This window comes from Bos indicus, chromosome 12 (genome assembly GCF_029378745.1).
Source record: "Bos indicus isolate NIAB-ARS_2022 breed Sahiwal x Tharparkar chromosome 12, NIAB-ARS_B.indTharparkar_mat_pri_1.0, whole genome shotgun sequence".
NCBI lineage: Eukaryota > Metazoa > Chordata > Mammalia > Artiodactyla > Bovidae > Bos > Bos indicus.
This window is the reverse complement of record NC_091771.1, coordinates 25,565,639-26,719,071: the sequence shown is the minus strand read 5'-3', so window position 1 is coordinate 26,719,071 and position 1,153,433 is coordinate 25,565,639. Positions and strand designations below refer to the sequence as shown.

The 1,153,433-nt window shown below is 38.0% G+C and overlaps 2 protein-coding genes, 1 long non-coding RNA gene, 4 other non-coding genes and 1 pseudogene across 12 annotated transcripts; 4 read left to right on the top strand and 4 right to left on the bottom strand.

Annotated features, from left to right (window-relative positions):
- Positions 1-150,378: 150,378 nt before the first annotated feature.
- On the top strand, positions 150,379-154,826 carry LOC139186285 (uncharacterized). The gene is made up of 2 exons (XR_011569848.1): positions 150,379-150,666; positions 153,908-154,826. It is a non-coding gene; the product is annotated as an uncharacterized lncRNA (long non-coding RNA).
- Positions 154,827-284,800: 129,974 nt separating this feature from the next.
- On the top strand, positions 284,801-284,872 carry TRNAC-GCA (transfer RNA cysteine (anticodon GCA)). The gene has a single exon. It is a non-coding gene; the product is annotated as a tRNA-Cys (tRNA).
- A 1,147-nt stretch (positions 284,873-286,019) lies between these two features.
- Positions 286,020-286,091, bottom strand: TRNAC-GCA (transfer RNA cysteine (anticodon GCA)). The gene has a single exon. It is a non-coding gene; the product is annotated as a tRNA-Cys (tRNA).
- A 93,554-nt stretch (positions 286,092-379,645) lies between these two features.
- On the bottom strand, positions 379,646-379,718 carry TRNAC-GCA (transfer RNA cysteine (anticodon GCA)). Its single transcript has one exon. It is a non-coding gene; the product is annotated as a tRNA-Cys (tRNA).
- Positions 379,719-419,861: 40,143 nt separating this feature from the next.
- On the top strand, positions 419,862-1,094,409 carry NBEA (neurobeachin). 6 transcript variants are annotated; one of them, XM_070800567.1, is made up of 58 exons: positions 419,862-420,262; positions 513,359-513,590; positions 516,978-517,078; positions 517,320-517,415; positions 527,060-527,181; positions 529,015-529,141; positions 534,235-534,354; positions 536,326-536,472; positions 566,760-566,957; positions 567,683-567,816; positions 589,433-589,541; positions 597,516-597,668; positions 599,747-599,915; positions 600,346-600,425; positions 601,144-601,206; positions 601,303-601,400; positions 605,113-605,205; positions 622,007-622,115; positions 624,401-624,482; positions 624,711-624,834; positions 625,665-625,857; positions 627,765-628,775; positions 630,661-630,878; positions 633,270-633,423; positions 642,450-642,630; positions 644,899-645,029; positions 648,838-648,945; positions 652,909-653,077; positions 654,513-654,608; positions 680,903-681,341; positions 692,550-692,686; positions 694,925-695,051; positions 705,935-706,062; positions 734,469-734,530; positions 751,784-751,848; positions 770,797-770,905; positions 776,928-777,094; positions 837,261-837,385; positions 860,432-860,575; positions 882,130-882,266; positions 965,258-965,375; positions 965,696-965,798; positions 973,507-973,622; positions 987,965-988,077; positions 1,008,331-1,008,471; positions 1,018,071-1,018,190; positions 1,029,051-1,029,203; positions 1,050,855-1,051,022; positions 1,067,769-1,067,831; positions 1,068,151-1,068,240; positions 1,071,004-1,071,196; positions 1,073,069-1,073,140; positions 1,075,315-1,075,470; positions 1,075,998-1,076,168; positions 1,086,780-1,086,881; positions 1,089,276-1,089,472; positions 1,090,585-1,090,736; positions 1,092,542-1,094,409. In XM_070800567.1, the coding sequence occupies exons 1-58, from the start codon at positions 419,966-419,968 to the stop codon at positions 1,092,630-1,092,632; spliced, it is 8,874 nt and encodes a 2,957-aa protein (XP_070656668.1). In that variant the 5' UTR covers positions 419,862-419,965; the 3' UTR covers positions 1,092,633-1,094,409. The 6 variants fall into 6 exon arrangements, with proteins under 6 accessions (XP_070656668.1, XP_070656667.1, XP_070656666.1 ...); XM_070800566.1 differs by having other exon boundaries at positions 692,550-692,704; positions 1,071,019-1,071,196; XM_070800565.1 differs by having other exon boundaries at positions 692,550-692,704.
- TRNAY-AUA (transfer RNA tyrosine (anticodon AUA)) lies at positions 608,616-608,687 on the bottom strand. Its single transcript has one exon. It is a non-coding gene; the product is annotated as a tRNA-Tyr (tRNA).
- LOC139186284 (charged multivesicular body protein 3 pseudogene) lies at positions 751,855-770,789 on the top strand (annotated as a pseudogene).
- On the bottom strand, positions 884,105-886,450 carry MAB21L1 (mab-21 like 1). Its single transcript, XM_019971410.2, has one exon. The coding sequence runs from the start codon at positions 885,934-885,936 to the stop codon at positions 884,857-884,859; it is 1,080 nt and encodes a 359-aa protein (XP_019826969.1). The 5' UTR covers positions 885,937-886,450; the 3' UTR covers positions 884,105-884,856.
- Positions 1,094,410-1,153,433: the final 59,024 nt, after the last annotated feature.

Below are 1,153,433 nucleotides of genomic sequence, written 5' to 3'. Positions count from 1 at the left end.
AACAGAATAACACTGTTACACACAGGGGCCCGTGAGCCCAGCCTCTGTCTTTTAATTCTAAGGATGGACCTCCAAATTGTCAGGAACTTGAAGGCAACTGTATTTCTCTCAACTCCTGCATGCTCTGTTGCTCGGTTATATTCAATTCTTTGTGACCCCATGGATTGCAGTCCTCCAGGCTCCTCTGTCCATGGTATATTCCAGGTAAGAATACTGGAGTGGATTGACATTTCCCACTCCATCAGTCCCTGTAAGGAGGTACTATATTCCTAAGTCAAGGCTTCGTCTTTCCTTTGAAAGGCAGCATGACTTACTCAGGAGAGAGGCTCTCTTGCACTAGAAGAGAAACTGTGGGTCCTCAGTGAACTTGGCGTGACAGTGAAATGAATAATTGCCAGTTGACCTGTGAACAGATCAATTTTTATTCAAAAATCACCAAGCAAATTCTGGAGCTGACTGACATCTGTCCCTCAATCCTGCCCCCACAGCATCACAGTTCAAGACGCTGTTATGTCAAAATGCTGCTATGCCACTTACACTCCATTTCTTCTTCTGGTTGTGGTTTCACTGCAGGCGTGTGAAACCGAGGTCCTTCCTGGAGGAACAAGGGCAGCTGCCCATCTGAGCGAGTCAACACCGATGGCCTGGTTCAGCAGTGCAGACTGACGTGGGTGAGGCTGTCGGGACCAATTGTGATGACTGGCCCTTCTGTTGCCCGGCTTATTCACTCACTCCGTCTAGACTTCAATTTCTGGAGCCTTTAGTGACTCATTTTTCAGCAAAATGCAAGTAATTTCACTTTGCTTTGCCTTAAGCTCTATATAACCTAATACTGAATGTGTGCTGAATAGCACTATGTGCAGCCCTCAGAAAACCGTCTGCAAATGTCCTAGAATATTAGGTCATTTTGACTTTGATCATAATTATACATTAATATTAACCCTTTTATTGAAAACTTGGTGGAAACGTACATCCTAGAATCCTATTGAAAGCTACAGTTGGCCTGAATACCTTCAACAATATTTTGACATCTCATATTTGCTTTGCAATAAGCTTAAAATGCTATAACCTCTCCTTAAGTTGGCTTGAAGTTAACTGCTGCCCATTCCTTTAACATCTTAATACAAATTGTCTTAAAAGACTTGAACATATACACAGCCCCTGTTTGAGTTTCCTAAGCCATACAGCAAATTCCCATTGGCTATCTATTTTACATATGGTAATGTAAGTCTCCATGTTACTCTTTCCATACATCTCACCCTCTCCTCCCCTCTCCATAAAGCAATTATCCTTCAAGAAAAAAAAAAAAAGAGACTTGAATAGTCAAATCATAAAGGATGATTGTTCAGAGTACCTTAAATGGTGAGACTACAGAGCCAGCAGCAAAAGCTTGGGGATTTTTCCAAAAACAGCCAGCAGTAACTGTATGAACACATCCCGTGAAACCTAACTATGTCATGCTTTCAAACAAGCATATGTAGGCACAGGGCTGAAAATTTTAAGATTCTATATCTCTGAAGTTCTCAGAAGAAGAGTCTAGCCTTGTTCTGCCTATAGGTTTTCAGAGAACTGGACTCAGAAGCAAAAAGCAATCTGTTACAGTTATTCTGTCTACTGCAGGGCAGTGTTGTTTCCTTATATATCCCAACAACTTTGTTCTCTAGAGAATGGTCCCTCACCTTCACTGGAAAACATCACTCAACAGGCTAATAAAGTTAACACTGAAACTATTTCCTGAGATGATAATGCAAAAGTTTTGCTTTCCTTCAAGACCCTTGGTGCCAATGGTAAAGAATCCACCTGCTAATGCAGGAAACACAAGAGACGCAAGTTCAATCCCTAGGTCAGGAAGATCCCCTGGAGGAGAAAATGACAACCTACTCCAGTACTCTTGCCTGAAAAATTCCATGGACAGAGGAACCTGGTGGGCTACATTCCATGGGGTTGCAAAAAAGTTGGAGACGACTGAGCACGCACGCACATGCACAAGACCTTTATTTCTGCTAAGTCTGTAAGATCATTTGAAACATCTGCCCTGCCCTGGACTTTACCTTTTCATATACATGCATCCTATTACCTAACAAGAATTCTTTTAATTTTCTCATAAACCAACTTCTTAGATACACTATTTTATTCAAGTTCCTCATTTATATATATTCATTTATAACTTTTTAATTTATTCTTTCAATAACTGTTATGAGTCCAGAAACCATTCTTGGACCAAAGATATGTCAATGAATAAGTCAGACAGGATCCGGGCTCTCGTGGAGTTTACAGACCAAGGGATGATGACGGGTACGATCATCAAGGGCTAAACACTCCCCCCACCCCGGACCCCATTTAATTCTCAGATCAGTCTGAGGCAGGCATTATTATCCTTATTTTATCAGTGAGAAGAATGAAGTTCCGAACAGCATGTCCAGGGTCCTTTGGCAACTTAGTTCTGAATCCTGGACCAATTCTGCATCCACACCCTGCTGCACATTAGCAACATCCTCACAGGGAACCCTCGGCCACCTTTCCTCTGCTACCCCAAATTCTTACACACTCAGGCCTTTCCCCTCTCTCTTGGGCATTACAATCACACACCTCCATTGCTTTTCTTTACTATCTCTGAGTCTCCTCAGGAGTTCCCATTTATTCTGAACAACTATAATATCTCTATTCATGATTGCTTTCACTACATGATTACCAAATGGGAAAACATCTGTAACATTACAGGTTTCCTTTCCCCTCTTAATTATGGGTTTGGCAATCAGAGGAACTTTAATATTTAATATTGAAGTAAAACACTTAATGATTACAAAGTGATCTTCCATTTTTGATGTAAGACCAGACTTAATGTGAACTCTGAGCAAAGCGAATCTGCTTGCCTGACATATGGAAGAGAGCATGCATTTAAATTCTTTACAGATGACCTGCAGAGCCATCCTGTGCCTCAGTTCTGGTCCCTCTTTGTTTGCTCCTCATGAATTATCCAGGAGTTTTACGTGATGAAGATAAAGGAGGTGCTTCATTGCCAATACCCCTCCACACTGTCGTGATGCAGATGAGTTGATAAACAGGCTGCTCATTATATTAGCAGTTTGCAATGTATGATTCAGTGTTGTTCAGTGTAAAAACCAACCGTCCTGACTTTGAATATTTACCTTCTTTCCTGATGGTGATTTGCCTCCAGTACATGCTGGAGGACAACCAATCTTATTCTCCTATGATAGGTGACAAATTTCAGGAATTATAAGAGAACGTCACTAAATGAACTGTAAAAAAATAAGATGAAATACCAGAGCTGCCTAACAGATGACAACTTGAAACTCAAGGGAAACAATTTCTATTCATAATAAATTATCAGAGAGATCCCTGCCTGTGAATATTTATGGAGGGTCACTGAGAGGAGCTTGACTTTACCAAACCTCTTTTAAAACAAGTCACCTAAGGGTTTGGTTGGGGTTGGGTTTTGCTGGTGCCATTACCATGTATGGGAGGGTAGATTCTGAGATTTCTAGTTAGGACCTGGAGGGTTACTCTGAGTAACAGAACATAGGAGAACCAGAAGAGTAGGCCTCTCCAAAAGGTGATGTCAAACAAAAATGATGACAAGCCCCAGCTTTCATAGGTGACCGATGCTAAGATATCAGAAGCCAGAAGGTCAGAAGTTGCCAAGGCAGCTTTAGCGAGAGTTGGAAGGGAAACTATGAATAATGCAGTGCTGTGGGGGCACATTGTTACACGTCGCTGAGATGACCGTGCATTGTCCTGATGGCTTTACCTTGCCCTAACAAGGGAATCTATGTACTTCTTACCAGGTGCCAGGAAACCTAGTTCAGAAGTTTTGTTCCCCACATAACTAGCTGGGTGAGCCTAAGCTAATAAACTAGGTAAGTACCCATCCTACCACTTACTTGGCAGGACTGTCGAAAGGTAAAGCAAAACGGTACTTATTGTCTGGCCTATGGAGGTGCCCACTTGCAGCTTTTATTATTCATTTATTATTATTGTCATTGCTGCTAATACTTATTTTCAGGGGTGAGGTAGTCGATATGATTTTTCCTAACAATTCCCTTGTTTTGCTCTGTTTGACATTAGGCTTGACCATGTGAATTCTTTTAGCAATGAAATGTAAGAGAAAGTGGTAATGCCCCTTTATAGCAGAACCTTATAAAGCCATCATGTAGCACTTCCATTACTCATTTTCTACTATGACAAGACCAGTACACCCTAAATGGGCTGAGTTTTTCACACTGGATCCTAAAAAGAAGAGAAATTAACAAAATGTATGGGAGCAGATATTTTCTGAAATAGAAAGAAGATATTTTCCTCCAGTGAGAAATCTGTAAACCCTAGTTATCCCAACCCTAGAAAATCCCAACATAATCAAGACATATACCCTGCTCCCTGTGAGGAAGGGTGTAGATCACAGTGGCCCTGTGTGCCATGGAGTGGCTCCTTCTCTTAGGAAATGTGAGTAATCAAAATCTTCTTTCAATGGCATTAGCTTCTCCATGTTATCACTCAGTCACCTCCATAAATTGAAGTTTCACACATACACTGAGAAAATTATGTTATTACTTATCATCTGGTACCCACCCTCCCCGGTGGAAAACAGACTTAATAAAGTCATGGACCTCTGGTTGAGGTCAGAGGAAGCTTAGCAAAGTAGCTAATCTTTGACTTGCACTCCTGCAGGCTAGATCACATTGAGAGTGGCAGATTATTTGATGTGGGGAAGCATAGTGTGTTGGGGGAGCAGGGTGAAGAGAACAGTAGAATAAAAGCACAGAAGTAGGAAATTAAAATTATCTTCAGGAAATGGCTAGCAATTCAGTTTGCTTGGAGTAAAGAGTTCATGAGGAAGCAAGGCTGTAGTTGAGCTGTTTTGGTACTGAGTCAGTGAGAGCTGATAAACCAAGAAGGGTGAAGACTTCTTGGAAAGACATCCCATGTCTTTGAACAGAGGCTGTATGACCAGAAGATCACTGATTCCAATTCATGCATAAATAAAAGAGATTTAAATGTATTGGCTAAAAAAATTACAATAAGAGATAGTGATTTTCTATTTGAGATGGTGGCCAAGTACACAAGTTTCATTTCCTTTCCTCTCAAAGAATTACAAAAGCCATGGATTTGTAATACCACTGAGAATGAGAGTGGGTCTATCAACCATCCAGAGTTTGACAAATGTTCAAAATCTGATAAAATTTCAGAACTTTAATGGATATTCAGAACATCTGTGGATAAGAAAAGAATGCAAAAAGTCCCCATTTAGCATCAAAAATATGGATACTCTTCATGGTAAGGTCATAGAAGCTCAAAGCTCTATACTGGCAAGCAAGAGAATGGGAGTAAAAAGTAAGGTAAGGGATTTCCTGGGGGTCCAGTGGTTAAGACTCTGCACTTTCAACGCATTTCAGATACAGGGGAAGCAAGTTCAATCTCTGGGTAACTAGGATCTCACATGTCTTACAGTTTGGCCAAAAAGAAAAGGAAAGTAAGGCAAAAATCTGGTGGTAATTGAAGGTCTGTCTATGAAAGAATCCTGCCAGTAATCCACCTCTTTCCCCCTGCTTTCTCAGGTGCCTACCAGTGGTATTTACCTCCCTCCAGGCTAAAATTGGGAAATTGCTCTTCAAAAAGTTATAATCCACCAATGAAAGGCTGGAGATACTAGCCTGTGGCTTTGAGTTTTTCCGGCCCTTCTCATTTGAGGAGAATGGAATATAAATACCAGAAACTCTGTCAGTGTAAAAGTAGTGGAACTCTTCTCTGGAGGAATGTATGAAGCCATATTTCTCCTAATGGGTGTCTGGAGGTACTGTCTAAAGTTGATGGATGAAGAAAGGGGTGAGTATATTATTTAGTGCTATAGAGGTAACCAACACAAAATCCTAAATTTATAACATAAATAACATGAGAAGTGGGAGGAGAAGGAAAGAGAAACTTAAGTATGCTGACTTCTTCAGCTTTCATAAAGGGAAGTTAACTTTTTAAAGTGCATCAAGAAATATTGCTATTATTACCTGACTTAGATATAAGGAGGTAGCCACTGGAAGAACCAAAACAGACAAGATTAAAACTTGTGCCTTCTCAGCAATGAAACTTGGGTCTGGTGAGGATTTTAAGAGTTGGAGGAGGCATTTTATTTTATGTCCTTCTATTCTGTTTGAATAACTATGGATAAATCATTTCTGTTGAAATTTAAATATAGGAAGAGCAATCATTTGAATTTTACTCAGTGCTCAGATGACAAGCATTACTAATTAATTTTTTGTTGAGCCCAAGAATTCTTAGGAAAACAAGTAGTACAAGTCTGCTATGGATTTCTCTTCTGTCTCATGGCAATGGTCTGACAACAGCAGATTTTTGTTTGTTTCTCTGCCTTACATGATTTTATTCTCTTAGAAATAAAAAGGTGTTGTTGTTGTTGTTGTTTTTCTGTTGTGTGAGTCCTACACTTGGACTTCTACATGCCCATTTATCAGTAATGTTTAGTTTTACATTTCCCAGGAACAACTAGGCCCAATACAAAATGACATGAGCTTTAGTTGGACCAGTCTTCAGAATTTAAAGAAGAAAATGACAGATATTTAGTGTTAAGCATGTAGTTATATGTAAATATTATTATAGAATATACCTACAAATAAAAAACTAGTTTAATTTAGGCATATCTAATTGCTTTAATTTTCCTTCATCTGCTTGACTGTACACGGAAATTTGCATGAGGGCTATGAGGGAAGATTTAAATGAAGTTATTTTCCTAATAAGATTTCAAGTAGGCAGATGTTTGCCCCAAGGAGCTGTTCAAACAACAGAACTGACAGAAGAACATTGTGAGAGCTAGAAAAAGTATACATCTTCAGCTATCAAATTTCTGTATCATTTTAAAGACAAATCATGGTTCACTTCAATTTCCAATGTATATTTTTGAACTGATGGAATTAACCTTTGCCCAATGATAAGTTTTCCACTAAGGAGACCTAGAAAATGCTAAATGTTTATCCTGAATATTCTCCTGAGAATATTACAGCTTTAAAAAATGTTAATTTATACAGATATAAACTACTCAATTAGGCTCACGCTCAGAACAGTCTTCTCTGACAAGAGCTGCCTACCATCTGTTAAGTCAACTATTTCCATTTCCAGTGATCCCAAGTTCATCATTTTAGTTGCTGAGATTGAAATTCTCAGTCAGTCATAAATATCATCTGTTCTATCCCCCTGTCTTTCTCCTGTGTTCACTTAGGTCATGATTTTTTCCTTCTTTTTCAATCAACAAGTTTGAAAGCGACATCATACGAAAAATGGGTAAACGATTTCATTTTCATGGCTGATGACTTTGAAATAATCTCTAACTCAAGACTGATGGTCCAGAAGACTGTTATTTTCCTGCTGTGTAAAAAGGAACAGGTGACAGGTAGAGGAGAAAATGTGTGATATGGGGAGGATTTCAGGAGGACCTGCAATTCTATCCCCTTCTCCAGATCAAGAGCCACTTCAGATCTGCAGACTCAACTCCTCAGTTCTAAAAGCTCTGACATGACAACGATCCCACAAAAATCATATGGGTAGTTATTTGCAGCAGTTAACAATTTTATCGGCACTGCCTGGTCTAGGATTTTAAAATCCAGAAAGTCAACAAATCAGTAAAGAATTGGTCCACTTAGCTAAATGTCTCTGACTCTTCACAGCCCTTTCGTTCTTCATCAGAGAAGCATAGCAGTTGGGTTAAAGTCCTCCTTCTCATGAGATTCATTCTCCATGTGCAATGTCATAGAACTCCATGGAGAGACTGGAGAGGTCATTTGGTTCATTCCCCTGACTTCAAATAGACAAAAAGGGAACACTTGTGTGCTGGTGCTTGGAATGTAAATTGGTATAGCCATTATGGAAAATAATAAGGAGGGTCTTCAAAAAATTAAAAAATAGAGCTATCATATGATCTAATAATCCCACTTCTAACAATGAAAATAGTATCTCCAATAGACCAACTAAACCTCTGTGCTCTGCAACATTATTCACAATAACCAAGATATGGAAACAACCAAAATGTTGATCAAAAAATGAATGGATAAAGAATATATGATGCATAAACATACAATGAAATAGTATTCAGTCATGAGAAAGAAGGAAATCCTTTATTTTTCGCAACTTGGATGAAACATGAAAACATTATGCAAAGTGAACTAAGTCAAACAAAAGACAAATACTGCATAATATCACTTACATGAAGAATCTAAAATAAACAAAAAAACAAAAAACTAAACTCATAGAAACAGAGTGTAGAGTGGTGGTTATCAGGGTTTGGAACATGGGAGGAAATGGGGGGATGTTGGTCAAAGTGTACAAACTTCCAGTTACAAGATTAACAACTTCTGGGGCTATAATGTACAAGGTAGTGATTATAGCAAGTAATACTGTATACTGGAAAATTTCTATGAGAGTAGATCTTAAATATTCTCACCACAAAAAAAGAAATAATTATGTGATGGGTTGGTGGCATTAGCTAATGCTATTGTGGTAATTTGTATGCAGGTCAGGAAGCAACAGTTAGAACTGGACATAGAACAACAGACTGGTTCCAAATAGGAAAAGGAGTACATCAAGGTTGTATATTGTCACCCTGTTTATTCAACTTATATGCAGAGTACATCATGAGAAACTCTAGACTGGAAGAAACACAAGCTGGAATCAAGATTGCCAGGAGAAATATCAATCACCTCAGATATGCAGATGACACCACCCTTATGGCAGAAAGTGAAGAGGAACTAAAAAGCCTCTTGATGAAAGTGAAAGTGGAGAGTGAAAAAGTTGGCTTAAAGCTCAACACTCAGAAAACGAAGATCATGGCATCCAGTCCCATCACTTCATGGGAAATAGATGGGGAAACAGTGGAAACAGTGTCAGACTTTACTTTTCTGGGCTCCAAAATCACTGCAGATGGTGACTGCAGCCAGGAAATTAAAAGACGCTTACTCCTTGGAAGGAAAGTTATGACCAACCTAGATAGCATATTGAAAAGCAGAGACATTACTTTGCCAGCAAAGGTTCATCTAGTCAAGGCTATGGTTTTTCCTGTGGTCATGTATGGATGTGAGAGTTGGACTGTGAAGAAGGCTGAGTGCTGAAGAATTGATGCTTTTGAACTGTGGAGCTGGAGAAGACTCTTGAGAGTCCCTTGGACTGCAAGGAGATCCAACCAGTCCATTCTGAAGGAGATCAGCCCTGGGATTTCTTTGGAAGGAATGATGCTAAAGCTGAAACTCCAGTACTTTGGCCACCTCATGTGAAGAGTTGACTCATTGGAAAAGACTCTGATGCTGGGAGGGATTGGGGGCAGGAGGAGAAGGGGACCACAGAGGATGAGATGGTTGGATGGCATCACTAACTCGATGGATGTGAGTCTCAGTGAACTCCGGGAGTTGGTGATGGACAGGGAAGCCTGGCGTGCTGCAATTCATGGGGTCGCAAAGAGTCGGACACGACTGAGAGACTGATCTGATCTGATCTGATCTGATTGTGGTAATTATTTTGCAGCATATAATTGAATCAAATCAACACATTTTAAATATTTAACTTACTTAATGTTATATGTCACTTATATCTCAATAAAGCTGGAAAAACATGAATGCATTGTTGAAACTAGTCAAATTATTCTAGAATGTATAAAGAAAAATTTATTATTCATTCCCCCCATCCATTCTCATCTCCAATCCTGAGCTGAGGTACCCATTGTTAATATATCTTTCCATATATGTGTTCTGCTCCTACAAAGATACACACACACACATACACACACATTTATATAAATATACATAGATGAACAAATGTGATGTTGCTCTTCTTTTTGTTTTTGCTTACTCTATTGCTTATATAAAAACTGGATTATATTATACACATTATTTTATAGTTATGTTTTCTTACATAATATATAATAGATATTATATTAAAGAACTAAATAATAATCTATAGAATGGATGTACTATATTCATTTGAAATTCTCATTATTAATACATTAAGATTATTGCCAATTCCTATTCTGCTATAAATTATTCTGCAGTAAATAGCCTGTATATACATCTTTTATGGACTAGAACTCTTATTCCTACAGCTGATGTTCCCAGGAGTGGGACTGCTGGTTCAAAGGGCAGGTACCATGGAGGACGATTTGTTGGGAAGTTAAAGAAGCTTCAGTTTCAAAGCCCTGGTTACACAGACTTCTTTATTTTTATTTAATTTTCTTTAATCTTTCCGGAAGAATAATGAAAAAAGGCTAAAATGTATGAAGCTAATGAAATTTAAGCTCTGGGCCTCAGGACCTCACTATGCATCAATATTACATATTTAGTTTTAACAAATACTGGTGGATTACTTTCCCAAAATGTAGTAGCAATTCATGTATTCACCAACAAGGTAGGGCAAAGCCCAATGGCTTGCATATTTAAGCAGCACTCGATGTTACTGCATTTCAACCTTCTTGACAATTTGATGGGTAAACATATGGTATCATTCTATTACTGTATATTCCCTTACTTCTATAAGTTTAAGCATTTGCCATATGTTTATTGACCATTTAGATTTCTTCTGTGAGTTTTATATCCACGTTTCCATTAGATTTTAATCTTTTTCTCATCACTTTATAGAAGCTCTTCATATGGTATGATTCCTTGGTTCAAACAAGACTGAGCACAGACTATACCCAGGGCACTTCTGTGGGCTGGGGATAGAGCAGTGAGCAAACCCTGACTTCACAAAATTTACTTCCTGGTCAAGAGACAAACTAAAAGCAAATAAGCAAGAGTAGGAGGAATATATCAAAGTGCTATGCAGAAAAAAAGCCATGTAAATACAGTCCAAGTGGGAAAGGTTTGATCATTTGTGTAGGGTTTTGGGGAAGGCCACACTGATAAAAGCATCTCAAGGAGCCCGATCAGCACAGGCAAAGGGCCCTGAGATGGCACATGCTTGATCTATCCATGGAACAGCAAGAAGGCCGGTGTGACTAGGACAAAGTGAACAAGGGCAGGGCAGGGAGAGCAAGTGATGAAGGTTGGAAGAAGGTGCGAGATGATGCTGACCTCCTCAGTCACAGTAGTGACACTGGCTGTTACTCAACAAAACTGAAAGCCAGTGAAGGTTTTCCTCAAAAGAATGACGTGATTTAATTATAAAGATCTCTCTGCTGCTGGAGAGCAAATACACTGGATATCCTGTTATCTATCACATCTATTCATTAGAAGTACTAATGCTAAAGCTGAAGCTCCAATACTTGGGCTATCTGATGCAAAGAGTTGACTCATTGGAAAAGACTCGGATGCTGGGAAAGACTGAAGGCAAAAGGAGAAGGGGGCAACTGAGGATGAGATGGTTAAATAGCATGAGTTTGAGCAAGCTCTGGGAGATACTGAAGGACAGGGATGCCTGGGGTACTTCAGTCCACGGTGTCACGAAGAGGCGGACATGACTTAGCAAGTGAACAACAACAACATCACATCTATATCCGTTGCAAATATTTCTCCCCGGTCTATTGTTTGTCCTTTGAATCTATGCTAGTTCCCACTGAGTATTAAAACAATCAAAATGTTCTATAATTAAATGTTCTATAATTTTTATCTCCAAAAAAGTTTCAGAAAATTCTAAATTTTAGTATTTTTGAATTTTTTTCTATTATTTAAGCTAATGATATGAGTGTTAGAGATTCAGATTCTGATCTGAGACTACAAAATACTGTCCCTTTTCTCTATTTCAGATGATTTGGAAACACACTTAGGCACATATTTAACTCTTCTCTTTGTTTGATTGTTTTGACTTTCTGGGATTCAAAATTATTTTAGGAAAAGAAGATAGACCGTAAGAAATCTCTGACTCAGCACTAAATGTATGAGGATAAAATCCTGAAGAAGGATTTTATATTTTAATAAATTACATATATTTTAATAAACTTTTATATTTTAGTAAGAATAATAATTTCTTATTTCAGGAATGTGCATAAATATATAAATATATCAAAACTTGTGTTTTTTAAGACATTAAATTATCTATATGTACTATAAAAAGTGGGTTTCCCAGGTGGCTTGGTGGTAAAGTGTCTGCTTACAATGCAGGAGACATGGGGTCAATCCCTGGGTCAGGAAGATCCCAAGATCCCTGAAGAAGGAAATGGCAACCCACTCCAGCATTCTTGCCTGGAAAATTCCATGGTCAGAGGAGTCTGACAGGCTACAGTCCATGGGGTTGCCAAAGAGTTGGATAAGACTTGGTGACTAAACAACTACCGAAAGTGAAAGTGAAAGCCACCCAATTGTGTCCAACCCTTTGCGACCCCACGGACTAGAGTCCATGGAACTTTCCAGGTCAGAATACTGGACTGGGTAGCCTTTTCCTTCTCCAGGGGCTCTTTCCAATCCAGTGATCGAACCCAGGTCTCCTGCTTTGCAGGCAGATTCTTTACCAGTTGAGCCACAAGGGAAGCTCAAGACTACTGGAGTGGGTAGCCTATCCCTTCTCCAGGGGATCTTCCCAATCCAGGAATCGAACCAGGGTTTCCTGTATTGCAGGAGGATTCTTTAACCAACTGAGTTATCATGGGAACCCACAAAAAGTGAGTCAAAAGCAATACTAATATCTGAAGAAACAGGAAGGAAAAGCTTATTTATCACATGAGCAACAAAAACAAAAATTTCTTAACACTAGATTCTGTAGTTAATCTTTCAATTGTGCATATAAATTTGACTTTGTATTGACAGTAGTCAAATTAATGCTTCAATATAAATCTTAAGTTTTCACATAAATACTGAATAAACAGAGCTGTAGGCATAACAAATATGATTATAGGATTTATTATTCTGATTTATTCAGAAAACATATGAATATCAGAAAATTAGACAACTCCTATTATTTTGCATTTTACTGACCCATTTTCCTACCTTTAACATACACACAATGTGCTAAAACTTTGGCTGCAGGACTTACTAAATTTCACTGTGACCCAGTTAGTCTAGGTTCATGTAGACAGAGTCTAAATCATAGTAGATACAGCACCAGATATAACTATGGTCAACATCCCTACTGATAAAGGGGAACGATGACCTGGATCATAAAAGAAAGCATGTCATACCCTGCTCTCTCGATTATCTGAGGTTGAACAGAGATGACAGCTGTCAAGTGAAAAGCAGGATGTGAACCAGCCCTGTGGCCCCTTCCCTGGACTGAGCAGCCTCCTCTGCAATAGCTCCTGGACACATCCAAATTGAAATTTCTACACTATTGCTGCCTTTTGTTTCACCTTCTTTTCAACTCTATCTTCCACACGCTGCTGCTTCTCCCAATAACCTTTGGTTGCCTGCACACGGGATGTCGGAAGAGCACCATCGCCTGCAGGGTCCTACGAAGGGAACAGGAGAGTGAACTGTGCGGCCTTTGCCACCATAAAAAGTGTGAATGAAAAATTATAGGGAAATGTGATCACATTTCCTTAAAATCACAGCTTACAGGTCAAACTATGAAAGACGCTTACCACCAGAAGTTTCATAAATACCCACAGGCATATTCTTGCTTTCTTACAGAGCCACGGTCTGCTCTTGAGCTGACTGCCTGTCTGTGTTCACCTCAGAAACACACAAGTGTGTCCTTCTGTAGTTAAGCCCTAAGGCCACTTGGATTCACTTTCTCTTTGTCAAGGGTCGGGACTCAGTCTACTTTTGTCTTCACTTTGTAACTGACACTGGGCACTCCTACACACACATTCTACACAGATGATGCCAACAGCTAATGTTTCTTTACTTTCCTCCTCCTTTGCAGCCCCAAAGTTAAGCACACAGGCCCTTTCTGCTTTCAGATTTGTATTCTAATTGTGTTAGTAAAACAATCATTGAGAAATCAGTAATACCACAGGATCTTATAAAATGTTCACTCTCTTGGTCCCTACATGGTACCGTCTTCCATTCTAGCTGAAAGGCTAGAGCATTTCCAACTCTCTGCTGTTACATTTGAGCTCCCTGAATGCTTCCCTGCATGTTTTCAGGTAAAGCCACCCCTTTTTCCCAAGATCTCTTATTTCTTGTAGAAATAAATCAACATCCTCTAACGCACATGGAAAACATACTTTCATATATGGCACACTCTCCTTGAGCTCCAACTGGGCAAGGGGGCAAAGTAACCCAATTAAATCATAGTGTAATTTATTTAAAATGTTCTTTGATACACATCACTTTGATATATATTTAGTTGCACATATTGGACAAATGAGAAAAATAAACTTGACATATTCTTCATTCATCATCAGACTCAAGAAACTATTCCGATGTGATGGAGAAGACCTAAAGGGAAACTCTGGCTGCTGGGCAGTACCTGAGGTAGTTGCATCCTGGGAGTGGGATTGGACAGGGGGCTCAGATTGCCTGGCATAGCTGTAATCACCAAGTGGGAGGTGGCAATTGCCTCCAAGGTCATTCTCCTAAGTCCCCACTCCACCAGAGGGAGGAGCCACCTCTGGGAGAGGCTGGATATCATCAGGACTGACAGGCTAATGGATGGCTTGATCCACAGTCAGATCAGGAAAGTCTGGTTTGGAATGGGAACCACTCCCGCCCCTGCCCCCAACCCAGGTACTACCACCCACATGCTCACATATAGTAGGCATGCCTCTCACTAGTTCTGAATACAAGCTTTGGGGGGCAGGTTGGGCTGGGGATCCCCAGGAACAATCAGTTACCATCTCTGACATTTCCTTGCCAATTTCTACCCCATATTTCCCTTTGGAAATCCTTATTTTAAAAGGGATGTGAGAATTCATTTTAAGTTTCATAGGTCATTCAATAATACAAATGAACATTTACTGAAGACTTGCTATATGTCAGGTTGTTCTGTACGTTTTACAAATATCAATGTCACATAAGTCTCCCAAGAGCCCAAGAGGTGGTTACTATTATTATACCCATTTATATAGATGGGATGAAAAGTTTAGCTCAAACTGAAGAATTTCTTTGTCCTCCCCAATCACCTTCATTCCTTCGAGCAGATAGCAAACTTATATGAAGTTTCTACAAGTTATGAGACCACAGTGCAAGCAGTGTAGCAACAGAAATAAGTCTCTCCTCCCAAGTAGCTGACCACCTATCAGGGGTTTACTGATAAAAACAAATTTATAAAAATTAAACTTACTGTTAGAGGAAAGTGCATATGGAGTGCTATGATAGAGGCTCAACCAATCAAAATGAGGGCAGGAATTAGTATTAGGGAGTATGAGTGTGAGTCATGGAAAATTTGCCAGAGAAGGCGATAAAGGCTGAACTAGGTCTTATAGGACAAAGCATCAAGCATTAGGGTCTGGGCTAAGTGACAAATGACAAGCCAGAGAAATGAGCTGGGGACCATAACATGAAAAATATATGTATTATGCTAATAAACTGGGATTTTATTCTAAAACTAATGAGAATCCAGAAAATAATTATTATAAAATATATGTGACATAAATGTATCATTTTAACCAGTTTTAGGTTCAGGGGTAGAGTTCAATTCATTGGCAATAAATACAGTCACATTGTTGTACAACTTTCACCACCATCTATCTTCAGAAACTTTTTCATCTTCTAAAACTGAAACTCTAAACTCACTAAACAATAACTTCCCATTCCCCCACCTTCTATCTCCTGGAAACAGCCACCATTCTGCTTTCAGTTTCCAGGAGTTTGACTACTTTAGGAAACTTACATAAGTGGAATCACACAAATATGTCCTTTGTGACTGACATTTTACTTAATAGAATGTCTTCAAGGTTCACTATGTTATAGTACATGCCAGAATTTCCTTCTTTTTTAAGGTTGAATAATATATCATTGTATACATATACCACATTTTATTTATCCATCTGTCAAAGGATACTTGGGTTGCTTTCACATTTTGGTTATTGTCAATAAATGCTGCTATGAACATGAGTGTACAACTATCTGAGTCTTTGCTTTAAGTTTTGGGGGTATATACCCAGAAGTGGAATTGCTGGATTAAATGACAATTTTTTATGCTTAACTTTTGAGGAATCTAATACTGTTTTTGACAGTGTCTAAGACAATTTAAATTCTCAGCAGCAATGCACAAGGGTTTCTAATTTCTTCACATCCTCACCAATATTTATACTTTTTTTTTTTTTTAATAATAGTGATCCTAATGAGATAAAAAGGTATCCCTTTGTGGTACTGTATTTTCCTAATGACTGGGGCTTTCCTGATAGTTCAGTTGGTAAAGACTCTGCTTGTAATGCAGGAGATCCTGGTTCGATTCCTGGATCAGAAAGATCCGCTGGAGAAGAGATAGGCTACTCACTCTAGTATTTTGGGCTTCCCTTGTGGCTCAGCTGCTAAAGAATCTGCCTGCAATGCAGGAGACCTGTGTTCAATCCCTGGGTTGGGAAGATACCCTGGAGAAGGGCAAGGCTACCCACTCCAGTATTCTGGCCTGGAGAATTCCATGAACTATGTAGTCCATGGGGTCAAAAAGAGTTGGACACAACTGAGTGACTTTCACTTTCTTTCCCTAATAACTGTAATGGTGATTACGCGACTTCATGTAATTACTGCCATCTGTACATCTTTTTCAGAGAAATTTCTACTTAAGTCTTTCACCCACCCAAATTGATTTTAAATAAGGGGTGATATGATACAATCTGTGGTTTAGAAAGAGGTCTCTGGTGCAGAAAGAACCATGGCTCAGAGAGCAAGAGCCTGGACGTCACCCAGGAATGAAACAATGAGGCCAGAACTGCACTGGCGTCAGGATGGCTTTGAGAGGATTGGACCTGCAATGTATAGAGGGTAAGATTAATAAGATTCAGCAGTGTGGTGAATGAAGTAGAGACAGTCAAGGCTTGTCCTGCTACAGCTGAACTGGAGGCAGTGACCTCTAGATAACTGTTCCTCAAGGGCTTTGCCCGTCTGTGGAGCATCTGGTCGGACCTCTCGAGTCTTCCCATCTTCTACCTCTGCATTCTCTTAGGTCTTTCTCCCTTCCATCCCCATAAGACCCCTTTCCATTTTCCCATAAACCCATGTTCTCATCTGGTCTCAGCCTTGCTTCTTCTCGACACATCTATCTGCATCACCACTGCATACTTCTTCACATCTCTGGTCACCTCTTTTCTGACTGTTCAGGGGAAATTAGACCCTGATGTACTTCTAGACCGAAGCAGAAGAAAGCCAACAGCCCTGAGGCCACTAAGGAGAAAATGAGCATTTCTGTCTTTTTTGACTTCATGAATTCCAATTCCCTCTCCTTTAAAGAATTAATACCATTTCTCACATTGTTATGTAATTGTTATTCATCTATCATCTTCTCAGAAAAATGTTAAACTAAAATATATACAACATTAGTATCATACATATTATATATGTGATAAAATGATATCAAATACCATCTGAGCTGACTAGTGTCAAAATATATGCTGAAATCATGAGAGAGAAAAGATTCTGTATTTCTTCATAATGCATGCCTTTTAATTTTCCAAAGAGGAGTTTTTAGCAGATATTATAATAAATACAACTAAGGTATCTCCTTATTGCCAAATTCAGACTTAAATTGAAGAAAGTAGGGAAAACCACTAGACCATTCAGGTATGACCTAAATCAAATCCCTTATGATTATACAGTGGAAGTGAGAAATAGATTTAAGGGACTAGATCTGATAGATAGAGTGCCTGATGAACTATGGATGGAGGTTCAAGACATTGTACAGGAGACAGGGATCAAGACCATCCCCATGGAAAAGAAATACAAAAAGGCAAAATGGCTGTCTGAGGAGGCCTTACAAATAGCTGTGAAAAGAAGAGAAGTGAAAAGCAAAGGAGAAAAGGAAAAATATAAGCATCTGAATGCAGAGTTCCAAAGAATAGCAAGGAGAGATAAGAAAGCCTTCCTCAGAGACCAATGCAAAGAAATAGAGGAAAACAACAGAATGTGAAAGACTAGAGATCTCTTCAAGAAAATTAGAGATACCAAGGGAACATTTCATGCAAAGATGGGCTCGATAAAGGACAGAAATGGTATGGACCTAACAGAAGCAGTAGATATTAAGAAGAGGTGGCAAGAATACACAGAAGAACTGTACAAAAAAGAGCTTCACGACCAGGATAATAATGATGGTGTGATCACTCACCTAGAGCCAGACATCCTGGAATGTGAAGTCAAGTGGGCCTTAGAAAGCATCAACTATGAACAAAGCTAGTGGAGGTGATGGAATTCCAGTTGAGCTATTCCAAATCCTGAAAGATGATGCTGTGAAAGTGCTGCACTCAATATGCCAGCAAATTTGGAAAACTCAGCAGTGGCCACAGGACTGGAAAAGGTCAGTTTTCATTCCAATCCCAAAGAAAGGCAATGCCAAAGAATGCTCAAACTGCCCCACAATTGCAGTCATCTTACACGCTAGTAAAGTAATGCTCAAAATTCTCCAAGCCAGGCTTCAGCAATACGTGAACTGTGAACTTCCGGATGTTCAAGCTGGTTTTAGAAAAGGCAAAGGAACCAGAGATCAAATTGCCAACATCCGCTGGATCATGGAAAAAGCAAGAGAGTTCCAGAAAAACATCTATTTCTGCTTTATTGACTATGCCAAAGCCTTTGACTGTGTGGATCACAATAAACTGTGGAAAATTCTGAAAGAGATGGGAATACCAGACCACCTGACCTGCCTCTTGAGAAACCTGTATGCAGGTCAGGAAGCAACAGTTAGAACTGAACATGGAACGACAGACTGGTTCCAAATAGGAAAAGGAGTATGTCAAGGCTGTATATTGTCACCCTGCTTTTTAACTTATATGCAGAGTACATCATGAGAAACTCTAGACTGGAAGAAACACAAGCTGGAATCAAGATTGCCAGGAGAAATATCAATCACCTCAGATATGCAGATGACACCACCCTTATGGCAGAAAGTGAAGAAGAACTAAAAAGCCTCTTGATGAAAGTGAAAGTGGAGAGTGAAAAGGTTGGCTTAAAGCTCAACATTCAGAGTTCATCTGAATCAACTCAACATTCATTTGGTCCCATCACTTCATGGGAAATAGATGGGGAAACAGTGGAAACAGTGTCAGACTTTATTTTTGGGGGCTCCAAAATCACTGTAGATGGTGACTGCAGCCATGAAATTAAAAGACGCTTACTCCTTGGAAGGAAAGTTATGACCAACCTAGATAGCATATTCAAAAGCAGAGACATTACTTTGCCAACAAAGGTTCATCTAGTCAAGGCTATGGTTTTTCCAGTGGTCATGTATGGATGTGAAAGTTGGACTGTGAAGAAAGCTGAGCACCGAAGAATTGATGTTTTTGAACTGTGGTGTTGGAGAAGACTCTTGAGAGTCCCTTAGACTGCAAGGAGATCCAACCAGTCCATTCTGAAGGAGATCAGCCCTGGGATTTCTTTGGAAGGAATGATGCTAAAGCTGAAACTCCAGTACTTTGGCCACCTCATGCAAAGAATTGACCCACTGGAAAAGACTCTGATGCTGGGAGGGATTGGGGGCAGGAGGATGGGGGACAACAGAGGATTGATGGCTGGATGGCATCACTCACTTGATGGATGTGAGTCTGAGTAAACTCCAGGAGTTGGTGACGGACAGGGAAGACTGGCGTGCTGAGATTCATGGGGTCGCAAAGAGTTGGACACGACTAGCGACTGAACTGAACTGAACTGAACTGAACTGAAGGTATCAAAATAAATGGTGAGGAAAATGTAATGAAGAGTGCTCAGGTTTTACGGTAATTAACACTGAGGAAACATGTTATAACCACATTAATGCTTCTAAATATGAGGGAACAGTACTAAATATGCTAAAAATGATTGTCACTTTTTAAACTGGCTTCCCTGGTGGCTCAGACAGTAAAGTGTCTGTCTGCAATGCAGGAAACCTGGGTTCGATCCCTGGGTTGGGAAGATCCCCTGGAGAAGGAGTTGGCAGTCCACTCCAGTACTCTTGCCTGGAAAGTCCCATGGACGGAGAAGCCTGGTAGGCTGCAGTCCATGTGGTCGCAAAGAGTCAGACACGACTGAGCGACTTCACTTTCACTTTCAGATTGTTAATTAGAGGTGGGCTCAAAAAAGTATTACAAGAGATATATTTTATAGAAATTTGTTGTTGTTCAGTTGCTAAGTCATGTCTGACTCTTTGTGACCCCATAGACTACAGCACACCAGGTTCTTCTATCCTTCACTGTCTCCCGGAGTTTGCTCCAATTCATGTCCACTGAGTTGGTGATGCTATGTAACCATCTCATCCTCTACCGCCACCTTCTGTTGCCTTTAATTTTTCCCAGCACCAGGATCTTTCTAACAAATCAGCTCTTTGCATCAGGTGGCCAAAATATTGGAGCTTCTGCGTCAGCATCAGTTCTTCCAAAGAATATTCAGAGTTGATTTCCCTCAGGATTGACTTTTTTGATCTCCTTGTAGTCCAAGGGACTCTCAAGAATCTTCTCCAGGACCACAATTTCAAAGCATCTATTCTTTGGTGTTTAGCCTTCTTTATGGTCCAACTGTCACATCCATACATGACTACTAGAAAAATCATAGATTTGACTATACGGACCTTTGTCAGCAAAGTGATGTCTCTGCTCTTTAATACACATCCAGGTTTGTCATTGCTTTCCTTCCAAGGAGCAAGTGTCTTTTAATTTCACGGCAGCAGTTTACATACATGTTATCATTACGAAATAAGCAAATTTTTGTCAGCAATGAAGGTTTCATCAGAAGAAAAATATGTTGAGTTTTTTTTGCCTTTCATAAAAATTTAATGGAGCAAGCTTTTTATTTTTCTTCCTCTTCATTCTCCCCTTCCTTTTCCTCTTTCTTTTCCTTCTTCTTCTTTTCTTGAGATTGAGATTTCTTTACTACACAGCCAAAATCCAATGCCAACTTTACTCTCTCAGCCAATAAAACAGATTTTCCAAAACTAGAGATTTTGTACATTTGAATTTAGAAGTTGGTTCCCTATCTCTTGTACCCAGGAAATGATCTAACATCGAAACATGAGGAAATAGCATTTTGAGTTAAGAATTGATAAGATGTTATGCTGTGATTCTGGAAAAAAAAATCAACCCTACTTTCAGAAAAGTATATTTTCTTTCTAGTAAATAAAGTTGCAGGCTGGTAGATGACAGTTTATGAGAAGAAAGAGCTGTTTTAAACCCTGCAGCAGGATTTCACACTGAATAAATGCCTTAAGTAAAAATCGCAACTATGAGATAAAATGCCACATAATGAATAGTACACAAGTTGCCTTTGTGCAGTTAAATCAATAATAATAGGCAACCACACCGAAGTTGTATGCTTTAGCCATCGGTACCAATCTTATCACCTGACCTCCAGTTTTACAAAAAAAAAAAAAAAGTTTCTTTGTGGTTTTTGTTTTCAGAAACTAATTCAGTTGCTACTTTTAGGAAAGAAAAACCTATTTCATGGTTAGTTTGGAATTAGGGGAGCCCAGAGTCCCAGGACTCTATTTGTGATGCACCAGTAGTATTAAAACAGCTAACAGTATAACACTACTTATCACAATTACTGATTTTGAAAAAGCCTAAAATCAATAAGAAAGGAAAGAACTTAAATGCCACTTAAAAGAATGGAAAACGGACATGAATAACAATTCACAGAAGAAATGGAAAAATACTGTATGAAAAAATATTCAATCTCCCAATAGTTAAAAAATTCTAGTACATAATATGAGAGCATTTTTTACTATTAAATTAGTAAATATTAAAAGAAATAATGATGCCTGAGTTTGACAAGGTTCTTGGGAATATAACTCGGTATTTAAGTTTTTTGAAAACCATTTTATACACACACACATACACACACACACACACAAACAAATAGTCCTTAACAATGCATCCAGTTTAGGCCAACAATGCTCCTGCTGGGAAACCAACCTAAAGAAACAGACAGTTGAACAAAGATGTACATACCAGTAACATAAACAAACCAGGCATTAATAAAATGAAAATAGCCTAAATGTTAAAAAATAATGTAAAGTTTAAATTAATTGTGGCTTACAAATGCAGACAGACCTCATTTTACTGCACTTTGCTTTATTGCACTTCACAGATATTATGCTTCTTAAAAATTGAAGGTTTGTGGCAACCCAACATTGAACAAGTCTGTCAGTGCAATTTTCCCAGCAGCATTTGCTCATTTTGTGTCTATAGGTCAGTTCAGTTCAGTTCAGTCACTCAGCCATATCTGACTCTTTGTGACCCCATGGACTGCAGCACACCAGGCCTCCCTGTCCATGACCAACTCCTGGAGCTTGCTCAAATTCATGTCCATCAAGTCAGAGATGCCATCTAACCATCTCATCCTCTGTCGTCCCCTTCTCCTCCTGCTTTCAATCTTTCCCAGCATCATGGTCTTTTACAACAAGTTAGTTCTTCGCATCAGGTGGCCAAAGGTGGCCAAAGTACTGGAGCTTCAGCTTCAGCATCAGTCCTTCCAATGAACACCCAGGACTGATTTCCTTTACGACTGACTTGGTTGATCTCCTTGCAGTACAAGGGATTCTCAAAAGTCTTCTAAAACACCACAGTTCAAAAGCATCAATTCTTCAGCATTCAGCTTTCTTCATGGTCCAACTCTCACAACCACGCATGACTACTGGGAAAACTATAGCTTTGACTAGATGGACTTTTGTTGGCAAAGAAATGTCTCTGCTTTTCAATATGCTATCCAGGTTGGTCATAACTTTTCTTCCAAGGAGGAAGCATCTTTTAATTTCATGACCACAGTCACCATCTGCAGTGATTTTGGAGCCCCAAAAATAAAGTCTATTACTGTTTCCATTGTTTCCTCATCTATTTGCCATGAAGTGATGGGACCAGATGCCATGATCTTAGTTTTCTGAATGCTGAGTTTTAAACCAACTTTTTCACTCTCACTTTCATCAAGAGGCTCCTTAGTTCTTCTTCACTTTCTGCCATAAGGGTGGTGTCATCTGCGTATCTGAGGTTATTGGTATTTCTCCTGGCAATCTTGATTCCAGTTTGTGTTTCATCCAGTCTGGCATTTCACATGATGTACTCTGCATGTAAGTTAAATAAGCAGGGTGACAATATATAGCCCTGACATACTCCTTTCCCTATTTAGAACTATTCTGTTGTCCCATGTCCGGTGCTAACTATTGCTTCTTGACCTGCATATAGACTTCTCAGGAGGCAGGTAAGGTGGTGATATCCCCATTTCTTTAAGAATTTTTCACAGTTTATTTTGATCCACACAGTCAAAGGCTTTGGCGTAGTCAGTAAAGCAGAAGTAGATGTTTTTCTGGAACTCTCTTGCTTTTTCAATGATCCAACGGATGCTGGCAATTTGATCTCTGGTTCCTCTGCCTTGTCTAAATCCAGCTTGAACATCTGGAAGTTCATGGTTCACGTATTGCTGAAGCCTGGCTTGGAGAATTTTGAGCATTACTCTGCTAATGTGAGATGTGAGATGAGTGCAATTGTGCAGTAGTTTGAGCATTCTTTGGCATTGCCTTTCTTTGGGATTGGAATGAAAACTGACCTTTTCCAGTCCTGTGGCCACTGCTGAGTTTTCCAAATTTGTTGGTATATTGAGTGCAGCACTTTAACAGCATCATCTTTTAGGATCTGAAATAGCTCAACTGGAATCCCATCGCCTCCACTAGCTTTGTTCACAGTGATGTTTCCTAAGGACTGCTTGACCTCGCATTCCAGGATGTCTGGCTCTAGGTGAGTGTGAGTGATCACACCATCGTGGTTATCTGAGTCAGGAAGATCTTTTTGGCATAGTTCTATGTTCTTGCCACCTCTCCTTAATATTTTCTGCTTCTGTTAGGTCTATACCATTTCTGCCCTTTATTGTGCCTATCTTTGCATGAAATGTCTACAGGTCAAATTTTGGTAGTTTTCACATATTTCCAACTTTTCCATTATTATTATTATTATGCCTTTGTTACGGTGATCTGTGATCAGTGATCTTTGATGTTACTATTGTAATTGTTTCAGGGAACCATAAAATGCAACCATTCAAGATGGCGAACCTCCCAGGCACCCCCATCAGCAGGCCGGCAGCAGCCATGCCCACCAGCAGGCATGTCACAGAGCAGCCACACAGGGAGTCTGCCCACAAACCAGGGGGCCTGCAGCCACTGTACAAGGCAGGGCCTCAGAGCCAATTGGAACAGGTTCGCCCCTGCCTGTCAGTGAATCCACAGCAGTCAACCCTGCCATGGCAAAGGGCCCAGGCAGCCTACTTAGGGGCACCCCTTGAGCATACAGCTCTGGTGGCCAGGGGAGCAGTGTGCTGGGCCACAGAAGACACTCCCTATACAAGGCAACCTCTCCAAGGTGGAGATGTAACTGACCTACCTAACACATAGAAATAAATACCGAGGATTAGGCAAAATGAGAGGACAGGAGAATATACTCCAAGGGAAAGAACAAAACAAAATTTCAGGAAGAGAAGTGACATAAAAAAACAAAAGAAGGAATCAATAGTAAATTAGATTATACTGAGGAACCGACCAGCAAACTAGAAGAAAGGACAGTGGAAGTCACCCAAGCTTAACAGAAAAAAAATTTTTTTAAATAAGGATAGTTTAAGCCATATCTGGAACAACATCAAGCTTGGTACATTTCCCATTATAGGAGTCCTGGAAGGAGAAGAGGAAAAGGGAAGAAAAATTATTTGAATAAATAATAGCTGAAAACTTCCCTAACCTAAGGAAACAGTTATTCATGTTCAAGAATCACAGAGAGTCCCCAAAAAAGAGGTCCACACCAAGAAACATTATAATTAAAATAATAATAAAAAAAGATGAAGAGTCTTATAATAAATAAGAGAAAAACAACTACTTCCATACTGGGAATTTCCAAAAGACTATCAGCTGACTTTTAAAGAAAGCAGCTGTCTCCACAACATAAAAGTACAAGGTGAATAGCATGTGATGATGTAGAAGCTATGGCAGGTTATCCAGAAGATCTAGCATTAATGAAGGAAGTTACACTAAACAACAGATTTTCAGTGTAGATGAAAGAATCAAATTAGAAGAAGATGGCATTTAGGACTTTCATAGGTAGAGAGGAGAAGTCAGTGCCTGGCTTCAAAAGACAGGCTGATTCTCTTGTTAAGGGCTAATGCAATTGGTGACTTAAGTCTAATCTAATGCTCATTTACCATCCTGGGAAATTCTAGGGCGCTTAAGAATTATGCTAACTCACATCTGCCTGTGCTGTATAAATGGAAGAACAAAGCCTGAATGACAGTGCATTTGTTTAAAACATGGCTTACTGAATATTTTAAGCCCACTTTTGAGACCTACTACTAGGGAGAAAAAAAAAATTCCTTTCAAAATGTTACTGCTCATTGATAATGTAGCTGGTCACCCAAGAGCTCTGATAATGTACAGTGAGACTAATGTTGTTTTTGTGCCTGCTAATACAACCTCCATTCAGCAGTCCATGGATCAAGGAGTCCTTTGATCTTCAGTCTTACTAGCTTACATTTCATAAGGCTATGGCTGCTACAAATAGTGATTCCTTTGATGGATCTGGGCAAAGCCAACTGAAAACTTTCTGCAAAGGATTTACCATTAAGGACATTTATGATCCATTAAAAGAGGTCAAAATATCAACATAACCCTCATGGATGATTTTGAGGGATTCAAGACTTCAGTGGAGGAAATAAATGCAGATGTAGTAAGAAATAGCAAGATAACTAGAATTAGAAATAGAGCCTGAAGATATGATTGAATTGCTACAATCTAATAAAACATTCATGGTTGAGGAGTTGCTTCCTGTCAATGAGCAAAGAAAGTAGTTTCTTGGGGGACTTCCTGGCAGTTCAGTGATTAGGGCTCTATATTTCCATTTCAGGCAGCAGGGGTTCAATTCCTGGTCTGGTCAGGGAACTAATATCCCACAAGCTGTAAACATGGCCCCCCCAAAAAAAAAAAAAGATGCTAACAAAAGATTTAGAATATTACATACATTCAGTTGAGTTGAGAAGATAGACTCCAATTTTGAAAGAAGTTCTACTGTGGGCAAAAGGCTATCAAACAATACTGCATACTACAGAGAAACTATGAAAGGAGGTGTCAATGAGGTGAAAGGAGGAGTCAAGGAAGCGGTAAACGTCATTGTTGTCTTATTTTAAGAAATTATTAAAACCACTCCCATATTTAGCAACCACCTCCCCAGTTCAGTCTACAGCTATCAACACTGAAGCAAGACTCTCCAGCAGCAAAAATTACAATTGGCTTAGAGACAACCCACTCCAGTATTCTTGCCTGGAGAATCCCATGAACAGAGGAGCTTGGTGGGCTACAGTCCATAGGGTTGCAGAGTCAGACACGACTGAAGTGCCTTAGCACACAGCACACAAAGGTTCAGATGACAGCACTTATTCACAATCAAGTATTTTTAATTAAGGCATGTACCTTGGTATTTTAGACAGAATACTACTGCACATATAATAAATTACAGTGTAATGTAAACATAACTTTTATATGCTCTGAGAAACCAAAAAAAATTTATGTGACACACTCTATTACACTGTTCACTTTATTATTGTCATCTGGAACTAAATTAGCAACACTTCCAAGATATGCCTGTACTATTGAATATCATTTTACTATTAAAAGTTGTGTTAATGAGATGGGGAAATGCTCATGACACAATGCTAGCTAAAAACAAAAACAGTGAAGTGAAGTTGCTCAGTCGTGTCCGACTCTTTGTGACCCCATGGACTGTAGCCTACCAGGCTCCTCCGACCATGGGATTTTCCAGGCAAGAATACTGGAGTGGGTTGCCATAACAAGGATATAAAATTATTAATTAATCTCAGTGTGATTTTGTAAAATATGTATGTGTGCATCCATGCTCAGTCACTTCAATTGGGTCTGACTCTTTGTGACCCCATGAGCCATAGCCCACCAGGCTTCCCAGTCCATGGGATTCTCCAGGCAAGCATACTGGAATGGGTTGCCATGCCCTACTCCAGGGGATCTTCCTGACTGAGAGATCAAATCCCTGTCTCTTATATCTCCTCCATTGGCAAGTGGGTTCTTTACCACTAGTGCCATCTGGGAATGTCCATATGTAAAAACATTTATTTATATCCATATATGCAAAAATAATTCTGAATTTGCAAACATTAAGATTCGAATGTTATAAACAAGGATAAGAAAAATAATGGAAAAATACATCAAAGTTGTAATCAAAGTCTGTTTATGTAAGATAAGAAAAAGAATAGGAAGTAAATACATAAAAATTGAATCAAAGGTGATTTAATTTTTAAGAAGCTATTTAAAAGACGCTTACTCCTTGGAAGGAAAGTTATGACCAACCTAGATAGCATATTCAAAAGCAGAGACATTACTTTGCCAACAAAGGTCTGTCTAGTCAAAGCCATGGTTTTTCCAGTGGTCATGTATGGATGTGAGAGTTGGACTGTGAAGAAAGCTGAGCGCCAAAGAACTGATGCTTTTGAACTGTGGTGTTGGAGAAGACTCTTGAGAGTCCCTTGAGGAGATCAGCCCTGGGTGTTCTTTTGAAGGAATGATGCTAAAGCTGAAACTCCAGTACTTTGGCCACCTCATGCAAAGAGTTGACTCATTGGAAAAGACTCTGATGCTGGGAGGGATTGGGGGCAAGAGGAGAAGGGGACGACAGAGGATGAGATGGCTGGATGGCATCACGAACTCGATGGACGTGAGTCTGAGTGAACTTGGGGAGTTGGTGATGGACAGGGAGGCCTGGCGTGCTGCGATTCATGGGGTCTCAAAGAGTCGGACACGACTGAGTGACTGAACTGAACTGAACTGAAGAAGTGTATCTACTGGGATTTTTCCAACTGTAGCTCAGTCCTACTAACTTGACAAAAAAAAGTTTATTTGTTTTAATGATACAAAGTTCTGGGACAGGCATTGCCTCTTGGCTAAATACAGGGGCTTAAAGGAGTCTAGTAGGATTCTATTTCTCTTCTAAGTTGTACTTCTTGTGTTGGCTACTTCTCAGAAAGAATCTCCTTTGGGGGTCCCAGTTCTGGAGCTAAATATTTCCATGTTCTAGTCAACACTTCCAGCAAAACTCCTATGGTCCATTCTGATTGATCTGCATTGAATCCTGTGCTCAAAATAAACTGACTGCATGTCAGGAGGATATGAAGCACTTGGTCAGCTCAGGTTATGTGCCCTGTCCTAGGCTCTCTGGGAGAGCCACCTAGACCGAGTGAAATGAAAATTAGGAAAAGACGGGTTCCCAGATAAATACCCAAGCTGCTGCCAAGATAGAGAGTTAAAAGGTGGTGGCCCAGTGGCTAAGAATCTGCGCTCCGAATTCAGGGGACACGGGTTGCATCAGTGGCTGGGGATCTAAAATTTCCCATGCTGCACAGCACAGCACAGCAAAAAAAGAAAAAACAAAAAAAGAAAGGGAGTAAAACCACAATCGCAAAAACAGACATGTATAACTTTTATAAGCAGAAAATGTAAAAATATTTTTTCAAACACAGGGCCACTCCTCTTTCCCATTAAATCTGAAGCCTTTTTTTCTCAGCCATAATGTCTGTTAATCTCCTATCATCTTCACAGGATGGAACTAACTGTTCAGCTTGCCGATGGCAAACATATTGTTTATATACTTCATAATTGCAAGTGATATTTCTTGTGGATATTTAGAATGAGTGACAAAGTAAAAATCTTGTTTCCTGTTAGAATTCAAAGTAAAACTAAAAACTGTTATTGTCAATACTTGACTCTATGCTTTTTTTCTCCAATAGTTAGTCAGGCCACTTATATGTAGTGACTCTATTATGCTGCACTGTTGTTTTGAAGTTTCATTAGAGAGAAAAGGAGAGGGAGGTGATGCCAGGCTATCAGCTTCATCTCACCTAATGCTACTCTGCCTTTTTCAGTAACCTTGGCAGCATTTGCCAATTTGGTAACATAACGTTCACTAGTTTGAATTTTGGAAATTATCTTAAATATATTCTTCTAATTTATTCATTGTTAATTTTTCAGTAACAATACTTTTTGAAACGGAATGCAGCTTTTTCTTTGTGAGCCTTTCTTCACGTAACTAAATGAATGATTTTGGTGGGCACAATTTTACTCTGCCTCATGAAGATAATTTATTCTTGAAAAACCACTTGTTAAGTGAATTCTCATAAGTAAAAACATAATAACCATTAACTTTCATGAATACCGATTTACACTAAAACAATGCCAAAGCCTATTAAAATCAGTTCAATTGCTTCAACAGTCACATTAGTTAAACACCTAATAAGGCCTTTTTGCTACATTAATTATACCAAATTATGTCTGTTCACCTGTTCTCATTAAGTTCCTGGAGAGCTATTATGTAATATATCCTTGAGATTATTCTTACAAACAGAACATATTGGATACTCAATATTTAAATAGTTTAGAATTTATTGCAGAAAAACAATAATGACCCAAAGATTAACTACAAACAAGGGAAAATTATTTCACACTCACCAAATAATTCAACATCCCTAAAGCATGAGATTATCATTGCTGTAAACTACAAAACACTAGGCCTCTGCAAGAACTTAATACATTATTGGCTGGAGATGTATTAATATGTTTTTACAAAGTGATACAATTAATGCATCACTCCATCAATGACAGTGACCAATTGAACATAGTGCTTCTGGTCTGGCAAGGTTCAGATACCCATGTGACATCTGAAATCCAAATCTATCCTCATAAGTTCAAAAAAATATCCTGTAGGCAAAAGCTTTGAAAACAATAAAATCCAGGCCACTCTGCTCCATGTTCAGTACAGTTCAGTTCAGTACAGTTGCTCAGTCGTGTCCGACTCCTTGTGACCCCATGAATCGCAACACGCCAGGCCTTGTTGTCCATCACCAACTCCTGGACTTTATTCAAACTCATGTCCATCACCAACTCCCGGAGTTTACTCAAACTCATGTCCATCCAGCTATCTCATCCTCTGTTGTCCCCTTCTCCTCCTGCCCCCAATCCCTCCCAGCATCAGAGTCTTTTCCAATGAGTCAACTCTTCACATGAGGTGGCCAAAGTACCGGAGTTTCAGCTTCAGCATCAGTCCTTCCAAAGAACACCCAGGACTGATCTCCTTTAGGATGGACTGGTTGGAACTCCTTGCAGTCCAAGGGACTCTCAAGAGTCTTCTCCAACACCACAGTTCAAAAGCATCAATTCTTTGGCGCTCAGCTTTCTTCACAGTCCAACTCTCACATCCATACATGACTACTGGAAAACCATGGCCTTGACTAGACAGACCTTTGTTGGCAAAGAAATGTCTCTGCTTTTGAATATGCTGTGTCTAGGTTGGTCATAACTTTCCTTCCAAGGAGTAAGCATCTTTTAATTTCATGGCTGCAATCACCATCTGCAGTGATTTTGGAGCCCAGAAAAATAAAATCTGACACTGTTTCCACTGTTTCCCCATCTATTTCCTGTGAAGTGATGGGACCTGATGCCATGATCTTCGTTTTCTGAATGTTGAGCTTTAAGCCAACTTTTTCACTCTCCACTTTCACTTTCATCAAGAAACTTTTTAGTTCCTCTTCATTTTCTGCCATAAGGGTAGTTGTCATCTGCATATCTGAGGTTATTGATATTTTTCCCGGCAATCTTGATTCCAGCTTGTGCTTCTTCTATCCCAGTGTTCTCATGACGTACTCTGCATATAAGTTAAAAAGCAGGGTGACAATATACAGCCTTGACATACTCCTTTTCCTATTTGGAACCAGTCTGTTGGTCCATGTCCAGTTCTAACTGCTGCTTCCTGACCTGCATATACATTTCTCAAGAGGCAGGTCAGGTGGTCTGGTATTCCCATCTCTTTCAGAATGTTCCACAGTTTATTGTGATCTACACAGTCAAAGGCTTGGGCATAGTCAATAAAGCAGAAATAGATGTTTTTCTGGAACTCTCTTGCTTTTTCCATGTTCCAGCGGATGTTGGCAATTTGATTTCTGGTTCCTCTGCCTTTTCTAAAACCAGCTTGAACATCTGGAAGTTCACGGTTCACCCAAAACTTCAGGAGAAGTGACAGTTTTAGACTGCTTACATGACAATCACACCAAGTGACAAGAATTATCAACATCTTTATTAATATTTTTTGAAATAGTGGTTTTTTAAATGTTTCATTTGCCTGAACTAGTTGACGATATTTGTTTTCAATCACTCTACAAAGTATCTCAATTTCCCACCCCAGCGTTTCATTGATGAAAACGTATTAATGACACATCATGGCAATTATTACTCTGTCAGAGAAATTTGCTGAATTTGAATGTTTGTGAGGGCAGCCACCCTAAGTATTCACCTTCACTATAATTGTGACAGCAAACAACTCTTAACCTCATTTCTACTTTCCAGTTCCTTTTTTCACAACTATAAATTAGTTGTTAGTCTTTGCTCAGCTTTGTTACTAAGGATGAGGTGTCCCTCATAGCTCAGTAGGTGAAGAATCTGCCTGCAATGCAGGCGACCTGGGTTTGATTCCTGGGTTGGGAAGATCCTCTGGAGAAGTAAATGGCAACCCACCCCAGTATTCTTGCCTGGAAAATCCCATGGACAAGGAGCCTGGCAGGCTACAGTCCTTGGGATCGTGTGTCAGACATGACTTAGAGACTAAACCACCACCACCACCATTACTAAGGATACTATCCTGAGAAAACACAGCCCAAGAACAAAGAACAGCTCTGAAACTGAAGTATCACTAACAATGTTTGGATCTTTTCTCCCTTTTAAAAGAAGGTACAAAACAGGAAATGAGCTTTAGCCTTTAGTTTCACCTTGTCTTGAGAGAAGTTCAATAAAAAGCTGAAAATGAAGGATGCTTCAGATTTGAAAGGTAATTGTGAAATGGAAGGGAAGTGTGTTCTTCAACATTCTAGAAGACTCTTCAGCCATACTAATAATATTGTAAAGAAATGGCCCATAATAGCATCGAGCGTCCCATGTTTTGTTCATTCCATCTATAGCACATCAACAGGCTTTTTGTAAAAGTGTGTGAACAAAACACTTTGAGCTGAGATCTATAGCCTTAGCCTTTGAAAGATGATATCTACAGGTTGTCATGGTAACTCTCAGGGCACCATCTTTAAAAACATTAAATTCTGAGGAAAACTACACACAGAGAAATTTCTGTCCTAAAAGCTATTCCCTCAGACAAACTGTCCATTAGCCTGCATATTTCTGTTCTTTTACAGCTTTGCTTTGATTTTTATTTTCATTCTACTGTTCAATGAATACAGAACTCTGAAACAAGTGAAAAAAAAAATTGAGGTCTTTTGCTATAGATTTTCCATGATAAATTCTGCATTAGTTTTGAACTGAATGAGCACCGCTCGCACCACTCCATGTTTTGCCTTCTGTTTGACTTTTTACGTGCACTTTCTCCTTTTATCAACAGACGCAATTTGTTTCCTGAATATTGTCCTGTTGTTTCGATGTTGTTTAGTCACTAAGTTGTGTCTGACTCTTTTGCAACACCATGGACTGTAGCATGCCAGGCTCTTCTGTCCATGGGATTTCCCAGGCAAGAATACTGGAGGGGGTCACCATTTCCTTCTTCAGGAGATCTTCCTGACCCAGGGATAGAACCCACATCTCCTGCATTGGCAGGTGGATTCTTTACCACTGAGCCACCAGGGAAATCCCAATATTGTCCAATAGCCAATATTAAAATGAGAGATTTCTCCCTTTTTTGAAACTGCAAGTTCTAGCTGCTAATCCATTAGTCAACAGTATGGAGACACAGTAACTGCCCTCCTCTCTTAGAACACTTGTTTGTGTGTGTTAGTCATATAGGAATTAGCAGGTTTGACCTTGAATCTCTAACTACCTTCACATTAGCATCTGATAACCCTCCGGGTGGCTTATAAGCTATCAGAAGACAAGGTGCATACTATAAACTCTTTGTATCTCTGGAGTTAGAAGCACTACACATAAGGGCACAAAAAATATTTTATGGCTTAGACCCCAACTTTAAGGATAATGGCACTAAAAAGACCTGTGTGCTATGTGCTAAGTCACTTCAGTCGTGTCCCCAACTCTTCACGACCCTAGGGACTGTAGCTTGCCAAGCTCCTCTATCCATGGGATTCTCCAGGCAAGAATACTGGAGTCGGCTGCCATGTCCTCCTCCCGAGGATCTTCCTGACCGAAGGATCAAGCCTGCATCTCTTGTGTCACCTGCATTGGCAGACAGGTTCTTTATCACTAGTGCCACCTGGGAAGCCCTTGGGGATCATCAAATCTACCTCCTTTTTTTCATAAATTAGGACACTGGAAAAAGGAGAGGTAAATATTTTGGCTCAATGTTATATCTAGTTAAAGACATTATTTTGATGTCAGCAAAGGAGGTTCTAATCCCTAGCCTGCCAGTATGGAGAAGGCAAAAAGGAAAACTGAGATTCTTTATTCACAAAACAAAGCAACTAATAGTCATTCCTCGTTTACATACCTCATCAGATTATTGTTTTGAGGTTCCCATTCAACAGTCATCTGTAGTAGAGGGAATGTTTTAAGCATTGTTCAAATATGAAGCATCATTAAGAGAAGGGTGCAAATAAAGCTCATGAGGAAAAGATGAATGGAAAAAGTAAGGAAAAGAGTTACAGGTAAATTGAGCATTGTTTTGTTCTTAATTTACAGGCAATCTCTCATGATGAAAGTGACTACATTTGGAAAACTAATGATAGGGAAAATTCTAAACCACAAGCTTAAGAGAGAAATCGGGATGAAAATAACCAGCATAAGGGAATGGGCTAATCAGAAGTCTAAAATAAACACACAGAGTAGTATAAAGCAGATTCTCTGTCTCTGAATTTCTTTGTAGTTAATCCTTAACAGAATCTGTACTAGGGAAAATCCCATATGTGCATGTGCCAGGAAGATTCTTGTGTTCTATTAGTTCATTTGTATCTGTTCCAGAAATAATGGAAGGTAATGATTAAAGGGAGGGCCACATAGGTAATTAGGGAAGGACCTAATAAAAAACATGTAGAGACTACAATGATATGTGTATGTGATTTAAATTCTTAGTATATTGATTACAAGGAAAGTTGGCCAGTAACAATTTACGGGTATATAAGGCCCTTACAACTTACATTCCTCAATGAATATCCTCCACTACTCTCAGACGTTAGAAGAACTGTTCTCTTGTCTAATTATTAATGAGTTTTAGTTAAGTGATTTATACAAGGTTACATACTAGGGAGTTCTGATACCAAAGCCTAAGTATTTTAGAGAGGGAGTTCCTTGGTGGTCCAATGACTAAAGAAAGTTCTGGGCCCCCAATGCAGCGGGTTCAGGGTTCGATCCCTGGTCAGGGAACTAGATCCCACATGCTGCAACTACAGTTTGCATGCTGCAACTAAAGATCCCGTATGCCTCGACTAAGACCCAGCACAGCCAAATAAATAAATAAAAATAAATATTAAAATATTTTAGAGAAAAATTACATTTTGCCTCTTCATTACTTTTGTAGGTCCCCGTTCAAGACTATGTCACTACCTGGAGACTGCTTCATAAAGACTGGGCAGATGTGAAAAAAAGAAGATAAAATAGCCATTTCATAGTCAGTCAATAGGAATGGGAAAGAAGTTCAAAGGGCTTAAAATCAAATTTGAATCTGAATGGAACACTACTTTATGTGTCTTCAGCTACAAAAAAAAGATTATATCTAATTAGTTAGAGCTTCTAAAAAGAAGGCTAAAGGAGAAATAATTGTTACAGCTAAGCCAAATGATTTTAACAGCCATTTTTATACTAATTTTACAAGAGCAATGGTAGCAAGTGATCACTGGTGATAAACCATCAGAACAATGTAGAGCATATTGCCAATTATTAGCAATGATTTGGGAATAACAATTTAACAACTGTACCTATGCTTATAACCAAGCATGGAAGTCTGGGAAAATAATGAATGAATGATTTTTTGGAGACTAGCTGAAAACATGACTTAGTAAATTAATTCTTGCAATTGAAATCTGACTAGGAAAGAATGAAAGACAAGCATTGGGACCACTTCATACAAGGCTGAGGAGATTCCGGAATATCAGTTATTCCATCACTGACCTAGTACTGGTTAATAGAGTCAAGCCAGACTGAACAGACTTGGATGTTGCTAGATCAACTGGTAAAATGATCATCTATAAAATGATATATGTTAGGTAGAAAGAACTCAGAAAGTTGTTTGGGTGTTATAAAAGAGATATCAAGAAGATCAGGGCTTGGAGATTTTACAATCAAATTTCCATGGAGGTTCTCCCCAGAGGCTTGGGTCAGAGATGGCCCCTCTGCACGGATCATGTAACCATGAACTTCTGGTGCAGAAAGATGCGTACCTGTTGACAGGTTGGTTTATATACACATGTGAGCTGGTGAACAAAACTCTTAGATGAATAAATCTGCTACTAAAAAAAAAAAATAGGGTTTCATGGTGCTTCTTCCTCCCACTCTTCCAAAATGTTTCAGTGTGAAAGAATATTGACTTTTGTTTTATATTATCCTTTCATTTCTACAACAGTGACAATTTTCAGACTGAATGAAAATGCTGAGAAATCAGAATGGATGTTAAGAATAAAGTAATGATTTTCATTTATTGAACGCATACCACATTTCAGCACTGTGCTAAATAAAGCACTTTTCCCTGAAGGGGTTCAGAACTTGCCACCCCAAAATATACCACTGTGGCATATGGATAATTTTGAGCTGAAAGCAATCAGGACACAACAGATGCAGAGAAAGTATTTCCCTCTTAACTACCTACAAGAGTTTGTGGAAGAAATCTACATTCATAAAGGATATTTCCATTAGAAGGGGTACCTATTCCAGGAAGAGAGCTACTATTAGAATACTTTTTTTTTTCTACTTGAGAGAGTTATCTGAATAACAAGGCAACATTTGTTTTCCATACTTTTTCTCTCATCTTCCCTCAAATTGCCTCTTCTGCTTCCAGAAGCACCAAAGCCCCATCAATTTCCTTAGATCTGTATGGTATATAAGTTTCAATCACCTAGCTGCCTTTCAAATCTCATATCTTTGTGAAACTCCTGCATATACATACATAATTAAATTTTTTCCCCTTCTCTTTATCTGCTTTATGTCAATTTAATTCTTGGACCAGCTATAGAACCTAAAAGGGTAGAAGATAAAATTTTTCCTATTCCACAACCCATATTGTCTTCTCTAATCCTCATAATGAATCTAACAGGTAGGTATGATCACTTTCATCTTATTAATGAGGAAATCCAGGCTTCACGTAGTTAAATTAATTGTAGACTAGGGATTTGAACCAGGTCTGTCTGCCTATAAAGTCTATGTTTTGATTGTTTTAATGTCCAACTTAATCTTCTCCTGTCCCAGGAGGAAGCAGACAAAGAAAAAGTGTCATGATGGGTCTAGAAGCTGAAAATGTTCAAAGAGAACATTATCACCTCAATGGGGAAGACAGACTTTCTTCCTTCCTTTTAGCTCAGTTGGTAAAGAATCCGCCTGCAATGCGGGAGACCCTGGTTGGATTCCTGGGTTACGAAGATCCCCTGGAGAAGGGATAGGCCACCCACTCCAGTATTCTTGGGCTTCCCTTGTGGCTCAGCTGGTAAAGAATCTGCCTGTAATGCAGGAGACCTGGGTTCGATCTCTGGGTTGGGAAGATTCCCTGGAGAAGAGAAAGGCTACCCACGCCAGTATTCTGGCCTGGAGAATTCCATGGACTATATATAGTCCATGTGGAGGAGGAAACAGACAGAACAGGCTCCATCTTGAAAGCAGGACTCCATCTTGGACCGGACTGTGGACTTTGAGCTATATGCCTAGTATCTATGGAAACGACATTCCAACTGGAAAACCAGACACCCCAGATAGAAGATCCCCAGGGCTCATACTAAACTCTCCATTGCCTAAAAGAATACCCTAATTATCTGTGTAACCAAATAGAATCATAAATTCTATTATGCTTATTGGGGTATGACCACAGGCCTATTGATAATTGTCCACTGTTAACTACCTAGGCTTAAGGCGTATGAATTACGGGTTAACTTTGATTGTATCTTTCTCTTCTTTTGTTCAGACTAGTTTCAGGGAATCTGGGGAGATGGATTTGGGCACCTACACTTAGGGTATATAAGGTTTTCACAAAAACTGGTTGGGGTCCTTGGCTAAGAGGAGACTCTGCCTTGGGCCCGCCAGTGTAACTGCACTTCACTATCTGCATCGTTCTTGTGAGTGAGTTTGTTTCCCGGAACACGTGGCTACAATAGAGTTGCAAAGAATCAGACACAACTGAGCGATTTTCACTTACACTTTTATCTGGAAATGTCTTGCAGAGGACAGAAAAGAGGGTTCCCTCAAGGGCCCTCAGACCTTCACTGTCATCCTTAGTAGAGAGAGGTCTATTGAAGGCCTCATTTACAAACAATGGGATATTTTAGGTAGTAGGCAAAAGGCCTTCGATTCAGTCCGGTTTCCTGGATGGGAGTGGCAGGCTCAGAGTTTGAACCCAGAAGAGGTGTTTTAATCAAGTCTAATCAGTGTAATCATATCTACTACTGCGGGCAGGAATCCCTCAGAAGAAATGGAGTGGCCATGATGGTCAACAAAAGAGTCCGAAATGCAGTACTTGGATGCAATTTCAAAAATGACAGAATGATCTCTGTTCGTTTCCAAGGCAAACCATTCAATATCACAGTAATCCAAGTCTATGCCCCAACCAGTAATGCTGAAGAAGCTGAAGTTGAACGGTTCTATGAAGACCTACAAAACCTTTTAGAACTAACACCCAAAAAAGATGTCCTTTTCATTATAGGGGACTGGAATGCAAAAGTAGGAAGTCAAGAAACACCTGAAGTAACACGCAAATTTGGCCTTGGAATATGGAATGAAGCAGGGCTAAGACTAATAGAGTTTTGCCAAGATATACACTGGTCATAACAAACACCCTCTTCCAACAACACCAGAGAAGACGTTATACATGGACATAACCAAATGGTCAACATCGAAATACGACTGATTATATTCTTTGCAGCAAAAGATGGAGAAGCTCTATACAGTCAACAAAAACAAGACCAGAAGCTGACTGTGGCTCAGATCATGAACTCCTTATTGCCAAATTCAGACTGAAATTGAAGAAAGTAGGGAAAACCCCTAGACCATTCAGGTATGACCTAAATCAAATCCCTTATGATTATACAGTAGAAGTGAGAAATAGATTTAAGGGCCTAGATCTGATAGATAGACTGCCTGATGAACTATGGAATGAGGTTCATGACACTGTACAGGAAACAGGGATCAAGACCATCCCCATGGAAAAGAAATGCAAAAAAGCAAAATGGCTGTCTGGGGAGGCCTTACAAATAGCTGTGAAAAGAAGAGAAGCAAAAAGCAAAGGAGAAAAAGAAAGATATAAGCATCTGAATGCAGAGTTCCAAAGAATAGCAAGAAGAGATAAGAAAGCCTTCTTCAGCGATCAATGCAAAGAAATAGAGGAAAACAACAGAATGGGAAAGACTAGAGATCTCTTCAAGAAAATTAGAGATACCAAGGGAACATTTCATGCAAAGACAGGCTCGATAAAGGACAGAAATGGTATGGACCTAACAGAAGCAGTAGATATTAAGAGGTGGCAAGAATACACAGAAGAACTGTACAAAGATCTTCATGACCCAGATAATCATGATGGTGTGATCATTCATCTAGAGCCATCCTGGAATGTGAAGTCAAGTGGGCCTTAGAAAGCACCACTACGAACAAAGCTAGTGGAGGTGATGGAATTCCAGCTGAGCTATTCCAAATCCTGAAAGATGATGCTGTGAAAGTGCTGCACTCAATATGCCAGCAAATTTGGAAAACTCAGCAGTGGCCACAGGACTGGAAAAGGTCAGTTTTCATTCCAATTCCAAAGAAAGGCAATGCCAAAGAATGCTCAAACTACCGCACAATTGCACTCATCTCACACGCTAGTAAAGTAATGCTCAAAATTCTCCAAGCCAGGCTTCAGCAATATGTGAACTATGAACTTCCTGATGTTCAAGCTGGTTTTAGAAAAGGCAGAGGAACCAGAAATCAAATGGCCAACATCTGCAGGATCATGGAAAAAGCAAGAGAGTTCCAGAAAAACATCTATTTCTGCCTTACTGACTATGCCAAAGCCTTTGACTGTGTGGATCACAATAAACTGTGGAAAATTCTGAAAGAGATGGGAATACCAGACCACCTGACCTGCCTCTTGAGAAATCTGTATGCAGGTAAGGAAGCAACAGTTAGAACTGGACATGGAACACCAGACTGGTTCCAAATAGGAAAAAGAGTACGTCAAGTCTGTATATTGTCACCCTGCTTATTGAACTTATATGCAGAGTACATCATGAGAAACGCTGGACTGGAAGAAACACAAGCTGGAATCAAGATTGCTGGGAGAAATATCAATAACCTCAGATATGCAGATGACACCACCCTTATGGCAGAAAGTGAAGAGGAACTAAAAAGCTTCTTGATAAAAGTGAAAGTGGAGAGTGAAAAAGTTGGCTTAAAGCTCAACATTCAGAAGACGAAGATCATGGCATCTGGTCCCATCACTTCATGTGAAATAGATGGGGAAACAGTGGAAACAGTGTCAGACTTTACTTTTTTGGGCTCTAAAATCACTACAGATGGTGACTGCAGCCATGAAATTAAAGGACACTTACTCCTTGGAAGGAAAGTTATGACCAACCTAGATAACATATTCAAAAGCAGAGACATTACTTTGTCAACAAAGGTTCGTCTAGTCAAGGCTATGGTTTTTCCAGTGGTCATGTATGGATGTGAGAGTTGAACTGTGAAGAAAGCTGAGTGCCGAAGAATTGATGCTTTTGAACTGTGGTGTTGGAGAACACTCTTGAGAGTCCCTTGGACTGCAAGGATATCCAACCAGTCCATCCTGAAGGAGATCAGACCTGGGATTTCTTTGGAAGGAATGATGCTAAAGCTGAAACTCCAGTACTTTGGCCACCTCATGCGAAGAGTTGACTCATTGGAAAAGACTTTGATGCTGGGAGGGATCGGGGGCAAGAGGAGAAGGGGACGACAGAGGATGAGATGGCTGGATGGCATCACTGACTCGATGGATGTGAGTCTGAATGAACTCAGGGAGTTGGTGATGGAAGTGGGAGGCCTGGTGTGCTGCGATTCATGGGGTCGCAAAGAGTCGGACACGACTGAGCGACTGAACTGAACTCAACTGAATCAGTGTAATCAGAGGACGAATCCTCTTCATGTGTTCATTCTTTCTCCTGGGCTGATCTTGAAGTGTGCAGTCCAGAGAACACTGGGGGCCTATTTCTTTTGCAGGTTCATCTTTTTCTACTTACTTGAAGTGTCAGATACTCCAGGCTTTGGACTATCCTTCTCACTCTATGTTCTTCCTCCTGGAAATCTGACCCAAGTCCTTTCAGCAGCTACACATATATAAACAAGTAATTTGCATATTTATATTTCTAGGCTATATCCCTCTTTCCAAGGTCAGACCCATGAAACCAATTGCCTACTTGAACTCCTCATAGATCAGATCAGATCAGTCACTCAGTCGTGTCTGACTCTTTGCAACCCCATGAATCGCAGTACACCAGGCCTCCCTGTCCAGCACTAACTCCCGGAGTTCACTCAGACTCACGTCCATCGAGTCAGGGATGCCATCCAGCCATCTCATCCTCTGTCGTCCCCTTCTCCTCTTGCCCCCAATCCCTCCCAGCATCAGAGTCTTTTCCAATGAGTCAACTCTACGCATGAGGTGGCCAAAGTACTGGCATTTCAGCTTTAGCATCATTCCTTCCAAAGAAATCCCAGGGCTGATCTCCTTCAGAATGGACTGGTTGGATCTCCTTGCAGTCCAAGGGACTTTCTGTATGCCCTAAAGGAATCTCAGTAGCCTTATGTCCAAAATCAGTCCCATGGTCTTCACCATAAGACCTGATCTCTTCCACTGTCCCCTGTCTCAGTAAATGGCACCACCCTCCTTCCTCATGTACAAACCAGAGACCCAGAATTCACTCCTGATGCCTGATTTTTCCTCACTTCTTTATCTGATTCAGGCTTCCCAGGTAGCTCAGTGGTAAAGAATCTACTTGTAATGCAGGAGACATGGGTTTGATCCTTTGGTCAGGAAGATCTCTTGCAGTAGGAAATGGCAATCCACTCCATTATTTTTGCCTGGGAAATCCCAAGGACAGAGGAGCCTGGTGGGTTACAGTCCATGGGGTTTCAAAAGAGTAGGACCCGACTTAGTAACCGAGCATGCACGCATTCTGGGAGGCAAGTCTTGACTCAGGTCTTTCCTTAAGTCTCACCTTCTCCATGAGACTTATCAGACCACACTGTTTAACACTGTGATCTATTTATATGCCACACACTGACATTTCCTAAATCTTATGCCAAGCTCTAATTTTTTTTCCTTTTCTCTGTATATTTACCACCTTATAACATACTGGAAAATTTTGCTTATTTATAATTGTTCTAATTGTGTTTTCTTAGATTCTACATTTATTTTGGCATCCATTCACCATAGGGTCAATTACATTAATCACATTTTCTTATTTTCCATATTCTTGATGATCTGGCATTTGTGGCCTCACTGACTAGAGAGAAACTGCCAGTTTTGGCTAAGTCTTGAGATAATAAAGTCCTCAGCCAGGACTTCTATTTGCAAACTAATCAACCAAGGGCTGAGTATCAGATAACCAGGGAAAACCCTAAATCCCAAAGTCTGCAGGAAATATTCAAACTAGTCAGTTTTAAGATGTTTACCCTGTCCTACCTTGCCTTTTCCATGGAAAACACAATGAAAGCTCTGCCTTTCCGTCTCCTAAATGGCACTGGTGCTTCCTCAGGTGACCCTGCATGGCATGGTGTGTCCCCGCCTCTCAGAAAATGTGAGTAAACAAAATCTTCTTAGTTTCTCTATATCATCACTCAGTCACCTCCGTAAATTAAATTCCACAAATACAATGAGACAGTCACGTTATGTATCATCTAGTACCCACTCTCCCTGATGGAAAACAGACTTAATAATTAAGTCATGGACCTATGTCTGTTTTATTCCTGTGTTTGGTGCTTGAGCAGTGCCTGGTACATGGTAGAACTTCAATAAATATATGCTGAATGAATGAATGAAATGAGCGACTGAATGGATGTTTCTGGCCCCAATTGTAACACAATATTATTCCAGACTTTGAGCTTTCATGGCACAAAACCGTATCTGACTCTCTTTCATATGACTAAGCTCTCTCTCAGTGTCCGGTTAAAAGCTCAGTCACTCTTTGGTGTGATTCATGTAAACTAGCCCAGTGCATTATGCTTAAGTTTTGCTGATCCTGAGCTCTCAAGTTCTGAGGCCACCAATGGCTCCTGCTGTCAGTGGCAAGGAATACTCTTTCTTGTATCTTTTAAGGGGCTTCCCAACCACAAAATGTATGATTTGTGGCCAACAAAGATGTGAGAACCTGGGTTCGGCGCTCTGCCCTGCCTCTAACCCTGGGTGTCCTTAAGCAAGTGAATTAATCATTATGAGAGTCATTCAGTACTACCTTCCTGAGTAGACAAGTGTAGGAAAGACAAATACAAAGAATTTAATGCCTTCAATGTGGATTACATTAGTACTCGACCAGTTAACAGCTCAAGATCTCTATGACTTTTATGAGTTCGTGATCCCTCCTATGACTGCCAAACATGAAAGCAACTTATCGGTCTCACCGCACTTTCCAGCTCTCCTACTGAACAATAAGTTACAATTCAACGCTTAATCTTTTCCTTTGAAGTTTATTGACATATGCCAAGCTATGCAACATTGATTGTTTATATTTCATTGATTCAACTTCTATTTACAGCTGCTATATTCTTAAAACATGCTTGAAGCCCAACTCTTATAAGCTCACTGTACAAATGTAGTCTTGGAATTCTGTCATTCTCTTTTTGAGTCTAGGAAGATTCTAGATGAAAATAGTTGATATTATTGAGCACTGCGTGCCTTACCTTATTTAATCCTTATAATAGTGAAGTCTAATTTTATAAATGAGGAAAAGGAAGTCCAGAGCAGTTAAATCATTTGTTATAGGTTACACAGACAGTAACCACTTACTTGCATTACCTCTGTGGGTTGACTGAACTCAACTTAAATTCTTACTGACTTAAAGTCTATTTTCTTTCCTAATTGTGTATTTCACAAATACATTATGTTTCAGACACATGTGAGACTCTCTTGAGCCATATATTGTTGGTAACTGAGTATAATCATCCTTATTAAAGATCAGAAGACAGATGCAGATAGAGGCTACTATAGCCTGGGGAAGCTGATGGTAAGAGGAGGGTTAAAACTCATTTTAATACTCTGTTATTTTTGTAACTCCTTTGAGACTTTATAAGTTTTTATTTTCTTCAAATGTATTTATTTTTCTTTTTTTATTTATTTTTATTTGAGGTTAATTACTTTACAATATTGTATTGGTTTTGCCATACATCAACATGAATCTGCCACAGGTATACACGTGTTCCCCATCCTGAACCCTCCTCCCTCCTCCCTCCCCGTACCATAAGTTTTATTTAATTTTTTTAACTTCACAGAGATGTTCAGGAGCTGAAGGTAGATTCAGGTTTCATTCCTGGATAAAGGTAGTAGCTTAGATGACAAATTACTTTATAGACATTTTAGTACAGGTAGCAGCAGGCATGCTTGAGGATTTGAAATTTTGCCCATTAGTATGCAGAAAATCCATTGACTGCCTAAGTCATTTTCTAATAAACCAGGTCTTCATTACATCCCAATTGCCCAAAGTGTGTTTGCCTTGTCAGACACAGATTTCTAAAAGCAGTTCAGTCTTGAGTCACTTTAACTAACATGGATTTCTCCCTCCCTATTCATTTGCAGGCCTCCTCTCTGGTGCTCTGTATCTTTTTTCCAATATATTTGAAAAGCTTTTATTCCATTTAATCCATCCAGCTCTTTTTAGCACAGTCAGCAAGTTTGCCAGCCTTATCTCTTTCCTCTTGGCTTCAGCAGTCTGTTGTTTGCACTTCCACAGTTTATTGGCAGCATGTTTTTTGACAAGTCTTCGTGAAATCTAATTGACTGTTTCTTGTTTTAAAATTTCTTTCTCAGAGGAACACTAGCTGGCTGGTTCTCCATCACTGCTTTCTTTCATTAACCTTCTACCTGCACTCCTACTTTAATATAAAATAAACATTCAAACTGTGCAAATCAATATATGTTGAATTAAATTAATTAAAAGAAAATATTTTGAGAATATAGTAACATGGGAAAAATGTTCCACCAGAAGGCAATTCCTTAGATGTCAGTTCAAAGAAAACATCATCAAAATTTTCAAACAACCTTCCTGGGGCACACATATTTTACTTTCAATTCTAATAAGTTTTCTAAGTGTACAGGAATAAAAGTATTGTCAAAAAATCAAAAGAGAAAATATTTTGGTATTCTGATATATCACCCCGGGTCGAGCAAAGCAGGAATGAAATAATTTTCTATTTGAATCTCAAATTGAGTATAAATGTACACAATCAATATTTTCAAAACTGATGGTCATTAATAGTTAAGATTATATTATTTTTCCACAGTGTGTTGTGAACTACACCATCAAAGGCTTTCCTGTAGTCACTGAGGAAAAAGTAAATGTTTTTCTGGAATTTGCTTGCTTTCTTTATGATCCAACAATGTTGGCAATTTGAACTCTGGTTCCTCTGCCTTTTCTAAATCTAGCTTGTATATATGGAAGTTCTCAGTACATGTACCACTGAAGCAACAAACTGGAAAAATCTTAAAGATATGGGAATACCAGACCATCATATCTGTCTCCTGAGAAATATGCAGGCCAAGAAGCAACAGTTAGAATCAGACAGGGAACAAATGACTGATTCAAAATTGAAAAGAAGTAAGACAAAGCTGTATACTGTTATCCCACCTATTTAACTTATATGTAGAGTACATTATGCGAAATGCCAGACTGGATGAATCATAAGCTGGAATCAAGACTGCTGGGAGAAATACCAACAACCTCATATATGCAGATGATAACATTCTAATAAAGAAAATGAAGAGGAACTAAAGAGCCTCTTGTGAGGGTGAAAGAGGGAAGTGAAAAAGCTGACTTAAAACTCAACATTCAAAAAATTAAGATCATGGCATTCAGTCCCATCACTTCATGGCAAATAGAAGAGGGAAAAGTGAAAACAGTGACAGATTTTATTTTCTTGGATTTCAAAATCACTGTGGATGGTGACTGCAGCCATGAAATAAAAAGACAGTTGGTTCCTTGGAAGAAAAGCTATGACAAACCTGCTGCTGCTGCTGCTAAGTCGAGTCAGTCGTGTCCGACTCTGTGTGACCCAATAGACGGCAGCCCACCAGGCTCCCCCGTCCCTGGGATTCTCCAGGCAAGAACACAGAAGCGGGTTGCCATTTCCTTCTCCAATGCATGAAAGTGAAAAGTGAAAGTGAAGTTGCTCAGTTGTATCCAACTCTTCGCAGCCCCATGGACTGCAGCCTACCAGGCTCCTCCATCCATGGGATTCTCAAGGCAAGAGTACTGGAGTGGGGTGCCATTGACAAACCTAGACAGTGTATTAAAAAGCAGAGATATTACTTTGCTGACAAAGGTCCATATAGTCAAAGCTATGTTTTTCCAGTAGTCATGCACAGATGTGAGAGTTAGACCATAAAGAAGGCTGAGCGCTAAAGAATTGATGCTTTCGAATTGTGGTGCTGGAGAAGACTCTTGAGAATCCCTTGGACAGCAAAGAGATCATACCAGTCAATCCTAAAGGAAATCAATCCTGAATATTCATTGGAAGGACTGAAGCTAAAGCTCCAAAACTTTGGCCACTTGATGCAAAGAGTTGACTCATTGGAAAAGACCCTGATGCTGGGAAAGACTGAGGACAGGAGGAGAAGAGGGTGACAGAGGATGAACTGGTTGGATGGCAACACCGACTCAACGGACATGATTTCTGAGCAAACGCTGGGAGATAGTGAAGGACAGGGAAGCCTGGCATGCTTCAGTCCATGGAGTCGCAGAGTCGAAGACAACTTAGCGACTGAACAACAATAACATATTATTTTTCCAATATGGTTAGAGCTCTATTTTTCAATCTTTGACTTCATTGTGATGCACACCAGATATTGATAACCTTTTTTAAAAATAATTGAACACAGCCTTTCTATTTGATAGGGTAACCACTTATTCATCTCAAATATTATCTCCTAGAATAGTAAGACTACTTTATAAATAAAGAGTGAAGGACTAAAAAAATGGAAAAATTAATCTTCATTATTTTTGTTTTGATGTTTACTACTTGCTATATGTTAATAATAAATATTTGAGTTAATTTAAATATCAGTGTACTTGTTGCTGTTTAATCAAAAATAAATGTACATAAAAATGACCCTGAAAAATCAGAATTTCCCTTTATTTTACTGTGTTTATTTAATAAATCTACTATGTGGAAAATATGCTTCATCCAGTGGAGGATATAAACATTGCTTATCTATTGCCAGAGGAATCTTTAAGAGTTAAGTCGGGTCTTATTACTCTGCTGAAATATCCCCATGGTTTTGTATCTCATTAGAGGGAGAAATCAAAGATGAAGAATCTGAGGCTTGTAGAACTGAACTTAGATTCAACATTAAAGCTAGGAATGAAACAGTGAAATGGTTCCCTTACAGCAGAAGTTTGTCCCATGCTCTACACACCCTGGGTGATGGGCTCCCTCCTGGACCCCCACTCTACTCTCCTGCCACTCACTCTCTTTCAGGCACAGTAGCCACCATATCCTTCCTCGAAATGCCAGGCAGGCTCCTGCCTCAGGACTTCAGTAATTCTTCTTGTCTTTGTTGGATGCTCTTTCCCCACATGACACATGTTCCACATCCCCTGGCTCAATCTCTCCTTTCTCTCTTAAATATCAGGAAGATCCTCCCTGAAAACCCAACATAAAATTATGTTGCCCACCTGATCACTCCCTATCCACTTATCCTTGCTTTATTTCCCACATCACATTTGCCTTTTTCATCACCTCATATAGTGTATGTTTGCACATTTACTTGCTCCCTGGCTGCAACTTAAAGGTAAGCTTGGTGAGAACATGACTGCCATGTTTGTCATAGTATCCTCAGAAACTAGAAGACTGCCAGGCATATAATGGGCATCTAGGAATTACTCACTGAACTAGTGAATGACGTTGTCCTCCCTGACCTCTGGAGGAAAATAAATTGTGAAGACACAGACATATAAGTAAAACGAGCACTTAACCAAATGAAGGGGAGTGACAGAGACAAGTGTTGAACTTGTGCTCGGTATGAAATTAGACAACCTTAAAGGTAGAAATTGAAATGCTAAAAAAGAGCTCCCAAGCGTCAGGAAGGGGGCTTATATTATTTTCCTACCTGAAAAATGGGGTCAGGAAAGGAGGCCAGATGCATGAGCGATCTAAAAATCTCTCCCCCATTGAATGACTGATGGTGAAGATGCTTTCAGTGGCACTCACTGCTGTCTGAGACAACCATAATTTCAAACATGTTAGACATTTGCACTGGGAAATCCAGGAGGGCCTGAATGGATTTATGCCAATCAGAAGACATCCATTTTTAAGATATTACAATAGAAGCAAAATTTTCTAGGTATCCTGCTAAGATAAATTTTCAGAGCAGCTTTATAGACCCTTAAAAAGTCTGTGAGTAGGGGGACTTCCTTGGTGGTCCAGTGGGTAAGACTTCAAGCTCTCAATGCAAGGGGATGGGTTCGATCCCTGGTCAGGAAACTAAATTCCACATGCTGTAACGATTATAAGAAGATCTTGCATGCCACAACAAAAAAGATCCCTCAGGCCACCACGAAAAGATCCTGCATGCTCCAATGAAGATTGATGCAGCTAAATAAAATATTTAAGAAAGTCTATGTGTGTGAAAGACAAGGACTTGGCTATACTCCTGGTGCTTGGGCTCCCAGGGCTAAAAGGAACAGCCCCAAATGCCACTGACCCATTCAGCCTCTTTGTGTGGAATCAGCAGAAAGGCACCTCCTCCTCCTGGGGATGAGGAAGCCCTTGCCCAGGTAATGCGTCCCCTGACCAGCCCACCTTACACAGGGGGCCATAATTTGTGGTGGCTGAGGGAATAGCGGGATGCTTCAGAACAAAGTGAGTTGACTGCTGGCCCTCAACATTTCCATCCCAGCAGCCTTCCATGGCCTCCAGCTTTCTGAGCTCTCCAGATGAAAGAGAGGTCTCTAAAATCCACAAGGTCCTTCTCTCTCAGATCCTTCAAATTCTAGGTGAATATTTCATCACAGCACCTGATGCACGGGATCTTCACATCCAGTTTGTGCTTCCCCCACCTGTCTCCTGGCTCTTCGCACATCTACTGAGAGGTCTCTGTGCACACCAGTGCCACAGAGCATCATGATTAAAGGCACTATTAAGGAGTCAGACAGGCTTCCCTGGTAGCTTAGCTGGTAAAGAATCCACCGGCAGTGCAGGAGACCCCAGTTCAATTCCTGGGTTGGGAAGATCCCCTGGAGAAGGGATAGGCTATCCATTCCAGTATTCTTGGGCTTCCCTGGTGGCTCAGACAATAAAGAACCCACCTGAATGCAGGAGATCCCTGTTTGATCCCTGGGTTGGGATCAAACTATTCCCTCAGCCACCACAAATTATGGCCCCCTGTGTAAAGTGGGATGGACAGGGGACACATTACCTGGGCAAGGGCTTCCTCATCCCCAGGAGGAAGAGGTGCCTTTCTGCTGATTCCACACAAAGAGGCTGAATGGGTCAGTGGCATTCCCCTGGAGGAGGGAACAGCTATCCACTCCAGTATTCCTGCCTGGAGAATTCCATGAACAGAGGAGCCTGGCAGGCTAAAGTCCATGGGATCGCAAAGAGTTGGACACAACTGACTGACTTTCACTTTCACTAAGGAGTCAGATAGGCACAGGTTTGAATGTCAGTTTGGCTTATATCATTGTGAAAATCTCTTGATTTCCAGAAAGCTCCATTTCTCCATCTTTAAAATGGGCGTTAATAAGAATAGTTATCTCAGGATTGTTTCAAACTTTAAATAATAAAATGTACTTATATAGTGGCTGGCAGATAATGCTAGTTATTATCACTGTCTGTTAGCTACTATTCTTAGTACTGTTAGTATATTTGACCATAATTCATACCCAGAGTTGAAATTATGAAAAACTCTAGGCTTTTGCTCTGAAAAAATGTAATTCCTCACCGGTGCAATATATCCTTAAATTCCAAATACAAGTTACATAAGCCTTATAATCAGAGAAGGCAATGGCAACCCACTCCAGTGTTCTTGCCTGGAGAATCCTAGGGATGGGGGAGCCTGGTGGGCTGCCGTCTATGGGGTCGAGCAGAGTTGGACACAACTGAAGCGACTTAGCATAAGCAGCAGCAGCAAGCCTTATAATTATAATTGCTGATGGCTCAGCTGATAAAGAATTCGCCTACAGTACGGTAGACCTGGGTTCGACCCCTGGGTTGGGAAGATCTCCTGAAGAAGGGAATAGCTATACACTCTAGTATTCTGGCCTGGAGAATTCCATGGACTATATAGTACATGGGATCGCAAAGAGTTGGACATGACTGAGCGACTTTCAGTTCACTCAAAGCCTATTATATACAATTACGCCTTTTCACTTAAAAATATGTCAGCATAAGTATATCAATTCCTTTTGATCTATTTTCCTCCATTTTTTCTAACTTTTCTGAGCTTTTCTAAGTGTGTGTCTTTAAAGAGCATATTCCAGATTTTTGAAATCTACCTGTAAAATCTCTATTTTTAATTGCAAATTTATGTTATTAGCATTTATTTTATTTAAAATTTGTGATTTGGACTGATTTCTACCATTTTATTTAAAGCTTTCTTTTTTTTTGTTTTTGAAGACTACTGATATTTGTTATTGACTCGTAGTGCAATATGCTTTCAATCTACCGTGTTTTTCCTTCATTTCTACCTTTTATCAGTTATTGTTTTAATTTTTTATTCTGTATTAGTTTGAAATTTAGATAAACTATTTATTAAAGGTTACCTTTAAATTTTTTGTTTTTGTGCTTGATCTAACAATGTCTAAATTTGATCATCATCAGCTCAACATTCAGAAAATGAAGATCATGGCATCTGGTCCCATCACTTCATGGGAAATAGATGGGGAAACAGTGGAAACAGTGTCAGACTTTATTTTTCTGGGCTCCAAAATCACTACAGATGGTGACTGCAGCCATGAAATTAAAAGATGCTTACTCCTTGGAAGGAAAGTTATGACCAACCCAGATAGTATATTCAAAAGCAGAAACATTACCTTGCCAACAAAGGTTCATCTAGTCAAGGCTATGGTTTTTCCTATGGTCATGTATGGATGTGAGAGTTGGGCTGTGAAGAAGGCTGAGAGCCGAAGAATTGATGCTTTTGAACTGTGGTGCTGGAGAAGACTCTTGAGAGTCCCTTGGACTGCAAGGAGATCCAACCAGTCCATTCTGAAGGAGATCAGCCCTGGGATTTCTTTGGAAGGAATGATGCTAAAGCTGAAACTCCAGTACTTTGGCCACCTCATGTGAAGAGTTGACTCATTGGAAGAGAGTCTGATGCTGGGAGGGATTGGGGGCAGGAGGAGAAGGGGACGAGAGAGGATGAGATGGCTGGACTGGCATCACCGACTCAATGGACGTGAGTCTGAGTGAACTCGGGGAGTTGGTGATGGACAGGGAGGCCTGGTGTGCTGCGATTCATGGGGTCACAAAGAGTTGGACACGACTGAGCGACTGATCTGATCTGATCTCTTCCTCTAGAAAGGGAAGTATCTTTTCCTCATCTCACATACCATTTGTGTCAACATTTCAATTCTCTTGCCTATCCCAGATTAATCATCATCGGCTAATATTTTATACAATCAATGTGTATCTACATTCACCCATCTTTACCATCTTCTTGGCTCACGATTGTTTCTTACCTAGCAATCGATCCTCTGGATTCAGTTTCCTCCTTATGAAGTCCATTCACTTTTTTAAATGAGTTTTTTCTCCTAATTTTATTTTGTTTGTTTGTTTTGTTTTTATTTTTTTGGCCGCAGCTGGAGGCACATGGGCTCCTAGTCCCCTGACTGGGATCGAACCCACATCCTATGCATTAGAAGCATGGAGTCTTAACCACTGGACCACCAGGGAAATCCCTGAAGTCCATTCTTTAGTAATTCACCCCTGTGCCTCTTGGCATTAAAGCCTAAATGCTTTGTTGAGACCAGCACCAGCACCCAGAGTAGCTGAAGCATCAGCTAATGAGTTTTCAGCTCTGGTTTCCCAATCCACCTTTAGTGGTGGCAACTGAAGAATTTCATTTCTCTCTTTCAAGCTCAGATATGCAGCTAAAGAATGCTTATTCTATCATAGTATGTATTTCAAGGTATTTAAGGTGGAGTTCATTTTTACGTGACGAGATGTCATCATTCCTTTATCTGTGTATATTATGTGACAGGCTGTATTCTAGTGTCAGAAATATAAACATGAAAATGAAATAGTTTGGCCCTCAAGGAGCTTACAGTCTAACAGAGATAGTTATGAAACAAATATACCTAATAATGTATCTTAGGTCTTATGTTTGATACAATGATCAGATTCTACACTATATCGAGCTCCTTAAGAATAAGTACATTGTCTCAGTGTCTTTCCATTCTTAGTATCTGCTGCTGCTGCTGCTAAGTTGCTCCAGTCGTGTCCGACTCTGTGGGACCCCATAGACGGAAGCCCACCAGGCTCCCCCGTCCCTGGGATTCTCCAGGCAAGAACACTGGAGTGGGTTGTCATTTCCTTCTCCAATGCATGAAAGTGAAAAGTAAAAGTGAAGTCGCTCAGTCGTGTCCGACTCTTATCGACCCCATGGACTGCAGCCTACCAGGCTCTTCCGTCCATGGAATTTTCCAGGCAAGAGTACTGGAGTGGGATGCCATTGCCTTCTCTGTCTTAGTATCTAGGGGAGTACTAACACATAGAAGTTGCCTAATAGATGTTTCTTGCCTGAAAGTATGAGCTACCAGGGAAGCCCCATATGAACTCTAGAGATCAACAAATATTTTCACTGTTACTTTTTAATTCTTGAAAAATAAGAATTTTTTTAATTCCCACTTTTTAATTCATGAAAAATAAGATATTTATTCTTTTCTAATTATAGAAGTTTTATAAAGATTTAATTTTAAAGATGTTCAATTTTTATTGTAGCATTAAAAGTTGCTCATAATCAAGTCCTCATTCTGTGTCAGGCATTTTTCTTGGAACTCTCCAAGAATTACCTTATTTGAATCTCAAGATAACCCAAAAAGTGGGATTTTGTGACGAAGCCTGGGTAACAGCTGAAGCTATATTAAGGGTTAGTTTAAATTAGTCTGACTCTAGCTTCTGTGCCTAGGTACTATGTATGTGTGCATTTGCTCAGTAGTAATTTCCAATTAGAGATTACCCTTTGTTTTAACAGCTACAGTCTATGTTTGCAGAATTTAGACCATTTACAATGTGATTAGTGTCTTACTGATTGATTAATTACCATTGGACTAGAAAACCCCCTTCATTTCCAATGACTACACACCACGCTGGTTTTACCACTCCTATGTTCTGAAAGTGCATGCTAGAACACACTTTAATCTGTGGCCTATCTCTCATCCTTAGTTCTCCTATCACCTTCAACCTAGGAGTGGCACAGTAACTACTCTAATGAACAACCCCACTTACAAATAAACCACTTAGTAATAATCTAGAATTTTTTAATTTAGACGGGAACCAAAATTTAGCATATTGCTTTGCAGAATTTGCCCTTAAGAACTGGGCTAATATTAGTCCATACATTTTCTTGTTACCTTTGCTGTTCTCCATGAGTTCTCAAAAAATCATTGACAGTAGTTATGGAATTATATCTGAAATTATTTTAGTAACCTAATAGGTCATTTTTCAATAGTCCAATAATTTTCAAAAGTCAATAATATTGAGCTTATTAAAACCTTCTAGATGTTATTTTACCATCCTGGCTTTATGTGTCCTTTACTGATAATGTTTTACATTTCCAGTTTGAATTTTGTCTCTTTGATAGAGAAAATGTAAACAAAATGAGAGTTGAACAGTTCCACAAAGACAAGACTTACATTTGCCATCCTCAGAATAATAGTATTTCATAGTCACTCACAAACATTTACCCAGCACACACTATGTTCTAGGTACTCTTCCAGAGGCCATGCACAGAACAGTAGGCGAAATGGACAAAAATTCCAGATCGCCTACAATGGAGTACTATGTGACATGAATGATCTTTTTCTACTCTTAACTCTCTGCCTTTACAGACCCCAGCAAGCCTTTCCAGCCTACCCCCACCCACTTCTGCCATCCTCATCATTAACACCAGCAGACAGACACGTGTAGACATATATGACCCTCAAGGCACGCCAGATTGCTCACTATTTCAGAATCCAATTTTGCATTTTCCTATTTCTCTGCCTTTGTTTTGGGCATCATCTCTACATAGAAGGGTCTTCAACCTTCAAATCCTACCAATAATTCAAAACTGATCATAATCTTATCTCCAGGCCATCTTTATTCATCTTAATACAACTACAGGGCTTCATTTCATGCTATCTCAGTATATTATGGATTACAGTGATAATACCTTTTATAGTCTGTTATGGATTGGAGTTACTTGTGTGTACAGATATATCCTTCTTATGTTATAAGAAATAGAACCAGGGATTAAAAGACTTTTTATATCTTCTAAATTCATACAGTGCCTAAATAGCACTATGCATAGAACTGGACATGGAACAACAGACTGGCTCCAATAGGGAAAGGAGTACATCAAGGTTGTATATTGTCACCCCGCTTATTTAACTTCTATGCAGAGTACATCATGAGAAATGCCGGGCTGCATGAAGCACAAGCTGGAACCAAGTTTGCCGGGAGAAATATCAATAACTTTCGATATGCAGATGACATCACCCTTATGGCAGAAAGTGAAGAGGAACTAAAGAGCCTCTTAATGAAAGTGAAAGAAGAGAGTGAAATAGTTGTCTCAACATTCAGAAAACTAAGATCATGGCATCTGGTCCCACCACATTCAGAAAACTAAGATCATGGCATCTGGTCCCACCACTTCATGGCAAATAGATGGGGAAACAATGGAAACAGTGACAGACTTTAATTTTGGGCTCCAAAATCACTGCAGATGGTGACTGAAGCCATGAAATTAAAAGATGCTTATTCCTTGTAAGAAAAGCTATGATCAGCCTAGACAGCATATTAAAAAGCAGAGACATTACTTTGCCAACAAAGGTCCATCTAGTCAAGGCTATGGTTTTTCCAGTAGTCATGCATGGATGTGAGAGCTGGTCTATAAAGAAAGCTGAGCACTGAAGAATTGATGCTTTTGAACTGTGGTATTGGAGAAGACTCCTAAGAGTCCCTTGGACTACAAGGAGATCCAACCAGTTCATCCTAAAGGAAATGAGTCCTGAATATTCATTGGAAGGACTAATGCTGAAGCAGAAATGCCAATACTTTGGCCACCTAATACAAAGAAATGACTCATTGGAGAAGACCCTGATGCTGGGAAAGACTGAAGGTAGGAGGAGAAGGGGACCACAGAGGATGAGACGGTTGGATGGCATCACTGACTCAATGGACATGAGTTTGAGTAAACTCTGGGAGTTGATGATGGACAGGGAGGCCTGGTGTGCTGCAGTCCATGGGGTCGCAAAGGGTTGGACAGGACTGAGCAACTGAACTGAACTGAACTGACAGAATGCTGCTGCTGCTGCTGCTGCTAAGTCACTTCAGTCGTGTCCGACTCTGTGCGACCCCATAGAGGGCAGCCCACCAGGCTCCCCCATCCCTGGGATTCTCCAGGCAAGAGTACTGGAGTGGGGTGCCATTGCCTTCTCCAACTGATAGAATAAGTTTTTAATAATACTTTGTAACTAGAACAATTACATCACTTTATCTGCTGTACTTAATTTTAACATATTTATTCAGTTTTTTTATTCATTTATTCAAAAGATTTTAGTTAGTGCCTTTTAGTTTTGTAATTTAGTCGTTAATTCCTGTCCAACTCTTTTGCGACCCCATGGACTGCAGCCCGCCAGGCTCCTCTGTCCATGAGATTTCCCAGGCAAGCATACTGGAGTGGGTTGCCATTTCCTTCTCCAAGGGATCTTCTTGACCAAGGGACTGAATCCAAATCTCAATGGCAAGAAGGTTCTTTACTGCTGAGCTACCTGTCCCTGATGCTGCTGCTGCTCTTGCTAAGTCGCTTCAGTTGTGTCCGACTCTGTGCCACTCCATCGACGACGGCAGCCCACCAGGCTCCCCCGTCCTTGGGATTCTCCAGGCAAGAACACTGGAGTGGTTTGCCATTTCCTTCTCCAATGCATGAAAGTGAAAAATGAAAGGGAAGTCGCTCAGTCGTGTCCAACTCTTAGCGACCCCATGGACTGCAGCTTACCAGGCTCCTCCATCCGTGGGATTTTCCAGGCAAGAGTACTGGAGTGGGGTGCCATTGCCTTCTCCGGAGCTACTTGTCCCAGTTAGTGCCTAGTAGATGCCAATCACTTTCTCGAGAAATTGAAGCTACGTGGATGAGTGAAGCAGACAATAACATTTTTTACCTAGTTTTGGAATTATTTATGTTTGGGCTCATGAAAAATCACCTGTCTGTAAGGACTGATAAGACACTGGAGCATATATTAAAGTGGCAGAGTTTCTTATGGAGATTGTTAAGTGCAGTCGACTTCATGTCTTGAGGTTTTGGAATAAATTTTTCCCTGGAAGCTGTGAATGGAGCTTTTATCTCAGAATGTTTCCTTCAGGTCTTTGGTTTTATGTATTATTATGCACGAGGGCAAACAACCAACTGAGTCCATTGTCCACCCCCCCACTCTTTGTTATTCATTCAAACAATGATGCAAGTGAAAGGCTTCTATAAAAATCATTAGTTGTGGGAATTATAGTAGATTTAACACATTCAACAGCCCTGTAGACCTCATCTAAAGTAGTCTATTTTTCCAGGAGCTTGAAGAGTTTAACAACCTAGAGAGGTTAGTTCTCTGAAAAGGATCTCAACAATATCTGGATTGCTCGCATTTTTTGAGAAGGGCAGATAGAAGGTAATTTTGTAAGGAAAAAAAGTTACTTGAGTAGCAGAAGAAACCCAAATTAGCCTTTTATCCCCCCGAGAATAGTACCTGGAGAATGTCATAAGGATCGAGCAAAATATAAATGTATAAAACAGACCTTAGGAAAGCCTGGAATTATAAAGTGGCCACTCCTAAGAAAAGATAGGAAGATATGAAGATATTCATCATTCATCAGCAGCCAAGTTCATAACCCTCTGTCATCTCTCTCTTCTCCTCCCCACCGCCTCCATTCACTTGACACCTCCAACCCTCCTGCAAGATATCCAGGACAGGGACCCCAGAGAAATTCTTTCTTAAACTGACCTGACCACTTGCAGAAATTTCACCATTCAAACTTCTGCACTCTCTCAAGAGCCCTAACGCTATTTTTCCAACTGGATGACACCAAATGGCCTTTATTTCAGCTGTGCTGAAGTCAGAGGAATTAGTTGCCTCTGATCACTGCTTTATGCCAGTGAGATGCCCATGTGAAAGGCTGAAGAAACTTATCTTTCTGTCATTATTACTCAGAGGCTCCTGGAAGTCAGTCCGGATCAGGAAAAGAAATTCAAGCATGAGTAATAAAACTGTGTTTATCACTAAGCAGCTGAAGGGTGAATGGCACAATTGGGGATGCTCTGACGTCCCCAGGATTTCAGGAAGACTGGCTCCTCCCAGGATGCTAAAGGATCCCTGGTCTATCTCAGACATACTATTAAGATGTGGAAAACACCTCTCCACCTCCGCGTCAAGCACTGACCACCCTCCTCCTGGAAGATGGAGCAGCTGGAAGGTGAAAGCTATACCAGAACAAAATATTCCACTCGGGTTTCCGCCTTTATCTGGGCCATTGGCAGTCAGCCCAGCCATGAAAGAAATATTGCTGGACTGGGCTGAGGCAAGGAATTTCGTCAGAAAGGATTACAGGCTGAAGGAGTTATGGGGGAGAGATTGCATTGAGGGCTTCTGGCTGGAGGAGGAACTAGGCCTATTTTGAAATGAGAGCAGCTGCCACCCACAGAAGCCCTCAGGCCTTCATCTATTTTAATAGGATTTCTTCAGTGGAGGCTTCTGGTGTGTGGTTGGTTTATCATTTATGATAACCCATTTTTCACCATAAATTCAAACATTTCCTTTCAGATTCACTGACATTTAGGAAACATGATTTTACACTCCCTTCACTGAACAAACACATATTGAAAGCTTACAGTGTAACAGGCTCTGAGCATTAGTCCTGAAACCAGAAAGGCAGGGCCTGTCTCACGTGGGCTTTGCATTCTGGGGTGTGGGCTTCTGGGGAAGGGGACATACAGAATAAGCAAAGCAACAAAGATATTAATGTAATTTCTTATACCCTTCCTGGGTAAAGAAACTAAGACAGGGCTTTGTGATCGGGTGACTGGACTAAAGATAGATTTTGATTTTTAGGATGAGGGGTCAGGACACATCCTGCTGAAGAGATGACCCTGGAACTTGGGAGTCAACTATAAGAGCAGTCAGCAAAGATACGTGGACAGGAGACTGTAATGGAGGGTTCGAGAAGTAGAATATTTAAAACAGAACTAAAACTTGGAGCTTAAATATAATAAAAATATGGACCTGAGAAAATGGATAGAGAAGAAAAGTGTGACATTTCATAAAAATATTAATCAAAGAAAGTAAGATATACGAGAAATAGGATATTACAAATATAAAATTTTTAAGTATTTTCTATTCATATGTATATGACATTATAGCTCATATTATATATAATCTCAAAGTACAATACATTTTACCAAAAATTATTTGTATTTGTTGTTGTTGTTCACTCACTCAGTTGCGTCTGACTCTTTGCAGCATTCCAGGCTTCTCTGTCCTTAACTATCTCCCAGAGTTTGCTCAGAAATAGACTTTGATTCATAGTTCACTTCTTAAATTTGAAACTTTAATCTTTTCAAATTAAAGTCATGATAACAATGAAGACGTACTCTTGCCTGGAAAATCCATGGACAGAGGAGCCTGGTGGGCTGCAGTCCATGGGGTCGCTAAGAGTTGGGCACGACTGAGTGACTTCACTTTCACTTTTCACTTTCATGCATTGGAGAAGGAAATGGCAACCCACTCCAGTGTTCTTGCCTGGAGAATCCCAGGGGTGGGGAAGTCTGGTGGGCTGCCGTCTATGGGATCGCACAGAGTAGGACACGACTGAAGCGACTTAGCAGCAGCAGCAGCAGCAACAATGAAGAAAGACTGGTCACCAAATTGAAAGACCTGAGATAATCATGCCTGTGCCAGGACACCGCCTACAAGAGTGAACTCCAGGAGTCAGTTGATACTTACCAAGTCACAAAAACAAACACCTCTGTCTTTAAGGAGTTCAAATGTTGTCAAAATGTTTGCTATATCATAAAAATGTGTCACTAAATGTAAGACATAATGACTACAAGTGATGTATAAACAAAGTTTCCTAAAAGCATCCAGATATAGTGATTTGTGGTGGCTCAGATGGTAAAGAATCTGCCTGCAATGCAGGAGACCTGGGTTTGATCCCTGGATTGGGAAGATCTCCTGGAGAAGGAAATAACAATCCACTCCAGTATTCTTGCCTGGAGAATCCCAGGAACAGAGGAGCCTGGTGTGCTACAGTCCATGGGGTCACAAAGAGTTGGACATGACTGAGTGAATAACACTTTCATTTTCATAGTGATTTATTCCAAAAGAACTGGCAAAGGCAAACCAAAAAATACTGAATTCAAAGTCCATGGCAAACGATCTCTGAGAATTGCAAAACTGTTGTTATGGTAATGCATTAGGAAGAGCTGAAAATAATATTTCTAAGTGATTTACTTTTTAGCTTAACTAACTGACTGGCTTAAAACTATTAATACAACTCAATCCAGACAGAATCTAGGAACTAGAATGAATAATATCTGAAGTCTGTTTTGCTGCTTTGCATCCAAAAATATTCTATTAATTAATAGATATTATTAAAAAGATGTTTATTTTGACTTTTCAAGAGGGATGTTAAAATTATTTGTAAAAGAAACAAAGTACAAACAATAAAATTAATTTTTGTTACCCACATTCTTTTGTTTATTGGATATGTATTTGAGAGGCTTCTAGGTATTAGGTAAGAATACAAAAGAAAGATGTAACTCTTCTTTAGTTTGTTTCTGGTGTATCTAGGAAGAGAAAACAAATGCTGTTCGTGCAAAACTTGGAAGACAAAAAAAACACCGTGAGTCAGTGACAAAATGAATGATGTATGTCAATGTTCACTTCGATTTGTTGAACTGTCAACCCTGAGACTTTACCTGTGGGATGTTTAATCAAAGACAGCTTACACAGTTAAGATGACCTTAATTTGAGGACATGCATAGTGTTTATTTTGCTATACAGCAAACAGATGTAAATACCAAGTAGCCATACAAATGACCACTCTCAGGATTATTATTCTATAACCAAATAAAACTTCAGCCGTTTTCTCTTCTAGGTTCTTTAGTTTTTTCAACATGTATGACCAGTGTTGCTAATTTCCTGATAAAGTATAAACACAGCTATGCGGGCACCCTGAAACCCTCAAGTGTTTTATCACAAGGTTCAGATTTATTCCCCATACCTAAGAACTTCCTGTATTTCCAGTCCTGCTTTCTTCACCATGACTTCAAGTCATAATTCACTTGTGAATTCTCTGCACCTGCAGCCCCAGCACCAGACCGAGCATTGACTTGTGCCCTGCTATGGAACTGGTGGGGACCACAGTCACTTCACTGTGTCGGGAAGTGAGTTCCCGCATGGAAGACAAGCCCCTGGAGAAAGACCCCTTCTGCAGTGAACTTTGAATGAGTGAGAAGCAAACCCCATAGTTAAGCCACTGAAATGAGAAGTTAACTTTGCTATGAGGCCCCCAAAATGGGGAGTTGTTTGTTATTAAAAGTACAGTTTAGCTTATTCCGATTAATAAAGGCACTGGAAGATTCAGTGAAAGGATACATTTTTGAGGATAAGTTATTAAGGAAAACAGTCCAACTTTGAAGACTACTGTGTCCTCAGTGAAAAAATATCACATTCCATGAAAAGGAACAGAAAACCATAAAGAGAAATAACATATAAAAGTATAAGAAAAAAATAGGGAACAAGTTGAAATAAGAAAGGATCCTAAATAAATATGTTAGATACTAGAATTAAAATTCAAGATGATCTCCTGTAAAGCAGGGGGAAAGGCAAATAAACAGAGTGAGAGAGAGTAAGGTAAATGTGGAAATCAAGGAAGAAAAAAAAAGAATAATCAGAGATATCTGAAGGAAATGTTTCTTGGTTAACTTTTAAAGCTAACTTGGCAGATTGAAAGAATTTCTCAACAGCACACTTTGGTTTGTTTTGTGAGGTTCTAAATGAAAGGATAAAAGAAAAATACCACAAGATGTTGACCTGTCTCCAAATTGTGCTTTGGCTAGTGATGAGGCATCATAAAGTTTACTACTAAAAGGGCTGAAGATCTACTAGAAAGAGTACTTTTCAGTTAACTCATATGTGGTGCTCCCTTGAATCTAATAACTCTCAGAATAGCTTCCACCCAAGAGCTCTTGCCTCTCAATTTATTTGGCAGAAACTCAATGACAAGATAGAAAATCTGACGTACGTACCAAGAGAAATACAGTTCTTTCTTCCCCTACCCCGTTTCCACCTCCAGCTCCCTCCCTGGAACTTCCCCCTTCTACATAAATGTTCCTCTCTTCTTTGTTATATCTGGCTTCAGTTTTATAATTACCTTATTGTGTATCACTATTTCTCATTATATGACATATCTTTCTCTTTTTATTACCAATAGAATCATCCAGAAGCTTTACCTCACAAGAACCATTCTAGGTGCCCAGCTTTCTTTTTCAGACACTTGGCTAGTCTAACATTGTACAACTTAGTACAGGGGGTTTCTTCTACCTGGTTATTATGTGTGACCCTCAGTTTCCATCAGTCCTTCCTTTCTTTTCATAGTATAAGATTCTATTGTTTTATGTAACTCCGGATTATTCCTAGTGCCTTATACACATCCTCCATTACTTATTCTAGAAATGAAAATAGTTATCAATACTGTATAGTAATGTTTATACTTAAGAGATAAAACAGAACTATCATACACATCAACAAGAGTATGCACATGGTAAAAAAGCTAGGTGAGCCTCAGAGCGCTCATCTGCCACATGAAGGGCTGGATGAAGACAGAACAATACATACGACACCATGGAGAGGATAACATCTGAAGTCAAAAACCTTAAGCCCAGCCAAATTGCTATTTATGTATAAAGACAGTCTCTGTCACATAATTTCCTAAGGAAAACTTCTTCATGTAATTCATTTCACCAAAAACCAAACAAAATTTAAGAATCTCCAAATGGGGAATGTCATGTAAGCTATGAACTAGTTAAACTGAGTTAAACATCAGTAACTTTGGAAATGTGGTTACAAATGGTAAAGCAGAATGTAAACATAAAAAATTCTTCCCAATAAAGAAACACGGTTCAAAATGTAATCTTTGGCTCCACACCCCACATGAGCTTAGAAAAGTCTGGGTGTTAACTGTGGTGGAAACAGAATGACAAGCCATAAATTCCTCATTTCATCCATAGGGACCCAAGAGATACCATTTCATTCTTGAACTTTCATAAGTAGAAAAACTTAGAGGTGCATTCTTAGAGTTTGTCTATTTTCTTTTGCTCCTTACTCCAATACTCTGGCCACCTGATGCAAAGAGCTGACTCATTGGAAAAGACCCTGATGCTGGGAAATATTGAGGGCAGAAGGAGAAGGGGGAGACAGAGAATGGGATGGTTAGATAGTATCACCAACTCAATGGACATGAGTTTGAACAAACTCCAGGAGACAGTGGAAGAGGAGCCTGGCATGCTGTAGTCCATAGGGTTGCAAAGAGTCAGACACAACTTAGTGACTGAACGACAACAACAACAGAAATGAGGTTTGACATGCTGACTTGTGTATCTAAAGTTACAAAGAATAAAAATGTTAGGTAAAGGAATTTTTATTTAAAGCCAAATTCTGACTTCTGGGTATTCCAGTCTTATCCAAGTCTTTCTGGTGACCCCAACCCTGTCTTAGAACTAATTCTTCACACAGAATCTTCTAGCTTCAAGTATGTGCCCACAGAATCAGCCTCCCTCTGCTCTTGGTTCCTTCATTCACCCGAGAACATAACTTTTCTGCCTACACAGCCCTACCTGTGCCTTAAGCTTCTCAGTTGACATTCTTTCCCATATAGTTTGCATTAACAGGTTGTCTACCAGTCCTTCTAGAATACAAGGCACACAGCACCCAGCAAAATTGCCCATTTCTCCCAGGCACTTAATACAGAGCAGTAATAAGCAATATTCCACTCACCTGTTTCTGCACCTGTTTTCTATTTCTCCCCAGTTGCTTTGATAGCTAGTTCCTGATGTAATGTCTCCTTAAAAGGGATCCTTCCTACAGTTAATGCTCCCCATCCCGTCTCCTCACACTAATAAAAGCAAAAACTGGAATAATGTTAACAGTGAACAACAGCAGCCAAAAGAAACCCAAAGCAGCACACTGGCCATATTTTCTATTTGGATTATAGTGTCTATTTGCTTGGACCATTATTTCTTTCAGGCCTAATGCCTAGAGGTACGTGCTGATCTGCCAAGCTGCTTTAATATTTAGTGAGGAGCCACAGCCGACTAATAATTTTTAATAGCTTGTCCTCTATTGATTTCAACCCACACACTAAAGCACCTAATAAAAATTTTAAAAGGATAGGTGAAGGGACATAAGGACAAAAGAAAGTTAATAGCCTTTGTCCACCTCCATTTGAAGAGATAAAGAGGATTATTTCAACTTCTAGGCAGAGTTGGTATAATAAGACAATTGCTGACTGCACCATCTTTCAACAATGGCTTTTTTCCTTTTGATGAGCTTCAAAATATACATTCTTTAACTGATATGAAACAAGCTCTGAGATCGGTAATTTCTGATGAGGTGCAGATGGGTGGGTGGTTTGCATAAAAACCCTTGTGGACACAGTAATGAAATCAGAAAAAAAAAATCCTTAACAAGTTAATGGAACTTGTAATGTTGACAAACACATATCCCCACATACACTAAGATGATCTGATTTGCTATGGGGATGCAACAGGTACAGCAAAGATGGGCCTAAAAGAGGAGGCATGAATTGCAGTTCCAAGGTGGGGGAGTTGAAGGAAAAAATTAGGAGGTTTGGATTAACATATACACACTGCTATATATAAAATAGATAATCAACAAAGACCTACTACTCTACAGCATAGGGAACTCTCTGAGAGTCAATATTCTGCACCAACCTATATGGGTAGAGAATCTGAAAAAGAATAGATATATGTGTAAGTGAATCACCTTGCTGTACACCTGAAACTACCACAACACTGTAAATCAACTACACTTCCATATGAAACAACAAGAAAAAAAAGAAAGGTCAAAAAGAACTGCAGTTTCAGAAACGGACCGGAAAACCTCCCTGCAGCCTTAGGCTTTATTAAAGCCGGTGACTGTGCTTGAGGGAGAAAGGAGGCAGCAGAGCTGTCTGAGATGCATTATATCAGAAGGAAAGGGTTCATTTAAAGCAGCCCTTAAACTTAGCATAAAAAACAAACACCATCAAAGGAGGCTTACCCCCCCAAAATGGACAGAAATCAAATCCTCCTTTGGGTCAGAAACTCTCCATAAATTCTCCAATTTAAACCTGCTCAATAATTCACTATCTCTATTCTCATGAATGTTGAGGTTAGTAGATTACCTAAGGGGTGATTTCTCTCAGGCTAAGTATCAGGAGGCTGAGGGGAACAGAACTATCATAGGCATTTAAACCAGGAAAGGCCAGGAAAGGGGTGTACACAATGGTACTTATGTGTCCTTGGTAGCTATGCCACAGGGCAGTGCCCTATTTGTGCTGAAAGATATTCTTGGAGACATCAAAAGTGGTGCAGGGAAAGGATTGTTTACAACACTGAAGCAGGATTTAACAGGCTGCCATTTAAACCCATATGTTCAGAAAACAGAGGCCATCAAGCTTTCCTACTAAGCAAGCAAGCATGTGTTCATCACCTGCAGGCCAAGCACAGAGCTGGCAGCATGGGGACACAAAGCAAAAAGGACATAATTTCTTCCTCAAAGATAATTACACTGTCACTGTAAAAACCAAAGACACTCAGGAACCAGTGCTTGGGAGAAAGCAACGTGACATTTCAGTGGAGCATCATTCAAGGCTTGGAGGAAAGCATGGAGGAAAAGCCCTGGACTGTGTATCACGGGCGTATTTCTAACACAGCTGGGGAGTCACAATGGGAATGTCTATTGTGTATTCAAGGCAGCTGAAGTCTTGAAGATGTGGTGGGAGGAAGAACAACCATTCGGTTTGCCAGGGACCACGCGGGTTTCCTGCAATGTGGGATTTTCAGTCCTCAAACTGGGACAATCCAGGGAAAGCCAGGATGAGCTGCCAACACTGTGGTGGCTCATGCACGAGTGTAAACCAAAATTCTTCTAGCATTGTCTCTGAGAAGCAAGTTACGGAAAACTGCTCTTTGTATTCTTCTTATCTGAAAATAGATTTAATTGATCATAGATTAAAGATAGTATATTAAAGCCTTTAGCATACAGTAGGCACATTATTTTTATGGTGTATTCTATGTGTTATCGGAGAAGGTGATGGCACCCCACTCCAGTACTCTTGCCTGGAAAATCCCATGGGCAGAGGAGCCTGGTAGGCTGCAGTCCATGGGGTTGCGAAGAGTCGGACACAACTGAGCGACTTCCCTTTCACTTTTCACTTTCATGCATTGGAGAAGGAAATGGCAACCCACTCCAGTGTTCTTGCCTGGACAATCCCAGGGACAGAGGAGCCTGGTGGGCTGCCGTCTATGGGATCACAGAGTTGGACACGACTGAAGTGACTTAGCAGTAGCATCTATGTGTTATAGCAGAGCTTTAGTCAGGAAAGCCCCAGTGGATTTCAGAGGAGGCAAATAATCACTGTGTTTGGCATAGAAAAGGAAAGATTCAGAAGTAGAGTGACCATCCCACTTCTCCTCCAAGCTGGGGCACTTCTAAATGACAAAGAGGGTGTTCTCAGTACGTATATGAGGCAATGGGTATAAACTATGTATATTTCAGACCAACCAGAAGAGTGGTCAGCAAGCACTGAATTTAAGATTTGAAGGAAGAATGGAAATTAAACGGCAGAAATGCCACGAGATGCAAATGCCAGGGGTCATGTACTGTTTTTAAGAACTGTGACGAGTCCTTGCTAAAGAATTCTGAATGAAGTTTGAGATAAGAATAGGGATAGAAAGAAAGGATTCCTGCTGTAGAACATCTTACATGAAAAAAAAAAAAGTTTGGTTTTATCTTTTAGACTATAAGGAGCCATTGAAAGTATTTGAGTAGGATAGCAAAATACCAAAGTAGCAATATTAAGACCAATTTGGCAAAGTGGAATGGAGGGAGATTTTAAAAATCAAATGGGTAAATACTAAAAGCAATATTCAGATATAAGGCGAAGTGACAATGGTCTAGGGCAGAAGAGAACTATCTAAAGTAAGAAATACATGGAAGAAAATTTGAGAGGGCTTGGTCATAACTAATTATGGAGAAATAAGAGAGAACTGAACATAATTTAATGAGCTGAAAGCTATTTGATTAGAAAGAAAAAACTAATGCTGGTGACAAAGACTGATAATACATGTCAAATAATTTTCAAAAGTATCTCAACATGCTTTCACTGACAAGCTCTTATCAGGTGATAATGTCATCATAGATGCAGATGCTTTGACAGGATGCAACCCTGGTCCTTGACTTTGTAATCTATACTGAATGACAGCTGCAGAAGTGGGCGGGCGTCACTGACCTAGGAGTCCAGATGGTCAGGCGTGGCCTGAGGTCACATATCAAGCCCAGCAAATCCAGTTAAGGAAGAGAAAGTCAAGTTCATTTGTGGACACAAGTAGGGTAAGAAGGGTAGGATTCAATGTCAGAAAAATCTGACCACAGAAAATGAGGAAACCAGACAAGGACATTGAGGACGTTATCTGAGCCAAGAGAGAAAGATGTGAGAAGAAATGAATGGGGGCAGTGAAGTGACGGTTGAATGGGAAGGAATGTGACATCTATTGAAGAGCCATCTACAATTAGTCTCATGACAGGTACCAAACAGGCCACCCTAAAACATGCCACTTTGGCATAAGTATTATTTTGAGCTGAAGGCAACTGAGAATCAACAGATGCAGAAGAGTTCCCTGCCCTCCTCTCATCTGCCTAAAAGCAGGGCATGTTTCCCTTTGAGGAAGGTACCTCCCACTTCAGCCCCCCTCATTTCTCACCTCCTCCCCCAATAAGAGATCAAAATTCTCACTGAAGAAGGGGCAGCTGACATCAAAATGTTTTTGCATAAATAAACCTCACTAAAATAACCCCTTTTTTCCATTAGTTGCCCCATTTATTTCCTAGTCACTCCCCCATAATTCATTGACCCTTTAAGCCCAAATCCCCTTTTTTTGCTACAAGGATATATAAGCCCCTGAGTATAACCCCTTCTTTGAGTTCCATTTTTTTTTCTGTGAATTTCTGTGCATGTAAAAATTAATAAAGTTGTGTGCTTTTTCTTCTTGTTAATCTGCCTTTTGTTAGTTTAAATTGCAGTCCCCAAGTAGCAACTAAGAGGGTAACAGAAACATTTTTCCTCCGAGACACTCATTTTACCATGAGAAAAATCAAGGAAATTCCAACTTGTCTAACTGCAAGTCTCTGTATGATATACCAGAACTCCCTCCATATCATACTTCCCAGCGGAAGCAGAAAATAGTTTCAGAGAATGGATGCTCTGAGGTCACAGGAGACATCGAGTCCTCAGACTGGCTGAGAGGAAAGGGAGTGGAGAACAAGGCAAGATTATTCTAAAGCAATGTGCCACCTAATTTCTCCACAGGTAAAACTCATGAGGGCCAATGCACTGGCTGAGAAAAAGGTAAATGAACCTTCTAGTTCTTTTTTTAAAAAATTATTTAATATCTTAATTTGTCCTCTCCCCGAGCTAGTACATTGAAGTACATAGTAACCCCAAAGTACATAAATACCCTCAAAGCTATAAATGTCACATCTTCAACTCTTGGATCAGCTGGATATAAAATAATATTGAAGTAGAGATTCACAATAACATATTTTAAAATGTCATCCTGTCCTACCCATTGTTGTTGTTTAGTCACTAAGTCGTGTTTGACTCTTTCGTGACCCCAAGGACTATAGCCCGCCAGCCTCCTCTGTCCATGGGATTTCCCAGGGAATAATACTGGAGTGGGTTGCCATTCTCTTCATCTCCCCTACTCATCCTCCATTGAAAATTGCCCCCCCAAAATTTTTTTTTTTAATTAAACTCTGGAGAAATTGATCGTCAGTGACAGTCTCTATAGAAGAATATGGGAATCAATTAAACAGAAGCTGAAAAATGTCTCAGGGTATAACTGATAACATGATGAGACAGGAAGAACAATTTCAAGTATGAAGTTAAATCCGAAACTTCTTACTTAGAGAAAATGCAGAGGCTTCTTGTGTCCCACAGGCCCAATCTGCAGAACTATTAGAGTTTGAGGAAGCAAGAACCAGAGAATAATTGTTGTTGTTTGTTTATTCTTGACAGTTTTAAAGGACAACTTCTCTTGGGGAGGAAATTTCTGTTTTCCTACTTAGAAGTTACTTCTAAACCCAAGACTGTCCCAGGAAAGCTTTTTGACTCTTTCTGAAACTTTGGAAATGGATTTTGCATAAAATTGAATAATCTGTTTACTTAATTGCTTCAGTATATTAACATTCCTCAAATTCAGAGGTTTAAAAACATCACTGAATATGAAACATGTTCAGAAAGAGTGAAAAAAAAATGTCACTGTTACAAAGGTTAGTTGCCAAACCAGTGAATGAAAGATCAACATTTTGTCCTTGGTGGTCTCTGAATTGGACAACTGCCATTTTCAGCATGAAAGCTTATTCATTGCTAATGTGATTTTTTTGTTAAATGTTAAAATGGCCCAAATGTTTTCTTGAATTATAGCCCAGGCAATTTACGCACTTAGGTCTGGTTAAAAACACTGGTTGCCAGATTTTCTTAGTGCATTATCCACTAAGCCACATGCACTGCAGAGAAAGCCTTAATTTCTATTAAAAATTTAAAGTTGATAAAAAGAATTTGCTTTTGTGTAAGAACAAACTCATCTGTTGATTCACTTGCAGTATTAAATGGTTTAATAATCTCCTACATGAGAATTAAAATATAAAAGCATTTGGTACCAATGCTATATAATACTTCAATTCTTAAAGAACTTTTTGAATCATGAGGATCTTTCAAGGAAAATAGGAAGAACAGATACCTGGAATACATTACTAAAATTAAGGTAAAATTATCATACACCATTAAAATTTATAATCTCCTGTTAATGAAGTTTTAAAAGATAGTCCATTTATTGCAGGGGAGCTTAGGGAAAGGAAGTAGTAATTATCAGAATATATGCCCCAAATCATTATTCTACTTCATCCCTTATGCATTTAAACTCTCTCCCTCTGCTACAAGAGTCTTTGTAATAAAAGCGGAAGATTTTGATAGCCGACTTAATGTAAATTTAGATGCAATTCACAGCAAGTTTTAAAAGAAGGAAAAAAAATCAAATTTTATTAGCAAAGCTTCAGATTAATTTGCAGCAGAAGGGTTAAAATACATGTTAGTCTTGTTAACAGATGATTGATTGTTATTCCTCAAAGACAGTTCCTCCTTTTTATGCCAGGCATCTAGGTTGCAAAATTACGTAATGTTCTTGAGGAAGACAGCATAGCAAGGGTCTATGCAGGCTTCATTTATTTATCCCTTTCTAAAGTTATTTTTAATCCTAATAATAACAAACTTTTGTGTGCCTACTGTGAACTAAGCACTTGATAAGCACTATCTTGTTTAAGCCTGACAGCAATTCTATGTTGTCTGAATTAATATTTTCCTTATTACACAAGTGAAAAATTGAGGACTCAAAGAATTAAGTTGTTCAAGGTAGTTCAGCCAGTAAATGGTATGTCTTGGATTTGAATCTAGGTTCAATTGACACTTCAGTCTGTGGTTTATTATTGAGCAAAACTGCAGTCATCAAATCATCTGATAAATTTCTTCTGCAAAGTCGGAAAACTTTTCAAATTGGACAAGCTATCTCACCAACATTTTTCTTTCTTTACTGCCTATAAATGATGAACCTGCCAGCAAAAATAGGCATAAGCTTATCAGCTGTTCCACTTTTAGCAGAATGATACTCTCAAAACATGTCCATATATTTAGAGTCTTGTATCACTTCTTTATCATGCCTGTAACAGCTTTATGATCTATATGAGGAAAAAAAAGTTCCATCTCACCCCTCTGGCTGATTTGTCAATCCACAGCATCCTTCCCCAGTAATATCCGTATCTGAAATAGCAAAAAAGACCTAAAGACATTTCAAATAAACTACTTCTCTGAAGTTTTCCTTTGCTTACTCAGAAAAATGAGGCGTTTTGGCTTTGACACTATCTTAGCACTTAGTCCTTACTGCCATCAGAGAACAAACCACAGAACATTCTGCATTATTTGCTGGTGAACAATCTTCTACCTGGACCAGACTCCAGATCTCTTAGCTTTCAAAGAATCTGTAAATCCATTTTTTGATTAATCTTTCATTTTTTAAAAGCATGTTGAAACAGCTGATTATTACTGCAATTTTTTTCCTCATGAACTTGCTCAAATTATTATTCTAAAAAACAAACAAAAACAGTGTTCTTCACTTTACAAATAGGAAAACCAAAGAATGGTTTTAAGCACTCTACCACAAAATCACAAAGTATCCAAAGCTTCTGCCTGAGGAAAGACCTTTGAATAATAGAGAACGCAACATACTGCATTGCATTCCATTTCTTACTATTCTACACCATAAATATTCTAGAGAACTTTCATAATTTCGAAAGGGAAAATTAATACTTAGTTTTTTTGAAAACTAGATATTTGATGAACATCTTGAAAACTGTAAATTATATAAATCTGATATAATACAAAACAAAAAGAAAATACTACTTAGCAAAAACAAACTCAGTTTTCCCTTAAGGGAAAACATAGAGATCTTTTAGAAGATTCAAGATTCATATTTGTGCTTCTTTCTGATAACTGCTATGAATCATTGAGTCTTATTGAAGTGTACAATTACTACATACATAAATAGAACATTCTCATATACATGTATGTGTTGATTTTTATATTTTTGTGTCATCAATGTAACTAGAACTTTAAAATTCATTTATAAAAAAAAAAACAAGATATTTGAGATTTTAACCAGCTTCTATTCTGCCTAGAGCTGTGAAATAAATGAGTAGAGATAGACAAGATAAAGATATTCTAGGAACGGAAGAGTCACTATAAAGCAATGTGCTCTGAAAATTCCAGAAACTCTAACCTAGTCTGACAGGATTCTTAGCCATGAGTCTGAGGATGAAAGGCAACTACTTCCAACCTAAACAATTTCCAACACTGGAGAAATCTCAAGCTGTAAGATCTCTTGGCTACCACAGATGCTACCATCAAATGCTTCAGAAGGGAGCTTTTTTTCCCTTCAAATGATTAAGGAAAGAACAACATTTATTGAAGGGTGCCAAGCTAGGAGAATGGGCAGCTAATGCTCAAAGACCCAAACTCCACAATGGCTTTCAAGGAACAGTTTTAAAAAGCAACAATTGGGGTAAGGGTTGCACCTCATGGACTTTTTTGTTTCTGATTGATTGGTGGTGAGATAATAGGATGGTGTTGATGTTTCCAAAATCTTAATCATTCACCTTCTCACTCCAATCAGTCCGGGGTCTATGTACTTGTGGTCAGCACGTAGTCACAATCCTCAACCTGAGGGGGGCAGGTCTTAATTTCTGAAGAACAGCTCAAAGACATGCATGAAATCATTGTGCATGTGGAAGGGAGTTCACTTTTGTCCCTGTAATAATGTTCTTGTGGGGCTTATGCATTCACATGTGGACATGTGCACAGTGCAGTACTTAATTATTGTTCATAGCTAAGAAAAGAGAAAGATAAGCAAGCAAGTGCACACACAAAGAGTGTCGATACAAAAAGTGACACACAGAAGTCATCAGTCACTGAAGATGTTGACAACAGGTGACAAGACATAGAGAGCGAAATGACTGATTTTACTAACGATCTTCATTCTGTCTTTTGGGAATGCAAAAGATCATATCTTTTATCTCCCCAACTAGAAGCTTTATTTAACACCAGAAGCAATAGTATCCATGGTAGACAGAAAAAAAATGACCCCCTGAAGACATCCATAATCCCCAGCACCTCCACAAATATGTCACCATGTAGTGGCAAAAGGTACTTTACAGATGTAGTTCAAGATCTTCAGATAGATTATTTTGAATTATCTTGGTGAGCCAAATGCAGTCACAAGGTTAGCAGGAGGGGTAGAGATAGAGAAGGAGATGTGAGATGATGATGATGATGATGATGATGATGATGATGATAGAAGTACAGGTCAAAGGGATGTTGCCATGAGCCAAGGACAGTGGTCTGCCTCGTGAAGCTAGGCAAGGCAAGGAATGGATTCTCTCATAGAGCCTACAGAAGGAATGCAGTGCTACCAATACTTTGATCTTAGCCCCATAAGCCCTATTTCAGAATTCTGACCTTCAGAACTATAAGATCATAAATCTCTGCTGCTTTAAGTCATTAAATTTGTGATCATCTGTTACAGCAACCACTGGAAACTTATACAATGTCTTTGTTGAATGTCTTGTTTCCATTGATGTCTTCAATTTAAATATGCATTTTCTTTTTCCAGGGCGTAGTCTATGCTAGGGCCCTATTTTTTTTTTTTAATTTAATTTTATTTTTAAACTTTACAATATTGTATTAGTTTTGCCAAATATCGAAATGAATCTGCCACAGGTATACTTGTGTTCCCCATCCTGAACCCTCCTCCCTTCCCATACCCTCCCTCTGGGTCGTCCCAGTGCACCAGCCCCACACATCCAGTATCGTTTTGTACCATAATGTATAAAACATTTGTAAGTTAGTGTCAGGATATGCTTTTATACATCAGGGAGTTACCTTCAACTAAAAAGTTTAGAAATATTAAGAAGTCCTAGAAATTGTCATTTAGGAAATAATTCCTATGTTTTTGTAATACATCCTTCATCCTGGTTCAGCCCTCATCCTCTTTCACATACAAAGAGAGTAGGCAAATAATTTAGACACTGCAACAGACACAACGTGGGGCAATCATGATGGCATAACGCCTTTGTAGAGGATTGAGGTTGTGTGGGGTTATATTGAAGCCTGTGCCAGAGAAACCAACAGATGCCCAAAGATCTCAATCAGCCTTATACGTTGTCATGAAGTTCTGCTACCTAAGCAGCATAAAATGCAGTGATAATGAGATAGAAAACTAAGAAGTTCAGTATGTCCTATAGCAAACTGGCAGAAAAACCATTGCACCAATGTGATCTGCAGCCCAATGAGTCTAGTTTCAATGGGAAATCAATTAGCTGCTATTTCTTTATTTTGAAATATTGTCACACTATGGTAGACCAGTTGACTGCTCTATCCAGGTGATTCCACCCAAGACTTGAGGTATTCCACCCAAGTGTCCTTAGTAACCATGATAAGAGCAGGTAGATTTGGGAATCCTTTGGCTACCAACAGTTTGTATAACAACTTATTTCTCAGGATTATGGTGCTTTTATTCATCTTGGGCTCAGCCGCATCAGCCTCTCCACTCAATATCAGGTCAGGAGTCCAGACAGCAAAATTTATACTAGAGAACTAACATGAACACTCCCTATTCACATGCTCTCCCAGCAATGTATCAGGGATCATTCTTAGCATGGTTGTCATTGGTAATCTTCCCAATAGGGAAAGGGAATTTTTTAAAAATGTAAATGAATGATTTGAAAGGCCAAGTGGAACTCAGGTACCAAATAACTAGTTACATTTTTACCTGTCTTCTTCTCCCAAAGGAAGTCTCTCCCCTGAGATTTCCAACTCTAGAGAAAAGGAAGGGAGGGATCCCATTACAGGTTGGAAGGGTACTTCCTGACAGTCAATCATAGTCTCTATGTCTCAGCAGTTAGACAAGGGACGGAGGATATTGCTGGATTGTCTGTGTGGGGTTAAGCCTTGGTTAAGACAAAAAATTCTACATTCCTCAATAAAGATAAGTCTATTACAGAGGCCACTGAATTACCTGGAGAGCTAAAAACTATCCGTTATCAGTTCACTGGGGGGATGTAAACAGGTGGCTCAGGTGGTAAAAGAATCCACCTGCAATGTAGGAGACTTGGGTTCATATGGGTTAGGTGCTTTCTCATTAATGGAGATACAGACACGATTAGGGCAGAGCACTTCACAGACAGGCATAAGGAGAGTTATACTTTCCTGAGTTTAAATCCTGGCTTCATCTCTGAATAGCCATGAGACTTTGAACAATGTTTCCTTCTCATCTACAAAGTGATGATATTAAAGCTCCTATTACCTAATTAAGGTAGTTGGATACTGTTTCTGCTGAGTAGCTTATAATCCCATGGGGGAGATAAACACGCACACAGATGCCTAAATGTTGCAAGAGAGGTGTATGCAGTTATGTGGAAGCACAGGGACCTAGCTAGAAGGGGACTTGAAGAGGAATTTGTAGATGGTGGAAGAGCCTGCAGTCCAGACAAAACCCTGATTTATCAAATTCAGGGACTAAGGCTCCTCTGTGCTCATTTAGCCAGACATGTTCTAACAGAGAATCCTACCTACACAGTCTAAAAGTGCAGGCTGAACGTCCAAGGTTCTCTTTCTTGTTTGCGAGTAAAGTGAAACTAATAAAACAATGTACTTGCGTTCATTTATTCTTTCAGCTCCTATTTGGACAAAGAAGTAGCAAGCATCTGTCAAGGCTAAGGATTGTACTGAAATGCTAACTCCAAGGCAGGAATTCAGCTGCCCCTTACTCTTCAGGCACTGACTGAGTCTGATTTAATTGATTAGCGTGGATTCCTTTCTCCATATAAACCTGCTAGTGTAGATTCAATGTTATCAAAATATACTTCAAGTGATGAAATTGGGCCGATTTGTGTTAAGTAGGGAAACTAGGAAATAATTCCTGTATTTATAATATAATTACAATCTATTTAAGAAACGTAAATTACATTGGGATTCCCTAACTGGATGCCCTTTGTTGGCCACTTTATTAAATGGCGTAATTCTATTTGCAGTAGTAGGCCTACAACTATCACACGAGAAGCTTACTGGCAGATCATCAATTTATATTTTATTCATGAAACAGAATTCCTTACTAAGTTGTCTTGGTCTTCTGTACAATTAGAAGGACATTTAGAACATGTGACCTATTGGAATAGAACAATTTTTATGGGTTTTCAGAATCCTAAATTCTTACTTCCATGTAACAACCACACTGAGGGTCAGTTTCTCCCCTCTATTGAATCCTACTTTTCTAACTTTCCAAGACTGTATTTCCCAAGAGTATCACCCAGTATACCACTCTAATACCACTCTGAAAGTGATCTTACATCTCAAAAGTCTGTTTCCAGGTAACCCAGCCTAACATGGGGTTGTCAATCAAAATGGTCCCCGTGGGGAGCTTTATATAATTCTAATCATTCTGCCCTTGCTCAGAACCTACTGAGAATTACATTTGAGGGTCTGTTTTTAGAAACAAAAGCACATTTTTGGGGAGATCTGTCCTAAAGTGCCAAATCTTTATCAACTGGGAGGTATGCATGTATATGTTTTGAAAAAAGCTAAAAGTTATTCCAAGCTGAATCTGAAAAGTAAGGTTTGTTATTAAACTAGAGTCTATTATTTAGGACACAAAATTAGGTGCAGCTAAAATGTGTTGGGTATAATTTGCTAAATGGTGATCAAATGGGTTTGGAAACAATATCAAAAAAGATGCTAAATGTGTTTTTAGCAACGGCAACGTCAGTAAAAATGAATGTGTAGCCTCTCAAGAAAATTACTTAAAATGATAAATCTCATGTGTGTGTTTAGCTTGTACCATTCTTATTAAAATATCAGTGTCATCATTTTATAGTCACACTGAAGTTGCAACTATGGAATTCTAGTTAAAGCCTATTCTCCTTCTAATTATAGTTTTAGGACCAAAGAGCTTCATGGAAAAATGGGACTTAAGGACCTAGGTTTCAGACTCTGAATAAATGAAGGGGTTTAAAGAGCACCTGGTATTTTTCCAATACAAGGATTTGAGAATATTTATAGGTCAATGGCAAGAATCATTTCTGACTCATCACTAGCTCCCAGTTCAGTACCTGATACACAGTGGATCACTGTGGAAATAACTAAATTATTCAATTCTAAGACAAATGCTAGAGACAAGCAAGACTTCTGGGAACCCAGTGAGCAAAAAAATACCCAAAATTATAAGCAAGATGTTATAAGTATATTGATTATATCTTGTATTTCTGTAGCTTATTTATTATATTCATATAATAAATACAAGGGTATCCCCTTGTATTTCCCCTCAACTGCAGCTGGATCCTATAAGTATAAATAATCTATATGTTTGTGTGCACTGATACCAGGAGCTAAGTCTTCAGCAAGTAGTAGGAGAACCCAAGATATAAAGTGGGTGGGGGTTATTGCAAAGAGAAGAGAAAAGCTGAGGAATTCCCAGGACTGGGAGTGGAAGGGGGAACCTAAGGAATAACCCCAGCCCAGGATTCTCAAGGCAGGATATGCTCACAGTTTACCAAACAAGAAGCTCTGATGTTACAATAACCAACAGCATATGGTTATGTTGAAAAAAGAGTTGATGATTTGTGCTATGTGACATAAGGGCAGAGATCATTATACACTGGGGTAAAAATCATGAGTAATATAAAGAGAAACAGAGCTACTGTTTGAAAGAAAGATCATTAGATCTTCCAGGACTGCACAGGAAGTGCTAGAGGAAGAAAGAATTCCCAGCAGCAAGAGTTTAAGTGATGGCTCAGAGGCACAATGAGCGTGGACGTCAGTGGCTGACTCGTGGCAGCCACGTCCTCTTCACAAATAGAGGGTTCTGTGGACCTGCTGAGCCAGATCTGGGCAGGCACTGGGAAGGCTAGAGATGTGTATAGATAAGCATTCCATCCAGAGTTTTCACAGCAGGGCTGTAGAGGGAAAACCAATACACACAAAACCATTAACCCTAAACATACCAATTATCTGGAAACAGAAATTCAGAGAAGTAAGAGAAAGATTTGAGAAAGACTCACGGAGAAAAGATCTCAAGCTAAGCCCTGAAGATTGGTCAGGATATTGATAGGCTGATGGGAGTGGGAAAAAAGAGCACCAGGGTAGAGGTGGGGAGGTCAAAAACAAGTATGATTTGTGTTCTGCAGGACAAAAAAGGCATGTTGGATACTATGAGGAGTTACCATCAAACGTGCATATTGGACATGTGCATATCGGATAAAAAGCAGAGACTTTACTTTGCCGACAAAGGTCCATCTAGTCAAAGCTATGGTTTGTATGGATGTGAGAGTTGTATACAAAGTCATGTATGGATGTGAGAGTTGGACTATAAAGAAAGCTGAGTGCTGAAGAATTGATGCTTTTGAACTGTGGTGTTAGAGAAGATGCTTGAGTGTCCCTTGGACTGCAAGGAGATCCAACCAGTCCATCCTAAAGGAAATCAGTCCTGAATATTCATTGGAAGGACTGATACTGAAGCTGAAACTCCAATACTTTGGCCACCTGATGCGAAGAACTGACTCATTGGAAAAGACCCTGATGCTGGGAAAGATTGAGGGCAGGAGAAGGGGACGACAGAGGATGAGATGGTTGGGTGGCATCACCGACTCAATGGACATGAGTTTGAACAAGCTCCAGAAATTGGTGATGGACAGGGAGGCCTGGCGTGCTGCAGTCCATGGGGTCACAAAGAGTTGGACATGACTGAGCGACTGAACTGAACTGAACTGAATGTGCGCATCGGAGCCAAATTAGAGAGGGCTTTAAAAGAACAAGAGGGCTTGGATTTGGTATGATAAATGATGAAGAATCACTTCACAAATGGGCTGCAGTTGGGAGACACTGAAGCCAGAGCCACCCATCAGCCGGCAGCTCACATTTACCCAGATCAAAATTGATGAGGGCCTCAATGAGGGAGCAGAAATGGCAAGAGAAAAGGGGAGACACTAACAAACATTTCAAAAAGCCCGAGAGAATTAACTAAGAGGATGGAAACAGAGACAGATCCAAAGTGACGCTGCTCACAGAAACTAGATTATTAGGCAGAGAACTCAGGTTAGAAAATAGATATAAGTTGGTTTAAAATATATGAGCCAGGACTTCCCTGGCAGTCCAGTGGTTAAGACCCCATGCTTCCAATGCAGGGGATGTAGCCTTGATCCCTGGTTAGGGAACTAAGATCCTACATGCTATGCCATGCAGCCAAAAAATTTAAAAAAATAATTAAACAATAAATTTTAAAAAATAAAATATATGAGATATGGCAAGGGCACAGGCTCTGAATGGAAAGTTCTGCATGCTCATTTCACTCTCAGAGGCTCAGTCACCTCACAGACTCCTAGAAATCAGTCTTAAACATTTTCCCATTGTGACTCAACTAGTCCCTTATGCTATTCAGCTGCTCCTCACAAAGCTCATGCATAATTCTTTAGTCCAGACCATATACAGTCAACCATCAGGATACAGAATCAATTGTTAGATTCATTACAGTACATCCACTATGTTCTAACTACTAACCTAGATTTCTCTCTTGTATCTCACTTCATTTTTAAACACTAACCCAATGTCAAAGATTTGTTCACCTACTTTTACAGAAAAAGAAAACAAGTTCAAGGAGGTTGAGTTTCAAATTCACAAACTCATAGAAACGGGGCAAGAATTCTAACTCAGCTCTTTTATGAATCCAAGCCTATGGTCTTTCACAAAGATGCACACACAAAGAGTACATACAGTGTGATTTAAAATATATTCTGAGAACCCAGAAGAGGGGGAAGTGACAATCTGATCAAAAGTTCCACATTTTCATTCCTGAGAACTGCAAAGACTTAAATGACTGCCATCTATTTATTATTAAGAACTCATTGATAGCTAATTTTGTAGATTCAGAACACCTGTAATATTTATCATTAATGATTTTAATAGTACTAATCTGTGTTTCAAAATATAATTTAAAAGTTAAACCTCATTACATCTTCATCAGTAAAATCAAAATATATATCCCAATACAAATGGGCAAATGACAATTTATAAAGAAATAAATACAAATGGTTAAAAAGATAATTGTGTAAGTTTACAGTATCATTAATAACAAAAACCACTGAAATAAAGAAGATAACATTTTTCATCTCACAAATAGCACAGGACTTTCCTTGGAATCCAATTGATGAGATTAAGTGAAAATTATGATTCTCATATCTTGTTGATTAGAGTACAAATTGACATCATCTGTCTAGAGGACAGGTTGGTGGTACAAATCAAAACCATCGGAATAAACAAACTCCTTGACACAGCAATTTCTTATGTATAAATATATTCATCACAATGTTATTTAAAGTAGTAAAAATTTTTAAACAACCTAAAGTTCAACAATAATTAATCATTAAACTGAAGTTAAAGGTAGCATACAATAGAACGCACAGTTATTAAAAAATCAAGTTGTGTAAGGATATAAAATGACCTAGAAAAATGATTACAGCATATCATTAAATAAAGAAAACCATACCTCAAATTAATATCCACACTACGATTGAATTTTGTTGAGTCTGACTTGGAACTTCACCTTAAATCTTAACAAAGATCCTTTTTGAGCAATGGGATTATTTTTCCTTCCCGGTGCTTTTCCATGATCTCTGAATTTTCTACAATGAACTATATACAGCTTTTATCATCAGGAAAAAGCCATGTAAAAATCTAATTCTGTTAAATTACCTGTTATGTATTACCAGGGACGCCAGGAACCAGTCTAGCTCGTGCACTTGTTCCCTCTCTTCTGTATCCAGAACATCCCAAACCCTCTTTAATTCCTCTCCTTCCATTCCAGAAGGATGCAGCTTTCTGAGACATGTACACCTGGTTTCAGCCATTGCCCTGATCACAAACCTTTCCACAAGGATGTCCCATTGGGTCAGATTTTCATCTTCTCCAATCTGATCTATAAACTCATTTGTGAATTTAGTAAACTGTTACTGAACATCTACTTTGTGCTAGACAATATCTAGATTCCCATGCCACAAAAGTCAAATAGGACAAAGTCATACAGTCGGATGTAGGTAGATCCTGTATATACTATGAGTTTAATGGATGCACAGAGGAGGAAATTCAAAATCAGACACCGAAGAGGAAGGAAAGCAAGGAAGGACACTCAGAGGCAGTGATGCTCATCCTGAAAAAACAGAGCTATTTAGATTAATAACTCAGGGAAAGATACTCTAGGCAAAGGGAAGGCCTGTGTAAGGCATACAGGTGAGGGGGAGTATCATATTTTCTGGGAACCTCAACAGTCTCCATTTGGCTAGAGTACAGTGAGTAAAGGCAAGTGTTGGGAAACAAAATTGGAAGGGGATGTTCCAAAATGTGTTACATAGACTCTCAGAACTCTGACATTATCTTTGGGAAATAAAAAGATTCCTTATCCAAACAACTCTGAGAAGCACTGTGTGGTGTTATCTACCTCTGGTAAATTGATAGTGAACAAAACCCCTCTCTTCCTTTCCCTCAGTATTCCTGGAATCCAACACTATAGGAAACAGTAAACAGAGTAATGAGAAGAGTCCAGAATAACCCTGAGAGCTCTGATGAACCGTGACAGCTTTCAAACAGAAGAGTCATTCGGGCAGCTTCGTGATTCAGAAGGTCCCCCTATGGCAGCAGCAGAGAGCACTGCAGTGAAGGGAGTAAGAGAAGAAACACACACCATCTGTGGGAGACTGTTAGGATGATCAAGAGGGGAAGGAATATGGCCTAAGACTAGCGCTAAATGACAAAAAAGAGATTGTGGATCAGAGAGAATGTCACCTAAGCAGAATGTAAGACTTAGGTAACAGACAGAAACATGGTGGGATCAGGACAAAGCTTGTGACCGGAAACTGTCTAAGATGTTTTAGGTGTTTCTCGTTTTTTTTGTTTTTGTTTTTTTTTTCCTTGAGAATCACTGGGGGAGGCAAAGTAGGTCTGGAGTAAAATGCAATAAAGCCTTGGACTTGTCCAACCATGATGGGAAATACAAGTCTGGATGTCAGCAAAAAGGTCTAAAGAGACAATATCTATTATGGGGTCATTAGAATATCAGAAACCATGGGCTTTGGTGGGAAATACAATGAGGAGTATGCAGGTTCAAGAATATAATCCTTGAGCCACATCAAAGTTTATCCGGAAATAGTAAATCTATAAATGTGGTAAGGAGAGGCCAGAAAGGAAGGATGAAGACCTCAAGAGAAAAATGCCAAGGGAGCCAATGTAAGAGACTTTTAAGTGGAGGTCATGGCAACTTGGATTAAAGGCCAGAGAGATCTAGTGAGATACGAACCGGGACGTATCTACCAGCTCTGGTGAAATGTGAGGAATCAAGATCTCATCAGAGTCTTTTCAGAGCAGGTGGGACTGGAAGTCAGAGTAAGAGTGAAATAAAAAAGACAGACAGCAAGGTGGACTTGTCCTTTACAGAGCTAACAGAGAGGGTGTTTCGGACTCAATAAAATGTTGATGTTTTGAGTTTGGATGTTTTTGCTCTCACTTGGGAGATAGCTGAGTATATGTTTCTATGTTAAGAGTGAGTGGCAGGGACAAGACGGTGGGATGTCAGTAGAAAAGAGAGACTGAAGTAAAAAGAGTAGTGGTTGCCAGAAGAGTCCGGGGGTGTAGATGGCATGGTGCTCACAGTGCAGATGCTGGAGAGCAGGAGACACCTGAGCTGCTCAGAATTTAGAGGAGGGGGGAATTGATATGTAGCAGGGAAGGAATTAAAGAATGTGTTCACCTGATGACTTCAAGGTACCCAAAGCAAAGTTTTGTAAAAAAAGTGCTTGGAAGGCATGAAATGGTTTAATGGAAAAAGGTTAGGTTTCAGAAATGAATCAGTTAATCATTCTGAATCACGAAAAAGGAAAGACTCCAGAATTGTCAAATCTGCCTGTGTGTGTATGTGTGCATGCGTGTGCATGTGTACATGCTCAGTCGTGTCTGACTCTTGCAACCTCATGGACTATAGCCTGCAAGGCTCCTCTGTCCATGGGATTATCCAAACAAGAATACTGCAGTGGGTTGCCATTACTTCTTCAGGGGAATCTTCCCGACCCAGGGATCGAACCCAGGTCTCCTGCGTCTCTTGCAAGTTGGCAGGTGGATTCTTTACCAATGAGCCAATGGGGAAACCCAAATCTGCCCTTAAAGCTTCTCAAATAAGATCAATTCAATATCTTTTTAAATTAGTCGATATTAGTCTTAAGATATATGAGCATAGGTTTCCCCGGTGGCACTAGTGGTAAAGGACCCACCTGCCAATGAAGGAGATGCAAGAGACAAGGGTTCAATTCCTGGGCTAGGAAGATCCCCTGGAGAGGGGAATGGCAACTCACTCCAGTATCCTTGCATGGATAATCCCAGGGACAGAGGAGCCTGATGGGTCACAGTCCATGGGTTCACAAAGAGTCAGACATGTCTGAGCACACTCAGCACAGATATAGCACAGCATATGAGCACAATTAAAGTTCAAAATAAAGTTCTTTGGACATAAAAATGTGACTATTTATGCCAGGTGTATGCATTTTTTGCATATTTTTTTAACAAGAACTTTTTCTTAGGCATGTAGATTTGGAGAAATGTAATCAGAGCTTAGTGAATTTCTCTTTTACTTCCCCTTCAAAATCTGGGATCATTTAGTTTAAAAACACATGAGTAATATAGACACTGCTGCTGCTGCTGCTGCTAAGTCGCTTCAGTCGTGTCCGACTCTGTGTGACCCCATAGATGGCAGCCCACCAGGCTTCCCCACCCCTGGGATTCTCCAGGAAAGAACACTGGAGTGGGCTGCCATTTCCTTCTCTGCCTGGAGCAGGAGCTCCGCCTGTGGCAAAGGTCATGAGGAAGGAGGCTCGGCATACGCAAAGGCGGGATTGAGCCTCAGGAGTCCCCCTGGAAATTCTCGAGCATCTACCCCCAAAACCAGAGTCTGCCTATTTTCTGCTTTGTGCTCTCACCTACACCTCTGACTTTACGGGGGGGCTGTCCCCCACTACCTCTCTCTGAAAAAAGAGTTAACTTACAGCTCCAGTTAATAAAGTTCCTGGGTGTGACAGTGTTTCAACCTACAAACTCCTGTGGAAGTCCTCTAGCCTGCATGAATAGGTTTTTCCGGCCACATGTGATTGTTCAGAGCCTCCCAACTGTGAGAGGCATGAGATGTTCTAAACTGTCTAAATACAGATTCCTTTGAGCAGTTAAAAGATTGATTAAAAATTGTATTGGTGAAGGATTTTTCACTTGTTGGGCCAATGTTTGCTGCTAAGTTTCCGTATCCCTTACCTGCTCTGTCCCTGGCAGTGTAATGATTAATATAATTGGTGTAAGTAGTAGCTTTAATGTTTGTAACCTTGGACCCTTGAGTTAATTCTTTTTCTTGTTATAGCCCACCACACCTTTGCCCTGTAGGAATGCAACTTTATCTAATGCTTTTGGAGGGTGGCACTTGACTAATCACCTTTAGAGAAAAATAAGTTTTCTGAAGAAAGGGTCTTAAAATGTTAACAGGCCTCCGGGCCAGAAGATTATGCAAATCACCTAAACTTTTGCATATGATAAGTTTGCAGGAAGAAAGCCTGGCTTACTGCATGACTCTACCCCTTCCCCCATTATCCTCTATGCATAACTTGAGGTATAAAAACTACTTTGGAAAATAAAGTGCGGGCCTTGTTCACTGAAACTTGGTCTCCCCATGTCGTTCTTTCTCTCACCTTCTGGCTGAATTATTCAGCCTCTTTTCTCCACTGAATTTCCTCACTGAGCTATCCTTATATCAGCCTCTTTTCTCCATTGAATTTCCTCACTGAGCTATCCTTATTTAACCACTCTTTATATCTTTAATTAAAATTTAATTAAGCAATTGTTTCCTGATCCTCGCCAACGCCGTCCCCACTTCGAATTCCCTGGATCCACGGGGGCTGGACCCCAGCACTTCTCCAATGCATGAAAGTGAAAAGTGGAAGTGAAGTTGCTCAGTCATGTCCAACTTTTAGCGACCCCATGGACCACAGCCTACCAGACTCCTCCATCCGTGGGACTTTCCAGGCAAGAGTACTGGAGTGGGGTGCCAAATATAGACACTACTTTCCATTTATTACTCTTGTTCACACTACTTTCAACTTTTCATGTAATAAAGTGAAGTGTTATCAATTACTAGGGTAATAATGTTTCTTCATTTTCACCATTGATTTCCATTTAAAAGTCTATCTTTGAGCTAATTTAAAAATTAAGCTATCAACTAGTTGGGTGCAGGAACAGGATGCATATCATCTGACATTATAACAAAACTTTAATCAGCCAAGTGGATTCTTACACCATGGCCTGAAGACAGAAACAAACAAACAACAACAACAACAACAAATCCACACCTGGAGTAAAAATGCTAGGCCCATTTACAAGTTATTTTTGGTTCCTTGATTACAGTGAAATGTCGAAAGTACATATGTTTCAAACAGAAACAAATCCACACAGTATGGAGGCAAATCAAGCAAGATAGTGCTTCTAAAATTGATTGTAAATGTCACTACCCACTACCACCATTTCTTCTAACATAACCTTAGATAATGCAGTGCTTCCTTCTAAAGGCAGAATGATCTTGTTAGCTGAACTGGAGAGGTTCAGACCCAGAAGGCAAGCTTAAGAGGAAAAACCTATGAGCATTCATTCTGTGGAGACTGGGGGCTCCAGAAAAGCTTCAAGGCTCAAGAATTCAGAACTGTTCTCCCTGCCTACAAACTCAGACTCTGATATAACCAAAAACAGCCATTGCAATCCACATGCTTTTTAAACAATGTGTCCTCTTGTAATCTATTTTGATAGCCATATTTACCTAATTTATTGTCTACTGCTTACTTTATTCAGAATTCACAGGGAGAAGTTAACAATTTATAGAAAATCTTTAAGAGACATAATTAGTATTTAATTTATCAGGTCTGTAAATCTACATTTTTCATATACTTTATTGGGGTTGTTTTAAGAGGAGCTTTTCTTTAATTATAAGTGTGTAGGAGTTGGGTACCACATTTTTAGTACCAAAAACACAAAAACTTTTTGGAAGACTATCCTCCTCTAGTATCAATGAGAAGTCTATAGAACCAGGTTTGAAAAAGTCATGAAAAACCATTAAAGTCCAGGCAGCCAGAAATACAGCCCAACCATACCTGTTAAGGAGTCTGGTCAGGATGCTGCTGCCGTTGCTGCTGGTCACTGCACATGATCATCACGGATGTGGACACCATGACCAATACTGACTGTGGAGGCCTGTTGACATGGAACCCTGCGACCTAACCCAGGGTACCATGGTCAGTGGCACAGCAAGACATCCAGGTCTTTCCCATCTATTTACATTACAGGCTCTGGATTCAATACCCTGGTGAGGACATGGGATGGGCCAGGCTTATTTATTCATTCACTTTATAGCAGCCAAGGAGCTGGGGAAGGGAATATTTGCCTTTCTTCAGCCTCCATGGGATTCTCTCCAAGTAGGAAAGCTACGTAGATGCCAGGTGGCTAATCATAGCAAAATCCACTATGGGCTACTACCCTGCATCCATAAATGTGTCCAACTGTTGCTGGGGATGATACAGAATTATCTTTTTACAGTAAAAAAAAAAAAAAAAAAAAAAAAGAGGTAATGATTTTGTGCAGAAAGGAGTGAGAAAGATTGTTAGGTCTCTTGGCGTTTTAATGCCTTGGAGGTAGTTCCAAATAACACTGCAAAGAGCTGTTGAGTGTATGGAAACTTTTTGCAAGAGAAATAAAGGCCAATTTTCACATTCTGAGCAATCTTCATAATTTGCACATTAAGGAGAAAATAAAGGCATAGTAACTGCATTAGAATAAAGGCTTAATGAGATAGTGTATAATAAATTAGCCCCTGTGGAGCCTGAAGAGAGAAGATGGAGCAGCTATGACACTCCCAGCTTTACCCCCAATCTTAGGAAGCGTTCAGGCCCAAGGCAGACTTTTACAGAGAGAGAGGAGCCTCAGGAGCTGTACTCCATCTGACCTGCCTCAGTAAGGGACAAAATGGAAGAATCACCTTCTCACATTCAATGAGAGAGTCAAATCTTCTCTATGGTCCCCAGATTCATCTGTTCATTCACTCATGCATCCATTTATGCAATGACACGCATTGGTGAGTAAGGGGGACATAATCCTTCTTTTCTTTCTGACTGGTTTCTTTTCCAATATTCCTACACCTCCCCTCCTATGGACTCAGTGGGCCTGAGTTTGAGCAAACTCCAGGAGATAGGAAAGACAGGGAAGCCTCGTGTGCTGTAGTTCATGGGGTTGCATGGAGTCAGACACGACTGAGCAACTGAACAACAACAACCTCCTATGGACATCGAAGTACACTTCTTTGGAAGAGCATGCAATGCATTCTTATGAAGTGAGTACAGATGAAGCAGAAGGGCTATACATTGATAGATTTGGATCAAGAGAATACTCAGTTCACCCCTGAAGAACGGTCTAATCTGGCATAGTTTTAAACAGGTCTTCTTTTACCCAGGCAGGTAATAATCTCACACATTGGATTAGGAAGATGGAAACTATTTTTAAAATTCAACTTGCTTATATGAACCATCCTTTTGCCTCTAAGAGTTTGTGTTGGTCAAGAGGACAAGTAGTCCAATCAAGTCAGAACACTTTTAGTCCCATCTGCCAGTGGATATCCTCCTAATAAACTGTCCCTTCTCCAGTCTCTGCATATTGTAACTCTGATTTAAAATGACAATTAAAGCATTCCCTGGTGGCTCAGAAGGTAGAGAGTCCACCTGCAATGCAGGAGACCTGGGTTAAATCCCTGGGTTGGGAAGAACCCCTGGAGGAGGGCCTGGCAACCCACTCCAGTATTCTTGCCTGGAGAACTCCCATGGACAAAGGTGCCTGGCAGGTTACAGTCCATGGGGTTGCAAAGAATTGGACAGGACTGAGTGACTAAGCACATAGCAAAGCATGTGATGAAGGTGACATGAGGCATCAATAGATTCTTTCAATTTTTTTTAAAGAATAATATTTGAATAATATTTTATAAATCTTCCTAAAGGCTTTATCCTGTGCCAGACACTAATCAAAACATTGGTGACTGAATTGTAGGGCTTACATTCAAAAGTTGTCTATACTGACATGGATTTGCTACAGAAAAGGACAATTAGACAAATAAAGTTACAAACAATGGATCTACAAAGATAACTGATTTGTAAGTCAAGAAACACCTGGAGTAACAGGCAAATTTGGCCTTGGAATATGGAATGAAGCAGGGCAAAGACTAATAGAGTTTTGCCAAGAAAATGCACTGGTCATAACAAACACCCTCTTCAAACAACACAAGAGAAGACTCTATACATGGACATCACCAGATGGTCAACACCAAAATCAGATTGATTATATTCTCTGCAGCCAAAGATGGAGAAGCTCTATACAGTCAGCAAAAGCAAGACCAGGAGCTGACTGTGGCTCAGATCATGAACTCCTTATTGCCAAATTCAGACTTAAATTGAAGAAAGTAGGGAAAACTACTAGACCATTCAGGTATGACCTAAATCAAATCCCTTATGATTATACAGTGGAAGTGACAAATAGATTTAAGGGACTAGATCTGATAGATAGAGTGCCTGATGAACTATGGAATGAGGTTCGTGACATTGTACAGGAGACAGGGATCAAGACCATCCGCATGGAAAAGAAATGCAAAAAAGCAAAATGGCTGTCTGGGGAGGCCTTACAAATAGCTGTGAAAAGAAGAGAAGCGAAAAGCAAAGGAGAAAAGGAAAGATAAAAGCATCTAAATGCAGAGTTCCAAAGAATAGCAAGAAGAGATAAAGCCTTCCTCAGCGATCAATGCAAAGAAATAGAGGAAAACAATAGAATGGGAAAGACTAGAGATCGCTTCAAGAAACTTAGAGATACCAAGGAAACATTTCATGAAAAGACGGGCTCGATAAAGGACAGAAATGGTATGGACCTAACAGAAGCAGAAGATATTAAGAAGAGGTGGCAAGAATACACAGAAGAACTGTACAAAAAAGATCTTCACGACCCAGATAATCACGATGGTGTGATCACTGACCTAGAGCCAGACATCCTGGAATGTGAAGTCAAGTGGGCCTTAGAAAGCATCACTATGAACAAAGCTACCGGAAGTGATGGAATTCCAGTTGAGCTATTCCAAATCCTGAAAGATGATGCTGTGAAAGTGCTGCACTCAATATGCCAGCAAATTTGGAAAACTCAGCAGTGGCCACAGGACTGGAAAAGGTCAGTTTTCATTCCAATCCCAAAGAAAGGCAATGCCAAAGAACGCTCAAACTACCGCACAATTGCACTCATCTCACACGCTAGTAAAGTAATGCTCAAAAATTCTCCAAGCCAGGCTTTAGCAATACGTGAACCGTGAACTTCCAGATGTTCAAGCTGGTTTTAGAAAAGGCAGAGGAAGCAGAGATCAAACTGCCAACATCTGCTGGATCACGGAAAAAGCAAGAGAGTTCCAGAAAAATATCTATTTCTGCTTTCTTGACTATGCCAAAGCCTTTGACTGTGTAGATCACAATAAACTGTGGGAAATTCTGAAAGAGATGGGAATACCAGACCACCTGATCTGCCTCTTGAGAAACCTGTATGCAGGTCAGGAAGCAACAGTTAGAACTGGACATGGAACAACAGACTGGTTCCAAATAGGAAAAGGAGTACGTCAAGGCCGTATATTGTCACCCTGCTTATTTAACTTATATACAGAGTACATCATGAGAAACACTGGACTGGAAGAAACACAAGCTGGAATCAAGACTGCTGGGAGAAATATCAATAACCTCAGATATGCAGATGACACCATCCTTATGGCAGAAAGTGAAGAGGAACTAAAAAGCCTCTTGATGAAAGTGAAAGAGGAGAGTGAAAAAGTTGGCTTAAAGCTCAACATTCAGAAAACAAAGATCATGGCATCCGGTCCCATCACTTAACGGGAAATAGATGGGGAAACAGTGGAAACAATGTCAGACTTTATTTTCGGGGGCTCCAAAATCACTGTAGATGGTGACTGCAGCCATGAAATTAAAAGATGCTTACTCCTTGGAAGGAAAATTATGACCAACCTAGATAGCATATTCAAAAGCAGAAACATTACTTTGCCAACAAAGGTCCATCTAGTCAAGGCTATGGTTTTTCCTGTGGTCGTGTATGGATGTGAGAGTTGGACTGTGAAGAAAGCTGAGTGCCGAAGAATTGATGCTTTTGAACTGTGGTGTTGGAGAAGACTCTTGAGAGTCCCTTGGACTGCAAGGAGATCCAACCAGTCCATTCTAAAGGAGATCAGTCCTGGGTGTTCTTTGGAAGGAATGATGCTGAAGCTGAAACTCCAGTACTTTGGCCACCTCATGCGAAGAGTTGACTCATTAGAAAAGACTCTGATGCTGGGAGGGATTGGGGGCAGGAGGAGAAGGGGACGAGAGAGGATGAGATGGCTGGATGGCATCACTGACTCAATGGATGTGAGTCTGGGTGAACTCCGGGAGTTGGTGATGGACAGGGAGGCCTGGCGTTCTGCGATTCATGGGGTCACAAAGAGTCAGACACGACTGAGCAACTGAACTGAACTGAACTGAACTGAATGCATGGAAGAATTGATCTATAATGAGAAACTAAGCTAATAACAATAACAATGACTGTTAATGTTTACTGAGTTCTTGCTACATTCTCACATTATTCTAAGCTATTGTGTCATATATCATTCAATTTCACTATCTCCTGGTGAGGTATAGAGTGAAAGTGTTCAGGGCCCTGTATTCCATTTGTTGAAGCTGTAAGGTTGATCTATGTTGGTTCTCCATTTAATCACAGAATTAGGGGAGAAAAATGGTTATTTTAACCAGTGTTGATGGGCTTAGAGGATGGTGGGCTAAGTCCAGAGATGTGGAAGGCAGAAAATGTGACCCATGAATTGCCATGGCTGAAAAGAAAGACAAACACTGTGAGATAAGAAAACCTAGGCAATACAGGGAGGTTGACCATGCCTTGAAATAAAGGTAAGAAAGAAGGGTCCATGGAGAACATGATAGGGATTCATCATTTGGACCAAACCAGAGAAGAGACCAGCAAGATAATATGCAGAGAGAGAAATGTGACTGGTGTGGTTCCTGGGGAGGGGTGAGTGCTGGAAATAAGCTTAGGTTTTCATGGGTCAGGTAGGGAGAGTCAGAGCTAAGCACAGATATAAACAAGGGCAGAGAAAAAAAAGAGAATAGACACAGCAATATATAGAGAGAGAACCAGCAGGCTAACTTGCCAGATTGGACGTGGGTGTGGAAAAACAACAAAAGAAGATGGCTCCAAGGCTAAACTGGCAAGATGTATTTTGGTGTCTGCAGAAATATGTCCATTGAGCTGCCCTTTCTTTGTTCACTACTCTTGTTATTTGGTCCTGTATCAACAGCATCCAACTAATTTTTCAAGCTGTTCCACTTTGCACCTTCTATGTATGCTGATATTTTATTGCTCGCATTTCTCAGTTGTCAGAGCTGCATTGCAACTATTCTCTGCCCAATGTTATTTAATTCAAACCCTAAACATCCAAAGGTTGTTTAGCCAGATTCTCCCCTCCACAGAAGGCATAGAGATCTCAAGGCTGATAGTGGCTCAGATAGCTTCAGAGTTCACTTTCTGAGAAAGCTGCAGCCCAAGACGGCAAGAAAAGTGTCTGGAGAATCAAACAGTTCTTCTGGGAAGGATCAGAGAACCAGGAGGCCAGGATGCTTACAGTAGTCTGAATAACTTGCCAAAGATATCATGTTCTGGTCCTTGGAATCTGTGATTAATAGCTTTTATGGCAAAAAAAAAAAAGAACTAGTCAAATGTGATTAGATTAAGGATCTAGAATTGGGGAGATTATCCTGGATTATTTTGATGAACTAAATGTTATCACAAGTGACCTTATAAGAGAGAAAGGGAGAAATATGAGCACAGAGGAGAAGGTCCTATGATGGCAGAGCAGAAGCTGAATTCTAAGCCATGGAATGCTGGCGCCATCAGAGGCTGAAAGAAGCAAGGACTAGATTCTTCCCTGGAGCCTCCTTAAGGAACAGCCCTGCCACCACCTTGATTTTGGACCCTAAGACTCATTTTAGATTTCTAGCCTCCAATATTTCAAGAGAATAAAATTCCATTGTTTTAGTAATTTGTCACTGCAGCCATAAGATCCTACTGCTAGGCTTTTTCCTCAGTTGCCTGAGGTAGACAGTTTAGCCCAATTATTAAAGAAAACAAATACTCCTCTAGCTATATCAGCTTTCCAATAGTGGTCCAAAGAAAAGACAACTTTCATGTTTTCCTCAAGAACCTAAACTAGTACACATACAGATTTATTTTCTCCACGCTCTCCTTCTCTTCATTCCTATCCTCAACCCCCAAGTACTCAGCTACCTAACTACACCCCCAGTTTGCTCTTCCCAGTGTATTGCCAGTTCCTACTCACCTCCCTGCCTCTGCTCATGCAAGATCTCCCTTCAGAGCCAGACCTGTGCTGTTCTTTGTTCTCCATTCTTAAAATGCCCATACATCCTTTGAGATAGGAGAAAATTTCCTTCCTTCCAATCCCTCCTTTTATCAAGAAAACGAGTTGCTCTCTCCTTTGCATTCCCATGGCTTGAGATCACTAAGCACAAACCACGCCCTATTCATCATGGACTCACCAGAGGCTGAGCTCCCTGATGATGGAGACTTTTGTATCCTCCTCCCCAGCAATGAACTTGCCGTGTGTTGGGTATTAAGGGGATATATGAGTGAATTAAGACATGAACCTTTCTTTTCTCCCTGGAGTCCACATTCCACACTCTGATTTTTTTCTTCTCCCACACTTTAAAAACCAAGTTTATCTGCCCCATTTTTTTTTTTCCATTTAACATCTTTAAGTTAAATGGGAAACTCTTTCCTTAAATTTAGTTATCAAATTCACACTACATGAGAAAATGACATGGTAACTGCAGTGACAGCATGTCAGGTTAAACCAAAAGGTTGATAATTCTATCTTTTCAAAAAACTCTTCTAAAGCCAAGTTTTGTTCCAGATGAAATTTGGTCCTTCTGGTCACAACAATTCCAATCCGCCACCTTCTACTGCCTAGTAGTTCTATTTCAGTCTGATATAACTGAATACAAATAGATACATTCAGTTCTATTTCATGTGTATATATACATATGTAATTGTACAGCTATAGATTCTATGGGGCTTCCCTGGTGGCTCAGTGGTAAAGAATATGTCTGCAAATGTAGGAAACACAGATTCAATACCTGGGTCATGAAGACTCCCTGGAGAAAGAAATGGCAACCCACTCCAGTATTCTTGCCTAGGAAATCCCATGGACAGAGGAGCCTGGTGGGCTACAGTCCATGGGGTTACAAAAGATTTGGACATGACTTAGTGACTAAACAACAACAATAGATTCTATAGATATATTAGACGTGTCCTATATCTAGTGCCTGTAGTCACATGAGGCATATACGCAAGGTATGAGTCGATGCATTTATGCATCAATATTAAATGGGGAAGGAAGCATAGGTTTAATTTAACGTTCTGTTGTTTATTCTTTGCATGGCCTTAGAAAAATTCTTCAAAATGAGTTTTAGTTTCTATAACTGTAAAATGGGGATAAGTAGCTATATTTTAAGGTTATAATGAGAACTATCAGACCTAGGTAATAAAGCCTAACATATACTGAGTGTTCACTAAATGATATCTATCATTAATACCCCCCTTAAATGTTCCTTATTCTTTAGAAGGTTGCCTCTACATGGAATGTCCTTACACATGTCCTGAAAACGAGTGTGGTATTATGAACAGATCATTAATGGCAGAAACCAACACAGCACTATAAAAATTTTTTAAAATTTATACATTTAAAGAAAAAAAGAAGTTGAGTGATATACAAATATCTTCAATCCCTCCTAGTACGGCTGACTCCCCTGGACATCTGCCCAGTGAGATTCAGCCTCTTATTTCAACTCTTCTCTAAGTCATTTTAGATCTAGTCTTCTTCACCATCATTCTAATCATTAACAGCTTATTAGCATCACACTATAAGTGATTCAAAATTGCCTAATATGTTAGACCTTATTCTCTGGAAATTTAAATTTGGAAAGGTCACAGTGATGGAACAGACTATTTTATGGGAGTCAGAAAAGCAGGGTTCATTAAAAACTAGAAAATCCATATGAGTGGACACAAAAGAGAAAAATCTGAGTCAGAACGAAGACCTTCTAATGAGCCACTGCCTGCTGCCTGCTTTCCCAACGACCTGAGATCCTTAGGGCCAAGGCGAAGGTTACCTGAGCCTTTTAACAAGGCTAGGCTAGTCCAGGTCCTAGATCTTTCTGATGTATAGTCTGGAGAATGGGTTGAGAAGGGCTGAACAGGAGATTGAGAGGAAACCTGTAAGAACAAATGACAGATTTCACAATATACATTATAAACGGCTCAGGCAGGGAAGGGCAAAGGGTATAAAGCCTTCTAAGGCTGAGCAGTAGCAGAAAGTTTGGAGTTCGTTATGGAAAAGGCTAGTGGAGAGGTGGGAAAAAAGGAAAAGGAAAGACCAATGTGGTGGAATCAGATCCCCTTGAAAGTTCTTTCAAAGATGCAGGTAAAAAATCAATTTCTTCTTATTTCTGCTTGGACACTAATTGAGCCTCTCCAACTTGACCTCCTTGAGAAGCAGAAGCCTCTGGTTTTACCAGAGTTATACATGAAAACAGAGAATGCATAAATTAGTACTTAGTGTAACCTGAGCCATTCAAGAACCCTATAGGCTGATACTCCAGTGCCACATGTTGAAGCCAGACACCAGCAAGGGTGGACCCTGGGGAATTCATCTCTTTCAAGGTCAATGTCCTGACCTTTTCTTCTTAAACAGCATTAAACGCAGGTACCTTATTTAAGTATGCCTTTTCAGAGTCTTGGTCCCAGCCTTGTGTCTTAACTACAGCTCTAAATTTCCTTCAAGACTAACTCTGCTGATTTTCAAAACTGACCTCTGGCTTCTCTGCCTCTTTGAGTGGCTCTTATCCTTCTGGTCTCAACTGCTCAGGACTGGGCTAGACCTAAGCCCCAGAAATCTTCCTCAGGTAACCTTTACCCTGAGGTTCTCAGATAATGTGAATGTTTTAATTAATCCAGGGCAGCTTCATGGAGGGAAAGGAATCTCATAAACTATTTGAATGAGAGCTTAGATTTTTAAGGAAAGACTAGAACACAACTCAAAAAAATTTCATTACTATGAGTTTGAATGTGGGTGCTGTAAGGTTAGAATGGATTCAGAATGGGGTTCTGTGCAAACCTTCCTTAGAATGAAAGTAAAAGCTAGTGAGGAGGAAACAATAAGAAATAATTCACATTCTGGTCCCTCAAGTGGTTCTTTTCCTCAATTGATATGCATTCCACTTCTCTGGGGGTAACTTTGCTCCCTGGCTAAGAGAGCAGTAGACAATTGAGCCCCATTTTCCTCTACCATCAAAAACAGCAAATGATTCATTAAGCCAAGAGCTGGGGTGTCTTGGGTCTGGTTGAAAGTGATAGCAGGCTGCAGAAAATGCAACAGCTGTCTTCCATTTTCTACAGAACTCTTGCTGGAATTTTTTTTTTTGCCTTGCTTTTTATTTAAAAATGTTGCCAAAATGCTGCTGCTCTGCCTGCTCATCCTTGATCCAGGCATTTTGTGTGGGAGTGATTGAAGTGGGCAATTAGATTCCCCTCTTAGTTCCTCTTCATATTCCTTTGGTAGACATTTATTTCTTCACTGTGCAATAAAAAAGGATTTTTGAACAGGAGGAAAAAAAAAAACTCATTTCATTTTATCCTATTTGGATCCAGGATTGATCATGGATATGTGTGTTTCCTGATACACTGGTGATATTAGACAGTAAAAGAGAAGAAACATTTTGATTAGGGGGAATTCGAGAAAAAATAAGAATATCCCCTTAGTCTCTGGGGCTACTGGCACCCTTAATTGTTCTGCCCCATGCACTTCACCAGTGAAAGAGAAAAATGTCCAAAACCACATGTTTTCAAATATACTAATTATAAGTGTTCTACACTGAGCTTTCAACTGAACATAAACAGCATATCAAATTGTGTTCATCCATTCATCTCTAACTTTGTCGATAATAATGCAAAATGTAAATATGTCTCTCCCTAACCATAGGTGGGGCTTCCCCAGTGACTCAGCAGCCTGCAATGAAGGAGACCTGGGTTGGATTCCTGGGTTAGGAAGATCCCCTGGAGAAGGGATAGGCTACCCACTCCAGTATTCTTGGGCTTCCCCAGTGGCTCAGCTGGTAAAGAATCCATCTGCAATGCGGGAGACCTGGGTTCAATCCTTGGGTTGGGAAGGTCCCCTGGAGAAGGGAACAGCCACCCACTCTAGTATTCTGGCCTGGAGAATTCCATGGACTGTATAGTCCATGGGGTTGCAAAGAGTCAGACACGACTGAACAACTTTTACTTTCTCTTAACCATAGGCGCACAAGTTCTCCATCAATGTTCTCCCCTCAAACTCCACATTTTATCACTACCCCTCCTTCTTGGTCCATGCACTCTCTTAGTTGCAAGGACACTAAATGAGAAAGTAATGCTCTGGAGTTTATATTTTCAATGCTACCCAGGTTTACTACGGAGAGAATGGGACTTGATCCTCTCAGCCTCCAAAGCGCTCTGATATCTGAAGCCACACTTCATAGATTTCAAATGCTTTCCTGTTGAGCCCCAAACATGTTTAATCAGTGTGCTGCGGTTTTGTGGTCCTTCATTTCCCAAATCTGCTTGATGTACCAGTAGGTAAGACCTACATTTAAATCCAACAAATAGATATTTTCATCTTAAATTACCAGGACCAATTTAAAGACATCATAGAGAAAAGGCTTTGCTGCTTATTGGTTGGTGTTCTCTTTGCAGAGTTGGCTGCTCCTGCCAGCCTCCACTGCAGAAGAGAATCATGTGAAGAAGGGGGAGATCTGGTCAAGTCTGCATATGTTGTTTTAGCACCTGACACTCTTGTACACTCACACTGTGTAACTAGTGCCTTGTGCTCAGTACTCTATCCATGGCCCACTGGAAGAACCTGACTAAAGATCATCACTGCAGTGTACAAAGAGGGGGCAGTGCTCAGTCACATGGACATGTCCATCAGGATCTCTGAGGCTGAAAGGACTGCTCATGAAGAACTAATACGTGTGTGTGTGTGTGTGTGTGTGTGTGTGTGTGCGTGCACGCTCAGTCGTGTCTGACTCTTTGTGACCCTATGGACAGGAAAGAATACTGAAGTGGGTTGCCATTTCCTCCTACAGGGGATCTTCCTGACTCAGGGGTTTGAACCAGTGTTTGGCAGGTGGATTCTTTACATCTGAGCCACCTGGGAAGCCCCACAGAAATGGCAACCCACTCCAGTATTCTTGCCTGGAAAATCCCATGGACAGAGGAGCCTGGAGGGTTATAATCCATAGGGTCACAAAGAGTCAGACACAACTGAGCACACACTCACACACACAAACACCCCCTCACACACACACGAACACATCCCCACTCACACACACACACACCCTTTCCTTCTTGAGAAGTCATCCTTTTACAAATAAAATTACATACAAGCTATAGATAGAGTGGTGTTCTAATCTCAGTCTGTACTCTCTCCTGTTACCACTCTTCCCTAAGCTTCCTCATCTTCTAACATCAGTTGCCCTGTGTTTACGGGATGTAAATCAATTAAATTTAAGTCCAAACTAAAGAGAAGACTCTTGAGAGTCCCTTGGACTGCAAGGAGATCCAACCAGTCCATTCTAAAGGAGATCAGTCCTGGGTGTTCTTTGGAAGGAATGATGTTAAAGCTGAAACTCCAGTACTTTGGCCACCTCATGCGAAGAGTTGACTCATTGGAAAAGACTCTGATGCTGGGAGGGACTGGGGGCAGGAGGAGAAGGGGACGACAGAGGATGAGATGGCTGGATGGCATCACTGACTCGATGGATGTGAGTTTGAGTGAACTCCGGGAGTTAGTGATGGACAGGGAGGCCTGGCGTTCTGTGATTCATGGGGTCGCAAAGAGTCGGACATGACTGAGCGACTGAATTGAACTGAACTGAAAACAACTGCTAGGGTAAACCTGCTGCCAAAATTCTTCTGAAACAAATAGCACCAATACAATGCTTTGCCTGGAAGACTTTTGATAAATATGCCTTGAATCAGCAAACATTTTAAAATAAATGAATATTAATAATTCTTTGCATCCATCCATGGTTTGGGTTATCTGTCATATTAGATTATTTTCTCCATTTATCCCTTCTTTTGGTTAGGTCATTGAAAATGTACTACAATCTGAGTTGTCCTAAGAGCCCATAAAATAAGAATCAGAATGTTGGGAAGGAAAATGGATTATCTGCTTCACAAAATCTGTGTGTTATCTTACAGGGCTCTCTCTTTTATGTCCACATGAGAGGCTAGATAACCTTGGAGGGAAATCAGAACGCCCTACACCATCCAGTGGTTCTAATTTTTTAAAAAGTTGTGAAGGAAATAACATTATTAAATGCCTACAACATGCCTTTGCTTTTACATATATTATCTTGCTTAACACTCAACACATCCTTGGGTAGTATATTTAAAAAAAAAAAAAGAAAGAAAAAGAACTGAGACTCAGAAAAAGTAAGTGGAGGAACTAATTTAAAAATAGCTCCCAATCTGGCAAGGCTAGCTATGCTCAGCATTTGTGGAAACTGTTTGTACAGACTACACATGCCTGAGAGTTACTACTGATATTGCTTTATTGAAGGTTTAGTATGGCCAGACACCATTCCCAGTGGTTTATATGGATTTACTCATGAGATAGGAACTGTATGGTCTCTACTTCATACGCAGAAAATATAGGACAGAGAGGTTAAAAACTTGTCCCAAATCACACAGCTAGTGAGTAGTAGGTCCAGGATTTAGACTCCAGAAACCTAACTCCAGAACTTATGTTTATAAATGCTGTCTTATAGAGCTCCTCAGAAGGGACACAACAGATAAATGACTATCTGAATAGGTGGTAATTGCAGCAAAGCAATCAGAAATAAGGCTGGCTCTAGGTTTTACTCATTCTGTGCACCAGTTGATATCTTTGGGGACAAGGTCTTTTGTTCTCTCTCTCTCTCTCTCATTTGAGGTACTGTCCAGCAGAACTTTCTGCAATGATGGGAGTGTTCCATATTTGCTATACTATCCAATATGGTTAGCACTGGTTACATGTCCCTACTGAGCATCTGAAATTTTACTAGAGCAACTGAGGAGTTGAATTTCTAACTATGCTTAATTTTAATGAATTTAAATTTAAATAGTTACATGTCTTGAATTGGCTGTATTGACTATAGAGTGCAACTGGAGAGACTCCAATAAAATGATAACAGCTATGGTAAGACCTAATGTTTGTTGAGCATCTATTAGCCCATTCAAGCCTCAGACAATTCTGCGTGGTAAGTACTACAATCATCCCCCCTGTATAGATGTAGGAAACTTATTTTACATAGTGTAACTGGCTTGTCCTATCCCATGTAGCATGTAAATGCAACAGACAGGAATAGAAATTTAGGGTTGTAAAAATTGATCTAAGGAAAAAAAAAGCAAAGATTCTTAGAGCATGAAAATTAATTTAAAAGGCTGAGGCACTTTTGTTCTGCTAAATATTTTCCCAGGGTCTGGCTCTTAGTTTTAGTAGATGCTCAATAAAAACATGTTGAATGAAAGAGTGAATAAATATATAGCTATAATCTTGGTCTATTATACAAAGGATTGTAGCCAATTGTCCTTCATCTTTGCTAAGAATAGCTAGAAGATTTAGACAAGATGGAAAAAACTTCCTGACACTGAAATGTGTTTCTGGAGGATATTAAAATTTATATTCTGAAAGTATGTAAAAATAAGATTTCTTCTGATCAAAATGTAATGAATTTGATTTCCCACTTACAGAATAAAGAACTGATTAAGTTCATCCTTCATACCTCTGAAATAATCATTCATTGTTAAATGTTAAAAGAACCTATCCTAGCATATAAAGCGTGACAAGCACTTCCTGAACCAAGCAATTTCTGAAAAGATATTCTTGCCAAACGTATTTCACTTGGGGACTGAGTCACAAAGAGGGCACATTTATTCCCTAATTATAGGTCTGTTGATTAAGAAGGTTACAACAAATCATTTTTGGGCTATTTAGAACAGTATACATTTTACACCTCTCTTAGCTTCATTTGTAAAACTCCTTGGACTAAAAGCATCCATGGTCTCCATCTAGTTTTAATGAGAGCATTTCCACATGCTTTGTGATCCTCAAACAGTTACATGGTCATTTACTAACACTGACTTGAAAAGGTAATGGGTGCTTTAAAGGAAATACGACTACTGAGGCACTGCTATTGAAGTCAGCATCTTCTAAGTGACTGTGTTGCACACACCTTTCATCCCCTGGTCTGTGATGTTCTGGAGCAGCGATCGTATCTGTCGTGATGATGATTATCACCCTCAGGGCTGGTATGGAACCTCTGGTGAGTAGATCTTCCACAAAATATGTTGGATGAATGAGTGAAAAAAATTCCAAGATGGCGAAATACATTACATTTTTCTGTTTTTCTTTAGGTGAGAAATCTGAGTCCAAGGAAAATTAAAATTTTCTCTACAGCATCAACAAGACAACAATAGGATATTAAGCACTGATATAAAAAGGGATGAAATCTCTAGAAACTGCCCCATTCCATTAGCTTTTAAATATGCCCTTCTTTTGGGACTTCCTGGTGGTCCAGGGTCTAAGACTCTGAGTTCCCAATGCTGGGGGCCTGGGTTCAATCCCTGTTCAGGGAATTAGATCCCAGATGCTGCAACTAAAGATCCCTGATGTTGCAATGAAGATGCCACAGCAAAGATCAGAGAAGCCCCAGCAAGCCATGTAAATAAATGAAAATATTTTTAAAATATGCCCTTCTTTGAGAAGTTTCTGAATCAGCCAAGGTTGAGTCAGGAAACAGCACCTAAGGCGTTTCAATGACTTTATTGTTGGGTATGGATTTCACAGGTGATGGAAAAGCCAAGGAGCCTGTAGGGGTGGGGGCCGTGGCAGCCAAGAGACTAGAAAAAGCACGAGCTTATAGGAAGAAGTCAGTGTTTCCAGTGCCAAGGAGCCGGGCCACCTGGAGGAAGCTGGAACAGTTGGCTTGCCAAGCAGGTCTGGCAGCCATGCAGGAGACTCAGCAGTTAGTGCTGCAAACCCCACGCTGAGCAGAGAGATGACGGAGAAAGACCATGATTTATCTCCTCATCTGACCCTTACGTTTTCCACCTTGCCTCCCTACTGGCTTCACTGGAAGCCAGGAGGCAAGGGATCCTGGGAAATATTGCTCCCCGAGTTTTACTACAGAGAAGAGTAGGACAGAAAATGCATGTAGAGAAAACAGGCAGACAACCCATACATCTGCTTTTATGCTTTCTGACACAGGTAGCTTCTTCCTCCTATGTATCTGTACAGCACACTATGCAGAAAATTATTATAACACTCATTTCATAGTATGCTTTGCTTACACATCTGTATCGACTTTTATCTCTTGATTTCCCCAGAACCAGTACTGGGGCATTGCAACATTTGAATAAAAGATTTTTGAATGAATGGCTAAATAAATGATTGATTTCATTCAATTTCAACAAAGGCTTATTGACCATTGACATTGGACCACAATGTTCTGGTTGATGCCACCTACAAGCTTTCATTCACAGAATGTTCTGAAAAGCCTACCGTCTATTACATATTCCTTGCCACAAACTGTCAATTCTCATCAACGAACCGATTGTTGGCAGTGTGTGTTATGGCCCATCAGCACAGATAGTGAGCTTATTTCCATGGTAATGAGTATTAAACTTCAACATATATGAAGCCTGTCATTACACATGGTGCTCACCATTGTGTGGCGACAAGGGTGAAAATTCATGCCCATCTCTTCAAGGAGCTTGAACTTTGCCAGGGGCATGGAAAGACACATCCAGAGACCATTTTGGTGCCTTGCTGAGTTAGAGTTATACACAGGATGCTGTGGAGTTAGAACTGGCACTTCTCCCAGGCTGGGAATTCAGGGAAGTTTCTGGAATCATGAAAGGGGACTAAGTGTGAATCAGTAAAGATAGAAAGGGATGAGCATGAGCATGGGCCTCCCAGGTGGCTCAGTGCTAAAGCATCCACCTGCTAATGCAAGAGATACGGGTTGAATTCCTGGGTCCAGAATATCCCCTAGAGGAGGAAATGGCAACCCACTCCAGTATTCTTGCCTGGGAAATCCCATGGACAGGGAGTCTTGTGGGCCACAGTCCATGGGATGACAAAAGAGTCAGACATGACTTAGCAACTAAACAACAATAATAAACAGCCTGAACACAGGCAGAGTTGTAAAACTGATTTATACATGTTGCTCACTATGACTGGACAAGAGGCTAGAGGCTAGATGGAGTCAATATTGTAAACACCTAGTCTGAAGGCAGTGGGGAGAAACTGGTGTCACATGGTTCACTCAGGCCACAGCATGGAAGATTAACAGTGACTAACACTGGATGCAGTAACAAAGGTAATACAGATCCTACAGAAACAGGCAGGCAAATACCAAAGCCCATACCATACATTCTGCTTCTAGGAATGCAAACCTGACAACCAACTAAACCACCACTTTTTAAAGTTTCTATATGCCAAAAAACGGTTTTCAACTTCCAAAATCTCATGTCAGAATGTCATTTTGTATCTATGTCTGTGTGTGTGTTCCACACTATTTTTATAACAGGTCCATAATTATAATCATTTAGCAAGGATGGATTCAGGCCCTACCATGTCCCAAGTGCTGGTGTGAAAGTCAGTCCCAGGGTTGGGAGGGAGACAGATAATCTGCTGGGCACCTCACCAAGTTGGGGACAGCTCATGGGAAGATGCTGTCAGCACTGAGACTTCTAACATCCTATGGTTCCCTCTGGTCATAGAACTATAACTACTTTCTCCTTGAACTTTGTAACATCTGTTTTCTTAAAGTGTGGGGTAACATTCTTTCTCTCAGTACAAAAATTGCTCAAGGACTTCCTTGTCAGTCCAGTGGTTAAGACTTCATGATTCCAATACGGGGGGCCTGGGTTTGAACACTGGTGGTGGGGTAACTAAGATCCCATGTGCTGTATGGTGAAGCCAAAAAATTAAAAAAAAAAAAAAATCTCTCAATGATGTGGTCACGTTCTCCTAAGTTTTCATTAATTTCCCCTACAGTCAGTAGCAAGTTCTTCCCTTATTTCCAGGTAAGAGGAATTAATTCCACTCACAGTTGCACTCTTCTTTCTACGTACTGAGCTCTACACCCCTGCCAAAAAAAAAATAAGAAGAATTTATTAGATATTCTGGAGATGGTGACTATCTTATCAGTTTTGTTTATCTGGTTTCTGGCCCATAGCCATGGTCTATAAAATGGTTAGCCCAATTTAATAAACTAAGTTGTATTTTAAAAATTCAATTTCTTCACTGAATAGGCAGGATTCCCCGTGTCCAATCACTTTTTTCCTTACCTTTGAGCCAATTTTGTATTTTAAAACAATTTTTAAAGCTATTTTTATTATCCCACACCAAGTTGGACATACTGTGCTATATGCCACCATGATTGCAATGTTTTTATGGCCTGTTATAGGCTGAATTATGTCACCCAAAAGACTAGTGGAGTCCTAACTCCCAGCCCCAAGGCATGGGGCCCCATTTGGAAACAAGCTTAGTAAATCATCAAGTAAGGCTGCAGGCATGAGAATAATATGTAAACCAGTGTAAGTGCTAACCTTGAAAATACTGAAATCTGGACACGGACACATGTAACAGGAAGAATATCACGTGAAAATGAAGCCAGAGATCAGAGTGGTGCTTCTATAAGCCAAGGAGTGACAAAGATTGCCAACAAACCATGAGAATCTAGGAGAGATGCATAGGACGGATTCTACCCCACAGACCCCAAAAAGAACCAGCCCTGCCCACTCCTTCATCTCAGACTTCCAGTCTCCAAGACAGTAAGACAATACATTTCTGTTGTTTAACTACCCAGTGTGTGGTACTTTGTGACAGCAGCTCCAGGAAATGAATACAGAGCCCTCCGGGCATATCAGTTACAATTCTTATCTCTTCTTTAGTTAAATATTTACGTATCCATCTCCCCTTGTGCTTGTAAATTCTTTGATATCAAATATTAAGTCTTAGACATCTTTGTATCTTTACATCCTCTGCACAGACACACTATTGATCTGAATTATCTGTGTTCTTGTTTTGCTCTGCTAGACCCCTGGTCCGTATCAAATGTATTTCTTTGGAACAGTATGTTGTCTTCTATTTCGGTTCACTGAAACATACTGATACCTATCAGATAACCTCTGCTTCCTTGTATGAACGTTTCAAGCTCATTTTGCTTGAATTCCTCATTGTTCTGCACTTACATGGAAACAGGTTTGGCCATAAATTATTATTCTTGACCAGTTTCTCTGCTGCTTTCTCATGAGAATAACTGGACTCTTCTTGCACTTTAGTTTGTGTTGTCTTTTTTTATCTCTAATGTATTATCACTTATAGAATTGTGATTTCTTTGGCCTAACATTTTCTTCTTTCTACCTCTTAAAGCCTCAGTATTAAGCCCCTACTATTTGTAGAGCACTGTATTACATGCTAAAGATGCAGGCATGAATAAAATAGGACTTTGCTCTCAAGAGACTCAGTCAGCTCCTTTCCTGAACAACATTTTCTTCACAGTCTTCATGGAATACTTCTTATCATTTTGCTATCATAAACCACACATGAGAGGACCAAATTCATTTGTTTTCTAACATATATCCTACTTCCTATATCTTCCTATCTTCTTTTCAGTGTTATGACTTTAGAGGAATAAATAACATGCTCTATGCATCTAAGTCCACCAGCTTTCTATTCAGAACTTCCAAATAACTAGAAATATACCATAAGTTCATTTTTGCAGAAACATGCATTCTCAAGTGGGTACACAGAAAGCAAATGCATCAGGTAGATGAAAATAAGAAAGCCGTTAGGTTTTGTCAGGCTCTCTTTAATATACTTTTATATTATAACTAGGACTTCCCAAGTGACTCAGATGGTAAAGACTCTGTCTGCAATGTGGGAGACCAGGGTTTGATCCCTGGGTTGGGAAGATCCCCTGGAGTAGGAAATGACAACCCACTCCAGTATTCTTACCTGGAGAATTCCACGGACAGAGGAGCATAGCGGGCTACCATCCGTGGGATTGCAAAAAGTCAGACATTACTGAGCGACTAACACTTTCACACTTTTATTTCTTACATATTTCTTGATATAGATTTATCCACCATCATCCATCACTGTGTATATGTGTATTGAAGAGGTGGGGAGAGTAACTTCTTCCTGAGGTGCTAGCAGGATTTCACTCACTCACTAATAGTACTTAGAAACCCTTATTCCCAGAAAAGCAGCACACTGTTTCCTCAAGCAGAGTTCTGTTATGTTGTACTGGTGATGATATTTTTCCTTGTCTTTTCCCCCAACGTCACATTCATTCACTGCTGTACTGCTTAACACCGGCATTGATTTTTTGAGTACTCATGCTTACTTCTTTAGAATATATTTTTATGATGCTCCTGAATTCTTTTCTTTTTATCATCTCTAGAGATTTTTCATTCTCCTTAATGAGCTGGAGCACAGAGGCATGCTGTTGACATCCTTTAACCTTCTTCTAAAGGAAAGATTAGTATGCATTCAGAGCACACATAATTGATGACTATCTCAGCAGAGGAGACAAACATAGCATATATTCCATAGGTCACTGGAATAGGACTCAGTTCCCGTACTTCCTGGATTCTCCAGTGAAAACATAACCAGAGGAGGCCAACTATCAAGACTCCCACATAAAGATATCTCAGGGTGCCCATGTTGAAACAAAACATAAATACATCTACTTAGCACAAGGCACCTGGAGGGGAACTTTCAGACAGATACTGTCATGCTCTGTCAAGCTTAATGAGCCTACCTGAGAAGTATATTTTAAAATAATGACATCTCAAAGTCAGGATTTGATTAGATAAGCAGATTTATAACCCTGGTGGTTTACCTGCAGAAGTATAGCATCTGTCTGCGATGGAGGAGACCTAGGTTCAATCCCTGGGTAGGGAAGATTCCCTGGAGAAGGGAATGGCAACTCATTACAGTATTCTTGACTGGAGAATCCCATGGACAGGGGAGCCCGACAGGCTACCGTCCATGGGGCTGCAAGGAGTCAGACACAACTGAGCAACTAACACTTTCAATTTTAACCATTGCAACAGTCTTTTCTTGGAAAAAAAGAGGTATTTACTGAATATTTATACCGTGATTTACACTAAAGACAATGTACAGATTACCTTCATTGTGCCCAAACACTTCCTCTTTGCCCTAGATTGCTTCTTTTGGACACAATTACATTCTATCTCCCCTTCAACACTGGCAACCCAGTTCCTACCTCCTCACTTTTCCAAACTCAGCCATTGCCCACTCGTATCTCCCCAAACTATTCTCTTCTTGAGAAAGCTCCTGAGGCTCCACTAGTCCAGAGTGCTTTCTGTATTGGTCAGCATGCACAAAGCAATTGTATTCTCTGAGCTGCTGCTACTCTTCACTCTTTATTGTTTTTAACATTATGAAGCCCATTATGTATGGTAAACTTATTTGCAATGCTTTTTCTTTCTTTATTTTGTGTCCTTTTATGTTTAATATATAAAAATGCACATTATATTGTAAGTTCTTAAAAAATAGGGATACCACTCCCCAAATCCTCTCTACCAATATCTGACATTACCCACATAGAATAAATTGTTGCAAGGAATGGTGTAAGAATAAGACAGTCACCCATGGCCAGATTTCTTAAAGGGACAACTATATTTTGAGGAATTTCTTGAAAGAATTGCACTGCACTCTCTTAACTGAACAGTTTTAAACTATTCTACTCAATTGTGTATAAGATGTTCTTTAAGCCAAATCTAATCAGTCTACAAATTGTGTTTTATTTATTTAGTCTTCATAGGATCCAAAACACTGTATTTGGAAATTTTTACACACACACACAAACACACATATACACATTTTATATATATATATATAAAAATACACACACACACACACACACACACACATGAATTGAAGTTTAGGCAAGGAGCTCACATTAAAAGACTTTATCTTGAGCTCCAAACCCACTGCATATCTCCCCTTCATGTCTCTGGAACACCTCAAATTAAACACGGTCATAAAGTGATATTAAGACAGTATCTTCTCTGTGAATCTTTTCCTGGAATCCCCTCCTGAGCACACAGGAAGTGATCTGTCATTGGTTCGTTGTTAACTTTTTTTTTTTTTTAATTGTTTTGTGTCTTAATATTTGTTTTTTTTTTAATTTAATTTTATTTTTAAACTTTACAATATTGTATTAGTTTTGCCCAACATCGAAATGAATCTGCCACAGGTAGGGTATGGGGAGGGAGGAGGGAGGAGGGTTCAGGATGGGGAGCACGGGTATACCTGTGGCGTTGTTAACTTTTTTATGAATTCCTCTGTTGCTCCCCTGTCCTCTTTTGTCTGTGTTGTTTTTGAACAGAGGGACTTTGTCTATTTGACCCCCATGCTCATTCACTCAGTTACTATTTCTTTAGTGTTTAATCATGTTCAGACGCTATGACTTAGAGGAGGAATTCAACAGTGAGCAGGAGAGTGGGTCCTCCCTAAAGAAGCTTATGTCTAGTGGCAGGGGGAGAAAGTAAGAAATAATACCAAAGTGTATGAGAGCCTCAAAACTTGGCAAATATAGGCTCTCCAAATAGCGTTCATAAACACAGAACAGAAGATACTACATAGAGTTGATAGACAGATAAAACTATTTTTCTTATAGGGCCTGACTGGTATGAAGCTATGAGAAAGTGATAATGGTTTCTTGGCATATGTCCTGTTGGGTACCAAGCAGGCAACGATTTGCCAACAAAGGTCCATATAGTCAAAGCTGTGGTTTTTCCAGTAGTTATGTACAGATGAGAGAACTGGACTATAAAGAAGACTGAGTGCTGAAGAATTTATGCTTTCAAACTGTGGTGCTGGAGAAGCCTCTAGAGAGTTCCTTGGGGTGGAAGGAGATTAAACCAGTCAATCCTAAAGGAAATCAACCCTGAATATTCATTGGAATAACTGATGCTGAAGCTGAAACTCCAATATTTTGACCACCTGATGCGAAGAGCTAAGTCATCGGAAAAGATCCTGATGCTGGGAAAGATTGAAGGCAGGAGGAGAATGGAATGACAGGATGAGATGGGTGATGGCATCACCGATTCAGTGGATATGAGTGAGCAAACTCCAGGAAACAGTGAAAGACAGGGAGGTCTGGCGTGCTGCAGTCCATAGAGTCGCAAAGAGTTAGATACCACTTAGCGACTGAACAACAAGGGAAAGATAAATAAACAATTGTCAGAAACTTGATTCATATATTTTTTGTTGCTCAACCAATGGTAGTTTCTACACCAAAATTTGGAAGTGGGAATACACAGTGCTGGCTGCACCTAAAGAAGTCAGAACTCCAGCCAGAGGAAAAGAAAGACTCCTGGCCAAAAACAAAAGCACTCTAATTAGTCATTTCATTTCAAGATGTTGAAACAACTCCAACCCAAGGAAACCAATGCCTTCAGAGTGAAAACAGATTATAGAAGGAAAAAAAGATGTTTCACTTATTTAGGAGTTTGATCTGAATCCAATTTGGAATGAAAAACCTAAAACCTTTTAGAATAATAAACCTGAACAGAATTTTTTTTAATATGAAAAGACCTACACTTTGCATGAAATATATTTTAAGATCTTCAACTTTTATAATCAGGGCAGGTGTTTAAATAGTTATCTTAAATGGTTTTTAGTTAATACTCAGTATTTCTTTCTGTGAAATAGTCCCTTTAAAGTAATCTGTATGCTCTTCATTAAAAGCTCGATTTTAGAAATCTCATGAACAAATGACTTTCTACCGGCAGGTAGTTCTCAAACAGAGACTATATCTGAGATAATTTGGAATCAGATATAATTTTTTTAAAATAGTAAGAAATATTATGTGGGGGAGATTTTCAATTCTTATGTTGTAAGAATGAAAGGCTGTATATTGTCAACCTGCTTATTTAACTTGTATGCAGAGTACATCATGAGAAATGCTGGGCTGGATGAAGCATAAGCTGGAATCAAGATGTCCAGGAGAAATATCAATAATCTCAGATATGCAGATGACACCATCCTTATGGCAGAAAGCAAAAGTGAAAGTGAAAGTGAAGTCGCTCAGTCGGGTCCGACTCTTTGCGACCCCATGGACGGTAGCCTACCAGGCTCCGCAGTCCATGGGATTTTCCAGGCAAGAATACTGGAGTGGGCTGCCATTTCCTTCTCCAGGGCATCTTCCCAACCCAGGGATCGAACCCGGGTCTCCTGCATTGCAAACAGACACTTTACCGTCTGAGCCACTAGGGAAGCAAGCAAAGAGGAACTAAAGAGCCTCTTGATGAAAGCAAAAGAGGAGAGTGAAAAAGTTGGCTTAAAACTCAACATTCAAAAAACTAAGATGATGGCATCCGGTCCCATCACTTCACGGCAAATAGATGGAGAAACAATGGAAACAGTGACAGACTTTATTTTTTGGGCTCCAAAATCACTGCAGATGGTGATTGCAGCCATGAAATTAAAAGACGCTTGTTCCTTGGAAGGAAAGTTATAAGGAACCAGAGACATTACTTTGCCGACAAGAGTCCATCTTGTCAAAGCTATTGTTTTTCCAGTAGTCATGTATGGATGTGAGAGTTGGACTATAAAGAAAGCTGAGTGCCAAAGAACTGATGCTTTTGAACTATGGTTTGAAGACTCTTGAGAGTCCCTTGGACTGCAAGGAGATCCAATCAGTCCGTCCTAAAGGAAATCAGTCCTGAATATTCAGTGGAAGGACTGATGCTGAAGCTGAAATTTCAATCCTTTGGCCACCTGATATGGAGAACTAATTGGAAAAGACCCTGATGCTGGGAAAGATTGAAGTCAGGAGAAGGGGACGACAGAGGATGAGATGGTTGGATGGCATCACCAACTCGATGGACGTGAGTTTGAGTAAGCTCCAGGAGTTGGTGATGGACAGGGAAGCCTGGCGTGCTGCAGTCCATGGGGTCACAAAGAGTCAGACATAACTGAGCAACTGAACTGAATTGAAGAATAAATTAACATTAAAAAGCATGATCTCTTCCCACCTGTGAAACCTGTCTTACCTTTAAAACTAAAGATGGTAAATAATGATCTTTACTATGTCTGAACTTGAATAAGAAAGGAACAAAAGAGGAGAAAGAAGAAAATAGACATGCTTACAGAGGATGTTTCAGGCTACTCAAAAATGTGAAAGCAATTTATTAAGAGATTCAGATCCCTGTAATTATTTCATCTGCATCCCAGCAGGCATAAGGTTTCTAAATTAATTATAAAAAGTCCAAATGCATTATTCTATTGTCTACACTCTTCATTATCTAATTAAATTAAAGGAAATTATATCAAATACTTTATTCACAATGTCTCCCCTTGCACAGCCAACACAATTTTCCATGCCAAAATGCACACTGGGGAATGAAAAAGTCATCTGACATGAGATTTTCATTTTTCTCTACTCATTCATAACTATCATCTAAATTCTTGCAATTCTCCAAATATGCTATATTTTTAACCCCTGCCTACATTGGACACATGGTGTTTCATCTGTCTGGCCAATCCCAGTCTGCTCAATCCTAGCTCTACCTTCAAGCCTTCACTGGCCCTTCCTCTGGAACACCATCCTGATAGTTCTTCTTCTTTTGTGCTGTCATAACAGCTTGTGGAAACTTTCCCCAGTAAATAATCAGGTTTGGTTAGTTTCCATGTCCATCTCTTCTAGTAAACTCTAAAGATCAAAGACTATGTTCCTTTCCCATTTGTATTTCCAGAACTTTGTGGGGTCCTGCAACTGAATTAAATATTTAGTAAGCTGACAAGAGAAATAAAAGTGGAGGTGGAAACCTTAGATCTTGAGCAATATTTTTCCTTTGTAAGCTTGTCCATCTAACTTGTTGATCACAAACACTTTCTGTAAAAATGACCTCTCTCTGGATGTTTTTCAACACAAAAGGGAAAGATTACATATCCATTCAACGCACAGAATAGATGGGAAAACAAAATATTGGATTGGTCAAGAAGTTCATTTGGGTTTTTCCATATGATGTAACAGAAAACACCAAACAGACTTTTTGGCCAAACCAATAGTTTCAAAATAATGCCAACCTATACTTTTTTTTGGGTAGATATTATCTCATGTAAGCACAGATCCATTAATCCTCAGATTTTAAAGACTGAATTATTTTTATCCCTTCATAAAACAATTAGGAAAGTACTTTTTAGAACATCAAATGCCTTTAAAATTTTTTTATTGATACGAAGAAAAATATCCCCAAAATAGATCAACATAAATTATACCTATGAACATATCAGAAAGTAAAATAAAGTGGTGCCATGACATGAAGTAAGATATAAAATCAGTATTTTCAGTTTCAATCATATAATAATTCATAATGGCCAGGACATTTTTAAATATACATTTTGTTATCTGTGTTTGTACTGTTTTATAAAATATCAGGGGGAAAGGTCATATTAGCATATCCCTGTATCTTTTTTCTAATCACATTCTCAAAAACCACTTTACTCATAAAAAGCCATTCTAGAGGCGAATTACATGCAAATGTGGGAACTCTGAAGCTCCACATCTCATATTTATGCGCGAGCCTCACAAATCTCTATGCTTTAGGGCAGGGGAGCATCACATGGTGTCGTCCTCTTACACCACACGCACATGGCTGGCATCTGACGTGTCATCGTTAGTCTCTTGCACCTGCTGCGATTCAATATTGATCAGTCTGTTGAAAATAACAGCCATATTACCTCTTTGACAGTTAACAACACTCCCACTCTGTCTTCCCCACACCAGTTCACCCCATGTCACCACCATCTTGTGCAGGAACTTATACAAGAGCTGACTTCCCAGGCTCCTCATTTTCCTCAATCTATTTCTCTCCTCTGCAGCAAGAGGGATCACTTAAAATACAAATCTGATCATGTCTTTGCTTAAAATCTTTTTAATGACTGATGTAGGATGTTTAGCTAAAAACCAGAGCCTGCGACAATCTTGTAAGCCTGCTTATGCCTGTGCCCTGCCCACCTCCACGCCACAGCCCGCTCCAGGCCCTCCTCATTCCCCATGCTCCAGCCACTTAGGTGCCTTCAGCTCCCCGGGGGTGCCACAGACCCTCCAGCCATGGAGTCTGTGCTGCCTCCGCTGCCTGGGAATCTCATCCACTTCCATACACAGACTCTGTTCTGCCTGCCTTGGGCCTCAGCTTGAATTTCACGCCTTAATCCTGCAAGGTGATGACAGGTCTCTCTGATACTCACTCCATTCCCCCCAGGCTCTCCACTCTGCCTTTACAGCATTATCACACTTTGTAATTCTATACTGATCTGTGCATTTACACCCTGTCTTTCCACGTGAGCCAGGGATCGTGGCTGTTTTCAATCCCCAATTTTATCATCAATATCCACAGTTTAGTTCAGTGGCTCAGTTGTTTCCAACTCTTTGCGACCCCATGGACTGCAGCACATCACACCTCCCTATCCATCGCCAACTCCCACAGTGTACCCAAACTCATGTCCATTGAGTCGATGATGCCATCCAACCATCTCATCCTCTGTTGTTCCCTTCTCCTTCTGCCCCTAATCCCTCCCAGCATCAGGGTCTTTTCATGTGAGTCAGCTCTTTGCATCAGGTGGCCAAAGTATTGGAATTTCAGCTTCAGCATCAGTCTTTCCAATGAACACCCAGGGCTGATCTCCTTTAGGATGGACTGGCTGGATCTCCTTGCTGTCCAATGGACTCACAAGAGTCTTTTCCAGCACCACAGTTCAAAAGCATCAATTCTTTGGTGTTCAGCTTTCTTTATAGTCCAACTCTCACATCCATACATGACCACTGGAAAAACCATAGCCTTGACTAGACAGACCCTTGTTGGCAAAGTAATGTCTCAGCTTTTTTTTTTTTTTTTTTTTCATGTGAGCTTTATTTACAATAGCAGAAAAATGGTACCAGCTCAAATCTCCAACAACAGGTGAATGGACCAACTAATTGTACATATTTGTACAATGGAATACAACTCAGCCATCAAAGGAACAAAATACCGACACGCACAAAGACATAGATAAATCTCAGGAATATTATGCTGAGCCACATGAACTGGATACAGAAGTATATACTACATGCTTCCATTTATGTGAAACTTGGAAACAGGAAAAACTCATTTATAGTGACAGAAAACAGATCATGAGGGGACTTTCTGAGGTGATGGAAATATTCTCTACTTTATTTATTTATTTCTAAACTTTACAAAATTGTATTAGTTTTGCCAAATATCAAAATGAATCCGCCACAGGTATACACGTATTCCCCATCCTGAACCCTCCTCCCTCCTCCCTCCCCATACCACCCCTCTGGGTCGTCCCAGTGCACGAGCCCCAAGCATCCAAATGTCTCAGCTTTTTAATATGCTGTCTAGGTTGGTCATAACTTTCCTTCCAAGGAGTAAATGTCTTTTAATTTCATGGCTGCAGTCACCATCTGCAGTGATTTTGGAGCCCCAAAAAACAAAGTCTGACACTGTTTCCACTGTTTCCCTATCTATTTGCCATGAAGTGATGTGACCAGTTGCCATGATCTTAGTTTTCTGAATGTTGAGCTTGAAGCCAACTTTTTCACTCTCCTCTTTCACTTTCATCAAGAGGCTCTTTAGGTCTTCTTCACTTTCTGCCATAAGGGTGGTATCATCTGCATATCTGAGGTTATTGATATTTCTCCCAGCAAGTCTTGAGTCCAACTTATGCTTCATCCAGGCCAGCGTTTCTTATGATGTACTCCGCATAGAAGTTAAATAAGCAGGATGACAATATATAGCCTTGACGTACTCCTTTTCCTATTTGGAACCAGTCTGCTGTTCCGTGTCCAGTTCTAACTGTTGCTTCCTGACCTGCATATAGGTTTCTCAAGAGGCAGGTCAGGTGGTCTGGTATTCCCCATCTCTTTCAGAATTTTCCACAGTTTATTGTGATTCACACAGTCAAAGGCTTTGGCATAGTCAAGAAAGCAGAAATATATGTTTTTCTGGAACTCTCTTGCTTTTTCAGTGATCTACCAGATGTTGGCAATTTGATTTCTGGTTCCTTTGCCTTTTCTAAAACCATCTTGAACATCTGGAAGTTCACGGTTCACAAATTGCTGAAGTCTGACTTGGAGAATTTTGAGCATTATTTTGCTGGCGTGTGAGATGAGTGCAATTGTGCAGTAGTTTGAGCATTCTTTGGCATTGTCTTTCTTTTGGATTGGAATTAAAACTGTCCACAGGGCCTGGCATATAGGAAGCCCTTAGTAAAATTGTGTTGAGTGAAAACAGGACTTACTTAAGTACATGAATGAAATCCAGTAGGCAAAGGACACGGCATACCTAAGGGAATATATCATTTGAGACCAGATGCAGTTGATTCTTGTTATTTGTATTAGTTTTGATCTATAAAGTTGACATAAACACAGCATTCATGATGCTAAAGCACTGTTCCTAAGGCAGATACATTTAGGTTCCTAGGAGCCTCTAGTCACACATTTGCATCAACCAATCAACACAAAACCTTGTTTTAAGTGTGTTTAAGGCATCTCATTTAATATCTATTATTGATTCATTAATGTTGACCTCACAACACTATAACTCATGTCTGAAGCCGCTTATCGATCACATACCCTTTTCTCCATAAGGCACATCCCAGCTTTCACAGACTTAGGACACTTAGACAGCTCTTCAGTACTACATCCAGGGGCCTTGTAAACACTGAAATCACCAATAAAAATTATATAAGTGCAAAAACAGGACACAGATTAGACTGTGAAAAGGACATGTGTCCACAGTGAGCAGAGACAATGTCATTGTGCTAGGCCTTAGCTGGGAACATGCTCTCCCAACAACTCAAAGTTTACACTGCTCTGTTCATGTCCAGAGATGACTACAAAATACTGCAAATATTGATTTGGGGGTTACAAATCAATCTTAGTGAGTAGGGGAATTCACAAATACAGGGTCCACAAATGATGAGACTCAACTATATTTGTTAAAAGGCTTATTGCCTCTGTGGAGCATGCATGTATGGGTGCCTATGCATGCATACTCACTAAGTCGCTTCAGTTGTGTCTAACTCTTTGCAACCCTGTGGACTGTAGCCCACCAGAATCCTCTGTCCATGGGATTCTCCAGGCAAGAATAGTGGACTGGGTTGCCATGCCCTCCTCCAAGGGATCTTCCCAAAACAGGGATCAAACCAGCACTGGCAGGTGGGTTCTTTACCACTAGAACTACCTGGAAAGCCCAAGGGTGTGTATATATGTACGTATTTCCTGGATATGGAGAACAGACCCTGCCAGTTTATACGATGTAGTTCACAACCCTCTATAGGTGTGTAACAAATGTTTAATTACCATATCCAATGGTAATGGAGAGGATTAAGCTTCTAAGATTCTCTTATTCAACTGACTTAACCACTTAAGATCCTAGCACATCCAGTTAGAGGAAAACACTGTAATATTTGATTCTCACAAAGAATATGCAAGATGTGAAAGCGTGCCAAGAGATCATTAATTATATACATCTTCTTTGTAAGAATCTCAATGCTTTCTGATCATAAACTGTCTTAGAAATAAATAAATGTGTGATTCTTAGACATTTCCAAAATAACAAAACCAACTCTGAATTTATTTGCTAAGTAAATAACCATGCCAGTGAATCATATGTATATAAATCTTAAGCCCAAAGGACATTTTAATACCCTGGTTACTCTTTAAGTATATCCACGTGAGAATTTTAGTACCTAAAGTGAAAATGGCGAGTTCTGGGCTTCTCGCCAATTTCATTTTGGGTGTGAAATTTCTGACTCGCAAGCTTAAATTCTTGGAATCTTATAAGCGATTTTTTTTTTTTTGCATTTGAGAGTGGTTTTTCCACTCACAAAATTACCTACTTCCCTTTAATTAACTGTTATGGAGAAGCATAATTTACAGGCATGAGGAGGACTTTCTGAGAGTGAGCATCTCAGCCCATCTCCAGCCCCACACCTGTCTCCTCATTATTGGATGCCACTTTGGGACATGAGCATCCCACATCTTAAGGGATGTCACAGCACATAGTAGGGCAGGAAGCCAGAAGCACTGAATCCCCACCCCAAGTTATGTGAGGCAAAGGAATCAATGAGTAATGGGAGGAAGTGACAGCACCCACTTTCTGCTCCCTCCTCCAGCTTCTCCAAGGCTCCTTCCTGTGGGGGTCATCATAGCCACCCTTCCTCCAGAAGCTCCCTGACCTCCCTCAAATTTGCTGCCTAAGTAACCACCTCCTATTGCCTTTATTTCTCGCTTAGGATATTTTTACTCATGTATGTGAGGAACAGAGAAGTATGCTGGAAAAAGGGTGATTTCTCATCATTCTTTTACCAAAGCCTCATTCTCCTCCTCAATGCAGGAAGAGGAAGAGTATTTCTCAGGGGCACACAGCTCTTTATCATCCTGGAGCACTTGGCCTGTCTCCCCTGAAACTTCACAGTGCAGGAACCAGCCACCTGTTCTCACTGGAGGAAGCTGAAGACAACTATAGGTGTGGTCTGATTCCTGCACAGGAAATCCAACAAGGGTTTGGGAAGCGGGGCAACACACCACCCTGCCACTGGGTACCATGGCCACATTTCTATGCCAGGTCAGACGTGGGCCTTGAAGGACACAGGGTGTTGGTGTGAGTACCTGGGTCCTGTCCCAACTGACAGTTACCAGAAGGTGCAAGGAGCCACCTGCAGAAAGAGGTTGTTGGGAGATGGGGTAGGGATCCTAATGATGCCTCGAGCTGAGAAAGGAACCACAGGTGACCACCAAGAATAGAGACTCATGCTTTCTTACGACGATTTCAGGTGAGAGGGCCCACACCAGAACCTACAGAGTGTATGGCCCTAAACAGGACAAAAGACAGCTATTAATATCTGCAAGGCCCAGAGTGTAAAGCCATTGGCCCATGTATGTGTCAGGAAAAGCCTGATGCTTTCCTTGATGTTAAACCAAGGGAGACTTCTTGAGTAATACCTTTGACTGGACATTAAGTGTTTGAAATTGAGATTATGCCTGAAACCCCAAATCACCATAAGAATGTGCTTTTTCCAAAAATAAACAGAATGCTTTATCATCCCAGATACTGGGATGATGCTTTATCATCCCAGATACTGGGATGATGCTTTAAAATCCCAGATGCTGGAATCTGCCAGCATCTCCATCCAGCATCTGAAGAAGGAAACCTCCATTGAAAAAGCTTAAAGGAGGAGTGAGAGGCAAAGTTGTGATTGTCCTAAATGCAATTCTTGTTCGTTACATTTACTCACAGTTTGAAACAACAGGAAAGATAAAATGAAGTAGGAAACTAGCTCATGGATTACCAGTCAGAGGTTTAGGAAGCAAACATTTAGAAGAACATGTTCAGAATCTCTCAAATCTGTCTCCAGTTGGATTTCTCTGACCTAAAACCTTGTATCTTTCATGCAAAATGCTCCACAGGCATCCCTGCAGGAACAGGTTCAAAGAGAGACCCTCCCCTACTTCAAGTCACTCCCCTTCCAAGGATCCATATTCAGGTTCTTACAGCAGCTTTTTTGTTCATACTTTCAATAACAAATAAATGGGGAAATGCATAGACAGCGGTTAGTAGTTTGCTGGGGACAAAACATAGTTCTCATTATTACAAGCTGGCCTGGTAGGCTGCAGTCCATGGGGTTGCTAAGAGTCGGGCACGACTGAGCGACTTCCCTTTCACTTTTTTTTTTTTTTAATTAATTTTATTCTATTCTCAAACTTTACATAATTGTATTAGTTCTGCCAAACATCAAAATGAATCCACCACGGGTATACATGTGTTCCCCATCCTGAACCCCCCCTCCCTCCTCCCTCCCCACACCATCCCTCTGGGTCGTTGGAGAAGGAAATGGCAACCCACCCCAGTGTTCTTGCCTGGAGAATCCCAGGGACAGAGGAGCCTAGTGGGCTGCTGTCTATGGGGTCGCACAGAGTCAGACACGAGTGAAGCGACTTAGCAGCAGCAGCAGCAGCAGCAAGGGAAGGAAGGAAGGAAATAAGGGAAAAAAGGGAAGGCAGGAAGGAAGGAAGACAGAGAGAGAGAAAGAAAGAGAGGAAGGGAGAGAAGAGGGAGGGGGGAAGGACTGAGGAGGAGGCAAGGTGCCCACTCCATGACACGCACACACAGGTGTGTTCCAGCCCATGCCTCCGCTCATGGACAGAGATCTTCAGGCTGACACACACAAGGACACGCAGTTTAATCACAGCAGCTCACTCTAAGAGCAGGCATTTCAACTCTGCAGGGGGAATCTGGTCTTCTATTTAGGAAGTAGATACCTGTGACAAGGAGGTGGTGGGTTATGTGATGGAGGAAAGAGTGTTGGCAGGACATGACATCAGAAGACCCATTTAATACTTAGATGCATCATTTTGCAACTTTGAGAATTTGACTAAGCTATTTAATCTCTTTAAATCTCGGTTTTCTTACCTGTAAAATGGGAATAACAATTTTAACTCTGGTTACCTCCCTGGAAGGTATAGAAATAGACGTAATGGGTATCCAGATGTCCAGCAGATCAAAGTCACTGATTTCCCCAGCTCTCAGGACTTCCTTGGTGGCTCAGATGGTAAAGTGTCTGCCTACAGTGCAGGAGACTCAGGTTCAATCCCTGGGTTGGAAAGATCTCCTGGAGAAGAAAATGGCAACCCACTCCAGTATTCTTGCCTGGAAAAATCCCATGGATGGAGGAACCTGGTAGGCTATAGTCCATGGGGTTGCAAAGAGTCAGACACGACTGAGTGACTTCACTTCCACTTTTGAGAGTTGACTGCTAACATCCCTCTCTGAGACTTACCCTCAACTTTTCCCAAAGTCTGTCCCTGGTGCCTGCCTACTCCAACAACTCCTTGATCCAAATTAAAAATATCTTCAGAATCCAACTCCATCTCTACACCTCCTCTGCTTCCACCATGACCTATGCCTCCCTTATCGCTCATTTAGCTTCTTTCAATAATTTTGTAATTGTTCTCTCTCATTCTGTGCTTGACTTGCTACAGCCTGAATGATTCCTTTAAAACATGACTTAAGTCATGGCCTCCATCACCTCTCACTCCCTTACATAAAAGCCAAAGTCCTTGCGGATGGTTACCAAGCCCTACACAATGTCCCACCATGGCTCACTCATCCTGGGGAAATCCTCTGATCTCGCCTTGATGTTTACTGCTCTCCCTCTCTTGTTCATGTCACCCCAGCTATACTGGTCTCCTTGCTGTTGTTCAGATGTCTCAGGAGTGCTCCAGGCTCAGTCCAGACCTTGGAACTTGCACCTCTCTTTGTCTGGAACACTCTTCCTTTACATGAATTGTTCTTTCACTTCCCTCAAATCTTTGTACAAATGACTCCTAATTAGTGACGTCTTCTCTCGCCACCTTAATTAAAATTGCAATACCCCACCCCTTCTTTCTGCTTTATTTACCTAAGCTAAGTCGCTTCAGTCGTGTCCGACTCTGTGTGACCCCATAGACAGCAGCCCACCAGGCTCCGCCGTCCCTGGGATTCTCCAGGCAAGAACACTGGAGTGGGTTGCCATTTCCTTCTCCAATGCAGGAAAGTGAAAAGTGAAAGTGAAGTCACTCAGTCGTGTCCGACTCTTCGCGACCCCATGGATTGCAGCCTACCAGGCTCCTCCATCCATGGGATTTTCCAGGCAAGAGTACTGGAGTGGGGTGCCATTGCCTTCTCCATTATTTTCCTACTTAATACTTATTATTTATCAACACACTATGTATTTTACTTACATGTTTGCTTATATTCCTCTCCTTGCACGAGAATATAACCTCTGTGATTATAGGAATTTTTACTTAATTTTGTCCACTGCTATAGCCTCACCACCTAATATAGAGCTGAACACATACTAAATGACCAATAAATATTTACTGATATAGTTTAATAAATTAATAAAAGGTGAGGAATTTCCATAACAAATGGTAATCAACAATTTTTTCCTGTAAGGATCCAACAAAATTCAGATACGCCTAATCTAAATGTATGCATATAGATACATATCCACACATATAACATTTTGAACACAGTGACATTATACATCAAAAGATACACAAAAAATGTGTAGAGCTGGTTAGGCAGTGACAGGGATATGTTCTGAGAACTGACATTATCAACATCTAACTCCTACTCCATCTCATTTCACAGAATGACACATTTTCATTATCATGACATCCTTTCTTCTTTGTCAAAGAAACTGGTGAGAAAAGTCTGTGAATTCAAAGGGCAGATGCTAGCATACGGTCTACGTGTTTTTCTTCCCTTACCATTTCTCAAAGCACTTGGGCTGTAAGCATCCAATCACATCATTGTTTTCCATAATGAGTACTAAGCCTGGGAGTCCTTTCCAAATAACAAACAGCTCCTAATGGTGGAAAAATATCCTCTGTCTTCTGCAATTTGCCTGTGCTCTCTGTCCCTGTTACAGGTCCAGCTTCTCAGATTTAGATTAGACTTCTCACTGAGTTGACAAAAGACTTTGCTGGATCCATTAATAGAGTCATCTCCAGTTTTTGCTATTAGCCAACAATTTGTTGTTCTGTGCTTGCCAACAAATTTCTTTGCTCTACCAAATTGCTGGAGTCCACATAGTTGGCAGTGGTTTGAAGGGAATGGGTCTCCCAGCAACACCTAACAGGAAAACAAATTTGAACCAGAAACTCTTTGGTTTTGGTGGCACTCAGCCTCTCGGGCTTTGCCAAATCTCTCTGATTGCTAGCCAGGCACTCGTTGGAAAGGGAGAGAGACCATGAACCACAGAAAGAGTCACACTCACCACCTTTGAGGCATCCTGAGTAATGTGATTGATGCATCACAAGCCCTATTGAAGATTTTGCATAAATTCCTAGGATCAATCTCCCTCCTGGCTCTGATCCAGAGGCTATGAATAGAAGACACCCACTGACTATCCTCATAGACCCCCTCTCAGACCCCATGAGAAAAGGAACTCAATAATTAGAATAATGAGAAACTTCAAGCCTGAACATTTCGTGGTGAAGGGTGGTAAAAAAGCAAAAAAATTCTAATGCTAGTAGGGAAGAAGACAAGCAATGGAAAATCCTATTCGGTTGCCTGAGAGCAAGTACAGTACCTCAGCGTAGTACCTTTGTGGTCATGGGAACCCCTGTAGAGATTTCTTAACTAGAGTAGTAAAGGGTGTATATAAAAGACTGAGAGCAGAAGCAGAAGTTTTCATGTTGGGGTCCCTCTCTGCAGTTTCAGAGAGCTCAGTAAGAATTTGGCCATTCTAAGCTTGGCAGATCTTCAATGGGAAAGCAGCCTCTGGCCTCCAGACATGCAGGTTACTTGGGTGCTATTTATGTTTTGATGGATAAGTGTACACTGTCTAGATAAGTAGCAAAGGTCTCTTGCAGTGATGCTTCAAAGGAGCAGCTGTCTGGGAAGATGAATCAATGCCAGGACAGTTCAAGAGCCAAACCAAACACCAGTAACCATGGTAAACACTAACAGATGAGGCAACCATTTGAAAGAGGCAACTTACTCTGAATCCACGGAGCACTCAAGATAATATGATACATATTTCTTCTTCTTTATTTTTCATTAAGAGGTAACCCAACAAAGAATTATTATCTTTAAAGAATTATCTTGGTTTCTATGAATTGTGACTGTCATATTGCTTTCAAAATAAGGAAGAGGAAAAAAAAAAAAGAAGAAAAACAATAAGGAAGAAGAGTACTTCATTTCCCATTCTCTTACATTCTTTACCGTAGCATTCAATGCCCCTATGGTTCTGTGTTGTAATGCTTTCGCATTCCATCTAATGCCACCCCCCATCATCCATGCATTCGATTTAGTAAAAGCTAAGGGCCCATCATTCCTTAAACTTGCGGAAACTTTGCTTATTCTCTTTCTTCTGTCTGGAATTGCTTCCCCACAATCCCATTGGATCAAACACTAATCACTGTCCAAAGCCCTACCCAACTGACATCTTCTTTGGGAAAATCCTCCCAAATGTCATCCTAATTTAATTTATTCTGGAAAATGTGATCCTCTAGTATAGTAATAACCTTACTACAGCATTTGTCACATAATGTGTGTGTCCATTGTTCATAGGTCTCTCTCTTCTGCTCTACAATGAAGTTTATTGGTGGATTGGTCTGTATCTTACTGATATACCTCATGCTCCTTCATTAAATATTTTATGAATGAATGTACAAAAGAAAAAAGTCAGAATCTTTTTGCTCTCTTACTTTTCACCCTTTTGTTTTACTGAAGAAAAAACTACAATAGTCCAGAGAGATTCAGAGTCTTGCTCTAGATAACAGTATCAAAGCTGAAAACACAGAATTAAATCTTTATAGAGATCCTTCTTAGATCCATGAATATAGTTAATATTAGGGCAACCCTAGTGTATTTTTCCCAACAACCAGAAGCAGGTATACAACAGGGAAAGATCACAGGTGATAAAAAGAAAGCATCAGTTCAGTTCAGTCACTCAGTCATGTCTGACTCTTTGCGACCCCATGAATCTCAGCATGCCAGGCCTCTCTGTCCATCACCAATGCCTGGAATTTACTCAAACTCATGTCCATTGAGTCAGTGATGCCATCCAGCCATCTCATCCTCTGCTGTCCCCTTCTCCTCCTGCCCCCAATCTTTCCCAGCATCAGAATCCTTTCCAATGAGTCAACTCTTCGCATGAGGTGGCCAAAGTACTGGAGTTTCAGCTTTAGCATCAGACCTTCCAATGAACACCCAGGACTGATCTCCTTTAGGATGGACTAGTTGGATCTCCTTGCAGTCCAAGGGACTCTCAAGAGTCTTCTCCAACACCACAGTTCAAAAGCATCAATTCTTCGGCGCTCAGCTTTCTTCACAGTCCAACTCTCACATCCATACATGACCACAGGAAAAACCATAGCCTTGACTAGATGGACCTTTGTTGGCAAAGTAATGTCTCTGCTTTTGAATATGCTATCTAGGTTGGTCATAACTTTCCTTCCAAAGAGTAAGCGTCTTTTAATTTCATGGCTACAATCACCATCTGCAGTGATTATGGAGCCCAGAAAAATAAACTCTGACATTGTTTCCCTGTTTCCCCATCTATTTGCCATGAAGTGATGGGACCAGATACCATGATCTTAGTTTTCTGAATGTTGAGCTTTAAGCCAACTTTTTCACTCTCCACTTTCACTTTCATCAAGAGGCTTTTGAGTTCCTCTTCACTTTCTGCCATAAGGGTGGTGTCATCTGCATATCTGAGGGGATTGATATTTCTCCTGGCAATCTTGTTCCAGCTTGTGCTTCTTCCAGCCCAGCGTTTCTCATGATGTACTCTGCACATAAGTTAAATAAGCAGGGTTCTTAATAAAATTCTGAAACTTTAGATTAAAACTCCAGTGACAGCACCTGCATGGTTTGCAATAGGTATCAGCCTCTAGTAAAAAGGAGTGCTTCTTCTGGATCTGACCTCCTCTTTCCTGAAACTCCCAACACATATTCCAACCCATAGACACTACGAAACTCAAAGGTTGATGACCATACTTGAGTGGTACTTCTGTCATCAGAGAGAAGTCAAGGAGTCAGTTTTTAGGAACTGGTAGCATCATCTCAATGGTAGTTCCTTGGAGTGGGAGATATAGGCAAGAGTTTTGATTCTACTTTCTTTTATTCCCCCATTACAACCTTTTAAGTTCATGTGAATGATCAACACATGCAATCTTTAGCAAGTGGGAACTTTCATCTGAGAGAAAAGGAATTTTCTAATGTCAATAATGTCTGTAAATTCACTAAGTGTAAAGATCTTGGAGGGGTCTAGTAATACTATTCTGGAAATTTTTCATTCCAATCCCAAAGAAAGACAATGACAAAGAATGTTCAAACTATAGCACAATTGTACTCATTTCACACACTAGCAAAGTAATGCTCAAAATTCTCCAAGATGGCTTCAACAGTACGTGAACTGAGAACTTCCATATGTTCAAGCTGGATTTAGAAAGGCAGAGGAACCAGAGATCAAACTGCCAACAGTTTGATTTCTCCACTGGATCATAGAAAAAGCAAGAGAGTTTCAGAAAAACATCTACTTCTGCTTCATTGACTATGCTAAAGCCTTTGACTGTTTGGATCACAACAAAATGTGAAAAATTCTTAAAGAGACGGGAATACCAGTCCACCTGACCTGCCTCCTGAGAAACCTGCATTCAGGCCAAGAAGCAACAGTTAGTACCACGGAAAAATGGACTAGTTCCAAATTGGGAAAGGAGTATGTCAAGGCTGTATATTGTCACCCTGCTTATTTAACTTTATGCAGAGTACATCATGCGAAATGATGAGCTGGATGAAGAAAAACCTGGAATCAAGATTGCCAGGAGAAATATCAATAACCTCGGGTATGCAGATGACACCACCCTTATGCCAGAAAGGGAAGAAGAAATAGAGAGTCTCTTGATAAAGGTGAAAGGGGAGAGTGAAAAAGTTAGCTAAAAATTCAACATTCCAAAAACTAAGATCATGGCATCTGGTCCCATCACTTCATGGCAAATAGATGGGGAAAGAGTTTTATTTTCTTGGGCTCCAAAATCATTGCAGATGATAATAGCAGCCATGAAATTAAAAGACACTTGCTCCTTGGAAGAAAAGCTATGACCAAGCTAGACAGCATATTAAAAAGCAGAGACATTACTTTACCAACAAAGGTCTGTCTAGTCAAAGCTACAGTTTTTCCAGTGGTCATGTATGGATGTGAGAGTTGGACCATGAAGGAAGCTGAGCGCCAAAGAATTGATGCTTTTGAACTGTGGTGTTGGAAAGGACTCTTGAGAGTCCTTTGGACAGCAAGGAGATCAAATCAGTCAATCCTAAGGGAAATCAGTCCTGAATATTCATTTGAAGAACTGATGCTGAAGCTGATGCTCCAATACTTTGGTCTCCTGATGGGAAGAGTCGACTCATTAGAAAAGACCCTGATGCTGGGAAAGATTGTGGGCAGGAAGAGAAGGACAACAGATGATGAGATGGTTGGATGGCATCACTGACTGTAGACATGAATTTGAGCAAAGAGATGGTGAAGGACAGGGAAGCTTGGAGTGCTACAGTCCATGGGGTCACAGAGAGTTGGACATTACTGAGCAACTGAACAGCAAAAGATCTTAGAGGGTTTTAGTAATACTATTCTTATGTCTCTTGTTGAATAAGCAGAAACAAAAACCAAGACAAAGGTATTGAACCCATTTCTTGGCCCAGATCTCAGGGGCCCAAACATTGCAGGGACTTGGCAGGAGCTTTACCTTAGAATGGGAAGCATCCCCATATGAGTGGCTTTCTGGAAGCTACTGAAAGGGAGAGAATGATAATTTCATCATTATCACATCAACATTCCCATTGATGTGTTTATAATGTACAAAAGCATTCCTAAAGCATTTGGCCAAAATTGCTGGGTCAATTCACAGGGCAGTCAAGATTCTCCTCGAGTGCTATGGAATAGGATGCTAATGGCACACAGCAGTGACAGAATGTCAAAGTGATGATAGTCTAAGATGCATGAGATATCAGTAAGGGTGACAGCAAAAGGAGATGCAGAACCTTATCTCTGTAGGAAGAGAGAAAGGCTTAGTTTAGCTAAAATGGCATGTTATTCCATAATCATCATCATCATCATTCTATCACTAAGTAATCATTATCAATCACTGGGTCAGAGGAAATTCTCACACACACACACACACACATACACAAATGAATTTGATCTCAGACTCTGCTCTGATCAGCTCCCACTTGACTTTCAGTAGCTGAATTTAGAAGTAACTGTAAATACATATTTAGACTTGGCCATGGAATTAGGGATTGCAGTAAGAGTGACAAGGGTACACAAAAGTAAAATGATTTGTGTATACCAAAGTTAAGAGAATCTCTGAAGAGTAAGTGTTCTTCACCAAATATAAAGTCTTAGGACCATCAGCTCACTTTCACCTGAGTTTTATATATCCTGGCTTCCACTGTCTTTTCATTCTATATGCTTTACCTGAGTCTCTTAGCCATTTTTATGACTTCTATATATTGATGATATCCTAATATCTAAGGTCTAGACTTATAATTCTAACTGCCTATTGGTCCTGAATATTGGTATCTAGATACCTCAAATTCAATACATCAAAAAGAAGATGACTCCAGTGGGTCAAAGATGGGTAGCTTTGATTTGTAACAGGTGGCTTTTATGACTGTGTTCAATGACAAAAAAAAAAAAATAAATTAGGGCAGTGTTTCTCAATCCTATAGTATCCATTGTCTAACTACTTTATTGGTAATACAAACCACAAATCACAAGGAATGCTAAAGCTCTCAGTGGCTGAACTTAGAATTCAAATTCTTCATATGTCCCCTAGAATTCTCAAAAATATATTTCAAAGTGCACATGGATCATCACCCAGGAGGTGATTCCTGATTTTCTTCAAGGAAAAGATGCTGCAAGTTGAGGTGTCTTTTATCAGTCTCCAAGGGGAAGGACCTTTGTACATAAAGACTGAGGGCAGAGTTACAAAAGAGGCTTAATTCAGAGGTCAAGTACTGGAGCACTGAGGGCTTGGTGTAATTACAATGAATTTCACCTCCTTCAAACCCTTCTTCTGCTGTGTCCAGTTGTGGAAGCTCAAACAACACAATTAACTTTCTAAATTTCAGGGGTTCTCATTTGTCAAAAAGGACAAAAATGCTTGCTTTGAGAGGCTTCTGTGGAAATGAAATGAGACAATTCATAAGAAATACTTAGTCTGGTATGATGTGGTACAGAGTAAGCAATGAATGACTATTAGTCTTATTATTTATATTGTTATTATTACCAAAATCAGGGTTATTATTCTCATTCTATTATCTCAGACACCTAAAATTACCTTCCATATTAAATCAGCAACATTATTTGATATCATATAGGAAAGACGCATCCCTTTTCTTATTCTACAGCTTTTTTGTACTCATCTGTTAGCCCACTGTAAATTTGTTTTGTCCCTCTTATTACAATTTCCATTGGATCAGAAGTCTTTTTGAATGAATCACAGTAACAAGAGCAATGATAATTAATAGATATCAAGTGTTTACAGTGAGCCATATGTGCAGCGAGGGGTTCACACGCATTATCTCACAACCACCTGATGACAGTGGTACTTCTGTTATCATCTCATGATAAATTTACCAAAAGAATATACATCATTTCTTCCTTCTGTTGTCCAGACAAGATTCAGTGTTTGGCTTTAAGGAAAACAAAATCCCTTTTATATTGCTCTGATGGTGAGGTGCACAAGGTACACAGAGGACATGAGGGAGAGGGTGCCCAGCAACGACTCTACGAGGCCACAGAAGGCATCAGCGTAAGATAAGCATGAACCCTGTCTTAAATGATGATACAGATTCACCACACAGAGCAAATTCAGGAAAGGCCAAAGCACAAAGGCTCTCTGGAGACTGGAAATACTATAGGGGCTGACACAAGGAGTGACACAGTGCAGAAACACAGGGCCAAACTGTGGAAGACCAACGCACCTAATTACAGTGTCTGCACTTGATGTTGTAGGGATTGTGGCAACGGGGAGCACTGAAGGGATTCAAGCTGGGGTTTTACATGATCCTTTCCCATATATTTTCTCTTACAAAGACCTCTCACTGGCAGCGTGGAGGTTTGTAATTCTAGACAAGAATTATTGAATACAGGACATATGAAAATGATAAGGACCTGCAGGAAGTCTTTGTTAGCAGAGCTAGGAAAGAGGGACAAATTCCAAAGACAGAAGATGGAATGGGCAAAACCTGGTGGTGATGGGATGTGCCTGGTGAACAGGAGGAGAGAGGCCAACAAGACTCCTAGTCTTGACGACTGAATGGATGGTGGTAACAATAAACAAGAAAAAGATTTTTTTCCTTTTTGGTTAATGGGGAAAATAATGACTTCAGGATTGGGCATGTTGGAGAAGAGTAATAAGGATTTGCAAAATTTCTAAGTACCATATTGGCAAATACTTAAAGATTAAAAAAAAAAAAAAAAAAGATTGTGGAGGGGCTTCCAATGGATTATAGGAGAGTCTTTTGGTGGCTGGAACCTTGCCCTGGGTCACCTGGCCTTTGGTTGGAGTCCTGCTGCTGCCACCTACAAGGCACAGAGGGCTGTGTAGAACTGTAGTGCCTATGTGTGTGTGCTAAGTTGCTTCAGTCATGTCTGACTCTTTTTAAACCTATGGACCAGAGCCCACCAGACTCCTTGGTCCATGATATTCTCCAAGCAAGAATACTGGAGTGGATTGCCATTTCCTTATGCAGGGGATCTTCCATACCCAGGGATCAAACCTAGGTCTCCTGTATTGCAGGCAGATTCTTCACTACTGAGCTACCTAGGAAGCCCGTAGAATTGTGGGGCTTACACAAAATGCCTACACATTTTGACTATATAATCCTACTTCTGCTGCTGCTACTGCTAAGTCGAATCAGTCGTGTCTGACTCTATGCGACCCCATAGATGGCAACCCACCAGGTTCCCCCGTCCCTGGGATTCTCCAGGCAAGACCACTGGAGTGGGTTGCCATTTCCTTCTCCAATGCAGGAAAGTGAAAAGTGAAAGTGAAGTCGCTCAGTCGTGTCCGACTCTTAGCGACCCCATGGACTACAGACCACGGGCTCCTCTGTCCATGGGATTTTCCAGGCAAGAGTACTGGAGTGGGGTGCCATTGCCTTCTCCATCCTACTTCTGGGAATTGATCAAAAGGAAATAATCAGGAGAGCTCTGTATGTGTGACTAAGGCAGCTCCCTAAAGCACTGTTTATAGCAGTAGGTACTGGAATGAAGGGAAGAAAGTCATGGCACAACTATAAAGTAGAATCCAGTGCAGCCAGTGAGATGATGCACAATCACGTTTCTTACATGAGAGATGTCCACCACTCTGAGGAAGTCAGAGCACACGTCACAGAGCAACTCATCTCATCCATCCCCCGCCCCATCACTCTCTCCAACAGCTGCCTCCTTAACAAGACTTCTCTGACCCTACCTCCCAAGTCACTATCATTTCTCCCAGTTTATATTCTTATCTTTGATCAAGCTTCTTAATCATCATGAATGTGTTTCTATATCAAATGGAAATTTTGTGAAAACTATAGTAAATTTACATAAGTTATGGGTTTCCTAGGCAAGGCATTGGTAAAGCATTTGCCTGTCAATGCAGGAGATGCAGGAGACACAGTTTCGATCCCTAGGTTGGGAAGATCCGCTGAAGGAGGAAATGGCTACACACTCCAGTATTCTTGCCTGGAAAATCTCATGGACAGAGGAGCCTGGTGGGTACAGTCCATGGGATCACAAAAAGACACGACTAAGCGACTGAGCAAACACTTACACATAATTTGTGTCAAATGAGATGGTAGGTAAATATAAAATATGCCTGGTACAAAATAAATGCTGAATACTTTCCATCTTTAATTATTTATTATTCTTTTTCCTTAATAACTCTCTGCTAAGTTTTGTTGTTATCTTCCTAACATCACTTTGAGATCTCTCAAAAGTCCCTTGTAAAACCAATAGGTGAATATGTGGGATTGAAAATGATGAAATGCACACCAGTATTTAGGGAACACCAGATTATTTCTTCATGTAACAAGAAAAAGAGCTATTAAATCTCTTTCTCTGAAGATATTATTTATCATATATACATACATAATAAGTACATTAGTACTTTATTAAAAATGTGAAGTTGCTCAGTTGTGTCCAACTCTTTGTGACCCCATGGACTATAGCCCACCAGGCTCCTCCATCCATGGAATTTTCTAGGCAAGAATACTGGAGTGGGTTGCCATTTGCTTCTCCAGGGGATCTTCCCAACCTAGGGATCAACCTGGGTCTCCCACGTTGCAGGCAGACGCTTTACTGAGCCACCTGGTCTCCAAATTATTTTATTAAAAATAAGATGAGTGATAGAGTTTTTTCCCTATTTAAATATTTATGAGTTTGCAAATCCTTAAGGGAGGATTTGAATAACATTATCTTGTGCTTTAAAATTAATCTTTAAAATACTGATCCAGTATTTGGCTGATCTAGCTAGTGGAATCACTTCTGAGATTATATCCAAAAAATACGGAAACACAAGTTCGAGAAGACAATGTGCACCGCATGTTCACTGCAGTATTATTTACCACAGCGAAGATATGAAAACAACATATCCATCAAAGGATGAATGGATAAGGAAAGGTAGTGTGATAGCTAAAGTTTTATCCACAACATTAAAGATTTTTAAAAACTCCAAAAAAAATAAAAGGTAATGTGTATGTATATATATAATATACACACGTACACACAATGGGATATACTACTTAGCCTCATAAACATGAAATCTTGCCATTGCATACTAAGAGAAATGTCAGATGGAGAAAGACAAAGATCATATGATTTCACTCATGTATGGACTCTAAAAAGAAAACAAACGGACAAACAAAACAAACTCATAGACAAAGAGAACAGCTTGGTGGTTACCAGAGGGGAAAGGGGTTGGAAAGAGGGAAAAGTGAGTGAAAGGGGTGATAATGGATGGTGACTGGACCTTAGGTTGGTGATCACTTTGTAGTCAAATTATAATGTTGTACACCTGGGTCTTGGGTAATGTTATGTACTAATTTTACCTCAGTTAATAACATACTGCTACTGCTGCTAAGTCGCTTCAGTCGTGTCCGACTCTGTGCGACCCCATAGATGGCAGCCCACCAGGCTTCCCCGTCCCTGGGATTCTCCAGGAAAGAACACTGGAGTGGGTTGCCATGTTAATAAAGAAACAAACTCAAACATTCTGGAAAGTTTGAAAGACATATGCCCATCCTCAAACTTGATACATTCTTAGGAGTTCTTGAGTACCTTAGTCAATATACATGGTTTCTGAAGCACACCCACAGGAACACACAGCACATAATCTGCTATTTAATGAGAGTCTAAATATATTACAGATTCCAAGAAAAGTAAACAGGATGCATATACATGTGCTCTTCCACACACACATAAACCGTGTGCCATAGAAATCAGACCAAATGTACAGGGTCCACCCCTGCTTTAACATATAGTGACGGAGCTCAAGAGTTAGGAATTAGCTCAGCATGTTGCAGCAGCTAGCTACTGAAAGGGCAAGATAGCAAAACGGTATTTGAAAGCAACACTTGGGAATCTGCATTTTTTAAATTAACTACTGAAAATAGAATCTTTTCTTACATTCCTCCCTTCTCCTTACCTCACAATAGCCTTTAAGCCAGTTATCTTCAGCTTCCATTTGAAATATTGCAGTTGTTATAAAACAATGAGGGTCAGAGCTGTGCAGGAATAGATGAACCAATTACAGGACTGGGGTGGGGAGGGGCAATGCGGAGTTCATTTATTAGCAAGAACAAAATTGCATCATTATAATTTTAATAAAAACATCTCTCTTTCTCTTATCCTTTGAAAACAGTTAGCTTTTCGATCCTAATTGTGCTTTATTTACATGCCCTCAAATTGCTTATTTAACAGTATTTTTGAAAACATGCAATTTAAAATTTTTTAATCATTTATTTTTACACGGAAAAGGTCTTGTCATTTTCAATATTAAGGTAAAATTTGGTAGGTTTCAGAATGATGCAGATCCAGAAAAGAAAAAGTGCTAGGAAATGAAATAGTGAGAAGTAAAAAACCATAAAGCAGTATCAACTGATGTCAAGGAAAAAAAATGTATACACTGATGTTAATAAAGTGACAAATGCTGCTACCTGACATTTCTACTGCTCCACTCCAAAAAAGACGATTTGCCTTTTGATACTTATCACTCCTTTGTGTACATTTCTTTCACAGATTCATTTTGCATTGTCTTCTTCTTTTTTTAACTGTTAGTTATGTAAAGACCAATATCATTTGAATGCGGAGATTTTGAATAACACAGACACATTCTTTTTCCTTTATTTTCCTCTCTCATCTCCTTTGTGACTCTCATTTTGTGTGTGTGTGTGTATCTCATCTATTGTAAGATGAATGCCTAATTGTTCTCTCATAAAAGAAATGACTTGTTAATGAGAATATGCTTACTACTGAAGCATATGCATGAAAAAAAAAATAGTGTTTCTATGGAATCTGTGGAATCAGGACGGCAGTCCCTGTTAGGTACTGGGGAGAAATGTTGGTTCTGGTTTCAGAAGAGAGAAGCTTGCAATTTCAATTCCTTGGAATCTATCAGAAGCCATTTTCCATGGCCATAGGAAGGCTGCCTGATAAGGCTGCAGTTGAAAATGTACTCCTTGGGCAGAATTTCTGATACACTATGACAATGGAGGAGTCTGCACACTTAATAGCATGAAATTTGGGTAAGAATTGACAGCCAGGTGTGTATCTAAGAAAGCCCATCCTAATTTGAGGACAAGTTTTGTTAATAAGCCAGGATATAAAGGTTTATTGTCCCCTTCCAAAAAAAAAAAAACAACTGCAATGGCAATAAAACGCCTTAGGTTAAGTTCTGCTTGCATTAAAGTATTGCCCACAGCACCGTATCTTTTATGCTGGTGGGCAGCTCTGCTTCAGCTCAAAATCTTAAGCAACATACATTTAACAGCGTGACACGTTAAAGGGAGAGCAAATTTCTTTTCTTCACACCAGATGGGAATAAGAAACGTGAGTGTTGTGCACAATGAAACAATATCTATAAATCTACCATTTTATCATCCCATTTCAGACTATAAAATTAGAAGATTCATCAGTTACACCTCTACTCATGAAATATACCTGCTGAGGTATGAGGTCCCTGTGGGAAGACTGATACAGATAACACATTCAGAGGGTGAAGTCATATATCAGTGAGCATCACGCGATTAGCAAGAGCTGTGACCCTCACACCCAGCTGCATTTGCTTTATGCTGGGGGATGTCAGGAGTGTGTCAGCAAACAAAGAATTGTTAGGAATCTTCTTGTTACCAACTCTGCAACTGGAGAGATCTGACACAAAGATTTTGACATACAAAGATATTCCCAAATCATAATAAGGTAATATCCAAAATTGCCTAAAAATGTGTTCCTATTATCAGGAGGCCATCTTCTTAGGTGGAAAAATAAGCAGCTTTTCACGTATTTCTTCTGTTTTCTCTCTTCCCCAGTTTCTAATTCTAACCCACATCCACACTTTGTCCTCACAATTGTGACAATGACATGTGATAATCTGCAAGGTGCAGAAAATATTTAGAGCTCTTCCACCTTTGTTATCTCATATGATCCTCCAGCCACCCAGGGAGGTTGGAGCAGAAATGGCTTAATGACTTGACAAAGAATGGGGATGAAAACACAGAGATACTAAATACTTTTCCAGTGTTTCTTATTTTCTTCCTCCCTCTCTCAATATACCGCGCTAATACTTCCTCTCCCAGTGTTCCAGCGGTATTAGCAAACCAGGAAAAACACATGTCAGAGATTCTTTGTTTTCTGTATTCTTTTTTTTTTTTTTAATAGACTAGCTATAGAATCTAAGGAAAATAACTAGGTTTCTGTGGCCATTTCCTCTCTATTTGAGTCATGTTAGATAGGCATCATGCCTACTTCAGGCCTGGAAGGTTTACCCTAATTTGCCTGGTTTGGGAACATGACACTAATTAATCATACATAATAAACTACTCCAAAACCTAGTACCTTAAAAAAGAACAGTAAGTACTTATTATCTTTGCCATTTTTTCATGGCCAAGAATTTGGGAGCAACTTAGATGGGCAGTTTGACTTGTAAGAGTCCTTCATGAAACGGTAGTCAGAAGGGCAATTATCTGAAGACAAAAGGATCAGCTAGCGAGATGACCACTCACAGGACTGACATGTTGGTGCTGCTGAGTGGTAGGAGGTCTTGGCTCCTCTCCATGTAATCCTCTCCCGGGGCTTGTTCAGTGTCCTGACAACCAGACCAAGCAACCCGTAAGAGCAAATGGAAGCCACAGTGCCATTTATGACCCAGCCTGCAAAGCCATAATTCCATCCGCCTCACTGTTTTTTTTATCACACAGGCCAGTCTGCATTCAACATGGGGTAAAACCACGTGTGTGGTATCACTGGGTCCATTTTGGAGGCCGGTATGATTACTCTGGACTTTCCTGAGGGAGTCTGCAAATATACCATTTCTCCCCCAGGAAACAAGAATGTCCTGGGGAGTGTATACATGGTGGCAGAGGGGTGATGTCATGTTGGTGGATATCTGGCACTTTCTTTCACCATCACCCTCACTCTTACCTCTTCTGGGAACTGTCCCTCCAATACACGGCCACCATGGGAACCAGTCTGGACTTATGCGATCCTCACTGCTTAACCATAGTTTGCTGGTTCAGCATCAGGCAACTGACCCAAGAGCAGGGAGGAACATTAAAAATAACACCGCCTGCCAGGCACTTCCCTATTGGTTCAGTGGTTAAGAATCCACCTTGCAATGCCAGGGATATGACTTTGATCCCTGGTCAGGGAACTAAGATTTCACCCGTCCAGGAGTAACTAAGCCCGTGTCATAACTAGAAAGTCCATGGCCCACAAGAAAGATCCCCCATGACAACAAAGACCCAACACAACCGAATAAATAATAAAGATAAAACATTTAAAAATGTTTAAAGTAAAGGAAATAACATTCTTCAGACTATACAGATATTTGTTCCACATGGGACCCCCGACTTGTAGACTAATACAATCATTCCCTGGGATTTAGAACTTGAGAGGAAAACAACCTTGAGGGAGACCTCCCTTCCTCTAATGGTTAAACTATAGAATATAAAGCTTCCCCATGTGGAGGATCTGATTCATAGTGAGAAAGCAGGTCGGTAGTGGACAAAGCAGAGATTAGAAGAGAACAAAGCTGAGCTCCTGCCTCCGGGTTAGACCGTACACTTTTCACAGCTTAGTTTGTGTCCTTTATAACCCTTTGGAATCTGTGAACCAATAAATTCCCACTCACAGATGAACTAATCTAAAAAGTGGCAAAATTGTTCACAGTTCAACTCATATGCAGAGAAAATAGAAATTTTGTCTGGCCTTCGAGGAGAGAAAACGTACTTGACTTTCTCTAATCTGGGATAACCGCTCACTCCTATGTCTGCAAGCTCCGTCCTAATGGTATTGGGTAATAAGGGAACAGAGCTCATGTGGCCTTGGACTCTGGAGCACAGAAGTTCTTAGTGCTCCATGGCGCCTCTGGCCTCTGGTAGGAGTCTTTTGTCCATCTGACCACTGCTCACACCCTGACAACATGCACAGCTGCAGCCCCTGGAGTAATCCATGGTCTAGCCTCTTTCTGCTTGCACTCCAATAGCACCTCTTCCTCTGCCTCTCAGTGGCTGCAGAACACTCTACTCTGAGCCTCAGCTGCTTTCTCCTTGAGACTTCAACTTCTGGCAACAGGGTGCCTCTAAGGCCCAGCCTCTGCAGCTTCCTGGGGTATCACACAGAAAACCATTGTCCTCTGTGCCTCCCTCGATTTCCCTAGCACACCTGCCCCTCTTGGGCAAATGTCCAGCTCAGTCTTTTCTCTCCTTTTCACCATCAGCCTGGTATAGGGACGGGTTTCTCCATCTGTCGTCCACTTGAGGCTTCCCTTATATAGGACTCTAAGACCTCTCCCCAAGCCTGCTATGCCACTAAAATGATGATGAGTTGTCCTCCTCTACCCTGGGACAATAAAGGAAGACTTTAAGGAAAACGAGAACTTGAGAGGAATGTTTAAACTAACAAGCTCAATACTTTTTTAATAGCCTCTTTAAGCACATCTGAATTCTATAACTTAAACCCAAAGTCCTAACAAATGTCATCAGGCAGCAGTAAAACAGCCAAGTGACAGTCAGTCAGTCACTCAGTCACTCAGTCAACCATTTTCTGAGCAACTTTGAGTTCCTGCATCCCAAAACTGTGAATACAACTCATTAACTTACTCACAATCTAGGGAGGGAAAACATACACTTGTATGAAAAGAAAAATATAATGAACTCATTGTATTCCCTAAAAGAAAGATGATCAAAAGTCCCCCCAGCACCACCACCACAGATGGATGCCTGACATTCTCTGAGGGAAGAGTGGGGTTGGAGGCAGATGGCTGGGCTCTGTAACCTGAGAAACTATTCCCTCCCCAGTTGCTGATTCAGTTTATTAAATTTAAATCTTTGAACAAGGTGCTTCAAAAGATTGAATTCTAAGTGAGACAGGGATCATAAAAGATTGTATCATGCACTATGTTAGACTGTATAGATAGACAAATGCAAAGCATAGTTCTACCCACGATCTTCGTTTCTGTGAACTTCAATATACAACACAAGTGAAGTGATACTAGAACACACTGGCCGGGACTAAGGGACACAGGCACACCCACACACTGTTGGAAACTCTGTGTGGTTCTGTTTAAGCCCCGGTAGTCCCTGGGTCTCCCCTGTCTGACATCCAATACTGCTGTTTACATACTTAGTGATGTCTCTATTAGGACAGGGTCTGTGTTCTCTTACTGCTAAGCCACTTCAGTCGTGTCCAACTCTGTGCGACCCCATAGACAGCAGCCCACCAGGCTCCCCCGTCCCTGGGATTCTCCAGGCAAGAATAGTGGAGTGGGTTGCCATTTCCTTCTCCAATGCAGGAAAGTGAAAAGTGAAAGTGAAGTCGCTCAGTCATGTCCGACTCTTAAGAGACCCCATGGACTGCAGCCCACCAGGATCCTCCATCCATGGAATTTTCCAGGCAAGAGTACTGGAGTGGGGTGCCATTGCCTTCTCTGTGTGTTGTCTTAGTCACTGCTTAATCCTCATCTCATAGCACAACCCTAGCCTTAGGCAGTGCTCAGTTAGTAAATGTGTGTTCAATGCATGATAACTGGATGCAAATTTTTAGAATGATGATTTGGTTATATGTATCAGAAGTTCTTAGTTATCTTTATTTTTTTATTTTATTTTTAAACTTTACAATATTGTATTAGTTTTGCCAAATATCGAAATGAATCCGCCACAGGTATACCTGTGTTTCCCATCCTGAACCCTCCTCCCTCCTCCCTCCCCATAACCTCCCTCTGGGTCGTCCCAGTGCACCAGCCCCAAGCATCCAGTATCGTGCATCGAACCTGGACTGGCAACTCGTTTCATACATGATATTATACATGTTTCGATTCATCCCAAGGAATAATAATGGATGTATGTATGTAATTATCTATATAAATATTCAGGAAAATGTGGTTTATACTAAGAGAAATTCAGAAACAATGGAAATACGAAACAATAGAGTCTTGTTTAAATACATTATGGTATCATCTTAGAATGACTATTATACAACCATTGAAAACAATGTTTATAATAAAACAATCACATTTTGGTAAATCTGTATTTGCTGTGTATATATGTATAAATGTACATGCAAAGAAAGAGATCAGAAAAATGGACACTTCTATGTAAACTGTGCTTCTATTCAGGTGGAAAGTTTCAATCCACTCATTATCTCACTTTTGTTTCTCTGTATTTTCTCAGTGTTCTAAAATAACACATATTTATTTGTGGTAAGAGTAAAGCAATAATATGCATTAAGAATCTCTGAGCATGTACCCTAGAAAGTTGTCTAACAGGACTTAAACTCATCACTGTGTCCCCGTTTCCAGAGAGTGTCCCCCCAGTCTCCCTGGGAAAGTTACATCCAGGTGTTTACCCAAGATACTTACGACAGAGCTCATATCATCTCCTGTCCTTCCAACCTGCTCACCAAAACATGTGTTGGGCAGCAGCATGTTAGGCAAGGTACAAGCAAATCTTTATTAAGAAAGCATTTTTCTACTGACACCCATACTGACCTGGGCAACGAGTCGGACACTACTGAGCGATTGAACTGAATTGAACCGAAGACAACCCTACTGTCCCTTTGCACCCAACTACCAAAATGGAGATGGGCCTTGCTGCTAACAGGAATTCAAAAGAAATAAAAGCAACCACACTGGCTCATCCCACCTCTTAACAGCTGTACTGACTGGTGTGCCACTGTTCGACAGGTCTGTTGCTCCAGACCTACAGCCCACTCGTCCGAAGTCATTTCAAGGTGGGCTGGCACCAGCAGCCTCTAATAACTCTGCGAAAACTTGTAATGGGTCCAGGCATTTTGTACATAGCCTGAGACTACAGTATATCTTCTAAAGCCATGAAAATCATCTACCACACTGTTCCTCTTGACTGAGTAAGGAGAGATGTAGGAGGAAGGAGAAGGGGAAGATGATCATGATATTTCCTTAGCGGAAGGAGTGGTTGCCTCAGATTCAGTCACAGATATAGGAAGAGCCACGTCCAGCCTCCTCAACGTCCAGCTTAAATCTCTCCTAAATCTCTACCATTGCTGCTCTCTCCTAAGAGTAATTCACCCCTGTATTTCACCTTGCCCTCATCTCAATGAGTTCTAACTTGGAAACGCATTTTTTTTTTTTTAATGAAAGTTTGTGTTTTCTTCTATAAGGGCTTCCCAGGTGGCACTAGCAGTAAGAAATCTGCCTATAAATGCAGGAGACCCAAGAGATATGGGTTCCCTGGGTTGGGAAGATCCCTTGGAGTAGGAAATGGCAACTCACTCCAATATTTCTTGCCTGGAAAATTCCATGGATGGAGGAGCCTAGCAGGCTACAGTCCTTGGGATCACAAAGAGTTGGACACAACTGAGCACACGCTGGCACGCACTTCCTCTTTGAAAGCACTTTTAACTCATTTTTTCCCCCTAAAGGGTTCATTTAAAAAAAAATGAATTTAGTGATAAAATTCCTAATGAAATGATTGCTTCTGTGTAAGTGATATTAATAGAAGTGAAATGCCCTGACAAATCCTACAGGATAATGGTTCCTTTGCTAATGTTTACCATCATTACCTACCTTAAATTTCACCCCCAAAACAGATCAACACAATTAATCTGCCTAATAAGGAACCATTTATAGTTACAAATGGCTTTCATGTCAGGTTGATCAAAGCATTTCACTGATGATAATTTGTTCCAATTCACTATAATTTTTGCATTGCTCATTGCTATCAAATTGAGTGCTTTAATCCTCATAGTTTTGTCTTTAAAAAAAAAAACTTACAAATTGGGTGTCATACAAAAGTTATTGAAGAATCTATTCTTTTCATACCCTGCTTCCGAGTTGATAATCCTTTTTGCCAAGGTTTTCATCATTATAATTCTCTTAGTGGGGTCAGAGCTCATGAAAACTTGTACATGGAAATTATAGCATTCCTTTAGGAGAGTGGGGGATAGAAGGAGGAAGAAGACACTAAATTAAAAATCTGCTGTGAACACCCTAAATATGGATTCCAAGTCTTTTTAATAGTGAATGACTGACTCCTCCATGCAGACTCTAAAAAGTTGCGTTCTCAGACTAAAAGACATAAGTACAGAAATTTTCTCCGAACTTAATCTTACATACTTTTTTTCTTTCCCTTGCAAACTCAGTGCACAATTGCCTGGCTGCTTTCAGCCTGTCTCACACAAATTATGTTGTATCGACTTCAAAGAAAGGGCTGGTGATTTTAGTGTATTCAATCTACCCCATAATGCTCTCAGGGCAGTGCCCAGTACTCCAGGAGCTTGACTAAATAAATACTGAGTTGAAAAGTATAGACTAAAAAAAATTACTTCTATCCAACACAAATAAAAATAAGCACCCAGACTTTAGTGTATTTATTCTGTCTCTTACAAATCACCTGAGGTGATTCCCTTTTCTTAAATAATAACCACACTTTCGTCCCATGACTCAAATTCTTTCCTAGAAACTGGCTGCTAGCTCAGCTACTCTTGGGAATTCTGAGTGATACAGAGGGAACTAGATTCTCCTTCTGGGCTGAAAGACAGCCATTAACTAATGTAGGACCACAGAACAAAGAGCTTCCTTACTTTCTTTCTGGGTTTCATAGCCTGGCCAGAATTAGGAAATGCCTCCATTTCCATCACATTTTGCTACTAAATGAGCCCAAGTCAAGAAACACCCTTTGACACACTGATTATTGATGTTCTGGGGAAATCTCCATAGCTGGGAACTTTGTGGAATCTACCCAATTCTCAAATTCCTTCAGTCTCCAAATATTTGGGATAGTAGCTACAAATATTGTTTTACTAATAATTTTATATTTACACAGTGATTTGAATATTTAAAAACCTTTCCAAAGGCAATGCATAAGTTTGCTGGGTCTGCTATAATAGAGTAACAAAGACAAGGCAATGTGAACAACAGAAATATATTTTCTCAAAATTCTGGATGGTAGAAGTCCAAAATCAAAATGTTGGCACCGTTGGTTTCTTCAAAGACCTCTCCCCTTGGCTTGTAGATGGCCATTCTCATTGGGTATCTCATCTATGCATTGTGTTCATTTGTGTTCTAATCTTCTTTTCATATAAGAACACCAGTCATATTGCATTCCTAGAGAAGGCAATGGCAACCCTCTCTAGTATTCTTGCCTGGGAAATCCCATGGACAGAGGAGCCTGGCGAGCTACAGTCCATGGGGTCACAAAGAGTCAGACATGACTTAGCAACTAAACAGCAACAGCATATAGCATTAGACCCCATCCATAAAACTTTAAGTTAATTACCTTTTAAAGATATATCTCAAATACACTCACATTCTGAGGAACTGGAGGTTAAAAGTTCAACCTATGAATTCGTGGAGGAGGGGACATAATTCAACCCATGATAGTCATGCTTTCATTTTATAATTATGAACCTAAAATTTAAAAAAGAAAAAAACAAACCTGCATCACCAAGCTCACCAGTCGTTAGGTGATATAGCTAAAATTGGATCCCTGGGTCTCTGATTCCAAATGCTATACTTTCTCCCTTATAATCTGCTGCTACTATGATACCTAAATTGTGCCTAACTGTTTATCATTTATAGACACTGCATTATCTCACTGAACTGCCTGAGGAAAGAAAAGCTGGTATTACCCTAGGAACCACTTGGCCGATTTGAAACTCCTGGGGCAGGAGAGGAGATTCTTCTAGAATTCTCATCAGTTTACTCTGTAGCCACAACTCTTACCCACTAGCCGGACCTTAACATTGAGGATGCAGAAAAAGGTCATTGGACCCAAAGCTTGACTCTCAAAAGTTTTCCTAATTTTGACTGCAGCTCAGAACCAATTTCATCTAAGGAATAAGCATGGGGATTCATCATAATGTTGCTCCCAATTTATCCAAGTCAGACCTCAAGTACCAGCTAAATCTGAGAGTAGATGGATGGATCTAGAGAACAGCAAATGTTCCTGAGTCCCCCATACAGTCAGCCTAAGAGAAAAGAATCTGTTCCCATCATTCAAAGCACTTAAAATAGCCCTTGTGTTTTAAATTCTGAGAGTACTACTTTTTGGAAGGTTAAATGTAAACAAGAGTATTTAAATACCTATTTACAGTTTCTTCTAAAAACAAACAGAGCAAGATTAAAAGTGTGTTAAGAGACATACAGATGGATAACGGGCACATGAAAAGATGCTCAGCATTGCTAAGTATTAGAGAAATGCAAATCAAAACCACAATGTGATATTACCTAAACCTGTCAAAATGGACATCATTAAAAGTCTACACTGTTGATGGGAATGGAAATTTCAGCCACTATAGAAACAATATAAAATTTACTCCAAAAACTATAAGTAGAACTACCGTATTTTAACAATCATGAGAGATGATACAGGGACTGCGGCTTAATCACTCAGGTCTGGAGTGATTTATCACACAGCAACATATAACCTGTAATATTCTTTGTTTCCCACCTCCACTCCCCAATTCTGCTTCCTTTTGTATTATTATTATTTTTCAATGGAGGACAATTTACAATGTTGTGTTGGTTTCTGCCATACAGCAACATGAATCAGCCATAAGCGTATAGACAATCCATGCGTGTTCAGTGGCTTCAGTTGTGTCCAACTCTGTGTGACCCTATGTACTGTAGCTCACAGAGCTTCTCTGTCCATGCGATTGTCCAAGCAAGGATACTGAAGTGGGTCGCCATGCCCTTCTCCAGGGGATCTTCCCAACCCAGAGACTGAACCCACATCTCTTACATCTCCTCCATTGGCAGATGGGTTCTGCCATCTAGCACCACTGGGGAAGCTCATAGACAGCCCATGGGGTCACAAAGAATTGGACACGACTGAATGACTAAATATACATATACATATATATGTGTGTGTGTGTGTGCATAAATACATATACTTAAATATATATATATATAGCCTGGTGGGCTACAGTTTACAGGGTCACAAAGACTCTGACACCTCCCTCTTACCCACCCCCCAATTCTAACTCCAATCTAAGTTCTGAAAGTTAGAGTTACAAAATCAGTTCTTTCCCCTCAATGTAAACATTTATACTATAAACTCAGGCATCTGGAAAAACTGATCACAAGGTCTTAATGTTGTTTCTGCTCTTTTCATCAAGAAATAAATAACTCTAGTATGATAATTTTTTCCTCCTGTTTATATGCAAATTGTTTAAGAACTGAACTGTTCCAGTTGTTTGCAATTGCTTCCATATTATCCCAAAACAATTCAAAATTCAAAACATGCAATAAAATCAGTGATTTATTGGTCTCACATTTTTTTCCTCTCAGAATTCATCAAACCAAACATATTTCTTTGAATTTTTCATTTGGAGGAGGGGACAGTCTGTCTTTTCCTTTGTTCTTTTCTTGGCTATTAAACAGGATTATTTGCCAATTTGATAACTGACATCTAAAGGCATTCTTCATTCATTAAGAAAATAAAATAATCATCAGTCTAGGGAAAATGCAGAGGAGAAGGGATCACATTTTATAATATCATGGTAGATGTAGGTGGTTGAGCTGAGATGTGTTTATTAAATCTCTGAATATAGATGGATGCTCTTAAAAGCTAATTTTAAGATGACGAAATTGTTGCTTATCCTAATTGCTCTCTAGAAAGTGACTGCATGTGATTAATAGGAAGGGAAAAAGTGGGAGTGGGTTTGCAATTTGACTCCTCCCTTTGACACTCCCTATTCCATTTTTAGTAAAATCAACTGAAATTATAGGAAGAAAAAAATCTTCACACTGTAAAAACCTGTCCATATTAGCTCTTTACAACTCAGAGAAGCATAATCATTTAATGCAGTATTTTCAGCAACAAAAAATCCCCACCTTCAAAAAATGTTCATTTACCCTTGAAATTGTTTTTGCTATCACCACATGATGAATTCTGAAGCAAGGCTTGGATATATGTTGAGTCAGTGTTGATTTAAACACAGATCGACCTCCCACATAGCTACCATCTTTGAGTTGTTGGCTAGAACTGAAAGAAGCTGGAAGGAAATGATCAAAATCCACGCCCCCCCGCCAAAAAAAAAAACTAATTTTCCCTCTGCCCAAATTGCTCCTAATGAACAGAAAATCAGTCCCTCCCCCACAGAATGTTAAGTAATTTGGTTTAAAATGACACATGAAAGGTATTGCTAAGGGAACATTTTCTAAGTTTTTGAATTCTTTTCTACTTTTATCAAATGCATCCGTCTACAATAAGAAAAGGCCAAAGTTATGTCTTACACTGCCTTACACTCCTCGGGAGCTTCTCCCTTGGCCTCAGCATTTGGAGCTGGAGATACTATTTGTGGAATGAGGCTGAGGACATGAGCCAAAATGAATTTCAGGCTTGCCAGAGCTTACAATCTTAATGCAAATTCAACAATTAGCAATGCCTCAGCTGTGAAAGCTGGAAAAAATTCCACACATCAGATGGTGAGAGAGGCTGGTGGGGAAAAGCACTTCCATTTTTCTGTTGTCATCCTGTCATCTCCTAACTCAACGCATAACCTTGAAAGCAGACCTGGGCCCTACGGGTTATAAACTCATTCAGATGGTTCCAGAAAGGCAGCACCCTCACTAATCCAGAGTAGAACTGTAAATGTGTAAAAAGGCTAAGTAGAGAAAGAATTTTAAACTATAAGAAACACTGTATCATCAGCTTCAAAAAACCCCTAGATTAATGAGAATCACTAGTTCAGTATCACTGAATGCTAAGAGGATCCAACTATACGAAGTCAGAAGAAACAGCTCTAAGGTGTCCTTGTCAACCTGAACCGCTGAGCGAGTGTTGCTCTGTAATAAGGCACTTTTTGTTTGTTTCTTGAGATGTTTGAGGCTGGCAGAAAAAAACAAACACGCATTACAAACAATGAGATCATTTGAAAGTGAAAGTGAAAGTCACTCAGTGTGTCTGAATCTGCGACCCCAGGGCTATACAGTCCTTGGAATTCTCCAGGCCAGAATACTGGAGTGGGTAGTCCTTCCCTTTTCCAGGGGATCTTCCTAACCCAGGGATCAAACCCAGGTCTCCCACATTGCAGGCTGGATTCTTTACCAGCTGAGCCACAAGGGAAGCCTTAGAAATCATTTAGGAACCCAAGAACATTGGGTTTCCTTGCCTTCATCTTCCCACATTGGTCTTTTTCTAAAGAAAAGAAAAAATATATAGCTGCAGTTGTACAAGTGAACACTTCCACTGGAAAGAATACAATGATACAGCCCATTGAGGGGAAGCATCAGAAATTCTAAGGACTTCACATGCTAAACACAATTATTCATTCCTTGTATGGTTCCCTCCCAACTATTTTCTTCCTATTCACATCGTCACTCATTATTTTTAATATTTATTTTATTTATTTATTTGGCTGCCCTGGGTCTTAGCTGCAGCATTTGGGATCTAATTCCCCAACCAAGGACTGAACCCGCGCCCTCTGCATTGGGAGCATGGAGTCTTGGCCACTGGACCACCAGGGAAGTCCCACCAATCATTACTGACGATGCAAACTTTGTAACCATACCCCAAACTAAGAATCACCTTCCACTGCAACCTGTTAATCAGTTACCTCATGACCACTCTGGGAGTAAATCTTGTTATTTCCCTTAAATACTTCCCTTCATGACTTTTCCTCACCATCATTCATCAAAATACTTACAGCTCCAATAAACTCTTCTGAATGTAAATCAAACATGATCAAATTTTTTTTTTTTTTTTTACAAAAATGCCCTCAATTGTTCTCTATCATGAATCTATTCTGCATGTAACTTTGTTTGGATTCCCTCCAAAGAAAAGTCAGGGGAAAAATCTTGAGTACAAGTAACTTACTTAGGAAGTGATTCCAGGAAGCAGAGTGTAGCTAAGGGGATGTGAGCCAAGGAAGAGGGAAAAGCCAGATGCTTGAGGGAGAAAGCCCTCAGTGTGGTTGGGAACCATGCACCAAAGTTGGGTAAGGAATGTTGACGGGGCTCCTACTATGGTGCCCGCAGTGGCAGATGCCTGAATTCCACCAGATGCTCAGCTGTGCACATAGTAGGGAACTGTGCTTCCCGAGTGAACATTCAAATATTCTCTCCCTTTTATGCTCATCATAAAATTATGATCCTTATTTGTATCCTTTCCCAAAGTCGACCTTTAACCCAATCATTCATATATACATCTTTTCACCTGTACGAAAAGCTTCCTGTCTCCACTCTGCAAACACTTGTTTTGAACCCAATTATCTCAGTGCACTTCTCTCTCTTATGCACTGTCAAGGCAATTTACTTCAAATGAGCAAATAGCTCCAGCTCATGGCCCTTGCTTTCGAATCTTGAAAAAGAAACTAGGATATCTTTTTCAACCAGAGGGATACATCAAGGGTTTTTTCACAAGTTTAAAAAATGTTTAATTTTTCAGATTCACAGTGTTATTTTCTACATCATTATTTACATAAGTAAAAATGAAACATGTCCCTTTGTATGCTAGCCTCTTTTCCAATCAGCAAATTTGAGGGCAAGAAATTTTATCACAGCAAATTCTGTTGATTTTATATCTAGAGCACAATTGGCACTTTGTGAAAGAGAATAAAGGTCATATAGAAACAGAAAGAATCAAGCATTATCCCAAAATGTGAACCATCATCTTAAAACTCATTTTATCTTCCATATTAGACAATATATATCAAACATTCTTCTTTCCACCACATCATCTCCTTCTTATAACCCAGGATGGTTTATTAACCCCAGTTTTGGGCAACTGTACCAATGTATTGATCCCCAAAAGATTTTTCCACCCAATGGTGACTTTTTCAATTAACTGTCATTACCAAGAATTTTGAGGTGTAGACATGTGCTAGGGATTCGGAGACATCATTTCTCACCTTTGTCATGGATGAAGTACCACATTTTCTAAAACAGAATCAACAGCCTTAAGGTTTCTGATGTGCACATACAACTGTGTCTCCTGTCTGATTCATATTTGTAATGAACCTGCTTTGGGACTGCTGGCAATAAAAGGGACATAATCCTTAAGTAGGTTTCAGAGAAGCTCGATTAATTTATGTGACAGGACTCAATCTTGTGCAAAGGTTTAATGAGAACCTCAAGTTGTATAAAGTGTGCCTGGCATCTGCCTATCCCTCTGTCAGGAAGAGCAGAGGGATACCTTATGTGAAGAACATATATCCAGATTTCTTTAACTGATATGGATGAACCTAATAGAGAGTAAGGGGAAAGAGCAACAACCACCAAAAAGACTAGTGCAGCAAATATTGATCCATTATACACTTGCTGGTTATTGTAATAACCTTTGAACATTCCCCAAAAGGAAAGCATGACATGGATAATGTATGTGCCTACTGCAAGTAATCTTCCAAGCATGAATGGCTGAAGGATTATAATTTCTTTTCACCAGATCATCATAGGTGTCCCAGAGGTCATACAAATAACCAGCATCCTTTCATCCTAAACACTACCAAGCCAAGGTTGAGATATGAGCCTATTAAAATCTGGTTTAAAAAAGAATTTTATTTTGCCCGTGATTTCATAAATTAATTGCAGACTGCCTTTTAAAGCCTTCTGCGGAAGACAAAGAGACCTTCAAATCCTTTCTCTGAGAATTAAAGCTTTCATTTAAGGATTCCAGATGGGCTGTATTTTAAGCATAAAAGTTCAAATACTTTTAACCACCGACAGATGAAAGGAATTTTACCCAGTTATGTTGCACAATTGCCACCCAGTAGTTCTTCAATCCTGGCCAAATTGAGCATCAATTTAAATTAGATTTAATCGTGGGACCCTTGACAATCACAATCAACACAAGATATTAGGGAGTTTAGGAAATGGGTCTATTAAATGACAATTAAAGCTGTCAGCCTTCCAGAGCTTATTTTCAGTTAATTTGATCCCTAGTAGACAGCCACATTCAACTGCTGTAAACAAAGAGGTCTGTTTGAAAGTGCAAGCTGAGATGGGAGCTGGTTCCTTAGAACCTTGGTTGATGGCGTGTTTCACTTCCAGGTTCAGGTAGCTCCATCTGTTACTCAGAGTAAGTGACTTCAAAATAACTCCCTGTGCAACTACTGAAGCCCTCCTGAAAGTCCTGAGAGAGTGTGGGGAGTGGCTGGCTTTTCCTTTTTGTGTAAAGTCGCATGGAAATTCTTCAGGGTTAGGTGCTCTCCGTCTGGCACATATTACATAGTGCTTTTACCTAGAATGTGCCTGAAATTGACTATGGAAAGTCTTAGGTTATCCATACCCTTTAATACAGTATTTTCACTTTCAGGGATTCATTCTAAAGAAACTGATATCTGCACAGAGTTATGAACAGGCGTGTTTGCTGCAGAATGAAACGAGGATAAAACATAGAGCAAGTTTAGTTTGGCTGTTCCTCTCACCTCATTCCCCTTGACCCTTCCCATAGGCCAGACCATGTTTCTCTACCTTGAAAACTTCTTCTTCAGTGTCACTTCCTCCCAAGCATTTGCATGGAGAACCAGCCAAAAATTTCCAAGTCCTGGGCTTTTCTCCATCAAAATATGTCTCCCATGCCCTTAGGTTCATGCCCTCTGCAGTCTGCCCAGGCCAGAAAATTAGACACATTTTTCTTTCTGAGATGTTAATGGATTTATATTACCTTCTAGAAGCAGCATGTTATATTTTAAAATGAGATCCTCCTGAAGATAATGCTATCAACTCAAAGTGGGATTATAACAGGAATTTCAGTCTCCAAATAAACCCAGTAGTTTGTATGATTTAAAAGTCCTTTTCAAATACATTTTCAGGACATGTACATGTGTGTATGTGTCTTAGTTTACTCATTTTGCTTTATTATGAAAAGGCATTCATGTTTATTATATTAATACAGAGTGTGGGAAACAAGAAAAAGTTAAAGGAAGATGAAAATCATCAATATTCCCTACCACACAGAAATGAAATTTTTAACATTCTATTGTGCTTCTTCCCAATCATAGTCATACGCACTAATTTATTTTCTGGAGTCATGATTACAGCATATGTATAATTTTTCATTCTTTTTTTCACTTTGCTATTTATTTGACAATTGTCAAAATAGCTTTATTCCAAAGACATCGTCAATGGGGCCATGCTACATGCTAAGTCACTTCAGTCATGTCCAGCTCTTTGTGACCGTATGGACTGTAGCCTGCCAGGCTCCTCTGTCCATGGGATTTTCCAGGCAAGAATACTGGAGTGGGTTGCCACGTCTCCTCTAGGGAATCTTCTCAACCCAGGGATTGAACCTGTGTCTCTTATGTCTCCTGCATTGGCAGGTGGGTTCTTTACCTCTAGCACCACCTGGTAAGCCATATGTCACAGTAATACACCCTTTTCTTCAGTCATTATTTTTCCTGCCAAGAATACTGTTGATATATGGCAAAACCAATACAATATTGTAAAGTTAAAAAATAAAATTAAATTAAAAAAAAAAAAGATCTAAAATGCAGGAAGGCTAAACCATAATATCCAGCGCTGCTCTCTGCTAATGTTTGTATGCACCTTTGACTCCTTCAAGTACAATGTACTGTTGCATTACTGACATCCATCCAAGATTTAAGTATGCAACAAATATTTGGAATCTGCTCACAAAAAAAGTCATCCCATGACAGTTTAAATAAATGTGAGCCAATGTCTGAAAAAAATAAAATAAGATAAAAATATGGCTATTCTTTCTGGGCTTCTTATCTATTATAGCCACTGCATTAAACTGGAATCGATTACCGTATTTAACTGGTAAGTCAATTTCCCAAGATAAAAGCACTCAAATGCAGTTCTGGAACAGGGAAAGGACTGGAATGTGTTAAAGCAACATGGATGCAGCCCGTGCAGGACACTGGCAGGAAGTCAAGGTCACAGTCTGCCAGTGGGGTGAGAGCCTCCAATGGCCACAGCAAAACATCTTCCTTTTTTCCCTCACCCCTCTCTTGATTCAACTCAGCCATACCCACTCCCTTGTCTCCCATTTTAAAGGTGCAGGAAGACTTGGAGATGCATAGTTGTTCATGATCTGGGTAGCACATTCACATTACTACATGGGCTGTTTTTTTCCTAGTGTTGCCCCTGACCAAGTGACAAATGCTATGTAATCCTACTTGGTAACTGATAATCATTCTTATTACAGCTTCAGATTAAATAGAAAAAGTACAGTCATTTTTTTTAAGGAAACAAGGTGGGGAAATCTAGCTTTGTTTAGGTTCAGACCAATTAGGCATGCTTTTCAAATAATGTTCAAAGAGGACATTAAAAGGAGAAAGGGATAGGAAGGGGTGTGGAGAATTTTGTAGACCACAGTTGATTTGAGTGTTTTATTTGTAAATAGCATGTTATTTTACTAATGGAGTTGAATTACATTTAACCACTCTATAAATGTTGGTTTGTATTCCATTTAAACATGTTATAAAGAGCTTTTAGCTATTTTTGAGCAAGCAAGACTGCCCTGCCTATTAATAAACACTTAGGTAGAGTATCAGATTTCCAATAACTAACAATATGATTATCTACCCAGAGACTTGGAAAGAACTATATTCACAACGTCTTATGATCGGCAAGTTTGCTGTCTTTGACATGGAATATTAAGCACACAGCATGCTGGAACACTGGGGGAAGGGGTTCCTTTCCTCCACCAGCAACTGCTAACCTGCCTCACAATATGTGGGGTGCCCTGAACTGCCTTGTGAAACAGAACCTGTTTCTCAAAGGGGATGCAGGGAAATGGGGACATGGGATTCACCAGAAGTCAGAGCTTCTTCTGAAGTCTTGGCAGTTATGTGACTGTTGTTATTATTCTTATTGATTGCCACACCAGATCTGTTCAGCCTTGTAATAAAAACAGATAAAGGGGGTGACCAAATCAGAATAAAAAGGAAGAGCGAGCTGAAATGGTTGAGAATATGCATTATAATCCTCATAAATGACCTGGCAGATACACAGCCCAGTAGAATACAATGAATGGTACGTTTCTTTTCCCCATTGTCTTACATCAGGAAAAGTCTGAAGTGGTATAGAATCTCCATTTTTTTAAAACAAATAATCGCCAATCTATTCTATGTTTAACAGACATCCTGATTTATTTTTTCATGTTCTGTATTTCTCCATGAAGAGATACCTGTTAGAAATGTTACCATACATATACCTGCTAAAAGTATTATTCTTATGTTTTCATTAATCATCTTATAGTGCTCTCGGAATGGAACTCATACATATTAGGAAACTTATTGTGAAGTTCTTACCAAAATCTATAATTTGAATTTGATCTGAGGAAAAGACAGCCTCAAATTGAGGAACTTTTTACAAAATAACTGAATGATATTCTTCAAAAGTCAGGAAAGATAAAGACTGAGAAATTGTCCCAGATTGGAGACTAAGAAATCAGGAAAACTAAATATAATGTGTAAACCTGGACTGGATCCTAGGTCAGAAAAAGAATACTAGTGGTACAATTAGAAACATTTTTGTAAGGTCTGTAGATTAGTTAAGAGTATCCTATGTTAGCTTCCTGGTTTCAATCATTAAACTAAGATTACATAAGATGTTAACATTAGGGGAAGTAAGGTGAAGGGTATATTGAAATTCTTTGTACTATTTTGCTACATATTTTGTAAGTCCAGAATCCTTTTAAAGGAACGATTAATTTTTTTAAAATTAAAAACAAATCTGAAAATCTAGATAATTGGATTTCAGTGCATATCTGCAAGGAGTTGATGCATTTCTGAGAATAAGAAAATGGAGATTTCAAGTTGCTTGCATTTACATAAGATCAGTGAATAGCTTGAGCATCCTGGCATCTTAATTAAAGAGAGAATGAGACCCACAAAGGCAGAAAGACACACAGTGAAAGGCATCCTATGATGGTGGTCGGCACTGACAAAGCACTTCAGGACTTCCTCTTGGAGTCACACCAAGGAGGTGATCACTGTCCTTGTCACAGCCATGTCTGTGCTACAGAATCAAAGGCAGGCTGTTCTCTGATTGGTTGGGTCAGGCTGCTAATGAGGCAAAGGTCATGGGTTGGATCTGCTCTCAGGGCCTGTGAGTGTCACTCTGTCTCCTGACATTTCTCTGATCACAGAGAGCCAGGTGTGACAGCTTGACTGCACCGGCACAAGGCTGGCTCTACTGTGGAGAAATAATGAAGACCCACACCCTCCCTAAGGTCACCTTTAAACATAATAGGCATACTTGAATAGAATCCCTGTCATCTAAATACATTTCTAAAAATAACTGCACCAGGAGAGGGATCACTTATTAGATTTACTTTCCCATATTTAGCCTATAATTAGGAGACTTGGAAGGGTGAAGCTGATTGGCCTCCAGTGCAATTCACAGACACAGAGAAATTCTTGAGAGCCACATTACCTCCTTAGCAGAAGCATGAGCTAGCTTTAAAGGCATGAGCTCTGATTTAATATCACTTAGGCAGCCACCAAAGAACATAAAGAATGAGGCTGCTGACCTTGTTCCTGACAGACATTTTTCGGTTTTCATGTTCCAAAAATTATTAAGAAGGGGCTTCTATCAACATGACTTTTCCTGAGTCTCTTGTGTTTATGAGGAGAGCTTTGCTGATGTACTCACGATTTCAAACTGGAAGGTAAGCATGAAGATGGATAAGTCTTTGTTTCAAGTATCAGTATGTTTTAGAGACAAAAGCAGCTACGAATTAGAACAGATTTAAGCATACGAATTGATTTCATTATCATGAGCAAATACAGTAATTTGAAAGAAAATTTACTTCTGTGGTAATTTTTAAGTTAAAAAAAAATTATTTAGTGGGCTTTAGTCTCTTCCACCTACAGTTAGAAGAGCTGAATCTATACTAAGTGAAGTTATCCCTTTGAAATTCTTTTTAAATTTTTTTATTGGAGTATAGTTGCTTCCTAGGGTCTTCCCTGATGGCTGAACAGGTAAAGAATCCACCTTCAGTGCAAGAGACACAGGAGACACAGGTTCGATTCCTAGGGTAGGAAGATCCCCTGGAGGAGGAAATGGCAATCCACTCCAGTATTTTGGCCTGGAGAATTTCATGGACTGAAGAGCCTGCTGGGCTACAGTCCATGGGTATGCACAGAGTTGGACACGACTGATGTGACTTAGCACGCACGCAGGTATAGGTGCTTTGCAGGTGGTGCTAGTGGTAAGGAACTTGCCTGACAATGCAGGAGACATAAAATAATGGGTTTGATCCCCTGGAGGAGAGCATGGCAACCCACTTCAGTATCCTTGCCTGGAAAATCCCATGGACAGAGGAGCCTGACAGGCTCAAGTCCTAAGGTCACAAAGAGTCGGACAAGACTGAACAAACACATCCACACCCATAGTTGCTTTACAGTCTTGTGTTAGTTTCCGTTTGTAAATATAAAATGGCTGGGTGACAGGGAAGTGTCTTTGAATGGCAGCGTTCCCCACTCCAGTGCTTTCTCCAGTAACATATGGATCTTCAGGTCCTCCCAACATTTACTGGACAAGGCGAGGTTTGGAAATGAGCAACACATACCTGCCCCCCAAAATCTTTTAAATCTCTCTTGCTGCTGCTGCTAAGTTGCTTCAGTCATGTCCGACTCTGTGCGACCCCATAGACGGCAGCTCACCAGGCTCCCTCGTCCCTGGGATTCTCCAGGCAAGAACACTGGAGTGGGTTGCCATTTCCTTCTCCCATGCATGAAAGTGAAAAGTGAAAAGTGAAGTCGCTTAGTCGTGTCCGACTCTTAGCGACCCCATGGACTGCAGCCCACCAAGCTCCTCTGTCCATGGGATTTTCCAGGCAAGATTACTGGAGTGGGGTGCCATTACCTCTCCTAATATCAGTGTACTCAATAGATGGCAGGAAAATGAGCTGTTTCCCCAGGTTGAGACTTGTCCAAAGTGCCTCATGATAACAGAAATAAAATGAAAACTAGGAACATATTCTCCATCTAAAATTTGTGAAACCATAGTCCACCTGGGCTGAGTAGAGCTGAGGACAGTTACAGAAATCAGTGGTAGCAAAACCAACACCTGTGGAATATAAGGGAAGTAAAATCCCTTAAGACTCTGGAACCACTTGGTTGTAAATATTCTTAAACCAAGGCTTATAAGACAAAGACGCCAGCCCATATTATACTAAAATGGTTGTCATTTTTAGATGAAGCAATTCACGTTCGGCCACTCCATCTTGATTTGTTTTCCCACAGGCAGATCTGAATAGGCATATCCCTGTGTTCCTTTTTTATAGAGTTTTACTGTCCCAAGAATAGACTAATTTCACATTCTATTGCCTGGTTCCTTTACCAGTACACCAAACATAAGGAACAAATAGTCCAAATTATATTCCTCTCTGGAAATAGTTATAAAAGTTTATGTCACTCCACATATACATTCTGCTAGGAAAGCTGGGAGAAAAAATTACCTACAACAAATTGGTCCATGAAATAAGATACAACATTGCTGTCCCAGAGAATACCTTAAAGAAAAAAAATTTTTATGACACTTGCTAAAGAATGGTATGGGTGACTTTATACAGGACCATGGCAGTAGGTGTGAGGATCACTGCAGTGGGATTTTGCAGGAGGAGACAGTGATCTGGCTCAAGTCAGAATAGAACAAGAAGTAGGGGTTTTACAGCCAAGGAGTGAGGTGAGGCTGGTGGTCAATAAATGGAAAATTACTAAGAGAGAGGGCAATTATTGCTAAACTAGCCTACCAGGATTCTTGCTCAAGGCAGGCCATGGTGATCAGATGTCACCTGGGGGATGGTGGGGGTGAGGAACCCAATCAGATATCAAGGATGATCAGATATCGGGGATGGAGTATTCTGGCTAAATCAACTTAGCAGGACTCTTGCTAAAATCAGGCAATGTCAAGACAAACACAGAAGCCCCAGAGTTGAGGTTTAGTTAGGGAGAAGATTCAGAGGAGCCTGACTGAAGGTTGGTCAAGGAGAGACTCTTTGTCAATAATGGGAAGTTACCTCCTAATGAGGACCCAGCTTCCTGTACTGCAGGGTGAGCCATGAGGACACAGGAGGAGTCATAACTGCTCTTGGAAAGACAGTAACAAGCAGTGAGGACCCCTATTCAGGGCTGAACGAACCCCTCCAAATAACTCACTCAACCTCTTTTCTGCCCATGCTTGTACTGGGAAATCATGAAAAATTTCTTTTCATAGTTTACTCTCCACATTTTCACACATTATCTCATTCAAAATAAATAATTTTACAAGTGAGATAGTTGACACTCAGAAGCCAAGGTGAGATTCAAGAGGCCAGGGTGGAGACATGTCCCAGCCTGCAGAGCTGTTCCTCCTCTCCCCATCTCCCGTGGGAGGAGTCTGTTTCCGACCAGCATCCTCATGACGACAGGCCTGCTCCCTCTGTGCGTGCAGGCACCTTAGATCACCTCTCTTTTTCTCTCAAAATCCACAGAATGAACATTTGCCCAAAGGACCCCTATCAATCCTACCAAAATATCACCTCAAACTGAATGCAAAGCATCCTCGGCTTCCTAAATGATCCTCTTAATAATTATAATGGCCCTGTTGGATACAGAAGTAGTTTTACAATCTTACTTTTAACCATGGTGACCTATCACCTAAAAGCTCACGTTCAGACATGAGCACATACATTACATTCAAGCTTTGAGAAAGCTTGAGAAGCATCAGGACTCCCTGATCAAGTTTTAGTCTGAGTGGAAAAACTCCACAACATTCAAAACTCTGAAAACCACTATAGTCCATCTGAGATTGGTTAAATCCATGCATGCAGAACCCACGGTTACAGAGGGACAGCCATACTTCAAAATGAAAACATCTGAACAAACAGCAGCTGAGAAAAGTTTCTCTAAACTTTGTTTTAACAGAGCTCTCTGAGAATTCAGCTGCCAGAGATAGAGAGAGAGAGAGAAGACTTACCCTCAGCACCTAGAGAATGTGAGAATTCTGCTGCCACAAATCCCCCTCCAGGGACCTTCCAGCCAGGCAGGATAATGACCATTCGCACCAGCACCTGGATGAGAATTGTGAAAATGTGTCACAAACCTTATAAGAACCTCCCACACTTTCCCACAGAAGCTCTGACCACCAACATGCCCTTATTATGCTGATAGTATATAAACCTTTACCCATGGCTGTTCAAAGAGATTCTCTTTATAGAATGCTGCTGCATGAGTGTATGATAACATTTTCTCTTGTTACTCTGAAGAAAACTCCAGATTGTCAATTAATTCGCAGGTCCCAACTACCACCATTCAGACCTCACTTGGTCAAGGAAAAGTTTTCCTGCCAGGTCTCCAAAATCAACAAGCCACTGAAATGACCCTACTCGCCCTCACCTCCAGGATTCCTGCCATGAGAGAATAAACCACAGTTTGTTTAAGCCACTATTGGTTGGATTTTCTGCAACTTGAAGCAGAAAGAAGAGCCAGTAGTTTACCCTGTTCATTCTTTTTGAGCCAAGACACAAGTGCCCACTCTCCATTCCCCAAAATGATGGGAAAAGTCATAGTTCAGACTTGGATGCCAGAACAATCACAAAAGAAAGTGGAACCTTGTCTGGTCAGATCTATGTTCCAACTCCTATATATCACTAATGTAGATCAGCTTCTCACACTTTTTCTTTGCACAACCTATATCAACTCTGGATTAATCTGGTAAAATGAATAAGACATTTTTAAAACACTGCCATGGCTTTCAAAAACTTCTTTATTGTTCAGAAATGTTTAGTTTGGGGGAAAAAGCAACTATGTGTTTTCATAATTAAATGACACTCTTTTCCCTGAAGTCCTCAGTTTGTTGAGGGACATTGGGAGCTAGGTGATGAAGGGTAGATGGAGAAATGCTGAAAAGGCAGATCACCCAGAAAAGTTTCTCAAGAGATCCCCCAGCCAAAGTCTTCCCCACGTCTGTGGCATTTTTCGGTTTCTGGGGTTTCTAGTGGTCCAACCTATGACACTTTGCAGCAAGTGCAGTCACAGAGACAATGTGGCACCCACCGGGAGCCATTCCCTAACTTTTTGGGTCCCCGCAAATCCTTCCTTCTCCATGGAGAAATTAGAGTCCTTGAGCTGAATGTGTGTTTCTTCCAGAGTTAGCAGTAGAGGAAGAGGTGGAGATGGGAGTGAGCTGAGTTCTAGGTAAGCGGGCTGAAAGAAGCAGGATGGAAGGATGGGAAGTAATGAGCGCCACACCCAGACCTGTGTCCCAGTGGGAAGCATTCAGAAACTGAGAAACTGAATGGGAACTTGAACTACGAAGCCCAAACCTTTAAATTAACCGGGCAGCTGGCAAGACTCTAATAGAATATTTTCGCATTTTAAAAGCTCCATGAAAACTATTTGAATCTCAGTATCTTCATTCACAAAATAGAGTATGGGAATAAGTGGGTCGTGAGATTCTCGAGGCTCTGAGATCTTATAATTCTATAATTGTCTTCATGAGAGGATTTTGGCCATAGCTTTTTCAAGTTAAATCCATATCTCTTTCAACAGCCTGAAGAAAGAAAGCTCATGAGTTTGAAAAAGAAATTCTCATATTACCCCCCACACACACACAATGGAATAGCTAGTGCATTTACTTCCAGCCCAACAATTGAGTCTCATAAATCAGCAGGTTCGGTAAATCCCTCTGTAAATTGTTTAAAAAAACACCCACCATGTATCAGAGACACAGGCTGCATTCGGGATTCAAAGAAAGATAAGATACAGCATCTGCTTTCCTTGCTTAGCTTACACCAACAATTTTTCAAATATTTGTTCCAAATATTATTGAATAAATTAATGAAAAATTATTGTGACCCTGTAATAATTATTCTAAGAGGAAGAATCTTCCTTTTCGTTAGCACCACCTGAGCTTGTTAACATAAAAGAGAATTTTCTTATTCCTCTGGCTGAGTGTTTTCGGCCTAGCACCCAATAGCCCATAATAAGGGTGTGGACTGCTGTTGGATGAACAGCAGAGCAGGGTACCCCTACTCATTCTGAACGCTTTCTTGCACAAACATGAGTAAACATGTTATGAGGGGTTAGGTATTTCTTTGTTGAAGGGTTCAGGTAATGTTTCCAAACGCTGACAGAGGAGAGAAGTGAGGGTGAAGGATGGGATCAATTACTATGCCAGTGAGCACCCCACTCTCTCCAACCTCAAAAGGAAGAGGCTCTTCTTTCAAAGGTGCCCCACATGGATGGTCCAGTTTCTTCTCTTACTCTATTCTTCTTTCTGTCTCCCCCTTTAAGTTCCATCCTCACCTATGACCTAACATCACAGTCTCCCTCCTTACCTCAGGATATCCCAAATCCTCTAACAAATAATTATTTGTTAGAATAACTGACTCTAGTCAGTTCATTAGAACTCGAGTCAATTTGTTAGAAACTGACTCTAGTCAGTTTCTGCTTCTTGGATATTTCACAACTTTAGGCACCCAGTACGTAGCAAAGCTTTCTCCCAGACACCATTTCTGTTGGTACACAAACTGTAAAGAGGGTTCCCTAGCCCCACTTAGGAAATTAGGAGCTCACAATCCTTGGATTTAGGTTGATGGTGAAAGGAGAGAAACTAGAGCTTTCTCTAGGGATTGTGGTGACTTTTATTCAAATACAGCAGCAATGCTCCCATCCTGAAAAGAAACATAAGTGGACTAACTTCCTTCCACTGGCCATGTGTACTTGTCCTAGTAGTATTACTTTAAGAGTCAGGGTTTACATTTATCCACCACATTGAGAATAAAGAGACACACAAGCAGATATTGATAAACGGACAGAAAAAGGAGTGACTCCATTTAATGAGAGTGAGAAAGGCTTCACAACGTGATATTTAACTTCGCATATGAAGGAAGTTCACCAGGCACAGAGGTGGTATAAGGATGGAAATTCTGAGCTCATATTTCAGGCAAGGGGAAAATATGAGCAAGGCACAGAGGCATGAATATGTCTGGTGTGTTAAAGACATTATTAAAAGGTAGTCATTCCAAGAGTATTTTGGGAATCGTAGACCTCTAGCTTCCTTCCTAGTTGCTACTCTAAGACTTTTGAAGGCTCAGACAACTTTTGAGAAATAACAATGGGAGACTCTGAGATGGTCCCCAGCTAACTTTATAAACATCCTTCTGATGTTAAATGAAGCTGTCTAAAGGATAACGGAAGCAGAGTCAGAAAGGGAAGAACAAAGCCATGTGCACTGGTGTTTGTACAGACTATGTCCCAAATAAAATATAAACTTCAGTTCTATCTGTCATTCCATGGCTTCTTAAAGTGAGTAATTAAATCTGACCTTTATTTTCCACAAACCAATTTAAGCAAAAAAAAAAAAAAAAAGTTACCATGGGGTTACTCCACAGGAAGCATGAGAGCCTGCAAGGATAAAGTAATTATAATACAGCAGGATAGCATGACAGAAGAGATCACTGATCGAGAAGAAAGACTGTGAAAAGTGCCAACAGAAAGGTATAATCCAGGAAATGAGAGGTGATGTCTAAATAGAGGCATCAGTGAAGGCTTCCTGAGGGAAACAGTAAGCTAGGTCATGAAGACCGGGTAGGAGTTCGGCAGGTAAACATGTAGAAGGAAGGCAGTTCAAGAAGGAGCAGCATGAGGTGGGAAAACCATAGGCATGTATAGAGTGTCCAGTGAAACTTCTGGAGATGATGGAAATGGTCCATGTTTACATCATCCAGTACAATAGTTACAAGTTACATGGGGCTACTGAGCACTTTAAATTTAGCTAGTGCAACTGAGGAACTGAACTTGTCATTTAATATAATTTTAATTAACTAGCCACTGTGGAAATAAACAAAGACCAACCAAATGAGAACAGGCTAAGTCTCTTTACACAGAGGTTGCTCTAACAAGGGAGTCAGACACTGTCAGTCTACACTCTGCATTTTATAGACGCTCAAAGGCAGGCAGGGGAGCAGGAGAGCTTTATGGTAGAAAAAAGGGAAGGAAGGCTTCAGGTGTGCCCTGACTGGAGGCTGTCAGCCTGGGGAAGGTGCAGGCATTTAGAAGTGGTGCAACCTATGTGGTTGGTTAGGGGTACACAGTTGGCTTTCTCTGATTTGTCCTATGCTGGAAATGGAGACAAAAAAGAGAGAAACTGTCAGTTATGAGTCAAGTTCTGGTTTGGGGGGGCGCTACTGTTGCAGGGGTTATTGTTCAGCTTCCTGGAGTGTTGCTAGTGATAGAGGTCCGACTTTCTATAGTTTCGACATATAGACAACAAGCTGGTTACAGTAGATCACGGGCTGGTGTTCCGGGCTATCTGCTGCAGATGGTGTGTCAGAGTTCTATTTTCATATGTGGTCTTCACATCTGTATATGCGTTCTCTCACCACTAAAGGCTAGTGGCTGCAGCATCGGACAGTGCAGTCCTGTAGCAACAAGAGATTTGCTTTGCTGGAATATAGGATGTGTTTCCAGAAATGGTAGGAAATAAGGCTGAGAAGAGAGAGACAGAAGACCAGAATGTGGAGACCAGGGTGCCAGTCTAAAGAATTTGTATTTGTTTTGTTACATCAATAAAGTGTCATGGGAAATTTAACAGCAGGAAGCTACATGATCACAGCTTTGTTTTATATGGATTAATCTAATTTTAACATGTAAAATGGAACTGAAAAAGAAGTTACTGGAAATAGGTCAACATACTTTCATAGTCCAAGCAAGAGGAAGTGAGGCTGCAGGATGTTAGAAACATGAATGAAAAGAAGTGAGCAGGGGCAAAAACAATTTGGATGCACTACCTGGAGTTCTCGAAATCTGATTAGATATGAGGAATTAAAACACAAGAGGCTTCCCAATGACTTTTGAGCTCAGAGTAGGTAGAAGATCACAGATCTTTTAAGGACTAAGAAAGTAAAGAAATAGCAAGGTTGGAAAATAGCACAAAGACGGAAAATGATGAGTTTGGGTTTCAGACTAGTCAGCCTCAACAGACTGAAAACAAATAAAAATTAGGAAAAATAAATCAGAAGAAACCAAAAGAAAATGTACATTCAAACAAGAGAAAGAACCCGTGAAAGATTAGTAAATAGATATGCCAATCAAAAATTACATTATTTAATGGGGAAGATCCCCTTGAGAAGGAAATGGCAACTCATTCCAGTATTCTTCCCTGGGAAATGCCATGGACAGTAAAGCCTGATGGGCATAGTCCATGGGGTTGCAAAAGAGTTGGATATGACTTAGCAAATTAACAACGAACAACAACATTCAATAAACAATTATGTTCAGGTCAGTTCAGTTCAGTCACTCTGTTGTGTCTGACTCTTTGTGACCCCATGGACTGTAGCACGCCAGGCCTCCCTGTCCACCACCAACTCCCAGAGCTTACTCAAACTCATGTCCATTGAGTCAGTGATGTCATCCAACCATCTCATCCTTTGTTGTCCCCTTCGCCTCCCGCCTTCAATCTTTCCCAGCATCAGGGTCTTTTCCAATGAGTCAGCTCTTCACATCAGGTGGCCAAAGTATTGGAGTTTCAGCTTCAGCATTAGTCCTTCCAAAGAATATTCAGGACTGATTTCCTTTAGGATGGACTTTAGGATGCAGTCCAAGTGACTCTCAAGAGTCTTCTCCAACACCACAGTTCAAAAGAATCCATTCTTTGGCACTCAGCTTTCTTTCTAGTCCAACTCTCACATCCATACATGACTACTGGAAAAACCATAGCCTTGACTAGATGGACCTTTGTTGGCAATTATGTACTCTACTTCAATCCACAGATTATGCTGAAGACACAGTTTTTAGATGGTCTCAAATTAAGAGTCTGTTCAACATAAACAATAATATTGGAAATTTTTTTTTTAATAAAAGACCTGATTTGGGTCTTTGTTCTGCTTGAGTTTTATTAGTTGATTAAAATAAACAAATCTTAACAAATGTTCTTAGTAACATGCTCTGCTATTAATTAATACAGTCTTTGTAAGAGGACTCCCACACTTTTCAAGAGATTGTAATCAAAGAAATACTGGTTTCACAGAAGAGATTGAGTGCTCATCAAGGCTTTGGTGTCAACTAGTATCTCCTCTTCCCGGTTAATCAGTCTCATTTGGTTCACAGAAACTTTTTTATTCTCATCCCATTGTATCACTTTTCTTGGTGCTTCTGTGGCAAAGGTTATTCAAATTCAAGCACACCAGCTCCCTGAGTAGGTGATACTCAACAACCAGGACCCTTCCTACTAGCCACTTTCCTACAGCTGTCATCTTTCCAACATCTCACATGGAAACTGATCAGTGAGGGGTCAGCTAGTTCAAAGGCAGTTGACAAGCCTGACAAAGATGCCCTCCTCCCAAATGACCAACACCGTGTGAGATCTCACTACAGAGTCTTCTTCAGTTCAATGCCACCTTTGATGTCCCTCATACAAAGGGGTCCCTCAAACCACTTTTGCTGAATGAATCACTAAAACAAAAGAAAAAAAGGCGGGGGGAGTCTGAAAAGCAAGGTGAAAAACTTGACATACGCTACATCCCCAAGGATCATTACATCCTTCATTTAAGTACTTGCTGAGTGCAAACTACAGGTCAGACAGTAGTAGCCCACTGCCTGATATACAGAGACAAATACTATACAGCCCCCATCTTCCAAAAATACATTAAATTAAAATCTTTCTTATCTGTGTTTTCAAGAAAGTTGACAACTTATCATGCTTAATTCCTGTGCCACTTAATACGCAGCACTGCACTGCACTTATGCTCAAAATCTTTATTTAAAAAAAAACAAAACAGTGTTGAGGATATCACTGTCACTTTCCAGGAATGCCAGGTCCTTTCTGTTTGTCAGCTCTCTCACTTTAGTGGTTTAAACAAGAAGATGTGATTGAAAAGTAAAAACACAACTGAGCTATTTTATACCGAGGAAGTAAACGTGCTGGTTTAAAGAACATTTTTTTAGTCTCATAACAAAATCCAAACAAGCTAATAATCAAATGCAAGTTCTTTGTTTCAATAATCCCCCCTTTAAAAAGTGAATCTTTATAGACCAGACTATATAAGTTAACCAACATGAAACTTTCCAACTCAATTTATTCTTTAAAAAAATGTTCTGTTGGAGGATAGTTGCTTCACAGTGTGTTAGTTTCTGCTGTATGGTGAAGTGAATCAGCCACAAGCACACATACAGCCCCTCTTCCATGGATATGCCTCTCATTTAGGTCACCACAGAGCATTACGTAGAATTCTCTGTGTTATCCAGTCAGTTCTCATTAGATATCTGTTTTATAGATAGTACTGAATATACGCCAATCCCAACATCCCAATCCACCCCACCTCCTTCCCCCATTGGTATCCACACATTTGTTCTCCTAACTTCATCTTACCTTAAATCAAGATTCTCTCCAAAATCAAACCAAAAAACAAAAACAAAAAACAAAAAAAAAACCTGGATATTTAATCAACTGGTTTCAGAAATACATAAAGGAAAGTAATTAAGATACACTCATGATAATGAATGCATAATAATAAAATTGTGGTCACTTATTTTCAGTTGCCTTTTCTTTTCACATCCTGAATATTTCACAGATAAAAAAGCAATCATAAACACGATTTGGTTTGAATCTGTGACTATACATTTTTAGAGCAATTTTAGTTATCACTCATGTAATATATGCAAATCTGGAGTTGAATACAGCCTCAGGTGTTAAAATTCTTATTCTCAGCCTTAAGGAAAGTATTAATGAACCACAGTTCTGATTCCCAAAGCAAAGTAAAATATCTCACTGCTGTAGTGATCTAGAAACCAGTAGTTCTATTTGAGTATTTTCAAAATTCCAAAGGAGCCTGTAAAAATGGATATCGTTCTGAAAGCAATGATCCAGCACCATCTTCGGTGGTAAATTTTTCTCCCTGGGATTTTTGCCAACCTGGAAAAAGATCAATACCACATTCAATAGATAAATAATCCACATATGGGAAAGTCACCTAATGCTATACCGAGCTCTCAGACTCCTCCTCATCACTCCACTCCCTCAGATTGCATTTACTGGAAGCAGAACAAGACTCAAGGAAGTCTCAAAGCCATTGCGTGCCCCTTCTGCACACTGCTCTGTCCATCACAGTCTCTGCTTCCACCCTCCCTACAGTCCCATCATATGAATAAATGCTTATCAAGCTTCCTAAAGAAAGAGGTCAGCACTTTCAGGAAGCAGCATGCCTGATGAGGCCAAGAACAGTGGACACTGAGTTCATTCTTATTTCAAAGAGACTGTCTATCTGAAGGGTTCTGGCAAGCGTAACAGTCCAACTCAGGCCAGTGTAGTCAGAAAGATTTCATCAAAACATACCACGGAGCTCACAGAATAGAATTAGGAAGATCATAAAACCAGCCTGGAGGATATACACTTCCTCTTGCACAGGAAGGAGCCATCATGAAAACAGTAACAAGGGGATTGGAGAAACAGCCCAGCACCCCCACCCCCTTAGACTAAGACTGGCCAGCTAATGTGGATCCTGATTCCTCTCAGCTGCATTAACTGCGACCCCAAGCCACGGTGGCTCTGATATCTGTACCAATCCCAGAAGAGAAGTACAGTGACAATATAAATACCCAGGACTTAAAATGAAAACTGACATAACGACCAGGCTCAGAACTGAAGCTGTCCAAGGCACTAAGAAGTCCAAGGCTTATTAACAAAGGCTTATTAAATTAACAAAGGCTGATGATTCATAAACTTGCAGTAAAGGAACCCAGCTCTGCCCTTGTTCTTGATTCAGTAGGGGTCCAGGGGTGTAGGTTCTATGGAAGTTAAAAGAACAAATACTGAGAGCATGTGTGATTGGCAAGCATTCTGTTGAGGTGGGATTTTTGGAGGTGGGAGATTTTCTAACTGGTCTTCAGGTACATGTGACAGTCCCTCGTTGGCTACAATGGGGAGGCGGGGGCAAATGTTCTATTTTGAGGACATTTCAAAAGAGAAAGAATTGTTCAATGTCAGGGGCAGTGGGATTTCTATTCTGCCCACTATGTAGAACAAGACAGGGTGGAAGGGATGGAGGGGTGCTTTTTACAGCAATGGTCCTTGTGGCAAGCTGACTCCCAGGACAGGCATTTTCTCAAAGTTTAGGAGAGAAACTGGGTCAGGAACCAAGGGAGGCCCCGTGTGGCACAGATACAAACCAGAGAAAGCGGGTGCAGGGTAGCACTGACAATTGTTTTTCAGCAGTTTTCTGCCATCTCAGCTGAATTTTACTAGTCCAACTGTAGAAACAGTAGCTATCCACAGAAGAGTCTGGGTTTTCAGATCTCCCAAATACAATATTTCCATCACTGGGATTGTGAGCTTCTGGTCATCAGAACTGCAGATTGCCTTTGCAGTGGGTTTCCTCTATGCAATCGGACACTAAGAACTCTGACAAGAAAATAAGGATGCTACACAGAACACGTGCTATGGACTAAATGTTTGTGTCCCTGCCCAAATTCGTATTTTGGAACCCTAATCACTTAATGGGATGGTTATTGGGAGGTGGGGCTTTGGGAGTTAAGTAGGATTAAATGAGGTCATGAGGGTGGAGCCCTCTCAAAATGTATTAATGCTCTTAAGAGTCACAAGAGAGACTGCTTCTCTCTGCTTTCTGCCACTAGAGGACACAGCTGGAAGTCTGCAACCCAGAAGAGGCTCTGACCAGAACTCAACCATGCTGGCGCCCTGGTCTTTGGCTTCCAGGCTTCAGAACTGTGATAAATAAATATCTGTTGTTTAAAAATCAGTCAATCCATGGTGCTTCTGTTACAGCAGCCATGACTATGTCACTAAAATATTAGTAAGGCTACCATTAAAAGGCATTGGGCAGCCCCTGAACCAGATCCAACAATACAAAATTATAGAATTGTTCTCCAAATTGACCCTACAGCACTGTGTCTTTCAAGTTAATATCTTACCCTCTATCATTTCTTCCTATACCACTGTAAGTGTATATATGTGTGGTGTGTATGTGGGTGCATACTAGATTGAAGATCCAGGTTGGAATGAATAAAAGAAAAGAAAAAGAAAAACTAAGAAGTTCAGAAAACATCTGGGAAAAACTCTGTGTTTTCTACATAGGCTGATGTAAATTTTATGTAAATACATATACTTGGCACCTTAATTTAGCTTTCAGTAAAAACCAAGTGATGACCATTACTTTTAACATTCCATTAGCTTTTCACTGTGTTCTTTATGAAATTAACTAGTCAACATTCTCATGCAAAATTTATCTTAAATGCTTAGCATCAATCTCTTTGATTAAGTGCCTCCTAACAAAAGCAAAGAAGAGAAAAAACGTTGTTCAATCTGTCCACTTGCTTAAATTAAAATCAAACTTCTGGAGGAAAGAAGTATCTTTAATAAGATACTTATCACACTGAGAGCTTTAAATATCAAATATCACTGTGTATGAAATACCCACATCTTTGAAAGAAAGGCCCAACAAAACCCTACCATGAATTCATCAGGAGTTAATATATAGTTTGAATGGTATTTGTGTATTTTTTCTGAAATTTTCTGAAAATGCAGAAGGGAATGTTAATTTTTCCAAATACATTTTCTTTTGTTTACCAACAAAAGTTAGTTTGAACAAAGCAGCTTTTTGTTTTTTTTTTCTTCATTAAATTCATACCTGTATACAAATTGTCCTTCTCATTTGTAGTTTTGGTGTTCTGATTATTGTTGCTTTTTCCTTCTTGTTTTCCAAGTCCATAATTTGATGGTTGCCTTGGTAATAAAGTGGATTCAAACCTTTTCAAATGATAACCATCTCTATGCCACATTATATACTGGATTTCATTCAGGTGTATTCTCCTTTCTATTTTTTTCCCTTTGTGAAATTGAAAGTTAGTCCTTCCTTTGTCATCCTGATTTTCATTTTCTAAATACTTTTCTAACTGCCAGTATGTCTTTATTCTATTCAAATGAAAATTGAGTCCATGATTTTATATGCATTTGAAAAATACACATTTGCACTTGCTTTTTAACCAATACTGTGACTGGGCACCATGTTCCACCTGCACAGACAATCACTCACACCTACTATGTCTGACAGCTACCCTGAGCAGGGATTTCAGGAGGACTAAGACCGGGGGTGTAGGGCAGTCAGGAACCATGGGCTGGGGAGCACCTGGTGAACTCCACTGAGCCATTCGGCAGCACTGTTCCTTAGGTTGGCAGAGAGTTTCTGCTGCAGTGGCTAGTCCAATCTCTCCTTCTTCCGTGGGTGATTGTGCAAGAAGCTATATCTTATATGTAAAGTGTAAAGTCTCATGAAGAGACACCAGGTGTGGATGTGTAGTAAGGGCTGAGTATTTAGAGTGGAAACTGTCCAGAATCGGTGCTATAAATGACTCAGATTGTCAGCATACTAGATTAATGGAGTTACAGAATTTTAATGCAGGAACTTGGGGTAATTTTACTCAGGAGTTCTTTCTTAATCTATAAGAAACCTATCAGTTCAGTTCAGTTCAGTTGCTTAGTCGTGTCCGACTCTTTGCGACCCCATGAATCGCAGCATGCCAGGCCTCCCTGTCCATCACCAACTCCCGGAGTTCACCCAAACTCATGTCCATCGAGTCAGTGATGCCATCCAGCCATCTCATCCTCTGTAGTCCCCTTCTCCTCCTGACCCCAATCCCTCCCAGCATCAGAGTCTTTCCCACTGAGGCAACTCTTTGCATGAGGTGGCCAAAGTATTGGAGTTTCAGCTTTAGCATCATTCCTTCCAAAGAAATCCCAGGGCTGATCTCCTTCAAAATGGACCGGTTGGATCTCTTTGCAGTCCAAGGGACTCTCAAGAGTCTTCTCCAACACCACAGTTCAAAAGCATCAATTCTTCGGCCCTCAGCTTTCTTCACAGTCCAACTTTCACATCCATACATGACCACTGGAAAAACCACAGCCTTGACTAGACGGACCTTTGTTGGCAAAGTAATGTCTCTGCTTTTGAATATGCTATCTAGGTTGGTCATAACTTTCCTTCCAAGGAGTAAGCGTCTTTTAATTTCATGGCTGCAATCACCATCTGCAGTGATTTTGGAACCCAAAAAAATAAAGTCTGACACTGTTTCCACTGTTTCCTCACCTATTTACCATGAAGTGATGGGACCAGATGCCATGATTTTAGTTTTCTGAATGTTGAGCTTGAAGCCAACTTTTTCACTCTCCTCTTTCACTTTCATCAAGAGGCTTTTTAGTTCCTCTTCACTTTCTGCCATAAGGGTGGTGTCATCTGCATATCTGAGGTTATTGATATTTCTCCCGGCAATCTTGATTCCAGCTTGTGCTTCTTCCAGCCTAGCATTTCTCATGATGTACTCTGCATATAAGTTAAATAAGCAGGGTGACAATATACAGCTTTGATGTACTCCTCTTCCTATTTGGAACCAGTCTGTTTTTCCATGTCGAGTTCTAATTGTTGCTTCCTCACCTGCATACAGGTTTCTCAAGAGGCAGGTCAGGTGGTCTGGTATTCCCATCTCTTTCAGAATTTCCCACAGTTTATTGTGATCCACACAGTCAAAGGCTTTGGCATAGTCAATAAAGCAGAAAGAGATGTTTTTCTGGAACTCTCTTGCTTTTTCTGTGATCCAGCGGATGTTGGCAATTTGATCTCTGGTTCCTCTGCCTTTTCTAAAACCAGCTTGAACATCAGGAAGTTCACGGTTCACATATTGCTGAAGCCTGGCTTGGAGAATTTTTGAGGATTATTTTACTAGCATGTGAGATGAGTGCAATTGTGCGGTAGTTTGAGCATTCTTTGGCATTGCCTTTCCTTGGGATTGGAATGAAAACTGACCTGGAAAAGGTGGCCTTTTCCTGGTGGCCACTGCTGAGTTTTCCAAATTTGCTGGCATATTGAGTGCAGCACTTTCACAGCATCATCTTTCAGGATTTGGAATAGCTCAACTGGAATTCCATCACCTCCACTAGCTTTGTTCGTAGTGATGCTTTCTAAGGCCCACTTGACTTCATATTCCAGGATGTCTGGCTCTAGGTGAGTGATCACACCATCATGATTATCTAGGTCGTGAAGAATTTTTTGTACAGTTCTTCTGTGTATTCTTGCCACCTCTTCTTAATATCTTCTGCTTCTGTTAGGTCCATACCTAACAGAATGGTATGTTATCTGTCCTTTATTGAGTCCATCTTTGCATGAAATGTTTCCTTGGTATCTCTAATTTTCTTGAAGAGATCTCTAGTCTTTCCCATTCTGTTGTTTTCCTCTATTTCTTTGCATTGATCGCTGAGGAAGGCTTTCTTATCTCTTCTTGCTATTCTTTGGAACTCTGCATTCAGATGCTTATATCTTTCCTTTTCGCTTCTCTTCTTTTCACAGCTATTTGTAAGGCCTCCCCAGATAGCCATTTTGCTTTTTTGCATTTCTTTTCCATGGGGATGGTCTTGATCCCTGTCTTCTGTACAATGTCACGAACCTCATTCCATAGTTCATCAGGAACTCTATCAGATCTAGTCCCTTAAATCTATTTCTCACCTCTACTGTATAATCATAAGGGATTTGATTTAGGTCATACCTGAATGGTCTAGTGGTTTTCCCTCCTTTCTTCAATTTAAGTCTGAATTTGGTAATAAGGAGTTCATGATCTGAGCCACAGTCAGCTCCTGGTTTTGTTTTTGCTGACTATATAGAGCTTCTCCATCTTTGGCTGCAAAGAATATAATCAATCTGATTTCGGTGTTGACCATCTGGTGATGTCCATGTGTAGAGTATTCTCTTGATTGTTGGAAGAGGGTGTTTGCTTTGACCAGTGCATGCTCTTGGCAAAACTCTATTAGCCTTTGCCCTGCTTCATTCCTTATTCCAAGGCCAAATTTGCCTGTTACTCCAGGTGTTTCTTGACTTCCTACTTTTGCATTCCAGTCCCCTATAATGAAAAGGACATCTTTTTTGGGTGTTAGTTCTAAGAGGTCTTGTAGATCTTCATAGAACCGTTCAACTTCAGGTTCTTCAGCATTACTGGTTGGGGCATAGACTGGATTACTGTGATATTGAATGATTTGCCTTGGAAACGAACAGAGACCATTCTGTCATTTTTGGGATTGCACCCAAATACTGCATTTCAGACTCTTTTGTTGACCATAATGGCTACTCCATTTCTTCTAAAGGATTCCTGCCCACAGTAGTAGATATAATGGTCATCTGAGTTAAATTCACCCATTCCAGTCCATTTTAGTGCACTGATTCCTAGAATGTTGACATTCACTCTTGTCATCTCCTGTTTGACCTCTTCCAATTTGCCTTGATTCATGGACCTGACATTCCAGGTTCCTATGAAATATTGCTCTTTACAGCATCGGACCTTGCTTCTATCACCAGTCACATCCACAACTGGGTATTGTTTTTGCTTTGGCTCCATCCTTTCATTCTTTCTGGAGTTATTTCTCCACTGATCTCCAGTAGCATATTGGGCACCTACCGACCCAGGGAGTTCCTTTCAGTATCCTATCATTTTGCCTTTTCATACTGTTCATGCGGTTCTCAAGGCAAGAATACTGAAGTGGTTTGCCATTCCCTTCTCCAGTGGACCACATTCTGTCAGACCTCTCCACCATGACCTGCCCGTCTTGGCCCCACAGGGCCACCCAAAGTCAGGGGCGGTGACTGAGAGGAGCTACCCCACGTCCGAGGTCAGGGGCGGCACCTGAGAGGAGCTACCCCGTGTCCAAGGTCAGGGGCGGCAGCCGAGAAGAGCTACCCAGTGTCCGAGGTCAGGGGTGGCAGCCGAGAGGAGTTACCCCACATTCAAGAAGCAGTGGCTGCACGGGCGCAGGAGGGCGGAGAGGAGCTACTCCACATTCAAGGTCAGCAGGGGCAGCTGTGAGGAGATACCCCTCCTCCAAGGCAAGGAGCAGTGGCTGCACTTTGCTCGAGCAGCCATGAAGAGATACCCCACGTCCAAGGTAAGAGAAACCCAAGTAAGACAGTAGGTGTTGCAAGAGGCATCAGAGGGCAGACACACAAACCATAATCACAGAAAACTAGTCAATGTAATCACATGGACTACAGCCTTGTCTAACTCAATGAAAGAAACCTGTAGGAGATCCCTATATTTCAACAGATAAACTGTAGTGTGATCAAGCTCAGAGAAGGCAATGGCACCCCACTCCAGTACTCTGGGCTGGAAAATCCCATGGACAGAGGAGCCTGGTAGGCTGCAGTCTATGGGGTCGCTAAGAGTCGGACACGACTGAGCAACTTCACTTTCACTTTTCACTTTCATGCATTGGACAAGGCAATGGCAACCCACTCCAGTGTTCTTACCTGGAGAATCCCAGGGACGGGGGAGCCTGGTGGGCTGCCGTCTCTGGGGTCGCATAGAGCCGGACACGACTGAAGCGACTTAGCAGCAGCAGCAGCAGTGCGATCAAGCACCATTCAAATTATATGAAAATTTTAGGCTGCAAGTGTGTGTGTTTCTCCAAAATAAAAACCACCCTTTTTTTTTTTACATTCTTATAGAGGCCTATAACAAACAGATCTTGTCGCAGCTTGCATTTAGTTTAGGTGCTAAATTATATGGTTTTCCTACTTTTGACCAACAAAAGGATAAAAATGACTGATTCGGTCCAACCTTCCATTTCCACACAAAAGCTATCAGCTGTTTATTATTTTATAGCAGAAACTGTCAAGACATAAACATTTATGAGACAAATTTATTTGAAAAAGTAAGTTGTAGTTAATAACACAGATCTGAAAACAAAGCAAAATTCTTTAGGCACTACTAAAATAAATATTTTAATTATCAATATCAGCACTGTTGCAAAGTTAAAACATATTCTTAATCATAAGAAACAACTTGCTTGTGGCAGTGGTTCTGGGATTAATTAAAAAATGAGGGAAGTCCACTTTGTCATTGTAGTTCAGAAATGTTATTCTTTCAAATATCTTTTTAGTTCAAGTTAACAGATACCAATTGAGCTTTGACCATATACCAGACACTGTACTAGGTTCTATGGGGAGACAAGTATGAACAAGGCCATAGGTAAGCCTTCAAAGATATTAGGGTCTAACAGGGAAGAAAAAAATAAATAAATAATGGACAAAATGCAATCATTTAAAGCACAACTGCTTATAAAGGATTAGGTTCAAATGAAATGGGAAGAAAATTCACAATAACAAAGACTTACTTAACAAGATTAACTTTTCTTTAAAAAATTCTTAAATTTTTGTCTCTTTACAAAAATATAGAATAGGCAGTTCAAAACTGGAGGGTTTTCTACAGAGTCAAGGGCCCAAGCTTTCACATTGTTGATCTGTCATTTACAGCCTCCATTGCCAATGTTATCATAGACCTGGATGGCTGCTCCAGCTCCAGTCATCTCATCTGCATTCATGCCAGCAGAAAGGAAGGAAGAGAAGGAGAAACATACACATCTCCCCTTAAGGATTATTCTCAGAAGTTACACACCTCACTTCCCCTTATAGCCTATCAACTAGACCTAGCTCACATGGCCATATCTGGCTATAAGAAAGTTGGAAATGTGGCCTTTATTCTTAATATACATGTGCCTGGGTAACACTCATGTATTTGATTACTATGGAAGGAAAAATAAAGCTACTGGAAGACAATTAGTTGTCTCTGCAACATCTATAGTGACACAATTGGAAAGGAGAAGCTAAATCCTTCTCTGCTGACAAGAAAGGTGTCCAATAAATATTTCCAAGTGAAAAGTCACATTATGGAGTCATATGTCTATTAGCATCCATTCAATATTTTTTAAAATGATATATGTTTATCAGTGTCTGGAAAAAGTTCTGAAAGTAATACTTGCCATTGGTTTACTCTAGTGAATAAATGGGATTGAGGAAGGAAGAGAAGAGGAAATATATCTACTTGTTCAATTTTTGAGTTTTTTGTTAGACTGCCTTGAGAACTTGTATTCTGCTGTCATTTTAAAAACCAAGGGGTTAAAAAGAACAGGATACAAGAAGAATGCAATAAGAGCTTTCAGAGTAAACTAGCAAATACCAGATGAAAGCCAACTAGGGATGGCTTTTGACTTAGGGTGGTTTTGAGTTAGCCTTTTAAAGTAATAAGCTTTAAACTGGTACAAATTTGAGAAGAAGATAATCCTGTCATAGAGTAAAGCATGAGTTGATTCAAATAGTAAGGGATTATAACTTGTGTCCACTGCCCTGAATGCAGTTGCAATGGATTATCATGAGCAGGAAAACTGGAAAATGTATTGAAACAAGATTTCAGAGTGCCTTGAAGGATTTGCTGAAGTTTTGGTTTCTACTCTGAAGCTGAAGGAACTTCAAAGATTTCCAAGCAAGGTAGTATCAGTGACTATATTTGAAGAGATGATCTGGGCAGTAAATGGAAGAATATTCTGATCAAATGAAATATTGAATTTGGAAAGGCTTGTTAGGAGGCCTGACACCTCAGGTCCTGGATGGTAAGGTTCTATATTTGGTTAGAAGCCCTAGGAACTGGAAGGCCTGGACAAATCCAAAGTATATTGGGAAGATAGAGCAACAGTCCCATTACCCACTTTGCTTTAGGAGGTGAAAGAGGAAGGTTGAGAACAACACTCTGAGTAATTCAGAGAAATGCTGACTTTATTAACACAAAAGAAGAAACAGATTTATTTGAAGGAGAGGTTTAATTCCACTTCACATCTTTTCAGAACACAGGTTTGTCCTCAGGATGAAAGTAAGGACTAGAAATGTAGCTTACTGACAATTTATAGTAATACATTGATAATGTGTACATTTAGAGGAGAGAACAGTGGGAGGGAAATGGACCCAGAATCTTAAGAAGGAAGAGGAGAAGGGAAGGAAAATGAGCACAAACTTAGTCAGAAAAAGAAAATCTTTCATTATGTTCATGAAAGCATTGATCCCACTAATTCTCACTTTTCTATGAGCTAGCAAAAACTATGCCACTTAAGTTACAGGGAAGAAAATAAGGAGTATGCCTTCATTCATTTAATAACCATTTATTAAGCCCTTATTAGACATGAGCACTAAGCTAGGCTCTGAGGATTCAGTGTGAGCAAGTTAGTACAAGCCTCTGCTTTCATAGTACTTACATTCTTCTGCAATAAACAGTCAACAAAAAAGAAATAATGAGTTAGATAATCACGGTTTGAGTGCAATAAAGGAAACAGGCAGAGTGACACAATAGAGTACCTGGGGGAGGCTGCTTCAGAGAAACAACTAAGAGAAGTCCTCCTTGCAGAGGTGAACTTTGCCTTGAGATTTGAAAAATAAGGATGAAAAGAAGTAGCAAAAGTCATTCCACCCACAAGGTGAAAATAAGAGCTCAAAACAGAAAAGGACCTGGTATGTTTAAGAAACATGAAGAACCTACTGTGTTGCTGCTTACTGAATAAATAGCAGAGCCTGGTGGGTACAGTCCAGGGGGTCACAAAGAGTGGGACACGACTGCACGTAGCAGAGTAAACTGAGATGGGATTGGAAAGATGAGAAGATGAACAGAACCTTGCAAATCACAGTGAATAGCCAGGGCTTCATTATCTGAAGGAAGAAGGAGCCAAGTGAAGGGTCTTAAGCAGGGAAGGGACATAATCCAATTCACATATTAGAAAAGGTCAAGAGTGGAAGATCAAGACGTAAGATATAATAGGAGTCTGATTTAAGGTAGTGAACTAGAGATGGAGAGAAAAATAATTTGAGATACACTGAAGGTGAAACTTACAGGACTTACTATTGGAGAGAAGAGAGGGAAGATAAAGAATCAAGGATAACTCCTATTTTTGAGGCTTGGCAACTAAGTGGATGATGGTACCATATACGGAGAAGGAAAGACTGGGAAGGGGGTTACTTTGGGCACAAGGATGATGGGGGTGTAGGAATGGGTTGAGGAGTTACCTATCAAAATCTGCATTTTATAAATATTTAATATTAATTTTGGAATGACTATTAGACATTCAAATAAAATTGTCAAGTTGGCAGTTGACTATATATACAACTACAAATTTGAAATATGTTGGAATATAGAGGGATTTAAAATCTTAGGACTGGATAAGTTTACAGATCAGGAAAAGAAAATCAATAGAAAAGAAAATCTGACCAATAACTGAGTCCCAAAGTCGGTAAACTCACTCTGGCCCCTTCCAAGAACCTGAGTTGACCTTAGCAATTATTTTACCTAGTCAAGTAGTATTGGGATGGACAAGGTCATTTTTTGGAACTTGGCTAAAGGGAGGTAGAATTATGAATATATTTAGTAGGTTCAGTAAGCCATATTTCTGTGATTCATAGCCTCTTTATTGTATAGTTAACTTACTTTTTACCATCTCTATATAGGAACTTTTTACTATCTTTATATAGGAACAGCTTACAGGAACACTCTAATCACCATCTTACTTAGAGATTCTATGTTGGTTGTTACAAGCACAGGTCAGTTGGCAATTATCATGCCCTACTTTTATAAGGGAAAAATTCCATGGCAATTCTTATTTTTTTCACCATCAGAAGGCATGTGAAACATAAAATGCTTCTCGAGTTCACAAAGTGAAAGAAATTCTGGGCAGTTTTAACCTGACATTGAGCTACACAGTTCATGGGTGGTCATATGACAAGACAACTATATAAAACATATAACAATGCAACTATATAAAAAGTAAGGACAAAGGGCTGCAAACACACTTTAAGAACCTTAATAAGTATTTATAATACATACCTTGCACAGCTTATTCCCTTAATTGCTCTAGAGAAAAAACTGCTGCCACATCACCTAATACTATTGGACTATTCAGCAGGTTGAAACAGTTATGAATACCTCACTTTGATTGTTAAAAATTTAAATGTAACAAGACAATGTCTCCATTACAAAGCTGTTCAAGCCCTACAACCTAGATACACTGATATTCTAAACACCCTAAAATGTTGTGGAGGAGTTGAAAGAGAAACTTGAACATAAACAAGAACCAAAAAAGTTTATTCAAAAAGTTACTTAAATGGATACATATATATGTATACTTGAGACTCTTTGCTGTCCACCTGAAACAATCACAACCTTGTTAATTGGCTATACTTCAATATAAAATAAAAAGTTTTTTTTAAGTTACTAATGTTCCAACACAGCATTTTAACTACAATTCTGAATGAAAGACATTTGTATCATCTTAAGAGAAATAACTGAGAAACTACACATTGAATTGAGCTTCATATGAAGAGTTCCTTCTTTTGCTGTCTTTAAATTTATTTAATTATAGAATTAAAAGGTAAGTCCAAGTAAAATTATTAATGGACTCTGAAACAAAAACAATAAAGATGAGAGGTGAAATCAATACAAATTAATCTAAAAAAGCAAATGGTTAAAAAAAATATATGCATATATCACACTAAGAGCAGTTATTTATTAGGAGGAAAAGATAAATTTAGAATAGCAAAGAATAGGATTTATGTTGTTTGATAATCCTATTAAGGACAAGAAGTGAATCTTAATAGCACATCGGAAAGGAATTAAAGCTCTTGCTGATTTGAGGCAAAATACTAAGAATGTACAAGATAATATAAATCTCACTCTACCTCACCATGAGGAGGATACTGATGACAAATGGTTAATGAATGTTGTCATTTCACAGTAATTATAATTAATCACTCTACAAGGAGACTTGAAGTGTCATAAAATCTTACAGCTTAAATACAAAAGAAACTTGATTGAAGTTATGCAAGTTAACTATCCTAAAACTTTATATGGTATTACCAATAATGATACAGAGCTGGAAAAAAGTCACTAAGCTACACGTAATATCAAACAATTTCTGTTCAACCAAAAGAAATAACTGCATTATTTTTCTAGTCTCTCTACAGAAAATAATACAAAATCACTGTCATATAAAGTGATGACCAAAAAACATCCAGGCAAAATTGTAGAGGGAAAAAGTACTATGAAGGCATGTCTTAAAGCTAATTAATTAAAAATGTTTTTTAAGAATTTTAAGATGTTTTTGGTTTATAAACATTTAAAAATTATTGCAATTTCTCTTTATGAAGAGATATTTACTTTTATAGTTAATTATGTATTTATAATTTTGTATCTTTTTACTTAAGAATGCCTCTACATTAGATAAGCACCATGCCACACACACCTGGCTAGACCTCTGTCTGAGGCTTTTGAGCACTCAGATTTTGGATAGAGAAACAGAAACTATGCCAAAGGGATGGCAACTGTGCAAAATGCTCCTGGAAGTCAAGATAAAGGAAGAGATGTGTTCTTTGCATTCAGCAACTTGAGCATGTTGGTGACCTTGACAAGACCTGATTTCCTGGCATATGGAAGATGAAGTCATATTGGAGAAGGTTGAAGAGCAAATTGGCCGTGTGTAATATTCAATTATACTGTGCTGATTATTTTCTGGTTTCCTCTCTAGATCAGTTTTCCACCCTTCCCTACCCTGCTTAGCCTTGGGAGGCTGACTTTTATCAACTGTTTCACCAGCCCTGCCTGCTGGTTTCCCCTTGGGTGGACTAGTTAAAGGCACTGGCAGAAAACTGAGGTGACGGACAGATTAACTAACATAATTATAGCAGTCATTTTGCAGTATATGCATATATCAAATGATTATATTGTATACCTTAAACCTATACAATGTTGTATGTCAATTATATCTCACTAAACCTAGGAAAAATTGATTAAATCTGAGAAGTAATTATTTCAATACAGAGAGTGTACTCTGAATGAAATTTCCCTGCTGATGTCGAAACTAGCTTCAGTACAGCTATTAATACAGAAAAGGAAAATCTCACTGATCCATCTTTGATGTTTCCTAGCCCTTTCTCTCTCAAGAAGATTATTAGAAAATGCCTATCTGATCATATCACTCCCATGCTTTAAATCTTTCACTGTTCTCCAGAGTGTTGGGAGTCAAGTTCAAATTTGCTGGTTGAATACACAAGCCTTTCATTCCCTGAATTCAACTCTTCATCTTCACTTCTTGCTATTCCTGACCCAAGCTCTTGGGAGCAGCCTTTGCCACTACCTATTTCCTGAGCACACTGCGCTCTGCGGGCCTCTTTTGTTGACACATGTGTGTGCCTGATTCCTCAGCTACTCGGAATGCCCTTCCTCCTCTTCTTCCTTCAATATTTATCTCAAGCATTCTCTCTTAGGGGGAACTATTTTTTACACTCCAGTGAATGTAAAAAAGTACTTCCTTTTGATATTTGTATAGTCTCTCTCACATGAAATCGCCATGCTTAACATTATAGCACTTACTCATCTATTGATTATTAGCCTCTAATGATTTCTGGAGAAATTATTCATTTTGATATTTCCAGCATCCAAGACAGTCCCTGACATGTAGTGGCATTTAAATGTGTGTACATATTAACTAAATAGATTAGAGGAATGAGGGAAAACTGTGGTGAGGAAAAGGGGATACCACAAAGCTATGAGAAAAGACATGGATTTGTGAAGACATGAAATGAAAATATTGGGAATATTTGTACTAGGAAAGACAGGATATAAGATAGCCCATTTTCACATATGTAACACATTATCACAATTATAAGTAGGCATATTTAAGGAAATGTGCTAAAACTGTGTCAAAGAGTATATTTAAACATGAAGAAACACTTTCATCATAACTGGGGCATATATAGTCTTCATTTATACTTTTAAAAAAGCTATCCTTGGATTGGGATTGACATGTATACAACATTATATTTAAAATACATAACTAACAAGGACCTACTGTATAGCATAGGGAACTCTGCTTAATATTCATAAAAATTTGAAAAAGGATACATGTATATATATAATTGAATCACTTTGCTGTATACTTGAAACTAACAACATTATTAATCCACTTTGCGCCGATATAAAATAATTCTAATGGTCTCCCTAGAAATATTTAAAAAAATAAGATGAAAAACCATCTTGCTTAATGGTTTGGGTAGGCATTTGCCTGGAGAAATGGAAATATAGTCTTACATCTATTTAGAGTTGCACATATCAGCTGGTCCACCTGAGTCAGGATAGCACAGTGGTGGAGTATAGACCTGAACACAGTTCTCATCCTCACTTCATGACTTACCATTAACTTATTACTACCTTACTACTTGCTAACTATGTCACTTTTATCATCACCAACACTACTGTTTCACATATAAGGAAGTTATGATCCAGGAAGGTGCAGTTACACCCAAGGTTCCGCCTCAAACCAGCTATTCAGATATGCTTCCCACTACACTTTCCATGACAGAAGGACTAGGAACTGAATGAACTGGATGCTGCTTGGCTTTTACACAGTGCTGAATGCACAGTGAAAAACTGCATTAAGAATTCAAAACTGGAATCATGTCACCATTATTAATAAAATGTTTAAAGCTCTATTTTCATTAGGCTTATTTTTTTTAACTGCAAAACACTTTTCTGTTGGTGGGTTATTTAAAGACTTCCTTTCAAAACCAAAAGGTTTAACATTACTTCCTTATTTGAAGCTAGAATTTTTTTTTTTTTGATGATACAACATGCATTCTCAGTTTTATTACATTACACATCTAAGTACCAATTTCTTTTTTTTTTTCTAATTTTATTTTATTTTTAAACTTTACTTTTAAAGGTAATTGAAAGTTAAATTGACATCAAGACCTCCACAACAGAACTAAAAGAGAATGCTGGCCTTAGGGCTTCCCCAATGGCTCAGAGGTAAAGAATCCACTTGCCATGCAGGACATATGGGTTTGATCCTTGGGTCAGAAAGATCCCCTGGAGGAGGAAATGGCAACCCACCCCAGTATTCTTGCCTGAATAATCCCAAGGACAGAGGAACCTGGCAGACTATAGTCCACAGGGTTGCCAAGACTCAGACACAACTGAGCAAATGAGCACACATGCACACACAAAGTTTGCTACCTATGAGAAGCTTCATATTTATTATTTAGAAAAAGTTGAGTGATGAAATGGAGGGTTTCTGCTTACACTTGCATGGCTGAGGTATGTGCTTGTTAGACAACTGTAGGCCCACAGATAGGCAATTTACTGTGTGTCTATATATATATATATATATATATATATATATATATATATATATCTTTTTTGTTGAATACATTTGGAAATTGGTCCTTAGCTATCTTTTTAAATATCACTTTTACTTTAATTTTTTTTCCAGGACAAAATGTAGGTAGAAGATGAAAGTTTAAAGGATTATAAATAAAAATCATAAAGATTCATGAAATCATCAATCCATTCGTATTTATAGAGTTTGCGTGCCTCTCATAGTTTTAAGATGATTATTTCACAGTCAGGGTTGTGGTTTCCTCTTAGTAATCTCTGCCCTCTAAAAATTCAATTCACAGTAATCTTTTTCTTCCTACGTTGCATGAATTAAGTCTTCTCCTCCAGTGTGATAGATTTTTTAAAAACCTAATGACTAGGTGATTGCAAATCTTTTTGCAGCTATTATAAATAACAATGTCTCATTTCTGGATGAATATGAAGAATTTGCACTGTGCTTGCTGTTTAAAATATCTTTTAAATGTCCACAATTGAATTAAAGCCTTATGTTCAATCAGGAACCATGAAATTAGTTGGTATTACCAGTGTTCTGCAACTCAGCCCTTGAAAAAAATTAAATAAAAAGATTGCAATGCAAAATTACTGAGTCTCAACTAAAACTGGGTCTTTGTAAACTGATACTTTATAAATGTCTTGATTGCATCACTACCAAAGGACAAAAAACAAAAGAACCTCAGCTTGACTGCATAATTCTTTATTTTAACCCCGCCCACCCCCAATAAACCAGGTAAAGTTGATTTGAGTGGCAGAGAATATCACAAGATTATTTCTTTGTTTCAGTTTTTTTACTGAGAGCTAAGATTTACATACAGTTTACATATAGTGTCTGTTTAAATTTTGGATGACTTTCTGACCCATTTAATCAAGTACTCATCATTTCACCCAAAGGATAAGATTATATAGTGATCAAAATAATAGCCAAATAGTCAAACAGACTATACTGCAAGATCTGATCTGAACTGGAGCCAGTCCATTCCTGTTGCACCAAGTCTTTACCAAATTTTGACTTAAAACAACAAAAGAGACACTACTTATACCAGCAAAATGGATTTATTAGGGAATAACAAGGACTAGAAAATGTAATTTATGGCAAATCACAGACAAGTCTGGAGAAAAAAGGACTCTTTCTTTTATAATGGGTAAGGGGATTTGGGAGAGGCTTAATATTATAAACAAAAAGCCCATTGGAGGACACTGGGAGTTCAAAGTGTAATAGCTTTTCATTGGTTGAGTTGTAACAGGCTCTCATTGTCTTGGCTGTTGCTGGGCAAGGAGGAAGTTTTCTTTTTCTACTGCTGAGTGGTAATAGCAGTAACCTCCTTCCCACTGGAGATGAAGATATTCTTCTTTTCCTGAAGGGTCTTAAATTGTTCTCTTAGTTTATGAGAGCTTCCCCTTCTGGCTTCCCAACTCCATTTTAAATGTGGTTTCTGTTTATTAATTTTCATACCAAGGACAATTTCACTGTGTCATAACGGAAGTTGCCATGGTTTGGGTCTTTGCTACTCAAAGAGGTCTGCAGAATGCAGTGTTGACATCACCTTGGAGTGTGTTAGAAATGCAGAATTTCAGGCCCTTCCTCAGACTTCCTGAAGCGCAATCTACATTTTAACAAGATCCTAGGTAAATCAAATGCATTTTAAGGTTTGAGAAGCACTGATTTAGCTGATTAGCCTAAAGGTTTAAGTTTCTTCCCTAATTGCCTAAAATAATACCTAGGAAGAAAACTGAGCAATCATTTTGGGAGAGAAATGCTATGGCACCTACCATCTGCAGTTTCAGATTTTACCTCATTTAATCTTCTTTAAAAACCCTGCAAGGTAAGTCACTTCAGTCGTGTCCGACTCTGTGTGACCCCACAGATGGCAGCCCACCAGTCTCCCCCGTCCCTGGGATTCTCCAGGCAAGAACACTGGAGTGGGTTGCCATTTCCTTCTCCAATGCATGAAAGTGAAAAGTGAAAGTGAAGTCGCTCAGTCGTGTCCGACTCTTCGAGACCCCATGGACTGCAGCCCACCAGGCTCCTCTGTCCATGGAATTTTCCAGGCAAGAGTACTAGAGTGGGGTGCCATTGCGTTCTCCGAAAAACCCTGCAAGGTAGGTTTATTTCCATTTTTACAGTGAAGGAACTAAGTACCTTGTCAAAAATTACACAGCTAATAAATGTTGGAGCCAAGATTGGCTCCAACAAACCCCATGTCTTTTCCATTATAAAGCACACCACGCTTTACCTTGTTCACTTTTAAATATTACTTAGAGTCATTAAATGTTTCCAATATAACCCTTAGATTGAACTTTATCATCAAAATCCATTTATTAAGCTCACTTGGTTTGTCACTTACAGTTTTGCATTCAGTGTCCAAGGCTCCCCTGTATTGGTCACATCTTCAGTATGGCAAGCTGAGTTGTTCATCCAATCGCCTAAAGTCCTTTATGACATATAGTTTCCCCCTGACCTTAGACATTATCTTTTTTGGAATTTTATAGATGTATATATTTTTCAAGGTTTATTACAGGTAAAATGATCTCTAAATCTTATTTTCAAACATGGTGGTTAGAAAATTACATAGGAATCCGGCAAACGGTGCCCCACTAAGTATGTAAGTTAAGAATTACTATTTTCTTTTCATTTGGTAGGGAAAGTAAAAGAAAGTCGTTCAGCCACATCTGACGCTCTGCAACCGCACCAATTATACAATGCATGGAATTCTCCAGGCCACAATAGTGGAGTGGGTAGACTTTCCCTTATCCAGGGGATCTTCCTGACCCAGAATCCCTCATTGCAGGAGGATTATTTACCAGCTGAGCCACAAGGGAAGCCCTTGGTGGGAAGGGTGTGCCACATAAAATAGTCCACTAGGGTCACTGCCATGCCACTGTCGATCATCACCTACAGATAAATTGCAATTCTGTCACCCATTGAATTAGTCTCTGGATCTGGTTTTCAGAAATATGTGACACATAAGATAAGGTTTACATTTTAGAGACTTCCTCACCACATTTTCTAAGGTTCTTTTCCTCTAGTACCACTTTCTAGTACTAATTTCTATATCATTTCAGCTTAACTAAAAAGCACAACTGCTTGTAAATGATGTTAAACTAAAATCATTTTAAGAGAAGGGAATGGGAAACCACTTCAGTATTCTTGGCTTGAGAACCCCATGAACAGTATGAAAAGAAAAAAAGACAGGGCACTGAAAGATGAACTCCCCAGGTCAGTAGGTGCCCAATATGCTACGGGAGATCAGTGGAGAAATAACTCCAGAAAGACTGAAGAGATGGAGCGAAAGCAAAATCAACACCCAGTTGTGGATATGACTGGTAATGGAAGTAAAGTTCGATGCTGTAAAGAGCAATATTGCATAGGAACCTGGAATGTTAGGTCCATGAATCAAGGCAAATTGGAAGTGGTCAAACAGGAGATGGCAAGAATGAACATCAACATTTTAGGAATCAGTGAGCTAAAATGGACTGGAATGGGTGAATTTAACTCAGATGACCATTATATCTGCAGCTGTGGGCAAGAATCCCTTAGAAGAAATAGAGTAGCAGTCAGAGTCAACAGAAGAGTCTGAAATGCTGTAATTGCATGCAATCTCAAAGACAACAGAATGATCTCTGTTCTTTTCCAAGGCAAACCATTCAATATCAGAGGGATCCAAGTCTGTGCCCCAAACAGTATGCTAAAGAAGCTGAAGTTGAACAGTTCTATGAAGACCTACAAGACCTTCTAGAACTAACACCCAAAAGAGATGTCCTTTTCATCATAGGGGACTGGAATGCAAAAGAAGGAAGTCAAGAAATACCTGGAGTAACAGGCAAATTTGACAGAGGAATACACAATGAAGCACTGCAAAGGGTAATACAGTTTCACCAAGAAAACACACCGGTCATAGGAAACACCCTCTTCCAACAACACAAAAGGACTCTACACAGGGACACCACCAGATGTCCGAATCAATACCGAAATCAGATTGATTATATTCTTTGCAGCCAAAGATGGAGAAGCTCTATACAGTCAGTCAATAAAACTTTAAATGGGTTTTCCCACAATGAATATTTTAGAAACTCTGGATCTGCAGGAAACTTTGTTGGGGGAAAGTTAGGATTATTCAAATTACTTAATTAAATTCCATCACCCTCTCTAGGTGTGCAAAAATACACATTATTTTATGAAAGTTTCCAAGAAGTCTTGAGTCCTATTTACCATGGTTTAACCCAAAGTCACCCAAATTTTTTGTCCATAGAATCCTTTTTTACCCATAATAACTTTTAACATCCTATACAAATAATATTTCATAAAATAAATATTAGAAAACACTGCCTTAGAGAGTTACCTAAAACAAAACAAAACAAAAAAACTTCTATCTTATATGCCAAAGCTAACCCATTTATAGTGGGTTCTTGAAGTAGAGAGGTTAGAAGATTTAGAAGTCTGAATGTAGGCTCCGTGAGAAATAGAAATGTCTATTCTAGCCATGGGCTTCCCACATGGCTCAGTGGTAAAGAATCCACCAGCAGTACAGGAGATATGGGTTCAATCCCTGGGTTGGGAAGATCCCCTGGAGAATGAAATGGCAACTCACTCCAGTATTCTTGCCTGGTAAATCCCATAGACAAAGAAGCCTGCTGGGCTACAGTCCACAGGGCCAAAAAGACTCAGACATGACTTAGCGACTTGAGCACACATCCATGCTCTAGATACGAGAACTGAGAAAAATACCAGGAGTGCATTTGTTAACATTGACCTCTGTGGTAGTAATTTACCTCAACCAGCAGTGAAACAGCAGTGTCAAGTTTACAATCAAGGAGGAAAATGGAATTCACATGAAACTCACAACGTATAGGTCATTCTTCTAAACTGGATTATTATTCTGTTTCTTCTTTTGCTTGTTGAGCTAACTCACATGGCCAGACAGACATTATTCCTGGACAACCTCTCATACCTGCTCTCGTGAGACCATGTTTTGATTAAACCTATTTAAAGTTCCTCTGTTTAGTTATATCCATTAATAAAATAAATATGTGTATCTCAAGTATCGATTTTGGACTGGTTTATTCTGAACTATATTTTCACCAACTATTTCATTCTTAGCAACTCTTAAGTCAAATTGTTTCATTTATTAAATGAAACAGGCATAATTTATCTTCAACTATAATCAATGTCTGGAGATTAATTTTTGTGGTAATATTAATAATTAAAATTTGTATAGAACAGTACTATTTATAAAGCAATTTCATATGCTTTAACAGTTTTTGAGGTTACTTCAGATGTTTCAGACACTTAGAAATGCAGGTAAGCCTATCAAGAAATGTTTTCCACTTCAGTTCCCACATTTCAGAAATCTGAATAAGTCTAAAAAGATAAAAATATAGAGCAACTCTAGCTGAATGCTCACTTGTGCACATGACAGTCTCCTTTAAATGGATATTGCTTCAGAAGAAGTGCTACAGTTGCCTTGTTTATTCACAGCAACACAACATTCTATTTTCGGTCTCATTCAAAGCGAACTCAGAAATTCCTATAGAGACCTGCACAATCAAAAGTGCTTCCTGTTGTCCACTAGAGAAGTTGAGTTCATGATGAAAGCTGCTAGGTCAAGTCTCACACCAAGTAGAAAGCTAACAATTTCACAAATATCTAGTTTAGCTGCCTGTACAACAGATTCCTGTAAATTTTAATGCTCCATATTTAGCTTTGGATATCTAAGAGCCATTAAAAACCATCATGAATTTAGAATCACTTACAACTCATTGACAAGACGTCTTAAATATACAGATCAAATATATTATCATTTATCTGTATATGTATCACATCAAAAAGCCGAATATTAACCAACTAAATGCTGAATAATTTCAACTGTCTCCATAATAACAAGAAAGGCTTTGCTATCTCAGGATAGCAAAAGTACTGAAGTAAAGAAATGAGTGGCAAAACAGCAGCCAAAGTCTCCAGGGCCATATATGATGCTATGAGAGGAAAATGATGGAAATTTTGCTGGTGTGGTTCTCAGAAATACTCCTACACAGATGCTGTTGGTACCCATATGTATGTGCTTCTCTGGGTAAAGAACCTGCCTGCAAATGCAGGAGACACGAGGAACATGGGTTGGGTCCCTGAGTCAAGAAGATCTCCTGGAGAAGGAAATGGCAACCCACTCCAGTGTTCTTCCCTGGAAATCCCATGGACAGAGGAGCCTGGCAGGTTACAGTCCATAGAGTCTCAAAGAGTCAGACATAACTGAGCATGCATGCACACACAGTAGACCTAACATTAAAGTTAAAACTATAAAACACTTAAAAGAAATGTATGAACGTTTTATCTCAAAAAAAGACTATCAAAAATAATAAACAGTAGTAGAAGAAGGAAGCAAAAACGAAATAAGAATAACAAAATGGTGAGAGTTGCTGATCTAGGTGATGCAAGGGAAGGTTCATAAAACTATTCCGTTCATAAATAAATGCACATTCAAATACATTAACCCATACATGGTGAGTTGATTATCAACAAAAGTGCCAAAGGGAATGAAGAATCTTTTCAATATATAGTAGTGGAACAACTAGATACATATATTTTAAAAAGAAGAACAATGCTTACTCACAGCACACAAGAATTATTTCTAAATGGTTCTAGACTAAAACATAAATCCCCAAACTATAAAGCTTCTAGAAGAGAATACAGGAGAAAATTCATGCAACTTTTGCATCACAGAACTTCTTAGGACACAAAAAATATAAAGCACAAAATACTTCGGTAAATTGGATCTTATCAAAATTAAAAACTTCTGACCTTCAAAAGACATTGGTAACAAAGTGACAAGGAGACACAAGACCAGAAGAAAATATCCTCAGTACATATTTCCAACAAAGGCTACACATATAGAATATTTAACAAATCCCATAATACAAACCTAGACAGCATATTAAAAAGCAGAGACATTACTCTGTCAACAAAGGCCCATATAATCAAAGCTATGGTTTCACTAGTAGTTATGTATGAATGTGAGAGTTGGATCATAAAGAAGGCTGGGCACGGAAGAATTGATGTTTTTGAATTGTTGTGTTGAAGACTCTTGAGAATCCCTTGGACTGCAAGATCAACCCAGTCAATCCTAAAGGAAATCAGTCCTGAATGTTATTGGAATGACTGATGCTGAAGCTGAAGCTCCAATACTTTGACCACCTGATGCAAAGAGCCAACTCACTGGCAAAGACTCTGATGCTGCAAAAGATAGAAGGCAGGAGAAGTGGATGACAGAGGACGAGAAACTTTGATGGCATCATTGACTTAATGGACAGGAGTCTGAGCAAGCTCCGGGAGATAGTGAAGGACAGGGAAGCCTGGAATGCTGAAGTCCACAAGGTCGAAAAGAGTTGGACACAACTGAGCAACTAAACAACAACAATAATACAAAGGCCAAAAATTCAAGATAAAGGGGAAAAAGATCAGAATAATTACTTTACAAAAAGGACAAACAAATGACCAAAAGGAACATGAAAAGATATTCAAGATCATCATCATCAGAGAGTTGCAAATGAAACCATGAAATAGCAATACAGTCACTAGAATGGCTAATATTGAAAATGTCTGACAACTGCAAGCATTGTTGAGGATATAGAGCAACTGGAACTTTCATACACTGCTGATGAGACTATGAGACAGTTTAACCACTTCGGAAAAGACTGTATAGTTTCTTATCAACCAAAGAGTTTTCTTAAATGCACAACTCAAAATTCCACACTAGAAAAATGAAAATACATTATCAAAATGAAAAGTTTTACATGATTGATTACCATAATTTTACTCATAACAGCCGAACTGAAGTAGTTCAAGTGTCCATCAAACAGTAACTGGATAAACAAACTGGAGTATAGCTCTCAATGGGGAACTAGGGTAAGCCATAGATGAAACAATCGTAGAAAGCTGATAGCCATTGATGCTGGATGCTTGATGCATAGGGGTGCATTATCCTGTCCCATTTACTTTTCATATATTTGAAATTTTTCCATAATAAGTATTTTTAAAGTAACATGGCAACCATTTTTCAAAATTATAAAAACGATCTATTCATTGATCTAGTTATTCCACTTCTGAAAAAGTTATCCTAGAAAATAATCAGAAAGAAGAAATAAACTAAATGCATGAAAATAATCATCTAATCTGATTTACAATGTTGGAAAAATTGGGAAGACCCAAAATATACAAAAGCAAAGAAATGTTCAAGAAACAATACTTTGAGAATATTATGCAGAATTACAATTCATTAAGATGAAAAAACAGCCAACATTTATTGTGCACTTTTTCATGTTCTAGGCCCTATTCTGAGCACTTTAATTGACTTAACTCATTTATTATGAATCATATGGAGGAAAAATAGTTTATTTAACAAATATTATCCACTACGTGCACCAGGGATGTGTGAAGCCTTATGAACTTAAGAGTGAGCAAGAAAAAGTTTCTTTGGTCTCATGAAACTCTGATAGTCTATTACAGGAAACTGAGAAGTAAATAAATGATTACAATACAATGTAATAAACATACTGATGAGGAAAACAAAACACATCTTTTGATTTAAGCAGCAAAGTGAATACATAAGTGTAGTTCGCATATGATGACACCTATATAAGGGAATCAGGAGTAAAGAAAAAGGCTTGACTTCTTCAGTTCAGTTCATATCAGTCGCTCAGTTGTGTCTGACTTTTTGCAACTCCATGGACTGCAGCACACCAGACCTCCTTGGTCATAACCGACTGCTGGAGCTTACTCAAACTCATGTCCATTGAGTCGGTGATGCCATCCAACCATCTCATCCTCTGCCGTCCCCTTCTCCTCCCACCTTCAACCTTTTCCATCCAACCTTGGCCAGAGTATTGGAGTTTGAGCTTCAGCATCCGTCCTTCCAATGAATATTCAGGACCAATTAGGATGGACTGGTTGGATCTCCTTGAAGTCCAAGGGACTTTCAAGAGTCTTCTCCAACACCACAGTTCAAAAGCATCAATTCTTTGGTGCTCTGCTTTCTTTATAGTCCAACTCACAAATACATACATGACTACTGGAAAAACCATAGCTTTGACTAGATGGACTTTGTTGGCAAAGTAATATCTCTGCTTTTAATATGCTATCTAGGTTGGTCACAACTTTTCTTCAAAGGAGCAAGTGTCTTTTAACTTAATGGCAGCAGTCATCATCTGCAGGGATTTTGGAGTCCAGAAAAATAAAGTCTGTCACTGTTTCATTGTTTCCCCATATATTTGCCATGAGTGATGGGACTGGGTGCCATGATCTTGGTTTTTGGAATGTTGAGTTTTAAGCCAACTTTTTCATTCTCCTCTTTCACCTTCATCAAGAGTTTCTTTAATTCCTCTTCTCTTTCTGCCATAAGGGTGGTGTCATCTGCATATCTGAGGCTATTGATATTTCTTTGGTAATCTTCATTTCAGCTTATGCTTCACCCAGCCCAGAATTTCTCATGATGTACTCTGCATAAAAGTTAAATAAGCAGGTGACAATATACAGTGTTGACGTACTCCTTTCCCCATTTGGAACCAGTCTGTTGTTCCATGTCCAGTTCTAACTGTTGATTCTTGACCTGCATACAGATTTCTCAGGAAGCAGGTCAGGTGGTATGGTATTTCCATCTCTTTAATCCAGAGTTTGTTGTGATCCACACAGTCAAAGGCTTATAGTCAATAAAGCAGAAGTAGGTATTTTTCTGGAACACTCTTGCTTTTTCGATGATCCAGTGGATGGTGGCAATTTGATCTCTGGTTCCTCTGCCTTTTCAGAATCCAGCTTGAACATCTGGAAGTTCACGGTCATGTCCTGCTGAAGCCTGGCTTGAGAATTTTGAGCATTACTTTGCTGGCGTATGAGATGAGTGCAATCGTGCAATAGTTTAAGCATTCTTTGGCATTGCCTTTTTTTGGGATTGGAATGAAAACTGACCTTTTCCAGTCCTGTGGCCACTGCTGAGTTTTCCAAGTTTGCTGGCATATTGAGTGCAGCACTTCCACAGCATCATCTTTTAGGATTTGAAATAGCTCAACTGGAATTCCATCACTTCCACTAGCTTTGTTCATAGTGATAAGGCCCACTTGACTTCACATTCCAGGATGTCTGATTCTAGGAGAGTGATTACACCATCGTGGTTATTTGTGCCATGAAGATTTTTTTTGTATAGTTCTTCTGTGTATTCTTGCCACGTCTTCTTAATATCTTCTGCTTCTGTTAGGTCCATACCATTTCTGTCCTTTATTGTGCCCATTGTGCATGAAATGTTCCCTTGGCATCTCTAATTTTCTTGACAAGCTCTCTAGTCTTTCCCATTCTGTTGTTTTCCTCCATTTCTTTGCATTGATCACTAAGGAAGGCTTTCTTATGTTTCCTTGCTATTCTTTGTAACTCTGCATTCAAACGGGTATATCCTTCCTTTTCTTCCTCGCCTTTCACTACTCTTCTTTTCACAGCTATTTGTAAGGCCTCCTCAGACAACCATTTTGCCTTTCTGCATTTCTTTTTCTTGGGGATGGTCTTGATCCCTCCTCCTGTATGGTGTCATGAACCTCCGTCCATAGTTCTTCAGGCACTCTGTGTGTCAGATCTAATCCCTTGAATCTATTTGTCACTTACAGTATATAATACTTAGGGATTTGATTTAGGTCATACCTGAATGGTCTAGTGGTTTTCCCTGCTTTCTTCAATTTAATTCTGAATTTGGCAATAAGGAGTTCATGATCTGAGCCACTGTCCGCTCCCGGTCTTGATTTTCTGACCAAATTGAGCTTCTCCATCTTTGGCTGCAAAGAATATAATCAATCTGATTTTGGTACTGACTTTTTACAGGTGATATAATTATAACATGATTTAAATTTTTATTTTTAATTCCTTTAATTTTGCTACATTGTTTTAAGCATAACAAAATGAAATCACATACAACAGATAATCAGTTTAGGAGTGCGAGAAGTTTATTACATAGTAATTTTAATGGAATTTAAAAAATATAATTAGCAAATCTTTCTCAGACTTCTCCTACTAATCAGGGTAACAGAAAATGTATTTATTTGTTCTGGTCTTCTATATTCTGAATGTCTGATCTAGTTACTCTTCTAAAGTAGTTCTCAACTTGGCTCTGTATCAGAATCCCCGTGGGAATTTTAAAAACCTAATGATGCCTGGACTTTACCCAAGCCAATTAAATTCAAAACTCTGAAGAAGGACCTGCTGATCCAGGGGAAGAGCCACAGATCACTTCAAAAATTTTACTTAGGTTATTATTGAGTTCTTTCCATTCGGGATGTTTGATATCCATAAACACTATAATTTGGACTGGGAAGATAGTTAAATTTACTAATGTAGACACTTCAAAAAGTGATTAAACAAAATATAGGCCTTCAATTCATTTTTCTGTATTCTAAATGTGTTTGCTCTGAGGACTGTGAATTTCTGATGACTCACCACATACAAGGCAACAACGGGTGCCACTCAAAATGAAAAAAAGCAAAGTTACTTATTCCCTTCAAAAAGTATTTTCATCATTCCCCAATACACAGAATAGATACCACAAAGAAAGAGAATAGAGGATGCATGCTACCTGAAATAAACATCAGAGCTCAGCAGGAGCCTAGAAACAAGAGGCTAAAATGTGGATAATCCTGCTGCAGATGAAATGACAGCAGTGACAATTCTCTCGGTCCACCTCCTTCCAAACAGCCCGTGTACCAACCTATGCTCCCACACAAAGAACTGAGATGACTCAAAGTGGAGTTGACTCAAAGAGATGAACAGTGTCAATATTTCCTCAGTTTTTACGAGGTACGTTCTCTTCACACCTTGACTCTCCCTGCATAGGCTACATGGAAAGGGGTGTATAGCTGCTTATACTCTCCTGCACTTCGGCAGGTTGCCCTGGTAAATCTTCGGCAAGGACCATGTGGAAGGCAGGGATAATAGCTATTTAACTTGCTTGATACAGTACTTAGGACAGTAACACATGCATGTGGATGCCTAATAAGCCATGGAGTAAAATCAGCCTAATTCTGCTCAAATTCCTGGTTTCATCAGCCTTTGGGGAGACAATGATAATTAGCTGAAATAGCTGGAGAATAACATTTAATCATAGAAAACCAATGCAGAAAAATTACCAAAAACAAGTTGTGTTTGCCTAAGGTACATTTCTATCTGGAAAAAAAAAAAAAAAAAAGCAAAATTAAGCAACCGTGAAGTCCTCCAAGCCTTACATCCTAAAATGTTGGGATTTTTTTTTCCCTCCTTCTTTTAATATAATCACTGTAGGCAGATATTTGACTCCAATTTTCAGCTGGGTCAAGCTTTCCTCAACCTTATCAAATAATTAATGTGAGATTTGTACAGAAAACTTCACAGTTTATTTTACTGATTAATGTAAAATATAATTAAATGCACAGCAATTCTTTCAAAATGCTCAATTATTTCAAGTTTAGAGATAATCACTTTGTCTCATATACATAGAGACCAATACTGTTTTTGATACACTAACATGCATAATGTTCAACAAGGTAATTAAAAACAAAAGAAAAGAGACCAAACTTTATCTAAAATAATGAAACTGTTTCAGCTGCTTGAGTTCAAATTAAGCACCTTTCTGAAAAAGAAAAGTATGATTAAATAAAGTGTATGGTTATAAAGTATGGGTGGTTAGATACTCAGATTTGCAGAATAGTTACAAGCTGTGCTTTCTCCACCCTGGACAGCCCTTTAAGGCTTCTCTAATACTATTAAGGTGTCAATTAAAGGATAATTAGCTTAGTAGCAAAACTGACACTCAAAATAGAGAAACTTTTCCATGCATTTCAAAATATAACAATACTAAAATACAAACCCAAAGAATATTAGCTACAATACATTTTAAATAGTTTTTCTTTTTTTAATTTGCATGCTGTCATTTTGTAACAATGACAATTTCCAAGGGCTGCAGCTCATCGTCCCCCACAGCGTAGGTGTGAGACTTCAGGGCTGTTTCTGCCTGCAGGCTCCCTCTATCGCCAGGGTTGCAGCTCCCTTTCTAAACAGAATGAGGGCTGGAGGGCTTGAATTGTTCTCATATTTCCTTTTACTTTTGGAAAATATTTAAGCAAGATTCATGTCTGCTTTAGTATAGTGGCTATGCCAAATTATGACTTTGATTCTGCCTCCCTATTGCCTTTTTTATACAATCTTTAATAAAGTCATATATTGCCAAGAAGAAAAACAGACTGCTTGGGAGCACCTGTTACTGCACTCCTCTGGGGTGAGAAAAGCAGAAGTAGGAGGCACACCCACAGGGCTGCTAATGCTAGTGAAAGGTATGTAGAAAGTAAAATGTATTCCAGCAAGCCATCTGCCTTTGACAGAGAACCTGCAACCATGTCAGCAGTGAAAATCATCTGAGAGGTACAGGCTGAAAATCAGCTCTGTCCCCTCAAGAGCAAAGATCAGCCACGCTTCCTCTGCTACAGCTGGTTTAACGTAACCCCCCCAGGTAATGTTTTCAGAGTTCTATCCTCTTTTTCTTTGCCTTCACACATCCTTTTGCCTTTGAGGAATGAAATAGGCTGGACTACCTGAAGCCTGACTTTTAAAAGGAATGGATCTGAAGCACCCTCTCTTTCTCTGTGTGTGTCTCTACTGGGTGTTGAAGTTCAAAAGCACACACACTTTGCTGTTGAGGGATGGCTGCGGGCTGTTTTATTTGGTATATAAGGTATTGATTGTATGAATGAGCAATACCTTGAACTAGGCTTGACAGATATTAGTCAAGGTGGAAGCCTGAAGTAGTGGGACTGGCTCTGCAGAACTTGCTCAGTATCTGACACAGAGCAGCTGTGCAGAAAATGTTCGGCAAGAACAAGTGAATGAGTGAGTCAATGGATAAACAAATGAATCTACACAGACCAGCAAGTTAAATAAGGCATCCATCACCACTTATCATTCCTACATGCCTACAGCTTTTATATACCTGTTTCTGCCCAGCTTTTCTTTTCCCTCTATAACTTCATCATAGAGCTCTAGACTCCGTTTTTTAGCCTCGTGATTTCTCCCCAACTTTTCCTGAAATTCTACTATTCACCCACTTCCCCTAGGACTTCAAGGCTTTATGCCCCAGTCTACCTCACATACTCCCTCCAGAGAGCCAATGTAAAGAGTTGATAAACCCCTGGCTTATTGGACTCAAATCACCTAAAATTATTAGGCCAAATAATAAATCATGGTCCTTGTGTCAAAGTTCATCATAACAATTAATTTCCTCTAATATTACCCCATTGTAGCTAGTCTAGGTTGCTTTATGAAATAATTTATTATTTTAGTATTTAAATAATGGTGGCTTTTATCTCCATAATCTGCATTCTATGTGGCCACCGTTACTATATTTGAAATGCCAGTGTCCATCTGTTTCCTGGGAGGTGATTCCAGTTCAGAGGGTGTCTGCATGTGGGGCTTCACAAAGCATTCAGAAAACAGTATTACTCAAGTTTTCAGTGGTGGGACATACACAGGACAAGACAACTCTGAAAAGATGTACCTGACCTGTCTTGTAAGTAATGCATTGAACAAAAACCTTTACCTTGATTGAACAACTGTGCTTTGAGAAAGAATTTTTTTTTTAATGTCAAGCATCAAAGTCTTCAAACAATTCCACACTTCCCTGGTTCTCATCCTAATTTTCATCAGAAATCAAACAGGATAATCTACTTCAAGGCAATACCTTTTGCCTCAACAAATGTGATCAAAAAATGATATCCAACAATGATATTATTCATGTTTTGGGGTTAGTTATGATTACTCGGAGGTAAGCTAAAGATGAGGAAAAAAAAAGAACCAGCTCCCTAGCTTGAGAATATACACTGCTTGTTCAGATAACTCAGAATTTTCTATCCTAAGCTTAGCTTTCGCCTTGACCCCCATTTTCTAGCTGCTTCTTTTGCTGACAGCGGAAAGTGTCCCAGCCCAAGCACAAACATGATTCGGGCATGTACCAGCAAGCCTGGAGTTAGAGGGAAGCGCCTAGGGATTACTTGCAGGAATCTTTGAAGAGACACCAGCTGGCAATAAGTGGTGACAACAATTAATTTTTAGGGAAAGTGGAAAGGAAGTGGGAGGCGCTAAAATTTTATTCAAAGGTAGAGGCCAGTCATTGGACTAAAGGGAAGTACAGTGTTCATTATTCTGATAGTCCACAGGCCCAACTCACCAGAGATTCAGTCAAAGGACTATGAGAGGTGTTAAGTAGAAACAAAAGCTCTGAGTTTTTTTTTCTTACAATTTTAATGGGCACGGAGAGGGCAATATTATTCTCCATATCTGTGCCAGAAGCTACTAGTTGTATTTCTGGGTCAGGAATTGACTCAGAATCTTCAATAAAATAGGAATGACAAGAAAAACATTACTTTTGCTGCACTTATTTGGCTCTAGGCACTGTGCTGAGTGCTTTATGTACATTGTGTTATCTAAGAAGCATCAACAATCTCAACTTCAAGAATCCTCAGCTTCAGCCCAGGCACCTAGTGCAGCTCCAATGTATAGAGCTCTGATCAATATGGGAAGTCTCAATGGCAAGACATAGTCAGTGAACATCTGTGGCATAGATGCTGATTTGGGTATCTGTAAGAGTCATCCTCCAAGGTACCCCTCCAAAGTTCTCTCTCTCCTGGTATCCATGCCCTTGTATAATCCCTCCCATGTAGAATAAATATAATTGATCTGTGAAACCAGTTGAATATTGTAGAAGTCAGTGTTTTAACTGACTTTTCTACAATATTCAACTGGTTTCACAGATCATAAGACACTTCAGCTCTAATATTTTTTATTCTTTCTTGATTCATTTGCTCTGTAAGAAGTCAGCTGCCATGAACACTCAAACAGCCCTATGGATAGGATATGTGATGAGGAACTCAGAGCTCCTGCCAAAAAGCCAGTGACAGATTGAGGCTTTCTGCTAACAGCCCTATAAAGTGAGCCATCTTGGAAGCAAATCTTCCAGCCCCAGTCAAGCCTTCAGTTGACTTCATCCCAAGCCAAAAATTTAACCTTAGCCTCATTAGTGATCTCAAGCCAGAATTACCCAAACTAGCTGGATTCTTGACCATGAAAATGGTGAAAAGATAAATGTTTACTAGTTTAAGTAACCAAGTTTCAGAGTAATTTATTACATAGCAATAGATAATATTATTGATTGTGTTACTATGGTACTTGGAAGTGGAGCATCAGAGTAACAAATAACTAAAAATATGGAAATGGCTTTGGAAAAGGCAGTGGACAGAAGCAGCAAAGACTCTGGAGAGAGTATTAGTGTGAGCCTCATGTGTGCTGAACAGACTACAAGTAAAAGTCAGAATGCCTTTGAGGAAGGTATGAGTCAAGGCTGAAGCTGAAAGGAGATGTACAAAAAAGTCACTGGAAACTGGAGTTAAAGGGATACTGCTATACAGCATCAGCAAGTTTAGTGACACTGCTTCCTGTGTGGTTATATACTGCTATTGCTACTGCTAAGTCGCTTCAGTCGTGTCCAACTCTGTGTGACCCCATAGACGGCAGCCCACCAGGCTCCCCCGTCCCTGGGATTCTCCAGGCAAGAACACTGGAGTGGGTTGCCATTTCCTTCTCCAAAGCATGAAAGTGAAAAGTGAAAGTGAAGTCGCTCAGTCGTGTCCGACTCTTGGCGACCCCATGGACTGCAGCCTACCAGGCTCCTCCATCCATGGGATTTTCCAGGCAAAAGTACTGGAGTGGGATGCCATTGCCTTCTCCGTGGTTATATAGGAAGCAGAAAATGTACCATGTAAAATGGGATGACCTAACCAATATCAATGCAGGTGTTTAATACATTGGAAGTTCCTTGCCACTTATAGTGAGAGATACGCTAAAGGAAAGACAAACAAAAAGGAAAAAGGACCTTCTGGCTTTAGAAATCCCTAGGCTCTCCAGGTAACTGACAATGCTATAATTAAGAAATGGCTTCCAGGCAACAGGGAAGTCCAAGACATTTCCAGGAAAATATCGTCTTATACATTTGATGTGGTGCCTCAAAGAACTGTTCAGTCACACAGAAGAGCTTCTAAGAAACTTTAGGGTGGATTTCCTCAGCGATTTCAGCAGAAATCTGAGGTACAGAGGGACTTATCTCAAAAAGATTTGCAGACATGCTTCCTGTCTAATAAGGAACATACAAAATTTTTAGAACAATTATTTTGGCAGAAACACTGCTACCCTGGACTGAATGGGGCAGAAACAGCACAAAATGAAAAAGAAAAGGTTTCAGTCTTTCAAAATTCAAGTTGCAGGGATCAGGCTTGAAAGCTACTCAGCTGCAAACCTTGAGTTACCTCTCATGGAAAGTGATGAGTGACTCAGAGGGCAGAAACTAGAGCCTGGAGGGCAGATCCATGAACCACAGAGAGGTACAACCACATTCTAATCTAGCAGTTTCCAAAATGTGCCCGGTTAGGCTTCAGGCCACTGGCACTTCTGTGCCTCCTGTTTTCTACCTTTTTAAACAGGAGTTTCTCTAGCAGTTACCTTATGTATCTCTCACCATTGTCTGTTCAGTGTGCTAGAGGGAAAAAAAACTTGCCTCTTTAGGTTCATAAACATTCAGATAAAGCACAATTGTACTCAAGGAGTTACACTTCAAAAACTATACATGAGGAGGTGCATCTATATCTGGGCATGATTTAGATGATGGGATTCTGGACTTCAATCTGAAATTGTAGCTGAGGGCGTGCTGGGAGGTGTGTGAGTGCATTTTGCATATGGAAGAGACATGAATCATTGGGGGCTAAAAGGCAGACTAGCTGTCGGCCTCCAAAGTGGTCCGCAATGTTCCCTGACTCATATATTTTATTTATATGTATATGTATATATATGTGTGTGTTTGTGTGTGCACTTAGTCACTCAGTTGTGTCTGACTATTTACAACCTCATGGACTGTAGCCCACCAGGCTCCTCTGTCCATGGGGATTCTCCAGGCAAGAATACTAGAGTGGGTCGCCATGCCCTCCTTCAGGGGATCTTCCCAACCCAGGGATCGAACCCAGGTCTCCTGCATTGCAGGCGGATTGTTTATTCTCTATATACTGTCAATACCATATATATATAATATCTCAATACCATATATACATATTATATATATATATTTTTATATATATATACCATATATATTATAATACATATATCTATGGGCTTCCCAGGTGACACTAGTGGTAAAGAATCCACCTGCCAATGCAGCAGATGCAAGATTCACAAGTTCAGTTCCTGAGTCGGGAAGATCCCCTAGAGTAGGAAGTGGCAACCCATTCCAGTATTCTTGTCTGTAAACATCCACGGATAGAGGAGCCTGGCAGGCCACAGTACATGAGGCTATAAAGAGTCAGATACAATGGAGTGCACATACACACACACACACACACACACACACACACACACACACATAATTTAACCATTATAAAGGATGTACAGGGCACAAATTATACTTTCTAAAGTCTAAACAATCAATAATACAATAAACCAGGTTTTTATTTGTAGTGCTTGCTGATATCTATATATAAATGCTTCCACCATGACTGATTTCAAGCAACCAACATAATGTCACTGAATTCAGAGATAGGATGAGACTGATATGTGCTTTAGGGCACAGAAATATATTATTTCCTCCATAAAGATATAAAAGACCTAAAGAAACACGAGGGCATCAATAAAGGAAAAATTGAGTGAGTACTTTTGAGGATTTATTACCTTAACTTTTAGTACGTTTCTCAAAAATACATTTTACAAAGTTTAATTTTTAATGGCTGTGTTTAACAATTGGCTTGCAAAATTCTTAGATGTTAACAATTAGTTTTTAAAAGCAATAATGAGCCAGCTTCAGCCCACCACTGAACTGAGGCTCCTGTCACCAGCCCTGCACATGAACCATCGTGGAAGCAGACCCTTCAGCCCCACTCAAGCCTTTGGATGATTGAAGCCCCACCTAACATCTCCATTGCAACCTCATGAAGAACCTTGAGCCAGAAGCATTCAGCTGAGCCACCTCTGAATGCCTGACCCATATACTCCGTGAGATACTAAATGTTTACTGTTTAGTCCACAAAATGTTGAGGCAATTTGTCACTCAGTAGCTGAGCACTGAAGAATTGATGCTTTTGAACTGCAGTGTTGGAAAAGACTCTTGAGAGTCCCTTGGACTGCAAGGAGATCCAACCAGTCCATTCTGAAGGAGATCAGACCTGGGATTTCTTTGGAAGGAATGATGCTTAAGCTGAAACTCCAGTACTTTGGCCACCTCATGCGAAGAGTTGACTCATTGGAAAAGACTCTGATGCTGGGAGGGATTGGGGGCAGGAGGAGAAGGGGACAACAGAGGATGAGATGGCTGGATGGCATCACTGACTCAATGGACGTGAGTCTGAGTGAACTCCGGGAGTTGGTGATGGACAGGGAGGCCTGGCGTACTGTGATTCATGGGGTCGCAAAGAGTCGGACACGACTGAGCGACTGAACTGAACTGAACAGATAATAATATATCAGTATCTGCTGCAACCATGAGAGACATTGCCTCCTTGAAGGAAAAGATTAAAGGAGGGAAATGCGGAGTCCCAGATAAGTAAGAGTAACATTTCATGGGGTACCCGTGGCACCTCTGTAAGTAACCCAAAACTATTTCAGATAAATTTATGAGGAACTAGAGTTTTTTCCTGAGTTGCATTTTATTCTCATATTACCAGTGAAGTAGCTGAGGCTCAGAGAAACTAGTAGATCTAAAACCACATAGCCAATAAGCCAGTCAAAGGTTAAACCAGGATTTAAACCCAAATCTAAGTCTATGCTCTCACAGGGAGACCTTAAGAAGGCCACTAGTGTTTACAACACTTTATGAATAATTCGATGACCACCTAATCTGATGAGGGAAGGGGTTATTATTTCTACTTTAAATTTTTAAAAATTGAGATTTGTATAGAGTTAATAATCAGAGCTGAAATGAGAAAATCTGAAAACCTCTAGTATAGCATTCCAAAAAGTTCATTTGAATATAAAATATGATCATGTGCACAATTAAGTATTTAAACTTGGCAGTATAGAAAAACTGGAGAAGAAAATGGCAACCCACTCCAGTATTCTTGCCTAGAGAATCCCAGGGACAGAGGATCCTGGTGGGCTGCCATCTATGGGGTCACACAGAGTCAGACATGACTGAAGTGACAGCAGCAGCAGTATAGAAAAATAAAATTCAGAATTCATGAGCCTTGTTATATTTTACTAGTCTTTGTAATTTACTGTTAGAGGCAAGGACATGTAACTAAAGCAAGCCTCTATGGTCAATAAATGTAGACAATATTTTTAAGATTTATTAAAATTTGTATTTGTTCAAAATCAAGTTTCTTTCGGGCCTTATCCAATTTGACCCAGGACCTATAGGCTTCTACTAATTTGCATGATTGCCTCATACAGTATTAAAATACTTCCAAGCTCTTCAAATTATTCACTTTAATAGCTTTCTATAAGCAGTTAAAATGAATAGTAACATGGCTTTGTTTTCCAGATGTCATTTCATGTGCGTGAATAATTCTACCAGGCTTTAGTGATTACATCAATACATGATAGCAAAGAACAAACACCAAATTTAACTTGGAACAATTTTAACAAATCCCGTATTTGTTTTTCCTATTAAGCATTTACTGTTGGGTTTCCCAGGTGGCACAGTGGTTAAAAATCCACCTGACAATGCAGGAGACCGCAAGAGATGTCATTTTAACCCCTGGGTCAGAAAGATCCCCTGGAGAAGGCAACAGCAATCCACTCAAGCATTCTTGCCTGGCAAATTTGATCCCTAGGTCAGGATGATCCCCTGAAGAAGGGAATGGCAACCCACTCCAGTATTCTTGCCTGGAGAATCACATGGACAGAGGAGCCTGATGGGCTACAGTCCATGGGGTCACAAAGAATCAGACCCGACTAAGTACACATGTGCAGGCACAGCAGGTAGAGTGGTGAAAGCTCCACTAAAAAGACCTAGAAATTGAAAGACTAGGATGTTCTTTGGGACTAAGTTTGAGGAACATAAACCAAATGGCCCACCCTGAGAGGTGGATTGTATATGTGATGATTTGAGGAACAGAATGAACTCAAAATCCATTCAGGAATACCAGAATGTGGCTGCAGTTCAATTAACATGACACGGGCAGTTTCAGGAAGGCATAAAAATGACTGTGGTCAGAGGAAATGGCATTAATCACCTATACTGTAATTTATAGGAGAGGAAGGTTTCAACAGAACACTACAAGTCTTATCTTCATAAGAATCTGGGGAAAGAGAAGTAAAGAATCAGTGATGCAGGAGAGTATGTAGGCATAAAATACCTCCAGACCAAAGCTAGAGAATGGACCCATTCTGAAATAAAATGGTCCCCTCTTGGAGTAAACATCCCAGACAGTTTGGTCTCAGTACCCCTTACAACTTTCAAAATTATTGAGGACCTCAAAGAGCTTTTTAAACTGAGTTATATCTATTGATATTTACTATAATAGAAATTAAAGCTGAGAAAATGTTGAAATGCAAAATACTTAATTGGAAATTCCTATTAACTGTCAGAATGATATCATCATCATATATCATGCAGACTCTGGAAAATGCCACTATACACACATGATGGAGAGTGAAAAAAGCAAATAATCTCTTAACATGTTACAAAAATGTTTTGGCTTCAGAGATGCCCTAAAGGGTCTCAAGGACTTGGAGGAGACCCCGTGGAGTCCCGTCCTTGATGATCACAGTTAAACAATTGTCTGAGGGCACGATGACTTTCCATGTGAAACTTACTACAGGAGAGAAAGGAATATACCTTCTCCACAGTCTACTTACCAGCCTCTTCCTCAGCAGCATTCTGATTTCTTTGCCAGACTGGGGTTGACTAGCTTAGGGAAAGGGGTTTTTCTCAGAGTCTCCTCAACTACAGTAAAACCATATCTTGATTTTTCAAAGTTGATAAAGAACCTTTCCCTTTGTAAAGCTCAAATTCAGTCTCATCCTGAAAACTCACTGGTCAGGAATCTCAGAAACACATTAGGCCACACATTCATAGTTAGGGAGCCACTGAAGAAGTTAGATGCACGAGTATATACACTCACTAAGCATTCCAAAGAATAGCAAGGAGAGATAAGAAAGCTTTCCTCAGCGATCAATGCAAAGAAAAGGAGGAAAACAACAGAATGGGAAAGACTATAGAGCTCTTCAAGAAAATTAGAGATACCAAGGGAACATTTCATGCAAAGATGGGCTCGATAAAGGACAGAAATGGTATGGACCTAACAGAAGCAGAAGATATTAAGAAGAGGTGGCAAGAATACACAGAAGAACTGTACAAAAAAGATCTTCACGACCTGGATAATCACGATGGTGTGACCATTCACCTAGAGCCAGACATTCTGGAATGTGAAGTCAAGTAGGCCTTAGAAAGCATCACTATGAACAAAGCTAGTAGAGGTGACAGAATTCCAGTTGAGCTATTCCAAATCCTGAAAGACGATGCTGTGAAAGTGCTGCACTCAATACGCCATCAAATTTGGAAAACTCAGCAGTGGCCACAGGACTGGAAAAGGTCAGTTTTCATTCCAATCCCAAAGAAAGGCAATGCCAAAGAATGCTCAAACTACCACACCTGCACTCATCTCACAAGCTAGTAAAGTAATGCTCAAAATTTCAGCAATACATGAACCGTAAATTTCCAGATGTTGAAGCTGGTTTTAGAAAAGGCAGAGGAACCAGAGATCAAATTGCCAACATCCGCTGGAACATGGAAAAAGCAAGAGAGTTCCAGAAAAACATCTATTTCTGCTTTATTAACTTTGCCAAAGCCTTTGACTGTGTGGATCACAATAAACTGTGGAAAATTCTGAAAGAGATGGGAATACCAGACCACCTGACCTGCCTCTTGAGAAACCTGTATGCAGGTCAGGAAGCAACAGTTAGAACTGGACATGGAACAACAGACTGGTTCCAAATAGGAAAAGGAGTATGTCAAGGCTGCATACTGTCACCCTGCTTATTTAACATATGCAGAGTATATCATGAGAAACGCTGGGCTGGAAGAAGCACAAGCTGGGATCAAGATTGCTGGGAGAAATATGAATAACCTCAGATATGCAGATGACACCACCCTTATGGCAGAAAGTGAAGAGGAACTCAAAAGCCTCTTGATGAAAGTGAAAGAGGAGAGTGAAAAAGTTGGCTTCAAGCTCAACATTCAGAAAACTAAGATCATGGCATCTGGTCCCATCACTTCATGGGAAATAGACGTGGAAACAGTGCAAACAGTGTCAGACTTTATTTTTTAGGGCTCCAAAATCACTGCAGATGGTGACTGCAGCCATGAAATTAAAAGATGCTTACTCCTTGTAAGGAAAGTTATGACCAACCTAGATAGCATATTAAAAAGCAGAGATATTACTTTGTCAACAAAGGTCCATCTAGTTAAGGCTATGGCTTTTCCAGTGGTCATGTATGGATGTGAGAGTTGGACTGTGAAGAAAGCTGAGTGCCGAAGAATTGATGCTTTTGAACTGTGGTGTTGGAGAAGACTCTTAAGAGTCCTTGGACTGCAAGGACATCCAACCAGTCCATTCTAAAGGAGATCAGTCCTGGGTGTTCTTTGGAAGGACTGATGCTAAAGCTGAAACTCCAGTACTTTGGCCACCTCATGCGAAGAGTTGAGTCATTGGAAAAGACTCTGATGCTGGGAGGGATTGGGGGCAGGTGGAGAAGGGGACGACAGAGGATGAGATGGCTGGATGGCATCACTGACTCGATGGACGTGAGTTTGAGTGAACTCTGGGAGTTGGTGATGGACAGGGAGGCCTGGCATGCTGCGATTCATGGGGTCACAAAGAGTCGGACATGACTGAGCGACTGAACTGAACTGAAGCACTTACATAGTCCAAGTTCTGTGTTCTCTGCTCTGTATTTTCTCTAATATTAATTTCCACCCTGTGAAACAGGTCTTTATAATCTTCATCTTATAGATGGACAAACGGAAGGGTTAAGCCATTACACAAGATCATATTGGTATGTGATGAAGCTGGAGTGTGAAACTGTTAATAATAACAATTACAATAATAAATAGCAACTGACTACATTCTAAGTGTGTTGAAACATTGCTCTAAATACTTTGTGTGTAAAGTAATTCTATAAGACAAATACTATGATTAATTTACGATTTATATTTGAGGAGACTAAGACACAAACAGACTAAATGAAATATGCAAGATCATACAGCACATAATTGGAAGAGCTGGAATTTGGCTGAAACCAGGCAGTCTGACTTCAAGACCCATGCTCTTAAACCCTACATTCCATTCCTCTTAGCAGTCTTGTTTAATCCCAAACCTATGCTCTTAGCCTCTTATGCACCGTGTATGTTAGTCACTCAGTCATGTCCGAATCTGCAACCCCATGGACTGTAGCCCACCAGGCTCCTCTGTCCATGGGATTCTCCAGGCAAGAATACTGGAGTGGGTTGCCATTTCCTTGTCCAGGGGATTTTGCTGACCCAGGGATCAAACCAAGGTCTCCTGCCTTACAGGCAGATTCTTTGCCATCTGAGCTATAGGGAAGTCCTAATGCACTGCTTCTCCAAAAATCTTCCAAGGAGAGACCTCACAAAAAGTTTCCCTCTCCTGGCTGCAGAGTATGTACTAAGGTAAACCAGTTACAATAAGATCCTCACCATAACACAAATGTATATAAACAGTGTAGCTGTAAGTATTTAGAAGTAAATGCACTAAATATCTGTATGTTCTCAGGAACAAACTTGATAGAAAAACTAGGGGCCAATTTTATGGAAGTATTAAAGAATAAAAAATTACTACAGAATAAGAGAATCCTCAAATCTCAGAATCATAAAGGTTGACTATGAACCTTTATGAGAATATTTGAATCTATGTAGTGCTTCAGCTCTAGATTACTAAACATGAAAATATGGACTTTGGCCAATAGGAATAATTTCGAGCACTCTTACCCTACCTGCCCAGGAGTATAAGTGAGCCCATTGGCCACTTTTAAACACCCATTTATTTCCTATGTGCTCTAATTCTGAATATCTGTAAAGCTGCTTAACTTCCTATTTAAGAGGGGAAAAAGCACATCACTGTTAAGATAGAATTAAAAACTGGTTCTTAGGTAATGAATTTTATGGATGCAGAATATTTTTAAGAGTATGACTAAAATTGTTTTCTAAAGATATATTTAACACATCACACCCTGTTTTCATCTATGTGGTTATTTATTTACCCTACTGGCAACTTTGATGATGACTTAGCACTCCGAATTCCTGCTGACTAAAAATCCATTTCCATTAGCAATAGTTTAAGATTTTTTTTTTTACAGACATTTGGAGAGAAAGATGAACTTAGAAGCAATTCCTCTGATATTCTTTGAAAATTTCAAAAAGGAGGGAATTTGGAATTTGTTTTCAACTGGCAAATAAGTGCCAGTTAGAACTGGTTCAACCCTTCCCAATCTTCTGTGGCATTTAAGTACTCTTCTTCCAACCTAACTTACTTTGTCCTAGCTAGATAGACATTGGATTTTAGTGTTGATAAAGGGAGTTCAAGCTCCACTGTATGGATTGTAGCACTATTCACATGTAGTCATAAAATCTCTCTCTCTTACTTTCCTTCATTATTTCATTCCTTCCCTTGCTCCCTTGAAGTTCTGGACAAATGATCAACTTGCTTATTGGTTATAAAACATTCTCCTGTTTAGGAGGAGAAAGCTATCTTGGATTCAATTAAACCTAATTGCTCCAAGAGTTTCCTTATTATAAGCCATATTATCCAAAATTATTTAATAATGCTTTTAAATTACTTTACTAAAACACTGAAAAATACGTATGACATTCTATAGGACTTCCCTGGTGGTCCGTTGGTAAAGAATCCGCCTACCAATTCAGGTGAAACAGGTTTGATCCCTGGTCTGGGAAGATCCCACATGCTGCAGCACAACGGGGCCCCTATGCCACAACTCCTGAGTCCACACTCTGCAACTACGGAAGCCCCGTGCTCCGCAACAAAAGAAACCACCGCAAGGAAGAGTAGCCCCCACTTGCTGCAACTAGACAATGCCCCAGCGCTACACAGACCCAGCACAGCCAAATAAATAAATAAAACAAATAAAAACATGTATGACGTTCTAGGCCAAATTTTTTTATTGGTTCTATTTTAGGTTGAAACAGGTATGGCTGGGGGTAGGGAAACATTAAAAAATAGATTTTAGAAAAGAGAAGGACTATAGTGAAAGGAAAACCTAAATGAAGTTTTAAAAACTAATTGGCACATTATGTGTATTTGCGTGTGTGTGTGTGTGTGTGTGTGTCTTAGGCAATGAGCGGCATCTAAAACACTGGACAGCATGAACAAGAGGACTCAATATGCAGATCATATAGACAATGTACATTTCAAAGTTTTTAACTGAATTGGGTTGTGTAATTAATTATCCCAACAGCAGCAGCTGACAGACTCAGAAAAAAGTTCAAAAGAACCAGGATAAACATGCAAGAGTTTATAAATAACATCCATCTGTTAATAGTTATATCTCATAGATGCAGAATATCAGCACGTGTTCCTCATACCAATTACTGTTTATCCGAAAATATCTCTCTTGCCAAAGCACCTTGATGAACAGGCATGGGGGACAAAAGGAGAGTGGGAGGGAAGACACTTCAATTTTTTAGTTTGCAACATTTCTATAAAATGGTGTGTTTTCTTTTCTTCCTCCTTTTGCAACAGGCTTGTGATGTTATCTTTATCTGAAATCATAGGGCCAATACCAAAGAAGGAAGCAATGGAAGTCATGGGTCAGAGCCAAGCATTGTTCAATCTGTGATGTGACTCTGCTGAGAGTATCAGGGCTGCAGAACCCAGAGTACTCAGAGCAGGTTAATGACAGCAGTGCCTGCGAAAGAACCAGCAGCAGAAGAGGACAATGTGGGACCTCCAGAGAGCTCAGGGAAGCAAAAGATTTGAAACATGTTGACTTGATAGATTCTTTTCTAAATCAGGGTTTAGACATCAGCTTCTGTTAAGTTTTAGGCCCATGTTCAAATAATTATCTTTAACTTGTCCCATTCATATTAGAACAGCATTAGTAGGGCCAGTTTTCTCCTCCTGACCTCACAGGCACTGTTCAGAATAGTTGGTACCTGTGAAAAAGTTTAAGCAGGTAGATAAAAAATACTTTTCTATCTTTCTATCTTGAGTTGAATAGATAAATGTGAGCACCATGAGGAATCAGAAAGCTGGGAATCCTTCAGTGAGCTTAGTCTAGCTGGGGAGATAAAATACTTAGTTATCTAAGGCTACATAACAAATTACCCCCAAATTGGTAGATCAACATTCATTATCTCACAGTTGCTGTAGGACAAGGAGCTGACACCAGCTTGGCCAGGTGAATCTGACTCAAAGTATCTGAGAAGGTTGCAGAGAAGATACCCACTGGGGCCGCAGACTAATCCATGAAGGGATTGACCACTTCCAATCTCAACCACATAGTTGTTGTCAGGCCTCCGGTTTTTGCCTGCTTGTTTGCCAGAGACTTCAGTTACCACAGGGCTCTATCCACAGATGGTCTGAGTGGCTCAGGACATGGTAGTTGGCTTTGCTTGAGGAGCAGAATCTGAGAGAGAAGGCATCCAAGGTGGAAGCTACATTCAAATATCAGAAGTGACATACCATCACTCCTGCCACGGGCTGTAGTCACACAGACCAGCTCTGATGAAATGTGGAAGGGGACCACACAAGTGTGTGAAAACCAGGAGGTGGGGATCGCTGGGGACCACCTTGGAAGCTAACACACATACATCCTTACAGAAGCACATGTGCAAGTTCAGTGAATGATAATTCTGAGGGAGTGGTTCTGAAAATAAATGCTGTACAAGAACACTGCAAGAGCTTAGGCTAATCAGGAAGGGGTCATGGTGCTGACAGGGCTTCCAATAAGTCTTAAAGGATTGGTTTAGCATTTAAATAAGCAAACAGAAGCTGGGAAAACATTCCTGTCTCCAGGAAGATTACCTACAAGACAAACAGTGGAGGAACTAGGAAAGCCAGCCAAACTCTAGCAGCCTTCCACTTTGTGGGTCAAACAAGTTTTTTAAGAGAAAGAAATATTGACTTTTCTTGCCTAGACTTCTGATTTGTAACTCTTTGACGCTAGAAACTGTGATCCACTGAATCTTTTGAAAAATCATGTTTAGAGTAAAAAATGTAGAAGGAAATTCACAATCATGGCATCAACACATGGAGTACCTGTAACACCAAACAGGGAAAACTCTACGTAAGGTGTCTGATGTTCCCCACGTGGAGAAGGCAATGGCACCCCACTCCAGTACTCTTGCCTGTAAAATCCCATGGATGGAGGAGCCTGGTAGGCTGCAGGCCACAGGGTCGCGAAGAGTCGGACACGACTGAGCGACTTCACTTTCACTTTTCACTTTCATGCATTGGAGAAGGAAATGGCAACCCACTCCAGTGTTCTTGCCTGGAGAATCCCAGGGACGGCAGAGCCTGGTGGGCTGCCGTCTATGGGATCGTACAGAGTTGACATGACTGAAATGACTTAGCCGCAGCAGCAGCAATGCTCCCCACGGGTTTTGTATAGTGCATTGGAGTGTTACCAGATGCTGAAAGAGAGCATTGTTTTTCAAATCAAAAATATCGCGTCAAAAATGGGATTAATAAAACATTAATGGATTCTGATGAGCTGTTTTCACAGTGTGTATTATCTAGTGATTAATACTCTATCAATGAAATATTTCGCATATCATTTAGCCTCTTAATTTATGTAGATGTGAAATAAACAAAGGCAAATGATATATTTATGTTGGAGTATTTTTTTGTCTTTGAGGTTGATGTTTAATAGTGAGATAAGCACTCAACTCAGAAGCCCCTGCATTGATTGGTCCCTCTCTTTTAGGGTGTCTGGGCCGTCTGTAAGGAGCACCTGGATGCAACAGATGACGAAGGCAAGTCATATTAATAAGTCTCCTTTGAACTCTCATGGCCTGTACTCTGGTGATTGAGTGGAAGTGACTTATTCCAGCTCCAGAATATTCAGTATATTTCAAATATACTGAATGGTTAGTTTTGCCCTGCACTGTCTTTTTGTGTGTGGGTAGTGGCACTAGTGGTAAAGAACTCACCTACCAATGCAGGAGACATAAGAGATGTGGGTTTGATCTCTGGATCAGGAAGATCCCCTGGAGGAGGGCATGGCAACCCACTCTAGTATTCTTGCCTAGAGAATCCCATGGACAGAGAAGCCTGGCAAGCTATGGTCCACAGGGTCACAAACAGTCATACACAACTGAAGCAACTTAGCATTCATGCATGCACAAAATACACATACCATAAAATTTACCATGTGAACCATTTTTAAGTGTACAGTTCAGTAACATTAAATAAATCACATTACTGTGTAATAATTAACACAAACCAATTCCAGAATGTCTTCATCAACTTAAAGTCTATACATATTAAATAAAAACTCTCCAGTTACCCCTTCTCAAGTTTACCCTGGCAAACACTACTCTACTTTCTATCTGTATGAATTTGACTATTACAGGCGCTTCATATAAGTGCATTAGTTGACCTTTTGTGTCTGGCAAAATCACATAGCAGAATGTCTTCAAATTTTGTCATATGTCTTAAATATACTTTGACCAAGAAGAAAGTCAGAGTCCCTCTTAAGCATATGGCATTTGTTTGTATCTTTATGTGAGACTATATGTAGTTTCATCTCCTGTCAACGTGCAGCATGCACGATATCTTAGGAGGGCTAAGGGCTGTATACATTTACCCCTGAAATAGGAGAAGAGAAACAGAAATAGTTCAGTTGACATTGCTTCTTGAGGATGTGGGCAAGAACCTATGGCTGGGATCAGTATTAGTGAGAAGCAGGAGTTGGAGGTGAGGGGTTATGGGTATTTCCCCTGACCCATCTGACTTCTGCCTTTTGTACAGGCTCCTGAATGATCCATTTGTTGTTGTTAATTTTGTTTTTTCTGGAGTGCCTCTCTTATTACAACCATATGGCATGAATTGCTTCTAGTCTTACGCATTTCCCTTCATTGATGCAATGATATAAAAGATTTTTAAAATGTTCAACCTTCATTACACTTCACTGCTTATGAAGATTTATGGATTTTGTTGCTATTAAATGGAACCAGAAGTTGTTTTAAATCTCAGTGTGTCCAGGCAGAAATGTTACTGAATCATTTCAAGACCTATGTGTGATATATTTCACAATATCAAATATATACAAATAGATAAATCACATCACACTCAAATCATTAATTGATTAATATGTCTGTATGAGTGTGGGTATATGTGCATGTGTGTGACATAAATAACAATGGGATTTCTAGATGAATGTGACAGACAGTGAGGATAGAAAATGTCTCTGTGAACACCTGATGAGCTATAATCAGCAAATTGACCAATCTGATACTGTCCCTGTCTCAGACATCAAAAAAGCAGTCAGAGAGGTGTGATCTTTACAGTGGATGTCACCTCATGGTTCACAGCTATGAAATACAAAAAAATGTGAGGAGAGAAAGAAGCTTTCCAACTCTGTTTGAAGACATAATCTGGATTCTTTTCAATGTTCTTTAAGAGAGTCAAGTATAAAAACTCCTTTTAAAATAATTTTGGCTGTTGGACTACAATTTACATGCAGTTCTATGCAGAGATGAGACCATGTGCAGCCCTAGCTTGTACCACAGTTACAAGCTACAGTTTCACTTTTTTCTTTCCATCAATAGAAACATCATTATATGGTCTTAACTGGGCACATTTTCAGTTCACCATTGCAAAGGAAAAAAAGGCAAAATTCAACTAGTGGGACTACATCAAACTGAAAAGTTTATGCAAAGCAAAGGAAGCAATTAAAACAAAAAAGGCTACCTAATGAATGGGAGAATATAGCTGCTAATCATATATCTGATAAAGGGCTAATATCCAAAGTATAAAAGGAACTCTCTTTACAACTCAAAAGCAAAAAATAAAAACCCAATTTAAAAATGGGAAAAGAACCTGAATAGACATTTTCCCAAATAAGATATACAAATGACCAACAGGTATATGAAAAGATGCTCACTCAAGCACAATAGGATACTACATCACACCTATTAGGATGGCTATCATCAAAAGGACAAAATAATACATGTGTGTATGTGAGTGGGTGTATCAAACCATCACAATGTACACTTCAAATATATTACAATTGTATTTGCCAACATCAATAAAGCTGGGGTGGGGGAAGACTTCTCTGATCCCATGGCACTCCTTCCTTCCTCATTATAGCATTTACCTCATAGATAGTCTTCATTTAATAAACATCTCCTGAGCACCAATTATACATCAGTCAGTAATGAAAGTATGGAGGTACGTCATTAAACAAAGCAGACTAAATTGTTTAAATTATCCAGTACTTGTTTGTGATTTTTCACAGGACTTGAAGTTCCAGGATGGCAGAAATATAATCTTTCCTGCTGGTATCTCAAATCTCAATGCTTAGCACTGGATTTGACACATAATAAATAGGCTCTTAAAATTAGTTTTTGTTTAATGAATATGACTGAATGACAAAAGCATGTCACTTTAGCATAAACAGAAACCTCCCATACTCAACTGAATATGCCGTCTTTTAGTTAAATTCTGCTAGCATTACAAATAAGCCAGTGACCACCAAAGACACATTAAGTTTTCACTTATAAGAAAAATTCAAACATGTTTGGTGTTGAATGGACTTGGGTGCGACATCAAAGGGGAAAAATGGATGAGGAATATCATTAGAGAAAATGCACTTTATACCTTCTCTTCTTCCTCCCTTCTGAGGAATAAGCTTTGCAACAGCCAGCACACAGATTCAAAAGGACACCAAAACAAAACAAAAACAACCGGAAAACTTTCTTTGCATACAAATTGCATGACATCACATGGCATATATTTCTATACCCAAGTCCATATGACACCAAAGGCAAGTGTAAACATAGAAGAAAGGCTTTGAAGGGACTTCCCTGGTGGTCCAGTGGTTAAGAATCCACCTGCCAGTACATGGGACATGGGTTCAATTTCTGATCTGGGAAGACCCCACATGATGCAGAGCAAAAGAGTAGCTCCTACTTGCTGCTAACTACAGAAAACCTGCACTCAGCAATGAAGACCCAGCATAGCCAAAAATACATAAATACATAAATTTAAGAACAACAACAAAAAAAGAAAATATGCTTTGGGCCTTGGGTGATTTATCCATCAGGTAAATTTTAGGTTCCAATTTCCCTGTAGTTGTTCCTTCCAGACACGAAGATAAAAACTCCCCAAAGTCACCCATCCAGAGCCCTGCAATGGAGAGAGCCAGGAAGCATTCTTTCCTGGCAACAAGCATCTACTTACCACTCACCAGTAAAAGTCTCCTTTTGGGAGGCTAGTTTTATTCCACATGTCAAAGATAGCACAGAAACCATGTTACATCCATGTCAGCTAGGCATACAATGGCTTACCCACACCCTTTTCATTTTAGCTTTCTTTTTCTTTTTTTTTTACCTACTTCTCTTCTACCACCCTTGTTTAATGAACCCCCTGCGAGCTATTCATGAAAATTCTTTAAACTAGGAGGGGAACTGATTACTAAGATTTATGAGGTTGTGATGATTTATTCACTTTTTAAGGAAAGAGGCAATCCACCACACTTTCAAAAGCTAGACAATCAAGTTCTGCTTATATTTATATGATATCATAAAGCTGTTTTCTTGAAGTACAACTAAGCCACCAACTTAAAGATGATGCTGATTTGCTATAGGCAGATATTTTGGACAAGAATATTTTAGAGGCCAGTGTATTTGCTTGCCATTGAGGATATTTTCAATGGAAAATAAGCTCAAGAGTGGAATTACTCTGACTCATTTGCCTGGCATTTAAATAAATTTATTTGGAAAAATGTTTGCTAGACATCTATCAATACTATGGGACTAAGTGTTATGCTAGATGTAACAGGTTTCCTACCAACCGTGCGCTCACAAGAATTCACAGTATAATAGGGAAGTGAAGTGAAGTCGCTCAGTCGTGTCTGACTCTTTGCAACCCCGTGGACTGTAGCCCACTAGGCTCCTCCATTCATGGATTCTCCAGGAAAGGATACTGGAGTGGGTTTCCATTTCCTTCTTCAGGAGATCTTCCCAACCCAGGGATCAAACCCAGGTCTCCCTCATTAATAATAGGGAAACAGATAGCTAAATAAAAAATTATAACACAACGCTAATTGCTAAAAACACAAAGCCAAAATTTGCCCAAATTGGAAAGTTCATTATTGTCTACATGAACCCAAAACCATGAGTCATGTCCATTTTTTACTGTAGGCATTAAAGGATTTTCAATCTTTTACAGAAGAAAGAAAGATGTTATAGGAAACCCCAAATACAAAAAAAAAAAAGATCTACTTTCAGTACATAAAAAGAAACAGAAGGGTATCCTTACCCTCCTGTTTCTTTTTATGTACTGAAAGTAGATTTTTTTTTTCATATTTGGGGTTTCCTATCAAATTGCCAACATCTGCTGGATCATGGAAAAAGCAAAAGAGTTCCCAAAAAACATCTATTTCTGCTTTATTGACTATGCCAAAGCCTTTGACTGTGTGGATCACAATAAACTGTGGAAAATTCTGAAAGAGATGGGAATACCAGACCACCTGACCTGCCTCTTGAGAAACCTATATGCAGGTCAGGAAGCAACAGTTAGAACTGGATATGGAACAATAGACTGGTTCCAAATAGGAAAAGGAGTATGTCAAGGCTGTATATTGTCACCCTGCTTATTGAACTTATATGCAGAGTACATCATGAGAAACGCTGGGCTGGAAGAAGCACAAGCTGGAATCAAGACTGCCGGGAGAAATATCAATAACCTCAGATAGCAGATGACACCACCCTTATGGCAGAAAGTGAAGAGGAACTAAAAAGCCTCTTGATGAAAGTGAAAGAGGAGAGTGAAAAAGTTGGCTTAAAGCTCGACATTCAGAAAACTAAGATCATGGCATCTGGTCCCATCACTTCATGGGAAATAGGAAACAGTGGAAACAGTGTCAGACTTTGTTTTTTGGGGCTCCCAAATCACTGCAGATGGTGATTACAGCCATGAAATTAAAAGACACTTACTCCTTGGAAGGAAAGTTATGACCAACCTAGATAGCATACTCAAAATCAGAGACATTACTTTGCCAACAAAGGTCCATCTAGTCAAGGCTATGGTTTTTCCAGTGGTCATGTATGGATGTGAAAGTTGGACTGTGAAGAAAGCTGAGTGCCAAAGAATTGATGCTTTTGAACTGTGGTGTTGGAGAAGACTCTTGAGAGTCCCTTGGACTGCAAGGAGATCCAACCAGTCCATTCTGAAGGAGATCAGTCCTGGGTGTTCATTGGAAGGACTGATGCTAAAGCTAAAACTCCAATATTTTGGCCACCTCATGCAAAGAGTTGACTCATTGGAAAAGACCCTGATGCTGGGAGGGATTGGAGGCAGGAGGAGAAGGGGACGACAGAGGATGAGATGGCTGGATGGCATCACTGACTCGATGGATGTGAGTCTGAGTGAACTCCAGGAGTTGGTGATGAACAGGGAGGCCTGGTGTGCTGGGATTCATGGGGTGGCAAAGAGTTGGACACAACTGAGTGACTGAACTGAACTGAAGGATAAGAATAAAATGTGAAACTACTGGTAAAATTCCCCCCCACCTCTTTTTTTACAGTGGCTCCTTGTTGGTTATCTATTTTAAATATGGCAATGTATACATGCCAATCCTAAATTCCCTAATGACCTCGTCCCCCGTCACCTTTCCCCTCTGGTAACAATAAAGTCATTCTCTAAGTTCATGAGTCTATTTGGTAAATTAGTTCATGTGTGCTCCTTTCAAAATTTTCCAGTTGTATGTACTATTCCATCTCAGACAACTCTTATGTTGGAAAAAAATCTGATAAATGAATTTTAACTGAGATGCTAATGGCTTGTAGTCTAAGTTATCACCATACTAGAAATTTTTACATTAATAGAAATAAAATTTTACACTCTTAGAAATAAAAGCTTTAACTTACTATTATGAATCACTGGAGTATCAAGCATTGCATGAGTTTCATCTCCAAATCTGAATACTCTGCCCTGATTTGTTCAAATTAAAATACTCTGACATTCATCAACTCCACAAATCAAACACTGTTCTAAGTCACATGCATCCAGAAACAAATCATTTAGTAGACTCCTGTTTTTTATCTAATTATTTGTGATACAGAATATATGATAACAAAAGCAAAATGAAAAATTTATATAAAACAATTACCATCAGAATTATGGTAATCATGGGAAAATGACTCAAGCTGTATTTTTTCAAAGGCCTGAATCATATTTTGCTTTTTATTTTTCCTTTTCACAAGAAAACTCAGAAGTATAATAAAGTAATTTTTAAAGAAATAATATATTCACATCCTTAACTAAGCATATACTCAAACACCTCACCTGGGTATAACCACAGCAGGTCATGAGATTTCATTCTTTAAGCAGCCACATCCCAGACCAGCAGTAAGCAGGTAGTCTGTAATTCTTGCAACTGCTGTTAAGAAAAAAAAAAAATTAATAAATAAACTCAAAAAGAAACTAAAGGAGGAAACAGTTTCTTTTGATTTATTGAGCAGTCTTCCAAGTGCCATTCAGATTAGAATTTGTATTAGCAGGGGTTTTAAATCACCCAAGGCCAAGGGTTATCTGGAAATCTCATTCTAGAATAAGGCAAAGAGAAGCTCTCTAATTTTACAACTGGAATATACAAACTCTGGCCATCATACCTGGGTCAGGATTCTGGAAGGTGAGCCCATGGGTGAGGGAGGTGGGTTTGAGGCCTCAAAATAACAACTTATAGGAGACCAAGATAACTTTCTAGCAAAATCAGAATTTTAAAAGTCTAAATCAAGCATCAGATTAAAGGCTTGGTCACAGAGGTGAAAACTGTACAAGACGTTGGGATGGCCTTCCAACCAGTAAGATGGGAGCCGGCCAGACATATTGGGGGAAGACCTGAGGCCCCCTGACCTGCCTCATCATAATGTCCACTACTTGACTGTATGGGGTGAAGAAAGCAAGGACAGAGCAGATATAAACAGAGGAAACGCTTCCGAGCAGAAGTTGTACAGCGTGCACTTTTAAGAAAAAAGTGTTTCTGAATTAAGATATGGAGTAGGCACTAGTGGGCGAAGGTTAGGATGCCCCAAGAGATAAGAGTGAATGCTAAATTCCTCTCAACTTTGCTCAACAGATTTCAGTTCCCAAAGTGCCAAATTATTTTGTTTCACTAAACTTAATCCCAAACGCAAAGCTTCAGTTCATTAAAATAGCAACACCTAACGTTCTCTGCAGCTAATTCAGTTGGTTTCAAAACTTCAGCAGAGCCCTTTTAATAGTTTTAAGCAAATTACACATCAAAACTGCTATTGGGGCTGCCTAGCAACAAAGCTAATTGCATAACATAAACTCACTGCAAGTTCTTAGTAAAACAGATTTTTATTCAAATATAAAAGTTTTTCTCCACAGAAATATTTTTAAAGGTATAATGTGGAAATAACATATAAAATATTCCTTTAGACTATCATATATATGAAAAACATATGAAAAACTTATATATGTACAAAATCAGTGTACCTCTGGAAACTGCATATTTATCACAACTAATGCATTAATAAATCTGTTTATTTTCTTCCACCCTCTGAGTGAAAGTGTTAGTTGCTCAGTCATGTCTAACTCTTCGGACCCCATGAACTGTAGCCTTCCAGTCTCCTCTGTCCATGGAATTCTCCAGGCAAGAATACTGGAGCCAGTTGTCATTCCCTTCTCCAGGGGATCTTCCCAACCTAGGGATTGAATCCGAGTCTCCTGTACCGTAGGCAGATTCTTTACCAACTGAGCTACCATGGAAGCCTCAACCACCCCCTGCATGTTGTAATATGTTCCCTCATTTATAAACTAGAGATAATTTCTTCTGAAACCATGAAGATGTCTTTATGTCATTATCCATGGAAGTAACTGTCCTGCTGGTTAGCACTACCATCCTATTCATGGCACTGAGTTTGATAGAAAGCCTTAAAATTAGCCATGCCAGACTTTCCTCTGTCTGACTTGTTCTTATAGGGATGAAGAATATAGTCTGAGTTATTTTGGAAAAGCATTTGTTTACATGCTAAAAAGATCTACAACAGAAATCAAGAAGAATATTCATAGCCAATGTCACTGGACTATTTTTTACACAAGAACTAGGTAAATCCTACAATCTCATTAATCTTACAATCACTAATATTAATAGATAATCCTGTGGTAGTGATTATGCCTCCATAAATATCAAATATATTTTAATGGCATGTTCATCATGAAAACATTAAAATAAAAACCAAAATTTTATTATAGATTTCTATAGGAATGGTTCAACTGTGACTAGTTCTTATAGGGAAACTTTAAGGACTAGGCATTTTTTCCTCTAATCTACAATCATCCCTCCAGTCCACAAGTTTTTGAAATTTGATGATAAATTACTAATGCCCTATTAAGTTACTGTGCTGAACATTCATTAGTGTTCAATAAATACTGATTATAGTTCTTTTCCTCCTCAGCATATATCAATATCTAGCATTTTTATTTCATTTCTTATCATTCCCTTGAAAAATAATGATTGCAAATTAATTTATTTTATTCCACAGAGCTTCAAATACTTAAAAACCACTTTACTACAAAATCTGATTTTTTTTTAAGCAAGCTTTAGAATGTAATATATTGGTTTTCCTGTATACTTCATAATAACCTGTGGATTTGTTCATTCTGCCTATAATCATTTAATTATTTGTTTAAGCCAGTATGAAAGCTGCTCACTATGGTGTTTTAATTTATTGCCTCAATCTGTACTAAAGATTTACAAGATAACCTCATCCTTTCAATCTGTCATGACTGATAAAAGCTTTAAATAATCTATTAGAGAAAAGCAATGCCACACACCTGAGTAATGTTTCACATTTTAGAGCCAATTTTGATATGCAGAATTCCGAAGACAAGGTGTTAATCATCCCTGTGACATTTCAGAAATCCCCAGTGGCTGACAACGTTTGGTGCTTAGTAAAGTGAACAAGGCATTACTAAGACAATCATCAAAAAACTGCTTCGACCGTGAAGGACCAATCTGATCAAGAACAGATACACCACTTCTGGTGAAAATTCTAAGGAACCATTTTCAACTGTAATAGTGGGGGTAATAACTGGGCTTAGGGAGAAAATTGGAACTGGCTTAATATTTCAGAGCCATACCATTCAGTAGTGCTTAGAGAAACACAGCTACAGCATTCAAAAGCTATAGAATTGAAAACTGAAAGGACAAAAGTGTCTCTACCATTCTCTAAAGTTGAAACTAAACAAAATATGAAACACAAAGTCAAAACAGATATAAGCCTGCACAAATGGGACAAAAAATTGACTTTGTTAATTCCCTGAAGAATAATGAGAAAGGAGATCTTTGTAATCAAGAGAGAATTATTTTGTTTTCTGTTTGTTTTTTGTTTTTGGTCATTGACATGTTTTTTCCTGCAAACACTGCGGTGTTTCTTCCTGTTATGTTTCTTCCTAGGTGCATATGATTTAAGGACACTGAAGTGAGAGGAAGCAGGGTATTATAACAGTTATTATAACAGTTACCCTAGAGAGGGCTCTAGGGTAAGAGCCTTCTTATTCTAGATTTGGGTTTAAAACCTGGTTCCATCATTTCTTTCCATAAGATTTTTGGGCAAGTGTATGCTTAAGATCTTCTTCTGTAGAATAAGAATAAATAACAGCACTGTACCATAATCTTGCTATGAAAATTGAGAGAAAGTACATAAAAATTTTTAACATGGTAGCTGCTCCATCACTGATGCTCAGAAAAAAAATGGTAGCTATTATAATTAATAGCACTTTGAACATGTACATGCTCAACAGAGACTGATTGGATGGATAGATGGATGCATTGCTGAAATAAGAGAGTTGCAGACAGTAGGCAAACAGCTCAGTAGGTATAGACATAAACACCTTGTTTACCAGCATTTAACTGTCTGGAAAGACTGAATACCAGAAATGCTGAACTAGAAAATCACCAGTCCAGCAAATCAATGCAAGAGAACTGGGATAACCAAGCAGGTCAATCCTTTCAGTTCTGGGTTATTCGTTAAAACTTTCAATTCACACAATGTTTTGAAAAGTCATTTCATAGAAATCCCTCCACTCCTAGGAGTTTCCTCTTAGCCTCTTAATGTTGGAAATTTCAAATCTAAAAATCTATGAGACTGATAATGATATATGTCTCATGTTCATCACAAAGCACTGACAGGTAGGTATTATCATCTCTATTTCTTAAGAAATTTAGGGTCATAAGCTTTTGATAACTTGTCCCAACCCCATATCTACCAAATGGTAGAGCCAGGACTCAAACCTGGGTTTTAAATTGCATTTTAGTGCAATTGTATTCAATACCTACTATGTGTGTGGTGCTGTTTAGATACTATGGATACAAAGGTAAACAATATGCCACAACTCCCCTCAAATGGTTTATGAGTTAATATTTTTAAAAAAGAGAAACACACTCAAAACCACATTAAGTAGCTTATGAAAACTGTGCATTCTGGGTCCCACCCAGACTTTTGATTCAGCAAGAATGGGATACAGGCCAGGAGTCTGCACTTGTAAGAGGTCTTCCTGGGGTCATTCTCTCAGACCACACTTTGTTGTTGTTCAGTCACCAAGTCACGTCTGACTCTTCATGCTCCCATGGACTGCAGCAAGCACTCCCTGTCCCTCACCACCTCCCGGAGTTTGCCCAAGTTCACAGTTCAAAAGCATCACTTCTTTGGCGCTCTGCCTTCTTTATGGTCCAGCTCTCACAACAGTATGTGACTACTGGAAAAACCATAGCCTTAACTATATGGACCTAGAGACAAAACCTAGAGAAAGTTTATAATAGAGACAAGTCTAGGAACAGAAAGGGACACTTCCTGGGATGATGGCTCCTGAACTGAGGGTTGAAGGACCAGTGGAAGTTACCTAAACACAGAATAGGGAAGAAGAGTGAAGCATTTAGACAGAAAAACAGAATTGACCAAGGTTTTGAGAGATGAAACTCAACACTGGTAAAATACAGCAGTTAAAGTAAGTGAAGCCGCTCAGTCATGTTTGATTCTTTGTGACCCCATGGACTGTAGCCCACCAGGCTCCTCCGTCCATGGGATTCTCCAGGCAAGAATACTGGAGTGGGATTGCCATTTCCCTCTCCAGGGGATCTTCCCGACCCAGGGATCAAACAGTATGCAGACTTACGCACTGCAAGAAGACTCTTCACCGTCTGTCTAAGCCACCAAGGAATCTCCAGGGCAGTTAAGTGTAACTAAATTAAAAGCGAGTAAAGGGGAAAGGATTTAGAGAAAATAAATACAAATCCCTAGGGATCAAGGTCCCATGGGAGCAAGATCCAGAGTTAGAGAATGTGCAGAAGGCCAGGGCCGCCCCAGGTGGATCTGAAGCAAATGAGCAAGAGATAAGTTGCTTCCTCCCAAACTTCTCTGAATCTCAGATTGTGCTATGGTGAAAGTTGTACTAGTTATTCCTGAAAAATAATATTTCGCTTGGAATGACCTGTTTCAGTTAAAATCTGTCTCTAAGGAGGATCTGAGCCAAGTTAGTAGCAGGTTTCTACATACAAAACACATATTTCAAGATAAAACAGTGAATCTTCAAATTACACTTAAGTCAATACAAGTTACAAAGCTAATTAAAATGCAGTAAAGGTGAGACTCAGTAGCTCTTAATCTTCTGTGCTTTGCTTTACCGAATTTGAAGTCTTTCCTCTCAGGTATGCAGAGCAGATGTAAAATCGTTATGCCAGGCCTTGTCCTACTTAGAGGCCTCCTACACCTAAACCATTTCAATATTCCCTGGGTTCTGTGTAGTAAGAGTTGGCCTTTTAGACTGAGTCTTCTCCATTTCAGCCATGGGGAACATTTGTTCTCCACAGTCTTTGGTTTGAAGAAAGTGGGTATAATAGGATGAACATAACCAGATGGATCAGAAAAATTACACAAAAACATGCAAGCTTATAATGGGGCATAGTTATTGATCGTTGGAGAAAGACATCTGTCCGACCTAGAAAGTCAAAGAGAGAGAGTGGCTCAATTCCAGCAATCTGGGAGACAAAGAAGGAGCACATTTCATCTGCAGCCAAAGTTAGATTGCTCTGTCAGCCACGAGGGTTTTTCCATTATGCCCCACTCGTGCAGGAAAGGGCTAGGATAGGAGAAGCCAGGAAGCAGAAGAAATCACTTCACGGCTAGTTGTTCCTATTTCTCACGGTATTTCCCAAAGGGACATCACTGGCTTTTACTTTTTCCTGGACAATTCTTTCATTTGGAAGCTTTTCTCATTTACTCAAACATACTTGTTACCCCTGGCCCCTGCATACTAAATGCCAAAAGTGACCCCAAAACTCTCCCTAGTGAGGATGAAATTCCCTTAAGGAGAACCACTGAGTAGATCTTTGAACCCTTGGAGAGGATCTTTGAGGTCATCAAGGTTCCACATTTCTATTTTGTAGATAAAGGAAGTGGACTCCATTCCAGATTTTATTAAGTAGGGACAAGCCTAGAACCTGATTTTCATGACTCTCAGGTAAACACTTATCCCCTATATCTTGGTGCTGCCAGATTTTGAAATGATTCCCTACCTTCCCACTGACATCTCTTATTTACACAATCTAAAACCTCTCTCTTGACCACAAGGAAAATTCAGATTTCTGACAACTTCTCTCTGTGGCAACATGTGTTGGCCTACTTTCTTTCTTGAACTTAAAGTACTGAAGTAGAACTGAGCTAGAACTGAAGCCGATAGGCAAAAACTAGGCTTAGAGCTATGGGAAAACCCAGACATCTTCAGATGGAAAGTGTAGGCAAGATTAACGGATCGTATCCTCATGAAATTTAAGAGTAAGGATAAAACAATAACTGAAAAGCTTCCCAAGAAAAAGGTGAAAAACAAATTTCTTTAAAGAAATAATAATCAGATTTACACCATAATTTTCATCAGAAACACTGGATCCTAATAATAATAGCCAGTAAGCATTGCTATCAAGTAGGTAAAGAAACAAAATCTTCAAATTGAAGGGAGGAGGGTGGCAGTGTTAATTTTTGAAACTAGAATTCTGTATCACTCAAAACACGAGATAAAATGCATGCATATATGAATATATATTCAGGCATATATGCAATAAAATGTTTATCTGACATACAAAACAATTACCTCAGTTTTTCCCACTAAAAAAGTGAGAAGTCTAAGAAAGACATTCAGTTCAGTTCAGTGGCTCAGTTGTGTCCCACTCTTTATGACCCCATGGGCTGCAGAATGCCAGGCTTCCCTGTTCATCACCAACTCCCAGAGTTTACTCAAACTCATGTTCATTGAGTCAGTGATGCCATCCAACCATCTCACCCTCTGTCATTCCCTTCTCCTCCTTCTGCCTTCAATCTTTCCCAGCATTAGGGTCTTTTCCAAAGAGTCAGTTCTTCACATCAGGTGGCCAAAGTACTGGAGTTTGAACTTCAGCATTAGTCCTTCCAATGAATATTCAGGACTGATTTCCTTTAGGATGGACTGGTTGGATCTCCTTGCAGTCCAAGGGACTCTCAAGAGTCTTCTCCAACACCGCAAAAGCATCAATTCTTTGGCGCTCAGCTTTCTTTCTAGTCTAACTCTCACATCCATACATGACAACTAGAAAAACCATAGCTTTGACTAGACAGACCTTTGTTGGCAAAGTAATGTCTCTGCTTTTGAAGATGCTATCTAGATTGGTCATAACTTTCCTTCCAAGGAGCAAGAGTCTTTTAATTGTATGGCTGCAGCCACCATCTGCAGTGATTTTGGAACCCAAAAGAATAAAGTCTGTCACTGTCTCCATTGTTTCCACATCTATTTGCCATGAAGTGATAGGACCAGATGCCATGATCTTAGTTTTCTGAATGTTGAGTTTTAAGCTAACTTTTTCACTCTCCTCCTTCACTTTCATTAAGAGGCTTTTTAGTTCTTCTTTGCTTCCTGCCATAAGGGTGGTGTCATCTGCTATCTGAGGTTATTGATATTTCTCCCAGCAATCCTGATTCCAGCTTGTGATTCATCCAGCCCAGTGTTTCTCATGATGTACTCTGCATATAAGTTAAAAAGCAGGGTGACAATATACAGACTTGATGTGCTCCTTTCCCCATTTGGAACCAGTCTGTTGTTCCATGTCCAGTTCTAACTGTTGCTTCCTGACCTGCATACAGATTTCTCAAGAGGCAGGTCAGGTGGTCTAGTATTTCCATCAACAAAAGAGTCTGAAATGCAGTACTTAGATGCAATCTCAAAAATGACAGAATGATCTCTGTTCATTTCCAAAGCAAACCATTCAGTATTACAGTAATCCAAGTTTATGCCCCATCCAGTAATGCTGAAGAAACTGAAGTTAAATGGTTCTATGAAGACCTACAAGACCTTCTTGAAGTAACACTCAAAAAAGATGTCCTTCTCATTATAGGGAAAGTGAAAGTGAAATCACTGAGTCATGTCCGACTCTTTGCAACCCAGTGGACTGTAGCCCACCAGGCTCCTCCATCCATGGGATTTTCCAGGCAAGAGTACTGGAGTGGGTTGCCATTTCCTTCTCCATCATTATAGGGAACTGGAATGCAAAAGTAGGAAATCAAGAAATACCCGGAGTAACAGGCAAATTTGGCCTTGGACTACAGAATGAAGCAGGGCAAAGGCTAATAGAATTTTGCCAAGAGAATGCACTGGTCATAGCAAACACCCTCTTCCAAACACAGAAGAGAAGACTCTACACGTGGACATCACCAGATGGTCAATACAAAAATCAGACTGATTATATTCTTTGCAGCCAAAGATGGAGAAGCTCTATACAGTCAGCAAAAACAAGACAGGGAGCTGACTGTGGCTCAGATCATGGACTCCTTATTGCCAAAGTCAGAATTAAAGTGAAGAAAGTAGGGGAAACCACTAGACCATTCAGGTATGACCTAAATCAAATCCCTTATGACTATATAGTAGAAGTGACCAATAGATTCAAGGGATTAGATCTGATAGACAGAGTGCATGAAGAACTATGAAGAGAGGTTCATGACATGGTAGAGGAGGCAGGAATCAAGACCATCCCCAAGAAAGAGAAAAGCAAAAAGGCAAAAGTGTTTTCTGAGGAGGCCTTACAAATAGCTCTGAAAAGAAGAAAAGTGAAAGGCAAAGTAGAAAGGAAAGATATACCCATTTGAATGCACAGTTCCAAAGAATAGCAAGGAGAGATAAGAAAGCCTTCCTCATGCTATGCTATGCTAAGTCACTTCAGTTGTGTCCGACTCTGTGCGACCCCATAGATGGCAGCCCACCAGGCTTCCCCGTCCCTGGGATTCTCCAGGCAAGAACACTGGAGTGGGTTGCCATTTCCTTCTCCAATGCATGAAAGTGAAAAGTGAAAGTGAAGTCACTCAGTCGTGTCTGACTCTCAGCAGCCCCATGGACCGCAGCCTAGCAGATTCCTTCGTCCATGGGATTTTCCAGGTAAGAGTACTGGAGTGGGGTGCCATCGCCTTCTCTGAGCCTTCCTCATAAATCAATGCAAAGAAATAGAGGAAAACAATAGAATGGGAAAGACTAGAGATCTCGTCAAGAAAATTAGAGATACCAAGGGAATATTTCATGCAAAGATGAGCACAATAAAGGACAGAAATGGTATGGACCTAACAGAAGCAGAAGATATTAAGAAGATGTGGCAAGAATACACAGAAGAACTATATAAAAAAAGATCATCAAGGCCCAGAGAAGCACGATGGTGTGATCACTCACCTAGAGCCAGACATCCTGGAATGTGAAGTCAAGTGGGCCTTCAGAAGCATGACTACGAACAAAGTTAGAAGAGCTGATAGAATTCCAGTTGAGCTATTTCCAATGCTAGAAGATGTTGCTGTGAAAGTGCTGTACTCAATATGCCAGCAAATTTGGAAAACTCAGCAGTGGCCACAGGACTGGAAAAGGTCAGTTTTCATTCCAATCCCAAAGAAAGGCAATGCCAAAGAATGCTCAAACTATGGCAAAATTGCACGTATCTCACACGCTAGCAAAGTAATGCTCAAAATTCTCCGAGCCAGGATTCAATAGGACGTGAACTGTGAACTTCCAGATGTTCAAGCCAGATTTTGAAAAGGCAGAGGAACCAGAGATCAAATTGCCAACATCCGTTGGATCATCAAAAAAGCAAGAGAGTTCCAGAAGAACATCTACTTCTGCTTTATTGACTACATCAAAGCCTTTGACTGTGTGGATCACAACAAACTGTGGAAAAGAAAGACATTATTTTTTTAATATAACGAAACTAACTCAATTTAAAATACTGTAATTCCTGGTGTGCCAGCTGCAGCACACACAGAATCCACTAGCCATGTGCATGAAAGATGTTAGAGAGCTCAGTGCAGGGAGACCACACCTGGGTGAGCAGACGGGGTTACCTCTGGGTTTGGTCATTCACAAATGGCACCCCAGTCCACCTCTAAAGTAGGTTGTGCATACAGTCACAGAGATGCACGTGAGGTTTAATTCTTGAAATTTTTGATGGTTTGAACTTCATTCCCAGAAAACTTAAATGACAGTGGCCTAAATAATATAGGGATTAACTCTTTCCTCATAAAATAAGAACCCAACATGAACGGAACTTAAGGTCATTGAATTAAGTGAAATAAATCAGAGAAAGATGAATACTGTAAGATCTCACTTGCATATGGAATCTAAAAAAGTCAAACACTAGAGACAGGTACTAGAAATGGGGGAAATTTTGGTTACAAGATGAGTAAATTCTGGGGTCTAATGTACAGCATGATGAGTATAGTTTACAATACTGTTTTATATGCTTGAAAGTTGCTAAGAGAGTAGATCTTAAATGTTCTCACTACAAAAAAAAGGTCATCATGTGGTTTTGACTGAAGCGTTAACTAATGGTACTATGGTAACCATTTCACAGTATATATGCATCAAATCAACATATTTTACACCTTAAATTCATAATTTTATATGTCAATTATATCTCAGTAAAGCTGGGGTCAAGGGTAGGCGGAGGGAGAACATTCAAGCCCAAGGAATGACATAAGCAACAGGAGTCAGGTAAGCAGACTCAACAAAGAGTAGAAATCAGAACAGCAGTTCTCAGCCTGTGGGCCCAGGACCTGGGGCTAAGCAGCTCTTACAAGAGGGCTGTAAGTCAAGGTATCAGACTCCTGGCAGACAGACTGAATAGTACCCTTACACATAAATACTACTACTGCCATTCAAATGTATTAGGTTCCATTGTGATTAGATAAATTCGTATGAATTTCAAAGAACTAGTAAATTCATTTTCAGTATCTAAACTTACATTTTCTCAATTAGTAAGTATTAAAATACAAATTCTCCATTTCAAGAAGTGTATAGAGTTTTTTTTTTTATGGTTAAAGTGAGAATTTCATACTTTAAATGTTTGGAACTATTGTGTTAATAAATATTGGAGGTTTCATTCTCTGACAATGGAGTTTTAAACAAAAGGATGGGAGAGGCAGTGTATATGAAGCAGCCCAGCACCATAGACAGTTGAAGACATTTTTTTCTAATATTTGAATTAAAGAGAAAATCAAATACAACATTTTGTAAAAATGTATTAAAAGGTTACATATTAAAACCTATAAACTTTGAAGTTTTTTCCAGGAAATACAAAGTATTACAGTTGATGTAAAAAGAAGGGGACGACAGAGGATGAGATGGTTGGATGGCATCGCTGACTCAATGGACATGAGTTTGACTAGGCTCTAGGAGATGGTGATGGACAGGGAAGCCAGGTGTGCTGCCATCCGTGGGGTCGCAAAGAACTGGACATGACTTAGCGACTGAACAACAACAACAATGTGGTCTTTAAGTATAGACAACACTGGAAAAGTTGATAAGTAGTTGTATGCTAGAAGGAATCTCTCTCAAAGAATAGATAATTATTGTCATATTTAAACTATTCCAGGAAATTGGAAAATATTTTTTCCAAGACTAACATAAGCCAGATACCCAAACTGAACAAGAACAAAGTAAAGAATAATCTAATTATGACTGAAGAATACAGGATAAATATACAGTACTCTAAGCATTAATATATTAAATTCAGCCTATTATTAAATATTAATTCACAACGATTAAGTAGGGCTTATTTCAGGATGTTTTAGTATTAGGAAAATCTACATGAACAGATTAAAGGAGAAAAACTCATAGATCATTTTGAAATATGACAAAAAACATTTAGTAAATTTCACCTCACTTTCATGATGGAGGAATTATATCTTACTACTAATTGATTAGGGAAATACAGGATAAGATACCATAAATGAATTAAATAACACTTTCAAGTGAATTTGACTTTCCTTAATTATAGTAGCTAATGTGATAATGGTGACTGGCAGAAGCATTCAGGAAACTACACAGTGAAACATTAGAAAGGTTGCTATTAGTTTCTAGAGTAAAATAAGATGTTGTATTATTTCAAAGTTGTGCTGCAGTAAAAAAAAAAAAAAAAAATCCCCAATCTCAGTTCCTTACAACTATTTAGGTCTACTTTTCACACTTCATGACAATTCCTTGTCAATTCCGACTTTGTCCTACATGGTATATTTGACTTCAAAACTCCACCTCTTTGTTATCTGTCAGAGAGATATTCCACACATGCACAAAGATATTTGTATAAATATGTTCACTGAAAACCCAAAACCCATCACTAGCAGAATAGTTTTCAAAATTATGGTAAATCCCTACTATGAATCAAGAAAACTTATCTTCAGGAAGCAAGAGTTAGAACTGGACATGGAACAACAGACTGGTTCCAAATAGGAAAAGGAGTACGTCAAGGCTGTATATTGTCACCCTGATTATTTAACTTATATGCAGAGTACATCATCAGAAACGCTGGGCTGGAAGAAGCACAAGCTGGAATCAAGATTGCCGGGAGAAGTATCAATCACCTCAGATATGCAGATGACACCACCCTTATGGCAGAAAGTGAAGAGGAACTAAAAAGCCTCTTGATGAAGGTGAAAGAGGAGAGTGAAAAAGTTGGCTTAAAACTCAACATTCAGGAAATGAAGATCATGGCATCTGGTCCCATCACTTAATGGGAAATAGATGGGGAAACAGTGGAAACAGTGTCAGACTTTATTTTTGGGCTCCAAAATCACTGCAGATGGTAACTGCAGCCATGAAATTAAAAGACGCTTACTTCTTGGAAGGAAAGTTATGACCAACCTAGATAGCATATTGAAAAGCAGAGACATTACTTTGCCAACAAAGGTCCGTCTAGTCAAGGCTATGGTTTTTCCTGTGGTCATGTATGGATGTGAGAGTTGGACTGTGAAGAAAGCTGAGGGCCGAAGAATTGATGCTTTTGAACTGTGGTGTTGGAGAAGATTCTTGAGAGTCCTTTGGACTGCAAGGTGATCCAATCAGTCCATTCTGAAGGAGATCAGACCTGGGATTTCTTTGGAAGGAATGATGCTAAAGCTGAAACTCCAGTACTTTAGCCACCTCATGCGAAGAGTTGACTCATTGGAAAAGACCCTGATGCTGGGAGGGATTGGGGGCAGGAGGAGAAGGGGACGACAGAGGATGAGATGGCTGGATGGCATCACTGACTCGATGGACGTGAGTCTGAGTGAACTCCGGGAGTTGGTGATGGACAGGGAGGCCTGGCGTGCTGCGATTCATGGGGTCGCAAAGGGTCGGACACGACTGAGCAACTGATCTGATCTGATCTGATATTTCCTTCTTCTTAATTTCAAATATATTTCAAGTATACTACTGTATACTCACTATGATGGCTTTATCAAGTTCTTATGTTTCCGGGACATTGTATTTTGGGGTTTTATTTTTATTTGTGGGGTTTTTTTTTTTGGTTTATTATTTGTCATACAAAAGTTTAAAACAAAGATAATACCTTTGTAGCTTATATTCTTTATTATTATATTATAACCCTCTATACCCCAATAATTCCTTGAGATTTGGATTCCACATTCTAGAAAATTGTAGTATCATTCCTGTTTTCATTTTGTTTGCATTTACTGAGTGTGTTTTGCCTCTTGTTTTCTTTGTACTCTTTTTTAGTTATTGTGGTATGTTTCTCCCAGATCTTACAGAGCCTTGACTTTAAAAGTATAACTAAAACCAGAAAGTTCATGGATTCAATGAAACTCTGAAACAATGAAATATGGTTCAAACAAATTCTTTGAAAAGCTACATGCTTAGCCGGCCATAATGTCTTATTGGACAGATAAGGTAAGCGTCAGTGAAATTTTACATACTTGTTCTCTTTAAATTTAAAGTAAACCCATTATTTAATTTATACTTTAAATTTAAAGTATATCCATTATTTAACTTGCCATTTTAAAGTTGAATGTATGTGTCAGCCTGTTTTCTAAGGAAGGAAAATAGCTTTCCTAATATGTAAGGATTTCTTTTAAGAGTTCTCAGAATTGTTGATTTGTAAAGTTGACACAAGACTGCTTTCTATAGGAAACTGTTTAAACTGTTTGTGGTATAAGATTGTGTGTGTTCCATGATGTGGTAAACCACAGCTGTCATAGGAGATTAACTTTAACTACCAATTATATCTCACAATGATCTCAACAACTAGAACTAATTAATTCTACTTCTTTAAGGGACTGTGCAGGTTTCCTGAACACAAAACATAAAAATATTTTCTTCATATATAAACTACCTTTAATAAAATACAAGTGACTGTAACAGATTAAAAGATAAGAAAAAAAAATCTCAATTTGCCATGTCAGTAAGACTAGTATGATTGAACAAAAATGTAACATGCTTATCTTATGGCTTATTTTCAGAGAAACTGCAAAAGATGAAGACTGACAATCATGAAAAAAAATTCCACAGATAGATCTAAACCTCTTTCACCTTGAGACACACATCTGCTGCCAGGATAACTGAGCTGGAAGAAGTTCAAAAACTGTCTACCATACTTAGCAAAAATCTTTATCCCCAAAGAGACTGAGGACTTGTTACTCTGAGTATGTCTCCAAGAGTAAGATAAAATGGTGAGCTAAGTCTCTCTGATAGTCCAAGCACCATGAAAGACATTGGAATATAGCAGTGACACGTGTAAACACTGCCCTCCTGAACTTACAGTTTAATATTGTTGTTTAATCGCTAAGTCATGTCTGACTCTTTTGCGACCCTATGGACTGAAGACTGCCAGGCTCCTCTATTCATGGGCTTCTCCACGCAAGAATACTAGAGTGGGAAGCCATTTCCTTCTCCAGGGGATCTTCCCGACCCAGTGATCGAATCCGCATCTCCTGCATTTTCAGGCAGATTCTTTACCACTGAGCTACCAAGGAAGCCTTACAGATTAATATATTAATACTTGCCTGTTACCCTGCTCTTGCTGCCCAATTTGGTACCATTAGCCACACATAGATATTTAAAGTTAAATTTAATAAAAGTTTAAAATCAGTCATGCTAGCCATATTTCAAGTGCTAATGTACAACATGATGACTATAGTTAACACTAATATATATTTAAAAGTTGTTGACAGAGTAGATCCTAAGAGTTCTCATTACAAAAGAAAGAGATTTTTTTTCTTTTTTTTTGTTTTCTGTTTTTGTATCTATATGACATGATGGATGTAACTAAACTTATTTGGGTAACTATTTCACAGTATATACCTTAAACTTACTTACACAGCACTGTGTGTCAATTATATCTCAATAAAACTAGAGAAAAACAAATTTAGGACTTAACTGGAGGTAAGCCCTATCTATGAGGTAAAAAGAAAGGAAAGGGAAAAATCTATCTATGAGGTATGAGCTAAAAAGAAAGGAATGGGAAAATCCATTTCTTTGCTATCTCTTTGTAAATTCTAAGACATTTAATACTGAAACAGGTCATGTAACTCCTGTTCAGCATCACCATCCCATGGTTATGGAGGAGGCGACATTACATCTATACCCTTGCTAGAGCTATGAAAGAATTTCAGTATATTTAAGAGTACAATACCTTGCATACAAGAATTGCATAATAAATATTTGGACAGTCCCTGACAGGTGCCTATATCCCTGAATTAGTGCAAGCTTCCAGTAATCTTTTTCTTTCTGAGCCTAGGTGATCTCACAAGCCAGCATTTTACTCTACAAGCATCTGTCCATCTAAGACCACAGCTGCTCTTCATCTTTTTTTTATTACTACATGAGGTCATCAAAAATGAGCACAAGCCTTCTCTCCTCTGTGTTACACTTAGATAAGGTGGGAAGACCAACACAGCAGGGTTGCTGAGTCCTCTCCCCTAACGCATATGCCTTGTCACTCTGTCTGAGTCTGGTTATACAGCCAGGACTCACAGGAAAGCTCCCCTGGCAGGGCAGGGCCTTTGCCACTGCATCTTGCAACATGACCTCTACTGCTCGACTCCCATCCTCATCTCCCAGCTCCCATTCTTAGACCCACCCAATCTGTCTAACATGAATGTGGGTCAAGTTTTACTTTTCCTCAGGAGGTTTCTCACCCAGTGTAAGTCTGACATTGATTGTATCCTGTAATAGCTGCTGGTCACTTGTGATGTAGCTGTGCCTGTACAAACTTGGTCAGAGTTGTTCATGTTGTGGTCCCTTCTGTTAAGTGATATGTGCTGATCGATAACTACGATGAGTTGAATTTCCATGTAAAATATCTTTAGGAAGATCATACTATGATTCAGCTTTGACATGAAAAGCTGCTATATATGAAGGAAGGAATGGAAACAGCAATGGAACACAAGTTTGATCTTAGTAAAGCCAAACTTTGTCATTGGAAGAATGACTGAAATTCTATATTTTATTGCAAAAAACAATAATCAAGTGCTTTGTAGGAACTAAAAAAGAACACCCACAACTAAATGAATCTGTGTTACATTCTGTTACTGAGACAATGGAAAAGAACTGACAATCACACCTAAGCAACATATGTGAAGGGAGAGGAAATTGCTCAGACCATCAGATGGATGAAGGAAAATTCAAAGCAATGAGAGGTTGATGTGATTGGTTTGTGCATCCAGTGGGACTAGCATTAAGGCACCAAACACTATTTTGTCTTCTAATTTTGAATAGGAACTACTTAACTTTCAATAAAATGATTTAATTGATAAAAACATGAAATTGAATTTAGACAAGTATAGAAAACCCTAGATAAACTCCAGTATTCTTTGACATGCTTAGAAATTATATTATGAATATAATGAAATCAAGAAATCAAAATCATGAGTTTGAGTAACAAAGAGTGGTTTATTACTGTGTTGTTATGCTAAATTGCCAATGGCCAAAAGTTTGGTTCCATACTTAAGAGTGTAAAGCAAAATAAAATCTAGAGTAAGAAATCATCCCCTAAATAAACATCACTTCCCCCCAAATAATTATTTGTGACACCTGAGTGATTAAATTCCCTCAAAGAAGCCCCAAAGAACCTAAGTAACCCATCAAGCTTGTTAGTTCTGGATGCTTTTGAGATGTGTCTAGACAGTTCTAGCAAGAACAACAAAATGATAGCACTAAAACTGTTGGTGGATTGGAGAAAAATTCCAGAGAAAACAACGGAGCATTCTTTCAAGAACTGTTGCATCATCAAGGTTTCTGACATATGCATTTATGGATGTGAGTCAAAAGTCATTTAGAAGAATCAGACCATGAATGGGAAGTATTTCAGGAATGCTTTAACCAAGCAGTTTCATTTATATTTCCTTTCTAAAAGGAACAAGTGATAAATCATTTTTTAAACTATGCTAAGTAAGTCTAAAAGAGCTCTTCAATATACAAAATGTTGTTTAATTGGAAAGAGGCACTGTGCCATGGTTTAATTTGAATTATTTTCTCTAAGTAGTATATAGGAGAAGGCAATGGCACCCCACTCCAGTACTCCTGCCTGGAAAATCCCATGGATGGAGGAGCCTGGTAGGCTGCAGGCCACGGGGTCGCTAAGAGTCGGACACAACTGGGCGACTTCACTTTCACTTTTCACTTTCATGCATTGGAGGAGGAAACGGCAACCCACTCCAGTGTTCTTGCCTGGAGAATCCCAGGAACGGTGGGGCCTGGTGGGCTGCCGTCTATGGGGTCGCACAGAGTCGGACATGACTGAAGCGACTTAGCAGCAGTAGTAGCCAGTACTCTTGCCTGGAAAATCCTATGGGCAGAGGAGCCTGGTGGGCTACAGTCCACGGGGTCGCTAAGAGTCAGACACGACTGAGCGACTTCACTTTCACTTTTCACTTTCATGCATTGGAGAAGGAAATGGCAACCCACTCCAATGTTCTTGCCTGGAGAATCCCAGGGACGGGGGAGCCTGGTGGGCTGCCGTCTGTGGGGTCACACAGAGTCGGACACAACTGAAGCGACTTAGCAGCAGCAGCAGCAAGTAGTATATAAGATAATGGTGCACCTTACAATAGGTAGCACCTTTAATTCAATTAAATGCTATACACTTTTTTGCTCATTGCTTTTCTAGATGGCTGTAACAGTTTAGACAGCCACAAGGGCATACAATAAAGATGGCCATTTTCAGTGGTGAAAATTAAACCCAAGGCTCTTAATCCTGACTTTGTTGAGACCATTGAGCTTCTCAGGGAATCTCCAGTGCATACTCTAAAGAAGGCTCATTCTCCTTCAGCACCAAAACATGATGTCTCTGTTGAGCTCTCTTTAGGAATCATGAAGAATGGAAATCTTTGATGACAGAGCAATGTAACGGCCCTTCACATATGCCACAAATACACCCAAGTGGCTGACATTTTTCCTACGTTCAACAAGCATTTTGGAGCATATTTACTATGTTCTAGATATTACAGTAGCCAGATCTCATTTGAAGGAAACTTACTTTTGAAGTGATCTTGATGTTTTTGCCCCTAATTGACCGTTAGTCAAAATATTAAGCCTTGAGATGTATAATTAGAAAAGCATGTTTTCATAGTTTTATAATCTGTGTAGTAAATATAACCATGTAAAGGCATAGCAAAATGTAGTCTTTCTGTCACTGAATGTCACGGTAGCCACAGAAGCAGCCTGCTGACAAGCCTGATAAGGCTATTTTTAGCATATCACCTTTTTAGAACATTTGTGATTGTTAATTATGACCATTTGGAGCTCACAGATGGTATATGAAATTGTAGTGTTCTGTTTTAGATAATGAGAGTGGTGATATAACAAATAAATCATTGTGAAACAAAAGGACAAAGTTGGTGCACAGCATGGTATATTGGTTATTTATTACACACAGTACCTTGCCTGTTAACGGTGATTTTTAGTTGATTTCTAGCCACTGTTCCATCTGCCACTCTGGTCTTTTGTTTACACAACTTGCTACCTCTCTACTTGTAACCTCTGGTCTCTCCTTTTTTGCAGCTCCTGAGTTCCTCAGCTTACATTTCAATGCTAAAGAATTAGACACAACCCTGCCAATTGAAATGATTTTCCACAGCCTCCAACAGGCAGTTTTCCTTCAGTTAGTACATTCTTCACCCCGTTCTCTATGCCTTCTGGTCATTGCCAGTTACACTCCCACCAACAATCTCTCTACATATAGTGATTATTTTCCTTCTTTCTGCCTATCAAAACTCTGCCAATCCTTCAAGATACACCTTAGATCCAAAGCTCTCTGCACAGCATGTACTGACTTCACAAATTGTCATCATTTTCTTCCTTGAATTCCAAGTGCAAACACAGTAAGTGCCACATAATTTTATATGACTTTTTCCCTGATTGTGTCTTATTCCCATGGAGGTCTTAGTTCAATCAGTTGACAAAGTTACAAACAACAGAAAGCCTAGATGCTCTTCTGTGGGTTCTTCCACCACACCAAATAAAGATACAAGTGAGACAAGGAAGAATCAGTGGTTAATAAACACCTGTTGAGTCTGTAATACAGAAATAATTTCCAACTGAATATTCAGAAAATAACATTTTCAGGTCCATTTTCTTAAAGTAGAAGAAGCTGAATCTAACAGCTGGTGTAGAATGTTGACTCTGATGATGTGATAAATAATCCCTCAGAAATTTACAATTCTGTAAACTGTCAAGGACCTCTCCAAGATGTGCATCACAGGATCCTGAATTTCCAGGGCTCAAATCACTAATTTCATAGTTGGAGCTTTACAAGGCCAAGGAGACTGAGCAACAGAAGGAAGGAATCTATTTGGGGGTTACCACTAGCAATTTGTTACAATATTCAGTGCACTATTTTGTATTGATTTGGGCATTTGGCATAGTGTTTCAGTTATATATTATTCACTTAGTATTTTGATATTTCTACTGCTGAGATAAAAACCTCAGGAAAATGGTATACAAATTCATATAATGAGATATAAAAAGTTACTTGATAGAAAATTATTAGGAGGTTTGATCAGTATATTATTTACATTTGGGATACTTAAATTCAGAAAATCAAGGTTTGCTATGAGATCAGCCCTGGGATTTCTTTGGAAGGAATGATGCTAAAGCTGAAACTCCAGTACTTTAGCCACCTCATGCGAAGAGCTGACTCATTGGAAAAGACTCTGATGCCGGGAGGGATTGGGGGCAGGAGGAGAAGGGGACAACAGGATGAGATGGCTGGATGGCATCACTGACTCGATGGACGTGAGTGTCAGTGAACTCCGGGAGTTGGTGATGGGGTCGCAAAGAGTCAGACACGACTGAGCGACTGAACTGAATATACATTTTAAACGGAGGGAGGGAGAGAGAGAGAAGATAAAGGATCCATGTTAAAGAAGACAGGAAATCCAATCAATGAGAAGGAAAATAGCTTACAAATTAACTACTGCATCCCTTTGTCACACTGTCTTGATATGTTATCTGTCTCAATGGCTCTGATTTTGATGGTAAAGAAAAGAACTGGAGCCTCATACTCTTCTTTGGGTGTCTGCATCCCTTTTGTGATAGTCTTTTATTTTGAACCTGAAGTTACAATGTGTACAAAATACTATGATGATAAAGGAGATGAAACTTCACTGGAAAGTTTAAATTGGATAGCCAAAGTGGCAAGTAAAGTCAGCATGGTTTCTGACCCAACAACTCTATTGTCCTAATGATTTCTGATACTTCAAATTAGATCAGTGTTGCAGGGACCTGACTTTCTAGAAAAGCCATTGGTAAGAGAAGGTAGGGCTATCCAAAAAAGTGCCCTTCAAACCCTCTTTTCCTTCTCTTGTTTTCTACTTTGACCTGTGTTGCTCCTGTTTTTCTAAGTAGTGTGGGCATCTCAAAATAGAAACCGTTTTTTTATGTCCGTGAACGGATCTTACAATGTCCATATTATGCTAAGCAAACTGAAAATGTAAAATGCATACTTGGTGGTTGACTACTAGTTTGAGAGAAGTTAATAAATTATATGTATAAGAAAAAGAAGAAAGAATAATCTGACTATTGTAAATCTAGTTACTTATGAATAATTCTCACCCAGAATTCATCCTAAGACACTTATTTGAAAACTCTTTGAGATTTTCCACCTCAGGGACTTTAGATAATTATGGAGATACATTAAGTTTTAAGGTAGGTAGAATTAATTGTATTTATTGTGTTAATCCCCTGCCTCTTCTTTTTTCCTCATGTTAATTCTCTAACTACTCATACACATTTTTTTTTTACTCTTTTCAACATTCATACTTTTATTCAGCCTTCAAGAGACACTAGATGAACATCTAAGCTCTGAGCCCTCTGAATGCCACCAAGGATACAAACGAGTAAGGCATAACGTTTCAGGCTACCCAGGTGGTGCAGGAGTAAAGAATCCGCTTGCCAATGCAAGAGATCCAAGAGACTCAGGCTCCATCCCTGGGTTGGGAAGATCCTTTGGAACTGGAAATGGCAACTGCTTCAGTACACTTGCCTGGAAAATTCAGAGGAGCCTGATGGGCTACAGTCCACAGGGTCACAAAGAGTCAGACACAAATGACCACACAAACACAAGGTTTCTTAGTATATGAAGTAGCACATGAGAGAGTTTTTGTGCAACTGAATAAGGTTAGAACTGCTATTACAGGAAACCAATTTCATGCAGAAGCATTTGATAAGTCACGACCAACTAGAATGCTACAATTTCCCATTTTATTCTTGCTGAATATATACTATCACTCCAGTCATTCTTTAGAGGACAACAATGCATGCATGCTCAGTCTTTTTGTCATGTCTGACTCTTTTCGAATCACACAGACTATAACCCACCAGGTTCTTCTGTCCATGGAATTTTCCAGGCAAGAATACTGGAGCAGGTTGCCATTTCCTACTCCAGATGATCTTCCTGACCTAGGGATCAAATCCATCTCTTGCACCTCCTGCATTGGCAGGTAAATTCTTTACCACTGAGCCACCAGAGAAACATTTTAGAGGACAAAGGATTCTATAAATGGAACAACAGGTATGTGAGTGTCATGTGTAATTATGTCCTATTAATAGAGGTTTCCTTTTCTATAAGATTTCTCATGATTGAGTGCTTGGTACATGGTTTGTTTTCTAATTACAATTAATCATTTCTTACTTGAAGGCATTCTGGTAACACATTTCTGCCACTATTTTTAGATCTATGACAAATCATATATTTTGTACTAACTCAGAAATGCTTTTCATTGAATAGTTCTCATCAAACACTGCTTGATAGAAGATACAAATGGTCTCATGTGATCCCACAGGTTGGCTTCACTTCAAAGAGAAGGAAATTTAAGCCCATTTTACCAACTAACCCATCGATGAGGGATGCAGGGAGGGCAATCTTAGGCCTATCATAAAGAAGACATTTGCTATTGTTTGGAATGGACTGTGATCCCAAAATGTCTCCTTATAGAGTCATTTATTGTTGATTTTCCTTCAATAAAAGATGATCTTTCATTTCTGAACGCCTGTTAAAATGCAAACAGTACCAAGAGATCTAAATTCACACCAAAGTAAAAATAATATCAACTGACATCAACTCTTACCTGAGAAAAAATTGTGCGATTCAACTGACTTTAAGAACCAGGAAGAATTTATCCTGAAAGGAGGAAAGGACAAACATTTAGGAGATGCTGAGGACACATTTCTCTTATTTGCAATTTGCCAAGGATTGAGGCAGACTAGAAAGTTGGCAGAATTTTCACCAACGTTTTCGGTCTTAAAGTCCATCCTTCTACCTGCCAATTTCCTGACTTCCGGGGAGGGAGGCTTGCCTCTGACACCCAAGCCACGCACGTAGTCAAGCCCTTACAGGAACCACAGTTCACTCTATGTCTGCTTACGTTTAAGTCAAGTGTTCAGCGGAGTTTCTAAAGTTCAATCCATGATGCAAACTCAACTGTTCTCAGTCCAGTTATCTTTCTGATTACCCAGGAAAGAGAAACCACACCTCCTCAGATCTTTCTTGAATTCCACTAACACGTTCTGAGCTCTTCAATCTACAGAAGCACTAGAATATTTATTAAATGGGTGAATAAGTGAAAGAACAAAGAAAAAAAAGAAGGCAAAATATGGTGGAAGCAACCTGGTAAGCAAATGGTTTGGGAAGCAGACAATCTGATTAAAATATAATCACTCTCCATGACTGCTCAATGGCTATAAGCTTTAAATATCACTAAAGATTCTTCCTCTTTCAGATCCCTTCACTTGGTAGGACACAGCACAACACTAGGAATGCCTCGGAGTAGTGATGACAGTTGCATTAAAAAGTGTTGATTCTTACTCTACTTTCGCAAAATGGTTTGGGTATAACTGTAGTATGACTGCCTGGAGGCTCCTAGCCTTCCGGCTTATCTCACTGAGAAGAGGACTATGTGGTGGTGTAAGGCATTATCTGTACAGCACTTGTGCTTCATTGTGTGTGCTTTTACCAGCTTGTGAAAAGTGAAAGCATTGCCATTGTGTGGTGTTCTATGGGAAAACCTCTGTTTTCACAGAATGCAGGTGTGTGGGTTTGGAACAAAGTAGTTTCTGCTGCACAAGTGGTGACTACTCCAAATGCCTTACGCTTGGATTTATCACACAAAGAACCAAGGTTACACTCTCCATAAAATAAAAAACCTTTTTTGCCAGCTAAAGTTCATTCTACGCAAGCAGAGTAAGAGGGAATTTGATAGAATCATAGCCAGAACATTCAAGCAAAACAATTACTCTTGCCTGAATTATTCAGCATAAGGTATTTCTCCCCTTAAATAATGGCTTTACCAGAGTAATTTAAATAGCCCTATCAGAATCTCTAAGTGACAACTTATTTGATGAATAGAGATAAAAGATTTTTAAGAAAAGAAGTTTGATTTTTCAATTACTAAGGAAACATATAGTTAACTAAAAATAATTAAGATGTTGAAGCTCCCTTGAAAGTGGCGGGGCAGGGGCGGGGGGGAACTAACTAAAGATACAGATCTTTTAGTATCAAGCAATACAGAATTCTTTATGGTCCTAATTTACCTGAAGAATCTTTTGCCATCACTTAGAAGATTTTCATGTAGTTAAAATCAATCTCTTACACTCCCTTGGACCATTTTGGTGATTTTTGACATCCTACATATGCAAAATCATTTACTCAAAGTGACTAGAAAAGTGGAAAAATTAGAGTTTCATGGTTTATGAATTGGAATTTATACAGATTTTACAGCTTTGCTTTTAAAGAAAGGAAAATGTTTTCTACAGTTAAAAAATCACTCCAACAGATGGGCCTATCTCCTCTATTTTTATTTCTAGTTGGCTTACGGGTGAATTACCCTGGACATAGTTATAAATTTGAAATTATAGGAACTGCTGAGGGGTGATTTTTTTCTGGCTATAAAATACAATGAGGACACAGCTGCAGCATCTAGAAAGTGAGGGAAGCTAAAACCATAAAAATAATACTGTTTCTTCTTTGTTTTGGATGCAAGAGTAAGCTTCTCTGGTTTCCCAGTATTTATAATGATTAATCTAAGGCCACATTCCCAGAAGAGTAATTAGCCAGTCAATTACTTCAGTGTGAATCCAGCATTTCTGATTAAGTGTAACTTTACAATTAGAAGTGGCCAAACATCCAATATAGCATAGTACAGTGTATCTTTTTATATTGAGGGAGAGAGGCTACGGGAGGAGGCAGAAAATATGATAGGAATAAGTGACTGATGTAATTCTATTGAAAAGAGATATTAGGACAATTGTGAATCATCTATTGAATAGAAGTCAACACTGAAATCCTATCTATCAATCTTTTTATATATGTGCTTGTCTGGTTTTTACATGTATTTGGCCTGCTGCTGCTGCTGTATTTGGCCTACTACATGCTCAGTCTTTAACTATCTACTTCGTACTTATCTTTGGCAAATATTTTTTCATTAAGAGCTAACTCTTTTGACATTTGATTTATTTTCCAACTTTCCTCACTATCTCCCAATCAACTCCTGTATATTGGTGTCAGTAGCAATGCTCTGAATAGGCATTTTCAAAACATATTAATCCTCTGATAAAATTCTTTAAGAACATATTCCCCAGTAGCCACAATATCTAGCTACAGTTCTTTCATATGAGGCTCTTCTTGGATTGGATTTTGCCTACCCTTCCAGTTTAATCTTGCTCCCTTTTTATGCCTTATGCTCCAGCGATACTAACAGAAATGGTAGTATTAGAAATATCTGTAGCAATAACAGTGACCATTTATGGAGCATCAATTACATGAGAGATAAAATATTAAATTGTTTATCTCATTTAATGTTTATAATATCACCACAGGGCAGGTATTATTATTCCCATTCTACAGTTGGAAGAAGTGGGGCTCTGAGATATTAAGTAACTTGGTCAAGTATCCACAGGCAGTAAGTAGCAGACCTAAAGTTCTTCTCTGAATCTCTTTGTTTTAACTTGAATAGGCCACGGTGCTTCATGTCCTTAGGCTTTTTCACATTTTCTTTTATCTTACTATGGTACCATTCACTGCCTTGTTCACTTTAGAAACTCCTGCCCATTTTTTAAGACTTTCTCTATGAAGATCTTCTTTGATCTGCCACCCTGGAAAAGGTAGTCTTCTTCCCTGTCTTCCATAGTTCTATCCCAGATGTATGCACATACACACCCATTACTACACTCTTCATTATGCTTTAAAATAATTTATCTACATATGGAAATATCTATCTCCTTATTAGGCTGTGATAAGCCTTCATTAATCTTGAAACAACAACAAAAAAGCACTCAATAAATTTCCACTAAATTCATAGAGAAATGAACATATTTCAGAGCAATCGATGCACTGTGTTGGTAGTTGGGCCATGGATCATCAGAAGAGTTTGTAAAGGAGAAGAGCACTCAAGCAGCTTTGTAGGCACTCTCATATGTTATTTCTGATATCTCTTGCTCTCTTCACAGGTTCATAGCAAGTCCGACTGCAATTTTTTTGCCAGTTCTAGGTTCTTGCATTTCCTCATGCTTTTATTTAGATTTTCTAACACTAAATGGAAACAGTGACAGACATTATTTTGAGGGCTCCAAAATCACTGCAGATGGTGACTGCAGCCATGAAATTAAAAGACGCTTGCTCCTTGGAAGAAAAGTTATACCCAACCTAGATAACATGTTAAAACACAGAGACATTATTTTGCTGACAAGAGTCCATCTAGTCAAAGCTATGGTTTTTCCAGTAGTCATGTATGGATGTGAGAGTTGGACTATAAAGAAAGCTGAATGCTGAAGAAGTGATGCTTTTGAACTGTGGTGTTGGAGAAGACTCTTGAGAGCCCCTTGGACAGTCCATCCTAAAGGAAATCAGCCCTGAATATTCATTGGAAGGACTGATACTAAAGTGGAAACTCTAATACTTTGGCCACCTGATGTGAAGAACTGACTCATTGGAAAAGACCCTGATGCTGAGAAAGATTGAAGGCGGGAGAAGGGGATGACAGAGGATGAGATGGTTGGATGGCATCACCAACTCAATGGATATGAGTTTGAGTAAGCTCCAGGAGTTGGTGATGGACAGGGACACCTGGCATGCTGCAGTTCATAGGGCTGCAAAGAGTCAGATACGACTGAGCGACTGAACTGAACTGAACACTAAATACCTAAGAAATGTGCACCTGTTGGCTGGCTTCCCTCTCATTTTACTGTACCTGGATTAGGTGATCTCCTAAGAATCTTTTAGTCTGTCAGTAAACAAATATTTATTTTTCACCTAATATTAGCTAGGGATAGCTAGATAAACAGAAAACAGACAAAAGTCTTTGGTTTTTATGAAGCATATGGTAGTTTAGTAGTGAAAACAATAAAAATATAGAAACAAATAAAAAAGACATTCTACATACAATTCCAGGTACGCTTTCCTACTTCTTTACTATATATCCTTCTCCAGGAAGAGCTATGACTACACTTGGAAAATACAAAGCAATTTAAATATTGGCTAATTCTACACAAATATATCTATACTGGTGTTTTATTATACACCATTATTAGCTTCCTGAAAAAAAAGAAAAGAAGAAATAGGGAAATAAAAAACAAATAGTAAGATAACAGCTCTGGTGGTGGTGGTTTAGTCACTAAGTCGTGTCTGACTCTTGTGACCTCGTGGATTATAGCTTGTCAAGATCCTCTGTCCATTGGGTTTCCCAAGCAGGAATACTGGAGTGTTGCCATTTCCTTCTACAGGGGATCTTCCCAACCCAGGAATCAAACTCAGGTCTCCTGCATTGCAGGTGGACTCTTCACCAATTGAGATAAAAGATCTAAACCTAATTATGTAGAGCAGAAATAAATGCAAAAGAAACAAAAGAGACCATAGCAAAAATCAACAAAACCAAAAGCTGGTTCTTTGAAAGGATAAATAAAATTGACAAACCATTAGCCAGACTCATCAAGAAACAAAGGGAGAAAAATCAAATCAACAAAATTAGAAACGAAAATGGAGAGATCACAACAGACAACACAGAAATACAAAGGATCATAAGAGACTACTATCAACAATTATATGCCAATAAAATGGACAATGTGGAAGAAATGGACAAATTCTTAGAAAAGTACAACTTTCCAAAACTAGACCAGGAAGAAATAGAAAATCTTAACAGACCCATCACAAGCATGGAAATTGAAACTGTAATCAAAAATCTTCCAGCAAACAAAAGCCCCGGTCCAGATGGCTTCACAGCTGAATTCTACCAAAAATTTAGAGAAGAGCTGACACCTATCCTGCTCAAACTCTTCCAAAAAATTGCAGAGGAAGGTAAACTTCCAAACTCATTCTATGAGGCCACCATCACCCTAATACCAAAACCTGACAAAGATGCCACAAAAAAAGAAAACTACAGGCCAATATCACTGATGAACATAGATGCAAAAATCCTTAACAAAATTCTAGCAATCAGAATCCAACAACACATTAAAAAGATCATACACCATGATCAAGTGGGCTTTATCCCAGGGATGCAAGGATTCTTCAATATCCGCAAATCAATCAATGTAATACACCACATTAACAAATTGAAAAATAAAAACCATATGATTATCTCAATAGATGCAGAGAAAGCCTTTGACAAAATTCAACATCCATTTATGATAAAAACTCTCCAGAAAGCAGGAATAGAAGGAACATACCTCAACATAATAAAAGCTATATATGACAAACCCACAGCAAACATTATCCTCAATGGTGAAAAATTGAAAGCATTTCCTCTAAAGTCAGGAACAAGACAAGGGTGCCCACTTTCACCATTACTATTCAACATAATTTTGGAAGTTTTAGCCACAGCAATCAGAGCAGAAAAAGAAATAAAAGGAATCCAAATTGGAAAAGAAGAAGTAAAACTCTCACTATTTGCAGATGACATGATCCTCTACATAGAAAACCCTAAAGATTCCACCAGAAAATTACTAGAAATAATCAATGACTATAGTAAAGTTGCAGGATATAAAATCAACACACAGAAATCCCTTGCATTCCTATACACTAATAATGAGAAAACAGAGAGAGAAATTAAGGAAACAATTCCATTCACCATTGCAACGGAAAGAATAAAATACTTAGGAATATATCTACCTAAAGAAACTAAAGACCTATATATAGAAAACTATAAAACACTGGTGAAAGAAATCAAAGAGGACACTAATAGATGGAGAAATATACCATGTTCATGGATTGGAAGAATCAATATAGTGAAAATGAGTATACTACCCAAAGCAATTTATAGATTCAACGCAATCCCTATCAAGCTACCAACAGTATTCTTCACAGAGCTGGAACAAATAATTTCACAATTTGTATGGAAAAACAAAAAACCTCGAATAGCCAAAGCGATCTTGAGAAAGAAGAATGGAACTGGAGGAATCAACCTACCTGACTTCAGGCTCTACTACAAAGCCACAGTTATCAAGACAGTATGGTACTGGCACAAAGACAGATATATAGATCAATGGAATAAAATAGAAAGCCCAGAGATAAATCCATGCACATATGGACACCTTATCTTTGACAAAGGAGGCAAGAATATACAATGGATTAAAGACAATCTCTTTAACAAGTGGTGCTGGGAAATCTGGTCAACCACGTGTAAAAGAATGAAACTAGACCACTTTCTAACACCATACACAAAAATAAACTCAAAATGGATTAAAGATCTAAATGTAAGACCAGAAACTATAAAACTCCTAGAGGAGAACATAGGCAAAACACTCTCTGACATACATCACAGCAGGATCCTCTATGACCCACCTCCCAGAATATTGGAAATAAAAGCAAAAATAAACAAATGGGACCTAATTAACCTTAAAAGCTTCTGCACATCAAAGGAAACTATTAGCAAGGTGAAAAGACAGCCTTCAGAATGGGAGAAAATAATAGCAAATGAAGCAACTGACAAACAACTAATCTCAAAAATATACAAGCAACTCCTACAGCTCAACTCCAGAAAAATAAATGACCCAATCAAAAAATGGGCCAAAGAACTAAATAGACATTTCTCCAAAGAAGACATACAGATGGCTAACAAACACATGAAAAGATGCTCAACATCACTCATTATCAGAGAAATGCAAATCAAAACCACTATGAGATACCATTTCACACCAGTCAGAATGGCTGCGATCCAAAAGTCTACAAATAATAAGTGCTGGAGAGGGTGTGGAGAAAAGGGAACCCTCTTACACTGTTGGTGGGAATGCAAACTAGTACAGCCACTATGGAGAACAGTGTGGAGATTCCTTAAAAAACTGGAAATAGAACTGTCTTATGATCCAGCAATCCCACTGCTGGCCATACACACTGAGGAAACCAGAAGGGAAAGAGACACGTGTACCCCAATGTTCATCGCAGCACTGTTTATAATAGCCAGGACATGGAAGCAACCTAGATGTCCATCAGCAGATGAATGGATAAGAAAGCTGTGGTACATATACACAATGGAGTATTACTCAGCCATTAAAAAGAATACATTTGAATCAGTTCTAATGAGGTGGATGAAACTGGAGCCTATTATACAGAGTGAAGTAAGCCAGAAGGAAAAACAGAAATACAGTATACTAACGCATATATATGGAATTTAGAAAGATGGTAACAATAACCTGGTGTACGAGACAGCAAAAGAGACACTGATGTATAGAACAGTCTTATGGACTCTGTGGGAGAGGGAGAGGGTGGGAAGAGTTGGGAGAGTGACATTGAAACATGTAGAATATCATGCAAGAAACGAGTTGCCAGTCCAGGTTCGATGCGCGATACTGGATGCTTGGGGCTGGAGCACTGGGACGACCCAGAGGGATGGTGTGGGGAGGGAGGAGGGAGGAGGGTTCAGGATGGGGAACACATGTATGCCTGTGGCGGATTCATTTTGATATTTGGCAAAACTAATACAATTATGTAAAGTTTAAAAATAAAATAAAATTAAAAAAAAAAAAAAAACATAAACCTAATTACGTCAATAATCACATTAAATGTAAAATGCCTAAACTCCCCCAGTTAAAAGGCAAGGATTATGTATGCTGCCAATAGGAAATGTACTTTAAACATGAAGATACAAATAGGCAAGTAAAAAACAGAAAAAGGAATAGCATGCCAATTCTAACCAAATAGAAAGCCAGAGTGACTCTGTTAATATCATTTATTACTCTCTTTTTCAGAGAAAACAGTGGTTTTCAGGGATAAATAAGGTCAGTTTACAATGTTAAAGCAATAAATCTCCAGAAGGACAGAAAAATTCAAACAAACTTCAAGATATATGTAGAAAACCTGGTTAAAAAAAAAAAAAAAAAACACGCAAGAAGAAATTTAAAAATTCACAATTAAAAGCAGAGATTTCCATATCCTTTGACAATAACCAGGAACAAGGTGATAGAAAATATATCACCAACCAGCTGTCCTAATTGACACATTTAGAATATACCACTTAAAAACAATAGTATACACATTCTTTTCAAGTGCATAAAGAAATCTTACAAAAACAGATCATATTCTGACTGTTAAAACTAGTATCAGTAAATTCAAATTATCAAAGTCACACAAAGTATGTTCTGTGTAAAATGGAATAAAAATAGAAATCAATAACAAATTTCTCTAGAATATTCCAAATATTTGTAAACTAAACAACATTTCTAAATAACCAAATGGATAAAGAATACATCAAATGGAATACAGAAAGTATTTTTTTTGGACCTGAATGGAAAGGAAAACACAGGATATGAAAATTTGTAGGTTGCCATTAAAACAAAAATGTATAGTACTAGAACTGTGTATTAGAAATGTAGAAAGATCTTAAATCAATGACCTCAATGTCTATCTTAATAAGCTAGAGGAATAAAAGAGCAAATGGAGTCAAAGTAAGCAGAAGAATGGAAATAATAAACATCAGAGTGGAAACCAATGAAATAGAAAACAAAGAAAAACATATTTTTGAGATCAATAAAATGAAAAAAATATCTAGACAAATAAGGAAAGAAGTGATAAGACAAACATTACCATTGTCAAGAATAGGAGAGGTGATATCACTACTGATTTCACAATGCTAAAAGGAAAATATCATAAATTTAACAACTCAGATAAAATGGACAAAGTATTTGAAAGACACAATACCAAAGTTCATTCAAGAAGAAATAAACTGTGTATTTATAGAGTTCTTTTTTTTTTTTTCAATTTTTTACTGTGGTAAAATACACATTAACATAAATTTTACTACCTTAATCCTTTTTAAGTATACAGTTGAGTGGAATTCAACTCTTTCATCTTTCATAATGTTGTACAATCACCACCATTCTTCTCCAGAATGCTTTCATCTTGCAAAACTGAACTCTGTACCCGTTCAATAATAACTGCCCATATCTCCTTTCCCTTATTCCCTGGCAACCATCATTATACTTTCCATCCCTATGATTTGGACTACTCTAAGTGGAATCATACAGTATTTGTGTTTTTGTGACTGGCTTATTTCACTTAGCATAATGTCTCTAAGTTTCATCCATTTTGTTGCATATGTCAGAGCTTTGTTCCTTTTAAAGGTACATTTATTGTATATACCATATTTTACTTATTCATTTATCCATAAATAAACATTTAGGTTGCTTCCATATTTTGCTGATAGAAATAATGTTTCAATGAACACAAGTGTGCAAATATCTCTTCAAGATTCTGCTTTCAATTTTTAAGGCTATATACTTAGAAGCAGAATTACTAGGTCAGATGGTAATTCTATTTTTAATTTTTTGAGGAACCACTATCCTGTTTTCAACAACAGCTGCACCATTTTCAACTCCCATCAATAATAGTGCACAAAAGTTTCAATTTTTCTACATCATCACCAATACTTTTTATTTTCTGTTTTTTTTAAATAGTACCCATACTAATTCTTGCTGAGTTTTAGGAGTTCTATATACATTCCAGATATTAATCCTGTATCTTAAGTATAATTTGTAAATATTTTCTCCCTTTATGTAATTTCTTTGTTGCTCTGTTAATAGGGTCTTTTGATGTACAATTGCTTTTAATTTTCACAAAGTCTAATTTGTCTTTTGCTGCTTGTGACTGTTCTCTCCCAACAGCTGGGCATGCACTATACTAGTTATCTGTCACTGTGTAATAAGTTAATCCAAAGTTTAGCAGCTAAAAACAACAAATATTTATCATCTCATGGTTCTGAGGGTCAGGAATCTGGGAATAGCTTAAGTATTGTAGTTCAGACTCAGGTTCTCCTTAAGGCTACAGCTAAGTTTTTGACCAAAGATTCTGTCATTTCAAGGCTCAAAAGGGGAGGACCCACTCCAAATTTGCTCACTTGGGCCCTTTTACAGGACTGCCCCATGACACAGTAGCCAGTTGGCTTCCTCCGGAGGAAGTGATGCAACAAAGATCTATAGAGAACCCAAGATGTAAGCAACAGGTTTTTTTTTTTTTTTAAACTAACCTCAGAAGTGTATTTTATTCATGCTATATGCTATTCATGAGAAGTGACTCAGTAACTCCAATCCATATTCAATGGGAAATGATTACCCAAGATCACAAATATTAAAAGGTTAGAGTCACAGCAGTTTACCTTGAAGGCTGCCTACCATACATATAGAAACCCTCAAATTTCACTTTTAAAAGGTCAAGATTTAAATAATAATTTCGATGTTTGATTTTTCTAACTTAAAAGCACATCAGATGCCATTATTGCATTTAATACTGTGAATCCCCAAAATACTTTTTTAACTTTCTGAGCACTGGAAAAATCTGACACTAGATTTCCTAGCACACCTAAGGTTTTAGAGCAAGTATTTAATTTATGGGTGTTCAGAGCATACAATGTGATTTAAAGACATCAAGTAACTCTGTTGACAAAAATTTTCTATCTCTTATGATAACATTTACAATTATATCTTCATTTTATTTGATCTGAAAGTCCTGCTTTCAAGTCATCTGTTTCATCAATTAGTAAGAACTGTGGTGTTGGAGAAGACTCTGGAGAGTCCCTTGGACTGCAAGGATATCCAACCACTCCCTTCTAAAGGAGATCAGGCCTGGGTGTTCTTTGGAAGGAATGATGCTAAAGCTGAAACTCCAGTACTTTGGCCACCTCATGCGAAGAGTTGACTCATTGGAAAAGACTCTGATGCTGGGAGGGATTGGGGGCAGGAGGAGAAGGGGATGACTGAGGATGAGGTGGCTGGATGACCACCAACTCGATGGACATGAGTCTGAGTGAATTCCGGGAGTTGGTGATGGACAGGGAGGCCTGGCCTGCTGCGATTCATGGGGTCGTGACTGAACTGAACTGAAGTGAACTGAAGTATCTACCAGTAGCTAAGTTTAAAGCAATATGAGTTTAAAATGTTATCATCTTTGCCTTTAAAAACTTAAATTTAGTTAATAAAATATAAGCAACAAAATAATGAAATATAAGTAACATAGTAAAATAGTGGTGCAATATAAGTAACACCAAGAGGGAGGCTGCTGCTGCTGCTAAGTCGCTTCAGTCGTGTCCAACTCTGTGCGACCCCATAGACGGCAGCCCAGCAGGCTCCCCCATCCCTGGGATTCTCCAGGCAAGAACATTGGAGTGGGTTGCCATTTCCTTGTCCAATGCATGAAAGTGAAAAGTGAAAGTGAAGTCGCTTAGTCGTGTCCAACTCTTAGCGACCCCATGGACTGCAGCCTACCAGGCTCCTCCATCCATGGGATTTTTCAGGCAAGAGTACTGGAGTGGGGTGCCATGAGCCCCCTAAATGATCTTCAGCAGAACAGTTTCTTTCTGCTTAAGAAAATAAATGACTAGAAGTTAATAAAAAATAATTGAAAAATAACTCTACCATATCTTAACTCTTCTTAGAATCATACTTAATTGGATCATGGAAATGAGAAAAAAAATTCCCTAAAATAGAATACCCTTTCAGCAGGAGCAGTAGGCTATAAGTCCACGTGAGTTAACTCATGACTGTTCTACCACTGTGATGCTCAGTTACACAGAATGCCAGGAGAGCCAGCAACATCACTAGGATAAACATGCAAACAAAGAGTCTATATTAATGTCTGTCAGTGTAAAACCAAAAGAGATGCATGTTACATTTCTTACGGATAAATGTGACTCTGTCCCTACATTAGTATGAAACCTTTATTCTTCAGATCAAATAATCTAGTCATCATGAAAATACCATGTGGATATATGTCAACATCCTCTAAAAAACATAGCCAGTATATATTAACTACAAGAAAAGACCCTGTGGCAACTAAGATTCATGATCTCTAATGCAAGTTCCACGTCAATGGATGTAGAGTCTTGGGCTGCAAGGGCAGAGGGGCACAGTAAACAGAAAGAGAGTGAGGCAAGAGAGACGGAGGTTACCATCACTAAAACTGACTTCTTTTACGCACACACATACACACACAACAGACTTGCTCCAAATAGGAAAAGGAGTACGTCAAGGCTGTATATTGTCACCCTGATTATTTAACTTCTATGCAGAGTACATCATGAGAAACGCTGGACTGGAAGAAGCACAAGCTGGAATCAAGATTGCCGGGAGAAATATCAATCACCTCAGATATGCAGACGACGCCACCCTTATGGCAGAAAGTGAAAAGGAACTAAAAAGCCTCTTGATGAAAGTGAAAGAGGAGAGTGAAAAAGTTGGCTTCAAGCTCAACATTCAGAAAACTAGGATCATGGCATCTGGTCCCATCACTTCATGGGAAATAGATGGGGAAACAGTGGAAACAGTGTCAGACTTTATTTTTGGGGGCTCCAAAATCACTGCAGATGGTGACTGCAGCCATAAAATTAAAAGACGCTTACTCCTTGGAAGGAAAGTTATGACCAACCTAGATAGCATATTCATAAGCAGAGACATTACTTTGCCAACAAAGGTCCGTCTAGCCAAGGCTACGGTTTTTCCTGTGGTCACGTATGGATGTGAGAGTTGGACTGTGAAGAAGGCTGAGCACTGAAGAATTGATGCTTTTGAACTGTGGTGTTGGAATAGACTCTTGAGAGTCCCTTGGACTGCAAGGAGATCCAACCAGTCCATTCTGAAGGAGATCAGACCTGGGATTTCTTTGGAGGGAATGATGCTAAAGCTGAAACTCCAGTACTTTGGCCACCTCATGTGAAGAGTTGACTCATTGGAAAAGACTCTGATGCTGGGAGGGATTGGGGGCAGGAGGAGAAGGGGATGACAGAGGATGAGATGGCTGGATGGCATCACTGACTCGATGGACGTGAGTCTGAGTGAACTCCGGGAGTTGGTGATGGACAGGGAGGCCTGGCATTCTGCGATTCATGGGGTTGCAAAGAGTCGGACACGACTGAGTGACTGAACTGAATATCACACACAATATCCTTCTAAAATTCAAAAAAAGGAAAGAATAATCAAATATATTTCCCTGAACATAAATGATTTTATTTCTCATAACATGATAAATTTAAAGGGATTCAGAAATGCCCTTGAAAGGACTATTCTGCTTATCTCTATTTATTAAAGAGGTGTAGAATCATTAAAATCCTGATCAACAAAGCAGATGTTGAGAACCATTCTCACTTCCATACAACTAATACAAGATTGACCAATCGAGCCCCAGCAAGCACCTATTTCATAATACAATTCACACAAGTACCTCCTCTTAAACTGAACCGCAATTTTCTCACCTCAACAGAGTACAGTATACTTAAGATTTTCTTTTTATATTTTGAAAGAATTTATCTTACACATCTTGACAGAGTGAACCCTTTTCTTGAGAGAGAATAAAATAGGGAAAGTAAACTCATTATCTTTGTAATTACAGCTAAATTAAAACAACATTACGTCAATTATCTGACCAGGATAATAACCTTCACTCTCTACTTCACCTTGCATGTGTAGCGTGTCTGTTTTCCAAGATATAAAATTAAAAATTAGTAAGTATTTAAAAACAGCTATCTCACAGGAGTTTATGAAAACTGGTGGAATTTAAGATAGAAAGAATGTAATTAGCTGGCCTGGAATTTGGCTAGTACAGCTATGTTAACACCATAGCTTTCTCAACACTGTGCCATGAGGCCTATAAGCTTAGAGAGTACAATGCCTGTGATCCCGAACACAAGTCACCTTAAGAAAAGGTCCTTTCAAGTCAGAGGCAATCCCTTCGCTAAGAAAGAACAGTCTTCTCTCATTTACCAAAAATTCCTTCTATAATAAATCAGAAAAAATACCAAATGCCTCGAAAGCCTGATCAACTGAGCTGGAGAGTCTGTTCAGGTGGGGTTGTTAAACTCAGTGTTACAATGAATCCTGCTGTAAAGGCTTAATCTTAAGCAACATGTGCAGAAACTCTGTATCCCTTAATATTTATATCAATCAGAATTCCTAAACACCTCTGTTCCCTCCAACAGCTTGTCCTACAAAATAGCATTTTCTCTTAACCTACGTTATTACAGAAAAAAAAAAAAAATCCTAGTAATATTTTTGAAATTATCCTTGGTTGGATTTGGTTGGATTACTAAAAGCATTCCTAAGACTCTCTGAAGGCTGTTTTTACACCTCAAGCTTAGAAATCTTTTCATGCACCTATTAAGTTTAAGGCTGAATTGGGTGCTGGCCTCAACTCTGCATTAGAGAAGTCTGCCTTCAACTCTATAACCAGGGATTTTTTTACCCTGGGGTTTTACAGGTATTCATTAACCCTTGACATTTTAAGCAAAATTTGGGATATTTTCTGTGAAGAGGGTTTTGTTTATAATAAAGAATTTGTTTGTTCTTTGTTCTGGGTTTCTGGCATGGAGCTTCTGAAACAGAATTTACTGAGTGATGGCATTATCTTTGTTATTTATGAGCCCCCAGATCACCCCTTAGTTTACACTAAGTGAGATGACTCAGGATGGGAGTTGCTCACCAGAACAAACAGCCATAAGACTGGGGCTTTAACCCAGCCTGACCTCTGAAGATGGGAGTAGAGCTAGAGACCGAGTTCAGCCCTATGACAAGTGCTTCGATTAATCAAATTCATGTACTGAAGCACCAGTAAAACCTCTGGACACGGAGACTTAGGCTAGTTTTCTGGTTGTTGAACACACTGATACATCAATATCCAGGAAGTAATGAATTCTCATTTCACGGGAAGAGGACAGTGGAAACTGTGTTTGAAATTGTCTCAGCCTTGTCCCATGAATCTCTTCATTTGACAGGTCCTCATTTGTGTCTTTTATGATAAACTGGTTTAAGTGTTAACACTTCCCTGAATTCTATGAGTTGTTCTGGTGAATTATAAAAATTCCTGAATTTTTGGCCAGTTGGTTAAAAGTACAGGTTGCCTGGGAACTCCAAACTTGCAATGGACATAGGAAGTGAGGACAGCCTTGTGGGGACTTGTGCCCTTAAACTTGTGGAGTCTGACATTAACTCTGAATGGTTAACATTAAAACTGACCAGCAGTAAACTGGAGGTCCACAAACTGTTGTCAGATTCCCAAAGGGCTATTTTGCCCAAATACTAGCATTATAAACCACTTCTATAGAGAGTCCTAAGAAAAGAGTTTTCCAAATGAAGGCAAAGTTCTTAAAGAGAGAACTAAGAAAGCTACACTAGCTATGAAGAGCAGTCAGATGATTTCCACAAACTTGTAAAAGATCGGAAAAATGCTCCAGATGCTTAAAAGTCAGAATAAATCATAAATCTCCAGCTTTCAAAACTGAGAAATAAAAAATTTAAAACCTAGCCAACAAGTTTTCCCAAGGCAGAAAGTTCAATACCTAACTCCTCATCTTCTGTACCCAGCCCAAACTTTCTACCCTTATTCCTTTATCACCACTCTATCACCTGTTTCCTTCCATCTTCTCATTCTCAGCAAATAAGAACACTAGTTATTTAGGTATCAGTTTTGGAGTCTTCCTTGCCTCCGCTATTTTTCTCACACCCCACAACTAAAATACCATCAAATTCTTGAAAATGTATTCAATAGTAGACAATACCTCACCTTCCACTGCAGTCCCCAAGAACCTTACAGGGAAAGGGACAGTCCAACAAAGTAAGCCTATCACTTCAAGGGAAAAAAATTACAAAATACTCAAATATTTGACTTCTTCACTGTGTTGTTGCTTACGGAGATGGTACAAAAAAACAATGGCCAAGAAAACTGTTCTTAACACAAATCCAACCAATGGTACAAAACTGCACTATTGATCTGTATTTCTCACTGCCACACACTCATGGTGGGAGGGAGTAAGGGAGAGGGAGCCAGTTTTCACTTAAGAATGCCCTTAATGAATCACTATCGATTTTTAATTTTAATGTTATTAAATATCAACCTTTGAGTTCATGTTTTTGTAAGACTCTAGATGATAAAATAGAAAACATAAATAAAATACTTTGTTAAATGCTGAAATACACGTGTGCAATTTTTTGTGTTGTAAGCTCAACTAACCACTTTCTCCAAGGAAGACCATTTTAACTTAAAAGAATAATTGATAGACAAACTATCATCATTGGTATTGGCTATTTGCAGGTATTCTCCTGAAAAATGAACAATGAGTTTGTCACTTTTCAAGGAAAAGGAACCACAGAAATTTGATGCCAATGATAAAATTGAAGATTCTTTGGGGAAATCAGAACTTTTGAAAAGGCGTATCTGCCACTGGGGCTTGAGAGCCTCTGAATAGTTGAAAACTTTTTGATAAGACTGGTGGCAATATGAGCGAGTGTGCTTTTTATATTATACAGTAAAATGCATCATACCATTTTGGAAATCTGCATAACTCAATATTCAATATTTTCCAAATGACCACTTCATGATGTTGTCAAATTAGGCATGAATAAAGATGTATTCACAGCATGAGACAGATCAATGAGTATTAGTAAAACAGAGTATGAAAAGTTTGTTGATACAGTTTCAATAAAATTATATTGCTCAAATATATTTTGAATTGATATTGAAAATAACTTTGAAGAACTATTAACTTTTTAAAAATTTTGACCACACTCTGTGGCATATGGGACCTTAGTTCCCTGACCAGGGATCAAACTCCTTCCCCCTGCACTGGAAGAAGGAATCAATCTCTGGATCACAGGGTAAGTCTCAAAGAATTATTACTTATAAATACTGGTAGAATATCAAAGAAGAATATCCACTATTATCTGAAAACACATCCCTTTTCCAAGAACATATCTCTGTAAAAATAGATTTTATTCATATACTTCAACCAAAACAACATATCACAGCAGACTGAATGCAGTAGGAAATACGATAATCTAACTGTATTCTATGAAGCCAAATATTAAGGAGATTTGCAAAACTTTAGCTAAAGCAGTACTAATACTACTATCAATATGTATTCTACCAATTTTTTTTTTCAGTTTATTGTCTGCTTACCTCTAATAAAGGAGACGTTCTTTTCAAGCAGGAATTTTGCTCATTTTCTGCTGTATCCCCTGGTGCATATTAGGCACTCAATGTATACTTGCTGAATGAATGAATGAAATGAGACAGCATGAATAGAAATAAAAATGCCTCCAAATATTCTAAAAAACTGTAGCCTAACTTTGGCTACCTGATGTGAAGAAACTGATTCATTGGAAAAGACCCTGATGCTTGGAGAGACTGAAGGCAAAAGGAGAAGGTGTCAACAGAGGATGAGATGGTTGGATGGCATCGCCAACTCAGTGGACAGGAGTTTGAGCAAGCTCTGGGAGTTGGCAGTGGACAGGGAAGCCTGGCGTGCTGCAGTCCATGGGGTTGCAAAGAGTCAGACATGACTGAGCCACTGAACTGAACTGACTGAATCAAAGAGATTCTTTGATGATTAAACTTTAAATGTAATTTTAATTAATTTAAATTTCAATGCCCACATTTTTCAAGTGACTGCTGTACTAGACAGTGTAGCACAAGAATTATAGACCAGTCTCACTGGTAAGGGGCTTCCCAGGTGACATAGTTGGTAAAGAATCTGCCTGCCAATGCAGAAGATGCAAGAGACATGGGTTGGATCCCTGGGTCAGGAAGATCCTCTGGCATAGAAAATGGCAACGCATTTCAATATTCTTGGTTAGTGGCTACTGTATTGGACAGTGTAGCACTAGAATTATAAACCAGGTGGCTCAGATGGTAGAGTCTGCCTGCAATGCAGGAGACCCAGGTTCAATCAGGTCAGGATTGAAGGTCAGGAAGATCCCCTGGAGAAGGAAATGGCAACCCACTCCAGTAATTTTGCCTGGAGAATTCCATAGACAGAGGAGTCTGGTGGGCTATAGTCCATGGGGTTGTCAAGAGTTGGTTACAACTGAGTGACTAACACTTCACTCTTAAGATCCTTCACAATTTCTAGTCTAGGACCACTGAGGTCATCCTCTATCTGCCTAAGTCACCTAAGGAGTTCATTTACAATGCGAAATCTATTTGCATTTTGATAGTGGCCTCTTAAAAACATTAACTGATTCAGGGGCATAGGAAACAGGAAACTTACACTGAACAAACCAAAAAAGTGGACTATTTCCAAATAAACCTGAAGCTAGAATTATCATCAGGAAATAGAAACTTTTAATTCCACCACAATCTCTTTTCTCTTTGAATTCGTATTTGCATCAATTTATTGATCATTATTTGAGCGAGAAAAAGTTTCTGGTTTATTATTTCTTCTAAATCACTCTTGCCTTTTTTTTTAAAACAACTGATCCTTTCTCTCTAATACTGATGTTTCAATGGATGAATTATTACTACTTCTCCAAAGTTAAAATTGATCCAAACATTTAAAATGTAAAAATCTATATATACAGTCATTGGACTGGAGACATGAAAACTTCTATACAAATGAAATAATTAAAAATAAATTTACCAGAGTTTATCTAAAACCTTATTTGGATATTCAGAGTAAGATCAAGGGCAAATCTTTACAAAGAATATAAATCACACTCCAAAAAGTTGTAGTTTGTCCTTATAAAATATGTACATACATATATAGGTAAATGGATAAATCCAAATAAAGAAAATTTCAAATCCTTTATGCAAATGGTAGAAATACACATAAAAATCATGGGATGAGAAGACCTGGATATCTTAAACACACAAGCAAAAACACACAATACTAAAATTGCTTACATAAACAGAAATAGTGACATAATAAAATAGCATACTGTCTTAACCCATTGTTTGTTGAATACACCAGTGGTTCATACATGCTAAATTAGTGGGTGATCTGTTAACCACTCAGTAGTCTATCCCATTGCTTCCCTGGAGGTTTATTGCTGCTCTGGCTACTACCACCACCTCTCCTACTGGGACTTCTCTTCTGACTCCCACAGTCTATTACCCTAATCTCCCTTGAATCTACAACTTTGGAGTCAATTTGTCAGCCTGAATGCTCTGGCTACTACCACCATCTCTCCCACTGGGAGCTCTCTTCTGACTCCCACAGTCTATTACCCTAATCTCCCCTGAATCTGGAGAAGGCAATGGCACCCCCACTCCAGTACTCTTGCCTGGCAAATTCCATGGACCGAGGAGCCTGGTAGGCTGCAGTCCATGGGGTCGCAAAGAGTTGGACACGACTGAGCGACTTCACTTTCACTTTTCACTTTCATGCATTGGAGAAGGAAATGGCAACCCACTCCAGTGTTCTTGCCTGGAGAATCCCAGGGACAGCGGAGCCTGGTGGGCTGCCACCTATGGGGTTGCACAGAGTCGGACATGACTGAAGCGACTTAGCAGCAGCCCCTGAATCTACAACTTTGGAGTCAATTTGTCAGCCTGCATGCTCTCTGAAAGCAATAACTGGAGACAAGGAAGTATATTGGGAAGCAATATAAGGCCAACAAGCATTTTCAGTTGAGCTGAGACCATACAGGGCGTTGCTGGCTGTCAGAGGACTTTGAGATGTTTGAGATGTTTCTGCAGAAAGAAAGTCCTCATGCAGGGACTTTGCTGGTGGCCCACTTGTTGAGGCTGAGCCTTTTAGTGCAAGGGTAGTGGGTTCGGTCCCTGGTTTGGGAACTGGGGTCCTGCAGGCCTCATGGCCAAAGGGCCAAGATATAAAGTGGGAGCAATATTGTAATGAATTCAGTAGGGACTTTGAAGATTGTCCATATCAAGAAAAATCTTAAAAAAAAAAAAGAAAGAAAGAAAGCCCTCATGCATACCAATCAGATTGTGTATTCACATTTCTATACCATTTGTCCAGGAGTGTCACTATTTTTCATTGAGCACTCTGATTTAAAAAAAAAAAAAAAAGGCTTTACCCCCTAATGTCTGTTGATCCTCACAGACCCAAGGAAATAGTAATGGTTTTTCCATTTTACAGCAATATATGGAGTCTAAGAACCATGGCTGAAGCCCCCAAGCTAGTAAACAGTGAAGTTAGTTCACAGAGCAAGTCAGAGACCTGAAAATGTCTTTTCTCCTCTACACAGATTATCTCATCACACAGATAAAGTGCACGGAGGTCATTAGAGGTCATCTAAATATTGTGCTTCATTCCCTCCTGCCTCATAGTCTGCCTACATGAAGAGAAGGAACAGCTGGGTTAATTCCTAGGCAGCAACACCCAGGAGAGCTTTCGACAGAAGTCTAATTTTATATGAAAATGCTACAAGATCACTTACAGCAGAGACATCCTCCAGATGAATCCTAATCTTAAAGTGAACAGATCAGCAAATTATATTCATATTTAAGGAAAGAGGTCCTGTAAAGACACGCCCTAAAATATGCCATTGCATTTCTCTGGAATGTGTTCAGGAGGTGAAAATAACTACAGAAATCGGCTAGCTTTCCTTATCACACAATATTCCCAACCATCTGCTGCATGTGCTTATGAAGACAGAGCTCGGTGCTTAAAATTCTCATCAAAGAAAATGTGAATAACCAGTTTACAACCTGTGAGGAAAAGGGAAAAGAATGCCTCCTTCCCGTTGCCACAAGTTCAGATTCACAGTTAACGCGTGTAGTTGTGGGCGGCTGTGCTTGTTTCTTAAAAGAAGATAATTGCACACACCACCAAATAACAAAACAAAAGGAGAAAATATGTGTGGGAGGTGGGAGTGAGTTGTTAGAATAATTTAATTACTGTCAGGTGGTTTTCAAGCTGCACTAGGGGAAAAAAAGCCTAAACAAGATCTATTACCCAGAAAACAACTTGAGCTACCATCTCTGCTCGTTTTTATCAAATGATCCCAAAAGAATCATTTTCAAGAATTTGACAAACTTTAGGTAGATATATGAACCAGTTGCTACTTGCTTTGAGTGCAAAGATAGGTTTAATTAAGGCCTTAAAGGCCAATAATGTGCAATCTATTCTATGACTATTAACAGTGTTTTACACACTCGTGAACACTGGGACCATTACTGATAAAAACAACTGTCTGGCTTCCTCTGAACAGTATGTGTGGCTCAGGTTCATATAAAAAGTGAAAGTGAAGTCGCTCAGTCGTATCTGACTCTGCGGCCCCATGGGCTGGAGCCCACCAGGCTCCCATCCATGGAATTTTCCAGGCAAGAGTACTGGAGTGGATTGCCATTTCCTTCATATACAGACTATGGAAATTTATTACCTATTTGTGTAAGGTCCCAAGCTTTGGGAAGGAGGGAAACTCACCTTATAGGGATGATAGGGAAAGTGAAAGTGGCCACTACAATAGGAAAGACAGGCTTTAAAAAAAGAGAGAAAAGACATGTCTCCTGCAGCCTAGCTCAGACCCGTGGCCTCTGCCCTACTTTAATGGCCTTAAGCTTTGAGGATGGCACTGAAATGTACCATAGGTAAAACATAGGCAGGCGTGGTCTGATTCCTGCCCTGAAGGGGTACTTCATGAGGCGTGTCATGATTTGAGAGTTCAGAGACCAGAAGAAGAGGAACACTGGGAAGAGAGGTACCCATTCGCCAGAGACACACACAGCTATGAGCCCCTGTAACAACACTATTTCACACTCTGGCAGTGGCCTAGAGCAGGTATCCGTGTGGACATGATAGAAGATTCGCCATGACAGTGACGAAGACTGCAAAAATGCTTTGGCGAACTCAGCAATGGACAGTCCTGGAATAGACAAGACCTGACATGGAGAGAGGTAAATGCATCATTCAGGACAGGCTTCATATAAGGAAGCATGGTAGGGTGATTCAAATCATCTTTGGAATGACAGTCATACAGGTCAGATGAAAGAGTCCTGAACCTGGGAGTACTGGCTTGATGGACTGCCCAACTCTCCCCACACCCTCTCCATTGCTATCTCCAATCACACACTCCACCTTTGCCTCAGAACTTTAAATCCGTTGAAGATTAAAACAACTACGCTGTGAAATGTAATAAGCATACCTATCACTGTTAGCTGTCAATATGATCACAAATGTTGACACTGACCATCAGAGTATTGAATGAATATATCCTTGAAAATAACACAACTGGTTATATGGAGGTCTATGAGCAACTCTGAGTGAACAGAAAATTACTACTGTCATCTTGACACACTACAGGGTTAATTACATACTAATAAAAGTCAATAATTGTTGTACCATTACAGTTACTAAAATTCAAATGGCATCATTTTGTTTGTGGATCATTGGATTAAAGATATTAGGGCCAGTGAATTAATCTTTGCATTCCTTCCTTCAGACATAGCACAGCCAAGTGCTTGTTTACTTGGCATGCTCCCTGTTACTCCGAGAGAAGCACTTGGGCTGAACTGAGTCCCCTGGTTACAAGTACGTCATCAGCCACACTTAAACCAGGAAATACAGGGCTCTCAGGAAGAGCACTTGATAATGAAGCACAGAGAGCCCAAATTAGCCAATAATCAGCATTACTCTTCATCCTGAAATGATGCAATCATATTTTACAAGGTGGGCTAGCAGTGGCGATCAGTTTGGTGAACATATAGGAACCCTTTCCTAGGTTTGCCCCAGTTTGTATGGTTTTAAATAACCAGGTTTAAATGACTTCCGAGTGTATCAGCTTCTCTTTTTCAAAATCTCAGAAACAGCCCATTAGTAGCAGAATTTATAGTTCATATGGGTGGCAAATTTAACTAGACTGTAAGATCTTTAATGCTAGGAACAATGTTTTATCCTTTCTTATATGTAGTGAGCACAACACTTGGTGCTGAAAATATTTAATTAACGTTTGCTAAATTATTAACAGTGAGAACACGAAATGATGAATGACCTCTATGAGTCACTGGCTGATTGGACAGGCCTTCTTATTGTTATCTGGCACTACTGAGCACAGGGATGATGAGAATGACTAGCCCAAGATAGCTTACAGAATCACAAAAGCCCACGTGGCTTCCGAGCTCGCGGAGTCAAGAGCCCATCTAAACAGGACTAACTCAGTAACACACACTCCTTTCAACACGGAGAAAAATAGCTTTGTTAGATTCTAGGATTTTAAGGCCCACTTATTTCAGGTTACTTGCTTTCAGCAGGTATTGCATAAATACCAAAGAAACAGTGCTAAAAGTAAAGAGATTTTCTATTTTCATTCCTAGAAAACTCATAGGTAGTATTATGTCTTGCACTGCATGAGTACAGCTGGATTCTCTTTATACTGAAAAGTGCACAGCAGACAAAGGTACTGAGGAATCATTCCCAGAGAATGACAGAATCCTGTCTTGTTCCCTAGTTTTGTTACACTGATTTACAGTCTAACACCTGAGTGACTCTTTAAAGAAAAAGTATCTAGGCTTACCATTAGCAAACTGTTAATTAGCATGTAGGCTTGCACAGGCACTGGAGTGAAAAGAACTGGGTTTTAGATCTCCCACTTACTGGCTATATGACCTTGGGCAAATCACTTGACCTCTCTGAACCTTGGTTACTATAACTATTCCCATTTCTCAGCCTTCTTTTAAGATCCAGCTGAAGCCAGGTATGTTCCTAGAGACTCCATAAACCATAAAGAAATAAAAAATGTTATTCACTATTGTTTTCATAGATGTCTCTTTCTGTATATTTAGAAGGTAAAGATCTATACTGTAGGAAAATACCCAATTTAAAAGCAGTGATTCAGAGATATAATTGCAAATTGGAAGTGAATTCCAGTGTGATGGAGTGACTGAAAATCAAATCGTGGATTCATCCAGGTGTCCAGAGACATCACTGCACACCAGGAAGGTAATAATGTCTTTCTACACAAGTTTGTTTAGAAGACAAAAGAATTTGTCTCTCAGTTCTGGTGCCTCCAATATCATAGTGATTCTGATACCCTGAAATTATAAGTGGCATTCACTCAATGTCTACCATATGTATTTAATTTAAACTTTAACACGTATCTATCACATAGGCAATTACAGCTTTTTATTCAGGTTTAAAAATCTACTTAAAAAAAAAACTTTCCAGATATACTTGTGTAAGAAATATTACTGTTGGTAGAAACAAATATTAATACAAGGGCTTGAATGTTCAAAGTGTAAGACACAGCCCAACAACAGAATTTCAGTGATTTTATGCTTTCCTATAAACCAGTGTGCCTTTTCTGTAAAATAAGCAATTTTTCTGACATTCTTTAATGGCCTAGTTCCTCTAACCATTAAGGTACACATTTTTTTTAAATGAATTTTAGTACTTTTGTATTTGTAACAATGGTGTATTTTACAGAGGTATATACAGTTAGCTTTTCTTTCCCTTTTTTTTTTTTTTTTTTCGGAGTTTCTAGTTAACCTTTCCCCTGCACAGTTGGGTTGCTGCTGTAAATTTGTCAGAGAATCCTTAATTTTCTTTTCTCTCTCATCTTCTTTTCCTCTTTGCGTCCTTCCGACAATCATCATGGCTCTCCTGACACTGATGCGAGGGAAACAGATGGCGCCCTAGCTCTCCTCTCAGGGCTTTATCGAGCTGCGTCTCAGAACCCACACAGAGGGAGGAATTTAGGTCCCAAACACATTTATGCTCCTCTAAAGATGAGGTAACGTCTCTCCTCTACACCTTGATCAGACCGAGGCTGATCCACCGAGGGGGCCCGGTGAGGTAGAGGGCTGGATGCTGTGTTGGGCTCCTCCCTGTGAGCAGTCGGTCTCCATGGAGACAGACGCTCAACAGAAGAATCACGACGGGGCCAGGTGGGGACCAGAAGCAGCAAAGGGAAACGCCAAGAGTCAACAGATGGGGAGAAACAAGGAACTAAAATGAGAGGCTCAGTCGTTTGGGTGGGAGGATTTACCTTCTAGCTGATTTTTTAAATATTTCGTCTCAAAAAAAATAAATAAAATAAATAGAAGACTATTTAGGTGAGTAAAACTAAAATTTTAGTTGTTAATTACAATAATTTCCTCAGGGTCAGAATTTTTTTAATCATTTCAATATTTATCATTGTAGATCTGCTCAACTTTCATTAAGCAGAATTAGTGAGAAAGTAGTTGATCATGAAAACTGTTGCTTTCATTTGGCAAATAATCACATTCCCATTTAAAACCCTCATCAAGTTGCACACACGATATGATCTATTAAGCTCTTGGCTTTCTCTAGCATCTCATTAATTTCAGAGAGTGATTTCTAAGGATCACATTTCAGAAATTGTCAAAAACGTTTTTCTCCTTTTGTTGCCTGTCACCGAGTGAGAACAATCTTGGAATGACACCACACGTTTCAACATGCCTTTTCATAATGAGTCTTTAGGGGGAAATTCAACTTATGAGAATTAAGAAAACAGTCTGCTACTTCCCATAACATCAAAACCATAGGAACATAGCTTTGCATGCATAATACCACATGACTATAATGCCAGCGATGGGGGTGGTTGTATTCTGCATAGATTATGAGCAGATTAATCAGTTTAAGTGTAGTATTAATTGCACTTGCCAATATACACAAAGTCACTGACTACATTTTGTCACTATTTCTAAGAACTAAGGAATAAAAGGGAAATGTGAAAGGTGAAAACAAATTCTCAGCTTTGCCTCTTGACAATTTTATGCCACGGATCACAAAAAGCTAATGTACTCAATCTTACAACTTCTAAAAAGCAGGAATACATTCATTTTATTACTTTCTGCCCCACTCAGGACTAACCTTAGTTATTAGTATTGTTTTCAAAATAAAACAGTGTATTATAATCACTGCAGGAAAAACAGACTAGTCAAAGAGGTGCATTTATCTAAAATCCTTTGTCCTTAGAGACCAAAAATGACTCACAACTTGGGACTTGGACAGCAGATGTGACAGCCAGTGTCACAGGAGCCAAAAGTGAAGTGAGAGCAATGGTCTCAATCTCATTCCCTAGGGGATGCTTTTTAAAGAAATGTCCTTTGAGTTTATGCCAGTCACACAACACCTTTTTATGATACTGCAATGTTTTTCTGCTACATTGTCAAAAATCCTAGGAAACAGAACAAACCTGTGATATTTCAAAGATATTTCAGAAAGACCTAATAATTCATTTTACTTATGAAGTACCTGAACAACCAGGGCAAGAAAAAAAAAATGTGTTCAATGTTACAGTTTAACTCATGATTATCAAAGTCAGTTCTTCTGCATGATCTGAATCAGGTGAAAAAATCCACATGCCCCAAATATAATGCTTTTGCCCACCTGAAGTTGCATTTGAGTCAACATAGATTCTGACTTCCCTGGTAGATCAGATGGTAAAGAATCTGTCTGCAATGCAGGAGACCCGGGTTCAATCCCTGGGTCAGGAAGATTCCCTGGAGAAGGGAATGGCAACCCACTCCAGTATTCTTGCCTGGAGAATTCCATGGGCAGAGAAGCCTGGTGGGCTACAGTCCATGGGGTCCCAAAGATATGGACACAACTGAGTGACTAACACACAGATTCTGACATTATTTCCAGAAGAACACTATAAACTTACAATTCTATCATCAAAAATTAAAGAATTAAATTATACTAGTAAAAAATGCTTAGCTAAAAGAAGATCTTTGAGGAAATAAGATGAGGACAGGTACAACAGGTAAAGAAATATTGAGACTGAGAGAGAAGGATCAATCCGGCATTTTTTGAATACATATTATGTCCCTGCATTCTATTTTTGAATCCTCATAATGAATTAGTATTGCTCTCATATTACAAAGTTGATCACACAGACAGTGAGGAGCAGAGCCTGAATTCTAAGGACACTGATGAGTGGGTAGAGATGGTGGATGAGTGGAGAGGAGCATCTGGAGATAGTTCATTGCACGAGGAGATCCTAGGACAGTTGGGAGAGTAGTAGGCGTCAGAGGACAAAATTCCAAAGGCAAAGTTCACCAAAGAAGTGGTTCAAATGGACATAACAGAATCCTAACACTGGCTCTACTTTATTTCGTAATCAAGTTTAAAACATTTGAAGGATTTGGGGAGAATGATTCACACAGAGGAAACTACAAGCACCCTTTAATCATCACATTCTTCAAAAATAGTAGTAAAATGCTGTTGGGGAGTTATTGCAAAAATTAAGTGGGCTAGTTCTAAGTGTGGTGAGGGTATATATATATATAAGTGTGATACGTATGAGTGTGTAGGCATGCATATGGCAGTGTAGTATGTATGTGAATAAGTGTGGTGTGGGGGGTGCATGTCTGTGTGTGCTGTGTCTGGATCTGTATATGTGTGATGAAGCACATTTAACACATTATTATTGATACTTTATGATCCTTTATTCACTCACCTGGGAAAACAACTGACTCTACTTGAACTCTCCACCGACTGGGAGCCTGGCCTTCAGAAAATGAGCACAGTGTTGCTGACTGGGCTCCTCTTGAATTCAAAATGGGTACCAAAAAGTGCCCAGTAAACCTAATGTTTCCTATAAGCAAATTTTCCACATTCTCCAAGAAGCCCATCTTGTCTGTTTTCTGACCTCCAATATTCCCAACCCACTCTTTTAACTGTTGACTTCAACTTGTATTTCTCTGAGAAGCTAGATATAACCATATAGGAATTCTCTCACATTTCCAGCATCACCCCCTACCCCTGTTGCTACCTAAATACTCTGCCTTTCTTCCTGTTTGTTACATTACTCATTGTTTTGCAGTTCCTTTGCTGATCACACCTTAGTATGAATAAAAACAAAAATACAATATACCAAGATGGATGGGATGCAGAGAAAGCAGTACTCAGAGGGAAATTTATAGCGGTAAACACATATATTTTTAAAAAGATCTCAAATCAATAACCTAATGTTATAGAAAAAAATATTATTAACATATACTAGGAAAAAATGTATGTTAACAGTTAGATAACTTGGATATATTAAAAACCACTGAATTGAATATTTTAAGTTTTCTGGTATGTGAATTATATCTTAATAAAGATGTTAAAAAATATCTGTGAAAGAGTCCCTGCACAGAGCCCAAGTGAAAGAGTTGTTCAATATCTGATAAATTATTAAATGCAATTCCTTGCCACACCCTCCCCCTCACCTTACACTCCTGCCACACCAAACAACCAAAAGGCCATATTGCACCCCCATTACTTTATCTTTCTTTCAACTTGAATTCTTTGTCTTACCCTCTCCACTTCATGAACCCTGAAGCCTTAAAGACGGCTTCCAACCATCTCCTCTGTCGACACTTGGGCAAAACTCCCTGCTTTCGCAGTAACTGGCTGTGTAGTCCAGAAATGATTTGTTCATTTATTTATCTTGCATATTAGATGGTGAATTTCTGAGGGCTACAACTTTGACTTTTCCAACATAAGTTTCCATGGCATCTAACTCATAGTAAATGCTCATTAAATATTTACTAAATAAAGGAACCACTAAAACAGCCACATGGTCTGCTTGTAAGTCATTGCTTATATGAAAAGTCACATGGACTGTTTGTAAGTCACTGTTTATCTGTTGAGAAAGGTTTTTTTGTTGGGCCAACTTGGAAGCAAAAAAGTAAAAGTATATACCATGCATCCAGGGAAGGTGTCCAAATGATGAGCAGGCATTCCAGATTTACCTGAGCATGGTTTCAGTATGCAGTATGCTCTCAAAGTGTGGAATATGAGGTAAGCTCAAGGATTAGCTCCATCAGAATGAATTTTGTTCTGTCTTTCGGTTATACTCATGAAGTTTCATTGCTTTCAAGTACTTCTTCAGAATTACTTTTAGTATATTTTGATCTATCAAAATTTCTTTTGGTCTATTGTACTAGACTAATTTTCTCTGTCATGCAAAAGTGTCATCATTTTTGGAACTTAGAGGACTCAAAGTTTAAATGGGAAGACTTAGTCCATATTTTAAAATATGTTTTTTTAAGTATACTTTCCTAGATGCACACTGTAGTTAGATTTTCTTGCTCTATAATTGATTTCTCTGTCTTGAACTTATTTTTGCTGATTTTTTTTTCTGTCCTTGAAACAATAAGATACTATAACTTCACCTGCCTGTTTATGAGGGTTTTCAGGTGCAGCAGCACACCTGCTGAGAAAAACTGTTAGCACATAAGGAAAAGTGAAGTGGACAGCCTTGCCTGAGAGAATACAAGCAATTTTGAATGCATGAAAAGATCTGAATAAAATGAGAAGCAACATAACCTGATAGACCCATGGTTCAAAATACACTAAAACAAATTTTAAAATCACTATTATAAATTACTCTGGAAAATATTCTACAAAAGTCAGTTCTTTGAATCTCACATAAAGGCACCTTACTTACTGAAGCAGGAAATGCTTCAGGTGTTAAAAGAACAGCAGCATCATTCTTTATAGACTAAAATGAGGATGTACTAGAAAGCAATCTTCAAATCCTACTTTTCACAACGTCAAATCCATTTTGCAAAATTTGAAAAGTTCTAGAAGCAGCCAAACATTAGAGCAAGGATTGCTTAGGGTACCAATTCTTTTACATAAAAAAATGATGAAATATGTTGGTTCTTACCTACAGATGCAAGAAATAGAAACTTGAAAAATTAAAGTTCTGATATTGATCAGTCTTATCTAATTAGTGCTATAATTATTCCTGACTTTTAAATATTCTTGTCACTTACTGATTTCATCTTGGCAAAAGGAGAGCACTAGAGTAGCAGAGTAGGGATTCAGAAACCTAGTTTCAATGCTGGCACTATCTAGCTGTGTTCCCATGGGTAAGTCCTTTCATCTTTTTGAGTTTCAGTTTTTTCTACTTAAAAAGTTAAGAAGTTGAATAAAATTATTCCAATTCTGGTTGTGTGAATAAAATTAGTTATATAAAATGAAATATAAAGCATAGTCTGGAAATAAAAGCAAGATGAAAATTAAACAAAATTTAAGGGATGAAGATTTGACTTAAGAAGACAAAAAACAACATTTCATTTATTTATTGTCACACCACTGTCTGCAGATAAGATTGGTGTCAAAGATACAAAAAGAAGAATGCTGTAACCTTAAGCAAGAAGAACAAATAAACTGCTGATGGAATGCCATCTCTACCTGGTTGGAACAGAATACAGAGGAGCCCAAGGCCAAGTCTGAGTTCAAGGGGAAAGAATGCTAAGATTTATTAGTAATGTGTATCATAGACTCAGTAAAAGAAGTAGCATATGCAAGATAGTTGCCATTACATAAGCTGTAAAACAATATTTTAACCAAGTATAGTACATACCCTGTCATTTGTGTTTCAAAAAATGCCTGAAGACTTTAGGACAGTCTCTATCCTCAAATAACACAACAGCATATAATCTGTCACATGAATTACAGTAACTTTAAAGTGTAAGTATCTCCTTTCAGGCCCTAAACTGTTCTATAAATATAAGAGTTAAGCAGAAAAGCTAGTTGCAGCTACATGCCCTCCCCATTGTTGTTCATCTTTTCTGTAGTAGTAAGAGTTCTGGAAGTTTATTGGGGCACATGACTGGCCAGAATAACTGCTCTGTTTCTCAGCCTTTCTTGCAGTTTTAGATGGGGCTGTTTGGCTAAGTGCTGACCAGTGAGATCTGAGCAGAAGTGATGTGACCAACTTCCGGGTTGTAGCCTTACCTTTCCTTCCAAAGGCAGACTGGGTGATGGTGAGCCATGTATGGGGATGAAGATAAGGTGACACCCTGAATCACTATATGAGCTATACACTTCTAGGGAAAGTTACTCATGACAGAAATAATCCTCTATCTTGCTTAAAGCCACTATAATTTCAGATCTCTCTTAGAGCAGCCAAATTCATAACCTAACTATAAAAGTTATAAAATAGTTACTTTGGGATAAGAAATGTGTCTCATTGTGGGAAATGTGATTCAGGAGAAACCATATCCATTATGTGGATATTTTCAAGAAGTATCCAAGAAGGTGAAAGTTGCAGTGCAGCTACCAACATATTCTTACACAGGAGTTACATGGGTCAAATCCAGCCAAGCACCTGCTTGTAAATAAAGTTTTACTGGAACACAGCCATGTTCATTTGTAATTGCCTAAGGCTGCCATCTGAACTACAATAGCAGAGCTGATTCATTCTGACAGACACCATATGGTCCACAAAGATACTTACTATTTGGACTTTTACAGAAAAAGTTTGATGGCCCCTGTCTTGAAAGACGTTAGCCACACGAACTCTAAGTGAACTAATTTCAGATACCACTTTTTCTTATTTCCGTATGGCAGTTTGTCACATCTATGTTTTAATATTCAACATCTTTCTTTCAGTTTATCCAGATACAGTATTTTCTGTCAAAGAACTATTTCCCCTCATTCCTCTCCCTAGTAATTATACTTCAGATCAGATCAGATCAGATCAGATCACTCGCTCAGTCGTGTCCGACTCTTTGCGACCCCATGAATCGCAGCACGCCAGGCCTCCCTGTCCATCACCAACTCCCAGAGTTCACTCAGACTCACGTCCGTCGAGTCGGTGATGCCATCCAGCCATCTCATCCTCTGTCGTCCCCTTCTCCTCTTGCCCCCAATCCCTCCCAGCATCAGAGTCTTTTCCAATGAGTCAACTCTTCGCATGAGGTGGCCAAAGTACTGGAGTTTCAGCTTCAGCATCATTCCTTCCAAAGAAATCCCAGGGCTGATCTCCTTCAGAATGGACTGGTTGGATCTCCTTGCAGTCCAAGGGACTCTCAAGAGTCTTCTCCAACACCACAGTTCAAAAGCATCAATTCTTCGGCACTCAGCCTTCTTCACAGTCCAACTCTCACATCCATACGTGACCACAGGAAAAACCATAGCCTTGACTAGACGAACCTCAGTGCCACTTAATCCCAGGACCATTTTTCATGAAAAGATATTATTGCTTCACAAGAATTAGTGCATCACAAAGGTAAGTAAGGAAAACCAGTGGGATAAGGCACAATCTTCTGGTTGTTGGCTCTGTTCACTTCCAAATTTAGTGACTGACTCCCACATTCTGGTCTCACTACCTGTAAGTTCAAGTTCACTCTCTGACCTCAAAGACACTTAGAACAGTGACTTTTTTTCACTGTTAAAGAAAATATATCTAAAATATTTAAAGAAAACCAGACTGTTTACATTAAATCCAAAAATGGTAGGGGTCTATTTTAGCAGAAATTTTAGAGATGAGTCAGTGTGAGTCTTCAAAGGTGAATCTGACTTAAACAGAATTTCAGATGGAAAAAAAGTGAGGCCAATGAAGTAGAGTATGCTGCATTTATCTCAACAGCAGTCAAATAAAAAGAAAGAAAATGATTGCATTTCTAACTGCAAATAAAAACCACACCTGTCAAAATAGACATCCAACTAACAGTGAAAAGTTTGTAATGCTGGCTCTAAAAATGCTTGGTTCTTGAATTCATTCTTTCAATACATTTTTAATAAGAAAAATTGAGTCAAACTTTAGGCCATTGAAATATAATGAAGACTTTGTAAAAAAGGATCTATAGATCAAAATTAATAAAAGAAATTCAGTTGGTATGTGTTCATAAATACAAAAAATACATCATACCCATATTTTAAAAATATATTTTAAAATTAAATTTATTTTACATACCCATCATCTATAACATGCCTTAGCACCTATGAGATTTCAAAATCTAATTTGTAAAAATGTATTTTAAGAAAAGCCAAGGTTGTGGGAAGCATAAAATGTTTTAAAATTATAATTATGCATATATTTAGAACATGTGCCAATTTTATTACCCTTACTATCTCTGAGTGTGTTGTCTAATATAGTAGCCACTAACCACATGTGGTTTCAAGTGTTACTGAACACTAGATATGTGGCTAGTTCAAATTTAGATGGTATAAAATACATACTAAATATTGAAAACTTGGTATAATAAAAAATATAAAATATAGTGTCTCCATTTTTACATTTTGATTATATATGGAAATAATGTTAGATATGTTGAATTCAATACATTATTAAAAATTAATATATTTTTTTAGCTTTTTTAATATAACTACTAGAAGAAAATTTTATAAGACATTTCACTGTTTCTCTATGGATCTTGAGTATCTCAGAGTACTTTCTTCCTCAGAGACAATTATCAGCTTTGGGTTTCTGAGAAACCTACTACCATAACGCTGGCAATCAGTAAATGTAAATTGTGTACTGGATATTTCAATGGGATTAAAAAATAATTTTGTCTAACTGTGAAATATGGATTTTACTTTAAGGAATCTATTAAGAAATACAGAAATAAAATGTCCAAATTCTCTTGTTCTCCTTGCTTTTTTTTCATTTTAATTTCATTCATTCCAGAGACAAGACTATGTTTGCAGGTAGAGTTAAGATGTGGTATTAGTTGTAAGTTGGGAAGGAAACAGATGACTAAAAAATTATTTGAATCAATGAGAGAATGATGCCCAGGTGAGATACAATAACTAAACTTAGGATGAAATTTGACCTAAATAACCTCATTCAAAGAACAAAAATTTAGCACCTTACATTATTTATTTTTCTAGTGTTGCACCTTCATAATCAATCTAGGATACTAGCTTGGTACAGATGGAAAAAAGGCTTGTATGCAAAAACATATGAGATTCTTAACTGATATACCCTCCACAGGCAATCAAGATAATACTATTTAGGACATGAATTCTAAAACCTATTACAAAGTACTTTTTTACTGTAACAGTTCTAAAATGCTGACTTACTTTCCTGACCATCTAATTTTATCTTAATGAACTATTTTATTCGATGAATCACTATTCTTGTAAGGTCTTCTGCATAACAGAACAGAATGTGACAGCTAACAGCATGTGCGAGTGACAGTGCCCACTGCCTCTAGCCCTGTTGTTTTGAATGATTTTCTCAGGATAGAGATACTTGACCCTGCAGAAACACAGTCCTTTGAATTTTCTCCTAAGGCCCACTTGAAAGCTATCTCCCACTGCTCTTTCGATGTCAAGTCTTGCCAAGAATAAAAGTGCTGTGTCACTCACTCCATCAGTTCTTTGTCCCAAAACAGATGAAAAGTCCTTGTTTTCCCTTCTAAGATGTCAGGGAATGAAAAGAGAGAAAAGTAATTTCAGTGCCCAGAAGTAGACATGCCTGTGTGATCATTTCCGAACACCAGTTGCTCCTAAAGTCAACAGGGGGACATGAAGTGCAATTCTTCTCTGTTTTTAATCCTCTGGTGAATTAAAAAACTTCACTTGTCTTGAAAAAAATCCATACTTTATTTTTAATTCAGTGAGAGAACAAAGACAAAAGACACTGTGGTAAATGTTTAGAACATGCATCGTTCATTAACAGGGATCGCGATTATGGGGAAAACAACCCTCCCTCCTTAAACTTCAAACTTAACCAACCTACAGCAGGATCTTCCTACCATGCCTGACATGAGGGCTTTTCATATTTGCACTTTCGGAGGTGAGAAGAGTGTTTCCAGGAGCCCTGGGGAAAAGTGTAGTTGGAAAAGACACAAGAAATAGAGAGGACAAGATAGCCTAAACCAGACTCACGGATTAGGTCTAACCTTCCTCAGAAAGGGAAGAAAATGTTTTTTTTTATGAAGAAACTTATGAGACGTTGGATATAAATTTGAGTTTATATTGTTAACAAGGGAGAGAATATGACTCCAACAGAGTTCAGAGATATGACCAGGTGCTAAGATGTAGTGAAGCCAGCCAGGGCGGGTGGTGTGTTGTTTGGCAAGATTTTCATCAGCGATAGCTAAGGAAGTGAGCACGCATATGAGAAGTACCACATTTACCTATTTCCTCTATCTATATCGCAGTCTTGTTTTCACTTTCTTCCTCATTTTCCTGCCATCACAATCTTAACTGCAATGTCAACATAATGCCTTTTTAAAAGCTGTTCATACAAACACTTTTGGTGCGCGTGATGGGTGTGCATTACTGTTTCTGTCACAACCTTTGTGCAGCAATGGAAGCTATAGGATAAGGATGAACAGCAGCCAGAAAGTGCCCACCACCCCAGCACAGCAAATGGGTTGCCAGATGCAGCCACTGTAGTCAGCAGCTTCCCTCAGCTAAACTGCTGGGGTAGCTAGAGAGGGAGAAGATTCGAAGTCTTGATCAAGGCCACTAGTGAGACAAAGCTTAGGAGACTCTGAGGAGGGACAGGTCACCATGTTCATGTGGCCTCTTCATTCACATGCAGAGCCTGGAGAAGTCAACACACATTCAGATCACATGCAACTTTTCTCCCAGAGAATGAGACAGGAGTCAACAGAGCAGAAAGTAAGAATCCCTGATCCCAGAAGTGATGTTATTACTACATCTTTGTAACAGAAAGGAAGGACAGAGAATAAAACTGGTTCCAAAATTTAGGCTGGGATTTTTTACTTGCATACTTCTTCAACATTTATCACATACTATTCAATAGATGTACTCATGAACATAATAGTAATTTTTTTTTTGGAAACTGAATTATATTTAAAATTTTCCAGGAAATATCATATTGAAAGGAATCTGCAATAACATCCCTTAGCAGCTCAGACAGTAAAGAATCTGCTTGCCATGTGGGAAACTCAGGTTCAAACTTGGGTCAGGAAGATCTCCTGAAGAAGGGAATGACTACCCACTCCAATATTTTTGCCTGGAGAATTCCACAGACAGAGGAACGTGGTACGCTACAATCCATAGGGTCCCAGAGAGTCAAACACAACTAAGGGACTAACACTTACTAAAACACCACCTACTAAATGCATCTGCTTTGTACAATTGTACTTTTACATCCTGTTTTCTTGAAATAAAATATAATTTCTAGCAAATTCACAATATTTTTATTCAGTTCAGTAGTTCAGTCATGTCCAACTCTTTGTGACCCCATAACTGTAGCACGCCAGGCCTCCCTGTCCATCACCAACTCCCAGAGCCTACCTACCTAAACTCATATCCATTGAGTCAGTGATGCCATCCAGCCATCTCATCCTCTGTCATCCCCTTCTCCTCCTGCCCTCAATCTTTCCCAGCATCAGGGTCTTTTCAAATGAGTCAGCTCTTCGCATCAGGTGGCCAAAGTACTGGCGTCTCAGCTTCAACAACAGTCTTTCCAATGAACACCCAGGACTGATCTCCTTTAGGATGGACAGGGTGGATCTCCTTGCAGTCCAAGGGACTCTCAAGAGTCTTCTCCAACACCACAGTTCAAAAGCATCAATTCTTCGGTGCTCAGCTTTCTTTATAGTCCAACTCTCACACTCATACACGACCACTGGAAAAACCATAGCCTTGACTAAATGGACCTTTGTTGGCCAAGTAATGTCTTTGCTTTTTAATATGCTGCCTTGTTTGGTCATAACTTTCCTTCCAAGGAGTAAATGTCTTTTAATTTCATGGCTGCAGTCACCATCTGCAGTGATTTTGGAGCCTAAAAAAATAAAGTCTGACTTTGTTCCCACGGTTCCCCCATCTATTTGCCATGAAATGATGGGACTGGATGCCATGATCTTAGTTTTCTGAATGTTGAGCTTGAAGCCAACTTTTTCACTCTTCTCTTTCACTTTCATCAAGAGGCTCTTTAGTTCTTCTTCACTTTCTGCCATAAGGGTGGTGTCATCTGCATATCTGAGGTTATTGATACTTCTCCCGGCAATCTTGATTCCAGCTTGTGCTTCCTCCAGCCCAGCGTCTCTCATGATGTACTCTGCATATAAGTTAAATAAGCAAGGTGACAATATACAGCCTTAACGTACTCCTTTTCCTATTTGGAACCAGTCTGTTGTTCCATGTCCAGTTCTAACTGTTGCTTTCTGACCTGCATACAGGTTTCTCAAGAGGCAGGTCAGGTGGTCTGGGATTCCCATCTCTTCCAGAATTTTCCACAATTTATTGTGATCCACACAGCCAATGGGTTTGGCATAGTCAATAAAGCAGAAATAGATGTTTTTCTGGAACTCTCTTGCTTTTTCGATGATCCATTGGATGTTGGCAATTTGATCTCTGGTTCCTCTGCTTGAACATCTGGAAGTTCACGGTTCACGTATCACTGAAGCCTTGGGGACTTAATATGTGCCAAGCTTTGAGCTACATCCTGTGATTTCCAAGATGAATAAAACACAGTCCTTGTTCTCAAAGATGTTATGGATTCTCAGAGAAGATAGTTATGATGCCATGTGGGAAAAACTCAGCACTAAGGAAGAAGTAGATTAATTCAGCAACAGTGGGGTGAAGTTTGGAAAGCTTTATGACTTTGAAGCTGGGTATTAAAAGAAGGTTGGTTAAATGTTAACATGTCAATCAGTTAAGGGAAGGAGTGATATCCCAAACATAGAAAAAACAGGTACCTGGGGCAAAATAGATGAAGCATACATAAATAAGACCTATGTCAGTTATCCAACTTCCTGTGAATTTATAATTATTTCAATTTTTTTACTATTTTATATGCTAATACTCATAGGTATGAATATGCATGGTATGTAGGAAAAATTGCAAGTAATACTGGGGGAGGGATTGAGATGGGAGAAGGTTGAACAAGTAGCTACGAATCAGCTTGTATTGCAGAAAAATAAAGCTGTCAGCAAGTTGAAAAGCCTAGGAACATCAGAAATAGAAGATAAAAGAGATAATTTTAGGGTAAAAGCAAATTCTTTGTTGATTCTGGTAAAGAGAGGGAAGACGTAAAGAGAATTTTAAGACTAAGGTGAGAATTCATGTCAACAATCACTGTAGAATATTCAAGGAAGCATTTATAGTGAAAGATGATGAGTCCAATTTGGAACTATTGAACTTGAGTCTCAAAACCCATATACAAAATGAGATTGGAATTCAAGAACAAAGTCTCAAAATGTGCATTTCCCATATTGTTGGAGAATATTCAATTGTACTATAGAAGATAAGAAAACAAATGGGAGGGTCTGAACCCATAAGAAATGTTAAATATAGTTCATATAAATTATAAAAAATAGGTAAAACTTATAGGCTATGTTATATGTACATAATAAGCAAGCAGGTAATAAGTAAGCAAGTTTCTCATGAGACATAGGTAGAACTCATGTGCTATGTTAAAATACACGGCAAGTTAGCAACCTGTAAGACATGCCAACAACTGATTAATAAAAACCATGATAGAATAAACAAGATTGTTTGGAGGTGGAAAGGAATGAAAAGACCAAATCATGCCAACTTCAGGATGAATACTATGTCACCCTCAAATTTGGTCATCCATTGGTGACATCTAGTATGTCATTCTGGCCCCATTTGCACTCTACCCCAGATGACTTGAGTACTCTACACCTATTTGTAATCACACATAAGACCCATGGCTATTTAGCAGGCTGACAATTCACTGTGATGTCCAAATTTCCTTGGTCTTGAGTGTCTCTAATAAAACAAGTATATACATGGCCCAGGACTACTACCTGTGAAGTTCCACCTCAGTCATCAACTCTGGTCCTCACAAGCATACTATGAGCAAGGAGGACAACAGTGGCAAAGAGAGACAGAGAGGAAAAGAGGATACGTGAGCCTTGTGAACTCCAGGTCTTAGATACGATGGTCTTTCCATCTGCTTGTACCCTAATCTAAGAACGTTTACTTACTCTATCTCTTTACTCTTGATATTATTGTGTGTGTTAAGTTTATTTAATAAATCCTGTGGTCTGTGATCCTTTCTGCTCTGTGATTTCTAAGATACCATGCTTCAGGCCATTCCCTGGGTGTCTAGTTGTTAGAAATTGTTGCTTTAACTGCCAGGACCTGGGTTTGATACCTGGTCAGGGATCCCACAAACAACCTGGCATAGCCCAAAAAGAGAGACAGAGAGACAAATAAGATAGCATGCTTCATAGTGTACTTGTAACATTCAAGGTCACTACCCATAGGTTAGGTCTGAGCTAGAGGGTTATAGTCATTGAAGTGGTTGAAATAATCCAAGTAGACCCCAGTTACCTTGTTTTAACACAGTTTTTTGATGTATGCAAGCTTTCAATACATGGAAAATAGCATGATGCAAAAATCAAGCCTCCACCTTTGAAAAGACATTGTCTCTTTTTATATCTATTGCTGAAATCTAATGCAAGCCCTTTGAGGGCAAAAACCATACTCCATTTATCTTTGTTTCTCTATGCATGGGTGTGTGCTAAGTTGCTTCAGTCTTGTCTGACTCTTTGAGACCATATGGATTGTAGCCCACGAGGCTCCTCTGTCCATGGGATTCTCCAGGCATGAATTCTTCCCTCCTCCAGTGGATCTTCCCTACCCAGGGACTGAACACATATCTCTTATGTCTTCTGCACTGGCAGGTGGGTTCTTTACCATTAACACCACATAGGAGGTCTTTGCACCTCCATACCTAGCCTATTACCAGTAACACTGCAGATACTTAATGTGTTTTGCTTAACTGAAGAATAGGTTACAGTGCTTTTTCATAACTTGAGCATTCACTTACTGATATTTATATTTTGACTCTGACAAAGTTCATCAATACAATAAATAAGCAATTTTATTAACAACTGTGTGGATTAGATTATTTATCCAGACAGAGACTGTCATGGGAAAATATTGAATTCCTCTTGGGCAGGACTGACAGAATGAAAATGACTTAAATGACACAGCGGCTCAAGACTCCTGGACTGACGAACCTCAACTTAGTTTTCAACAGATTATCACAAAGATCCCAAATCCTCGATTCATTGTCAAAGTAAGCTTGCAAACAGAATTTGAGATTGTGGGAATGTGGAAAAGTAAACCACATGTCATATAAATTGTTTGCTGAGGCATAGTAGAGCAGAGGGGTGATGCAAGTGTCAGGACAAGCCAAGCCTCAACACATGAAAAAGTAAGAAAGAGAAAGAAAAAAAATATGAAAGTCTTCTTGTTCATTTATCTGAGGTGATTGTTAAACTGAAGACACATTAGATAAATTAGGGTTCTTTCATACAAGAGAATATTTTGTAGCTGTCTAAAAAAAGATAAAAAATAAGATTTTTATCTTGCAAAAATAAAAGTAGCCCAAAACAAAATTTACAAGACAATATGGAACAATCTCTCAGATAAATGGTTAAACAAAAGAATCAAGGTAAGGGTAAGTTTGTATAGCATGTTAATAGTTTGTGTTTAAAGAAAACAATGTGGATAGACACTTATATATGCATAAAATTTTGTTAAATGATAGACCATTTATTATAGTCATTAACTCTAGAAGGGGAGCTGAGAATTTTGAAATGTAGCAGAAAGAAGCCTTGTTTTTTATTTTTGTGTAGTTTTAAATTTTTGTAATTTTACATGTACATTTTCAAAAAAACAAAAATAGAGTAACATAATTAAAAATAAATATTTTTAATGACAGAATGTATGGCAAAACCAATACAATATTGTAAAGTAATTAGCCTCAAAAAAATACATAAATTTAAAAAAAAAAAGGAAAAAAGAAAATGCTTTTCCATCAAAAATACCTAGAGGGTATTGTGCTTAGTGAAATAAGTCAGACAGAGAAAGACAAATACTCTACATGATCACTTATTTGTAGAATCTAAAAAATAAAATGAATGAATGTAACAAAACAGAAATAGACTCAGAGAGAGAACAAACTAGTGGTAGGGAATTAAGAGGGACAAACTATCATGTATAAAATAAATAAGCTACAAGAATAAATTGCACAGCACAAGAAATATACCCCACATTTTATAATGATTTGAAATGGACTATAACCTTGAAAAATGTGGAATCACTATATTGTACACCTGAAACTAATATTTCAACTATACCTCAAATAAATAAAGCTTTAAAATATGTAAAACTCAATATAGTAAACAAATATATTTCTACCCATATTTATATCTACAGCAAACAATATTTCACTGTGCAGTGGAAGGTTTTTCATTTAGGATTTTCTAAAACTCCCCAAACTGGATAAAACACTAATTTCTAATTATGTTGTACATTTTGAGTACTTTTCTTTCAAGTTAATATGTCACAAGAAGCCATTAACTCACTAAGCCCTATTCAACACTTAAGGTTCCAGTTTAATTGATTTCAGAAATTTCACAAATTTTAATTTATGAATTGAATTCTTTAGAATTAATTTATTTCTTTAGAAAACCTTTCTTCACAATAGGAGGTAGAGAGTCCCATTAAATTCAAATTGTGAGTCTGACTCTTCAGAAACAAGATCGAGAAGAAAATAACAGATGAGCATCTTGGTTTCTCCTCTATAAAATAGGAAAAATAAAAGTAGCCTGAAAATACCTATAAAACCCACATGGATAATAGTTGTGACTAACACAGCTTAAGGCCAAATGAAGATATGCTGGTTCTGTATAAATTTATGTCAGAAAACATAATTTTATTGCCTTAGTTAAGTAAAAATGATGCTTGGTGATTGGTACTATCCTTTTATCATGGTTTGGCAAACATCTTTCCCAAATATCTATGATTACCTGTCTGAATTGGAAATGGCTCATTTCCCAGTGTATTCACAATTAACTGTTTCCATCTGCTTTGGTAAACAAAATAACAAAATTGTTGTTCAAATTACTTACATAGTTGCAAATTTTAATTCATTTAAAATGGATTTTTTAAATGTAGGTTTGTTAAAAAAAAAAAAGAAAAAGATACATACTATATATTTATCTTCCTGTGATGAAAAACTTGAATTAGGATTATAAAGCTATTAAGACACATTTGGGAGAGGAAGAATTAAATTTATCTTCCTAAGGACTGATATAAAACTAATTTTAGAACAATTCATCCCAATGTGGTAAAACTGACCAGGTAATCACCTGCGGTTCATTTTTTACTGCTTTTTTTTTTTTTTTTAACTGGTTTTTCAGTTTTATTTATTTTATTTTTTAAATTTTATTTTTAAACTTTACAATATTGTATTGGTTCTGCCATATACAAACATCAGAGAGACATCGTTTATTTGGAACTTTAGTGAAGAATCATGCTGGTGGCTTAAACATTCTACGAAGGTTTATATTCAAATGACTAGTTCTTGAAAATAAAAGATAAACCAGACTAAATCACCTTTGGGTATACATGCAGTCAACCAGCAATTATCTGATCGAATTTTAGTTATGCCTGGAACATAAACTAATTACTTTGAAAATGAACAGCTATGTTTTATGAACATTCAGATCTGTTATTCCACCAGACAGGGGAAAACAAACGGATGTAAGAAAGGGTCAAAGATGTTCAATTGGTCAAGGTAAAGTGTAGCCCCAAACACAAGACCACTACCCTGCAAACTCAAACCTCTTCCAGCCCCTGTTTAGCCTCAACGAGACTCATCACTTTGAAAGCAGAGAACTAGCTTCAGCTTCTAGAAGATGCTCTCTATCAATGACCTGCCCAAGTGTGTTTGTGTGTGTGTGTGTGTGTGTGTGTGTGGAAGAGAGACAGACAGAACAGAGGCAGAATGCCTGTGAACGTCTCTCTGTATCTGCCACATAAAAGGGGAAGGAAAAGGAAAGAAAAAGGAGGAGGGTTAAAAAGATACTTCAAGGAGCGAGATCTTTATTCCATGACTCAGGGGAAGAACCAGGATAATTTTCAAATGCAATCATTTCTGACACCTAGCTTACTTTTAGTTGCCTGTAATCCACTCTGGAACAAGCCAACAGTGACATCCGTTCAGGTTAACAATGAAAGAGTATCACAAACTCATGCTTTAAAAAAAAAAAAAGAAACAAAAATAGAAAACCAAGAAATCTCTTCAAGTCCTCTGAAGTCTACAAGGAATAAGAAAACAGGTATGTTTGGAATGAACAAAATTATTCACAACCATTCTTGTTTCCAATAATACTCCCCAAAATGGTTATGTTTCATTCCATATATTTACTTAATCACTCATTGAATCAATGTTTATCATGGAAGGTATACATTTAACATGATACAACCATTGTTCCAAGCTGGGGATAGAAAAATAAGCAGCTAATGCAGCAAAGGCAGGAGAGAAGGCAGGCCACCGTTTTCAGCGAGAGAGCGAGATTTAAGACACCAGCCCACAAAGCACAGGGAACTTCACCCCATCTCACTAACCAGCTTAGTGACCCCTTGCTTTGAGGACTTGGGAAGTTCAAGTTAAAGCTACATCCTCAATCCAGTCCTGAGAAGGTGGACATGCTGGTAAAAGTCCCTATTTAACAAAAGCAACAGAAGGAGATGAAGAAAAGTGTTTCTCTTCATGAGCCCTAATTCTAATTACATGGGTTCCTCATGCCTCTTACCAATCTTCCACAAACCTGCAGGCCTTCCCTAAAACGTGTTAGGCACTGTGACACCTTGGGGTGAAGACAATTCATACTGTTTCCTTTCCCTGAATTCATTCTCCCCATTCCTATCCATCTTCTCTTCCCCAATTGTTGCAATCTTATGTATCTTTGAGGTCATCTAGAATATTCTCTCCTTTTATTATCTTTCCCCAACTCTCCACTCCCACAGGAAAGTAAATTCCTGGCACTCTCAGTTGCTCTGTGACCTTGGGTAATTGAGTCTCACTGTCCTCATCTATAAAACAGGAATGCTGTTGTTCAGTTGCTAAGCTGTGTCCAACTCTCTGTGACCCCATGGACTGCAGCACGCCAGGCTTCCCTGTCCTTCTCTACCTCCCGTAGTTCGTTCAGACTCATGTCCACTGAGTCAGTGATGCCAACTATCTCAACCTCTGTTGCCCCCTTTTCCTCCTGCCCTCAAGCTTTCCTAGCATCAGGGTCATTTGCAATGAGTCAACTAATAATACCACTTAACTCTTAAGGGCTAGAGTGAAGACTAAAGCATGCAGTATTACCTGGTTAATAACTGGTGTTTAATAAACGTTACTTTCTTTCTCGATTCTGAGACTGAAATTGAATTAATTTACTGTCTTTGTTAAATAGTCCTGGAACCAAAAATATTTTCTTTTTCCTATGTTAAAAAATATTCAGAAGCAAAAATAACTTTGCTCTTTCTTCCAGGAAATATTTGTTCCTATAAGATAAAACAATGAGTCAATTCAAGTAGTTTACATATCAAGACAGAGTGCTCATCAAGACTCACTCATCAACTCACTGTGTGCTTACCAACCCGAAACTATTATATCAAAAACTCTGGACACTGATAGTTTGGCTATGTTTAATAAACTCATTTTATTTGGGTTTGATCCCTGGGCTGGGAAGATCCCCTGGAGAAGGGAAAGGCTACCCACTCCAGTATTCTGGCCTGGAGAATTCCATGGACTGTATAGTCCATGGGGTCACAAAGAGTCGAACACAACTGAGCGACTTTCACTTTTACCAAACTAAACGTTGCTTAGTCAACAGGTCTTTTTGGAGAACTGACAGTTGACACCTCTTTTTAATTGCGATTCAGTTGCACTTTGCTTAAACTTCTGCTGTAAGCACTATGCTGTAACTTCATTGTTGGTTAATTGTCTGATTATCTGCCTTCCTTTATAAAATGGTAAGCTTCATGAAAGCAAGGTTGTGTCTTTGTAATGCCAGTGCTCATCATCAGTGTGCCAAAAGGTAACCAGGAAAAACAAAACAAAAGACATACATATTTCCTTGAATAAATGGATGAATGAACAGCCATCCTTGAAGTCACATATCCATTTTTAATCCACTAACCTAGTTGTTTCACCCAAGGCTTTAATCTGGCTTCCATTTAGACCCAGCCAAGGGGAAGCACCAATAAGGGGTCAGAACACGCTAGCAGAACAGGGACCAGGTACTTACTTCCCCAGCTCCCTGCTCCCAGGTCACAGCTGGCGGAGGTTGCTCTGCTGAGGCCACAGCTCCTCCTCAGGGACTTTTCTTATAGCTATATTGCTCCAGGTTCTAATAGTCACTTCCTTCCCTTTGCCCCCACAGGCCATGGCACAAGTAAATACCCCTCCTATTGACTGCCTTCACCATCCTTTATGGATTTCCTAATCCTAGTTACACACTGGAAATGAGACCCTTCATTAAATCTTCCTCAGTTACCCTATATGGGTGTGCTGTCAGTTTTACAAGGAATCCTGACTGATGCATCTTCTAGGCATAGGGCCCACATAGAGGTACTACCATCGAGCTGGTATCTCTCACAACATAAGAAGTAGTAAGTCTGAGTCTACCTAAGTAACAATGCCAGGACTCCTTAGAATGGAGACTTGTGCTTCTGGAAAAGCTGTTTCCATTTATGTCTTCTGGGAACTAACCTGGCCCCTAACCACTGAAATCACAGAGTGCCTTTTAAAGTTGTTTCTGGGGGGAAAAGCTTCCTCTCTGAACCTTAGTGAAGTGGTTTTAGGGCAGTAAAGGCCATTATACTTTAGCAAAAACAACTGCATCAAGCTATAACATTTGTGCTGAGTGGTAAAAACCATTCCAGTAGCCTCTATAGCATATCTGGATTATGAAAAGAAAAGCTAAGAAATAAGATATTTGATCTCTTCCCCTCAATTAAAAAATTACTGAAATCTGTAACCCTATTAGGAAAAAATCAACAGAAGAAGCAGACTTCTCTCACATGCAGAAAAAACCTGAGATTTACTCTGATTTTTAGTTGAATTTGATATGTATCGCAGTACATAGCAAGGCCCTTCTATAAACTAATATTCAGGAAAAGAGAAGAAATTTGAAATTGGAAAAAACATCATATGTTTTCACCGGTATATCGAACTACAAGTCCAGGTATAAATCTTTTCAGTGCTGTCAGGCCTAGAAAGGGGGGAATTATATAATGGAATATGCAAGAGGAGGGCTTAAGGTCCTTATACAGATGCAAGTTGATTATAATTAGCACTTCATGAAATTGCTTTTTTTCCCCTACTAGATGAAAAGTGATTCTAAGTGGGACAGAGCTATAAAAGTAAAAAAGTCCTCATTTTTCAATCTACACTAAAGTTTCTTTCCATGTGTGACCTTATTTGGCACTTTAACCTAAGATTGTAATACATGAAGAATTTTAAACATTTCCATTTGCTTATTATGGTTCTTATGAAAAACTGAAAAGATTATCTGAGGGCAGAGTAACTAGCATGGTAGAAAGAAAATTCAAACCCCAAGCTTAGGACTTACACAAAGCCACATAGTTTTGGACAATCTATTTTAATTTTCTGAGTAACAGATTTATCTTTAAGATTTAGTCCTAAAGTTGCTGAGAGGATTAGATAAGAGCACATCTACATAGCACTTCTTACAGTGTCTGGTGCTGTGCACATGGCAACTCAGTAGCAGTTACTGTCATGATCAGTGTCCATGAGTGGCATGAGATTCAGAGACAGTGCTGTTATTCATATCTGCAAACTTTGCCAGTACACCTATGAAGGCAGTAGCTGCCCACAAAGAGTTTCTAACTGTGTACATACACAAATAACTTGACTCAACTTGATTTGAAAAGAGAAGAAGTTACGGTCAAGCAGGAATTTTAACCAAAATTGAAATTCCCCTTGCATTGCTGATTCAGATCTGTTACTACCAAAATACTGCAGAGCCTGTGATGTGGTAGTGCTGAAAAAAATCATCCTTAATGACATAAAGGGCCTGTTTTAAGACTACTTGGTTCCATTAGTATTTCCAAGGTAATACAGTCTTCTGGGTGTCTTCATATTATCAAGTTAACTGGTGCACCATCCTACCAGGGTTGCCAATCACCCTTGAGTACCTTTTATCACATGCTTGGGTTGTTTCTATTTAAGCGCTCTCTGTTCTGCTGACTCACCATCCTCAGAAATGCATGCTGCCTATTACTGACATTTCTGAGAGATGCACAAATTAGACTGAAGCACTGGCAATTAATATTTCTACTCTTCTCTGCATGACATATACAATATTATAAGTGGTACTTTTCTTTTGTAGAAATGAAATTAAGTTACAGAAAAAAGATAGAGTTTTTCAGATCAAAATCAATGACAGGCACTTTCCAGACAGGCTTATAAAGGAAAAGAAAAGACTAAAACATGATGTAGCATTTTTTTTTCTCTCCCAAAAGAGCTTAAAGCAGGAGGTGGAATAGCATCTATGACATTATATCATTTTTAAAAATCCTTAAAGGAATATAATAATTATTTTATCACTTAAATGTCTTTATCATTAAAAATTAACCAAATATAATCTATGATTCAAAAACTGAGCCCCAAATTTATCAGCCATGGTAAAGGCCAAACTTTTAGAACCATACAATGGTTATTATGCATGATTATTGCACAGTATTTGACCACCCAATGGTTACATGCAATAACGCCAAAGTTCTGAAATGGCATCTAAGTCCATACCTGACTGTTAGAAGTTCCCTCTTCACATCCTTCTCTCCGAGGGAGCACAATACAAACTCCATCATCTCCCTGTGCCCAACCTTGGCACCAGTCCTCCTCGCTCCCTTTATATCCACTCAAGTGTCACTTCTATGAGTGTTTCCTAAAAATGGTAACATTCCCCTTTCCCACTTCTTGCTTGATTCTTAGCACTTTTCCATCATTTGACACTGTCACACATCTCAACACCCCAACAGTCTCCACCTAACATGTAGCCACCTGTTGCTTATAATCTGTCTCCTCCTACTGCCCTCCTCCAGGGGACCTTCCCAACCCAGGGATCAAACCCATGTCTCCCTCATTGCAGGTGGATTTTTTTTTTACTGTCTGAGCCACCAGGGATACTACTAGAATGTAAGGACCATGAGATATTTTGCAATGATTTGCTTATTGCTATACTCTTGGGCCCAGGACAGTGTCTAGCACTAAATACATGTCAAATATTTTTGTTGAATGAATTAGAGAGACCTTCCCTTCCTGACAGTGGAAATCTACATTTCTGTGTAAGTTCCCTGGGGCCAACTACAGGAGAATATCATACTCATAAAGTTAAAAAATTGCAAAATGAGGAAAAAGGAAGGTTGCTTGTCCTGTTTCACTGTTATACTGAATCATTGTCTGATAGACCCATGAAGGGAATATTTAATTCTCCATGGGACTGTACCTTTGTCATACCATTTACTGTTAATTAGGGTTCAGATGCTATGAAGTTAAACTGTGACTATCAGATTTTTATCTTATAGAAATTAAATGATTTTTGTGCAGAAAAAAATAACTCCAAAGATTATACCTTTATTGCACTTTATAAAACAATTTTGTATCTACCTGGCAATCTTTTTTTTTTTTTTTTCTTCATTGCCTTTAAATGCACTTTGCCTCAAATGCATTTTGAACCAGCTTTACCACTTGTCTGGTTCCCTTACCAATGAATTAAATAAGTCTTTTACATGCATTTAGTCCATATCTGTATGAGAGTAATATTTTAAAATTTTAAAGATAACATTTTGGCAGTTTGTGTGTGTGGTGGGGGTGGGGAGGGGGGTTGTCCTATCACAAGATTCCCAAACATATGATAGAGATCAGGAAAAAAGCAGAAAATCTGGTTTGCTGGCATATTCATTTCTTTGTCGAGTTGTTGGCAAGCTCAAATCAGTTTTTTAAAGTGTCCACTTGTGTTTTGTGATTTTTGACCTATGGCTGATGTTGCAGAACTGGAGAGTCAAGCTATTTGACCAGCTGTTTGTCGTTGAGAACATCTTTCCCTCTTGTTTGGCTTCCCTGGTGGCTCAGATGGTAAAGCGTCTGCCTGCAATGCAGGAGACCCAGGTTCGATCCCTGGGTTGGGAAGATCTCCTGGAGAAGGAAATGACGATCCACTCCAGTATTCTTGCCTGGAAAATCCCATGGATGGAGGAGCCTGGTAGGCTGAAGTTCATGTGGTCACAAAGAGTCAGACATGACTGAGAGACTTCACTTTTCTTTCCCTCTTGTTCGCAGAAGGTAATGGCAACCCACTCCAGTATTCTTGCTTGGAAAATCCCATGGACGGAGGAGCCTGGTAGGCTACAGTCCATGGGGCTGCAAAGAGTCGGACACGACTGAGCAACTTCACTTTCACTTCCCTCTTGTTGCCTAAGTCTCAAATACGTAACTACACTGGGCAAGTATTAACAAAATAGATTATAAAACCTCACAAAGGAGCTCTGTTCTGATTGTTATAAATAATAATAAGCCTGTACAAAAATGTAATATTACCAGAATTCCCAGAAAGTAAACTAAACTTCTAATACTTTAAATATGTTATCATTCATTTCCCAAATCCACAAACCAACAAATAGCTAACAGGAAAACTGCTTGCTGAGAAGCATTTTTATGTAAAAACCCAAGTTTATGTAACCACAGTGAATCCTTGGACATATTAGACTTGTTTGACCACTTCAGTTTAAAAGCAGCTATATATCTTCTCCCTGACTTTATCTATGTAGACTATAATACAAGAAAACATTTAACAATAGATTTCTATTTTTTTTTCTCATGAATAAACAATTTCATCTGAAGTCCTCAAAACTCCTATGTGTTTACTGTTCGGACAAGACAACATATTTCATATAAAATTTGGGGTTATAAAAAACATAAAATTATTTAATTTAAACAAATTCTGGCAACAAATTAAACAAATTAAATTACAATTCTGATAATTAAATCTGTTTAATGTCATCAGTGACTGTGTTCTATAATATACCAATTTACACATAATATTCAAGATCTTTAGTTAACATTAAGAACTTAAGATAATATTAAATTGGGTTAATTAATAAATAATCTTTGGGTATCTGGATAATTTTTTAAATTTTGTGGAAAGTGAACGTGAAGTCACTCAGTTGTTTCTGACTCTTTGTGATCACATGGACTGTAGCCTACCAGGCTCCTCCATCCATGGGATTTTCCAGGCAAGAATACTGGAGTGGATTGCCATTTCCTTCTTCAGGGGATCTTCCCAACCCAGGGATCGAACCTGGGTCTCCTGCATTGCAGGCAGACGCTTTACCATCTGAGCTACCAGGGAAGCCAAATTTTGTTTAAGTCCAACTAATTTAAAATGTGCTAATTTCTGCTCTACAGCAAAATGATTTAGTTACACGTGGATAATTCTTTTCTGGGGGTAATTTCTAATAAGATAAAATATAACATTTGTCAGAAAGCATAGTTTTATATGTATAAATGTATATATATTATATGAGAAACCCTGAATAATACAACTTCAAGGAAAAGCCCATTGCACTATAAGCAGAAGCAAAGATTACATATATGTGTGTGTGTATATATACAACTCAAGTTTGACACATATATGTATTCATACATATGTCTGTGTGCATACATGCTTATTCCTATCCAACTCTTTGCAACCCCATAGACTGTAGCCTGCCAGGCTCCTCTGTCCATGAGATTTCCCAGGCAAGAATACCGGAGTGGGCTGACATTTCCTCCTCCAAGGACCTTCCTGACCCAGAAATTAAACCCAGTCTCCTGCATCTGCTGCATTGGCAGCAGAATTCTTTACCACTGAGACACTTTGGAAGTTACTCTGTTAGTAAGGGACCAAATTTCCCCAAACTTCTGACTTTTTCCTTTCAGTATCAGATTTTAAAATGGGGAGAAAATTCAAAGTGTTTTTTACACCTAAACTGACTTTGGTGTTTTCCAGAGGGTCCTGGGGTTTCCCAGGTGGTGCAGTGGTGAAGAATCTGCCTTTGAGCCATGGGGTTCAATCCCTGGGTCAGGAAGTTCCCCTGGAGAAGGAAATGGCAACCCACTCCAGTATTCTTGCCTGAGAAATCCCATGGACAGAGGAGCCTGACAGGCTACAGTCCACGGGGTTGCAAAGAGTTGGACCCAACTGAGCACGCTCGCACATTGGAAAATCACAAAGATTTGTTTTGCTTTAATTTATGTATTTGCTATTGTCACTGTAACAAGTCACCACCACTTGTCTTAAAACAACACAAATACAACCCCCCTTACATTTCTGGGAGATCAGAAATACAAAGCAAGGTTCAATCAGCTAAAATCAAGACGTTGGCAGGGACGGTTCCTTCTAGAGGTTCTGAGGGGAGACTACAATTCCCTTCTTTTTTTCAGCTTCTAGTGCCCACCCACATTCCTTGGCTTATGGTCCCTTCCTCCATATCCAAAGCATATCACTCCAATCTCTGCCTCCATTATCACACCACATACCCTTCTCTTTTATATAATCCTTATGATAATACTGGTCTCAATCAGATAATGCAAAACAATCTTCCATTTCAAAAACCTTAATTTAATTATGTCTGCAAATACCAGTTTGTCTTTTATGGTAACATATTTTACATCCTGGGGATTAGATATAAAGTCTCTGGGAACCCATTATTCAGTCTAGCATACCTTGTGAAAAGAGTACCAGAAATAATTAGGTAATCTACTTGAAGACCATGAGCCTGTAGCCCCCAGACGTAGTGGAGCCTGAGGATTGATAATGTTAACCCTTCTGGCAATGCTCTGTTACCTCACCATCAACCAATCGGAGAATTGTTAAAGAACTGATCACACACCTTAAGACTCTTCTCCCTCACCTTGTCTTTTAAAATGCTTCTCTGAAACTCTTTGGGGAGTTCAGTTGATTTGGGCATCAGCTTCCCTGCTCTTCTTGTGTGGCCCTTGCAAAAAAACCTTTCTGCACTCCGAACTCTTGACTTTTTCATTTGCTTGGCCTTGCTGTGTATTGGGCATGTGATCTTGGGTTCACAATACTGAGAGGAGAACCCTTGATGTTCTGACATATCTCTGCCCTGAGACACTTTCTTTTGTTCTCTGTGAGCTATTCTATTTTTTTTAAGCTCTGAAGGCAAGGCTTGTAGACAGCTGAAGTCATCTTAGATTCCTTAAAGGCATCACTGAGAGGTATGCAAATATATGCAAATAGAGTATACAACAGAGTAATTAAAATAAAATCTAGTAGCCTTAAATAGATACCAAATAATAGTCCTAGGAGAGGCAATTAATTCTATTGTTTACAACCACTCCGTTTGTTAGCTGATCTTTTTTTTTTCCCCCCCAAATGAAGAGATAAATCACTTTCTTTGCTTCTGTGAAAGAAAAACAAAAAATATTGCATTTATATTCTGCTTCATTTTTGTCTGGAAAAGCATAGCCAAACAATGCCTATTAATAAGAGGAAAAATAACTCAGAAATGGACAACGGCTTGGAAAGTTTTCAGAGTCTGGCCACTGCTCACATTTTAGCCTCATCTTATTCCCCAACCCCCTCTCTCAACTCAGCTCCTTCTACATGGAAATCCTGGCAATTCCACCATCCCACATGCAATCAGTCCCCAACCAAAGGTTATTCCTCCATCAGAAGACAGAACACAGTCCCTGCCTTCAGATGCACACAACCCAGTCAGGGAAAGATATTAAAAAAGCAGGCAATTATATCATCCAGGATGCTGAATGCAATGCTGGAGATGCAAACAGAGCATGGTGGAAGTGTGAACTGGAGCACCTAAAAGAGGAGGAAGGACAGGTCAGAGAAGAGCCTGAAAGATGCTACACTTGAGCTGAGGACTAAAGGAGGTATAGGAAGCAAGTCCTAATAGAGCAGAGACCTAGAAGACAGGATCTAACAATCTGTATTTGGAACAACTACTCAGAGTTACGGGGGTGAAACATCAAGTCTAAGGCTAGGAGGCACAGGAGAATGAGGCTCCAGAGGCAGAGTGGCCAGAGTCTGGGCCCTCGGTTTGCCACTATTAAAAGATGAACTCTGGAGTGTTCAAAGTTCAAAGCTTATTTAAGCAGGGACTTCCCTGGTGGTCCAGCAGCTAAGACTGCCCGCTTCAAATTCATGGAGCCTAGGTTTGGTCCCTGGTGAAGGACTGGGAAGCCTGGCATGCTGCAATCCATGGGGTCACAAAGAGTCAGACACGACTAAGCAACTGAACAACAACAACAACAGGGAACTAGATCCATATGCCAAGGACTAAAAGATCCTGCATGTAATGAGGAAAACCTAAGATTCAGCGTGCCATAACTAAGATTCGGAGCAGCCAAAAAATTATTTTTTGAAAAAGTTTATTTGAGCAACAATAAATTTCAACCCAGCAGCACCAAACCAGAAGTGGTTAGGAATGTTCTACCAACTGGGACTGGGCAGAGACTTTTATAGAGAAAAGGCAGAGTAAGACAATTTTTGACTCTCTACAGCTTATGGGAGTAACGATCCATCTAGAGTGGAGACCACCTGTGTGCACCTTCACAGAAGGAAAGAGGGGCCAAGACTAAAGAAGCCAGTCTCTAGTTCAGAGGCTGCTACTGTAAAACCCAGGTGGCTTTAGTGAAATCAGCATCAGTGGACAAGAGAGGGGGGAACATTTTAAAGATATTAAGGATGGACAGAATTAACTGAATTGATCATAGATAAAGAGCTGGGGTGAGAAAACAGTCAATGTCACTTCCCAGTTGTCAATGGCAAAGCCCTTTAACGAATCCCAAATAATAAAAACAGGTTTCGGGTAATAAGATAAAGTCTAACCGTCCCCCCACCCCCACTCCACCGCCGCCCCTTTTCCTTTGTGCTTAGTTCCACTGGCTTATAAGGTGGGGCGTGCAGAGGCCGAATACCTGGAGCTTCAAACCAAAGTTCCTGGTATGAACCGGCTGGGCTGCACATCACCTCAGGGCGTGTGCTGCTGCTGCTGCTGCTAAGTCGCTTCAGTCGTGTCTGATTCTGTGCGACCCCATAGGCGGCAGGCAGCCCACCAGGCCCCCCCGCCCACCCCCCCGTCCCTGGGATTCTCCAGGCAAGAACACTGGAGTGGGTTGCCATTTCCTTCTCCAATGCATGAAAGTGAAAAGTGAAAGTGAAGTCGCTCAGTTGTGTCCAACTCTTAGCGACCCCATGGACTGCTGCCTACCAGGGTCCTCCGTCCATGGGATTTTCCAGGCAAGAACACTGGAGTGGGGTGTCATTGCCTTCTCCTCAGGGGGTGTACAAGCGCCTAAAACAGCTCTCAGGCAAGATGGCGGCAGGCCAGGTGCAGAGAGGCTGCGCGATCCTGGAAGGGAGGCAGGAACTGCACAGCGGGGCCAGGCCCGAACCCCGCTCCTCCTCGCTGACTAGATCCCTGAAAAGCCGCCCTGCCCACCACCTGATGCCACCGCAAGAGAGCGTTTACGCTCACATGTCTCCATTCTCTGATAAAGACTTTGCTTCTGAACTGAACTGAGTCTTATTCTGTGGGTGGGCTCGAGTGACACCAGACAGGCTGACTCGTGCAAGGCCTGACTTAAGAACTGCTAACAGAATTTTCATGCTTGGCGACTCTGTAGGTACTGGTATCCACAATGAAACGGAGCATGGGAATAGGATTTGGGGTTGGAGAGATGCTGAGTAGCATATTAAATGTACTGAGGAAAAAAATGCTTGATGAGCAGGAGGCAGATAGATAGGTTCTGGCACGTGGATGGTCACATGGAGTATGAGTGTAAGGGGATATGGCAATAGGGGCAAAAAGACCCCATAAGAGGCTAGCTGGCAGCTGGGTGGGGGGAAAAAAAAGTGATGGCTGAAGTAGGACAGTGACAACACGGATTTAGAAGTGACAGATTCAAGATATATTTAGGAAGTAAATTGATTTTGTCCCCTTCATTCTTCAACCATTCAAACATTATTCATGAGCCCAAGACTATGTTAATTGCTTTTATGGAATGAGTAATAGAAATCACATGCTAGAAAAATCTGGATGCTGAAGACTTTGGCTTGTATTTTTAGCGTCTTTTTTTCTACTCTGATGTCTAGAGCCTTCTTAATGTTCATGCTAGAAATACGCGAAAGGAGTATTCCAGTCCTCTTATTTTCTGGGAGTAATGGAGGTGATTTACCCAAGTCACTTAGCTAATTGGTGGCAGAGCTAGAATTAAAATCCTTCTGGTTTCTAATACGGTACTGATCTCTCAACTTGGTGTGTACTTATAAATATTTAAAACAGCCTTCTAAAGATACACAGAATGTCAGAGAAGCTACACTTTAAACAATCCATCCTTATGCCCAAAGGTACATTAGAACTAGAATCATGAAATTAATAGCTATTGATACTTACTTACCCAGAATCAATACATTTCTTGGTTAAGATGAGTGGTTGTTTTTGGGTGTAACATAAAGAGATCGGGAAAAGCCCGGTGAACCTGAGTGCTGCTGACAGATGGAAGCAGCATGCTGGGAAGGCAGGGGAGCCACTCTGCAGCTGGACACGGGGACTGGGGCCAGCTTCAGCCAGGCCAGAGCTTAAGACTGGTGTCATGACCAGCCCTGGGCAAGGGTGGAGATATGAAATTAGTAACTGAGTCCATGAATTTAAGAACCTAAAATTTGGAAACCTTCAGGACATCCAGGTTCCTAATCCAGGTCCCCATATTCTAAGTGTTCTGTGACTTTGGACAAACATAATTTTTTTAAATTTTTTCAAAATTGTTGGAGTGTAGTTGCTTTACAATATTCTGTTACTTTCTACTGTACAGCAAAGTGAATCAGCAATACGTGTACATATATTCCCTCTTTTTTGGGTTTCCTTCCCATTTAGGTTACTGCAGAGCATTGAGTAGAGTTCCCTGTGCTATAGAGTAGGTTCTCATTAGTTATGTTTTAAACATAGTAGTAGTGTATATATGTCAATGCCAATCTCCAAATTCATCCCACCCCCACTTCCCCCTTGGTATCCATACATTCGTGCTCTGTATCTGTGTCTCTAGTTCTATAAAAAAGATTGTCTATACCAATTTTTTCAGATTCCACATATATGCTTTAATATATGATATTTGTTTTGCTCTTTCTGATTTACTTTACACTGTAAAATTGATTAGCCATATGCGAATGTTGCAGGCTAGAAGTAGAATTGCGCCCCAAAATGTGATATTCTAAAGAAAACCTATGACCAAAATGGCGCTCTGGCCCTAGACTGGAAGTAAAAATACATAATGTATATAGGTTACAAAAACCCCTAAAACAGGTCAGGTTTATTCAAATTATTTTATCGTGAAATGAAAAAAACAAGCAGACTTACTAATATAATGAATCTAAATTGAAATTGTCACATTTTTTATGAGCCACTGCTACTTTCAAACAGTGTTAAGAACAAGTGTTCACTAAATGCATTCCTTTTAGAAGCTGTCTTAATGTGGAAGTGAAATACCATATACACTCACCATTTCCATGGTAACTATTTTCTTACTAAATGGAACTGGCATAATCAGCATTTAAGACCTTCTATTTCCTGAAATGTTCATCTTATATGAATGTCTTTATATTCAAGTTACATGCAGTAGCTTCCCGTTTTATTTTCTTCTTTTAATTAAACCTAATTTTGTTAAATGTGGTGGCTCTCTAGAAGAAAAATAATGTGGTGTATTTGTTGCTCTATTGTTTATAAGAGATTCCTTTAATATTTTAGTGTTTTCTAATAAAAACTGAGATATTTCTTTTTTCCATAATGTTGAGAATTCAGAGCTTCTTTAAAAATAAATTCCATCAATATATGTCCTGGATGTGGTGGTTAAACACCACAAGAAATGTTTTGTCTGTGTTAAAAGATTATTTTCAGAAAACGCAGAATCATGTTTCTTATAAACATATGAACATGAATATGTGTTTAAAATGTTTATTTTACTCATTATGTGAATCTCTCTCCATGACATCTGAGTCTTATTTTCAACTAAGTCTCAACCTTTAGTCCCTGATGAACCTGCATAGCCCAGTTTTACTAAGAATCCATTTAGAATCTCCATCCTTGATATCTGATAACCCTGGCCTGCCTTCAAGAATAATCCTGTTAAGTTGGTTTAGAAAGAATCCCTCTACCCTTGAAATCCACTCTTAGTAAATTTTCATTGTTCATCTGCTCACTCAGCTGTTTGGCTATAAATTCCCAGCTGTTTTTGCTGTATTTGGACTTCCCTGGGAGCTCAGATGGTAAAGAATCTGCCTGCAATGCAGGAGACCCCGGTTGGATTCCTGGATCAGGAAGATCCACTGGAGAAGGGATAGGCTACCCACTCTAGTATTCTTGAGCTTCCCTGGTGGCTCAGCTGATAAAGAATCCACCTGCAATGTGGGAGACCTGGGTTCGATCCCTAGGTTGGGAAGATCCCCTGGAGAAGGGAAAGGCTACCCACTCCAGTATTCTGTACAGTCCTGCTGCTGCTACTGCTGCTAAGTCGCTTCAGTCATGTCCGACTCTGTGCGACCCCATAGACGGCAGCCCACCAGGCTCCCCCATCCCTGGGATTCTCCAGGCAAGAATACTGGAGTGGGTGGCCATTTCCTTCTCCAATCCATGAAAGTGAAAAGTGAAAGTGAAGTTGCTCAGTCGTGTCTGACTCTTAGCGACCCCATGGACTGCAGCCTACCAGGCTCCTCCGTCCATGGGATTTTCCAGGCAAGAGTACTGGAGTGGGGTGCCATGGGGTCGCAAAGAGTCAGACATGACTGAGCAACTTTCACTCACTTGCTGTATTTGGAGTTGAGCCCAGTATCTCAATAGTCTTGACATTTATCACAATAGTCCTGAAAAAAGTCTTCCTTACCATTTGAACAAGCATAAGCATATTTTTTTTTCTTTAACTCAGACATGTTATAACCAGTTCAAAGGAAATATAAAAAGCACAAACTTAAGGGAATAAAGGAATCAAATTGTAAATGGGGACAAAACTGGTTTTTCTCAAGGAGCAAGGAAGTCTGCTGGACAAGACAGAGTTTACATATCTGTCAATTACCTACAGTTTACAAACCCTGAAAAATAGTTCAAAGACAACATTCTAGAATATGTTGTAGAGTGACAGGAAGACAGCCAGGAAGACTGACAGTACTTAATTTTCCACCAAAGTATAATTTTTATTTCTGGCATTGTGTGGTGACCATAGACAGCACAAGTCACACTGTAAATTTCTTTCTTTCATCAGTTTTGTAATCATACTCTTCTAGAACCCTTCTCACAATTTGAGCTGAAAAACTATTAACTGTGACAAAGTAAGAAAAAAGTAGATATTTAACTCTTACAGGTCATCTATAAAGTGCAATCTATACACTTTTGAGAAGAATCCAGTCTATTGATAATCCTTATTTAAAAGCCCATAAATAATCACTCAGTATGGCCAATAAATGTGTAAGATACATTAATATTCTCATTAGTAAATACATCTTTTGAATTTTAAGAAAAATACATTAGAAGGAAAATAGAAACTAGCTAGATAGAAAAGAAAGTGCTAGAGAGATTAAAGAGTTCTTAATTTGTTGAAATAATTATATAGCTTTCATGGCAGTTTTTTCATACTGTCTTATTTAAACTGTTTTAAAACATATTTTGACCCTACTCCATTCAGTACAGTGGTGGTGCATGCTGAGCCACTATCGTGTCTGACTCTTTTGCAACCCCATGGAAGTCCGCCAGTTTCCTGTACATGAGACTTTTCACACAAGTATGTAGAATGGGTTGGCATTTCCTCCTCCAGGTGATCTTCCCAACCCAGAGATAGAACCCACGTCTCCTAGGTCTCTTGCAATGGCAGGTAGATTCTTTACCACCAGGCTACCTGGGAAGCCCCTGTCCAGCACAGGGACTGTGTCTATGACCATTGTCTCCTCCACACATCTTAGTGCCTTGCACATATTATATGTTGACTGTGAGACTGAGTTGAATGCAACTCAATGAAGGCTTCTCTGTGTATGTAAAGTGCCATTTCCCAGGCTTTCTACGGCCCTAATTTAATTTAGAAAGTCATTTTAGATGATACTACTAACTATCATTTACTGAGCACTGATCATGTGCCAGGCTGCATGCTAAGAGTTTTACACTTATTATTTCATTTAATCTCTGAAACAACTGTATGAGGTTATTATCCTCCTTTTACCAGAGATATAATGGGATTAGGTTTTATTGTTGTGCAGACCTACCCAAATATACACATGCATTTTGTCCTCTGCACTGTCATCATCTTTCTGGGATTAAAGCCAGTTTTCTTACCCCCATTTCTAACCTCTGTGTTTTGGGCCATTAAAAAGTGGGGGTATGCACATAGGCAATTTGAATGGGGCTCCAAAAAGTGTTAGGCTTCCCAGGTGGCTCAGTGGTAAAGAATCCACCTGCCAATGCAGGAGACTTGCGCTTGATTCATGGGCCAGAAAGAACCTCTGGAGAAGGAAATGGCAACCCACTCAATCCAATGGACAGAGGAGCCTAGTGGCTACAGTGCATGGAGTCACAAAGAGTCAGTCATGGCAGTGATTAAGCAATGACAACCACTAAATCTTGGGGTGTATCTTCTGCTGAGTTATCCACAGGCAATTATAGACATCTGTGGAAGGAGACCCTCACACCCAAGTGAGGATCAGCTCACCATATGCCTCAGCTCAGATACTGTGAAGTTGTCATCTCAAATGTAGGCAGATTGCAGGCACTGGTCCATCTTCCTGAGAGCAGAGGTCACCAGGTTCTCCTCCTTCTAGGCTCATTGACCTCCTCTAAAGGCAGGACACACCTCCTACTCAGGCACAACCCAACATTCTTTTGATTTCCCTGGGCCATAGCAAAATGAGTCTTTATCCCTGTTCTAAGAAATTGTTATGGTACCAACATCTCTCTTGATTTTTAAGAAGCATTTATTTTTCACTCTCAAACCAGCTAAGTTCTTGAGAAGGAAAAACCTTAATTTTAGAAACTACTGTTCTGATGTAGGCTTCAGAGGTTGTTTTAGAAATTCAAAAACTGAATAGGCTTCTTGTGCCTTCATAAGACAAGAGTCCAAATGCTTCTGCAACCATTTGGAGGCCTCTGACTGAGTCTCAGGGGTAGGGAAGCATTTTCTGTTAAAGGCCAGATAGTAAATATTTCCGATTTTATGGGCCACAGAGAGTCTGTGTCACATAATCAGCATTTTTTACATAACCTTTTCAAAGTATAAAACAATTCTTAGCTCCATTGCTTCTATAAGTTCAAGGGATTCACTTTCTTGATCTGAATTGTAAGAAGAGATGTGTTCAAGACATTTGTTTGTCTATTTTCCTCTTTTGAGCTCAAATCATTTGAGAATGTCATGCCCAATGGGAAGTGAATATCTGAACTTGTGAGTTTTGTATTTCTATATGTATGTTTGACCCATGGCTGAAATTTTAAAACTCAAGCTATAATAAGCTCTTTTTCAAATATTATACAAATATTATATATCTTTTCTGAATCTTTATACGTCTATAATTTACAACGACCTTTAACTGTTGAGTGAGTGTGTAAGATTCATAAATTAGATAACAAAGTCTCTCCAATTAAAGGAGCTCTATTTTAATTGACTTATAGGGATAAATGGTATTTATATAAATTGAATATTAATAAAATTCTGAGAAATGAAAGAAACTTATCTTTTAATAATTTTAGTGAGCTAAAAAAGATATTTTTAATGAAATTAACTGAAGTAATTTAAGAATTCAAGTTCACATAATTTGGATAAGTTTTTGCAAATGAGACTAATATTGTTTTGGTAAAAACAGTTTTATCTTTTCTGGGATATCATCATTTAAGAATCATATAAGATTACATTTTTATTTTACTTGGGTATGTTCTTCTTACATTCATACAGGCTTACTTATGGAATAAGCTAGCACTACTTCAATAAGCTAGCATTACTTCTGAGGAAATATCAATAGCCTCAGATATGCAGATGACACCACCCTTATGGCAGAAAGCGAAGAGGAACTAAAGAGCCTTTAGATAAAAGTGAAAGAGGAGAGTGAAAAAGTTGGCCTAAAACTCAACATTCTGAAAACTAAGATCATGGCATCTGGTCCCATCACTTCATGGCAAATAGATGGGGAAACAATGGAAACAGTGACAGACTTTATTCTTTTGGGCTCCAAAATCACTGCAGATGGTGGCTTCAGTGATGAAATTAAAAGACGCTTGCTTCTTGGAAGAAAAGCTATGACCAACCTAGACAGCATATTAAAAAGCATAGACATTACTTTACCAACAAAGGTCCAGCTAGTCAAAGCTATGGTTTTTCCAGTAGTCATGTATGGATGTGAGAGTTGAACTATGAAGAAAGCTGAGCGCCGAAGAATTGATGCTTTTGAATTGTGGTGTTGGAGAAGACTCTTGAGAGTCCCTTGGACTGCAAGGAGATCCAACCTGTCCATCCTAAAGGAAATCAGTCCTGAATATTCATTGGAAGGACTGATGCTGAAGCTGAAGCTCTAATACTTTGGCCACCTGATGCAAAGAACCAACTCATTTGAAAAGACCCTGATGCTGGAAAAGATTGAAGGTGGGAAGAGAAGGGGACGACAGAGGATGAGATGCAATGACATGATGCGATGACATGTCACTGATGTGATGACATGAGTTTGAGTAGGCTCTGGGAGTTGGTGATGGAGAGGGAAGCCTGACGTGCTGAATTTGCAAAGAGTCAGATAGGACTGAGCAACTGAACTGAACTGAGCATTATTTCTACTAATTGTTTAAGGTTTTGAATAATGTGAATATGTGTTTAATCAAATTAAATCACTATTCTAATAACTTTATTTCAACATTAATTATATTTTATAATATGTCAGCTAAATGATAGCTTCCAAGATTTTTAGATAATTTAAAATCTTGGACTGATATTAAATTGAATAAATTAATGGATATTCATTAAATACCAGATCATTTCCAAGTAAGATGGAATACTCACTGAAGCATTAATTACTAAGTATAACTATAAGTTTATATGCTTTTTATCTCTTATTTTTTGATGGCATGGAGAATCTATATTTGGAGTGTTTTATGAATGTTTTCATATTTTTCCACTTTGAAAACCTGTACTATAAAGACTATATAGGAAATAGGAAGTTACAGAGGTTCAGTAAAAGGGAATTTTATTCATCCTGGTCAGAGGTGGCTATAGTTTGATAGTTTTGTTTATAAAATTTTCAAAAAGAGCTTTATATCAAATATTATAATAATGTAAAACCAGAATTTAGTTTTCTGTTAAAATGAAAAAATTTGTCTTGGATTATGACTAGGTATTGATAAATAGTCATGAAAGTTTATTTTTATCTTCTGTCTAGATGGAAAAAATTCTGTATTACAGACTCATTTTCACAGATTATGTTTATTATTTCTTTGATTATTCAAGAAAACAAACATTTCTCATTTAGGAGAAAGTTAAGGTTCTTTCCAATCAAGTTACTTTCCAGACTTACTTTTAAAATATTTTATAGTCACTTTGGTATTTAAGCATCCCATGATCTTAGATAGCCAAATATCCCATAATCCTGGCTCAAAAAAAAGTGAAAGTGTCACTTAGTTGTGTCCAACTTTTTGTGACTTAGTCACTTAGTTGTGTCCAATTTTTTGTGACCCCATGGACTGTAGCCTACCAGGCTCCTCTGTCCATGGAATTCTCCTGGCAAGAATACTGGAGTGGGTTCCCATTTCCTCCTCCAGGGGATCTTCCTGCATGAGGGATTGAACCAGGATCTCCCACATTGAAGGTGGATTCTTTACCGTCTGAGCCACCTGGGAAGCCCATTCTGGCTCAACCAAGCATTCAAATCGCCTAACAACTTTTCATATTTTGCCTTCCCAAAATTGAAACCTAAAATATATCTTCTTAATATATATATTTCATTGTGGATAAAGAAGATTCTTTATCCACTTACTGTGGATAGTCACTAGGTTGCATTTATATACACAGGGTCTTCCCAGGTGGTATTGGTGGTAAAGAACCCTCCTGCCAATGCAGGCAATGTAAGAGATTCAATCCCTGGGTAGTGAAGAAACCCTGGAGGAGGGTATGGCAACCCACTCCAGTATTCTTGCCTGGAGAATCCCATGGACAGAGGAGCCTGGCAGGCTACAGTCCATAGAGTCACAAAGAACTGGACATGACTGAAGCAACTTAGCATAGCACACAGGGGAATATTATTCAGCCATGAAAAATAAATCTTGTCATTTGCTACAGCATGGATGGACTTAATTAGAGTATATTATGCTAAGTGAAATAATTCAGACAGAGGAAGACAATTTCCAGTCCTCTTCTTCTGGCAGGCTGGGAGGTGGGGCTAAAAGATCCAACCATCTAATTGCATGTTTAGTTTCTCTGGAAACCAGGTCCCATCCTCCAAGAGTCACTTTATTAGCACAAACTAAGATGTGGTTGAGAGGGGCTTATTGTGAATAACAGAACATTCTCTTCTCAGCCTTATCTCTAAAGAAATTACAAGTGCTTGGAAGTTTTGTGCCAGGAACCAGGGATAAGATCAAATATATGTTTCACAAGGTGTGAGACAAAACTTTAGCTGAAACAGTTCTAAAAGTTACAATGAAAACATATGCCAGAGACCACTTCAAGTAAGGACAGTTGATATACTTAATTACTCATACATAAATGACACAACTCTTCAAATCTTTTCTAGAAGAATAATACGCATAAATAAATAGTATTAGGAGCAGGAGCAATCTTCAATTAGTCCATCATTTTTAGTGATGTGACTGGGGATTATTCAATCATTGGAGATATGGCAATAAGTATGCTCCACATCCTAGAGGGTACTTCCCTGGTGGTTCAGTGGCAAAGACTCTTGACTCTGTGCTCCCAATGCTGGCAGCCCAGGTTCGATCCCTAGTTGGGAACTAGATCCCACATGCGGTAACTAAGTGTTCACATGCCACAACTAAAAATCCCATGTGGGGCAAACAAGATCTGGCATAGCCAAATAGATAAATATTTTAAATAAATAAATAAAAGGAATGGTAATAGTTTTTAAAAAAACAAAGAAAGAGATACCCCAGAGCTATGTATTATTTGGTTAACAAAACTTACTATGACTAAATATTTCTCTTTGACTTGATGATTATTCGGGGCTGGTTTTTTTAAGAAACAAAAGCATCTCCTCCCATTAACTGCCTGAAATAATTCATATAAAAGGTCTGTTCCAGGAAGAACTATCACCATAAAGTACTGAAACATAATATGAACTAGATGTGGCACTGTAGGAGAAACTAAGCATTTTGTTTGCTCAAAGTGTTGTATCTGCCCATTGTCTCTGTGTGGCCTGGAAATCATTTGTTTGCCAAACATTTGCTTTTTTCATTGCCAACTAAGAAGTATCACTTGTCATCAGGCTCTACAAGAATAGAGTGCTTAGGCACTGCAGCTGCTGACCTTCAACACACTCTGAAAGGTGTTCAGGGAAGAGGTCAGAATGAAGCACTCTGTAGTCTGGGAGAAACTGGCAGAACAGGCCTTCAGGTAGATATTTTCAGATTTATGAGCCCAATATCTTGAATCTTCTCATATCCAGAAAAGCAGTAAAATCATGAAAGGAGATATCTGTTCCTCATGACTAGCAGTAACATTCTTGTGACTGGCCTCAACCTTCTGCCTAAATGTGTGCTTAACTACATGTACACATCCTTTACTAAAATCATGTCCATAGAGACCTCCCCCAATATCTCCTCTGAGCAGTTCCTCAGAGCTATTTGACAGGCTTTCTCCCATGCTTTTTACCTCAACTTGCCCCGAATAAAACTTTACTCACAACTCTTACATTGTGCATGTTTTGTTTTGTTTTTTTAATAGACGTCATCTTCCTATAAATTGTCTCCCTTCCCTTTGAAGTCCCAAACCCCTATCTGCTTCTCTTTCTCTCAGATGGCATAGAAGCTTCAGTTGCCTGGCCTGCTTTAGACTCATATTCTTATGGAGCCTTCAAACACAAATAATTAAATTTTATTTTCTCCTGTTGATCTCTCTCATGCTCACTTAATTCTGACCAGCCAAATAACCTAGAAGGATAGAGAAAAGATTTTCCCTTCCCCACAGCGAGCACTTTTGAAATATAATGAATAGTAAAATAATGGGAAAGTGAAAGTGAAGTCGCTCAGTCACATCTGACTGTTTGTGACCCCAAGGACTGTAGCCTACCAGGCTCCTCAGTGCATGGAATTTTCCAGGCAAGAATACTGGAGTGGGTTGCCATAAAATAATGGGAGGAGAACACTAGAACAGTTTTTGGGAAACAGCCATGATTTTCCCAAGACTCTGGAAAGGCTGTAGGGCTTATTAGGAAGTACAACCTACAAGTGAGTAAAAAGGTAATGGGGTGAATTACCAAAGATAGCAAATTACCAAAGGAAGACAACAATTCTATGGTAATGCTCTCCAATTCACTCTTGAACTAAAACCCAGCCAGCAAGTGAAATAAAGTGAGCAGGAAGATCCCAGGAATTGACATTCAAATAAGCACTCCGGGCAACCCACACTGAATTCTGCCAGGGGAAGAATTTTGGGGGTGCTTATTTGCATGTTGGTTACCAGACAGTTCTTTCAGTTCATAGTCATTTCAAGACACTCATCGTCAGAGCCTGGGAACACACTGAAGTGTCTGAACAAAGGTGACCTGGCAATGAGTTCTCTTCTGTAACCCTTAGTAGTTTGTTGTCTAGTTTCTAAGTCCTGTCTGACTCTTGCAACCCCAAGGACTGTAGCCCGCCAGGCTTCTCTGTCTATAGGATTTCCCAGACAGGAATACTGGAGTGGGTTGCCATTTACTTCTCCAAGGGATCTTCCCAACCCAGGGATTGAACCCAAGCCTCTGGTGTCTCCTGCACTGGTAGGCAGATTCACTACCACTGAACCACCTGGGAAGTCCATAGGAGGTAATATGTCTACATGTTTATCATGGAAATGGAGCAGCGCCTATGACCACTGGACTACTGTATGTCCTGTTAAAGAAACGAGCTCTGACCACATTGACCCCGTTTCTGCCTTAATCTCTGTATTCTGATGCTGTGGAGCCTCTGAGTTCCCCTTCTCAGAAAGAGTAATATCTCAACTCTGCTGTTACTGCATCCGCTTTCTATTTATAAAGGTGCACTTTAAGAAAAGCAATGCTTCTTTCTTTAATCCACAGCAATATTTATTGCTTCAGGGGAATTCCAGTTTTGTCCTTTGGTAAGCTCACAGCTATCAATTTAAACAGGCAAAGCAAATGTATTTTCTCTCCTTCATGTGAAAAAGGCTGTGGTTAACAGGATTCTGTCGCTGCCAAGTATAATCATTTTAATTATTTTAAAATAACTAAACAAATAAAAGTAAACACTAGAAGATAATCTCAAAGTCAAGAGTCCACTCTAGACATTTCTGTCTCCAGGCATCTTTGCAATCAGCACAATTCAGCTTCCATCATCATTGTTTTTTAAGTGCCTACTAAGTACTAGTTGTGGTTAGAGTGCCCACCTCTGCCCTTTAGTCACCAGCACTCACCAGAATAAACACACAAACAGGTCTGTACAGTTACACTCAATAGTTTCTAAATCTCATAAGTCGATACAGTATTCTCTTTAAGGACAGAGTACCGGGAAGACTATAGGTTGCATGATGATGAAGAGAGATACAATCCAGGATGATATGCTTATAAGCAGGATGGAACAGCAACAAAGATAACATCTCTTTTCTTTGGGTAAGGGGATGCTTTATAATGATGGCCAGATTTTTGCAATGAATGCAAATGAATTAGGACAGTCCCCAGCTGTTTCTATCCCTTTGGTATGTATAAGGTGAGTTCTTCTGAAATGTGGTCTTGAGAGTAGAATAATTATTTTAGGTATGCTGGTATAATGGACTTCATCAGTCTCATACTCAAAGCTCATTTCAACATTGATCTATTATAATACCAACTATACTCAGGATCCTCTGAAATTAAATTCCAGTTACTTTTACTAGTGATACTCAAAAGACAACAATGGTGTGTCCTCTTGACTTCGTAATCAAGGACTGTGCAGAGAAAATACATAAAATTAGCTCAACAGATCATATGATGATTTTTTTTTATGCATAGTATCTGCAAATAGCTCTTTGCTTCAGGAATCCCTAGCTGTGTGTATGTACTGCTTTTAATCCCACCTACTTCCTTTGAGTATGTTAGTTGTGCTTCACACAGGAGAAATGCAAACATTTTTTTAGCGTGCAAACAACAGTAAACCACCTCTTTTCTCAGTTTTATAGTTCGATGCAGATATTTAACATTTGTCTCATATTTCTTATTATCAAAGCACCTGCTATCATGTGAGAGAAATAGATTTTAGTTTTAGTCACTATATAGAGGAATAAATCAAGATAAAAAGAGAAAAAGAATACTGACTATACATAAGGTCTATGATGGGCTTCCCAGGTGGCTCAGTGACGAAGAATTTCCCTGCAGATGCAGGAGTCTTGGGTTCACTCCCTTAGTCAAGAAGATCCCCTAGAGAAGGAAATGGCAACCCACTCCAGTATTCTTGCCTGGAAAATCCCATTGACAGAGAAGCCCGGTGGGGCTACAGTCCATAGGGTCACAAAAGGCTTAGTGACTAAACAGCAACAAGGTCTATGACACAACCGAAATCTGAATTCAGAATTTCTAAGGTAGATTCTTCTCATAAATGCAGGTATAGCACACAGAATTTTTGACCAATGAAAGCCGCAGAATGAGGACCAACTACTTAGTGGAAAGTGTGTATCTTGTAAATTTTTTATCAGTGTCTTTTCCCAGAAATAATTTGCTTCTATATTCCTCACGAAATGGCCTGAATAGAATAACTAATAACATAATTACTTAAGACCTTTGAAATAGTTGAAGAGAATCTGATGAATGAATTAAAAACTCTGTCCTTTTTATGAGTATCATTACTATAATTTGATTATATATGGAGTTTTATTGAACATTATTAATCTTTCTTAAATGCTAAGACAGGAGATTTAGATATTTTTAAAAGTTATCTCTTAATGTTTGCCAAGCCACAAAAACTACTGAAATGTCAGGGTTTTAAAAATGTTGATGGTAATTATAATGAGTATGTGTTTAGATCAAAAGAAACAAAATTTCTATAAAGCTAATATCTTTAAATACTTACTAAATATCAACATATTGAGCAATATTAAACCATTTCTTGGAGGTGGGTTGTTTATTGAGGAAAAAATCTAATCTAAGATACTAACCATTTAATTTTGGTATCAATTCAACTCCTTTTTTAAGGCAAAGTCCTGCCCAAAGTCACTGTAATTTAAAATTCTAGAAAGAAATCTATCTCGACTGAAAACTATACTGTTCCACACATCTTATTTTGTAGAAAATACATCTTAAATTTTACAGATTGATTGGAAAGCAACATGTTTATGAAATACCTGGAGATAAATGACTAAAACAAAAATATGGGTTTTACTATCATATATTGAATAAGTGGTGGGCTTTGACTGCCTTTTTTGTCTGATTCAAAATTTTACATATGTTTCAATTCAACTTTTATTGAAATAGTCATTTTCTCTGCTTCATTTCGGTTGCTTATCATTGCCAATATTTCTTGGGATGACAGAAATAGGACTTTATAGACAAATTTCAAAAGTACTGGAGAAATGAGATGGTTGTGGATCTCAGAGAAAGAATCAGAATTGAACAGCATGAAGGGATTGGGTTGGGAGAGAAACAAGGAAAACTGAACAAAGGGACATGTCTTAATCAGAGCACATTTAGAAACGTGAATTTACTAAAATTAGCCTGGAAAATCCCATGGACGGAGGAGCCTGGTGGGCTGCAGTCCATGGGGTCGCTAAGAGTCAGACACGACTGAGCGACTTCACTTTGACTTTTCCCTTTCATTCATTGGAGAAGGAAATAGCAACCCACTTCAGTATTCTTGCCTGGAGAATGCCAGGGACGGGGGAGCCTGGTGGGCTGCCGTCAGTGGGGTTGCACAGAGTCGGACACGACTGAAGTGACTTAGCAGCAGCAGCAGCAGCTTAAATAAAGAGAGGTCTCACAGGTTCCAGAGAATGAAATCTAAGTGCACACAGGGCTGGGAGTCAGAATGAAGATGAAGACCAAGATGGCTCTGCATCTCTCAAAGAAACGTGGCTTCCCTCCATTCTGCTTCTCTGCTCTGGTCTCTAGTTTTCTAGCTTTGTCTTCAAAGCTATTGATTATTCTTTCCTGAATCATTGACAGGCAGGTAGTTCTGGTTCTCCATGGTACAGATTCTTACCCTGGTTCTACAAGACTAATTATTTTCATACCTGATGTTTCTTCCATTCTGATTGCTTCAGTTCCTGAGCCTCCACCTCTTGCAATCAGCTCTGGTCAGGGTGGATCTGATATCAAATGGTGATAAGGTTGCCCCATCTGAAACCTGTCTGAAGCAATATTTCTAAAATAAGTGTTAGGAAGGTATGAAATGGCCAGTGTCTGTATCCTATGGAATAGAAAAAATCCTGGGCATTTGTAGAGAAAGAGCCACTTGTTTATCAGGCTATATTGTTGTCTCGGAAGGCTGAGTTTGAGACCAGGCAGTGAAGAGTGGAAATGATGGGATCAATGTTACAAAGTAACAAAGTAAATTCTGCATGAAATCAAAAGCAGGAGTCTTTGGAGAATGTCCATAGCAATATAGAATAGAACATTATTCATAAGCTTGTCTTTTACATAGTGTAGAAATGGAAAGGAATGTCAACAATTATGCCTTGAAAATTGTAAATCTTTAAATGCTCTGTTAAGAAATTACTATTTATAACATTCCATAAACACAATAAATAATAGTATTTCTATTTATAAATGATTAAATGTGGGTCATAAAGAAGGCATTCATGATGAATATTCATAGATCCCAAACCAATCTGTTGTCAGGTATAAAAAAAGAACTTAAAGTCTGAATCCCTGATCTTTCCAGGTTACTATATTTAATATACTTATGAAAATGAGTCAATCTCTCATATATTTGATACAGAATTCCTTAAATGTAAAAAGAAATAAAACTCTTTCTAAATAACAAAATTAATAAGCCTTTAGAGTTTGGAACACCTTTACTTAGTATATGAAATAATCTATTTATCAAACCAAGAATACCTTTACTTCCCTGTTTTATGCAGCATTCATTCAGAGCTAAAATGTGTGAATAATTCTTCATCCCAATAGTTTCAGTAGTTTTCAATGTGCTGTAAGTAATAAGAAATTAATCTGGGATAGGTATGTTAATGGAAGATCTGACTGAAGGGGGCTTTTTCTAGAACCCTTTTCTCCAGATCTATGGCTTTAAAATTTCTTTGATGTTTTATGTATTGATCTAGTATATATGGATATAAATAAGTTTATATATATATATATATATACATATTTTGCATGTTACAAATATGCATGTACAATAGAATGTACAGTTGGCCCTCCATATCCACAGGTTCTGCACCTGCAGAGAACCAACTGTGAAGGGCTAGAGCATCTGCTTATTTTGGTATCCAAGAGATCCTGTGACCAATCCCCTGTGGATACCAAGGGACAAATGTGTATAAAATATGTATATACATATGAAATAAAAATGGGATTTTTTTGGCTGCACAGTGTGGCATGCAAGTCTTAGTTCCCTGGCCTGGGATCGAACCCACACCCCCTGCATTATTAGCAAGGATTCCTAAACACTGGACAGCCAAGGAAGTCCCTGAAAAGGAAATTTTACAAAGTATTACTTATTCTCTCTATAGGCAATATTCTCTGCTATTTCCATTATTTTTCTTATTCTGTTTTCTCTTTTAAAAAACACTGGTCACAACCCACTAAATTGATTTCACAAGCCATTAATGAGTTTCAATCTAGTTTGAAAAACACTGCTCTAGACCAATTAAATATTGTACTTTATTTCAGGCTTCTTCAATTAATTTGATACACCTAGAGACGACTGTGTCATTTACGAAGTGATAGCCAAGACCAATATATTGGTCTGCTGCTGCTGCTGCTGCTAAGTTGCATCAGTCTTGTCCGACTCTGTGCGACCCCAGAGACAGCAGCCCACCCGTCCCTGGGGTTCTCCAGGCAAGAACACTGGAGTGGATTGCCATTTCCTTCTGCAATGCATGAAAGTGAAAAGTCAAAGTGAAGTCGCTCAGTCGTGTCCAACTCTTAGCGACCCCATGGACTGCAGCCCACCAGCTCCTCCGTCCATGTGATTTTCCAGGCAAGAGTACTGGAGTGGGGTGCCATTGTTCTACCTAGTAATCCATGCAGCCTTTCTCTTTAAATTAGCATGGTGGTGGCACTGCACATTGCAAGGCATTTCCTTTATCTGGAGAAAATATCTATTTTTAAATGTAAGAAAGAATCCCCATGGAAAAAAAAATCTAAATCACACAATGCATCTAACAGAAAGTGATGAATGGGATTGGTTGTTAGCATAGTCCAGCTTACTTCCCTCAAGAAGTGTGAGTAGGACCTCGAATTCATCTTCATTAATACGTTATCACTTAGTGAGGTGTTCTAGAGATGCACTTGCTAGTTAGTAATTAATCAGAAAAGTCTCTAGTGATAATGGCAGAAGGCAGAACGAATGGGTAGATTTGCCCTGTATAGAGAAAGATTTCCAACAATGACACCATAGCCTTAAAGACCTAAGAACAAAGGCTTCTATGAAATCTGGATGAAATGATGGATTTGTAAAGACACACCCCTTCTCAGAAACAGGTTTAGTCTCATTACACCAATAATGCCCACTATTCCACATCACCTCCCCCTCTGGCTCATATATCCCTAAACTTTCCCTGTCACATAATATACTGGTTTATCCTTCAAAATGCTCATCCTGACTACAATTACTTATTCTAGCCTTATTTGCTTTATGTCTGCCCTTCCCTCCAGACTGGCTGAGTCAATATGGAATCCACAATGCCTGGCTGGGGTTGGTACCACATCAACAGAACTCAACAAATACTTAGTGAATAAATGAATGAACAGATGAAGGAAAGTAAGTGAATATTTTATAACGTTGACTATCACATTTTTCTGCCTTGAAATAAGGTAGAGACTAACAGTACAAGGGCACACTGTCTGTGCATTTAATAAAAAGCCCATTCCCTTCCTCTTATTCACCCAAGCCAAGAACTCTTCAGTTCTGTTCATCTTTTCTTCCTTGTATTTCATTCAGCTAATGTTTATTGAGTTCCTACCATGGGCCAGCAACTACAGTATCTCTCTAATCCATCTGTTCCTCTCCATTCCATGTGCCACAGTCTTACCATATCTCCCCTGCATTATTGCGGTAGTGTCTTAAATCTTCCCTGCATTCTGTCTCTAATAGTGACCTCTCCAAATCTATTCTACGCATGGCTGCCCAAGTCATCTTCCTGAAACATATGCTATTCCCTAGCTCAAAATCCTCAAATCCAAACTCCTAAGTCTAACATACAAAGCCCTACCTTTTTTTCCCTAGGTTTATATCCCTGACATCAATTCTATACTGATAGAACAAAATTTCTTTAATACTTTGCTGAATGCCCCATCCAGCATCATCACTCCATAACTTTGAACATTCTATTCTTTCATCAAAATAACTTTCCATTTTCTTCATCTGACATATTCATTCTTAAAGATCTAATGCTAAGTTTCCCATTAAACCTTCCTCAGTCCAACAACCCTTCACAGCCAATTACACTTCTAGCGCACTGTTCTTTTTTTGTTGTTGTTGTTGTTCTCACTTTTTTAAAGCCCACAACATCTATTAAATTTTACTGTTATTTTATCACTAATTATCGGGGAAATGCAAATCAAAACCACAATGAGATATAACTCACATCTGTCAGAATCAGTTCAGTTCACTCAGTCGTGTCCGACTCTGCAACCCCATGGTCTGCAACATGACAGGCTTCCTTGTTCATTTCCAACTCCCAGAGTTTACTCAAACTCATGTCCACTGAGTCGAAGATGCCATCCAACCATCTCATCCTCTGTCATCCCCTTCTCCCGCCTTCAATCTTTCCCAGCATCAGGTCTTTTCAAATGAGTCAGTTCTTCCCATCAGGTGGCCAAAGTATTGAAGCTTCAGCATCAGTCCTTTCAATGAATATTCAGGACTGATTTCCTTTAGGATGGACTGGTTAGATCTCCTTGCAGTCCAAGGGACTCTCAAGAGTCTTCTCCAACACCACAGTTCAAAAGCATCAATTCTTCGGCACTCAGCCTTCTTTATAGTCCAACTCTCACATCCATACATGACTACTGGAAAAACCATAGCTTTGACTAGACGGATCTTCGTTGGCGAAGTAATGTCTCTGCTTTTTAATATACTGTCCAGGTTTGTCATAGCTTTTCTTCCAAGAAGCAAGTGTCTTTTAATTTCATGGCTGCAATCAGCATCTATAGTGATTTTGGAGCCCTAAAAAATAAAGTCTGTCACAGTTTCCATCATTTCCCCATCTATTTGCCATTAAGTGACGGGACCAGATGCCATGATCTTCGTTTTTGGAATGTTGAGTTTTAAGCAACTTTTTCACTCTCCTCTTTCACTTTCATCAAGAGGCTCTTTAGTTCCTCTTCACTTTCTGCCATAAGTGTGGTATCATCTGCATATCTGAGGTTATTGATATTTCTCCCAGCGATCTTGATTCCAGCTTGTGCTTCATCCATCTTGGCATTTCACGTGATGTAATCTGTATACAAGTTAAATAAGCAAGGTGACAATATATAGCCCTGACGTACTCCTTTCCCAATTTGGAACCAGTCTGTTGTTCCACGTTCATTTCTAACTATTGCTTTTTGATCTGCATACAGATTTCTCAAGAAGCAGGTCAGGTGGTCTGGTATTCCCATCTCTTGAAGAATTTTCCAGTTTGTTGGGATCAACACAGTCAAAGGCTTTGGCCTAGTCAATGAAGCAGAAGTAGATGTTCTTCTGGAATTCTCTTGCTTTTTCTCTGATCCAACAGATATTGGCAATTTGATCTCTGGTTCCTCTGCCTTTTCTAAATCCAGCTTGAACATCTAGAAGTTCTCGGTTCATATACTGTTGAAGCCTGGCTTGGAGAATTTTGAGCATTACTTTGCTAGTGTGTGAAATGAGTGCAATTGTGTGGTAGTTTGAACATTCAAATTCAGCAGTGGCCACAGGACTGGAAAAGGTCAGTTTTCATTCCAATCCCAAAGAAAGACAGTGCCAAAGAATGTTAAAACCTGTCAGAATGGCTATTACCAAGAGAACACTAACAAATGTTGGTGAGGATGTGGAGAAAAGGAACTCTTGTACACTGGTTTTGGGTATGTAAAATGGTTGTAACTACTGTGTAAGACAGTATGGAAGTTTCTCAAAAAATTAAAAATAGAACTTCCATATGATCCAGCAACATATACACACATAATGGACTACTACTCAATCATAAATAGGGGTAAAATTTTGCCATTTGCAGCAATATGGATGGACTCTAAGGGCAGTATGTAAGTGAAATAAGTCAGACAAAAGATAAATACTGTACGATATCACTTATATATGGAATCTAAAATTACAACAAACTTGTGAGTATAACAAAAATGAAGCAGACTCATAGATGTAGACAATGAACAAGTGGTTACCAGTAGGTAGAGGTAATGTAGGGATGAGGGAAGTGAGGATAAGCTGTTGGGTATAATATAGGCTTAAGGAGGTGTTGTACTACATTGAGAATGTGGCCAATATTTTGTAATAACAAATGGAAAGCAACTTTTAAGATGTATTTTAAAACATTTTTAAAAAGTAAAATAATAAATACATTTTTGCTGTTATTTACATGCCTATTTTTGCCTCATCCACAAGACTTTAGAGTGCTCCAGGAGGAATATTAGTGAGTATGAAGATTTGGGCATAAATCCACTTTTTAACGTTTAGTACCTATCACAGATGTTGTCCATCAGATTCCATAGTTGCTCAACACTGTATCCAATTAAGCTGGTTATGCAAAAAAGAAGCTATTATAAGGTGTAAGGCAGATAAAATGCTAAAAAGGGGATTAGAGTAGGCGATGAGTGAACAACTTTGCAGTTCCTCTCCCATAAATGCCTAATAAATGATAAGGAGGAATGAACAGATAGAAGGAAAAAATAAAAGGGATATAATGGTGGCAAGTGTAAAGAATCCACCTGCCATTGCAGGAGATGCAGGAGAGGCAGGTTTGATCCCTGGGTTGGGAAGATCCCTTGGAGTAGGAAATGGCTACCCACTCCAGTATTCTTGCCTGGAGAATTCCATGGACAGAGGAGCCTGGCAGGCTACAATCCCTGGGGTCACAAAGACTTGGACACAACAGAGCAGCTGAGCATGCAGGCACAAAATTATTATCTGAACTCCTCCATATTGCTCTGTTTAAGCAATTCAAATTTAGCTTTTAGTTAACAAAATATAAGATTATTTCTTCAAAAATATTATTTACTTTCTTCTTTTCAGGTGGTTGTTTTGTTCTGTTTTTAGTACATCATGATTTCTAAATTTTTCTACTATTACATATGTTTCTTCTAGTTTAGCTTGTGATTTGGAATATACTGCATTCTTTTTCATTTGTATAGGAACATGCACCCTGTGATTATAACAACACATACTGACTCTGACTAACAACAATAACGATAAAAATCTCTTTCAGATGTGAAACCATAATTCCAAATTATTTCTATCAGAAAAAATTGAACATAATTTTGAATTTGAAATCTTTATAGCACATTGATGACAGCAATTAAGCTATCTATTTTAGGCATATTAAGTATAGAACATTTTTGTAAAAACTCACAAGTCTAAACAAATTCTTTTTTTTAAACCTGTATTTAAGTTTTTGTTTTCCAAAGATCAAGCCCCAAATAAGCAATCTTGTAGTGAATTCCCAGTGCATGGCTTTTATATACCCAGATTGAGTTTCTTTTTTTTTTTTTTTTCCAGATTGAGTTTCTAAAGATAAAAGTATGCTTAGTGATAGAACTTACTGTATCCCAATTCAGTCATTGACTCACTGCATAATCCAAGTCTTTCCTGTTGGCTCAGATGGTAAAGACTCCGCCTGCGCTGTGGGAGACCTGGGTTTGATCCCTGGCTCAGGAAGATCTTATGGAGAAGGAAATGGCAATCCACTCCTGTATTCTTTCCTAGAGTATTCCATGGACAGAGGACCCTAGTCGGCTATAGTCCATGAGGTCACATATAGTTGGACGCGACTGAGCGACTAACACTATGTCCTATGTAAGACATAGTACTGTTTAAGTACAGCAAGGGAACTACAGGAAGTGTTAGAGGTTAGGAGGATAAAACTCTGGTAGATGAGAGCTGGGTGAATTTTTTTTTATTACAGCAATAATAATGTGAAATCATTTCTAAACAGTTCTTTGTAATTTGTAAAAAAAAAAGTGCTTCTCTTATTAAACAATGTTAACATTTCTGGGAAACAATCAGGTATTTCCATTTTGAAGATGTGGGAACCAAATTGAATAAGTAAAACACAATTTGTATGTTGAGCACATACTACACGCCAGGTGCTGTGTTAGGAATGATGGTCAGCACAGCATAGTTACAGTACCTGTAGACAGTGCAGAGGCAGTGTAGTGAATGTAATAAATATCATGATAGGAAAGTACAGAGTAGAATAGAGTGGTGTAGGGCAGGGTAGAAGCATTAAAGTAGAAAAGATGCACAAAATCAGCTCTTAGCCCAGACTTCCAGTGAAAGTGAGAGTAACCTCGAAACCAGTGGTTCTCATCCAGTGGCAGTTTTATTTGCATCCCCACCTGTGGGACATTTCCTAACGTATCAAGATATATTTGATCATCTCAGTCTTTTGAAAGGTGGGAAGTACTACTGGTTTCTAGTGGCTAGAAGGCTACCTGCAGTCCTGTGAAAAAGATTATTCAATCCAAAATGTCAATAGAGCTGTAGCTAAGAAACCTCGACCAAGGCTGAGCTGATATACAACTAGGAGTTGACAGGTGGAGGCAGAAGGGGAGGAAATGCCAGGAGTGGAGAAACGACAGAGAACATGTTCCAAGGGCGAGAAACACTTGTGTGAAGGACCTCCACACTGACTTGTTCACCATAAAAAAAAAAAAAAACTGTCATAAAATACTTATAATGTAAAAGTTCCCAAACCACTTTTAAGTGTACAGTTCAGTGACATTAAGCACTTTCACACTGTTGTGCAATGATCACTACCATTCATCTCCAGAACCTTTCATCATCCAAGTTATAATTCTGCATACAGTAAACAACAACTCCCCATTATCCCGTCCCACAGCTCTGGCAACCACATTCCACTCTTTGTTTTTATGGATTTGACTGCTCTAAGGTATCTCATATAAGTGGAATCAGACGGTAGTTGTTCTTTTGTGTCTGGCTTACTTCACTTAGTACACTGTCCTCAAGTTACATCCAGGTAGCATGTGTCAGATTTTCCTTCCTTTTTAGGACTGAATAATATTTATGAATAGATCACATTTTGTTTATCCACTCATCTGTTTAGGAATACATGAGTTGCTTTCATTTTTTAGGTACTGGAAATAATGCTGCTATGAATATATGTGTACAAGTATCGGTTTGAATCCCCACATTCAATTTTCCTTTGGGTATATACCTACAAGTAATTCACTAATTGTTTTTATGTACCAATTAATTGTTTTAGGACATAGTATATGGTAAAAAAATAATACCAATGACCTCTCTTATCACGAAACTTAAATTCTAGTGAAGGAAAACAAACACATAAACAAGGTCATTTCAAAGAGTCTTATCCAGAAAAGAAAAGGAGATGATGTGGAGTCGAACATGATTGGAACTTAGCATGTTAGAACCTACGAAGGGAGTGGTAAGAAACAAAGGTGGTAGAAACGTTACAATGCAGGTAAGGATTCTCTATTTCATTTTATGTGGAATGAAAAGTTCAAAGAAGTTAAATGAATTGCCCAAAGTCTTATAGCTAATAAATTCTACATGCCTAACCTTACTATACAGACTTCCTACGAAGCTGCAGAATTAGATGAGGGTACATGTTTATCAAACACCCTCTGGAGGAGGAAATGGCAACCCACTCCAGTATTCCTACCTGGAAAATTCCATGGACAGAAGAGTCTGACAGGCACAGTCCATGGGGTTGCAAAGAGTCGGATACGACTGAGCAAACTAACACTTATCAAACACAGCAACCTGCACCCTGCCAACCAGACATCTGATCTTCTCCATCTGCTTTCATGACTTTCTCCAGAATCAAGGCCATGAATGGTCAGAGGACATTTTAATGTTCTACTTACCCACATTCATCCTGTATCCAGCTTTGCTGCTGGTATTCCTCTTTGCTTTTATAAAGAAATATTCTACACAAGTATAAGATAAAATAGAACTGATTCTAAAAAGAAATGCCATACTTTCCTACAGCCTAGCTTTGAAGTAAACAACTGTTATTCAGTTCAAAAAAATCTGCATATGACCTGAGTAAGTAATATTTGACAAAATAAAGAAGCATTCTGTTGAACAATAAGAACACTGTTTCTTCTAACCCTTGCTTTCATTCAAGGTCATGTGCAGATTACATAAATATTACATGAAACCTGTTTTGCAAGGAATCACTGTCTATGTTGATTTATAGAGACAAAAGTCCATTGGCAGAGTCTACCTTTTCAAATATCACAAGCTTTTATTTTCTAACAAGAGGAAAAAGCGACTCTCATTGGGTAAATGGAGCTGTTCTTTCATGTAGGATTAACACTTTAACACAGTTTATGTGTACAGTTAAAATTCATCACAAGTTTTCTTGTGTCAGGTGACAAGATGTGTTGCAATTCGGTTTTTAATCCAGATCTCATTGGAATTTATGACACAAAGTTTGTATCAGGAAAAGAGAGAGCATATTTTCTTTTTCATTCTCATTTAATCTTTTGCTGTAATGTGAGCTATTATGAAATTAAATAGTGAGTAGATACTTTTAGCCTTAAAAGTGTTTTACAAAAAGAGGCCAATTTTGCTGAATATATTGCTCTGTCAACAAACAGCTGCTGAACAACTATTATGTATAAAACACTTTAATAGGTGCTATTACAATTGTTATATGTCATTTTGAAGAAAAACACTTTCCTACATATAGCAGCTGATTGGCCTGGTTAAGTAAAAACCAAATACCCTGTGTGAAAAGATTTAACATGCTTTAGAGAAGTTTTACTTTATTACTTTAAAATCCCATAATTACTGCCAGGAGACCTCTTATTTTTATCATTTACAATTGACCTCAGATAAAGTACTTTGTAAATACATTACTTAATATAATACAACAAGAAGTAATAAGGTTTTTCATTGCCTTGCTTTTCACATAATCTCCTTCTACCTCTCTGATAAACTCCTTAGCTCCTGTTTGCTTATTCAATATTCAGCACGTTTTTATTGTGTCAGGCACTGTGCTTGACATTGAGGATACAAAAGTGAAGAAAGAAAATGGTTGTTCTTTTGTGAAGTTGACAGTCTGTTTGGGGAGACAAGTAAATAACATGGCAGGTCAAGTAGAGGTTACCACTGGGACACGTGGTAGGAGCATCACAACCAACACAGGGTGGAGAGATTGAAAAGTGGAAATGGCAGGGAAAACACCCCAGAGGAAGAGACATTCATCTCACCCATAAAGAATTCTCCACAGTCTCATCACTGCCAGAGAAAGAATGGCTTTTAATGTAGGTTTCAGTTTTATGTGACTCCTTAAATCATTCCACTAGGTACCCATTATCCCCAACTGATTCATTCTTGAATTGGTCTTGCTTCCTTAATTCTATTACTTGATGAGTCTGAGGGGGCCCTAGGAATTGTGCCTCCCAAGCTGTAACGTTATTAATTTTCTGTTGCCTTTGTTTTAGGACTGAATTTCATTTTCCAGTGAAACTGAAGCACTCTCCTGAACTCCAAATGGTTTATTTAGTATCTGAATCTGCTTCCTGAAAAAGTGAAAGTTGCTCAGTCCTGTCCGACTTTTGTTACCCCATGGACTATATAGCCCATGGAATTCTCCAGGCCAAAATACTGGAGTGGCTACCTTTCCCTTTTCTAGGGGATCTCCCAACCCAGGGATCACACCTAGGTCTCTTGCATTGCAGGCGAATTCTTTACCAGCTGAGCCACAAGGGAAGCCCAAGAATACTGCAGTGGGTAGCCTATCCCTTCTCCAGCAGATCCTCCTGACCCAGGAACCGAACCGGGATCTCCTGCCTTGTGGGAGGATATTTTTACCAACTGAGCTATCAGGGAAGCCTCTTCATAGCTCTTGCCAGGTTCTCCCACACTCATTCCCACTCTCCTCAAATATCAAAGTGCCTATTTCTGGGTTACTTCCAATATAGGATGGGTCCATTCTCCAATTCAGACAGAAGTCATAAAAACTGCATCTAGTTTCACATCTCAAATTGGACCCCAGAAAACAAACACCATTTCATGAGGAAGGCAGCCAGCCATACCCCCATGAACACTGTGATCCAGAGGCACTGCAAGCTGTCCCCTCAATTGGGTTGAGGATGTGTATCAGTAAGTGTTGTTTAGTTGCAAGTGACACAAATCATTTCTGCATCTTTAATGAAAGAAAAGAGAAAACACATTGGAAAGAAGCTGAGTAGCTCACAGAGCAAAAGGAAATTCTAAAGAACCAAAGTTCAGAAAGGCCAGAAACCAGAGCTGTACTGGGCATCTGACGCAGCAGGAATGAAAGGACAACCTCTTCAGGTGGGAATCATTGGAGTGAATTTACTCTGAACACATTCTGCAAGGCTTCAAGCCCAGAGAAAAGGCATCAGGTTGGCTAAGCTTGGGACATGTGCCCACCCATTGACCAGAGGAAGACAGCCATCACTATTAACTAAATGCAGTAGAAGAGGGGATTTGATTTAGGTCATACCTGAATGGTCTAGTGGTTTTCCCTACATTCTTCAGTTTAAGTCTGAATTTGGATATAAGGAGTTCATGATCTGAGCCAGAGTGCTTAGATCTGATAGACAGAGTGCCTGAAGAACTATGGATGGAGGTTTGTGACATTGTACAGGAGACAGGGACCTAATTAAACTTAAAAGCTTCCGCACAACAAAGGAAACTGTAAGCAAGGTGAAAAGACAGCCTTCAGAATGGGAGAAAATAATAGCAAATGAAGCAACTGACAAACAACTAATCTCAAAAATATACAAGCAACTCCTACAGCTCAATTCAAGAAAAATAAATGACCCAATCAAAAAACGGGCCAAAGAACTAAATAGACATTTCTCCAAAGAAGACATACAGATGGCTAACAAACACATGAAAAGATGCTCAACATCACTCATTATCAGAGAAATGCAAATCAAAACCACTATGAGGTACCATTTCACGCCAGTCAGAATGGCTGCGATCCAAAAGTCTACAAGCAATAAATGCTAGACAGGGTGTGGAGAAAAGGGAACCCTCTTACACTGTTGGTGGGAATGCAAACTAGTACAGCCACTATGGAGAACAGTGTGGAGATTCCTTAAAAAACTGGAAATAGAACTGCCTTATGATCCAGCAATCCCACTGCTGGGCATACACACTGAGGAAACCAGAAGGGAAAGAGACACGTGTACCCCAATGTTCATCGCAGCACTGTTTATAATAGCCAGGACATGGAAGCAACCTAGATGTCCATCAGCAGATGAATGGATAAGAAAGCTGTGGTACATATACACAATGGAGTATTACTCAGCCATTAAAAAGAATACATTTGAATCAGTTCTAATGAGGTGCACGAAACTGGAGCCTATTATACAGAGTGAAGTAAGCCAGAAAGAAAAACACCAATACAGTATACTAATGCATATATATAGAATTTAGAAAGATGGTAACAATAACCCTGTATACGAGACAGCAAAAGAGACACTGATGTATAGAACAGTCTTTGGACTCTGTGGGAGAGGGAGAGGGTGGGATGATTTGGGAGAATAGCATTGAAATACGTATAATATCATATATGAAACGAGTCGCCAGTCCAGGTTCGATGCACGATTATGGATGCTTGGGGCTGGTGTACTGGGATGACCCAGAGGGATGGTATGGGGAGGGAGGAGGGAGGAGGGTTCAGGATGGGGAACACATGTATACCTGTGGTGGATTCATTTCGATATTTGGCAAAACTAATATTGTAAAGTTTAAAAATAAAATTAAAAAAAAAAAAAAAAAAGGAGACAGTTTTCAAGAACATCCCCAAGAAAAAGAAATAAAAAAAGGCAAAATGGTTGTCTGAGGAGGTCTTACAACTAGCTGAGAAAAGAAGAGAAGCTAAGGGCAAAGGAGAAAAGGAAAAACATACGCATCTGAATGCAGAGTTCCAAAGAATAGAAAGGAGAGATAAGAAAGCCTTCCTCGGTGATTAATGCAAAGAAATAGAATGGGAAAGACTAGAGATCTCTTCAAGAAAATTGGAGATACCAAGGGAACATTTCATGCAAAGATGGGCACAATAAAGGATAGAAATGGTATGGACCCAACAGAAGCAGAGTATATTAAGAAGAGGTGGCAAGAACACACAGAAAAACTACACAAAAAAGATCTTCATGACCCAGATAACCTTGATGGTGTGATCACTCACCTAGAGCCAGACATCTTGGAATGAGAAGTCAAGTGGGCCTTAGGAAACATCACTATGAACAAAGCTAGTGGAGGTGAAGGAACTCCAGTTGAACTATATCAAATCCTAAAAGATGATGCTGCTAAAGTGCTGCACTCAATATGCCAGCAAATTTTGAATACTCCGCAGAGGCCACAGGCCTGGGAAAGGTCAGTTTTCATTTCAATCCCGAAGAAAGGCAGTGCAAAGAATGTTCAAATTACCACAAAATGGCACCCATCTCACACACTAGCAAAGTAATGCTCAAAATTCTCCAAGCCAGGCTTCAACAGTACATAAACCGTGAACTTCCAGATGTTCAAGCTGGATTCAGAAAATGCAGAGGAACCAGAGATCAAATTGCCAACATCCATTGGATCATTGAAAAGGCAAGAGTTCCAGAAAAACAGTTATCTACTTCTGCTTTATTGACTACACAAAGCCTTTGACTGTGTGGATCACAATAAACTATGGAAAATTCTTAAAGAGATGTGAATACTGGACCACATGACCTTCCTCCTGAGAAATATGTATGCAGGTCAAGAAGAAATAGTTAGAACTTGACATGGAACAACAGACTGGCTTATTTAACTTACATGCAGAGTGCATCATGCGAAATGCCCAGCTGGATGAAGCACAAGCTGGGAGAAATATCAATAACCTCAGATACGCAGATGACACCACACTTATGGCAGAAAGTGAAGAGGAACTAAAGAGCCTCTTGATGAAAGTGAAAGAGGAGAGTGAAAAAGTTGCTTCAAATTCAACATTCCAAAAACTAACATCATGGCATCCGGTCCCATCACTTCGTGGCAAACGGATGGGGGAACAGTGGAAACAGTGACAGACTTTATTTTGGGGGGCTCCAAAATCACTGCAGATGGTGACTGCAGTCATGAAATTAAAAGATGTTTTATAAACTGTGGAAAATTCTGAAAGAGATGGGAATACCAGACCACCTGACCTGCCTCTTGAGAAATCTGTATGCAGGTCAGGAAGCAACAGTTAGAACTGGACATGGAACAACAGACTGGTTCCAAATAGGAAAAGGAGTACATCAAGGCTGTATATTGTCACCTTGCTTATTTAACTTATATGCAGAGTACATCATGAGAAATGCTGGACTGGAAGAAACACAAGCTGCAATCAAGATTGCCGGGAGAAATATCAATCACCTCAGATATGCAGATGACGCCACCCTTATGGCAGAAAGTGAAGAGGAACTAAAAAGCCTCTTGATGAAAATGAAAGAGGCGAGTTAAAAAGTTGGCTTAAAACTCAACATTCAGAAAACGAAGATCATGGCATCTGGTCCGATCACTTCATGGCAAATAGATGGGGAAACAGTGGAAACAGTGTCAGACTTTATTTTTGGGGCTCCAAAATCACTGCAGATGGTGACTGCAGCCATGAAATTAAAAGATGCTTACTCCTTGGAAGAAAAGTTATGACCAATCTAGATAGCATATTGAAAAGTAGAGACATTACTTTGCCAACAAAGGTCCGTCTAGTCAAGGCTATGGGTTTTCCTGTGGTCATGTATGGATGTGAGAGTTGGACTGTGAAGAAGGCTGAGCGCCGAAGAATTGATGCTTTGAACTGTGGTGTTGGAGAAGACTCTTGAGAGTCCCTTGGACTGCAAGGAGATCCAACCATGACTTTTCAAGGTTGCTTTAAAAGATAAGAACACACAGAATTCTTTTTTTTTTTTTTTCATATAACAAAAGGATTTGTTACTGCCTTTTAACTTAATAAGTCATGCCCTATATTTACACCAACTCTCAATAGTTAATTGACATGTTAACTAATCCCTGGAGAAGGCAATGCCACCCCACTCCAGTACTCTTGCCTGGAAAATCCCATGGATGGAGGAGCCTGGTGGGCTACAGTCCATAGGGTTGCAAAGAGTTGGATATGAATGAGCATCTTCACTTTCACTTTTCACTTTTATGCATTGAAGAAGGAAATGGCAACCCACTCCAGTGTTCTTGCCTGGAGAATCCCAGAGTCGGGGAAGCCTGGTGGGCTGCCGTCAGTGGGGTCGCACAAAGTCGGACACGACTGAAGCGACTTAGCAGCAGCAGCAGCAGCAACTAATCCCTCTTTTCATTGCTGGGTCGCAAAGAGTCAGACACGATTGAGTGACTGAACTGAACTGAACAGAAGAGGAGTGATTCTTCAAAGCACAGTTGTGATGTTGTTACCACCAGGAGGGAGAATAGACACTAAGCTGTAAAAAATAAAAATTTCCACTATAGGAATCATCTTGTTGCTGGGTGAATTCTCAGAGCACCAGTCTTGTGGGTTCCTAATCTATACACTTGTCTCCACTGTATGAAGTTTTGGCATTCCTTCTAACCTATTCCACATGGGTTCCAAAGCTTTCAACATACGAGCATCAGGAGACTTCGAAGATATAAACCTCAAATAAAACTTAAAAATTAACAATGGAAACGAAACCATCTTTTTCCAGAAAAGTCATTTTTTTAGTATTAATCATGTAAATAACAATAAAAGCACACTAACAAATCCTTTTGTTTTATGAAAAAAAAGAATTCTGTGTGTTCTTATCTTTTAGAGCAACCTTGAAAAGTCATGCCCTATATTTATACCAACTCTCAATAATTAATTGACATGTTAACTAATCCCTCTTTTCATTGAGCTAAGGATTTTTTTGAGCTATTTTCCTACTTGCACTTTTGAGATTTCTCCATAAACTGTCATGTGGAAACACTTTAAATTACACTGTTTCACTTGCACTCTCCCCATTAACCACCATGCTAGCATAGACATCTTGTGGTGTCAGCTCATTCTGTCTTCCTATCTTTTTTTTTTACAAAAAGGCAGAAAATATTAAGAGCTCATTTCTCATCTTCATCATCTTTGAGCACCTAAATGTTGGTCTTGATGACAATCTTTGGAGCAGATTTTTTCAAGACTTGATATGGAAGGCCTGATACATATCACTATGACAAAGTTCAATGTGAATGATTCTGAAGAAGATGATGGTAATAGCAATACTAACAGATGATATGTATGAGCCTTTAGTGTTCACAGGCTCTGCCTTGAGTACTTCACATGTATTATGCTTCCACACTGGTGGGAATGAGCTGGGAGAGAGAGAGAAGCACAGGAGAGAAAACAGATTACTGCTGGAGCCAAGTTCCTGCATAGATGGAGAAGGGAGGGAATAGAGGATCCAGAGCTCAAGTGGAGAAGCTTCCTCAAAAAAGAACAGGAGTGTCCATCCATTATAACTAAGAGACTGGTTGATTTGGCTTTAGAAAGATGATATGTCTTATGATACCTTCTAGTTTCTCAGAGAAATAAGAGGAAAATGGTAGAAGAGAGAAAGGTGGGTAGTTACTGGAGGTATTAGGGAAATGGCAGGCAACAGAGCTGCTACATTAACATTAGCAGAAATAAAAGACTGTCACAATAATCTGGAGAAGAGGGGAAAAACTGTAAATTCTAGGTGGAACAGCAGAAGATACTCCTGAGGTCGTGCTTAACTTTTAGAAGATGATTCTGAGTTCTCACAAAACAGGCTGGAGTAGGGCAAAGAGAAACAATCTTCTGTGAATAGTACAGCCCTCACTTCTACACCCACCGCAATAGATGGACCTTGAAAGAAAAGGATTCCATGTGTTTTTTCTTCAATCCCACTAAATCCAATAGTTAAAGAGGCAACACCATACACTTCTTTTTTTTTTTTTTTTCATACACTTCTTAAGATAAGGTGCATCTATCTTGTTCACTGCTCTATCTCCAGTGGTAGGCAAAACGCCTGAAATGGAAGAGGAGCTTGATAAATATTTTATCAATGAATTGATGACTACATAGATGGATGGATGAATAAGGAATTTATGACATTTTATTGATCACAGGCTTGTCGTGGCGAAGCGGCTTGCTTAACTCAATGAAGCTATGAGCCATGCCGTGCAGGGCCACCCAAGACAGAGGGGTCATAGTGAAGAGTTCTGACAAAACATGGTCCACTGGAGGAGGGAATGGCAAAACACTCAGGGATTCTTGCTGCAAGAACCCCATGAACAGTATGAAAAGGCAAAAAGATATGACACCAGAAGATGAGACTCCCAGGTTGGAAAGTATCCTATATGCTACTGGGGAAGAGCAGAGGGCAATCACTAATAGCTATGAAATGCTGAGATAGCATCACCAACTCAATGTATATGAATCTGAGCAAACTCTGGGAGATACTGAAGGACAGGGGAGCCTGGAGGGCTGAAGTGCATGGGGTTGCAAAGAGTTGGACACAACTTGGTGACTGAACAACAACAAATTTATAGTCCACATTCATAGCTTCCCTACATAAAATTCTATTGCATGTGTATAGCAGTATCATGCTTGGGTTTTTCCCAAGCTGCTACTCAGAAACCAAAGGAAGTCCTAGTAGGATTTTTTTTTTAACTAGGACTAAAAATGAAATAAATATTATATATTATCTGTAGATATTTATAACCACCTAATATTCCCCAATGTACTAGAATAAGTGTCCCTCTTTATCACTTGCTGGTTAATAGAAATATTTTAGTACTAGCTCTCCCATGAGTCAGAAGTCTGCTGGAGTTGTCACTCCATGTATATTCTGCTCTCTCAAAGAAGTTATTCCAGTTGAAGTGGGAATTCCAGTCACATAACTACTCATAATGTTCTCTGCTTACCTGATTCAACATCTTTAACTTGGAGGTCTCTTTTGTACCATGAGAGTACCTAAAGTTCCCCTTGGATTGGTCAAAAGAGTCCAGAATTCCCTTCTAATATGCCAAAAATTCTATCTATACAACCAGAGGCCACAGAGGTTGCTACAAGATTTCAAATAGGTGTTCTCTTTTAACACCCTTACCTCCCCTTTCCATATAATCTTTGCAACGGCAGAAACTCATCCTCTGAGTACGAGCCGGTGTCTTATTTGATACCGTCAGCACTTAGCATGGAATCTGTTGAAGGAATAAACACATGATTGACTAATGAATGAATACTGAATTATTCTGAGTGACCTACCCTAGTCACTGGAATTCAATCTGTCCTCCACGCTGCAGGAGAGGCAGCAACACTGAATGCTTATCTCAATGCCTGTTCTACCTTCACAATTTAGAGTTAAACATCTTTCCCTTAAGAATTAGCAAAGTAGTACAGTTGTCCTCTTAGTCCTATTTACTCTCACTAAGCAGAAAAATCAAATCCCTCAGGGAATCTCAGAGTCTAGCATTGACTGCTTTCAACTAACAGAGAGTAAATACACTCACTGCTTCTTTCAAACTCTACTACCTCTAAAAGCCTACTTTCAATTTTCTTGGAGCTATTCCTTACCAATAACTTTATGGCATCTCCTATACAGAATTCTTTCCAGCATTTTCTTCTATAGATTACATTAAGTTTGAAATGCTTTTAACTGAATTCCTGGGGATGTGCACAAGTACAAAACTTGGCAATTGTGTCTAGCACTGCTACTGCTGCTGCAAAATTGCTTCACTCGTGTCCGACTCTGTGCGACCCCAGAGACGGTAGCCCACCAGGCTCCTCCGTCCCTGGGATTCTCCAGGCAAGAACAGTGGAGTGGGTTCCCATTTCCTTCTCCAATGCATGAAAGGGAAAAGTGAAAGTGAAAGGGAAGTCATGTCCGACTCTTCACAACCCCATGGACTGCAGCCTGCCAGGCTCCTCTGCCCATGGGATTTTCCAGGCAAGAGTACTAGAGTGGGGTGCCATTGCCTTCTCCAGTGTCTAGCACTACTCCTTTGTAATAGTTTCAGATATTCTTCACTTTTGCTAATATTAAAATTAAAAATAAGTATTATCCAGCCCCAAATTCTAAAATCATTAAAATGATCTCTTTGCTGTTTAGTTCAAACATGGGCCAAATTCAAGACTTTTCCTATAGAAGTAAAGTCCCAGAGGACCAGATTATAAATCAGGGAAGCCTGACTCTGTTCTAATATTCAGTTTGCTTTGATTTGGGGAAAAGCACATAACTTCCCTCTCATCTTTTTTTCCATATTGAAAATAATGCATTTTCTTACTAACTGATAAAGATGTGTGGTGATTGGTAAGATGATAGCTCTTAATCATATTAAGTATCAGATTACTTAACCAGTAATAGCTTCTTGGCATCTCCTACACACGGTTCTTTTCTCAAACATTTCCTTCTAGGGAGCCTACATTAAGGATAAAAAGCTTTTAACTAAGTGCACAGAGAAGAGAGGCAGGCTTTTAAATCATTTATAGAAAGGGATTAATAACAAACATTTTTAAAACATCCATAATTAAAACAATTCAAGCTCTAGGAAAAAAAAATAATAACACTCCATTAGGGAGAGAGAGAAGCAATGAGCCAGTTCTGAGCCAGAGTCTACAAGCCAGGCCTTCTCCAAGGGTTCTGTCCACTGCTTTTTTCATTTGAATTCTCACAACAGCCTATTAACACAGTGTTAGTAGCCTCATAATCATAATGAGTACTGCACAATTGCGCTCAACTCATATGCTAGCAAAGTAAAGCACAAAATTCTCCAAGCCAGGCTTCAACAGTACGTGAACTATGAACCTCCAGATGTTCAAGCTGGATTCAGGAAAGGCAGAACCAAAGATCTGTTGCCAACATCTGTTGGATCAGTGAAAAAGCAAGAGAGTTCCAGAAAAACATCTACTTCTGCTTACTGACTATGCCAAAGCCTATGACTGTGTGGATCACAACAAACTGTGGAAAATTCTTAAAGAGATGGGAATACCAGACCATCTGACCTGCGTTCTGAGAAATGTGTATGCAGGTCAAGAAACAACAGTTAGAACTGGACATGGAACAACAGACTAGTTCCAAATCAGGAAAGGAGTACGTCAAGCCTGTATATTGTCACCCTGCTTATTTAACTTATGTGCAGAGTACATCATGAGAAATGTTGGGCTGGATGAAGCACAAGCTGAAATCAAGATTGCCGGAAGAAATATCAATAACCTCAGATATGCAGATGACACCACACTTACGGCAGAAAGCAAAGAGGAACTAAAGAGCCTCTTGATGAAAATGAAAGAGGAGAGTGAAAAAGTTGCCTAATACTCAACATTCCAAAAACTAAGATCATGGCATCTGGTCCCATCACTTCATGGCAAATAGTTGGGGTAACAGTGGAAACAGTAACAGACTTAATTTTTAGGGCTCCAAAATCACTATAGATGGTGACTTCAGCCATGAAATTAAAAGACACTTGCTCCTTGGAAGAAAATTTATGACCAACCTAGAGAGCATATTAAAAAGCAGAGACATTACTTTGCCAACAAAGGTCCATCCATCTAGTCAAAGCTATGGTTTTTCCAGTAGTCATGTATGGATGTGAGAGTTGGACTATAAAGAAAGCTGAGCACTGAAGAATTGATGCTTTTGAACTGTGGTGTTGGAGAAGATTCTTGAGAGTCCCTTGGACTGCAAGGAAATCCAACCAGTCCATCCTAAAGGAAATCAGTCCTGAATATTCATTGGAAGGACTGATGCTGAAATCCTTTGGCCACCTGATGGGAAGAACTGACTCATTTGAAAAGACCCTGATTCTGGGAAAGATTGAAGGTGTGAGGAGAAGGGGACGACAGAGGATGAGATGGTTGGATGGCAGCACCGATGCAATGGACACAAGTTTGAGTAAACTCCAGGATTTGGTGATGGACAGGGAGGCCGGGTGTGCTGCAGTCCATGGGGTCGCAGAGTCAGACACGACTGAGCAAATGAACTGAACTGAACTGAGTAGCCCCACCTTATATAGGGTATAGGCTAAATCTTTAAGTGTACCCCATTGTTCATCGCAGCACTGTTTATAATAGCCAGGACATGGAAGCAACCTAGATGTCCATCAGCAGATGAATGGATAAGAAAGCTTTGGTACATATACACAATGGAGTATTACTCAGCCATTAAAAAGAATACATTTGAATCAGTTCTAATGAGGTGCACGAAACTGGAGCCTATTATACAGAGTGAAGTAAGCCAGAAAGAAAAACACCAATACAGTATACTAACGCATATATATAGAATTTAGAAAGATGGTAACAATAACCCTGTATACGAGACAGCAAAAGAGACACTGATGTATAGAACAGTCTTTTGGACTCTGTGGGAGAGGGAGAGGGTGGGATGATTCGGGAGAATGGCATTGAAACATGTATAATATCATATATGAAATGAGTCACCAGTCGAGGTTCGATGCACGATTATGGATGCTTGGGGCTGGTGCACTGGGATGACCCAGAGGGATGGTATGGGGAGAGAGGAGGGAGGAGGGTTCAGGATGGGGAACACATGTATACCTGTGGCGGATTCATTTCGATATTTGGCAAAACTAATACAATATTGTAAAGTTTAAAAATAAAATAAAATTTAAAAAAAGATCTTTAAGACACCTAGCATGCTATTTTAATAAAAACACAATTAAAAATCTAAACCTATTGTTTGCATACATAACATTGGTAAGATTTTTGTATCTCCTATCATCAGAAATTGCTTACTAAATTCAACTACTACTGTGGCCCAAAGCCAGGTGGACCACAGCAAAGAAGGAGATATGATATAGGGAAAGCCAGTATCAGAAAAGGACAGGAAACTCAAGGGGTGTGTGGAAAGGGGAAGAAAGACATGGAGAGGGAGGAAAGCAGTCACACGACTGACAGGAGTTTCCTCACTTTTTGCTCCTGTCTCCCCACACCCTAGCCTGAGTCAACATGCCAGTGAGATCCCGAGGGCAAAGGCAAAAGCAGAGAGACTATTTTCGCCATGCTACATTTGTAGCCTTAGAAAAGTGACTACCCTGGGACCGCCCTGTCAGTCCAGTGTCTAAAACTTTGCCTTCCAGTGCAGGGCATGCAGGTTCAATTCCTGGTTGGGGAGCTAAGATCCCACATGCCTTGCAGCCAAAAACTGAAACATAAAAATAGAAGCAATATTGCAACAAATTCAATAAAAACTTTTAAAAATTGGCCTATATCAAAAATACCTTTAAAGGAAAGAAAAGGGACTACCTCTTCAGTGCCCTCAGTACCCCTCTTCTGGGGGCAGCCCCAGGAGCTGGCAGTGGCCACTTAGCAAAGTTCAGCTCAAAGTCCGAGTTAATACCCTGGGTTGTGTTTGGCTTCCACGTAGCATGGGAAAGACTCAGAAGTGCCTGCAAAGTAGTAGAGAATTGGACCAGGAAACTTCCTGGAGGGAGTTGCTACAACAAGGACAAAGTGATCTCATCACCAGAAAGACCCAGGAGTTTGCGAAACTCAACTGGGACCCCTCAGCAGAAGGGGACCACTGAGTCCAGGGAAAAGGTCAGCAGCAGAGGCCACTAGTGGAAGTGTGGCCAGTGAAACAAGGGACAGCATCAAGGCATAGGTGACTAGGGAGCCAGAAGGTAACAGAAGGACGTCCACAGAGCCACGAACAGGACAGTCACACAGAGGGAGGAAGTCTGAACATTTATATACAAGCAACAGCCTTTTCAAACACTTATAGAAAGGAATTCATAACAATTTTTTTAAATCCACAATTAAAATAACTCATGCTCCACACACAAAGGTGGCTCAGTGGTAAAGAATCCACCTGCAAATGCAAGAGCTGCAGGAGATGTATGTTTGATTCCTGGGTCAAAAGATCCCGTAAAGTAGGCACCCCACTCCAGTATTCTTGCCTCGAGAATCACATGGACAAAGGAGCCTGGCAGGCTACGGTCCATGGGGTCACAAAGAGTCGGACACAACTGAGCACATATGCAATGCCAATGCCACAAGCAGAGACACCACACCAAACACAACATTGAGTTAAACCGGAAGCCACAGAGAACTCACTCCTGGCAGTTTAAGACTTTCTCTGCAGCACAGAAGGGTTCACGACACTGATTAGATCTGTTTCAGGAAGTAAAGTGTTGAGGAACCAAATTACTTTTTCTCTGCACATTTCAGTCATGGTATGAGTAAACACACAGGCCAACTACAATATGATTACAAAGATACAATGCTGAGGGCATTGTGCATTAAGCATGTGTGTGCAGTCGTTTCCAACTCTCTGTGACCCCATAGACTGTAGCCTGCCAGGCTCCCCTGTCCATGGAATTTTCTAAGCAAGAATACTGGAGTAGGTTGCCATTCCCTCCCCCAGGGGATCTTCCCAACCCAGGAATCAAACTCTTGTCTCTTGCATCTCCTGCATTGGCAGGCAGATTGTTTATCATGGCACCTCCTGGGAAGCCCTGCGGAGGGCATGACTGTCCATAAAACAAAGAGACCACCCTGGGATTTTCCTTCTATCAGCTGATATCATGTCTTCAGACAACTAAGTCAAAGCCAGAAAATAAATACATCCTATTTTCCTATAGTGTCAGTTTAAGTTAGAAAAATTTATTCTCAGTTCTGTGGTCTTAACATACCTAGAAGTGAGACTTTACCATAGAAAATATTTTCTTTGAGATAACATTCTAAAGAGACAGTCCTTCACTTGTGTGCCACCAAATTTGATTATTATGTAAACTCTATTTTTGTTTCTAGTCAAAGTGCTTTATATAAAATAAAATGTTGAGTTAAAGGGATTATGATGCAACAGACAGGACTTCAGGGGAAAAAAATTGGAATGGAATAGTTACCATTTAGTCATGACTAGAGGAAGAGTGTGTGTTTGCTAAGATAGGTGAAAATTTTGCAATGAATATACCTGGGACAGGATATTGTTTTATTCAAATTGTGACATAGAGTTAAAGGTTAAACAGGTACAAAGAAAGAAATTGTATATATTTTTTATACAGCCATTCGCAGTAGCAACAAAAATATAAGGGGTTTAGGAATAAAATTTTAAAACTTTATTGAAAGAAATTAAAAACCTGAATAAATCAAAAGATAAACCATGTCCATGTGTAGAAAGAGTCAGTTTTGTCAAGATGCCCATTTTTTCCCATATTAATTGGATACTTCAATGCTATTCCAAATTCTCAACAGCGTTTCTCATGGAATATCACAAGCTGATTTTAAACTTGTATGGATATGCAAAATCAAGAAGCGTCAAGGCAGTTTTGAAGAAAAAGATGGCAAGACTCATAAAACTGTAATAATTTTTAAAAGGTGTGATAATGGTGCTAGAACAGACAAACAGATCAATAAAACAGAATAAAGATCTCATAAACATATCCAAATATATGGATACTTGATATATGGCATTCTGATCAGCAAGGAAAGAATAGACTACTCAACATACAACACTGGGTTGTTATTCGAATAGGAAAAAATGAATTGAATTGTTATGTAACAATACGCAAAAATCAGTTCCAGATACACTGAAATCCTAAATGTGAAAGGCAAATTTTAAATCCTCCGGAATAAATTGTGAGAATACATTTATGATGTCAAGATAGAGTAGAATTTCTGGAACTAGACATACCAAAAGAAAGGGGAGAGACAAAGGGAAGCTTAAAGAAAAAGACTGAAATATTTGACTACATTAAAATTTTATATTTCTGTGATTCAAAAGTTACTGTAAAAAAGTGAAAAGACATGTCACAGCCTGGAATAATATATTTGCAATGAATATAACTGACAGAACATTGATATCCAGAATATATAAAGAATTCAAATGTTGATAAGACAAACAACCTAGTAGAAAAATGGACAAATGTATTATTAATAAATAGATATGTCAAAAAAAGGGACACTCATAGTGCCAGTAAATATATAAGATATGCTGTATCTCACTAGTAATCAGGGAAAAGTGTATTAAAACCATATTAAGGTACTTTTTGGGCTTCCCAAGTGGCATTAGTGGTAAAGAACCTGCCTACCAATGCAGGAGACATAAGAGACATGGGTTTAATCTCTGGGTTGGGAAGATCCCCTGTAGGAGGGCATGGCAGCATACTCCAGTATTCTTGCCCAGAGAATCCCATGGTCAGAGGAGCCTGGTGGGCTACAATCCATAGGGTCACAAAGAGTCAGACACAATTGAAGTGACTTAGCACACATGCAAGATACTTTTCATCCATTATATTACCAAAACCAAAAAATCTGACAAATCAATAGATGACAATAATCCAGAGAACCATGATGTCTCATTTTCTGCTAGTAAGAGTACAAACTGAAACAACAACTTTGGAGACATGCACATACACTATGACTCAGCATTTAACTCCTGTATATCACAGAGAAACTATAGGAGTATACAATGGAGACAGATAAAAGAGTCTTCATTACAATATTACAAGGGCAATAATTTGGAACAATATAGATGTGCATTAACAGGTTAATGAATGAATATAATGTATTTACATAATATATTAATATAGCAGTAAAAATGAATTATCAGCTATATAACATAGATAAATCTTAAACAAATATCATTGTGAAAAAAGCAAGCTATAAAAGCTATGTACAAAGCTTAATAACCTAAAACAATAATATATGAGTATATTTTAAATGGGTGAATTGGATGGGATGTGAATTGTATCTCTCAATAAAACTGCTTTTAAGAAAGCAAATATATATATGTGTATATATATACACATATATATTATATATATAATGTATATATATATTTCTGTCATATATATTATTCTGTCATATATATATATGTATATATATGACAGAAAGACAAACAGACATGAAAATAATAAACACCAAAAATCAGGATAGTGTCTGTGGTACTTTGGTATTCCAAGATAGGACTAGATGTCAAAAAACTTTTAGGGAAAATGGCTGTGAAGGATGAAGGAGAAGAAGCAGGAGTATCAGGAAAACCCTCCCTCTCCAAGGCAAGATTGGTACCTGCGAAAGGAGACAGGCGATGAAGAAGGATCGAGTGAGAGACTCACCTGTACCAGGGACGTAAGAATGGCGTGGCAGGGGCGGTGAGGAGTGCTTAAGCCAGTCACTGTTCATGGACATTTTGCAACAGAGAGAAACAGGCCTGAATCTGTGTCCCCACCAGGTACAATCATTACTGGGAACACCCTGGGGGAATTAATACAGTGGTAAATTCAGAAGAAAATCATCTAAGAACATCATCAACTATGTTTCCCGCAGCAGAGGAAATGAGTATCCCAGTTTTCCTGTTGCCACATGAGCTGCCTCTGGGTTCAGGGGTGGGAACTGTGATCCAGGAGAGAGAAAAGAAAAGCTCTAAGTGTGTAACATTTTACTTCTGAAGCTGAGCAGCAGTGGTGTAGATGTTCACAATACTAGTCTCTTTAATTTGGGGGGCAGGGATGAGGTAGGAAAAATAGGAGGTTAAGAAGCTGAACTCTCACATCCATACATGACCACTGGAAAAACCATAGCCTTGACTAGACGGGCCTTTGTTGGCAAAGTAGTATCTCTGCTTTTTAATATGCTATCTCAGTTGGTCATAACTTTCCTTGCAAGGAGTAAGCGTTTTTTAATTTCATGGCTGCAGTCACCATCTGCAGTGATTTTGGAGCCCCCAAAAATAAAGTCTGACACTGTTTCCACTGTTTCCCCATCTATTTGCCATAAAGTGATGGGACCAGATGCCATGATCTTCGTTTTCTGAATGTTGAGCTTTAAGCCAACTTTTTCACTTTTTCACTCTTTCACTTTCCTCAAGAGGATTTTTAGTTCCTTCTCACTTTCTGCCATAACGGTGGTGTCATCTGCATATCTGAGGTTATTGGTATTTCTCCCAGCACTCTTGATTCCAGCTTGTGCTTCTTCCAGCCCAGCATTTCTCATGATTTACTCTGCATAGAAGTTAAACAAGCAGGATGACAATATACAGCCTTGACGTACTCCTTTTCCTATTTGAAACCAGTCTGTTGTTCCATGTCCAGTTCTAACTGTTGCTTCCTGACCTGAATATAGGTTTCTCAAGAGGCAGGTCAGTGTGAAGAAAGCTGAGCGCCGAAGAATTGATGCTTTTGAACTGTGGTGTTGGAGAAGACTCTTGAGAGTCCCTTGGACTGCAAGGAGATCCAACCAGTCCATCCTAAAGGAGATCAGTCCTGGGTGTTCATTGGAAGGAATGATGCTGAAGCTGAAACTCCAGTACTTTGGCCACCTCATGCGAAGAGTTGACTCATTGGAGAAGACTCTGATGCTGGGAGGGATTGGGGGCAGGAGGAGAAGGGGATGACAGAGGATGAGATGGCTGGATGGCATCATCAACTCGATGCGCGTGAGTTGGGTAAACTCTGGGAGTTGGTGATGGACAGGGAGGCCTGGCGTGCTGCAATTCATGGGGTCGCAAAGAGTTGGACACAACTGAGCGACTGAACTGCACTGAACTGAAGAAGCTGATACACTGGATTTACACAAGGCCTTCTCTAGAAATATGCTACAGTGTGAAGTAACAGGCCAACAGGATTAATGGATAAAAATATTACAGTCTTCTTGATGCTAATCCAGCTTATAGGGAAATTTGGAAGATTAAAAAAACAGGGAAAGTTGCAGGGGAAAATGTCCCTATGTGCTGATTGGGGCCGAAAGGGAGGAGTTAGCTTTACCTAGGAGCACAATAAGTGTATTCAACCCTTGAAAAGGAAAGACTGAATTTATGGGAAAGCTGAAAGTAGAAGAACAGATTTTGTGGTGGGTAGGCAAGGAAATTCTCTGATGACTGCTTTCATTTTCTCAGTAAAATGAGAAGCGAGCTGATCAGTTGTGAGTGAAGAAGAGGAAAGTGGTTTAGGAGGTTTGAGGACAGTGAATTGCCAAGGAGTCCCAAGGGCTCACTTGAGGTTTGTGGTAAGAGATTCAAAATGATACCAGTCAGCAGGGCTGTGTGCTTTCTCTCAGCCATAAACTGTTGCTCATGCAGTTGGCTGAGAGAATGGAATGTTAGATTTAACCAAAGCAAGGTTTTGCCAGTAAAGTACAATGAACAGAGATAAGGTGGAGGACTTTGAAGCTGCAGGGAAAGACACTGTTATATGATGGACTAAAGGGAGTGTGGATACAGTATCATTTAACTCCCTTTTCCTTTCCTTTGCATTTTCTATAAACTGGAAGTTAGAGCTAAAAGCTTGATTAGTTTCAGTTAAGCATTTTTGGCAAGAATACTTTGTAGGTGATGCTGTGAATTTCATATTGCATATCAGAAGGCACATAATATCTGGTTGTCCTACTATTTTTGATGCTAAGATTGATCTCTGTGAGAACAATAAATAACTCAGGTAACACCTTGAAAATATCCCATTTTGAATATGTAAATCTCTTAACTGTGCCTGAGAAAAAGTCTAGTTATCAAAAGTATGAAGCAAGCACAAAAGGTTGGAGAACTGCTGTTTGAGAAGGTTACAGAATTTTTGACACTGAAGGACTCACAAGCCAGAGTTTTATAGTCATTGTTAGAAGCATAAGACCTCAGTGTGGAGAAAATTGTGGACAGGAAGAAGTTATGCATTACTTTATCCCCTTCCATTACTCTAAGCCTGAAACTAAATGACAGCTAGACTATAGATCTTTCCCTAAAAAATATCCCTGGATAGTCTAAGTATAATTTTGTAACACTACTGCATGCTGGCAAACAAACTAGTTTTTGGATTGCATCTTAAAAATAACATCAAATGTTGTAGAGGTTCCTGCTGTTTTTTGTAAAAAGCCTGAGAGGGCAAAGACCAAAGAAAGAAACATAATTAAAATGCATTTTATATAGCATGTCAAGGAACTCATTGAGAAGTAGCAATGGTTCCTTCAATAGAGAATCCTGTCAGTGTTCATTTGGCTAGCACAGATAGCAAATACTAACTTGTGACACGTATTTCCTGATTTTAGAATTTTGCCATTGAGCAAGAAAAATTAATTTAATCAATATGGTATAGAGGTTTTCTACCTGCTAACAGTGATTATCTGAAACTGAAGTAGTCTTCTCTGACCTTAAGGGCTGCCTGATCCTATTGGCATAGGTACCTTGTCAACTGTCAGGCCAAAGACACCCAGAGTCCCTCCTCAACCAAAGGCCATATTCAGGGATTGTCAAGACTACTCATATGTAAGTAATTTTGAGTACAATTCAAGCTGGTGCTGTTTTTGTTCTGTATTCACTGTATCATATAACACTAATATAGGTTGCATCTGAGCCTAGAGGAATCATTTCTAAACCCAACTGCATTTCTGAATCACCAGGGAGCTTACAAAAATTACAAATTCCAAAACCTCATCTGAATCTGATTATACTGAAAAATATATGAAGGTGGAAGCCCAGAGGAGAATCTTCTTTTAGTGGAACACACTGACAACGAAGGTTCTCACTAAAATGACATAGTTTAACTCTTCTTTGCTTTTCTCACCTGTAGGAACTCTGGCTAATTATCAGTTCAGTTCGTGTACCCTTTGATCAGATCGTTTAGAATTCCCAATGAAGATTTAGTACCCAGAATTTCTCTTCAAATGGAAACTGCTCGGGTGTCTTGAACAGCTCAAGGGAATTCTGTTAAGCTCAAACCTTTGGTGGACTGAAAGGCAAGGAATATTATATATGTCTTTTAAAATGAGATTTTAGATTTGACTTTTCTTGGTCACTTTGACTTAGGTAGATTCTTTAAAAACAACATATACCTGGATTTATTGTTCCATCCCAACTTATTGCTCTCTGTCTTTTGATAGGTAAATTCAGTTTTTTCTTATCTTGAAAAGTAATATAGTTCATTTTACCTTCTATCTTCTTTATGTTTTTACTTTTATCCTGTGTGATTTTCTTTCATTCACTTTGTTACTTCTTGGTCTGCATCAGTTATTTTTATCCCCCCCTACCTACTAACATTAATTTGTAAATTCTCCTATGCTTTTCACTTTGGCTGATGACATAAAAATGCAACAACTATTACTTCCATCAAAGTGTTCGCCAACATTCTCCCAACTCTGGAAATGAAACTTGAGATTGCCTTTACCTCCCACCTCTAGCCCACTTTCCCTAGCTCTGCACTCAACGTCTTTCTGGATTTTGCCAAAATAGTTCAGAATTTCAGCTGCAGGCCGTCATTTAGTCTTCTATTACATGTATTTTCCATTTTAAAGTTTACTTAGCACTTGCATTGTCCTTTTTCAGTAATATGATCAGTATCTATTGATGTAGGTAGATAGACAACCATTGAGGTAGACAGATGGATAGATAGGTAGATAGTCAATTGACTTTATTTTATTCTTGTTGAGAGAAGAAATATTTATATTCATCATAATTACTAATATCTTCCAATTTTTCTTAATTACATAATCTATGGAGTGAAATCAACACTGAAAATTCACTGGAAGGACTGATGCCAAAGCTGAAGCTCAATACTTTGGCCACCTGATGTGAAGAGCTGACTCACTGGAAAAGACCCTGATGCTGGGAAAGACTGAAGGCAAAAGGTGAAGGGGGTGGTGGAGGATGAGATGGTTAGATAGCATCACTGACTCAATGAACATGAATTTGAGTGAATTCCAGGAGATGGTAAAGGACTCGTGTACTTGGCATCCTGCAATTCATAGGGTTACAGAGAATCAGGCACAACTTAGTGACTAAACAACAACTGAGTGAAATTCACTCTATTTTCCTGGTTGGCAGTTTTCTTTCCTAAGAGTTTTCTTCAGATAGTGTTCATGTCCTCTAGTGGATCTGTAAGATGAGCAATATCTTATCAATGTATTTAAAGCTTAGATCACAGTCTATTTCTCCCAAAAGATTATCTTTCAGGTTTCACTGTAGCAAATGGAAATCTGATGCTAACTGCCTTTTCTCTGTGAGTAATTTTCCTTGAATCTAGAAATAAAAGATTTTCTCATGACTCCTGAAATTCAGAAACTTCATTAGAATAAGTCTTGGTGTACCTGGGTCTTGTAAATCCTTTCAATATATGATGTCAAGCCTTTTTTCCACCTTTTTATAAGCTTAAGGAAATTTTCCTGTACAAATTAATTTTTTGCACTGCCTTTCAATCTAGATATTTTCCACCATTTGGGCTTCTTTATATTCACAAGTTCAGCTTCCTGAACCTATCTTTCAAATCTATCTTAATTTTTATTTTGTTTTTCTCTGCAGAGTAAGATATTTCCTTTGTTTATCTTCTGTAACTCTCAGCAGTGAATTATATTTTTTTCAGTTCATTTTTTGTTTTGGAAAAATTACAGTTTTTTTTTAATGCCCATAAATGTCCTTCCTATGATCTTATTGCATCTCTGTGAAGATTTTCATTACTTTTTTGATAAAGTTTTTGTCATTGTTCTATTGGTTCATGTCATCTGGTAACTGAGCTTGGACTTCTTCCATCAGGTCACTGTAGCCGTTAAACAAGGGTATGATTTTTCTTTGCCTTCTCTACCTCCAAAACATACTCTAATAAGCCACTTTCCACCATCCCCACTGCTAACACCCTAGTCCCATTCATCATCATGTCTTCCCTGGATTTCAGCAACAGCCTCTGAACTGTTTTCAGCCCTGCCCTCCCCATAGCAGCCATCATGATCCTTTTAAATGTGAAGTCAGATCATGTAACTTCTTTGCTTTTTTTTCTGCAAGGGCTTTCCATTTCAGAGTTACTTTTCAGAGTAAAAGCCTACAAGGCCTTACAAGGCCTGGACTGGGTTATTTCCCTCCTATTACTCTGCCTCAATCCTTTGCTGCAACCAGAAGTGAAGCATCCTTGCTTATCTGAAAGGATACTAGATGAACTCCTGTGTTAGGGTCTTTGCACTTACTGTCCCCTCCTCCTAAAAAGCTCTGGAATCTTGGCTGATTCTCTTACTAGTTTCAATTCTTTGCTCAAATGGCATCTTCCCATTAATGCCTGGTCTAACTATTTAAAACCACAACTCACTCTGCCCCATCACAATACTTTTATCCCTTTTACACTATTTTATGTGTTCTATTTGCATCTTTACCATCTTATATGCATTACATATTCCTTTTGTTTATTTTAATAAATGATATTATACATAAATTATTCTGCTAGAATGTAAGCTCCATGAAGTGGAGATCTTTGTTTCATTCACTGATATGCCCAAGTGCCTATAACAGTTTCTGGAACACACTGGATATTTAGGAAACATCTGGTAAATGATTATCAAGTAAATGATTTTTAAAATTATTTGCTGTCCAAAATTCATCAGTTTCTTTTTAGGCCACTTGTTTTTGCTGCTTCTTCTTGTGCTATTTATTTCCCCAAATATCTGACAGTCCTGAGACATCCGTTCATATTTATGAATGAAGGTAGCTGGAATGGCATATCCCTGCAAGTACAAAGGTCTGTTTCCTTTCATGGGAGGCTGGCTGCAAGCAAGTCTTTCATGGAGGTGCTCAGAGATAGAACAGACACTTATACTTGGACCACACCCAACCCCCAGCCTCTCTGATCAAGCTAAAATGGTAAGGGCTACATCCTTTGTGCCAAAACCAATCCTACACCTCAACACAGCAATTAATTTCTTTAATGTACAGTTCTTTGAATTTAGTCTGAGGATAAACACATGAGATCAGGAACTCTGCATATTGATGATGGAGGAAAGTAAGAAGGATGGAAGAGGGAAGACTAGCACACTTGTTCTGAAGATGTCCTTTCCACTCGTCATTTCAGTGGGTCCTTCCTGGCACCTTTCATTCTGTCTGTATGCTTGTTTCCAAGACTCTCAGTGAGGAACCATTCTTCCTTACAAGGGATAACTCTCCACCGAAGACTTCAGTGCATGTGTGAGATGAAATGCCCTCCTGTCTAGTTTATTCCTCAGAATAATCCCATCATTCTCTTTCAGAAATTCTCTGCCAAACTGCTTAGTATTTTGATGCCCCAGCCTACATCACCTTCTTCACAGCTAATCATGACTCTGTTCCCTTTTATGTATTTTAATTAGCATCTCTATGAAATTTACTGAGAGATGTGAATAAAGGAATATTTAGACCTGTATCTTGAACCAGAGGCCAGATGAATCTCTGAAGAAACAGTACAACTTCTTAGGAAGAAGAGAAAACATTTATCTGAAGTAGAGAAAATTCTTAAGTTTTGCTTCTGTTTCTTTTTCTTTTTTTTAATTCAGATAAAATTACATTTAATATATTGAACTTTAATGCTTTTAAATATCCAAGAAGAAACTCCCCACATGCACACTGGAGAATGCAGTCACTATGATTTCTAAATCATTCTTACACAATAGATGATGGTCATAGTCCATTTCATTTTCAGAATGATGGATGGAAAGATATGGGAGGTGACTAAGGACTTAGAACAATCCTACCAATCATCTACAAACTCCATAGACACATACCTAATGTTTGCATCATACAAATTCACAAATCTGGTTTATCCTAGAATTCTATATGGATTATATAAATACTTGACTTTAATACAGTCTTTGTATTTGCAATACCCAAAAGACAATGACAAAATTGATTTCTATAACAAACTCAGCCATTTAAAATTAGGATGTATTTTATCCTTGGTGATAACTACAAAATTATAAACTGACAGCTTTTTAAATGTATGTCAAATTTCTTTTGTGATCACCCAACTGAAAAATATTTCTAAATGCATTCCTTGGTGATAACTGACAGTGACTTTAGTATTCTCAAATCTTTGATTCAAATACATCAGAACTCTAAAGAAGTACATTTCGGAATAAATTTCTTAAGATAAAAATTCTTATAGGCTTAATTCATTCCAATAGTTCAACTGCTCTTTGTTTCCCCAGGTTAATTGTAAAGCAGAATAAATACAAGCTGGATTACATTACAACAAAAGTGATACAGGAGCCTACGATGTTACACCTGAATAGTTCTGCAGGCACAGTCTCTCTAGAAAAAGCACACTTGTTACAGTGAAGATGGAGGCTGCTCTCGAAAGAGAATGAGAGGCGCTCCAAGTGATAATTTTACAGTGTTTCTTCAAGGCATTGATCTAAATTATACTTACCTTAAAACCAATGAAACAGCAATGTTCATTAACAAAGTAGGTGACTGCCTACATGGTTTAATTTGAAGGTTGCTCTGAGCTCTCTCTATTAATGGGATGTTATAGTTCTTGGAATCCACAAAATCTGACCTATTCTTTGAGACTTTCAGAAGGATCCTAGAAAATGCTGAAAAAGTTTCTTGGGAGAAAATAAGGAGCTTTGAGATAGGAGAATCTGAAAGGTCATGTAAGCCTGATTTTAGATCCAATTATTAGGCAGATAATCTCCAGCAATAAACTTTCTCTTCTACTTAACACTACTACAAATAAAAAAAAAAAAATCACTCCATCTATCTTAAGAAAGAAAGAGAATTTATTTTAAATTCAGTGAAGTATTATAGGAAACCAAGAAAAAACACCCAACCAGAGACCAGAGGATGGGTTGACTCCAAGGTAACTTTGTTTTTTTTTTTTTTTTTAATTTTTATTTACTTATTTATGTGGGTGCTCCAGGTCTTAGTTGTGGCAGCAGGATCTTCGATCTTCATTGCAACATGCAGGATCTTTAGTTGCCTTGCATTTGAACTCTTAGTTGCAGCATGTGGGAATCTAGTTCCCTGACCAGGGACTGAACCAGGACCCCTGCATTGGGAGCACAAGTCTTAGCCTTTGGACCACCACCAAAGTCCCAGCAGTCACTTTCTTATCTTCATTTCTCTCACCACTTCTGTGCATCTTAGAACACCTCTGTCATTCTCCTTCCTATTGTTTGGCTTCTCTATCCATCTTAAACATGATCATAATGGGCAGCTTCCTCTTTAGGCCTATAGATCCTTAAGTTAGTGACTCTCTGCTGGATTTGCTGGTTCCCTGCCCAAAGAATATCAGATGGTCGCAACTCATCTTTACAGGCCAGACCATCCACTCATGTCTCTGGTCATTGGCCAGCAATAAGTGGACCAATCTTGAGCCAGGGGTTCACCTTGACCCAATACCTGCAGCCAGGGGAGGCACGGTCACACAGACAGTAGGTCCATCCAAAGGGGCCAGGGGGTGGGAGATGAAAGGCTGGTATACATTCTGCATCTTATTTTTTTTTTCTTCTGTAAAAGATGGGCAAGCAAACTGTTCCATAAATTTCCCTTGGGATTGAGGTACTTTAGACATTTTTGTTGTCCAGTCGCTAAGTCAACTCTTTGTGGTTCCATGGACTGCAGCACACCAGGCTCCTCTGTCCTTCATTATTATCCAGAGTCTGCTCAAATTCGTGTCCATTGATTCGGTGATGCCATCCAACCATCTCACTCTCTGCTGCCCACTTCTCCTTTTGCCTTTTTACTTAAACAAATAATAGCATGTTGAGAATAGCACATTGTCCTTCAGAGATTTTCAGCAAATGCCACTAGCTTAATTCACTTAATATAGTTATCACTGATGGTGACTGTCTTCAAATTTGATTTTCACTGCAGTGTCAGCATGTGTAAGCAATGGGTTCAGAAGGTATAGACAGTGCCTGAACTCTGAGGCCAACTTCTTGAGACTGATTTATGTAAAGCCTCATATTTGCAGAACATTTTATAGTTTACAAAGTGCTCTCTCACAGATGCCATCATTTCATGCAGATTCCCTTCCAAGGCCTATGTAACTATTTCTGCTGCATCTCCTTTGCTCTGAGGCCAGAGTTCTGCTCACCAGCTCTGCTGGTGCTACTCCTTAAGACAGAAGGCTGCCAGGCATGTGATTCATGATTTGATTTTGATTATTCAAATGATAAAAGAAATTCCATAGGTGGTACCAACGTTAATGGAAAAAAACACTCAGGATGGGCATGTTATGGGAAGTTAGGAGGGTGGAGAAGTAGTGGCCCAATCCTCCAGTAAAAGAGAAAACTAAAGAGATTAATATAGTTCAGAAACTATCTTGTAGTTTTTTGATGATCCAAAGCTCAAGGGGTTACCTCTTACCCTTCCTTATTTCAGACTTCTCAGTATGTTTCATTGATGAAAGTGAAAGAGGAGAGTGAAAAAGTTGGCTTAAAACTCAACATTTCAAAAACTAAGATCATGGCATCTGGTCCCATCACTTCATGGCAAGTAGATGGGGAAACAGTGGAAACAGTGACAGACTTTATTTTTCAGGGCTCCAAAATCACTGCAGATGGTGACTGCAGCCATGAAATTAAAAGACGCTTGCTCCTTGGAAGAAAAGTTATGACCAACTTAGACAGCATATTAAAAAGCAGAGACATTACTTTGCCAATAAAGGTCTGTCTAGTCAAGGCTATGGTTTTTCCAGTAGTCATGTATGGATGTGAGAGTTGGGCTGAATATTCACTGGAAAGACTGATGCTGAAGCTGAAACTCCAATACTTTGGCCATCTGATGTGAAGAACTGACTCATTTGAAAAGACTCTGATTCTGGGAAAGATTGAAGGCGGAGGAGAAGGGGACGACAGACGATTAGATGGTTGGATGGCATCACGGACTTGATAGACATGAGTTTGAGTAAACTCCGGGAACAGGTGATAGACAGGGAGGGCTGGTGTGCTGCAGGCATGGGGTTGCCATGTGTTGGACACGACTGAGTGACTGAACTAAACTGAACTGAAAAATCTTTGATAATTATTACTATATTTGCATCACTTCAGAGGTTTAAAATACAGCCTGATACAAGGGGGAAAAGACAGTTTCTTCAGCAAGTGATGCTGGGAAATTTGAACAGCCCCATGTAAATCAATGAAGTTAGAACACACCATCACAGCATACACAAAATAAATTCGAAATGGCTTAAAGACTTAAATATAAGACAGGATACCATAAAATTCCTGGAAGAGAATGTAGGCAAAACATTCTCTGACATAAATTATAGCAATGTTTTCTTAAGTCAGTCTCCCAAGGCAACAGAAATAAAAGCAAAAATAAACAAATGGGATCCAATCAGACTTACAAGCTTCTGTAGAGCAAAGGAAGCCATAAACAAAACAAAAAGACAGCCTATGGGCTGGGAGAAATTATTTGCAAATGATGTGACAGAAAAGGGCTTTAATTTCCAAAATATACAAACAGCTCATAGAACTCAATAACAACAACAACAAACAAACAACCCAATCAAAAAATGGCCAGAAGACCTAAATAGACAGTCTCCAAAGGAGACATACAGATGGCAAGCAGACACATAAAAAGATGTTCATCATAGCTAATCATTAAAAACATGCAAATCAAAACTACAGTGAAGTACCACCTCACACCACTCAGAATAGCCATCATTAAAATGCCTACAAATAACAAATGCTGGAGAGGGTATGGAGAAAGGGAACACTCTAACACTATTAGTGGAAATGAGAGTTGATGCAGCCACTATGGAGAACAGTATGGCAATTCCTTAAAATGCTAAAAATAGAGTTACCATATGATCCAGTAACCCCACTTCTGGGCATATACCCACACAAAATTATAATTCAAAAATTACATGCACACCTGTGTTCATAGCAACACTATTTACAATAGCCATGACATGGAAACAAACTAAATGTTCATCAAGAGATGGATGGATAAAGAAGATATGGTACATATATATTGAAATACTACTCAGCCACAAAAAGAATGAGATAATGCCACTTGCAGAAACATGGATGGACCTAGAGATTATTATAATAAATGAAGTTGCTGCTGCTGCTGCTGCTAAGTCGCTTCAGTCGTGTCCGACTCTGTGGGACCCCATACATGGCAGCCCGCTAGGCTCTGCCATCCCTGGGATTCTCCAGGCAAGAACACTGGAGCGGGTTGCCATTTACTTCTCCAATGCATGAAAGTGAAAAGTGAAAGTGAAGTCGCTCAGTCATGTCTGACTCTTAGCGACCCCATGGACTGCAGCCTACCAGGCTCCTCCATCCATGGGATTTTCCAGGCAAGAGTACTGGAGTGGGCTGCCATCGCCTTCTCCGAATAAATGAAGTTAGAGAAAAACAAATACCATATGATATCACTTATATGTGGAATCTAAAATAGGACATATCTACGAAACAGAAACAGACTCACAGACATAGAGAATAGATTTGTGGCTGCCAAGGGGAAGGGGGGGTTAGGGGAGGGAAGGACTGGAGGCTTGGGATTAGCTAATGCAAACTAGTATATATAGGATGGATAAACAACAAGGTCAAAGGTCTACTGTATAACACAGGGAACTATATTCACTATCTTGTGATGAACCACAATAGAACATAATATGAAAAAAATGTGTGTGTTTGTGTGTGTGTTTAACTGAGTCACTTTTCTATACAGCAGAAATTAAAACAACATTGTAAATCAACTAAGCTTCAATAGAATTTTTTTAAAAAAGAAAAAATAGCCTGCAATCTGTCTTCTTACAGCTATCTTTAAAGAAACAGGTGCCCTGTAAACGGTACCTGCTTTGAAGACTCATCCACAAATTATTCCTCTCCTCCTCTGTGGGTTCTTCCTATTTAGAAAGAATCACATATAATTGGACAGTCAATTGTATCTAGGATTCACCTTTAAATATGAATTTTAGGGAAACAGTATAAACCCAATCTAATAGCAACCTGTGTTGTATGCTTATCAAATTCTCAGTTTCCAGACTCATCAAATATTAAAGTTCTTGGAGCAAAACCCAACCCTCCAGAACCTGAAATATTTACTTGGAATTATACTCAGAATACAAAGAGCTAAGACAGGAAAGAAAAACAAAATACAATCACAACGTTCTGTTTCTCCCAGAATGTGTGTTCTGAAAGAGGAATGTCAAGGGGCAGTCAGATGGAACCTGCTTAGCCTATCTCTTGTTCTCCAGCCCCTTGGACTATCCCTGCCCTTGTGCAAATGGTAGCAACTCTTAAATTACCACCCACTACAGGAAACCCTCTTCTGTGGGATCATGACTAAGGAGAACGCGATCTAGTACTGCCTTTGTCCTTAGAGAACTGGGTGACTTGCATTTCTTATTTAACCTCTTGATCTGCTTGTCTTAAAACGAGATGAGACAGCAATAGCTGATCTGCTTACTTCAGTAGGCTGTTTAAGATATAAAATAGGATCATATAAGAAACACTATTTTGAAAAGATAAGAATTGCTAGCAAAATGAGAAATGCAGTGAAGGTGGGCTATTTTTGCTCAGAACCCAAAGAGTAACATTATTTTTGCTCTTATCCACTGAAACGCAGCCTCAATCTAAGTAATTTTCTTTTCTTGGATTTAAGCAGTTTGGGAAAGAATGTGATGTGAATATTCTGCCACCATCATCCCACCTGACCTCTTTAGGCATCTGCTGACCCTTTTCTCAACACACTGGTGGATCCGACTGACACTTTCCTTAAAGCCCTTTTGGCTTCTGACCACAACAAAGTCCCAAAGACAATGCCACATGTTTCTTGGTTTTCTTACAGATAGCCATCTCCTATATCTATTTATAGGGAGTCAAATCATAATATGTATAATCCATTACACACATACACACACACATACACCTGCTGAAAAACTGTCCTTTAATATTTTCAATTCTGCTGCCTACATTTCCTAATACTAAAGGTTCTGAATCCCTGACTCTGTTCTTCATACTTCAGTGGCCTAGCAGCAAGGGAGCAAATTCAAATTTTAAATATATCTGTCAGATTTTAGTGTTCTTCTATGACTACACATGTACTGATAGGCTAGAAAAAAAGTGTCTTAATCAAAAGCAACTGCCTTAACCGCTTGGAAGAGATACCGTTGCTGTTTATATTTTGAAAAACCAATGCTTCTTTCAATATAAAAAGGCAAACAAAAGCCAGACAAGCAAATCCAAACCCTGATACCAGATCTTTATTCACAGACTGGCACATAAGTGTCCAATGCCACTGTAACTTCATTGTAACCAGATGGGGTTACACAGAGTTGGACACGACTGTGTGACTCGTGGGGTCACACAGAGTCGGACACAACTGAAGTGACTTAGCAGTAGCAGTAGCATTATAAGCATGAAATCAAGTGAGATAATTTTCTGAAAGAAAAACATAAATCCAAGATATCACTCATTGTTATTACTGTACCAGTATAAGTTTACTCTTCAAATATTCTGAAGAGTACGTTTGGAAAATGACAGATTCAGCTGCAATATTAAAGGGAATTTCAACAGAGATATGGACATTCATACAGTCTTATAAAATAGTTTCCCAGAGGTATACTGTATTGTAATGTATCAGTCAGTTCAGTCACTCAGTCGTGTCCGACTCTTTGTGACCCCACGAACTGCAGCACGCCAGGCCTCCCTGTCCATCACCAACTCCCGGAGCTCACTCAAACTCATGTGCATTGAGTCAGGGACACCATCCAGCCATCTCATCCTCTGTCATCCCCTTCTCCTCCTGTCCCAAATCCCTCCCAGCATCTAGGTCTTTTCCAATGAGTCAACTCTTCACATGCGGTGGCCAAAGTATTGGAGTTTCAGCCTCAGCATCAGTCCTTCCAATGAACAACCAGGACTAATCTTTAGGATGGACTGGTTGGATCTCCTTGCAGTCCAAGGGACTCTCAAGAGTCTTCTCCAACACCACAGTTCAAACGCATCAATTCTTTGGCACTCAGCTTTCTTCACAGTCCAACTCTCACATCCATATACGACCACTGGAAAAACCATAGCCTTGACTAGACGGACCTTTGTTGGTGAAGTGATATCTCTGCTTTTTAATATGCTATCTAGGTTGGTCATAACTTTCCTTCCAAGGAGTAAGCATCTTTTAATTTCACGGCTGCAATATATATCACTATAAATCAGATGAAAGAAAGTGAAAGTGCTAGTCGCTCAGTAGTGTCTGACTCTTTGCCACCCTATGAACTGTAGCCAGCCAAGCTCCTCTGTCCATGGGATTCTCCAAGCAAGAATACTGGAGTGGATTTCCATCTCCTTCTCCAGGGGATCTTCCCAACTCAGGGATCTAACACACATCTCTTATGTCTCCTGCAATGGCACTGGCAGGTTCTTTACCACTAGCGCCACCTATGATAAATCAGATAGAACAGATAAATTTTGCACTTAACACAGTAAAACTTTCAGGGTCCATGCAGTTTTCATTGAAGAATTTTGCTTAGGACTTATAGGCAAAAAGCTCCATAGTAACCAAGTAGAGAGATTTATAACAATGACTTTAAAACCATCCAGTGACTCACTAGACAGTTTCCTCAATTCTGGAACAGTTTTGCAAATATTTTTTAATAACAGATAAACTGCCTAAGCTGTAAAACATAAATCAGCTTAAAAGAGGAGGATATAAATAATTTTGAAAAAAATTAAATATGCGTCAGCCAATTCACTATAAAATAACTTTCTGAAAAACACATAGAGGTTTTAAATATAAGGCTAAACCACACATCAAGATACCTTTGCAATAATTGGACATTCTATTTTTCATAATAAAGTGCAAAACTATGAAGCATGGTTTCCTAGTAACAACAGTAATACTAGGTAAATAAAATAGAATTCAGCTTCTAGCAATCAGCAACCATTCAGCTTCCAATGAGAGGCTGAAATCACATGGATGCCTGCTTTTTCATTTTCATTATCATAAAAAAAAGTAACTGACTTTCTAGTTGTAGAATTATTCTTTCAAAATTTGTAGGAGACATCAAAGAGGTCCCCAATGTTCCCTGGACAATCTTGATCCTTCCTGGTCAGTGTGTAACTACACTCAACAAGGTCATCCTTACCCAGTATGTGAAGGAAGAAGCTTCCAACATGGCATAAATTTTGAAGGACCAAGACTGACCTCATCTCTACTCACTGAAGTCTGAATTTCCACACTTGGAAGGAATCTGTTTTTGTTTGACTGGAGCTCTTTGCTTTGTGGGGTTTTTGTTTTTTTCTTTTTCTACCTTTTATGAAAGACTTCTGATTCTAATTTTTTTTTTTTTTCAAATGTTCCCATATGCACCCTGGTGTCTCAAGTATAAATCTTTGACCAAATCAAAGGTTGGACATGTGAAAGAACTGTGCAGAAATAGGCAGAAACTGATAATATCTTCCTTCCTGGAAGATCCCTGTTTTTGGTTCGTGTCATTTGTCTATCCTACTTCCTTATGGTCAAGTGCTTATGAAGTATAATCTAATTCCTTTTTTTTAAATTTATTTATTTTAATTAGAGGCTAATTACTTTATAATATTGTATTGGTTTTGCCATACATCAACACAAATCCGCCACAGGTATACACGTGTTCCCAATCCTGAACCCCCCTCCCACCTTCCTCCCCATACCATCCCTCTGGGTCATCCCAGTGCACCAGCCCAAAGCATCAAACCTGTATCCTGCATCAAACCTGGACTGGCGATTCACTTTTTATATGACATTATACATGTTTCAATGCCATTCTCACAAGGAGTAAATGCTGAGTACTCTAGCCTAATCATGGTAAAAAACCCTTGCTGGTGACTACCTTAGAAATGGGTATGTGGTGTAATCTGATCGATGAAACATAAGATAGAAGTCTACTCTGTAGATCTTTACACTGATGTATAAAACAAAAAGACACAGAAAAAGATATGCTTTTATAATAGAGAGTGTTTTGTCCAGGTGCAATGCCTGGAACTTCTGCAGTTATCCTGTGACCAAGAGGAACAATAGCCTAAAGATAAGCCAGTATAATAAAGATGGTAGAACCTAAAGATGAAAAGAAATCAGATCCTTTATGTCAATGAACTGCTGAATTAACCAACCCTAGTGAGTGAGTGAGCGAGTGAAGTCGCTCAGTCGTGTCCGACTCTTTGCGACCCCAGGGACTGTAGCCTACCAGGCTCCTCCCTCCATGGGATTCTCCAGGCAAGAGTACTGGAGTGGGTTGCCATTTTCCTTCTCCAGGGAACCAACCCTAAAGCTGCTTCAAATCTGGGCTTCTTAAGATAATACATATCTTTACCATTCAAGTCAGTTGAATGGTATGTAAATTTTCTATTATTTGCAGTCTAAGAGCAAATGCAAAGTTGCATTCTAACTACTGTAGAACTTATGTCAGAGCAAGACATGTAAGAAGTCTCTTACAATATCCTTGTGGATTTGATGGAGAAATGTGGATTGAAGGACAATTTAATTCAATTGAATTAAAAAACCACTTATTTGAAACTGAAGGACAAGAATAAAAGAAACAAAATTGAAAAGTTAATGGAAACTATTGAAGACCAGAAAAAATCTGAGTCCAGCCCCAATAGGACAAATTATTAAGAAACATTTTAGGAGGTTGTTTTGTCTCCTAAATGAGCCTCTTTCTCCTTCATTTATAACTTGTTCATATATGTGTGTTCACATGCACAAACGCACAACCTAGTGTTATAGATGGCCAGAATATTTCACACTCTTCAAGACTTTCTTTGCAAGAACACAAACTAGCTTTAAACAATAATCACTGTATATTCAGTTACTGTAGAAATCACCAATAGCCCAGACAGAGTAACTTTGTACTTTAGCCTCTCCGAAAAGTCCTGTGCCATGATGATGGCAATGCATAACAAAATACTTGGAATTAAAATCTAACCTCTATATAATTTTCTTGTCCTTCAACAGCCTGTTTATTTCACTTCTCAATGCCTTCTCCAATTCCACCCCAGGTTCCCTTTTACTACTCATGCTCATAAATTTGTTAAAGCATGAGATGTAAGATTTATGCTAATTCTTAACTGTACAGAGCTAAATATATATTACATGTTTTCTAGAAAGCTTAACAATTCAAAGCAATCATATGTGTTCAGAATAAAAGTGATATATCCACTTTGTTTGAGGGTGAGATAGAGATGCATTGACTTCAGAATACAGAGAAGAAACCAAAATTATGACCTACCAAATCATACTTCAAACTCAAAGACCCATTCACTGAAAGTGAAAAACTGGCTAATAAAACCATTGACTAAACAATAAAATTCATAATACTTGAGCTTTATTTTGATATCACAACAAGGTTTCAGGTTAATTCCTCCACATGAATGAGCTCTTGGTAAATATTCTCAAACTTTCTCAGTTAAAGCTAGTTGTAAAATCAAACTAAGAATCAATGTGAAAACTGAAAATTCATGTATGAGCCTTAGAGAAGACAAATTTAAATATTAATTTAGAATTTTGAAAATGTGACTATGAGCACGTGAGTAGGTTTTTTTCATCTAAGCTTCAATGATCCAGTCAACAGGTCACCAATCTCTATTCTCCGACTCTAGTGACTCCAGTGACCACTTCCTTGTGTAGCTGTAAGAGAAAATTATTTATAAGAAATACAGTGTTCAGAGTATCCAAGATAATAGCCTCTCTATGTCATGTCTCCTATGATTTACAGGAAATTTTCATGTTGGTACCATGTGTTAAGTACAGGAAAAGGAAGAATGAACATCACATAAAATCATATGTATATATGTAATGGATTATAGGAAAGTATCAAATACTAAATTTTAAAATTCTATTCAATAATAACTTACTGAGCACACATTCTATGTAATGTTATTTATATATTTTATGCTATGCATTGATTTTTTAAAGTCACATTTATCAGAGTCCTGCACTCAAAAAAATCTTGTAACATCCTCATAAGGGAAGTATAATTGAATGGCTAAGAGAAGTGAAATAAGCCAGTCACAGAAAGATCAATAATGTATAATTCCACTTACATGAGGTATCTACGGTAGCCAACTCTAAGAAAGTAGAATGGTGCTTGCCAGGGGCTGGGGGATTGGGAAATGAAGAGTCGCTGTTCAGTGCTTTATGAAGTTTCAGTTATTCAACCTGAACAAAATCTAGAGATCTGCTATGATATGGTTCATGATATAATGATATAGTATTGCCACTATAAACTTACAAGTTTGTCAAGAAGACAGATAACACATTATATGTTTCTTAACCACAAGAAAAGCAAACATTATGGAAATATGAAATTTCTTTTTTATAAAGATAAGAAATTTGGATAGCCACAAAAAAGGAACTTTTAATTCACTCTGATTTTAAAAACACAGCATTCACAAACTTCAATACTTTAGTGATTAAGTATTAATGAGATGCTACACAGTTCACAAGTGATTGCAATACGTCACTGATTACTCTCCACATCTGGGAGCATCTCTGGTTCAAGAGCATGGGCTCTGGAATCAGTAGAGATGGCGCTGAATCTCACCTCTGCCACTTCCATCTTAACACAATAACTGATGAGCGAGGACAAGGGACCTACGGAGTTTGTGAATCTGGGATTTAATCCCAGGTATACCACCTTCCAGCTCTGCATGACCTGAAAAAATATACTTAATCTTTGTTCCTCCATCCTAGACTGGCCTGACAATATTTTTATGGTGACTAAATGAGATAATGCCCTTAAAACAGTGTCTGGCACTGAGAAGTCACTCTTTGCATATCATTTGAAATGCCACATGTTCTTAGAAAGGCTTTTTACAACTCTGCAAATTAGAGCTTCAGGATATTAGAAGTAGGATAACAATATCCAACACATTAAGGTGATTGTTAGGATTAAATAACAGACAAACAATGGCTCAAAAAAATGGCAGCTTAATATTACTTGTTGTTCAGTTATTAAGTCATGTCCGACTATTTGCAACCTCATGAACTGCAGCATGACAGGTTTCCTTGTCTTTGACTATCTCCTGGATTTGCTCAAATTCATGTCCATTGAGTCAGTGATGCTATCTAACAATGTCATCCTCTGCTGCCTTCTTCTCATTTTGCCTTCAGTCTTTCCTAGCTTCAGGTTTTTTTCCAATGAGTCAGCTCTTCGATCAGGTGGCCAAAGTACTGGAGCTTCAGTTTTAGCATCAGTCCTTCCAGTGAATATTCAGAGTTGAGTTCCTTTAAGACTGACTGCTTTAATCTTCTTGTAGTCCAAGGGTCTTTTCCAGCATTGCAGTTTGAAAGCATCATTTCTTCAGCGCTCAGCCTTCTTTATGGTCCAACTCTCACATCCAAACACAACTACTGGAAAAACCACAGCTTTGAGTATATTGACTTTTGTCGGTAAACTCATGTCTCTCTTTGCAATATGCTGTTTAAGTTTGTCACAGCTTTCCTTACAAGGAACAAATGTCTTTTAATTTCATGGCCACAGTAACTGTCCACAGTGATTTTGGAGTCTAAGAAAATAAAATTTGTCACTGTTTCTGTTTCACCCTTCTATTTGACATGAAGAAATGTGACTGGGTTGCCATGTTCTTTGTTTTTTGAATGTTGAGCTTTAAGCCAGTTTTTTCACTCTTGTCATTCACCCTCATCAAGAGTCTCTTTAGTTCCTCTTCACTTTCTGCCATTAGAGTGTTAACATCTGCATATCTGAGGTTGTTGATATTTCTTCCAGCAATCTTGATTCCAGCTTGTGATTCATATAGTCCAGCATTTCACATGATATACTCTGTATATAAGTTAAATAAGCAAGGTGACAATATGCAGCCTTGTTGTACTTCTTTCACAAATTTGAACCATATGGAACCATTTGTTCCATATCCAGTTCTAACTGTTGTTTCTTGACCCACATACAGGTTTTTCAGGAGATAGGTAAGGTGGTCTGTGATCACTAATATCTGCCCTAGGCATGAAAGTAGTCATACACATGCACCGTGTCTGCAGTTCCTAGTAGAACATGCGGTATGATCACAAGCATTTACCAGCATATACAGGTACTGTGTGTGTGTGTGTGTGTGTGTGTGTGTGTGTGTGCAAAATCACTTCACTGTGACCCCATGGTAATCTTCAGATTGTGATCCTAGGGTGATCTGGTTTGGATTTTAAAATATTTGTGTATTTATCAAATTTTCTACATTAAGCACATATTGGTTCTATATTAATTTCTTTTTTAGATCTTCAAATTGTTCAAGTAATTTTTTTTTTAACAGGATGTTATATTCGCTCTGGGGAAAGGGGCAGGAGGTAGGGAATAAAAACACAGGCCAATAAATTTTAGGTGCTTTCATTTCTTTTTCCAGGAGGTACATGTATTATGAGAGTTAGGAATATCTCAGTGCAGGTGAATTCTAAATCTCTTCAAGCTTGGTTATGAATAAGAATATGACCTTTGTCTCCTATGGAAATCCAAGAAATTGAAAGAAGATTTCTGTGAACAACTTTTTAAAAAAGAATCAATTTTTGTCTGTATAAATAGCCAAGGGCCTGGAAATAATGACTACATTTGAAAGTGCCAGTCTTATGGTGAGTTTTTAAAATTTCAAAATAGTTAATGACATTTTTCTTTTTTTACTAGTTTGTGTACTGCTGAGTCATGCCCACTCTTGGAGCTGGTTTTGATATTTTTAAAGCTACTATGTCTTTACAAAAAGTAATTACCAGGTGAAGAAGCATGTGAACGTGGTTTCATGGCTGAATTTCTTGTTCCTGGAGGCTTAGTCTCAGAATTGGCAACTTTAAGCTTCAGAGAGTCAGGGACAAACGGCCCAGATGTTGCTCTCCATTTAGTGAGCTCTGTGACATAAGACCGGAGAAGGCAGTGGCACCCCACTCCAGTACTCTTGCCTGGAAAATCCATGGACAGAGGAGCCTGGTAGGCTGCAGTCCATGGGGTCGCTAAGAGTCGGGAACGACTGAGCGACTTCACTTTCACTTTTCACTTTCATGCATTGGAGAAGGAAATGGAAACCCACTCCAGTGTTCTTGCCTGGAGAATCCCAAGAACAGCAGAACCTGGTGGGCTGCCGTCTATGGGGTCGCACAAAGTTGGACACGACTGAAGCAACTTAGCAGCAGCAGCAGCAGTGACATGAGACAAGTCATTTTCTCTGTTCCTTTTCAGAATTTCCACATTTGTAATATGAAAATATTCCATTACTGTCCTCCTGGACATGATATGTGAGGATAAATTGAGTACAAGATGCAAGATGTATAACCTGACAGGAGACCATCCTTCCTACTGGGTCTCTCTTCCAGAGGATAGTGTACAAATTCCTCTGAAGGTGTTAGCTGATAATTAGAATGTTAACAAGCAGCTAGGGAGTCAGTGATGCTTGAGTTTCTAAGACTAAATTAAGTGGTGGTGGTGGTTTAGTCGCTAAGTCGTGTCTGACTCTTGCAACCCCATGGACTGTAGCCTACCAGGCTCCTTAGGTCCATGGGATTTCCTAGGCAAGAATACTGGAGTGGGTTGCCATTTCCTTCTCAAAGGGATCTTCCTGATTCAGAGATAGAACACACATCTGTGTTGTAGGTGGTGTCCAGCACTGCATCCCTATCTGGCTAGTTTCCCATAGCCTCACTCCATGGTATCCAAACTAAAATTCATCAAAACAATCACATTGCCTTTCATTAATTAGCGTTCAACCACAGCTGAGTGAATTTGTCACCTTGCTTATAGCTGATGTTTGTGTTAACTTTCTCTATCTGGATCTGAAAGAACCATCTAGGCCCCCACCTGCTTGCTGGTTCCTTCTAGAGTTGTAGTTTAGGAAGCTCATTCTGGATATAGAATGGAAAATGAATTGGGGAGAAACAAAACAGTAAGCAGGCAAAGGTTGTCTAGACTGGGTGGTGACTACAATGATGAAAAGAAAAAAATAGACCTGTCAGCTATTGGTCAGGATTCTGGGGGATGATTTAAAGTGGGTGATGAGGGAGAGAGGAAAAAAAAAAAAACTTCCAAGCTTTTCATCTAAGGAGTTGGGTAGGTAACAGTTCTGTTTACAGGGAGACACAGGATGTTTAATTGTAGACCTTGTGAAGTTGAGACACCCAAGAGGCCACTAAGTAGAGATGTCCAGTAGTTTGGACATTCGTGTTTGGAGGGCCAAACTAAAATCTGGAGTGGATAAAATGATTCCAGTATCATCAGCATATAGCTTTCAATTCTACAATCTCTCTGAGAGAATAAGTTGAGCACAAATAACCAGAACCCAGAGGGACGGCTTATTTAAAAATATTAGAGAAGAAAAGGAGCCTTTGGAAAAGGCAGGGAAATTCTACTGGAGACGGAGGGAGGAGACAAACCAGGGGAGTAAAATTTCTAGAAATTTGTCAGAGAAGGAGAGTGTTAGTGCTATAAAGTAGTGCTGAAAAGTGAAGTAAGATAATTACTGAAGTGTTCATTAGTTTAAAGGACACAGAGGCTACTAATGACCCTGCAGAAAGCAGCTTCAATGAAGATAGAAAATAAATAACATACAGTGCTTTGTGGAGAAAGAGCAAAAGAAAGAAGGGAGAGACCAAGTATAGAAATGTTATTCACTAAGTTTGCCAGTGTAGGAGAGGCAGGAGACAGACATGAAACGAAGATAGGGTGTGACTGAGAAGATGAGACGTAATGACATTAATTAGAGAGCAGTTCTAAAGCAGCCGTGTATACAAATGTCAACAAATGTGCATCAGCTCAGCGATAGCAGGGCGCAGCCGAAATCAGAGTGAGGGAGCTTCTGTCCTGGGCTCCAGTGACAGTAAACAAGTACCAACATGTCATGGGAGTCAGGAGAAGAGAGTTAAAATTTTCACCCTGGCACTGACTAAGGTTTTCTCATCTGTGAAACAGGAACAATCCTCACTTTTTTGAGACAATCTGCACAAAAGTACTTGCTATCTAGCAAAAAGTTACCACACATTAGTTTTTTTTTCTTTCTCTTCAAGTTAAAACAAAGGAGTAAGAAGACTTTAATAGTAGAATGTAAATCCATAAAATATAGAAACCTCACACAGAAAAGAATTTTGCATTTTCCCATTTAAAATGCACTCAGCCAATGTTCTATGATAACATCAACACTGTATATTTTATACCACTTTAAATTTGTTCTGTTGTTTTGCTTTAGTCTCACAACAACTCTGTGAGGGAAGTAGAACAAGTATTATTATCCCTTGTTAAAGATAAAGAAACTGGGGCATGTTGAGGTCAGCGAACTGCCCATCCTCGATGGTTAGCAGTGAAGGCTGGACTGGAGATGGCCCCTGGAGTCACTGCTTTGTTTAGGAGCTTGTAATATACAGATAAAAACTATCACAATTGCAGTCACAGTGGCACATCGAGAATAATATTTAAGTGGGAAATTATTTGGTACTTACTCCTGAATTTTTAGAAATGAATACATTAAGTTTTATACAGCTGAATTTCATATCATCCTTACAACTAATTCCTTGGGATTGAATCCTCTTTGCCTCTGAGACAAAGTGTTTGCCTTTAAACCCAAAGGGACCTAGGAGGAGAGAGATTTAGTCCCCATAACCCAGCTGCAAGGCAAAGAAAACAAGAAACCTATCCAAGAGAGTCACAACAACCCAGGAGAAGAAGTTTGGTTAAAACACCAGAAGAGGGCTTCCCTGGCAGTCCAGTCATTAAGAATCCATCTTGCAATGCAAGGGACACTGGTTCAATCCCTGGTCTGGGAAGATCCCACATGCCACGGAGCAACTAAGCCTGTGCACCACACCTCCTGAGCCCACATTCTAGAGCCCATGAGCCAAAACTGCTGAAGCCCACATGCCTAGAGCCCGTGCTCCACAACAAGAGAAGACACTGCAATAAGAAGCCCTGCTCTCTGCACTGCAACTAGAGAGCAGGCCTCACTCTCCGCAATCAGAGAAAGCCTGCGTCAGCAGCAACAGGCCCATCACAGCCAATAAATAAATACATAAATCTTTAAAAATCCAGGAGAGAATTTCTAGAAAAATGGAACTGTAAAAGAAGACAGATATCAATCCAAACCAAAATACTACTATTGTTACTACTGCTGCTACTACCATTACCACCACCACTGCCTGTCATTACAACAACAGTAATAGCAGTACATGAAAGAAATTTAATTTCATCACATATTCCCCTAAAAAGGACATCTGCAAAAGAAAATCTCTGATTCTCATACTTAAAAGATAAAAAAGAGAACTAAATGAGTAATCTAGAACATCAAGTGGGACCAAAAAAAGGGGAAAAAAAATTACAAAGGACTAGATATTATGAAAGAAAACATAAGGCTAGATAGACAGATCCAGGGGACATAATTCCAGGAATTCCAGGAGAAAAAAGTTACAGATTCAGAAGAGGAAGTAATTATGTACATAAAAGAAAAAAAATGTCCCTGAGTTGATGGAAGAGAATAGATGTGAAGGGCTAAGTTCCCAGCAGGACACACTTTTGGCATATGCAGGTAAAATTCCTGAACTTAACGAAAAATTCTTACAAGAGTTTTACGAAAGAAAGATTAAGTTCAAAACAAATCATCAGAAAAGCTTGGCTTCTCATCTACACACAACAGAGGGACCCAGAAAATGACACACCACTTTCAACTGATGGAGAGTAAAGGACAGAACTCAAGAATCCTAAAGCCATTCAAGGTGCCATACACCAACCAGATCAAAGGAAAAATATTTGCCCAAAAGCAGAAATTCAGAGAACTCCCAATGAAGCATACTGGAGATAAATCAACAACCAGACAGTAAATTAACAAGAAAGACTGCAGGAAAAGGAAAGATGAAGATGAAAGAAACAGCAATGAAAGTTTACCTAGCAACATGCATATTTAAATTTAAGTAGATAATAACTGGGAATGGGCAAAATATATGCTAAATAAAGATTCTTGAAATAAAAAAGTTATGCTTAAAAGGAAAAGCTAATAACAGTTTGGAAAGTAAAATTGAGTATGCATACGAAAGGACCATTATCTTCCAAACAACTGAGAGAACTACAAATAAAGTAACTAACAATCACTAAATTAATAATAACTTAAAAAGTTGATGATATCCATTGCTGTTAGGGATGTTATAAAAAAGAATTTCCAACCAAATTGGTGAAAATACAAATGCTAGCATGTGGGGGGCAATTTATATGTATATTATTTTTTTAGTGAGGTATGATGAGAGATACCAAAGGAACATTTCATGCAAAGATGGGCTCGATAAAGGACAGAAATGGTATGGACCTAACAGAAGCAGAAGATATTAAGAAGAGATGGCAAGAATACACAGAAGAACTGTACAAAAAAGATCTTCACGACCCAGATATTCATGATGGTGTGATCACTGACCTAGAGCCAGACATCCTGGAATGTGAAGTGAAGTGGGCCTTAGATAGCATCACCACGAACAAAGCTAGTGGAGGTGACGGCATTCCAGTTTAGCTATTCCAAATCCTGAAAGATGATGCTGTGAAAGTGCTGCACTCAACATGCCAGCAAATTTGGGAAACTCAGCAGTGGCCACAGGACTGGAAAAGGTCAGTTTTCATTCCAATCTTAAAGAAAGGCAATGCCAAAGAATGCTCAAACTACCGCACAATGGCACTCATCTCACACGCTAGTAAAGTAATGCTCAAAATCCTCCAAGCCAGGCTTCAGCAATATGTGAACCATGAACTTCCTGATGTTCAAGCTGGTTTTAGAAAAGGCAGAGGAACCAGAGATCAAATTGCCAACATCTGCTGGATCATCGAAAAAGCAAGAGAGCTCCAGAAAAACATCTATTTCTGCTTTATTGACTATGCCAAAGCCTTTGACTGTGTGGATCACAATAAACTGGAAAATTCTGAAAGAGATGGGAATACCAGACCACCTGACCTGCCTCTTGAGAAATCTGTATGCAGGTCAGGAAGCCACAGTTAGAACTGGACATGGAACAACAGACTGGTTCCAAATAGGAAAAGGAGTTCATCAAGGCTGTATATTGTAACGCTGTTTATTTAACTTATATGCAGAGTACATCGTGAGAAACGCTGGACTGGAAGAAACACAAGCTGGAATCAAGATTGCCGGGAGAAATATCAATCACCTCAGATATGCAGATGACGCCACCCTTATGGCAGAAAGTGAAGAGGAACTCAAAAGCCTCTTGATGAAAGTGAAAGAGGAGAGTTAAAAAGTTGGCTTAAAACTCAACATTCAGAAAACGAAGATCATGGCATCCGGTCCTATCACTTCATGGGAAATAGATGGGGAAACAGTGGAAACAGTGTCAGACTTTATTTTTCTGGGCTCCAAAATCACTACTGCAGATGGTGACTGCAGCCATGAAATTAAAAGACACTTACTCCTTGGAAGGAAAGTTATGACCAACCTAGATAGCATATTCAAAAGCAGAGACATTACTTTGCCAACAAAGGTTCGTCTAGTCAAGGCTATGGTTTTTCCTGTGGTCATGTATGGATGTGAGAGTTGGACTGTGAAGAAGGCTGAGCGCCGAAGAATTGATGCTTTTGAAGTGTGGTGTTGAAGAAGACTCTTGAGAGTCCCTTGGACTGCAAGGAGATCCAACCAGTCCATTCTGAAGGCAATCAGCCCTAGGATTTCTTTGGAAGGAATGATGCTAAAGCTGAAACTCCAGTACTTTGGCCACCTCATGCGAAGAGTTGACTCATTGGAAAAGACTCTGATGCTGGGAGGGACTGGGGGCAGGAGGAGAAGGGGACGACAGAGGATGAGATGGCTGGATGGCATCACTGACTAGATGGACGTGAGTCTGAGTGAACTCCGGGAGTTGGTGATGGACAGGGAGGCCTGGCGTGCTGCGATTCATGGGGTCGCAAAGAGTCGGACACGACTGAGCGACTGATCTGATCTGATCTGATCTGATAGTTGACATATGGGGTTTCCTCAACAGCTCAGCGGTAAAGAAACCGCCTGCCGGGCAAGAGACTCAGGAGATGCAGGTTCCATCCCTAGGTTGGGAAGATCCCCTGAAGATGGAAATGGCAATCCACTCCAGTATTCCTACTTGAAAAATCCCAGGAACAGAGGAGCCTCATGGGCTACAGTCCAAAGGGTCTCAGCGTCGGACGCGACAGAGCGAATGAGCACACAGTTGACCTATATGGCTTCCTAGGTGGCTCAGCGGTAAGGAATTCATCTGCAATGCAGGAGACTTGGGTTTGATCCCTGGGTCAGGAAGATCTCCTAGAGAAGGAAACAGCATACCACTCCAGTATTCTTGCCTAGGAAATCCCATGGACAGAGGAACCTGGCGGGCTACAGTCCCTGGGGTCCCAAAGAGTGGGACACGACTTAGCAACTAAACAACAACAACAACAAAAAAAGTTGACATATAACATTATACTAATTTCAGGTGTTCAACATAATGATTTAGTATTTTTATATATCGTGAAATGATTACCACAGTAAGTGCACCATTCATTTCTTTTTATGAGAAATTTTAAGATTTACTGTCATAGCAACTTTCAAATATGAGATACTAACTACGGCCAATACTATAGCAGCATTGGCATTTCAACAATATTAATTCTTTCAACTCATGAGCACAGAATATCTTTCTATTTATTTGTGTCTTCAATCTCTTTCATTAACATCTTACATGTTTTCATGTCTAACTCTTTGTGACCCTATGAACCGTAGCTCACCAGGCTCCTATGGTGATTTCCCAGGCAAGAATATCAGAGTGGGTTGCAAGTTCCTTCTCCAGGGATCAAACCCACGTCTCCTGTTTGGCAGGCAGATTCTTTAGTCACCACCTGAAATTTACTTTATTCTTTTTATGTAATTGTAAATGCCATTGTTTTCTTAATTATTCTAAGAGTTCATTATGCCTGTATAGAAATACAACAGATTTTTGTATACTGATTTTGTATCATGCAATTTTAATGAATTCACTTACTAGTTCTAACAGTTTTTTGGTGACATTTTTAGAGTTTTCTACATCTAATATCATGTCATCTGCAAACAGTGATAGTTTTACTTCTTCCTTCCCAATTTAGATGTCTTTTATTTCTTTTCCTTGTCTAAGCACTCTGGCTAGGGCCTCCAGTACTATACTAAATAAAAGTGGGAAGAGTGAGCATCCTTGTCTTGTTCCTGATCTTACATGACAAGCGTTCAGCTTTTCACTATTGTATGATTTTTAATTACATGCATCTTAGGTCCAGAAACAACACTCCTAGGAAACAAAAATTTCCAGTACATATAAGAATATGATGTTTACACAGTATTCTTTTAGTGGCAAAAGATGGAATCAAAGAAAGACCCACCCATTTGTGAAGAGTTGAATAAACTGCAGCATATCCACAACATGGAATAGTAAGCAGTCATTAAAAGTATTCATTTGAATTAGATCTTTACCAATTGATTTGGATCAATTTCCATAATGCATAGTAAATGAGAAAAGCATAACAACAAAGCTACACATAATGGGATATCTTTTTCTAAAATAAAAGTATCTCTCCTGAAACCCTGATTACTATATGGCATGTGTGCGTTGTGTGTTTCCTTTCAGTTCCTCTACTCCTCTTCACACGACTCCGTGCCTGAAATATTGATCATTCCAGTTTTCTCCTTTTATAAAGTCCTTGTTCCTCTTCCCATGCCCACCTTTACTCCACTTTTTCAGGAAGACTTCCCTAGTCCCCTAGCTGAAGTTAAGTCCGCCCCTTATTTGCTTCCTTGAAGTTTTTCTCTCTTTTACGGCTTTCATGAATATTATAATAATTATTTTAATTGTTTATCTTTCCCACTAAGGTAACCAGGGACTCTGCAAACCAGGGACTATCTATCTCATTCACCCCCACTTTCTTGCATGGCTCCTACCATATTCTAGGAACTCAAAGCTCAATCAATATTGACTGAATGAATGATTCCCTTGTAAGGTTCTCAAGGACAGTCAGTATGTAACTTCTTCTACATCTAGAGAGTAGAGTCTAGACTCTATTGCCTCAGCAGGAACTACCAACACTTATTAATATATGAACAGATGAGAGGAAAAGTCATAGTTATGATACATGAAAGATCTACCTCCTATAGTAGCCCTGAATAATATTCAAGACACTAGACCACTTATGGCTTTTAAGGGAATTCAGGTCAGGTCAGTCGCTCAGTCGTGTCTGACTCTTTGCAACCCCGTGAATTGCAACACGCCAGGCCTCCCTGTCCATCACCAACTCCCAGAGTTCACCCAAACTCATGTGCATTAAGTCGGTGAGGCCATCCAGCCATCTCATCTTCTGTCGTCCCCTTCTCCTTCTGCCCCCAATCCCTCCCAGCATCAGGGTCTTTTCCAATGAGTCAACACTTTGAGGTGGCCAAAGTATTGGAGTTTCAGCCTCAGCATCAGTCCTTCCAATGAACAACCAGGACTGATTTCCTTTAGGATGGACTGGCTGGATCTCCATGCAGTCCAAGGGACTCTCAAGAGTCTTCTCCAACACCAGAGTTCAAAAGCACCAATTCTTCGGCGCTCAGCTTTCTTCAGAGTCCAACTCTCACATCCATACATGACCACGGGAATAACCATAGCCTTGACTAGACAGACCTTTGTTGGCAAAGTAATGTCTCGGCTTTTTAATATGCTATCTAGGTTGGTCATAACTTCCCTTCCAAAGAGTAAGCATCTTTTAATTTCATGGCTGCAATCACCATCTGCAGTGATTTTGGAGCCCAGAAAAATAAAATCTGATACTGTTCCCACTGTTTCCCCATCTATTTCCCATGAAGTGATGGGACCAGATGCCATGATCATAGCTGTCTGAATGTTGAGCTTGAAGCCAACTTTTTCACTCTCCTCTTTCACTTTCATCAAGAGGCTTTTGAGTTCCTCTTTACTTTCTGCCATAAGGATGGTGTCATCTTCATATCTGAGGTGATTGATATTTCTCCCAGCAATCTTGATTCCAGCTTGTGTTTCTTCCAGTCCAGCGTTTCTCATGATGTACTCTGCATATAAGTTAAATAAGCAGGGTGACAATATACAGCCTTGACGTACTCCTTTTCCTATTTGGAACCAGTCTGTTGTTCCATGTCCAGTTCTAACTGTGGCTTCCTGACCTGCATACAGATTTCTCAAGAGGCAGGTCAGGTGGTCTGGTATTCCCATCTCTTTCAGAATTTTCCACAGTTTATTGTGATCCACACAGTCAAAGGCTTTGGCATAGTCAATAAAGCAGAAATAGATGTTTTTCTGGAGCTCTCTTGCTTTTTCGATGATTCAGCATTGTTGGGAATTTGATCTCTGGTTCCTCTGCCTTTCCTAAAACCAGCTTGAACATCTGGAAGTTCACGGTTCACATATTGCTGAAACCTGTCTTGGAGAATTTTGAGCATTACTTTACTAGCGTGTGAGATGCGTGCGATTGTGCGGTAGTTTGAGCATTCTTTGGCATTGCCTTTCTTTGGGATTGGAATGAAAAGTGACCTTTTGGGAGCTAGTAAATATGACTTATGGCAATGTTTCATTTACTAAAATCTGATTTGAGACAAATTGATTATATCACTTTTCCTCTATGGATCATTTGAGCCCTTGCTGAAGAGACGGGTTATGCAGCCCTACATAGTTTGTGACAACATAGCCCCACCCCCACCTGCAGTTGCCTAGATAAAGCATGGACAATGACCCAAATGTTTCTTATTCTCCTTAAGTTTACAGTTGAGAAACTGAGAGACTCTAGAGCCAAAAGAACAGGCAAAATCAGGGTCAAATTACTGATATACCAGGGCAAAGCCAATGATAAGTATATACAAGAGAACAAAGACACCAATGTATAGCAGGAAGAACGTATAAATGGAGCAGATGTACATGAATGACGGATTATCCATGAGAGACAAAGTGAGCAACCTCATTTATTTATCCACTCATCCAAATATTTGCTAAGCCTACTAGGATCCCCACATTACCTTAGATGCTAGGGATTCAACAGCAGATGGGACAATAAAAGCCCACGCCTTCATAGGCTTGATCTTCAAAAAGGACTGAGAGGAACTGATTTTGATAAATGCCACAAATGTTATGATAGGGAAAGTTCAGGATACTATAAGAACAGAAAAGTGGGAAACCCAACCCCACTTAGCTGTAGGGGAGACTTTGCAGTTCCAATTTCCTTGTGGCCCTGTTGTATCTCATTTCCTGTTTCTAACCCTCTGAGATTCCTCTTTACCCCTTATAGAATACGGTCTATTTTTTTTTTCACTTGAACCAGAGTACTAGGTATCAGACAACTTTTGTCTGCCCATCACCCTTTTGGATGCTCTTATTTTAGGAACTGTCCCTTCTCTTCCTAGGGGTGAAGGGGGAGGCTGTTGCACAAAACCCACCCTCGGTGATTTACAGTCCCTAGACTGATAAGAGAATTGAGAGTCTCTGCCCTTCTGAGATCTCAAGCACAAAGGGACTTCACAAGGTTGGGAATTGTTGGGGCCATTCTCACCACCATCTGGGGGTGGCTTGCCTGAGCATGAAGACACCACAGAGGACAACAGAGCCAAGAAATGCTGAAAAAGAAGAAGATTCCTCATGACATCTTTTCCGGCATCTCTAAGGCTTTCTAGTTGCGTGAACCAATGAATTCCTTTTTTTTTTTTTTTATTTTCCTTAAGATTAATGAATTGCTTTCAGTCACAACTGAAAAGTATCCTCATTGTTCAGTATCAGCTGTTCTGTATAACTGTCTGTTGGAGGCACAAATAATCCTTGACCAAGATGGTTTAGTGGGATGGGTGGTGGGGAGGACAAAATTGACTTGTCTTGTTTTTCCCTTACTCTTTTCCAGGTTATAATAACTAATTGGCATAATATAGTTCCTCACATAGCTTCCTGTGCTCCTCCTGCAATTTCTGTGAAATGGCTGTTACTATCCCCATTTTGCAGTGGTGTTCTAAAGTTGATCAGCTACAAAGTGATTGATTTGGTACTTGGAATGTCATTCTGACAATGATGCACACTTCTGATTCCTGCTCTCCCTGAATCCAGACCCATCATGTCAATGCCACTATAATCAGTACTAGCCCCTTAAGATGCCAAGTGAAAAATGCCCAGTGGGAAATTATGAACCTGTGTGATTATCTTTTTTGAGGAATTAAAATCATAGCATAAATTTTATTATCTAGCTAGAGTTTAATTTTCATATGCAAATTTTTGATAAGTTAATAGTATAATCAGACTTTTTAAGAACCTTAAATAATTTTTTAATGCAGTAGATAAATGCATATTTTTTTGGAAACTTGGAAAAAATATCTGGAAATGGTTATGGCAATAGTCACACATAGGTATTCATCAGACAATGAACAGAAAGATCTCTTTTATCCACATTCCTTCTTCTCATAAATACACAAGAGTCCAGAGCCAAAATAAAATACATAAAACTGCCACCATTTTTTAATGATATATTCTCTGTACTGCTATGAAAGTGGTCCTTAAAGCTGTAGGATTTGGGAAACAGAATTCATTTTTTGCTCCATTACCCTAAAACATTCCAAAGAAATATTTAGTTTGGATTGAAACATTTAAAATACTATTTATTTTAAAATTTCACTGATGATTAAGTTTATGTTAAAATAAATTACTTCACTTTATTTTCTTGACAATGTAATAAAACTAAACTCTCTCTTTCAAACTTCATTTTATTTTTAGTACACTAGAATTTCACTTGGATACTGTCTTGTTTTTGTGCTGGGGTTTGAAGAATGACACCAACAATTATACCTTTGCAAGCCCTCCACTAAGTTACCTGCTAAAAATAAGCCAGAGGCCATCAGCACTCAATACACTTTTATTTTGATGAGCTATTAGGTAGAGTTTTATTTTAAGATTTAAATCTTATAATTTGCTACACATATGATCACATATTACACTGAAACACAATATCTTCATTAAAATATTACCCTAATTTTTACATGAAGCAAAATTTTAATTTAAATTTATTTATTTTAATTGGAGGCTAATTACTTTACAATATTGTATTGGTTCTGCCACACATCAACATGAACCCGCCATGGGTGTACATGTGTTCCCCATCCTGAACCCCACTCCCACCTCCCTCCCCATACCATCCCTCTGGGTCATCCCAGTGCACCAACCCCAAGGATCCTGTATTGAACCTGGACTGGCGATTCGTTTCTTACATGATATTATACATGTTTCCATGACATTCCCCCAAATCATCTCCCCGCCGCCACAGAGTCCAAAAGACTGTTCTAGACATTTGTGTCTCTCTTGCTGTCCCGCATACAGGGTTATCATTACCATCTTTCTAAATGCCATATATGTGTGTTAGTATACTGTATAGGTGTTTTTTTTTCTGGCTTACTTCACTCTGTATAATAGGCTCCAGTTTCATCCACCTCATTAGAACCGATTCAAATGTATTCTTTTTAATGGCTGAGTAATACTCCATTGTGTATACGTACCACAGCTTTCTTATCCATCCATCTGCTAATGGACATTGAGGTTGCTTCCATGTCCTGGCTATTATAAACAGTGCTGCGATGAATATTGGGGTACCTAAAATTCTTTTCCAAGCCCATTCTGAAATCCCTTCTTGGTTATTGTAAGATAAATTTAGTTAAGAATTTTGAGGGGGCATCCCTGGTGGTTCAGTGGTAAAGAATATGCCTGTCAATACAGGAGACATGGGTTCGATTCCTGATTTGGGAAGATCTCACATGTCTGGTGGGCTGCCATCTATGGGGTCTCACAGAGTCGGACACGACTGAAGTGACTTAGCAGCAGCAGCAGCAGCACATGCCACAGAGCAACTAAGCCTGTACATCACAACTATTGAGTCTGTGCTCCAGAGCCCAGGAACCACAACTACTGAGCCCAAGGGCCACAAGTACTGAAACCCTCGCACCCTAGAGCCCATGCTCCACAACAAGAGGCCACTGCAATAAGAAGTCCACAAACTACAACTAGAGGGTAGCCCCAACTTGTGGTAACTAGAGAAAAGCCCGCAAAGCAATGAAGACCCAGCATAGCCAAAAATAAATGAATAAAAATTTAAAAATTAAAAAGAAAAAATTTTTATGAACTTATTTTCATCTTGACCATACAACAGTCAAGCATGAAAAAAGACATGGCAGATTCAGTTCTAAGACATTCTACACAATAGGATTTTGAAGATTTCTCATCTCTCAAAATTGAAGTCACTTAACACTTTTTAAAAGCAGGCACCTTTGTACCTCCTTGAAGAGTCATTGTCAACTGCTCATACCTGCCATAGATAAATCAGATTTCCTATTAGAATTAAATGCTAAAGGAATGGAGTAGAGAATCAGTGAATTTTTGGAGGAGTAGGAGGGAGGGAGGGAAGAAGACATGTATAGAATGACTGCATGGAGCTTTGAGCAAGCAGGGAGCATCAGAAAAGCCCAGAGTCACTAGACTGCCAGGACTAGGGAAGGGACTTAATAAAAGGTAGGACATGTTAAGGGACCTAAAGAGAAACCCACAAGAAATTCCCCCGAGTTCTCATTTTTGATGACACTAACTGTATTTAGTAATATTTTCAAAATGCAGCATCCAGATCTTGACATTGAAAACAGACTCTGGAACTAAAGGGAAAAATTATTCCCTTAATTAAGCTCACGGAGATAGTTGGCTGACTTTGGTGATGAAACTTAATTTATTCTTTTCTTCATTCTCTCATATGCATACTCTGCTACACCTTACTGAACAAGCTGAAAATTCAATAAATAAATGCACTCATTAATGATTTAGTATAACCCAAAACGAAAGGAAAGCTGTCAGAGCCACTCCACAGGTCTGCCACTTTGCCAAAAACAATTACAACGATGCAGAATTGATGGTGTGAATCCGAACACGAGGAGTGGGGGGCCAGGGACACTGGGATGCCGTTGCTCTTCAGCTGCTGCAGTTAAACCAACACTGAAGTAGCCATGTCTCTGGCCTTAGAATTTGCACACCCACTGTGACTGGGAAGCTGCTGCTGCTGCCTCTAAGTTGCTTCAGTCGTGTCCGACTCTGTGCGACCCATAGATGGCAGCCCACCAGGCTCCCCCGTCACTGGAATTCTCCAGGCAAGAACACTGGAGTTGGTTGCCATTTCCTTCTCCAATGCATGAAAGTGAAAAGTGTAAGTGAAGTTGCTCAGTCGTGTCCAACTCTTAGCAACCCCATGGACTGCAGCCCACCAGGCTCCTCCATCCATGGGATTTTCCAGGCAAGAGTACTGGAGTGGGTTGCCATTGCCTTCTCCGGACTAGGAAGAAAGGAATTTAAATAAATTCGTGTTAAGGGTTCTTCCTTCTTTCCCTTCATTATGCACCAAGAGATGTTCTAGTAAAACTCAAGACATCAGCTTAGAAAATGTTAATGCTCATAAATTAAATTGCTCACAGAAGGTGATCAATTTTTAATGTTTACACTCAAGATGTTCTTTTTAATTAACACTTAGCTACATTTGTACTTTCTGTTTGCTGCAGAAAATGTCTGAACTTGCAGAGAACTGCAATAAGTTGTAAGATATCAAACTGCCGTCATTTTCAAAGCTGTACCCTTCAACTAAAGAAAAAGGACTTAGCTTCAGAGGGTTGACATCATAAAGAGACCTAACTTACTCTTAGGAGGTGGTGGGAAGCTACTCTGGGTATGTAGATATTTTTGGAAAGTTACCACATTCCTCATATGGAGGTGGAAATTACTCATTCATAAATGCCTGTGATGCATCCTGAGGCATATATGAAAAAATGAAAAGTGATTTCCAAATTTAATGAGCAAGAGCTCATTAAATAAGAATCCACTGATTTATAATTAATGTTAATTGATCACTTGTTAGTTACATAGGACTATAAAAAACAGATTGTTTAGCAGCTTATGACCTTGAAAATCTACCTACTCATTAGTAAAAATAGAAACAATACCTGTATGATGATTTCTTATGACGATTAAATAACATATGTGAAGTGCTTATCAAGGCTTTGCATATATTAGATACTAAATAAATACAAATTTCTTTCCTGTGTTATCACTGTGCTTTTTTACACTGTGCTTCTTAGTACTTTTTCTCTAAAAATGGGAATAAGAGTATATAAAAAAGAAATTTTATATATATATGCATATACATATATGTACACACACCACACACACACATATATTCCCAGGTGGCTCACTGGTAAAGAATCTGCCTGCCAATGCAGAAGACACAGGTTTATCTGTGGATCTGGAAAATCCTCTGGAGAAGGAAATGGCAATCTACTTCAGTATTCTTGCCTGAAAAATCCCATGGATGGAGGAGCCTGGCGGGTTACAGTCCATGGGGTCATAAAGAGTTGGACACGACTGAGCAATTGAACACATATGTACAGTACATATATATATATATGCACTAAGAGAATGTTATTCTCTCACTGTGGAGAATGTTACTTCTGATACAGTCTGAGGTCCTGCTCCAAGATAGAGACACTTTAGGGAAGCAGACCCAGGATTTTGCAGTCTTCTGCAAAGAAAAATGCATGCATCATTTAAAGAGAAACTAGTCTCAGAAGAAAACAGATATTCTCGGATGATGATGAACAGATTGGTTTTCATGGTGGCATTGCCAATTCCACAGAAAGTAAGAAAAGAAGAGTATAAAGAGAGCATGATTTAAAAGAAAAATAAGATGGATTCTTCTCATCATTACAATCTATCAGAATTTCGTTAAGGATCTGTAAGAATATCTCTAGCCAAGAGATTTCCAAGTTTTCCTAGTTTTATGGGAGAGGAAATTTCAGGCTTTGAGAAGATAGTAGTGAAGAAGAACATAGTAGTGAAGAGAACTGGCACCAAATAGGGTGGGTGTGGCCAAGACAGATTTTTCAGATTGATGAAGTGTGATTTGGCAAAATGGATGGAAATTTTCATCTACACATATGCTTGAACTAGTTGCTAGGCTGGTAAAAATTAAATTATAAATGTATAATTTTTACTATTGGTGCACTAACTTGCCTAGGAAATTCTCAAGATACATCTTTGGAATAAGCATGTTAAAGTGTGAGTTTCTCCATCTATAAATAACTTCTGCCTTTGTGTAATTCCAGCAATTCACAGAAGTCTTACTTTCAGATGTCTATGAAAAAATTTGTTATCTAAATTACTACTTAAACTCATAAAAAGTCAGTGGTGCACTAAACAGGACAAGGAGTGTATATATATATCCTTAGAACCAGAGCTGTGAAAGAGCTTCCTGAGCCACTATTCCTGGGATACCCATTATAATTTGCCACATGTTGAACTAGAAAAAAATTGTCTTTATCTAGCCAAAATTAAATCCTCTTGTATTCTACCCAATTTTTCAAGTACTTTCTAAGTAGTATTTCAATGTGAACAAGATTTCTAACTGCAAGACAGAATATAACTATATCAGGATTTATTTTCTGAAGTAAATGATTCAAGAGTGTTAAGAAAGTAAGGCACACACACACAAAAAATAGACTTAAATAACTTTTTTGTTAGCCTGACTCTTAGTTTTGAATCTGGAGATTTGTGGATGCTTTACAAAAAAGAAAATTGGATCAGCAAAAATTCTTTCAGCTTGGGACTTTAAAATGGCTCAGTCTGAATTAGTACCGGACATTCCCGGAAATTTTTATATTCCATTTTGTTAAGCTATTTCAGATTTACTTTCTATAATATTTGAACCACTGTAATCAAACAGGCTAGTTAGACCATCTAACCTCTGTAAGAGCAAACAGCTGAAATATAAAATTATAACCCTGATCAATGCTTTGTAACCTTATAGCACATCAGATTCAGCTGAGCAGCTTTCAAAAATATGCATATCTCACATGGGTCATATCCCAGTTTTAATAGTTTTAACAACTCTACTCAGTTAATTTTAATATGCAGACAGGATTAAAAACCACTACTTGGGCTACACCTCTTGTGCTACCATTTTTAAGTAGGAAAGAGCCCATCAAAGGGTTATGTCCATTACAGTTCCCTGAATATGGAAAGCAGTTAATAAGCATTAGCTCCTTAACCATTTCAATTCATCAGGGGTTGGCAAACTTTTTCTGTAGTAGGTCAGATAGCAAATATCTCAGGTTTTGCAGGCTATAAGGTCTCCACTGCAGCTACTCAACTCTGCTGGTCTCCACTGCAACTACTGGATCCTCTTATCCTGGTGCAAAAACAGCCATAGGCCAATGGCTGTATTCCAATAAAATTTTATTTATAAAAACAGATAGGACTTCCCTGGTGGTCCAGAGGTTAAGACTCCATGCTTTCACTGCAGGGGGCACAGGTTTGATCCCTGATTGGGGAGCCCACATGCTGCCTGGCACAACCAACCAACAAACAAAAACAAAAAACAGGTGGCAGATTGAATTTGGCCCACTAGCCATTGGCCATAGTTGGCTAACCCTCACCTCTCAATTTAACTCTTACAGACTTCTGCAATTTTATCATTGTAGCTTTATTTTATAGTTTAAAAATATTGTTTATTGCAAAAAATATTGCCATGGATTAAATAAGTAACCATTATACATGATTGTTAAAGAAACTGCATAAATAAGAATGACCAAAATAATAGCCTTTACACTTTAGATGAGATTACTATCTCTAATGATGTCAGTTATCAGTGAATCTTATTAAGCTCTATCTAGGCTAGCTAATATAACTTTATAAACTATGCCTACTGGGTACAAAGTGATTAAACAGAAATCCCTTAGTGTTGCTACTTTTAGAGGAAAGGAGCCATTTAATTGTTTTCAGAGTAAGTACCATGGCCAACGGTAGGAAATACAATGGAAGGTGTACCAAGCACCTATTTCCTCTCCAGGAAAGACACTGTCAATCATTTATAACTGAACCTGGATGTGGCTTTGCAATATTTCTTAATATTATTCCAGGCAGTCACCACAAATCAGAATTATCAGACAAGATGAAATCTATGTGATGTTCTTGGCACAAGAAGACATCTTTTTCCAGCTCAGACAACAAACAGGAAATTACTCTTCTCTCCAAGAGCATAAATGCCCTTCCCAACACTGAACTGAAGAGTGTGCTGATCTTGTGGAGGGAACACAGAATTGCCTGTTCATGTTAGCAAAGCAGAAAACTTCAGGAAGCCACCCTTCATTCAAAGTGGATTTCCCAAATCAATCAATCAATTAAAATTTTTGTTATTAAAGTTTTATAATTTGAGTTCATGCAAAGGAAAACAGTAAAATCTTTCTTATCATTTATATAAAACATAGCTTGAAGCAGAGATTTGGGGGCAGCTGGTATGAGACTAGAGAATGTAGGGCACAAAGATGACTAAGATGGGACCAGAACTTTACACTTTGCCACCCTGACATGACTCTGGCTGTCATGGGCTATCACCTGGGCAACCATGGTTCTCCTCCACACGGCCTCTCACCCTGCAGCATACAGATCAGTTTCCTCACATGGTGGTCTTAGGGAACATTCTGAGATAGCAAAGATGAAAGCTGCAAGACTTTGGAGTCCTAAGATCCAGAACTTAAACAACACCGCTTTCCACAAATTTAAGCAAGATTCAAGGGGTGAGAAAAAAGACTCTCAACAGGCAGTACTACAAAATATTGGGGCTATCTTTCCCAATCTTCTACTTATGGTGGAGCTATAGTCTTATTAACACGTTCTTTGGTTTCTTCATAAAAACCTGAGTTAGGCTCTTTTAATTTCTAAGTATGAACAGCAGGACCTGATGGCCTCTCTCACACTGCCTTAAGATTCTAATGCCCAAGGACTTCCCTGGTGGTCCAGTGGCCAAGACTCTGAGCTCCTCATGCAGGTTCCACCTCTGGCCAGGGAACTAGATCCCACATGCCTCAACTCAAAATCCACATGTACCACAGTGAAGATAGAAGATACGGCTCCCGCCATAACTAAGACCTAGCACAGCCAAACAAACAAAAAAATTCTGATGGCCAGAGTGTTCAAAATGGATGAGTTTGGTCTAATGGAATTCCTTGATTTTGGACTTTCATGCTTAGAACAGTGAGACAATAAATCTCCATAGTTTTAAGCTATCTGGTCTACAGTACTTTGCTACAGCAGCCCTAGCTAACTAACACATCACATGACTTGCTTTGCCCAGCGATGCAGGGCTGGAATAGCAGTATGCCAGCCTACAGCCTAGGCCTTAAGAAACTTCACGCTCACTTTTTCACTGCCCTCTTACACCTACTTCTTCCATTGTTATGAGAAAAATATTCTCTAACACCATCCTGCTGATCTAAGGAGCCTGAAAGACATTTGAATCAGAGACACTCCAGCCAAGACTAACCTCCTGCAGACACAACAACAGTACATTGTTTCTGTTAAGCCATTGAGTTTTGGGCTGGATGGCAATATAGTCATGGGTAATTGATTCAATGGTTAAGTTTAAGATTTGATAAATAGCGAAAATAGGGCTACTGTGCTCAGTTGCTTCAGTCATGTTTGACTCTGCAACACCATGGACTGTAGTCCTCCAGGCTCCTCTGTCCATGGGATTTTTCAGACAAGAATACTAGAGTGGGTAGCCATGCCCTTCTCCAAGGGATCTTCCTGACCCAGGGATCAAACTCACGTCTCCTGAGTAACATCTAATTAAGGACTACGACTTTCTTTTTTCTTGCATATGCTTTGCTTATTCCACTAAACAAAGTCAACTATTGAAAACGCTGTTCTCTACTTCCACCCCCACACCAAGTTCTTTTCCCTCTAGTGAAAATAATAATGAATGAGTACTTGAATGTATTAAAAACCTACTAGCCGGTTTTCTTTTAACTCAGGCCAGAAAAACTGATACATAGTTCCATTTCTCAATTGCAGCTGCAAAAATCTGCACTGCTTTCAGGAGCTTAATTTTATCAGCCAGGCTATGTCTTCCCTCCCCAAACTTACTGATATATAATTGACAAAAATTTTATATATTTAAGGTGTTTTATGATGATTTGATAAAGACTACTTAAGAAACCTTGAGTTTTATCTATGAAAATATACTTTGTTGTTGTTGCTAACTAAATAACGTGATCCATTTAAAACACACAGATTTACAGCATATTTTTTGAACAGATACACAGTAGATCTCTTTGGTACTCTCAGTCTTCAGTAAGCTGCCTAACCTCTTAATTTTCGATCAGTTGAATGAAATCAGACTAGTCAGTGCATTAGTTTTCTAACGTTATCGTAAGATAGCACCACAAGTTGGGTGGCTTAAAACAACAAAAATTTATTGTCTCACAGTACAGAGTGTTAGAAGTGCAAAATCCAAGTATCAGCAGAGCCACGCTCCCTCTGAAACTTAGAGAGGGGAATCCTTCCTGGCTGCTTCTGGCTTCTGGTGTTTCCCAGGATTCCTCAATGCTCCTTGGTTTGCAGCTGCTCCTGTCCCTGCCTCTGTCTTCACATGACTGCCTTCTCCCTGAGCATCTTTCTTCTCTTCTTACAAGGACACCAGTCAGGTTAGATTAAGGGCCCACTCCATACTGCCCACTGAAGTATGACCTCATCTTGATTTTAATTATAACTGCAACAGCCCTATTTCCAAAAAAGGTCACTTTCTGAGGCACTGAAGGTTCCGATTCAATATAATGTCTTTGAGAGGCACAATTAAACCTGTAACAATTGGTTTTCAGTTCTGTTTTGCATTTTTAAACCTTTTATTCAGATGAGCTTTTACCCAGAAATATAAATCAGGAAAATAGTTTGAAACACAGCTGCTCTGGTTGAAAGAACATCAGGCACTCAAAAGCCTACCCATTCACCCAACAAGTCCCATTTTCAAAACTTCCGAATCCAGTGGTGACTCAGGAACCTTGAACCATAATTTTTAAAACCACTGATCTATTTAAACTCTGGCTTTGAATGATTTTTCTTACAAATATAAAATATTCTGAAAGATTATACTTTCTCTTAATTATTGTGTTGAGTAACACTTTCTACTGGAAAATAAAATTTTATGTCCCAAATCACCTACTCTTTAAGTGATTAAAATTTCTCTAAGAAGCTACATTTTAGGTGGCCAATTCTATTTCAATTTATTTCTGCATATACCTATTAGATTTATCTTAACTGTGCAGTAAAAAGTTAGGTTTAGGGATTCCCTGGTGGCTCAGGCAATAAAGTGTCTGCCTGCAATGCAGGAGACTGGGTTCGATCCCCAGGTCAGGAAGATCCCCTGGAGAAGGAAATGGCAACCCACTCCGGTACTCTTGCCTAGAAAATTCCATGGATGTAGTCTGGTGGGCTATAGTCCATGGGGTCGCAAAGAGTCGGACACGACTGAGCGACTTCCCCAAAGAGTTAAGTTAGCAGGTTTGGGATATTCAAATCTTGTAACTTTCCAAAAAATTAATGGCCCTTGACCAGCTACTGGGAGATATCCTCTAGACTCTTGAAATATCTTGCCTGATAAGACTGTTTATATACCTGTAGCTCTGGGACTTGCCAGATAGTTGATCAATGTGATTTATAGTGGGAGTCTGGGCCATGCTGAGTCAGTATGACCTCTGGGGGGAGCTAGAGATGAAATAACTAAAGTCAGTCATATGCACGAGTCCTATCCAACTCTTTGGGACCTCATGGACTGCAGCATGCCAGGCTCCCCTGTCCTTCACTGTGAAGTTTGCTCAAATTCATGTTCATTGAGTCAGTGATACTATCTAACCATCTTATCCTCTGCTGCCCCCTTCTCCTTTTGCTTTCAATCTTTACCAGGATCAGGGTCTTTTCCAATGAGTTGGCTCTTCACATCAGGTGGCCAAAGTGTTGCAGCTTCAGCTTCAGCATCAGTCTTTCTAATGAATATACAAGGTTGATTTCCTTTAAGATTGACTGATTTGACCAACTTGCAATAGCAGCTCTAGACATTAATGCTTGAGTGAGTTCCCTGATAGGCAATGCACTGTGTGTATCTGTCGTGTCATTGCTGGGAGAATTAAGCTCTGCCAAGTGACTCCACTGGGAAAGGACAACCAAAAATTGATTCTGGTCTCTCCTCTCCAATTTGTGACCCTTCTGCCTTTGCTGATTTTAATCTGTATCCTTTGGCTGCAATAAACAATTACTATGAATAGTACAGTTTTTCTGAGTTCTGTGAGCCCTTTTAGCAAATCACTGAAACTGAGTGATCTTGAGGATCCCTAAACATGGAACTATCTTTGCTAATATGCCTGAATGGAAAATGCAAGACTGTGATATGACTTCTGTATTGAGTATATGTGTGATAATTGTACAGTGCTCTGCTATACATTGCATTCATTTAGGTTTGTATGTATGTGGAAGGTTCCTAAACCTATGTGTAAGCAGTCAAGTCATTGAAACTAGTGAGATCCTGAGTCAGGACCTGTCCACCCATTTTGTTAAAAGGGTATCAGCATTACCATTGGCTAATCCAGTCTTTACAGGGAATGGATTTGACCTTAACCAGTCCCACAGAAAACTTGCCCTCTAGGCTCTTACAGGACCAGGATTTACAATGTCAGCTGAAACAGTTTCTAGTTATGAGACTCTGAGCAAATTCTGTAAACTCCTGGAAACTTTGTTTCTTGCATGTAAACAGAAAAACAATACATGTCACACTACAGCATTATAAAGTTTAATAAAGATAATGTATGTGTGATTGAATAAAAATTAATAAGAGGCTGGCTTTTAACCACTAACCTTGCTAAGGATCCTGTCTATCTATTCCCCCTTCCCTGCCTTCTAGGAGGATTCTGCCTTTGCCAGGTTCATTATTTGTTATTCAATGGTGCAAAATTAGAAAAGAGGTACAGAGGCTAAGAATGGAAAACAAGTTTTTCGGAAAGAACTCTGAGAGAAATAGGTCTGACGGCTCTGCAGTAGGAGAGGAAGTATATGGGAGATAAAGAGTGGAATTTGAACAAGTGTGGAATCCTCTTCATAATATTTAGGGATCACAGGTACATACCTGAGTAACCTCAAACAGTTTGCTGCCCAACTTACACCAAAACCCTAGCTGAGAGAGCAAAAATGGAATAATGTTGGAAGAGTAGTCCATTTTTCTGTCGATTAGGCCAGATCAGATCACACAAAACTTCATATGCTTATATTTGTCTTAGTCCCCAGAAATTCTTTCACTAAGTTCCACTTGAGCTCTCTGTCCTTAACTCATATTGAGGGGACTGTAGACTCAAAAATGTACTGTACTGGGGGACATTTTTCAGTGTGATGTCACACCCCAGAAATGTCACTCAAAACCTAATGCCACACAAAGTTGTTTCCCTAAAGATCTAATACATTTCTCCCTCTATATACTGACAAACACATATGTTTGGCTATAAGTAAGATCAGAAGAAAGCTGAGCACCGAAGAATTGATGCTTTTGAACTGTGGTGTTGGAGAAGACTCTTGAGAGTCCCTTGGACTGCAAGGAGATCCAACCAGTTCATTCTGAAGGAGATCAGCCCTGGGTGTTCTTTGGAAGGAATGATGCTAAAGCTGAAACTCCAGTACTTTGGCCACCTCGTGCGAAGAGTTGACTCATTGGAAAAGACCCTGATGCTGGGAGGGATTGGGGGCAGGAGGAGAAGGGGACAAGACAGGATGAGATGGCTGGATGGCATCACCGACTCGATGGACATGAGTTTGAGTGAACTCCAGGAGTCGGTGATGGGACAGGGAGGCCTGGTGTGCTATGATTCATGGGGTCGCAAAGAGTCGGACACGACTAAGCAACTGAACTGACTGACTGACTGAAGATCAGTCAAATTTCTAGTTCAATGTCTGTAATGATCTAAACCCTGACTTTTATCTATTTGCATTTGAACTGCCTTCTTCATCCTTTCATGATGACTAAATCAGGCCACTGGGAGTGGAGGAAGATAATACTAACAGAGCAGGGATTTTTGAGATTGTTGGAAAGGACAAGGATGTTAACAAGCTTCCTTCATGTGTGTTTGTGGAAGAGAATATCAGCGGGAGTAAACTTAAAACAAGCAAGCACTAAACCAACACAAATTTAGGAGCTCCGGGAAGCCAGCGAGAACAGGGCATTTTGATGGAGCTTTAAGAGTCAAGGCTAAATGAAAACACCTTCTTATAAAACTTGACCCAGCTTAAAAGATCTGAGTGATGAAAACAAGTATGGTGTTTGATTTTAGGATCTATGCAAAGAATTCAATTCATGATCAGTGGCTGCCAGTGTTCAGTTTTGATTTTTAAATACCAGAAGACTGAACCTTGGAGCCCCACCAGAAAGGATTGAGAGAGGTTTAACCAGCTGGGGGTGAAAGAGTTTGCAACGGAATAACCTAAATGGTTATATTAAGTACTGTGTCATGCAGAGAACTCATAATTTACTTCTACGATTATTTGAAAAGAAAAATATTCTTGAACCATTACTGACTCTAGAAGGCAATATGAAGAGCCTTCTTTTTGAGGATCTTTTTATTGGTCTCACGAACAAAATCCAGCCTGGCCACATCAGTTTTTCTTAACATGGTCATTATTCAAGTTTAGTCAAATGAACTAAAGATAACACACTCAGAACTGCATTCAAGAAGAAACTGAGAAATCATCTAGCCCTACTCCTTCATTTTATAACTTTAAGATGAAAATTCACAAAGGTCAGAACCAAATGGCTCAGCTAACAGCAAAGAGCTGAGGTCTTTGGATCCCAGAACAAGCTCCCTGTTCTGTGAGAAAAGCATCAATCTTGTTCAGTTGCTAAGTCGTGTCCAACTTTCCAACCCCATAGACTACAGGAGGCCAGGCTTCCCTGTCCTTCACTATCTTCCAGAGTCTGCTCAAACTCATATCCACTGAGTTAGTGATGTCATCCAAGCATTCTCTGTCATCCCCTTGTCCTCTAGCCCTCAATCCTTCCCAGCATCAGGGTCTTTTCTAATGAGTCAGCTCTTCGTATCAGGTGACAAAAATATTCCATCAGTTCTTCAGCGCTGAGCATCAGTCTGCTGCTGCTACTAAGTCGCTTCAGTCATGTCCGACTCTGTGTGACCCCATAGACGGCAGCCCACCAGACTTCCCTGCCCCTGGGATTCTCCAGGCAAGAACACTGGAGTGGATTGCCATTTCCTTCTCCAATGCATGAAAGTGAAAAGTGAAAGTGAAGTCCCTCAGTCGTGTCCAACTCTTGGTGACCCCATGGACTGCATCAGTCTACTCTACCCCAAATGCAACGGATGCAAGCCATAAAATGTGTTTGAAGCTGTTTCTGGTACAAGAACAAAGAAACCCATCTCTACTATTCCTCGTGTATCAAACAGCAGTTCACATTTGCCTTTTTTCTTATAATTATTTCAACTTTTTTAGCTTTTAAATTCCACTGTAATTTGCATTTTCTATAAAATTCCCAGGAGACTTTATTGAGCATATGTGTTGATGGTACAGACAAATTTCATCTTATGACTTGTTACTACATGTCTTTCTTTATGAATCTCCTCAATGTTCTTTTATGACTCAAGATTTCCTTTTAAATCTCTTTGGACCATATTCCTACATTTTCGCTAAGGTTTGCTTAGCACTTTCAAACTCAAACACATAATCTGTAACCATGAATCTTTTCCTCAGCAGGATAAGCATGCTTTTGTAGTTCTTTGGAAACTAACTTTTTCCCTTCGACTCCTTTCATTCCAAGATATCTGCAGGAAGTTTCATTTGTTCTAATTTTCATTCCATAAGTATCTCTTCTACCCACAGAGCATCCTCATTCCAAGTTGAAGGACAGATACAAAACAGAATCAAAGTTGTATTAAAATATAGCAGATGCACTTTTAAGACCATTATAGATTCTTGCTTTGTTTAGAAATTTTGTGCACTATTTACTTTTTCAATAACACAATATCTGTATCATTTTAAGAACATAATGTCCATGTTTCCTATTGTAATACAGACAATTATTTCTTCTTATTTAAGAAAACGGTACTCTTGCTGTATCTTGTGTAATTGACAGAAGTAAATTCACAAAGAATTTAAAAAAATTTTTTTGCAATGAAGAGTTGGTCAAAACAGGTAGCTAATTTTCTCAAACTTTAAAACTATGGGAAAATTTCTGTAAGAATTAAATTCACAAAGTCTTCAGTTCAGTTCAGTTCAATTCAGTCACTCAGTCGTGTCCGACTCTTTGCAACCCCACGAATTGCAGCATGCCAAGTCTCCCTGTCCATCACCAAATCCTGGAGTTTACCCAACTTCATGTCCATCGAGTAAGTGATGCCATCCAACCATCTCATCCTCTGTCGTCCCTTTCACCTCCTGTCCCCAATCTCTCCCAGCATCAGAGTCTTTTCCAGTGAGTCAACTCTTCGCATGAGGTGGCAAAAGTATTGGAGTTTCAGCTTTAGCATCAGTCCTTCCAATGAACACACAGGACTGATGTCCTTTAGAATGGACTGGTTGGATTAGATGAACTCAAATCTGGAAACAGCACATATAGTCAATATATCTGAAACAGCAGATAAAATAATTCCTCAGAATGGCTCTATCTCTTCCATTTTTTATGTTCCCTTCATGAAATTTATTATCATAAATTATTAGATTCTATTTGGTTTTTTCAATTCCCCTCTCTCCACATTTGTCACCATTTAGAATGCACCTCAAACTAACATTTGAATTATTGCTTTATCACTAAAAGCTTTCTAAATCTGATGAAAAAGTGGAAGTGAAGTTGCTCAGTCGTATCCAACTCTTTGAGACCCTATGGACTGTAGCCTGCCAGACTCCTTCATCCATAGAATTTTCCAGACAAGAGTACTGGAGTGGGTTGCCATTTCCTTCCCCAGGGGATCTTTCCTGGCCCAGGAATCGAACCTGGGTCTCCTGCATTGCAGGCAGACACTTTACCAGCTGAGCCACCTGGAAGCCTTCTAAGTCTGCTACCATGTGTAAAATTCCTTCAGGAGCATGTTCTCTTTGAAAAGATCAAATTTGTGATTAGGATGAATTTCAAGGCTATGATTTTAAACCATCTCCAGTTTTCCCCAGAGCATTTCAGGGACACTCGCCTCAAGGAAACATGTTCAGGAGTCAAGCCAGCATGGCCAGAGCCCAAACAGTAGTGGAGTTATTTTAGTGCCCTGTGATATTTTCATCCCAATTCTTTGTCCTCCTTTTCTGTAGTATCACTTTCAGGATTATACCTCATACATAAAGAAAGGAATAGAAAAGTGCCAAGGAAAAATAAATATTAGTAGAGTAGAATTTAAAATGTGGTTAAAGGGTTGTTTACTTATTTTTCTAACCAGAAAATATCTTTCTCTATGTGTATATATCAGATCAGTTCTGATATATTCAGTCGTGTCCGACTCTTTGCAACCCCACGAATTGCAGCATGCCAAGTCTCCCTGTCCATCACCAAATCCTGGAGTTTACCCAACTTCATGTCCATCGAGTAAGTGATGCCATCCAGCCATATCATCCTCTGTTGTCCCCTTCTCCTCCTGCCCTCAATCCCTCCCAGCATCAGGGTCTTTTCCAATGAGTCAACTCTTCACATGAGGTGGCCAAAGTATTGGAGTTTCAGCTTCGGCATCAGTCCTTCCAAAGAAATCCCAGGGCTGATCTCCTTTAGGATGGACTGGTTGGAACTCCTTGCAGTCCAAGGGACTCTCAAGAGTCTTCTCCAACACCACAGTTCAAAAGCATCAATTCTTTGGCACTCCACTTTCTTCACAGTCCAACTCTCACATCCATACATGACCACTGGAAAAACCATAGCCTTGACTAGATGGACCTTTGTTGGCAAAGTAATGTCTTTGCTTTTCAATATGCTATCTAGCTTGGTCATAACTTTCCTTCTAAGGAGTAAGCATCTTTTAATTTCATGGCTGCAATCACCATCTGCAGTGATTTTGAAGCTCAAAAAAATAAAGTGTGACACTGTTTCCACTGTTTCTCCATCTATTTCCCATGAAGTGATGGGACCAGATGCCATGATCTTAGTTTTCTGAATGTTGACCTTTAAGCCAGCTTTTTCACTCTCCACTTTCACTTTCATCAAGAGGCTTTTGAGTTCCTCTTCACTTTCTGCCATAAGGATGGTGTCATCTGCATATCTGAGGTGATTGATATTTCTCCTGGCAAATTTTGATTCCAGCTTGTGCTTCTTCCAGTCCAGCATTTCTCATGATGTACTCTGCATATAAGTTAAATAAACAGGGTGACAATATACAGCCTTGATGTACTCCTTTTCCTATTTGGAACCAGTCTGTTGTTCCATGTCCAGTTCTAACTGTTGCTTCCTAACCTGCATACACGTTTCTCAAGAGGCAGGTCAGGTGGTCTAGTATTCCCATCTCTTTCAGAATTTTCCACAGTTTATTTTGATCCACACAGTCAAAGGCTTTGGCATAGTCAATAAAGCAGAAAGAGATGTTTTTCTGGAACTCTCTTTCTTTTTCGATGATCCAGCGGATGTTGGCAATTTGGTATGTATATATACACATATATGCATATACATATCTTTACCTATACACACCTCTCTATAAAGATATACACACATGTGAATTTAAAAGTTATATGTAATTAAGCTACATTTTCATATTGCTTCTGAATATCATTGACCTACATATGCACAAACTTTTAAAATCATGAATCTTATTTAACTTACTTTGCCAATTCAATTATATCTTAAAATTTAATTTACATATCAATAGTTAACAAAACATATGTTTTTAATGATTATTTACTGCTTATTTTTTCTTGTGTAAAAACCAATATTCATCAACTTTTTTTGGCTCCATGTCCTTCACACACAGAACTCATTTCCTGTCAACATTTTCTTTGACTGCATACTGTGATTTTCAAAGTGCAGGAAAGAATGTTTCATGAATATTTTGTAGAAGCTTCTGCTGTAAACTTTCCCTCTCCTCCCATTTTGAGTTTTTCTGTCTTCCTACACACAAAAAGGTAGTATGACATTACTCTTTGGACAATTATAATTCTAAAGTCTTTTTCCCCACTTGACAATTTCTCACATGAACTCTTAAGTATTCATGTGTGCTTAGTCACTCAGTCATGTCCAACTCTTTGCAACCCCCATGGACTGTAGCACACCAGACTCCTCTGTCCATGGGGATTCTCCAGGCAAGAATACTAGAGTGGGTTGCCATGCCCTCCTCCAGGGGATCTTCCCAAGCCAGGGATCAAATCTAGGTCTTCTGCACTGCAGGTGCATTCTTTATCATTTGAGTATCCGTAACTTCACATATAAAACTGGCAGTAAAGTATTTTTAAGTAACAAGTTTGTATCAGTTATCTGAACCACATTTTAAGTTTCAGTCTTACCTTAATGCTTTTTTATGTTTCAGTTAATATAGCCAAAAACATTTTATTGTCTTTGATGGTATTTTTAAAAGGTCCAGTTCAAGAAAAAAATTTAATTATTCCTCAAATGAGACTTCTACATCACTGAATTTTCGGCTACCTATATTTGTATACTAAATTTCCTTAACCTATTTACTAGGCCAGTCATTTTCTCTTGTACTATAATTAGTTTATATGTTTTATCCGTGATGGGAGACATTTTGGTTCATTTTTGCTTTATTACTGCTCTTCACAGCCTCCAGAAATATTTTTAGTTCATCAATAGTATTAACTGGTTTAGAATTTTTCTTTCATTGTCACAGTTGATCTTTTTCTACAATCCTTGTTTTCTCCTTAACTACTTCTCAAAAAGAGTATGTGTCAGTTCATTTACACACACAGTTCAGCCTTCTTTACTTATCTCAGGCATCACAGGTTTCTTTTCCAGGTTGTTAAATCTGTTTTCCCCTTTGGAGTTGCAATATTTGTTCACCAGGCACGGAGTTTTGAAAAGGCTTCATTGTTGTTGGAACTTATATTATTGGATTCTGTTATTTTCCCTTTTCAACAGATACTATTTCTTTTTTTTTTTTACTATAGGCAGAAATAAGGAATAATCTGATGCCATAATGTGTTACTTCTCCCACTGTACTATCTTTTTAGAATGTCATAGACTGGCACCACAGAATACAGTAATTTTTTTTCTATAGTCATGCTTGATTTTTTTCTTGTTAACCTCTTATGATGATCACTGCACAGTGTATTAAAATAGATGGACACATCGCTTCCAAAGTATCTTTCAGTCCTCCAACAGACTCTGCCTGGTGCTCCAGGTTTGGAAACTAAATGATAATCATCTAGAATATAAAATAATTCATGTTCATATATTTCTCCAAGTAGGATTAATGAGTAAATTTAGAGGCAATTTTTTTCAACCTAGCAACCTTTTTTACCTAGAGCACAGCACAGCTGTCATCCCTTCCTTGCTGTGATGCTGGGCGCCTCAGTTACTGAGTTAAGCCCATTCTTAAACAAGTTAAGAGTACAGTCACTTGCCTTACCAAGGTGCAGCTTCAGGCCCCAGCTACATCACCATGTACACAGAAGGGTTGTTTTGTTGCTGGCTAGTTTTTCTTTCTGTTAAAACTACAGAAAATGTTGGGATAAGTATAAAATATAAGCCCTGCTTCAGAGGTTAATATGGGCCACTCCTATGTTTTGATTTGTTTTATAATGTTCTATGTTGTCTCCACAAAAAAGATCTCCAGTCTCTTTCTCCTTCAAGCAAACCAAGTGGTACCACTGCCTTGAATCACTGTGCCCTTTTATTCTCATCCCCAAAGCACTGTAAGCTCCTTTGACCCACATCTGGACTCCAAGACTTTTCTTTACCTTTGAGTAACTTAAAGATGTCTATCTCCATCATAAAGAAACAGTTTGCCTGGAAGCTGCTTGGAGCGTCTATCTCCCACCTAAGGAAAACTTTTTGCAGTTTTTAAATAATGAAATTTGAGAGGCTGGGGAGTTACACTGTGTCATCCCTGCTCTAGTTTTCATTGAAGTTTATGGAACTTGGGAAACCTGATAAAACTCATAATTTGTGAGACTGGCATTACTGCATCCAAGCAATTTTCACAGCATTCTGCAAATGTTTACTGAGTGCTTATGATGTACCCAACTCTGTCCGGGATGTATCAGAGAACAAGGAAGACAGAAGTTTCTCCACTTATCTAGCTGGTGGAAGGAACTAACCTTAAATGAAAAGAGAAACCATAAAAATAAATACATATTACATCTAATATGTATATATACATAATATATACATATTAGATGTATTAGATGTATTAGATGTAATGTATATTAGATGTTATATATTAGATAACTATAGGCACTAGCAAGAAAAAGAAGGAAAGGGAGGTGGGAATGTTATTGTGGCATGATGAGAGCTTTGAGACATCATGCAAAGCCCTAAAAGAAGAGAGAGTTGCAGTAAAGGGAGCCCTCGAAGAAACCAGAAACCACAGCTCTCAGACCTCTCAGAACTAAAGTTTCCTCAAATAGAGAAAAATGTGATATAAAATTAAAGTATGCATGTGCTCAGTCACTCAGTTGTGTCCGATTCTTTGTGACCCCATGGACTGTAACCCACCACTTTTCTCTGTCCATGAGATACTCAAGGCAAGAATACTGGAGTGGGTTCCCATTTTCTCCTCCAGGGGATCTTTCTGACTCAGGGATTCAACCCATGTCTTGAACCCATGTCTCCTGCTTGCGTCTCCTGCACTACAGACTGATTTGTTACTGCTGAGTCACCAGGGAAGATTTCTCTTTTTCTTAAGCTTTCTTGACCCATATTGCATCTGAGATCCCTGAGCTGTCTTAAGAACTTCTTATTTTATATCTTTAATCCATTTTGAGTTTATTTTTGTGTATGGTGTTAGAAAGTTTTCTAGCTTCATTTTTTTACAAGTGGTTGACCAGTTTTCCCAGCACCACTTGTTAAAGAGATTGTCTTTTCTCCATTATATATTCTTGCCTCTTTTGTCAAAGACAAGGTGTCCATATGTGCGTGGATTTATCTCTGGGCTTTCTATTTTGTTCCATTGATCTATATTTCTGTCTTTGTGCCAGTACCATACTGTCTTGATGACTGTGGCTTTGTAGTAGAGCCTGAAGTTAGGCAGGTTGATTCCTCCAGTTCCATTCTTCTTTCTCAAGATTGTTTTGGCTATTCGAGGTTTTTTGTATTTCCATACAAATTGTGAAATTATTTGTTCTAGCTCTGTAAAAAATACTGTTGGTAGCTTGATAGGGATTGCATTGAATCTACAGATTGCTTTGGGTAGTATACTCACTTTCACTACATGGATTCTTCCGATCCATGAACATGGTATATTTCTCCATCTATTAGTGTCCTCTTTGATTTCTTTCACCAGTGTTTTATAGTTTTCTATATATAGTTCTTTTGTTTCTTTAGGTAGATATATTCCTAAGTATTTTATTCTTTTTGTTGCAATGGTGAATGGACTTGTTTCCTTAATTTCTCTTTCTATTTTCTCATTATTAGTATATAGGAATGCAAGGGATTTCTGTGTGTTGATTTTATATCCTGCAACTTTACTATATTCATCGATTAGCTCTAGTAATTTTCTGGTGGAGTCTTTAGGGTTTTCTATGTAGAGGATCATGTCATCTGCAAACAGTGAGAGTTTTACTTCTTCTTTTCCTATTTGGATTCCTTTTCTTTCTTTTTCTGCTCCGATTGCTGTGGCCAAAACTTCCAAAACTATGTTGAATAGTAATGGTGAGAGTGGGCACCCTTGTCTTGTTCCTGACTTTAGGGGAAATACTTTGAATCAGTTCTAATGAGGGGGATGGATGAAACTGGAGTCTATTATACAGAGTGAAGTAAGCCAGAAAGAAAAACACCAATACAGTATACTAACACATACATATGGAATTTAGAAAGATGGTAATGATAACCCTGTATAAGCGGCAGCAAAAGAGACACAGATGTACAGAACAGTCTTTTTGGACTCTATGGGAGAGGGCGAGGGTGGGATGATTTGGGAGAATGGCATTGAAACATGTATAATATCATACGTGAAACAAATCACCAGTCCAGGTTCGATGCATGATACAGGATGCTCGGGGCTGGTGCACTGGGATGACCCAGAGGGATGGTATGGGGAGTGAGGTGGGAAGGGGGTTCAGGATGGGGAACACGTATATACCCGTGGTGGATCCATGTTGATGTATGGCAAACCCAATACAATATTGTAAAGTAATTAGCCTCCAATTAAAATAAATAAATTTATATTAAAAAAAGAAAAAAAACTGCTTAGCACGCAGAGGGTTTTAGAAGCTGCCTTTGACTTTTTCTGCAGCTTAGGCCAGTTTACTTTAAAAGCAATCATTTCATATCTATTTTTCCTAAATATATAGACCATAATTAAACTTTTTTTGGATCTATTTTGGTTTTTCTTACCCACACCCACCCCCCACTGTGTTCCTAATTGCTTAGAGGCGACACCTCATTGAGAGCTGTGACAGACCTCATGCCAATCTCACTGAAATGAAATGATTCAGTACCTGAGGGGATCCTGGCCTTCTGGACTCTGGCTCTGGCTGAGAAATCCGTGTCCTACTTTGATGGCCTGAACCACAGGGGAAGAAGGTAATTTACAGAGGTTCCTATTGCTCTCATTCCTCACCTCCAAAGCCGCCTTAATGCGAAAGAGGGCTTATAGATCCTGCGCCTGTGCTTTTTAGGCTGAAAATTCTGGGAGATCAGAGTGAAGAGCCTCGGACACTTAAGAGTCACAGAAGAACAAGGAAGGGCAGTCAAAGTTTATCATGTAAAAAAGCCAAGTTGGATGAGAGGGGCCTGGGGCAAAGTTGGGAGCTTGCAATGTTGAGGGGAGAGCCAATTCTCACATCCAGTCAGTGGCTGCAAGACTGCAATAAAAGTCAAGTGTTGCCAAATCTGTCCTTTGAAGGAAAGATAGAAATCTGAGTATTTCTAAGACATTTCTTGATGTTTTACTGTTGGGAACTAGTAAATCAAAAAAAACAAACAAAAGTGCTGTTGAATTAGGCCAGATCAAATTTGTCTGCAGCCTGGGTTCTGCCTAAGGGCTCACATTCTACATCCCATCAGTTATTGCCTATTTCATGGTGTTCATCGGAGACTGAAATTCAAAATCAAGAGACAGAGCAAGGATGGCAAATAATTTCTAAATCGCATGCCAACTCTGATTTAAGTGGCTGCCCTGAGCATTGTGCTTAGGATGCTGAGGTTATTTCTGGGTCAGCAGAAAAAGTATTGTGTGAATTATCAATGTTGAATGGTGGTCCATAAGACATGTATTTGCCACGCCTCAGCCAGATTATCCACTTGATGGTTATGTTGAGGGTGGCAGAATAAATGTTTTCAGCTGCCCGTATTTCCTTAGCTTGTCATTTTAGGTTCATCTCTCTCACGTTCCCAGAACCTGGGAAAATAGGTGCCGACTTTCAAAGAATGGGTTGGCGGGGGCCTGCCAAGGACCAGTTGACTTTGCAGGTGTGTAATTCATGACACACAAACCACATTAACACTATCATTTCTAAAGGAGTAGGGCAATCTCTCTGATCTATCAGCCACACACCTAAGGCATAATTTATTCAGTTTTTGTGATGTAAAAATATCACAGCAAAGTACTACTATAGATCAATGAGGTTTCACATCATCAAATATTTTCATCTTTTTGAGTTGATTTTAATTTACCAAGATGAGTTCCATCAGCATTAGAATGCTCTTTAATACAAGGTTCAAGTATTTTATTTTAAAGAGAACAATAAAAAGCAACACTGGAAAGCAGGCTAAAAGATTGTTATTTTTGGAGTTTTAATTCTTGCTCAGGAGACCAAAACCAAGAAAATAATTGAAAATGTTATCATCCGCAAGAATATCTTATAGGCAAGGGTATTTGGGTGTTTAGAAAAATATTTTTAAACATACATACAATTGTGTTGAACTTCAGAAGGAATTTCTTTACAGGAAAATAGTGAAAAAAACACAAAACATATCAGATATGTTATTATCTGTTAATTCATTCTGTTTTCCATATAATAAATCCTCTACGCTGTTCAAAATAAGGAAAGGTCAACGAACTCCCAGTTTCAAATAAATGCTAACTTGGTACTAAAATAAACTTTTGAGTAAATGCAGAAGACAGTAGAGGGTCTATATGTGATTTTACACCCTACATGATCAAAGTGTTTGATATGAGAAAGCTTCTTCCCACAACTGTAAAGTTGCTTTCCCACCAACATGATGTTGATGCCTGAATTTTGACAGAAAATGGTGCATTATTGATAGCATGCTCTCCCACTTACTTGATTCTGATTCTATGGGAGAATTTTTTTCCCCCAAAATCTGTAATGTGGAGGGTGCTGACAGCACTGTAAAATGATTCTTGTTTGTAGGCACACAGGTGGACTGGGATCAACTCTCCAACCTATGAAAAAACAGTTTTCTCTCCATTGGTACATTCATTTCAGTTGTCCTGATCTAGAAATGTACTTGTTTTTGATCTTTCTTTGAACTGCTTGCAGCATCTGCCTGGTTCTGTCACTGATCAATGAATTAACAGATTTTTAACACAGTGTTTTACATCTGTCTGAGAATCATGATATTTCCCCTTTGAAAATTCTCTCAGTATTTACCTCTTAGACCAATGTAAGTGCAATTTGTGATAAGTAATAGGTTCAGATGGTAAAGAATCTGCCTGCAATGAAGGGGACTCAGGTTCAATCCCTGGGTCAGGAAGATCCCCTGGAGACTTGAGAATGGCAATCCACTCCAATACTTTTGCCTGGAGAATTCCATGGACAGAGGAGCCTGGCGGGCTAGAGTCCATGGGGTCAAAAAGAGTTGGACATGACTGAGTGACTAACACACACATATACAATATCAAAATTTATCCACATTTTCAAAAATATGTAAAACTTCCAAAAACATCATAAATCAACTATATTCCAATTAAAAAGAAAAAAAAAAATTCTGGCCTGATTAATTTTTTGTGTGACTTTATTTGATTCTATCAAAACTTTCATTGAGAAATTTGTTTACAAAGAGTATATTTCACAGTTAAGCAGATTTCCACTTTGTATTTCATTTAATATCCTATTCACTCCAATGGTTTAAAAAAAAAGTAACTAAAGAATATAAATAACATGAAAAAATGTTTCAAGGAATAACTAATGAGCACTTGCTCTGTTCTAACCTTGTTCTTTATTAGAGAATGGATTATGTCTCCCCCTCTCCAAATTCATATGTTGAAGTCCCAACCCTCAGTACCTCAGAATGTAATCATATTTGGAATTAAAGGTCTTTAAAGAGGTGATTCATTTAAATAAGGCAATTAGGGTGAGGCCCCAATCTAATATGACTGATGTCATAAGAAGAAACACCACAGCTCACATGCACAGAGGGCCAACCATGTGAAGAGGCAAAAAGACAAGGACCATCTACAAGCCAAGGAGAGAGGCCCGGAACAGATTCTTTACTTATGGCCCTCAGCGGGAACTAATCCTAATGGCACCTTTCTCTTGAACCTCCAGCCTCCAGGACGATGAAAAATACATTTCTATTGTTTTAAGCCATGCAGTCTGTGGTTTATTGCTATGACCACTCTAGCAAACTACACATTCGTATGTTAGACTGAGGAATCCAGGATATGTCTCCCGTTTGGAGAGCCCTTTTAAAGGCCACCCAAGAACAAATTCACCTTGCCAGTATCCACTACCCCAAGCAAAAGCCAGTCAAAACACATGCCACAAGTCCTCAAAGAGCTGCTCCAATATAACATCCACTGTTAACAGGATGACTGAGCCAATTCGCCAGGCTGCCATGCCATGTGCTACCTTTGATAAGCCTGTCTTCCAATTCAGCTTAACCTTTGATCCAGTCAACCTCAACTTTGCTACCAGGACAGACTGAGTGAGAACTCAATCTAGTCCTGCCTTCCAGTAAAAGGAGCAGTTCCAGATGATGGAGAGAGTCTATAGCCTGGGAAGGAAGGATGTGGGATAAAGAAAGATGGCAGTAAATTTGGAGGTGAAGACTTTCCATTCACTAGTCTTTCCATTTCCAATAGTCACAATGCTGTTGAAGTCCCCCAGGATTAGAACCAGAGAGGAAGATCTATAGCCAGAGGTGAGAACACCCCGATGAATATGGAAGAATAACTATGAGGCTGCGGCAGGTAACAGAAGAGAGTGGAATCATCTGGAACAAGCAAGAAGACAGCATTATTCTCCTGCCCTAAAGGTATTAAGTCAGGAGAGGGAAACATATCGGCAAACAGGTATTTAAAATACACTCTGATGTGTACATGATCAGGGCATGCTAAGGGAGCCCATGAGAGGTAGAGGATCCCAATTTGGGTCAGAGTGTTAAGAAGCGAAGGTTAAGGGAGAATTTGGCACAATCCAGAGAGGAACTGTGAGACCTGCCTCTTGAGAAACCTGTATGCAGGTCAGGAAACCTGTTAGAACTGGACATGGAACAACAGACTGGTTCCAAATAGGAAAAGGAGTACGTCAAGGCTGTATATTGTCACCCTGCTTATTTAACTTATATGAAGAGTACATCATCAGAAATGCTGGGCTGGAGGAAGCACAAGCTGGAATCAAGACTGCCAGGAGAAATATCAACAACCTCAGATATGCAGATGACACCATCCTTATGGCACAAAGTGAAGAAGAACTAAAGAGCCTCTTGATGAAAGTGAAAGAGGAAGAGTGAAAAAGTTGGCTTCAAGCTCAACATTCAGAAAGCTATGATCATGGCATCTGGTCTCATCACTTCATGGGAAATAGATGGGGAAACAGTAAGAAACAGTGGCTGACTTTATTTTTTTTGGCCTCCAAAATCACTGCAGATGGTGACTGGAGCCATGAAATTAAAAGATGCTTACTCCTTGGAAGGAGAGTTATGACCAACCTAGATAGCATATTAAAAAGCAGAGACATTACTTTGTCAACAAAGGTCCGTCTAGTCAAGGCTATGGTTTTTTCAGTGGTCATGTATAGATGTGAGAGTTGGACTATAAAGAAAGCTGAGCACCGAAGAATTGATGCTTTTGAACTGTGGTGTTGGAGAAGACTCTTGAGAGTCCCTTGGACTGCAAGGAGATCCAACCAGGCCATCCTAAAGCAGATCAGTCCTGGGTGTTCATTGGAAGGACTGATGTTGAAGCTTAAATGCCAATACTTTGGCCACCTGATGTGAAGAGTTGACTCCTTGGAAAATATCCCAATGCTGGGAAAGATTGAGGGCAGGAGGAGAAGGGGACGACAGAGGATGAGATGGTTGGACAGCATCACCGACTCAATGGACATGAGTTTGGGTAAACTCCGGGAGTTGGTGATGGACAGGGAGGCCTGGCGTGCTGCGTGTGGTTCATGGGGTCACAAGTCGGACACAACTGAGCGACTGAACTGAACTGAGAGAGGAATACCAAATGTGGACAAGATGAGCTAGAAAGTTATGAGAAAAACAAACCCGTGCATGAAGTAGAAGCGACTGACTAGATCCTGGCCACAGAGAGACCCGACCTCCTGAGAGGCAGACTTTTAGCGTTCTCTTGTTTTTTATTGCTTTGTTCAGTGGCTAAGTTGTGTTCAACTCTTTGTGATCCCATGGACTGTAGCATGACAGGCTTCCCTATCTTTCACTGTCTTGCAGAATTTGCTCAAACTCATGTCCTCCTGGCAGCACCCTAACCTGCTCTATAAGCTCTTCTGCAACTTTAAACAGCAGGTGTGGTTGAGTATGGCCTGGATGTTACCAATTAGCTTGGTGGAAACACAAAGCCTGTTCTATTTTTATGATGACCCCATCTTTCCTTTGACAAGCCCCATTATTTCTCAATAGCAGAAAAACTAAATTTGGTCTAACAGAAAACTTAGTCTAGACCAATGAAATTTCCAAATGCTTCTGACTTAAAATTGAGTACCTCTCCGGCAAATATTCAATCCAATGCAGGTAATATTATTACCTGTCACTGTCCAGCTGAGTGTTCCCTCTGCCACAATTCTCCTCCTCTGCAATGGATTGAATGTTTGTGTCCCCCCCCAATTCATATGCTGAAATCCTAATCCCCAATGTGATGGTATTAGAAGGTGGGGCCTTTGGTAGGTAATTAGCTCGTGAGGGCAGAGCCCCTGCATGGAATTAGCAGCCTTACAGAAGAGACCTTAGAAGCCCTCTACCCGCCTTCTATCCTGTGAAGACACAGTGAAAAGATGGCCATCTTTGAACCAAGAATCGGCTTCTCAATAAACATCAAATGCTCCAGTACTTTGATCTTGGGATTCCCAGCTTCCAGAATTGTGAGAAGTAAATTTCTGTTGTTTATAAGGTGCTCAGTCTATAAGAAGAACTCTGTCAGAAAGGGAGGACACTGGTTCTCCTTAAGGGCCAATCACCCTCTCTTTTTCCTCTAATAAATTTCCCTTTTCTTGCCTGACTGCCCGGCTCTTTCTTTTTTTCTCTGCACTCACTCTTACATTCTGGTGCTGAAACCCCAGAGGGAAGATCTACCACAACTGGGTGGTCCCCACCCTTGGACTCTGCCAAGAAACGGAGACAAGCTCTGGGATGGGACTTTCCACTTGCCTTGCTGGACTGACATCCCCACATCCACCCACATTCCATCCATTGGTTACAATGGTAAGTGAAATCCCATTCCCTTGGATCCTCTCTCTCTCTCCTCGTTTCCAGGTCCTAGCACGAGGCGGGAGAATCCCAACACCCGCCGGCCCTTGGCCTTGGGTCCCATCTGACTTTGAAACAGGGGACACTCATTTCAAAGCAGACTATTATTACTCTCTGAGAAAGTCCTGAGAATGGGGACGCCTTTTCTCTCAGACCTTTCTCCTCGCTTTATCTCACCCTTGTCTACCCTTCCTATTCGGCCACAATGGGAAATTCTCAGTCCCAGCCCTCAAAATCTACTCTAGGATGCCTTCTCCGAAACCTGAAAGCCTTGGGCTTCCAAGGGGAGATAAGACCAAAAAGACTTATTTACTATTCTAACACCGTCTGGCCTCAATACAAACTTGATAAAAGGTCCCAATCACCAGAAAATGGAACTCTCGATTATAATACTCTATGGGACCTCGATAACTGCTGCTGCTGCAACAGCAAGTGGTTAGAAATCCCTTAGGTTCAGGTTTTCTTCACTCTGCTCTCGACCCTCTCTCTGTGAATCCTGTTCTACTTCTCAAATACTCTTAGCCTACTCTGGGCCACATCCTTCTAATATAATGTCTCCCGGATCCCTGTTCAGACTTTTCTTCTTCTTCCTTCAATTCTTCCGACCACAGCACAACCACCCCCTAAGCGCTCCCAATTCCCTTGCAGCCACTCCAGATCCAGTTCCACAACCTCCACCTTATGTCCCCTCCTCCCTCCCTCCTCACAAGCTCAGGCCTCCACCACAAGCCACCACTGCAGCTCCCAACCCCCCTCCCCAGCCTGTGCCAGAGATTAGCTCTGAGACCTCAGCCCCACCCTCTACCCTGAAGGTCCCAAGGCTTTACCCAGACCTCCCTAGATCCCCTCCCCATGCCCGATCTGAACAACTTTAAAACAGGAAACTTCACTGCAGGACCCTGCTCCTTCCCCTGCTCCACTCCTCCCTTTATGGGAAGTAGCTGGAGCAGAAGGCATTGTTGGAGTTCATGTCCCGCTCTCAAATCTCAAGTTTTTCTTTGAACGCAGTCCTACTTTCAACCCTGCCACACTCATCCCTAATTCTTCTGAGCCAGCCATTCATACTTGCAAAAAGGCAGAAGGCCCTCAAACCCCTCAACAAGACCTTTTAAGTTTAGACTTTAAGATTTTCAATAACCAGGAAGAATAGGCAAACCTGGAAAAGGCCCAACGAGATCAGGCCAAATACCACCTTTCAGCCACTGCCCTACATGGTTCCAAGCCTCCATCAACCAACAAAGAAATGAAGCCACCTGGGCCCTGGGCCCGCTCATGCCTCAAGCCAAGGCCCCCTCCAGGTCCATGTCCCACTGTGGCATAAGGGACATTGGAAGGTGGACATAACGACCTTCTTATCAGTGAGGCATGTGGACCCTATCAGTTATATCAGGCTGGTTGGGCAGGTCCTCTAAGGCGAATCCTTAGCACATGGTCTACCCCTATAGATTTAGGATGTGAGGCCTTGTCTCCACTGGAAGCCTCTTGTTACAGAGTTTTGGCAATGCAACCAAGACCTAAGCTACCGTCCCTAGCTGACCCCAAGCCCACAGTAGCCTATGAATTTCCCCAGGCTGAGCTTGGTTCCAGGGGAAGTTGAAGGTGATCTCTGCCTTCTCCTGATTCACGCTATTATTTCATCAGGGTCCTTGATGCTCCAAAGGCAACAGAGGGCTCTGCAGAGCCTGTTGCTTTAGCAAACTCTTGAAATGGCACATCCCTTTCTTACTTATTTACTCATAGCTGCAAAACTAAAAATGAAGGTTTAGAATATGGTTCCCATGTTTAGACACATGGTCAGAATAAATCTATCCACTCAAATGCTCTTTTTCTTCCCCTGTCCTGACCTTCTTTCTCTTCACAGTCATGTTGCACAGTAAGAGTTTCTATGTTCACTTTCTTCACTCCCTCTCCTCATATTCACTCTTTGTTGCAATCTGACTCCACTTCCTGAAAGTCCTCTCAGTACAGTCATCATTTATCTTCACATTGTTAAATTCAATAACAGTTTACACTTTGACCTCAAATGCCAGCCTCCTTTGACCTCACTGTGGCATTTGATACTGCTGTCCTCCCCCTTCTTAAAACTCGCCTTTAGTGTTAGTAACACCATGCATGCCTAGCTGTTCACCTCCTTCTCTGATCATTTTTCAGTTTCTTGAAAAGCAGGCTCTTCCAGTGATTGCCTCAGCGACGCTGCCACCACAGCTTTAGGGCCTGATTTTCTGTCCTGTGCTCTTCTGTCCACGTATGTTCTCATTGGCCACCATGTTTAAGTCTCCGCTCTCTTTCAATGACAGCTTAAGACCCAGTGTCTCCATCTCCTTATACTCAGCTCAGACATCACTGCTGCGCTCTGGACCCACAGCATCTGCTCTGTGTTTGACAATTCTAACTAAACGTTTTCTACTCACTTCCTATACAATATGAATTAAAACTTCTTTACTCCCTCTGCATTCCCCTCACTGAAGGCCCAATCATTTCCCTAATGACCTAGTAAACCCAGTCATTCTATCTGTTCCTTCTATCTCCATCTCCTAAGAGTTGAGTTTTGCTTCCTAAATATATGTCAGGGCTCTTTTTCCTGCTTGCCAATCACACTGTATGATCTTAGGCCCTCACTACTACTTTTTGCCCGGAGTACTGCTCTCTCTAGGCTGTACCTACCCTTTTCTCTGCCCAGTCTCCACAGTGATTTTTCTAGAGCTATAAATCTGTTCGTATCAGGTAACTTTCCTGCTTCAAACCCTTTGGGCTCCCATCACTTTCAGAATAGAGGCCAAACTCCTCAGACTGGCACACAAGGCCCATCAAGATCCAATGGTGAGAAGTTCACACTCAGCATCACACTTACTAGCAGTGGAAATGTAGACAATAACTTAACCTTTCCATGCCTTGGTTTCCTCCATCTGAAAACATACATGATATCACTTATGAGATAAGATTGCTGGAAAGATTGAATGAGGAGACATGTAAAACATGTATGGTAGTGCCTAGCACATCCCAAGCAACTCCTGACTTTTAGTAGCTGACTGATAGTAGCTGACTTTTTTTAGCTGACTGAGGGTGTTAGTCTAGTTGCTCAGTCATGTCTGACTCTTTGTGACCCCAGGGACTATAGCCCACCAGGCTCCTCTGTCCACGAAATTCTCCAGGCAAGAATACTGGAATGGGTAGTCATTCCCTTCTCCAGGGGATCTTCCTGACCAAGGGATCAAACCTGGGTCTCCTGCATTGCAGGTGGATATCATCTGAGCCATCCAGGAAGCCTGTCTTTATGACCATCCTTCTAATCCTTCTCTTTCCTTCCCTTTGATTGTATTGTTCTATTTCACATTTCTGAAAACAGCCTGTGGTTTCTTTCTTCTGAGCTTTTTTTTTTACCTTGTTGCTTCCTTCATCTGTAATGCCTTTCTCTCATTATCCATCTAGCTAACACATACTTTAAAAATCTCTTCTCATGTCACTTCCAGGAAACCTTCTTTACCTTTCCACTTCAATCTGATTTAGCTTCTCCTAGGCTTTTGTAGCTCTTTATAAAATTAAGAAAATAATTATTTATTTTGGTTGTGCTGGGTCTTCATCGAAGCGTGCAGGTTTTCTCTAGTTGAGGCGAGTGGGGGCTACTTTTCTTGCCGTGTGCAGGTTTCTCATTGCAGTGACTTTTCTTGTTGCAGAGCACAGACTCTAGGCACACAGGCTTCAGTAGTTGAAGCAGGTGGGCTTCAGTAGTTGTGGCACATGGACTTAGTTGCTCAGCGGCATGTAGAATCTTCAGGGACCAGAGATCGAACCCATGTCGCTTGGATTGGCAGGTGGATTCTTACCCACTGTGCCACCGGGGAAGTCCTTTAGTTCTTTTTAGAAGCATTTATTCCAGCACTCAATACTCTGCATTAGACTTGGTTATATGTCTGCCTCCTGTACAAAACTGTGGTTGCTTAAAATAAGATAAAACTCTAAGTCCTCGGTTCTAAGAGTAAGGCTTGACACCATTCAAGCAGGGGTTCAATAAATGACTGTTGGGTGAATTAAAATACTAATCATTTCCTTTTATCAGATGCTCAGAGATTCTGGACCACTTTTGCTTCAGAAAAGCACCTTACTCCAAAATTATTTTTATCTTATTCCTTCCTCCACTAAAAAAAATCACAACTTTTAAGCAGCACTATTAGCTTACTGTCAGTGGAGAAACTGAGCTAATCAACTGATAATTAATTACAGTTCAATACGCTTCTAAAGGGTATCTGTATTTTCAAAGTAGTTAAGACAACAGGAAGGTTTTTAGCGATGGTATTTAAAGAAGTATAGATAAGGTGGGGAAGATAAATTTTACAGGGGAATTGCTTAGCGTTCTTTAAATAACATCAAATGAGTGTTCAGCCTCCATAGGTAAGTAAGGCTTAGGGCTACTGTATGGGGGTTTGGCTAAGAAAGCATCAAAAAAGTTTTCATAATGAAGCTAACTGCTGAGACACTTGAGTGACATCAGTAATGAAATAGCAGTATGACCATGTGTGTGTGCATGCTCAGCTGCTTCAGTCGTTTCCAACTCTAAGACCCTATGGACTGTATGTAGCCCACCAGGCTTTTCTTTCCATGGGATTCTCCAGGTAAGAACACTGGAGTGGGTCGCCATGCCCTCCTCCGGGGGATCTTCCGAATCCAAGGATAGAACCTGGGGCTCCTGCATTGCAGGCGGATTGCTTACCCACTGAGCCACCTGCAAAGCCCAAGTATGACCATATAAAGGAATAAAATCTTGAAAGATGCTAGAACAAGCTAAGTAAAGAAAAAAGGTGTAAAATGCCATACATACATTATTTAATTCTATTTATATGAAATGTTCTGAATAGGCAAATCCAAAGAGACAGAAAACAGAATAGTGGTTGCCAGGGGTTGTAGGAATGGGGAGTGACTTCTAATGAAGTCACAGTTTTTTGGGGGGACTGATAAAAATGTTCTGAAATAGTGGTGATGGGGGTACAAGGTTGTGACTACACTAAAAATGGTCAATTTTATGGCATGTGAATTCTATTTCAGTAAAAATATATAAGAAAACAAATAATATACTATACAAATTATCAATAGAAAAAACAGCATTAGTTATTTATCATTAGTATTAGAAGATCCAGAAATAAAATTGCAGTTTCTAAATATAAAGGATCATGTAGCTAGCCATTTTAATAGCTTATATAAAGAATTTTTACATTTATTTTCACCAGTCCTATAAATCTTCTGCTATATTTTAACCATTCATTTATAGACTCTAAAAACTACAATTGTCAGTTATTTGGTGTTTATTTCTGCTTTAATCTTTCAATTAAAAAATATTTCTCTTAGTTTATACTGCTCTCAACTTAGCTCTTTAACAAAAATAAAAACCTATTTTAAGTTAAATTTAAATGTTCCTTTCGAACATTAGTTCCATTTTTAAGATGGGCATTTTAAACTATTTATTCTGATGCCAAACATATGCTGCAATTAATAACATTTTATGCTTTTTTATTTTTCATAGTGATGTAATTTTTTACTATAGCTTTGTTTTTTTCATCACACATATTGTCACTTGTTACATTTATTCACCTGTTATCTGCTCCCCGTATATATTAGCTAAGTCCATGAGAGCAGAGAACTCCTAGGGCTTATGCACTAGGCTAGACCCTTAGTGCCTGGAACAAGTAGGCTTTCAGTATTTACTGACTGAATAAATGAAGTAGGTCATTGCCAGGTACAGAGAAGATGTTGCAATGAACATTTGCAAAAACTTTTTGATTTACTCTAATTTGGCTTTGCACCCTGAGAAATACAGGCTGATGTGGTGACTTACCTTCTCACTTAAGTGAATCCTGAGGCTAAAACTCAAGAACCCTGCTTTCCTTTATTTCCACAGCTGACATTCTGTGATTATAACTTCAGTGATGATAGAATGAATTTTGTATAGGATCTTAAGATATTGTCTTATTTACTGTTGCCCACGAATACTAACAAAATATAGATAGGCATGCCATTACCTCAGGTTCAAGAATCATCTCTACAGTAATAGGAAAACAGAACATCTGAAAGAACCATATGCACGACAATTGTTGCTGCCTCCCAGAAAGATGTGACCAAGGCTCTGTAACACCCTAACAGCACAGTTTGTAAATTGCCTAGTTAAGTCTGGACTCAAACTGTGTTACCCACTTTTAAACTGTTGTTAAATTCCTTAATACTTTAGAGTTGCTAGGGTGAACCCATTTACTGTGACAAAAGGATTACCTTTAAGTTGGTCTTTTACTTTAAGTAAGTGATATTTCTTCTTTAATGATTCTAACAAAAGAGGGCTATAGTTTACTACCTATGAATGAGAAAACAGATGATCAGAGGCATATTGGATTCTCAGAGGAGATGGTGAGCACATGTACACTGTAGCCCACAACAGATATTGGGAGGCTGTATAAATAAATCATTTGGATGATAGGTCCTTAGATACCAATCTCAGATTATGAATGCATATTCATAAGTAGATCCAAGCACTTAATAAAATTAAATTTGATAATTTGAAAATGTCCTCTCCTAATTTACATATGTAAATGTTTACCTTTTAAAAATAATAATAATAATTTTGAAATCAGCACTCGTCAAAGGGTTGGCAATGAGGCATTAGCTACGAAAGACTGATTTTTTTAAAATACCAAAAGGATATTTTTTCAAATTGCATTCATTTATTTGTTTATATATTTTTAAAAGATCCTTCTTCAACTTTTTAAACTGTTCTTTTTGGTAACAAAAAGTGCTAATGTGCTAATGTTTTTGGTTTCTTTGTATAATATCCCATTACTATATTCTTTAGGAAGTTCAGGTCTATGCCAGCATTCTCTCGTCTCCATCTTTCACATTTCATTCTTCAGAGATCTCTTGAGATTTTTGGCATCTATGCTCTACTTAGTTTTGCTTTAGAATTTTTAACTGGTTGTCCAGTCCCAAAAGACCCATCAAATTTCACATATCTTTACTGACAAATAGACACTGGATTTCTCATTGATTTCACTGAGAAATCAATCCCTAAAGGCAGCACATTACTTTCACTGAAAAAGGCACAGTTAAGTGGTATTCAAAAGGCATTTCTGAATTATAAGATGAGCCCTAAAATTGACATTGGGTCAGTATTGTTTGTAGAAAAGATTTTACTTTGTTTTCAAAGTGAAATTTTTCTATTCCCTACAGTGACATCAGAGATAGGTTTGCTGTTATTGACATAGAGTTTCCTGCCTTGAGTCAAAACAGTTAATTCCTTCCTGCAGGAAGGCTTCTAGGAAATTAACTTATTCTGTACTCTGTAGACAGAAAATAGGATATATTTGGAGACACTGTAATTACTCCCTTGGAGGCCCTTTGGTTATATCTCCCTAAAAACTATCAGGGAACATATAGGCAACTGCAAAATAATCTTGCCTTTTTGGAAACATCTCCATTCTCTTATCTCCATACCTCTCTGTGCCTTACTTCTAAATCAAACTTTCTTCCCTCTCCAACTTTTCCACTGTGACTTCCAGAAACATTATAGGATATTCATTTCATTTCTTTGCTTTAATTAAAAGTTCCTTTCCTCTGTGGAGGCATTGCTTCTCTTGAAATGTATTCAAGCGGAAGTTGGCTATTTTCCCAAAGACTAAGTTGTCACAGGATTTAAAAGTGGGTTTGCTTTTAGCTCCATGTTTCCTATTCTGAATCATTGTTGCTTACCCTAATATAAAAACTTCCCATCCAGGCATATCATCTGTTTAAAAAAAACAAAACAAAACAACACTTGTTTAGTTATTTGTTGCAGCACATGGGATCTTTGGTCTTCAGCTGCAATATGTGGGATCTAATTCCCTGAGCAGGGATCGAACTCAGGCCCCCTGCATTGGGAGTGTGGAGCCTTTGTGAGTGGACCAGGGAAGTCCCTCACCTTCTAACAACAACTGCCACATTAATTTCCAGAATCTTCTCTCTGTCCAAGTCCCAGCCTAGTTAACTCTTTGAGCTCCAGATCTGATGTAGATAACTGCCCATCTACAGCTCCACTTGGATATCCACAGTCACTTCCAACTTAGCAAAATGTGAAAATTATCAAACCTCTAAATATGAACCACCATAGGACCTGCCCAGATTCTATTTCTTGGATATGTTATGGTTATGAAAGACACTATTAGTTCAATCAAGAATCCCATGAATGACCTTGAATCCTCCCCCTCCTTTATTTCTTCACCACCTCATCCATCCTTATTCAATGAGCCATCAAGTCTTGTTAATTCTACCACAATGTATGTACATTTGCATTTAAATCTCCATAAACAAGATCACACAGTCTTTCTACTCTTCCTAATATCGCATTAGACCTGTTCATAGTCTCCTAACTGATCTGTCTACTTCTAGGCTTGCATTTTCCAATTCATCTTCTTATTGCTGTCAAACTGATTTTCTAAAATGCGTATTTGAGAATGCTTATTCCACGGGTGGCGAGGAAGTCAATGGTTCTCAATTGAAATCAGGAATAAAATTCACATACTTCAACAAGATATAGAGGCTCTTCATAGCCTCAGTTCTTCATCCTTCTTCAGCTTCATCTCTTAAGCGTCTCTCAGACACCTTCTTCTCAGTATGTTCTAGCTACATGAAGGCCATCACACATGCCATATCCTCCCAAAACAATTGTTTTCTATGCATGTTCTACAGTGGCCAACTCTTTGGAACCCCATGGACTGCAGTGACTTATCACATAGATGATATCTATTCTTTCTTTAAGACTCAGTTCAGTTATTTTTTCCTTTAAGAAGACTTCCTACCTTTCTTCACCTTGGTCTGACTAGGTCTGTTTATTTATGTTCCCTTCATACTACTTCTTATCATTGTTTCATAATTATTAATATTCTGTCTCCTCCATTAGATGTGAGCTCCTTGATGGAAGGAGCCAAGTTATTTACCTTTGAATCTTTAACACCTAGCATACTGCCCTGTATACTCTGCGTGCTCAATAAATATAAAAGAATCAATTTTGAACAATACTATTGACCACTGCTTATAACCCAGTATTACTACATAAGAAGTTTAGACAGATCCATGATAAGAAATCAAGAAAAGCCAGAAGCTATTTGAAATGTTACAATCTTCATCAATTTTACCTCATAGAGGGCAATTCCTCATATTATAAATCTTGGCTTTACTCCCAGAAAAAGAATACAATAGATGACACAAAAAAAGCTATTCTTACATTTTGAGTTCCTCATTCCTTAATTTACATTAGATTAAGGACTTGGATGTTGTCTTTATTTTATTAAATTCAGTAACATAAATATGTATGTACACACATACATTTCAGTAGCATAGATATCTTTTTGAAATTAATCAAGTACATTTATAAAGTTGGAAGTAAATGATTCTGTGCTCTTTTTCAATTTTCTAGTCTGTCTAGAATAATACTTTCTCCAAAAAAAAAAAGGAAACTTATGAGAATCCTCTGTTTTATGATAGCCTTTCTAGTGAATTGTCACTTTTACTACAATGCTTAATTAAACCTGTCATATTAATTAAGATATAGCTATGACTAATGTTGTAAATGTGTAATCTAACGTAAGTTCGTAAGATCGAAGTTTATTTCTTTTACACTTAACAGTCCAAGCTGGTATTGTTTCATGAACAATGGAAGTAGTTCTGTTTCACGAAGTCATCAGAGGATCAGGCTTCTTATTGTTTCTCTCTGACTAGCATGTCACCTTGCCTTCATCTGCGTGTCTTAAGACAGCTTGCTAACAGACCCACTAACCAATGGAAAGGGGAGAGGGGACATGCCATTAAAGGTATGTCTTAGAAGTTAAACACCTCACTTCTGCTCACATTTAATTGACTAACGGTCTCTTGGCATAGTAATTGCAGAGAAGCTAAGAAGTACAATCTTTAGTGCCGGAACCCAGGAAACTACCTAAAAATTGAGCTTCTATTAATAAAAAGAGAGACTGACATAATACTAGAACATAAACTCTTTGAGAACTGAGATTGTGCATTTTTACATTTGTAAATGCTTTGTGTTTCTTCTGTTATTTTAATGACCTTTTGTATACTTAAGAAAAGAACTTGGGTGCATTCTATCTCATCTTCCATTTTCGTCAAGGCATGTATCAGATAAGGGATAATGGGACTCTATCAGGAGAAAGGAACTCAGATCATGAAGTTCAACACTTCACAGCCTGTCTTGGCCCTGCACTCAAATGTTCTAGAACTAAAGATGAGGTTTTCTGACTATTTTTAACTCCTAGAACTGGAGAGCAGGAACTTCAAGGAAACAAAAAAAAAAAAGAAAAGAAGAGGCTTTCTTTTAACTTCCTACAAGGTTTATAATAGGAATGTAATGGATATTTTCAGAAAACAGAATAGAAGAATCTTACTGAAAAAAATCATGACAGGTAATTTCATAAAAATTTTGCTCCTAAACCCATGCTCTTACTATATATACTTACATGTCAGGCTATTCTGAGGACCTGCTATTCATTTTTCAAATAATTCAAATAGCAATGTGTTACCATAGGTAATTTACATAAAATTATTTTTAGAAATCATGATCAATTGCAATCTGTCACCTGATTATCTATGGTTTAACTCCTCTGGAAGCAATTAAGTCTGTCTGGACTCTAGCTATGATGATCTCTAATTCTGTAGAGCTCTTACTTGTTCTTGTTCATTTACTTGTTCATTTAGAATGACCTTCTGTGTCTTTTCATCTGTGAGCATTTTCTAAGGTTAAATGGTTTGGATTTAAAAACTCACAGATACATAGTGCTTGAATGTCTATCAAACATGTAAAAGGAAGGGAGGATATAAGTTGATGTAAGAAACATTAACAAGAAGTGTTCTCAGTTTACCAAGGTTGCTTTCTTTGACTTTTACTTTCATATCTCATGATTCAAAACCTTGGGGAGCTGTCCCTGGAATACTTTTTTCTCTTAATCATAGACAGCTAGACCCAACACATCAGACAGTATTAGATGTTTTAAAAAATAAAACAATAAGTAGTCTCAGAAAAGTAGCAGCATCACATATTTGAAGAGAGAGATATATATATATATATATATTCTTTTTTTCTATTCTAAGACCATAAGACTATTAAACTGATTTTTAAAAATCACATAATCTTTTAATGTTATACTGGTCTGAGATCAGTATGTGTTTTTATATAAAATTTGAGACAAAATCAAAGAGATCACAGTCATATTTTTTATTAGAAGGAAAAAGTTCTAGATACTATATAGTTTCTCTTCTTTGCCAGTTGTTATTTCTTAAGCATACTAATTTTCAAGCCACAACATGAACAAAAGGACTCATGTAATCATGTCACTAGGTATTGAACATTCAGCTGTTCATTTGCTCATTTCACGTTTCACTAGGGCCTACCAGAGCCATCAGTGAAAGGGGAAGTGGCTCACAGGCAAGTGAGGACACGAACAACCATCACGCAGGTTCTGAGGGCTACAGTGGAAGAGGGTACTGAAGAAACTAATGAACTCTTGCTATTAATACGCTCTAGTCATTGTGGGAGATGCACCTCACAAAATTAACTCACTTAAAGGCAATGGCACCCCACTCCAGTACTCTCGCCTGGAAAATCCCATGGACAGAGGAGCCTGGTGGGCTGCAGTCCATGGGGTCGCTAAGAGTTGGACACGACTGAGCGACTTTACTTTGACTTTTCACTTTCATGCATTGGAGAAGGAAATGGCAACCCACTCCAGTATTCTTGCCTGGAGAATCCCAGGGATGGGGGAGCCTGGTGGGCTGCTGTCTATGGGGTCGCACAGGGTCAGACATGACTGAAGCGACTTAGCAGCAGTAGCAGTATCCCTTATAGAAACTCCCTGAAAAAACATTATTAATCCCCAAAGAAACTAACATTCAGAGGGCTGAAGTGATTTTCCTAAAGTCAGAAAACCAATATGTAATGGAGCCATGAATCAAAATTAGGTCTGTCTCACATTACAATTGTACTCTGTCCACTAAACTTCTGTAGTATCCCTGAGCTTTGCAAGGTGCCATGGGTGCCAAGACTTTAACCCTATCTGGGAAGACAGCAACTTTTTTTTTTAATATAAATTTATTTTAAATTGGAAGCTAATTACTTTACAATATCGTGTTGGTTTTGCCATACATCAACATGAATCTGTTACGGGTTCCCCATCCTGAATCCCCCTCCCACCTCCCTCCTGGTACCATCCTTCTGGGTCATCCCAGTGCACCAGCCCCAAGCATCCTGCACTAAGAAAGGACAGTTGGAGTCAAGTCTTGTGGAACAAGCATTGGTCCTATAGGCAGATAGGCAGATACAGTTGGGAAAGGCTTTCCAGACAACGGAAAGACCATGTGAAAGACACAGAGGCTTGTCAGAAACATCAAGATTAGGAACTCCAAGTTTAGCAAAAGAAAGCCATTGTAGACACTAGAGACAGGCTGCCTGGATTCAAATCCCAGCTGCTGTACTTCTTAGATGTATAAATCAGTAAGAGAAGACTTTAACTTCTCTTTCCTTACCTATAAAGTATGGATAATAATAGGACCTACCTAATATAGTTCTTGAGGATTAACCGACATAATATAAGTAAGTTATTTTACATAGTGGCTGGGACCCATGAATATTATGCATTATTGTTTTGAAATATTAATAGCTGGGATATAACGTTCAAGGGAAACAGTGACAGGACACAAGTCTGGGTTGAAAGGTCAGGGCTTGATCATAAAATGCCTCTTATTTTACATAATTAGGAACATCACTGAGGGATTTCAAGTGTGTTTATGTGTATATGTGTTTTTTATAAAATTAATTTCAGTTCATTTAAAAATATCTTTGTGATGTCAGTGCAAAGAATAGATCAGAAGTGAGATGTGAGTCAAGGAGACTGACTCTGATTACTGCAATAATCAAGGGAAGGTACCATAAGGATTTGAACTTGAACTTAAGTAAGTAGTGATAAGAGGAAGGATAGGCCTAAAAAATACTCAGGAATTAGTATTTGTAGGACCTGCTAAACAGTTAGATGGCAGAGGTAAACTGGAGGAGTTGGAGGTGCCAACTGCAGAAATAAGGAATATAGGAGGAGGAGTATTCTTTGAAAAAGATGCTTATATAGTAAAGTCAAATCTTGCGAAAACAGTAAAAGAAATTAACTCATTCAGGCACAAAATACAGGAACTATTCTGCTTGAAAGAGTGACCCTGAAACTCTTGCTTGAAGTTTAAAGTTAAAAATAGGAAATTTATTGTTACCAACAAAGTTATTCATAGAAAAAAAAAAAAAACACAACATTTTGTAGGATAAAACTAATAACTAGTTTAACTTCATTCACGTTCAACTTTTATATACTATCCCCAACACACACAAACACAATACTTTCAGATTAGGTATAATTTCACAAAAAGAGAGAACACACAAAAAGTTTAGATTACATTTATGATTTTATTAGTAATGAAGGCAAAATTGGTTGGCCACATCAAGCAGAAGCAGATGCTGCTTTCCCAGCACAGACTTCTTTGGTTCCCAAAGTTCCCAAGTGGGCACGTAAATGCAGGTGACGCAGTCAGAACAGAACAGTGCCAATGTATTTACTCTGGGCTTACCTGTCCAAGAAGAACTTGTACCAACATTTTACATGCTTCTATTTACAGGAACATATAAAAGAATAGCTGTCCAGATTTGTTACCCTGACTCAGGATTAACAAAGCAATTCTCTTGGAGAAAGCCCATTTTGCCATAATTCTAAGTTATTTTCAGTGTTGAATAAGCACTAACTACCTGCAATCAAGTGGGCTGTAATATAGTTAGGGAATTTGATTGCATGTATTTATTTCTAAAACAAATCCTTTAATTTTGACACATTAAATCAAAATGCTAGTTGACATGAACAAAGTCAAGTTTTTGGTGGGTATTAATATGTTTTGATATCTGGAACATTTACTGATTTCTCAATGTCCTATGTACTAACTTTTTTTTGAACTACTGATTATCCTCTGGAAAAAAAATTTCCAAAGATAAAACAGTCAGAATAAACAGAATATATTGATTTGAAAACTATTCATCAAGATGTTAACACAGATGAAATTTAATACTTCCTTCTAGATATGAACATTTATCTAGTTCATAATTTCAATGAAAGGGTACATCTAAAGAAACTGTTTCATTCTTCAACCACTAAGACTACACAAAGCAGTTTCAGCACCAGGGATAGAAATCTTCCCTGATAATAATGAATGCCATAATACAGACGAGTAAATGCTAGGTTTACATGACTAAGTATAAGTGCAGGCACAAGGGAAGCATTCTATAAATGTTTTGTTGTTGTTGTTCTTGCTATTATTCTTGCTATATGCGAAGCTGATGCAGTAAAAATAGTTATATTTCTCCTCAGTCACAGAAATCCATAATATGTGGAAAATTGATGACCCTAATTAAATATCTCTTGTTTTATATGCATTAATTTAAAATCTAGCACAACAGTGAACCACCATTTCTCAATATGAGCAAAATACAAGAAAGAAAAACAATAAAATCATGAATTAAAGTTCTTTAATCAAATTAAACTTCACTGTAAAAGTTAAAAAGAAAAAAAATACAAAATTTTAAAGAAAAATTATCTTTGCAAACATAGTCATAGGATTCTTGTGCATTATCATTTTTCATAGAAATTTTAACCAGTATATTTTTACTACGTGCTTTGAAGAATAAAACAATTAGTGAACTGTTGATGACCACCTGTAATATATTATTTCATATTATGTGCATTTCCAAATAAGCTGAAAAAAAGCACATTAAAATCTCTAGGAAGTCAGAATGTATTTAGTAATTTATAGAAATAGCCAAAAAGTGTTACTCCAAAAGTTTACAAAAAGTAGACTCCAAAAATGTCTAGTCCAAGAATGACTGCAAATTCATGCATTAAAATTTTCTAATATTTCAATTTTTAAAGTACAATTCTGAAAATGTCAGCTAATTTGGAAAAAAGCCATTCATATGTGAATAGATATATTTGAACTAATATATAATCTTCATTAGAAACTAGGTAATCTGGGTTCTGCATAATTTTGGATATGGACATTTATTTGTTTATATACAAACAACAAATATAAACGTATTTTGATGTCACCAATACCCAATATATTTTCAGTGGATGGATCAACCTCTGTGTTACATATATGGTTATTAGACCAACTTACATTTTAACAGGCATCTAAGTGTGATGATGGACCCAGATTACCTAGGTTTTTTTGTTCACTAGTGTTGCCTGACTCAACTGTTTGCCCACCTCTGGATTGCTTTCTGCCTCTATTCTTGAGGATTCACGGTTGCCTCAACTTTCCTTTTCAAGTTTGCCCCCACTGTGGCTTTTGATTCCTGACCATTTAATTCTGACTATTTACTAGCTTTTGGCATTGAACTTCCTTCTCCTCAAACAAAACCAGTTTCCTGCTGAATATACACTCATGACTCACTACTGCCTGTATTCCCAGAACTGAGAAAGTAGTCCTCATTTCGGATGTCTGTCAGAATTCATGCTATTGTTTTCACTGTAATACTCTGTACTTTTCAAAGCAGGATCACAATTTATATCATTTGTGAGACTACAATAATCTCATTATATAAGAAGCATTGTTCATTCCCATTTCATTGGTAAGGAAACTGAGACTCAAAGAGGTTGAAGAGTTTACTAAACAGTGACAATTCAATAATTGAACACTAGTTTTAAGGAACTTAACCTCCTCAAAATTCATGTTTTAAATAATTTAAGAATACTTTAGAGGAATGATTTTACTCAGATTTTAAAAGCCTACTCTTATTTCTTCAATAGTTGAGCCAATTAAATCTTGAATATATTCACATTGTTGAATATATTGAATTATTAAAATTTCTATTTTTAATTTCTTTCCTCATCCTTTTATTTATCCAAACATTTATTAAGTACTTACCATGTATCAGTCAATGATCACAAAATATTGCTGAAGGTTTTATTTGTAAGAATGATATAGTCCTTGTCTTCAAGTAGCTGCTGATCTAGTGAGGGAAAAAAAAAAAACATAATGAATGGCTGCACCACCATTTTTTTGTGCATAAAAGTAATTATAATGTAAAAGCACACTTTCTGAAATCATATTATTTATATAAATTTTACTAATTTATTGCCAGTGTCCATTGTAGAATATGAATAACATAAAGACAGGGACTTTGTCTTACTCATTGCTCTATTTTCTGTGGCTTTGAACTATCTACACCTTGTACAACATACTCAACAGTTACATGCAGTAAGGAAGATTATGTTTAGTTTCTTCTAGGCTTTAAAAAAATTATACTGTGTGTTTAGTGAATGAAGACAATCTATTAGATACATAAATTCAATGTATTTCTCCCAAACTTCTGGCTAATTTAAACTTTTTGAGAAAAGTTTTCTACCTTATCAAACAGACATCTATGTCTGTTATCCATCAGATATACCATCTATTAAGTATAGAATTTCTTTTAGTTATTTAACAATAAATATGCACTGTTAGAAGTAGATAATGTCTCTCTTAAGTTGTCCTGTTTCATAGTTCCATTATTTCAGACTTTTTAGTATGCTTTCTGAAGTATCTAATGAATATTAGAGTTGCTACTTGTTTATGTAATAATATTGGAGGAATAAGTTCTTATTAATTTATTAGTCTACATGAAATTTCATTTTCACTTAATGCTTATTGAATAGTACATGGTCACAAAGCTCAAAGGATTGATGTTTCAGTTACACTATTTCATGTTTATAGTTGCTAAGTTCTAAGTTTCACTGCACCTCTTGGTCTAAACTGTGTCGTATATGATTATATTTCCTTTGGCATTTTGCTTATTTAAAAATCAAATAGATTATATTTTACAGTTCTAGAGTGCTGAGACCATATCTCTCTGGTTTGCTTTCAAAACAATTAACAGTATTGTTTACGTGTGAGAAGTTAATATATGTTTTACAGTGATTCAATATAAGACATTTTCAGTTTAGACATTAGTAAAGGTATCAAGGCAATGTAAAAGACATTATGAATTCTATAAACATTCCAGGTTAGGACAATCCAAAGAACTAGCAAATAGGAAAAGAAAGTAGAGATACAAAAATATCCAATGTCAACTCACATTTTAATAACTGGAAGCTATGTGGGTAACCTTAGGAATTGCTGAGAAGTTTGTGGCATATGAATGACGTCATTAGTGTTGTGGGTTCCTGCCAATCTATGTCAAAATTAAACACACATAACTAAGAAATAATTTGAAAAAATTAATTACATGAAATCCCATTGTCTCTTCAAAAAAGAAAGTCAGGGAAAATATCTTTGTCTTGGTATTAATTCAAAATACTAAACTTTATTTACAAAGAAAGCAATAACCAAACATTGAGTGAAAATGAGAAGTAGAGAATCAGATACTGAAACAACAGGACAAAATTTGGGTTTAAACCTTCAGATATATTTTGGTAGACATTTTACTTGTGTGGGTTAGTAAATCACGAAGGATCACCTTATTATTATTTGCTTATTCTTTTGGCTATTTTATCTTTGCAAAGTCTCAGAGAAAAATCCCCACTTCATAATATGCCTTCTATCTCCATGGCTAGTGAAAAAACAAAGAAAAGATATATTGCTAATTAGGTGTTAAGTACTTAAAAGAGATACAACGTTTAAGTATGAAAGGGGAATTGTCAGAATTCTTATAAATACAGAATGTGTATAGCTATTTAACAAAACTAAAAAAGAAAATGCTGTTCTATTAGCTCTCTGAAGAAGGGAAAATCAGGTCAATGAATAAAGATAAAATAAGCGGATATTAGTGTACTCCATTACATAATTTGAAAATTCAAGATTCTGCTGTCTTTTTGTGTTGTGTATAGTTGCAATTTCTACCATCTATTGAGTACCTATTATAGGCATTGTTCTAAATGTTATATATCTTTAATCTATTTAAATACTCCAAGCATGTAATACATGCTTGGAGTATTTAAAAACTCCATATATGTGAGGTAGTTATATTTTACAGGTGCAGAATGAGGTTCAAGGTCAATTTGTTTGCACATGAACCCAATCTATCTGATTTCAAAACCCTTCCTTTAGCCACTCTACTTCAAAGGACTACTTGGGATTAGGATGCAAATGGTAAAACAAAAAATATTGAAATGTTTATAAAATAAGATGTCTTATTTTATAAGGTAACCATGTGAGTTTTCTGTTATGCATATGAAAGAAAATACCATGGTGTTAATTATGGGGGCGAATCATGTAGCCATCATCTTTCTATGCTTCACTGAATGCAAACAGCCCCGAAACATGCTCTGTCTTTCGCCACTGCAAAAGAAATCACGTTGAGTTTGTTTTAACGGAAACAAAGAAACCCATGACAAAGCTGTGGCCAACATAGAACATTCCATCTACTTCTCACAGACTTAGATTAGCCAAACAGAAATAAAGTTTGATATACACATTTATAGTGCTTTAACAGATACCCAAACATACTGAATGTGATGAAGCATCTTGACTCTTAAGATATCTGTTAACCTTAAGATTATCTGTGCTATTTAAGATTCATTTTCACATTAACAACAAAGAGGCTGTATATAACAAATTCCCCAAAATGTGTAAGATTCAACTCCCAGGGAAAAGCTACAGTCCTGGTAATCTGTTCCACTTTTCCTCTCCATTTCTTTTCTCATCCTGATTCTTGTGTTTGTTAAGAGAGATATACTATAGCTACAGAATATCGAAACATAAACCTCAGATTGTCTCCATGTACTATCTGTTAACTGATTAATGAGGTGGTTATTTCAAGACATTCTTCCACTGGTTAATCTGTGGCTGCCGGCATCATTAGAGGAAGGTTCTAATCTAAAGTTTTATGCACCAGGATCAGGCTCAGATTGAATCTATGCGCTGCTTCTCAATTGGGCTAAAGTTGGTAAAGATCCCTCTCTTATTGTGCAGAGATCCTATTAATGAGGTAACTATTCTAAAGAACTCCTGGATACTTCCTCATAGCATGCTTTCCCTCTTTCTAGGCAGAGTATGTGCTTTTTTTTAAAAAAAAATTATGATTATATAGACATACAATGATAATAATACTTTCAACAGGGACTAGGCGATTAATGGTTAGTTAGACATACAACAAAATCTTTGCCAGAAAAGCATAATAAGGAGTGATATATCAATGGAACCATGCAATTAAATTTTGGTTAAACTTAATGAACATAATTAAAAACAATTTATTTATTCCAAGTAATTTTTGTCTAGAATTAAAGTGATTCCCAGGAAACAAAAAGGCTAATAGAGTTTTCTGAACCTTTATAGGCACAAAGACAATACAATCAGATTGACTCTAAAGATCATCTCTTGGGACTAGCATGCTGGTCCAGCGGTTAAGAATCTGCCTTCCAGTGTACGGGATATGGGTTTAATCCCTGGTCTGAGAACTAAGATTCCACATGCTCTGGGGAAACTAAGCCCATGTGACAACTAAGCCAAGACATGGAGACTACTGAGCCTGTGCCCTTTAGAGCCTGCGTGCCACAACTAGAGAGCTTTGTGCACACCACAACAAACAGCCCAGGCAGCAAATAAACTAAAACAAAAACAAACAAATAAAAGGTCATCCCTTGGTGGGGTGCTTTCACCAAAACATGTAAAACCATGATGACTTTGTTGTTTTTTCCATGAACTTGCCCAGTCTCCTTATCTTGCGTCTGGTAAATTTGGTATAAATAAAACAAGGACCTCATTCTAGGTCCCAATGTGGCCTTGAGGAATACTGAATACACCTGAGGAACTGGCCAGCCATAAGTGGGATGGAATCCTAATTTTGTCACTTCCTAAACTATGATTTGCACAACTGATACCTCCTCTTCACACTAGTTTCCTCATTTGAAAAATGCAGACAATAAAACCTTACTTAAAGAACTGAAGTCAGAGTTAGAAATAATACATGTAAAAATGCATGGTAGATAGGAGATGAACAGGATATGACAGCTTTAATTATTAAAAATAATCAACTATGAACCTTACTCTTTAACATACTTGTCTTTCTATAACACATGCATACCAAACACAACAATGATGACAATGCACTGGGTGCCACTGTGTAAAAACCAAAGAGAAACTTACTGGTCATGTTGTTAGTATGGAAATAACTATTCATGAACATTTAAAAAATTTTCAGTGAAGACTGTTTAGGTGACTACATATATTGTTATGTGAATTCCTCACTCTTGGCAAATGCGTCTGAGAGGATGCAAACTATTAATTTATTTAAGCAAAAATGTGCCAACCTATGCTACCTGGGGGAAAAAAGGCAGAATCTTTTTTTTTTCTAATGCTGGGAATGGTAGAAAGTTTCAGATCATTTTTCTCTAGGTTGCATTCTGAATGTATTCACAAATATGGCATTTCAGCTGGTAAGAATTTCAGTAGGGGGGATGAGGAGGACAGTGCTATGGACAGAAGGACAAATACGAGTAAAACACTGAAATATAAAAGCACAATGTATTAACTGGGGATAAAGTAGTTCGGGGTTGGCTAAAACATTTTTCCCCAACCCAGGGACTTGAGAATTATTGAAAATGATCCACAAATATTTACATAGTAGGCATTGTTTGTGGACAGAATAAGTATCAAACATATTTATGTTGTATGTAGGTATACTAGTTTCCTAGGTTGCTGTGGCAAAACATCATAAAATACGTGGCTTAAAATAATTGAAATGTATTCCCTCCCGGTTTTGGAGTTTAGAAGTAGCAAGGTATCAGAAGGGTCATGCTTTTTCTGAAGGCTCTAAGGATGAATCTTTCCTAGTTATAATGAGGTTATAACTCCAGTATAACTTCCTCTGAACTTGATTACATTTGTAATGGCCTTATTTCCAAACAAGGTCACATTCCCAGATACTGAGGGTAGGACTTAAACATATCTTTTTGAGAGACACAATGCAACCCACAATTGTGTTTCAATTATATGTAGATGTTATGATTTTTTAAATGTAAACATTTTTAAATAGCATATTAAATTGTTAATACTTTTACCATACTTTTCTCAATCAATGGATATTAGAAGGATAAGTCTCAGGCAGGAGTTTGCTGCTGCTGCTGCTGCTAAGTTGCTTCAGTCATGTCTGACTCTGTGCGACCCCAGAGACGGCAGCCCACCAGGCTCCCCCGTCCCTGGGATTCCCCAGGCAAGAACACTCAAGTGGGTTGCCATTTCCTTCTCCAATGCATGAAAGTGAAAAGTGAAAGTGAAGTTGCTCAGTCGTGTCCGACTCTTAGCGACCCCATGGACTGCATCCTATCAGGCTCCTCAGCCCATGGGATTTTCCAGGCAAGAGTACTGGAGTGGATTGCCATTGCTTTCTCTGAGGCAGGAGTTTAGGAGTCTGTAAATTTAATGATGAAAAGAGTTGCACACATGCAAAGAGGTTGGGAGCCACTGTTATAGGGTTCCTGTCAGGAACAGAATGAGGTAAAATAAGAAAGTAAGCTAAAGTCAAGTATGAAGGGTCTCTGGTACCAAGATAAGGACTCTGGATTTAATTTGTTACAAGGCAAAGAGGATTACATGATTTTTTGAGCTTTTTTTTTTTTTCTTCTATATGTATGCATGTAGAAGATAATATGATAAAAACACTTACAATTCTGAACCACATCAATCTGTCCATCAAGGTAGAGCTCTAGGAAAATTACCTATGTATATGATGCACTGAACAAGAGTGAGTGTATGGACACAAGGGGACCAGGTATGAAGTGAGCACAATCTCACTCGAATGAAGAATGAAATGCATGCTAGACAAACTGCCAAGGAAGAATGCATAGAGGTATGGCTAATCTGATGTTGAGTACGTATGTGTGTGTGTGCATCTATATGTAGATTTATGTGGATGTATAAGCGTGTATATGAACCTTAGGGTGTTTGCATGTCTAGTTCTTTTGAAATTCAAGAGTATTTATTATTTCTGTTTGATATTTTTAATGTGTTGACTTGCTGATTAACTTTCCATGCATAAACACAGTATTTCTCTAAATGGGAAATTTGAAAATATGCATCTCAACTAGTGTACTTTCTTGCACACAGTAGGTGCTCAGATATTTGTTGGCTGGTAAGCATCATTTTCAGATCAGATCAGATCAGATCAGTCGCTCAGTCGTGTCCGACTCTTTGCAACCCCATGAATCGCAGCACGCCAGGCCTCCCTGTTTATCACCAATTTCCGGAGTTCACTCAGACTCATGTCCATTGAGTCAGTGATGCCATCCAGCCATCTCATCCTCTGTCATCCTCTTCTCCTCCTGCCCCCAATCCCTCCCAGCATCAGAGTCTTTTCCAATGAGTCAACTCTTAACACGAGGTGGCCAAAGTACTGGAGTTTCAGCTTTAGCATCATTCCTTCCAAAGAAATCCCAGGGCTGATCGCCTTCAGAATGGACTGGTTGGATCTCCTTGCAGTCCAAGGGACTCTCAGGAGTCTTCTCCAACACCACAGTTCAAAAGCATCAATTCTTCGGCTCTCAGCCTTCTTCACAGTCCAACTCTCATATCCATACATGACCACAGGAAAAACCATAGCCTTGACTAGATGGATCTTTGTTGGCAAAGTAATGTCTCCTTTTGCATATGCTATCTAGGTTGGTCATAACTTTCCTTCCAAGGAGTAAGCGTCTTTTAATTTCATGGCTGCAGTCACCATCTGCATCATTTTAGTCACCCCCAAACTAGATCAGACTTATTAATACATATTGAATTTCTATGTGTCTGTTTTCTGTTTAGGATTAAAAGTAATGGAGTGAAAGGTAGAACTAATAATAGAAGTTTAAGTTTGGTGAAGAAACTGTAAATAGGAATCCAGCTAGTCTAAACGGATTCAGGTCCCCAAGGCAGGACAAATTATATCCATTGATCGTGAAAGATCTCAAAACTAGATCACTTAGCAACTCTCAAACATCTTTGAGGAGTTGTAGAAAATGAGATTTGCCAGAGGATTAAAGCACCAAAGGGAGGAGGAGGAGATAAATTCTTGAAAATCCATAGCAAGTAGTTTAATACTACCTGTAGGTGAGATTATGGAATGACTCATTCATTAGAAAGAGAGCAATAAGTCCCATTATCAAATCAAAAACATTTTCTTATTTGTGAAACAGATGTTGGAAAAATTGATAATAATTCTATAATTGTAGATAATAAATCTATGTATTTTCACTTTAATTTTGCTCAGAGAAACAGAGTGTATCCAGACTTCAACTAACTAGTTGTCAAGGTCCCTTACGATATTCTGTTGGACAAGTTAGAGAAATATGGCCTGTTTTTCAGCACAGGATGGTAACTATTTAATAATTGAAGGATTATGCCAAACAGGTGTTTATATACAACTTAAATCAGTGTTTTTAAAGCTTTTTGACAATGACTTGCAGTATGAAATAGATTTTTCATATTATCCAGTAAGCATACATATATGTAGTATGTGCACATGCATAATTTAAAAAATGGATGCACTGTCATGTTTTTCAGTCTATATTTTTCTATTATATTTCATTAAGAAAACTGCTGGTTATAACCTAATAAATCTGTTTCATGACTCACTACTGGCTTGGGAGGCACAGTTTGAAAAATGTGACTTCAATCAGAATGTTTCTAGGAACTACAGAGCTGTTTTTATCCTGTTTGATAAAATATTTGGATGAAGACATAGAAGGACTGTTCTCAGATTTGCAGATAATAAGATAATAAAAAGAAGATAATTTTTTTGCATGATATAATCAGGATTAAGAAATTCCTAGCATATTAAATTTAAATAGAAAATTAAATAGAGAATTTAAATAAAATAAAATTAAATCTAAAATAGATATGTACAGTTCTGCACTTGCTATCTCCAAATCTACTTGCAAAGCTCCTACTGGATATGTGCTGCTGCCTAGAAGCAGAATGGCTAGAAACAAAACAAAGCAAAACAACAACAAAACAGAACTCTGCTGTTTCAGTTCACAGTAATTTTCAGATAAGAAGGGATTGGAACCAAAACTGTTTGAGAACCTACTACACATAAAGTATGAATCACTGTGCATTACATGAACCACTGGTGTTATATTTCTGGAAAACCCAGAACCAAACCAAACCAAAGCAAACTAATTCAACTTTGGGATACATTAACAGAAAATCTGTTTCTAAAGATGGAGGTTCAGGGTAAGAGTTTCCCTCTGTTTTATACTGTCTACATTCAACTAGGATTTGGAGTACTTTGTTCAGATAAAACTTAGAGGAAAGCAAAGAAATTTGCTTTTTAAAGGACAGCTGAAGGGAATGGGAACATTTAGCCTAGCCAACTGCTGTTTTCTTTTTTTTTCTGGTCACATACAAGGTGCAGGAGACACACAAATAATTACAGTGTAGTCTTTTCCCACAGCCAGAGAAAGGAAACATTATTTATTGACACTTGCTACTAAGTTAAATACCTTAAATGTATTAGCTCCTTTCATCCTTTAATCCTATCAATCTCTACTTTGGGTTGGGTAAAACAGGGCTTTGAAGAGAAGTCATTTGCCCAAGATCACATGGATAAGTGGGTAGCAAAACTGGAATCCAAACCCAGGTTCCACTGAGTCTGGAGCCTATGTTCGTAACCACTACATAGTATTGCCTCTTGAAACTCAGAGCTTCATGGGCTTATCTTTGAAGGACTGTCCTTTGGAAGTATGGGTATGCATCTATTAAAGCATGAATGCATACACAATTGACATTTACTACATAAAATATTTTTAATCTGGAGACTTAAAAATGAACATTATAGGTAATCTCTTTTATATTTCAAAATACTGTTAATGCAAATGCTAAGTTATTTATGTCTTTCTTAGAAAGAGGCTTTGTTGACTATAAGGAAACAGACCTGCTTGAATTTTCAAAACTTTATGTTTCAGAGGGCAGTACTGAAACTATAGTACATGTAACTGCAATTATAAAGACTTGCATGTGGTTATAATTGTTCTTACAAGTGTTTATAGGTAATTCAACACAGATTGTTCCTGTATATCAAGTGTACAAGGACATATTTACTATATGCTGGCTGCTGAGTTGAAATTATTTCATTGAATTCTCACTCCCTGTGGGATAGATAATCTCACCCCTATTGGTGAATAGAAGATTGAGTTCAATAACTTGAGGAGACTGCACAGGTGGTTAGTTGTGAGTGTGGTTCAAAGGCCTGTGTACTTTCCACCACACCACACCGACTTCAAGGAGCTGCCAGGGAACTGGTGAACACTTTTTAAAGTCTAAAAGTAGCAAGAAGTAGAACCTGCTGTCATATTGAACAGCAGGGTAAAAAGAAGCTAGTATGATGACCTTTCAATCTGGATTTACAGATATAAGATAGATATATCATTTTAAACTTGCACATGAAAAAAGTGCTTGCAAAAGTAGATGTTATTCACTTGGGATATATAAAAGGAAATAGGTGGATATACGTCACAGGATTTTTCTATGGCAGCATATCTAAGTCACACTATTAAGATCTAGAGGTTGCTTTCAATGTTTCTAACATTTTATAATTCACTTGCTATTTAATTTATATGGACATACCAATCACCATTTCTTTCAGAAATTTTTGCTGAATTATTTTAATAATTCAATTACTTCAGGAAAAGTTTAAACAGAAGCACACAATCAAGGACTAATCCAAGCACCGGTCTTGAGGAATTTTGGTATACATGACTTATGGCACTTCAGATTTTAATGCATCCCAATAACCCAGGAGTTAACTTGACTAGCCAATCCAATTAAACATGAGCACTAACAAATCGGATTATGACAGATTTGTATATTGACTATTTTCAATTGAGTTGACAGTTAAAATGATTTGAATATACCTCAAGATACCTAATAGTTCTGGTGTCTGACAATATATTTCTATTGAAAAGGGTATACCTCATGAAATATTAAAAAAAAATTACATCCTTCATTTTGAGATAAACACTAGTCCTGCCTATTTAGTTTTAATTCGACACGAGCGGCAAGACTGTTGTGTACATTTTAATTTTCAAAAGTAAAACTATTTTTTTTTTCATTCTCTATACGTGAAGACACAGAAATCTATTACTTTAACCACAAATTAAGACTGGCAGAGAATTACTTATATTTTAAGATAATTCTCAAAATCCTCTGAATTGTACATGCCTAACAAAAAGGGGCGCATCATTAGTTGGCGTCATACCTGAGGATCATTAAGGATTTTTTAAATGTGGGATTTGTCGCTCCCACCACCTACTACCCCACAGTGTCACACGGTGCAGCCTTTTTAATCTGGGAGGTGAGTTCAAGAACTGTTTGTTGTTCAGAGCTCCATCCAGAGAGGATCACTGTTTGACAAGTTCTATTTTAAGTCGTGCCTGTGTGTGCAGGTGTCAGCCTCTTTGATGGCTGTAGAAAAAGACCCATTATACTCCATCTGTATCCTTCCCCCGACAATGCAGGATTATTCCCCACAGTGCGTTCGTTTCTGCTTTGCCAGCCACTTTTTTTCACTGGGTAATTCCAAGGCGGGCAGGCGGACAGGACTGAGGGAAGGGCCTGAGGGGGCAGAAAGAGGTCGTCTGCCACTCCCCTACCTTACAAGGCACGTGGCACTGGCTGTAGCAGCTGCTGGATGCGACGACGAAGATGACGAACCTCTTCCTAGCAAGAGGATAGTGAGGGAATAAGGAGGTGGCAGCGAAGGCGAGACACACACTCGGGTGTCCTTCCCCACAGGGAGAGTCCACCCTCAAGGGAAAAACTCTGAGGAAACCACCACCCGCCCCGCCTCTGCCAGCTCGCCCCAGTGTCTGGCAGCGGTCCCCATGCACCTGCTCACCTGTCTATCCGTTCAGGGCGGTTGGGGGAGGGACGAGGGGTGTCGGGTTGGGTGGGTGGAAGGGGAAGGAGGGCAGGGCGAAAGAGGGGGTGCACGAGGGCTCCGCCCCCCCGGAGGCTCTGCGCAGGCGCAGTGGCCGCTACCGCAGGCAGGGGGCGGCAACATGGCGGAGTGAGCGGCGGCGTCGGGGCTTCACAACAACAGTGGCGCCTGTAGCAGCGGCGGCAGTCACAGTTCTGAGCTTCAGCGCCGGCCAGCGCCGCAGGCAGCTGCTCGCGCCCCAGGGTTATTCCGAACGGCGGCAGCATCTCCGCGGGGGGCGGGCCGGGCCGGACGGACTGGGAGGGGGAGCGTGAGGAGGCAGCGGCGGCGGCAGCGGCACAGCTGCTGGGCGGGCACTGCCGCTCGCCGGGCAGCGGTTAGCGGCGCCGCCACCGCCGGGAATAAGCCTGAGAATAACCCACCGCCTCCGCCGGGGAGGGCGTCGGAGCGGGCCGGGTCGAGGCGCAGGCGGGGAGCGGGCCCGGCGCCGCGGCGCTGGTGGATGCTGGGGCTCCGAGGCGACGGCCGGGGGGCGGGGGCCGAGGCAGGTATAACGGTACCGGCGGCGGCGGCGCCTCGGCTCTTCCCTTCTCGTCAGGAGGGGGGCAAATGGCGAGCGAGAAGCCGGGCCCGGGCCCGGGGCTCGAGCCTCAGCCCGTTGGGCTCATCGCCGTCGGGGCCAGCGGCGGCGGAGGCGGCGGGGGCAGCGGCGGCGGTGGCAGCGGGGGCAGCGGGATAGGGGAGTTGAGGGGGGCGTCCGGCTCCGGCTCGGTGGTGCTGCCCGCGGGGATGATTAACCCTTCGGTGCCGATCCGCAACATCCGGATGAAATTCGCAGTGTTGATTGGACTCATACAGGTCGGAGAGGTCAGCAACAGGGACATCGTGGAGACGGTGCTCAACCTGGTAAGGGGAAAGGCGTGCTCGCCATCTGCCTCCCAGCCCCGCCACGGCCTGCCTTCCTCCCCAGGCGCTGGCTCCCACCCCTGCACCCCCCTCCCCGGGTCCCACACGCAGCGCGTCCCCGCGAGCACAGATCGTCCAGCGGGTATCGCCCAGCGGGTGAGCTGCCTGCTCGCTGCCAGAGCCACGCCACCTCCCCGTTCTCTCCTCCGGTCCTCTCCTGCCGCCTGAGCGCAGTGCCCAACTTCACACCGCCTAGGATCACTTTTCATGACTGCGAGTCGTCAGTCGTCCCTGGCCGTACAGGGTTTGGGTCTTCTTGAGAGTTTATGGTCACGGGGAGAGGAAGGCCTCCTTTTCTCTGGGGTCCTTCCTGCCACACTCTTATAATTGTCGGTGCGGTGGCTCTCCCAGGATGAAAGCCTTGCCCCTGGAGCCTAAATTCCCCGGTGCTCCTGAAACGTGAGAAGCACGTCAGCTCCAACTTGAGCAGCTGGGTTGTGATGTTTTCGAACGAGGAGGAAAATGATGCAGTTTTGCATCTGCTTTTAAATATATTCCCAGACTGTACTGGAGAGTGCTGTGTCTGTTTCTCCTCCCCCACCCCCCCCCACCCCCGCCCGCATCTCTTTTTAGGTAGCCTTTCTTTCTTTGTAATACGGCCCTGAATACACTGACCTCGTAGTCATTTTTTTGTGCACATGAGGTGTTAAAATGTGGGGGCACCTAATCATACAGGTTGGTTTCTATGGTTGCCTTCAGAGAGCGTGGCATGTGGCTAAAGACCAGAGGAAAGGTGTTAAATTCAGTCCTAGGCTTTGGTTTCTTACATGATAAGAAAGAGTTACTGCAGAACTGTGTATGACTTAATGTTTGGCGATATCTATCTACGGAGAGGCTAAGAATCTTCAAGATGTCAGGGAAAGACATGGGGAAGAACTAAAGAGAGGAGAATCATAGATTTCGGATAATAAGACTAGTTCATTTAAGATTAGTTCATTTTTTTTTTTTTAATGCCTTGTAAATGCAGTTTTTGCTGCAGCACAGCTTTTTAAACAGTTTCCTCTGCAATATTTAGCCTTTGACAAAATGTCAGGTTGGGTTTTGGAAGGCAAGGCTTAAATCAGGAGCAATCAGTTGACTATTGTATTTGATGTGGAGTCACAGGAATATAAAAATATGCTTATAAGGAGATTTGATAACACCCATGCAGTCAGAATTTTCAGCTAAGCAATTATTTTTATTTGATCTATTGGGAAACTGAAAGAAAGCTGCAGCAGCAGTGCCCTGAGACAGGAATTAGATAATGTCTATGGTATATGTACCTCTTAAATGTACAGAAAAGTTAAAGCTGTTGGGTTTTGTTTGTTTTTTATCTTTTTCTTTTTGTTTTTTTTTTTTTTTTTCTTGCTTGGGTGTCAAGTGAAAGATAGGAAAATATCTGACTTTTCTTTGTTATATTTATTACTGTTTAAGTACCAAACATTTCTTTGTACTTCTGTGTACCCTTCAAACAAATCACCACAAGAAAGTCAGTATAAGTTTGGGGGACTGTCACTTCCTTGGTATAACCAAATTCTTTTCAAAACGCTAATAGAAATACTGTTTTCTTGGACATTTTAATTTTAACCAGCAGCCAATAGGAGGTCAGTACTTGCCTTTTTTAAAGAGATGAAATCTCAAAATATGTTAGTAGGTTAGCAGGTACTGTTCTTCTGTTAATTTAAAAGAAAACATTTAAAGTTTTTTGTTTTTTTTTAACAGTTTTCTAATACCATTTTTACCTTAGATGATGTGATTTTAGGTTATTTTAAGAAGTATTTATATGCTTACCTAATACATTTTTCTGTGAGAAGAGGCAATAGAGACTGTTACAAGCTGGAAACTGATTTGAATGTGTAACCAGTTTGGACTCTGCAGCAGTAGCAATGTATGCTGGATCAGTTCTTAACAGATGGGGTTCTATAGATATATAGTAGGTTAAGAAAGGAAGTGAAATATTTCTGTTGAGGTAAAAAAGAATTTTAACTATCTTCAGTGCACTGAAAATCTGGCTTGAAGTCTCCATATGCAAACATTATTAAAGGTTAACTTTACTGGTAAGCTTAATTAGAGTAACCAGAAATAAGTTAATACTGACATGGTACATCCCCAAATCCATTTAAGATGTAACTGCATTGGTTTTGGCCGTTAAAAATCAGGTTTAAAATTTCTTTGTACATACTTAATGACTACAGTTGATAGAAACTTTGGGGGAAAAGAATAACAAAAGCATCTATTACTATTAAGTTGTTAAGTATATTGGTTGTGGAATGCACATTAGCCATTTGCAGTGTAATATTTCTGGAATGGAAGGTTTAGTGCTTTATCTTTCCCATATACTCATGATGAAAGTGTCATGTGAAAATTTGTTGATTGAGAAAATATTTGAAGATCAATATGTTTAAAAATAATCATCAAACTTAATTCTGTTTACTTAATGAGTATATCAGTAAAATCAATTTAGGGCTCTCTGTGACCTGCTAAAGGTTGGAAGCCTCTATGTCTCTTAAAATGAGGTTGTTTTTTTTTTGTTTTTGTTTATGATCTTAATTTAAAACATTAGATTAAAATGTAGTTGGGAATAATGAAATATGTATCACAGTGCTTTCTATGACAGAAAAGAAAGGAAGAACTAATGAAACTTGAAAACAAAACAGTTCCTGGCTTAAAACCCTGTCTCAGCCACCTTTGTCAAAATATTTTTTGTCCTGTATATTCTTTTTCTTTATATGATGAAACTACTAATACTTGGTTTTTAGGTTTCTCACATACTTTACCCAAAGAATTAAAAGTTTTATAGAGCAAAGTTGAAGTTTACACTAAAATGTAAGACTAGTTTAATACAGCCATGGTTGTAAGTTTGGGTCCTTTTTTGACCAGAGGTAGAGATCCATTTCCACTGTTAGGTGGATTATGGGAATTTGTTGAAGAATCACCAATGGAATGAGAAATAAAATGAGTAATTTCCACTGTAGATGAGTGTATTTGTATGATGATATTATAGTTCACTTGAAACGTTCAAATATGAGATGGATAGGATCAGGGATATGAGTAAGTTAATTTGTAAATAAATTACAGTGAAAGTATATTGTCAAGGATTTTGCATCACAGCTTTACCAATGGAAAAAACTGATCATCGACAAAGTTTGGCTTTGGGAGGTATTATTTAATGTGGCAGAATAAGAGCATTTAGCTATAGAAAAGGAATTTTGTTGGCTGTTTCAATTATGAAACAGGTATACTAGGCATACTACTTAATCCGTTGCTTACTTTATAAACACAATATATGTTTATATAAGGTTTTTACTTCCTTGAAGTAAATTCTGTGTATACATAACATGTTCTTTGTTTATAACATGAAAGTATCTTATTATAGATTTTAATACAAACATTTTTAGAACAGATAAAATGCAACATTAATGTTTACTTAATTCACAATAGGTTTATTTTTTGGAATTGCTGCCTTAGGTAGTATAAATCTATAGGATTTGATTTTTTCACAAATCATGCAATATACTAGTATATCTTTAATGGTAGAAAACATTTCCTTTGATTTTTTTTTTTACATTCTAAGTGGTATACTGTATATTGTATTAAAAGTATAATAAGATACTTTGAGGGGATTTTATGGGCTAAGTTCCTCTCTACTCTTGATATATGGATTGTGGTATTATTGTTAAAAAGAAATTTAAAAGATTTTCCCTTCTGTACTTGAATGTGACAGTGACTTTTATTCCTTAGAGTTTTTTTCATCTGCAGCTTCATAATCAGAATAATTTAATTTTAAAGATATTTATAATTTCACGAACAAAAGATGTGTTCTGCTTTTGAACTAAATTTCTTTTAAATATATGTAGTTGGATTTTTGAGTCATGGAAGCCCTTAATATCAACAGAACCACATTTATTTATATTAAAATAGAATTTCCTTCATTTTATGTTCATATGTAAGTCCTTTCACATTAATTTGAATTATATTTTATTCTTATTATTAGGTATTGAAAACTAAATTGAGTGTGTATGTAAATATTGGGAATTTCAATATCCTGAGGAGTTCTGAAGTTTTCTTTTAAAATATTAATTTAGTTGTATTAATACAACTAACCACTAAGTAGAATGTGTTCTATGAGTTTGTGATCAAGTTATAGTAATTTTAAATAAGTATTTTTTGTATTGCTCGTCAGTTTTTGGCAAATACTTTGTAGTTAATTAAATGTATCTCAAGGTTCTCTCATCTTTTGCTCTACGTTCTCCAAATACAGTGTCAAATTTATTGGTTCCAGCTTCCATTTTGGATCACTGATGTGGCAGTATTGTAAAAATCAGTTGTCCACATTTTTGATTATTTACTTTAATAGTAGTTTGCATCAGTTTCATAGGTTTTTTTTCATTTCTTGCCTCTAATTGTGATATTTTGTGCAGTGTCAGCATATTTCCTTATTATACAAAGATACAACCATCATTTTCTAGTTTTGTGTATGCTATTTAGTCTCTAGTTATTTATACATGTTTCATTGCCTATGCTGTGAACTCTGTGAGGGCGGAAGGCTATGTTATGTATACTTTTTTTTTTTGGTATTTCTGGCTCTTGGATAAGTTAAGTGAATTTTGAGAATGTACAGGACACCATTATTAGGCAGTAGAGGGCAAGTTTCTGAAATTCTGTTCAGCAGTAGGGTCCGGATCCAAGATCTTGAAATAAATGACTCATATAAAGTTAATGTATTTCCTGTTCTTACAATTAGAAATATTTGTTGACTATATATGAATGTTTTCTATGTAGGGTATTACTCTATAAGTTAATATTATTTTGAACTGATGTCTTAGAATAAATAAGAATCTGTTAATTGTTTTTTGGTATATATTGTCAGATATATACACTCATAACTAAGAACATGTTATTTTAAGTAAATTATGTGTGTGTATATATATATATATATATATATATATATATATATGGCATTGAATAGAAATTAAAAATATTGTTACTATTTGTCATGTTACCAGGAATAGTGGACATTTCTTTTTTTGTCTATCTTGCATACATTTCTGCTTTTTGGTAATAGTACCCCACTTTCCTTAAATGAACCACTCATCCTCCATTCTTAGTTCAGCTGGTTCAGATGGATTCACATGGGCTGGTGTATAACCCAGACATGTCCAGAATCACCATGACTGCTTCCTAGGTGAGCATTTAATCTGAGGGGAGCCACAGGATCAGTCACAGGACTTGAACTGAAATTCTTCCTTTTGGGGTTGTTGAATTGGTAGACCCATTCTATAGCTGTGGGGTTTGACCAAATGTTAGAATTGACCTATGTTAGAATTTGACCAAGTATGAAGCCAAGAGAGAGAAATATATATATATTTTTAAGAATTAAAAAAAACATATTTCTTACTTTTTGGCTGTGTCAGGTCTTAGTTGCAGCTTCCAGGATCCTTGTTTCTCTCTAGAGGTGGCCTGAAGGCTCAGTAGTTGCAGAGCCCTGGGCTTAGATACCCCAAGGCATGTAGGATCTTAGTTCACCTGCCGGGGGTCAAACCTTTGTCCCCTGCATTGGAAGGTGGATTCTTAACCACTGGACCACCAGTGAGGTCCCCAGAGACCTGTATCTTGATGCTGCTTGAGCACCTGGAGTTCTTTGTCTGTGGTGATCATCTTCTAACCGTTAACGTCTCTGTTGTAAAGTTTATTATTTTTTATTGTTATTACTTTCAAATCAGCGTAAATTGCATTTTTGTCACTTGGAAAAATTTCCTTGCTAGCTTAGACATTAATAACTGGAAATGGGACAATGTGGGAACAGATCCTGAACGTTGAAATGGAGTGCAAGGCAGTGAGGACTGCTTTCCCCCAGCAATTCCTTTTAAGGAATTATGAAACAGCTCTTTCAATTGTTACCTGGGTTGTTACCTGGGTTGTCTTTGGCCATAGAGCTGCTGAGGCTGGAACTTTAGGGATTCTCAAGTGTTTTGGCCAATTTTTGCCTCATAAGAAAGGAATTTTCTTTGGTCCAAGCTGGCATGCTTGGAAGAAGAGAGGGAAGAAGGGATTGTGTTTCCAAGTAAGAGAGGCCTTTTCTGCCTATAGCTGCCATCTAAGAGAATCAGAAAATCAAGAATCTTGAAGGTTGGAAATTCTAATTTTTTTTTTTAACTTTGTACTAAAATTAGTAAGAGGAAAGACAGGAGTTTAAATTAAACTCAGGCAAAGTTCTGGTTTACAGCTTTTCTCAAGCACCTCATCCATTCTAGTCCCAGTCTCCTGACCAAAGTAACAGTCCAGTTACTAAAGAGTTTTGAAAAAGGATCCAACCAGGGAACAAATGATAGAGTAGCTGTACCTCCTCTTCCAGCATATTATTTCACATTGCTTCAAGGAAAATCATTAAACAGAGGCTTTTAATGGGTGAGTAATGTGAAGGCTTATTGCTATGAGATTCAGTATTGCTATGAAACTTAAAAGACAGTTTGGTATCTTGACAAGATCTCTGGCTTTGGTTGCTAGTTCAACCAGTTGACTGAAGTAAATTGACCAAAAGTTTATTGAGCTTTTAGGGGCACTATTTCCAGGATAACCTCAAGCCTGGTAAACAAAGTCTTGTATTCTTTTTACGTCTAAGGCAATTCTCAGCCTCAATAAGAGGAAGCGGGCTACTAAAACAGTACAGCTGCTAGAAGGAAGATCTGAGGCCATAGAGGATAATGGACAAGTGAGGTCTTCTGAGGCGGTGGTGCATCACCACCATGATGATGGTGATGCATCCAGATTGGTTGATCAAGAGACTCCATTGCTACGACAGGCAATTCTTGCTACTCTGATCAGTAGTATATGGTCTATTGGTTTGAATTAATAACCATGATATGTTTACTGTTGGTTTGTGAACTGGTCCATATTGCACAGAGGGCAAGGAGATATCAAAGAAAAGAGGGAGACCAGATTGGTCTCTGGCAGAGACTCCAAATTGGTCGCTGGCAGGTTTATTAAGCAGGAGAATGTGTAAGGCTTGTCTTTGGCAACCACAAGATGAATGGTCTCCACACCTGCCTACCAGAATCTTTAAACTACAGAGGCCTTAACTGAGTTCAGTCATTTGTACCATCCAGATGGTTTCAATACCACCTTGCTCTCAAGGCTCTTTCCCACTGTGGGAAGAGTAGGCAGAGTGTACATTTGAAGGACAGGGGAGGGGGTGAGGAGCCTCTGATTGCCCAGATCCAGCTCATGGGTCAGCTGACGGTCATGTCCTCTTGATTATCTCCTCCATATTTACATTTTCCATTCTTCTAAGTGGGCATTATGATTATTTATTGTTTCTTTTACCATTGTGTATTAATTACATGGGGGATGGTTACATTTATTATATAGATATACATTGTGAGATTGTGAGGTACCACCAAAAAATTCATGTTTGGACCTGCTCGAGAATAATATTCATAATACAAACACTTCAGACTTGTTGAATCCAGTAACTTGGCATTTTCTTTGTCTTCCTTCCTGCCTTCCCACCCATGATGAAGTAATGGGTGCATTTTCTGTTACAGTTAAGATAGTAATATTGTTAAACATGGTATTTAAGAAGTTATAGACTGGTTCCAAATAGGAAAAGGAGTTCGTCAAGGCTGTATATTGTCACCCTGTTATTTAACTTATATGCAGAGTATATCATGAGAAACGCTGGACTGGAAGAAACACAAGCTGGAATCAAGATTGCCGGGAGAAATATCAATCACCTCAGATATGCAGATGACACCACCCTTATGGCAGAAAGTGAAGAGGAACTCAAAAGCCTCTTGATGAAAGTGAAAGTCGAGAGTGAAAGAGTTGGCTTAAAGCTCAACATTCAGAAAACGAAGATCATGGCATCCGGTCCCATCACTTCATGGGAAGTAGATGGGGAAACAGTGGAAACAGTGTCAGACTTTATTTGTCTGGGCTCCAAAATAACTGCAGATGGTGACTGCAGCCATGAAATTAAAAGACGTTTACTCCTTGAAAGGAAAGTTATGACCAACCTAGGTAGCATATTCAAAAGCAGAGACATTACTTTGCCAACAAAGGTTCGTCTAGTCAAAGCTATGGTTTTTCCTGTGGTCATGTATGGATGTAAGAGTTGGGCTATGAAGAAGGCTGAGCGCTGAAGAATTGATGCTTTTGAACTGTGGTGTTGGAGAAGACTCTTGAGAGTCCCTTGGACTGCAAGGAGGTCCAACCAGTCCATTCTGAAGGAGATCAGCCCTGGGATTTCTTTAGAAGGAATGATGCTAAAGCTGAAACTCCAGTACTTTGGCCACCTCATGCGAAGAGTTGACTCATTGGAAAAGACTCTGATGCTGGGAGGGATTGGGGGTAGGAGGAGAAGGGGACGACAGAGGATGAGATGGCTGGATGGCATCACTGACTAGATGGACGTGAGTCTCAGTGAACTCCGGGAGTTGGTGATGGACGGGAGGCCTGGTGTGCTGTGGTTCATGGGGTCGCAAAGAGTCGGACACGACTGAGCGATTGATCTGATCTGATCTGATACATGGAAAGAAATGAATGTATAGGTGGTTGAGGATCCAAGGGCTAGAATGTTACAGATTTCTATTGATTTTAACTTCCTAGCATCCATCCCTTCTAAAATTTTTGATACTCCTTTGAGAAGTCTTCTCTTCTTGATGTTTGGTTTGCGTGCTTTGAGCTTTCCCTGGACTCCTTTCTGCTTTCCTGGACTAGAAACAGAGACTATACTTGGCCCATCAGTAACATTATGGTTAAATATCTACCTGCACATCTGTGAAAGCTTTGTAACTCCTTTCCTTCTGCTGGAGAAAGAAGATGCTCACTACTGGAGTTGCTAAGATGCTAGACTTGACTGGCATGCTGGTACAATGAAGGCAGAGGATGCTTGAGGATGGTGCTATCATACAGGCTCCAAGAACCAAGAGAGAGATTACTGATGACATCTTTGGAGCCTTTTGAGTCACTTATATTACCAGGCTTTTCAGTGCATTAGACCAATACATTTCTTGTTTTGCTTAAGCTATTTTGAATCAGGGTTCTCTTTGCTGCATCCCAGTGATTTCTAACTAATACTTAGAATTAAAATTAAAAGAAAAAACTTTAGGTATTAGGTATCGTCAGGCAAATCTTAAGAAAAATAATAACTTGGCAGAGGGCTTGATAAATTTGAAGGAAAAAAAAAGAGACATTGCAGATTATTTTAATAATTCATCTTCACTAAATAAGAACATAAGGTAATACTGAGATACCATGAAAAAGGAATGATTAAAAAGAAAATTACCAGTGTTCATCAGCATGCTAAAATAATGTTAAATGATGTTATAGGGTCTGTAAAATGTTACAGCTGTTCTTAATGAAATTTTCCTGATATGCATCAAGAAATTTAAGAAGTTCTTTTCATTAATCCTTCATTCTTTTTTAATTAATTTATTTTTTAATGGAAGGATAATTGTGTTACAGAATTTTGTTGTTTTCTGTCAAACCACAACATGAATCAGTCATAGGTATACATATATCCCCTCCCTTTTGAACCTCCCTCCCATCTCCCTCCCCATCCCACCCCTCTAGGTTGATACAGAGCCCCTGTTTAGGTTTCCTGAGACATACAGCAAATTCCCATTGGCTAACTTTGGGATTTTACATATGGTAATGTAAGTTTCCATGTTACTCTTTCCCTATATCTCACTCTCTCTTCCTCCTCTCCTCATGTCCGTAAATCTGTTCTCTTAAGTCTGTTTCTCCATTGCTAGCCTGCAAATAAATTCTGCAGTACCATTTTTCTAGATTCCATATATATGCATTAGTATACAATATTTCTCTTTCTCTTTCTGACTCACTTCACTCTGTATAATAGGTTCTAGGTTCATCCACCTCACTAGAACTGACTCAAATGCTTCCCATTTTATGGCTGAATAATATTCCATCGTGTATATGTACCATAATTTCTTTATCCATTCATCTGTCAATGGACATTTAAGTTGCTTCCATGTTCTAGCTATTGTATATAGTGCTGCAGTGAACAGTGGGATACATGTCTGTCTTTCGATTTTGGTTTCCTCAGAGTACATGCCTGGGAGTGGAATTGCTGGGTCATATGGTGGTTTTATTCCTAGTTTTTAAAGGAATCTCCATACCGTCTTCCATAGTGTCTGTATCAATTTACATTCCCACCAACGGTGCAAGAGCGTTCTTTTTTCTCCACACCCTCTCCAGCATTTATTGTTTGTAAATTTTTTGACGGCCATTCTGATCAGTGTGAGGTGATATCTCATTGTAGTTTTGATTTGCATTTCTCTAATAGTGAGCGATGTTGAGCATCTTTTCATTTGTTTGTTAGCCATCTGTCTTCTTTGGAGAAATGTCTATTTAGATCTTTTTCCCACTTTTTGATTGGGTTGTTTGTTTTTCTGGTATTGAGTTATATGAGCTGCTTATATATTTTGGAAATTAATCCTTTGTCAGTTGTTTCATTTGCTATTATTTTCTCCCATTCTGGGGGTTGTCTTTTTCACCTTGCTTATAGTTTCCTTTGCTGTGCAAAAGGCTAAGTTTAATCAGGTCCCACTTGTGTACTTTTTTTTAATTTACATTACTCTAGGAGGTGGATCTTGCTTTGATTTATGTCATTGAGTATTCTGCATATGTTTTCCTCTAAGAGTTTTATATTTTCTGGTCTTACATTTAGGTCTTTAATCCATTTTGAGTTTATCTTTGTGTATGGTGTTAGGAAGTGTTCTAATTTCATTCTTTTACATGTAGCTGGTCAGTTTTCCCAGCACCATTTATTTAAAAGGTTGTCTTTGCCCCATTGTATATTCTTGCCTCTTTTGCCAAAAATAAGGTACCCATAGGTGCATGGGTTTATTTCTGGGCTTTCTATCTTGTTCCATTGGTCTATATTTCTGTTTTTGTGCCAGTACCATACTGTCTTGATGACTGTAGCTTTGTAGTATAATCTGAAGTCAGGAAGGTAGATTCCTCCAGATGCATTCTTCTTTCTCAAGACTGCTTTGGTTATTCGGTGTCTTTTGTGTTTGCATATGAATTGTGAAATCTTTTGTTCTAGTTCTGTGAAAAATGCCATTGGTAATTTGATAGGGATCACATTGAATCTGTAGATTGCATTTGGTAATGTTGTCATTTTCACAATATTGATTTTTCCTTCCCAGGAACATGGAATATCTTTCCATCTGTTTATGTCATCTTTGATTTCTTTCATCAGTGTCTTATAATTTTCTGTATACAGTTTTGTCTGCTTCATCATTCATTCTTTAGGTTAAGGAAAAATTGCCTATTGACAAGTATGAGGGTTAAATGATATAAATAGAACTCTGCAATAAGTATATGGTCAACAATGGGAAAAGGTTAGGTAATTTTAAGTCTGTGTTGTGAAATATTATACTGCTATTAAAAGTTTACTTACCTCAGTTTCCTTATGTATAAAGGGGTTACGTCATAAGATTGTTGCACAGATTAAATGAATTAATTTGTGTAATGTGCTTGGTACAAAATTAACTTTGTGTAGTACTTACTATTGTTATTTTTATTATCCTGAATCTGATGATCATCTTATCATAGAAAGAAAATAATGATCTAACTGAGTTCTGTTTTAGCTTGAGGTACCTGAGCTGGTGAACCTGTCAGAAAAAGGATCTCAAGTGTCTACAGATCATAATCTCCTAATGAAACATAGGAGTTTGTCCTGAATCCTGCATAGTCTTTAACAGTGTCTGGGGTTTTTATCATAATGAAAAACTGGGGAACAAATAGGATGAAGGAACACAGACAGCTTCCTTTGCCTAGAATCCCTGCTATCTCTTGCTTTCTTGACAGCTGAATGTCATGCGTGGATGTGCACTAGGACATGAACGGTGATCTTGGGTAAATAATACCTCCCTCTTGGAGTATTAGCTTAAATATTTAGAAATTTTTTTCAGTAACAAACCTTGAGGCAAGATGGGGGACTAGAAAATATTTTGTGATCAGTTGTTTTAGAAAATAATATTAGTGTAAGAATTATCTTTTAATAGCTCTTAACTGATTACAGGGTACTTACAGAATTGTGCTGTGTTAACTCATCCTCAGAAGCACTTCCTTTTCAGGTGCAATTTCTTCTCTACAAATGTGGAAACTAAGACTGCAGGAAATATGAAGTATTAGTCAGGTGTCCAGGTATTAGTTTCCATAGCTTGGACTCAGGCCTTCAGATTCAAAGACTGTAGTCTTCTGCATTATTTGAACAAAATGTAGCTACTTAGAAATTATCCCAAAGCACTGCATTACATGAAGAGGTGGTGCTGGAAGGTGAGGGACCAGCCAGCTTCAGTGAGCTGATTCTGTGGTAAAAAATGCTGCCCATAGAGGACTCGGTCCACAGAAAATAAAATGAATGCAGGACAATTTGATGGATATGTATACAAAATGATCTAATGACTTACATTGTGAACTTTTAATTTTTGAGTTTGGGGGAACTGATTATACAGTATTATTAATGTTAACTAGCTTTCATTTGTACAACTTTTCACTAGGCAAAGTGTGGATATTTTAGATACTACTATGAAAAAGAAAATAGTATGCATTGATATTTTTATATAAAGTAAATGTGTTATGTTTTAGTGTTAATCAGATGAACCACTGCATAAATCATGTTTGCTTGGATAAAACAGATGAATTAATTATAGAAGGAGTTATAATAGAGTCTAGGTGATACCATTTCCAATAATTGATTCTCTTTTTTCAGTTCACTGATTAATAGAAAATTCTATGGAAGGGTAGATGTCTAGATATTTTCCTCTTTAGAAACTACTTCCATTTTCTAAGAGAAATAAGCTACAGCTGATTTAAAAATGGCACATAAGTATTTCTAGTGTTATTTTAAAACTTCTCACGTGTGGGAAAGGGAATTGGCATTTATAAAATTGGGTTTGATTTCATACCTCATGCTTTTAAAATCCTCTAACAAGCCCTTTGAAATAAAGCCCTTTCAAATAAATATATTTGAAATAACTATACTTTAATATAATAACTGCTGCTGCTGCTGCTAAGTCACTTCAGTCGTGTCCGACTCTGTGCTACCCCATAGACGGCAGCCCACCAGGCTCCCCCATCCCTGGGATTCTCCAGGCAAGAATACTGGAGTGGGGTGCCATCACCTTCTCCAATATCATAACTAAACTATGACAAAAATTAAGGGGCTTGTTCAAGGTTGCAAATCTGTTTAGTTGCAGAAATTAGACTCAAAGCTAGAGGTTCTAAGTTGTGCTTTAATAATGATGATGACAGTGATAACTAATACTTACTGAATCTTTACATGCCAAGCACTATATTTAGTATATAATATGCATTATCTTATTATCTTGACCTGGAATATAAACTCTTCAATGAAATAAAAATAGTCATTGTCTTTCAGGGTTAAACTAAGTCTGGTATTTTAAAAGAGAAGTGCTTGCAACTTTAATTACATCAGCAGTATTTTATTATAAAATGTCATAGAATTATTTTACTTGATTTGTAATGATTTTTTGTAGCTTGATTACCCTTTAAAAGTCCTTGAATTTAAATTAAATATTTAAATTATTTTTAAAGCTTATGAAATATGAGTCATCAGTGGAAGAATGTTTATTTTGTTATACTGTCTTGACTATTACTTGCTAAACAATCACTGCATTTCTCAAGTCATCCTGTCTTCTTTTTTTTTTTTTTTTGGTCTAAAGAACTCCTGCGCATGTTTCAAGAATTAACTCTTATCCCCCTCTTAAGTAATGCCTTCTTTGATGTCCCCCTAAAAGCGCTTTCTCCTATCCTGTGCTCTCCCATCACACTTTGTACACAATTCAGATTTAAAGTAGTTCAGATTGCCTGATCTATTTTAATTGTTTGTTTTCACTTGTTGGACTGCCATAGAGACTCTGAATCCCTCGAGATCAGAGTGTTGTCACCTTGGTATCCTGAGTACTTAACATAAAATCTAGAAGTTTAGTGCTGCTTAGTGAAGTTTCTTTGAATGAGGATTTTTTTCACATTTGATATAGTTTGCTTGTTTTTGTCACTTCTGGCTTGGGTATGAATCTTTTCTTTCTAGGCTATTCTGGTTCTCCTAATTTCTGTGTTTACTTCTTGCTTTAACATACCGGCTTTTATTTTTTTTTATTTTTTGAGGAGAAGGGAGGATGGATGTGTGTATGTGTGTATGTACACACATACACATGTGTGGAACCATAGAGTCTTCATATCTGATGAATAACCTGACACACACGCATACATGGAGTCATAGGGGAGGATGGATATGTGTATGTGTGTATGTACGCACACAGTCGTAGAGTCTTCAGATCTGGTAAATAGTCTGACTCTGTCACTTGCATAGGTGAAGAAAGAACAGTTGGGTCAGATCCCACAGCTTTTCACCGAATTTGAATTATCACCTAGATTCTCAGTCCACTGTTTGTTTTTTTTTAATTTTATCTTTGTGCCTATAGTTCCACTTTGCCTCAGACCATTTTGAGGTTACAACTCTCATCAAGGCGCATACTTTAAAAAAAACACTCTTACACACTCAGATCATTTGAAATGATGATTAAATAAATTACTGAGTAATTCTAACCTAGGATTCTTTTGCCAGAGTCAAGATACTCATTGGGAATATAACAAGGAATTATAGTCTCTGCCTTCAGTAGCTCAACATTCAGTACTGGAAAACGAAGGAAAAGACACACAGATTCCATTGGCAAAAAGTGATACTATAAAGATTTTAACAAAATGCTCTGGAGATATTAATGGTTCCACTGCCTTTGCCTGGAGGAGTCTGGAAAGTTATCATTGGTTGGATGACTTTGGATTGCATCTTGAAGGACAAGTAACTGTTTCCCAGGATAAAAAGGGCAGGAGTGGAAAAGCTTTCCACACAGAGGGAAAGAGGGAGTCCTTCCATGGTTGTGTCCCTAATGTTAACTACAAACTACAGTCAGATAAGCTTTATTTCTTCTTGTAGAAATCCGCCCCACATCTTTTTTTAATTCCATGAGTGTTTATTGGCTTAATGTTTTTTAAAGCCCTTTCAAGCTTGCCCAGGGGAAATGGTAAAATTTATTAGAGTCCAATTAAGTGAGTTATTTCAGGAGTTCTGTTTACATATTTGTTTTATCAGTAAGAGAAAAGGTGAAGAGATGAACAGAACTGAGGGTGTTGAAAGTTACTTTTAATTTTTTTAGTTTTATAAAATCAGAATTCTTAACATTTTATCAAAGTACAGTTAATGGTTTTCTAAAATCTAGAAGAATATTCAAGTGCTCCTGATACAGTTCAGTATCAGGATCGCTATGAATAAGCTGTTTTTGCTTAACTGGTCTCGTATTAGTACTGTTTTGTTAAACTTCTTCCTCTGTAAGGAAATCCTGTCCCCGCCCCCCACCCCCCGCACCGCCCCCCCCTTAAGGATAGTGGTTTTTCCCTTCTGCAAATCAAATTACAGTTTTTTCATTACCAACATTACAAAATTGAAAGAACATTAAAAAAAAAATTGTCAGACACTAAGTCAAGTAATGTTATATATAATACTCCTCCAACTATTTATAAAGTTGTATATTTTCATGATTTTTAAGAGTTGAGATTTAATGATTAATGTTTATCAAAGTGTGACTTTTCACATTTTCCTTTCTTTGGAGTTTCTGAGCCTATTAATAAAATATGCTAAGGTGTCAATTTTATGTTTTCCTTTTTCTTTTTGCGTGTTAATCTGTTAATCTGCTTGTTTCATTGCTGTTACCCACCTGGCAGACAGCAGACCTTAATTGCGTGGGACTGTAGGTGCAGTCTTTTAACCATTGACTATATTCTAAGTTTAGATTCAAATGGAAATATAACCCATTAGTTTGGTCTCATTAGTACCACTCAGGGACTGACTACGTTAATTGGTCACAGTTCAACAAGATTGCCTGAGTGGTCTTGGAGTTGTTTTGAACCATTAGCATTTTTTCATCCTGGGCTTTAGGATCAAAAACATTCATTTTTTAGGATGACTGCCTTATTTTAGGAGTGGGTGGAGTAGCTACGAAGAAGCATTTTTCTATGTGAACATATTCATTTAGATACTTTGATAGGAAGTATGTTGAGCAAATAGATTTTAGTCAGATCTACTGTTTTTTTCATTATCCTGGGCTTTTTAATTCTAAAAATAATGTTTAACCTTATTAGTGATCTACACACTGAAAGGTAAACTAATGTATTTTAGTTACTGCGTGACAAACTGTCATTCAGAATGACAGCTGCACCCAATTACATTGAAAAATTATGCTGCCATACTCTGAAATAAATTGAAGATGCCCTGCTTAGAAAATATGGGAAATAGACATTTACAAGAGAGATTTTTCTAGTGAAAAATATAGGGGTTTTAGATCACTGTTACAATGCATTCTGTATCCTGGAGCTCAAATTTATTATCTTTGTATATAAAGGAAATAATGTATTTTCATTTTAATGCCTATCTGACCCCATAACCACTTTATTCCACAGATACTTTTTTGAATACTTAAACCATGTGTGATGCTAAGCTCTGAGGATATAATGATCATGACCACAGTCCCCACCCTGGAATTGATAGCACTGTAGGGAGTGAAAAATGCAGGCAATGAAATGTGTAAATTCTGTGATAGAAGTAAATTAGCGAATAGGGGGTGACACCGAAGGGAGAAATGTGCCAAGGGAATCAAGGGAGGACTTCATGAAAGTGATGATGTTTGAGTTGAGTTTTGGAAGATGGCCTGATCTGTGTAGGGCTGTGCAGTCATATGGTAGCTACCAGTCACATGTGGCTAGGTGAGCACTTTCAGTGTTCCATAAGCATAAAATGTGCACTTGATTTTGAAGAGCTGGTATAGAAAACGTAAAACTGTCATTAATTATTTCAAAATATTTATTACATGCTGAAATCATACTCTAGATACATTGTGTTAAATAAAATATAAATTAATTTTGCTTATTTTCTATTTTTCTTTTAATGTAGCTAATAAAAAATTTTAAATTACATGGCTTGCTTTATATTTTTATTGGCTCTGAGTTACAGCATTGATTTGTAGGGGACATCTCAAAAGTTGATGAACTGTTGGGAGTATAGGAAGAAACTATTAGATACTCTAGCATGCTCTCTCTTTTAAGAGAAATATGTATGCCTATGCATGTGTGTGTAGCGTGTATATACTATGTATTCATATACTGAATATACTTAGACATACAGACATGTACATAATATTTATATTGTCTGAGACACTCATATTGTGGGTTTTCCTGTTATATGTCAGTAAACCTCAACCTAACTAATGCATTGACTTAATAGCAACAATTTAAAAACCACAAGTCACTAGGGAAAAACTTGTTCTCCCTGCCCTGGTAAAAGTTGCCTAAATAATTCATGGAAATCAATATTGCAACAAATTAAAATGCATTTTATTGTCAGCAAATACTTTGGAAGGCAAGTTGTAGACATTGTTACAGAGTTTAAGAAGCAGAATAAAATGGAGTTGCTTTATAAGAGTTGGAGTTGCTTTATAAGAGTTGGATGAAGTTATTTCTAACATGTTTTGCTTATAAAATTTGCTGGATAGTTTCTTAATGAATTAAACAACTGCTTTTTGTAAGTTAACTATTAAAAATTTATATGAAAATATACTTTATGGAAATGCATGTATGCCTTGTTTACCAAAACCACAAATCCAGAAGTAACCTTAACCTTTCTATGCTGCTGCTGCTGCTAAATTGCTTCAGTTGTGTCTGACTCTGTGCAACCCCATAGACAGCAGCCCACCAGGCTCCCCTGTCCCTGGGACTCTCAAGGCAAGAACAGTAGAGAGCAGATTATATATATATATACACACACATGCTTCATGGAGGTTTATCTATCATGATAAGAGTTCTCTATTGTATTTAGGTTGCTAATTTCAGTACTAATTATCAGGAATACCATATTTTAAACAAGACTCATAACTGAATACTAAAATACTAAAGTTCTGTAATGCTAGTGCTTATCTTGCTAAGATTTCAAAGATTATCTTGATTTCAGATATGGAAACCTAGGCACAGAGAAGTTACAATATGTTCCTTTTGCAGTGCCCCTATTTTCTTACTTTGAATCACTTTATCCTTTTCCTCTCTTCAGCTTTTTCCTCCTTGTCTCCCTCATATTTTTATTCTCGTATGCCTTTGTCTATGCATTCAAAGGCATTTCATGTTTACTGGTGTCACCTCTCGTCCAAACAGTGGACTAAAATAATTAACTCTTTCCTTTAGTTAATTATAGTTTTATATCTGCTGCAGTGTTTGTAGAAAATTGAGATCTTTACTTTAATAATAGCAATAATTATCATACTTGATGGAGATAAGAGGGAGGTTAATTTAAACATACTTTTATTTCTAGGTAATTGTTAGGAGCTGGAGGATCCATACTTAGGGATAGTATAATCAAACCTAGGGACAGAGTGAGATTGGAAAGATGATTTTTTCTTTAAGGACTTCAAATTCTAGAAAAAGGGACCACTGTATAAATAAGAAAAAGAAAAGAAAAGAAAACAACTATGTGATCAGACCTTTGTGGTATAACTAATCTGAATTCAGATTCTGGCTCTGCTTTTGTTTTTCTCTTGTGACCTTGAGTAGAAGTATGTATTAGAATACAGTATCAGAGAGGAGGAAGTGATGAACTATTTGCAGGAGTCAGGAAAGACTTCAAGTGGAGGATTCTCTTGAAATTGGCTTCAAGGGGAGCAGGCGTTTGCTGAGTAAATAGAGTGGAGTTAAGGACATTCCAGATCTGGAAATTTAAATTGGCACATTATAAAGTAGTTAACATCTTTCTAGGAGTACTTTTTTTCTGGCAGATTTCTGCCTATCTTTTTGGACTTAGCTTAGGTTTCTATCTCTACTGCAGATCCTTCTCTAACTTTTGAGGCAGTTAAGCAATTCCATTTTTGTGTTCTATTAGTGCCTTCTATATACATCAATCTCCCAACACCCTTAGGAGTCACATTCTTGAAATGTAATATGGTTGGCAAAACTGCATGGCAAAACTTCAATTGGCAAAGTCAATGTCAAGGTCAAGGTCAACAGAGGTTAGGGAGAAGAAAACAAAAAAACAATGCATTAAACCTGTATATTTGTATATAAGTATATAAAGAAAAGTTCTATAATGTAGCCATTTCCAAAACAAACCAGGTTCATCTGGTGCTTGTTTGTACCAGTATAATAAAAATAATAGAGTAGCCTGGCGGGCTACAGTCTGTGGGTCACAAAGAGTTGGACACGACTTGGTGACTAAAAACCATTTTTGTTAGTTATACTGCTAGATTGTTGACTGATTTAGTAACACGTCTTGATGGAGAAATAAAAAACACAACTACGTTAAAAATATGTATCTGTTATGAGTTATATGTTGATTTCAGAAATGTTAAAATGTGAAAAATATTCCTTAGAATAAAAGAAATACAAAGTTATCCTTTAGTACAAGAACTCGATGACAGAGGCATTCCTGTCCCCATTTAGGACTTGGGAAAAGTGAAACTTTGTGTATTTGTAGCTGAGAACTTTGGGCAGTGTGCAGCAAGACATTTTGGCAATAGAGACATGAGCAAAGCAATATGTTCATTCCATGTAAGCTGATTTGATGAGATAGACCAGTGTTATCTTACTCTTTGAGTAGCTGTCTGTGGTTCTATCGTGAAACAACAGGATTGGTCAGAGAGGACAGCGTGTTCAGTGGTCAAGTGTGTTATTTGTGGATGCTGCTTCTTGCTCCATCTTGTACCTGCTTCTTTTAGGACTTTTATAACTGAACTAATATATTTGACTCCCTGTGTTTAGATTTATAAATTACTGTGTAAATACTATTTGAGTCAAACCAGTCTTGGTATCCTGGTTTTCTGTAAAGAGCTTGACTTTTGGGATAAGACTGATCTGAATTCAGATTCTGGCTCTGCCTTGGCTTTGTGACCTTGAAGCAAGTATTTCATCTCTCTGACCCTCTGTTTCTCTTTCTCGTTCTTTGAGTCTATGTGTCTATCAATGTCTAGGTCTATGTATCCCACTGTATGTACTTTATATATGTATATTCATATATAATATATCTGAAAAGATGTTATTTTCTCTTGTATTCTTCTTGTGTGGGAACTGTGGATGTGAATTATATATATGACATATCATTGTATTATTAAATTTCTCCTGCTGTACAGAATGTTCATTTAGCACATTGGTATTCAAAGTGTGGTTTGAATCCTGGTGGTTCAGTGGTAAACAATCTGCCAATGCAGAAGACTCAGATTCTATCAGGGTATCTTCCCCTGAAGAAGGAAATGGCAACTCACTCCAGTGTTCTTGCCTGGAAAATCCAATAGACAGAGAAGCCAGGTAGACTACAGGCCATGGGGTAGCAGAGTTGGACACTGCTTAGCAATTAAACAAAAACAGTTCAAAATGTGGGCCACAGATCAGGTTTAAATATTTGTGAAAATGTTTGTGGTCTAAAATGAGATACAGAGCCTGTGACAGAATATACATTATTTTGTCAGTAAGCACACTGTTTATTTCAAATGCTTCCCTTCCCCCCATAATAACTTTTTAATTTTTTTTAAAAGACTTTCTTGATGAGGGAAGCAGTGTGTAAATGCTTGTTTGATTCAGTTGACTTCTCATTGGCTGGTACTCTAAATAGCTTGAAATAAAGTACTTTTCCAGTGAACAAAACTTAGTTTTGTGTTATTTTTTGTGTGTGGTGTTAGAAAGGTTCACTGCTGTTAGTGAAAAGATACTGATTTTGGACTTGGATCCTAATCTTGTCTTTGTTACTAATTAGTTGGGAATGTTGTTTACATTTCATAGACCTTACTTTGCTTGACTGAAAATAAGGATTAGGTTAGATGATAATATGTGGGCCTTTCAAGGTTTAACATGCTATTACTCTGTGATTTTAAATAGTATTTTTTTTCTTTTTTTTTTAAGAGCCAGAACAGAGAATTGTTTATTAAAGTTGAAGATAAGATGCACTAGGATAGAAACATACTGTAAGAAGCTTGTTTTTGAAATAGATATTTTTATTAAACTTTAGTCAACCATATGCCAGGAAGTTGGTTCTAAAGATAGAATGGTTAATGAAAAGTAGTAATCTCTAAGGGGAAATAGGTAAACAGAACAAGGTTGACCCTTGAACAGTGTGGGGATTCAGTTCAGTCCAATCACTCAGTTGTGTCCGACTCTTTGTGACCCCATGAATCGCAGCACGCCAGGCCTCCCTGTCCATCACCAACTCCCGGAGTTCACCCCGACTCACGTCCATCAAGTCAGTGATGCCATCCAGCCATCTCATCCTCTGTCGTCCCCTTCTCCTCCTGCCCCCAATCCCTCCCAGCATCAGAGTCTTTTCCAATGAGTCAGCTCTTCGCATGAGGTGGCCAAAGTACTGGAGTTTCAGCTTTAGCATCATTCCTTCCAACGAATTAGGGGTGTACAAACGCCAAGCACTCAAAACTTGCATGTAACTTTACAGTTAGTCCTCCATGCCTATAGTTCCACATCTGGGGATTCAGCCAACTGCAGATCCTGTAATTCTGTATAGTATTTATTGAAAAATACCCACATAGAATTAGACCTGCATAGTTTAAACTCATGCAGTTCAAGAATCAACTGTATATATACATGTAAATATACAAATGGAGTAGGTGATGTGTTAGTGATATGGACCAAAAATGTTGAAAGAGGAGGTCGTGAGAAACCATCTAGGAGTAGGTAAGCTTTTTCTATAAAGATGCAAGTATGTTAGGCTTTGTAGGCCATATGGTGTCTATCACAACTACTCAGTTCTGTAGTTGTAATAGGAATGCAGTCATAACCAGTATTTAAATGAAAATACATAATTTTCCAACACTGATTTTCTGGCAGACTTTAGTGCAGTTCTGACATAACCTGAAGTTAACACAAACCCCAAGTTAAGAGCTTAGTCCCATAAGAATGCCTCCATTTCAGATACCATCTGTAAATGGGGTTACCTGAATTTGGCCTGGCTGACAGTAGTCCCTTAGGGTCACTAATTTGCTAGAATGACTTACAGAACCCAGGAAAGCACTGTACTGGTGAAAGGTTGTTGTTGAATCACGCGAATACACCGGGATTCTTGGGCCCCGGAGGAGAAGAATTCAATCCGGGGCCAGAGACGAGGCTTGATCGCTCAGAGCTTTTGTGTAGTAAAGTTTTATTAAAGTATAAAGGAGATAGAGAAAGCTTCTGACATAGGCATCAGAAGGGGGCAGAAAGAGTACCCCCTTGCTAGTGTTAATAATGAGGTTATATAATCCAAAGAATGTCTGGAGGTTGTAAAGACCTCCTCCGACCTACTCCCATAATTTACATTTTAAGATAACACTGTCCTCAGGCAAGATACATCCTTGTAAAGACCAGGTATACTCCCATAATTAACTTTTTAAAATAACAGAAGGTTGAATCCAAAGACTGTCCTTAGGCAGGATACATTATTGGTATATAATCCTAAGGAATGTGGAGAAAGAAAAAAAGTTTGTCCTTTTTTCCTCCTTGAGAATTCCAGACCCCTCTCTCTTTGGGGACCCCTAGACTCCCTATCAACCTGCCTAGGAAATGACTCTCTCACTGGCAGTTTTACTGTAAAAGATACAAATCATAAACTGCCAGATGGAAGAGATTTAGGACAAGGTATTGGAGTGGGCACACGGAGCTTCCATGCCCTTTCTGTACCCAGAAACACATCATTGACTAACCCAGAAAGCCCCTGAACCTCATTGTTCAAGAGTTTGTATGGAGTCTTCATTGTGTAGGATGGTTGATTTAATGATGGCCACATGACAGAATTCAGTCTCCAACCCTCTAATAACGTGCTTGGTCTTTCATTGGACATCCCCTCTCTTGAAACTTGAGTTTCCCCACCTTGAGTCACTTGTTAGCGTAACTTTAGGTATGATCAAAAGAAGCTAATTGTGAATAGAAAAATAAATTCCTATCACTCATGAAATTTCAAGGATTTTCAAAGCTCTGTGAGGGCAAAGATCAAATATATAAGTTTTAGATTATGCTATAGGCAGGTTTAACCAATATGTAAATGAATGGGCATGACTTTTCCTGTAAAACCTTATTTACAGTAAGGCAGCAAGCTGAAATTGACGTTTAGGAGTAGTTTGAAGACCCTTGCTCTAGAAAAACAGGAAAGGCTTCTGCAAGATGACATTTAAACTGTGTCTTTTATTTCTTTACAAGTTTTAATTGATATACTATTTTATAGAATTTTTAAATGATACCTTACAACCCTAGTGATGTAATTTTAGGGAAAATTTGTATAATTCAGTGGCACTACCTATAGAGAGACCTTTTTAAGGTGCTTGGTGAGTGAACAAGGAAATTTTCCACTTATGTACATTGATTACTAATATGTTTTAATAATTGAGAAAATTCTTCTCAGATGTTTAATTACTTTTAGCTAATATGAGTAGGTAGGCTTGAATATTACATGCTGGGTAACAGCTGATAGGTGTTGTTCTGTTGATTAACCATGATTTTTATTGGATTCCTTGATTAGTGATATTTTGTGTAGTCTTTTGCTATTGGAATGCTGTTTTCTTTCTGTTGTTTTTATTTTGAATCCCATCCTTTTGGTTTCTTTCTTTTTTTTTTTTTTTTTTAGTGAAAAGAACTAGAGCCTTGGGTTTGGGTTTGCGTTTTATACCTTTGACTAAGGGAGCCTATGCAAGTTCCACATTATGAGAGCTGTCTAGTGAGACAATGGAAATCACACTTATTACTGTGTATTTCAGATCAAGGCATGGACTTTTGTATTGAAGACTTTTGGTTTCTCCCTTCTTTTTTATTCTTGTTTGCCAGAGTATGAATTGTTTCCTCTCCTTTCACAGTGGAATGAATAGTCATGCTATTAACAGTTTTTCAACTTCTCTTCTTGTTTTGTTTATGTCTTAGTATATATGAAGTTTCAAATTTTCATGAAGATGAACATTTGGAAAGGCCTCTAACCGAGGAAAATTGGGTGAAAAGCAGAACTGTTATAATAGGGATGGTATGGTTCCAGTTGGCTTTCATTCATGTGATTAGGTGATACAACTATTAGCTTAGGGTAGGGAGTGGAAAGAATTACCTTCATGAAGCCATGCAGAAATGTTGATGAAAATGAAGGTGATGGAAATTTATGTAATATTTTAGGACTGAAATAAAAGCAAAATTCAGAAGAATCATAGGGAAGCTCATTTGGTTTTTTTGTCAATAGCCACAGATGAGTTAGTAGCATCATTGTTAAACATAAAAAGGCATAAAAAGTTACTTATGTTTATGTTACATAAACATAAAAAGTTACTTAAAAGTATTTGTATCTATGGGTTTCCTTGGTGACTCAGTGGTAAAGAATCTGCCTGCCAATGCAGGAGACGCAGGTTCTATCACTTGGTTTGAAAGATCCCCCGGAAAAGGAAATGGCAACCCACTCCAGTATTCTTGCCTGGGAAATCCCATGGAGAGAGAGGCCTGGCAGGCTGCAGTCCATGGGGTCACAAAAGAATTGGAAACGACTTAGCGATTAAACAACAACAATTTATATGTATGGGTCAACAGCAATATTCTGTGAATCAGTAACACATGAATAACTTATTCACCTGCTGCTTCAGTTGAAGTATTTTTTTAAGTTGACTTAACTATTAAACATTGTTGGTACTGAAGTAGGCTCATATGGAGATAATAATAGAATAATGATAATTTTTATCCAATGGTCTATGCAGGAGGCTAAACTTAATAATCTTCACAGTAACATTGTGAGACAAAGTCCTGTTGTCTACAGTCCACATGTGAGAAAATAAGATTCTGCAGGTAAAGTTGATTGCCTGATGCCCAATCCTTTTGGAAGTCTGTTTCTTCCTAGTAGACACAAATTTCCTTAGTTTTATAAACTTTCTGAGATGAGGTAAATGTTTGAGGCTTGTTTGAGGAGTGAGCCTCAGGGAAAGTGGTGTAAAGAAGAGACATGCAAGATGATGTGAACATTAAAGTGAGGCTTGAGCTTGGAAGACATTGAATGTTAGGTCACAACATGAAGAGTGACCAGAGTCATAAAGCTAATCTTTTTATTCATTGATGCCTGTTGCAAACTATCCAATGCTGCTTTCTCTTCTGGAAAATAAAATTCAGATTTTTGAGGCTTTGTGGTTGTGGTATTTTCTTCTAGAGATATTACCTAGTACCACTCTGCTTCTTTACTCCTCCTCCACTTGTTTGCATGCCTGTGCTTGTGGATTTCAGTGTGTATATAAGTGAATGTAGATTGTACAACATTATCTTTAACAGAATAGATGCTATCATTAATCAATACTTTAAACAATTCTAATCTGTTTTGAAGATTGGAGTCATTTTCCTTTCTAGATTAAGGTTCACAAGGTTCAGGATTTTTTGATTCATATTTCCTGTGCTTGTCAAAAACTAGAGATTTAGTCACTGTGGAAGGAGAGACGGAAGTAGAGAAGGATACACATATAATGTAAAGTTGTTCTTTAGTCAGTGTTCTTATCTGTGCTTGGGCATATTCTAAGCAATGCTGATCAAAAAGTTAGTAACAATAGGTTAGAGAAATATTTAGAAAGGCTGTGGATTGGTCATATTTGTTAATGATAAGATTTATTGCTGGTTCACTAGCCTCTGATAATCAGTCTTTACTGATGGCATTGGAAACTTTTTACAGTGAACACACATATACCCAGCATATCGATGGTACATTTAACATTTTGCTAAACTTCTTTAATACGTGTTTTCAGGAAAATGGGGAGGGAAGATAGATGGACAGTGTTTTCAGAGATCACTTTTAATGTAAAGATGAAAGAGTGATGTGAAACACAGAGCCAGGTCTGGTTGGAAATCTTAAAATCATTCTTAACTTCTCCTGTCTTTCCTTCTTCTATTATGTCTGAGATTTCTGCAACTTCGATAATTGGGTTACTGCCCCTCTGATGTGCTGATTTACAGAATTCCAGTATAAATTGGACAGTTTCCTCTGTGTTCTACAAATACTTCAGATTAGCACTGTAATGACCCAGAAACTGGGAGGAGTGAGAGCTAGAACATAAATGTGATAATTGCTCAGTCGTGTCTGACTCTTTTGAGACCCATGGACTATAGCCTCACAGGCTCCTCTGTCCATGGAATTCTGATACTGGTCCTGAAATCTGTCAGCTTTTCAAACAGCTGGGACAGCTGGGACGGCTGATAGATATTGTAACCCATAGATCACAGTGATAAGCTTCCAGTAAGAATTAATTTTTGTTTGTGAATTGATCAGTCAACAGTGTTAAGGTCTGTGATCAGCTAGTTTATTTTAATGCAACTGTTTGCATCAGGGATTGTTTTATTTGTACATAACTTTCAGCAGAGGCTTGCTAGTACCTTTTACTTTTGCTGACAGTTCTCAGTTAATCTTAAGGGCTAGATTAAATGTCTATGTTAACAGTTGTTGGGATCCTCAGAAAATTGTCACTGAGAGCTGAGGAAATTGTAATCTTCCATTTGGGGAAAGTCGACTCAATTTTGAAATCCAGAGTCCATTAATGAGAAGAAAAGGAACTAAATGAAATAAATCTTTAAGTGTTAACCTTCTGACTTGATAAAGAGGTATTTGAAAGAGGAATAGTATCCTTCAGTGCTTACCCATTGCACTTAAAGCTGGAAATTCTCAGTATGACTTAAGCCCCCACATGGTCCAGTAACCCCTCAGTATCATCTCCTCCTCCTCTTCCATTCTTTACTCCTTCCTCTTTGTCCTTGCTTTCTGCATGCCAGCCACACTGGTCATCTTTTGTTAGAGGTTCTTCCTATTCTAAGACTTTGATAAATCCTAATATCTCTGCCTGAGATTCTTTTCCTCATTTCTTTCATCTTCCCATCGTTACTTTCTCCACTCCCAATGATCTCAGCTAAATTTTTAAAGTTAATTCATAGTCTACCAGATAAACTTGCAGTAATCTGCTTCAGGGCTAGAATTTAAGCTCTCTGACGCCAAGAGTGTTTTATGTTTGTTACTGTATTTTGAACACCTAATATAACCCCTTACATATAGCCCCTTGCTCAATTAAACGTGAATGAATGATGGTGAATAAATAAATCCAAGGATGAATTGATTATTTGGAATTCCGCTTAGCTGATTTTCAAGGAGAAGTACATTTTTGAAAATTAGGGTGAAAAATTTATTCCTGCCTGTTTTATTATCAGAGTGAGGAGGTAAATCTCTGAAACTAAATAACCAAGATATATGAGAACTGCTTTTAGAGATTTATTGTCATATTGCTTGAGTATGATCCCTAGTTACAATATTATGAGTAGTGCCTATCAGTAACAATAGAATGGGAAAGACTAGAGATCTCTTCAACAAAATCAGAGATACCAAGGAAACACTTCATGCAAAGATGGGCTCGATAAAGGACAGAAATGGTATGGACCTAACAGACGCAGAAGATATTAAGAAGATGTGGAAAGAATACACAGAAGAACTGTACAAAAAAGATCTTCATGACCCAGATAATCACGATGGTGTGATAACTCACCTAGAGCCAGACATCCTGGAATGTGAAGTCAAGTGGGCCTTAGGAAGCATCACTAGGAACAAAGCTAGTGGAGGTGATGGAATTCCAGTTGAGCTATTTCAAATCCTGAAAGATGATGCTGTGAAAGTGCTGCACTTGATATGCCAGCAAATTTGGAAAACTCAGCAGTGGCCACAAGACTGGAAAAGGTCAGTTTTCATTCCAGTCCCAAAGAAAGGCAATGTCAAAAAATGCTCAAACTGCCACACAATTGCACGCACCTAGGAGAAGGTAATGGCACCCTACTCCAGTACTCTTGCCTGGAAAATCCTATGGATGGAGAAGCCTGGTGGGCTGCAGTCCATGGGGTCATTGAGGGTCGGACATAACTGAGTGACTTCACTTTCACTTTTCACTTTCATGCATTGGAGAAGGAAATGGCAACCCACTCCAGTGTTCTTGCCTGGAGAATCCCAGGGACGGGGGAGCCTGGTGGGCTGCCGTCTATGGGGTTGCACAGAGTCGGACACGACTGAAGTGACTTAGCAGTAGCACATGCTAGTAAAGTAATGCTCAAAATTCTCTAAGCCAGGCTTCAACAGTAGGTGAACCATGAACTTCCAGATGTTCAAGCTGGTTTTAGAAAAGGCAGAGGAACCAGAGATCAAATTGCCAACATCGCTGGATCATGGAAAAAGCAAGAGAGTTCCAGAAAAACATATATTTCTGCTTTATGGACTATGCAAAGCCTTTGACTGTGTGGATCACAATAAACTGTGGAAAATTCTGAAAATGATGGGAATACCAGACCACCTGACCTGCCTCCTGAGAAATCTGAATGCAGGTCAGGAAGCAACAGTTAGAACTGGACATGGAAAAACAGTCTGGTTCCAATAGGAAAAGGAGTACATCAAGGCTGTATATTGTCACCCTGCTTATTTAACTTATATGCAGGGTACATCATGAGAAACCTGGGCTGGAAGAAGCACAAGCTGGAATCAAGATTGCTGAGAAAAATATCAATAACCTCAGATATGCAGATGACACCACCCTTATGGCAAAAAGTGAAGAACTAAAGAGCCGCTTGATGAAAGTGAATGAAAGTGATGACAGAGGAGAGTGAAAAAGCTAGCTTAAAGCTCAACATGCAGAAAATTAAGATCACTTCATGGCAAATAGATGGGGGAACAGTGGAAACAATGCCTGACTTTATTTTTGGGGACTCCAAAATCACTGTAGATGGTGACTGCAGTCATGAAATTAAAAGGTGCTTACTCCTTGGAAGGAAAGTTATGACCAACCTAGACAGCATATTAAAAAGAAGAGACATTACTTTGTCAACAAAAGTCTGTCTAGTCAAGGCTATGGTTTTTCCATAGAGAGTTGGAAAGATACTCTATGTAAGAGTTGGACTATATAGAGAGTTGGATTATATAGAGAGTTGGACTATATAGAAAGCTCAGTGCCAAAGTATTGATGTTTTTGAACTGTGGTGTTGGAGAAGACTCTCGAGCGTTCCTTGGACTGCAAGGAGATCCAACCAGTCCATCCTAAAGGAGATCAGTCCTGAGTGTGCATTGGAAGGACTGATGTTGAAGCTGAAACTCCAATACTTTGGCCACCTGATGCAAAGAGCTGACTCATTTGAAAAGATCCTCATGCTAGGAAAGATTGAAGGCGGGAAGAGAAGGGGATGACAGAGGATGAGATGGTTGGATGGCATCACCGACTCAATGGACATGAGTCTGGGTAAACTCCGGGAGTTGGTCATGGACAGGGAGGCCTGGCGTGCTGCGGTTCATGGGGTGGCAAAGAGTCAGACATGACTGAGCAACTGAACTGAGCTGGACTGAAGTGCTGATCAAGCTCTTGTGCTTATTATGTAGATGGTGTCCAGTACACACTCAGAAGTACAGTGAAGAACATTATGTCTGACTTTCACTTAGTTAAAAAAGATGTTTGTAAATAAGAGGTATGTTAATTTTTTCTATACTCTTTATTATATTAAAAAATTTAAGCTGTTTTAATTGTTTTTAGCTGTTTGAACCCAGTTTTGGTTATGATTTTTTTGAAAATTTATGTAGAAACAAGCATAAGGTCACATAGTTTAAGTTATGAAAATAGGTTGAATGTTGGATGGCTTATGTTAAATAATTGAGAGGATGACTCTATTAAATTTCAATGACATGAAAGGAGTTTGTACTAATCACTTATTATCTACTTTAGTGATGGATGAAAAAAAATACATCTTTCAACAGGGGAAATTTATTTCAGATTAAGCACATTTTGATGATTAAGGGTGAAATCAGCATAGAAAGAATATTCTAGGAAGTTAGGGTGTTGACAATCCATTTTTGAAGATCTTTTAAGAAGAAAGTAGGAAAATATTAGTTTAAAATATTTCATTGAATAAAGACAGCTGGCTTGAGTAAGACCTCTTAGCTATTTCCAGTTGTGATTGCCTAGTTTTATTTAAAGTACTTGCTAGTTTCAGTGGGTCATACAGAATTAGTTGTTCAATCACTAAGTCATGTCTGATTCTTTGTGCCTTCATGGACTGCTCATGCTGGGCTTCCTGTTCCTTCACTGTCTCCCAGGGTTTGCTCACATTTATGTCCATTGAGTCAGTGATGCCATCTAACCATAAACGCATATTTTTATTGTAAGGTCCCTGAGAGCAAATGTGTGCATGTGTCGGCAGTAGCACCCCACTCCAGTACTCTTGCCTGGAAAATCCCATGGACGGAGGAGCCTGGTGGGCTGCAGTCCATGGGGTCGCACAGAGTCGGACACGACTGAGTGACTTAGCGGCAGTAGCAGCAGCAGTCTGCAGTACATGAGTGTTGCACTTTTTCTTTCCCTCTCTTTTTTTTTTTTTAATGTGCCTTACATAATGGACTAACTTAAAAAAAATATTGGAGTATATTTGCTCTACAATGTTATATTAGTTTCTGCTATACAGCATAGTGAGTCAGCTATATGTATACATATCTCCCCTCTTTATGGATTTCTTTCCCATTTAGGTGACCACAGAGCATTGAGCAGAATTCTCTGTGCTATATAGTAGATTCTCATTAGTTATCTGCTTTATGTATGGTGGTGAGTATATGTTAGTCATAATGGACTTCTAAAAATGAGATACACTTTTTAAAAGTGAGAGTTGATCTTGCTTGAAATTTGAGATAAAACATCTCATGTTGTCTGAACTGTTCAAACTCTTATCCATGGTTCATATTCTGTCTAGAAAATCATAGTAGCAGAGAGGAACCAAAGCCTGTGAAACTTCTGTCCCAAAGAGGAGACTTTTACCAGATTTTGTAATTAGGAATGGTTTGGGGTCAGAAACCAGTGAAGTTTCAATATTTTTTAATTAAACATTTTATAATTAAAAAAAATTCCCTCAGTGAAAATTTCAAGATATTAGGAAGTAACAGCCATCCACAATGTCCTTGAGAGTCAGTATTTACAATTAGCAGTAGTTCTTTCTAGGTTTTTTTGTTTTTGTTTGTTTGTTTTTTCTTTTTCTGTGTTGGATATGCATTGTTGTTGTACAGTTGCTCATTCATGCCCAAATCTTTGCGACCCTATGGACTGCAGCATCCCAGGCTTCCCTGTCCTTAATTATCTCCTGGAGTTTGCTCAAACTCATGTCCATTGAGTCAGTGACGCCATCCAACCATCTCACCCTCTCTCATCCCTTTCTCCTCAGACAGAGGAGAACAATAGAGTCTTTTCCCGTGAGTTGGCTCTTCTCATCAGGTGGCCAAAGTATTGGAGCTTCAGCTTCAGCATCAGTCCTTCCAGTGAATATTCAGGGTTGATTTTCTTTAGGATTGACTGAATAAAATCACCATATTCCCTTTGCCCCAAATATAATTTCTAGATGAGACACTGCAATGGCAACAACAAAATAAAAATTAAGAATTCACTCTCTCTAATGGATAGGCATTAGACAGAATAAAAGGCAGCCTCTACCGTGTCGGTACACGTTTGGAATGTTGCAGCAAAGATGTGGTGCTATGAGTTAAACTGTACTCACCTACCCCCTCAAAGGCTGTATATCTTCACCCTGCTTATATAACTTATATGCAGAGTACATCATGTGAAATGCCGGGCTGGATAAAGCACCAGCTGGAATCAAGATTGCCAGGAGAAATATCAAAAACCTCAGCTATGCAGATGACCCCACCTTTATGGCAGAAAGTGAAGAAGAACTAAAGAACTTCTTGATGAAGGGGAAAGAGGAGAGTGAAAAAGCTGGCTTAAAACTCAACATTCAGAAAACGAAGATCATGGCATCTGGTCCCATCACTTCATGGCAGGTGGGAAAAAATGGAAACAGTGAGAGACTTTCTTTTCTTGGGCTCTAAAATCACTGCAGATGGTGACTGCAGCCATAAAATTAAAAGACACTTGCTCCTTGGAAGAAAGGTATGACCAACCTAGACACCATATTAAAAAGCAGAGACATTACTCTGTGGACAAAGGTCCGTCTAGTCAGAGCTATGGTTTTTCCAGTAGTCACATATGGATGTGAGAGTTGGACCACAAAGAATGCCGAGTGCTGAAGAATTGATGCTTTTGAACTGTGGTGTTGGAGAAGTCTCTTGAGAGTCCCTTGGGCTGCAAGGAGATCAAACCAGTTAATCCTAAGGAAGTCAGTCCTGAATATTCATTAGAAGGACTGATACTGAAGCTGAAACTCCAATATTTTGGCCACCTGATATGAAGAGCTGACTCATTGGAAAAGACCCTGATGCTGGGCAAGTTTGAAGGCAGGAGGAGAAGGGGACGACAGAGGATGAGATGGTCGGATGGCATCACCGACTTGATGGACATGAATTTGAGCAAGCTGTGGGAGTTGATGATGGACAGGGAACCCTAGCGTGCTGCAGTCTGTGGGGTTGCAAAGAGTTGGACTTGACTGAGCCACTGAACTGAACCCCCTCAAAAAAAAAAAAGGCTGGCAATCTTAATCTTAGCCATATGGCCTTATTTAGAGATGGAATCAAGTTAAAATGCCATCATTAGGGTGGACTCTAGTCCAACATAATTGATGTCCTTATAAAAAGGGGAAATTTGGACTCAGAGACAGATATGCATAGAAGGAAGATGATATGAAGAGACACAAGGAAGATAATGTGAAGATGGTCATCTGTATGCCAAGGCCTCAACAGATTTTTCCTTCACAGACTGCAGAAGGAAGCAGTTCTGCTGACACCTTGGTCTTGGACTCCTAGCCTATGGACTGTGAGAGGATAGATGTGTTATTTCAGGCACCTAGTTTGTGTTACTTTGTTAACACAGCCTTAGCAAACTAATACAGCGGCTTGGTATCAAAGTGCATTAAAGCAACTTTGTGACTACTTTATGTCTTGATGTTTAAAGTTTTCTTAGATTTGTTTTATGCCTGTGTTATGTATACCCAAGTAAATTGTAAAATTTATGAGATCTGACTTATACTTTCCTGTCTTTTCCTTCCCTATAGGGATGTAAAAGATGTTTGTAAGATGCAAATAGACATGCTGTTGATGAAAAGAATTCACGTTATGCAAAAATAATACTATGTACAGTATAGAAATAGGGAAAAGCTATTCAATTTTAGATGTTTTTCTTTTAGCTGAATGGTTATTTTATATTCTTGAAGTCTATATATGTGTGTGTGTGTCTGTGTTTATGTATAGACTCCCAAGAATATATCCGCACATGAAATTTGTGTATTTTGATTATATCATGAGAATTTTTATTTTAAAATCAATGTAACAGTTTACAGGGAAATTGGATAAACAGGAAACAAGATGGCTCATTGTTCTATCCCTGAAATACTACAACTGCTAAAGTTTTTGTTGTTTTTCTTTTAGATTTTAACCTAATACAGAGAACATGTTTATTTGTATAATTGTAATTGTGTGTTTGTGTATATAAAGTTAAATCTTTTTTAGTTAACATTATGAATATTTATTTCTTATATAGTTTGTCAAATTTAGAATGGATATGTAATATTTAACTGTACATATAATACATATATATGACTTTTCTATTTTGTGGTATTTAAAATTGTTTCCACTTTTTGAGTATGAAAGATATGCTACAGAGAACATTTTTGTGCATGAATATGTTTCCATCATTAGGATTATATTTTTGGAGCTTGACTTCTTGGTCAAAGTAATGGAATACTTTTTTTTAAGTGATGGAATATTTTTTTAAACTCTTGATGCATACTGAAATTGGCTTTACAAAAGGACTGTACAGTTTTCAAAAGAATTATTTCTTATATATTCTAATTTGGAGCCAAACATAATACTTATTGAAATTTATTTTTATATGTATAATAAATTTTAATTATTATTTTCAGCTACATTTCCCATATTTTTGTTCTTAATTTTTTCATCTCTTGATTTTGGAGAAAATCTGTCCTTTACTGTTTTAGATGAGAAAAAGGGTTTCATTACAATTATTCCTATACGTCTTGATCACCAGATACCATGTAGATGAGTTGGCATAGTGAGAGATCTTGTGCAACAGGGAATTCAGTTGAAATATGTGAAATGATAAGTTTGCTTCTTGGCACATTCTTGGAAGTTCACGTTACCATGTCTGAGGTTTTGGTGCATTTAAGTAGATTTTTAGATTGGCTCTGTTACCCAGAGTTTCTGACATGGTTGGTAGTATGCACAAATGATGTTTTTATTTGAGTAGTTAATAGTTTAATGGTTACAAAGAAGAATTATTATAAGTTGAAACAGAATTTCAGTCAGTGGTTAGAGATATATGCACAGACCTAGAGATAGGGACTTTTGAGAGCTTATTAGGTGTTAGGGACCCCAGCTCTATGTTTTCTTTGCCCCTGATCTTCTGGCAAGGAGAGTATAATTAAGTGAGGAAACCAAAGCAGAATCTCTTTTCTAGAACTAGTTAAACCCAAAGAGGATTCGAAGTTAAAAGTTTACCTTTTCTCCCCTTCACATATTTGAAGTGAAGTGAAGTGAAGTCACTCAGTCCTGTCCGACTCTTTGCGACCCCATGGACTGTAGCCTACTAGGCTCCTCCCTCCATGGGATTCTCCAGGCAAGAGTACTGGAGTGGTTTGCCATTTCCTTCGAATATCTGAATTAAAACACACAAAAGCAAGATAATCTTACCTGCTTGTGGGACCTGGGTCCTGTTACTCTGCTAGGTGTGACTGATTTAGCTCTGCACCTGAGCTTTTGTTACCTGTACTGTTGGAGTTTGGAAAAGCAGGGATTCAACCATAGATAAATTGAGTTGCCCAAGATCACATTATTAACTTGAGATGATGTGAGAACTGAGATCCACATCTTATGTGCACTTCTAACTGTATAGTGCTTTGGCTGTATAACATTGTCTGAAATGTTAAAATGAAGTGCAAACTCATAGTTAATTTACAAAGTGTGGTTATTGCTAGAGGACCTAAAAAATAACCCGCTACTTAGAGAAATATTCTTGAATATTTAGATTAATTTTGACTTTATGTAAATATAAAATTATATAAAATTAAAAATTGGTATAGCTTTTACTCTTTGTTTTATTTTGATTTTCTTCCCAGGTTATTAACTTGCCATACTATGTTGAAGTTTTAGCAATATTGCGTACTCAGTGGCTCAGTTGTGCCTGACTGTTTGCAACCCCATGGACTGTAGCCTCCTTTGTCCGTGGAATTTTTCAGGCAAGAATACTGGGGCGGGTTGCCATTTCCTCCTCCAGGGGATCTTCCTGACCCAGGGATCGAATTTGCATCTCCTGCATCTCCTACATTGTCTGGCTGATTCTTTACCCCTGTGCGACCAGGGAAGCCCTTATCAATATTAGACTTCGATAAATATTTGTGAAATGAATACTGCTACCTGAAATAGTAGTCAGAGGAGTTGGGCCTTTAAAAGAATTATATGTATATGTAATCTTGATCATGATGGGATTTATACTGAACTGAAAATTAACTTGGTTTTAGAAGTGATCTGCTAAAGAATTTTTTTGCTTTTGCTCTTTTCAATTGTCACAACAAAAGTAGTGAAACATAAAACTGTTGTCTTTAATTTATAAATAAGGAAATATGATCAAGAAATTATGTGAATGGAAGATAGGGCACATTGGAAAATCATGCTTTTGGACATGACTTGTGTGTTTAACAGATTTGGTTTGGGGAAAGGTCACTCTTAAGTGTGTATTTTTGTATTTTCTGATTATAATAGTGTATATTTTCATTATAGATCATTTTGAAAATATATGTGAAAAAGAAATTAAAAATTAATGGGGAGAATGGATGCATGTATATGTGTGGCTGAGTCTCTTTGCTGTCCACCTGAAACTATCACATCATGGTTATTCAGCTATACTCCAATATAAAATAAAAAGTTAAAAAATTAAACAAAAGATAAAATAAAACAAGTGAAAAATTCCTACTGCCAAGAAATCCTTTGGATCTTTGACTATACTATAATAAACTGGGTCTGAAAAGTTAAAAAAAAAAAGAAAGAAAAATTACCAGTAATCTCATTGCTCCATAGTAATTGCTGTAAACACTTTGGTATTCATTGATGCCATTATTTACATTCTATATTTAAAGAGGTGTGGAAGCAAGAACACTGTTTCTGCAAGGTAGGAAGCCTGGATGTTCTACTTATCTATTCCTGCAGTTGTTGATACCTATTGTAGGAGTTTCATAAACTTTTTTTTTTTAATCACGAAAGATTCCTTTTCTTACCCTTCCTTCTGTCACATTTCTAATAAATTATTTTATTAAATATTAAAATCTGATTTCCTGTGAGGTAAATAATGTAACAACACTGCATTTATCTGTACCCAATGAAGAACAAAGAAAGATGATATTTAGGTTAGCAGATACAATTTTAATTATGGGGGGGATATGGTATGTTAGATTTTTGTAAAGTATTAGAAGTAGATTGAACATTGTCCATTTTACTGTGTAAAAGCCTATGGTCTCCATCAAGGGAGCCGCTGGAGTAGATAGTCTGTAATAAAATACTTTTCAGGTTTAAAATGCTGATGCTCTGACTCCATTGCACATTGGTGTATGAACTTGATTTTATTGTTATTTCCAAAATGGTAATTATTATATTTTGCTTTCCAAACTAAGCTAATATACCCAAAATCTTTGCCTGTGAATATAGTTATTTTAATATATTTGTGCTGTATAATACAAGTTGTGGGTTACAGATATGATATCCCTCAAACTTACCATACTCTTTTGTCTAATAATCTAGTTTATGAAAAACTAAAGTTTATTTTTTTACTTCACCTGAAATTTAAGTGCTTTTTCATTCTTTCAAGTCTAGTATACCTCAAGATGAGCAAAGAACTTGGCATTCTGTAGATATTTTTGCTTCCAGATCCCCTTTTCATCACCTTCTTTCAATAATCTCTTCTCACCTTGAAATCTGTACTATACCTGCTTTATCATAGTTACTTCTATACTTACTGCCATTATCTGTTAGCCTATGGGTATCCGTCTAGGACTCTTGTTTCATGGCTCACCGTTTTCCTTTGTAACCTACCTCTTTCCTAAGCATCATGGATAAATTCACCTCATAGGGAAATGTCACCTGTGTAGCAGGCCTCTGATGCTATTCCATCAGCTTGTATTTTCATGCCACTTTAACATCTGGCATATATGGCCAGACATCAGACTTTGGAATCACCAGAATGGTTGTTTTAAAAATGTTAATGTTGGGACTTCCCTGGTGGTCCAGTGGCTAAAACTCCACACTCCCAATTCAGAGGGCCAGGTTCCATCCCTGGCCAAGGAGCTATTGATAGATCCCATGTGCTGCATGACTAAAAGATCCCACCTGTGGCAACTATGTAGCCAAATAAATAAAACAAAAAAATAGTAAAAATCTTAATGTTACAATTACCTATTCTGATATCAACATACCTTTCCATGTTCCATTTCCAATAACCTGGCTTTTGTGTTCATTGAGACACTTGGTGTCTTAAGTTTCTTTACTTCATTCTTGTTTATATCAAATTCAGATCTGATCAAAGACTGTTTCAGTTAGGTACATATGTGAGAATCTTTGGCTTATTTGACCTTGGCACTCTTATTTTTTGATAATCCCATAAAACATTTATCTATATGATTTTTGTGTTAGCTGTAAGTGTGCCTGGCATTGCTGGGCAGAGGGAAGGATAAGGTGGAAGCACATATTCATCTTCATTAGGGTATTAGAAATGCATGTTCTACAATCTTATCTCCTATCTTAATGTCTCTAAATTTTAAAATGTTTTTAATTTTGTTTGTATTTGCCCCCAAAACTTCTTCTAATGCATAATAAGACTTGTGGTTAGATGTCCTGCTGTAAAATAAGTTTGTATATTATACATTTGGTAATTACCTTCTATTCTTCATCCATGTATCATTCTCAATAATATTAATAAAATAAGGAACCCACCCTCCAACTTAAGATCTAGAATAATATCAATATTCTTGAAGCTCCCCTTCCCTTGTGTTACTTCCCAGTCCCACTTTCCTGAGTAACTAATGTGATTATTCTGTTTATCACTCTATTTTACATGGTTTTATATACATACACACACACACACACACACACACACTCACACACACACACACACACACACATGCACTTCAGCCATTTACTGTTTAGTTTTGATTTCTTAAATATGCTTTCTAAAAATGGAAGCCAAGTGCAGTGAATTTTTCTTATTTTTTAAAAAATTCTTTATCATGGCCTTGAGTTCATTCATGTGACTATCTTCCTTAAACCTCACAATAAAACTATGAGTTAGACTGTTACTATCCACATGTTACAGTTGTGGAAGCTGAGCACAATATATAAATAACTTGCCTAAAATTATACATCCAGTTAGTGTCAGTGTCTAAATTTTAACACAGATAATCTTTCTCAAATTCCAAACTCTTAGACGTTGTATAGTACTCACATTCACTAGTAATCAGGGCAATGCATGTTAAACTGTGATGCCCACCCGTGGATATATCTGTATCTATTTTCTTTTTGTCTCTACATTTACATGTATTTAAAATATCAACAGATAAGCTGTAGATGACTCAGACTAAGATGGAAGGACAGCACATTTCTTATCAGCAACATTGTTACTCCAGAAGACAGTGCACTGATAAAAGGGGTTGGGGAAATGACTTTGAATCTAAAAATGTTTTAGCCAGACAGATTAACATTTTAGAATAGGATAGAAATAAAGACAATTTCCATCATTCGGGAACTTAGAAACTATCCTGTCCGTTCATCATTGCTGAAAGACTTAATAATGATGTACTCTAGCATGAGGAGCCGGAGAAGGCAATGGCACCCCACTCCAGTACTCTTGCCTGGAAAATCCCATGGACGGAGGAGCCTGGTAGGCTGCAGTCCATGGGGTCGCTAAGAGTCGGACGCGACTGAGCGACTTCACTTTCACTTTTCACTTTCATGCATTGGAGAAGGAAATGGCAACCCACTCCAGTGTTTTTGCCTGGAGAATCCCAGGGACGGCAGAGCCTGGTGGGCTGCCGTCTATGGGGTCACACAGAGTTGGACATGACTGAAGCGACTTAGCAGCAGCAGTAGCAGCAGCATGAAGAGCAGTGAACTGAGATAAAATAGTTGGATACAGGATGTAGTGATGCACAAAGAAAGCAGTAAAACATGTTGTTAAACCTAAATATGATTGGAAAAATCACATGGGGGTTGGAAGAGGAGCAAGTGTAGGGGAGAACAAAGTAGTAAGCTATGGTTCTGGTCCTGTTTGGGGAAAGGTGGATAAACTTGCTAATATTCGATTTGGCTAGGAAAAAAACTACTACTTACTACAATTTAGACACTTTGTAAACATTTTACAGGTATTATAAGAGAATATATATGTGTGTGTGTGTGTGTGTGTGTGTGTGTGTGTGTGTGTGTATACATCTTGGGGCTTCCCAGCTGGCACAGTGGTAAAAGAATTTTCCTGCTGATGCAAGAGACATGGGTTCTATGCCTAGGTCAGAAAGATCCCCTGGAGAAGAAAGTGGCAACCTACTCCAGCCTTCTTGCCTGAGAAATCCCGTGGACAGAGGAGCCTGGCAGGGTCCCTGGCAGGTGTCCATAGTCGGACAAGACTGAACACACGCATACATAAGTATATTTTGAATGTGAGCACACACTTGTGAAGGTGTGTAAGCAAGCCCTTCTCCATGCCTTTATTTCCTCCATTTTATACAATCTGTGTTTTAATTGTGCATTGATAGTTTCTCTCTGCCCGTGGTTGGACATTAGGGCTGTAGAGTATATTCCTTAGTCTGAAGAAATGACTGTGAGCTGTACAGTTGGTGTGGTGTCACCTGTCCTGGTTTTTTATAGTATTCGATTTGTTATCTACCACAGGCTAAGCTAAACCCAGCCCAGAGTCAGCGTCTATTCCTGTCAAGATCCATTGGCATCCCCAGGGCTACTGGCATCAGTCTGATTTGCCATCTATGATCAGCACCAAAATCCCACATTTTGCCACATGACCACCTGCAGTCTTTTTCCCTCTTGTTGGCCGATGGAACGGATCTTCCTGGCCCTTTGTGCTTCAGAGGGTGCAAGAGGAACACGTCTATTAATAGATTCAGCACATCTCGTCATTGCCGCAGTGCCCCAATGTGTACTCATTACACGGGTCCAGGGGGCCACTTTGAGTGAGTACAGGGGGAGACCTGTTTGTTGATTTCAGTCACCCTGTACACCTAGAAGAGAGTTTTTCTGGTGGGCATCAATATGTGTTACTCTAATGTACCCTAATGTACTCAAATTCCCGTACTGATTTCCTTAGGGCTGTGGCCCATATGGGCATCGCTCAAATAGGTCAGATTTCCATTGCCTTCCTGCCTGACCATAGGGCCAAGGCTATTGGCTACTACCCAAGTGTCAGTAAAAACCCAAACATAGGGGCTTTTTACTTCTGTTCACTTTTTCCATCACTGCTAGGCAAACAGTATGCAATTCAGCACAACAGACTGATCTCTTTGTATCATCTTTGATCAGAGTGGTGGCCATCCAGATAGGATGTTGTCCATTCACCTTGGAACTGCCAAGCAGCTCTTTGTAGGTCAGTTAAGAACTGTTTATAGGGAACTGCCAAAGTGATGGTGGAATCCAGCAACTCCTCATACAGTTGCAGAGTCAGTCTTAGGGAAAAAAGGCTCCCTACTCCTGAGAATCTCCTCCTTGCATTCCCCAGGCAGCATGGTCTTAGATAAACCATGTCCAGTTTGTTACTTTATTCTTTTGGATAGGCCTTCCCCATTAGAGTGTTTCTCAGACATCCTAGACATTATGGCTGTTTCACGATTCAAGATCATTTTATGTCCTTCAGTCATAGGGGTGGCTTCAGTTAATAATGTCCAGTGGCAGGATAGTAAATGCCCCTTAATTGGAAATTCTCCAGTCTGAAGTCCCAGTAGTCATTGCTGAGAGGTGCTCACAGACGTTTGCCCTAAGCCCCAGTTTGCTGCATATACTGCTGTTATACAGAGAACCTGTCCCTTCTAGCACTCTAGCTTCTGTTCCACACCACGAACGCTCAAGCAGTTTTACTAGTTCCCATTTAGCATGTTCAATTAATCTTACTTTGAAACATGGATTTACATGCCTAACGGGAGCGTTTCCCAGTCAGATACAATGTTCGTCCCTGTAATAAAGTCAAGTAAAAGGGTGCAGCCACTTTATATAAAGCTTGTTCAAATGTACCAGTTTTCCTGTAAATCTTTAGAGATCTCTTCAAGAAAATTAGAGATACCAAGGGAACATCTCACACAAAGATGGACACAATAAAGGACAGAAATGGTATGGACCTAACAGAAGCAGAAGATATTAAGAAGAGGTGGCAAGGATATACAAAAGAATTATACAAAAAAGATCTTAATGACCCAGATAACCACGATGATGTGATCACCCAGCTAGAGCCAGAAATTCTGGAGTGCGAAGTCAAGTGGGCCTTAGGAAGCATCACTACGAACAAAGCTAGTGGAGATGATGGAATTCCAGGTGAGTTATTTCAAATCCTAAAAGATGATGCTGTTAAAGTACTGCGCTCAATAATGCCAGCAAAGTTGGAAAACTCCGCAGTAGTCACAGATCTCGAAAAGGTCAGTTTTCATTCCAATCCCAAAGAAAGGCAGTGCCAAAGAATGCTCAAACTACTGCACATTTGCATTCATCTCACATGTTAGCAAAGTAATGTTCAAAATTCTCCAAATGAGGCTACAACAGTATGTGAACTGAGAACTTCCAGATGTTCAAGCTGGATTTAGAAAAGGCAGAGGAACCAGAGATCAAATTGCCAACATCCGTTGAATCATAGAAAAACCAAGAGAATTCCAGAAAAACATCTGCTTCATTGACTACGCTAACAATTTGACTGTGTCAAGCTGTGGAAAATTCTGAAAGAGATGGGAATACCAGACCACCTTACCTGCCTCCTGAGAAACCTGTATGCTGGTCAAGAAACAACAGTTAGAACTGGACATGGAACAACAGATTGGTTCCAAATTGAGAAAGGAGTGCATCAAGGCTGTATATTGTCACCCTGCTTATTTAACTTATATGCAGTGTACATCATGTGAAATGCCGGGGTGGATGAAGCACAAGCTGGAATCAAGATTGCTGGGAAAATATCAATAATCTCAGGTAGACAGATGATACCACCCTTATGGCAGAAAGTGAAAATAAATTAAATACCTTCTTGATGGAGGTGAAAGAGGAGAGTGAAAAAGATGACTTAAAACTCAAAATTCAGAAAATTAAGACCATGGCATCTGGTCTCATCACTTCATGGCAAATAGATGGGGAAACAATGGAAAACAGTGACAAACTTTCTTTTCTTGGGCTCCAAAATCACTGCAGATGGTGACTGCAGCCATGAAATTAAAAGACACTCCCTGGAAGAAAATACATGACCAACCTAGACAGCATATTAAAAACGAGAGGCCTTTGTCAACAAAGGTCCATCTAGTCAAAGCTTTGGTTTTTCCAGTAGTCATGTATGGATGTGAGAGTTGGACCGTAAAGAAAGCTGATCACGAAAGAATTGATGCTTTTGAACTGTGGTGATGGAGAAGACTCTTGTGAGTCCCTTGGACTGCCGGGATATCCAAGCAGTCCATCCTGAAGGAAATCAGTCCTGAAGATTCATTGGAAGGACTGATGCTGCAGCTGAAACTGAAATTACTTCAGGCACCTGATATGAAGAACTGACTCTTTGGAAAAAAACCCTGGTGCTGGGAAAGATTGAAGGCAAGAGGGAAAGGGGCGGCAGAGGATGAGATGGTTGGATGGCATCACCGACTCAATGGACATGAGTTTGAGCAAGCTCCGGGAGTTGGTGATGGACAGGGAAGCCTGGCATGCTGCAGTCCATGGGGTCGCAAAGAGTCGGACTTGAGTGAGTGACTGAACAACAACAACAGCAACTACTGATAGGTCTTCCTCCCTGGTTTTTGGTTTTACAATAGTTGGTAGAGGAAGGTGTCGTCACCCAGATAGAACATCCATCTCCATAAGACATTCAGGTGAAGTTGATACAACTTTATTATGTAATAGCTGCTTTAGCATTGCAACTTTCATTCCACATCATGCCATCCATTACATTTTACATGCTTTCAATATAATTGTAGCCCAAGTGAGGACTTAGGCAAGGGGTTTCGCTACCACAGTTCACAAAACTCTTGTAGAAAGTGAAAGTGAATGTCGCTCAGTCGTGTCTGACTCTTTGTGACCCCATGGACTATACAGTCCATGCAAGTCTCCAGGCCAGAATACTGGAGTGGGTAGCCTTTCCCTTCTTCAGGGTGTTTTCCAATCCAGGGAAATTCCAGGTCCCCCACATTGCAGGGGGATTTTTTACCAGCTGAGGCACAAAGGAAGCCCAAGAACACTGGAGTGGGTAGCCTATCCCTTCTCCAGTGGATCTTCCTGAATCAAACTGGGGTCTCCTGCATTGCAGGCAGAATCTTTACCAACTGAGCTATCATTCATGAAAACTTATCTTTCCTGTCCCTTATCAGTTTACTTACTCTTGTGCAGAAAGCTTTGATTCTTATGAGGGATTGAGCCAAGGCACCCTGCCCTTTTTCAGTCTTTATTTTGAATAATTTGCTGAACCACTGTCCCAGGATGTTGCATGTCAGGTTTCTCATTGTAATTTCTGCTTTCTGACTTTAAATTTTTTCCAAACTAGGGTAAATAGGATGGATTTGTTTCAGGCCGTTTAATGTTAGAAGGCCAGCAGGGGACCGGGGTCTCTACCTCACCTAGCCTTTGGTAAATGACTGTATTAAAAACTTTTTAACCTATCATAGGTTAAATAGGATAACCTATTTGTTTATCCTATTTCATAACAACCTCCAAACACTTTGCATCCTGCTGAGATGAGTCCTGTGATTCTCCCTCTGTCATTCTTCTTTTTTCATTCCTATCAGTAGTTGCTTTATTCACCTTATTTCTTAATAACCATTAAACATTTCCATTTATTGGAAAGAGTCCCTTGACTCTCCCCTGGGCCTCTTCTCTGATTATCCTAATGTTTTTATTAGCATCTGTGAGACCTATGAGGGGAAGATGAGTCAGCAAATTTGATAAAGTTCCTGGAACTGTTTTGGTTCATGGGCAATAAGGTATACACGGGATACTCATGTGAAAGGGCCCCTTTAACAAAGAAAGGCTTTTATGATGATATTCATAATGGGTATATTCAGCGGGTGAGTATCCCTATAGGCCAGTCCAACATGGCTTGCCTGAAGAGTATATCAGCTGTTTCATCTGGGGTGTTCCGCTTGACATTTATAGATTGTGATGGATGATTCCCTTTACTCAGGGAAATCAGACCTTACAGTGGCTTTCTAAAAAATCTAGTCTTCCATACTGGTTGTTTTCTCAGGAATAATCTCTTACGTGTCTGAATCACAAACCTGTGATTGTTCTGTAGTGGTGCTCTTTTACTCTTCCTCATTGACAACCAGAGAGACCTAAATTAGTCACTCTCATAATCCATTTCAGTAAAGTTTCCTTAGGAACCTGATGATACTGATCTACAAAATTAAACAAATCCTTCACACTCTACCACCTCTTCTTTGTGGTGACCAGGGGTCTTAGGGATGCTTTCTGTTGTCCTGCATAATTTTTCCCTTGGGCAGCAGATTTGAGGCCTGTGCCCAGGTGGAAAAATCTGAACTTGGTCTGTCAGTGTCCAACTCGGCACTCCTAATTTTGTTTTAGCTGTTATAGATAATGATAACCAAAAAATTGTATATTTCATCTTTTTCATATTAGTTTATATTTCCTTGTGCATCCTGTGAACCAGCTCCTAGGGAGCTGTCTCTCAATTCCTTTGGTAACTTTTTCCTTTAGTAATTACAGAACAGCTTCTGCTCCATATCATGGCTGACCACGTGGCCACCCAAGAATCATAGATTGTTCATCAGAATCACTTTCATCCTTTCTCTTCCTAAGCCACATTTCCCTGAGCTAGGCCATTCTAGCAAATCCCACCTCTGTCATGAGCTTACATTCTGACACCAATTCACTTTCTAATACCAATTCTGATGTAGTTTCCCCTCCCCTCACCCATACCATCAAGCAGTTAATTCTGATTGTTTACTTGAGATAATACTATCAGGTCCCATAGGTTAAAGGCTCAGTTTTACAAGACTGCTGTCCTTCCCACCTCATGCTACTTGTAAGACCATGTGTCTCTTGTATCTGATCAGCTGGCTGGAAGATTAGAGGTTCTAACAAACTCCTTCCTTAGGTTTGCTTAGTTTGCTAGAGAAGCTTGCTCACACAACCCAGAGAAGCATTTTACATACTATATTACTGGTTTATTAGAGAAGCTCAGAAACTCCTAGATTGAAGAGATGCATAGGGCAAAGTTTGGAGAAAGTGGTGTGCAGTTTCTGTGCTCTTTGCACTACTCCCCTGAATTGCCAGGTGTTTATCAACTCAGAAATTCTTCAAACCCCATTATTTTGGTTTTTATGGACCCTTTATTACAGAGGCATGATTGATGAAATCTTTAGCCATTGGTGATTGAATTTAACCTCCACACTTCTCCCCAGAGGGTGGGAGGATGGGAGGGCTGGATTCCAAGTTCCAACCTTCTGATCTGTGGTTGGTCCCCCTGGCAACCAGTCCCCCACCTTAGGTTACCTAAAGGCTTTCCCCACATCACCTTAACATGACAAAAGATACTTATTGCTCTCTTCTTTTAGAAAATGTCAAGTTTTGGGAGCTCCCTGTTGGGAATGAAGACAGACAGAAAGCAGTTGACCCTTGAACTACATGATTTGAGTTACATGGATCCACTTAGATGTGAATTTTTTTTTTTTCAATAGGAAAGAGTATAATAATAGTACACTGTGTGATGAATTGAAGCTCAAAATACAGAACCTTGGTTAGAGAGGATCCAGGGATACAGTGGACTGACAAATTATATGTGGATTTTCAACTGCATGATGCATTGGCTCTCATAGCCATTGTGTTGTTAAAGGGTCAAGTGTATAAATTCCTTATTATAAATCAAAGAATTATTTCACATCATCTGTCAGCAGAAGCTACAATATGTTTGGGCTTCCCGGGTGGCACTAGTGGTAAAGAATCTGCCTCCCAGTACCGAAGATGCAAGAGACTGTTGTGATCCCTGGGTTGAGAAGATCCCCTGGAGTAGAAAATAGCACCCGACTCCAAATATTCTTGCCTGGAAAATTCCATGGGCAGAGGAGCCTGGTGGGCTGCTGTCCGTGGGGCTGCAAAGAGTCAGATATGACTGAGCGCGTGCACACACACACACACACACACAATATGTTCAGGGAGAGAGACATATTAATAATCAGAGACTTTAACACTTCCCTCTTCATCCAAGATAGATCATATTCATGAAAAATAAGCAAGTATGTAGACTACCTTAAGATATGATCAAGAGTGGATCTTGATTATAGCAAATTCTAAGCCATGACATTAAAGTACTATATTTACTTTTTAAGCACACACAGAATGTTAATGAATTTTGAACAGGATAGAGGCCAACAAAATTACTCTGATTTACAAAGAATGGAGATAATAAAAAGAGTATTTTCTGATCATAATGCAATGTATTAAGACTGAACAGCTCAGTCCAAAAACAGCAAGAAAGGAGAAAAATGATTCATAGAAAACCTTGGATCAGTTCAGTTCAGTTCAGTCGCTCAGTTGTGTCTGACTCTTTGTGACCCCACGAATCACAGCACACCAGGCCTCCCCGTCCATCACCAACTCCTGGAGTTCACTGAGACTCACGTCCATCGAGTTAATGATGCCATCCAGCCATCTCATCCTCTGTTGTCCCCTTCTCCTCCTGCCCCCAATCCCTCCCAGCATCAGAGTCTTTTCCAATGAGTCAACTCTTCGCATGAGGTGGCCAAAGTACTGGAGTTTCAGCTTTAGCATCATTCCTTCCAAAGAAATCCCAGGGCTGATCTCTTTCAGGATGGACTGTTTGGATCTCCTTGCAGTCCAAGGGACTCTCAAGAGTCTTCTCCAACACCACAGTTCAAAAGCATCAATTCTTTGGCGCTCAGCCTTCTTCACAGTCCAACTCTCACATCCATACATGACCACAGGAAAACCCATAGCCTTGACTAGATGGACCTTTGTTGGCAAAGGAACGTCTGCTTTTGAATATGCTATCTAGGTTGGTCATAACTTTCCTTCCAAGGAGTAAGTGTCTTTTAATTTTATGGCTGCAGTCACCATCTGCAGTGATTTTGGAGCCCCCAAAAATAAAGTCTGACACTGTTTCCACTGTTTCCCCATCTATTTCTCATGAAGTGGTGGGACTGGATGCCATGATCTTCATTTTCTGAATGCTGAGCTTTAAGCCAACTTTTTCACTCTCCACTTTCACTTTCATCAAGAGGCTTTTGAGTTCCTCTTCACTTTCTGCCATAAGGGTGGTGTCATCTGCATATCTGAGATTATTGATATTTCTCCTGGCAATCTTGATTCCAGCTTGTGTTTCTTCCAGTCCAGCGTTTCTCATGATGTACTCTGCATATAAGTTAAATAAGCAGGGTGACAATATACAGCCTTGACGAACTCCTTTTCCTATTTGGAACCAGTCTGTTGTTCCATGTCCAGTTCTAACTGTTGCTTCCTGACCTGCATACAGATTTCTCAAGAGGATAGATAGTATCAAATGACAAAACTAAAACAACTTTCTAATGGGTTTATTCTTTATTCAAAAGAAAGCAGTGCATGGGTTGAAGAAGTAAGTTCAGAGGCCTCACAGCTGTGGAACTCTCCGGAGGGATTTGGACCAGAGGGATTTTTATAGAGCACTGGAAGCTGCAGTGTAGAAACGAAGCATGATTGCTGGGGATGCATATCTATCATTATTTAGAAAGACTGAGGAACGAGGAAAGAAGTATAGAGTCCAGCCTTGACTTTGCATCTGGGGTTCAACTGACTGGATATACTGCTATTTTGGGCAAAGGAAGCATCTATAGGAGCACCAAAGTTTGGTTTGCTGATGTGGCAGTGGGCAGAAACTACTCCATCCTGGACCTAGAAACTTATTTCAACAATAGAAAGCACAAAGATGATAGAAAAAAATTAAGGTGTCAATAAGTCATAGTGGAGTGTATATAATAGTACATGACTGAGGACTTACCTGGCAGCCCAGTGGTTAAGGCTTGTATTTCCACTGCAGGGGACACAGGTTGCATTCCTGGGTGGGGAACTGTGGCATGCCATGTGCTACATGCCATCTCCTTCCTGCACACCGCCCCCCCGCCCCCAAAAGAAAAACTAACCGTATATGACTGAGATTATACTTTGGGGAAGAAAAGGAAATTCCGGTGTATGCTTTTTACAACAAATATGTAATTGGTAAAAAGAAGATGCGCCAGGTAATTAGCACTCCTCTTCACCACCCCTTACCAAAAATTAAGCAACTTTTTAAAGAGTACACAAATTTGAATTCAAGATAAAGAGAATAAAGAGGGTCACTAAATGATTATGTTTGGGTTCATAATCCATAAATGATTTTGATTCCACCAAGTTTGTGATTGTGTGTTCCCATATGGTTCAGGAATATGACACCCTAAAATTTTCATCCATGTACATTTTATTTCTTAAGTTGAATTTTGGTCTGATTTAGACTTAGGAGCATGCTTTATCTTCTCTTTTAGATCGTAAGTCTAGTCAAATCTTTTTTGAGTTGCAGGATATTTGAAATATTTTGCTGAGATGAAAAAGGAAATAAAAGCACACACACAAAAACAAAACGCTGCAACTGAAGAGTACGCAACTGAACTTGGATATGTCACTACTATGCTTTGTTGTTTCCTCTTGAATAGTTTCTTGTTTTGTTAATGCCTTTTAGGTCCATAATATCCCGTTTGAGAAGCAATTCTTGTGTGTTAGGGATATCTCTATATTTTTGCCTCTGCAGAAATTATCAGTGCATTTCTTTGATTTGCACTTAGCTTATTTATTTCAGCAAGTCCTATCATTGAACAAAATGGTCATGACATTCCAAGTGAGTACATAACATCATAAAGGTATTATCTGGTTGAAGATTGAAAATAAATAGAAATTAGAATAACCAGTGCTTGCCTAGAAATTTCTCATCTGAAAAGAGAGTAATAGAACAAACAGTGTGACTTTGCAGTTGACATAATGCAGTTATACACATGGTAGAATCAAAATATAGCTAATGTCTTTATTTTAAGAAAGCTTGAGAATTCAAAATGATTTAATGTTTTATGATGACAATTATTGTTTTTCCCAGTTTTTCATTGCTTCACTTATTATATATCTGTCATGCATTCTGCTACTACTGATTACCATTTATGTGTCAGGCAATTAATTATTGTGTATAAAATAGTGAACTATATTTTGGAAGACAGTTCTCCATTTTGGGGGGCATATTTTGTATCATTGTTTTTTTTCAATAATTTTTAAATCTTTGAATCTTTTCATTCTTTTCATGGGTTTTTGTATAGAAAACATACTTGATGGAGATATTTAGGACACAAGGCAAATTCTTTTCCTAACCATAATAAAGAAGATGTCTCCCTCTAAGACAGAGGTTAGTCAGGCTTGCTAGCAACCCCTGTGAAAGATTGGAGTTTCTGTGTGTGCAGCAACTGCTTGGGCTTCTCTCTGCATCAGCTTTATGGGACTTTGGAGGGCAGAGCAAACCAATGCATACCTGAAGCTCATACAGCCTGCTGTGCTTGAGTAATAGAATGCCCTGTCTCTGACCCAGTAGCCTCTGGCTTTTGCCAGCATTTATGAAATGGGCAGGCTAATTTGTTAGCTTGCAAGTAGGGCAAAATCTCAGACCTTTCATAGTTTTTTCATAGTTCTTGACCCAGTATAGTTCTTGACCCAGTAGATTCTGGGTGCTTGATCTTACAGAATTTGTTTTCTAGTGGAAGTGACAGACTATGAAACAGTCTACACTGTGATAATTGTTGTGATGGATAATTACAGTTAGTGTTGAAGTACCTACCAGGAACACTTAGCTAACCTCATTAAAGGGAATCAAGGAAAACTTTCTGAGGGAACTGACATGATAAAAACTAGAGAAGAAGTTAGGCAGGGAAACGACAGGAATGCAAAAGAGTTATACTTCTTGAAATGTGTGTGCATGATTGTCTTATACTTTGTTTTGTGTTTATGAATTATCTTGTTCACATTTTAAACTTCTGGAATACAGGCACCATTTCGTATCTCCCACAGATTCTATTCTGTGCTGTTCCTCATGTTTAAGATATATTTTTTCATTTCTTGTAAGCTGCACCTAGTTGACTGTTTTGTTCTTAAAAATATATCCAGTTTGACAGTCCTCATCTTTAAATTGGAGTGTTTAATCTCTCTACATGTAATGTAACTACTGATGTATTTGGCTTTAGTCATATCATATTACTCTTAGCTTTCTATTTTTCATGCCTGTTTAGCATGTTTTCCTCATGCTTATTGACTTTTATATTTACTTTCTAAAATTATTTTCACCCCCTCTATTAAGTTTTAGAAGTGTATTATTTCCCTTTCAGTGGTTATACTAGAAATTATAATGTATATCTTTGATTTATTAAAGGGTGAAATAAAATCCATTCTTTTTATCTCTCTCCCAGCTTTAGAGCTTTTGTTTTTATTTATTTTAATCTTTTGTATCTTTTAAGCCTTTTTTGACTTTGTTGTTACTGGGATATATATATATATATATATATAATAAATATTTATTTAGATTTACCCATATTTTTACCCTTTCCCTAAGTTGTAATTCTTCTGTCGCCTATGTGTGTATGAAACTGTTTTAGTTTCCTTTGATTTTTGAAGAATGTATTTCTTGTTATTCAGTTGCTCAGTCATGTCTGACTCTGCAACCCTATGGACTGGCTTCCCAGTCCTTTACTATCTCCCAGAGTTTGCTCAGACTCATGTCCATTCAGTCGATGATGGGATCCAACCATATCCAACCTCTGTCGCCCCCTTTTCCCACCTTCAGTCTTTCCTGGCATCAGGATGTATTTCTGGATATAGATAAAAAATGATAGTTCTTTTCTCTCCTCACTTAGAAGATAAAATGACTTGTTTTGATATCTTCTGACTTTTTATTTCAGTTTTAAAACAGTATCTTGCTACCTCTTTGAAGATAATGTGCTTCTTCTGGTTACTTTTTAAGATATTTCTTTGTATATTTTTGGCACCTTTTCTCTGATGTGCACAGGTGTGATTTTCTTAGTGAACTGAATGATAGAAGTGATTCTTAAACCTATGGCTTAATTTCTTTAAAAAAGCCTTGAAAAGTCCTCTACCTTTGTGTGTTTAAATAGTGCCACCTGTCTGACTGGAGATCTAATTATCCATATAATAGATCTATTAATTTCATTTTATATCCTTCCCCCCCACCTCATCTATTTTAATCTTTATTTTACTCTGTGCATATGTCTGCATTTTTTGCAAGCATGTTCCAGTTCACTAATTCTTTCTTCAGCTGTTTGTAGTCAGCTATAAGACTCACTGTTAAGTCATTTATTTCAGTTATTTTATTTTTCAGTTGTAGAAAGTACATATTATAGTCTTATAGTTTCCAATTAACTGCTGAAATCCTAAATCCTATTGCTTATTTCCTTGAGCACATTAGTTAAAACTGGTTTAAATTATGAGTCTCATAACTCCTTGTATTTGCTTCCCGGGTGGCTCAGTGATAAAGAATCCACCTGCAATACAGGAGACGTGGGGTAGATCCCTGGGTTGGGAAGATTTTCTGGAGAAGAAAATGGCAACCCACTGAAGTATTCTTTCCTGGGAAATCCCAAGGACAGAGGAACCTGGTGGCTAGAGTCCATGGTATCGCAAGAGAGTTGAACATGGCTTAGGCACTAAAAACAAAAATATATTTGCTTCATATATGTCTCTTATTTTTCTTGGCTTTCATTCCCATCTTTTCTTATGACTGGCTATTTTTGTGTAAGGTCTGAATAAAGTGTATAAAAAGTTGTGGAGCTAATTTGAGGCTTTGTGTGTTGTTGTCATCCTCCAGGGGTTACTTTTGCTTTAGGCAAGCACCCAGGCTTGAGACCCTAGCAGTCTCAGATTGTCATAATGCAGTTAGGAATTGAGATGGTTTGAATTTCTGTTTCATCTCTGCAAGGGCTTTTCTGTTTCTTTCTTTTTAAAATTGGTATAAAACTCACATTGAGCAATTCACCATAACCATTTTAAAGGATACAATTCAGTGCCTTTTAGTATATTTACAGTGCTGTATGACTGTTACCACTGTCTAATCCCAGAATATTTCTATCACCCCAAAAAAGAGACTGTTTACCTCCGAATCTCCCATCTCTCCATCTTTGACAACTACTGATCTACTGTTTGTCCCTGTGAATTTGCCTTTTCTAAGCGTAATCATACAATAGGTGGTCTTTTGTGACTGACTTCTTTTACTTGGTATGTGTGGGCTATATTTTTTTCCGCCTTACCCCTGGTTAGTAGCTCTTCATGATAGCAAGAAAGAGGTCCTTGTTTGTAAAGATTCTTCCCTTGTAAGATTCTGAACCTTAGTTTTTGTCTCACTATTTCCAGAGGTAGGTGAAAATATATGTTCAGGTTCTCAGCCTTTCACTTATTTCTTTTGCAGTGACCATTTGGCTTCAGGGGAAAAATAACTTTAATACTGAGGTTATTTACTTCTCTGAGCTTTCTTCCTCTCTAAATCTGGCTTGGGAATTGAATTCTTTATTGTCTTCAGAGATCCTGATGTCTTCAAATATTTTTATATTTTCTAGTTCTCAGGGGGATGATGGTGGGGGTGGGCTCCATAAATTTTCCTGAACAGCTGAATTCATTTATTCAGCGAGTATCTATTGAATGACATATAGGTGCCAGGTGCTAGCGTATAGCTGTGTACAAAGCAGAGAGAAGTCTATGGTCTCATAGTGGTGACATTCTAGGGACGGGTAGTATGAAATAAACATATACTAAATTGGACTATACAGAAAGCTGAGCACCGAAGAATTGATGCTTTTGAAACGTGGTATTGGACGTCAGGATGGGGAACACATGTACACCCATGGCTGATTCATGTGAATGTATGGCAAAAACCACCACAATATTGTAAAGTAATTAGCTTCCAATTAAAATAAATTTTTTTTAAAATTTTATTTAATTTTTAAACTTTACATAATTGTATTAGTTTTGCCAAATATCAAAATGAATCCACCACAAGCATACATGTGTTCCCCATCCTGAACCCTCCTCCCTCCTCCCTCCCCATACCATCCCTCTGGGTCGTCCCAGTGCACTAGCCCCAAGCATCCAGTATCGTGCATCGAACCTGGACTGGCATCTCATTTCATACATGATATTTTACATGTTTCAATGCCATTCTCTCAAATCTTCCCACCCTCTCCCTCTCCCACAGAGTCCATAAGACTGTTCTATACATCAGTGTCTCTTTTGCTGTCTCGTACACAGGGTTATTGTTACCATCTTTCTAAATTCCATATATATGCATTAGTATACTGTATTGGTGTTTTTCCTTCTGGCTTACTTCACTCTGTATAATAGGCTCCAGTTTCATCCACCTCATTAGAACTGATTCAAATGTATTCTTTTTAATGGCTGAGTAATACTTCATTGTGTATATGTACCACCGCTCTCTTATCCATTCATCTGCTGATGGACATCTAGGTTGCTTCCATGTCCTGGCTATTATAAACAGTGCTGCAATGAACATTGGGGTACACGTGTCTCTTTCCCTTCTGGTTTCCTCAGTGTGTATGCCCAGCAGTGGGATTGCTGGATCATAAGGCAGTTCTATTTCCAGTTTTTTAAGGAATCTCCACACTGTTCTCCATAGTGGCTGTACTAGTTTGCATTCCCACCAACAGTGTAAGAGGGTTCCCTTTTCTCCACACCCTGTCTAGCATTTATTATTTGTAGACTTTTGGATAGCAGCCATTCTGACTGGTGTGAAATGGTACCTCATAGTGGTTTTGATTTGCATTTCTCTGATAATGAGTGATGTTGAGCATCTTTTCATGTGTTTGTTAGCCATCTGTATGTCTTCTTTGGAGAAATGTCTATTTAGCTCTTTGGCCCATTTTTTGATTGGGTCATTTATTTTTCTGGAGTTGAGCTATAGGAGTTGCTTGTATATTTTTGAGATTAGTTGTTTGTTAGTTGCTTCATTTGCTATTATTTTCTCCCATTCTGAAGGCTGTCTTTTCACCTTGCTAATAGTTTCCTTTGATGTGCAGAAGCTTTTAAGGTTAATTAGGTCCCACTTGTTTAATTTTGCTTTTATTTCCAATATTCTGGGAGGTGGGTCATAGAGGATCCTGCTGTGATGTATGTCAGAGAGTGTTTTGCCTATGTTCTCCTCTAGGAGTTTTATAGTTTCTGGTCTTACGTTGAGATCTTTAATCCATTTTGAGTTTATTTTTGTGTATGGTGTTAGAAAGTGTTCTAGTTTCATTCTTTTACAAGTGGTTGACCGGATTTCTCAGCACCACTTGTTAAAGAGATTGTCTTTAATCCATTGTATGTTCTTGCCTTCTTTGTAAAAGATAAGGTGTCCATATGTGCGTGGATTTATCTCTGGGCTTTCTCTTTTGTTCCATTGATCTATATTTCTGTCTTTGTGCCAGTACCATACTGTCTTGATAACTGTGGCTTTGTAGTAGAGCCTGAAGTCAGGTAGGTTGATTCCTCCAGTTCCATTCCTCTTTCTCAGGATCACTTTGGCTATTCGAGGTTTTTTGTATTTCCATACAAAGTGTGAAATTATTTGTTCTAGCTCTGTGAAGAATACTGTTGGTAGCTTGATAGGGATTGCATTGAATCTATAAATTGCTTTGGGTAGTATACTCATTTTCACTATATTGATTCTTCCAATCCATGAACATGGTATATTTCTCCATCTATTAGTGTCCTCTTTGATTTCTTTCACCAGTGTTTTATAGTTTTCTATATATAGGTCTTTAGTTTCTTTAGGTAGATATATTCCCAAGTATTTTATTCTTTCCGTTGCAATGGTGAATGGAATTGTTTCCTTAATTTCTCTTTCTGTTTTCTCATTATTAGTGTATAGGAATGCAAGGGATTTCTGTGTGTTGATTTTATATCCTGCAACTTTACTATAGTCATTGATTATTTCTAGTAATTTTCTGGTGGAGTCTTTAGGGTTTTCTATGTAGAGGATCATGTCATCTGCAAATAGTGAGAGTTTTACTTCTTCTTTTCCAATTTGGATTCCTTTTATTTCTTTTTCTGCTCTGATTGCTGTGGCCAAAACTTCCAAAACTATGTTGAATAGTAATGGTGAGAGTGGGCACCCTTGTCTTGTTCCTGACTTTAGAGGAAATGCTTTCAATTTTTCACCATTGAGGATAATGTTTGCTGTGGGTTTGTCATATATAGCTTTTATTATGTTGAGGTATGTTCCTTCTATTCCTGCTTTCTGGAGAGTTTTTATCATAAGCAGGTGTTGAATTTTGTCAAAGGCTTTCTCTGTATCTATTGAGATAATCATATGGTTTTTATTTTTCAATTTGTTAATGTGGTGTATTACATTGATTGATTTGCGGATATTGAAGAATCCTTGCATCCCTGGGATAAAGCCTACTTGGTCATAGTGTATGATCTTTTTAATGTGTTGTTGGATTCTGATTGCTAGAATTTTGTTAAGGATTTTTGCATCTATGTTCATCAGTGATATTGGCCTATAGTTTTCTTTTTTTGTGGGATCTTTGTCAGGTTTTGGTATTAGGGTGATGGTGGCCTCATAGAATGAGTTTGGAAGTTTACCTTCCTCTGCAATTTTCTGGAAGAGTTTGAGCAGGATAGGTGTTAGATCTTCTCTAAATTTTTGGTAGAATTCAGCTGTGAAGCCGTCTGGACCTGGGCTTTTGTTTGCTGGAAGATTTTTGATTACAGTTTCAATTTCCGTGCTTGTGATGGGTCTGTTAAGATTTTATATTTCTTCCTGGTTGAGTTTTGGAACGTTGTACTTTTCTAAGAATTTGTCCATTTCTTCCTCGTTGTCTATTTTATTGGAATATAATTGTTGATAGTAGTCTCTTATGATCCTTTGTATTTCTGTGTTGTCTGTTGTGATCTCTCCATTTTCGTTTCTAATTTTATTGATTAGATTTTTCTCCCTTTGTTTCTTGATGAGTCTGGCTAATGGTTTGTCAATTTTATTTATCCTTTCAAAGAACCAACTTTTGGTTTTGTTGATTTTTGCTATGGTCTCTTTTGTTTCTTTTGCATTTATTTCTGCTCTAATTTTTAAGATTTCTTTCCTTCTACTAACCCTGGGGTTCTTCATTTCTTCCTTTTCTAGTTGCTTTAGGTGTAGAGTTAGGTTATTTATTTGACTTTTTTCTTGTTTCTTGAGGTGTGCCTGTATTGCTATGAACTTTCCCCTTAGGACTGCTTTTATCGTGTCCCACAGGTTTTGGGTTGTTGTGTTTTCATTTTCATTCGTTTCTGTGCAAATTTTGTTTTCTTTTCTGATTTCTTCTGTGATTTGTTGGTTATTCAGCAGCGTGTTGTTCAGCCTCCATATGTTGGAATTTTTAATAGTTTTTCTCCTGTAATTGAGATCTAATCTTACTGCATTGTGGTCAGAAAAGATGCTTGGAATGATTTCTATTTTTTTGAATTTACCAAGGCTAGCTTTATGGCCCAGGATGTGATCTATCCTGAAGAAGGTTCCATGTGTGCTTGAGAAAAAGGTGAAATTCATTGTTTTGGGATGAAATGTCCTATAGATATCAATTAGGTCTAACTGGTCTATTGTATCATTTAAAGTTTGTGTTTCCTTGTTAATTTTCTGTTTAGTTGATCTATCCATAGGTGTAAGTGGGATATTAAAGTCTCCCACTATTATTGTGTTATTGTTAATTTCTCCTTTCATACTTGTTAGCATTTGTCTTATGTACTGTGGTGCTCCCGTGTTGGGTGCATATATATTTATAATTGTTATATCTTCTTCTTGGATTGATCCTTTGATCATCATGTAGTGACCTTCTTTGTCTCTTTTCACAGCCTTTGTTTTAAAGTCTATTTTATCTGATATGAGTATTGCTACTCCTGCTTTATTTTGGTCTGTATTTGCATGGAAAATCTTTTTCCAGCCCTTCACTTTCAGTCGGTATGTGCCCCCTGTTTTGAGGTGGGTCTCTTGTAGGCAACATATGTGGGGGTCTTGTTTTTGTATCCATTCAGCCAGTCTTTGTCTTTTGGTTGGGGCATTCAACCCATTTACGTTTAAGGTAATTACTGATAGGTATGATTCCGTTGCCATTTACTTTATTGTTTTGGGTTCGAGTTTATACACCGTTTTGTATTTCCTGTCTAGAGAATATCGTTTAGTATTTGTTGAAGAGCTGGTTTGGTGGTGCAGAATTCTCTCAGCTTTTGCTTGTCTGAAAAGCTTTTGATTTCTCCTTCATACTTGAATGAGATCCTTGCTGGGTACAATAATCTGGGCTGTAGGTTATTTTCTTTCATCATTTTAAGTATGTCTTGCCATTCCATCCTGGCTTGAAGAGTTTCTATTGAAAGATCAGCTGTTATCCTTATGGGAATTCCCTTGTGTGTTATTTGTTGTTTTTCCCTTGCTGCTTTTAATATTTGTTCTTTGTGTTTGATCTTTGTTAATTTGATTAATATGTGTCTTGGGGTGTTTCTCCTTGGGTTTATCCTGTTTGGGACTCTCTGGGTTTCTTGAACTTGGGTGATTATTTCCTTCCCCATTTTAGGGAAGTTTTCAACTATTATCTCCTCAAGTATTTTCTCATGGTCTTTCTTTTTGTCTTCTTCTTCTGGAACCCCTATGATTCGAATGTTGTAGCGTTTAATATTGTCCTGGAGGCCTCTGAGATTGTCCTCATTTCTTTTGATTCATTTTTCTTTTATCCTCTCTGATTCATTTATTTCTACCATTCTATCTTCTAATTCACTAATCCTATCTTCTGCCTCTGTTATTCTACTATTTGTTGCCTCCAGAGTGTTTTCAATTTCATTTATTGCATTATTCATTATATATTGACTCTTTTTTATTTCTTCTAGGTCCTTGTTAAACGTTTCTTGCATCTTCTCAGTCCTTGTCTCCAGGCTATTTATCTGTGATTCCATTTTAGTTTCAAGATTTTGGATCAATTTCACTATCATTATTCGGAATTCTTTATCAGGTAGATTCCCTATCTCTTCCTCTTTTGTTTGGTTTGGTGGGCATTTATCCTGTTCCTTTATCTGCTGAGTATTCCTCTGTCTCTTCATCTTGTTTAAATTGCTGAGTTTGGGGTGTCCTGTCTGTATTCTGGCAGTTTGTGGAGTTCTCTTTATTGTGGCTTTTCCTCACTTTGTGTGGGTTTGTACAGGTGGCTTGTGAAGGTTTCCTGGTTAGGGAAGCTTGTGTCGGTGTTCTGGTGGGTGGAGCTGTATTTCTTCTCTCTGGAGTGCAATGAAATGTCCAGTAATGAGTTATGAGATGTCTATGGTTTTGGGGTGACATTGGGCAGCTTGTATCTTGAAGCTCAGGGCTGTGTTCCTTTGTTGCTGGAGAATTTGCTTGGTATGTCTTGCCCTGGAACTTGTTGGCCCTTGTGTGGTGCTTGGTTTCAGTGTCGGTGTGGAGGCGTTTGATGAGCTCCTGTCTCTTAATGTTCCTTGGAGTCAGGAGTTCCCTGGAGTCAGGGTTTGGACTTAAGCCTCCTGCTTCCAGTTATTTGTCTTATTTTTACAGTAGTTTCAAAACTTCTCCTTCTATACAGCACCATTGATACAGCACCATTGATAAAACATCTACGTTAAAGATGAAAAGTTTCTCTACTGTGGGGGTAACTCAGAGAGGTTCACAGCATTACATGGAGAAGAGAAGAGGGAGGAGGGAGTTAGAGGTGACCCAAATGAGATGAGGTGAATCAATAGTGGAGAGAGTGGGCTAGCCAGTAGTCACTTCCTTATGTGCACTCCACAACTGGACCACTCAGAGATGTTCACGGAGGTATACAGAGAAGAGAAGAAGGAGGAAGGAGACAGAGTTGGCCAGAAGGATAAAAGGGGGGAATGAAAAGGAGGCAGACAGATCCAGCCAGTAATCAGTTCCATAAGTGTTCTCCACCATCTGAAACACACAGAAACTCACAGAGTTGGGTAGAGTAGAGATGGGTTAGGGAGGAGACACAGGCGACCTGGTGGAGAAAAAGGAGAGTCCAAAGGGAGGGAGAGCAGTCAAGTCAGTAATCTCGCTCCCTAGTGAAAAATGGGTCCTGAGGATTGGGTTCTTAAAGGTACAAAATTGGTAACAAATACATAAAAGCAAAAATTAAAAATCTAGAGTAGAGTTTGGAATTACAAAAATATGATGTTAAAGGAAAGAAGAAGGAAAAGAAAGAGAGAAAAAACGAACAAAGAATAACAAACTAGGTCGTGAAAATTATAAAGAAAATACAGGTACAAAATTGATAACTAATACCAAATAGCAAAAATTAAAAATCTAGAGTAGAGTTTGGAATTTCAAAAATACAATGTTAGAAAAAAGGAAGGAGAGACATAAAGAGAGAAAACAAACAAACAAAAACGAACAATGTTGCAAAAATTATAAAGAAAATACAGGTACAAAATTGATATCAAATACCAAAAAGCATAAATTAAAAATCTAGAGTAGAGTTTGGAATTTCAGATATACAATGTTATATAAAAGAAGAAGAGAAAGAAACAGAAAAAAAAAAAAGTCACAGAAATTATAAAAAAAAACTATAGGTACAAAATTGATAACATATACCAAAAAGCTAAAATTAAAAAACTAGAGTAGAGTTTGGAATTTTAAAAATACAATGTTAAAGAAAAGAAGGGGGAAAAAAAAAAAAAACAAGGTCAAAAAATTATAAAATATATGTATATGAAGTTTGCTGAAGAAGAAAAAAAATAGGGTCTTTTTTTTTTTTTTGCAAAGTAATAGGTTATAAAAGTGAAAATTAAAGGAACAATAGAGGACTTAAAAAAATTTTTTTTTCTAAAAATTAAAAAAAAAAAGAATGATCGTAAAAATAGTAAAAATATATCTAGGACTTTTTCTGGTTTTATTGTGAGTATTGTGGGTTCAGTTCATTTTTGGCTAGTTCCTTGGTCCGACTTATATTTCTCAAGATCTATAGGCCCCTTCCTATGTAGTCCGTAGTAACCACGGGGTTTTAATCTATTGCCTGTAGCTTCCAAGGCTTTTCCCTCTGTTATAACTTCTGTTTGCTGGTCTCTTCAGTGTCTGGTTACCGCCCTGACACAAAGGCGACGGTGGGGGAAACTTTTTTTTTTTTTTTAGGCTCACTTGTTCAGTCGCGCTGTGGGGAGGGAAGGATGCTGCAAACAAATAACACTGGCGTGCGTTCGCAGTGCCTCAGCCACACTGGGTCTGCCCTCGCTCACGGCGCGTGTAGCCTCCCTGCCCGCACTGCTTGGGCTCTAGGTTGTTCCGCCGGGAACAATCCGAGGCCGGCCCTGGGCTGCATGTACCTCCCAGGTCCAAGCCGCTCAGGTTCAGGTACTCCGGTAGTCCTCAGAGGCGCAGACTCAGTTAGGCCTGCATTTTGTGCTCTTCCCAGGTCCGAGCAGCTCAGGTGATGAGGTGTTTGGCGAGCGCCAATGCTGTGACTTATCGCCTCCCCGCCACTCGGTTATCTGGGCGTAAAACCGGCGCACCTTCTCAGGCAAATGTTGACCGTCCAGACCCCCAAGAAGTTTTAGTTAGCAAAGAAGCCTGCTTACAGTTTTATAGATAATGTCTCTCTGGGGCTGCGATTGCCCCCTTCCAGCTCTGGCTGCCTGTCACCGGAGGGGGAAGGTCTGCAGCAGGCTATCTCTGTTCAGTCCTTTGTTCCGTGCGCGGGCCTGGCGGTGTCTTAGGTTGGGGCTGGCTTTTCGCGTGGTAGATATCCCACAGTCTGGTTTGCTAGCCCAAATTATTTCGCTCAGATAGTGCTCAGGGTATTCAGGCCAGATTCTTACTCTGAGCGATGCAGCCCGCACCGCGCCTCCTGCCCAGCCCCCGCTTGCTAAGGGCGTGTGCAGGCGTCTGCGCTGCTTCTCCGCTGGGGGAGTTACCGTAGGGCTCGCAATCTGCGAGTTTTAATTGTTTATTTATTTTTTCTCCCTGTTATGTTGCCCTCTGTGCTTCCAAAGCTCTGCACAGATTCGGCAGTGAGAAGGTTTCTTGGTGTTTGGAAACTTCTCTCTTTTTAAGACTCCCTTCCCGGGACGGAGCTCCGTCCCTCCCTCTTTTGTCTCTTTTTTTGTCTTTAATATTTTTTCCTACCTCCTTTCGAAGAGTTGGGTTGCTTTTCTGGGTGCCTGATTTCCTCTGCCGGCATTCAGTAGTTGTTTTGTGGAATTTACTTGACGTTTAAATGCTCTTTGGATGAATTTGTGGGGGAGAAAGTGTTCTCCCCGTCCTACTCCTCCGCCATCTTGGCTCCTCCCTAAAATAAATTTTAAAAAATGAAAAAAAAATGAAATGTGGTGTTGGAGAAGTCTCTTGAGAGTCCTTTGGACTGCCAGGAGCTCCAACCAGTCCATCCTAAAGGAAATCAGTAATGAATATTCATTGCAAGGACTGATGCTGAAGCTAAAACTCTAATACTTTGGCCACCTGATGCAAAGAACCAACTCATTTGAAAAAACCCTGATGCTGGGAAAGAGTGAAGGCAGGAGGAGAAGGGAATGACAGAGGATGAGATGGTTGGATGACATCACTGACTCAGTGGACATTAGTTTGAGCAAGCCCTGGGAGCTTCCTATATTTTACTATCTCTTAAAGTTTTTGGTAATTTTGTTTTTTTAAATAATATTGCAGTTTTATCTTGTAATAGTATTAATCACTTGTCATTTAGATCTGTTGATTAGCACATGATGCTAATGAAGTTAATGTCATGAGTGTTGTTCCCATGTAAACCGGTAAGTTTCCTTTTCCTTCCTTATTTTTTCCTGGCTGCCCATCTCATCCTGGAAAAATAAGGGAAATAAGCGTTTTTTGTGTACCTGTTCTAAGCTGGTTACTGTTGGGTACTTAACATGGAATAGCTTCTTTAATCAACCAATGTACCTGTGAGGTAGGTGGTGTTATATCAAGAATTTACTTGCCAAGCCATGAATTCAGTGAGCTGCAGAGTCAGGCGTTGGTCCCAAGTTGGCCCAGCTGGAAGGCTTTGTGTCATGATCAACTGTGGGTCAGTGAAAACCACTTTTTACATAGCATATAAAAACAGAATAGTGGATTTTTAGCCTTGTGTTAGTGTATTGCTCCTTTTCTTCTTGGTTAAGTGGCATCCTTAATCAGTATTTCCTTGGACTACATCACCTTCCTTTAATTAGCTTTTATTTTATATTCTGATTAGAATTTGATAAATTGACATGTTAGGGGATGAAGAGAAATTGTATAAGGAAGGGACTGCTTAGAATATTATGGTGAGTTCCCTGGTGGCTCAGGTGGTAAAGCATCTGCCTACAATGCAGGAAACACAGGTTTGATCCCTGGGTCAGGAAGATGCCCTGGAGAAGGAAATAGCAACCCATTCCAGTACTCTTCCCTGGAAAATCCCATGGACAGAGGAGCCTGGTAGGCTACAGTCCATGGGTTTGCAAAGAGTCTGACATGACTGAGTGACTTAGGATATTACAGAGTGGAACTGGAGGTGGAAAGTTGAATGGCATTAGGGTTGCTTCTGATTATGTAAAGGATACCTCATTTTCATGGGAGAATTGGGAGTAATTCTTTGATCAAAAAGGCCAAAAAAGTATAAAGTTGAAAATTCTAAAAATGTAAATACTATTTTATATCTCATTTTAAATGTACTAAGATCACAGAACTATATTAAATGCTTGTTTAGTAGGTACATAATAGTTTCAGTATTACAGTGCATACTGTATAGGTGCTGCTTATGGTTTGATTAATAAGACAAATGTGAATCCTGTTTTCAGGGAGCTTATGGTCTAGTGTTTATATACAAATCTTGATAATTACAGTTATTACAGCCCTCTCCTCAGCTTATATTTTTCTTCTGATTGTAAAAATAAAAGATTTTCTTATTAGAAAATTTATAGAGTCAAAAGTATGTAAAGATGAAAAGATTGCCTACAACTCAGTTACAGTTTTAGAAACATTTTTATTCCTTTTCTCTCCATGTAAATTTATTAACACAGCTAGAACATTTGTCTCTTGAGATAAAGAAAAATTTACTGTTTTAATGTAGCTCTCTTTTAAATTTTAATTTTCAGAGTCTATTCTCTTTTTGTCTGAGGATTGTATATTACTATATTACTCATTTTCTCCTATGAATCACATTATGGATTTATTTACGAGATCTATATTTTTTCTATTTTCTAACCCATGAAAGAAAGAAATGGCAAACCACTTCAGTATTCTTGCATTGAGAACCCCATAAGCAGTATGAAAAGGCAAAAAGACAGGACAGTGAAAGATGAACTCACTAGGTCAGTAGGTGCCCAATATGCTACTGGAGATCAGTGGAGAAATAACTCCAGAAGAATGAAGAGATGGAGCCAAAGCAAAAACAACATCCAGTTGTGAACATGACTGGTGATGGAAGTAAAATCCGATGCTGTAAAGAGCAATATTGCATAGGAACCTGGAATATTAGGTCCATGAATCAAGGTAAATTGGAAGTGGTCAAACAGGAGACGGCAAGAGTAAACATCAACATTTTAGGAATCAGTGAGCTAAAATGGACTCGATTGGGTGAATGTAATTCAGATGACCATTATATCTTCAACTGTAGGCAAGAATCCCTTAGAAGAAATGCAGTAGCCATCATAGTCAACAGAAGAGTCTGAAATGCTGTAATTGCATGCAATCTCAAAGATGACAGAATGCTCTCTGTTCTTTTCCAAGGCAAACAATTCAGTATCACAGTGATCCCAGTCTGTGCCCCAACCAGTATGCTGAAGAAGCTGAAGTTGAATGGTTCTATGAAGACCTACAAGACCTAGAACTAACTCCCAAAAGAGATGTCCTTTTCATCATAGGGGACTGCAGTGCAAAAGTAGGAAGTCAAGAGATACCTGCAGTAACAGGCAAATTTGGCCTTAGAGTACAAAACAAAGCAGGGCAAAGGCTAACAGAGTTTTGCCAAGAGAAGGTGATGGTCAGAGCAAACACCCTCTTCCAACAACACAAGAGAAGACTCTACACATGGACATCACCAGATGGTCAATACCAAAATCAGATTGATTATATTCTTTGCAGCCAAGGATGGAGAAGCTCTGTTCAGTCAGCAAAAACAAAGCCAGGAGCTGACTATGGCTCAAATCATGAACTCCTTATTGCCAAATTCATACTTAAATTGAAGGAAGTAGGGAAAACCATTAGACAATTCAGGTATGAGCTAAAGCAAATCCCTTATACAGTAGAACTGACAAATAGATTCAAGGAATTAGATCTGATAGAGTGCCTGAAGAACTAAGGACGAAGGTTCATGACCTTGTACAGGAGCCAGCGATCAAGACCATCCCCAAGAATAATAAATGCAAAAAGGCTAAATGGTTGTCTGAGGAGGCCTTACAAATAGCTGAGAGAAGAGATGCTCAAGGCAAAGGAGAAAAGGAAAGATATATCCGTTTGAATGCAGAGTTCCAAAGAACAGTAAAGAGAGATAAGAAACCCTTCCTCAGTGATCAATACAAAGAAATAGAGGAAAGCAATAGAATGGGAAAGACTAGAGATCTCTTCAAGAAAATTAGAGATGCCAACGGAACATTCCATGCAAAGATGGGCACAATAAAGGACAGAAATGGTATAGCCCTAAGAGAAGCAGAAGATATTAAGAAGAGGTGGCAAGAATACACAGAAGACCTATATAAAAAAGATCTTCATGATCCAGATAACCACGATGGTGTGATCACTGACCTAGAGCCAGACATCCTGGAATGTGAAGTCAAGTGGGCCTTAGAAAGCATCACTACAAACAAAGCTAGTGGAGGTGATGGAATTCCTGTTGAGCTATTTCAAATCCTAAAAGATGATGCAGTGAAAGTGCTGCGCTCAATATGCCAGCAAAGTTGGAAAACTCAGGAGTGGCCACAGCACTGAGAAGGTCAGTTTTCATTCCGATCCCAAAGAAAGGCAATGCCAAAGAACATTCAAACTACCTCACAGTTGCACTTCATATCACACGCTAGCAAAGTAATGCTCAAAATTCTCCAAACCAGGCTTCAACAGTACATGAACTGTGAACTTCCATATATTCAAGCTGGATTTAGAAAAGGCAGAGGAACCAGACATTAAATTGCCAGCATCCATTGGATCATTGAAAAAGCAAGAGAGTTCCAGAAATACATCTATTTCTGCTTTATTGGCTATGCCAAAACCTTTAACTGTGTGGATCCCAACAAACTGTGGAAAATTGTTAAAGAGGTGGGAATACCAGACCACCTGACCTGCCTCCTGAGAAATCTGTATGCAGATCAAGAATCAACATTTAGAACTGGACCGGGAACAACAGACTGTTCTAAATCAGGAAAGGTGTATGTAAAGCCTGCATATTGTCACCCTGTTATTTAACTTATATGCAGAGTACATCATGAGAAATGGCCTGGCTGGATGAAGCACAAGCTGGAATCAAGATTGATGGGAGAAATATCAGTAACCTCAGATATGCATATGACACCACCCTTATGGCAGAAAGTGAAGAAGAACTAAAGAGTCTCTTAATGAAAGTGAAAGAGGAGAGTGAAGAAGTTGGCTTAAAACTCAGCATTCAGAAGATGATCATGACATCTGGTCCCATCACTTCATGGCAAATAGATGGGAAAACAATGGAAACAATGATTGAGTGTATTTTTGGGCTCTAAAATCACTGCAGATGGTGACGGCAGCCATGAAATTAAAAGACGCTTACTCTTTGGAAGGAAAGTTATGACCAGCCTAGACAGCATATTCAAAAGTAGAGACATTACTTTGCCAACAAAGGTCTGTCTGGTCAAGGCTATGGTTTTTCCAGTAGTCGTGTATGGATGTGAAAGTTGGAGTATAAAGAAAACTGAGTACCAAAGAATTGATGTTTTTGAACTGCGGTTTTGGAGAAGACTCTCAAGAGTCCCTTGGACTACAAGGAGATCCAACCAGTCCATCCTAAAGGAAATCAGTCCTGAATATTCATCGGAAGGACTGATGCTGAGGCTGAAACTCCAATACTTTGGCCCCCTGATGCATAGAACTGACTCACTAGAAAAGACCTTGATGCTGGGAAAGATAGAAGGAGAGAGGAAAAGGGGATGACAGAGGAAGAGATGGTTGGATGGCATCACAGACTCGATGGACATGAGTTTGAGTAAGCTCTGGGAGTTGGTGATGAACAGGGAAGTCTGACAAGCTGCAGTCCATGGGGTCGCAAAGGTCGGACACAACTGACCGACTGACCTGAACTGAACTGAACCCATGAAATGACTTCTTCTTTACCATTTATAATTTCTTTTGTCATTATTTACTTGCTTTAAAATTTTTTTCAACCTCTTAAGTTAAATGTTTGAATCATTTATTTTTTATGTTTTTGTTGCTTTTTTTTGAAAGTCTTTTAAAGGAGGAATTCATTCTTATTAGGATATAAACAGCCCTTTGGGAAGTCACATTCCTGTCTTGGTTGTTACTGGTGAAAAACTTTTTATTTCATGCAACTTCTGTGAATTGTAGGAATCAAAGTTTAATATTTATTACTCTAATGACATATTTTTTATATCTTTCAAAGAGAAGTTTTGAATTAGTGAATCATCTCTTTAGCTTTTACCTCATCAGTTAACCTTTGGAATTCATTCATTGCTTTACTTGCAGTCTTTAAAAATGACTTTACCCACTTTGGTCCTTAGATTATAAATTCTTTCCTTATTTTATGATGTATACCATAGCTGTTGCATACATCACAGTGGTTTCTCAATTAGAGGTTGTAGTACATTGTATCGTAGAACTAGAAGATCTAGAAAACATGTAATTTTGGCATATTCCCTTATATATCAAGAAGTGTAAACTGAGGTTTGGGAGAGAAATACCCTGATGTACCTACCATACTAAATTAAGTATACTTTTGCCCATAGGTTTTAGCAGAGCTTTGATTTAAAAGCAGGGCTCTAGCTGTTTTCCATTTTACCAGTTTGTGCCTGATGAGTACTTGTGTGAGAAGAGTTTCTGCTAATAAATTCAGATAATTCAGATAACTTAGATATTCAAATATTAAAGAAATAAAAGTTCGTTTAGTAAAAAGGTTGTTGAGAAACTGATTATTAAGATCTAAGGGCTGTTGTAGAAAGATTAATTTGGCAGTGGTGACTTGAAGTAGGAAGATATTGCAAGAAGGCAAAAAAGTGATTTTGAAAATACCTTGTGTGAGAGCTAGGGAAAATTAAGGAGGTCTGAGTCAGGTATGAATAAGGATGAAATACTAGGGCTTGACATGAAAAAAGCAGAACAGTCAAAGGTAATGTGAAGGCATCAAGGGTTTATGACTGAACTACGAGAGTAGTTAATTTTATTTTAGGGAGATAGTTTTTAGTTTTGTTTTTTTTTCAATTCATGATGTGTTGCAGAATGGATGATGATCGTCTTTTTCCAAGAAGTTGAAGTTCTGAGGGATGTGTTTTATGTTATATAAATGTATTCTGTTTCAGCTGAACGTCAGCTCTTAGGTTTAGTTAATTTTTTTCTTCATTGTTTTAATTTGTCATACATTATAGAGATTGTGTGTTTGTTCCTTGGGAAAGAAATTGGCAAGAGAGAGGTTGAAACCTTGAGGAGTTCAAGGTTGTGTTACTTAGAGTATTCTGAGTAGTAGCTGAATACTGATAACCCATGACTTGAAGTAATACACTGCAATGATGTTTTTTGTTTGCTTGCTTTACTTTGTTTTTGTAAAATGAACCCAACAGTATATGTAATTAATGAATTTTACAAAGTTCTAGAATTCCAAGAAAATTTAAAGATGTAAGAAAAGTGATCATGGAACATGATAAAAATGATTGTTTCCTATTCCTTTTTATTCAAAATGTTTTTATTTTTCTTCTACAAATTGAAGTTTTATTGCATTTGTCTTATAGGTACAAACTTACTTTAAAATGTTGGTATTTTTGTAATATGATTTCAGCTGTTTATTTGTTGGTTTCTTTATTTGATGCTAGAAATTCTTAAAAAATAAAAACCCAAAGTGAACAAACAGTGTTTATAAGTACTTTTTACTCTTTTTCAGTATTAGTTTTTAGATTTCTTTTATGTGAAATAAATCATTATACTGCTCTGTAACAACTAATGTCATGTTAAATGATATAATTGTTGTTGTTGTTGTTAGGCCTTGTCTGGCTCTTTTTGACCCCATGAACTGCAGCACACCAGGCTTCTTGTCCTTCACCATCTCCTGGGAGTTTGCTCAAACTCATGTCTATTGATCCAGGGATGCTAACTAAGCATCTTATTCTCTTTTGCCCTTCTCCTGTCTTCAGTCCTTCCCAGGATCAGGTTCTTTTCCAGTGAGTTGACTCTTCGCATCAGGTGGCCAAAATACTTGAACTCTTCAGCATCAGTCCTTCTAGTGATCATTCAGGGTCTATTTACTTTAGGATTGACTGGCTGGATCTTCTTCATGTCCAAAGGACTCTCAAGAGTCTTCTTCAGTATCACAGTTTGAAAGCATCAGTTCTTTAGTGCTCTGCCTTCTTTATGGTCCAACTCTCACATCTGTACATGACTACAGTAATGACCATAGCTTTGACTATGGTCAAAGTCTTAGACAACATTTTTCAGAATTAAGATTAGAATAATTATAATTGCAAAAATATTTTAGAATTTAATTTAACATTTAAAGATTTTCTATATATAGAAGAATGTATACTATAAAAATCCATGTATTATAGAAGTCCTTCTCTATGCTGTTTTAGAGAACTTACAAAATAACCTTACTTGACCACAAAAATACATAATGATTTATGTGCGTACCTTTTATATATATTTTCACAAAGTACTGGTATATTTATGACAAAAATTTGAAATTCAGATAAAAAAATGAAAGTTGGATGTTTTTTCTTCTTGTATAATCCTGGTGACCTTTTATTCATCCATTCAAAAAACATCATTCATTATGTAGTTACATTAAGTTCAGTTCAGTTCAGTCGCTCAGTCGTGTCTGACTCTTTGCGACCCCATGAATCACAGCACGCCAGGCCTCCCTGTCCATCACCAACTCCCGGAGTTCACCCAGACTCACGTCCATCGAGTCAGTGATGCCATCCAGCCATCTCATCCTCTGACGTCCCCTTCTCCTCCTGCCCCCAGTCCCTCGCAGCATCAGAGCCTTTTCCAATGAGTCAACTCTTCGCATGAGGTGGCCAAAGTACTGGAGTTTCAGCTTTAGCATCATTCCTTCCAAAGAAATCCCAGGGCTGATCTCCTTCAGAATGGACTGGTTGGATCTCCTTGCAGTCCAAGGGACTCGCAAGAGTCTTCTCCAACACCACAGTTCAAAAGCATCAATTCTTCGGTGTTCAGCCTTCTTCACAGTCCAACTGTCACATCCATACATGACCACAGGAAAAACCATAGCCTTGACTAGGACGAACCTTTGTTGGCAAAGTAACCTCTCTGCTCTTGAATATGTTATCTAGGTTGGTCATAACTTTCCTTCCAAGGTGTAAGCGTCTTTTAATTTCATGGCTGCAGTCACCATCTGCAGTGATTTTGGAGCCCCCCAAAATAAAGTCTGACACTGTTTCCACTGTTTCCCCATCTATTTCCCATGAACTGATGGGACCAGATGCCGTGATCTTCGTTTTCTGAATGTTGAGCTTCAAGCCAACTTTTTCACTCTCCACTTTCACTTTCATCAAGAGGCTTTTTCCTCTTCACTTTCTGCCATAAGAGTGGTGTCATCTACGTATCTGATGTTAGTGATATTTCTCCCTGCAGTTTTGATTCCAGCTTGTGCTTCTTCCAGCCAAGTGCTTCTCATGATGTACTCTGCATATAAGTTAAATAAACAGGGTGACAATATACAGCCTTGACGTACTCCTTTTCCTATTTAGAACCAGTCTGTTGTTTCATGCCCAGTTCTAACTGTTGCTTCCTGACCTGCATACAAATTTCTCAAGAGGCAGATCAGGTGGTCTGGTATTCCCATCTCTTTCAGAATTTTCCACAGTTTATTGTGATCCACACAGTCAAAGGCTTTGGCATAGTCAATAAAGCAGAAATAGATGTTTTTCTGGAACTCTCTTGCTTTTTTGATGATCCAACAGATGTTGGCAATTTGATCTCTGGTTCCTCTGCCTTTTCTAAAACCAGCTTGACCATCAGGAAGTTCACAGTTCACATATTGCTGAAGCCTGGCTTGGAGAATTTTGAGCATTACTTTACTAGAGTGTGAGATGAGTGCAATTGTGTGGTAGTTTGACCATTCTTTGGCATTGCCTTTCTTTGGGATTGGAATGAAAACTGACCTTTTCCAGTCCTGTGGCCACTGCTGAGTTTTCCAAATTTGCTGGCATATTGAGTGCAGCACTTTCACTGCATCATCTTTTAGGATTTGAAATAGCTCAACTGGAAATCCATCACCTCCACTAGCTTTGTTCGTAGTGATGCTTTCTAAGGCCCACTTGACTTCGCATTCCAGGATGTCTGGCTCTAGGTGAGTGATCACACCATCTTGATTATCTGGGTCATGAAGATCTTTTTTGTACAGTTCTTCTGTGTATTCTTGCCATCTCTTCTTAATATCTTCTGCTTCTGTTAGGTCCATACCATTTCTGTCCTTTATCGAGCCCATCTTTGCATGAAATGTTTCCTGGGTATCTCTAATTTTGTTGAAGAGATCTCTAGTCTTTCCCATTCTGTTGTTTTCCTCTATATCTTTGCATTGATTGCTGAAGAAGGCTTTCTTATCTCTTCTTGCTATTCTTTGGAACTCTGCATTCAGATGCTTATATCTTTCCTTTTCTGCTTTGCTTTTAGCGTCTCTTTTTTTCACAGCTATTTGTAAGGCCTCCCCAGACAGCCATTTTGCTTTTTTGCATTTCTTTTCCATGGGGATGGTCTTGATCCCTGTCTCCTGTACAATGTCACGAACCTAATTCCATAGTTCAGCAGGCACTGTATCAGATCTAGGCCCTTAAATCTATCTCTCACCTCCACTCTATAATCATAAGGGATTTGATTTAGGTCATACTTGAATGGTCTAGTGGTTTGCCCAACTTTCTTCAATTTCAGTCTGAATTTTGCAATAAGGAGTTCATGATCTGAGCCACAGTCAGCTCCTGGTCTTGTTTTTGCTGACTGTATAGAGCTTCTCCATCTTTGGCTGCAAAGAATGTAATCAATCTGATTTCGGTGTTGACCATCTGGTGATGTCCATGTGTAGTCTTCTCTTGTGTTGTTGGAATAGTGTGTTTGTTATGACCAGTGCATTTTCTTGGCAAAACTCTATTAGTCTTTGCCCTGCTTCATTCTGTATTCCAAGGCCAAATTTGCCTTTTAGTCCAGGTGTTTCTTGACTTCCTACTTTTGCATTCCAGTCCCCTAAAATGAAAAGGACATCTATTTTGGGTGTTAGTTCTAAAAGGTCTTGTAGGTCTTCATAGAACTGTTCAACTTCAGCTTTACTGGTTGGGGCATAGACTTGGATTACTGTGATATTGAATGGTTTGCCTTGGAAACGAACAGAGATCATTCTGTCGTTTTTGAGGTTGCATTCAAGTACTGCATTTCGAACTCTTTTGTTGACCATGATGGCTATTCCATTTCTTCTGAGGGATTCCTGCCCGCAGTAGTAGATATAATGGTCATCTGAGTTAAATTCACCCATTCCAGTCCATTTCATTTCGCTGATTCCTAGAATGTCGACATTCACTCTTGCCATCTCTTGTTTGACCACTTCCAATTTGACTTGATTCATGGACCTGACACTCCAGGTTCCTATGCAATATTGCTCTTTACAGCATCGGACCTTGCTTCTATCACCAGTCACATCCACAGCTGGGTATTCTTTTTGCTTTGGCTCCATCCCTTTATTCTTTCTGGAGTTATTTCTCCACTGATCTCCAGTAGCATATTGGGCACCTACTGACCTGGGGAGTTCCTCTTTCAGTATCCTATCATTTTCCCTTTTCATACTGTTCATGGGGTTCTCAAGGCAAGAATACTGAAGTGGTTTGCCATTCCCTTCTCCAGTGGACCACATTCTGTCAGATCTCTCCACCATGACCCATCCCTCTTGGGTTGCCCCACGGGCATGGCTTAGTTTCATTGAGTTAGACAAGGCTGTGGTCCTAGTGTGATTAGATTGACTAGTTTTCTGTGAGTATGGTTTCAGTGTGTCTGCCCTCTGATGCCTTCTTGCAACACCCACCGTCTTACTTGGGTTTCTCTTACCTTGGGCGTGGGGTATCTCTTCACGGCTGTTCCAGCAAAGTGCAGCTGCTTGCTGCTCCTTGGATGAGGGCTATCTCCTCACCGCCACCCCTTTTGACCTTCAACGTGCGACAGCTCCTCTAGGCCCTCCTGCGCCTGTGCAGCCACGGCTCCTTGGACATGGGGTTGGTCCTCTGTGCCGCCACCCCTGGCCTCGGGCTTGGGAGCGTGTGGTAGTTCCTCCCGGCCGCCGCCCCTGACCTTGGATGCGGGGTAACTCCTCTTGTCGTCGCCCCTGACCTTGGACGCAGGGTAGCTCCTCTCGGCCGCCTCCCCCTCGACCTCGGACTCGGGGTACCTCTTCTCGGCCCTTCCTGAGGCAAATAATTAAAGTTATATTTTTATATCAAAGTCATCAGCTCTTAAAACCCTCAAATATTCAAGCATTATTATGATTAGAATTTTCAAAGTTAGAAATGAAATGCATTATGCTGTCATATAATTTTTGTGAGTTAGTCTTAGATGTGGCTGATTCTGCATAATTTCTTTGTCAACAGACACTGCCATATGTGTTTGTGTGCATGTATACACACATGTAAAATATACACACGTAAAATATATAATGAAAATTATATATTTATACACACACGTAAAATATATAACGAAAATTATTTGTGAAGGGATTTTTAAGTTTTATGGTGAGTAATGGAGTAAGTACTGTGTCTAATTGAGAAATACACTTTGTAGTAATTGATTCATCAGTTGCTTGAATTTCTAGGACCTCTTCAGTGAAAGTTACCTTATGTACCAGACACTGAGGTAGGCACTAGGATGTATAATGGAGAGCAAGACTCGGCCTCTGTCCTTCAGTGCTTGTATTTTTTATGAGATACAGATAAAATACATGTAAATCAAGTGCAGGTCTTAATTAGTTCTACGAATGAAATAATGTGTTTCAATATAGAATGATGGAGGCTTAACCTTAGGTAGAGTAACCAGTAAATGCCTCTTTGAAGAGATGGCAGCTCAAACTGAGAATTGAAAAGTAAGAAAAAGTTGGTCATGCAAAGAAATAGTGAAAGAGCACTGCAAACAGAGGAAACAGTGAGCAAAACGTCTGTGAGTTGGAGGAAACAAGGTCTTTTGAGGAACTGATCAAAATCTGGGTGATTGGAGTCTGTAGAGACAAAATGGAAGAACAATGTGATTCAGATGAAGCCCATAAGGTAGACATTGAGATTTGTTAAGGTTTTACAAACTGGGGGACAGAGCTTATATTGTGTAACAGGAGCAGTGGGAAGCCATTGAAAGGCTAAAGGAGTGACACTGATGTTTTAATAAGATCTTTCTGTGGTGGTAGAAAGAGGCAGGGTCAAAGGAAGTGTAGATCTGGTATAGTGTTTTGGTCACATTAGCTACACAGGAATTTATTAAATTAATGAAATTAAAATTTAGCAGAAGAGTCTTGTTTCTAGCTGTTTCCAGTGAGGTTGTTTCCATTTGGTGACTATTAGTAAAATGCATGGTCATATTTCATTTCCCATGGGTAAATATCTAATAGTAGAATTACTGGGACATATGGGTAAATGTGTGTTGAACATTATTAGAAGCTTGATCAATTGTTTTCCAAAGGTGGCTATGCCATTTTGTATCCGCACAAGAAACAAGGGGAGTTCTAATTCTTTCTTATTCTCTTTAACACTTTGTATAGTCTTTTTGATTTGAATCTAGTGGGTGCATAGTGGTTACTTACTGTGGGTTTAATTTGCATTTTCTTAATGACAAATGATGTTGAGCATCATTTTTTGTGCTTATAGGACACTTTTATATCTACTTAAAATTTATGTTTAGATCCTTTGCTTACTGAAAAAATGAGTTTTTATTATCATGTGAGAGCTCTTTATAAATTCTGGTATGGGTCCTTTATCAGATACATGATCTCCTGTTCTCTAAACAGTAAATTAATTTTGCAGAATTCTGAATTAGCAACATATCTTATGTAGTTTGTCTTTTTGTTGCCTGCTTAAAAATATCTGCCTAATCTAAAGTAATGCCAAAGAGTATCTACCTAATTTAAAGGCAATGCCAAAGAATGTTTAACCTGCTGCACAATAGCTCTCATCTCACATGCTATCAAAGTAATGCTCAAAATTCTGCAAGCGAGGCTTCAGCAGTATGTGAACCAAAAACTTCCAGGTGTTGAAGATAGACTTAGAAAAGGCAGAGGAACTAGAGATCAAACTACCAACATTTGGTGAAAAATAGAGAACACAAAAGAATTCCAGAAAAAACATCTGCTTTATTGACTACTCCAAAACCTTTGACTGTGTGGATCCCAACAAACTGTGGAAAATTTTTCAAGAGATGGGAATACCAGACCACCTTACCTGCCTCCTGAGAAATCTGTATGTTCGTAAAGAAGCAACATTTAGGACTGGACGTGGAAGAACAGACTGGTTCCAAGTTGGGAAGGGAGTAGTACTTCAGGGCTGTGTGTTGTCACCCTGGTTGTTTAACTTATATGCAGGGTACATCATGAGAAATGGTGGGTTAGATGAAACACAAGCTGGAATCAAGATTGAAGGGAGAAACATCAATAACTTCAGATAATGCAGATGACACCACCCTTATGGCAAAAAGCAAAGAAGAATTGAAGAACCTCTTGATGAAAGTAAAAGAGGACAATGAAAAAGCTGGCTTAAAACTCAACATTCAAAAAACGAAGGTCATGGAATCTGGTCTCATCACTTCATGGCAAATAGATGGGGAAGCAGAGGTGGACTTTCTTTTCATGGGTTCCAAAATCATTGCAGATGGTGACTTCAGCCATGAAATTAAAAGACACTTGCTCCTTGGAAGAAAAGCTATAACCAACCTAGACAGCATATTAAAAAACAGAGACATTACTTTGCCAACAACAGTCCATCTAGTCAAAGCTACGGTTTTTCCAGTAGTCATGTATGTATGCGAGAGTTGGACCATAAAGAAAGCTGAGTGCTGAAGAATTGATGCTTTTGTACTATGGTGTTAGTGAAGACTCTTGAGAGTCCCTTGGACTGCAAGGAGATCCAACCAGTCCATCCTAAAGGAAATCAGTCCTGAATATTCCTTGGAAGGACTGATGCTGAAACTGAAACTCCAATATTTGGCCACCTGATGTGAAGAACTGAGGCACTGGAAGAGACCTGATGTTGGGAAAGAATGAAGGCTGGAGGTGAAGGGATTGACAGAGGATGAGATAGTTGGTTGGCATCACTGACTCGATGGACATGAGTTTGAGCAAGCTCCAGTAGTTGGTGATGGGCAGGGAAGCCTGGCGTGCTGCAGTCCATGGGGGTCACAGAGAATTAGACACAATTGAGCACCTGAACTGAACTGAATCTAAAGTAGTAAAAGAAATTTTTCTAGATGTTTTATAGGCTTAACTCCTATCATTGTGAATAGTGTAAAGTATAAGTCAAGGTTCATTTATTGGCATGTGGGTGTCCAGTTTTTCCTGTTAATAAATAATGACCATTTATCATTGATATCTTGTTTTTTGTCAACTGATCATCCACTGATATGATTTGTGTGTGTCTATTTCTGGACTTCCTGTAATGTTCTATTAATCAGATGTTAATTCTAATGGCAATACCACGTTGTCTTCCTTTTTGTTACTTTGTCATAAAATTTAGTAGTTTAGGACCTCTCAAATTTGTTCTGCATTGGATTTATTTGGTCTGTTAAGCATGTGTGCTAAGTTGCTTCAGTTGTGTCTGACTTTGTGTTATCCTAGGGAGGGTAACCGGCTAGGCTCCTCTGTCTATGGGATTCTCCAGGCAAGAATACTGCAGTGGGTTGCCTCCTCCAAGGGATCTTCCCAACCTAAGGATCAAACCCACTGCCCTTAAGTCTCCTGTGTTGGCAGACAGCTTCCTTACCACAAGGGCCACCTGGGAAGCCCTTGGGCTATTATAATCTCCTTTAATTTCCATGTGCATTCTAGGATCAGCTTGTGAATTTCTGACAAAAAGTCACAATTTTGATTTGGAGTATGGAAAAACTGGAGTAGGATTAACAAATGATGCATTTCTATTTCTGTTTAGGTTTTAGTTCTCTCTTTTGATAAAAATCTTCGGAATGTTTTCTAGTTTTAAATGTGTAGACTTTACAAATATTTAGATAAATTTCTGAGTATTTTATGTTTTATGCTATTTTTAAAAATTATTTTCTTATTAATTTTTAAAATTAATTAATTATATATTTTTCAAATGTGTATATCTCTCCTTTGCCTTTAGCTTCTCTTCTTTTTTCAACTGTCTGTAAGGCCTCCTCACACAACCATTTTGCCTTTTTGTATTTCTTTCTTTTGAGTTTGATCTTGATCACTGCCTCCTTTACAGTGTCGTGAACCTCCATCCATAGTTCATCAGGCACTCTTTTCTATCAGATCTAATCCCTTGAATCTGTTTGTCACTTCCACTGTATAATCATAAAGGATTTGCTTTAGGTCATACTTGAATGGTCTAGTAGTTTTCCCTACTTCCTTCAATTTAATTCTGAATTTGGCATAAGGAGTTCATGATCTGAACCACATTTAGCTCCCAGTCTTGTTTTTGCTGACCATATAGAGTGTCTCCTTCTTTGGCTGCAAAGAATATAATCAATCTGATTTCAGTATTGACCATCTGGTGATGTCCATGTGTAGAGTCTTCTCTTGTGTTGTTGGAAGAGGGTGTTTGCTCTGACCATCACCTTCTCTTGGCAAAACTCTGTTAGCCTTTGCCCTGCTTTGTTTTGTACTCTAAGGCCAAATTTGCCTGTTATTGCAGGTGTCTCTTGACTTCCTCCTTTTGCATTCCAGTCCCCTATGATGAAAAGGACATCTCCTTTGGGTATTAGTTCTAGAAGGTCTTGTAGGTCTTTGTAGAACCATTCATTTTCAACTTTTTCATCATTACTGCCTGGGGCATAGACTTGAATCACTGTAATATTGAATGGTTTGCCTTGGAAACAAACAGAGATCATTCTGTTGTTTTTGAGATTGCCTCTGAATACTACATTTTGGACTCTTTTGTTGACTGTGATGGCTATTCCATTTCTTCTAAAGGATTCTTTCCCACAGTAGTAGATATGGTCATCTGAGTTACATTCACCCATTCGAGTCCATTTTAGCGCATTGATTCCTAAAATGTTGATGTTCACTCTTGGTATCTCCTGTTTGACCACTTCCAATTTACCTTGATTCATGGACCTAACATTCCAGGTTCCTTTGCAGTATTGCTCTTTACAGCGTCAAACTTTACTTCCATCACCAGTCACATCCACAACTGGGTATTGTTTTTCCTTTAACTGTGTCTCTTCATTCTTTCTGGAGTTCTTTCGCCTCTTTTCTCTAGTAGCATATTGGGCACCTGCTGACGTGGGGAGTTCATCTTTCAGTGTCATATCTTTTTGCCTTTTGATATGGTTCATAGGGTTCCCAAGGCAAGAACACTAAAGTGGTTTGCCATTCCCTTCTCCAGTGGACCATGTTTTGTTAGACCTCTCCATCATGACCCATCCATCTTGGCTGGCCCTACATGACATGGCTCATAGTTTCATTGAGTTAGACAAGGCTGTGGTCCATGTGATCAGTTTGGTTAGTTTTCTGTGATTTTGTTTTTTATTCTGTCTGCCCTGTGATGGAGAAGGATAAGAAGCCTATGGAAGTTTCCTGATAGGAGAAACTGACTGAGGGGAAAACTGGGTCTTGTTCTGATGGGCGGGGTCATGCTCAGTAAATCTTTAATCCAATTTTCTGTTCATGGGAGGGGCTGTGTTCCCTCCCTGTTGTTTTACCTGAGGCCAAACTATGGTGGAGGTAATGAAGATAATGGTGACCTCCTTCAAAAGGTACCATGCAAGGACTGCTGCTCTTAGTGCCTAGGTCACTGCTGCAAGCCACTGCCAACCCACACTCCTGGACACTCTTGGGCAAGTCTGAGTCAATCTCTTGTGGGGTCACTGCTCATTTCTCCTGGGTCCTGGTAGGCACAAGGTTTTCTTTGTGCCCTCCAAGATTCTGTTTACTCAGTCCTGTGTAAACTCTGGTGGCTCTATGGTGGGGTTAATGGCGACCTCCTCCAAAAGGGCCTATGCCATACCTGGGTCTGCTGCACTCAAAACCACTGCTCCTGTGGCAGACCACCACTGACCCATACCTATGCAGGAGACACTCAGACACTCAAAGGCAGGTCTTGTCAGTCTGTGGGGTCTCCTGGTGTGCACAAGGTTTTGTTTGAGCCCTCCAAGCATCTCTGGTGGGTATGGGATTTGATTTTAAACATGACTTCCCTCCTACCATCTTCCTGGGCTTCTCCTTTGCCCTTGGATGTGGGATGTCTTTTTTTTTGGTGGGATCCTACATTCTTTTATTGACAGTTGTTCAGCAGAAAGTTTTAATTTTGGTGTTCTCACAGGAGAAGATGAGCGTAGGTCCTTTTACTCCACCATCTATGTACCCATTTGAATTGAGAGTTCCAAAGAATTGGAAGGAGAGATAAGAAAGCTTTCCTCAGTGATTAATGGAAAGAAATAGAGGGAAACAATAGAATGGGAAAGACTAGAGATCTCTTCAAAACAATTAGGGATACCAAGGGAACATTTCATGCAAAGATGGGTACAGTAAAGGACAGAAATGGTAAGGACCTAACAGAAGCAGGAGATATTATACAGAGATGGCAAGAATACACAGAAGAACTGTACAGAAAAGATCTTCATGACCCAGATAACCATGCTGGAGTGATCACTCATCTAGAGCCAGACATCCTGGAAAGGGAAGTCAAGTGGGCCTTAGGAAGCATCACTACAAACAAAGCTAATGAAGGTGATGGATTTCCAGTTGAGCTATATCAAATCCTAAAAGATGATGCAGTGAAAGTGCTGCACTCAATATGCCAGAAAATTTGGAAAACTCAGCAATGGCCACAGTACTGAGAAGGTCAGTTTTCATTCCAATCCCAAAGAAAGGCAATGCCAAAGAACGTTCAAACTACCCCACAATTGTATTCATCTCACACACTAGTAAAGTAATGCTCAAAATTCTCCAAGCCAGGCTTCAATAGTATGTCCACTGAGAACTTCCAGATGTTCAAGCTGGATTTAGAAAAGGCAGAGGAACCAGAGATCAAATTGCCAGCATTTGTTGGATCATTGACTTCTGGTTTATTGACTATGTCAAAGCCTTTGACTATGTGGATCACAACAAACTGTGGATAGTTCTTAAAGAGATGGGAATACTAGACCACCTGACCTGCCTCTTGAGAAACCTGTATGCTGGTCAAGAAGCAACAGTTAGAACTGGACATGGAACAACAGACTGGTTCCAAAATGGGAAAGGCGTATGTCAAGGCTGTATATTGTCACGCTGCTTATTTAACATCTATGCAGAGTACATCATGAAAAATGCTCTACTGGATGAAACACACATTGGAATCGACTACCGGGAGAAATATCAGTCAGCTCAGATGTGCAGATGACACCACCCTTATGGCAGAAAGCGAGGAACTAAAGAGCCTCTTAATGAAAGTGAAAGAGGAGAGTGAAAATGTTGGCTTAAAAATCAACATTTAGAAAACTAAGATCATGGCATCTGGTCCCATCACTTCATGGCAAATAGATGGGGAGACAATGGAAAGAGCTCAAGACTCTTTTCTGGGGCTTCAAAATCATTGCAGATGGTGACTGCAGCCATGAAATTAAAAGATGCTTGATCTTTGTAAGAAAAGTTATAATCAACCTAGACAGCATATTAAAAAGCAGAGACATTACTTTGCCAACAAAGGTCTGTCTAGTCAAGGCTATGTTTTTTCCAGTAGTCAGGTATGGATGTGAGAGTTGGAGTATAAAGAAAGCCGAGTGCCAAAGAATTGATGCTTTTGAATTTTGGTGTTGGAGAAGACTCTTGAGAGTCCCTTGGACTACAAGGAGATCCAAGCAGTCCATCCTAAAGGAAATCAGTCCTGAATATTCATTGGAAGGACTGATGCTGAGGCTGAAACTCCAATACTTTGGCCACCAGATGCAATGAACTGACTCCTTAGTAAAGACCCTGATGCTGGGAAAGATTCAAGGCGAGAGGAGAAGGGGATGGGATGACAGAGCTTAAGATGGTTGGATGGACTAGATCGATATGAGTTTTGAGTAAGCTCTGGGAGTTGGTGATGGTTAGGGAAACTTTACGTTCTGCAGTCCATGGGATCACAAAGAGTCAGACATGACTGAGCGATTGAACTGAACTGAACTGAACTGAATTATATATTTTCGGCCATTCTGGGTCTTCATTTCTCTATTTGAGGCAAGCAAGGCCTGCTCTCTATTTGTGATGTTTGGTCTTCTCATTGCTGTGGCTTCTCTTGTTGTGGAGCACAGACCATTGGTGCACAGGCTTCAGTCTTTGTGGTGCTTAGAGTTGGTTGCTCCAAAGCATGTAGTATCCTCCTAGACCAGAGGTCGAACCAGTGTCCCTTGCATTGCAAGGCAGATTCTTAGCCACTAGACCACAAGGGAAGCCCCTGCTTTATGCTTTTTCAAGTGATCTTCCTTTCGAATTTATTGTTCTAATTGTTCTCTGCCTGTATAAAAAATGTAAAGGTTTTTTGTATATTGATTTTAAATCTTGAGAATTTAGTAAAATTTTTATTAATTTGTAAGTTTTGGAATAGATTCCTTAGGATTTTCCATGGAGACCGGTACAAGATTTGTATATGTATTTTTTCTTTTACAATTTATATGCCTTTTATATATCTATTTTTCTTATCATTTTACATTAGCTTAAGCATCCAGTATAATGCTGAATAGAAGTGTTTGGAGAGGAAATCTTGCCTTATTCTTAAAAAGTGCATATTCATTCACCATTAAGTATGATGTTTACTGTAGATGTGTCATAGATGCCTTTTATCAGTTTAAGTTCCTTTATACCCCTACTGCTAAAAGTTTATTTAATGAATAGTTTTGTATGTTCTCAAATGATTTCCTATAATGATAATGGGACTTTTGTTCTTTATCTGTGAATCTATTGAATTACAGTGTTTCATTTTTTCATTGGTAAAACCTACTTCCTTTCCTGGGATAAAATGTATGAAGACATAATTTATTTTATTTTATTTTTTTTAACGTGCTGCTGGATTTGACTTGCTGTGTTTTGTTAAGATTTTTTCTGTGTCTATGTTCATAAGGGTTATTACGCTATAGTTTTTTGTTGTTCTTCCTGACATAGTTTTCTGTTTTTATTATCATGATATTGTTGGCCCACAAAATGAGTTTGGAATTGTTCCTTCATTTTAAAATTTGAGGAAACTATTGTGCAAAAATGATGGTCATTCTAAGTAATTGATAGAATTCATCTGTGAAATGTAAATTTCCATGTTACTCTCTCCATACACCTCACCCTCTCCCTCCTCCCCTACCCCCGTGTCCATAGGTCTTTTCTCTATGTCTGTTTTTCCATTGCTGCTCTGAAATTAAATTCATCAGTACCATCTTTTTATATTTCATATGTATGTGTCCATATGCAATATTTATATTTCTCTTTCTAACTTACTTCACTCTGTATAATAGGCTCAAGGTTCATCCACCTCAATAGAATTGACTCAATGTGTTCCTTTTTATGGCTGAGTAGTAGTCCATTATATATATATTCCACAGCTTCTTTAATCATCTGTTGGTGGACATCTAGGTTGTTCTCATGTTCTAGTTATTGTAAATAGTACTGCAATGAACATTGGGGGTGAATGTGTCTTTTTCAATTGTGTTTTTCTAATTGCTTAAGGTAGAAGCAGAAGTGATTAATTTGAAATCTCACACCAACAGTAAAAAATCTGCCTGCAGTGTGGGTGACCTGGGTTTGATCCCTGGGTTGGGAAGATTACCTGGAGGAGGGCACGGCAACACACTTCCAGTGTTCTTGCCTGGAGAACCCCATGGAGAGAGGAGCCTGGCGGGCTACAGTCCACGGGGTTGCAAAGAGTCAGACATCATTGAACACACAGATGTGGGTTCAAATACAATTTCCCCTTCCCCCTTGGTAACATAAACATTTAATGCTACATATTTCTCTAAAGCACTCTTTTACTGTATCCCATAAATGTTGATGTGTTATGTTTTCCTATTCATAGAGATAAAAAGTAGTTTTCCTTGTGACTCCTTCTTTGACCCACAGTTTACTTAGAATAATGTTCCAGATATTTTGTTAATTTTTTCCTGTTATGTATTTTTATTGATTTTTTACTTAATTCCGCTGTGTTCTAAATTTTAAACTTTATTGAGAATTCATTTATAGCCCAGGATATTCTCATTCTGGTGAATATTTGATGTGTATTTGAAATATGTTGCTTGATAGAGTGATTTATTTGCCTCTGTAACAGTTAGATCAGAGAAGGCAATGGCATCCCACTCCAGTACTCTTGCCTGGAAAATCCCATGGACGGAGGAGCCTGGTAGGCTGCAGTCCATGGGGTCGCTGAAGGTCGGACACAACTGAGCGACTTCACTTTCCACTTTTCACTTTCATGCATTGGAGAAGGAAATGGCAACCCACTCCAGTGTTCTTGCCTGGAGAATCCCAGGGATGGGGGAGCCTGGTGGGCTGCCGTCTATGGGGTCACACGGAGTCGGACACGACTGAAGTGACTTAGCAACAGTTAGATTGTGCTTAGTCACTCAGTTGTGTCTGACTCTTTGAGACCCCATGGACTATAGCCCACCGTGCTCCTCTGTCCATGGGATTCTCCAGGCAAGAATACTGGAGTGGGTTGCCATGCTCTCCTCCAGCGGATCTTCCCAACCCAGGGATTGAACCCAGGTCTCCCACATTGAAGGTGAACTCTTTTCCATCTGAACCAGCAGGGAAGCCCAACAATTAAATTAAGTTGATTGACAATGAGGGATTGATTCTGGATACCAAAATTTGAGGATGCTCAAGTCACATAGTTGGCCCTCTGTATCCAGGTTGCCTGCTTTCAAGGATTCAACCAATTGAGAGGATCTTGTAGTACTGTAGTATTTATTGGGGGAAAAAAAAATCCATGTCTTATTTAAGGGGGTGGCTGTTAAGGTTCTAGTATTTATTTTCTTTTCACATTTAGTGTTTTCTCTAGAGTTTACAATATGCATTCTTAACTTATCACTCTGTACCTTCAAATAATATACTACCTCAAGTATAGGGTATGAATATCTTCTAAAAGTGTACGTACATTTCTCCTTTCTTGTCATTTGTAATCTTTCTGTCATTGGTTTTACTTTCATGGGTTACAAATTCCTTAATGTATTATTATTTTTTGCTTTAGATAGTTTTCTTTTAAAGAGTTTTCAAAATGAGAAAAAAGAATGTCTTTTGTATTTAACAACAATCTTAACAATTCTGCCTCTCTCTGGTTTTTTTGTGACATTTCAGATTTCCATCTGATATTGTTTTCCTTCTGTTGAAAGAACTTACCTTAACATTTTTTTTATAGTAAAAGTCTGTGGGCAGCAGACTCTCTCAGCTTTTATTTGTCTGCAGAAGTCTTTACTTTGTTTTTTATTTATGAAATACATTAATGTTTTCAGTGTTTGCCTGAGAATTAGAATTTAAAGGCATATTGTAGTTTGGCATTTAACAGATTTAGTTTTCCTTCAAACATCAACTGGCTCCTTGCTAGCTCAATGTATTTATCATCTTTGCTTGTGTAGTCTGACAAAACAATTATAAAAAAATGGTTGTACTGCTTTTAATAAAGTGCATGTTGTTTAATACATACTTTATAGAAGGCACTTACTGTGTGATAGTCATTCCCTTTGTTTTTTTCCTCCCTTCCCTAGAGTTTTTATGGATGGTATTTGTAGCAGCAATTGTTGTACTCTTGGGTATAGTTATTTCTATACCACAGAAAGATCGTCAATATAAATTACTTGTAGAGAGGCCTGGTGGGAAAGAAACAGGAAAAAACAATTTTTTTTCTATTTTTCTTGCCTTGGTTTTTTGGGTATAGGATCATTAATTTTTATTGTGTTCACGTCCAAATTATAAAGTGCTTTTCTGTTATTTACTGAACATTTTGCTGAAAGTCATTTATTATACATGTTAATGTGTAGCACCATATCTGGAAGGGTAGATGACTGGTGGAAATACATATTTATGTCTTGTGGATGATCTGTCTGGTAATGATATACTTCTTAATTTTTTATGATATTGAAAAGAGAATTCTGATGCTGACACTGGCTTAGGGACCTTGGGAAGCTTACTTAACTTATGCTCACCTCAGTTGCCTTGTTTGAGGTTCTCATCTTAGAGTTATGAGAATAAATGAGGCTATATGCTTTAATTACTCAAGACATAACATGTTCACAAAATGGTGGTTCTTCATTATCTTGTTTCTCACTTTTTTCTTTCTTTGTAAAATTATATACATGTATGGGGTTTCCCAGGTAGCTCAGTGGTAAATAATTCACCTGCCAATGCAGGAGATGCAGGTTCAGTCCCTGGGTTGGAAAGATCCCTTGCAGGAGTAAATAAATGGCAGCCCACTCTAGTGTTCTTGACTGGGAAATCTCATGAACAGAAGGAGCCTGGTGGGCTACAGACCATGGGGTCACAAAGAGTCAAACGTGACTGAAGCAACTGAGCATAGCTTTATACTGAAGATCAATTCTTTAGAAAATATTAATTCAAGAGCTTTATACTTTCTAAAAGTAATTTGATTGGCTAAGAGTAGAAGACATCTGTATACTAATAGAAAACAAAATGTAAGCTGAAAGACAGAATAGAGGATGGAGATAAGATAAAAGTAGTTATCAGATATTGAAGAGAAAATTATTTTTTTTCTTTTGATAGGCCATTCTTTCCTGTCACTTTGTGTGTCTCATAATTTTTTTTTGAAAATTGGACGTTTTGAATATTGTTAAGTGGAAACTGAAAATTGAATTCTTTTCCTTACTCTCTTTTGTTTGTAGTTAATATTGTGGGTTGTTAGCGCTATTAAGAAAAAGATAATTATCTTCCTTTTTCTGTGCTGGAGATTTCTTCAATACTTAGGCTGTTTATATTTCTGCCATAGCTTTTACTTCTACTATTGTAGAACCTAAAGGTCAGCTACAAATGAAATCTTAAAGTCTTTGTAAGCCTTTTCTGAATGTGTGACGTGCCCTGGGCATACATGTGGCTTTCTGGATTACCCATTATCCACCGTATACCCACAATTGCCTTCTTTCCCCATATCTTCCTTGCCAGGCTTCTATATCTGTCTGTTGCTTGTGTCAAGTGTTGTCTTGCTCCAGACTGCTGCAGGTAATATGTGTGACTTTAAATGCTCTTAGCAAAAGTGTCCTAACTCTTGAGACGTTATGAGTTGGGTAAAGCAAAGGGAATTCTTTGGGTCTATCCTTGACGGAGCTGCCAGTCAGGTTTAGACTCACAGTTCTTTGAGAATAAGGTCCTTAGTGCTCCCTTTGGAACTAGCAGCCTTCACCATGGTGCAGGCTGGAGTCCTTGTAACTACTGAAGTCTGGGCTGCGGAGATTGAAGGTGGGATAGTGCTTCTCACCACAAAACGATAACTTCTTTTTAACCAAGTCTTCCTTTGTTTATTGTACATTTTTTACTTTATTTCAGAAATTTTCAGAAGTTAATGTGCCAGTTTTTCCAGATCATTAGTGTGTTTGTTTCTTTCTGTCTCTCTCTCTCTTTTTTTTAGGAGGACATAACTGCCCAGTCTGCTGTTTTTTGGTGACATCATTTCCAACATTCTTTTTCAAAGGAAGATGTTGTAACTGATTTCACTTGAAAATAGAAACTGGAAGTGAAAATATATTTAAGCCTGATTTTAATAACTAAAAATTGTGTGCTGAATACTTAGCCTCTTACTTAGACAATAATGTCTTCTAAATTTTACCTGTGAAACCTTACATATTTTCTAAGTGATAAAAGAAGAAAAAGTAAGGCAACCAAGGGATATAAACAAGAAGGAGGAAATGTTTTCTTTGGCTTTGTGATCATTGCTGGAATATTAAAAGTTATATAGCATTAAGAGCAATTCATTGCCGAAAGAGAAAAGTGGATTATGGTAGTAGAAAGTCTGGCTTACAACCTGATGATGGACCATGAATTCGTGAAGTCCTCCTGCAAGCTTGCTTCCTTCCCTCTTCCTCTCATTCGGCCATCTTTTCATTCCATGTTAAATATTGAATAATTTGCATAGGTTTGTCAGTGTGCCAGTAATCCGGATAAGGTTGATAGATAAGAAACGGTCCTTACCCTTACAAAGCTTACTGTAAAGTGAGGGTTAGAAAAAAATTTGTAAACATCTGGGATATACTGAAATGATTGTGGTGATTTGGATAGGTTGTAATGAGAGTTCAGGGAAAGGCTCTGTTTGTAGTTAGTAGGAGGACTTTCTGCATTAAGTGCTATTTAAACTGATATTTGGAGGCTTCAGTTCAGTTCAGTCACTCAGTCATGTCCGACTCTTTGCAACCCCATGGACCACAGCACACCAGGCTTCCCTGTCTATCACCAACTCCCAGAGCTTACTCAAGCTCATGTCCATCGAGTCAGTGATGCCATCCAACCATCTGTCTCATCCTCTTTTGTCCCCTTCTCCTGCCTTCAATCTTTCCCAGCATCGGGGTCTTTTCTAAGGAGTCAGTTCTTCGCATCAGGTGGGCAAAGTATTGGAGTTTCAGTATTTCAGTTTTAACATCAGTCCTTCCAATGAATATTCAGGACTGATTTCCTTTAGGATTGACTCCAACACTCACATCCGTACATGACTACTGGAAAAACCATAGCTTTGACTAGACAGACCTTTGTTGGCAAAGTAATGTCTCTGCTTTTTAATATGCTGTCTAGATTGGTCATTTGGAGGCTTAATGCAAGTTAAAATTAGAAGTTGGGAGAGAGCCCTATCTCATGAATAGGCAATAACATTAAAAAGAGTTTTAAAGGATTCCCTGGTGGTCCGGTGTTTAAGAATGTGCCTTGTAATGCAGGGGACATGGTTTCTTTCAATTCCCAACTGGGGAACTAAGATACCACATGCAGTGGGGCAGCTAAGCCCTCCTGCCACAACTGGAGCACGCACGCGCTACAACTAAGACTGGATACAAGCCAAATAAATAAATATTTGTTTTAAAAAGAGTTTTACATGAAATGAGAAATGGCGTTACAGAAATGTTCTTAATGATAGTAGCTAGGGACTGGGAGGAGAAGGCAATGGTACCCCACTCCATACTCTTGCCTGGAAAATCCCATGGACGGAGGAGCCTGGTAGGCTGCAGTCCATGGGGTTGCTAAGAGTCGGACACGACTGAGCGACTGAACTGAAGCAATGTTATCTAGCTTAGAGTTTATCCACAGAGTTGCAAAGAAATCCAACAGGTTAATGATTATCCAGTTTGATCTAATTAACATAAACTGAATTATTCTTACAATCCTAACTAATAATCTTTCAAAATAAAGATAAAATTTAAGACTCAAAAAATAAAAGATACTTGAATTGCTAGTTATTATAAACCATAGAACTTTTAGAAGATAGTACATTTCCATGTCATGATTTTATATTCTAAATTTTTATACAATAATTTTTATGCTTTAATGTAAACACAATTTAGTTAACTAAAAAAGAATATTTTGTTTATTTTCTTATTTATTTTTTTATTGCCAATTTTCATGTAATTGGGCCTTCAGTTTTCTTTACTGTGATTTACTATCTCTGAATGTTTCATTTCTTACCCACAGAAATCATTTTGTCTTTCTTCATTTTACCCATACACCATTCTTCAGTTCAGTTCATTTCAGTTCAGTCGCTCAGTCGTGTCCGACTCTTTGCGACCCCATGAATCACAACACGCCAGGCCTCCCTGTCCATCACCAGCTCCTGGAGTTCACTCAGACTCACGTCCATCGAGTCAGTGATGTCATCCAGCCATCTCATCCTCTGTCATCCTCTTCTCCTCCTGCCCCCAATCCCTCCCAGCATCAGAGTCTTTTCCAATGAGTCAACTCTTCACATGAGGTGGCCAAAGGACTGGAGTTTCAGCTTTAGCATCATTCCTTCCAAAGAAATCCCAGGGCTGATCTCCTTCAGAATGGACTGGTTGGATCTCCTTGCAGTCCAAGGGATTCTCAAGTCTTCTCCAACACCACAGTTCAAAGGCATCAATTCTTCGGCGCTCAGCCTTCTTCACAGTCCAACTCACATCCATACATGACCACTGGAAAAACCCTAGTCTTGACTAGACGGATCTTTGTTGGCAAAGTAACGTCTCTGCTTTTGAATATGCTATCTAGGTTGGTCATAACTTTTCTTCCAAGGAGTAAATGTCTTTTAATTTCATGGCTGCAGTCACCATCTGCAGTGATTTTGGAGCCCAGAAAAATAAAGTCTGACACTGTTTCCACTGTTTCCCCATCTATTTCCCATGAAGTGATGGGACCAGATGCCATGATCTTCGTTTTCTGAATGTTGAGTTTTAAGCCAGCTTTTTCACTCTCCTCTTTCACTTTCATCAAGAGGCTTTTTAGTTCCTCTCACTTTCTGCCATAAGGGTGGTGTCATCTGCAAATCTGAGGTTTTAAGGCACTGATTTTTTTATAGAGCTACTATGACATGTCCCAGATTTATTTTTTAAGTTTATACCCTTGACTTCATAACAAGGCATTTCATTACATTTTTTAGTCTAGATTAGAAGTTTGGATCTGCCACCTAACTCATGTGTGACTTTGTTTATATTGCTTACCCTCATTTATCTTCAGTTTCCTTCTCTGAAGGCAACTATGTCTTTTCCTCATAGTGTTGTTAAAGAATTGTTTAAATAATGAAGACTGATTGTTTCTACTTTTTATTGTATGTATTCTTTGATAAATACTGAACTATAATATCTCCCTAATGGTGGAATTATAGTTATAAGCAGTTAGCCTCCTTAATACTAATGTGTTAACACTAATGTGTTAAAAATTAATAGGGTTAGAAAGACCATCTGAAAACATACGTCCATTCTGTTATAACGCATATAGTAAATATTGTTACAGTTTCTGGCAGTGAAATCAAGGAGCTGTAACTTTTTTTTGTGTGTGTAATTAAGTGATGTGTAGAAAGGGGCATTTTTTTTTTAATTGTGAAAGATGGAAACTTAGGCTTCACATAATAGCCTGATTGTTAGAATTAAACATTATAATTGTTCATTCCTTTAAAAACAGAGTTGTTTTTTTTTTTTTTTTTACTACTGAGCCCATTTCTGCTACTTATACATTTGATAATGTTTCTTGATTATACTAGATTCTATATAAGCATTTACAACTAATTAAGGAGATCAGTCTGAAGAATTTGTCAGTGTTCTTCCATTGTAGTGTATGCTAATTTTACGTACGTTTATTCTGAGGCTCACAGAATTAAACTTTGGAATCTACTTTTTTTAGTTCAGTCAGTAAGTTGTCCACGTCATTCTTTTTCAACCTACTTTTTTTCTCTGTATGGTTTGCTTCTTGAGAACCTCTTCTGAGTTACTGATCATAGGTCTACAAGTTGACAGTAGTGACACAAGTCAGTTGGATATATAAATATGAATAAATAAGCAGTTCTTGGTTTGAAGATGGCATAGTTAAAATGTTGCTGGAGTTTGTTTTGCTAGATTGACAAGTAATATCTAAGGGAGTACACAGTCCATAATAATTTATCATTTACCAGAAACATAAAGGTTACACTGGCTGTTTCTTTGTACTTTAGATGTATGTGGTCAGATGACTACTTTTTTTACCTCAAAGTTGGGGTTAGAGAGTAAGTAATATCTAATTTTAACTCCTTGATTGAATGCTCCTGACTTTGTTACTAAGTGCTTATAACCCAGCTACTTTATTTATTTAATCTTCACAACAGGCTATTAGCTAGGAACTTTTATTCCCATATTGTAGATGAATTGACTGAGGCTTAGAGATGTAGCATCATTAAAGGTCACATAGCAAGTGAGTGGTACAGCAAAAGTCAGCAAACAGGAAGTCTGAATTCAGAGCCAACCTCTTAACCTTCCTCATAGCTATTTTTGTTAATAAACCAGAAATAGGAGGAGGAGTTGAAATTGTTTGCCATGTAGAAGTAAAACCAAGGTTTAACCAGACAAAATATTTAGTTCAGTAAAAGGTCAGCATAAGGTTATAGTCTCTTATAAAATTGAATTTTGGAGCTGTTACAAAGAAAATAATATATGCAGCATATAATATTTCACAATTTGAGAATACTTTGTTTTTAAACTCTTAAATTTTAGAAGACTTTTAAAATGTTCTTAAATGAGATTTTATTGCTTTTTTGAAGTTTTGTAAAGAAAGACTTAGTGGATTTTGGTCCTGGGTTCTCTATCTACTAGTTTTGTGAAATTTTTTCATGTTGCTTGAACTTTCTGTACCTGTGATTCCTTACCTGTAAAATGAAGATAATAATCGAGTTCTTTGTCAAGCACTTAGAAAAGTTCTAAATGACATATGAAGTTCAGTTCAGTTCAGTCGCTCAGTTGTGTCCAACTTTTTGCGACCCCCTGAAGTACAGCATGCCAGCCTTCCCTGTCCATCACCCAGAGCTTACTCAAATTCATGTCCATTGAGTCGGTGATGCCATCTAACCATCTCATCCTCTGTCGTCACCTTCTCCTGCCTTCAATCTTTCCCAGCATGAGGGTCTTTTCCAGTGAGTCAATTCTTTACATCAGGTGGCCAATCAGCTTCTTCATCAGTCCTTCCACTGAATATTCAGGACTGATTTCCTTTAGGATGGACTGGTTGGATCTCCTTGCAGTCCAGGGGCTCTCAAGAGTCTTCTCCAACACCACAGTTCAAAAGCATCAATTCTTTGGTGCTCAGCTTTCTTTATGGTCCAACTCTCCCATCCATACAGTACACGACTCAGTGGACCGTTTTTGGCAAAGTAATGTCTCTGCTTTTTAATATGCTGTCTATGTTGGTCATAGCTTTTCTTCCAAGGAGCAAGCATCTTTTAATTTCATGGCTGCAGTCACCATCTACAGTGATTTTGAAGCCCAAGAAAATAAAGTCTGTCACTATTTCCATTGTTTCCCCATCTGTTTGCCATGAAGTGATGGGACTGGATGCCATGATCTTCATTTTTTGAATGTTGAGTTTTAAGCCAGCTTTTCATTCTCCTCTTTCACTTTCATCAAGAGGCTCTTTAGTTGTTTGCTTTCTGGCATAAGGGTGATGTCATTGGCATATCTGAGGTTATTGATATTTCTCCTGTCAATCTTGATTCCAGCTTTTGCTTCATCCAGTCCAGCATTTCTCATCATGTACTCTTCATATAAGTTAAATAAGGTTAAGTAGTGTTGTTATTATTGCAATTATCTTCCCATCTATATTATATTATGTGCTCATCCATCTGTATTAATGAACACCTTTAATGGATGGAAAATTAATTCCACTTCTTGAGTCTAATCTCTAGTCCCTAATCTTATCTTCCTTTATTTCCTCTTTCTCAGCTACTCACTGTTTGTCTTCTTTTATACTTTATATAATTTGTAAGCCAACCTCAACCTTTTTTGGAATAAAATAGAATATATGTAAATATACATTTTTATTTCTAGAACTTAGCACTGTTAGTGCATGGGATTTTTGTGTCCACAGATATATTTCTATTTCTTAGAACAGGAAGTTCTAGTCTTTAATAAATAAAATATCTATTGAATGAGGAAATAAATGACTTCAAATTTGTCACATATTTTGTATATGCCTGTTAGCTTCTGCCTAAATTTCCTATTCTCTAGATCCAAAAGATATCCAAGTTGTTAATATTTTTCTTAAAAGTGGTACTGATTACTGTATAAACTTATTCATGTGTGATTTGACCAGTATAGAATTAAGAGGATCATCATATCTTTTATTCCATGTGTATTTGTCTGTCACGGTACTTAAAGGAGCATTTAGGAGGGACAGCAGTACTTATGACTCACTTAGCATAATGTCACAAGTCAAATATGTTGCCACCTTTCCCAGTTTACATGTTTTTTTTGTTTTTTAAGTACCACTGGATATTAGGTATTTCTCTTTTAAACAATTTTACCATTAATTTTTTCAACATTTATTATAAGTTTGCTAATATAGTTTCTCATTTCTTCATATTCTATACATGGAGATTAGACCCAGTTATTCTTTTTTTGTTACATCTTTTTTGTCAGTCTAGTAATATAAAAGAAAATGAGTTTCCATGCCTTGACATTCATCTTTAGTGATCTGCATCTTCTAGGATTTATCCCTTTTCAGACTCAGTGCCTTTTTTAAGAAGATTTGTCCCGGAACTTACCTCTTAGTCATTTGTTCTACTTTGCTCTATTCTTCTAGATTTGAAATTGCCTTTTCCCATTTGAAAGAGAAAAAAAAATCTCTTAGATAGTTTTATTTCTTACAGTACCTTTCACTTATCTGTAGTGACATTTTTTTAATCAAAATTAGTTTTTGACTAGAAAACTTGAAATTTTTTAGACTCCTAATATGTTTTTGCTAGCTAAATATTTGTTTTGTTGTATATATAACCTCTCATATTATCATTAGTAATTTTTTTCTGTTTCTTTTCAGCTGGTTGGTGGAGAATTTGACTTGGAGATGAACTTTATTATCCAAGATGCTGAGAGCATAACGTGCATGACAGAGCTTTTGGAACACTGTGATGTCACATGTCAAGCAGAAATATGGAGCATGTTTACAGCCATCCTACGAAAAAGTGTTCGGAATTTACAGACTAGTACAGAAGTTGGGCTCATTGAGCAAGTATTGCTGAAAATGAGTGCTGTAGATGACATGATAGCAGGTATGGGATTATCTGATAGGAAAGTATAATTTAAATGTTCATATACTTCTTTTATTCTCTAGTTTAATATACGTTTGTTGAAGCTACTTTGTTTTAAAATAGATAAGTCAAGATGTATTGGAAATGTGCCTTTTATATTAAGAGAAAACCTGAAGAATGAAAGATGATTTCTGTTATTAGACAGATATAATTACTATTTTGGTTTTCCAGGTTTTAGAAAATCTGAGTAATGTGGAATAAGTGCTCTGAGATCTATCAGAAAAAGGAACAGTACCTTTCGATGTAGAACTTAAACTTTTACATAATTAAAATACTACAATACATATTACATTTCTATAAAATTAGTACTTTATTAAAAATTCTCTGAATTCCATCTTCTTCAGTCTGACATTTATGGAACAGGAAATGCTAAAAGCCTTAGGACAAGCATGTTGTGATTTTTGAAAGTGTCAATCTTACTCTGATATTTTCTGGAAGAACTTTTGTCTTAAATGCAGACATTGTGGATTAGACAATTTGAGTGAAATTTCAAGATAAAAGTTTTAATAATTTTGTGTTGTTATGTGTTATTTGAAATAATAATTTTGATATGTGTAATTCTTCATCATCAGTCCTTTACTCACCTGCAAATCCATTTCCCTGTGGTTAAATGCACTTAAGTAAAAATATTTTGAAAGATGGTACCAGAGCACCAGCTATTCCCAGAAAATAAGGAGTTTGTGATGATTCTCTTAAGCCATGAGTCTTTAGCCTAACTTTCTTCTGACATGAAAAGGTTTCATAATTCTAAAAGTGCTAGTATAATTCCTCACAATATCTGATCATATCTGATCCTTAAAAATAATTCAAACACCAGAAAATCCTCTATAATGTGTTGCTTTATGCATAATTAGTATTAATATCAGTAGAACAAAATATTAAACAGGAAAGAAGGAATGAAGAACAAAGATCAATGCTTTTTAAAATTTAAACAATATTTCACAATTTTGTTTTTCTTATAGAATATGTTAAAATCATTTGTAATTGCTTTCAAGGTGGCATGTATCTCTATTTAGAATAATTTAGCATTCTCTGTCTTGGTTACTGATGGTTAACTTGAAAAATAAGAATCAAAATTAAAAGGTATTTTTGATGGAGATATGGTACCATTTCGCTAAATTTTAGCATTAGCATGAATTTATTTGTATAAATTTCGTGTACACATGTTGTATAGAACATCATTTGATCTTTAAATCCTCATATCTGAGCTTAAACCCTTAAAATTTTTTCCCTTTTCTTTCTTTCTTTTTTGTAAATAAAGTGCACTTTATAGAGTACATTTTAGAGAGTGAGCCACAATTACGAACGTACTTCATGAGTACATAATTCATGAGTACTGAAGTAAGGTGATAGTAAGCTTGATATTACCAAGAAGCTCATATCTTCACATTTTCTGTTATATAAAGCCTCTTAGTTCCCTTATCCCTTATTCTCATTAATAGTATGGATAACACAAATTTTTCACTTTTTGTTATTTAAACATTAAAAAAGTGTTAGAAAAATTTCCTCTACCTTACTTTTCAGTAGAGAAATTAGAATCTAGATAACATACTAATGAAGCCCCAGTAACCACCAAAACTCTACTAAGTTTTCATTCTGAGTATTTTGTAACATGCTACATTAAACAAGATTCTTTTCATGTAATAATGTTGAAGGTATCACTAGAAGGTGTTTAAACATCTGTTGTAAATTGATAGTATATTTTCATAGTATTTTTTCTTCTTTAAAAATTTTGTATGAGAAAAGAAGAATTGTTATAGTGAAATTAATACTTGAGGTGCTTATGTTACCTGTATAATAAATAAGAAATTTTAATAATTATGTAATTAAATGCAAATTTAGTAGATCTTTTTTTGTGACGTATATAGGAGATGAGATAAAGGTTTGGAAATACAATTCTTTTACTGTAGTATGTGTAGACATACCTGAAAGAAATCTTCGATGAAGATTTTGCCATTTCAGCTAGTTGCTTTAAAATGCTTAATATTAACTTGAGGTTTTAAGGTGCTTGGTTTTTATCTAGAATTTTTTCTTAGAAATAGATCACCTGGCTAATATGTAGTAACTTTGAACATTTTTATTATTTGAATAATGAATGATCTTTCATTAAAAATGTCTCTTTAAAATGGCATATCCACAGTCACAGTTTTATCATAGAGATTGCTTATTTACAATGGTGTTATGAGTAAGTCAGTTTATTGATGACTTAACCATATTACATTTCTATTTTGAAATACATACATAATAAATATTTTTAAAATCTCAAAGTTCAGCTATTAATCTGTGATATTAAATAATGTATATATCAATAACTAATTATTTCAGTTTATCCTAACCTAAACTATTAATTGATGATAAGCTTCTTATAATGTTTATATGTATTTATTATAACTTGTGTAGTATCTGAATTCTTAGTAAATGCTTTAGAAATTGAGATATGTAGATTTAAATGTTTAATATCTTGCACAGAATGACTCATAAAGGTACTATGACTCACAGTGTATAGAGATGAGAAAGTAATCAGAGACAAGAGATTAAATGTATAATTTTTTTCTTATTATGTAGTGAGCCGTTATGTCTCTTATATGCACATAAATACATTGTCATAATGGATATCACTAGTCAGGGGTTGAAATGGTGCTTCCATTTGGAGACTAGTGGGTAAAAATCAGAGCTCTGAAGACATATTGCCTAGGTTTGAATTTTAACTGTACCACTTACTAGAGTGTGTGCTTTGGCAATGGAATTAAGTTACCTGTGCCTCACTTCCTCATTTTTAGAAGAGGTTAATGATAATACTTAAGCTTGTTACAGGGATTTGTGAAGTTAATGCTTGTAAACCACTTGGAATGATGCCAGGCAAGGAGTGAGTACTCAGAATTGTTGCTGATGGGCGAAGGGATATTTCAAGAATATATTTTATTAAGAGTAGATAATTCCAAAACAAAATGTGGTCAAACATCAGTTTTCATTTGAAAATAACAAATTTACAATGTTAAATCATTGTACCTTTGCATATTTTTGCCTGTCTTTCCCTGCATATAGCAGATTTATGTGCATGTATGTATATTCTGGGAATTTATAAAATCATTTTTTTATGACTTTGCAAAGAGAACTTAATTGAAATCGTAATTCCGGGTGGGGAAAAAAGTCTTTAAAGTATTTTTTTCTTATATGATGATTGATAATTGTTAATTTGAATGGCTATTCATGAGGTTATTTGGCTATAATGGATGCCAATATATATGTAGAAATGACGAGATAACTTTTGCTCTTTCTAAAAGTGTATTACCTTGACAGATGACAGCTTATGACTAGAGTTCAGAATAACTTTATTTTCCTTTGAAGATCTTCTAGTTGATATGTTGGGGGTTCTTGCCAGCTACAGCATCACTGTCAAGGAACTGAAGCTTTTGTTCAGCATGCTTCGAGGAGAAAGTGGAATCTGGGTAAGCTGTGGTCAAAGGGAAAAGTATTCAGTATCAGTGCATTAATACTTAATGTTCAGCAGTTTGTCTCTAGAGAGCTATAAACTTAAATTGGTAATAGAAATTGTTCCTCTTAAATAGTACAGTAAATGATTTAAAAATAATTTTCTCTCTAGTTAGAAAACAGTCTGATGGTTAAGGTGATATATTAGATATTTTTGTTAAATTTGTACAGTGACATTTCTCTTTTTTGTTTCCTTAGCCAAGGCATGCAGTAAAATTATTATCCGTTCTTAATCAGATGCCACAAAGACATGGTCCTGATACTTTTTTCAATTTCCCTGGTTGTAGTGCTGCGGTAAGTTTTAAATACTTGTTTGTTTTAATTTACTTTAAGTCAATTCTATTATGCCATAATTTACCCACAGTCAATTCAGCAGTTTAAAAAGTACAGTTTGATGAGTTTTGAATAATAATCCCTTCACTGTCACCACAGTCATGATTTAGAACAATTCCATTACTCACCAAAATTTCCTTGTCTGTTTGAAGCCAGTTCCCTCTCCCTGGTCCTCTCCTTTGCAACCTTTGATTTATTTTGTGTTTGTATAATTTTACCTTTTTAAAAATTCATATAAATCAAATCACATAGTATCTAAGTCTTTTTCTGTCAGCCTTCTTTTACTTAGCTTAATGCTTTTGAGATTATCCATTTTATAATAGATTATCAGGGGTTTATTCTATTCCTTTTATTCCGAGTAGTATTACATTTTACGGATATATACTTCAGCTTTCTATTCACTAGTTGATGGACTTTTGGGTTTTCAGTTTTTGGTTATTATAAGTAAAACTATTAGGTCTTGAATGTAGATCTTTTCCAGGGGTTTTCTTATCTCTTGAGTAAATACATAAGAGTGGGATTGCTGGGTTTCTTATTAAGTGTATATTTCGTTTCATAATAAACATGCAAATTGCTTTCTGTAGTGAAAAACTTTGCATTCTCATAAGCAGTATATGAAAATCTCAGTTGATATGCATCCTGGATATTCAGTTCATTCAGTTCAGTCCTGTCTCTTTAATTTGAGACTTGTAAATGGTAGTATAAAGGTATCTTATTGTAGTTTTAATTTTGTGTTGCCCTTATGGCTGATATTGAGGATTTTTCTTGTATTTATTGGCTATTCTTAAATCTTTTGTAATGTTTATGTTCAAATCTTCTGTTCACTTTAAAAATGTGATTGTTTGTCTTGTTATCTCAAGAGTTCACTATATATCTGGGATATAAATTAATTTGGAAATGCATTTGTCAAATATTTTCTCCCAATCTGATGCTTGTCTTTTATTTTCTTAACAATATTTCTTGAAGTGCAAAAGATTTTAATTTTGATGAGGTTCAAGTAAAATTTTCTTTTATGTCATATGCTGTCTGTAGTCTAAGAATTGGTATAAATTCTTGGGTTATAGGGTTTTTTCTTTTCTGCATTCTACTGAAAGTTGGTTATATTAACTCTTATATTTAGGTCTTATGTTAGGATCGCACAAAGATCCCTTTGTGTGAATTTTTTAAAATATGGTGTAAAGGAACATTGGAAGTTAAGTTCGGTTTGTTTTAACATGTGACTATTAATTATTTCATAACCATTTGTTGAAGCAACAGTTCTTTTCACTTTGGATTATGTTGATACTTTTCTTGAAAACTGGCCATTTTTGTGTGGATCTAGTTCTGAATATTCCAACTCATGAAACACAGTATATTTCTCCCTTTGTTTTATTTTCTTTTGATTTTTCAGCATTTTGTAGTTTTTAGCATGCAAGTATTAAACATTTTTGGTTAAATTCATTCAGAAATATTCCATATTGTTTTGTGTTAATATGTAAAAATGCAAAATTTTATTATTGTTTACCTTATATCGTGAGACCTTAATAAACTTACTTACTTGTCCTAGCAAGTTTTAATAGATACCTTTTAATTGCATTTCATACTTTATTACACTGGCTAGGACCTACAGTTAGTAATCATAAGAGTTTTGACTTAGTCTTAGGAAAAGCATTAAATATTTCACCATTGCATATGCTATTAGCATTACATTTTAAGATAATGTCCTTTATCAGGTTGAGGAAATTCACTTCTATTCATATTTGCAGGGCATTTTTTTTTCACCATCAGTATGTTAATATCATTGTTGAATTTTGTAAAATGCTTTTTCTGATTTTATTGAAATGATTATATAGTTCTTCTTCTTAATCTTATAAATGTGGTGAGTTACAGTAACTGATATTTCAGTGTTAAGTCACCTTTGCATTCCTAGGAAAAAATCTATTTGATCGCAGTGTAGTGACCTTTTCATACAATACTGGATTTGATTTGCTAATATATTACTAAGAAATTTTAGTTATTTTTATGATTGATTTGAGGATACATTTTTCTTTTCCTGTAAAATCTTTCTCCGTTTGTGATCTTAAGAATCATAAGCTCATTTCCTCGTAAAATGAGTTGGGAAGTATTCATTTCTCTCTATTGAAGAGTTTGTGTAGTATGATAATACTTACTTTTGAATGTGGGCTTCCCAAGTGGTACTAGTGGTGCAGAACCCGTCTGCCAGTGCAGGTGACGTGAGAGATGCACCTTTGATCCCTGGGTCAGAAGGATTCCCTGGAGGAGGGCATGGCAACGCACTCAGCACACTCCAGTATTCTTGCCTGGAGAATCCCATGGACAGAGGAGCGGGCTACAGTCCATAGGGTGGGAAAGAGTCAGACGCGACTGAAGCAACTTAGCACACATGCACACACACACACTCTTGAATGTATGCTAGAATTCACTGTTGAAGCCATCTGGGTCTGGGATTTTGTTTGTGAGAAGGTTTTAAATTACGAATTTCATTTCTATAGATATAGGAAAGTTTTTTGTTTGTTTTGAGTGAACATTGGTAGTTTTGTGTCTTTCAAGTAATTCTTTTGGTTAATTTCAGTTATCAAATATATTGGCATACAATTTTCATCGTATCCTCTTATTATCCTTTTAATGTCTGTAGGATGTGTAGTGATGCCTCCTCTTCCATTCTTGTTACTGTAATTTCCCTCAGTCTGTCTCGCTGGAACGTGAAAGTGAAAGTCACACAGTCATGTCCTGCTCTTTGGGATCCCATGGACTGTAACCTGCTCAGCTCCTCTGTTCATGGAATTCTCCAAGCAAGGGAGTATTGGAATGGGTTGCCATTTCCTTGGATCTTCCTGACCCAGGGATAGAACCCAAGTCTAGCTGGAGGTGTTTCCATTTTGTTCCTCTTTTCAAAGAAATAGCTCTTTCAATGTTCTTGGTTTAATCATCTCAATCTATATGGTAATATTGTAGAGCATATGTGGAATTTTTGGCTATAAGAACAAATTTTGATTTCTGAATCCTCTAGTTCATTATTGTAGAGGACTAGTCTTTAATGTTTCTTGGCTTACTTTCATGTAAAAGATTAGTACTTTTATAATGGAATAGGGGTTGTGAGCCTGTAATGAAATAATGTACTGTTTAAGCACTATAACGTTGTGAAACATCATGTAAATATTTATTGCTCTTTGGTTATTTTAAGTACTTCAGTGTTCTTGTAATCTCCCATTTTTTTAGCCATTCTCCTAATTTTATATTTTTTCCTGAATATTTTGTTACTAATCTTTTTTTTTAAGTTACAGTTTCACCAACTATGAACAAAACATCGGAACATTTAAAAAAAATTACATGATGGAAGTCAATCATTTTACGTATCTATTTGTTAGAGTGGAACATATATAATCTGCAGAGAAAATACTGTCACTGTCCCTAAGTGGGTGAGGGTTCTCTTAGATATAATAGTTCTGTTCACACACATACATACTTCTAACACACTTTACAGAACTGTTGTTGATCTGATGTCTGATAGGTTTCAGTCTAAGGTATGGGAAAGAAGAGCAAAGTGTTTTGAATGAAATATAAGCAAGTTCCTATTTTATATATAGAATTGACAAAGTTTAGCTAAAGCTAATGAATGACTCTGGTTTAATAAATTGCCTAAATTGCCTTAGTATGGTTGCAGTTCATCATGTTTTTAGCCATTTGGCCATCAATTACCTATCAATATGCAATACATTTTACATACACAGAACACGCACAGAGATAATTTTAATGTCATTCGTAGTATATGTTTGAATTGTTTTTGCTCATGGGATATTGGTTGATTTATACTATCTATTCCCATTTTCCTGGTTTTCCCTGCATCACTCATTTTCATAAAGAGTAGTTTGGATCAAGGGTATATTCTGTGTAAAGGAGGAAGTAGGGAAGGAACTGGAACTTTTATAACTATTATTTCATTTGAGTCATACAGTCTGTACAAGATAAGTGACATTACTGCTGTTGTCAGTTAAGGAAACTAAGTAATAAGCCTCCTCAGTGTAAACATTGTTCATAGCCTTAAAGTAGAGTCACAACCTTAAGAATTTGCCTGATCTTAAATCCAGTATTTCATTTAACAACAAATTGGCTAATTATCAAATATGTTACTTCTGCTGTTGAACTGCTGAAAAATTTAGATAGGAGCTGATTTTAAACCCTTCCTATCACAGTGTTTTGATGATCTGTTTCTGAATGAGCATGAACCAGTGGCATTTTAGTAATAAAAAAGTACATAGTGTTTGGACCACTGCTCACATTGGTGCCTTTAGATGATTAAAATCATGATACCATTTACTTTCCCTCCAAAATGACCAAAATAACATATTAGGCCTTCTGAATTGTATTTCACATTGTGGAGATACTTTCTATGAGTTTTGTTGCCTCCATATGAGCAATTTGGTAATATTTACAGAGAGTTAAATGAGTTTTTCAGTGCTTTGTGTGAAGGTGAATGATAAATGTAAGATTACATTTTATATGCCCTGTCACCTTTATGAATATATTGTTTAGATTTGTTTTTCATGATTATTATCTATTTCATGAATTTGCTTAATTTAAGAAATAGTACATTTCTATATTCATTGAAATAGTTAACTGAACACATCCTATCTGAACATCAGAATCTTCTCCATTTGTATTTTTGCGAAATGAGACAGAAATGTAAATTTTGGAGTCAACCAGTCTAGGAGGCAGTGAGGGATACAGATTTCAGAGTTTTGTGGACTCACTGGACACAATGAGAGACCCTATTTATGGATACCAAAATATTGTAGAAGGAAGTATGGAACAAATGTGAAAGCAGCTTAAGTCCATAATCACAGACATAGTCCAAAGGAGATGCCATTATCACCATGGGATAATGGGTATTTAGGCCTGAATGATTTGGGAGTGAATGAACCTGAGTTCCATATTAGGCGGTCATCTCACAAAGTTAGCTTTTGTGCACTGATTAAAGGAGCATGTATGCATTAAAGAGTTGAAAAAAACTAGGGATACAAAGTGTACTTTATGAAAGACTTTGGTTGGTACATAAGTAAGAACAGGAAGTTGAGTCATACCCTGTAGAAATGGGACATTTTGGGTCCCCAAAACATTTTTTCTAGCTGTTACTTATTAAATTTAAGACTATACTTCAATAAAAGATAATTTTAGAATATACATGTAATAAAAAATAAATTTAAGAGAATGTCCTTGAGTAGAGTTAACCATCTTGTTGAAGAGATTGGCCATAAATAAAGATCCATATTTATCTATGGAATTATTGTTGCTGTTCAGTCGCTAAGTTGTGTCCGGCTCTTTGTGACCCCGGGGACTGTAGCCTGCCAGGCTCCTCTGTCAATGGGATTTTACAGGCAAGAATACTGGAGTGGGTTGCCATTTCCTACTCCAGGGGATCTTTCTGACCCAGGGACTAAACCCGTGTCCTTTGCATCTCCTGAATTGGCAGGTGGATTCTTTACACTAGTGCTACCTGGGAAGCCCCAAAGAATGTTATTATATCATATAATATGGGAAGCAAGACCAAAGACTATTGTCATATCATTATCACTGAAACTTATTATATTTTTCTTTAGTGAGATTTTTCTTTTTTGTGTTGTATTTAGTTCACTGATGTTTGCAACTGAATGTGATTTAGGACTCTTTCCGTCCTACCATTTGGATAGTAACAAATGAGTACCACATGTCTTTTCCATGGTGGAAGAATAGTTCTGGAAAACTTGAAGAGCAGTTCAATTCAATTTCTTTCTTGCATCTCTTAGTTCAATGCATTGTCTAAGTTCTGATGTAGAGCTCAGTAGACCATATGATGAGACTGATGATGTATTAATAGAAACTGCTGGGGCCATTGGCTGGAAGTAAGAGATTGCTTGGATATGTGGAGTAATGGGGGAAAAGAGAAAGAGTGAGCTGCCCTCCTGAATGCTTATTAATACTGCAGTGGCAGTGTTGTCATGACTTGCTGTTGCTGATATGGAAGTGCACTTGGTAAGCTGATCATGGCAAGAGTTTGGAAACCATGAATCTAACCCTGTGCCTGTTATGTTCCACAGGCATTATGAACAAATGAGTACATGTAAGTTATTTTTATAATTCTGTAGAATCACCATTCAATGTCCTCAATAAATATTTCTCCTGTTTACCTTGGTACTCTGAAGCAGCTATAGTAGGTGATGTCTGGTTTAGTGAAACTTATGGATGTATCAGTTCAGTTCAGTTCAGTCGCTCAGTCGTGTCCAACTTCTTGCAACCCCATGAACTGCAGCACGCCATGCCTCCCTGTCCATCACCAACTCCCGGAGTTCACTCAAACTCACGTCCGTGGAGTCGGCGATGCCATCCAGCCATCTCATCCACATGGCAAGAATTACATTTTACTAACAAGCAAACAAAAAAATTCAGTAAAACATTTTCCTTTTTTAAAAAGTTAAAAAAGCTATATTGACAAAATGGACTAATTGCTTAGTATTAAAATCTGAAAGGACATGACATATTTGGAAAACTTGCATTTCATTTTTAAGGTTTCAGTCTTCATTTCAAATAGTATGTTTCCATTTATGTGTTTGTATGTGTGTTTTCCTTTTTTTTTTTTAAATGCAGTAGGCATTTTGCTACTTTGAGATTTTTCAGTGATCACATATTGAATGTTTTCTATGTCTTAAGTCACAATGCTGGGAGTATAAACTGTATTTCTGACTCTTTAGGAACTCTTTGGTATACATAAAAGTACCTTGTTACAACAAGCTACTAAGTGCTATGTGCTAGGGACTAACTCCTATGGGAAAACAATGAAACAAGAAACTAGGCTATGGTGAAGTTCAGGAGAGCTTCCCAAGAGAGAATTGTATTAGCCTGGAATTGAGGGGTAATGGTATGGACCTAACAGAAGCAGAAGATATTAAGAAGAGATGGCAAGAATACACAGAAGAACTGTACAAAAAAGATCTTCATGACCCAGATAATCACGATGGTGTGATCACTGACCTAGAGCCAGACATCCTGGAATGTGAAGTCAAGTGGGCCTTAGAAAGCATCACTACGAACAAAGCTAGTGGAGGTGATGGAATTCCAGTTGAGCTATTTCAAATCCTGAAAGATGATGCTGTGAAAGTGCTGCACTCAATATGCCAGCAAGTGTGGAAAACTCAGCAGTGGCCACAGGACTGGAAAAGGTCAGTTTTCATTCCAATCCCAAAGAAAGGCAACGCCAAAGAATGCTCAAACTACCGCACAATTGCACTCATCTCACACTCTAGTAAAGTAATGCTCAAAATTCTCCAAGCCAGGCTTCAGCAATATGTGAACTGTGAACTTCCTGATGGTCAAGCTGGTTTTAGAAAAGGCAGAAGAACCAGAGATCAAATTGCCAACATCCACTGGATCATCGAAAAAGCAAGAGAGTTTCAGAAAAACATCTATTTCTGCTTTATTACTATGCCAAAGCCTTTGACTCTGTGGATCACAGTAAACTGTGGAAAATTCTAAAAGAGATGGGAATACCAGACCACCTGATCTGCCTCTTGAGAAATTTGTATGGAGGTCAGGAAGCAACAGTTAGAACTGGACATGGAACAACAGACTGGTTCCAAATAGGAAAAGGAGTACGTCAAGGCTGTATATTGTCACCCTGCTTATTTAACTTATATGCAGAGTACATCATGAGAAACGCTGGACTGGAAGAAACACAAGCTGGAATCAAGATTGCAGGGAGAAATATCAATCACCTCAGATATGCAGATGACACCACCCTTATGACAGAAAGTGAAGAGGAACTAAAAAGCCTCTTGATGAAAGTGAAAGTAAAGAGTGAAAAAGTTGGCTTAAAGCTCAGCATTCAGAAAACAAAGATCATGGCATCTGGTCCCATCACTTCATGGAAAGTAGATGGGGAAACAGTGGAAACAGTGTCAGACTTTATTTTTCTGGGCTCCAAAATCAGTGCAGATGGTGACTGCAGCCATGAAATTAAAAGACACTTACTCCTTGGAAGGAAAGTTATGACCAACCTAGATAGCATATTCAAAAGCAGACACATTACTTTGCAAACAAAGGTCCGTCTAGTCAAGGCTATGGTTCTTTGTGGTCATGTATGAATGTGAGAGTTGGACTGTGAAGAAGGCTGAGCGCCAAAGAATTGATGCTTTTGAACTATGGTGTTGGAGAAGACTCTTGAGAGTCCCTTGGACTGCAAGGAGATCCAACTAGTCCATTCTGAAGGAGATCAGCCCTGGGATTTCTTTGGAAGGAATGATGCTAAAGCTGAAACTCCAGTACTTTGGCCACCTCATGCAAAGAGTTGACTTGTTGGAAAAGGCTCTGATGCTGGGAGGGATTGGGGGCAGGAGGAGAAGGGGACAACAGAGGATGAGATGGCTGGATGGCATCACTGACTCGATGGACGTGAGTCTGGGTGAACTCCGGGAGCTGGTGATGCATAGGGAGGCCTGGCGTGCTGCGATTCATGGGGTTGCAAAGAGTCGGACACGACTGAGCGACTGAACTGACTAAACTGACTGACTGGGATCTTATTGGAGGCTGTGTTTCGGGCAGAAGTAGCATCATGTACAAACTTGGGAACAGGTAACAGATCAGAACATGTAACTGTTGAAACAGCTGGTATGTTCAGATATATTTTGGGATGTAAGGTAAGGCACTAGAAGAGAATAAGATTGAAAGGATTTGTTGGAGCCAGTGTGTAAAGAGCCTTGTGTAACCTTAAGAAACTTAGAATTTATTTTATATGCAGAGGATATTTAATATGGAAGCTATGTGTTATATTTGATTGAGTTCATTAGCAGCGATATGAAGGATCTGCTTGGAGGAACATATCAGTAATAAAATAATTAAGGATACTTATCTTTTATGTGAAGGAATTTGGATATCTCATAGGAAGATAAGTGAATCCACTTAGATATTTCTTGACTTCAGGTCAAGTAATATATTGCTTTCTCATTTCTTTTCCCGAGAGTGGCTAGTTTTTTTTTTTTTAGTTACTATTATCAACTGAATACTGTATTATTTCCTTTCCTACTTGTAAGTGGATCTGAGTCCTTTTTGATCATAAATTTCAATGGTTCAGTTTCTGAATGATAAACCTCATGTTCCCCTTCTTTGTTTCATTTCAGTATTAGTGTTATTTCTTAATACTTCTGTTTCTTCAATATTGATTCCATTAAAATTTCTAACACAATTGTTTTTTGATTGAAAATTCAGCTTTTATCAAGTAAAATATTACTGAAAACCTAATGTAAGCTGAAAACTGAAAATTTTACAGCATATGTGTAAGGGACTGTATATTGGTGAAATTGAAGGAGGTGTTATTGGAGTACAGTTTGAACCATACTATATAACTTAGAGATGAAACTTTATCTATTGACTATTTGAAAGTGTAATGCTTCTATAATGAACAAGGAATATTAATAGATTAGTTTAATAAGATAATAATTTCTATTTTTATATTTGTCCATGATTCTTTGATAATCATACCTTCATTGTGTTTTAATCTGTGAAAGCCATACTTGACCTTAGTTACTGTCACATTTTCTTTAACTGATACTTTCCTATTTTTTATCATTATCTTGTAGGCAATTGCATTGCCTCCTATTGCAAAGTGGCCTTATCAGAATGGCTTCACCCTAAATACTTGGTTTCGTATGGATCCATTAAATAACATTAATGTTGATAAGGATAAACCTTATCTTTATTGGTAAGTGATATATTTAATTTTAGTACTTTTGTCTTAAGCATTTCAATTTTTAAAAATATGTAACAGAGTGTCAAGGCAACATAGTATGTAGAATAAGTAAATAAATATGTTAAACCTATGAAGATACAGTTATGTCAGTTTATTTTATTCATTTTTTGCCGTTGATTCTAGGCTATCTGCCCTATTTTTTTCCCCCTTAATTCCATTTTAAGAATCAAGTGTTACAGACCTTCTGTCTCGAGTCTGCACATATCAATTGAATGTTCTGAGTGAAGATGCTGATCGAGAAGAGAAAATGAAAAACAAACTACTCTCAGATATCTTTCACTTTGCCTTTTCACTTACATGGTTCTGAGAGCATAATTAAGATATGCTTTGAAATACTGATTTTGATAACCATGTGCTGTTGCTAAGTTGCTTCAGTCGTGTCCGACTATGTGCGACCCCATAGACAGGATCCCACCAGGCTCCCCCGTCTCTGGGATTCTCCACGCAAGAATATTGGAGTGGGTTGCCATGTCCTTCTCCAGTGCATGGAAGTGAAGCTGCTCAGTCGTGTCCAACTCTTAGTGACCCTATAGACAGCAGCCCACCAGGCTCCGCTGTCCACGGGATTCTCTAGGCAAGAATACTGGAGTGGGTTGCCATTTCCCTCTCCGGATAACCATGTGATGTTATAATTAGATAAGATTGATTATTTAGTAGATAACTAACAGAATGGGTGGATCATCCCAACAGTTCACCTGTAAGACTCAGAACTTGGTCATTTTAGATTACCAATAATGTCAAGTCACAAGAACATCAAACTTTCATTTATTACCTTACTATGTACTAGGCATTATAAGTGCTTACTTGTATTACATCATTTAATGCAGTGCTCTGAAATAAGATTGCCTGAGTTTAAGTCCTGCCTTTACCACTCACTGTTTATCCTGTACTTTGGTGTCTTCAGCTGTAAAATGAGGATAATAATAGTACCTATCATGTAGGATTTAATGGTAGCATAATATTTTATGTGCTTTTTATATATGACTAGTTCAGAAATGTGAGTTTTGAAAAATGTGAGCTATTGATAGGTTGTAGACTCTACTACAGAAAGATTACATGTGGATAGTATGTATGGATAGTATGAGAGAGAGTTTTAACGGACATCTGAAGTTCCAAACATAAATGGGGTTAAACTTCCAAAAGATCATTTTGGGCGATCATACTTTTATTGCAGTAATACTGTCATTTGTCAGAACATTTACAGGTTTTTGTGTGTGATTGAATTCACAGCTGGACGAGTATTTCTCTGGAAGAAAATAACTCTATCTTAGTCACATCTTTTTTTCTATTTTTCTGTTTTAGACAGTACATGTACTCTTTTGGTTGATTTTGCTTGATTACCTACCTTTTTTTCCAAACTTGGCTCTCACTTTTTCTGTAAATTTGTAAGCTGTTTTCAGAGATAAAGTAAAATTAAAGAGGAAGTTGTTTTTGAAACATTAACTGTGTATATGATTTCTATATATGCTAATCCAGGTGGTCATTGAAAGTTTACGAAATCTACTTGGTAGCCTTTTATTGACCATTAATTTGTTTTTATGTATTTGTGAAATTGAAATGTTAAAATATTCTATAGTCTTCTATTTTCCCAACTTAAATTTCTTCTTTTAGTTCTAAAGTTTTCCTGTTTTAGTCTTTATTGGTACCTGTAATACCCTTTCTACTCTATAGGTATACAAGTTTTATTTTTATAATTGTGTTTTTTATTATTTATATAATAGTAATCTTCAGGTATATTGTTCTTTGTAGCAGAAGATAGTATACTACTTTCAGTTTTCTTTGCAGTTTTCGTACTAGTAAAGGAGTTGGTTACTCTGCTCATTTTGTTGGCAATTGTTTGATCGTTACATCACTGAAGTCCAAAGGAAAAGGTTTTCAGCACTGTGTGAAATATGATTTTCAGCCACGCAAGGTATGTATAAGTAAATCATCTATTGAGAGTAATGCAGTTCACCATTCCCACTATCTTAAAACTTACCTATTTTGACTTCCATAATATTCTCTTTTATTGGTTTTTTCATGACTCCTATCTCTTATCTCTGTCTGCATTTTCTTTCTACTTTTATGTCTAACTTTTGACATAAACCAGTTTCTTGACCTCTTGCCGTGTCTGATTCTCTCATTCACTCTCTCATTCTCTCTCTTGCTGTGACATTCTTTCAGTGAACACTCAGTGCATATTTACTGACTGTCAGACACTGTTGTAGGCACAGGAGAGATGACAGTGAACAAAACAAACAACACCCTTGCTTTTGTGGATCTTCTTTTTTTTTTTTTTTCAGGGAGTTTTATTCAGTTTCAGGGCATATTCTACCCCATATCCTCAGGAACCCAACCTAACAGATTTGGAACTCATGTAAGGTGGAGGGACTACTTCATTTCTTTTTCTTTGTCTTTTGTTATCCCATGTGTGTTGTGCCACATACTGAAGAAAATACTATTTTGAATGGGGTTTTCAAATATATACCTTTATTTTTTACAGAAGTCTAATAAAAAGTTTTCCCTTATGTAAGGGATAATTTAATTGTTATTTCTATTAAAGAATGACAATTTAGCAATAATTTATTAATATATTAGAAAATAGCTTGAAAGCAATGATTTTAAATAAATTTATACATTAGAAGGGGATTTCTTTTTTTCTGGATACAGATCCCACTAATTTTCATATAAGTCTCATTGACTGTCCTCTAGAAATTCTAATTTATTAGATTTGGGATGAGACCTAGGCAGTATCTGTCAAATGTGCCAAATTATTTTGAATTTTAGTGGGAATTTGTTAGAAATACTGATCTTGGACTTATTTTCATGGCAGGAATATGAGTTTTTAACAAATGCTCTATATGATTTTTCTCATCAGACAGGTTTGAGAAGCAGTGCTTCAAATAGTAGAAATAAGAAAACTTAAGAATCAAATAAAATTACCATTAATTAATAAAAAGCAGTTTAACCTGATTGTTCTCTCTCTCTCTTTTCTCTCTCTTTCTTTGTTTTTACATTGTTGCCTTTTGAAAAATACATTCCTATTTGTAACAAGTCTCCCTCTCTCTCTCTCTCTCTATATATATATATATGTATATGTATATATGTGTGTGTGTGTGTGTATGTACATATATCTTGTAGGATCAGGGAGTGAAGTGGGTCTTGAAAGGCTTTCTGTAAAGATTTTTATAAAATCTTGAAAATCATAAGTATTTGATTTTGTGCTAAGTCGCTTCAGTGGTGTACAACTGTTTGCAACCCTATGAAGTGTAGCCTGCCAGGCTCCTCCGTCCATGGGATTGATTCTCCAGGCAAAAATACTGGAGTGGGTTGCCATGACCTTCTCCAGGGGATCTTCCTGACTTAGGTATCAAACCTGTGGCTCTTACATTTCCAACTTTGGCAGGCTGGTTCTTACTGTTACATCAGTCAAGATAACTCCACTCTCTTATTTTTTCCCTTTGTTTAGTTTTTTCAGGTGATACCCTAGCTAAGTTGTTATCCTTCCTCCTAAGAAGTTTAATTAGACTATCAAGAAGTGTTTTCCTAGTGCTATCACTTAACCAGATGTTTGAACTTGTGGAAATGAATGTAAATGATTAGTATATTACCTCATATGTAGTAAGTGCTCAATGCATATTAACTACTATTGATATTTGTGTAAATATCATGTTATATTTTTCTACTGAATTCTTAATATAGGCCTTTTTTATTGTTCCTGTTAGTATCTTTCTTTTATAGTGCTATTTTTGAGTCTCAAACTAAAGGCAGACCTCAGTGTACATTTATAGTATCAGTATACATATACACTCTCCAAGTTTATTCCTGTTTCCTTTAGTCAAAAACTATCAAGTCAAAACTTGGGCTTTTTTTGGTTCAAAAAGTCACTTGTCTGTCATCTGTAGAGTACATCTTGATTTTCCTAAGGAAAGAAGATAGAAAAGTTTATTTTCTTATAAATAAGTATTATTCATTTTGAGATCATTCATTAAATTGTGTATTTATTTATTTATTCACCCATTTAATCATACATGTTGATGTTATGACCAAAAGCAAATTCCAAACTTAATTATCTGGCTAATAATTGGCTAACTTTATTAATTAATTAAGTTGGTTACCACTATCCATTTAAGTGAAAAATTGGAAACCTTTTTAGATTCCCTTTTTAAAATTAGCACCTCCAGTCAGTTTTGTTAGCTACTTCCTGTCCCCCGCTTTTAGAATTACCGATGCCTTATCTTAATGGCATCACTCACTCGATGGACATGAGTTTGAGCATGCTCAAGGAGATAATAGACAGGGAAGCCTGGCACGCTCCAGTCTGTGGGGTAGCAAAGAGCTGGACACAACTGAGCGTCTGAACAACAACAGCTCTTAGTCCCAACAGTCTCACTTCCTCACTGCTGTCAGTTATGTTCCTAAGCTATGGAGATGATCATTTCACTTTCCTGCCTAAAATTCTTTAGTGATACTGCACTTCAGTTCAGTTCAGTCACTCAGTTGTGTCCGAGTCTGCAATCCCATGGACTGCAGCACGCCAGGCTTCCCTGTCCATCACCAACTCCCAGAGCCTGCTCAAACTCATGTCCATTGAGTTAGTGATGCCAACCAACCATCTCATCCTCTGTCGTCCCCTTCTCCTCCTGCCTTCAATCTTTCCCAGCATTAGGGTCTTTTCCAGTGAGTCAGTTCTTCGCATCAGGTGGCCAGTGTATTGGAGCCTGAGCTTCATCCATCAGTCCTTCCAATGAATATTCAGGACTGATTTCCTTTACGATGGACTGGTTGGAGTCTCCTTGCTGTCCAAGTGACTCTCAAGAGTCTTCTCCAACACCACAATTCAAAAGCATCAATTCTTGAGTGCTCAGCTTTCTCTATAGTCCAATTCTCAATCCATACATAACTACTGGAAAAACAATAGCTTTGACTAGATAGACATTTGTTGGCAAAGTAATGTCTGCTTTTTAATATGCTGTCTAGTTTGAACATAACTTTTCTTCCAAGGAGCAAGTATCTTAATTTCATGGCTGCAGTCACCATCTGCAGTAATTTTGGAGCCCCCAAAAATAAAGTCACTGTTTCCATTGTTTCCCCATCTATTTGCCATGAAGTGATGGGACCAGATGCCATGATCTTAGTTTTCTGAATGTTGAGTTTTAAGCTAACTTTTTCACTCTCTTCTTTCACTTTCATCAAGAGGCTCTTTAGTTCTTCTCTTTCTGCCATAAGGGTGGTATAATCTGCATATCTGAGGTGATTGATTTTTCTCCTGGCAATCTTGATTCCAACTTGTGCTTCATCCAGTCCAGCATTTCTCATGATGTACTTTGCATACAAGTTAAATAAGCAGGGTGATGATATACAGTCTTGATGTACTCCTTTCCCGATTTGGAACCAGTCTGTTGTTCCATGCCCAGTTCTTAATGTTGCTTCTTCACCTGCATACAGATTTCTCAGGAGGCAAGTCAGGTGGTCTGGTATTCCCATCTCTCTAAGAATTATCCACAATTTTTTGGTGATCCACACAATCAAAGGCTTTGGCATAGTTAATAAAGCAGAAATAGATGTTTTTCTGGAACTCTCTTGCTTTTTCGATGAGCCAACGGATGTTGGCAATTTGATCTCTGGTTCCTCTGCCTTTTCTAAATCCAGCTTGAACATCTGGAAGTTCACGTTTCACGTACTGTTAAAGCCTGGTTGGAGGATTTTGAGCATTACTTTGCTAGCCTGTGAGATGAGTGCATTTGTGTGGTAGTTTGAACATTGTTTGGCATTGCCTTTCTTTGTGATTGGAATGAAAACTGACCTTTTCCAGTTGACCTGACATTTTTTTGTAACTAAGGAAGAATGTCATTTTGTGGTACTTTATTTTGTGAGTTTTTTAGTGCACTATTTTATTTTGTAAATCAAAATGAGGAAAATTAATTTTTGTTCAAAGTATTTCAGGTACCTTGAAATAAATAATATTTTAGTGGTTGAGAATTACTGTTATGGCTTTATAAATATCATACAAAGTAATAAATAATTTTATGTCAAATAATTGAATAGTGTTTTTAAGTAATCTGAAGAACAAAGTTTGTGTTTTATATTTTTATGTTGTGGCGGGGGGGGGGGGATGAGTCTAAATCCCTCCTTACTGGTGAAAGCAAAATTGTTCAAACATCTGTAAATCATTTGTCTTTTTCTGTTGTTTAGAAATAATGTTTACATATTATCTGTAATACACAATTATCTGAAGCAGGCTTTTGTCTGAATTAGACTAAGGTTTAGATTCACAAATTGTTAGAGAACTTAAACCATCTCATGTCAGAGTGCTTTTTGTTGACACTAGTAACTATAAAATTAGAGGTCAGTATAAACTTATTTCTTGTTTCTTAATTTATAGTCATACACTGTTTAGTTAGAAAATATAATTACTCCTAGATTTAATAATTCTACTTTGTGAAATTGAAATTATCTCAATATTATTATAGCTATTAAAATGGTGTTCCTTTGACAGATTTTGCCTGACTATACAATCCAAAGTAGAATCCTACATTATTCTTTCTCAGTTTACAATGTCCTTTTCCACCCACAGTCATCATCATGGTTTTATAATTCTGTATTCATTTACTTGTCTAATGTATGGGTCCTTCCACTACTCCCTAAATTCCAGGGAATCTTGAATAAATAAATCTTGACCTAGGATCTAAAACTGTCACTGTGCCTGACACACTGCAAATATTATTAAATGAATGACAACAAATATAATTGTGTTTCCCCAATTTTTGGATCTTGATATAGTGAAAGGAATATCAGCCTAGGGCTCCAAAGGTTCTTGCTCTATTTCCATCATACATTTATTCTCTATAAATCATTTCTTTCATCTGTAAAATGAGAAATGGGAGAGGGAATTTGAAGTATTCATAGTGGATTATCATTAATATTCCTTCAAGTAATTTTTTGTAGTGTGGGATAAATGTTATGATTGCCTTTAATCAATAATAACCAAACATTACATATTGATTTCCTTATTTTTCATTTAAGTGGTACATGATCAGCATTGTCCACATTTACAATCGTTGGAGAAACAGTGAAATTCGGTGTTATGTTAATGGACAGCTGGTATCCTATGGTGATATGGCTTGGCATGTTAACACAAATGATGTAAGTTTTTATTTATCTATATTTTAATGTATTTGAGTCTTTGATATATTACTGCTTATAGCATGAATTGAATAATATAATTGTTTGGTAGACACTAGCTTTATTTTGAAGTTTTTTTCTATTAAGTGAATTTTGCCTTAATTTTTAATAATGAAATGGCTAAAAGACCTGGCAACCCACTCCAGTGTTCTTGCCTGGAGAATTCCAAGGACAGCGGAGCCTGGTGGGCTGCCGTTTATGGGCTTGCACAGAGTCGGACACGACTGAAGCGACTTAGCAGTGATAAAAAAAAAAGAAAATCGGTTGGGCAGATTATTAAGTTTTAGGTCAAAATTTAAATGCAATATTCTGTTCTTTTCAGAATCTTAAGCATTAAAAGATGTGTCTTATACTTTATTTTGATGTGAAAGGAGTACCTTAAATAGAATCAATATGAATAGTATGTTAATATTGTTTATTAGATAAATGGTGGTAAATACTGTGGAGAAAGGTTAAGTGGGAACAAATATAGAAAGTGTAGGTGTAGGGAAGGGAGATGCCAGATCATCCAGAGATGGCCTTAGTGATGAGACTAGAGAAAGCCATGTGGGTATTTGCAAGAAATATCCCATTCAGTGGAAACGTGAATGCAAAGGCTTTGGGGCAGAAGTGAAAAGTTCATCTTGGTTTTTATATTTCTTTAAAGTTTTTTTTTTTCTTTAAAGGCTCAAACAAAAAAATCAAAAAAGAATCTGTGACCGAAGCAAGTTGTAGATTGCAAAGTTTGAAAATATTTACTATCTATTCCTTTATAGGAATAGTTTGCTTATTCTGTCCTAGAAACTTATAGTTGGGTCATAGTCAATACATATTTATGAGAATAGTTTTTTTCCAAAATTAGAATATTCAGTAAAATTCTGCTTCATATTTGCCTTCCAAAGGGGACTGTCTTTTTATTGTAGGGTGATTTTGTTGACTGCCATTGACTCTATAGTCATATTTTTAAAAAGAAAGGAAACAAAGACTGATTTTTTAATTATTTGCAATAATATTCCAAGAAATGGAGAGGCCTAGAGAATAACACACACACACATGCACACATACATTATGTAGTCAGTTCTTCAGTTCCTGTACTTTTAATTAACGATTAGGTATTCTATGAGGAGTTTCTCCATTGGACCTCTTTCACAATTTTTTAGTTATATTATTGAGGCATCAAAGGGATGCCATACATATATAATGTCTTCCTCGCAGAATAACCTGTGAGGATGGGTAGTGAATAGTGACTACTTTCGCTGGTCTGGATAGATGGGGCCACGAGTTAGGTGAGATGTACGAATTAGAAGTGGGAAGGATCTTGTTAAATGTGGTTTTTTAGATGCTAAACTCCCCAGATGTAGAGCATTGGATAATACCATCTGCTTTTGTCAGCAGATTTTGATCATTATTGTTTATTTGATTCTGAGTTATACCAATTCATCTAGGAGAAGGAAGTGATTTTTCTTTGTGTCTTTAACTTAGGGTAGAGAAATAGAGAAATATATCCATAATGGAGAAATTAAGTAGAATTTAAAAATTTTCGTCCAGTGTGTTTATGGTTAAATTTGAGAGTCATTCTTTTGATTCAGGTAACTATTTATGGACAATTACAAATCATTATAGTTTAAAAAGTAAGTTATACTTTTGTAAATAAATAGTTTTAAGCTCTTTTGCTTTTAACTGTAGAATTTGGAAAGTTGGTCAAGTGATTATAGAATAGTCATTGTTTGCTTTGCCAATAAATATGAAACATTTGACTGATTAACTTTCCCCAAAAAAATCTTTAGTTTTTTTTTATTATTTTTTAAATAATCCATAGAGTCTTAATTGTTGGTTTTTTCTGTTACTATTATTATGCTTTATGGTATTACTTACAATGAAGGCAGATATCCTTAAATATTTTGTCATTGCAAAATAAAACATTGGATTTTTTTTATGACTTTTTAAAAATAGAGCTATGACAAGTGCTTTCTCGGATCTTCAGAAACTGCTGATGCAAATAGGGTATTCTGTGGTCAACTTGGTGCCGTGTATGTGTTCAGTGAAGCCCTCAACCCTGCACAGATATTTGCAATTCATCAGTTAGGACCTGGATATAAGGTAGGAAGATCATCTTATTATAAATTCTGTGGAAAGTTATAGGTGTGAAAGGTGAAATACCATACACAATATAGTATATAATGATAGGTTTTCTTAAATGTGGTTTAAAAGTCATTTCGGTATTTTGGAACTGAGTCATTATTTTGTTTCATTTTGTTTCAAAGGTGTTGTTTTCTCTTTTTAACTATTTTCCCCTTCCCTTCCTGAACATTTTTTTATTCTTTAGAATGTTTTCTAATGATGAAGCCAGAGCTTTTGTTGACATAATTCTTAAATAACTTTTGTAAAACCATATTGCTTAACATGATATTTGAAATCTCAAATTATAAAATATATGAATTATATTATGAACAAATGAAATGTTAGAGATAACCCAAATAGAATAGTTAATGATTTTGAAGGAAAATGATGTAAAAAATTACATGTAGCTGAAACTACTCAGTGTTAGCGTCTATTTTTTTGTTTGTTCTTTGCTGTTGCATGGAAGTGGGCAGACTAGTGCATATTGTACTTTTGCAAGACTATTTAGTGTGATTTACCATATTTTCTTGTTTTTTTGACTTTAAAAACAAAGATTTATTTAAGCAAGATATTGCTTTCACATATATGAATTCATTCTTAATGGGCAGTACACCTGGATGGGGAAATATATAAGTTTTGTGTAAGTCACTTTTGGAATTGTGATATCCCAAACTGTATGGAGTTGAGAGAGAATACTACAGTATAATTCAAAGTGTTTATAATTCTGATGATCTTTCATGGAAGAATTGTTTTTCCTTTTTAAAACTCGGTGTTTAAATAATCAGTGTGAAGATTGTGCTATGGGAAAGGGAGTACTAAACATTAAAAATATTTTTCCTTTTGCCTTCGCATTTTTGCATTAATATTTCTGTTTAAAATTTTATGTTCTATATTGGACATGTAAGTGACAGTTTGAATTTACCCTTATGAAAAGATGTTTCTGCTCCCAGTGATTTTAATAACCATAATAATATTGAATGACAATAGTGCTCTCATTTCTCTGTCAAAGTGACAGTACTTGCTGCCATCTTTTGTCCATTTTATTTGTTTTGCTATCCACAGAAGTGAATTTGTGCTTGTTACAGCCACTTTTTCTTTCATGAGTACTCTGCTGGGTTTGAGTCCTAGTTATGCCATGTGTTGAATTTGCATGGAAATGTTTCTATAATTCAAATTTTTGAGTTAATATGCCACTTGCCTTCCTTTCATACTTCTTTTCCTTATTCCATATAAATATTTGAAGCTGGTTTCTTCAGGCATTAACAGAATGATATTAAGTCAGGTGACAAACCAGTGAAATATGAATAAAGTAGAAAATAAAATACAGCTATGAAAGCCATAAATCCAGTGTGGTTGCTATAGTGAAACTTCAGAATTGATGGGACCTTATTAGCAGCAAAGGAAAAAAGAAAAGATTAAACATGAGCAGGTATTAACTCTGTCTTTCAGAAAGGAGCAAATATTGTTCTGAACTACTTTACAAACTTAGCAGTTTGTCATGTGGCTCTTTCTTATCACATTATTTTATACCAGCAGTGAAAATAAGTAGTAACTCTATGTCACTTTGTTCTATATGCAAGTACTCATGTGATAAAGAATATATTCCTTGAACCTTAACGTAACAATAGAGTATATGTCATTATCTGCATCAGAGTCAGAACCTTTAAAAGAGAATGCTTCTCAGGATATCCCTGGTGGTCCAATGGTTAAGACCCTATGCTTCCACTTGCAGGGGGCACAGGTTCAATCCCTGGTCGGGGAATTAAGATCCCACATGCTGTGTGGCATGTACCCCCGACCCCCCAAAAAAAATTCCCAGAATTAAAGTAATGCATTAAGAAAAAGAGAAAGAAAAAGAAAATGCCTTTTGGGCATTTCCTAAAAAAAATTTTAAGTTTTGAAAGTTCCCAGTCTCTAGGCTTAGCCTGTGGGTTTCCTTATTGTTAATGAAGGTTGACTCTTAAGTTCATGGGTGTGTGTACTTCCTCAACTTGTGAATTTAAAAAGTACAATATCATCAGGACAGGCACCTGCAAAAATTTTGACATTGAAACTTTATTTCTGGAAATTTAGAAAATTAAGGAAGGGTACAGAGGATGCAAATGAAGATGAGATTGTGTTACGACAGGGGGCAAAGCTGAGGTGGCTCATACATTATAGTCTCAGTTTCCTTGGTGAGTAGGAGGCAAAGTCACTTCCTGAGAGAGAAGGGGTCGTGCGTTGCAGTGGAAATTTTAAGGTATGTCAGTCAGTCAGTTCAGTCGCTCAGTTGTGTCCGACTCTTTGTGACCCCATGGACTGCAGCATGCCAGGCTTCCCTGTCCATCACCAACTCCTGGAGCTTGCTCAAATTCATGTCCATCGAGTCATTAATGACATCTAACCATCTCATCCTCTGTCATCCCCTTCTTCTCCTGCCTTTAGTCTTTTCCAGCATCAGGGTCTTTTCTAAGGAGTCAGTTCTTCACATCAGGTGGCCAGAGTATTAGAGTTTCATCTTCAGCTTCAGAATATTCAGGACTGATTTCCTTTAGGATTGACTGAAAAGGTCTCCTGGCCGACCAAGGGACTCTCAAGAGTCTTCTCCAGCACCACAGTTCAAAAGCATCAATTCTTTGGTGCTCAGCCTTCTTTGTGGTCCAATTCTCACATCCATACATGACGACTGGAAAAACCATAGCTTTGTCTAGACCAATCCTGGTCAGCAAAGTAATGTCTCTGCTTTTTAATATGCTGTCTAGGTTAGTCATAGCTTTTCTTGCAAGGAGCAAGCATCTTTTAATTTCATAGCTGCAGTCACCATCTGCTGTGATTTTGGAGCCCAAGAATATAAAGCCAGTCATCATTTCCATCGTTTCCCCATCTGTTTGCCATCGAGTGATGGGACCGGATGCCATGGTCTTAATTTTCTGAATGTTGAGTTTTAAGCCAGCTTTTTCACCATTTCACTTTCCTTTTTTCCTTTGCCTTTTGGTTCTCTTCTTTGCTCAGCTATTTGTAAGGCCTCCTCAGACAACCATTTTTCCTTTCTTTTTCTTGCAGATGATTTTGATCACTGCCTCCTGTACAATGGCACGAACCTCTGTCCATAGATCTTCAGGCACTCTATCAGATCAAATCCCTTGAATCTCTTTGTCACTTCCACTGTATAATTGTAAGGGATTTGATTTAGGTCATAACTTGTATGGTCTAGTGGTTCTCTCTACTTTCTTCAATTTAAGTCTGCAGTGTGCAGTAAGGAGTTCATGATCTGAGCTACAGTCAGCAAAAACAAGACTGGGAGCTGACAGTCAGCTCCCAGTCTTGTTTTTGCTGACTGTATAGAGCTTCCCCACCTTCGGCTGCAAACAGTATAATCAATCAGATTTTGGTAGGGTATATTAATTAGTTGGCATTTGGTTTAAATTAAAAATGAAGCTTATATCATTAGTTGTTATATAATAACAATATTTGTATTTTTTTGCCTCAAAATGTCTGCAGAAAAGAGACACCACGGAAAGCATTGTAATAGTCAGACCGTATTGTCTGTGATTTGGAGCTTAATGTAGATAGCATGTCAACATCTGGGCTTTGAAATAAATAAGTTAATTCTCTCCACAAATAATGTCTTCACACCATCTATACCATGAAACCTGTCTCAAGTGATTTTCATCTGTAGATCATTAGAGTGCTAGGTAATTTTCTTTATCTGGAATGCCTGGTTTTAAGCACTGTAACTTGTCAGTGAATATTTTGTACCTGGTTATCTTTGGTAAACAGTAAATGAGGTAGGATATCACTGGTTAATTAAATAAATCATTGTTTGTGAGTAATTCATGGAAGACAGAATTTCTCACTGTAACTTTCTGTAGTTTAGTAAAGTTGTAGCTCATCTGGTAAAGAATCCCAGTTCAGTTCTTGGGTCGGGAAGATCCTCTGGAGAAGGGATAGGCTACAGACTAGTATTCTTGTGCTTCCCTGGTAAAGAATCTGCCTGCAATTTGGGAGACCTGGGTTCAACCCCTGGGTTGGGAAGATACCCTAGAGAGGGGAAAGGCTACCCACTCCAGTATTTTGGCCTGGAGAATTCTAAGAGTCAGACATGACTAAGCAGCTTTCACTTTTCACTCTGAGTTAGATTGATTTTGGAGCTCCATTTGATTGTGGTTATTGAATTGTTTGCAAGGTTATGGAGTCATCTATAATATAAGATGGCATTTTGACATAAACTTGCAAAACAGATGTTTACAAAGTTTAGATATTTTATAATCATTACTGGAGATTTCCTAATTGTGAAATAAACATGTGACAAACAATCTTTATTTGCTGTATATTTCAGTATTTGGTTTTGTGTTCTGTCATTCAAGAAAATGGTAGCATCATGATTTTTAACAGTGTTTTATATTAAGATTAAGATCTAAGTGATAGGGGAAAATGTATAAGACAACCATCAGAATTAAAAGTCACTTTGGAGATTTTTCAGTACTTGTATGGAAGAGAAAGTTCCTAAGAAACTGATGTTCCCACAGATAACCATATAAAAAGTCTGGACGTAATGCAGAAGACATCAGAGCCTTGGAGACTGAATATAAAGCAGGCAAGTTTTAGAGGAGAGTCAAAACATGGAACCAGGCAGTCAGCATGGGCTAAGTTCGTCATTTTTTATCTTGATAGACAATCTTCCTGGCCAGAAAATATAAGGTAACAAGCATTGGGGTAACCAGCAATACAGGATGAGTAATGGGCCCCTAGAAAAGAGGCAGTCATAAAAGGGTATGAATTCTGTGTTAACAACAACTAAAAGAAAACAGTTGAAGTGTGTGGCTGACCCATGAAACCATGTATGATCATGATAAATGGATACTAGATTGTAAATAACAGTTCAAGAAATGAACTGACATCTGAGATGCCACACATAGAAAAAATGACAGTCTGTAATCATATCTAAAAGAGGAAATGATCCCCTGAAACAAAAGCATCAGGATATTTCAGAATATAGTCTCCACAGAATAATATCCAAAATGTCCAGCATATCATCACAAATTATTCATCCTATGAAAGGTCAGGAAAGTGTGACTTATTTTCAAGGGAAGAGAAAATTAGCACATACCCAACTCCAGGATAACCTAGAATTGTTTAATTATCACATGAGGACTTTTGGGGACTTTTTGTAACTAATAGGGTAAAAAAAAAAGTGCTTGTAATGAATTAATAGGTGGAAATTATCAACTGCAACATACAAATATCAATGGAAATTTTGGAACTGAAAAATACATCTAAGGTAAAAAAGAAATCCAGTCTTTGCCTATTGCCAGAAAGAGAAATGAACATGGACATGAAAGAGATATGAATGAACTTGGATATAGATTGATAGCAACGTTAGAAGAGAGGTAGAAAAGATGGAGGGATCAAGAACCAAAGAGTTGTATGGGTGCAACCTTGAAATCTAGTATGCAAAATGATGAATTAAAAATTCACGTACGAAGGTAAGACAAGAAAAATTTAAACATAAGATTTTTCTCTGCTCTCTGAACTCCTTTCTCCCTTTTAGTATGATTGTCCATCTGCATTATGCATTAACCAGACCTTGCCCATGGCAGAAATACCTGCTCAATCCTAAAGATCAGTTTTTCTTCTTCTGTTGCCAGCTATGTAATTCCTTAGAATCCACAAGGAATCACAGGAATCTACTGTAATATCTCTCTACTCCATTTCCATCACTTTTTCCTTTTGAGGATCTGTTTATAGGTAGTTTTTTTTTTTTTCTGATCTCATTCTTACTTCCTTTTGCTGTCTTACACATATATTTATGTCCAATACATTTGTAAATTAAATTTTTATAGAAATAAAAACCTCTGAGTAATTGGTACTTAATGTGCCTATGAAGTATGGTTATATAAATTTGCTATGTAAAATAGAGAAACTATTTTTAAACTATAATATTTAAAATGATTTTCCTTTTTAGCCAGTTAGTTTTGGAAGATATATGCATATTCAAAATATGTTACCATTTTTCAAGTTAATTGCATTTCTTTTCTGAAATTGCCTGCAGGGTTAGTTTTTAAGTGACACAAGGAAACAGTTCTCATTACTTTAGAGATAAACTGTATTTTTGATGAAAGATGGTTTTATGATGGCTTCAGGTCTTTTATTTTATTCTTTTTCCCAAAATTAAATCAACCCCTTGAGGATGACAGTTTGCCTTCAGAAATATAATTTAAAATGCTATAGAATTCAGTTGGTAGTGGGAGTGCAAAGCCAACTCCGGAAAGCCCCGAGTCGCATCATCATCTCCCCAAGAACCTCAGCTGCCTCAGCTGGCCTCAGTCATTATTGCAACCATGAGCATCCAGGCCCTGGCACGACCAGCTGTACCACCAGGAGCAGTGGCCCTGGTCACCTTACATCTTCAATAACTGCGCACAGAAGCAGGAATCTCATCACAAGAAGAAATGAATACAGCATTTCAGCAACAAGAAATGAATGAGAGTTGTTCAGACCTCAAGTACTTGCTTTTCAGCCCTTGTTTGTTGTTGTTTAGTTGGCTAACTTGTATAACTCTCTTACGTGTAGAACTCTCTTATGACCCTGTAGACTGTAGCTCAGCAGTCTCCTCTGTCCATGGGATTTTCCAGGCAAGAGTACTGGAGTGGGTTGCCATCTTTTACCCCATAACCAGATAGTAGAACTATTACCTGCACTACATTACCTGAGCAGGCTCGAGTTTTTATTATCTTTACCTAAAGACTCTTCAGTGATGACAAACATGTTTGTTTTTTGTTGTTGTTTGTTTTTTTAAAGCCTGTTTTTTAAATATACCTTTAAAAGTTTTTCTTTCATATCCATTCAAGTTGAGATTTTTAAGAACCTCATTTTCAGTTTGTAATAAAAGTTTACGATGTGATTTTTTTCCAAAAATGTCCACAAATTGCAAGCACCTGTTAATTAAGGTCTTTTAAAAACTCTTTAGATTCTGCAAATATTTTTAAAACCCTAGATATAATGAATATTTTGAGTATTGGAATATATGTGTAAGTAGTTCTGAGAGAACTCTTTTGCAAAATACAACACTCATTTGGTCATATTTGTTAAGGTATATTTGCTTTAAAATACCAGGCATATTACTTAATAGCTATAGTATATTTAGAATGCTAGAATTTCCATGAATGGAAAGAAAACTATTCTGTATGTTCTTCCAAAGTTCTAGTTTTATTCCTTCAGTGCAATGCCTTCAGCAGAATCTTATTTCCCATAGTCAAATAATTGTTACCCATAAAATGGTTAATTTTATGGTTAATACCCATAAAATGGTCATAAAATGGTTAATTTCTACCAGATTTTTATCTAGTTAATGTACTAACAACTTTCTCCTCTGCCAACTCTGATTAATAAAGCTACCTAATGTTCTCTCAGGGGAAATAATATAATCTAATGTCATTCCTCATTGTTCAGAGATGTCCAATTACTATTTTTTAAAGTGTCATTATAAGGTTAGAGATTTAAGTGTATTTGAGGTGTTTCAACCAATTGTAGTTACTGTGTTTTTCTTTAAGAAGTTCAGATTGCTCCAAATCTGGGCAATTCATATCCCTTCTAGTTGGTCCCTTAGTCCTTTTGACATGACTCTAGTCTTTCATAACATCCTTACTATTTCCTATGACGACATATCTGGCTCATCCTGAACGTTTTATTGTTTCAGCCCTGAAGTCAATCGTTACTCCAGGAATCCCTAGTTTTTATTAATGGGAAATGTAAAATTTGTCTTGACCTCTTAGTTAAATATGTATCTCTTTTCTTCCACTTCGAGAGTTCTTGTGGCAAGTACACATATTGTTATAGAATTAGAAAAGCCCATAATTACACAAGTAACAATCTAAGAATAGCTATGCCAACACTATTCTACTAATAACTGAAAACACTTAACCTTGTTTTGCATATACTCTCTCTATTCTCCTTGCCATTTTTAAATTTTGAGGTATATTATGGGCTGACTTGTGGTTCCCCCAAAATTCATATGTTTAAATTCCAACTCCCAGTATCAGAATGTGTCTATATTTGGAGATAGGGTCTTTAAAGAGGTAAAGTTAAATGCAGTCATTAGGGTGGGTCCTGATACAATATGAATATTGTGCTTATAAGCAAAGGAACTTAGGATATAGACACTCACAGAATACCACGTTAAGGCATAGGAAGGAAAGTGGGCCATTTACAAGCCAAGGAGAGAGGTTTGGGAGAGGATTCAGAAGAAACCAACCCTACTAACACTTTGAACTTGGATTTCTAGCCTCCAGAATTGTGAGAAAATAAGTTTTTGTTGTTTAGGCTACTCAGACTTTGGTGTTTTGTTATGACAGTCCTAGAAAACTAAATATAAGAGATTAGCTACATTGTGAGTCATGTAGTTATTACATATTATTGTTGTTGTTGTCCAGTTGCTCAGTCATGTCCAACTCTTTGCAACCCCATGGACTGCAGCATGCCAGGCTTCCCTGCCCTTCACCATCTCCTGGAGCTTGCTCAAATTTATACCATCGAGTTGGTGATGCCATCCTACCCTCTCATCCTCTGCCACCCCCTTCTGTCTTCCATCTTTCCCAGCACTGGACTCTTCTGATGAGTCAGCTCTTGGCATCACGTGGCCAAAGTATTGGAGTTTCAACTTCAACATCAGTCCTTCCAGTGAATATTCAGGACTGATTTCTTTTAGAATGGACTGGTTGGATCTCCTTGCAGTCCAAGGGACTCTCAAGAGTTTTCTCCAACACCGCAGTTCAAAAGCATCAATTCTTTGGCACTCAGCCTTCTTTATGGTCCAACTCTCACATCCAGACATGACTACTGGAAAAACCATAGCTTTGACTAGATGGACCTTTGTTGGCAAAGTAATGTCTCTGCTTTTTAATATACTGTCTAGGTTGGTCATAGCTTTTCTTCCAAGGAGTAAGCGTCTTTTAATTTCATGGCTGCAGTCACCATCTGCAGTGATTTTGGAGCCCAAGAAAAGTCTGTCACTGTTTCCATGGTTTCCCCATCTATTTGCTATGAAGTGATGGGACCATATGCCACGATCTTCATTTTTGGAATGTTGAGTTTCAAGCCAGTTTTTTCACCCTCCTCTTTCACTTTCATCAAAAGACTCTAGTTCCCCTTTGCTTTCTGCCATAATGGTGGTATCATCTGTGTATCTGAGGTTATTGCTATTTCTCCCAGAAATCTTGATTACAGCTTGTGCTTCATCCAGCTTTTGCATCATCATTTCACATGATGTCCTCTGCATATATGTTAAATAAGCAGGGTGAAAATATACAGCCTTGATGTATTACATATTATTCTCCTTCTTTTTAAATTCTTAGTCATAGTTTTATAAGTATATATTTGATATTCATCACAGTCCTTACATTGATCTGTCTTGCCTGTGCTGTGCTGTGTCGCTTAGTCATGTCCAACTCTTTGGAACCCCATGGACTGTAGCCCGCCAGGCTCCTCTGTCCCTGGGGATTCTCCAGGCAACAATAATGGAGTGGGTTGCTGTGCCCTCCTCCAAGTGTTCTTCCCAGCCCCGGGATCGAACCCTGGTCTCCGGCACTGCAGGTGGATTCTGTACTGTCTGAGCCACCAGGGGAGCCCATTCTGTTTTACCTATCTGAAGCTGATTATATAGCTTATTCCTCAGGAAGGACTCAGAATAATGTTTTTGAGAGCTACATTTCCGTGTTAGTTTATCAAGAGCCATTATGTTTGATAGCCATTTGCTTGGCTATATCTAGACTGACATTTCTTTGTACCACTCAAACATGTTACTGATTTTCTTCTGGCTTAAAGTGTTTTGTTCAAAGGACTATTTCTTTTTAACTTCTTCCTTTGAATTCAGCAATTTTGCTGGATATGTCTTGGCTATCCTGAGTTGATTTCTTAGTTAAGTGATATGCACTTTCAGTATGCAGTTTTGCATGTTTTTGTATTACAAGGAATTTTTGATACTATTTACTGTTTGTTCTATTTCATTGCTTTTGTTTTCTTCAGAGACTTGACTATACTTGTTTGGTTTACTTTGCTTATCTTTAATATTTGTCACTATCTCTTGAATTTTCATCCTTTTTTCTTTCTCATTCTTAAACTTGAAAAGAAAGTGAAACTTACAGAAAAATTACAAGCACAGTAGTAAGATAAATTTCTCCCCTGAACCATTTAAAAGTATTGCAGACATAATGCCCTGTCTTCCCTGACTATTGTGTTTATACAAACAAGACCATTCTTTTACAGGATTTCTAACATCAGTGTGTTACTACCATTTAATTCACAGACCCCGTTAGAATTTTGCTAATTGACCCATAATGCCCTTTATAGGAAAATTATCTAGTTCACAGCGGTTATATATAATGTATCTTTTGTCTGCTCAATAAAACAGTTTCTTAGTCTTTGTCTCCCATACTTGGATAACTCTGTTGGGTGAACACCCTCCTCCCCTCTATAGGACTTTGACACCATGATGCTTCCTTGTGTGGTTATGCTCCTGACTTTGCTCAGGGCTCTGCTATGCTTCTGGCCACTGCAACTCCTCATCTTTCCTCCTAGTGCCAACTCCTACCTTGTTTAGCCCTTCCTGTTAGCTTTATGAATTTTCCAGAAGGCAGGGAAAATAGCAAGAGGAAAAGAGCTCCATTTAAAAATTTTTATTTTTATTTTTGTTGAACACCCAAAACATTTTATGTTGGGGTATAGCCAATTAAAAATGTTGTGACAGTTTCAGATGAATAGTGAAGGGACTCAGCCATACATATACCTGTAGCCATTCTCCTCCAAAACCACCTCCCATGCAGGCTGGAACATTATATTGAGCAGAGTTCCATGTGCTATACAATAGGTTTTTGTTGGTTATACATTTTAAATACAACAGTGTACACACATGACCTTCCCAAAGTCCTTAACTATCCCTTCCTCCGGCATTCATGAGTTTGTTTTTATTTGTGTAACAGCTTTACTGAGGTATAATTTACATATATGCAATTCACTTGCTTAAAAACTGAATTATCCGGTGGTTTTAGTAATGCAGCTATCAACATAGGGGATTTTAGAGCATTTTACCATCTCAGAAAGAAACGTTGTACCCTTTAGCTCTCACCTTTTTATTCTCTCAGTCTTCCTCATTCCTAAGCAGTCACTCTATAGATTTGCCTATTCTGGGCATTTCATGTAAATTTTGAAATTGGGAAATGCTGGATCTCTGTCATTTCCACATGAATTTTAGGGTCAGCTTGTCAATTTCTGGGGTCAAAAATAACAAAACAGTAACAACAAAACCCAGTTGGGATTTTGTGGAGATACTATTGAATCTTCAGATCAATTAAGGGACATTTACTAACTACACAATAGTAAGTCTTTCAATCCTTGAACATGTATGGCTTTAGATTTATTTGTTTTAATAATTTCTTTCAAAGATGTTTTGTACTTTTTCAGTTCAGTCAGTTCAGTCACTCAGTCATGTCTGCCTCTTTGCGACCCCATTGACTGCAGCACGCCAGGCCTCCCTGTCCATCACCAACTCTCAGAGTTTACTCAGACTCATGTCCATTGAGTCGGTGATGCCATCCAACCATCTAATGCTCTGTTGTCCCCTTCTCCTCCCACCTTCAATCTTTCCCAGCATCAGAATCTTTTCAAATGAGTCAGCTCTTCGCATCAGGTGGCCAAAGTATTGGTGTTTCAGCTTCAGCATCAGTCCTTCCAGTGAACACTCAGGACTGATCTCCTTTAGGGTGGACTGGTTGTATCTGCTTGCAGTCCAAGGGACACTCAAGAGTCTTCTCCAACACCACAGTTCAAATGCGTCAATTCTTCAGCACTCATCTTTCTTTATAGTCCAACTCTTACATCCATACATGACTACTGGAAAAACCATAGCCTTGACTAGACGGACCTTTGTTGGCTAAGTAATGTCTCTGCTTTTTAATATGCTGTCAAGTTTGATCATAACTTTTCTTCCAAGGAGCAAGTGTCTTTTAATTTCATGGCTGCAGTCACCATCTGCAGGGATTTTGGAACCCAAGAAAGTAAAGTCTGCAACTGTTTCCACTGTTTACCCATCTATTAGCCATGAAGTGATGGGGTCAGGTGCCATGACCTTAAGTTTTCTGAATGTTGAGCTTTAAGCCAACTTTTTCACTCTCCTCTTTCACTTTCATCAAGAGGGTCTTTAGTACTTTTTGCCATAAGTCAAATGCCAGAATTCTTGGACTTCTTTTATTAAATGTATTCTCTAGTATTTTATTATTTTGGTGCTGTTGTAAGACAGAGTTATTTTTAAATATTATGTTTGGATTTTCTTTACTAATATATACTGTAGATTTTTGTGTTTCATTTCTGTATACTGCATCTTGCTGAATTTATTCACACTAATAGTTTGTGTTTGTGTGTGTGTGTGTATTCTTTAGGATTTTCTATGTACAAAGCTATGTCATCTGCAGATAGAGATACATTTACTTCTTACTTTCTGAGTGCTTTTTCTTATCTATCTAGAATCTCTAGTATAAGATTGAACATTAGCACAGTTATCTTTGTCTTGTTACTGATATTAGTGGGAAAACTTTCAGTTTTTAGCATTAAATGTGTTGTTATCTGTGAAGTTTCCATTGATGCATTTTATCAGAATGGGATAACTTCATTCTGTTCCTGTTTTGCTGGACAGTTTAAAATAAAAGGTACTGGATTTTGTCAATTACTTCTGTGTTTATTAAGATGATCACCTCTTGAGATGATAATATTAACATATTAAATAGTCTAGGTACAGGTTTGCCACTTTTGATCTTTACAAAGAATCAGCTTTTTTGGTTTTGTTGTATTTTTCTCTGCTGTTTGTTTGTCTTATTCTCTAGTAATTTTTCCTGTAATTCTTAGTCTTTATATTTTTGTTCAAGTCTTCTCTTCTCTGTTGACTTCTGCCTAGTTGTTCTCTCCACTATTCAAGTTGGGAATTGACGTTTTCGTCTGTTACTGTCAACTTTTCTATTTCTTTCTTTTTACCTGTCAAGTTCTTCATGTATTTTGGTGCTTGGTTGTTAGGTCCACATATATTATCATTTTCCTAATGGTTTGACTCTTTTATTATTATTAAATGTTTCTCTATATCTAGTAATATTTTTTTTGAAGTGTTTGTCTCAGATATTAGCACAGTTATTGGAGCTTGTGATTTATTGATAAATTTTCCCTTTCATTTACTTTGAATCCATTTTCAACTTTGAATCTGAAGTATGTCTCCTATAGGCAACACAGTGTAGATCTTGTTTTATTATCCTGTCTAATAATATTCTCTTTTGATTGTATTGTTTTTCCATTCACGTTTAATTTTACTGATATAGTTGAATTTACATTCATCATTTTATTTGTTACCTATGCATTATGTTCTTTTGATTCCTTTATTCCTTCTTTACTGCTTTATTTTGAATTAAATGATTATTTTTTACTGTAGCATTTTCATTTGTTTTTTCACTTTTTTTTGGCCTTATTTATTTAATGTTTGCTGTAGTACTTGCCACTTAAATTTTAACTTAGGATCAGCTTCAGGTTTATACCAAGTTAATTACTGTGAGATATAGAAATGTTACTTTTATAGGTCTATTGTGTTTTTTGCTTTTTGTGTTAAATTGTTATATGTAGTACATACTACAGTGTTGGTTACAAACCCAACATTACATTATTCTAATTATTATATTATATACTTATATGTCTTTTAAGGAAGTCAAGAAAGGAAAAGTAACTGGTTTATAGATTTTGTTATATTAAGCTCATTTTTTATTTATGATGATCCCTCATTTGTTCATTTACCACCTGAACTTACTTCGTTAGCTCAATATGGCTTTTTCCACCCTCCTCCTTTGTGTTGTTATTAGCAAATGCATTACATTTTTATGTTATAGGCAAAAGCACACATAATGTATATATATTTTATAAAATTGCTTTGAAATCAATTAAGAGGGAATAAAGGAGAATAAATATACATTTTTACCATCTTTTATAACTTCATGACTACTTGATGCTCATTGTTTTTCATGTCAATTCAAATTGCTGTCTGAGCTCTTTACTTTTAGCTTGACAGACTTTCTTTGTTATTTCTTGTGTTTATGTAATTCATGAAATTAAAGGACGCTTGCTCCTTGGAAGAAAAGCTATGACCAACTTAGCATATTAAAAAGCAGAGATATTACTTTGACGACAGAGGTCCATCTATTCAAAGCTATGGTTTTTCTAGTAGTCATGTATGGATGTGAGAATTGAACCATAAAGAAAGCTGAGTGCTGAAGAATTGATGCTTTTGAACTGTGGTGTTGGAGAAGACTCTTGAGAGTCTCTTGGACTGCAAAGAGATCCAACCAGTCAATCCCAACGGAAATCAGTCCTGAATATTCATTGGAAAGACTGATGTTGAAGCTGAAACTCCAATACTTTGGCCACCTGATGCGAAGAACTGACTCATTGGAAAAGACCCTGATGCTGGGAAAGATTGAAGGTAGGAGGAGAAGAGGATGACAGAGCATTAGATGGTTGGATGGTATCACCGAGTCGACGGACATGATTTGAGCAAGCTCCGGCGGTTGGTGACGGATAGGGAAGCCTGGCGTGCTGCAGTTTTTGTGGTCGCAAAGAGTCTGACATGACTGAGCGACTGAACTGAACTTAGATCAGCTAATAGCCCTTTATATCAGTTTTTATTTACTTGGGCATGTATCTTGTTTTCCTTTCAGATTGCTGGATATAAATTCTTGGTTGATTTTTATTTTTTTCCTTTGAATACTTTGAATGTTTTATTCCTCTGTGTTCTGGCCTCCATTTTTTCAGATGAGAAGTAAATAGTCATTTTTCTCTTGCTGCTTTTAAGATTTTCTCCTTGTGTTTCAGCATTACTATGTACGACTTTTCTGTTAGATTTCCTTGCTTTAATTCTTCTTCAAGTTCATCGGCTTGCTGAATGAGTAATACAGTGCTTTTCAATAAATTGATAACTTCTATCCATTAAGGTTTTGAATATTTGCCTCTCTTTTCTCTTTCTTGTCTACCTCTGATATTCTCTTTCTTTATATGTTCATACACTTGTTTCCTCCATTTTTTCTGAGACTTTGATCATTCTTCAGTATTTTTCATCTCTGATTTTTGGGTTGCATAATCAGTATTTATATTTGCTAATTCTTCTGATTTTTCACATCTACTGTTCACACCCTCTGTAGAATTTTTCAATTCAGTTATACTTTTCAACTCCAGAATTTCTATTTGGATTGTTTTTATAGTATCTTTCTCTCTTTTAAGAAATAATGTTGAATTTTAATTATATTACTATTTTAAAATACAAATTTTACTGTTATTTTAATAAAATACTAATTTTATTAATTTTTTCCAGTTTTATATAGAAGTATTTGGCATACATCACTGAGTAAGTTTCAGGCATACATCATGGTGATTTGATTAAATAGACTGTGAAATTACTATTATAATAGATTCAGCTAGTATCCATCTTCTGATACAGATATGATATAAAAAAAAGAAAAAAGACAAAAAATTTCCTGTGATTAGAACCCTTAAAATTTATTCACTTCACTTTCCTATGTAGCATTATCTATCTCTTAATTGATACCGTCTGTTTAATGTGACCTTTTCATAACTGTATTTACTTCTCTGATTGTGGTTTCCTTTAGTTCTTTGAACATATTTTTAATGGCTTCTTTGAAATCTTTTTCTGTTAAATCTGACATCTGGGCTGCTCTCACAAGCCGTTTCTGTTGCCTGCTTCTTTTTCCATATATGTGTCATATTTTCCTCTTTCTTTCTCTCTCTCTTGATGTTTGGTTGGAAAGCAGACATTTTTAGGTAATATATTGTTGCATGTCTGGGTACTAGAGCCTTGTTCACATTCTGTGGCTTGTTTGTTTATTGACTACATGGATTACTTTAGTATCATTTTCAATTTTCTTCTTCTTTTTTTTTAATTTAATTTAATTTTATTTTTTAACTTTACAATCCTGTATTCGTTTTGCCATACATCGAAATGAGTCCGCCACAGGTATACATGTGTTCCCCATCCTGAACCCTCCTCCCTCCTCCCTCCCCATACCATCCCTTTGGGTCGTCCCAGTGCACCAGCCCCAAGCATCCAGTATCGTGCATAGAACCTGGACTGGCTACTTGTTTCATATATGATATTATACATGTTTCAGTGCCATTCTCCCAAATCATCCCACCCTCTCCCTCTCCCACAGAGTCCAAAAGACTGTTGTATACATTCAATCTTCTTTTAATTTTCTCTTCAGTATTTGTAAGAACTCACCATTGAAGTTCCAGCCTACAGTGTTCTCTGTATAGAAATTAAAACATAAATACAGATTTTTAAACAAATGTCAGAGAATTCATATTTTATATTTCTTGGAATGCTTTTTAATTTTACTTTTCAAGGAATATATGCATTTCATTCATATGATTTTAGTCTTTGGAAATTTGCTGAAGTTTGTTTTATGAACCCAAATGTGTTCTTTTTGCTAGTCATTCCATGTGTCCTTGAAAAGAATGTATCTTGTCCTCTTTTTTCATGTAATATTCCATACTGAAATATTATACTGAAGTGTTCTATATTTAAGAAAGCTGCATCATATGTCACTCCTTTGAGAATGAAAGTGAAAGTGCAAGTCGCTCAGTCATGTCTGACTCTTTGCGATCCCATAGACTATACAGTCCATGGAATTCTCCAGGCCAGAATACTGGAGTGGGTAGCCTTTCCTTTCTCCAGGGTCTCTTCCCAACCCAGGGATCAAACCCAGCTCTCCTGCATTGCAGGAGGATTCTTTACCATCTGAGCCACAAGGGAATCCCCCTTTGAGAATAATTAGTGCAAAATGTTCTTGAATGTTTTATTGTTAACATATGTAGCGGTTTTATTGACATATAATTTACAGTTCTCTCCTCTTAAGTATACACATTATTTTATCTATGTTTATAGAGTTGTGCAAACATCACCACAATCCAATTTTAGAACATTACCACCACCCCAGAAAGATCTCACATGCCTATTCACAGTCATTCCTTGTTCTCATCCCCATCCTACTCATATCGTTTTATATAATAATTCTCTTTTTAAAAATGCTTCTTAAAGTAATAATGCAATAAATATTTATATTTATGCATAGATCAGCTTATTATTTGACTAGTTGGTAGTGATCTGAATGCCACAAATGGGACTAAGTCAAGACAATTATATTTACATGATTGATTATATGTTTACAGTCATTTAAATTGGATCATATTTTTTAAATATGATACAATTAATTATGATATGAAATTGTTTTGCTGCTATAAGCCAAACTACAAAATAATGATCTTTATATAACAGATTGAAAAAATTAAGACCATTGTTTTCCCAAGTAAGGCTAGGTTTTATTAGACATCTTACATTATATTTCCCCTCCCAAAATTTTATAACTTTCAAGAGACTATATTAAACATTTCTGATTACTTTGATAGCTCTATGAACAAAATGAAAGTAAAGGTTTATTATCTGATAATGGAATGTACATATATTTCAGCTATGTTAAAATGCAGACATGGAGAAGCTATTTATACATTTGCAGTATTTTGTTTCGGTCATTATTTTTAGAAACCATAGGCTCTGAGTTCATAAGCATCATAGTTATAATGATACCTATGATACATAGGTATTATACATAATTATACTCCCCCAAAAAACAAACAAAAAAGGGAAAGAAGTATCACTAAACTGCTTCACAAAAATTGTTTTTAAAAAGTAGTGATTATGAGCCAGAGTGGAAGTTTTGCATAACTTTTTACTTAAATTTACTTAAATTCATTAAATATTCAGTGCATAACTGTTGCATAACTTTTTACTTAAATTTACTTAAATTCATTAAAAGTTCAGTGTAGGACAAAGGACATGAGTGGTTTCATATCTGTACTTAATGATTCTTACTTGGCACTTACGCTAATTTGATATTTTGTCTTAATTTTAGGATTTGATTGGTTGGGTCATTTTAAGCTATGTTGAAGTACTGTCTTCACTTCATTCATTGAAATATTCTATACTAATCCATTTGCCCTTTTTGTTGGCACAGTTGTGGCTATATAATCTTTTCTTTTCTCTACATTCTTGTTTATCAGGGACTGGTAATCATGATTGTAGGGCATGTGTTGGGCTTCCCACCTGGCACTAGTGGTAAAGAACCTGCCTGCCAATGCAGGAGACATAAGAGACGTTGGTTTGGTTCCTGGGTGGGAAGATCCCCAGGAGGAGGAAATGGCAACCCACTCCAGTATTCTTGCCTGGAGAACACCATGGATGAAGGAGCCTGGCAGACTACATACAGTCCATAGGGTCGCAAAGAGTCAGACACGACTAAAGCGACTTAGCATGCATGCATGCAGGGCATGTAGTTGAGTAAAATTAAATAACATATTAAATAATTGTTTTATTCAATGAACCATTCTAAGCTTTGGGGATTAAAAATGAGTAAGCTTATACTTTATTATGAGAATAATTGTATATGTAAACATTTGTAATTAAAAGTTGGTATGTATACCACAAAGAAAGTATAATGCAGTTACTATTAACATTTTGTGGAATGATGATTAATTCCAGCTACAGAAGATTTAGGAACTCTTCATAGAGAAATATATTTTTTAGGGTTCTTGAAAAAATAAATTTAAGAGGCAGAGCAGGACAGTGGGCATGAATGAAGAGATAGAAGCAAGGGATATGTTTATGGATTGTTCCATAATCAGGTGTGACTGCAAAGCAAAATAGAGAGTAGATAGAGTGATTTGTGGTAGAATGTGAGAGTGATTACTGTAAGCTGAAACCAAGTTGATGAAGGCTTTGAATATCAAAATAATTTCCTTTAATGTGGAATTATCAAAAAATCGCTAGCAGGAGAATGGTTTAATCCTATTTATGTATTTGCCTTGAGATGTTTGGAGATATTAGAGTTTGGATGCTAATTTTTTAATGAATTCAGATGGACTATTTATTCATTTTGAAGAGAAAATCATTGTACATTATATAAGTGGAAACATTCTCTTAATTGTATATCAGGAAAAGTGATTCCTTGAATATTGGAATGTCATTACTATGTTAATATCAGCAACATTTGTCACATAATGAGTCTGGGGAAAGGAATAGATTTTGTCATATGTATGTTATCCTAACATAAATTCAATGATAAATGACTATATTTTTGATGCCTGTGAAGGTTTCAGAGATTAGTGTTAGAAAATAACATGCCTCTGCTCATATAATAATTAGATAAACAGTTTTCTTGCATTTAGCAGTGTTGTGACACATTTTCTCATATTCGTGTTAAGTAATTCCAGTTTGATTGATTAAGGTTCTACTCAGTGAAATTTTGCCTAATTAGCAGCTATGTCAGTTACCTGAATTTCACTGTCATCTATATATTATGCCATTACCATAAAGTTTATGGTGAATGTTTTATGAGTAATGTTTAAGAAAAATTAACATAGAAGATGTATAGTATTAAGTAGAAAAGGATATAGTGATAATAGCAGCTACCATTTGGCTTTAAAAGTACCAGGTATTGTTTATAGTGCTTTATTTATAGTATTTTGTGTGTTGGGTGTGTAGCAGATGAAAGGCAAATAACTTGTGGGTGGTTTCACAACTGTAGGTGATAGCGTTGAGATTCAGATGCAAGTCTAACTGGTTTTGAAGCTACAGATTTTAACTCCGTTGTACTGTACAGACAATATGATATTCTTTTTTAATTTTTAAAGCTTTTTGTCCAGTTTTATTGAAATGTAATTTATCATAACTTCTCTTAGTTTGGGTTTCCCTGGTGGCACAGTGGTGGAGATTCCACCTGCCAAGCAGAAGATGCGGGTTCGATCCCTGAGTTGGAAAGATCCCTTGGAGAAGGAAATAGCAACCCACTGTAGTATTCTTGCCTGGACAATCCCATGGATGGACAACAGAGCCTGGTGGGCTACAGTCCATGGGGTTGCAAAGAGTGAGACATGACTTAGTGACTAGACAATAACAACAACAAATTTCTTACTTTAATGTGTAGAGCATAATGATTTGACATGTATATATTGCAAGATTTATCACAGTAAAGATAATTAACAAATCTGTCACCTTTCATAGTTACAATTTTTGTGTGTATTGAGAACTTTTAAAATCTACTCTCAGGAACTTTCAAACATACTGTTATTAACTATAGTCAACATTCTTTTTTTTGTTTGTTTTTTAATTTTTTTTTAATTTTATTTTATTTTTAAACTTTACATAATTGTATTAGTTTTGCCAAATATCAAAATGAATCCACCACAAGCATACATGTGTTCCCCATCCTGAACCCTCCTCCCTCCTCCCTCCCCATACCATCCCTCTGGGTTGTCCCAGTGAACCAGCCCCAAGCATCCAGTATCGTGCATCGAACCTGGATTGGCATCTCGTTTCATACATGATATTTTACATGTTTCAATGCCATTCTCCCAAATCTTCCCACCCTCTCCCTCTCCCATAGAGTCCATAAGACTGTTCTATACATCAGTGTCTCTTTTGCTGTCTCGTACACAGGGTTATTGTTACCATCTTTCTAAATTCCATATATATGCATTAGTATACTGTATTGGTGTTTTTCCTTCTGGCTTACTTCACTCTGTATAATAGGCTCCAGTTTCATCCACCTCATTAGAACTGATTCAAATGTTTTCTTTTTAATGGCTGAGTAATACTCCATTGTGTATATGTACCATAGCTTTCTTATCCATTCATCTGCTGATGGACATCTAGGTTGCTTCCATGTCCTGGCTATTATAAATAGTGTTGCGATCAACATTAGGGTACACGTGTCTCTTTCCCTTCTGGTTTCCTCAGTGTGTATGCCCAGCAGTGGGATTGCTGGATCATAAGGTATATTGCATACCCAGAACTTATTTATCTTATAACTAGAAGTTTGTACTCTTTGACCACCTTCATCCACTTTCCCATCCCTTACACTTACCTCTTGCAATCACTAGTCGGTTCTCTGTATGTAGGCCTCAATTTTTGATTCTCCGTATGAGTAATGTTTGTCTTTCTCTGACTTATTTCACTTGACTTAATACTCTAAGGGGCTTTCCTGGTGTCTCAGATGGTAAAGAATCTGCCTGCAATGAAGGAGACCTTGATTTGATCTCTGGGTCAGGAAGATCCCCTGGAGAAGGGAATGGCAACCCACTCCAGAATTCTTGCCTTGAGATTTCCATGAACAGAGGAACCATGGTGGACTACAGTCCATGGGGTCGCAAGGAGTCGAAAAAAGTCGGATATGACTGAGCATGGATACACTTTCCCTTTCGATCCCCTAAAGGTCCATCCATGTTGTTGTAAATCGCAAGATTTCCTTCTTTTTTATAGTTGAATAATTCAGTTCATTTCAGTCGTTCAGTTGCGTCCAACTCTTTGCGACCCCATGAAATAATTAATACCATCTTATCTTTATTCATTCATCTATCAATGGATACTTAGTTTGCTTCCATGTATTGGTTAAAGTAAATAATGTTCGGTGAATGTGGGGCTGTGTATATCTTTTCTAGTTAGTGTTCTTGTTTTCTTTGGATATATATCCAAAAGTGAAGTTGCTGGGCCACATGGAAGTTTTGGTTTTAATTTTTGGAGAAAACTCCATACCAGTTTCTGTAGTGGCTGCAGTAACTCACTCAACAACTCTTAGTGGAGCTTTCGAAGAAAACAAAGATGGCTATTGCAATCTTTACCCGAGATGGGCTGTTTTACAGATAAAATAAATACAATGTCAGAAGTTTAACAGTATGTAATAGTAGATTATAGTTAATTGAATATTTGTAAGCTGTTCTTGAAGCTTGAATTTCCATTGGAAATTCTAGGTGGTATATAGCATGGTAAACTAAAAACTGTCTTAAGTATTGGAATCAATAAAGTATGGTTTTCCAACATGAATTTCGGTTACAGGCTGAGACTTTGGTTTATCTTGCTCTTTGAAAAGAATTTCAGGTTCAAATTCTACAAAATTTTAGATACAACAGTGTGTGTGGTCTAAAAACAATTTTCATCTGCTCTTTCCTCAAGAGTTTTACTATCTGTGTTACTTACCTCCTCTCTCCTCCAAAGGGTCAGATGCTCATGTCATTCTGCATTAAGAACAGTGAATATGACAGCTCATCGGAATTAGGAAGTTGTATAATTTATACCTTCACACTTTGACATGTTAAGAGACAATTTGAGGATTGTATAACATTTAACATGTTTACATGCTGCCTTTTTAGAGAATTTTTGAAGTACATTTATTTATACTTCTAATTTCTATTTTCTAGATATTTCAAGACTTAATTATTTTTGTTCCATAAGCATAGAATTTTATTTAGGAAAATAAATTTTTAAAATATAAATTTATATTGAAAGCTAGTAAGGGGAGAGTTAACAAATTTGCCGTGTTTTTGCTGGTGTTGCATATATTTTAAGATTCATTTTTAAATTAAAATGCTTGATTATGAGTGAACACTAGGTAGCATGTTGTTTATAATCATTATTATTTCATGCATTTTACTGTTTTGGCAAACATTTATGAGTAAACATTATTTATATTAATTCACATTGGAAGAATGAATATCTGTTGGAGCTGAAAAAAAAAAAATGAGTCTGTTAGCAATACCGTATTTGAAGGATCCCAATGAAACCAGCAGAAAATCATCTAATGGGCCTATTTGTATTTGATTTATTAGCTAAAGTAGAGTTTTTATATAGATTTGTCAGAATTGCCCATATTTTATATTCAAAAAGCACTAATAAGCAAAGTCTGTAATTAGGAAGCAAAATCTCCTCTAGGAAGCTGTGCTTAAAAGAAAACAAAGCAAAAACAAAAAACTAGAACATCAGAATAATCTCCTCATTGGGTACATGCTTCCTGGGTAAAATGTTTTATAAGATATTTGGGAATAGGGTTAGGATAGACCTACCTTACATTGGGAGAAGGCAATGGCACCCCACTCCAGTACTCTTGCCTGGAAAATCCCATGGATGGAGGAGCCTGGTAGGCTGCAGTCCATGGGGTCGCTAAGAGTCGGACACGACTGAGCGACTTCACTTTCACTTTTCACTTTGATGCACTGGAGAAGGAAATGGCAACTCACTCCAGTGTTCTTGCCTGGAGAATCCCAGGGACGTGGGAGCCTGGTGGGCTGCCATCTATGGGGTCGCACAGAGTCGGACACTACTGAAGCGACTTAGCAGCAGCACCTTATATTGACTTATGCTTCATAATGAACAATAATTCTGGTGACGCTTTTAGATATTTCCCACTGGTTCTGGCTACAACAGAATAATTGAGAAATCAGCATTTACCAACGATACTCAAGATAGCTGAAGTATGCACGCCCAGTACATAAGTGTTTGTGCAGAAGAATCTTAATTCTACTCATGATCTCGTCTTTTGTTTGCTGTATAAATCTCTACAAAACTTTTTTCCCCTTTTTTTTAACTTAGAAAAATTAACATACAATTGAAATATATTAGTTTCAGGTGTACAACATGATTGTATATTTTGAGTATATTGCAACATGATCACCACAATAAGTTCTAGTTAACATCCATCATCATAGTTACAAATTTTGTGTGTGTGTAATAAAAACTTAAAAATTTTTTTCTTTTAGCAACTTTAAAATATACCATACACTATCACCCTGCTGTATATTACATTCCTATTTTATAACTGGAAGTTTATTCCTTTTCACCCCTTTCAGCAATTTAGCCACCCCCCCAAATTCGTGAAACTCAAAGTTAAAAAAAAAAACACAGAACACTTAGATCATAGTGTCCAGTCCCAACACTTCATGGCAAGTAGAAGGGGAAACAATGAAAGCAGTGACAGATTTTATTTTGTTGGGCTCCAAAATCACTGCAGACCATGACTTGCAGCTACAACATTAAAAGATGATTGCTGCTTGAAAGGAAAGATATGACAAACCTAGAAAGCGCATTAAAAGCAAACATCAGTCTGCTGACAAAGATCCATATAGTCAGGGCTATAGTTTTTCCATTACTCATGTAAGGATGCGAGAGTTGGACCATAAAAAAGGCTGTGCTAAATTGCTTCAGTCATGTCTGACTCTTGGCTACTGTGAACTGTAGCCCTCCAGGCTCCTCTGTCCATGGGATTTTATAGGCAAGAATATGGGAGTGGGTTGCCATTTCCTTCTCTAGGGCATCTTCCCAACTCAGGGATTGAACCTGTGTGTCTTACATCTCCTGCATTGGCAGGCAGATTCTTTACTACTAGTGCCACCTGGGAAGCCCTAAAAAAGGCTGAGCACTGAAGAATTGCTTTCGAATTGTGGTGGTGGAGAAGACTCTTGAGAGTCCCTTGGACAGCAAGATCAAACCAGTCAATCCTAAAGGAAAATAAACTCTGAATATTCATTGCTGAAGCTGAAACTCCTCAATACTTTGGCTGCTTGAAGGGAAGAGCTGACTCATTGTAAAGTACCCTGGTACTGGGAAAGATTGAAGGCAAAAGGAAACAGGGGTGGCAGAGGATGAGATGGTTAGATAGCATCACTGACCCAATGGAAATGAATTTGAGCAAATTCCGGAGGATAGTATAGGACAGAGGAACCTGGTGTACTGCAGCCCATGGGGTCACAAAGAGTCAGACATGACTTAGAGACTGAACACCACCACCACCTCCTTTATCTCTGGCTAACCATCTGTCTGTTCTCTGTATCTGTGAACTTGCTGTTTGTTTGTTTTTTTTCTTTTAGGTACCACACACAAGTGAGATCATATATTTTTTTCCTGTCTGACTTATTTTACTTTTCATAATGCTCTTAAGGCCCATGCATGTTGTTGTAAATGGCAAGATACCATACTTTCTTTATGACTAACATTCCAATGTACATATATCCCACTTTTTCTTTGTTCATTTATTTATCTTTGGATGTGAACATCCTTGTTATTCTCTGCCTTTCTATACATCCTCACCAACGTTTATTATCTCTTGTTTTTCTGATAATACTCTTCATTGTGGTTTTGATTTGTGTTTCTCTGATGGTTAGTGACTTTGAGTAGCTTTTCATGTACCTTTGGGCTATCTATTTTACATCATATTCAGAAAAAATATGTGTGTTCACCTCTTCTGCCTGTGTTTTAAATGAATTGTTTCTTTGCTGTTGAGTTGTGTGAGTTACTTTTATATTTTATATATTAACCCCTTATCAGTTCATTTCAGTTCAGTTCAGTCGCTCAGTTGTGTCCAACTCTTTACGACCCCATGAATCGCAGCACACCAGGCCTCCCCGTCCATCACCAACTCCTGGAGTTCACTCAGACTCACGTCCATCGAGTCAGTGATGCCATCCAGCCATCTCATCCTCTTTGGTCCCCTTCTCCTCCTGCCCCCAATCCCTCCCAGCATCAGGGTCTTTTCCAATGAGTCAACTCTTCGCATGAGGTGGCCAAAGTACTGGAGTTTCAGCTTCAGCATCATTCCCTCCAAAGAAATGCCAGGGCTGATCTCCTTCAGAATGGACTGGTTGGATCTCCTTGCAGTCCAAGGGACTCTCAAGAGTCTTTTCCAGCACCACAGTCCAAAAGCATCAATTCTTTGGCGCTCAGCCTTCTTCACAGTCCAACTCTCACATCCATACATGGCCACTGGAAAAACCATAGCCTTGACTAGATGGACCTTTGTTTGCAAAGTAATGTCTCTGCTTTTGAATATGCTATCTAGGTTGGTCATAACTTTCCTTCCAAGGAGTAAGTGTCTTTAAATTTCATGGCTGCAGTCACCATCTGCAGTGATTTTGGAGCCCCAAAAAATAAAGTCTGACACTGTTTCCACTGTTTCCCCATCTATTTGCCATGAAGTGATGGGACTGGATGCCATGATCTTCGTTTTCTGAATGTTGAGCTTTAAGCCAACTTTTTCACTCTCCACTTTCATTTTCATCAAGAGGCTTTTTAGTTCCTCTTCACTTTCTGCCATAAGGGTGGTGTCATCTGCATATCTGAGGTTATTGATATTTCTCCCGGCAATCTTGATTCCAGCTTGTGTTTCTTGCAGTCCAGCGTTTCTCATAAGGTACTCTGCATATAAGTTAAATAAGCAGGGTGACAATATACAGCCTTGATGTACTCCTTTTCCTATATAGAACCAGTCTATTGTTCCATGTCCAGTTCTAACTGTTGCTTCCTGACCTCCATACAAATTTCTCAAGAGGCAGATCAGGTGGTCTGGTATTCCCATCTCTTTCAGAATTTTCCACAGTTTATTGTGATCCACTCAGTCAAAGGCTTTGGCATAGTCAATAAAGCAGAAATAGATGTTTTTCTGGAACTCTCTTGCTTTTTCGATGATGCAGCAGATGTTGGCAATTTGATCTCTGGTTCCTCTGCCTTTTCTAAAACCAGCTTGAACATCAGGAAGTTCATGGTTCACGTATTGCTGAAGCCTGGCTTGCAGAATTTTGAGCATTACTTTACTAGTGTGTGAGATGGGTGCAGTTGTGCGGTAGTTTGAGCATTCTTTGGCGTTGCCTTTCTTTGGGATTGGAATGAAAACTGACCTTTTCCAGTCCTGTGGCCACTGCCGAGTTTTCCAAATTTGCTGGCATATTGAGTGCAGCACTTTCACAGCATCATCTTTCAGGATTTGAAATAGCTCAACTGGAATTCCATCACCTCCACTAGCTTTGTTCGTAGTGATGCTTTCTCAGGCCCACTTGACTTCACCTTCCAGGATGTCTGGCTCTAGGTCAGTGATCACACCATCGTGATTATCTGGGTCGTGAAGCTCTTTTTTGTACAGTTCTTCTGTGTGTTCTTGCCACTTCTTCTTAATATCTTCTGCTTCTGTTAGGTCCATACCATTTCTGTCCTTTATCGAGCCCATCTTTGCATGAAATGTTCCCTTGGTATCTCTGATTTTCTTGAAGAGATCCCTAGTCTTTTCCATTCTGTTGTTTTCCTCTATTTCTTTGCATTGATCGCTGAAGAAGGCTTTCTTATCTTTTCTTGCTATTCTTTGGAACTCTGCATTCAGATGGTTATATGTTTCCTTTTCTCCTTTGCTTTTAGCGTCTCTTCTTTTCACAGCTATTTGTAAGGCCTCCCCAGACAGCCATTTTGCTTTTTTGCATTTCTTTTCCATGGGAATGTTCTTGATCCCTTTCTCCTATACAATGTCAAGAACCTCATTCCATAGTTCATCAGGCAGTCTATCAGATCTAGGCCCTTAAATCTATTTCTCACTTCCACTGTACAATCATAAGGGATTTGATTTAGGTTATACCTGAATCAGACATATGATTTGTAGATATTCTCTCCTAGTTTACTTCCCTGGTGGCTCAGACGGTAAAGCATCTGCCTACGATGCAGGAGACCTGGGTTCAATCCCTGGGTCTGGAAGATCTGGAGAAGGAAATGGCAACCTACTCCAGTACTCTTGTCCATGGAAAATCCCATGGATGGAGAAGCCTGTTAGGCTACAGTCCATGAGGTCGCAAAGAGTCATACACAACTGAGAGACTTCACTTTCACTTTTCCTCTTTGTTGCTGTGCAGAAACTTTGTGGTTTTATGTAGTCCCGCTTGTTAATATTTGCTTTTGTTGTCTTTGCTTTTGATGCCAAATTTTTAAAAAAATCCTAATGTAGCCTCTACTAAGAGCATATGTTGCTCTTTTTCCAGTTGCTATTCCCATCCTTTACATATTGCTCTTCTTGGTATATTATTAACAGCATAAAGAGACTTCACTTCTCTACTTGATTGTCCTACAGTTTGCCTTTATCTTATCCAACTCCTGTAGTCTTTACTTATTTGGTCAGGTTCCCCAGTGTCTCAGTGTTCTATATACCGTTCTCCCAAATTCCCTCAAATAATTTTATTTCTACAAGTTGCTGCTGCTGCTGCTGCTGCTAAGTCGCTTCAGTCATGTCCAACTCTGTGTGACCCTATAGACGACAGCCCACCAGGCTCCTCTGCCCATGGGATTTTCCAGGCAAGAGTACTGGAGTAGGGTGCCATCGCCTTCTCCTTTCTACAAGTTAGCTCTTTGGTTTTACTCTAAAATAATTAATAGTGCTTTTGATCTTTGGTTCACAAAATAGGTCAAAATTCTAACATATTTGTTAAATCTTACTCTAAAAAGGTGTTAAAAACACAAATGTTGGGATTGACATATACACTTTGCTATATATAAAATAGATAACTAATAAGGACCTACTGTATAGCACAGGAAACCCTTCTCAAGGCTCCATAAGGACCTGTATGGGAAGAATGCATTAAAAAAAAGTGGATGTGTAGCAGAAACTAATACAACATTTTAAATCAACTGTACTCCAAAATAATTTTTTAAATAGCATCTTAAAAATATTCAGATGTTAAACATTTTGACCGTTTATGATTTTTCTGACATACATAATAAAGTATTTATTTTATAACACTAAGGCAATCAGTGAAGGAGGCAATTACATGGATTTTGTATTGCCAGTAGTTAGCTCATATATTTATTAAAATATTTTTAAAAGAATTTTTTGTTTCAATTTCCTGTTATAATGTCACCTATTTAGTACATTAGGAATTGAAGTAGAGTCTTTGATTCAGATTTTAATTTACCTGTTACCTCTATCTTGTATGAATCCATGAGTTATAAAAATGATTAAATTAGGAAACATTGAAATGAGAGATAATGTTCTACATCCCATTTAATTGAGAAGATAGCAAAAGATCTGATCCAAAATAGTGACATTTTCTTACCTTATGTCTAATATTCAAATATATAGACATGCATACATTTAAAAAGTAAAGGTACCATCTATAGCAACATACACACACATTTCATTTTTCATGCTGCTCCTGTCTTCTGACATGCTAATAATGAACAATTTGCATCCAGGTTCAAGTTAGTAAGACTCTTTCAGTAGTAGTTCAGAAAACTGTAGATAATTGGCTAAATTTGTCCTGACATGTTTGATCTGCATGCAGTTCAGTTCAGTCACTCAGTTGTGTCTGACTCTTTGTGATCCCATGGATTGAACTCCAGGCCTTCCATCACCAACTCCAGGAGCTTGCTCAGACTCATGACCATTGAGTCAGTGATGCCATCCAAGCATCTCATCCTCTGTCGTCCCCTTCTCCTCCTACCTTCAATCTTTCCCAGCATCAGGGTTTTTTCCAGTGAGTCAGTTCTTTGCATCATGTGGCCAAAGTATTGGAGTTTCAGCTTCAACATCAGTCCTTCCAATGAACATTCAGGACTGATTTCCTTCAGATTTGACTGGTTTGGTATCCTCACAGTCCAAGGGACTCTCAAGAGTCTTCTTCAACGCCACAGTTCAAACGCATCGATTCTTCAGTGCTCAGCCTTCTTTATGGTCCAACTATGGAAAAACCATAGCTTTGACTAGACAGACCTCTGTTGGCAAAGTAATGTCTCTGCTTTTTAATATGCTGTCCAGGTTTGTCATAGCTTTTCTTCCAAGAAGCAAGTGTCTTAATTTCATGGCTGCAGTCTCCATCTGCAGTGATTTTGGAGCCCATGAAAAGGAAGTCTGTCACTGTTTCCATTGTTTCCACATCTATTTGCCTTAAAGTGATGGGATACTAATATGTGATTTTTGCAAAGGTTAAATGTATTTATCATTGTCAGTTTTATACACCTGCAGAGAAATTTTAACTTTTTCTAACCATACTTTTCTTATTGTAGTCCTTTATTTCTTGTCCTTTATTTAAAGTGATAACATGAACTTTTCTTCTGGGTTTTGAAATGGCTATTGTGATTTTTTGTGGAGTAGCATTGATACCACTATCTTGATACCCTTTTTGTAATAAAGACATATTTTTGTGAATAAACTTTCTTTAGTCTCAACCAATAGTGTTGTTTCTCTATTAATAGTTCATGTGCCGGGCACTGTTTACTTCTATACATGCTTTTGAAAGTGTTAACAAGACAAATTTTAATTTATGTTATGAATTGTTGAAGTAAAAGCCTATTTACATTTAATACCATCTGACCTTATAATATCTTAATAAAATTATTTTATATATGATCACAATTTTAGTAAAAATGATAACATGAAGATGTTTATTAGCATAATAAACTGTAACTCACAGAACTGAGGTGAGAATAACAAAATAATGCCACTGACAAGTTCCCAACACATGGAAATGTCACAACAAATCATGTATCTTAAATTTTTTTCTGCTTTAAAACTTGAGATTTTTATGTTTCATTTAAAGAGTGTTTAACTTAAGTTTTATTTTTTCAGAGCACCTTCAAGTTTAAGTCTGAAAGTGATATTCATTTAGCAGAACATCATAAGCAGGTTCTGTATGATGGGAAACTTGCAAGTAGTATTGCATTTACATATAACGCTAAAGCCACTGATGCTCAACTATGCCTGGAATCATCACCAAAGGAAAACGCTTCGATCTTTGTGCATTCCCCACATGCTCTAATGCTCCAGGTAGGTGAATAGTAGCTTAGTCTTAATGTTCTCATCAACACTGTGTCTTTATTTTACATTTTATACATTGCTGCTGCTGCTGCTAAGTTGCTTCAATCGTGTCCCACTCTGTGCGACCCCATAGACGGCAGCCCACCAGGCTCCTCCGTCCCTGGGATTCTCCAGGCAAGAACCCTCATTGCTCACCTGTAAATCTCCAGTTGCTGTTTGTTTTTCTTTTTTGGTTTTCTAGTTCTTTGAACGGTGTTGTTGCCTTCTGCATTTTATTTGGCAGTATAGTTTACCTTGGATTTGTCTCCTTAGTAGGAAATCTGTCTTTTCTGTTGTATTTTATGTTTCTTATCCTTTGAAATAAAATCAGTGAATTAGTAAATAGATAATTGTAAATATAAAAATACTTTCCTGTAAGTATTTTTTCCCTAATAAAAATTACTTGAGTGCTTTTGTATTAATAGCATCTCTTATTTTAAAATATATTTTGATTTAGACACTCATATTTTCAGTGTAAAAATCTCTCAACTTAAGCTTTAAATTTAAGTGATTGTCAAAATATTTCAAATTTTTATTTTAAATGTGTATAAAATTATATTATTTTGATTTAAAATTTAAAAAAATGATTTAAAAATATCTATTTTAATTAATTTTCTTACAAAGTTATTTGAAACAAGGAAATAGTGATAATATGCTTTAGAAAATTTAATAAGCATTTTTGTTTTTGAACATAGGATGTAAAAGCTATAGTTACACATTCAATTCATAGTGCAATTCATTCAATTGGAGGGATTCAAGTGCTTTTCCCACTTTTTGCACAACTAGACAACCGGCAGCTCAATGACAGTCAAGTGGAAACCACTGTCTGGTAAGTTTTCTTTCAATATGTAACTTATGGTATTTTTTAATTGTTTAGATTATGCATGGTGCCCTTGGTGCTATGTAAATATATTATAATAGTGGTTTTTATCCTTAAAATGCTAATAAAGTTTCTTTAGGATTAAGGCAGATATATTTACGCAAAGTAAAAAAAAAGTTGACAAATTTTATAACCACAAAGGAGTGACTTCCTTGATAAAAAATAAAAAAATTCTTACTAGGTATAGCATAATGATTATAATATGAAGTAGGAAAAGTGTCAGTCCTGGCCTTTCCCTTTGCAAATGAATGCTCATTGTTCGAATTGTTGGTGAAATCCTGTCAGATTAAACAAAATTACTAGGGTAAAGTTTATTCTCAAGAATAGTATTTAATAACAGTTATACAATTTATATCCTTAATATTAGTATTATTCTATAATGCTAGTATCATAATACTAGCACAATGTTAATTGAAATTAGCTTTTTTTCTTATGTTTAAGAGCCTAAATCTAACCAGTGGCATATCCATGTTTTATATATTCAGAATTTCTAATTAGATTTATTTCATGTGCAATTTTTATAATTTCTTTTTTTTTTTAATTAAAAAAATACCTCATGTATTAAACTCCAATTTAACCTTATTTTGTAGAATCATTTATGGCATAAGTTAAATGTGAATTACACAAATAGTTTAACTATTTCTGTATATGTTTGGAGAATTTAAAGGGAAAGTTATATAAGTAAACATTAATTTAGTTTACTAAACAGTAACATAGAAATGCTTCATTAATATGTACATATATACATGAGATTCTTTATGGATCATCCAATTTTGAATTGATAGAAAAACTAGTGAATGAAATTAAGATGGGAAAAATTTAGAGGTCTTGAAATGTAACATGATTTTTCATATTAATTATTTAAATTAGCTATTAACAAACTTCTGTCTTAATATTGCTCCTAGTATTGTCCCTATATTGGGACCATCTTTATGTAAAGTATAAATCTAAATCTAAATCTGACCTGTACATTTACAAAACTCAGCTCTCATCCATGGGTCATGCTTTTTTTCTTTTTTTTTTAAAATCAGTATAATGTAATGGTTAGCATTTCATGTGAAAATGAGTATGGAGGCCATGTCCTGCTGAGATATTACTTTGCTATCAGATCTTCAGTCATTTTACTGAGAAGTAGATCAGCTTAGTTGAAAAATGAAACTTTAAATCCCAGTCCTAATTTAAATGCAAATGTTTTGTTCTTTATCATCTAAGTGAACTAGGACACATTATGATCAGTAATTTAAAACCTAGTAAGTGCTATGAAAAGAAGTTAGAAGTGAAATAGCAATTAGAAAACTTCATGTGTACTTTAAATATTTCTTATGAATTAATACTAAGTCCATAATTATTTTAACCTGAAATATATTATAATTATATTTATAATATATTATAATTATTATGATTATAATATATAATATTTAACCTGAAGCAAATCACTATTTGCTTCATGCAGAAAAATTAGAAAGGTTATGCAGTTTGAATGTTACACCTAAAATGATTACAATAATTTATATTATTGAATAGTTATAAAATCTCAGTGCTAAAACTATTTAACAGGTATCTGGTCCATTCATCCAAGGACCAGGACCAAGGACATGGTTATTTGTTGTATCCTGTTTTCAAAACTCATTTTAGTGTTTTTATTATATTTTGATATTTAAATTGTATTTATTTTATAACAGGTAAAAGGTAGTATAAAGGATCAGCTTTCTGATTTTCATTTGGATTTGTTTTTAGTTCTTTTATATCATTCATGTTAATTTTTCCATGCAATAACTTTAATTTTTTCAGTGATATATATGTTCTTAGTTTATGGCCAATAAAAAAAAGTATAATAAGAAATGTATCACTTTCCGTTTCAGTAATAATACATACCTGTTTTGGGTATGTATTTCAGCCCTCCCGTGTGGTTCACTTATGTGCTATTTTGAATTCTTATCTAATAGTTTTTCATTAGTTACTTCAAAGCTCTTGATGTCTGAAGTTGGCTTTTTGACATTTGTGTGTATCAGTAATGAAGTCTTTTGTTATATTTAAAGTTTGGAGGGCCACCATTTTGGTGGTAGTACTGTCTTTCAGTTTTTAAAACGTTGAAAAAAATTTTTAAATGGAACATACCCCTCTACTTGAAGAACATAAATTGTTAGCTTTAGGACAAGGATTGATAGAATTCCTTAATTTGGGGCTACATCTTAAATTCATATGAAAGAGAATTTAAAATAGGATATGTTATCTTATTTTTCAGTTCAGTTTAGTTCAGTTGCTCAGTCGTGTCCGACTCTTTGAGACCCCATGAATCGCAGCACGCCAGGCCTCCCTGTCCATCACCAACTCCCAGAGTTCACTCAGACTCAGGTCCATCAAGTCAGTGGTGCCATTCAGCCATCTCATCCTCTGTTGTCCCCTTCTCCTCCTGCCCCCAATCCCTCCCAGCATCAGAGTCTTTTCCAATGAGTCAACTCTTCGCATGAGGTGGCCAAAGTACTGGAGTTAACTTTAAACTTGTAGATGAATAGGGATGGCTTTCCATCAGAGAAGGTGATGGCACCCTACTCCAGTACTCTTGCCTGGCAAATCCCATGGATGGGGGAGCCTGGTAGGCTGCAGTCCATGGGGTCGCAAAGAGTCAGACACAACTGAGCAACTTCCCTTTTCCTTGGTGCTAATGGTAAAGAACCTGCCTGCTAATGCGGGAAACTTAAAGAGATGTGGGTTCTGTCCTTAAGTTGGGGAGATCCCCTGGAGGAGGGTATGGCAACCCACTCCAGTATTCCTGCCTGGAGAATCCCATGGATAGAGATTCCCAGCTGGCTACAGGCTATAGCATCACACAGAGTTGGACATGACGAAATGATTTAGCACACATGCAGGCATGCACAGATGAATGAGAATCTATTTGAACTTTAAAAATCTTCAACAATATTTTATATATGCCTATTTTAGAAAAGGTTTTTTTGTATAATAAACATATGCCCCAAATTGCAATATTGTCTAATTCTTGACTACTTTTTGGAAAAATTGAGATAAGCTCTGAAGTAAGTTAATTCTTTGCCTTTTATGTTTCAAGCTAAAACATCTTAGTTTCATGTACTTTCCTCCACTCAGTAGCCTGATTTATGAAGCATTTTATTGTTTATGTAAGTCTCACTTCTGTTGACACTATAATTTATTATTCTAATCATTGGTGAGTTTTACTGTATATATTGCAGTCTTAATATTAAAATAATTTATTGAAGAAATTATTTTCTAGAGCCTTTAAAAATAGGCTTTGTATGTACAGGAGAAATTTATGACTTTGTTTTATCATGAAGGCTACATATTATAGTTGTTAACTAGTGTGAATGTTCAAGTTAGAAAAACTTGAATTCAAACCCCAAGTTTATTTATTATTATTGCCATCTGACAAAAAATGGTCCACTGGAAAGGGAATGGCAAACCACTCCAGTATTCTTGCCTCAAGAACTCCATGATCAGTATGAAAGGGCAAAAAGATATGACATTTGATGATGAGCCCCCCGTGTTGATAGGTGTCCAGTATGCTACTGGGGAAGAACAGAGAAATAGCTCCAAAAATAAGGAAGAGGCTGCGCAGAAGTGGAAATGATACTCAGTTGTGGCTGTGTCTGGTAGTGAAAGTAAGGTCCAGTGCTCTACAGAACAATATTTCATAGGAACCTGGACTGTTAGGTCCATGAATCAAGGTAAATTGGATATGATCAAGGAGGAGACAGAGAAGCCTGGTGGGCTAGTCTGTAGGGTTGCAAAGGGTTGGACACGACTGAAGCAACTGAGCATACAGCATACAAGTAGGAGATGGAAAAAGCGAACATCTACATGTTAGAAATCAGTGAACTAAAATGGAACAGAATAGACAAATTTAATTCAGACGACCATTATATCTATTACTGTGAGCAAGAAACCCTTAGAAGAAATGGAGTAGCCCTCATGTCAATGAAGAGCCCAAAATGCAGTACTTGGGTGCAGTCTCAAAAATGACAGATGCTCTTGGTTCTCTCGGTTTGTTTCAAGGGCAAACCGTGCAACATCCAAGTCTCTTCCCCAACCACAGAGGCTGAAGGAGCTGAAGTTGAACAGTTCTTTGAAGACCTACAAGACGTTCTAGAACTAACATCAAAAAAAGATGTCCATTTCATTATAGGGAGTTGGAATGCAAAAATATGAAGTCAAAGAGATACCTGGAGTAACAGGCAGGCTTGGCCTTGGACTACAAAATGAAGCAGGGCAAAGACTAACAAGAGTTTTGCTAAGAGAACACACTGGTCATAGCAAACACACTGTTCCAACTAGCAAAAGAGATGATTCTACACATGGACATCACCAGATAGTCATTACTGAAATCAGATTATGTTCTTTGCAGCCAAAGATGGAGAAGCTCTATACAGTCAGCAAAACAAGACCTGAAAGTGATTGTGGCTCAGATCATCAGCTCCTTATTGCAAAATTCAGGCTTAAATTGAAGAAAATAGGGAAAACCTCCAGTGTATGACCTAAATCACATCACTTATGATTATACAGTAGAGGTGACAAGTACATTCAAGGGATTAGATCTGGCAGACAGAGTAGGTTCATAGCATTGTATAGGAGGTGGTGACCTAAACCATCCCCAAGAAAAAGAAACGCAGGAAGGCAAAATGGTTGTCTAAGGAGGCCTTACAAATAGAAGAGAAAGAAAAGGAAAGATGTACCCAACTGAAGAGAGTTCCAGAGAACAGCAAGGAAAGAGAAGAAAGCCTTCTTAAGAGGAAAACAATAGAATGGGAGAGACTAAAGATCTCTTCTAGAAAATTTGAGATACTGAAGGGACACTTCATGCAAAGATGGGCACAATAAAAGACAGAAACAGCAAAGACCTAACAGGAGCACAAGAGATTAAGAAGAGGTGGAAAGAATACACATAACTAGACAAAAAGGTCTTACTGGATAGCCAAGACAGTGTGGTCACTCACCCAGAAACAACCATCCTAGAGTGTGAAGTCAAATGGGCCTTAGGAAACATTACTCGAACAAAGCTAGTGAAACTGATGGAATTCCAGCTGAGCTATTTCAGATCCTAAAAGATGATTCTGTTAAAGTGCTGGGCTCAATACTCCAGCAAATCTGGAAAACTCAGCAGTGTCCATAGGACTGGAGAAGATCAGTTTTCATTCCAATCCAAAAGAAAGGCAGTGCCAAAGAATTCAGACTGTTGTACAGTTGTGCTCATCTCACATGTGTGGAGGGTGATGCTCAAAATCCTTCAAGCTAGGCTTCAACAGTACGTGAACCAAGATCTTCCAGATGTAAAAGCTGAATTTACAAAAGGCAGAGGAACCAAAGATCAAATTGCCAGTATCCGTTGAATCATAGAAAAGGCAAGGGAATTCCAGAAAAACATCTACTCCTGCTTCACTGACTATAGAAAAGCCTATGACTGTGTGGATCACAACACACTGTGGAAAATTCTTCAAGAGATGGGACTACCAGACTACCTTACCTGCCTCCTGAGAAACCTGTATGCAGGTCAACAAGCAACAGTTAGAACCGGACATGGAACAGCAGACTGGTTCCAAATTGGGAAAGGAGTACACCAAGGCTGTATATTGTCATCCTGCTTATTTAACTTATATGCAGAGTACGTCATGTGAAATGCCAGGCTGGATGAAAGCACAGACTGGAATCAAGATTGCCAGGAGAAATACCAACAACCTCAGATATGCAGATGATACCATTTTAATGGCAGAAAGCTAAGAGGAACTAAAAAGCCTCTTGATGAGGGTAAAAGAGGAGAGTAAAAAGGCTGGCTTAATACTCAGCTTTCAAAAACTAAGATCATGGCATCCCGTCCCATCACTTCATGGAAACAGATGGGAGGAAAAGTAGAAACAGTGTCAGATTTTATTTTCTTTGGCTCAAAGAGCACTGCACATGGTGACTGCAGCCATGAAATTAAAAGATACTTGCTCCTTGAAAGGAAAGCTGTGACAAACCTAAACCTAGACAGAGTATTAAAAAGCAAAGACACAATTTGCCAACAAAGTTCTGTATATTTAAAGCTAATTTTTCCAGTTGTCATGTATGGATGTGAGAGTTGGACCATAAAGGAGGTGAGTGCAGAAGAATTGATGCTTTTGAGCGTGGTGCTGGAGAAGACTCTTGAGAGTCCCTTGGACTGCAAGGAGATCCAACCAGTCAATCCTAAAGGAAGTCAGTCCTGAATATTCATTGGAAGGACTGATGCTGAAGCTGCAGTACTTTGGCCACCTGATGTGAAGATCTGACTCATTGGAAAAGACCCTGATGCTGGGAAAGATTGAGGGCAGTAGGACAAAGCGGCCCCAGAGAATGAGATGGTTGGATGGCATCACTGAGTTTGATCAAACTCCAGGAGATGGTGAAGGACAGGGAAGCTTGGGGTGCTGTAGTTCATAGGGTCTAAAGGTGTCAGACGTGACTCAGGGACTGAAGAAGAACAACAGCACAATGATTATTTTAAAAAGTGTTTATTGCAGTATAATTGCTTTGAAGTGTTGTGTTATATAGCATTTATCATTAATACAACTTTGAGTGTGTTATCTATTTTGTTCTTTAGTTTCTACCATTATATAATTAGAATAATAATAACTCACTAGATTATTAAATGCAATAAAATATGTAGATTGATACAATAGGCACTGAATATGTGCTGGGTTTGTTATTCGGATGACAGTGGGTTATTTAAGATTATCCTAATACTATGGTTTTATATTTCAAATATATTTCATCAAGCATAGAGATTGGTTGTTATGGTAGGAGTCATATTATTTTCTGTTTGAGCTGTTCTACCAATGATGTTATTTACAATGGAAAATTACTTATTTAAGTGATGAAGTAGGACTCATACTTTGAATTTCAGTTGTAGTGATTAAAACTGATTGTGAACTGTATCCATTTTCTAGGATAGTGGTTTAAAAGTGAGGAATGTGTTAACCCATGTTTGGAAGCCAATACCGAGTTATAAAATACCTGCAAGGATTTGCGATGGTGCTCTTTAGCTGGTTTTTAGATTTTGTAGCTACCCCATTAGCATCCCCATTAAATATCCAATAGTAAGATTTTTCACTGCTTTTTCTTTTGACATGTAGTTTAGCCTTTATTGTAAAACAAACAAAAAGTGAACTAAAAATGTAATAAATGATAGCTTTTGAAAACACATACAGTATTTTTAATGTGATATTTTTGACTAATTCATCTATGCAGAGTTGTTATAGTGATTCCATCCTATTCATAATGATTCTCAATCACCATCATCACCTTGAGTAATTCTGCCGGTGATGAAAGCTATTTGGAAGGTTTTTCATTTCTCATGGATTAATAATGTTTGTATTGGACTTTTCAATCCCATTCTGTCAAGCGGTCATCGAGAGCAATAATTAAACAAATTGCCTTTCACTAAAGGTTTAATAAATACTTACATAATGAGTAAATAATGAACAAATATTTAATAAATGATTTCAAGAAGTATAATTCCAATCTTGAAATAATCATGGCTTCTGTATTTTATGTGTAACGAAGGGTCTGTATATTAAAAATACCATATTCCTTTGATTTGAATGATCGTATATCAAGACATTAACAATTAATGTCCTGTCTTCTCCAACTTAGCCGCCAACTTCTTTTTTTGAGTACATGTTACTGAATTCTATAGATGATAGAAAGCAAAACAAATCTTCCCCATGTGTTTGACTTAGGAATAATGTGTTCTGAAAAAATACCTGTTTACTGGCACAAGATATAAGTAGGATTTTGTATATCAAAGGATTAAAAATACACTGAGTAGCTCTTTTTAGAGACAGTGTTATGCATCTTTTGTTGTTAGGGCAGACTAAGGCTCAAACTTGTATTCTGTTTTAAGCTATCTGTTCTTAGGTGCTGGGGCTATCTGAGGGTGTGTAGTACTAACCCAAGGCATTTACTGAGAGCTTACTGTATGCCATTAGCTGTTTATAATATCTCATTTAATCCTCTCTGCTGATAAGGGAGAGAAAAATTTCATGCCTGTTAAAGGTCACAGAGATTAAGTGGCAGATTAGGACCAGAATTACAATTCTGAAAGCCCGATTCCAGAACTCTCACTCTGAACTGCCATGATTATTAACTCTTTAAGAATCACCTTTGCAAGATGTGGAGTGATTTTAGTAATGCAGTCTTTATCTGATAGTAATATAAATTAAAGTAAGATAGAATATATAAAATATCTATCACAAGGAGCCTTTGGTACATAGTAAGCATTATTGAGTTTTATTTCCTCAGAGAATAGTAGGTAGTCTATTTGATGTGATGCAATTTTGTATTACTAAAATGTATTTTAATGCTATTTTTAACTGACAAATTTTATAAACTAAAAACCAACCACAAGTGATCATGTAAATGAGTTCTTGTAATTATGTAAATATTTTTATCAGAAAAGTGTTCTTTCTGTTTCTAGTTACAATACAGGTTGTTTAATAGACTAATCAAATATAAGCTATGAAAAATTCAGCAAATCCCATAAAACATTTGTGTCAATGATCTTATAATTAAGAATACTCTTGTAAGGTAAATATTTATGACTCGTTTCTTCAGTGGGTGTAAATCGATTTTTTTCCCTAAAAAATATCTGGCTAGCCAAAGATATTCCAGTAATTTTCTTGAATTTTATAGCCCCTTTAATAATTAAATTTTCATTTTGAAGTCTTGATTAACATCATTGTCATATATCAACTAACAAAATTACCTGAAAATTTTAGCATTTCAATGTCTTAACAACCTAAATTTCCACTTACACTTCAAAGTGATATAAAAATTCTTTGACCATGTTTTCTGGTTTTTAGTTCAGGGAAAAGTGCCTATTATACATATAATATCAAATATTTCTACATATGTTTCACTGGAACTGATAGGTTAAAGAAGTGAAATCAGTTCTTGTGTGTAATGGTTCTGTCCCTTATGGAGGTTGTTGTTTGTATATATAGGATATAATTATTATCATTTTGGTTTCCAGAAGTATTTAAACATTTAAGACTCTGTATCTGTAGAATTATTTTCTGTATATTTCTTAGGAATATATATATCTTTCACTTCTTTATATGCATATTTGCTATTTTGGCTTTTTTTTTTTAAGTTTATAAAATTGGTAATGAAAGTGTTCTTTGAAGCAAAACAGACTCAGAAAATATATTTGATGTATGTATACCACCGTTATTGGAGAAAGAAATGGCAACCCACTCCAGTGTTCTCGCCTGGAGAATCCCAGGGACGGGGGAGCCTGGTGGGCTGCTGTCTATGGGGTTGCACATAGTCGGACACGACTGAAGTGACTTAGCAGTAGCAGCATACCACTATTGGGGCTTCCCATGTGACTCAGTAGTAAAGAACGTACCTGACAGTGCTGGAGTTCAATACTTGGGTTGGGAAGATCCTCCAGAGAAGGAAGTGGCAACCCACTCCAGTATTCTTGCCTGGGAAATCCCGTGATCAGAGGAGCCTGGTGGGCTATAGTTCATGAGGTTGCAAAAGAGTCAGACATGACTCAGTGACTATAAAAAATAGCAACAACAGCACACACACACCTATTACTATTAAAGGAGGAAAACCAAATAATAATTTGTGTAGTGAGATTTAAGTAGAGTAAAATGGAATTTACATTGAATTTATTGTAGAAATTAATCTGTAAATAAAAATTAAAATACAGTATTCTGCCTGAAACATAGGGAAAATATAGTGTAATGTTCAAATAACCTTTTCTTTGTCAGCAAAGTTTTTTTACTCAGTGGATCCTTTACAGAAAATATCTGGTAATACAGTTTGTAGTACATCTAACAGTTTAATGGGTTTGTCAGCTATCAACAAGAAAGGACATTTTATTTCTTTCAGACTTACGATGTCTGATTACATTGACTTTTCAAATAAGCTTTTTTTCTACAGCCCATTTTAAAGTGTTTTCCATAAATGATCGCTTTTCTACAATAATTCCTTCATAAAAAGTTTCCTTTACATTTACTGAAATTTGTTTTTAGTGCTATGTTATTTTGTGCTGTTTTAATTTACAACACGTAATTTTGCTTTGTGAATTTTTCCTGCCGTAAAGGAAGGCTTCTGCTTTATATTTGACCAGAAACAAACAAAGAAAGGCATTGTTTTGGCAAAGGAATGAAATACAAATTATTAATTTCAGGAATTTTGGCAACCGGTCACATCTTTATGCATTTGTTGCCTCAATTTTCCTCTAGTTTGCATATCCACATTCTCTGTTCTTCAACATTTTAATAATATTTTGTAATTGAAGATGTTATTTTATGCATGGAATAACATTCATTTCTTTTAGTTTTTCTATGTCTTTACATTGCTTCTGAAATAAGGTAAATTGTTTCATTCATTTTGATATTATGATACTCATACAGTCTAAAACTAACATAAGTATCACTAGCTTTTCTGAGAAAAATTACCATATGCCTGAATATTCACAGTTCATACTCAGAAGCACACAATATTTCTGGTGGAAACTGTGTGTTAAACTCCCAAGTGTTTCTGCTCTCTTCCTATTCCCTCCTGTGGATATGTTGACCTTAGGTGCAATAAGTATAATCTTTAATAAAATAATTAATATGGTATTATTCTAATTAATTTAGTATTGTAATTTTATTGACTTTTATTTTATTTTGTTTCTGGATTCATGGTCTTATTACCAGGATGGAAAACACCCAGAGGTTTTTCTCTAGCATCCTTATATTTAGGCGCATATACCCCAAACCATGAGGAAATTATCTCAGACTGAGCCTCCTCCAGATAGAAGCTCATAACCTGTTCTTCATTTTCTGTTACTTTTGACATTCTTTTTTTTAAGTGGATTTTTATTTTTGTTAATTTTCAGAAAAATTTAGATTTATAATAAAATTGAAAGGAAGTAGCAGAAATGATCTTCATATACTCCCTTTCTTCACAAATACATACCCCTCCCCTATTATCGGTGTCAGTCACCAAAATTTTAACATCTTTTTTAAAAAGGATGAATATATTTTGATAGATCATAATCACTTAAACTCCATATTTAAGGCCTCATCTTGGTGCCATACATTTTATAGGTTTGAAAAAAGTATAATGGCATATAGCCATATTATAATATCATAACAAGTATGTTCACTTCCCCAAATTTATTTTTTGTTTTACCCTTTCGATTGTCCCCAGGCAACTACTGATCTTTTTATGGTCTTCATAATTTTGCCTTTTCCAGAATGTCATATAATTGAAATGATATAGTGTGCAACTATTTCAGATTATCCTGTTTCATTTAGTAATATGCAGTGAAAGTGCCTCCGTGTCTTTTCATGGTTTGATAGCTCATTTCCTTTTAGCACTAAATATAGTCTAAATGTATCACAGTTTATTTTTCCATTCATCTGCTGAAGGCCATCTTTGTTGCTTCTGAGTCTTTGCAATTAAAAATAAAGCTTCTATAAATATCCGTGTGCATGTTTTTGTGTATATATACGTTTTCAACACCTTTGGGTAGATACAAAGGATCATGATTGCTGGGTTATCTGGTAGAAGTATGTTTAGTCCCATAAAAAACCTCCAAACTCTTCCAAAATGTCTGTACCATTTTCATTCCTACCAGCAATGAATGAACTAATAGATTATTAGTTCCTGGAGGGTTTTTTTTTTTAATCAGTTATTTCAAATTTTTAAAATAGATAATCATGCTATTTGTGAACAAAACAGTTTTGTGTTTTCTTTCCCGATTTGTATATGTTTTATTTCCTTTTCTTGTCTTATCACATTAGCAGAGACTTCCAGTGTAGTGTTGATAAGGAATGGTGAGAGGGGACATCCTTGCTTTCTTTTTGATCTTAGTGGGAAAATTGAATTTTTCATCATTAAATATGACATTACCTGTAGGTTTTTTATAGTCTTTATCAAGTTGAGAAAGTTTCCCTTTATTCCTAGTTCCCTGAGAGTTTTTATCATGAATGGCTGTTCGATTGGGTCCAGTGCTTTTCCTACATCTGTAGATATGAACTTGAGAATTTTTTGTAGCATATTGCTGTATGGGTAATTGTTGTTGGTGTCGTTTAGTCGCTAAGTCGTGTCTGACTCTTGTGACCCTGTGGACTGTAGCACACCAGGCTCCTCTGTCTTGGGATTTCCCTTACAAAGATACTGGAGTGAGTTGCCATTTTCTTCTCCAGAGGATCTTCCCAACCCAGGTATCGAACTTGAGTTTCCTGTGTTGGCAGGCATGTTCTTTACCACTGAGCCACCAGGGACGCTTTGTAATGGGTGTTGGATGACATAAAATGATTTTTGAATCTTGAGCCAGTCTTGCATACTTTGAGTAAATCTCATTTGGTTATGGTGTATGATTCTTTTATCTTGTTTAAATTCAGTTTGGTCAGGTTTTGTTGAGAATTTTCACCTACTTGTTCATGGGAGATATTGGTCTAGAATGTACTTATTATGACTGTCTAGTTTTGATTTGAGTGATAGTTTTTCCTAACTCATTGTAGTTTTTCATATAATGAGTTAGGAAAATAGTTCCTCTGCTTCCATGCTCTGAAAAATCTGTAGAGAACTAACTGGTATAATTTCTTCCTTAAATGTTAGGTAGAATTCACCAATGAACCCATCTGGGATTGGTGATTTCTGCTTATTAATTGTTGATTCAGTTTTTTTAATAGATGTAGATATGTTCAAAATGTTTGTTTATTCTTGTGTGACTTTTGGCAGAATGGTTCTGAATTTCATTTAGGTTTTCAAGTCTGTCAGCATAGAATTGCTCACACTTTTTTTTCATGAGATGTGTGGCTATGTTTCTTCTTTTATTTCTAATACTAGTATTCCTGTCTTGTTCTTTTTTTATTCCTGTTAGTTTGACCAGAAGCTTATCAATTTTATTGATCTTTTTAAAGAATCAGCTTTTGCTTTAATTGATTTCCTATTTTCAATTTCTTTGATTTATACTCTGATTCTTATTATTTATTTTTACTTCTTACTTTGGATTGAATTTACTCTCTTTATTTGTAGCTTATTAAGTTAGAAATTTATATTATTGATTTTAGGTCTTTTTTTTAAAATATATTTTTAAAAATTACCTCATTACAGAGGTATGAACACCCCTGTTTCAACATGCAAAAGTGTGGTTTTCCTTCCATTCCACCAAGAAATTCTCTGTGACACCAGCTGAGTATTGTATAATTTAACTCAGTTCTGACACTCAAACCTGGCATAGCATCGGATCCCACAGGTTGAGGGCTCAGTCTCACAGGACTTGCTTTCTTCACTTTAGTTGCTGGTTGCAAGTCCAGATTATCACCTGTGCTTCTCACCAACTGACTATAGATTGTAGGTTCTGATAGCCTCCTCCTTGGACTTTAGATGCTAATTGCAAGTCCAAATCCTTACTAGTACTTCTTATTGACTGGCTATAAACTGGAAGTTCAACCTCCCATCCTTGGATTCTGTTACTTTGCTAGAGTGGTTCACAGAGCTTAGGGAAACATTTTATTTACTGGACTTTATAAAGTCCTTTATAAAAGGATGATAAAGGATACAGATGGACATCCTAATGGAAGAGATGCACAGGGCAAGCTATGCGAAAAGGACACAGAGCATTCATTCCCTCTCCAGACGTGCCAGACCTTTTAGCATCTTCTTTTATTCACATACCTGGAATCTCTCCCAATCTCTTGTTCTTGTTTTTTTTTTTTTTTTTTTTAAATGGTATCTTCATTATATAGGCATCACTGATTAAATCATTGACTGTTGATGATTGAACTCACTCTCCAGCTCTTCTCCCCTCCCTGGAGGTAAATAGGTGGGAGGAGGGAGGGACTGGACTGAAAGTTCCAAACCTCTGATTATATGGTTGGCTATGTTGGCAACTCAGAGAAGGCAATGGCACCCCACTCCAGTACTCTTGCCTGGAAAATCCCATGGATGGAGAAGCCTAGTAGGCTGCAGTCCATGAGGTCGCTAAGAGTCAGACACGACTGAGCGACTTCACTTTCACTTTTCACTTTCATGCATTGGAGAAGGAAATGGCAACCCACTCCAGTGTTCTTGCCTGGAGAATCCCAGGGATGGGGGAGCCTGGTGGGAGGCCGTCTATGGGGTCTCACAGAGTCGGACATGACTGAAGCAACTTAGCAGCAGCAGCAGCGGAGGCAGGTTGGCAACTAGCTTTCATCCTTAAGTAAATTCTAAAGGTCACTTCACTAACATGACAAAAGACACCTTTATTGCTCCCCTCCCTAAAGAAATTTAAAGGGAGCTTTGTGTCAAAGCTCTGTGCCAGAAATGGGGCCAAGAACAAATAGATGTTTTTTATTAAAATCACAGTATCACAGCATTCAATGTTATAAATTTCCCAGGAATCATTGCTTTCATTTTATTCCACAAATTTTGATAAGTCATATTTTCATTTTCATTTCTTCATTTAAAATATTTTTAATATCTCTCAAGGTTTCTTCTTTGACTCATGTTTTATTTAGAAGTGTATTGTTTAATGTTCACATTATGGGATTTTCCATTTGTCTTTCTGTTTAAAGTCTTTCTGGTTTCTAGTTAATTTCATTGTAATCTGAGAGTAAATTGTGTAATATCCATTATTTTTAACTTATTAGATGTGTTTTGTTTCCCAGAATGCAGTCCATCTTAGTGAATGTTCTATGTGAGCTTGAGAGAAATGTTTATTCTGCTGTGGTTGAATGAAGTAGTATATAGTTGTCAGTTATCTCCAGCTGTTTGTTTATTGTTGTGTTCAACTAAGTCATAACTGGTTTTCTAACCACTAGTTGTCCATTTCTGAGATAGGGATGTTGAAATCTCCAACTATGATAATGATTTCATCTGTTTCTCCTTATTATATCAGTTTTTGTTTTACATAATTTTAAACTCTGTTGTTAGGTATATACACTTTAGATGTTGTCTTCTTAGAAAATTGACTCCATTAACGTTGGGTAATGCTGTTCGTAATCTCTGATATTTTCCTTCCCCTGAAGTCTTTTCTGTTTAAAACTAAAATAGGTACTCTTAATTTTGTTTGTTTGGTTTTTATCAAAGGTGCGAAATCTACCGTATAGGAGGAAAGATAGTTGTATGCTAAAAATGAATCTTGACTACAACCTCACGCCTTAATAAAATCTAACTCAAATATCAACCGTAAATGTAAAATATAAAACTGTAGGACTTTTTGAGAAAACATAGGAGAAAATCTTTGTGATCTAGGCTAGACAAAGTCATTTTAGACATGACCCAAAAGTGTGATATATACAAGAAAAAGACTGGCAAATTTGACACTGGCTTCATCAAAGTTAAAATATTCTACTCTACAAAAGAAACAATGAGAAGACCTTTTACAGATTGGAGGAAGATGATAGAAAATCACTTATTTGACAAAGGACGTATATCAAGACTACTAACTCTTGAACCCTATTAATAAGAAAGCATAAAATCCAGTTTTAAAAAATGGACAAAAGATTTGAGCAGATACTTCAACAAAGAAGATATAAGGATGTCAAAATAGCACATGAAAAAATGTTTAACATTCTTATCAGATATATTTAAAATGCTCTGAGATGTAGCTGAACATTTTTAGAAGGGCTAAAAAAATGAAATATGCATGATGCCAAGTGCTAGCAAGGATGAAGAGCAACTGGAACATATTACTGGTGGGATTGGCAAATGGTACAGCCATTCTGACAATTGGCAGTTTGTTATTAAGTTAAACATGTACTTATATAACAACTTTCAACTCCTGGATTTGTATTTGTGAGAAAATAAGTGAAAAGTGTTCACACAATAACCTTTATGTGAATGTTTATAGTAGTCCAACTGTTCATAATTGCCATAATCTTGGTACAATTCGGGCTTCCCAGGTGGCACTAGTGGTAAAGAACCCGCCTGCAAATTCAGGGGACATAAAAGACACGGGTTTGATCCCTGGGTTGTGTCAGGAAGTTCCCCTGGAGGAGTGCCCGGCAACCCACTCTATTATACTTGCCTGGAGAATCTCATGGACAGAAGCCTGCCAGGGTATGGTCCATATGATCGGCAAGAGTCAGACACAACTTAAGCGACTTAGCATGCACAGGTACAGTTCAGATGTGCCCTTTAGATAGTCTGTTCATTCAAGGGAATACTCTTCATCAATTAAAAGTTAAGAAAAAAAAAAAAGAGAGACTTCTGATACATGTAACTATTTGGATGATTTTCAGACAATATATTTTGGTAAAGAAGTACATATTAAGATTACATACAGTATGATTCTATATATATATAACATTTCTTGAAAAGTCAAAACTATATCACTATCAGAGACAAGTAGCTATCCAAGGTTGTTTTGGCTGTTGGGAGAATGTGACTGTAAAGGTCTAAGGATAAATGAGTTTTTTGTGTGTGATCAAACTTGTTTTTATCTTGATTGTGATGGAGTTACAGTAACATGTTATATACACACACAAACACACAGAAAAGAAGTAAAGGAGTTGATTTAACTAAGATCATTTAAAAATGAAATAAATTATGAAAAGGATAGAAAATTCTTGAACGTTTGTGAAGCTTAACTATCAAATAATTATTTCACCTTTCTGTGTAGCTAGCTGTTTTAATATTTATTTTATTTTATGGCGGTTTCAGCACTTACAAGGTATGTTTTTAATCCTACCTCTGTAAAATAGGCTGGGGCTTGGCTGAAAGTAGAGCCAGCATCAGGAGAAGAACCTGGCTATTTGGCCTCCCTGCTTTGCATGTTTTACTCTTGAAAGGCATAGCATATGAATATATAGTTAAGATCACTTATTCATCCTTATAATTTATCTCTATTTTTCCTTTGAAGCTTTGAAGTTCTTAGGTATTAGGGAGTTTCATCATTAAATTTCTAAATTTCGCATGTATTCATGGATTACATATACAGTGGTGGTCCCACTTGTAACATGCCCAGAAAGCTTTTGTAAAAGTCTAGGACATTTACAGCATTGTGAACATCCTTTGGTTGAAATTAAATTACACATAGGCTTTAAGCATTATCTTTTTTTACATTGGAACCTTTTAATAAATACCTATTGGTTGTTTATAGAGAACTGTGAACAGAGATGATCAAAAGGCTATTTGGTTGTCATACAATGTAAATTCTGGTAAATGCTATAAACTTACACATAATGATGCCATAAGAGGTTTGGAATTTATTCCTTTACATGTACAAATTTTAAAATTTCATTTTCTTCATAAGACAGACTTTGAAAGATTTCAGTTGCAATTTTACAAATGTCTATTTTTTTGCTCTAATATATCTTGTCAGAAACAAAATAGGCTGATGAAACATAAAATTAAAATCTGTTACCAGAGCAAGAAAGGTAAAAACGTGTAATAGCCTGACTAATATTTAGTAGGGCCTTTAAATAATGTTCCCTGACAACCAAGACAGTGATAGCAATTCAGTCCTGAAGCTGAAAGAAAAGGTAGAAATTACTGAGGAGAGATTCCATGGCTTAGGGTCTAAGGATTTCATGTGCTCCCCAGTGTATTTCATCTGTCCTCACATTTTGCTGTCCCACATTTCACTGTTTTCCTTATTTGACTTTGAAGATAAATGTATTTTACTTATTTCAGCATGTATCTCCATTTGATGTCTGAATTGATGAATGACAATTTGTGTATCAGGGTTTATTGCCTAAGTAGCCAGTTAGGTAGCAGTCTTTTGAGATAGCATCTTCAGGAACATTTGGTCCAAAAGTGACTGCTAAAAGTACCTGGAGTTAGAAACTTTTGGTTTAGACCTTTCTAATTTTGAACTGTGAATGGATTTAACTCCTCTAACTTGTGGGATGTTTTTTGTATGTATCACTGGAAATTAATTATGTTGAGTGTGAAATTATTTTGGGTATGGACTTGAGTTGATTTCTTTTACGGTTTTATTCCTACTAGGATCGCTTTCATCTTGGAAGAGTTTTGTAGTGAAAGAAGTAGCATAGAAACTATGTTTTAGATATTTTATATATGTATTCATCTTTTGCAAGATTTCAGTGTTTCTCAGTAGTAGATTGGGCTACCCAAAAGATGAAAGCATATGAAAAAGTCAAAAGATTTTCCTCTGTTACAGGTACCTTAAATCTTGTTAGAACGTAATCTATTTCTGAATTTATTCTGACAGTTATTTTGCCTGTTAGGTTTCTTAAGAGATTAAAAACACCCTTATGTAAGTGGAGAGGGTGTTGAATTTCAGGGGGAACCTTCAAATTTTTACATTATTAATTCCATTCTTCTTAATGCATTTAAAAAGCCCATCTGGCTGAGGTAATTTGATTGTTTCAGTACAACGTAAATTGAGAAGCCAGTTTCCTGTACCCAAAGAACTGTCTTTGAATTGAACTTAGGTTATATATTCAGTCTTACTCATTTCAGATATTTTAGGTCTATCTTTATGATATATTGTATATTTAAATAGTAAAATTCCTTCAAGATAATAAGAATTGAAATCACATTACATGAATTATCTACATTAGTTATTTTTTAAAAAATAATGAAGAAATTGAAATGGATTGTTAGATTAAAATAAAGTCAAGATCTATATTGACATAAATTTTAATGACTCCTAAAGGTAGTACATATTTTTTCATTAGTAACAAAAATGAGTCATGTTTATACATAGTTATTTATTATGATCAGTTATTTATGGGGCAAGACTATTGTGGTTATTCTTAATAATGTGGACCAGTAAAGAGATTATTAATATGCTCAGTCATAGAGGTATTATCATATTATTTCCTTCATTTTTGCTTAAGGTCTAGCCCTTTATTAGTATATTTGAAATAAATATTTCTTAATTAAAATTCATTAAGGATCCAAAGATGGTAATTATTTTGAAGAAATAACCCTGTAGGTTATTAGTGTCATTTTCCTTAAAAGAAGACAGTATTAAAAACCCTTAACCATTCCTGAAGTAGAATCACTACTTACAGAACATGTTATAGTACTATCTGTTGAAAAGTTTAGCAATTTGACTTTCTGAGGTAAAAATCAGTTTACTTTTTCTCTATCAAATAAAATATTCCTGTGAAAATCTGTTTCTGGGTATTGCTATACTTTTCAAAAGAATGTTCTGTCTTGTGTATACTAGTTTTGGCTGATACAAATACTTGCTTTTTGGTTTATCCTAAATATTTAGATCCTCTACAGATGAACTGATGTGTCTAGACAGGAAGTGGTATGTAGGAGATATAGGAATGGGCTGAAGTATCCTTTATATTTGCCTTTGTATCTAGGGGAGTTGGAAATAGGCAAGAATGGAGAGAAATTTTGTATGGCAGTACACAGAATTTTGCAAGTTTATTGTGAGCCCTGAAGCAATCCGATGCATTTTAGTTACTGGTAAGTTTGTTAAATTATGTTTGAAAATGTACCTCTTCGAAGATGGCCATCTATTTACTAATAAGTCCACCATGTCAAATATACCTATTTTAAAGATATTTTTGAAGAGATGTAGTATTGCTATTGCATTGGGTTTTAGGTATAAATTAAAAATACTTTTGTTAGTGAATGCGTTTTACTTTTCAGTTGTTGTCATAGTTAAAATTGAAGTAAAATTAACATTATATGGCTTGTCTTTGTTAATATTTTGGAATAATAAAATTAATATTTCTCATTTTGTAAGGGAACTCCACCATGTTTAGAAGTCTTAATTAATTCATTAGTTGTTTGAGAAAGAGTGTTCGTTTTGACATCAAAGAATAAGAACGTCTAGGGCATCTTTGTCATTTTGTATAGTTCCGTATAGGAGCGTGATTTATTGTAAGAAATACTTACTTTGTATTTTATTTCATGGACCATAGGAACCATGGTGAGGCATTTCTAGTCTTTCTTTTTGGCAGTGCTGATGTTTAGGAATTTTAGTTGTTCTTTCCCACTAAAGCACTAACTCATGTGTAGGTAAGAATTCCATGAACAGGTCAGGAAATTGTATAATTTCTATGCAATAGTTTTCTTTATTTTTTTCAGACACTTAGGCAGACCTATTATGTGTGCTAGTGCTTAAGCAATTATTTGTGAAGTGGCTTTGACTATTGATAAAATTCATGTAAAATGGACTAGATTGCTTATAGGTGTTCTTTACAGAAACATTAAAAAAATAAATAAATAAAATCCCAGGGGATTCCTTGCTATTTGTGTTCTTCTTACAAATATCTATCTTTGACTTTAGGACAAAGTACAAGAATATCAGTGATTTGCAATACTAGTTTACTATTTTCTTTTATGTGGTTTAAAGACAGAAGACCAGTTAATATAATTGAATTTAATTTCTTGAAACAAAGTATTTTATTTAAAATATTTAATATATACTATCTAGCTTATATCAGGCTTTCCATTAAACTATCAATTTTTATAGTGATAATAATGATGCTAATTTTCTATTGACTCTTTTTATGAGAATATTTCTGATTTGAACAAAAATAGCCCCATTATCAGAGAAATGTGGTGTTAATCCTATAGAAACCTGAAGAACTAGAGTAACTTCAGAAAATAGAATAACTTTAGTTCCTTTTGAGTCTTCAAATTTTCCTCGTTACCAAATTTTCTTAATTTCATGTAGAAATGAGTAATTGTGAATCTAAAATATATTTAGAAATTTATATAAATCTAAATATACAATTTGGGGTATACTATAAACCAGTGTAAGTGGATATTATTTTAAGTATTGATAAAGTTTGGCTTGGAGTTATTTATTATTATAAACTACAACAAAGATATATTATGAAGAGTATATATTTTCTTGATTAGGAATGCTGCCATGTATCAATGCTGCTGATTTGAAAATTGTGTAATTTTGTGAAGTAATACATTAACAAAGCTTAACGTAATGCAATCATTTATTTTTCTTTTGTTTCTTCCTTCATTCCACAGACATACCAAGTACATTATCTTTGTCTGGCACATATCTTTTTGTGCTTTTATGTATTTGTGTATACATTGTGTCATCAGTTGTCACTTTTTATTTCAGTATGACATAAATCATCTTATTTTCTTTGCTCTCATGAATTTTCCTGAGGGCATATATGGGACATAAGTAATATGTTGCATATTTCTCTAGATATTTTAATATATGTATGTGTGTGTATATATATATATAAGTTGTTTTTGAAAAATAGGTCTAAATGAAAAGTTTATTTAAAAAAAAAAGGTGACCAAAATAATATTGTTAAAATATTTTAAATTTTCTAAGAGAGCATGGGCTTCAAAAGAATGTCATGGTAGTTTTTATTATGGAAAAGTATGTTTCTTATGTAAGATTTACTTCAGGGAATATATATGTATAAAGATAAACTTAGATATTTTACCTTGGAATGTAAAATAACTCCATAGTTATGTTTCTATATAATGTTTAATTTTAAAGATATAAAACCTTATTTTTTTCATGCTTGTGAGAAATATTCTTACCTAAGATAACAGCAAAATAGATTAAAATTGAATATGATTGTTACCTTTTAGATTAATAAAATTGTGTTTATGATCAATATTTGATGGTGACATAATGGAATTATCTGTACTTTACATGCAGTGCTACTCTTTTGGCATTCCTGGTTGAACTACTTAAAAGTTCAGTAGCCATGCAAGAACAGATGCTGGGTGGAAAAGGCTTTTTAGTCATTGGCTACTTACTTGAAAAGGTAAGTGAAATGTATTGATGGCTTTACACAGATGGACCACTGACAGTCACTCATTATACTTTTTTTCTGTAGTCTCCCCTTTACATTGACTGCAGAGGTCATATATTTGGTTAATTCACAAATATTTTTAAGTTATGTACTTGAATATATGTATAGACACTAAATTGGGTGTTAGAAATCTACATAATAAAGAAATTTTGAATAAAAATAGAAACTAAAGAAAAATTATTTCATCTACTTGTCTTCAAATTTAGAAATGTTTCTCTTAATTATTTTTCTAATTGATTCTTTGCTGTCTTTTGCATTCAAACCAAGTTTCTTACACATTTTATCAATTTTAGTTTTAAGTGGATTTACTTTTTTTCTTTTTGCTTTCTTTCTCAGTTTTAAGGTAGTAAACAAAAACCTATATTTGGTAGCAACAGAAACATTAGTTTTTGCTTTGTCCCTGATTTTAATATATTTGAATGTTTAAAGTAGCATTTTTTTCTAATCAATACATAGTGTAAACAGTGCAAACTAGATCACTTTAATTCTTCCTATGTGTGTCATTTATGCCCTGCTTTTTTAATGACATTTGCTTTAGTTACAACTGTACTATAATGGCAATGAGTGCTGAGTTTCTGATAATGGTCTCACAGGAGTTTGATTGTACCATGTGATTTCCTTCAAACAGTAAAGTGATATTTCATAAATAAGTTTTTTTCTTTCCTTAAGAAATATCTATCACCATCATTAGTGCTCCCAAACCTCTTCTTAAGAGTTAATCATTACCATTCATATGACATTCAGATGCTTTGTAAATGGAACTATCCAAGAAAATAATAGAGGTGAGACCTGAACTAAGAGAAATAAACTTATTTTTCTCTTGAGAAATAAAATTTAGAGGTCTTTTGGAAATATTTTTTTAACCTCAGATTGATCTACATTTAAAATTCTTCTGTGTTTTCTTTGAAACAAGTACTTTTGTTTCTTGAAGGCTAGAGGAGTAATAAATTATAAAATATCATAGACAGCATTTTTTAGTCAGATAATTTTTTCAGTAAATTTATTAATGTTTTCATTAAGTCTATTTAGTTATTTTTAATAATAGAATACTCTTTTCCTATGTCTGAAGTATTAAGAGCTGTTTTCAAGACTTGTGTTAAATTACATTTGACAGGAGTTAGATATTATGAAATACCTTTGTGACACTGCTGTTCCTGATCACTATCAGGAACTACCTCTTAAATATACTTAATCGATTTACTGAGAGCTTATTAGCATAATTTTAAAGTGAGCATTCACTTGTACACTTAAAACTTAGCTTAAAATTAGAAATATTGTGAAAAGTCTTCAAATCAAATAAAAAGAACATTAGACTAATAATAATAGCTCCATCATTTTACAGTCCTTCAGCAGTGTATGAGGTTTCTAGTCTTTTCACAGCTTTGGAAGCCTTTGTTATTATCTGACTTTTTTTTAGTATTCTAGCCATCATAGTGGATGTGAAATGTTTTATCACTTTTGTATTTGCATTTCTGTGATGTCTAAATGATGTTGAGCATTTGTGTATTTTTTAAGAAATATTTATTACAAAGACCATTTTTAAAAACTGTGGTATTCCTTTTTATTACTGAATTGTAGGAAATTTTTATTCTATATCCCAATCCTTTATTAGATATATGATTTGCAAAGATAGTCTTCTATTCTGTGGATCACTTTATGTCTTAATATGCATTTTTTTGATTACAAATTAAGTTGAGCATTTTCACATGTTTGTTGTCCTTTAAGTTGTGCTCTTTTGCTAAATACCTATTCAGAGTATTTCCACTTTGTCATTTGAATTGTTGGTCATTTTCTTATTGGTTCATGGGAATTCTGTATATATCTTGGATATGAGTCCTTATTGGATATGCATCAATAATATCTCTTCCTCTGTGACTTGCCTTTTCACACTCTTAATCATCAAATGCTTTGTCTGCATTCAGTTCAGTCGCTCAGTTGTGTCCGACTCTTTGCGACCCCATGAACCGCATCACGCCAGGCCTCCCTGTCCATCACCAACTCGCGGAGTTCACTCAAACTCATGTCCATCAAGTCAGTGATGCCATCCAGCCATCTCATCCTCTGTCATCCCCTTCTCCTGCCCTCAATCTTTCCCAGCATCAGGGTCTTTTCAAATGAGTCAGCTCTTTGCATCAGGTGGCCAAAGTATTGGAGTTTCAGCTTTAGCATCACTCCTTCTCTACATTATTTGAGATAATTATGATTTTTCTATATTTTTTTCTTAGTTTACTGAGTTACATTAGTTGATTTTCAAAATTAAATATTTTTATATTCCTGGAATCCTATGTAGTCATAGATCCATTCCCATTCTAATCCTTATGCTTCTCTTAAAATGACATATCAATGTTAAGTCTTATTTGACTTATTGATATTTTAGTTTAACATTATTTCCTTCTTGAACTGCTTTGTTCAATTGCATTTTGTAACAACATTATTTCTTTGCTTTCTTCTTATCTCCTTGGCCTCCTTTAATTCTCTCCTAGTCCTTCTTCCTAAACTTTAAAGCCTGTGGTATCCTTGTGCTTAATCCTAGAAATCTTGTCACTTTTCTGTTTACACTGTACTCTGATTGAGCTCAGGGTTCCCTTAGCTTTCCTTATACTGCAGATGCTTATACTCAAATGTGTATCCCCAACTACCAGCCTCTCCCTTGAATCTGATTCCACTTAGATGTTTAATAAGCTTCACAGATTTAAATTATCCAAACTGTTACCTTTGATTTTCCTTTCAAATCTTTTGTCCTTTACTCTTCTCTGTCTCAGTTAGCAGTATTGCCCTTCAACAAGTAGTTCAGATAAAAAATGTTAATTCTTTTTTGACTCTTTTTCACACACAGAATTCCTTCTGGCAGCATACTGTGTTGTTTTAGTATCAAAACATATCCAGAATCAGTGACTGCTGCTGCTGCTAAGTCACTTCAGTTGTGTCTTTTCTCTGTGAGACCCCATAGACGGCCTACTAGGCTCCCCTGTGCCTGGGATTCTCCAGGCAAGAACACTGGAGTGGGTTGCCATTTCCTTCTCCAGTGCATGAAAGTGAAAAGTGAAAGTGAAGTTGCTCAGTCATGTCTGACTCATAGCGACCCCATGGACTGCAGCCCACCAGGCTCCTCCATCCATGGGATTTTCCCAGGCAAGAGTACTGGAGCTATTTATTAATACTCCTCTACTTGTTTTTATGCCCATTTTTATTCACACTGTCATCATCGTTCACCACTAGTTACCCACAGTCCATTTTTTGCTTGCAATCAGATTAGTCTTGAAATGTGCCAGGTCCTTCTAGTCCATCCTTCTCAAAGTAAATTCATAAGTCTCTTACCTCTGACATATCCCTTACCACTCTCATTCTTTCTTTCTCTGTTGCAGCCACACTGACCGTACAAAGGCCTCTTTGAAGAGCTTTCTCTTAAAAACTAAAATAGTAAGCATGAGCTCTTCTTAGGACTTTTGCATTTTCTTTTCACATTGCTTTGGTAATTCTGTAGATATCCACATGGCTTGATTCTACACGTCATTTAGGATTTTGCTTATGACACTGTATCAGAGAAGTCTTCTCTGATAACTCAATAGACTAGTACTCCTTTGCTAACCATCAATGATTATTTCCCTGCTTAATTTTTATAGCACCAATCTGGCTTTTTTTTTTTTACTTTTTGTTTTCTGCTTCCTTCTGCTATAGTGTATGCCTTGGCTTCATGAAAACAGGGACAACATTTTTTGCATATTATTGCTATATCTTCTACCTAAAAGTATGTCTTCTTTTATATGTATTTGTTGAATTGAATTAAATAAATGTAAAGGGCTTATGTATTTATCTGATTACATAAAATAATTGTTGTCATTGTTCAGTCATTAAGTTGTGTCCAACTCTTTGTGACCCCATATACTGCAGCACTCTAGGCTTCCCTGTCCTTTACTATCTCCCAGAGTTTGCTCAAATTCGTGTTCATTGAGTCAGTGACTCTATCTAACCATCTCATCCTCTGCCACCCTTTTCTTCTTTTGTGTTGTCTTTCCCAGCATCAGGGTAAAAGAATAACTTTTTATTTTTTCTTATATTAATGTTCACCTGTTTTATTTTCAAATAATCATCTGTTAGGTGAGTAGTGTAGATAATAAAGTTCCATTTTTATTTATCAACTAATAACAAGTTAATGGTTAACTGTCACTTAGCTTTATCTCCTTGTTTAGAAGATACAAGTTAATTATTAAAGAAAATAGTCTAGTGAGAGGCCGTCTTATTCATTATGTTTAGACTATTTCATGAAAAACTTTTAAGGTATTTTTGTTTTGTTTTATTTGCCAAAATATGAATTTGAAAAAAAAACTTGGAGGCAGTTTGATGTATTCAGTATTTTTATTGTGGTTAATAAGAATTTGATTAATTATCTTAAACATTAAGGGAATATGCTTGCTAGTGTAACTGGAAGTCTAGTGATAGGTGGCTTATCAGTTGTCTTGTTAGGAAACAGATGCTGTGCTCAAACTTGATTATTGAAAGCATTTAATACAAGGCTCTTTAAATGATTTCTGAGCATTGTTAAAGGAAATATCAACATTTGAAGAGATGAGAGGAATGTATGTTTAAAACACAATTCAAATAGAAAGATATTTTAAGTATAGGAGAAGTATACCTGACTAGAGTGTGGCCTTTAATAAAGGAATATAATGTATTGACCTCAAGGGGTGAAGCCAGGGAGATGAATGTCCCAGACTTCATTTTCTTCCTATCCTTTAATTTCCTGCTGGAGTCTTCAACTAGCCAAACCCACTGGAAGCACAGAAATAGGATGGGGAAGGTTGGAAAATAATTCATTACAGCCAGAAAAACATATCCAGTAAGTTGGACTTCAGGGTTAGCTTAAGTCTCAATTATGTATGTCATCAGAGACCAGGTTTTTCTCTCTCTCTCTACTGCTACCTACAGTTATGCTTTTGTGCTGTAGCTATTATTCTTTGTGGTCATAGAGTTGCTGGGCCGACTTGGTGCTATAAGCCTTCACATCCAAGTGGAGAGAGCTCTTTTCTCCCAATTACTGAAGAAGATCCTTCCCTCCAGTTTGACTGATCAGCTTAGGTCTCGGTCTCTTTTGAACTTAATGTTGTGAAAATTTTGATGCTCTCTCTCTGACAACAATAATAATACACATAAATGATAGATCTTGGTGTCCATAAGGAGCTAAATGGGTAATGAAGATCGACTACGTTATGATACACCTCTAGTAATTAAAATAATTTCCCACAATGTATAGTTTGCTTGATATATGATGCATGTTTTATATATATATATATATATATATATATATATATAGAGAGAGAGAGAGAGAGAGAGAGGGAGATAGAAGAGGTTCTTTAAAAACATTTCTAGCAATCCATTTCATTGTGGGCTGCTTTAAGTGTGGGGAAGACCTCTTTTTACTGCATAGCAATTTCTCTCTCTAACATTCATCACTCTTATTTGGCTTAATAACTTTTTGGAGTAGATATTACAATAAAATAGTTTTTTCTAGCTTCCCAGATTATACTTCCAAATGTGTTTATTCACCCCTTATATAGCACTTCTTGCAAACTAGGTATTCAGTTACCACACAAAAGTAACATCATATAGTTTAAATTTCAGAGCTTGCACTTTACAGATTAATAACTATAAATTGTCTTGGAGTAGGAAATGGCAACCCACTTCGTATTCTTGCCTTGAAAATTCCATGGGCAGAGGATCCTGGTGGGATACAGTCCATGGGGTTGCAAAGCATTGGACACAACTGAGTGACTAAGGAACTAACTATAAATTATCCAAGAATAAGTCTCTTTTTAAAATAGCTTTCCTTGACAAAATGAAAACAAATATCATAGTTTAAAAATATTTTCAATCTATCTTAGTTAAAACATTAAAACAAAATTGGATATCCTTCTATCCTCTTCTGATCAGTGTTTTGTCTTATCTGTTTTATTCTTACTCTGTTCTTGAATTTGACATGAATTCAGTTAAACATTTAGTGAAGAATTATGGCAGGTTCCAGACAGTTAAAAGATGAATAAGATAGTATCCTTTTTTAATATCAGGAAAGAAAGATATGTAAATAACAGTTATCCAAGGTAGACAGAATAAGTACTGCATACTTATAGGTAAAGGTCACATGCTTTTGAAGAACTTTCATTTTATGCCTGGTAGGATTTTGTGTGGCCAATAAAAAAGCACAATTGTAGAAAAATGTGTCCTAAAGATAAATTTTCGAATTTAAAAAGCTACCCAACAGTATAAATTGCTGTGAAGAACAAAATAACTTTTTTTTAATGATGTTAAAGGACCCACCTGATGCTTCTAAGCATATCTTTTAATTAGGTGGAGAAGTTAAAAGCTTATTTCCAGATTATGAATTAGTTCCTCAAATGAATATGTTCCTAATGGTCAATCTGATTTTATATCAATTAAGTGTTTTTATAGACACATGACAATTTTTATAGGCTAAAATCTGATCTATAAGATAGGTTCTAACTATTGCTCTGTTATTTTTTTTCTTAACTTTACAATATTGTATTGGTTTTGCCATACATCAACATGCATCTGCCACAGGTGTACACGTGCTCCACATCCTGAACCCTCCTCCCTCCTCCCTCCCCATACCATCCCTCTGGTTCATCCCAGTGCACCAGCCCCAAGCTTCCTGTATCCTGCATCGAACCTGGACTGGCGATTCATTTCTTATATGATATTATACATGTTTTAATGCCATTCTTCCAAATCATACCCCCTTCCTCTCCCACAGAGTCCAAAAGACTTCTATACATCTGTGTCTCTTTTGCTGTCTCGCATACAGGGTTGTCTGTTATTTTAATTTTATTCCCCTCAGTTCAGTTTAGTTAGTTCAGTCGCTCAGTTGTGTCCAACTCTTTGCGACCCCATGAATTGCAGCACGCCAGGCCTCCCTGTCCATCACCATCTCCCGGAGTTCACTCAAACTCACATCCATCGAGTTGGTTATGCCATCCAGCCATCTCATCCTCTGTCGTCCCCTTCTCCTCCTGCCTCCAATCCCTCCCAGCATCATAGTCTTTTCCAATGAGTCAACTCTTCACATGAGGTAGCCAAAGTATTGGAGTTTCAGCTTTAACATCAGTCCTTCCAGTGAACACCCAGGACTGATCTCCTTTAGGATGGACTGGTTGGATATCCTTGCAGTCCAAGGGACTTTCAAGAGTCTTCTCCAACACCACAGTTCAAAAGCATCAATTCTCCAGTGCTCAGCTTTCTTCACAGTCCAACTTTCACCTCCAGACATGACCACTGGAAAAACCATAGCCTTATTCCCCTATCCATGGTTAAAATAGTTTAGAATTTTAAAGTAGTATTACTTTTTGTATTAAAGTTCCTTTAAAATGAGTGACCAATCTGCTTTTTTGTAACTCAAATATTTATTTATCTTTGTCTACCTCCCCCTTGCAATAAGTTATTTTTTTAGGATTATTTCTTCCATCTTACGAAGTTTTCATCTAAAGTTATGTTCTAAGGCTTGGTTTGAATTTTGTCAGACTGTTGCTGATCTCACTGTCTGTGTTTTGTCACATAGCCTACTAATACCAAATCATTGCTAGCCTGCTAGCCTTATACTTCAAATTAGTTAAATGTTACCTTCTCAGTAAAATCTCTTTAAACCACCCTTCCACACATTTTCCATTCACTTCATGTTCTTTTTTCACACTTTTCATACACTTGTTATATTTATCATGTTACATGTTTTACCTTTTTAAGTTTATTGGATGTTCTTGTCTTCTCTTTTATTAGAATGTAAGTTATTTTTATTTTTTCCAGTTTTGTGTTTTGTTAACTAGTCTTTCCTCAGTACCAAGAAGCATACCTGTCAAACATACATATTTCCTGAGTACTAAATGAAAAGCATGAGCTTGAATTTCTACTTTCTTTCTTTAGTCATCAAGAGTTCATATAACTAGAGCTGTCCTGGAGCAGTTTTTATCGTTTGCAAAATACCTTGATGGTTTATCTCACGGAGCACCTTTGCTGAAGCAGCTTTGTGATCACATTTTATTCAACCCAGCCATCTGGATACATACACCTGCAAAGGTATACTGTTTAACTTCAGTTATTTTATTTTAATATTATAAATTATAAATATATAGTTATTGGATCTAAACTGTTGAGTAGAAAATGTTGAAATTTTTCAATTTATGTTATAGTCAGTCTGAAGCAGTCATATTAGGCAGTATTAAAATCAAAAAGGTAAATACTCAAATATTAAAATAAGTGGAACTATAGTTAAAAATTATATTTTTTTAATGGGGTGATGAGAAAGTTCTGGAACTAGATAGTGGTGATGGTTGCTAAAAAAATATCAAACCTGTATTTCTTAACCTATTAAAGGTGAAACCCACTTAGACTTAAGACCAAAATTTGAGAGGTAAAACTATAAAGCTTATAGGAGAAATTGTTGAAAGATACCTTTACAGTTTGATGATAGCCAAAAGGTTCTTAATTAAGACCTTCCAAACCTCTCTTTTTAGGGGGTTAAGTAATGCATTTGATAATATCAAAATTAAGGATTTTGTTAAATGATCTCCATAGATGATGTTAATAAATAAATGATAGATTGCTGCTGAGTCACTTCAGTCGTGTTCAACTCTGTGCGACCCCATAGACGGCAGCCCTCCAGGCTCCGCCATCCCTGGGATTCTCCAGGCAAGAACTCTGGAGTGGGTTGCCATTTCCTTCTCCAATGCATGAAAGTGAAAAGTGAAAGTGAAGTCGCTCAGTCATGTCCAACTCTTCGCGACCCCATGGACTGCAGCCTACCAGGCTCCTCCGTCCATGGGATTTGCCAGGCAAGAGTACTGGAGTGGGGTGCCATTGCCTTTCCAAAATGATAGATTAGGAGGTATTTTACAATGTCAAACTATTGGGAAAAGAGGGAAATATTGAATATTAGCCTTGATTCAGATATTAGTATTGCATAAGTGTTAAATTTACTGAGTAGAGGAATTATATTATGTTCTATGTAGGAGAATGGCCTTATTCTTAGGAGATTCACATTGAAATATTTGGTGGTGAAGTGTCTGAATGCTAACAACCTCCTTTCAAACATTTCATCAAAAAAACAGTTTTATCAAAATATATTTATACATCTATATGTATAATATAATAGGAATAAAGGAAGCAGATGTGGGATAATATTAACAGTTGGTAAATCTTTTATGATAGTTACATAACCGGAGAAAATAGTGATTAAAAACATTCAGAATGTAAAAGGAACTCTTGAAAAATCAATGCTAAAAATATTAAAATATTAGGCTTGATTTAATAAATGCATTCTGAAGTCATTAGATAGTGACTTACAACCTTTCGAAGAAAGAAAATCTGGTACAATGATTGTTAAGATTAGGAAAAGAAAAAAGTACCAGATAACTAATTATATCACAATAATTGTCATCATTGTGGCTGGAAAATTCATTCTATTTGAGCATAGATTTTTTTTCATGATATCATGATATGTAAAAATATTTGTTTTAAAAGAAATTTATTCATAATTTTTTAGATATCAGCATAACATTTTTATTATTTTGCATACCTGAATTTAGCTCTCTTTTATTCTAGTAGAAATCAAGGGACATTTTGAGCTGCCTTTTGTAATTTTCAAGTCTCCCACATAACTTCAAAATTCTATTTTTTTATGGTTTGTCATTTTAATTATTGTGGTAAAAGTCAAACCTGGTGTTTGTTCATTCTTTAAATAGGGTGGTTAAACTTGTTGTCTTTATACTTACATGCTAGATTCTGATACTGTGACAATAGGTTAAGAAAATTTGAAATTACATGAACTTTTAGGGTCTATAACAACAATGTATAATTTTTCTAAATATGATATAGCTGACTGATATTATGTTCCTTTCAACTGCTACATTGTACTTTGATTAAGGGCTTTAGTCTAGCTGGCTTTTTAAATAATTTTATTAGAATATGTTGATTGCAGATTATCTTTATAATATAAATAACACTTAGTAAATAATTATTTTTAACCTCATAATAGATGATTCTTTCTCAGCCTTTATATAGATTTACATTTAAATTAGAATAGAATGTATATTTTTAATGTAAGCACTTGAGGCATTTTAAATTTATTTTAATGCTTTGTTAATATTCTGTACTAGGTTCAGCTTTCTCTATACACCTATTTGTCTGCTGAATTTATTGGAACTGCTACCATTTACACCACCATACGCAGAGTAGGAACAGTATTACAGCTTATGCATACACTAAAATATTACTACTGGGTCATTAATCCTGCTGATAGTAGTGGCATTACACCCAAAGGTTTAGGTAAGTACAGTATTACCTATGTAAGTTGTGCCATGGTGATGAAATTGGGAAAGAAATTAGATGAAGAAATATTGGGAAAACTTTGATTTGAGGGGGAAAAGGGAATTTATTAAGTTAATAAAAGTAGGGAACTGTATCCATGTAAGACAGATGTTATAATTTATCAGTGTATAGTAATATATTATAATTTAAAAAAAATAATTTTTTCCCAAATCTGACATTAGTAAGCAATTTGAAATTGCCACAATCTGAAATTTTATATTCTCTACTGTTGAAACTGTACAGAATTACTACTAATTTATATTATAATTGCAATGTATATAATTTAAATTTTCCATAATATCACAATATAATTTCATTGAGCTTATTATTTAATAATAACAATGATGGAGGTTTTTGGTTTATTTTTTTGATTTCTGTTTTATTCTAGATGGTCCCCGGCCATCACAAAAAGAAATTATATCACTGCGGGCATTTATGTTACTTTTCTTGAAACAGCTTATACTAAAGGTAAACAGTTTTACATAATGCATAATTGCAGTATATTAAGTGAAAAGAATTTTTGCCAGAGTTTAAATCAATATTGTAAAATCAGTAATAACTACCTTCAATTCATGAATTACTTTCAATATTCTATAAATCTTAGTATTAACTCTTGTTGAACTTCACTTTGCATTAAACTTTGTGTTAAATATTCTCTGAAAGTCTCCATACTGAGGGATGTAACAAAAACAGACAAGGAATATGTGCATGAAAATTGAGCATGAAGATTTTATTCTAGAAAATCATCTGTGTTTCTGTTTGAGAAGTCATATGTTACATATTTTATCATAGTAGGATTTTTAAAAGATTAAGATATATAGAAAATAATGGCAAAATACACAGTAATTGATATTGTAAAGTCTTATTATAATTTGCATCATTTTAAGAAAAGAATATGGGATTAGAAAATACTGATTGAATATACTTAGATGAAGAAAATATAATATTTTTGATAGTGAATTCAATCAAATATTAGCAATTTTAGACGAATATACTTTTCTAAGTATTTACTTATTTAACTTGATTTGATATAGCCTATGGGTTATGAAGTATCTGAGTATTATAATTAAAGCATCATTACTTTTAAGTAGTTTATATTTTATTTTAAAATGATTAATTTGATGTATGTCTTTAATTAAAGTTTTAATTTTAAATTTAAATTAAATATATATATATTTTAAATTAGGATCGAGGGGTCAAGGAAGATGAACTTCAGAGTATATTAAATTACCTGCTTACAATGCATGAGGTAGGATATGGTTTGGGTCTTCCATTTTAACAATTTTATTCAATGCATTAAAAAACATTTATTATTGAATAAATATTGATGATCCTTATTATGCAGGATGAAAATATTCATGATGTGTTACAGTTACTAGTGGCTTTAATGTCAGAACACCCAGCATCAATGATACCAGCCTTTGATCAAAGAAATGGAATAAGGTATGAATATAATATAAGTATCATTAGTAGAGTTTAATTTAGTACACGTATGCTTCCCAGAATAATCCTATTCAGTTAACTTTTGGGTATATATAGAAAAATCTTACACATAAGAAGGGAATAGATGGAGAAAGCTGTTATTAATCCTCCTAATACTCAGGAAACTGATGAAATGTATAGAAAATGGGTCTCAAGTCTCAAAAAAGAGTAATTGTTACTGTAGTAAAGGCATTTCAAGAAGTTGAAAGAGCAAATTTTTTGACAAAAAGATGAGAGCACATGGTATATTTCAGCTAAAGAAAGCTCTAGAAAATTCTAAGTTTGGGCTCAAGAGGTAGAGAGTGGCCAGGTTGAAAGATCCATTAAATGGTAAGAACTTTAAATTTTTTCTGTTGGTCATGAAAACTAAAGAATTTTGAATATAGAAATGATTTGCAGATTTCTATTTTTCCAAGGAGCAATGTGGAGAATGAGTTGGAAAGGGATAAAACTAATGTAGCAAGACCAGTAGAGAAATTATTTTATTCCTAAGTATTAGGGATAATGAGCCAGGACAATGGCAGTGTGATGGGAAGATGGGGATGAAATGTTTTTGAATTAGAATCCAAAACCGAAGAATTTGAAAACTTTAGTTATGTTGATTGTAAAGTAATTGTGTAGATATGAATAAAACAGTTTCTTGGTTAGTATTCTTAAGTACGTTAAACCTATAACCTAGCCTCTTAGGGATTCTCTCATTTTTTCTGGAATCTGAGTTATTTGTATAAATAAGAAATCTAGGTAATGCCACATGTAACTCAGTGAGCTTTCACAGGTTTTAAAAAGAGTTTGGAAAGAATATATTAATAACTGTCAAAAGACTATATTATTAGTGCTTCTTTTACTTGGTCATTTATATCAGCAAATAACAACTTTATAATCTTGAAGGATTTCCTTTTCAAGTTAGAGAAGCCATCACTTTATTTCTATGTGGATATCCATCTTGTGACATCACTCTTCCCATTGAGTTTACAACCCATGGGGTTGCTAATCTATTTGAATAATAAAATTATACATTTCATTAGTAACAACTACAAGTATATTTTACTGTGAGATTGAACTCTATGAAATTGCTGAAACTTAGTGATTTTACTGAATAGTAGCAATTTCATATGGTACAATCATGTTTCTCATAGTTGATACCAGCTGGACATGTCACATTGTTTGTTACCAGTATGTTAAAAACAATCACAAAGATGAAAAATTTGCTACTTTAGTTTTTCATTTTAAAAAGAATGTGGAGAATGTAGGTTCTTGTTTAAAATATTGAAAAAATAGATATATTAGGTATAAAATTTTAAAATCTATACCCTAGAAAATAGGAACTAAAGGGTAACAGTTATGTCTGGGGAAATTTTTGATTAATTATAATTCATACATACTAAGAAGTGAACACAAAGATTGCACTTAATTTAATACTGATAATATTAAACTGGGCTTAAAGAAAACCTTGTGGTAATACAACATTGAACTGAGCATCAAAAAATGTAATATTTTTGTATCTCAAAACCTTTAAAGAAAAGTATGCTAATGCTAAGTCACTTCAGTCGTGTCCGACTCTGTGCGACCCCATACACGGCAGCCCACCAGGCTCCCCCATCCCTGGGATTCTCCAGGCAAGAACACTAGAGTGGGTTGCCATTTCCTTCTCCAATGCATGAAAGTGAAAAGTGAAAGTGAAGTCGCTCAGTCGTGTCCGACTCCTAGCGACCCCATGGATTGCAGCCTAACAGGCTCCTCCGTCCATGGGATTTTCCAAGCAAGAGTACTGGAGTGGGGTGCCATTGTAGACAGTTTCTTTTTTACATCATTTTCTGGCTGAATATAGTAGGCTAAAGCAAATTAACTAGAATTCACCTATCAGATTATATTGTAAGTAAACGGTCATTAACTGAATCATTGGTAAATTTCCTATTCATTCTTCATATTATTTTTTAAATAAGTACTTGGTTGTAAAAAAAATCCTATGTAGCATAGATGTCTGATGGCCTAAGATCTTTCATGTTTCAAATGTTAAATCATAATTTCTGTTGATCTCAGATGTATTTATACCTTTTTATCCCTTAAACTCAAAGTTATTCCTAGAGAATAGGAATTCTGTGGAGTTTCTGATAACATGTTTGAGTAGAGTCACATTTTTATGCTGTGAGGTTTTACTTTTGTTTTCAAGATTATTTTTGCTATTGAATGTTCTTTTTATGATTCCCTGAATATTTCTCTTTTTTTGAAATGTATAACTTTTCTATGGGCTTTCCAGTTGACTCAGTGGTAAAGAATCCACCTGCCAGTGCATCTGAGGCAGGTTCGATCCCTGAGTCAGAAAGATCCCTGAAGTAGGAAGTGCCAACTCACTCCCGTGTTCTTTTCTGTGAAATCTCATGGCAGGCTGCATATAGTCCATGGGGTCACAAAAGAATTTGACACGACTTAGTGACTAAAACATCAATGACAAAATAATAACTTTTCTGTTCTCATACTTGTCTTTTTTTTTTTTTTTTCATTACTGATATTGGTCCTTAATAATTCTGAAAGTATATTTCAGTGTAAATTTACATTCATTTAAGAACTTGAATGGCAAGAACTGGAGTGGCAACCCACTCCAGTATTATTGCCTGGAGAATCCTATGGACAGAGGAACCTGGCAGGCTACAGTCCATGGGGTCACAAAGAGTCGGACACAACTGAGTGACTAATGCTAATAACTTGAGGCTTTTCTAAAAAACTATCTTCTGAAGGAAGTAATCACTCTTCTCCTCATCTATTCTTCAGTAGAGTAATAAGATAGTATTATCAACAATATATTATTTTGTTTTTAATAGTATAAGCTACTGTTAAACAATTTAAAATAGATGTTATTAACTTTCAATTATTTGTTTTTCTCTGTTACTGTCCCTGAAATGATAGGAAAATTATACTTTGCAAACAGATCGGAGAGAACTGAGCAACTAAGTATCCACACACCTTACAGGAAAAAAAAATTATTTTTTGGAAAAAAATGAGATAAAATTTCTGAAGTACATATAAATATTATTTGAAGGGATTGTAAGTTAGGTCATATGTTAGTTTGTTGTACAACACATTTGCGTAGGAACCAAGAATTGAAACTCTTTGAGGAAACCAGTTTGCTTTTTCTGCTACTTCCTATATAGCTGCTTTATTCTTCTGTATATAGACTCGCCTTTGTGAACAGAGCAAGGCTGTCCTACCGTTTCTGTTCTAAATCATTTCCTAATTCAAGAGCCCAACAAAGATTAGCTATTGTTTCTCAGAACTTATTCCAAATTTTCAGAAAAGAAAAATTGAGCAGGTATGTACTCCCCTGGTCCAATTAGCCATAACCAGGAAAAAAGGTCATTAAGTACAAATGTTAGGGGAAATTCTAATAGAAGAAGAAATGTGGCTTAACTGAGCATGAGTCTTAATATTGAAAATTATATTCTATGTGCTGGGAGGCATTACTTATGAACAACCAATTGCTTTGTCCTTTTGAGTATGTATTTGAAGTTCAAATATAAAGAAAACTAATATGCTAGTTTTCAAATTTTTTCAAAGAATTTAAAATTCTGAGATATTTTATGTTTTATACATTTATAATTTCCTTGTAAAGTATACAGTGCTTATATTTTTAATATTCAAATGTGCTCAAAAGATCATTTATTTCTATATATTTTAGGGTAATCTACAAATTACTGGCCTCTAAAAGTGAAAGTATTTGGGTTCAAGCTCTGAAGGTTCTGGGATATTTTCTGAAGCATTTAGGTCACAAGTAAGTTGATGTTTTTCATAATGAATTATAGAAGTATCTACTGAAATTGTGTTTTTACTGGTTTAGTAACACGTAAATTTGATTGGAATGATGTTACAATGAAAATAACTTCTTATGGTAAAAAGAAAAACATTTTATAAAAGAATGTTTTTTTAACAGTTTCTCACACTTAAGTAATTTACTTTATTCCTGTTGCATGCTTTTAAAGATAATGTAACATATTTCATCAAATAAAATAAAGGACATGGGGATATGCTTTCAATGAAAGCTTTCTTGACACAGGCAAATATGTATATTGAGGTTTTGCTGACAGCTAAGTCAATATTTAATATCTGTTTGTATTATTTTCTAATTTTGAGGCTTATTGTGATTTGAAGATCCTACAATATTCCTTTTTTCCCCAAAGTCCAGAGTTTAGACACTTTTAAAAATCATTTGCTGAGAAAAAAATAAACAAAAATCACTTGCTGATATAATGAATGTTTTTCATACTATGTTGTCCTGTGCATGAATAGTCTTGTATAAGTCCATTTTATATACAAATGAGCCCAAATACTGCCATTTAGCAACGATGGATAGGGTTCCTCTCAGAATTTTTGAATTGCTAATTTTTTTTTGGTATTTTGAACTGTGGAGAGTGATCAATAATACTAATGAAAATTTCACACCATTCAGATAAAACATGTCTAACATGCTAAATAGTCTAGAAAAGTAAATATTATTTTCATTTTGGTACCAAATCAATAGTTAAGAGAGAATGGTGATATTATAGATCTAGAGAATAGTTCAACAAAGCCAGGATTGTAGAAAAGAGTAATGTGTACTTGAGGAACTGTAAGTTTACTAAGTGATAGAATACCAGGAGTGAGAGCATATTCAGTTTTAACTTCAAGAGATATGGCTCATGGCACCCCACTCCAGTACTCTTGCCTGGAAAATCCCATGGACGGAGGAGCCTGGTAGGCTTCAGTCCATGGGGTCGCGAAGAGTCGGACACGACTGAGCGACTTCACTTTCACTTTTCACTTTCATGCATTGGAGAAGGAAATGGCAACCCACTCCAGTGTTCTTGCCTGGAGAATCCCAGGGACGGGGGAGCCTGGTGGGTTGCCGTCTATGGGATCGCACAGAGTCAGACACGACTGAAGTGACTTAGCAGCTTAGCAGCATTTAACTTTGGTTAAGAATAGGAAATTGATTGGGAATAATTAATAAAGGCTTCTTCCCTCTATGCAAGCTCTTAAAAATTGTCAAGAAACACACATTTTAAAACATAGAAATGTGGAAACGATAAGCAGAACTAACCAGTACATGACGAATAGTCACTGGAAAATATTGCCATGAAGTACACAATAAATATAGTTAAAATTTTTACTGTAAGTTTAAAAAGTAAGAAAGAATTTCTTGTGAGAAAGGGAAGCTCCAAAGCAGAAATTTACGAAGTTAGAAGAAATGATGGAATAACTTTGAAATGTTGAATCATGAGCTAACAAAAATTTCAAACAAATTGGAAGGAAAAACTCACACACAAAAATGAAATTGGAAGATGCTCAAGGAAGAGAAACTCTGTGGATAGCACAGTAAGGTACACGGAAGATAAAAATGAAAACAAAGCAAATAATGTGCATGGAATATATGGATGCGTATTATATGGATGAATATAAAAGAGTTCAGAAGGATTAAAGAGGAAATGATCCATACAGAAGACATAGAAATTCCAAAAACATAAACAGCGTAAATAGAGTTTCCAAATAAGAAAAGCAGAACAATGTAACTACACAAGTGTTTTTAAACCTATAATTCAGTGAGCTTCTAATATAGATCTTGCCATCCATATTAAAGGGTATATGCTGTGTACCAAGAACATTTTTCTTGAAATGGTCTGTAGAAAAGTATACTATTGGATTTAAATATAATTTTTTTAAGTCCTTTTTTCAACATTCACAAGTTAAAGGGAAAAAAAGTTACTCTGGGCTTCAGCTTGTCTACGACAACCATCAGTAGAAAATGTAAAGCAGTAACTGTCAAGTACTCAAGAAAATGGAAACCAAAGTATCCTTTACATAAAAGTGTGCTGCCAAACAATTTTTAATCATGTAAGGAACTGTTTTTCTGAATAATTCTTGAGAAAATTACTAGGGGTTAAGTTCAGCCAATTAGGACTGACTGGACAGACTACAGCCAAGTACTCTTGATGAACACTGAATTAATTTAATAGTAAAACTAAGACTAAAACAAATAACAGACTGGTATCTCCTTTTTGTATGCCCTAATAAGGTAGAAATTCTATTGTTATAATGAATTGAGAAAGAACTAGGGAAAGGAGGAAACTAGACAAAGTTCAAAGAATCAAAGGATATCCATGTAAGCTGACAATAAAAATGTAGGCCTATTGAATAAAATTTGATGCTTTAGGAGAGAGGAAAATTTGAGTAAATATGGAGATTTTATCATTGCCCATCATTGGGAAATACATGAACTGCCTACACATAAAGGACCTCTTATTCCTTTATAACAACAAAGATGAACAGTTAAAACTGTAATGCTCATCAAGACTTCCCTGGTAGTCCAGTGGTTAAGACCCTGTGCTTCCAATGCAGGGGGCATAGGTTTGGTCCCTCGTTGGGAAACTTGAGCTCCCAAATGCCATGCAGCCAAGAAAAAGAAAAGATGAAAAAAAGAAAACTGTAACGCTGTCAATATATTAAAAAATACTGTATAAATAAAACTGAGAACAATGCATATAATGGATGATTTTTAAAAATCTATAAAATTCAAGAAGCATAAAACGTGACATATGCATGCTAACTCCTTTCAGTTGTGTCCGACTCTTTGTGAGCCCATGGACCATAGCCCACCAGGCTCCTCTGACCATGAGAGTCTGTAGGCAAGAATTAAGGTGTGGGTTGCCATGCCATCTTCCAGGGGATCTTCCTATCTAGGAATCAAATCCACATATCTTAAAGTCTCTTGCATTGGTGGCATGTTCTTTACCACTAGTGCCACCTGGGAAACCCAAAACTGTAATACATAAATACAAATGAAAAAAATCAGGAATCATGGTCTTATTATTGGACAAGTTAGAATTCAAGCCAAAAAGCAATAAACAACATAAACAAAGATACTTTATAATATTAAAGGTTGAAACTTTAATGAAACAGAAATTACAGGAGAAATAATCACTAATAATTTAAAACATTGAAACAAACTCTAATTCACCCCAGCCCATAAAAAGGCAAAAGGGAGAGGAATATAAATAGTAAAGTAAATCTGATTAATATAGCTTGAAGTCAGTAGGTACCACATTAATAAAGACTGTAACTCCCAAGTGCTTATGGAACATGAATGAAAATTTTTTTTTTTTTTTTAAGAATACTGGAGTGGGGTGCCATTTCCTTCTCCAGGGGATCTTCCCCACCCAGGGATCGAACATGGGTCTCCTGCATTATAGGCAGATGCCCTACCATCTGAGCCACCAGGGAAGTCCATGAATGAAAATTTGACTTGGTGTGAAAGTGAAAGTATTAGTCTCTCGGTCATGTCTGACTCTTTGCCACCCCATCGACTGTAGTCAACCAGGCTCCTCTGTCCATGCAGTTCTCCAGGCAAGAATACTGGAGTGTGTTGCCATCCCTTTTCCAGGGATCTTCCCAACCCAAGGATCAAACCTGGGTCTCCTGCATTGCAGGCAGATTCTTTACCATCTGAACCACCAGGGAGGCTGGACATGGTAGGGTGTAGTAGGGTCAAAGAAAAAAATCCAAAACAGAGAGACAAAACGGTCAAGATTTTCTTGTTAAAATGCAACAAAATTGAAAATAGGAATAAAATTAAAAAAATAAAGTTTCTTCTTCCTAGACATTTAAAATTTATTAAACAACTTTTGTGTCAAAGAGAAAGTACACTGAAATTGCAGAATTTTTAGAAAACAACTTCAAAACCCCATTGAATACAGCTAAAGAAGTGCTTGGGAGAAGGAACTGGCAACCCACTCCAGTATTCTTGCCTGGAGAATCCTGTAGACAGAGGAGCCTGGAGGGCTGCTGTCCATAGGGTCGCACAGAGTTGGACACAACTGAAGTGACTTAGCATGCATGCATGCATTGGAGAAGGAAATGGCAACCTACTCCGGTATTCTTGCCTGGAGAATCCTCGGGTCAGAGGAGCCTGGTGGGCTGCGTCTATAGGGTTGCACAGAGTTGGACACGACTGAAGCAACTTAGCAGCAGCAGCAAAGAAGTACTTAGAGGAATATCATAGCTATGAAACAATAGAAAAGAAATACAGAATAAAAGAATTAAAGCATAAACATTAGATAAGGAATTACAATAAATGGAAATAATAAATTAGAAAGTAGGAATTAAAGATTTAAAAGACAGATAATCATTTAAAATCTGATTTTTTAAAAATTGTAATAAAAATGGCTAGCTAACCGCTAAGCAACTGAAGAAAGGGCAAATGTAATGAATGTACAAAATCAGTGATAATTTTCTTAATTAGTATAGAAACTGAGGAAGTTAAAAGAATCTTGCATGATGAGCTTTCTCTAGAAATTGGTAAGACAACCCAGTAGAAGAATAGGCAAGGATGTATGTAAGTGAACAATTTATAGAGGCAAATACATGTGGCACAACTGTATTTGAAAGGAGGTAAATTCTACCTCTAGTAGAATATATATATTATATATATATATATATATATATAAATGTAATTCTACCTGTTGGGGCTTCCCTGGTGGCTCAATTCTACCTGTAGTAAGGGAAATATAATCTAAAACTAAGCACATTGTTCATGTATTAGATGGATAGAAATCTCAAAATTCAGCATCCTTCTCTGTTAGCAAGACACATGGGAAGAGCAAGCATCTCACATATTGCTAACTAGAGCATAAACTAGTATAACCCCATATGGAGTGCAGTTTATTTTCATTGATATCTGTCAAAATTACAAATACGTGTACTTTTTAACCTAACAATTCATCAGTTGCAGGCATGTGAAATGATAGCTATTCAGAGTTATTCATTTTTTCTTTGTTTATGATAGTAAATGTTAGGAGAAATCTTAAATTTCTATTAATGGGGGAATTTGTTAACAAATAAATTATAGTTCATTTATTAAATGGAATACTATGTAGTTATAAGACCAATGAGCTAAGTCTCTACATACAGATATAACAACTATATTGTTAAAAGATTAAAAATAAATAGTAAAGATGGATATGTATTATTAATAGACGCTATTTTTGTTGAAAGAGAACATGAGAACATAGTACTTATTATATTTGCAGTGAGAAAGTCTAGTCGAATTCATAAGAAATAAATCAAGAACGGTGGTTTCTAACGGGGAGTTGGTAGAAATGAAGGTATATATAGATTATGTTAATATTTTAATCATATTAATGTTAGTTATAGAAACAATTTTTCAGGAACAAATTGTTTAAAAAACTGCAAACATTGAATGTAAAAAGCGCCTTTAAAAAACTGCAAACATTGAATGTAAAAAGCGCCTTTAAAATCTTGAAAGAATTTTCAGGAATTACATTATTAATGGAATTAATTAAGTAGAATCAATGACTGATTAGTTAAAATGAGTTATCTATTGGAGAATGATGGAGCAGGACTAGGCTTAAATACACCTACACAGTTTAAATAATTCCTATCAATGTTATGAAATTAAATTTAGTAGTAAAAAGAAAAAAAACACTTAAAGCATATACAACTTGATGGTTAATGGATATAATTGATTAACAATATACACGTAGTTCATTGGCTCTCAAGTTGGACTGCCTAGGTTTGGATCTTACCTTAGCCGTGTGTTTTCTGAGTGGTTTCAGAAACATCTTTGAATCTCAGTTTTTATCCCTATGAATGAATAAAATCATACCGCTTCCCTCATTGACCTTTATCATTAAAATATATACTATATAATAAATATAAAGAGTTCACAGCATATTGCTACATGCTAATTTGAATAGTTAACAAAAAGTTAACTATTTTGATAAAAGTAGAATATTTCTTCCTTATGATATCTTATGTACCTGACACCAAATATAAATATGAAACACTAGTGGTATTCAAATAGAAATGGGATGATTTTACTATAATCTAATCATTACTAGCATGAGACAGGATTTGAAACAAAACACTATTAGTTTCAGGAAATAGGTGCCGTAATTAATATACCTAAAATCCTAAGAGAGACATCTTTAAAACTGTTAAAAAATAAGATACCACCCAAAGTCAGCATCTCATTTGTGTATGGGGGAATCATTCTATAGTGAAGCGGAATTGTGTCTGTGGCTGAAACTAAACTGAAGTCTAGGTGGCGTCGTCTCTACTGAGTTTTTGATTTCTGTAAGTACCTAGGACACAGCTTGGGAGATAATCCATATACTTTGTGAGCTGAACTAGAGATAGATTTGGCATCTCTCATAAAAACTGAGAAGTCTGTTCCAAATAATAAATGTAGTTACTCCCACTGCTTGACGATGGAACTTAAACCCCCTCTCCTTGAGTGAGGGGTGGACTTACTGGCTAACTTCCAAAAAATAGTGGAATCTGATTGAGTTTTTCACTATTGAATAAGATTAACATCACCAGTCATATGTCATTTTGATAGCATGTTCCCTGATGCGATATGATGAGAAGGGGACTTCATCTCTGTGGTATTCTTCTAAGAAACAAATAACCTTAGTCTAATTATAAGAAAGCATCATATGCCTCCCAGTTGAGCGACATTCTTCAGAATACTTGACCAATACTCTTCAAAACTGTTGAAAGACATGAAACACAATGGATGGGAACCTGCTAAAGACCAGAAGTTCTAAATGTACAGTGGTATTCTGGATTGGATACTGAACAGGAAAAAAAAAAAAAAAAAAAAGTCATGATGAAATCTAAGTAAAGTCTGTAGTTAATAATATACCTGTGTTCATTCTTAGTTTTGACATATGTACCATGATTAGGTATGTTAACATATTGGAAAGCTGGGTAAGTAATATAAGGGACCTCTCTGTACTAGCCTTTCAACTTTTCTATAAATCTTAAGAATTTTCAAAATAAAAAGACATAGAAAATTGAGTAACCTTCTCTTTGATATGTGCTTGAATAGAAAGCCAAACTGGCCCTTCATGAAAATGGCTTAATTACAGTTACTCTCAGGACAGAATTCTGACACATGGTTCAACTAGATGATCAAAATGCCCAATGTTGTACCATAGTAAAACTATGACTATTTCAGCTTAAAATTTTTAAAGTACATGTTACTGAATATTTATTGTGGAAATAAAAGTTTCTCAACCAAGTATGTTTGTCTAAAGTCTTAAATTTCAAACACTGTTGCTTTTGGATGATTCTAAAAGATAATTTCACTCAAAACCATACTGCTGCTGCTGCTGCTAAGTCGCTTCAGTCATGTCCTACTCTGTGCGACACCGTAGACGGCAGCCCACCAGGCTCCCCCGTCCCTGGGATTCTCCAGGCAAGAACACTGGAGTGGGTTGCCATTTCCTTCTCCAATGCATGAAAGTGAAAAGTGAAAGTGAAGTCGCTCAGTCGTGTCCGACTCTTCGCGACCCCATGGACTGCAGCCTACCAGGCTCCTCTGTCCATGGATTTTCCAGGCAAGAGTACTGGAGTGGGGTGCCATTGCCTTCTCCAAAAAGTATACTATTGGTAGTTAAATGAATCAAAATGCTGTCTGTTAGTTTTTCATTCTAGCAAGTGCCTGTTACATGTTGACAGTTGTTTAACCTAATTGCTTCTTTCTTTTTTGGACTAGTTGAAATTAGTCCAGTTTATTGTCTGTTAGTAAAAAGTACTGGTGCAGATTTTGGGGATACAGCAGTTAAAAGAATTAAAAAAAAAAAAGCTGTCTCCTCATCTACTCTAAACTCCAAGCTTGGCTCTCTTCTACCAAAATGTTGGCTTTTGTAGGTACTTGGATAGGTATAAATGAGTCTTGATGTTCTGTTGGGGTACCAGTAGAGTAAAAATGGCAGTCTGTGAGGGATTTTTCCTCTCCCGTGGTACTGACAAACAGCTAATGAAGTATGTTAGTAGCCTAAGTTAAAGACTAAAAAGCAGCAAATCTTGATCTCAGTGATCTCTGCCTTCCATTCTCTCTCCTCTCCTCTGTCTTCCCCTTCCAAGGCATATTAACTTTGACTTCTATGTAAGTTACCATCAGAATGGCAAGAAGTACCTGAAATGATGGGATGATTTTTCCTTGTCTTTGAACTTGTAAAAGTAGATGGAGATTGTAAGTAAAAGGATATTGGAGTACTAGGATGCTGGCTTCAGGACTACACCATGATAAGTTACATACTTCAGATCAGTGTGCTTAGAGGGATCTTTGCCTTACAACAACCTCAGGGAGGGACTTCATATAAAATTCACACCAGGGTGATCTGAGTGCAACATTGTGAAAACAGGAGATAACAACTCATTTGAAGGGGCATAAAAGACAGAGACAAGAGGTAAGAGGGAATCAAGTTATGTACTCAATGAAATAGAACTAGTGTGGAAGCTTTGATGGAATCTTTCAACTTTATTTCTTGTAAGTGCATCTGAAATTCAAGTAGACTACCAAAGGTGACATTCTGCCTCTTTAAATTATTATTTTTCTGTATTCACCCAAATTAGTAAACTGAAGATCTCAAAGCATGGACCAAAAACATAAAATGAGAGAAAATATAAAGGCATAGGAGACTTACCAGGACTGTTAAGAATAATTGGAGAAGAAACAAGATGGGTAAAAAAGATACCCTGAAACACTTTGTACCAGTAAAAACTTAAAAATGTTGAGGAAAATATTACAAAATTCCTTTCAGATGTGTAGCTCAGTACACAAAAGTAAGGAACATTTTCTCATATGCCAAAAATGAATATCAAACAAAATAGGAGTTAAAATTCTTAAGAAACAAGATCATATTGAAACAAGCTATTTAGCTTTTAAAAAAATAACAAAAATAACTTCTGGAAATGAAAAGGTACTAACTTAACAACTCCATGGACATGTTAAACAGATTATGTACTTAAGAAAGAATTGGAGAGTTTTTATCATAAATGGATGTTGAATTTTGTCAAAGGCTTTCTCTGCATCTATTGAGATAATCATATGGTTTTTATTTTTCAATTTGTTAATGTGGTGTATTACATTGATTGATTTGTGGATATTGAGGAATCCTTGCATCCCTGGGATAAAGCCCACTTGGTGTATGATCTTTTTAATGTGTTGTTGGATTCTGATTGCTAGAATTTTGTTAAGGATTTTGGCATCTGTGTTCATCAGTGATATTGGCCTGTAGTTTTCTTTTTTTGTGGCATCTTTGTCAGGTTTTGGTATTAGGGGGATGGTGGCCTCATAGAATGAATTTGGAAGTTTACCTTCCTCTGCAATTTTCTGGAAGAGTTTGAGTAGGATAAGTGTTAGCTCTTCTCTAAATTTTTGGTAGAATTCAGCTGTGAAGCCATCTGGACCTGGGCTTTTGTTTGCTAGAAGATTTCTGATTACAGTTTCAATTTCCGTGCTTGTGATGCGTCTGTTAAGATTTTCTATTTCTTCCTGGTCGAGTTTTGGAAAGTTGTAATTTTCTAAGAATTTGTCCATTTCTTCCACGTTGTCCATTTTATTGGCATATAATTGCTGATAGTAGTCTCTTATGATCCTTTGTATTTCTGTGTTGTCTGTTGTGATCTCTCCATTTTCATTTCTAATTTTATTGATTTGAATTTATGATAAAAACTCCCCAGAAAGCAGGAATAGAAGGAGCATACCTCAACATAATAAAAGCTGTATATGACAAACCCACAGCAAACATTATCCTCAATGGTGAAAAATTGAAAGCATTTCCTCTAAAGTCAGGAACAAGACAAGGGTGCCCACTCTCACCATTACTATTCAACATAGTTTTGGAAGTTTTGGCCACAGCAATCAGAGCAGAAAAAGAAATAAAAGGAATCCAAATTGGAAAAGAAGAAGTAAAACTCTCAGTATTTGCAGATGACATGATCCTCTACATAGAAAACCCTAAAGACTCCACCAGAAAATTACTAGAACTAATCAATGACTATAGTAAAGTTGCAGGTTATAAAATCAACACACAGAAATCCCTTGCATTCCTATACACTAATAATGAGAAAATAGAAAGAGAAATTAAGGAAACAATTCCATTCACCATTGCAACAAAAAGAACAAAATACTTAGGAATATATCTACCTAAAGAAACTAAAGACCTATATATAGAAAACTATAAAACACTGGTGAAAGAAATCAAAGAGGACACTAATAGATGGAGAAAAATATACCATGTTCATGGATTGGAAGAATCAATATACTGAAAATGAGTATACTACCCAAAGCAATTTATTGATTCAATGCAATCTCTATCAAGCTACCAATGGTATTCTTCACAGAGGTAGAACAAATTATTTCACAATTTGTATGGAATACAAAAAACCTCGAATAGCCAAAGCAATCTTGAGAAAGAAGAATGGAACTGGAGGAATCAACCTGCCTGACTTCAGGCTCTACTACAAAGCCACAGTCATCAAGACAGTATGGTACTGGCACAAAGACAGAAATATAGATCAATGGAACAAAAGAGAAAGCCCAGAGATAAATCCACGCACATATGGACACCTTATCTTTGACAAAGGAGGCAAGAATATACAATGGATTAAAGACAATCTCTTTAACAAGTGGTGCTGGGAAAACTGGTCAACCACTTGTAAAAGAATGAAACTAGAGCACTTTCTAACACCACACACAAAAATAAACTCAAAATGGATTAAAGATCTAAACGTAAGACCAGAAACTATAAAACTCCTAGAGGAGAATATAGGCAAAACACTCCCCGACATACATCACAGCAGGATCCTCTATGACCCACCTCCCAGAATATTGGAAATAAAAGCAAAAATAAACAAATGGGACCTAATTAAACTTAAAAGCTTCTGCACAACAAAGGAAACTATAAGCAAGGTGAAAAGACAGCCTTCAGAATGGGAGAAAATAATAGCAAATGAAGCAACAAACAACTAATCTCAAAAATATACAAGCAACTCCTACAGCTCAACTCCAGAAAAATAAACGACCCAATCAAAAAATGGGCCAAAGAACTAAATAGACATTTCTCCAAAGAAGACATACAGATGGCTAACAAACACATGAAAAGATGCTCAACATCACTCATTATCAGAGAAATGCAAATCAAAACCACTATGAGGTACCATTTCACACCAGTCAGAATGGCTGCGATCCAAAAGTCTACAAGCAATAATTGCTGGAGACTGTGTGGAGAAAAGAGAACCCTCTTACACTGTTGGTGGGAATGCAAACTAGTACAGCCACTATGGAGAACAGTGTGGAGATTCCTTAAAAAACTGGAAATAGAACTGCCTTATGATCCAGCAATCCCACTGCTGGGCATACACTCTGAGGAAACCAGAAGGGAAAGAGACATGTGTACCCCACTGTTCATCGCAGCACTGTTTATAATAGCCAGGACATGGAAGCAACCTAGATGTCCATCAGCAGATGAATGGATAAGAAAGCAGTGGTACATATACACAATGGAGTATTACTCAGCCATTAAAAAGAATACATTTGAATCAGTTCTAATGAGGTGGATGAAACTGGAGCCTATTATACAGAGTGAAGTAAGCCAGAAAGAAAACACCAATACAGTATACTAACGCATATATATGGAATTTAGAAAGATGGTAACAATAACCCTGTGTACGAGACAGCAAAAGAGACACTGATGTATAGAACAGTCTTTTGAACTCTGTGGGAGAGGGAGAGGGTGGGATGATTCGGGAGAATGGCATTGAAATATGTATAATATCATATATGAAATGAGTCACCAGTCGAGGTTCGATGCACAGTACTGGATGCTTGGGGCTGGTGCACTGGGATGACCCAGAGGGATGGTATGAGGAGGGAGGTGGGAGAAGGGTTCAGGATGGGGAACACATGTATACCTGTGGCAGATTCATTTTGATATATGGCAAAACCAATACAATATTGTAAAGTTAAATAAAATAAAATTAAAAAAAAAGAAAGAATTGGTGAACTAGAAGAAATATGTATAAGGAGCACCTAGAAACAAAGATGACAAATAGGAAAGGAGGTTAAGTGTGTATAGAAAGAATGAAAGATTTCATAGAATAAAATACCTAAGGATAAGTTTAACCAAGGAAATTGAAAGATCTGTATACTGAAAACTATGACATTGATAAGGGAAAAAAAAAAAAAGTTGAAGACACAGACAAAGGTAAAGATATACATGCTCATGGTTTGGAAGAATGAATTTTGTTAAAATGCCCATACTACCCAAAGTGATCTACAGATTGAATGCAATTGCTATCAAAATGACAATGGCATTTCCTTACAGATATAGACAAACAATTCTAAAATGTTTATGGAACCACAGAAGACACTGAATAACTGAAGCACTCTTGGGAAAGAGCAAAGCTGAAGGCATCACATTTCCTGATTTTAGATTATAATCCAAACTTACAGTTTTCAAAACCGTATGCTATGCTAAGTCACTTCAGTCGTGTCCGACTCTGTGCGACCCCATAGATGGCAGCCCACCAGGCTCCCCCGTCCCTGGGATTCTCCAGGCAAGAACACTGGAGTGGGTTGCCATTTCCTTCTCCAATGCATGAAAGTGAAAAGTGAAAGTGAAGTCGCTCAGTCGTGTCCAACTCTTAGCGACCCCATGGTTTACAGCCTAACAGGCTCCTCCGTCCATGGGATTTTCCAAGCAAGAGTACTGGAGTGGGGTGCCATTGCCTTCTCTGATTCAAAACCGTATAGTCTTAGCATAAAAACAGACACTTGAATCAAAGGAACAAAATAGTCCAGAAATACAGCTGACATACATCACCAGTACTTCTTGACAAAGGAGCCAAGACATAACAACGAGGAAAAAATAATCTCTGGTGTAAATGATGGGAAAACTGGACCATGTTCAGTTCAGTTCAGTCGCTTAGTTGTGAATGACTCTTTGCGACCCCGTGGACTGCAGCATGCCAGGCCTCCCTGTCCATCAGCAACTCCCGGAGTTTACTCAAACACATGTCCATTGAGTTGGTGATGCCATCCAAGCATCTCATCCTCTGTCATCCCCTTCTCCTCCTGCCTTCTTCCCATCTTTCCCAGCCTCAGAGTCTTTTCAAGTAAGTCAACTCTTTGCATCAGGTGGCCAAAGTATTGGAGTTTCAGCTTCAACATCAGTCCTTCCAATGAATATTCAGGACTGATCTCCTTCAGAATGGACTGGTTTCATCTCCTTGAAGTCCAAGGGACTCTCAAGAGTCTTCTCTAAGTCTTCTTTTGAACCACAGTTCAAAAGCATCAATTCGTTGGCACTCAGCTTTCTTTATAGTCCAACTCTTAGATCCATACATGACTACTGGAAAAACTGGATCCTTGACTAGACAGACTTTTGTTGGCAAAGTAATGTCTCTTATGAATATGCTGTCTAGGTTGGTCATAACTTTCCTTCCAAGGAGTAGATGTCTTTTAATTTCATGGCTGCAGTCACCATCTGCAGTGATTTTGGACCCCCCCCAAAAATAAAGTAAGGCACTGTTGCCACTGTTCCCCCATCTATTTGCCATGAAGTGATGGGACCAGATGCCATGATCTTAGTTTTCTGAATGTTGAGTTTTAAGCCAACTTTTTCATTCTCCTCTTTCACTTTCATTAAGAGGCTCTTTAGTTCTTCTTCACTTTCTGCCATAAGGGTGTCATCTGCATATCTGAGGTTATTATTTCTCCTGGCAATCTTGATTCAGCTTGTGCTTCATCCAGCACGGTGTTGCTCATGATGTACTCTGCATAGAAGTTAAATAAGTGGGGTAACAATATACAGCCTTGACGTACTCCTTTTCCTCTTTGGAACCAGTCCGTTGTTCCACATCCAGTTCTAACTGTTGCTTCTTGACCTGCATACAGATTTCTCAAGAGGCAGGTCAGGTGGTCTGGTATCCCCATCTCTTTCAGAATTTTCCTCAGTATTGTGATCCACACAGTCAAAGGCTTTGGCATAGTCAATAAAGCAGAAATAGATGTTTTTCTGGAACTCTCTTCCTTTTTCCATGATCCAGCGGATGTTGGCAATTTGATCTCTGGTTCCTCTGCCTTTTCTAAAACCACCTTGAACATCTGGAAGTTCATGGTTCACGTATTGCTGAAGCCTGACTTTGAGAAATTTTAGCACTATTTTACTGTTGTGTGAGATGAGTGCAATTGTGCAGTAGTTTGAGCATCCTTTGGCATTGCCTTTCTTTGGGATTGGAATGAAAACTGACCTTTTTCAGTCCTGTGGCCACTGCTGAATTTTCCAAATTTGCTGGCATATGGAATGCAGCACTTTCACAGCATCATCTTTTAGGATTTGAAATAGCTCAACTGGAATTCCATCACCTCCACTAGCTTTGTTCATAGTGATGCTTCCTAAAGCCCACTTGACTTCTCATTCCAGGATATCTGGCTCTAGGTGAGTGATCACACCATCTTGATTATCTTGGTCGTGAAGATCTTTCTTGTACAGTTCTTCTGTGTATTCTTGCCACCTCTTCTTAATATCTTCTGCTTCTGTTAGGTCCATACCATATTTGTCTTTTATTGAGCCCATCTTTGCATGAAATGTTCCCTTGGTATCTCTAATTTTCTTGAAGAGATCTCTAGTCTTTCCCTTCTATTGTTTTCCTCTATTTCTTTGCACTGATCACTGAGGAATGCTTTCTTATCTCTCTTTGCTATTCTTTGGAACTCTGCATTCAAATGGTTATATCTTTCCTTTTCTCCTTTGCTTTTCACTTTTCACAGCTATTTGTAAGGCCTCCTCAGACAGCCATTTTGATTTTTTGCCTTTCTTTTTCTTGGGGATAGTCTTGATCAACACCCTCTTCCAGCAACACAAGAGAAGCCTCTACACATGGACATCACCAAATGGCCAACACTGAAATCAGATTGATTATATTCTTTGCAGCCAGAGTTGGAGAAGCTCTATACAGTCAGCAAAAACAAGACTGGAAGCTAACTGTGGCTCAGATCATGAACTCCTTATTGCCAAATTCAGACTTAAATTGAAGAAAGTAGGGAAAACTACTAGACCATTCAGTTATGACCTAAATCAAATCCCTTATGATTATACAGTGAAAGTGAGAAATAGATTAATGGGACTAGATTTGATAGAGTTCCTGATGAACTATGGGCGGAGATTCATGAAAACTGGACAACCAAATGCCAGAGGATGAAACTGGAATTCTGTCTTATGCATTAGATAAAAATTATCTCAAAAAAGAAAAAATAACTCAAAATGAATTAAAGACTTGAGCATTACACCAAAAAACATAGGAGGTAAGCTCTTTGACGTCAGTCTTGGCAGTGGTTTTATGGATTTGACAACAAAAGCAAAAATAATCAGTTATATCAATCTAAAAAATTTCTGTCCATGTTTTGCAAACATAGCCGTTCGACACTTGCCCTAGCTGCCTCTTGGGTTTAGGTAATTCTGCTGTCTGGGCTGAGGAGGATTGGGTGAGGGGATCAGCTGTCCTACCTCTTTTGTGTTGTGTATTGTAGTTAGAAGGGTAATGGAAGAGAGCATTTCCTGGTGAGTGGTGTCCAGATAAATGGTTGATTATTTGATTTCTATATTAGTTAAGATGGCGAAAGCTCCTGTTACAGACAGTGAAGTTTTAGTAACTTACCACACTAGTAGTTTCTTTTTTATTCACTTAAGAGCCAAGTGGGTATCCGTAGTAGGTGATTTCTTCAAGCGATGCTCTTTTCATCTGGTACCTCTTCATCCTTATCGTAAAGCTTCTTTGTTGCTTCTATGGGGAAGAGTTTTTTCCTGTGGGCTAGACCTAAAATTGACCCACAAACTTTCTGCTCAAATTCCATGGACTAGAACTCAGTTTAGTGGCCACACCCAGCTGCAATAGAGACTAGAATTACAGTACAGCTATGGGCTCAGGAAAAAAGGAACAAAAGTTTGGTGATTATCTAGTCAGTTTATGTCATAGTTGCCAAATCCAAACAACAAGGAAAATCAATGTAAGAGATGAAATACTGAGAGTTGAAAGCCAAGAAGATCCAGATCCAGACCTGTAAGAAAGTGATGTGAATGAGAGGTGAGAAAGTGTTCCAGGAGATCTCTAATAGAGCTGTGCTGCAGTCCATGGGGTTGCAAAGAGTTGGACACAACTTAGCAACTAACTTAGCAACTGAGCAACAACAAAACTTCTAGGTATGGATTTGGAGGAGCAGTTAAATGAGCCACAAATACAAGCAGTATTGAGTTTCCTTTACTTCTGCCAAATTACTTTGCTTTGTATTCATTTTTAACCATAATTTAAAATTTTTGTTATTAAATTTTTACATAGATTATTTCATAGAATTTGGACAGAAAGGTTTTGAAAAATTTGTGCTCTGTGTGTTAAGGGAAACCAATAATTTAGCATAATATAATAACTCCTAAATAGTTATTAGAAATTTGAAAATTACAGCTGTCAACATTTATACAATATTTTGTAATTTGTATACCTAACATTTCAGTTTGTGCAGATGTTTTGAGAAGTGTTTAAGTAGCAGTCTTGGTAATTTAGAAGGCAGCTATGCTATAAACTGTCATTTATTTTAGAAGGTGAAAGTTAGTAAACATAACTACTTCTGTAATTCTGTATCTGCTTATAGATTTTACTACTTATCCTAAAGTCATATGGTTATAAAATCCTGTGTGTTTAATAGTATGATGTTTTTCTCCCTTTTTCTTCAGAAGAAAAGTTGAAATCATGCATACCCACAGCCTTTTCACTCTTCTTGGAGAAAGGCTGATGTTGCACACAAACACTGTGACTGTGACCACATACAACACACTTTATGAGGTAAAAGTTTTTACATGTGTGATGAGAATTTTAAACGTATGCAGTGGAAACTCTCTATGTGATTGAAATAGTAGTTGATCATTTAATCTAAAAAGGTAGTAATTCTTAAAAAATAATGAACGCATAGTTACATTTTAAAAACTTTGTTTTAAAACATATCCACGTACAATTATTTGGCAGTCTTCCTATGTTGCACGTATGTTTGAGTATTTAAACAGCAAAGTGTTTGTTTCAATAAAAGTATGGGAGTGAAGAGGGATGCTTGTGCCCTGTATTTATTATTTGAATAACAGTAGGTTATTTTTAATTTTCAGTCAGTACCTTTTTGATACACATTAAGTAAGTAGTACACTTAAGTAAACATCCTATCTTCTTTTTTGTTATTTTTAAGTCTGAGCAGAAATGTAAGAAAAATGCCACTGCTGGATGTCATGATCTTTTTCTGATCTGAAAGGGCCATCCATCCCTGTCTCTTGATTATTTTACTCTCCATCCCCAACTTTTATAAGTAGCTATATTCAAAAGCAGAGACATTACTTTGCTAACAAAGGTTCATCTAGTCAAGGCTATGGTTTTTCCTGTGGTCATGTATGGATGTGAGAGTTGAAGAAGGCTGAGCGCCAAAGAATTGATGCTTTTGAACTGTGGTGTTGGAGAAGACTCTTGAGAGTCCCTTGGACTGCAGGGAGATCCAACCAGTCCATTCTGAAGGAGATCAGCCCTGGGATTTCTTTGGAAGGAATGATGCTAAAGCTGAAACTCCAGTACTTTGGCCACCTCATGCGAAGAGTTGACTCATTGGAAAAGACTCTGATGCTGGGAGGGACTGGGGGCAGGAGGAGAAGGGGACGACAGAGGATGAGATGGCTGGATGGCATCACTGACTCGATGGACGTGAGTTTCAGTGAACTCCGGGAATTGGTGATGGACAGGGAGGCCTGGCGTGCTGTGATTCATGGGGTCACAAAGAGTCGGACACAACTGAGCGACTGATCTGATCTGATCTGATGTATAACTAAGCTCTCAAGTAACTTGTATAGTTTCCTCAAAGTTTTCTATATTACTTTAGGTTGAACTATTTAAAAAGTTTCATTCAAAACTCAGTGTGTTAACCTAAGTCATGAAATTAAGTCATAATATAAAGTGATATCCTTATTAAATATAATTTATTGTTTTTTTTAATATATGTAAGAAAAGAGGTAAACACAGGGTATAGCCTAAAATATAGTGAAAAATCATATATCCATAATTTATATATGATTTTTCATTCTTTACTGTGACAGATGTTTACTGACTATGGGCAGTGTGTTAGGCAGTTTGCTAATTGCTAGGAATGTAGCAGTGAAAAGGATGTATAGGAATCCTGTACTCATAGAGCTTGGGTGCTAGTAGAAAAGGCAGTAAATGTTTTAGAATTCTGTCTTTTCCTTTCTATGGTTAACTTTGGTAATTTCTTGTTACTTAAAAGAAGTTTAACAAAAAAAAACTCATTGGGGGACTTCCCTGGTGGTCCAGTAGTTAAGAATCACCTTACAATGCCAGGGACATGGGTTCGATCCCTGGTCCTAGAAGATCTAAGCCCATGCCCCGCAGCTCCTGAGCCTACACTCTAGGGCCCATGGGCTGCAACTCCCGAAGTCTGGGCACCCAGAGCCCATGCTCTGTAACAAAAGAAGCACCGGAATGAGAAGCCCATGCCCCACAATGAAGAGTAGCCCCTGCTTACCGCAACTAGAGAAAGCCCATGTGCAGCAACAAACACCCAGCACAGCCAAAGATAAATAAATTAATTAAAACTGGAAAAAATAAAACAAAAAAACACCTCATTGGTTAATGACAATGAGCCACATTTTTTATAAAGATTTTTTCTTTATCTTTCTTCATTTGAAGTTGGGATCCAGACTCAGACATTATTTTCTTATTTACTGATTTTCTAAGTTTTTTTTTTTTTTAATGACAACAGCCAAATGTTTACAGTCCCCAATTTAAACGTTTTAAAGATGTGCACTGAAAAGTGATTTCAAACAGAATTTGTTCTTGGAATTCCTAATGAATCTTTCCTTCTATAGATACTGGCTTTAGTTTTGTCTGTATTTGTAACAAACAAAATTTGAAGACTGTAGAGTTAAAATAGTTTAGAAGTATGTGGAATTTACTGGTAGACCCTTTAAAAGATGTATTTCTTTTGATTTGAACAAATAGACATTTTTTGCAGATTCTTTGTATATCTATAATTTGCAATTATGAATTTTTTTTCTTAATGAAATTCAATTTCTGTCTTTCAGATTTTGACAGAGCAAGTATGTACTCAAGTTGTACACAAACCACATCCAGAGCCAGATTCTACAGTGAAAATTCAGAATCCAAGTGAGCAAAAAGCAATTCTTTAATGCAGTAGTAACATGGTAACATGTGAAACTAAATCAAAACTTTTCCCAACCACGTGAGTCGGTATGGCATTTATAGTTTAACTTAACGGCATTTACAACTCGCCTACCATCATGCTAAGCATTTAGTTGAAAATCAGTAAATACTATTTGAGCAGAAAATACAATGCAGTTATAAATCTTTACTGTAACTTTTATTTGTTTTCAGTGATTCTTAAAGTGGTGGCAACTTTGTTGAAAAACTCTACACCAAGTGCAGAACTCATGGAAGTTCGCCGTTTATTTTTATCTGATATGATAAAACTTTTTAGTAACAGCCGAGAAAATAGAAGGTGAGTAGTTTGAATACAATAACAAAGCTTTATCCCATAACTAATCTTATTTTCTCTCCATTATTTTCAGTCTCTTGCAAAGAAAAAATTTACATATCCTATATTGCTAATGCTTTTAATCATTAGAAAAGGCATTTACTTTTATTTATTTTTATATAATTTTATTTAACTTTATGGGTAATATATTTTAATTGTATATATGAATATACATACACCAAACCCCTTATTTAAAATGTACAATTCCTTTTCCTGGTCATTGTCTACCACCAACAGTACTTTAAATGAAATTATGTTGGATTTACTCAGATCATCTGCGCTTCTCTTAAGGTGGTCTGGTAACTGATTATCATGTATTTTTAAATTGGTTGGCTAGGACATGAGGTACAATTTGGAACCACGGTTCCTGCATGAGTTAAATTTAACAAATATTGATTGAATGTCTGCCATATATAAAGCACTGTGCTACACAGGTTGTCTTGGTGTACATCTTATTTGGTACAGTTTAGTGGGAAAGATAACAGTGAAATGATGATTAATTTATAATGTGTTAAGTGCATTGTGAGTACTACATGTGATGAGGGAGTAGGGAAACAATAACTAATCTAACTGGAAGAGTTGGGAAAGCAATTTTAAATTATAGTATGGATTTATCTAGGTAGAAAAATGGAGAAAGTCATTCCAGGTTAAAATATTAAATGTGCAGAATAACTGTATACTTTGATTTACCTAAGTCAGATCATATTTTTGCTATTTATCTCAAATAGTAAATTCTAATATAATCTAAGAATTTTTAATGAGTTTCTCTCCCCCCTCCCCCCTCACCCCACAAGATGCTTATTGCAGTGTTCAGTGTGGCAAGATTGGATGTTTTCTCTTGGCTATATCAATCCTAAAAATTCTGAGGAACAGAAGATCACAGAGATGGTCTACAATATCTTCCGGATTCTTTTGTATCATGCCATAAAATATGAATGGGGAGGCTGGAGAGTCTGGGTGGATACACTCTCAATAGCCCATTCCAAGGTAACAAGGGATTTAACATTTTACACCACCAGGATTTCAGCTGTGTATTAAATGTCTGTAAACACTCTGTTGGCGCCATCTTGTGGGCATCTTGCATTATGGCTGATTCCTTTATCACAATTTTCTTTCTGCTCTGTTTCTGTTTTTCTCTGTATTTTAGGGGTCCTGTTATAATTAAATTTTACACTCTAGATGTGACCCCCACATATGTTTTATAGGATATCTGGGAACTTATGTCTGAGTCTTTTAACTCAAACATCTATACTGGGTCTTATAAGAATGTTTCATGAAATAGAGTCTGATACATACTTTTTAAGCCTTTCTAAATTGGAAATTGTTTTTAAGTGAATAATAAATGCATTTAAAGTACTTAAGTTTAGTGTTGTTCTTAATTGCATAATCTTTATTTTTAATCCTAAGAATCCATGTTTGTTTATATTTTAAATATTGTCTGATTTGGGGGAAAAGGAAGTAGTGAATTAAAATTTAGAATATGTACATACTAGAGTACAGAAGTTCAGTTAAGATTTCTCATCATGTGGTGGTGTCATAGGAAAAGCATAGGTGTCAGAAGTTGGCTTTTGATCCAATCTCTGCCACAGTTCAATTTTGTGGCATTAGGAAACTGATTTAATCCCTTTGCATAGTGGTTATTAGGCTTTGTTGGCTGTGCATCCTCTAATAACAACTACTCAACTCTGTCATGCATTGTGAAAATAACCATAATCAATGTGTAAAGTTTGAACACGGCTGTATTCCAAACAGGAAATAAGCAGATTTGATCCATGAGCCATAGTTTGCTAAGCCCTACTTTGGGGACTTGATTTTTTTTCTGTAAAATAAAGGGGTTTTATATTAAGGTAATCCTCAAAGCAAGATCTCAACCTTAAATTCTATTATACGGTCATTTTAAATATAAATTATCATCATGTGTCTACAGCATTTTAAACATTAAAAATTTTAAAGACCTTTATTCTGTGATAAATTTATATTGTATAATATATCAGCGCCTCATTTTTATCATTGCATTAATAAGTTTGATAGTAGTGTTTTATGGGGAAACTCATTGCAAGTCTTTGTGTGAGAATTATATATTATTTCTAGCTACACTGTGTACTGATTATTCCTAAACGAGACTATATAAAGTAACAAATTAAACTAGTCTTTATAAAGATGCAATGTTTTAACGTTTTATAGCTATATATTTATAAATATGTGTTATTTTTTTGACCTCACTTGTTGCAATAGACACACTTTTTTTTTTTAATATACGGTGAATATTGATATAGTAATAGTACTTTGGGGCTTCCCTGATGGCTTAGACAGTAAAGAATCTGCCTGCAGTGAAGGAGACCTGGGTTCGATCCTTGGGTGGGAAAGATCCCCTGGAGAAGGAAGTGGAAACCCACTCCAGTGTTCTTGCCTGGGAAATCCCATGGACAGAGAGGAACCTGGCGAGCTGCAGTCCATGGGGCTGCAAAGAGTTGGACATGACTGAGTGACTAAAACACTCACACACTCACACATACTCACACACCATGGTACTTTGGATATTGTGTATTATTAGCCAATTCTGTTTTAGCTCAAATAAATAAAATATGTAGGAGTTCAGCTGGCATATTAACTGGGATAACATTGAAATACTTCACTTAAAGATATCATTTTATTTAAATCTTTAATGCTAGTTTACCTGTGCATTGACAAATCATGTAATAAATCATATATGACTATTTTGATGATATTCTAATTATTTGATGAAGTTAAGCATTTGTCTTAGGGTTATTAATATATATTTGATACCTTAAAATTACTGATACCATTTTTGCTATTATCATAAGTTTATATCTTTTTTTTTCTTTTAACATATACAAAAATGCCTTTAAGTGTTTTCTTTACCCATTTCTAAGGTCACTTATGAAGCACATAAGGAATACCTAGCCAAAATGTATGAAGAATATCAGAGACAAGAGGAGGAAAACATTAAAAAGGGAAAGAAGGGAAATGTGAGCACCATCTCTGGTCTCTCATCACAGACAACAGGAGCAAAAGGTGGAATGGAAATTCGAGAGATAGAGGACCTCTCACAAAGCCAGAGCCCAGAAAGTGAGACAGATTACCCTGTCAGCACAGACACGAGAGACTTGCTTATGTCAACAAAAGTGCCCGATGATATTCTTGGGAATTCAGATAGACCAGGAAGTGGTGTGCATGTGGAAGTACATGATCTTTTAGTTGACATAAAAGCAGAGAAAGTGGAAGCAACAGAAGTGAAGCTTGATGATATGGATTTATCACCAGAGACTTTAGTAGGTGGAGAGAATGGTGCTCTTGTGGAGGTTGAGTCTTTGTTGGATAATGTGTATAGTGCTGCTGTTGAGAAACTCCAGAACAATGTACATGGAAGTGTTGGTATTATTAAAAAAAATGAAGAAAAGGATAACGGTCCATTGATAACATTAGCGGATGAGAAGGATGAACTTCCCAACAGTAGCACATCATTTCTCTTTGATAAAATACCCAAGCAGGAGGAGAAACTCCTTCCTGAACTTTCTAGCAATCACATTATTCCACATATTCAGGACACTCAAGTACATCTTGGTGATGATCTTGGATTGCTTGCTCACATGACTGGTAGTGTTGACTTGACTTGTACATCAAGTATAATAGAAGAAAAAGAGTTCAAGATCCATACAACTTCAGATGGAATGAGCAGTATTTCTGACAGAGACTTAGCATCATCATCTAAAGGGTTAGAATATGCTGAAATGACCGCTATGACCCTGGAAACGGAATCTTCTGGTAGCAAAATTGTACCAAATGTTGATGCAGGAAGTATAATTTCAGACACTGAGAGATCTGACGATGGCAAAGAGTCAGGAAAGGAAATCCGTAAAATCCAGACCACCACCACGACGCAAGTAAGTTACCCTTTATGTGCGCAAAATTCATTGAAGACATACGGAGTTGTTAGCACCAAAACAGAGTAATTTCTTATCAGTCACACCATGTTTATACTTAATTATGGTAGAATAATAATTTATGGAATTGAGTGGTGTGGGTTTACATATAAAATAAATTCAAAATATCTGAATCAGATATCCACCTCTACCACGTTCTGTGTGTATAACTTTGCTCAACCTCTCTGGGCCTGAATTTTCTCATATAGTACAAGAAGAGCTTGTGCCAGATTGAAACATGACCTTTAAGGTCTCTACCAGTTTGAATATTTTCTGTCTCTGTGACTACTTTTACACATTTGCACTCAAGATCTTCATTCTGAATACTTGATTAATTTTAACCTTTTAAGCTTCAAGTCCAACCCTGTTCTATGAATTATAGAGAAGAGGACTTGGAGTCCATATTAACCTAATTAATGAAATGAACAGGAAAGGGAAAAGGGAACTGTTATTTATCAAGTGCTTACTATGTTCCGGGCTTCCCTTGTGGCTCAGCAGGTTAGCCTGCAATGCGGGAGACCTGGTTTGAATCCTGGGTTGGGAAGATCCCCTGGAGAAGGGAAAGGCTACCCACTCTAGTATTCTGGCCTGGAGAATCCCGCGGACTACAGTCCATGGAGTCACAGAGTCGTCGGACACTACTGAGCGACTTTCACTTCACTACTGTGTTCCAGGCACTGTGCCATATGTTTTCAGATTTAATCCTCACGGCAGCCCTGTAAGGCAGACAACATGGCTGAGAAAATTTGCAATTAGCAGTGAGAGTTTTCCTTATAGCCACATGTATGGGGATTTGTATGAGAAAATTAAAGACTCTCAGGCTTGGTAGTGAGGAAATGTTGGTGCTGCAGTTGTGCCTCACCATACTAAAGCTAGAAACAGATGATGTTTTCTGATATGAATTTTAATTGTTAAGCTTTGAGTATATACTTGCCACTAAATAATACCTTATGTTTAAGAGTTGAAGAAATTTTTACCCTTAGTGACTTGGTTTTTGTTGCTGTTGCCTGGGTTTTCCATTCACCTTTTAATATCAAAGAATAATTTAGCATGTGTCCATTAGCATTATGTTAGAAAGAGTACACTGTACCTCACCTCACTAGTGTCTTTGTATTCAAATAAGAATCTTTGAAAATATATTCTGTATGTGGAAAAGGTATTTTTATTTTCTGTTAAATACTGCCGTTTTGTATTTTTGTGGCAGTTGTGCTACCGTGATAATTAGCAGAGGAATGAAAATGCTAAATTAAGCCCAAGTTTAAAATAAAGGAAACCATGGTACATTGTTTACTGAGCTTAATAATACTAGGTTTGCCTGGTTTTCATTCTGAGTTCACAGACCTTTGTCTGGTTTTCTAAATTATAAAAGACATTTGTTTTTCTCAGTTGAAATATTGTAAGTGAAATTCACTTTGAAGTTAACTTGAATCTGTTCAAGTAATATTTCTTTTAATCTTGTATTTCTGATTATAATTAGTTGATGATATATATCCAGTATTTTTCACTTTGAGTATTTGCTCACTTTCATAAAGAAGGAATGTGGTCTAATGTAAAGGCTCAAAAAGGGCAAAAGAGGACCTGGTTTTCAGTGTGAACTTTGATGTTAAACTTAAGTATTGGATTGCCTTGTCTAGTTTCTGAAACAGAATAAAAATAATAATAGTATCCTTTTCTTGTCAGAAAATCTCCTGTGCAAGCAATTACCAGGTGAATGATAAGAGCAGATATACTAATCTATTAAAGTCATATGCAAAAGCTTTGCTCACTTAACCGTACTTAACTGTTTTCATTTTGAAATCAGACATTTCTTTTGCACGATACAAAAGTCCATCTTTTCCATCTCTAGGCTGTTCAGGGTCGGTCTATCACACAACAGGACAGAGATCTCCGAGTTGATTTAGGATTTCGAGGAATGCCAATGACGGAGGAACAGCGGCGCCAGTTCAGCCCAGGGCCACGCACTACAATGTTTCGTATTCCTGAGTTTAAATGGTCTCCAATGCACCAGCGACTTCTCACCGATTTGCTATTTGCATTAGAAACAGATGTACATGTTTGGAGGAGGTAGAAATGTTTCTTTTCTATAAATAAGACTACTTTTAGTGGAAAAAAAAATGACTATTTTAGATTAGTGAAATTACCTGATTATTAAGTAAATTATATCATTAAAAAATCTCACAAATGTATTCAAAAGAACACTGGAGTTTCTGTAGAAACATAAATATTTTCATAAGAGTTATGACTATGGGGTGGTTCACATTAAAAACTAATCAAGAATTTAGGCTTAAATTGATTAAAAAGCAAAACTTTGACATCTGCCATCTCCTATTCTATATACAAAAGAGAATGAAACAAAAAAAGGTTCAATACTGGTTCAGATAAATTTCTACATTTTTATCTTTCGATGTTAAAATTAATGTCATATACTACATTTATTCTTGGTAATAAGATTTAACACATAGTGCTAAAATTTTAAAATCACTTATGACATCATTTTTAGAGCTTGTACTGTTTAAGTGGTAAGTGGACATCATTTCAGATATAATCATTGAAAGAAAATAACATAAAAAAGTTCAATTGTTTTATGTTTTTCAGTTTAAATAAATTGAATAAATTTCAAAAAAGAAAACAAAGCCTACATGAATGTTAAAATTACCTTGCCTCACTTCCAGTTTTATTTTGTAATAGCACATATGCAACAGATTAATCAGTTTTGAAATGTCATATGTTCATGCAGATAAATTAGGAAGCAGATGGCTGTACATAGCAATACCCTACCGTCAGCGATTCAAAAAATCAGTGGCACAATATTCTTAACACGCAAATAACTTCCTTTGCTTTTCTTGGTTATCCTTCGAAGATTCAAGGTGGTTGCTTCAGCTCCCAGAATCAATTCAACCTAGGAAACTTCCCTCAACTAGAAGGCAGGACTCTTCTGCTGTGGCTCTCACCCCATTCTTCCTTCCTGTTCTTCCTTGTGTCTTTTTTCCTCCTCCTCTCTCTCCTTTTTCTTCTCCTCCACTTCCTCCTATTCTGTTCTTCTACTTTTTCTAAGTGTATCCCCTCATGAAATTCCGTATTGATATCTCATATGTCAGCTGGATCATATGTTTTCTCTAAGTCAATTACCAGAAGACAGGAATGGAATTATAATGATTGGCCTCCACAAACACAGTAGCCGTGTTTTTAGCTGCTCACAAACACAGTAGCTGTGGTGAAACCAATCTTTCCTGTACCTGATGTAGCTCAGCAATAGAACAAAATCTACATCACATTAGCAGGGAAAAAGAAATAACTTTACAGAGGAAATCAGCCTCTGCCATAGACAGTTTTTAGTTCTGATTTTATTTGGTTAATTTGTCCGTAGTCTACTTACATGATAGAAACAATGGTCTTTCCATTGCTAATGTTACATGGTAAGATACCCGGGGGGGGGGGGGGGGGGGGGGGGGGGGATGGTAAATAAGGAGACTGGAATACCGTGAAATACGTTACTATTAACATGAGTATCAATGTGTGGAGAGACATTGTATAATTTACTACCTGTTATATTTTAGTAGCTGCTGAGTGAGTGATACTCAACTTTCCTTCTCTTAACATTATGTGTGTCTTTCAGTGCTTTATTTCATGAACTCTCATAAAATTCCCCAGACATAATTTTGTGTAATTTAACAAAATTTTTAAAAAGTTTAAATGATAGATAGCACTTTAGTTTTTAGGACATGGGAAATCATTCTGAGATCTAAGATATTATAGATGATGTTTTGCAATTCAGAAAAGGTTAGAATCATTGACTTAAATTTGATCATGGAGTAAAATTTTTTCTGTTAGAGAATAGTTCATATTCTTGATCTACAATCAAACTGAAGCAGTGCATGTATTTTTCTGGGAATCAGTATTATATGTTTTGTATGGCAAAGCTGCACTGCTGACTTTTGAGGTCTTTTCCATTTTTTATTCAGTAAGTACTTGAATTTTTACTGACTCATTTATGCTACCCTGTCATGTAACTTCTGTGACTAACAGTATATGTTTTCAATATGTCTGGTCAAAGCTGGAGCTGCGGTCTGGTGATACAACAATTTGTCAGCTAACTATCCACTTCCTCTGCTTTTCAATACCAAACAACTAGCTTTTGGCAAAAATAAATGTTTCAGCCAAATTCATTGACCTAGTCATGTGTCTTTGAGTCGAATTAGGACACTGTAGTGTTTTAAGCAGAAATAAAATAATAAGTTAATATGCTTGGACTCACAAAAAATCCATGATGAGATGAATGCTGGTTTTGGTAATATGACATCTAAATTGTTGTAAATTATTTTTTCTAGTAACTCCATTTTAAATTTGCCTAGCTCTTATTTTTCACTTTAAAAATGACATTAAAAATAAGTTGTAAACTTTTTATTCTTAAACCAAAGAAATGTTTGTTTGTGTTTTGTTTTTCTGCTATTTTAGCCATTCCACAAAGTCTGTGATGGATTTTGTCAATAGCAATGAAAATATTATTTTTGTACATAACACAATTCACCTCATTTCCCAAATGGTAGACAACATCATCATTGCTTGTGGAGGAATTCTACCTTTGCTCTCTGCTGCTACATCACCAACTGTAAGTACTTTGACTCCATCTAGTGGTTATGTTTTATAATTACATTATCAGAGCATGTCAGTGGCGTTCTGTACTATAAACATGGATTTTAACAAGACTTGTTCACCTGAGAAGTTTTTAACCATATAATTTGAAATTACATACATTTTTATTCTCACTTCTTTTAATTGTCAGTGTTGGGTTTCAGCTGTGTGTATTTATGAAAATATTTATCTGATAATTTTGATGAATGTAACTTAGAGCTATAACCATAAATGGTTTAACTTTATTTTCTCTATATTGTTTATCTTTTCAAATCTACATTAAAATAAACTGTTAAAATTCTTGTTATGTAAATCTTAAATTTTGGAATACAAGTACGTATTTATTATATAACAGAGTCATGAATCTAAAATAGGAAAAAGACATCTTTAAATATTCAGTCTTATATGATTAGCTTAAAATATTATTTTTAAGCTATTTATAGTAGTTTTATATTTCTATTCTTTGAGATTTAATCTTGAAGCCAGTAATTTGCTTCAAAAAGAGAATCAGATGAATTCTTAGAGTGTTTCTTACTTAAAATTTAGGTACCTCAAATAGAAAAACTATAAATGTCATAACATTTTCTGTACTTGAAAAATTTGGTAATTCTTAAAAATCTCAAAGAACTTTATGTTAGTCATATGACATCTTTTAGAATTTTTATCTGACATGATTTTGTGGTTCAGCGTTTATTTTTTAAAAATATAGACTTTCTCTTTGTAAGACATCAGAATCTATTAACATAAATTGAAAGATATTCAATGTTATTTATATGTCATTTAACATATAATAGATAAACAATTAAGTGTTTTAGTTATCATTTAAAAATATATCTCTGATTCATATAATGAAAAACAAGCTCCATAGCTAACTGATCAGATGGGCGAGAATATGCTTCTCATATTAATAACTGTGTTCTTGCTGCCATATTGGAAACTCATCCGTAAGCCCAAAATAGATCACTTTTCCAGAGAGAAACTTGCCATTTTATTAGGATGTCTTTTACTTGTTGAGGCAGTGTTTCCAAACTGATGTCTGGTTTTATTTCATCATTAACAAGCTTTTTCTACATGACTTTTTCTCACTCTCCCTTTGTCATTATCCCTGAAGCAGCACTGAAACTTAAATATTAGCAGCAAAAGAGTGTATACATCCTCAGCACACTTCTGCCTCACACATATATTTCTCTTTCATCCATGAATTTATTCAAGAGTCTCCAAAGGCAAGAAGGCTAGTTCAGGAGGGAGTGCAACAGAACAGGTCCTAATTAGGGCCTTCATGAAATTAGCAGCTGACCAAGGAAACAGAATCAGGAAGAAAAACAGCTGATGGTGTGGGAAGGGTGCAGATATCCTGTAACATACCATCCCTTCTCTTTCATCTCTGATTTCCTCTCGTAACTTATACCAAATTCTGGTAAATTGAGAGTTGCATGTGATGTTAAGAATACATTCTAATATTGAGACAGGAAGAGGTTTTTGCCTCTTCTATCCATTGAAGATTGACTTAATGTTTCATCCTGGGATTTTTCTACATCATATACTTTTTTTATGTTTATGTATTATCATTGTTATCAGGAAATTTTAAAAAGTTATATTGAAATTTACTTTAAAGTATAATACTGTTTTAAAATCTTCTGTAGAACAGAAGCGATCTTTATATAAAATTAGCAGTAGATAAGAAAAGTTTTATAAATTTGAAATATTTATGAGTTTTCTAAACTAGAAGATCTCCATCAAGATAGAGAAAATAATAAAGTATTAATAAACATTATGAATTAAATAATATACTACCAAAATTTGCTCATTTTTTGTTTTATAATGAATGTATAATAAAGACTGATATTTTGACTTCCAAAATTATTACCTATGCAGTTATAACTACCATAGTTCAGAAGTTAAAACTACAGTACTTATTTCTTTAGACTGTTTTCAATAGACTTTGGAATTCATTCAATTGTAGAAACTTTTCTTCATTGTCTCTGTCTCTGTATTTCTGCTATTTTGGCTGATTAACTGATTGCACCTGTACCTGCTTCTACAGCACAGCTAACTTTATATTCTTTGAATGAATTGCTTCCTTAAAAGAAATATCAAGAACCTTTTATCCCACTTCCTACTGGGAGAAAACATGGTGCCAATTTTGAGTAATGTTTTCTGTTCCTTGATTGCCTAATTCTCTTGCTAAAAATTTTAATGTAATAGTGGGAAAAAGTGAGCAAGGAGGATGTTGAATAAAGGAAGAAATTAAAACTAAAGACATGGAGCTTTTTAACTTAGATTTTTAAAGAAACTTTTATTGGAGTGTAGTTGATTTACAATATTGTGTTAACTTTCTTTAAATTAGATTTAAAATATTAATATAAAAAGCTGAAAGAGAATTCTGGATGGAATAAGTCAAAAAGGAAACATTGTCAATATGCATATTACCAAAGGGGGAAGCGTTGTCATGGATACCCTAGAATTTCAATCCTAGATATATGAAGAGAGATAGAGACATTTGAAACTAATGTTTGAATGATCTGTAATATTGTTTAGGTTTGTGGAGTTTTTAAAAATACTCATGTATTATATACAGATATGTATCTAAGGAATAAGTATGAGTAATATTGGTATGCAGTGGTTGATAAATGATCATATAATAAATATTTTTGGTTTTGGGGGCTATGCAGTATCTGTCTGACTACTTAAATCTGCTGTTTGCAAAAGCAGACATATTTCATAACACAGAGGAGTAAATGTGAATGTATTTTAATAAAACTTTATTTATATTTGATTTGTGGGTCCTAGGTTGCTGACCACTGACTTATGGCACCATTTTGACCTAAAATACAAATACCATAGTATAATGTTTCAGTGTAAAGCATTAAATTAAAAATTCATTAAAATTTAGTAGTTAGAGTGTAAGATAAATCCAGGTTTCCTATTAAATAAGAGCTTGCATTTGACTTAATGAGCATTTATCAAAGTTAATTTCAACAAATTCACTGAATATTGTGGTCATTATGTTTTATTAGAAGATATGTAACTTTTTCACATGCACCCAACTAAATTTTTTAGCATTTGACACATCTAATGTTGAAATTGTATGCAATCTGGAATGGGTAAGTAGAATGCTAAGTATTCTTTATAAATCGCTATTAAAAGCTCAACCCAGGAAGATACCTTTTCTATTTCTCAGTATAAGTGTGTATCTCAAATAATTTACTCCTTTTCATCAAAAACAAGCTTGTTTTCCAATAATCAATAAGATTCAGACACGATTTTCTTTCCGGTTAGGATATAACTGAAGGCATTTGCATTCCAGCATAAGATAAATCTGTATTTTAACCTGGCTTCTACCACTTACTAGATATGATGTCAGCCTTAATTTCTTCATTTTAACAGTGCTAATTTTACTTACCCCACAGGAACTTGTGACACTTAAGTTAGGTAATGTCACTAGATGGAGAAGGCTCTTCCTGAATGTTTCCCTCTTTTACTTCCTTTTGGAGCTTTTTATTCAGAATTGTATCATGATAGAATGATCTTCCCATTTACAAAACAAGCCTGTCAAATGTAGAATTCTGAAGTTTAAAATAGGATATTTGAGCCATGTTACTTATTATGGGTGATCCACTTTGATGGCAAAAAGTAAAATGGTGTAATCTTTTCGTCTGCTGTCTCCATGGCACTGGTATAGAGGTGGTCTATTTTTTGCCCTGGGACCTTATGTGAATACCATAACTCATACTAAGGATAGCATTTGTGTATTGCTGTAGTAGTGTTATCACATGAAAAAATTTCAGCTGCTTAATCTTACTTCTAGAGAAATACTTCAGTGGAAACTTTAAGGAAAAAAAGAGTATAGATACACATTATTTGTGTTATACTGACACCTTGAACTTGAAGAATATTGGAGTTTCAGTTTTATCTAGATTATGTAAAATGTTATGTAGCATAGAAAATAAGTTACATAGAAAATAAATTACAAAAATAGTTGCAAGTCTTCAAATTAGAACAATAATTGAACTTAAATAGTCAGCTAAAGAAATTTAAAACTCTTAGTGTGTAGCTTGACTAGTCTGGTTTTGGGAAAGAGCATTATTTTTGTTCAGGCTTCCCAGGTGGCTCTAGTGGCAAAGAACCTGCCATCCAATGCAGGAGACATAAGAGACGCAGGTTCAATCCCTGAGTTGGGAAGATCCACTGGAGGAAGAAATGGCAACCCACTCCAGTATTCTTTCCTAGAGTTCATCCCAAGGACAGAGGAGCCTGGCTGGGCTACAGTCCATAGGGTTGCAAAGAGTTGGACACAACTGAAGCAACTTAGCCTGCATTATTTTGTTAACTGTTCTTGAGATTTTGAAGTTAATGTTACTATTACTAGTCAGTTGAATCCTCTCACTTATTTTCTACACTTTGTTCCAAGTTGGTCATGAATGGAAAGCAAGGAATTGGAGGGAAAAAAAGATAAACAAAGAGCATAAATCAGCTACAAATTGCATAATCACTTCAGGGTTGTGGTCAACCATTTTGGTCAATCATACTGAATGTTTAGAATTTTATTCAGTTTCATTCTCTGTTACAGAAAAATAATAAAGATTGATATTTCTGCCTTTCCTAATAGTTTTATAATCATAAGAATGAAGAGCAACCATTTCTGGCAAAAAATAAAGATAAGGACTTAGTTTTAGTTTTTTACTTTTTCTTACCATTATTAGAAAATGCAGCTAATAAATTTGGAAAAACCACTAACAATTTTTTTGTTTTGTTTTATTTATCTCATAACACTTACTATACTTCAGTATTCTCAGAATGCTTTTAAATGTTCTCCTGTACTCAGACGGCAAAGAATCCACTTGCAATGCAAGAGACCTGGGTCCATCCCAGAGTCAGGAAGATTCCCTGGAGAAAGGATTAGCTACCCATTCCAGTATTCTTGCCTGGAGAATCCCATGGACAGAGTAGCCAGGTTGGCTACAGTCCATGTGATCGCAAAGAGTTGGAATTGACTGAGTGACTAAGCACAGAACAGCACCCACTCTTTGAAAATAGTGTTTAGAAATTTATGCCTACATATGATGGCAAAAATCAAAGATTAAGAACAGTTGTTGACTTTATCATGAAACTTAATTCTATCCAGTTTTTTAAAATATCCTGAATATAATTCTTAGTAATACTCTGAAACTTGGTACAAAGTCTCTGTGATTATCTTAGTTCACATGCAGTCTTGTTTAGTGTATCTAAGTTCTTTTCTAGCAAAGGAGAGTGGTTTTTAAGTTAGAATCACTCAAATATTTTAGTATCTTACTAATTCCTGGAGATTTTGTTTTATAAGAAGGGCTCCAAATATTTTAGGAAACAAAATAGCATGATTCCTTAATGAAAATTTTAGAAGGTATTGGTATAGTTAATTTTTCTAAGTCTTTTCTGCTTAAACTGATAGTAAGTTAGGGCTTTTACAGAGACATTATGTCAGTTTGCTTATTGAAATGTTTCCTTGGTCATTTTTTAGGAAAAGATATTTATTTTGTAAAATAGAATTTTCATATTTATAATATATGAACTTTATTTACATATGTATTATTTGGGAAGTTACTCTAATGGAAAAAATAAATAGAAGTCTATTTGATATTTAATCTTAATCATACATAATTTATAAAATGAATATTTCTTCTGAGTATTTTTGCTTTTAATAAAATAATCAAATATATTTTTTAATATATTATTTTGTGTTTCAATTTTACATTGTATTTTCATTTAATTTTAACGATTTTCTTTTCTTGTATTTTTTTTGGTCTGTTGTCTGTTTTGTCTAATGCATGTCCAGGGTTCTAAGGTTAGTATTACTTTAGTAATTTTTCAGGTTTTCAGTTTTAAATTTTATTTTTGCTTATTTATGAGATTTTTCACTTGGTTATATTTTGAGTTTCCATACCATCTTTAACATTAGGCACATTTTTGGTATATTTGGAAGATTGAACAGAGGGTTATTTTCTCAATGCACTGATGAATTACTATGTTATTATTCACACTAATCTTTAGACTAAACTGTCATAATATAATGAAAACAATAATATTTCAGTCATATGTACCATCAGATTTTAACTGGTGCCACTGAAAGAAAATTGGATAGAATATATATTAAGATTTAATAATAATCATATGTGGATGTTCTTTATTTTTAGACCTATATTATGATGTTTATATAACATTTCATCATATTTATAAATTGCTTTTAATTAGAATTAATGGGAACTTCCTTTATGGTTATTAGTTGTGTTAAGAATACTTATTTTAAAATTTTATTTTGTTTGGTCAAAAATAGCAGTTTGGCAAATTTCATGGATGATTAATAATGCTTTTATAATTTCTGTACATAATTTATTAATTTAAAATTGAATATTTTGATGTTTACACTTTATAGACTCTAAAAGACTTCAAAATAAAATCATTAATTAATAAAATAAGTTAGATTTCCCATAATTTTCCTAGTTCAAAATGATGAATTTGAGAATCCATGTATGCTATGCTATGCTATGCTAAGTCACTTCAGTCGTGTCCAACTCCGTGCGACCCCATAGACGGCAGCCCACCAGGCTCCCCCGTCCCTGGGATTCTCCAGGCAAGAACACTGGAGTGGGTTGCCATTTCCTTCTCCAATGCATGAAAGTGAAAAGTGAAAGCAAAGTCGCTCAGTCGTGTCCGACTCTTAGCGACCCCATGGATTGCAGCCTAACAGGCTCCTCGGTCCATGGGATTTTCCAAGCAAGAGTACTGGAGTGGGGTGCCATTGCCTTCTCCGGAATCCATGTATAGATATCCTAAAATTCTAATATTTTGAAAGTTTTCAGAATGCTAATAGGCCGAAGCAATGGCCAGATCTTCCATTCCATTGTAAAACACTTATGTTGATAACAGATTTTAAAAGGAAGTTTTATATAAAATTTCATTTTTTGCCTTTATTGTATTATGATAACAGATTTTTAATTCTTGCTATGAAATGATGCTGTATATTAGTGAAGTGCTGGCAAATAATACATCTTTATTTTTAAAAACATCCTAGTAATGAAATTAATCATTTCTTTAGGCCATAGAAGCTGAATTGGCATAATGTTATAAACGAACAGTTGAAAAAAAATTGTCTATTTCCAAGCTCCTCTTAAAGGGAATGTTTTAACAATATTTTGATGTTAAATGGAAGGGATAAAGGTTGTTCTTTTTTATAACCCATTTATAATTGTTTAGTTATATAAATGGGAGAAGGCAATGGCAACCCACTCCAGTACTCTTGCCTGGCAAATCCCATGGACGGAGGAGCCTGGTAGGCTATACAGTCCATGGGGTTGATAGGCGTCAGACACGCCTGAGCGACTTCACTTTCACTGTTCACTTTCATACATTGGAGAAGGAAATGGCAGCCCACTCCAGTGTTCTTGCCTGGAGAATTCCAGGGACGGGGGAGCCTGGTGGGCTGCCGTCTATGGGATCACACAGAGTCGGACACAACTGAAGTGAATTAGTGGCAGAAGTTATATAAGTGCTTACTCTAGTCAGCTATCATTTTTCTTACCCATGTTTTAAACAAGAAGTGTTGAAGATGTTGTTTTTTAATATGTTTCCTGCTGATATTTCCCTGTTAATGTGAGTGGGTGTATGTCTGTGTAGAATGATGGGTGTGAATAGTGTCAAATGGAGCATTAAATAGGAGCAGATACCTATAATACATGCTTACTTTGTAGTTGAATTTATCATTTGGTGAAAAAGTAAAGTTAATCAGTATGGCTAGCTTGCCCGTTTTCAGATGATTTAAACAGTAGTATTTTTTATTTATAAAGTATTTCTTACTTTTCTCTGTTTTTGAGGCACTGAGAAAATGAGGCCTAGTGATAATGAACCAGGAGAAGGCAATGGCACCCCACTCCAGTACTCTTGCCTGGAAAATCCCATGCATGTAGAAGCCTGGTAGGCTGCAGTCCATGGGGTCGCTAAGAGTCGGACACGACTGAGTAGCTTCACTTTCACTTTTCACTTTCATGCATTGGGGAAGGAAATGGCAACCCACTCCAGTGTTCTTGCCTGGAGAATCCCAGGGACAGCGGAGCCTGGTGGGCTGCCATCTCTGGGGTCGCACAGAGTCAGACATGACTAAAGTGACTTAGCAGCAGCAGCATCATAATGAACCAAAATAATTAAAATCTTACACAACATACAATAAAAAATAAAAGAAGAAATATTGCTATTGCTTGTAAGATGCAAAGTTATATATCTTACAAAACAGAATACTTTGTACCATTTCCTTCCAAAGCAGAAAATTATATTTTAGCATAGACAGTATTTTAGTGAAAGTACAGCTTTGCCAGTCTAAAATGCTACTAATTCTTCTCATTGCCAGTGTCACTGATTAATAGTGGTAGAGGAATTCATGATCTTGAGTATTTTTACCCTAAATTTTTGTTACTCATACGAGGTACCTAGTGGTTTCATACTCATTTATTCTGAAATGGATAAGAAATTATTAGGTATTCTAATTGGACCATTGACAGTTGTCTCCCTTTGATATCAAATGAAAGTGCCATATATCTTTCATATTATCATACATTCATAGGAAAGAAAAATTAGCATATTTTTACAAATAAGAATGAGGATTTTAGGAAAGAAAAAAGAGTTGCATGTCTTTGTTAACAAACTTAGAACAAAACTAGTATAAATATTTACATTGATTATTTCTAAGTGTCTTTATGAAATGATCTTAAGTTTGGAATGTAGTGTTTAAAGTAATGATATTTAAATCTAACATTGATTTTAAAAATAAATTTTTTATTTATTTGAAGTTAATTCATAGCTAAGCTAGTAAACTTGATAATCACCTCTTACACTACATGGAATTACTTTATGATTTATAGCTTATTTTGTTTACAAAATATACTAAATATACTAAACTACTGTTAAGCTGTTGTATGTATGTGCATGTATTATATTTCCAAATTTTAAACAAGATTTATATCTACTTTTTTAAAGACGGAATTGGAAAATATTGAAGTGACACAAGGCATGTCAGCTGAAACAGCAGTAACTTTCCTCAGCCGATTGATGGCTATGGTTGATGTACTTGTATTTGCCAGTTCTCTAAATTTTAGTGAGATTGAAGCTGAAAAAAACATGTCTTCTGGAGGTTTAATGCGACAGTGCCTAAGGCTAGGTAAGTCTGTTAAAAATAATGGTGCATGTTAAATAATTACCTACAGATCATTTTTTTATATTCTGTGATACATAAAGTATCCGTGATACAATTTGATTATGTAATGTAGAATTACTAAATTAAAAAAAAATAATATCACATTGGAGATTTCATGGAATAAATCTTTAATGGATTCTAATTTGAAGCTGAAGTTCCAGCACTTTGGCCACCTGATGCGAAGAGCTGACTCATTGAAAAAGACCATGATGCTGGGAAAGATTGAAGACAAAAGGATAAGGGGGTGGCAGAGGATTGAGATGGTTAGATAGTATCCTGACTTAATGGACTGTGAATTTGACCACACTGGGAGAGAGTGAAGGATAGGAAAGTCTGGTGTGCTACAGTCCGTGGGGTTGCAGAGTCAGACACAACTTAGCGAATGAACAACAATGAAATTTGAAATAAAGTCAATGTTGAATATATTTTGAGCTCTTTCAAAATCAGTAGGACAATAGCATTTTTTATTGAAGTGATTTTAATGTAAATCCATTTATGAATTCTTTTTTTTTTTTTTCTGTAAATGAATACACAGGCTGGTTATCTTGGGCCCACAAATACATCAGAAAACCAATAGCGTAGCTTTATAAACAATGCTAAAGGATAAAATTGACTATGCCAGTCTCACTGTTTTTTGGAATGAACATTTAATACTAGTAGATATTACTATAGCTATGATTTTTTTGTTGCTATCTTGTGTTACAAATAAAATTTAGCCCTGAAAACTCTTGGTAAATTTGACCAATTCCTTAGGCAGTATTCATTCTTACATCTTTTACCTTTTATAAAGGCAAAATTTAATTTTACTGTTTAGTCTTTACAGGGGACCAGACAACTACTGTTTTTAGACAAAAATGGCTACTGTTTTCATACTTGCCTTAGAGTGTGAACAGGGAGGATATGAGAAAGTCAGGCATTTGATAGGATGTTCTTACATGTATTCTTTTCACCCATTATTTTTAAAGTTATGTAAAAATCTTCATATGTATAGTTTCAGGGTACAAGTTTCTGATCCAAGAAAGGAATAAGAACTTGATTTAAGAATGGTGGAATAAATCTACTTTTTACTGCTATTTTGTATTTCTTGTGACGAATCATTTCATATCCTATTAGGGAAAGATTGACCATATGGATAACTTCAGCCAAGAGGTGTAGGATTATTTACTGTGGGCCATATGGACATTTCCACTGGTATTTAATAATAGCTGACAGATTGAGCTTTGTGAGAAAGAGAAATATTTTTTAATGCCTGAATATCTTAAAAACAGCATTTATTTGGTTATTGAGAACTTTTGTTTCTGAATATATTCCTAAGTTTTACTGCTGATTTCATTTTTAAAATGATAATTTTTAGCAGATTTGGTTTTTATCATTCACAGGGAATTTTTATGTGAGTAATAATGAGGTAAACAATTATGTGTCAATATATATTGTTTACTCTTCTAAGCACTTTGCATATATCGATCCAGCTAATCCTCAGGGTAGTCCTCTAAGGAAGTCATTTTGTTTATACTCATTTTACACATGAGGAGACTGAGGCATAGGTAGTTGAAGCAGCTAGCCCAAGATCACATAGCTCATAAGTGGCAAAGCCAGATTTCAAGTTTATGTGGACTGATTCCAAAATCTATACTATTTATTACTATGCTTTGCTGCTTCTTATAATAATTAAGTAAATAGAAAGCGAGTATGTAATTATTGAATGTGCTGCTTGATGAAGGTGACTTTGCCACCATGAAAACAAGTTGATATTGGCACTTGTCAGACTTGGCTGTATGGAGTACCTCATTATTATTGCCTAAAATGGGGAGCCGTGCTCTGTATAGTCACTAAGATGGTCAAATTATGGGCAGATAATTATTATTTTTAAAAATCATCAAATATGAGTATGTTTTTAATCAATTTTAATTCATACATTTAAGAATTTTGAAGGATAGAAGGTGATAGAATAGGAAGGATATATTGGGAGCCTCAAATATCCTAGTAGTGTTGTATTTCTTGAGTTGGTTGATAGTTTATGGTAATTTGTTTTCACTTTTTTAATTACATGAATATTTTTGTGTGCTTTTCATTACTGTATTTTCTAATTAAAAATATTTATTGATCTGGTTGATTTTAAGAACCATAGTGGGATGGTGAAAGTTGAAAGAAAAAATAGAACCAAACAACTTTTAAAAACAGTATCAGAGTCAACAATTTATATTAATAATATGCTTTCATTTTTTAAAATAGTTTGCTGTGTTGCTGTGAGAAACTGTTTAGAATGTCGGCAGAGACAGAGAGACAGAGGGAACAAATCTTCCCATGGAAGCAGTAAACCTCAAGAAGCTCCCCAAGGTGTGACTGCCACAGCAGCTTCCAAGGTAATTAAACATTTTCTAAGTTAAATATAATTTACTTTTTTTTTAAGTTTGTGAGCACAAAGTGACAAGGAATCTCCAGTGCTGGCTTCTCTTCTTTCAAATTGTTAGGCTTCCCTGGTGGCTCAGACACTAAAGAACTGGCCTGCAATGCACAGACTTGAATTCAGTCTCTGAATCGGGAAGATCCCTTGGAGAAGGGAATGGCTATCCACTCCAGTATTCTTGTCTGGAGAATTCCATGGACAGAGGAGCCTGATGGGCTCCAGTCCATTGAGTCACAAAGAGTCAGACACAACTGAGAAACTAACACTTTCATTTTTCAAAGGAAGATTCTAGTCATTTCTAATTCATAGGATTCTTATAAAGATTATATCAGTTCATAGCACTGAAAAGTTCTTAACTATTACTAGCTTCAGTAGTTAAATTTTCACCGAGTTCAGTGTATGAATAATGCACTTTTTAAATGGTTATGCTTTGGGGGATAGAATTCCCATGGCATTCAACAAAAATTATTGAATGCCCATGAAATGAATATGTGGTATGCAGTATTTCAAAATGCAGCAGTGATTGTCATTCTAAATTAGCTCTATTTAACATATGTTTTTTGGAGAAGGAAATGGCAAACCACTCCAGTGTTCTTGCCTGGAGAATCCCAGGGACGGGGAGCCTTCTGGGCTGCCGTCTCTGGGGTCGCACAGAGTCGGACACGACTGAAGCAACTTAGCAGCAGCAGCAGCGGCAGCAGCAACATGTGTTTGTATTTGATTTGACCATTTGCATCACTTCCAAAGTTTCAGTAATGATTTTTAGGTCCTGTATGTTTGTTGCTTACTTCAGCTACAGTTTGGAATCTCCTACCCTTGCTTTTACTATTTTATTTTAGTCACACTGTAGACTTCATTCAGTTCATCAGAAGAATTTTTTTAACCTTTTAACTTTTACATAGCTTTGTTTTTCTTCAGGTTCCCATCCTTATTTTTCACCCCAGTAAATATGTTCCACTTTTGGTGTTACCTTAAGTTCAACTTTGAGTAAAATGTTTTCTAATACCTTCACTGCCAACTCAGTCTAGAGGAGGTTCCTTTGTTTGATACTTCTGTAAAACCTAGTATGTCTCTTACCACTCAGGGTACTTGTAATTAGATGTTTGACACTGACTAGTGAAGGTTCAATTAGTGAAGGTATGAAGAGTTTAATTTATTAAAAAAAATTCTGTCGCTTCAAACTTTTGCAGTTTTCAGTCAAAACAACCACACATTTAGTGTATCTGTATTATAGCCTCTTTCTTTTTCACTACTGTTAGAGACACATTCCTAGAATAATTAAACCATATATTTTACTGTTGACAAGTCTCCACAAAGCCTCCATTGCTTAGAAAATTAAATGCAAACACATTAGCAGTGTTGCTTCTACTTATTTGTGTAGGCACAGGAGACTGTACGTTACTTGAGTGTGTTTGTATCTTTTACATCTTTTCAATTGCAGATTGTGTATAGCATTGTGAATACTTTATAAAAGAGCACAAACTCTAGAATCAAACAGTTTGGAGTTTGTATCTTGCCTCTACCATTTACTGGTTTTGTGAAATGAAACAAATTTCATAGTCTCTTGTTCCTCAATTTTCCAGTCTTTAAAGTGGACATATATCTTAATTTGTATGGTATTTGTATGAATTAAATAAAAAACAGTAATATGTTAAAGTACTTAGTAATTTGAGAAATGAAGTGAGCATTTAATTAATGGTAATTCCTTTCTTCTCTCTAGGAGTTAACCAATCAATATTTATGTCATGAAATAAATAAGTTAGTAGTTTTGAGTGCTTAGATCTTAAAGGTGACCATAGTTAATTCAGTACATAATAGGGAACTTTTCAAGCCTGTCAAACCAAGTATTAGGTTGGTGCAAACGTAATTGTTCAGCAAATCAATGAGCTGCACCAAAAACTGCAACGCCTGCAGCCAGTGTTGGTCAACAGAAAGTGCCCAGTTTTTCTCCACAACAACACCTGACTACACGTTGCACAACCAACACTTCAAATGTTGAATGGATTGAACTTCAGAGTTTTGCCTCAGCTGCCTTATTCACCTGACTTCTCACCTCACTTCTTCAAGCCTCTTAACAGCTTTTTGCAGGGAAAACCGGTTCCACAACCAGCAAGAGGCAGAAAACTTTTCCAAGAGTTCATCGAATCCTGAACACATATTTTTATGCTATAGAAATAAGCAGAACTTATTTCTTGCTGGCAAAATATGTTGATTGTAATGGTTCCTGTTTTAAATAATAAAGATGTGTTTGAGCCTAGTTATAATGATTTAAAATTCATGGTCTGAAACCACAATTACTTGTATACCAACCTAATAGTACACTGATGATAGAATATGGACAGAAAAGCTCAATGAGCAGGAAATTCATGGTAATTGAGCTAGTCAGTCCTTTTAGCAAGAACCTTAGCAATGAAAATTAGATTATAAATTATGGATATAGAACTATTAGAGGAAAAGTTGACTTGGTAAGAAAACATATTTCAAAACAGAGAATCAGTGAACCCAGTTTGTGAGAGTTGTTTCCCTATTTTTATGCATTTTTAATGTGGCACTTGAATAAGTAAACCATAGTTAACAATAATTTCAATGTGTTACGAATCTGAGTGGACTTGTATTAGCCACACATTTTCCTTGGGCCTCATTTTTTATGTTTTCTAAAAAGGAGGTATTAAATAAGATTTTCCTACAAAACACATCTCTAATTAGATTATGGACATAGAAGTACTTTGTAAACTATAAAGTAGTACGTAGATTAAAATATATGTAATTTTTTCAGATATATTGTAAATAGTATATTATTTCTTTAATTATCCTTTGATAAAGATCATTAGCCTATTATTTAAATATTAAAGCCAAGCTCACCTAAGCTTATATAGCTGGTAAGTTTTGGAATTGTAATGGAAGTAAAGTAACTATCAGCCTTTAAATAGTGTATGCTTTTGTGCTGCAAGAGAATCAAATATTTTAATTTAAGAGGGGAATAGTGTAATTGAGGTTTATAGAAAATAGAAGGAGGTCTATTATTAAATAGAGTTACTTTTATATGCAGGAGTTGTATTTGATACTTCACATATATTATCTGATTTAATTCACACAATTCTTATGTTTTGTAAGTGAAAAAGTACTTGACTGAGTTTCAGGGATCTTGACTGTCTTACGAGTTTACTGTGTGACGTGTTACCTAAAATTTGTGGATTTTTGTGTCTTCAGATATAAAAAGGATTTTAGTGGTAAAGATCTTTAATGTCTTCCAGCTTTAATATTAAGGCCATGAGTAAAACATTTTTTGCTTACCTTTTTTGACTTTTTGTGGATCATGGAATGTTTTCACAGATGAAATCTCATATAATAATGTAATATAATAATCTCATATATTATGAAAACATGACGAATAAATGAACCTGATGACTTAAAGAGGCTTGTTAACTAGAGGTAGGGAATGTAAAGCCTAGAAAAAGTTAGTAACAAATTTGAGGTTGCACAGGAGAGATTTGAGCCCAGAGTAAAAGTTTAGTCTTTTTTTCTGCCACAGTCCTCCAGCCTTTCTTTATCTATAGCGGTAGCTATGCAGATGAAGAACAAGAACACTAGTAAGTGAAACCATGGTAAAAGTAGAAGAGAACAGTCAATAAATATTGTTCAGTGATGAGAGAAGGTAAAGTGTGTGGCCAGTTTAATTACAAAATTGAAGGTATTATTAATAGAAATTAATATAAATTTCTGTATTATACTATTTTTTCACAATTCTCTCTTTCTTTTTTAAGACTCCACTAGAGAATGTTCCAGGTAACCTTTCTCCAATTAAGGATCCCGATAGGCTTCTTCAGGATGTTGATATCAATCGCCTTCGTGCAGTTGTCTTTCGGGATGTGGTGAGTTATGCCTGCTTGATTTCCCAGAGAAAAAAGAAAACTTTTCACTGTAATTTGTATAAAATAATTTAAATTTCATAGGAAACTTGCATTTTAAAACTAAATGTCCTAGTGTCAGGGCTTGTAGGTTTATAATGTGCTTCTGTTTGTAAAATGATTAAGCTTTGCTTTCTCTGAAAGCTTATTCACTTTATTTTTTAATGATGTGAAAATTATAGTTAATTTGTATGTATACTAAGAATGAAGATAACTTCGAAGATTATAACCGATTTTATCTTGAATAACAATTCCTGTCTTTTAGTATTCCTTGCTCCATCTCTAGGTTCTGAATATTTTGTTGTTATCAATGTTCCTTATATTATTGGTAAAAGAGATTAATTCATAAAGATGTTCTTGGGAATTACTTTTGGTGGCAATTACTTTTGAGAGAAGAATCTGCATTTGGAAATAGAGACACCAATGGGAATTTGAGTTAGAAAGGTTGTTTAATAAAGCTTATTGAAAATATAGCTTAAGGATACAATTTCATAGACCCCTCCAATTATATGATCACTTATTCAAAGTAAGTAAAAATAAGATTGGCCCTTCCACAAATTGTGTAGAAGCATCCATAGCATTTCACAGCAGACTGAATGTTGGTAGTACTTCTTACTATAGTTGCTATTTATCAGCAATTTTGGATTCTATTTTACTTTTTTTAACTGATGGTTTATGAAACATAGACATTTATATTTTAAATTTGCATTTAATAATAACTTGGATAGAGTACTTTGTACTTGAGAAAGTGGTTAAAATATTTAATACATACTACATGGTAGAAATATATAATAAAAAAATTTACATTCTTTTTAATATATATCAGTTCTTATAAATCACTAAGAAAATTGCAACCATACCAACAGAAAAATAGGCAGTAGATATGAAATATGAAAATAAGGTGATAAACATATGATTTAAAAGTCATTATAACTAGTAGTCAAAGAAATGCAAATTAAAACAAGAGTAAGATATTTTTCGGGGAAGGCAATGGCACCGCACTCCAGTACTCTTGCCTGGAAAATCCCATGGATGGAGGAGCCGGGTAGGCTGCAGTCCATGGGGTCGCTAAGAGTTGGACACGACTAAGCGACTTCACTTTCACTTTTCACTTCCATGCATTGGAGAAGGAAATGGCAACACGCTCCAGTTTCTTGCCTGGATAATCCCAGGGACTGTGGAGCCTGATGGGCTGCCGTCCCTGGGGTCGCACAGAGTCAGACACGACTGAAGCGACTTAGCAGCAGCAAGATATTTTTACCAAAAACTAAAATTTTAAAATAATAGTATCTGTCATTACAAAGGTATACTGAAAGTGTTCTATCATTTATCACTGGTAGGAGTACAAATTGGATAAACTTTATAAATAGCTTTTTACATTGTGCTAAAGCTCTTATAAATTTGATGCCTATGACCCATTGGTTCTACTCATGTGCTTATCACAGCTGTCCTCAGGAAAATTGGCAACGTCATAAATATCCAACGCAGAGCATAATAAATCACAGTATATTCATTTAGCAAGAAGTTATGTAGCTATTAAAATCATATTTTTGAGGGAAACTTTGTGACATGTAAAACACTCATAATATATTGTAAGGGAAAGAAACACTATACAAAAGTACTTAGACTACACAAATACTGCATTGTTGTGTGTCACGTATACATACATGCACATGTTCACCTTTATTTAAAAAAAGGCACCCAAATGCTGCCAGTTATTATCTCTAGGTAAACACTTTTTATTTTGTACTTTTTAAAATTTCAATTTTTTTAATAATAAACCTGTATTGCTTTCCTAATTAATAAAAGTAAAGTAGTTTTTAAAATGGGAGATAAAACGCATTAATAGTGTAAAAATCTTGATGTAAGGATCTGCATAATCTGGACGTAGAAGAAAATACTTATGAACAGTTAAACCATTCAGAAATGGGAATTATTTATCCTGGAAAAAAAAATGTGTTGTGGAAGAATTTTTTTTAAATGATAGATGATTTAAACACGGATCATGTTTTCATCTCCAAGAAACTCACTCAGACCTAACATAGAAGGAATTTATGTTGTGTGACATTGCATTTAAATTGTTAGTAAGTTCTGTATCAGGTTATTATAGTGGATTGTATACTTTTTCTAATATCTATAGATGTTTTGTAACTATTGTATATTGGATAACCCTACAGTGGTTCTTACTAGCTTTCTTCCTGAAGGAAGGGAATTAATGTTCAGGTGTTCCTTCCAAACATCACTGAGGTAACATAACTTGTGTTCATTCAATTTACACTGTGTATCAGACACATATATATTACCCTCAGCTTTCAGTAAAAGGTTAAGAGAAAGCTAAGACTGAAAAACATTAAGATCACACAGCTAGTATGAAGTAGTCAGAATCCCAAATTAGGCCTTTGCAGAGCATTCTGTCTCTTTTACCACCATATTTCATAAACTCCAAGGAAGGCTTTTTTTCTTTCAAATAATCTCCAGAATTTGAAAGTATTTTTGAATTGTTATATTTTAAAGTCAGTTGTAGGTATTATAAGATTTCTACTTAACCTTTGAATTGTTCAAGTCACTTTATGTTGCCTTAAGTTCACAAACATATGAGATTTTAAAATTTAGGTATTTAAGGAAAAGGAATGTATTTAAAAGCTGTCTGTTACCCACAGAGTATGAAACACTAAATTCACAATATTTCAGAACAAATGTAATCTATTTTGGTCATTTTCTCCATTACCTATACTAATTCTATTTCAGAGTATTAAGTCATCTTTCTTGTTTGCTTTTTTTTTTCTGACAAATGCACATGAATTTTGAGTCTTGTTCACCTAGTGCTGAAATGAAGTAATAAATGTAAAGTGACTGTTTATAGAGTTAATAGACTTTAATGCATGTTTGTTTTCCTTATTTCTGTTTTATCTCTGGGCCATGGTAATTACTTGCAGTTTTGGTTTGAAGCATCACTTTTACCTAACTTAGAAAAAAGGCTTAATAACCATCTATTTATGATTCCTTAAATATAGTCTAATCTGAAAATAGTTTTAGAGGTCATTTAACATTTTTATCCCTCTAGGATAATTACCTAGGCTTTTTCGATAGAGCTTTCAAGGTTATATGCAGTTCTGCTTCAAAGAAATAAATAAATATTATCTCTTTATCCTAATATGGTCAGCCTTTTTCAGATCTTTTACCACATCACTGCTATCCTCTGGAATAACTTCATTTTGTCATTGAGCTTTTGAAATTTGGACCCTCAAATATTGGCTCCCAATCCTGCACTGGAAAAATGAGGTTATTTTTCCAGTACAGAATAGTGGGGCTGTTATTTATTTTTATCTGTTCATGTGTCAAACATTGCATTAGCTTTTTCTGAAGCTGCCATATTGAACTTGTATAAAATCCATGCTTTATGCTCCCTGATTTTTATATCTCCCTTATTTTACTCATATTTCCTGCTCAGGTAGTGATATGTTAGAATTGTATCTGTAGTCCAATAGTAACTTTATTCTGTTATTATTTTTCAGCTATAGTATTTGAAACTCTAGATGTTTTTAGCCAGACATTAAATTATTCTTTTCAAACTTGTGCTATCTGCATATCTTATAAATATGCATTCTCTGATGTTATAGAAGTAATAGATACTAGTGAAGAGGATAAATAATAAATTTTGTGGCATATTCAGCAAATTTTTAACATTCTCATTTTTTAAATTATATTTCAACCTATAAATCAGATGATATGTTTCTGGAGTTGTTTTTTTTTTTTTTAATATATACTTAGATAATACTAACAGTATATACTTAGCAAGTTTTAGCAAAAGTTAAATGTCGTATGTTTTCCTCCATAAAGAAAATAAAACAGGAATAGTTTCTTATACTCTGAGAACTTAAACTTAAAATTTTTTGAGTGTCAAAACTACCTTTTCATTTTATGCAGGATGATAGCAAGCAGGCACAGTTCTTAGCTCTAGCTGTTGTTTACTTCATTTCGGTTCTGATGGTTTCCAAGTATCGTGACATTTTAGAACCCCAGCGAGAGACTGCAAGAACTGGAAGCCAACCAGGTAGAAACATCAGACAAGAAATAAATTCACCAACAAGTACAGGTACTTAATATTTGTCTAATTATTTGAATTTTCATCATCATTTATCTCCTTTTTATTTAATTTTTACATCTAGATTTAAACTGGTTCTATTCATAATCATCTCAAGTATTTATAAGTAGGCAGTATATAAATGCCAATTTAATCTTGTTTAATTACACAAAAATGTAGAATGATATTGGCTATATTCTCATTTTATCAAGGTTTTGGGTTTAGTTTTTCTGTTTATTAGCATAAAACATTTATGCTACTACTTAATATACAAATAACTCATATATTTTAAATGTATTATTTTTAACCTTTATAAACATATGAAAGTAGGAGGTCCTTATAGAGTAGTTCAAAACCAACAGTAAGCCAAACTAGAAATCTTTGTAGCCAAGCTCAGTAGCATCTTTCTTTCTTTCCATCTGCCTTTCTTTCTTTCAATATGTGTAGTTAATTCAGTAGCTAAATATTCAGCCAGAGATGTATCATAAACAAACATACATTCTGAATTTTATACCAAAGTTGCATCGACTAAAGTCAGAAATTTCTAGACAGCAGTGAACCGTTTTGGGTCATGTTATCTTTCTCATCTATAGAAGATGCTTATGTTGTAGGAGTTCATGTATTATTAGCTTTGTTTACGCTGCTTGGAAATGATAGATACATTTTTGGCAACTAATATTTTAATATCACAGGACGCCTTTTGTCTATTGCATTTCCTGCCAGTGTTTACCTCAAGGTTGTTTCTCTATTGTTTGCAGTGTTGCCTTAGCAGCCCAGTGATTATTTCATGTACCACTAGATTAGTTTGTAATGGAAATTATCCTTCCTAAATAAATGCATATGATATATACATTTATTGAATATTTTAAAAAACGAGTAGAAATTAGTGGTCAAATCTCTGCATTTTGTTTTCCATACTCATATCATATCTCATTTACTTTTTGTTTCTGTGTGGAAATACAGATTGTGTTTAATTCCTTATTGTTGCATGCTGTATTTATTTTGAGTATATAAACGTGGTATTTCTTTGTAGTATAATCTTACTTTTAACTTCTTACTTGACAAGTTAAATGTTATCCTAACACTCCAGTTTCTGTGTTTCAACCATTTAAAACACAGAGACTCTATATGTTAATCAACTGTCTCTTCATTTTTAATGCGTTCAGTCATGTATGTATAAAGCAAGCAATATTTTAGTGAAACCTTCCAGTTCTGATTTTCTTGTGTGTTTGTATGTCTCTGTGTTTGTTGCAAATGACTCTACTTAACAAGTATGTTATTTCCTTTCCCTTAACACATAACTTCTTTCCTTCCTCCAGAGACACAGTCTTTATTGCTAGTACTGTTTGCATGTTGCAGTGATATAGAATTGTCTTGGATCTTCAGTGGACCGTGTTGCAGGTTGTTACATGCTGGCTCAAATTTGATTCCATGATTTTCTCCACAGTTGTGGTCATACCATCTATCCCTCATCCAAGTTTGAACCATGGATTCCTTGCCAAGTTAATTCCCGAGCAGAGCTTTGCCCACTCATTTTACAAAGGTAATATTGACCTCATCTCCTGACCTGTTTGGGTATTCTTAAATTTCATCAATTGTTATACAATAACCATTCATTAATGTAGTTGTTTATAGACATCTCAGCATACGGCTCAGGTTTCATGGAGATATAATACGTTGTATTTGTACCTGGCTATTGAGAGCAAAATAGTTTTTATATTTGTATTCCCTTGTATTTCTTTAAGTATCATCTTCAAATTAAGGCTGCCTAATTATATGGATAATAAGATGCACAGTGGTGGCATGCAGAAGAGATCACAGAAAAGTCCCACCATGTTAATGGGACCGAATTAGCTCTAAAATGAAGGCTACTGTAGAATGACAAGTAAAAAGATTTTAAACAAGCCTCAAAAACATCACAGTGATCTATAATTATTTAACTTTCTGTCAGAACAAAATTCCAACTCTTTTCAAAGGAATTCAAAAAATTCTTCAATCAATGCAATTATTCAACATTAAGCATTCAATAAAATTTGTTAAGTGTGCAAAGACAAAAAATGTGATGCATAAGCTGGAAACAAAAAAATCAGTCAACAGAAGCAGATTGAGAAGGGATACATACATATTGCAGAGTTGTCAGATCAGGGCATTCAAACAGCTATTGTTAAGTATGTCCATGATGTTTTTCAATCTAAGGGAAAAAATTAACATAATACAGGGAAAAATGAAAGCGTTTTTAAAGAACCAATTGAAAGTTTCAGAGATGAAAAATAAAACAGCCAGAATGATGTCTCTGGTTAAGATTAACATGAGATTATTCTGTGAAGAACAAAGGTGAGCCAAACTCTGCTCCCAACCCCCGACCCAGGATTTTCCTGTGTACACACTCTGCATAATTCCTGGCACAGGGAATATGATGGATTTTATTCTTGTGACTAGGTTATATAGTATATGTTAGCACAGTTGCTTTTAAGAAAAGGCAGTTGTACAGATGGCTCAAGTAACCTAATCACAGGAGCCCTGTAAAGGTTGAGAGTTTTCTCTGGCTTGTTTAGAACAGGCTGTGAGAGCACCTTGGTGTGAAAGGGATATGACATAAAGAAAGTTCTTTGTTGCTGAACAGCAAAGACCTGAGATTGCCTTGTAGAAGCTGAGAGTACCTCCCGGCTAACAGTCAGCAAGAAAGTGGGGGACTTAAGCCTACAAACATCAACAAACTGAATTCTGCCAATAACAGGAGTAATTTTAGAGAAGGTACCTGAGCTCCAGATGATCACCGGTGTCTTCATCCATCAGCTAATGATATGGAAGATCAACTCATAGAACAAATAAAGCAGCAAAGTGTTTAGTATAATTTGAATGCACTGATTTTTTTTATAAATGCAAATTTGAACATAATGATAATATAAAGGAAAAAAATTCTTTTCAGATTTTGGTGCTTACAAAAAGTATCTGAGTTGTATAAACTAAGAAGGATTAGACTAGATTAGATGGATTGTTGTCTGGAGTTTGTTTTGTGTAGAAGTCTGTTCTAAAAGGTTAACTTCAGTGACTGGAATATGCTCTGGAGTAGTTAACCAGATTCAGAAGCCTGCATCAGAATATCTGTGCACTGCTTTCTTTATCTAGAAAGGTTTGCTATGAAACAATTTTAGCTGAACTGCACAAAGGTCTTAAGGGTATTTTAAAATTTTGAATTACTTTAAGGCTGATGTGGTGAATTTCCTCTTCTCTTTATTATGTGATAATATGGAAGGTGATCATAAAAGACTATTACTGCATGCTGTCATGCAGTGGTTATTAAGAAGAAAAGTTCTGTTGGTGATGTTGGAAATGCAAAGTCAATTCATAGTATTTTTGCAAGATAAGAAAATAGTTTCATTCCAGTTGTAAATATGTAATAGGGCTGGCTTCTTTGTCAGACATATAATATTTGTTAAATGAACTCAGTACTTTCAAGCAGGAGAGATTGCAGCATGTATCAGAATAGATTAAAGGACAAAAATAAAAGTTATAATTTTGGTAGTATGCAGTTTCTACAACATTTTCCATAGTTTAGTAATAATTATTTTAATAATACTATTTAATATTTGACAGTTATTGCCAGTAAAGTATCTCAATCTTTAAGTGATCTTAATTTTACTCATCTTGGAAAGTTATCTCCTATCATTTTATGTATTTGATAGAATATCTTATATTTTTCATTAAAAGAAGATTCATAATTAAGACATTTATTAAAATGAAATCTTTAATTGAAATATATTTATGCTTGATTATAACTGTATAATATAAATTATTGGAATTGAGTGTTGATGAACATTGAGGATGTATTTTGAAGATACAGTATTTCTAGCTTCGTTTTGGATAAAAGTTGTAAAATAGATACATGTTCTGAGCTCTCGGAATTCTCATTCTGTCAACATACCTCTGTAAAATAGCTTTCTCCATTCTGCATGTTATTGAAACAAAACAAAAATAGACAAGCCATATGTTATTCCCATGAATACTAATATTGCCATTTCTACGTAGATAAGTTCACAAGCAAAAGTTCATCACACTATATACTTTAAGTACTTATATTCCCAATATTTGTTCAAATTGTTTATAGAGACATTTCTTTGGGGGAATCACTCTTTGCTTAAAACTTTTTATTTATTATATATACTGAAAAAGTTACAAGTATAATGACATTTGTGTAGATTGATCACCTGTGCACACACTCTCAGTGAACAACATGGATAATATTTGTGTTTTTTCCCAATGTTACCTTCATTCTGATGATATTTATTGAAGTTTAAATTTATGTCTATGGAGTCAAATAATACAAGCTATTGTGCTTTATTTTCTGTTTTGAGATGACTGATCTGGACTATTTTTCAGCTCCTTCACTTTTCACTCCCTTTTTTTCCCTCATGATTAAGCCTTTTAGAAAATTCTGAACTAGCTCTTTGGCCTCTCTCTTCTTCATCTTCGATAGTTCTTCAGTTCAAAGCCATAGCCCTTCTTTGAGAATTGTATAATTTCTTCATTGGACTTGTCTCTAGTCTGTTACTGATGACAAAATTTTAAGTAACACTATTATATAAAATAATAAAATAATGTAATGAAGTATAATTTATATTTAATATAATATATTCATATAATCTTTTCTAATAGAGCCAATATAATGATTTTTCTTTCTAAAAATTTCTAATAAATTCCTATAGTTTTGTGAACAAAGTTAAATGTCTTAATTGTGGCAAGAGTACTCTGGTTCTGACTTTCCTGGATTACTACAATCATCTCTTAAGTGATTTTCTCACCCTTTGTCTTGTTAATCTTTGTTCTTTTTTTTTTTATAGTTTTGCTGAAGTTCATTTTAAAATATAAATGAAGTTATGTCTCTTTTTAACATAAAACATTTCTCATAACATTTACAGTAAAATATCACAACCTTCGTAACTTCATTTCATGTGGTTCTTGCCTTTGCTCACTATGCCACAATCAAACTAACTTAGTTCTTTAATTATGCCAAGCACTTTCCTGCCTCGTGATCTTTGTTTGTTGTTCTAAGTTTTGGCTCTCTTCCCTATATTTCATATGACTGGAGAGTACTCATTCTTCAGGTGTCTGGTTAAAGGTCATCGCCTCCTCACAGAAGCTTTCCCTGCTACCATAGCGAAGTAGCTTCCACCCACAATAACCTTATTTTCTATCATAGCATCCTTTTTATTTCCTTTCTTGAATTTATACAGTTTATTTATTTGTTTAATTGTCTATTAGAATGTGTGCTTGAAGAAGGTAATCCCTAACCCTAGCATGACACTTGGAAGTTAATACAGTTAGAAAGATGGTAACGATAACCCTGTATACGAGACAGCAAAAGAGACACTGATGTATAGAACAGTCTTATGGACTCTGTGGGAGAGGGAGAGGGTGGGATGATTTGGAAGAATGGCATTGAAACATGTATAATATCATATATGAAACAAGTCACCACTCCAGGTTCGATGCATGATACTGGATGCTTGGTGCTAGTGCACTGGGACGACCCAGAAGGATGGTATGGGGAGGGAGGAGAGAGGAGGGCTCAGGATGGGGAACACATGTATACCTGTGGCGGATTCATTTTGACATATGGCAAAACCAATACGATATTTTAAAGTTAAAAAATAAAATAAAATAAAAATATTTGTCAAGTAAATGAGTAAGCCAGTGAGAATGCTAAACACTTTTTTTTTAAGTTTAATACTGATGGTAGACATAAAATGTATTTAATTAATAAACACTAAAAACAGAAAATAAATTTTTATTGATGACATGTCCTAGTTGCGATTGAAGTTTTATGGTAATTATTTCACATTAGGTTTGAAACAACATTAATATTTAAGTGAACTTAAACATAAATACATTGTATAGTTTTCCTCTAACAATTTATTTTCAGGGAAAAGAATTATTTTTAATAATTAGGGTATTGTGCTGAATAATTTATAATTAGGGAATTGTGCTAAATAAGGGTATTGTGCTACTTGTATAAGAACAGATGTATGGCATAAGCAGTTGATAATCAGGCTGGAATTTGTGTGAGTATCTCATATATGATGAGTATAACTTTTCTAACCAAATTTAAGGAGAAGTATTTGGCAAGAGGTAGGATTAGCAAATGAGGTAGCCAATTGAAAAAAATTTAATTTATATACTTATTTCATATGTCATGCTAAATAAATTCTGCATGTATTAAAATTCAGCAATCCCACTGCTGGGCATACACACTGAGGAAACCAGAAGGGAAAGAGACACGTGTACCCCAATGTTCATCGCAGCACTGTTTATAATAGCCAGGACATGGAAGCAACCTAGATGCCCATCAGCAGATGAATGGATAAGAAAGCTGTGGTACATATACACAATGGAGTATTACTCAGCCATTAAAAAGAATACATTTGAATCAGTTCTAATGAGATGGATGAAACTGGAACCTATTATACAGAGTGAAGTAAGCCAGGAAAAAAACACCAATACAGTATACTAACGCATGTATATGGAATTTAGAAAGATGGAAACAATAACCCTGTGTATGAGACAGCAAAAGAGACACCGATGTATAGATCAGTCTTATGGACTCTGTGGGAGAGGGAGAGGGTGGGGAGATTTGGGAAAATAGCATTGAAACATGTATAATATCATGTATGAAACGAGTTGCCAGTCCAGGTTCGATGCACGGTACTGGATGCTTGGGGCTGGTGCACTGGGATGACCCAGAGGGAGGGGAGGGGAGGGAGGAGGGTGGAGGGTTCAGGATGGGGAACGCAGGTATACCTGTGGCAGATTCATTTCAATATTTGGCAAAACTAATACAATATTGTAAAGTTTAAAAATAAAATAAAATTTAAAAAAAAGTAAAAGAAAAAATAAATAAAGCTAAAAAGGAAACTGAACATCATTCAAGAAAATTAAAATTAATATTTTAAATAAGAAAAGATGTTTTAAATCATAACATCAAAATATGAAGTTGTAAAAATACAGCTAAAAAGTTTTATCTCTCTGCATCTCTAAAAATATTAACAAAATTAAAAGAAAAAATGCAAACAGAAAAAAGTTTATATTTATTGATAAAAGTTAATAAATAAAAGCTTTAGTAAATAAAAAGTTCTTGCAGATCAATTAAAAGAATGTATCATAGTGATGAAAAAATATTAAAAAAGAAAACTAAACAGTTAACACGCAATGTAAGTACAAATAAGATTTATGTAAATCTGCTATTAATCATTACAGCATTGTTAATCAGCTATACTCCTATATGAAATAAAAGATTTAAAAAAAAGTAAAAAGTCTACTAATAATCAATACATTTATGTTGAAGCAAAACTGCACCATAATTTTCTTTTTTTTTTTTAATTTTATTTTTAAACTTTACATAATTGTATTAGTTTTCCAAATATCAAAATGAATCCGCCACAGGTATACATGTGTTCCCCATCCTGAACCCTCCTCCCTCCTCCCTCCCCATACCATCCCTCTGGGTCGTCCCAGTGCACTAGCCCCAAGCATCCAGTATTGTGCGTCGAACCTGGACTGGCAACTCGTTTCTTACATGATATTTTACATGTTTCAACGTCATTCTCCCAAATCTTCCCACCCTCTCCCTCTCCCACAGAGTCCATAAGACTGTTCTATACATCAGTGTCTCTTTTGCTGTCTCGTACACCGGGTTATTGTTACCATCTTTCTAAATTCCATATGTATGCGTTAGTATACTGTATTTATGTTTTTCCTTCTGGCTTACTTCCCTCTGTATAATAGGCTCCAGTTTCATCCACCTCATTAGAACTGATTCAAATGTATTCTTTTTAATGGCTGAGTAATACTCCATTGTGTATATGTACCACAGCTTTCTTATCCATTCATCTGCTGATGGGCATCTAGGTTGCTTCCATGTCCTGGCTATTATAAACAGTGCTGCGATGAACATTGGGGTACACGTGTCTCTTTCCCTTCTGGTTTCTTCAGTGTGTGTGGCCAGCAGTGGGATTTCTGGATCATAAGGCAGTTCTATTTCCAGTTTTTTAAGGAATCTCCACATTGTTCTCCATAGTGGCTGTACTAGTTTGCATTCCCACCAACAGTGTAAGAGGGTTCCCTTTTCTCCACACCCTCTCCAGCATTTATTGCTTGTAGACTTTTGGATAGCAGCCATTCTGACTGTTGTGAAATGGTACCTCATAGTGGTTTTGATTTGCATTTCTTTGATAATGAGTGATGTTGAGCATCTTTTCATGTGTTTGTTAGCCATCTGTATGTCTTCTTTGGAGAAATGTCTATTTAGTTCTTTGGCCCATTTTTTGATTGGGTTGTTTATTTTTCGGGAGTTGAGCTGTAGGAGTTGCTTGTATATTTTTGAGATTAGTTGTTTGTCAGTTGCTTCATTTGCTATTATTTTCTCCCATTCTGAAGGCTGTCTTTTCACCTTGCTAATAGTTTCCTTTAATGTGCAGAAGCTTTTAAGGTTAATTAGGTCCCATTTGTTTATTTTTGCTTTTATTTCCAATATTCTGGGAGGTGGGTCATAGAGGATCCTGCTGTGATGTATGTCGGAGAGTGTTTTGCCTATGTTCTCCTCTAGGAGTTTTATAGTTTCTGGTCTTACGTTGAGATCTTTAATCCATTTTGAGTTTATTTTTGTGTATGGTGTTAGAAAGTGTTCTAGTTTCATTCTTTTACAAGTGGTTGACCAGATTTCCCAGCACCACTTGTTAAAGAGATTGTCTTTAATCCATTGTATATTCTTGCCTCCTTTGTCAAAGATAAGGTGTCCATATGTGCGTGGATTTATCTCTGGGCTTTCTATTTTATTCCATTGATCTATATTTCTGTCTTTGTGCCAGTACCATACTGTCTTGATAACTGTGGCTTTGTAGTAGAGCCTGAAGTCAGGTAGGTTGATTCCTCCAGTTCCATTCTTCTTTCTCAGGATCGCTTTGGCTATTCGAGGTTTTTTGTATTTCCATACAAATTGTGAAATTATTTGTTCTAGCTTTGTGAAGAATACTGTTCGTAGCTTAATAGGGATTGCGTTGAATCTATAAATTGCTTTGGGTAGTATACTCATTTTCACTGTATTGATTCTTCCAATCCATGAACATGGTATATTTTTCTCCATCTATTAGTGTCCTCTTTGATTTCTTTCACCAGTGTTTTATAGTTTTCTATATATAGGTCTTTAGTTTCTTTAGGTAGATATATTCCTAAGTATTTTATTCTTTCCGTTGCAATGGTGAATGGAATTGTTTCCTTAATTTCTCTTTCTGTTTTCTCATTATTAGTGTATAGGAATGCAAGGGATTTCTGTGTGTTGATTTTATATCCTGCAACTTTACTATAGTCATTGATTAGTTCTAGTAATTTTCTGGTGGAATCTTTAGGGTTTTCTATGTAGAGGATCATGTCATCTGCAAATAGTGAGAGTTTTACTTCTTCTTTTCCAATTTGGATTCCTTTTATTTCTTTTTCTGCTCTGATTGCTGTGGCCAAAACTTCCAAAACTATGTTGAATAGTAATGGTGAAAGTGGGCACCCTTGTCTTGTTCCTGACTTTAGAGGAAATGCTTTCAGTTTTTCACCATTGAGGATAATGTTTGCTGTGGGTTTGTCATATATAGCTTTTATTATGTTGAGGTATGTTCCTTCTATTCCTGCTTTCTGGAGAGTTTTTATCATAAATGGATGTTGAATTTTGTCAAAGGCTTTCTCTGCATCTATTGAGATAATCATATGGTTTTTAGTGTTCAATTTGTTAATGTGGTGTATTACATTGATTGATTTGCGGATATTGAAGAATCCTTGCATCCCTGGGATAAAGCCCACTTGATCATGGTGTATGATCTTTTTAATGTGTTGTTGGATTCTGATTGCTAGAATTTTGTTAAGGATTTTTGCATCTATGTTCATCAGGGATATTGGCCTGTAGTTTTCTTTTTTTGTGGGATCTTTGTCAGGTTTTGGTATTAGGGTGATGGTGGCCTCATAGAATGAGTTTGGAAGTTTACCTTCCTCTGCAATTTTTATTTCTTTTTTGATTTCTTCTGTGATTTGTTGGTTATTCAGCAGCGTGTTGTTCAGCCTCCATATGTTGGAATTTTTAATAGTTTTTCTCCTGTAATTGAGATCTAATCTTACTGCATTGTGGTCAGAAAAGATGCTTGGAATGATTTCTATTTTTTTGAATTTACCAAGGCTAGCTTTATGGCCCAGGATGTGATCTATCCTGGAGAAGGTTCCATGTGCGCTTGAAAAAAAGGTGAAATTCATTGTTTTGGGATGAAATGTCCTATAGATATCAATTAGGTCTAACTGGTCTATTGTATCATTTAAAGTTTGTGTTTCCTTGTTAATTTTCTGTTTAATTGATCTATCCATAGGTGTGAGTGGGGTATTAAAGTCTCCCACTATTATTGTGTTATTGTTAATTTCTCCTTTCATACTTGTTAGCACTTGTCTTACGTACTGTGGTGCTCCTGTGTTGGGTGCATATATATTTATAATTGTTATATCTTCTTCTTGGATTGATCCTTTGATCATTATGTAGTGACCTTCTTTGTCTCTTTTCACAGCCTTTGTTTTAAAGTCTATTTTATCTGATATGAGTATTGCTACTCCTGCTTTCTTTTGGTCCCTATTTGCATGGAAAATCTTTTTCCAGCCCTTCACTTTCAGTCTGTATGTGTCCCCTGTTTTGAGGTAGGTCTCTTGTAGACAACATATGTAGGGGTCTTATTTTTGTATCCATTCAGCCAGTCTTTGTCTTTTGGTTGGGGCATTCAACCCATTTACGTTTAAGGTAATTACTGATAAGTATGATCCCGTTACCATTTACTTTATTGTTTTGGGTTCGAGTTTATACACCGTTTTTGTGTTTCCTGTCTAGAGAATATTCTTTAGTATTTGTTGGAGAGCTGGTTTGGTGGTGCAGAATTCTCTCAGCTTTTGCTTGTCTGAAAAGCTTTTGATTTCTCCTTCATACTTGAATGAGATCCTTGCTGGGTACAATAATCTGGGCTGTAGATTATTTTCTTTCATCGTTTTAAGTATGTCTTGCCATTCCCTCCTAGCTTGAAGAGTTTCTATTGAAAGATCAGCTGTTATCCTTATGGGAATTCCCTTGTGTATTATTTGTTGTTTTTCCCTTGCTGCTTTTAATATTTGTTCTTTGTGTTTGATCTTTGTTAATTTGATTAATATGTGTCTTGGGGTGTTTCTGCTTGGGTTTATCCTGTTTGGGACTCTCTGGGTTTCTTGGACTTGGGTGATTATTTCCTTCCCCATTTTAGGGAAGTTTTCAACTATTATCTCCTCAAGTATTTTCTCATGGTCTTTCTTTTTGTCTTCTTCTTCTGGAACCCCTATGATTCGAATGTTGTAGCGTTTAATATTGTCCTGGAGGTCTCTGAGATTGTCCTCATTTCTTTTAATTCGTTTTTCTTTTATCCTCTCTGATTCATTTATTTCTACCATTCTATCTTCTAATTCACTAATCCTATCTTCTGCCTCTGTTATTCTACTATTTGTTGCCTCCAGAATGTTTTTAATTTCATTTATTGCATTATTCATTATATATTGACTCTTTTTTATTTATTCTAGGTCCTTGTTAAACGTTTCTTGCATCTTCTCAATCCTTGTCTCCAGGCTATTTATCTGTGATTCCATTTTAGTTTCAAGATTTTGGATCAATTTCACTATCATTATTCGGAATTCTTTATCAGGTAGATTCCCTATCTCTTCCTCTTTTGTTTGGTTTGGTGGGCATTTATCCTGTTCCTTTATCTGGTGAGTATTCCTCTGTCTCTTCATCTTGTTTAAATTGCTGAGTTTGGGGTGTCCTGTCTGTATTCTGGCAGTTTGTGGAGTTCTCTTTATTGTGGCGTTTCCTCACTGTGTGTGGGTTTGTACAGGTGGCTTGTCAAGGTTTCCTGGTTAGGGAAGCTTGTGTCGGTGTTCTGGTGGGTGGTGCTGTATTTCTTCTCTCTGGAGTGCAATGAAATGTCCAGTAATGAGTTATGAGATGTCTATAGTTTTGGGGTGACTTTGGGCAGCCTGTATCTTGAAGCTCAGGGCTGTGTTCCTTTGTTGCTGGAGAATTTGCTTGGTATGTCTTGCCCTGGAACTTGTTGGCCCTCGTGTGGTGCTTGGTTTCAGTGTCGGTATGGAGGCATTTGATGAGCTCCTGTCAATTAATGTTCCTTGGAGTCAGGAGTTCCCTGGAGTCAGGGTTTGGACTTAAGTCTCCTGCTTCCGGTTATCGGTCTTATTTTTACAGTAGTTTCAAAACTTCTCCTTCTATACAGCACCATTGATAAAACATCTACATTAAAGATGAAAAGTTTCTCTACGGTGAGGGTCACTCAGAGAGGTTCACAGGGTTACATGTAGAAGAGAAGAGGGAGGAGGGAGTTAGAGGTGACCCAAATGAGATGAGGTGAATCAGTGGAGAGAGTGGGCTCGCCAGTAGTCACTTCCTTATGTGCACTCCACAACTGGACCACTCAGAGATGTTCACGGAGTTATACAGAGAAGAGAAGAAGGAGGAAGGTGACAGAGGTGGCCAGAAGGATAAAAGGGGGGAATGAAAAGGAGGGAGACAGATCCAGCCAGTAATCAGTTCCCTAAGTGTTCTCCACCGTCTGGAACACACAGAAATTCACAGAGTTGGGTAGAGTAGAGAGGGGTTAGGGAGGAGACACAGGCGACCTGGTAGAGAAAAAGGAGAGTCCAAAGGGGGAGAGAGCAGTCAAGCCAGTAATCTCGCTCCCTAGTGAAAAATGGGTCCTGAAGATTGGGTTCTTAAAGGTACAAAATTGGTAACAAATACATAAAAGCAAAAATTAAAAAATCTAGAGTAGAGTTTGGAATGTCAAAAATACGATGTTAAAGAAAAGAAGAAGGAAAAGAAGGAGAGAAAAAATGAACAAACAAAAACAAACAAGGTCGCGAAAATTATAAAGAAAGTACAGGTACAAAATTGATAACTAATACCAAAAAGCAAAAATTAAAAATCTAGAGTAGAGTTTGGAATTTCAAAAATACAATGTTAAAAAAAAGAAGAAGAAGAAAAATAAAGAGAGAAAACAAACAAAAACAATGTCACAAAAATTATAAAGAAAATACAGGTACAAAATTGATATCAAATACCAAAAAGCATAAATTAAAAATCTAGAGTAGAGTTTGGAATTTCAGATATACAATGTTATATAAAAGAAGAAGAGAAAGAAACAGAGAAGAAGAAGAAAAAAAAAAAGTCTCAGAAATTATATAAAAAAAAACTATAGGTACAAAATTGATAACATATACCAAAAAGCGAAAATTAAAAATCTAGAGTAGAGTTTGGAATTTCAAAAATACAATGTTAAAGAAAAGAAGGAAAAAAAAAAAAAAAAAACAAGGTCAAAAAATTATAAAATATATATATATATGAAGTTTTCTGAAGAAAAAAAAATAGGGTCTTTTTTTTTTTTTTTGCAAAGTAATAGGTTATGAAAGTGAAAATTAAAGGAACAATAGAGGACTTAAATTTTTTTTTTTAATTAAATAAAGAAAGAATGATCGTAAAAATAATAAAAATATGTCTAGGACTTTCTTGGTTTTGTTGTGCGTGTTGTGGGTTCAGTTCAGTTTTGGCTAGTTCCTTGGTCAGACTTATATTTCTCAAGATCTATAGGCCCCTTCCTATGTAGTCCGTAGTAACCACAGGGTTTTGATCTATTGCCTGTAGCTTCCAAGGCATTTCCCTCTGTTATATCTTCTTCTGTTTGCTAGTCTCTTCAGTATCTGGTTTCCACCCTGACACAAAGGGGACGGTGGAAGACACTTTTTTTTTTTTTTTTTTAGGCTTACTTGTTCAGTCGCACTGTGGGGAGGGAGGGAGGAATGCTGCAAACAAATAACACTGGCGTGGGCTCGCAGTGCCTCAGCCACCCTGGGTCTGCCCCTGCTCACGGCACGTGTAGCCACCCTGCCCACACTGCTCGGGCTCTAGGTTGTTCCGCCAGGAACAATCCGAGGCCGGTCCTGGGTTGCATGCACCTCCCAGGTCCAAGCCGCTCAGGTTCAGGCACTAGGGTAGTCCTCAGAGGCGCAGACTCAGTTGGGCCTGCGTTTTGTGCTCTTCCCAGGTCCGAGCAGCTCAGGTGATGAGGTGTTTGGCGAGTGCCAATGCTGCGACTTATCGCCTCCCCGCCACTCGGTTATCTGGGTGTAAAACTGGTGCACCTTCTCAGGCAGATGTTGACCGTCCAGACCCCCAAGAAGTTTAGTTAGCAAAGAAGCCTGCTTACAGTTTTATAGATAATGTCTCTCTGGGGCTGCGATTGCCCCCTTCCAGCTCTGGCTGCCTGTCACCGGAGGGGGAAGGTCTGCAGCCGGCTATCTCTGTTCAGTCCTTTGTTCCGTGCGCGGGCCTGGCGGTCTTAGGTTAGGGCTGGCTTTTCGCGTGGTAGATATCCCACAGTCTGGTTTGCTAGCCCAAATTATTTCGCTCAGATAGTGCTCAGGGTATTCAGGCCAGATTCTTACTCTCAGCGATGCAGCCCGCGCCGCGCCTCCCTGCCCAGCCCCCGCTTGCTAATGGCGGATGCAGGGGTCTGCGCCGCTTCTCCGCTGGGGGAGTTACTGTAGGGCTCGCAATCTGCGAGTTTTAATTGTTTATTTATTTTTTCTCCCTGTTATGTTGCCCTCTGTGCTTCCAAAGCTCGGCACAGATTCGGCAGTGAGAAGGTTTCCTGGTGTTTGGAAACTTCTCTCTTTTTAAGATTCCCTTCCCGGGACGGAACTCCGTCCCTCCCTCTTTTGTCTCTTTTTTTGTCTTTAATATTTTTTCCTACCTCCTTTCGAAGAGTTGGGTTGCTTTTCTGGGTGCCTGATGTCCTCTGCCGGCATTCAGAAGTTGTTTTGTGGAATTTACTCGACGTTTAAATGCTCTTTTGATGAATTTGTGGGGGAGAAAGTGTTCTCCCCGTCCTACTCCTCCGCCGTCTTGGCTTCTCCCCCCATAATTTTCAAATTGGGTAAAATTTTGAAGGGTAAGAATGCAGATATGTGCATTTTACATAGCATAAAAATATTCATAATCCTTAACCCACTAATTATACTCTTAGAATTGTATACAAAGGAAACAGTGAAGGATATGCCAACAGTTTATATGCAAATATTTTTACCACGCAGTTTTTATTTAATTAATACCTAGAAATTAAACTCATGTTTTTAAATAAATAGTTACATTCAAGTTCTAATTACATGTTGATGTCAGATACACTATATATTTTATATTATTTAGAGGTGAAAATTATGTAATTTTCAGTTACTCCTAGCAAATATTTTTCCAAAACTTCTACTCTTTAAAATAAATGTCTGCTTTCGATATTAGTAAAGGAAGCCAACAAAAGCCTGCCACCTCTTTTTTTTTTTTTAATCTTCTAATTTAATCTTTCTTTCCGTTTACTTTAAGGTTTATTCAGTATATATTTGCTGAATAAATAGTTTCCTGTTACATACTAGGTATTGGAGATACATAATAGTGGGCACTAAGTTTTTATCTTTATGAAGGTACCATTCTTGTGAAAGAGATAGACTTTTAGAAACCACACAATTAAATAATATAATTGCAAGCTATGTTGTACTCTAAAAAATAAAATTTCACAGTATTATGAGCCTTGGTACATCAGATGTTAAAAAATCTGCCTACAATGAGGAGACCTGGGTTCAATCCCTGGGTTGGGAAGATCCCCTTGAGAAGGTAGTGGCTACCCACTCCAGTATTCTTATTCCATGGATATAGGAGCCTGAACTTCTACAGTCCATGGGGCCACAGAGTCAGACACGACTGAGTGACTAACGCTTTCATGAGACCATACAAAAGAAGAAACCTAATTTAATTTAGAAATAGAGGAAAACAATAGAATGCGAAAGATGAGAGATCTCTTCAAGATAGAGATACCAAGGGAACATTTCATGTAAAAATGTGCACAATAAAGGACAGAAACACTATGGACCTAACAGAAGCAGAAATATTACAAAGAAGTGGCAAGAATACACAGAAGAACTATACAAAAAAAAGCCTTAATGTCCCAGGCAACCATGATGGTGTGATCACTCACCTAGAGCCAGATATCCTGGAGTGCAAAATCAAGTGGGCCTTAGGAAGCATCACTATGAACGAAGCTAATGGAGGTGATGGAATTCCAGCTGAGCTATTTCAAATCTAAAAGATGATGCTGTGAAAGTGCTACACTCAATATGGCAGCCAATTTGGAAAACTCATCAGTAGCCACAACCCTGGAAAAGGTCAGTTTTCATTCCAATCCCAAAGAAGAGAAATGCCAAAGAATGTTCAAACTACTGCACATCTGCACGCATCTCACACACTAGCAAAGTAATGCTCAAAATTCTCCAAGTGAGTCTTCAACAGTACCTGAACTGATATCTTCCAGATGTTCAAGCTGGATTTAGAAAAGGCAGAGGAACCAGAGATCAAATTGCCAACATCCATTGGATCATAGAAAAAGCAAGAGAGTTCCAAAGAAACATCTGCTTCATCAACTATGCTAAAGCCTTTGAGTTTAGCCTTTGTGTGGATTACAACAAACTGGAAAATTCTTCAAGAGATGGGAATACCAAGCCATCTTACCTGCCTCCTGAGAAATCTGCATGCAAGTCAAGAAGCAACAGTTAGAACTGGACGTGGAACAACAGACTGGTTCCAAATCAGGAAGAGTACATCAAGGCTGTTATATGCAGAGTATACATCATAAGGCATGCTGGGCTGGATGAAGCGCAAGCTGAAATCAAGATTGCCAGGAAAAACATTAATAACCTCATTAATAACTGGGTCTTACTGAACTAAAACCAGGGTGTTTTCAGGATGGTATTCCTTTGGAACGCTTTAAGGGAGAATCTGTTTCCTTCTCTTTCCTAGCTTTTAGAGGCTGCCTATATTTTGATTCCAAAATCACTGCAGTTGGTGACTGCAGCCATGAATTAAAAGATGTTTGCTACTTGGAAGAAAAGCTATGACCAACCTAGACAGCATATTAAAAAGCAGAGACATTACTTTGCTAACAAGGGTCCATCTAGTCAAAGCTATGGTTTTTCCAGTAGTCATGTATGGATGTGAGAATTGGACGATAAAGAAAGCTGAGCGCTTAAGAATTGATGCTTTTGAACTGTGGTGTTGGAGAAGACTGTTGAGAATCCCTTGGACTGCAAGGAGATGCAACCAGTCCATCCTGAAGGAAATCAATCCTGAATATTCATTGAAAGGACTGATGCTGAATCTGAAGCTCCAATCCTCTGGCCACCTGATATGAAGAACTGATTGATTGGAAAAGACCCTGATGCTGGGAAAAATTGAAGGCAGGAGAAGAGGACAACAGAGGATGAGATGGTTGGATGGCATCACCGATTCGATGGACATGAGTTTGAGCAAGCTCCGGGAGTTGGTGATGAATAGAGAAGCCTGGAGTGCTGCAGTCCATAGGGTCACAAAGAGTCGAACACGACTGAGCAACTGAACTGACTGAATTTAAGGTTCAAAAAAAGCCTCAAGGAAGCAATATTAAACTTTGAAACGAAGGATGAATATGTGGCTGCGTTTTCTGAGGAATTCCTTGGCATATTTTGCAAACATATGTGAATGGAACACAAGAATGACGGGAAAGAGAATCATTCCATGAATTTATATAGATAAGCAGGAACTAAAACATGTAGGGCTTGCAAGATTGTGGTTTTTAAACTAAGCAGAGGAGTGTTGCATTAGTGTTCTATTGCTGCCATAACAAATTACCACAGACTTACTGACCTGAAACAACACAAATTTATTATTTTACATTACTGTAGATAAGAAGTCTAACATGGACTTCTAACTGGACTAAAATCACGACGTCCTCAAGACTACATTCCTTTCTGGAGGCTCTTGAGGAGATCCATTTTCTTTGTCTTTTCCAGCTTCCCAAGGCTACTCATATTCTTTGGTTTATGGCCTTCTTCCTTCTCCCTCCATGTTTGAAACCAAGAACAGGGCATCTTTCAGACTGTTCTGGAGTCACATCTTCCTCTTGGCACAACCAGGAAAGACTTTCTGCTTTGGAGTTTGATTGAGTCCACCTGGGTAATTCAGGATGGTCTCTTCGAAGCCCTTACATTGAATGTAAGGTAATATTCACAGGCTATGGAGAGTAGGATGTGGATATCGTTGGAAGGGAGGGAGCATTGTTCTGCCTACTACAAGTATCATATAGTTGTACAAAGTATTCTGAATACAGTGAGGGAATAGAAGAGCAGGGAGGAAAACTGACGAAACCAATTGGAGGCTGTTGCTTTCTACGTAAGAAATGCTGTGGCTTAGAATGAGGGTGGTGGCAGTAGAGATTAAACAGGAAGGTAAATAAGAGACATATTTTGGAAGTAAAATTTGATAGGATATGATAACAGATTGGATGTGGCACATTAGGGTATGTGATGTTCTCAAAGATAATACCTGGCTGTTTAGGAGATACTGATCTGCATATAAAGAGGCCAAAGCTAGGGGAACTGAAGATCAAAAGAGAATAACTGGTAGAGTGGTTGGGCTCTGTATTTTCTTTTCTCTTTGGCATTCTGCTAATTTTTATGCAGTTTACCTCAGTTCAGTTCAGTTCAGTTCAGTCGTGTCCCACTCTTTGCGACCCCATGAAATGCAGTATGCCAGGCTTCCCTGTCCATCACAAACTCCCGGAGTTTACTCAAACTCATGTCCATTGAGTCGATGTTGCCATCCGACCATCTCATCCTTGTCATCCCCTTCTCCTGCCTTCAGTCTTTCCCAGCATCAGGGTCTTTTCCAGTGAGTCAGTTCTTTGCATCAGGTGGCCCAGAGTATTGGGGTTTCAGCATCAGTCCTTCCAATGAATATTCAGAACTGATTTCCTTTAGGATTGACTGGTTGGATCTCCTTGCAGTCCAAGGGGCTCTCAAGAGTCTTCTCCAACACCGTAGTTCAAAAGCATCAGTTCTTTGGTGCTCAGCCTTCTTTATAGTCAAACTCACATCCATACATGACTACTGGAAAAACCATAGCTTTGACTAGTTGGACCTTTGTTGACAGAGTAATGTCTCTGCTTTTTAATATGTTTTTCAGATTTGTCATGGCTTTTCTTCCAAGGAACAAGTGTCTTCTAATTTCATGGCTGCAGTCACCATCTGCAGTGATTTTGGAGCTCCCCCCAAAAAAGTCTCCTACTGCTTCCATTGTTTCCCATCTATTTTCTAGGAATTGATGGGACCAGATGTCATGATAATAATTTTCAGAATGTTGAGTTTTAAGCCAACTTTTTCACTCTCTTTCACTTTCATCAAGAGGCTCTTTAGTTCTTCTTCATTTTGTGCCATAAGGGTGGTGTCATCTGTGTATCTGAGGTTATTGATAATTCTTCCAGCAACCTTGATTCCAGCTTGTGCTTTATCAGGCTGGAATTTCACTTGATGTACTCTGCATATAAGTTAAATGAGCAGGGTGACAATGTACAGCTTTGATGTACTCCTTTCCCGATTTGGAACCAGTCTTTTGTTCCATATCCAGTTCTAACTGTTGCTTCTTGACCTGCATACAGATTTCTCAGGAGGCAGGTCAGGTGGTCGGGTATTCCCATCTCTTGAAAATTTTTCCGTAGTTTGTTGTGGTCCACACAGTCAGAGGCTTTGGCGTAGTCAATAAACCAGAAGTAGATATTTTTCTGGAACTCTGTTGCTTTGCAATGATCCAACAGATGTTGGCAATTTGATCTCAGGTTCCTCTGCCTTTTCTAAATCCAGCTTGAACATCTGGAAGTTCACCGTTCATATATTGTTGGAGCCTGGCTTGGAGAATTTTGAGCATTACTTTCCTAGTGTGTGAGATGAGTGCAGTTGTTTGGTAATTTGAACATTCTTTAGCGTTGCCTTTCTTTGTAAATCGAGTGAAAATTGACCTTTTTCAGTTCTATGGCCCCTGCTGATTTTTCCAAATTTGCTGGTATACTGAGTGCAGCACTTTGACAGCATCGTCTTTAAGGATTTGATATAGCTCAACTGGAATTCCATCGCCTGTGCTAGTGTTGTTCGTAGTTATGCTTCCTAAGGCCCACTTGACTTTGCATTCCAGGATGTCTGGTTCTAGGTGAGTGATCACACTATCATGATTATCTGGATCATGAAGGTCTTTTTTGTCGAGTTCTTCTGTGTATTCTTACCACCTCTTCTTAATATATTCTGCTTCTGTTAGGTCCATACCGTTTCTGTCCTTTATTGTGACCACCTTTGCATGAAATGTTCCCTTGGTGGCTCTCATTTTCTTGAAGAGATCTTCCCATTGTATTGTTTTCCTCTATTTCTTTGCATTGATTGCTGCGGAAGGCTTTCTTATCTCTCCTTGCTATTCTTTGGAGCTCTGCATTTAAATGGGTGTATCTTTCCTTTTCCCCTTTGCATTTAGAGTCTCTTATTTTCTCAGCTGTTTGTAAAGCCTCCTCAGACAACCATTTTGCCTTTTTGCATTTTTTTTTTCTTTGGGGATGGTCTTGATCACTGCCTCCCGTACAATGTTATGAACCTCCGTCCATAGTTCTTAAGGTACTCTGTCTATCAGATCTAATCCCTTGAATCTATTTGTCACTTTTAGTGTATAATTATAAGGGATTTGTTTTAGGAGCAGTAACCCCACAAGAGGCTGATGCAGACTTGCCTGTGAGTGTCCAGGAGTCCCTTGTGGAGGCGTGGGTCAACGGTGGGTGCTGCAGGGTCTGGGGCACTGAGTGTGGCAGTGTGTGCATGGACCTTTTGAAGGAGGTTGTCATTATCTTCATTACCTCCACCATAGTTTGGTCTCAGGTCAGACAACAGGGAGGGAACATAGTCTGGCCCATCAACAGAAAATTGGATTAAAGATTTACTGAGTATGGCCCCGCCCATTAGAACAAGACCCAGTTTCCCCCACAGTCAGTCTCTTCCATCAGGAAACTTCCTTAAGCCTCTTATCCTTATCCCTCAGAGGACAGACAGATTGAAAACCACAATCACAGAAAACTAATCAAACGTCACATGGACTACAGCCTTGTCTAGCTCGATGAAATTATGAACCATGCCCTGTAGAGCCACACTCAAGATGGATGCATCATGGAGGAGAGTTCTAACAAAACGTGGTCCACTGAAGAAGGGAATGATAAACCACTTCAGTATTCTTGTTTTGAGAACCCCATGAACCATATGAAATGGCAAAAAGATATGACACTGAAAGATGAGCTCCCCAGGTCAGTAGGTGCCCAATATGGATGGGCACCAATATGGATAAGAGTGGAGGAATAACTCCAGAAAGAATGAAGAGACAGAGACAAAGCAAAAACAACACCCAGTTGTGGATGTGACTGGTGACGGAAGTAAAGGAATCAGTGAACTAAAATAGACTGGAATGGGCGAATTTAACTCAAGTGACTATTTTATCTACTACTGTGGGCAAGAATCCCTTAGAAGCCCTCGCAGTCAACATAAGAGTCCGACATGCAGTTCTTGGGTGCAAGCTCAAAAACAACAGAATGGTCTCTGTTTGTTTCCAAGGCAAACCATTCAGTATCACAGTAGTCCAAGTCTATGCCCCAGCCAGTCATGCTGAAAGAAGCTGAAGTTGAAAAGTTCTATAAAGACCCAAAAGACTTTCTAGAACTAACACCCAAAAAAGATGTCCTTTTCATTATAGGGGACTGGAATGCAGAAGTAGGAAGTCAAGAGATACCTGGAGTGACAGGCAAATTTGGCCTTGGAGTACAAAATGAAGCAGGGCAAGGGTAACAGAGTTTTGTCAAGAGAACACGCTGGTCATAGCAAATACCCTCAATCCAACAATACAAGAGAAGACTCTACACATGGACATCACCAGGTGGTCAATACCAAAATCAGACTGATTATATTCTTTGGAGCCAAAGATGGAGCAGCTCTCTACAGTGAGCAAAAACAAGACCAGGAGCTGACTGTGGCTCAGATCATGAACTCCTTATTGCCAAATTCAGACTTAAATTGAAGAAAGTAGGGAAAATCACGGGACCGTTTATATATGACCTAGATCAAATCCCTTACAATTACACAATGGAAGCAGTTTACCTAATTTGCATTTAATATAGTAAAAGATCCAAGTATGTTACATACAGATTTTTAGTTCATTTTAAATTACTCGAATGTGAATAGTTTACTTCATATTGCTATATGAAAATCAAATAATTAATCTTAATGTAATTTTTAGTCCTGTACTAGCAAGAAGCTGTATGTTCGTTTCATGTTATTACTTTTAAGGTTGTTTGGAAAATAGCAACTTGAGTAATTGAAAAAGTAAGAAATATAGAAACACTTCATACATCACTGTAAAACAAGAAATTTTTTTTGGAGGAAGGAATGTGACAAATGAGGTCACCATGTAGAAAGTATGTCATTTGCTGAACTTAACCCCATATTTTCCAAAATGCATTAGATGAAGTCATTAGGTTCAATGGAAATTAATGAAAGACAGTAAGAAAAGGAGGCATCTGGCACGCAACTGCTTGTTTCTGACCAGGTTAAGATCACTTAGGCTGGGAATGTTTCTCCTTTGTGTACTGACATGGCCTATTGCTGTAGAAACTGTTGAGAACTACTGAAAAATTACAAGTCTCCTGTCAGTAATACAACTTGCACAGCTGCAATCATTTATACTTTGTGTGCTGCTCAAGCATGGCTTCTATTGAAATCACTTGGGTTAAATTCTCAAAGTACCACAGTGTGGAAAGAATCATTTTGGAAACGTGGATTTTAAGCTGAAGTTTATGCTATCTTCTGAGAGCATGTTCTGTAAAAGGTTAATGAATAACAGGAAATCAAGGTAGGTTTTCTGAATACTGACCTGTGGGTGGCACTAGTGAAAAAGAACCAGCTTGTTAATGCAGGAGAGTAGAGAAACACGGGTTCAGTCCCTGAATCAGGAAGATCCCCTGAGAAGGGAAATCAGCCCACTCCAGAATCCCATGGACAGAAGGGCCTGGCTGGCTTCAGTCCATGAGGTCACAAAGAGTCAGACGCAATTGAAGTGACTTAGCATGCATGCCTGACTTGTTTTCTATTTGCAGTTATTATTATAAAATTTTTCACTGGTGTTTATTTTCATTTCTACATGAATAACATCACAAATTATGCTTTACAAAACCTATGTATTTGAATAGAATTCTTATGAAATATCTAAATTACTGCATCTTTTTGAAATAATTCTTTTATCATTTACAGTAAAAATAAAATTAAGGTTGTTATCATTGTGTAAATATTTTGATATGGTATGGACCTAACAGAAGCAGAAGATATTAAGAAGAGGTGGCAAGAGTACACAGAAGAACTATACAAAAAAAGTCTTAGTGGCCCAGATAACCACATTGGTGTGATCACTCACCTAGAGCCAGACATCCTGGAATGCAAAGTCAAATGGGCCATAGAAGCATAACTACGAACAACACTAGTACAGGTGATGGAACTCCAGTTGAGGTATATCAAATCCTTAAAGACGATGCTGTGAAAGTGCTGCACTCAATATACCAGCAGATTTGGAAAACTCAGCAGTGACCACAGAACTGCAAAATGTCGATTTTCACTCCAGTCCCAAAGAAGGACAGTGCCAAAAAATGTTCAAATACTGCACAATTGCACTCATTTCATATACTGGCAAAGTAATGCTCAAAATTCTCCAAGCTAGGCTTCAACAGTACATGACCCAAGAACTTCTAGATGTTCAAGCTGGATTTAGAAAAGGCAGAGGAACCAGATATCAAATCCCCAGCATCTGTTGGATAATAGAAAAAGCAAGAGAATATCAGAGAGGCATCTATTTCTGCTTGATTGACTATGCTAAAGCCTTTGACTGTAGGATCACAACAAACTATAGACAATTCTTAAAGAGATGAGAATGCAAGACCACCTTGCCTGCCTCCTGAGAAATCTGCATGCAGGTCAAGAAGCGACAGTTAGAACTGGACATGGAACAATGGACTGGTTCCAAATTGGGAAAGGAGTCTGTCAAGGCTCTATACTGTCACCCCGTTTATTTAACTTATATGCAGGGTACATCATGCCAGATGCCAGGCTGGATAAAGCACAAGGTGGAATCAAGATTGCCGGGAGGGATGCCAATCACCTCAGATATGCAGATGACACCACCCTTATGGCAGAAAGTGAAAAGGAACTAAAGAGCCTCTTGATGAAAGTGAAAGGGGAGAGTGAAAAACCTGGCTTAAAATTCAACATTCAAAAAACTAAGATCATGGAATCCGGTCCCATTTCTTCGTGGAAATAGGTGGGGAAACAGTGGAAACAGTGAGAAACTTTCTTTTCTTGGGCTCCAATATCACTGCATGTGGTGATGGCAGCCATGAAATTAAAAGACTGCTCACTCCTTGGAAGAAAAGCTTTGACCAACTTAGACAGCACATTAAAAAGCAGAGACATTACTTTGCCAACAAAGGTCCATCTAGTCAAGGCTATGGTTTTTCCAGTAGTCATGTGTGGTTGTGAGAGTTGGACTATAAAGAAAGCTGAGCGCCAAAGAATTGATGCTTTTGAACTGTGGTGTTGGAGAAGACTCTTGAGAGTCCCTTGGACTGCAAGGAAATCAAATCAGTCCATCCTAAGGAAATCAATCCTGAATATTCATCGGAAGGACTGATGTTGAAGCTGAAACTCCAATACTTTGACCACCTGATGCGAAGAAATGACTCATTTGAAAAGACCCTGATGCTGGGGAAGATCCAAGGCAGGAGGAGAAGGGGACAAAAGAGGATGAGATGGTTGGATGGCATCACAGACCCGATGGACATGAATCTGGGTAAACTCCGGAAGTTGGTGATGGACAGGGAGGCCTGGTGTGCTGCATTCCATGGTGTAGCAAAGAGTTGGACATGACTGAGTGACTGGACAACAATAATATTTTGACGCATCATCTGAAAATATTTTAATATTCAAATTTAATAAACTTTTAATTGTTTTATAATCAAGAAGTCAAGATTTACATTGAAGTTCTATGTATCAATCTACTGAGTTATTAATTTTAATTGTCTAGTGAGAGAGTCTATTGAACAGAAAAGCAAAAAGTTCTATAGATAGTAGAAAGAAATATTTTTATATGGTACTTTATGAACTCAAATCAAAGATTTTATGTTCTTAGATATTTTATATGCTAACAGAATGCTTATATTTTAGCCTGAGTTGAAAAGTTTACTTTTTTGTCTAGCTCTTGATGTGAAACACATCATAAGATTCTGAAACACGTTTAGAGTAAAACCAAACCTGTAGACCAAATCTATAAATGAGCTAAATTTAGACTAAGTTCTATCCTTGACTGAATGTCTTGTGGCAGTTGAACTCTGTAAGAAAATTTAGCCCAGGCTAGTAGCTATTCCGCTGTGATATTTTATTGTTAGAGTTCTGTTTTGTTTCTCTGTTTACATTCTCTGTTTTACTAGTATAGGAATGTCACTACTGCTATTTAATTCCGTCCTGATTTTTTTACTGTAACTGTTTTCTCTCCGTGAATGTATAGTCTATAGATTAAACATAAATTTAGTAAATTCAGTAGTTTCTGTAAGAGTGGAAATAACTGGCTTAACCACCTTCTCATTCTGTATTCCTAGGTAATTTCAACAGTTTTCAAAGTCTGAGTTACCACCTCTGGTTGAATGAGCCCCAAATACGTAGCTATAGTTTTCTTGACTTCCAGATATCAATGTCCCAGAGATTCTGCAGACTCAATTCATTCAAAATTTAATTCATTATCTTCCTGAACAACTTGCTTCTTTTTCACGTGCTTTTTTGGTTAGTGAGATACCCCCCCTTTTTTTTTTCTTCTTCAGCTTGATACTCCAGAAGCATCTTGATTCTTTATTGTCCTTCTTATTCCTGATATAGTTTTTCTACTTTGTCTTAATCGTCTGTCACAAGGATTTATTTAAGAATGTGAAATTATTATGTTTACCTCTTACCCTTTTCCTTCTCTACTGCTTTGCCAGAAATACTACTGAAATTTTCTGACTTCTTAAAAATACTTTATGCAGTTAAGTTTTAACCTTGAGAACAACTAAGAGCAACCTGTCTTTCATTTTGTTCATCCAGTGTCTTAATACTATTATCATATTCTACAGAGTAGTAATAAAGCCCTTGCCTAAGCAAGCAAGCAAAACTAAAAGCTATTTCATAAATATGAGGAAAATTACAGTATATCATGGACTTGTAAGAGATGTATATTTTTAATTTCTTTGTCCAATAAAATTCTAAACAAATAACAGCAGCAAAACACCTAAGGTTAGTTTTATAGAACTTACAAATGTTAATTTCAAAGAGATCAAAATAATTTAGTTTGCCCTTCTTGTTTTATAAAGAATAACTGTTAGTAAAGTAGTACAAATAGCTACCATTTACTAAATATCTATTTTATGCATGAAGTGCAAGTAATCTACATATGTATCTTATTTTCTGCTTCAGCATAACTTTATTAAGTTAAATACTATTACTATTTCCATGATACTTTAAAAAAGTATTTATTTGACGGTGTGTGCATGCTCAGGTGTGTCCAACTCCCTGACCCCATGGACTATATAGCCCGCCAGGCTCCTCTGTCCATCGGATTCTCCAGACAAGAATACTGGAGTGGATTGCCAGTCCTCCTCCAGGGGATCTTCCTGATCCTGGGATTGAACCCATGTCCCCTGCATTGGCAGGCAGATTCTTTAACACCGAGCCACCTGTGAAGCTGTTGTTTGATGGCACTGGGTCTTAATTGCCTCCTGGGTCTCTTCAGTCTTTGTGTCATGCGGGATCTGTAGTTGTGGTGCTCAGGATCCTTTTTTTTTTTTTTTGCAGCATGTGGGATCTATATAGTTCCCTGACCAAGTATTGTTCCCAGGTCCCCAAGATTGGGAGTGTGGAATCTTAGCCACTAGACCACCAGGAAATTCCTCCACTATACTAGATTAGATAAATTTTTCAACGTCATCATTTAGAATTTGGTAATATTTTATTATAGTGGCCTTTGTATAATGAGATTTGATAAGGATTTAAGATTTTAAAAGATGTTTTTCTTTTTATCTATTTTAATTGGTAATACTATATATGTTTTCATACATATATATTTGTGATTCGATTTCCACATATTGAAATTTACGTTTATTCATAGAGAATCATCATGAATATTCCAAAATAATTGTTCTTAAAGGCACATATAGGTTAAATTCTCAAGGCTCACTATTCTATTATTAAAGCATTTATCCTTTTGAACTAATCATTTGACATGCTTTTTGCAACTAACTCTTAGAATTTTATGTATTACACATAATTTTAAAAAATACCTTTAGTTTAAAATTTTCAATTAGTTATTTCATTACTGGTTATTGCAATACCAAAAACGATATAAAAATGGCTTCATATTTTAAGGAAAATATTAAAGGAGTATAATTTATCTTGCATGATTGGTAGCTGACAATGAAAGGATAAAAGGGAGCTTAATATAAGTATTTATAAGCCGTTATAAGAAATTATAGTAGGAATTATTTCTCCATGTTTATAAAAGTATCACTTTTGACATGCAAGATGATTTATAAAAGAAACAGGGCTCTGTTGATGCTTACTGAATAAAATAACAGGTGTATATAGGTGATATGTTTTAACCAAGTTGTGTTGTTATGCACATCCGTTTAGCAGAGTTTTTTTTTCTTACAGGTTTTCTTTTCTGTGAGTATATTTTATTAATAACGGTGGGTTTTCATTTGTGAAGCATTTTGTTTAAACTGATTTCTATCATTATAGAAACACCTGCTGCATTCCCGGACACTGTAAAGGAAAAAGAAGCACCAACCCCTGGTGAGGATATTCATCTAGAAAGTTCCATTCCTCATACCGATTCAGGAATTGGAGAGGAGCAAGTGGCTAACATCCTGAATGGGGCAGAATTAGAGACTAGCACAGGCCCTGATGCTATGAGTGAACTGTTATCCACTTTGTCAAATGAAGTGAAAAAGTCACAGGAAAGCCTGACCGAGAACCCCAGTGAAATATTGAAGTCTGCACCATCGATATCTAGCATAAGTCAAACCAAAGGCATCAATGTCAAGGAAATACTGAAAAGTCTCGTGGCCGCCCCAGTCGAAATTGCAGAATGTGGCCCTGAGCCTGTCCCATACCCAGACCCAGCATTGAAGAGAGAAGCGCAAGCTATTCTTCCTATGCAGTTTCATTCCTTTGACAGGTAGGTTCTGAACTTACTATTCACAGTGCTCCATGTATAGAAGGAAAATTAGTATCTGTTTAATTTAAAAATATTAGGCAAAAAAAAAAAAAAATTAGGCAGATCTTGCAAACATGTTTATTACTGTAGATTCTTATCACAAAGACTATCAAAGTGATAGGCCAACCTGATTGATCTCATAGTCAGACATTTTAATTATATGTTTCAAAAAAGGGGCTTCAGTATGAAATGGGGGATGACACATTGAATTGGAAATAGGGTAACACAGATTCTGATTATGACCTATCATCAAGTGACTACTGTACATTGGAGAAGTGATTTTATATGTATGTGTGTGTTTATATTATGTACATACATATATATATATATGTATACATATATGTTTATAGCTATATACATATATGTGAGGTAATCAACAAGTAATTGTTTTTTGTTTTAAAGAGAAAAAAGTAAGTAAATCAGGTATTTCTTAAACTGTAATGTCAAAATAAATATACAGTCAGAATGCAGTTTCTATTCCATATTGTTTTCTCTAAAATAGATAAACTGCTTTGTCCAAGTTAGAGCCAGTACTTTTTGAGTTTAGGGGTTGAGGTGTGGCAAAAAAGGCATTTTCAGTTAGGGTGCATTATCTTTTTTATACATAAATAGGATTTTAAAATTGCTTATAAACATTTTAACCAGTGTCCTACAGATACTTTTTGAAAATCTATTGTGAAAATATAAATGACATTAGTCATCATGTCAGATATAAAGAGAGAATCAGTTTTGTTTTCTGTGCACCTACAGTAGTTAAAGGAGATAAAATCTTTGCAAATATGTGTCATATAAGGTAAAATGTGTTAAGTATCAGACATTTTTTAACAACTAAAAAAGCAGGGATATAAGAAATTATTTCTTTTTTTAATAGTTTAGAGGTTTATTCATATAGTTCCTTGGATATTCGCTATGCCGTTTCATATTTAGTTTGCATTTCTAAGAGATATGTGTATGTGTGCTAATGAATTTATATAAGCATAACCACATAAGTATTTTTAATTGTATATATTTATAAATCTATCTATAAATAACTGTTATAATAGTTTAATTTGGGATCTTAAGTTTTATGTTCCTTTTAAAGTTCTGTATCTAAATTTTGTTAACATATAAGCAGTAGAAAAAGAGGAATATTGTGATTTGTATAAGAGAATCCAGTGAAATAAAGATTAGGTAAAATCTTTCCTAATTTGGATTATTGTTAGGACAATTTTTTTCATTAAAACTTAACAAAGCTGTCACCTGAGTGCCAATATTCTTAGCCACTCAAAATTTATTACACTTTTGAGGATATTGCTTTACAAAAAATAGAACTTTCCATTTGTTCTTAGTAGCATTTGTGCAAAATGCAGTGGGAGTGCAGTCATTATTCAAAATTGCATAAGTAGAAATGAAATCGTGGAGCACAAAGCGTATTCCAATTCTTTTTAGGAGAAGGGTCTCCAGTGTAGTTAATATATGCAGTAGCTCAAGTACTATCAAATGTAAATGATGAGGTGATACTGATGAAAGGAGGGGATTGAGGTCTCAGGGGGCGCTGATGACGGATTGAACAGAAGCGGCCTTGCACTGCACGTAACTCAAGTCTGTCGTCTTCACCGCTCAAAGCCATAATGGGAGGTGGCAGTTTGAAATGAGTTGCCACGGCAAAGAGTATTATTTTTGAAATGCTTTCACACAAATCACTAGGCCCTGCATACAACTTAGTTTCATGCTTTAATGTCATCAGGAGGCACAAATTGGTGTGTCTAATTGTTTGCCACCTGCCAGCAAAATGAGCTGCCAGCCAGCCAGACGGGTTTGATTGTCTGTCAGCCATTCAATAGATTGAGAGTGACAACATCAAAAATTTAACTTCAAACTCTGGAGCTTTGAGCAGCTTTTCAGAGACATCATCCCCACAAGTGCTTCTGGACAACTGCATTTTTCAATTATATTTGTGATATATTGCTACCATTTGCCTTAAAGTGTTATCTGTCTTAAGGTAGCTATAATTACATTATGAAGCATATAAACATATTTCTGAAGCACTAAAATCTGAAATTCAAGTTATGACATGTCTTTTAGCATCAGATTGAGTTCCTTGAAAATAGGATCCAAGAAGACAGACTTTAGATGCAAAGTCCTGAATACTTTTAGTTTCAAACACAGAATTATCTTGGGTCTTACTCTACCAATAATGTATTTTTCATTTTTATCTTTGGTTGAAAATAGCTATAAACTCAGTTGCTCATTTCTTTGTAACTAAATCATACATAATATTATACAATCCCAGTGGAAATCACCTAGGATTTTCCTTGATTTAGCCAATATTTTATTGGTTCTTTTGGAAACATGCTAGCGAAGCATTCTTTATATTTTCTCTAGATTGTAAGTTGGGAATAACTTCCTAAAACAACTGATGTCATAAGAGTCATACATTCAATTACATTTTTCATATGGAGTTTCTCTTCACTTAGGATGGCATTTTGACTAATTTCAGCATTTTGAAGTTTGTAATATCATTTTTATTAGGTAAATTGTAACATCAAAATTTAGAAACATTTAGACTTAACTAAAATAAACCTTTTTCCTTTAGTATTAAATCTTCCATCAGGTTGTATTATGAGACATCATATAAATATTCTCATCTGCATATATGGAAAGCACTGATTCTTTTTCTTTCATTTCCTCCAGACATCATCTGTGCAGATTGAAGTATATGTCTTTGATTTCACTGAGTGACCCTAACAAATTTATATTTATGACTGTAGAGCACTGAAACTGCTAGACATCCATTAGTGCTATTCTGTAGAGGGAACACCGTATGTATAGAGCAAGTGTGATAACGAAATTATAAGAACTTTCCTACTGTTCTGTTACTATGAAGCAAAAATAAATACTTACGGTTTTATTTTTAAGAGAACAGTTTCATAATCTCATAATAGAACTTAGAGTATAGTTGCAAAGTTCCTCAATAATTCTATTTCTTCTGATAGATTTCTGTATAGATGTATGGTTTTTAAAATAGTCTAGCTGAGCTGTGTTTTTTTTTTTTTTTTTTAATGTATTAGTAACAGCAACTGTAACTTTTAGATTGAGGGAACAGTTTTCTCTAAAACCATTCATTACGTTTTACCACATCTTTTAAACTAAAATTTAATCCTGCATATCCAAATGCTTTTAATCTTTTGACAATTTGGTGTATATATCTGTGATTTAGCTCAGTCTTAATTCCCCAGGATTCCTGAGACACCCCCTTAGTTTGGACAAAAGACAAAAAAAAAGGCAGAGGACAATATGTTTGTCTCTATACATTTTAACTGTCATTATATTTCAAAAAATTGTTTTTCATCTTGGTTATCATCCAAAGCTTGTAATTGTGTTGCTTCTCTGACTAACAGACAATGATCTTATGGTGTATACTTCATCCCTTTTGATTTTAAAGACCTGCTTATGTTTGAATTACTGGGTTTGATATGATTAAGTGAAGTAGTTTGTATTTTTCCCCTCAAACATTTAGTATCCTTGCTTTCCAGTGTTTCATTCTCTGAAAAAGAAAATCTCTGGAGGAAAAAAAGTATTTTATAAATACTATTTGATTAAAAAACAATATAGATAGCCTTCATATTACTAAACTTCAAGTATAGGCTTTGTCTAAGTATTTTCCCTATAGATTTTTTTTAACATCAGTGCTTTAAATATTAGTGCTAAGAATGATAGTTTAGGATAAATAAAAAAAATTTTTTTGTAGAAATGATGGAATCCTCCTACCTTGATTTCTTTAAGCTTAGAATTAAGAATATAAAAACTTATAATTATTGAGTACTTCAAATTCTGTCTTTATACTTTTCTAATGTTTTGTTAAGTATTTTGATCATATCACTTAAAGGATGAGCAGGTAAATGTAATCTAAATTGATTAATACTCTGCCAACCATTACAATTCAAAGTTTCAACGATACCGAGCTACTGAAATCCCACCTTTTATTATGTTCCAAGTGCCCTGGATATAGTATTTAAGGCCAGCTGTCAGATGATGCAGTTTTGACCCAGCATGGTTGTATTCTAATTTTCCCAATATTGTTGCCTTTTTCTCTCCTGACATTTCCACAGACAGTTCAATGAGTTGAAAAAGGCATCTCTCTTTAAAGTGTGAATTAATGAAATAGTTGTTTTTCATACATCCTATTTTTCTATTGGTATTCTAAATATTTTACAAAGTTCAGTTCAGTTCAGTCGCTCAGTCGTGTCTGACTCTTTGCGACCCCATGAATCGCAGCACGCCAGGCCTTCCTGTCCATTACCAACTCCCGGAGTTCACCCAGACTCATGTCCATCGAGTCAGTGATGCCATCCAGCCATCTCATCCTCTGTCGTCCCCTTCTCCTCCTGCCCCCAATCCCTCCCAGCATCAGAGTCTTTTCCAATGAGTCAACTGTTCTCATGAGGTGGCCAAAGTCCTGGAGTTTCAGCTTTAGCATCATTCCTTCCAAAGAAAAAAGGTATTCTAAATATTTTACAAAGTAGCAATTAATAAATCATGAAAATGATAGACTTGCAATTTCTAATGAGCTTCAGTAAATTGTAATATCACCTTAAAATCAGAAATAATTATTTTTTCTTCATAGTTTAATTTTTTTTCTTTCAAGATAAATGTCTAATGTCAGTAAAACTTGTTAGAAAAAGAGTAATAATGCTGGAGAGGGTATGGAGAAAAGGGAACCCTCTTACACTGTTGGTGGGAATGCAAACTAGTACAGCCACTATGGAGAACAGTGTGGAGATTCCTTAAAAAACTGGAAATAGAACTGCCTTATGACCCAGCAATCCCACTGTTGGGCATACACACTGAGGAAACCAGAATTTAAAGAGACACATGTACCCCAGTGTTCATCGCAGCACTGTTTATAATAGCCAGGACATGGAAGCAACCTAGATGTCCATCAGCAGATGAATGGATAAGAGAGCGGTGGTACATATACACAATGGAGTATTACTCAGCCATTAAAAAGAAAACATTTGAATCAGTTTTAATGAGGTGGATGAAACTGGAGCCTATTATACAGAGTGAAGTAAGCCAGAAAGAAAAACACCAATACAGTGTACTAATGCATATATATGGAATTTAAAAAGATAGTAACAATAACCCTGTATACGAGACAGCAAAAGAGACACTGATGTATAGAACAGTCTTTTGGACTCTGTGGGAGAGGGAGAGGGTGGGATGATTTGGGAGAATGGCATTGAAACATGTATAATATCATATATGAAATGAGTCGCCAGTCCAGGTCCGATGCACAATACTGGATGCTTGGGGCTGGTGCACTGGGACGACCCAGAGGGATGGTATGGGGAGGGAGGAGGGAGGAGGGTTCAGGATGGGGAACACGTGTATACCTGTGGCAGATTCATGTTGTTATATGGCAAAACCAATACAATATTGTAAAGTTAAAAAAATAAATTTAAAAAAATAAAAAAATTAAAAAAAATTTTTTTTAAAAAGTAATAATATAGAAATTAGGAGAAGTGGCTCTTAGTAGTGGATCTCTTTATAATTAGTTGTGTGACCCTTATCTATTCTCTTTGGTTCTCTGGGACTCAGTTTCCCAACATGGAAAATAATACATTGTTTCCAGAAAGTCCCATAAAGTATGAAAATCCTGGAATAAATGAGATAGCTTTATAATTAGTTTGAAAAAGTAGTAGATGACTATTAACTTGGCTAAAAGACCTGAACCCCAGAAAAGATTCGGTAGGCCTTTTTCAAAGCTATTACCTCACTTTAAGCTCTTGGCATCCCTGAAGTGTGTTCCCTCTGTTATCTTCCAGCTGGCCTCACTATTTTCCAGGTGTTGGCCCACCAAATGGACCTTCCACATTTATGCTAGAAATGTTTTTCTTAAATGTAAATCTCATGAAGATTTCTAAATAATATCTTGTTCTTACACAATAAAAGATGAACTTCTTAGGTTGAAATAGAAAGTCCTCACCTTTCACCAGCTATAATGATCTATTTACAGTTCTTCAATCTTTTATGATTTTTCATATCTCTTTGCCTTAAGAAGTTTTTGCTATTGAACTTTTATCTTCTTAGCTGAATCCCACTGATCCTTTTTGATTCAGCTTATTCTTCCCTGATAATGTTCATCCTTTATGTTTCTGAAAGTTCCTGTGCCTAACTCTAATCAGAGTGGTTACTGAAATATGTTGAACAGTTGATTTATTTGTCTCTTCTATTTTTTTTTTTTTCAAGTATCTCTAAGGCATGGATTATGTCTTAACTTGTCTTATGTATCTCCTGACTTGTCAGTGTAGTTGTAATTCCCTTAACCTTTCGGTGTTCAATAAGTATTATAGAAAAGAGGGAGCAAGTGGAAAGAAGAAAGGAGTTGTTTTAAAATCCATGAGCAATTATAAAACCCACTTGTCTTATTAAGTCACTATTTAAAAGCCATTTCTTATCTTCACTATCTCAGTTTACACTTAAGACAGTTCTTGAGTTGTGCAGATAAAATAGTATCCTTTTTACAAAATTCACATAACTAGTTAATGGCAATCTTTAAGATTTTTTTTAAGATCTTTAAGATTTTTTATTATAGTTATCTAGACTCTCAGTCTTTCTTGACTGACACGACCTGTATTCTAGATCTACTGTCATTCTAACTATTCTTTTATAAACATGATGCTTTTGTTGTTATTCTTGAAATATGGTGTCTAAAACTGCACATAGGATTTTATGAGGTCTAACAGACACAATATATCAGGATTATTGCTTCCTTCACTCTGGATACTGTTGCTGTGGTAGACCCAGATTGCATCAGTACTTTTGAGAGCCATCAGTTCAGTTCAGTTCAGTAGCTCAGTAGTGTCCAACTCTTTATGACCCCATGGACTGCAGCACCCAAGTCTTCCCTGTCCATCACCAACTCCCGGAGTTGACTCAAACTCATGTCCATCACGTCAGTGATGATATCCAACCATCTCATCCTCTGTCATCCCTTTCTCCTCCCACCTTCCACCTTTCCCATCATCAGGGTCTTTTCAAATGAGTCAGTTCTTCGCATCAGGTTGCCAAAGTATTGGAGTTTCAGCTTCAGCATTAGTCCTTCCAGTGAATATTCAGGATTGATTTCCTTTAGGATGGACTGGTTGCATCTCCTTTCTGTCCAAGGGACTCTCAAGAGTCTTCACTCAGCTTTCTTAATAGTCTCTCACATCCATTCATGATTACTGGAAAAACCATAGCTTTGACTAGATGGACCTTTGTTGGCAAAGTAATGCCTCTGCTTCGTAATATGCTGTCTAGGTTTTCTTCCAAGGAGCAAGTATCTTTTAATTTCATGGCTGCAGTCACCATCTGCAGTGATTTTGGAGCCCAGAAAAATAAAGTCTCTCACTGTTTCCATTGTTTCCCCACCTATTTGCCATAAAGTGATGGGACCAGATGCCATGATCTTAGCTTTCTTAATGTTATGTTTAAGCCAATTTTTTCACTCTCCTCTTTATTTTCATCAAGAGGCTCTTTAGTTCTTCTTCACTTTCTGCCATAAGGGTGTTGTCATTTGAGAGCCATAGCAGTACTAATGATAGCTAAGCTTTTTGGACCACTTACAGTGTTCCAGGTAAAATGCTAAACATTTGATATGTGTTAATAGTATATCATTTTATCTTTGTAACAATCTTACAAGGTGCAAACAATTATGAGTCTCATTTTTAAGGGTATGGAGAATGGGGCTTAGAGAATTTACTTGCTTGATACCTTAGAGGTAGAATTCTAACTCAGATATGTCTGACATTAAAAACCAGGCTTCTAGTCACTGTGTACTCTATTTATATCCCATGTTGTAGTAACTACTATACTGCTGAATTTGCTGTCAGTGAAGTGTCTGGAGGCTTTAATGTCAGCTAATATTAAATCAGATGTTTTCAGAAGTTTTAGTAGGAAGACATTTAATGTTGTTTGCATTTATTTACAAACCATCAGTACAAGTTGTTGAGATGAAATTCTTTTCCCTTATTCATATAACTCATTTTTCTTAATACACATCTCAGAGCTTCAGTTCTTGACAAGATGCCTTGTCACAGAGAGTTTGTACGAAGTTGGTAATGATCAGTTAATCAGGAAACTTTGGCTATATATATATTTTTTTGTACCATTTACAAATACACCTCATAGCACTATCAATCAGTTTGTGTTTCTTTATTTTATCCATAGGAATTTTAATGAAAGATTTAGGGGAAAAATGATAATTTTACTTCTTTTCAAATCAAGAATTGATAACTTTGTTTTCTTGCTAGCTAGTCAATGAAATAGTTTATAAGTTTAGGAAAGAGTTTTGATGATAAATCCAAAATATTAGTTTGGTTTCTTTTCTGTTGATCTTTGTGTATATCATTGTAAATAAATACCTTATCTTATAGGCAGAGAATTATTTCACTTTAGAAAGTGGTAACAATTATTAACATTTATAAGGCATCTCTTTTTTAAAAATTATTATTATTATTTCTTTTACTTTACAATATTGTATTGGTTCTGCCACACATCAACATGAATCCGCTATGGGTGTACGCATGTTCCCCATCCTGAACCTCCCTCCCACCTCCCTCCCCGTACTATCCCTCTGGGTCATCCCAGTGCACCAGCCCCAAGCATCCTGTTTTGAACCTGGACTGGCGATTCATTTCTTATATGATATTATACATTTTTCAGTGCCATTCCCCCAAACTGTCCCGCCCCCTCCCTCTCCCACAGAGTCCAAAAGATTTTCTATACATCTGTGTCTCTTTTGCTGTCTTGTGTACAGGATTATCATTACCATCTTTCTAAATTCCATATATATGCGTTAATATACTGTATTGGTGTTTTTCTTTCTGGCTTACTTCACTCTGTATAATAGGCTCCAGTTTCATCCACCTCATTAAAACTGATTCAAATGTATTCTTTTTAATGGCTGAGTAATACTCCATTGTGTATATGTATCACCGCTTTCTTATCCATTCATCTGGTAATGGACATCTCTTAATTTGACATGGTTCTTTTAAATGCAGTCTCATTTAATTTATCCAGGTATATGTGAAATAAATCATATTTGCCTTTCCATTTTTACTGAAAAACTGAAATTTAATATCACATAGCTTGAAGTGATTTAGTTGTCAAGCCTTAATCTTCTAACTCCACATCCTATACACTCTCCATAATGTCACACCACCTCTCAGTGAAATAAAGTGTTTGATCAGGAATGGTCAATGAAGGGATTGAAAGCATAGTGTGTGCTTTTGGAAATTTAATAAGATAGTTGAAAGTACAAGGTTGAGTCTAATGAATTGACTCTATCCATTAAGGAAAAAAGAAAAAAGTATCCAGAAAGAGCTAACAGAAGAATTTGGGAGGGCAGAGGTTAAAATTATCTAACATTATAATTACTATGGTCACAAAAATATTTTAAATGCCCTGAAATTGAAAATAATAATCCTTATAAATTTAAATTTTTTTACATTAAAGTCATTTTTGTTTTAAAAATTGTTGGTATTAAAGAAGTTTAAACCATAGACTTGTCAATGAGCCATTGATACAGTTTCCTTTAAATAGAGCTTTTTAATAAGAAAATTAAATTTTTCTTTACAATCTAAAAGACCTAGTTTAAAAGGTCTATTTTAGGCACGTCCCTGATGGTCCAGTGGTTAAGACTCCATGCTCACATTGTAGGAGGCCTGGGTTTAATCCCTTGTCAGGGAACTAGACCCCGCATGCCAAAACTGAGAGCCCTCATGCCTCAATTAAAGGCCTGGTACAGCCAAAAAACTAAAATAAAATAACATCTCAGAGACAGTACTTTAAAAAGACCTAATTTAAATTGGATATATTTTTTCTGACATTCACTTGTTTTCAGGCATTATATTTGAACTTAAAATAACTCATACATCTACTTTCAAGATAAATAAGTGAGTAATGCTTGAAAGTATTTATTAAATAGAATTGGTGTACTGTAAACTTTGAGAAAGATGAAGCTTCACTGAAAGAAAGTAAAAATATTTATTATGTTAAATGGTTTCTTTGTCTTTTAAATTGACTCTTCATATCTATTTATTATTTAAGGTTAACACAAATGTTAAGTTCAGAATTTTTTTTAATGAAATTCATTTAAGTATGCTAAAGAAACGAGAACATTTTCAACTCCTAAGCTCACAAAGTCAGTGTTTGAAAACTAAAGAGATCTTTTACCGAATGTCCAGTGTATCCTCTCATTTCTCTTTCATTATAATAGTATCCCTATTATGAAAAACAACTCAATTTTATTCAGGGAAATAAAGTTTAATTTTATTGTTTGTTGTTGTTTATTCTCTTAAGTCATGTCTGCCTCTTTTGCGACCTCATGAACTGTAACCTTACAGTCTCCTCTGTCCACGGGGTTTCTCGGGCCAAAAAAAAAAAAATAATAGGAGTATTTTTCCTTCTCCAGGGGATCTTCCCAACTCAGGGATCAAACCCATGTCTCCTGGATTTCAGGCAGACTCCTTACCACTGAACCAGTTTGTTATTCCGTACTCCTTGCCTTAATATTTAGCTTTACTATGAAGAAGTTCAGAATTTGGCTTTCAAATGTTTTTATGACTATTTTCCACATTTAGAATGTAATAGAGATACAATGGACACTTTATATATGTATATTTACAAAAAAATCCCTATGTACATATATGAAAAATATTCTAACCAGAGCACACCTTTTTCACATTTTCCTAAGGTCATGATTATAGACCACATGTCATCTTTAAAAAAGATGTCCAAATTCTAGATTCTACGTAAATATTTGCCAAATAAATGGTAATAGTTAACACTTTACAGTATATCCTTACTGTCTATATTATTTTCACCAATGAAGTTGCAATCAGAAAAAGGAAAAAGAAAGAGGAGAAAATTTGATGATAGGACTTCCCTGGTGGTCCAGTGATTGAGACTTCACCTTCAAATGCAAGGGGCGCAGGTTCAATCCCTGTTCGGGGAGCTAAGATCTCATAAACCAAAATGTAAAAGAGAAGCAATATTGTAACAAATTCAGTAAAGACTTTAAAAAATGGTCCACATCAAAAAAATGTTTTCTAAAAGATAATTTAATGTTGATTACATGTATCTGCCAATAGAAGATTAGAATTCATCTTAGACATTGTATTATTTTTCATCATTTCTTTGCAGGAGTGTTGTGGTCCCTGTTAAGAAGCCACCTCCGGGTAGTTTAGCTGTAACCACTGTAGGAGCCACTGCTGCTGGAAGTGGACTGCCAACAGGCAGTACCTCTAATATATTTGCTGCTACTGGAGCTACACCAAAAAGTATGATTAATACAACAGGTATTGTCCTTATCTATTTTTGTGATACTTCATCTTTTTCTTTCTGTTTTCTGTATCTTCATTTTTTCTGCTTATTTGATCTTAAAAATTAAAATACTGTGATTATTTTAAGATTATCTTAATCTTTAAGAAGATTATTCTTCATGTTTTCAGATTTTGTAATTCTAGGGTAAACTTTTTAGGCACTTTTGAGAACACTATGGGTTTTGTTTTGAGTCTTCTCAAAACAAGATGCTGTTTACTTTCATAGTGAACTCAGATTGCTTAAGGATATTTGGGGAGCAAAGCCAAAATATAATTTGAACACTGACATTTGATATGTAAAAATTAGTAAACTGTATCAAGAATATTAAAATATACTATATATATTAGTGACAGCAAATGGATTTAGTAACATTTTCTGGTTGAAACCTAATATATACTTTTCACAAAGCTCCCCTAAGAACCTTGACGATATGCAAGAGCCTCAACTTAACAAAAACTGCATGTGAATAAGAACCATTGTTTGACATTGTATTAATTTATATACTTAGATTACAATTATATCCATTCATTGTCCAACATTTTCCTAAAAATTCTAGAAACAGAAAAATTCCAAATCACTACAATTTTTAAAAGCCTGCCTAAAATAACTTTTTTATTTTTTTGTAAATTTCCAGAAATGCTCCTGTTGATTATTAGCAAAATAAATCCTTACCCAAATCTTTGTGATTCCATTTTAGGTATTTACACAACGCAAGATGATCCCTGACTTTCCTTCCCTGACTATAGTAGCCTTCTCTTCTCCAAACTGTATAGCCTTGAACTTTTCCATCTATTATCATTACTTAGATTATTCCCATTTTTATTAATTTCATAGCTCTTTGTGCTTTCTGTATTTATCTTGTTTATCATACCACCTGAGTCCTGACACATCATGAACAGCACATTTATGGGGTTGTAGTAAGTAGAACGTACTCTATGAAGCATATTTATGTTAGCAAATAAACATCATTAATGGCATTGTGTTAAAGAACAAAACATCTTTGATTTATACATACTAAAACAAGTATTTATTTCTAACTTGTTTGAAGACTTCTTATATAAAGTTTTTTTTTTTTTTTCTATTTAGTTTATAGCCTTACTCTTTATATTCATTCTGCTTTCTAGAGGAAAGAATAAAAATGTTTTCCTTTTAGCAAAATGTAAACTCAGGAAAGTGTTAAGAACTTTAAAATATGCCAGTGTAGTAGGAAAAAAAAAATCTGCATTTGGTGTTTATGGACTAAATCCTTACTTTTATGAGTAAAAAGCAAATAATTTCTTTTTTATATTTATTTGAAACAAGGTATGATATTTTCCTTGAATTTCTATTCTATGAATTAATAATAGATTTAGAAAGTGATGGTAGCCAGAGGTCTAGTCATAGTATAAAACATATATTACAATAAAAATGTAGGCAATGAATATCCTCCTTAGAAATACATATATATAGATACACAAACAGACACACAAATAACCTGAGGGTCAGCATCTAAACTGGACCCAAAACTAGTTTAGATTTTGGCACAAACGTGCTGTGTAAGTGTTGTTGTGAAATCCAGGTTTTATGGATATTAATGTAAGATAAGATAAAGATAACATTTAGGAACACTAGATGTCCCTCAACTCCATGGCTATTTAATATATGGTGTAATATAGGAAAATCTGTTCTAAAATGGCATCTTCATATCGTTGAGGAAACTCGTTATTTTAAAATTGGGTACAAATATACTTATTATAGTCCTTCTTAAGCTATCATATTAAAATAAGCATTGATGCTTCAGGGCCACAAATTTATGTTGAGACAGTTTATTGCTAATTATATCTTAAATGATGAAAACTAAAAGTATAACAACATAGCAATGAAAAAGCAGATAGTATTTTCACATCTAAATTTGCTTTGTTTTATCAGACTCATTTTTTCTAAAATTGTTTTCATTTGTTGATGTCTTTTATTTATGCCCCATTTGTAATCTGTAGTTTTGTTAGCATAATATAAGTAAATAAACTGTTTCAATGCAATAGCTATTTTTAATAATTATAGTTATTAATGTACTGTTGGCCAAATGATTTTTTAAATGGCCTAATTCTATTTTGAAATTCAGATGAATTTTTTTTCAAACTCAGTAATGATGTAATGAAAATTATTTTGTTCAATAAGTTTGTATTTAAGACTAAAAACTATTATTTTGGGAACAGGTGCCGTGGATTCGGGGTCTTCGTCTTCTTCCTCGTCTTCTAGTTTTGTGAATGGTGCTACCAGCAAAAACCTTCCAGCTGTTCAAACTGTTGCTCCAATGCCAGAAGATTCAGCTGAAAACATGAGGTATACATAACTAATTGTTGTTTTCACTCATTTTACTCCCTTCCTTCCACCTCAAAAAAGAGTGAAACAGTATTCATTAAGTTTAAAGATACAGTTAAGAATTCTTAAGAATGTTTAAGTATGTATTTCATTGTTTTGATATTTTTAGATAATTATTCATTATGTAAAAATCATTTATTATATTTCAGAGTCTAAACTGAGAAGTCTTGAATGGTTTTCAAGATCTGTTTCCTGAATTTATAATCCACTGTCATATAGCACATGTTACAGTGTCAAGTAAGGTAGAAGCATGCACATGGGCACATGATAAAACTGGACAAGATGTGGTGGGGTGGTGAGTTTAAAATATAGGCTTTCAGAATACAGTTATATGTAACATATATAACTGGAGGTAGAATCACCAAACATTATCTTTTGTATCTTGATAAATAGATAAAAATGATTTGTAGTAACATATCAAACAACATGGCTTCCCTGGTGGCTCAGTGGTAGTCAGGTTTGATAGTCAGGTTAGTCAGGTTTGATCCCTGGATTGGGAAGATCCCCTGGAGGAGGAAATGGCAACCCACCCCAGTGTTCTGGCCTGGAGAATCCCATGGACAGAGGAGCCTGATGGGTTACAGTCCATGGGGTTGCAAAGAGTTGGACATGACTGAAGCAACTTAGCATGCATACATCAAAGAACATTCCTAGAAGAGATTGGCCCACATGCTTGATGTAAAATTGCACATACACACACACATTTATTCATGTTCTCAATTCAAGTATCACACAAATATAGACTATAAAAGCTCAGTGAAAGAATGATGTTGTGTCACCACCACTCAAGGCAAAAAACAGAGTATTGCAAGTACCTCAAAGCCCCCATCTTGTGTGCCTTTTTTTGACTCTATTCTTGCTCTTCTTCATATCCACCACTCTGACTTGAAACTGGATTAGTTTTGTCTTTTTTGAATTTTATATGAATGGAATTGCACAGTATGGGTTCTTTTTGTCTCTGCCTTCTTCTGTTCAACATTATGTTTCTGAGATTTTATCTGTATTGCATGTAGCAATAGTTTTGTTCATGTTTATTTCTTAGTGGTATATACTACAGTTTATTAATCTGTTTTACTGATGATGGGTATTTGAAATTTTCCAGGTTTGCACTATTACAAGTAATGCTACTTTTTTACATAACAATGCTGTTTATACATTACTCTTAGGTATACTACACATTTGTATGCATATATGTTGGGTAAATAACTAAGTGGAATTGCTGGTTCATATGTGTCTGTTCAGTTTTACTGGATAATGACAAATGTTTTCCAAAGTGGTTGATACAAGTTTACTAAACTCAATTAGCACCTTACGAGAGTAATTCGTTAAATCTGTAACAATACTTACTTATTGTCACTTCCATTTTTGCCTTTTGGTGAAAGCATAGTGCTGGTGGTGGTTGTTCAATCAGTAAGTTGTGTCTGACTCTGCCACCTCTTAGACTGCAGTTAACCAGGCTCCTTTGTCTTCTACTGTCTCCTGGAATTTGTCCAAATTCATGTCCACTGAGTCGGTGGCATTCCATTGTATTTTGTTTGTATTTTTCTGGTACTTAATGAGGTTGAGCATCTTCTTATCCATTGTAATAGCTTATGTAATATCATATATTGTAATATCTTACATAATATCTTAACTATCTTAGATAGTTGTAAATTCCTCGAAGGGACTTTTTGGCATGGACAAAGGGACCAATATTTATTGGTCCTTTGGTTTTCCTCTTTTGTGATTTCTCTGTTGAATCTCTTACTCATTTTAAAACATTGAGTTGTCTTCTCCTTAATTTGTAAAGGCTTTTCTCCTTATGCATTTTGAAAATGAACCCTTTGATGGTTATATGTTTTTTGTATATACCTTCTCCCATTCTGTGGCTTTTCTTATCATCTGTGGAATCTGTTTCCATCAAAAGAGGCTGTACATTTTAATGAAACTCAATTTATCAAGTTTTTGGGGTTTTCATGCTTTTTGTGTTGTAGACGAGATCTTTGCCTGAATTTTCCCCAACTCATCCTCTGGCTGCTTTTCATATTGAGATGGATAGTTCATCTGGAACTGAGTTTTGTGAATTTTATGAAGCAGAAGTGATATGGATGTCAAGATGACCCAGTTCAGTTCAGTTCAGTCGCTCAGTTGTGTCCAACTCTTTGCGACCCCATGAATCGCAGCACGCCAGGCCTCCCTGTCCATGACCAACTCCCGGAGTTCACTCAAACTCATGTCCATCGAGTTGATGATGCCATCCAGCCATCTCATCCTCTGTTGTCCCCTTTTCCTCCTGCCCCCAATCCCTCCCAGCATCAGAGTCTTTTCCAGTGAGTCAGCTCTTCTCATCAGGTGGCCAAAGTATTGGAGTTTCAGCTTCCGCATCAGTCCTTCCAATGAACACCCAGGACTGATCTCCTTTAGGATGGACTGGTTGGATCTCCTTGCAGTCCAAGGGACTCTTAAGAGTCTTCTCCAACACCACAGTTCAAAAGCATCAATCCTGTGCTCAGCTTTCTTCACAGTCCAACTCTCACATCCATACATGACCACTGAAAAAACCATAGCCTTAACTAGACGGACCTTTGTTGGCAAAGTAATGTCTCTGCTTTTCAATATGCTATCTAGGTTGGTCATAACTTTCCTTCCAAGGAGTAAGTGTCTTTTAATTTCATGGCTGCAGTCACCATCTGCAGTGGTTTTGGAGCCCAAAAAAATAAAGTCTGACACTGTTTCCACTGTTTCCCCATCTATTTGCCATGAAGTGATGGGACAAGATGCCATGATCTTCGTTTTCTGAATGTTGAGCTTTAAGCCAACTTTTTCACTCTCCTCTTTCATTTTCATCAAGAGGCTTTTTAGTTCCTCTTCACTGTCTGCCATAAGGGTGGTGTCATCTGCATATCTGAGGTTATTGATATTTCTCCCAGCAATCTTGATTCCAGCTTGTGCTTCTTCCAGTCCAGTGTTTCTCATGATGTACTCTGCATAGAAGTTAAATAAGCAGGGTGACAGTATACAGCCTTGACGTACTCCTTTTCCTATTTGGAACCAGTCTGTTGTTCCATGTCCAGTTCTAACTGTTGCTTCCTGACCTGCAAATAGGTTTCTCAAGAGGCAGGTCAGGTGGTCTGGTATTTCCAACTCTTTCAGAATTTTCCACAGTTTATTGTGATCCACACAGTCAAGGCTTTGGCATAGTCCATAAAGCAGAAATAAATGTTTTTCTGGAACTCTCTTGCCTTTTCCATGATCCAGCGGATGTTGGCAATTTGATCTCTGGTTCCTCTGCCTTTTCTAAAACTAGCTTGAACATATGGAAGTTCACGGTTCACATATTGCTGAAGCCTGGCTTGGAGAATTTTGAGCATTACTTTACTAGCATGTGAGATGAGTGCAATTGTGTGGTATTTTGAGCATTCTTTGGCATTGCCTTTCTTTGGGATTGGAATGAAAACTGACCTTTTCCAGTTGTCTAGGTTGGTGGTAGCTTTTCTTTCAAAAGGCAAGCGTCTTTTAATTTCATGGCTACAGTCAGCATCTGCAGTGATTTTGGAGCCCAATCAAATAAAGTCTCTCGCTGTTTCCATTGTTTCCCCATCTATTTGCCATGAAGTGGTGGGACCAGATGCCATGATCTTAGGTTTTTGAACGTTGAGTTCTAAACCAGGTTTTTCTGTCTCTTCTTTCACATTCATCAAGAAGCTCTTTAGTTCTTTGCTTTTTGCCATAACGGTGGTGTCATCTGTATATCTGAGGTTATTGGTATTTCTCTGGGCGATCTTGATTCCAGCTTGTGCTTCAGCCAGCCTGACATTTCACATGATGTACTCTGCATTTAAGTTAAATAAGCAGGGTGACAATATACAGCTTTGACGTACTCCTTTCCCGATTTGGAATCAGCCTGTTGTTCCATGTCTGGTTCTAACTGTTGCTTCATGCCGTGCATACAGATTTCTCAGGAGGCAGGTAAGGTGGTCTTGTATTCCCATCTCTTTAAGAATTTTCCACAGTTTGTTGTGATCCACACAGTCAAAGGCTTTAGCATAGTTGATGAAGCAGAAGTAGATATTTTTCTGAAATTCTCTAGCTTTTTCTCTGATCCAACGGATGTTGGCTATTTGATCTCTGTTTCCCCTGCCTTTTCTAAATCCAGCTTGAACTTCTGGAAGTTCTTGGTTCACATACTGTTCACATACTGTTGAAGCCTAGCTTGGAGAATTTTGAGCATTACTTTGTTGGCATGTGCGATGAGTGCAATTGTGGGATAGTTTGAGCATTCTTTGGCATTGCCTTTCTTTGGAATTGGAATTGGAATGAAAACTGACCTTTTCCAGTCCAGGCCACTGATGAGTTTCTGTCCTTTATTGTGCTCATCTTTGTATGAAATGTTCCCTTGGTATCTCTAATTTTCTTGGCGATCACTAGTCTTTCCCATCTTACTGTTTTCCTCTTTCTTTGCATTGATCACTTAAGAAGGCTTTCTTATCTCTCCTTTCTGTCCTTTGGAACTCTGCATTCAGATTGACCATCTTGTCTTTGCAACTATTTTTAGCTTTAATGTTATTTATTCTTAGATGTTTGAGATTTCACCAGTGAAGCAATCTCTGGAATTTTTTTTTTTTTTTTACTGAGAATGTTTTACAGATTAAATTCTTTCAGTGGGTAGATGACTATTCAGATTTTCTGTTTTCTTTTTGCATCAGTTTTGGTCACTTGTGACCAAAATTCAGCCATTTTATCTACATGGTTAGATTTATTGTCATAAAGTTTTTCATAATTTTATTATTTTAAAATATTGTAGGAACTCTCTAATGATGTTTCCTCTTTCATCTTTGAATTTGTTATTAATATTTTATGCCTTTTTTCATTTTAGCATTAGTAGAGTACCATTGATTTTTCAATACTGTAATTTCCCTCCAGAAAGTAGGTATTTGATTCATTACTTCTTTTTCTGTTTCAATTACATCAAATTCTATTTTTTTTAAATTTCCTTTTAGTTATTTCAGGTTTGCTTAATTTTCTTTTTCTAGAGTCTTAAGGTGGATAGTAGATCAGGAGTCTATAAACTACCACCCAGGGCCCAAATCTGCCTGTCATCATATACTTTATACACTTTTATTGGAATACAGTGACATCATTTGTTTATGTATTGCCTGTGACTGCTTTCACAGTACAATGGCAGAGTTAAGTAGTTGCAACAGAGATAACATTGCCTAAAATCTTAAAATATTTTGTATCTTACCCTCTGTAGAAAATACTTGCCAAGCGCTTACTTAATTCTTTGGTTTTCGATTTCTTCTTTTCTGTTATGAGGATTTAAAGCCATAACACTTCCACTAGGCATTATTTTAGCTATATTTCACAAATTTAATGTTGTTTTAATTTTCATTATTTTTTCTAAGTTTCTCTGTGATTTCTTCTTTGACTCATAAGTGTTTCAGAAGTGAATTTGAAGATTGACCTTTTTCAGTGTAATGTCATGAGAACCATCCAAGTGTCATTGTGTTTTAATGGGTTGTTTCTTTTGAATTTCTGAGTAATATTTCATGATATGGATGTATGACTGTTTAACCATTCATCCTCTAAAGAACGTTCAAGTTTTTTTCCAGTTTTTGGCTAGTACCAAAAAAAAAAAAAAAAAAAGGCTACAATAAACCTTTTTATTTTTATGTGAACATATGTTTTCATTTTTCTGGGATTAGTGCCCAAGAGTGAGATTACTGGGCTAATATGGTAAGTACCTATTCAGGTTTATTAAAAAACTCCCACAAGCAACATATGAATAGTCCAGTTTCTCCTCATTTTTATCAGAATTTGGTTTTATCTTTTTTTTTTTTTTTTTTTTGTAGGCCATTTTGGTAGGTATATAAGGATATCTCATTGTGGTCTTAATTTGAATTTTCCTAATGGATGATTCTGAACATATTTTTGTGTGCTTATTTGCTATTAGTATGTCCTCTTCAGTGAAATGTCTGTTTTTGTCTTTTGCCCATTTTATAATTAGAGTGCTTTTTCACTTTTGAGTCTTGTGCATTCAGTATTCTTAGTACAAGTACATTTTCAGAAATGTTGTTTCCAAGTATTTGCTCTCAGACTATAGCTTATTTTTATGTTCTTTGTAGCAGAGGAAAACTGAATTTTTATTATAGTCTAGTTTATCATGGTGTCTTGTCTAAGAAATCTTCACCTCACCCGAAGTCCCAAAGATTTTTTTTCCTGTGTAGTCTATAAAGTTCTGTGGGTTCAGTAACAGTTTTAGTTTTAAGTCAGGGTCCCATTTTGAGCTGATTTTTATGTAAGAGGTGAGATCTGTGTCCTGCTGCTGCTGCTGCTAAGTCACTTCAGTCGTGTCCGACTCTGTGCGACCCCATAGACGGCAGCCAACTAGGCTCCTCTGTCCCTGGGATTCTCCAGGCAAGAATACTGGAGTGGGTTGCCATTTCCTTCTCCAATGCATGAAAGTGAAAAGTGAAAGTAAAGTCGCTCAGTTGTGCCCGACTCTTAGCAACCCCATGGACTGGAGCCTCCTAGGCTCCTCCGTCCATGGGATTTTCCAGGCAAGAGTACTGGAGTGGGATGCCATTGCCTTCTCCGGAGATCTGTGTCCAGGTTTATATTTTTGATTATGAAAGTCCAGTTTGTGTCGGACTATTTGTTCAAAAAACTGTTCTTCCATATCTAGAATGGCCTTTATTCTTGGACTAATTTTGCCATGCTTAGAAAGTATGCTGGATTTCTCCAAAATGCTCAGTGTGTCTACAGAAGTCTCTAGGCCCTGTTTGGGAGGCAGATGTCTGTTATGACTCTTCCATAATTGTTCTTTCTAAGTTGTTCTCTTCTAACGTTGGGAGCTTTCAGATATCACATACAGAGATTGTTATTCAGCCAAAGGTTGCTGTTCTCTCTATGACACCTTCCTTGTGGGTGCTGTGTCCTACATATTCTGTTCTCCTTGAACTACAGTTTTAGTCTTGTTGAAATACCTCCATGTAGGAAATCTGAGTGATGATGGGACTCATGTCGTTTATTTCTTTTTCCTCGGAATTTATGGTCTCATACCCTGCATTTTGTATGAAAATAGTTGTTCTCTGCATTTTGTAAAATTTTCTTGTTGTTAGCATGGGAAGTAGTTGTAGACTCTTAACCCCTTTAAGATGAAAAGTGGAATTTGATATTTTTAATGTAAATCTGTTTATTGTATAAATTTCATTTTAACTGTTTTCCAGTATATATATTGTTTCAATATATTGGGCTAATATCATGAAACCTTTATTTTTTTTCTAATTTATCCATTATTATCTCTAAATAAGCATATATGTACACAGTCATTTGATCTTTGAATATTGACAGTTTTATTCCCCATTACACAAATTCTTACACATTTTTATTTCTTTTTCTTTATTTTTAGTATCACCTAGTACCTCCAGAACAGTTTTCTATAGAAGTGACTAGAGCAGTCATTCTTTTATTCACTTTAAATGTAAAGTTATGAATATGTCATCATTAATAATGATGTTTCCTATTTACTAAAGATACTTTTATCAAATATAATAATTCTCTTGTGTTTATAATTAACTCAGTTACCATCACTATGAGTGTTAAATTTTATCTCTTTTTGGAGGGGAGTAATAGAGATGACCATGTGATTTTCCTCCTTTTTCTGTTAATGTGGTCTATTATAATGACTTTTAATTTTAAAAATGTTAAACAAACCTTTACTTCCTAAAAGAAATCCAATCTTTTTATGATGTTATATTCAGCTGTTTTATCTTTTGAAGAGGTTGCATATGATTTTTTAAAAATTTGTCTTGTTTTGTTTGTTTTTTTATTCTTAAAATATCTGGTAGAGTTCACAAACAAAGATGTCTGATTCTAGATTTCCTTTTGAGGAAAAGTTTATAAATTAAATTTTTACAGTTATCCCCAGATTTTCTATTTTGTCTTGTGCGACCTTTGGTAGATTCTATTGTTATAATATATTTCACAATATTCTGTTATTATTATTTTAACATTCATGTAGTCTGTAGGAAAGTCCTTCCTTTTTATTCTTAATATTTATTAAGAGTTTGCTTTCTGCTTCCCTTCCTTCCAATTCTTGGCAGTGATTAATCAGTTTTATTCATATTGCCATTAAGAAATACTCACTATAGAGAAGTAACAAGAAACTGTAGGTTGAATTTATACCTTATTTCTTTTGCTTAGTGCAATGGATCTTAAGCATCTCTATACAACAGAGTTAGATAGGAGGCTTATTAAAACACATTGCTGAGCCAATATGTAGTTCTAATTCAAGTCTAAAGGCCTGATAGTATAAGTTCTAGTCTGAAAGCTGAGAGGCTCAAAACCCCAGAAGAGTTGATGTTTCAGTTGAGTCTGAAGGCCAGCAAAGACCAGCTATCAGGTAGAAGGGGTTCCCTCTTATCAAGCATTTTGTTCTATTTACATATTCAATTGAATGGATGAGGCACAGGCCCATTAGGGAGGACAGTCTGCTTTACTCGGTCTACCCATTCAAATTGTCATCGAATCCAGAAAGACTCTAACAGACCTTACCCAGAATAATATTTAATCAAACATCTGGCCACCCTGTTGTCCAGTCAAGGTAACAGATAAAATTAACCATTACACTAAGTGATCTTGGTACTGCTGAGAATACACTTTGAGAAACAGTGTTTTAAGTGATCATCTTCCAGATTGGAACATTAATTCTTAATTATCTAAGTCCTCTTCCCAGGCAATGCATGGATCTCAGTATAGCTTAACTTCATTTAGTCCAAATTTTGTAACCACATTTACACATATATATGCCTCTGTGTGTGCATGTTAAATTTTAAATGCCTCAAGAGAATACAATTACTGTCTTATCGGTCAACATGTATTTATATTTACCCAAGTGTTTATCATTTATTCTTGCTCATCATTTTTTTTTGAATGTCTGACTTCTATGTGCTATTATTTTCTTTCTTCCATACTCCTTTTGTTTCATTTAGTGTAGGCCTGCCACTCATGAATTCTTTCCGTTTTTTTTTTAACTAGAAATATTTGAAATTCACCTCTATTTTTTGAAAGATATTTTGAACCAGAATAGATTCTAGGTTAGCAACTGTTTTCTTTTAATGCTTTGAAGATAATATTCAGTATCTTTCATTTCTTTCTGTGCTTTTTTCCTTTCTTTTTTTTTTTAAAAAGAAAGATGACTTTCTTAGTGATGTTTCTGCAATACACTAAATAAAGATTGAGAAATTGAGAACCCTTGCCCTAATGTAGGTATTTACTCCTAGAGTAACAGAGTAGGGGCAAATACTGAAAGCTCTTTATCTTTAGCACGTCTGCAAACCCCACCATTTCCCTTTTTCTTGCCTAAAAATTTTCCTCCAGGATATTCTCTTTAAGTTATTAAACCTGAGTTCTTATTTCTCTAAAGCTGTTGACCCATATAAAAGGAGGAAAAGTTAGATTGCAGTGCTAATGGTGAGGCTTTGTGTACACAAAGAGAGGGTTCAGATCATGCTGATTCCAAGTTAGGAAAGAAAGTATCCTTTATTATATAATTCTATATTATCCTATATTATATAGGATATTATTATATATAGGATATTATTATTATTATCCTATATTATTCCATAATTCCGCTTTATTCACTTAATAAAATAGTTTCATTTTAAATGTTAATCATGTTGCACATTTTTTTGTGATTAATTTTTTGTCATTTATGGTTTTCTCATATATAACAAAAATATAACTTAGCACTGTGGAAGAACTCTTATTATTGTGAAGTATGGTTTAATTCCTTACTGTATATGTCATCCATGTAGAAGAGTGTGTGCTTATCTAAGGTTACTATATTGATTTTGTTTTGGTTCAAATATATGAGTCACATTTTATATAAGTAAGTATAGGTGTGTTTTATTCAAAGTAACAGTTACAAGAGCTATCATTATTGACCTCTCACTGTATGTCAGGTTCTTTTCTGTGCATTTCACATGCCTTAGCTCATTAACTCTCAGTGGGGAAGTAGAGTTATCATCTTCATTTTGCAGTGTAGAAAGTTTGATGTCCCAGGGTCACCTGGGTAGCATACATTGAAGTCAACCTTCCAATCCAAGCATTCTTACTCTAAAGCACTTACTTCTAAGAGAGATATTTAGATATAACCAAATTATTTATTTGAGCAGAATTATTGAGCAGAATTTATTTTTCAGCAGAATTATTTTCTTTATCCATATTTTTATTTTTACATATCCTATTCAAGGTACTTTCAAGAATATCAGAGAGTGCTTATGTAAGGCCATGTAACTTGACATTTAATATTCAACAATATAAATAATGATGTAATGATTGGTAAATAAAAAGTGAGTGGGCTTATTATGATATAGAAAATACCTACTTTGGCAAAGCAATTCAGCTCAGTCATACTGAATTCCAGTTATTCCTTTATTTGTCCAGCTTTTCAGGGAACTCTTGAGAACAAGAGTTTATTCTTTGTAACTTTCACAGTGACTCATATAGTAGGTATTCGAAACAGTTTTTCTTTGGTGAACAGGAGGATAGACAAAGCAGACAAATAGCAGCTTCTTTTCTTGAAACTCCTAGAGTTATGGCCAGTATCTGTGGCTCTTGTGGGTGACAGGACCCTGGTTCCTTTTCACAGTATAATCATTATGATTTAGCTGTGGCCTTTTGAGTAGCTTTGTGACTAATGTGAAACTCTACATTGTGCCTTCTACATGAAGCTGTTACTGTTTAGTGGGTCAGAACTGGACTTTTGTGACTTTTTTTAAAGGTTTTGATTCAGAAGTAAAGTTTATTTGAAGTTTTATATTGAACCATATTTACTAGTCTTTATGTCTTAATTTCAACAGCATCACTGCAAAACTTGAAAGAGCTTTAGAAAAAGTTGCTCCTCTTCTTCGTGAAATTTTTGTAGACTTTGCCCCATTCCTATCTCGTACACTTCTTGGCAGTCATGGACAAGAGCTATTGATAGAAGGTATGATTTCTCTCTATATTCTGATTATTTTAGTTTCCTGTAATGTATCTATTAATCATGACCTAACTTGTGTTACTAAAGGAATATTTATTGCCAAAAGAATAAAAAGACATTGCTTCCACAAATTTTAGTAAGATATTCATGTATGCTTTCTCCTTATTTATTAAAAAACATAGAGTATTTTCACAATCAGTGCTCATAACAGAATGAAAAACTTTGAAAAATTGTTGGAAAGGGAAACTCTGGCCCTTATAATCTCAATCTGTTAGGGCTGCTATATATCCTTTTTTAGGTTGCGTATTTGCTAAGCAATGATGTCTAAAATCTCCTTTAAACTATAAGATTGATATTTCTTTAAGTGACTTTGCTTAGTCACAAATAGCGTGTAATATGACAGTCCTTAACTGAGAAAATATAAAGATACTTAACTGGGAATTGATGAAGCTGTTATCTTCTACTCAGTAGCAGCTTAAATGAAGTGAGAAGGTAAAGAAGATAAATAAACTATTGGGAAGATTTAATACATGCACCTGTATTAGGAGATTTGAAAAATATGGTTGTCTTAAGCCTTATTTCTTTAAAAAGAAGTTTTGACTTATAAATATTCATGAGCTTCAGAAAGGGGTAATCAATATCTAGTTGATATCTTATAAGTAAATGATGGTTTTAGATGCTATTCCTTGGATTTATCAGACTTATAATAAGCAAATTTCATATATGTTTGCATATATATATATATATATATATTTGCTTTTCACTTCCTATTTACTGTAGATATTTTTCTGTACCTGTTCTATTATTGTCTTAATTGCTTTTGCACAATCTGTCTCTTATTAGTGGAGACAATAATAGTTAATAACCTGAATTTAAATCCTTGTTTCACTACTTTCTTAGCTATATGACCTTTGTGAGTTACTTAATCCGTTTTGTTGCTTAGATTCTTTCTGTAAGATGTAATCAATGTAGTACTCCCACATAGAGAACTTGTGTGAATTAAATTTTAAATAATGCATATAAAGCTCTTAAAATAGAGTCATATGGTTGTCTTCTTGCTCTAGACCAAGTGCTATTAGATACTTGGAATATATTAGTAAATAACAAAGAGCCTTGTGGACCTTATATTCTATCAAAGAGAAAATACAAATAAACACTAAACAAACTAAATAATTAAATGAGATAGCACATTAGAAGGTGGTACCAGTGCTGTGTAAAATGATAAGTACTAATACATCATAGGGAATTGGGATTATAGCAGTGTCAGGATTAAAGTGAAGTGAAGTGAAGTTGCTCAGTCGTGTCCAACTCTTAGCGACCTCATGGACTGCAGCCTACGAGGCTCCTCCGTCCATGGGATTTTCCAGGCAAGAGTACTCAGGATTAGGTTGCAGTTTTAAAGAAGGATGATTAATTTTAAATTATTCAATTGAAAAAGTTACATCTCAGCAAAGACTTAAAGGAGATAAGCCATGCAGTTTACTAGAAGAGTGTCCTAGGTCAAAAGAATGGTTAGTGCAGTGACCCTATAACACGTGTTATAATTATAATAAGAAAAAAATTCAGTAAGCATTATTGAAAAATAAATCTCAAATGTTTCCTTGTTACCCAAATATTTTTTCCTATGTATATATTTTCCAGAAATGATTACAAATTTACCAAAGAAAATCATAAATAGTGAACAAAGACATGCTAAACAAAACATGGAATAAAGTTAGTAATGTAGTAATGTTAGTGATGGATCCTATACTGTTACTAAAATTAGGACACAAATTCAGCACTGTTTTTCAGTAGCCAAAGCAAAGAAGGAATGAATTATTTGAAGTTATGAGGCTTACATTATTGGTTTCTAAATGATAATTTGTGACAATTTTAAGTTCTAAGGAATTACTATCAGATGACCTTTAACTGCTCTACATTGGTCAGTCAGAACCCCCCATATGTAGCCAGCCCCCTTTTCCAGAATTTTCTATGGTCAGACATCTGGTCTGTTTCTTATTTCTTCCCAGCACTGCAGAGAAGATGGAGAAATACTCTGGTAATTACGAGGTTTTTTTCATGGGCTTCCCTAAGTTTACCTCAAAAACTCTGAATTGAGTTGAACGAGCATTAGGAATATTCCTATTGCATTTTTTAAAAAGGTAACTATGCTAAAAATGAAGCATTAGAACAAGTTATATATTCAAAGTTCACTTTGTGTTTACTTAGCAGAATATAATTTTATTTCTTCACTTTTCTACATCCAATAAATTTTAATATATCCAATTTTTAAAACTATGTTGATTTAATGTTCCTTTTTCGTTAAAATTATTTTTCTTAATAAAATGATGATAGCAAATGGGAGATTATTCGGTTTTGAGTTTTGTTTTGTAAATGCCATTCCTTGACAAAATAGCAAGTTGACCATGTTAAGGTACAGTCCTCCAAATTTCTGCTAGGCTGAACAATCAAAAAAATCTAGAATTCTCTGCTGTACTCCAGAACAACATTTGGTATCCCTCACAATTTAGTCATAACCTTCCTTTTCAGACTCAACTAGTCTCTGTCCTTTTGCTATAGAAGACATTCCTTTAACATTCAGTGAGTCACACATGTCCCATCTCTTTGTTTTTGTATAACTCTTTCTTCTGCACTGGATCATTTTATGGTTTTATTTCCTCAAAATTATTCTCATCCATTGAGTCCTGCTTCAGATTCCTTATGCCAAATTGATGCCTTCTCGTCTATTCTTCTCTGCTGTTTTATTTATATAGTATTAATAAAATTATCTTCATTTGTAAATAGGAAGTATTTTATTGGTTTTATTAACATTGCCTAGCCTAGATTCTTGTACATAATATTGAGTATCTTTTTCTCTTGTACTTGAATAGAACATTATTTTTGTTACTGATAATGTTTAATAGAGGTAAGTTTTGAAAATAAAATAAGGGGAGATAGATAAAATTTGTGTTCTGTGGTGAGAATTCCCAATATTGATCAATCATCCACACCCATGAGATGGCTTCTCTATGTACACAAAGTCTGTTCTTGCTCTCTACCCCAGCCTATGGATGTTATGTATCCTGTCATGTTCTCATTCTTGAACATGTATTCTTGATCATTCTTTCTTTTTCCCTCTGCTCCATTTCCCCTCTTTCCATAGTTTGGTACATTATTTCTCTCCTCTGAGGAGAAAAACTGTCAAACTATCCTGAAGAGCAGAAGAGTTACATGATAAGAATATCTTACTTGTAGCTGTTGAATATTTCTGTTCAAAAATAATCCTTCTAATGAATAAATCTCAATGCTTTTGATCTCATCATGTGTACATGGTAGGAACAAAACTGGATTTAGGTAACTGAGGATATTTTAGCGTCTTATGAAAAGAGAAAGCAATTACTCCTAATTTCAAATAATCATAAAATATATTTGAATTGCATCTTTTTTTGTTGTTTTATATTCAGTTTTTCTTAATTCACATGTATTCCATTTAAGTTTTTCTCACAGAATAATTATCAGTAGATTATATTGTCTATGTCCTTTAAAACACATGTCAAAATAATATCCTTTTATTTTCTTAATTTGTCTATCACTTTTATTAGCTGAACTGTGTTAAATTTATTATTGTATGTTTCTAGAGTAATCAGCGTTGTTCACATCTTTTAAGTTCATTTTTTAACATTTGCTGTTTTTGCATAGCTTTTGATGTGTGTGTGTGTTTGTGTGTGTTTCTCCTGGCAATAATTAAGGATTTTTTAGTATGAACTTTTAGGAGCTTGGTGAACTTTTTCTAAGAAAAATAATAGCCTTTCAATTTTCAAACTAATATGCAAAAGTTAGGGTAGGTATGTATGCAAGTATCAAAATATACCAGCCCAAGATGACAGAACAACCTTTGATCCAAAATTGTTTTATTTATCTTAAGGAGCAATGGAGGATTCACTTCAGAGGAACCATGAGCCTTTTCTTAAAGAGTTGAGAGCAGCCTATAAGTGTAAGCTTAATCTTGAGTTAAGATTTAAGGAAGAAAGTCCAGTTGTAGTTTGAGTGCTGATATTAGATCTTTGTAATTTTTATTCAGGAGGTCTTAGAACTACCATGAGTCTAGAGTTGCCATAGTAATAAAGAAGCAGTAATCACCCAAGTTAATTAGAAGAGAAGATGTTTCAGTGTGGGCATGTGTGTGTGTTTGTGTGTGTTAGCCTAGTGCTCTTTACTCTGTCTTATTCCACAACAGCACAGAGTGGCTCTGAATATCACTGTTACATTCTGTGAGCATTATTTATATTTGGTTGAGAACTCACAAGATCATTACATATAATTTAATTATGATGGGGATACAGCAGTTAGTCTCATAAGCATCCAGAAACAGGAAATGAAATACAGATAGACTTGAGGCAGCCTAGAAAGGGGAACAGGGAGTCAGTAACCAGGGCTACTCCCTTTACCTCTAAAGGCAGCTTTATATCCTCCTATCTTTGCTTGTCTCTATCAACTCAAATTTTTCACTTCTTTCTCATACTAACTTCATTTTCTTAGTCATCAGGATGTGGCCCAGCATAGCACCCCATACTTGACTGTCAATGTGCCTGAATATAAACTTCTTTTACCGTCTGACTAGAGTCACTTCCTATCATGAGAGAATCTGAATGGCTCAACCTTGGGTTAGGTGTCTATCCCTGTTATAGTTAAGACTGGGGTGGACGTAATACACAACCCACCTTAGAAGCAGCGTTTAAGTTGAAACATCTTAGGAAGGGATAATAGCAGTGCAGGAAATGTCACTAAAGTATCTACTATACTTTTAGTAACACTGATAAATGTTATTAAAATTATATAATAAGAATATTTATAGTTTAAATTAAGAACATCACTGAAATGTTATGAAAGGAATGAGCCTACTCAAAGAACTTACGTCACCTTTGAATTATTCACAGTAACAATATGCCCACATAATTAGAAAAACTTGAGTATGTTTAATTCAGAACTTACAAATTAAAATAGTTTCAGTAGTTATCCACTTTTAAAATTGCAATAATACAAAAAAAGTACATGACAAATTATGGTAGATGGCAATGGGGCCTTAGTTTTTAAATATCCCTGAATTCCTCGATGAGCAGAACAGTGGATAGTAAAACAATAACTACAACAACAAGTATACCTTTACATCAAAACCAGGTGACGGTGTATCCTACTGAACCCTAAAGTAGCCTGGGGGGACAATCCAGCTATAACTAGGAGATATACACGGTATCAGCAGATGAATTGGATAGGATTGTGGGAAGCAAGAGAACATCTGAAGAATATGGTGTTGTACAGCTACTGACTGGAAAATCCAGAAGGCCAGTTTGAAAACAGCAGATAAAACAGGGAGATGAATCCAGGGGTTCCCTGGTATGTTTAGAAGGGGTGAGAGCATCTAAACACCATGAAAAATTAACCCAAGCAGAGTTCTCTTCCAGGACAAAGTCCCACATTGAGGAGAAACTGCTACGAATAGAATCCAAATTGAGCAACAGAGAACAAAAGAGACAAAACATCCACATAAAACCGGGGAAGACAGACAGAGCTAATAGATCTCAGAAAGTAGACTCATTAAAAAAAAAAAACAAAACTACACATTTGAATCAGTTCTAATGAGGTGGATGAAACTGGAGCCTATTATACGGAGTGAAGTAAGCCAGAAAGAAAAACACCAATACAGTATACTAACGCATATATATGGAATTTAGAAAGATGGTAACAATAACTCTGTATATGAGACAGCAAAAGAGACACTGATGTATAGAACAGTCTTTTGGACTCTGTGGGAGAGGGAGAGAGTGGGTTGATTTGGGAGCATGGCATTGAAATATGTATAATATCATATATGAAACGAGTCACCAGTCCAGGTTCAATGCACGGTACTGGATGCTTGGGGCTGGTGCACTGGGACGACCCAGAGGGATGGTATGAGGAGGGAGGAGGGAGGAGGGTTCAGAATGGGGAACACATGTATACCTGTGGCGGATTCATTTCGATATATGGCAAAACCAATATAATATTGTAAAGTTAAAAAACAAAATTAAATTAAAAAAGAAAAACAAAACAAAAAAATAAAAATAAACTACATAAAAACAAACAAGAGAGATCTCTAGAATCTGAAGAGGAAAAGAAAATCTATTTAAAAATGATCTAAAAGTTCAGATAACCCAACTTCACAAAAAATAGTAACAAAAAGGAACAAAATACCATATTTTAGGAAAAGAAAAATGAGAGGAAGTAGAAAATGCCTCAAAGCCTTAAATACCAGGAAAAAAAAGATGAAAAATTTTAATAAACATTAGGAAATTATATAGGATAAGAAGTAATTTATATCAGAATGTAGAGAAACCCACAGATGTACTGATAGGAATTAAGAAAGAACTAGAAATAAAGGGAAACATAATTTTAGAAATTAAAATTAAATTAGAAGAAATAAAGAAGTAAATAAGTTCACCAGATAAGCCTATAAAAAAATATATAAGGTAAAAAGAGAAACTATAAATATCAAAAAAATAGTGACTTAATGAGATGAGAAAAGATGAGAGTGAAAGGGGCAAATGTAGAATATTCAACATTCATATGAGTCTCCAAAATAGATAAACAAAGCAAAGAACAGAAAAATAAAAGATAATAGGATCAGTAATTCACAGAAACTCTTAGCATTAAAAAAAGTTTTAAAATATATATTTTAAAAGGCACACTGAATATCTGAGAAAATTACCTAAATGACCAACCTTGAGATACATTCTAGTAAAATTCTAGAATGTAAAATTCTAAGTTTAGAGAAAACAAAACAAAACCACTCTGAGCATCTAGATAAAAACATAAATTGAAAGAAAATCAGATTATCATACTTATAACATCTTCAAAAAAGAGTTTTTAATAGGAATCAACAAGGATTCCACCTTGTTGCCTGTTGGATTAGCTGTATCACTTGACTCAACATTGACAGCCAGATTGCCTTCATATATTATAATCTAACTTGGCCACCACATGCGAAGAGTTGACTCATTGGAAAAGACTCTGATGCTGGGAGGGATTGGGGGCAGGAGGAAAAGGGGATGACAGAGGATGAGATGGCTGGATGGCATCACTGACTCGATGGACGTGAGTCTGAGTGAACTCCGGAAGTTGGTGATAGACAGGGAGGCCTGGCGTGCTGCAATTCATGGGGTTGCAAAGAGTCGGACACGACTGAGTGACTGAACTGAACTAAACTGAACATGACCTTAGAATATCTTTGAGTGTCTGTTACATAGTATATACTGTATATGTTTAAGAATTTTACTTTAAATGCATAAGATCCTGTTTTGCTTCACTGTACTAGTTTCAAAAATGGGAAGATCATGAAATAACAGTCTTTAGTCAAGATTAACATTTCTCTAGTAATCGAAGTTGAATATGCATGCTAAGTCATTACAGTCCTGTCCAACTCTTTGTAACCTTATGGACTGTTTTCCCCAGGGTCCTCTGTCCATGGGATTCTCCTTATAAGAATACTGGAGTGGGTCACCATGCTCTCCTCCCGGAGATCTTCCCAATCTAGGTATTACACCCGCATGTCTCATGGCTCCCAAATCGGCAGACAGGCTCTTTACCGCTATCACCACCTGGTATAATGTCCTATAAGAGCTTTTGGCAGGACTTCCCTGGCGGCTTAGAAGGTAAAGAGTTTGTCTGCAATGCAAGAGACCTGGGTTCGATCTCTGGGTCTGGAATATCTCCCAGAGAAGGGACTGTCTACCCACTCCAGTATTCTTGCCTGGAGAATTCCATAGACAGAGGAGCCTGGCGGGCTACAGTCAGCGGGACTGCAGAGTCAGACAGGACTGAGCAACTAACACTTACTTACTTATAAGCTATTGACAGGAAGAAAGATGCAATAGTGTAATATTTTGACGGAAAATTCTAAAAGAGTTAGTGTGATCTTGACTTTTTTATGATAGAATCATAGGAAATAGACTTGCCCTCCCAGTGTAACTAACCTGGAAAATTCATTTGATGGATATAATGGCTTATTATACACTAAGACAATAATACTGAATTAGAAGTATAGAATTGTATCTTTAAAAACTGAAGTAGGAAAAAAGGACTAAATAAATAGGGAACAGAGCCATAGGAGCCTATGAGATAAATCAAGCAGTTTAACATACATAAAATTGGAGTCCAAGAAAAAGGAAGTTAAGATGATATGGGTGTATGTGTATTTTTTTTTTTTTAAATAACAGCCAAATAATTTGAAAACTACAAATCCTAAGATCCAAGAAATTCAACTAACCTTGGTCAGGATGAACACAAAGGAAAAAACAAAAAAATTCATGGAACAACATAATTAAACTGTTCAAAACCAGGTTTCAAGAGAAAATTTCAAAAGTAGTCATCAATATTAAGCAAACCAACTTATTTAAAAATGGCTTGAACAGATACTTGAGAAAAGATCACATTAGGCTGTGAAATAAGCTCATAAAAAGATGGTCGATCTTATCAGAAAGTAAATGCAAATTAAAACCAGGTTGGCTGAGCACTACAAACATATAGAAGAATGACTAAAGTAAAAAAAGAAAAATGATAATTCCGAGTGCTGGGGAGAAGTTGAAACAACTGACACTCTTATCCATGGCTTTGAGACTGCATGATGGCAGTCACTGAGGAAGACAGTTTGGGAGTATTACTGAGTTAAACATTCAGTTATATGACCCTGTGATCCCATTCCTTGACATTAGGAAATGAAAACTTACTTTCATGCAAAAACCTTTACATGAATATTCATGGAATAGCCAAAACTGGAGAAAATGGTTTTCAGTGAGTTTTTTGTTTTTTATTTTTAAAAGGACTGTGGTGGATTCAGACAGCAGAAGAAAGGGACAAACTGTTGGTAAACCTTACTGCTTGGTTGAATCTCATTGGCATTATTGTGTGAAAGAAATGCTCATCTCAGGGGTTCTGTATGTTATGTTTCCTTTTTATTTTTTGGACATTCTCAAAACAGATCAGTGTTGACCAGGGTTTATAGGTAGGAAAGGGTGTTATTGTAAAGGAATATTATAAGGGATTCTTTGGGATGATGGTGATACATGGATCAATATATATGTTATATCTCACAGAAAGTTACACACAAAGTAAAAACAGTCAATTTTAACCTGTAGTTAAAATTTTGAGATCACTGTCAGGAAAAACCATGATTTCAAAATAAAACTATCATCAACTTTTAGTCAGAAATTATGCAAATCAGAAAATAATGGAACATCTTTTAAGTTTTGATAGACTTCCAACCTGAAATTCTTTGTCCAGCGACAATACTCTTCAAAAATGAAGGGAAAATGAAGACTTTTACAGACAATTAGAGATAATGAAATTCATTGCCAGCACAGCAGTGAATACATTTGTGAAACAGGGTTGGAAACTAGATACACACAAAGGAGGGTGCAAGAGATAGTTAATATATGGATATATGTGAAATATATATGTTAACAAATATTTTTCCATCATAGGTAACTTCTAACAAGAAAATAATATCCTCTAAAAGGAGAAATTATACTCTCATCATAAGTAAAAAGTTTCAAACTGCTAAGTTTTGTATTGCAATATGGGAATCTCATTTTAGCTGATGAAGATGATTAAAAAAGACATGATTTGTCAAGGAGAATGGTTTTACTAAAGCCCTCAAACTAGTATTATTTTTTCATTCACTAGAATTTTTATGACTCTCACCATATACTCATTGGCTAGCTAAACTGGAACCGTATTCCAACAACCTAGTATAAAGTTCAGAGAAGGCAATGACAACCCACTCCAGTACTCTTGCCTGGAAATTCCCATGGATGGAGGAGCCTGGTGGGCTGCCGTCTATGGGGTTGCACAGAGTTGGACACGACTGAAGCAACTTAGCAGCAGCCGCAGCAGTATAAAGTTAAGGACTGATGAAAATTCAGAGAAACTTTATTTACCAAAAGGACTTGCTGAATATGATACATATAGTATATCAAATGTAGTGGTATGTATAAGATACTACATAAAGTATTTTGTAGTATACTATAGGGATACAGCCAGAGATAATATTATTTCCTAATCTCCCAGGAGAGAAATTAGGAGTAAAAGCATATTGAATTGCATCTTTTCTAAAGAGATAAGAAATATGAAAGCAGCATACAAATCAAGAGTAGACCTTGAAAGGAAGGGAAAGGAAAGAGACGTCGCTCAGTCATGTCCAGCTCTTTGGGACCCCATGGAGTGTAGCCCCCCAGGCTCCTCAGTCCTTGGGATTTTCCCGTATTTCCATGAATACTGGAGTGGGTTGCTATTTCCTTTTCTAGGGGATCTTCCCGACCCAGGGCTCAAACCCAGGTCTCCCACATTGTAGGCAGACGCTTTACCGTCTGAGCTACCAGGGAAGTAGACCTTGAAATGGAGTATTATTTGCCAAATAATATAGCTTGAATTTAAACATAGGGAATTTTTTTTTTTTTTAATGTGAAGAAGGACATCTTGGGGGAGAAAAACAGGAAGTTTTAACGTAAAAGAAAGCTGCAAACTGTTGCAGGTCAAAGAATACTAATATGTAACAACTAAATGTTTAGTGCAGGAGATAGTGGAGGACAGAAGAGCATGGCGGGCTACAGTCCATGGGGTCACAATGAGTTGGATGTGACTGAGTGTGTATGTGCGTGCGCACACACACACAAGAAATGGATCATATTCCTTGATATGGGGTGCTTCTCAAGTAACATAGTGGTAAAGAATCTGCCTGCCAGTGCAGGAGACTCAAGAGAGATTCAGTCCTTGGCTTGGGAAGATCCCCTGGAGGAGGAAATGGCAACCCAGTCCAGTATTCGTGCCTGGAAAATTCCATGGACAGAGAAGCCTGGTGGGCCACAGTTTATGGAACAATAACCTTAATATGGTGTTTGGAAAGTATTTTTGTTTCAAGAAATAATAGATTGTAGCTACCTATATCATATATTCCATGCTATGCTATGCTAAGTCGCTTCAGTCGTGTCCGACTCTGTGTGACCCCATAGACGGCAGCCCACCAGGCTCCGTTGTCCCTGGGATTCTCCAGGCAAGAATACTGGAGTGGGTTGCCATTTCCTTCTCCAGTGCATGAAAAGAGAAAAGTGAAAGTGAAGTCACTCAGTCATGTCCGACTCTTAGTGACCCCATGGACTGCAGCCTACCAGGCTCCTCCAACCATGGGATTTTCCAGGCAAGAGTACTGGAGTGGGGTGCCATTGCCTTCTCCAATATTCCATAATAATATAATTTAAAAAGAAAATAGCTTTGTCTTGTGTTCTAATAAAATTATTCATACAAATTTTCATGCAAAACAGAACATTTTTAAAAGAGAAAAAGCGGATATTTAAAATTACACTCATGCAGGCATCAGCTTGGATGATCTTGGCAAATCAGTACATATGGATGCTCTAAATCAATAAACAATGAGAAGAAATGGTCTATATATTCCATGAAACATGTTACATCTAATAACAAGTCTGTTTTTGGAGGCTACACATGTAGTTTTTACTGAGGCATAATAATAATTTGTTTTTATATTGTGAAAATTGCCTACATTCTGATTTAGATACAGTGTTTATATATATGGTAAACTACATGGAACCCTCCATAAACTAAGCTTGAAATCACTACAGGCTTTTATCATTTCATCCTTTCTCTGATGTTTATGCACATTGAAGAAATAAATAATTGGGAAAGAAAAAGTAAATTAGAAAATTTAAAAGAGGAAATATACTGCTGAGCACTTACAGTGGTTATATTTTTCAGCCACTTTATTTTCTTATTATGGACATAATATAGTTATAATATGTAATTAGTTTGCAGTGTTTATCCTGAGATTATTTAGTAGCTTGATGGCTCTCTGTATGCTTCAGTTGCTCTAAGGTAAATCCACCTCTTTTTTAAAATTGAATTCTGATTGTTTTGGATCATGAAATATAAATATTCTTTTAAGTTTATGATATTATATTATTACTTAAAAGCTTGAGAATATTACTTTTTGCTTCTGTTTTAATAGGTTCATGGAGAGCTTTCACTAGCTTCTATAGCCCAAGGTATCAGGGAGGATGTAAAATTCAGTTAATTATGGACAGAATTCCTACAGAATAACAATTGACTATCATTGTCAATTATGGAACAGCAGCATCTGGCAATGGGACTAGTGTATTTCCCATATATAAGTATACTGCATGCCAGTTGCTAGAGGGGTTGATCCAGGTAATGAAACAGAGGCTAATTTGTTTATTTATATTTATTTATATAGTATGAATATATATGCTTATATAAATTATTTATATAAATAATTTGATTATTTGTATAATCCTTTAATTTCAGTTAATTATAAAGCCAACAAATATAAAACCTTATATACATTTCAGTAATACTTTGTATGTGTGTGTGTGTATGGATATATATATATATATATATATATCAGATAAATTAATTTTTCCCATGGTGATTATATGTTTTATACATTATAGCTAGGGAATGAAATTAAGTCAATATATTTCTGACTTTTAAAGAATGTGAGGGCTTCAGAAAAGTCTTTCCATATTTGAATTCTTTTGTAATGATCATGGAATGCTTTCCATTTACCTGTATTTGCCTGGCTGACCCTTCTACATTCTTTTTTTTTTTTTTTTTTCTTCCAATTTTATTTTATTTTTAAACTTTACATAATTGTATTAGTTTTGCCAAATATCAAAGTGAATCCGCCACAGGTATACATGTGTTCCCCATCCCAAACCCTCCTCCCTCCTCCCTCCCCATACCATCCCTCTGGGCCGTCCCAGTGCACCAGCCCCAAGCATCCAGCATCATGCATCGAACCTGGACTGGCAACTCGTTTCCTACATGATATTTTACATGTTTCATTGCCATTCTCCCACATCTTCCCACCCTCTCCCTCTCCCACAGAGTCTATAAGACTGTTCTATACATCAGTGTCTCTTTTGCTGTCTCGTACACCGGGTTATTGTTACCATCTTTCTAAATTCCATATATATGCGTTAGTATACTGTATTTATGTTTTTCCTTCTGGCTTACTTCACTCTGTATAATAGGCTCCAGTTTCATCCACCTCATTAGAACTGATTCAAATGTATTCTTTTTAATGGCTGAGTAATACTCCATTGTGTATATGTACCACAGCTTTCTTATCCATTCATCTGCTGATGGACATCTAGGTTGCTTCCACGTCTTGGCTATTATAAACAGTGCTGCGATGAACATTGGGGTACACGTGTCTCTTTCCCTTCTGGTTTCCTCAGTGTGTATGCCCAGCAGTGGGGTTGCTGGATCATAAGGCAGTTCTATTTCCAGTTTTTTAAGGAATCTCCACACTGTTCTCCATAGTGGCTGTACTAGTTTGCATTCCCACCAACAGTGTAAGAGGGTTCCCTTTTCTCCACACCCTCTCCAGCATTTATTATTTGTAGACTTTTGGATCGCAGCCATTCTGACTGGTGTGAAATGGTACCTCATAGTGGTTTTGATTTGCATTTCTCTGATAATGAGTGATGTTGAGCATCTTTTCATGTGTTTGTTAGCCATCTGTATGTCTTTTTTGGAGAAATGTCTATTTAGTTCTTTGGCCCATTTTTTGATTGGGTCGTTTATTTTTCTGGTGTTGAGCTGTAGGAGTTGCTTGTATATTTTTGAGGTTAGTTGTTTGTCGGTTGCTTCATTTGCTATTATTTTCTCCCATTCTGAAGGCTGTCTTTTCACCTTGCTAATAGTTTCCTTTGATACATTCTTGTATCATAAACTTTTTGCCTTTTCATACTGTTCATGGGGATCTCGTGGTAAGAATATTAGAGTGGTTGGTCATTCCCTCCTCCAGTGGACCATATTTTGTCAGAACTCTCCACTGCTACTAATTTGTCTTGGGTGGCCCTGTACAGCATGACTCATAGCTTCATTGAGTTAAGCAAGCCCCTTTGCCATGATAAGACTGATTCATTTCACGTGCTAGTGAGGTTATGCTCAAAGTCCTTCAAGCTAGGCTTCAGCAGTATGTGAACTGAGAACTTCAGATGTACAAGCTGGTTTTAGAAAATGCAAAGAAACCAGAGATCAAATTGCCAACATTCTTTGAATCAGAGAAAAAGCAAGGGAGTTCCAGAAAAACACCTACTTCTACTTCATTGACTGTGCGAAAGCCTTTGACTATGTGCATCACAACAAAATTTAAATTTCTTAAAGAGATGGGAATACCAGACCACCTTACCTGTCTCCTGAGAAACTTATGTGTGAATCAAGAATCAACAGTTAGAACCTTACATGGAACAACTGACTGGTTCAAAATTGGGAAAGGCTGTACATTGTGACCGTGTTTATTTAACTTATAGGCAGAGTGTGCATGCCTGGTAAGTCACTTCAGTCATATCCAACTCTGTGTGATCCTATGGACCATGACCTGCCTGGCTCCTCTGTCCATGGGATTCTTCAGGCAAGATACTGGATTGTGTTGCCATGCCTTCTTCCAGGGGATCTTCCCAACCCAAGGGTCGAACCCACGTCTCTTAACACTCTTGCATTGGCAGACGGGTTCTTTACCACTAGCACCACCTGGGAAGCCCATATGCAGAGTACATCATGTAAAATGCTGGGCTGGATGAATCACAAGCATAAATCAAGATCACCAGGAGAAATATCAACAACATTAGGTATGCAGATGGTACCACTCTAAACGTAGGAAGTGAAGAGGAAATAAAGAACCTCTTGATGAGGGTGAAAGAAGAGAGTGAAAAAGCTTACTTAAAACTCAACATTCACAAAACTAAGATCATAGTATCTAGTCCTGTTGCTTCATTGCAAATGGAAGGGGAAAAATTGGAAGCAGTGACAGATTTTATTTTCTTAGGCTTCATAGCTAAGTGGGTGAATAATCTAACTGCAATGCAGGAGACCCGGGTTCGATTCCTGGTTTGGGAAGATCCCCTGGAAAAGGAAATGTCAACCCACTCCAGTATTCTTGCCTAGAAAATTCCATGGACAGAGGAGCCTGGCAGGCTACAGTCCATGGGATCGCAAGAGTCAGAAATGACTTAGTGACTGCACCACCACCACCACCACCCAAATCACTGCAGATGGTGACTGCAGCCATAAAATTAAAAGACTCTTGCTCCTTGGAAGAAAAGCTAGGACAGACCTAGACAGCATATTAAGAAGCAAAGACATGAAATGCTAACAGAGATCTGTATAGTCAAAGCTGTGGTTTTTCCAGTAATCACATACGAATGTGAGAGTTGGACCATAAAGAAAGCTGAGTGCTGAAGAATTATTGTAGTAAAAAACAAAAAGTTTCAAAATCACTAATCTGTTGTTTACCAGTAAAGAACTTTAGTATCAGTAAAGGCAGATATCTTAGCTCAAGAGTATGCAGCTGTTTAGTTTGTATTCTAAAGCCATGTCTTGAGATTTTCAATTTAGATCTTCTTTGAGTTAATTAAAAACTAGATCCAGATTAAAGAATTCTATAATGCTAATAAAATTGCCTAGTTCTGAGAGCTCAGGAAAAGTTATAATATTAACAAACCAATTAGTTCTTACTAATATTCAAATAATTTAAAACATCTACCTACATCGTATTTTAAACATCACTACAACTAAAGAGAATGTACACGGGCAAATTTTTTCTTGGTCCATGATCTCTGCTGTCCAGATATGTTGTTCAGTGTCTCTAGTTTCAGAGATTGAGGTCAGCCCCAGGGCATGTCACCCCTGACCATCAGTCTCCAGTCTGTCCTTCTCAGGTATCAAAACACAGTTTCCACATTACAGATGACCTTCATTTATGTAGAGTTGCCTCGATTTAGGTGGGCCCTGGATCACAAGAGAAATAAGCCCTTTCTGCAGTAACTCTTTCCCCAGAAATCTTCCCATCTGCCAAGTGAGAATCTTTGGTTTCTTGTAACTGTTTTTTAGAACTCACATTGTACCATCCTATTTTTCTTACAAACAGACTTTATTTCATTACATCCCTCAGAAATTGTAGTACTATAAACTATTTTTTGTCCCATTATTGCAAAGATCAGTGGAATATTGATGTCATCTTTAATTTTTATATTGTATAATAATGAAAACCAAAATTGTATAATTTTTATACATGGTGAGATTTTGATTGTGTGAAAATATTTTTCTGTTTCAGCTCTGCTTAAGCCAGTAAAATAGTTACCTTTGTGGACTTTTACCAGAGGTCTAAGCGTTTTCCCCCTTATGTTCCTTTGAAGTTTATTTTCCTGGGTAACTTGTTTACTTCCTTTTGAATATACATTGCCTTTCCATGTAGAATCAATCCTTTAAATCTATCTATCTATCCATCCAGAATTTATTTTATTGCATATAAAGCAAATATAAACTTTATTGTGCATAATAGAATCCATGAAAGCTACAATTTAGACTTGTTATACCAGTTTTAACTGCTGGAGGATTATTTTCTCCTCCTCTATACAGAAATATGACCTGTGATTCATGATACACATGTTATTATCTACGGCTAAAATGTTGTTCTCTCTGTCCTCAATAGGGTTATTCCAATTACACTAAGCCCAACCGAAGATAATCTTCTAATCAAGGATATTATTTAAACTTGAAAACTGATTATGTAAAAAAGTTATACAGATTATTTCAGTAGCTGTACTTTGCAACATATAATCTAGCAAGTATTCTCACTTTAGTTCTGCTTTCTATTAATGTATTTGTTTTGATACATGGAGAAATCTTGAGGTTTGATACTCTGTTAATGGGTGTTTTTATATATCAGATTAAATAAATTCTGTTTTACAAGTCGAACTATTGGTGATTTTTTATCTTAGAGTTATCTCTAAGTCAGTTTTTCCAAAAAAGTTAATAACTGCACACTGTGTGTGCGTGTCTGTGTATACTAGTTGCTCAGTTGTGTCTGAGCATTTGTGACACCATGGACTGTAGTGGGCCAGGGTCCTCTGTCCATGGTATTCTCTGGGCAGGAATACTGGAGCAGGTTTAGGTTAAATATTTCCTCTTATTCAATTTCACCCTTTTCCTATATCACAGTAAGAATTACTTTAATGACATCATTTATCTTGTTTACCAAGTCAACATCCCATAATAGTTCTGAGATAACGGTTCTCTTCATGTTGAACTGATGAGTTTGTCTGCTGTGTCCTCCATTAGAATGCAGGATTCTCTAGCACATGGAACGTATCTGTTTCATATCTGTGCCCTGCATATAGTAAGTATACAATGTTGTTTTTACAACTGAATCATGAAATGTCTTTAATTCTTGGGAATGACTAGCTCTTTTTTGTCAGATATTTTTTATTACCATTTATTATATCTCACTTCATAGATTTCCCAATTCATACAATTTCAAAAAGCAGCTGTTATTTGTAATAGTTCTATTATGGCAAAAATTAGAAGAAATAAAAACACCATTTACTTTAATAAATGGGTGTAATATTTTATGTTGAATTGTTATTTATTTTAATGACAGAGCATTTCACACCCTGACTTCTCTATTATTATCAGATTGTATTCTGGTACTTACAGAAGTATATAATTTGACTCTGAGTTGCGGATAGGTATGAATTGGATAGGCTTCCCAGGTGGCACTAGTGGTAAAGAACTGCCTGCCAGTGCAGGAGACATAGGAGACTCTGGTTCAATCCCTGGACCTGGAAGATCCCCTGGAGGAGGGCAGAACAACCCACTCCGGTATTCTTGCCTGGAGAGTCTCCACTGGCCGAGGAGCCTGGAGGGCTACATTCCATAGGGTCGCAAAGAGTTGGACACGACTGAAGTGACTTAGCATGCACACATGAGTTGAATATAGAGTTTTCTGGTATGGGTAAAATAATCTTGTTAATTTAGTGATCTATCCTTTTTTGATTATATAATTTTTGGCATATAATCTCTCTAAATTATTACTTAGGCAGAATATATACTTAGAATAACTTCTATGACTTTTGGCAGTATCTTAAAAAAAAAAAACATTGAATTTTAAAATTGAAGGAATTTTCAAGTTCTTCCATGTTACAAAAGCTTTATTTTATTCTTAAGAATGAATAAAATTGGACTGATTACTCATCTCTATTTGATATTTTGTTTGAAATGGAGGATTTAGTAAAGAAGATTCTGCTTGGGTCAAATTTGAGAATTTATTGCTTTGAGCACAAATGAGTTTTCTGAAGTTCTAGCTTGTTTTCTCAAGAGCGCTTCGACAGTTTAAGCCTATAATTGGATAGAGTTAATGTACTCTTGAAAATATGTAAGTTTCATCTGACTGACCTCTACTTGAGCCTACCTTAAACTATACCCTCTCTTTCCTTGTTTATGCCTTAACTATTATATTTATCAAATAATTTTCTTTTACTAATTATGTTTCTTGTTTTTATCTTTGACTTTTTGAATCCATTGTTAAGAAAAGGAATTCATAGTATTTCCATTGTGTATTACATAAATATTTAAAAGAAAATGAGCCAGTGTTCTTCTGAATACAAAAATAAAGAACTTAAAGGTGTATTTTATTAAAAAGCAATTTTAAACTTAAATTTATTTAAACTTGAGAACTTAAAATTATTAAATATATTTATTTAAGAATATAGATAAATGAAAGTCAGAATTTGGATAGTTTGGAACTGTCAATATAGAAATTATTCACTTATACATACTGTGTTTAAAAGGAGGAGCCCACATTTTATAGAATATAAATTATTGTTTCATTTTTCATAACTAGCTATTGGTATAGCTATTTTTATTCAACTCTATTCATGTGATTTAATTGTATAAATGTCTTGCTTTTTTCTCTTGATTATTAATATTTCTTGAAATGAATTACATGGTTAAATATATATGTATTATTCTTAATAATTATTCAGGATCTGAGTCTCTAAGGTAATGTCAAAATTTGAAGCAGACGTAGTTTAGTAGTTTTAAAATTTAATTGAGGCTTTTGGAATTTGAAGGAGCACAGGGAGAAGAGAAGAACGTTGTTGCAGAGGAGTGATACAGGAATAACAATTGGTTCTATAATTAAATTTAACCCAAAGAGAATTGCAGGATCCAGATGATTTATGATAGTGAAAATGTCTCTTATTTCCCTTATTTCACCCTTATTCATTGCTGTTGTGATTAAATCAGGAAGTTAAAGAAAAGGGCAAGACACTCAGGTCAATTACTTCTGTAGTGAAAACTTGAGTCTAATACTGTAGGTAACAGTATTTAATGAAGACCTCTATTTAAAATAATAGTTGTTTTAAGTTATTTGGAGGCATAGTACTGTATTATTTTTTTTGTATAATATTCTCTGTGGACACCTATATATACATATATTTATGTGCCTTATTTTTGTAACTGGGATTTCATTCCTTGAGGTCAAAGATACCGTCATCTCTGTGGCTTACTTATAGTTCCTAAAATAAGTAGTTTAAATGAGAATATCTCAAGAGACAGCCAACTCAAAACTTGATCCCAAGTGATTTGGAAATTATAATCTATTGTTTAGCATGTGTAAATGTAAAATAGTATTTCTGTGGGATGTACAAAGAGAAGTGAAAGTCAGGTGGAGACAAAAAGTGACACTGAATACCAAGAATTTTCCAAGATATTTCCCTTGATGCAGCACTTTTGATAGGCTAGCACAAACATGGTTTCTAAAGCATAAGTAAAAAAGAGTAAATTCACATCAGTGTTTCATATTTTATAGGTGTTAATAATAGTACCATACGAATATTCTCTTCAGCAAGCAGGAGGAAATATCTATGTAGGTTCATTTTTTTTTTTTTATTGTAACCTATCATTCCACGGAAGAGTTATCTGTGAAAGAATATTAGGAACTTCAACTTTATCACTATGCAAAAATTCTTAGCAGGAGCAAAACGATATTAAAGAAAACATATTCACAGTCAATAAGATTCCTAGGCTGTGTAAATACAATGACCAAAACCAAAAATAAACAAATGAAAAACAATTTAGAGTTTATTTCAATAAGTCAGTCAAAATGACAGGGGATTATGTAGCTACAATTACAGTTAGTCTTGTCTCTGAGCAATCTAAACATTCTAAATTTATAATTTAAAAGCACTTAGCCAACTATTCTCATATGGAAACAGATTTTTAGTCCTGAACATACAGAATTTTCATGGGAAAAGATGCAATATCAAATTACTTTGAGATGGCAATTAAAATTAATATTAATTTCTTTATGAATCATTGAAAATATTTCATGTGAAAGTACCACTGATTTCTGACTTAAAAAACAAACTCACATCTCTTATATTTTAATAGCTTAGAGCCTGATATATTCTGTAATTCAGATATTTTAGAATTTAAGAAGAGTAATAGGTGCTTGTACATGTATTTCATAGCATCTTTAGGGGAGCCTGGATTAACTTGTTACTTAAGCACATTAATATATCTACAGCAACATGTAGGGATAGTCACACTATTAATCACACTAAGTAGAATAAAGTTTGTAACTGCTGCTAAGTCACTTCAGTCATGTCTGACTCTATGTGACCCCATAGACGGCAGCCCACCAGGCTCCCCCGTCCCTGAGATTCTCCAAGCAAGAACACTGGAGTGGGTTGCCATTTCCTTCTCCAATGCATGAAAGTGAAAAGTGAAAGTGAAGTTGCTCAGTCATGTCTGACTCTTTGATACCCCATGGACTGCAGCCTACCAGGCTCCACCATCCATGGGATTTTCCAGGCAAGAGTACTGGAGTGGGTTGCCATTGCCTTCTCCAGTGCATGAAAGTGAAAAGTGAAAGTGAAGTCACTTAGTCATGTCCAACTCTTAAAGACCCCATGAACTAGAGCCTACCAGGCTCCTCCGTCCATGGGATTTTACAGGCAAGAGTACTGGAGTGGGGTGCCATGGCTGATGATTAAGGTTATGACAATCGTGCAAGAAAGATTTTTTCCAGAGCTTTTTTGGATTTTGAAATTATAAAATGTCTACATCTAAAATATTTTCCCCTATAGCTTAAAAATTTGAAGATATATATATAAGTATGTGTGCATATGTATGTGTTCTCTGTCTCTGTCTCTCTCTCTCACATGAACAAACCTTGGAATGAGGAAATAGTTTTATTGGAAGACAGCCAAGCTCATTTGATTATGTATTGTCTGTGGCTGCTTTTGCAATACAGTGGCAGAGTTGAGTAGTTGTAGCAGAAATTTATTATTGTCACCTGACGCCATACCCTAACCCTAATATATTTTATCTGAGCCTTTACAGAAAATGTGTGCTAGCCCTAATACCTCCAGACTTCAGTTATGTTCCTCTTTTAAAGAGAGTAAGACTGCCATAAATTTGTCTTAGCTTAATATTTATGTAAACTAAAGTAAATCACTGAATGAATGAACTTTCATTGTCTGTGTAGTATTTTGAAAATAGTGTTTTTAATTTTCAATTAAAATTTATAGTCTAAATATAAAAATAAGCTGTAATTGTTTAATTACATTTTAAAAAGGGAAATGAACTTAATTTTATTTTTGTTTCTTGAAGGTAATATTATGCATTGTTTCTAGTTATACAGTTTTAAATTCCATGAAACATATAGGCAAATCTTGAAGTGTCCAATTAAAATAGTATGTAATACTACATAGACATATATTAATAGCAATAATAATACAAATTCAGACCCTTATTGGTATTTCAAAGGATGTTTAATATTAATTTAATATTAATTTTTTGTTTAATTTTGATTTTTTAGTTTTAAGTTATAAAGCCACACTAATTTCTCAGTTTGATAATTGATAAGTTTTTGACCTTATTAAGTTTTGTGCTGGTGCTCAGTGGCTAAATCATATCAAAGTTTCTGTGACCCCATGGACTGTAACCCACCAGGCTCCTCTGTTCATGCAATTTCTCAGTCAAGAATACTGGAATGGGTTGCCATTTTCTTCTCCAGGGAATCTTCCCAACTCAAGAATCGAACCCATGTCCTCTGCATTGGCAGGTGAATTCTTTACCGCCAAGTGACCTGGGAAGCCACAATTTGGGCACTTCTAAAAGTTAAAATCATTAGAAAGTTATTTAAAAACTAAATTGGATGACTTTCCCCCTTTTTTTGCTTATACGATTAGCATCATGCAACTCAGAAGTCACAGTCCCTATGAATTCTCCTCGGCAGAGCTGCTCACTACCCTTTCTGTGTGTCTAACACTCTGTTGTCTCTGTGTATCTCCTAAGAGTCTATGTCATGATTATTTGTTTATATAAACTGTCCCGCTTTTGTCACTTATTTTTAAACTTAGCACGTGGCCTGGTATCTGGCACATAAGACAGAATGCTCAGTAAATGCTTTTTTAATACATTAGGCTCTTGTTCTTAAAAGAATACTCTTATTTTTCCTTAAAATCTTTTTTCTCCAACATTTATATAAATATACATCAACTATTTATTTACTCAGTGAATGGTGGTTTTTAGATTTATTCTTTTAATTAAAGTTTACTGAGAATATACTCGGAGCACTGCCCCAGGCATAGACGTGTAGGCTCTTCTCCCTTGGGAGAGGGCCCTTGCTGAAAGAAAACAATGGTCCTTAGAAGATGAGTCCCACCTCCAAGTATGACTCCTTGTTTGTCACCATAACACCTCGTACTCTTCACCTCCCGCCATAAGGGGGCATCCTGTTAGACATGGAATTTTTCCACACTGTCTTAAAGCATGTAAACTTGATCTTGTAATTCTGTGTATACATGAAGTCAGACTCAAACATTGAACAAAAGTGTCAGCATTTCTTGTATTAAAGAAAGACGGTTGTATCCCAAAGGGCAAACTTTTAACATTCATTTTACAGTTTAGTGGGATTTGGTGGGGGTTTTGTTCTTGCTGTTTCTAAAAGTTGAAGCTGATTTCTCACCCCTAGTAAATGGAAACCCAAAAAAATGCCAGTGACATGAATGGTCCTTTACTGATCTGGACCCAGCAAATTTTTGCTGCATGGGTCTGGACCATCTCAAATTTGTCCACCTAATTCATCTTATCAAATACATGTATCTTGGCCAGTCAGCTAGCCAACCTTATCTTTCAACACGTTTTTGAATTCACTTTACACTGGTAAGATACTATGATCTATAGTTCAGTTCAATTCAGTTGCTCAGTCGTGTCCAACCCTTTGCAACCCCATGAATTGCAGCACGCCAGGCCTCCCTGTCCGTCACCAACTCCTGGAGTTCACTCAAACTCATGTCCTTCGAGTTGGTGATGCCATCCAGCCATCTCATCCTCTGTCATCCCCTTCTCCTCCTGACCACAATCCCTCCCATAGTCTTTTCCAATGAGTCAACTCTTCGCATGAGGTGGCCAAAGTATTGGACTTTCAGCTTTAGCATCAGTCCTTCCAAGGAACACCCAGGACTGATCTCTTGTAGAATGGACTGGTTGGATCTCCTTGCAGTCCAAGGGACTCTCAAGAGTCTTCTCCAACACCACAGTTCCAAAACATCAATTCTTCAGCGCTCAGCTTTCTTCACAGTCCAACTCTTACATCCATACATGACCACTGAAAAAACCATAGCCTTGACTAGACGGACCTTTGTTGGCAAAGTAATGTCTCTGCTTTTGAATATGCTATCTAGGTTGGTTATAACTTTCCTTCCAAGGAGTAAGTGTCTTTTAATTTTGTGGCTGCAGTCACCATCTGCAGTGATTTTGGAGCCCAGAAAAATAAAGTCTGCCACTGTTTCCACTGTTTCCCCATCCATTTCCCAAGAAGTGATGGGACCAGATGCCATGATCTTAGTTTTTGGAATATTGAGCTTTAAGCCAACTTTTTCACTCTCCTCTTTCATCAAGAGGCTTTTTAGTTCCTCTTCACTTTCTGCCATAAGGGTGTCATCTGCATATCTGAGGTTATTGATATTTCTCCCAGCAATCTTGATTCCAGCTTGTGCTTCTTCCAGCGCAGCATTTCCCATGATGTACTGTGCATAGAAGTAAAATAAGCAGGGTGACAATGTACAGCCTGAACATACTCCTTTTCCAATTTGGAACCAGTCTGTTGTTCCATGTCCAGTTCTAACTGTTGCTTCCTGACCTGCATATAGGTTTCTCAAGAGGCAGGTCAGGTGGTCTGGGATTCCCATTTGTTTCACAATTTTCCACAGTTTATTGTGATCCACAGTCAAAGGCTTTGGCATGGTCAATAAAACAGAAATATATATTTTTATGGAACTGTCTTCCTTTTTTCCATGATCCAGCGGATGTTGGCAGTTTGATCTCTGGTTCCTCTGCCTTTTCTAAAACCAGCGTGAACATCTGGAAGTTCACAGTTCACGTATTGCTGATGGCTGGCTTGGAGAATTTTGAGCATTACTTTACTAGCATGTGAGATGAGTGCAATTGTGTGGTAGTTTGAGCATTCTTTGGCATTGCCTTTCTTTGGATTGGAATGAAAACTGACCTTTTCCAGTCCTGTGGCCACTGCTGAGTTTTCCACATTTGCTGGCATATTGAGTGCAGCACTTTCACAGCATCATCTTTCAGGATTTGAAATAGCTCAGCTGGAATTCCATCACCTCCACTAGCTTTGTTCGTAGTGATGCTTTCTAAGGCCCACTTGACTTCACATTCCAGGATGTCTGGCTCTAGGTGAGTGATTACACCATCATGATTATCTTGGTCGTGAAGATCTTTTTTGTACAATTCTTCTGTGTATTCTTACCACCTCTTCTTAATATCTTCTGCTTCTGTTAGGTCCATGCCATTTCTGTCCTTTATCGAGCCCATCTTTGCATGAAATGTTCCCTTGGTATCTCTAATTTTCTTGAAGAGATCTCTAGTCTTTCCCATTCTGTTGTTTTCCTCTATTTCCTTTCATTGATCACTGAGGAAGGCTTTATCTCTCCTCGCTATTCTTTGGAACTCTGCATTCAAATGCTTAGATCTTTCCTTTTCTCCTTTGCTTTTCGCTTCTCTTCTTTTCACAGCTATTTGTAAGGCCTCCCCAGACAGCCATTTTGCTTTTTTGCATTTCTTTTCCATGGGAATGGTCTTGATCCCTGTTTCCTATACAATGTCATGAACCTCTATCCATAGTTCATATACAGTATTCCATCATTGTTTCTAGTCAGAATATTTATTCTGGTTAGCATATATCTGCAGATAAAGGTGGCTTTTTGTTGTATTTGTTGGAGGAGCACATAAGTTTAATTCCCTTGGGGCCTACTTCTTAATTGACAAGGTGAGAAAAGTCATCATGGAATAGAAATAACTAATCCTTAGTATCATTTCCCATTGTATCCCTTTCTCTATATTCTTCTTCTTAACTTTCAAAAACGTGTAATTTTATTTCTTTCAGTTGGAGATATATAATCTTTGAATTTTATCTTAACCCTCCAGTCCCACTTTCTCACACTGTGTATATTTTGATCAGCCCAGCTACTAGAAAGGTCTTCTCAGGATTTATTGGTCCTCTGCTCCCTCTGTACTTTTTGTTAAGCTTTTTGTTCCCACATCTGACCAACATATATGTTATCTTCTCCTAGAAAACTGTCAAAATCACCCAAGATGGAATTAACCATTATGATCTTTCTCACTGTCACATGTTGTTATCCTGTTAGTATCAAATTGTTTTAGTATCAAATTGTTTAAACAGCTCTGCAGCAGATGAGAAATGGGCTTTTGAGTTAGATGACTTGAATTCAGGTTCCAGTTCCACCACTGACTGAATGAAACACCTTGGGCTAGTCACTGAATCCCTTCATTTTTTAACCTACCACATGAGGTAATAATAACTAGTTCAAATAGTTGTTAAGAGAATCAAATAAAACAGCATGTATAAATGCAACCTGTAAATGATCAAGTTCTTTGTAAGTGTTAGATAATCTTAGATTTGAATTGAAAGATGGAGCCCTTAGGAAGATGTAGATACTGTTGTATTATTTATACTCCTGAGTGCTAACACTGTCCTTTACTCATACAAGGGGTTTTCAAATGAGTTGATTTGATGATAAATTTCTTGCCAGATACAAAAAGGAAAACAAAATCACATCTCATTTGAGACATATGCTTGTAAAATACTTGCTTTATGCATATATAGCCTGAGTTATTTGTAGCATTGCTAGATAAATTTGGCTTTCTTAAGCTTATGGCTAAAGTTGTACAAAATCACATTTATTGCTTTCACCTTAAAATTTCAAAAATAAGTGCTTTTATTATTTATAGAATGTGCAAGGATACTGTCGTCAGTGTTTGTATTTTCAATAGCTCTATTAAATGTCTCAATATCTCTAGATATCTTCAGTGCATATCTCTAATAAAAATCCATTTGTCTTAGTAATACTTTTGTTGACACTTAGAAATAGTGCCAACCAAAATGATTATAAAGTTTTTGAAAGGTGATGACCCTTCCAAAATTGTCTCTGCTTGTGTTCTCATGGCAAAATTAGGTTTTCATTTTTGTTTCTTTTTTTTTTTCAATTTGAAGAGGGTCCATTATCATTCTGTTCGTTCTAATTACATCTCATTAGTAAAGGTGCAAAGATATAGTGACCTGAAATCACAATGGCCATTTTCAAAGTTCCCAGAATACTTTTTATCAAATTGCAGTTTCACTATCCTGTCATTTTGTTATCACTTCCTTGAACAAAAGCATTGACGGAGCATTTGTCTATATTTTTCTTATTATGGAATGATAGTATATATTTGGGGAAAAATATGGATATTCTTGTTACATGCAGTTCTTTAGAAGTTCATTTAAAATTAGTCTGTGAGAAATGAATATAACTGCATATTTTTTTCTGATTTGTAAAAACTGTATGTATTTCAAAACTCTAGTACACAGAATATATGATGAATAATTCTTTGTATAATCAATCATTATATAGCCTTGTAACCTAATACTTCATTATATAGCCTTACAGTCTAAAATCTAAATTGATATGCAGTACAAATTTTAATTTTTTAATTCTTCTACTATGCATAGCTCTTTGGCCTTCTACTTAGTTTTTCTTTGTCTGAATTTCAAATAGTTGAGTAGCCAACAGGTGATAAACGTCCCATTAATCTTTCTGACTCTAGCTCCTGAGCATTAGAATCGCTGATCAATTACAACAATTGTCTCTTAAATGAGCTTTTCACATCTGCCTCTTATTTCATTAGTTAGCTGTCTGCCCAAAGATCTGATAAAATGGAATACTGGTGCCTTTTTACAACTTGTTCTGTAGGTCTGCACATTAAGGGTAGAGTTGTTAGCAGAATGGGCACAAAAGGGTATTTATCCACTCCCTACAATAAATATACGTGCTAGTGTCTGGAAGACATTTGAGACTCTTTACTGAAATCACCTTAAGAAGGAAAAAATAACTGGTTCACTTTAGCTAGCTATTTAGCAACAGCTAATGTAAGATCGGGCTTCCCTGGTAGCATGGCATTTCTCATTATGCAGTGCTTTTACTGATTATATTTGTCTTCATATAAAAAGAAAAATGAGTCTATTAATTTAGTTAATTTTAGAAACAGTTAAAAACTTTTAAAAATATATTTTAAATTAGCAAACATCATGATTAACATACTGTCCTCCAGAGATTGTTATTAATCCTTGGTTACATTTTTCTCTATATGTTAAAAATACTACCCAATCATGACCTGCCTTCTCTTCTTATACAGCAGTCATCCTTTGAATGGAAAAAAAGTCAATGAATAATATATATAATCAACATTTAGACTGTTTTTAAGAAGAGTATTTTCTTACCTGTAGAATGGTAATAATAATAGTATGTCACAAAATATAATGAGAACTAAAGGAGATGTTTGTACATAAGGCACTTAACACAGTACCCAGCACATAGCACGTGATCAATGAGTAGTAGCCATTATAACATTGAATTCTTTTTACTTCTGACTTCTATTCAGAGACTTTGGAAGCAGAACAATGGAATATTTTATTTTATAAGTATTGTATAACATGCTTATTGTATGAGAAATTCATTTTTTTAATATTTCAAAATTCATTTAACCATTGAAAACCTATGGGTAGATATAATAAAGTAAAAATTATTTTAATTTTGTCTTTTGGAAGAAAATTTAGATAGATATTCAGTGATTATTGTTCTATATTTCTGGAGACAATCACATTGTAAATGTCATTGGAATAAAAGGAGCTCTAACTGGCTTATCAGTTTTGAAAGCTACACATGCCTTGTTTAAATATAAGAAATGCCTTGACCAAATAAATAACCCAAGTCTGAGGTCAATTTTTATGTATTTTTCATATCTTCTTGAAATATCTGTATATTTTGAAATTAATGCTATAAGAATGTGTTACTGAGTATCTCAATTCATTTTACTTTAGGAATTCTATTTTTTAATAATGTTTTATAAGTTAAAACTATATAATGAATTAACTTAGAATGATGATTTCTACCACTGTTATTTCATTTTATTTTAACCTTTCTTTTTTGTAGGCCTCGTTTGTATGAAGTCCAGCACATCTGTAGTTGAGCTTGTTATGCTGCTTTGTTCTCAGGTATGAAATCTTAATCATGTGATTACATTAAACTACATGAGGATTGCTTTATGTCATTAAACAGGAGAATGGATGTAAATAAATATGTATATGTTTATGTATTTTAAAATATCTATTATCTCATAGATGAAGAAAATAGAGATATGTATTTATGTAAATGATCTTACCATGCAAATATTGATTTAATCTCCCGCCTTCTCCCCTCCTGTTAGCTGTCTTATTTTCCATCTTACCTAGCCTTCTATTGTTCCTTATTTTTTAATTTCTGCAAATATATATATATATATAATTTGTTATAGCTATTTTGATACCCTTCTTTACATCCATCTTTTTTAAATTATAGAGTAGTATTTATAATTTTGATGTTCATTGTTAATTAATATGGTTTCTTTTTCACTATTAGAGATAACGCAAACTGGAGGTTGTTTTTCTAATGCAATAGCCAGAGTATAAAACACAGCTGATCAGTGAGGGATTTTTGATATGATACATTGCTGCTTTCCCTTTTTTAATGTAATTTATATATTTCAGTATAAAATCTAAAAATCTACTTATACTATTTATCTTTAATAATCAGAATTAAAAATAGAATTATAATTTCTGGCTATTGTTTTTTTAAGCAATTAGAAGAAAATAGTATGTAACATTTTTCTGATAACCAAAATAGGACCTAATGGTCTTTCTTCTCGCCAGCTCTGCCAAGTCTCCTGGTGGTCCTGATTTTCACATAAGTATTAAATATTTTGTAATATGAGAATGAAAAAAGAACTTATGTATGTTTGTAATAAGTAGTTTTTACATCCTAATTTCCTCAGTAGAAAGGAAAATTTATATATACTGTTTCTATTTACTGACCTGAGGTCTGACTAAAATCACAACTAACTTCCAAATAAATAGCAATAGGGCTTCAACCAATCCTTTAAAGCATCAACAAAAGTAAAACAACCAAAACTTACCTATTTTTCAGTCTTCAGGTTTACTTTCTTCAAGAATATATTCATAGGGATATCATTAGATCCATTTTCCACTTTTCATCCAGATACATAAATAAGGAAGATGTTAAAGGAAACAGCATCCCTGGCAGGAGTTCATCTGCAGGACATTTGAGAATTGTTACCCAAAGCCAGAGTCCTGAGTTCGAGAGACACTGTGAAATCTGTCTGGACCTCATAGGTTCTTGATGATGCCAGGTTGAAAGAAATGGTTTCATGGGGGAAAATAATGTAAAATTCCTTCTTCCTTAGCTCCTGGTTTCACTGCAGTTCAGAAAAATAAAGAAGAATGTAGCATTAGGGTCTAGTGTCTTTGATGGCCTCATCATCTAATCATAGGTTTAACATTACTCATTTGCTGGCTCCAGGAATTCCTGCCATTAAGGGCCCTAGAGATGAAACTTTGCCTCAGTTATTGATTGAAAGGAAGAGTGAGAAATTTAAGCTCTCTATGCAGTGCACTTTCTTTCAGTGTTTCAGCAAAGCTGTATTATAAACATGTCTCTCAACTTGATCTTTAGGTTGAATGTCTAAAATAATTCAGTGCATTTTAAATATTTAAGTGGTTTATTGATTTAAAATACCTTGTTTAAATGGTTTAAAAGTCTTTATTAAAAAAAAAAAAACAAGCTGCAGTTGTTTCATTTTCTGTTAAGCTGAAAAACTGTACTTTCCACAAAATATTTTTAAAGAAATAACTGATAAATCAGTAATCTTCCTTTGATGCAATTCAGATGGGAATAATTCACTGTTCTACTTTAAAATTAGCTTATAAAAACATCTTTTGCAGATCATTCATTGTTGGACAGATATATAAAACCTTGGCTTTGAGGACACAAAAAATGGACATGTCTTCAGAATTTCTTAAAATAATCTGCCATTTTCTCCACGACTCAAATTCATGATGATTTATATCCTGTTTTCATCCATTAGCCAGACAACATAGCAGTAGCAGACTTCTGATAAAGAGAGATAAATATAGGTGCGGGTGCTGTGGAGATTGCTTAGCAAGCAGCTCTGTCCAATGGCTGAGTTCTCTCCTTCAGACCTTAATGCATTTCTTTGACAATGGAGCTGATCCCTATAGAATTAGCATGGTTCTGTAGGCTTTTTTTTTTGGTGCCAAGGCAGAGGCAATCCTGAGGAATTCTTAGAACAGCAGAGTTTTGAGTTGTTTTTCTTCTGTTTTACAGTTAGCCCTTTGCACATGTTGATATAACTCCATGTTATTATGATCAGCAGTTATTAGTACTAATAAAATAGTATTAATCTGGAAATCTGAATGAATAACTATCTTGATGGACTGCATGAGTAAGTTTTTCCCACAGTGGGAACACACAACAAAGATGTTATCCACACTGTGGTTTAATTATTGGTTAAAATAAGTTTTCAATGCAAATGGAATTTTCTGGTTTATTTATTTGTTTAGAATTTGTTTTTTTTTTCTCTAAATTTGGATAAAACATGGAAAGATAACATTTTGTTTGGAGAAAACAGGTAGTGAAGAACAGAAAAAGGAAAGGAAAAAGCAGCATTTCTCACAGCATTTGTTTTTCTTTCATTAGATGCCTTTATTTTGATGCTTTTGATTTCGGAAATTTCATGTTAACTACCACATATTATTAAGTCTATCAGCTTTTCTTTCCTTTTTATCTTGAGCTCTTGAATAAACTTACTATTGCCAGTGGTTTGTGTGCAAAATATGGTCTAAATTTACATGCGATCATATTACAAGTGTCTGAAGGTACTTGTCAAGGATAATTCAGTTCATATGGACAGTCTTTTAAACTCTAAGGCACATACATGCCAGTGGAATTTTAGGTCTCTTGAAAAACATATTTTAAGTTCTAAGGTGCTATTAGCATTATCATTATATTGCATTAACTGTTCCACAGATATTCAAAAACATTTTTTTACTGGATATGGAGTTTTCTTCTTCCTATAAATCTCATGACATAAAAGTAAATTTCAAGATTTACCTATTCTTCTTTTCTTTCAATTTGTTTTTAAAATGTACTTAGTAGTATCTTTTTTAAAAATTAAGAGTAAAATGAACTGGAGTAAAATAATATAAAGTGTCTTGAAAAGTCAGTGCTTAATCAGTGAATATAGTGTTTCCTCCAGAGTTCTTCAGTATCTCACAGGTCTACTATTGTCCTCTGTCGACTTCTTTAAGTTTCACAATCAGATGTGGTTGAGATGCTTTTCATTATTCTGTATATGTACCTTATTTTTCCATTACATTATTCTGAATGTATTATATTCTTTGATGAAGAGCAGATTTAGTTTTCAAGTAAACTTTTTAAGGTACTATAATAGTTTCTAATTATTTCCAGATTTTTTTTAGGAAGTCTCCATCAGAGGTACTCCAGGAAAAATTGAGTGATGTTATCCCATAGGATTTCTTTAAGTTTTCATAAGTAAAGCTTAGCAGATGTCACTTGCATTTTTCTGTGCCTTATATGTCAATAAAAAATGTTTTATAAATTGAGAGACTTTTATGTAAAAAAAAATATGTCTCAGTATTTAAGTACTTTCTGACTTGAAACACTGATTAAGCAAATGTATGCTTAATAAATCATTTTTATTCTCATTAGAAACCCCAAAATATATAAGTAACATAAAGTAGAAGTCAGCCTTGCAAGTCTCTTTAAGATCTGTGTATGAAGTTACTAACATGAAATATTTTGTGGTCTTGTTTGCCTTTATTCTTTTTTAAATACATCATATACTTAAAGAATTCTAGTGACTTCCCTGATGTGATCAAGGCCATAACCCAGGACTTCTAAACACAGCACTTACAAAAGGAACCACAACTAAAGAACTATCTTCCTGTTTTTAAATGATTTAGCCTTTGAACTTTTAATTTTTTTTAAATTTTTTCTCCAATTTGATACAGTTTAATCAGATGGTACAGAGGAAAAGACATACTTTTCTTCTTCTAAGTATAATAAACCTAAGACTGAGGTCCAAAGACATAGATAAGATGAATATAGAGGCCTGCAAAAGAATATTTCTTCATAAGTACTCAATATTTAAAGAGTTTTTGGTGTTTAAAATAAAGTGATAAATTTAAGAAAAATATACATGAACTACATTTTTTCAAGCATCTTTGAAAATATGAAATCTTACTAATTATCATGGTGAAATTATGTCACATTGAATTATTTAGTTACAACTTTTTCTATTTTAGCTTTGTAATCTCTATTAAAGATCTGTTGATATATTTTTCTATTTCTTAAAATCTAGTGTTCTCCATGAAACTTGCCTGTTAGTCTAGCTGAATTTAAAATGAAGGAAGAATAAAAAGTAATGGCTTGATATTTTAAATTGAGTATCATCAAGTGATAACTATATGTGGTATAGAAAATTGATACTGTGAACTATAAAAATAAGATTTTCATGAAAGGCTTTAATAAGATGGACTAAAGACGTACCTCTTGAAGTTAATAGACTTTCTACACAGCCTAAGCAGGCAAGGAGATTCAGTCTAAACAAAGGTCTGGAGAGAAATGAAATGAACCTGTATGTGCTCAGACCAGTGACCAGCTCATTTTGGAGTGTATCAGAAATTAAGTAGGAGACATGTGATTATTTGGGTTTATTTGTAATACAGGTAGACCCATTTCCATGCAGTACATCTCAAAAGAGTGGTTCCTCATATAAAAGATTATAGTATCTTAATAGCCTAGAGTTGAGATTGATAGAAACATCTCACTTGTAAATACTTTTAATAGTCCGTGTTGTTTCCTGTTACCATTTCTGCCTGTGTTTTTTAAAGGAATAAAGCCACTATTTTATTCCTGAATATCTAAGAAATCCCTACCTTTATCTCTGGACCATGCCTAACCTAACCCCAGCTTTTATCTGTGGTATAATGTCATCTCAAAGTTAAAGGAGCAAATCAGGCATTTAAAGATTTTTGGAATTAATATGGTTGTATCATCTTTATTGCCAGAAACTTTTAATATATCCTAAATATAAATAAAAGTTAAGTAGGAAATTGAAAATGTTGTAACGTATATAGACCATTCTCAATATGGGTCATAATAATCACTTTCAATTATTAGAAAATAGGGAGAAAATTATACAATGAAATGTATACATTCTAAAGAAAAAAGCTTTTAGTAAGTATTACTACTAAAGTATTACTGCTGCTGCTGCTGCTAAGTCACTTCAGTCATGTCCGACTCTGCGACCCCATAGACAGCAGCCCACCAGGCTCCCCCGTCTCTGGGATTCTCCAGGCAAGAACACTGGAATGGGTTGCCATTTCCTTTTCCAATGCATGAAAGTGAAAAGTGAAAGTGAAGTCGCTCAGTCGTGTCCGACTCTTAGGGACCCCATGGACTGCAGCCTTCCAGGCTCCTCCATCCATGGGATTTTCCAGGCAAGAGTACTGGAGTGGGGTGCCATTGCCTTCTCCAAAGTATTACTAAGTATTTGTAATCAGAAAATGTTTATTTAATGTGTCTTGGGGAGAATGCTACCGAGCAATCACAGCAATAATTGTCTACCCAATTATTTACACCATCTTCTATGAAAATTTAATCAAAGATTTAAAGAGCATGGAATTCAATTACTTTTGATCACTTCCATGAGGTCTTAATGGACATGATTTTGAGCAAACTCCAGGAGGTAGTTAAGGACAGGGAAGCCTGGTGTGCTGCAGTCCACGGGGTCACAAAGAGTCAAGCAGGATTTAGGAACTGAACTGCAACAGCAGTAGCATGGGGTCTTTTATTGTTGATTTCTTTTATTTCAACTCTGGAAAAATTGGCAGGTATAGTTTGAGTTGATCACTTTTCTATTATAAAATATTTTTAAGCTACCTTAATGTGTATGATACTTGTACATGATGCAGCACTTCAATCCTTGATAATGATTAGTTCATATCCAACCAGAATTATAAATACAGAAGGAAAATGACAGCTAAACTTCAGTGCTGGGCTCATTTGTGTGAAAATGGTACTAATATCAGAGAAACAACAGTTATTTTCTTATGTATGAATTCTCATCAATTTTTGCCAAAATTGGGACAAAAAGAAATTGGTAAGCCTTGGCCTCCTGCAAGATAGTCTTTAAGAGTGCTACAGTGTCTGTGACACAGGAGAAGGAATATAGTATATTCTGAGGTACACAGATTTCCCTGGATACTGATAGACCACTTCCCTGAACTAAAACTCCTTTCCATACTTGGATACAATGTCCACCCCTTTCCTGTCTTCCCTGTTTGGGTTTGTTTGTTTTCTTCTAATTTTTATTTTTGTGTATTTACATTATATAAATTCTTCAGGAGCATTACAACAATTTGAAAAATAGTGAAAACAGCAGTATATATTTCATTATCCTTCCATTTTGTATATTCTCTTGCTCTTTGGTGGATTTTTTCCATTTAATCCTCTGTACTTAGACATACTTTATTTTATAATAAGTTATATAAAATATTTTATAGTAGGTAATTTTATTTGTCCTCTTTTTCTTTGCTTGCACATTTCTTCATGATCATTTTTTTCTGTGGTTTTGTTGTTGTTGTTTAAATAATTGTAGACTCATAGGAAGTTGCAAAAATAGTACACAGAATCCAGTGTACCCTTTCCCCAGCCTTCTCCAATAGCACCATCTTATATAAATGTAATACAGTGTCAATAGAAGGAAATCAATATTGGTATAATACTTTTAACTAGATTACAGACATTTTTCAGCTTTCACTATCCTTTCCATGCATTCATTTGTGTGTATGCTATTTCATTCCTATCAGTGCTATTTTATTCCTTATATTGATGTAACCACTACCACTATCAAAATATAAAATTCAGAATTATTACTATTACTTCATATCTTCCCAGTTATTTCAAATTCTTTTCTTTCATGAAACTTTTCAGGTTTATTGTTATATGATTTTAATCAATCCGTCCTTCCCTTTTACATTTGAAATACATATATCTAGACAAGAAATATAGGTCCCTGTTTACATGTTTTAATTAGATGTTCTTATAGGTGATAAAGGCATGATATTCTTTATCTATTACATTGGAGTTTCCTTTAGAGTAAGCATCATGCCAACCATTCCTCATTACTGGAAGCATTTCATTCAGCCAATGGAGAAAATAAGTTTTGTATAGTTTCATCAGTATATTTATTTCACATTGATATCTCTTTGAATTGTAGAATTTTTTTAAACTATGCAAAAAGAAAGACTAAACTTAAGGATGACAAAGCCTTAGAGTCTTTCAAGGTTGCATTATGAATGTTATTAATTTTAATTATGCTATACATTTACACCATAAAAAAATCATTTTATTTTTATGTTGCCAGTGATGTTTTTTGTTTTGCTCCTTACCACGCCATCCACACCTTGCAGTATAGTATAGATATTTATTATCTATACTATAGATAGTATAGTATAGTATAGCACCTAGTATAGGTATTTATTAATTACTTACAGAGTTAATTCTTTGAATATTGTGAATAATGCTGCTATTAACATTGACCTACAAGTTATCTGAGTCTCTGTTGTCACTTCTTTTAAGCTTATACCTTTAGATATCAGGTGTATAATTGAGTAGAATTGTTGAGTCATTTGGTAATTCTGGGTTTAATTTTTTGAGGAATTGCAAGTTTTCCACAAAGTCTGTATCATTTTATATTTCTATGAGGAATAAACCAGGGTTCCAATTTTCTCCATGTCTTCTCCAACACTTATTATTTTCTGTCTCTCTCCCTCTTTATCTTTGGTTTGTTTATTTGTTGTTTTTTAAATTATAGCCCTTCCTGATAAGAATGAAGTAGTATCTCATTGTGATTTTTATTTATGTTTTCTTGATAAGTAGTGATGTTGACATCTTTTCATATGCCTATTAAAATCTTTTCTCATTTTTAATTGAGTTTTTTGTCGTTGAGTTGAAAGTGTTATTCTGGACATTAAATCCTTATCAAGTATATGACTTGCAAAAATGTTCTCTGATTCTGTAGGTTATTTATTTTCATTCTCTTGATAGTGTCCTTTGATGCACAAAAGTTTCTAATTTAATGATGTCCAGTTTATCAACTTTTGTTATTGTTACCTATGCTTTTGATATCATGTTTTTGAACCTATGGCCAAGTTCAAGCTCATGGAGATTTCCCCCTTTATTCTCTGCTAATAGTTTTGTTACTTTAGGACCTCAGTTTAGATCTTTGATTCATTTTGAGTTATTTTTTATATCCAGTATGTATAGGGATCCAAATTTATCCTTTTGCAAATGATTATCCATTTTTCTTAGCACCATTTGCTAAAGAGACTATCCTTTCCCCATCAACAGATCTTGGTACTCTTGTTGAAAATCAGTTGAGCATAGATGCCCATGATGATTTTTAATGCAAAAGTAGTCCCTGAAAATTAAGCACAATTTAAAAATAAGTATTAGAGGTTTGAATAAAATTTCCTATTACCTCATATTTTCACTACCCAGGAGTAGTAAAAAATTATCATTTAATATATATCCTTTCAAATTATATTTCTACACATAAATGCAAAATTGTTAATAGTATAAGCAAAAATTGCTGTTGTAACAGCAATAGCTTACAAATTACTTTTCCCAGTTGATAATCTAGAGTAGTGCTGTCCAATCAAAATATGATGTGAGCTACATATGACTTTAAGTTTTTTAAAACTATATTTTAAAAAGTGAAAAAAGAGTAGGTGAGATTAATTTTAGTAGTATATTTCATGTAACCTGAATATAATTTCAGCATACATGTAATCAATATAAAAGTATTTAAAATGAGGTATTTTACATTTCTTTTTTCCTTAGCCTTTCAAATCAGGCATATGTTTAATACTTAGAACGTTTATCAGGTCACACTAACCACATTTGAGGTGCTTACAATAGCTGCATGTGATGTAGATTCTGTATTGGTCAGTACAGCTCTTTCTTCATATATGAACATCTGTGTTTTTTTAAATGTTAATGTAGTCTAAAAATAGAACTAGGTATTCCAGAAGTCCAGAATATTGTAGGTCTTCAAGCAAAGATCAGCTAATTGTGTCAAAGATTCTTGCCCTGAGTAAAAAGGACAGACAATACATCAGTTTCTGTGCAACACTAAAATTCTAATGGCTTATCCAACTATAATTGCATTGTTATTCATGAATAAATATAAAATATTCTACTGTAATGTACATAACTCTGCTTCATGGTAATAAAGCACAAACAGGGTTTTAACATTCCAGGTTTAATACTAGAACTTCCTTCTATTTTTAAATGGTAGCATAGATAATGGCTATGAGGTATTTTGGGGTATAATTTGTATATAATTAAGTTATATATATATAAATAAATGGGATAATTTATTATTTTGCCAAGATGTCAATTGAGATAGTGTGCACTACATGTTTGCTATATGAGAGTGAATAAGCCAAGCAGACAATGAAGCATCAACAGCTCAATCCTGAATGGTTGCTTCCCTATTTATTGTTGAAAATAAGGAAATTTTCTCAATGGTTTCTTGCTTCTATATAAGTACAGAAGTTAGCCACAAAGTATTAGTATATAAAAGGTCTCAGAAAATACATCTTGAGAAACATTAAATGTCTATTTTATCTTTGGTTTATCTGTGAACATATTTGACAAACTAAACTTGCATCATAGTTTAATATAATAATACCCAGCACTTTTATGATAGTCCCATACAGTCTAGAGCTCTTAATTCTAAAGATATAATTTCTCTTATATTCATATTTTAATTTATCTTATTTTTTCTGGCCAAGTATCTCAAGTTAACAAGTTTTCAGCATCACTGTGCTGATACACCTATTCTTAGCTCTAGAAAAACATAACATTGAAAGATGATCATCGAGTGGTATGAACAGTATTATATAATTTAAGATAAAATAGTATATCAGTCAAGACTTCGCTCTTACATGTTCTGTTAAATGTAACATTTTTTTACCATTAATCATTGATATTAGAGAAAGACATTCCTTGTTATTTCATTGACTATAGACCAGTAGGATTTTGTTTTATTGGTTTTAAGTTTTAAAAGTTCTTTTTTCTCAAAACTACATTCTAAAACCCTATTCTAGCTTTTACTCTTTTCCTACCTATGTAAATCTTAAAATATGAAACATTCTCTTATTTAATAAAGTTGGCATTTCCTTTATTTCTTCTGATCATTTCTGGTAGCAGGCAGTAAAGAAGGAGTATCCTCTCAAGTTCAGCTGAATATAAATTTGCTTATATGTTGTATATGTTCATAGATATAGAAAATGCTGTTTAAAAATATATATTGTAAACCAAACTAGATTATTTTTCATTATGAATACAAACATAAGTATGTATATGTATATATTCATAAGATTATTTATTATTAAAAGTTGTAGTAATTTTACTACACAATTCAGCAATCTACTGAGATCCTACGTAACCTCATTATCTTTGTACAGTACACCAACTCTTCTTTTAGTGATCAACCAGATATATTTCCATGTTGCCTAATGATTTTTCTATTATTGACCTCCATATAAATAATCTCTTTGTACTAGTCATTGATTATTCATTTCTTACTTTCAGGTTTTCCTACAATGCTTTCTGTAAACTATTCATAAAAATAAGCAATGAAAATTTTTTTAAAAGTCTATACTTTGAGTACTTGCTTATTTTTCCATTATTTTGCATTCATTGAAAACATTACTCATCTCTGTTTTTCTCTCTGCATAGTATTTTTTTTTACTTCAGTCCTTGTACTTAACAATTTTTCTTATTGAACAGAATTATAAGCATGCCAGTTATAATGAACATTTGTTATAAAGTTGTTTTGAGGAACCTACCTATTTCTTTTATTGGCAACTAATGATAAATAGGCATTAAAGATATAGGAAGTAAAAACTGATTCTGGAGTTCCAAAAGACAAGATCTCAGTTTAACCTCCCATTTTTACCTTGAAATATTTCCCTTATTTTCAAGAAATTTGAAATGAATTAAGTCTCTAAGGACATTAACTTGGTTAATTTAATTATATACAAAACAGAAGGCAATGGAAACTGTGCACTGAATTGATACAGAGGAGAAAACACTGGTGGGGGAAAAATTATGTGCAGGGTCCAGTATTTCTACTGTGTTATCTAACTGCCATAAAGTGATTGTGAAGAGAACATGGGGATTTCATTGTCATCCTTCTGGAACCTATTTGTCTTCAAAGTGTTTAGTTTCAAAGGATCCTTAACTTGATATCCAAATCTCTGAAAAAGTCCTTCATCTTGAGGAAATGTTATGCATCCACGTAGAAGAGTTAAAAAATTGTGACAAACCTGTCTATACTTGACAGCTCTCAACACGCGTTCAAACCCAGTTTAGTATGTTTCCCCACGAGGATAAAAATTTGATGCCTACGTTTAATTTACACCTTTTCTTATGGCTGCTCATTTTCTTCAGTAGTGGAGCAAGTGAGTGAGTGTATGTTTTCTCAAATGGCAGAAAACTTTGGAATGATTTTGTAGCTAAGATTTTTGAGTATACTTTTTTCCTGTCATTGCCAAGAAATTGACTTTGTTGAGATGACAATGAATTATTATTATTATCCTTTTGTATACATTTTCATGTATTCATTTACTTTGTTTTGGGACAGTGATTAAAGTGTCCTTTCCTTGTCCAGCTACCTCCTATTTCTTAACTCTCAGTGTACTTTATATGTTGTGTACTTTTCTTGTCACAAAGCTTTTAATATCTCCCCTTTCAGTATTTTACTTAATTTTTATTTTTTAATTTTGGCTGTGCAAGGTGGCATATGGGATCTTTGTTCCCTGACCAGGGATCAAAGCCCCTTACCCTGTATTGAAAGCATGGGACCGCCAGGGAGGTCCTCCCTAATAATTCTTTTGAAACTTCTAAAATCAGTTACACAGCAACATGCATTTAAGAAATACATTTTGAAATGCAGAAACAAATGTGTATCAGTGTAAAGGAATAGAATCACTGCATAACCTCATTCATTACTCATTTTTTTACATGCTCATTATAAGGTAACACTTTCAGTCTTACACAAATACCATATTATGGGAATGAAATACTGTCTGAGAGCTAAAAAGGGCCATAGTAATAAGGGATGTGGACACTACAATAATTATGATGTAGTTATGATACAATAATATACTACTTTACAAATAAGTAGAAGGAATTTAAATAATTGAACAATTTGAAAGGAAATATACACATCACTTTATAATATCTAAATCACTCCATGCTGGTGAGTTAGGAACTTTGAGGTTTGTGTGTGTGCAGTCTTGTTGAGAGGGAAGAATGACTTTAGTCAGTAGTTCTCAGCACTAAATTCACGTCACAATCACTTGGGAAGCTTTAAAATATAATAACACTGATGCCTGGGCATATCTTCAGAGGCTATTCTGATATGACTGGTGCTTTTTAGCAACAGTCCTGTTGATTTTTTGTTAGTTCAGTCAGAACTCATGGATTTGTGATACTATAGATTTTAGAGAAATAAATTCAACAACAGAAATACATTGAGTATGTATAGTATGCCAGTCACTTGCTACTTATTACATATACATAGTTGGATAAAATAAGATCTTTCTTTTTATAAATGAGTTTATAATCTAGAGGGGACACATATGTGTGAGATACCACTACAAATTATAGATAATTATATTTCAGAGCGAATGTTCCATGAGTAATAAAAGTAATATTAAGTGGTGAGAAAATAATGATGTAGGCTTGATCCATTTCTCATTTCCAAAGTTTTAAAATTATTTCTTTACACACTTTGATATTTGCTTTGCCAACATAAATTATTGTTATAGTATTGCCCTTTTTCATAGGAGTAAAATCTAAAGACTCATTTACAGAATAGGAGAATATGCTATTTGTTACACTTCCTATGGGTTACTTTTTACTTCACATTTCATTTTTTTTCTTTCCACTTACACATTCTTGTTTACCACCAAATACTATATACCATATTTTGCTGACAATTCAAGGAGTTTAGAGTTTTCAACTAAAGATGCCCTCAAAATTGATTATTTGTTGTGGCTCAGCTGGGTCAGGAAGATCATCCTCTGAAGAAGGGAAAGGCTACCCACTCCAGTATTCTGGCCTGGAGAATTCCATGGACTGTACAGTTCATGGGCTTGCAAAGAATCAGACACGACTAAGCAACTTCACTTCACTACTAGCACAACTGTCGTTTCAGAAATCATTAAACAAGCTTAAAACCTGCATTAAAGGGACTTCCCTGGTGGTCCAGTGGCTAAGACTCCACGCTCCCAATGCAGGGGGCCTGGGTTTGATCTCTGGTCAGGGAACTAGATCCCACATGCTGGAACTAAATATCTTACATGCGGCAACTAAAGACCTGTATGCTGCAACGAAGATCGAAGATCCTCCGTGCCGCAGCTAAGATCCAGTACAGCCAAATAAATTTAAAAACAAACAAACAAACCATATTCGATCTTGACATTTTCTGAGAGAATATACTTTATTTTGTGTGAAATATTCTGTTTTTCCTTTTTCTCTCTCATTTACCGTTTTTTAAAGTAAAGAAATATCCACATTCCCTTATGAGGTATATTTAAAATTCACCGTAACAATAGAGATTAAAATAAATGTCTCATGCAAGATTCCAGAAAACAATGATTTTAAACTCTTAAAAACTTATGTTTAAAATATCTAGTTTTATTGTTACTTTTACGGCTTGTTACTTCTCTAAGCCTTCTATTGAAGTAGCACCCTGGGGTGCAGTGGATAAAGGGGTGATACAAGCTGTAACCCATGCCATCCACCGTAACAGGAGCATTCTATGCTCTTATGTTTTAAAATGCATATTTACTATATTTTCTTATATTACTTACAATTTTAAATTATATGGCTTTGTTTTTTCCTCTCAGACATCATATAAATGAATATGTATGACCTGGACTTAGTATGTCTTCTGTCTGGGACTTTGATCTCATATTGCAATTTGAAAAATAAAAAAAATTAAACTCACTTTCTTAAGGAAAGACAACTGGTAACATTTTTTTAGCCTTATAAATATTAATTAATGTAGTTAAAAGAAATTGACTTAATAAATTAAAATTGTCCAAATTGATTATTGTAGTTGATGTGAAATTTTGAAAATCTTCACACTAGGTGAATTCTGCTTTGGTCCTTACTAAAGACCAGGCCTGGAAAACTACTCTTGTACCCCAAGCTATATAACCTTAAAGTGTAACCAGTCGGCTTCTGTCGTAGAAAATATAATATTCATGTTTGGCAAGCAAATAACTACTAGAACTAGAAAAAAGATACTGGGAAATGTATATTTATAATGTTTTAAACATAATATAAATTTCATATGTAAGATCTTTTTTCTCTGTTTCCCATCTAACATCACTAAACTTCAGAATTGAACTCTTGTTGCCTTAATGCTGTATATAGTCATTGTGCAGTTTGCATCTTCTATTTCTTCTGTTTCTGTGGTTACCACAGATGAATAAAATGTGCTTCTTCCTGCAATGATTCAATATCTAAAATCTAATCATATAATATGCATATAAACATACAAAAATGAAGTTGCAGAGACATATGGAAAGTACTATTATGTTATCAAGTTTTAAACTGTGTGTTAGAAAATTGGCATTTTAGCTTTTCTCATCTTAAAATCCTATGTCACATAAGTGTTTGATATGCAATGGCACCTCACTCCAGTACTCTTGCCTGGAAAATCCCATAGACAGAGGAGCCTGGTGGGCTGCAGTCCATGGGGTCGAGAAGAGTCAGACATGACTGAGCAACTTCACTTTCACTTTTCACTTTCATGCATTGGAGAAGAAAATGGCAACCCACTCCTGTGTTCTTGCCTGGAGAATCTCAGGGACAGGGGAGCCTGGTGGTCTGCCATCTATGGGGTCGCACAGAGTCGGACACGACTGAAGTGACTTAGCAGCAGCAGCAGCAGCATGTCTGAGAAAGGATGACCAGGACAGTTAGAGGTGGCAGAAGAGCAAGATAGACTAAACCCATAATTTTTTTTTTTTTTTGCTTGGGTTCAGAGAACATAAAATAGTTTCCCTTCCTATGGACGGGAAAAAATAGAAATAGAGATCCTTTCGTTTTGTGTTCTCTCTTTAGAACCAGCTATGTAAGTGGAGCCAGCTCCAGAGGTAGGGGTAGTTCCATCATTAGCTGTCAAACAACTCCATCAGCACTACACAGCTATAGCAAATACTAGAACCAGTCCCAGCAGTACCTCTGAGCTAGAACCAGTGCCTGCACTAGCACTGGAATAAAGGTAGGTCCACCCGTATATCTAGAGCCAGCTAGCTTACCAGCTCCTTTTTAACGCCAGCTCTGGCTTCAGCTCTAGAGGTGACATCAGTTCCAGATCTATAGTTGTCTAAAGTCATTTCTCTCAGCAATTCTCACACCAGGCCTGGCACCAGTGCCAGAATTAGAATCAGTCCCAGAACTGGATCCAATTCACAACCAGTTCTAGCACTACTGTCTGAGCTAGAGTTAGTTTGGCACCAAATCCAGAGAGAGAACTAGGGTCAACAGCACACCTAGTGCCAACCTCAGCACTGTATCCAGCACCAGCACCAGAGTTGGAGTCTCTCCACAGCTAGAGCCAGCTCAGGCACCAACTCCTGGGCCCATTCTTCAGCCTGAGTTGGCACCAGCTCTCAGGCCATCCTCTGGCTCTGGTGCGACTCCACCACCAGAGCGTCCCTTACCCTCCTCTGGAATGACGTCTTTTTTATTTTTGTAGTTTCACTTTCGTGTTTCATATATTTTGTGGTTTGCTATATTTTAATTTTTCAGTTCACATATAATAATATTTTTAGCTTATTATTAAAAAATGCTGTTAGTGATTAAAGGGTCTTGTATTTTTCAGTTTTCCTGAGCCAATGTATGTACATGGATGTTTTCTAATATTTTGCAGCTGTTCATAATTTTGCTAGATCTTTTCTTGTCCTTTTCAACTACTCTTTTTCTAATCTTAAAAATGTGAATGGCTCCCAAGAATCAGCCTAGGTCTTCCTGTTTATTCTTCTTTGGAGACTTTGACTTAATGCTGTGCCTCAATTAATGCAAAATATATGAGGATAGCAATAAGTCATTGTTAAAATGTAGAGAAAAGTGTTGCCTATAATTGTTTTCAACAAAAATTATTTGAAAGGTTTAATAAGTTCAATACAGTGCAACAAAGATCTTATCATTTTGATAAAGGTTATGGCAGCTAAAATACAATGTGCTCAGTTACGTCTGACTCTTTGCAACCCCATGGGCTGGAGCTCGCCAGGCTCCTCTGTCCATAGGATTTTCCAGGCAAGAATACTGGAGTGGGTTGCCATTTCCTTCTCCAGGGTATCTTCCTGACTCGAATTGAACCCGAATTTCCTGCATTGACAGGTGGCTTCTTTACCACTATTGTTACCTGGGAAGCGTTTAAACACAATGGCTTTGCTGAAAACAGAGTCATTTAGGCTTTTATTAGATCATTCCTGTCCTCAGACTATCACCTCCCTGTTTCCAAGTTGTTGATTCTGTCTCCTGGGGAAATATAGATTCATGATTTGTTCTATTTCTTAACAGAACTACTTAGAACAGAGAATATTTACAAAGCAATTACCTACTTTGGGGGACCACACTTATTCCCAGCATGTGTTCAAAGCTTTAAAAGGAAACAAGATCAGGAACAGAGTGAAGGAGTGACATGGAGACTGTGTTTCCGAAAGCCATAGTCATGGCCAACACTTAATTAGTAGAAAATCATGGAGGAAAACTCTATAGATGGGTGGCATGACTGATCAATAAGGATTTTTAATAAAACTTTATTAGGCAAATATTTATTTGTAGTATCATTGAAAGGGGTATAATCTTTAATCTAAAAAACTAAATTTGCCAGCTATATTAGAAAGACCAAGAAAATTAAAGTCCCTGGAATAAATTAATAAGCAAAAAGCTCTTTAAAACATATTCTAAATATGCCATAAAAAGAGTGTAAAATAAGCAACATTTTACTGTCACAGTGAGGATCTGTTCTTGTGACCTCACTTTCTATCTCAGTCTGCATCACTGGGAATTCAAAAGCGCCTTTTAACTAAACAGTAAAGGATTGCTTTTAAAATTCTCATTTCTCAGAAAATAGCATTTGTTAACAATCTTTTAGAAAGATTTAGAAATATCACATGGAAGTTATTAGCATCAACATGATCCTTAAACCAGATGTTAACTTTCATTTACGTGCTCATTTTTCTTACACGTGGTCTGCTCTCTCCTTTTAGGAATGGCAAAATTCTATTCAGAAGAATGCAGGACTTGCATTTATTGAGCTCATCAATGAAGGAAGGTAATTAATTGTACAGTATTTAGACAACTAGTCAGTGTACATTTTATTCCACTGGGTGACTGCTCTTTCCTGCCATCTGTTCCAAAAATATGTAACAAAATATATTTTAGTTAAATGATTTATCACACAGGTACTTATACCTTAAAGGAACAAAGTTTAAAATGTTTAGCAATTTTCATTTGGGAGAGGGGAAGCAGGTATGAAATAAAGGGACAAAGTCTGTAAGATTTGTGTGAGTTCTGAGCCATGTCTTACCAAATAGTAAAGTTGTTTTACACAGATCAAGTGAACCCAGCCTGCAGTCCCATCTGCTGCTCCATCTGTTCTCAAAGCCGTGTTCAGTGTTTACTCCCTCAGCCCGTCTCAGTTCGTATGAAGTAGTTTCATTCGACCATATCATGCTCTCTGCTATCCCAGTAAAAATGCGAGAGAAGTTAAATGTAGGAACTACAGTGGTCTGGCTAGGAACATGTTTATACCATTGTTAAAATGATGTCATGGTGAGATTTATATTTGAGCTCATTATTGCATTTATCACTTTTATGATAAACTGTCGTTCATTATGATTTTTCCTATACTTTATTGGCAGTGAATATAGTAAGACAGATGTAACGGACAACATCCTGACATGTATAGCTTCTCTTAGCCAAAGACTTGCATCCCTTACAACTTGAGTTTCATCTGTGACAGAGTGTGTTCTTTGGAAAATAATGCCTGAAGATTTGGCATAGTCTGTGTCTCATTTGAAACCATATTTAATTATATTAATAAGGAAATAATTTTACTGTATGTAAAACTTACCTTTATCAAAAGAGGTGTCATGAAAGAATATTTTACAGGGTAGTCTTTGAAACCTATGTTGTATATGCTATAAATACCTATTTTGAAAAAAGTTAAATACAATTTAGTGGTTTTTTTTCCATCAATGTTTTATATTCTGAGAAATAGCCTCTGTTTTTACAACAATTCATCTTACTATGCATTTCTCACTTAGATATTTTATGACTGAGTTATTTTTAGTCATAACATTACAACTCTAAATATTAAAATGAAATTTGCCCTACTGCCAAGCAAAAGATACAAGAGAATATTAGTTTTCTTTTATAGCATAATCATTTTAAACATAGTAATATACTCTACTTCTTATAAAACTTTATTGCGAAAATAATTGATAATAATTATTATCCATGTTCAGGCAATGAAAAATAGAAAAAAATTATTTGTTCAGGCAGTTCATTGTCATATGAGTTATAAAATCTCTCATTTCACATAATGCTAGTTTTGCTAACTCATTTCAGCTGTGAAGTAAAAAACGAAAATTATACTGTTTATCAGGAATTTTGAAGAGTTAACAAATTGAACCTCTAGCTTGTAAGATTAAGATTATAGTTATTTCTTGGAAAAGAAGAAGAGTGAAAATTTTGCTAGTAGAGATTTTTAGCTTTTGAAACTGTTTTGTTATTCATTGGTAGTGTTTGGCATTTATTTTGATTTAGGGAAGGAGTTGGAATTATAGAAAGTAGTTATAATTTTTTTTAATTTAATCCAGGAAAACCTCTAAATGCTCATCATAATATTCTTTGTGCCATTTTAGGTTTGTTTTTCCATTTTTATATCAGTAGTTTCTCCAGTAAAAATGATTTTGGAACAAATAGTGAAATATAGCTAGCTATAAATATATAATCACATCTCATGTATATATTAACATAGCAAATGTCTATTTAGCACCTACTATATGTGACTCAGATGGTAAAGCATCTGCCTACAATGTGGGAGACCTGGGTTCAATCCCTGGGTCAGGAAGATCTCCTGGAGAAGGAAATGGCAACCCGATCCAGTATTCTTGCCTGGAAAATCCCATGGACAGAGGAGCCTAGTAGGCTACAGTCCATGGGGTTGCTAAGAGTTGTACCTGACTGAGCGACTTCACTTTCATATACCAAACACCATTATGGGCACTGGGAATAGAGAAGTGAATGAGACAAACATGTTTCTAAATTTTGGAGGAAAGACAAACAGACTAGCACATACAGTAACACAAGGGTGCTGTGATAGGGTCCGATGTTACAGGTACTAATCTGAGAAGAAGGAAGAGCACTTAACCTAGTCTGGAGGGGTGCATTCTCCAGTTGGTGGTAATGTCAGGGTTTTCAAAAAGTGCATCCAAGCAAAGCCAATACCATGAAACAAAAATAATCTTTCCAACAAATGATGCTGGAACAACTGGATGTCCAAAAATAAATGCAGACACAGACTTTATACTCTTCACAAAACTTAGCTCAGTGTGGATCACAGACTTAAATGTAAAATGAAAAATTATGAAACTCATAGAAGATACAAAGGAGAAAATCTAGATGATATGTTTGGTGATGAGTTTTTAGTTCTAAAACTAAAGGCATGATCCATGAAAGAAAGAACTGATGAGCTGGACTTCATTAAAATGAACTTCTGCTCTGCAAAAGACAGTAGCAAGAGAATGAGAAGACAGCCACAGACTGAGAGAAAATACTTGCAAAAGACACATCTAATAAAAGACTGTTATCTAAAGTATACAAAGACCTCTTAAGACTCAGCAATAAGAAAACTGATTAGAAAATGAGCCGTAGACCTTAACAAGTTCCTAAACAAAAGATGTACAGATGGAAAATAAGCAAAGGAAAAGATGTTCCACATCATAGGTCATCAGAAAAACGGAAATTTAAACAACAGTAAGATACTACTACACACCTATTAAAAGAGCCAAAACCCAGAACCCTGGCGACAGCAAGTGCTGCTCAGGCTGTGGAGTGACAGGAACTCTCATTCTTCGCTGGTGGAAATGCAGAATGGTACAGCCACTTTGGAAGACAGGTTGGCATTATTAAACTTAGTCTTCCCATGCAATACAGTAGCCATGCTCCTTGGTACTACCCAAAGGAATTAGAAACTTACATTCACACAAAAACCTGCATGTGGTGTTTATAATCATTTTATTCACAATTTCTAAAACTTGTAAACAGCCAAGATGCACTTTAGTAGGTGAATAGATAAATAACTACCTATTTATCTGATGCATTAAGACAATGGAGTATTTATTAATTAGTGCTAAACAGAAATGTGCTATCAAGCCATGAAAAGACATAAAGGAACTTTAATTCCATATTTCAAGATGAAAGAATCCAATATATGAAAAAGCTACTGTATGATTCTAACTATATGACATTATGGGAAAAGGCAAAACTGTGGACACAGTAAAAAGATCTGTGGTTGCCAGGGCTTAAGGGGAAGCAGAGATGGATAGGCAAAGCACAGAGGATTTTTAGGGCATGAATCGACCCTGTATGATACTGTAATACTGGATACATATCATTTTGCATTTTTCCAGACCTTTATAATATGCAACACAAAGCATGAATGGTCATGTAAACTGTAGACTTTGGATGATAATGCAGTCTATCAATGTAGGTTCATAATTTGTAGCAAATGTAACCACTGTAATGGGGATTAGTGATAATGAGGGAGAGTACAATAAGTTGGGGAGGACATCTGGGATATCTCTGTAACTTCTGTTTAAGTTTGCTGTGAACCTTAAACTGCTCTTAAAATTAGTCTATAAAAAGAGTGAAAGTAGGAGGCCCTATTGCCAAAAAAGAACGGCAACCCGCTCCAGTATTCTTGCCTAGAGAATCCCATGGACAGAGGAGCCTGGCAGGGTCCATGGGGTCGCAAAAAGTCAGACACGACTGAGCGCTCATGAGTTGGTATAATACAGTAAACAGAGCACCATGTTAGTTGAGAACTGAGAAATGATTAGGACATGGCTAGATGAAAGGAAAAAAAAAAAGTAGGAATAAAATTCTGGACTGAGGGAATAGTATAGTGCAAAAGCCTATTGGTGAGAGCCAGCAAGACGTGTTGCTGGAGAGCTCTTCTCAGTCACGCAAACAGCTGTTTCAGCGCATATTGTGTGCCAGCCACAGAGAGGCCAGGGTCATCCCTTTATGGCAAGAATCCTACCATGAAGGGGTTTGTAAGTAGTGCTAAGGATGCAGGAGTGTAAAGGATGGAAGAAGTTTGGCATAATCTGCAGAGTGACAAATGGATTTCTGGGGCTGGAGACTGGAAGCGAGATAGCTGTCTGAAATTTCAGAATCTCGTTGAAGAGAATGGTGTCATAAACCAACTAAGAGTGGCTATGAGGATGGAAGAAGTGGACAAGTTTGAAGTAGCTGGTGGCTCAGGTGGTAGAGAATCCACCTACAATGGGGGAGACCTGGTTTTAATCCCTGGATTGGGAAGATCCCCTGGAGGAGGGCCTAGCAATCCACTCCAGTATTCTTGCCTGGAGAATCCATCTCATGGACAGAGAAGCCTGGTGGGCTACAGTCCATGGGGTCACAAAGGGTTGGACAGACTGAGCAACTCAACACACAACAGAACACTTAGAAATTAAATCTACAGAACTGCTGATAGATTGAATGGTAGAGAGGACAGAAGGAATCATGGGTACTTTGCTTTCTTGTTTAAGAGCTGGATAATTTACAATAGTGTAGTTTACTTAGAACAATACAGAAAGAGAGACGTAGGTTGAGTAAGAGATGTTTTTATTTTTGGTTACACTGAGTTCATGGGCTTCGAAGGTGGAGTTAGTGGTAAAAATAAATAAGTAAATAAATCCGTTAGGGCTTTCCTTGTAGCTAAGTGGGTAAAGAATCTGCCTGCAATGCAGGAGACCAGGGTTTGATCCCTGGGTTGGGAAGATCTTCTGGAGAAGGAAATGGCAACCCATTCCAGTATTTTTGCCTGGAGAATCCCATGGACAGGGGAGCCTGGCAGTCTGCACTCCATGGTGTCACAAGAGTCAGACACGACTTAGCGTCTAAACCACCAACCACTGCCAGTGCAGGACAAAGCTTTGATCCCTGGGTCAGGAAGATCTCCTGGAGTAAGAAATGTCAACCCACTCCAGTATTCTTGCCTGGAATGAGGAGAGGAGCCAGAAGGCTACAGTCCATGAGGTCTCAAAGAGTCAGACACGACTGAGCATGCAGTCACATGCTCTGAATTCGTAGCACCTATGAAAGTTCCAAGTAGAAATGTTAGATTGATGTCTTAGATTTTGGGTGTCAGGCTTCAAAGAGACAGCTCTTGTTGTTTAGTCCCTTGAGTTTTGTCTGGCTCTTTTCTGACCCCATGGACTGTAGCCCACCAGGCTCCTCTGTCCATGGATTTCCCAGGCAAGAATACTGGAGTGGGTTGACATTTCATCCTCCAAGGGATCTTCCTGACCCAGGGATCGAACCCACGTCACCTGCATTGGCAGGTGAGTTCTTTGCCACTGAGCCACTTGGGAAGCCCAAAGAGACAGCTCATGTAGAGATTTAGATTCAGGAGTTCTCAGCTTGCATGCGGTCAGTGGGGGATAAGGATGCAAATGTGGTGCTCAGAGAGAGTGTGTGGAGTGGAAAACCTGGGGCCAGGCTCTTACTGCTGTTTCTGCTGGGAGTCTTCTTTCCCCACATCTTCACATGATTGATTCTACCCGTCATTGAGAATCCGCTTAAATGTCACACTCTCAGAGAGGCTCCCCTGACCATATTATTGAGTTATCAATTCAGTAGCATTGTCTCAAAATACTTTCTTTATACAAGGTTCAAATACCAGTTCTCCTATTGATAAACTAGGCATGTAATATAATCTCCCTCTGATATTGTTTCACATCTTGCCTAGTTTCTCTGAAAGTTGGAAGTAATATATGACATTTTTTTTACAACTACAGTAATATTGGCACCTTAAAAATAGAAGTTTTTTTATTATTTTTTGTTATGACATATTATATTTTGCTGACTCCTATTTTTACTTTGGCCCTTTCCTTTTCAATTTAAACTTTTCTCTTTCATAAATTTGAACTGGGAGTTCCAAATCAAAAAAATATCATATTTAAATGGTTGGGATGTAGTTATAGTAAAGACATATTGCTTTGTTTATCTGGCCTATATTTGTTGATGCCCACTATATCCAGGCACATGTTAGATTCTTTGCATACACTTTTAGCACATTTGCATGGAAATGCAACATTTTTCTTAACATTTGCTAATACTGTAAAATGAAACATGCATAAAATGTTTTCTCTTGGTTGTTAAATATCAGTTTTAATTTGTCCTTGTGGGAATGAAGATAAAAATCTTTAAGTGGAAATTGTTATAAATGTTTATGCTACTTAACATCTACACTCGTGAATAAAATTCATCAATCATAGGTGGAGAAAGCAATTGTGCAGTTGTCTACAATTAACAGGACAAAAACAGTTGATGAATGTGCAGCTGAATTAAAATACTCCCTAGGACAGGCTGAAATTATAAACTGGATCATTTAAAGGAATCTAACAAAGGATCTTTATAATTAAAACAAAGCAAGGTTAATGGGATGTAAAATTGCCTATAATATCTTGGCAATAATAATTGGATTTTAAATTATTAAAATATGAATTGAACTATAAAGCAAATAAGAAAGACTTTTAAATTATAGAACTTGAGTAATCTTTTGAAATAAATTAATCATTTGCCTAAAATAAACCTTTATCACTCTTTTGGAAATGTATAGGATACAATTAATGAATATTCATGACAAGTCAGAATATATTCTTGTTTAGCATGGAATTTGACCTATGGTTCATGAGATTCCAATTTATTGGTTTGTTTTTTAAAATCTGGAAAATACATACCTTACATTTCTTACATTTTGAAGAAGAGAAGCATATTGCATTCAAGTATAATTTTTTACTGATAATATAACCTAAACTTTAATATCCTCTTTAATTTAACAAATGCTATTTAATAATTGAACCAATAAGCTTTAGTTTGCTTGAGTTTGTTTCGTGTCCTTGATGTGGCAAAAACTATGTTTTAAAAAGGGGATTCCCAGGTAGCTCAGCTGTAAAGAATCTGTCTACAGTGCAGGAGATTGGGTTCGATTGCTGGATGGGAAAGTTTCCCTGGAAAAGACATAGGCTACCCACTCCAGTATTTTTGGCCTTCCCTGGTGGTTCAGATAGTAGAGAATGTGCCTGCAATGCGGGAGACCCGCATTTGATCCCTGGGTTGGGAAGAACCCCTAGAGGAAGGCATGGCAACCCACTCCATTATTCTTGCCTGGAGAATCTTCATAGACACAGGAGCCTGGAAGACTACAGTCCATGGGGTCGCAAAGAGTCGGACACGACTGAACAACTAAGCACAGCAAAGCACATGTTTGAAAAACCAGCACCTTCAGACTCTATAAGAAACTTTTTTCTTAGAGTTGAGATTCTGATTTTGAACCAAGAAACCATAGAACTGCCTAAAAAACAAAGTTCCCTCTATATTTTTTCATGTAATACCTTATTTATACTTTTTTCTTACTATTCAGTTATTCATTTTAAATATTAGTAAATTATTAAACATATGAGCTTCATAAATCAGGTAAAAAATTCTGTGCTTTTACAAAATGTATAGATCTTAAACAGTATTGCTAATTTATAGACTTAAATTTAGATATTGACAATGAATAATACATTTACTGAAAACTAAGATAAACAGCTCCCATTTAATAATGGCTAAATTTCAAGTAAAAAGGAAATTATTTCAAGATTAGTAATCATAAATTTTATCTGAATTACATTTAGACCATATTTTAAAAATATATGCATATATATATATGTATTTAGGTTTTTTTTAGTCCCTCTGAGAACGACTTCAAATGGACTTTCCTTCTAGGCACCATTATTTTAGCTTTGGTGAGAGTTAAGTAGTCTGACAGAATGTGGTCCACTGGAGAAGGGAATGGCAAACCACTTCAGTATTCTTGCCTTGAGAACCCCATGAACAGTATGAAAAGGGAAAATGATAGGATACTGAAAGGGGAACTCCCCGGGTCGGTAGGTGCCCAATATGCTGCTGGAGATCAGTGCAGAAACAACTCCAGAAAGAATGAAGGGATGGAGCCAAAGCAAAAACAATACCCAGTTGTGGATGTGACTGGTGATAGAAGCAAGGTCCGATGCTGTAAAGAGCAAGATTGCATAGGAACCTGGAATGTCAGGTCCATGAATCAAGGCAAATTGGAAGTGGTCAAACAGGAGATGGCAAGAGTGAACATCGACATTCTAGGAATCAGCAAACTAAAATGGACTGGAATGGGTGAATTTAACTCAGATGACCATTATATCTACTAATGCGGGCAGAACCTCTGAGAAGAAATGGAGTAGCCATCATGGTCAACAGAAGAGTCCCAAATGCAGTACTTGGATGCAATCTCAAAAAGGACAGAATGATCTCTGTTCATTTCCAAGGCAAACCATTCAGTATCACAGTAATCCAAGTCTATGCCCCAACCAGTAATGCTGAAGAAGCTGAAGTTGAACGGTTCTATGAAGACCTACAAGACCTTTTAGAACTAACACCCAAAAAAGATGTCCTTTTCATTATAGGGGACTGGAATGCAAAAGTAGGAAGTCAAGAAAGACCTGGAGTAACAGGCAAACTTGGCCTTGGAGTACAGAATGAAGCAGGGCAAAGGCTAATAGAGTTTTGCCAAGAGAACGCCCTTGTCATAGCAAAACCCTCTTCCAACAACACAAAGAAGACTCTATACATGGACATCACCAGATGGTCAACATCGAAATCAGATTGATTATATTCTTTGCAGCCAAAGATGGAGAAGCTCTATACAGTCAGCAAAAACAAGACCGGGAGCTGACTGTGGCTGAGATCATGAACTCCTTATTGCCAAATTCAGATCTAAATTGAAGAAAGTAGGGAAAACCACTAGACCATTCAGGTATGACCTAAATCAAATTCCTTATGATTATACAGTGGAAGTGAGAAAAAGATTTACGGGACTAGATCTGATAGAGTGCCTGATTAACTATGGACGGAGGTTCAAGACATTGTACAGGACACAGGGATCAGGACCATCCCCATGTAAAAGAAATGCAAAAAAGCAAAATAGCTGTCTGGGGAGGCCTTACAAATAGCTGTGAAAAGAAGAGAAGTGAAAAGCAAAGGAGGAAAAGAAAGATATAAGCATCTGAAGGCAGAGTTCCAAAGAATAGCAAGGAGAGATAAGAAAGCCTTCCTCAGTGATCAATGCAAAGACATAGAGGAAAACAACAGAATGGGAAAGACTAGAGATCTCTTCAAGAAAATTAGAGATACCAAGGGAGCATTTCATGCAAAGACGGGCTCAATAAAGGGCAGAAATGGTAGGGACCTAACAGAAGCAGAAGATAATAAGAAGAGGTGGCAAGAATACACAGAAGAACAGTACAAAAAAAGAGCTTCATGACCCAGATAATCACGATGGTGTGATCACGCACCTAGAGCCAGACATCCTGGAATGTGGTATCTAAGCAGACCTTAGAAACCATCACTACAAACAAAGCTAGTGGAGGTGATGGAATTCGGGTTGAGCTATTTCAAATCCTGAAAGATGATGCTGTGAAAGTGCTACACTCAATATGCCAGCAAATTTGGAAAACTCAGCAGTGGCCACAGGACTGGAAAAGGTCAGTTTTCATTCCAATCCCAAAGAAAGGCAATGCCAAAGAATGCTCAAACTACCACACAATTGCACTCATCTCACATGCTAGTAAAGTAATGCTCAAAATTCTGCAAGCCAGGCTTCAGCAATACGTGAACCGTGAACTTCCTGATGTTCAAGCTGGTTTTAGAAAAGGCAGAGGAACCAGAGATCAAATTGCCAACATCCTCTTGATCATGGAAAAGGCAAGAGAGTGCCAGAAAAACATCTATTTCTGCTTTATTGACTATGCCAAAGCCTTTGACTGTGTGGATCACAATAAACTGTGGAAAATTCTGAAAGAGATGGGAATCCCAGACCACCTGACCTGCCTCTTGAGAAACCTATATGCAGGTCAGGAAGCAACAGTTAGAACTGGACATGGAACAACAGACTGGTTGCAAATAGGAAAAGGAGTACGTCAAGGCTGTATATTGTCACCCTGCTTATTTAATTTCTATGCAGCGTACATCATGAGAAACGCTGGGCTGAAGGAAGCACAAGCTGGAATCAAGATTGCTGGGAGAAATATCAATAACCTCAGATATGCAGATGACACCAACCCTTATGGCTGAAAGTGAAGAGGAACTAAAAAGCCTCTTGATGAAAGTGAAAGAAGAGAGTGGAAAAGTTGGCCTAAAGCTCAACATTCAGAAAACAAAGATCAAGGCATCTGGTCCCATCACTTCATGGGAAATAGATGGGGAAACAGTGGAAACAGTGTCAGATTTTATTTTTGGGGGCTCCAAAATCACTGCAGATGGTGATTGCAGCCAGGAAATTAAAAGATGCTTACTCCTTGGAAGGAAAGTTATGACCAACCTAGATAGCATATTCAAAAGCAGAGACATTACTTTGCCAACAAAGGTTCTTCTAGTCAAGGCTTTGGTTTTTCCAGTGGTCATGTATGGATGTGAGAGTTGGACTGTGAAGAAAGCTGAGCACCGAAGAATTGATGCTTTTGAACTGTCGTGTTGGAGAAGACTCTTAAGAGTCCCTTGGACTGCAAGGAGATCCAACCAGTCCATTCTAAAGGAGATCAACCCTGGGTGGTCTTTGGAAGAACTGATTCTAAAGCTGAAACTCCAATACTTTGGCCATCTCATGCGAAGAGTTGACTCATTGGTAAAGACTCTGATGCTGGGAGGGATTGGGGGCAGGAGGAGAAGGGGACAACAAAGGATGAGATGGCTTGATGGCATCACCGACTCAATGGACGTGAGTTTGAGTGAACTCCGGGAGTTGGTGATGGACAGGAAAGCCTGGTGTGGGGCAATTCTTGGGTCATAGAGAGTCAGACACAACTAAGCGACTGAACTGAACTGAACTGAAGTAGTTTATTTCATAAGACACAAATGGTTTCTTACATTTAAAACAATGAAAAGGGAAAGGTACCCTATTTTTGGTAGAGTCATTTCAGTGCCATATTTCTTCCTGTTCCTTTTTTCCTAAAGACATAGTTTTGTTGTTGTTTTTATTGTTCTTTCTTACTACAAGCAAATGCCAGCTAGGATTCAAAAAACCAGTCATGGCATGGTTTCCCAGGTGGCTCAGTGTTAAAGAATCTGCCTGCCAGTGTGAGAGTTGCACGAGACATGAGCTCAATCCTGGGTCAGGAAGACCCCCTGGGAGAGGAAATGGCAGCTCCCCCAGTATTCTTGCCTGTATAGATAGTACCATGGACAGAAGAGCCTAGTGGTCTACAGTCCATGGTGTTGCAAAGAATCAGACACGACTGAGGAACTGAGCACGTGTGCACATAGTCATGGCCTGGCCATTAATTTAGTCTAGGAACTCTCCCCAAGGTGTCTGGGTAATGGCTTCAATGCTTTGATTATAGGCTGATTAGTTCCCATATTCATAAGGTGACAACACAGACGATTTATATCCCTCAGTTGCTCTCTACAGAACAATGTGTGGAAAAACAGAATACTTATTTTATAGCATGACTGTTGTAAAGAGTCACAGTCCAAGCTAAAAGGATTAGTTATTTTCTAATTACCAAAAATAGTGTAATAGCAGTACAGGTATTTCTGACATTCTTAATTTCTATATAATTACCATACATACAGGAAAAAAAACTGAATAAATGCTATAAAATACTTGTTAAATAGTGTTAGCAGTGATATAAATACATTTTACATCTGGTCTTCATCTGAAAGTAATTTGTAATTGAGAAGTTAGAGTTTATATGCACAAAATGTTAAACAGTTCAAAATGTCACAGGCATTATAAATAAGTCGTGCAAAAAAAATGGTATAAAAATTGCATTGACTGTAGAAGAAGGACCTGTTCCTGTAGACAGTAATGATTGGGGAAGGCTTCTTTTAGGGCCTAAACAGATAGAGGCACACTATGTAGGATTAAAAAAAGAAAAAAAAAAAAATCAACTCTAGTTTTTTTTGTGAAAATAAGATTTAAAACAATAAAAAATACCTTTATGTTTTTTATTATCCAATAAAGCAAATATGGACATAATTTTATTTTAAAAATTATAATCTCCTTTGAACTTTATATTATTTAAATTGAAAAATGAGAATCGTATTTTTTTCCAGATTTTTTAATAGTCTTTAAAAAAATCACAGGAAGAAATTGAACTTTTCTGATTCAGTCAAACTTTTCCTTACAGTGTCACCAGAAACTTTATGCCTTTCCTTTTACATTCTGGGGCCACTGAAATTAACACAGAGGTATTACATCTGCTCCTACACTGTGTGGCCACTTCTCTTCTGATAAGGACCTGTCTTCTTGACTAAATCAGGATCTAAAAATCTAATCTTACAGCTTGAGCATGTACTATTTCTTCTAGTTTTTAGGATATGTGAGACATTACACACCCATTTTCTAATCAGAAGACTAAAACTTAAGACACATGGAAAATTATTTGTCCAAATTTATAACATTAATAAAAAGCAGAATTTAAAAATAAACTAGTTCTTCCTTCTGTTCTCCCATTCATCTATAGAGGATGAAAGATTTATTTGCCTTTTCTGTTGACATTTTTTCTTTCAATAAAACAACAGAAACTATTTATATTTAAAATTCAGGATCTCAGGGCTTCTAATCAATGAAAAACAATTTAAATTATAACAAATTGCATAGAATTAGAGACTTCCTAGTAAACAGAACTTGCCATAATGATATGTATTCCATTTGGAAGAGAATGCTTTGTTTTGTTCCCTGATTGCTTTCCTGTATCTATGACAGCTCCATTCTAGAAGAAGAATGAATGGGATTCAACAAATTGTTTTCTTTTTCTAGTCCCTTTGAAAAATATACTTAGAGTAGAAGATGAAGACCAGTTCATTTACTTCCTGTGTTGTACAGATACTCTGAGGAAGAAAATGTTCCATAATTACCAAGTTATATGATATTTTTATTTACCCGTTTTCTATGTGCTAAATATATAATAGAATTTTATAGTGTTAAGCTAATTTATCATTAAAATTATATTTCTTCTTTTCCCCTCCTTCCTACATAACCTGCTCAGGAATTCATTCAGTCATTTTTTCCATTTAGTCATGTGTTATTGGTGAGTCCATGTTTCTCAACAGCTACCATGCAAATCATGTTGGATACAGAGATGAATAGGGATTGTACTTCATTTAACGAACTTCACAGTCTAAGAGAGACTTGTTAAAAGGAAAAAAGAGGGGGAGAAGTCCATAAGACAGCGTGATAAATATAATTCCCAGAACATCTGAGAAATTGGGACAAGGTCTCTTAGTTGTATGGAGAGGAGTGAGTGGTAAGAGTTCCACAAAGAAGTAGCACATACAGAAATCCTGAAGTTGCATGAATCATTAAAAGAACTATGTCCTCTGAAACACAAAAAAACATATACTGAAAAGGCAGTAGATAAAGTTGGAAAAGTTAAAAAAAAAAAAGTTGGAAAAGTAGACCGACGTCTATGCTGCTAAGTCGCTTCAGTCGTGTCCGACTCTGTGCGACCCCACAGACGGCAGCCCACCAGGCTCTGCTGTCCCTGGGATTCTCCAGGCAAGAACACTGGAGTGGGTTGCCATTGCCTTCTCCATTGTGTGAAAGTGAAAAGTGAAAGTGAAGTCGCTCAGTCGCGTCTGACTCGTAGCGACCCCATGGACTGCAGCCTACCAGGCTCCTCCATCCATGGGATTTTCTAGGCAAGAGTACTGGAGTGGCTTGCCATTGCCTTCTCCGAGACCGATGTCTATGTATAATGTTTAACTATTATCTTGTCAATAAAAGTAGCCAAGAAGTGTAAATAACACTAGTGGCAGAGCGAAAAATGTAACAGAGGAACTGAAGATTTGAGAGAGTCAGAGAAATCGGGGGGCTGTTGTAATTGGATGACAGATGATTAGGCTTGAATTAAAACAATGTTTAAGTAATAAAGAAGCAGATTAAAAATAAATAAAATTGACAAGATTAGTGCTTAATATAGGATGATCTTAAAGTCAGATTTCAACAGATTGAAGAGTGAATAAAGCTGAATGGGCAGTGAGGGTTATCTTCTGCTGTAGAACATTCACATCCTACCCCTAGGATGAATATGAATATGGCTTTCCTGGTTGCTCAGGAAAGCCTTAAATTCTGTCACCTCTCAGTTTTTCAAAGCTTCCCATGGTCTCTTTTTATTCATTCGGTTTTGTACTATTTTATTTCCTGAATTTCTTAATTCTAATCTTGATAGTCCTTGGGGGATATATATATATATATATATATATTTTTTTTTTTTTTTTTTAAGGTTTTCCTGGTGGCTCAGAGAGTAAAGAGTCTGCCTACAATGTAAGAGACCTGGGTTTGATCCCTGGGTCAGGAAGGTCTGCTGGAGAAGGGAATGGCAACCCACTCCACTACTTTTGCCTGAAGAATCCCATGGACAGAGGAGCCTGACAGGCTACAGTCCATGAGATCATAAAGAGTCAGACATTACTGAGTGACTAACAGTTTCATAGATTTTAAAAATACAATTTGGAAAAACTCTTGTGTATTAATGATTCATCAGATTATACAAAGATGAAGGGAATTACACTGACTTGAAAAATAGTTTTTGAGATTTTTACCCAAAATGCAGAAAGAGAAAGAAATGAAAAATGAAAGTGATATTAAGAGGTGTGGAGGTAGAATAAGAAAGTTTAATTTGTAAATCATCAGAATTGAAAAAGGAAAATAAATACACAGTAGGTGAAATAAAATATTTTAAAAGATAATGTTTGTGAATTTTTAAAAGCTGATTGAAAATAAAAATATAGTAATATGAAAATCACAGTGTACCTCAAGTAGGATAAATAAAAAGAAACCCAGGCTAGACACATGGTACTGAAACTGGGCAAAGCCAAAAATAAAGAGGTAAAAGCACCCAGAAAGAAGGAACTGATCATTTAGAAAAATGGGAAAGTAGAATGACAGCAACAAAGAAAGCTAGAAGATAAGGACATAATACTTTCAATGTTTGAAGAAAAAAGTCTCAAAAATTGTATACACAACAAAAATATTTTCAAAAACTATTAGGGGGTGTGATGGTGCAGTAATTTTGTGACATTTTAACTTAACTCCAGTGCCAACCTTTGCTTCCCAGTTCAAAGGAAACAATTAAAAAAGCACACATTATAAGCCACTCTGCCAGAGGGAAATAGACATCATTAGCAAAGAATTTTAATCACTTACTTTTGATCTGTCTAGTGACTCCCTGGAAGAATAGGTTAAAAGATTCCTTTTGCCTAACTTGGAACTGGCCCAGTGTGAAAAGAAAGCTGCTTTACTGAGGGTGTTTGTTGAAGGCCTTTATAGGCCAGTATCTTAGGTTGCCATTGCCTGAGGTGATAGAGAACAATTGAGGCCAATGGTAGACAAACCGAAAAGCTTGAGAGGAACAGCAGGGGAGTGAAATTGTACACTGCTGCTGTCACTTCAGTCGTGTCCGACTCTGTGCGACCCCGTAGATGGCAGCCCACCAGGCTCCCCCATCCCTGGGATTCTCCAGGCAAGAACACTGGAGTGGGTTGCCATTTCCTTCTCCAGTGCATGAAAGTCAAAAGTGAAAGTGAAGTCGCTCAGTCGTGTCCGACTCTTAGCGACCCCATGGACTGCAGCCCACCAGGCTCCTCCATCCATGGGATTCTCCAGGCAAGAGTACTGGAGTGGGTTGCCATTTCCTTCTCCAAAATGTACACAGCACTTTGAAAAGCTCGGACATACTTCTGAAATTCTAAAGGGCCCTGCACATGCTTAGTTTTCATGCTCTGGAAAGAGGAGAAAGTTCCAGACTCTCACCTGTGGATGCTAAGATTCTGTGGCAGCAGGAAGTAAACACAAAGGTAGGGTTGAAACCTGCCTGGTTGAGTGCTCAAAGACTGTCAACACATACACGCAGCTCCTTGAGAAAGTCTGAGAGATTTTTTTAGATTTAGGCATTTAAAGAAATTTTTTTCTAATCATTAACTTCCACTAATTAATAAAAACAGAGACCTAAATAACCACACATGACGAGGAATACAGCATTAACAAAATTAGCTTAGAAAAGTCAACTTAAGTTTCCTCAGAGGTCCAGATGTAGGACTGAGAAGGGATACCCCCATCTTTACCTAGCGTTACATATTTCCTAAGCAGCTGTAGCACAGATCACGGATTGAGTGAAGGTGCTGCAAGAGGATGCTTAAAATGTGGAATCACGGGATCCAAGTTAGTGAAAAAGGAAATAAATTGAGCAGTGGATGAAGGACTAAGAGAAAACAGAGGGATCACAGAAGTGGAAGTTGGAAGTCTTTTTTTTTTTTTTTTTTCTGCCTAGAACCAGGGAGAGACAAGTGAAGGGAAGAGAGAAAGGTTAGGATTCTTATCTGTGACTGTGACACAGAGTAGATTATTTGAGCTTAAAAATATAATATGTGAAGCTGATTATGGCCAATAGAGTGACTTCCTGAAGTGAGATAGAATTGAAGATTCTAAAGGAATCTTAGATTTGGGGATTTTTAGCTCCCCTTTAAAAGAGTCAGATAAGTAGAGGCATGGAAATAAAACATCACACATGCCTCTCAATGGCCCCACCCAAGCAGCTGCCTGTGACCTGCCTGGGCTCAGGGAATGGAAAGCTGGGAAGTGCAAGTTCAGTTCAGTTCGCCATGGGGCTATTTGGAAAAACCCAGGAGAAGCCGCCGGAAGAGCTGGTCAGTGAATGGTCACTAAAGATAAGAAATGAGAGTCGTTGACGGGCAGATATGAGATATCCATAGAGAAGAAGAAAAAGTGAAACAGTCTATGAATGATGCTGCCAGAAAGGATCAGAAGGATGTCTGCATGGTTCTGGCCAAGGAGATGATTCAGGTCAAGGAAGGCCATGAGCAAGCTCTGTACATCCAAAGCGCACATGAACTCCGTGCTCACAGGGGTGAAGAACCAGCCGACAGTTGTGTGAGTGGCTGGTTCTCTTGCAGAAGAACACAGAGGTGATGAAGGCCATGCAGCATCTTGTGAAGATCTTGGAAATCCAGGCCACCGTGTGGGAGCTGTCCAAAGAGACGATGAAGGCTGGGATCATAGAAAAGATGTTAGAGGACACTTTTGAAAGCATGGGCAATCAAGAAGAAATGAAAGAAGCAGCAGCAATAGAAATTGACAGAATTCTGTTTGACATCACCATAGGGGCTTTAGGCAAAGCACCTAGTAAGGTGCCAGATGTACTCCCGGAGCCTAAATCTCCAGGAGCCATGGCTGCATGAGAAGATGAGGAGGAATAAGAGGCCCTGGAAGCCATTCAGTATTGTAGGGCCCCCAGCCTCTCCTCACAGCCCCATTATTGGGCATACACTCCTTGAAGCCATTTCTGTGTCTCTTGCACTACCCATCTGGGTGTGGCACTGTGTTGTGGAGAAGGTTCTCTGCTAATCTCTCTTCACCCTCTGAAGAGGCTTTGGGATTCAGCGGGATTGTTCTTGAGAGGCGGTGTAGTAAATTCATCATTTTTAGGAGTATAAACAGAAGTGTCATTTTAGGAGATGAGGGCAAAGAAGTCTGTCTTCTTACAATGCACTTCTGAGAATAGTGTTGATTGCCTGAATGTTGAGGATTCTGTGTGTGTGTGTGTGTGTGTGTGTGTGTGTGTATACTTGGTCTGTAAAACACTATATAAATGGATCTTAATAAATTTATGCTTTAAAAAAAACACACATACAAACATATCATGCATTAGTTGATGTATAACTCCTCAGTGAAGAACTGGGAGGACAGACTTTCAGACAACCAATACAGTTTTCTCTGGTGTATCTGAGGCATGAATCTCTCCTACCCCATCCCCTGCTCTGCCGCCATGCCTCTTGGCTTTGGTCATCCACTGTTTTGTTGCTAAGAATGGTATAATACCTATTAACCAGCCAGACCCTGAGTCTCTCCCTTCCTGCTGTCTTCTGTTAATCTATTTAAATATAATCTGCACTAATTCACACATATTAGATTTCTTCCTGGCTTTCTTCAGCCTTCATGCACTAGATAAAGCCACTGAACCAAAGATTCCAACCTCTTCTCTTTTGAAGATTATCTATAAAATATAGACCAATGAGGTCATCAAAAGTTAATAGTTGGGAAGTTTAGTCTTTAACTTCTTTTATTTTCCCAGCTTCCTCAGTGATTAAATTTAAGACTATCTGTATGATTGTTTGCCCTCCAACATTATTTACAGAAGTGTTTGAGCCACTTTCCAAGTTAGAGCCAAGTATTATGGCTTCTAGTAGATTTCCCCTTACTCTTATGTTCTTTGAATAACTTAAGTTGTTAACATCCATCCTGAAAACTAGACAATATTCCCTTTGGAATGTGCCTGCGTTCCTCTTAAGTGAGGCCTCCGTCATATGGCCAGGAAGTTCTGCTGTTCCTAGAGTGACAGTCAATTTAACCCAAATCTCACCATGGGATAACCAAGTTTATGTCAGAACAGACATAGATTTTTGTAAGATTTCTAGTGAGAAACTATCTTGAACTCACTGCTCCTCAGAATTTGTTTCAGGAAGGTTCTATCTTAGAATTAAGGATCTGAGCATATAAGTGAATTTTAGATGTAATTTAGTCCTAGTGTCTATATTAATTAAAGTTAAGAATCCAGTCTAGATTTTCTAACGTACGATTATCCAGGTTTTGGGTAAAACTTTACTTTCATGACATTGAATTCTGTTGTTTTAACCATTTTAAAAGTGTCCAGAATCCTTGTTTTTCTTGTGTTTAATAACTTTATTAAATTAACTGAATCATTTGTTCACAAGACACACTATATTTAAAAGGCATTGCTGAAACAGTTTAATAGCATATTTTGTAATTGTATGATTTAGACTTATCTAAAATTTATGCATAGTTAATATTTACAATACTGAAATTTGATTACTGAAAAAAGTTGAGTTGCACAGTTATTAATATTAATTCCAAAGGTATTTTTCTTTTCAGATTGCTATGCCATGCTATGAAGGACCATATAGTTCGTGTTGCAAATGAAGCTGAGTTTATTTTGAACAGACAGAGAGCTGAGGATGTACATAAACATGCAGAGTTTGAGGTAAGGTTTTGGGAGTGAATTAAATTCTGCTTTTCTCTTACAAGTCAGTTGTCACCAATGGTAACCTTATATAAGTTTTTTTTTTTCGAGACGAAAGTTTCACTGAAGGCATTTCAGTTGTTTTTAAAAGCTTTAGTAAATGTCAGACAGGGCACTTATTTCTTATTACCTCATTTGCAATATGAAAAGACTACTCTAGCATTATGCTTAACCACTTGATAGACTGAGGTTGTTCTAACTTATTCTTAAAGGCACATACAGTTTTACAGTGCAGTTCCTTTAGTAATTTTTAAGCATAGTTTACACACCATTAGATATGGGTGTAATAGTGGTTATGTGAAGAAACAGTTTTACTCTTCTCTAATTTATTATTTAATAATGTATTCATCTCTATTTAGAGTGACCAAAGATCATTTTAGTTCATATTTTATTTTTATAATTTATACTTTATTAACAAATGAAGCAATCCTATTATATATGATGTATATGTAGATCTGTATGTATATATGGAAACATAATAGTTTGAAATCTTCATAAGCACAAATTATAATTTGCATAAAGAACAAACTATCATTTCTATTTTATATTCAAAAACTTAAGGTATTCCAAGTAGTACATAGTACATACTAATAGTTTTTAAAATAAATATTATTCTTATATTTCTAGCATGTCAATAATTATTTGACATATTACCCTGATTCAATAAACTTATTTTCAGAAATATTTAGGTGACCTGGTGTTAGACTTAGGTTGGCCTTGAAAATAATACCTAAGTCCACCAATTTATGCTCCTGATACAGCATATGAACAAGTGTCATGCAACTGGAAGCTAGAACCCATATTTCCAGTTTTGAGGTTTTTATCTCAATAAAGCAGCTGTCTTAGTCATGCAGGTTGATATAGGTCTAGAGATCTCTGATCTACCTCGCTGAAAATAAGGCAGAAATAACTGTTTTGTTATAATAACCATAATATCCACTTCATTTGTCAAATGAGACACCACACACCTGTCATATGGGATTGTAGCAGTCTTATTTGAAAAAAATATAAATTCTAATAAAAATACATCAACAGTTAAGTGTTTGTCAGAATGAAGTTTTGTATCTTTCCAACCATAAATAACATCGAATCTTTACAAATCAGGTATCATACTCTAATCTGGATGATGAGAAAAGATTAAGTTATCTGCTTTGAATAATATGTTTAGGTATAAGATATGTCAGAACTCTAGACAAAATAGCAATGTTCAGTTGACTTTTGACCTCTTTTAGTAATAAGGTTTAGAATATTAACTGAATTCCCTGCAGAATCAGTTTTGAGTTGATCATATTTCTACTAAGAAAAGCAAGTTATTTTGTGGGGATATAAGCAAATCAATATTTGACATGTGAAAGCATTTAAGATACATTTTCAAGCCATCAGATTTTAATTACAAGCTCTAACATATATTTAACCAAGATGATACTAAGCTAAGAGTGATGTTTTACAACCTTTGTACATTATTGTCCCCCTAAGGAAAATTTTTAAATAGTTGTCACCCTAATCAGCCCCTACCATGATTTATTATAATTATAGCCAATATGCTGTTTATTTGTTTGTGTACTGTGTATGCGTGCTTTATACATTTAAAGAGTAAGATTGTTTTCACACACCCTTAATACCATTTTCACCATCTTGGTGAAAATGAGATCTCTCTGATTAAGGACACACAGCTAAAGGAGGTATAGATGCTGTGAACGGAATGTGAACAACTCAGTGTTTTTAGATTGTGTACACATAAAATACTGATGTAAACCAAATTTTGAGAGTATTATCATTGTTACTTAATGAGCGTGCATTGTTTTTTTTAACCCAAATTTTCTATTTGTTCCTTTTAGGTTAAAGCTATATTAATAAAGTGCATTGATGTGTGTGTATCTGTGTGCATGTGTAGTTTACCAAACATATTCCACTTTTAAATTGTAATAGATTTTATAAAAGCCATAACATTTTATACTAGGACTTCTTGAGGAATTTCTATATCTCCCATATAAGCCTGTAATTAGGAAAAAAAGTATATTTAATTTGAGATGGGTACTTAACAGTTAAGTTTTTTGGCTAACCACTGTAATTGTTAAGGAAGAAAAATGAAAATTTAATTTTACTCTCCAATGAGCTAATGAAATATTAACCTCATTATGGAGACAGATCATTGTACTAATTGGTGAGTCCCTGTACAAAAAGATAAATTGGAAAATGAATTAATCCTTCTTAGGTTACTGAAGGATTATTTCTCTGGAAGACATGACTTTGGTAGTCTAAATCTAGAGATAGTTGAAAGGATTATGCTCATATACCTTCCATGAAGGATTTTTACTTTGTAATAATGAATGTGAACTCATTATATGTGTATTTTAGATGTATAAAACTTTTTTATAATTATATGACTCATATTAATACTTGATAATATTAAAATATTCAGTCACTGTATACGTAAATCATTATACAAAAAAGACTTAGGATTAAAGAGATGTTTCATCACATGTTCATGTTTGTATTGAACCTTTTTGATACACAAGATTGCCTATGTTTCTAATACCAATGAACTTGAATACATATAGCTGAGAGGACAACTGATTATTAGGTAGAGAAGATTAAGAGAGTAGTTATCATTCAACGACACTTTGAATACACTAAATTCCAGAGCTAAGATACTCTGTAGAGAAAATCTTGTTTTAGCCCTTTATTTTATGAATATAAAACTGAATACAGAGAAAAAAGAATTTACATAAAGTGTGAAATTGAATGAAACTCTAAATTCCTAAACTATCTTCTCTACCACATTGCCATTTATGGCATCAGGTCAGATCAGATCAGATCAGTCGCTCAGTTGTGTCTGACTCTTTGCGACTCCATGAATCGCAGCACGCCAGGCCTCCATGTCCATCACCAACACCCGGAGTTCACTGAGACTCATGTCCATCGAGTCAGTGATGCCATCTAGCCATCTCATCCTCTGTCGTCCCCTTCTCCTCCTGCCCCCAATCCCGCCCAGCATCAGGGTCTTTTCCAGTAGTCAACTCTTCGAATGAGGTGGCCAAAGTACTGGAGTTTCAGCTTTAGCATCATTCCTTCCAAAGAAATCCCAGGGCTGATCTCCTTCAGAATGGACTGGTTGGATCTCCTTGCAGTCCAAGGGACTCTCAAGAGTCCTTTCCAACACCACACTTCAAAAGCATCAATTCTTTGGCGCTCAGCCTTCTTCACAGTCCAACTCTCACATCCATACATGACCACAGGAAAAAACATAGCCTTGACTAGACGAATCTTTGTTGGCAAAATAATGTCTCTGCTTTTGAATATGCTATCTAGGTTGGTCATAACTTTCCTTCCAAGGAGTAAGCGTCTTTTAGTTTCATGACTGCAGTCACCATCTGTAGTGATTTTGGAGCTCAGAAAAATAAAGTGTGACACTGTTTCCACTGTTTCCCCATCTATTTCCCATGAAGTGGTGGGACTGGATGCCATGATCTTCGTTTTCTGAATGTTGACCTTTAAGCCAGCTTTTTCACTCTCCACTTTCACTTTCATCAAGAGGCTTTTTAGTTCCTCTTCACTTTCTGCCATAAGGGTGGTGTCATCTGCATATCTGCGGTTATTGATATTTCTCCCAGCTATCTTGATTCCAGCTGGTGTTTCTTCCAGTCCAGCATTTCTCATGGAACACTATTAAATGGCACAGTTTTGATTTATATATAATTATCAGGAACATAACATTTTTAAGTAAGACATTTCATTCCAATCCCAAAGAAAGGTAATGCCAAAGAATGCTCAAACTACCGTGCAATTGCACTCATCCCACACGCTAGTAAACTAATGCTCAAAATTCTCCAAGCCAGCCTTCAGCAATACATGAACCGTGAACTTCCAGATGTTCAAGCTGGTTTTAGAAAAGGCAGAGGAACCAGAGATCAAATTGCCAACATCCTCTTGATCATGGAAAAAGCAAGAGAGTTCCAGAAAAACATCTACTTCTGTTTTATTGACCATGCCAAAGCCTTTGACTGTGTGCATCACAATAAACTGTGGAAAATTCTGAAAGAGATGGGAATCCCAGACCACCTGACCTGCCTCTTGAGAAACCTGTATGCAGGTCAGGAAGCAACAGTTAGAACTGAACATGTAACAACAGACTGGTTCCAAATAGGAAAAGGAGTACGTCGAGGCTGTATATTGTCACCCCGCTTATTTAACGTCTATGCAGAGTACATCATGAGAAATGATGGGCTGGAGGAAGCAACAAGCTGGAATCAAGATTGCCAGGAGAAATATCAATAACCTCAGATATGCAGATGACACCACCCTTATGGCAGAAAGTGAGGAGGAACTAAAGAGCCTCTTGATGAAAGTGAAATAGGGGAGTGAAAAAGTTGGCTTAAAGCTCAACATTCACAAAACGAAGATCATGGCATCCAGTTCCATCACTTTATGGAAAATAGATAGGGAAACAGTGGAAACAGTGTCAGACTTTATTTTTCTGGGCTCCAAAATCACTGCAGATGGTGACTGCAGCCATGAAATTAAAAGACGCTTACTCCTTGGAAGGAAAGTTATAACCAACCTAGATAGCATATTAAAAAGCAGAGACATTTCTTTGTCAACAAAGGTCCATCTAGTCAAGGCTATGGTTTTTCCAGTGGCCATGTATGGATGTGAGAGTTGGACTGTAAAGAAAGCTGAGTGCCAAAGAATTGATGCTTTGAACTGTGGTGTTGGAGAAGACTCTTGAGAGTCTCTTGGATTGCAAGGAGATCCAACCAGTCCATCCTACAGGAGATCATTCCTGGGTGTTCATTGGAAGGACTGATTTTGAAGCTGAAACTCCAATACTTTGGCCACCTGATGTGAAGAGCTGACTGATTTGAAAAGACCCTGATGCTGGGAAAGATTGAGGGCAGGAGGAGAATGGGACGACAGAGGATAAGATAGTTGGATGACATCACTGACTCAATGGACATGGGTTTGGGTGGACTCCGCGTGTTAGTGATGGACAGGGAGGCCTGGCTTGCTGCAGTTCATGGATTCGCAAAGAGTTGTATACAACTGAGCAGCTGAACTGAGCTGATACTATATTGGGCTTCCGTGGTGGCTCAGATGGTAAAAAAAAAAAAATCTTCCTGCAATTCAGGAGACCTGGGTTCAACCCCTGGGTCAGCAAGATCCCCTGGAGGAGGGAATGGCTACCTACTCCAGTAATCTTGCCTGGAGAATTCCATGGATAAAAGAACCTGACAGGCTACAGTCCATGGTGTGGCAAAGAACTGGACATGACTGAACAATGAACACTTATATACTATATTAGGGGCTTCCCTGGTAGCTCAGCAGTAAAGAATTCCCCTGCCAATGCAGGATACCTGGGTTCAATCCCTCGGTCGGGACGATCTCCTGGAAAAGGAAATGGCAAACCACTCCAGTGTTCTTGCTGGGAAATCCCATCTATAGAGCGGCCTGGCAGGCTACCATCCATGGGGTCACAAAAAGTCAGACACTACGTAGCAACTAAACAGCAACAACAACATTGTATTGGTAAAATAATAAGTAGATTTGTATTTTTGATAAACTATTTTGTTTCTAAAATGCTCACTTTTAGAATATGTTAAAATCAGAATTTCAGAATTGGAAAGTAGATTAAAAGTCATAAATTATCTGATAATATTACTTAATGAGCTTTCCTTGGGACTCAGATGGTAAAGAATCTGCCTACAATGCGAGAGACCCAGATTATTAACATTCAAATTGCTTTCCATACACTTTATGTATAAACACATAGAAAGAACACAGTTTTACCAGTTTAAAAAGTGACCATATGTATATGCATATATATATACACATACATATATACTAGAATATCTTTCAAAATATTATATTATCTGAATTTTAAAAATTGAATTGATAATGATTACCCTTTAATTCAAGGCTAGATACCATTTCTTTCCTATATAGATAGAGGTGTATTATCATGCACTGTTGGTATTTCTTCTAGTCACAGTGTGCCCAATATGCTGCTGATAGAAGAGAGGAAGAGAAGATGTGTGACCATCTCATAAGTGCCGCAAAGCATCGGGACCACGTGACTGCAAATCAGTTGAAACAGAAAATCTTGAACATTCTCACAAATAAGCATGGTGCATGGGGAGCGGTTTCTCATAGGTGAGTTGTAAAAAAAAATACTAGAAGTAAAGAGTAACTCATAGGTTAATTTTAAAAGTTATAAATAAAAAATAACTATAAACTTAAAAATTACTCATAGACTATTATTTTAAAGTATTATAAATTGCTTAATTTTTTTCCTGAAATCTTTTTAATGACTCTTTAGAATGGCTTTAAAAGAAAATCTAAACTTTTACAAGTAATCTAATGGAAGTTATTTCTAATTTATAATTATGTATAACAATACAAAATTTGTTTAGACAAGTATTTTAGACTATCATTTCTCATATATAGCAAGAGTGTAGAAATGGTTTGTTTTTAATCTTTTAGAGTCAACTCTTCAAATTATTAGATTTATATCATTCTTAATTTTGCTTACATATAAGTAATAATATAAGCATGTATTATGGAGAAGTAATAACATTCTTTAAAAATATTTTATTTCATATTTCTCTATTCACTTTTTCTTAGGAAAGGTTTTCATCTCAAATTAGGCTATTTTTGAGACAATAATAAAGTGTTTTTCTACTAAAATTTTGTGGGTATAAAATTGTTTTGTTTTCTTCTGCACAATGTTTTCTAGAAAAATAGTAGTGAGTCAGGTCACTATATTTAGATTGCTAAGGTCCTTCATTTATATATATTAGGACTGTCTTATCTCATTGAATGTTTTTATCCAGTCTCTGTCTGGCAGAATTTAAGGGTTGGTTACCTGTGGAAAGGACACTAAGAAAAATTCTGGTAGAAGTGATTCTGTTAGCTAGAGAGAACATCTGGAATATGGCCAGGATAATAGTTGATCAACTGTCCTGGGATCTCAAGTATAAGATAGATTTAAGAAAACTTTATTATTTGAATTTAAAGTAATATTATAACATAAACATCTTTAAAAATAGCTAACTCTAGATATTTGTTTCTTATAATAATAACAATACCACCACATCTAACATTAATTAAATATTTATTGTTTGCCAGGCACTATACTAAGAATGTTAAATGAGATTTTTTTTTAACATTCAGAAAATCTCTATTAAGGTTGATACTGAATTTTTTTTTTCATATTACAATAAAGAAATTTGAAGATTTCAGAGTTTAAGTGAAACCTGTATAGTATCACACAGTTTTACAAGTAGAAGCAGACTGTATCAGTCAGGGTTCACCAGACAAACAGAAAAGATCCAACAGAATATATATAAGATACAGATATAGATGTAGGTATGGATATGAATATAGATATATAGATATTTATTTATTTTAAAGAATTGGCTCACATGCTTATGGGACCTGGCAAATCTGAAATCTGTAGGCTGGGCTGGCAGTCTGGAAGCACAGACAGGATTTCTGTCTTGAGGCAGAATTCCTTCTTCTCCAGGAAACCTAGGTCTTTTCTCTTAAGACCTTCAACTGATTAGATGAGTCCCACCCACATTACTGGGCATAATATCCTTTACTTATAGTCAACTGTTTATACATGTTATCACACCTACAAAATACCTTCACAGCAACATCTAGACTAGTATTTGATGAAACAGCTGAGCACCAAAGCCTGGCCTGCCCTCACATAATTAAATTATAGTCTGGTAGAAGGGGCTGGTAGTAAACAAATAATTACAGAAATAAAACATTAATAACAAAATTCAGCAAACGTTAGGAAAGAAAAATATAGGGTACTCTGAAAGAAAGAGTGTAACAGAGAATCTTTATTTTAGATTAGAGATTTCAGGGAAGACTTTTTCTCTTTTTTTTTCCTTTTTTTTTAATTTTATTTTATTTTTTAACTTTACAATATTGTATTGGTTTTGCCATACATCAACATGAATCCGCCACAGGTACACACATGTTCCCCATCCTTAACCCTCCTCGCTCCTCCCTCCCCATATGATTATCTCAATAGATGCAAAGACTTTTTCAAAGAAGGTCAGTTTAGGCCAAGTTTTGAGGGATGAGAAGGGAATCATCAGCAAAGTGTGGAATATAGAACATTAGGAGACAAACATTACAAAGACTCAGACTATAGAGATAATAAAATGAACAGAAAGGGGAGTTCTATGTCTACAGCTCAGTGAGTGGTGGGGGTGGTGTCTTGAGATGAGGCTGGAGAGGAACATATGAGCCTGATGATTTAAAGTCCTGTAGATCACAAGGATTTGTGACTTTATCCTAAGTGGCATGAAAAACAGTGAAGGGTTTTGAGCAGAAGGGTAACATGATCTGATTTATGTTTAAAAAGATTAGTCTGGCTGCTTTATGAAGACATATACTAGAAGAAATAGGAAAATATGGTCAACCTGTTTTAGCTGAGGTCACATGTCACCCTTTCTATAGAGTTTCCTGGGTTCTCTATCTTTTGTAAACCTGATTCCTCATAGTTTGTGATAATTATCTGTATTGCAACTGTCTGTGGTATATCACTTACTGTTTTATAGCAATGTAGATGTGCCTGCCTCTTCCAATAGCCTTGTAGTTTCCTCAGTGGAGAGGTTGAATACCACTTATAGATATATTCTTGTTATTAAATATATGTTAAATCTGAAGGAATTTCATCTCTATAATATTCTACTTCCTGTTTTATATAAAATGTTTAGTTTTAACATACAATTCCTTTTAATTTTATCTTTTGACTCAATTATGCTGCTCATTGGCTCTAACATATTTTAACTTTTGAATTCATATAATGTTATTGATCTTGATTTCTTCCCTGTGGAAAAACTAGAATTTGAGAGCTTTTTAAAAACATACATTACAAGTTGTATTGACAAGTATGTTGGTAGCACTAAGTAGAAGAAACAATCTATTAATATTAATTGTGATCTTGTTAATACTGTGAAATCTAAGATGACCAAAAAATTGACCTGCTTAGAAATAAAAAATATTCGTATCATAACTCATTCTCATTTAATGGCTATGAAACTTCATAGAATAGCATGCCATTGCTTCTAAAAAGTTATATAAATAAATATAACAGGTTCAAATGAGAGGATGGACATAGTTGTTGGATTTCAATCTGATAGTCTACACTTCCAAAACAAGACTTGATCTGTATCAAGAGTTCTCTCACTCTATCAATAATTTAAAATCAAAGTAATGAAATAACCCAAAATCAGCATTATAAGCACAAAATATTAACTTAAAGTAATGTAATTTAACACTAAAACATAAAGCAAGGAGTGAGCAGGTAGTATTTCAAGTGAAAATCATATACCTTTTTTTTTTTTAAACTTTACATAATTGTATTAGTTTTGCCAAATATCAAAATGAATCCGCCACAGGTATACATGTGTTCCCCATCCTGAACCCTCCTCCCTCCTACCTCCCCATACCATCCCTCTGGGTCATCCCAGTGCACTAGCCCCAAGCATCCAGTATCGTGCATCGAACCTGGACTGGCAACTCGTTTCATACATATACTTTTGAAACAAAGTCTAGATTTGAAATATTTTGAAACAGTCGTATTAACTTTCACTTCCTGGCTCCATTTCTCTGTCCTTTGACTTAAAATGTTTACTGATGCCATTTATAATGGGTATGAACTATAGCCACTGTACTCAGATTTTATTTAAACCTGAATTAATTTGCCCTGAGTCCCTTCCATGGGAGTTGGAAAACTCAGTCTTATTTATTAATAGGGCCCCACACACTCAAGGATTATGCTGAGATTCTGATAATCTTATTAATGTAAAGCTCTGGATCTTCATTTTACTCTGGGCTCTAGAGATACTCTTATTCTTAAAAGCAGGTCTGTTGCTGGACAAAATTAGACTTTAGTTTCTGCATTAATACAACGAGCTGTAGTACCTGGGGAACAGCTGCACATGTTCCTGCCCTTTCATTGGAAGTAAATGTACCATCTCACTTTCAGGACCCTCTTCTTACATCATCTTCTTAGTCTTACAATAAACTACCCAAACCCTGGATACCTCAGTCTCTTCTTCCCTTAAGACTCATTGTCCAGCATGTCTTCTGGGATAGTTCAGCTGCCTTTTAAAAGGAGTATCTCATATCTGCTAAGAAGGTAAAAATAGCCTCAGATTTCTAGATCCAAAACCCTGCTTATTTTGGAGAAGTTGGCATACAGCGTAGTGGGGATTTTGCTTAGTTTTCTGATCCGTTTTATTCCCTGGCTGGGACTTTTTTGCAACCATCTGTTTGAACTCTAGGTTCTGTAACCATGGAACAGATTTTCATTTTCCTTGGGTACTTGGAAATCTTTAACATTGGGTACTTGAATCTTTAACATTCAACTCATTGTATTCTAATTAATTTAGATCACTGATTCTAACCACTTTAATAGAAAACATACATCTAAAATTATGTAATGTCATTGTGACTTGATGATTAAATGGTTAGTAAAGAATCAAGAATGTTGTCCAGGTTGCTGTCATCACTCACCAGGTAATGGTGGTGCCATTCTTAGAACTCAGAAACACTGAAAGAAGTGGTGTAGATGGGAAGATGATTATTGAGTTTGCCTTGCCCAGATCATATTTTAATGGAAAAGTCTACCATAAAGAAGAAAATAGAGCTCCATATGATAGTAGGTCACTGTTCGTGCATGTGATGAACTTCTTAGACATGGCCAAATATATACTTCCAATCCCCAACAAATCTCATCTCTCTTATTCCTTGATTTACTTCTTTCTTTCATCTTCCACTCCCCATACAGCACACGTACACACATTGTCCCTCAACAGATCGTGTCAGCAATACATCTATATGTTTTCTTCTTCCAACCACCAAAAGTTGTTATAATATGGATTCTTGTAGGGTAGTGGGATTTTATTTTGAGTTAATTATACTATATTTTGAATTATTTTCCCAACTTCTCTGAGTGTATCACATGATGTTTTCTCTGATACAGCAAAACATTTGATTACAATAGATTACAAGGTCTGTACTCCATTTCCTTCCAAATAAAAGGAAGGAGCCTAATTGTAAATTTTTAAAATATGTAAGAAACTTCTTATATTCTGTCAATAGCCAAAAAGAGAAAGAACTGTATCTGTGACTATTAAGCTCTATCTTTAAATAGGTTTAAAAGTACATTATCTTTAATTCATTACTTCCAGGGTTGTTTATTGCTGGATAGTTTCATCAAGGCAAAGGAGTAAACATATTAAGTTAAAAATAAGAAAGTGATTGAAGTGATAGAGTGATAAGTGATAATTTAAATAGTTAAGGAAGGAAGCAAGTAAAGAAAGCAGGGGACTGATACACAGAAAATAATGGAGTCAAGAAAATAAGAGTCAGTGAACTGAAACTATGGGAATCTCTCAGATGTTTGATTTTAAGATTTAAGAAATATATAAGAACAGGTTAACACAACCAGAATGTGGTCATAAAAATACAATAATTAAGTGGAGTCAAGTTGAAAATCATAATAATGAGATCAAGAAACTGAAAGGATAGAATCTTGCATTTGGCACTTAAGTTGAATTGTTATTGTTTAGTCGCTAAGTCACTTCCGACTCTGTGAACCCATGGACTACAGCATGCCAGGCTTCCGTGTCCTTCAGTGCCTCCCAGAGTTTACTCAGATTCATCTCCACTGAGTTAGTGATGCTATCTAACCATCTTATTCTCTGCGGCCTTCTACTTTTGGCTTCAATCTTTCCCAGTATCACGGTCTTTTTAAGTGAGTCGGCTCTTTGCATAAAGTAGCCAAAGTATAGAAGCTTCAGCTTCAGCATCAGTCCTTCCAAAGAATATTGAGGGTTGATTGCCTTTAGGATTGACTGGTTTGATCTCCTTGCAGTCCAAGGGACTCTGCTGCTGCTGCTAAGTCACTTCAGTCGTGTCCGACTCTGTGCAACCCCATAGACGGCAGCCCACCAGGCTCCCCCGTCCCTGAGATTCTCCAGGAAAGAACACTGGAGTGGGTTGCCATTTCCTTCTCCAATGCATGAAAGTGAAAAGTGAAAGTGAAGTCGCTCACTTGTGTCCGACTCTTAGTGACCCCATGGACTGCAGCCCACCAGGCTCCTCCATCCATGGGATTTTCCAGGCAAAAGTACTAGAGTGGGGTGCTATTGCCTTCTCCACCAAGGGACTCTAAAGAGTCTTATCTACCACCACAATTCAAAAACATCAATTCTTTGGCATTCAGCCTTCTTTATAGTCCAGCTCTCACATCCATACACAACTACTAGAAAAACCATAGCTCTGACTGTACAGAATTTTGTTGGCAAAGTGATGTGTCTGCTTTTTTAATATCCTATCTAGGTTTGTCACACTTTCCTTCCAAGTAGCAAGCATCTTTGAATTTCATAGCTGCAGTCACCACTTGCAGTGATTTTGGAGCCCAAAGAAAGAAAATCTGTCACTGCTTTGACATTTTCCCCTTCTTTTTACCATGAAGTGGAGGTACTGGATGCCATGATCTTAGTTTTTTGAATGTTGAGTTTTAAGCTGGCTTTTTCTCTCTCCTGTTTCACCCTCATTAAGAGGCTCTTTAGTTCCCTTTACTTTTCTGTAATTAGAGTAGTGTCATCTGCATATCTGAGGTATTGATATTTCTCCTGACAATCTTGATTCCAGCTTGTGATTCATCCAGCTCGGTATTTTGCATGATGTATACAACCTTGACATATAATTACAGTATTTGGGATGGAAAGGAAAATTGTGAGCAGCTTCTGAGTCTTCAGTAAATGAAAGGAAAAGAATGTGAAGCTGGGAGAATATTCCAAATGGGGAAAAGACCAAAGTGGTATTACCAGATTCAGCAAATACCTTTAGAAGTATCAAAGTTCATCTTCCCTTAAAGAGAGAGAGAGAAAACTTTAACAGCCTGTCAGTCTCTCCAAAGTAAAATAATTTATAAAATGCTTTACATACCATTCAGTCCAGTTCAGTCGTTCAGTCGTGTCCGACTCTTTGCAACCCCATGAATTGCAACACGCCAGGCCTCCCTGTCCATCACCAACTCCTGGAGTTCACTCAAACTCAACGTCCATTGAGTCGGTGATGCCGTCCAGCCATCTCATCCTCTGTCATTCCCTTCTCCTCCTGCCCCAATCCCTCCCAGCATCACAGTCTTTTCCAATGAGTCAGCTCTTCGCATGAGGTGGCCAAAGTACTGGAGTTTCAGCTTTAGCATCATTCCTTCCAAAGAACACCAGTCCTTTAGAATGGACTGGTTGAATTTCCTTGCAGTCCAAGGGACTCTCAAGAGTCTTCTCCAACACCACAGTTCAAAAGCATCAGTTCTTTAGCTCTCAGCTTTCTTCACAGTCCAATTCTCACATCGATACATGACCACTGAAAAAACCATAGCCTTGACGAGACAGCAAAGTAATGTCTCTGCTTTTGAATATACTATCTAGGTTGGTCATAGCTTTCCTTCCAAGGAGTAATCATCTTTTAATTTCATGGCTGCAATCACCATCTGCAATGATTTTGCAGCCCCCAAAAAATAAAGTGTGACACTGTTTCCACTGTTTCTCCATCTATTTCCCATGAAGTGATGGGACCAGATGCCATGATCTTCGTTTTCTAAAAGTTGAATTTTAGGCCAAATTTTTCACTCTCCTCTTTTACTTTCATCAAGAGGCTTTTTAGTTCCTCTTCACCTCTGCCATAAGGGTGGTGTTGTCTACATATCTGCGGTTATTGATATTTCTCCCAGCAATCTTGATTCCAGCTTGTGCTTCCTCCAGCCCAGCGTTTCTCATGATGTACTCTGCATATAAGTTAAATAAGCAGGGTGACAATATACAGCCTTGACATGCTCCTTTTCCTATTTGGAACCAGTCTGTTGTTCCATGTCCATGGTTTTCTAAAACCAGCTTGAACATCAGGAAGTTCATGGTTCACATATTGCTGAAGCCTGGCCTGGAGAATTCTGAGCATTACTTTACTAGCGTGTGAGATGAGTGCAATTGTGCAGTAGTTTGAGCATTCTTTGGCGTTGCCTTTCTTTGGGATTGGGATGAAAACGGACCTTTTCCAGTCCTGTGGCCACTGCTGAGTTCTCCAAATTTGCTGGCATATTGAGTGTAGCACTTTCACAGCATCATCTTTCAGGATTTGAAATAGCTCAACTGGAATTCCATCACCTCCACTAGCTTTGTTCATAGTGATGCTTTCTAAGGTCTGCTTAGATATCACATTCCAGGATGTCTGGCTTTAGGTGAGTGATCACACCATCTTGATTATCTTGGTTGTGAAGATCTTTTTTTGTATTGTTCTGTGTATTCTTGCCACCTCCTCTTAATACATTCTGCTTCTGTTAGGTCCATACCATTTCTGTCCTTTATTGAGCCCATCTTTGCATGAAATGTTCCCTTGGTATCTCTAATTTTCTTGAAGAGATCTCTAGTCTTTCCCATTCTGTTGTTTTCTTCTATTTCTTTGCATTGATCACTGAGGAAGGCTTTCTTATCTCTTCTTGCTATTCTTTGGAACTCTGCATTAAGATGCTTATATCTTTCCTTTTCTCCTTTGCTTTTCACTTCTCTTCTTTTCACAGCTATTTGTAAGGCCTCCCCAGACAGCCATTTTGCTTTTTTGAGTTTCTTTCCATGGGGATGGTCTTGATCCCTGTCTCCTCTACAGTGTCACAAACCTCCATCCATAGTTCATCAGGCACTCTATCTATCAGATCTAGGCCCTTAAATCTATTTCTCACTTCTAGTGTATAATCATAAGGGATTTGATTTAGGTCATACCTGAATGGTCTAGTGGTTTTCCCTACTTTCTTCAAGCTGAGTACTGGAGAATTGATGCTTTTGAACTGTGGTGTTGGAGAAGACTCTTGAGAGTCCCATGGACTGCAAGGAGATCCAACCAGTCCATTCTAAAGCAGATCATGTCATCTGCAAATAGTGAGAGTTTTACTTCTTCTTTTCCAATTTGGATTCCTTTGATTTCTTTTTCTGCTCTAATTGCTGTGGCCAAAACTTCCAAAACTATGTTGAATAGTAATGGTGAAAGTGGGCACCCTTGTCTTGTTCCTGACTTTAGAGGAAATGCTTTCAATTTTTCACCATTGAGGATAATGTTTGCTGTGGGTTTGTCATATATAGCTTTTATTATGTTGAGGTATGTTCCTTCTATTCCTGCTTTCTGGAGAGTTTTTATCATAAATGGATGTTGAATTTTGTCAAAGGCTTTCTCTGCATCTATTGAGATAATCATATGGTTTTTATTTTTCAATTTGTTAATGTGGTGTATTACATTGACTGATTTGCGGATATTGAAGAATCCTTGCATCCCTGGGATAAAGCCCACTTGATCATGGTGTATGATCTTTTTAATGTGTTGTTGGATTCTGATTGCTAGAATTTTGTTAAGGATTTTTGCATCTATGTTCATCAGTGATATTGGCCTGTAGTTTTCTTTTTTTGTGGGATCTTTGTCAGGTTTTGGTATTAGGGTGATGGTGGCCTCAAACCCTAAAGAGTCCACCAGAAAATTACTAGAAATAATCAATGACTACAGTAAAGTTGCAGGATATAAAATCAACACACAGAAATCCCTTGCATTCCTATACACTAATAATGAGAAAACAGAAAGAGAAATTAAGGAAACAATTCCATTCACCATTGCAACGGAAAGAATAAAATACTTAGGAATATATCTACCTAAAGAAACTAAAGACCTATATATAGAAAACTATAAAACACTGGTGAAAGAAATCAAAGAGGACACTAATAGATGGAGAAATATACCATGTTCATGGATTGGAAGAATCAATATAGTGAAAATGAGTATACTACCCAAAGCAATTTATAGATTCAACGCAATCCCTATCAAGCTACCAACAGTATTCTTCACAGAGCTAGAACAAATAATTTCACAATTTGTATGGAAATACAAAAAACCTCGAATAGCCAAAGCGATCTTGAGAAAGAAGAATGGAACTGGAGGAATCAACCTACCTGACTTCAGGCTCTACTACAAAGCCACAGTCATCAAGACAGTATGGTACTGGCACAAAGACAGAAATATTGATCAATGCAATAAAATAGAAAGCCCAGAGATAAATCCACGCACATATGGACACCTTATCTTCGACAAAGGAGGCAAGAATATACAATGGATTAAAGACAATCTCTTTAACAAGTGGTGCTGGGAAATCTGGTCAACCACTTGTAAAAGAATGAAACTGGACCACTTTCTAACACCATACACAAAAATAAACTCAAAATGGATTAAAGATCTAAACGTAAGACCAGAAACTATAAAACTCCTAGAGGAGAACATAGGCAAAACACTCTCCGACATACATCACAGTAGGATCCTCTATGACCCACCTCCCAGAATATTGGAAATAAAAACAAAAATAAACAAATGGGACCTAATTAACCTTAAAAGCTTCTGCACATCAAAGGAAACTAATAGCAAGGTGAAAAGACAGCCTTCAGAATGGGAGAAAATAATAGCAAATGAAGCAACGGACAAACAACTAATCTCAAAAATATACAAGCAACTCCTACAGCTCAACTCCAGAAAAATAAACGACCCAATCAAAAAATGGGCCAAAGAACTAAATAGACATTTCTCCAAAAAAGACATACAGATGGCTAACAAACACATGAAAAGATGCTCAACATCACTCATTATCAGAGAAATGCAAATCAAAACCACTATGAGGTACCATTTCACACCAGTCAGAATGGCTGCGATCCAAAAGTCTACAAATAATAAATGCTGGAGAGGGTGTGGAGAAAAGGGAACCCTCTTACACTGTTGGTGGGAATGCAAACTAGTACAGCCACTATGGAGAACAGTGTGGAGATTCCTTAAAAAACTGGAAATAGAACTGCCTTATGATCCAGCAACCCCACTGCTGGGCATACACACTGAGGAAACCAGAAGGGAAAGAGACACGTGTACCCCAATGTTCATCGCAGCACTGTTTATAATAGCCAAGACGTGGAAGCAACCTAGATGTCCATCAGCAGATGAATGGATAAGAAAGCTGTGGTACATATACACAATGGAGTATTACTCAGCCATTAAAAAGAATACATTTGAATCAGTTCTAATGAGGTGGATGAAACTGGAGCCTATTATACAGAGTGAAGTAAGCCAGAAGGAAAAACATAAATACAGTATTCTAACGCATATATATGGAATTTAGAAAGATGGTAACAATAACCCTGTGTACGAGACAGCAAAAGAGACACTGATGTATAGAACAGTCTTATGGACTCTGTGGGAGAGGGAGAGGGTGGGAAGATTTGGGAGAATGACATTGTAACATGTAAAATATCATGTAAGGAACGAGTTGCCAGTCCAGGTTCGATCCACGATACTGGATGCTTGGGGCTAGTGCACTGGGACGACCCAGAGGGATGGTATGGGGAGGGAAGAGGGAGGAGGGTTCAGGATGGGGAACACATGTATACCTGTGGTGGATTCATTTTGATATTTGTCAAAACTAATACAATTATGTAAAGTTTAAAAATAAAAAATAAAAATAAAAAAAAAAATAAATAAATAAAGCAGATCAGTCCTGGGTGTTCTTTGGAAGGAATGATGCTAAAGCTGAAACTCCAATACTTTGGCCACCTCATGCGAAGAGCTGACTCATTAAAGATTCTGATGCTGGGAGGGATTGGGGGCAGGAGGAGAAGGGGACGACGGAGGATGAGATGGCGGGATGGCATCACCAACTCAATGGACATGAGTTTGGGTGAACTCCAGGAGTTGGTGATAGACATGGAGGCCTGGCGTGCTGCGGTTCATGGGGTTGCAAAGAATCGGACACGACTGAGCAACTGAACTGAACTGAATGGTCTAGTGGGTTTTCCCTACTTTCTTCATTTTAGGTCTGAATTTGGCAATAAGGAGTTCATGATCTCAGCCATAGTCATCCCGGTCTTGTTTTTGATGACTATATAGAGCTTCCCTATTCTTTGGCTGCAAAGAATATAATCAATCTGATTTCGGTGTTGACCATCTGGTGATTTCCACGTGTAGAGTCTTCTCTTGTGTTGTTGGAAGAGGGTGTTTGCTATGACCAGTGCCTTCTCTTGGCAAAACTCTATTCACCTTTGCCCTGCTTCATTCCGTAACCAAGGCCAAATTTGCCTGTTACTCCAGGTCTTTCTTGACTTCCTACTTTTGCATTCCAGTCCCCTGTAATGAAAAGGACATCTTTTTTGGGTGTTAGTTCTAAAAGGTCTTGTAGGTGTTCATAGAACCATTCAACTTCAGCTTCTTCAGCGTTACTGGTTGGAGCATAGACTTGGATTACTGTGATATTGAATGGTTTGCCTTGGAAATGAACAGAGATCATTCTGTCCTTCTTGAGATTGCATCCAAGTACTGCATTTGGAACTCTTTTGTTGACCATGATGGCTACTCCATTTCTTCTCAGGGGTTCTGCCCACAGTAGTAGATATAATGGTCATCTGAGTTAAATTCACCCATTCCAGTCCATTTTAGTTTGCTGATTCCTAGAATGTCGATGTTCACTCTTGCCATCTCCTGTTTGACCACTTCCAATTTGCCTTGATTCATGGACCTGACATTCCAGGTTCCTATGCAATCTTGCTCTTTACAGCATCGGACCTTGCTTCTATCACCAGTCACATCCACAACTGGGTATTGTTTTTGCTTTGACTCCATCCCTTCATTCTTTCTGGAGTTATTTCTCCACTGATCTCCAGTAGCATATTGGGCACCTACTGACCTGGGGGGTTCCCCTTTCAGTATCCTATCATTTTGCCTTTTCATACTGTTCATGGGGTTCTCAAGGCAAGAATACTGAAGTGGTTTGCCATTCCCCTCTCCGGTGGACCACATTCTGTCATATAACATTAGAATGACATAATCTACACAAATGAAAATAATGAAGAAAATCAATAAACAAATATAAAATAATAAAACTCACAAAAATTAGACACTTTCTCAGGCATTGACATAATTAGTTTTATTTTTTTTTCATAATTAGTTTTAAAATAAAAATTAATGTTTTGGATCTCCACAGTAACAAAACTTCTCCTTGACCTTCAAATAGCATAAAGTTAAAAATTTTTTGACCACTTGAAATAAGTGCCTAGAGTCAAATTAAGTTTATCACAGTACCTCAGTCCTTTATTTGGCTGCTAATTAAAATATTCATATACCAAACTGTAGAAAATATTTTTCAGGCAGTAGCATCTGTTATCTTGGCAGTGGCAATTTTGTAAGAATCATTGGCGATAGTACATTATTAGGCTGTTGAGAAAACTCTCTGGATGCCTTTGAGGTAACTGTTTTTATAAGCGTGCTTTTTTGATATTTTTTAAAGATATTTTAGATATTTTTACTTAAATATCACTACACTCCCTAAAATAATGTGTTAAACTCATTGACTTTTTGAAACTCATGAAATGACATGAAAACATTCTTACAAACATTTAAGAATTTGAATTTGAACAATATTTTCCTCAGCAAATACCCTTTTTATAACTACATCATTTTTGCTTTTATAAATGAGTAGTTTACAGTGATACTGCTCTATATTTTATGCACACTAAAATTTTATGGATTAAAATGTGAAATTGCTTTTAATATTTGTGTTTACAAGTCGTTTTGTGTCTTTTGTCAACAAGGGTTGCCTGTTTAGTTGGAAAGTGCCATTGCCCTAGAGTGCTGTATTTTGAAGTCATCTGTCACAAATACAATGTAGAGAGAGAAGACTATTTATGTTTATGGCATTTTAAGTAACTGAGTTAAACCCTTTGGAATATAGAGAAATGGCTTATTTACTGTCATCACTGTTCACTTAATCTTGTGACCCTGACATGATAGCATTCCCATAAATCTCCCATGTTGTAGTTCAATAAAACAGATGAACATCAAAATGTAATGATTGTTTCAGCTTTAGGAATTAACTCTGTGATGGAATAAATGTGGCCCAGATAGTGATACTACAGATGCATTTTACCATTCCCTTTTTCTAATAAGTAATGCTAGAAAATAATTATTTATTGTAATTTGTACTCTATTTTCAGATAGTATTTTCAGTATCTAATACTCATTAAGAAAAAAAGAAAATAAATGCAAATAATATACATATTGTGACTATTTTTTAAAGTTTCATTTTTTGGCATTTTAAGATTATTAATGTTAATATAATAAGGTTGGTTTTTACAAGGATGTTTTAATATAGCTTTGTCCTATACTGTGTTTTCATTGTATCACATCCTTGTGTTAGTTTTTTTCTGTATGCACTTTTTTTAATATTTGAGATTATATGGTTTCTCAAACATAAAGTCTTAATGTCTGTTTATCTGTTTGTTTTATCCCACTTTTTTGTAAACAACTAGTGAGGCATTCTGAAAAACAGCAAAAACAAAAATTGAGGGTATTGAGTCATTCAAGAAGGAAAAAAAAAGTGTGGCCCTAGGATAATTAGTGGAAGAAACTAAAAGTCTATACCTGAGACCATCTCCACAACCAGAAGAAAATCCAACGTTTGTTCAACATTTTGTGAAAGTAAATGTTATTAATACTCTTATTGCAATGATCTTAGTTTACATTTGTCTCCTACCAACTTCATATGTAAAAAACTTTTTGTCAGTTTTGTTTGGCATGGTAAAACCTTTAATCCTCTTTTTAAATAGGATTTGGTACTTTGGCTACTATTAATCCAATTTGCATGGTAATAATAAATTCTAAACTTGAAATGTGTGCTATATAATGTAAAATCTGTGGGGAGAATTCTTCTGTGGGGGAAGCATGGTATTTATATTTTTATAATATTACTTTAGAAATATAAAAATCTGTAAAACAAGCCCATAAGCATTTTAGTAGCAATTCAGGAAGGAAACAAAGAAAATGAAGCCCTGAAGTCTGTCAGGAAAGACCAATTACTGATATGATACAAGTCCCCAGAAAAATAAGATGAATCATGTATCTTTACTAATTGAATCTTAGGCCATTAGCATCAAGTTGAAAACAATCTTCCATGAAGAAAAGGCTGATGTGTATCATTAAAGATATAATCAGCTCCTTTACTTTTAGGTATAGACAACTGAGCCCTAAGAAAAACTGTTTTAAGAGCTTTTCAAGCTAATATAAGCCCTAAAAACTTGATTCATATGATTTTTGTAGAAGCTACAAATTGTAATATCTCTTTGTAGACAGTAAGACAGAAACTCTTTTCTTTCAAGTGGAGTTCTTTGGTGTTACCATTATTCAGTAAATAGTTACCAAATTGCAGTCAAACACTCTACAGATGAAGATGCAGTTCAGAGCCAGGGAATGGGATATTCCATCAAGAGGGTTTTTATGCCTTTTGAATCTTAATATAAATTTTAAAATTGAGTACGGCTGACTTTTGTATGAAGAAAGACATTTGAGGGCTAGGCAATAAAATATGCCAAATATAAACCATCACACAGGCATTTTTAAAGCTTTAGATTTATCAGCTGAGAAGCTGAGTGTGTTTTAGTGTACTTTAAGGTACATTATTAAGCAGTAAGTTAACATATGAAAAAGATAAGTAGCAAAATACCTTGTTAACTTCTTTAAGAGTAGTCATTACAAATATAATAATTGAGTGATAATTACAATTTTCACCTTACAGTAGATTTGATGGTGTCATGGTCCGAGTTATGTGAGCATTGGTTTCAAGTATTGCTAGTTCAGAGGCACTAACTTGATGTTCAAGGGCACTGTTCCCTGAAGGAATAGTTGCTACTTACTTTAAAGTAAAATTGGTAAATCAGTTAATTTTTATGTAATTCTGTGTCACATATAGGTCTTTTAAATCCATATCAGAAGTAAAGTTTTCTTTTCTGGTTTAACCTAATTACTGCTTATTTACCATCTCCCAGATCGTTTTGATGAACCCTCAACTTTGGTAACTCATTTGATCTATAAAATGAGTCATCTTATAATACAACCTAACATATGCTCCACAAAGCACCTTTGTGACTACTCTCTGCTCATCTAATTTTGGTATATATAATTCAGGACCTAGAGGAATAAAATACCTCACATTTGTCACTTTGTGTTTCTTGAGGTTCTTCAATATCTATTCTGTCCAACTTGAAGCCCTGCCATTTTAATAATGCTTTTCACTTTGAAATTACAGTTTCATCCATCGTCCTGCAACCCAAGATTATTTGTTTTTATTCGGAGTATATATTATAAATCCCTTTACATTAGTATTCTTTGTTTCATCTTTCAAAACATTCTGTACTCCAAATATTTTAAAATTACCTCTCTGATCTCTTTTTCACATTTAAAATTTACATTATTATTGATATAGCCAGCTCTTAAGTAGGTTGTGATGGTTAAAAACAGTAAGTACAAATGTTAGTTATTTTAATTCTTATGATTATTTCACTCCTTACCCCATATTTCCCCAAAGGATAACGTCTTAAATATTAAAAAATCCAAAAATACTTAAATTACACCTAAAAAGTAGTATATCAACTCAGTTCAGTGTGTTTTGGGTTTCAGATGCTAGGGCTAGAAAGTATGGTTAAGGAGGGTTTGCTATTCCAGCCTCTGCCCAGAATCAAACACTCAGACCATCCCAGCATGTGTTTGTTGTCCACAGACTGACTTGTTGAAATGCCACCTGGTCAGATTAGAATTTCCAACTATTTACTTGACGTCTGTGAGAGCTTAAAGTGGAGAAGATTGAACTTAAGTGTTACATTTTTGGTTTAGTTCCTTCCTCCTCGCTTCTTTAACACATTTTTACTTGGCTTATATCCCTGCCATACATGTATATTTATCTTTTTACTTTACTACCCAAACCCCAAGTTCCTCAGGAGCCAAAGTTCTTTGTATGTATCAGAGTACCTGACATGTAAGAGGTGGTCTGTAAATAAATATTGCTGAGTAAGTGAGGAGGTAATTGAATGAAAGAATGAATGAATGCAGGAGTTCAAAGTACCTATAACTGGTCCCAAAGGATTCTGAAATGTTACCAAATGTACTCAATAAAGAATAATAATATTATTTAGGTTTATTTGCTAATGTTTCAGAAATTATTAAGTTTGGATAAAGTACTAAATAAGGACTTTACTTCAGCCTCCACCTCTGACTTTCTTTTTTTACCTTGCAATATAGAAAGAATGAGCAATACTATAATTCAGAATATTTTGAATATATTAACTACAATATTTTGTGTGTTTAACAGAATTCTAATTTTCAGTGCATCATTTGTTAAACTTTGAACATAAGAAAAATAAACTAAATTGATAAATGTAAAATTTAAGTTCATTACATGAACTTAAGTTATATTATTATTAAAATACTTACATGCTTTATAAGTATTAATTAAATAATTATATAGATAGTATTACGTTCAAGGACTCAGACTTGAGTAAAATTTATCTCCAGAGCTGAATATTTGTGTAACTTTGGTAAATTTCCTAAATTCTCCAAGCTTCAATATTTTTCATTTATAAAATACAACATAATAACTATTTCATACAATTGTGGAATATAAATTAGATAAATTAGAAAACAATATCCTACTGCATCTTCCTGCCAGTACAGGAGACACAAGAGACATGGATTTGATCCCTGGGTCTGGAAGGACCCCTGGAGTAGGAAATGACAAACCACTCCAGTATTATTGCCTGGAGAATTCCATGGACAGAGGAGCATGGCAGGCTACAGTCCATGGAGTTGCAAAGAGTTGGACATGACTGAGCACTCGCACACTATTCCTATTCTACACTATCCTGCAACATTTTATCTAGTGGTTATTAAGAAATTAATATTTTAAGCCCACAATATTAACAGACACTTAAACATATCTTCGGAGAAGGCAATGGGACCCCACTCCAGTACTCTTGCCTGGAAAATCCCATGAACAGAGGAGCCTGGTGGGCTGCAGTCCATGGGGTCGCTAGGAGTCGGACACAACTGAGTGACTTCACTTTCACTTTTCACTTTCATGCATTGGAGAAGGAAATGGCAACCAATCCAGTGTTCTTTCCTGGAGAATCCCAGGGACGGGGGAGCCTGGTGGGCTGCCATCAATGGGGTCGCACAGAGTCAGACACAACTGAAGCGACTTAGCAGCAGCAGCAGCAAACATATCTTTACCAGTCTGATTTCTAATTACTTACCTTATGGTTTTCTTTTATACTTCTCACTGTCATCTAAATGAAAGCATTTAGTAATTGGCATTCAGTTCAGTCGCTCAGTCGTGTCCGACTCTTTGCGACCCCATGAATTGCAGCACGCCAGGCCTCCCTGTCTATCACCAACTCCCAGAGTTCACTCAGACTCACAGCCATCGAGTCAGTGATGCCATCGAGCCATCTCATCCTCTGTCGTCCCCTTCTCCTCCTGCCCCCAATCCCTCCCAGCATCAGAGTCTTTTCCAATGAGTCAGCTCTTCACATGAAGTGGCCAAAGTACTGGAGTTTCAGCTTTAGCATCATTCCTTCCAAAGAACACCCAGGACTGATCTGCTTTAGAATGGACTGGTTGGATCTCCTTGCAGCCCAAGGGACTCTCAAGAGTCTTCTCCAACACCACAGTTCAAAAGCATCGATTCTCCAGTGCTCAGCTTTCTTCACAGTCCAGCTCTCACATGCATACATGACCGCTGGAAAAACCATAGCCTTGACTAGACGGACCTTTGTTGGCAAAGGAATGTCTCTGCTTTTGAATATGCTATCTAGGTTGGTCATAACTTTCCTTCCAAGGAGTAAGCATTTTTACAAATATATAGAAATACATGACAGTATGCATAGTTTTATACATCTAGAATATTTAGTAGAAATAACTTTCCTAAATAAACCTTTGGAGAGTATTGTTCATTAATAAAGTTTTTCTAAAAGAAAAATATCACCAACTATGCTGTAAAGTCAGAAATTCAGCCTTTGGTTTTAAAATTTTGAGGCAGCTTTTTAAAAATTACTAAAGTTAACATATTTAGGCCTAATGTTTAGGGAAAATGTTAGGCATGTTTCCTAATTTTTTAATTTGTAGTTTAATATGAATGATATTTTTGTTGTTTTCGGTTTCTTAATAAACTATTGATTCTTGAATATTTGAAAGACAACACCTCTTTGTTAAATATTTTTTACCTTTAAAGTGTTTTGAGGGGAAATCTAACTGGCATATGATTTGTCAGGGATTCACTGGGTAGTATAAGTCATAAATCTTTGATGTTGTTTTTACTTTTTAAAAATTTTCTTTTTATTTTTTAAACTGTTGTTTTGGGGGGGGTGGTGCGGGAATGGCCCATTATTTCCATGATCTAGAGATTTTACTGCAGCAGCTGAGCAGCTCACTTTTATTCAATGCTACATTAACTTTTCCATTACGGGTAGTGCTGTAAAGCACAGAGCCCTTAAGCATTATGAAGTTGCTGTCTGGCATTTGTTCATTGATATGGCTGCTATATTTGAATGTTGCAATCATTCCAGAGAAACCTTCATCACTTTTTAAAAATGTTGTTCCTCTCATTTTAAATTTAGTTAAATTTCATTTGCCTACTGTGTTTCAAGTGTCTGTAAACATTTTTATAAGCCTGAATTTTCTCCTTATTTAGAACTTCCATCACATTAATGACAATATAATTATAATGTTACTGTTATTCATAAAACATAAGTTTGCACAAGGCAACTCTTATTTTAGAATAAAGACAAGTCTTTTTGCTGTCACACATGTCCTTTGGTTCATTGTTCTTTTTTTTCCCCCTACTTTTCATTCATTCTGTAAATTATCCCAGTTGTCTAGAATTATGCAAGAACTGAGGAATGGTCACCAGGAGGCAAAAGTCTTGAGGGGAGACTGATGACAGAAGGAATGGGGTGTTCCTCCCTTCCAGATGGTGAAACTGTTGAAGGAGAGGAAGATTAAGAGTAGCGGAGTAGTTAGGAAAAAGGGTTGTGAAGTTGTGGGCACATGCTCCAATAAAGGGAGATAAGTTGTGATAAGCCTGCTTAGGTTTAATGGTGTTGTTCCCAACTGAGCAGCCTGGAGATCTCCTGTTTTGAGGCCGCTGTCCAGCATTTCATCCTAGTAAATGTTTAGGTGCCCTTGCTTCCCAGTGAGAGGATAAATTCTATGGGAATGAAAAGGCTATGACTATCAGATACCCTTTGTTTCATATTTCCTTAAAGAATTAATCAATAGGGAAAGCACTGATAAGAACTGAGTATCTGCTGTGAGATGTTTTGTTTGTTGGCAGGTTGGGGTCGATCTGTTTGGTTTGGTTTTGGATGTTTTTTGGCAGGGAGAGAGTTATATTTTAACTCGATGTAGATTAAGAGAAGAGACAGATTTTCCTACCCCTGTGGAAGTGATCTACAGTGGTGGTAGGACTGTTGATGTTGATCAAAAGGAGTATCAGCTAAGGAGCAGCATGGACCAGTAGCAGAGATGGTAAATTGCTAGGTAGAGGACGAAGCTTCTTAAGTACTGATCTGTGATTGAGGAGGAAGGCAAATGGCAAAATCCAATCCCCTGCCAGTGAAGAACTAAAAGGTCCATTTAGGTTAAACTGATGAGGCTGGTAATAAGAAGAAACTGTGGGGTTTAGGGTTTGACAGGATATCCTTTTCTTCTACAGCGTTAATCTCTATTCCCTATAATTTTGTTGGTTAATTTCCCCCAGTTCAAATGCTTCCAAGCTTTTACATCTGAACTGTCATGAAGCAGCAAGGTGCCATCTCTCATTTCATAACCTTGTTAAAATTTACCTTTGCCAGTGAATAAGCCTCAAACTCAGAGCCCAGTGATGATTACTTATCCATCCCAGATATTTAACCTTCCAGTTGTCTCAGACTGATTTTAAATTGCTTTCTTGGCCCAGTGCTTGGAAAGCATTTGCTTCATCCAGCCCGGCCTTTCACATGACATACTCTGCATATAAGTTAAATAGCTTTGATGTACGCCTTTCCTGATTTGGAACCAGTCTGTTGTTCTGTGTCCAGTTCTAACTGTTGCTTCTTGATCTGCATACAGATTCCCAGGAGGCAGGTCAGGTGGTCTGATATTCCCATCTCTTTAAGAATTTTCCACAGTTTGTTGTGATGTACACAGTCAAAGGCTTTGGCTTAGTCAATAAAGCAGAAGTAGATGTTTCTCTGGAATTCTAATGCTTTTTCAGTGATCCAGTGGATGCTGGCAATTTGATCTCTGGTTCCTCTGCCTTTTCTAAATCCAGCTTGAACATCTGGAACTTCATGGTTCACATACTGTTGAAGCCTGGTTTGGAGAATTTTGAGCATTACTTTTCTAGCGTGTGAAGTGAGTGCAATTGTGCAGTAGTTTGAGCATTCTTTGGCATTGCCCTTCTTTGGGATTGGAATGAAAACTGACCTTTTCCAATCCTGTGGCCACTGCTGAGTTTTCCACATTTGCTGGCATATTGAGTGCAGCACTATCACAGCATCATCTTTTAGGATTTGAAATAGCTCAGCTGGAATTCCATCACCTCCACTAGCTTTGTTCGTAGTGATGCTTCCTAAGGTTCACTTGACTTCTCATTCCAGGATGTCTCACTCTAGGTGAGTGATTACACCATCATGGTTATCTGGGTCATGAAGATCTTTTTGTATAGTTCTTCCGTGTATTCTTACCATCTCTTCTTTATGTCTTCTGTTTTTGCTAGACCATACCATTTCTCTCATTTATTGTGTCCATCTTTGCATGAAAAGAAGCTCTATACAGTCAGCAGACACAAGACTGGGAGCTGACTGTGGCTCAGATCATGAACTCCTTATTGCAAATTTCAGGCTTAAATTGAAGAAAGTAGGGAAAACCACTAGACCATTCAAGTATGATCTAAATCAAATCCCTTCCTATTTTACAGTGTAAGTGACAAATAGATTTCAGGAATTAGATCTGATAGACAGAGTCCCTGAAGAACTGTGGACAGAGAGAGATTCATGACATTGTACAGGAGGCAGTGATCAAGACCATCCCCAAGTAAAAGAAATGCAAAAAGGCTAAATGGTTGTCTGAGGAGGCATTACAAATAGCTGAGAAAACAAGAGAAGCTAAAGGCAAAAAGAGAAAACGAAAGATATAAGCATCCGAATGCAGAGTTCCAAAGAATAGCCAGGAGAGATAAGAAAGCCTTCCTCGGTGATCGGTGCAAGGAAATAAGAGGAAAACAATAGAATGAGAAAGACTAGAGATCTCTTCAAGAAAATTAGAGCTACCAAGGAAACATTTCATGCAAAGATAGGTATAATAAAGGACAGAAATGGTATGGACCACAGATTACTGTAGCAGAAAAGAAGAAAGCAAACAAAAGGCATTAAAATAATTAGCAATTTTTTTAACTTTAAAATATAGTAAAAGTGCACATATTGTAATGAAAAATATCAATGAATTTTCAAAAACTAAGGCGGTCTATGCAATTAAACTGGAAAACCAACAAAGACCTGCTGTATTTGGTTCAGTTCAGTCGCTCAGTCATGTCCGACTCTTTGTGACCCCATGAATCGCAGCACACCAGGCCTCCCTGTCCATCACCAACTCCCGGAGTTCACCCAAACTCATGTCCATCAAGTCGGTGATGCCATCCAACCATCTCATCCTCTGTCGTCCCCTTCTCCTCCTGTCCCCAATCCCTCCCAGCATCAGAGTCTTTTCCAATGAGTCAACTAGCACAGAGAATTATACTTAATATTATATAACAGTCTAAAGGGGAGAATAACTTGAAAAACAATAGATACATTTGCGTGTATAATTGATTATTCTCATTGCTGCATAGTAGTCTGTCCATTTGTGAATATACCTGAACTTATTTATGATTACACAGATGGTGACTATTATGTATAGTGTTGCTATGAACATTTTCATATGTTTGTTTCAATTCCATTATTTGTTGATAAAGAAATAAATATATTTCTGGTAGGCATGTACCTTGAATTGGAATTGCCACATGATAATACCGGCTTAGCTTCCCCAGTGATTCAGTGGTAAAGAATCTGCCTGCAAAGCATGAATCACAGGTTCAATCCCTGGGTCTGGAAGATCCCGTAGAATAGGAAATGGCAACCTACTTCAGTATTCTTGCTTGGGAAATCCCATGGGCAGAGAAACCTGATGGGCTACAGTCCATGGGGCCGCAGAAGAGTTGGATATGACTTAGAGACTAAACAACAGCAAGTATAGTCTTATGTTTAGCTTTACTGCTTAACAGTTTGCCAGAGTTTTCAGTTGTTCTGCATTCTCTCCAACAGTTGGTATTTTCTGTCTGTTTCATTTTGAACATTCAGGTAGAAGTAAAATGTACTGAATTATAGTCTTGGTCTGCATTTTCCCAAATTCATACCTTTTAGTTTGTTTTACTTTATTACAGTGCCTAGGAAATCCAGTACGTGTTGAATGAATTGAAGTGTGATAGTGGACATACTTGTCTTTGTTCTTAATGGCAAGGGAAAGGCTTTAAATATTTTGCCATAATCATAATATTTGCCATAGGGTGCATTGTTTGCTTTTTGTAGATATTCTTTATCAAGTAAAAGGAACTTCTTTTCCCTTCCCTTCCCTTTCCATACTGGTTTGTTAAAAACTTTTTATCCTAATAGGTAAATAATTTTGTCAGTGTTTTTTCCTGATTTATTATAGTGCCCATATGATTTTTCTTCTTTTTTTTCTATTAATGTAGTGATTCAGTTGATTGGTGTTATAATGTTAAACTTATATACCAAAGGTTGATTATTAAGCTGGTTAATGGCTTTTTCAGAATAGCAACTTCTCAAGAGTTTAAGTGCCTGGCAGTGTGCTAGGACATGGATTGGTGTTTTGTTAGCTAACTGGTAGTTAATACGTCATTTGGGAGAATATATACATTCTTCCATCCAAATTAATAAATGTTAAACAACTATGCAATGATATGACACACAGCAGGCCACTGTGCTATGTACTGTGTGGAATACAAAGATATGTAAGTCTCAGTCTCAGCTCCAAGGAGCTGTAATCTAGTTTGTGAGATCATACCGATTCTTAGGTAATTGTAATGTTAACATAAAGCAATATTTAATAACAGTTAAGTGAAGCATTGATTAGATTGTATATTTTATAAAGAAATGGATGAATGTTCATCTTTGCAGTCCCAAGAAATAGCACAGAATTGAAAAAGCCAGGCTTGTTTCATTACAGTAAATGATCCAGAATAAAGTACAAAACTGTTAGTAGTTAAAGATAAGACTCCAAGAGAGTTCAGATTCAATCAAGGAAGATCTTTAATGCCCAGTGAAAGATTAGACCTGGATGTGAAGGCAACTCAATTTTACCAGATAAGAAAATAAGTCTTGAGAGGTCATGACCTGCCTGTGGTGATACAACATCAGAACTCGAGTTCATGAGAAGAAAAAATGTAATCGTCTTGATCCTTAATGAAATTTTCCACCCCTTCCAAACTAGTTTATTTGACTAATTATTACAGTGGTGTGACTTTATATTCATAAGAATAGTTTGTTTCTTGTCTTTTTTAATTGTATTCTTCTATGTCTAATTATATATAATGCCATATATAATGCTCAGTTGTAAAATCAAATTGATGAGAAGTGGGAGGGGGAAAGCAATTATTCTTTAGCCATGACAGATATAATAGGCATTCATGTCATATGATACTGAATGTTAAAACGAGGTCACAGGGCACTAGAGAAAAGGAAACAGGCAATATAGTACCTCTGGGTGATGAATGTGACGGGAAACATCTTATGGGTGTACTGGCCAGGATATTTATCATTTAGTACTAAAACTCTGGTGACATGATAACAGGGTTTTTCTATAGTGGTCATGATACCAGAAGCCTATAGACTCTCTTCATGCTGACTTCTTTATCCCATTAACTCAAAGCTTTCTTAAAAAGAGGTCAAGGACCACAGGTTTTATTAGGGATGATGAAAATGCTGTTGCATATTCCCTTTTTTGTACTGTCCTTTTTAATCTTAATATTCAAAGCAAATCATGTAATTCTATTTTCTTTAACACATATTTAAGCATCACATGGGTTAGCCCTTATTTAGAGTCAGAAGTACAAGAAACATTAAAGGAGAAAAAAAGTACTAAGAGGATATTGGAGTGAATAATTTTGTTGTTATTTTTATGTAGCATAATATCTTTGGGGAGGTAAATTATATATTTCAGAAGACATTACTACATATAAAAATGGTCAATGATATGTATAATGAATTAATTAATGGAGAAAATAACTGAATTGTTATTATCACTCTTTCATAAGCCTGGAAGTAAGGCATTCTTCCTTTCTCATTCACTCTCTGTTTATCTCAATTTTGTAATAGGCTTACATTTTCAAAAGTTATATAGTTATTAATAATATACACTCTAATAATACATCTTAGTTTTTAATATGAACTGAAAATTCATAAGTTAAAGTAAATTGAAAATGAAAATACTTAACTTTGGCAACAAAGGAAACTTTGGTTTAGCCCCTAGTTTGACTTTTGTGAGCTGTATTTCAGTTGAACTTGTACTAGAAACGAGTAATTGGTCTGGTTTGAACAATGTACCTTAGCACATGATTCTCTTGTGTCATCTGCCTTTCTATAATCTGGGGACCAGCAGATACTGATGCATAATGTAGCTGCTTTGTCCTATGTCCTTAAACACATTAATGCCGGCAGGATGTTCACCTCCTTATAAGCGATTGTACGTAGCAGTACCTTACAGATTAAGAGAGATTTGAATTTCTAAGAGCATTAGTAGAAGAGAAGTTTAGACATAGCTTATAGAAGCAATAAGTAAGCATTGATCAAAACTGCCCACCAGGAAGACTGCCCGCGTTAGGTGGATTAGGTGGCATTAAAATGAGAGAGAGTTTAGATGACTGGTAGAATTTTTAAGATCTGTCACAATTGGGAATCAAAGAAACTGTGATATATTGTCTAAAGTCAGAAATTAAAATAATGTCAGTCAAAAGCAAGCTATGTCTAATCAGTGTATAAACTTTTTTTTTTAATTTTATTTTATTTTTAAACTTTACATAATTGTATTAGTTTTGCCAATTATCAAAATGAATCCGCCACAGGTATACATGTGTTCCCCATCCTGAACCCTCCTCCCTCCTCTCTCCCCGTACCATCCCTCTGGGTCGTCCCAGTGCACTAGCCCCAAGCATCCAGTATCGTGCATCGAACCTGGACTGGCATCTCGTTTCATACATGATATTTTACATGTTTCAATGCCATTCTCCCTAATCTTCCCACCCTCTCCCTCTCCCATAGAGTCCATAAGACTGTTCTATACATCAGTGTCTCTTTTGCTGTCTCATACACAGGGTTATTGTTACCATCTTTCTAAATTCCATATATATGCGTTAGTATACTGTATTGGTGTTTTTCTTTCTGGCTTACTTCACTCCGTATAATAGGCTCCAGTTTCATCCACCTCATTAGAACTGATTCAAATGTTTTCTTTTTAATGGCTGAGTAATACTCCATTGTGTATATGTACCACAGCTTTCTTATCCATTCATTTGCTGATGGACATCTAGGTTGCTTCCATGTCCTGGCTATTATAAACAGTGCTGCGATGAACATTGGGGTAAACGTGTCTCTTTCCCTTCTGGTTTCCTCAGTGTGTATGCCCAGCAGTGGGATTGCTGGATCATAAGGCAGTTCTATTTCCAGTTTTTTAAGGAATCTCCACACTGTTCTCCATAGTGGCTGTACTAGTTTGCATTCCCACCAACAGTGTAAGAGGGTTCCCTTTTCTCCACACCCTCTCCAGCATTTATTGCTTGTAGACTTTTGGATGGCAGCCATTCTGACTGGTGTGAAATGGTACCTCATAGTGGTTTTGACTTGCATTTCTCTGATAATGAGTGATGTTGAGCATCTTTTCATGTGTTTGTTAGCCCTCTGTATAAACTTTAAATAGCTTTACTTAGAGGGGATGAGGAAATAGAACAGAAGTGAAAGTGAAAGTCGTTCAGTCTAAAGTCGCTCAGTCATGTCCAACTCTTTGCGAGTCGGACTGCACAGTCCGTAGAATTCTCCAGCCCAGAATACTGGAGTGGGTAGCCTTTCACTTATCCAGGGGATACTCCCAACCCAGGAATCAAACCCAGGTCTCTCACATTGCAGGTGGATTCTTTACTTGCTGAGCCACAGAGAAAACAGACATGGTTCCTTAAAGTGGAAGTAAGAATTGAGTCTTATTTCAGAGAATTGCAGGCCTCCACATGACTTCCCTCATAGCTCAGTTGGTAAAGAATCCTCCTGCAGTGCAGAAGACCCCAGTTTGATTCCTGGGTTGGGAAGATCTGCCAGAGAAGGGATAGGCTACCCATTCCAGTACTCTTGGGCTTCCCTTTTGGCTCAGCTGGTAAAGAATCTGCCTGCAATGCAGGAGACCTGTTTTGGGAAGATCCTCTGGAAAAGGGAAAGGCTAACCACTCCAGTATTCTGGCCTGGAGAATTCCATGGACTGTATAGTCCATGGAATCGCAAAGAGTTGGACATGACCGAGCAACTTTCACTTCACTTCACGTGCTCAAAGGAATCATCAGTGTGTCTTTGGAAAAACCACTTTTTAGTGAACTTCCAGGCTGAGTGGAAAGGACAGAGAAGAAAGCCACTGAGAGACCATTGCGGTGAGCAGGTCAGGCGTGGCTAGATGTGACTTGTCCTGGTATGGGCATTCTCCTCGCCCATCAGCAGCTTGTAGTAAACAGGACGTACTTTGTGTTTCTCTGCTGCTGGGAGAAACGTAGAAAGAGAGAGTAAATATATAAAAGTTGGGAAAGTTGAAAATTATTAAAAATATTCATAAAATTTGACCTTAATGACAAAAATAATGTTGACAACATTTCTACTAGTGTTTTAAAAAAATAAATAGGGAAAATAATTTCAGGAAAAGATACAGACGTGTGTGTGTTCTTGTTTAAACATATTCTTTTATGTTGGAGATAAACGGGTATTTTCTTCCATGTTTGGGGCTGTGGTGAAATAGCCAGTCAGATTGGTACTGGCCTGTGATATGATGGGCTGGCCATATGAGAGGGGTAAATCTAGCACAGAGGCCCAGGTGGTGTCTAGAAATGACTAAGATAAAGATTGAAAAGAACAGAGACTCTAAAACCCAAACCCAGTCACAAACATACTGATTGGCAGAGCATACCATGGCTTAGTGAGTAACACAGCAAGCAAATGCCAGAAAATAGAAAAACCATGAACACAATTAATATCAATTTTAAATGCAATGCTATGGACTGTAGCCCACCAGCCTCCTCTGTCAATGGGATTCTTGAAGCAAGTATACTGGAGTGGGTTGCCATGTCCTCCTCCTGGGGATCTTCCTGCCACAGGGATCGAATCCATGTCTCTTATGTCTCCTGCATTGGCAGGCTGGTTCTTCACTGCTAGCACCACCTGGATTAGCACTTTATTATTGAGTCCTTTGTCATGTTCTAAAGAGTATTTACTTATCCTCAATTTTTATACCTAAATAAATTCTCCCTAATTTAAGTGGTAAGTTACATCTCTAAGGCATTAAGTAGTATCCTTGAGATATGTAAGAGTAATATATCTCCAGAAGTACCTGATACATAATCAGAGGAGTATTTTAATCACTCAGAAGGTTACAGACTATTTTTGTCATTACTCAAATTTATTTATGCTTTTCTTCTAAATCAGAGTATTTTAGCACCTACAACCCTAGAATTGTAAGACATTTTTAAATTACTTATTTTCAACCATGTCCATTTTGAAAATGGATACCTTTTCTAGAGAGATAAGAACGTAATATTGTACCATTCCCAAAGTTAATTATGAGGCTTGTTTAAGGATCACCAGACAGAATTCAGTTTAAAGATTTCATCTGTTTTTTTTTTACCTTTTCCTCTCAAAAATATATTTCTGCCACTATTGGCTTAGATACTCTAGGTCTGAAACCCTGCATTGATTGAAGTACATTTTCTTCTTCTTCAAACATTATTTTTGTTCTTCAGGTAAACCTTTCTGAGTCTTTGCTGTATTAAAATTTTTAGTAAGTTCTGTGGAAGCTCAGTTTTATTAATTTAAACTTTGATAAATGAAGGTTGGCATGAGTGTATCTATATATTATCTACAGAGTACTTCTTTTTTTATTATATATGGTATAAATTTAAAATGTTCTTGTTTTAACTTTACAGTTGTTTTTATAATAACCAATTTTTGTCTTTCTTTTCTTTTGTTCAGCTGTTTACTTCTACCTGGTTAAAAAATACAAGTCATGTGTTTCTGGGTTTGAAACTTTAAGTAATTAATATTTTCTTTTATTTAACATGTTAGTTGGAAATGTCTTATCTGTGGTATGTGTCTAATACAATAAAATCTCTTCTGATGTTATCTGTTTCATACTGAGTAGGCAGGGACTGAATCCATTTATCTGACTTTGTATAAGACTCACCACAATGATATGCACATGTGGAAAGGGCATCTTAATAAATAACAGTTAACATGTATGATTCACATCATTTCCCACTCTTTTCCATTTCTCTTTATGTTTTATATAGTTTTCTATAGAGATCCACAGTAAATGCAGTGGTATTTCAGGTATGCATAAAAAATTATGTAAATGTGATAAGCTTTTAATATGAGTATATATTTTCTAAATATATAACTTGAATGTTTTTATTGTGGAAAAAATTTTAAAGGCAGGATTTTTCCATAATAATATTTCCTTCTGCTCCTTTCCTCTAGATACTTAAATAGCACTTACAATAAAATACTAATAGTGTGTGACAACACTGGCACTTTATTTACAAAATGTATTGACTTTTACTTTTTCTACTTTAAATCTTCCAGAACACAATGGATGACTTTGAGCAAAATTCTCATTTTACTAGCAGAATTTTCATTTATATAGTTGTGAATTCAGAAATATTTAAGACTACTGTGCCCCCATAATATTTCTACCACACATTCTGAAATTCCTTGTCACTTGACTGTCACTCTCAGCTGTTCATTAACAAGTAAACATATTTCTATAGTAAATAATAATTCACTCTATAATTTTTATCTGTTTAATTGTAAGTATTTAGAAATAACTTAGGGTAGAATAACTCTAGGATAAGTTTAAGTAAGACTAAATTAACTAAGAAACCTAGGCAATGATATTGGACTAGTTAAAATTGAGAACAAAGTGAAAGTAACAGTTATTTCCTAAAAAAAATTTAAAAAACCCTCAATATCTTGATTAACTAAACAATATTTGGTAATAATGATTAACCAATAAGGCAAATAAACTTGAATTTCATTTGATCTTTTTATTTTCTGAACCTTTGTTTAAAAATATATAGAGTTTTTTTATGATTGTTGATAAATGTGGCTGTACTAAGCTTACGCAGAAGATCAATGTTTTAAAAATTGAAACAGTATAGGTTTGTATTGATTAATGTGGCTAAATCAAAACGAGAGGTTTTGTAACAGCTTTCTTAGACACACTACTCCCCAGTAATGGCAACCTATCAATTTTAGCTTTCCACTGATAAATCAGCTTGAAAATTGGATGTCAAAATTTTTTTCACTGAAAGAGTGATTTTTCCATGCCCTTTAACCTTTTCTGATATATTAGATTGGTTTATAAGACTAAGCCCTATCTTACAGAAGGCAGTTGTCAAATTGACATTTGGATAGATTTTCAAATGATTGTAACACCTATTTTGATCCATGTGTGTAAATAAGCATATATATGATCACCTTAAGATCTGCCATCCTAATTGTAACGATTGTTTATCTTTAGAAAAGTTGGGTTGCACATTTTGAAATTGTAGATTGTTCTCCTTAAGGATCTCAGAAGTTCGGAGAAGGTCAGAACCTCAATTGCAAGATTAGGAAACATGCTTCCAGTGAGGTACTTTAGTTTTTACTGAGTAGAGACACTGATTGTTTTTTCCATGTGAATTGATTTTTTTTTCTTTTTTTTTTTTAATTTCCTTGAAAAATACTAATGGGTTAATTAATGGCAACTTTCCTATATTGTTATGTAGTCGATAGTAACTTGGTATGCTTTAGTAACAAAACACAGGAAAAACCTGACACTTTATTTCTAAGGAACCAGTATTGAGGAGTTGAAATAACACTGGGAATGATTTGATTAACAACACAGAAAAACAGTCTTAATTTGGATTTAATGGGGTAGACTTCAGTGACAGCTGATACCGCCATACCTTCATGCCTTTATAGCCGATTTTAAGTTACCCTGAGAAAGTATTGATTGTGAAGTTTCTGTTGTATAATTACTTTTTGCTAGGGGGGAAAAAAAGCATGGTGTATTGATCTCAATGGGAGCATTTGAGTAGCAGTTTCCCTTGGCTAACAGTGAGTGTCATCTTTCAGCCATGATAAATGGTAACGTTCCGGCTCACCATAATTGCTTTGTGGTGAAATGAACCTCCTATACCCTTCTCCTTTTCCCATCAAGGAGATATAGTAATCATCTTTATCTCAAAGCCATGATTTACTGAACTAATCATCTTCTTAATAGAGGAAATTCTACCCCCACCCTCAGAGCATGTCCAGTTTTCCTAACTGAAACAGAAGTACATTATTAAGCCTTGAAATTGTTTCATATTTTGGGGTTCACAAGTATACACATTTCTAATCAACTATCAGTTATTCCTGACCTATTTTACTTATCCTTAGGCCATTACCAGTCTACTAGGTAGCCTTTGATCTGCCATTAAATGTAAATTAAAAAGAGAAAAGATAGAGATGGTCAGATCTTATACACTTAGGACAATAAGAGAAGTCATTAAATAAATATCTGTTAGTTTTCTGAAATTTAATGTATTTAGCAAGTATGAAAATTTAGTTCATTTAGTAGCCTTCTCTGGGTATATGGCTAATTTTTTACAATTGTAAGTATCATTAATCTATTTTTTGATTCTTTTTCTATCATGCTTATCTTCATTAAGAGGCAAGTAAGATGTTTTCTGTGTGAAAAACATATATTCCCTACCAATTCTGAAAAACTCAGATAATTTGTTTTATTCATTAGCTTTTTGACAAAGATGTTTAATGTGTTACCAATTTTTCATTAAGCCTATGTTATATTTTGCCAAAAATAGATCTGTATTTACTTTCCAGTACTTTAATATTGCCCCTGGGTAATGACTTTTAGTTAAGTAATATTATTTAAAGAATATCTGGCAGTCATTTTAGATCATTTAAAGACTCCTGTGAAGGGTTTGGATAAAGGTCATTTTCAATGATTGTGCTTAGTTAAATAGATGTGAAAGGTTTCACAAAGGGAATCTTGCTTTCAGTGTGCTGTCATAAATTTCCTCTTACCACAACTGGGAATACCAAGTAAAATGTAGTTGTTTCTGCCTTGAAGGCAGTATATTTTATATTTTCCTTCTCTTTGTTTATTTTCTCCTCATAATTCTGTTTATTCCCACAGCTGAGCACAAAGGTTTCATTTTGTCATAAATTAGATTCACCACTCTTGACAGTTTGTGGAAATCCCTATATATATATTTCTCCAAACGTTTAAAACAAGTAGTTTGTTTTTTTTTTTTGCTAAGACTTATTAAAAAGTCTTACTTTTTATTTTTTTAAACTATTCCCCCTCCAGTGTATCCCTGGTTCACAGTTTGCTCCCACTCTGGCCACAGCTGGCCTCTTGCTGTTCACAGTTGAAAAGTGAAATCAATGCTTGGCCTAACAAAATGCAGATGAAAGCCATTCTGATCATGCATAGTCATTTCCCGTAACTTTATCAGCCTTCAGCTATTTCTGTGCGCTCTGGAAATCATTGTTTATTCAAGTAAATAGAGCCCCAACTTCTGTGTTGAGATGTGCTGTCTTCTAGGAAAATAATACTTCCTCAAAGCCATAAGCATTGTGAACCGCTCATCATTCCAGTTTTCTAAAATAACTATTGCTTTTGTTCCCCGACAAAGGAAACAAATCTAATCAAATCATTTTACCATTTAAATTCTGGAAACTTAAACTCTAGACAAAGAAGCCCTTTTATTCTTAATGTTAACACGGTTTGAAATTTTGAAACAAAAAATGCGGAAATACTTCAATCCAAATTATCATTGATCTAGTATTTTCTTAAATATTTATTTGAACAAAACTGGAGAGAAAGCTGTATTGTAGCTGGATGCTTCACAGGTCACGGAACTACAATGAGTTTGATGGAAAACAGCCTTTCTCCTTCATATTTTAAATGGTTCCTTCTTTGATTACAAGCATTTATTATAATTATCAAGAGATTAGGCTGTTGTTATAGAATCCTTGTAATGGAACCATTTAGAAGGAATATAATGGCAGTTTATTGGATTCTGCAAAAGAAAAGAGCACAGATAAAGTGGTCCTTTTTGGTAAATGGTTCAATGCTAGCTATACTAATTTTATTATTCTGTCTTAGTTCATTTGCTTTAGTAATTTTTGTGACTAAGGGTGCAATTTTTTCTAATAAATAACCTGTCTTCTAGTCTTCTCTATGGTTGTGTCTTTTGTAGGGTTTCTGTGTATATGTGTGTTTTCTGAAAGACAGGAGGTTCAGAAATAAGTAGCACTCAGTACTGTTGATATGTAATCTTTGTTGTAGAATTTACATTCGTACAGTATCTTGCCTTAGATGGCTTTTTATTATAATTTGTTTTTTATTTTTAAAAGTATTGGTATATAAGATGAGTCTGTTAACTGAATCACTTCTAGTTACCTTGTAATTTTTCTTCCAATTGCGGTAAAAACAGTCCTAAAGAAATAAATATCCAGGGGTTGTCAGATTTAAGACCTATTCTGTGCTAATATCTTTTCTATAAAAATCAATATTGTTAGAGCTCAAAGTAGATGTATTTTTTTATCTTTCCTAATTCCTCAGAGGCAAAGATACAGAATTTAAAAACATTCTTTCTTTTGAGACGTTTGTCCATCTGAAGCCAGATACAAGAAAATGCAGAATGCAATGTTTTGAAAGATGATAGAATTCAGTAAAATGAATTTTCCTGTTATTTTCCAGGCTAGCAACTAGTACTAGAGTAAGGAAACAGTTAGGGAATCTTTGTCTGCAGAGAATGAAGCACTCAATGAAGTGTCAGGGTAGGTAGAAGGCAAAATTCAGGGGAAAAAAAACAAACTGGCTCTTCTGAAGTAGGGGACTAGGCTAAGGGATATTAATGTCATTTTAGAGATTTTAAACTTTCTGAAAGCAAAGATCACCTGGCAAGTACTGTGCATGAATAGGTATCTTGAACATAAGTCTTCAAGAATATTTTTTAGAAAAAAATTTTCTTACCAAAGCAGCAAAGGAAGCACCACTTTTTAATTTTAGATTTTATATTTATTTGAAGAATTTCAAATCATATCATCTCTAATTTTTATATGCCATGTTAACAATATTCGTAGTTATTTTGTTTATATCATTGCTATGCAAAGTACCTCATTAAAGTAGGAAGTATTTTTATTCCTACAACTTACCTGAAAAATCTTAAATCACTCATTATATACCATAAAATTTTTTGCATTTAGTTTAAAGGTTTCTTGGAGAAGGCAATGGTGCCCCACTCTGGTACCCTTGCCTGGAAAATCCCATGGATGGAGGAGCCTGGTAGGCTGCAGTCCGTGGGGTCACTAAGAATCGGACACGACTGAGTGACTTCACTTTCACTTTTCTCTTTCATGCATTGGAGAAGGAAATGGCAACCCACTCCAGTATTCTTGCCTGGAGAATCCCAGGGACAGAGGAGCCTGGTGGCCTGCCGTCTATGGGGTCGCACAGAGTCGGACACGACTGAAGCGACTTAGCAGAGCATAGCATAGCATAAAGGTTTCTAGAAATAGTAACTTAGTATAAGGATATGCCTAGCCTTCTTTTCTTCATTACTGTACTGAGTTTCATGTATGTTGTATGAGTGGGGGTATTTGAAATTGCAGTTATATGCCAGTTAACATAGATATTAGGGAAGTGATATAAAGAGAATAGACATGATTTAGAAAGAATTTATGAATAACAAGGATGGTTTAAAATATACAAAATCATTATAAATTCTACAGGTTTACTCTGTTTTTTAAATTTAACTCATTAATTTAATACCAAGCTTTGTTTAAAGAATATTATATGTTTGTATATGTATGTATGCTGATACTTTACATAGATTTATATTGATAAACAAGAATTATAGATGCATGGGTATATATAGATAAGTAAATTAGAAGTGTGGAAATGCGGAACATGAAGGAATTCCAAGAGGGAAATTGCTGTTCTCCCCATAATTTTTATAAGAATTAGACTTCAATATTCAGAAAAGTGAAATTGAGAAATATACACAAGTTAGTTGAAGATTTTATCTGTCATTAATTGTCAAACCAGGCCATCATAAAGTTATTTCTTAGTTCTTACTAAATCTTCTTCAAGTATAATTATGTATGTCAGTTTTGTAAATTAATTTTCTGTATGACTGAATTGAATTTTCCCTCAGATCTCAGCTATATCCATATCACTTTTGATGCCATTTTCATTCATCTGACTCTAATCTTTGTTGGTGCTAGAATCTGTTTGTAGAAGAGACCCCAAAATAACAGCAGTCGGTTTGATAGAAGTGGTCACAAGCACACTGTTGCTCTTGTATGTTTTATACCAAATCAATAAAAATAAACTTTTCTGCAAATGCCATTACTCATAAATTATATCCAGAATTTTTGTTAATCTTATTTAGAGGGACTCTAGTAGACTAATAAGATTATGATTTCTTCATTTATGAAATAAAGCACACAAAAAATAAGGTTTGCGTATACTGAGTAATATTATTGAGAAGTAAAATAAATTACAGATACTCTGCATTTGCTTAAATTTGTGACAAATGAGAATAGGAGTTTTCCTTCTAGGATTTAAAACAGGTCTTAATCACAGTAATCCAAGTCAGTGCCCCAACCACTAATGCTGAAGAAGCTGAACGATTATATGAAGACCTACAAGACCTCCTAGAACTATTAGCAAAAAAAGATGTCCTTTTCATAATAGGGAACTGGAATGCAAAAGTAGAAAGTCAGGAGATACCTAGACAAGTTTGGCCTAGGAGTATGAAGTGAAGCAAGGCAAAGGCTGATAGAGTTATGCCAAGAGAACGCACTGGTCATAGCAAAAACCCTCTTCCAACAACACAAGAAATGAGTCTACACATGGACATCACAGATGGTCAATACCGAAATCAGATTGATTATATTCTTCACAGCTGAAGATGGAGAAGCTCTACACAGTCAGCAAAAACAAGACCTGGAGCTGCTGTGCCTCAGATTAACACCTCCTTATTGCAAAATTTAGGCTCAAATTGAAGAAAATAGGGAAAACCAGTGAGCCATTCAGGTATGAATAAATCCCTAAATAAATCCCTTATGATTATACAGTAGAGGTGACAAATAAATTCAAAAGACTAAAGCTTGTAGATAGAATGCCTGAAGAGCTATGGACAGAGGTTCATAACAGGAAGTGGTGACCAAAGCCATCTCCAAGAAAAAGAAATACAATAAGGCAAACTGGTTGTCTGAGGAAGCTTTAAACATAGCTGAGAAAAGGAGAGAAGCGAACGGCAAAGGAGAAAGAGAAAGATACACCCTACTGAATTCAGAGTACCAGAGAATAGCACGAAGAGAAAAGAAAGCCTTCTTACATGAACAATGCAAAGAACTAGAGGAAAACAATAGAATGGGAACAACTAGAAATTTCTTTAAGAAAATTAGAAATAACAAGGAAACGTTCCATACAAATATGGGCATGATATAGAACAGATACAGCAAGGACCTGACAGAAGCAGAAGAGATTAAGAAGAGTAGAAAGAATAAACTGAAGAACTGTACAAAAAAGATCGTAATGACCTGGGTTACCATAATGCTGGATAACCACAAGGGGCAGACATTCTGTGTGAAGTCAATTGGGCCTTAGGAAGCATTACTACAAACAAAACTAGTGGAGGTAATGGAATTCCAGCTGCGCTGTTTCACATCCTAAAAGATGATGCTGTGACAGTGCTGCACTCAATATGCCACCAAATACAGAAAACTCATCAGTGGACACAGGACTGAAAAAGATCAGTTTTCATTCCAATCCCAAAGAAGGGCAGTGCCAAAGAATGTTCAAACTACCACACAATTGTGCTGATTTCACATGCTACAGACGTAATGCTCAAAATCCTTCAAGCTAAGCTTCAACAGTTTAGGAACAGAACTTCCAGATGTACACGCTAGATTTAGAAAAGGCAGAGGAACCGAGGATCAAATTGCCAACATCCGTTGGATCATAGAAAAAGCAAGGGAATTTTTTTTTTAAATCTACTTCTGCTTCACTGACTATGCTAAAGCCTTTAACTGTTTAGATCACAACAAATTGTGAAGCATTCTTGAAGAGATGGGAATACCAAACCACCTTACCTGTCTCCTGAGAAACCTGTATGCAGGATAAGAAGCAACAGTTAGAACTGGACATGAAACAACAGACTGGTTCAAAATTGGGAAAGGACTTTGTCAGGGCTGTATATGGTCACCCTGCTTATTTAACTTCTGTGCAGAGTACATCATGTGAAATGCTAGACTGGATGACTCACAAGCTGGAATCAAGATTGCTGGGAGAAATATCAACAACCTCAGATATACACATGATACCACTCTAATGGCAGCAAGCAAAGACAAACTAAAGAACCTCTTGATGAGGGTGAAAGATGAGAGTGAAAAAGCTGGTTTAAAACTCAGATTCAATAAACTAAGAAGATCATGGCATCGGGTTCCATCACTTCATGGAAAATAGATAAGGAAACATTGGAAACAGTGACAGATTTTATTTTCTTGGGCTCCAGAATCAATGTAGACAGTGACTGCAGCCACGAAATTAAAAGACACTTGCTCCTTGAAAGAAAAGCAGTGACAAACCTAGACAGCACATTAAAACGCAGAGACATCACTTTGCTGACAAAAGTCCATATAGTCAAAGCTATGGTTTTTCCAGTAATTATGTATGGATATGAGAGTTGAACCATAAAGAAGGCTAAGCACTGAAGAATTGAAGCTTTTGAACTGTGGTACTGGAGAAGACTCTAGAGTCCCTTGGACAGGAAGGAGATCAAACTAGTTAATCCTAAAGGAAATCAACCCTGAATATTCATTGAGAGGACTGATGCTGAAGCTGAAGCTCTAATACTTTGGCCATCTGATACAAAGAACTACTCGTTTAAAAAGACCCTGATGCTGGGAAAGATTGAGGACAGGTGGAGAAGGGGGCGACAGGGGATGAGATGGTTGGATGGCATCATTGACTGAATGGACATGAGTTTGAGCAGACTCCAGGAGATAGTGAAGGACAGGGAAGCCTGGTGTACTGCAGTTCGTGGGGTTCGAAAGAGTCGGGCACGACTTAGCAACTGAACAACAACAACTAGATTAGACTCAAACAGTGAAAAGTCTATCACATTTACAGTGGGTTGTGGCTCAGACCTCAGTTCATGCTGCTTTTTTCTGTCTTATGGTTCATGATCCAGCAAAAGACTTGAAAAGGATTTAAACATATAGAATTTGGCATTCTCCTTCTCAGGCACTCTCTTTTCAGTAGTTCCCACCTCACTGTCCAACAGTCCACCTCAAGCTCCTTGTTCTACCTATTTCCAGGAGCAAGCTTTCTATCAGAGTTTCAGTCACCCTGCATAGATGCCATGACTGTAGCTGCCCTGGAGACAAACCCTCAGAAATGAAGACCTCACCTCATATTGACCAGTTTCTTTAGTTTTAACACTTTGCCAAAATCACACTGTTTTTCTTTACTCTCCACAGCTCTCTGGTTGTTGTTTCCGGTTTGCTGTGATCTTAATGATTGTTATCTGTGAAAGATTCAGTTTGTTGCTGGGAGCTTACACCTCCAGCTAGGAGTGATTTTTCATTCTTGTCTTTCCCTCACCACTCAGTACCCTTCCTCTGCCTCTGTATTATGTTAGCAAGTCCTATTGGCTCTGTCTGTAAAATATATCCCAAATCTGATGTCTTCTCTCAAGTTCCAATGCTGCCTACCACAACTGTTTGCATCTCAGCTTTCCCACCATCCCCCTAAACTGCTTTTCAGCTTTCACACTAGCTTAGGATCATTTTTTTCTTCACACAGCTGCCATAATGACATAAAGGTAAATCAGCTCTTATCACTGCTCCTTTCTTAAAATCTTCCAGAGACTCCTTCAAGACACTAAATAATCCTGCACCTGCCTAATTTCAGGGCACATTTGGTCCTCTTATAATTGTAAGTCACACTAACATCCTTTTTGTACTAAAACATGCAAGCTCATATCCAATGTGATGCCTTCTAAGCTAGCTCTCCCTACTGTTTAGAATGCTGTTATCTTTTATCTTTGGGTGACAGGATTCTTTCATCACTGAGATACCTGTTCATATGTTACCTTCCAATAGAGCATTTCCCTAAATATGACTGTGACTGTGTGTAATACAGTCACTCTAAACCCCATAACTCTGTTTTCATCATAACTCTTATTACTAATTTTTGCGTACTTATTGTCTGTTTCCTGTATGAAAATGTAAATTCCATAAGGACAGAGACCTTTTCAGTATTAATCATTACTGTATCCCTACCTCCTAGAAATAGTGCCTATTCTAAAATAGTCATTAAATTAAATATGTGTTTATTGAATACTGAATCTGCCTGGTTGGGCTTGATGTGTGGGTTCTTGACCCTCCCTCTCCTTATCTGTGAACTTTGGGATTAATATATATACCTTATATAACTGTTGTAAGGATTAAATGATATGTTTGTAGAATATAATATGATGCCTGATTCATATTTGCTACTCAGAAAACATTAGCTCAAAGAGTGTCACAAAAAAGTAGAGAGAGACATATAACATGCTATGTTTTCTTCAGAGCAAGAAAAATTATATAATTTTAAAGCATCATAGCGCAGTCTTGGGAAAGACAATGAGTGGGGGAAAACTTCAGAATTCAGAACACTGAAGATGATTAAACTGCATGCAGGCCTAGATGCTATTTGTAATCTGGCTCAGTCCTTCCTTCTGCTTCTGCTTCAAATTCACAGTAACCTTTCTTTTCCATATATCACCACTTCCAATCTGGAACTTATAGACTGGAAAGTTCCCTGGGAAGATTTGCGTGGGATTCAAACTATGGAATGTTTGACATAATCACAAGTCTCACTGAACCAAAATTCATTTATCCATTCACTTATTTATGAAGCACTCCAGTGTTAGAAAAAAGGGAGAAAATCACTAAGAAATCAGTTATTAGAGTTAGAGACCTTAGGGTTATTTCGTGTGACTGCAGCACAGAATCCATACCACCCCTTTCCTTATTCACCTGGTCCATCCTTCTTTATTGTTTAAAGCCTTATTGCTAGCATCGTCTCTCCCTGACCTCTCCAGGCAAATTCATAAGTCTTTCTCATTTGCCCTCAGAACACTTCATTCAGACATCACTCACCCTATTATATTATAATTGTTCATACCTTTGTCCTCTTTTACACAAGGCTGTAAGTTTCTCAAGTAGAAAATACTCTTTACTGACCTTTGTTAGCCTCACTCTTAACACAGTTACTACAGGATGGTAGTCATTTAAAACAGGCACTGTAATACAGGTTATTTCTAAGGACTGAGGATATAGCAATGATCAAGACAGAAAAGTCTCTGTCCTCATGAGCAAGTGGGAGGTTTCATGAGTGAGCTAACGTACTGAACAGTGCCTGGCTTATAGAACCTAGTGGTTTTAAATGAAAAATCACCATATCTCTACAACATATTCCAAAGTATGACCCAAGGGCTGTCAGGAAGTGTTACTTGAGTAAAGTATTACATGGTCAAATGAGTTTTGGATGTTGAGTTGGGATGTTTAATGCAGCTTTCCACTTAAACAGAAAACTCTTCACTAGAACCCCTAAACATTTTGTTAATTGAGTTTTTTCTATATGGAACAGTATTCTAAAACATTTGCCAATAGTCTTTTCCTCTATCTTGAGGCAATTGTAGGAGAAGAATGTTTCAATATTTTACAAAAGGTTGTTGCCATCTTTAAGTAGTTCATTAATCAATCATATCAGTCTATTTTAGAAAGAATATGGTTTTAGGGAAGACAGAAGTCATTTATTATCAACTAAACTCTACATCATTTTATCCTCATTATTTATACTTATATTCAAAATAACCTCCAATGAAGGTCAAATCAATAGATACAGATTAGTGAATTGTGAGCTAGGTGCTGTTTTCCTAGTCATGATATTATGTTATTGTTTTAAGCATATAAACTACCTTTATGTAAAGGAGGAAATAAGAAATTTATTAAATACTGAGTAATAACTGTCCATCCATAACTAAAGGATGTATAGAACAAATCTTTTTTTAGTGTGTCCTAATTATTAAATTTACATAAGCCATTTATATTTTGAAAATTGAGTCAAACAAAAAGTAAAATTTAACTCAAGAAACTTATCCAAATTGGTAAAATAGTTTATAGCCACTCAAAAAAAAAGAATAAGAAAATTTTCAAATATTATATTTTAATAGAAAATTTAAATATAATTCTAATAACTGAATGATCAACACTGAGGTGAACATTTAAATATACTTAAATTATATAAACACAAGTGTTATGCTACCCTATGGAAAAACATTTTATCTGAACACTAAAATTGAATTCAAACTTACATGTTATTCTTAAATATTAGCTTTAAAATAGTGACATAATTATTCCTCTATTGTGAATACAGTTTTAAAATATTTATTAATATCTGTATTAATGAGAATTAAGGTAAATATATTATGAAAGGTTTGCTGTATTTTTATGCAACTAGTAGGTGCTTTCTTCTCTGTTAGTGTGACAAATATAAATCAGAAAGGAAGATCACTTGGAAAAATGGTTTCATATTTTTAAGGACTGATATAGGGAAAAGAAAGTAGGGGGGATGTGGGGTTGGTTGTTTTCTGAACAGGCAAAATTGAGTATCAACAGAGTTAAGAGCTTTTGTAAATAAAAAGTTAATTGTGAAACAAGTAACCATACTTTTTCAATTAATTTAAAATATATGTGTTAGATAACTGTTTTTGGACAGAACATTTTTCTTGGCATGCCTCACAAATAACAGAATGAATCAAATACAAATGGACCAGCTTGTGTTTGATTACTGAAATGATCATGCACCATAAAACAAATTTCACAAAGCTCACTAATTTGTCACCATGTTTTAAATTTGCTGTTCTATTTTTCTATTTGGATTAAATATGTCACTGGCAAATCATTCCTTCTACTAAGCATGTTACCCTCTAAGAGATTTTGATAACTTCTTCCACCCCACTTAGTGTGTATTAGTGTAAAAGACAAAAAACCATGTATGGTTTTGTTAAAATTTATTAGCATGATTAGTAATTGGTAGCTTTGCTCTGCTTTTCAAGACTTGTCACTGTTATAATTTTGTTTTAAAAGTTAAATCTAGGGACTTTCCTGGTGGTTAAGACTCAGTACTTCCAATGAAGAAGGCATGGGTTCGTTCCCTGGTTGGGGAGCTAAGATCCCACATGCCGTGCAGATGCAGATGCAACCAAAAAATAAATAAGTAAATAAAAATTTAGAAAAATTAAGTTAAATCTAATTTTATTACATGAAAACACCATGAGGGAACAATTAAATTAACAAGCATTATTTCTTACCTATTATTTGCAAACTCTTCTAAAGTACCGTAGACTTGTGAAGCTGTGTAAATTAGAAACTGGTGTCTTGCTGTTTACAGTCTAGTAAGAGAGTCGAGGTATAAATACACAAAGAAATGAAAAGTTGAGATCTACCAGAATACTGTCAAATATTTAATTGCCAAATTTACAAGCAAGACTGTTCTGGAAAATAATGGTATATGATACAAAACGATGCGAAACATCGCAAAGAATAATGCACAATTAATTGCTAATTATATGAGCATGTACATTTAAATGAAAAGAAAAGCGTATGACTAGGAATGAACAGCACAGGTTTGGGGGACACTCTGAGGGAAACCAAGGTTCTAGATAATGCAGTATGGGTGATGATATTGGAAAGAGGAACACTCCAGGGACCCTGCAGAGGATGATAAAAGGTTTATTACTTCTGCATAACTGTCACTACAGTTAGGTGTTGGATTAAAAAATGCTAGACCTTTCAAAAATACATCTGAATTTCTGGCAAACTTGTTTAATAGAAATACATAACTATCCAATTTGTATAAGAGCTGATATAATTATTATTTATTGGTGGACTTGTAGCAAGCACTGAACAAAGAGCTTTAATGAGAACTATTACTCCCACATAGATAAGAAACTAATACTCAAGACAAGCTGTCATTTACCTAAGTGAGAGGCAAGGCTGGATTTGAAATTATTTCTAACTATTCTGCCTCCTGCTACTGCTGCTTACTTCTGTGTACCATGCACAGGGCCAAATGCTAAATGCCTTCCTTGCAACAATTCTATAAAGTAGATTTATTTATCCCCATTTTATAAATGAACCATGATTTAGAAAATGTAACAGTGAAATCATAAACTTCATTTTAAATAATACCAGGCATGTAAGTGTTATGTAACTAATATATCATTTATATGAAATTTTTTATGTTATTGAAAACATTTACTTTGCAGTAATAGATATAATTTTAAAGATAATTGAAAATTGTACAGTTTAGCATAAGAATTTCCTCAAAGTTAAGCAAATTCTTTCCTGTGTAATTTCTTATAGTGATCAATTTCTGAAGTCTTATGGGACATAATTTTTAATTATTTCTAAAATTTAAGCCTATCCACCACAGCAGTAATTATTAAGATGAAAGAATATCTCCTTTCTTCAAGTGGGATAATTGCTTTATAGAATTAAATGTTTCATAAGTAACTTTACACTTTGCCTAATTAAGATAAAAGTAATTATTTCTGCCCTAAGATTTCTTTAAATTGAGGCTAGCTCTACTGGAAAAGGAAGAAAATTCATAAAGGAGTGGAAAGTTGCACCAAAAAGCTTGTATGCTATTGCCCAAAAATAAGTAATAAATACAGAATGAGTCAGAAAAAAGTTGGTTAAAGAAGCAAAGACAAAGAGTGAAAATTCAGTTCACCCGATTTGCTAATCATGTGTGTCCCAGAGAGCTCATTGAATAAAGTTCTTTTTTGTTTTTTTTCTTTTTGGAACTGATTTCTCTACTCTCCAGTCCTGCCTCCTTATTTAATTGTTCATGATGTTGGAACCACTGTTTTTTAACAAATGTGAATAAAGTGAAAAGGTATAGAAAGCGAAAGTTATAAAAGTGAAGATGTCCTTTAAACTATTTTTTCATAAAAGCTTTCCACTTATTTGCTGGAACCACGCCTCTTCTGTTGGCTATGATGGCTACTCCATTTCTTCTAAGGGATTCTTGCCCACAGTAGTAGATATAATGGTCATCTGAGTTAAATTCACCCATTCCAGTCCATTTTAGTTCAGTGATTCCTAAAATGTTGATGTTCACTCTTGCCATCTCCTGTTTGACCACTTCCAATTTGCCTTGGTTCATGGACCTAACATTCCAGGTTCCTATGCAATATTGCTCTTTACAGCATCGGACTTTACTTCCATCACCCATGACATCCACAACTGGTTGTTGTTTTTGCTTTGGCTCCGTCTCTTCATTCTTTCTGGAATTATCTCTCTACTCCTCCAGTAGCATATTAGGCATCTACTGACCTGGGGAATTCATCTTAGTGTCATACCTTTTTGCCCTTTCATACTGTTCATGGGGTTCTCAAGGCAAGAATACTCAAGTGGTTTGCCATTCCCTTCTTCAGTTGACCACGTTTTCTCAGAACACTCCAAAATGACCTGTTTGTCTTGGGTGGCCCCACACGGCATGGCTCATAGTTTCATTGAGTTAGACAAGGCTGTGGTACATGTGATCAGTTTGGATAGTTTTCTGAGATTGTGGTTTTCAGTCTGTCTGCCCTCTGATGGAGAAGTATAAGAGGCTTATGGAAGCTTCCTGATGGGAGAGACTGACTGAGGGGGAAACTGGGTCTTGTTCTGATAGGTGGGGCCAGGTTCAGTAAATCATTAATCCAATTTTCTGGTGATGGATGGGGTTGTGTTCCCTCCCTGTTGCTTGACCTGAGGCCAAACTATGGTGGAGGTAATGAAGATAATGAGGACCTCCTTCAAAAGGTCTCATGCAGGCACTGCTGCACTCAGTGACTCCGACCCTCAATCAGGCCACCGCTGACCCACACCTCTGCCAGAGACTCCTGGACACTCATGGGCATGTCTGGGTCAGTTTCTTGTGGGGTCACTGCTCCTTTCTCTTGGGTCCTGGTTCCCCCAAGGTTTTGTTTGTGCACTCCAAGAGTCTGTTTCCACAGTCCTCTGTAAGTTCTGGTGGTTCTATGGAGGGGTTAATCACGATCTCCTCCAAGAGGGCTTATGCCATGCCTAGGTCTGCTGTGGCAGGCCCCTGTGGCAGGCCACTGCTGACCCAAACCACCACAAGAGACCCTCAGACACAGTTCTGGCTCAGTCTCTGTGGGCTGGGCATGCGTTTTGTGCCCTTCTCAGGTCTGAGCAGCTCAGGCGACCAAGTTTTTGGTGAGCACGCTGTCCTAGGTGTACCGTGCATTTTAATCGCATCCCCAGTCCCGGCCACTTAGTTTCCCGGGTGTGCCGTGTGTCTCCTCTGGATAGCTGATCTCAGGCTGCGACCCTCCTGGTAGATGTCAATCATCCAGGATCTCAGGAATCTGTGGTTAGCAGCTGGGACCCTGCTCTCAGTTTAGTGGAAGATGCTGGCTCTGGGGCTGAGATTGTAACAACCCCTTGCCTTCCAGCTCTGGCTGTCGCAAGTCTGCCTCTCTGCCTCTGAGCTCAGATCATGAACTCCTTATTGCCAAATTCAGACTTAAAGAAAGTAGGGAAAACCACTAGACCATTTAGGTATGACCTAAATCAAATCCCTTACTATTTTACAGTAGAAGTGACAAATAGATTCAAGAGATTAGATCTGATAGAGTGCCTGAAGAACTATGGATAGAGGTTCATGACATTGTACAGGAGGCAGTGATCAAGAACATCCCCAAGAAAAAGAAATGCAAAAAGATAAAATGGTTGTCTGAGGAAGCCTTACAAAGAGCTGAGAAAAGAAGAGAAGGTAAAGGCAAAGGAGAAAAGGAAAGATATATGCATCTGAAAGCAGAGTTCCAGAGAATAACAAGGAGAGATAAGAAAGCCTTCCTCGGTGATCAGTGCAAAGAAATAGAGGAAAACAATAGAATGGGAAAGACTAGAGAGCTCTTCAAGAATATTAGAGCCACCAAGGGAACATTTCATGCAAAGACGGATACAATAAAGGACAGAAATGGTATGGACCTAACAGAAGCAGAAGATATTAAGAAGAGGTGGCAAGAATACACAGAAAGAGCTTCATGACCCAGATAACCATGATGGTGTGATCACTCACCTAGAGCCAGACATCCTGGAGTGCAAAGTCAAGTAGGCCTGTGGAAGTATCACTACGAGCAAAGCTAGTGGAGGTGATGGTATTCCAGTTGAGCTATTTCAAATCCTAAAAGATGATGCTGTAAAAGTGCTGCACTCAATATGCCAGCAAATGTGGAAAACTCAGCAGTGGCCACAGGACTGGAAAAGGTCAGTTTTCATTCCAGTCCCAAAGAAGGGCAATGCCAAAGATTATTCAGACTCCTGCAAAATTGCACTTATCTCACACACTAGCAAAGTAATCCTCAAAATTCTCCAAGCCAGGCTTCAACAGTATATGAACCATGAACTTCCAGATGTTCAAGCTGGTTTTAGAAAAGGCAGAGGAACCAGAGATCAAATTGCCAACATCCGTTGGATCATCGAAAAAGCAAGAGAGTTCCAAAAAACATCTACTTTTACTTTATTGACTACACCAAAGCCTTTGACTGTGTGGATCACAGCAAACTGTGGGAAATTCTTAAAGAGATGGGAATACCAGACCACCTTACCTTCCTCCTGAGAAATCTGTATGCAGGTTAAGAAGCAACAGTTGGAACTGGACGTGGAACAACTGACTGGTTCCAAATCAGGAAAGGAGTACGTCAAGGCTGTATATTGTCACCCTGCTTATTTAACTTATATGCAGAGTACACCATGCAAAATTCCAGGCTGGATGAAGCACAAGCTGGAATCAAGATTGCCAGGAGAAATATCAATAACCTCAGATACCCAGATGGCACCACCTTTATGGCAGAAAGTGAAGAAGAACTAAAGAGCCTCTTGATGAAAGTGAAAGAGGAGAGTGAAAAAGTTGGCTTAAAACTCAACATTCAAAAAGTAAGATCATGGCATCCGGTCCCATCACTTCATGGCAACTAGATGGGGAAACAATGAGAGACTATTTTCTCGGGCTCCAAAATCACTGCAGATGGTGACTGCAGCCATGAAGTTAAAAGACACTTTCTCCTTGGAAGAAAAGCTATGACCAACCTAGACAACATATTAAAAAGCAGAGACATTACTTTACCAACAAAGGTCTGCCAGGTCAAAGGTATGGTTTTTCCAATAGTCATGTATGGATGTGAGAGTTGGACTATAAAGAAAGCTGAGTGCAGAAGAATTGATGCTTTTGAAGTGTGGTGTTGGAGAAGACTCTTGAGTGTCCCTTGGGCTGAAAGGGATCAAACCAGTCCATCTTAAAGGAAATCAGTCCTGAATATTCATTGGAAGGACTGATGCTGAAGCTGAAACTCCAATACTGTGGCCACCTAATGTGAAGAACTGACTCATTGGAAAAGATCCTGATGCTGGGAAAGACTGAAGGTGGAAGAGAAGCAGATGACAGAGGATGAGATGGTTGGATGGCATCACTGACGCAATGGACATGAATTTGAGTAGGCTCTGGAAGTTGATGATTGACAGGGAAGCCTGTTGTGCTACAGTTCATGGGGTCGCAAAGAGTCAGACACAACTCTGCAACTGAACTGAACACCTCTTCTGATCTCACCCGGTCAACCTCGTTGGTAAAGGTAACCCTTACAGGAAAGGAGTTAATAAGACTCCAATGGGGAGGCCCTTCATCTTCAGCTTTTGGTTACAGAAAGCTCAAGAACCAGCTCTAACTCTCTGCTAGATACTCGACAGCTGTATTTGTTCCTCTTCCTTTAGTGGAGATTCAGAATTTACAAACATTGTAAATAAGTATTTTGTAAGAATTGAGCCCAATTTCTTGGACACCACACCTAAAGTAGCTGCTCTCGTGTCTTCCAAAATTACAGAGAACCTGACCAGATGCTTATGGGCTTATTTTTCTCATCTCATTTTCACATGGAAAACTATCCCTTAAAGACTCAAAACCACTGTATTCCTTACAATACCGAAAAAACAGGCTCATAAGGAGCGTTGGTGCACCCGAAAAGCAAAAGGATAACATTTTTGTCCTCAAAAAAACTGCTTTCCCTGAAGAAAGCAAAATGCAAATTAGAGAATCAATTAAAACATACAGTACTCGATTAGAAGACTTCTCATTCAACAATAATAAATAATAAAGAAATATAAGCCATCAGATATGATTAATTACTTTAAGGACAGAGTGATATTTTCTTGAATGATTTGTTCTGCCCTTTATCAAATAGATATCTGGCTACCTTCAAATTTACAGTATAAATATATCTCTTTAAAATTACTGGGCGACATCACTGTGGCTTTTCAAAGGTCACCTTGAATAAACTAAGGGTTTTCTTGTGCAGTGTATTTTATGCTGAAAGCTTTTACTTTTCATGCACTAGGACTAAGATTATACTGTTATACTATAACCAAATGATACTACCTTTTTCTTTTTTTTTATTAAAAATGTAAATTAGGAGCAAACAAGATGAAAAGAGGTTCAACAGATTGTCACTGCAGTAAACAATACAGTGGAAATGGAAGGGAGAGGGTAGCATAAGCTACCATGGAACCATCCTGAAGAGTAGCAACATTAAGAGAAAGTTAGACTTAACTCTGATTAAAGTAAGAAACCTGTAATGGAAACAAAATTTTAAGCAAAAAGTTGACTTTCCTACCCACTTTCTTCTTCATGCCTTTAAGGTATTCGATTTGGCTGCTAACAAGGCTTTTCTCATTATTAAGTATGGCTTGTGCAATCTACATGTGTGTGCATGCTCAGCTGCACAGTTGTGTCTGACTCTTTGCGACCCCATGGACTGTAGCCCACCGGGCTCCTCTGTCCATGAAATTTTCCAGGCAAGAAGACTGAAGCAGGTTGCCATTTCCTACTCCAGGTAATCTTCCCAACCAGGTTAATAGTATTCACTTTTTTTTTTTTTTTCATTTAAAGCTTCATTAAATTTAATTGGAAGCCTGGTTTAATTCCCATACATTCATCAGTCACTGTCTCCCTCTCTGTGAATCCAAAATGTTTCAGAGAGTGTCTCAAAAATCATCATTCACAGTAACTACTCCCCACTGGTATGCATGGGAACAAATGACATGGACAGACGTTGGAATGCATCCCCCGTGATGTATTTGGAATCCTGTCTTTCTTTTCAGGTTCAGTAATGCAGGGTGAGGGAACAAACTAGCCTGGCTTGAAAACCCTGGACCAGAGTCTAGGATTTGGCTTTGTATACTGACTTTACAGTGTCAGGATGCGAGGGTACACTTTTCAAAGACAGGAAGGATGCATTTTTTAGAAGTATCACCAATCACTTTGTCATTTAAATCACCAAATATAATACACAGCCTCAGGTCAGAGAGGATGTAAAAGTGTCAGAGAAATGAAACTTTGGGAGAAGTGCTTAGTAATACATAGGAGGGTCAGAACAGTACTAACAGCTAGACATAGGTCAAATTTATCTATGTTGATTTATACTTTAGAGTGCATGTGTGTACACACACATAACATTGATGTAGTGTAGATCACTAGGAATTAACTCAATAGCACACCAGACATGTTAAATAAAAGGTTGATGATTTTTCTTACGGAGGAGGACTAAGTGCCAATAAATACAGAATTTGTTTTTCCAACATACTTTGTTATCATGTTTCATTGGCATAGTCATGCTTGTGTACTGGCACATCCACTTATACAGTAAATTGTTTCCCCCATTTTTATTAAAGAGAATTTATCTCATCTCTTTCCTTTTTAACACTTACAAAAAAAAAACTTATAAATTTATTTGCATTATGAAATGGACTACAAACTGCACAAAGATAGGAATCATGTCTTTATATTCATCTATGGAGAAGGGAATGGCAACCCACTCCAGTATTCTTGCCTAGAGAATCCCATGGACAGAGGAGCCTAGTGGGCTACAGTCCATGGGGTCGCACAGAGTCGGACACGACAGAAGTCGGACATTACTTTCAGAGTAATAGCCTCAAGATAGTTCATTTCTTGGTTGCTCTCTCTACTGTTAGAGGCAGTGTGGTGTAAGCTAAGAAGTCAGCTGGGGTGAGGACAGATACTTCTGCCACCTACTGGTTGCTTAATCTTGGGCGCTCCATTCAGCTTTCTGCACCTCCATTTCTTCACTTGTAAAATGTTCAGAATTTATGGAGAGTAAATGACTTAATGCATACACAATACTTAGAAAAGTACCTGGAATACCATAATCTCTCAGTAAATACTGGCCCTTCTGTAAGTATTATTATTCTAGGAGCTTACTCAGTTCTGGAGTTAGATAACAGTGACATAGGACCTTCAAATCTCAGTTCAACACAATTAAGGTTTATTTTTCCTTCATGCTACATGTTCAGCCTGGGACAATAGGGAAGCTTTGCACATTGAAGGCACTCAGGGATGGAAAATGATGGAGACTCCACATCAGTGCTTGTTTTCTTGTTGGCTACGACAAAGGGAGGGGAACACAATAAATTCCCACTGACTCTTAAAACTTTTGTCTGGAAGTGACTCACATCTGACATTTTATTTCCAAACAGATGGAGGAATGCCATCTACAGTGTGTTTGGAGGAGGAAAGGATAACAATTTTTAACTATTAGTCTGTTAGCATTTGTGTTTTTGGTCGATCTTGACAGAATTACGTCATGCCCAGAAACCTTGAGCTCAAGTGATCACCACCAGTTCTCTAGCCAAGCCAAAATTCAATTCTGACTGTATTTTGTGTGTATGTTTAGCAAAGTATTCTTTTGTTCCTTTTACTCTTTTGTCTGCTCCGCTGGATAGTTTTTGTTATCAAATATCAAGTAACCAATTAACTGTTCAATTATGCCTCACCAGGTAAATTCATTTTTCCTCCTAGCTTACGAAGGTGATTGATTCCTGGCCGGGGTCGGGGATGGGGAGGGGGGATATCCTTTTTAAGAAGATTGAGTGCATTCTAATAAGTCTAAAATATAACTATCAGAAATTTCCTGGAGAAAAGTGATGCTTCCTGAACCCTGTTTGTGCTAAAATAACACCAAATTCCAATTAGTGAACAGTGTTACATTGATAGTGACGTTAATTATCATAATACAACCTAACTGGGAATCTTCCCTTCGTTAATTACTGGCTCTTTACCTCCTCTTTTCTGGCAATTATGTACTATACTTGTAAAATCACAATCATGAATAAAATGTATATATAATGCTCAGTGTTTCTACAGTCAGTCTTGAAAGGCAAAACAAAGCTATAAGGACCAAAATATATAAATATTGGGAAATAGTACGTATGATAGCACATTCATCCTCCCAGCTGACATCATTAGAGCTTTCACACATGAGCTCATAGCTGCTATAAACTTGCACATACAAGTGAAATTTCAGTGCAGCATGACTACCTGCACAACCATGAGAGCGATGGCACGGTGGGTCCGCTGTGTGTCCACCTGACTGCTCTCCAAGTGCAGGAAGTCTAAATGAGCGCTCCTTCAAGAAGAGAAGTGCTTGTTGACCTTATGTAAGGTATTAAAAGAATCTCTTAGAGTACTCAAAATTTAGTCACCTAAATAGGTACATCACAGAGTAAAAATTTTTGATGGTGCTTGCAAATTATTAATCACATCTAGGGTTAAAACTTACTGAAAACTTAGAGTAGTTTTAAAGTTAATTTTTTTTAAGTTAATTATGTTTTAATTAAAATTTTAAAATTTGAATTAAAAATTTAAAAATTAGAGTAGTCTCTATTATCTTTTTTCCTGGAATAGTTCACATGTTACAGAAGAATATAGCTAAATGCATCTATTGAAATATTAAATAAGAGGTGTGATAGAGGAGTGATTTAGTTAAAGCGTCAATAATACATATTCAATTTCAGTGGGAAAGCAGGATGAATAACATGAGTGAGAATAAAAGGAAAGGAATATATCTTATACATATTAATCTGCTAAAATATATCTTCAACACCAAGAACATTGCCTAATACAGGATAAGTACTCAGTAAATATATTTTTGAATGAAAACATTGAAGAAAGGAGAGAACAAAATAAGTGAATATTCATTTTAATGGATGATACTCTTTGCTCAGAGTTGAAAGCACAACTCTCAATACCTGTCTTGTACTCACACTATCTTTAAATTATAAACAGAAAAACAAGCATGATTCAAAGGAAACAGAACTTTGGGGTTTTTTAAAGAGTTTATGTCTGTTCAAATATTGAAAATCCTGCAAATGATCAAAGACCAGACTCTCAGTAATATCAAGATAATTTCCACACAGAAAATAGGGAAAATACCAGAAGAACAAATGAGAGAATAAATATCTGAATTTTCTCAATTCCCACTTCCCTCAAAAAAAAGAAAAAAAAAGATAATAGATTTTAGAAATTACAGATGAAAACGTTTTTATTATTATGGTCTATTCAGATCCTCTGCCCATTTTTCAATCAGGTTGTTTGGTGTTTTTGTTGTTTTGTTTTACAAGTTCATGATACATTTTGGATATTAATCTCTCATCAGATATAGAAATATGGTTCCCTAGTACTTTTTCTGATTTGGTAGGCTGCCTTTTCATTTTATTGATTTTTTTCTATGCAGAAACTTTTTAGTTTGATTTAGTTCCACTTGTTTGTTTTTATCATTGCCTTTGCTTTCGATGTGTGCTAAGTCACTTCAGTCGTATCCAACTCTTTCTGACCCTATGAACTGCAGCCCTCCAGTCTCCCCTGTCTGTGAGGATTCTCTAGGCAAGAATACTGGAGTGGGTTGCCTTGTCTTTCTCCAGGGGATCTCCCTGACCCAGGGATCAAACCCATGTCTCTTATGTCTCCTACACTGGCAGGCAAGTTCTTTACCACTAGTGCCAGCAAGGGATCTTTTGATATCAAATTCAGAAACTCATTGCCAAGACAGATATCAAGGAGCTTACTGCCTGTGTTTCCTTCTAAGAGTTTTATGGTTTCAGGTCTTACGTTTTAAAGCCTTTGACTCATTTTTAGTTAATTTTCATGTATCATGTAAGGTTGGTCTAGCTTTCTTTTGCATATGGCTGTTCAGTTCTCCCAGCACCATTTTTCATAGAGACTGTCTTTTTTCCATTGTGTATTGTCTCCTTGGCCATAAATTAACTGAGATAAAAAAATATGTCGATTTATTTCTGGGCTCTCTATTCTGTTTCATTAAGCTGTGTGTCTGTTTTTATCTCAATATCATACTGTCTTGGTTCATATAGCTTTGTAATACAGTTTGAAGTCAGGAAGCATGACACTTCCAGCTTTGCGATCTCTCTCTCAGGATTGCTTTGTCTATTTGGGCCATTTGTGGTTCCATACAAATCTTAGGATTCTATGTTCTATTTTTGTGAAAAATACCATTGTAATTTTGATAGAGATTGCATTGAATCTGTAGATTGCTTTGGATAATAGGAACATTTCAACAGAATCAATTCTTTCAATCTGTGAGCATGGAATATAATATTTTTTTTGTCTCTACTTCAATTTCTTTCTTCAGTGTCTTTGTTTTCATCATACAGGTCTTTCACCTCTTTGACTAATTTTATTCCTAGGTATTCTTTTTGACATAGTTGTGAATGGGGTTTTTCTTAATTTCTCTTTCTGATAGTTCATTAGCTATAGTCATTTTTAACATATGTCTTTGTATAGCTTTTTAGTGTTGCTCTAATTAGGTTGCTCAATAATTCAGTTCAGTTCAGTTGGTCTCTCAGTAGTGTCCAACTCTTTGCGACCCCATGGACCACAGCACGCCAGGCCTCCCTGGTCATCATCAACACCCAGAGTCTACTCAAACTCACCTACATTGAGTTGGTGATGCCATTCAATCATCTCATCCTCTGTTGTCCCCTTCTCCTCCAATCTTCAATCTTTCCCAGCATCAGGGTCTTTTCAAATGAGTCAGCTCTTCATATCAGGTGGCCAAAATATTTGAATTTCAGCTTCAACTCAGTCCTTCCAATGAACACTCAGGATTGATCTCCTTTAGGATGGACTTGTTGGATCTCTTTGCAGTCCAAAAGACTCTTGTCTTCTACAACACCACAGTTCCAAAGCATCAATGTTTCAGCGCTCAGCTTTCTTTATAGTCCAACTCTCACATCCATACATGACTACAGGAAAAACCATAGCCTTAATGAGACGGACCTCTGTTGATAAAGTGATGTCTCTGCTTTTTAATATGCTGTCTAGATTGATCAAAACTTTCCTTCCAAGGAATAAGCATCTTTTAATTTCATGACTGCAGTCACCGTCTGTAGTGATTTTGGAGCCCAAGAAAATAAAGTCTGTCACTGTTACCATTGTTTCCCTATCTGTTTATGATGAAGTGGTGGAACCAGATGCCATGATCTTCGTTTTCTGAATGTTGAGCTTTAAGCCAACTTTTTCCCTCTCCTCTTTCACTTTCATCAAGAGGCTCTTTAGTTCTTCTTCACTTTCTGCCATAAGGGTGGTGTCATTTGTGTATCTGAGGTGATTGATATTTCTCCTGGCAGTCTTGATTCCAGCTTGTGCTTCCTCCAGCCCAGCATTTCTCATGATGTACTCTGCATAGAAGTTAAATAAGCAGGGTGACAATATACAGCCTTGACCTACTGCTTTTCCTATTTGGAACCAATCCGTTGTTCCATGTCCAGTTCTAACTGTTGCTTCTTGACCTGCATACACATTTCTCAAGAGGCAGGTCAGGTGGTCTGGTATTCCCATCTCTTTAAGAATTTTGCACAGTTTATTGTGATCCACACAGTCAAAGGCTTTGGCATAGTCAATAAAACAGGAATAAATGTTTTTCTGGAACTCTCTTGCTTTTTTGATGATCCAGCAGATGTGGGCAATTTGATCTCTGATTCCTCTGTCTTTTCTAAAACCAGCTTGAACATCTGGAAGTTCAGAGTTCACATATTGTTGAAGCTTGGGTTGGAGAATTTTGAGCGTTACTTTACTAGAGTGTGAGATGAGTGCAATTGTGTGGTAGTTTGAACATTCTTTGGCATTGCCTTTCTTTGGGAATGGGATGAAAACTGACCTTTTCCAGTCCTGTGGCCACTGCTGAGTTTTCCACATTTGCTGGCATGTTGAGTGCAGCACTTTCACAGCATCATCTTTCAGGATTTGAAATAGCTCAACTGGAATTCCATCACCTCCACTAGCTTTGTTCATAGTGGTGCTTCCTAAGGCCCAGTTGACTTCACATTCCAGGATGTCTGGCTCTAGGTGAGTGATCACACCATCGTGATTATCTGGATCATGAAGAACTTTTTGGTACAGTTCTTCTGTGTATTCTTGCCACCTCTTCTTAATATCTTCTGCGTCTGTTAGGTCCATACCATTTCCCTCCTTTATCGAGCCCATCTTTGCATGAAATGTTCCCTTGGTATCTCGAATTTTCTTAAAGAGCTCTCTAGTCTTTCCCATTCTATTGTTTTCCTCTATTTCTTTGCATTGATCACTGAGGAAGGCTTTCTTATCTCTCCTTGCTATTCTTTGGAACTCTGCATTCAAATGAGTATATCTTTCCTTTTCTCCTTTGCTTTTCACTTTTCTTCTTTTCACAGCTGTTTGTAAGGCCTCCTCAGACAGCCATTTTGCTTTTTTGCATTTCTTTTTCTTGGGGATGGTCTTAATCCCTGTCACCTGTATAATGTCATGAACCTCCATCCATAGCTCAATAATCAGGTTGCTCTAATTATTACATTCTATCTACATAGCTCATCACAGTCTACTTGTGGTGTCATTTTACAAATCCAAGTGAAGTATAGAAATTTTTACCTGTGTGTGTGTGTGTGTGTGTGTGTGTGTGTGCACTCAGTTATATCATACTCTTTGCAACCCCATGATCTGTAGCTCACCAGGCTCCTCTGTCTGTGAAATTCTCCAGTCAAGAATACTGGAGTTGGTTGCCATTTCCTTCAGGAGATCTTCGTGATTCGGGGTGAAACTCACGTTCTTTGTGTCTCCTGCTTTGGGAGGCAGGTTCTTTACCAGCTGAACCATCAGTGAAACCCTTACATCACTTTACCCTCACTCATTTATATTTGTTTTAAACATTACCTCTGTACACAATTCAGGCACAACTGCCACATGAGGCAGTGTTGTAATTTTTGCTTCAAAAGCAAAATTGTGTTCTCAATTTTGAGAACACTTGAGGAAAAGTAAAGCCTGTTTTTGATTCCCTGTGTTTATGATTGCCATTAGCCATTGTTTTAGACTAGTTCTGAGACTGACAAATTCTTTTTCATTGTCTGAAAATATTTTCATTTCTTCTTTATTCCTAAAGCATATTTTCACTGTTTGTAGGATTCTGGGTTGACATTGCTTTTAGCACATAGCAAAAATTTTACACTTCCCCTGACCACCATAGCTTTGAATGTGAAATATGCTGTCATTCTAATTGCTTTACCTCTATGGAAGAGATGTCATTTTTCTCCGGCTGCCTTTTACATTTTCCTATGTCCTTATTTTTCAGAACTTTAATTATAGCATGTCTTAGCAAATATTTCTTTGGGTTTACTGTGCTTCTGTGTGTTTCTTATGTTCACTCAGCTTCATAAATCTATGCACATTTATGTTTTTCTTTTTTTCAAATTTGGGAAGTACTGAGCCATTATTTCTTCAGACTCTATTTTAGTCCTGCTTTCTTTCTCATCTCCTTCCAGGACTCCAATAACCCAAATGTTAGATGTTGTAATCCATAAATCTCTGAGGCGCTGTTCAATTTTTTTCAGTCTGTTTACTCTCTACTATTCAGATTGGTTAATTTCTATTGTTCTATCCTCTGGTTAACTAAATATTTTTTTTCTTCTGTCCCCTTCATTCTTCTGTTAAACCCATCTACTAAGGTTTTTATTTTTTTCACTATATTTAATAGTTCTTAAATTTCCATTTGGTACCTCTTTATATCATCTGTTTTATTTATTTATTTATTTTGCTGGAACTGTTTGCTGAGTCTTTCCCTGTTTTTTTCTTTCAAGTATGTTCCTAATTGCTCACTGAAGCCTAGCCTTTTTCATCATGGCTGGTTTAAAATCCTTGTCAGGAAATTCTAATATCCTTATCATCTCAGCATTGGCATCTATTGATGATTTTTTTACATTCCATTTGAGATCTTCCAGATTCATGGTATAACAAGTAATTTGAAATTGAAACATGTTTTAAGTTATTATTTTCTGAGATATTTTTATCTCATTTAACTCTTCTATTTTAGATGACTTTCTCTTACATCGCTCCACCAGGGCAGGTGGGGAGAACAGCCTCTTCACCACCAGGTGGAGATAGCAATCTAGGTTCCTCACTTCCCCTCCACTGACATCGAGGGAGTGGGCAACTCTTTATTACTGCTTGCCAGGGGTGGGAGTTCCAGCTCCCCACATGCTGTCCACTATTGGGGGGGTAGCCTCATTGCTTTCCGTTAGTAGTAGAAGTCCTGACTCTACTGTGCCTCCTTCCAATACCATCCCATAGGAAAGGGAGAAGGATGCCTCATTCTGTCCATAGGGGAAGGAAATGCAGGCTCTCCACGTGTTCTCCACTGACCCCTTGAGGGTGGGGCACCTGGTCAGCAACCAGCAGAGATGAGAGTCCTGGCTCCTTCTTTCACTTTCTCTGATATCACCACCCCAGTGTGGATGTGAGGGCACCCCATTAGACCATCATGAGGTTTCAGATCTACATTCTCTACTCATCCTCTGCTAGTGTGTGTCTGTGGGGAACATAGCTTCTCTATGGTGTTTGGTTGGAGTACAGCAATTGTCATCAAGTTTCCTGTCTTCCTGGATGCCCTTTTCTTCATCTTTCTGCTAGAGAAACATGCTTTTATGGGGCTTTTCCTTTTTTTTTTTTTTTTTTTGTTTCTGTACCTGTTGTCCTGTCTGGATTGCTAGCTTCTTTGCCTCTAAATCTAGGGTATCTGAGACAAAAAAAATAAACCAGGGAGGAACTCACCACTTTGTTGTTCTCAGGCCCTGTGGTCCTTAACCTGTCTGCCTTCCATGCTCCATTCAGAATTTTGTTATTTTTGTTTTGTATCATCCAATTTATTTTTAAGTTACATTTAATTGCACGAATAGAGGAAAGTATGTCTGTGGTTAGAAACTGGCGAAAACATCAGATATCAGGTTTCTGCACGTCAAATTGGTTACTTAAATTTAACATACTTTTAAGGAAAATCAGTATAGCAAGTGGTCTTCCTCAAACTATTAGAATTAATTTGCGTTTGTAGGGAAAGAAATTATCCTGTTTTAAATTAATGACAGAGGTACACTATTTGTAATAATTAATCAACAGGTAATCCTTATTGTGACAGAAAAATAATATGTTTAGAAAAACAAGTATATTAAAATACACTTTAAATGATTATAATTTTAATGTTTTTATGTATCCCTTATATTGATATGTCCTTTTACAATTAAGTTATAGAAAAAATCAAATAGCCATAAAATGTAAAATTTTTGTTCTCAATGAATATGATTTTCTGCAGATTTTCAAAGTAACAAAAATTGTTTTAAATTAATTCATTGAATGCTTATTAAAATCATAGTATGTGCCAGACATTGTGCTAGAGAGATAATGATGAGCAAATTGTATGGTTTCTGCCTTAATCAAGCACAGTGTTCTCGTATAATAAAATATCAAAGTAAAAACTGAAACTGAACCTTCTGTGAAAGCATTTTATATGTTTTTATGAGTGGTGATGCTCAGGAAAGTCAGAATGTTGATATTATCTTTTGAGTATATGTCTCCAAGTATTATACAGAGAGAAACAGACTTTTCAAGCAGCAGCATTTATCACTAATGTTTACAAAACTAAATTGAACTTAAAAGTGATATCGTAAAATGTTCCATCAATATACAACAAATATATTTCAGTTGTTTTCTCTAATATCACGTAGATTTTTAATATTGGTTTAAAGTGTAACATAGTTTAGACAGTGTTACCCAATGATGGCCATGATTGTTAATGGTTTATATTAGCTGAAAGCTGTAAAATCATCCAAGGACTCTGTGAGCGTTAGAATAATAATTTACCAAGACAATTACCACATACTGGAATTTTTTGCAGCTCTAATTCAGTATTATTAATAATGGATAAAATTGCATTTTTCTTAGGTTGCTGTGGGCAGTAGGGAATTATTTCAATGAATATTTCAGCACATTATTTTAATCATTGTTCCACCAAATCCAAGTGGGCAATATTTTATAGTTCTTAATTCAGTTACTAAGAAACCATGGTCATTAAATTGCAAACTATTTGTAGTGAGGTCTATCCTGTGATTTACAAGCCTTGTTAAAAACAGTGTAAAAGAATGCAAACTATGCCATTAATACTTGTAATTTGATGCTGCATTTGTTCTAAACTCCCAGTGATTAATGTTTTTAGTAAAAGAAGGAACATTGTATGGAAAGCAGACCTGAATGTTATAATGCCTAAAATATGAGAATGTTACTGTTTTAAGTTTGTTCATTTGCAGAGAAAACATAAGTATACAAATGCAGTTGTAAAACAGAAATATCTCAAAAGTTACCTTAATTTTCCAATGAGACTAAAGAAATAAAGATTTAATTGTATTCGTTATTAAGAGTTAGATTTACCATAATATATAATATATAATGCCATTCACGTTCTTGAGGGGTTGAATGTGTGAAAGTTGCTCAGTCATGTCCGACTCCTTGCAGCCCCATGGACTATACAGTCCATGGAACTCTCCAGGCCAGAATACTGGAGTGGATAACCTTTTGCTTCTCCAGGGGATCTTCCCAACCCAGAGACTGAACCCAGGTCTCCAGATAATATTTAATCCTAATAAAAAGAAAGTGTGCAAAGCTTTTAAATTTTTTTGTGTAAACAGTCTGTTAATTCATATAACTTAAAAAAGTGTATTTCCAGTTATACATCATTATTAATAATCATTCTTATTTTTCATGTTCCCATTCTTAGCCAATTGCATGATTTTTGGCGTTTGGATTACTGGGAAGATGATCTTCGTCGAAGGAGACGGTTTGTCCGTAATGCCTTTGGCTCCACTCATGCTGAAGCGTTGCTCAAAGCTGCGATAGAGTACGGTGAGTACCGGTGCCTCTTACACTGGAATGCTCCTCCATGTGAGGTGACTCTCTGTGGTTGATAGTTCTTTTTTCTTTCAGCACCTTTTCAGGTTCTCCATGTCGTAAGTCAAAAATGTTACATTCTACTTTATTGTGCAGCATCATTTAGGTTACACTTAGTTAACCCAGTATTTCTCCCACTTGATGTACGTTAGACTCTTCAGCTTCTTTGTAATAGATTAGGAAGACTTTACATAATTGGTTATTACCCCCCACCTTCTCACAGAGCCTAAAACAAGAGTAGAGTCATTTTCCTTTTCAGCATGTTTCAAACTTTGGTCTTTCAGATTTTTTTCACTTAAAAAATTTACTATTGTAACTGTGTATTCAAATTTATATATTTTTATGTATAATTTGTGTGGGTATGTGTACATATGTACACTGTGTGAGTATACATGAAAAATATATACAAACATGTATACTGTTATGTATATACACATATACCTGCACATACTTGAGTATTTAAATATCTTATTAATAATCTCACTATATGGCATTCTCTATTTTAACCCTATTCTATTCTATCATTTTCAGTCTAATAAAATAAATAATGCCTCCATATGCCCATGTAAGTTCACAATCCTCCAACTGCAAATAAAGTTTGATAAATACCATCCTATATTAAAGATAGCATGAGCTATCACACTACAGTAGACTTGCATCCTAAATTGTCCTTTATAAAATGTGCAATAAAATAGTAAATATCAAAATATTTTTTGTAATTTAATAAAAATGCTGCTTTTGTAATTAAATAAAAATTTAATAAAAATACAATTTTTTTAAATTACAAAATTTTTTGTAATTTAATAAAAATTAAAATTAATAAATTTAATTTAAAAAATCTAAATACTTTAGATTTCTGTCCACCAAAAAGTGTACATAGGGCTATTCTGTCTGTGCACCTAATTTTAAATAGTCTAAGAAATTTAAGTTTGATTGATCATGTCACAGTTTTATAAACCACATACCCTTGGAAAATACTGTAATTGAATACTGTCCATATATTTTTGTTATTAACTATTTTTATTCTCACAGTCACTTGATTTTTGTTATTTTTTTTTAATTTATTTGAGAGTAATAAGTGAGCCATGGGGCTTCCCAGGTGGCTCAGTGGTAAAGACGAGGATTCTATCCCTGGTTCAGAACATCCCCTGGAGTGGGAGATGTCAACTCACTCCGGTACTCTTGCCTGGAAAATCCCATGGCCAGAGAAGCCTGGTGGGCTACAGTCTGTGGGGTCACAAAAGAGTTGAACTTTACATAGTGACAAAACAACACCAACACACAATAGTGAGCCATGTGTTTTAAAATTTACCTTAATAATATGTAGCAGAGGATGCAATTCATGTTCTGATAGATTAAATAGAGAAAATATGTAATCTTAATAGAAAATGTACACAGCTTTGAAAATTTACTGTATAAATAGTCTGTGAATTGATATAGTTTACTGAGGATCACAACAAAAATAAATATGTGAGGATTCCAGGCTCCTCTGTCCATGGAATTCTCCAGGCAAGAATACTGGAGTGGGTAGCCATTCCCTTCTCCAGGGGACCTTCCTGACCCAGAGACTGAGCCCCAGTCTTCTGCACTGCAGGCAGATTCTTTATAGTCTGAGCCACCAGGGAAGCCCAAAAACTATTATACCTAAAATAATACTATACAGTAAAAGTAACTACAAGAGAGACAGTGCTAAAACATATATATATATATATATATATATATATAATATATATATATTATAGTTGACTTGTACTGCAGGTGATTTCTTTAATCAACTCAAAAAAAAAAAATCACCTAAGGATTCTGATACCTAAAGAATTAACAGCAACTTAAAATGAGTTGTTACCTTTATGTCCTACAAAAGAAATTCTTAAAAATATCTACTTAAAACTGCATGCTTTATAATATGAATTTAAAATTTTTAAAACTTTATTTTATATACATCCATTTAGGCATTTTCATCAATTCATGTTGAATTCATCTCATTTGAAATTAGAAACATCTGAAAACAATATGTATTTTTTTTAATTTTATTTTATTTTTAAACTTTACAGTATTGTATTAGTTTTGCCAAATATCGAAATGGATCCGCCACAGGTATACATGTGTTCCCCATCCTGAACCCTCCTCCCACCTCCCTCCCCATACCATCCCTCTGGGTCGTCCCAGTGCACCAGCCCCAAGCATCCAGTATCGTGCATCGAACCTGGACTGGCAACTCGTTTCATACATGATATTATACATGTTTCAATGCCATTCTCCCAAATCATTCCACCCTCTCCCTCTCCAACAGAGTCCATAAGCCTGTTCTGTACATCAGTGTCTCTTTTGCTGTCTCATACACAGGGTTATTGTTACCATCTTTCTAAATTCCATATATATGCGTTAGTATACTGTATTGGTGTTTTTCTTTCTGGCTTACTCCACTCTGTATAATAGGCTCCAGTTTCATCCACCTCATTAGAACTGATTCAAATGTTTTCTTTTTAATGGCTGAGTAATACTCCATTGTGTATATATACCACAGCTTTCTTATCCATTCATCTGCTGATGGATATCTAGGTTGCTTCCATGTCCTGGCTATTATAAACAGTGCTGCGATGAACATTGGGGTACACGTGTCTCTTTCCCTTCTGGTTTCCTCAGTGTGTATGCCCAGCAGTGGGATTGCTGGATCATAAGGCAGTTCTATTTCCAGTTTTTTAAGGAATCTCCACACTGTTCTCCATAGTGGCTGTACTAGTTTGCATTCCCACCAACAGTGTAAGAGGGTTCCCTTTTCTCCACACCCTCTCCAGCATTTATTGCTTGTAGACTTTTGGATGGCAGCCATTCTGACTGGTGTGAAATGGTACCTCATAGTGGTTTTGATTTGCATTTCTCTGATAATGAGTGATGTTGAGCATCTTTTCATGTGTTTGTTATCCATCTGTATGTCTTCTTTAGAGAAATGTCTATTTAGTTCTTTGGCCCATTTTTTGATTGGGTCATTTATTTTTCTGGAGTTGAGCTGTAGGAGTTGCTTGTATATTTTTGAGATTAGTTGTTTGTCAGTTGCTTCATTTGCTATTATTTTCTCCCATTCTGAAGGCTGCCTTTTTACCTCGCTAATAGTTTCCTTTGATGTGCAGAAGCTTTTAAGTTTAATTAGGTCCCATTTGTTTATTTTTGCTTTTATTTCCAATATTCTGGGAGGTGGGTCATAGAGGATCCTGCTGTGATGTATGTCAGAGAGTGTTTTGCCTATGTTCTCCTCTAGGAGTTTTATAGTTTCTGGTCTTACGTTGAGATCTTTAATCCATTTTGAGTTTATTTTTGTGTATGGTGTTAGAAAGTGTTCTAGTTTCATTCTTTTTTTTTTTAATTAATTTTATTTTATTTTTAAACTTTACATAATTGTATTAGTTTTGCCAAATATCAAAATGAATCTGCCACAGGTATACATGTGTTCCCCATCCTGAACCCTCCTCCCTCCTCCCTCCCCATACCATCCCTCTGGGTTGTCCCAGTGCACCAGCCCCAAGCATCCAGTATCATGCATCGAACCTTTCTTTTACAAGTGGTTGACCAGATTTCCCAGCACCACTTGTTAAAGAGATTGTCTTTAATCCATTGTATATTCTTGCCTCCTTTGTCAAAGATAAGGTGTCCATATGTGTGTGGATTTATCTCTGGGCTTTCTGTTTTGTTCCATTGATCTATATTTCTGTCTTTGTGCCAGTATCATACTGTCTTGATGACTGTGGCTTTATAGTAGAGCCTGAAGTCAGGTAGGTTGATTCCTCCAGTTCCATTCTTCTTTCTCAAGATAGCTTTGGCTATTCGAGGTTTTTTGTATTTCCATACAAATTGTGAAATTATTTGTTCTAGCTCTGTGAAGAATACCATTGGTAGCTTGATAGGGATTGCATTGAATCTATCAATTGCTTTGGGTAGTATACTCATTTTCAGTATATTGATTCTTCCAATCCATGAACATGGCATATTTCTCCATCTGTTAGTGTCCTCTTTGATTTCTTTCACCAGTGTTTTATAGTTTTCTATATATAGGTCTTTAAAACAATATGTAATAGAGGTTGAGCTGGCGTGATATTATTAGTGACACTGAGTTGCCAATACCACATTTGTATAGGATTCACATTATACCACATTTGTCATTCTACAGGTTGCTTGTATAAAGGGTTTGTTAGAAAAATATTTATTTTCCTTCTCTATAAAAATGGATGCCTTATTGTGTATGTTCAATTTGTAAAATGTCTGTTTTGCTAAACCAGTGTCAATCCTTATCAGAAATAAACTTTTTTTTATTAACACCTTTTTAAGATTGTCATGTATTTTAGTAATACAGTAACCACTATTAATGAATCTAAAATAAAATATAAAATTCTGATTTTTAAGTAGATGAAAGATATAGGTGATAGTAAACATCTGTGTAGTATAAATGTGTCTTAAAATATATAGTGATTTATGAGGGCTTCCCAGGTGGTGCTAGTGGTAAAGAACTTCCTGGCCAATGCAGGAGACATTAGAGATGCAGGTTCGATCCCTGGGACAGGAAATCTCCTGGAGCAGGGCCTGGCAACCTACTCCAGTGTTCTTGCCTGGAGAGTCCCATGGACAGAGGAGCATGGTGAGCTACACAGTCCATGGGGTCACAGAGAGTCAGACACAACTGAAGCGACTTAGCACAGCATGACAGGTGTTTATGAATTTTGAATAGTAGATCATTGGAAATATTCTGAACCTATTATCCCTCCTGAGTTGGATTCTTTGATAAAAGGAAGGTAGGGTATGTTTTTATGTTATGCATCCACATGTATGCCATGAAGCATTCAGGACATCTACATGGTGCCCATACCAGGTCTACTTTGTAGTCACTCCTGGAGGTAAGGTAGAGTGTGCTGTTCTGTGGTCAGTCGCCTCAGTCGTGTCCAACTCTTTGTGATCCCATGGACTGTAGCCCGCCAGGCTCTCTGTCCATGGATTTCTCCAGGCATTGAACCCATGGGATCTTCCCAACCCAGGGATTGAACCCATGGTTCCTGCATCTCCTGCATTGCAGGGAGACTCTTTTACCGCTGAGCCACCTGGGAAGCCCCTAGGATGGGTAGTAGAAGACAAAAAAGAACTCAAACGATTCTACTTCCAGAAACAGTTCTAGAAGACTCCTCTTCAACTTCACATCGGAGGACTTTAGGAAGTGGGTAGAGGGTAGGGGAGTAAGGTGAAGTATGGAGGATGTGAAGAGGTGAGTGAAAAGTGCTCCCTGGAGTGATCTGTACCTAGAAGTAGAAAGAGGAATTACAGATGGCCAGGAACATAGTCCTGTATCTTCTCCCAAACACTTTTGTGCCTTCTAACCTATGTATAAAGTATTTCTTCAGAAGAAATAGGAAGTAAATGTCAGTAATTATTACAAAGCACTTCATTCAATGAAAATAGATGTTGAAAGACTTAATTGAAAACATATTTTGTATATTTTAAAGGAAGCTTTTGTATTCACATTTTCCCAGAACATTCATAAAAGCTAACAAAACTCAGGCCATCATCTGGCCACTCTGCCTGCCATTAAACATTTAAATGTGTTTTAAGTACCTTAAAGTCTGGCAGTGTGTAGACTAACATCCAAATGATTTAATGTTTTGGTTTGTGTAGATGTAGATGAAGGGTATAAATATAGCACAAACCTACAAATTTTGAGAGAGCTTCTAGAACAAACTGAAATTCAATTATTTCTTCTTCTGTATTAAATAATTGCAGTATTTCAAATTCTGTCTTGAAAGTTAAACATTAAATGCACAGAGAAAGTCAGCTTTAATCTATAGTCAGTTTTGTTTTTTTTTTTTTTTTCTGTTCATCTACATTGTGGCAACAAAATTGTTTTAGGAACAACAGGATATTTTATGACTGGAATGTTAAGTATGGCTAGAAGTATTTGAATCAGTGATCTAAGTTTTCAGAATGTTAACCAAGTTGTACAAGCTGAAAGAATAACCTAAAATTATTTAAATAGAGAATATTTATTTACATGGCCATCAAAGCAGTCCCTGAGATTGATCACTGGTCATGTCTCTCTGTTCGTGTAGTACACTATGTTTCAAGAATGTGAGCCTATATCAATATAACAGAAGTGAAACTGAATTTGCAGAGTTAATGTTTTAATAAATATGTTTTGAATCAGTAGACTTTTCCTTCAATTCAAACATTTTAGATTAAATTATACTTAAACTTTCGTGTGCTGGGCAGAAACAGCTGCAATTTAAATTTCATGACATTATTTTTAGGTAATTCATTTGGAGCCACAAAACAAATACATTAGCAATAAAATGTGTTAGCAATACTTTCTTTTAAATGAACAAATAATCAGAATTGAATATATTTTCAAAGAGACATAAAAGAGAATTATTTCATATTTACATTGAAAAGTGTTTTCTTGCATTTCATTATTGAAACTTTTGGTTGACCTTTTTCAGTTGGAAAACCTCCTTAGCACTGATGGAGTTTTTCATGCTTCTTAGTAATACTAATGAGTTGAATAATTTATGAGGTTGTCATGTGCAAAAGATTTGGTGTGATTTGATATACTTTCAGCCTCTGGTGTTGGAATGTGATTAATAAAAACCTAGAGGCATGTAATTTTTTTCCTGGTGTTTAATATTCTAATTTCATATGTACTCAATGTGCTATTTCAGTATTTTCTAATACCAAAATCTCATTCAAGTGCAAATTTAATTGATTATAAGGAATTTTGCAGACCATAGCAATGGAAGAATATAGTGAAAATATTTTAAACTATAAATTCATCTTTTGATCTGCTGGACTTTCTTCTTTAGGGCAAATTAGCTAATAAGCAAGTGATTGAAATAGGAGTGTTCTATGTATTGCTTGTATATTAAAATAAAACCTAAACTAGACAGATTCTGGCACTGAAAGTTTATGCTGTCAAAAAAATAGTTAAAATCTTAATAAGTTTGGTTGTCTTGTTGACTGTCAATTATCATTTTGGACTCTCTTTCCCTTCCATGAAATTATAGTGGAACAATGTTTCATCAAAGCTTAAGATCTCAGAGTCCCCCAAGTCTGTGATCAAAGACATCATCCTAAATAGGTCTTATCAGTCATCGCAGAGGACGGCAGGCTGCTTTAGCCAGAGGAAAAAAAAAAACTTGGAGCAAAGATGACAAAGTTAATCAGTCATTTCTTTGGCAATAAATAATAAGATATGCTGAGAACTGCAAATGAGAACATCCTTAGGTTCCTCAGAGATGTGTCCACTTAGCACCTGGTTTATCCAAGCTTGTGAAGCCATCATGATATGACCTTGATGAAGAAAAAGCAGCTCTGTAATAAATCTGGAATTAAATTAGTTTTGATGGTATATGCATGACTACTGTAAAGTGCTACTTGCAATATTCAAGAAACAAGAAAAGCACTGAGAATTTAAAGAATACTAATGCAGCTATATACGGTTGTTGAGACAGGAACTTCAAATTATCTGACTTCATTTTTTTTTACTTCAATTTTTTGAAGACTTTACACTTAGTCGGAAAAGATTATTTGAGTTTTTAACCTAGTGGTCTCGATTGTTTGTACCATATTGTCTCTAGCAGACATCTTATAATTGTTCATTGATAAGTTCATTTTAGTTGGTGTATTATTAATTAAATCTTCATACCTGAATGAAATAGATGATCTGATTATTATTAAAATAATTTATTGAAAAATTAATGATGTAACTTTTGTATGAGTGAGAGAAAGACATACATGGAATCATCTTTCAGCTCTTTTTGATGCCAGTGCACATTTTAATATAATCTCATCTTTACCTCATGGTTTTATAGTCTCTTAAAAGAACTAAAATGGATTATTTAAATGCTGTCTTATAAAATATGTTTATAAAATGCGTTTTAAAGTTTTCATATAAGAACATTTTCATGACAACCAAGGTTTTAACAACTCCCCTGTTTTTATGTTGAAGCTTTAGATGGAAGGCTTTAAACTGACTCAAGATGGTAGCTTCATTCATTTGAGAGCATTTATCAGGTATCTTCCACGTGCCATGCATGCACGACGTACAAGGTTCAGAGGCTGAGACACAGTTTCTACCTCCTCACAGCACTTAGTTTAGTGTAGTGATTCTCAGCAGGGATGAAAGTCAGCCTGTGTTCCTGCTGTTTAAAGGGTAGAAACTAAGACTGCTGCTAAAATACCCAACCGTTCACCAGACAGTTCATCAAAAGGACAACAAAATCCAGCCGAAAACATCAGTAGTACCAAGGTTGAAAAATCCTCGTATAATGGAAAGAAATAAGCTATTCTCATAGAGGGAAGTGGTACTTCATAAAGGAAAGGAAGGAAGATGGATAACTCTGGGGATAGTGGGTTGGAATCAGCTTCACTGAAATAGTTACTTATGAACTGACTTGAGAGAAGGTTAGGAATTTATCAGAAGCAGCAGAGTTAAGAACAGAAATTTCCAAGACATGGAAGCATAAAAAAGCCTAACTTACTTCTTTGAATGGGATCAATATTTTGTACTTGGTAGTAGCTCACCTTATGAAGTTATCAGAAAATGTTTTCATTTTAGGTATTTTATATTCTGAGATAAAAAAATAAGTTGAGGGCAGGAATCATATCTTTCAACCATTTCATTTAAAGCATTCATATTAATACAATTTCATGTACTTAATTGCTGCTGTTTACTTAACAGTTCATTCATTTCAAGGTATCACTTCAGTTCAGTCACTCACTTGTGTCCGACTTGTTGTGACTCCATGAACCGCAGCACACCCGACCTCCCTGTCCATCACCAACTCCCGAAGTCTACCCAAACCCATGTCCATTGAGTCAGTGATGCCATCCAGTCATCTCATCCTCTGTTGTCCCCTTCTCCTCCTGCCCTCAATCTTTCCCACCATCAGGGTCTTTTCAAGTGAGTCAGCTCTTCGCATCAGGTGGCCAAAGTATTAGAGTTTCAGCTTCAACATCAGTCCTTCCAGTGAACACCCAGGACTGATCTCCTTTAGGATGGACTGGTTGGATCTCCTTGCAGTCCAAGGGACTCTCAAGAGTCTTCTCCAACACCACAGTTCAAAAGCATCAATTCTTCGGCGCTCAGCTTTCTTTATAATCCAACTCTCACATCCATACATGACCACTGGAATAGTACATCCATACATGACTACTGGAATAGTCAGCCATAGCCTTGACTAGACTGACCTTTTTTGACAAAGTAATGTCTCTGCTTTTTAATATGCTGTCTAGGTTGGTCATAACTTTCCTTCCAAGGAGTAAGTGTCTTTTAATTTCATGGCTGCAGTCACCATCTGTGGTAATTTTGGAGCCCAAGAAAATAAACTCTGTCACTGTTTCCCCATCTATTTCCCAAAAAGTGATGGGACCAGATGCCATGATCTTCGTTTTCTGAATGTTGAGCTTTAAGCCAACTTTTTCCCTCTCCTCTTTCACTTTCATCAAGAAGCTCTTTAGTTCTTCTTCACTTTCTGCCATAAGGGTGGTGTCATCTGCATATCTGAGGTTATTGATATTTCTCCCAGCAATCTTGATTCCAGCTTGTGCTTCCTCCAGCCCAGCATTTCTCATGATGTACTCTGCATAGAAGTTAAATAAGCAGGGTGACAATATACAGCCTTGACGTACTCCTTTTCCTATTTGGAACCAGTCTGTTGTTCCACGTCCAGTTCTAGCTGTTGCTTCCTGATCTGCATACAGTTTTCTCAAGAGGTAAGTTAGGTGATCTGATATACCCATCTCCTTCAGAATTTTCCACAGTTTATTGTGATCCAAACAGTCAAAGACTTTGGCATAGTCAATAAAGCAGAAATAGATGTTTTTCTGGCACTCTCTTGCTTTTTTGATGATCCAGTGAATGTTGGCAATTTGATCTCTGGTTCCTCTGCCTTTTCTAAAACATCTGGAAGTTCATGGTTCACATATTGCTGAAGCCTGGCTTGGAGAATTTTGAGCATTACTTTACTAGAGTGTGAGATGAGTACAATTGTGCGGTAGTTTGAGCATTCTTTGGCATTGCCTTTCTTTGGGATTGGAATGAAAACTGACTTTTCCAGTCCTGTGGCCACTGCTGAGTTTTCCACACTTGCTGGCATATTGAGTGCAGCAGTTGCACAGCATCATCTTTCAGGATTTGAAATAGCTCAACTGGAATTCCATCATCTCCACTAGCTTTGTTTGTAGTGATGCTTCCTAAGGCCCACTTGACTTCACATTCCAAGATGTCTGGCTCTAGGTGAGTGTGAGTGATCACACCATCGTGATTATCTGAGTCGTGAAGATCTTTTTGTACAGTTCTTCTGTGTATTCTTGCCACCTCTTCTTAACATCTTCTGCTTCTGTTAGGTCCATACTATTTCTGTCCTTTATTGAGCCCATCTTTGCATGAAGTGTTCCCTTGGTATCTCTAATTTTCTTGAGAAGATCTCTAGTCTTTCCCATTCTATTGTTTTCCTCTATTTCTTTGCATTGATCGCTGAGGAAGGCTTTCTTATCTTTCCTTGATATTTCAAAATATACATACAGCATTTTAACACATATTTTCATCCTTTCAATGACCACACTGAAGCATGACAGTATATGGAATAGGTCTATAAGTATGGTATTTTCAAATTCTGCAATTGTTTTTTTTTATGTCTGTACTTTATTTCCACCTAGTGAGTCAAAAGCCACCAAAGATAAGGAGCTAACAAAATTATATCGATAGATCTATTGCTGAGTGGCATGGAACTGCTCATATTCTTGCCCATATTTTTAGACTAATTTTTATAAAATGTACCCCAAAATTACATTTATAAATAATTAAAATAGAGTATGATAAATGTTTTCATCAAAGTATATTAAAAACGTTACATAAACTCAGTGAATAAGGCTGTCTGATTGAATAAATAAATTTTAGTTAGACTTAAAAGGATGAATGGAGATCTTCCCAAGCCAGTAAGTGGAATGTTGGCAACATGGACAAAGGGACCACACAACACAACATGAATTGTTTGGGGAACAAAAAGATAGTGTGGGGAGTTAAGGAAAAGGCTGTTTGGAGCTATCCTGTGAAAGACTTTGTCAGCAGAGCATAAGAGTATTTTTATTTGGGAAAATGACAAAGCATAGAAATTAAGTGTCATGCTAACTAATAAATGCTTGTTATTGTTCAGTTGCTAAGTTAGTCCAACTGTTTTACAACCCTGTGGATTGTAGCCCACCAGGCTTTCCTGTCCATGAGATTTCCCAGGCAGGAATCCTGGAGCAAATTGCCATTTCCTTCTCCAGGGGATCTTCTGATACAGGGATCAAACCTGCATCTCCTGCATTGGCAGGCAGATTCTTTGCCACTGACCCACCTATGAAGGCTTTAACTAATAAATTTTATATAGTGCAAAATCTCAATCTAAACACCATTCTTTTCCTAGACAATGTGTTGCTGTAGATACATTTGAAATTTTCCAAGTACAAGAGTCTCATTGAACATTTCCACTCTCTAAAGTTAATCTGCTGAATTTGGCCCACTGGTCTAGTCTGTCATCCACATAGGTTTCTCAGTACAGATGAACTGACAGTCATTCACAGACTGTGCATTCAATGTCATTTATAAAAACATTATTTAAAATATCTTTGGTGTTTTTAAAAGTGTTTTAGACAACCTATACCAACACCATCTCTTAACTATCCTATTTTTAAAAAATTAAAGAATCTATCTACAGTGCGTTCAGTTCCTGGGTCGGGAAGATCCCCTGGAGAAGGAAATGGCAACCGACTCCAGCATTCTTGCCTGGTGAATTTCATGGACAGAGGAGCCTGGAGGAGGGCTCCAGTCCCTGAGGTTACAAAGAGTCGGACACAGCTGAAGTGTCTAACACTCCCACGTCTCCGAGCCAGTTGCTTATTTATCCAAAACATCTCCTATTCCCATTTCTCATATTTTTAAAGTAAAATAGCCACACTGAATTTTATGTAAGGCTTAAGAAAGAAAAGACCCTGATGCTGGGAAAGATTGAAGGCTTGAGGAGAAGGGGGTGACACAGGATGAGATGGTTGGACGGCATCACCGACTCAATGGACATGAATTTGAGTAAACTCTGGGAGTTGGTGATGGACAGGGAGGCCTGGCGTGCTGCAGTCCATGGGTCGCAAAGAGTCGGACATGTCTGAGCGACTGATCTGAAAAAAGAAACACCAAGCTTCATTCCCCAGGTTAATTCCATTCACTGCCAGAGGAAGTCTCCCCACCCTCTCAGCCCCTGTTCAAGTTGTCCAGCTCATCTTTTCTTTCATTCCAAGAGTTACAAAACTTTTCCATTCTGCCACTCATCTGCCATCTACCCTAGACTCATAGTGAAAAATTTCTTTTATGTATTTTCCCCTGCCTTTCATCTTCCCTACCTTCTTTCCTGAAAATAAACATGATCATTGTAGAAAACCTAGATAATGCTCAAAAAATTTAAAGAAGGGAGGAAAAGGGCACTCAAAGACAACCATGTGAAGATAGCTGCCTTTACCATTTTGACATACTTATTTCCTGCTGACCTTTTTCTAAGCATACTTTTTAACATAGGGACCAAACACTATGCTATTTATTCAAGAAGTCACAAAGGTGAATAATCCATTATCTCTCTGCTTTATGCTATTTAGAGGGTTCCAGACTGGCCCAAATTTTCTATATGTTTTAGCATTTTTTTCCCACAAGTGTGCCATGTGATTTTTAATGTAATGAAATCCTATTTAAAATATTCTGAAATCACCCTAAGTTAATGATTAATCAGAATCCTACCACATAATATTCAGTCTAAAACATGAATAAAAAAACTATTTATCATCATGTATAAAGTAGGACTTATCAAATTTCCTTTAAAAAGCATAGAGCAGTTTTCTGTGTTCACTGCATTAAGAAGATTGTTAAGTTAGCATGCAGCACTTAAATTCAACAATATTTTCTTGAACCTTTTTAATTGCATTTTTTGTTAAAAAATGCTGTTTATGAATATCCCCTTTGTTGGTCTGCTGTAAGAAATACTGCTTACATATAAATATTTTGAATTAGGAATAAATGAAATTCCGTTTTTGCTGTCAGAACCAAATTGTAAAAATGCACTGCTTGTCTTTGAAAATCAGTATACTCTATTAGCAGGCCTGTCAATATAAAAAGTGCATTCCATTTCCACCTCTTGCTCTAATAACCTCTTCTGTGTTACTCTGAGGCAGTTCACATAATCAGAGTATATTGTCAGCTTACTGGAGTTGGGGAAGCATGAAATGAAAATCACGTTAATATTGATCCAATTCTTTTACTTGCAAGTGTCCTTGATGTCCTTTTCCACAGAGCAATAACTGTTGATGTTAGGTAGCCATTTTATTTCTTATAGTCTAGCAAATCGTTTACAAGCACAACTAATGTGAATAAGAACTTACCACTTAGAAGAATAATCTGTCAACATTCCATCTTAATTAATGCCCATATTGCTAATTCTGCATATTTATCCTGCCACTGAAATATTTTTGGGGGGCTTTTCAGAGAACAACCTACTTGCAGATATAAGGTTTATATCTCGTTTAAAACAGAGGCTGCACAAGTTACTCATTTCACTAGTAAAAGCACAAAGGATGCTGTACTCTAATTTTATGTGATACAATGATATGCTAGATGGACCATAAATAGTAGCATCAATTATTAGTTCAGGGAAGAATGACCATTTCTGAATCAAATTCATTGTAAATTTGAAACTAGTTTCTTGGTAGTTTTATGGTGGTATAGATAGTGTCTATTTTGGATTATAAAATATATTCTCTGTCAACAAAAATGAAGTAAGAACCATGATTAAATCCAGTGCATTCAGACTAAAATACCCACAACTAAGGAAGGAGTCTAAACTGTCCAGATTTTTTTTCTATATTTATTAACTGTGGTCAGTAACTTCAGATTTTTTATTTAAAGTCTGTTTGAAACAACAGATGGGAACTGTCTATTTGAATAGAAACAGTCTGTTTCACTTATGAAAGTATATGCTTTCATAAAATAATTTTGTATTGATAAAGCAAGGCTCCTGACTCAGCATCAGATATAAAGGAGAAAAAAAAAGATCCTGAGATTTCCAGTCATTCTTTCCAATAGTGTTTTTATTCAGTGTCACTTTAACAGTGTTCACCATTGGGATTTTTCTGTTACAAAGGCTGTTTTTCCTTTAATCCTATTCTGTACAGAAGAGTATTTTTTCAGTCCTTGGTGTTTAGCAAATCTTTATTTCTCTGTCATCATCATTCATGCTTCTTAAGAAAGGAAATGCTATATTTGTACTATAAAGTCAAAGGCAAAATTTAATTTTGAATTTAAATTATTTATGGAGAGAATTATGTATTTTTTTAGTAAATGATTGTTATAGTAAAGTTTGTTCTATGTATGTATCTGCTGCTTTTATGTCACATTAAGATTGGCATAAAATATTTTTGAACGGTAGGCTTCTCAATACAACAAAAAGCATTTTTTCATCTTTTTTGAAATGTTCAAAATTGTAAACTTCTCTATAATAGATTGATTCATATGTATTATTGCATGAGATATTACCACCATATCTCATGTAATCAGCTGAGAGGTATATTTATCTTAAAGTCTTTTTCTTTTAAAGTGGAAATTAAATAATACCATTTGGAGTTACTAAAAGCACTATTCTGTAAAGGTATTTCTTGCTCTGATTTCAACTTTAATGAGAAAGAACAACCTCTATTTTAAAATTTGCCAAAGTATCATATGTTATTAATAGTCCTAGTCCATTTTGTCAAAACACATTTTCTAAGCTAAAAATGTTGTGAAATGCTATATATTGAAAAGAATTTCTTCCCCAAAAATGAATGCCATCTTAAACTGATTTTAAGATGTTTAGTAATGTTAGAATTTCCTATTCATATATTTAGATAAAATGAGATGAAATTTCCATTCTTTCCATCTCTTTCCAATTATGGAAGAAAATTATGTATTATGTGGATCATCTATATAATTCTGTAAAACAAATTATGATATCAACTTTGTTGAGAAAGCATTTTTTTTCCTTATGTTCAGTTCAGTTCAGTCGCTCAGTTGTGTCCGACTTTTTCCTTATGTAAGATACTACAAATATTTATATTCATAAGATGCCTCTATTCAAAATCAAAAACAAATTTCAAATATATTGATTCTTATATCATTTTATTTAATAATACCTTTAAGTGAATGATATGATTATTGAGGGAAAACAATTTTTAATGTAAGCTATTTACACTCTCTTCAACTTTACAAACACTTCTTGGTACCTGCCTACATGCTGTCCTTGCTGTCTTCAGGAAGTATCTGGTCTAATGGAGGCATTGAAGTCTCATACTGCCTTGTAATGAATACAAACAGTATCACAACAGCATGGTGATAGGAAGATTAATCCCAACTGAAGGAAGGGAAACCATTATTGAATAATCAGTATCTGCTGGGTATTGTGCTCATAAGACCTAAGATGCATTTGGTAGCTTATTTGAGTTTTTTGATCCTCACATCAGCCTGCATTTTTCCCCCTTTGCATAAACCTTAGGCAGGAGAAGGCAGTGGCACCCCACTCCAGTACTCTTGCCTGGAAAATCCCATGGACAGAGGAGCCTGGAAGGCTGCAGTCCATGGGCTCGCGAAGAGTCGGGCACAACTGAGCGACTTCCCTTTCACTTTTCACTTTCATGCATTGGAGAAAGAAATGGCAGCCCACTCCAGTGTTCTTGCCTGGAGAATCCCAGGGACGGGGGAGCCTGGTGGGCTGCCGTCTATGGGGTCACACAGAGTCAGACACGACTGAAGTGACTTAGCAGCAGCAGCAGCAGTGTTGTAATCAATAAAGAATTGGTTGTATCCTTGTTCAGTTTTAAATTAAAGACTTAGTAAACTCTTTTTAATACTCTTGTTATTTTCTCAACATTTTAACAAAACATTAAGAGCTTATTATGGGAGATGTGATAGATGTGGGTTCAATCCCTGGGTCAGAAAGATTCCCTAGAGAAGGAAATGGCAACCCACTCCAGAATTCTTGCATGGAGAATCCCACGGACAGAGGAGCCTGGTGGGCTACAGTCACAAAGAGTTGGACACAACTGAGCAACTAACACTGTATAAAAAATATTCATGCATTTCAAAGTATTTCAGCATCCATTGTCTCATTCTAACACTGCAATTATCCTTTAAGAGTTCACTTAGTAAATACTTAGTCCTCTTCCAACAGCCTAGGAAACTGAAGTTAGGAGATTGGTCTGTATTTTTTTTTTTTAGTATGTTCTTAATGGATGCTTACAGGAAAAAAGAAGGAAAGAATTGCAAATCACATAGTTCACCTTCCTCATGTATGAGGAAATTGTAAAGGACGTAAAGAGAAAAGTAACTTAAGTGCTGTACTTTTTCATACTCTTCATGGGGTTCTCAAGGCAAGAATACTGAAGTGGTTTGCCATCCCCTTCTCCAGTGGACCACGTTTTGTCAGAACTCTCCATCACCAGCTCAGATGGACATGAGTTTGAGCAAGCTCTGGGAGTTGGTGATGGATAGGGAAGCCTGGCGTGCTGCAGTCTGTGGAGTCGCAAAGAGTCGGACACAACTGAGTGACTGAACTGAACTAAACTGAAGTGCTGTACATATAAAATGATTAATATACTGATTATATATTTATTTTCATGTGGTCACTCAACAAATATTTATTGATTGCCACTTTTTTGACACTTGTTGCACTGGAAATAAAAATCTAATTAAGAGTACACCTAAATGAAAACCTTAGGAAAAAATATCAAAAACAACAGTATATTGGGACTATATGTAAGATACAAAATGTGTGCAGTGAAGAGAGTAATCAAACTGAATCTTGAAGAACAAAGCAGGTGAGCAAATTCCATGTAAGAGAAACTCCACATGTCATACTTAAAGGTTTGAAACAGTGTGGCATGTTTGGTAACAAAAGCTTTCAGCTCTTGGGGAACACAAGGTGTGAAGAGGTCAAATTGGCAAATTAGTGAGATTAAATAGGCAGGGAGAGGATCATGAGTTATAGACCATATACTTAAATTGTACAGATCAAATAACATTGAGAAGAGATTCTCACAGAGTAAATATACATAATATAGGTAGATACATAGGTAGGTAGGTAGGTAGATAGATACATATATACATCCATGTATTTTTAATAAATGAAAATTAAAGACATTTCCAAACTCAATGCAGAATAAGTAATAACTATAATATAAAACTGATAAGAAACATGCCACACTAAAATTGGCTTGCTGTGGGTTTATCTTTTCTTTGTGCATTAGCAAAACAGACATGATTTATTGCTTACCTATTATTATAAATTACTCTTTTCCTTATTGGTATAGATATTTATTTATTGTTTGCCTATTATTATAAATTAATTTTTTCCTTATTAGTATAGATATGTTAGAGTTGACTATAGAATAACTCCTTAAACAGAAATAAACTACTGAATAGTACTTTTCTGTACAATGACTGCTTGTGTTTATTAGTAGAAAAAGATATGATGGGCAAATGAAATAAACTATTTGCCTTAATTGCCCAGAGTTTCCAGTTAGACATATTCTCTGAACATTATCAAGATAAGTTAATGTGTCTGATTTCTGTATTTTAACTTACACTTGTTTAAAATAACAATAAAACTTTTAAATGATAATTATTATTATATTATAATAGTAATGCTAGAGTATAGGTAACAGTACTAAAACTAGAAACATCTTAGTTTTCTTAACTTCACTTTTAATATATATTTTGTTTCATATGAATCCTTATTATTAAGAGAAATATTATGAGAGAGGAGCTTTATTTAGGGTCATGTAATGCCATGTACTATATTAGATAACATTTTCACATACAGAGCTGTAAGCATATTTACATACTAAGAAATCTAATGTGTATAGGATAGTTTCCTGCATTTGTAATATGATGCGGAAAATATTTTAAGTTTAATTTTGGATTTGACTTCTTGAATCTATAATTTAATGGGATTTTTTTATTTTGAAACCTTTCAAATGTTATGGCATTTTAATGTTTTCCTGGAAAATAAGCATATATGTCTATCCTGTCCAGGTTTACACATAATTCACATTTTCGAATCTAAGGCTTTCTGGTGGTTTGTGGTACCCGCTCGTTAATTTCTTGATGAATGGCTAAAGAGGCCAAGAGGTGCTCTCAGTCCAACTTGTCTTCTGAAGATAGATGATCTCAGATAAATTCCCTTCCCAATCAGATTTTGATTTGTTGGGTGTTAAACCAATTCTTCCTAAGGACAGTGTTTATAAGCCTTGTAATGAGACAGCCCTTTGAGACCTTACCTCTTTTTGCCTGTAATTTTGATAAATGAAAGTCTAATTCAGAAAGGATATTGTGATTGAAAAGCACCTTTGGATCTCATACACATTAATTTAGATAAATGTTTGGTGCAGTACCATAAAATTAGGAAGTTTACCGAGCTGCAAACTGATAATACTTCAACAGGGATGGTAAGTTCTGGTGTGTTGGTAGGAATTCATTTACTACATATCTTTTAAACACGCAATTGTTTTGCTGCTTTAAAACTAGAGGGGGTAACACTGAAAGCTTAATATACATTTGAGAGCTCACATTCCTTTAACTGCAATTTGCTTATTGGTAAATTTTAATTTTAATAACAAGAGTAATGTAAAGCCTTTTTTTTTTTAAAGACAAAGCAGAATACAGACAGTTGTGATATGAGCAAAAACTTACTTTATCAAGCTGACTCATGCATACATAAAGGAGGTTATTGACTATTTCTTGTTAAGAACCAAGTTCCCTTTTGTGTTAATACATAAGATTCTTCAACTATCTCTCAAACTGAAGGCAATTCACCAAGAATCTCTGAGACATCCTGGGATTTTCAGGTTAAGAGATATCCAGAGGTAACTTTTATTCATTTATTCAGTATTTATGAGAACTTGCTCTGACCTAGTCAGTGTGCTGAGAACTGGGCATACCAAGGCAGAATGATGTTTCTACTCATCAAGGAAGGAGCTTCCAGGCTCTGTGGAGATAACAAGCACACAACCAATTATAATACATGTAACTACTGTAGTAGCAAGACTTATGAGATATGATGGATGTATAGGGAAAGAGCACACAGACCTACCTAAAGAATTCAGAGAGGGGAACTCGGGATGTGTAGACTTGAACTTCAGTTCAGCAAGTTTGTGGCACACATGCTTAGTACCAGGCACTGATGCTGCAGAATGAAGCTACAGCCCAGAGGAGAAGACATACTCATAAGGGAGAGCACCCACTCAATGTGGTTGACTTCTGTGTAGACTGCGAAAGTATGGGTTGGTTAGGAAAGGCACCCAAGAGAGGTGAGTTTTGAAGGCCAAGTAGAAATTACCCAAACAAAGGAGGAAGGAGAGAACATACCTTATTGAAGGAATGCTTTTAACACAGATAAAGAGATCCAAGAAAGCATGACATATTCTGGAAGCTGTAAATGGTTCAGTATTGCTCATGGGAAAGTAAGAAAAGGTTAAACAAAACTGGTAATGAGAGGATAAAAGGCCTTAATCAGTCATACTAAGGAGCTTAGATTTTATCTTAGGGTATAAGCCTTGTATTGAGTGTTGTTGATTGGAGGAATTAATAAATAATATTAAGCAGGAAAATATTTTCAAGTTATTAGTGTTGAAATAAAATAATAATCTGACAAAAGTATGAAGGATGGTGTAAATAAGGGAGCTGTCAAGGCAATGGCAACCCACTCCAGTACTCTTGCCTGGAAAATCCCATGGACAGAGGAAGGAGAGAACATACCTTATTGAAGGAATGCTTTTAACACAGTCCATGGGGTCATGAAGGGTTGGACGTGACTGAGCAACTTCACTTTCCCTTTTCACTTTCATGCATTGGAGAAGGAAATGGCAACCCACTCCAGTGTTCTTGCCTGGAGAATCCCAGGGACGGCGGAGCCTGGTGGGCTGCCGTCTATGGGGTCGCACAGAGTTGGACACAACTGAAGCGACTTAGCAGCAGCAGCAGCAAGGCCTTCTAAACCAAAATGATGATGGCTTGAATTACAGTTGAGACCATCACCTTACAGGGTGAATCATGTGTCTGTGGCTTAATGAAGTGTATTGATCAAAATAGGAGGAGGTGAAGGAACAAGAGATAATTCGTTCATTTAGGGAAATGTGGAATTAGGAATATGCAGCTAAAGATGTCTAGTAGACATATGGCTATAAAGGACTCAGGAGAGAGTTCTTGGTTGTTAATCTTTGAATTTGCCTCTTTGTTCCAAAAGGTGCAAGCTTCGAATTTCTCAAATTAAGATACTAAGCAAGCAACAAACAGCATATAGAGAGCTGCCCCCAGAAGATCACTGTTGGGCTGGCTTTATATCTCCAGGACTCTAAATGAAATAAAGATGAGGTTCTGGAGCATTCAGTAATCAGTCCTCAATCTTTTATTCCAGAAATGAGAATCATCTGTGGGCCAATGAAGGAAGACTACACATATAACCCATTTAAGTCTCCTCACCTTCCAAGCAGCATTGATCTCTAATAGTACTGCTTGTTTTCTTACATGTTTATTGAAAGATATATTTAACAATCCATTACTTTATACTGTTACGCTGTATTTAAACTGGGCTCTCTAAATGCTGCTGCTGCTGCTAAGTCACTTCAGTCATGTCCAACTCTGTGCGACCCCATAGACGGCAGCCCACCAGGCTCCCCCGTCCCTGGGATTCTTCCCTGGGATTCTCCAGGCAAGAACACTGGAGTGGGTTGCCATTTCCTTCTCCAATGCATGAAAGTGAAAAGTGAAAGTGAAGTCACTCAGTCATGTCCGACAAAAGCTAGGATGACAGAGTATATCTCTCAGCTAATGACACAGTGCTACTGTGACATGACTGTGTACCTCAACATGTATTTTTTACTCCTCTGTGGGCTACCTTTGAGTCAATTTGTTAATGTTTTAGCAAACAGAACTGGCCCTGAATAGCTAACAAAAAAAGAATTGTGAATGCTGCAAAGAAAGAAGCTAACACTTTGGTTTACAGTGCAAGTTTTACCACAGCTAGATGCTTAACCAAGAAATGGTTGAGCAAATATCAGTAGACAGGAAGGACTGTTGGAAATCCCTATATTGGACTAGGAGAATTAACCAAAAGTATTCATTGTTCACTGGATTTTTGGCCAAAGGTATGACAAGATTTGGAAAATAAGTACGTTTGTACACAAAACCATAGCATCCCCTGAAACTATGATACAAAAATACTATATAGCAATGATTTATTATGCCTCCATTTCAGAAATGGACTTCCCTGGTAGTTCAGCTGATAAAGAATCCACCTGCAATACAGGAGACCCTGGTTCGATTCTCAGGTCAGGAAGATCCCCTGGAGAAGGGGTAGGCTACCCACTCCAGTATTCTTGGGCTTCCCTGGTGGCTCAGGCGGTAATGAATCTGCCTGCAATGTGGGAGACCTGGGTTTGATCCCTGAGTTGGGAAGATCTCCTTGAGAAGGGAAAGGTTACACACTCCAGTTTTCTTGCCTGGAGAATTCCATGGACAGAGGAGCCTGGCAGGCTACAGTCCATGGTATCGCAAAGAGTCGGACACAACTGAGCGACTTTCATTTCAGGAATATATGCAGCACACCAAATGAAATGTGAAGATACTTTTCTAGTTAATGCTGCCCTTTGAACCCTATACCCTAATACTAAAGCAGGAACACAGTAAATTAAACCATATTCCTCCATATTGAATTCCAACTTCAGGTGACATGAAATATAGGTATTTCTTAGCCATATATATGTATATATATATATATATATATATAATTTACTTGTAGCTCTGATAATTTCACATTCATTATCACCTGCCAAAGCAGATGTCTGAATTAAATATTGAAGTATTTGTTAAAGAGTCAAATCCATGAGACATTTAAATGTATTGTAATTTCTAACATTCACATAGATTAACATGTTAATGCTAGGCCAACTAATTTTTCTCAGTTACTTTTTGTGTGTTTGAATTTTAGCCATTTGTACTACTTTCATTGTTGTTTAGTCGCTAAGTTTTGCGCAACTCTTTTGCGACCCTATGAACTGTAGCCCTCCAGGCTCCTCTGCCCATGGGATTTCCCAGGCAAGAATATTGGAGTGGGTTGCCATTCTGTTCTCCAGGGGATCTTCCCGACTCAGGAATACTGAACCCGCATCTCTTGCATTGACAGGCAGATTCTTTACCCTTGAGCCACCAGGGAAGCCCTTGTACTACTTTATATATATCAAAATAAGGATATCACAGCTAATTTCAGTTCAGCCCAGTTGCTCGGTCATGTCTGACTCTGAGACCCCATGGACTGCAGCACACCAGGCTTCCCTGTCCATCACCAGCTCCTGGAGCTTGCTCAGACTCATGTCCATCAAGTCAGTGATGCCATCCAACCATCTCATCCACTGTCATCCCCTTCTCCTCATTGCTAAGGAAATAGCTGTTTTGAAGTATTTACATTTTATGCCTACATCTTTTCCCTTCAGATGTGAATGCTTTCTTGTTTTCTTCATACTTATCTACTTTTGTGAATGATCTGATCAGTTGATTATCTGATTCACACTAAAGTGTAATTGTGTAAACGTGTGTAACTTTTATGGATCAGAAAACCTAGTTTGTGGTGAAGTACAGATTTTTTTGTAGAAAGTACAGTGATCTTAGAATGCCAAGTTCTAGGTTCCCAACCATGCATGTAGCTTTCTCCGCCTGTTTCCTCACCTGTAACATTAACACCCCTTGCGTTTCTCACAGAGTTATTTAGAACAAACGAAATACAAAAGGTACATTTTTTTTCTATAGTTGAAAGTAATATGTAAATGCAGTATATATCTATAAGAAAGTAATAGCTTTTTCTCTAACACTTACTGAAAGTAAAACAATCACAGTGACCTAAATTACTATATTTTGGTTGTGATTAGGGACTGAAGAAGACGTGGTAAAGTCAAAGAAAACATTCAGAAGTCAAGCGATAGTGAATCAGAATGCAGAGACAGAGCTTATGCTGGAAGGAGATGACGATGCGGTCAGTCTACTCCAAGAGAAAGAAATCGACAATCTCGCAGGTAAATTGTTATTTTTTTTATTTGTTATAATAAGTGCACATGATGTTGGTGAATTTGAGGTCAATCTTCTGGTGAAGAAGCTTGTGCCAGTGGTTAGAACAGTGCTCAGTCATCTTAATGTTAATAATTTATCTCATTTCTAATATTGAAAAGAGGAAACTACACATCAGGCTAATGATAAATGAATAGCATCTACTCTCTGTGTAATGAAGAGCAACTTTTAATATAGAAAAAATAATGGAGAGCACAAATTGTTCTCACTAACTGCCTAAATAATTGGGGGTGAGGGTGGCAAGGGGAACACGATGGTAATTTAACCTATGACTAACATGCTAACAGCTATGAAAAATAGTTACTTCAACCAGGTGACTGTGGAATTAGCCATTTCGTCCCTGCTGTCACTCTTGGGAATTCCTTCCCCATTACTGTTTTTTCTGTGTTCCCACAGCACTAATCCCCATTACTACAAAACATTCACTGCATGCCCATTCTCAGTTTTCACTCTGTTCTGGCGCTCGTCTAAGGTCAATTCAGAGCAGCAGATCAATGGCCCGATGGGTTATAGATGTCTTAGTGTTGGCCCATAACCATTTTGGGGTTTTAAACCACTTTGAGAATCCGATGGAAGTAGATTATTTCATGAAGATACCCATACAGTCCTGTACAGAGAGCTCACTGACCCCTGGAAACCAATGTGTGGAATTATATCCTGGATCTTAGACTAAAAACTCCTGCTTTAGAGTCTCAAAAGAGGCTGAGTCTTAACCTTTATTCTGCTTTTTCACCCCATACAACTTCGGAGTGGCAGATGGCAACAGAGAAGTGGACTTATAATCATCCTTCTATTTATAAAATAGTGCTCCTTTTTCTAGAAGTGTGCCAAAAATTACCTGGCATGTTTTAGGAATGTCTCCAACCATATTTCTGCCAGTTAGAAAACTCTCATTTTACCAAGAGAAGTTATTGTTGATTGTAAACTGGAGACAGCACATTATTGTCCCTCTCCTAGAAAATGTTTAATAAGGCGGTTCTAATATCAGTTCTTGGATGTCCCTATGTTATTAGCAATTCTGTATCATGAAAATGATTTGTCCTGTTCAAAACTACTCTTAAGTCTATGAACCAGTGTTTGCCTCAGATTCCTAAGTAAATGTTCAAGTTTTGGTTCTGTTGTTTTTGTACTTTTTAAAAATACTTCAGAGATTTTTATCTGAGGCCATTTGGCAATTTAAACAAATGAAGTCATTATTTCTTTTTGCCACAATTTTTTTTTGTTGTTTTTCCGGTCTTACTCTTGATCCTAATGAACTGGTGAATATTCACAAACATGATTCCTGACATTTTTAGATAATGTGTTGTCTTACCTCATTCCCATATCCTCACAGATATGTTCAGTAATTATACAGTTATTTAGTTTAGCATCTCTGGACTTCAGTTTCCACTAAAGGTAGTTAATACATATCTGGCTACTGCCTTGAAGTTTATTATGATAAGATCTGCCCAGTAATACCAGAGGCAAAATCTGATAAAGTTTAATAACTCCTTTGTATTTCTCTCTTTTAATAGTAGACAGAGTAATTATTAATATTAATTTATGCTTATAAGCAAAATTCTCAAAATAACCTTAAGTTAAAATACTTGAAGAACAAAGAAAGTAGACTTGAAGTAAATTGTTTAAAAATCCAATTGTGCGGCCCTTGACCAATTCACTCTCTCAGTACTCCTCCCACTTCTGTCTTTTAAACAGATTTTTCTTTGAGCAAATTTGTTCCTTTACTTTCTACCTGGTCCTAACTCGTAGTCTCTGTAGAATCCATTGTCTGAAAAACCTTGCAAAGTGTCCTAAAACACTGATCTTCTACCAGATCTTCAGTGTTCATGTTTAAATCAGCAGTGCACAGATGTGACCCTGATCTCTGAATGCGGTAGGAAAGAAGTAGGGTATGGATGTTTTGTGAAGCGAGAAGTAAGGGTCACAGAAAGCATCTGTATAGTTTGTAGGTGCCTCATAGATTCATTTTGTAAATACTAAAGCCTGTTTACTAATCTGGACTGCTGTGATAGTGACAATGTTACAGAAAAATAATTTGGAAAGTTGGTTACAAACCAGTATTTTTAGGTTCAAAAAATCAGCTGTTAATAAGTTTTAAACCATATATATATAATTTGTTTTCTAACGAATTCTGATCCAAATAATTGTTATCTCTGTCTCAGAAATTAAAATTTGTTCATTAATAATGCCTTTCTTAGGGTCAGTTTTTATTTATAGGGAAAAAAAAAAGAGTAAGAATAGCTAGCATGTCTTGCTAGAAACCAGTCAGTATTCAAAGAGCTTCATGTATAATAACCTATATTACCTGAATTTTACAAATCAGGATATAGAGGCCAAGACAAATGTAAGTAGCTTGCATAAGGTTAAGAAGTATATAATATACTTCCTTAGAAATTCATAGTATATGGCATGAACTAAAATGAACCAAGTAGTATATTTAAATAAATATGTGTATATATTTAAAGACTCTTCTAAAATGATGTAGAACAAGATCCTTGGTTTATAACTCAATTTTTATGGACTCCTAGTATACTGTACTTAAAAGTTTATGAATAAGCCTGGTAATTAATTTTACCTTTATATATGGGTTTCCCCAAATCATCTTGTAAGTTAAAATCTGACAGAGCATTTTTGGCACATTTGGATTTAAATATTGACCCTTTCTCATGTTTTCTCCATTTTCTTTTAGTTTTAATAAAGATAAAATGTCGACAAAGTTCTTCAGTTTTAAATGTCAACAATTTTCTATTTCACTTTTAGTTCCTTTTCTTCCCAAGCTGTTCATCTCAAGAGGCAAGTTAAATAAATGTGTATGATTATTAATTGCTCAATTTATTACATATTTTGCAAATGGCTAATATGATTATAATATAGAACTATGTCAATCAATTCAGTAATTACAATAACACCTAACTTAATTTATTTAAATTGCTGTTTTAGTTTATAGTGATTGACCAATGTGAATTAGTACCTAAGATATCCTATGTAACTAAAATTTTCAATTTACTAATTATATTTTTACTTAAAACATTGAAATTATTTTAATTCAACTGATTTTAATCTAAAATCTCATTTATTTTCATCTGAAATTTAATTTGGCAAGTTATTTCTTCAAACAATTGTTGAGTAAAATTTAAAATTAACTCAAATTTATGTGAATTGACAAGTGAATGATTTACTTGATCAAAAGACTTTTCTCCCACTGATAAAATGTATTTCATTTTTTTTAGAGTAGTAATTCTGTCACATATTTGTAAAACAATAGAAATATTTTACATAATAGAATTATAATGCATGTGGATTCCTTTATTATTGCTTCCAAATGTTAGTAATTTTGCTAATTTAGGGAATTCTGAGTTAATGACAATGGTCCTTTATGCTTTATCAGTTCTGTAAGTGGTAGAAAAATGTTTTGTGTGTATGTAAGCTATTATTACCAACAATCCACCCATATACTTAATGTCAAATAACTGAAAAGATTTTCTGCAAGCCCACACCACCAATGTTCAGACTTCTCTTTCCACCCAAAATGTCCTTGATACATCTCTGCAGTACACCATCCCTTATCTCCTGTTATCAAAATCTCTACCCTTTTAAAATACCTACTTAAATACAATACTTTATGAAATACTCACTAGCCAATCTTAGCTTCCCATAATAATTTTTGGCAGCAACTTTTCTGTTACCATACAATTGACTCATTTAAAGTGCACAATGATTTTAATGATTTTTGTATATTAACAGTTATGTAACCATCACCACCATTTAAGAACATTTCATCACCCCAAGAAGAAATCTCATACTCTTTAGCTATTCCTCCCAAAATTCTCATCTTCCCTCCCTTCCTTCCAGCCCTAGAGGACCATTAACCTGCTTTCTGTCTCCATACATTTGCTTATTCTGCACATTTCATGTCAGTGGAATCATATAATATGGAGTCTTTTGTGACTAGTTTCTTTTAGTTATCATAATGTTTTCAAGGCTCATCCATGTTGTAACGTGTATGTCTTTTTTTACTGTGAATAATATTCCACTGTTGGACTGTATCACATTTTGTTTATCCATCCTTCGTTGTTTATCAAATGTTTATGGACATTTGGTTTGTTTTCATCTTTTGGCCATTACAACAATGCTGCTGTGAATATTCATTTGCAACATTTTATGCAAACATATGCTTTTATTTCTCTTGGGTGTATACCTAGGCATGGAATTGCTGGGTCAAATAATTATTTTTAACTTTTTGAGGAACTACTAGACTGCTTTCCAAAGTGGCAGCATTATTTTATATTCCTGTCAGCAGTGTGCAAGGGTCCAGTTTCTCCACATTTTTCCCAGTGCTGGTTATTATCTATCTTTTTATTATAGCTAACCCATAAAATTTTGATTATATTACTCTCAAGACACTTTATTACTGAAGCCTTGTTTTGCAGATGCTTTTCTGTATATTTCCCTCCTTTTAGACTGTAACACTAGCAACTATATCCCTTGTACCTTTGAACCATGAGGAAATTGTCTAAAAAGATTACTTGCCCTTAAAATGTTCCCATTGAAAAAGTTCATTATACGTAAGCTGGAGAGCTGAGATAATTACTGGATAATTTATACCAAAATCAAGAGACAAAATAAAACTTCTTTTAAGCTATTGAAATTAAGTGTTTGGGGCTTGAATTATCAGATCATATGTTCATACTGATTCATTCATTCAGATAATCACTTGACTTTTCCAGAGTAAGAATACCTACAGTTAAGCTAATCTTGGTTCCATCCCAATTTCCAGGAATTATGTCACTTTAACTAAATGTTTCTTGAGGTTCCACCATTTTTAACATGAAGATACCCCTGTGAACTCCTAATCAAAAAATTGTTTTTCTCTACCACATAGAAAACATGTCCTGTAACCAATGGACTATAATGTTGCTTTGAATATTTTGAAAAGAGTAATTATAATTAGTACAGGAAACTAGCATTAGGAGGAAGAAGTGTTAGAATGTAAGGGGTTGGATTTTTCTGGGAGGGAAGGTTTTCAAAGTGGTGAGGTGGTAGATTTACAATCCTTTACACACAGGTGCACACATACACACACTTTCTAACCAAAATCAAGAATCTGAAATTTATAAGAAATACATTATGTGAATTTAAGACTGAGAAAAAGTTTAGATCTAAGTAGGAGACCTAAGAAAAGTAGAATGTAGTCACCTTCCTCGCATGGCTCACCTTTAATGCTCATAACAGTTCCCAGTGCAATTCCACTGATGTTTATTGGGCAGTGGTTGTTCAGACTGCTTTTCTCAGTGTTAACTGGTAGAACTGTTTGCATTTCTTTCAGTCTTTGTTCTACCAATTCAAAATGAAAGCAATTATCAAATGTGAATGGGGGAGAAACTTGTTTAGAGTTTTTAAAATTATGAAATTTTCAGGTATTCAGCATTATAATTCAACATCTGTATACATATAAAGTACTCACCTTCACAATTTTAATTATCTTCCATCACTGTATAGTTGACTCCCTACACCAGTTTTTTAGAAATTTTTTTAAGTTTGACCATTCCTACCTCCCTAAATCTACTTGACTGCATTTCATGTACTCATTTACTTACTTATTAACACCTTTTGAGTACTTAGTGACTATGTAGAACTCTGGGGTTCAGAAACTGATAGGGAAGAAAGTCATCAGGAGAATTAGTTCTACTTCCACTCTTCAGTAAATCAAATAACCAGGAAATTATGGTACAGAGTATGTCTACCCTAGGTAAGTGAAAGTAGACAATTAAGATGATCAGAGAGATAATTAGGCCTTTAAGTGTTCTAACTTGGAATGTTCAGCACCCAGAGACAAAGTTGTGTATATAGCAAGTGAAGGTTACCTAAAAACTGAGCTAAGAAAGGAAGGTAAAGCAAAACATAGGGCAAACAAGAAGGAAGAACTCAAGATTCTAGACAATTATAATAATAAAATGAAAGGAACGGCAGAATTCTAAAACTGAAGACTTTTTCAAGGAAATGTGTTATTTAAATAAGAAAAAAAGAGTATGAGCTGAAATCACAGAAAAAAAAATATTATAATTGTTTAATGGAATAAGAGAATAAGTTCTGTACATGAAAACAAGGTCAGTGTTTCATAGATGGAGATAAACTCTGACTCAGATCTTGTCTGCTTGAGTTAGGCCTAACTATTCCACACAACTCAAATCAAGTAGAATTAATGAAGATTCTTTTCCCGATAGAACTAATATTTTTTTTTAAATCCCTGGCATTTATAATTAAGTAGTTTTAATTACAAAGTCTAACTAGACTGTAGTCAACCTGATATTTGTATTTAAAGGAAAATAGTTTTTAAACATGCTAGATTCTCTGAAAAGCATTATTTTTTGCTCAGGATTTTTTCCTTAATTTTTAAACCCATGTGTATTTTAAGGGAAATTTAATCCATATGTCCCCGACTCAGTCACACTTAACTCATCAAAATGTTGTTTAGTAAAAGCTATTTGATGTTGAAAAAGCCTCATGAGTCCTGGTAAGTCTTTCTCTCTTGGAATTAGAAAGTTGCTTTGCACTCATAAATAGTATACCCAAAGGGTTCGTGTTCAGTTTCAAACACAGAATTCACAAAGATCTTAGAGACAGTGTTAACATATGCTCATTTCTTACCAAAGCTAAAATATTTAAACTTCTACGTTAATTTTAAATTCAGTTGAAGAGTTGTGAAAATCAGTGAAAGCTTCACCTTGAATATCTATCTTTCTTAGCCTTTCTTAATTATTTTTAGTGTCTCCATGGCCATTTTAGAGTCTGCAAACATTTTACTATATCCATCTCTCTTTATCTGCCAAAGTATGTGTCTCCTCCAACCATGGATTCTGTAGTCTATAAAAACACTTTTAAGGTACTTTTAACTGTAATGATATCCCACCAATCAAATTCTGTAAATTTAAAATATAAAAGGATATAATTCAACTATGTTTATTACACATAAACCATGATTCCGATCATATATAATTTTCTTGCATCTTTTTTTTTTAATTTTAAGAATAAGCATTTCTTTGTATGCTGTAGATCTTTCAAGACCACTGTGATGAGATCTCTTTCTTTCTAATAAAGCATTTTAGATGAGACCTATTTTTATTTTTTACTGTTTTCGCTGTATGGAGAGTATCCCACAAAGTAATCTCTTTCAGATTTATAGTTAAACTATAAACTATAGTTAAACCATATACCACCAACATGCAAAATAGGGGCAGCTTGCAACTCAATTCAAGTACCATCTCTCTCCTAGGAAGCTAATGTTTCAATATGCCATGTTTTTTGTTTTTTTTTTAAGTGTACGAATGAGTGAATTTTATTCTCTTGTTGAAAATGTATGGGTCACCTCGTTTGTCACTCTTGGAGGAAAAAAGTGTGAGATAACAAAACTGTTTTCCCAATGTCAGACTATGGGTTTTAGTTAATTGAAAAAGAGGAAGGGGTGGTTTCATTATGGTATCACTGCCTCATTCCAGAGTGTTCTGTGCTCCCTCTGAAAGAATTTGGCACTAATTCACAATTAGGTGAAAAACTGATTTTGCCCCCACATTTAGAGTAGTGCCATGCTGCTGCTGCTAAGTCGCTTCAGTCGTGTCCGACTCTGTGGGACCCGATAGACGGCAGCCCACCAGGCTCCCCCGTCCCTGGGATTCTCCAGGCAAGAACACTGGAGTGGGTTACCATTTCTTTTTCCAATGCATGAAAGTGAAAAGTGAAAGTGAAGTTGTTCTGTCATGCCCAACGCTTAGCAACCTCATGGACTACAGCCTTCCAGGCTCCTCCGTCCATGGGATTTTCCAGGCAAGAGTACTGGAGTTGGGTGCCATTGTCTTCTCAGAGCAGTGCCATACAAAAGGACAAATAAGTCTTTCTGCATACTGAAAATATTTTATTGATTTAATTATTTTGCTTCAATGACTTAGTGCTTCGGAGCCAGAGTCACAGCCTGCAGAAGGATCTCCAACATAAATAGCACTAAGAATAAGTTTTTACATGGAAATCCATTTTTATGTAGTTATTCCAGTAAAATCTGCTCCATCAGTTCAGGCATCAGTCCAATAAAATATAAATCTAGAACTTTGTATCAGCAAAAAAGAAGAGAAAGTCAGGCAGAATTTGCTGGCTAAGTATTGTTAAAAATCTTTTTTCCAGACAAAGAGTTTAGGCAGTTTTATTGATCAAAAGAAGACCAATAGTAATGTTTTATGTGTTTTTTTGTTGAAAAGTTCTGTTGAATTTTCCCCTCATTTTTAGCAGATGAAACAGCTAAATATATTTTAGCAGATGAAGCGGCTAAATATGTTCAATTTGTATCTAAAATAGGAACCTTAAGAACCAAATATCAGGAAAACTTTCTTTAAAAGTATGGCTGAGTCCCTTCACTTTTCACCTGAAACTATCATGACATTGTTAATCAGCTATACCCCAGTAAAAAATGAGAAGTGTGAAAAAATAAAATCTTTCTCTCTCACACTCACACACACAAATAAATCTTGCATCTAAGAATGGATTGTGTGGATAAGTCTGTATTCACCAGGCAGTTTTCAGGGTGTGGGGAGAGGATGAGCTAGTTAAGTAGTAAAGAGTAAGTGCAGATGGGCAAATGATGCTGGGAGATAGAATTTGCATAAGGGAAAAAACAGCCCTACAGGCTGAAAACTTCACAACTCTATGAATTAGGTATTACAGTTCATTCTAAGATGTGTAAACTTAGGGTCAGACTTTGGGGTGTTTATTTATGATCACATAACAAATAAGTGGGCCAAGAAGTGAACCCATTCTTTCACCAAAAGCCCTTATTCATCTATTACATCACTGTTTTCTTTTTTTAATCCTAAGTTATAACCTATTGATGGGTTAGCAAATCAATTACTTGAACTATTACCAGTGTTTTTGTAAATGAAATAAAAGAGAAAAGATTCAAATAGAAAATGTCAAAATTCATCACACACAATAAAGATAAGAGCTGGAAGGACCTATTTGAGTCCTTATTCTCTGTTGTCAGATCCTAACTTGACTCACGTTGGATGTGGTTATCCAAGCAAAACAAATATAAAATATTCAACATATACTGTGTGTAAGACATTATGGTGGGTATTTGGGGTAAAAAGACACATGATTAAAGTTCCTGTTTTCAAAGACTTTACAGTATAGTGGGAGAACAGATAATGGAATAAAAAAAAAAAAAAAAACGTCCTAGATATACAAAGGAAACCATGATAACACAAAACAGGGCCCTTGACCACCATGTGTATTCTGGAAAGCCTTCCTAGAATGGATGTTTCCTGTTTTGAGTCTGGAATCATAAGTTAAAATTTGGAGTTTTTACAGACAACATGTGAACATCACGTGCTAAAATATCACCTTCCCTGTGAAACTACACTAGTTCTCAGTTATTCAGGTCAAAGTATGAGGCAGAAATCTCTGAAGCTGAGATTGACAGGGTTACAGGTGGTGCATTTTGTGCCATGAGGACCCTATATTTTACCCTAAAGGCTACAGTGAGACAATAATGATTTTTAAGCATGGCAATGGAAAGAACTAATTAATTTTAAAAAAATCACTCAGGCCACTGTGCTGATTATGATTTTAGGATGTCTAGACTTGAGGTAAGAGGCTCTTGTTGCCCACATCAGAGGTAATGAAAGCTTGAACTAAATTGGTGGTAGAAGAAAGAGAAGGGGACAGCTTCGAACAACACGGAGGAGGTCAGATGTGAGGGACCATGATAATTAATCAGTTGTGAGGAGTAGGAATGAGGGGAATCTGGCCTGGGAGAAGTAATTATCTAGAAGCTATTAAATGTGTTTGGGAATGTAAAGATGCAGGGCTTTAGGGGAAAGAGAAATGAAGATGACTGGTCATCCTGGTCTGTTGGATATCTGAGTTTTTCTAATATATATGAAGGTTTGTAATTTGAGAGCCAAGTTGGGCATAGAATTCATAATTTAAACCCCTGAGATCACCGAAGGAAAGTAAGAATATATAAAGAGAAGAGCAGCAGCCCAAAGTCAGATCCCCTGTGGAACATAAGGTTTAACTGGCCAACAAAAGACAACATCTCAGGGATACCAAGAAGGAGGTCAGGAAGAAAGAGAACAGGAGAGAATACAGGCACACCTGGGAGATATTGTAGGTTCTGTTCCACAAAGCGAGTATTGGAGTCGATCAAGTCACGTGATTTTTTGTTTTCCTAGTGCATAGAAATTATGTTAATGTTTAAATTATACTATAGTCTGTAAGTGTGCAATAGTATTGTGTCTAAAAAAGTGAAAATATCTTAATTTTTAAATATTATTGTTAAAAAATGTCAACCATCATCTGAGCCTTCAGCTAGTCATACTCTTTTTGCTGGTGGAGGGTCTTGCCTCTATGTGAAGTCTGCTGACTGATCAAGGTGGTGGTTGCTGAAAGCAGGAGTGTCTGTGGCAATTTCTTAACATAAGACCACAGTGACGTTTGCCACATGGATTGACTCGTCCTTTCACAAATGATTTCTCTGTAGCATGCAATGCTATTTGATCACATTTGCCCACAACAGAATCTTTTAAAATTGAGCTTTGTCCTCTCAAACCCCACCACTGCTTTATCAGCTAAGTTTATGTACCATTTGTTTTTAAAGTATGTATGTATTTATTTACTTGGCTGGGCCGAGTCTTAGTTGTGGCATGTGGGATCTAGGTCTCTGACCAGGGATTGAACCAGGCTCTCTGCACTAGGAACGTGGAGTCTTAGCCACTGGATCACCAAGGAAGTCCCTATGTACCATTCTTAATCCTTTGTTGTCATTTCCGCAGTCTTCACAGCAACTTTACAGGCAGTAGATTCCATCTCAAGAAACCATTTTCTTTGCTTATCTATATGAAACAATTCCTCAACTGTTCAAGTTTTATCATGAGATTGCAGCACTGCAGTCACATCTTCAGGCTCCACTTCTCATTCTAGTTCTCTTGCTGTATTTACCACATCTACAATTATTTCCTCCAGTGAAGTCTTGAACACCTCAAAGTCATCCATGAGGGCTGGAATCAACTTCTTCCAAACACCTGTTGACATTTTTATCTGTTCCCATGAATCACAAATCTTAATAGCATCTAGAATGGTGAATCCTTTCCAGAAAGTTTTCAAATTACTTTCCCCAAACTCATAAGAGGAATCACTATTATGTCAGCTGCAGTCTTATGAAATGTACTTCTTACAAAGACTTGAAAGTCAAAACAGCTCCCTGATCTATGGGCTGCAGAATAGACATTATGTTAGAAGGCTTGAAAACAGCATCAATCTCCTTGTACATCTCCTTCAGAGCTCTTGGGTAACCAGGTGGATTGTCAAGGAGCAGTAATAATTTGAAAGGAATTTTTTTTGCTGAGCAGTATGTCTCAACATTGGGCTTAAAATATTCAGCAAACCAGGTTGTCAACAGATGTGCTGTCATCCAGGCTTCATTAGTTCATTTTACGGATCACAGACAGAATAGTTTCAGCATAATTCTTAAGGGCCCTAGGATTTTCAGAATGGCAAATTCGCATTGGTTTCAACCTAAAGTCATCAGCTGCTTTAGACCCTAACAAGAGTCAACCTGTTCTTCGAAGCTTAAGGTATTGACTTCTCTGGCTTTGAAAGTCCTAGAAGGATGGTATCCTCTTCCAATAGACGGTCATTTTTCATCTAAAAAAAAAAAAAAATCTGTTGTTCAAGATACTGAACTAAGTATCTTGGCTAGACCTTCTGGAAAACTTGATGCAGCTTCTACATTAGCACTTGCTGCTTCACTTTTTACTTGTATATTACAGAGATAGCTTCTTTCCTTAAACCTCATGATTCAGCCTCTACTGGCTTCAGACTTTTCTGAAAAAGTTCCTCACCTCCTCTCTCAGCCTTCATAGAATTAAAGAGAGTTAGAACCTTTGGGTTAGACTTTGGCTTAAGGGAAAGTTGTAGTTGGTTTGATCTTCTATCCAGATCACTCAAACTTTCTCCAATGGGCAATAAAGATGTTTCCTTTTTTATCATTCATGTGTTCACTGATGTAGCACTTTTAATTTCCTTCAAGAACTTTTCCCTTGCATTCACAACTTGGCTAACTCTTTGGCACAAGAGGAATAGCTTTTGACCTATCTCTGCTTTTAGCATGTCTTCCCCACTAAGCTTAATCATTTCTAGCATTTGATTTTAAGTGAGAGACCTATGACTGATTCTTTCACTTGAACAGTTCAAGGCCAATGTAGGGTTATTAATTGGCCTAATTTCAATATTGTTGTGTCTCAGAGAACAGAGAGACCCAGGGAAAAGGAGAAAAGCAAGAGAATGCGCTGGTCAATGGAACAGTCAGAAGAAACACAACATTTGTCACTTAGGTTCACAATCTTGGTGGGGTTCATGGTGGCCAAAAGCAATTACAGTAGTAATATCGAGGATCACTGGCCATACATCACTGTAACAAATATAATGATAATGAAAAAGTTTGAAATATTATGAGAATTACCAAAAGGTGACAATCAGACTTGAAGTGCACAAATGCTGTTGCAAAAATTGGTGCTGATAAGAGTTTCTGCATGCAAGATTGCCACAAACTTCAGTTTGTTAAAAAAAAAAAAAAACTCTCTATAAAGTGCAATAAGCATGAGTTTCGTCTGTAATATACTGCAGAAATCAAGGAACTCTGACTCAGTAATTTTCAAACTGATATTCCTTGGAACACAGTTATTTTGAAATATGCTAAAAAGAAAATATGTAGTTAAATATATTTAGGAAATTCTGGGTTTAAAAATAAAACGTTACACAGATTGTGTTTTCTTTTTTATTTTTTTTAATGAATGGAAGGACTTTTCCAAGCCTTTAGCATTTTAATTAACATGTAGGTCCCTAACACCTTGGCCTAAGTAGAGGATGAGGGTGAAGACAAAAGCAGTGAATGGGAGTGATGAACTAAGAGGTAAAAACTGGTGTCTAGAAGCTTAACTAAAGAGAGGAAACCAAGATAAGAGAGAAGCAGAAGTGGGGGAGGGTAGGACTGATAGCCTGGTGGAGAGAGTACCTGACTTGAACAGTACGAAAGTTCAAATTGAGGATGAGCAGTTTTTTTCCTGAAGAAAACTGGAGGAAAAGAAATAACAGTAAATACAGAGGCAGAAAGATCTTTAGATAGAGGAGGACATCAAGATAAATAACCGAATTTTATTTTCTGCAAAATATGAGTACTTCGCTTTTATGCAGTCAGGATGGATGAATGTTCATATGTGGATTTTTCTAGGAAGGGACCAAATATTTAATCATCTTCAAGAGATGCGTGAGCTCAAAAAAGGACAGACACTGCTGCTCCACACTGTGATACCTGAGCTTTAATCTTTGGTTCCTTAACCTAAAAAATATGACATTCAAGGCTACATGTATTTTTTCAGTCTCATCCAGCACTGTTCCCCTTCACATCTATTAACTGCTGTCCCATCTGATTTTCTCCTGTGCGTATCCCGCCCTATTTGTTCAAACTCTGTTCCTGCTCACACACTCTTCCCTGTACATCCACCTATCTGAATCCTACCCATCCATCCATCACAACTCACTTCAGTTCATTGCCTCACCTGGCCCCACCACATCCTCCCCAAGAGACTGGAAATCTTACAGTTCGGTGACTGTCTATAGGATTTTTAGTATTTTTATGTTCTGCTCTTGGTGGGAGGCTGTATGCCTTGCTGTGCCATGCTAAGTCGCTTCAGTTAGTCCAACTCTCCACAACCCTATGGACTGTAGCCCACCAGGCTCTTCTCTCCATGGGGATTCTCCAGGCAGGAATACTGGAGTGGGTTGCTGTGCTCTCCTCCAGGGGATCTTCCCCACCTAGGAATCAAACCAAGGTCTCCCGGCATTGCAGGAGGATTCTTTACTGTCTGAACCACCAGGGAAGCCCAAGAACACTGGAGTGGGTAGCCTATCCCTTCTCCAGGGGATCATCCCAACCCAGGAATTGAACTGGGGTCCCCCACATTGTAGGTGGATTCTTTACCAGATAAACTACCAGGGAAGCCCGGGAGGCAGTATACTTACCAGTAAATACCCTGGAGTCAGGTCACCAGGTTTGAATCATGTCTCTGCCCTTTCCAAGTTGAGTGACCTTCCCTAAGTTGCTTCAGCTCCCAGTCTCATTTTCTCTCTGTAAAATGGAAATCATAGCTGTACCTATCTGCTGGTGTGTTACGAGGAACAAATGAGATTCATACATGTCAAGTGCTTTAACAATGCTTAGGTAAACTCTTTCTCCTTTATTCCATACTTATTCCTATATATTTCTTATCTTTGCTATGTATTTTAAGCGGTTTGTGGGTAAGATCCACACCTTATACATTACTGCATTCTCTCAGTGCTTGAAACAGTGAATAATTGAATAATTTTTGCTAGCTACATGAATGAATGAATTAAATGAGTTCAACATTTGTCTCGGTATTTAATTTACAAAGAGAAAACAACTTACACACTGGGAAAAATGTGGCAGTTATAAAATTATGTCATTTAAAAAATAATAGTATGCATGTTATATGTATATATAGCTGGAATGACCAGCTGCATTTTAACTCCTATTGGAGCATATTTTAAAATTGATCTCTTCTATAAAATGCAAAGTCCAGCATATTTTTAAAGAACAACTTGAAATCAATTCCAGAAAAATATAAAAGATGTAATCTGTTATTTTAATTGACCGTTTTACTATGATATATAAATGCAACAAAGATGTTTATCATTTTCTGTATTCAGTTGAGAGAAAATAATTCCCTTGTCTTCAAGTAGCTTATGCCAAATGGGAGAAACGGCCTTCTAAATGCAGACATCTGATGCATTTTAAGTGCTGCAATAAAGATGTGCCCAGGAAACCATGAAAAAGTAAAAACAAGTCAGTCCTCTAACCAAGGGGTGCAAAGACTTAGTCATCCTGGTCCAGTAGATTTAAATCATGTCCCCCAGTTTATTCACTCATCCAATCTAGTAGGAAGTTACTCTTCTTGATCATTAAATGATATCCTAGTGCCATGAAAGAGTCAGTACCTTTCCAGAAACCGAAGAATGGATTCCATATGTTGTACTGAACGTGATATAACTAGAATCACAGTTTTCTCAGCTGGCTCACCTAGTGAATCAAAAGGCAGAGCAAATTATCACCCACAGACATTGAAATTATCACTGCTTTTTAGTATATGTTTATGCTGGGAAATAATTCAGGAATATTTTACTTAGAGTATATATGCTTTGTAAGCTGTTCCTTCTGTAGAGTTGTCTTTGCCGAAAATGCACTGGTTTTTGTTGGTTTCATTTTAACATAAAGAGTTATCGGGTCTACAAAAGAATCACAAACATAAATGATAGGTTAACTAAAGTTAAGGCCTATCAAATTATCTCGTAGGACTTATAAAATTGTTTATTATAAACACATTAAATGGGGTTTTAGATAGATGTTCTACCATGGTGAATAGATATTTTGTTAAAATGTTGTCTTCAGTTTATCTTATATAGAGGGCTCCATTGTTTCTGTTTCTGCTTCAGACTCTGGTAAGCTGAGTTTTACCAGAAGTAGGTTTGCTCACCTCTGAAAAGACTCATGTGTATTTTGAAGCATCTGTCTCATTTTACACAGTAACAATCTAAGGAAGACACTGCACAGCGGGATGATTGGTTATTGTTCATCTCAATTTATGGATAGATTATGTTCAAAACTTAAGGATAGATTAGGTTCGCTTCCCTGGTGGCTCATCTGGTAAAGAATCCGCCTGCAATGTGGGAGACCTAGGTTCAATCCCTGGGTTGGGAAGATCCCTGGAGAAGAGAACAGCTACCCATGCCAGTGTTCTGGCCTGGAGAATTCCATGGACTGTGTAGTCCATGGGGTCACAAAGAGTCAGACGCAACTGAGTGACTTTCACTTATGTTCAAAAAGTCGCCAAAGAGCACAAAGAGGCCATTTCTTGGGTAGAGTGAGTTTTGTATAAAATTTGGATTTATAGAGTGTTCATAATTGGTAGTGTGGGGAGTGTGTGTGTGTGTGTGTGTGTGTGTTAGGGAAGGAGGTGATAATGCTGGAATGCAAATTTATTACTCTTGGGTTATGTATGCTATGAGTTGTTCAAGTTATATTTTCCTGATTTAAGCAAAAATATTCTGGAATTCTTTTCCCTGCAAGAAAAGTTTTTGAAAAATCTCAGAGCATCATTATTTTGGTAATATATTTGGACCACTATCAATATTTTCTGCATTTAAAGAAAAGCGTCACTGGTAGACATTTTGTTACTTTCCTTTTTTTTTTTTTTTTTTGAGGCATTTCAAATGCTTGAAACCCAGGAAACTCTGGGTAGTAGGAAACTCAGATCTTCTGCAGCATTCACCCCTAATTGCCCTCACCCTTAGGCACATACACAAACACCTCCATTTTCTTAATGGTTAAAGTTTTCCTAGGATTCCAAAACAAAGTTCCAGCTTTCTCATATTCTCATAGTCTTCAGTTCCCTGAGATTAAACATTTCATTCATGTAATCATATGGTGTAAACATTCCTTTAAATTGGTAGTGCCCTACTTAAAAATAAGTTCAAAGCAGCAATAAATATTTTAGATATGTTTGGTCACTCCTGCCGTGAGTTATTGTCCTACAAATTCTATTCTCACTATAGAAGCGTTTGTAAAATTTTACATACTATATTTTTGTGCTAAAATTTTCTGGAATGATATCCTTTTCCACTAAATATAAAGAATCTCACATTAGTTTTACTTCTTCTAAATAATGCAGGACTGTAAGTTTAGTAATTTTACAAAGATTAGTCAATGCTTATTATCCCCAAATAATGGTCTTTTACGTGTTCCAACAGCAAATTGAACATGTGGTTTCAGAGTAATTGAGATTGGAGTAAATCCATATAGCTAATAAAACTTTCATTAATATTAAACTAAGTTTAGAAAATATTCAAGTGACTCTAAAATACATCATAATTTCATGTACACTAAGTATATTTTTTGCCAACTAAAAGTCATCAATAATTGTAACAATGCCAATTTTAATTGAATTTCAACTCCTTGTCCATATATATATATATATATTCTTTGTCTTGCTTTATATTGAAGCTTGTAAGAATTTTAGCAGTTTGAGAATTTAATCACCATAATTGACTTTTAATAGCTGGAATGCTGTTGACTCTCTCCCTTAAAAAAATGATTAATTCCTGAATCTGAGGAAGAGAAAAGCAGCCTCTGACCTCAGGAAACTGGCCTGACCCTTACAAGGAGGCCTCAGGATCACTGGGAGCTGGCCTGGGGCTCACAGCTCAGTCATGGTGTTCTCCTGTTGGACCTAAACAACCTCACAGAACACCAGCATCAGACAAGTCCACATGATGATGTGAGGTAAAAAAACACTATAATTTTGTCTAAGCACAGACAAAAGCAAGATCACTCTATACAACTTACCTGAACATTAACATCCTCCTTTACTCCTTATAGGAGTGACTGCTTCTTCTCTATCAATCACAGTTTTAGCCTAGGTCTAGTCGCCAAGTTGTGTCCGACTCTTTGTGAACCCATGGACTGTAGCCCACCAGGCTCCTCTGTCCATGGAATTCTCCAGGTAAGAATACTGGAGTGGGTTGCCATTTCCCTCTCAAAGGGATCTTCCTGACCCAAGGATAGAAACCCTGTCTCCTACACTGCAAAGTCTTTACCATCCAAGCTACCAGGGAAGGTCTAGTCCTAAATAAGATTAAGCTTAATCACAGAATTATTGCCAATCCTGACAGAGCCCAATCCAGAGCAAAGCTCTTCTTTGAACCCTTCCCCAAATCACTTAACCAGAGCTCTGATCCTACAGCAAGTCCTTTCTGAACCCTCTTACCTAGTCATCTCATGGTTCCTTCCTATCTCCCTCACGGCAGTGAGCAGTTAGCACCACCTTCTCAACTCCAGTTGTGTTCCTGGTGGTTTTTGGCAGGAGGGTATGATACATCCATAGCCCCCAAATTGTGACTATTGAACTAGTAGTTAAGTAAAAATGTAAAAGACCTGTGTAAACTGTAAAGTTCTGTCTAAAAGTTGATGTATCATGACTTCTAGGCTTAGAATTTTGTTCTCAGTAAAATCCTCCAAACCCACAAGTGGTTTTTAACATTCTACTTTTAAATATATATTTGATGAATAGTTCCCTTCCTAAATATAAAACATATGTATTTTCTACTCTACTCTACCCCTCCACTGAATAAAGATCCCATGGCTCTAAAGAGAAGTTAACTCTTCTTAAGAGTTTCCATTGTGCTTGGGTAATCTTTGTTCTAGTTCAGATTTTAAATTAGCATCTAAATTAATGGCAAGTCATATCCCTGTCCTCTCAAATAGTAATGGATCAATACTTCTTAGACATTATACTGCCAATTCTAAAAGGTAAGTAACATTTATTTTTCCTTTAGTTAGCACTTTTGATGGTAAAACTTTAAACCACTGGATGTAGCAACAAAAAGGGGGGTGGTTTGGTTCCATCCATTTGTTTCACTATCTTTTAATATCCATCACTTTACTTCTGTGTGTGCCTGAGGACCTTGATACAATGGATCCTTTTATTGCCATGGTACTGATTAGCATGAATAGATCTACATCCAGTCCCCAGTTCCCTACACCCAACAGATTAAATATGTATCTAGTTATCTTCTAGAACAGAATCTGCCACATCACTCTGACGTCTAGACGTGCTGCCCTTTCTGAACTATTTTTATTTGGAAAGGAATCCAAGGTTTCCAAATAACCAGATCTTCCACTTGGAAGATGCTGGGTGCTGGTTTGTGACCTTGCCTTATGTAAACATTTTAATATCGGATCCCTAAAATCCAGAGGCTCCCCCAAAGGGGATTAAAACATAATCCCCTCTCTGTTATCGCTGTAGTGGATTAACTCTGTTCTCTCTGCGGCTGGTTTGCTCCCTGAAGGCTACAACAAAAAGACTCAGCGCTCCTTAAACATGCTATGGAATTGGAAGTTGTAATTGGAGATTTCCAAAGGACAGGGGTAAAAATGACACACTATTAAAGCTGAATATTTCATGAGTGCCTTTCTTAAAGAAGGACCAGTTCGAAGCCCTTTTATAACCGCCCACCACCGACCCCCAGAAAAAAAAAAAAAAATCCCAATTCAGTAGAACGCGTTTGGAGTAAAATCAAAAGGAAACGCAGCCGCCTTTCAGATAGTCAGAGAAACAGGTAGCGGAAATGTGTTCCCCGTTAAAAGTTCACAGAATTGTGTAATTAAAATTCGTAATTAAAATTAATTGTGTAATTAAAATACCGTCTATTTCGGTCAATCAGTTTCTGTGGTTTTAATAACGGGTATCATGATTTTTACCGTTTTTCCAATTTGTTTGGATATTTTAAACTGTTTTTTAAGAGAACGAAGCAGTTCGCCATTTTTAATGTTTTTGACCATTCATCGTCTCCAAACACCAGAATATTCTATGAAACCAGAGATCAGTAGCTTTCCGTGTTTAGAATGAGGACTTTGCTTAAGGTTCATCAAGGCCCAAGGATGGGTAGGAAGACACAGTTTCCGAGGTGAATCAGGTCACCTTCTTTCTCACCTCGCCCCAGTCAAGAGTAAACCTCCCGGATTTCTACCGAAGAGAAGTACGAAGAGTGGCCTCCAAACGAGCGACACGGCGGCTTAAGGGTTAAGGGAGCGGTTCTAACCGGCCGGAGCGCGGGGGGCTTCGGAGGAGCGCGCGCGCAGACCCTCCAATAAACACAAAGGAGGGCCTGGGGAATAGAAACCCAAATCCACTTGTAATCGTACAAGAGATTCGGGCATAATTACTTGAGCAACCTAGATTAAGATTGATGAGCCTTTAAAGTGGCGCTTCAGATCGACCGCCTAGCCCTTTGGAAAGAAAAACCTTATGGAGCCAAGGCGGACCCCTGACTCCGCTCGGCCCCAGCGGAAGCTGCCCGCCGGAGACCCGCGCCGGTAGCCGGGGCCGGGAGGGCTCCCCGGCTGCGGGCTTGAAGGGGCTGGGAAGCGGCAGAGTGAAAGCAGGGGCTCCTCGTGAGCCCGCCCCGGGCGGGCGGTCCCGACCGGGATGCAGGCTGACACCCAGTTTGCCCCACAGCCACACACACCACCACCCCCAAACCCCCGCCCTTTAAGCGCGACAGCCGGCCGATTCCTCCCTGGTCCTCCTGCAGCAGAAACGCCCGGCTTTGTGCAGGATGGTCGTGAACTCGGCGTGTGCCGCTCCCTGGAATCGTGGGCTCCGCCGCGGTCCCCGCACTCGGACGGGGACCAGGCCCGGCCTGCTCGCCGCGGTTCCGGCGGTGCGAACGGGTCTCCCCGCGAGGAGCCGCTGCTCGCGAGGGGCCCGGGCCTGAGCGGCCGCAGGGGACCTACCTTTTCATTCCTTTCCCTCTACTGTTACTGTGACTCATTTAAGTGTGTACTGGAGAGGGTGGGTTGGGGGTGAGGGGGGTGCGGGGGTAGAAGGGAATATAATGAGCCCTGGCTACAGAATAACGAATACATTTTTTTTTTTCTAAGTCTATATTTTAAGTACAGACTTGAGGGGAGCGAAGAATGTCCCCGCTCTACGGGGAATCTTAAAGGGGCAGTTAAGTAACCCCCTCCCCTTTTGAATTAATATTCTAATACGTGAGATTTTTAATTTTCGATTTTAACTCAGGTGGAAGGAATTCGAAGTAAGCACCTTAGTAGGCACACTTTCTAAAAATCTCTTTACTGAAGCTTAGTTTTTCTAGTCCCCAAAGTTGAGAAAGGGCACTTTGCAGATGCTCTTCTGAGAATCGTTTTGTTCAGTCGTCTTACAATTTCATAATGTTTGGCTTATTACAGGTGAGGAAAAAAATCACTGCTACAATTTTCCTGCTTTTCTGCATAAACAATGTATTTAACGTCCGCGTTTTGCGAGTGTATCGATGTGCGCGTGGGGATACCTCCCTGCAAGATGCAAACCCGTTAGTGCAGTGGGGTTTACATATTAGACCTGTACCTCTTCACATCCTCCCCCCCATCCTGGGGGGCCGCTGCTGCCCAGTGGACGGGATTTACACGTTGGCTGGTCTTTGGGGACCGTGCTGACTGCCCTGAGCGTCTCTTCCGAACGGAAAGCCCGTGCGTGCTCAATGGAAAATCAGGGCCTGAGAGAGTCATTCTGCACTTTTAAGTTGGTTAATGTCAGCGCCCCACTAACCATGTAGGATTTCTAGGCAGAGGTTGCAAACTTGCTTAGTGAGGGTCACTTATTCGATTTTGTGACCTCTTGGGTTTTTATAGAATTATTTATCTCCAGTCTGGTTATAAGAACGTGTAACAACTAAGCAGACCTATCTCACATGAAAGGAGCTTGCCGCATAATATAGACACTTTTTTTCAGTGCATGTTTAAAAACCTGAGGTGCCCTTCCGGGAGGGAGCAAGCAAGGGCAAAGAGGCACAGCCTGACTCCTCTGGTGCCTTCTTCTTTCAGGTCCAGTGGTTCTCAGCACTCCTGCCCAGCTCATTGCTCCTGTGGTAGTGGCCAAGGGGACTCTCTCCATCACCACGACCGAAATCTACTTCGAGGTAGATGAGGATGATCCTGCCTTCAAGAAGATCGACACAAAAGTGAGTTAAAATGACTCCGTGTGCAGTACTGGTGACTTTGTGGCAGGCAGGAAGTGGTTTTCAATTTTGCTTGGTTTTAAATGACAGTGGGGGAGGGGAGCACATTCCCATCCTCCTCATAGAAAATGAAATGAGTGAAATAACACTTGCTCTATTTTATGGGATTGGAGAATATAGTAACCATCTTAAATCCTGTTATTACATTTTAACAGTTTCTCTGTGCTAGTGCCTTTGTGTGCACTTGGGCAGATTTGGTAGTGAAGCCAGTTGCTCCCAAGTCCCTGGGGTACAGCATCTCAGATTCTCTGGGAAGACTGGGAAAGGGCTCATGGAATTTCTTACTAAGGTCACTTTTAATTTCCGAAAGTATACATTGAAGTATGAATCACTGTTTATTAAAAGATTGTAAGAAAACTATGGAGGGGCATTTAGATATAAATTCATCTCTATTATTACATCCAGTTTTCATTTCCTGAAATAAGAATGCGTTTTATATGTGAATTTAAGAAGAGAAATCGATTCTCCGAGAAGCGTTGCTTTAAAATGTGTATACATAGTATGTATTGGTGCTCAGATGTTTAAAGATGAGGTCTTCTGTGGTTGTAGTGCTGGACAACATATATTTGGATGATTTGAAATGCATAAGTATTTGTTTATTATATTTTATTTTGTAAAACTTAAAACCTGAGTATTCAGCAGCTCTATACCTCTGAAGTTTCTTCTGAAATCAATTCCATTGTTGTTTTAACTTTTATGTTACTGTGCCATTTGTAAACTTTTTTTTCCTGAGGCTATCAATTCAAGAACATAAGTCATGCTAGATAAACAAGCATCATTTTACAAAAATCTGCCTTTAAAGTATTTTTCAGAGGCAGTTGTTCTAAAATAGCAAAAAACAAATACTCCCAAAGATCCAAAACTTTATTATTTGTGTTTAATTTATATATAGAAGCAAAACATTATAAAATGCTATTTGTGGAATAGCAATTAAAAGTCTCAAATTTACCTGCACCTGAATTAACTAACCAGGGCCCATAGGTGATTAGCCCCTCCCAGACGTGTTGACTCTTAAAATACTCTGGAGGATAGTCACAGGACTTCTTTTATTTCTAGCTCCAAAAGAATAGAATTTTGAAAATGAGTTTGAATGTAGTGCATTTGATTTTAAATCATTTAAAGTTTGTCTTTATGCTTTTATCATTGGCTTGCTCTATGAAGTAAACGGTAATTTTGGATTTCTGATTAATTTATCCTGCCTGGAACCCTTACTGCATAAAATAAGGTTTGACATATATTAGGTCAGAAATTATCTTCATTTTATTAGCATAGTTTTCATATACAAATTTCAAAAGTTTTATTAGGACTTTGTTAAGTTCATTTTTCTCGGAGTTTGTCTGATTTTTAACTCAGCAACCATGACTGTCATGACATATTTCATCCTTATAGTGTCAAAAATTCTACATAAATAATTAACCCAAAATAGCAGGCTTTCAAAGGTAGATTTAAATTGTTTCTGTTGTCGAATGGAATAGTCTTATAAGTAAGTCAGAAGCTAACAGTAGATCATTATATTGTGTACCTATACAAAAAGAGCTTTTTGCCAATATTTTAAGGTTTTATTTTTAATTATTTCATTAGCATATTTCTCAAAATGTTTAAAATATTCAAGTGGTTCAGTTTTCAAATTTAAGGATTACATCTTTTGACAGGAAAACAATTTAAAGTGAGACACAACAAGTTTTATTTTACTTCATTTATTAGCTTCTAATTAAATAAAAACCAGCAACAGAAATTAAAATCTAAATCACAAAAGTAATTATCCAGTGTATTTCAAGTGCATTTTTCAAATATATAATTCAGATATTCAAGCGTTATTATATAAGCTGAATTCAAATTTCTTTGAATATATTTAAATAACATTTCAAGTATATTTATGGAATGTTAGAAATAGAACAAGCAATATATTTGAAACAAAATGTAAACTTTTTAAAGTTCAGACACTTTTAAAGACAGATAAAAGTACCAGGAGGAAATCTACCTTTAAATTATATCTTTGTTAGTGGAAAATGTCTGGAACATCCAAAATGCCAATTTAACTTTTGTTCACCAAATCACAAAACACCAACATCCACACTTTCAAAGACAATGTGAGATCACAATATTTGTTACAAATCAAAATATACATTACACTTTTCCTTCAGATGGCTTATCCAAATCATGTTTACTCACAGCCAAGATTGCTATAATCCTCTGATAGTTAGCATTCACAGCGGTCTTGCGTTACAGCCAGGCTGTTTTCCGGGTGTTCCTGTGTACTTTTCAAGGGCGATAGGAAATCCTTTGTAAAGAAGTCTTCTAATACTTGTGGGTTTGGGGTGTTCTCCATCTGCTCTCCCTACTTTTTCTCCCCTTGAAGGGGTGGGTGAGATGATGCCTTAAGCGGTTGCCTTAGCACTCCTTTTGAAGGAAGAGATTGTTTGCACTGCTGAGTGGAATATTAGATAGGAATCGAACAGGAAGTTTACACTGCATGAGAACTTTTCAGAATGAATAGTATAATCACATTTCGGCTCTCGATTAAAATTGTCCTCTAAAGTTTCTCTAAACTTTTCGGGTTGGTCAGGATCTCCCTCGCCAGTCGCCACGTTTGTTTGGCAGCATTCTCTAGAGCCGAGTGAGGTTTGCCTTGAAACAGATCTAAGTTCGGTAGGAAGTAGTGAGGACAGCGCCGGCACTGCAGGCAGGAGATGAGTTGCAGCAAAATCCCGTTCAGCCTGTCACCCAGGCAGGACTCGTCCCAGTCCGACTCCCGGGGATGCTTCTCACACTCGTAGGAAACCAGAGTCTTCATGTGGTAGTTGTTAAGGGGCTGGCCCGGCAGTTCCAGGTGACGATCCCGCAAGGTTTTGAGGATGGAGAGGCATTTCTTCCTGCAGCCCCCCATCTGCAGTCTGTTCTCCGCTTCCGCGAACTGCAGCACCCAGGCGTCGCTCTCGGCCGAGCTCTGCTTGCCGGCCAGGGAGTGGCACTCCTTGGACAAGAGATTGAACCCTTCCGCTTTGACCTCTGCCACCCGGTTGGGTCCCGGCCAGGGGATGTGGGGAAGTGGCCAGTGGGCAGCACTCCTGGGCCAGATCCCGGTGCATTTAAAAGCCGGGGTGATCTGCACCACGTACCTGTCTCGGATCCTCAGTTTCACTTCGCTGGTGTCCGCCACCATCTTTACCACATCCCTGTAGCTACACTTGTCTACCGCCTGAGCCACCAGCGTCTGAAACCTGGACCGGATTTTGCGCGCCGAGAGGTAGCCGGAGGCAGTAATGAATTCCACCCAGAGCGACATGCTCCTCTTGCGGCCGTCGCTCAACTTGAGCACGGCGCAGCCGGGCAGCGAGCCGTCGTCCACAAAGTTGAACACCCCCATCTGGTTAAGGTAAAGCACCACTTCGAATTCGGTGGGGGAGATGACCTCGAGGCCCTCGTAGCGATTGTCCATCTCGTTGAGAGAGCTGATGAACCGGGGCTCCTGCACCTCCACCTCCTTCAGGACGTCGGAAACTACTTTGCAGACTTCCCGGATGGTTTTGGCAATGGCAGCTTTCCTGGCTTGGCATTTTTCGTTGTAGTATTTATTCAGATGGTAAACCAGCTTGGCCTGGGCCGCTATCATGTTGGGGCAGAGATCCGGGTTGTACACCGGAGTCTCGCAGTAAGCTGTGGGATCCAACGCGGCTGCTAGAGCTGGAGCCAACTTCGGTGGAGAAACGGGCCGCGGCGCTCGGAACTGTACCAGAAGCGTCTCTCCGAAGTGCGGCGGCGGCCGGGGACTCCCTCGCGCTGTTCTCCCCTGCCTTTTATCTTTGAGCCCAGCCGGCCTTAAAGTGAAAGGTTGTTCTCCCCCCACCCCTTCTCTCTCTCTCTCTCTCCGTCTCTCTTCCTCTTTTAAAGAATCCTTCCTTGTGTGAGAGAAACGCGTGCAGAGATCACCTCAGTTATAAAAACAAAAGTTGCGGTGAGACCCAGCAAAGCTCTTCCAGTAGTCAAAATAATCAACCCTTTCCGTATTTATTTACGCTTGCCCGTGATCATGGTGTGTGCCGGGCTGTGAATCGGACGGAGAAAAAGTGTGCTGAGTGTGCGTCGGGGGTGAGTGTGCGCCTGTGTATATGTCAGAAGAAGCTGCTGTTGGTTTGTCTTAAGAGCCCAGATGCACTCGTGTGGAAATTATAAAGGCAGGGCCAGGCAGGCTGGCGGCCAATCGCCACTGGGCTCGTCACGACAGCCTCCGTCAGCTCCAGCCCGGCTAATTAATCCCCCCTCTTGGATATAGGCACACAAACTAAAGGTAGGAGGCTGCTGCTGGGCAGAAAACCACCCAGGCCACCTAGACAGTTTTGGAAATCAGGAGGAATCTCTCAGCTTTGGTATTAATTGAAGCATATTGACGTTTTGAAAAGACTTGGCAAAGTGGTTCTCTTCTGTGCTGAAAAACCCTGCTTGTCTTTTTAACCGACGAAATGCAAATACAGGTGTACTAATGGTCATCCATCAATTGGTGAATTAGATGGGGTTTTCTAAAACAAAAGTCACTAACTTGCATTTAGAGTGAGATAATTAACGCCTGTTAATCCTGGAGGTCTTTTTGAATGCAGGTTGGGAGTTTGCTCTTCAGTGTATATGCAGGCTGGTTTTGGATGGACTGATACCAGTGTAATTTTCTGGATGTTCCCATATTAGAATGATTTTTTTTTATGTTATGCAGTGTTTTACCTATGTTTTTCTCCTCATTTGAAGTTGTTGAAAGGAATCTGAAAATGATTGCTGTTAGATGTTGTCTACTCCAGTTTAAGTTGGGATGTTTAAAAAATGTTTAGTACACCCCTCCCCCCATCTGCAGTCCTCTTTGTACTTTGATAGACTTGCCCAACATTATAACCAGGACACTAACTTTTTGTACGCACTGGCAGACATATCTGTGAAAGAAAACTCTCTGAGATTCAGAGATTATCTTAATGTGAGTTCATAATGAGGTGTGTTTGAATACATGACAGTTCAGGAGAGGTCATGGAGATGAGACCTAGGGGCAGATACCTATCCTGAAAATTTATGTGTTCGGGCTTTCTGTCTTGTCTACAGATGTGTTAATTTAGGATATATCTTCTCTCCTAAGGGATCTTTAGTGGTCATCTGACAGCAGACTTCTGATTTTATAATATTGCAATAACTTAAGGGAAATGGTTAAGATTTTTAAAGAAAACTAATTTGCAGTCACCTGGGATTTTAAAATTTACATCATTTTTTAAAAAAAACTTTGAAAGAAATCAATATTTTTAAATTTGGGAATCTAAAAAAGGAGGGCAAAATGGATTTATGTAGAGCTTTTTTTTCCCCCTGCTGGTACCAACTGCGTGCTTGATGTACTGGAAGTGGAAGAAATACTACTTAGGGGTTCTGTAGTTTTTAAACCTAGGCAGATTTTTAACACCCTACCTTGAATTAAGACTATTTCCAGCAAAATCCTATAATTCCTGGAACAGGTTTGTAGTCACTTTCTTTCAGAGCCACTTGTAACAAGATCTTGTTCAGGGCTCCCACTTTCTACTCAAGCGTTTGAATTTTTTTTTTTTTTTTCCTTTCTTCTTTGCACAGGTACAGCATCATACTTTTTGTTATCCAAGGGTGGTAGATTCCGATTTAGCTTAAAACAGTATATTAGATTCGGGGCCCACAGCATCCACCTACTCTGTTCCCCAAGAACCTTGCACCCCTTTAGGAGCAGGGATTGGGCGTAACCGCCAGCCCCTCCCTACTTTGGCACCGAGGCGGGTGAACGCATACTACCTTTTGGCAGTTGGAAGAGAAGGAAGAGGAGGCAAGTCACCGCCGGGGAACCTGCGGCCACGAAGACGAAGATGTGCCGGTGGTCTCTGGGGGAAGCCACCTCTGTCCCCACCCAGTGCAGGTCCCGCGTGCTCCCTGCCGGTCCCGCGGCCCTACGCTCCCTGACCATCCTTCTTTCCTCTATCTGCTCCATGTCCCATAGGTTTTGTGTGTGCGCTCTTATGTGGTATGTGAAAACCTTATTAAGGGTCCCGGGTTTCTCCACGTTTGCTGCAAGTGTTCTGCCCACGCTCCCCGCCGCCGCCCGGGCGCACGTGTGGTCGCGGCCGAGCCCGCGCTTTCTGGTCCCGGGGTCGCGGGGCCCTTGCGCCCAGCGCGCTCTCCCTTGGGTTCAGGTCAGAGTGGCCGTTGTTTTCTTGGGCCACCTGCAAATGCCCCCAGTTGCCGAAGACCTGAGGCAGCCTGGGATTCGGAGGCCCCGAGGCCGTTCGGGGGACCGCGGCGGCGGCCGTCCGGGTGGGTCGGACTCGAAGGACTCGAGGCGCGCCGGGCGGTAGCGCTGGAGCCAGGCGCGCAGGTGGCGCATCTTCGGGGCTCACTGTGCGGCTTAATTGGGTTAAAGCAGAGCTAAATGCCAAAGCACTTTGTGCAAACTAATTGGTGTAAGCAAGGCCTTTTCACTAACGATTTGCACTTTGAAGAAGAAAAATGGATGGTGAGAAAAGGACTAAAAACTCGTTAGTCCTAGCGTGTTCCCGGGAAGTGAAGTCTTTGGGCTTCAAGGACGCTGGGACCGTGTTTCCTGAGCTGCTTCCTTCAGCACCCTTCACGCTGGGAGCTGACAGTGATTTACATAACATAGGATTCACCCACCCGCTCTCATCACCGCGGGTGAACTGGGCGCCCTAGAATAATACTCCCGCGCAAGTATTGCTTGTTGCTGCAACACCGTGATTTTCTGTTACACTGAACACGTGAAATGAATTGCCTTCTGTAGCTGATCCTTCCAGTGATCTCAGACACCTCTCATTGTTGAAGGGAAAATTAAACTGTTCTGAGGAGTGTGCTTTCTATTCCCCCCCACCTTTTTTTTTAATTGAAATGACCTATGGAGAGGAACTTAAAATATATAGTACGCTTTTGTGTAATTCTGCTGATTTTCAGCTAGGCTTTGGAGATAGATCTGATTTGTTGGAGCGATGTATTTAACAATTTTAAAGTAATTTTTATAAAATATCATTTGACCTATGGAACTAATTATTTTATATGGTTGTGTAATGCACGGAAATAGCTTAAAATCAATTTTATTTACTTGTGAAAAGTTCATAAAACAGCTCTAATGACACCAGTCTTGTATATATACATTTTTTTCACTATAAACATAATCATAGTAGTTAGTATTAGAATGAAAGCTTGTGTGTGTCCAATGCTTCAGGATATAAATACTTAATTGTTTTCATTGATATGCTGTGCAGACATCTTTGACAAGAGCTAATAATAGAATGATAATTGAAGAAAACTGACCTAATTGAAGAAAAGACCCCAAGAATCTCAGGATTTAATGATTGTTTGAGATGCTCATATTTGAGTGGTATTTGGGATATTAAGGTCTAACCAACTTGACTTTTCCATTTCACTTAGTTCACTAGGTGGCTTTGATTTAGAATGTTCTATTATTTTTAAAAAATGGAGAAAATCACAAGCACACCATTGTCAAAAATTGTAGGAATGTTAATGAATATAAAATAATTAAATATTGTGATCCTTACTACTTCCAAGCATTTAAAATAACAGTGGCGAAATAACTTTTTTCTAAAGTGGTATTTCGTAGGTAACTTATTCTCCCTTCTGTAAACCTACATAACTTATATGGGACACACAAAATAATGGGCAAAGAGACACCCCATTAGATTAAAGAAAAACTCTATTATGTTGAGAAATGTAGGAATGCAGGGTTTCTTTTTTTTTATCTTAATTTAAATATGAATTACATGTTCATAAATTTAAGCAATTGTGACCTTTCATCTGGAAAAATGTATCTGTTAGTTAGAGGTTATGCACACACATATTAAATGCACAGATAGATACTGTTCTGTTTTTTCATTATCTGCTGGCTGCTATTCTACTCACAAGTATTCACGAATATAAAGTTCTATTTTTTTAATATGTGCTTATTACACTGGGGAGATAAAAAGAATATGAAGTTGAGTTTATTAAATTATTTATCCCTACTGCTGGAGTGGTTTTGAAGGCTCATTGTACACATCTGATTTCTTCCCCTGCCCCCACCACCCCCACCCCGAACCCACCTCCTCTTTTTTTAAAATGCACCTAGGCTATTTCATCTGTTTCATTCTGCCAGACACAATATATTTCCTTTTTAACACTGGAGAAATTAAAGACAGATATTTGTGCAGGATTTTCTTTATGTGTCACATTAAATAAAAATAGACGGAGTTTTTCTGGTGATGTGATTTGATGGTGCATCTATACCTTTCTTTCTATTGTGACTCCTTATGTAAGAATACTTGAAACAAAATAGCTTGAAAGCTTCAAAAGTTTCAGTGAGTTCTTAAAATAATTATTTCATATTTTAATATCGTCTATGGCAAAGGAGAGCAGAGAATTGAGATCGTTGTTGGCACGATTTAGACCCTATTTTTCTTTAACCAGAGTATCTTGATAATTGTGGTTACATTTAAAAATTATTTTCTTAATTCTTCACTTGAATATTCTAGACTGTTGCCTCAGTTTTCCTCATTCCCCTAATACATGATCATACAGTCACAATGGTAGCAGGGAGTACTCTTTTTTTTTTTTTTTTGCTTACTTTGTTGCTTAGAAAATTTGTTATTGGTCTTAATAAATGTTGAAAGTAATTTTGAGATTAAAAATAGAATTTGGAAGTGTACTTAACCAGAATCATCACCACTGCTAGATTTGCACATTTGAGTGATTCTGGATAACTCTGGCCAAAACCTTTCTTTTGGTAGAAAAAATAAATTTAAGCCTTGATTATTCAGATCATTGTCTCAGTTTCCTCACTTATTTTGAATGTAGACACAGAGATGCAGGATATTTTAAGTTGTATCTGTAAACTGACAAAATTTAAGGGGCAGGGTTATCAACCAAAAGATTTTCTTATGGTTCACAATGAATTGTGATCTCTAACTGTTTGCAAACATTTAAGGGTAGTGAGGTTAATCAGTCATTTATTGATGAGTATTACGGAGTGTTCCAACATTCCAGTTCCCCATTGACCCTTTAGAAAGTCACCATTATCTTTATAAACTGTAAAATTTAAATTCATTTTACTAGATTTCAACTTATGTTTTTAATTTGGATATAGTAAACATGTTGTGACATAAATGGACTCGTGATTCTTCTCCATATGAATATATGAAAATTAGGTATTCCTCAAACCATCACTGACATGGATTTATAGACATTCATGCATATGGCTGTATCCTCAGTACTCTTAGTACAGTACAGTTTTATTGCACTTAGAGAAAACAATGGAATCAGATGTGATTAGCGTCTGTTAATCTGTCCATCTGTAGTGGGTCATCCAGGATTGCATACCTCTCATTACTGTCCAGACTGTATGTGATTAGCCACTGAAAACATTCTTCGTAACCTTGAGACTAGAATACAGGATGTAGATAATCAGCTTATAGTGACTGCATGTCTGAAGTAACATTTTCTGTTACTAATTTACAATTTTGGAGCTTATTTCTTAATTAGCAAAGTAGTTCTTCTAAAATAGGGTTTTTTTTTAATGATCAGTTAACTGGAGTAATAATTTAAAATAATAATTGCATTAGTAAAACCTATTACCTTTTGTCACATATATCAAATAAAATAAATACTTTATAGCAAAAAAAGGAAATCAGTTTATGAATAGCAATTTCTTGGATAACTTTACATACTGATACAGATTATAACCATTTTCTGAGAGTAGAGCACCTAAATAATATTTAATTTCCACTTCCGTATAATTGCTTTCATGATACTAGTAATATACATTTTAGTATACTTATCTGAACTATTACTATTATTTAGTACTCTGTGTACTATTTTCATGAAAGCACAATTTTTCCATGTGATTTGTCAAAAATATCAAGTCAAGAGTACTAATAAGTTCTTACTACTTTTTAATCTCAATATGTTTGTTTTATCTAAACATCTAGATCAAATCAAAAACATGAAGGACATAAAGAATTTGTAAGACATCGTGTCTCTGATAAAAACTTGTGAACCTACTGGAAAAAGTTATAGCATTATTATTTTTATGGGAAATCATTTTTATTATGAAAGTCAGGTTTATTATGCATATTTTGCATACGTACTGTTCTAGTCTATGCTTTTTCAATATGAATGTTCCAGTCTATGAGTTCTGACAAATGTATAGAGTTGTATAACATCTGGCACATAGAACATTTCCATGGACACAAGAAGTTGCTTCATGCACTTAATTTTTTTTTACTCGTAAATTTTATGATTCATTTATAATGAATCTGGGTGTTTTAGTTTTATATCAAAAAACTTTAGACTATAAACACCTTTAGTTATTCCCCTAGAACTTATTATCTTAATCATGATTCTATTTTAAGACCAGTTTTAATCAGAGAGTCCCAAAATAGACTCAAAATATAAAGTGCTATTTCAGATACACAGGCAATAGGTTAACAGTTTTTATTTTACATGAAAGTTGTTTAATTTTACTATGTGACATTAAATGGTTAGTAAAGGATTCATTTTCACAGGTACTGGTAATATTTGTTATGCTCACATGAATATATATATTAGATTTAGGAGTATAGTTTACAGTTTACACATCAAAATGCATATTAAGTTCCTTATGTAAGTTAGCAATATTTGTAACATTACTAGCTTTATGTCTTTGGAGAAGTAAATCTCTCAACATTTGCATTGTGTATTACCTTACATTTTCAGTAAATTAATCCTCCCTTGATGGTGGGGGATGATGCCAAAGGGTTTACTAGAGCTAATATTCATTAATATATACATATTCTTGGAACATATGCTTCAAATCCTAATTTTGTATAAATATACATTGCCATTTAAATTTAAATAGTTATAAATATTCCAAACAAAGAATTCTTAAATTGTAATAGTACCAACATCTTCATTGATAATGATGCCCTCTCAAGTATTTTGCTCTTTTACAACTTGGAATAGTACAACTAGTCTTCTCTTTCTGCCCTCAAGATATAAAATTATTTAAATGGTTTCTGTTTTCTATTTTAATTTGGCAATTACAATAGGAATTTTAATGTTATGCATGCTTACAGGCCTATTAAGAAAGAAGTTATTGCTTTCTTAATAATCTTAAACCATTTTTAGGAAGTACACTCTTTTTATGGTTTGCAAAATAGCCTGCTCATACGCACACACACACACACACACACACACACACAGTCTTTCAGATAGTAAAAGGTTGAATTGGCTTCTATACATTTTTATGTTAACCTGTTAAAAGGAAGCAGCCTCTAAATACAGGATTCTTGTCTCCACCAGAATTTAATATCACATCTGCAAGATTATTCTGTAATAACCCTTATCGTTTTCAATAATACCTTAGGAGATTGCAGCTAAATGGATTTTTAAAGTAATAATAACTAAAGGGTCCAACAGTATTTATCCAGTCATATATACTGTGGCAGTTTTGAATGTCATACACTTTTAATTGTAAAATTGAGAAGTTTAAACATTAGTAGTTATCCTGTCCATATAAATAAAAATATATTGCTCAGTCCCTCACATACAGTCCCTCACATACATCATCTGCATGTGTATACAGAAAAACGCCTTCACTTACTTAAAACTGTTTTCACTTTTTGCAGCAGACCAAGGTCACGTGTTTGGTGTTTTTTTTTGCAACATGAACCTGTGTTTGATAAACGAATAACTCACTGGGAGGAACAATGTGGGTTTTTTGATTTGGGGGTTTGGGTTTTTGCTGTTGTTGTTGTTGGTTTGTCTCCCCCTTTTACTAGCAGACTCAGTTCTTCATTTGTTTTGCTTTCCACGCTGCATTACCACAGTTTTCCCCTGTGTGCATCTGCCAGTGTACAATTTAGCCACGGGCATCTGTAGACCTTGTGGTGATCAGTATTGCAGGCAAAAGCCATATGTGTTTAAATAAAAAAAAATCTCTTTATTTCATTTGCTGTTTTAACTGGATGGATAACTTTTGTGCCTCAAGACAGAAGAAGAAAAAATACAGAAATAATTAATTGCCTCTATTCTTGAGGCAGTTTCATTTCCCCCTCCAATATGGAATGCTTGTCAGCTTTCCTGATAAATGACTGCATGTATTTGCATAGATTTTACATTAACACAAAAATTAGTTTTATTTGTAGAAAACTAGTTTACATAATAATATAAAACCTAGTGTTATTGATTATGTTTCCAAGCATTGATGATTTTTTAAAGGGATTGTAGCCTTCTTATTTTTCAAAGATCTGATCAACCTATTTCTTAATATAATCTTACTTTTTGCTTTATATGTTTTGCACTGTATGAAGCAAACATGCTTATAAACTGTTAAAATTTGAAAACTAGTTTATAGGTGTATTAACCACAACTGTTTCAGACCGTGGCTAGTAGCACTCATTTGGTAAAAAGATTCTGGTTTTAAACTTTTGCCGAGGAATATTTTAAATATGTTTTATCAACTGTACATACCTCCAACAGTTGGAGGATTTCATCTGTGCAAATGATTTTAGTTTTCATATTCATTTTATCAAAAGGTTGTGTAGTATATTGAGTGTGTATACTTGAGCTCACTCCTAAGACATTATGCATTGTTTACAACCAAATTTAAAACATGTCTGAGAAGTATACTTTCTATCTTCAGTCTGTTTTCTTAAATATACATAATCAATTGATCACTTTAATGTAGCCTTTAAAAAAAAAAAAAACCACTCTGCTGGAGCTATTTGGGTGCTGAAACAATTCTCCCCCTCTAAGTGGCAGGCAGTAGATGTTTATTCATCCTGTAATCTGGCATCTTGTTGTCTAGAGGCAACCTGCTAATTATGTGCTATCATTGTATTATCCATGTTATGGAAAATCTAAATATGTTCACTGTTGTTAGTTACATCACAAAGCTTTTCATAAAATATACTTGATCCTCAAGAAACCTGCTACACTTAATGGCAACCTAAACCAAGAGTGTCTCTGCCACCCCTTGATTCTGGGACACCCTGGGTGCCAGCTGTCACAGCTCAGCTAATGATGACAAATGCCCCTCTCTATGCAGATTGCAGAGCTTGCAGGCTGCCGTGAAAGGCAACCAGATTACCTTTCTTCAGAGAGTAACTTAACCTTTTAAACTCATGTCAGAATGAAATTATCAGCTGGGATAGTTTCAATATCTGTATCTTTAAAACTAAAAAGTCAGAGCATTATCAAATTACACGAGCTCACTTTTTAAGAAAATGTTCCAATTTTTAAATAATTTATGTTGCTTTACCCTTAAATGGCTCTGATATTCTTAAATCAGAAAGTCTAGGAAAGATATACTTCATAACCACACTAGAGCGTCAACCCTGAATATAACTCAAGTAGTGTGAATTATTGATAAAATTATCCAGATTGTTTGGACTAGAAAACAGGCTAGTGAAATTTTGGGGAAAATTTTTTGTTTTCCTTTTCTTCACCTGCATGATAAAGCCTCTGTTCTCCTGTTATATGTACAGGCCCAGCCCATTGCAGATAAATGATATATTTTTCTAAAATTCTATGGATTATAACAAAATTACATAGAGAATATTTGTTACTGATGATTGTTTTCTCTGTTTTCAAACTTGATCTTTTCTTCTAAGTTGCTGATTTGTGCTGCAGAAATTTATAATATTATGATGCATCTACTACATGCTGAAAACGTTAATGAATACTATTAACCATAATGTAGTGCAGGGGTATGTTGCCTGTTAAATTCAATACTTTACAGTTTCAAATGCAATACCTTACAGTTGCAACAAGCTTTTCAATTTATAAAAGACTTTTATATGCATTTATTCATCTGATACTTAAAATAATTCAATGATTTGAGAGATGGGTGATAAGGACTAGGGACTACTACTTAATGAACATTTAATTTCCTTTAATCTTCACAAGTATTAGTTCCCATTTACAAATGAAGGGACTGAGGTTTAGAAAGATTAAGTGTCTTACCAAGGGTCATAAAAGCAATTGTAGACCAAGGGCTGTCTGATCGCGACTGCACTTGGCAGTACAGAATCTAGACTGTATACTGTGTGTGTGTGTCTGTGTGTGTGCATCCTTCCCAGGGGGTATTGGGGGAAAAGAATCCGTCTGCCAATGCAGGAGCCTCGAGACATGGGTTCAATCCCTGGGTTGGGAAGATCCCCTGGAGTAGGAAATGTCAACCCATTCTAGTATTCTTGCCTGGGAAATCCCATAGATAGAGGAGCCTGGCGGGCTACAGTAGGGTTGCACAGAGTCGGACATGACTGAAGCAACTTAGCATTTAACATATATATATAACTAAAGTCATGCTCAAAATTCTCCAAGCCAGGCTTCAGCAATACGTGAACTGTGAACTTCCAGATGTTCAGGCTGGTTTTAGAAAAGGCAGAGGAACCAGAAATCAAATTGCCAACATCCACTGGATCATCGAAAAATCAAGAAAGTTCCAGAAAAACATCTATTTCTGCTTTATTGACTATGTCAAAGCCTTTGACTGTGTGGATCACAATAAACTGTGGAAAATTCTGAAAGAGATGAGAATACCAGACCACCTGACCTGCCTCTTGAGAAACATATATGCAGGTCAGGAAGCACCAGTTAGAACTGGACATGGAACAACAGACTGGTTCCAAATAGGAAAAGGAGTACATCAAGGCTGTGTACTGTCACCCTGCCTATTTAACGTCTATGCAGAGTACATCATGAGAAACGCTGGGCTGGAAGAAGCACAAGCTGGAATCAAGATTGCCGGGAGAAATATCAATAACCTCAGATGTGCAGATGACACCACCCTTATGGCAGAAAGTGAAGAGGAGCTAAAAAGCCTCTTGATGAAAGTGAAAGAGGAGAGTGAAAATGTTGGCTTAAAGCTGAACATTCAGAAAACTAAGATCATGGCACCCAGTCCCATCACTTCATGGCAAATAGATGGGGAAACAATGGAAACAGTGTCAGACTTTATTTTTTGGGGCTCCAAAATCACTGCAGATGGTGACCGCAGCCATGAAATTAAAAGACGCTTACTCCTTGGAAGGAAAGTTATGACCAACCTAGATAGCGTGTTGAAAAGCATAGACATTACCTTGCCAACAAAGGTCCATCTAGTCAAGGCTATGGTTTTCCCAGTAGTCATGTGTGGATGTGAGAGTTGGACTGTGAAGAAAGCTGAGCACTGAAGAATTGATGCTTTTGAACTGTGGTGTTGGAGAAGACTCTTGAGAGTCCCTTGGACTCCAAGGAGATCCAACCAGTCCATCCTAAAGGAGATCAGCCTTGGGTGTTCTTTGGAAGGATTGATGCTGAAGCTGAAACTCCAATACTTTGGCCACCTCGTGCGAAGAGTTGACTCATTGGAAAAGACTCTGATGCTGGGAGGGATTGGGGGCAAGAGGAGAAGGGGACCACAGAGGATGAGATGGCTGGATGGCATCACTGACTCGATGGACATGAGTTTGAGTAAACTCCAGGAGATAGTGATGGACAGGGAGGCCTGGCGTGCTGCGATTCATGGGGTCACAAAGTGTCAGACACGACAGAGCAACTGATCTGATCTGATCTGATGCACGAATACATACATGTATGTCCTGTCTATACCCAGAGATAATGTTAGCATCCTAAGGGAGATCAGTCCTGAGTGTTCATTGGAAGGACTGATGTTGAAGCTGAAACTCCAGTACTTTGGCCACCTGATGTGAAGAGCTGACTCATTGGGAAAGACTCTGATGCTGGGAGGGATTGGGGGCAGGAGGAGAAGGGAATGACAGAGTATGAGATGGCTGGATGGCATCACTGACTCAATGCACATGAGTTTGGATGAACTCCGGGAGCTGATGATGGACAGGGAGGCCTGGCACGCTGCGATTCATGGGGTCACAGAGTCAGACACGACTGAGAGACTGAACTAAACTGAACTGATGCTGGGAAAGATTGAGGGCAGAAGGAGAAGGGGACGACAGAGGATGAAATGGTTGGATGGTATCACCGACTCAATGGACAAGAGTTTGGGTAAACTCTGGGAGCTGATGATGGACAGGGAGACCTGGCGTGCTGTGGTCCATGGGATTGCAAAGCGTCGGACACGACTGAGCGACTGAACTGAACTGAACTGAACTAGGATAGCATCACCAAGTTAATGGACATGAACTTAAGCAAACTCCAGGAAATGGTGGAGGACAGAGGAGCTTGGAGTGGTGCTGTCCTTGGGGTCGCAAAAAAGTCAGACATGATTTAGTGACTGAACAATAACAACAATAAGGATGTAAGGGCCTTCCCATGTGGCTCAGTTGTAAAGAATCCTCTTGCCAGTGCAGGAAACACAGGTTCAGTCCCAGGGTCAGGAAGATCCCCTGGAGAAGGAAATGGCAACCCACTCCAGTATTCTTTCCTGGGAAACCCCAAGGACAGAGGAGCCTGGTGGGTTACAGTCCGTGGGGTCACAAGAGTTGTACTCAACTTAGTACTAAACAGCAACTAGGATGTAAGTGTTATTCTGAAGAGAAGCTGCAGACTTAGGTTTACATTAAAAATATGATTGATTAATTTTATTAAAGATTGCATTCTTTTTAGGAGGTTTTTAATAAGTTAATATTGAGACACTTTTTATGTTACAGATTTTCATTTTATGGTATTATATCAATCTATTCCTTAGGGAGAAACTACTTAGGAAATATGCATAGACTATCTAATAAATATCAAATTGGACTAATTCACCTAAGAACCACTTCATTGTCCAACCTAAGTTTAATGGGATATATCTTTATGAAAATGACGAGGAAAAATAAGTCTTCCACAATTACTTATCTGTATACTGTTTTTATACATATGGTTTTACTCTGTGACATCAGTGAGTTATATAAGCCACAATATTGTACATCTTTCAGTTCAAGACACATTGAAAACTCCTTTTATCATGAATTTAAATGCAATTATTAAAAAAAAATAAATGCAATTATTTCAAGAAAGCTGTCTGAATACAGACTGTTTTTATTCCTCAATAAAAGCTTTTCTTTAGTATAGATACTACAGGATTTTTATCAGTGATATATCTGATGTTATAAATGGTCTATCTGTATTTTAGTTATAGAATTACTTATAATTACTAGTAAATAGTAATGATTAATATGTTGTAAGTATTCCACTGTATGTAAGAACTATATATACTAGTATGTAGTAAATTTTAAATTTTACAGTGATCATTTTATTAAAATGTACCAAGCAACAACAACTAAGATTTAAGGGGCTTGCATGGTGGCTCAGACATGGCTTTGGAGTAAAGAATCTGTCTGCAATGCAGGAGACCTGAGTTCAGTCCCTGGGTTGGGAAGATCCCCTGGAGAAGGGAATGACAATCCACTCCAGAATAGAATCCTGGAGAATTCTATGGGCAAAGGAGCCTGGCGGCTACATGGGATCACAAAGAGTCAGATAAAACTGAGCGAATAACACACACATAGACACACCAACCAATTACAGCTGGGAGTTAGAAACTAATTCCACCTCATAAGGAGGCATTTTGTATGAGAGCAGGAGAGAACATTAGAGGAGAATATAATACAAGCCTCCTCATTAACTGTCTGGATCTTCTCTATGACATTTCTACAAAGTGCTCATCCAGCCTGTTTTTACCCCTGTTGATGAGAAATTTGTTTTCTACGCAGATGGATACTCGCACTTACATACAGTTCTGATTGTTAGAATGCTCTTCCTAATATTGAACCAAAAGTGTCTGACACTTTTACGTTTTGATGCCTTCTGTATGGTCTTGCCCCTTTAATGGAAATAAGTCCATTAAACTCAGAATTTAGGGTATCAAATTGAATACAGTCTGGCCTTTCAGACATCACACCTACAGCACCTCATCACTCAGAAGCCATTCTTGTCCATCAAGTGTGGAGCCTAGAATTCATTACATCTGGAGTGGACTGGTGAATACAGAATAGACCTCTGTTAAGTGAAACAAGGCAATTATACCCTTTTTGGGATCCTCCGTAACTCTGGTACAGTTGCCAAGATGTGTGTCAACAGATATCTCATTTGTTTAAGCTCACAGTGGGGTCCTAAGTTCATGACTTCTTTTTATTTATCCAGCTCATTTTATCTCACTATTTTTAGCTCTTTTTCCCATGGTTTGACTTACAATAAATTTGTTATTATTTTAAATATGAATTAACAAGCATAACAGTTCTTTCCTAAAATTTGTCCTAGGCTACATATAGAACATTCATAGCAAAACAGAATTTAGTTATAATGAACATACTGTTTTTGCTCAGCCTAGGTATACTAAGATGCTTATCTACTTAATAAGATTTGTAGATAGATTACATTAATAGATTACACAGTCCACAGCCTTTTGATAGTTTTTATTTGTTTACTTCTTTTGCCAGACACTTGAAATTCTAATACTTGTTTTTCATGACCTTGTCAAAATATATAGCCAATAACCCCCATTTATGTAAAATGTGTACTTTATATATTTTGACATATTTATCAATTTTACTTTGTCAACAAACTTTTTGTCTACTAATGGTATCTGAAAGTTTCCCATGTGTCTTTACCATGAACTATAAAAAATATATATATTAACTTTTTTGGTGATTGTGTTAAAGTCTTGAATTTCTCTAACTGTAGGCAGAGATTTTTGTTTGCCAACTTTTTTTTTTTCTAAATGAGGATATTTTATTAATACTTTACTTATTATTGCTGTGACACCTAGACAATAAAACGCAAAGCAAGCCTGCCTCAGATTTAGCTTTCTTGCAGTTTGTGTCTCAAATGGAGAATAGGGAAGTCCCATGCTTTTACAAAAGAGACATTCTAAAGTGCAGAGCTGCCCCATCTGTTTCATCTGGTGGCTTATGCAATAAGAGGTGTTATCACATGACTCTAAATGCACGAGCAGTGTTTCATGAGCTCTTTCGTGCTGTGAGGAGTTTGTAAGTTGCCTGCGTTATTGTGTGTCAGTCCCAGCTGACCCAACTGCATTCTGCTGAGCATATTTGGGGGATAATCAGAACTAATGAAGCCTGGAACACAGCTCATTCTGTAAATGATTTATTCTCAGGCTCTTGTCTGATTCCAAAAACATTCTCCAAGTCATAACCTATACCACTCATTTTTTCCTAGCATTGTGCTGATACAGCTACTCTATTTTTGTTTATTTGATGTGCATTAAAAATGAATCAGGTATTTTAAATGCTAAGAAACACGTTTCAGGGTAAAAGTTTATATTGTTAGTCCCCAGTGTTGAGTGGAATGCCATGTCTTGGCCGTCTTTTGTTTGTTTGAATCTCAATATATTTATGGTGCCCGTGAGTAGATAATAGGATTGAAAACATCAAGTGATAAGAGCCTCTTAATAAAATGTACCACTGGGAAATATAACCCACAAGTAAAATAATGGAAAATCATTAATGGAAGATTCCTCTGTCTGGATTAAATTTCCCAATGAAATCAGAAGATTGTAAAAAAGTCCTTATGAATAGCCTTCATGTTTCAAAACTGTTTCATTAATATGGCTTCACTGTACCAGCATTGTTGAGAATGACATTTCTCTACATGCCCTCACCAAGTAGTCAGTGATTCAGTGGCCTGTAACACTTTAAATCCCATCAACTTGCTTTCCTTTCCTGTTATAACTGTTTCAATGAGTGGCACTTTTGTTGTGCAGGTTAAGTTCTGGTAGCTTACTGAGGGCATACTAGAATGAGGACAGACACAGTTGCCAACACAGGAAAGCTACAACTTTATTAAAGCCTTACATTCAGTAAATACGACACTGAAGTCTCTTCAGGTAGGTCATTTTTGTAGCTTATGTCCTATTCATTCTCCTGTTTTCTAGAAACAATAGCAGGATTTGCTGTTAAGAATTACTAGTTTTATCTATTGATCTCAGTATTTAGTATTCACTGTACTGTAGAGCCCAGATAATAAATACCTTTAAGGCAAGTACCACTTGATTAGATGCACTGAAATACCTAAAATACCCACTCTACTACCTAAGTATTGACCTAGGAACCAGTTGGAGAGTCCCTGAATCTCATTACAAGATATTTAGTGCTACCATTTATAAATGCTAGTCTTAACTGTATGCCTCGACCTTGGGCATTAGGCTTCTTCATTTCTAACCGTCTGCCAAAAAGTGAGTTAAACATTCAAACAGCATGTTTTAGAACCTTGAAGGGCAAAGTTGGAGATCATTGTTACTTACTGGGCTCCGAGAACATCTTTTTCTTTTTAAGTATGTAAAAAGAGACAAAGTAGGAATTCCCTGGTGTCTAGTGATTAGGACTCAGCACTTTCACTGGGACCAGCTTTGATCCTTGGTCAGGAAACTAAGATCCCACAAGCCACATGTCATGGCCAAAAATAAATAAATAAATAAAACAGATAAAGAATGATAAAATTAGTTATTATTGAGTTTTTTATTATACTTGAGTACTTATTATACTAAGACTGTGCTAAGTTCTGCCTAGATCCTACTTTCTCAGTCATCCTTTTAACCCTTTAAACTTACCCTAAACTTGTTCTCTCACTGGTAAATAGGGATAATGATATCTACATTATAGATTTGGGGCATAGATTAAAATAATTGATACGTATTAAAAGCTTAGACTACTTTTAACCTTTTTACCCAAGTCCAAATAGTAACTGTTGAGGTAGGGTTCAAACCCAACTCATTTTGTTTCTAGATCCCTGAGCTTATCTAGCATATTGCTTGGGTAAATATTTGTTGCTGCTACTAAGTCACTTCATTCGTGTCTGACTCTGTGCGACCCCACAGACGGCAGCCCACCAGCCTCCCCCATCCCTGGGATTCTCTCCAGGCAAGAACACTGGAATGGGTTGCCATTTCCTTTTCCAAAGCATGAAAGTGAAAAGTAAAAGTAAAGATGCTCAGTCATATCCAACTTTTAGCAACCCTATGGACTGCAGCTTACCAAGCTCCTCCATCCATGAGATTTTCCAGGCAAAAGTACTGGAGTGGGGTGCCATTGCCTTCTCTGGAATATTTGTTAAATGAATTATTAAATTAATATCATCTGTCCTGTGCTTCTGATGGAAGAATTGGTTGATTTCTATGGTTGTTTTGATAGCATACAGCACATACTCCATCATAGCTGAATGAGTGGATGACAGTTCAGTTCAGTCACTCAGTCGTGTCCAACTCTTTGTGACCCCATTGACTGCAGCACGCCAGGCTTCCCTATCCATCACCAATTTCTGAGCTTGCTCAAACTCATGTCCATCAAGTCGGTGATACCATCCAACCATCTCATCCTCTCTCGTCCTCTTCTCCTCCTGCCTTCAATCTTTCCCAGCATCAGGGTCTTTTCAAATGAGTCAGTTCTTCAAATCAGGTGGCCAAAGTATTGGAGTTTCAGTTTCAGCATCAGTCCTTCCAACGAATATTCAGGACTGATTCCCTTTAGGATGGACTGGTTGGATCTCCTTGCAGTTCAAGGGACTCTCAAGAGTCTTCTCCAACACCAGAGTTCAAAAGAATCGATTATTCGGTGCTCAGCTTTCTTTATGGTCCAACTCTCACTTCCATGCTTCCCTGGTGGCTTCTAAACTGTGGTGATGGCATCACTGACTCGATGGATGTTTGTTTGAACAGGCTCTGGGAGTTAGTAATGGGCAGGGAAGCCTAGCATGCTGCAGTCCATGGGGTCGCAAAGAGTTGGACACAACTGAGCGACTAAACTCATATCCATACATGACTATTGGCAAAAGCATAGCTCTGTCTAGACAGATCTTTGTTGGCAAAGTAGTGTCTCTGCTTTTTATTACACTCTTCAGGTTTGTCACAACTTTTCTTCCAAGGAAAAGTTATCTGGGTCATGAAGATCTTTTTTATATAGTTATTCTGTATATTCTTGCCAACTTTTCTTGATACCTTCTGCTTCTGTTAGGTCCATACCATTTCTGTCCTTTATTGTACCCATCTTTGCATGAAATGTCCCCTTGGTATCTTTAATTATCTTGAAGGGATCCCTAGTCTTTCCCATTCTATTGTTTTCCTCTATTTCTTTGCATTGATCTTTTAGGAAGGCTTTCTTATCTCTCCTTGCTATTCTTTGGAACTCTGCATTCAGATGGATAGATCTTTCCTTTTGTCCTTGCCTTTAGCTGCTCTTCTTTTCTCAGCTATTTGTAAGGCTTCCTCAGACAACCATTTTGCCTTTTTGCATTTCTTCTCCTTGGGGATGGTTTTTATCACCACCTCCTGTACAATGTTACGAACCTCTATCCATAGTTCTTCAGGCAGTCTATCATGTCTAATCCCTTGAATCTATTTGTCACTTCTCCACTGTATAATTTTAAGGGATTTAGGTCATACCTGAATGGTCTAGCAGTTTTTCTTACTTTCTTCAATTTAAGTATGAATTTCTCAATAAGGAGTTCATGATCTGAGCCACAGTGCTCCTGGTCTTGTTTTGCTGACTGTATAGAGCTTCTCCATCTTTGGCTGGAAAGAATATAATCAGTTTAATTTTGGTGTTGACCATCTGGTGATGTCCATGTGTAGAGACATCTCTTGTGTTGTTGGAAGAGGGTGTTGGCTATTATCACTACATTCGCTTGGCAAAACTCTTAGCCTTTGCCCTGCTTCATTTTGTACTCCAAGGCCAAACTTCCCTGTTACTCCAGGTATCTCTTGACTTCTATTTTTGCATTCCATTCCCCTGTGATGAAAAGGACATCTTTTTTGTATGTTAGTTCTATAAGGTCTTGTAGGTCTTCATAGAACCATTGGACTTCAGCTTCTTCAGCGTACTGGTTGGGACATAGACTTGGATCACTGTGATACTGAATCGTTTACCTTGGAAACAAACAGAGATCGTTCTGTCGTTTTTGAGATTACACCCAAGTACTGCATTTTTGGACTCTTTTGTTGACTATGAGGGCTACTCCATTTCTTCTGCGGGATTCTTGCCCACAGTAGTAGATATGATGGTCGTCTGATGATTACTCATGCTGTATTCCCCTGTAAAATACATTGATGACTCCCAAACATATAGCTTCAGCCAAGATCTCTCTCCTCAACTTCAAACCCATTCATCCAGCTGTTTCCCCCACATCTTCTCACGCTTGCAGGATACATTTCAAACACAACATAGCCAAACTGAGCCACTGTTCATCAACTCCATCCTGCCCCTCCTGCCGTCATCTGTGCCCTGTGCTACGCTGTGCTTAGTCGCTCAGTTGTGTCCGACTCTTTGGGACCCCTTGGACTGTAGCTGCCAAGCTCCTCTGTCCATGGGGATTCTCCAGGCAGGAATATTGGAGTGGGTTGCCTCCAGGGGATCTCCAACCCAGAGATTGAACCAAGGTCTCCTGCTTTGCAGGTGGATTCTTTACTGTCTGAGCCACCAGGGAAGCCCCATCTTTGCCCTACTAAGTGTAACTCCTTTTTCCCAGTTAGTTAGGCCAACATCTTAGTTGCTATCTTGACTCCTGTCATGCTTTTGTATCCCACACCCAGTGGCATCAGCGAATCTTACCAGAACCAGTCTTCTCACCAGCTTTATATAGCTTCAGTCCCGCTCAGTATCAATACACTGCATCATCTCTGAGGTGTATTGTTAGTTACACCCAAAGCATCTTGGCTTCCTTCCTTATCCCAGTCCTGCTATCCCCTTCCACTCTTTTATTGACATGGCTGAAAGATCCATGAAAAATAAAGTCAGCTCATGACATCCATAAGTGCAGAATTCCCTAGTGGCTTCCCATTTTAGAGTAAAAGGCAAAATCCTTAAAATGGCCTACTGGTCCTTCAGTCAGCTCCTTTCCACTCTGATTCACCCACCTCTCTTTCTGATGTTATCACCTGCTGATGTCACCAAGCACCGTGGCAGCCACTCACATGGGGGCCAGGCATGTGCTGGCTCCTCTGTGGGACTTGTCTTCCTTGATCTACATGCCTTTTCCCCTCAGGCCATTCAGATATTTAACCTAAAATGGCAGCATTCTCTCCCCCAGACTCTGTTCCCTTCTGGGCCTTCTTCCTACTGCTTACCACTAACATATGCTTTTACTTATTTATCTTGATTAATGTCTCCCCCACCCCGATTTAAATCTAAGCTCTAATGAGGGTAAGGATTTTGTCTCTTCATTGCTACCATACCCAGAATCTAAAACACTGCCCATCTAATAATGAGTGCTCAATAAATATCTGCTTAAATAAAGGAAGGGAAGAAGGAAAGAAGGGCTCAATCAAGGGGGGGAAAATGGAAAGAGGGATAGAATAATCAGAGATGATCATTTAATTCTGCTGAATGTTATGTTTGTAATAATGCTAAGGGGAAAAAATGCATCGCAACCTGTTAATTCACATATCTGACTGACTTCTTGACACCGTTGACCTCCTCCTCCTTTTGGAAATTTTCTTCTCTTGACAAAAAGAATAATGTCAGCTATTGAATGGTTATTCTGTGCAAGTCCCTGCTAAAAACTTGATGTGTGCAGCACCTGGTTGAGTAGGATTTCTCCTGTGGCTCCAAGAAGCATGTCTCACCTTCTAAAGAGCTGAAAACAGTCAAGACTGCACAATGGAGCTTGCAGTGCTAGTGGGGAGACACCAAGTTAACAAACCCATAAGCAAGGAAACACATCTGTGACATGTCAGGTGGTAATAAATGCTCTGAGGGGTAGGTTCTGTAGTCTTATTTTAGAGATAAGAAAAGTAAAGCTTAGAATAGGTATTGGAGGTCCTCTGTCTGGGGCTAGGTCATGAAACCATTTCTTGTGACTTCAGTATCCATGCACATAACTGTTCTGCTCTGCCCACTACCTGCATTCATATCCTATCTTGCTTCTTATCGCACTGATTTTTCACCATTGACTCCCATCTGTCTTTCTTCTCTAACTTCCTAAATATGAGTATACAGTTTAGCTGCTTCTCCTGTCAAGGTTATGTTGCCAAATATGAGCACAGTTCACCCTTGAACAACACAGATTTGAGGTATGTTAGTCCAATTATACATGGATTTTTTTCCAATTAATACTTTTATATACTATAAGTTGTTTTATCTTCCTTATGATTTTTTTAATAACAATTTCTTTTATTTTAAGAATATAATACATAAAACATAGGTCATACAGAATATGTGTTAATTGACTGTTTATGTTATTAGTAAGGCTTCTGGACAGCAGCAGGCTATTGTTAAGTTTGTGGAGAGTCGAAACATGGCTGTTTGACTGTGCTGGGGATTGGCACGCCTAACATCCACATTGCTCAGGGCTTAGTTGTATGCTGTTTCACTTCATCTCGCTTTATGGTTATAGCGCTTGAACCATCATCTCTGTGGAGATGTGTCACAAATCTGTACCTCCAGTCCTGACTTCTGTTAATTCATCATTGTCATTTTCTACATCCTGGGAGGTATTTTCCAAATTGATATTCCTGTCCTCCCCATGTTATTGGACCATCTTCCTCTCAAGTTTAAGTCAAAAGCTTTTTTTGAGGATTACTATCTCTCATTTCTTCCTTTGTTTCTGTCAATGACTTGAGTCACATATAATTTCAAGGACTTGACATCCTAGTGGCTGACTCCTCTCTTGCCCTTTGTTCCTTCTCTAACATATTGATGCTCTCTTAATCACCAAGTCTTGTGGATTCTCATTCTCACCTAGAATCTTTCACATGTCTTCTTGTCATCCATACTACCATCACTCTAGTTCAAGGTCTTTATCACTTGGTCACTGGACTGTGTATCCCTCTTTCTGTCTTTCCCTTCTCTAGGCCATCATGAAGAATGCTGCTGCTGAAGAATGTTGACTTTCTTACAGACCAACTTCTATCATATTACATCCCTGTTCAAAAGCCTTAGATTGACTCCCAGTCCTCATGAAAGGAAGAGGGTGGAAGTGAGGGAGCAAAGGAAAAATGCCTCTCTGATCTTCAAGGTGCTTCACTATCGGACCACAGCAGTGTTCTAATATTAACTTCTTGACACCTGTCCTTGCTTTCCCTACTATATACTATTTTCTAAATGTAGTTCTTCCATTCTTTTCTCTGCCTTTTTACCTCTTTCTCTTCAACCTATCAGAATTGCATTCCTTCCTTCCTTAAAACAAAATGTATCCTTTCTGTGATTTTCCTGAGTAAAAATGGTTTTTTCCATCTCAGTAGTCTTGTATATCAGCCTTTCTACCATTGACAGTATAAAGTAAAGAGGTAGTCAGTCAATTGTGTCCAACTCTTTGCAACCTCCATGGACTGTAACCTGCCAAACTCCTCTGTCCATGGGATTTTCCACACAAGAATACTGGAGTGGGTTGACATTTCGTTCTCCAGGGTATCTTTCCAACCCAAGGATCAATCCTGGGTCTCCTGCATTGCAGGCAGATTCTTTACTGTCTGAGCCACCAGCAACACCCTTTGGTATAGTATAGATGAGTGTTATTTTTTAGAAAGTAATTTAAATTTGTAGATGTCTTTTGTCCCCAAAATGGATTCAGAATTCCTGGATGACAAGCAAAAATTCACCAGTCTTCTTACCTTTACCTCACAATGCCTAGAAAAGGACTATTGCAGAGTAGATGATCAGTATATATTGTTGAGTGATAAAACATTTCTTAATCTTAAGGTATAAAAATTATAAGAAGAAATAATATTAGGGCAGGTTTAGTGATTATAAGCAAGACTGATGACAGTGATCTTAGTAGCCATTTCATCGATAGACTGATTACAAGTAAACTGGACAAACTTTCATACTTTGCATTTCACCCATGATGTATGTAACAAACATATTTGGCATATTGAACAAACAGGCTGGCTTCTGTTTTCTCTCCTGATAATTATTAAAAACCAAAATTTGGTTAGTAGGTTAATACTCTGCATAGCCATCTCATTCAACTACTGTTATCTTGGTGTCATAAGACAACAAGGAAGCAATTCCTGGGTTCTTTCCTGCCTTATGTTGCCAAAACTGGCAGTTCTGAACTTTTTTTTTTTTTTTAATCATTAGTCTTTCCTGAAGACACTCATTCCAACTAAGTATCTTCATTCAGGAGAATTTAGAGAGATTGAAATAAATATCTTCAGTATTCATGAATCATGATATCTCTAGTATTAAACACATGTGTAAGCAGTATTTGAAAATTTTAAAATTTATCACCTGGCTCCTGAATGCAAGGGAGGAAAATGCAATTGTAATGCTTTCTAAACATTAGATCAGGAATGTGGAAAACATTGTTTTGAAATCGCCTGCAGAAGACTCATGCAAAGAACTTCTTAAGTCATTCAACTCTCAGATATTTATTATCTTCTGAGCCCTCTACTGTGCCCTGGTAATACTATTCTTGCCTTCACAGAGCTTTCAGGCCAAAGGTGATTATAAAAAACAGAGCACATAGTAACAATTCAGAGGGAAATACTAGGTGATTAGAAGAGGAGGAATTACTAGGGATCATAAAGGAGGGGCATGGAAACACAAGCTAAGAAAGCTTTCTGTGCGAAAACTGAAGGATGGAATCGATCCTGTCAGCAAACATTTATTGAGCTTAATTTTTTTCTCTTTCTATACTGTTCTCAAGCATCGTGCTAACTGATGTAGTGGATATGTAGCTCATCTCTCCACTGTGAAAAGCATCTACATGAGGAAGGCAGAGAAATCATGAAAGAGTATTTGAGTACACCTGAGATAATTCTCAAGTTCCTGCCTTGAGTGACTGGAGTACAGAAACCCTACCAACTGAGATGCAGAAATATGGAGCAAGGGCAGGTTTTCTGGGAAGATCATGAGTTCAGGTTTATCCATGGATCTGTGGGTTTATCCAGGTGGAAGAGTCAAGAGGGCAGATTTTATATACACACACACACATAAACTTTCTCTAAAGCGTATGAGAAAGGTCTGGGATTCATTATACTATTTTCTGTAGTTAGAATCATATTTTTCATACTTAGAGACATGCTTGCTTGAAAGTGGCCAGTAACAGTATAGAGTGAGCTTAGCCCAAGGACGTTATCCTGAGCATCACTGACAGAAGAAGATGCCCCAGAAGAGGTGAATGAGAAGTGATGTTCAGAGAAGTAAAGAAGATGACAAAGAGATAGGACCGTCCTAAAAGCTAAAAACAAGGGAGTTTTAATAAAAAGCGCGCAGACAACAGTTAAGCTACTATATAGAGGTCAAGTAAAAGGAAAAGTTTTGGGTCTGTCCACATAACTTTCAGCAGAATCACAGAGACAGAAGGCAGATTACAGTGGGGTTGAAGAGTAAATTGGAGTAAGTGAAGCGTAAAATATGCTTTCAAGGGGTCTGGATAGACATGAAATGTAAGAGATATGGTGGTAATTATGGAGTGATGCAGAATAAAATTTAAAAGAGACCTGCACGTATTTATGGGTTAGAGAGAGGAGCAATAGAAGAGAAGTTAAAATTTGAAAACAAGGGGGCTCATCCTTGGAGACCTATCTCTAAAACCAGAGAAGTAAATGGTATCAGTCTCTTGAGCCTACAATTGTGAGATGGCTCAGTTTTTCTTGAAGGTAAACTCCACACAGTTGTTAGTATTGCATTTCATTTCCTGCATGCCGTATGTATTGGTAACAATAGAGAATGAGGACCTTGGCTTGAAACAGACAGGTAAGGTCTAGCAATATATGAGGAGGAGCCTGCTGCATTATGGGAGGTAACTATGGATAGAGATAAGTTTATAGATAGTGGTTTAAACAGTTGATGGAGTATATAAACAAGGCCTCAATTTTCTCTTGGTGACAGAAAACACTGGGCCTTACGTAAGGGTTAAGGAGGGTCTTGAATGTTTAAATCATCACTAAGAAGAATGGGGATAATACACTGGTCAAGAAGTAAAAGATCGAGGAGGAAGAGGAAAGAACCACCGTGATGGAAATCATAAATTTGTAATGGTGTCAATGATCCATATCACTCAGCCATACAGAAGGGAAAGAGGGGAGAAACTAAGTAACAGAATATATCTTGAATAAGAATTTGGGGAGAGCTTATGGCTGAAGGATAAGGATGTGAAAATATTTAAGACACATAATTAGATTGATAGACTACTGGTTCTAGACTAGAGGGGAAAAAAGTATAGTCAGATTGATAAATTGAAAGAAAATGGGGTGATGAAGAAACTGGACATCTTATGGGGTTTAACACGTGGAAATACAGGACTCCCCCCTTCTTTCCATCTCTACCCAAAATCTTAGCATATGAGAATACAGCATTTCCAGTTAAATGTATTTTTTAGATAAACATTTCATTGTTTGTCTGAACAAGCATCCTGTACTTTATCTGGCAGCCCCAGATGAGAGTGAGGAGAAGATGAAGTAATATTCCTAGATAGATGAGTTAATGAAATAATTTAAAGGTAGGACGCAGAGTAGAACTTGAAACAGAATATGGCCATAGAAAGAGACAGATAGAATTCAAAGAAATCAAATAATTTCAAGATTAAACTTGGAATAGATTGAATATTGAAAGTAATGAATCTTGAATTCTTGAAAAGTGATGACAAGATTTTGGACAGAGAGAGAAAGAAGAACCTTTGGGGAAGAAAACCCACAAAGGATAGAATGAGAGCATAGAGAGGAAAACAGGCTGAGTCCCTACAAGTTGCACAAAAGCAAACAAACGAGTTTGAGAGGGGTTGCTGAAATATTGGAAGCCAAAGACAGCCTCACAAAATCATTTTTAGTTTGATGCTTTGAATATTTTTAAGATATTCAATTTAAAAACTTTTATCAACAATTGAGATACTAGAGTGTATTTAAATATATTCATGTAGCTAGGGGATTTGTAAGTTTTAAAAGACCTTGATATATGAAAATCTATTTAGGGGTCAGTTCAGTTCAGTTGCTCAGTCATGTCCCACTCTTTGTGACCCCATGGACTGCAACACCCCAGGCTTTCCCATCCATCACCCACTCCCAGCGCCTACTCAAACTCATGTCCATTGAGTCGGTGATGCCATCCAACCATATCATCCTCTGTCATCCCCTTCTCCTCCTGCCTTCAATCTTTCCCAGCATCAGGGTCTTTTCAAATGAGTTGGTTCTTCACATAAGGGGGCCAAAGTATTGGAGTTTCAGCTTCAGCATCAGTCCTTCCAATGAATATTCAGGACTGATTTCCTTTAGGATGGACTGATTGGATCTCCCTGCTGTCCAAGGGACTATCGAGAGTCTTCTCCAACACCACAATTCAAAAGCATCAATTCTTTGGCGTTCAGTTTTCCTTACAGTCCAACTCTCACATCCATACAAAACTACTGGAAAAACCATACCTTTGACTAGATGGACCTTTGTTGGCAAAGTAATGTCTCTGCTGTTAATATGCTGTCTAGGTTGGTCATAGCTTTTCTTCCAAGGACCAAGTGTCTTTTATTTATTTTTTTTTTTTTTAGGTGCATTGTTAGGTTTTTTTATTTTTTTATTTTTATTTTTTTCATTGTTTTTTTTATTTTTTTTTTTAATTTAAAAAAATTTAAACCTTTATTTCTCATGTGTTCCCCATCCTGAACCCTCCTCCCTCCTCCCTCCCCATACCATCCCTCTGGGTCATCCCAGTGCACCAGCCCCAAGCATCCAGCATTGTGCATTGAACCTGGACTGGCATCTCGTTTCATACATGACATTTCACATGTTTCAATGCCATTCTCCCAATTCTTCCCACCCTCTCCCTCTCCCACAGAGTCCATAAGCCTGTTCTATACATCAGTGTCTCTTTTGCTGTCTCGTATACAGGGTTATCGTTACCATCTTTCTAAATTCCATATATATGCGTTAGTATACTGTATTGGTGTTTTTCCTTCTGGCTTACTTCACTCTGTATAATAGGCTCCAGTTTCATCCACCTCAATAGAACTGATTCAAATGTATTCTTTTTAATGGCTGAGTAATACTCCATTGTGTATATGTACCACAGCTTTCTTATCCATTCATCTGCTGATGGACATCTAGGTTGCTTCCATGTCCTGGCTATTATAAACAGTGCTGTGATGAACATTGGGGTACACGTGTCTCTTTCCCTTCTGGTTTCCTCAGTGTGTATGCCCAGCAGTGGAATTGCTGGATCATAAGGCAGTTCTATTTCCAGTTTTTTAAGGAATCTCCACACTGTTCTCCATAGTGGCTGTACTAGTTTGCATTCCCACCAACAGTGTAAGAGGGTTCCCTTTTCTCCACACCCTCTCCAGCATTTATTATTTGTAGACTTTTGGATGGCAGCCATTCTGACTGGTGTGAAATGGTATCTCATAGTGGTTTTGATTTGCATTTCTCTGATAATGAGTGATGTTGAGCATCTTTTCATGTGTTTATTAGCCATCTGTATGTCTTCTTTGGAGAAATGTCTATTTAGATCTTTGGCCCATTTTTTGATTGGGTCATTTATTTTTCTGGAGTTGAGCTGTAGGAGCTGCTTGTATATTTTTGAGATTAGTTGTTTGTCGGTTGCTTCATTTGCTATTATTTTCTCCCATTCTGAAGGCTGTCTTTTCACCTTGCTAATAGTTTCCTTTGATGTGCAGAAGCTTTTAAGTTTAATTAGGTCCCATTTGTTTATTTTTGCTTTTATTTCCAATATTCTGGGAGGTGGGTCATAGAGGATCCTGCTGTGATGTATGTCAGAGAGTGTTTTGCCTATGTTCTCCTCTAGGAGTTTTATAGTTTCTGGTCTTACGTTGAGATCTTTAATCCATTTTGAGTTTATTTTTGTATATGGTGTTAGAAAGTGTTCTGTCTTTTAATTTCATGGCTGCAATCACCATCTGCAGTGATTTTGGAGCCCAAAAAAACAAAATCTGTCACTATTTGCATTGTGTTCCCATCTGTTTGCCATGAAGTGATGGGACCGGATGCCATGATCTTAGTTTTCTGAATGTTGACTTGTAAGCCAACTTCTTCACTCTCCTCTTTCACTTTCATCAAGAGGCTCTTTAGTTCTTCTTCACTTTCTGTCATAAGGGTGGTGGCATCTGCATATCAGAGGTTATTGAAATTTCTCCCAGCAATCTTTATTCCAGCTTGTGTTTCATCCAGCCTGGCGTTTCTCATGATGTACTCCGCATAGAAGTTAATTAAGCAAGGTGACAATATACAGCCTTGACGTATTCCTTTCCCGATTTGGAACCAATCTGTTTTTCCATGACCAGTTCTAACTGTTGCTTCTTAACCTGCATACAGGTTTCTCAGGAGGCAGGTCAGGTGGCCTGGTATTTCCCATCTCTTTCAGAATTTTCCATGGTTTGCTGTGATCCACATAGTCAAAGGCTTTGGTGTAGTCAACAAAGCAAAAGTAGATGTTTTTCTGGACCTCTCTTGCTTTTTCGATGATCCAGCAGATGTTGGCAATTTCATCTCTGGTTCCTCTGCCTTTTCTAAATCCAGCTTGAACATATGGAGTTCACGGTTCACATACTGTTGAAGCCTGGCTTGGAGAATTTTGAGCATTACTTTGCTAGAATGTGAGATGAGTGCAATCATGTAGTAATTTGAACATTCTTAGGCATTGCCTTTGTTTGGGATTGGAATGAAAACTGACCTTTTCCAGTCCTGTGGCCACTGCTGAGTTTTCCACATTTGCTGGCATATTGAGTGCAGCACTTTCACAGCATCAGCTTTTAGAATTTGAAATAGCTCAAATGTAATTCCAACACCTCCACTAGCTTTGTTTGTAGTGATGCTTCCTAAGACCCACTTGACTTTGCATTCCAGGATGTCTGGCTCTAGGTGAGTGATCATACCATCATGATTATCTGGGTCATGAAGATCTTTTTGTATAGTTCTTCTGTGTATTCTTGCCACCTCTTCTTAATATCTTCTGCTTCTGATAGGTCCATACCATTTCTGTCCTTTATTGTGCTCATCTTTGCATGAAATATTTTCTTGGTGGCTCTAATTTTCTTGAAGAGTCTCTAGTCTTTCCCATTCTGTTGTTTTCCTTTTTTTCTTTGCACTGATCACTGAGGAAGGCTTTCTTATATCTTCTTTGGAACTGTGCATTCAAATGGGTATATCTTTCCTTTTCTCCTTTGCCTTTAGCTTTTCTTCTTTTCTCAGCTATTTGTAAGGCCTTGTCAGACAACCATTTTGCCTTTCTTTTACTTGGGGATGGTCTTGATCCCTACCTCCTATACAATGTAACAAACCTCCTTCCATGGTTCTTCAGACACTCTGTCTATCAGATCTAATCCCTTGATTCTATTTGTCATTTCCACTGTATAATCATAAGTGATTTGATTTAGGTCATACCTGAATGGTCTGGTGGTTTTCCCTATTTTCTTCAATTTAAGTCTGAATTTAGCAATAAGGAGTTCATGATCTGAGCCATGGTCAGCTCCCAGTCTTATTTTTGCTAACTGTATACAGCTTCTCCATCTCTGGCTGCAAATAATATAATCAGTCTGATTTTGGTATCGACCATCTGGTGATGTCCATGTGTAGAATCTTCTCTTGTGTTGTTGGAAGAGGTTGTTTGCTATGACCATTGCATTCTCTTGGCAAAACTGTGTTAGCCTTTGACCTGCTTCATTTTGTACTCCAAGGCCAAACTTCCATGTTATTCCAGGTAGCTCTTGACTTCCTACTTTTGCAATCCAGTCCCCTGTAATGAAGAGGACATCTTTTTTGTCTTAAACCAGTAGTTTTATCTGTATCTGATGCTGCCAAAGTGTGTCTCAGGATATTTCTGTATAAACCAATTATATCTGGCTCATTTTAGGTTTGTAAAACTGCCCCAAATATTTTTCCTTTAAGTCTTTGGTTATAAAATACATAGCTTCCTTTAGTTTCACAGTAGAGTGAGTAAAGACCTTGACTAGGAAGAACACTTGGGTTCCAGGGGTTGATCTTTTACAAATGAACTATCTGACCTTTATTAATGGATTTCATTAATCTCTCTGTCCAGTTTCTTGCCCTGTATGATGAGAGCATTAGAATAGATCTTTAAATCTTCTTATACCCATCCACATCTGAAGTCATTCAGTTCTCTGTACTTTGTTCAATTTTTGAGGTCAGCACAAAACATCCGCAGATTTATCTTTGAAGGTATAGTTTATCATATGCAGTGTATATGTATTCCTGAAAATTTAACAGTAAATCACATTTTTATCATTTGGATTATAGTCAAATCTGTTTGAGTGTATTCTTCCAAGGATGCTTATAAGAAAAAACTTTTGTATTTTGTACTGGTGTATAGTCAGTTAACAAGCAATGCTGTGACAGTATCAGGTGGACAGCAAAGTGACTCAGCCATACATATACATGTATCCATTCTCCCCCAAACTCCCCTCCCATCCAGGCTGCCACATGACATTGAGCAGTTCCCTGTGCTGTACAGTAGGTCTGTTTTAGATATAGCAGTGTGTACATGTCCATCCCAAACTCCCTAACTATCCCTTCCCCCATAATTATTCTTTTAGAAACAATCTGTTTTATACTTTTAAAGATTTCTTTATGATGTATCATTTTAAAAATAAACCTTTGGCTATTAAATATTTTTCAGCACAACTCTATGTATTTAGCTTTATATCTTTAGGAGGAATATAATAAGTACAGTTAAGAGTAAAAATAAAATTGATGCTAAATAAGAAAATGATGAGAAAGTAATGATCACTTGAAATGAATTCATGATATCAGGGTACTAAAAGAACTTGTAAGTTTGGCTGAAAAACCAATCATTTTTAAGAAATTATGGAGAATGTGAGATGTGTCAGAAAAGCAGATAAGAGCAAAATATTAGGAAGTTTTGTACTTTGCACTTTCTTATTCAACATTGTTAACAGAGAAGTGTTAAACACTTAAGGAGAAAACTTAAAAGTGCCTCAAATCCTTCAGGTAAGCAAGTAGCATCTAATTTTTTTAAAAAATAAATTTGTATTCTGATAAGTTAAGATGTATATTGTAAAGTCTGAAGCTCTCAAATATATATAGTTTTAAAAATCATTAAAGCAATTACAATGTTGATCTAGAAACTGTTTACTTAATGTGAGTAAAGGCAGTAAAGGAGAAACAGATGAAGAAAAATAGACATGAGCCATAGGGAAGACAGTTGCAAATCCAGTTATGTCAACCATAACATTAAATGTGAATGGGTTAATCAGTCCAATCAGAAATAAACTATTAGACTGATTTTTTTCTAAAGCAACAAGATCTATCTATGTGCTATCTGCATACAACTATATGCTATCAACTGTATGCTTTGTCCCAGTTAGACTCAAAGGTACAGATAGGATGAAAATTTTTCAAAAAGGTGAAAAAAAGGTATACCATGCAAACAGCAACCATAAAAGAGTTGGAATGACCGTACTGATATCAGAAGAAATATACTTTTAACTAAAAAAATATTACTAGGGATAAAGAGAAACATTTTATAAAGATAAAAGTTAATGCCTTAAGAAGGTATAACAATCATAAATATTTCTGTGCCTAACACGAAGCCGTAAATACATGAAGCAAAATCTGACAGCACTGAAGGGAGAATTAGACAGTTCTCCAGTAATAGTTGGAGACTTCAGTATTCCACTGGTAATAGTGAGTCAACTAACTAGACGGTAGGTTAACAAGCATATAGAAGACTTGAGTAACACCATGAACTGACCAGACCTAATGGTTTTCTGAAGAACATTCCACCCAACAACAGAATTGTTTTCTAGTGTTCCAGTGTAAGATTCTCCAGGCTACACCATATGTTAGGCCATAAGAATAGACTCAGTTTAGAAGGATAGAAATAATACAGAGAATCTTCTCTGACATAGTGGAATTAAATTTAAATACAATCTACAAGTGACGCAAACCTGATTTAATGAATGCTTTGACAGAAAAATTCATAAATGATTAGGAAATCATGTCATGACACTTGAAAGAACTGAGGCTAGTTTAGCCTAAGAAACTAACTTGGATGGTACACAGAGGACCAAAATAGTTTTCTCTACAAAGTCTGTCATTTATAATAGAGAGTATAATTGTATTTGATCTTCCAGATGATACAAGTAAAACCAATGGATGGAAGTTATAGCACAGAGTAAGGAAGACTATTCTAACAGTACTTTCCAATAAGATATAGGCAGTCTTGTACTTCCATATATTGTGTCCCTTCAAATGTGTTTTTAGAATCCTATATCAGAAATTAAGCAATAATCTATAACAATGCTTTTATGTTTTTTTCTTCTATTTGGATTGTTTTTTTTTAATTTTATTTTATTTTTAAACTTTACATAATTGTATTAGTTTTGCCAAATATCAAAATGAATCCGCCACAGGTATACATGTGTTCCCCATCCTGAACCCTCCTCCCTCCTCCCTCCCCATACCATCCCTCTGGGTCATCCCAGTGCTCTAGCCCCAAGCATCCAGTATCGTGCATCGAACCTGGACTGGCATCTCATTTCATACATGATATTTTACGTGTTTCAATGCCATTCTCCCAAATCTTCCCACCCTCTCCCTCTCCCACAGAGTCCATAAGACTGTTCTATACATCAGTGTCTCTTTTGCTGTCTCGTACACAAGGTTAACAATGCTTTTAAAAAGGTTCCATTCCCAGAAAGGTTAAAAGATTTATATGGTTCTTATAAAGCATCTTTTCTAAAAAAATCAAGAAAAATCCCTAGGAATTTTTCTTGTCCCACCCATGGTCAGGTCTAGAGCTTAGACCCACGATGCAGTCTACTGAACTTCTCAAAATAATGTCCCCCCCAAAATAAATTTAACTAATTTAAAAATAAAGTCTTATGTACTTTCCTTATGTTTGGGATCTTTTCCTTACCTTTATCAAGCCCAGTCCTTAATTGCCTGAATTTCTAGAGAGAATCTATGTTCTAATCATTCAAACTGTGAACTACTTAAGTAACAATTGACTTGTTTAGGTGTGTCCATGTAAAATCTTCAAACATTCTGACTGTACAGAAATTAACAGTATGAAAGACCACAGTCACTTCCAGTAGATTTTCTTGTAAGTCGTGAACTTTATTTCTCAGAGTTCTTCAGTCAGGATTCTGTGGGGGAATGGAGGAATGCCCCTGCTGAGCATGCATGTGTGGACACATACATGTGAATGGACTGAAAAATGTAGATCAATTTTGCCATTCTTAACTTCTATATTTCTCTTCATTAAGACATTGACAGTAGAATTTTCAAAAATATTTTAATACGAAAAATTGTTTCACTTACAACATTCACCTAGAACGTAAGTTACACTCCTAGCATAAGTTAGGCATATTCTCTTATACTATGGGGTTCCTTTAGCGTTGTGTTCTTCCAGTGAACGACTTAATGTCCTTTGAGTGCTGAAGAAGGTAGCTCCCAAATTGTCTGGCGTACCCATGAGGTTAATTTACATTTCAGGAAGATTGGTGTAAGTCTGGGTATAGCATCTTTTAGTCATTTCTCTTTTCTAACTATTGACCCATCAATTTAGATAGCACCCTGAACCTCATAAATGAAAAATATAGTGGTTTATTGTCTCTTTTAATGATGGGAGATGAGATTTCTCTTGAGAGAAATCTAAAGTCTTAAAGTATATCTAGGAGACTTCAGATTATCTATGGTCTTATCTGGTATTACATAAATAAGTACACTTAGGCTTTTCCATTAATTTTCTACCAAATATTTAAAGAGAAGTCTATTTAAAATAAAATTCACTCAAAATGAACATTTGTTTATGGCTTACTAAACCTTATTTGTAAGAGTGGCTCTTTTTACCTTGAATATGTTGTTTTATTTACTTGTACTTCTTTTCCTGCACACAGTTGTTATTTTAGGAGCCACTTTATTTAATGATAGATTTATAACATTGTAGATATTAGCATATTTTGTTTTGTGCAAAAACTCTATTCTTTAAGTGTCATGTAAATAAAAGTTCACGTAGGAAATTCATCAGGGATATTAAGCAGACATTTTCCTGGTGTTAAGAATTACTTGCTTATGTGGATATTTACTGCTGAGGTAGGGGGTAGATACTTGTAACACTCCATCCTTCCTGGGTTGAAAACCTTTCATTGCACATCTTGTCTTTTATGTATTCAGTAAGAATTACCAAAATACCTTCCATGAGGTGTGGCAAATAACTGCTAATCACTATTCAGTTTTTTCCTCCCTCGGGCAAGTTGGTTCCTACCTAATACCCAGAGCAGTGGGGCCAAAGCAGGAGTCTCTGTTGCCTGCTAAAATAAGCCACACTGACACACCACTACTGCCACTGAAGACATCATGGTTCATTTATCTTAGAGATGGCTGTAACAGTGTTAGATGATGAGATACTTTTCTTAAAGCACTGGGAGAGACAGAATTACATAGTATTTTTTTCAAATGTCCTTCCAGATAATTTGAAGAAAAGAAGTTCAAAAACAAAGTGCTCCCATCTCTTTAATAAATTATACTTTCTCCTTGACTATTTACCTTATCCACATGTGCCCTGAAAGTATTTTTGCATCGAATCTGAATTTTCCTAAGAATATTTATGTAAACATACTAGAAATATATTTGTCAATAAGCTACATTAAATGTTTAATTTCTGTTGTCGTTTAAATGATCATCTGTCTTCACTAATGGACACATAGCATAGCAAATGGTCCATTAATGTTTTTCCTCTAGTATCTTATGGTCAACCCTGCCTGGTACAAGAGGCATATAGACATACTTTTCTGATACTACAAATCATTTGTTCATGACCTTGTAGTTGAGACTCATGTGCTGTTTTGTTGTTAAAGATAGTGTTTAGTAGAACTGATGTGACCACACCAAGCAGTTTAAGATGAGGTATTATCTCTGCTTTGAATCTGTATCCCAAATTAATCACTTGTTAAAAAAAAAAAAATAGCCTTGCCGTAAGCAAGCAATTTTGTTTTGGTTTTGTTTTTTTCCCCAAATGAGAGAAAATTGCTGTAATGCTTTTTACATTGCTCTTTACAGAAGGAGCATAAGATCTGTTTACCTGGTTGAAATTCGAATTGTTTTATTATGGTGTCAATTCTGGGGTTTTGGCAGCACTTCTAAAGTGTCTGTTCACAAAAAGACAACCATGGTGAATGAATGCTAGTGTTGACACCACCTAACAAGCGGGGATTATGTGTTTACAGAAGAAGTAATATGATAGGTCAAGTATAAGAGGCACTTCTCAAGAGCACTTCAGCACATAATGAGTGACTGACGAGAGAGCACGGAGCTGCCACTCTCTGGCTTGAGTCCGTGGTGATGCCTGCCTCTCTCCTCCAAAGCTCTCTTGATCACGTTCAGCTGCTCTGTTCTCATGTGGGGAATAATGGTAGAGTAAAGCTGCTTTTCTGTCTCATTTTTCTTGCTAATTTACACATTCAAGCCATTTTTTGTTTGCTACCCTTATTTGCTATTCCCTTTTGTCAAGGCACTGTTCTCTTTTTTGCCTCAGGCCTAAGAACTAATTTGAGCTTCTATAATTACTTCATGTTTTACACCTGTCTGCATATCCTGCTCCCCCTTGTCTCTGTACTTAAGCTGTATATTTCCTTGCAGAAAAGTGAGGTTTCATATACAAGGACGCCTAAGTTTCTTCACCCAGACTTCACCCAGAAGAAATACAATTAAACTGTTGAGATACCTCGGCCAGGCGGCTGACCTCGGGGGTGCAGGGAGGACAAATGAAGGCTGTCTGCTCAGACAGTTTGTGTTAAGACGTTGTGAGCAGAGAGCCCGAGCTTTGTTCCTCATGAATGAAGCAATGGTTGTAGTCATTTTAAAATCATTAAGGCTCTGAATGCACAGTATCACTCGACAGTGTTTGCGCTACAGCTGCTCTTCTGCTGTAATAGCAGCTTATTAAATTTGGGTCAAGCGTCCTCTGAAGAGTATCACAATGAAGAAACTGTTCTAAAAGTTACCTGTTTTAAAAAAAAGGCAATTGATTAGATTTTTAAGTTAAGTGACAGCTGCAGTTCATTGCCTATTCTTTGTGATGTCCTGCAGCCAGAGCAGCCTTTTGTAATTTGGGCTTCATTTGGTAAGAGTTTCCCTGAATAATCCAGGGTTGCTTTCCACCCAGAGCCCACTTCAATCCAATTAGGAGTTTAACAAGGGTCAAATTAAGGAGACTTTACACTTCATGTTTGCATCATTAGCCAAGACTGTTGTGTGAGGGCAAGGCTGTGTGTCAGGGTGGAGCAGGAAAGGCTGCAATGGGGCAGATGCGGCACCCTCACCCGACCCCGGGCTGCACCCAAGGGAAGCTCAGTGAGTAAGCAGAGACATTTCCAGTTGTCTTTTGGGGTTGTCACCTTGTCAGGTCCACTGGTCGATAGCTGTTTGGCGGTTACAGGTGCTGGCTGGGGCTGATGGAGAAGAGGGTTTCCTCGCCTGCTAATCTCTCTTCGGTAGCCTGCTGTGATTGGACCAATGGCTGGGAGACAGGAAGTTGCAGCCTCTTGAGCGTTCATTATTTTTGATGAGATGACAACTATCTAGGTTCATGTTCTCACTCCTCAAAGCTATTTCCTACTTCTTCTTTTGAAAACATAATTGTTCATTCTGTAAAATACTATCAGAGAGGGTAGAAACTCCTTTTTTTAAGGGAGTTGTTTGTTAGAGTCCTAGTGAAAAAAAAAGAGTCCTGAGGGTCTCCTCAGATTGAAATACTTAGAATAACATTTTGTTTGGGTTTGTCCATACCAAGTTACGTGTATATTAGTTAATGTGCTCTACCTCTAATGCATCGATGTAAAGAAAATGACCTATTTCTAAAAAGAAAAGGCAACAGAATTCCACTTATCAGCGTCTCCATGCGTGGGATATTGCTAGAGAACTATTGCTGAGCCCTTCTGCAAAGCTTTGTGCTGCTACACAAAAAGTAAAGATTTATCTAAAAATAACACTTTCATTGTTCCTTTCTTACCTCCTCAACCCATTAATAGGTACTTTAGTATCATGAGAGTTTTCATAGTTTAATCCCCTTTCAAAAGCTTTTCAGAATAAAAGCCCTAAATGGTCCTCAGTATTAATTTGATGTGACTTCTGTACAATATGGTTTAAAACTCTCAGAAGCACATTTTTACCGCTTACCCTTTGTCATTGGACTACTGTGTGGAAAATACCAGCTAAATGTTTAGTGGAGGGTCTAATATAAAACATTTTGCTGCTTTCTAATAGTATAGTTTTCCAACTTAAAAAAAAAATTGGCAGGATGATATAATTCTTAATCCTCCAGAATATTATTTTGGGTTCTCCATTAATTTTTTTTACATGCTTTGTCTCTGACTTGCTAAGAATTAAGAGCCAGCCTGGCAAATAGCAATCAGGCTAGATTATATGCAGTCGATTACATCTTTGTTTGTATTTGGACCACAGTGGCTGCAAACACAGAGCTTCCAGCACTAATGACCCACTTCACCATTTGTGTGTGTTTTGTGGCTTTTGAATACACATCTCCCTTTCTTGAAAAGTAGTAGATGGTGGATATAATTCTTGCTCTCTACAAATCATTTAATTCTGAACCCATGTACTCCATGTCGAGTTCCATTTCCTCAACTTCTTGTTCATCACCAGAGCCTCCAACATGAGAAAGAAAACCTGTTAATTCCTTTAAATTTCAGATTCCTTCAGCGAATTTTAATGTTCACACTTCCAAAGTGCTCTGTGTATCCATGTGTATATACTCACACATACGAGTGTATGTCTGTAAAGATTGATCTTAAAATAACATTTTCATAAAAATTTCACACCGTTAAAAACTTATTTATGTATTTAATTTAAAATATTTTGAATGCCCTACTGGTGCAGAGACTGGGCTGTCTAATAGTAGAGAGAGCTAAAACAATGCCAGCCTGCTCTTTGGAGCTTTACTGAAGTGGGAAGACAGGAATAAATCAAATAAGCACCCAAATATATGTAAATTTATGACCGTTGAACGTACACTTGTTGGGGAATGTGATCCGGTCAGCAAGTTCAGGGAAGATTTTCCTGAGACAGTGACTTTGAGTTGACTTGTGGAAGACACCTTGCTATACAGAAATCATTTTTATTTACTTTCATTCCAAAGACCTGAAATTTGCACATACACTTTCAATTCAGCATATACAACCATAGTGAAACTTTCTATTGATACTACATTAAATGAGAGAACATGTAGAAAAAAGTATCTGAGAGGGTTATAGATAATTATAATATCAAAGGGAAGTGTTAGGGTACTTTTAGGCTGTGTTCACAGATGGGAAAAGAGCAAGTGACTTCTGAAGTATGTCTTTCTTGGTTACATATTCTCTGGTATTTTGTTTGTTTCTTCTTTCCATGAGGTTTACTTCATGATTTATTTTCTAACCATGGAGAAACAGATTGGAAATCCCCAGTGTTACCAGCCACGTCCTGGAGGCAAGTGCTATACACTTGTGAGTCGCATGTGCTCTTCTTTTCCGAGCTGCATAGCCAGTGACCACACCTGAAGGGCTTGAAGTCCACGGTGGTGGAATGGCATGCCCTGCAGATGAGCCTGGCCACCCCGCTGGTCATATCTGCACCCTCTTGATCATATCTGATACCGTACCCCAGGTCTGGGCCTACTGATAGACTTGGGGAGGGTCCATAAATTCTCACATCTTCCCTGTGAGGAAATGTAAACTAGAAAATATAAAGTCAAGTTTGGGGTTATTTTAAGTTTTATGAGCATATAAAACTTACAGTTACAAAATTCCATTTCTCCATGTATAAAAGTTTAGCTAATGATATTGTTTAACTTTCAAGGAAATAATCAATAACAGGTCTTCCTCATGGATTCAGTGATGATTCCCTTTTTAAAATAATTATTTTCTTCATGTAAATATTTACTAGTCCCCAGTGTAATTGCAGACTGCATAAATTTAAAGGTATATTGTTAGCCTACAGACTGCATTTATTGCTTTTAATGCACATAATATAATAATACTTGCTAAATGTTAAAATGTAAGTAATATAGAATAGCATAAAAAATAAAATTAACAGTGCCCATAATCTAACAGTCCAGAGGTAAAACCTGGCATTTATAATACCATACTTTTTCAGGATATATATTCACATATACATCTATATACATATGGATGTATGTTGACAAATGATAGTATACGAATAGTTTTGTGACTTATTCATGAAGCAGTATCAAAGAGCTCATATCCTTGGAATGAAAGCAACTTACAAACTAGTAAGGAAATGATGGGCAACCCAATTAAAAATGTGCACAGATTAAACATGCATTTGACAAAAGAGGATATCCAAATGGCCAGTTAACAATAGATAAATAAACTGTAGAATTTAATTGACTTTTAATAGTAAATACGTACATAGGTAGATATATTATTGTAAAGAATATGAATGGGGAAAAAATCAGAATTCAAAAAAACATTTCTAAAAGTTACTTTTGCAATGAGACTCTATTCTATTACTGTGCTTATCAAAATATATGTGTAAATAAAATATATATATTCTTATTTGGAACCATGATAAATTCACATGGAATCCAAACATTTGGGTGGAAACTGAATTTTTACAAGATTTAGTATGTAAAGATACATAGTATTTTTAATTTAGGCTTAGAAATAGCAAACTTATTTCAGGGATAGATATTTGGTCTTTGACCTTTGTTGCTTTAAGATTAACTCACTATGCTCTGTGGTTCCTCTCAAATTTTAGATACAACAATTCATCTGGAATTTGAGAATTGGGAGTGAAAAATGGAAGTAGGAGTTCTGAACTAAAAGTATAATCTCTTAATTTTTATTGTTTAATCCACTTTTAATTATTAGCTTTTCAACTCCTCGTTTATATTTAGTGCTAGTGTTAGTTGCTCAGTCGTGTCGGACTCTTTGCGACCACATGGAGTATCATCCACCTGGCTGCTCAATCCTTGAGATTCTCCAGGCAAGAATACAGGAGTGGGTTGTCATTCCCTTTTCCAGGGTATCTTCCTGACCCAGGGATTGAACCCAGGTCTCCTGCACTTCAGGCAGATTTTTTGACTGTCTGAGCTCCCAGGGTTTATATAGTGTGCGCGAAAAAAAAAAAAAAAAAATCTTGTTTTATCAGGAATACATCTAGACCTAAACTGGAGTTGAAGCTATATTCTGAATTTGTGATTGCATCTTAGAAGGGATAGCCAAAGTACAAGGTGGAAGAAATAGAATGTTGTTAAAAATATGTGGCTTTCAATTTCCATTACCTCTTGGGGAAATTTCCTTAATAAATACATTTTCCTCATCTAAGACATAATATAATAAAATAAATAATCTTAGCAATATTAGTGAGTTTTAGTATCTGGGAAATCTTTTGTGCATGAGAGAACTTTAAAAATTATTTTTTAAATTATTATTCAATTGATTTTAAATTAATTAGTTTTAATGATAGAAAACTTTCTACTTTATTCTTTAAGTTTGATTTACAGATTTTATTTTATTCATAAATGTTTTACTTGTGTATATAAATAATATTTACTTTAAGTTGATCTTTAATTCAAATTTAAATAACTGGTAAGTTGAGAAAGTAAATTCCTATAATCATTTAAACCAGATTCATATTAATTCTTTAGAATATCTCAGATATTTCCAGTTTTATTTATTAAATGTGTCTGATTTATTATTATTTATGGCAGTTTTAAAATGTTTAGAAAGATTTATGGGCTTCCCAGGTAGCTCAGTTGGTAAAGAATCTGTCTGCAATGCAGGAGACCACAGTTCGATTCCAGGGTCAGGAAGATCCACTGGAGAAAGGGATGGGCTACTCACTCTATCCTAGAAAGATTTATAGGTCTGTCTTATTAGGTTTTGGAAGTGTTTGAGAAATCATATATATTAATTTAGCAGTACTAATTTGAAATACTTCACAGAATTGTGACATCAAGATGTTATGTTTAAAACAACTCAGGCTGTACAATTAGCCAAACTTGGATATAAAACCTCTTAACTTTTCTTGTCTTTAGTTTCCTCATCCAAAAATTGGAACCTTTAAGATCTGCCTCATAGGATCTTGGGAAGGTATGAATAGTGTGTAAGGACTAGCAAATGCCTAACGCTCAACCCATTAGTGTTCAGCTACTCTCTTACTCATTCCCTGCAACATAGTCAAAAGATAAATTCTTAGTACATTACCTCTTAAATGTTTAGAGTTAGAATTTGCAGTGTATTATTTCATTGTTCCAATTTTTCAGTGCAAATAAAGCCCCCAAATAACTTGTTGATGATCATACAGCTAGTTAGAAGAACTAGAACAGTCAATTCTTTTGATTCCTAGTTAAAAGTATTTAACTTCAAACCATTTCTCAATTATAGAACTATTACCATAGAGGTAAAAAGGACTTTTAAGTCATCTGGCCTAAATTCACATTGCAGGACACTTTCTTACTATCCACCCACCATCTTGAATGTATATACCAATACAAATCTCCTCTTATTTTTTTGTCTTCTAGCTACTATACACTTTCTTCCTGTAAAGCTGTTCCCAATGATTTCTTCTTTCTCTTTTAAATCCACTCAAAAAAGACTTTTCTTTCACCACTTCACTGAACGTTCTTTTGTCATCGTCACCAGTGATCTCCCTTTTGCCAAATCTGGAGACCAGTGTCAGTTTTGTTCAACATAATTTATCCCATTCTCATCCTTGACTCACTGTCTTACTTTGACTTCCAGAAACCCTGGTTATCCTCCTTCCTCACTCATTTCTCCTTTTCAGTCTCCTTTGTTGAATCTTCTTTTCTCCTTACCCACCCTACCATGGAGATCCCCAGTGCTTAGTTCTTGGACTTCTTTTTCATTTTACAATTACTCCCTAGGTAATCTCATTTGGTCATATGACTTTAAATATCATTAATATTCTGAAAAATCCACAATGTATATTTGTGTCCTGAATCTCTGTGTCACCCTCCAGGCTATTATACTCAGCTGTCTACTAGGCATTTGTACTTGGATGTCTGTTTTAATAGATAAATCGAGCTTGCCTTGTCTAGTTCTGAGCTCCTGTTTTCCTTTCCTTCTGCACCTGATCCAAAAAAAATTGTTTTACCTATAGTCTTTCTCATCTAACCTTTTTTGTAACCTTAGCAATCCAGTTGTTCAAGCCAATGCCTTGAAGTTTGCTTGACTCTTGTCTCTCTCTCTCATGTCTCACATATACAATCTCAGCAAATAATTATCACTACCTCAAAATACTTTATCACTTCTCACCACCTGCACAGCTGCCACATGGGCCAGCCTCTTCTGGGCATTCTTTAATTTTAAGTGTACTTCTTATAGTATAATACTCAAAAATGGCCTAAGTGAACATGTTACAGTTATATCCCTTTCCATAATAATTTATTCTAGGTTTGCAAAGACCATTTTAGTACTTCTGTTACAGTACTGACTGTAATATAATCAAAATTCCCTGATGTTTGACCCAAACTCACTGATGTTGATCTTAATTGCTGATAGATTGGCGCCCTGATCTAAAGTAATTACAGCGACTATCATTTGTTGCATACTTACCTGCACAACTTTATCCCCACAGTCTCTTACAGATAGATATTATAATCCAAATTGGCAGATGAGGAAATAGCGATTCAGAAAAGCTGAGCGATTTGCCCCAAATCACAGACCTAAACATTAGTAGAACTGGCAATAGAATTGAGATCTGTGTGACTTCCACGCTCATTCTTGGCCCACTACATATGAAGGCCTGGAGATGAAACAGAACATGATACATTCAAGGATTTGAAAGAAGCTGTATAGTGGGAGACTGTAAGGGATAGGCTGCTGGCAAGAATTAGATTAGAAAGGGATTGTGCCAAATTTTGAGGGAGAATATAGACCATATTGAGAAGTTTACACTTTACTACCAAGTGTTGGGAAGGGAAAGCTGGTAAAATATTTTAAGCAGATTTACTTTTCTCAATAATTACTCTAACTTTAGTATGAGAGTGAATTGAAAGAATTTTTGATGGTCTAACCTGGAATGTGAGTGAAAGTCTCTCAGTCATGTCCGACTCTTTGTGCCCCCATGGACTGTAAGTCCATGTAATTCTCCAGGTCAGAATACTGGCGTGAGTAGCCATTCCCTTCTCCAGGGGATCTTCCCAACCCAGGGATTGAACCCAGGTCTCCCACATTGTAGGCGGATTCTTTTCCAGCTGAGCCACAAGGGAAGCCCAAGAATACTGGAGTGGGTAGTAGTGGTAGTGAAAATGAATTACCCAAAGAATAGTGTCTGTGAATCGCTGCTATAGTCAAGTAACTAAAAAGCAATGTATGAAATTGCACTGACTTTGGAGACCTTTGCTGAAAAGTGACCTTAATGCCCAACATAAACATTTTTATTTTTATCTCTCCCTCTTAATTTATTACTTGTTTTAAGCAAATAATTTTATGACTATTAGTTGTGGAGCTTCCCTGGCATCTCAGCGGTAAAGAATCCATCTGCCAATGCAGGAGACACAGGTTTGATCCCTGAGTCGGGAAGATCGCCTGGAGAAGGAAATGGCAACCCACTGCAGTGTTCTTGCCTGGGAAATCCCATGGACAGAGAAGCCTGGTGGGCTACAATCCATGGGGTCACAAAAGAGTTGGACGCTACTTAGCAACTATACAACAAAAATTTGAGGATGAGATTTTTCTCTGTTCTTGAGGGATCTCAGACATCTTTTCTCAGATCTGTCTTAGCCCCAGCTCCTGGTTACCCATAGCAGAAATGGGATGGTCTTCTATTCAGGCAGGCATTAAAAACAAAAAAGAAACACTAGATATCCAAAGGAGCTTGTCAGACTTACCCGTGTCTTGCACTGTCAGTGAAAGCATATAATGTTGCTTTCAATTTCTATAGGTACATGGCGGGAAGCAAAATCTTCACATACCGCCCAACATCAATTAAAATTTTGGCTGAGTGAAAGAGCATTTATAGAAGCTTGCTTGAATGTTAAGAACTTTGTGTGCATGCGTGCTCAGTCTCTCCAGTCGTGTCCAACTCTTTGTGACCCATGGCCTGTAGCCTGCCAGGCTCCTCTATCCATGGGATTCTCCAGGCAAGAATACTGGAGTGGGTTGCCATGCTCTCCTCCAGGAATCAAACCCTAGTCTCCTGCTTCTCCTGCATTGCAGGCGGATTCTTTACCCACTAACCCACCTGGGAAGCCCGTTGAGGAGTCTATTCATTCCTAAATATTCTATACTCCTGGTGAAACCTGGTTAGCAGAAATTACTTGGCTCATTGTGTTGACCTCTTTTTTGGTTAGATCCTTTGGTTGCATGGACTAGACTTTGTTCCAAGTTACCTCCAGAAACAGGAACTTTATTGTAAAGATATATGTTTTTTATAGTCTGGAATATTAAAAGTCAAGAAGTCAGCTCCAGGGACTGCTCTTGTCTATTCTCTTTCCTAAACCACTTGGTCTGCTCATCTCTAGACATCCTCGTTTCTCCTTCAACACGTAAGCTTCCTGTACTTGGACATAGCTTTGGTTCACTTGAATTTTAGACTCGCCCCCGTCCCATCTTGGCTCCCCTGTCCTTTCACTACATCATGACACATTTCGGCTGCAGTTCTTCCTGCCGGTTATACAGTGCATTCTACGTTTCCTGTTTCCAGTTCTCTACAGGAATCTGATTCCCTGTGCTCATACTCATGAGCCAGGCCAAACCACAGAGTATTGGCAAACGCATGGATTAGCTGCCATTGATTCTGCCTGGGGGAGGCACCTCCTGGCCCTTTAAGTCAGCCCCTTGCACAGAAACTCTGGATGAGCCCCTTTCCCTCAAAAGTCAAGAGTGGCCTCTGTCCTCTAAGCTCTCTGTAGGAGTCATTTTTCTAAGTTATGCTTTGGGAAATGCTAAAAGCCTTGAAATTCAGTGTGTTGATATTGTTGAAACATTATTTATTATACTGAACAGTGCCCTTTTTTGTGAAACCCCTTGACTTAAGTTTATTTCGAGCTTTAGGATTGGGAATAATTGTGCAATTATTCCTGAACTGGTTTTTGTCTTATTAACTTTATGGTGAATTTATTACCTCTTTTGTTTTCCCTTGGTTTTGGGGAGTTCATGAATTTGTGGCCCAAACAATGAAAGCCTAAATGACTCTGCTGTGCTCTTTCATTTTTATTATTAATCCTACATCTAGATTAATCTTCTGTTTTTGACCTTGTTTTTCATATATTTCCAATTCAAATACCTTATATATTCCCATAAGTCACTTTATATCTTTTCAGAAGCAAAAATTATAAACATAAACTATATAAATGTTAACACTCAGGGACATGTTAAAGTTCCTAGCTAGTTTTGAGTTAAATGTGACTTAATTTTAAAGAAATGGACAAATAATTTAAAAATATTAACATCTTACCTTTTCCTACATTTATATAATTATTAAATTATCCAGCCACATTTTTAAAACTTAAAAATCCCTTTGAAATAGAAATATCTTTCAGATAAAATTAGGCATAGAAAAGATTTTATTACACATTCATCTTTTTTTGGCATTCATCATCATTTGTTACATAGTCTTATTATGGGGAACATAGATGTGTAATAAAATCAATGTCCACTTTAAATTTTTTTCACATAAACCCTGTTTCAAAACAACAGCCTCTATGCCTCCAACAATAACATACTCCCCATATTACTTCTTTTTTCTCCCAGATTTTACTTCCTGGCTACTCCTTTTTTTAAAAAGAAAAAAGAAAACTGACATCAAATTTATATAAAAGAAGCCCATGAGGTGGAAAGTTGGGGAAGGCTGCAGGAGTTTCAAGCAGACAAATGTCGCTTACATTTTGCTGCTCGATCGTTTGATATACTCATTTGCTGATGTGAAATGACGAGGGCTTACAAAACAGGGTTTTGTTTTTTAGCTGCCTGTAGACCTAGTGGGGCCTAACAGAACCCAGTCAGCAGGTCATTAACTCTGGAGAAAACAGCTTGCATTAATATGCTCTAATCCGGTATAATTAGTCAAATTACTGCACGCCGACCAGCTTGTCATGTGTTGTCAGACTTGGCACACACACTGGATTGCCTGGGTCCCTCTGGAATGCCACCCTCAATCAGGGAAAACTGCTCATTTGTAGTGGTCTTGAACTCTTGATGGAAAAGCTAACTAAAACACCATTTGTGGAGGAACTTTTACAAATTCTTTTGGTTAAAATATTTTTTTTCATCAAAAATAGTTGAGTACTAGGGATTGAAATGTAATCTTTTCATTTATACTAATTTCCATAACATATCTATATAATATTCCAAGTGAAATGAACACAAATATGAAAAAAAGGTTGAAAATCCATAATTACCCATTGACCAGCTATCTTTCCGGTACATGGGAGTGTGAGTCCGTATGTGTTTGTGTATGTGTAAGTCTTTTTCTAGTAGGGTAAGAGGTTATTAAACTCTAAAAGGACCATATTAGCATAAATTTACAAGAGCTCTCATTCTGGAGGCAGGATAAAAACCCATGTTACCTTTGCATTAACACTGAATTGCTTGTTGTGCTTTTGGCAATGACAGATAAGTCAGTGTAATTCCCCATCGCAACGGAAATGATGCTCCAGATTCCAAACGCATCCTGAAGATGTCACTGACAATAATCTTCAAAGAACGGCCAGTGAAAGTGGGCTGTATGTTTGTAGGATGATATACTGCAAATGACAGGAAGAATTATGTGAGTGAAGACGAATCTGTAACATATTATTAAGCAATTTCACGAGAATAACAGGGATAAAAGGATAATGGATGAGGGTGTCATTATTACCTTCATGTAGAGGGAAAGCAAAAGCAAAGGTAGAGAGACAAGATTAATTGAGGAAGGGAGAAGCGTTCATTGCTCATCAGCTCTTTTGTACTCTTTGCTTCTGAAATTCCAGACTGAGGGGGAAAAAAGGTGCTCAGAGCTGCATTTTAATGCAGCTGGCAAGGAATGGAAAACTGACAAGGCACTTTTTAGTCACCTCCCTTATCAAAAACCACATAATCACTATTGTCTTTTGGACATTCTGAAGACACAACAAAAAGCAACCGGGATATTTATTGTTTTATTTTGTAGCAACTTTTATTATTTGCCATACCTTCAAAAAACAAAAATTATAAAATTTTGAAATGCATCTTTCCATTCATTGCCCCCAAAATTGCTCCTTTAAATTTAGAGATTCAGTCAGTGATGGAACACTTCAAAACCCATTAGATTATTATCTTAATTGTCCTGAGAACATTAGGTTAAGGAAACAGTATATTTTATAATCAATTTTGACTGTTACTTTCATTTTCTAAGCACATTTCCCATTCACATAATGCATGTGTTTCTTAAATAATAGTAAATACATTCCTTTTATCAAATGACCGTATGAGTAATCGAAACTTTAAAACACTCCAATCTTTGTTTTCCTCTTTTACCTGTTTCTTATAGCTTTGCATTTGGTCACTTATTCCAAAGGATACATTATATCACACACAGTAAGATGCAATTATAATGTAAAAACCACTATCCTGTTTGCGAAATAGTAACACAGGTGTTTTGCTGGAATCTAAGATATCTTTGGGGGCATTGAATTCCCTTCTGATTGTAATTTACTCCTGCCATGGAGTTAATCTTAAATGCTCCAGAAATGTTAAAAATATATTATATTTCTTTGTACTGAGCCTGCAGGAAAGTCAGATGACCAAATTACAAGTTTAAATATATACTGAATGGAGATACTCAAAAGTTGGAGATTAATTTATGAACCTGAACCTAAAACCTAAATTTCATCCTTGTCTACATAGTGGGTTTATATATTCAGGAAAAGTAACAAATGGTTAGGATTCAGGTGTCAGAGAGAAGTGAGAATCATTCAAGGTTAATATCCAGCTAGCAACTGACAGTTTAATGTGTGCATGCACATGCAGACATGGATAGCCATAATGCTACCAAATGCTAGGTGTGTATACCTTCCAGTAATACTTTTTGTTGTGTAATAGTTTGTAAACTGTTTTCTTATACATCTTATTTTTGATCCCCAAAATAGTCATTTTTGTTCAGTGGAACTAGAATTTCTATTTCAGTTCTATAAATGGGAAAGCTGAGTTCTGAGTAGAAGCTTAAATGAGTTTATCAAAGAGTTCCATGGTAAATGATGTTTCTGGGAATAAAACCAACATCTTCAGACACCTGATCCAGTGTTTTTCCCTTTTTTATTTTTATTTTTTTAATATTTATTTTTATTTACTTATTTGGCTGTCAGGTCTTAGTTGCAGCATGCAGGATCTTTTTAGTTGCAGCATGAAAACTCTTTAGTTGTGGAGTCTAGTTCCCTGACGAGGGACTGAACCTGAGCCCTCTGCATCAGGAGCACAAAATCTTAGCCACTGGACCACCGGGAAGTCCTTATTTGATTTTTAAATGTATTATTCATGCCACACCCTGATTCTTGCTGTTTTAAAACTTTTCACACCTATCTTTCTGATTATCTTAAATGCCCCTTCAATGAAGGATTATCCTCTGCCTGATGGTCTCCATGGAGCAAGTGAAAAGAAACTAACATTCGTTAGTTTCAAGCACATAATATGACCAGACACTGTACTAGGCACTTTACATACGATATCCAAATTTAATATTCACAACAACTAAGGAAGTTAGACATCATTATCACCACTTTGCAAAAGAAAAGGTTTGACATTAAAGATGTCACAACTTTGAAACGTCAAAGATTCATACCCAGTTTTCCTGGCTCCAAAGCTCGTATTTGTTCAAACACTACATAGCCCTTTTCCTTTGTATTTACTGTATCTTATGTGGGCTTTCCAGGTGGCGCTAGTAAAGAACGTGCCTGCCAGTGCAGGAGTTGGAACAGACACAGGTTTGATCCCTGGGTCGGGAAGTTCCCCTGGCGGAGAGCATGGCAACCCACTCCAGTATTCTTGCCTGGAGAATCCCGTGGACAGAGGTAGCTGGTAAGCTACAGTCCATGGGGTCACAGAGAGTCTGACACAACTGAAGGAACACGCATCATATATATATATTCAGTCAAAATCCTGTTGTCTTTTTACATCTATCCTGTATTTTAGATCCATCAGGATCTAAATTCAGTGGCTTTTTTATGTCTTAGTAGTCTCCAGTTTCTATACACCATTTCACACTGAGCTTCCCAAATCCTCAAGCACTTTTTAGTAATTCACTGGCCCTTAAGTCTTTTTCACTGGCTGCTCTTCTTTCTGCTTTGACCTTAATATAGACTGTCTCATCCCCAAAGGTGCATCTTTTCAGTCCCCTTCATTCTTTAGCCTAGAGACCTAATCCCTTTCCATGCTTTAAGCTCTTTTTGTGTAGATAATGCCAAACATCTCCTCATCTTGTTTTCTTGCTGTTGCTCCATAGTCTTAGTTCCCTGCTCTCCTAGGGAGTCCTCTCAGGATGCTTTGCTTATCCCAAACCAAATGCATCATTTTATTTTTCTTCCTAAATTTTCTTCTCACTTCCTGACCTTAAAAGAAATCGTTCTTCTAATCACCAAGGCCTTGTTGCCAATTTTAATTAGTTTGATGTTTTTCAACCTAACATTACAAGCCTCTCCTACTTTTATAGGCTGCTGAATTCCATCCTCCATCCCTTTTCCACATTTTAAAGACTAGGCACCCTTCAAAGTCCATATCAAATATCTTCTTTAATAAGAAGTTTTCCCCCAAAACCATTAAATTTATCTGTTTCTCTCTGAAATCTCCATACACTTAATTTGTACCCAAGTTTTCCTGGCTCCAGAACAGAAGAAATCTAACAAGAATCCAAATAAATATTTGTTGAATTTGAATAAAATCAAATTCTCAAACAATCGCAATCAAGTATTTTTATTTATTTATTTATGCCACGCTGCACAGCTTGAGGGACTTTAGTTCCCTGACCAGAAATTGGACCCGGGCCATAGCAGTGAAAGTACTGAGTCCTAATCACTGGACCACCAGAGAATTCCTCGAGTACTTTTATGCTATTTATACTATTATACTTTTTATTATACTATATCATTATATGATTATATTATAATTACATTATATATATTATATATATATATTACATTATACTATTTTTCCTTATACATGACTGAGCTTTGACTTTCTCATGTTGAAATTTAATATTAACCTTTTGATTATTTAACATTTAACATTAACATTGGAATGCTGATTTGTACATCCCACTTTATTATCAAAGAGTTACCTTTATTCAGTCCTGAGTGTAAAGAACCTGCCTTCATGAAGTGGCCTGCATGGTTAGGAAGATAGTGCTCTTTTCATGTGGCATTTGAATCAAATTTATTAAACACAACACCATTCCCTTACAGTTATATTGATGGTACATGGAGATAAGGAAAGAGCAAAATATAGGGTGCTTTATTATATTTATTTATTCTTATACAATCCTAAAATATCAGTACTTTTTATCCTACAAATGTGGAAATAGACCCTGAGAGTCCAAATTGCTTTCTGCAAAGCACAAAAGCAGTGAAATGACAGAATCACAAGTGGAACTGAAGTTTATTTAATGCCCGAGTCCATGCTTTTCCACCGTACCACTAGGTTCTACGTGTCCTTGTCTTAGTGAGAGAGATGCTATACGACAGGCATTCTTAACTCTGACTCCTGTGTTGATCCAGTTGCCTCAATTTAGGGAAGGCAGGAAGCATTAGTCATGATTATGTCAGATGATGGGTAGAATGGTTATTACTTATTAAATGTAGAGAAAAACACATCCCTGCCCACTCCAGTGTTCTTGCCTGGAGAATCCCAGGGGTGGGGGAGCCTGGTGGGCTGCCGTCTATGGGGTCACACAGAGTCAGACACGACTGAAGCGACTTAGCAGCAGCAGCAGCAGCAGCGGCTTTATGAGAAGCATAAAAAACAGCATTCTATTTTTCGTGTACAAATGCCCAGTTGGTGTGAGTACACATGGTTTCCTTGCCAGTTAGGTCAGGGAGAATGTCGCCTGGAACCTGCCATTTGGGAGAGGAGTTTTGTGGGCTAGTTCATGGAGCCTGACCCTTTCCACTGTACATGCTGCCCCTCAGATGACTGTAAGAGACAAACCATTGGCCCAAGTCAAGCATAAAAGATGGCAAAAGAAGTAGACTTAGTTCCTCTCTCACTCTTAGCACATTTTGATGCTCAGTGATGGAGACAAGAAGTAAACATCTACAAAGTACCAGGACAACTCTACTTAGCCTTTCAAATTGCCTGCCAAGTTGTTATGCCTAAATTTCTTTTTATTTCTTTCTTTTAGAATTCAAACTTCCCTTATTTATTAAGACCTCTTGTTTCCTTGTCTTATAAACTGTTTCTGAATCCAGTCTTTTGGGGAAGGAAATGTAGACATTTTCTCGTGGTCTCACATTACCCAAATTTCAAAATTTTAGACTGCTTCCTAGTGCACAAAATGACACTCCTTAATATCAGATAAGTTAGGACTTTAGTTGCAGTCAATTGTTTGCACCTATGAGTTCATTCTAATTTTATATTTCAATTGATGGTCTTTTAAAGGTAAGATCATTCAAGTCTCTAATTGGCTTTATATAGTGCTTATCACATTGGCATCCCCAAATAGTTATAAAGAAATGCTTTTTATAGTGATACTATCTCATTTACCTTTTGATTTCCTAGGCATCCATGAATAAGATATTAGTTTCATTTAAAGGTAATATGAGCAAAAGTCTGAAAATAGCACTCAGTATAATATAGACAAGAGTCGGTATACTTTTGGAAGCCTAATGTAATCTGATGGTTTGTTTAGTTAAGAAGGCAAGCCTAAAGTGCCTCATTGTGATACAGTTGCCATGTATAACTATGCTTCAGTGATAAAATCACCAAGTGAACCAATGCTCCAGTGGTGAGAATGCATCAGGCACCATGTCTCTCCCTGTACCGGACAGATTGAAATGTTTCTTCCGCTTAACTCTGGTGGCACTGAGGACGGGGGCATTGAATAGAATAAGGGCCCAAGAGGAGGGGTCTGCTAGTGGTGGCAGTAATACGGAGCGGGTGAGACTGTCTGGGGCTACAGGAGCACAGATGCAGATAAACCGGGGACATCCTGACCACCAGACTCCAAGGGACACCGCCCAAGTGACCACCATCCTTTGCCCCAGTCGCTCCAGGAGCTGGTCTCCCCCTTTTCCACTATGGCTGTATGTTATTTTCGTCCTGACCATCTTTCCTTCTTGACCCTGCAGGGGAAAATAACACAGTCTTCACACTTCTCACAAGTCTCCTCTCTCTTAAACCAGAATAAAGTCCATTGGAGGTTTCAGCGGGTTTTTATTGCCTCCGTTGGAGAGATTGCTCTTGAAACTCACGATTTATTTATGACATACCATAGCCCAACTTTTTCTGTCTGGACAATTTTTACTGCTAAGACTTCTGTTGAGGGGAGATCTTTTATTTCCTCACATTTCTGCTTTGTCCATAGAGAAGAAACTACTGCTTGGTTTTGTTCCCATAGGAAAGAAATTTCTACTCTGATTTTCCAGAATTTGCAGTATTCAATGACCCATAAAAATTCACTACTGGTAGGGTCAGTATAATGTTAAATTGTCAGGGCTCCCATGAGGTAAACACATCTGGACAGAACTGATCGCTCAAGATAGGCTAGCCAGCCTGCCTTCTTCTACCTTCTTCTGTAGAATCATCAAGTTGAGATAGGTCTCTTTTGAAGCCCAGCCATTTTTCCCCACAGAGCTATCCAGGTCTCTATACCCCCAAATTTCTTTTCATGCTGGGTGGTGGAAGCCTTGCTTTGGATTCAGATCCACAGTAAATTCTTCAATCTAACTCTTGTCAGAATAGCCTTGCAGTGAGAGAGGATAGTATCAGCTATTACTTATTTTAAAGTTCTTAGCTTTACACCTGATTAGTATTATTTTTGTGTGTTTTCTTAGTCAAGAACCCTACAGGAGAAAATAGAATCTGATAGGATGTAAGCAGCCAAGTGCCAGACACAAGTTCTAATCCTGATTCCATTATTATCACAAGTATAAACTTTCAGGAATCATTTGCCTGCAGGAAATAGAACTCAAACTAGCTTAAACTAAAAGAGCACTTATTTTAAGCAGTTAGTGGTGATTTATTACATCCAATGACAAGTACAGCTGGAGCTTGATGGGAGACTGGAACTGAGAGTTGGAAAACCTAAATTTCTAGATTTGGAGAGTCTAGATTTCTTCCTTTTTTGGCCATGTCGTCTCTTGTCTCTGCTTCTGCTCCGTTGTTATTTCTCTCCACTGATTAGATTTCCCTAAATCTCCCTGCTCAAAACCCCAAAGTAGCCTCACTGGCTCCCTACAATTTATTTCTGCTCCAATACAAACTAAAATTCCAATTTCAAATTTCAAGGAGAGGGGATCTGATTGTCTAGTGTCTGAAACAGGTGTTCACCCTGGTCTCAATCAGCTATGACTGGGGAGAAGTGAGTGCACCATACACATAATTTACAGGGTATACTATGGATCAAAACAGATTATAGATCGAGTTAAAAGACTTGCTGTCGGCCAAGTGAGGGCTTTAGACCTGGAAATGGAGAGGAAAGGGCAGATTTGTGAACTATTTTGGAGGGCTTCCCTGGTGGCTCAGATGGTAAAGAATCTGCCTGCAATGTGAGAGACCTGGGTTCAATCCCTGGGTTGGGAAGATCCCCTGGAGAAGGGAATGGCTACCCACTCCAGTATTCTTGCCTGGAGAATTACATGGAAAGAGGAACCTGGCAGGCTACAGTCCATGGGGTGGCAGAGTCTGACACAACTGAGCGACTTTCACTTAGAGCTAGAATCAACATTGTTTAGTCATCAGTTGGAGATAGGGATTAAAGTAACGTTTACAGATAAGTTCCAGATTTTCATCTTTGATTATTTAATGAATAATAGTGCCATCCATTAAGATAATAATGGAAACTTTACTACTGTAATAGTTAACGTTTTTCTGAGCAATTGTGTCACACAGAAGCACCATGCTAGAGATTTTCCTATTCATTGTTTTATTTATTCATCATAATGTTTCTGTGAATTTTTATCTTATTTTCACTATTTGATAGATAAGAAATATAAGCCTTCAAGAATTTAGGTACTTTGAATATAATCACCTAACTCATAAAGTACAAAGTTAATTTTCACAGAATTTCATTCTTGACTTCAGAATGATCAATTATTTAAGCTTACTTTTCTTAAGAAAGATGAGCAAGTTTTACGGAAAATAGGTTTCTCTGGTGGCTCAGATGGTAAAGAATCTGCCTGCAGTGCAGGAGACCGAGGTTTGATCCCTGGGTTGAGAAGATCCCCTGGAGAAAGGAAATAGCAACCCACTCCAATATTCTTACCTGGGCAATCCCATGGACAGAGGAGCCTGGCAGGCTACAGTCCATGGCGTTGCAGAGTCGGATACAACTGAGTGACTAACACCTTTGGTCTTCACTAAGTTTCAGGTGGGATGTATTGCATTGAGTTTCCTGTGAGGCATTCAGCTGAAGGGGACACTGGAGGTCTGGGCTGGACCCTCAGGTTTGAGAGACAGTAACTTGAAGTGGAAACTCACGGTGGAAGAAACCCCTCCAGATGTGGACACCCAGTTAGTTACTATCCAAGCAATACTTACCTCTCCTGGGAGTTGTTCAACATTGTAAAACAGAAATTATTTTAAAATATAGTTTTTCAGAGTATTCATTTTCAATTGTAAGCATCTTTCTATATCCATTGTTACAACCCTACTTGTTAGATTTGTGTACTCTTTTCTCCCTCTATTTTAAAGATACTTACCAAGTGCTGTGTCTTTTCACTTTTTTTTTTCAAAGAACCATTTTTAGACTTTCAAGAATTTTACCTCTTTAACTTTATATTGATTTTATTTTTATATTAACTTTTATTTCTTTCCTTTGATATGTTCTTTCTTTGAAATTTAAATGAATGCTTGATTAATGTGTTTTCTTTTTCTGTTAGATGAAAACATTTAAAACTAAGAACTTATATTTCCAGCCTCTTTTCATCACATTCCATGGTAATGTTTTAATATTCATTGTTTCCTCATTACTCTTTTGCTGTATTGATTCCTAAAAGATTGATAATCACCCCAATGAAGCTAATTGGTAGGATGTCTTTAATAAGAGCTCTTTCCTTGAGGCATGGCAGAGAGGAGACTCCAGCACTTCACGTGCTCCATCTAGGTCTACACCACAGTTGGAGCCAACTCAGGGTCCATCAGGAAGAACTGTGCTAGAAGTTAAAAGAGAGAAAGATCCTTCTGTTTTTGTCTGTGCTCCAAAGGAACAAATCAAATCCTTTAGTTACGTTCCAAACAGCCATCAGCATTGAGCAGTCATGTGAGTGAGTAAAGGGGTACAGAGAGTGCCCCCAACGCTCTTCCCTCCTCCCATCTCCTATGACTCACTTCTCCCACTCCCACAAGTGCTTATCAGTGTTTCCTATGAGCTCCATTTCCAGGACCATCCTCAACACATTCATAGATTATTTATTCCAATTAGAGTAAGTTCTGTAGTAAGGTCTATGTCATTGAACCATATTGTCATTTTTAAGTTCCTTTACTTCAACATTGAGTTTGTCTTTCTTAGCAAACCCAATTAAGCCGAACATTTTCCAAGGAAAACGTAAATGCCATAGTACATCACTTGGATTTTATTTCACGTTATTAAACATAGCATTAATTAGTGTATATAATGTGAATTTTATAATTGAACATATTGGTTTATATATCATGGAAAAGTGGAAAACAACCGTCTTCCCAATAAAGGCTTGTTTATACAATGTTGAAGAATTACAACTGCAAGCACTTATCTGAATGTTCCTGATTAGCAGGCAAGGTACTGTTTTGAGAACAGACCACCTGGATGAATGATTAGAAGGCTTTTATTCAGACAGCATTATAAAGGTAGGGCACAATGTATTCTGATCCTTGATATGGATCCATTTTTTAATTTTTATATATAGAGCTAAAATTGGTGTCATTTATTTAGTATTATGCTGAATCACAACATTTATTACTTTTTTTTTGGTGTCCTACCATGTTTCAGAAAAAAATTTAAGACAAATTAATGCTTATTAGTGAGTTACTATCGAAGTCTATTAAATTTTATTGCTTTTAATATAGTTGCTTTGCTTTAGTGCCTTGTATAGCATATCATTGAATGTTTACCAAGATATACATTAAATTATTATAGAAATCATTGAAAATATTATTAATGAAATAAATTTGAGAAAACCTGCCCATATTTTTGGGAGAATGTGCTCTATATGGAAACTCTGAGGCTGTAGTCTCAGCTCCACCAGCATTCAGGCCTTTGTGACCTTAATGGAAGTAGGCTAACGTCATTAAGTCTTTTCCATCTCACTGATAAAATGGAAGTAGAAATTCTGTCCCTACACATCACCCAGTGATTTTATGATGACTAAATAAAGTTGAACATGTGAAAATGTTTGGCACATCTTTAGAGAGATAGATATAAAAGCATACACTTAATACTTTTCATTTTGTTAATATTTTAAATTATCTTACTGTGAAATAAATCAACAGAAAAAAAATAAGAGTAATATAATCAATGCCATGTATCTGATGTCTGCCTTTAACATACTATAAAATTCTGCCATATTTGCTTTTAATAATTTTTATGAAACAAAACATTACAGATACAAGTTGTACTCCACCATGGTTCTGTTCTCTTCCTTTTTTCCTAGGAATTCCACATTATGGTGCATTATAGTAATTTGATCATATTCAATTTAGACTTTCTATCAAATTTTCAGTATTTCATATATCCAGTAAGTTTACTCCAAGAATAAGTGCATCCATTATGATGACTTTTAACAGAAGGGCAGGCCATAGATTTCCAGAAAGAGTGTATCTAGTCATCATCAAGAAAACCTATAATCGTATTCTATTTGCCTTGTTTTGCTCTCTTTTTTGATGTTCAGTTCAGTTCAGTTCAGTCGCTCAGTCGTGTCCGACTCTTTGCAACCCCATGAATAGCAGCACGCCAGGCCTCTCTGTCCATCACCATCTCCTGGAGTTCACTCAGACTCACGTCCATTGAGTCAGTGATGCCATCCAGCCATCTCATCCTCTGTTGTCCCCTTTTCCACCTGCCCCCAATCCCTCCCAGCATCAATCTTTTCCAGTGAGTCAACTCTTCGCATGAGGTGGCCAAAGTACTGAGTTTCAGCTTTAGCATCATTCCTTCCAAAGAAATCCCAGGGCTGATCTCCTTTAGAATGGACTGGTTGGATCTCCTTGCAGTCCAAGGGACTCTCAAGAGTCTTCTCCAACACCACAGTTCAAAAGCATCAATTCTTCGGCACTCAGCTTTCTTCACAGTCCAACTCTCACATCCATACATGACCACTGGAAAAACCATAGCCTTGACTAGATGGACCTTTGTTGGCAAAGTAATGTCTCTGCTTTTCAATATGCTATCTAGGTTAGTCATAACTTTTCTTCCAAGGAGTAAGCGTCTTCTAATTTCATGGCTGCAGTCACCATCTGCAGTGATTTTGGAGCCCCAAAAAATAAAGTCTGACACTGTTTCCACTGTTTCCCCATCTATTTCCCATGAAGTGATGGGACCAGATGCCATGATCTTCGTTTTCTGAATGTTGAGCTTTAAGCCAACTTTTTCACTCTCCTCTTTCACTTTCATCAAGAGGCTTTTTAGTTCCTCTTCACTTTCTGCCATAAGGGTGGTATCATCTGCGTATCTGAGGTTATTGATATTTCTCCCAGCAGTCTTGATTCCAGCTTGTGCTTCTTCCAGCCCAACATTTCTCATGATGTACTCTGCATATAAGTTAAATAAGCAGGGTGACAATATACAGCCTTGATGTACTCCTTTTCCTATTTGGAACCAGTCTGTTGTTCCATGTCCAGTTCTAACTGCTGCTTCCTGACCTGCATATAGGTTTCTCAAGAGGCAGGTCAGGTGGTCTGGTATTCCCATTTGTTTCAGAATTTTCCACAGTTTATTGTGATCCACACAGTCAAAGGCTTTGGCATAGTCAATAAAGCAGAAATAGATGTTTTTCTGGAACTCTCTTGCTTTTTCGATGATCCAGCTAATGTTGGCAATTTGATCTCTGGTTCCTCTGCCTTTTCTAAAACCAGCTTGAACATCTGGAAGTTGTTCATTACGTAGCAATATGGTTCATGTATTGCTAAAGCCTGGCTTGGAGAATTTTGATGTTAGTTGATGCCAAACAAAAATACAGAAGACATTTTTAAGCGCATTTACATGGTAGCAAAGATAATTCATTGAAAATATTTATTTTTCATCTTTTATTTGGGATAGGTAAAGTAAGAACAGGAGCAATATTTTATAACTTGATAAAGTTGCAATTATAAGCAAACCTGGATGACAAATATGACTATTTACTGTAATGGGAATAAGGTTAATATTTTAAAACAAGGTTGACAGGAGAAAAATTGTCTTATTTTGCAAAAAGGAAATTTGTTTCTTTAAGTGAAAATTGAGGTCATTAGGCCATAGCTCTCCTTACTCCTGTATGACTGAAATGAATTAGATAGTGCACCAGAAACACAGTACTGAGCAAACTAATGACAAAATTATACACAAAAGTTTGAGTGAAGTCATTATATGTCAGAAACACGTATTTTGTATAAGAAAATGTGACATTTTTAATGCATGCCCACTTCACCTTGGTTATCTTAGAACAGAGTAGCTTAGTCCTATTCTCTTGTATTCATTGAGATTCTCATGGTTATTTGCCGGGAGTAAGGGTGGTAACCATAGTTTAGGCATATTCCGGTCTCAGTTGCTGCATTCTGTTTACTTACTGTGATTTCAGTGTGATTGGGCTATAATGAAAGACTTGTCTTTTATACAGTAAAATCAATATCCAGCCCCATATTTGCTCTCCATAGGGAGTATTATTTTTAGACAGTAAAACCTAATTTTGTATCATTTGTTCTTTGGATTCTCTTAAGTAAAATGCGGTAGCAACTTTGTTAGTCATGCACTGTGTTCTAGGCATTGTGCTGGATACCCTCTGCGCACTAATCCGCACAGTCCCATGAGGCAGACACTATTTTCACCATTTTATAGATGAAACTGGCTCACAGAGGTCACTTAAGTTGACTGAATCAGCCAAACTAGTACATGGCAGTTATTAGACTCTAACTTTGTATTTTCAATAGTGACATTTTCAGTAACATATCTCAAACATATTAATATTTAATGTAATATTAAAACCATTAAATTGAATATTGTGACTCATGACTTCAAAAATAAGTGGGAGTGTATTTTTAGCAATCAGAATGAATAGCACTTTCAGCCTGTTCTGTGCATTTATAGACACACAAATACACACAGAGCCTTTTTTGTTTTGATGCAAATGCTTGCAGTTACCCTATGGGAAATGTGAGTGAAAAACACTACTGAGTGTAAAGTGTATTTTATTATATAATCATTTATTTATAGTGGTCATATCATGAACCAAGGGTTGACCTATACATATTACATGTAACTCTACTTTCAATAGTTATGTGTAAAATGAACATACTTATGTGATGATCTACCTGATGCTAAAATGACCATCTGATTCACAGAAATTAATTAGTGATTTTTACAACTCTTTTAGTCCCTTGTGTCAAGTTGTGCAATATAAACACAATCCAAGTCATAATGTCCTCATTGGGTCGTGTTTATTCATAATGACACTTTCAACATCACAAATGCAAGAAATATGCAATAAATACATAAATAAAATTTAATAAATCATTAAATAAATAATATATAAATTTATATATTATAAACAGATATATAAAATCATATTAATATTTATTAATATAAATAAATATGCATTGGAAAATAGTTTTATCCTGTTTCTCTCTTCATACATTGGGCTTCCCTGGTGGCTCAGTTCATAAAGAATCTGCCTGCAGTGCAGGAGACCCAGGTTCATACATACTAGTTTTCAAAATGCAGGAAATAAAATCAACACCACTGCTCCCCAGTGATCTCTACAAGAAAACTCTTTGAAGATAACTGATTATGATATCAATAAACCAAGTTGAAAACAATGTTAAATTTCCAATACAATATAGCCTAGGTATGGCAAGAGATGGAGGTGCTCTCCCTTTCTTTTTCTGTGTCCATATTAGCAAAGTACCTTTATATCCATTTCTAATAATGACATTTACACTTTGTTGCATTAATACAAAGTAACATGGATTGTGTGTGTTAGTAAATTTCCTTTTATTACTGCGTAAAAATGATATGTAATTGAAATAAAAAGCATTGTTTCCAGCCCTATTTTTTTTTTTTCCTCGAGTCCATCCTGTCAGGCTGAAAGCGTGAAAGTTATTTTCTGGTGGTGTGATTAGATTGGGGCTGAACTCTCCAGCTGGCAGGCCTGTCTATGACTGGCGGCGGCCTGTCCCCAGTGCTTGTCATTTCCTGACATGCCTGACAGGATGGGGACAGCCGCCCCAGACAGGTTCATTAGATGGTGTTTTCTACAGCTGGGCTAAAAATAAATAAATAAATAAATAAAAAGTCTGTGCTTTGTCAAGGCCCAAGCTGTAGGGGCCCTCCTTGTTGGTTTAAACCAGGGCCTTGTTTTGACAAATTTTGATCTGCGCGGTTTTTAGATTTTCTGACACATTTTTGTTTCCTTCCCTCTTGGCCTGCTCTTTGTGCAGTCTGCCTTGTTGCTGCTTCAAAATCCTAACAGAGTCTTCCCAAGAGAAAAAGAACCCCAGGTATTGAGATCTTAAAAGAAAAAAACAAAACACAGTACTCTAAAATCACAGTAGTCGGTTTATTTCCATGGTGATCGCACAGTGATTGGAAAACAACCTTGGGACTTGCGATAAGCCAATTACAAGAAAGGTTAAGAGTTTTCCTGGTGCCAGAGACATGCCATCTACATGAGAACATAGTGTCATTAGTAGCAGCCTACACTCTCAAATACACTGCTCTTTAGAACTGCCAGAAATTTAAGCTATCTTCATTCTTGGGCTTTTAGGGAGCTGACAGAATTTTCCACCCATGTTGATAAACTCTGATGCCAGGAAGAGAAATTATAGAAGATTATAGAATACCTGCTAATTAAAACCAGAAATAAGTTACAGAATCAAATTTGAAAAATTTTTTTTGTCAGTATTAGGACACCTTTTAAAGTTAACTGGATTTACTAAAAATTGGTATACATTTGAAACATGCATGCATGCAGGTCATGCTTTATCATTTTCAACCCCAATTTAAACTTCTACACCTGTGTTGTTGCAAGGAAAACAGATCTTTAGCCAAGAAATAATTCTTTATGGATTTTACCTGCACGTAAGAAGTAGATATTGGCATCTTCATAGGCTTGATAGCCGTAGTCCCTTTACTCTCACAGTATCTGATAGCTGCTTTGCACTGGGAAAAACAGTTGATTTTAATTTTTAGTAAAAGCAGAACATGCCCAAATAGAAAACACTTGGCTATGTATGTTGACATAATCTTAGTGCTACCATTAGTTATCATTCCATTCACATGCAAGACACAAAATGGAATACTGTTTGTGTCTCTTGTACTTTGTCATCGGTGTAATAAATAGTGTTGCTGAAAAAAAGCAAGCTCCTCATTCACAGAAATCTTAGCCCTTACCTTTCCTTTGTATTGTTAGTTTCTGCTGCTTTAGTTCCCCGTCTCTATGACAACTGTTTAAATTGGGATGGGCAACTGTCATCTGGAGTATTACTGAGAGAAAAGTGTTAGTGAGCACACAGTTCCCATAGATAGAGCATTTCAATATAATCCAATTTTAATTGAGCTCCTGAGACTTTGATGTGCTGCAGAAGGTTGGGAGAGAGCTATTCCAGGGAGAAATTAAAGCAGCCCAGCAAGGCTTCACCACTCCAGACTGTCACCATTTTAAGTAAGCATTAGCATCAGACTTAACCTGCCCCTGCGGAACATCTCACTTCTTTTTTCAGCTTTTCACCGATTTATTTTGCCATATGTAAAAGCAAAGCACTTTCATCTTGTTATATATCTTTTTACACCCATTTGATTAGGCTTGAAAAGCTTGTACTGGACCTGAGATTCATCTTCTGCTGTCTATTGGACTTTTCCTCAGTGGTTCAGAAAAGAAAAAGCAAGTAGAGTTAGGGATTAGTTTGAAATTGTCAGCTATCATATATTAAACTTTCTTTTTAATATTACTTTGTAAAACCTTACCTTGGAGCTAAAAAGTTTAAGGAAATGTAATTTTTGTTTAGCTTTGATTTACCATTGAATTTCATTTTAATGCCTAGATGCCTAGACATTTATTAGAGGTTAGAGTTTTTATTTCAAAATGCATTAAAATGTCTTTTCCTCATCACATGAGAAATGCTTTCAGGCAAAGCTACTATAAAGCAACTGAACACCGGCGTATCAGTCCTTGAGCAAGAAAGCATTGGTCTTTTTTTTGTTTGTTTGTTTTTTAATGGGCAGGAAAATAGTATTTTTCCATAATTATCCAATATCTTTTAAATACTTTGAAATATAATGTTGAACATGCATTAGGTATTTTACTATTAATAAAAATGACATAAAAACACGATGTTAATTAAAATTACATAATATTAATATTGTGCTTAATATTAATACTAAATATATTGCTTGTGATGTCAAAAAGATTTGTTAGAGATATGGTAAACTTAAGGAAGTTATTACCTGTTTAAGGCGTAGCTGACAGTTCTGATCTATATTGGCACATTTTAAAAAATAAAATGTATATTGAGAAATTAAGTAAGCTTACTGCAACTAGAAATTTTTTGAGTATATGCATCATTGAGACACCTATATTTGCTTATAGACTTCCTGTAATCTGCAAGCTAACGAAGCTTTTACATCAGGCCCCCTTACTCCACAGGGCCTTCTGAGAGATCAGAGTTACCAAGGATTGTATTGTGATCTCACTTTACTCAATTGCCTTAAGACGCCTCAGGGAAAAGAAATAAAAACCTCCATTTCTAAGCCTCCAGTATTTGTTGTAATTGTTCTATTTTCATTCTAAATAATTATTCACTTACATAGCTAATTTTTATTTGTAACTTTGTATTTTTTTTCTTTAAAAAGTCATTTCAAATAATGTAAGCTTATTTGACACTTTTTAAAAAATTTTATTTAATGTATATTTTTTTATTTAGTGTCCTCCTCCTTCCCACCCATGTTCACTTCTTTCCATTGTTCTTTAATTATAACAATTCTGCAGTGAAAAATCTGGTACATACTTCATCTTGCTTTGTTGAGTGTATATCCACAGGATAAATCCCTAGAAATGAAACTGCTGCATTAAAGGGCATATGTATTTGACATTTTTGATAGGCAGTGACAGAATGTTCTTAATATATTATACTAACCTGGACTTTCCCCATCAATATGATTGCCTGTTTTCCTCACAATCAAAGTTTTAGATTTTGCCAGTCTTATAGATAAAAATAGTATCTCCATATTGTTTCAGCTGTACTCTGGGGGAGGTTAATCATGTTTTTAATCAAGAAAGAGCAATTTGTGCTGTTTTCTGGAGTTTTTTTTAAGCAGAATTTTACTGTATCTCAGTGTTTATAGAAGGAGATTGGTAAATAATATAGTTTGTCTCATGTATCTCTGTGTATTAGATATATAGAAATATTAAAATTATATACATATGTGTATATAAACATGTCTTTTTCTCCCTACTTCTCATCTAGATTAATTTGTTATTCCTCTGTGGAATACACCCACCCTAGTCTTAATGGCATTAGTTATGAGGATAAGGATCTTTCTAATCTACCTACTTACCCAGTAAGAATGTTTCCCCTCTGACAAAAAAAAAAAAAAAATTTGCTAACTGCATGACATAATTTATAATTAGCTAAATATATTAACACTCTTTATGAATTAGTTTATGTGGACATCTCTAGGCTACATTTTTATTTGTTTACTAAAGCCTGAGTATTGGAGAAACATGCAGTGGAGTTTCATGCAGCTGCCCCCACCTGTGTGCCAGACACCATGGCGAGCACCAGGGGAAGCAGCGTTAAGAAGGGGTTAGGACTGAGACCTGTAAATAACCTCCATATCTGGAGGAAATAACATCATTTGGTTTATTTATATTATTACTGGAGAGCAAAACCTTAATAGCAAATTAAATGGGACACAGACTCCTCTGTCCATGAAATTCTCCAGGCAAGAATACTGGAGTAGGTTGCCATTTCCTTCTCCAGGGGATCTTCGTGACCCAGGAATCAAACCCTGGTCTCCTGCATTGTAGGCAGATTCTTTACCACCTGAGCCACCAGGCAAGTCCCATAGTAAAATACAAATGGGAATATCTCTTCAAGCCTTGTGCAAAACTGAAATTCCATCTGAGTTCCAGTGCCCGGGTCTTTTAATTGTCCCTTCAGTCCCAGCCATCCATTAACATTATGGTGCCAATTGTTTATATTTTTGCTACTACAGACTGCCTGACTTTAAATACACCTAAAATTTAATCATTGAGCAGAGTACTTATTGAGTTTCTACAGTGTGCCAGGCACCGTGCTGAGCAATAGGAGATATAGTAGTAAGAGAAGCAAATGATTAAGGTGGAGGGGGACAGGCAATTACATTAATAAATTACATAATAGATTTGCGAAATGACACTTTGAAGAGAATGTCTCTCACATGTGGTGCTATGAGAGCGTGTGATAGGGTGATTTTACCCAGCAGGAGAGGTCAGTTGAGAAAATAAGAAGTCAAGAGAGCTCAAGGATGAGTAGAACTAAAGTAGGCAGATACGGGCGGGAGGCTATTTCCAGAGAGGGAAAAATATGTGCATTGGCCCTGTGACAGGAAACAGCATGGTATGGACCCAGGACTGGGAAAAACTCAATGGGACTGGAGCCAGCAGAGCAAAGTGGTCCCAGATGTGTTTGGAGCAGGAGATGGTTGCATCCACCACTAGGCTCATCTTTTTTAAAATGTCTTGGCTTCTGCTTCTTCAGGATTCCTGCTGCCTTATGATTTCTGATGCCTGTCTTCTCCATCTTTTGGCTTCTTCCTACCCTCCTGCTAGAGTTATCCCTGAATATCTCACATTGAAATCATTAAAAAAGATTATCTGATGGGGTCAGCCAGCCAGCATTCATAATAGCATGGCTATGATGGACAGGGTTCTCACTGCCACTATTTGTGGCTGTTCTAGTTAGATAACTACTTATTCTTTTTAATATTTATTTATTTGGCTGTGCTGGATCTTCCCAGGTGGTGCAAATGGTAAAGAACCCACCTGCCAATGCAGGAAACATAAGAGATGTGGATTCAATCCCTGGGCTGGGAAGATCCCCTGGAGGAGGGCATGGCAACCCACTCCAGTATTCTGGCCTGAAGAGTCCCACGGACAGAGGAGCCTGTCTGGCCACAGTCCATAGCGTCACAGAGTCGGCAATGACTGAGAGTACTTAGCAGGCGTGCACACTGGGTCTAGTCGCCACACACAGGATCTCTGATCTTGGTTGCAGGATGCAGGTTCTTTAGCTGCAGCATGAAGTATCTAGTTCCCTGACCAGCAATCAAACCCAGGCCCTCTGCATTGGGAGCTCAGAGTTTTAGCCACAGGACTATCAGGGAAGTCACGGTATCTACTTTAATATTAGATAACAATCCTGGTTCAGTCCCCAAGGCCAGAGTGGTAGGGTCAGGTAATGAACATGGTGAAAAGGAACTTATCAGGAAGGGATATTTTTCATGCTGTGTCTGGTACATAATAAATTGGGAATCAACTCTGGACTGTCTTAATGTGATAGCTTTTAATTAATATAGGCCAAATAAATTAATAACTTTTCTGTGTATGAGTATTACTAAATATATATCAGTAAAAGCATTCATAATTAATCACCACTATTAAGTGAGTGCTCCGTGCTGAGCCTTGTGCTACATGTGAAAACACAGAGATGCATTGAGAATTCCAGCCATCAGTTGGTTCACAGGTTTGCAAGAGACACCAGCGAGTAAATCAACCATGATAATGATGGTTTGGTGAGTGTCAGAGTTGGGTAGAGGGCTCTCAGAGGGAACAGCAGGCTCTTCGAGCTTAGGTATCAATAGGAGTTCATCAGAAGAACAGACTAGGGAGGGATCTGCCAGGCAGAAGAAACACCATGTGCAAGGGTGCAGAAGCGTGACCGAAGATGGCACATTTGGAGCGGAAAGCGATCAAGGTGGTTAGAATGTAAGAGCTCGGTGTAATGCCCCTTGTAGCTTAATATGGGGTTTTATACCACTATTAGTACAAGCAGTTACCACTTCTTAAGTACCTGCTTATTTTCCATATGCACATACACTTTTTTTTTTCCCCATACGCACATATGCTTTTTAAATTCTGTTAGGATTTTCATGATGTGCTGGGATCCAGATTTCTTTTCCAGTGTTTGAAGCCCTCATGGTATGAACTGAAAAGTGCACGAGTATCTGTATTGCATGCAGTTTTGTTTTGTTTTCAGGATAACATAAACATCAACTTGAGAAAAAAGAATGGTTTTACCTTTAAACTTTAAAAAAAAAAAACACCTCTTTTCACTATGCATTTCTCACTAAATGAGAAATACATAATTAAATTTTTGTTTTAAATTTGTAAAATAAAAAGTGGAAAATAAAAAATGTTAAAATGTTTTCAAATATTTCTCTCTATACCCTGATTAGATCTTTAGTCAAAAGCAGTTTCTCCTTTATGTCTGCTCGTTGCAGACGTAATTACATCTACAACAATAATTACTGCAGCTCTCCCATCTAATCTTGTATCATTTCTGACTGTATCTAAAAACTTAAATAAGAAATACTTCCAAAAAGAGAAAAACAGTTTGTGTTGACAGTTCATAGTATCTACAAAGTCATACCCTGTTAACAGTTTGATTCAAAGGAAACCCACTAACCCAGAAACCCAAATAACCCAATAGGATTATTTGGAGCTATATAAGCATGAATGCTTTAAAAATTGTCACTATGCAGAGTAACACCAGGGAAGTTAATATGCTCAGTGTAGAAATGAAAGTGAGTACTAGAAACTAGAAAATAGTTTCCTTCTAATACTGTAGAGTTCTCCATCTTCTGGCCCTTCCCTGTGTAAAATTACAGCAGAGGGACAAATACAAGATTTCAGAGTTTGCCAAATTTGAGAAAATGAAACACAGCCAAATGTTTAACACTTACATATGGGGACATTCATGAGTAGGACAAAAATGAAGCAACCTTGCCAATATATATTTTTTTTTAAATTTTGAGAGTTTTACCCTAATTTTGAGAGTTACATGCCTTTGAAGATGAAGGAGGCACAGAGGACTCCAACTGCAAATCAGAGTTTGTTTGTAAATTAAATTTTGCAATATTTTATTCAACAAAATAGACTGAGTTCCTTTCATGTGCTGATTCTATAAGGAATACAACCTAGTCTCTACTCTTATGAACTCTGCAGTTGCGGGGATGTATGTTATAGAACAGATCACTTTAAAAGTACTTCCCATAGTGTGAAGGAGATTATTGGAGTGGTACAAATCCTACCTTTTGGAAAGAGTTCATGGCTTTCTACTAATGAGTATAAAATAATGTTTGTATAGTTTATTAGAATAGCATTGTTTTTCACCAGTCAAAACAGCCTCTAAACTGTAGTCACAGCAGTGATTTCCAAAGTTTGAATTTAATCATCTCACCTCTTTGTTTAACAAAGGGGGCTCATCATTGCTCTCAGATCAGAAGTCCAAACTCTTTAACATGAATTACTTGATTTAGCCCCCACATCCTGGTTCCCTATGTACCTTTCATCATTCTTACGTTATTTTTCACCTCTCTCCTCTTGACACTATGTATTTCAGACTGCCTGAACCCATTCCCCAAGGCACTGTATTTACATGTTCCTTCTGCTTGAGACCCTCTTCCTTCCCTGCTTCCGCTCACACCTTCCCCATTGTTGGAGAGTCCCCATGAGCCTATGACCTCTTTGAACAGGGACTCTGCCTCTCATTCACTATCGTCTGGTGACGGTCAATCAATAAATATTTGTTAAATAAGAGTCACTAAAAAATCAATTGATAAATCATGAAAAGAGCAAGAGCTGGCCTAATTGGAGAAGACACTATAGCTCTGTTGGTAAAGAATCCGCCTGCAATGTGGGAGACCCCAGTTCAATTCCTGGGTCTGGAAGATCCCCTGGAGAAGGTATAGGCTACCCACTCCAGTGTTCTTGGGTTTCCCTTGTGGCTGAGCTGATAAAGAATCCCCCTGCAATGTGGAAGACCTGGGTTCGATCCCTGGGTTGGGAAGATCCCCTGGAGAAGGGAAAAGCTACTCACTCCAGTATTCTGGCCTGGAGAATTCCATGGACAGTCCATGGGGTCGCAAAGAGTCAGGCACTACTGAGCAACTTTCACTTTCACTTCTTAGAGTTATCACTGCTAACAAGGGATGTGGTAGCTGAGGTCTCAAATAGTTGTGATTTGGAAAACTTCTAGAATGCAAACTGCCACTAAGGAAACAGTTATGGCTGTTAGTTTTAAAGGTCATATGCTGTGGTCCAAGTTTTCTACTCTCTCACTGGCAGTGTCATTATTGAAGGTTAAAACCAGAGATGTACTCAGTGCATATATGTGTGTATGTCTACACGTGCACATGAGAAGGTAGGCATTAGAGTAGAAGGCTAACCTTTGCTAAGCACTTCCTGTGTGCTGGGAACTGTACTAAGCATTTTTAAAAAGAACTCATTCAACTAACCTGTGAGTCTAGGTACTGTCATTTCCTCCATCTTGTGATGTGGAAGCTGAAGAATTAAAAATGAACTAACTTGCCCGAGGGCTCACAGCTTATAAGAGAGGTGAACCCTAGTAAGGCTTTAAATGTAGGAGAGGCAGGTACGTAAAGTGATGACTTAGAGCAAAATGCTAAATAAAAAGCCCTCTAGAGATTTCCCTGCCTTCCGGTGGTCCAGTGGTCGGGACTGCACTTCTACTGCAGGGGGCACAGGTTCCATCCCTGGTTGGGGAACTAGGATCCTGCATATCGCACTGCATAGCCAAATAAAATAAAACTAAAGGAAAAACTCTGTATAGATGAGCTGCCTAAATTTTTCTCAGTTATACGATATTTTGACCCTGTAATTTTAATTCATATAGTGATGATGACTGTGTTTATGAATATTTAACCTCAGGAGTATAACAGTATAGTATATATTATAAAATTTTCATTGAAAATGTATTTCCTGGAAACTGTCTTTTTGCTAGCCTAATTTCTTGATCATTTTCATTTACTTCACAGTTAAACCATTTTCAGCTTTTTCCATTTTCAATTGTATATTACATGAATTATTTATTTTCATTGGGACTAATTATTTTCCATCTAAATTTTAATGAAAAGATTTGACTCAGTGATCATTTTTTGGTCCATATTATATTTTACTGATTATAATGCCTACCCCTGACAGTTTTATTTTGATGACTTTATTCATTATTAATTGGATAAAAAGATTTAGTGAGACTTTTCCATGAGAAATTTGAGGTTTTCTTTATTGTGTAGTACGGGTCCATTGTAATTGTCCTCTAACATTTTTTTAACCCACCCTGTAAAAAACTTTTATACACGTTACACATGTATAAAACAATTTACATATTACACATGTTAACATTTAATACTTTGTATAAGTTTAACCTTTTTTAAAGATGTGGTTGGTATCCAGCATGTTCTACATACTGATATTTTAAAATAAAATTCTTAAAAATAATCACTTTTCAGAAATGCCCAATAGAATCAAATATATCCAAAGAAATAATGATTTGGCTGTTATCAACATCCATTTTAAAATGTATAAATAATCTTTTTTCAAGTGGACATTTTATGTAATTCCTCTTTCTTACTCAACAAATATTTCCATTTGATCTCTCCTCCAAACTTAGCTATTCTAAAACGTATTTTGTGCTTGAAAGTCGTATATTGATCATTATATTCTAATAATCTACAGAAAGCATATACACTAACGAATTAAAGTTTTAGTATTTTAAATTCCTAAGACCATAAAATTTTAAGTGTTTAACATTTTTATTCTGAAACAAATTGTTTTTAGAAATATTATCAGCTTATAACCATATAGCATAAATATATTGTGAGCTTTGAAAAATAATTACAAAACATAAAAAGTTAAAATGCTATGGGAAATTCATCTCAATGAGATGGTTAGTATATCTACATAGGAATATTATTTATTGCTAAAACAATACAGGGATCAATATTAAAGCTACCCCTAACTTTTTAAAAATTGAAATATAGTTGATTTATAATATTGTGGTAGTTTCAGATATACAGCAAAGTGATTCAGATGTATATTGTTTTTCAGACTCTTTTCCATTATAGGTTATTACAAGATATTGAGTACAGTTCCCTGTGCTATATAGTAGGTCCTTGTAGGTTATCTACTTTATATATAGCAGTGTATAAGTGTTCATCCTAAACTCCTAATTTATCCCTTCCTGCCCTTTCCCCTTTGGTAATCATGTTTGTTTTCTATGTCTGAGTCTATTTCTGTTTGAAAATCAGTTCATTTTTATCATTTTTTAAATTAAATTCCACATACTATATCATCTGATATTTGTTTTTCTCTGGTTTACTTCACTTAGTATGATAATCCCTTGTTGCTGTAAGTGGCATGATTTCATTCTTTTTTGTGGCTGAGTAATATTTCATTGTGTATTTATGCCACATCTTCTTTATCCAGTCATCTGTTGATGGACATTTAGGTTGCTTCCATGTCTTGACTATTATAAATGGTGCTGTAGAGATACTGGGATGCATGTATCTTTTTGAGTTATAGTTTTCTTCAGATATATGCCCAGGAGAAGAATCGCTAGACCATATGTTAACTGTTTGTAGCTTTTACACCACCATACTGCTTTCCATAACGGCTATAGCAATTTATATTACCACCAACAGTGGAGCAAGATTCCTTTTTCTCTGTACCCTCTGCACCATGTATTATTTATAGACTTTTTGATGGTAGGCATTCTGACCAGTGTGAATGATAACTCTTATAGTTTTTAACTTTCTTTTTTTGTAGTTCTGTTGAAAAATGCTGTTCACAATTTTAAACTATAAGTAAATAGAAGGATATTGACATTTTATTCCAGCAACATTTATATAGCTTTTTGTGCCACTTCTAGGTTGTATGCTAAAAATCATCTAGTGGATCTATCATCAAAAAGTATCTTTAATTATCTTCCAACTATCAACCCAATTAGATCCAACTTCAGCTCTTTGAAAGTAAAGAATTAGGAAACCATTTAACTTAAAGATTTTTCAAATCCAGTCATTGAGGGCATACACTTTCTAATGAATTGTCCCTTATTTGAGGCTCCTACCCCTCAACAGATTTTGTACCCCAGATGATACATCATAGAGAGCCCCCTCCCATTTTGTAATTAGAGAATGGCAATGGGAAAAGAGAGATGGGAAAGACAACATGTATTTCTCTCACATATTCATCCTTAGGCAGATAGATTTTAAGAAGGTAAGCATCTGAAAACTTACTTTTAACTTGTGCATATGTACGTAACTGACCTCTTGGAAAATCATTCATTGCCCAATTAGAAGAGAATAGTTCACTGTGTTGCTATTTCCTTTTTTCCATACACTTCTAATTAGTTACTTCTTATATCTTATTCTCGCTATGCCTTTGATGAAGAACTGGTATCACCAGGACATGCAGTGAGAACTGGAAGAAGGCAGTTCCAAACATTTGGCCGTTTTTGCTGCTTCCTACTTCCTCATCTCATGTTCCATGACCTCGACTTCCAGTCAGAGATGATCTTCCACAACATGGTCAATTTAGAACCCGAGCTTCTTCTGCTCTGTGGTTCTGGCTTTCTTCTGGGCCTTAGAATCCTCTTTATTCATCTGGCAAAAGGGAAAAGACCGTGCATGAATGCATACCTAAAACCACTCTTGTACTCTTCCATCCTGAATATATTTGCTACATCCAGAATCACTGGTAATTTGTACAGAATTATAAAAGGAATGGGGGTTACAGTTTCCCATTGCACTAACAGCCCTTTAATTAAATTGTTCAAGCTGCAAGTGTCTGTTGGATATGATGACCTGATGAACACTGAACAGGGCATGTCTAGCCAGCCCTTTGCATCATTCTCATCAATTCTTAACAGAAAATACAGCTTGAAGCAAAATTTAGTTTTTTCATATCCAAATACTTCTTCTCATATATGCAGTCAGATGATTTGAGATCACCAAAGCTATCACGAAACAAGTACTTTTTAGGTCACACAATATTAACTGTCTTTAAAGGAAAAAAAGATGAAACTGATTTGACAGCCATACCCATGTTTCTGACAAATATGCATGTCTGATACACATGAGTGCACAGCAACCCTATTTTTCTTCAACACAGTCATCAAATAATGTGTGTTAAGCACACATTTGGGTGAAGCGGTTTACAAGGGGTCTCTATTACATTTGTTTTAGATTGCGTCCTGTGTGCTTCAGTTGGCAAGTGAGTGGGGCAGACCTCAGGGTATAAAGCAGTGTGATCTCTTTCTCCCTTCACTGTTTTTGGATATTAAAGCCTTTAGTTCAAAGCAGGTCAGTGGTCACTTAAGAAATCACAAGAGCTTCATAAAATTTGTGATCAAGATGCTTTAATTTTCCCGTTTATGACCTATGTGTGTGGTGCTAAGTTGTGTCCGACTCTTTGCGACCCCAAGGACTAACCCACCAGGCTCCTCTGTCTGTATGATGTAATAAAAATTCTTTATTCATCTTTTCAGAAAATGAAACTGAATAGTTGAGCATTTGTTGATTGGTTTCATAGTATATTAAGAAATTTGGACAGCCCGGGAAGCACAAATCAGATAATATGGAAAGGTTGACTTAAGAAAGAAAGCAAAACCACAAACCTCAAGTCTAGATGAAAGTACTTCTATGGTTTAGAAAAATATCTTGGACTAAATGAAAAAGTAACTTAAAGCGTTATTATAGAAGAGCCTGAAATTTACAGAACACTATGTAACTAGACAGAAGCAGAAGATTTTAAGAAGAGGTGGCAAGAATACACAGAGCTATACAAAAAAGATCTTCATGATCCAGATAAGCACGATGGTGTGATCACTCACCTAGAGCCAGACATCCTGGAATGTGAAGTCAAGTGGGCCTTAGAAAGCATCACTACGAACAAAGCTAGTGGAGGTGATGGAATTCCAGTTGAGCTATTTCAAATCCTGAAAGATGATGCTATGAAAGTGCTACACTCAATATGCCAGCAAATTTGGAAAACTCAGCAGTGGCCACAGGACTGGAAAAGGTCAGTTTTCATTCCAATCCCAAAGAAAGGCAATGCCAAAGAATGCTCAAACTACAGCACAGTTGCACTCATCTCACACTCTAGTAAAGTAACGCTCAAAATTCTCCAAGCTAGGCTTCAGCAATACGTGAACTATGAACTTCCTGATGTTCAAGCTGGTTTTAGAAAAGGCAGAGGAACCAGAGATCAAATTGCCAACATCCGCTGGATCATGGAAAAAGCAAGAGAGTTTCAGAAAAACATCTCTTTCTGCTTTATTGACTATGCCAAAGCCTTTGACTGTGTGGATCACAATAAACTGTGGAAAATTGTGAAACAAATGGGAATACCAGACCACCTGACCTGCCTCTTGAGAAACCTATATGCAGGTCAGGAAGCACCAGTTAGAACTGGACATGGAACAACAGACTGGTTCCAAATAGGAAAAGGAGTACATCAAGGCTGTATATTGTCACCCTGCTTATTTAACTTCTATGCAGAGTACATCATGAGAAATGCTGGGCTGGAAGAAACACAAGCTGGAATCAAGATTGCTGGGAGAAATATCAGTAACCTCAGATATGCAGATGACACCACCCTTATGGCAGAAAGTGAGGAGAAACTAAAAAGCCTCTTGATGAAGGTGAAAGTGGAGAGTGAAAAAGTTGGCTTAAAGCTCAACATTCAGAAAACGAAGATCATGGCATCCGGTCCCATCACTTCATGGGAAATAGATGGGGAAACAGTGGAAACAGTGTCAGACTTTATTTTTTGGGGCTCCAAAATCACTGCAGATGGTGACTGCAGCCATGAAATTAAAAGACGCTTACTCCTTGGAAGGAAAGTTATGACCAACCTAGATAGCATATTCAAAAGCAGAGACATTACTTTGCCAACAAAGGTCTGTCTAGTCATGGTTTTTCCTGTGGTCATGTGTGGATGTGAGAGTTGGACTGTGAAGAAGTCTGATCACCGAAGAATTGATGCTTTTGAACTGTGGTGTTGGAGAAGACTCTTGAGAGTCCCTTGGACTGCAAGGAAATCCAACCAGTCCATTCTGAAGGAGATCAGCCCTGGGATTTCTTTGGAAGGAATGATGCTAAAGCTGAAACTCCAGTACTTTGGCCACCTCATGCGAAGAGTTGACTCATTGGAAAAGACTCTGATGCTGGGAGGGATTGGGGGCAGGAGGAGAAGGGGACGACAGAGGATGAGATGGCTGGATGGCATCACTGACTCGATGGACCTGAGTTTGAGTGGACTCCAGGAGTTGGTGATGGACAGGGAGGCCTGGCGTGCTGCTATTCATGGGGTTGCAAAGAGTCGGACACAACTGAGCGACTGAACTGAACTGATGGAACTAGTGGAGGTATAAATAAAATACAGGCAATTTTATAGTATCAAGTCATATTTCAGACCTAAGCTTGATGCCCAGAATTTTATAGAAACATACCATAAACTCAGTATTTAATCAACTGTAAATGATATTCTTTTGCCCTTTTGAAGCATATACAAATTGATTAAACTCATCGTATGCCCAAAGTAGCATCCTTACTAGCCTCTCTGCCTCCAGTGTCACAGCTCTCTACTTTGGCCTCCATGAGCCCCCTGAGTGTGAGTCAGTAAACTCTCTCTAGTTACCCTCATGCTCTGTTTCAGAGCTTTCTCTTGGCATCTGAGCAGAGGAGAGGAAAGGGGACGGGTATAGTCCCAGGCGATCACGGCGATCAGTGAAGTTATTTGAATGCTAATGGTTTATCTCAACATTTCATCGTTTCTTTAAATATTTTGTTTTCCATCCTATTTGCAGTAATTTCACTACCAAAAAAAAATGTCTAATTACCTAACAGAAATGAAACCGATGTTTAACAGGGGTGTCAAATGATATTCTGTGACACACCTCAGTATATATTTTCTTAAATGAGAGGCGTTAAGTCAATCAACTGAAATGCCTGAGCCTAAAAGACCTTCCATAGCCCATCTAGAATGAAGGAATCCTTTTTTATGGAGACAGACCTTTCAGGATATGGTATAACCCAGTCTACCCTAGTGACTCAATGATAAAGAATCTGCCTGCCAGTGCAGGAGATGCAGATTCCATACCTGGGTCGGGAAGATCTTCTGGAGGAGGAAATGGCAATCCTCTCCAGTATTCTTGTCTGGGAAATCCCATGGAACGAGGAGCCCAGTGGGTTATAGTCCACAGGATTACAAAGAGTCAGACTTGACTTAATGACTGAGCACAGCACAGCACATAACCCAATCTAGATTTCCTTGTGAGTGCAAATTAACCTACTAGAAAATATGAAACAGTTATTCTATTTAGATCACTTTGTTTAGATCTTGATTAAATCTCAAGTCAGGAGAGACTTCTTGCAGGCTCCAACATTAGGGTAATAAACATGAGAAGTCTGAAGGTGAAACTGGAAAGCTCTTTCCAATTCAGCAAAGGAGTCACAGATGCACATGCTTTGTAAGATCTCTTTGTAACCCTCCCCATATGCATTATCTGTCTGTTTCTCTTGATGATTTAGTCAGTAAACAAATGTATATGGAGCACATATGTGCGAGGCATTGCTTTAGGCTCTGTGTATTGAGCAGTAAACAAGATGACTGAGGACCTTATTGTCATGGAACTTTCACATCACAGGGAGGGGACCGACAAAAAGCAAATAAATAAGTAAGTTCCATGCACAGAACTGACATAAAATGATGTCATAGAAGAGATACTGGAGGTTAGTACATGATAACTCTTAAGCTGGATACCAGGAAAGGCAGTTCACAGGAAAGGATACTTAAAAGAGAAGTTTTAATTAAATTAGGAGAGTTTCGTGCCATAATCAATCTGAAAGGAAACGCGAAAGTAGGAGGTGACATGCTTTAAAAAAAGAAAAGGACTGTTGGCTCTCTTGAGTTTTCTGGAAGGAAATTATGAATGCCTCAGAGCACTGTCTTTTATCAGCCCCTTTTGAGGATTTCAAAAGCTTAACTATAACGTCAGTGACTGTAAAGGAAATTTTTCTTTTCCTTGGCTTCTCTGAATGGAGGCTATACCGCTTATTCAGATGATGCTGTACTTGTTCAAAACAGCTTGGAACTTTGGATCTATCTTCTGGAATTTGCCTCCTGAGCTGTTTATGGTTGTTGATATTAATTTAGTTGCTCAGTCATATCCGACTCTTTGTGACCCCGTGGACTGTAGCCTGCCAGTCTCCTCTGTCCACGGAATTTTCCAAGGAAGAATACTAGAGTGGGTGCCGTTTCCTTCTCCAGAGGATCTTCCCAACCCAGGGATCAAACCCACGACTGCTACATTGGTAGGCACATTCTTTTCCACTGAGCCTCCATGGAAGCCTAAGCTGTTTATTACTTGCTAGCAAAATAATTTAATTTTATTCTGTCTCTTTTACTCTTCACCTCCAGGCTTTACTGAGTTCCTCTGATTATCTCAGTTTCCTTTTTCTTGCTCCCAAGGGTCCCTGAGGGCCCCTGCGGACTGTTGTGGTCCCAGCCCGGAGGAGAACTGATTGAATTCCTATATCAGTTTGTAACCAGTCAAGAGAAAGAAGCCACATAGCAATTTGAAGAGGGAAAGTGTTATAATTTATAAACACTGTTACATAGAAATAATTATAATATAAATTCTAGTAGAATTTTGGAGAAACAAGTTAGTAAGAAATAAAAAGAACTCTAAAGAACATAGGAACAGGATACATGAGGAGCAGCCACTGTACTTTGAGCTGACATTGAACCCAAGCAGCGGCCCCTGACTTAGGTAGGGAGGACATGGCTTATAGCGCCCTTCATGGTACCAAGTCACTCTGGTGCTCTGCTAGGGGAGCTTGGTGCTCTGTCTTTTGGAACTTCCCAGAAAACCACCCTCTAGGGATTGGTGAAGCTCCTTATAGGAGGGTTCTCCTCAGAGCACGTTGCCATAAAAGTGCCTGGGGCACTGAAGTGCTGGAAAAAACTTCTAGTCACCGGTGCTGTCAGCCACCCCACACTGCAGGAGCCAGGCCCTGGAGAAGCCCACGCTCTGCAGAGACCTGCTAGGTGCGCATACAGAATGGGGAAGAAAAACCCCTTGCCTCAGCATCGTCTCTTCAGAGTCCTTTCCTGACGGACCTCAACATACTCCTGGCTACCAAAGGAAAAATTAAGGGCACAGATTCATTTTCACATGATAAGCAATTAAGGGTGACTCCAGAGCTGAGAGCCAATCATTGAATAACTGGCACAGTTGGTAAGACAGTTTTACATGAAGCACTTAGACTCAACCCAACTTCTATGTGTGTGAGCCATAGGTATCAATAAAAGGTATTTTATTGAATACCTGCTAAAGATATTCAATAAAATAAACCGGTAATATGATTAATGGAAAATAATACTAGGTCCAATATCCATTAAATCATGGTCCTCAAAGAGAAAAATAAAAATAAATTAATGTGTGTATGCATATACACACACTAATATATATAAAGTCTAATATAATATATGTAGACATAAAATCACCCATCCTCCTGGCATACCACTTTTAGTATAAAGGTGCCATCATAGCTCTCATGGAAAGATCTCTTCTTGTTTCTGAGATTATACTCATTTTGTTGTTATTCAGTCACTAAGTTGTATCTGACTCTCTGTGACCCCATGGACTGCAGCATGCCAGACTTTCCTGTCCTTCTCTATCTCTGTTAACTCCAAAAATGTGTTTATTGCAGATTTGACTGCCGCAGAATAATCAAATGTGAATTTACCTGTATCATGAAACAAGAAGTCCACATATGGATAGTTGCTGAGAATGTTTCAGCAACTTAGTATTAGGGTCAGCCTCCCTGGGATTCCCTTGGCCTTACTCTAATGGCTACACAATTGCTTCTATAGTTTCTGCCATTACATCTCCATTCAAGTAAGGAGGAGATAGAAGTATGCCAGCTACATATGACACCTTTTATCAGCTTTTCTGGAATATCCCCAAATGACTGGTTTCATTCTCATTAGCCAGTTCTGGGTCACATGTCCTTACTTATAGTTGCAAGGGAATTTGGAGAAAGCAAAGATGACTTTATCATCACTATCTTAGATCAAAGGTCAGACAAATTCTGGCCTCAGGAACAAATTCAGGCCGTTGTTGCAAATAAAGTTTTATTGGAACAGAGTCGTGCCCACCTACTTACACATTGTCTGGGACTGCTTTCCTACCACAATGGCAAAGTTGAATAGTTGTGAGAAGGACAGGTGACCTGCAAGTCCTAAAAATTTTTACTGTTTCACATTTTACCAGAAATGTTCATTGACCTCAGGCTTAGACCAATCATGAACCCTTGCTTGGGGTTGACCACTTTGAGGACTAAATGGTTTTCCATTAAGGAGGAAAAATGGCATTGGAAAAGCACCAACCATATATATCCAGCCACCTGGTCTAACCAATCGTATATAAGACCACCAAGGCATAACACATTTTCTATTTTGTCACAGGGTCACCTTGAACTTACAACTTTTCTGTTCCTTTGTTCCTTCATTTCTACATGAGCCAGGTACAAAAAATTTAGAGAGGTAGAAGTTTTGTAAATATACAGAATCAAATGATTGGCAGTATTGTGATACATCATGAATTCAGGAAGAGAACCCCTAATTTACTGATTTTATACAGCACTAAGGTATTGTCAGACTAAGTCTGAGACACGTATTCCACTGACTGACACTTCCCTTCCAACTTTATTTTAGGTCCTTGCGTACACTGAGGGACTTCATGGAAAATGGATGTTCAGCGAGATACGAGCTGTATTTTCAAGACGTTATCTTCTACAAAATACTGCTTTGGAAGTGTTTATGGCAAACCGAAGTAAGTCTCCTTAAATATTTTTTTAAAAACGTGCTGTTCATATTTGAATGTTAACGATTGACATGATGTGACACTGACTTGATTTTTTGCATTGTATTTCTTTCTTTGATATGCTGCTGCTAATGCAAAAATAAAAATTAAAAAAGAATGTATTTGTTTGAAAATTTTAATCCTAGGATAAACTTATAAGGAAATCTAATTTCCATGAAGATTCATTACCTTTACAAATAAATCATGAAAGGCACTTGAAAAATGATTTCTGAAATTGATGGTTAGCTCTCCTGTGGTTTTCTAAATCATGTTTTTTCTTCTTGCCACAGCTTCAGTTATGTTTAATTTCCCTGATCAAGCAACAGTAAAAAAAGTCGTCTATAGCTTGCCTCGGGTTGGAGTAGGGACCAGCTATGGTTTGCCACAAGCCAGGTAATTATATCATATTACACATTATCTATGGTTTGCTAACATATTTCCATCTACATACAACAAAAATCTGAATAGAGTTAAGCCATTGTAATTATTTTGAAAACCTAGGAATTGTCTTCCTCTGCAGGTCATTTGTAGGGAAAGAGGTTATGAAAACAGCTATTTTAAGAATGACAGAATAGGGCATAATTTTATTTAACATAATTTTATTTAAATGACTAAGAAAGTTGATTGCATCTTATAGTAAGCATGTTAAGACATTTTTGCTGAAGATCTTATGAAAGACATACCAAAAGCCTCATGATGTTTGTAATTAACTGTTGTGTAATAACATATAGTTTTTTATAAAAGTTGTGTAAAAAGACTTCTTCATTACAGTAACAAAACTCTTAGGGTTTATTGAGATTAAGAGTCATTCATTATGGTGTAGTTATAATCATTTCCTGAATCTTTCATCTTTGTATTTTAAATGCATTATTTTGAAATCTTACTTAGTCAAAGATACTATTCTGTGTAGAAAACATGGTCAGTAATTATGTATCACTAATATCAATTAGTTGGTTTTGGCTGCGAGTAACTGAATAACTGACTAAAAGTGGTTTAACCAATAGAGGTTTGGTTGTGGGAGGTTTGTTTTATTAAAGAGGTGGAATTAAAAAGAAGTTGCCACGGGATCCCCTGGTAGCTCAGTGGTAAAGAATCCACCTGCCAGTGTAGAAGACACAAATTCGATCCCTGATCCAGGAAGACCCCACGTGCCATGGAGCAACTAAGCCCATGCACGACGACTGCTGCGCCTGTGCTCTAGAGCCTGTGAGCCGTAACTGCTGAGCCTGTGCTGCAGCTACTGAAGTCTGCGTGCCTAGAGCCTGTGCTCTCCAACAGGAGAAGGCACCACAGTGAGAGGCCCACAAACCACACCTGGAAAGCAGTCCCCGCACACAACGAGAGAAAAGCGACAGGGAAGACCCAGTACAGCCAAAAATAAATATATATATAAATAAAAATATAAAGCATAAAAAAAGGAGTTGCCAGTATTGGCTCAGAGGTTCAGTAATGTCAGGACTCTAAGTTGGCCTCATGTTCACAAAATAACCACTACTGCTCCGAATACCACATCTTCATACAACTGCGTTCAAGTACGAGAAGGACACAAAGGACTTCGTGAAATTCTGTGTTTTAGATTGGAGTATATTTAGAAGTGCCTTTGCCCAGAATGGAGTCACCTTCCTGCCCCTCAAACAATCACTGAACACTGAACGTGAAGCCAAATCATCCCCTACAAGTCAAGGAAAAATATACCTCTGAGCTCCCTGCCACTTCCTATCTGAAAAAAATACACTTTGTGTTGTTAAGGAAGAAAGAGAATAATGGGCTTTGGGCAGACAAGCAACAGTGTCTTCCATGTAGATCATTAAGTGCCTGGGAGTTATTCCAGAGCACTGCATGCATGGAAAGGAAAACCAATCTTTGTCTACCTTCCCCTTAAATAGGCTACAGACATTTAAAAGACAGGAACTGTGTCTTATTTATCTTTTAATCTACAATACCTAGCACACTGCCTAATTGCAAAGGTGCTTTTAAGTGCTACTCAACTAGAGTTACCCTACATTACAAAGTCTCTATTCTCATATTAAGCTTATAGTGTAAAACCAATTCGCAGACGTGTATGCACATGCTCAGGATATTTGCTGTTTTGAACAACAAAATTCACTTAAGACATTAGTAGACAATGAAGTACTTATATAAAATACAAGTCAAAAGAAAAATGCATTTAATCTAGCAAAAAAAAATGACGTTAGTTTTGCAAGGCTTATTCTTACTGAATCTTAGCTGACTCTTAGTAATCACTACTTCCTTTTGCAAGTACCTACAAATTGTTTAATCATCAAGTCAAGGATTTTTCCAGGAATTGACATTAAGAACTCACAAATAGGCCTAACTTTTTCCTTTTAAAGAATAATCATCTGCCTCCTGGCATACTTCTCAATGACCATGATTCTTCAAAGATTACCAGTAGAGTTTTCTGATTTCTTTTGGTATTCTTCTACTTTTCAGGACCTGAAATCATTTAAAACAATCAGAAACTCTTTTACTATATTCCTTATTTCTTATGAGTGTAATTTTCCTTTCAACCACATTTAGTCTCAGATTTTTGGAATGCTATTCTTCTTGATGGAAAAACTGGAAACAAAGCATATGTTTAGTAACTGGAGATTTCTATCTGAAGACACTTTTTTGTTACTCCCTTTGTGTTCCCCACAAAGACTCAACTCATTAAGTTTCCCAATAAAATACTCATAAGTTCAGTTTTGTTTATTTCCTGTGATATTTAGCCTTGGAGGTAGCAGATGGAGGTTGACAGAATATTGAATCAAGGCTCAGACCTGCCACTTACTGGCTGGGTAACAATGATAGGGTCTGATCTGATTGTAGGAACTCAGTACATATATGTTGAAAGAATGAATAACATGAAGCAAGAAGACTGAAGTTCTCATCTGCTATAAAATGGGCACAGTATTTTACGAAAGATATTTCAACAAAAGTCCTGAGACCATAAAATGAATGCACTTTGTGGACTGTGAACACACATATACACTATACACATGCATGTGGGCATGCACACATAGATATAGATGGTAGGTAGGTAAGGAGGTAGGGAGCTGGGTGAGTAGGTAAACAGATATACACACAGACACCTACAAAGAGTGTATGATATGTAAGATCCTATTACATTTAGAAAATTGTCAAAGGGAAGGGATGATGTCTGACTCCTACAAATAGAAGTCTTCCAGCTGAGAGTATCTTGGTAAATCACCAAGGAATCCATTCTTTACTTTGTTTCTTTGACATCAGGTTTTGTCAGTTTTGGAGAAGGCAATGGCACCCCACTCCAGTACTACTGCTTGGAAAATCCCATGGATGGAGGGGCCTGGTAGGCTGCAGTCCATGGGGTCGCTAAGAGTCAGGCACGACTGAGCAACTTCACTTTCACTTTTCACTTTCACGCATTGGAGAAGAAAATGGCAACCCACTCCAGTGTTCTTGCCTGGAGAATCCCAGGGGCGGGGGAGCCTGGTGGGCTGACGTCTATGGGGTCGCCACAGAGTCGGACACAACTGAAGCGACTTAGCAGTAGCAGTTTGTCAGTTTAAAGCAGAGTTTATCAAACGCTTCAAGGGCTTCCCTGGTGGCTCAGATGGTGAAGTGTCTGACCACAACGCAGGAGACCCACGTTCAACCCCTGAGTCAGGAAGATCCCCTGGAGAAGGAAATGGAAATCCACTCTAGTACTCTTGCCCGGAAAATTCCATGGACTGAGGAGCCTGGTGGGCTACAGTCCATGGGGTCGCAAAAGAGTTGGACGTGACTAAGCAACTTCACTTTCACTTATCAAACGCTAGGGAATATACCCTAAACTAAGCCCCAAGGAGAATGCTTTAGAAGCAAACAGACAAAAATGATCAAACTCAAAGGCAGGTATACTGCCAGAAAATCGACTTCATGTATCACTTATGCCACTTCTTGGGCAAGCCCACCAAAGAGATCACATTGCAAAGATTTAGAACAAAAGGAATATTTCCATAAAGCTAGCAGAAAAGACCATGATTCTGGGAATGGTTGAAGGCAGGAGAAGGGGATAACAGAGGATGAGATGGTTGGATGGCATCACCGACTTGATGGACATGAGTTTGAGCAAGCTCCGGGAGCTGGTGATGGACAGGGAAGCCTGGCGTGCTGCAGTCCATGGGGTCGCAAAGAGTCGGATGTGACTGCACTGAACTGAGCAGAGCCTAATGAACACCCTTTTAGTTTACATGCATGTCTCATTTGCTGAGCACTTTCCAAGTCCCAGGGACTATACTTTGTGTTCAAGTTTATAGGCATTAGTTTTTAGCTTATAAACAGCAGACACTTATTTCTGGCAGTTCTGGAGGATAGAAAGTCCAGGATCACTAGCAGATTTGGTGTCTGCTGATGGCCCAACTCCAGGTTCATAGATGGTCATCCTGTCCATGTGTCCTCACGTGGCAGAGGGGCACTCAGCCCTTAATTCTTAAAACCATGTGGATTCTTAATGGATTTCTTTTTTTAATTTTTTTCTTTCTTTCTTTCTTTTTTGCCGTACATGTGGCATGAGGGATATTAAGTTCCTCCACCAGTGACCAAATGGTTGCCCCTTGAAGCAGCAGCATGGAGCCTTAACCACCAGATGGACAAGGAAGTTCCTTAATGGAGTTCTTATCCCATATTACAGATAGGAAGTTTTTGGTTTAGATAAGTTACTTATCTTGCCCAAGATCATAGCCTACTCTCTTAATTTCTATTTGGTGTCATCTATCAAAGTGGTCCACAGTAGTCAAAAGAGCAATACCCTTACCCCATGCATAATGATAGAAAAATACTGACAAAGAATTTGTCCGTTTTCTAGACTCCATACTGATTGCCATTGTTTGGTTAATGTATTGCTATTTTCTATTCAGACGGTCATTATAATCAATAAATTTTGAGTATAGTTAGATTCTTTACTTACTAAGAATATACCTTGTTGCATATATAGAGTTAATGATTTTAAATGGTTACCATTTGTTATAGTACTTAGTATTTTTTTCCAGAAGGCAATTTTATCTACTTCTTATTCCCCAGTTGTAAAAGCATTTTTGTGTAGCCCAAATATGTACCAACTATACTCATTCAAATGTCTAAATGTTTTTAGGATATTTTTAATAGCCCTATTGATTTACTATTTACCATTTTGCTTCTTCTTATGATTGAATTTATTTATTTATTTTTTGAATTTCATCTGTCTTTATCCATTATTTTTTTGAGGGATAGAAATCCAATAACTCAAGTCATTTGGTTTAGACCCCACTCTAGTTCAAGTATTGTTAAATGCTAAGGACATAACAGTATGTATAACATAGTTCCTGCTCTCAGCGAGTTTATAGTAGAAAAGAGAGAGCAGTAAACAGGAAAAACTAGTCCTTCCCATGAACTTGCTAATAGTAATCTGATTTTCTAAATTCATTTCGTATGCCTGTATTTTTCTTCACAACTTCATACTCTAAGAATGACATGATAACCTTCTCCCATGAGTCCCATTATTTATCCTTATCACAATTTGTTAGGTCTTGGTTTTTGAGTGTTTCTGGTGCTCAGGATTATTTCCGTATCAGCAGTTTTCTTCTTAAATTTTCTAGGTTTAAAATGTCAACAAATAAATTTACAACTTTATTCTATACTTTGCTTTTAGCAGACTAAGCATACTGCTGGTAATAGTTTTAGTCAGATTAGCAAGAATATGATTACAATAGTAATACAGTTAAAGTTGGACTAAGCACATAATTATAATAGTGGCAAATAAAAATTGGGTCAATATAGTTTATTAATTGATAATTCAGAAAATATTTTAGCATGTTGCTATGACAAATCCAGGATCAAGGCTAAAATTTATAGCATAAATAATTGTGTAAGTGAGAGTATCTGGCCTGGAAAATTTTTGAATAGTGGTGCTGGAATGGCTTAAAATCTGGAAGCCCTTTTAGTAGCCCTGTGAAAATCATATTGCCAGTTAATTGAAAAGTGTACTAAGATATAGTATTTAAGTATGAAATATATATTCCCCTGACCATTGCAATTAGGATTATATAGTTCTTATGGAATCCTTAGGATCTATTATCTCAAGTATATATAACTAGGAAAGCTCCAAAAATGTTAATATGTGACCAGGCTGCTACAAAATATTAAGTTAACATTTTAAGCATTGAGTTAGACATAATTATTTTTTAAATTCTTAATTCAAATTTTAATTTGACACACCGAGTTTATTCCCATTCTTCCTTCCTCCTTCCTTTTCTTCAACCCTTATATCTTGGGTTTCTCTGGTGGCTCAGTGGTAAGAAATCCACCTGCCAGTGCAGGAGACACAGGTTCAGTCCCTGGGTTGGGAAGATCCCCTGGAGAAGGAAATGGAAACACACTCCAGTATTCTTGCCTGGGAAATCCCATGAACAGAACTTGGCTGACTACAGTCCATGGGGTCACAAAAAGTTGGACATGACTTAGCAACTAAAGAGCAAAATATGTCTTAGCTCTTGCCATGGTTATTAAGATCTCATGTGAATGTAAACATGATAATAAAACATGGGAGATAAAAATAGTCTTAGGTCCGCAGCTCCCACCGTGGAGCCCTCAGATATCACAGTGAAATCTCAGGCCTACTGCAGGGCGTTTTACGTTTTTTTAGGGAAATACAGCTGCTGCTGCTGCTGCTGCTGCTGCGACCCCATAGACGGCAGCCCACCAGGCTCCCCCGTCCCTGGGATTCTCCAGGCAAGAACACTGGAGTGGGTTGCCATTTCCTTCTCCAATGCATGAAAGTGAAAAGTGAAAGTGAAGTCGCTGAGTCTTGTCCGACTCAGCGACCCCATGGACTGCAGCCTACCAGGCTCCTCCATTGATGGGATTTTCCAGGCAAGAGTGCTGGAGTGGGGTGCCATTGCCTTCTCCAAAGGAAATACAGCAGCATCTATCAAATGCTGCACGAACTCAGCTCAACTTAGTTTTAATCTTCAACATTTGATGGCACTGCATTCTTGTATTCTTTTTGATGACATCTTAGCTTTGTGAAACTAATTTTCAGGGGTTGCTATGGTTTAAAAAAAGAACAGGCACTCCATGAAAATTCATGTGGGACAGAAAATGAAAATGGTAGTGTCAGGTATGATTCCCAGGTTTAAGAAGCTGTACAGTGCCCAACAGGTGTGCACTGCACCCCTTTAGTAAGTAATTGTGGTTATTTAAGAAGGAAATAAAATACTATTTTTCTTTCAGTTTTTGAATATTGTATTCTCAAACAGCTACTAAGTTGTTATGGCTCAAGTGTTAAGTTATTTAGACCTAACTACTCAATAAGGAGAACTGTTAGATGTTTCTCTTGGGCTAGGGGCACCAGGAAAAAATTCCTGAGACACTAAAGGTGGCATAAATTCAAAACGTTTGCGAACTTCTTTGTTAAGTGGTGATTGTTTTAGAAACTCAGCCTTATCATGCTTTCACAAAATCAGTCAGCTTTTAGAGAAACACATCCCTTCAAAGGTTCATAATTTACACAAATTCTCCTGACTTACTCTCTTAAGATATTCCTATGTTCCTTCTTCTATTCCTATATTTTCAAAGATATTCCTTTATTTTCAAAGTTCTCAGTTGTTTGCTTTTGACCTTCTAGAGGATTATGTGTCATGTGGTTAGAGGCTGTGCTCATGTGTACACTCTGTGGGGAGACAGGCTTAAAAAGTTCAGTGGGGTCATTATTATATAAGGTTTGAGTCAAATGCTTATAAGCTGCTACCTGACCATCTACCTAGCATCTTAGCATGGGGTAAGTTTGCTGTGTTGTTTAAAAGCTACTTTGACTTATTTTGAGTACAGTTTCGCCTTTTTTGTTCTTGTTGACTTGTAAAATATCCACTTGGAGCAATGTTATACAAATCGTGCTTTCATATTGATTTATTCTAAATAAATATGTGTATCTTCTCTGTAATAGATTTTTTCAAATATTGCTAGTTCTATAACTAAAATGTTTTTTGTAATTTATCTAAGAAGGATACACCATATATCAAATTATATCAAATCCATATATTAGTTATTATTTGAGTTATAAAGGTTATGAGTTTAAAGAAATTGTTATAATTTGCTTAATTGCTAGGAGGATATCACTGGCCACTCCTCGACAGCTTTATAAATCTTCCAACATGACTCAGCGCTGGCAAAGAAGGGAAATTTCAAACTTCGAATATTTGATGTTTCTTAATACTATAGCAGGTAAGACATCTCATTCTTTAATCTCATAATATGTTTATGTTCATCAAAATCCTCGATAATGTGACTTGATGGAATACATTGTTCTCCTTGGGATTCAAAAACAGCATCAGAATAAATATTGAAGCACTCACATTAGATTGCTATCAGAAACTATACCAGCTAGCACTAAGGTTTAGTTGCATTTTATTGTTGAAGGGGCTTTTCCTTACTCTCCTTCAGCCATTTCCTTTGCTGACAGCTTTGTCTGAAGGTTTATTAGAGTCAACAAACCATTGCCAGAGAGTGTCTGGAAATAATAATGGGAAAATGTAATTTCACTACTTTGTCATTCTCATCAGTAGCAGCTAGACAGGAGAATAACAACGGGATTCTGCCTAGTACAGATGTCACCTGGATTGTGGCGTGATTGGGTTACAACATGTTTTTTTCCTTAAAAATCTTCAAATGAAAATATAAAATCAGATTGCATTTCTGAATGACGAGTAACTGCCATCAACTTTAACAATACCATGCTTGTAAATTAACAGAGGGTAGTGGTTTTATTTTTCTGCTAAATCAGTGGTCATCAGTGGCTGAGTATGTCTATGAGATTTAAGTACCTGTTTCTTTTTTTCTTAAGTTAGGCTCCAAAGCCCTTATTCACGTTGAATTACAAAGAGTTTGCTTCTGTAAATCAGGCTCTACAAAAACTTTTTTTTTTTACAATAAGATAAATTTAAATAACTATGCAGTTGCCTGGAAAATCCCATGGATGGAGGAGCCTGGTAGGCTGCAGTCCATGGGCTTGCTAAGAGTCGGACAAGACTCTGAGACTTCACTTTCACTTTACACTTTCATGCATTGGAGAAGGAAATGGCAACCCACTCCAGTGTTCTTGCCTGGAGAATCCCAGGGACAGGGGAGCCTGGTGGGCTGCCGTCTATTGGGTCGCACAGAGTCGGACACGACTGAAGCGACTTAGCAGCAGCAGCATATGTGTATAATTATTCTTTTTTTGTGAATGAATGCTCAGAACTGTGGATTTAGAGCCCTGTGTTCTCTGAATCACTGCTTAAAAGGATAACTGTGTAGTATAGCTCTTTTATAATCTATTATATGTGTATGAATATGAGTGCTATAGGTTTATATTAAATATGGATGATATAGATATGTATTAAATAGACAAAATAACTCAATTTGTTGACATAAAGGGATAAATAGTTGTTTAAAATGGTCTTGCATTTTAATCATTTACTACATATTATAGTATTAATGCCTTTGTTAAATAGGATGCTAGAGGTACAACCAAAGAACTGTTTTATTACATATATTAATTTTTATTGTATACTTTATACATACATCACCATTATATAGACATATCTTCATGACATATTTATATATATTCACATAATAGTCTATACAATGTATATATCTTTTAAAAAACCTATTTACTTAAAAATAAAGGAAATATGTTATGCTATTTAATTAATACATATTATATACATATAGAGAGTAGAATGAACTTAAACATCTAAAATGTAAAAAACCTAATTTCATTAGTATATTTAGGTAAGCAGCATGATGTAACATAAGTATCATTGCCAAAGTAAAAAAGGATAGAATATCAAATCTGCCAACTTCTGTCTTAGACCATAGGTGAAATTTCAAGTTTTAACTTTATCTTGGACTTTAAATCTTTTAGTAGCCATGTTTGATATTTCTTTGCATATGTTTTAAAACTGATATGTTTAGTCTTATATCATCTTGTCCTATACTATTGCTTGTAATATTTTCTTGCTTTCCCCACTGTTTTGTTTTTCTTTGGCCATTTAAATAAATTTCTGCCTACTTTTTTTAGAGATTTATAACATAAGCTTTTTGTTACTGCTTCTCCTAGAGAATTGATACTGATACGTTTACATTTTTTAAAAAATGTTTCTGAAATTTATTTCTGTTGCCTTTGAACTAAAAAATGAATCAACATTTTAAATCAGTCCTATGCAAAATAAGAACTTTCACTCAATGTACTTCTTCTTCATTGCTTATCTTTTTCAATATAATTTACTACCAGAATCCATATTATTATGAAACACTTGTTTTTGGAGTCCTTATATTTTTGCATATTAAGATGGGTTTTGACTTTTTATTAAAATCTTCTCATTAATACAGTATATTGTTTTCAACTACATGGATCTTTGGGGCTTCCCTGGTAGCTCAAAAGAATCCTCCTGCAATGCAGGAAACCCAGGTTTGACCCCTGAGTCAGAAAGATCCCCTAGAGAAGGAAATGGCAATCCACTCCAGTACTCTTGCCAGGAGAATTCCATGGACAGAGGACCCTGTTGGGCTACAGTCCATGGTGTCACAGAGTTGGACACAACTCAGCAACTTTCACTTTTCACATGGATCTTTACCTGATTTTTCAGGATAAAGTTCTCTTTTATTTCCTTCTGTGGTATTCTTCCATATTCCCTGTGTTAGGTTTCTCTATTATCTATCCTTCAAAGATCTGTCAAGACTCATGGTCTATCATATGTCATGGATAAGCGTATGACTTTTCCCCCTAGATTCTGGTACCTTTTTGGAGCTTTTGGAATTAAAACTGAAAGACGTGGTGGTATGCCTCACTCCTAGTTCAGTTTCCAGTGGAGCTGGCATTTTTCCTAAAAGGTTTTGCTGTTCTAAAATGGAATTCTCTCTGCCTGTCCTGGATGGAGTGTTATCTAGTTGGCTGTGTTAAAGGACACGTCTAGTCTCCGTCCCTTCTCACTGCCTCTTACTTATGTCAGCTACATTTCCCAAAGTGTGGTCCACAGTTCCAGCTGTCACCACTACCTGCCTCGTGCCTGTTGCTTTCTGGCAGTTGCTCTGTCTAACTCTAGAAAAATTGCAGACTTGATAGAGATAACATCATGATCTGGTCTAAAAGCTTCCCTGAGCAGTATGAAGTGAAAGTATTAGTCACTCAGTGGTCTCCAACTCTTTGTGACCCCATGGACTCTAGACCGCCAGGCACCTCTGTCTGTGGAATTTCCCAGACAAGAATACTGGGGTGGGTTGCCGTTCCCTTCTCCAAGGAATCTTCCCAACCCAAGGATCAAACTCAGGCCTCCTGGACTGCAGGCAGACTCTTCACTGTCTGAGCCACTAGGCAAGCCCACCCTGAGCAGTATAGACAGAGCTTTTCTTTCTGGTTGGGACAATCTTTGGGTTTCTGAGCCAGGACACACAGATAGTAAGGGGAATTTGAGTGTCTTCCTAACTTCTTTTGAATAATTGTGGTCTGTTGTATTTGGTGACATAAAAAATGTATACACCACAGGCGTCTTTTAAAAGAATGTATTGAGTATTTTCCTTAATATGATTATAAGTAAATATGAAAGTCTGTCTATTGTAGACAATAGAGTAAAAAGAAGTATAAAGCAGGTGAAGAGTCTCCCTGCAATATGGGAGACCTGGGTTCGATCCCTGGGTTGGGAAGATCCCTGGAGAAGGAAATGGCTACCCACTCCAGTATTTTTGCCTGGAGGATCCCCAGGGCAGAGGACCCTGGTGGGCTACAGTCTATGGGGTCATGACAAGTTGGACACAACTGAGCAACTTCACATTTACGTTTAGGAATCAGAGCATTGCCACTACTCGGGTGAATGAAATATACATAAGGGAGCATTTTAAGACAGCTGATGGTTAAGTGTTGAATAAGTGCTATAAATAGTGAATGGTGTAAGAGCTAAGCAAACCAGATGAATTTTAAGAATGTGTTTGGGGAGGAAAAAAAAAAAGAACAGAGCTTTACAAATTTCTGCCAGTTGAATATGTGTTCTGTGTTCAGTAGACTTGAGTATCACAGCTTGGCTACTACTGGAGCTGTTGGTTAACAGCCAGACTATAAACAGTCTGAATCTAGGAGTCAGTATAGTTTTGTAGTAGAAGGCAATGCAATATGAAATTTTAGGAAAATTAAACTGATAGCTGTATTTCACATGAATCAGAAATCAGATTCCTTAAAGTTAGGAAGAGCTATTGGGAGAGCCTTTAGAACTCTAGATATGAAATCGACTTGTTCATCATTCTGAACACTTCTACTATGTGGCATGTACTGTGTTTGGCACTAACACTTCAGAGGAGAGCACTGCATGGTTTCTGCCTTTGAAGGGGTCATGGTATACTCAGGAAAACAGATATGTATACCAGCAATTCCAGCAAAAAGTCATAATTATTATAATGAGAAAATATACAAAGTTATTGGGCTTCCCTGGTAGCTCAGCTGGTAAAGAATCCACCTGCAATGCAGGAGACCCCGGTTTGATTCCTGGGTCAGGAAGATCTGCTGGATAAGGGATAGGCTGTCCACTCCAGCATTCTCAGGCTTCCCTCATGGCTCAACTGGTAAAGAATCCGCCTGCATTGTGGGGGACCTGGGTTCAATCCCTGGATTGGGAAGATACCCTGGAGAAGGGAACGGCTACCCACTCCAGTATTCTGGTTGCAAAATCGGATGCAACTTTCACTTTCATTTGAAGTCTTAAATCCAGGAGGCAATATACTTACAGGAAAAGTTTCTTGTAGTCTTTTCATAGGCTTCTCTCATAGGCAACATTTAAGTTGAAAATTGAAAGAGAAATAAGCATTCACTAGAAAGTAAAGCAGAAGTCATTCCAAGAAAAAAGAAAATGTGGGCTCAAAAATTGGATTACAGCTGTAGTAACAAGTATGGCAGGGAAAAAAAGTAAATAATTTAATGCACAGTGTCATTATACAGAAGGTAGAATTCACTGTAATATACTCTAGTTTAGTGGTTTACAAAGTAGGTCCCCCACCCAGCAGTATTTGTATCACCTGGGGACTTAGAGACACAATTTTTCAGATCCCTTCTCAAACCAACCGAGTCAGAAACTTGAAGTGAGGCCCAGCCCTCTGCATTGCAGGGAGCCTTCTAGGTGGTTCTTATGCTTAAAGTTTAACCATGATTGGTCTAACCATTTAAGATCTAATTATCAAAACAAGATTTACGTATGAACACATGTAGAACATACAAGAAAGCATGCAGTCAAGTGTTGTTAACTGTAATAAAAATTTAGAGAAGTGAGAGATTAGTATGACCTAGTCTAATCAAGGGAAGCCTCATAGAAAAAGATGGGCTTTAAATGTATTCTAAGGATTTTGTCATACGTAGATGATTATGTGGATAAAATGAACCTTCATATAAGAGTAGAATGACAACCTGTAAAAGTTATAAAATACATACAGAGGTACTCACCCTGCATGTATTCCTGCAAATTCTTCCTTTGCTATAGTCTTGAAGTTCTAAGTAGAGGAGCCAGTTTATATTGAGCACCAGCATTAGTTAAGCTGAAGAACTGATGCTTTTGAACTGTGGTGTTGGAGAAGACTCTCAATAGTCCTTTGGACTGCAAGGAGATCAAACCTAAAGGATCAAATCCTAAAGGAAATCAGTCCTGAATATTCATTGAAAGGACTGATGCTGAAGCTGAAACTCCGATACTTTGGCCACCTGATGCGAAGAACTGACTTCTTAGAAAAGGCCCTGATGCTAGGAAAGATTGAAGGCAAGAGAAGGGGATGACAGAGGATGAGATGGTTGGATGGCATCACCGATTCAATGGACATAAGTTTGAGCAAGCTGCAGGATTTGGTGATTGACAGGGAAGCCTGGCATGCTGCAGTCCGTGGGGTCACAAAGAGTTGGATGCGACTGAACTGAACTGACCCAGCATTAAAGAGTTGGGTGATGCTTTTATAAAGAAACTTCACCAAAGCCACTATTGAGTACTTGATTAGGAAGCAGCTAGAATTGCCTATTTTCCTGAATTGTGGAGAATATCATATATATCCATTCATCTCTTCTTAATGGAACACTTTTCAAAGTTCTTTAAAGGCAGGACTCTAAAGGATCCTAGAATAAAGGGAACTATAAAGATGTTAAACTGTACCAGGACCACTTTGACTAACACAGTTCTACTGAATAATCATGTTGTTTCATTGCACAGTTTTAGGGATATAGTTATTGTTCAGTAAATACTTAAGTCAATTGATTGAAACTTTAGATTTATCAGTGTTCTTATTGACACATTATATTTAATTTGCTGGGTAACCCAAAGGCAACAAATGGTTGGCTTATATTTTATCATAGTCTTCTTTAAACATTTCTTTAATTACTCTTAATATCAAGATTTAGGAAAAATATTTTTATTATTTCTTTGTTTAGTCTTATTATTTCTTTTTTAAACACTTCTTTAATATTAATAGCAGCATTCAGAAAAAATGGTAAAAGTTAATGTTTATTGAGACATTTATAATGTTGCAAACACTGAGTGTTTCCTTCTAAGTGTTTTCCATTAAGTGTTTTCTTTAGTGTTTCCACTAAGTGGTCCTAAGTGTTTTAGGTGTATTTACTCATTTAATCCTAACAATAGCCCTGGTCCTTAACCCCATTTCACCACTGAGGAGATGAGGTACAGAGAAGTAAATAACTTGCCCACATCACAGAACTAATAAGTGAAGTCGAGATTCTAATGTCGGTGGTTTAGCTGTAGAGCATCACTCAACTTCTGTACCACACTGTCTCAGGATATTAATGGTGCTGTTCAATTTTTACCTCATCAGCCTTCATCCATAGCTGCTTTTAAGACTGAAAAAAAATTAATGATTCTTAGACAATCATTTTTAATTTGTATTTCACCAAAAGAACTTCTGATGTTTATTTACCATCATGACTTTTGTCCATAGGGATATGCTAGCACTAGATCTGGGCCTTGAATTATTATCTCTAATGTAGATCCTGGTACATGTTCATTTGGGTCTCAGATCCAGAGAAACAAACTCTGAGACAGAAATGTGCTTGCAGGAAGTTTATTGGAGAGTGTCCTTGGGATCAGTGTCTGTAGGGGAGTGAAGAAAGTAGAACAGAGCAGGAGAACTTGAGCCCCAGAGTAACTGCAGGAAAGGCCTCACCAGGTCCCACAGGAAACCGGGAGCTGGGATACCTTTCAGAGATGTCTTGCCCTGAGGCAAGGTGGCCAGGCCTTTGTTTCCTACAGTTAGCAGTCAGTGGATGGAGACTCCTAGGAAAGACTTAGAACCTTAGGTGAGAGGGCTTTCTTCTGATGATTACAACTCCCGGAGAATGCCGCCAGCCACGACGCAAGCCACACAGTCACCAACCCCACATCCAGGATGGAGTGGTTCTCAGAATCATCTGGAGGGCTTGCTGAAACACAGGTTCTGATTCAGTAGGTTTAGGGTGGGGCTTAAAAGTTTCTATTTCTAATAAGTCCCCAGGTGATCCCGATGCCACTGCTCCAGTGTCCACATTTGGAGAACCACCATGTTACACCTATATTCTTAAAAGAAATACTTTACAATAATTGCCTTAATCTCCTATAGCATTCACACCTTCTGTGGCACTGTCTGTGCTACGCATGTTGGCACTTAAGGTAATGTGCCCTTAACATTTTATGTCTGTATCATTTCTTTCCAATAAGATTATGAAGTCAAAGTTTTGCTCTATAAACTCTCATCAAATTGAGCTAATTTAATATTCATACTCTGTGTTGGCATGATTTTATAATCTATTATGTGAATGCACTAGAATCGCTGGATAAGGGATTCTTTAAATTTCCTGGATTAAACAAAAGAGTTACAGAATAGAAACCGATTGAGAAGATGAAACAACCCTTTCTGGCTTCAAGTTTTTTAAAATATAGGGCAATGTGACTTAATAAATCCACATGTTCTGTAAAAAATATTCTAGTAATTCTCTTGCAATCTCAGATTTACTGTTTTTCTCCATAACTTTAACATGAAATGTGAATTACATTTTATGACTCATTTCTTGCTGTCCGTTTCTTGAGGTCTCTCATACTTGGACAATTTGTCTTTTCTCCGTTATAGATTCTTTTAAAAATAAGACTAAAACAGACAGCAGCAGTGTCCTAGTATTAATACAGTATGTAGATTTTTAGACCCTCATGTGACATATGTGTATATATATATACAATTGCATATAAATAGTTTATATATGTGCATTTTGTAAAAATACTTCACATAGTAAAAGAAGCTTATCAAATATTCAGAAAACATACTGTTTTGAAAAGTCACCTAAAGGCCCATAAATGCTTTCATGGCCTTTATTTTGTTATGTTTATAAATTTAACAAATATACTATAGAAACATGGAAATATACAAAATTATAATTTAAAAATTTCATCAGTCCTAAGTTTAGCCATAAATATCATATTTAAGATTTTGGTGATTTTTCTGTGTGTGGTAATCTTTAGGATTCTGCTACACCTAAAGGTTTACATTCTACTTTTCCCATCTCATTAAATAGTATTTGAAAGCATAATCTTTAAAACTACATGAAAGTCTCACATAGAATTGTTGTAAAATTTATTTACCTATTTTAAAACAACAGGTTTTTTTAATTTTTAAAGAAATTTAAAGAAATTAATTTTTAAAGAACAAAGCTCGTGGAGGTGATGGAATACCAGTTGAGCTATTTCAAATCCTGAAAGATGATGCTGTGAAAGTGCTGCACTCAATATGCCAGCAAATTTGGACAACTCAGCAGTGGCCACAGGACTGGAAAAGGTCAGTTTTCATTCCAATCACAAAGAAAGGCAATGCCAAAGAATGTTCAAACTACCACACAATTGGACTCATCTCACACGCTAGTAAAGTAATGCTCAAAATTCTCCAAGCCAGGCTTCAGCAATATGTGAACTGTGAACTTCCAGTTCAAGCTGGTTTTAGAAAAGGCAGAGGAACCAGAGATCAAATTGCCAACATCTGCTGGATCATGGAAAAAGCAAGAGAGTTCCAGAAAAACATCTCTTTCTGCTTTATTGACTATGCCAAAGCCTTTGACTGTGTGGATCACAATAAACTGTGGAAAATTCTGAAAGAGATGGGAATACCAGACCACCTGACCTGCCTCTTGAGAAACCTGTATGCAGGTCAGGAAGCAACAGTTAGAACTGGACATGGAACAACAGACTGGTTCCAAATAGGAAAAGGAGTATGTCAAGGCTGTATATTGTCACCCTGCTTATTTAACTTCTATGCCAAGTACATCATGAGAAATGCTGGGCTGGAGGAAGCACAAGCTGGAATCAAGATTGCTGGGATAAATGTCAATAACCTTAGATATGCAGATGACACCACCCTTATGGCAGAAAGTGAAGAAGAACTAAAGAGCCTCGTGATGAAAGTGAAAGAGGAGAGTGAAAAAGTTGGCTTAAAGCTCAACATTCAGAAAACTACGATCATGGCATCCAGTCCCATCACTTCATGGCAAATAGATGGGGAAACGGTGGAAACAGTATCAGACTTTATTTTTCTGGGCTCCAAAATCACTGCAGATGGTGATTGCAGCCATGAAATTAAAAGACACTTACTCCTTGGAAGGAAAGTTACGACCAACCTAGACACCGTATTAAAAAGCAGAGACATTACTTTGCCAACAAAGGTCCGTCTAGTCAAGGCTATAGTTTTTCCAGTGCTCATATATGGATGTGAGAGTTGGACTATAAAGAAAGCTGATCACTGAAGAATTGATGCTTTTGAACTGTGGTGTTGGGGAAGATTCCTGAGAGTCCCTTGGACTGCAAGGAGATCCAACCAGTCTATCCTAAAGGAGATCAGTCCTGGGTGTTCATTGGAAGGACTGATGTTGAAGCTGAAACTCCAATCCTTTGGCCACATGATGCAAAGAGCTGACTCATTTGAAAAAACCCTGATGCTGGGAAAGATTGAGGACAGGAGGAGAAGGGGACGACAGAGGATGAGATGGTTGGATGGCATCGCCGACTCGATGGACATGGGTTTGGGTGGACTCTCAGGAGTTGGTGATGGACAGGGAGGCCTGGTGTACTGCGGTTCGTGGGGTCACAATGAGTCGAATACGACTGAGCAACTGAACTGAACTGAACTGAAAGAACATTAAGTTTTGAAAGATTTTCAATGATGCTTAGAGTTTGACTAAAAATGTGAGCTCAACCTCTAACTTCCAGAGTTGACCTAATTTCTGTTTATTATGCTTCAAAAGATACAGCCTATGCCTCATTTTGTACTTTATCAGATAAGACTATGAACAAGGTGTTAAAATCTGGCATTAAAAAAAAAATAGAGTAACTGCTAACATAGCTTCATGTAAGTGATCCAGTTAGGTTTGGAAGGTTTCTTAAAAAGCTTTCTGAGTTGTTTTTTATATGATCAGCTAATGAATTCAGCACAACTTCCTCAACCCCAACCTTTTTCTCCTGTTTAGCATTTTCCACTTTTTTCCTCTGTGATGTACAAGCCCTCCCTGGTTAATTATGTATATATTTAGCCACTGCATGTGTTGGGCTTATTATTGTCATCTAATTAGATGTAACTTGAACTGCTTGCTTCTAGAAAAATCATTAAAAATTCTTTCCTAATGACCTAGAGATGACAAAATGTCTGTAAAGTGTGAAGAAGCAGACAAGCACAGGAACATCGCTCTTAAAGAGTGTTAATCCAGATGCTACAATCATCTAATTAAACAATATTTTGCTGTCATTAACATTTTCACCAAGGAATTGCAGTTATAATTTCTTTGTCAGCTGTCTCTAGATCACTTTACCTTCAAAACTAAAGTGCCATATAAAAACATTAAATTGGATGGTTTAATTAAAAGTTTTTTTTTTTTAATGAAGAAACATATCTAGTGTTTTTGAGATCTCATTTACTGTGTTCACTTTTATTGTTTGAGTAGATTAGTATTATAAGCTTATGATATTTAATATTCGTCTTCCAAGATAAGTCTTTATAAGCATAGTTAGTAAAAAAAAAAAAAAAGCTCTTCACTTATTACTACTGGGAAAAGAAAGGAACCCTACCAATTACAGCACAAGGTTATTTACTAAATTTCAATTATCCAAAAAAATTCATAAATACCTATATTTACCAGAACCTAACAGGTATTACTTTGAAAATATTTCACTTTTTTGGTTAATTTTGTAAACAGCAGTTGTTGTTTTTTCATTTCACAAAGGTGTTTAATAAAATAGCTAATTTGTGGCTAAAACTTATAAATGGAAAATACCAGAGTACCAACTTCATCCATAAGGGTTTTAAATACATCATGAGTTTTTAATTAAAATCAAGAATATATATTTGTTGTCCATGTTGCAAAGCCTTTATGTGGAGATTTTTATATAAAAAGATTTTAATGTAACTGTCAGAACAGCTATTTGTATTGTTTATTGTATTTATTAGATTTTAAATGGCTTTAGTAATTTAAAACTTACCAAAGTTTTCTAAGCATTTATTTTTAAAGAATCTTCCAAAGATTATTAAAAGTGAATTACAAAAAATGCAGGACAGGTTAAGTATGGTGAGCTGTGATTGTTGGCAGCCATCAATTTGTATGTGTGTGGTAAAGAGTATACTTTCTTTTTAAAATTTTTTTCCTAAAAATAGCATTATGTCTTTTATTAGAAAATCATTTCTAGAAAAAGCCACTGTCTTCAAGTATGGTCTCTATTTTTATGCTGTTTGTGCTTAAACAATTACATTTAAGTACTGAGTTAATGTAAATTGGCATTTTATTTATTTTATTTTGACAGTTTTTCCTTGTTATGAAATGTCATCAGAAATTTTTAAAATATATATATAATTTTCAGCTGTTCATTTATTTATATAAGTAATATGTTACATAAATAACATCAAATTAATCTTGGAAAATACACTTACATTGGAAGACCTCACTTTCATTAAAATCTATAGATTTTTAAGGAGAATGGTAACTGAAAGAATGGCAGAGCTCTAAATATGGCAGGGAACTACTTAGAACCCTAGAGATAGCTCTGCCCAGCCAGGCTAGATTCCCTGTGTATGTACAAGCGTAGAAAACACACCTGAGAGTCATCAGGGGTCCTAGATTAATAGGAACATGAACTCTCAGTAATAATATTAAATCTTAGAATTTCACATTGTGTATCTTACAGTGACTGCTTTAGAAGAATGTCTCCATATTCTGCTAAAGAAAAACTTTAATTAAAAGGTTCCAAATTCTTGTTTACTCTCATCACTATTTGCAAATGTAAAGTAAGCACATTCATTGGCTGCCAATATGCCCTTCTGGTGGTTTAACATGCATGCTCACGAGGCCATTCTCTCTCTTGTGTACTTCTGTGCCTTTACACAGTCCTCATCCTCCAACAGGACTGTCCTGCAGTTTCCATTCTTTATTTGGCTTATGTTTGTTCATATTTTAAAATCTGGCTCAATTTATCCCATTTTTATCACGTATGTATTCATTCTTTCAACAGCTATCCATCAGACAAACAGAATATTCAACAAAAAGAGTTTTGCTTTTTATTTTTAAAGCTCAGACCCTACATTTTGGAGTTTACAGGACTAGTGGAGAAGCAGGCAAATATTAGCTGTAACACATCTGCGACAGTGCTATGGCAGAGAACAAAGAGGAAATCCTGTTACTCTCACCTCATTTCAGGAAATGTAAAGTGGGAGTGACATTCTGCTTCCTTTCAATTGCCTTCATATATGATAAGCACCTACATTAATTATGCATTTAAAACAATAGGTATTTTTGTTGTAAAATGCAGAGATTCGCATCAGATCAGATCAGTCATGTCCGACTCTTTGCGACCCCATGAATCGCAGCACGCCAGGCCTCCCTGTCCATCACCAACTCCCAGAGTTCACTGAGACTCACGTCCATCGAATCAGTGATGCCATCCAGCCATCTCATTGTCTGTCGTCCCCTTCTCCTCCGGCCCCCAATCCCTCCCAGCATCAGGGTCTTTTCCAATGAATCAGCTCTTCGCATGAGGTGGCCAAAGTACTGGAGTTTCAGCTTTAGCATCAGTCCTTCCAAAGAAATCCCAGGGCTGATCTCCTTCAGAATGGACTGGTTGGATCTCCTTGGAGTCCAAGGGACTCTCAAGAGTCTTCTCCAACACCACAGTTCAAAAGCATCAATTCTTCAGTGCTCACATAAGAACAGATAAAACAATCACCCAATAAAATGTTTACTCAGTGAATTAATTAATTTGATTTCATGCTTATAATTGTTAACAGATTTAGTTCTTCCTCAGATTATGTGTTTTTTTTTTTCTATTTCACAATCAATGAGCAATTGCTACAAGAGTAGGTATCATTTAATGTCAGTTCTTGAAGATAGATAAGAAAATGTATGTATATCTGTGCTACTGTTATACTAATATGGTGTGTGCAACAAGGCGTACAAGGTGAAATCCATATCACTAATATCAGGGAAATAGCTATTTTTTATGGGCTTGAATGGAAATCTAGAAAGTCCTATGTTCTCATATCATATTTTTACAAGAAACAATCTTGTCCAACAAAAGTTGTCTTTGGACCCTGTTTCTTTATCATGTTTCTCTTAATTTCATCTGATCATTTGTAATTTCAATATCAGTTTAATCAGGGTGAGCCTGTGCTGTGCTCTCCCTAAGTTTGCCACAGCCCCACAGGCTTCAGTATCCTACCCCCAAAAAATTATTATGTCTAAAACTAAAAAACAAACAAACAGGAAAAAATATTCAGCTAGCATTCAGGAGCTCCCCGCTAAACTGAAACAACATAATAGGAAAAGAAAATTTGTGAGCTTAAGGGAGTGAAAAAAAGCGTGCTTGACATTCGCCTCATTGCTTTTCCATACTGACTTCAGTGTACTTCCATTAACTTGAAAATTCTCTACTTTGATTGTCAAGAGAAGCACAATGTAGTATTCAGTGTGCTGGCAATAGAATTTTTAGATATATACTCGGTATAATAGAATACCATCACATGATCTGCAAGTGGGCAGGCCAGCTGGTGACCTCCCCCACGATCACTTTCAGGGAGCTTGGCCTACAAGGCTCTGCTTCCAACGTGACAGAAGCATCTTCATCACATACAGCTGGAAAGAGATGGAACATGGAGCATCAAGTGCCAAGTTGCAGTGAACCAAGCCTGGAGGTGCCGATACCAACTGTCTTCACATTCTGTTGACTAGAACTTAAGCCCCACAGCCATAGCTACTCATAAGGGAGCCTAAGAAACATGGTCTAGGCCAGGAAGAAGAGAGATTGATTATGACAGATAGCTAGCAATCACTTCAAGTTATCTTACAAAAAAGTAATTCTCATTACTTACTTCTATATTATTATTGAGTGAATTCACTTGAAACACGTTGTTGTAAGTGCTTTTGATTAAATACAGACATAGTTCAATAAACAAAAGAGTTACTTCTGCAATGCAATAGTTGCCTCATTGATTATAAAGATGGTCAACACTTTCCTAAGCAGTTAGTGTATACAGATTTCATGTCTCTCTTTCTTTACTAGGACGGACATACAATGATCTGAACCAATACCCCGTGTTTCCATGGGTATTAACAAACTATGAATCAGAAGAGCTGGATTTGACTCTTCCGGGAAACTTCAGGGATCTATCAAAGGTAACTTATAAATACATAGAAGTCAATTTTCTTTGTAAGGCTATACTCTAAAAACATTTCTACCAGAGTATGTATGTTCAATTAGTGTTGTAAGAAAGGTAAAGCTGAATGTTTCCTCTTTTTGCACTCAGCATCTAAATTTCATCAACCCTTAACATAGGAGTTAAGCTATAAGAAGTTAAATTAGTACTAGTATAGACAAAATGAAATGGCTATTTGAGGAATAGCATATGTAAGGACAGGTTGTTCTGATATTCTAGGTTTTAAAGGTTCAGGCCAGAAACTTCAAATTAGTACAAAATATGACCAATAATTTATGCGATATATTTCTTAGATGATAGACATGTTATCTTAACCGTAGTACATACATACATTGGAGAGAAGCTTTATAAGGAAAAAGAAAGTAGGACACACTAATTTATCAAGGATCTGTTAAGATAAAAGAAGATTTGTCCCAAAAATAGCAAGAAAAAAATACATAATGAATGATAAGAATAAAAAGCCAATTTTTGGTTCGTTCACCTCATTTGCTGAGACAAAACTTAATGTGGGATATGAAACTCTTTGAAATTCAGTGAAGAACTAGATACTCAGCCCCAAAAGCTTCTCTCTAGCCTCAGCTAAAGTCATAGCCAGGCCGTAAAGTTTAGATAGTTTAGCCATTTTAAGCCTCAGCTCATCCACTCTGGATTTTCTGTCTTCCTTGGTTGTCTAGTTTAGTATTCCACAACAGCATGAAAGGCTTATGTGCATATGTGTATACTTTTGGTTTTGGCGGGGAGAAGGTTAAAGAGCTCATGAAAAAGTGTAGTATAAGCCCTGCAAGGCAGGAAAGTGAGCAATATAACCAATTTAAGTTTAATCTCACAGATAGTTTTTAACTTAGCACACCTTCTCTTGCCTTTTTTTCTTGCCTTTGAAAATTAGATCCACATAAGTTGAAGTTCTCTATGTCACTGCTTATAGTTGTGGGAGCTGAAGCCATTCTCTTTGCCTCAGTATCCCCATTCGTAATATGAGAATAAGTCCTACTTCATACAGTTGTGAAGGTCTAATGACATGTGCGTTTAAAGAATGTAACATAGCTCTTGGATCATAGAAGCACTTCATGAATATGAGCTGTTATTACATATGGAATGTTTCTTAGCCTGTGGCTGAAGACTGTGTACTAATTTTTCCATGTTATCTGCCCTTCGCTCTCTAGTTCTTATATTTTATGGGACTTCCCATCAAACTTGCTAGCTCATTGCTGATTTTAGCTGTGCTGTTACAGATACTTCAGGGACATAAGGGATCAGTTAGCCAGCATCTTATTGAGAGTCACATAGCTGGTAGAAAAGTGCTAGCAACTGAATTTCAATATGGCTGCAAAAGTAATGATTTTTCCATTGTGATTGCACTGAACAAAAATCTTTAATCATTTACTGTGTACAAATAAGTATTCAGAGTCAGGCAGAATTCATAAGGCCTGCCCTTCAGAAGCAAATCTGATTATGGATTATCTGAATGATAAAATCATTTTCTGTAAAATTAAATAAGAATGAACTATGTTATATAGGGAAGTACATGAAAAGCAGTAAATAGAGGTTAGGAACAAGAACTCTGTAGCTAGACTGCCTGGCAGATCCTAATTCTGCCACTTACTGGCTTTGAGGCTTTAGACAACTATTTCATTTCTCTTTTCCTCAGTTTCCTCACTTGTATAATGAGGACAGTAATAATAGGGTTGTTGTTGAATTGGTAAGTGTAAAAATACTGAGAGCACCTGGCATATCAGCATTAGCTAATACATTGTGTATAAATATAATGTAGTAAATCATTGATATATACTTTGAATTATCTTTCAAGTTTCAAATAAGGATGATAAATATACACTGTTACATCCTTATTGAAATTAGGATGTTTGAACGGTATGCATTTCTGACATGAATTTCTAAGATTGAGGTATAATCTTTAGATGTAAAACAAGACCAAACTAACTTATAAATGTGGAGGTGAAAACTGTTAAATTAGTTCTTTAACAAAATCTTATTAACATGTGTTTTACTTAACATTAATTCAAGTCACTATGTATTAGACACTATGTGTGTATACATGTACATGTGTGTATGTATATATATTTATATACACACAATGAAATGTATAGTGTAGATTCTCATATAGCATCTTACATGAGAATTCCTCTCATGTAGTTCCCTATATAATATAGTTCATCCTTATTTAATTTTACAGAAAATGATTTTATCATTCAGATAGTCATGTAGCATGTTACATAGTGTTATAACCTCATGAGTTAACTACTGCTATGGGTATTTCAGATTATTTTTAGCACAGGGAAGAAAGCCCTTTTTCTTTGAAATCAACTGGGATATTATGATGAAAGGAGGCTTACAGACCAAAGTTCCTCTCTTTCCTCCATTTACGTGTCCATTCTTTAATTCAACACACATTCACACACATTAATTCAACACACACCACACACTTACTGTATGTATGTTAAGCCCTGTCCTAGGTGAAGGAGTGTACAGGAGTCAGTAAAGACGTATCTTAGCCATCTTGGAGAGACTCCAGTCCAGAGCTGAGAGGAAAACTCAGATACCAGAAATCTGGGAATCCAGCATTATGGCAGTAGGTATAGTGTGGGCTGGAACAGACTGAAAAATGCAAGCTCAAGTACACTAAGACACTTGGACTCAAAGGTTCTTGAAACATTATCCCAACCAAAGAAAATATAGCCTTCATCTTGATTAATATGGATGAGATAAGGCATATGGTAAAATATTTACTATTAATTATAGATTTTTAGTTTATTCTTATAGAAAAGATAAGTTAAATGAGGAAATCACAATTTCTAAAGTAACTAGAATATGTAAACATTCTTCAAGTTTTTAAAGATGATCTATGTAACCTGTATGCCTTTTGCCAGAACTTTTCCTTTTGTGACCCACATGTGCTCTCGTAATTTTATTTAGTGCTAGATAAATAAAAGAGGTAAACAGACAGCCTAAACAAATTAGGCGACATGAACGCTGACTGCTTTTGCAAACATAGAGTCCTTCATATTGTGAACTTTTGAACCCATGGTTCTTAAGGGGTAGATCACTTTTTCTTCCAATTCTATGTTCCATTCTTTAGCAATTTGTTCTTTACATTCTGTCAAAATAACATGATAGAAAATGGTAGCAAATTAAAACCTTGATCTGTTAGTAAATTATTCTTAAATTGTTTCCCATGCTTAATTGAATTTCTTAATAGGAACTTCTTACAAATGGGCTACAAACTAGAAACCATCCTGTATAAAAATCATTAATAAGATTTTAGTGTATGAAAATATATCATATTATATGCCTAATGGGAAAATGATATTTGAAGCATAATAATATAACTGGAAAGAAAAACTTCTAATGATGCAACAATATTACAGTGAAGAGATTACCATTGAGGAGCACATGAAATTCTTGTAGTTATAACCAGTGCTACAAATAAAATTTTTAATGAAAAGTCTGTTAATCTTCAGAAATTCAAGGGATATTTGGAATATTTGAACAGTAGTATTAACCAGAAACATTCTAAAAGCTCTCCAATAACAAAAGTTTTTCCTACACAAAATTTAGGACCCAAGTCATAATTTCTATCAGTAAATAAATTTTAGAATTTGTTTTAGTAAACATTTAGAGCCTCAACTAATTTTTAGTTCTTTACTGCATAAAAGTTAAGACATTAAGAAATGTACAGTCCTGTAAAAAGTCACAGATTATTTCTTTTCTTTCTTTATACCTCTGCATTGCATTGGTTTCATAAATACTAGTTGTGTCAGGACTTCTGATGAAGGTTTCAGACAGCCCAGCTTAAGCAGTTGGCTTGAACAGTAAATCAACATTATTGGTTCTCACAACTAAAAAACAGTCTTTTGGACTCTGTGGGAGAGGGAGAGGGTGGGAGGATTTGGGAGAATGGCATTGAAACATGTATAATATCATATATGAAATGAGTCACCAGTCCAGGTTCGATGCACGATACTAGATGCCTGGGGCTGGTGCACTGGGACGACCCAGAGGGATGGTATGGGGAGGGAGGAGGGAGGAGGGTTCAGGATGGAGAACATATGTATACCTGTGGTGGATTCATTTTGATATATGGCAAAACCAATACAATATTGTAAAGTTAAAAAATTAAATTAAATTTAAAAAAAATTCAGAGGAGGAAGGTTTAGTTTTCAGTCAGGTTTCTTTTTCCAGTGATGCAAATAATGCCACCAAGTACCGAGTTCTTTCCACCATTCTGCTCTGCCTTCCCCTCTGTGAGCTTCATATTCACTCTCTACTAGATAGCTTCCTGTAGCTCCAAGAAATCCCCTTTTAGGAGCAAAATGACCATGACAGTTCCAGACTCATATCAAACTATCCAAAGAAAGCATCTCACCAAGTTCCTCATGTGAAAGACAAAAGAAACTTTGCTTTCTTAGAAATCCCAGAAAATGTCTCCTCATGTGCAAGGCTGAGAGTTGACAAGAGGAATGTTGAATTCCTATACCCTAAAGAAAGGGAGCTTAAACTAACTCACTATTATAAAATGTCAAATATACTGTATCTGAAAGTTTCTTCTTTATAGTTTCTGTAATCTATACAATAGCAAATGAACTACAGGTTTGTATACACAGAGCTACTGTGTGGAAAAGGCAATGGCACCCCACTCCAGTACTCTTACCTGGAAAATCCCATGGATGGAGGAGCCTGGTGGGCTACAGTCCATGGGGTCGCTGAGAGTCAGACACGACTGAGCGACTTCACTTTCACTTTTCACTCTTATGCATTGGAGAAGGAAATGGCAACCCACTCCAGTGTTCTTGCCTTGAGAATCCCAGGGACAGGGGAGCCTGGTGGGCTGCCGTCTATGGGGTCACACAGAGTTGGACATGATTGAAGCGACTTAGCAGCAGCAGCAGAGCTACTGTGTAAAAGGAACTTTCCAAGGTGCTAAGAGGATTTTAAGATATAGACCTAACTCTCAAGGAATGTTCATTGGTTATGAAGGAGAACAAACTAATTGGCAGTAGGTTGCTTACTACACATATAATATGAATAAGTTACAAGCTGGAATCAAGATTATGAAGAGAAATATCAACAACCTCAGATATGTGCTCAGTTCAGTTCAGTCGCTCAGTCGTGTCCGACTCTTTGCGACCCCATGAATCGAAGCACGCCAGGCCTCCCTATCCATCACCAACTCCCAGAGTTCCCCCAAGCTTATGTGCATTGAGTCGGTGATGCCATCCAGCCATCTCATCTTCTGTCATCCCCTTCTCCTCCTGCCCCCAATCCCTCCCAGCATCAGGGTCTTTTCCAATGAGTCAACTCTTTGCATGAGGTAGCCAAAATATTGGAGTTTCAGCCTCAGCATCAGTCCTTCCAATGAACACCCACTCTAATGGCAGAAAGCAAAGAGAACCTAAAGAACCTCTTGATGAGGGTGAAAGAGGAGAGTGAAAAAGCTGTGCTTAAAACTAAATATTAAAAAACTATGATCATGGCATCTGGCCCCATCACTTCATGGCAAATAGAAGAGGAAAAGGTGGAAGCAGTGACAGATTTCCTCTTCTTGGGTCCTAAAATCACTGAGGATGATGACTGCAGCCATGAAATTAGAAAACAGTTGCCTCTTGTTAGGAAAGCTATGACAAACCTAGAGAGTGTGTTAAAAAGCAAAGACATCACTTTGCCAACAGAGGTCCATATAGTCAAGGCTATTGTCTTTCCAGTAGTCATGTACGGTTGTACGAGCTGGACCATAAAGAAGGTAGAGTGCCAAAGAATTGATGCTTTTGAACTGTGGGGCTGGGGATGACTCATGAGAGTCCCTTGGATAGCAAGGAGATCAAACCAGTCAATATTAAGGGAAATCAACTTTGAATACTCATTGGATGGATTGATGCTGAAGCTGAAGCACCAATACTTTGGCCACCTGATGCAAAGAGCCAACACATTGGGAAAAAACCCTAATGCTGGGAAAGGTTGAAGGCAGAAGGAGAAGAGGATGACAGAGGATGAGATGGTTGGATGACATCACCAATGCAAGGGACATGAACTTGGGCCAACTCCGGGAGATGGTAAGGGACAGGGAGGCCTGGCATGCTGCAGCCCATGGGGTCATGAAGAGTCAGACACAATGTGGCGACTGAACGACAATAATAATTATAATATATGAACCTCCATGGTGGCTCAGTCGTAAAGAATCCACCTGCCAGTACAGGAGACACGGGTTTGATCCCTGGGTTGGAAAGAGTTCCTGGAGAAGGAAATGGCCAGTATTCTTACCTGGGAAATCCCATAGACATAGGAGCCTGGCAGGCTACAGTCCATTGGGTCACAAAAGAGTTGAGTGTGACTTAGTGACTAAACAACACAATGGTTGTAATATATGACATTAAGTGGAGTCAGAAATAAATTTATCATAATTAATTTAAGCTAGTGAAGCTTAAACTTCAAAGCTCCTCAAGTTTCAGGGGCCTCTTCTTATCACTTGCCCTTAATTGTACATCTATAGTTTTATGCTGCTTTTCTTAAAGAGCCCCTCTCCTACAAATTGCTTGTATCATAAAATCCAGATCTAACTCTCAATGCAAAGAAGGATCTCTCTCTCAAGGAATCCTGGATGCTTCACTGAAGCAAATGAGAGGGCTAGGAAAGGGTGTAAAACATCTATGTACACCTGGGTCTGTTTCTTCCCATAACTAATCTAAGTACATAATTCAGCTGTTACATACATTTCTTACATACTTCCCCAAAATGTTCTGACAATATTAACAAAACAATGGCTATTTCATGTTTAAGCCACATCTAATACTTAACAGGAATTCCCTGGTAGCTAGTTGGTAAAGAATCTGCCTGCAGTGCACGAGACCCAGATTAAATCCCTGGGTTGGGAAGATCCCTTGGAGAAAGAAATTGGCAACCTACTCCAGTATTCTTGCCTGGAAAATCCCAAAGCGTGGTGGGCTTCAGTCCACGGGGTCTCAAGAGTCGCACACGACTTAGCAACTCAACTGCCACCAATACTCAACAAAATCACATTGGAAAAATTAGTAATGATATTTTTATAGGATCCAGACAAGAACCAAAAATGAGAAAATAAATAAAAATAATCGGTCTGCCCCAGACATACCTTCCCTGGGGCTTCAGTGCCATGGGCAGGATAGCAATATGAGTTGGAGATGGCTTTCTTACTCTTCACAAAGTCGGCTTCAGCAGGCACTCAGCTCTCAGTTATAGAGAGAGGGGAATACTGGAGGTTTCTGTTCTCTGTACTGGCTGCTGGGAAAGGCTAGCTCCAGAATCATCGCACCTTTTCAGTTTTCCTTTATGTGTATCAGTATTAAAATTAAGAGGAGAAAAGAGAGAGGTCATAAACAGAACATGGAAAGAATGTGAGCTCTTCACATGTAGCTCTCTCACCCGCTATGCAGACTTAGGCTTGTTTCCTAAGCTCTCTGAATCTCTGTTTCCTCTTCTTTACAATGAACACAACAGTATTCACATGGAGTTGTAAGTTAGGTGCAATAATGTAGGTAAGGCATCCGTCATAATGCCCAACACACAGTGGCATTCAGTGACTAGGGGCCAATAAAGCAGAATTCTGTAACTCTCAGTTGAGAGTTCATGATTGAAAGCGATCTAGTGATGAAGATCGATTTAATTTTATTTTAATAAAATCAAAAGCAACAATTTTTAATAAAATATGAAATGCTTCTCATGCAATAAATGACTGTTTTTTCATCTGTGTAGATTTCCAAGTTAACGAAAGCCTTAAACATCAAATTACTGAAGTTAAATGTTTATTTAAATTTGAGATACACATTTATTTAAATGAAATATTTTATTGCATTTATAATATTCTTACTCTTCCTTCACCCACTTAACTAAACATTTGAAGAGCACAGGAGCAATTAAAGTAAGTTCCTCATCAGTAAAATATATTAGACCCCTCTTCAGATTAGACATCACAAGTTCAAGTTTTATTCATTACATGTGCAGGTTAGAGGTCATATGTATTGTTTGACATGATGGGCAGCTAATGAAACAACCCATCATTGACATATCTTTTCAGTACTCAACCAACACTGAGTGTAGAGATTTTTCTCCAAATTTATACAGATTTTCCTCATGGAGATGTGACTTTGTGGCAAAATCTACCTTAAAGCATGATATATGCCACTGTTTCAGTTATCTACATACACCCGTGAATTTTACTCTGCAATTAGAGTGGTTATGTGGCTTTGACATGAAGCACAGCCCCTTGATCACTAAAGTGTAAATGGAATTTTCCTATTTCCCAGTCAAGCCCTCTGATAAATGAAATAGTTTCATCACAAGAGCCAAATCTTACTAATATTGACATGAGCATAGGACATCACACACACACCCATTCATTGTGTGGAAAAAATACGTTTTGTTAACACAGGAGTTGTTTGATTGACAGATGATGATAACCATTACCATTATTTCCCAAATTATTATGCCACTTTAAAAAGGAAGTGATAATGCCTCGAGGTTTAGAAATGTGATAATGCAAATGGATGCACTGAAGTGTGAATACTCTCAACGGTCCACCCTTGATATTGTCAAACGCCGACACACCACATAGAAAAGGGTTTATTTACCTTGTTAGCGTAGGGAGTGCTCAACTAGGCAATGTGGTGCAAGTTTCTACGGTCATTTTATCTTTCTTTCTCATTATAAATTAACAATATCTATGATGAAGTTAGTTTTATTTGCATTAGCATGTAATTTACCTAATGCTCAGGCTTTAACAAAACATGAAAAATGGGCAAAACTAAGTATATTGGTAGCTGACTCTGATGATATAAAACTGGTTAGAACATGAAAATGTGAATGTATAAGTTTAATTATATACCATCTGCCAAAAAAAGCTACGGCCAAGTAAGAAATCTGTTCTAAATGTATGTTGAAGGTCGCCTTAACATAGAACCCAATGTGAAAATCGTTTTTGTTAGACTGCCTTCTGTTGCAAAACTGACGGATAAGTACTATTTTAAGAAAAGGTTCAGTTGAGTCCAGTCGCTCAGTCATGTCCGACTCTTTGCGACCCCATGAACTGCAGCACGCCAGGCCTCCCTGTCCATCACCAACTCCTGGAGTTCACCCAAACCCATGTCCGTTGAGTCAGTGATGCCGTCTGACCATCTCATCCTCTATCGTCCACTTCTCCTGCCCTCAATCTTTCCCAGCATTAGGGTCTTTTCAAATGAGTCAGCTCTTCGTTTCAAGTGGCCAAAGGATTGGAGTTTCAGCTTCAACATCAGTCCTACCAATAAACACCCAGGACTGATCTCCTTTAGGATGGACTGGTTGGATCTTCTTGCAGTCCAAGGGACTCTCAAGAGTCTTCCACAACACCACAGTTCAAAAGCATCAATTCTTCAGTGCTCAGCTTTCTTTATAGTCCAACTCTCACATCCATACACGGCCACTGGAAAAACCATAGTCTTGACTAGACGGACCTTTGTTGGCAAAGTGATGTCTCTGCTTTTTAATATGCTGACTAGGTTGGTCATAACTTGCCTTCCAAGGAGTAAGTGTCTTTTAATTTCATGGCTGCAGTCACCATCTGCAGTGATTTTGGAGCCCAGAAAAATCAAGTCAGCCACTGTTTCCACTCTCTCCCCATCTATTTGCCATGAAGTGATGGGACCAGATGCCATGATCTTCGTTTTCTGAACGTTGAGTTTTAAGCCAACTTTTTCTCTCTCTTTGACTTTCATCAAGAGGCTCTTTAGTTCTTCTTCACTTTATGCCATAAGGGTGGTATCATCTGCATATCTAAGGTTATTGACATTTCTCCCGACAATCTTGATTCCAGCTTGTGATTCCTCCAGCCCAGTGTTTTTCAAGATGTACTCTGCATAGAAGTTAAATAAGCAGGGTGACAATATACAGCCTTGACGTACTCCTTTTCCTATTTGGAAGCGGTCTGTTGTTCCATGTCCAGTTCTAACTGTTGCTTCCTGACCTGCATACAGGTTTCTCAAGAGGCAAGTCAGGTAGTCTGGTATTCCCATCTCTTTCAGAATTTTCCACAGTTTATTGTGATCCACACGGTCAAAGGCTTTGGCATAGTCAATAAAGCAGAAAGAGATGTTTTTCTGGAACTCTCTTCTTTTTCCATGATCCAGCGGATGTTGGCAATTTGATCTCTGGTTCCTCTGCCTTTTCTAAAACCAGCTTGAACTGGAAGTTCACGGTTCACATATTGCTGAAGCCTGGCTTGGAGAATTTTGAGCATTACTTTACTAGCGTGTGAGATGAGTCCAATTGTGTGGTAGTTTGAACATTCTTTGGCATTGCCTTTCTTTGGGATTGGAATGAAAACTGACCTTTTCCAGTCCTGTGGCCACTGCCGAGTTTTCCAAATTTGCTGGCATATCGAGTGCAGCACTTTCACAGCATCATCTTTCAGGATTTGGAATAGCTCAACTGGAATTCCATCACCTCCACTAGCTTTTTTCGTAGTGATGCTTCCTAAGGCCCACTTGACTTCACATTCCAGGATGTCTGGCTCTAGGTGAGTGATCACACCATCGTGCTTATCTGGATCATGAAGATCTTTTTTGTATAGTTCTTCTGTGTATTCTTGCCACCTCTTCTTAATATCTTCTGCTTCTGTTAGGTCCATACCATTTCTTCCTTTATTGAGCCCATCTTTGCATGAAATGTTCCCTTGGTGTCTCTAATTTTCTTGAAGAGATCTGCAGTCTTTCCCATTCTATTGTTTCCCTCTGTTTTTTGGCGTTGATCTCTGAGGAAGGCTTTCTTATCTCTCCTTGCTATTCTTTGGAACTCTGCATTCAAATGGGTATATCTTTCCTTTTTTCCTTTGCTTAAGGCAAGATATGTATTGGCAAAATCTGGATACTGTTTTGGGTTTCCCAGGTGGTACTAGTGGTAAAGAACCTACCCGCCAATGTATGAAGGGGTTGGGTTCAATACCTGCTTCTGGAAGATCCAGGCAGAAGGAGTACATGGCAACCTACTCCAGTATTCTTGTCTGGAGAATCCTGTGGACAGAGGATACTGTTTCAAACTCATGGAATAATCCAAACTGAAGGCAATAATTTGCAAGGGGTACTATGCAAAAGGGCACCAGTTTCAAATTAATAATTGTATCCATTCACTTATTCTTTCATTACATAAGCATTTATTGCACAGCTACTCTGTGCCAGGCAGTAGAAAGAAAAAGACAGTTAAGAGCTGGCCCATACCCTGAATAGCTGACAGTCATTTTTAGTTCACCTGGTTGTGTATTATGCTCCTTTCCTTCTAATTGGAAAGAAGAAAAACCACAAAAAGTGCAGACAAAGAAACAAGTTGATTCACATTCACTATAGTAGCCAGGACTTTCCTGTAGCTCAAACGGTAGAGAATCTGCCAGCAATGCAGGAGACCAGGGTTCATTCCCGGGAGCGGGAAGATCCTCTGCAGAAGGGAATGGCAAGCCATTCTCTTGTCTGAAGAATCCCATGGACAGAGGAGCCTGGCACACTACAGCCTGTGAGGTTGCAAAGAGTTGGACCTGCCTGAGTGACTAACACAGAAACATAGTACCCAGAAGGGCTTCCCAGGTGGTTCTAGTGGTAAAGAACCCTCCTGCTAATGCAGGAGACAGAAGACAGGGAGGTTCGATTCCAGGGTCGGGTCCCTGGGGTAGGAAATGGCAGGCTCCATTATTTTGCCTGGAGACTTCCATTGACAGAGGCGCCTGGCGGGCTACAGTCTATATATAGGGTCTCAAGGAGTTGGGCATGACTGAAGTGACTTAGCAGAGAAGGCAATGGCACCCCACTCCAGTACTCTTGCCTGGAAAATTCCATGGACGGAGGAGCCTGGTGGGCTGCAGTCCATGGGGTCGCTAAGAGTCAGACACGACTGAGCGACTTCACTTTCACTTTCCACTTTCATGCATTGGAGAAAGAAATGGCAACCCACTCCAGTGTTCTTGCCTGGAGAATCCCAGGGACGGGCGAGCCTGTTGAGCTGACGTATATGGGGTCCCACAGAGTCGGACACGACTGAAGCGACTTAGCAGCAGCAGTAGCAGCAAAGCGACTTAGTATGCACACACACACACACACAGAAATAGCGATACATTTTTGGTTTGTTTTCTTCTCCACTGTTGTTTGTTGGGGACACATAGAGGGTGACAGGGAGCCTTAAGGATTTACACAGAAGTCCCCACCCAGTCCTAATTTGTCCGCTTATGCTAAAGTCTGCTTAGCCTCTTTTCTCATGCCTTCCCATTTAGCTAAGTGTCCTATCCTTTCAGAAAGGGAGATAGAGAGGTGAAAATACTGCAGCCTGTCCTACTTTTAAAAATGTAACCTGTTAAAAAAGGAACTGGGAACAGCTGGAGCACTTTTCTCCTGTGTGCTGTATGTGCTTTTATTTCACCTGCCATGTGTCACATCTAAAATATAGCATCATTGTGGCAAAATTAGGCCAGAGTCAGTCTCTTTGAACCTTGTTTCCCAGCTGAAATGGAACAGTGAGTAGTGATGATCTTGAAACTTACAGACTCATCATCACCCCACTATTTAGCACTTTGACATCTTTTAGAACTGACACATGAAGATTTAAGGTATTTTATTTTTACCTCTATTGTTTTTATGTAAAATTGAGTACTTTTTACTAAGATATTTTAAACTAACTTTCTTAGGAATTATTCCAGGGTAATGATAACAGCAAAATGATAACATTTCATGCAAAGATGGGCTTGATAAAGGACAGAAACGGTATGGACCTAACAGAAGCAGAAGATATTAAGAAGAGGTGGCAGGAATACACAGAAGAACTGTACAAAAAAGATCTTCACGACCCAGAGAATCACGATGGTATGATCACTCACCTAGAGCCAGACATCCTGGAATGTGAAGTCAAGTGGGCCTTAGAAAGCATCACTACAAACAAAGCTAGTGGAGGTGATGGAATTCCAGTTGAGCTATTCCAAATCCTGAAAGATGATGCTGTGAAAGTGCTACACTCAATATGCCAGCAAATTTGGAAAACTCAGCAGTGGCCACAGGACTGGAAAAGGTCAGTTTTCATTCCAATCCCAAAGAAAGGCAATGCCAAAGAATGCTCAAACTACCGCACAATTGGACTCATCTCACACGCTAGTAAAGTAATGCTCAAAATTCTCCAAGCCAGGCTTCAGCAACATGTGAACCGTGAACTTCCAGATGTTCAAGCTGGTTTTAGAAAAGGCAGAGGAACCAGAGATCAAATTGCCAACATCCGCTGGATCATGGAAAAAGAAGAGAGTTCCAGAAAAACATCTCTTTCTGCTTTATTGACTATGCCAAAGCCTTTGACCATGTGGATCACAATAAACTGTGGAAAATTCTGAAAGAGATGGGAACACCAGACCACCTGACTTGCCTCTTGAGAAACCTGTATGCAGGTCAGGAAGCAACAGTTAGAACTGGACATGGAACAACAGACCGCTTCCAAATAGGAAAAGGAGTACGTCAAGGCTGTATATTGTCACCCTGCTTATTCAACTTGTATACAGAGTACATCATGTACTCTGGGCTGGTGGAAGCACAAGCGGGAATCAAGATTGCCGGGAGAAATATCAATAACCTCGGATATGCAGATGACACCACCCTTACGGCAGAAAGTGATGAAGAAATAAAAAGCCTCTTGATGAAAGTGAAAGAGGAAAGTGGAAAAGTTGGCTTAAATCTCAACATTCAGAAAACGAAAATCATGGCCTCTGGTCCCATCACTTCATGGGAAATAGATAGGGAAAGAGTGGAAACAGAGGCTGACTTGATGTTTTTGGGCTCCAAAATCACTGCAAATGGTGACTGCAGCCATGAAGTTAAAAGACGCTTACTCCTTGGAAGAAAAGTTATGACCAACCTAGATAGCATATTCAAAAGCAGAGACATTACTTTGCCAACAAAGGTCCGTCTAGTCAAGGCTATGGTTTTTCCAGTGGTCATGTATGGATGTGAGAGTTGGACTGTGAAGAAGTCTGAGTGCGGAAGAATTGATGCTTTTGAACTGTGTGTTGGAGAAGACTCTTGAGAGTCCCTTGGACTCCAAGGAGATCCAACCAGTCCATTCTGAAGATCAGCCCTGGGATTTCTTTGGAAGGACTGATGCTAAAGCTGAAACTCCAGTACTTTGGCCACCTCATGCGAAGAGCTGACTCATTGGAAAAGACTCTGATGCTGGGAGGGATTAGGGGCAAGAGGAGAAGGGGACGACAGAGGATGAGATGGCTGGATGGCATCACTGACTTGATGGACATGAGTCTGAATGGACTCCAGGAGTTGGTGATGGACAGGGAGGCCTGGCGTGCTGCGATTCATGGGGTCACAAAGAGTCAGACACGGCTGAGCAACTGAACTGCACTGAACTGAATAATAACAGCCCACATTTCACATGTACTGTTATGTGCCAGGCATAGTGCTAAAGCAGTGTACATAGATTTTCTCATTCTATCCCCACAGTTCTAGGAGAAATTGTACTAGTTAACACAGATTGTATTTCCTTCTTATTTCTTACCTATAATTTCTCCACAATAGGTAGAATGTACTTTTTTTTTTTTAAATTAAATGCCTATTGACTACGTTATCTCCTAGATGCTCTCCACATTTCCTAAACGCTGAGACAACCATGTCAAATAGAAGCAGAGGAGGCAACAGCAATGCCTGGAGTGAGCCACTCTCCCTCTGCAGAGACTTCGGTCCCATGTGGAACCAACCCATGTACTAACGTGCTCATAAACTTTGCTAATCAAATTGCAACTTTGGCTCAAAGTTTATCTTTTTTCATAATATAATTAATTGTGTTTATTCACCCTATGAAAAAGTATTAAAAGAAATACACTCGGTTAAAGCCAACAAAATATAATTTTTAACACTTCCTTTTATTAATGCTTCATTACTTCAGACTCCATTTCTTAAGAATGTAAGTGGGAACAGTGTTGTGATTAGCGGAATTTCACCTGATGATGAAAGGCCATATTAAGCAAGTTAATAGTGTGCATAAAACTGCAAAGGGGAGATTTAATCTATTTAAGAGACCAAAATTTTCACATATTTTGCAACCACAAATTTCCAATTTAAAAGCATTCTTATCAATAAGAACAACTTAAAACATAAGCACTATTGGTTAGAATTTGAAAGATTTTTTTTGGTTTTTACATTCCATTTTTATTTTATTTTGACTTTTTATTATAAAACTTTTCAAAAGAAAAGCACCAACAGTTATTAACACCCACTTACCCAATATATATGTTAATTATTAACATTTTAGCTTTTTTTTTGTTTTACCGAAGTGCTTTTAAGGTAAATTAAAGATATTACACTTTATCCCTAAATATTTTAATAAGAAAAATACATTTTCCTCCATTACCAGAATACTATCTTTACACCTAACAAAACTTTATGGTATTTCCCTAATATTATCTAAAACTGTGACCATAGTCAGGTTTTTCTAGTTACCTACTGTATGTCTTTAAAAATTGGTTTGTTCAAGATAGTATTTAGTCAAGGACCACAGAGTAATTTTTTTTTTAATGAGCAATTTATTTTTTCTTATCCCTTTTTTAATTGTAGTGTAGTTGATATACAATATTATATTAGTAACAGAGGTACAAAACAGTGATTCAAAATTTTTATAGGTTATATTCCATTTAAAGTTATTATATATACTGGCTATATTCTCTTTGCTGTACAGTATAACCCTGTAACTTATTTATTTTGTCATGGTAGTGTAAGCCTCTTGACGAAAGTGAAAGAGGAGAGTGAAAAAGTTGGCTTAAAGCTCAACATTCAGAAAACTAAGATCATGGCATCTGGTCCCATCATGTCATGGCAAATAGATAGGGAAACAGTAGAAAGTGTCAGACTTTATTTTTGGGAGCTCCAAAATCACTGCAGATGGTGATTGCAGCCATGAAATTAAAAGGCACTTACTCCTTGGAAGGAAAGTTATGACCAACCTAGATAGCATATTCAAAAGCAGAGACATTACTTGGCCAACAAAGGTCCGTCTAGTCAAGGCTATGGTTTTTCCAGTAATCATGTATGAACGTGAGAGTTGGACTGTGAAGAAAGCTGAGCACTGAAGAATTGATGCTTTTGAACTGTGGTGTTGGAGAAGACTCTTGAGAGTCCCTTGGACTCCAAGGAGATCCAACCAGTCCATTCTAATGGAGATCAGTCCTGGGTGTTCTTTGGAAGGACTGATGCTGAGGCTGTAACTCTAATACTTTGGCCACCTCGTGCAAAGAGCTGACTCATTGGAAAAGACCCTGATGCTGGGAGGGATTGGGGGCAGGAGGAAAAGGGGATGACAGAGGATGAGATGGCCGGATGGCATCACCAACTCGATGGACATGAGTTTGAGTGAACTCCGGGAGTTGGTGATGGACAGGGAGGCCTGGCGTGCTGCGATTCATGGGGTTGCAGAGAGTCGGACACAACTGAGCGACTGAACTGAACTGAACTGAAAAGAACAGAAGGGAAAAGAAAATAGGAAAAGGAAACCAAAAAAAAAGTTAACAATCAAAAATATATACTATAATTATTCTAACCAGAATTTTTCAAAGTACATTTTAGGAGACACTAGTTCTGTTGCATTTAGTAGCAAAACAAAAGAAAGATGATGTTCTAGTAGGAATAGACACAGTTAAGCAATGCTATTTACAGTAATATTTCTCAGAGCCTTTAGTAATGTAAATCTCCATAAGCATCTGTCAGGAATTTTGTCCCATACAATAAAAATCACAGTTTATCAGGAAACAAAGCTTTTTATGATACTATTGCTGAAACAAATCTCTCTCTCAGTATTCAAAACAGGTAAATTAAGTGATTGAGCAGAGAAAATCCTCAACAGCATTTCTTCAGTAAATTTAATAGTGTTTCATGTAGACATGATAATGTTACACATGTAATTTCCATCAATTTTATATTGAAAATAGTGCTTTTTACAAGCTATACAGGCTTTATAGCAGTGTTAGAATTTGAATTATAATAATAAGTATAGAGGTAAAATTATTTTAAATTTTGCATTGTTATTATCATAATTTTCTGCAATATGTTAAGCATCAACTTGACATACAAATTCACAAGGACAAAATAGCAAATCTAGTAGCAAGCTGTAAACTTTCAGTTATAAATTTCATGTGGGAATTCCTAAAAAGCCCAGAGCTGGCTATATCTAAATGCCTACTGTTTGAGAGAAAATAAAACTGATTGTTGCTATGGTAGTTATGATGAAAATCGAAAAAGATTGCAAAATAATGTGTAAATTTCATTAAGTGTAGTTTTAGGTGTTCTGTTTTTTAAATCATAATTCTACCTTATTTATTTACTAAATCCAAGTGGTATTGACATTGCATTAGTTGCTCAATTTTTAAAAGGGTAACAAATTTGCAGCCTTATCACTTTATACATGGGTTAAGTAGGTGGTGTATGGGCTTCCCAGGTGATGCAGTGGTAAAGAATCCACCTGCCGATGCAGGAGACGCTGGAGACGTAGGTTCAATCCCTGGGTCGGGCTCCTGGAGGAGGAAATGGCAACCTGCTCCAGTATTCTTGCCTGGAAATTTCCATGGAGAGAGGAGATTTGCAGGCTACAGTCTGTGCAGTCACAAAGAGTCAGACAAGTGAGTGACTGAGTAGATAGGTATAGGTAGGTGACTAATTGATTGATGATAGGTAGGTAAATAAGTGGGTAGATAGTTTGGTACATAGGCCAAACAGATGGATAGACATAGATAGATAGATATATCTATTTGGATCTCATAAGAAGATATGTCATCTGTGATGAAACTCATTTCCCAAACAGATATTTTGAAGCATTTTTCCTTTAAATAAAGTATTGCTTCTTGATTGAAGTAAAATAATAGAAAAATAATAAGTACAAGCCAAACTATTTATACTTGTTTTATAAAATGTATTTCTAAATGCATTGGATGAAAATTCAACAGTAGACATGTATTTTAAGAAATTACTCGTGGAGGCATATATAAGCTTTAATACAGGGCAGCTGTTTCCTACAACATATTATTCTGTAAAACACTCCAATAAAATGACTTTGATGGAACTTGAATAAAATAAAAAGCGTACAGATTTATTTTTACTTTTTCTACTTTCAAGTAGTTGAGGGAAGCCTGGAAAAGATTAGAAGAAGAGCCATGAGGCCCTTTTGGGGGTTTGGTTTTGTGAGGCCTTGCAGAACAGTGTCAGGTAAGGTCAATCCTGAGAGATTGTGTAGACATTTTATGCATATGAAAGATCTATAAGCCTATTCAAGACAGAATAAAGTACTCAACATTTAAATGCTCTGAAAAAATAATTATATTATAATTTATAATATTGAATTAGAAAAACTTATCTGCATATCTAAAAAGTATAAAATATGTGCATGCATGCTCAGTCATATCCAATTCTTTGCAACCCCTTGGACTATAGCCTGCCAGGCTCCTCTATCCGTGGAATTTTTCAGGCAAAATACTGGAGTTGTTTCCCATTTCCCTCTCCAGGGGATCATCCCGATCCATGAATTGAGCCCACATCTCCTGCTTTGGCAAGCAGATTCTTTACCACTGTGCCACCTGAGAATACCATAAAATATATAGGCCAGTTTAAATGAACAACTTACTATTTTAATTTGTAATAGAACTCAACATTAATTTTATTGTAGTAATTGCCCTTTTACCAAAAAATTATATGTTTATGTTAAATATTATTAATACTTTGTTGACATTTAATGAAGTTACATTGCTTTCTGTATGCAAGTAAAAAATTTTTGAGAGATAGGCAGTAACATTTAGCAGAGAATAAGGTTTAAGCCTTAGAATATTTAAAAACTATATTTAAGCCAAAGTTTTGAAAACATTATTTAGTCTTTGTTAAGTCATAATTAAGTTTAAGGAAAAATAACATAATTTATAAATAGTTTTAATATTCAGGATAAGAATCCTTGCAAATAAGAGTTTATTATGAAAATTTTAAAAGACTTTTTAACTGCTGACATCATGGTATTGTTTGAATTAGTCCCCTGAGACCCAAAGAAAAAGCTTACAAGCAATTTATTAATCTTTCTCTCTTGTGTAACATTATTTGTCTTCCACTGAAACACTAATTTTCTACTACTTCTCTTGTTAAAATTAAGCCCTGGGGGGAACTTCATAGCTAACTAGTAATATTACATTTTGAAATAAAGGAATTATATATTTTACATACTATTCATCTTTTGCTTTCTAGAGAAACTTTTGTTTCTTACAGTATGCAACCTAAAACAAAGCAGTGCAGCTATTAGGTTTATATGAATGGGTTCCATATGCCAATAAGTCAAAATCAGACAAAAACTTAAGCTAAGGCAGTTTGCTATTTGAAATCGTGAGTACTACATGTTAGAAAATCTTGATAAATGGTGTCCTGGGAAGTTTGAGACAATGGTCCAACTAACATATACTTTGTTGAAAAAAAAAAAAATATATATATATATATACACACACATATGTAGTATCCTGAGCATTTTACCATGTGTTCCACTGTAGGGATTAATGTCGTAATCAGTAGTGTAGTGGTGTTGCTAAGACAAGACTTAATGGCCTTAACACAATGCTTTCCAGGGAATCTGAATTGTCTGGATTATTTCCACCAGCCTCAGATTTCCAGGTGAATTTAATAAAAGAATACTTGCTACATCTGTATAATAATGGGACTAAAATTCCAACAGGGTTTCCATATGTGTGACTACTGTCTTTCACACTCTGGGTAACTGGCTATTAAGACAAGATTTTTCTAATGTGATGGTCACATGGTCAACTGCTTCTTCACTTTCTCACTCGATTTCCTGTGATCAAGCTAAATATTCATTATGGCTGTGGTTAGGTAGACAAAATAACACCAAAATACTGGTTTTGCCTTAACAGTTTAAACTGGCTCATCTCTGAGAATCTAGTTTATGGAAACTTTCAATAAAACCTAGAAACCCTGCATACATAAATCATTTCTTGAGTGAATTTTAACAAATGTAGTGATTATCAAAATCAAATGTCAATATCAAAATCAAATTTGGTAAAAATATAATGCAAAATAACACATAGTCTATTGTTAAAATGAATTCACAGTAAATACTTTCAAGTAAAGAGTTATAATGTTGAATATCTAATATGACTATATTAAACACAGTGCTTCTTTTTCTCTTTTTACAGCCGATCGGTGCTTTGAACCCAAAGAGAGCTGTGTTTTATGCGGAGCGCTACGAGACCTGGGAAGATGATCAGAGTCCTCCCTACCATTACAACACACATTATTCTACGGCAACATCCACCTTATCCTGGCTTGTTCGAATCGTGAGTGCCTTCATTAAGTTACAGTTTGCCTTTAATATCTCAGTATTTAATATAAGGAAATTAAATAAAAATCAAATATACTTATTAGTTTTAAGCAGAGATTAGAGACCACTGAAGTAGAAATGAAAGATGCCAAACTCTAGCAAAACCTGATTCCTTTTTGTTAATGAGTTGCCTTATTTGCAAAATTGGGTTAGAAAGATAGATTGAGTTTCTTAAACCTAAACCATTTACAAAAGGAACCAGACTCCTAGATTGTGTCCTTAATATCCAGTGTTTCCTTTCTCACTGATTGTCACCGGCTGGCGTTCTTCCCAGCCCTCCCAGTCTTGCTTCATGAGACTGTGTATTTTAAAAACAGTTAATGTTTTTGAAGACTTTCTGTTGCTTTGTCTTTCTCCTAAGACATAAATAAATTCAAATCTCTCCAATCTTTTAAATGCATACTTACACATGACTCAACAGGCTAAGAATCTGCCTGCAATGCAGGAGACGGGAGTTCGATTCCTGGGTCAGGAAGATCCCCTGGAGGAGGAAATGGCAAGCCACTCCAGTATTCTTGCCTGGAGAATCCCATGGACAGAGGAGCCTGGCGGGCTACAGTCCACGGGGTCATAAAAGAATTGGACACAACTGAGCGACTAAGCACGCAGTTTACACGTACACATACTTTCATACATATGCACATACATACATGCCTCCTCCCAGCCCCCACCCACTCTTTAGTGACTTCCCATGTCTCCCCCTGCATAGTCAAAGGTACTATCCGGTTCTGCACTGTGCTGGTCTATCACCACATTCAGTCTTTATCCTGCTTGATGCAGGTTCCACTCCCACCACTTTGCTGAACTATCTCTGTGAAGGGCACCATGGCAGAGCTCCATGGTGTATCTGAAGCATGTGTCACCATTGATCACCTCCTCCCACTTGAAGTTTCTCCATCTCATGGCTCCTCTGACAGTATCCTCTGTTGATTTCCCTTCTGTCATTCTAACTGTCCTGCCCTATCTCATGCTCAGTTTTCTTTTTCTCAATATTTCTGTTCCCCAGGATTTTCCTATGTGTTATCTGGACTATATCATTCAGTTCTAAACTGATGACTGCCAGCTTCTCTCTTATTGCAGACACTTCTCTTGGGCTCCTAACCTGAATTTCTAAGATATGAATATATTTGCTTATTTCTGTGTCTTTCTATATTTTTGTACCTGAACACCTCGCAGTACTATAAAGAACATTTCCAAAAATAAATTTCTCATCTCCCTCATAAATGTGCAGGGGTGTTTCCTACTGATTACTTATCTAAATAATCTGCATTTATCACACCCAGTTACCTAACCTGGATATTTTCTCCATTTTATCAGCTCCTTACATCTAGTCTGACATCACATGTGATAGGTTCTACCATCTACAGTCTATCTCCATTCTCTATTAACTCTGGCACTTCCTTAGTTCAGGTTCCTCTTCTTTCTCATCTATATTAATGCAAAAAATCTTAGCAAAATTTCTTTGCCTTGGTTTTGCCCTCTTCAATCTAGTTTAGTTGAGAGCAATTACTAGAGTCAGATGGCCAGATATTTTTAAAACTATAAATGACTGTGGAGTAAATGTCTCAGTCAATACAATCAATATATATAATGCTATCTCCTCTTACCAAAATATACTTCAGACTACTCTGTTGCATGAGGCTGATTTGCCTCAGAAACACATTGACAAAGTAGGGAATGCATCTCCAACTGACAAGGGTTTTTTTCCCCACTGCCTAAAAAAACAGTTTGGTTTGGAGAGTTTCCTCAAGCAAATTGAACTCATAACAAACATGTAGTATGTGTATGTTTTAGGTAACTTGTAAATTAATGGTAGGTAATGTACTATAAATAATTACTGTTATGAAAAAAGCTTGTCAGAATTATGATTCAGTTTAATTGGATGCCTGTTTTATATTTTTCATAATCCTAAACCAACGTAAGAAATTAAAGTTTAGCTTAGTCTGTAAGGAAACAAACTCAAATCTTATTTTAAAAAACAAAGTCTATAATTATAAACTAAAGGAAAAGACATAAAACTTTTTTAGACCAAAGTTGTTTGTCTAATTTGTTCAAAAATTCACCTTAACTATGTAAATTTGGATCCTTTTATAAAAATGTTTCTGAGCTAGCCATTTAAGAATTTTTTTAACTATAGGACTTCAGAGAAGTTCTATTTTTAAAAAACTTTCTGTTAATTTGGGGGGAATATTAGATTTATACGTGTCTGTTTACCACTATAAACCAATCAGAACAAAACACCTTTAGTTTATGGGTTGTAATAACTTATTAATTCTCTCCAGGTGTAAGAAAATAACTAGATGCTCATAAAAAGAGATAAAGGCTTTTCTGAATTACAGTCACACATATATAGAGAACTTTATAGCAGCAGTTTCAGCCACAGGTCAAAACTAAACACAGAAACCCAAAAATTCACCAGTCAAGATTTCAAACAGCTGGTGTCCTTTACAATAAATGTAAAATATTTTATCTGAGCTCAAAAATAGACCAACAAGAAAACAAAAAGCAAGAAACAGTTATTGCTGTAATGAGCCATCACCCTGCGGAGGCGTAAGACACCTTTTTAGGGCATCTTGGGATTAAAAACAAGTCAGGAACCATTTCTGAAAAAACCACTATCAAGTCAGTTGGTTTGAGAATTATATGACAGTATATTATACATATTATGTATTATAGTATTTTGAAATATATAAAATATTCAGTGGCTTTTGTATAATCAAATAAGTCTAAAATTGGTTTTCTAAGAATTTAAATATGAATTTATAAAAATGCTTATTATCAACAGCTTGATTTAAGTTAACACTTCTATCCCTGATAAACTAAACATTTTATCAAATAATAAATTATAATTCACCCCTAAATGTATTTCTTATTCTAGAGAAATGGAGTAAATGGAGTAGAGAAATTTGACTCTCTGCAGGGGTACAGCAGAAATGCTACCCTTGTTTACCCTACACACTCCCTTTTAGAATTGTCTATAGCTGTGCTGAACAGCAGAAATGTAATGCAAGCCACTTATGTATATAATTTAAATTTTCTAGTAGCCACATTTAAGAGTAAAAAGAAACAAGAAGTAAGAAGAGTAAGAGTAAAAAGGTGAGATTAGTTTAATAAATATATTTGTTAGCCCAATAGATCCAAAATGTTGTAATTTCAACATGTAACCAATATAAAAATTGTAAATAAGATATTTCACTTTTTTTTTTTTTGGTATTCTTTGAAATCCAGATGTATTTTCTATTTATAGCACAGTCAGCTTGAACTCACCATATTTTAAGTACTCAGTAGTCACATGTGACCTGCATTGAAAGAAGAAATCTATAGGGTTGCTTTTATGGGAACTCATTTAGCCAATGCATCTCAAGTTGTACTGTTATAAATAGAAGTATCACAGTCTAATAGCTTACTAAGTGTTTAACCTAATGGCCCAGGGAATTGTGATTTCCTCACTCCCATCTCAAGGAGTTTATGAACTAGAAAATACATTAAAATTTGTGTCAATGAAAATTTGTTCATAAAAATAAAATATAGATTAAAATAAATATCTTTTCTTTATCTTTCAAGCCTTCTAGACCCAAAGTCATTAAACTCATTATTAGTTTCAGTCAATATATTTAGTATGACATTGATAATAATTGCTTTAAAATGCAAATTAGCTATATACCTCATTACTTGAAATTTAAAAGTATTATTTTAGACACACCACCAGTAAAGTCACTTGTCTAAATTACACGTTTCTGAAAAAGCTGTTTCTCTGCTAACCTGCTGTTGGGCAAATGATGAATAAACTATTACAGAATTTTAGAGTTTGTTCAGCATTAAATAGTATAAAAGGACACATTTTACTTAGAATATTTTTGCTTTAAATCTTACCCTGAATATAAAATATATTCAATGAAGTAATTAAATTGGACTCTTATATCCTTTAGTAACCTATTCAAGTTCCACATTCAGTATATTCAACCTACCTGTTCAAAACTCCATTATCAAACATTTAATCATAATTTTTAGGAAGTTAAATAGGTTGTACAACAAGTTAATTGATAAATTGTTTAGAATTGGGGACTTACTTCATAAATTATGAGTTGTCTTGAAATCCTACCCAAAAGCCTATTTAAACTGTAATATATCTTCGGCAGTATATATTTGTAGTGGGGAAAAAAAAATAGTAAGAGCACTTAATGCAAACATTGTAATTAAGACCAAAATGTAATGCTACTGAATAGAATATTGCCATCCTGTTTCTCTTGATTGCTGATACTTAACGGACAATGTATGTTTACTTTGAGAAAGATGAGGATTCTTAAACAAGAGCCTGGTGTATGGGAAACACAAAGGTTTCTGAAGATTCTAAAAGATACTTCTGATTTCTTTTGAAAACACTGGGAGAAAATAAACTTCTGAAGTTAAACACAGCACAGTGTAAACAATGATTCCTCCATTTCAGAGAGTGTGATCTTTCTCAGATGTAAAACGGGGATAATTACACCCACTTAAAGGATAATAGGGATGATTGAGTTAGTTAACTGAGATAATACAGTGCCATGCACAAAAAGTGCTCATAACTTTAGTTCCCTTCCCTTTGGTCTTTATTATGCTTTATATAACTTCAAGGTATATGTATCTTTTCTTTGATAAAATTATGTCCCGGCACTATTACCAAGGAATGAGGTTTGTTTCAAATGAAACAAAGAGAAAGAAGAGGGCAGAGGGGGTATAAAAAAGACTCTTCTGGATGACTGAGTGGAAGTCATGTAAGACAGAAAAATAGAGTTGTCTAAAGAGCAGAGGGGAAGAGTGACAGAGTTGGATAGCCCAGGAAGGGTGAGTTGTCTGCGATCAGATCATGGGAGGGCTTCTCTGGTGGCTCAGATGGTAAAGAATCTGCCTGCAATGCAGGAGATATGGGTTCAGTCCCTGGTCGGGAAGATCCCCTAGAGAAGGGAATGGCAACCCACTCCGGTATCCTTGCTTAGAGAATTCCAAGGACAGAGGAGCCCTGGCGGGCTATAGTCCATTGGGTCGCAGAGTCACACACGACTGAGCGAGTAACTCTTTCACTTTCTTTGCACATCATTGGAAGGCAGGACAGATTGTTAGTGTCCTTGCAGGCACTGAAGGTTATGACCTAATTCAATAGGCCTCGTACTTCCCATGTAGGACAGGCTAGTTTGACTTTCTGTCCCCGAGGAAGAGTTGGAAGGTTAGGGTAGATGTAATCAGGAGAAAGAAGTCTGCCATCAGCCGTTTATACTGCAGGACAGAACCTGAAGTTTTTAAATCCCAACAAGTCCAAGTATTTTAATTTCTGAAATTTCTGTTTATTTGTCCACCTTATCTCCAAAGCAAAAATTTTCTAGAAGAATGATAAAATATCTAATATGGTGATATACACATAGAAAGAAAGGAACATGAGTTCAATCCCGGGGTCAGGAAGATCCCCTGGAGGAGGAAGTGGCAACCCACTCCAGTATTCTTGCCTCGAGAATCCCATGGACAGAGGAGACTGGCTGGCTACAGGCTATGGGGGTCACAAAAAGTCAAACATGTCTGAGTGACTGAGCATACACATTGAAAATGGTTTGATCAACATGTGTCAGGTGAATAAATATTAAAGTTTCTTAAACTTAATATAGAGCTTGATCCTCTGTGTTAGTCAAGCATGAATCAAATGAAACAGAAGGTCCTTGGACTGTGCCTTGAAGGTAATATGGAAACACATGGAAAAAGGTAATCTCTGCAGTGAGCAGGGCTTGAAAGATCATTACCCACTTATAAACAAATAGGTTATCCCTTTCTGTTAGTACTCTACCACTGTAGCAGCTGGAGGCCTTTGGAAATAATGAGAATATATATCAGTAAAGAAGTATGTCACCCTCAAACAGTTGTTAACCAGATCCTTTTAAAGGCTATGTGGAACAGCAAAAAATGTGGAATTCTTCAATATTCTGTGTTTTGGGTACAACCAGATTCATCAACTTCATGACCAGAAGTAATAATTCTTCAATTTCAGGTGTATTTTCACTGTGCCCATCTGCACTTATTCTTGGCATGACTTCACTAAGGGTTCAGAACTAAGGAAGGGTTTGATAATTCAGGCTAGGGTAGAGATCAGCTTTTAGTGGTTGATGATAAGAAGTAAGACTCTTCATATATAAATGGGTCTTCATTCATATCTATAATAGGTTAAAAATCATGAAGACAACTTGAATCCCTCTAAATTATTCTCTACCTACCACCTACAAAGAAAACATAAATGCCCTTACATCAGCATCCTAGAATAACGAAGAAGTGGATTCTGAAGATGGAACTTTTTGGTCAAACTAGTAGTTAAAAACTGACTAGAAAAACTGTATCTTACTCTTATCCAACCATACTCCTTCTCCCAGCAGTACCTTGTATGTTTATGTATATTCAAAAACGTTAGTTAAGCACTAACTGTGACCCAAGCACCATGCTTGGCTCTAAGGATAGAGGGATGAATAAGACCTAAGGAACTGTCAGTCTGGCTGCAGCCCGACATGGGTACTTGACACCAGGCATGAAGCTGGTCATCATCGTCACCACTCTGTGTCATCTCTGATGCTACAGCCTTTCTCAATATTATTTAATCTGAATTACCCGCCAGGTATTGTTATTCCCAGTTAACACAGATGAAGGAACTGAGATGTGGTTACTTCATATTGCTACCTACTTGAGGTTAAGTAACTTGCTTACGAGAGGTGAATGGTTCCACCAAGATTCAAACTTAGATCTGTCATATTTCATTCAGTTTACTCTTGCTATTTCTAGAGTTTTTCTATCCCCACTTTAATTTAGTGATAAGATATGCTGCATTGACTACCTTATATTTAATAGGGAGTCTAAAATTTACAAAGTAAGTTAATTAGTGAAAGACATCCCTAAATTATTTTTCCATACTTATTTTTGGTGGCATCTACTTGTCTGTCAAATCACTTAAAATCTTAAAACAACAATATAGACCTACTGGATGCATATTTGATTTTGAGGTAAATCAAAATCTATTTTTATTTATAAAATCAAAATTTACCTATATAGTGTTATATCATTCTTCATCTTATCTCTTTCACCATACTTTTCTGTTATTCAGTATTAGACATGAAAATTGGTGGCATGTTACAAAGTTATAAAATTGATGACATCCAGCCATACTAAATTTCAGGAAGATATTGAGGAATATAAATATTTATAGCTGTTGCCGGACAACTGGACTTTACGATGAGTGACAAAAAGAGGAGTTTAAAGAGACAGAGTATGTTTTACAGATATAAAAGAATGAACAGAGATCATATATTAAGAAAATAAAACCTACATATGTAGAAAAGATTTCTTAATGTTATTGAACCTAGGAGTGACATGTCATTTATCCTAGATTTAAGAGAGGGACTGAACCATAGGAAAGTAAATAAATACTCATCTTTGTTATGATGAGTAACATAACAAAAAAGCAGTAAATTTAAATGCATTAGGACCTTGTGATAACGTTATTCCTAGGTTTCCTGCTAAGGGAATATGTACTTAATGATGGACACCATGTTGCAGTAAGGTAATAGTCACAGAATACTAGAAGGATTGGAGTTGATCTAGTCCTATCTGGTTTGTTTTAGTGTCATTTCATTCATTCCTTCAGCAGATTGTTTTAATACATTGAGCAGCTTGGATGTACCAGGAGTTCTTCTAAGTGCTGGAGATGAAACAGTGAATCTGGTAGTTGTTGTTACTCAGTCATGTTCGACTCTTTGCGACCCCGTGGACTGCGGCATGCCAGGCTTCCTTCACCATCTCCCAGAGTTTGCTCAAACTCGTGTCAATTGAGTTGGTGATGCCATCCAACCATCTCATCCTATGTTGTCGCCTTCTTCTCTTGCCTTCCATCTTTCCCAGCATCAGGGTCTTTTCCAATAAATCAGATCTTTGCATCAAGTGGCCACAGTATTGGAGCTTCTGCTTCAGCATCAGTCCTTCCAATGAATATTCAGGGTTAATTTTCTTTAGGATTGACTGGTTGGATCTTCTTGCAGTCCAAGGGACTCTTAAGAGTGTTCTCCAACACCACTGTTCGAAAGTACCGATTCTTCAGTGTTCAGCCTCCTTTATGGTCCAACTCTCACATCCATACATGACTACTGGAAAAGCCATAGCTTTGGCTATGTGAACCTTTGTTGGCAAAGTAATGCCTCTGCTTTTTAATACGCTGTCTAGGTTTGTCATAGCTTTTCTTCCAAGGAGCATTGGAACCTATTCATATAGTGGGGAAGATGGACAAGAAAAAGAAAAACAAATATATATTAATGCATGTATATGAGATCTAATAAATGGTACTGGTGTACCTATTTGCAGGACAGGAACAGAGATGCAGACATAGAGAACAGAAAGGTGGACTTGAGGGTAAGGGGGAATAAATTGAGAGATTGGGATTGACGTATGTCCTGTGTAAAACAGCTAGTGGGAAGCTGTTGTATAGCACAGGGAGCTCAATTCAGTGCTCTGTGATACCTAGATGGGTGAGATGGAGGGGTGGGATGGGATGGAGTGATGGGGTGGGAGGGAGGGGATATATGTATACATATAGCTGATTCACTTTGTTGTACAGCTGAAATTAACACAACATTATAAAGCAACTATACCCCAGTAAAAAATGTTTAAAAATCAATTTCAAAAAACAGTCACAAATTCTTCAGGGATGTTAGAGGAAATATATGTTGCCATTTGAACATAGGAGAGCTTGGCAAATCAAGGGAGGTCTTTCAGAAGGAAACAACATCTTGGGCTGAGACTTAAAGGATAAGAAGAGCTTAACCAAGTCAGGCTGATGAGGTAGAGGGTAAAGTTTGTAGCAGGAAGAGGGAATATCCCATACAGAGGACAAGAAATGACACCAGCATGGCAAGACCTAGGATGTGAATAAGGGAATGGCAAGAGATAAAGAGTTAAGCAGGTTCCATATCACTCAGGCTCTCTTAAGACAAATCAAATAGTTTCTGCTTTTTCCTAAGAGTTCTGAAAAGCTATGGCAGGATTTCAGTCAAGGAGATTTGCATTTTAGAAACATCAAGTCATAATATAGTAAGTTTAGGAGACTTTCAGGTAGTCTTAAGATGGACATCCCCTATGCAATTTTCACACCATAGTGTCAGAGAGATTTTCTTATTGCAGTGTTACTATGTGTGGCCTTAGTTATGAGAAAGTAGATCTGAGTTATATGTTGACAGCAATGCAAAGTCATTCGTCATAAAATCACAGAGCACTAGAACTCCATCATTTTATAAATCAGAAGACTGAAGGCCAAGAAGCAACATAAGCTGCCAAGGTTGCAGAGTGACAGGTGATTGAGCGACCCAGAGTGACTCAGACCAGCCCCTCTGGACAGGATCCTGCCTCAAAAGACAGGATCAAAAGGGTCTCAAAAGGGTTTCAAAATGGTTTCCACCTCAAAAGGTTTCCAAAAAAGTCATGTTTTACAAAGAAAGAGAACAGTTGTGTTCAGAAGGGTCAAATTATTGATTTCCTTTTCTTTTTTTTTTTTTCGTTTAGGAACCCTTCACAACCTTCTTCCTGAATGCAAATGATGGAAAATTTGACCATCCTAATCGAACATTCTCGTCCGTCGCGAGGTCTTGGAGAACTAGTCAGAGAGATACTTCTGATGTAAAGGTAAGCTCTTTTATTTGTTGATATTAATTTCAAACTGTGTTGAAATTTTTATTTGTTTAAGTGGGTGTATAAGATACTTTATTCTGCAGCTTTGTTCCATCATATTTTAAAATTATGTGGTACACCTAAGAGGAACTTGAAAATAATTTTGAGTGTCACAGAAAATGACTCAAGATTCTTTTATATTACTCAGTTAAGATGTTTTTGTTATTTTAAAAAATTCCCATCTAATTTAGATCGAATAATCGGTAGATGGAAAGAAAAGCCTATAAATTGCCTTTCCTGCTGTTAACTCAATATTTGGCTCATTCCAGAAAACACAGCAGGAATTGGATTTGACCTTAATGTGTCATATTGTTATAGCTTGCCCAGCTTTGGGTTTACGTAGCCTGGGGCAATTAATAAAGCATTAATGACAAGACCCATTTAAAATGTAGGCTTTTCTGTACAGCCTTAGCTTTTACTTGACTGTGCCTGGGGATACTACGCAACAATACACATTAGATTAAACCAACACACACATAATATCCTGGGCCAGCCGGAGAGCAGAGTCATTTTACTGTTTCTACTGGCTTACCTATTGGTATATATAAAGATGTATTACTCCTTTGTATGGACTTTCATTTTTAAAAAAATAGTCTCATTCAAAACATTAAAATACATTTGTTCTTCAATTTTTTCCTCATTTTTTTCTGATAAGATTATATGATCCGGTTATTACATAGATATATGTTTTTTATTTTAATCCCTTTTTCTTCAGACGTTTCTCATCACTGCCACTCATGCTGCTGAATATACAAATGTTATAGTATCATTCCATTTAGTGTTTTAATCCAACAAAAGGTAGTGAATTAAAGTAAAAATTGTCATTTACATGTTTATGCTTTATTGCAAACATTTTTAAAAGGCAGTTACAGTGTTACTGAACTATAAGAAATTGAATGAGTACAACTTTTATTTAGTTTCTTTCAAAGCAGAAAACAAAAAGAATGGATCCAAGTAAACTGCAGCATCTTTATGTGTCTTATTTGTTGCTGTCAGAGTTTGCATAAATGAATATTAGTTTATATGTACAATGTATTCACATTTAGAAATAAGATAATTTAATATTCATTCTTACTATATGAAACTCTGAAGGCCCATATTTTCCTCCTATCAAACTTATGATTTCACTAAGGAATTCAACTCTGAAAGATCCATAAACCATCATTTAAACTGATTTACAAAGAATGATATCAAGAAGAGAATCCATTTCTTATTTAATAATGCTTTGAGAATTAACATAAAATGGGGAGTCAGTAGGCTTTTAGAATTAACACAGTAACTTTAAAAAGCATTCAATAGCTATTTTAAATGTGAATTAAATATTCTTATCTATATTTTAAGGCTTTCTATCATACATAAGATTATTAATTATCTTAATTCAGACCTGTGTCCATATTATATCAAACTTTCAAGTGAAAATGCTTGTTTTCGTGACACCATTTTCTTAACTCTTGACATCATCAGGAAACAGAAACTTGGTTTTTCAACTTCATTCAAACGTTCACCCTCACAAGCCCACACGTGAGTCAGTCATCCTAATTTATGTATGTAGGTAGAGTTTTAGGCTTTACCTTCTATCCTAAGAATTTTATTGATTCTTCTGATCACCAGGTATCTCGCCTAGTTACATGTCAGTCTCGGGACCAGTGTTTTTATATTTCTAAAGAAAAATGCCTCTGCAGTATCTCCTAATGTAGATTTAAGGTCTTGTATAAAAGAGAACTAGGACAAAGGGAATGGTTTTATTCTCTCTTTGTTAGCGTCGGTCTTGTCCTGCGGTAATGAGTGCAAGCTGGGCAGAGAAGGAGCCACGGTGAAGTGACCTCTCTAAAGAGAGATCTTACGAGTTAAGTCAGACCAGTTCATTTTTACCTTTTTTTTTTTTTAATTTCTCTGCTCTAGCATAGTCTTGGTAACAGTGACATTCAACTTACTGAAGTTCTTATACTAATTTTTCCTTAATGCCTTCAAAAGTTGTTATATTACTTTTTGAATAGCTATGCAGATGTCAGAAAAGGGAGCTGTGACAAAATGTCATTAAGGTGACATAGTGTAAATTAATACAGTTAATGGAGGTGCTCACCACTGACTCATTGACCCATTATGAGCTCTTGTGGAATTAACGAATGCCAGGGCATCAATCTTTGGAAAAAAGGAAGAAAAGAGATGGCGGCTTTAAAACCTTGCAGTGAATTATATTAGAAAAGTGAAAACGTCTGGGTTGGATTTGATTTCACTAGGAAGCCATAAAATGGTATGCTCTCTCAGAAAAATATATTAAACTGGAATGTCAGATTTGATGCAATAGGTATACAATTATGATAGTGTTAATAGTGGTCTTCTATCATTCTAAGACATACTTTCAAGTCCAATTTCTCAGCAGCTTGAACTTGTCATAAGCTTGTAAATTAGAAATTCTGTTTGAGCATATTTTCTTATTATTGAGGGACACGTATAATACTATTAACTGTACCATGGGGTTTTAGTATAGCTGTTAAAACATACTAGAAATCACATTTACAGACACAAAATGCCTGTTTTAATATTCATCTTGCCATTTCTTTAATAATATTTGGTGTCTTTCTGCACTATTTTTCATTTAGGAAATTTTAAACTACTTGGCTTCTTTCCTTAAAGAGAAGCTGATTAACAGAAATCTGTCAATGGTAAGAGAGTAAACAGAAGAGCTGTTGTTTTAAGTAGGCAAGCTGGTGCCTTACGTGACTCTGTAGGAGTGCACTTACCAGTTGTAATAGGGGAGTTCATTCTTCTCAAGTAATTCTCAGTAGTTTTCAAACAGGCTCTTTTCTTGGTTATTTGATACAGTCCTCAAAACAGTAGCATAAGATAGAGATCATTATCCCTATTCCATAAAGTAGGTTCACAGATATTAAGTGACTCGCCTAAGTTCACACTGCAGGTAAAGAGGGAGCCAGAACCAGCACTGAGGGCCATTCGGTTATTCCCAGTGCTTTATCCGTTGGATGGTCTGCTGCTTTGGTTTTTCTGCATGATCTCACAATCATATCCAGCCATACCAGCTGGTGCTAAGTCTCTTCAGTCGTGTCCGACTCTGCGACCCTATGGACTGTAGTTCGCCAGGCTCCTCTGTCCATGGGATTCTCCAGGCGAGGAACTAGAATGGGTTGTCATGCCCTCCTCCAGGGGATCTTCCTGACCCAGAGATCAAACCAGCGTCTCTGATGTCTCCTGCATTGGCAGGTGGGTTCTTTACCACTAGCGCCACCTAGGAAGCCCAGCCACATTGACTAGTTTGGAGTAATTGACTGATCAAGTCATACTCTAATCATTAATTACTGTGTACAAACCACCCCTCAAAACTAGTGGCTTAAAAAAATTTTTTTTTTTAATGCAACCATTTATTTTCTCAGAGTTCTGCAATCAGAATAAAGTTCCTCAGGTACAGCTTGTCCTTGATCCATGTGGGGTCAAATTGGTTGGCTCCTCTGGGTCTGAAAAGTTCAAGATGACTTCCTTCACATGCCTGGTGCCTTAGCAAGTATGGCTGGAACTGATGGGGACTGTCTGGTCCTCCCTCTCTTTGTATAGTCTGTCTGGGAAGACCATCACAATTTTTGTTTCATGGTGTCTCCCTACCAAGAAAATAAAAAACAGAAGCTGCAAATCCACTTATTGCCTAGGCTTGGAAGTCACATACTGTTACCTCCATAGTATTGTTTTTGGTCAAGGCAAGTCACAGGGCCAGCCCAAGTCAAGGGACAGGATAAATGGACTCCACTTCCCCATGAAATGAGCAGCAAAGTCACATCTCAGAAGTACATGGAGGTTGATGGGATCGTTGTGGTCAACTTTGAAAAAAATGTTCTTAAGTCCTCTTTCCAGTCACAATTCACATTCCTCCTACAAACAAAATATACTCAGCTTATCCCCCACAGTCTCATCCCATTATTGGGTCAGGCTCAAAATCTAGTAGCTGATGATGTCTATCAGGTCCAGATACAGATGAGGTGCAGAAATTCCTAATTTGGGGATCTGGAAGATAAAAAGACGAGTTATCTGTCCCATGTACTTTCAGCCCCCAGAGGTGAGACAGGAACAGGTAAACCTCAACAGACAGTCTGTTCAGAAAGGGGCTACTATGGAAGGTACAACTCCTGGTCACAGAAAGTTGGGGCCAAACCCTCTTTTGCCCAAGTTGGTGCAGCAACTTTAAAAACTCGTGGATTTTTTCTGTGTATCAAATTATAGTTCACTATCAGAAAAAAAAAAAAAACTGTTGCTCACCAGTTCTTTCAAGAAGGAGCCTGCTCATAAGATTCTTGGAATCCCTTTTTGTGGCCAAGTGGGCCTGTAAACGGCTATCTTAAATTTTCCTGAACAGTTACAAAGGGTTTTACAGGTGCCCTTTTACCTATGGTTATATTTTACTTACAGCACCTTAGAATATCCTTGTCTGAACTTTTTTTTTTTTTAATTTTGAGAATCTGACAAGATTGTCCTAGGCCCCTGTGTTTCTCTAAGTACTACTTTAAATCTGAGCAGGTTATTCCATAGCTCATAATACTTTATCCATGTACTAGTAAAGGAGCTTCCCTGGTGGCTCAGCAATAAAGAATTCGCCTGCAATACAGGAGATACAAGTTCAGTCCCTGGGTTGGGAAGATCCCTGGAGTAGGAAATGGCAACCCACTCAAGTATTCTTGTCTGAGAAATCCTATGGACAGAGGAGCCTTGCAGGCTTGAGTCCATCAGGTCAAAAAAGAGTCGAACACAACTGAGCAACTAAACAACAATAACGACAAATACTATTACAAGAAACCAGTGGTCACTTTTGACATTCTGCTTAGAAACATCCTTAACCAGAAGCACGAGTTCATTAGGTCTTTTTCTGTCTTTGAAATGATTGCAGGCATGCATCAGGTTAGTTTTTCCCATACTGCAAACCATGCATTGATTTTCTCCTGCTTCCAATAGCAACTTCCTGACTGACCTGCCTCCAACAGTCTCCTCACCTCCTTACCTCCATCCTTCCAGCTTCTGCCTCCTGCCTGTCTCAAGGCCAATGCCACATGTTTTTATTACTTCAGGACTCCACTCCCAGGCATCAATTTCTGTTTCAGTTACCTATCACTGTGTAACAAATCACCCCAAACCCATCTTAAAACAACGTCAACTATTATTTACTGACCATCATGAAATTGGAGTTAAGGCTCAGTAGAAACCAGTCAGGTCTGTGCTTCAGTGGGAGCTGGAGAGGCTTGGCCAGGCCAAGATGGCTTTATTCTCATGTTTTGTGCCTCATCTGAGCTGACGAAGTGGTCAGGGACTGTCCAGGACTGTCTGTCTGTCCATACAATCTTTCCAGTCATATGGCAGCCACACAGATTTATGTGATGATTGGCTTCTCAGGAAACAAACGAGGCAGCTGCCAAGCCTCTTAAGTCTTAGGCATCTGTGGAAGCCCTGGGGTGTCATTCTGTCCCATTCTCTGTGTTGAAATTAGCCAGCCCGTATTCAGAGGTGGGGAGAATAGAGTCCACCTCTTTGTGGGAGGAATCGGCAAATGGACGTGCCAGATAGCAGACTGTTACAGGGATGGTTGAAAATACTTTGTAAATTACTAATTCTTAGAAATTTGTAAGTTTCAGTTTGCTTTATACCATTCTGTTGAATCTAATTGTGCATTTGGACAAAACCAAAATCTGAAGCGCAAGTAACTTATACATCTGCTTAGCTTAGGTTACATATAAGTCAGTCTAAATATTTGATAAAAACGTTTAAATCATCTGAAATGTCTACATAGATATCCATTCAAACATAAATACCCAAAGTGACAGAACTTTAAAAAAAAAACAAAAACCTGATTACAGGATGTATTTTGATACTGGATAAACTCTATCAACTGAGTGAATAGCTTCAAAAATGTGCTTTGCATAAAGCTGTGGAATGTGTTGTTGCACACATGTTGCCCCCCTTTAATCCTCACATCCAAACTGTGATTTAGTTGCTGTCACATACACAATTGTGATGTATGTGACACATACATCACAATTTTGTATATCAAGAACTGTTTTTTTCTTAAAGCTTAAGAAATTTGCCCAGACTGGCAAGAAGTCTGGATCTCAACTCAGAATGATTTGATCCCAATGCACAGAAAGTTGCACTTCCCCACTGGAAGGGACAGTCCCCAAACTGCCAGCCTGCCAGCCTTCCCTTTCACTACAACTGACTGGTAGCCCTGAGGTAACTGCTTTAACTAACACAGTTTGAAAACCACAGCTTTCAAAACTTTTTACCACTATTTCATGGCAAAAATTCAGGATTTAATGAACATATCGCAATGATCTATTTATTTTTCATTCCACATATATGTATTGAGTACCATTTTTATATGTCAGGCACCATTCTTACAAGTCAGTGGTGAACAGGTGAACAAGAGAGACAAGATCCGTGTCTGGAATTTCCATCACAGTAGGACTCGGGAGCATAAGTAAATTTAAAAAAAAAGAAAGAAAAGGAGACTTGCTACACAGAAAATTAAAACAGAATGAAGTCATACAGAGTTGTTACTGCTTTAAAAGGAAAACCAGAATGTGAGCACAGGGACCTGGATCTAAAGTGTTTGGGCTTGGCTTCTGTCTTTATCACCTATTTGCAGTATAGTTATTAGCAAATCACTTAACCTTAATGTTCATTTCTACAAAGTGGGAAGAATGAGGATACCTGTCCTAGGAAGATTTTGTGAAGATTAAGAGAAAGATGTGAAGTTCTTAGAATAGTGCATGACACAGTAAGATACAAATGATAATTCCTGCTGTCTCAAGATTGAATGACCAGATGTGACATTTCAGCTCTTTGCTTGTCTTGGAGCCCAGACATAGTGATTATTATCTTCTTGGACCTAACATTTAAATCTCAGCGATGAAACTCTCTTATTCATGAAATTTTAAAAAATAAATGTCTTAAGCAATATAAATGTGAGCATAAATTATGTACAGATGCCTTGTATTTATGTATTAAATTTAAAATCAAAATGCCATTTGAAACAAGATTTTAAAACAATAAAATTAAGGCATAAAAACTTGCACCCACTCAGCTACCTTGGCAACTTCTCCCTAGACTTTTTGTGGTTTACTCTCTCTTTCTTTCCCTCCGGGAAAAAGGAAAAAAAAAAAAAAAATTCCCCAGCTCTGCAACTTTGGTCTTTTGGAGCTTCAAGGTTTTACAAATATGCCGTGCCTCAGGAATTTTTCATATTGCTTTAAAATGTGTCTGTGTGGTTTTTTTTTTTTTTTTAATCTGTATCCTAAAAAACCAAAAGTAACTGACAGAGTGATTCAGGGAGAGTTTCTTCATCCTGTCAAATGTCAAGCCACCAAGAGCTTACACCAACATCTTAGTTAACACCCTAATTTATGACCATGGTCTGGTCGGCCAGATGAGGACCAGAGTGGAGAAAATGTCTCACTTAAGGATCATCCCGAAGGCCCTGATGGTCCTACTTTTTCATGATTGGCCACAATTCAAGCCTTCCCAAGTGTTCCTGTTGAACCCTCCCTAAATAACCATCAGGGCGGAGGTTCCTCAGCCTCACTTTGTTCTCTTTGGTGACAGCCAGCAATTTCATTTAACTTAAATTAAAGTTAATTTCATTTCATTAAAATGAAAAGGACCTGGTCTTCCACGTTTTCAGATTTGCTACAACTTTTCTAGCATTGTTAAAACCAACTTTTCAAAAATTTAAATTGGACTCTTTTCCACTTCTGAACCTTTCAGCATAACTAAAATAAACAAGATAACATTTTTTAAGCTTCAAAAGTATCCTATCAGGAGATGCAAATTTTATTTCTTCGTGCATCCTTTTTTCTTTGGTTTAATCGAGTACTCCACTAGCTCTTTTCCTATCTTGAAGCATTCTTCCAACCATTTGCATATTCCCCAGAGGATTTCTAGTGATATTAAAATAACTTTGTCTAGCATCTTCAACAGTTTAATATTTAATGAGCACCTGCTGTGTACAGAGTATAGCACCACAAGCTGTGGAGGATTCAACAAAATATAAACCTCACAACATTAGGCTCAAAATCTGCTTTGCCCAAATTGTTATTAATATAAAATCCTAGGCTTCTTATGCCTTTGCAAATATAACTGAATAACATTCAGTGAAATACTAAATAGTATTACAGAGGCATGCAGGTTAATGATAACCATATATATTATATAACCCTATTCCACAGGAAACAATGGGAAATAATATGTACGGAAAACATGAGAGCACCGAGACAGTTGAAGATAAACTGAAACTCTTTGGGCGGTCTAAATAAAAAAATAAATTGTGTTGCCGTATCCATGTGGATGTACAGCATATCCCTCTTGGTCCTTAAGAAAGCTTATGTAGTATAGTTCTGGACACAGAACATGAACACAAACATCCAACAAAAGACAGAAGGGAAATCCCTGACTTATGTGAGCCTCTTACATATAAATCACCCTCTACATGAAGCAACTGTGCGAGCTTTCGTTCCTCTCCCCATTTGGGACCATTTGGGAGGCTCCTTCTACTCTGTATCATATATAAAACGGGTAACATTCAGATAGCAATGTTCTACATCTTGAACTAATTTCCCATGTTTTCTCAAACAGTGAAAGCGTTAGCCGCTCAGTCGTGTCCAACTCTTTGTGACCCCATGGATTGTAGCCATCAGGCTCCTCTGTCCATGGAATTCTCCAGGCAAGAATAATGGAATGAGTAGCCATTCCCTTCTCCAGGGGATCTTCCAGACCCAGGGATTGAACCCCAGTCTCCTGCACTGCAGGCAGATTCTTTACTGTCTGAGCCACCCTTTTTATATACCTTTTTATATGCCCGAGCTCCCTCCTCTCCACCTTTATTCTTTACTTTGACTCTTAGTGTCTTGCCTTAAAACAGATGTAACCATGGCAATAGCTCTTCTTTAAAATTATTGCAGTACAAAATCCAAACAGCTTAGGTGGACATAAAACTTCCTTATTCATCTGACTCCGTATGCCTCATCCCTCTATCTTGATCTGTCCCCTAATATCCTACACTCTACGCATACTCAGTTCCTGCCACTCCTTGGCAGTACTCCCTGCTGGTCCCCCTGCCCCTTCCCCATCTTTATCAAACTCAATGTCCCATCTCCAGTGTAATCTTTTCTGACTTGCCAGAGTTGCCTGCTCTATCCTTCCTGCTCCCTCGTGCCTTGTTTGTACTTCTTTCATTATTATTGTGTATTGTAACCACCAGTTCATACATCTGCCCCATAGGCCAGAATATGAATCACTCAAAGGTAAGGCCATGTCTGTTCATTATTTGTTTTCTCAGTACCCATCAAAATGTCTGGTATTCAGACTTTACTACGTGAATAAATAAATATTGGGGATTATGTAATGGATTTTGGAAATTTCTGTTTAAATGGCTTAAATGGAAGAAATGGATTCTTAAAAACCTAAGCTCTGCTTATACAGAAAATTCATTTATGTGAATCTGTTCAAACTCTGATAATGCTGGAGAAGTAAACATTATTATATATTTCTTATGGTTCACATTTAGCATCATAAGAATGGATAAGGGTCAATTTCTCACAGAGGATTTGCTCACATGGAAACTCTCTTATGCTATAGCAGATAAATGTTGGTTTTAGTATGAGAACCCATAGAGAGAATGCTTGTGTATGTGCATTTCTTGGGCTGAAGAATCCAATTTATTTGAAGACCTCAGAGTCTGTTCTGTTTTGTTTGTTTGTTTGCTTGCTTGCTTTGTTTTGTGGAGTTTTTATTTTCCTTTCTGTGGCTTCGGGCAGTTTGGGATTTTTTTAATGTTTTTATGCATCCCTGTGTACCCATAGTGAGATGCAAATTTTGGTTACTATGCCATCCATGTTGAACATGTTACTCAAATAAATGTTCTTATAATTTTCACAGTATAAAGTTAATTTAACCCTCATCTTGATATTTGTGAAGATTAGTATTTTTCGTGTTTTTGATGGTATACGTAAAAACTGTAGTTTTTCATCTTCATTTCCTGCAGTTTTTTAAAAGAAAGGACAACAGAAATTTTTAAGGTTGTGAAATCAGTTTCTGTGGCATATTTATTCTAAATTTGTGCAAACCACATACTAGACATTGTGCATCAAACACAAGTTTGCCTTGAACCCAATTGTTAATGTCCTATGTGCATACACTAAGTAACACAAGTTGTCTTTGCGTTCAGTTTAAGAGTTTACTATTCGAGTGGCACATGCAGAATATTTAAAACTTAGTATGTTGCATTATCTCTTAGTTTTCTTTAGTGGTAGGTATAAAAATAATTTATTTTGCCAAATTATAAAGTGAAACTCTGAGTCTCTTCATGAAAGTCATGTATTGTAATTGCCAGGGGAGTCAAAAAGAAAAGTAGAAGATGCTGCATGATTTTTAAACAATATTAGCAATATTTTAAACTTTTTTTAAATTTTGGTATTTTAATAGTATTCAGAAAAGTCTGTTGAACAGCGTAGACTTGTGTATATGGCATTGTATACTTGTTTACTAATACTGTTGGGAACTATTGTTGATTCTGTAACCCATTTCTCTTAAGTAATCCGTGGCAAGACAAGATTGAAAATCTTATAATTTGTCAAGCATATTGTTGAAGAAAAATATCTTCTTAGGCTCTTATATGAAGAAAATTAAATGAAGAATAGAATCAAGTAATAAAATACTGGATTTAAGTGAAGAAATTAATTCTGTTATATAGTTTTTATAAATTAATACTTCTGTTCAACTGATTTTTAAAGTGGTTTAATATGCTACATTTTTTATTCCTGGCAGGAACTAATTCCAGAATTCTATTACCTTCCGGAGATGTTTGTCAACAGTAATGGATATAATCTTGGAGTCAGAGAAGATGAAGTAGTGGTAAATGATGTTGATCTTCCCCCTTGGGCAAAAAAACCCGAAGACTTTGTACGAATCAACAGGATGGTAAGAGCAATTTTGTTCTTTCTTGAGCAGTCACAAGGAAGTAAAAAATACTCTGTAGTTTTTTTATGTTTTTAGCTATTAACAAATTTTCATTTAACATCTGTAAATACAAGGTTAATTTTTTGAGAAAAAAGAAAGGATTTTACAGTTGTCTTTTGACAATGTTCTTTATTGTAAAGTGGATTTTCCTTTCATGAGGACTAATAAAGGAATGGTAATTCAGTTATCTTTGCTCCCTTAGGAGAAGACAATCAGATGAGCATCTGTTGACTAATGCAACATATTCTAAAATGCTTGACATTAATACCCATTCCTTATTTTTGTCTACTGGCTGTATCTGTTCTCTTTCTTCACTCATAAAATATTCAAAACAAAATAGTGTACATTTAGAACATATTTATCTGTAAGAAATTGTAAGGTGTGAAACATACCTTGCTGCTACTAAGTCACTTCAGTTGTTCCCGACCCTGTGCAACCCCATAGACATCAGCCCACCAGGCTCCCCCGCCCTTGGGATTCTCCAGGCAAGAACACTGGAGTGGGTGAAACATACCTTAAAGTATCATATCCTTGACTTTAATAGAACACTCATACTGTAAACGCTCTTAGACAGAAAATGCCACTGCTTTTTAAATCTGTATGACAGATATCTGGTGTAAAAGAATGTGTAGATATTGATAGAATGTTTGCATGTGGTTATTTTATAGATTTTAACATATTTATCCATATTTAAGGAGATTTTAGTCTCAGTGTGGTTTTGGTATATGGAATTAACTGATTTACCAAACAACCTCTCTAGTGTTCTTTTTCTAGTTCTTGGCCAATTGAAGAACTAGATCAATAAACTCAATGACCTAAAATATATTTTTAACCCTGTTTCACTCCCAGTTTTTTCCAGCTATCCCATAAATATGTTTTATTTTGTTTTGACAGTATATTTATTTGAATTAGAATCCAAATAATGCCCACATATTACAGTGGATCTCATATATCCCCGAGTCCCTTCTTTTGTAAGAGCTGTGTAATTCACATATATCACACAGATATAATTCACATACCATGCAAGTCAACCATTTAAAGTTAAAAAAAAAATGGGTTTTAGTCTATTCATAGAGTTCCACAACCATCACCACAGTCAGTTATGAACATTTTTATTATCCTGTAAAGAAACCCAATTCCCTTTAGCATCCTCACAATTTCCCCCATTCTTCCAACCAGCCCTCGGCAACCACTGATCTACTTTCTGTCTCTATAAAGATTTGCCTTTTCTGGATAAACAGGATCAGAAAATATATGATCCCTTCCTCTACCCTACCCCTGATTTTGTGTCTCTTTTTGTCACAGTCAGTCAGTCACATGCTGCCTTCAATTTTAGAGCTATCTTTTCTGTCTCTAAGACATATTTTACTTTCAATATACTTACTCTAGAAAGTTGGTACTGAGGCAGTAGACTCGGTTTAAAGACTCATTTAACCTATCTTCAAAGTTACTAAATAGATCATCTGTAATTTAGTCTCATCCTGGGGTAATATCTTGTACACACGCATGTGTGCTCAGTCATGTCCGACTGCTTGTGACCCCATGGACTGTAGCCCACCAGGCTCCTCTCTCCGTGGGATTTTCCAGGCAACAATCGTAGAGTGGGTTGCCATTTCCTTCTCTAGGGGATCTTCCTGACCCAGGGATGGAACCTGTGTCTCCTGCATTGACAGGCAATTTCTTCACCATTGAGCCACCTGGGAAGTGAGGTGATATCATGTAGTACCTAAATTTTTTGTAGGATTTCTCTCACTTCTCAATCTATAAATTGGTACTTTTGGATATGTGTTGTCGTTTTACACTATCTTCTTAAGCAAGAGATTTCTCTCTTTAATTTATCTTTTAATGTGAAGGATTTATACTTTAGTGATGCATGTTTCTAAGAATCTGCTTATTTTTAGAACAGGTAGTCCATAGTTACCACAGTACCCTTACATACTTGAATTCGTTATTGTTGTCATTTAGTTGCTAAGTTGTGTCTGACTCTTTTGTGATCCCTGTGGACTGTAGACACCAGGCTCCTCTGTCCATAGGATTTCCCAGGCAAGAATACTGGAGTGGGTTGTCATTTCCTTTTCCAAGGGATCTTTCCAATTCAGGGATCAAAATCGTATCTCCTGCATTGCAGGTGGATTCTTTACCACTGAGCCACCAGGGAAGCCCCACATACTTGAATATTGACTATGATATCAATGTAAAGATACTGCATCTACAAATCCAACCCTAGAACCCACTACGTACTGAGTGATTTCTGAGTTGAGTGATTCTCAGTTTCTCAGTCATATCTGCCCTGGTGCCTGCAGTAGTATTTAGTCACCAAATATTTGCTGAGTGAATCACATAGAGGTAGTAAGGATTTTAGCATGCTGTCTCAGATCAGATCAGTCGCTCAGTCATGTCCGACTCTTTGCGACCCCATGAATCGCAGCACGCCAGGCCTCCCTGTCTATCACCAACTCCCGGGGTTCACTCAGACTCACGTCCATCGAGTCAGTGATGCCATCCAGCCATCTCATCCTCTGTCGTCCCCTTCTCCTCCTGCCCCCAATCCCTCCCAGCATCAGAGTCTTTTCCAATGAGTCAACTCTTCACATGAGGTGGCCAAAGTACTGGAGTTTCAGCTTTAGCATCATTCCTTCCAAAGAAATCCCAGGGCTGATCTCCTTCAGAATGGACTGGTTGGATCTCCTTGGAGTCCAAGGGACTCTCAAGAGTCTTCTCCAACACCACAGTTCAAAAGCATCAATTCTTCGGTGCTCAGCCTTCTTCACAGTCCAACTCTCACATCCATACATGACCACTGGAAAAACCATAGCCTTGACTAGATGAACCTTTGCTGGCAAAGTAATGTCTCTGCTTTTGAATATGCTATCTAGGTTGGTCATAACTTTCCTTCCAAGGAGTAAGTGTCTTTTAATTTCATGGCTGCAATCACCATCTGAGTGATTTTGGAGCCCAGAAAAATAAAGTCTGACACTGTTTCCACTGTTTCCCCATCTATTTCCCATGAAGTGGTGGGACCGGATGCTGTGATCTTTGTTTTCTGAATGTTGAGCTTTAAGCCAACTTTTTCACTCTCCACTTTCACTTTCATCAAGAAGCTTTTTAGTTCCTCTTCACTTTCTGCCATAAGGGTGGTGTCATCTGCATATCTGAGGTGATTGATATTTCTCCTGGCAATCTTGATTCCAGCTGGTGTTTCTTCCAGTCCAGCATTTCTCATGATGTACTCTGCATATAAGTTAAATAAACAGGGTGACCATATACAGCCTTGACGAACTCCTTTTCCTATTTGGAACCAGTCTGTTGTTCCATGTCCAGTTCTAACTGTTGCTTCCTGACCTGCATACAAATTTCTCAAGAGGCAGATCAGGTGTTCTGGTATTCATATCTCTTGAAGAATTTTCCATAGTTTATTGTGATCCACACAGTCAAAGGCTTTGGCATAGTCAATAAAGCAGAAATAGATGCTTTTCTGGAACTCTCTTGCTTCTTCCATGATCCAGCAGATGTTGGCAATTTGATCTCTGGTTCCTCTGCCTTTTCTAAAACCAGCTTGAACATCAGGAAGTTCACGGTTCACATATTGCTGAAGCCTGGCTTGGAGAATTTTGAGCATTACTTTATAGGCATGTGAGATGAGTGCAATTGTGCGGTAGTTTGAGCATTCTTCGGCATTGCCTTTCTTTGGGATTGGAATGAAAACTGACCTTTTCCAGTCCTGTGGCCACTGCTGAGTTTTCCAAATTTGCTGGCATATTGAGTGTAGCACTTTGACAGCATCATCTTTCAGGATTTGAAATAGCTCAACTGGAATTCCATCACCTCCACTAGCTTTGTTCGTAGTGATGCTTTCTAAGGCCCACTTGACTTCACATTCCAGGATGTCTGGCTCTATGTCAGTGATCACACCATTGTGATTATCTGGGTCATGAAGATCTTTTTTGTTCAGTTCTTCTGTGTATTCTTGCCATCTCTTCTTAATATCTTCTGCTTCTGTTAGGTCCATACCATTTCTGTCCTTTATTGAGCTCATCTTTGCATGAAATGTTCCTTTGGTATCTCTGATTTTCTTGAAGAGATCCCTAGTCTTTCCCATTCTGTTGTTTTCCTCTATTTCTTTGCATTGATCGCTGAAGAAGGCTTTCTTATCTCTTCTTGCTATTCTTTGGAACTCTGCATTCAGATGCTTATATCGTTCCTTTTCTCCTTTGCTTTTCACTTCTCTTCTTTTCACAGCTATTTGTAAGGCCTCCCCAGACAGCCATTTTGCTTTTTTGCATTTCTTTTCTATGGGAATGGTCTTGATCCCTGTCTCCTGTACAGTGTCACAAACCTCAGTCCATAGTTCATCAGGCACTCTATCTATCAGATCTAGGCCCTTAAATCTATTTCTCACTTCCACTGTATAATCATAAGGGATTTGATTTAGGTCATACCTGAATGGTCTAGTGGTTTTCCCTACTTTCTTCAGTTTAAGTCTGAATTTGGCAATAAGGAGTTCATGGTCTGAGCCACAGTCAGCTCCTGGTCTTGTTTTTGCTGACTGTATAGAGCTTCTCCATCTTTGGCTGCAAAGAATATAATCAATCTGATTTCGGTGTTGACCATCTGGTGATGTCCATGTGTAGAGTCTTCTCTTGTGTTGTTGGAAGAGGGTGTTTGTTATGACCAGTGCATTTTCTCGGCAAAACTCTATCAGTCTTTGCCCTGCTTCATTCCGTATTCCAAGGCCAAATTTGCCTGTTACTCCAGGTCTTTCTTGACTTCCTACTTTTGCATTCCAGTCCCCTATAATGAAAAGGACATCTTTTTGGAGTGTTAGTTCTAAAAGGTCTTGTAGGTCTTCATAGAACCATTCAACTTCAGCTTCTTCAGCGTTACTGGTTGGGGCATAGACTTGGATTACTGTGATATTGAATGGTTTGCCTTGGAAACGAACAGAGATCATTCTGTCGTTTTTGAGATTGCATCCAAGTACTGCATTTCGGACTCTTTTGTTGACCACGATGGCCACTCCATTTCTTCTGAGGGATTCCTGCCCGCAGTAGTAGATATAATGGTCATCTGAGTTAAATTCACCCATTCCAGTCCATTTCAGTTCGCTGATTCCTAGAATGTCGACATTCACTCTTGCCATCTCTTGTTTGACCACTTCCAATTTGCCTTGATTCATGGACCTGACATTCCAGGTTCCTATGCAATATTGCTCTTTACAGCATCGGACCTTGCTTCTATCACCAGTCACATCCACAGCTGGAATTCTTTTTGCTTTGGCTCCATCCCTTCATTCTTTCTGGAGTTATTTCTCCACTGATCTCCAGTAGCAATCTGGGCACCTATTGACCTGGGGAGTTTCTCTTTCAGTATCCTATCATTTTGCCTTTTCACACTGTTCATAGGGTTCTCAAGGCAAGAATACTGAAGTGGTTTGCCATTCCCTTCTCCAGTGGACCACATTCTATCAAATCTCTCCACCATGACCCGCCCATCTTGGGTTGCCCCACAGGCATGGCTTAGTGCTGTCTAGTCAGGTCCAAACTAGTGAAATAAAACAAATCTTTTCACTCAGGCAAGCAAAGTAGCAAAAATTGTTGGACCAACTTTTCTCTTGCTCGTGCTGTTGATTGAACTGATTGAACACAGGTTTTCATGTGGGCACTGATAATTAATAAGTGCCAGTTCAGTTCAGTCACTCAGTCTTGTCCGACTCTTTGTGACCCCATGACCTGCAGCACGCCAGGCCTCCCTGTCCATCACCTTCTCCCAGAGTTCACCCAAACTCACATGCATCAAGTCGGTGATGCCATCCAGCCATCTCATCCTCTGTCGTCCCCTTCTCCTCCTGCCCCCAATCCCTACCAGCATCAGAGTCTTTTCCAATGAGTCAACTCTTCGCATGAGGTGGCCAAAGTATTGGAGTTACAGCCTCAGCATCAGTCCTTCCAATGAACACCCAGGACTGATCTCCTTTAGAATGGACTGGTTGGATCTCCTTGCAGTCCAAGGGACTCTCAAGAGTCTTCTCCAACACCACAGTTCAAAAGCATCAATTCTTCGGTGCTCAGCCTTCTTCACAGTCCAACTCTCACATCCATACATGACCACTGGAAAAACCATAGCCTTAACTAGACGGACCTTTGTTGGCAAATATCTCTGCTTTTTAATATGCTATCTAGGTTGGTCATAACTTTCCTTCCAAGGAGTAAGCGTAATAAGTGCCAGGTGGTTATATTAGAGAGAGATTGACTTGGGGTTTAAAAGTTCCCTGGCTCTGGAATTTAAGCTCTCCCATTTACTAGCTTCATTGCCCTGAGCAAATTATGAGATATCTTTTGTCCTCGTATGTCTTATCTGTAAGGTGGGAATACCTTATATATGGTATATAAGGTATATATATACCTTATATATATTTAAATAAAAATGGTATTTTTATTTAATAAAATAAAAAGCATTTTATTAAAATGCTTTTAATAAAAAAGCATTATTTATCATAAAATTTACTTGTATAATGATTTTTAATATATTTACAGAGTTTTGTGACCATCACCAAAATCTAATTTTAGAACATTGCTTTTACCCCAGAAAGAACCTGTGCCCACCCCCAACCCCAGACAGCCATTAATCTTTTTTCAATTTCCTTGGTTTGCCTCTTCTGGTATTTTACTTAAATAGACCCATATAATCTGTGTTGTTTTGTTTTTGACGTCTTCCACTTCGCGTAGTTTTTGAGGTCTATCCATGTTGTGGTGTATATCAATTCTTTGTTCCTCTCTTTCATAACGATACTCCACATTTTGTTTATCCATTCATCAGCTGATGAACTTTTGGGTTCTTTCCACTTTGGGGCTGTTAGGAACAATGCTACTATGAGCATTCCAATGGACGTCTCTATATGGACAAGTTTTTTTCCTTTCTTTGGGGTTTATACCCAGCAATAGAATTGCTCAGTTCAGTTCAGTCACTCAGTCATGTCCAACTATTGGCGACCCCATGGACTGCAGCATGGCAGGCCTCCCTGTCCATCACCAACTTCTGGAACTTGCTCAAACTCATGTCCCTCACATCGGTGAGGCCATCCAGCCATCTCATCCTCTGTCATCCCCTCCTCCTCCTTCCTTCAATCTCTCCCAGCATCAGGGTCTTTTCCAGGGAGTCAGTTCTTCACATCAGGTAGCCAAAGTATTGGAGTTTCAGCTTCAGCATGAATCCTTCCAATGAATATTCAGGGATGATTTCCTATAGGATTAACTGCTTGGATCTCCTTGCAGTCCAAGGGACCCTCAAGAGTCTTCTCCAACACCACAGTGCAAAAGCATCAATTCTTTGGCATTCAGCTTTCTTCATAGTCCTGCTCTCACATCCATACATGACTACTGGAAAAACCATAGCTTTGATTAGATGGACCTTTGTTGGCAAAGTAATGTCTCTGCTTTTAATATGCTGTCTAAGTTGGTCATAGCTTTTCTTCCAAGGAGCAAGTGTCTTTTCCTTTCATGGCTGCAGTCACCATCAGCAGTGATTTTGGAGCCCATTATATCTACTACTGTGGGGAAGAATCCCTTAAAAGAAATGGAGTAGCACATAGTCAACAAAAGAATATGAAATGCAGTACTTGGGTGCAATCTCAAAAATGACAGAATGATCTCTGTTTGTTTCCAAGACAAACCATTAAATATCACAGTAATCTAAGTTGTATGCCCCAACCACTAATGCTGAAGTTGAACAGTTCTATGAAGACCTACAAGACCTTATAGAACTAACACCCAGAAAAGATGTCATTTTCATTATAGGGGACTGGAATGCAAAAGTAGGAAGTCAAGAGATAACTGGAATAATAGGCAAATTTGGCCTTGGAGTACAAAATGAAGTAGGGCAAAGGCTAATAGAGTTTTGCCAAGAGAACACACTGATCATAGGAAACACCCTCTTCCAACAACACAAGAGAAGACTCTACACATGGATATCACCAGATGGTCAATACAGAAATCAGATTGATTATATTCTTTGCAGCCAAAGATGGAGAAGCTCTCTATACAGTCACCAAAACAAGAGCAGGAGCTGACTGTGGCTCAGATCATGAACTCCTTATTGCAAAATTCAGACTTAAAATTCAGAATTGCTGAGTCATGTGGTAAATTTATGTTTAGCTTTTTACAAAATTAGCTGTTTGCAAAGTGACTGTGTATCTTGCATTCCTACTAGCAATGTATGACTGACTGTTCTAGTCCCTCCATATCCTCTTCAACACTTGTTATTTTCAGAATACAGTGCTTCTTCAAAATAAATCTGTATAATATCACTGTAAACACATATTATCAACCTTCATGTTCAGTGTACTAGGAACTAGAAGGATTGTGTATAATATGGTGAAGTAACTGTTTCTCAAACGTTTGCTTTCTCTCTCCAAAAGAATAAGTTTTATAACTAAAATATGAGAAATAAATACATGTGCATTTCTGAAAATGGCATAAAACATATTTATTATAAGTAATAAGTTCCAGTTCACAGGTGGCTCAGTGGTAAAGATCTGCCTGCTAATGCAGGACATGAAAGAGACTCGGGTTCAGTCGCTGGGTTGGAAAGATCCCCTGGAGGAGGAAATGGCAACCCACTCCAGTATTCTTGCCTGGAAAATTCCATGGACAGAGGAGCCTGCCGGGCTACAGTTCATAGTATCACAAAGAAGCAAATACAACTGAGCACATGACAAGTTCCAACTTGGTTTCTTGAAGAAATGAAAGAAGCAAAGCACCATATTTTTTCTCTATTTAAAAACAATTCTTGGTATCTTTTAAGCATTAATGAATATCATAAAGCTTGTGAACTAAACCTATTCTGCATGGAATGAAAGATTTTACACAAAATTCTGCTTATTTGGAAAAGTCAAACTGCCTGCATCTTGGTTCTGTGAGGCACGAGGAGGCAGTGCCAGGTTGAGTCAGTCCTTTATAGGAAGTGCCTAGCCAGCACACAGTAGGCGGCTTGAGAATGGGTTATTCTCTGGGTCTTCTTTACCTGGGTTTTCCTTGAAAGGACTCTATAGGCTAGAAAGGGAAAGCTACCACACGCATCAGCAAGATTCTGTGTCTGTAGCCACCATTCTTGGTGTATCAGAATTGAGCCAAAGGCCAGACCCAAGCTGCTGCCTCTAGGAAGATTCTCAATGCATCAGAGCTATCCAGACACCTTTCAAGTGTAGCTGGTGTGTCTAACAACTGCTCTCCTGTCTCAGGGTCTCCTGTACTGCTTTTCTTTAAATTGAAGTTTTCCTTAACAGCATTCTGTTCATAGTTTCCTTTGCTCCAACTTCTGGTCCATTTTCCCATCATACTGATGGGAAATGATCATACTGATATTATGAAGAAATAGTCATCTGTGTTAAAACTGGAAAACGTAAGCAGCTATCTACCTCTCTTCTTTTTTGCTGAAGAAATATTTACCTGATGAATCTTTCTATAATATACAAAGCCTGGGTGGTAATATAAAATATAGAAATATTTAAATTTTCATGAGTTTTCCATGAATTCTATGAATACAACATCCATTTTTTAATATTATTTTGTAATATTAAAAGTTTCTGTCTTTATACTGGCTCTGAAGCTCATACAGGATTTAGTACTTATGAAATGGGTTTAGAGAAAACGTACTTTAGTATATTTATAACTTGGACTGGGATTATCTTCAGTGATTTGAAGGAGTTCTTTGTAATGAGCGTAAGGTAAAAAATGAAAATGTCATATAGCCCAAAGAAATGACACTCACATTACCACAAAAGGCCTTCAGCTCTCGTGTGGATTAGTATTCTGCATCCATACAAAGGAACATTCCCTCCTTCTTCTATCAAGCTGTCGTTAACAACTTCAAGGCAAAGTAGACAAAAATAATGTTGTAAAAAGAGATATCATTGATTATAAATGATCAGTTTCATTATTCTATGCCAACAATTAAAAAGGCATTTGATGCGTTTGTAGAAGTCTTTACATCCTGACAGCTTCATTTCCTTTTCTTATTTTTTTTTTAAATGAAGCAGTACTTGGATTTTTTAATGATATGTTTCTTTTAGTCCATTTTTTTTAGTTATAATTGATTGCAGTTGTTTGTATTTTGTAAATATGGTGACAAGCTTTGTGTTTCACTGAAGAACTGTGACATTCAAAATTTGGTTTCATTAGCAAACCTGGAAAAGTGATAGAGACACTTTGAGTAGGCATTTCAATAAATTCTCAGTGCACTGAGTTCATACATCAAGAATCGGTTTAATTTATCCACATGAAGCTAGGCTGATTGCAACCGACACACTCATGAAACATTAATAAAGCACTGTGTTCAGTTCTAACATGATTATAATCTGACCTCCTCACAAAGGGCAGAAATAGAAAGTATCTCTGATAACATTACCCTAATGCTGGGTTCATCAATCATAATCTGCCCTTTCTTAAAATTTGTTTTAGAAGAAGGGCTTCCATGGATGTGCACTGCTAATCTCCCCAGCCCTCCACTCAGTGTGTTCCTGGTTGTCTGCAGAGCAGGCGCGGTGCACTGAGGCAGAGAGCACAATGCCATGGCGTTCTCCTTTGAATGTATTACATCCTTTATAAAGTGTCTTTTGTAATAGGTGAAAATCGGCATTTAGGGTATATTGTACCTTGCTCAAAGATGAAGTTTAGCAAATAGCGTAACATAAGAATTACTGGCAGTCTTGAAAAATAGATAGGGCTTCCCTAGTGGCTCAGTCAGTTAAGAATCCGCTTGCAATGCAGAACACCCAGGCTCAACCCCCCTGGGTCAGAAAGATCCCCTGGAGAAAGGAATGGTAACCCACTCCAGTATTCTTGCCTGGGAAACCCCATGAACAGAAGAATCTGGCGGAACCTACAGTCCATGGGTTCCAAAGAGTCGGACATGATTTAGTGACTAAATCAGCACCATTGTGATAGGTACATTGTGTGTGAGTGCCCGCCCTGCCACCTGTTAGCCAGGACACTCTGGACGAATAGGGTATCCTTATCCCTCGGAGCTTTAGAGCATCCTTATCTCTGAGAACTGGGGGTTTGCGGGTCATGTAACCTTTGTTGAGAACCAGCTCTGAACAAGGATGGAAAACACAGAGAAGATGTGCTCATGAATCGTACTCTAAATCAAGCTAGAGTAAAGCCTGATTTAGGGATCCCTTCATTTACCCCAGTCTTCACACTGCCCTGGGCTCTGGAGCCATAAGTGTGAGCAGCAGAGCCAGTGGCCATTCAGAAGGTCACCCTCTAGCTAGGAACCCACACGAGTAAACAGACAGGCTCAGTCAGCGCTCAGTCAGCAGGTAACTTCTGAGAGCTCCAGGTGCTATTTTGCGTGTTTAGGGTATAGTACCAATGAACAGAGAGAGATCTCTGCCCTCATAGAGCTTACTCTCGATCAAAGAGAGATGGACCATAAACAGAAATTAATAAGTAAGGTACCTGGTGTTTTAGCAGGTGATCAGTACTGTGGAAAAAAAGAAGTAGCGCAAGGCACAGGGATCACAAATATGGAAGTGGATGTCAGATTTTACCTGTGTTCTGAGAGGATCTCTCAGGCTGCAGTTATGGGAATGAATTCTTCAGGCACAGGGTAGCATCAGGCACATCTGTTGGAGGTACTGGGAGCGGGGATGGTGACTTGGGCCAGCACAGTAGCCGTGAAGGTAGAAAGAAACTGATCAGCTCTGGAGAATTTTTAAGTTAGAGCCAACAGTTTCCCTCTGCAACTTCCTTGCAGTGGCCATTTTCCTTCAGATTTCTCTAGTCTCACAGAGTCAGATAAAGAAAGGTTGGGAGCCAGGTGTACAGAGTCATAATGGCTAGAGCAGCGAAGAGAGAGCCACCGCATTTTGGTGCTCCTTTCTAGGATGAGGGGAAGGGGAGAATGGGCCGGGGTGGGGGGGGGGGGGGCGGGGTTAGTGCCTATCAGGTTTAACAGAAATTTGAGCATCAGGAAAAGCCCAAGTCAACATGTTTATCTTCTACCAAACTGTGATCGTTTTTAAGTACATGCCTTACTTATCCATCTGTATATCCTTCAAGGCTGGCGCCTGGCATGCAGTAGGTGGGCTGTAGGTTGGGACCTGGCCCACTTTGATTATTTGCATTTCAGTGGGATGTGCTGGAGGTCAGAGATCTTGCCTTGTTTGTTGAAGTCTCCCTGGGGACACTTCCTGTTACATAAGAGGTGCTCCATATGGAATGAATAAATGATGAATGAATGAATGGTCCCCCTGGTTGAGATCTTCTTCCTTCAGATGCCCTTACAGTTCACTTCCTCCTTGTAGTCCTTAATTGTCACAAACTCAAGGACACTTTCTATGACTACCTGCTCTAAATCAGCAATCCGCTTCCCATCCATACATATCTCTTGACTTTCTTTTTCCCTTAACATTTATCACCTCTCGACATACACTCCATCTCACTAATAATCTTGGGCTTAGTCAGTCTCTCTCTGACAAGGATTTTGGCTCTAATCCTAAGATCTGCAGTAATGTCTGGCACATCGCAGATCATCAATCAGTATTTGTTGAATGAGTGAATGAATTTCTTTCCCACTCACCCTCACTTCCTGACATTCCTTCCTTCTTTTGGTGACCAACACATCTTTCCCATAGTTTAAATAATCACCCGATAAATATTTATTATTTAATGCTGATTAGGAGCTATAGGAAATGGAATAGAAGTATTAGACACAGTCTCTACATTCCAAATGCTTTGATTCTAATTGAGGATGTAGTGCGTGCGGCCTGTTTGAAACAATTAAGTGTTAATCAGTAATAACCCCATTCCTTTGTCTAGCACTTTACAATTTATATGCAAATTGATTTTCACAAGTAAATTTGTATACATTATTTACTACATTAAACAAGAGGGTACTCATGATAAGTGTCATAAAAATTCATAAAAGACTTCATAGACTGAGGTGGAGAACTCAGAAAATGAACATTGGACTTGAGTGAGGATGTCTCGGACTTGAAAAAGCAGCAGCAGGATGAAATGCTTTCATGTTAAGGGGAAAGGATCAACAGAGGTTCAGAGGTCATACCAGCTGCTATGTGCCCAGGGCTGTAAATTATGCTGCTGGAGCCAAGGATTTGTATCTAGAAGCCTAAAGAAATAGTGGGAGAGGGTGGGATCAAGGTTTGAAAGGTCTTAGGGGTCAGGGAAAGTTTACACTGAATGTGTTTTGCTAGGAGGAGCCTTGGAAGATTTGAAATCAAGAATGACAGTAAGAGCTGATAGTTTCAGAAATCTGTTCTGCCAGCAGGGTGCAGGACCTGGAGTGGAGGAGGAGGTCAGAGGCTGACAGTAGCCCATGTGGAGAGCAGTGAGAGCTCAGGCTAGGACCATGCTAGCAGGAATGGAAAATAATGCAGTGCATTATACACCCAGAAAGCAATCAAGTAAGAGAATAATTTAAGCCCTCCAAAATAAACATTTAAAACAAACTCATCGCTTCATGGCAAATGGAAGGAAGAAAAGTGGAAACAGTGGCAAAGTTTATTTTCTTGGGCTTCAAAAGCACTGCCGACGATGACTGCAGCCATGAAACTAAAAAACAGTTGCTCATTGGAAGGAGAGCTATGACATACCTAGACAGCATATTAAAAAGCAGAGATATCACTTTGCCGACAGAGGTCCATATCGTCAAAGCTATGGTTTTTCCAGTAGTCATCTACAGATGTGAAAGTTGGATCATAAAGAAAGCCGAACGCTGAAGAATTGATGCTTTCAAATTGTGTAGGAGAAGACTTGAGAGTCCCTTGGACAGCATTGAGATCAAACCAGTCAATCCTAAAGGATATCAATCCTGAATATTCATTGGAAGGACTGATGCCGAAGTTCCAATACTTTGGTCACCTGATGCAAAGACCCAACTCATTGGAAAAGACCCTGATGCTAGGAAAGATTGAAGGCAAAAGGAGAAGGGGGTGGCAGAGGATGAGATTGTTAAATAGCATCACCGACTCAATGGACGTGAATTTGAGCAAACTGAGAGACAATGGACAGGGAAGCCTGGAATGCTGCAGTCCATGGAGTCTCAAAGACCTGGACACGATTTAGCAATTGAACAGATGTTATGTTTATTTAAAATAATTACAGTCCCTGGTTTCAGAACTAAGATCCTGCAAGCTGCATGGTGCAGCCAAAAAATAAATAAGTCTTTCGCTATGTCATTACTATAACTTCAATTTAATCATGAAGAGAAGCCAGCATAGACACTACAGAAGAAGTAGCAATATGAATTTGTCGTTGTCCACTAGTATATATGCAACTCTATCTGGTTAGATTTTCCAGCATCAGAAGCAGATTTTTGAGGCAATACAAGAAAGGGCTTGGAAATGTTCCTCTTCTAGTCTAGAAGAAGAAATAGAAATTCGATATTCTTAAATAGAAGAATTCTGAAGAAAATAACATTCTCTCCTCACAGTTAATTCCACTAGCCTCGTTTCCTTTTTCATAAGTTTCTGAACTGCTTTGTCCTAAACCTACCAGAGAAAGAATTCTGTGCAATCTAATATCCACGGGACAATATGGAAATTAGAATTAGGTAACTATTATTCATCTAAGAGATATCCTCTCTGGTTCAAATCTCACTCTTTATTTCCTTCCTCTCAGATCCCCAGGGTAGAATTATGGATTGGGAATTGGTTTATCTGGGCTTAAAGCAATTGCTTCTGCTTTTAGATATGCAAGGAGAGAGTAAAACAAACTATTAAGACCATTATAACCCTAATAGCTTAGTAATCAAGTATTTCTTTCTGTTTTTCAATTGTGTTTGCAATAAAATCTTGTTTCAAAGTCCAAAATAGGTTCATGCATGAAAACACAGTTCTAAAGAGAACAAATAAGTAGATATAGCATGTATTTACTAACAGATTAATACTGTTCAAAGTTTAGTTAATCTCAGTGTCAGGCTTCAACTTTAGATAGGTCTTTATGCTTTAATTATGTGATATCTAAAATTCAGTTCTTAGATACACATTTGATTTAGAACCAGACTTAACTTTTAAGTGTTTTGACTGGATTTTCTTTTCTTTTTCTTGCAGTGATTAGCAAGACAATCTATAAGACCGTCTGTTTAATCTGTTACCTGATTATTCCTTTGTCATTTAATTTTATAACCCCCCCCCAAAAAAAACCTGAGGCGAAATTAGTTATTGTTTCTTTATTAATTGACTCAACTATCTAATGTATAGAATAGGGTAAGTAAGTACAGGCATAGAATTTTTTAATGTAATTAAAGATTTTTGTAGAGAGCCATGAGATAATAAGTTTGAAAACTGAGATGAAATGGATAAATATAAGGAAAAATATCACATGTCAAAATTGGCACCAGAAGACCTTACAAACCTTAAAGAAATTTAAATAGTAAATCTTTCCAGCCCCCAGAATATCCAAGGCCATATTATTTTATAGGTGAATTCTACCAAATTTTTAAGAGATAAAGAATTCCTTTCTTAGGCAGATTATTCTGTTGCAGGAAAGGGGGACCCCTTTCAGGGCCCGAAACTGGGCTCTTGTCTAACACTCGGAAATGAATTGTCCGAGGAGACACATGTGCTGACAAAGCAAGAGATTTTTTTGGGAAAGGGCACCTGGGTGGAGAGCAGTAGGGTAAGGGAACCCAGGAGAACAGCTCTGCCGTGTGGCTCGCAGTCTAGGGTTTTATGGTGATGGGATTAGTTTCTGCGTGGTCTTTGGCCAATCATTCTAATTCAGAGTCTTTCCTGGTGGCTCACGCATTTTTCAGCCAAGATGGATGCTAGTGAGAGGGATTCTGGAAAGTGGACGGACTCGTGGTGTCTCCTTTTGACCTTTCCCAAACTCTTCTGGTTGGTGGTGGCTTATTAGTTCTGTATTCCTTACCAGGATCTCCTGTCATAAAACAACTCATGCGAATGGTTACTAAAGGGCCGTTTCAGTCAGTGTTCTTCCCCTAACAATTCTAGAAAACATAACAAGCCATTCAGCTCATTTTATGAGACTACTGGGATCTTGATTCCAAAGTAGTTAAAGGGAAGGAAAGGAAAAAATTAATAGGGCTGATTCATGTATGGATATAAGTGTGAAAACTCTGGGTAATAATATCATTCTAAGTAATAATAATCTAAAACCCAGTAACTCTAAATCTATGTTAAATGTGTGTGTGTGCATTGACCCTTTTTTTTTTTTTGCATTGACCCTTTTAAGATCAGAGAAAAGATAGTGATATCCCATGTCACCACTGTTTAATATAGTTCTCAAAGTTGAAAACAATTCTATAAGAAAAAATAAAGATATTAACTAGTAAGAGTCACCAGGAACATGATCAACTTATAGACATCAATATCATTTTACTACATCATCTATAACTGAGTTTAAAATATAATTTTTAAAATATTATAATTGTATCAAAATTTACAAACTTCCTGGGAATTAACTTAACCAGAGTTACCCATGTCCTTTATGTTGTGGTCTATGCGCGGGTTGGAAAAGAATTTCCAGACACGAAACAGAATGAGAGGGAATAAAGTTTATTAAAGTGGAAGATGCTGTTGGAACAGCCAGCTAGCTCAAGGGAGAGCCAACGTTGAACAGGTGTCCTTAGTCCATTTTTAGAGCCAGGGTACAAGGGAGCAGGATAGGGGTCTTGAGGATCATGTGCTGATTGTATGAGGCACGTATACTGGGTGGGGGAAGACTAAGGCAAATACCTTCTCCCTATGGCGTAGGGTGATGGACAGGGAGGCCTGGCGTGCTGCGGTTCATGGGGTCGCAGAGAGTTGGACACAACTGAGCGACTGAACTGAACTGAACTGATGGGGTAGGAAGGGAGACAGGTTATACTGCTCAGGAGGACTTGAAATTCATTAATAGTTAACAGCATGGGGAGGGAAGGATGATAGGGTCTGGTTTTTTCCATTCCTACATCCCAAGGCCCTCCTTGGTTTGTTTTTGTTTTTGTTTCTGTTTTTTTGTCCTTGGAACACCACACTTTATAGAGAAAATACTAACTTCTGTATGTAACAAAGTACTTAGAAAATTATCTGTTTAAATAAAGAGACATTCTGAGACCATGGATGGGAAAACCTAGTCTCGATTTTCTCAGATTAACCTATAAATTTATCATAATCCCAATCAAAATTATTTTGATGTATCTATACACTTATTGTGAAAGTTACAAGAAAGAATTGTTGTTGCTTAGTCACTAAGTCATGTCTGACTCTTTTATTACTCCATGGAAATAGCCCTCCAGGCTCCTTCTGTCCATGGGGTTTCCCAGGCAAGAATACTGGAGTGGATCACCATTTCCTTCTTCAGGGGATCTTCCCGACCAGGGATTGAACCCAGGTCTCCTGCATTGGCAGGTGTATTCTTTACCACTGAGCCACCAGTAAAGCCCACAGGGAGGAATAAAGGTCCACAAATAGCTTAGCTGGCTCTTAAAAGAATGAATCTACCAGATATTAAGATATCTAAGACATAAAGATAAATTAAGATAACAGTAGAACTAAAAGGTTCAAAGAGCTGGGGACACACACATGTCTAGACAGATAAATGTCAGGGTGGGAACATAGGTGGGTAGATGATAGATAGAAGAGGGAAAAAGCAAAAGGGAAGAAGGGTTGTATTGCTTTTTCTATTAGGAAGAATATTATATTAACTAAACAACAGAAGTTTTATATCTTTGTTTCAAATATACAAGCATTAAAGATGACAGTGCACATTGCTTAAGAAAAGTGTGTTTGTTTAATAGATGGTATTGGAAAAACTGACTTACTATAGTAACAAAAATTATACTGGATCTCTACAGCATATTAAAAAGCAGAGACATTACTTTGCCAACAAAGTCTGTCTAGTCTAAAGCTATGGTTTTTCCAGTTTTATGGTTTTTTCACGTATGGATGTGAGAGTTGAACTGTAAAGAAAGCTGAGTGCCAAAGAATTGATGCTTTTGAACTGTGATGTTGGAGACGACTCTTGAGAGTTCCTTGGACTGCAAGGAGATCCAACCAGTCCATCCTAAAGGAAATCAGTCCTGAATATTCATTGGAAGGACTGATGCTGAGGCTGAAACTCCAATACTTTGGCCCCCAGATGCAAAGAGCTGACTTGTTGGAAAAGACCCTGATGCTGGGAAAGATTGAAGGAAGGAGGAGAAGGGGACAACAAAGGATGAGATGGTTGGATGACATCATCGACTCAATGGACATGAGTTTGAGCAAGCTCCGGGAGTTGGTGATGGACAGGGAAGCCTGGCATGCTTCAGTCTACGGGGTTGCAAAGAGTTGGACACCACTGAGCAACTGAACTGAACTGATCTAATGCCACATATAGTGAAATTGAACTCTAGATAGATTAAAGCCCAGTATGTGAAAAGTAGGGCTTCCCAGGCTACCCTAATGGTAAAGAACCCACCTACCAACTCAGGTAGATGTAAGAGACACAGGTTCAGTCCCTGGGTTGAGAAGATCCCCTGAAGGAGAACACGTCTACCCACTCCAATATTCTTGCCTGGAGAATTTCATGTACAGAGGAGCCTGGCAGGCTGCAGTCCATAGGGTTGCAGAGTTGGACATGACTGAAGCAACTTATTGCATGCATGCATGCATATGAAAAGTAAAACCATAAATATAACACAGCTGACACATCAGAATATAGAAAGTTATTTTAGTTACTTTAAAACAAAATCCCAAGATCATAAACATAAAGAAAAAAGGTTTGTTGTTTCCAAATTAAGAATTTCTATTCAACAAAGAACAACATGGATAAAGTTAATAGACATGTGACCTTTGGGAGAATGCATTGCAAAATTTGATGCCAACAAACTACTACCTGAAATATATAAAGAATTTCTGGAAAAAAAAAAAAAAACGTAAAGACAGGAACTTTCAGAAAAGAATGGGCAAAAAGCATGAACAGAAAATGTACTGAAGAGGAAACCCAAATGGCTGACAGCATATTAAAAAACATGTCAAACCCCTCAGTAATCAGAGGAAAACAAATTGTAACAGCAGTGAGATACTGTTCTGAATCTGTAACACAGGCTAATATTAAGCTCCTGGACAATCCCAGTTGTCAGTGGGGATGTGGCCATGTAGACACACCTTCATGCACTGCTTGAGGGAGTGGACAGAAACAGCCAATCTACACTGATGACTCAGACTCAGTTTATGCATATCTAGTGCAGGGATGTATCAGTCCTGCTCCAGCTTATGAGTCCCAAGAAATTCTCATAAAGAGTCAGACAGGGATGCAGGAGTGGGCGTTCGTCACAGAGCATTGTGTCACAGCACATTGGAGGCAGTCTAGTGTTCACTGCTGGGGAAGTTCTGAGCAGCCCCTGAAAACAGTGGATTCGCTATGCCTAGCCACACAGCTAGATCCTAAAAAACAAGGCTAAGTGAAGAAAGTAAGAAACAATGAAATCTGTAACCCCACTCCATTTTTGTGAGTCAAAAATACACACCAAAAAAATGTTTGTGTGTAAAAAAAATGTAAAAAAAAAAATTACGTGTATAATGTTTTATAAAGACACATGCAAACAAAAGGAGAAACATTAAACACTTTATAGCATTGCCCATGGCAGAGGAAAATGAAAGAAGCAGTTGGAGATGCTAAATAAATGTTTTAAAACTCAAATTAGGGAACAGTGATCATTGCTTTCACCCCTCATAGTTGCATTAGGCATGTAGTTCAATAATTTTTTTATTCAAATGCAGTAAATTTCATTGACCCTTTCTTCCAAATATGTCTAGTAGTCTCTACAAGATTGATTTGAAATGGTCACTGCTGAGCTAATTATGTAATTACGTTGGTAAGATCTTCCTTTAAAGAATTTCACTACTGTTTGACTTCCAGTGAACAGATTTGTGCAATAGCTACTCTATAATGAACCTCCATTTATTCGTTTTTTTTTCTTCCTTTCATTTATTGCACATGCACTGAATAATTACTGTCTTCTCATTTATACAAATTGACCAAACCAATGTGATAGACATAATCATTATGGGATTGTAACCAATGTATCTTTTGTATTTTCGTCCCTTTTCTTGTTCTCTAGTCCGAACTATTTTGTCCAGTGAGATACAGAGAATAGAAATTCAGTTTAGTTTTAGTATGAAAGCTATCCTTTTAAAATATCTGTTTATATTTCTGAATGAGAAACATTCATAATCACTGGTATAAACAAAATGCCAAAATTTTTGAAATAAATAAAAAGGGAGTTTGATGGGAATAGGTTACTAGTTAAATGTGATCCAGGATCCACCTGCCAATGCAGGAGACACCAGTTTGATCCCTGATCCAAGACGATCCCAAATGCCTCAGAGCAACTAAGCCCGGGCACCGCAACTACTGAACCTGTGCTCTAGAGCCCGGGAGCCAGAACTGCTGAAGCCCACACGCCCTAGAGCCCGTGCTTGGCGACAGGAGAAGCCACCACAGTGAGAAGTCCACTCATCATAACTAGAGGGTAGCACCCCCTCGCTGCCACTGGAGAAAAGGCCACACAGCAACAAAGACCCAGCACAGCCAAAATAAGTAAATAAATAAACTATTTTTTAAAAACGTGATCACAGGAAAAGTTGAAAAGTATCATTCAGATATTTTTTAGATTAAAAAAATGAAATATAATTATCAAAGGGCTAATTTAAGAAACCATTTATTAATTGAATTCCAAGCTGGTTTCAACGCCTTCGAAATCAGGGGGCATGCAGCCAAAGAATGACTTCATTCACATATTTAGTTACAGCTGTAATTGCAAAAATTGTTTTCTGTGGCTTTGCATAGTTGAAATTTAAGAAGGTAGTGCTACAGCTTTTTCCTCATGTTGCTGAAATCGGTGTGCCCTTCAAATCAGTAAGAAGCTGATGATGAGCGAGGGTGGGAGGTGAGAGGCATAGTGAGCCGCACTGTGATGGCCACTGCTCTACTACGGCTGCGACAGGGCTGCATGCCTACCTACCAGGGCACCTCTGTGACGCTTGGATGGCTTCTCAGGAAATGAAAAGGCCTCTTTTTTTTTTCCTGACTCTTTCTGGAAGTTTCTTATCGTCCCTAACTCTCAGTAATTTGCATTCATTTCCCACTGGCTAGCAAATACCCCAAATTACCCAGCGGTTCCTAAACAGTATAATAGCAGAGTTAACTCATATCAGGTCATTCCCTTTTAGTAATGTAGACGTAAATTTGAAGACTTTGGGCAGGAAAGTAAATATATATCAAAGTTTCTAATTAAATTGTTTACTTTGAAACTAATGGTTAAAAATTAAAAATGAAATTATTATGCATGGCACTAAAACAGGCAATTCAAATTCCTTTTAAACATGAATGTGTCTTTTTAAAGAAATCTATTTAATGTTAAAATTTATATCACATATTCAGTTAAGTCAAGAGTATGTTTAATAGTTAAAAAGAAAATTTTCTTTTAGGTCTGTGTTTTATTAGAGATTATACTTTGTCATTTCTAAGAATAGGTCTGACACATAGAGGTGAAATACAGGAGGGCAAAGAATGAATTCTACTTATTTATATAGAATATTTCAAGTTAAGAATGGAGATTTACTAAATTTTCATGGTCTCTTTATCTCTTTCCTGACTGATTCAGGCCCTGGAAAGTGAATTTGTTTCTTGCCAACTCCATCAGTGGATTGACCTTGTATTTGGATACAAGCAGAGAGGACCGGAAGCAGTCCGGGCTCTGAATGTTTTTCATTACCTAACCTATGAAGGCTCTGTGAACCTGGACAGTATCACTGACCCTGTGCTGAGGGAGGTAGGTAATAAGTTGGATATGATTCTGAGAATTTCTGCCGCCCTTCAACACAAACTTGGCTTTCCATCTCCTGCATAAATCTCCTTCCAATGTAAATTTTATAAAACATAGATTTCAAGTTCTTGACAAATGTGGAAAAGTGAGTGTTGTATGTCAAAACAAGTAATGAGGCTACCATGTAGTTCCTTTCTGAAATGCAGACATACACAGTGCACTTTAGTATCCCTCTTTTATTTTATTTCAGCGTCTTCATTGAAATGCTTAATGCCTTATGTGTTATAAATTAAAGAAACCTCTGCAGTCCATGGGGTTGCTGAGGGTCAGACATGACTGAGCGACTTCACTTTCACTTTTCATTTTCATGCATTGGAGAAGGAAATGGCAACCCACTCCAGTGTTCTTGCCTGGAGAATTCCAGGGACGGGGGAGCCTGGTGGGCTGCTGTCTATGGGATCACACAGAGTCGGACATGACTGATGCAACTTAGCAGCAGCAGCAGCAGCATTGAATATTTAAATATGAATAGTTCACATTAAAATAACCTGCCAATACCTATTTTTTTTTAATAAAAGCAGAACTACAGCCTGCTAGACGAAATACTCAAAAAATGCATCAGTAAAATAGATGAGATTATAGTATGTTATTCCTGCACATTCTCAACCTGAAATTTTATAGCTAACAGTTGGGAATTATATGCTATAGTTTGTGTATAAGTATATTTTATGAAAATATTCATAAAATATATTATTTAAATCACTTGTACGTTGCACAAAATTATTTCAGATAGGTGTAAAGAGTGAAGATGCAACAGCTGCTAGATGAGTCTTGCTTCAAGGAAGCTGTATCTCAGTCTTCCATTCTACCAGATATCTGCCATCTGCTCTATGCAAAACAAGCAATCATTTCTACATTTCCAGTCACTAGGATGCTTTTTTATTTTTTTATTTTTTAATTTTAGAGGTGGAAAACTCATAGATTTGGGAAATAAAGCTCTAAAAGAAAAATTTGCATCCATAAAGTTATTTCTTACAGACTTCTATAAAGACAAAATGACTCTATTTGTATGGCTTCAAGCAGAGAAGAGGAGAGGGAAGGGAAGAGCCTCATGCTCCTTGATCATTGAGCCCTTGGGGCTAAATATTTGGAGAACACATTGCAAGCATATTATTAGGTGTAGTGTTCTACCATGTTGTATGCACAAGGAAATGGAATTATTGCCTGAAGCTGGAAGAAGGAGATAGGGACAGAGAAGGGATGAGTGAGAAAAGAGCCAGATACTTGAACATTTGTAGGTGAAATAAGGGATTTTGTCTACAAAATAATCTGATTAGTTTGTTCACAACTGGGAATTCTAATTCTGAGCTTAATTATTCTCTTAATAATGTACCCTTAACATATACTCAGTGCTATAAATGCCTTACCACTATATTTTCTTTTCAGAACCAGTACCTTTAGAATCAGAAAAAGAAGAGAATTACAGTAGCTTATCCTTTTATGGCAAGACCAACTCCAGATTGTTTATTGACTTTTAAATATCATAAACATTTTTGCTCCTGAATATCTTAGTGTACATTCCACCCATTATAATATGCTGTCCTTAAGTTGCAAGTTGATCATCTTGAGCAAAATAAAAATATTTTAAGCATATTGTGCATAATGAAAGAACATAGCAGCATTAAAATTGACTGAAAATAGCAGATCTTTCCAACTTAAATTGAAGAAGGAAATGGCAAACCTCTCCAGTATTCTCACTGGGAAAATCCTACAGACAGAGGAGCCTAGCAGGCCCCAGTCTATAGGGTCGAAAAGAGTTAGACACAACTGAGTGACTGAGCATATTTAAATGAGAACAAAGAGATAAATGAGAAAAGGAAAAGGAAATGGAATTAGGATTGAGACTTTTTAAATGTGGATATAGTGTTTATTACTTGAATTCTATAAAAATACCTGCTACTACAAGGTAACACTCCTTTGCTTTGGACAGTAAAAAAAAAAAAAAAAAAAACTGTATAGAATTGTCAAACTGTAGAAAATCTCCATGAAACATTACATGAAAGAGAGTAATTTAAAAAATTAAAAAATAGGTTGGGAAGGGGTTCCAGCTTTCCCAGTCTGAGGGCATAGTTGCTGAACACTGAGGTTCCATTAGAGAAGCTCCCAGAGTCACTCAGTGCCATGTATGTCCTCCCTACCTAAGCCCCTCGCCCACCTCTCTCACCGAAAAACTTTTCTGTCAGTTCTTAAAATACTAGGTGAGAGAGCATGTACTTGGAACAGTTACCTTACTTCCGCCGGGCAGCACGGGCTCACACACACACTAGCAGAGCACTGGCCCTGACCCACCCAGTGTTTTGTGGTTTAGATGCTAAGTCATGTCCAACTCTTTGAGACCCCATGGACTGTAGCCCACCAGGCTTCTCTGCCTATGGGATTTTCCAGACAAGATTATTGGAGTGGGTTGCCATGCTCTCCTTCAGGGGATCCTCCTGACTCAGGGATCGAACCCATGTTTCCTATGTCTCCAGCATTGGCAGGCAGATTATTTACTCACTGAGCCACCTGGGAAGCCCATCCTACCCAGAGGCCCTGTGTCAAATCAAGATAGCTTTATCTCTTTAAGACCACTAGGGAAGCACTTAGGACATTGCAGATATGACAGATGAAATGACCTTGCAAGGAATAGGAGTTAATTGCCCCCTCCACATTCCCCATGCTCACCTCCTTTACTTCACAACTAACATATTTCCACAAAATAAATTCTGTATTAATATTTAAGAAACTACAAAGATGAGAACCTGCCTGAATCCTGTGAGCTTTCTAATGTGGCCAAGTCATTTAGTGTTCTTCCACTTCCATTGCTTTGTCCATAAAGAAGGGATAATACCAAACATATGTTTGCCAGCATAAAAGCATCTAGCGTCTATTGTCACAAGAAAGAACCCTGTGGATAGGTGGAACAGAGTATAGTATCATCATTATTTGGTGGTCATTTTGCCCCTATGCAGTGAGGAGGCTCTCTGCAGGGCACACTGCCTTCCATCAAAACATCAACATCGAGTTCCAGGAGGTCTGCTCTGTGATGCTGTGATTTGAGAGAGTTGCTCTATACCTAAATGATCAGACAAAGGCTTTTGGGGAAAGTAGTGTTCAAAACGTTGAGCCTTTTATTGAGTTCATTGCATTCCTTTTATTTGATAAAGTTTATCTTGAAGTGAAGTAAAAAGTGAAATGAAGTCACTCAGTCGTGTCCAACTCTTTGCGACCCCATGGACTGTAGCCCACCAGGCTCCTCCATCCATGGAATTTTCCAGGCAAGAGTACTGGAGTGGGTTGCCATTTCCTTCTCCAGGGGATCTTCCTGACCCAGGGATCAAACCTGGGTCTCCCACGTTGCAGGCAGATGCTTTACTGTCTGAGCCACCAGGGAAGCCCCAAAGTTCATTTCAGTATTTTTAAATATGAAATCACTCTATTTCACAAAGATAAAACCAAAAGAAAGTGGCAGTTATCTTACAGTAAGCTCCAACTAGCCTAAAGAAGATAATTTTTAATGCCTTAACAAATGCTGATTTAAAGGAGAAATTTAATATACAAAAATCTACATATGTCCCTTTTGTAAAAGAGAATAGAAAAGATACACACACACACACACACACACACACATATATATACATCTACAGTCTACCTAGAACTTTGAAGTTAGGGCTAAAATTTGAAAAATGTCTTAAGATTATTGATTCATTCTTCCTTGACAGGTGAAATCATGAAGCAGCACTAACCACAGCAATTATAGCATTAAAATGTCAAGAAATTAGAGGTCAGAATAACAGATAATTTTCTTCTCTATGTCAGATTTAAAATTGACATTCTTTGACAGCCTAGGATCTCTGGCTGAGAAAAATATGACAGCTTAACTTATTTTATACTTGTAAAGCAGTAATTGATAATAAACTTTATCATGACAGCCTCTGGGCAGAAACATGACAGAACAGTTTTGGTACCAAGCTCTTCATAACATGTAAACACTAGATCTGGGGGATATTAGGTATTATTTAAATTGTCTTAAGCCTGAGCTTTTATCATAGTCTTCTAGACACTTTTTTTTTCCATAGATGAGCTCATCTGACTATTTAAGCAGTATTTTTCAAGCATGATAATGAGTGTTTTTCATATTTATTTTTTCATGTTAATAAAATTATGTAATTTGCTTTATGTTTTTACTCCCCAAATGATGGCCAAGAAACTTAATCCTATGACCTACATGAGAAACAGGCTGTTCTGGTTTATATCTGGTCCCATGGTTTTCTATCTCCTTACTACTCAAGTACAGTCCATAGACCAACAGTATCAGAATGAGCATCACCTGGGAACTTGATAGATAGACCCTCATACTCTGCTCTCAGCAATGCCCCCACACAGCCTAGTAAATCTGAATGTTAGGAAATCCCCTGGTGACCTGAGGCATTACAGTGTAGGAAGCACTGTGCTGCTGTTCAGTTGCTAAGTCATGTCCAACTCCTTGCGACCTCGTGGACTGAGGCACGCCAGGCTTCCCTGCCCTCCACTGTCTCCTAGCTCCATCCACTCTCCATCCTCTTTGCCTCCATCCCAAGGGTATCTCAGAACATCCAGGAAGAGGGCTCAAGCAAGTTTATTTTGAAAAAAAAATTCTTTAAAATAACAGAATATTTACTTATTTGTTTTGTTTTGTTTTGTTTTGTTTTTGCTGTGCCACTGCAGCATGTGTGATCCTAGTTGCCAGACCAGGGACTGAACCCGTGCCGCCTGCATTGGAAGCACTGAGTCTTAATCACTAGCCGACCAGGGAGGTCCCTTACTTATTTTTAGACATGATATTCTTCTTATTCCCAAAATAATTCTTTAAAAAGTAAAAGGCTTTTTAATGGGCATTTCCATTTTAATTTAAACTGTAAATTTTCTATTTGTTCATGCTTTTAAATTTATTAAAACTTTTAACTCAGTAAAACTTCAGTAACTGTAGAGAAAATTTTAAGGTAACTGTAAGAAATCTTTATCAGCCATTTTTTTTCTCGTTTGTCCTTTACTCTTATAATGAGTGAAAAATATTCTAAAATTGTTTCTTAAAATTATCTCTGTTATAATCAGGAGTATAATTAGTCAAGCCTGTCTGCCTCAGAGTATGATTGTTTGATCCCTAGCAGTCAATGAAAGATGATGGAAAGGTGGACATCAGATAACAGATTATATCACAGCCCCAGCATCATTATTTGAGTGACATAAGGGAGTCACTTTAATGTACTTTTATTTAACCACCTAAAATATGATAATTGAAATGATATCTAACTCATAGGACTGTACTTGAGGATTGTATGTGAAAAGATATGTGAAAATACTTTGTAAACCGTGAAGCACTACTGGACATTGATTACTCCTGCCCCCAAACATAATTAAATGAAGTATTGTGGAAGAACTTCTGTTTTAATAATTTATTTCTCTGTATCATGATATCTGTAGTCAACACTGCCAAACTGAAAAATGATTTAAATGACTTCTCTTTGACTGTGAGAGAGATATACACAGAAGTCTACCATAAAAGGCTTGTTTTGCTAGCAAATTATTAGAACATATGGACCATGCAGCATTTATTTATACATTTTGATATTACCAGTAGTCATAAAAATGTGGTTATTTTAGTCTAATTTTCTGTTACCAGTATTTCTTAGTCTTAGACTATATATTCTTCATTTCTTTCTTTCTTCAATCTGACAGGGATAACAAAGCATTCCTTTGGATCTGCTATGGTGAAAATATGCCCATAGGAAGTAGAATAGATCTCTTCAGTTTTCACTTTATTTTCTTGCTGAAACATTCCTTGCTACTGCAGAGAACTGACATGATAGGGCTGTCAAGAACCAGCAAGACAAATGTGTCTTTAACCAAAACAGCTGCAATGCTGACTTTCCTAGAAAAGGAACTCATAAAATTTATAAGGAAAAAAAAATGAACCCACTTTTCATCTTGATCATGTAAATGAAGGTATTTATCATGACAACGTTGATGGCCTCTATAATAATTGCCTATTCTTTCTGAGAATCTGTTATTCCTAGTCTTTACTTTCCCTCATTTCTGACTTCTCTCTTTGATCTGACGAGGGATATTAACACCCACCCCTCCTGGGTCGCTTGAGTGGGTTGTAGAACAATATTGTCTGTTTACTGGTGCCGTGACGCCTAATTGTCTTCAGATGGGGGATGTTCAGGGTTCTTCTCCTAGGCGACTATTCTGAGGCATGATAACAAATGATCAACAAAAGGGCAGATAAATATTTCTTAAAACCATTTTCATTCCCCCCCCCTATAATTACTAGAAATTTTACAGAGCTGAAAATCTTAACAAACTCAAAAGCCAAATTAACATAGAAAGAAAAGCCATACATTTTAAATTGTTGGAATAGAAATACACATTGGGTCTTTTTTACTTTTAAAGAATCATTTTGGGAACAACAAGAATCCCTAAATCTGGTAAGAGTATAGGTTCAAATGTATCTGTTGTTGTGCTTCTCATCTGTAGCAATAAGGCATGCATTGAGATAATTCAAGAATACAGTTTCTATATAGAAACTAGTATCAAGAAAATTAATGATACACATTTAATTTTGATTGGTGAATAAATCTTTTAATTTAGTTTTATCTTTTCTCCTTCTAATTACTGCAGTCCTTAGCTAGTCCATAGTGATCAATTGTGCATAGAAAAGCATAAATAATGCACTTAGTAAAAAGTGAGATGTATGTCATTTATGTGAAGTATGCTTTTTTTCTCTCTTTGTGTTATTTTTATTGTGTGGTGCTGAGAAGTGCTAATTATTGATTTTCAGAAATTAACAGCAAATGCTTTTACAAGCATCTAAAGTCATATTTTACACAAGGAAGAAGGGTGAAAATTGCAGCCTGCTGTTTGTAATAGGAATAGCTGGAAGAGACTTCCTTATCTTCAATTACCATAGATTTCAGTTATATTACACAGTTGTTACCTTAGCATAAATTAACAATTATTCAAAACATACTGCATGCTTCAGTTTCTTGAAGTGGGTATTACTCAAGCTAAGTACCTAACCATTTTAGTTAGATGTTTAGGACTCATGTTTAAATGTTTTAAACATATTGATAATGAGTCTATTTATAGCCATTTGATCTCAGTATAGTATATCTAAATTATTGTTTCCCATTTATGTCAAAGAAGAGCATTTTGTTTTGCCAAATACATGCAGTACTATTTTTAATTTGAATTTAATTGAGTCAAAGGGTATGATTTCATTTTGTAATGTTTATACCCACACCTGGTGAACCTTAGTCTTCATATCTTTATATGTACCAAACAAATCCATTTCAGCTTTATTATTCTCATTATTGTCTTTCCATGATCAGACACTCCAAGTGAATTTATTTTGTGTGGTGAAGCAGGTCACCACCGATACTACTCTCCCTTACCCCCTCCGCCTTCTCCTCAACCTCCTTCCTCCTCCATTTCCTGAATCAGCCAGCATAGAGTTTGCTTTATGTGAATTTATTCATCAAAGGAGAATTTGGCATGGATATTGTACTGTTGTTACCTCTCACATATCATTAAGTATTTCTGGACTGAGTCTTCTACTATGTACTATTGAATGATCAAACCCAAAGTTGGCAAAGAACCAAAAACCTGGGGGCATCCTTAAGAACTCATCTGCTAAAACTCTTGCTTCCAGGTCAATCTGAAAATTATCCAGAACAGAATGTTTTAGTTCTTTTTTTGAGGGTTAACAAGCATAGATTGAATAAGACTCCATGGTCTCCCCCAAGAAGCTTATAGCAGTGTTTATCCCTCAAATATTCTAAATCCTCAATAAAAATCTTACTTGGGTGTAATCACCTTTTGGTCAGTCCTACTTGGAAATGAAGCAAAAGCGAGCCAGCATTTTTCTTATTTATTATACCTAAACACTAATCCTAGTTGTATCCATCAGTGTGCTGTATGTGTCTCAGCACATTGCCCTTTCAGAGGGATAATGAAGACTCCGAAAAATGATATCTAAATGGTCAAGAAAAACAGGGAAAGAGTCTAAACATCACTAATCGTTATGCAAATGCAAAACAAAACCACAGTGAGGTGCCACTCCATACCCACTAGGTTGGATACAGTCAAACAAACAAACAGAAAATAGCAATGTTGGCAAAACTGGAATCCTTGAGAGTACTATGAGAATGTAAAATGGTGCAGCCTCTCTGGAAAACAATATAGAGGTTCCTCAAAAAATTAAAGAGAGACTTCCTGTATGATCTAGCAGTTTCACTACTGGTTATATATCCACAATTAAAAGCAAGATTTCAAAGAAATATATTGCATATCCATGTTCATAGCAGCATTATTCACAACAGTCAAAGTGTAGAAGCAATCCAAGGGTCCATGAGCAGGTGAACAGATGAAAAAGTATGCCATTTAGATATAATGGGATATTATTTGGCCTTAAAAAGGAAGGAAATTCTGAGGCACGCTGTAACAGGAATGAACCTTGAGGACATTATTCTGAGTGAAATAAGCCTGTCACAACAAGACAAATTACTGTTTGATTCCAGGTGCTTCCAATAGTCAAAATCAGAGAGAGAAAAAGTAGAAGGGTGGTTTCCAGGAGCTGTGAGGTGAAAGTCGCTCAGTCCTGTCTGGCTCTTTGCAACCCCGTGGACTGTATAGTCCATGGAATTCTCCAGGCCAGAATACTGGACTGGGTAGCCTTTGCCTTCTCCAGGAGTTGTTCCCAACCCAGGGATCGAACCCAGGTCTCCCACATTGCAGGCAGATTCTTTGCCAGCTGAGCCACAGGGGAAGCCCAAGAATACTGGAGTGGGTAGCCTTCTCCAGCGGATCTTCCCGACCCAGGAATCAAACCAGGGTCTCCTGCATTGCAAGTGGATTCTTACCAACTGAACTATCAGGGAAGCCCTTGATATCAGGGAAACCCTTCCAGGAGCTGGGGGAAGGTGAAATGAGCAGTTGTCTGATGGGTACAGAGTTTCAGTTTCTCAAGCTAAAGAGAGTTCTAGAGAATATGCACAATAATATGAATGTGTTTAACACTGCTGAACTGGACACTTAAAAATTGTTAGGATGGTAAATTTTACACTGTGAAATTTTATGTGGTAAATCTTAACCACAGTTTTAACAAATTTTAAAGGGATAATCAAGAGTTTAAAAATAGTCCTATTTACAAAAATGTGGGGCAGATTAAAGTAGATAATCAAGGGAAGTTGAAGCCCCCTGGGGTTAACATCTGGTTACCAGGCCTAGGCTTGAGGGTGTAAGGGGAGGTAGCTTGTTGCCAGAAGCTGGCAGGAGAAGTAGCCCTGGGAATTGGTCACCCGGCAGAACCTGTGGCCTTAGGTAGAGAACTGCAACACAGCCAGTGCCAAACTGTGACCTGACAATGAGGGGGCGCACAATAAATGCTTTGCCTTCTACCTTGCGTCCCAACCAGTCAGAGGCCAACCCAGTACCAGGGGTGCGGTCCTTGGAGACCATCGCCCAGGGGCAAGGATGCCGATCCAGTTCACTTCTCTGTGCCCTGAGTGAGCCACCACTCTGGAGCAAACTTATTTAAGGCATTCAGGGTAGAACAGCCACTACCTTCTCATTAAAATACATGGATTTTTCTACCTGATTTGACTTATTTTTCAGGAGAAAAAGTGAGTAAGCTTGCCACCTGTGGCACTGACCTAATATATTTTTTTAGATGTTCCAGACAGAGCTTTTTTATCTAGAGGATATGGTGTTTTTCACATTAATTTGTTAAGTCAATTATGTAATATCCTTATAATTTATCATTCTAAGGAGGAAGTGTAGGAATCAGCAGGAAGAGAAATCTCCAGTATGTATCTGTATATGTGTATATATATGTATTAGCTTTATACCAAAAGAATATATATATATATATACATATTTGTATATAAAAATTTGCTGATATATATATATATATATATATATATATATCAGCTTTATACCAAAAAAATAAAAGCAAGCACTGAGGCAAGTAAATGAGCAAATTGGAACCCCTCAGATATTTTCTAACATAGTCTGATAGTTAAAACAAATATGGTCCTTTTTTGCTTGAGTTATCAAATATTTGCTTAAATATTCTAATACTTTTGCGAGTGTAGGCGGCCTACAGTCCAGGGGTTGCAGAGTCCTGCAAGACTTGTGACTAAGCACGCATGCACGCATAGGCTTAGCCTTAATGCAGTTGATTGTTAAAACAAAGGAAACATCTTGGTTCTTCTGTTTTGTAGTTTCTGTGAAAAACTAGAAGCAGTTTAATATAAAATAGCATTTTAATTTTTTATATAGTTAAATGTTTATAAGGCAAGAAATAATAAAGTGCAGATATTATTTGCTTGATTTATTTTGCTATTTTTCCAGCATTAAAAAGTAATGCTTTATATGATCTTGTTTTATTGCAACAATAAACCAGAAGCAAAGGCTTATCAGTTAAAATACATTCTGCCATTAAGTAATCTTTCTTTTTATCATTTCAGGCTTTCAGAATTCCATGTTTTTCCTATTTGATAGAGAATTGGTAGAATTGTAGGTAGAACCGAGTGATAAAAATCACATATATATTTTTAATTGTATTATATGTTGAAGTTGTATTTTCTGTCAAAGGGGAAAAAAAGAATATCCACTCTCAAGCATTAAAATCATTCTAAATAAGAGCTGTATACTGAGATAAGCACAACACTAAATTTTTTGAAAATCTTTTTCTGTGTTCCCAAGCTTTTACTTTTTTTTCTTAAATTTTCTGAAATTTGCTGATAATTGGTAATTTGAACATAATCTGGTATTTTGCATTATGGATAGCATAGCCTATCGTACTTTACGAAATGCTGATTTTTTTTAAACCATTTAAAAGATTTTACCAACCAAGGAAAATGGATATAAAACAGGTCATTTGACAGCCTACCTTATTAGCTTCTTCCTACTGTCTCTCTCATGGCACTTAGACCTGATGGCATTTCATCTGAAAGACAATGCTAAATTAACATTTGCCAAAAAAAACTGGAACTTGTAAAGGTTCCATCAGAGAAAAATATATCTGGGCTAAATTCATCTGCACTAAGGAAAAGAGAATAATCAAAGTGTTTATCTGATGCCTACCAGGGAAAGCGTAAGTAGATAACCAGACTACACAGAGGGAAGGAGAAAGCACGTTTGTTCACCTAACTTTTGTCTTTTATTTTGAATTTACCATTAATTTGAACATCATTCTGAACTTTGCCTTAACTGTCACCACGTTTCCTTGTACCTTGGTTGTGAAGTTTTTTGTATTAATGGGCAGACATGCAACACACATGCACCACAGCATGTTCACTCTCTTCTGAGGATTTAATCCCAAACGTGGGCTTCCCTGGTGGCTCAGAGGGTAGAGCATCATCTGCCTGCAATGCAAGAGACCTGGGTTTGTTCCCTGGGTCAGAAAGATCCCCTGGAGAAGGAAATGGCACCCCACTCCAGTACTCTTGCCTGGAAAATTCCATGGACGGAGGAGCCTGGTAGGCTACAGTCCATGGGATTGCAAAGAGTTGGACACGACTGAGCGACTTCACTTTCTTTTCTTTCTTTCTAATCCCAAACTTGTATCTTTGTTCATATAGGAGGTAGAACTTTCTTGGGAGGAAAGGCAAGAAGGGAAAACAAAACAGTTAAGCAAGAGATATAGCAGGTCAGAGGAATAAAGCTTGTGTCACAGCTATTGCAAGCACATAGCGGGACAACAGAGGATGAGATGGTTGGATGGCATCACTGACTCAATGGACATGAGTTTAAGTAAACTCCGGGAGTTGGTGATAGACAGGGAGGCCTGGCGTGCTGCAGTCCATGGGGTCACAAAGAGTTGCACACGACTGAGTGACTGAACTGAACTGTAGGGCCTCTTTATGCAAATGTAAAAAGCCACCCTGTTCAGGAGGTTGAATTGCAAAAAGGGCCCCTTTCTTTGGCAATCGGGGTCAGTTCTATCACTCATTTACCCCCCAACTGGGCACCTTGGTACGTGGTATCATCACCGACACCCGCCATACACAGTGCCCTGACCTGTGGGGAAGTTGAAAGACTAGAGAAAACTCGTTGAGAATAAGTGGGAAAAGGGAGAGCTGGATGGGGCTTCCCAGGTGGCTCAGCAGTAGAGAATCTGCAGGAGCCACGGGAGACTGGAGCTCGACCCCTGGGTGGGGAAGATCCTCTGGAGGAGGAAATAGCAACCCACGCCAGTATTCTTGCCGGGACAGTCCAGTGAATAGAGGACCCTGGTGGGGTACAGTCCGTGGGGGTTGCAAAGAGTCAGACACGACCGAGCAGTGAGCACGCACACACAGGAGAGCTACTTGAAGGCAGGGGTAATTTTGTAATTTGACAGGTGGGTCCTGGAGTATTTTACAAAGAGAGCCAAACAATACTAAGGAGAGGAACAATCAGAAAGTAGGGAGGACAAAAGGGAAACAGTGTGTATGGGAACTTTCCCTAGTAGGAGCTTTATATTCCATGTAAGCAGGTAAAACTGAGTTGTGTGTCATGTGTGTGTATGAAATCTGGAAATCAGAGGTACTTACATTGTCCTCCTAAGCATAATTCGGTTCACATTTTCCTTTTCCTTCTCTGCCTTTCCCTGCAGAATTCCTGTTTTAGAACTTCCCCCAAGGTGTTAAAAGCAGTCTTTTTACCCTCTAATTTTAGAACATACCTGTTTCTTTTTTTATTATTGAAGTATAGTTGATTTTTGCGGTGTTTCAAGTGTACAACACCTGTGTGTGTCATACGTATTACACAACTCATGTGCTCTCATATGCAATGTTAATTTATCCTTTCTTCACTGAAAAGGGCAATAGACAATATACATAATGCAATAGATTTTTTGTAACATAAACTAAAGTTTTGGTATTCGATTTTAAAAGGATTCACAAATGCTGATGTGGTCAAGCAGGGCATAAACTATTGAAGCTGGGCGAGGTGGCAGTTTATGCACGGGTCACATGAGCGATGGGCCTTAAAAAGGAGTCTCTGTGCTCCAGCCGAGTGTTACCACACAGGAATGATGATGGGGCCACGCAGGAGCTTCTGATTCTTATGAGAGAAGCCAAAAAACCCGTTTACTGTATGAAATTTCCTGACCTGTACATGTTGACTCAAGTAGAAACTGTGCCTGTGAGCTGAATCTAGCCCATGGGATGCCAGTATGTGACATCTGGCTGAACGTAAGCCCCTGTGACATCCTGGCTAGAATGTAACCTCCACAAGAGTAGTCATCTGTATCTGTTTTGTTTGGTGAGTATCAGAGATCTCTAGAATGGTAGGTGCAAAATAAATACATGTCTTAATGAATAACATTATCTTTCTGACCCATGCAGAGCAATATATAGAGAAATAGAAATATTTTGAATTTTTTAAGATCCCATTTCTGATAATATAGAAAGAATCCAAGTTATAATTAACTTTTAGTAGTTGTTTGGATGTTTTTTACTTGATGTCTTTAGGAAAATTCCATTATATGGCAAAAAAAAAAAAAAAATCCACATAGCAAAAACTCTTTTTTATGATGTTGACCAGCTAATTTCTACTTAACCTTCAAACCTCAGCTCTTGTTCTTTTTCTGGAAGTCCCTGTCCTTACAGCCCTTCTCTCCCTCCCCCATCCTCCACCTGAGTCTGATTGTCACTCCTCGGGGCTCCCGGGCCCTCTGGGTTTGCCTCACCCATGATCCTCCCTAACATGCACCTTGATGTCCTCATCTCATGTCCTCGTGGGCTGAAAACTTCTGGGGGACAGTCTGCTGTCTGAGTTTGTATGCCTTGGCGTAGAGTAAACATTCAAAAGATGTTCGTTAAGTTATTTCTGTGGTATTGAGTTGTAAGAATCAAGAGCTCTGAAGTTTTCCTCGCTACTGTGCTTTTCTCTTTTCAGGCTACCTTTCGGTTTTGCCCAAATGCCCTACCATTTCCCCACTTCTGTATTCAGACATTTTTCGAAGGACTAAATCACAGCCTTAACCTGCAGAGAGTCGCAGGCTGAGCAAACAGACACACATAAAGAATTCTGTGTTGAGTTCCATGATAAAGGGGAAGATAGGCTGTGAGAATATGGAGGACATTGATTATGATTTAGGACATCTGGCAAGGATTTAAAACCCTGCCCAAGGTTAGCATGAAGGGAGGTGTTTTCTTCTCCATCAGAACAACTATTCAATCTTTATGCTTCATAAGTTGCAGTGTGGACTGTGTATATCCCTGGGCATGTGCCCATAGAAAGTACCTCCCTCCCTTTTTTATTTTTAAAAGATTCAATATGTTTAAAGAAATGAAACAGGCAATCAAAAATATGAGCTAGTAACAGAGAAATGACACCATAAAAATTAATCAATCCCCCACCCCTTTCTGCTCTAGTTTTATTTGTATCTCTGTTCATAGCCCAACCTGCCCATGGAAAACTATTTTCTCCTCAGCATCACTTTTTAAAAAATATCAAAATCTTTGAACATATGAAAGTGGAGAGAATGATATACAAATAATAATATAACAGATTTCCACTTGCCCAATAACGATAATCAGCAGTAGTACCTCCCATCTTGGTGAAAAGAAGACTTTGATTACTTTCTAAATGTGGGGGAGCCAGTCAAGAAAATCAGTAGGTGCTCACATACCATTCAAACATTTTAATAGACTTAGACAACATGCTTTTTCAAGATCAGAAAGGTCTGATCAATTTAAACTCAAAGGGTAAGAAATTATTGGAGGACAGGATTACATGATAGCTAAAAGATAAATATTGAACTAGGAACCTTTAGGTCATGAAAGCATGTGATGTAGACCGTAGGAAAGAGAAATTCAGTTTTGTCTTAAAAGAAATAAATGTTGAATGTTGGGAACAGATTAACTTATTGAAAAGGTAAGATTGAGTACAACTTAAAATTCACCCTGATGCCATTTGAAGCATTTAAGATATATATATGTGCATGTGTACTCTGCCTCAATCCAAAAGGATGAGTGGCAGGACCCACTAGAGCAAACTGTACAGACGATTTCTAGAAATATAGTCAGTTTCATAACATTTTCTAATATAATTTTAATAGTTCCCCTTCAGGAAAAAAGTTAAAGTCAAGCAAAGCATGTTTATTGATCCACTTCCTTTTTGAACATTTAAAAGCTACCTACTCAAATGCAGGGCACTGATCTAGGAATTTAAATGTGTTTGATTTTACTTCTGTCTCCCTCCCCACTCCCTGGTCCTCTATCTGGAGGAGTAAAAACACAAGTAATAGTAGATATCATTATATTTAGTTCATGATGCATTAAGCTGGGTATTGGACATTTTCTAACCAGGGCAACTTTTAACAATACAATTCTTTTTTTTTTTTTCCCCAAATAATTCTCAGAATTTATTGTTAATAATGTGAACCTAACCAGAAATAGTCTCTCCCCTTTCTAATCATAAATCTTGCTTTGGGGAGATGAAGTATGATGGTATCTGTGTTAGCACAATTTAGTTGGTAGTCACAGTTCTCATGGAGAAGGCAATGGCACCCCACTCCAGTTCTTTTGCCTGGAAAATCCCATGGACAGAGGAACCTGGTAGGCTGCAGTCCATGGGGTCGCACAGAGTCGGACACGACTGAAGCAACTTAGCAGCAGCAGCAGCACAGTTCTCATGTGAGTGGACACCATGCAAATAAATGTATACATTAAAATTGGACCGTACTTAAAGAGATTTAGTAATTCATCCTGTTGCCTCTGCAAATAAAGAGCCAAAGCCCCATTATGCACTTGCTAAAATATGGCAGATAATGATGCATTCATGTTTAATATTGCTAATAAATTTGAAAATTCACACTTTTATTGATAAACATTTTCTTAAAATGCAGTCCAGGAGGACAGATTGTTAAATTTAAAGACTTTATAAATGAGAATTGAAGATAGTGATACGATTAGTGGCAGGGCTGTGCCAAGAGTCATCTACCAACTTACCTGACTCCCAAGCATTCAGCAATGACTTTCGTATTTCACTTTTATGTGCCACCAAACTGCACACAATTTTAGGGGAAAAATTAACATGGTAACAGAGTAATAATAATAGTAAATAATAGTAATAATCATAGTAAATATTGTGCTTCTCCTTATTGACTTAAATTACATGCTTATAATATTTCAGAAAAATATTTCTGTTAGTCTGGTTTAATATATTGCATTTTTTGGCTGTAAAATGTATGTATAGAAGAAATACTTAAATCTCTTTTAAGATTTTCTCTTTGACATAGGGACCAAAAAGGTGTATTGCACACTTCAGACAGTTTGCAATCTAGAAATATTCATTGGAAATGACAAAGTCTCATTAATATTTTCATCTGCATAGGTTTTAATGACATATTGCATAGGTTTTAATGGCATATTGCATAGGTCAGGATGCCCCAAGAATTATTTCCTCTTTGGGTTAGTTCTCTCTAAAATTTCAGAAGATTTTTGAGAGGAATGAATTCATAGCTTATAGATAATATTTCAGAATATATCTTAGAATAGCATAGCACACTAAACTGTATTTTTTGTAGTGAAAGTTTTGCTGTATTTGATGACTATACAGAAGTCTTAATGTTCTTTCTACTTATTACTCTCTAATTGATTAGAAGACATGCTTATTTGAATTTTATCTTGTATCCTTAGTGGACTTTATGTTTCATTCTTTTTTTTTCCTATTAAGATTCCAGAAGCTTATTTCATTAGAGATCCCCATACGTTTCTTCTTACAAAGGACTTTATTAAGGTATTTGTGTTGTATTTAGTGTTCAGAGTGTTCTCTGGTCTCTAGCTGCTTGCATGTACTCACAGGATAACATTTCCACATTTAACCCCAGCTTCTAAATAAGAATAGTGACTTAACGGAAGCATGTTTGGAAGGAGAAGCAGAGCTTGTCTACAAAATACTAACACTTGGATGGTTCTGCACCCTGGGAGAAGAGCACCCGGTGAATTTTCTGGACTTTTTTCATGGCTGACTTGGGATACACTTTGCGTTGTCAGAGTGTGTTGACCTCTCTCGTTGATGCATACTGATTGTGACAATCACTCTCCTTCCCCTGCAGGCCATGGAGGCACAGATACAGAACTTTGGACAAACGCCATCTCAGTTGCTTATTGAGCCACATCCGCCTCGGAGCTCTGCCATGCACCTGGTAAGACGTAGCAGCTTGCGGAACATTTCTGTCTTTCTTTGTACCTGAGTAGAGTTCAAATAAAATAGTGATTTTTTTAGCAGCGTTTTAAATCTTCTCGATGTATTGGCTTAACTCTTCAGCCTCAGGATATACTGATTACCTAGAAAGAAACAGAAAAAGGAGTATAGTTCTTACCTTTAAGTTCGGCTTCAGCTAGCTCAATTTTGGATTCACAAAAATCGCCGCCCTCTCTATTAGGAGTTGGCTCATATACATAAACCCCTTCATACACATACAGGCTTATAGATATACACAGGCACCAAAATTAGGTTACACTTATAAATTAGAATGAAAAATATAAAAGAAACACAATCTAAAGGTAGCTGGTTTGATCTTTGGGGGCAAAGTGTGGTAGAGGAAGTATTCATTTTAAGAAAAGGAAAGAAATATAAAGATAATATACAGCCTCTGCATGGCAGCAGTCAAGAAAATAGATTAAAAATAAGGACCTCAGAGCCAGATTTGGGTCAAGTACCATGTCTGCCTCGAACTAATGAATGAATTGGGCGAGGTATTTAAGCTCTTTGTTTACATTTCAGCCTGTGTAGCCTGAGGGTAACAAATCGCACCAGCCCTGAAAATGCAATGACTCAGTACTGTATGTAGCACTTAGACCAGCCCCTGGCATACAGGTACTCAGTAAATGTTAGCTGGCATTATATTCTCAGTTTGCAAGGGAAGAAGTAATAGTCTTTTCATTTCAATCTGAATCTTTTAAGATCCATTTTCATAAGAATACGACCCCTTTTCAGTTTTTAGCAAACAGTTAACATTTCTTTATTTAATTTGAAGGTAAAAATTTTTCTAAGAAACTACTTTAGAACTTACTTTTTCACTGTGATTTTCCACTAAGCTTTTACTGAGGGAAAAAAAAAATGCTTGACGGCAAAAATGTATTTGCAGCATGAATTACAGTTCATCAACTTTTCTAGATAATTGTCAAGGGACCAGATATCCTCATACTGGAGTAAAATGCCCTGGAACATGGTCCATAATATATGTATAAACAAATGTACAGGTTGTTATTGTGTGATAGAAGTATTGTTCATACCTTTCATTTATCCTGTCAACTACTTTACACATTTGAATCAAGCCCCCTCTGTGTGCCAGGCATGACATTAAGCATTGGCAGTACAGAGGCGAGGCATCCTCTATACCGTCAAAGGGTTGGTAGTCCATCACCTACTGAAGCATAAACAAATGTGTGTGTTTGAAAACATTTCTTTTCCTATACAGTAACTCAGCTGAGCAATTTCACTGTTTAATGAACTCTGCTGCTTGAGGTGGGTCCTCACATGCAGCCAAACAGAGAGGCTTTCACCACGCGTGCCGTCCCCAGCCCCACACCCAGGCACAGCGTAGACATGGGGCCTGCAGACCTGAGAGGAAGCATTTTAACAAACTGTCCAAGAGAATCTCTCTCACACTTTATTTTATGAAATGCTTTGGCAGAAGAGTTTTATCCCCGTGTTGGTTTTCTCTGTTTAATAATAATAGTAGTAAAAAATATTTACCCTGGAGAAATGCCCAGTCAGAACTCATTACTTTCCTAGGGGAAATTGTTAGAGGCTAAATTGGCATGGAACTGTTTATAAAGAAAATCAGCTTTTTAAGTTTATGTAGCAGAGAATTCACACACACACACACACACACACACGTCTCCATAAAATAGTGAACAATTAGAAAACATGCATGAAAGCTAAATAGTGGTTATTTCCAGCATTCTTATCTATCTTTTATGTAATAATGTGTACAGTATTTTGCAACCCACGCCAGTATTCTTGCCTGGGAAATCCCACGGACAGAGGAGCCTTACAGACTACATTCCATGGGTTGGCAAAGAGTCAGATATGTCTTGGCGACTAAACCACCACCACCATACTACTTACTAGTAGTACTAATAGTGTCTCCTTTCTGTCAAGTCATATACTAGATGTTTGAGAAACAAAGATTAAAAAAGCAAAGAGAGTGTTGTCTCTCAGGAAGCTCACCATTGAGCACGGGAAGGAGCCTAAACCACGGTCATCAGAGACACAGCAGAAACGTGCCCATGGAGCACGGACAAGGGAGGCTGTGGAATTTTAATTATTTAGACTGTAGCCATGCCCCCACATCATCCAGGTAAAAGATGAAAGAATCAATTCACTTCGTATTTCACATAAACACTGTCGGGAACTGGCTTGACTGATCTTTCCACCACAGTGGTGTAACCGCACTGAAAAATTACACTGCATCATGTGGACATATCTCTAAGCTAACTTCTTAAATCTCTGGAAGCATGTTAGTCACTCAGTCATGTCCGACTCTGCAACCCCATGAACTGTAGTCCACCAGGCTCCTCTGTCCATGGGATTCTCCAGGCTAGAATACTGGAGTGGGTTGCCATGTCCTTCTCCAGGGGATCTTCATGACCCAGGGATTGAACCTGGGTCTCCTGCATTGCAGGCAGAGTCTTTACCATGCAAGCCACCAGGGAAGCCCTCTTCCATCGTCTGGCAGCACCTAAATTGCAGCTGGTTATTAGTAATTGGGGGTCCTCTCCCAGCAGCTGTGCGGAGTGCCTGCTCCTTTGGCTGTGCCCGCCTCACAGACCAGAGCGCCGACTGCTCTGCTGCCTGCTTGCGCTCACGCTAGCTTGTTTTAATCTCACGCTCCCCCATGCTGTCACTAACTCTGTTATTCTTTCTGTTTTCTTTGCTCTCCTCCCTTTCTATTCAACAGTGTTTCCTTCCACAGAGTCCACTCATGTTTAAAGATCAGATGCAGCAGGATGTGATCATGGTGCTGAAGTTTCCGTCAAACTCCCCAGTGACGCACGTGGCGGCCAACACACTCCCCCACCTGACCATCCCTGCGGTGGTGACGGTGACCTGCAGCAGGCTGTTTGCCGTGAACCGATGGCACAACACAGTAGGTACGTGGGCCTAAGGGAGTCACTTACTAGCGGGGTCTAAAATGCTGTGGTTCAGGTAAGTGTGTGGAGGGCTAGCGAGTGTGCCACATGAGCTACAGAAAGCAGCAGAATAAATAACTGCCAGACTTCACTAAATAACTCGTCTGCCTTCTTCATTGCTGCTGTGTTACAGTGCCGCACGCGGTGCTTGTTGTTGTTTAGTCACTCGGTCATGTCCAACTCTTGTGACCCCATAGATGGTAATCCACCAGGCTCCTCTGTCCATGGGATTTCCCAGGCAAGAACACTGGAATGGGTTACCATTTCCTCCTCCAGGGGATCTTCCCAACCCACGGATCGAACCCTTGTGTCTGCATTGACAGGCAGATTCTTTCCCACTGAGCCACAGGGACGTTCACAGAATGCTTGGCTAATGGATCAGTATCTAATAAGTATTTGATGAATTGAATCAGTTCTACAAATAATTCAGGTCCTCCCACCCTGCTCCTGCAAGGGGAAGAAAAAAAAAAAAAAACACACAAATTTTATCCCATACTAAACAAAAACAAGTTTGAATCTAGGTGGTTTCAAATCCTTTTTCTCCCACTTGATTAACTCATTTAGGAAATATCCGAATGACCACTTTGTGTCAAGTGGTCCTGGGCACTGGGAGTGCAGCAGTGGACAAGGCAAATAGCATCCCTCTCTTTGTGGAGCTTTGAGTCCGAGAGAAGACAAAATCTAAATTGTTTAGCCATTTCATGTGTGTTTTCTCCAAACTCATTCCTGAAGGTTCCAGCCAGTACATCTTGAAGTGATATAATTCTGTCATGAAAATTCGACAAATTGATACTTATCCAGCCAGGACAGCAGTGGATGTGACTAAATGATTTAGTTGGCCCAGTTCATTACTTATATGATCTCCGTAGAAGCCTCAATATCCCCACTGTCTCTAAGTTTGAATGGCTGAACCACACCAAGTTCACCTGAATCTTAATTCTACTGACTTCTGCATCACTCTGGAAAACCAGATTACTTTTAGCTTAATCTCCTAAGAATTTCTGAATACCCCTGTTTTATGGTTATTGGTAATACTTTCAACATGAAGTAGAGCGACTTCCATTCACTCAGAAATATGGAGAAGACATCTCTTAAAAATATCTGAGGTTGGCTAAAAGGTTTGTTCAGGTTTTTCCATAATACTTTACAGAAAAACCTGAATGAACTTTCAGACCAACCCAAATATGACTTTATCATTCACAGGAGTCTTAGCCTCTAGAAATATTTTGCACTGAGAGAAAGCTGTGAAGATTTGAATTTTGTTTTCTTTAGAGTTGTTCTAAAGTTTTATATGTTACCCCATGTAAGAAATTAGGACTAAAGAACTCAGTCAAGCTCTAAATATTAATCCTCTGAAAGTAGCTTTTAGGTTAAGATTTAGGTGTGGCTCAGTTGTGTACCTTCAGTTGACTTGTCATCTTTTGAAAGAAGCTGGAAGGGATGGGAGTCCCATCTTCCTCTCTGCCTTGGCCCAGGTCAGCCCATGCTTACACCCATTTCTACATGTAGACATAACCCTTTACTTAGATTTCAGCTCTCTGATGGATTCCAGAAATGTTATCGTCTTCTATTTTATCCAGCTTTTTCTGTTGTTAGGATAACAACTCTTCCCAGCTTTCTCCATCTTAAGTGGAAACCAACAGTCCCTGTTGTAATGCTTTTTTTAAGATTTGTCTTCAAAAACATGTAGTGTGACTGAATGATTCTTACAGTAATTTACCAAATAATTTTTAAGAAAATACATATTTTGTATAATTGTTATAACACTGCTTATTAGGAAATTCCTCCATTCTGAGAACTTTATGGTCATTTTCTCTTTTAATTAATCTTTAGGCCTCAGAGGAGCTCCAGGTTACTCCTTGGACCAAGCCCATCATCTTCCCATTGAAATGGATCCACTAATTGGTATGTTAACAACAAAAAATACGTTTTCATAAATGCTGCCTATCCACAGTTTCCTATGTGGTTATTTATCACAAATGACAGTTGAATGATACTTTTGCTGTCACAAATTAATGTACAAATAATGTCAAATTGCCATCAAGGAGCTGTGCAAATCATAACATGTCATCTAAGAATTTTTTGTTATTAAAATAATGATTTGTGGTATTTTCTTGGTATTTCCAGAGGTCATTTAGATTGGTTCTAAACAAGGTATATAATTCCAAACTGTGCTTTCTTTCAACCACAACTCTTCTTTAACAACTTTATATTATTTCAAATATATAAGGATTCAAAGCTATTATTAAGAAAGTTGATACTAAAGAATAACTTTTCTGGAAATCTCCATTCAGTAGAGCTAAGCATTTTTTTTTTTAATTTAAGATTTTATATGAATTGCAAACTCAGGAGCTGTAACTGTTTGCAGCAGTATTCAAAGTATTTTTTTTTATTTTATTTTATTTTTAAACTTTACATAATTGTATTAGTTTTGCCAAATATCAAAATGAATCCGCCACGGGTATACATGTGTTCCCCATCCTGAACCCTCCTCCCTCCTCCCTCCCCATACCATCCCTCTGGGTCGTCCCAGTGCACTAGCCCCAAGCATCCAGTATCGTGTATCGAACCTGGACTGGCAACTCGTTTCTTACATGATATTTTACATGTTTCAATGTCATTCTCCCAAATCTTCCCACCCTTTCCCTCTCCATTTTTAAATAATCACATACACATTTATTAGCTGTGTGATGCAGAACAAGTGTCTTAATCTTTCTGGGCCTCAGTTTCATATCTGTAGGATGGTTCCTAATAATGTTCATTCTGCCTGTTCTCATGGGATCATATGAGAGCTAAATAAGAAAAAAATAGAATGTGGTTTGAAAAATTATAAAGCCATAAGCAATTTATGGTATTTTTTCCTTCGATTAATTCAGCCTCCGTCTTTGAACCCAGAAATAAGATGCAAGGCAGCCATTTAGGTTAGTTACCTATACTCCTACACAGAAGAGCACTTATATTTCTCTTGGAGAATATATGCTTAGGACAAGGAATATTTTTCAAGTGGATTCCAGCTTCTAGCTGTTTCTCTGCTAAAAAAATAGCAACAGTTTCACGTACAGCTAGAATGTAACCGTGGAAGATTAATAGCTGTATTCTATTAATCAAGCACCAACTACATAGTTTTCAAGGGACTCAGACCTTTGATTTTCTTTTCCTTTGCTGTTTTTAAAATTTTTTGTTTTGACTTTTTGCCTTCTCTGGTAATTATTATTATAGTGTTAGTCGATGTCCACAAATAGTAACACTTACATTTAATTGGTGTTAGGAAGTGATGGTGGTCTTCTACATCTGCATTTTCTGTTTAAGAATTCAGCCCAGGGATCTGGCCTGGAAGGACGGTGTGGAGGAAGGGACAGGCTGGCATGCAGACAGGCACTGGGGAAATCACAGGGCGTCTCTCAGTTCTTGACTCTATTCAATTCAGCCCCAGTGCTGCCCGTGACTCTCTGCCTGTCTCTTTCTTCCCCAGCCCCTCTCCCATCTTTCTCATTCCCCTCCTCCCCTGCTAGCCCATTCTTGAAAGGCTTCTGTTTGTTGACAATCCAGGTCTTTAAAGCTGCTGACTTAAAGCTCCCTGAGGGGCCACCTACATAACAACACCCCTCGCACAAATCCCTACTTTCTTCTTTTCCCATGAATCATAAAGGCCATCAGAAAATGACAGATGGGGGCAAATATGAAGACATTTTTTCCTTATGTAACATACTTCATACAATATTTATTCCTTATTATTATTGAACTTGTTGGTCAATAATGAACTTGTGCAGGGTGAATATCTATTGAATTAAGTGCATATAAATATTTTTATTATGTTGTAAATTCCCATCTTGAATTCCTCATATCAGTGGAAGAACTACTTAAATTTCCAACAAATTTTTAAATATATAATATGGTTCATAAATAATCATTGCTACTAAACAGTTTATATTCCTCATGAGGAAATGCTAAAATCTTAATCATATAGCATTAGAACCCATTTCTAGATAAATGAAGCATAAAAGTATTCCTTCTATAAGTGCTTGGTGAAACTCTTTGTAGAATCTCTCTTTAAATTCCTGTATCTATTTTACATTTAGCCAATAACTCTGGTGTGAATAAACGGCAGATCACAGACCTCGTTGACCAGAGCATACAAATCAATGCACATTGTTTTGTGGTCACGGCAGATAATCGCTATATTCTTATCTGTGGATTCTGGGATAAGAGCTTCAGAGTTTATTCTACAGAAACAGGTAAACTGAGCTATGAAATACCTTATCCTCATCAGAATGCCCGTTGTTTCACCTAAAGCTTCATATGAAGTCATACTTCTTAATGTAGGTGTCTTCATCTTGATGCCAAGATTCCAATTAAATGTCCACATTGGAAGTAATTGACTGCTTCTAATTTCATCCATTCTGAACTTTAACGTGAGTTGAGCCCTGAGTTCATGGGACAAAAGGGACTACTGTCCCCCTCCCCCAAATCAAATCCAGTAAAAGGCCTTAAAGCTCCCCTTAGTCTAGCCTAGCCTGGGAGGAAAAAAATCATGATTGTGTTATTTTATAAGTTCTTTTCTTAAAAAAAAACCGAAGTGACGTTCTTGTATCATTTTTTCAGAAGGGATTCAAGAACCTAAATCTGTAGCTAGATTTGAATTACCTTGTAAGTTTGCAGGTCTGTAGAGTCACTTTCCACAAATCTAGTAGAGTAAAGTTAAGCTTACTACCATTGAAAGAAAAATAGCCATTGGATTCAACCTGCCGTTTCTGTGTTGCAGGGAAGCTAACTCAGATTGTATTCGGCCACTGGGACGTGGTGACGTGCTTGGCCAGGTCTGAGTCGTACATTGGTGGGGACTGCTACATTGTGTCTGGGTCTCGCGATGCCACCCTTCTGCTCTGGTACTGGAGCGGGCGACACCACATCATAGGGGACAACCCGAACAGCAGTAAGTATTGGTCTGGAATTGTCCCATCAGACTGTAAATTCCTTTAATTTCCCTAATAACTTTTGCTGGGGTTGTAAGGATCTTAAAATATGAAAGCTTAAATAGCATTGGAATATAGCTGTATTCTTTATTGGAATATAGCTGTATTCAAAGTGTAAAAAGAGAGCAACCACTGTAACCTTCAGCCTGAGGAAACTCCCAGATCCCCTCCCAGTGACCCTCTGCCCAGCTGCCCTTCCCCGGTCTCCAAATGTCCCCATCCTTTCAGAATTTCCTTCCATGTCACCTGGTCCTTTCAACTTCCTGTGATTTCTCTCAGCTGAATGTATTCTCTCCCTTCTCTGAAATTCCATACACTTTATTTGTGCCTCCTGAGGACACTTACTGCTTTCTATCAGGGGTATAGTCAGTATCTCTGTTTATTTATTTGACAGTGATTGAGTACCCCCTCAGGTTAGGCATGGGGGGGAGCAAAAGCTGAATAAGATGATTTCTTTGTTTAGGGTGATTCCTGAGTGTTTTTTACTCAACAGTGCTCCCAAAAATATTCCACAGGGAAAAAAAAGAGGTACTCCAGAGTAAAATAAATTTTAGAAAACACAGTATATATACTCTTATTCTCTATGTAAGCTCTGAAAGTGTCACACAAATACGTCTGTTGATGTTTGTATAAACCAGAGTTTCTCAAGGGCTTCCCAGCTGGTGCAGTGGTAAAGAATCCAATGCAGGAGACACAGGTTTGATCCCTGAGTTGGGAAGATTCCCCTGGAGAAGGAAATAGCAACCCCACTCCAGTATTCTTGCCTGGAGAATCCCATGGACAGAGGAGCCTGGTGAGCTACAGTCCATGGGGTCGCGAAGAGTCTCACACGACTGAGCACACACACGCACACATGGTTTCTCAAACATGTTTTCCGAGGAACCTTTTGCTCATGAAAGAGCAGTTATTATTCCTGCGAAATGTTGTTCTGAGGAAGCTCTGAAGCGCACCATGAGACCCTCTCTTTGCATCTGAAGGTTCTGATTCCTGGCATAGTTGCACACATTATAGGTTTTCAATAAATACTGTTAAATGACTGAGGAACTAGATAACAGATTTCCTAGAAATAATTACTGCTTTTAACTACCAAGCTTGTATCTCCTGTAAAATAGAGAATGATTTCTGTAAACTGTTAATAATGGTGAGTACCTAAACTAGGGTTATTCCAATTATAATTCATACATTGGTCACAATGTTAACAGTACTCTGAAAACATGAGTTTGGGAACATTTATGATGAAACAGAGCTAAGAATTTCCCAGGAATACTATGTACCTGCCACTGAAATACTATAGAGAAAAAAGAAACGTCCAGGAGACCAAGGTATAACTGTGAGAGAGCTGGGCATGGAAATCTTCATGTGTATATGAAGGTAGTGAGAGAAGGAATGACCGGGTGATTTAGATGACCCGGTGATTTAGTCTTATCGCCCATAGCTAGAGGTGAAGAAAAGTAGATGAAGCGACTGCAAGTGTATTATGAAGTTGTGTCTCTGACTGTAGATACTGAATAAGAGAAAGTATGTGTAATTATACATTTTAGCCTCTGCTCCAAGTTGTGAGATATTGGTTTGAGGAAAACACATATTCAGTGTTGCTTGATTTCCAACCAGCGCAACTAATCAGCCACCAGTTCTACAGTATACAAAACATCATACTCTAACTGCTAATAAGTCATTTACTCTTTTTAAAACTGTATCCCTAAAAAAAAAAAAAGGGCTTTGCTTTTAACAGGATTCTTGTGGTGTGTGTGTGTGTGTGTGTAAAATATATTTGACCTACTTTATTATTATACTTTATTATTCTTAATCATGGTACATTATCACATGTATTTTGTCTAAATGTATTTTTACATATTTCCAAATTTCCTTTTTTGAGACTAGTGTAGCATTCATTACAAGAGAAGTTGAATTGAGCACCAGAGCTGTGTGGTATCTTCCATCTATTATTGACACAAATTAGAAGTTATTAGATAGAAAAAACTTTATAAAGAAGCAAAATAGTGTTTTAAATCCAATTAATTAACATCTTCAAAATGAAGCTCAGAAATGATGAAAATGATGTTTCCAAAAAGAATTCATTTCTTAAAAACTACCATCTGGTAGTAGAGAAGATAATATAATGTCCTGCTATGAGATAAAAATGTTAAATTATAGTAATTATCTGTTAACTACTTTATTTTCTAATTATCTTCTAAACGAAATGATGGTTGACAAATGATCATATCTTTGCTCCATCACTTAGCAAGAAGAGTGAAATGTAGTATTATTTAGAGTATTCAAAGTTCCTATGGTAGGAGCTGTGTAATAGGAATGTTTATGTTAATTCTTAAGAACAAAACTGTGACTGATAGATTTGTTAAAATGTAGCATTTTATTTAAGCTTTAAATAAAGACAGGATTATCCCTAAGAAATTATTGCATAATATTACATATACAGTATTGTCTCCATTTGTGGGGATATACATTTTTTTATTAAAAACTGTCATCATCATTATAAACCTAAAGGACTTTCATAAAACCCACCCTGCCAAGACTTTCCTAGACATTTAATGTGAGCATATATAGCATGGTTCCACTGTATTTGTTATCCTTAACATAAAAGGGAAGAAATGCTCTTCTAGATTAAACAGGATGAGTTGCTAAAGTATTGGCCAAGCAGCAAGCATGTACTGAACATGTGCTGTGTCCTGGTACTGTATTAGCAGCTGGGAGGGCTGGGCAGTCAAAGTCTCTGATTTTCTGGGGTTCACCCAAAAGTCTGTATTATAGTGTATATAGACTGTAAGAGTCACAAAACTGCTTCTCTTGCTTGGAATTATCAAGTGTACTGAGTATTGCATGAATCATGAATTGCTATCAGATAGTATTTAGTTTCCTAAGTACTTGTATCTACAAAATGTTTAATGTTATATCTTGGGCACAGATGGATGATTATATAAAAACTGATTTCAGCTTTTTGCCACATGGATAGTAAAAATCATGATAGTAAAAAAGTCATTTTTAGTAGTTGATCGACTTGACTGGTTTGTAACTGACTTAATCTGTTAGAAAAGGCAACCTCCCAGCTCATGTAGGCATGCCTAGAGAGACCTTATATGTTGGTCAATTCACCTTTTGCAGAGGCAGTCAAAGCACACACTGAATTGACTGTCACATCAGGGATCAGCCATGGGTATTTGCCATCAGAAAACCCACAATATGAAAGGGAAAAGCTTTTCTTTTTCCAGTTTCAGTTTAATCTGTTCTAGCTACCAATTCACAGGTCAGAGAATCAGGCTATATGTGCTTTCTATCTCATAATGCATTGCTACACAAGACCAAAAAGCTAGTTACGTCTAAATTCATATTAAAGTGTGTGACACAATGCCCTTAGGTTTCAAGGGTTGTATATATTAACCTAGACTTGAAGAGGGAAGTCCTAGCATGAAATGTAATATCCCAGTAGCTGTTAGAATTCAGGACTTGGTCTTGCTGTGGACATTAAATTCGCTTTGTATGTCAGAGGCTGAATCATATTTATCCAGCACACCACCATAATGTGATAGGATTCATTTACTCACCTTATGTGCACATCACTAAAACTTCCTCAAGATGAACTCAAGCACTTTAATAGATGTATGCTTCTTTTACATTGTCATTATTATTTTTTAATGGATAGCTCTATTGGTGTCACAGAGGGAAAAAATAATGTTTCTGCATTTTTTTAGGTAAGTTTGAAAAAGTTAATGGCTTCATTGTATCAAATACATATATTGTTGTGACTAACTTGGACATCTCATAAATAAATCTTTTTCTAATTGCCTTTACAGTTTTAATGAATTTGCCACAAATACAATGAAAACGTGTAAGCAGATGATTACAGAGTTTCAGACCGTTAAAGAAACATGCAAAGGCTACCTGGCCTAGGTTCCAGTTGAATTAATTATACTGGTTTTATTAATATATTGCAGGCTAATATTCACTGCTACTCTTTCAAACTTGCAACTCCGAACATAGACAATTTTCCTGTAGATGTAAATAGGTGCCTGACGAGATAACAGAATTGCAGAGATGTGAAGGACACACGCTTTGATCTGAAGCAGACTCTTACACAAATTGTGAAACTAATTTGGAAGTGATAAAAATTAATTTGCGCACTTTAATTGGAAGCAGGCGACCGCCTGAAAGGAAGGCGAGCGGAGCAGGCAATCTGTGCTCAAAGCTGATTGAATTTTTTGTCAGGCAGGTATCTTGGACTTGGCCGCTTATCCTCCTGAGCCCTTCTCTACAATATATTACAGCCCATCTCTGACCGGTGTTCTTTAAAAGGATCAATGCTATTCCTATTGAATCCCTGGAGCCCCAAATTTCATTGATCTTGGGACTTGACATTTCTCATTACGTGCGGTAGCTTCCAACGAGATAGTCACAAGAGGGCAAGTCAACATTGTCTCTTCAGCAGACACTTAAAACACATCAGGGCCTCGGCTCCAAATCCAGTCTGCTTGTAAAATATGTGGTTTTAATGTCTATACCAGATACAAGGTGCTGGATAGAGAGCTGGTTGACATTTTTTTTTAATCATAGCAACAGGAAACTTTGAAAGAGAATTTACTGTTCATCTTTGCAAATCAAATCTACGAATACACTTTGAGTCATATGTGTAAGAGCTTGTTATTGTGCTTTTTCAATTTCACTTTTGAAAAACAAGGCTTTAGCTCACGTTTGAGCATTATGCAAAACAAACTATAAAATGAGAAGCCCATTGAAAAGGAGACTCCAGCTGTGCACACATCTTTTCCCTGGGCTCCCATTGTGTAAGCCTCAGCTCTGGACACTGACACTCCTGCCAGCTCCAACCTATCACTAAACATCTGCCAAATCACATCCCTTGCTTTGTCTGCATCCAGCCTTCTTTTCAAATGACCATCCTGGTGCCCAGCTCCACAGCCACCACTAACCAGTGGTGCTATGGAGGATGAAGAAAGCTTAGACAAAGAATAACCTAAAGATATTATATGTATAATATATATAATTATATATTTTGAGAGGAGGTGTGGGGTCACACAGAGTGGGACACGACCGAAGTGACTTAGTAGTAGTAATAGTAGGTACATGTGTAATAACTTTGAGAGGAGGTGTAGTTACGTGTGTAATAATTCTTACCTTGTAGGGCTTCCTGGGGACCAAAAGACAATGTCCATAATGTAATGCCCCTAGTACAGGGCCCATTCTGCAGGAGACCTCCTCCCGTGCCCTCAGCCCAACATTTGGAGACTTTATAGGGTTCTCGACTAAGAAGAGGACTGCTTGCCACTCAGCTTCTGCTTTTCCTTCCCCCTTTAAAGAACTGAGGCTGCAAGAGTCTTTGTCTTGAGCCAGAAGCAATCTAAGAAACAGACGTGACTAATGTGCTCTCATGATCCAGGTGTCTTGGATCTATACCAGCGGGATCTCTGGGCACCATGCAGAATCGCACCTCCTGGGGAAAGGCAGGCGGATGATAACTGTAGATTATTTGGGGAAGAGGATGGTAGCACAGTTGAGTACTGTGACCTAGATCCTAGTCTTGAAGTCTCAGGACTTCAAGGACAGACATCTGCCCTGAAACAGCAATGCTCAGGGGAAAATGTGGTCAGTGCCCTCTCTGAAGAAGAAAAAGAATAACTTAGACTTAATGACTAGATAGGTTTATATCTATCGTCTATTTTTTTTTTTCAAGTACTCCATGAGTGCGTGATAAAATGAAATCACATCATGGGACTTTTTCCAACCCATGAAATGTTTTTATGTGGGTTACCTTGTGACCTGTGGAAAATGCAGGCCCAGGTGTTTCTAGTACTTGGGCCACAAACCTCTGCAGCAGGCCCTCAGGTGGCCAAGGACACAGTGTCTCAAGAAGGGACTCCTCATGACTAAAATGATGTCTAGCATCATTTTTTTTTTCCAAAATAAATCTTGAAATCAGAGAGCCCTGATGAAAATACTACACCCTTTGAAATCTCTTATTCTGGAAACTCAGGTCAAAAATCCATCATTTTTATATAGGTATAAACATGACTGAAAATACTTTCTGCAGTGATTCTGCAATGACCCCACAAAGGCCAGGGATAAAATCTGAATGTCATATATCATCAGGAGGTTCATTTTCTGACTCCAGCAGAACCACACTAAGGATCACAGAAAATCTCTGCTGTTTTTGTTTAGCTCTAATGTAGAAGAACTCAAGCTTCTCCTGCATATCAGTAGTCCCGTAAATGAGGTTTAAAATAATAAGGACCATGAGTAATCTTTACTTTGATCACTTGTCTGAAAGCCACAGCCTATCACGCTGAAAGGCTCTTTTGTCAGTTCTATGTGGATAGCAGCATCGGATACCTTTGTACTTTTTTCATCATCCATTTAAAAAATACTGAAATGACTTGTGATAAAAATGAGATGGAATCTGTTTATTGTAAGCCTGGTATATTTGCTCTTTCCAAATACTTGCTTAGGAGGAATCTTAAAATCGGACTTCTTTTTTTTCATTCATCGTAATTCCATCACACAGAAAGCTCTTCTTCTGAGAAAGTGACTCTGGAAGGAGGGCAGTGGTGCTCTGGTCCTCAGAGGAGAGGTCTCACCTGCACCTCCCTCTGCACGGCGCCCTTTGACCCTCAGCTACATCCATCAATTGTGATGTGACACTGACGGAATATTTCTAGGATTGTGAATGATTGTCCGGGTGGGTGACATCTGTCCCTGGCAGTGAAATGAATTATAGGGAATATGTTTACCCCCACTCCCGCTGCCGCTGCAGATTCCCCAACTCAAAACCCCAGAACAACATGTTATTTACTCTTCTGTGGTTGAAAGCAGGAAACCATGCTTCTCAGGGGCCCTACAGAATCTTCTAATAGTTAAGTTTCGCAGTTTACTCAAATGACCTGGGGAAATTGTAATGAAAAATAAAACATTTTAAAATTTTTAAATCAGAGGTAAGCCTTGGAAAAACTTACTTCCTCATAGAAAATGTATTACATACTTAAGGAATATGTTTACTATTTTTATACATTTTTAAAATTTCCTGCAATAGAACTAGATTGCCTTTAACTTTTTCTGTGGCATATAGGGGAAAGGTTTATAAAACTATATAAATTTTATTAAATATATAATTGTAAGATGTTTAATTCATCAGTCTCTCCAAGATAAAATAATCACTTAGAAAAATTAAGGATGATATTACACATAAAATCTTGTCAGTAATTAATCCTCATTTTGCCAGGGAACATAGGGCATCTTTGAAGCATAAATTTAGAATCAAATGACAGACTAACATGGGCTTTTAGCTTCCCTTCCCACTCACCATCTAGGTAAGAAATGTCTCAAACACAAAATGGAAGCTGATGGATGTGAGGAAACTCACAGAAAACAGTGAGCAGTTCTTGGGGAGACAGAACACCAGTGGGTCTGAAGGAAGAGATATTGGCAGATGGAAAGAGTATTGAGTACCTTGCTGGGTAGAACGCTTTCATTATGTACTTTCTTCACAGAATTTTCCATGCATGACCTATTGAAGCCTTCCCTCCTGCCACATGGGGCAGGAATCAGAGCACTGCCCAGGGCTGGATCATTGCCAGGGGAGTGGCTGACCCAGGAGCGGGGCACAAGCTCCAGCCCTTGGACATTCACTTCCTCCACCGCCTCCTTCACAGTGAGGGAATAGCAGCCCAGGAAGTGTAGGACATCTCTCTGAGAGATGAGATGGAGGAGGGGGTTCAGCCTGATCCAGAAAAAAGTATGAGTTCACAGAGAAAAGCAGGCTAGCATGCAGGATCTCAGGCATCCTAAAGGAAAGATGACAGACCCAACAACCAGGTGAAGCAGAGTGAACAGGACAGAAATACAGAACTTTCTCAAAAGTCTTAATATTTTCTAAGGTATGAGAAAGGGGACATTAAAGCCATTGGTAATAGTCTATATTTTTAAGCTGGGGGTGAGTACAAGGTAATTCATTTTATTTTCTTAACCTTATATATGCTATAAATATTTAATAAATAATTAATGTTTTTAATCTAAAAGCAAATGAAAATACACATAGTTGTGTGGAAGCTACCAACTTGAATTTTTTAATTATCAATAAAAATAGTCTACAATAATATTCCTCAAACTTTCTAATACACTGACCCCTTTTAAAAAGTACAAAATTACTACTAACCCCCCAAAAATCTCTGACTCTAAGGAATGTGTTCTTGGACTCCTTGAATCTAGTTTGAGAAACATTGACTTAATTAGCTCATCGTAATCTTTAAGTGCATTTCAACTATTAATTGCCACAGCATAGATTTTTGATGGTGGAGAAAGATTTCATCTTTACAACTGGTTAAAAATACAGAGTATCATCAAAATGTAAATCTGAAATTTAAAATTTTTCATAGAACTTTTCAGTCTCAATAAAATAGCCACAGATCCCAGGATACACAGACCATAATTTGATAAATACCAAGAATTCTGGAAGAGTTGCAGTCACAAGGCCAAGTTACAACATGACTTCTCAAGCAGGAAAAAGTAATGGTCAAATGATACTGACAACATGAAATAATGATATTTTTATATATGCACAAAGGCTTATTTATGTATAATACTTGCTCTTTGCTGAAATTATATTGTAGCATCAACTGAACAATACATCCAAGATGAATAACAAAATCATACAAGTTTGCTGGAACTATTTAATAATTAAAGAGGCAATATAAGGCATTAATAAGTGTGACGTTGTTAATGAAAAGTGGAAATAGTTTGGATATTACAAGGCATTGATAAATATTTGTTGGATCTGACATGAATAGGCAGATGTTAATTGTTAATAAGCATTTCATGTCCCTCTTCTGAGCACCCTGCCTTCAACAGAGTTTCACTTCAGAGTCTGTTGGGTCCTCATATCCTATCCTGTACAGCTGACACTGGCTTTCTTTTCCCTTGTACCAAAGCAGCCACTCCAGACTGTACCCAGGATGGCAGCATACCCAATGCACCTTCCAAAATTCCTGTCTGAATTTCTGTTGTTTCCTTTTCCTCCACACTTTTGTACCGAGACTGTAGCAATCCCTCATTTCCATCTTGAAAGTGGCTTCTCCGAATGACTTTCCCAGCAAGACGCCGCTGGGCAGGAAGCCCTCGCAGTTTTGCTGGTCCTTCTCACAGTCTTACAGGCATGCAGTTTATTCACCAATATTCTGCTTTTCTCTCCATTCATTTGTGGATTTTTTTTCTTTCTTTTTGCTTTTTTGTTTAATCCCATTTCGCTCTGTGCACCCACGTTTGTTCTTCACACTTGTCATTGTTGAGTGCCTCCAGTGGTCAACCTGTGGAAGATGTGCCATGGTGGTTGGATGTGTTCTAAGCAATTCCAGGTTACAGTGTACGTCTTCTTTATACTCCCAACTCCTAACCCGCTGAGAAGACCTGTCACTTAGAAGGCATGCACTCAGTACAGAGGGCAAAGCACTTGGCAGTCAGAATGCTGATGCAGAATATTCAGCTGCTCTTTCTTGGCTAGGATCGCACCAAAGTCAGATGGAGAATTAAGATGATCATCTGATTGTCTCTTCTTTGCTTTACTACTTTCCATTCCCATCTCCAAAAAAATCAAAGCACCATAGCCTGTTTTGTTGAAGATCTTAAGGAACATTTTTAAAGGGGTAAGAGCAAGTGTTGCAAAATTACCTAGCTCTGGGTTCAGTTCCAACACTTGCTCCTGTATGAACTTGTGTAAGTTGAACAACCTTTCAAAGCTTTGGAGTTCTATAAAATAGAAAAAATAATTGTACCTACCTCCTATGTTTTGGCAAGCTTGATTTCTATTTCTTCACAGTAATCAGAAGAAAAAAAAGTATTTCTCGCCACTATCATGATGTTATAAGTAGGTCACATTTGTTGACTTAGCCGTCATCTAAGCATCCTGAGTCAAAGCTATGGTTTTTCCAGTAGTTGTGTATGGATGTGAGAGCTGAGCCATAAAGAAGAATTAATGCTTTCAAACTCTGGTGCTGGAGAAGACTATTGAGAGTCCCTTGGACTTGCAAGGAGATCCAGCCAGTCAATCCTAAAGGACATCAGCCCTGAATATTCATTGGAAGGACTGATGATGAAGCTGAAGCTCCAATACTTTGGCCACAATGCATAGAGCCAACTCATTGGAAAAGACCCTGATGCTGGGAAAGATTGAAGGCAGGAGAAGGCGGCAACAGAGGATGAGATGGTTGGATGGCATCACCGACTCAATGGACATGAGTTTGAGCAAGCTCTGGGAGACAGTGAAGGACAGGGAAGCCTGGCATGCTGTAGTCCATGGGGTCACAAAGAGTTGGACACGACTGAGTGACTGAACAACAGCAAAAGCTTCCTGTGTGGTAGGCACAGTAGGTTTCCTCATTTTGCAGATGAGGAAAAAGCAGAGAGATTAAATAACTGCCTCATGGTCACACAGCTATTAATAGTAAATGCCCTTACTAAACATTAATGATTGTTATTTTTAAGTGTTCGATTTAATGGTAGAACCCTTCATTCCTGCTGTTGGTCTGTGGACACTCACTGCTGTTGTTCCCTTCCAGGTGACTATCCTGCTCCAAGAGCTGTCCTCACGGGCCATGACCATGAAGTAGTCTGCGTTTCTGTCTGTGCAGAACTTGGACTTGTTATCAGTGGTGCTAAAGGTCAGGAGACATTTCTTTCATTTTAGGTCTTTAAAAACTGTACTGTTTTCACAAGTTAACCATGATTTGTGATTTGTTTCCTTGAGGAGTCTTTCCGTAGACAAATGCAATCCCTAGGTTCTTTGCAGCTGTTTAGTTTTATTAATATTTGCTAGTACTAATATAAGATAGATGTAAATTTTTATGAAGTACTTTGTGGTCACCGGCATTCTAGCCAGAACACTGGTAAATCAAACTGTAGCACACGCATCTGATGCAGTCATTACAAATCACGTTCAGAAGCCAAGGGGGAGAGAGCCGTGATCAAGGGGATCACGGGGGCTCAGGCGGTTCACCAGACATAGCCCTGGGTCCACCCCCTCCACTAGTCCTTTCTTCTCAAGGTTGGGTAGGTGGGAGAGGAAATATGATGGCTTAGTTCTTTTGGCTTTTTATGGAAGAAGTACTGCTTCGGGAGAAGTCAGGAAACTTCGATTCTAATTCTGGCTCAGATACCAATTCTCCATGGAAGGTTCTGGGGCAGGAAGGAGCCTAATGCTTAAGAGAAACTGAAAGAAAACCAGAGGGGCTGAGTGTGCTGAGGGCACCACGGAGGTGAGGAGACAGAAGGGTGAAGAGGCGGGAGACCCGAGGCATAAGGATTTGCAATTTGCGTTTGTTTTGAACATAGTAGAAAACCATCGAAGGTTTTTAGCAAGATGATGAGATGATCAGATTTTGTTTCTAGGGCCTTATTCTGACTGCTATTATACATAGAAGATGTGATGTCTGAACACACAGGGACACTTTGCTTTTGTATTTAAGAATAAATAACCCAGGGAGGAATACAAAAGGTATTTTCAATAAGTGTCTTTTAATGTCTGTTTTAGTAGTAATATGTATAACGTCATTCTGTTCTATAAAGCAAAAAAAAAGAAAAGGAAAACACAAGCCACATAATACGCATAGGGAAAAAACAGTAACTTTCTATAGATGATGGTTGATATTACAAGTGATTGCTATTTTTCTCTTTAATTCTTCATATTTTCTGGAATGCACGTCTATTACTTTAGTAATCAGGAAAAAATTTGGGTATAGCCTCATAATATCACTTGTTTTGAAAAATATATATCTACTGAAATCAATTGATTGAAAAATAGGAATAAAATTCATATAAAGTTTTTTGGAGTATTTCTAAAGGATATGCTGCTAAGTCGCTTCAGTCGTGTCCAACTCTGTGCGACCCCATAGACGGCAGCTCACCAGGCTCCCCTGTCCCTGGGATTCTCCAGGCAAGAACACTGGAGTGGGTTGCCATTTCCTTCTCCAATGCATGAAAGTGAAAAGTGAAAGTGAAGTCACTCAGTCGTGTCCGACTCCTAGCGACCCCATGGACTGCAGCCTACCAGGCTCCTCCATCCATGAGATTTTCCAGGCAAGAGTACTGGAGTGGGGTGCCATTGCCTTGGATAGGTAATACCAAACTATATTAACCAATTATTTTTATGAACTTGGCTAGTGAATATTTGAAGAAGGCAATGGCACCCCACTCCAGCACTCTTGCCTGGAGAATCCCATGGACGGAGGAGCCTGGTGGGCTGCAGTCCATGGGGTTGCTAAGTTGGACACGACTGAGCGACTTCACTTTCACTTTTCACTTTCATGCATTGGAGAAGGAAATGGCAACCCACTCCAGTATTCTTGCCTGGAGAATCCCAGGGACAGAGGAGCCTGGTGGGCTGCCGTCTATGGGGTCGCACAGAGTGGACACGACTGAAGCAACTTAGCAGCAGCAGCAGTGAATATTTTATCTCAGCGCTGTTTCTGCCTGAGGCGGGAGAGAGAAACAGTTGAAGCAAAATAAATCATTCCCCATACTACTTTTACATTCTTGCCTCATTCTTCATTTATTTGAAACAATGTTCCTACAGTCTGAATTACTTGATTAATTTTCTCAATTTTGCCTTTTACATTTTATATATAGACCATAGAAAAGGTACATTGACAGTAATGTATCTTTATGTGGCACAGTGTTAAAATTTTGATGATACTAAAGAAATTTAGCAACTGTTTTGATAATTCTCCCAAACTTTGTAAAGAAAAATTTTCTAAACACATGAGAACACTTGCGGGACATACAGTCTCTTTTATTCTCATGTAATGTATGGACTGTATCCTGTTTTAATGAATATTATCCTATGAAGGAAAAGAGCAAGTATTTACCAAATGAAAAGTTTGGAAGACACATGTGTGTGTCACATAACAGTTGTCTGTTGCTATCTAACATCAGTGCTTGGCTCTTGCCAGCATAGTTTTCTTTTCTGCCTCTTCCTACAAACCTGAGTGTATATTCAGGTGCCAATTGTGGGTTTGTGAGAGTAACATGAGTGGCCATTGCTGTTCCCTACTCTGCAGAGGGCCCTTGCCTCGTCCACACAATCACTGGAGATTTGCTCAGAGCCCTCGAAGGACCAGAAAACTGCTTGTTTCCACGCCTGATTTCTGTTTCCAGTGAAGGCCACTGTATCATCTACTATGAACGAGGGCGATTCAGCAATTTCAGCATCAACGGAAAACTTTTGGCTCAAATGGAGATCAACGATTCAACACGGGTAAATCTGCATGTTGAGTCTAACTAGGGACTGAGCCAAGAGGTTAAAGATTGACTATTTTGCATTCAGTGACTCGTACTAGAAATTCTCGGGTATTCAGGTAAATGTGTACTGGTTTATAAAAACATATAAATTCATATTGATGATGCTTTGAACAAAGCCAGGGTTCATTTAATCTCAAGTAGTTAACTCAGTGAATTAGACTTTGAAGGTGACAGCTGTAGTTTGATTAGAGGTTAGACCCTTAAGGGGGGCTTCCCTGATAGCTCAGTTGGTAAAGAATCCACCTGCAATGCAGGAGACCCCAGTTCAATTCCTAGGTCGGGAAGATCCACTGGAGAAAGGGTAGACTACCCACTCAAATATTCTTGGGCTTCCCTTGTGGGTCAGCTGGGAAAGAATCCACCTGCAATGAGGGAGACCTGGGTTTGATCCCTGGGTTGGGAAGATCCCCTGGAGAAGGGAAAGGCTACCCACTCCAGTATTCTGGCCTGAAGAATTTCAGGGACAGTATAGTCCATGGGATTGCAAAGAGTTGACAGGACTGAGAAACTTTCACTCACTCCCTCACTAGACCCTGAGGGAGATTTTTCTTAAACTCCCCTGACAAAAAGCTATTCCTACACTGCACTCTCCTGACCTTAAAAGTGAGTTTATTGTCATAGAAACTTATCTTTCAAACCCTGTACCAAAATTACATACTGAATTGCCCATCACTCAGAAATGAATTGGAATTTCTGGTTTATCATTATAAAAAACAGTTTTGAAATGTGTTCTGCAATTTGTTCTAAAAAGTCTTGACATTGTTAGTATTCAGAACTTAACAAACATCATGTTACTTAATTCTCAAGTTCTTTCTGGACTAGATTGGTAATCTTATTGGAACTTCTGTTACTTTGTAACCTAAATTGGTTTTAAAGGATCCTTTGTGTAAGACTTACTTTGATAAATTCTACATTGGGAAGTCTATGGGTTAGACTTTGGAAAACTTGGACAAATGGCTAAAAGTAGATGATGATGACAAGGGACCTGTGGCAAGTGCCTTTCAGTAGTGACCACTGGTCATTTGGGAAACACTGAAAGAAATGGTTGCTTTTCTACCTTGTCTGAAGGCCATTCTCCTGAGTAGTGATGGGCAGAACCTGGTGACCGGAGGGGACAATGGTGTGGTGGAGGTCTGGCAGGCCTGTGACTTCAAGCAGCTGTACATTTACCCTGGCTGTGATGCTGGCATTAGAGCAATGGATTTATCCCATGACCAGAGGTGAGCCATGTCGGGGAGAAATGTGATCAGTCAAGAGTTGTCATTGAAAGTTCTTTAGATTTTACCAAGGGTGAAATGTGCAATGAAAAATACTCCAGCATCCAGATGGAAGAAGGACTATTGTTGAAAAGGGCAGAGTGAGGAGAGGAGTAAGTACTTTAGGAAAGGATACTGGTAAGAAGGAAACAGGAAGAGAATAAGGGGAAAAAATAAAGAAATGAGTCTGGAGAAAAACAGACTCATCTACTTTCCAAGACGTAGAGTTATCCCCACCAACTTCTCTGTTCTCAGATCTTTACCTGGTCTCAGACAGGCCTGCCTGGCTTCCATAATGTGAAAGACACACATTTTTTTAGCAGAGTCTTGGCTTGAGGCATAGGTCTAGCTAAATGCAGCCAAATGCAAAGTGCAGACTGCAGCTGGCCTCTGTTTTACAAATACAAGGCACTGGTTACTTGAAACAGTCTCACCTCCCATTTGCTTATTCACACATCTCTCATTTATGTTATTTTGTGGTATTTTATGTATTGCCCTAAGATACTGTAATCTTTACTTGGAAGGAATCAATAAGAATGTTAACAAAGTAATATAGTTTTCTGTTATTCCTCAGTTTGCAACAGGATTTTGTTATTTCCTAAAATTTGTCTTTGCATTTATTATAAGGTGAAATGAATATTTGGAATGCAAAGCCTAAATTTTCTAAATTTAAAAAACAAATTAAAACTATATGATCTTAATATGGTAAATAATTTCTCATTTTTGCTATATAACAGAAATAAGAAAAGTTTATTAAGCAACTCATTTCAACTATGTGTATATGTATTCTTTATAAGTATTGGTTTTAAAATAGTATGAATATTAAGATTTACATGATAAAGTATCTTCACACTATAGTAAAATGATCCTGAAGTCATCAAGAAAAGCAATAAAATTTAAGTTAGTTTGGGAAAGAGATATTTGATCTGCAGCTCAACCTTTTTTTTAAGAAAATTTAAGCAGAGTCTATATTCGTGAAAAATGGAAGTGGCTTACTGTGTAATTATTTGTATATAGATTCATGTTTCTAAAGTATTTGAAATAATTTGTGTTCTTAAGTATTTCAAGATTCCCCTGGCATTCTTATCCCTTTCATGTATTCATGTTGCAAACATTTGCTGCCACCATCATATATTAAGGACTGTGCACAGTCTGGAGGAGATAAAACAAGACCACCAATCCCAAGAAGCTCCAATAATCATAATAAATACATATGAGGGAGGCAGGAGCATGGGAACAGGAACAGGAAGTGATGAGCTCCTCTCGAGGGGTGCGGAGGGCAGGAAGGGCTTTATGAGATACTCATCCTCTCATATACTCTCTAGTAGATGAGCGCACAGACAAAGCTGCATTCGTGTTAGCATCTCCCGGGAGGAGTGAGGAAAGATACTAGTCAAGTTTCTATTCCTTTTTCAAGCTCATCCCTAATTTCAGTTGTTCTTGGTGTTTTATAATGCCCCTGATATGTTCAAACAGAAGTACGTGCACATGAGTTACAAACTGACAGATAAACATACAGTGAAGATGCTGTCCTCAGAAAGGTGTTCATCTGATGAGCTGTGGGGTCAAGTTGATAACACTTGGTCCAGCGGTCCAGGTGTTGGATTGAGGCAGCGTCTCTCAGGAGAACCAAGAATAAATTTTAATCCTGTCTCAGGGCACACAAAACAAAAACTTGGTGAACTTTGAGATCATGCTATTGTTTAGTGTAAAGTAGAACCATGTCAGTGATTTTGTGTCTTTCTTAACTATTGTCTCTGCTTTTCCAGGACTCTGATCACTGGCATGGCTTCTGGTAGCATTGTAGCTTTTAATATAGATTTTAATCGGTGGCATTATGAGCATCAGAACAGATACTGAAGACAAATGAAGAACCAAAAGCCAAGTTAAAGCTGAGAGCACAAGTGCTGCATGGAAAGGCAATATCTCTGGTGGAAGAAAAACTCGTCTACATCGACCTCCGTTTGTACATTCCATCACACCCAGCAATAGCTGTACATTGTAGTCAGCAGCCATTTTACTTTGTGTGTTTTTTCACGACTGAACACCAGCTGCTACCAGGCAAGCTTATATCATGTAAATTATATGAATTAGGAGATGTTTTGGTAATTATTTCATATATTGTTGTTTATTGAGAAAAGGTGGTAGGACGTGTCACAAGAGACTTTTGACAATTCTGAGGAACCTTGTGTCCAGTTGTTACAAAGTTTAAGCTTTGAACCTAACCTGCATCCCATTTCCAGCCTCTTTTCAAGCTGAGAAGAAAAAAAAAAAAAACCACGTTTGATACTTTGTACATCAGATGCATCTTATTTAAAGGGATACTTTTGTAAAAGTAAAACCTTGTATAAAGAACAAAACGTTTCTTAATTTTATTGTGGAGTTACAACTTGCATGTTCTTTAATCCCTATGTCTTGATGGAACAGGCGCACTGACAGTAGGGAATAGTAAGATCTGTCCAAGGACACCGTTTGTATGAAAGGATTGAATTTGGGCTCAATCGATAATTTTTCACATTTTCACCAAAATATAGTTTGCACTTTTTAATCTGAATTCCATCCCTCTACGTGAAATTTGCTCATAAAGCATTTGGATACTAAGCCATTATTTGCCATTTTTTGGTACTTTATACAAAGAAAATTCAGCCCTACCCTTCATAATTTGAAGACACAGCAGAAAGGGGGCTTAGGGATGAGGTCCTGGTTTTATTGTATAAATAGGAATCCCGATTGTTAGTTCCTTAGTGATGACTTCCCAACTCCTGGACAACTCTTCCAGACTCATCCTGCTGGCTTAGCGTGTGTACATTAGGGGAGGAGATCTGATGCTAACTTTTTTTTTTTTTTTTTGCTGTTTTTTAATTTTTCTCTCTCTTTGGTTCTTGAATAGCTTAGTTTCTTTAATAAATAAGTCAGACTTTATTATAACAATAACTGAAGTTATTCTTTTAGGTTCTTGTGAAATTCTCACCTAAAGCCACATTCTTAGCCTAAGGCAATTCATCTTTTATGATATAAAATGACGCTATCAAATGATTTTCCATACATTGTACTGATCAAGTTATACACCCAGGGGTATATACACTTTATTCATGTTTCTTCTTTGTATATTTGGTGACCGTATCGTCATAGATGTACATATTGTGTCGGTAGGGCTATGAGGCATGTTACAGGAATGTAATTTTCTCAGAACTTACACTCACTTGCAGTCATTTATTTAAAAAGATAAAACAAGATAATGGGTTCTTTGTATTGGCACTTTGCACCAGAAACATATCATTATTTATTGATGTGATTACTTATTTGTTATCCACCTTGTACTAGTAAGTTTTAGCACTGAATTCCTTCTTCATTGTTGTTTGTATTTATGAGATTCTGAAATTCTGGGGAATCGGCGTAATGATTAAGTTATTCATCACCAGGCTGTAAGCAATATCTTGAGTTTGTAGCTTAGAATTGGGAGGATAATGAACATCTGGAAGACAAGTTCATTTCATCTTGAGATCATGGTGAAATATTTTGGATATATAAATTCCTTAAGCTATTGTAACCATGTTTTATTGCAAAGATGTAAAATATGCCAGATGTGTGTGAGTTGGAAATCAAAAAAAGAAAAATAAAATATGCAAAGAATTCACTGATTGTTCCACATTTCATTGGACACTTCACTTACATGCATTCATTATGTTGTCCTACAAGTTTAAGAAATCAGTGTCACCTCATGTAAAGGCCTAGAGCATCTACGAACATGAACTAGAGTCCTAATGATGGTCCATAATTTGCTGAAACTTGAGCTGCTTGGCTTGACCATCTGGCAGGGGTTTGGGGCACCAGCAACCCCAAGGAACCAGATCTTTTTTTTTTTTTTAATTAAAAAAAATTTTTTTTTAAGTAATGGCAAAATACAAACACTTTAATACATTTAAAATGTGTGTAGATTCATGGTAATACTGCTCAAATAACTGATTTTACTTTGGAGGTTGTACCTAAACACTTGTCTCCTAAGTCTTATGTTCATAGTATTTTGTAGTTTGTTTTATTTTTTTTGCTTGTTGATTTATTTCCTCATTCAGCACTGCGCTTTTTCCATAAAGTCTCTTGCTTCATTAAAAGAGGTACTGATGATCACTTTTCAAGTTCTAGGATGCATATTTGTCACTGAGCTCTGTGCTGGGTAGTGAAAGGCCTCTACACTGCTGTGTGCTCCACTGGTGTGTTGCCACAGCTCCGCTGATAGAAGTTCCAGAGTTTTGTGGGAGATGTGAGTCCCAGTCTGCACCTTCCTTCCAGACCCTCAGCCTCTTTCTCCTCCAACATAATGTGCTTGAAAAGAAGAAATGTAACACTTGGGGCAAATCATCGACTGTCGTGATTCCTTTTCTGTGTATCAGACGGTCAGCTAGGTCATCTTTTACGACAAAATCGCCTTACGCCAGTTAATTATGCAGCATAATTATTTGCTGCAAAGACGTTGACTGCCAAAAACGCGGGAGGCGTCCACAGCCGGGGGCCTTTCCCGTGAAGGTACCGGGAATTTCCAAATGCCAGCGGTGCCCAAGGCTGTAAAAGAAGGACTATTCAAAGCCTTAAACTCCTACTCTCTGCCCACTTTCATCCCTTCGGAAGAAGCGACGCCAACAGAGTTTTAAGAGCTTCTCATATTCTGGGCATTTTCAACCAAAGAAGGGCTGGGTCGCGTCACTCGACTCCTCACTCTGGAAGTAAGTTTTTAGTTCTCTCGTCAGTTAAAATGGGGCTAATCGTCTCTACGTTGGGGTGTTTTAAAGCCTAAGTTGAGCTTTGGCGAGGTGGCTGTCGCCTTCCACAGTCTAGGGGGCGCCTTTCATTTTCACCTGTTTGGCGTCGCTTTCCCTGTTTATCTGCTGTGGGTTTTCTGGGGGTACCTCCTCCTCCCCTACTTATCATGTGACTTTTTTTAAACCTGGCACTCAACCCCTGGGACCTCATGGTTCCATCCTGGTCCCACCATATCACCCCCTTTTCTGTTGACCCCGGTGCTTGGTCAGGGGTAGGTTTACCAGTGACCTTTCCCAAAATGTGTTTTTTTTTAAATAATTTTATTTGTTTGGTTTTGCCTGTGCTGGGTCTTGGTTGCTGTGTGGGCTTGTCTCTAGTCGCCGGGGAGCAGTGAGGCTCCTCCCTAGTTGCAGTGCCGGGGCTTCTCATGCTGGTGCTTCTCTGGTTGCCTAGCAGGGCCTCGAGGGCCCGCGGGCCTCCGGAGCCGCGGCAGGTGGGTTTAGAAATTGCGGCTCCTGAGCTCCAGAGTGCAGGCTCAATAGCTGTGGTGCAAGGGATGTGGGATTCTTCCCGGCTCAGGGATGGAACCTGTGTCTCCTGCCATTGGCAGGCGGGATCTTTACCACTGAGTCACCAGGGAAGCCCCTAACCAATTTTTTTTTTTTTTTTTTTTTTTTGGTATTTTGAAGCTAGGGAGAGAGATGTCTTCCCTTTCTTACAGTGTCACTGGACTGTCACCTACTAACCTGTCACTGAGAAACCAGGGCCTGCCAGCAACCAGTTCTCCACTGTGTAGAGAAAGCCTATGTGCAATAGAGAATAAAGCTGTGAAAGGATGCCAGAGCAAGAACACTTGTCTGCCAGCCACGAGTCCCTGGGCACCCAAATTGCCCTCATTCTTAGAGGCGTCCCAATTCTGGACCCCTGCTTTAGTCAATAGCCAATGAATACTCCCCCCACCCCACCCCACCAAGTTGATCAAAGCTGTATTTTTTGATGCTTGAGAACAAATCAAAGCGTCCTTAATTAATACAATTCCCTGCCCCTGGCTCTGCTTAGAAAAACGTGACAAATCCAAATTTGGTGGTAAAGCTGCATCTATTCCTAGCCTATGTATGACCCCACGATCTCATGTTTAGGTAAAGATCCAAAAGAAACCCCTACTTCCATCCATCAACAAGACATGGAAAAGAATGCTCTTGGCAGCTTTGTTCCTGGTAATCAAACATAGATGTTGACTTAAAAACCCCATCACAAGAGAGTGCAGACTCCATGCTATATAAAGTACAAAGACTGGTGAAACTGATACGTGCTTTCAGAAATGAGCACTGTGATTATGGATGGGAGGTCGTGACTAATTAAGGGCCATACGGGGGTTTCTGGGCACTGGGGGTGTGTGGTAGAGTGCTGGACTCCTCAGCCATGTGTTTCCTGCAGCTCATTCACTTTGTAAGCATTCACTGAGTGGTCCAGTAAAAGTTTGTTTCCTTTCCTGGCGGAAAAAAGAAAAAAAAGTATACTTTTAAAAATGGAGACTTTTCCTGGTGGTCCAGTGGTTAAGATTTTGCCTTCCAATGCAGGGGGTACAGGTTCAGTCCCTGGCTGGGGATCTAAGATTCCCCCATGCCTGGCTGCCAAAAAGGCAACACATAAAACAGAAGCAATATTGTAAAAAAAAAAAAAAATTCAATAAAGACTTTAAAAATGGTCCACATCAAGAAAAAAAACCTTTAAAAAATAAATAAAAGTTAAAAATGTATCCTGCCTCACACTGGCTCCTGTGCCTGCTTTGAATTTGTCAGCCCTGAGCCAGTCCTGTCCTTAGCCAGCGCCCACGATCTTCACCTGCCCCTTTCTCCTGTGATTTTTAGGTCCGCTGTCTTGACTGTCCCATCTTGATGAGCACTTTTTTCCTTCTTACAGTGGCCTTGGCACCATGCCACCTCTTCCAGGAAGCCCCCATCCCCATGTAGCTGGTACCCATCTCTCTGTTCACAGGGTTGTTTGCACACGCCTCTCCTTTTGCACCATCTCCCTGTATTCTCACTGACACACATCTCCCTTCCACTACATGACAACTCAACTGCCAAGATTTTTCCTTTTGGTGTGGCAGGCATTCAGCACACAGCCACATTGTCACTGTCATTTATGTGTCTGTCTTCCCCACTGGACTGTGAACCGACTAAGCCCTTGAAAATGTCGATTGAATGAATGAATAAACCAATGAATAAGTAAATGCATGGGTCATGTGGAGGCAAAAAAAAAACAAAAACAAAACAAAACTGAAGACTTGGGTCTGAGCCCTAACTCTCCTGCTCTCTGACCTTGGGCAGGTAATGGAGACTCTCAGAGGCTCGGCTCTTCAGGTGTGCCGCGTTCTTCCCAAATCATAATGGGCTGCCTCTCCGTGAAGTAGTCCCCTGAACAACGAAGCCCTCAGGCACCAGGTGGAGGGTGTTTATGACGTGGCCAAAACTCAGGAGGGGTTGCGTTGCGTGTGTTCTTGGATGGAATCTCTGCTCTCTCTGGGAGAGGCTGAGCCGGCAGCTTCCCGCCACCACCTGCAGTCGTAAATCTGGACTCAGGTCTGTTTAGCACCTAGTAGGAAAGGAAGGATGCCCTTTGATTGAGTTCTGTTCTGCGATGCCCCTTCCTGATCACACAGAAACAGAACAGGAGGTCACTCAACGCTGCTGGGAGAGCCAGCTTCTTATTCTTATTCTTCCCTGAGTGATCATTCTTTTGGATGGTAAACTGTTTTCCCTGTTGGTGGTTAGAGCCAAAACCCTGGTAGAGACAGCTATGGTTAGAAACTCGGATGCCTCTGTACAGACTTCCCTCCCCTCTGATGGCAAGAGGTTCCCACGGAGATTATTCTGAAAGCAGAAGAGCCCTAGGCTATGCCTGCGACGGGGGTGGAGTGGGGCTGGGGGTACCCCAGGGGAGCATCCCTTAGGTGTGTTGTTGAGGGACTTCAGAGGTCATCCAACCCACTCATCTGTTTTGTCCTACTAGGCTGCTGATGGCCAGAGGTCAGGACCTCTGCCTCCACCAGCCACACAGGCAGTAAGTCAGGAAGTGAGGGCAGGACTTGCCCATGGGGCCAGGATTTGAGACACTTGTACCTCCTCTACTTGGGCTCTGCAAGCCCTTCCCCTGCCTCTCAGGAACAGATGGGGAAAGGTGAAGAGGGGACCCTCCAGGAGCAGCAGGGGGTTTCTGATGGAACCCGTGTTCTCTGTGGGTGAGGCTGAGCCAGTGGTTTCCGCCGCCTCTAATGGATCTAGTGCTGTTTAACTGCCTGGTCATCCTCCCCCACCCTCCATCCAGCACCCAGGGATGCAGAGTGTGGGATGAGGGAGGGAGGCCCTGAGCACCCACTGCCAGTGCCAACAGCTGCAGTCCGTTCTGTTCCCGCCATGGGGCAGAGGAGGGGACCGCCCTCGTATTCCCCTGTGTAATTAGGCCAGCACTTCCCAAGCCTGATCTGAAAGCCCAGGATGAAGATAGCCTTGGTCTGAAGTGAAATCAAAGGCCAGAGATTGAGTTTCTCCTCAAACTAAACTTGCTCAACTATTCTTATTCTGAGATGATGCCTTTTATGTGTGCTGAACATTTGCTTTCAAATGAAAGTGTGGAAATTGTAGATAGTCATTTTTCATGTCTGTCTTGGTCAGATAAAGTGAAAGTAAAGAGTTGCTCAGTCGCGTCTGACTCTTTGCAACCCCTTGGACTATACAGTCCGTGGAATTCTCCAGGCCAGAATACTGGAGTGGATAGCCTTTTCCCTTCTCCAGGATATCTTCCTAACCCAGGAATCGAACCCAGGTCTCCTGCATTGCATGTGGATTCTTTACCAGCAGAGCCACAAGGGAAGCCCAAGATTACTGGAGTGGGTAGCCTATCCCTTCTCCAGGGGATCTTCCCAACTCAGGAATCAAACCAGGGTCTTCTGCATTGCAGGTGGATTCTTTACCAACTGAGCTATGAGGGAAGTGGAAGCCCTGGTCAGATAAAGGTAATGCCCTAAATGTGTTTGAAATGTTCTTTCCTGAAATCCTGAAACCCACCTCTGGTTCAGCCTGGCACCTCTCCTCAGGAGCAGAGCAGGCCTGAAAGTCTGGGAAGAGGCATCACAAGCCAGGGTTGCCAGCTTCTGCCCCGGATGAAACCAAGCTAACTTCCTCTCTGACCAGGTGGTTAAACAGCGCTAGATCCAAACATACATATGTACTACAGGAGGCCATGGAGGCCGCTGGCTCAGCCTCACCCACAGAGAACACAGGTTCTGTCAGAAACCCCTGCTGCTCCTGGAGGGCCCCTGTCCACCTTCCTCCATCCGGTCCTGTGCAGCAGAAGGAGGGGTTGCAGAGCCCAGATAGAGGGGGTGCGAGTGTCCCAAATCCTAGCCCCACCGGCAGACCCTGCTCTCATTTCTTTCCCAAGGTCACCAGAAAGAGAGGGAGCCCCAAGGGTATTGGAGAAGGGGCCTCCCCTCCATCACCCAGGTTTCTTACAAGCAGAGAAAACCAGTTCTGGGTTATTGAAACAGAGGAGTGATTTGTCGGTGAGGTAGCAGAAAGCACCTCTATTTCAGGCCAAGTGGTAGACCATACTTCCTTCCCAAATGGAAAGACTAAGATATTGAATCAAATATACTAAAACCATTGTGTAAATGCACTGCTGAGCTGGTCAAAAGACCCACTGCTAGAGGCTAAGCCCCGGGGGAAAGTAGAAGCCTGGGTTGCCAGGAGAGGGTTGTTTCTAGAAGAAAGGAGATAGGACAGCAGTGCCCCTGGCCGGGGAATGGCCCAGAGGCCCCCGAGCGCTCAGCACATGCTAGTTCTCCCCGAGGCGTCGTGGGTCTTAAAGTGTTTTGTTTCTGTGCTGGTGTGTCTTTTTTCTGTATGAGAAAATGGGAGAACTTTGGCTTCCTAATGAAGATGGAATAGTTGAAATGGCAGGCTGAGCGTGAGGATAATAACATTCACAAAAATGCATATCCATACACTGGAATTTTAAAACAGACAACAGTTGAACTTCCCTGGTGGTCCAGTGGTTAAGACCCCGCACTTCCAGTGCAGGGGTCGCAGGTTAGATCCCGGGTCAGGAAGTTCTGCGTGCTGCGGCCAAAAAAAAAAAAAAATATATATATATATATATAGCAAAAATTTTTAAAATAGAGAACAGTAAGAAGTCTGTCTAGTCAGAGCTATGGTTTTTCCAGTAGTCATGTATGGATGTGAGAGTTGGACTATAAAGAAAGCTGAGCACCGAAGAATTGATGCTTTGAACTGTAGTGTTGGAGAAGACTCTTGGGAGTCCCTTGGACTGCAAAGAGATCCAACCAGTCCATCCTGAAGGAAATCAGTCCTGGGTGTTCATTGGAAGGACTGAGGCTGAAGCTGAAACTCCAATACTTTGGCCACCTGATGGGAAGAACTAACTCATTTGAAAAGACCCTGATGCTGGGAAAGATTGAAGGCAGGAGGAGAAGGGGATGACAGAGAATGAGATGGTTGGATGGCATCACTGACTCGATGGGCATGAGTCTGGTTGGTGATGGACAGGGAGGCCTGGCGTGCTGCAACTCATGGGGTTGCAAAGAGTCAGACATGACTGAGCAACTGAACTGAAGAAGTAAGCAACTGTAGTAACCAAAACGATAATCACGGCTGCTGCAGCTGAACTTCAGATTTCTGTGTTTCAAAAACAGAAGAGGGAACCAGAGCACCTCCAGTTACAGATGGTTATGAGCCCTGTGTGCGCTGTCCTGGGACAGAAATGGAGTTTCTCACCTCAAAACAGTCACATCAGGCGGCATCACCAATCCTGTTGTCTACAGAGAGGCCTGAGGGGGAAGCGATCTTGTCGAAGGCCACATGCAATGCTCTCCTCACAATTAGCTCTGAAAATAATTCCTCTCTGTATGTGGGTCACCCAGAAATAAAAGGAGCAATGGTTTTATAGCACAGGCAGATGCAAGGTTTTTTTTTTTTTTGTAAGTTTATTTAATTTTTATTGGAATATAATTGCTTTACAGTATTGTGTTAGTATCTTCTGAGGGGATATATGTATGCAAATGCAGCTGTTATTGTGACTTTTTCTGCAGTAGCCAAGGTCTGTGCGAGGCTCTGGCTTCGGAGCAGGGGTGGCAGTGCCATGGGAGACTCGGGGCTCACTCACCACTCCAGTCCCCGGCGTGACTGCTATGAGGAGTGCGGGGAATGACAATCCAGGTCTCTAATTCCTTATGTTGTAGCAGGAATCCTGAAAGTGCTGATTGGTGCTGATATGTATAAGCTGTATCCGAACTATTGCACCTACAGTTAAATAACTATTTCCAAGCTGGTCCCCAGGGCTCTTTTCTCACTAAGAGAGGTGTGGGGCCAAGCCTGAGGCTCCTCTGTCTTTTCAGCTGCTTTCTTCATGTAGGATGATCAGGGAAGACGGTGCAGGCTAAAGTAAATTGTCCGGGGCAGGAGCAATCAGGCTCTCTCCGGGACTGACTTCAGTTCAGAAGGAAAACAGGCAGGGATGGAGTGGAGAGGGGAAGAGAGGGGAGCAACCCCTCTCTGGGAGAAGAGCGATGTCTGGCTCCAGGTGAAGCCTGGGAACTGGGTCTGGAAACTTCCCCTCTTCACTCCCCTTTCTCTCCCCGCCTTCCACCACTTCTCTCCCCCACACACCCCACATCCTCTCTCCTGATCCCCTCACAACACCCTCCTCCTGTTTGCTTAAAGGTGTCCTACCCCACCCTCATTCTAGATGATTCTCTAGCCTATTGAAGTAGATTAGAATCCCAAATTGCTTTGAGGAGACATGAAAACATTAAAAAGAAGGGAATGAAAGGGAGATATTGTGGGAAGGGTTCGAAACCAAGAAGGGAGGCGATCAGTGCACTTTCTCAACAGCTGCAGTTTTGTTCAACGTGAGACGTAAAGACAGTATGTCTCTATTTTATGCAAGTATACATCAAGGTATAAATAAATATGACTTTAGATTGAATTCTGGAAAGTTCCGGCAACCCTGTTCTTCAGTAGCACATAGAAGGCCAGAATCCCAGAAGCCAGCTGGTCTTGCCACTGCTGCTGCTGCTGCTAAGTCGCTTCAGTCGTGTCTGACTCTGTGTGACCCCATAGATGGCAGCCCACCAAGCTCCCCCGTCCCTGGGATTCTCCAGGCAAGAACACTGGAGTGGGTTGCCATTGCCTTCTCCAGTGCATGAAAGTGAAAGTGAAGTCGCTCAGTCGTGTCCGACTCTTCGCCACCCCATGGACTGCAGCCTACCAGGCTCCTCTGTCCATGGGACTTTCCAGGCAAGAGTGCTGGTGTGGGGTGCCATTGCCCTCTCCGACTTGCCACTGCTGCTTCAGTACAATTGTGGGCAGAGAGCAGCGAGCAGAGGGGGGACTCCTGCCTGGGTTTGGGGCCAGGGTAGGCTGGCTGGAGGAGGTGGCGACAGGATCTGAGATCTGAAAGATAGGGGTTTTAGCTGAGACAAGGATGTGAGGAAGGAGAGGCAGTGACCTCCCACTCGGGGAATTGCTTCTCCTTCGTTGTCGCTCTTTCACGTGGGGAGGGTGCAGGCAAAGCCAGGGGCTCCTCAGGAAGCATGTGGGTTCTTAGAAGGTGCACAGACAAAAGGGACTCCAGTTGGATGGTTCTGAAAGCAGCTATTACATCGTGCCCAGCTCAGCCTCTCAGACTTCAGGAGCCTCCCAGGGCACACCTGACTGAGGCAGCAGACTGTCTGCTGTGTCCCCCAAATCTGAACATGTGGATTTTCTTTGGGGACTGATTTGAAATGATTTTTGGAGGGTGTGCCTGCCTTTGTTGGGTGGTAAGCTTAAGTTGGTTTCCTCTTAAGTTTCACTGATACATTGTAATGAAGATGGAAACAAGCCCTGTCTTTCTGGTGATGAAAGTTCATTTTCTTCCTTGTCACCTGTATGGACTTAATGAGCCTCCCCACAAGTGCCTCCTATCTGGTCCTGTGAGGGGTGGTGGGCTCAGAGCTTCCCCAGGGAGCTTACCCTGTGGTTGGACTGATTTGAAATATTTTGCTCCTCTTATTATAAAAAATCTACTTCCTTGAAACGTACAATGTTATTCCTGGCCCTGCCTCTGGAAGCAGAAAAAAAAAACTAGAGCTGAATAAAATGAACAATTCCACCACTACCAGGAGCCCAGTTTTCCTTGGAGAGTATCTGTTTCTTATGGGAGGGACTTTGAAATCAAAACCTTCACAATTCATTATTATAGGAACAACATCTTCCTACTTACTTGACAAAGGGGCCTCTGATAAGTTCATCCAAATGTGAGACCAAATCATTTATTTATAAACTGAAAATGAGGGGAAAAAATCTTTTTCTCAGAACCTCAAACATCTATCTACAAAGTAAGAGCATCCTGAGTCTCCATTGATTTTTGTAAGTAGAATGCAGATTTTAGAAGGGCATTAATGTCTGATCCATATATAGGCCAGAAAGAAATGCAGATGGTTGTTGAATTGTCCTTGCCAGCTTTTCTGCAGCAGGTAAAAGGTAGTGTGGAAGTGCTGTGTGTCTGGGAATGAGATCCAGTTGTTCCTTATATACTGTGATGAGAAATCCAGACCCGAAGTTCCAAGGAGAAAACTGGCACAAGTTGAGGGGGGAAGCTGTCGAAGCAAATGAAAAGGAAGGGGAGATGCTGGCACAGGGATGCTGGAGTAACCACTGGAGAAGACTGGGTGAAAGATCACCTTCTGAGCTTATAAGGAGAGGCACATAATTGAAGGAGTAAACACAGGTAAAAATTTGGGCAAAAATCAGAGCAAACAATTGTGACTTTTTTTGTTGTTGTTTACAATATGGAGGTTTAGCTATTCAAAAACCATCCCACTACAAAGCATCTTAAAATGCTGGGATTGGCAAAAAAAAAAAAAAAAAGCTAAAGGAGGTCAAAACTGAGTCATGAGTCCAGAGAGGTAAATTTTATGAAAACATACTATTACCCGAAGGTCACTTGCTAATCTTAGTTTCAAAAAGAAATAGTGAGCCAGTAAGTAGTATAAATACAGAAGTTCTTTCCTTGGGACTTTGTTCAGTTTTGGGTGGCTGGTCAGATGGGGCAAGGTGACCAGGCCTCAGGCTGGACAGTTGTCCTGGATAAGTCAGCCTTGAGGATTGTTTGCAGGGGATATCTCCTTCCACAACCACCATTACTAAAACTGCCCTGCAGCCCAATGCACCCCTGATCCATCTTGAAGAAACTCAAACTCCAGGTTTCCCTTTGCCATTTGTTGTACATTATAAGTTTTGCTTAGGCAAAAACCAAAACAAAAAATTAGATGAAGTAAACTCAGGGGAACCTTCTCGGGTGTTGTATTTGATCTGTTACCTTCAACCTGCTTGGGCTTATTTTTGTTTCTGATTGTTACCAAACCAAGAACTGGAGGACTGAGACCCGTGTACACAGAGGGAAGACCTTGTAAGACCAGGGAAAAGAAAGTGCTCAGTGACTAAGCAGCGGTAGCCTTGATTCTATTTTCCACAGCTGTTTGGAAAGCAGTCAGGATTAAGAATGAACAGCTATTGCTCTGGACTTCGTCAGGGAGTAGCCCATGCAAGAGCAGGCACATGATGGTTTAAAACAGCACCCCTGAATGTGTGTTTGTGGGGGGATGATAAATGACATCACACAGGGAGGGCTTTGCCTCAAACAGGGCATCTGTTTTCTGATGGACCCCAATCAGGGATCGCTCTCATGCGGAAGAGCTGGTGATGCAGAGCAGACTATCAACAGGTCTGAAGAGAGAATCATCTGGCTGCCTGAGAAGGAAATAAGGAAGAGCCAGTTTTAAATGTTTAGCAGAAAGTATAGCCAGGAGGAAATCTCTTTAAAAATAACATTTATTTATAAGATAGCATTCTAATTACGAACTCTAACAATTACACAGCTATGGACTGAATTCTCTTGCGAGAAAACACATGTGACATGTAAGCCTGCCATTGCGCTGTGGATCTGCAGGAGGGTGGGGCCGGCACAGCCTCCGTCTCATCACAGCGACACCCTGGGTCACACCTGGTGAAGGATTTTCACCCATTTTTTTAAGTCAAGCAAGAAATAGAAGCTAGTTTTATAACCCCACTGTTATATTAGTAATATTTTTTACATTATGTGATTATGGTTTTCATTTCCAAGTGTGGGTCCAGCCATCTAAGTTTCCATTTCTTACCCAAAGTCTTAAATTCAAGAAATTCTCCACATTTTGACACAGAGGCCTCTGTTCACAAATTTATGGCCCCATTAAGGACAAGCATCTGGTTTCCTCAATGGGGTATTAGAAGGGACATAGCCCTCAGCCAGGAGTCTCCGACAGAACTGAGTTAATCAGCTCATGCTGCACAACAGAACACCACAGAGGAGCTTAAACGACGGACATTTACTTTTTTCACAGTTCTGGAAGCTCGACATCTAAGATCAAGGTGCCATCGGGGCTGTTGTCTTTCTTCCTGGCTTTTAGACCCTGCCCTCTCGCTGTCTCCTCGTGTGGCCTTTTCTCTCTACGTGCTCGGGTGAGGGGGCTGGACGTCTACCTCTTCCTGTGACACCAGTTCTATTGGACAAGGGCCCTCACTCATGACCTCATTTATCCTGAAATGCCTCCTTAAAAGACCCATCTCCAAATACAGTCACACTGGGGTTAGGGCTTCAGCATATGAATTTGGGGAGGATACAATGCAGTCAAAAAAAAAAAGAATATTGTTTTATGGAGGGTCGTTTGTGACATTTGAGACTATGACAAAATCCCAGATTGTGTATACCTCCCAGCTGAGAGGAAAAGCCTTCCCTTTGCCTTCGTAAGACATGGCTTTGAGTCTTCTGCTGCTTCTCTACTGCGGTGATCTTGGGCAAGTTCCTAAAGAGGGTTTTTGTGAGGGTCACATAAGATCTTATGTGGAAATGTATAGCCCTGAGCCCTGCAGGTGAAAGAAAACTAACACTGTAGTTGATCAGGACTTTTTGATCGCTCTGTACGCGCGCAAACAAGAGTGTGACAAGGAATTTACGTGACTACAATACGGGTCATTTTAGGAAAAAGCAACTTGAGTTGATTTCCAGAGTTTTTCAGGGGTTAATTTTCTCATTTTGACTCTCTTTATTTCTAAAGAGATTTCCTCCTTGCTATATTTTCTGCTAAACATTTAAGACTGGCTCTTCCTTATTTCCCTATTGAACAGCTATATTGCCAAAAATTATGTCCTTTTCCCTATTTCCCAAACTGCCTTCCTCTTTCTTCCAAAAGCTAAAAAGGATTAGGATTAACAGACAAACTAATCTATATGTGCCTTTCATGGAGAGAAAGCAGAATTCACTTACTCAGTTAGTCATTTTTCTAACATTCAAACACTCTGTCCCGAAGCCCTTTAAACTGATACTGTGTTGAATGATGTCACTAATGTTAATTGACAGTTTGTTGGAAACTGTCTCTTAAAAACTCTCAATTTCTGTTCAAGACCTGTTTATTTTGTTACAGAATTCAAAATCAAGGAGGAACTTCCAGAAAGAAAAAGTGTGTATGTGTGTGTGCATGCATATGTTTTGGCTTTTATACCAGGAAGGTCATTTGCAAGAAAGACCAAAAAAAAAAAAGAAACAAGTAGAAATGAAATTAGACCCGTGTTTATACAGTTCTCCACATTGGCCCAGGACTTATTTTTGAAAGTTTGTAAACTAGCCTTCCAGTTTAAATTGAATAAGTAGGTACAGCTGAGTAAATGGGGAGAGGCGGGTCTGCGGCCATGTGTTTTCACTTTAAAATTACATTGAAGAGGAACAGAGGGGGTTAGAAACAAAAATAAGAAAGAGAGATATAAGACAGGCTGTGTTTAAAGGGAAAATGTGAGAAAACGAAGAGTCAAAACAGAAGTCCTCTTGGCTTGGCCGGAGGGGCCCGAGGCCGCTCCACCCTGATAGCAAAGAACGACCTTCTCAGAGAGCAGAGCCATCCCTCCAACCTGGGGATGGACGCAGGAGCTTGCCATGCAGAAAAGCCCACACACCAAAAGGTGGGGTGCTGGGACAGGACTTAAAAAGTCAGGAGACATTCTGGGGTGGCCTGGATTAAAGACAGGCCCATCTGGGAATCTCCCCCCGACTCCCCAGGGCAGGGATTGGAGGCAGCCAGCCATCCTGTCTTAAAGACCAACCTACAACTACCGCCCTGTTCCTCAACAAGTCATGACACCGCCTTCGTCTGTAGCTGCTTGTTACGGGCTGATTTGTGTCCACCACCCACCCCCCAGCCCAGAGTCATATGTTGAAGAACGAACCCCCACTATTTGAGAATGTAACTGTATTTGGCCATAAGGGTTTTTAAAGGGTCTGAGTTAAAATGAGGCTGTTAGTGTGGGTCCTGACTCGATGGTACTGGTGTCTTTATAGAAACAGACCCAGGGGTGTGTGCACACAGACGAAAGAGCACGTAAGGACACAGAAGAGAGCTATCTGCAAGCGGAGGGGAGAGGGGTCAGGAGAAGCCAGCCCTGCTGGCACCTTGATCTTGGACTGCCAGCCTGCAGAACTACGAGAAAATACACCTCTGCTGTTTAAGTCGCCCAGCGTGGAGTGGAGTGTTAGAGCATCCTCGCAAACTAATTGAGGGAGGAAACCATGCCCACATCACCCATTAAAGACGGGCTGTTTTCTTGCAGGCCCCCAAATGGAAAGAATCATGTGGTTTCTCACTCTAACACCAGGGGATCTGCTTAGTTTCTGCCCCCTTCACTGCCCAGGGCATATTGTAAAAACCATCTGGACACTGTAATTATTCATGGACTTCCGGGTAATTCTGAAAGGCTTCCTTCAATTTATCCCAATAATCTACAATCCCTGTTAAGAATTAAATTGTGCATCCCCCCACCCTTAAAAAAGATCTGTTGGAGTCCTAACCCCCAGTGCCTCAGCAAGTGACTTTATTTGGAAATAAGGTTTTTACAGAGGTAGTCAAGGTAAGATGAGACTATTAGGGTGGGCCCTAATCCAGTATGACCAGTGTCTTAGAAAAAGGGGAAGTTGGCACAGAGACACAGACAGGCGCAACACCTTGTGAAGAGGCAGGCGGAGATGAGGGCGATGCTTCCACGAGCCAAGGAATGGCAGGGCCTGCAGGCGGCGTCAGAAGCGGGGAGAGGAGAGGACAGTCCCTCACAGAAGAGCCAGCCCGGCTGCACCGCTTTACCGCAGGCTGTGGCCTCCAGACCTGGGAGGCGACGCATTTCCATTGTTCACTCCTTGAAGCGCGCAGTGCTTTGTTACCGCGGCCCCAGGAAAAAAATGCAGCTCCAATCCAAAGTCTTTCTCGTCTCTAGAAATGTTGGGGCGGGGGTGTGGGGCTCGATAATTCCACATACTTGGTCTACGTGGGTTCTGGTTGCCCAAGACAGAGCCTAAGATGGCAGCCACAGTCTGGGGTTTTTAGCCTTCTGGGAGTGGGGTATAATTGACAGAATTGTAGGTATTTAAGGTGTACAACTTACTGTTTTGATACATGTATACACTGTGAAATGATCACTGCAGGCAGGTTAAAGAACACCACCTCACACAGTTCCCTTTTCGGGGTGGGGGGGCAAGAACATTCAAGATCTACCCTGTTAGCAAATTTCAAGCGTGCGATATGGTATTGTCAGCTGTCATCACTGAGTTGTAAGTTAGCTCTCCAAAATGTGTTTGCCTCGCCTGACTGCAACTTTCTACCCTTTGACAAATGCCTCTCCATTCCCCACCCCTGCCTGGCAACCACCGTTCTACTCTGAGCTGCAGACGCGTCTAACCTCATCTTGGAAGTGATATGGTGGCTCAGTAAAGAATCTTCCTGCAGTGTAGACCTGGGTTCGATTCCTGGGTCAGGAAGATCCCCTGGAGAAGGGGTTGGCAACCCACTGCAGTATTCTTGCCTGGAGAACCCCATGTACAGAAGAGCCTGGAGGCTACAGTCCATGGGGTCGCAAAGAGACACGACTGAGCGACTAATACCTTCACCTTGGAACCAATATAAAATCACTTCTCCTGTTTCTGTGAATACACTGTGGGAGGGAGTTACTCCAGCTGTGAATACTCAGAGGATCTGGTGGGCATCTTGGGAGCTGCCTACCCCTGACCTTCCCAGCCCTTCCACGGACTGGCTCGGGGAAGGGCTGTGACCTTTATGGGTCTCCCTAGTTGTTTCTGTCTGCATACTGACAAATGATGATTGCAGGGTGATGGCCTACTCAGGTGGTTTCCTGTGCTGTCTCATTCAATTGGTATAACAGTCGCCAGAGGCAGGGATTCTGTTTCCATCTTCATGACTGGGGAACCGCTAGCTAAATATTCAGGAGGTCTTGAACTCAGGGCAGCTCTTTCCTGAGCTGCCATGTTTTTAATGCGTGAATGGAGAGTGCTGGACTCCAGAGTTCCTCCCGGCTCGTCTGTCTCCAAGAAGCCTTGGGCTCTGGGGCAGGCTTTCACCCCAATGCTGGGGTCACAGATTCTGGAGCCGCTGCTCTTCCTGCGTCTGGGAGCAGCCCCTCTTCCCCGGACCCATGGTCCGTGCCCACGCAGTCATCCTTCTGGGAGATTGCGTCTCGGCACAGAGGCGGTGTCTGTGGGTGAGACCACAGGGATCACCCTGACCCGACCACAGGGGGCCCTGGTGCTGCTGTAACACATGCAAAGCCTGGTCATGAGCTGTCACTCAATTCACCTTTCTTTCCAAACACTTATTTCTGTTATCTTGAGGAGAAGGTTCTAGACCACACAAGCCTGTGGCTTGTGGCCATGTACTGTGGGTGTGAGCCACCCCCTGACCCCAGCAGGCAGTTGGCAGAGGTCACCGTCACCTGGAGGCCCTGAGCTACCACCCTGAGGGCCTCATTTCTCAGTCTCTCAGTGACTGCATTTCATGGCTCTCCTGATGTCTTTTCAAAACCTCCCCCCTCCCCCGGTCTGTTCCTTGGTGATCAGGGTAGGCAGGGGCTTGAGCTGGCCTGCAGGGCCAGCTTGCATGACCAGCCTTCCTGGGGCCTGCCCTGCTCCCCTCTCTCACCCAGTAACCGTGGAGCCATGTCGACATCCCTTCAGAGCAGAGTTTAGATGTTCAGATGTTTGTTTTGACATGACTGCTGCTTGCCCTCCCTCCTCTTCCTTGTCTGTCTTTCTTTCCTGACCCTGCTTCTTGTGATCGGGAGAAATCAGTAGGCCCACATTTAAGCTTCAGAGGCAAGTGGGAGACTCCTAAGAGGCCTGGGCTTTGAGAGAGCTCTCTCAACCCCTCTCCCCGCTGTCATGGGGAGCCCAAGTGCAGAACACCTTTCTCTCTGACCCCATGCTCAAGGACAAGCTGAAGTCTAGCCTGTGACCCACCTGATGGATTCTGGGGTGTGGGGCCAGGAGGACTGTCTCTCATGTCCCTGGCTCTGTGGGAGATGAGGTGGGCTTAGGGAGGGCTTGGGGCTGAGTTCCTGTATGAAGGTGCCACACCCCTGATGCGGGGACACGAAGGGGACAGGCAGGTGGAAAGGCCACAGGGCCTGAGGCTTTTCACTCCACATGTGTATTCAAATGTTGGCAAAGCAGCTGATCATCAGCCGGTGTGAAATGTCACGGTGCGGGCGGGCCTCAAGCAGTGGGGCCTCGCTGAGCTGATCACCAGTGGGCACCGAATCACTGTGCCCCCACCTTTTATCCGGTGAATTAGGGAGCCCCTAGGACTGGCCTCATTAAGCCTTCCCCGCAATAACCGGAAGGCACACTTCCTGTTCCCCAAATGAGTCCTAATTGCGGTTTTCATTCCTGCCCTTTGAGGACATTCACTTGGTCTTTGCTTTCCCACGTTTAATAGCGTGTGAGCTGTGGGGGGAAACAGTTGTGGCCTTTATCCTCTGATGCTAAATGGACCTTCGAACCACCATTTCACATACCAAGGCCACCGGGCGGGAAGTCAGTGCATCAAAGCCAAGAAGCGCTTGAGTCTGGTAACAGATATGCCTCCTCCATCGCCAACTGTGGCACTTGGAAAACAGCCCACAGAAATATTTGAAACTTTCTGCTTACCTCTAAAATGGGGACAGTAATCTCTCCTTTGGGCTTCGCTGTTGGCTCAGTGGTAGAGAATCCTCCTGCCAATGCAGGAGACACAGGTTTGATCCTTGGGTTGGGAAGATTTCCCAGAGAAGGAAACGGCTGCACACTCCAGTATTCTTGCCTGGGAAATCCCAGGGACAGAGGAGCCTGGCGGCTACAGTCCATGGGGAGGCAAAAGAGCTGGACACAACTTAGCAACTAAACAACAATAGCTATCTCTGCTTTTCAGACTTATGGTGATGGTGATGAAGACCACGCATGTAAAGCGGGTAACATGTTACCAAGTAGTAAATGTTCGCTTGAACAGTTTTCTCTTTCCTCTTTCCCCTTGACCCCATCCACCCAGGTGGGGTGAGGGAGGCTGGTAGCCCAGAGGTCATGTGAGAGATGACAAGTGTAGACATCCGTGCAACTCCTGTTCCCGCGCTCCTGCTGCGTTTGGATTCCACAGGGCTGGCCCGCACCCTGGGAGGCTCAGGATACCCTAGAGGGAGCTTCTCTGAAAAAGAAAGTTGCCACTCGCCTGCTACCCCAGGTTACACTGGATCACCACATAATGAAATGATTTTCCTTCCTCCTTTTATTTCCTCTCTTTCTTTCATTCTGAGACAAATGGAAAAATAATTTGATCCCCTTGAATCTTTTCACCCTGGGTATTCCCCCCTTCACACCCGAGCGCCGCCCCTGGATAAACGGGAACACATGTGCTGAAAGGCCGGCCTTCACCCTCCTGACTCAGGACCCGCCTCCTCTCGGGACACGGGTTTCCTTTCAGACCTCAGAATAAATTCATCACAGCAGGAAGAACATTGTTTTTCTTCAAAACTTGGAGGAGAGAAAAAAAAACGCAAATCCCATATCGCAATTATTCCATTTCAGAGGGAAAATGTTGCCCTTTAATCTCAAAGTTTCTCCTCTCCAACTCTGAAAGCTGTGGCCAAGGTGACTCGAAGACTCAATACAGCTGCTTTTTTTTTTTTTTTTTTTTGCAGAGTCTGCACTGATTCATTGCTTGGGGAGCCAAGGGGTGACACATACATATTTTGAATGTGACCCTGGGTGTAGATCTGCATAGTGGCTTGACTGAAAGCGCTTCTCCTTCTTGAGGTGTGCACACGTGGCTGCTTTCAGTGGAACTTTTACTTAAAAAAAAAGTCCTCAATACAGTTCTTTCATTTGCAAGTTGAACTTTCTGAAAAATTATGCAGTGAACCTTAGTATGTTTTGTTTTTATTTTCTTACCATGGCTCCTCTGGCATCCTGGCCCCTCAGAGAACAAACCCTTTTCTCTTTAACGAAAACACACAATGACAAGCACTCGGTGCCATGGAAATTAAGGTCTTCCGTCTGACCATCTTCTGTAGCAGGCATCAGAGAAGCAGGATGTCTTCCTGAACTGAAATGTTGGCTCAAGAATTCCCATAAACTGCCGTACACTTCATGTTAAGAAAAACTCCCTGCACTGAGCATACTCCCCCTTGCTGCCAGGCATCTTTCTGTTTATATAGACTTTGTTTACATGTGCCCCCTGTTAATAAAAATCTATATTTAACAGATGCAGTCAAGCACCTTGGAAACCAGTTTTTCTTTCAAAGCCCTTTCTGGGAAGGAGAGAAAGGAGTTGAGCACTGGGTTGGCCGCCCTCCACCGCATGACCATTTGTTGTCAAGGAATGTAGCAGAAGACGGCTCCCGCTATTTCCTTTTGATTTCGGTGTGTAAATCTGCTCTCACCTACAGCTTGACCACATGATGGTGCAGACACACATTAAACCGATTATTTCTGTCTGAGCTGCGCATAGAATGTGCACTCTAAACTGCACATAAAAATGTTCCCCAAAATAGTACCACCTGCCTGCAGAAGTATCATTTTCTTTCACAAAGACAGACCCAAATGTGTTTCTGGGATCCCGCAGCCTCTGGCTGATGAGGGTTGCCACCCTGTCCCTGCTGGGCGCCAGCCCGGCCTGGGCCTTCCTTCCCTCTGAAGGCAGGGATGCCGGTGGTCTCCCTGGCATGTCTTGGACAGAAGACATTCTCAGATATTTAGGGAGCAGCTCCTCCCGAATCAAAGGGATAAGAGAGGACAAGTGGGTGGGGGGGAGCAGGAATAAAGAGAGTGGGGAGCAAAGCAGAAGGTAAAAGTACAACACAAACCATCACAACCCAAGACAGAGCTCTCCCAGAACAGGAGGGATAAGCAAACCCAGGAAGAAGAAAGGGAAAGGGATGTAAAACTAAAAAACAAGACTTGTTTCAGTTTTTAAAAGGCACAATGAAAACTAATCCCAGAGAGGCAAGGTCAAATTATTGTGCTCTCTCCTGATTAACGAGAAATGTTGAATATCCTGTTTTCTTTCAAACATCTGCTGCGCCCTCAACATTCAAAGGGAAGGGTGTTTAGAAAGAGAAAGAAAGGTGTTTTGCCCACATAGGGGCACACAGAGAGCTTTTATTCTTGAAAGAACTCTTCCCTGACTTACTAACTTCTTGCCCAGAGACAGGGGCATCTTTCTGGCTGCCCATCCAGCACATCTCGTCCCATCTCTGGGGGCCATGGTTGCAAACTCTCTGTTTCCTAATTGTCTGGTGCTGCATGCCCAGAGGGAACCGCACAAAGACCTGAATGTCTTCAGAATTTTCTTGGTCATTTTATGCTCTTGTAACAGAGCTTTAAGACTGTACACATGGAAGATAGTAGAACGTCTTAGCAGTAAGGGTGGAAGCATTCGGGACTATGTCCTTGTCCATCTATGTCTTAGTCAGCTTGAAAGGCTGAGATTGCAGCTGCCTTCTCACAGACTTGGATGTTGTCTCCATTCCTAACAGCCTGGGACCGTTCATCCTTATCCTAAGTGAAATGAAGTGAAAGTAGCTCAGTCGTGTCCGACTCTTTGCGGCCCTATGGACTATACAGTTCATGGAATTCTCCAGGCCAGCATACTGGAGTGGGTAGCCTGTCACTTCTCCAGGGGATCTTCCCAACCCAGGGATCGAACCCAGGTCTCCCACATTGCAGGCAGATTCTTTATCTGTTGAGCCACAAGGGAAGGATAATTTTTTATTGAAGGATAATTGCTTTGTAGAATTTTGTTGTTTTCTGTCAAACCTCAACATGAATCAGCCATAGGTGTACATATATCCCCTTCCTTTTGAACCTCCCTCCCATCTCCTTCCCCATCCCACCCCTCTAGGTTGATACAGAGCCCGTTTGAGTTTCCTGAGCCGTACAGCAAATTCCCATTGGCTATCTATTTTACATATGGTAATGTAAGTTTCCCTGTTACTCTTTCCACACATCTCACCCTCTCCTCCCCTCTCCTCATGTCCAGAAGTCTGTTCTCTATGTCTGTTTCTCCATTGCTGCCCCGTAAATAAATTCTTCAGTACCATTTTTCTAGATTCCATATATATGAGTTAGAATATGATATTTATCTTTCCCTTTTTGACTCACTTCACTCTGTATAATAGGTTCTAGGTTCATCCACCTCATCAGAACTGATTGAAATGTGTTCCTTTTTATGGCTGAGTAGTATTCCATTGTACCACAACTTCTTTATCCACTCATCTGTCGATGGACATCTCGGCTGCCTCCGTGTTCTAGCTATTGTGAACAGTGCTGCAGAGAAGCCCATCCTTATCCTCACTGTGCTCCTATCTTCATGTTAGCTAAGTTCCTCAAAAATAGCCTATGTTCGTGGCTCCACAGCCTCACCTCGTGTTCCCATACAGACCTCTGTTAATGAACTTTCCTGCCCTACACCCTGCTATCCCCCCCTGCCCCAGCAGTTTATCCGTGGCCTCTAAGCACCAAAAGCAGTGGGTTCCTTTCGGTCCCTCTCTCATCCTCTCTGTGGTGCCTGATGGTGCTGACCTCTTCCTTCTAGAATCTCCTTCCTCTCTGAGCTTCCCCACACCCTGTCTCCCCTCTGCCTGCTGTGACTGCTAACTCTCCCTGTCCTGTGCATACTCTTACCCTTCACCCATCCTCAGGGGCTGGTATCTTCCCTCCTACATCCACCTCAAGTCTCAGATGAGCCGCCAGCCCAGGCCCCAGCCATCTGTCAGCCTCTGTGTTCTGCTGCTGTACCCCCAGCTGCTGCAGGGAAATATTCTTGCCAAGCGGTAGGCGGAGTATTAGTCCCCAAAGATATGCACATCCTAATCTCTGGGAGCCATGGGTGTCACCTCACAGGGCAAAAGAGACTTTGCAGGTGTGATTAAGTTAAGGATCTTGGGATGGGGAGCTTATCCTGGATTATCTAGGTGGACCCTAAATGTCATCCCAAGCATCCTCATAAAAGCAAGGCAGAGGGAAATCGGACGCAGAAGAGGAAAAGTCAGTGTGACAGTGGAAGCCAAGACCGCAATGACCAATGCCTCCACTCCCCACCCCCAGAGATTTTTCCCCGAGAGCCCCCAGAGGACCCAGTCCTGCTGGTAACCTGACTTTACCCCATAGAGACTCATTTCAGACCTCCAGCTTCCAGAACGTTAAGAAAATAAATGTGTATTGTTTTAAGGCACCAAGTTCATGGGATTTTATTACAATGGCTACAGAAAACTGAAACAGTCTCCAAGAGCTCCTCATTGACAGATCTGTTTGGCATCTCTCAGTCCCTGTGTCTCCTGGCAGAAGTACATTGTTCCATTGGTCACTTGCTCTGGAATCTCCTCTTCCGTTGACTCTCATTTATCCAGTTCTCAACAGCCAGTCAAGTGTTCAGGTTCCGGGGAGTCTACCCATGAAGCAGCTTCAGCCTCAGTTCAGGCTCTCACTGTCTCTTGCCTGCGTTCCTCTGTGTCCTACCCAGGCCATTGCTAGTCTTATATTAACATGCGGTTTCCCTGACAACTCACTGCCACTGGCTTGTCAATTTCATATGGTTCAACCCAGTGGATATAGTTGAAATATAGGGGGGAAAATTCTTGGACATAAACATTTTAAAATACAGCAAAACGTATGTGAGCTTGTTTCAACATTTTCTTCAGGAGTCTCTGGACCTCCAAGGATCTGGCTGAAGAGGGGACAACCCCTCGCTTTTCGTTCTCTACCCTGCTCTTCCCATTACAGGCCATGATTCCTTTTAGCTCCTTAGTTCTCTGCTCAAACTGTTTTTTTCAGAGTCAGGGCAGCTCATGTTCAGCTTGCCTTGGTTCTTGTCTAAGGACAGATATTTCCTCAAGTCTCTTCTAGAGGCCAGCATGAGACTCCTCCATCCTCAGTAAAAGGACTTTCAGCTCCTAAAAACTGGATCTTCAGACCCTTAGATTCAATCTCATTAGCATGGTGAGGAAATCCCCCACCTCAGCCCTTCCTGCAGTAACACATTTAAAGCCCACATTTCAACTCTTGCCCCTCAAGCAAATGGCTCAATCCTCTTGAGATTGAATTGGGGGTTGAACATTGCTATTGTTCTAGATACAAAACATGAGCCTTTTATTTTCCTCTCCAGTATTAGATTTTTTTTTTTTTTAATCTACAGTAAAATTCTAAAAGGAGACTCTAACATCCCTGGACAGAGTTTCTCTTTGCAAGTTCTTGGCCAGTCTTTGTAACTTTCCCCATTTGTATCACTTCCTCTCCCGAGTCTCCCCCTGGTCTCCCAAGGCCCAGTCCTTCCACACTGCCCACGGCCTTCAGGGTGTGCTCATTCCTAGTGGTCTCATCCACTTCCCCACACTTTCTGTTCCAGAAACACTCAGCACTTGCTGTTGCCAGAAATACTGAACTCCGGCCTTGATTTTCATGCCTCCCTGGCTCTCAAACACATTCTTTCCTTCGTTGAACCAAGGACACCACATACCCATATACTTACATTTTTAAAAATAATTCTTAACTCATTTTGTAATAATTTCAGACATCAAAAAGTTGGTGACAATAACACAAAGAATTCCCCAAATGTTAACATCCTCCCTAAATAGTGTAATTATCAAAATCAGAAACGTAGCGCTGATTCCATGTTATTATCTCATCTCCTTCAAGTTTCAGTGATTGCCCACTGATGTAATTCTTATGTTACAGTTCCCAATCTGCTCTTATGCTTTGCTTTCAGTTGTCATGTCAGCCAAGTCTACGTGGGCCAGTTTTTCCTGGCCTCCTTTATCTTTCATGACCTTCACACTTTTGAAGAACACTGGCAAGTTGTTTTATACAATTGTTCTCAATTTAGGTATGTCTGATGTTACTTCATCATTGAGTTAGTTATGTATTTTTGGCGAAAATGCTACAGAATCACCCTAATTCCAAAACCACCCAAAGACATTACAAGTTAAAAAAAAAAAAAAATCAGACCAATATTCCTTATAAATACAGATGCAAAAATCCTAACAAAGTACTAATCAACCAAGTCCAGCGATATATATAATTATACACCATGGCCAAGTGGGGCTTATTCTGAGACTGCAAGGTTGGCTCAACATATAAAAAGCAATTTATGTAATAAACCATAGAATAAAGAACAGAAACCACATAATCATTTCAATAGACACAGACAAAACATTTAACAAAATCCAAAACTCTTACATCATAAAAAGACTCAATATACAAAAACCAGCTGTGTTTCTATATGCCAGCAATGGACGATCTGAAAATGAAATTAAGAAAACAATTTCACTTACAATAGCATACTTAGGTATACATTTAGTGAGATGATACAATACATATACACTGAAAACTGCAATACATTGTTGAAAAAATTAAAGGATATTTAGATAAATGGAAGGGGGTATTTATGGAATAGGAGGCTTGACATTATTAAGATAGTAATACTCTCTAAATTGATGTGCAGCTTGAGTGCAATATCTACCAAATCCCTCATGACTTTTTTTTTTTAGATTTTATTTTTTAGAGAAGTTTTAGATTCATAGCAAAATCGAAGTGTAGGTACAGAAAATTTCCGTATATTCTCTGCCCTGCCCCCATGCATAGCCTCCTACGTTGCCAACATTCCTCCCCAGAGCAGTGCTTTTGTTATAACTGATGCCCCTACACTGACACATCGTAATCCTCAGTCTACACTTTATATTCTAGTGTAGTCTTGGTGTTATACATTCTGTGGATTTGTACAAATGTATAATGCCATATATCCACCATTATGATATTGTACAGAGTATTTCCACGGCCCTAAAAGTCCTCTGTGCTCCACCTATTCATGCCTTCACAGCCTCATTCCTCCAACCCCTGGCAATCACTGATCTTTTCTTGTCTGCAGAGTTTTGCCTTCTCCATAAAGTCGTGTAGTATGAAGACTTTTCTAATTGTTTCTTTACCTAGTAATATGTATTTAGGGTTCCTCTGAGTCTTTTTATAGCTTGGCGGCTCATTTCACTTTAGCACCGGATAACACTGTATCGTCTGAGTGTTTGACAACCTCTATATTGGTTCACCTGCTGAAGGACACTTTGGTTGCTCCTACGGTTTAGCCATTTGTAGCAAAGCTGCCATAAACATCCTCATGAAGGTTTTTGTGTAGATATGGGTTTTCACTCCTTTGGGTGCATATCAAGGAGTACACTTGCTGGACCATATGGAATCCCAGGGACAGAGGAGCCTGTTGGGCTGCCGTCTATGGAGTCGCAGAGTCGGACATGACTGCCGCGACTTAGCAGCAGCAGCAGCAGCAGCAGCATGATAAGAATATGTATAGTTTCCTAAGAAACTGCCCAACTGTCTTCCACAGTGGTTGCACCATTTTTTATTCTCACTAGCAATGAATGAGAGTTCCTGTTGCTCCACATTCTTGCCAGCATTTGGTGTTGTCAGTGTCCTGGTTCATGGTCATTCTTAAAGCTGTGTAGTAGTATCTCATTGTTGTTTCAACTTGCATTTTTCTGTTGACATAGAAAGTGAAGCATCTTTTCCTGTGCTTATTTGTCATCTGTACATCATTGGTGAGGTGTCCGTTAATGCCTTGGCTCATTTTTCAATCAGGTTATTTGTTCTTCTGTTGTTGAGTTTTGATAGTTCTTTGGATATTTTGGATAAAAGTCCTTTATCAGATATCTTTTGCACATATTTTCTTCCAGTCTGTGCTTGTCTTCTCATGGTCTTGACATTCGTTTTTAGCAAAGCAGAAGTGTTTAATTTTAATGAAGTCTAAGCTAATCAGTTATTTATTTCATGGATCATGCCTTTGGTGTTGTACCTAGGAAGCCATTAAAATGTTCAAGGTCAGGTAGGTTTTCTCCTATATTACCTTCTAGGACCTGCTAGCTACTTTGCTGAAAGTGACCAGCTGATCCTAAAATTCATAGGAAAATTCAAGCTATCCAGAACAGTGAAAACAACCATGAAAAATAACAAAAACCTTGTAGAACTCATGCTTCCCAACTTTAAAACTGAATACAAAGATAAAGTAATCAAGACTGAGTAATCAAGATCAATGGAATATGATTGTTAGTCCAAATATAGATCCATACACAGACATATAGTCTACTAATTTTCACCGAAGGCAAATTCAAGTGAGGGAAAGGATGAAGTTGGACTCCCCTTACCTTATACAATAGAGAAAATCATGGGTGCTTCTTGGTGATCCACTAGTTAAGAATTCACCTTCTGATTTAGGGGACACAGGTTCAGTCCCTGGTTGGGGAACCAAGATCCCGCGTGCTGTGGGGCGGTTAACCTGTGCAGTACAGCTACAAAGCCCACACACGGGAGCCTCAGGGCTGCCACACAGATTCCAAGTATTGCAACTGAGACCCAACACAGACAAAAAATAAAATATATGTATATATATACATGAAAATCACAGACTTTAAAGGCAACTAAAACACTTAAAGCAATGAATGAAGTAAATGTTCATGACCTTGAGTTAGGCAGTGATTTCTGAGATATGATGTCAAAAGCACACGTGACAATAGTAAATGAATAACCTGGACTATGTCAATACTCAAAACTTTTGTGCTGAAAATAATACAATCAAGAGAGTAAAAAGACAGCCCACAGAATGGGAGACAGTATTTGTAAACCGTATATCTGACAAGGAACTTGTATTCAGAATATAAAGATAATTGTTACAACTCAAACATAAAAAGATAAATAAGCCAATTAAAATGGGCTTCCCCAGTGGTGAAGGAATGTGCCTGCGTTGCAGGAGATGCAGGAAACACGGGTTTGATCCCTGAGTGGGGAAGATCCCCAGGAGAAGGAAATGGCAACCCATTCCAGTTTTCTTGCCTGGAAAATCCCATGGACAGAGGAACCTGACAGGCTAGAGTTCATGGGATCACAGAGTCCAACACAACTGAGCATGCACACATGTATGCAAGCCAATTGAGTAATCGAGAGAGCATTTTAATAGACCTTTTCTAAAGAAAATGTGCAAATGGCGTCATCCTTGGTGTGTACAAGGATATCCTTGTATCCTTTTCTCATCTGCATCTGCTGAGCACCTGTGTGCTTGTCCACACAACATGTTTCCAGGTCTCTTTGCTCTTGGCTGGGAGGACTCTGAGACACAGTGCCAGCTGTGGAAGATGCTCAGCTCTGGTTGGTGGCTGGATGAACACGTGAGGGAGAGAATGAAGGGATGAACAAACGCTGCAATGAATGCTCAGATGCGAGTCATAGTATAAGAACATCGCTTGAGAAACTCCAGGTATCATCTTGGGTGGCCTCAGGTGGTGGCCCGCAGTCTGGTGTGTTAGTTTTCTGTCCAGACAAGATATAAAGAGGGAGGAATCAAGTACTCTTCCACGGCTTCTGGTTATGAGCCCGTTGGTAGAAGGTGGTGTGAACGTTAAGCCGGGGGACCTACCTGAAGAAGACTGTGCGTTGAGGCCGCGCTGGGTTAAGGAACTGCCCTCCACCCGGGATGCTGAAGCAGGGAGTCTCGGAAGCAGCTGGGTGTCTGGGCTGAAGCGCCCAGGAGAGGACCGGCTGGACGACACTTTGTGGGTCAAGGGCCTGCTTGGAGAGGATTATGCCCTGGGAAAATGAGCATGAGCTGAGAGAGGAGGGGAGAAGATGGAGCAGAGAACCCTTGACAACGCTGAGGGTCAGTCACAGGTAGGGGAACCCACGGAAGAGCAGCCTGAGAAGAGTCTCAGGGGAGACCCGAGAACAGAACCAAGAACTGGAGCAAGCGAGACCAGTAAGATGGAGACGGAAACAGTCCAGGGTTTAGACATCACTGGGAAGGCGTGGCAGCAGCAGGAGGTATATTTCTGGGACGTGAACTGTAGACGGAGGACATGGGCCCTTGAAGTGTCGCTTATTCTCGTAGGGAATTTGAAAACCAGTATAGGACGAAGACCCAGTAGCACTTCTTAGAAGTTTAAAGTCCATCAATCATGTCTTTTAAAGCCGTAGAGTGTCTTGAGTATATCTGTACATCAGAAAAGGCAGACAGGGCCAGCAGAAAGGAATAGGTCTGGTGAGACAGGAAATCATTAGCAGGAGACTGAAAGTGTGGAGGAGAGAGGGTTTGGAGCCCAGATGGAAGGCAGCACGGCACAGGGAGGGCCCCCCGAGACAAGAGGGAAGAGACGAGGCTGGCCAGGTGTGGGGGAGTTGGGGGGGCGTGGCAGGAGGCTGAGGGGTCTCCTTCAGGGGCCCCCTTGTTTTCTCTGAGGCACCTGGGGGGCAGGTGTGGGCGGCAGCAGGGGTCAGATAAGGTCTTGAAGGAGTGAGGGAGCTTCTCTGGGAGGCCTGTGGAGGGGCCTTGAGAGGCAGCCAACCCCGGGGCTCTGACTCTGCAGGGAGACGGGGTCGGGGGGCATTTCTCCTGCAGCCCCAGCAGCCCGGGGAAAGGGGATGAGACCAAGGGGTGTGGCGGCCCAGAGTGGGCGGGATGGGAGGAAAAGGCTGAGGAGGCTGAGGTGAGAGCAAGACTGCAGCGATGAATTGTGATCTAGGGAGGGACCCAGGGCCGCAAGCTGAGAACACAGGCTGGGGGAGGAAGACAGGGAGAGAATGGAAAATCAGAGCTTGCGACGACCGGCGGGTGGGTTAATGGAGGAGCGTCTCTGAGGAGCAGCTCGGTGATGACAAGACCTGGGTGCGGCTGTGGGTGTAGCGGCCGAATCTGTGGAGCCAGCGGTGCTGGAGGAAGTGAAGCGGGGCATCCCAGGACACCAGAGGAGGAGGCCCCACCTTGGAGTCCTTAGCCAGAGCTGAGCCAAAATCGTGTCCAACGTGTCAGAAGACAGATCCTGCCTGGGGACGAGGGAGCCAGTGAGAGGCAAGGAAGTGAGTGGGCCGCAGGGCTGACCCAGGAGAAGGGAGGAGAGGAGAGCAGAGGGGGTGCTAGCAGGGGTAGAGGCCAGGCTTCCAGAGAGAAGCAATGCCCCGGGATAGTGCCCCGGGATAGCCCACTCTGGTTTCCGGCCTGGCTTCTGGATGTGGGCTTGGCACACACCTCTGTTACAGGCAGAGGACTCTGCTGGAGCCCCAAGGTTCAATGTGAAGAGGTACCAAACTCCGTACAAGCACTTTAGCCTTACCGTTCTCAACCAAGATAAACCACAGTCCTCATACACGTTTTATTCCCCTGATGCAATTGATAAGGGTGTTAGGCTGAAAGAAAATCATTGTTTTTGTCACAAATGCAGTGCAGTTTCTTTTCACTTTGGCTTCTTGCCCTTTATCCTCACGACAATTTGAATTCTCCTGCCACTCGTTGCTGTTTGATCTACGTCAGCCCTTTGTAGGACGCGTTCCAAAGGCACCTGGTTTCCACTTACTGGAGATGAAATATACATACACCGGAAGTGCTGGGTGCTCCCAGCTCGCAGCTGAGCCTCTCAGGTGCAGATTTCCTCTTGTACAAGAGCCCAGCCTTGCCTAGGGTCACGCCTCCTTCTGAAATCAGCCCACAGCCAGTGACTGGTCCACTGATCCATTTGGGAGAATGAAGCAGCAGCCAGCTCCCCTCGGTGTAGGGCAATTCTCAAGGACCATCCCAGCTCCAGAGCTCCCTGGTGAGCTGGCCGAGGTCTTTCGTTGTGACTGCCTCGCAGCTGAACTTTTTTCTCTGCCCAGTTCTGCTGGCTTCACTCCCCCCATGGGTGTCCATCCTGAGAATAACCACCCCCAAACTTCCCGCATCCAAGTCTCCTTTTCAGTCTGCTTCTTAGTACAGCAGCCAGATTTATTAATAGCAAATAAGACTATAGGATGCCCAAGTAAATTTGAATTTCAGATAAACAATGCATAATTTTTTTTTTCAGTCTGTCTCCAGTACCGCATGGGACATACTTATGCTAAAAACCGATTTATTGTTTGTCTGAAATTTTCAGATTTACCTGGGCATCCTATGTTTTATCTCTCAATGCTGCTGCTTTGGAAGCCCAGCCTGGCCTCCAGAGTGAAGTTCTCATAGGTTGCAGAAGAAGAGCCCATTGTTTTCTGTGCTATGAAAGAACTCAGGGCTACAGAATGCACAAGAGCCAGGGGCATTTCAAGGTCAACTGGATGCCCCATGCGGAGAACGGATGGGGAACAGTTCCTGCTGGTGAGGCTGAACGATTCTCGGGGGTGGAGGTGAAACCGAAGAGTTCTCCAGGAAGAACCCCCCTAGTACTGACATGGAGGTAACCACCTCAGGGGAGGCCACCGCAGAGCAGACAGAACCAGGCTGAGCCACGTGAGGCCAGGGGCACAGCCCGTGACAGTCACCAGGGCAGACCCTACCTCCCTCCTGCTCCCATATGGGGCAGGGGGCGCTCTAACTGGACGGGAGGAATTTCAGAGTCACATCACACCCTTCCTCCACTTACAGCAGTGATGCCTCCAGTTCAAGAATGCAGACATTTTAAACAATAAAGACTGAATCTTAAATGCCAAATTTAAACTATTTTAGTTACCAGGAATGATGGAGATGTATGCAATCTGGTCAAAATCATGTGAGGAAGGGACCTGGCCCTTGATGAGAAAGGAAGATTCAACATGGACCTTATCAAAGAGAAGTTACTAGGAAGAGTAAAACCATTTCCTCCTTATATCCAATGAGTTATATCTATAATAAAGCAGATAATTATTTTTATCACACCAAAGGGCTGTTAAGCCAGAGAAACTAAGCTTTCCAATATCCTTACCAGAGAAGGAGGAAGAGGGGTTATATTGGGAAAGGACCCCAAGGGCTACCCTACTCCTTATCCAACCCGCACCATCCTGCTGGCTCGTGGCCACTTTGCGCACTCTGCGGAGGAGACCCTTTCTTCCCAGAAATACATCCAGGTCTTCCTAAAGAGCAGCATTCAGTCCTGCCCACTTCTTCAGGTTCTTCTTGTTTCCCCTGTGGCCCCCACAACTCTGCAGATCATGGTGGTGGTGCAGTCAGTGGGGCTTTCTTGGGGGACATTGATGACTTGGTTGGTTGCGCTTATTTACTGGTCTGGATCCTCACTGACCTCTTGACAGCACCCGAAGCAGCTGTCTGTGGACTTTTCCTCCGGAGTCCTTCCTCTCTTGGAATACAAAGGACCTCTGAATACTCCCTATCTCTGTTGGTAACTCCACTTCCTCTCTCTGCCTTGAAGACAGGTAGTCATTTTCAATTCTCAGTGTCTCAGCATCCTTGCCAACACTTGCTATTGTCTGTCCCTTTTCTTTAAGTCATCCTAGTGTATATGACAGAGAAGGCAATGGCACCCCACTCCAGTACTCTTGCTTGGAAAATCCCATGGACAGAGGAGCCTGTTAGGCTGCAATCCATGGGATCGCTAAGATTCGGACACGACTGAGCGACTTCACTTTCACATTTCACTTTCATGCATTGGAGAAGGAAATGGCAACCCACTCCAGTGTTCTTGCCTGGAGAATCCCAGGGACGGGGGAGCCTGGTGGGCTGCTGTCTATGGGGTCGCACAGAGTCGGACGCAACTGAAGTCACTTAGCATAGCATAACATAGTGTATATGAAAGGGTTTCCCAGGTGGCGCTAGTGGTAAAGAACCTGCCTGCCAAGGCAGGAGACACAAGAGATGTAGGTTCGATCCCTGGGTCGGGAAGATCCCCTGGAGGAGGAAATGGCAACCCACTCCAGTATGCTTGCCTGGAGAATCTCGTGGATGGAGGACCCTGGTGGGCTACAGTCCATGGGGTCACAAAGAGTTGGACACGACTGAAGCAACTTAGCACAGTGTATATGAAAGAGTATTTCATTGTGGTTTTGATTTCATTTGCTAATGACTAGTGGTGTTGGCCATCTTTGTATGTGTTTATTGGTATTTGCATATCTTCTTTGGAGAAATGTCTGCTAGGATTATTTGCCCATTTTTTCACTGGGTTATAGGTCTTTATTTTTGAGTCATGAGAATTGTATGGATATTTTGCATATAAATTTCTTATCAGATATATGACTTGCAAATATGTAGCCTTTTGTGACTGGCTTGCTTACTTTTTGAATGATTTTGAGCTTCATCCCTGTTTTTGTGTACATAGCATTTATTCCCTTTAATTGCTGAGTAAGGTTCCATTATACAGATGTACCTGGTCCATATATCTGTTCACTACCTGATAGATAATTGAGCTGTTTCTGGTTCTTAGCTACTATGAAAAAAGATGTTACAAATATTAGCACGGAAATCTTTCTGTGGCTTTATGTTCTTATTTCTCATGGGTCAATACTTCCCTTTTGGATTTTGAACCTCTGACTAGCTATGAGCCAAGCTAAAAATCAAGGATTCTCCTATAAAAAGAGAACAGAATAGAAACTCAGGACAACTAGCAGACTCTGCAATAATAACCCAAACACAAAGCCCTGTCTTTTGTCGTACCAGTCAGGATTCAACCAGGCACGCAGAAAAAACAATAGGACACACACACCCACACCCACACCCACACCCACACACACACCCCCACACACCCACACCCCCACACACCCCACACCCACACACCCACACACACCCCACCACACAGACACACCCACACACACTACCCACACACACCACACACATACCACACACACACACACACCCCACCCACACACACATACCCCACCCACCCACCCACACATACACCCATACCCACACACCACACACCCACACACACCCCACACACACACCCTTACACACCCACACCCCCCACACACACACACCCACACACCCACACACCCAAACCCACACACCCACACACACACACACCCACACACCCACACACACACACACACACACATACCCCACCCACCTACACCCACACACACCCACCCACCCCCACAGACACCCACCCACCCACACCCACATACCCCCCACACACACACACCCACCCACCCACACACACACACACACACACACACACACCCACACACACCCCTACAGATTTATCGTGAGGAATTGGCTGGCTAAGCCCATACAGGGCGCTTCCTTGGTCAGTAAAGAATCCGCCCACGATGCAGGAGACCACCTGCAATGCAGGGACTGGGATTTGATCCCTGGGTCAGGAAGATCCCCTGGAGAAGGAAATGGCAACCCACTCCAGTACTCTTGCCTGGAGAATTGCATAGACACAGGAGCCTAGTGGGTTCATAAAGAGCGGCCTTTAGAAAGGAAAATCAGAAGTAGGCTGGACCTACAGGCACGGATGGAAGCTGTTGTCCTGGGCAGATTTAAGCTTTCTTTTCTCTGACTGACTAGGTTAGGCCAACCCAGGATAATCTCCCTAACCTAAAATCAACTGATCTAGGACTTTAAGTCCAAAGGGAAAAACCCCTTCACAGCAACACCCATGTTAGTGTTTGATCGAATGACTGGGAGAAGTGGCGTATGTGGCAGCTGCTTCCCTCCTGTTCTCATGCTTGGAAGAGAATATTCCTTGCAGCCCACCCTGTCTGAAAACGTACTGGAGAGGGAATTCTGGGAAATGTTGTGTAGGACAGTAGTTCACCATAAAGCCATCACACCCATGATTGCAAATTCACAAGTTCCAGGAAAAGTCTCTAACTGGCCCAGCTCAGGTCATAAGACCACACCAAACCCAGCCTCTGCCACCAGGGGAAGGGGCAGAATATTCAGGCCTAAACGTCATGACCATCTATTGACTAGGAGGGTATGAAACTGTGATGTGTAACCCCACAGCACTGCATGATTGGGGTCGGGGAGGAACGGGTGCCCAAATAACGGGGATGCTGAAAACCGCGGGCCCCATGGCTATATCTTGGATCCCTCATAGGGCCGCTTGCAGTCTGCCTGCCACTTCAAAGGCAGCCATAGGCACAGCTGAAAGCCAGGTAAGAACTGGAGCAGGACACCCAGGTGGCATGAACTCTACTGCTTGTCCAATCACTGCCTTAGACCAAGAGAAGGGCAGATCTGTCAGTCCCTATGACTCCTCCGCATGGGAACTGGCTTCTCAGCACAGTGCCTTTCCAATTTTCTGAAACAGTTGTTATTTTCCAAGACATATTGCATATCTGCACAGCAGCGCTGCTGCTTTTTCATACTGTTTCCTCTGGAAGTCTCTAGCAAATGCCAGCTGGCTGCAGGGAGGGGCCTGATTTGTGTTGCCTCCTCCTCCAGGGGCTTTAACCTCTCCACAGGTACCCCAAGGAGAAGGCCCTCCACGTCTGTGGATCCCATTTACCCAAAACAGCAGGTTGGTGCCATTAGGCCCTATGGCATCATCCCGTTGTTAAATCTAGGCCAACGGAAACAGTGCTCAGCTGCCTCTCTTGTGGACTCATCAAAGTTTCATGATCCTTTTCATCAGAGCAGTTCCAGCAGGAAGAGGAGCTGTCGCTGTATATTCATCCTGGTCTCATCCCCTACGAGGCTGTAAACTCCCCAGCAGGAGAAGTGATGTCTGATTCCTGTCTATATGCGCCCTCAGTGCCGGATTCTAAAGGGCATCAGGCAAATGTTTGCTGATGATTAATGAATGAAGGAGACCAGGAAGGGCTGGTCTCTGGTTCCTCCTATGCAGGGTCCATAACTGAGATGAATTAGAAGCTGGAAAGGGCTGCACACTCCACCCCCTTGCTTTCACTGTGCTCATTAGCGTTTGTGCTTAAATATAACACACACCTTTCATTCTGCCTGCCTCTCCTTAAGTTTCATGAGAACGGGACTTTGCCTGTTAGCCTCACCTGGCACTCAACAGGCACTCCATGAATATGAGTTAAATGAATAAATGTCTTTGTCACATCGTCTGGTGAGCATATTTCATTCAAAATATCAGAGCTTTTGAGGAAGACAAATGATCTCTGCTCTAATCTTTCAGTTTAAAGGCTAGTTCTGATTTCCCCCCAGACCTTAAATAGGCAGTGTTTATTGGGTACCCGCTATTTTCTACGGTCTTACATGCACACTTCTTTAAATGCTCATAGCACATCTATGTAGGCTAATGCTCATTTTACAGTGGAGGAAGCAAAAGCATGGTGAGCTTAAGTACTTGCCCATTGCTAAATTGTGGGGGGAGCCACCAGATAATGGCAATTATCTGCCCCACCCTTCGTGTCTAGACCTGTAAGGCAGTAAACTGACTAACCTCCAGACCTTGGAAGGTGGGATGGAGCCCAGGGCAGAGCTGACTTTATCTTAAAATGCATCACCTTGGTATTTTACTCCTTGTATGAACTACCCAATGGCATTCTTGAACTCCCCTCTTCTTCAAAAAATAGTCCTACGTATTACTTGACGTATGCCAGACAACCCCACTCTGAGTTGCTTACCCAAATTAAATGAAAACATTTGATTTTACAAAGACCTGTAAACAAAATATTCATAGCAGCTTGATTCTCAATAGAGAAGAACCAGAAACAATGTAAATATTCATCTGCTGGGGAATGGATATACAGATTGCAGTGCGTTCGCATAAAGGAATACTACTCAGCTGTAAAAGGATTGCACTCCTGGTACCTGCAGCAGCGTGGATGAATCTGAAAGGCATTGTGTTCGCTGAAATAAAACAGAAAAAAAAGACCAGATACAGTGTGTGATTCCATTCATAACGACAGTCTAGAAAAGGTAGAACTAAAAGCACAGAAAATGAAGCAGTGGCTGGGCTTCCTGGAGGTGGAGAGGGGAGGAGTTCACTGCAAGGGGACACAGGAAACCTTTGGGTGGGAAGGAGTGGAAGCTTGATTGTGGTGATTATATAGCTGCCTGTATATTTGTTGGGGCTTCCCTGGTGGCTCAGTGGTAAAGAACCTGCCTGCAATGCAGGAGACACAGGTTCAATCCCTGGATTGGGAAGATCTCCTGGAGAAGGAAATGGCAACCCACTCCAGTATTCTTGCCTGTAAAATCCCATGGACAGAGGAGCCTGGTGGGCTACAGTCCATGGGGTCGCAAAGAGTCAAGACACAGTTGAGTGACTCAGCACACCACATCGCACGGTCCACTAAAGAGGGTGGAATTCATTGAATGTAAATTATACCTCTGTAAACCTGATTAAAATTTCTTTTTTCTTTTACTCCAATGTAATAAAACTTTTTTCTATACATTTTTTAAAATTCAAATGATAACATCACTCTTAAAGTACATATAATTAAAAAATAACAATAGGCAAACCTAACTTGAAATGTGGATTAACACATTCCCACTCAGCGAGCTAAGCATAGCTGCTGCCTGCACACCAGCTAGAACGGCTCCTCTGTCCAAAGGGCAGGGGCAGCTGGGAAAGCATCTAATCCAGGGGTGTGTTTCTGCGGCTTGGTGTTAATCAGATTCCGTATGACTGCATTGACCTTTGTTCTCCTTCTGGTGGAACTGCCAACGCTCAGGGAAAACCTGTTTACTTTTAACAAGTGCCACAGGGTGCAAGGTAAACGGTATTCACCCCAGGATTCAGACACGCCCGAGAAAAAAACAGAGGGAAGAGTGTAGGACTGAAGCAGAAAAGCCGGGTTAGTGTCAGAACCTAAGCAACTGGACAGAAAGCCTGATGTCCCCTGAGCCCGGGCTTCCCCTCTCAGGGACTGATGTCATGGCCCCAGGCCTTGGAGGCAGCAACACAAATAAATAGAAGAGCTGTTTCATTAAAATCTCCGTGAGACGTGGTGAGCTCTGGGCGGTCTTCCGTGACCCCTGGAACAGAGGAGGCCACGTGTTAAAGACAAGATTGCCCCCGAGGCCCGTCTCTGGAGTGAGACAGGGACAGGGCAGCTGAGGGTCAGCCAGGGCGGCCTCCAGCTGCAGGGCGACGTCAGGCCCCAGCAGCATCAGCAGCTCTGCAGGTTCAGAGACTGGAGATGCGGTGGGAGAGCTGGGGCAGGAGGAAGCTGGTGTGAACTGTGGTGACAAGTCTCCTGAAGCCCCAGGGGAGATGCGAAGGACGAAGGCGGGCTAGGGTTCCTGCAAAGAGGGTAGGTCCAGAGTTATAGGAAAATTGCTCTCTCGTTGTTATAATTACTCCCGGTATCCGTCCCCAAGCCCTCCAGCTGGCGGATAGCACAGTCCATGGACATCGCTCTCGAAGTAGCTGGATTCTGTGCTAACATGATTGTGCAATCACATTCCTCCTCTTCAAAAATTCCCACCTGCATTATCTATAAATCCCCTTAAAGGTTCTGCCTCTACGTGCATCTCCTGGGAGCTGTGGTCCATAGCAACTAAATTAGCATCCAGGCCTGCTTAATTAATAAAACGAGCCAGCGTACATTTGCAATCCTGTGCAATTATGGCATTGCTCCATTCCTACATGGAATTCAGCCTGTTAGCAGGAGAGGAAAAAAAAAAAAAACCCACGATGCACCAGACGATTATTTTGCCCTTTAAAACATTTTTAAAAATTCAACTTGTGATGTCTGAGACCTTGTGGTCATTTTTTTCCCCCTTGAATTGTGCTTGCTCTTGTTGGCAGCTGAGAAAACCCTGGCTTGGCACAAAGCAAGGTCTAAAATTTGGTGAAATTAATTGTGACCCCAGATCTGTTGTATGATCTCACTCCTTGAGCCTTAATTTTGCCATCTTTAAATGAAGATAATGATACCACTTCTGCAGGATAGAGGTGAGGATTACATATACTACATGTAAAACATGTGCATGCGTTGCTAAGTCGCTTCAGTCTTGTCTGACTCTTTATGACCCTGTAGACTGTAGCCCGCCAGGCTCCTCTGTCCATAGGATTCTCCAGGCAAGAATACTGGAGTGGGTTGCCATACCTCCTCCAGGGGATCTTCCCAATCCAAGGATCGAACCCATGTCTCTATGTCTCGTGCATTAGCAAGCAGGTTCTTTACCACTAGCACCACCTGGGAATTCCCCAAACTTGCAATATAAAATATGTATTATGCTGATGCTGCAGCTGAAATGTCAATCCTTTGGCCACCTGATGTGAAGAACTGACTCATTGGAAAAGACCCTGATGCTGGGAAAGATTGAAGGCAGGAGGAGAAGGGGATGACAGTGGATGATGTGGTTGGACAGTATCACCAACTCGATGGACCCTAGTTTGAGCAAGCTCCGGGAGTTGGTGATGGACAGGGAAGCCTGGCATGCTGCAGTCCATGGGGTTGCAAAGAGTCAGACGTGACTGATCAACTGAGCTGAATTGAATTACATAAATATATATATATATATATATATGTTAAATATAAAGGAGATATAGCATTTTATATATCATGTAAATACTGGGAAAGAATAAAGACCTGTCTTTGAATCCCAAATATACCACTAAATTGTTGACTGACCTTCAGGAAAATCCTTTAACCTCTTTCTCTGTTTTGTAGAGATACTAATACTGGTGCCTACAGGATTTTTGCAAACATTAAATGAGACAATATAGACAAAAGCAAGTTAAAAGTTAAAAGTTAAAAAGTAGGACTGGTTATTTCATTTCTGTAGCTTTGTGATCATTGTGCTTCCTTCAGAGTTAACCAAACTTTCCTTTCCCCGGGAACTAATCCCTCCCTGGCTGTGGAATCAATGCGTGTTTCTGTAAGGGCTCACCTTGCACAGTTCACAGAGGAGTGCAGCTCATCTATGTACATTTCTGGTATAGCTCCTCTGTGTATATTTCAAGTATAGCTCATCTGTGTACATTTCAGGTATAGCTGCCAATCCATGTACATTTCAAGTATAGCTCATCCACGTACATTTCAGATATAGCTCATCTCTGTATATTTCAAGTGTGACTCATCTGTACACTCATCTCAACCTGAGTTTGGCAGAAGCATCCCAAGCCCAGGTGGGATCTCACGTCACACCTGAGAAAAAGAAACATGCCCATGTCCACAAGTAAACATTGTCCTCCTTTTCCCCACCTGCTCCCCAGAATTGCTGTGCAAGTTCCCCTTCCTGCACCTTCCTTCTTTTGGGATCAGCATGGCATCTATTTATTTATTTCGCTCGTTCATGCTCACTGGAGGCAGTCTTCACTCTCCTCATCTTTCGGTCACCCTTTGTAGATCGTTCTTATTAAGCATTAACTTGGTGAATGGATGCGCGTCACTTGGGAACAGCTCTGGAATATTGCAAAACATAAAGCAGTCAGTGCAAACATCTGCAAAACTTGGCAATTACTGTGGCTTCAATGAGCTCAGGGCCAAGTCCTTGACAGGCCTTGAGGTCCTCAGAGAATGCTGTGCACAGAAGATTTATTTGGGGAAAGGATGAGAAATGTCACTTTGCCCTTCAGGTAGGAGGTAGACTCGGTCAGCATTTGCAATCATGAGTCATCGTCTGATCTTAGCCCTCTCGGTGTTGTCTAAGCTGCCCTCTCCCTCATTCCAAGTCCTCATGGTGATTTTGAAAAAAGCTTAAAACCCAGGACCATCCTTTGAGATGCTGGGGGAGCAGGCAGTCCTCCAGGCCGGGTCGTAGATATCTGGGTTCCACTGATTGCCCTGTCCTTCCCACCACCTCTGGGACTAGTGCTTGGAGGGGCCTGCATTCCACTCTCCACCCCTCTGGTATACTCTGGGTTTCAGCTTTGGCACCTCCTCTGAGGCCCCCCAGTCTTCTCAGGGAGGCCCTGGCTGGTAACAAGAGCCTGTCTCCCCTGCCAGCAGCTGTCATGGGCTAGGGGGCCTGCCTGCTGCCCCCATCAACAGGCACTGAGGTTTCAGCAGTTGAGATGGTGCAAACTCCCTTCTGGATTCTCCAGCAGAGAGCATGGATTACTCACTCATTTCCAGAGTGTGGCTTTTGCTTTTGATGCTTTGCATCCTCAGTAGGCCTGGGAAACAGATTAGGCTGCTTTCTTAGCAACTGATTCATACTAATTCTAGGGATCAGAGTGATACTGCTGGGGTCCGTGGAAGGAATGCTGGTATTAGATCTTCTTTCCCTGGTATGACAGAGGCAAAGTTTCATGGTTCTAAAATCATTTCCCCCTCACATTTGGATCTTGAGATGTTGAATCCCTTCTTGAGATCGTCAATAAAACATTATCACAAGTTTCAGAGTATTCACTTCAAGTCAAGCACAGCTCTCTGTAGCCTATAAAATCCAGGGTGCATTGAATGGTTGGGGTTGGGCCATCATGGCAGTCAAATGAGGACTGTTGTGGGCCCAGGCACTTTAGCTTTCCTTGGCTCTTTCCTCTATGAAACGGACTAAATACATAATATTGTTTATGCCTCTGTTGGCATAAGACAAATATAATCCAAGCTAGGTTCATTATTACTGCTTTTTATTCTTTTCTGATTTTAAAAGAAAAGTAAAAATAGCTTTGGGGCCCCAGAAAGTGTCATGGGTCCTAGACACTCTTCCTGCTGTGCTCAGTGGAGAAGTCAGGTGTGCACCAAATCTGACGGAGGCTCCCATGGGTCTCAGTGGCTTTGCAACCTGGCCTGGAGGCCAGAAGTTTCTCAGTCCCTGTACGAGGGCACAGACTGGGTCTGGTGGTTTTCTATTCCTCTTTCTCTCTCCTCCCCACACATAAATCAGAACTATCCCAAGACGAGAGATTATGTCTTATTTATCTTTGCATCACAGTCTCATTTCCACCTTCTTTAGATGTTCAGCAACATTTTGTGGAATTAAATTGAAGTTCTAAGGTATCATTTCACAGCGAGGGTGAAGAAGGAGGCTTAAGCCGTCAGCTAGTTGATGACACCGACTAGAGGCCACATCTGCCCTGTGCTCTGAGATATTCCATGAAGCACAGGTTGGCACTTGGCCCCCCAAATTGTTCACAACAAAACAATGGGGACACATGAGTAACAACACTGTCACCTGGGCAAGCCATGTGGCACCCTGGTTAGGAGCTCGGACTTGAAACCCGTCAGCCTGACCTTAAACTCTAGCCTCTCTATCAACTTCAAGGCCCTGGAGATATTCTTGAAACTGTGTAAGGTTTTCTCACATTTGACTTTGGGTAATAATGATACCTACAACCTCATTCAAAGCGATGATGTATGTGAAGATACCAGGGCATCACATGGGCTGGGACATACATGGACAGCATTAGATGAGTTAGTTCTTTGTGGTGGTGGCTTGACCCACATCACTGTTAAATCATCACTATCTCTTAAAGGTCCCAGCCTCAGCTGCCGAAATTTCTGCCAGTCACACATTACGTTTTCAAAACTGAGCTCCTTTTCTTACCTTGAATCTCACGTTTTGTTCCCTTTCCTCCTGTGGCTGAAGCTCCTTGAGGGCAGGCCTGCCTGTGCCTTTCATCTTTGGTGTTCCAGAGTCTAACAAATCCCTTCGCGGGAGGTATGAGCGAGTTACCCAGTGATGTTCCCCAGGGGCAGCAACCTGGGAGGTATGGGGTGGTTGATTGACGCAGAGATGCGTGGCGGCGTCGGGGCTGGTAAAGGATCAGCTGAGCACAGATTCTGTGGTTTTCCCAACAAGCTACATCATATCCACCTCGTCACTGCCTCAGAGAAGGGCTGAGATTTTCCGTTAGGGACTGAGGGATGGGGTCAGAGGAACAGCGGTAAAGCTGGGAGCAGACCTTTGGCAGAGCGGGCAGTGGAGCCACACAGGGGCCGCAAATGAAACCAGAAGATAAAAGACGGTTCTTAAAGTGAACTTGGAACTTTGTTTAGGGATAAAAACTAAGAACACCTCAATGTCGTGCATGCATGCTAAGTCGCTTCAGTCGTGTCCGACTCTGTGCAACCTTATGCACTACAGCCTGCCAGGCTCCTCTGTCCAGGGAATTCTCCAGGCAAGAATACTGGAGTGGGTTGCAATGCCCTTCCCCAGGGGATCTTCCTGACCCAGGGATCAAACCTGCGTCTCTTACGTCTCCTTCATTGGCAGGTGGGTTCTTTTCCACTAGCGCCACCTGGGAAGCTCATCAATGTGGAAGAGTAACATTTTTGAGATATTAACTCATCTCTCTCCTGGTAATCCTTCTCAGACCTTGTCTTCCCTTACTCTGTGTGGCCTGGGGTATGGGTGGCAGCCTGGGAAAATGCAAAAATGTAGAAGACACCTTGCCTTCCTACCCAGAGAGGAAGCCACACAGCGTAGTCCTGGCTTCCCATGGTAACTTAAAGAGAAACTTGCATGGTGTCAGGAGCCCTTGATGGCAATTTAGGAGAAAGATGTCCTCAAATTCCTCACAGCAGGAACCCACCCAGGTGGCACTGACCTTGACTTCTGAATGGAAGGGTGCATCTACAGAAGCAAGGGCTTCCATGAATACATTGTGGACCTGGGAGAAGCTTCTGCTGGAGCTCGCGCCACCATTGCCCTTGCAGACCTGGCTGATGTCAGCGCCACGTGCCCCAGGAACACTGGCCAGCAAGCTGATCTGATCCCGGCAGGCTTCCGGGAGCCACGGCTTCTGGTGGGTTCCTGACCCCAGGGACTGCCCAGCGGCCTCTCCTGGGGGCTCTTCCATTAACCAGCCCCATCATCCCGCGAAGCGCAGCCTTGGCCCTGGGTCACACGGACACTGCCATCCGTGCCACCACAAGGGAGCACCCTCAGCGCGTCTGATGTGGTGAATGCTGCCCGGGGAAGCTAAGCACACCGTGTGGACACCCACGGAGGTCACAGCTCACCTCTGCTTCTGCCGAGCTCCCGAGGAGGCTGAAAAGGCAGAGCAGGTCGCTGCTGGAAGGGCTGTGACCGAGGAGGGGGGTCAGAGTGAACGGAATCTGCACCACCTCCCGACCGTATTGCTGCTTGGTCTGAGGTCGCAGATGGGTCCACAGGCCCAGAGCCTCCTATGCCAGTTTGGTGGTTCCCCAGCGAGGACCAGAGTGCTCAGCTGGCCGATGAAGGTGGGATGGCAACTCCCACGGCTCAGACTGCTGAATGGGGGGGAACCACCACAGATGGGTCTTAGCTGTTCTTCCTCAGACTCTTACACAAAAAAAATGGAAATAAGGTTGATGAAAATTAACACTTTCTTTAAAAAAAAAAGTGCAGAAGGCAGAAGGAAGAGCTGCCTCCATCTCAGTTTCCCAAAGCCTGAACCCACTAAGAATACACTCAGTTCAGTCGGTCGTGTCCGACTCTTTGCCACCCCATGGACTGCGGCACGCCTGGGTTCCCTGTCCATCACCAACTCCCGGAGCTTGCTCAAACTCATGTCCATCGAGTCGGTGATGTCATCCAACCATCTCATTATGTGCCTCCAAAGCCAACCTGAAGGTACAGGGAGTTCCTTGAAGGACAAATCCTCAAGGGTGAAAATGATTTTCCCTCTCTAGTGTCTTTAAAAAACATTCCCCAGGACTGGAAGTAGAGTCCCAGGATGGCTGCCCTGACCATTTTTCTGGACAGAGTCAGCCCTCGAAGTCGAGACCCTGGAAAGGGTCTGCAGACTGGGCTGGGCTGCAGCAGAGGAAACTCACTGCTGTGTCTGTGCTCGGCAAAGACAGCCTTGAACCCGAGGGGCTGTGTGGGCAGGCTGAGTATACAGCTCAGAGGGAACCTTCACCGACTCATGACTCAGGGACTGAATTTCCTCCAGCCTCCCTCAACACTTGTCAGATTCAACTAGTGGAGTTTCAACACCACCCTGGAAATAAGGGGAGAGGAATCAGAATAAATGGAAAATATGTTTGTGACCATCAGGTGGAAATTAAAAATTATAGAAAAAATATTTAAATTTATATTTTTTAGACCACTGCATTTGTGGATGAGACTAAGTCTGGTGACAGTAGCCTGAACCCATGTCAAAGATGCCAGCCTAGGAGCTTCCCTTGTGGTCCAGTGGTTGAAACCCTGGGCTCCCAATGCACAGGGCTTGGGTTATTATCCCTGGTCAGGGAACTAGATCCCATGTGCAATTAAAGATCTTGCATGCCACAATTAAAGATCTCACATGCCACAACTAAAACAGAAAAGTTGCAGTGCCACATGCTGCAACAAAGACCCAGCACAGTCAAATAAATAAAAATAAGTATTTTTCAAAACAAGATGCCAGCCCAGCAGAGTGTCCTCTAGGATGGCCAATGGCTGGACCCAGAGAGCAAGAATAGGAGAATCGAGCAAAGGAAAAACATCTCTGCTGAAAACAGAGTCATTCTGATCACACTGGCTGAGGCTCCTTTGTGAGGAGGCATGGGGACGTGGAAAACACTCTAGTAAATGATGTACTATCTTTGCTTCCAATTCCAAAACATGGGTCAGTTGTTTCAAGCAAATCTCAGCAGCTTAATAAAAGACACGAGTTCAACAAAGAGGTCTTCCAGGGTTGCTGTCTCGCACCCAGCACCAGGTGGATTCTGCTTGACTAACTGGAGTCATGATCCCGGTGTCCACCGCGGGTACCACAGTGGGGGAGCCTCGTTGTGTGGTGAGGCATGGCACCCCAGCCTGGACTGGAGTCACGACCCCCGTGTCCACCGCGGGTACCACAGGGGAGGAGCCTCGCGGTGAAGCATGCCGTCCCAGCCTGGTTTATTGGGACTCGCTTTGTTGCCTGGCATGTTGCAGGTGCTCCATCCGTGTTAATGACTGGATGAATGTCGGAGCTTCTGTGGAGTTTCTGCCTGCCCCTGGTCGCTCCAGGGGACTAGAATTGCCCTTCTGCAGCCAGGCCCTCAGGCACAGAGATGCTGGGGATGGTTCTAGCCCCGATGCCTAAGGGACTGTCCAATGACTCATCCCCCAGGGCTGAGGCAGACGAGATGGTGCCCTATTCTGAAAGCCTTTCTCCCCCAGCTCTTGCCCAGGCACTCTGTTTTATAGACCTATGGACGTTCTTCCCTCACTAATCTGTAATCACTAAAGTATGGCAATTGTATCCCCAGCACAGTGCCTGGCAAATGTTTGAGGAATTAAATGATAACATGCTAAGATCAGGCCAGATGAGCCCTGCCCATCAAGGCCAGGCAGGACTACCCAGCCTGAGCTCAGCATCATCAAGTGGCAGTGAATTGATCATCTCTGAACTGTGCTACTTTTCACAAGGTGCTTGCACTGCCAGTAACCTCCATTGCCGAAGTCTTTGAATTTTCAGTAGGAAACATCTTTGTCAAGTGGGCCAAACCTGGCTGACATTCTCAGATGCTCAGGCCAGAGCAGCAGGCTCTTTGCAGTCCCTCTCCTCTACCAAGCACTATGGTGCCGTAAGTGGGAAGGAAAAGAGAGGGGAGGTGAGGATCTCGTAATTGTCCTCCAGGGATGCCTGAGGCGCAGAGAGAACCATGGGGCCCAGCAGAATGCAGCAGAACAGATGCTACCTCTAGAAGCTCGTCTGGAGCCTGGAACAGGGATCTTCCCAGTCTCTGAGCCAGTCCCTGGGGAATGGAATGATGCGCAGGTGCCCCCTGGTGGTCTTCCTACAAACTGCAAGGCTCCGAAAGCAGGGTCCTCTCCAGTGGAGAATGGTTGTGTCCACACCCAGAGGAACAGCATCACCTGTTAGGGAAAGAAAAGAATCAATCGGGGGCCGCGGAGCTGCGGTGCCTTAATTAAGTGCCTGACATCGAGGGATGTCTTCTTAGTGAGTCTATGCCCAGTTAGTCTATGTGGATTGATTTTGTGATTACATCTTGAAGCCCGGCCGCCAGGAGCCTTGATAAAATCTTTACATCTACATTAATCAGGGAATCCAGGTAAGCACCACTGACCGCTTGCCAGATGCGCCCAGCAGATGAAGGCCTCCACTGGGGAGGTCAGTGTTTCCAGGGTCAACATTAATTGTCAGGTTCGGTAGCCAAAACGGGCTGAGCAGTGAGAATGGGGAGGGGAGGGAGGTGTGGACTTGCCTGGAGAACTTACGGAGAAGCCATCAAAGCCAAGTGCCTGGGAGGAGCCAGGGTCTCCACTCCTGAGCTCTCAGCAGCAGGAAGACCCCCCACTGCAGCAGTGGGGGGAGGGGCTCCAGACCAGGCAGCGGCCAGTTGGCTCTGAAAGAGCTTCAGGACTTTCCCAAAGACACGGGGATCCTTTCACAGATTAGGACCCGTCCTAAGGGGTAACCCAAAGTTCTTTTCATTCCCATACATAGATGAATCATCCTGTTAAGTTCTAAATCTTTTTACAGTTCATGCACCAGGTAGTTAAGTGTTAAGGTGATGAGTTTAACCAAAGGGGTTTTAGAAAGCAAAGGCATTTCACGGTCCATAGGTACACAAGACATGTAGGAAGATTTTTCTTCCCATTAAACAAATGGATTTTAAAACTAGGGACTTCATACTTTGAGCTCTGTTCAAGAACCTGGAGGGACCAAACTCTTAGTCCAGAGTCCAAATGCTCATGTAGTTTGAACTGTTTCATCTCAAAATTACAGCTTGTACTTCCACAGTTCTTTTGCTTATGCCTCTAAAAGTTACCAACGGGGGTGTTTATACAGTGTAGCTAAGAATTTTGCTTTTTGGAAAAGCACGCTCTTGTTAACCAAATCCAAGTTTTTAAAACATGAGCTAAATGTGCTCCATTTATTATCATCGTCACACACCCATTTAATGGATGATTATGTTGAGGATCTTGCTGGATGGTTCATGAAATGAGGTTAGAACAAAGAGATCCCCTGGCTTTCCTCCATCAGTTTACATGGAAGATGCACGTTTCATCATGTGTGTGCCTTACCCAGGGCCCTTGAAGTCAGGGCTGCAGCAAACGTCCTTTCTTCTGGCTTCTTGGAAAAGGCAGGCCTTGAGAAGTGATTTCTGAGAAAAGCAATACCCCTCAATGAAAAACTGGCCATAAAACATGAAAGAGAATTTCCCCTCCTCTCCCCAACAGCAATGCGTCTTCTACTGTATCCTGCCTTCTAAAGGCTTCAAACAGTGAAAGAGCCGAATTTGAAACATTCGCCGCATTAAGGCACAATTGAGCTTAGCCAGGATCTTTATGGGTCTTATAAATATTTATACTTAATAACATCTGGGCCGAGCCTTAGCTTCGAAGCTCATGTTTGCAGAACGAGTCTTTTTTTTTTTTTTTTTTTTTTAATGAGAAATGAGGTTGAGGAGAACACCTTTACTTTGGTATTTTACAGTTTTCATATTCGTTTCTCTTAGCATAGCTCACAAGAGCCAAGCCAGGGTCTGTTTGATTTATTCATTTTATTACTAATCAAGAGGCAGAAAGTGAAGCTGGGAGAAAGGGGGTGAGTGGAAGGTGGGAGCTCTCCTAGGACCGGCTCACACAGCTGAGGGTTGCACAATTATCTGCAAATGTCAGGGCCCCAAATCCACTTTTGCCTGAATTATATGATCGACTGTCCCAAAGGCCCCGAATTTCCTCTAAATAATTGCACAATATTCTTACTTCGTTGTAGCTGAGGAGGCGTAGTCATGGGAGTAGAGAAATGTTGACCTCTTCAGGTTCTCCAAAAGCTATTCAAGGAGTGATTTATCATTTTTGGACAGGTCAGCATCAGCTATGTTTGCATAGGCAGAGAGAAAGTACGGCTTTCAAATTCAAGGACCAGAAATGTATGGATGCAAATGAAGTCCCCCTCAGCTTTCTGCACCAAGAGAAAGCAATTCAAAACTCACTGGTGTTTGGGTTGGAAATGGGTTTGTGCTCTTAATCAGATCCAGTGCTTGAAAGTGTTGTAGACATTTCACTTCCAGCAAAGCAAGGAATCTTGCTTTGAAGACTGATTTAGAAGGAGCTAGAAAGAGATTTCCTTTCCCATATCATCTCTTGTTTATACCTTAATAAAACCTGGGGTTTGGGGTGGAGAGAGGCAGAGCTTTCTTGCTGGCCCTGAAATGTTTCAGGAGAAGCCATACTGCCCTTTCAAATGTCCCTGGAGCAAAAATGGCAACGCGATTTATGTTGCAAGGGGCTCTCCAGCCAGGATGGATGCTGCAGAAAAAGCAAGTGAAAACTAGAAGGGATCGACATGTCAGTAAAGTAAGGAATTGAAATGTTAGTGTTTCTTGCTGAAAAGGGGAGCTGTCAACTTGGAAAATAATTAAATGCTAAGTGCTGTCAATGGATTTGAAAGATTTGCCTCAGATAAACCAAAATGCAGATAATTGATACATACACACAACAAATACACAAAGAGAGAGCCAAAAGAAGGGGATGTTTTGATGAAGAGAAGTGAAGTGACTTACTCAAGGTCACTAAGGCATTCCATTCTCCAGATTTGTTCCATAAAGTGACTCCGTGACTACGGTCCTCTGATCATCAATACGGACATGGCATTGCCTTGAATTAGTTCCATAGGCATTTTTTCTTATTTTCTGTTCAGATATGAGTGCAAGTGCAAAACTTTTAATTCTATTCTGGGCCCTGGTCTTTTCAAACGCTCAGCTCCCTCTGGGTTCACATCATCTCCTTTGAAAGAAGAGATAAGCCTCTACACTATTATTAGAAGCAAATGGTTTGAGAAAGTGATTTTCCCCCCACCCTCCTCTTGTCATCCAAAATGTGGCAGAAAGTGAGACTGAAACAGAAGATAAGAGTCCCACTCCCTGACTTAGACGTTGGTTTTTGTCCAGATATAGAAGACGCCTTCAGAACGAGATAGCAGGTAGAATTACACTTTGTTTTCCTAATGATACAGGCACCATAATAACCTTAGAAAAGTAATCCTCAACATGATACCCATAGGAATATTTCTAATAAGTAACTCGGAATCATATAATATTCCTGCTGTGGTGTGGCCCAAAGGAACCGTGAGAAGATTAGATTTATTTTCTCGTGTTCTTCTAAATGAGGCCGAGAGGCAGGAAGAGGGGCATCGCCTACTTAATACTAATACTCTGACATTGTGTGACTATGTTCTTAGGCCCACATCCAAATGGTCCTCAGACTGAGAGAAACCAAAGCTGAAAGCTGAGAACCATCAATCTCTGACGCGGAACTTTTTCAGATGCTTTCTGAAAACTGAATACACACCCGCTGACCAGAGCGTCCTGGGATTTCTACAGGCTGGGGACTCCTGGAAACCCAGGGGGAGTCCACAAAATCTAGCTCTTGAAACAGAGACTCGAGTTCCAGAAATAACACAAATGATTTTGCTTAGAACAGTTAAAAGAAAGCTAATGTTACTTTAATTTGGGGATTCTACAAAATTCAGTATGCAACGGAGAAAAAAGGATAGAAAAGACTTCAATTGAGAATTTTAACTATCATGAAAAGATAATATTAGTAAAATAGTAGCACACAGCATCTGGCTGAGGAAAGAGACGTTAATATTTTAATTTTAAATTAATTATTTATTTTTGACTGTGTTAAGTCTTTGTTGCTGTGCGGGCTTTTCTCTCACTGTAGCCAGCGGGTCTTCTCTTTGTCGTGGTGTGCGGGCTTCTCATTGCAGTGGCTTCTCTTATTGCAAGGCGTGGGCTCCTAGGGGACTCGAGCTTTCGTGGTTGCGGTGCGTGCGGTCAGTAGCTGTGGCTCCCAGGCTCCAGAGCACAGGCTCAGTAGTTCTGTTGCACATGGTGCTGTGCAACATGTGGGATCCTCCTGGATCAGGGGTTGAACTCGTCTCCTGCATCGGCAGGTGGATTCTTTACCACTGAGCCACCAGGGAAGCCCTAACATTTTCCTCTAAATGGAATAGGAACCCTTTTAAATCTTGACTCTTATGTTGGACACACCCTCTTAGTGACAGCTACCATTGATTGGGTACTTACTAGATATCAGGCACGGAAGTAGGTGCTTACAAGCATTATCTTGGTTAATCCACATAAAGGAGGAGTTATTATTCCCATTTTCCAAATAGGAAAGTTGAGGTTCAGAGAGGCCCCAAATCAGTTGATGAATGAAGAAGCCAGGATCCAAACACAGGCCTGTGATCCTATCACAATGCATCATTTTAATAATTCAAGGCCCCTCCTGCACCAAAAACAGAACTAGCACATAAGTCATCCAGGGAAAAGTCAGTTTTTCTCTGGGAAAACCTCAGGTGATCAGCCACCTAGAAACCCCGCTCTAATCTAGAACTGGCCTCGAAATGTTTACCAAAACACATATTCCCAAGGTATTGTCAGAATTTGATAAGGAAGAATGACAAAGCATGTGATTATCCCGAATTGTGCCCAGAACATGAACCTGAAGGCCAAGGAAAGGCTGTTCACACCAGATTGAGCTTAGGCTGAAAAAGCAACAGAAGAGAGGTCTCTGATTAGGAGCAACCAGTTCACTGAGAGAAAGCTGAGGGGAGCCTTCCTGACAAGCCTGGGTGCCAAGACCAATATTATCTTATATTAAAAAATAATTGAGGCTGATACAAGGCTTTTGCAGATCCAAATTCACCGTGACCAGGAGAAGAACTGGGGCAGGCAAGTAGGGGTGGGAAGCAGAAGACCACCACCCCTCTTCAGTAGCCTGGGGAAGGAGGAGACAGAAGCCAGGGAAATTCAATATCCCAGAAGTTAAAGCCCTGTGCTTGTCAGGGACAAAAGAAAACACACCTAATGGAGTGGAATAACAAAGAGAGCACTCTGCATTCAGAGAGTATCGGGCCTTTCAAAGATCTTTGCAAATGGTCCGGGGCTCCACGGCAGTACACCTGTGAGGCATCGTTTGCGCCGGCTGCTCTGAGGAGTGGAGCCGGTCCTGACAATGGTGAGAAAGCACCGACACAATGGCGCATCCCCGCCCTCGAGGGATTAGGCTCCAAAGCCACCTGGGAAGAGAACAGCACAGGCCTGGGTGCTCTTTTGGCCGGTGGGTGGGGCATTTTCCCTGCGGTCTCCTGGTTTCCCTGTATGCTCATCGGTTGCAGAGTAACTAAGGGTAGGTGGGTATGGTTGACAGATTTTTTCTTTTAATAGAGGACCGGTTTTCAGAGAATGAGAATATCCTAAAGCAATGACCCGTGAACTTTTTGGCTTACATTCCTTTTAAAATAATTTTGAAAAACTTTGTAACCCCACCCATATTATGCAGTTGACCTCTGAGTTCTTCATCATAAGTTTTTCATCATAAGTAATTGCAAAGTAATTGCAAAGGATGTAACTTCTGGCATATTGTACAATTTGACAATTCAAAATATAGCTCTTAGTAACTCTCTTGAATGTGTCCAACTGAATGATTTAATATCCACCAGCATTCATTTTAAAATACAAGTACAGACACTTCTCTTCAACTTTGCATTTCCATTCTACTTCTCTTTAAGAACTATTCAAGTTAATTATATTTTTGTGCTTGTGTTTTATGACAGCTCTTTCACATATTTCTGTGATAAGTATATATAAGTATGTGTGCATATATGTATATTTTTAAGTTTGTAGGTGTCAACATTTTCTTTTGAATTGAGGTATTATTATAATTGTTAATAAATAATTGACCACAACAATATGGGGCTTCCTAGGTGGCTCAGTGGTAAAGAATCCGCCTGCCAATGCAGGAGCCAAAGGAGACTCAGGTTCAATCCCTGGGTTGGGAAGATCTCCTGGAGGAGGAAATGGCAACCCACTTCAGTATTCTTGCCTGGAAAATCCCATGGACAGAGGAGCCTGGTGGACTGTAGTCCATGGGGTCGCAAAGAGTCAGGTGCAACTGACCACACATGCACAGCAATATAAAGATTTTACAAATTTTGAAAAATAATTATAAGCATAAAGCTCTAAAAGTTTACTGAATTTACGTATTAATAGGATGGGAGGGCATTTATAAGTCTTTCATTGTTTCTTTGTTTGGTGCCCTGGAGGTTTTTACACCTGGGGAAATACAGCATAGTAAAATTTGGGGGTTGTGGATTGTTTTTTATTTTATTTTTATTTTATAAAATAGAGGAAGGCGTACGGTGGCAGTGGAGATGGCAAAGGACAAAAGCAAAGACTTGTCCTCAGGCCAGTCCATTTTCAGGACAGAACTCGTGCACGTTGAGGAGTTGGAAATTGAAATTACCCACATGCAGGTAGCAGAAGGAAAGGCCGTGGCAGAGGGTCAGACTGGGGCCTGTGCTTCAGTTTGAGGATGACTGTCTTCAGTGGTGCTCTGTGGACTGTCATCTCTTCTTTCTCGGGGGACGGAATCAGGGAAGCCATCCAAAACCTTGGGGTCCCAGGTGAGAGTGGAGATATCGCAGGCTCCGGCTGCACCGCTGGTTGGCTGTGTGACTGTGGTGAGGAAGGAGCCTCTCTGGCCCTCAGCCCCTCTTCTTTACAGCGAATGCACAGGAGCTGCTTCTCCCACAGGGCTGCTGGAAGGGTCATGTGGCTCAAACAGGCACAGCAGATGTTGAAAGTGGCTGCTCGGGGCTTATCAGTTTCCTTTCCTGGGACAGAAATAACGGTGCATTAGATTTAGCTGTGTGGACATGTGTTATAGTCTCTGTAATTCTTATGGCCAAAACACATCAAGACAGTCTTCGGCCATAGTGAACTCAGAGTCAGTACTGCCAGGAAAGAGAGTTGTCGCTTTGCGCGTCTTCATTCCTCGGTCTTACTACCTCAGACATGTCGGGGAGTCAGGCCCCTTCTCTCCGGGATTTTCCTTCCTCTTCTCCCTGTGCCTTCTTTGTCCTTAGGAAGACCCTACCGCAGGCTGCAGAGGGCCCTTGTTGGGTAGACACAGCGCAGTTTGGTCAGACTTGCAGTACGGTCTTCATGGCAGCCCAACTATTTGGGTCTCAAGTTCCGCTGGAAAGGCATTTGGAGCCCTGCAGCCCTGTCTGATTTTGGAAGGTTGGAGGAGCTCCTCTTGGGCTGAGAGGAAGCTTAGCTTTGGCAGCCTGGCGAGGATAGCTTAAGACCGTGGACTATGACATCAGACTGATACAGTTTCCAAGCCTAGCTCCCTCACTTGCTAGCTGACTAGTCACTTACTACCTGGGTACTCTTGGTAGGCCGTTTAACCCTTCCCAGGCCAAGTTAACGTGCTGATAAAATGTGGTTGGTAATGACACTTATTGTGTTTAGAGAATTTAATGAAATATTGCACATTAAACAATCACGGTGCCTCCCATGAGGAAGTGTTCAATATGTACTGGAAGTTCTAGCTGGGGAAATGAGACAGGAAAATTAACTAAAACGCACCCAGAATGGAAAGGAAGAAGTAAAATTATCTATATTTGCAGGTAGTATTCCCATGAATTCTGGTTAACTTTACCTTTAAATTAATAATTCTTTCAGATAAATTCTGCAGTGGAATTGGCACAATGTTTAAACCATAGGGACTCTTTGTCCTTTTTTTTTTTTTTTTTTTAATTTTTCACGTAACTAGTAAGTAAACCAAGTGGGCAAACCGTTGTCCTCAGTTTGTGCTGACTGAGATGGAGGTGGGCCGTGCAAAGCTGGTGAGCAACACAAGGCGTGTCTGGCCCGCTCCCTGGCACCCAGCAAGCCAGCAGAAAGCAGGAAGGAAGCGTGGGCCAGTCACTGACATCCGGCCCAGGGTTCATCAGAGCGCTGCTAGTGGGGAGTACAGCCTTTAATGAAGTTAGGGTCCCTACTGAGGGGTGTCCCCTGGGCTTCCTGAGGCTGGGGACGTGGCACCTCAAGCCAGCAGGTGCCGAGAAACTGTCCCACAATCGAGGTTCTGTCACCACATCCCCCAAGGGGAAGTCTGTTCCCAACCACTCCCCATTGTCCTGCCCTGGGGGAAAGTGCTAGAATGTGAGGCCCCTGAGGACAAGGACTTGTTTGCTCATCACAGTATTCCCAGGGCCTGAAACAGTACTGTCCAAGAGGAACACAACTTGAGTCACACATGTAATTTAAAATATTCTAGTAGCTACATTTTAAAGGTGTAGAGAAGCAAGTGGAATTAGCCTAATTTATCAGTTCAGTTGCTCAGTCGGGTCCAACTCTTTGCCACCCTATGGACTGCAGCACACCAGGCCTCCCTGTCCATTTCCAACTCCCGGAGTTTACTTAAACTCATGTCCATCGAGTTGGTGATGCCATCCAACCAGCTCATCCTCTGCTGTCCCCTTCTCCTCCCGCCTTCAATCTTTCCCAGCATCAGGGTCTTTCCAAATAAGTCAGTTCTTCGCATCAGGTGGCCAAAGTATTGGAGTTTCAGCTTCAGCATCAGTCCTTCCAATGAATATTCAGGACTGATTTCCTTTAGGATGGACTGGTTTATATAAGCACATATATCTGTTGTCGTTAATTCAATATACCCCAAATATTATTTCAGTGTGTGATCAATATAAAAATTATTAATGAGGCCTTTTACTTTTTGTGCTCAGTCTTTGAAATCCATGACGTTTTATGCTCATAGCTCAGCTCAGTCCACACTGGCCATCTGTCAAGCGCTCAGCGGCCAAGTGTGGCTGCACCGTAGCCCTCAGAGACCTAGAACACTTGCTGGCACATGGCAGGTGCCTGCACAGAATTCAGAAGTACAGCTAAATCAGAGTCTCTGTGTTTCCTGGGACTTCAGTAAGCAATCACCAGAAATTTGGTGGCTTAAAACAATAGAAACATACCCTTTCGTGGTTTTGGAGGCTAGAAGTTCAAGATCAAGGTGTCCATGGGGTTGGTTCCTTTCAGAGGCTCACAGGGATAATCCTCCCATGCCTTTCTCCCAGATTTTCCCCGCTCCTTGGGATTTCTTGACTTGTAGACCCATCAGTACAATCTCTGCTTCTGTCTTCTGTGTCTCTCTGGGTCCTTTTCTGTCTCTCATAAGGACTCGGGGTCTCCTCTACTCTGGGATGATCTCACCTTGATCCTTACCATCATTACATCTGCAGAGACCCTTCTCCAAACAAGTTCACTTTCTGAGCTCCTAAGTAGACAAATTTTGGAGGGGCATTACTCAGTCCATTATGGGAGCCTAGACATTTATATTTTTAACAGCTCCAAGCTGATTGCTCTATGCACTGTGGCTTAAGGAAACCCACAATATCACCTCATTGAATTCTTAACAGCATTGCAGGGTTGAATTACTATCTCACTTTTACCCAAGAGAAATCTAAAGTTGTGAATTTAAGTAATTTGCTCAAGTTCTCAAAGCTGGTAAACAGCAGAGCTCAAGCTCAAACTCCAGTCTATATGACTCTAAAGTCCATAGTCTTAAAACATGTATTCAACCCAATCTCATGTGTTCAACGTCTGTGGATTTCTATTAGCTTCCCTAAATGAAAGTCCTTTGTAAAAATGCTTCCTCTTTCATATTTCTAGTCTTTGAGTCAGTGGCTTGACATCACTGTACATTTTTTATATTTGATCAGAATAATGTATTCTGTATGAGAACCATCTTTACGATTGTGCAAAAGACATTACTGTGGTTAGAAATGGCTAAGAAAAGGATTTGCTTTTGTTTTAAGGCTGAGGAGACTACGAAGCAGGGACTAAGTTCAGTAATGCATGTGGCATTTGAAAACCATCATCAGATCTGGGAGCAAAATCTCAGTGTGTGTCCAGAGGTGGAAATAGCTCCTGGAAAGAGCTTATGAAGAACTGTGTGGGAAAGGCACCCAGTACTCCCAGGAAGGAACTCAGGATTACTCCAAAAGGAACTTTTCTTTACACAAAGGAACGATCCTCCCCTCCAAAGTGCGTGTTCTCTATTTAATAGCAGAGACTCAGAGGACAACTAGGAAAGTGATTCCAGACACTTCTGGTTGCAGGAGGGTGACCTGGCAAAAAATGCTCAGTGGGGAGATGGGAATGTCTCATTTTTCACATACATGTGAGAGTAAATACAGCTCTCTTCATCTTTTCTTTCCAGGTTTTTATTTTCTAAAATAAGTAGAATCACCTAGCTTCCTGTCCTGGTATCTGGAGTCCCCACTGAAATGGGAGGGACAGGGCCAAGGGTCAAGTCAGGGTTGTCTCTTGGTGAACTGGAAGCCTGTCACCAGCCTTCTGCCAAGTGGCTTTAGCTGAGCGTAGTGGCATCACGGTGTCCATTGTCTCTGGCCCTTCCTGGGCCTGACCACTGGGGCCTGGGTGTCACTGACCTGGAGACACAGTTACCAGCTGTGAAGAAGTCCCTTTACTGAAATTGGCATCTGCCCTTAGCAGGACTGGAAGAATCTGTTCCACTGAGATTTTCCAGGCCTGGACCTGGTGTCTAAAGACTTGGCATTTGCTTCAAATTTGGTGGAAAGGCCTGGAGAAGATGTTGATTCTCTGCCTCTACCGTGGCAGTGCAGAAGGCCCTGGGCCCACCTCATACATATTTGCTGTGGTAAAAAAAAAAAAAAAGCCCAGAAGCAAAAGCAAAAAACCCCAAAAAGAAAAAAATAGCAGCAACAACAAAACACTCAAACCCAAATTTGAGCAAAACCCAGCTTGTTACACTACTGCCTGGGTAAACCACAACTACAGGACTGTGGCCGCCCTGGAAACCACCCCCTTGTGGTCTAGAATGTGGATTCTTGTTTGCTTTTCCAACAGCCCCTTGCTCTGAGCCATACAAGTTCTGCATGCCTGCCTCATAGACTGAATATGTGCCTTTCCTCCAAAATTTAAATGTTGAAAGCTTAACCTCAGTGTGGCCGAGTTTAGGGACGGGACTTCTAAGGAAGTAACTGGATTCAATGAGGTCATAGAGTGGGGCCTGGAGCCAACAGGATTAGTGTCCTTATAACGAGAGACCCCACACTGCGCTCTCTCTCTCATTCCTTCTGTCTCCGTGCACATGCGCATGCGCTGGGGAGCAGTCACAGTTAAGTGAGCACACAGGAGGTAGCCATGTGCAACCCAGGGGAGGGCCCTCACCAGACATCAACCCTCGCTGCTGTTCAGTTGCTAAGTCATGTCCGATTCTCTGTGACCCCATGGACTGCAGCACACCAGGCTTCCCATCCTTCACTATCTCCCAGAGCTTGCTCAAACTCATGTCCATTGATGAGTGATGCCATCCAACCATTTCATCCTCTGTCATCCCCTTCTCCTCCTGCCTTCAATCTTTCCCAGCATCAGGGTCTTTTCCACTGAGTCGGTTCTTCACATCAGGTGGTCAAAGTATTGGAGTTTCAGCTTCAGCATCAGTCCTTCCAATGAATATTCAGAACTGATTTTCTTTAGGATTGACTAGTTTGATCTCCTTGCTGTCCAAGGGGCTCTCAAGAGTCTTCTCCAGCACCATGATTCAAAAGCATCAATTCTTAGGCACTCAGTCTTCTTTATGGTCCAATTCTCACATCTGTACATGACTACTGGAAAAACCTTAGCTTTGACTATACAAACCTTTGTTGGCAAAGTGATATCTCTGCTTTTTAATACACTGCCTAGGTTTGTCATAGCTTTTCTTCCAAGGAGCAAGCGTCTTTTAATTTCATGGGTGCAGTCACCATCTGCAGTGATTTTGGAGCCCAAGAAAATAAAGTCTGACATTGTTTCCACTTTGCCCCCATCTATTTGTAATGAAGCAATGGGACGGGATGCCATGATCTTAATTTTTGCAATGTTGAGTTTTAAACCAGCTTTGTCTCTCTCCTCTTTCACCCTCATTAAGAGGCTGTTTTTTCCCTCTTTACTTTTGGCCATTAGAGTGGTATCATCTGCATATCTAAGGTTGTTGATATTTCTCCTGGCAGTCTTGATTCTAGGATTGTGCTTCATCCAGTCTGGTATTTTGTATGATGTACTCTGCATATAAGTTGAATAAGCAGGATGACAATATACAGCCTTTACGTATTCCTTTTCCAATTTTGAACCAGTGTGTTGTTCCCCATCTGTTTCTAATGGTTGCTTCTTGACCACCCTGTTGGCAACTTAATCTTGGACTTTCCAGAAAGTCCAAGAAAATACATTTCTGAAAAATAAATGTATTTATTTTTATTTTGAAAACAATAAATTTCTGTTGTCAAGTTCCCCCTGGCAACTTAATCTTGGACTTTCCAGAAAGTCCAAGAAAATACATTTCTGAAAAATAAATGTATTTATTTTTATTTTGAAAACAATAAATTTCTGTTGTAAAGCTCCCCCTTTAACTGTGTGGATCACAACAAACTGTGGAAAATTCTTAAGGAGATGGGAATATCGGACCACCCTCCCTGCCTCCTGGGAAACCTGTAAGATGAATGCCAAAAAATTGATGGCCTTTGAACTGTGGTGCTAGAGAAGATTGTTGAGAGTTCCTTGGATAGCAAGGAGATTAAACCAGTCAATCCTAAAGGAAATCAACCCTGAATATTCATTTGAAGGACTGATGCTGAAGTTGAAGCTCCAATACTTTGGCCACCTGATGCAAAGAGCCGACTTGCTGGAAAAGATCCTGATGCTGGGAAAGATTGAAGGCAGGAGGAAAAGGGGACAACAGAGGATGAGATGGTTAGATGGAATCACTAACTCGATGGACATGAATTTGAGCAAGCTCCAGGAGTTGGTGATGGACAGGGAGGCCTGGCGTGCTGCAGTCCATGCGGTTACAAAGAGTCAGACACGACTGAGCGACTGGACCGAACTGAACTGAGGGAACTTCTGAGAAGGGCCAGGCCAAGAGTGGGAGCCCAGAGGCGGGGAACTGGATTCTCAGAGCATCCCTGGGGCACCTTGAGGGACTCTGGGAAATAGTGAAGGACAGGGAAGCCTGGGGTGGTGTAGTCCGTGGGCTCACAAAGAATCAGACCTGACTTAGTGACTGAAAGCAACAGCAACAGCAGCAAAGCTCCCCAGTCCATGGAACTGCAGAGGAATCCCCTCAGAGAAACAAGGCCGGCTGGAGGGCGGGGCACAGAGCAGACTCAGGCTTTCACTTCTCCGTCCCGACCTGCTTCAGCTTCAGTTTCCTTCTGGTGAAACAGTGCTTGCGAGGTTGCCAACGTAACCCCCAAACAAGCGAGACTCCCATGGCGGGGGGCCCCTTTGGGATGAGGCTTTCTTCCTCGGAAACTAGGGGAGACGTGGATCTTGACTTTCCATGAGAGTTCTGAAACCCTGCAGAGATGGCTTTTCTTGTCTGGCTGGCATGATTTTAGTTCTCTATAGACTTACGTGTCAGTTAAGGGTATAAAATGTTCTCTCAGGTCCTTTCCAGCTCTAAACCCAGCTTTTCACTGTCACTGTTTCTTATTATTGTTCGTTTTTATAAGATATATAATTTTTTTAGGAAAAACAACAACAACAAACCCAAAACCAACCACAGAACAGCGCTTTCCTGTATTATGAAGGAAGTATGTGCATATGGGTGTGTAGAATGGTTCAGAATGGTTCATTCTGTTTAACTAACAGAATGAACACGGTCTGCTGGGTATAGGGAATACAAAGATAGTGAGAGGGTCCCTTTCAACGGTTTAGAATACACTGGAAAACATTCAAGTAACTGGTCTTGCTTTTTATTTTAAGCTCAAAAAGAAAAAGAACAAAATACAGTGATGACTTGTTCTCCTACCATTCCCTACCTCATTTATAGAGCATGCCTCATGTTTTAAACCTCTGGGAAATAACAGCAACAGACGCCAAGTGTGTTTTAACAGAGCCGAGTGTCTGGCTCAGGTTCTAAGCACAGACAGGGGATGCTTGTATTAAGTTAACACACATTAATATATGAGCTCATCTGATGCACGCGGTGAAGGTTCAAGATGGCAAATGGCTCTTACAGCTGCTAAACTCAGCAAAAGCTAATTGCCCTTTGGAACTGGACAAGGGTGGTGGTTGCCGGACACTGTGAAGGTACTTAATGCCACAGAATTATATACTGGAAAGTGGTTAATTTTTATGCGAATGTCACTT

Bases quoted from the DNA above. Each gene is read 5' to 3' on its own strand.
- NBEA (XM_070800565.1), top strand. From the start codon at position 419,966: ATGGCGAGCGAGAAGCCGGGCCCGGGCCCGGGGCTCGAGCCTCAGCCC. The intron at 529,142-534,234 runs GTATGTATAAGT...TTTTCATTTAAG, and splicing joins ATGATTTTCAGCCACGCAAG to TGGTACATGATCAGCATTGT. The intron at 1,090,737-1,092,541 runs GTGAGCCATGTC...CTGCTTTTCCAG, and splicing joins GATTTATCCCATGACCAGAG to GACTCTGATCACTGGCATGG.
- MAB21L1 (XM_019971410.2), bottom strand. From the start codon at position 885,936: ATGATAGCGGCCCAGGCCAAGCTGGTTTACCATCTGAATAAATACTAC.